This window comes from Hypanus sabinus, chromosome 2 (genome assembly GCF_030144855.1).
Source record: "Hypanus sabinus isolate sHypSab1 chromosome 2, sHypSab1.hap1, whole genome shotgun sequence".
Taxonomy (NCBI): Eukaryota; Metazoa; Chordata; class Chondrichthyes; order Myliobatiformes; family Dasyatidae; genus Hypanus; species Hypanus sabinus.
In genome coordinates, this window is record NC_082707.1 from 30,925,113 (window position 1) to 32,078,545 (window position 1,153,433).

General features: G+C 43.0%; 9 protein-coding genes across 26 annotated transcripts; 4 read left to right on the forward strand and 5 right to left on the reverse strand.

Annotated features, from left to right (window-relative positions):
* Positions 1–1,580: 1,580 nt before the first annotated feature.
* Positions 1,581–107,123, forward strand: LOC132407685 (thiamine transporter 2-like). Of its 5 annotated transcripts, none has more exons than XM_059994536.1 (6): positions 1,581–2,265; positions 4,790–5,630; positions 8,297–8,489; positions 10,902–11,040; positions 13,226–13,346; positions 31,315–37,024. In XM_059994536.1, exons 1-6 carry the CDS (start codon positions 2,095–2,097, stop codon positions 31,443–31,445), a joined length of 1,596 nt encoding a protein of 531 aa, XP_059850519.1. In that variant the 5' UTR covers positions 1,581–2,094; the 3' UTR covers positions 31,446–37,024. The 5 variants fall into 5 exon arrangements, with proteins under 5 accessions (XP_059850519.1, XP_059850534.1, XP_059850543.1 ...); XM_059994551.1 differs by lacking the exon at positions 31,315–37,024 and adding an exon at positions 106,438–107,123 and having other exon boundaries at positions 1,582–2,265; XM_059994560.1 differs by lacking the exon at positions 31,315–37,024 and adding an exon at positions 72,794–73,747 and having other exon boundaries at positions 1,582–2,265.
* On the reverse strand, positions 24,826–89,517 carry agfg1a (ArfGAP with FG repeats 1a). Of its 5 annotated transcripts, none has more exons than XM_059994478.1 (13): positions 89,291–89,517; positions 83,989–84,082; positions 77,909–78,024; positions 73,790–73,952; positions 70,693–70,843; positions 63,633–63,752; positions 52,960–53,154; positions 49,830–49,989; positions 44,363–44,439; positions 37,035–37,115; positions 26,391–26,546; positions 26,216–26,301; positions 24,826–24,964 (listed from the first exon to the last, which is right to left on the reverse strand). In XM_059994478.1, the coding sequence occupies exons 1-13, from the start codon at positions 89,449–89,451 to the stop codon at positions 24,905–24,907; spliced, it is 1,620 nt and encodes a 539-aa protein (XP_059850461.1). In that variant the 5' UTR covers positions 89,452–89,517; the 3' UTR covers positions 24,826–24,904. The 5 variants fall into 5 exon arrangements, with proteins under 5 accessions (XP_059850461.1, XP_059850452.1, XP_059850477.1 ...); XM_059994469.1 differs by having other exon boundaries at positions 37,035–37,118; positions 89,291–89,514; XM_059994494.1 differs by having other exon boundaries at positions 49,905–49,989; positions 89,291–89,511.
* Positions 107,124–116,366: 9,243 nt separating the features above from the next.
* mrpl44 (mitochondrial ribosomal protein L44) lies at positions 116,367–128,967 on the reverse strand. Its single transcript, XM_059994616.1, has 4 exons — positions 128,760–128,967; positions 126,204–126,672; positions 120,243–120,421; positions 116,367–116,643 (listed from the first exon to the last, which is right to left on the reverse strand). The coding sequence occupies exons 1-4, from the start codon at positions 128,930–128,932 to the stop codon at positions 116,475–116,477; spliced, it is 990 nt and encodes a 329-aa protein (XP_059850599.1). The 5' UTR covers positions 128,933–128,967; the 3' UTR covers positions 116,367–116,474.
* A 2,610-nt stretch (positions 128,968–131,577) lies between these two features.
* Positions 131,578–167,570, reverse strand: mffa (mitochondrial fission factor a). 5 transcript variants are annotated; one of them, XM_059994630.1, is made up of 8 exons: positions 167,303–167,570; positions 161,036–161,267; positions 155,725–155,888; positions 153,254–153,342; positions 147,552–147,722; positions 141,300–141,362; positions 134,209–134,293; positions 131,578–132,776 (listed from the first exon to the last, which is right to left on the reverse strand). In XM_059994630.1, the coding sequence occupies exons 2-8, from the start codon at positions 161,247–161,249 to the stop codon at positions 132,645–132,647; spliced, it is 918 nt and encodes a 305-aa protein (XP_059850613.1). In that variant the 5' UTR covers positions 161,250–161,267; positions 167,303–167,570; the 3' UTR covers positions 131,578–132,644. The 5 variants fall into 5 exon arrangements, with proteins under 5 accessions (XP_059850613.1, XP_059850619.1, XP_059850629.1 ...); XM_059994636.1 differs by having other exon boundaries at positions 161,036–161,217; positions 167,303–167,569; XM_059994646.1 differs by lacking the exon at positions 141,300–141,362.
* A 17,848-nt stretch (positions 167,571–185,418) lies between these two features.
* On the reverse strand, positions 185,419–398,349 carry LOC132377431 (collagen alpha-5(IV) chain-like). 3 transcript variants are annotated; one of them, XM_059943694.1, is made up of 52 exons: positions 398,223–398,349; positions 326,020–326,076; positions 324,355–324,444; positions 323,935–323,979; positions 322,205–322,249; positions 318,642–318,704; positions 318,387–318,440; positions 317,339–317,365; positions 315,092–315,169; positions 312,286–312,339; positions 310,883–310,918; positions 310,735–310,776; positions 309,990–310,061; positions 308,717–308,770; positions 305,909–305,968; positions 303,651–303,695; positions 303,343–303,396; positions 303,197–303,238; positions 301,874–301,952; positions 301,165–301,200; positions 297,787–297,942; positions 293,206–293,298; positions 292,197–292,280; positions 286,619–286,689; positions 283,707–283,895; positions 278,938–279,106; positions 278,445–278,537; positions 277,213–277,317; positions 269,726–269,823; positions 268,437–268,587; positions 267,763–267,876; positions 266,150–266,314; positions 262,015–262,104; positions 246,881–247,015; positions 235,311–235,409; positions 233,498–233,587; positions 230,639–230,775; positions 225,941–226,067; positions 225,270–225,350; positions 223,870–223,968; positions 221,356–221,406; positions 220,921–221,106; positions 219,311–219,444; positions 211,193–211,262; positions 209,170–209,241; positions 206,439–206,564; positions 202,990–203,088; positions 202,525–202,731; positions 200,414–200,591; positions 194,512–194,626; positions 193,487–193,659; positions 185,419–189,103 (listed from the first exon to the last, which is right to left on the reverse strand). In XM_059943694.1, the coding sequence occupies exons 1-52, from the start codon at positions 398,277–398,279 to the stop codon at positions 189,028–189,030; spliced, it is 4,923 nt and encodes a 1,640-aa protein (XP_059799677.1). In that variant the 5' UTR covers positions 398,280–398,349; the 3' UTR covers positions 185,419–189,027. The 3 variants fall into 3 exon arrangements, with proteins under 3 accessions (XP_059799677.1, XP_059799684.1, XP_059799688.1); XM_059943701.1 differs by lacking the exons at positions 315,092–315,169; positions 317,339–317,365; positions 318,387–318,440; ... (4 more) ...; positions 326,020–326,076; positions 398,223–398,349 and adding an exon at positions 313,086–313,171; XM_059943705.1 differs by lacking the exons at positions 315,092–315,169; positions 317,339–317,365; positions 318,387–318,440; ... (4 more) ...; positions 326,020–326,076; positions 398,223–398,349 and adding an exon at positions 312,630–312,770.
* A 208-nt stretch (positions 398,350–398,557) lies between these two features.
* Positions 398,558–750,619, forward strand: LOC132403298 (collagen alpha-5(IV) chain-like). The gene is made up of 40 exons (XM_059986755.1): positions 398,558–398,695; positions 399,937–400,014; positions 400,121–400,271; positions 400,388–400,430; positions 467,520–467,597; positions 626,739–626,873; positions 627,251–627,295; positions 630,516–630,632; positions 633,871–633,936; positions 644,248–644,283; positions 654,091–654,153; positions 655,689–655,724; positions 656,137–656,169; positions 657,620–657,691; positions 658,521–658,574; positions 659,411–659,473; positions 661,888–661,932; positions 664,012–664,065; positions 667,410–667,476; positions 682,787–682,885; positions 683,780–684,019; positions 684,903–684,995; positions 685,846–686,000; positions 686,944–687,016; positions 689,217–689,323; positions 703,083–703,284; positions 704,486–704,548; positions 705,630–705,737; positions 710,004–710,222; positions 711,116–711,274; positions 717,336–717,503; positions 719,216–719,359; positions 722,363–722,470; positions 723,384–723,565; positions 723,679–723,742; positions 728,642–728,716; positions 742,070–742,177; positions 746,838–746,945; positions 748,052–748,123; positions 750,474–750,619. Exons 3-40 carry the CDS (start codon positions 400,210–400,212, stop codon positions 750,617–750,619), a joined length of 3,762 nt encoding a protein of 1,253 aa, XP_059842738.1. The 5' UTR covers positions 398,558–398,695; positions 399,937–400,014; positions 400,121–400,209.
* A 2,272-nt stretch (positions 750,620–752,891) lies between these two features.
* On the forward strand, positions 752,892–800,392 carry LOC132403307 (collagen alpha-4(IV) chain-like). Its single transcript, XM_059986762.1, has 10 exons — positions 752,892–752,984; positions 759,545–759,652; positions 761,022–761,180; positions 766,321–766,428; positions 770,132–770,243; positions 771,378–771,512; positions 776,432–776,548; positions 788,587–788,775; positions 789,792–790,078; positions 796,351–800,392. Exons 1-10 carry the CDS (start codon positions 752,925–752,927, stop codon positions 796,609–796,611), a joined length of 1,536 nt encoding a protein of 511 aa, XP_059842745.1. The 5' UTR covers positions 752,892–752,924; the 3' UTR covers positions 796,612–800,392.
* A 28,797-nt stretch (positions 800,393–829,189) lies between these two features.
* rhbdd1 (rhomboid domain containing 1) lies at positions 829,190–919,456 on the reverse strand. 4 transcript variants are annotated; one of them, XM_059943734.1, is made up of 8 exons: positions 918,764–919,456; positions 908,162–908,352; positions 884,194–884,723; positions 881,851–881,983; positions 880,065–880,153; positions 878,414–878,467; positions 867,408–867,527; positions 829,190–835,492 (listed from the first exon to the last, which is right to left on the reverse strand). In XM_059943734.1, exons 3-8 carry the CDS (start codon positions 884,624–884,626, stop codon positions 835,392–835,394), a joined length of 930 nt encoding a protein of 309 aa, XP_059799717.1. In that variant the 5' UTR covers positions 884,627–884,723; positions 908,162–908,352; positions 918,764–919,456; the 3' UTR covers positions 829,190–835,391. The 4 variants fall into 4 exon arrangements, with proteins under 4 accessions (XP_059799717.1, XP_059799713.1, XP_059799704.1 ...); XM_059943730.1 differs by having other exon boundaries at positions 908,158–908,352; XM_059943721.1 differs by lacking the exon at positions 908,162–908,352.
* A 118,101-nt stretch (positions 919,457–1,037,557) lies between these two features.
* On the forward strand, positions 1,037,558–1,095,214 carry irs1 (insulin receptor substrate 1). Its single transcript, XM_059943745.1, has 2 exons — positions 1,037,558–1,041,258; positions 1,094,167–1,095,214. The coding sequence occupies exons 1-2, from the start codon at positions 1,038,003–1,038,005 to the stop codon at positions 1,094,169–1,094,171; spliced, it is 3,261 nt and encodes a 1,086-aa protein (XP_059799728.1). The 5' UTR covers positions 1,037,558–1,038,002; the 3' UTR covers positions 1,094,172–1,095,214.
* The last annotated feature ends 58,219 nt before the right edge of the window (positions 1,095,215–1,153,433 follow it).

Consider the following 1,153,433-nt stretch of genomic DNA (forward strand, 5'->3'; position numbering starts at 1 on the left):
CCATTTAAAGGGGAAAACACCCTGAGTGTCAGGTACCTGCTGCAGATTCCCCAGAGGCATAGCCTCTGATTTAGTAAAGTTGATTTTATAACCCGAAAATGCACTAAATGAATTGATGCATTGTATAAAGTGGTGCACTGACATAGCAGGGTTAGAACATCATGCACAAACATTGTAATTTTATGTGACTTTAGTCCTATGTCTGCAGCAAATATTTTGGGGTCTCACCGAATAGCCTCAGCCAATGGCTCGATCACTAGTGTGAAAAGTAGTGGTGATAAAGGGCAGCCCTGCCGACTACCCCTCAGAGCACTAAAATACTAAATACTAACCCTATGAACTCTTTATAGAATAGTGAATAGGTGTGACTTGGCGGGGAATCTGTACACCGTGGTTAATAGAATGTGCAGTGCAGGCAGGCAGTAACGTGCAAGGACATGATGAGGTAGGTTGTAAGGTCAATAGTTTCACAACAGTGTTATAGAGGCTGTCTTGGGCCTGGGTGTACCTCCATTCAAGCTTTTATATCTAACTTCAGTTCCAAAATGAACTGAAGAACATGGTACAAGCCCCTCCCTCACTGTCCCTCCAGCCCTCTTCTCCCTATCCCTCTGTTGACTCCAATTGGTTGCTTCTACACTTACCAGCTCTGGCCCTTTGTTCCTACCCCTTGATGCCTGGCCACATACACCAGGGATCGTTTTTGGACAGGTGTCCAGAATTTTTTATGTGTAGTCAGTCTTTGTCCTCTCGATGCCGAAGACAAGGTTCCTCCTGGCTGCTCTGACAGCTGTTGTCTCTTCAGACTTGAAGGGAGCGCGCACCTGTGTTCAGGCAGGCTGTGAGATGACTGCCTTTGAGGTAATTTACCACCAGGACCCCCGTTTTCAATAACAGCATGCACACCAGTTCCCACCTACTATCATTTCTGGGAGCCATGCTCCTACCCATCTGTACCTCCACCTCCCAAACCCCCCACTCTGAAACACTGCAACTACCCTTAGTTTCCTTACTCTTGCTCCAAATCTGACTGAATGAACACGAACACACACACACACACACACACACTTACTTGCATGGAGCTCCCACTGAAGGTGAACAAGAAAAGAAAGTTCTTGGGACCAGATCGGAATTTCACCCAGTCAGAAGCATATGGTCACCTGGTGGCAATATTTAAAAGCATAGACGTTTGTAGATGAGCAGCATTCAAATCTAATGGAATTATTCTACAATGAGATGGATATATATACACATACACACACACACACACACACCCCGGGGTGGTTGATAAATTCGTGGCCTAAGGTAGAAGGAATCAATTTTATAAAACCTAGCACATTTATTTTTCCTACATGTACACACTGAGTCCAGCGGTCGTAGAGCATACGAATCCCTTCTTTGTAGAAGTCAGCATCTTGGAGCTCCAGAAGTGGGTCACAGCGTGGTGTAATCATTAAGTTCGTGGCCTAAGGTAAAAGGAGATGAGTTATCAACATCAAACTTTCTGCATAATCACTCAAAGAGTTGAACTGCATGTGCACGTAACGAGAGCTGTATAACTCATCTCCTTCTACCTAGGCCACAAACTTATCAATCACCCCTGGTGTGGACCACTTCTACAAAGAAGGGATCCGTATGCTCCATGACCACTCGACTAAGTGTGTACATGTAGGAGGGGACTATGGTGAAAAATAAATGTGCTAGGTTTTCTAAAATTGACTCCTTTTACCTTAGGCCACAAACCTATCAATCACCCCTCGTAAAATGGGTCAAATAGCCTACAAATTTGTAAACAGCGTCAAATCACTTCAACATCTAGTGATTTGAAAGAACATTTTGCCATCAATTCTGCTCTGTTAAAGTATCTCCCAAGGAAAAGAATAGAAGTTTATACCAAGAGGTCAAAATGACCTTTCCTGTCCCTCTAGTTAAAGGTTCAGTAACTTATTTACCTCAAACTGCATACATCAAAATTTCATCCTAGTTAAGGCAAGTTGCTGATTATTCACATTTTTATAATCAAAGGTTTAGACTGTTGTAGCAAGAGGGTGAAAAACACTTTCTATCTTGTTTGAACTACACCTGTTTAGCACCATGTCGCCCTGTTTTCGCACTACGGGTGGCTGGGAGGGAGCAGATAGCAAAGAATGGCTGTATCCTACACTGATATTGTGTGTCTTTGGATTTTTCATCATGATGAGGCCAACAGATTCATTTGTAGTGGCTTGTCTGGTTGGACCTGATAAAAACATTCCTGCACAGCAGGTAAGTGTTGAATAGGGCTTCTAATCTACAAAGTTATATATTGTATTATATTACTACCTTAATATAAGCACTCGACAGGTAACTATGAAAATATAGACTGGAGCTAGTGGGATTGTAACGGTGGCCATTCAATTACTATCAATTACGTTTCAAGGTACATTTATTATCAGAGTATGTTTAAGTTATACAATCTTGAGATTTGTCTGCTTGCAGGCAGCCACTAATAAAAACCCCACATTAAAAAAAAAGCCCAACACCCGATGCGGAGAGAAAGAGGGAACAACACAAATCATGGAAACGGTAACAGTTAGCAACAGCATTCTGAACCATATGGAGTCCGTCGACCCGAATCCCGAAGCAGCCAGAGTAGGCCCATAGCATCGGTCTCAGTTCATCAGTTGGCGGGGGCAATTCGCCGCGAAGCTCGCAGTCACGAAGCCCCTCAGCCTCAGCGCCGAGGAGAGCAGAGGACAGCATCGCGGAGCAGAACCGGCTCGGCCCTCACCTCCGGACCCGACGCTCTCTCTGCCTTTCCAGTCTGTCTGGCTGGGCGTCCCCCGACCCCGCCATCGATACGCTCCGGACCGCCCGCACTCAACCATTCCAAATCGGCGCGGCAGTTAGATGGACCAAACCTCTCTCCCGGTTCAGGTGGACGGGCTCTGAAACAACTCCGCTCGCTCCCACTTCTGGAGCATCGCCTGACCTCGCCCCTCGGATCCGCCTCGCCTCTTACCACCATCATATCAAAGTGTTGTTAACAGAGGAGGAGAGTGAAGGACAGCAGGCGAGAAGGGTATCGGTGATTAGTCAAAACAAAGCTCAAAGTTAAATTCCACAACATCCTGCGTTTTGAACACGGAAAGAGATTCGGTAAATACTGGAAATCTAGAGAAACACACGCACAATGCTGGAGGAACTCAGCGGGTCAGGCGGCATCTATGGAGAGAAGTGAACAGTTAATATTTCGGGCCAAGACCCTTAGTCAGAACTGTTAATTCCTCTTCACAGACGCTGCCTGACCTACTAAGTTCCTCCAGTATTTTAAATGTGTTAGGAATCACTGTTTATTGAATCACAAAAATACTTCTCACTGTTGTATTTCACATATCCTTAGTACAGGTGATATTAATTCGTCGTGCCTTTTGGTGTGTTGATTACTTTTAAATGATGAGGCAATTGCTTCTGATGTACTGACCCTTCAGAATGTAAGAGGTATATCCCATATTCAATGACCACAAGGCCTTAGGAGATACCTTCTGATCGAAGTCTGCAGAGTGTGAAATATACCCCTTCCAATATTTATAATATTGAATAATCCTTTCCTGAGATCGGAGAACATACTTTTTAAGTGGATTTGCTTAAGCATTTACTCAGTACTGATCTTCACGGAAAGAATTGCTTTATGTCTTGCAGACATACATTTTGCTACATGTCACATATCTCACAGGGCAATAAGAAGGACGTGTCCCCATCCACTTAGTTTTATGCTTCAACCAATTAGAAACCCCAGCTGGATTAAGAACACAGCTCCACCTTTCCAATCTCCTCATGCTTTGAGTTGGTCTACCTTTTATGCCATGCACAGACTTGGATGAGTTGAACTGTGTTAGCTTACGGCCGACAGCACAAGATGTACATTGCTCCAACGAATTCCACATCTCACCTTTCATTTCCACACACTCACCATATTCAAATTAAAGTTTAATTATCATTCAAACACACATGAATACAGCTGAACATAACAGTGTTTTCAATCCTTCCAATCTTATCTCACGGCCAGATGAGCTTCAGAATCAACCTTCTACATCACAAATGATTGCTTATTATTTTCTCTTCATTAGCTCATTTTTTTAAATCAACTCTGTTACATTGCCTGGATATTTCTAATAAGCTTTGTGTCAGACAGTCTAATTTCAATTGAGTTCCTCCAATTTTTTGAGTGTTGCTCAGATTCCAACATCTGCAGCCTCCAATTTGCTAGTCCAATGTGAATTCTCTTCATGGAACGCCTCCCTTGATGAACCTCCCCTGAGTCCAGATGAAGGTTCTCGACCTGGCACACCAGTTGCCCATTTCCCCCCATAAATGCTGCCTGACCTGTTCAGTTCTTCCAGCTTTTTGCATACACACCTCACCCTATCAGATTCCTTCTTCTTCTTCCCTCTAGATTTTTCACCGATCACCTCCCAGTTTCCCACTTCATCCACACTCCCCCACATAACCTTCACCTATCACCCGCCAGCTTGTCCTCCTTCCCCTCCCCACACTTTCTTAATCTGGCTTCTTCCCCTTTCCTTTCCAGTCCCGATGAAAGATTTCAGCACAAAACATTGACTGTTTATTCCCCTCAATCGATGCTGCCTCACCTGTGGGTTTTTCTAGCATTATATAGAAAGGAACACTGGATTCATATGTTATTCAAAATAATAACTGTTCGTGCATACTTTGAGATTGTATTTAGTCTTATTTCTGGGACTGTTAGATTCATCTTTCATCCTATTCTTCTCCTATTTAATTTCAGGTTATGAATGAAATACTGCCTGTATGGACATACTCTTGCTTGGTAATGTTAATTCCCATCTTCCTGCTTACAGATTATTTAAAACATAAACCTGTTGTAGTTCTTCATGGTTTTTCATTCATTATTCAGGGCATAATATTGATTTTTGGCCAAGGGGTTTTAATGATGAAATTTATGTTCTTTGTCTATGGGATGGCAGCTGCCACCAAAGTTGCTTGTAACTCATATATCTACAGTGTTGTTAGTTCCGAACACTACCAGAAAGTAACTGGCTACAGTCAAAGTGCAAATTTGTTTGGACACGCTTTTGGTTCAACTCTGGGACAAGTTTTAATCTCTGTTGGGAATGCCTCGTACTTGTGCCTAAATGTGATTTCTCTGGCTTCAGTGTCAGTGGCCTTCCTTATCTCCATTCTGTTGCCAATGCCCAAGGGAAGCATGATTTTCCACAGGGAAGAGGTGACTGAGAACAGCCAAGTCCCATCAGAAACTGAAGATCATAGACCAAAGTGTGGAATGGTTAGCTCAGAAGACAATCCGGATACAACCACCACCCGGTCACCAGTAATGTTGGATGGAGAGGTGCCTAATCGGATAGGTGGCGGATTGGTGAAGATGACAGATCATAACAACACTTCATATGTATTCCGCCAGCTCTGGCTTGATTTCAAAGAATGCTACTCGTCTCCACGACTGCTCAGCTGGTGCACCTGCTGGGCGTTGTCCTCAGCTGGCTTTCAACAAGTTATGAGTTATGTGCAGGTACTCTGGGATCACATCGAGCCAACACGGAATGTTACAGTGTACAACGGAGGTGCTGAAACCGTCTCCAACCTCGTGGGTGAGTAAAGAAACTTTGTTCAGCAAAGGAGAAAACTGTCAAAGCACCATCTTCCCTGCTGAGGCAATCATAAATATGTGGGAGGGGTAAAGGGAGGTTTTAGGTGGAAGGAAACAGTTGAAGAGGGCAATGTGCTGTAAAAAGCATCAACAATGCGAATGGGAGGTCAGTTTTGGGATTTCTGTGGTAAAACTAAATTCTAAATTCACAAAGAGGCTGGTAGCCATTTATCAGCTTCCAACAAACCACAGGCAGGCTTGAGGACACTGTGATATGAGGTGAATTAAATGCTTATAACAAATGGGAAAAGAATAACAGGTAGACACTGGAAGATCAGAATCAGGATATCAAGTGCAGCAGATGGAAGTCTGTACAAGTTGCAATACATTAAGCAGAGTAATGATCAAAATAGTTCATTGGGCACAGGAGCTGGGATGTCATGTTACAGCTGTATGAGATTTTGATAAAGGCCACATTATTAATGGAGTTACTATTGGGTTATTAATGTCACTTGTACCAAGATATAGTGACAAAAATTATTACATACTGTTATGTTTTATAACTCCAGAACTAATCCAAAGAAATACACAGGGAGATCAGGATGAACAAGCACGCTTGTATTTACTTTAGCAAGATGCACACATATGATGTGATGGCATGACGACATATGCCATTCACTTACTTTTACATATAACCTGCAATGAATTAGATAAACAACTAGGAATGCTTAATCAAACAGCATATTTACAATATTACTGAAGCATTAAATACACAACGCATATTGTTCATGAAAATCAGATCATTGCTCAGTGCATTAAGATAGAATAAGGTAAAACAATATCAATATAGAATCACAGCAACAGCAAATGTGTAGCGCAGGTGAACAATAAGGTGCACGATTATAATGAGGTAGATTATGAGATCAAGGGTCCATTTTGTTGTGCAAGAGATCTGTCGAAGAGTCACAACATTTGGAGTGCTGTGTATATTTCTGGTCACCTTGCATTAAATCAGAGAGCGAGAAAACAGATTTATGAAGATGTTACCAGTGCTGATGAGTCAGCGGCAAAAGCTGGACAGCTGTGCCTTTCTCCTCCTGGAACGTAGGAGTCTGAAGTAAAGAGGTTTATAGAATCAAGAGGACATAGATAAGGTGAACAGCCAAAGTCCCTTCCCCAGGATTAGGGGAGATTAAACTAGAGGGCGTAGTTTTAAGGTGAAAGAAGAAAAATTTAGAAGGGACCTGAGGGGCAACTTATTCCACCCAGAAGTGGTGGGTGTATGGACTGAGCTAAAGATTAAAACTCTAAAGATTATCTTTATTTCTCACATGTACAGAGAAACATGGAGTGAAATGTGTTGTTTGTGTCAAATCAAACCAGCGAGGGTGCGCTGGGGGCTGCATGATTCCGCCGCCAACATAGCATGCCCACAACTCACTGACACTAATTGTACGTCTGGAATGTGGGAGGAAACCAGAGCACTTGGAGGAAAGTCATACAGCCATGGGAGAACGTACAAACTCCTTACAGCCAACAGTGGGAATTGAACCCTGATCTTACAGCTGATGGTGTATCGGAGCTACACTAACTCCTACCCATACCATGTTGCCAGGGGAAGTAGCTCAGTTAGACAACTTGACTAGCACAGGCAAGTGGGGCTGCAAGACTCGTTTCATGCTGTATTGCTCAACGACGTGGCTCCCGTTTTGTTATGGGGTGGTAGTGCTGCTGTTGCACAGTTACAGCAAACTACTTTGACCCTGACTCCGTGAGGAGTTTCCTTCTGGTGCTCTGGTTTCCTCCCAGCTCTCAAAGAAGTGCTGGTATAATTGATCACTGTAAATTTTGTCAGATGTTCTGAAACCCAGAAAACAATACACTCGGCTTCAAGTAAGTTATCACCTCTGACGAACTGTCCCTTCACTTCAGTCTGCTGTCACTTGCCAGACAATACGAGGTCAGTATGAACAGGTTTTCCTGGCAGGGTCAACAGTCAGGGTAGGTGAAGGGAGAATTAGGTGGGGGATGGTGGGGTGAGGGGTTGAGAAAATGATTTACAGAGAATTGACTGGGGGAACTGATGGGATTTCTCTGTACACCTGAACAGATTCAATGGGCCAACTGTTCTCCAACTAGTTTAAACATTAACACAGTCACTGAAAAACAAATCATAGGTTAATCGGCAAGAATGCAATGTCGCTGGTTTACTGAATGATACTCAATCTCCATTTAGAAAACTCGTGATCTTGGTTTGTAGATGCTTCTGACGTAGTGTAACTTAGTTTGGTAAGCCAGCAGTTTCAAATAAAGGTTTTATCTTTTTTATTTTATTGGAATTACAGTAAGTGCAGTTGCTAATGGCAGGTTGAAGTTCATTCTCCCACTCTCCACTCCACCACCGCCCCCCAACTCTCCCATTGCTTTCCTTGTCTGCCTCTTCCGCCATGTTTAATAGTTCACGCTGGCGTCATGTCTGCTGCTGAGGTGAAGTCTGACTTGCTTGAAGCAGAGAGCGTTGCTTTACAACTCCTAAGATTTCAGAACATCCGACTTGAACTGAAACCACGTTCATAGGAAATAAATTGCGGTTTGACAGGGCCGGATGGTCCTGTAAATTTCTCTTCCACTCTGGCTCATAATGACTCTCCTTGCTCTGTTTCTCAGGCGCCACTTGCTCTTTTGCCATCGGGCACATGAAGCTGGATTGGGAAGTCTGGGGTGAACTGGCGCTCGGCACCTTGTCGGTGGTGAACAGTGGAGTTTTATACGTCATGGCTTTAACAAACGGAATCTGGGTTTCTTACACTTGTTACACCATACTCAAGAGCTCGTACATGGTTCTGATCACCATAGCAATGCAAGTGGTTTTACCTGTGCTAAGCTGTTTATAATGGAAGGACAGAACTAAACAAAATGGTTAAAACGGTGACATGAAGGACAGCAGATGTTGGAATTTGAAGCAAAGCACAAAGTGCTGGTTGGGGAGCATCTACAGAGGGAAATGGACAGTCAGTGTTATGGGTTGAGACTCTTCTTCAGAGATGTATACGTCCAAGTGACCCGAAACATCAGTTATCGATTTCCCTCCATAGATGCCGCCTGATCTAAGATGCTTAAAATGGCTGTGGGAGAAGTCTCACTTAAAGACTTGAACTACTGAAATGTGAGCCTGCTCGCGAGCAAAATGAACATTAGATGTTGAGATGACGTAGCAAAGTGAATGGCTGGTTAATGACGAGTTTTGTGGAACAGAGGGGCTTGGGAATACAAGGACGCAATTTGCACAATTTGCGCAAGTGGACAGGGCAATGAAGAAGGCATTTAGCATGCTCGTCTTCATTGTATTGCGGTTACATTCTGTAAGTCATTGCAGAGATCACTCTGTGTGCAGTTCTGGTCTCCCTGTTACAGGGAAGACATTGCCAAGCTGGAGAGAGTGAAGAAGAGATTTTTGAAGATGGTGCCTGGACTGGAGGTCTGAGTTACAGGGGGAGTTTGGCTTGTTGGAGTTTTGTTCCCTGGAGAGTAAGAGAATGAGAGGGGACCTCAAAGAAGTTTATAAAATCACGAGGAGTATGGATGAGGTGGGTGGTCTCAGTCATTTCCTCTGGGTTGAGGAGTCCAAAAGGAGAGGGCACAGATACGAGATAGGAGGGGAAAGTTAATATCTTTACACAGAGGCTAGTGAGTACTGCCAGATGAAGTGGTCAAGGCAAGTACAATTGCAACATCAGTTTGGAGGCTTATGGGCCGAACAAAGACAACTGGGACTACCAGGGTGGATGTTGTGGTTGGCATGGACAAGTTGGGCTGAAGGGCCTGTTGATATGCTGTATTACTTGATGATTCAATGTTTTGATGCAGAAAAAAACACTGAAGTTTTAAATTTTTACCTTGTCAATTAGTTTATTTGAAATCCCTCTGTGTGAATCTCACTTAACAAATTGAATTCAATTCTGTTGAATTTATCCATTAGCTATCTATCAAATGTCAGATAATGACGTTTGAGATTTTTTTAAATCGTAAGATGTGGGTATCCCTGACAAAGCCACCATTTTTTTTCTGCCCAGCATTCAATGCTTTCTGTGGTGGGCAAGGTACTTCCGAATTGAACACTTCCTGTTGCTATCTCCTGAAAATTTGTAACCCTCCAACAAGAGGGGCACTTTGATTGATGCGAAGTTCGGGGAAAACAATCTATTTGCAGTTTTTAAAGCTGCTTTTAGGGATACACACATATGAAATCTCACTTGTAAATCTCTCGAAATAAGGTAGAATTAGATTTATGACAAACCTAGAAATGGATTACATAAGATGATAAGATACAAGAGCAGAATTAGGCCATTTGGCCTATCAAGTCTGCTGTGCAATTTCATCATGGCTGATCCATTTTCCATCTCAGTCCCAATATTCCTGCCTTCTCCCTGTAACACTTCATCCTGACTAATCAAGAAACTATCAAACTCTGCCTTAAGTATTACCAACATACACTCTTCACACCCATCTGTGGCAACAAGCACCACTGATTCACCGCTCTCTCTGCCTAAAGAATTCCTCCTCATCTGCATTCTAAAAAGATGCCCCTCTATTCTGAGGCTTTGTCCTCTTTGACTCCTCCCACCATAGGAAATATCCTCTCCATATTCACTCTATCGAGGCTTTTCAACATTTGATAGGTTTCAGTGAGGTCACTACACATTCTTCTGAGCTCCAGTGACTAGGTGAGAGTAAGCGTTTGGCACAGACTAGAAGAGATGGCCTGTTTCGTTGCTGTAATTGTTATATGTTATGGTTATATGAGTACAGGCCATCAAATGCTTCTTCATATGATAAGCCTTTCAATCCCAGAATCATTTTCATGAACCTCCTTTGAATCCTGTCCAACGTCAGCACACCCTTTCTAAGACAAGGGGCCCAAAACTGCTCACAATACTGCAAGTGAGGCCTCACCAGGGCTTTATAAAGTCTCAACATTATGTTCCTTTAATTGAAATGTTCATTTGGGCTTGCCCTCTCTGTGCAAACATGTGGATTGAGGGCTAGTGACCCCTCTGGGTTTAAAGTTCAAAGTTCAAAGCAAATTATCGCAGAACATAAATGTCACCATATACCACCCTGAGATGAATTTTTTTTTTAACAAGCAAGCAATCTCAGGCTCAGTGACTATAGTGTTAACTTTAGTGTTTGAATAATTATCATGGGATGGCTTTGTTAATATTCCTAAAAAGCATGAGAGTTTAAAGTACAATAAAATCATCTCTGAATCCAGGTTTCAGATTGCAGTTAACCTCAAGGGACACTATGCACTCGTATTTGGAATAAACACCATGGTGACCCTCACACTTCAAACCCTCCTGACTGTTATTGTTGTTGATTCAAGAGGCCTTGGTTTGGACATTATTACCCAGGTAAATTCAACATATAAGTAACATAGGTATATGTTCTACACGTTCACATACTTATTAAAAACTATTGTATTTAATAGCTATGTTAACTAATTTGGGTGGTGGGGTGGAGATACATCTCTACAAAAAGAGGTGTAAGGCGCTCCTTCCCTCTGGTGCCCTTGGGAAAAGCATAGCACCTGTTTAGTCCCCCGATCAGGGTCACGTGAAAGCAGGGAGGCAGATGGTGGATGGTCGTATGAGCAGCCGGTGCATATCACAAGTCCTGGTTATGCGACCACTGATGCCGGGCAGACAACGTGTTAACTAATAACACATAACTCCATTATTTCCCGATGGCCAGCCATTTTAATTCCTATTCCCATTCCCATTCCGACATGTTTGTCCATGGCCTCCTCTTGTGGCATGATGAGGCCACACTCAGGATGGAGGAGCAACACCTCACATTCCATCTGTGTAGCCTCGAACTTGATGACATGAATATCGATTCCTCAGGTAAAAAAAAGTTTCCTCTTCCTTCCCTCTTCTATTCCCCACTCTGGCCTCTTACCTCTTCTCACCTGCTTATCACCTTCCCCTAGTGCCCTTTTTAATCCTCTCTCCTATGGTCCTGTCTCCTCTCCTATTAAATTTCTTCCTCTCCAGTCCTTTACTTTTTCCACCAACCTGGCTTCACCTAGCATTTTCGAGCTATCCTCCTTTCCCTCCCTCCTTCTTTTTATTCCAGCATCTTCTCCCTTCCTTTCCTGTCCTGAAGAGGATCTCGGCTCAAAATCTCAGCTGTTTATTCATTTCCATAGATGCTGCCTGACTTGCTGAGTTCCAGCATTTTGTGTGCGTTGCTATTCTACTGTGCTGCGTCAAACACCAACTCTGATGGAACACAATCTTTGAGTTACTTGATCATGCATCAGTTGAAGTCCAACACCTTAACCATTTATCGACAGGAAATATAAGCAGCAGGGCAGAAAAGGGGTACCTATAGATGAGGTATATTTAGATGTCCAGGTTTTGTTTTATAAAGTCCAACATAAGAGGTTAGTGTGAAAAACTCAAGCACATGGGATTGAGAGTAATATACTGATGTGGATTGAGATATGGTGAGCAGACAGGGGACAAATGGTAGAGACCAGTGGAATGCCACAGGAATTAGTGCTTGGGTCCCAGAAACTCATTATAGGTCAATGATTTGGATGATGTAAGTAGGCAGAGACTCTAAGCCTTGGAGAAGAATGTACTTGATCACTAAGGCAGACACACAAGGAAGACTGCAGATGCTGGACATCTGGAGCAATGCAAATTGCTGGGAGAACTCAGCAGGACAGGCAGCATTAATAGTGGAAAATGGACAATCAATATTTCAGGTCAAGACTCTTCATCTGCACTCGCCTAGTTCTGAAGAATGGTTTCTACCCGAAACTTTGACTGCCCATTTCCCTCCATAGATGCTGCCTGACACCAGTATTTTGTGAGAAAAACAAGAAGGCTGCCCAAGAGGAAACTAGATTGAGTTTGTTCCATAATATGACACATTGACACCCTAACCTGCTTACACAAAACTGTATGCCATCTGCTTCCCGCTCAGTCTTAGTCTTCCCCATACAGGCAATGAGGTTTCTGAGAGAGGTGCAAATCAACTTTGCCGTACATAAGATGCTGCTTTAAAGTAATATTCTGCAAATGAACACATGTACAGCCTTCCCTTTCTGGAAATTGGACCTTGCAGCTATTCTGCGAGCCTCCAAAAAGACCTCAACCTTGTGGCTTGGAGGCTTGCGTGCCTCGGTCACCTGGAGAGCTATGTCGGTTGGAGTCAGGGCTTTATGTTTTGGCTCTTGGTAGGGTCACCCATGGCAAACAGGTCAAAGGGTAGAGGCCAGACTAAGACTCCGGGTTTGGAAGTTCAGCTCAGGGATAACAATCCTGACTGGTAAAATAAAACTGTTATGGAAACAGTAATGAAGAATATCTGAGTCTGTGAAGAGTTATAATTTCATGCTGTATACTGTATACAACCTCTGATATTAAGTGGAACCATTAAACCAAGGACAGATAGAGATGGTGGATCTTTATTGCTGCCCTAAATGCCAGCGGTGCAATGGTGCAATAAGTAAGTATCTGTCTTGTGTTGATGCCTGCGAGTATAATGTTCAGAATAATTTCTACAACTGCTTTTTAATTTTTGCAGGTTCTGATTTATGCAACGTACTTTGCAGCAGTAGCAGGACTTTTTCTCGTCAGAGGGGTCTACACTTTTGTACAAACTGGACGGAGAAGAAAGAGGCAAATGTGTTCAGGGATCATTGAAGGTACCTCACTGTCCACAAGTGATGTCACTATTTCAGCACAGCTCTGAAGAATATTTACACACAGTAGTCATTCACAGTATTTATTTTAGTTGACACCAATGTAAGATCTGCTGCTGTGGGCAAGAGACCATCGGATTGATTAGAGTGGAAGGAAGTAAACTTATTTTGGGAAATCAGTGTGAATCGAGCTCTTGGCAGTCATAGTATTTGTTATGGATGAAGAATGGTTATACTCCCATTTTGGGCAGTAAGCAGTGATCACATGCTACTGTTCGCCCCACATGCATCTTGCTGGATTGGCTATTGTCCTCATATTGCGTCAGCTGGATGAAAAGTCATGCATGAAGTATTAGGTGTTAGATGCCCTAATGCCCTTTTTTTGGCAGGTATGGACAGCTTTCTACCTGAAGTCCATCCTCTCCAGTTTTATAGAGTCTAAAAGCACGTAGCTGAGAAACAGGCCCTTGGGCCTCCCATGTACATGTACACAATCAAGAGCCTATCTACATTAATTCCACATTTCATCCCATCAAGGTTCAAAGTAAAGTTATTATCAAAGTACATAAATGCCACCATGTACAACCCTGAGATTGTCTTGCAGGCATACTCAATAAATCCATAGAATAATAACAATAACAACACCATTCTTTCCCCATCATCCACCTACGTTAGGGGCAATTTACATGCAAACAACACATCCTTGGCATGTGAGAGAATGGTCACAGGGAGGACGTGCAAACTCCTCACAGACAGCACTCAAGGGCAGCATCAGACCAGGGCTTTAGGAGCTGTACAGCACTAACAGCTGGGTCAGTGTGCCTTGGTGCCACACTTGACCTGCTATTGCCCTCGTTTCAAAGGCAGTCACAGTTACTTTACCTCGTTGCTGAACCCCACTGACAATCGGTTCAGGCCTTCGATGAGGTAAGTGCTGTTTAATAGAACCACTGACGACTCTGATTCCATTACTGTAATCGGGTGCAGCCTGGTACGCCCCTGGCTGGACAAACTATGTTTGAGAAGTAGTAAAATAACTTTTCATCAGTTTGTAAGTCAGTAAAGTCATAACAATTTAGATAGAATTAAGAAAGCAAAGCTTACAGCAAGATGATTTCTCCTGGTAATTTCTATCCCTCCCCCTTCTCTCTTTTTCCATTCCCATTCTTGCCCCCGTCCTATCCTTGCTCTTCTCCACACCTACCCATTACACCCACTCTCCTTCGCTATCTCCCATGTCCACTCTGCTCACCTATCAGTTTCTTCTTCTTCACCCCTTGACCTCTTCCATCTATCAATTCCCAACTCTCACTTATCTTCACCCTTCCCACCCACCAGCCTTTCCCCTCACCTGGTCCCCCTATCACCTGCTAGCATGTACTCCTCCCCTTTCTCCCACCTACTTATTCTAGCTTCTTCCTACATACTTTCCAGATCTGATGAAGGATCTCGACTTGAAACAGCAACTGTTCATTCCCCCGACCTGCTGAGTTCCTCCAGTACTTTGTGTGTGTGTCACAGGAAGATGTTACTGTATGGAGTGCAGATGAGATTTACAGGGATGCTGCCTGGTTTGGAGAGTGTACCTTACGAGAATAGTTTGAATGAACTTGGCCTTTTCTCCTTGGAGCAACAGAGGATGAGAGGTGACCTGATAGAGGTGTATAAGATGATGAGAGGCATTGATCGTGTGGATAGCCAGAGGCTTTTTCCCAGGGCTGAAAAGGTTAACTCAAGGGGGCATAGCTTTGTGCTTGGAAGTAGGTACATGGGGGATGTCAGAGTTAAGTTTTTTACATGGAAAATGGTTGGTGCGTGGAATGTACTGCCAGTGACAGTGGTAGAGGTGGTTACAATAGGGTCTTTTAAGAGTCTCTTAGATAGGTACATGGAGTTTAGAAAAATAGAGGGCTATGTGGTTGGGAAATTCTAGGCAGTCTTTCGAGTAGGTTACAGGGTCAGCACAATGTTGTGGGCTGAAGGGCCTGTCGTGTGTTGTAGATTTCTATGATCTCACACCAAAATGATGGGACATTGATGGGTTATAAGTCTGGTTGTCAATGAAAAGATAGGCAGGGGCAAGTCTATGGGGGGAGGGAGGAATGGAACAAGTTTATTTAGAAACAAGGATCAGGCTATCAGGACTTTAATATTCCAGGAGCCAGCATAGGCTGACAAGCATTGGGTGGTGCTGATGAAGCTGCAGGGTTTTGTAACGACCACTGGTCTACAGCAGAGGTTGTTCAGAGATTTTTCTACAGCTGCTCTTTGAAAGATTGAGTGGCCCGCTCCTTACCTTACAAAGCAGGGCCTAGGACATCATGACATGAAACTGACCGTGAAGCAGCTTTCAAATCCACTGATGGCAGCAGAACACTTCAGCCAATGAGATATTTTTGAAAAAGTATTTAAATGAATTTTCAAAGAATAGAAATAAGAAGCTTATAAAGACAAGGCAAAATTATAGAATCCCAGGAATGATGGTTTTCCTTTGCATTGTGTTACGAACCCCGTAACTGGGTTACTTACCAGCAAAGATAGAGACGTCCGTTGAAGTCTGGTGATACTATTTTTAACAGTATTTATTAGTAAAAATACACAAAAATAATATCAATGCAAATATACAGATAATATACATCGTCAATACTAAACCTAAAAGTGCACGTATAATAATAATAATCAATAAGAAATAAGTTCTATCATTGACTAGGGGATAATGAATTGTCCAATGGAAATATAAAGTTCGTTTCAGTTCACACAGGCTGCAGTGTTTGTTTGTCGCTGTGTTGCAATTGTTGGAGAGAGAGAGAAAGATAGAATAATGGGAACAGTTACCGCTATTGTTTTTGCCAATCTTCCTTTATTATTTCGATCCGTCGGTGTCTCTTTGTTGTGGCTGTTCAAGTATGACCTCTCCTTTAGCTAAACCATTCTTCCGTGATGAGCCCGCCACCCAGGCAAGGGAGGACACACACGAGCTCTCACTGGCTTTCGCTATAAAACGCTGTCACTGGATTTCTAGCGTTTCTCCTGGTGCGTCTAAAAGGGTTGTTCACTAGACCTGACTTTTATCCTCACTCACGGGGTCTCAGATGTCAATCAGGTTGGGATGATGCAATTCCCCAACCAGCCCACTCTGGCTGTCCCCTGAGGGTTTCAATGAATAGTACAGTACTCAATACACAATTCCTTCTCCAAGAGACAATAGCAGTAATCAGTGGTTCCGTTCCACTTTTGTTAGGAGACATTCCACTGTTGTGTATTCCTGCGTCTCTCTCTCATTTCCTGGGAATCAGACCCGAAATAATAGCGATCTTGCAATTCTCAAAAAGGAGGTGGCGAATTTGCACCCTTCGGCCCATCAGAGTTGCTCCACATTTGTAACACCCCCATCCTTCTAAGGATTTTTACCACAAGGAAAAATTAACTAATACAGAGTCTTACAGAATTTCAGAATCTAACACGATACAAGAGTTTTTTTTCACTACAGAGTAATATAGTTATACATTCAATTCAGCATCTAAACAGTTAGCAAGTACATTGTCACTTCCTTTAATATCTTAATATCTTGTACCTTAATAAATTCCTGTAGCATCAGACTCCAATTTAATAACCACTTACTTTTTTTATTCCTTTTCTTCAGCAAAACAAAACTAGAGAGTTGCGATCTTAGCTTACGTGTATGTTACAAAAGTTTATGCAATACTAATCTTTATTTTACTTTCAAACTTAACAGTCAATCTTCCATGGTGTTGTCTTTATTATTCACATGCTTTGTCGAAATCCCTTAAAACCAGATCCTGTTATTTAAAGTGGCATCCCATCAACCCTCGCCCCTTTTCCAGTTAACTCCCATGTGGTTAGCTTGCTTACCAGGGTGGAATAGGCTTTTGCATGCTCCTTTCATAGGAGTTATTTTATCAATAACGTTTTCCAAACTTAGCCCATTTTCTGAACTTCCACTCAAGTCTTTATTTTTAAGCAAGTCATTAATTTTATCTTAAGGACCCTTCATTCTATTGATTTTCAGTTTAATATCTGCAAGCGATCCCTCTTTGTCCAAACAACATTTCAAATTCTGCCTCTTCACAGCACACCCTTGAATAACATTAGCGAGTGGGGCACCTTTACATTCCAAATCAAACTGTAATTGATTCACAGGCACCTTGTTAAAAAGCCATTGTCCCTTCAGCCTGGTTACTGCTTCTGACACCAATCCAGACTTTAAATTTTCTTCATTCAACTTAGGAACTACACTTTTCCCTTCTCCTTCAATAATAATATCCACATCACCACCTTTTACCTCCTCACTAACTTTTAACACACCTTCGAACACTAGCAACTGGGAATTCTCACTTCCCACTATTGCCAAGGTTAACCCTTTCTTCACTGAACCAAGTCCATCTGACCCACAAGGACTGCATTCCTTTTTAACTGAATCAGATACCTCAGACTTTTTCTGAGTTTCATTCCTAGGTTCAGTACCATGTGCATCCACATCTTGAACACACCCAAACGGGACCTCTCCCTCTTCCAGGCTTTCAATACCCATCCCCTTTTCAAATTCTAAGTTCCCCTGATCCGCCCAGTTGCTCTCTGGGCAACTCCCTTCCAGAGTAAACTCAACCCTGCGGGCTGAAACAACCCCATCTGCCAACCTAGCCAACTCCTTCAAGGTAATGACATCCTTTTCATCTAGGACTGCCCTTATTATATTATCGGGAACACACTTAAAATTTTCAACTTCTTCAAACAGTTCTGTCAAGCCAGACAGATCATCCATGTCCAACCCTGGACCTTCTAACAGCCTTATCTGTTGCTCATTTTTACTCCGTGCCTCTATAAATTTCCTCCTGGATAAAGGTAGGTCTACCTCCTCTCCCTTACTCCCTTTCACCTCCCTATTCTCTGTTTTACCACCCTCGAACCCCTCTTGGTACAGGGTCGGTAAAAACATCTCAGCCAAATTGATACTGGCCTGATTTAAACTGGTCTCTTTCTCAGCTGCCTTTCTCGACATGCTGCAAGTGGTCACGCATGTGGGATAGATCTTGGAATCTAGGGGCGGGACCTCAACACTTACAGGCTTGCTCGTCAGCTTCAATGCTGACCAAACCTCACCACCTGCTAAATCATTACCCAGAAGGACGTCCACGTCAGCTCTCGGTAATTCTGATCGCACCCCTATTTCAACTGGTCCAGATACCAGCTCACAATTTATAATGATCCTATGCAAAGGCACAGCTTCTGTCCCTTTTCCTATGCCTCTCAAAGCTACCTCTCCAGTTTCAGGACCAAAATCTAGTACCTTACTGAGAATCAATGACTGCTCAGCTCCAGTATCTCTCCAGATCCGCACTGGAACTGGTGTTTCTCCCTCTTTCACAGACACGGTCCCTTCTGAAATAAATTTCTCACGCCCCTCTTGTATTCTGTCTACCTGGGGCTTTCTCGTCGATTTACTGATCAACACAATACACCCTGTAGGGACTGCTGCTTTCCCTTTTCCAGCCTCCTTCCTCAGAGCAAAGCACTTAGATGCAATATGACCCACCTTTCCACAATTAAAACAGGTCAAGCCAGGACCTCTCCTGCCATCTTGCCTTTCTTCCTCCTTATTGTTACCACTAGCTCCCGGCTGAATCTCTGCCTCAGCCGGCGGGCTTTCTCTACAGTTCCTACGGTCTTTCTGGTAACTCCTATTCGAGGAAACCTTTGTCTTGTGGGTTAAGGCATATTCATCTGTGAACCTGGCAAATTCGGATATGGACTTATTCAGCTTCTCGTTCAAATACATCTGGATATTATCCAAAACACAACCTTTAAATTCCTCAATCAGAATTAACTCCCTGAGACGCCGAAAACCTTCTTCCACCATTTCTGCCGCACACCAACGATCCAAGAGCACACCCTTCTCATAGGCAAACTCTGCATACGTCTGATTTCACACTTTCTTTAAATTTCTGAACTTTTGTCTATAGGCCTCAGGTACCAATTCGTAGGCCAGAAGAATGGCCTCTTTTACTTCCTCATAATTCTCAGTCTTCTCCACAGACAACGCCGCATATGCTCGTTGTGCCTTCCCTTTTAACACACTTTGTAACAGCGCCACCCACTGACCTCTGGGCCACTTCTGATTCACTGCCACCTTTTCAAAATGCAAGAAATAACTATCAACATCCGTCTCCTCGAAACTAGGTACTAAACTCCCTACTAACATTAAACCTCTCCTCTCGGTCTGGCCCTTGGACCCTTCTCTCTTGCTTTAACTTCTCCACTTCCAGCTCATGCTGCCTCTGTTTCTCCTTCTCCTCATACTCCCTCTGCTTTTCAGCTCTTTCCTTCTCCTTTTCAGCTGCTTCCAGCTGTTTTAACCTAATTTCATGCTCCCTCTTTGCCTCTAACTCCTTTAGCTGGAGCTCATACTCTCTTTTCCTCTGTTCCGCGTCCAGCCTCAATTTCTCCGACTCTAACTGAGCCGTCCCAATAGCTGGTATCTTTTCAGGGATATTTTCCAATACCTCAGCCGAAAACACATTCTTCTCAATATAATACTGAGTTATGGCCCTCCGCATCTCCCACTTTTTCATTGACAACCTCATCTCTGTGAGATTTAGTCCTTTCACAATATTTACCAAGTCCGACTTTGTGGCCCCCTCTAGCGTCTTCAAAGTTGGCTTTTGTGTAAATTCGTCTACGTCCATCTTTGCTGGTTTCCCGTCTGGCTACCTGCGCAACCAGATCCAAGTCTGGACTTAAAAGCCCGATTTACTGGCCCTCCAATTTGGTATCAAATCCCGAGACGAGGCCCCAAGTTGGTACGAACCCCGTAACTGGGTTACTTACCAGCAAAGATAGAGACGTCCGTTGGAGTCTGGTGATACTATTTTTAATAGTATTTATTAGTAAAAATACACAAAAATAATATCAATGCAAATATACAGATAATATATGTCGTCAATAATAAACCTAAAAGTGCACGTATAATAATAATCAATAAGAAATAAGCTCTAACGTTGTCTGGGGGATAATGAATTGTCCGATGGAAATATAAAGTTTGTTTCAGTTCACACAGGCTCCAGTGTTTGTTTGTCGCTGTGTTGCAATTGTTGGAGAGAGAGAGAGAGAGAGATAGAAGAATGGGAACAGTTACTGCTATTGTTTTTGCCAACCCTCCTTTATGATTTCGATCGGTCGGTGTCTCTTTGTTGTAGCTGTTCAAATATGACCTCTCCTTTAGCTAAACCGTTCTTCCGTGATGAGCCCACCACCCAGGCAAGGGAGGACACACACGAGCTCTCACCAGCTTTTGCTATATAACGCAGTCACTGGATTTCTAGCGTTTCTCCTGGTGCGTCTGAGGGGTGTTCCCCAGACCCGACTTTTATCCTCACTCATGGGGCCTCAGATGTCAATCAGGTTGGGATGATGCAATCCCTCAACCAGCCCACTCTGGTTGTCCCCTGAGGGGTTTCAATGAATAGTACAGTACTCAATACACAATTCCTTCTCCAAGAGACAATAGCAGTAATCAGTGGTTCAATTCCACTTTTGTTAGGAGACATTCCACTGTTTGTGTATTCCTGCATCTCTCTCTCATTTCCTGGGTATCAGACCTGAAAGAATAGCGATCTTGCAATTCTCAAAAAGGAGGGGGCTACTTTGCACTCTTCAGCCCATCAGAGTTGCTCCACATTCATAACAATTGCAAATCCCCTGATGTAATGAATAACAAAGGTAGTAGCCAAGCGATGAAAAGTACTTCATCAAGCTTTGGGTGATACTTTGCTGTAGGAAGGGATGATGGAAATTACAGAACAAAGAGACACACAGTGAAGGGAGGTCATATATTTGACACATGGCCAGTTCCAATTGAGAACAGATTTAAGACAACTTTACAGCCTGTGGACAAACTATTGTAAGCATCCCACTGCAAGCTCTGTAACAGACGGAACAAGCAAAAGGGGGTGCTTGGGATCTGACACACTGTGCAAAAAGGACTTTTGATTCTTTAATGAGACTCAAATGAGTGCTTTGGCAATTTAGCAACCAAATGTTTAAAATATTTGTAGGATGATGATGGCAGCATGACAATAATATTGAAATTGAGGCTGAATAGAGGTAACATATCAGAGGAGTGCGACAAGATGTCTAAAACGTTGACTCCAGATGACCAGCAGTGATCAAGCAGGGAAGAGACATGAGTCAGTGATGTGGAGAAAGCCCGCGAGAATCGAATCGCAGACAGGTTCATCGAGTCTGCTCCATCATTTCATCCTGGCTGATCTATTTATTCTCTCTGCCCCAGTCTCTTGCCTTCTCCCCATATCCCTCCATGCCCTGACTAATCAATAATCTATCAATCTCTGTCTTAAATATATTTAATGACTTGGCCTCCACAGCCACCTGAGGCAACAAATTCCACATATTCACCATTCTCTGGCTAAAGGAATTTCTTCTCATCTTTATTCTAAAAGGACACCCCTCTATTCTGAAGCTGTGTCATCTGGGAGTAGATTCTCCCACCACAGGAAACATCCTCTCCACATTCTCTTTATCGAGGCCTTTCAACATTTTATGGGTTTCAATGAGGTCACCCCTCATTCTTCTGGATTCCAGCGACTTGAGGCCCAGAGCCATTAAATGCTCCACATTTTTGTGAACCTCCTTTGAACCCTCTCCAATGTCAGCATATCCTCTCCTAAATAAGTTGCCCAAAACTGCACACAATATTCCAAGCGAGGCCTCACCAGTGATTTATAAAGCCTCAACGTTACATTCTTACATTCTAGTCCTGTCAAAATGAATGCTAACATCATATTTGCCTTCATCACCAGACTCAACTTGCAAACTAACTTTTAAGGAATCATGCACAAGGATACCCAAGTCCCTTTACATCTCAAATATTTGTATTTTCTCTCCATTTAGGAAACAGTCTACACTTTTATTTCTTCTACCAAAGTGCATGACCATACACTTCCAGACACTGTATTCCATCTGCCACTTTTATCATTCTCATCTCTGAGTCCTTCTGTGGCCCCTCCACTTATCTTTGTGTAATCTGTAAACTTGGATACTAAGCCATCAATTCCTCATAAAAATCATTGATCATTGACATATAACATTAAAAGAGTTGGTCCTGACACAGACCTCTGTGGAACACCACTTGTCACTGGCAGCCAACCAGAATAGGCTCCCTTTATTCTCACTCTTTGCCTCTTGCCAACCAGCCATTGCTTTATCTATGCTAGAATCTCTCCTGTAATACCATGGGCTTCTTGTGGCACCTTGTCAAAGACCTTACAAAAATCCAAGTGCACAACATCAACTGATTCTCCTTTGTTATCCTGCTCGTTATTTCTGCAAAGAAATCCAACAGATTTGTCAGGCAAAATATTTCCTTAAGGAAACTATGCTGATTATGATCTGTTTTATCATGTGCCTCCAAATACTCTGAAACCATATCCTTTATAATCAACTCCAACATCTTCCCAACCAGCGGTCATACTAATTAGCCTATCGTTTCCTTTCTTCTGCCTCTCTCCCTTCTTGAAGAATGGGGTGACATTTGTAATTTTCCATTCCTCTGGAACCATGCCAGAACCAATTGATTCTTGAAAGATCAGTATTAATGTTGCCACAATCTCTTCAGCCACCTTTTTCTAACACTGGGGTGTATACCATCTGGTCCAGATGACTCCAGACCTTTCAGCTTCCCCAGGAACCATCTCCCTAGTAATGACAACTTCACATACTTCTGCCCCCCTGCCACTCTTGAATGTCCAGCATACTGCTAGTGCCTTCCAAAGTGAAGACTGATGCAAAATACATATTCAGTTCATCCACCATTTCCTTGTCCCTCTGTATTACCTCTTCAGTATCATTTTCCAGTGGTCCAATATCTACTCTTGCCTCTCTTTTACACTTTATGCATCTGAAGAAACTTTTGGTATCCTCTTTAATATTATTGGGTAGCTTAATTTAATATTTCATCTTTTCCTTTATGACATTTCTAGTTGCCTTCTGTTGGTTTTTAAAAGCTTCCCTATCCCACTATTTTTTTTTGATTTATTGTATGCCCCCTCTTGGCTTTGAACTTCTTGTTAGCCACCTTTGTGTTTTCCTGCTTTTAGAATACATCTTCCTGTTTGGGATGTGCCTTCTGAATTGCTACCAGAAATTCCAACCACAGCTAGTGTTCCTTTCCAATTAATTTTGGCTAGGTCTCCTCATGCCTCGGTAATTCCCTTCACTCCACTGTAACACTGATAGATCTGACTTTAATGTCCCCTTCTCAGATTTTGAGGTGAATTTACCATATTATGATCACTGGCCCCTGAGTGTTCCTTTACCTTAAGCTCTCTAATCAATTCTGGTTCATTGCACAACACCCAATCCAGAACAGCTGATCCCCTAGAGGGCTCAAACACTAGCTGCTCCAAAAAAGCCACCTTCTAGGAATTCTAGAAATCCCTCCTCTTTGGATCCAGTACCAACCTGATTTTCCCAATCCACTTGCATATTGAAATCCTCCATGATGCTGTAACATTGCCCTTTTGCCATGCATTTATTATCTCTCGTTGTAATTTGTAGACCACATCTTTACTACTGTTTGAGGGTCTGTATACAACTCCCTTCAGGGTATTTTTACCCTTGCAACACCTCAGCTCTACCCACTATAATTCTACACCTTCTGATCCTATGTCACCTCTTTCAATTGATCTGATTTCATTTTTTTTTAAACTAACAGAGGCATGCCATTTGCTCTACCTTCCTGCCTGTCCTTTCGATACGATGTGTACCCTTGGATGTTAAGCTCCCAGCTGCAATCTTTTAGCCATGATTCAGTGATGCTCACATCTTACATGCCATCTGTAAATGTGCTACAAGCTCATCTACAATGTGTTTCCAATGGAGATTATCACAATAATCATGTTCAAAATAAGACTCCATAAACTTTCTTACTAATACAGTATTTATTTTGTCAATTGCAAACTGTAGCAAAACATGATCATCTTTATTAGGCAGAGGTGCAGTTCTCTACATACTCATTATAAATAAGAGAATTTTCCTCTCAGAAAGAAAATCCACTGTTGTCACCAAATTGATAAAACTTCTAGTTTAGTTCAAAAACTAGAACTTAAAAGGCAAACGTTTTTGCAGCGATTTCATCCTTGTAGATTCAGCAATCTTATGATGCTTGTTCAGTAACATTTCACATTACCATAAGTGTTAAATTACAAATACCAATGTGCACAAATAGCTAATTTTCTAAGAAAAATATGTACAGTACTGCACAGCAATGAAAGGTAGGATTTGCAATAACTTAACATAGCCCATTTTAATATACATGATATGGTTACATCTTGAACCTTCTTGCCAAGTAACAGTTAAATTAAGGACACGAGAGAAGCCCTCGCCTGCATATATTATCCATTTATACAAAATACAAGCTTCAGAGACTCTTGTGTTTAAAGCTAACATCAGTGAGCGACAAAACTGTGCAAGAGGTCTGGAGACATTACACACCAACATCACACTTCTGACATGAACCCAATGGGCTATAAGAATGGGTTGGTTGAGGAGCTCCCTGTTGGAAACTGGCCCATTGGAGCTCCAGCCTGTAAGGGAAATGGGGAAAGAAAGGGACAATGATTATAGGTTGTCTTTAAAAGCACAATACAGTATAAATAAAAATTAACTGCAGAATTCAGAGTAAACAAACTGAAGACCCTTTGAGGAGCTGCATCAAATTAATGGCTAAAATTGGTCTTGTCTCTTCTAAATATCATAAGACATAATAGTAGAATCAGGACATTCAGCCCATCAAATACCTTCTGCCCTTCCATCATGGCTGATTTATTATCCATCTCAACCCCAATCACCCACGTTCTCCCCATAATCTTCAACATCCTTATTAATCAAGAACCTTTCAACCTCCACTTTAAGTATACTCAATGACTTCTCCTTTACAGCTGCTGTGGCAGTGAAATCCACGGATTCACCACCCTCTGGCTAAACAAATTCCTTCTCATCTGTTTTAAAGGGATGTCCTTCTATTCTGAGGATGTGCTCCGGTCCTAGTTCCCCCCACTGTAAGAAACATCCTCTCCACTTCTATGTAGGCCTTTCAATATTCGATAGGTTTCAATGATATCACATCCCATTCTTCTAAACTCTAACAAGTACAGGCCCAAGACCATCAAACTCTCCTTTTACGTTAATCCCTTCATTCCCAGGAAGTTTCTCATGAACCTCCTCTGGAACCTCTCCAAAGCCAGCACATCCTTTCTTAGAAAAAGGACCCAAAATTGCTCACAATCCTCCAAGTGTGGTCTGACCAATGGCTTATAAAGCCTCAGCATTACATCCTTGCTTTTATACTCCAGCCTTCTTGAAATTAATGCTAAAACTGGATTTGCATGCATTAGCACTGACTGGACGTGCAAGCTAACCTTTGGAGAACTCTGCGCTTAGGACGGTCAATTCCCTTTGTACCTCAGATTTCTGAAAATACGGCTTGGTCTATTGGTCATTGCATCTTTACCACTTGTGCCTTAAAAGCAGCAACAGTCATCTTAAAGGCAGCTTTTTATACATCTCAGCCAACATTAAAACCATATTCACAATTTGATTTAAAATTATATTCAACAAAAGCTCAATCTTTTCACACATTTTCTCTACACTACCACACAAACTGCAGAACTCTTAGAACGGGATAATTTATTGACCCAAAATCTTTTAAGGACTTTGTAAGTCCTTAAAAATCACATTGAAAGTCACATATTCTGACCATAACATTTTTAGGAGCCAACATTTTAAATGGCATTTACTAAGATAGAAAACAAAATTGAAATATTTTGAAATATTACCAGAAATGGATTTGTAGACACTCCCATTTGTTGACTATATGGCATAACCATTGGCTTTTGTTGTCCAAATGAACTAAAACCTCCACCTAGAGGGGTAAAGGAAGGCAATAGACTTGGTGTGAATGGAGCTTGCAAGAGAAAAATTTAGAAGCTGTTGATTAATGAGAAGTCTTACCAGCAGATTGTGGTGGAAAGGCTGAATGCTGAGGAAAGGCCCCCGGTGCAGATAAAACAGGCTGTTGAAAGCCACCACTGAAACTGGTGGGAAGAGTATAACCGGCGGGGCTAGCAAACAGAGTAGGCATGCTCATCGATGCTGTTCCAAAGCTCACTATTACACAAAGAGAATACAAAGAAAATGAACTAAAAGTTTAAAACACTCTTTTAAAGCATTGTGGTCTTTTGCTGTACACAGGGATTGCAATCACACTGTAGTGAACAAGTCTGGATAATGATATAACCACTGCAACACAACTGGGTAGAAATTGTCCAGAAGCGCCAACAACAGAGCCGATTGGCAACATTTTCCCACACAAGTCCCACTAAGTTCGGCAGTCCCACATCTGTTAAGCATTCTGGAGCTTTCCCCATATCCATTAAGATGCTGGGATCCTCACAGGAAAACAAACTTGCTGAAATTCCCCAGCACTTTGCTGCAGAATTTGCCAGCTGAAGCTGTCAGACCAGATGTGCAGAAGCATGGAGCCTCTAAGTGAAAAGGGCAATAGTTTCGATAGTCCCCCCCCCCCCCCCACCACATATCTTCCCCATAGTCCATCCCATAGGGTCTGTCATATGTCACCATCTACAACCTTGAGATTCATTTACTTGCAGCTATACTTAATACATCCAATAATCATAACAGAATCCATAAAACAGTGTGCAAAAGACAAAAAACTGAAAATAAAATAATAATAATAAATAAGGGATAAAAATGGAGAGCATAAGATGAAGAGTCCTTGAAAGTGAGTCCATAGGTTGTCAGAATAATAACGGTTCCTGAATTTGGTGGCATGAGTCCTGAGGCTCCTGTACCTTTTTCCAGATGGCATTGATTGATTCTTAACATTTCTGTGAATGCTTCAGAGTATTCTGGACAAGTTTGTCAGTGAGAAAGATTAAGGGCATGGCTCAGATGGCTGTCAAAGTTCGCTCAGCTGTTTCACTGTAGTAGTACTTCTGGTTCCCCCCGCCTCCACCCCATGTGACTGCACTATACTGCACGTGGCTCTGACAGGTCTTTGACATTTAGGTTTGCTGTGGTTCCGTCAGCAACTGGCCACTGGCAGACCTGGAGAAATTAGGCTCATACTTACAGTTCCTCATGAGACAGACAGACAGTAATTCATTGCTGTCTGCAAACTATACATTAGTAAAAATATTTTAAATATTTACTACATAGAATTAAAAGCTGCAATTAGTAAGCTTAAATTAAGCAAGTCACCAGGATCAGATGGGTATACAGCAGAGTGGTACAAAGAATTTAAAAATGAGTTAATTCCTGTTTTACTCCCCACGCTGAAATGGGCTCTAAAAAAGCTACAAATGCCACCCAGCTGGAAGGAAGCGACAATCTCAGCTATACCAAAAGAAGGCAAGGATAAAATGGAATGTGAGTCATTTAGACCAATATCCGTTCTTAATGTAGATTATAGATTATTTACCTCCATCATGGCCAATTAGAACAGTTTCTATCTATACAGATACATAACGATCAAACAGGTTTTATACAACAAAGCCAAACACAAGACAATATACGAAGGACACTTCACATTATGAATCATATACAAAAAAATAAAACTGAAGCAATAGTGATAAGCATGGATGCTGAAAAGGCATTTGATTCGTTTAATTGGAATTTTCTTTACAGAGTTTTACATAGATTTGGTTTCCATGACACAATTATTAAAACTATACAGGCACTATATGACAACCCTACTGCTAGGATTAAAATCAATCGATATTTATCATTTGATAAATATATTTGATAAATTTGATAAATTAGATAATCGATATCATCTTACCCTAGAAAGGGGCACGAGACAGGGTTGTGCATGGTCACCGCTACTCTTCACATTATATCTGGAACCATTAGCTCAATACATCAGACAAAATGAAGATATCAGGGGAATTACTATTAAAGGGACAGAGCATAAATTGGCTTGTTACGCAGATGATATTTTGATCTATCTAGGGCAACCAACATACTTTTTACCTAAGTTGATGCAATCCTTTGAACAATATGGTCAATTATCAGGGTATAAGATCAACATAGATAAAACCCAATTACTTTCATATAACTATAGCCCACCAAGAGAAATTGAAAGTAGACATCCCCGGGCATGGGCAAACAAAGTCTTTCAAATATTTGGGCATCGTTATGCCAAAAGATATGGTAAAATTATCAGGATGGAATTATTAGCCTATATAACAAAATGGAACCCAATTCCTTTTTTTAGTTTCAGTTCAAGGTTTGAATCTATTAAAATGAATATACTGCCCAGACTATTACATCTCTTTCAAACCCTACCAATAGAGTTTAATCAAAATCCATTCAACGAATGGAACAAGATGTTACCAAGATATATTTGGCAGGGTAAAAGACCCAGAGTTCGTCTCAAAACTATGCAATTAGCCAAGGAAAAGCGGGGAGGGGGCCTACCTTCTCTTAGAGATTATTATTTTGCAGCACAGTTGAGAGCTGTGATATGTTGGTGCAACCCATCATATGACGCTCAATGGAAAAACATTGAGGAGTGGGTACTTCCCATCCCCATACAGGCAACTTCGGCTGAGAACAACCTACAAAGGTGCATAAATACTACTGATAATCCATGGGTGAAATGGACTCTTAAAATACTGAAAACTATTATAAAAGAATATAAAGTAGAGGGAGATATTGAAATTCTTAAATGGTGTGTCTATGACTTGGATTTTACGCCGAATAAACTGGATGCTAGATTTAAGGACTGGACAGCTAAAGGAATAACAGTTCTTTGCAACATAATGAAAGAAGGAACACTGTTCAGTTTTGAAATGCTTAAAGAGAAACACTTATAAGAAGAACAAGACTTTTATCAGTATTTACAGCTGCGACAGTATGTTAATAGGACGGTTAAAAATGTAACCGAGGCAAGTACATGTTTGATAGAGAAAGCATATAATTCAGGTAACGGTAGTAGAATCATTTCAAGCGTGTATAAGGGTTTGTCAAATATTAAAACACATTCGATTTCATACATTAAAACAAAATGCGAGAAGGAAAGAGGGATAATTATATCTGAGGAAGACTGGACAATAATATGGAGGTATCAATGGAAGTGTACCAATTCACAGAAATGGAGGGAGTTTGGATGGAAAAACTTGATATTTTGTTACACCCTCTCAGAAATCCCATTATGATAGTAGCCTCCCTGTTTGCTGGAGAAATTGTGGAAATCAAAATGCAAACCATTATCATATTTTCTGGGAATGCCCTGTTATCAAAGTCTATTGGAGTGGGATACACAATGCCCTACATCTTTAAATGTGAAATACCCTTAGAAAGTAAGACCATATATTTTGGGTATATACCTCAAGAATGGTTGAAAAGAGATAAATATTTAATGAATATACTGCTGGTGGCTGGTAAAAAGACTCTTACTAGGAAATAGTTACCACAGGAGAGCCTAACCTTAAATTCATGGATGGACATTACAATGGTCATTTATAAAATGGAGAAGATAACAGCCATCTGCTAATCATAAGTTAGAACAATTTGATTCATACTGGGAAAAATGGTTTAAATACATAATGCCTCATAGGCCTGATTTTATTCTCACAAATCAATGAATATGTTAAAAAAAAAAGATCACTCCCTACTTGTACATAGTTTTCTCCTTTCGCTTGTTCTCTCTTTCCTCTCTTTTCTATAAGTGTATACCTCAGATAAATATTATGTGGAAATTTGTGACATATCTGATTATATGATATATGTACAATGTCTGATATACATCTTATGGAAATGTTTGTTTAATGATGAACTCCAATAAAAAATAAATTACAAAAAATATTTACTACATAATAAAGCATGAACACAAATTATCAAATAAAGATTAAAATCTGTCAATGTTGTTTTTAGAGCAGTGCATTTCAAACTTTTTCAAAAAGATTTAAGTCATTTGTTTGTCCTGAAGTCTAATCTAATAGTGCAATGTAAGTGCCTCAGACTACTTATTTTAAGAATGGAAAATTCAAATCTCACCTTTCACTCAATGTGGAAATCATGTGAAAAAAAAATCATAGACTAAAATGGCTACATCAATTAACAAAAATCAAATAAAAGCTGAATTATATCATGTGTTACCTTTTTATTTATTTTAAGGGAATAAGCCTACTGCTCATACCTGGTCTGCTCTGTATGCATTTCAAGTCCCACATTTGGGCCAATTAAAAGTTCAAACTAAATTGTGTGCGTGTATGTATATATACATACACACACACACACACACACACACACATATATATATCATGAGTTGAGTGGTTGAAAGCAAGTCCTCAGATTGTGGGAACAGTTCAATGATGGGGCAAGTGAAGAAGTGAAGTTCTCCACACTGGTTCAAGAGCCTGCTGGTTAAGGCTGTTCATGAACCTGGTGGTGTGAGTCCTGAGGCTCCTGTATCTTCATCTTGATGGCAGCAGTGAGAAGAGATCATATCCAGGGTGGTGGTGGTGGTGGAGAGAAGGGGTCTTTGATGATGGATGCTATTTTCCTGCAACAACACTCTGTGTAGATGTGCCGAATGGTGAGGAGGGCTTTACCCAGGATGGACAGGGCTGTACCCACTACTTTTTTGACTGAATAAAATACAATGACTGAAACTGTGAGCACACACAAGGACTCAAATACTTGCACTAAGGGCACTTTGTGCATTACTGTGACATTCTGGTACTGCTGTAACTTATTTTATGCTACTTATCTATTTAGTACCGTTTTTCTATTACTGTCTTGTTTTTATCTACCACTTTGTTTGATTGCCTGAGAGGAAGCCAAACAGAGTTTCATTGTACCTATGTATAATGACAATAAAGATCATTCAATTCAATTCAATTTTTTGTAGGACATTCCTTTCAAAGACATTGGCGTTCCCATACCAGGCTGTGCTGCAACCAGTCAATATGCTCTCCACTACATATCTACAGAAGTTTGTCAAAGTTCCAGATGTCATGCCGAATCTTCACAAACTCCTAAGGAAGTAGAGGCACTGCTGTGCTTTCTTCATAATTACACTTATGTGCTGGAACCAGGACAGAACTGGTTTTGTGGGGCACACTCATCTACGACTGTTTTCCCTCTATATTGCATCTATATTCCCTCTATATTGCATAAATTACTTAAAGTCAAACGTAAAGACATATACATATTCTTCAGGTATCTAAAATTAGTTTAAAGTTAATTGGCATTAAACAACAATCACGGAGATTGCTTACTACCATTTTCAACATGCAGGACTGAGTAATCACTGCTTCCTGTGTCATCACTACTCAAACCAAGGACGAATACAACACGTCCTGATGAACAGTGTCAGCCCGAAACATCAACTATTTACTCTTTTCCTTAGATGCTACCTGGGCTGTTGAGTTCCTAAAGCATTTTGTGTTTTCCACGAAGTAACATCTACTTTGGTTGCTGACTAGTCATTAGATAATGTTATTGAGCCTTAGGATCATAGAAACAGGCCATACAGAAGCAAGTCCTTTGACCCAGTGTATGTGCTGACCACCAATCACCAAAGTCTCTAATCCTATATCAATCCCAATGTTTCTTCTCGCCATACTTTCATCAGCTCCAATCAGACTGCACTAATCACTGAAACACTAGAGGCAATTTACTGTGGAAATAAACCTACCAATGGGAGGACATGGCAAGAAAATGGAATAAAGATTAGCTTTATTTGTCACATGTACATCGAAACAGTGAAATGCATAATTTGAACGAGAACTATGTTGAGAGGCAAGCAGCAAGTGTTGTCATGCTTCCAGGCCAACATAGAATGCGTTCAACTAACTCTAAGCTGTAAGTCTTTGGAATGTGGGACAAACTGCAGCACCCAGAGGAAACATGATCACAGGGAGAACATACAGACTCCTTAGAGACAGCAGTGGGAGTTGAACCCAGACTGGTAATCACTGGCGCTGTAGAGATATTGTGCTAACCGCTACACTACTTCACTTTATTGTCACCAAACAACTGATACTAGAACGTACAATCATCACAGCGATATTTGATTCTGCGGTTCAAACTCGCTGAAGTACAAATCCAAGTAAATATAATAAAAAATTTAAATTATAAATCACAATTAGAAATAGAAAAGGGAAAGTAAGGTAGTGCTAGTTAGGTCCGGATATTTGAAAGGTACGGCCTGGATCCGGGTCAGGATCCATTCAGCATTCAGCTGTTCCCAAATCTGGCCATATGAATCGTCAAGCTCCTGAACCTTCTCCCAGAGGGAAGAGGGACAAAAAGAGTGTTGGCTGGGTGGGTCGTGTCCTTGATTATCCTGGCAGCACTGCTCTGACAGCGTGCGGTGTAAAGTGAGGCCAAGGATGGAAGATTGTGTGATGTGCTGGGCTACTGCACTATCCTGGCACCTGAAGGAAACCCAAAAGCTCACAGGCAGAGTGTGTGAACTCAGGCAGCTCTCAAGGCTATTTGTGCCACTGCGCCGTCTATGGGAAATGAGTAATAGTCAAATAAAAAACAAAATAGTCGTTCAAAACAAGATGAGCGAGTGGAAAATTGAAAGCTAGTAAGGAGTGAGTTTAACAACTGTCGTGCTTCAGGAACCCAGAGGGTTCACTCTTCCCAATCAAACACATATAACAGGTAGCACAGGTTTTTTATTTTATAACAAATAGTGATGATCAGTGATAACAATGGCAATGATATCTTAACTAAGTTTCTTATCTGTTGTCAGTGGCACTGGGGTATACCCAAATTTAAAGGGGAAGAAAGTTTATATAATTTTGTGATATCAGATATTCTTCATATACAAAAGATTTAAGAGAACTAAAGAGCACTGGTCAGGTGTAGCACCTTGGCTGCTTACATGGATAAGCTCCAGGAGGAAGATGGAGAGGGTGGATGGGAGGTAAAGATATGTCTAGTGATAGGATCCCTTTGGAGATGGCACAAGTTTCGGAGGATGATTAAAGATTGTGGCTTGGCTATTCATGATGTTGTGAAGGGATGCAGTATAATCGCAAGCAATAGTTTTATGGCAGTTCATGATAATTAAACATTTGACTGCCATGAGTCTATGAAAGTGACCTTAAACCAAATGTTACTAAAAACCTTTAACTACAATGCTCAGTAACAGGGAAAATGGCAATGTTAATGCATTCACTGTCTACAACAAAAATCTGAACTTTGTTGTGTGCTCCACAATGGCTGGCTGACCTGGTCTGGACTAAAGGAGACCAGGCAAAATTCACACTGGTCATCAACACCCAATGGCTGCACAAATCGTTGGATCAGGTTTCACTTCAACAGTCTAGTCAACGAGCAACCACGTTCAACATTTAATATGAAAGTCGCAGAGATATGATAAACTCTGGTTCAGTGTTTTCAGTATAGCAACAGAGGGACTTCTTTTACAGTCCATTGCTTCTAGTGCATCACTTGGCATCAATAAATTCTGTGCTAATAGTACTCACTCAACAATGATCCTAAATAAACGGAAACAAATGCAAAACTTGATATAGTCCTCCCCTCACTCATAACTTCCTAATGTAAAGCAGTTTCAGGCTTCACATATTTCATCCTTCCTTTAAAAACCCATATATGGAAAATCATTAAGGACCCCCATCACCCATGACATACCCTCTTCTCATTGTTATCATCAGGGATAACAATGCCATACTATTCTATATCATGTATTACATTGTTCTGCTGACACTAAATTAACAAATTTCATGACATATGCCAGTGATATTAAACCTGATTCTGAATCATCTGAAAATGCAAGTTTTAATTACCACTGAGCAAAGATCAAACTATGAACTCATGTGGATTGTTTTTAAATGCAAGATGACAACTCACCTGGGATCTATATTTATTTTTAAATGCAGGCCGATAACTGGTGTCTAACTTCACATCAAAAGGTTTAACCTTTCACGTACTTGATATGCTAAAGTCTCAGAGAACCCCAGGGCAGTGCAATGGTTGAAGTATAATGGGCAAAGATGAAATTTTGAGTAAAGAAGCTGATACAGAGACAAAGACACCAAAGGAAGTGAAGCAACTTTTCTTTTGGGAGGGTGGGGGGGGGGGAAGGGATATGGGTTTCAAAGTTAGTAAAAAAAAAGTTCAAGTAAAAAAAGCCAGAAAATTAATTTTCAAAATTCTTTTCACAACCAGAGCTCTTCTTGTTGGTCCAGTGGTTAATCTTCTGAAGTTGATGGACATGGCCCCAACTTTTATCCAATAGAAAAATTTTTAGAACACAGTAACAGTCAAACATGCAGTTCCACCCATGTGAAACAGTCCAAGTGGACAGTACTAAATACAACACAACAATCTTGTGTTCAGTATGGTTCAAGAACTTCTGAATTAGTAATTGATGGCCTCTTTGAAGATTGCACGCTTTTTCACCACTTTCTGTCACTATCCTGCATACTTTTATTCTTTAAAAGATCTGGACCTAATGACTTCAGCACCAGGACAATGAAATTCTGTATTAGAGAAAAATATTCCGCCCATTTGACCATCCCAGTAAGCTAATAACAGGTGTCCCACTCCAAGTGTCTGTCTAACTCTTAATTACCATATTGTTTGACATATTGCTGACATCCACACTGGATTTCTTGCAGCTTTTAACCTCTCTATCGTGTCAACATTGAGAAATTTACCACTCAATTTACATCCTCTTTCCAATTTTGCCACCACTTCATAAACTTAAGTCTTTGAGAAATGCAACCATGCTCACAACCTATGAGAAATGCAGACACTTGGAATTACAACCTCCCCATAGGTTCCTTGACAGGCACCATCACCACATATCATCTGATCCTGACTCAGAATTACATCACCATTCTTTCATTATGGCAGCACTGAACAGCTGCAGGATCATCTTTACCAGAACAATGAAACAACTCAATGTCAGGTAATAATAGTTGCACTGAGCTTTACACCATGCCAATATTTTAAAGAATGGAACTTGAAAACAAAAAATTCTAAAAACAAAGTTCACTCAATCCACTAGATATGTTTGAGGAAATCAGTTTTCACTTTTCAAATCAAATTCTTTCTCGCCCCCCCCTTTAAACTATCAGCCTTCATTCTCATTCTGGGTACTTCACCATACAATACTGATATTCAGAGCTTACAAGCCAATTTTAGCTGTTTCAGTTGAATGCACATTTCAACTTACAAAAATTAGGTCAAGGCCAGACCTGAAATAAAATACAGATTAATCTGCAGTATTTGGTTCCTCACAACTCTGCAGTGATCTGGTAACAGTACAGACTGATGGTTCACTGAAAGAAATACTGCTGCCTAGACAGAGTTTCAACCTAAGAGGTAGGTAGAATTATCACTATTGTTTATGTCAGATCCAAATCAAAGATCAAGGCCATTGTATCTACTTAACTGACAAAATAGTGGGATCTTTAGTTTACATAAATCAATTTGAATTCAGCAGCTAAACTTTATGAATAAGTAATGTGCTTCCACTGACAATCAGCATGAACGGTTAGTTTCTTCTCATTAAGAATTTCTGATTTACAATTTGAATTGTAAACTGGACTTCGGCACGTCTTCTAAGAACACAAGAACATAAGAAACAGGAACAGGAGTAGGCCACCCACCATTCAGTAAGATCATGGCTGATCTGACCATGGACTCAGCTCCACCTACCTACCTTTTCCCCATAACCCTCAATTCCCTTACTGTGCAAAAATCTATCCAACCTTGTCTTAAATATATTTACTGAGGTAGCCTCCACTGCTTCATTTGGCAGAGAATTGCACAGATTCACCACCCTCTGGGAAATGCAGTTCCTCATCTCCATCCTAAATCCACTCACCTGACTTTGACATACTTCTATAGATACACAGTAGAGAGTATAACAACTGGTTGTATCATGGTCTGGGATGGAAATACCAAGAATGGAAAAGCCTACAGAAAGTGATGGATACGGCCCAGTCTATCACAGGAAAAGGGCCCCCCCCCCCCCCCCACCACTGTCAACACCTACAAGGAGCACTGTCACATGAAAGCAGCACTCGCCATCAGCCCCTACCATCCAGGCTAAGCTCTCATCTTGCTGCTGTCATCAGGAAGGTGATACAGCAGCCTTAGGTCCCACACCATCAGGTTCAGGAACACTTACTACTCTTCAACCATCAGGCTCCTGAACGAGTTTGAAGAACCTCACCCACCTCTACACTGAACTGATTTGACATCCTATGGATTCACTTTCAAGCACTTTACAACTCATGTTTCAGTATTATTTACTGAGTTATTTAATATTACTATTGTATTTGCAATTTGTCTTTTCCACATAGGCTGCTTGTCAGTTTTTAAGTATAGCTTTTCATTAGTTCTATTGCATTTCTTTGATCTATTATAAATGCCTGCCAGAAAAATGAATCTCACTTTTGAACATAGTGACATATACGTACTTTGATAATAAATTTAGTTTGAATTGCCGACAACCAGCTTCCATTGACCTGTACCGAACCTGGATGAGCAGGGACTTCAGAGGTTACTGATACATTCACGTCACACCATGAACACTAATGGTTTCTGTCAGACCTCACCAAGGTTCATCGTCCATACCTGCAGTTCTGCCGTTAGCCTGGAACGGGTTTGTGGCAGCAGTCGGTGGCAGAACAGGAGCACTTACAAACGGATTGGTTGCTGCTGGAAAGGCAAAACAAGGAAAGACCCACTAGAGTTAATTATTTAAGATGACAGATCACAAAAAAAAGGACAACTGCTCATTTTGCTATTAAGCCAGTGACAAGCAAACTTGCATGTAATTGTGGTGCTGTATTATAACAGAGCTCTTCACACTTCAATCTTACCTTAAAAATCCTATCAATGGGGTGATAAAATTTAACTAGGTCAATTTTTTTTTGTAAGTGGGCAGAGTAAATTCCTGCTTACCCATGATTTGTAAACAACTCCACAATTTTTTCAAAAACAATAATGTAAAATAGGCAAACTTGCCAACAAGTTTTACCTATACCACTTCTATTTATGGTAAAATGCATATCAAGCATTTAAGGGCAGTGGACAGTTGACATTTTGGGCTGAGACCCCTTAACCGGAGCTGTTGACTGCCTACAGATACTGCCTGACCTGCTGAAATTGTCCTGTATCATTGCCCTGGAATCTGCAGTCTCTCATGTCTCCATTTAAGGGTCAGTGTAGAGGTCTGCAACATGAAGTGACTCCACTTTAATAGTTCTCCATCAATCAATACTTCAACATCAGCTTGTATTAAAAAAATGTACTCAAATGGTAAAATAGTACAGCCGTGGCTGACAAGGGAATTTAAAGCTACTGTAAAAGCAAAAGAAAAGGCATACAACAAAGCAAAAATTAGTGGGAAGACAAGTTTTTAAAAACCTACAGAGAGCAACTAAAAAAATAATTAGAAGGGAAAAGATGAAATATGAAAGCAAGCTAGCAAATAATATCAAAGTGGATAGTAAAAGTTTTTTTCAAGTATGTTAAAAATAAATGAGAGTGTATATAGGACCACTAGAAAATGAGGCAGGAGAAATAATAAAGATACAAGGAGATGGCTGATGAACTAAATGAGTATTTTGTGTCAGTCTTCACTGTGGAAGACACTGCCTAATGTTGTAGTGTGTGAAGGATCAGAAGTGGGCACAGTTACTGTTACAAGAGAGAGGTGCTCAAAAAGCTGAAATACCTAAAGGTACTTAAGGCACCTGGCCCAGATGAACTGCAGCCTAGGATTCTGAAAGAGGCAGCATTAGAAATGATCTTTCAAAAATCATCGGACTCTGGCATGGTGCCACAGGACTGAAAATTGCAAATGTCACTCCACTCTTTAAAAAAGGTGGAAGGCAGCACAAAGGAAATTATAGACCAGTTAGCCTGACTTCAGTGGTTGGGAAAATGTTGGAGTCAATTATCGGAAAAGGTTAGGAGCAAGTTCAAGTGTTTGTTTTTATTTAAGAGAATTCCCCAGATATAGGGGAGGTTCTATTAGATTGGAAAATATCTAATGGAACTCTTTTAGTTAAGAAGGATGAAAGACAAAGGAAACTACAGGGCAAGAGTAGGAAAACTGTTAAAAGCTATTACGACATTACTGCAAGACCTTTGAAAAATGTAATACAATAATACAAAGCCAATGTGGTTTAGTGAAAGAGAATTCACATTAGAATTTCTGGATTTACTGGAGTTCTTTAAGAACGCTGTGGATAAATGGGAACTGAGGATGAGCTAGAGTATTTGCAAAAAGCACTTGATGAGATACAATATTGAAGGCTATTGTAAAAAGAAACCACAAAAGCAATAGTGTAGGAGATAGTTTACTGGTAAAGACAGACGATTAGCTCACTAACAGTGAAAAACAACAGGCATTTGATTGAACAATGCCATTAAAATTTCACAAGGACACAAAGTTAGTGTGGAAAGCAAGTCACAAGGAAAAAGTCAGGAGGCTAAAGGCATCATGGAATGGTTAAGACCATAAAATATAAGAGCAAAATTTCTCATCTCCGTTCTGAAAGGATGTTTCCTATGGGGTGGGGGAAGAGAAGAGAAAGAGTCTAAGACCAGAGGACACAGCCTCAGAATAGAGGGGCATCCTTTTAGAAGGAAGACAAGGAGGAATATCTTTAGGCAGGAAGTGGTGAATCTGTGGAATTCTTTGCCACAGGCAGCTGCGGAGGCCAAACCTTTATGTATATTTAAGGAGAGGTTGATAGTTTCTTGATTGTTCAGGGCATGAAGGGATACAGGGAGAAATTAGAAGATTGGAGCAAAGAGGAAAATTAGATCAGCCATGATGAAATGGCAGAGTAGACTTGATGGGTCAAATGGCTAATTCTGCACCTATATGTTATGGATGCCCCTCTATTTTGAGGTCGAGTCAGACAAGGACTTGGCAAGTAAAATGTAACATGGGGAAAAATTTAACCATTTTGACAGATAAAAAATGTACTTAATTGATAAGCGATGTGAGAGCTTTGAGGTGTAAACTGTTTTGGGTGTCATGTTGCAAGTACAAATAGCTAAGAAAGCTAATAAGATGTTATAATTTCTGACAAGGACAATGGAATACTAAAATTCAGGGAGGCTGTAGTTCAGTTTATAGGATATGGGTGCAACTATAGTTAGAGTACTGGTACAACATTGGTCTCCTTATTTATGCAAAGATGTTGATAAATAGGAAGCAGTTCAGAGATTTATCTGATTTGACACTTTGGTATGAAAAAAAGGGTGGTCAAGCTAGTCTCAAATTAGCTGGAGTTTAGAAGGATGAGAGGCAACTCAAGTTTCTGAAGGGTCTTTAACAGGGTGGATGTGGACAGGATGTTCTCTCATGTGGATTCTGGAGCAGAAGGCCACAGTTTGAAAATAAGGGGGATCATCCAAGATGAACTTTATTTTCCTCTCACAGGATTGTGAATCTGTTGAAATTCATTTGGGGAGAGTTTGTAGGATAGCTCTGGGAGTTGGTAGGATGTTGTAGTTGATTACCATATCAGTTTAGCCATGATCTTAATGAATGGAGAAACAGGTTTAAGAGGTCAAGTGGTCTACTCCTGTCCTTAATTCACATGTTCGTATGATTGCAAATACTGATGAACTGAGAAATATATTACTACCACAATTCAATCGGCTGAGGTAGTTGCTGCAACACAAGATCCCGCATCTGGAGGAATAAACAAGCTGCTAGAGGAATTCAGAGGATCAAACAGCAGCTCTAGAGACAACAGAATTGTCAACATTTCAGGTCAAGACCCTGTATCAGCACTGGGAGTACAGGGAGAGAGAACCAGTATAAAGAGGTGAGAGAGAGGGGCGAGGACAGAGTTGCAGGTGATGGGTGGATTCAGGTGAGGAAGAGTTGATGGGCAGCTGCTGGAGGAAGAGAGGAATAGACATACCAACAGCAGCTGAAAGGTAATCCGTGGAGACAACAAAAGGCCGCAAGTTATGGAATTTGACACGAGTGGAATCAGATATGGGAAGAATGAAGGGCAGGTGGGAAGGATAGAGCACCGAGAGAGTTGAGCGTGTGGTGAAAGGTAGACGCAAAACAAGGATAGGGGAGGGGAAACAAACTGGGTAACAGGAGGCTGGGGAAGTTTTGAGAAGACTAGAGTGTGTGGGAGGATGTGGGTGAATCAAAAGGAAAGAACTGTGGGGGGAGGGAGGCAGGGAGAGAACAGGTTACCTGAAACTGACAGATCTTTGATTTCATTAGCTGCTGCTTAAGCTGGTTTTACAGAAAGTAACAGATATAAAAGTATAATAACTTTTGTCTTCCTGCAAGGATCTTATTTAATATATTTGGTACAATTATTTGATATGAAATCACTTGCTGATCAGTAAAGGTTGCGGTAAGAATATATCAAAACAATTGGGAGAATAAATGGTGAAAGGTTCGGTGCTTTTTATTTTCTCTCATTGAAAGTAGGCCAGCTAACAATACAGATGGCATTTTATCACATATAAGCAAATCTGAAATTTAGAATATTTGTTTAATTACAAAAAGACTTGCAATATTTCCATTTTTCCCCTCTTAAAAAAGTCATTCAGCCATCAAGTCTATGCCAACCCACATGGGCAGCATGATAGTGCAGTGGTTAGCACAACGCTTTACAGTACCAGTGACCTGGGTTCAATTCCCACCATTGCCTGCAAGGAGTTTGTACATTCTCCCCATGACCATGTGGGTTTCCTCTGGGTGTTCCAGTTTCCTCCCACAGTCCAAAAATGTACCAGTTGGTAGGAAAATTGGTCACTGTAAATTGTCCCGTGATTAGGCTAGGATTAAGTTGGGGGATTGCTGAGCAGAGCAGCTTGAAGGGCCAGAAGGGTCTGTCTCTAAATAAATACAAAAATAAAAACAATCCCATTCCTATTTTCCTTTGCACCATTTCCCCCCACAATCTTATCAACTTTACCACCCACATACACTAGGAGAAATTTAAAGTGACTAATTAGCAGACCAACCTCAAATCTTTGGGATGCCAGAAGAAACCAAAATACCTGGAGGAAACCCATGAGGCCACAGGAACCTCCCCCTCCCCCATTGCTCTTAGGGATTCTAAGTTTGTGCAGGGTATTAAAAGAGGGGATAAATTACATAAGGTTTTGTTATATGCGGATGATTTATTAGTTTTACATTTCAGACCCTAGGAAATCTGTTCCTTTTACGTTATCTATATTTATGGAATTTAGTATTTTCTCTGGATATAAACTTAACTTACATAAAAGAGAATTATTTCCTATTAATAACTATTTCACTTATCTTGGTATTAAAATTACTAAAAATTTTAAAGACCTATATAAGTATAATTTTTCCCCTCTAATAGAATATACTCAACAAGCACTTTCTAAATGGTTGCCTATGTTGATGTCATTGATTGGTCGAATAAATGCTATAAAAATGATTATTTTACTGAAAATTTTATATACATTTCAAGCAGTTCCTTCTTTTGTTCTGAAAATATTTTTTGATAAAATAGATTCTATGCTTTTGTCTTACATTTGGAATAATAAAAGCTCTAGAGTGAATAAACTTTTATTGCAAGAATCAAAAAAAGATGGAGGACTGGCTCTACCAAACTTTAGATTTTATTATTGGGCAATTAATATTCATTATATCACTTTCTAGATTCATGGTATAGATAACCAGAATTGCCCTTCATGGTTACATCTGGAGGAGAATTCAGTAAGGGGGCTTTCTTTAGCTTCTTTATTAGGAGCTCCCCTTCCTTTCTCCCTCTCCAGAATAGGTAGACAAGCTCTCAATCCTACTGTTAAACGTACTTTAAAAATCTGGTTTCAGTTTCGTAGATTTTTTTGAATTAAATAATTTTCTACTCTCTAGTAATATCCATTCTAATTTTTTCTTTAAACCATCAACTCTGAATAAGGCTTTTTTAACATGGAAAACTAAGGGAATAAAAACTTTTTTAGATTTGTTTTCAGAGGATTGTTTAATGTCTTTTTCTCAGTTAATGGATAAATATCAAAGCATTGAGTACAGAAGTTGGAATGTAATGTTAAAATTGTACAAGGCATTGGTAAGGCCAAATTTGGAATATTATGTACGGTTCTGGTCACCGAATTATAGGAAAGATATCAATAAATTAGAGAGAGTGCAGAGACGATTTACTAGGATGTTACCTGGGTTTCAGCACTTAAGTTACAGAGAAAGGATGAACAAGTTAGGTCTCTATTCATTGGAGCGTAGAAGGTTGAGGGGGGATTTGATCGAGGTATTTAAAATTTTGAGAGGGATAGATAGAGTTGACGTGAATAGGCTGTTTCCATTGAGAGTAGGGGAGATTCAAACGAGAGGACATGATTTGAGAGTTAGGGGGCAGAAGTTTAAGGGAAACACGAGGGGGTATTTCTTTACTCAGAGAATGATAGCTGTGTGGAATGAGCTTCCTGTAGAAGTAGTAGAGGCCAGTTCAGTTGTGTCATTTAAGGTAAAATTGGATAGGTATATGGACAGGAAAGGAGTGGAGGGTTATGGGCTGAGTGCGGGTAGGTGGGACTAGGTGAGATTAAGAGTTCAGCATGGACTAGGAGGGCCGAGATGGCCTGTTTCCGTGCTGTGATTGTTATATGGTTATAATACACTTTTTTTAAAAGATACTTACAAGTTAGGAATTTTTAACGTGATTTTTTACCGAATTATCCCTTGGCTTACCCATTAAATTTGGTTTATGCTATTTTTCAGCTTAATCCATTTCAAAAACAATTAATAGCTACTATTTATAAACAGTTGATGAATGCTCGCATGTCGCCTAATGATAAGGTTAAACGCACTTGGGAAATAGAACTTCAACATTCACTTTCAGATGATCAATGGAGTAAAATTTATTATCTAGTTAATAATTCATCTATCTGTGCATGTCATTCCTTAATTCAGTTTGAGATAGTACACAGGGCCCATATGTCAAAAGATAAATTAGCACATATTTTTTCTAATATAAATCCTATTTGTGACAGATGTAACTCAGAGGTCACAACTCTAACTCATATGCTTTGGTCCTGTGTAAACTTAAATAATTTTTGGAGGGATGTGTTTAGAATATTATCAAAAGTTATAGGTATGGATTCACAACCCAATTCACTCACGGCAATTTTTTGGGATTAGTCCTGAGGAAACAGGTAGAGTTTCTGCTTCCACTCAATATGTGACATCCTTTTTCAACTTTACTGGCTAGGAGAGCTTTCTTGTTATACTGGAAAGATTCTAATCCACCTACTGTTTTTAACTCGCTCTCCTCCATTATGTCCTGTTTAAGTTTAGAGAAAATTAGAAGCCAGACTTCTGACACATCTTTTAATTTTGAGCAAGTATGGCGACCCTTTATTCAATATTTTCATACGATTTAATTTTTTAATTTATTTTTTTTTAATAAGGAAAATTTTTTCCTTATCCACGAAGGTTCAGAGGTAACTGGAAGGATGTTTTCTTTCTTCATTTTTCTTCTAATTTTATCCCCAAATGGACTGCCCAATCTTTCTTTTTTTGTTTTAGGTTAGTTTAGCGGGGGTTTTTTTTCTTCTTATACAATAAGATTTCCAATCTTTTTTTATGATTTGTCAAGAGAAGTTGTGGTTTTGTGTTTATATTATATATACAACAGCGTAATACTATACTTTGACAATATATACTTTTTTTGCTGTTTATACATCTTTTGTATTATGTTTGTCAAAACTTCTCTGATTTGTAAATTTTTTTTTAACTGGAAAATCAATAAAAAAAAGATTGAAAATGAAAATGAGGAACCTCCCACTTCGATAGCACTGGAAATTAGGATTGATCACTTGTCTGTAAGATAACAGCTCTACTAGATGCAACACCAAGCTATCTATTATGTCAATGTTTAACAATGTTCTCATTTGTTAAAGAGAAAGAAATCATTTACCTCCAAATGTTGCCGGTGCAGTGCTGATTCCAGGGTGAGCTTGCGCAGTTGTAACACTCTGAACTGTCCCAAACACACTGCAGGAGAGAACGATCTTTACAACAGTCTCCAAATGTAATATAGAAGAGCAAGGCATTAGAATCAAAAGTTCACAAACTTCATCAAGACTGCCATTTTCCCATTCACCATTCTTCATTAATAAATGACAGCACTAACAACAGTTGGAGCAAGGATCGTTTGACTGGGCATCTGGGGAGGCCGGAAAACATAGAAACCATTTATAATGCAATGTCTTGACTGGACATTCAGAGCTGAGCATGTTCAGCACTTCATCACACAAGGCTGTAATCAACTTCCATTATGAAGGTGGTTTACTCACCTTTTGGTGCATTTACCCACCCACTTAAAGAAGCTTAGACTCCATATACCATGGGTGAAGTGAGATACGTAAACTGGGAAAAATCAGATCTACCTGTTTCTTTAAGAGGTTTCAGGTCAGGTCTGTGTGATCTTCACTTACTGTGTCTATAAAGATTGCCCCTTGCTGAGTCATCTCCAGTTCTTTTCAACCAGAGGCGGTATATTCAGGTTTATGAAGAGATGCGTAGATTCACTCTCTTTATGATCTTTAAGAAGGAGAGAAAAACCTTGCCTGTAACACTAGAATAGATAGAACTATTAAACATGTAATAATTTTAGGGTGTTTCACAGACAGTAAACGGAAATGGTTTCAATATTTGAAAATCTGAACATATCAGAGCATTAACAAGCTCCGCTGATTATGAATGGATCCTTGAAAACTAGTGATAGGTATTTAAAAAGATGTATTAGGTTTATAGGCCACCGAGAAAAATCCAAAGATTCATTCAAAGTAGAGGAAAAATTCTAATTTGAACTCATAATATTTAGGGGTAAGCAAGGTATTGTGTGTTATTCAGAAAGTACTGGTACATTCAAACAAGGACAGATGAGACAAGATGAGAGAAGGCTCATGGGAAGCAAAAATGCAGCGCAGACAGGTTTGGTCGAGTGGTCTCTTTTTGCCTCCCACTGTAGCATTTCACAAGAACAAGCTGCTTAAAACATGTTAAGTCCAGGTCCATTGGGCAGCAGCAGCATCGTAGCAGCTGAGAGAAGGCATATTGGAAAAAAAAACACGTAATAAATTGCAAAAAGCTCATATTTAGAAAACAGTGTTTCTTGGTGATGAAATAAAATGATTTTAATATATACTAAGTGGGGAATCCTCCAAGAGTACTACAAACTTGTCATGGTTTGGAGGCTTACGTGCTTCAATGACCAGGAAAACTATGCTGGCTGGAGTCAGGGCTTTATGCTTTGGCTCTTGGTCCCGTCACCAATACCAAACAGAGGCCAGACAAAGAATGGTCCACTGGTACTCCAGGTTGGGTGGGATGGCCAGCTCAAAGCCACCAACCTTGATGACTGGTGAAACAAAACTGTTATGGAAACAGCAATGAAGAATTCTTTTACATCTGTATTCCTGAGTCTCCATCTTGGACTTGCTCGAATAACAGTAGTGAAAACGGAGAGGAAGCTATGACACAATGAAGGAAGCTCTGAACACCACCAGATATGGAAGACCTTCATTACTGTCCTAAACACCAGTCGCATAATGGGCAATAGGTGGGAAATACCACACAAAAAATTATTAGTGTGTGAGGCTGCAGCCTCTTTTTGCATATTTGCGTGGGCTGCTTCTCGCCTTCTGGCTGCATTTTAGCCCCACCCTGTTTATATATGGTCATCCAATAAGGAAGGGGACATGGAGGGATGAGGATGTCCTAGTCAACTTGCTCCTGGGGCTGGCGAAATCCACCATCCGTGGGTCTTGGAAACGGGTGGCGGGAGGATCTCCCCGGGCAGACTGCCTGGCAATGTTTAGGGGGTATGTTCGTGCCCGGGTAACTATTGAAAAGGAACACGCGCAGTCCACAGCGGCCTTGGAGGAGTTTCGAGACCGTTGGGCTCCGCGGGGTGTAAATGCCATCGTGGATAGGGATGGCAACATTCTGGTGTAATGTCTATTGTCTATTTGTAGTGCAGTAATTGTGTTTGCCACTGTTTTGTATATATTGTATAGCACTGATATTTGTAATAAAGGATTTTGTAATAAAAAAAAATTAGGATTCTTGTCATTTTTGGTGATGCGAACAGTTTTTCTCATCTTCAATTCAATCTAAACAGATATTGAAAGACTGTAATTATGTCAATATCTAGACCAGGATATCATTAATATTTGGCAGAGCTATCAAAAGAAACTTTTGACGGATTTGTTAAATGCCCAAATTGGGGCAGAACTAAAGGACACAATGTCACAAGGTAGTTATTTTCTTGGTCACATTACATTTCATTTTTTCACCTTTACTGCAGCTCTTCAATTCAAGGGACTTTCATTCACATTTCTTTTTATTCAGCAGCACATTCTTTATTTAGGAAAGAGTTTACCTGCATGATTCAAGGTGTTTTACAGATTGCTGGTCAAAGTGAATTTTGATCAAACCACTGACTTGCCCCTGGAAACTGGATACAACACACACGTACAGGCCAGGACTGTGGTCTGTTCTAAGCACTTATACTTCAAGTTCAGTCCCAATGTGGCTGCAACTTCCAAGCACAGCATCAGATGCTGGCACTCTCCTGTCCAAGTTTAATCTTCAAAACATCATATTCAGCTTGAAGTAGTTTGGAATTATAATTAACAGAGCAGTAATTTTAATTAGTAGGTAGTTTCTTAAGGAGTGGGAACAAGTCTTCTTTAAAAAGACCAGTTACTGAAAACAAGTTGTTAGTTTTTAATTGGGGTTAAAAGGGCCTGGTATTTTCATTATGTTGTTATATTTAACATAATTTTATGTTAGTTCTTTAAAAGTTTGCAACTATGTTGCAATCAGAATCTGAACACATTGCAGGATATTTAAAGACACGCAAAATCTCGCTATCAAACTACCGAAAAGGCTTTTTTTTGCATCAAGCATAAATTGGACAATCTGTGTGTGCTGCTTATATCACTCACAAAGTAGACAACCTGTGATACAACTTGTAGTGAAAGAGAGAGACAATACAGCAAAGGGCAGAGAGGTTGGATAATTTACTGGATCAGTAAGTGAAGATCTTGTAGTTCTAGACCGAAATCTCTGGGAGTGACAGGCAAACATCTGATTTTACTATCAGCATTTCTCCCCTTGCCCAAATGATGTGTGGAGTCTTAACAAATGCAAACAAAACTAATTTTCATTTCATTTAAATCTATAATTGCATGCAGCACAACATTCTATGCAGTCTGTAGAAAAAGTTGTGTAGTTTTGTGCCGTGCAAGTATTAATCCAAATGAACTGAAATATCCCACACTTAGTCTCAGAGAACATTGAACAGAGTTCTGCTTCCAACCCTGAAAATTACTAACTATAAAACTGAATTTTCAATGACCCACTTTTTAAAAAGTTGTTACTATAATAGATTCCAAGTACACATAACTATGAATCACCACAATGGAAATGATTCACAGGAAGATTTTGATTATCATGAACAAAATGAAAATCTCCAAGTTTTAATGCCATTCCAAAGACAGATTCTCTCTGATCAGAGAGTGTTGAAGCCCAATTTTTTTTTGATTTATTATAGTGTTATATGGGAGGGTATCCACATGAACTTTATGTCATTTTTCATTTATTGAAATAAAAAAAGCTGATTACATCTCTGTACCTGACTGGAACCTCACAGGTAAATCATTGTATAAGGCAGTAAACAGGGACAAAGAACAGGTTGTGGGCAGAAATCCAACCTAAGAACACATTTTAGGAAGGTTGTGAAGCCCAAGGAAAACAGCATCAATATGGACTATGACTTGCAAAAATAACAGCTTACAGCTATCCCAATATGCTGCCCAATAGGTTTTTTTCCTCCAAGGAATTTATTGTAACTTGAGAGCAAAGCAAAAAAAAACCCACAAGGATGAATTAAGAGCAATTTGGTTTTTCCTCTATTGTTATTATGACCATAACATTGTTTCATCTCTATTCAAATAAGCTGTAAATGGGGATGAAACAAGAATAACCCAGCTACTAACTCCCTAATGTCCCATGGTCTTATTGAATATTTTATTTTGCATCATTTTCCCAGAATTAATGAATTATTTGAAAGATTTAAAAAAATCTTTTTGAAGCGTCATGATGTGAAGATCTTCCTTATTTTGTAAGCAATATTTTTCAACTTCAGTGAATACCCTGGACTACTAAAGTTGGCCTAACTCTGATCAACTCATTCTACGCCTGGTACTAAATTTAAAGGGTAACATGGATACTTCCCAGTTAATATCTATATTTGTGAAGATGTGCCAATATCCAGAACCATTACATTCTGCAGCTTCCAAATTGTTTTAAAAAACCCAATTCCATACAGCAGTATAGTCACAGCTTCTTAGTTATGTGCAGCCTCAAGTTTCCAGCCATACAAGATTTACAGTCCCAGCTGAGGATCAAGGAAAAGTAGAACTGGTAAAGATTCCTGTTAAGTGTTGTAAGAGGGTGGGGGGGGGGGGGGGGGGAGATGGAAAATCCCAGTGCTAAGCTGTTTTGAGTCTCCTTGTACAATGGAAAACCTCACCACTTAATATTTATTATTGTACAAGATCCTTCAACATCAAGAGCAATGCTGTCTTAAATGGCCAAAGAACCAAGGTCAAGCTTAAAATTAAACATCACATCACAGTAAGAGAAGGATCTCCCAATCAGCACAAATGCAGCGGGGACTGAGTCCTGTAAAGCGACAGAACATGGCCAATTTGACCTAATTCAGCTTGCTCTCATAATCAGATGGTAGTAACAGGCTATTTTTTTTATATATAAAAGAACAAATGAAAGAATAATGACTCCACTCTGTCTTTGTTTGCAAAACGCATTTGTAATACATTGTAAGGAAAGCTACAATTTAAATAGTAATTCCAATTAGAGTAATCCATATATTTATTAGTGATTTAGTATTGTTTCAAGCATTAAAATCAGGAGAGTAACAACTGAACTGTGATGAAACCAAGTCACATCTAAAATTTTTATAACAAATCTCCACCATGGATGGTCCCAATCTTGGATGTGAAAGGAGGGTGGTTGGGCATGGGTCTAGCAAACCCACCCCACAAAAATCCAGAGCTAGAGAAATGCTAATAAAGCCACCGAAGACCAGATCTCTAGGGGAAGGATATTCGAAGAAGGGTTACACCTGGGGACAAATGGCTCAAGACAGCAGCTTGCCAGAGTCCTCTATCAGTGGCCCATTCCCCACTAGAATCTTCGCTTAAAATCCTGATTCACTAGGTAAGATTTTCACAGTAAGGACTAACTGGCTTTTAGCCTTATTTCTCAAGACCATTACTTAGCTGCATGTAGGGTTTGTGATTTGAGTTTCGAAAGTCTACATTCTAAAGTGCCAGGGAGACAATGCACTTTACCTGCTTGTACTAAATACATTACTAGAGGGTGCCGGACGGCTAAACATATTATCTAATTCTGCTAGTGCTGCATACTTGTTTGCCGAGCTTGAATGATTGGCAGTTATCACAGAAGATCCAACAGACGTTGAGCCGAAATTAGTTAGTTGACTACTTGCCCCTATATGTAGGAGAGAAGAAGATGTATCAAAGTTATGATTATAGAGCCTAGAAAACTCCAAAAGCTTAAAATAACATCCAATATTATCTTTTGTTAAAATAAACAAATTAAATAACATCTCTTTTCTGAACCTGAAATGGTTTTACTTACTGAAATTGTGCTTGATCACATTGCCGCATACTGTGCTAAAATGTGCTAAAAACCCTACTAAATTTCCCACAATACAGTATAATTCATCTCATGGTAGGAAAGATCAATCAAACCTTTGTTTAATCATAGATGACTCATTAACTGCTAATTTCATAATCAACTTTCCGAGGCAAAATGATCTCAACAGCAGTAATTGCTGAATCTTATCAAATTTAAGGATTTCAAAATATCCCTCAACAAATGTTATGGTCTGATTAGTAGTGAATGGTTTTAACAAAAAAAACTCAGCAGGCATCGGGACAGGTGTTGCCAACAAAATCCAAGTAGCTTGCAGTTTATCTGTTCATTTTAGCTGAGCCGAATTACCGGAAAAGAAACACGTATTTATGTAGTTCCTTTCAAGATAGGGCTTGCCAAAGCACATTACATCCAATTAAGCACATTTGATATGTAGCCACTGCTCTGATGTGGGAAAAAAGCTGGCCAAATCAGCATAAATAGGCTAAAAAATGCTGATAGATGTATAAATATTACTCCAAAAATTTTGCTTTCAAAATAGCCACAGGTTCATTTAAACCCAACCATGAGAGTGAGAGGACTGTTTAGTCTCACACAAATCACTCCCGACACTCAGTGTTACACTGAAAAGTTAACCTGGATTCAGACCTCTGGAACTGAACATAAACATGACATTGAAAACATGACGGACATCAAGCCAGATAGGTATTTCCATTCCTATTTCGAGAATTTGGATGTCAGTGAAACATTATGATTCATAGAAACATAGAAAACCTACTGCACAATACAGGCTCTTCGGCCCACAAAGCTGTGCTGAACATGTTCTTAACTTAGAAATTACCTAGGGTTACCCATAGCCCTCCATTTTTCTAAGCTCCATGTACCTATCTAGAAGACTCTTAAAAGACCCTATTGTATCTGCCTCCACCGCTGTCGCTGGCAGCTCATTCCACGCTCTCACCACTCTCTGCATAAAAAACTTTTCCCTGACATCTCCTCTGTATCTACTTCCAAGCACTTTAAAACTGTGCCCTCTCGTGCTAGCCATTTCAGCCTTGGGAAAAAGCCTCTGACTATCCACACAATCAATGCCTCTCATCATCTTATACACCTCCATTAGGTCACCTCTCACCTTGCGCCACTCCAAGGAAAAAAAGGCCAAGTTCACGCAACCCCCAGTCTCGTAAGGCATGCTCCCCAATCCAGGCAACATCCTTGTAAATCTCCTCTACGCCCTTTCAATGGATTCATCGGAGACCAATCCTCTTCCTCAAAATTATAATTATTCCCCTGCATTGCATTCTTGTAAAATTGTGTATAATTCATGATTAATTGCTGCTTATATGATGCTACTTGCCTGTGATGGTGCTACAAGTTCTTCATTGTGTCTGTGACATACAATAATCTAGACTGTGACTAGGTATTGAAGGGCTGACACCATGCATCAGTCCTCACTGAAGGGGAAGCAGCTTTAAGTTCCTGGACCCAACCATATTGCTGCAATCACAAAGGTGGCATGCCAACAGCTATACCTGATTAGGAACTTGACGAGATTTGGCATGTCAACAAATACTCTTGGAAATTCCTATGGATGTATAGAGGACAGTATTCTAACTGGCTGCATTACTGTCTGGTATGGAGGCTCTAGTACACAGAACTGCTAGAGGCTACAGGACATTCAAGTTGCTTTTATTGTTATTTTGACCATAAACTGCTGGTACAGTAAAAACAAAACAACATTCCTCCAGGACCCTAGTGCTACATGAAACAACACAAAACTACACTAGACTATGTAAGACAGCACAAGGTTACACTAGACTATGTAAAAACATAAAAACTGCACTAGATTACAGACCTGCACAGGACTGCATAAAGTGCATAAAACAGTGCAGGACAGTATAATAATTAATAAACAAGACAAAAGGCACAGTAGAGGACAAATGTCAGTCTAGACTCTGAGTATTGAGTCTGATGACTTGGGGGAAGAAACTGTTGCAGAGTCTGGTTGTGAGAGCCCGAATGTTTTGGTACCTTTTGCCAAATGGCAGGAGGGAGAAGAGTTTGTGTGAAGGGTGCATGGGGTCCTTCACAAAGCTGTTAGCTTTGCGGGCGCAGCGTGTGGTGTCTGTAATAGCAGGAAGAGAGACCCCAATGATCTCAGCTGACCTCAACAATCGCTGCAGGGTCTTGCGATCCGAGATGGTCCATCACAATGACAACCCTCCCCATCATCAAGGACATCTTTAAGGGATGGTGCCCCAAGAAGGTAGCAACCATCACTAAGGACCCTCACTATCTGAGACATGGCCTCATTTTACTATCATCAGAGAGGAGGTACAGGTAACAGAGAGAGACACTCAATTCAACAATAGCTTCTTCCCCTCCACCATCAGATCTCTGAACAGTTCACAAACACTATCTTATTACACCATTTTTTTCACACTTTTTATTTTCAAGTTGATTGTCATTCAATAGTACGTAGGTATACAGCTAAACAAAACATCGTTCCTCTGGGGCCAAGGTGCAAAACACAGTACACATAATCACACAGAGCATATAGTTATGATCCAGCACATAGAGTCACAAATTAATACTAGCACAAGTCCCTGAGAGGCATGACCAAAGTCAACCTGTCAGTCATATGAATTTTGCAATTTATAGTAATTTTATGTCTCTGCACTGAACTGCTGCTGCAAAACAAATTTCAAGACAATGTCAATAAATCTGACTCTGACACTCATCTACTGACACTCCTGTTATTCAATGCCTTACTACAGTTGAGTAATATTTAAGAGATTTTACCTTGTGTTTGTGTATTGCTGCTGAAAGCATTATCGAGGTCGGCAAGGGCTGCATATTTATCTTCACTAACAGCTTGCGCTTTGATTACTGATGTGTCACTTCCAGAAGAACAGAAAGCTCCAAAGTCGGCACTAGAAGATTTTGGGAAGTTATCAAAATTTGCAAAATTAGCATTTGTTGATGTAGAGGCTCCACCTGATGAGAGAAGAACGAGAAGATTTGGAGAAAAGTCCGCAATCAGCTCTACAGGAACCTTAGCACCATTCACCTAGTTAGCTTGAACAAATTGATTATTATTAACAAGTTTAATTGCAAACCTAATCGCAACTTTAGCAAACTAGAGTCTTTTAAATTCATACCCATCTTACTCAAACTCCATATTTCAATCCTTTCCAACCACTTTCAACTCATGGCAGATAACTAAAAGTAAAAAGTCACAAATTAAGACCATAAGATACAAGAGCAGAAGTAGGCCATTCGGCCCATCTAGTCTGCGCCGCCATTCAATCATGGACTGATCCAATTCTACCAGTCATCCCCACTCCCCTACCTTCACCCAATACCCTTTGATGCCCTGGCTAATCAAGAACCTATCTATCGTTGACTTAATCACTTGGCCTCCTCAGCTGCTCGTGGCAACAAATTTCACAGGTTTACCACCCTCTGACTAAAGTAATTTTTCTGCACCTCTGTTCTAAATGGATGTCCTTCAATCCAGAAGTCATGCCCTCTTGTCCTGGACTCCCCTAACATGGGAAATAACTTAGCCATATCTAATCTGTTCAGGCCTTTTAACATTCAGAATGTTTCTATGAGATCCCCCCCCTCATTCTCCTGAACTCCAGAGAATGCAGCCTCTCATTCCTGGAATCATTTTCGTGAATCTTCTCTGAACCCTGTCCAATAGGAGCCCAAAATTGCACACAATACTCCAAATGTGTTCTCACAAGTGCCTTATAGCCTCAACATCACATCCCTGCTTTTATATTCTATACCTCTAGAAATGAATACCAACACTGCATTTGCCTTCTTCACCACCGACTCAACCTGGAGGGTAACTTTTCGGGTATCCTGCACAAGAACTCCCAAGCCCCTTTGTATCTCTGCATTTTGAATTCTCTCCCGAAATAAATAATAGCCACGTAGTGGTGTGCTACATGCAGCGCTAAAATTACGACACGGAGTCGGTAACTGCAGTCGAAGGAAAAAACTTTATTCGAAATCCTCAGCCTCACTTTTAAGCCTCCCTCAACCTGCCCCCCTCCCCCCCGTGGCGCAGAGGCTCCAAAGCTCTGTGCTCGCAAACCCCCATAGGCTATCTAATTGTGAGCCGGTTCGGATGTGCCAGGAAATGGGTCGCCCCAGTCAGTCTATTTCTTCCACCAAAGTGCATGACCATACACTTTACAATATTGTATTTCATTTGTCCATTCCCCTAAACTACCTAAGTCTCTCTGTAGGCTCTTTATTCAGTACTACCTGCTCCACCTACCTTTGTATCATTGGCAAATTTAGCCACAAATCCATTAATCTCATAGTCCAAATCATTGACATACATCGTAAAAAGAAGTGGTCCCAATACCGACCCCTGTGGAACTCCACTGGGAACCAGCAGCCAGCCAGAATAGGATCCCTTTATTCCCACTCTGTTTTCTGCTGATCAGCCAATTCTCCACCCATGCTAGTAACTTCCCTGTAATTCCATGGATCTCATCTTGCTGAGCAGCCTCATGTGCGGCACCTTGTCAAAGGACTTCTGAAAATCCAAGTATACACATCTACTGCATCTCCTTTGTCTACCCTGCTTGTAATTTTCTCATAAAAATTGCAGTAGTTAGGCAGGATTTTCCTTTCAGGAAACCATGCTGGCTTTGTCCTATCCTGCCATGTGCCTCCAGGTACTGTACTCTGTAACTTCATCACTAACAATCGATTCCAACAACTTCTCATCCACTGATGTCAGTCTAACAGGTCTATAGTTCCTTTCTGCTGCTTCCCACCCTTCTTAAATAGCAGAGTAACATTTGCAATTTTCTAGTCATCCAGTACAATGCCAGAATCTATCGATTCTTGAAAGATCATTGTTAGTGCCTCCGCAATCTCTCCAGCTACTTCCTACAGCACTCGAGGGTGCATTCCGTCAGGACCAAACTACATCCAAATGTAATTGTTATATTGGTAAACAATCCCTCCTCCTTTTCTCAACTTGCCAGCAGTCCTCAACTTTGATGATATCATCCAGCAGGCTTGGGTTGCACGCCTAGTTCCATTCTCAGCTACACAACTAACACCAGAACATCATTAGCAATGGCTCCCCCCCCCCCCCCCACAGTGTTACCTCTGGTGTTATTTATGTTCCTATCTTGCCTTCATCCTATTTCCCAATTGCATGCCAATCATCGCTGACATAATCAACATCAGGTTTCACATCTGTGTGATAACACAACACTCCCCTCTTATAACTGCACGTGAACCACACTGTTTGCATTCCTGTATTAGGCCGACTTGTTTAATGCAGAAACCTATACCCGTGCTGAAGCCTCTATAGTTGTCTATTCCAACAGGTTTCTAACTGGCCATCTATGTTTTTATCATTCTTAAACTTGCTGATCAGAAATTCTGCTGATCATGTTTAAATTCATGACATTACCCCCATACTTGCTCTTCTACACTGGGTCTGAGTTAAGCAATCCCTTGATATTAAAATAATGCTTTTGCATCCCCAGCTGGCTTTACTCTTGCTGTACATTATCCTTCACCCCAACAATCTCCAACTTGGTAGCATTCCTCTAGTTCCAGCCTTTTGATTATCACCATGGATTCTACCCAATCTTCTCAGGCTCGTTTTGTCCAGGTTTTTGCTCATTTGTTCTAATATCTGACTGATACAGCCTGGTTTATTTTACTATAGCATCATAAAGTAGTTAAAGGGCAAGTAGCCCTGTAATTGTTTATAATCTTTTAATTGATGTTGTGATTAGTTTTTATGACTAGATTGTGAAATTTGTGTCTTTATTGCTAATTTCATTGTCTTATTGGCCTAATGCTTGATGACTGGTGAGGAGAACTCAAATTTAATTCAAACACAACAATCTCGGCAAGTCTAGCATGCCAAACCAAGGAACATTTTACTCTTACATCCAATATATGTCATAAACTAAATAATTCACTATAATATGATATTTCATGAAATGATTAAGCATCATCTGCCTTCTTAACTCCTCAGTCTAAAACCACACGAACACAATGTTCACTAAAGAATGATTAGCCTCCATATGCTGGAATGTTATTACATTTTTAAATAATCCTACTCAAAGTCAAGCATTAATATCCAGACCAAATGCCCCTCTAATGCACACACTTGACCCTCATTTCACTTAGCATGATTGGGAAAGATCATCAGTGTGCCACGGGAATGACAAAACATGGGCCTGCACCGTCCTATCACCAGTGGAGAGATGCTGTTGTGCTAAACCCTACCCAAAGATTAAGCAGACTCACCAACAGGAACTGTAATCATCTGTCAAAAATGGTCAACTGTGGCCTAGAGCCATAATAAAGACTCATTAATCTAAACTAGGAAGCAAAATTATCACTCTTTTTTACTATTCTAAACATTTTGAAGAAAGTCAACATCTGGACAGTACACTTGGAATCAAGGCAGAAGCTTTGAAATATCAAAGGTGGTTTCAAAATAAATTATTTTATTTGTAAAAAAAAATAAGATGTTTAACTGCTCTCGGGGAATTAAAACATACAGAAGCTCAGTTTGTCACTGCCAGAAAAAGGAATAAGTAATTATTCCATAATACACCACGGATAAACAGTTATATTTCATTCAACAATGATTTCATGTTACAAACAATAGCACGTAATTGGTGAAGCTTATAACTAATCACTAATTCTGCTCTGATTACATCTCAGGAGATTGCAACCACAGGGAAGCAATGATAGCAACATACACACTTTAATCACATGCTCAGCAGAAGCTGCTGTCAGTTTAACAGTGCTATTACGCCAAGTGCTGACAATTCCTGTCCTCACTCCCACAAATCACAGACCATAAATTAATAAATCGTATAAATAACTTGACCAACAAAATCTATACAGTATGGTGCAAAAGTCTTAAGAACCCTAGCTATATATATGCATAATATCAGAAAGCAATTCAGAACTTGGATGAAAAATTAGCTCTACTCTACCAGCTATTTTGCCAAGAATGGGGATACAAGGCACAATGAATTAGTTTTCACATACCTTTGCTGAGGAACATCAATGGTGTATTCTTACCCTAGAAGAATTTGTATGATCCATCCCTCAGGATCAAACCAGCTTGCTAATTTCATAATCACAATTAAAATACACTTTACTATAACACTCTTTTTGCACTACTTAAAAATACTATAAATTATATTTACAGTATATAATTATGTATATTACACTGTAATGTCGCCACCAAACTTCAAAACATAAGCAAGTGACATTAAACTGAAGTCAAATTGTGCTGTACTAATGTCTAAAGGCCTCGTGTACAAGTAGCTAAATCTGCACATGCTGTGTGAGGGTACTGTAGACTTGCAGGATATAAGGTATCATTGCACATTTTACTATCATGAAATATGAGCATTCAATGACGACGCATCTTTGGACCACAGCACACACTGTTAAGAAGCTGCTCTAATGTTTACTGGCTATATGCGTTTAAGTAAGGAAATATTCCTTAGAACAGATAATATTGCTGTTCTACATTCCAAATATGTTAAATCTCATCTTACCTCCACATTAAAATTTATAAAAACATTTATAAAAAGTGGCAGAGATCCAAATCCTTGTCACACTAACATTATGCACATCCAAGTGGAAAACTCATAACCACTGATATGAAGAAATTGCACTCAAGCCACATATTTAAGTCTTGGTGAGTATTCATATAAACACAAGAAAATAGGTGCAAGAATATGTATACTCGGCCTGCTGTTAAATATGATCGCAGCTGTTAAGTCCCATGCCTTTTCAGTGCCAGTTACCCATAGTTCTCAATTGTATTGAAAACTAATTAAATAAATAAATAACTGTTGAGAAACCCACATTTGAATTCTGTGGCATGCATGCAGGTCAGATGGCTTTAAGTGACTAAATAAACATCATCGAGGAAAATGGGGTTACATAACTATTCATCATATGATTGTAAACATGGTCAAATGAATGACAAAAATGTTTGCCCTGGAAGTCCACTATGAGCTCAGGTGGTTTCAACAGGTGAATCTGCCACCCTACACAAAATTCTGCACAAATCAGAGAGAAAAAAAAGTGATATTGGCAAGGCAGAATGTTAAGGAGTATTAGGTTATTTGATCTGCTTAGCTGGAACATAAACATTTGATGATTTTGCAACCTCGCTTTATAATAAAAGGTTCCGAGGACCAGTTTCCAATTTGAGTTCTTAATTCCAGCTATCATTGTTTGCCTGTTAGGTCAGTTGAAAACCAATTCCACAATGCCTTTATTTCTCAAAAAATCCTTGGTTCAGTATCTTAAGTTTTCTCCAGAGTCCCTCAAGGATCAGGTTCCACATGTACACCAAACACTTCCCAGGTTTACATCAACTCTTCCTTACCTGTTTCCATCACCATTTCCTTTTTAGTCACACCATACCAGACATTTCGTACTGAAAGAACTGTTTCTATAAGAACACAACAGGAGTTCCCTGGGTAACGGATGAAATGACTTAAAGTGTATGTAGTCAATAGACAATAGGTGCAGAAGTAGACCATTCGGCCCCTTGAGTCTGCACCGCCATTCTGAGATCATGGCTGATCATTCACTATCAATACCCAGTCCCTGCCTTGTCCCCATATCCCTTGATTCCCCTATCCATCAGATATCTATCTAGCTCCTTCTTGAAAGCATCCAGAGAATTGGCCTCCACCATCTTCCGAGGCAGTGCATTCCACACCTCCACAACTCTCTGGGAGAAGAAGCTCTTCCTCAACTCTGTTTTAAATAACTGACCTCTTATTCTCAATCCATGCCCTCTGGTACTGGACTCTCCCAACATCTGGAACATATTTCCTGCCTCAATCCTATCAAATCCTTTAATTATCTTAAACGTTTCAATCAGATCCCCTCTCAATCTCCTCAATTCCAGCGTGTACAAGCCCAATCTCCAATCTCTCTGCGTAAGACAGCCCTGCCATCCCAGGAATCAACCTAGTGAATCTACGCTGCACTTCCTCAATTGCCAGAATGTCCTTCCTTAAACCTGGAGACCAAAACTGTACACAATATTCCAGGTGTGGTCTCACCAGGGCCCTGTACAAATGCAAAAGGACATCCTTGCTCTTGTACTCCATTCCCCTTGTAACAAAGGCCAACATTCCATTTGCCCTCTTCACTGCCTGTTGCACTTGCTCATTCACCTTCATTGACTGGTGAACTAGGACTCCTAGGTCTCTTTGCATTTCTCCCTTACCTAACTCTACACCGTTCAGACAATACTCTGCCCTCTTGTTCCTGCTTCCAAAGTGGATAACTTCACATTTATTCACATTGAATGACATCTGCCAAGTATCTGCCCACTCACCCAGCCTATCCAAGTCTCCCTGTATTCTCCTAAAGTCCTCTTCGCATGTCACACTGCCACCCAGTTTAGTATCGTCAGCAAACTTGCTGATATAGTTTTCAATGCCCTCATCTAAATCGTTGACATAAATCGTAAAGAGCTGTGGTCCCAATACAGAGCCCTGTGGTACCCCACTAGTCACCTCCAGCCAGTCCGAGAAACACCCATTCACTGCTACCCTTTGCTTTCTATCTGCCAACCAGTTTTCTATCCATGTTGAAACCCTGCCCCCAATGCCATGAGCTCTGATTTTACTCACCAATCTCCTATGTGGCACCTTTTCGAATGCCTTCTGAAAATCTAGGTACACAACATCCACTGGCTTACCATCCTTGTTACACCCTTAAAAAACTCCAACAGAGTAGTCAAGCATGATTTGCCCTTGGTAAATCCATGCTGGCTCGGCCTAATCCTATTTCTGCCACCAAGATGTGCCACTATTTCGTCCTTAATAATGGACTCAAGCATCTTCTCCATGACTGACGTTAGGCTAACAGTTCTCTGTTTTCTCCTTCCCTCCCTTCTTGAAAAGTGGGATAACATTAGCCACTCTCCAATCTTCAGGAACTGATCCTGAATCTAAGGAACATTGGAAAATGATTACCAATGCATCTGCAATTTCCTGAGCCACCTCTTTTAGAACCCTCGGATGCAGACCATCTGGACCCGGTGATTTATTAGCCTTCAGTCCTACCAGTCTACTCATCACAGTTTCTTTCCTAATGTCAATCTGTCTCAATTCCTCTGATATCTTATGCATGCAGTAATCTTATATACATAATCTTATTATGTATATCTTATGTATGTATGTATGTATGTAGATTCTCCTAAACATTTAAAAGTATTTTTCAAACTACTACTAATAATAGTGTTTAAAGATATTAATTACTGACTGAATAGATCCATTAGTTTAATTAAATGCAGTGCTGGGGTGACTATTTTCAATGAAAGAATGTATGTAGGATGATATGATATGGGTAGTGATAGTAAATAAATATATCTGACATACAGAGAAATCAACTTATGGACAACTCTCAGGAAAGGAACCCATATATAAATCAGGGACTGTCTGTACTGAGAAGATAAAAGCAGCTATAAAAGCCCCACTATATCCTTAAGTGACATCTTGTCAAATTTTGTTCTATTGTGCCGTGAAGTGATGGGATTTATTATCAAGTTAAATTTACTACATGTAGAATTTATTTTCTCTGCATTGCTCTCCTTAGCAAAATCTGAGGCTGAACAGGTCATTCAAAATCTTTGATATTGAACGACATCACCAAAACCACTTTTCATCTGTATTACCCTGATATCGGCCCTTTTCTTCAGTTTGCTAGAAATTATGCATTGCTCTCCATGTATGCTTCCTATCTTTCATACCAAATGCTTGAAAACTTTGCTCCTGATGTATCAAATTGCAAGTTTACCGATCAGTGTGCTGACTGATGGCAGCATTTAGAACCTGTACCGCATAGCTCCAGTGACCTGCGTTCAATTCTGACCTCAGATGTGGATTTGCATGCTCTCCAAGACCAACATCACCTTGCTTCTTCCCGCATACCAAGGTGCTGGTAACTGGTTATTGTAAACTACCCACAGTATATGTGGGTAGCAAAAGAATCAGGGGGAAGTTAATGGACAATACAGCGAATAGCTTACATAGAAATTAGTGGAGAAATGGGATTGTTGGCATTACCCTAAAAGCTGACAAAGACTTGAAGGTCTGAACAATGTTATAAGAAAATATGAATTTATTATGGCTTTTAGGCAGTAAAATCATAAAACCATAGGACAAAGGGCAGGAGTAGGCCATTTGGCCCAAAGTCTGTTCTGCCATTTTATCACAGATGGGCTATTATCTTTTTCTACCCCATTCTTCTGCCTTCTCCCTACAACCTTGATGCCCTTACTAATCAAGAACCTATGAATCTCCATTTTACATATACTGTACCTAATGACTTGGCCCCACAGCCGTCTGTGGCAATGAATTCCAGAGAGTCACCACCCTGTGGCTAAAGGAATTCCTCCTCATCTCTGTTCTAAAGGTTAAAGATAAAGTCTGTCTCGAGCCTTATCGGCTCATCAGGCCCATGCTTATGCCAGTTTCCGTGGCGTGAAGCAAATGAGAGTACGAGACTCCTGCCCCCTGGACAGGACACCAGTCTATCGCGAGGATAACACCCAGCATTTTTGCCGGTACCCATTTTCCAGCTGGGACTGCAGCAGTGTGTGGTTAAGCGCCTTGCTCAAGGACACAACATGCTGCCTCAGCTGGGGCTCAAACTCACGACCTTCAGATCACTAGTCCAACGCCTTAACTACTTGGCCACGCGCCACACTCTGTTCTAAAGGAGCATTCTTCTATTCTGAGGCAGTGCCCTTTGGTCCTAGACTCTCCCACTTTAGGAAACATCCTCTTCCCATCTAGTTAATCGAGAAGTTTCAATGAAATTCCCTCATTTTTCTAAACACCAGGTAGTACAGGCCCAGAGCCTTCCAACATTCTTCATATGTCAACCCTTTCATCCCGAAGATAATTCTTGTGAACCTCCTCTGGACACTCTCCAAGGCTAGCACATCTGTTCTTGCACAAGGAGCCAAAAACTGTTCCAAATGTTCAGGCCAAGGCCTTATAAAGCCTCAGCATTACATAAACACAAGGTTACCCTCTCCTATCAGATTCCTTCTTTTTCACCTCTCTCCTAGCTTCTTACTTCATCTCTCCTCCTCCACACACCTGGCTTCACTCATCACCTTCTAGCTTATACTCCTTTCCCTCACCGCACCTTCTACTCCCTTCCAGTCCTGATGAAGTGTTTCGCTAAAGCATCAATTCATTTCCATAAACCCTACCGACCCTGCTGAATTCCTCCAGCATTTTGAGTGTGTCGCTCAACACTACATAATTGCTTTTATATTCTAGTTCTCTCGAAATAACACTAACACTGGATTTGCTTTCCTTACCACTGGCTCAACCGGCAAATTAAACCTTAGCAAATCCTGCACAAGGACTCCAAAGTCCGTTTGCACCTCTGATTTCTGAATTTTCTTGGTTTAGAAAATAGTCTAAGCCTTTATTCTTTCTACCAAAGGGCATGACCATACACTTCCCTACACTATATTTCATCTGCTACTTCTGTAAACTGTCCAAGCCATCATGCAGACTTCCTGTTTCCTCGCTACCTGCCCCTCCACCTATCTCTGTATCGTCTGCAAACTGGGTCACAAAGCCATCGATTCCGTCATCCAATCATTGACATACAACTTAAAAAGCGGTCCCAACACTAATCCCAGCAAAACACCACTACCAAACCAGAAAAGATCCCTTTTATTCTCACTTTTTGACTCCTGCCAGTCAGCCAATCTTTTACCCAAGTTAGTATCTTTCCTATGATACCATAGGCTCAAATTTTGTTTAGAAGCCTTATGTGTGACACCTTGTCAAAGGCCTTCTGAAAATCCAAATAAACAACTGATTTTCCTTAGTTTATCCTGCCAGTTATTTCCTCAAAAAACCCTAACAGATTTGTCAGGCAAAATAACGAAATATGCTGACTTTAGTCTATTTTATCATGTGCCTCCAAGTATTCCAAAAACCTCATCCTTAATAATAGACCCCAACATCATGTTTTCAAAATCTTCAATCCTTTCATTGTCTTGACTTCAATTTTGTGACCTTTTTCAACTCTAAAATAATTTATGACCAGGTCTTCTCAATCTTCTTTGGCTATCTTTCTAGTCATCTGTCCACATATTACAATGTCTCTTGCTGTTACATTTTGCTTCTGAACGCTCCTATACTGAGAGATGTTTCCCTGTACTCAAAGCTGTGTATAAAATTCAAATTAAATCAATATTACTAAAGCTATTTTCTTTTACCTTTCTTTTTTATAACCATTAATTTTAAGTAGCCTTATTATATACATACTTTAAATGTGATAGAATGGGTGCAAAAAGAAAGTATTAGAAGAAATTTTGAAAACTGTGAAAAAACACACACACACACACACACACACACAGAGCAAAACTGGGCAGTTACAACTATCACTACCTGAACTGCTGGACTGGAAAGATGGTAGACTTGCTGAGGAGAAGCCTCCAAAATTATCAGAAGTGTTACAACTTCCAAATGCATCAAAGTTTGCAAAATCTGTATTCAGAGAACTTGGAGCTGGAAGAATGGCATGGAGGAAAAGAAATGGAAAAGGAAAACCAAATGTTAATGGATATGGAAAGCATGCATGACAAACAGAACAGTAGGAATGAATTAATGTCACAAAACCACACAAGTGCCTTACCAACATGTTCACTAAGTCATTCAAAAACTCTGAAGATGTGACAACTAAACAGAAATGTACATGGATAAGTGGGATAAACTATCCACCTATACCAGATGGCATTTTCTAGCAATATTAATAATACACTATTTATAACAGAAAATGTTAAATGTATCTATTCATACAGATTAGTACCCTTGAAAATAAAGAAAATATTTGGAAAAGCACGTTTCTATCAATTTCTAACTGAATAATAATTGATGAGATACACTTTACTCTCTGTACCAAATAGCAACACATTGAAAGGATGACCATTTTTACTGTCATTCAACATGAATGTGCTGCAAAGATTATAGGGAAAATAACATCAATTCATTTTAAATCAAGAAACAGATTATTTGGCATTGATCTAATTGCCTATATCTTGATCAGAGTGTTACTTCAGTTTGAGTACAGTAGTGAGATAGATCGGCTGGTTGAGTGATGTTGCAAAACCAAGGAATTTACTGTGAACTCCATGAAGGGGAAATCAGGAGAACAGACACCAGTCCTCATTGAGGAGCCAATGGTGGAAAGGGTGAGCAGCTTCAAGTTCCTTGGTATCAACAAATTAAGAGGATCTATCCTGGGCCCAACAGACTGATGCAATCATGAAGAAGCCACACCAGCGACTACGCTTCATTAGGAGTCTGAGTAGATTTTGTATGACACCAAAGCAAATTTCTACAAATGGACAGTGGAGAGCATTTTGTTTGGTACAGAGGCTTCAATGTGCAGGATACAAAGGCTCAGAGGGTTGCAGCCTTGGCCAGTTCCATCAAAAAGGCCACGTTCATCATTCAAACCCCTCACAATCCAGACATGCTCTCTTTTCATTACTACCACCAGGGAATAGCTACCAGAGCCTGAAGACCCACACTCAACATTTTCTTCTTCTCAACAGCTTCTTCTTCTCCACCATCAGATTTCTGCACGGTCAATGAATACTACATCACTATTCCTCGTTTTGCGCTATTTATATTTCATAACTTATAGTTACTTGTCTTGCACTGTACATACGTCAGTGATAATAAACCTGATTCTTATTTGATATCGACTACATTAATATTAAGGTGTAAGTGGTGTTAGAATCAAAGAATTTAGAGATTTGAGCTTCTGGGTCTGCGACAGTGGCTAATCTACACAAAATAACCGTCACAATGGGGAAGTGGTTCACACTTGACTGCAAAGTAAAACTGCTTACAGTTCAGAATTTTACTACCATTAGAAGACATTTAGTACAGCGGAACTTCAGTTTTGTGGAGATCAACTGCTATATTCAGCACTGTGATTTCACAACATCAATGTTATGTCAGGGCTATGAACCATACTGGGATCAGGAAGAACACATGTTGATACTCTACACAATGACTCCATTAAATATACAAAGTAGAGAGTGAAGCTGTCTTTTTCCTTTGTATCAATACAACTTCATTCACTCTCTTAACTCGTACTTTTAATACAAGTTAACAATTTACAAAATAGTTGAGTATTTTAAATCTGGAGTATATACATAGTTAGGAAGCTCTCTGGACTCTGGAAGACAGGATTAGCAGGTGTCATTTAAGTGTTATTCGTGGTCTTTTCCATATATTTTTCACCTAAAACTAATCTTTCATCCAATTGTTATCTTAGTCTTCAGCTGAACTGGTACATTTCACTTGTCATATGTTATATTTTACAGAGAAACATTCAGGCCATCAAAATAAAGCAAATGGTGGATTTTGCTTTGGGAGATGGAAATGAAAAGCAGGGCATTGTAGTGGTGTGCTACATGCAGCGCTAAAATTATGACACGGAGTCGGTAACTGCAGACGAAGGAAAAAACTTTATTCGAAATCCTCAGCCTCACTTTTAAGCCTCCCTCAACCTGCCCCCCGTGGCGCAGAGACTCCAAAGCTCTGTGCTCGCAAACCCCCGTAGGCTATCTCCCTTAGCCGGAAAGCTGGCTAATTGTGAGCCGGTTCGGATGTGCCAGGAAATGGGTCGCCACATAACCCCCCCCAGAACCGGCGATACACCCCACAATGTCCACAGTCTGGGCCGGAACCTGCTTGGGAGGTCGGCCTCTGCGCCGAGGTGCCGGAAACTCGACCGGTTGCGCCAGGTCCACATGGGCCAGTTTGAGGCGGTCCACCGTGAAAACCTCCTCTTTCCCCCCAACGTCCAGCACGAACGTGGACCCATTGTTCTGGAGCACCATAAACGGCCCCTCGTATGGCCGCTGCAGCGGTGGCCGATGCCCACCCCCTTCGTACAAACACAAACATACAGTTCTGCAGGTCTTTGGGTACGCAGGTCGGGTTCCGCCCGTGCTGTGAAGTGGGTACGGGGGCCAGGTTACCGAGCTTCTCGCGTAGTCTGCCCAGGACTGCTGCGGGATCTTCCTCTTGCCCCCGTGGGGCTGGTAGGAACTCCCCGGGGATGACCAGGGGCGCGCCTTATACCAACTCGGCCGACGAGGCGTGCAGGTCGTCCTTGGGCGCTGTGCGGATGCCGAGTAGGACCCAGGGAAGCTCGTCCGCCCAGTTGGCTCCTCGCAGGCGGGCCATGAGGGCCGACTTCAGGTGACGGTGGAAACGCTCCACTAGCCCGTTCGACTGTGGGTGGTAGGCAGTTGTGTGGTGCAGCTGAGTCCCCAAAAGGCTGGCCATAGCTGCCCACAGGCTGGAGGTGAACTGGGCGCCTCTGTCGGAGGTAATGTGGGCTGGTACACCAAAGCGAGATATCCAGGTGGCGATCAGGGCTCGGGCGCAAGATTCGGAGGTGGTGTCGGTGAGCGGGACCGCCTCTGGCCATCTTGTGAACCGGTCCACGATAGTCAGGAGGTGCCGTGCTCCGCGTGACACTGGCAGGGGGCCCACGATATCCACATGAATGTGGTCGAAACGCCGGTGGGTGGGATGGAACTGCTGCGGTGGGGCTTTGGTGTGCCGCTGCACCTTGGCCGTCTGGCAGTGCATGCACGTTTTGGCCCATTCACTGACCTGTTTGCGGAGTCCGTGCCAAACGAACCTGCTGGAAACCATCCAGACAGTCGTCCGGATGGAGGGATGCGCCAAGTTATGAATGGAGTCGAAAACATGGCGCCGCCAGGCTGTCGGGACGACGGGACGGGGCTGGCCGGTGGCGACGTCACAGAGTAGGAGTCCTCTCACCCGGGCCGACAGGGAGGTCCTGGAGCTGCAAACTGGAGACTGTGGTTCTGTAATTCGGAATCTCCTCATCTGCCTGCTGTGCCTCTGCTAGTGCCTCAAAGCCTACCCCTTGGGAAAGGGCATGAACGGTAGGGCGAGAGAGCGCATCCGCCACGACATTGTCCTTACCCGAGACGTGCCGGACATCCGTTGTGTATTCAGAGATGTAGGGGAGGTGGCGTTGCTGGCGGGACGACCAGGGGTCGGACGCTTTCGTAAACGCAAAGGTAAGCGGTTTGTGGTCCGTGCACGCGGTGAAGGGCCGACCTTCTAGGAAGTACCTGAAATGCTGGATTGCCAGGTAGAGCGCTAACAGTTCCCGGTCGAAAGCACTGTACTTGAGCTCGGGTGGCCGCAGGTGTTTGCTGAAAAACGCCAGGGGTTGCCAGCGACCTGCGATGAGTTGCTCCAGCACCCCACCGACTGCCGTGTTAGATGCGTCCACTGTGAGGGCGGTAGGGGCGTCCATTCTGGGACGTACTAGCATTGCGGCGTTCGCCAAAGCTTCTTTCGTTTTAACGAAAGCGGCGGCGGACTTCTCGTCCCAGGTAATGTCCTTGCTCGGACCCGACATCAGGGCGAACAGTGGGCGCATGATCCGGGCAGCTGAAGGGAGTAAGCGGTGGTAGAAAGTGACCATACCTACGAATTCCTGAAGGCCTTTGATTGTGTTGGGTCGGGGGAAGTGGCAGACCGCATCTACCTTAGCGGGCAGAGGGGTTGCCCCGTCTTTAGTAATCCTGTGGCCCAGGAAGTCAATGGTATCGAGTCCGAACTGGCATTTGGCAGGGTTGATTGTAAGACCGTACTCACTCAGTCGGGCGCAGAGTTGACGGAGGAGGGACAGATGCTCCTGACGACTGCTGCTGGCTATGAGGATGTCATCCAAATAGATGAACGCGAAGTCCAGGTCCCGTCCCACCGCGTCCATTAACCGCTGGAACGTCTGTGCGGCATTCTTCAGGCCGAACGGCATGCGGAGGAACTCAAAAAGGCCAAACGGGGTGATGAGAGCCGTTTTGGGGACGTCGTCAGGATGCATCGGGATTTGATGGTACCCTCAGACGAGGTCTACCTTGGAGAAGATCCGTGCGCCGTGCAGGTTTGCTGCAAAGTCCTGAATGTGCGGCACAGGGTAGCGGTCCGGTGTGGTAGCCTCGTTCAGCCTGCGGTAGTCGCCGCACAGTCTCCAGCCTCCCGTCGCTTTGGGCACCATGTGCAGGGGGGAGGCCCATGGGCTGTCGGACCGCTGGATGATCCCCAATTCCTCCATCCTCTGGAACTCCTCCTTCGCCAGTAGAAGCTTGTCCGGGGGAAGCCGCCGAGCACAGGCGTGGAGGGGTCGTCCCTGGGTCGGGATGTGGTGCTGTACACCGTGTCGGGGCATGGCCGCTGTGAACTGCGGTGCCAGAACCGATGGGAAATCCGCCAGGACCCTGGTGAAGTCGTTGTCGGACAGCGTGATGGAGCCGAGGTGAGGGGCTGGCAACTGGGCTGCACTCAGGGAGAATGTCTGAAAGGTCTCGGCGTGTACCAGTCTCTTTCTGGGCAGGTCGACCGCAAAAAATCCGCACCCAGAAGCGGTTGGGCTACGGCGGCCAGTGTAAAGTCCCACGTGAACTGGCTGGAGCCAGTTCGCTGGAGCCGAACTGTAGCTGCACCTGACGGGTGCCATAGGTCCTTACTGTGCTGCCGTTCACGGCCCTCAAGGGGGGGCCCCGGTGCCCTGCTGCGGGTGTCGTAACTCGTCGGAGGTAAAACGCTGATCTCGGCACCATTGTCGACCAAAAACCGGAATCCCGACCTTCTGTCCCACACATACAGGAGGCTATCCCGATGGCCAGCCGCCGTAGCCATCAGCGGCAGCTGGCCCTGGCATTTCCCGGGAACTTGCAGGGCGGGCGACAACGGCGGGCTTCTGCGCCCCACCGCTGGTGGTAGAAGCACCAGTGTTCATTGGGCCGGGGGTTGGCGGGCTCTGCGGCCGGGCCTGGACTGGTTTGCTGCTGGGAGCGTGGCTGGGAGATCTGTGCGATGGACGCCCCGCTCACCTTTTTGGCGTTCCACAGCAAGTCCGCCCGGGCTGCCACCTTCTGGGGGTCACTGAAATCCACGTTGGACAGCAGCAGGCATATGTCCTCGGGCAGCTGCTCCAGGAAAGCCTGCTGAAACATGAGGCAGGGTGTGTGTCCATCGGCCAGAGACAACATCTCATTCATTAAAGCCGAAGGAGGTCTGTCGCCCAAGCCATCCAGGTGCAGTAAACGGGCAGCCCGCTCGCACCGTGAGAGTCCGGAAGCCCTGAGGAGAAGGGCTTTGAATTCTGTGTACTTGCCGTCTACCGGGGGCGACTGTACGAACTCCGCGATCTGGGCCGCTGTGTCCTGGTCGAGGGAACTCACCACGTAGTAGTAGCGGGTGTCTTCTGAGGTGATCTGGTGAACGTGGAATTGGGCTTCGGCTTGCTGGAACCATAGGTTCGGTCGCTGTGTCCAGAAACCCGGCAGTTTCAACGAAACTGCATGAACAGAGGCGGCGTTGTCATTTCTGGTCCAAAAATCGTTTGGACCGTCGGGGCCACCAATTGTAGCGGTGTGCTACACGCAGCGCTAAAATTACGACACGGAGTCGGTAACTGCAGTCGAAAGAAAAAACTTTATTCGAAATCCTCAGCCTCACTTTTAAGCCTCCCTCAACCTGCCCCCCGTGGCGCAGAGGCTCCAAAGCTCTGTGCTCGCAAACCCCTGTAGGCTATCTCCCTTAACCGGAAAGCTGGCTAATTGTGAGCCGGTTCGGATGTGCCAGGAAATGGGTCGCCACAGCATCATATTAAACTTTAACTCAATCTGAAAAATGATGTTCCCCATATCGAACTAATTTCTACACTACTTTAAACAAAATGTAGGAATGGAGTGGGTACAGTGAAAGGCTAATGTTGAACAATACCAGAACAAAGAACATACAGCCACAAAGGATGGAATGAAGGGGCTGGGAAGGGATAAATGGGTAGATTTTGCGGAAGTACCCCCACTGTGAGACTAAGAAACAAATCCAATACAGGAATACAGAGTGTGTTTTTAAACCTAGAATGTAGAATTCACTTCTACAAAGGGAAGATGTGACAAATATCACATGCATTTTAAGGAAGAAATAGAATTAGACAGGGTTAGATGAAGAACACTGGGAAGAACTTTAGTGTAGATTAATTGGGAAGCATAGTTATCAGTAAATGTGATGCAGTTATTTTCATATATTCAATGGTAGATCACTTCAAAGAAACATTGCAAACAGAAAGACACCCAGGGTATCCTATGAATGTAATGTGCTGTATCCAAAAGATTCACCCAAAAAGACACAAATTGAACATTCCATTTCAAGTGTCATGCCAGCTCAAAGTACCTTTAGACATCTTTGCTAAATATTCTAACTTTTTGATCAATCTGCAATTAAATATTCTCAACAGTTGCAAATAAGCTTGCACTGTTTCAAGCTGCACAATTTAAATTTTTTTACACTTTCCTAAAATCAAAACTGTTAAAAACCTTCATTACTCACTGTGACATCAGCACAAAGAGACAACCAGTAAACATTATCTTACCTGTGTGACTGTTAAAATGTGCAAAGTCTGCAAAATATGGAGGCGCAGACTGGGGAGTAGCAAAAATGTCCCCTCCAAGGTCAGTGAGGAGGTCAAATGAAGCCACTTTCTTCTCCTGTTGAGATCCCTGGGAGCGACTGACTGCTGGAGACTTCAAGGAAATGTGATCACAATTTTAGATTTCCTCACTTGCAAATTGAATGGGAGCAAAGGCACAAAGGATGACAAATGGGAATCTACTGGAGAGGACAAGAGCTGACAGTGTGAAGGGAAGAGGATGGAGGTCACATAAAAGGTGAATTCAGTGAATAACGAGCTAAGAAGGGGTGGTTGCATAAGGTGAGGAATTGGGAAAGGATTTGGTGAAAGAAATCCCAAATCCCTGCCCCTTGTGGCTAAAGGGATCAGGGGATATGGAGAGAAAGCAGGTACAGGATTCTGAGTTGGATGATCAGCCATGATCATACTGAATGGTGGTGCAGGCTCGAAGGGTCAAATGGCCTACTCCTGCACCTATTTTCTACGTTTCTATATGGGGTTTTCAAAGCCAGGAATTTTTTTTTATATAGAAAATCAATCCATATTCTTACTCTGTTAGGACTAGGTGTCAATCATGCTAAATGATAACTCAGTGGCAGTCATCACCTCCAAAGCTGGGTTAATTATCACAGTTTTCCAGTTTTGCCAGAAATTAGGCATAATTTTGGGCAGCTTTTGCATAATTAAGAAATTATGAACCCTTTGTCATCCTTTCTGTGGTTTTAAACAGCAGTTCTAACATTCATAGTAACTAATAGTGGATGAAGTGAGCCAAGATGGCTTTACTCTCTGTTGACGCTGTTCTATTATCTGAATACATTTGCCTTTTCTGAGTAGTGCTCCTCAGCAGATTCAATACCATTTATTTTCCTGGGTAAATAGTAAAATTTTACAAATATTCAGCATTGTATTACCATGCTAGGAAAGAAGATGCTGAGTAATTGAATTACTGTACTATAACATGAGGCCGACTTTCAGCCCAATGAGTTCACATCAGCCCTTAAAATAGCAATCTGGTCAGTCTTTGTCTCTACAGCGTTACAATTTGCCCTTGACCTTCTAACAAGCTCTTTTTAAAAGACTAGGTTAATGGGCTGCAACACTTTTAGAGGCCTTGAATGCCAGATCATAACCACTATCTATATAAATACTGGTTAGCATCAACTAGTATCACTCCTTTGGATGCAAGAAATACAAATTAACTCCAGCTATATCCAACAAAATGATTGTGATGTGAAATTATTGTTAATTGGGAATTAATTTATTAGGAGACTGTCACTAGTGAAACACTTGGTGCAGTGAAATTACAAGATTATACTATTCCACTTCAATTGTTGGGCAATATGTAAAAAAATGATACTTATCACTTTCACGTCCCACAGGGAGCAATGTTACCTCAGCAACTGTCAATGAAACCTCTAGGCCTCAGAATTATTTGCAAGATTTTTGTTTTTTTTTAAAATGTGAGTGTAGTGTAGTCGCAGGCTGAAAAAAATTGTGTATTTATTGTGAAAAGATCAAAAGGTAGTTCTGTTGCAAACAATGAACACACAAATTATACTTCAACACAATTACCTTTCCAGTATTTGATACTTCAGTTTCTATGAAACTAAAACTTGCTATAATGCAAATGGCTTATTTTCCAATCTCTGAATCATTTGCCATTCGACATTTTCCTCATCATGTAGGGAAACCATTTTAGTATTGGCCAATGAACCAATATTGACACATAGTGAAAAAATCATTATGCTATTTTAATGCCATTGTAGAAAATGTTCCTTAATTACTTATTTAACAAGTTCATAAAATATAAAAGCAGAAAAAAGCTAGGATAACTAAGTATCATCTGCAAAAGAGGAAAATGTAACACTCTGGGTCAAAGACTTTGGAGCAAAATGGAAAATAATGTATTTTCAGCTCCACTCGAAGAGTTAACAGGGTAATCAGAAAGATTGAAAGTATTACCCCTGAGATTCTGAAGAAAGGTCAATGACCTGAAACATTGATCCTGTTTTATTGAACTTGTCTGAATTTCAGCACATTTCCTGCATTTTTGTTTCAGGTATCAAACATCTATCAAAATTGTGATTTCGTATCAAATAGGCTTCACAACAAAAGGACAGATGGAAACCATCTTCACACACCGCAGTCAAAAATACATGCAAGTAATTTCTCACAAAAGAACCATGTACACTCATAGCTTTAATATAAATTATTAAAGTAAAATCAGCAAGTGCATTTTAGAATATTCATGATTCAGGTCTGACACCTGTCTGTTAAGATGTCGTGCATCTCATGGAGCTGACTTTATAATCCCCACTAATTTCAGTCCAGCCCTGAGAGGTACCACATTGTGAAAGTACGATACCTTACATTATATTAAGTTGAGGTCTTGTTTACCTGTTAAGTGTTAAAAATCGAAGGTAGAATTTCCATTCATTTAATTTTACTTCAAATTCCAAGCCACAGAAAAATAAAAATCAAAGAATTTTATACGCTAGTTATGTGAAGCACAAGTGATTTCTGCTGGTTTAAAAAAAACGGTAAGCTAGACAATCACAAGGTCAGCCCAACTGCTTTATTAAATTGAATTAGTCTGGTACGATTCAATCGACTGTTGTCATTGTAAAGCTTCATGAAATCTTTTCAATTTATGCTTCTTTTTGGGGCAATTTACATGCAGAATTATATTCAAATGAATATTAACAGATTAATCAATTTACAAAAGTAATTAGTGATGTCTTAAAACAATTGTTAAAATGGACTAACCTATTTAATGCTGTCATCCCTGATACACAGGGGAAAAATATACATGAAAGATTTGGCATGCAGTTTTGCAAATTAGTTCAAGCAGAAACTTCAATCATAATTTGAGAAACTACATATTTTTGCAATCAAAGGGCAAAATTTCTTAGACATCTTGGTATATTCCTTCTGCAATCAAAGAATTAATTATTCATTTCCTGCTGATCTTTCTGCAACATCAACGGGTAATAATAGGGTCATTCAAATAAGACATTGAGCAACAAGTTTGATTCAAATGCAAGTCTTCACTTACTTGGGTTGGTGTTTCTTTATTCAAAGGAAGTGCTGGTGTGGTGTCGCAGATTTGTGACTTTACTGGTTTGACCTCTGGAGTGCTACTTGCGCTGCTAGCTGAGGAACCTGAAATTGATGCATGGGCTGCTGCCACTGCCCAGGCTCGATCTGCTGGCACAAACCTAGTAGAGACCGATGCACAGAATAAAACACAGAACGAAGTACTGGCCAGTGCAGTTCCTCGTTTAAAGTTAATCACTGTATCAAAGCAACATCAGTTCTGCCACGATAAATCAGGAGAGGTAGCCAGGCAATAATGAGACTGTGGGGCTGTTCCTTTCCTCTTTTACCAGTGAGACTACATAATGTCTACGTCTGGCCCAAATGTCACTCCAAACAACCAACAACCTGAAGGGTTTCAGCCCAAAACGTAAACTGTTTATTCCTCTCCATGGATGCTGCATGCCATGATTTGCTCCTCCAGCATTGTGTTTGTTGCTCTGGATTTCCAGCGTCCACAGAAACTCTGATGATCCAAACTACAAAGTGGCTGACATACAACCACCTCTCTGGCCATTACGGATGCAAAACAAATGCCAACATTTCCAACAATGAAGGATGAATAAAGCTGAATAACGTCCTTACTACAAATTTTATATAAACATGAAATTCTAAACTAGACTTGCATTTAAAAGGTATGTGAAGACATTTTAAAGTCCACACAAGACAAATAGTTATAAACTGTGTCTTGGAAACCAAACATTTTTCAGTGCCATCCCTAAGAGAGAAATAGAACTGAATAGTTAACACAAAAGGATGGGCATATACTTCAGAACACAGCACTTCAAAGGCATAGCTTTAACAGAGCCACAATTATTTTGATTGCATTAACAGAAATTGTTCTCCTTTAATTAATCATTCTACATTTAATAAAAAATATTCTTCAATTCTCGATAAACACTGGAAACTTTCTCCACTTTTAGTAAGCCACAGAAGCAATCCAAAGTTCTAGAATTATATTATCTTTTTCTTCAAATCTCAGTGACCACATTATGCCAAACAGGTGAACAAATTCTGGATCTGGAAAGTCAAAAGAGCCTAGTCAGTGGTACAACTCCAATCTATACACCTGCATGAAGTGAAAACACAAATAATTTCCATCTTGCTTAGCCAGACGTACATACATGACAAAATTGGAACATTTTAAGATTTTCCTGCCATGGATCACAAGGATACACACTAAATTAGTAATCAGAGATTTAAACTTTGAACCAAACTGACTAGCTCATTCCTTAGGGTGAGCAAACTTATATTTCTAGCAAACCTCTTGCTCACTGACAGGAAAGGTCACATGACTTACTGATTAAGATGTACAATGCCAATACCATTAAACTGATTCTGCAGATCAAAACTGAGTGGGTGGGGAGTTTGGTTAGAATATGAGAATAGGTAATTAAAAAAAAATGTTTTTCTGGTTCAGATTGAATACTAATGAAGGACCCTTCAGTAAATGTGGTCAGTGCACTCTCTACTCAGGGTCATAAACTCTCAAGAGTTATTACTACATGGAACAAGCTGTTACCTGGAGCTGTAATTGGATGAATGTCACCAGAAATATTCAATATTAACAAATATACATCAATTTAATCAGAAATCCAGAATTAGAACTTTTATAATACAAAATGTCAAAAGGCCTTGCATGCAAGATTCAATGGATCAAGTTTAGTCTTACCTTTTTTGCTTTTGATAATGTAGTTACTTATACTAATAGTGATATTTTAACAATGTGTTCACAATGCTTTCTCTATGGGAAACTGAGAGGAAATGCTATTTAAAAATCAGATGTGATCATTTCTCATCATGCAGAGGGACAGATCTTAATGTAGATTAAAACATATTCATTCACGATTTCCTGGAGTCAAGTACCCACCAACACTGCCCACACCAACTTTAAGCCAATGGAACTTACATAACAAGACTTATCCTGCATACTACATACTTGCATCCTCTTTTAATGGCTTTACTTATTCTTTCCTCAATATATAAACTGAAGTACTCATTCAAGAAAAAGAGCACGCTCTATTTATGATTCTCCATCTTGGAAGATAACTTTCCCACTAAGTAGTGTGTGCCCCAGCATTCCTCTGGAACTTTGCCCTAATCCAGAGAAGCCTGGATGTCTGAGTCTGATATTATTCAGAAATATCAAAGCAGCAAAATCAAAATTCTCTAGATAACTTTACTTTTATTAAGTGTCACAAATAACCATATACCTTGCCTATCTAGTGATAATCCTGACCAATCCAGTTGCAACAGATCACCTGGATATACATTTCACCTCTATTCCAAATTTCCAAAACATCAATTCCTCATCAAGTGCAGTTTTAAAGATATGTAATCAATTTTGAATCAGTTTTGAAAGTGTGCAAAGAATCAACAGGCAAAGGCTGTTTGTGATTGATAGTAAGTTATGTAAAAACATTAGTAACAATTGTGATCACTTTTAGTTATTCCAATTTAAGATCCTTAATAATATTTCGTCACACCTATTAGAGTATGAAAGTGGCATTATGACAAATGGTACCTGTGGAATTGTGCTGAAAGCCAAGGTACTTTTGGTCATCTGTTTTGGACTTGTCCTAAAGTTAAAGGATTCTGGGTTAGCATCTTTGACTTTTTTTTGAAGAATTTAATAAAATAATAATTATGATCCGGTTACAATAGTGGTGGGAACTCCAAATCAGATTACTTCCTATAAAGCTACTAAAATTGGAAGAATGATGTACTACAATGTATGCTTCCATTATCAGGAAAGACACCAATGTCTTTAAATGAAAAATCCTATAAAAGGTAGCAGATTCAGCCCAGTACATCATGGTAAAGCCCTCCCTACCAATGAGCATACTTGTATCAACCCAAACCTCTGTCACAGGAAAGTAGCATCCATCATCAGAGATCCCTACCACCCAGGTCACAGCAGCAGGAAGGAGAGAGCATGACCTCAATGGTAGGGATCTCTGACGATAGATGCTGCTTTCCTGTGACAGCGTTTCAGGTAGAAGGCATAAGAGCCTTAGGTCTCACACCACTAGCTTCAAGAACAGTACTACCCCAACGAGCTTCAGGCTCTTGAATAAAATAGGGATAACTACACTCATTTGTCCCTACAACTAATAACCTGACTGTAAGGACACTTTATCTCATTATCACACATTCACATTATTTATTGCCATTTATTTATATTTGCATCTGTACAGATTGTTGTCTACTGCACTCTGGTCGACCTTTCACTGATCCTGTTATAATTACTATTCTAGATTGCTGAGTCCTCCAAAAGGACCACAACCTTGTTGTGTTTGCTAGCCTGCATGCCTTAATGACCCAGAGAGCTAAACTATGTTGGCGGGAGTTAAGGTTTTATGTTTTAGCGCTCGGTAGGGTCACTCATGCCAAACAGGTCAAAGGGTAGAGGCCAGACTAAGACTGGTCCACTGACCCTCCAGGTTTGTGTATTCAGCTCAGGCCCAACAACTGACTGATAAAACTAAACTGTTATGGAAGTAGTAATGAAAAATCCTTCTACATCTAAATGGCCAAGGACAGACAGAGATGGATGACCTTCATTGCTGCCCAAAACAACAGCAGTGTATTGGGCATTACACAAGCTTTGCTGAGTACGCAGGATTGTATATGATGACATACATGTATACAGATAATAAATTTACTTTGAACTTCACTGAAAGGGTATTCACACCATTCGTACAATTCAGCCATTTTGTTCATATATCAACGTGACTTCAGTACCTCCAACTGCACATCACACATTCGGCCATTGCCTGTATACATTCTATTTTCCCCAATCACACTTGACAAACCCCAAAATACCTCATACATACTTCCTGTTTGCTCATATCACACCTTTTCCAACATAACAAAATCCAATGCACATTACCCCATCCAGGCCACCAATCTTCCCTGTTGAATTTCCTAATGTTATCAATATACATTAACTGCCTCGTGGCATTAACTAATACACTGAGACCTTTCATACATAATGAGCCAAGTCCAGACAGATGAATACTGAACCAGCCACAGATTGGCACATGTCACTTTCAACAGGCACAGATTTAACATTTACCATCTTTTCTTCTCATATTTTTCCTGCAGGAAATCTTTGACTTTCTGAGGATCTCTGAAATCAGGATAAACTGATGATCTTTCATCATACAATCCAAGCCAAATCTGTTTACACACCTAAATAAAAGGCAAAAATATCACATTGGTAAACATAGTAAGAGAATTTATAGAAGCAAATGAATTAGGATCTAAATATAGCTGCAATCAAACAGAAGATTCTGCATCAAAAAGTACATTTCATGGTGTTTCTTAAAGCTTCACTTTACTGGCTACACAAATAGCAACACGTGAATAATCATTAAAATGAAAACGCATAGTCATAAGTTGAATGGGAAAGAGCAAAGGATGTATTACATCTTGGCCAGATTCTCTGCAGATCCAATTGATTGCTATAGTTTGTGCATTTTATTTAGCTCTTGTGTAATGGGCAAAGTGAACAAGGAAGTCACTTGGATCAAATGGGTAAACAGGTTTTTTTAAAAACCATATATGCCTCTTTACTTATAATATCAGTCAGTTATTGGATTTCTAGATTAGCTGACACATCTAGATTAATCAGTGTATTATTAGTATTTTTTTCTAAAAATAGTCAGATTTTTGTATTCAGAAGAGGAATGTATTGGGATAGTTTGCATTTTTCAGGTTATACGCCCTGCAGCAAATAGACTCTGTGTACTACACAGACAACAAAGCTCAATATAATTTCTGCACTCTTTTTGGATTTCTGTTCAGAAACAAACCAGGATCAGAATGTGCGCAGAAAAATAATTCAATATTTATTCCACAGGAAGTGTAAAAATATATTCAGAGCATTATCTTGAACTGATCCTCCATATTGGCATTACTAGATACCCATTTTCACATTTCACTGAATTCTTCTTCAGCTCACGAGAGAGCAAGTTTTCACTTTGGGGCCAAGGCCTTTTACATCAATTAATTTGGAGGCACATATGTTTAAAGTGTGCGTGCAAGAAGCTACTGAAAAGGGAACGTACAATTCTAACAATAATTAGAGGGAGAGGAAGATTGCTGAGTATGTATTGAAGTGGAGGGTTTTCAAAGAAACCAACATCTCTTTCTAGTCTGGGACTCTGTTAGAGCAGCCAAAAGCCTGGAGTTTTGGTAATTTGCTATCACTTTAAATACTTCTTGCAACCCATTAATTAAATGCAATTTAGGACTTATTCAAAGTATTCAGTCAGTATAATTGATAAAATGTTGACAATTTTCATCTCTTTCACCATAATTATTATATGGACAGACACAGAATGCAAAACACAACAGTTCTTTAGATATTAAACAATCAGAACAAACCTCTTTGTATAGCATCTTTCATAATCATTTAGCCATCTAATTTTTGTACCATTAAATAAATGCTTCTGATGTGCAGCTTTGATAGATGTAGAAAAATGTAAGAGTGATTTTCTCTCTGCAATATCCCACACACGACTGACAAAAATGACTTAATTAATCTGGGATTTTTAGTGATACATTTTTGTGAACATATGGTAATCTGTGCAAATTAAACTACCAACTCTTCTTTGAATAATGTTGTGAAGCTTTAAACATTTCATACATAATACAGCACATGAGTGGAGATCTGAAGCATCAGCCTAGCCTAACTTAAATCACAGAGAGGCTTCAATCCGTAGCCATTTGATTCAGCAATAGTATGGAGCCAAGCCGAAATTTGGCATCTTTCCTCTTCGCAGATGCTTAGCTGCAGCATTATCTGCCTTTATCAATCACAGAGCATCCAAATATTTATCAAAACTAAAATGATGAAGATGCAACTGGAAGAACTTGAATTTTGCAGCCCCTTTCTAGGTTAAGTGCAAACCTTCCAGAATGCAAATCAGGCAAATCTGTCAACGTTATCTCGTCACCAGTAACATTTTTAATATCTCTGCTCCTCCTGAAACAACTGTTCAACTAATAATAAAGCAAGAGTATTTAAGACATGATACAATTCATCTGAAGTCTGTCATGCAACTAATTTGCAGTAAATTTGATTAATTAAAAGTATGACAGGTTTTTTTAAAAAAAGAGTATGACGTTATGCTGCATACTTATGCAGCAAGCTTTGCTTCCAAAAATTAATTTAATGATCAACCTTTACAATCTTTGTCACAGAATAGTCTGCATTCTGAAAACATCTGCAGAACTGAGAGGACTGGAAGGATGAAGGCTCAAAATCCAGTTGAAAACAAACGATCCTATGATAGCGAGCATATTTCGGCCATTGACGTACAAGAACAAGCTTAGTCTTATAAATTACTGTCTACGGTGAAAATCTATGTTGCAATTTGAAACAAAATTGTGGTAAATACAGAAGTGAGGTGTAAAGTAAAAACAGACTCCTAAACCAAGCCAATTGTTAAATTAAGACTTCAGGGATATCATTTCTTCTATTACAAATACGATAACAAATGTTAAGGAGAAAAGCCAATACAAGGAAAATTATATCCAATAAAAATTTCATTTAATATATAAATAATTAAAGTTTAAGAAATTAAAATTACATTTTGATCTATAACCTTTAATTATGGTCTCATTTGATCTGCAGAAACCATCTTACCATGTACTAATTTGCTCTGTAATTTCAAAAGCATTTATTCTGGAACAAACTTGTCAGTTTCCTATTTAATCACTACCTTGTTCTTCTCCACACTCTTTAATACTTTATCTGCTACCTAAACAAAAATAATTTCAAGCAGTTATCTAAACTTGTGAATGCATCATTAACATGATCATCAATAAAACTGATGAAACCAAGTATATAGTACATAGCAACACAAAGTAATTAGTACTAATACTTGAACTAATAATTTTTACATCATTAGCTTGTATTGAACAGATATAGATCTGCATATGTGCAAATTAAAACTAATAAGAATAACTGGATTCTGCTACCAGGAGATGGATACAGAAAACAAGGATACACATATGCATCAATGTGGATTGGTAAAATAGTGTCGAATATAGTATTTGTTAGTATATCGAGCATTGCGAGCAGTTTTGGGCCCCTTATCCAAGGCAAGATGTGCTGGCACTGGAGAGGATCCAGAGGAAGCTCACAAGATTCCAGGAATGAACATGTTAACATATGAGGAGCATTTGATGGCTCGCTGCAATTTAGAAGAGTGGGGAGGTGGAGTTGGATCTCGTAGAAATCTATCAAATATTGAAAGGCCTAGATAGAGTAGATATGGAGAGGAAGTTTCTTATAGTGAGGGATTCTAGGACTAGAGGGCATAGTCTCAGAATAGAGAGACGTCCATTTAGAAGTCCCCATTTGCAGATCAATGGAAATGATTAACAGTTTCATTTCCTCCACAGATCCTGCCAACACTACTGTTTCTTGTACTGTTGCATTTTTGCTAGATAAGTTCCAGATTGGAATGGTATTGGTGTTAGTTTATTGTTGTCACATTTACCAAGCACAGTGAAAAGTCAGTCTTACAGACTATTCATACAGATCAAATCATTACACAGGACATTAAGGCATTTATTCTGGAACAAACTTGTCAGTTTCCTATTAAATCACTACTTTACAAAACAATAATACACAATAAAGTGTAAAAGCTACTGAGGAGTTGCAGTGTAGATAAACAACAAAATGCAAGATCCTAATCAGGTATGTGGTGAGGTTAAGAGGACAACAGGTCTGTTCAAGAGTCTGAATGTGGGACAGAAGCTGCTTTGAGCTTGGTAGTAAGTGCTTTCAGGCTTTTCTACAGCCCAGTGGAAGGACAGGGAAAAGAGAATCTGCTAAGTGGGATAGAAGCTGCCTTGAGTTTGGTGGTACGTGCTTTTAGGCTTTTCTACAGGACGGGGGAAAGAGAACACCTGGGTTGTGTGGTTAAACCGGCTGCTTTACTGAGGCAGCAAAATATATAGACAGAGACCATAAGAGAGACTGGTTCTTGTGGTGAACTTAGCTGTGTCCACAACTCTGCAGTTTCTTGCGGCCATGTACAGAGCAGTTGCCATACCAGGTTGCTACACATCCAGACAGGTCCTCTTTCTACAGTGCAACGATAAAAATTGGTTAAGAGTTGATGGAGACATACCAAATTTCTTTAGCCTCCTGAGGAAGTAGAAGTGTTGGCGAGTTTTCTTGACAGTGACACCAACGTAGTTGGATGAGAACAGGGTACTGGTGATGTTCACACCTAGGAACTTGAAGATCTCAACCCCCCCCCCCCCCACCCCAAACTCAACATTGTTGACATAGACAGGAGCACGTGAATGACCAGCTCTTTTGTTTTCAGAATCGAGGCACGATCATTAAGAATGTCAGTTTTCAACAATAAGAGTTCAAGACTCAAAGGCACAGACCACATAGAAAACATCAGTTAATTGGGACAGCACGGCAGCATAGTGGTTAGCAATTCCAGCTGGTGCCTGTAACGAGTTTGTACGTTCTTCCTGTGAGTTCTTCCTGTGACTACCTGGGTTTCCTCCAGGTGCTCAGTTTCTTCCCACATTCCACAGATGTACCAGTTGGTAGGTTAATTACTCATTGCAAATTGTCCAGTGATTAGGCTAGCATTAAATCAGGGCCATTGGACCAGAAGGGCCTATTCTGCGCTGTATGTATTGCACATAAATAAATAAAATAAATCATGACACTGACAAAAGATGAAGATCAAATCATTGACAAGGAGCCAGGAGGGTGTGAGAGGCATTCACAGACAGGAAGCATTGCTGTATGTGAACATCTTCAAATCTGAAGTTTCATTCAACTTTGTACAGTTAACTAATATATCAGATCAACTTTTTACTTGGTAACAAGCCTTAGTATTTTGCATCTTAAATATACAACCACAGCCTGAATTACCACAAAAGATCAGCATGTGTGAATGACATCTTTCAAATCCAAAGTCTGAATGAAAAGTTAAGGGTTAAGTCAGACTTATAAAACCACACCAACAATAAGAACACAGACTCAGAACACAGCTGCAAAAGGTTTTGAAGTTCCATTCTTCTATTTGGCACAAGTTTGCATTTCCACTAGGTAGCAGCTGAAATTTTGGAATAATGGCTTAATTCAGCATGTCAGTTGTAAATGTGGAAAAATATTGGCACATCTGTTTTAGACACATTAGACATAGCAGAGAGCCTACCATCTCAACTAAGTACATGGCAATCACATATGGCAGAGAAGGGGAAAGATTAGCATGAACAACGTTATTCAGCGAAGATGAGAAGGAACAATATAAAATACATGTTTGGCTTTTCTTAAATTTAGGCAGCAGCTCTTTCATTCCGGCCCCAGCTTTCAGGAGCTTTTGACTAAGCCTAACCCTACCCTGAATAATTTATGCAGCAGCAGAAAGGCTCACTTTGATGCAACAATATAGCCGTTGCAAGCCCCAAGCAGAAGTGTGTAGACTTCAACTTGAAGTTGTAAATTACTATTGGGAACCTGCCTTCATTTAATCAGTGACAATTCCAATTCCAACATGGACTCCACATTCAATATGATTTGAGATGGCCCAGAAAGACAAGAATATTCTTCCTCAAAATAAGCTGGTTCAATGAGTTAGGTTAGCAGATAGGCATGTCACACTTTTAATAAGATTTCAGGGTTCTATTTCAGTCAGCATGGTAAGACATGTGGCCTTGTGGTTTATGAAGCAGAGGCATTTAATTGACAGAGTTCTTATTCATAATAATTTTACTTAAAATAACTAGACAAGGAAATGGATTCTTCATAATAGAAAAATGGTGCAAAATGTGAATTGCTTAAACATACTCAATCTAAAAAAAAAGATCCAATAAGATGTTCCAGCTAGAAGCCTCTTTAACATGATTAAATTTGGAAGAAAGGCTTGATCTTCCAGCATTCTCAAGGCTAGCACAACTGGACTGACCTCAAATATCATCCTTTACCAATAAAAGCAAAGGGCTCACAAATTACCAAAGGAAATTCTGCAGATTACAGAGGATGGATGTAGTGTCATGCAAGGGACTAAGTCTCAAAATGCAGGGCAAAAGACATGGAAATCAAGTCAAATCTTGGTCAACCCATTAAACAAAGTAAATAAATTCATGCAAATGCTTAATCACACTTACCTCATTACCATGTGTTCTCAAAAATTCAATTTCTTGCATCGTGAAGGTGGTCATGGAGATCGACTTGACTCTATGTGGAGGATTCAGCCCTCGTCTACAGATTTAAAGCAAAATTGATTTGCTGCCATTACAATTTGTGCAAAAATGCTTGATTTTTATGTATAAACTACAACTTTTGTATGTATCAGCCTTTGTTTTGTTAATTACAGTGCACAACGTATTAATCATTCTTATTCTCCCATCAAATTAGACTATTTAGAAAAGGATAAAAGAACTATGGTTCAGGGGATTCTTTTTGCTAACCATTTTAAATGTATCACACTATGAAGAGATAATCTCTCTTTACTTGCACGCATACTTTGACCATCAGAGTTTAATGCTACCATGTGGAATTGGTACACTCACTACATATTCTTTCATTTAACAAGTGGACGGCCATAGAAGTCCAATGAGCTCAAAATATCCATCAGGAATAAAGTTGTTAATATTTTACCATGAGTGGCTAATATATATTTCCAGTTCCTCTTACAATACCTATGAAAGGTAGTAAGTGATTCACTCAATTGTATTAACCCACTTCAAACATGGTTTAGAGTGGGACATAGCCCATCAGATCTTTCTCAGACCCACCTGGGTATGTCAACAAATGGTACCATTACCAAGAAGGCTAACATCAAAGACTGCCTGAAAATGACCATTAAAAATAAAGATTTAAAAATTAAATATTAGCTTTATTTATCACATGTACATCAAAACATGTGTTAGCACGTGGCCTAGTGGGCAAGGCATCAGACTAGTAACCTGAAGGTCACTGGTTTGAGCCTCAGCTGTGTTTGTGTCCTTGAGCAAGGCACTTAACAACACATTGCTCTGCGATGTCACTGGTGCCAAGCTGCATGGGTCTTAGTGCCCTTCCCTTGGACAACATCGGTGGTGTGGAGAGGGGAAGGCCTGCAGCTTGGGCAACTGCCGGTCTCCCATACAACCCTGCCCAGGCCTGCGCCCTGGAAACTCCAGGCGTAGATCCATGGTCTCTCGAGACCGACGGATGCCACCTAACCTAACATCAAAACATGTCGAAATGTGTCATCCCAAAATCAGTGAAGATTGTGATGAGCAGCCCTTAAGCGTAGCCATGCTTCTGATGCCAACCAGCATACACACGACTACGTATAACCCCGTGTATCTTTGGATTGGGGGAGCAGACCGGAGCACCGAGGGGAAACGGGGAGAATACACAAACTCCTTCCAGGCAGTAGCAAGAACTAAATCCCGATTGGTGATCACTGGGAATGTAGTTCTCTTAATCATGCTGCCCACTAATTCCTTCAGCAATTTTATCACTGTTTTGCCATACTCCACTGACAGATTGCAAGTTCCCATCATCCTCGGGCTCCACTAACGCCCGTGCAAAAAAATAGCCAACAGAATATCAGCCTTGGTGAGAGCATTAGAAAATAAACGGAAACTTTGCAGGAAACACCAATTAGATCATGGCAAAGTGCTATATTTAGTCCTGGGCACTGCGACCTAAAATAGTGATACTGGCGTTCGAAGCACTGGGATACAGACTCATAAGTTCAGGCCTCTTAATGGTGAGGTTATACAGAAACTATTTCCCTAGAATATCAAAATTTAAGTATTGACAATTACACATAATGTATTTTTCAGAGGAAATGAAAGAAAATTCTGATCAAGAAATCTGGGACAGAGAAACAATTTTAAAATCAGAGCCAAGCTATTCAGGAGGTAGATTAGATTTCTTCACACAACGTAATTCACGCAAAAATACACAAAACTCACCTAATGATTAACTTAAAATCAGAGAGAAGTAAATTTAGACCACCTAAGAATATACAGACAGGAAATACCCATAATCTCTTAGAAGCGTAAGGCCAATTTGCCCTCTTCCTCCACGGAGACATTGTGTACAGTATAGAAATAATCTGACTTTAGACTCAACCAGTTAGAAGCAGACTGTCCAGACCTTTCAGTCCCAACTGTGTCTCCACCATAAATGTTTTACTAAAGCTACAGGTTAACTGTATTTATTCAGGATTTACCACAGCAACGGCTGTACTGTGAGATTCTACGAAACCCATCAATACAGTGCCAATAACGAGTTTCTGCATATTTCACACAGGTGCAAACTGAGTTATACTTAATAGAACATGACCTCATCTGAATGATATATGCATTCACTTTGTAAGCCTTTGAGCAGGTTGCGCTAGTTTTTTTGAATTATTTTTACACCACATTTGACTTTCAATAGAAAGCATTTCTGAAAGGCTTATTTTGCTATTCCTAGGAATTCTGGCACACTCTGCTTTATTCAATTTTACACTGGATAATTCTCCAGAGACATACGTTTTTTTTCTTTAAGGAGCTGTTATGAAGAATAACGCAGACATAAACAGTGATCCTGTGTTCCTTCCCCAGAAATTATACTGTGCTAATTATACACCAGTGAAAACTCAGATTAAAGTGTTCCGAGGTTTTTAATTTTCTTGATCAAATTGGAAACTGGGGACAGAGCAACCAGGGAACAGTAAAGCCCCTAAAGTAGCCATATATAAAACTAAACAGTTGACATCTAATTCTGGCCATTGGCACACCACAAAGCTACTGTCTCCAAAATTAAACTGGCTGCTTCACAATCTATTCTTTCTTAATACTCAATGGCCCTCTCTCGCTTTCTTCACTGTCTTTGGCCTTTAGCTTCCGAACATTTCAACTAAATCAGTCAAATCAGTCCTCTGATTTATACTGAAGAACACTTTTAGCATCCTCTTTCAAATTCTGCTGCACTCTATTACCATCTGCATGTTGTTTTTTTCCCCCAAATGGATGGTATAACTTTGCACAATATTTAGTTACTTATTTGCTTCTTGTATTTCGGGACCACTTTACAGGGAAGCAGAGATAACAAGCCATTGCCATGAAGTTCCAGAATCCTTCGTTCATTCCTGACCTCTGCTGCTATCTGTTCAGGGTTTGTAGATCCGCCTGGGCTTTTGCTGGATATTCCAACACAAGGGCTTGTAATTTGATGGGTTAACCGGGTGCCGTAAATTGCCCCTGGTGTCCAGCTGAAAGTAGGAATCTGGGGGAGACGATAGAAATATGGAGAGAATATTGAAGTTGTACAAGACATTGGGGAGGCCTAACTTGGAGTATTGTGTGCAGTTTTGGTCACTTACCAAGAGGATAGAGTTCAAAGAGTACAGAGAAAACATACAAGGATGTTGCAGGCATGGAGGACTTGAGTTATACTAAGATTGACTAGGTTAGGACTTTATTCCTTGGAACTTAGAAGATTGAGAGATGATTTCATAGAGATACATGAAATTATGAGGGGTATAGATAAGAGTAACTGTAAGCAGCCTTTTAGCACTGAGGGGGGTTGGGTTTACAAACAGAGGTCATGGATTAAGGGTGAAAGGTGAAAAGTTTAAGGAGAACACGAGGAGAAACTTCCTCACTCAGAGTATCATGAGAGTGCGGAATGAGCTGCCAGCACAAGCGTGCATGTGAACTCGACTTCAATGTTTAAGAGAAGTTTTGATAGGTATATGGATAGTACGGATATGGTCAGCTTTGGTCCCAGTGCAGTTTGATGGAAGCAGGCAGTTTAAATGGTTTTGGCATGGACTAGATGGACTTGTTTCTGTAGTGTACTTTTCTATGACTCTATTAAAATGAACTTTGTGTAAGTGAGTGATTAAGGGTAACCTGTTAGGCCTGTTTCTATGCTTTATTACCATGACTATCAACAAATTAACAATCCTATAGCGTACATAATTGACTTGTAAATAACTGCAGTCCTAATGAAGGATCTTGGTCCGAAATGTCAACTTCATTTTCCTCCATAGATTCTGCCTGACCTGCAGAATCCCTCCAGCATTTTGTGTGGGAATTAAGATTTCCAGCATCTGCAGAATCTCTTGTGCCTCAGAGTTCATGCTGCTAAAGCTCTTACAGACACTTTTCTGGATTGGTTTCTGTCTCCCCCATCCCCCTCTTTCAGGCAGTGAATTTCAGACCCCCACCAAATATGCATGAAGAGTGCAAATTCTTTTTCCACAACTTACTGCTAAATCTGCTCGTTCTATCAACTTGGTGGAATGTGCCCCACCTGCAATATATTAGCTCCGTGGAGTGCACCCAGAAGATTCATGCAGCCCTTTAACGTGGCAAAACATTCAGATGCACTTCACAGGAGTTGCAGCAAATGAAACCTGGCTCCATTCCATGCAGGATGTTAGAGCAGAAGACCAAAAGATTTCTTGTAGATATACCTTAACGACTATTTTAAGAGGATGAAAAAATGTCAAAGAGGTTTAGTGAGGCAATTCCAGAGCTTGGAGCCAAGGCAACTAAAGGTACTGTCACTGTACTGTCAATAAATTTAGCAAAAATCAAGGTGCCATATGCTTTGCAAAATAAATAAGCTAAAGAAAGTTACCAAGATAGACAGGGGCACCGGCATCAAATAAATTATAAACAAGTCTAAGTATTTTAAAATAGAGGCATTGGCAAATCAGTACAAATTTGTGAGCACAAGTATTTTAAGTGAACAGGGCTTGGTCTGAATTATTACCAATTTCAGACAGAAGGAAACACAGATGGACTCGGAGGTTGGGGATTAGAGTTTTCAACAGAGCATGAAGATAATTGCTTGGGTCTACCCAAAATTTCTACACTACAAATAGTTGCTCCTGGAGCACTGCAAGTCAGCCTATTTAAGACACAATGGAGCAGTCAAGATGGCAGCTACTTTCGCCTACATGTTCTATTTCTTATAAATGAGAAAAGAAACAAGGTTAATCAAATTCGTGCAGTTAAGATTCTGTCAGTAGTCAAGCATCTCCTCTAGCAATGCAGAGTAGCCAGATTTCAAAGCTACCATTTTCTCCACAACTTCTTGACTCTATGATGTTAGCCCTTTCTTTTTTGCCAGCATACCTTCTTTCCATCCCTACTTTTTAGTCATGCGAAGAGATGGACCGAATTCGCAACCTCTCTGAAATTACTTCTACTCTTCTTGCTACGTTCTTCCTCAACATCCTAGAATCCATATTTCAATTCCCTTTTATTTCAACTGTTCCTCCCCATCTCCTGTTCCTAGACCGTGTCTTGTCCGTGGGACACTCCTTCCACCCGTCCTCTGGCGTGCGTCCCTCACCTATTCCCTCTGGAGCCGCGCCCTCTCGCCCTCCCTGCGATGGTGCAGCCTCCCTCTACATCCTGCCGCCGGCAGCGTGAGGAAAGAGGCCTGGTTGCCCCGGGCTCTCGTACTCACAAGATGCCGCTGCAAGATGTGCAGACGAAGGAGCCGATGGTCATGTTGGCGTAGGTCGGGCCTCTCTGGTCGCAATCGAAGCATTTCCTGTTGTGCAGCAGCGTTGTCATCTCCCGCAGCAGCTTCAGGTGCCTCTCCTCCTGCTTTCGCTTGGCTGCCATACGGACGGCACCGTGGAGACGGATGATCGAGCAGAAGAGCGGAGAGGACACGGCGCTGCAGCAGAGTCGGGGGAGGGACTAGAGGTGGGCACACTCCCAACCGGAAAGGCCCACTACTTCCGCTGGGGAGGGGACGGCAACCACAGACCGGAGGGAGAAGGGAAGGTGAAGACTGAAGAGGAGGAGTGGGAGGGGCGTGGGAGGAGGGAGAGGGGAGGGGTGGGGTATGGGGAGGAGATGAAGAGGTGGAGTGGGGTGCAAGGGGAGGGGTGGAGCGGGTGTGGGGAAGGGAGAGGGTCGGGGCGAGGGGATGGGAAGGGGTGGGGCAAGGTGTGGTAGGGGAGGAGGTGGGGTGAGGGGATCAGGGATGGGGAGGAGGGAGTGTGAGAGTGGGGAGAAGGGGAGAGGAGTCTGCAGGAGGGAGAGGGACAAAGGGAGGTGGGCAAGGGTAGGGTGAGGGGCAAAGGGAGGAAGGTAAGGGGAAGGAGAGAATGGGGAGAGGAAGAGGGGGAGTGCTGTTTAGCGGAGAGGAGAGAGTGGGGCGGCAGAGGGGGAAGGAGAGTGAGGAGGCGAGGGAGAATTAGGAATGGGGAGGGGAGAGGGAAGGTGAAGTGGTGGGGAGAGCAGAGGGGGAGGGAGAAGGAATGGGGGATTGTCAGTGGAAGGGGGAGGATGGCAAGGCTGTACAGTGGGAGGAAGGGGGGAATGGTTAGGAGAGGGGAAGGGAGTGGGCAATGAGGGGGTATGTGGGAAGGGGAGGAAGGAAGAATGGGGGTGGGATGATGGAACTTGACTTCCATGGGATGTCATGAGAAGTTTCACAATCTCTTGAAGAAGGCGTTGGAAAACATTTTCACTAATAATGAAGAAATCAGAACTTGAGTAGCTACTTGCCTAGCAACCTGCGTAACCTAACTCTACCTCAGCAAAGGACCACCATGGACACGTTGCTACTAATGTCTTGTTTTGCACAACACACAAAGTGCTGGAGAAACGCAGGTACAAGAAAGACAGCAGATAATGGAACCTAGATCAACACACACAAAAACCAGAAAGGTCAGGCAGCATCTATGAAGGAAAATGGACAGTGGACATTTTGGGACCAGTCCCTTCACCTGGCAAATGGTTTTGACCTGCACAGAGGCTACCGACCTATTGAGTTTCTTCAGCATTTTGTGTGTTGCTCTGGATTCGAGCAGCTGCAGGCTCTCACGTCTCCTTTGATTTACACAATTCCTTTTGTTTTCTCTTCATTGTCTTCTCTAACTTGTGTATAATTTATGTTCTGTGTGTTGTCTGTGCCTATCAGCCTATGATGCTGCTGCTATCAAGTTTTGCAGGGTACCTGCACCCCACTGTACTTGTGCACCTGACAATACATTTGACGTGATGTTGTAGTACAGGAGGTCAACCTCCAAAATAATAACAGGATGTTGAAAATGTTCAGCAAAGAAGGCAGCATCTGCAGAGAGAATCCAAATTCACGACCCTTATTGCTCAGTTACTTTTCTCTTCCTTATTAACGTTTTTAGTCCAGTTCTCTGACATCCCTAGATCTCATTTGAAATTTATTTCTATTACAAATATCCTCTTAACTCAAAAGCATTTATTTCCCTCTTGCCGTATGGACGGGTTGTCAAATTTGTCTGATCTCGCTGAAATGATTTTTATGTATCTCATGTAGGGTTCTTTTCCTGTCCCAGATGTTGCCTGACTTGCTGGATTTCTCCAGCAGATTGTTTGTTGCTCCAGATTCCAGCATCTGCAGCCTCTTTAGTCCCCTTTTTGAAAACCTGTCTGCTTACCCACCCACAGCTTCTCTCTTTCGAATCTTACACTTTCATGTTCTTCTGCAGAACCTTTCTTCTTCCGTCACCCACTTCCCTTATTTTCTTTTGAAGGGAAAACAGCTTCCATCCCAAAAATCTACCAACCTATATTGTGGGCAACAAAAATACACAATATAGTTGCATCTAACATGGGGCTAATTCCTGCCAAATCACATGTTATCTACAAATTTGCTTGAAATTTGGTAATTAACAATATTGCAATTGAGGACAAATTAAGAAGTTGCTGGCAAACATTCTGTGTTGATTCCTAGATTGAAACTACATAAGAGACACACACTTGGATAAAAGTAATATTAGTTTATACTCACTGGAATTCATCAAAATGAGAAAATCCAAAATAATGCTGCAGAGCCTAAGGGCAGTGGGGGAGGTCAGTCATTTACACATGCAAAATTTCCTTATGTAATCATTGTATGTCATTGCAACAGTTTACAAAAGGCTGAGGCAGTTCAGCCAGTGAGAATAAAACTGAAATGGATAGAATTTTTGCACATCAGGAGATCATGAAGATGTGTCTAGAAAATGTCATAGAGGCCAAACATTATATCAACTGTGGTTTTATTGGTTGGTAGAAAGTGGAAACTCCTGTTTCCACTTCTTGTGTTGCCTTTTGCATGGCAATGGGGCGTGTATAAATGGAACTCTCAGCGAATGACCAAAAAATAATTTTGCTGGACAGGCTATTAAATTTACTGTATTCAAAGGAGAAAGTGCTGGAGAAACACTCAACAGGGCAAGAAGCATCCATGGGGAGAGAAATGGAGTTAATCAGGTCTACAGTATGTCAGCAGAATTGGAATATTAAAAATCGAAAGGGTCACTAAGCTGCAGAGAGGGAGTGGATGGAAAAAAAGGAGGAAGAACATAGACAGTGCAGGCCATTTGGCCCACAATGTTGCACCAACCTTTTGAACTACTCCAAGATCAATCTAACCCTTCCACATAGCTCAACAATTTCTTTCATCCATGTGCCTATCCTTAAGAGTCTCTTAAATGTCCCTGATATTTCTGCCTCTACCACCACCCCGACAATGGATAAGAGAGGATAATTATCACAGAAATTGAAGAAATACAATCATTTATTTATTATTCTGCAATGATGTTAGAAGAATCCCAATTCTCATTCCAGGGCCAGAATTTGCTCAAAGGATTGAGATCATCACTGCCATGCATTAACTAATTAGATGGTCTGAGTTTAGTTTGTCTTTGGTGGTGATCAGCAAATCTTATGCTCTTTGAAAATTCAATCTCATGTAAGTCAGATATATTCCTCTCTCTAACTATTGTGTGCACCATGTACTACAAATGCTCTCTACATGTACACATATGTAAGAATATAAAAAATACTAGAATTCAGCCCTTCAAGTCTTCCCAACAATACACAAAATACTGGAGGAACTCATGAGGCCAGGCAGCATCTATGGAACAGAGTATACAGCCGATATTTTGGGCTATGACCCTTCATCAAGACTGGAAGAAATAGGTGAGAAGATAGGAGGTGGGAAGGGTGGTAGGTAGTAGGTGATAGGTGAAATTGGAAGTGGGTGAGGGCTGAAGTAAAGAGCTGGGAAGTTGATTGGTGAAAAAGATAAGTTGGAGAAGGGGGAATCTGATAAGAGAGGAAAGAAGACCATGGAAAAAAGGGAAGGGGGAGGAGCACCAGAGGGAGGTGATGGGCAAGTAAGGAGATGAGGTGAAAGAGGGAAATGGGGATGGTGAAGGGGGGGGGGGGTGCTGTGCAATTACCAGAAGTTTGAAAAGTCAAATATTCTCCATCATTTGATAAGGATATGGCTGACCATGGGCATCAATCACTCCTTACCTACTTTAATCCTTGTCTTGACTAATCAATACTGAGCATCTATTTCAAGAACTGTCATTCTTCTAGTTAAAAATGATTTTTCCTTCTGTTTCAAAAACGGCTGAACCTTCATTCTGAGTCTGTAATTGCAAGTTCAAGCCTTATCATTCGGTTAACTATGCCACCCCCCCCCCCCCCCACACCACCACCACCACACAATGAACAGTTTATTTTTCAAACAGATAACCTTTCTAAAATTTCAGTAATTCAGACCTAGTCTAACCAATTAGTGTGGAGTACCCCTGCGGCCATTCCCTTCAATGAGAATCCTGCTCTGGACTCTGTTGGTTGGAGGTCAACATACTGGGGAAAGCTGCAGTGACCAGGTCTCTGGTACTGAGTCTGCTCTATGGCTCAGAAGCAAAAGGGGAAGAAAAGGAGCACAGTAGTGATAGGGGATTCCATAATTAGAGGAGCAGATTGTGTCTGTGAAAGAGAAACTTGAATGGTATGTTGTCTCCCAGGTGCCAGAATAACATCAATGATCTTGAGCTGCATTTAGAGACTGGCAAGTATGACTTAGTCATCACTGCTTTGTGGCTGAAAGAAGACCATAGTAGGGAGTTTAACATCTAAGGGTACAAATTGCATCAGGAGAGGAGCAGGATATCTCTGTTGGTAAAAAAAATGAAATCTAATCCTTAGAAAGAGGCAACATTAGGAACAGAAGGTGGAGAATCCTTGTGGGTAGAGCTAAAAAAAACAAGGGTAAAAAGACCCTGATGTGAGTTGTATACAGGTCTCTGAATTGTAGCCAGGAGGTGAAGATAGAAAGGGCATGTAAAAAGGGGAATGTTATGATAGTCATGGGGAATTTACAATGCGGGTAGATCACAAAACGCTGGTTAGTGCTGGATCCCAAGAGGGGGAAGTTGTAGAGTGCCTAAGAGGTGGTATTTTTAGAGTAGCTTATGGTAGAACCCAACAAGGGATCGACTATTCTAGATTGCGTCTTGTGTAACAAACCAGATTTAATTAGGGAGTTTAAGGTACCAGAGCACTTAGTGATCATAATATGATATAATTCACTCTGCAGTTTGATGGGGAAAAGCTGAAGTCAGATATCTCAGTATTACAGTGAAGTAAAGGGAATTACAGAAGAATGAGAGAGGAGCTGGCCAAAGTAGATCTGGTTGAGGTGATGGCAGAACAGCAATGGCTAGAGGTTCTGGGAGCAATTCAGAAGGTGCAGGATAGAACTATTCTAAAGGGAGGATGAAGCAACCATGGCTGATAAGGAAATTAATTCAAAGACTCCATAAAAGCAAAAGAGAGGCCATATAATATAGCGAAGAATAGTGAGAATTTAGAGGATTAGGAAGCTTTTAAGAACTATCAAAAGGAAACTAAAAACCATAAGGAGAGAAAAGATGAAATATGAAGATAAGCTAGTAAATCAAATAAAAGAGGAACAGAAAGCCTTTATTTGGATATATAACGAGTAAAAGAGTAGTGAGAGTGGATATTGGACCACTAGAAAATGACACTGGAGGGGTAGTAATGGGCAAAGAAATGGCAGATGAACTTAAAAATTTGTTTGTAATATACATAAATGATCTGGATGATGGGGTGGTAAATTGGATTAGTAAGTATGCCGATGATACTAAGGTAGGAGGTGTTGTGGATAATGAGGTGGGTTTTTAAAGCTTGCAGGGAGATTTATGCCGGTTAGAAGAATGGGCTGAACGTTGGCAGATGGAGATTAATGCTGAGAAGTGTGAGGTTCTACATTTTGACAGGAATAATCCAAATAGAACATACAGGGTAAATGGAAGGGCATTGAGGAATGCAGAGGAACAGAGAGATCTAGGAATAACAGTGCATAGTTCCCTGAAGGTAGAGTCTCATGTAGATAGGGTGGTGAAGAAGGCTTTTGGAACGCTGGCCTTTATAAATCAAAGCATTGAGTACAGAAGTTGGAATGTAATGTTAAAATTGTACAAGGCATTGGTAAGGCCAAATTTAGAATATTGTGTGCAGTTCTGGTCACCGAATTATAGAAAAGCTATCAATAAATTAGAGAGAGTGCAGAGACGATTTACTAGGATGTTACCTGGGTTTCAGCACTTAAGTTACAGAGAAAGATTGAACAAGTTAGGTCTCTATTCATTGGAGCGTAGAAGGTTGAGGGGAGATTTGATCGAGGTATTTAAAATTTTGAGAGGGATAGATAGAGTTGACGTGAACAGGCTGTTTCCATTGAGAGTAGGGGAGAGTCAAACGAGAGGACATGATTTGAGAGTTAGGGGGCAGAAGTTTAAGGGAAACACGAGGGGGTATTTCTTTACTCAGAGAGTGATAGCTGTGTGGAATGAGCTTCCTGTAGAAGTAGTAGAGGCCAGTTCAGTTGTGTCATTTAAGGTAAAATTGGATAGGTATATGGACAGGAAAGGAGTGGAGGGTTAGGGGCTGAGTGCGGGTAGGTGGGACTAGGTGAGATTAAGAGTTCGGCACGGACTAGGAGGGCCGAGATGGCCTGTTTCCGTGCTGTGATTGTTATATGGTTATTATTATAAAAAGTATTTTGTGTTAAGTCACTAGCAGAATGCCAGAAACGCGATTGTGTCAGAGGGCAAAAATGAGTGTCGTTGTTTTACTAAGGAAAATGTGCTTGGGAACCTGAATGTTCTGAAGGTAGATAAGTCACCTAGATCAGATGGACTGCACCCCAGGGTTCTGAAAGAGGTAGCTGAAGAGATTGTAGAGGTATTAGGAATGATCTTTCAAGAATCACCAGATCCTGGAATGGTTCTGAAGGACTGAAAAATGGCAAATGATGTTTCGCTCCTTAAGAAGGAAGGGATGTTGCAGAAGAAGAAAGAAAAATGTAGCCAGTTAGCCTGACTTCAGTGGAAGATGTTAGAGTCCATTATTAAGTATGAGCTTTCAGTGTACTTGAAGGCATGTGATAAAATAGACCAAAATCAGCATGGATTCCTTAAGGGGAAATCTTGCCTGATAAATCTGTTGGAATTCTTTGAGTAAATAACATGTATTATAGACAAAGGAGAGTCAGTGGATGTTGTATACTTAGATTTTCAGAACGGCTTTTGACAAGATGTCACACATGAGGCAGCTTAACAAGATAAGAGCCCATGGTATTACAGGAAAGACACTAGCATGGATAAAGCAGTGGCTGATTGGCAGGGTGCAAAGAGCTGGAACATAGGGGACCTTTTCTGTTTAGTTTGGTGACCAGAAGTGTTCTGCAGGCATCAGTGTTAGGACCAATTCTTTTCAAGTTACCGATAAATGACAGAATTGATGGCTTTCTGGCCAAGTTTACGGACGATATGAAGGTAGATGGAGGGGCAGGTAGTGTTGAGGAAGCAGGAGTCTGCAGAAGCACCTAGACAGATTAGGAGAGTGGGTAAAAAGTGGCAGATGGAATGTAGTGGAGGGAAGTGCATGGTCATACACTTTGATCAAAGCAATAAAGTCGTAGACTATTTTCTAAGCAGGAGAAAGGTCCAAAATCAGAGATGCAAAAGGACTTGGAGTCCTCATGCAGGATTCCCCAAAGGTTAATTTACAGGTTGAGTCAGTGGTAAGGAAGGCAAATGCAATGTTAGCATTCATTTCAAGAGGACAAGAATATAAGAACAAGGATGTAGGTTATGGTTTCATAAAGCATTGGAGAAGGTTCAGAAGAATTATTCTGGGAATGAAAGGGTTAACATGAGGAGTGTTTGATTATTGTAAACCTGTACTCACTGAAGTTTATAAGAATGAGGTGTGATTTCACTATTAAGCACTGAAATGCCTAGATGGAATGGATATGGAGAGGATGTTTCCTACAGGACCAGAGGGCACAGCTTCAGAATAGAGAGATATCCATTTAGAACAGAAATGGGGAGGAATTTCTTTAGCCAGAGATTCATACGTCTGTGGAATTCATTGCCACAAACAGCATGGAGGCCGTGTCATTGGGTATATTTAAAGCAGAGTTTGATAGGTTCTTGATTAGTCAGGGTGTTAAAGGTTATGGGGAGAAGGCAGGAGAATGGTGCTGAAATCAGCCATAATGGAATGGTGGAGTAGGCTCTATTGGACAAATGGCCTAATTCTGCTCCTGTGTCTTATAGTCTTATACAGCAATCCCCTTATCTCCAAAATTAGGTTAGTGAAACTGCCTGGTTTATTCTATTTCAACATGACCATATATCAAAAGCATTTCTTTTTTGAAAGATCTTTGGCTTCTTTAAGGTAATGAAAGATATTAAATAATTTAAAGTTACTTATCCTTAATATGTTTTCACAAGTACCAAAAGGTTAGCAAATGAAAACCTCCCTGTACTCAGGTATGGAGTCTCTGAAGATGTTTGGAAAGAACGTTTTTTTTTCTTGCTCTTGTGGTCCATCTGTTTGTATCATAGATTAATTTCAGATTTCTAATTGCTTGCTGCACTTGCATGTTAACTTTCTGTGATTCATTTTCAAGAATTCCAATCTTTCTCAATCTCAAGAAAAAAGGATCGAGCTCTTCTACATTTCCTACGAAAGTGGATAACATAGTATTACACTCATAGAGCAAAACCACCTTCAGTTCAACTTATCCATTCTGATCAAACTGCCTAACTGAGCCAGTCTCACATTCCTACATTGGGCTCATCTGCCTCTAAACCTTTCCTATTCGTGTACCTTTCCCAATGCATTTTAGATGTCATAATTGTATCTACCTCTACCAATTCCTCTAACAGTTTGTTCCATATGTAGCCCCCCTCTGTGTGAAAAGGTTGCCCCTCTTTTAAATCTTTCCCCTCTTATCTTAACAGGCTTCCTATGGCAGGGCAACCAGAACTGTATGCAGTAGTCTAAATGTGGCCAGACCAATGTCTTATATAGTGTAACATGACATCCCCACTCTTGTATTCAATATCCTCAGTGATCAAGGCTTCTTCACCACACTGTCTACCAGTGTGGATAGTTTCAAGGAACATTGTACTTGAACCCCCAGGGCTCTCTATTCTACAACATTCACTAAGGCCTTGTGATTTGCTATGAAACACCTGCCCTGCTCTGTCTAGCGAAAAAGCAACAGCCTGCAATTATCTGAATTATACTCCAGTTGCCATTCCTCTGCCCATTGGCTTGTTCATTCAAGATCCCAGTGGAGCCTCAATTCATCTGCACATTCTTGCTCACTCAGCTTTGGTTCTTTGCAGCCTCTTTTGACTCCAAATGGATTACATTCACAGGTTCCTCTCTTATCTACCTCTCCACATGCAGATTCAAGAAACACCTGATAGATTTGTCAACCTGTACTTTCCTTGTATAGATCCATGATGACTCTGCCCAATGTCTTATTATCACATTCCTAGAGATTAGTTTTAGAGTTTTCCTTCACTACTGGTCTCAGGCTAAATAAGCAGTGGTTCTCCCTTTCCTTGATCTTCCCTACCTCAGGTGTTTGAAATTTTCACAGCTCACTTCTTCATCACAGTCCTAAATATCTTATATTTGCACCTTACATGGTGGATACAGCTCAGGCTATCTCCATCCTTAGGGTTCTCCCTTGAGTCAAAAATGGCGAGCAGTCTTAATTCCAAGATTTCTGTTTATTTTAGAGTACAAACAAACAAACACGTACTAAGCAAACTAAATAAAGAGCTGAGAAAAGATGCCAAGAGGGGTGCTAATGCCAAAGGGTGTAAGACAAAGGAATAAAAGATGATGCTTATGAGAAATCTATCACTTTTATAGATAAGATAAAGAAAATTCCTTAGATAATGATGAAGTAATAAGCTACATAATTAAAACAATTACATCATCCAAGTAATGTGCTAATACTTAACCAATGAAAAGTGAGAAAGGTGGTAAACTGTTAGTTTATTCTGCCAGTGAGTGTGAAAAATACATGAGTTTGTTAAAAAGTATAAATCTTATAAAAAGTATTATTAAAAAACAGAGGTTTCCAACACAGGCAAAGCCCTCCCCTCCACTGAGCGTAACTACCGGGAGCACTGCTACAAGAAAGCAGCATCCATCATCAAGGGCACCCACGATCTGGGCAATGCTCTCTTCTTGCTACTGCCATTGGGAAGGAGGTACAGAAATCTTAGGTCCCACATCACCAGGTTCAGGAACAGTTATTACGCTTCAACACCCAGGCTCCTGAACCAGCGTGGATAGCTTCATACAACTCAATATTGAACTGCTTCCACAACCTTTCAACTCACTTTCAAGGAGTTTACAACCCCTTCATGTTCTCAGTATTATTTATTTATTTGCACCGTTTGTCTTTTACACATTTGCTGTTTGCCAGTCTTTGTGTCCAGATTTTCATTGATTCTATTTTATTTCTCTGATCAACTGTGAATGCCTGCAAGAAAATAAATCTCAAGGTAGTATATAATGACATATACATACTTTGATAATAAATTTACTTTAAACTTTGAAATTTCTGTTCACGAGGAATGAACAAGCATCAAGGGAGTTCTGAACTTAACCGAGAGAACTGCTGATGTTGATGTTAATCATTTAGTGGAGTTAAAACCAAGAGTAGAGTTTATTGTAAACGTAACTGCTTCATCATGTTTCTTAAGAAAGTCCTGAGTCTAATTTTTAACTTAATACATAACTGCAATGTTTCAAGACTCATTCATCCTGAAATCCATTGGCCCCAGATTTCCTGTTGGTGATATTGCTGTTTGTCAGCAAACAGGAATGCTTGTTTAACAGCTGTAGCCTCCTGACTAATGATTCTAGCTACTATTCTGAACACAATGCCTCTGATCATGGCCTATGAAAATGGCAAGAGATTTCAGAAACCCATTGTCATGTCATGAATGGTTGCTGCTTGGCATTTTTGGAAAATGGATCTTGGTAAGATATTTCACAGCAGGGCAAGAAATGAAATATTCTCAACAGCTTTAGTAGAATTCTATCTCCTTCCATAAAGTAATTAAATTAGAAATATTGTAATTGCGGATGAGAACAGGCACAAGATCAATACAAACTTAACAAGTGCGAAAGCAGCTGAACTGCAACTGCATGTGAATGATATATCCTGGTAGGAGAGCAAATTGGGATACTTAATTAATTCCGGAATATGATGACGTCTTGTGAATATATCACATCAGATATTCCAGTATTTTATTTAGTTTCAAAATAGTTTAGCAAGTCAACTTATCATCATTGTTATGTGCTGTGTCGTATGACGTGGGTGGTCATGACCTTTGACACGACTGATCTTGGCAGATTTTTCTGCAGAAGTTCTTTACCATTGCCTTCTTCTGCACAGTGTCTTTACAGGGTGACCCCAGCCAGTATCAATACTCTTCAGAGATTGTCTATCTGATGTCAGTGGTCACATAACCAGGACATGTGATATGCACCAGCTGCCAATACAACCATCCACCACGTGTGCATGGCTTCATGTGACCCTGATCAGGGGGCTAAGCAGGTGCTACACCTTGCCCGAGGGTGACCTGCAGGCTAGCAGAGGGAAGGAGCACTTTACACCTCTTTTAGTAGAGACATACCTCTGCTCCAGCATCCCAGTAAGACAACTTCTGCCTGTAAATTTGGATGCATGTTGATGATTCAGGCATTGACTTTCATATTGTAGAAGTAAAATTGTTGAAGTCATGTGAAAATGTTCAGTAGAAACCTGATAGCAGGTTAGGTTTCTTGAAGTCTGATGCAACATCTAGTTCTAATTAATTTGATTTCGGTTAAGACTTTAACAGCAGGGCACACCTCTTGAGGGCAGTGTTCCTACAAGTTTAGAAATTTATGTTCTTTGATAGCATAAAATTTAGCTAGAAACTTTCATTTTGAATTTGTGCATAATTATATTTTTACACAAAAAGAGAAGGAGGGATAAACAAGAACAAAATTAGCTATCGTTATGTCTATCCAGATAATACTTTATTTCTGTGTCAGTCACAGGCAACTAGTTCTGTTCAATCAGTTATTTCAATATCAATTTCAAAGTAGTACTTTTTTATGGTGACATGTATGTGTACTTTGATAATAAATTTACTTTGACTGTGAATATTCTTGTTGTTTCCCAGTTAAGTTACGTGGCATTTTTGAATCTCATCCTTATTTAGAGTCGCTCTATGACGTAACTTTTCGGCAATCTCTTCTGGCTGCATCATTTTCAGAGATATCAGTGCCTATTTCGTCCTGGCCTCTGGAGCATCCCCAATTTTAATTGCACTCTTTATGAAGTCTGAAATTTCTTCCCACTAATCTTTCTGCGTCTCAGTACTTTAAACCTACCTCTTTCACATTCTGCAGTAATCTGATTAGACCATGGAAAAGTAGGAGCAGGAAGAGGCAATTTGGCCCTTCGATCTTGCTCTGTCCTCCTGTCACCTTGTCATGGTGGAGAAGCTTGTGTGGTCTTGAGATCCTGAGAGCAATGCCGTCTGCAGCTACGCTCTTGGTAGGGTCACGCATGGCGGTAAGGTCGAGGGTGAGGTCCCTGACAAAAAACAATCCAACCAAGACCTCAATGGTGGAACAGGTGGACAAAGCTACTGAAAATTCAACGGCTGTGTAGGCGGATGAAGGCTGCAACAAATCCATCAGCTCCAATCGTTATGGTTTCCATGCCATTGGAATCGGTTGATTTGTGAAGTATGGTGTGCTTCTTGGAATGCAACATCAAGTACACGTTAAACAAATACATGCAGAGGTGTCTTCGCTCTGTGGGCTGAACGGAACGAAGACCATCATCCTCGACCTCGAGGGATAGCTACGATGACTTGCTCTGTCATTCAGAATGATGCTGACTGATCCTCTGTCGAAGTACCATAATCCTCTCTCCCTATACCCGCTGATGCCCTTTATGTCTTTATTATGTGTAACCAGCAATTTGATCTCCCCAAATTGGTGTTAGAGATTGTCAGAGGCTTACTTCATCACCACGGTCCAAAATATCTTATCCCATATCCTGAGACTGTGATCCTGATTATAGACCACTTCTCACAGAGCTAGCCAGGGAAAATCTCTCCACATCTAGAGCAACACATACAAAATGCTAGGGGAGCTCAGTAGGTCATGCAGCATCTATAGAAATGAGTAGATAATCAATGCTTCAGGCTGAGACCCTTCTTCAGAGCTGGAAATGAAGGGGGGAAGATGCCAGAATAAAATGGTGGGGAAGGGGAAGGAGGTTAGCTCAAAGGCGAAGCAAAGGGGTGGGACATGTAAAGGGCTGAGAAGAAGGAATCTGATAAGAGAGGAGAGTGGACCATAGGAGAAAAGGAGGAAGGAAGGACACTAGGGGGAGGTGATAGGCAGGTGAAGAGAAGAGGAAAGAGACCAGGGTGGGGAACAGAATAAGAGGGAAGGGGGAGGGATTTTTATTTACCAGAAGGAAAAGTTGATATTCATTCAGGTTGGAGACTACCCAGATGGAATATGAAGTTTTGCTCCTCCATCCTGAGAGTGGTTTCATCATGGCAAAAAAAGGTCATAGACAACATGACTGAATGAGAATGGTGACAGGAATTCATATGGCTGGCTGCTGGGAAATTCACTGAGAAAATCTTCAATGGAATCCTCCCACAAAACCCATCTTTATCTCCCCCCTACTTTCTGCTTCCTGCAGGGATCACTCCCTCAGTGATCCCCTTGTCCATTTTTCCCTCCTCACTAATCTCCCTCCTGGCACATTCCCCATAAGAGACTGATGTGCTACACCTGCCTATTCACCTCCTCCATTCGGGGACCCAGACAGTCCTTCCAGGTAAGGCAACACTTCACCCGTAATCTGCTGGGGCTGTCTGTTGTGTCCATTGTTCCTGATGGGCCCTCCTTTACATTAGAGAGACCCGTTGTAAATTGGGTAACTGCTTTGTCTTGCACCTCTGCTCCATCTCCATCCAAAAGCATTTTAATTTCTATTACTGTTCCTGTTCCAACATGTCGGTCCATGGATTTCTCTTCTGCCACAATGAGGCCGCTCTGAGGGTGGAGGAGAAACCTTATGGCATGAACATTAATTTCTCCTTCTGGTAAATATTTCTTCTCACCCTTCTTCTATTCCTCACTCTGACCTCTTACACCTTCTCCTCACCTGCCTAACACCAACCCCCAGTACCCCTCCTTTTCCCTTTCTCCCATTGTCCTTTTTCCTCTCCTATCAAATTCCTTCTTCTCCAGCCTTTTCTTTTTCCCACCCACCTGGATTCACCTATCATCTTCTAGCAGGTACTACTTCCTCTGCCCCCCCCCCACCTTTTTTCCTGGCATCTCCGCCCTTCCTTTCCAGTCCTGATGAAGGGTCTCATCAACTTCAACTGTTTATTCATTTCTATCGATGCTGCCTGACCTGTTGAGTTCCTCCAGCATTTTGTGTTGCTTGGATTTCCAACATTGGCAGATTTTCCCATCTGATTCCTCTCACAGATTGATAACTTTAAAGTGGATGTTTCTGACTGCATATTTCAATTTAAAGCAGATTATTGCTGCTGTATTCGTGTCTTTAGCAGCTCGGAAGGCACAAAACTGTAATAGCAGAACTGGGGCACGTGCAAAAATCAATTGAATCTGAATCTGAATCTGAATCACTCTGTTATGCTTTATAACTTCAAAGCATTAAACTAATTCCAAGTATGACACGGGAATCCTGGAATGTGGGTCTAATTTAGTGTTTACGTGGTAAAGTAATGACGTATGCAATTCACGTATTTATACCTGTAATCCGTAAGGAGTAATTTAAACAAACAAGAATGCTTAATCAAACAATATATATGCTACTCAAACATTACTTAAATATTAAATACACAACATACTCAGTCTAAGTCAAAATAAGTTAATTGATTTTTTTTGTTGTGTTGTCGACGAACTTCATATATTAGTTCCATAAAAATTATTTTCCTGTTCGGACATCCAGCTCCTACTAATTGCACTTATCAGTGTTGTTGCACTCCTCTGCTGTGCTTGGTTTAACTTTCTCCCCTTGTGTACAGGCTGTTGGTCTGCAATGCAGCAAGTCACAGTGTCGGCATCTGTAGCTTTTCAACAGAAGGCAGAAGTCAAATATACTTTTACTGTGCTTTATAACTAAGGATCAACTAAAATTTTACAAGCATGTGTGGTACACTAAACCATATAAAAACACTTATGCAGGGTTAACAATTCTTTGTAGAGGTTAGTGTGATGCTATCACAGCTCCGGATGTCAGAGTGTGTTGTTCAATTCCAGAGTCCGCTGTAAGGAGTCTTAGTATGTCCTCCCTGTGGAATACATGGGTTTTCCCTGGGTGCTCGGGTTTCCTCCCACAGTCCAAAGATGTACCTGATAATAGGTCACTGTAAATGACTATGTACTATTGTTAACTGGGGGTTACAGGGTAGCATGGCTCAATGGGCCGAAGAGCCTCTTCTGTGCTGTATCTCAACTAAGTAAGTAAATAAATTTAACACCCAATATTGCAGAGCTCAGACTTACAGCTCACTGATTATTGTGGCTTATCATATTTCCATCACAGTTCGAAGCAGAGAAAATCTGTCTTTATACTTCAATAGAATTTAATACTTAATAATTAAATACTCAAAATAAGAAGAGGGTGTAACAAAGCTAAGAAAAAAACAAGATTTCAATGCATGGACGGAGGGTAAAGAACAACCACTTTTCTGGTCCAACCCCTCTCCCCACTGTGAGGCTTAAAATCAAAGGTGTGATAAGGGATGCCACCTTTTAGTAAATTCGCACAATGAAAAAAAGGGCTAGTTTGGTTTTGTCTGAGAGAGCAGGGTCAGCAGGGAAAAGTCCCTGCCCTTGAAAACATTTGACAGTTGTTATATCTGCTGTCCAGGCAGGATCATGGTGTAATTCATTTAGAAAACAAGCGAGTAACTGTGAAGGCTTCCATCTCTGCATTGTTGTAGCTTTACCTTATTCTACTGCAGTGCACTGTGTAATGATCTGATCTCTATGAGCAGTATGCAAGACAAGCTTTTCACTGCATCACAGTACTGTACATGTTACAACAATAACCCAATTTTATTTCCTATTGTATAATGATGAAAAAAGAGGCGACGAAGCTCATCAAACCTACATCAGCTTTCAAATGAAATAATGAGGTCAGAGAGTTTCCAGTAGAAGTGGTAGAGGCAGGTTCGGTATTGTCATTTAAAGTAAAATTGGATAGGTATATGGAGAGGAAAGGAATGGAGGGTTATGGGCTGAGTGCGGGCCAGTGGGACTAGGTGAGAGTAAGTGTTCGGCATGGACTAGAAGGCCTGTTTCCGTGCTGTAATTGTTATACGGTTATTGGTGAAAGGACCCCTGAAGATAAAGATTAACTTTGTTTGTCAAATGAACATCAAAGCATATCGTGCATTGCGTCAAATCAAATCATTGAGGATTGTGCTGGGCAGCCCGCAAGCGTCATCACGCTACTGACATCAACGTAGCATGCCCACAACTCACTAACCGTACGTCTTTGGAATATGGGAGGGAAGTTGGGAGCCTGGAGGAAATTCATGCAGTTGTGGGAACATAGAAATTTGGCAGAAATCGAACCCTGATCTTACAGCTGATGCAGTAAAGCGTTTCGCTAACCACGGTGTTATCAGTGGCCATTGCTATGATCGTTGTTGTTTGTGATATATAGTATATTAGTGACTTGGATGTGAAAGTAGGAGGCATGATTAGCAAGTTGGTGGATGACATGAAAGTTGTGGAAAGCAAACAGGTGGTGTTTAATCCTGACAGGATTGAGGGGATGGACTTTGGGAAGTCAGCTTTGCAGATCTGGTCACCACACTACTGCAGAGAGAGTGCATGGAAGTCTATCAGGATATTCTCTGGGTTAGAAATCTTTTAGTTACTCAGATGGATAGATAGGCTGAGTTTGTTTCTCCTGGAGCAAAGGAAGCTGAGGTGTGTCCTAATGGGCATATACAAAATTAGAAGCATAGTAAAGATAGGTAGTCACAACCTATAGAAGGGGTGACAAAAACAAGAGTTTTAAACTTCTTTGGAAGGAGTTAGAAACTTCTTCAAGACAGAATATAAAGTATTGTTCCTCCAACTTGAGAGTGACCTCATCATGGCAGTAAAGGAGCTTTAGAGATATTTGAGGAAAAAATGTTTTTTTTTTAAACTCAGAATAGTTGACATCTGGAATGTGCTGTCAGAAGAGGCACTGGAGTTTTATACAATCCTAGTTTAAGAGGCATTTAGACAGGCAAATAAATAGGTCAGATATGTAAGGTAAAGTTATGGATTCTAAAATGAGAAAATGGATGTGTGGATGGGAATGATAAATATCTGTACAATTATATTAATCTTTATTTTTTTTCTTTGTAGTTCTCTTTCAAACCTGGGATTTGATTTGAAGTGGTTTCTGGAAGATAAATGTGGAATAATTAAACTGACTCTCAAACTGAACCAACGCATCTATCAAGCACCAATTTTAGCAGAGACCCTATCAATGAATCGCTGGTTTCCGGTACTAAAGCTGAACCAATGTTCAAAACTCAGTGGTACATACAGGGCTGCAGAAGATAATTCACTGGATCCCTTCCATTCGGCTTCTTTTGGTTGGGATTTTGGAGGTGATTGTCAGTGTGATGTAAATAATCATTGGTGTGATGCAAATAATCGTTGGTGTTTGCAGCTGTTTCTGCAAAACATCAAGGAGAAATGACAGCAGATAAATCATTCCTGTCCACAAAAAAAATTAAGCTCTTGTACAGAAAAACACCAATTATATCATGATTTCTGAACATGCCAATGACAACTGAAAACTGAATTCTACAGTAACCCTTGATAATCTCATCTCCTCAGCCAAAAAATAACGGTTAACCTGATTTCATTTTTCTTTTATATTAAATAGATATCATTACATTGCACAAATAATCTATTTTTTTAATATGCAAACCAGCACAATTCTGATGGAACTAACATTGAATCCTGCATGATTGTTATTGTTACTTTGTATAAAAGCTGCAGAAAATCTAGCTGTTATTGTTGTAATCTAGTTCTCAAGTATGGTGGGATCTTTTTGACTTACTCTTACTGAAACAGAATAAAGTACTGCTTTTAACATTTGCATATAACTGAGTGCAGTTTTTTGAATCCTATTGTGTCTCTAAGATGGATTATTTTAACAGGCAAAATGACATTAGAATGATTCATGGATCTATGGAAAAGAGTGAACAGTTGATATTTCAGGCTGAGACCCTCCATCAGAACTTGCTCACCCTTTTCTAGATATGCTGCCTGATCTGCTGAGTTCCTCCAGCATTTTGTGTGTGTTGCTTAGATGGTTTGTGCCCAGAATCTGTGGATTTTCTTGTCTTAGAATGAATCATGTTGTGTTGCAACCTTACTCTTTCCATCAGGCTCTTTTGGGGTTGACTATTTTACAGAGACTTGAGTGAAAGAGATAATGAAGAATCTGGGCTTCCAGAGTACACATAAACAAAGAAAATTAGCTTTATTTGTCACATGTACATCAAAACATACAGTGAAATGCATTGTTAGTGATAAATCAAATCAGAGGGGATTGTGCTGTGTCTGGCACCAACATAATACACACACATCTCACTAATGGTAAATCTTTTGTTCTTTTCTTTCTAAATCTTTTTATTAATATTAGTAATATGGACAGAATACGAATGATATATTGATAAAGAAATTACCAACATACAAATTCCATTACATATGAAAAAAAACATAAATAATTACAACATAAATGAGTTTACCAAGACATAAGCCATAAAATATATGTATGAACATGGTAAGTCTAAATATTTCATAATATATGATATAAAGAAAACAGAAAAAATAAAAAAATAAAAAAAAATATATATAATACAAAACTAGCTAATCTAATCTAATAACTAATATAAAAGCAAAAAGAAGCAAAAAAAAGAGAGAAAGAAAAGGGGGCTGTTTATAATATCTCACAAAAATAAGTATTCATCAATGCCGTCACTTCCGGTCCTCTCAAAATACATAAGCTAAAAGCTGGGAAATCAAATGAACTTGGCATAGGGTCATATTACATCATATGAAAATGTTGAATAAATGGTCTCCATAACTTTTCAAATTTAACAGAAGTCTCAAAAGTACCACTTCTAATTTTTTCTAAATTTAAACATAACATAGTTTGAGAGAACCAATTAAATACAGTGGGAGGATTAATTTCTTTCCAATTCAACAATATAGATCTTCTAGCCATCAGAGTTAGAAATGCAATCATTCGACGGGCGGAAGAAGATAAATGCAGTGAGTCTAACATTGGTAAACCAAAAATTGTGGTAATAGGATGAGGTTGTAAATCGATATTCAAAACAGCAGAAATAATATCAAAAATATCTTTCCAATATTTCTCCAAAAATGAACAAGACCAAAACATATGAGTTAAAGATGCAATTTCAGAATGACATCTATCACAAATAGGACTAATATGAGAGTAAAAATGAGCTAATTTATCCTTGGACATATGGGCCCTATGTACGACCTTAAATTGTATTAATGAATGTTTGGCACATAACGATGATGTATTAACTAACTGAAGAATTCTATCCCAATTCTCACTAGAAATACTAAGACTAAGCTCTCTTTCCCAATCCTTTTTAGTCTTATAAAGAGGCTCTGAACGTATCTTCATAATTATATTATAAAGTTTTGAAATAAGCCCTTTTTGAAAAGGGTCTAATTCAAATAAACTCTCCAAAATATCTGAAGGCACAAAATTTGGAAATGTAGAGAGTACAGAACTTAAAAAATGTCTAATCTGTAAATATCTAAAAAAATGAAATCTAGGCAAGTTATATTTGTTGGATAATTGCTCAAAAGACATGAAACAATTGTCTAAAAATAAATCAGAAAATCTTAGTAATCCCTTAGTTTTCCAAGCCGAATAAGCTTGATCTATAATGGAATGGTGAAAAAAACAATTAGATACAATAGGACTATTTAAAACGAATTGAGTCAACCCAAAAAATCTCCGAAATTGAAACCATATACGCAAAGTATGTTTAACTATCGGGTTGGCAATTCGTTTCGGCAATTTAGAAAGAGCAAAAGGGAGAGAAGTCCCTAAAATAGAACCCAGAGCATAAGCTGATACCGATTTAGTTTCTAAACTCACCCAACAAGGGCCAAAAGATCCACCCCCATCTTTCAACCAACATAACAAATATCTAATATTAACTGCCCAATAGTAAAATCTGAAATTAGGTAATGCTAACCCACCTTCCTTTTTTGTCTTCTGTAAATATATTTTACCTAACCTGGGATTTTTATTCTGCCATATATATGAAGAAATTTTAGAGTCAGCATTAGTAAAAAAAATTTCGGGATAAAAATTGGTATCGCTTGAAAAACATATAAAAACTTAGGTAAAATAACCATCTTAATAGCATTAATCGTACCTATTAGGGATAAAGATAAAGGTGACCACTTAGTAAACAAACCTTTAATCTGATCAATTAAGGGTAAAAAATTAAATCTAAATAAATCTTTATGGTTTTTTGTGATTTTGATCCCTAAATAAGTAAAAGAGTCATTAACTAATTTAAAAGGTAAATTTCCATAAATTGGGACCCGTTTATTCAAAGGAAACAATTCACTTTTATTAAGATTTAACTTATACCCAGAAAACTCACTAAATTGAGCCAATAATGATAAAACTGCTGGAATGGATTTCTCCGGGTTAGAAATGAATAGTAATAAATCATCTGCATACAAAGATAACTTATGAATATCCGTCCCACGATTAATACCCAAAATATCCTGTGATTGTCTGATGGCAATTGCCAAAGGTTCTAAGGCAATATTAAATAGTAATGGACTAAGAGGACATCCTTGTCTAGTGCCCCGAAATAGGCGAAAAAAGGGAGATCTTTGATTATTGGTAAACACTGAGGCTACCGGAGAATGATAAATCAATTTAATCCATGATATAAATATCGGACTAAAATTAAATTTCTCCAACACATTAAATAAGTAAGGCCATTCAACTCTATCAAATGCTTTCTCCGCATCTAATGAAATCACGCATTCTGAAGTGTCATGTGAGGGAGTATAAACAATATTCAACAATCTCCTAATGTTAAAAAAAGAATAACGATTTTTAATAAAACTGGTTTGATCATCTGAAATAATTTTGGGTAATACCTTCTCCAATCTAGATGCCAGTAACTTGGAAAAAATCTTGGAATCTACATTCAATAAAGATATAGGTCTATAAGAAGCACAGTTAGTAGGGTCTTTATCTTTCTTCAATATTAGAGAAATGGAAGCTGTATAAAAAGATTGTGGCAAATTCCCCAATCTAATGGCTTCCTCAAAAACCTTACCTAACCAAGGGGAAAGAGTAGCGGAAAAATTTTTTAAAAATTCAACTGTAAACTAATGGTAAATCTAACCGTAGGTCTTTGGAATGCCCTCACTAGCCCCATCATTGAAATGTTCCCAGAACCAATGGATTCATTTTGAAGGACTCTTTATCTCATGGTCTTGATATTTATTGCTTCTTTATTATTATTTCTTCCTTTATGTATTTGTGCAGTTTGTCTTGTCTTCTGCACTCTGACTGAACGCCCAAGTTGGCGGTCATTCATTGATTCTGTTATGTTTATTGTTTTACAAATTTATCAAGTATGCCTGCAAGAAATGAATCTCAGTGTTGTATATGGTGATATATATGTACTGTGATAATAAATTTACTTTGAACTTTGAATGACAAACGATCACCAACAGTCAAAACTACATTGCATGATTGGAAAAATTGCAATAGGATATAGATCAGTTTCACCCCATGTCAATGCCCTCTGATACAAATAAATGCCAAACATAACCGGGGAGACAAAGCATCAACTGAAGGAACACAGCAGTTTGAGAAGTACTGGGATTGGTGGGGTTGGGAGGTAGATGGAGGAATTGCTGATGTTTCTGGTCAAAGCCCACATCAGCTTTAAGGGCAGAGAGGGAAGATAGAAAGATTAAAGAGGAGATGGGTAGTGGGAAGACAGGAGCTGTGATGATACCACGTGCAATGAAGTGCCAGTACATGATTGGACAGAGCACTGAGCATGCACAGGATTGCCAGAATGTTCCAGCACGTGGCTGAGTTAAGATGTGTTTGTTTATTACTGTAAATAAAAGTTCTCTGATTCTCCCAGAATATGATTCTTCATATATTTACGTTTCTTCATACAGTACGTTTAAACAGAAGTAACATAGCAGGGGCCACTGTGTGATTGATGAACTGAAGATTGATGAAGGCAGATCAAGCCAAGTAGGGGAGGGTAAGGTTTCAAATTGGGAGAAGGAGGCAAGTGGATAATTATTAAAGCATAACAAAAGTAAAGGGGAGGTGAAGCCTGAGGAGGCCATGGGACGGTGAAGATAAAGTCAGCTAGTTCAAGTTCAATTATCATTTAATCAATTGATAATTATCAATTATCATTATCATTTAATCATCCACAAATACCCATGAATAAAACCAAATGAAACAGCATTACTCCAGTACCAAGGGGTAAAACCCAGTACTAACAGACATACACAGAACAATGCATGTATAGCACATACAAGATGGCAGTAAAATAGAGTCACACAAAAAAGATATAGTTCAAGTCCCCAACTCCATGAATGTTGCAGCAGTCTGCAGTCAAACACAATACAGCTTGTCTTCTGCTGAATGACCATTGGGAGGGGCTTAAAGAATATCTTATTTGTCTTTGTGTTATTTATTTAGTTTTAATTTATAGTAGTAATTTTATGCCTTGCACTATTCTTCTAACACCAAACAACAAATCTCAGTGATAATAAATCTGATTCTGGTCTCTGGTCCTAAACTCCTCAACCTGTAGGAAGTTTCATTCCACCTAACCTGTGCTCCTCAAACACAACCAAGATCATGAAAAACTTGACGAAAGCACTTATCAACCTCTTAAGTTTCAGAAATACAATTCTAATTTGTATATTCTTGCTATTTAAATCCAGATTATTCTGGTAGATCAGTGTTTCTCTCACTCCAAGGCTATATTTCCTGAAGGATAAGAGTGATAACTATGTTTTAACAAGGAATTTGGTCTTACATTATCTAACTTCAGCCTGTTTATGCCTTAACTCTTTAGATGAAAAACTCAGCATATCGTCAGTCTTTGTTTCATCTTTCCCTTCCAACTTTTCTCTTTTTAGCACGTACTTTGGTTATCACTTTTAAGTGTAAGTGGATAACATTGCATTTTGTGTTTGCTGGCATTGAAATTAGCCTACTGTAGTTTCTTTTTTCAGTCTTTTAATATCCCTAATTTTATGTTTCCAGTTACATTATTTATAATATTGCTTTATCATGTTAATAGCAGATTTGAAGATATGGCTTTCAGTTAATGTCTTATGCTTAGAAAACACATTGACTGAAAATAATTTACAGATTAATTTACAAGTCAAGTCTGGTAAAGAAGGCAAATGCAATGATTGCATTTATTTCAAGGGGAATAGAATGTAAAAGCAAGGAGATAATGCTGAGCTTTTATAAGACACTAATCAGGCCACACTTGGGAGTATTGTCAACAGTTTTGGCCCCTATCTTTCAGAAAGGATGTGTTGTCATTGGAGAGAGTCCAGAGGAGGTTCATGAGGATGATTCCAGGAACAAAGGGGTTAACATACAAGAAGCATTTGTAGCTTTTGGCCTGTACTCACTGAAATTTAGAATAATGCCTGGGGATTTCATTGAAACCTATTGAATGTTGAAAGGACTAGATAAGCTGGATGTGGAGAGGAGTTTCTATAGTTAGGGTATTCAGAACTATAGGGCACAGTGTCAAAATTGACGGGCAACATTTTAGTACAGAGCTAACAAGCAGTTTTTTTAGCCAGAAAGTAGTGAATCTGTGGAATGCTCTGCCACAGACTGCGGTGGAGGCCAAGTCCATGGGTACATTTAAGGCGGAAGTTGATTGTTTCCTGATTGGTCAAGGCATCAAAGGATATGGCGAGAAGGCAGATATATGAGGTTGAGTGGGATCTGGGATCAGTCATGATGGAATGGCAGAGCAGACTCGATGGGCTGAATGGAACAAATGCTGCTTCTATGTCTTATGGTCTTATAGTAGCTGCTTAAAATGTGCATTAAAGTGTCCATTTCATGCTGTAGTATGCATTAAATGAATACCATATTACATGCTGTAGTGTGTATTAAATACTATATAATACTATATTGCAAGTGCAATTACAAAGAAAGTACTGCAGTGTCTCTACTTCCTCAGGAGTTTGCAGAGATTTGGTACAACATCTAAAACTTTGACAAACTTCAACAGAGGTGTGGTGGAGAGTATATTGACTGGCTGTATCACAGACTGATGTACAAATACCAATGTGCTTGAATGGAAAATCCTACAAAAAGCCCAGTTCATCACGAGTAAAACTCTCCCCACCATTAAACACATCTACACAGAGCATTGTCGCAGGAGACACATCCATTGCCAGGGACCCCCACCACCCAGGTCATGTTCTCTTCTTGTTGCTGCCATTATGAAGGTGGTACAGGAGCCTCAGGACTCACACCACCAGGTTCAGAAACACTTATTACCTCTTAACCAAAAGGGGATAACTTCACTTGTCCCATCACTAAACTGTTCCCATAATCTATGGATTCATTTTCAATGAATCTTCATCTCATGTTCTTCATAGTTATTATTTCTTCATTCTTTTCATATTTACACAATTTGTTGACTTTTGCACATTGGTTGAATGCCCAAGTTGGTGCAGTCTTTCATTGATTCTGTTATGGTTATTATTCTAAATGAATTGTAGGGTTGTATATGATGACATACATGTACTTCGAGAATAAATTTATTTTCAAACGTAAATTCACGGTTTCTGCAGCCACATTTCCAGTGAGAACAGATGTGTCAGAGCAACATTATTAATTTCTGATTCATCATTCAAGCTCCTTCATTTTTGCTCCTCTAACTTGATCAAGATAGTTTACTGCACTCTTTTCAATTATACATTTATCTAGAATTCATCTCTATTATTTCTCACAAGCTATCATGGGAGCAACAAATTCCATACTGTGTTTTCCTCAGTAAACAAGTTTCTTAATTACTCATTTCATTAGTGCCTTCCTTATACTGGCAGCCTCTGGTTTAGTTTTTCACACATGCAAATAGAATTTGCCCACACTAACCAAATCATAATGTTAAAGTACTTCATTGGGTCACCGTCAGTCTTTTCTTTCCAAGTACAATCCTTTGTACATCCTTTCCTGTTGGTCGCAAATTAACAGTGCTGGCAATGTCTTAGAAATAGTCAGCTAGTAGATTTGCATTGTCACAACAGTCAGTCTAGGTTCAGCCTGACTGTTAATGTAGTATGAAGTTTGCATATCCTCCCTACAACTGTGTAGGTGTCTTTCAACTGCTCTAACTTTTTCTCACAAAGGCGAGTTGGTCAGTAGATTAAACGAGCATCATAATTTGCCCCTGGAATGTGAATGGGTCGTAGGTTCTGGATTGAGTTGATGGGAATGTTGAGAAAACTGAGTCCAGGGAAAATTAATGGAGTGGGGTTACTCAAAATATCCCCACCTCCCACATAATTAAACATGGAATTATTATTCAACTGTCTCAATTGCTTTGACATCACTTGGCCACTACATACTGTCAGATCTAAACATCATTGCAATCTTTTTGTCATTCAGTTCCTTTCGCACCCATTAATTTTCCTAAGGCTATTCTCATTTCTTCATGCAATAATATTCAGACTTTGAAAGAGGAAGCTAATGAAGGGAGAATCTGAGAGGATTGTAGGGGGTATGTGTTGTGAGTTGGATGGAACACTGATAAGCATAGAATATGGTTTTGTACTCACATAGAAGTACGGCCAGAATGCATCTAGTCACATTTCTGAGTTTGTGTAGATGTCTCTTGTATGTTTGTATGAGAACTAAGAAACTAAAGTACGAGGTAACTAAGCAGATCTTCAAGCCATTTAACATTGTCATCACTCATTGGCCTCAATACCACTTTTTACTCCTTCCAAATCTCTTAACTTACTTTTCATTTAAATGTCTTCCAACATCCACCTTACCAGCCAGTTCTGTAGTGGCATCAGCACCAAACTTCGAGGTGAATGGACCCCGGTTCGAATCCGGCTGGCTCCTTGCACACTTTCCATCCGTGCTGGGTTGAACGTTGAGTTAGCAACTCAGCCTCATAAAAAAAAAAGTCAAATGCTACAGAAATAGTAGAATTGTTGCTGAATGCGCCGCAAGGCACAAAACATAGAAAACCTACAGCACAATACAGGCCCTTTGGCCCACAAAGGTATGTCGAATAGGTCCCTACCTGAAAAATTACTAGGTTTACCCATGGCCCTCTATTTTTCTAAGCTCCATGTACCCATCCAAAAATCTCTTAAAAGACCTTATCGTATCCGCCTCCACCACCGTTGCCGACAGCCCATTCCACACACTCCCCACTGTGTAAAAACTTACCCCTGACATCTCCTCTGTACCTACTCCCCAGCACCTTAAACCTGTGTCCTCTTGTGGCAACCATTTCAGGCGTGGGAAAAAGCCTCTGACTAACCACACGATCAATGCCTCTCATCATCTTATACACCTCTATCAGGTCACCTCTCATCCTCCATTGCTCCAAGGAGAAAGGCTGAGTTTACTCAACCTGTTTTCATAAGCCATGCTCCCCAATCCAGGCAACATCCTTGTAAATGTCCCCTGCACCCTTTCTATGGCTTCCACATCCTTCCTGTAATAAGGCGACCAGGACTGAATACAGTACTCCAAGCGGGGTCTGACCAGGGTCCTATATAGCTGCAACATTACCTCTTGGTTCCTAAATTCGATTCCACGATTGATGAAGGCCAATACACCGTATGCCTTCCTAACCACAGTCAACCTGCACAGCTGCTTTGAGCGTCCTGTGGACTCTGACCCCAAGATCCCTCTGATCCTCCACACTGCCAAGAATCTTACTATTAATACAAAAGGAACAACATCCACCTTAACTACATTCAGTAACATCATCTCCACAATTCTCTGGGTGAGAGGATTCTAAAGATTCACAACCCTACAGCAGAATCATCTCCAGTTATCCTGTACCTCCTTGCCCTTGAACCAAGGCTTTACTTTGCAAACTAATGTGGCAGTGTGTGTAACAACCACTCTATATAAACAGGGGTAAGTACTCGGTTCTCAGAACTGCACACAGTTTTAGACTTCTGACAAATACATTTTTAGTAAGTACTGACAATTGATTTAAAAATTCTTTTATTTTTACAAAATTCTGAAGTTTACACAATGGTTAAAGTCACAAAAGAGAAGTAATACTCAGATGTGAATCACACAGGCTGACGCTGCTTTAACTGCTCAAAGCCTTGACTGCTTGAGGTTCCTTTGAGGGAATCGAGTAATCCCAAGGTGGTCTGCTTTCTGTATAGCCATACAATTTACGCAGTGCCACTCGTGCTGACTCTTCTTCAGCTACCAATATCGTTTCACCAGGTCCTTCTGCAATTAGCTGCTTATCACTGCAACAAAATGTTAAACAGCTTTTAAAAATAACAATTCACCAGTGCACCAGCATATCAACATGTCCAATACTACATGCACAACAGATACTGCTATAATTTGATAAAATGGTATTTAAAACTGAGCGACACGGCTCGAGGTGCTCCAGAGATCAGAAGCTGATTGGCACCACCTTTACAGAGTTTGTACATTCTCCCGGTGAACTGTACAGGTTTCTTCTGGGTGCTCTGATTTCCTCCCCGCTGTTCAAAGATGCACTGGCTAGTAGGTTAAGTGGTCATAGTAAACTATCCTGTGATTAAGTGGGTTGCTGGGCAGTGTGGCTCGCTGGGCCAGAAGGTGCTGTATCTCAAAATATATAAATAAAATAAAAAGTAGCAGCTTCAAAAACCATTCCATTTATCTAACTTCCAATAATTTCCCCCCCCCTCCCAATTCTCTTTTTTTGCTATTCCCCATTCCGGTTTCCCTCTCAACCATTCTCTTTTCACCTGCTCATCACTTCTCTCCAGTGCTCCTGCTCCTTCCCGTTCTTCAGTGTTCCACTGTCTTCTCCTATCAGACTGCTTTTTCTCTTCCAACCCTCACCTCTCAGCATCTCCCCTCCTGCACCTATCCACCTTCCCCCTCACCTGGTCTCACACACCACCTGCACAATACACACAAAGTGCTGGAGACCTGCCAGCTTGTACTCCTTCCCCTCCCCTCCCCACCTTATTCTGGCTTCTGTCCCCATTTCCTTTCTAGTCCTGATGAAGGACTGCAGCTTGAAATTTTGACTGTTAATTCTCCTCCATACATGTTGCCTGACATGCCTCATTACTCCAGAATTTTGAGTGCTGCTCAAGATTTCCACCCTTCTGCAGAATCTCTTGTGTTTACAACTATTAGCTGGTCAACCGGAAACAAAGAGCTGGTTGTTCAGGCAATACACTAAACAGTAGAATTAAAATGCATCTGTGGAACATTCAAAGAGCATTTCAGTTTTGGAACACGCATTTTCTCCTAAGCATTGTGTCGCTTATTTAATTTTTTTGCTCTAAGTGTCGATCTGATTCCTCCAGCTATTCTAATTGAGCTTTGATAACAAGTTGTGTCCTGTCCATTTCGCACATCATCCCTCTTGATGAGTCAGCTCATTTTCTCTCCAGTTCAAAATTAATTGTCATAAAATGTGGTTGTCACTGTATAATTATCATTAAAAATTTAATTGCACTTCTGCCAGTTTGTGTTTCTCTCATTAAAAAGTTTTGGAATTAATTGTTGAATGCTCACTAATGATTTCAAGTGATCAACTCCTTTCAGAACCTCCCAGGATAAAAATACCATACTAACTGGGATGAGAAGTGCCAAGTACAACCAACTTGCTGGGTCTTCAAAGATACCAAACATGAACCGAATATCCATCGACAGTGCATTCATAACCATAATATTTACCATCTACAGGACTAATTTCAGGAAATCATTAAGCTTTTTTCAACTGAACTAATGTTAACTTGAATTAGCCAAATTCAGCCTGATTGTTCAATGCTATGGCCTTTCCCCTAATAGGCTCAAGCACAAGCTGCTCTTAAAAAGCCATCTCATAGGCATTCAGCAGATTCCCTCTCTTGCGATCCAATACCAACCTGATTTTCCCAATCTCCTTGCATATTGAAGCCCCCATTACAATTGTGTCATTACCCTTATTACATGCCCTTTCCAGCTCCCTTTGCAATCTCAACCCCACATCTTAGCTATGATTTGGAGGCCTATATATGACTCCCATAATGGTTTTCTAACTCCACCCATTTTGATATTCTCTAACCCTATGTCACCACTTTCTAAAGATGTCATTCCATCTCTTACCAACAGGCCACACCACCACCTATACCTTCTTGCCTGTCCTTTCAATACAAAGTATATCCTTTGACATTAAGCTCCCAACTATGGCCTTCTTTCAGCCACGACTCAGTGATGGCCACCATGTTATACCAACCAATCTCTAATTATACCATGAGTTCATCAACCTTATTCAGAATACTATGTGCATTTAAATACTGCACCTCCAGTCCTGCATTCTTCACCCTTTTGAATTTTGCCTCTGTGGTACAATTGAACTCTTTGTTCTGTCTGCATCTGTACCCAATCACTGGCTTGTCCTTCCTTACATTCATATTATACCCATCATCTACTTGTAAACCTGCTGGCTCATCCTCACCTTTATCATCCTGGTTCCTATCCCTCTGCTATATTAGTTTAAACCACTCCCAACAACCCACAACCTATGGACTCAGTTTCAAGGAATCTTCACCTCATGTTCTTGATATTTATTGGTTTTTTTATTATTATTTCTTTCTTTTTGTATTTGCACGTTGGTTGAATGCCCAAGTTGGTGCAACATCTCATTGATTATGTTATGGCTAATCTCCCTGCAACACTGTTGTAAGAAACACATCTACATGAAACACTGTCATAGAAAAGCAGCGTCCATCATCAGCACCCAGGCCGAGCTCTTTTCTTGCTGCTGCCATCAGGTAGAAGGTACAAGAGGCTCACGACTCGCACCACCAGGCTCTTGAACAAAAGAGGGTAACTGCACTCATCTATTGAGATGTTCCCACAACAAATGACCTCACTTTAAGAACTCTTTATCTTGTTATTTCATGCTCGTTATTTACTGTTTTTTTTAAACTTGCATTTGCAGTTTGTTGTCTTCTATGCTCTACTTGATCTTTCGTTGATCCTGTTTAGTTACTATTCTATGAATTTACTGAGTATGCCCGCAGGAAAGAGAATCTTGGTGTTTATGTGGTGACTCTAATAATAAAATTTACTTTGAATTTATTATTCCATTATAGGTTTATTGATTAAGTGCTCAAAAAATGAATCTCAGGGTTGTATACTGTGACATATATGTACTTCGATAATAAGTTTACTTTGAGTTGTGCAAAATAGTATATTCCATGTACTGGAGTCCAAAGTCTTAAAACCTATCACCAAGGAGGTGCACTCAGCAACACCTCATCTTACTCTGCCACCACTAAACCAGTACCTTCATAAAGCACCCACAAAATGCTGGGGGAACCCAGCAGGCCAGGCAACATCTCTATCATGCCTCTGTCGTTCCCTTATTCCACTGATACATCTGACTTGTTCTTCTCCCTCTCAAGTTGCCATACGAATTCGATTAGATGCTGGGTTTCTCCAGCATTTTGTGTGTCTTTCTTGGATTTCCAGCATCTGAAAATTTTCTCTTGCTTGTTACTTCATAAAGCAACTGGCTTTCTCTCTCAAATGATGTGGATTAGAATGTTAGTTAAAGTATATATCACCACCCAGTGATATAGTGACAAGTAAGTATTTCACTACATACTCCTCCCCTACCCTCAATGTTCTATTTAGTTAACAACAAGTCTCCTCAACTTTATTCTGGAGAAGTGCCCAACTTTTCAGTAATTCTTCAGTGAAGTATTATCAATGTTTTATATCCACACTATTGGCAGGAAAGAATATATGGACAAAAAAAAACGGAATAAAATAACACCACTGATTTACACAATTCTTAATGCAACAGTTTGCATGTTCTTATCTGTTTGGTAACAAGTTCTCTCCCTACCTGTACAGTCCAACAAAATACAACGGAAGCACAGTGCCGGACCCAGACTGCCTGGTCAACCTGGGCTCAGGGAGGGGCACTTTCCTCTTCTTCAGTTCTTCCACCAAAAGTCCCATGGGATTAACGACACTCCAAATCTCAAATAGATCTTTGCCGATAAGTTGAGTAATTAGGAAGTCCTAGAAGAGGACAATAAATTCCAAAGTCCATTTTCTTTAGAATCAAACAAACTATGCACAATTCTTAGCAGTGCAGTAAATGCTGCTGCAGCCTCCTAGCTCCCCAGACTCAGCTTTCATTGTGACCTTGAGCTGCCCCCATGTTGCTTTCAGTACAGAGGTTTCTGCCTGGTGCTCCAGTGCCCTCCCAGATTTCACAGATGCCCTGGGAAGTTACCGGCTCTCCAAAGTTACTCCTCAGTATGAATGAGGGGCAAAAGAATCATAGGCAAATTGAAGGGCAAGTGAGAAAGAACAATTTACAAAGGTACAGGGAAATGAGAGGAAATATGACCCATGGAATTGTCCTACAAAGGGCTAGCATGGATTTAACAAGTTAAATTATCTTTCATTTCATACTATAAGTGAATGAATTCTGGATGGTTCAAGCCATCCTTCACGTGACTGACAAAAACAGCAAGCATTTGTAGTGCCTGATGAAAGAAAACAACAGAGCACATAGAGTCAGATGGAAACTAGAAGTCCATAGCCCAGTCCTCATTGGAGGATCAGAGGTGTAGAGGACTAGTAACTTTAAACTCCTGGGTATTACTACTTGGAGGACTTGTTCTGGACCCAGTTCGCAAGTGCAATTGCAAAGAAAGCGCAGCAGCATCTCTACTTCCTCAGGAGTTTGACCCAAAACTTTGACAAACTTCTATAGGTGTGTGGGGGAGAGTATATTGTCTGGCTGCATCACAGCCTGGTATGAAAACACCAATGCTTTTGAAAGAAAACTCCTACAAAAAGCAGTGGATTTGGCCCGGTACATCATGGATAAAGCCCTCCCAACCAATTAGCCCATCTACACGAAATGCTGCTCCCACCCCAGACCATGCTCTTTTCTCGCTGCTGCCATCAGGTAGCAGGTACAAGGACCTCAGGACATGCACCACCAGGTTCAAGAACAGCTACTACCCCTCAACCATCAGGCTCTCGAACAAAAGGGGATAACTAAGCTCAACTTCACTTGCCCCATCTTCAAACTGTTCCCACAACCAATGATCTCACTTTCAAGGACTCTTTATCACACTGTTTCATGTTCTTGTTTTTTTTGCTATTTATTTTTATTTGCACAGTTTGTTGTCTTCTGCACTCAGGCTGATCTTCTATTGATCCTGTTATAGTTACTATTTTATAATTTGTTGTGTTGCCCACAAGTAGATGAATCGCAGGGTTGTATTTTCAAGTTGTCCAATTGTGTCTCAGATCGGAGTTCTGAGAGGCTGGACTGCGCAGGCGCGTGAGGAGGCCTGGGAAGGAGGGAAGATATAAAAAGAACGCAGCCTTAAGAAGCGGGCAGCGGAGTGTGCCGGGAGCAGAGTGTAGGGCTTGGGCTCAGGGGGCTTAGGCAGAAGAGGGCACAGTAGGCTTATCTTTTAGTTCTTGTTATTTTCAGTTATTCGGGAAGTATGAGTGTGAGGACAGCAATTTGTTGTTCTCGGTGTCGGATGTGGGAGGTCCTGGAGTCGCCGAGCCTCCCGGACGTCCACATCTGCGCCAGGTGCGCCGAACTGCAGCTCCTGAGGGACCGAGTTAGGGAACTGGAGCTGCAGCTCGATGACCTTCGCCTGGTCAGGGAGAGTGAGGAGGTGATAGAGAGGAGTTACAGGCAGGTGGTCACTCCGGGGCCACGGGAGGCAGATAGGTGGGTCACGGTCAGGAAGGGGAAGAGGCAGGTACTAGAGAGTACCCTGGTGGCTGTACCCCTTGACAATAAGTACTCATGTTTGAGTACTGTTGGGGGGGACAGCCTACCTGGTGGAAGTGACAGTGGCCGGGCTTCCGGCACAGAGGATGGCCCTGTAGCTCAGAAGGGTAGGGATAGAAGGAAGAGGACCATAGTAATAGGGGACTCGATAGTCAGGGGTTCAGACAGGCGGTTCTGTGGAGGTGATCGGGAGTCCTGGATGGTAATTTGCCTCCCTGGTGCCAGGGTTCGGGAAGTTTCTGATCGCGTCCAAGATTTCCTGAAGTGGGAGGGTGAGGAGCCAGAGGTCGTGGTACATATAGGTACCAATGACATAGGTAGGAAAGGGGAAGAGGTCCTGAAACGAGGGAGTTAGGAAGGCAGTTAAGAAGAAGGACTGCAAAGGTAGTAATCTCGGGATTACTGCCTGTGCCACGCAACAGTGACAGTAGGAATAGAATTAGGTGGAGGATGAATGCGTGGCTGTGGGATTGGAGCAGGGGGCAGGGATTCAAGTTTCTGGATCATTGGGACCTCTTCTGGGGCAGACGTGACCTGTTCAAGAAGGACGGGTTACACTTGAATCTTGGGGGGATCAATATCCTAGCGGGGAGGTTTGCTAGGGCTACAGGGCAGACTTTAAACTAGTAAGATGGGGGGGGGGGGGGGCGGGAATCAATTTGAGGAAATCATGGGAGAAGAGGTTAGTTCACCAGTAGAGCAAGTAAATAGACAATCTGTGAGGGAGGAAAGGCAGGTGATGGAGAAGGGATGCTCTCAGCCCGAAGATGTAGGGGAGAAGAAAGAAAAGGATAATAAATTTGAATGCATTGTTAGGGATGAAAAGAGAGGAGGGGGTGGAGAGTATCTTAAATGTATCTATTTTAATGCTAGGAGCATTGTAAGAAAGGTGGAAGAGCTTAAAGCGTGGATTGATAACTGGAATTATGATGTTTTAGCTATTAGTGAAACATGGTTGCAGGAAGGGTGTGATTGGCAACTAAATATTCCTGGATTTAGTTGCTTCAGGTGTGATAGAGTAGGAGGGGCCAGAGGAGGAGGTGTTGCATTGCTTGTCCGAGAAAATCTTAAGGCGGTGCTTTAGAAGGATAGATTAGAGAGCTCCTCGAGGGAGACTATTTGGGTGGAATTGAGGAATGGGAAGGGTGTAGTAACACTGATAGGAGTGTATTATAGGCCACCTAATGGGGAGCGTGAGTTGGAAGGGCAAATGTGTAAGGAGATAGCAGATATTTGTAGTAAACACAAGGTGGTGATTGTGGGAGATTTTAATTTTCCACACGTAGACTGGGAAGCTCATTCTGTGAAAGGGCTGGATGGTTTAGAGTTTGTGAAATGTGTGCAGGATAGTTTTTTGCAACAATACATAGAAGTACCGACTAGAGATGGGGCAGTGTTGGATCTCCTGTTAGGGAATGCGATAGGTCAGCTGACAGATGTATGTGTTGGGGAGCACTTCGGGTCCAGTGATCACAATAGCATTAGCTTCAATATAATTATGGAGAAGGACAGGACAGGACCTAGAGTTGAGATTTTTGATTGGAGAAAGGCTAACTTTGAGGAGGTGCGAAGGGATTTAGGGAGAGTGGATTGGGTCAAGTTGTTTTATGGGAAGGATGTAATAGAGAAATGGAGGTCATTTAAGGGTGAAATTATGAGGGTACAGAATCTTTATGTTCCTGTTAGGTTGAAAGGAAAGGTTAAAGGTTTGAAAGCACAATGGTTTTCAAGGGATATTAGAAATTTGGTTCGGAAAAAGAGGGATGTCTACAATAGATATAGGCAGCGTGGAGTAAAGGAATTGCTCGAGGAATATAAAGAATGTAAAAGGAATCTTAAGAAAGAGATTAGAAAAGCTAAAAGAAGATACGAGGTTGGTTTGGCAAATAAGGTGAAAGTAAATCCGAAAGGTTTCTACAGTTATATTAAAAGCAAGAGGATAGTGAGGGATAAAATTGGCCCCTTAGAGAATCAGAGTGGTCAGCTATGTGAGGAGCCGAGGGAGATGGGAGAAATTTTGAACAATTTCTTCTCTTCGGTATTCACTAAGGAGAAGGATATTGAATTGTGTAAGGTGTGGGAAACAAGTAAGGAAGTTATGGAACCTATGACAATTAAAGAGGTGGAAGTACTGGCGCTTTTAAGAAATTTAAAAGTGGATAAATCTCCGGGTCCTGACAGGATAGACAATAAACAATAGGTGCAGAAGTAGACCATTCAGCCCCTCGAGTCTGCACCGCCATTCTGAGATCATGGCTGATCATTCACTATCAATACCCAGTCCCTGCCTTGTCCCCATATCCCTTGATTCCCCTATCCATCAGACATGAGGGAAGTTAGTGTAGAAATAGCAGGAGCTCTGACGGAGATCTTTAAGATGTCATTAGAAACGGGGATTGTACCAGAGGATTGGCATATTGCTCATGTGGTTCCATTGTTTAAAAAGGGTTCTAGAAGTAAGCCTAGCAATTATAGACCTGTCAGTTTGACATCAGTGGTGGGTAAATTAATGGAAAGTATTCTTAGAGATAGTATTTATAATTATCTGGATAAACAGGATCTAATTAGGAGTAGCCAGCATGGATTTGTGCGTGGAAGGTCATGTTTGACAAACCTTATTGAATTTTTTGAAGAAGTTACGAGGAATGTTGACGAGGGTAAGGCAGTGGATGTAGTCTATATGGACTTCAGCAAAGCCTTTGACAAAGTTCCACATGGAAGGTTAGTTAAGAAGGTTCAGTCACAACCGATGGTATTAATGCTGGAGTAATAAAATGGATTCAACAGTGGCTAGATGGGAGATGCCAGAGAGTAGTGGTGGATAATCGTTTATCGGGATGGAGGCCGGTGACTAGCGGGGTGCCTCAGGGATCTGTTTTGGGCCCAATGTTGTTTGTAATATACATAAATGATCTGGGTGATGGGGTGGTAAATTGGATTAGTAAGTATGCCGATGATACTAAGGTAGGAGGTGTTGTGGATAATGAGGTGGGTTTTCAAAGCTTGCAGGGAGATTTATGCCGGTTAGAAGAATGGGCTGAACGTTGGCAGATGGAGTTTAATGCTGAGAAGTGTGAGGTTCTACATTTTGGCAGGAATAATCCAAATAGAACATACAGGGTAAATGGTAGGGCATTGAGGAATGCAGAGGAACAGAGAGATCTAGGAATAACAGTGCATAGTTCCCTGAAGGTGGAGTCTCATGTAGATAGGGTGGTGAAGAAGGCTTTTGGAACGCTGGCCTTTATAAATCAAAGCATTGAGTACAGAAGTTGGAATGTAATGTTAAAATTGTACAAGGCATTGGTAAGGCCAAATTTAGAATATTGTGTGCAGTTCTGGTCACCAAATTATAGGAAAGATATCAATAAATTAGAGAGAGTGCAGAGACGATTTACTAGGATGTTACCTGGGTTTCAGCACTTAAGTTACAGAGAAAGGTTGAACAAGTTAGGTCTCTATTCATTGGAGCGTAGGAGGTTGAGGGGGGGATTTGATCGAGGTATTTAAAATTTTGAGAGGGATAGATAGAGTTGACGTGAATAGGCTGTTTCCATTGAGAGTAGGGGAGATTCAAACGAGAGGACATGATTTGAGAGTTAGGGGGCAGAAGTTTAAGGGAAACACGAGGGGGTATTTCTTTACTCAGAGAGTGATAACTGTGTGAAATGAGCTTCCTGTAGAAGTAGTAGAGGCCAGTTCAGTTGTGTCATTTAAGGTAAAATTGGATAGGTATATGGATAGGAAAGGAGTGGAGGGTTATGGGCTGAGTGCGGGTAGGTAGGACTAGGTGAGATTAAGAGTTCGGCACGGACTAGGAGGGCCGAGATGGCCTGTTTCCGTGCTGTGATTGTTATATGGTTATATGGTGACATATATATACTTCAATAATAAAATTACTTTGAATAGAAACAACCAGTGTTATACATTTGCATGCTGACCAAATACAAGTTGTGACACAGTGCTTACTTTCCACTACAGTCTTTTTTTACATTCTACATGTACAATCCCCAAGCCTACCCAGTAACTTACCCGGATAAATAAGCTGGCTTTTTCAGTTCCACTACTCTCAATCAAAGCTCCAACAATAGCAAAGAATGTCTTCTGTAAAACCTCCAGTGGCACTGGGAACTCTGCACTTAGTACCAAGTCTTCCACGGCCAAGTTCTTGGCAACATGGCACACAACCTGTGACCCTGTGACATAACTAGTAAGTGCCTGAATACCGTCATCAGGCAAATTTGGATAGGCACGACTAAAAGAGTCTTGGAGATAAGCAGTGGCGAACACTGAGCCTCTCTCAGATAAATCCCGATTGTCTTTGAGATTTAATTTTATGTTCTCTTTGTCAAGTTTAAGATCTTGCTGCTGTGCTTCCTCGGGGGTAATGTAAAAGGGATTAATGAATGCTGTTTTGAGAAGATCCAATTTGAAGTTCTCATGAAGACGATAGCCAAAGGCCTCTACTTCAGCATGGTAGTCCCAGTTTGGCTGCTGCGATCTAATGATGCAACAAAATATTTAAAATTCAGTTCCATACAACATTCTTTCCTAATACAATTCAAACATATTATATAATAATTTTAATTAAAGCATATTTATGTTAAATAATGCATCCTGTCTTAAGATTTCTGACATATCACCATTGTTTTCAATTCAGACAAGATATCCCAGAGGTCTCTTACAGTAATTTTCTTGCCCTTGTCATATCTTTTGTCTGTACTTGAAGTTTACATTCCCTCAAGCAAATGAAAAATATGACATGAGAATCACACCTCACTACTTCAAGGTACAGTCTATCAGTTGGCTGCACTTGGGGGGGGGGGGGGGGAGGAGGGGGAATCCAAGCCTCTGATGTACATCTACTCAGTGGTCCCAGCAGCTTAATAGGATAATCACATATATAACAGAATAGATTTTCTTTTCCATTCTCACGGTGTTATATACATTTTGAGTGCAGAATGCATCATGAATCAAACTACTAACACATTAAATTGCGGTTTATTGCATTACATAGCCAAAGCTTTTCTAGAATGTGCGTGTTCTCTCTTGCTTCACACCACAATGTGAAGAAGTCAGGCATGAGCCTTTCATCTTCTTTCCATTAAATTTTGACATTATTCACAGACAAGAGCTCAGGCTCCACTGATAGCAAATAGCTCTACCACTGAACTTCACCTTTGGCATGCCTCATTACTTGTCCACTATTTCATTTTGGATGAGTCAGAATTTCAAAAACTTACATTCGTGAGGAGTCTTTAACATATAGAAACCAATTCAATCTTTGTGTGATTGGCAGGAGGCAAAGTGTGGGAATAAAGGAAGCCTTTTCTGGTTGACTGCTGGTGACTAGTGTGTTCCACAGGGTTAGGTGATGGGACCACTTCTTTTTACAGAAGCTAGAATTGATGGCTTTGTGGCCAAATTTGCAGATAATACAAAGATAGGTAGAAGGGCAGGTAGTCTGAATAAGGTCTGGGACAGATTAGGAGAATGAGCAATTAAGTGGCAAATCACAGAGTTGGGAAGTGTATGGTCATGCACTTTGACAGAAGGATAAAAAGTGTAGACTATTTTCTAAATGGGAAGAAAATTCAAAAATCTTGGCAAAGCTACTTGGGAGTCCTTGTGCAGGATTCCTTAAGGTTAATTTGCAGGTTGAGTCCATGGTGAGGAAGGCAAATGCAATGCTAACACTCATTTCGAGAGGGCTAGAATATAAAATCAAGGATATAATGCTGAGGTTTTCTAAGACAATGGTGAAACCTCACCTTGAGTATCGCAAGCAGATTTGGGCCCCTTATTTAATAAAGAATGTGCTGACATTTGAGAGGGTTCAGAAGAGGTTTAAGAGGATGATTCCAGGAATGAAAGGCTTATCATGAGCAGCAATTGATGGCTTTGGGACTTTACTGGCTGGAATTTAAAAGAATGAGAGGATCTCATTGAAACCCATCGAATGTTGAAAGGTCTTTAGATAGAGTGGATGCTGAGAAGGTTTCCTGTGGTGGGTGAGTCAAGGACTAGAGAGCACAGACTCAGAATAGAGGGACATCCATTTAGAACAGAAATGAGGAGGAATTTCTTTAGCCGGAGGGCAGTGAATCTGTGGAATTGGTTGCCACAGGCAGCTGTGAAGGCCAGGTCATTAGATATATTTAAGGCGGAGGTTGATTAGTCGGGCCATGTAAAGTTACTGGGAGAAGGCAGGAAAATGGATCAGCCATGATGAAATGGTGGAGAAGATGGGCCTTATGGTTTTATCCTTATGGTCTTATTCTAAAAAATCATGCTCTGTGTGGTACTGTTCTCGACTCTATACGTAGATTCATACATGCACTAAGGCACTCTATATGTAGATTAAGTCTGATACTGCATACACCTCCAATTCTATGATTTGCGCCATGTCCAATAAACTCTCAAGATTTCTGCACTTTGCTTCACTTAAACGGATTCCAATTCTACGTCATGATCTGCAAAGTACAATTATCTCTCAGAACATTTCACCCCGATTAAGGCGCTCGCCCACCCCAGGACCCAACCCGTTCACCTCGGTGACCGAGGGCTGGCACACTCACTCATACGCACCGGGGCTTGGGTGGTGGAGGACCCTCCAGTTTCCTTTTCCTTTCCTTCAGCAATACGTAGGACTTCATCCATCGTTTCTTCTCCCTAATCTGAGTGTATAGGATTGTCTGCCTCGCAGTAAACGCTGGCCGGAGGGCACCAAAGACATGACGGAAACCAAACGACGAAGCCATGACACATCCCGACCTCCCGAACTGCGTTTGCGCACCGAAAACCTAGCCGGCCTTCGAGACTGCGCCTGCGTTCCTACGATCCAATACATTGCGCTTGCGCACTTGACAATTGCCGGCGAAGCACTCGTGTAAATACTGCCCATGCGCCCCTGATTCCCTGCTTACTCTTCAAAGAGTGTTATATATTGATCAAATAACGATAAAAATACAAAATAATTCCCTACTATTTTCCTTTTCAGTACTGCTTATTTTATTACAAATAAAACAATAAAACTGGCAAGTGTCGTCTGAAAGCAAAAACATAGTAAAAGATGTTTTTGGTGCGGGAATGAGCTGGAGCCCGTCGCTCCCTTCGGGGTGCTGTCCTGCAGTGTTTGCTCGGTGAAAGACAAGTTGGATTCCTTACCGCGGCGCGCTTGCTTCAGGACAACATCCCTTGCACCATTAATCTACAATTCATGGCACTCAGGGATTTTGGCTAGTTTTTTGTGTGTCTGTATGCTTTACTGATATCGTAACTACACGTGCTGTGTGACCATTGGTACCGTGTTTTGCTCCTTGGCCCTGGAAGAATACTGGTTCATTTGGCTGCATCCATGTGTATTGTTGAATGGCAATTGAACTTGAGGTGAAGTAACTCATCAGAATTAAGAGTATATCCCTCAACTTGAAATCAACAGATTTTTACAACCGACAGGTGTTTTCCACCTACCAGTTCCTGCATAAATTACATTTTCGCACAAATTTTAGGATCTTTAACATAGTAACCTCAACTCCAGAATACAATAGCGCCCCTTCAGAACAGAAATGAGGAATTCCTTCAGCCAGAAGGTGGTGAATCTGTGAAACTAATTGCCCCAGACATCGTAGAGGCTGAGTCATTAGGCATATTTAAAGCAGAGGTTGATAAGTTCTTGACTAATAAGGGCATCAAAGGTTACGGTGAAAAGGCAGGAGAATGGGGTTGAGAGGAATAATAAATCAACCACAATGGAATGGTTTAATGCATGGGCTGAATAGCCTAATTCTGCTCCGAGGTATTTATGGTCAAGATGCATCACATAAAATTAAACAGCCAGAGAAGTATTATTAATAGACATAGCTGAAATGTTGGTTAGTGCATAGTGTTAAAATGGGTCTTAATGTGGATGGAATACGTGGATTAAGAATCTTATTTGTTGATGGAGGGGAAAAGTTGGAGCAGTATCTATTTTCAGAAAATGATGAAGATACCCAGCAGGTAAAACACTGTCTACGAAGAGTCAGATCAATGAACTTTCATCATTGGGGAAAAATGAGAAAACAAGATTGTTTACATAAAAGGGAAAAATAAGAACGATTGTCTGTGATTGGGTACATTTCAAGAACATCCAAATGACACAGATGCTGTTGGTGCTGTATATGAGAGGTAGATGAAGGTTTATTAAACATAGCCGATCTCACTGAAAAGTTTAAATGCAGACAAATGAATGAAGAAAGAGGAGAGAAAATGAAGCATTTTCTATCAATAGTGAAATGCAAAACACAGTAATTACATAAAATAGAATGCTGGATATAGTAGTTCAGAGTGTCTCAGTGAGGAGAGGATATCTTGATGATACAGATTGATGCAAATATGATGCCTTGGGAATGATTAATTTATAACAACAATTTTGTTTTGATGATTTTGCCACACTATTCAGCGTGATTGTGAGCAAATTTCTGTTCGAGTGGTATATTAGGGATAGGAGGTATGCACACAGGGCATAGCTTGGCCTGAAATTTTGACTGTTAGCTCTTTTCCATAAGTGCTGCCTGGCCTGCTGACTTCCTCCAGCATTTGGTCTGAGATGCATGGACTGTTATGGTCAGTCACTCACCACCACGTGACAAATTCACTAATAGAATTTTCTGGCATCAGATCAGTTATCAGGTAACACCTACCCACCAGTTAGGTGTTTGAGACCAATGCTATTTTCCAAGCATGTATTTGTCCTAGACTGTTGCACAACAATGTAAAATCTACTTCATATATCCAATCCAGCAAGCTCACTGTTACACAATTAACAGCTAATATTCATAAGCACACCTTATGCATTAGGAACTGTGATAACATTTAACAAACTGCAGTATGTGTGTGCAAAGTTGCAATACCTTTGAACAAGAGTTAAAATCTTTATTCCATAGTTTAATTATTTACAATCTTTAAAAAGTATTTTATTCTTTTATGATCTGGGCTTGATGTTAATTGATCAGCCTGACTGCACTGTCATCATCAGCTCAAACTACATCTTGCTGGCTGTGAGACAGAATTCAACACATTTATGTGGATCTGAACAGTCAAGATGTAGCATCACCATTTTATACTGCAACTTTAAGTAATTTTCAGGCATTGTACACGAGTTATTTAACAAATTTCAGCACTGTAGACAGGCTCTTTATTCCCTCTAAGTAATGCGACTAATGGTGTTTGGTTTTACTGTGTACAGTAGACTAGAAACTTACTTTAAATTATTGTATTGGCATGGAAGATATAAGCCTATACTTCCTGAAGCAGTTTCAGGCCTTGGATTTCTGGTGATATGACAATATCCTCTTCTCTTGGGTAACAAATATGATAGACTAACAAACATTAAAAATAAATTGCAATTGTCACACAGTCCAAGTGGAAGAAAAACAACACTCAATTTTAATTTTCTTTACAGCCATATCTAGTCAATAGTGTTGTACTTCCGATAATCCTCTGCAAGCCTGTTCACTTAAAAAGATAATCGAAAAAAAAAGTCTGCCACATAAAATATTTATATGACATATATTTATAAGTACACTTTCTTCAAAGTTACATTTGCATTCAATGCTCCTTCAATAAATGTCTTCAGTACAAGGTCAACATTGTAAAGTTGTACATCAGCAGGTCAAGATCAAAAAATACACTGTAAACATTTGTTTGATTCAAAAATTAATGGTCAAGGTTACACAATGACGACTCTTGTTCAGCATTCATAGAAAACATATTTCTCTTCCCATCCAAGTACATATATTTTCAGAACAATTTGTTTGGGAATTTTTCTGTTTAATTACCATTAACACTGAAAAAATTAGTCCTATCTTTTCAAATATAGCCACAGCACATGGTGATATTCAAAATAAAAATCAATGGAAGTGGAATATATTTTTGACACAGATCTGCGAATTTTATTGCCTTGGCCTATATTTATTTTCTCCAATGACTTTGAAAGGAATATGAAGGATCTATAGCCCAAAAGTCAACTTCATTACAAAATGAAGTAGAAGGAAATATGATTCTTGGTCATATATATGCAGCTCTTGCAAAATCTTCAAATTTAACCTTTCTCATCATAAAGTAAAAGTTAAAAAAATGCATTCTGAGCTTTATTCTCTGTTCTGTTTTATAATAATGCTCCCCTGGACCTACACATCAGGTTTAATTACATGTTTAAAAAAATACTGAAAACTACACATTCTCTAATTACAGACATGCAAAATGATTTTTAATAAAGTGAGCTAATAAATATTTAAAGTTGAGGCAACAATATATTCTCTTGTCCACATTATTCCTTTCCCCGTGTTACAAGGAGTGAGCAATCAGTGCAAGAACCTGGAGAAAAGTCTATATGGTACGGAAGAGGCAAAAACCTTTGACCACTTGTATCGCCAACTGTTTCTGAGAGAACCGGTATTCATTTAGCACAAGATCTGTTTGATACAGTGCTCAGCGCCGTAACCAGAGCCAGCTATTAATCAACCAGAACCCCACAGTGATTGAATACACAATGATTTCACGGCGAGTACGTTCACGGTTTTCTTCCTCTAGAAGCTGCAGCCGACGATTCAGTTTAATTATCTGACGGAAAGATAGTAAATAAATATAAGATAGAAAGAAATATGCCAAACATTTTTGTTCGAAGCAGGTTATAAAACAGTGAGTTTGCATTGTATTTTTAACTGTAGATTTTTTTAATAAGTTGGAAGGCAAGGGGAACAATAGCAAAAGCATTATTTTATTTTCCTTTCTTTATTACAAGGTGCTAAAGACATACAAACCATTGTATTTACAGTACTGTGTAAAAGTCTTAGCTGCATATATAATTTTATTTATTAGGTGTATATATTATTTTATTTATATGTAATTTTATTGCACAGTACTGCTGTGCAAAAAAAACACAAAATTATCATATGTGAGTGATGATAACCCTGATTCTAATATGGGTCTTTATTGTGTACTGACAGCGGGAAGGGGACAGGCGGGAGAATCATGGTTGAGAAAAGGGGTAGGGAACAGGAAGCACCATAGACACACTTTGTAATGTAAACCAATTGTTTAGAATCAAATGACCTTGCCTGGTTTCTCAGGGCTGGGTGTGTCTGCACCTATGCCACTCCTGCCCCTGGCATTCCTCTTCTACCACCTGTCCCACACCCCTCCCATGGTGCTCCCCCTCGTCATTCCCAATATCCTTTGGTCCCACCAGATTTACAAACCTACTCTCGCTCCATGTTGACAGATACAGTACTGTGCAAAAGTCTTAGACACCCTAGCTCTATATGTGTGCCCAAGACTTTTGCACAGTACTATATATAAACTCTTTAACTGCAAAACATCTCAAGAAATAGGCACATACTCAAATATAGTTTTATATTAAACCACACCATTAGATATTAAAACTGACCAAAATCTTAATCGAAAAAGTAGAGTGGAAAATTTGTTGAGGAAATTACAGAACTTACAGCATTTGTAGACAAATTTGTTCAAGCCATAAAAATTGGGAGATGCATTTATTATCAGTGATTCATTGCATGAGATGATTACAGAAATTAAGACAGATAAGGGCACGGAAGTAATTATAAACAAGGCTGAAAATCTTAAGATTAGGGGTTTGTTTAAAAAGAAAGCTAGTGTCAATCTTAGCAGTGAGTATGTGGTCACCCAAGCCTCTGCACAAGCCAGGATGTGTTGGAATATTCAGGTCTGCATGTAGCAAATGAGAAGATGAAACAGTCAGGGATATTTTGTTGGTGGAAATAATTTAAACAATGGGTTAGACAGCGAGGCAAAACTTGAAGACAAATATAATGCAAATTGTGAAAACTTTGTTTTATTTTCAGATAGCTGTCAATCTATGGGAAGGGAAGCTTCTGGGCCAAAAATGATTGCAACCCCTAAGCACCTATCAAAGATGTTCCTCAAATAACTTGCCAGAGTTTCACACAATCATGACTATTCATTTGCTGAATACTAGCTTGACAAGAGTTTATAAATTAATATAATTCAGTACCTGTCTTCGTAGGGAAACAGAATCCACAAGAGCCACATCATCTTGTGTTCCTTCCAATGCAGGGTCATAGTTGGAAAGGCTATACCTACAAACAAAATGAGATTATTTTAAGATCCAAATTAGCAATAGTTCTTTCTATTCAACTTTATCAAAAGATAAAAAAATCTGTGGGTGAAGTTGTTTTATATCAAAACAGTTTCAATAACTATTTATCATTTATTCTGGATTTACTAGAAGGAATAGTGCACTTGTTGCCATTAATGGAATAAAAGGTGGAGAAATTAGTTCTCTTTAGTAAGACCCTAAGACCGAAAGACATAGGTGTACAATTAGGCCATCTGGCCCATCGAGTCTGCTCCACCATTCCATCATGGCTGATTTATTATTCCTCAACTCCATTGTCCTGCCTTCTCCCTATAACCTTTGACACCCTTTCTAATTAAGAATCTATTAATCTCCACTTTAAATATACTTAATGATGTCCACAGATTCACCACTCTCAGGCTAAAAAAATTCCACCTCAACTCTGTTCTAAATGATGTCCCTCTATTCTGAAACTGTGCCCTCTGGTCCTTGACTCACCGACTACAGGAAACATCCTCTCTACATCCACTCCATCTATGTTTTTCAATATTCCAATAAATTTCAATAAGATCACACTTCATTCTTCTAAACTCCAGCTGGTATAGGCCCAGAGCCATCAAACGCTCCTCAGACATTAACACTTTCATCCCCAGAATCATTCTCATGAACCTTGTCTGAACCCTCTCCAATGCCAACACACCTTTTCTTAGATAAGCGGCCCAAAACTGCACACTATACTCCAAGTGCTGTCTGACCAATGCCTTATAAAGCCTCAGCATTATGTCCTTGCTTTTATATTCTAGCCCTCTGTAAATGAATGCTAACATTGCATTTGCCTTCCTTACCACTGACTCAACCAGCAAATTAACCTTTAGAGAATCCTGCACAAGAACACCCAAGTTCCTTTGCATGTCTGATATTTGAATTTTCTACACATTTAGAAAATAGTCTATGCCTGCATTCCTTCTACCAAAGTGCATGACCATACATTATATTCCCTATATTCTACACTATATTCCATCTATCGATTCTTTACCCATTCTCCCGATCTATCTTAAGTGTTCCTGCTTACTCCCTGGTTTCTCAATACTACCTGCTCCTCCACCTATCTTTGTATTGTCTGCAAACTTGGCCACAAACCCATCAATTCCATCATCCAAATCAATGACATATAACGTAAAAAGAAACACTCCCAAAGTTGATCATGTGGGACACTACTGGTCACTGGCAGCTAACCAAAAATAGCCACCTTTATTCCCAATTTGTCTCATACAGTCAGCCAATCTCCTATCCAAGCTAGAATCATTCCTGTAATACCATGGGCTCTCATCTTGTTAAGCCTGTCAAAGGCCTTCTGAAAATCCAAGCAAACAACATCCATTGACTCTCCTTTGTGTATTGTGCTTGTTATTTACTCAAATAATCCCAACAGATTTGTCAGGCAAGATTTCTCCTTAAGGAAACCATGCTGACTTTGGCATATTTTATCATGTGCCTCCAAGTACCCCAAAACCTTAGCCTTAATAATGGACTACAACATCTTCCCAACCTGTGCAATAAGACAGGCAAGATTAACGATCTTATAGTCAGGGATCCTCTTGGAAAGAGTGATCATAGTATGATTGAATTTCGCATTCAGATGGAGGATGAAATAGTTAGATCTAAAACTAGTGTATTATGCTTGAACAAGGGAGACTACAATGGGATGAGCGAGGAGTTGGCTAATGTGGATTGGGAGCACAGGCTATTTGCTAGGACAGTTCAGGAACAGTGGAATACTTTCAAAGAGATTTTTCACAGTGCTCAACAGAAGTATATTCCAGTCAAAAGTAAGGACAGTAAGTGTGGGGAGATCCAGCCTTTGATAACTAAGGAAGTGAAAGACAGTATCAAATTAAAAGATCATGTGTACAAAGACGCCAAGAATAGTGGGAGTCTGGAGGATTGGGGAAACTTTAAAAAGCAGCAGAGAACTACTAAGCAAGAAATAAAGGGAAGATAGAATATGAAAGTAATTTAGCACAAAATATAAAAACAGATAGCAAAAGTTTTTATAAATATGTAAAGCGGAAGAGGGTGGCTAAAGTCAATGTAGGTCCCTTGGAAGACGAGAAGGGGAAATTAATATTGGGTGATAAGGAAATGGGTGATGAGGCATTGAATTTTGTGTCTGTCTTCATGGTGGAGGACAAGTCTAATATGCCAAAGAAGGATGTTATGGATGAAATGGGATGTGAAGACCTCGATAAAATCATTGTCACTAAAGAGATAGTGATGAGCAAACTAGAAGGCCTGAAGGTAGATAAATCCCCTGGTCCTGAATGGATGCATCCCAAGGTGCTGAAGGAATTGGCGGAGGTTATAGTAGACTCGTTGGTGATCATTTATCAAAACTATCTAGACTCTGGGCAGGTCCTGGTGGATGGAAGACAGCAAATGTCATGCCACTTTTTAAAAAAGGATGTAGGCAAAAGAAAGGCAACTATAGGCCAGATAGCTTAACATCTATAGTCGGGATAATGCTTGAAGCTGTCATTAAGGAAGAAATAGTGAAACATTTAGAAAGAAATGGTTCCATTAGACAGACGCAGCACGGATTCAGAAAGGGCAGACCCTGTTTGACAAACTTACTGGAGTTCTTCAAGGACATAATGAGTGCAGTGGATAGAGGGGAACAGATAGATGTTAAATACTTGGATTCCCAGAAGGCATTCGACAAGGTGCCGCACAAAAGGCTTATAAATAAGATACGGATGCAGGGTGTTAGAGGAAGTGCATTGACATGGATAGTGGATTGATTAACCAATAGAAGGCAGACAGTTGGTGTAAAGGGATGTTTCTCTGGTTGGCAGTCGGTGGTGAGTGGGGTGTTGCAGGGGTTGGTGCTGGGCCCGCAGCTGTTTACCATTTACATTGATGATTTGGAAGAGGGGTCTGAGTGTAGTACAGCAAAATTTGCTGATGACACTAAACTGAGTTGAAAAACAAATTGTACAGAGGATGTGGAGAGTCTGCAGAGGGATATAGATAGGTTAAGTGAGTGGGCCAAGGTCTGGCAGATGGAATACAACGTTGGTAAATGTGAGATCATCCACTTTGGAAGGAATAATAGAAGAGCAGCTTATTACTTAAATGGTGAAAGATTGCAGCATGCTGTTGTGCAGAGGGACTTGAGAGTGCTTGTTCATGAATCACAAAAAGTTGGCTTGCAGGTACAACAGGTTATTAAGAAGGCAAATGGAATGTTGGCCTTCATTGCTAGAGGGATTAAATTCAAGAGCAGGGAGGTCATGCTGCAACTGTACAGGGTACTGATGAGGCCGCACCTGGAGTACTGTGTGCAGTTCTGGTCTGCATACTTGAGGAAGGATATACTGGCTTTGAAGTCAGTGCAGAGAAGGTTCACCAGGTCGATTCCAGGGATGAAGGGGTTAACCTATGAGGAGAGATTGAGTCGCCTGGGACTATTCTCTCTGGAATTCAGAAGAATGAGAGGGGATCTTATAGTAACATACAAAATTTTGAAAAGGATAAATAAGAGAGAAGTAGGAAAGTTGTTTCCATTGGTAGATGAGACTAGAACTAGGGGAGAAGATTTAGGACGGAGATGAGGAGAAACTGTTTTTCCCCCCAGACAGTGGTGAATCTGTGGAATTCTCTGCCCAGGGAAGCAGTTGAGGCTTCTTCACAAAATATATTTAAGATACAGTTAGATAAGTTTTTACATTGTAAGGGAATTAAGGGTTATGGGGAAAAGGCAGGTAGATGGAACAGAGTTTATGGACAGATCAACCATGATCTTATTGAATGGCGGGGCAGGCTCGATAGGCCGGATGGCCTACTCCTGCTCCTATTTCTTATGTTCTTATGCAAAGATCATTGCCAGAGACTCAGCAATCTTCTCTCTTGCCTCCCGCAGCAGCCTGTGGTACTTCTCGTCTGGTCCCGGTGACTTATCCAACTTGATGCTTTCCAAAAGCTCCAGCAATCCTCTTCCTTAATATCTGCATGCTCAAGCTTTTCAGTCCACTGTAAGTCATCCCTACAATCACCAAGGTCCTTTTCCATAGTGAATACTGAAGCATAGTATTCATTAAGTACCTCTGCTATCTCCTCCAGTTCCATACATGCTTTTCCACTGTTACACTCGATTGGTCCTATTCTCTCAAGTCTTATCCTCTTGCTCTTCACATACTTGTAGAATACCTTGGGGTTTTCTTTACTTCTGTTCTCCAAGGTCAAGTCATGGCCCCTTCTGGCTCTCCTAATTTTATTCTCAAGTTCCTTCCTGCTGGCCTTGTAATCTTCTAGATCTCTGTCATTTTGAACCCTTCACAAGCTCTTTTTTTGTTCCTGACTGGATTTTCAACAGCGTTTGTACACCATGGATCTTGTACACCACGGTACACCTACTCCTGCTCCTATTTGTTATGTAACCACTGAAGTCAGACAAACTGACCTATAATTTTCTTTCTTTCTGCCTCCCTCCTTTCTTAAAGAGTGGAGGCAATTTTCCAGTTCTTCAAAACTATTCCAGAACCTAGTCAGGTATTTAAATACTTATCACTTGGCTAATAGATAATCACACGCTAATGTTGAAATATTACTGAATTATTTATATTCTGAACCTCAAACTGGCATAGAGGAATTCCCTTCAGCAAAGTAAGGCCAGAAAATAATTGGATTTTATCCTCACTTAGCAACTGGACTCAAAATGTAACTTTGAATTTGAGCTCAACAAGTTATGCACACCCAATCAGTAAACCCACTTACACAGTAAATTTCTTGTAAAACCCATTTTGAAGTATATTACATAAACCGTGACTAACCCACAGTTGACTCTTTTCTTTCTACAGTTGATCCACAATGAAGATTAATGCTCAATTTTTGCTTGTTTCTGCAACACTACTAAAGATTTTACTAATGGCTTACAAAGATAGTTACGTTTGTAAGGTATTAGTAAAACCTTTATTGGTGTTGCAGAAACTGCAACATGACATTCAAAACACCCAACCAGCTAAATGAGAACACGGTAACATTTTATTTGCATTTTACTAAAAACAAAAGCAAACAGCTTTATACATCATGCTTGCATACAATGCAGCCAAACCAAATTTCACCAAATGAGACATGTTCCAGACTATTAATAAAGTTGCTTAGTTCAAATTCTTAATTTTCTGCTCCCTTTCCCACTTCCCTATTTATGTTACTTAATTTCAAGTTGCTGACCATTGTTTAAACATTAGCATCAAATGATCATTTGAGGGCCATTGTAACCACCAAGCAAAACAGAAGATGAAACAACTCAATATGGGTGTGGTGTACAAAAGCAAAAACTGCCAATTTTCACTGCTCTCTACTTCACAGCTGCATCCCTTACTCTTCTCTTTCCTTTCTAGGGTTCACAATCTTTATCTTAGGGTATAGGTTAGTGACCAATTTCCACTACATGCTCAGAGACACCACATTGATCCTGATTACACATTCTCCCACTCATTTTTCTTGTAAGGATCGTGTCCATTCACTTAAGCAACACAAAGAGCTGGTGAAGAGTCTTAGCTCCAAACATCAACTGTTTACTTTCCTCCACAGATGCTGCCTGACTTGTTGAGTTCCTCCAGCATTTTGTATGTATTGCTCAAGTTTTCATCGTCTGATAAATGTCTTGCATCATTGTCCTTTCACTTAGTTTCTCTGGCTCCTCTGTTTCTTTTAACCATGACCTCTCCTCCACCAATTGACAGGACTCTCAACTCTACGTAATTCATTTCTCACACATCTTCTGTCATTCCACCCAAAGATAGAATTCCCTTTTCACCTTCCAGCCAAAATTCCTCATTCAATGGATCAGACTCTACAACTTCCACTATGTTCCCGAGAGAACCTGTCTCCAGCCATATTTTCCCTTCCTCTTTGATTGGTTCCAAATCAACTGATTCTTTCCACACTTCCCTGGGCCACTCTTTAATTTCAATCTACACCCAGTTCTTCTCACGCAGCACCTGCCTACTCTTTTACTTCACATTCAGATTTATTACTACTGACGTATGTCATGGAATTTATTGTTTTGTTATGCAAGATACAAGGTAATTTATGAATCCCTCCCATCATTCAGGTCCCTAAACATTTAACATGAATCTGTGATTCACTTGTACTTCTTCCATTTTACTGCACTACATTCAATGGACATGTTGGGAGTTTCCTCTGCAACACAGAAGGTAAATTGCACAGTCCGCAAGGATGATCCTGAATTTATGCTGTCTGTTATCCTTCAACTTTCATATCTTAGGGTCAAAAAGGGTCAAATTTGACAAAAGGCCTCTTGTACTGTAACAACAAAGCCCAACTCAAGCTCTAGGAGCAATATCTCACCATCTGGATATTCATGTTAGAGCCAATGTGACTCAGCACTGATTTCAACCATTTTAGGATTACCAGCCCAACCAGTTGCCACGCAAGGTTATCAACTAGTACAGGTAATCTAACCCAGTTTTTCCCTTTACACAGTTGGTGTCTAACCAAAGTATTTATTAATATTCTGCTTTGTTTCAGATTTCTAGCATTTGTTATTTTTTGTATCTTAGTTCTAGTACTTATTTTCCTGCACTCTCTTTTTCTCATACATCTTGCTCTATGTGCACCTCCACTAGTCAGATTAGTTGCAATTAACACTCAGTATCTGTTCTCTGTTGACACCAAATGCATCTGAGCTGACACAATCACAGGCAGTCTTTTATTCCTTCATCCCTTCCCGGTCTTCTACAATTTAGGACAAGCTATTTTTAAAAATGTTTTTCTACTTTTGATGGAAGGCCATTGATGTGACATTATCTGCTAACATCACAGATGCTGCCTGACCTGCTGCCTCTTCTCATTGTGGAATTAGAATCACTTATACATTTATTGTAAGCTCTAACAAGTTTCTAATGAGAAGTAGATTCCAACATAAAAAGGATGTAGGGCTAATAGTGAAGCCTGCGATAAAGGTCACAAATGGCTATATTTACCTGGAACTGTCAGGCAGAGGGTTAGATGAAGTAGCACAAGTTGACCCTCCACGAAGTACTGTTCTAGTTTCCAGGAAAAAAAAAGACAACAGGACAGATGAGAGCATTCAGGACGTAGAATGATTAAAAGCCCAGGAAAATGTATTTATAAAAGAAAAAAAAGTACAGACTTATTAAAAGATAGTGATGCCTGCTTAACATAAATACAGTTTAATAGAGCATTTAATGTAGCAAGAACATGAAGGCACTTTATTTTAGGAAAACAAAATCTTTGCTGTGTGACAAAGCTTTTACTGTAGACAGCAATAGTCTTAACAACAGCTCCAGAAGCCATCCACAATGCAACAATCCAATTCCCTGTGCCCTAATATTGGAATAATAGAATGACATACACTCAGTGACCACTTTATTAAGTACACTTGTACTTGATTGATAATGCAAATATTGAATCAGCCAATCATATGGCAGCAATTCATAAAAGCATGCAGACATGATCAATTTTTGTCTAGACCAAACATCAGAATGGGAAAGAAATGTGATCTAAGTAGCTTTAACCATGGAATGGTTGTTGGTTTGCGTATCTCTGAAACTGATCTCCTGGGATTTTCACACATAACAGCCTGTACAGTTTACAGAGAATGGTGCAAAAACAATAAAACATACAGTGAATGGCAGTTCTGTGGGCAAAAATGCTTTGTTAATGAGAAAGATCAGAGGAGAATGGCCAGACTAGTTCAAGCTGACAGAAAGGTGACTGTAGTTCAAATAACCACTTGGTACAACAGAGGTGTGCAGAATAACATCACTGAATGCACAACATATCAAACTTTGAAGTATATGGGCCACAGCATCAGAAGACCACAAAAATTAACTCAGTGGCCACTCAGTACATCTGTTACATGTTGAAAGTGTTTGTCTAAAGATTCCGGGCAAATCAACAGTTTCAGTAACTACAGTGGTTATTCATCACATGACAATGACACACAGCTATACAAAACAAAGCTTGGTTGGAGTCTCTATAGTGTATAGCTGTGTTTTCATAAAATAGATTGCAGTCACATTAATGTAGTATCAAATGCTCTATAAATGCATAATGCACAAGGCTAATCTTCAAAGAACGCTCTAGGATTGGTGGAGAGGGATGTGTGAGAGACTGAATAGAGTACACATTTAATACACTACATGAAGAACGAAATGATTCATTTGAAACAAACTATTTAAATACACTGGAAACAACTTCACCTTCACCACACAGTATATTGACCACAATTGTATCCTTATCCTATTCTGAAGGCTTGTGCAACTTTGCTCTTACAGGTTAATCTATTTACAGTATCTTTTTGCTTTACAAAGTGGCACATCTCTCTAGCTCACATAAGATAAAGTGGAGGTTGAAAGAAACAGGTTGATGAAACACAGGGATCTGCTTGTTCCAATCAAGTTCTAAGTGTACTTCATCATTTGGTTCTAGCTGAGAAAAAAATGTAAACTAAGTTTCATTCCTGCATATTTGGAATGTTAAACTCAGTTCAAATGTGTCATAATGTTCATGATGAAAATCTGTTAACATGATTTTCACATGCAAGAATTCTGCTGTGGACTGCTCTATTTGAGCTGAGTGTTGGTCAATCCATCTGAGTGCAGATTACAACATAGCAGTAAAGTACAAATCATCTGAAATGCGTAATTAATTAGTAAAGCTAATGGGTTATAAGAGTTACAACTATGCCAATGAACACAAGATTAATACAGGCAAATAAAAGTAAATGGAAGGCATGACAGACAGGTCCAAAATTCACTTTCATGAATTTCTTCATATTAATATCTATAGAAATAATGAACCAAATATAAACTGCAGAGTTTTAAACACTTATTGAGAAAGTGGAACCACGCAGCTCTCCAACACATAAAATTACACCAAAGACAATGCTCGAAAAATAAATTCTACTCAAAAAATAAACCAGCATGGATTTTATATCAGAGTTGAATATTTGATAAATTGAAAAGCAGTGGCACTGACTACAATTCCATCATCACAGCTGAGCACCCTCTCACTACTTTGCTGGATGGTATGAACAGTACAGTACTGTACTACATTCATGACTGTATTTATAACAACTATAAAGTTCATACACTGTATAAAACAGCATTTCTTATGGATTAGCATAGATCTTTGGCAACTGATAGAAAAGAAGATGGGCCAAATGATCAATTATGATCTTACTGAATGCTGAAGGAAGGGGTTGCATAGCATTTTCCCTATGCATGTAGGAAGGAGTACCCAAATATGATTTATTACAAAACTGTTATTGATAAATAGAATTTAGTAACTTTATATAATCACAAATAAGCACAAGTAAGATAAACTTTCAATATATTAAAGTAACAAGCATACACCATTATGCCTAACAAAATGGAAACAACAGGTCAGGTCTGCCCTCTAATATGGATGATTCAGGAATATTCCTGCCAGTGAGTATAAGGGTGCATCGTTAAGGGTTTAGTTTCTGTATTTTAGATTTGTTCAATATTTTGAATAAATTTAATTGCTATAAGCAGCTACATGTGGGAATTCAGCTGAGTAAAGTCAATGAAACCCTATTACAGGTATCTAAAGAAATTGATGGCCTGTAGATCATGAGTCTATCATGATATCACAGCTTTCTATGGTACTGCTTAGTGCAATGGTTGAAGAGATTATCCTGGTATTTCTGCCTTTGTCATCCTTTCAGCCTCTGCTCTGCTAAGGAGAGCAAGTGTTTTTTTTTATATACAATTCATTTTTCTTCATCGGGGCATTCTGGCAAGAGTAGTAATTATTGGCCATCCCTAATTCACTCACAGAAGTGCTAGCTTCTTGAACTACTGCTGCACCTTTGGGGAAGTGTATCCAAAATGCTGCTTGGCACGGAGTTCCAGGATTTAGACACACCAATAAAAGAGCGACAATATTTCTTTTTAATTTCAGATTTCCACCACGTGCAAATGTTCAATTCCCATTTTCAGTTCACGTTACTTGCCACTTACCACCCCATGCCTAAATTTTGTCTTGGTCTCATTGCCACTAAGCTCCGTGGATGCGTGGCTGCACAGAGACTGAAACGCTTCTGCGCACATAGCCTTTGTTGCTGCACTGCTGGAATTTTGAAAATATAATATATAATTATATATATATAGTATATTATATATAATTTTTAAAATATCAGACTCCTCAATACCCGAAGCCTGGACTGACACCTTGCCCCATTGTCTTGTTTATTATTTGTTGTAATGCCTGCACTGTTTTTGTGCACTTTATGTAGTCCTGTGTAGGTCTGTAGTCTAGTGTAGCTTCCTGTGTTGTTGTTTTTTTTTACATAGTTCAGTCTAGTTTTTGTACTGTGTCATGTAACACCATGGTCCTGAAAAACGTTGCCTCATTTTTACTATGTACTGTACCAGCAGTTATGGTCGAAATGACAATAAAAGTGACTTGACTTGATAATGTGCTGCGCAATTTTAAGATCATGTGAAAATTTCCCGCTCAGAGCAATGGTTAGTCTACGCAACTGTAAAAAAAAAGATAGGAATGTTGCTCTTTGCAGAGGCATGGATCAGTTCACATCTGCTGAGGAGTTGCGGCTAGAACTGAATAATCATCAGTTAACATCCCCACTTCTGACCTTACGATGGAAGGAAAGTCATTGATGAAGTGCCTGAAGATATCTGAGCCTTAGGGAATTCTTGCAGAGATGTTTTGGGCTGAGATTACTGATATCGAACAACTACTGTATAGCTATCTGTTTTTGTGCAAGGTATGATTCCAACCATTGGAGTGATTTCATCTTGATTTCCAGTACTTATTTTATGGAACTCCTCGATGCCTCACTCAGTCAAATTTGCCTTGATGTCAAGCGCAATTACTCTGACCTCTGGAATTCAGCTTTTAGGTCCATCGTTTGGACCAAGATTATGATGACTTCTGAAGTCAAGTGGTCTGACAAAACTCAAACAGGATGACATTGAAGAGGGTTTGGGAAAATGTGCCTTTACAGTACTGTGACAACATTTTCCATATTTTGCTGATGATTGTGAGTAGACTGATATGCGAGTCATTGGTCAGATTGAATTTTTCTTGCCTTTTTTGCGAAAAGATCACATGGATTCTTACCTCTACCTGTTAGGTAGATGCCAATGTTGTAATTCTACTTGAACAGCCTGGTCAGCCAGAAACTAGCTTTGGTATTCAATACTAAAGTTACAACATTATCCATAGATTATGTTGTATCTTGCAGCCTTTTCTAAATCAGTGGCTGTTATTTTCTTATGACTTATAACTTTCTCACAATCAGCCACAGCTAATTTTGGTATTGTTACAATTTTTATCTTTAAAGCCGGTACAGCTGAATCACAGCTCCAGTGACTGAGTCTGACCCTGACCTTGGGTGTCACTTCTGTGGAGTTACAGATAACATTCGTACTTCTGACCTTAAGATGGCAGAAAAGACACTGGTGAAGCAACTTAAGATAGTTGGGCTGAGAATAGTACCCTTAAGAATTCCTGTGGCAATTTCTTAGGGTCAAGATGAGTGACCTTCAACTCTTGGAAATGTTTTTCTATTGATTGCCATTGATTTATTTTATTGGGAGAATCAGGGTGGAATTGATGGACACACAAGAGCCAGACAGCAAATATGATTGATGGGACTGCTCCCAGAACCAGCAAAGACTCATTAGATTTAAAAGCCTTATTCTATGTTATGAGAAAATTATAGCTCACCGATACATTTTACAGAAGCAAGAATTATTCTATTAATATATTTTGATTCAGCCAATATAAATAGACATTCCTGAGAACAACTAACATACTAGTGTTTGGATAGCCTTTTTTCACAAGTAGGTCAAGTACCATTATGGCAAGCTTTTGACTAGCAAAATAAGGAAACGGATGGCACGAAAATTGGAGGATAAAAAAAACCCACTTCCATACTAGTGATTTTCAGTGTTGTAAAGAAAACTTAGATTTCTAAGAATCACACTAGCCAGATTGAATTGCACTGAAGAAAAGCCCAGATACAGCTATGTTAGATTCACTAAGTCTACAGTTAATGATTAACTTACCAGAGGTGGTCCCTGGAGAGAGAAAAAAATATCAAACTACTAGTTAATTCCATCCTCCTCTGGAGCATTACTTTTATGATGCTATCTTAATCTAAATTAGTATAATTCATGTATGAGGCACAATTAGAAATTGTTAGTAAACAGGAGTTGAAGGGAGGAACAAGAACCTAAGTATAACTTTGCAATCATGTATGCTATATTGTGTACATTAGGACTGTGCAGAAGTCTTAGGCAGCCTAGATATTTTTATATGGTTTCAAATGGTATAGCCTCCAGAATGCCCTAATCTCAACATCATCGAGGTTGTGTGGAATTACCTGGAGGCAAGAAGCAGAGCGAGACAGACAAGCTCTGCAGAAGAAATGTACCTGGCTGCTTGGAACAACTGACCATCTGATTTTCTTATCAAAACAGTATGGCAGTATACCTAAGAAAATTGATGCAGTTTTAAAGGCGAAGGGTAGTCACACCAAATATTGATTTAGTTTTTACTGCTCTGTAATTTTTTTGATATTTAGAAACCTTTCATTTCATCATGTTTGAATGCATCGTCACTTTACAGAATTTTCTTTATGTGCCTAAGACTTTTGCATAGTTGTATAAATGTACATGTGTATATACATACACAAACACACATACACACACTAAAACTTTACTGAGCTTTACTATAGAGTGAAAAACACTGTAATCTTGACAGACTGACTTTAACTTAGCTCGGGGTGCCCAAGTGATTGGCAAATAATCAATCTTCGATAAGCTATGATTGAAAAACAATAGTTGTAACAATAGGACTGTAGGTTAAGTTGACAATATTGAGACTGAGACTGCGATAATCAATATCTGAATGGTTAATGAATGCAAAAGAAATTTCACATATTAAGATGGAATCCATTTTTTCCCCAGCTCCCATGTTCTAAGTCATTCTACCAACTGACAACAAGAGCCCGTAGTACAGGGAAAATGATGAAACAAATAGATACATTGCTATCAATTAATTAAAAGTGAATTTTGGACTCACTTTTTAAATATCAACATGGTTTCAGACATAAACAATTGTTTCTAAATGCATACATCATGGAAAGGAAAGCCTGTGGAAAGCAAATAGTAACCTCAACTGTATCACACCACAACACAAGTCCAACAGCCAATCACCTTCTGCGATTTTCATCTAGCATGTCCATGACTTGCTGGTAGGCCCTACGGGTGGTAGAGTGGATTACTGACAAAATGCCATGAGGAGAGTATGCGTTTGGTCCATCTTCAGAGGAGATGAGTGGAGGATAAAGACGAGGCTGAGGTTGAGGTTGGGGGGCTGGTGTCACACTGTTCACATGTACACAACAGAGCAAGAGAAAAACATGGAAATCAGATTTAGACAGAACTACAAATATCAGAAAAGCTTCACGAATGATACTGAAGTGTACTTGTAGCTTACTTCCAAACACTTAATACTGTTTACATTTAATGCAAGCTTAAACTTTAGATGGAATTTTATGATTTACTTTGACTGTTTTAAATAAATACTTTCAAAATATCAGCAAATTTTGGATCACTATTTTCTTCAGCAAACACTGAAATTGAAAGCAGGCAAAAATGGGCATTGCCAAGAGAATCCCCACAGAGCATATTTCATTCATAATGCTAATACTATATAAGAATTAACTCCCATTTTCCCCTCCCACAGGCTCCATCTACTACTTGCATTTTTAAGGAACTATTCAGAAATCAGAACTATAAACAGTCAATCAATAGACACATTTCAATCCACTCAATCAAATCAATATCTACTTTAATTTAGAAGCAGTATCAGAGATCCTCTTGCCTTGCACAACTGGCATTGCTTTATTTTAAATGAGAAATATTTAAAATAATTTAAATGAACATATATAATGCTAACCTGCCCATAAATAACAATAGTGTAACTTTAAAAATTAAATCTACACATGATATCAGTTAGTTAGCTCCCCTTGTTACGTTTGGAGTCAATGAATTAAAAAAAAATTATCCTCTGGATTTTAGATGCAGTACTGAATGTTAAATTATGATTTGACATTAGAAAAGTTTGATTTTACAAGATTACAACAGTTTAGGAGCAGTATGGTTAATCAGTACAAGTTACTATTACAGTAAGCTAGTTCTGAACTGTAATCAACTTATGTGCCTGCCAACTGACAATTTTTCACCTTTTAAGTGGAGAATTAAAAGCTAGTATGTACAGAAGCAGAAATATGTGGACAACAGATACCTGAATATAAAGCACAGCTGAAATTAAACAGAAGCATCACATTCTGGGCACTTAACCCTGGAGGCTTTTTGTTGTTAGGCAGAATAATGTAAATTGAAAACCAAATGGAAGAATACTAAGGTGGCAAAAACAAAGTTAGAAGAGGCAGTTAAGTATCTAATACTGCAGCTCATTCTGGTTCAATAGTAATCAAAGGAGAATCCCACTTTGCTAATCATTGAAACACACACAAAATGCTGGAGGAACTCAGCAGGCCAGGCAGCATCTATGGAAAAATGCACAGTCAACATTTTGGGATGAAATCCTTCAGTAGGACTGGAGAAAAAAAAGGGCTGAGTAGTAGATTTGAAAGATGGGAGGAGGGGAGAGAGAAATACGAGGCAATAAGTAAAACTTGCAGGGGGAGGGATGCAGCAAAGAGCTAGGAAATTGATTGGTGAAAGAGACAAAAGGCCATGGAAGAAAGGAAAAGGGGGTGGGGGAGAAGAACACCAGAGGGAAGTGATGGGTAGGCAAGCAGATAAGGTGAGGGAGGCAAAAGGGGATGGGAAGTGGTAAAAGGTGAGGCATGACTGGAAGTTTGAGAAATGGATGTTCATGCCATCAGGTTGGAGGCTACCCAAACGGAATACAAGGTGTTGTTCCTCCGACCTAAGTGTGGCCTTATCACAACAGTGTAGAAGGCCATGAATGGACATACAGGGAAGTGGAATTAAAATGGTGGCCACTGGGAGATCCCACTTGTTCTGGCAGATGGAGTGTAGATGCTGGCGAAGCGGTCTCCCAATCTGTGTCGGGTCTTACTGATACACAGAAGCATCGAATACTGTATATGACCCCAACAGTCTCACAGGTGAAGTATCACCTCATCTAGAAGGAATGTTTGGGGCCCTGAATGGTAGTGAGGAAGGAGGTGTAGGGGCAGATGTAGCACTTGTTCTGAATGCAAGGATAAGTGCCAGGAGGGAGATCAGTGGGGAAGGACAAATGGACAAGAAGGTCGCGTAGGGAGCGATCCCTGCGGAAAGCAGTAAGTGGTTGGGGGGGGGATAGGAAGGAAAGATACATTTCTTGGTGGGATCCAGTTGGAGGTGGCAGAAGTTTTGGAGAATTATGTGCTGGACACAGAGGCTGGTGGGGTGGTAGGTGAGAAAAAGAGAAACCCTATCCCCGGTTGGGTGGAGGGAGGATGGGATGTGAAATGGAAGAAATGCAGTTGAAAAAGTTGCCCAGGGTCTTTAAGAACCAAATTTTACTCTCAATTTTCTCTTTGGAATATCAAAGCTATGAAATTCTTTGTTCTATAAATAAACAATTTCTTACCCCCTCCCCCCCAAACATTTGGTCTTAGAATTTTGGAATGCTTTAGAAACCTAAATGATGCAGTATGTGGATGAAATTGAGATGAAAAAAAAACCTCAATAATTTTAAATTGTCAATGCATCTTGCCTATTTCTGGCCTTTCAGATTTAATAACAGTGGTATTTTTTGGGAATGAATTTAATTGTATGATGAATGATGAGGAAAGATCAGAGTTCAGAATGTCAAGCTGCCTATTTTCCAGGTGTGTTCTACAAATGGAAAGATAAGGCCGATATAAACTTATTTCAGAAACACTCAAAATAAATAGAGAATTGTTTCTCCCATTTATAAAATTCTTTGGCTTCAGTTTATTTATTAGTCTACAATCACTAATCAGTACAACTTTAAACATTAGTAAGTTGCCAATGTCGCCATATACAATTGGAGAGGACCATGAGCAAAATAAAAATTCCCCAATCCCCATCTGCAAATGTGATAAATTATACCAAAACCATTAAAAATAGCTGGTTTGAAATTTGTAGCAAAATCTTAAACGCAATTAAGATTTTACTACAAATAAGAAGAAACTTCTCACCATCCCACAAATATCTTTTGAGCAGGTGAAATAAACTCAGTAGTTATCCGGTTAATGAAATCATTGGACGTACGTCAATGCGACTATGCTTAGCATTGACATGATTTTATTTAGAGATACAGCATGGTAACTGGCCGCTCCAGCCCAATGACTCTGTGCCACCCAATTACACCTGTGTGACTAACTAACCTACTAACCCTTTGGAATTTGGGAGGGAACCAGAGCACCTGAAGGAACCCCACACAGTCGTGGTGAGAACGTAGAAATTCCTCACAGGGAGCAGCGGAATAGAACTCTGGTCACTGGTGTTATGCTAACAGCTATGCTACCGTGCCATCCAAGACATATGTTTGATACAAGCCAACATCTTCAAAGAATTTAACTACCTTACACCATTGATACACACATCCTCAAATTTCACAATTTCAGCTGATAAAATGTATTTTGTACTTTCAACCCAATCCAAAGGGCATGGACAACCTTTCCAGCTACAACCCACCAACTCTAATCCTTCCCTAATTTATCATCTTTAAACTTAATCCACATTAGAGTGATTTTAACTACAGATCAGATTTTCTCTCACTACTTGATTACTTGATTTTAAAAAAATCTCAATTGTTAAACTCAAATAGTGACTAATGACAATAAGTTGAAGGAAAAAAAACATTCAAGAATTGTAAAACTCACCTGGATTACCAGTACTTAATTATAGAAAGGATAGCATTAGGCAAACAGTACAATTAGCTATTATAAAATGTTTAGCCCTACTTCACCTTCTAGAAATGGAATAAGAGAAAAGAAATGCAGTTTCTTTGCAGGAAGATGAGGTACACATAATAGAACAATGAACTTTGTTCAGAGCTAAAGTACTTCAACAAGCAATTAAATGTAATTTAGAACAAATGTTAGGAAGTTTATGAACCCTGCAGCATTTTCTCTTTATGCATAAATATGACCTAGAATGTGATAAGGTCTTCATGCAAGTCCTAAAACTAAAGAGAATGAAATTAAATAAATAACACAGAAAAAATTCTACTTATTAATTTATTTATTGAGAAAAATGATACAATATTACATTTTTTTTTATTGGAAAAAGTATGTGAACCTCTGGGGTACAAAAGCTATTTGGAGTCAGGTGTTCCAATTAAGGAGATGAGATTGGATGTGTGGGTTGCAGAGGTACCCTGCCCTATAAAGACAGACAAAGTCAGGTTACTGACAGAGCCTGCTCTTCTCAGGAAAGATCTGTTTATGTGCACCATGCCTCAATTAAAACAACTTTCAGAGGACTTTAGAAGAATTGCAGAGATGCACAAAGCTGGAAAAGGCTACAAAAGCATTTCTAAAGACCTGAGTGTTCATCAGTCCAGTGTCTACAAATGGAGGATACTCAGTACTGTTGCTACTCTCCCTAGGAATGGGCGTCCTGCAAAGATCACATCAAGAGCACAACGAGCAATGCTGAAGGAGGTGAAAGAGAACCCAAGGATAACAGCAAAAGACCTGCAGAAATCTCTAGAACCTGCTAAACTCTTTGTTCATGTGTTCACTGGAAAATAACACTGAATAACACTGAACAAGAATAGTGTTCATTCTTGGAAAAAACACTGCTCTCCAGAAAAAAAAAAAATTGCTGTATGTCTCAAGTTTGCAAAGACAACCTGGATGTTCCACAACACCTCTGGGACAAGGTTCTATGAACAGATGAGACAGAAGTTAAACTTTCTGTCAGAAATACACACGCTATGTTTTGAGAAAAATGGGTACTATACACCAACACCAAAAATCTCATTCCGATTGTGAAACGTGGTGGAAGGAGAATCATAGTTTGGGGCTGCTTTGCTGCTTCAGGGCCTGGACAGCTTGCAATTGCTGTGGAAACAATGAATTCAAAATCGAATCAAGACATTTTAAAGAAGAATGTCAGGGAAGCAGTCTGATATCTGATGCTTAATAGAAGTTGGATAATGCAACAAGACAATGACCTGAAAGGCAAGAGTACACCAATAACAGAATGGTTTAAAAAGAAGAAAATTTGTGTTTTGGAATGGCCAGGGCGAAGTCCTGACCTTAATCCTACACAAATGTTGTTGAAGGACCTAAAGCAAGCAGTTCATGCAACTTAACAACATCCCAGAGTTGAAGCAGTTTTGTAAGGAGAAATGGAAAAATGGCTAAAATTCTTCCAAGCTGATGTGCAGAACTGATCAACAGTTACTAGAAACGTTTGATTGAAGTTATTGTTGTATTGGGGGGGGGGGGGGGAGAGGAAATCATACCAGTTATTGAAAGCAAAGATTCACATACTTTTTCCAACAAATACGTAATATTGGATATTTTTTCCCTCAATAAATAAATGAATTATAATGTTTTTAGTGTTATTTATTTAATTGGGTTCTCTTTATCTCGTTTCAGGACTTGCATGAAGATCTGATCACATTTTAGGTCATTATCAAGCAGAAATAGAGAAATTTCTACAAGGTTCACAAATTTTGTAGCACCACTATAGTGTCAAGCAGGTTGCTCTTTTTCTTTAAAAACATGTAAACTAAACATTCAAGTTATCGACTTTTACATACAAATTATCAACCATTCCATATGTCATCAAAAACACAAATGGTCACCTGGGGTGAGAACATACCAAAAAACAGCGGAACACGAAAAGGAAGTATGATGTAGATTGAATATAATTATCACCAGAGACCTACTCACATGGATTCTGTTCGGACAAGCTGCCCATTTGGTCGGGTGGCATTTTCACTCATTGAACGCTCCCTCCTTACACGAGCATGTGAGCGACCCTGAGGATGAAAAAAAAGATCAAGAATCTCTTTTTCTTTAAAGAAAAAATATTTGTCTAAGTGATCTCCAATCTTGGTCTTTCACAGGAAGATTTCAATACTCAAGTAATTTGCATACTAAAAGCTGAAAACTAAAGCAAGCATGATAATGAGCAAAATCAGTCATCCCTCCAGCTACAATCAGGTTTTCCTATTTTCAACTTCTCCAGAGAAATTTATTCTCCCTAAAATTCAATAAATTATTCTGTGAATTCAATAAAATATTGGGACGGATGGTGTGAAGCCCAAGGTCCTGAAGGAGTGTGCTGAGCAGCTGAACTCAAATCTGAGTCTCAGCCTGGAAAAGGTCCCAACTGAGTGGAAAACATCATGTGTGGTCCCAGTATCCAACTGAGAACCTTGAATGACTGCTGTCCAGTGGTCTTGTCCTTACTCATCATGAAGACCCACACCTTAGCGAGGCTAGTCCTGGCAAACCTAGATCAGCCCCAATCCCCTGCAGTTTGCCTACCAGGAGCACATTGGAGTCAATGATACTGTCATCTATTGCTGAACAGAGCCTACTCCCACTTGGATAAGCAGGGCAGCACCGTGAAGATCATGTTTTTTTGGTTTCTCAAATGCCTTTAATACCATACAACCCCCAATTCTGGGGGAAAAGCTCTGTTCAATGCAGGTTGGCACTTCCACTGTATCCTGAATAATGGACTACCTGACTGACAGATGACAGTTTGTGTGGCTTCAGAGCGGTGAATGTGTTAAACATGGCCTTAAGCAGCACTGGGACCCCACAAGGGACTTCCTTCCTGTTTACCCTGTATACCTTGGACTTTAGATACAACACTGAGTGATGTCATCTGCAGAAATTCTCTGATGACTTAGCAATAGTTGGGTGTATAAAGCGAGGACAGGAGGATGAATACAGGGCCCTGGTGGTGGATTTTGTCAAATGGTGCAAGCTGAATCATCTGCAGCTCTCGAGGAAGACTAAGCCTGCATTGCTCCCTGTTACTACTGATGGTGAGGACCTACAAGTACCTGGGGGTCGACCTGGATGACAGACTGGAATGGAGCACCAACACAGAGGCTGTGTACAAGAACAGCCAGAGTTGCCTCTACTTCCTGAGGAGACTGAGGTCCTTTGGAGTGTGCAGGCCTCTCCTTCACATGTTCTACCAGTCTGTTGTCACCAGTACAATCTTCTATGCGGTGGTGCTGGGGCAGTGGCATCAATAAGGGTGATGCCAACAGGTTCAATAAATTGATTAGAAAGGCAGGTTCTGTTATAGGAGTCAGACTGGACACACTGGAGGCTATGGCAGAACAAAGGACCCTATGGAAACTCCTGGCAATTTTAGACAATGTTTCTCACCCTCTGCATGTCACCCTTACTGAACAGAGGAGCACTTCAGCAATAGACTAAGACAACTATGGGGTTCCAAAGAGCACTATTTGAGGTTATTCTTGCCCTCGACCATTAGACTCTATAATGAGTCAACCTATAGCCGGGAAAGTGATGACCTCCCTCTTGTTAGACTGTTTGACATAACTTATTGTTTAGTCTTTCTTCACTTCTAAGATTTGTTTATCAGTGCACTTGTAACGCTACTGAGGCACAGTAATTTTCTTTGGGATCAATAAAGTATCTATCCGAATAAATGCAACAAAGACCAGCATTTACTTATTTCAGGCCAGTTGAGCCAATATTTCTATAGATAAATAGCATGTTTTAAGCAAATTGATTGTTAATAGAGGATTTGACCCATTATTATACTAATAATGAGAGGAAGCACAAAAAACAAAATTTAAAAAAGCAAAAGCCAGTAATATGGGTCACTAGATTAAGGGAAAATGTAGAGACTGAAATAATGGAGTACATCAAAGAACCTAACATCTTGCATACCACCTGTGGAGAGCACCAGGCGCAGAAAAGTATTTTCACGTTTCACGATCAACATGAGATACTTAAGTATTTAAAAATGTACATGTCCAGAGCAGATTCTACAATGACTTCATAGTTGGAGGGGTTCATCATTGAGAAGTTTAACTAAATCAAACAGATTTATCAGCACCAAATGATAGTTCACTAAAAATATTTAGACACCTGCTAAAACGTGCAAAAATTGTCGAATTGTAAATGCTAGTTCATTGTAGCAGATTTCCCATCTAATACAAAAACAATACAAAGCAAATAATCACTAATCCCACATGGATATTCCGGTAGTTTAGTTATCAGAAAGGAAATGAGCCCCAGTTGCTTCAGAAGAAGGTATATCCACACACAAAAACTGTTGTGAGAGCAAAATTACACAATTTGTTATTCAGATCAATTAATTTAGCAACAGTACAACAACTACAATGGGCAAGGGTTGTATCACTCACTTCCTCAGTCTGTGGAGTTGAGACAATAGACCGCTCTAGGTCCAAGAAGTCTAAAGGTTGCTCATTTAGGGTGAGCACTCGTGGAGGTGTTTTCAATGCTAAAGGCTCTGTAGGAGTTGATGTCATTAGATCCAGATCCCTTGGTCTGGAACTGTTATGGTCACCTAATAGAATAAATAAGTCTGTCACTCTTTGGAAGTGTAAAATTAGAGTGGAAAGAACAGATGCAAAAATATACAACAATCTTCAATCAAATTACAGAAAAAAACCTACAAACAAAAACTTATTAAGAATTATGCAAGTATCATCAAGATTAGGGAGGGAGAATAATAATGATGAAGAGTCATTTTGTCATATAGCAAGGTAAAGGTCCTTTGGCCTATCATTCCATTATTCCTTATTTAAATAGATAGTATTTTCTGATCATCCATGGTCAAACGAGGTGGAGAATGCCAAGGATAACTTAGTAATATTTTATCTGTGCTGAAGTGGCTCCGCAACAAACATTCTAATCCTCTCCATTCAAAAGGAAGTATTTAAATGAATAAATAACAAACTACCATTCACAATAAAAGATTTAACATGTATATAACTTTAGTTAAGCTGCACTTGCTATATTGTGTGCAGTTCTGTTCTCCCATTACAGGAAGCATTTAAAAAAATTGGATCGGTATATGGACAGGAAAGGAATGGAGGGTTATGGGCTGAGTGCAGGTTGGTGGGACTAGGTGAGAGTAAGCGTTCGACACGGACTAGAAGGGCCGAGATGGCCTGTTTCCGTGCTGTAATTGTTATATGGAAGCATGTGGAGGCTTTGCAGTGGGTGCAGAAGAGGTTTACTAGGATGCTGCCTGGATTAGAGGATATTAGCTGCAAGAAATGGTAAACCAAACTTGGATTATTTCCTCTGGAGCATCAGAAGCTGAGAGAGACCTGGAAGAAGTTTATAAAATTAAAAAATGAATAAATACGGTATATAGAGTTTTTGTTCCTCAAGGGGAGAAATGTCAAATACTAGAGGGTAGGGAAGAAAGTTTAAAGGCGGTGCAAGGGGCACGTATTTTTTTTGAAATGGAGTGGTAGGTACCTGGAATAGACTGTCGGGGTGGATGGTTGCAGAGAACATGGTAGAAGTGTTAATGAGCCACGCAGATAGGTACATGAACATGCAGGGAAAGGAAGAATAAAATTCACGTGCAGGCAGATGAAGTTAGTTTATTTAGGCATCATGATTGGCACAGATTGTCCCTGATCTGTACTGTTCTATTTGAAAATTAAGATGACCTACAAAGGATTTTAGTGATTGCAAATCACTTTTCAGAAAGAATGAACAGGTGATCTACTTTAATAGCAAATCCTTCCATATTACTGGAAATATAATGGTTTCATGCCAAGTCCTGGTCACAATTTACAACTACAGTGCAACATCAATTTAACCTGGATGATAGGGGGAGAGCTTTAATACTCATTAGCAGTGAATCTAGTATTTACCCAATTCCTTTCTCGGGGAACATGGTAATATTCCCATTATATTCTTACTATATGAGAAAATGGCAGCGCGTGCGGCCACTCCAAGAATGAATATCTGTTATCTGTAAACAGGGGCTGTGCACAATCCTGATTTGATGGGGATGGATGTGAGAAGCACAGAGGAACATCTGGTGAAACTTCTAACATGCCTGTTTCGCTGCTGCTGCTACAGTGCGATTGGAAAATCCTCGGAGAGGAAGGCCCCGAATCCTCGGCTTTGCCTGTTGCTTGGCAGCCGGGGCTGGGGCCGAGGTCAAAGCGCTCAGCAGAGATGGTGCTCGGTGTCGGAGGGCTGGTCAGAGGCTTGAAGTTTTACGGACGGACTCAGAGTTGGCTGTGATCGGATGCTTCCAGAGGCTGCATCGGGAAGCTTTGCGGCGCTGGAGTTTCATGGCAGGAAGAATTTTTATTCCTTCTACTATCTACGTGAGATGATGGGCTATCGAGGACTTTGAGACTTTCTTTTACCATGTTCATGGTCTGCCCTAATCAAATTACAGTGTTGCTTTGCACTGTTGTAACTATATGTTACAATTATGTGGTTTTTGTAAGTTAGTCTTGGTCTGTCTTGTGTTTTTGTGATATCATACTTGAGGAACATTGTATCATTTCTTAATGCATGAATTACTAAATGACAATAAACAAGGACTGAGTGTCTTCACAATCTAACCTAATACTCAAAAGCACAAAAATGGGTAGCACAAAAGAATTGATCTTGGAAATTAGCAGTTGCATAGCAGTTGTGTGGAACCCGGCATTTGTGCATAGAATTCAGGCGCCCAAAGAACTTGCAGTAGCAATGTCCAGCGGCTTCTAGCTACCACATCAACAATTAAATATTAAATGCAAGACTCTTCCTTTCTTTCCTTACTTAAAATTAACTACTTTGCTCCTATTCCGGACCACAGTTGTTTCTGACCAATGCTCACTGAAACAAAAATGTTTCCTGAGCACGTCAGTCTTGTTCTCTCAGGCCAGGAATCATCCCGGTTCCTCTAGTGTGGAGAAGTGTGAGATACTGATATGTCCAAAAAGGGACAGCAGTAAATATGTTTCGTCTGTGTTAAGACTGCCTGGAATGCAGTTTGGGAGTGGTTCCCAAGGATGTGCAAGCAGCATTATAATTAAAGGATTAATTTAAATTAAATGTCATGAGAAGTGAAATAGAAACACAGAAAACCTACAGCACAATACAGGACCTTTAGCCCACAAAGCTGTGCTGAACATGTACTTCCTTTAGAAATTACCTAGGGTAACACATAGCCCTCTATTTTTCTAAGCTCCATGTACATATCCAAGGGTATTTTAAAAGACCCTATTGTATCTGCCTCCACACTGTTGCCGGCAACCCATTCCATGCACACATCTTCTGTGTAAAAAATCTTATCCCTGCCATCTCCTCTGTACCTACTTCCAAGCACCTTAAAACTGTGCCCTCTCATGTTAGCCATTTCAGCCCTGGGAAAAAGCCTCTAACTATCCACACGATCAATGCCTCTCATTATCTTATACATCCCTATCAGGTCACCTCTCATCCTCCGTCATTCCAAGGAGAAAAGACCAATTTTGCCAAACCTATATTCATAAGGTATGCTTCCCAATCCAGGCAACATACTTGTAAATCTCCTCTACATCCTATAATTTCCACATCCTTCCTGTAGTGAGGTGATCAGAACTGAGCACAGTATTCCAAGTGGGGTCTGACCAGGGCCCTATTTAGCTGTAACATTACCTCTCAGCTCCTACACTCAATTCCACAATTGATGAAGGCCAATGCACCGTATGCCATCTTAACAAGAGTCAACCTGCGCAGAAGTTTTGAGTGTCCTATGGACTCGGACCCCAAGATCCCTCTGACCCTCCACACTGCCAAGAGTCTTACCAATTATACTATATTCTGCCATCATATTTGCCCTACCAAAATGAACCACCTCGCAGCTATCTGGGTTCAACTCCATCTGCCACTTCTCAGCCCAGTTTTGCATCATATTGATGTCCCGCTGCAACCTCTGACAGCCCTCTACACTATCCACAACACCCCCAACCTTTGTGTCATCAGTAAGTTTACTAACCCATCCCTCTACTTCCTCATCCAGGTCATTTATAAAAATCATGAAGAGTAGGGGTCCCAGAACAGACCCCTGAGGCACATCACTGGTCACCATCCTCCATGCAGAATATTACCCATCTACAACCACTCTTTGCTTTCTGTGCGCAAGCCAATTTTAGTTACACAAAGCAAGGTCCCCTTGGATCCCATGCCTCCTGACTTTCTCAATAAGCCTTACATGGGGTACCTTCTCAAATGCCTTGCTGAAATCCATATACACTTCATCTACTGCTCTTCCTTCATCAATATATTTAGTCACATCTTCAAAAAATTCAATCAACTCGTAAAGCATGACCTGCCTTTGATAAAGCCATGCTGACTATTCTTAATCATAAATCCTGCCTCTCAGGACCTACTCCATAAATTTACCAACCACTGAAGTAAGACTCACTGGTCTACAATTTCCTGGGCTATCTCTACTCCCTTTCTTGAATAAGAGAACAACATCCGAAACCCTCCAATCCTTCGGAACCTCTCCCATCCCCATTGATGATGCAAAGATCATTGCCAGAGGCTCAGCAATCTCCTCCCTCGCCTCCCACAGTAGCCTGGGGTATATTTCATCCAGTCCAGTGACTTACACAACTTGAAGCTCCAGCACATCCTGTTTCTTAATGTCTACATGCTCAAGCTTTTCAGTCCACTGTAACTCATCCCCACAATCACAAAGGTCCTTTTCCGAAGTGAATACTGAAGCAAAGTATTCATTAAGTACCTCTGTTACCTCCTTTGGTCCCATACACACTTTTGCACTGTCCTATTATCTCATGTCTTATCCTCTTGTTCTGCACATACTTGTAGAATGCCTTGGGGTTTTCCTTAATCCGGCTCGCCAAGGGCTTCTCATGGCCCCTTCTGGCTCTCCTAATTTCATTCTTAAGCTCCTTCCTGCTAGCCTTATAATTTTCTAGATCTCTATCATTAACTAGTTTTTTGAACCTTTCGTAAGCTTTTCTTTTCTCCTTGACTAGATTTTCAACAGCCTTTGTACACCATGGTTTCTGTACCCTACCATCCTTTCCACCTAATTGGAACGTACCTATGCAGAACACCATGCAAATATCCCCTAAACATTTGCCACATTTCTGCTGTACATTTCCTTGAGAACATCTGCTCCCATTTTATGCTTCCGAGTTCCTGCCTGATAGCTTCATATTACCCCTTACTCCAATTAAACGTTTTGCTGACTTATCTGCTCCTATCCCTCTCCAATGCTGTAGTAAACAAGATAGAATTGCGATCACTATTCTCCTATTGAGAGACCTGACACCTGACCAGGTTCATTTCCCAATACCAGATTAAGTACAGCTTCTCTTCTTGTAGCCTTATCTACATATTGTGTCAAGAAACCTTCCTGACACACCTAACAAACTCCACCCCATCTAAACCCCTTGCTTTAGGGAGATGCCAATCAATACAGGGGAAATTAAAATCTCCCATCATGACAACCCTGTCATTATTCCACTGCCCTTCTTCCGTCTCTTCAGTTCAGTTCCAACCCCCCCCCCCCCCCCCGCCCCAGCAATTCTAGTTTAAACTCTCCCCAATAGCCTTAGCAAACCTTCCTGCCAGGATATTGGTCACCCTTGGATTCAAGTGCAACCCATCCTACTGTACATCCTTATTAATATGACATTTAAAGACTTTTGTATTGAATCAGGAATACAATACCTGCTACAACAATCCTCTCTGGCACCTCCATGACAGTCGTGGTGCTCGGAAAGTCTCCTTTTGCCCACCTATCCTCGGCAGTTTCTGGTGCAACCTGAAGCCTCTCCGGCACTCTCATTCGCTGACTGATACCCTCCGTGTACTCCATCTCATACTGGATGCGGTTAATTTCAGCCATATCACTGGTGGGAGAAGGAAATGCTGCTACGTTCATGACACTGGAAAGTAATAACTGCCAGGAGAATAAAGCACATTGACCAAAAAAATTTTTAAAAATTAGTTACCTCACAAAATCTCCACTGGAAGTCAAACACAAACAATATGCATGAATATAATGAAACTTTAGAATCGTTTCAATCATAAACAACTACAGAAGCTCAGAAATGTTAACATCAACTGCTGGAATATTATTGGGAGTATTCTGTAGACACTTCCCCTACCCCAATGCAAGGTTCAGGAGTAGTGATTACCCCTCAACCATCAGGCTCTTGAACCAGCGGGGAAAACTTCAATCACCCCAACACTGAGCCGATTCCACAACCTATGGATTCACTTTTAAGGACTCTTCAACTCATGTTCTCGATAGTTATTACTTATTATTTTCTTTCTTTTCTTTTTGTATTTGCAGTTTATGTTCCACTAATTAGATACCTCCATTCTATGCTGTAAAATTCTATGATTCTCTCTCTCCCCTTTTAACCAGAACAAATCATGTTTATCTTTACCCAAATTAGATTTTGAAAACAAAGTTCATGCAAAATAGAAACCTAGAAAATAGGTGCAGGAGTAGGCCATTCTGCCTTCTGAGCCTGCACCGCCATTCAGTATGATCATGGCTGATCATCCAATTCAGAACCCTGTACCTGCTTTCTATCCATACCCCCTGAGCCCTTTAGCCACAAGGGCCATATCTAACTTCCTCTTAAATATAGCCAATGAACCGGCCTCAACTGTTTCCTGTGGCAGAGAATTCCACAGATTCACCACTCTGTGTGAAGAAGTTTTTCCTCATCTTGGTCCTAAAAGACTTCCCCTTTATCCTTAAACTGTGAACCCTCATTCTGGACTTCCCCAACATCAGAAACAATCTTCCTGCATCTAGCCTGTCCAATCCCTTTAGAATTTTATACGTTTCAATAAGATCCCCCCTCAATCTTCTAAATTCCAGTGAGTATAAGCCTAGTCGATCCAATCTTTCTTCATATGAAAGTCCTGCCATCCCAGGAATCAATCTGGTGAACCTTCTCTGTACTCCCTCTATGGCAAGAATGTCTTTCCTCAGATTAGGGGACCAAAACTGCACACAATATTCTGCCAACCAATTCTCTATCCATGTCAATACCATACCCCCAATACCGTGTGCTTTAAGTTTGCACACTAATCTCCTGTGTGCAAATCTAAATATACCACATCCACTGGCTCTCCCCTATCCACTCTACTAGTTACATCTTCAAAAAATTCTTTAAGATTCATCAGACATAATTTTCCTTTCACAAATCCATGCTGACTTTGTCCGAAGATCTCACCTCTTTCCAAATGTGCTATTATCACATCTTTGATAACTGACTCTAGCATTTTCCCCACCACCGATGTCAGATTAACCGGTCTATAGCTCCCCGGTTTCTCTCTCCCTCCTTTTTTAAAAAGTGGGGTTACATTAGCCACCCTCCAATCCTCAGGAACTAATCCAGAATCTAAGGAGTTTTGAAAAATTATCACTAATGCATCCACTATTTCTTGGGCTACTTCCTTAAGCACTCTGGGATGCAGACCATCTGGCCCTGGGGATTTATCTGCCTTTAATCCCTTCAATTTACCTAACACCACTTCTCTACTAACATGTATTTCCCTCAGTTCCTCCATCTCACTAGACCCTCGGTCCCTTACTTTTTCCGGAAGATTATTTATGTCCTCCTTAGTAAAGACAGAACCAAAGTAGTTATTCAATTGGTCTGCCATGTCTTTGTTCCCTATGATCAATTCACCTGTTTCTGACTGTAAAGGACCTACATTTGTCTTGACCACCTTTTTTCTTTTCACGTATCTATAAAAGCTTTTACAATAGTTTTTATGTTCCCTGCCAGCTTTCTCTCATAATCTTTTTTCCCTTTCCTAATTAAGCCCTTTGTCCTCCTCTACTGGTCTTTGAATTTCTCCCAGTCCTCAGGTGTGCTGCTTTTTTCTGCTAATTTATATGTTTCTTCGTTGGACTTGATACTATCCTTAACTTCCCTTGTCAGCCATGGGTGCACTACCTTCCCTGGTTTATTCTTTTGCCAAACTGAGATGAACAATTGTTGTAGTTCATCCATGTGATCTTTAAATGCTTGCCATTGCATATCCACCGTCAACCCTTTAAGTATCATTTGCCAGTCTATCTTAGCTAATTCACGTCTAATACCTTCAAAGTTACCCTTCTTTAAGTTCAGAACCTTTGTTTCTGAATTAACTATGTCACTCTCCATCTTAATGAAGAATTCCACCATACTATGGTCACTCTTATCCAAGGGGCCTCGCACGACAAGATTGCTAACCAACCCTTCCTCATTACTCAATACCCAATCTAGAATGGCCTGCTCTCTAGTTGGTTCCATAATAAATTGCATTTTGCTTCCCTCCTCACTATAGCCTCCAATAAGAAGTTGCATGGTCCTCTAAGCTGCATCTGAAAAATTCTAGCATTAAGCTGTAACTTATTTAACAAGACATCGACTGTTTACTCTTTTCCGTGGATGCTGCCTGACTCGCTGAGTTCCTCAGGCATTGTATGGATTTCCAGCATCTGCAAACTATTTCGTGTTTTTACTTGCATGTTGTAGGAAGGAACATGTCCCTTGCTCAATTTTTTCAATCCATCCAAGATAAAATAAAATAAAGTACACTACAAATAGTACTTATTTTGCAAATAAAAACAGAAAATACTGGAAATGCTTATATTAGGCTGCACTTATGGGACGAGAAGCAGAACAATTTGCAGAGCATTTCCAGTATTTTCTTTTAGTTTAGATTTCCAGCATCTGCAATTTTTTAATTACTTCTGCATGTGTGTTAATTAATCCTAACTTCAAAGCAAGATTGCTGCCTCAGAGAAAAAATGCTGAAGTTGATTCAGATTCGTCTGACAAAAAGTAATATACTTTCCTACAATAAACCCTATTTGCAGATTTTCATTCAATCACCTGTTAAAGAATCACCTTGTTCCTACCGTAACACGCCATTTTACACTTTGTTCCCTCCTCCAGGTCATTAATGTAAATAATGAGTAAACAATTGAGGGCCAAGAACTAAGCCTGGGGTACTACAGTCCTTACATCCCTCCAATCTGAAAATTACCTTTGTCATTGCATCAATAAAAAAACATTTACTGCATCAGCAAATGCCTTCTGGAAATCTTAGTGTTCACACCTACCAGGTCTCCTTGTTGCATCTTCAAAGAATTCAGTTAAATGTATCAAACGTTTAAGTTTCATAAAATCACATTGACCAGGTTTAATTATAATAGAGCTTCCTAAATGAGTATTACTTCCTCTTTGATTACTGATTCAAGCAACTTCCAATAAAAGATATTAAATTCGCTGCATAAACACAAGAAATTGTGCAGATGCTGTAAATCCAAAGTAACGCATATAAAATGCAGGAGGAACACAGCAGGTCAGGCAGTATCCATGGAAATTAGCTGGCAGGTAGTTCCCCACCTATGTCTTCATCCCTTGTCAAACAAGTCCTTCAGTGGCTGATTTTCAGTCTTCCATAACTTTCCAGAATTTAGCAAATTTTGGAAAAGATCATAAACGTGAAGAAAATGTTGCGCTAATCACTTAATATATTAAATTCTGGTTAACATAGTTAAGTAGGTAGCATCGCGGTTAGCGTTATGCTGTTATAGCTGGGGATGTTCTAGAGCTCAGAGTACAACTTTGGTGCCGTCTGTAAGGAGTTTATACTGCATGCTCTCTCTGTGACCGCATGGGTTTTCCCCAGGCACTCTGTTCTCCTCCTCAAAGACATACTGGGTAGTAAGTAAATTGTCCTGTGATTAGGCTAGGGTTAAATAGGTGGGTTGCTGGGCGGTGCAGCTTGTTGGGCCAACTGGAAGGGACGGTATCTCTAAATAAATAAAAAAATAAAATAAAAGGCAACTTCAAATCTTTAGTGCTAAAGATTTGACCAGGATGTAATTGAAAAGTTTTCTGGAAAACAAAGAAAGAATTGGCTGCCAGTTCTCAGTACATCATGAAAACTAGAACTGGCACAAGCGCCAGAGACAACTATGCTTACAGTTTTTGAAATCACCCTTGTTCCCATTACGTGCTTCCCCTCGCCAGCTGAGCACAAACAGTGGCTGGAACCACAACAAATTCCAGTTCCTTTTACTGGTGGTGACAGAACTTGACCTCAATACACCTGACTTTTCTATGATTAAACCTTTCAACTTCACAAGGATAAAGAAATTTGGCTTGATCTACTGACCCTCTCTCAATTTTATGGACCATAGAAAGCATCCTATCTGGATAAACCATGGCAACTGCTCTGCTTATGAATTCAAGAAGCAGCAAAGGATCTGGAGACAACTCAGTACACCAAAGAAGCTCCCCTCCAACGTACTTTGTCTACACTCCTTGCTACTTTTATAAGGAAACCTCAGTAGGTCCTCCATTGGTTGGGGTGAACCATCTGTCTATGTAATACACTAATCAGGGCAGCATGATATGGAGAGCAAGCTGTTGCCATATAGCAGGCTCCCCCACTCCAGGCAGCTGATGAATCGAAAGGAAGAGCAGAGACTGGCACCAATGGCATTGCAGCAGATTCCAGTCATCGTTGAACTCAACATAGGACTGCCTTAAGGTCTCCATTTCTGTTTTTTTCCCCCTAGGGTTTACTCCCAAAGCCTCCCCATGAGTGGGTATAGCCTCAAGGAAGCAGAGGTTTGAGATCAGAGTTTTCCTTCTCCGAGATGAGCTGCCAACCATAGGGTGCCTTTACACCTTCTCCTGTCAGGAGGAACGGTTCCACTGGGCTTAGTAACTAAGCAACACATGTCAGCCAAGAGCTGGACTTGATTGTCAGGGGCTATTTGAGACACACACCGTTTGAGGCATTTAATAGGTAGTGGGAGCCTGTCTCCACTGCCTGGCTGTAACAACCTTAAGGAACTGGTAAAGTAACCAATGTAATCTAAAACCCTCACTCACCCTAACATTCTCATCTCCCCCACCCCTTCCCAAGCTGGGCAGCCTGAAATGGTGTTATCAAAATACATATACAACCCTGAGATTCAGTTTCATACTCAACAAATCTATAGAATAGGAACTATAACAGGATCAATGAAAGAACACCTAAAGCACAGAAGACTTTAGCCTGTGATTAGGCTAGGGTTAAAGGGTGCAAATGCAAAATAAATAAACAGGCTTAAATAACGAGAATATGAGAAGAGGCCTTGAAAGTGAGTCCATTGGTTGTGGGAACATTTCAGCTATGGGGAGGTGAAGATTAGTGAAGTTATCCCCTTTTGTCCAAAGAGGTAGTGCAACCTGGGAACCCGGTGGTGCAAATCCTGAGGCTCTTGTACCTTCTACCTGAAGCCTGGAGCAAGAGAGCATGACTCGGGCGGTGGGGATCCCTGCTGAAGGATGCTGGCCTCCTAGGACAGGGCTTCATATAGGTATGTAGGTTGGGAGGGTTTTACCCGTAAGTACTAGGCCAGATCCATTACTTTTTGTAGGATTTATGGCTCAGAGACATCCCCTATCCCACTGTTAAAAGAAGATTAAACGGCTCCCTTGTGTGATAAGATAGACTCCTGACCTCACAATCTCCATCGTGGTGACCTGGCATCTGACTGTCCACCGGACTGCACTTCCTCTGCAATTATAACACTTTATTCGCATTCTGCTATTGTCAACGCCCAGCTGAAAGGAATTGATCTGTACGAGCGGTATTTACGCCTTTCACAGAAGCCCGACACATGTGACAATAATAAACAAATTTACCCTATCACTGCGTTCCTCCCCACCTTCGACATCAGAAGACCCCGATGTCCCTTTCACTTCTGCTAAAACAGCCACGACTGACTTGAACAAGAGCCGCTGGTGTCTGACGGCTGATCTTGTGGGTTGTGGGCCCTCCGATCTGTCCTGGCCGTGGGCTCTGACCTTGACCCTTGGAGCACCTCCACTCCTGCCACACGGAGGTCAAGTCAGAGAAGCCACTGACCCCTGGTTATTCTCATCGAGTTATTTATTTTTCCCGACTCTCTGTACTTACCTTTGCTGTCACTGGATGCGGCGGCTCGGTTCCCGGCAGCAGGCCACGGCTGCTTAACCGCCAGCAGGATGATTTTATCTTGATCTCGGGTCCGGTCACCTCTCCCTCCCCGAATCACTACGGCCTGCCGCAACTCTTCAGACGAGAGAGGCCATTTCGAGGTGGTTGACGCCGAACACCGGGAAATCGAAACAACTGACGGCGCTTGTTCGATCAGGTCCCCGTACCCGATCACTGCGCATGCTCAGTATTACTTTCCCGAGGACCTCCATAAAGCACGAGTGCGCACGCGTGAAAGAACCTGCGCCCTGTAGTAGCTCATACGCATGCGCTGTTTTCAGTTTTCACTTGGAGGGGTTTGATGGTGGTTGTTAACTTTGTGTTGGCTCTTTGATAGGGAAGTCTTCCAACTGTTCACACGATCAAGTTTAGATTAAATTGTATAATTTAGATGAAATAAACAGGTATATGAATGAGAGGGGTTTGGAGGGATATGGCCCAGGTGCAGGTCAGTGGGACTAGGCAGAAAAATGGTTCGGCACAGCCAAGAAGGGCCAAAAGGTCTGTGCTGTAATGTTCTATGGTACTATGGTATCTAATAGAGGTTAAAGTTTATTTTCATACTGTATTATTGTAGCGTGATTGGATGACATTATGAAGGAAGTGATATAAATACTATTTTCAGCTAAAACCTAAAACTTTAAAACTATTTTAGAATACTGCGCTGATCCAACCATTCTGCTTATAAAATCATAAACCTCCGAAATGTGAGGACTCATGCCATTCTGTGCAATGGTTAACATTTAGAGATGATCAGAAAACAATGGCGGAAAGAGGCATGTAATGGGAGGAAGTGGGAAGGGGACGTGGGGAGGATGAGATGTATAAAATGAGCAGTCATCTCATCTGCATACCTTAGTCCTGCTTTGTCGTCTATGTTTATCCCAGGCAGTAAATGACCTTTCTGCTTTTTCTATATAGAACGGAAGCCCGTGCTGAACAGCTCATTACACTTGGAACAAGTGTGGTGGCAGCTCTGAAGTAAAACTAGAAAATCGTGGAAATGCTCTCTTGGGCAGAATTGATGAAGAGAGTGTGTGAGAAAGAGAGTTTAACTTTCCCCAGCAAAGAAAAGCATGGACCCGATATGTTAACTCTCCACAATTCTGACACCTGAAACCATGCCTCCATGAGTCATGGAATCTGGAACAGTAGAGCTCCAAAGTTTATATTTCATCACATTGATGTTAATCATCTGCAGGAACTATTGAAGAAATCAAAGCCAGACACCCCAAAGATGGTAGCTTTTGAAACAGTCCATTCAATGTATGATACACAAGGCATTGAAATTTCAACAAGTAACTTTTTAGAATAAACATTGTTATTTATATCATATTTTTCACACTTCTTTCAGGACTGAAGCGATTTTGATTATCATGTCCAGGAGCAGCTCTTACGACACAAATATGGTCTGACGAGTAGTCCTGGTAATTGTTGTGTGTTTGTCTTGGACTGCAACATCTGGGCAACCAAAGTTCAATGTTCAAGGTAAATTTTATTATCAAAGTACATATATGTCACTATATACAGCTGTGAAATTCATTTTATTGTAGGCATACTCAATAAATCTATAGAATCGTAACTATAACAGAATCAATGAAAGTCTGCCGAACTAGAGCACTCAATCATAGTGCAGAAATTAGCAAACTGTGTAAATGCAAAAAGAAGAAGCAATAATATAAATAAATAAGCAATAAATATTGAGGACATGAAATGAGGAGTCCTTGAAAGTTGAGTCCATTGGTTGTGGGAACATTTCAGTGATAGGGCAAATGAAGCTGAGTGAAGTTATCCTCTCTGGTTCAAGAGCCTGATGGTTGAGGGGCAGTAACTGTTTGTGAACTAGGTAGTGCGAGTCCTGAAGCTCTTGTACCTTCTTCCTGATGGCAGCAGCGAGAAGAGAGCATGTCCTTGGTGGTGGGTGCCCTGGATGATGGATGCTGCTTTCCTGCAATATCATTTCGTTTATTGGGAGGGCTTTACCCATGATGGACTGGGTCATATCCAGTAAAGATTTTCCATTCAAGGGTATTTGTATTTCTATACCAGGCTGTGATGTAGCTAGTCAATATACACTCCACTACACATCTGCAGAAGTTTATCAAAGGTTTAGATGTCTTGCCAAAGCTCCGTTAACTCTTAAGGAAGTAGAGGTGCTGCTGTGCTTTCTTTGTGAGTGCACTTGTGTGCAGGGCCCAGGACAATTATAACACCAATTATAACACCAAGGAATTTAAAGTTGCTAACTTAACCCTCTCCACCTCTGATTCTCCAGTGAGGACTGGCTCATGGACCTCTGGTTTCCTTCTTCTGAAGTCAATAATGAGTTCCTTGGTCTTGCTGACATTGAGTGAGAGGTTGTTATGGCACCACTCAGCGAGGTTTTCAATCTTCCTCCTATATGCTGATTCATCGCCTCCTTTGATTCAGCCCATGACGGAGGTGTCATCAGCAAACTTGAGTACGATGTTGGAGCTGTGCTTAGACACACAGTCATAAGTGTAAAGCAAGTAGAGCAGTGGACTAAGCACACAGCCTTGTGGTGCACCTCCGCTGATGGAGATCATGGAGGAAGTGTTGACAATCTGAACTGACTGGGGTCTGCAAATGAGGAAATCGAGTATCCAAATGCACATGGAATTATTGAGGCCAAGGTCTTGGAGCTTATTGGTTAGTTTTGAGGGGACGATGGTATTGAATGTCAAGCTGTTGTTGATAAAGAGCATCCTGATTAATGCATCTTTGCTGTCCAGACACTGGACACTAGAATACTACAGCACAGTACAGGTCCTTCATCTCTTGATGTTGTGCTGACCCATATATTCCTTAAAAAATGTACTAAACCCACTCTACACTGTAACCCTCTATTTTTCTTTCATCCTTGTGCCTGTCCAAGAGGCTCTTAAATACCCCTACTGTTTTAGCCTGCACCACCATCCCTGAGCAAGTCACTCCAGGCACCCACAACCCTCTGCGTAAAAAACCTACCCCTTTTGTCTCCCCTAAACTTCCCTCCCTTAACTTTGTACCTATGCCCTCTGCCCTGGGAAACAGGTACTAGATATCCACCCTATCTATGCCTCTCATAATCTTGTAGACCTCTATCAAGTTCCCTCTCCTTCTACGCTACAAAGAGAAAAGGCCCAGCTCTGCTAACCTTGCCTCAGAAGAGTTGTTTTCCAAACCAGGCAACATCCTGGTAAATCTCCTCTGCACCCTCGCCGTAGCTTCCACATCCTTCCTGTAATGAGGTGACCAGAACTGAACACAATACTTTAAGTGTGGTCTTACCAGAGATTTGTAGAGTTGCAACATGACCTCTCTACTCTTGAACACAATCCCCCTATTAATGTAGCCTAGCATTCCATAGGCCTTCTTAACTATCCTATCAACCTGTGCAGCAACCTTGAGGGATGTATTGATTCGAATCCCAAGGTCCCTCTGTTCATCCACACTCTTAAGTAACTGACCATTAACCCTATACTCATCCTTCATGCATCACCTCACACTTATCCAGATTGAACTCCATCTACCACTTTTCTCCCCAACTTTGCATCCTGTCTATATCCTCTTGTAACCTTTGACAACCTACAGCTCCATCCACAACTCCTCCAATCTTCATGTCATCTGCAAACGTACTCACCCATCCTTCTGCCTCTTCATCCAGGTCATTTATAAAAATCACAAAGAGCAGGGGTCCCAGGACAGATTCTTGCAGCACTCTACTAGTCACTGACCTCCAGGCAGAATACTTTCCTTCCACTACTACCCTCTGCTTTCTTCCTGTAAGCCAATTTTTTATCCAAACAGCCAAGGTTCCACTGATCCCATGCCTCATGACTTTCTGGATGAGTCTCTCATGTCAAATGCCTTGCTAAAATCCATGTAGACCACATCTACCGCCCAACCCTCATCAATTTCTTTTGTTACCTCTTCAAAAATCTCAATTAGGCTCATGAGGCACAACCTTCCCTTCACAAAGCCTTGTTTACTATCCTTGAGTAGACTGTTCTTCTCCAAATGCTTGTAGATCCTATTCTTAAGAATCCTTTCCAGTAGTTTGCAGACCACCAATGTAAGACTCACTGGTCTATAGTTCCCAGGATTCTCCCTATTACCTTTTTTAAACAAGGGAACTGCATTTGCTATTTTCCAATTTTCTTGCACCTCCCCTGCAGCCAAAGAGGATTCAAAGATCATAGTTACTGCTCCAATGATCTCTTCTCTTATTTCCTACAGCAACCTGGGGTGTATCACATCCGGTCCTGGGGACTTATCAATCTTGATGTTTTTAAGTAGATCCAAAACTACTTCTTCCTTAATCTCCACATTGTCCAGCACACAAGCCTGTTCAATTTTGACCTCACCCTGATCAAGGTCCTTTTCACTTGTGAATACTGAAGCAAAGTATTCACTTAGGACCTCCCCAGCCTCCTCCGCGTCCAAGCACATGTTGCCTTCTTTATCCTTTAGCAGCCCCACCTTCATTCTTGACATCTTCTGTTCTTCATATACGCATAGAATGCCTTGGGGTTCTCCTTAATCCTACATGCCAAGGCCTTCTCATGCTCCCTTCGAGCTCTCCTAGGTCCTTTCTTTCGCTCCTTCCTGGCTACCCTATATTTCTCATGAGCTCCTCCTGCTTCCTGCTTCTTATATCTAACATATGCTTCCTTCTTCCTCTTGATGCATTGCTTCACGTGTTTCATCAGCCACAGTTCCCTTCTCCTACTGTTTTTTCCTTGTCTCAGTAGAACAAACCTATCCTGAACCCAGCACAAGTGGTCCCTAAACTTCCTCCACATTACTTGTGTGCTTTCACCCTTGAACATCTGTTTTCAATTTACTCTCGCTAGTTCCTGCCTCATCCCTTCATGGTTAGCCCTTCCCTAGTTAAGCACTTTACCATTTTGTCTGTTTTTATCCTTTTCCATAGCTATGCTGAAGCTAAGGGAGTTGTGGCCACTCTCACCAAAATGCTCCCCCACCAAGAGGTCTGTCACCTGACCAGGTTCATTACTCAGAACTAGATCCAGTATGGCCTCTCCTCTGATCGGCCGGTCCACATACTGTGTCAGGAATCCTTCTTGAACACACCTGACAAATTCAGCCCCATCTATCCCCCTTGTTCCAGGGTTGAGTGAAGAGCCAATGAGATGTCATCTGCTGTGGTCCTGTTGCTACAGTAGGCAAATTGGAGGGAATCTAAATCATTGCTCAAGCAGGAGTTGATACGTTTCAAAACCAACCTCTCAAAACACTTCATCACTGTGGGTGTAGGCGCTGCTGGGCAATAATCATTGAGCAGGTCACCATGATCTTCTTGGGCAACAGTTAATTGAAATCTGCTTGAAGCAGGTGGGTACCTTACATTCCCAAAGCAAGAGGTTAAAGATCTCAGTGAACAGAAGTAGAAATGAGCTAAATTTGTTGAGACTCTGTGAGCATAATTTTAGTGATTTGTATAACTGTATCCTTCATTCTCTTACTCCTCCATTCCATTCTGCCTCCTCATTCACACTACAAATCACCATTTCTCAATTGCTACTGAGGGTAATTTGTCAATTATAAACTGCAATATCGCTAAATTATCCTGCCATTTTCATTCTCTGCACCACACCATCAATGTGGTTTTGCCAGCTACTTTAGAAGCTGGACTCAGAAATCCAAATTATTAATTTACCTTGTTATTAACAGTGGTTTTAACAACGAACTTGGTCAAATTCCCTTTTCTATTTTTTTCTAACCTGAATATGTATGTTAATCTATGCTTTGACAAACTCCTATAGATGCATAGTGCAGAGTATCATGAAAGAGCAGTACCCATGAATAGAAAGCCAACAAAAAGTACTGTATACAGCCCAGTTCACCATAGGAAAAGCCCTCCTCACATGGAGCATATCAACAAGGAGCACTGCTACAAGAAAGCAGCATCTATCATCGAGGACCTCTATCATCGAGAACCCCCATCATCCAGGCCATGCTCTCTTCTCACTTTCACTGCTGCCATGGGGAAGGAGGTACAGGAGCCTTAGGTCCCACACCACCACAGGTTAAAAAGGACCAGCAGAAATGGACACACCTGGAGTCTGAGTCTTCCATTATAAACACTTTTATTAGTAACTACGTGATAAAGTAATATAAAACAAGATAAGGCAAACGGGTTAGCAGGGTATATGCAGCTCCCAGTTCAGGTGATAAATGATACAGTCTTACAATGGTATAGGTATGAAGTCAGTTCAGTTCTGGATATTAAATTGAGTTGAATTGAAGAGAGAGAGAGATATTTTGTCTTCCCAGTGCCGATGCCGTTGAATCTTCCATGTCGTCCTCCTGCTCCCGAAACTTATTAAAGTCACTGACTGTGACCACACAAAAGAGGATGCTGTTTTCATGTGGTACAGCTATCAATCCAGGCAAGGGTTAAACACACTGATAGCTTTCCACCGGTCACCCCTTTTCCACACTGTGAGCAAAAAACCCCACTCTTGTTGTGGGCACACAAAGCTCAACTAGTGTGAGTTTCGTCAGTGTCTTCCGTGTGTCTCTGTGTGTCTGGTTACAAAGCCAGTTGACCTTGTATATATTCCACAACTACTGAACACCAGCTGTCCATCATATAGCTCCACCTTGCTGTTTCCAAGGCAACTCACAGGCTTTCGTTGCTCTCTCTCTCTCTTTTTAAAGGACCAGTCCATACTTAATAATCCTTCAGATCTCATCACATTACCCTTCAACTATCAGGCTTCTGAAGGAGTGTGCAAAACTTCACTCTCCTCAGCATTGAACTGTTTCTACAACTTATGGACTCACTTTCAAGTACTCTATGCTCATGCTCTCAATTTTATTGTTATGATTATTTATTTTCTTTTGTATTTACACAGTTTGTCTTCTTTTGTACCTTGGTTTCAAAGTTTTCAAAGTTCAAAGTAAAATGGTGACATATGCATACTTTGATAATAAATTAACTTTGAACTTTGCTATTGAACAAGTGGAAATCATTCCTGTAGATGACTGCGGAGGCAGTCATTGACTATACTTTAAGCAGAGGTTTATAGGTTCTTGATTAGTAAGGGTGTCAAAGGTTATGAGAGAAGATAGGAGAATCAGTTTGAGAGAAAATAAATCAGCCATGATTGATTCCCGGAGCAAACTCGATGGCTTGAATGCCAGAATTCTGCTCCTATGTCTAATGGTGTATCTGTTCAAAAATCAGCTTGCTCTCCATGCTGCAGCTTGTCTCCTGACACTCGTACTTTACCTTTATTCAGTGTGCCTTATCAAAGGCCCTTTGAATATCTAAGGATATTACATCTACTGCACTGTCTACTTATTCAAAAATTGAAAGGATTCAATAACGTTGGTCAAGCATGACTCACTTTCCAAAATTTGTACAAGTTCTTCTTTATTATATGATGCATTTGCCTTATAGCTGTCTTCGCACATTGATGCAAGTCATGATGGAAATCTGAGTAAAATTTCCATCACCACCTTTACCACACAGGATTTGTTTTATATCCTTTTTATTTAAATGTAGGAAAATTGTCTACTGGTTCTGTTACACCTAATATAAATGAAATAAGGATATTTGCTCACAGTTCACACATAACTACACTCTGATAGACTGTTGAATTCAGTTCCAAATGAATATTTAATAATGCCCAAAGGAAACTGAACAAATCTCTAGAACCCCATGTCTCTCCTTTTTAATCCATACTTGCTCCCTTTCATTGACTTTTACAGACAACTTGAGGAGCATTGATGCTGCATTTCACAATTCCTTGACCTTGGGTGTTTTAAGTCCTATATATAACAATAGCACACTGCTATTAGATCTCTGAACTGACCCTCAAATCAACGATTACAAATTAACTATGGGCACAGTTTGTGCTTAGCAAGTAGCTGTTCAGTGACTACTGCCTACACTGGGATTGTTTCAATGACTCCCAAGGCCTGGTGCTGTAGAGAATGAACAATTTGTATAGTTATAAGACCTTGCACAACCTCAATATGCCACAAAATGATTCGCATTCAATTCAATAGTTTTGAAATATGTCATCATAATGAAGGAAATTAGGTAACTTGGACACAGTAAGGTGCAGAAAAATGTTGATAATGATCAAATAATCAATTAGTAAGATACTTTTTGAAGACAAAGATAGCCTGGACAATGAGGACAACTTCCCCCTCTTCTCTAAAGATGAGTCATGGGATCTTCATGTCTACCTTGGAGGGAGGAGTGAGACTTGCTCTAACTATTTAACACTGCACCCCTTAAATACCATGCAAGAATGACAGTCTAGGTTTTTGTGCTTGAGTCTCTGAGATGGTCTGTCTTAAAAGTCCACTGCTCCTTCATTCAAGTTTCTAAGATATTAAAATGAAAATTGAAAATATAATGTTCCAATTTCAAAATGTGTAACCTCTGTAATTTCACAATTCTGACATAGGTAGCTTCACCTATCCTGCACTGCCCTCACCATCTTAATTTGAAGTACTTTACTACTAATATGTATATTACCATAATAATATGTACCAACTATTCTCACCAAATACAGTACATATAAATATAATCATATATCATATAAAGCCAATCTTTCTAAAGCACTCTTTAAAACCTTTCTGGGTCATTTTCCTTATATCTTTATCCTGGTATAACTTTGCAGAATAGTTTCGGAAGCCTTTGGCTTCTAGGCAAGCAGCCTACTGAAATCCATTCTACTGTTACTCTATAGTGAATACCTTTTAACATTATGGGATAGTCTTCTGTTTCTCCTGGGATGCATTCCCAATATGCTTCCGCAATGGTGGCAGAGTCATCAGAGTCAGCCCACTGAGAAATCCATGACCATCTTTAGTGTTTGTATGTGTGTAATCCAACTCAGAGATTCAGCTGCTGTCCATGTTTTGCTCACTTTTGTTCCTAGGCCTCTGCACATCCAGAAGTTAGTAAGCTGATCATTTCAATTTTCTGCAAACTAGTCTAAATATAAGATACCCTGAAATTTTTGAATTTTGTTATAAAGTTCAAGTTTGTTTGTAATGTTACACTCAACAATTACTACTTTATTTCATTTTCTTTTTTCTTTTCAAATCTTTATATTATTATTTGAAAATTACGCAGGTACATCGAAGTAAGAACACTTACAATGCCTCAAAAAAAAAGAAATTATCTTAAAGATTGAAATCTTTTTTGAATTAAAAAAAAAACCCTACTAAGCAAGAAAAGTGAGAAAACAAAAGAAACCCATTGGAGGTACAACCCTGGAGCCATGCGTCATACAAAAAGCTTCTAAAATTAAACATCAAGCTGCCAACAAGAAAGAACGATATATCAAGATAAAAAAATTACACTTAGATCGTGGAGGAAATCTATCAGTTAACTGAAATGATAATAACAAGCAAATGAGCCCCATCTGTTCTCAGAATCAAATAAAGTTTCAAAGGTACGGCTTCTAATTTTCTCCAAGCTAAGACGCAGCATCACTTGAGAGAACCATTGTGTCAAAGTAGGAGCTGATATATCCTTCCATTTCAACAAGATGGCCCTCCTAGCTATCAATGTAACAAACGCAATAACATGTTGGTCAGACACAGAAATACCATGGATATTTTGAGGAATTATTCCAAAAAGCACAGTCAACTTATTAGATTGTAAGTTGATTCTGAGTGCTTTAGAAATTGTCGAAAAGACTGACTTCCAAAACTGTTTTAACATAGAACATGACCAGAACATATGTGTCAGTGTAGCTATCTCAGTTTTACATCTATCACAATACTTGTCAACATTGGGAAATATTTTAGAAAGTCTGTCCTTCATCAAATGGTAACGATGTACAATTTTAAATTGAATCAGTGAATGACTAGCGCAGATCGAAGAAGAATTAACCAGCTTCAGAATCCGTATCTAATCCTCCCATATAAAATTCAAATTGAGTTCCTTCTCCCAATCCTGTTTAATCTTAAGTAAAGGACACTTATCCCATTGTAATAATGAATTATAAATCCTTCCAATAGAACCTTTTATCAAAGGGTTCATATTCATAATAGTATCTAACAAGTCAGCCTCCAATACGTAAGGAAAATTACTTAAATATTTTTGTAAAAAATTTCTAACTTGAAGATATTGTAAAAAGTGTGAATATGAGAGAGAATATTTATCGACTAATTGTTCAAAAGACATCAATCTGCCTTCTTTAAATAAATCTAAAAAAGAATTTATACCTTTATTTTTCCAAAGTAAAAAAATCGGATCACTCCAGGAAGGTTTAAAAAAGTAATTACAATAAGTTATACTACAAAATTTAAATTTTTTGAGATTGAGAAAATTGCGGAACTGGAGCGAAATTTGTAAAGAGTGCTTAACCACAGGATATAGGTTTAAATTAGCAACTTTAGCTAATTGTATAGGTAGAGCAACTCCTAATAACAAAGTTAAATAAATCTGTTTCACAGTTCTCAGTTCCAGGTCTACCCAAATCGGCTGATCATTCCTACCACCCCAATATAACCAAAAGGACATATACCACAAATTAACAGCCCAGTAATACATTCATAGATTAGGCAAAGTGAGGACTGCATCCTTTTTCAACTTATGCAAATAACATTTACTAATTCTTGGTCTTTTATTATCCCAAATAGAAGATAGAATAATAGAATAAATCCGATCAAAAAACTTCTTGGTCAAAAAAACAAGAATATTCTGAAATAAGTATAAAAATTTTGGTAAAATCATAATTTTAACTACATGAATATGACCAACAAGTGAAAATGTAAGTGGGCTCCATCTACTAAAGGAATACTTCATAGAGTCCACTAAAGGAGGAAAATTGGCTTTATAAAGATCCTTATTTTTTTTGTAATTATGATACCTAAATATCTGAAAGAATCCTTAATTTTAAAGGGAATATTACCATATATAGAGATAGATTTATTTAAAGGGAGCAATTCACTTTTACTAAAAGTTATTTTATATCCTGAAAAATCTTCAAATTCATCAAATAATTTTAGCAAAGCAGGAATAGATTCTTCAGGCTTAGATATATATACCAATAAATCATCAGCATAAAGAGAGATCTTGTGCATGGTCTCATTCACAAAAACCCCATGAATATTTTTGGCTTCACGAAGAGCAATACTCAGGGGTTCTACTATTAAGTTATATAACAAAGGAGTTAATAGACAACCTTGTCTTGTTCCCCGTGATAGCTGAAAAAAAGGAGACCTACAATTATTAGTGACAACAGTAGCAATAGGAGCTTTATATATTATTTTAATCCAATTATTAAAATTAATACCAAAACAAAATTTTTCTAAAACATTAAATAAATAATTCCTTTTGACTCGATCAAATGCTTTTTCAGCATCCAAAGATACAACGCATTGTGGGGTTTTAGAAGAGGGCGAATATATAATGTTAAATAGTTTCTGAACATTTGAAAAAGAATAATGACCCTTTATAAAGCCTGTTTGACCTTTAAAAATGATTTCACCCAAAAAATCTCCAACTGATTGGCCATTATCTTTGAGAGAATCTTAACATCAACATTCAATAATGAAATATGTCTGTATGAGGCACAATAAGAAGGATCTTTATCCTTTTTGAGAATTAAAGAAATAGAAGCCTCGTAAAAAGTAGAAGGCAAATCACTTTTCACAAATGAATCTTTAAACATCTCCAACATAAATTGAGAAAGCAATTTTCCAAATGTTTTATAAAATTCTACAGGATGACCATCAATTCCCGGGGCCTTACCAGATTGCATTGAAAAAATAGCTTTATGAATTTCGGATTCAGTAATTTGGGCATCAAGAGTTTTTTGGTCCTCAGCAGAAATTTTAGGAAAATCAATCTTTCGTAAAAAAGCATTCATTTCAGAAGAATTTACTGGACATTGAGATTTATGAAGTTCAGTATAAAAATCTTGAAAAATCTTACTAATTTCTTCATATTCTTGAGCCAGGGTACCATCCTTTCTATGAATTTTCAAAATTTGCCTTTTAGCTCCAGCCGATTTTAATTGAGATGCAAGTAGTTTATTATTTTTATTTCCAAACATATAAAATTGGCTCTTTAACTTAAGTAGGTAAACTTCAATTGGATGAGTTAATGATAGGTGATTGAAGTTCCACCCTTTTTTTAAATAAGTCAATATTAGGTGAAGTCGCATAGATATTATCTAAATCTTTAATTTGTTCTGAAATCTTATCTAATTCTGCTTTAGTCTGTTTTTTAAGTTTAGCTGAATAAGAAATAATCTGACCACGTAAAAATGCTTTGAATGTATCCCATATAATTAACTTGGACATACCTCCTATATTATTAAAAAGAAAAAATTCTTTTATCTGGCTTTCAATAAAACTGATAAAATCAGAGTTTTGCAATAAAGTCTGAGACATGTGCCATGGTGGACGGGCAAAAATGACATAATCAAATTCAAAGGACAAACTCAAAGGCGCATGATCAGATATAGCAATAGTGTCATATTCACAGTTTTTAACATTAGGTAAAAGGCGGATGTCAATTATAATATCAAACCTTGAATATTTTTATAGATATGCGAAAAAAAGGAATATTCTATGTTATCAGGGTGCAAATGCCTCCATAATTTGATCAACCCAAAATCGGTCAAAAAGGAGTTAATAACTGACACAGAATGATTTGGAAATCACTGATTAGTTAAGCTCTTGTCAATCATAGGATTTAAACAACAGTTAAAATCCCCACCCATTATCAACATATGTTCATTTAAATCCGGCAATAAAGCAAATACTTTTTTTAAAAAAGAAGGATCATCTAAATTAGGTCCATACAAATTGACCAAAACAAATCACTCCTTCAACAATTAGAATCTGATTCAATATCCTCTTGAGTAAATATATTAGATTTAATAAAGATAGATACGCCTTTAGTTTTGCTCTGAGAAGTAGCATGGAGCTGTAATCCATTCCACCACCATCCAAAAAACCTGTTTTGATCTCCCGCACTGATATGTGTCTCCTGAGCAAAAATTATATCAGGTTGGAATTGATTAATAATTTTAAAAGTCTTTTTTTGTTTAATAGGATGATTCCAACCATGTACATTCCAATTTATTACATTAATCCATTTAACTACCATACTATAATTTTATTCTAATTTATTTTATACATGTGCAGAACACGTACCAATAAGGGATTATCAAAGATGGCGGTGATGAAGAATACAACCATATAGAAAACACGCATGGTCCAGAACCACCCAATGGGAGAAAGCTCCTAACTCTCAACCCACCCACCCTCCCAAAAGCCCGTAAAAAAACGCAAGTGAACTAAGATAGAATACAAAGTCATGGGCTGCTCTGTCGGTCTCCTCTCTCCCTGCCCCCCAGCCAGCACACAAAAAAAATAAAATGACCTTGCAAGAAAGACAGTAATGTTTCAACAAAGGAGAGTGTTTACATTCCATCATACATTAAACAAAAAAAGAACCAAAATAATATACAAACATAATAGAGAGAAAAACGAGCACCATCTTAAATTTAGTTTTAAATCTCTAAGAAAACTTTAAATTCGGTTATAGGACACTATAATAAAACAGATACAAAAGGTTAATAGTATACTTAACTGAACTAAATTTACAAAAATATTAATTAGTAATATCAAAAGTAACTATACCCTCCCAGATATATATAAAAAAGAAACCCTATTGGTACAAAAAAAACTACCAATTAGTAAATTAAGAAACAAAAAAAAACAAATAAAATATTAGATAAAAGGAACAAATCAGTCAAATATCAAACATTCAAACAATCAAACTTGAACCATAAATCTTCTTTCCAAAGAAAAATCCAATAGGATGCAATAATGAGCAGGTTTTCTTATCTTCTTTTATTAATCTCTCAATGAAATATCCAAATATCTTCATATATCTTTTCAAAATGTGAATAATATACAGATAATCAAACAGCTTTTCAGATAGTTCATTCGGTAGTAACATCAGTGACGGTGACAGGTATAGCCTGAACAAAATCCAGTGCAGCTTTTGGGTCGAAGAAAGTACATGGAGAAGAATTAGGAGGAAAAATTTTCATTCTTATCGGATAACTCAAAGAGGGAAATAGTTTCTTATCATATGCTGGTTTAATTGCCAAAGTAAATCTTGATCTTTGTTCCATTACTTCTTTCGGATAATCTTCTGTGGTAAACTACATATACCTGTCTGGACATACCCCCCCCCCCGCTGACTGCTCCTGTGGCTCCTCCCACGGACCCCAGTATAAAGGCGATTAGAGACACCGCCCCGGCCTCATGCTCCGGGATGCACTGTGGTGGTCAATTGCTGCTTGTTCTTTCTTCCAGCCAATAAAAGCCTATATCTCGCCTCACGTCTCAGAGAGTTATTGATGGTGCATCATCTTCATAAAAACAGAGCTCAGACTTGTTGAATTTGAAAACTCTCTGTTTTCTTGCCTGTTGCATTATTTGATCTTTAATTTTAAAGTGATGAAAACAAACCAAAATAAATCTTGGTCTAGTTGAGTCTTTAAATTTCGAAGTAGACAGCCTATATGCTCTTTCAGTAGCAGGCAGCTGTGATAAAATAGTCGGAAATAGAGTTTGAAAAAGCTTACCAAAGTAAACCGTTAAGTCTCCATTTTCAGTTCCTTCTTGCAATCCAATGATTCGTATATTGTTTCAGTGAGACCTAGTTTCCAGGTCCATAATCTTATTTTGATATTTTTCCAAACGGGTTGTAGTTTCAGACAATTAGTTAACTTCAATTCCTCTTCATGTTTAGTAACTTGAGTTTCCATATCTTTAAGTTTTCCCAGAAATAACTTCATTTCATTATTATTCTTTTCCAGTTGATCTTTAATTGCCCTGTTCTGATCTTGAATTGAATTCAGTGTCCGAACGATATCTTCAGCCCAGGCTGGCATTTCATCAGATCTTTCCTTCGGCATCTTCCCTTTTCCATTACCTTTGTCAGTAGGTTCATGCGGATTCTCGTAGACATGGCCATATTACTCCCCTTCAAGAATCAGCAATTAAAAATTTTAAATTCAAAATTTAAAATGGGGGGGAGAAAGAGAAAACTAAGAGCAGCACAAAATTACTGCTACTCCATCGACAGACAGAGGCGTTCTCCTACTTTATTTCATTTTAAAAGGTATTTTTATTAGCTTCTACATAATCATATGCATATATGCCAAATAATAGTTATTATTTCTTAACATATATAAAATATTGGTTAAATCATGATTGTTACTTTCTGGTGTGCTAACTGAAGGATTTCTTCAAAGTGCTCAGCCAGCTTGATGAGGTTGCTGTTCCAGATGCCAGGAATGCTCTTGATCTGATGTGTGGCAATAGTGACTGTCACAAGGGTGTGCTTACATTTTAGAACTCATTAAAATTGGGTGGACGGCTGTCTTTGCTACTGTTTGTAAATCCAGGTCATTAGGTTCTAACGTTTGCTCCCTGGTGCTTGTATTTCCACAGAGGTTCACATAGTAGTTCAGAGAATGTAACTTCACTTAAAAGCTCTCTAGATCTTGCCTGATCTTCCATCAAAGTTGTTGCTAACAATTGACAGAACCTTTGTGGGAATCAATGGTGCTGGTTTCATTTGCCTTGGACAGAACTAGAAAAGATATGGCTTTATTAACTCTATTTCGTGTTAACTCGATATTTTCTGGTATAATAAAAACTTTCTCCCAGAAACTTGAACTTTTAACAAGAATAGGAAAATTGCACCGGCACCTACATCAAGATAATACCTCAGCAAATTCAAGATTCTTGATCACTCAGTTCAATAATATTGTCATTGTTATGGTGTCAACTTCTGTCCATTTTACTTCAGTAATGTTGTAATTGTTTGTAGGGTTGTTCACCAAGCCTGAGGGTTAGGCCACAAACGTCTAGTCAACAGTGAAGATGACATCATCAGTGCACAACTGAGGGTCAGTTAACTCAGCTATGCACTGATGGATGTCACCTCGACTGGTGATGAAACATCCGCGATCTAACCTCCAGGCTCGGCGACCAACCCTACAAACAAGCAGCCAGCCTGAGCTACTAATCTTCTCTTTCATTTCAATGTTTTAGTTTTTTGGGGAAATATCTGATTAAGATCATAAAACTCCTTTCGGGCTGAAAGGTTTGCAGTATACTGTAGATTTATACTGTAGATTTGCAACAGCGTTACTACATCAATGTTACAGCAACAAGCATCAAACGTGTTTAAGAAAGATCATCATCAGATTTTTGAACTACTGCCACCACAGCAATTGATTATAGATGCTAACTGGCACATAGTTTTATGGTTTTTATTTAGCACATTCTGAAATATTCCATGTCTGGAGACAATTAAACCATGGGAGATCGGCAGCCAAATGCTGATAAATAGTAATGATTCTGATTCTGTATTCTTGGCTAAACAGTTACTACATTACTTGAGAAAAAACGATTAGCACTATTGGCTTTTAGTTGATGCCAAGTTAATACTTTTGTATTGGTTTACATTATACATTTTTTGATCACCAGTTCCATTCCTTGTGAAACCCCACTGGTTTCCTTGGCTGCATAGGTCTAGGGAAGATTCACTCTGGTCCCACCAAACCCGTGAGATTGAGATGGCTCTCCCACCCCAATCCCTGGTTTGTGTGGATGCTGTGTAATTTTCTACCCTGCTACAACTCAGTGTCAAGAAATAACAGACAGCGCACGGCATATGACTAAAGGAATTATATTTATAAATCTTACTTAACTAAAGGGTTAGTAAAGAAAGAAAAAAACAAGAAGAGCTCATTATAATTAAACAGTCAAATGTGCACAAATTGGAGCTCATCTTGAACTTTTCGGTCACTCACGCACTGGGCCTTCGGTCTGCATGAAAGCACATACCACCTTCCGAAGGTTGCTTGCAATCCATCCTGAACAAACGGGTCTCCCACCGGGTCTTATTCTATGACGGGTTCTCCCCAGCATCTTCTCTCTCCATCTCCCGCCGAACAAAAGACCCAAAACCAAACTTAGTGTCCCTCGGCAAAGAAAACCTTCCCCCCACCCCCGTTCTACCATCCTAATTGGATGGCACACATTCCTCATTATCCCTTATCTTCAACAACCCAAACAGGCTGGAAGCAGAACAGATTGCTCTTACAGAACTGCTGAATGAAATACATACAGCATAACAGTAAAGATGTGAACCAGGGCATTACACTTGCAACTTTTGATACTGAACTGAACTGAACTGCTCAAAACAGCATTGACTTTGACACCAAATAGAGCTCTGGACTTCATTTTCACTACTTACCAGTAACGTAGCCAACTGTGACCCTCCTTCACCTTGTCTCCTGATGGAAGCATCCTTTATACGTTTGTTACCACTACATATGACTATTTTCCATATTCCTTTGGCTATGCTCAGCCCTTTCATTCTGCATAAACCTATACTTACAGTATATAACTTTGCCGACTGTGTCTTAACTTGTTCCAAGTTTCATTTACCCAGACCCATGTCCCAGTGCTCCTAATCTGACAACATCTCAGAGTTATATTGGTGATATGCCTCTTGCATATCACCAGTTTGAATTACTTCATTTCTAAAAGGCTTATCTTCAAATGCCAAGATACTAAGCCCCATTGTTCCCTCCATATACATCTACACGTAACTATCTTCTTTTGAGATGCTTATTAAAACCTAAACTCTTTGAGCAAACTCCTATTGATTAATAAGAAATATAAATTTGTTTCTAATTCTCTTTTTGAGCATCTTGGGACATTTTACTCAATTAAGGGTGCTACAGTTATACATTTTTAATTCAACATTATTCCCTGTGCTGCTCATAAGACATCAGAATTTTGCACGGTGGTAAATATTCTGGAAAAATGTTGTACCATGAGGTATAAAATAATTAAAGATGAACTTGCTGAGCTCTTGCACTACTAATGTAACTTTAATTCAAAAGCATCAGAGCAATGGAATAAATAAATATTAAAGTCTTTCCTTGGGGTTTCCATTAATTTTCTGCAGAGGTTAAGGTGAGAGATAGAGAGAACTTCCACTTAAATTACTAGCAGTTACCAGATGAACGTTGGCTTTGTTTAATTATAATAAAGTTGCACTTACAGCACAAGGTTTTTGGACTAACATGAGCAAAATATCACAGTGTTGCTGCAATTAGCATAAACACACATATGCACACATTTATTGCACAAAAAGCAGACAAAAATCTAATATGGAGAATAATCATAAAATAATCAGCACTTTGAAACATTTAGATTAAAGCTCCCATATTTGGAGCAAGTATAGTCTATCTGCTATACAGTCAAATTCACCATGAAAACTGCTGTTTGTTGTATCATGCCACTGGTATACACTCAGTGGCCAATTTATTAGGTACACCTGTTCACCTGCTCGTTAATGCAAATATCTAATCTGTCAATCATGTGGTGCAACTCAATGCATAAAAACATACAGACACAGTCAAGAGCTTCAGTTGTCGCTCGGGCCAAACATAAGAATGGGGAAGAGATGTGATCTAAGTGACTTTGACCATGGAATGATTGTTGGTGCCAGACGGTGGTTTAAGTATATCAGAAATTGCTGATCAGCTGGGATTTTCACACACAACAGTTTCCAGAGTTTACAGAGGATAGTGTGAAAAAAAAACAAGTGACAGCTAGTGAGAGGCAGTTCTGTGGCAGAAACTGCTTGCTCATGAGAGAAGTCGGTAGAATGGCTGGTCTGGTTCAAATAACTATGTGTTACAACAGTGGTATGCAGAAGAGCATCACTGAATACACAGCACATTGAACCTTGAAGTGGATGGACTGCAGCAGCAGAAGATAGTGAACATACTGTCAGTGGCCACTTCATTTGGTATGGGAGGTAAAGTGGCCAAATAATGTACGTCTTTTTAATTGTTGACTGATAATTTTCTTACAATAGTGTTCTGTACAGTAGTGTTCTATGAGATTCTATGGGGTGGTAATGTGGATAAGTCCCCACTACCTATTAAATGCTCCCAGTGGCATGTGCCTCAAATATCCTCTGACAAACAAGTCCAGTTCCAGGCCTTCACGTGTGGCGTAGCTACTAAGCCTGGCGGAACCATTTCTACTGGCAGGAGAAAGGGCAAAGACAGGTTACTGGTGCCTTAAAACCACTCACTTCAGGCAGATGGGGCTTGTCGGCTGTGGTTGGCAGCTCATCTAGGAGAAGGAAAACGCTGATCTCAAACCTCTGCTGCCTTGCAGCTACACCTACTCATGGGGGAAGCCTCGGGAGTATTCTCTGAGGGAAAGATCCAGAGCTGGAGTCCCTAAGGCAGTCCTACGTTGAGTTCAATGTTGAATGGCAATTCCTGCGACGCTGCTGGTGTTAAACTGTATTGATTTCTGCCGTTCCTTTGAGTTCATCAGACTCACAGAGGGGGGTGCTTGCTCTCCATGTTGTACTGCTGTGGTTTGCATACCCTGATAGCTAGAATGCAATATTCATGGCCGATCCTGACCAACGGTGGCCTCAGAGGGCTCTATGACTAACTCAGTAGGCCAGGTAAAATCTGTGTTAACTTTTCAGGTAAAACATCCTTTGTCAGAATTGTGAAGGTGAGAAGTAATTTTAAGTTGCAGAGAGTGTGGGAGCAGCATGGATAGGATAAAGGGAATATTTCTGATAAAGTGAGGCCGGGGTTGCCTCACGTGCAAACTAGGTCACTTGGAGAATAGGTTCATGGGGTCATTTAGATAGAGAGAGAATATGACCAAGGGAACATTAAAGCTATGAAAAAATGGGGTCAGTCTAGGAGCAAGGACACCAACAAGGGAACACCACATTTGCAGAGTGAACAACTGAAAGGCATACCCAAAAGATATGCAGAAACAAAAAGCCATCTCTTCAGTCAAAAATGTATTCTAAATCCCTTTTCTCTTAGTGTTTTTTTTTTTGGCTATTATCCATGCTGAATCCAAAAATATAGAGTAAATTGTGCTGAATTAGACTGGAGAATATTAGGTAGCTTACTAGTGTACAATGTACGACTTCAAACTGGGGAGTGATCATGTTAAAGTTAGGAGAGGGTGAAATTATAAAAACAATAATTTTAATGTAGTGCTTATAAGTAAGGTGGAAAAGGAGGGTGAAGACAAATATCCATGTCTCTGAAGACAAATAGAGTAAAATGATTTTAGAACCACTTGCATTTAAAACAGATTCACCAGAATGTTACCAGATCGAAAACAAGGATAATCGCAAATTGTACTGCTAATAAGGTGCATTGGATCCCATGTCACTGCACTAATGCCATACTAATGTTATTAACATATTTTAAGCATAAAAGTTACTACAAAGCCAGATATATGCTCACATGTTTGTACACTTATAAATGTCCATGTGACATGAAAACCTATACATTTTACAATATAATAATTCAAGTTTTAAATACAGGCTGACAGTAGAAATCATTCACTACCATCCAGACCCAAGATGACATGTGCATTTTACCAGCTGGTGTGTTTTAAGTTCGCTCTTCAGAAGACTGAACTGTGAATGCAATATAGTGTACAAAAACTGCAGATTGGTTTTTATTATAATTATTTTCCATATGTGCTTTTGTATTTAATATCTTTTAAATATAAACTTTACAATTCAACAAAAAGTGCTTGGAAACCATGGTTTTCTGATCATAAAACTTATGGAAGCCCATCTGAAACTGATTAAGATGGGAAAATGTTAGTGCAAATATTTCTATATCATCCAATATTTCTCGCATTAGGGAAAACTTCTTCATCAAACTTGAAGTGCGTTAAGTTAGCAAGGACTGGATGGGTTGAATGACCTCTGTTTAGTGATTCTGTGTCCTTCAATCATCTAAAATTAGATGACTAGCAGTATGATGAAGAACAGCTTTACATTTTAAAATCAACTTGTTTCATCAATTATGACATAAGCATTACAGGCATGTCATCAATCATTCTTTTGCCATGTAAGAGCATGGTTGTAACCCATTCAATATAAGTCAATGGAAACATTTCAGCCAATTCACCACCTAAGGCTAAAACTACCCCTAAAATCATCAGTTTCTTAGGCAACATACCGTTTTTCTGCATGTATTGTCAATATGAAATCACCGTGCATAAAAGATCCTTGACGATGCTTTGGCAAAATGTCCATACAACAGTTACATCTCTTCCATAAATTCAACAGTCTTATTCGGTTCTGTAAAGTTTGAGTCTGATGTCTATGTTAGGTACACAGTTTGAAATATATGCTTACAAAATCAAAGGCTTGTTGTATTCACCATCTCACCAAAAAAGACTAGCACGTGAAACTCTTAACGTAAGTACTATACCAGAGTTTTCTTATGACATAGTGATCTATGGTGTCTGCATCAGCACCATGATAAGGCTAAAATATTTACTAATACAATATAAAATTGGCAGAAGTTTGGCAGAGTTTAGTAACAGCTTCATTAAGTTCAATGGTTACTAATTACTTTGCTGTTGTGAATGTTTTTGTAAATATTAGCAAAATTACCAATGTGGCAGGCTATTGGGTATATTTGTTATAGTTCAGTCAGCACCATGGAGTAATCTGTTTAAGTTATCTTCATTGTTGTTTTAACACAATTGAAAACTTATGAGGAAGAGCACCATTGTTCCTTTTGTGTCGACCTTTACTTTGTACAGACTTGACACCGACTTATTATTGATCGCAAATCTCCTGTTTTTAGTGTTTGCGGCGTTGGTTTCCTGCAACATGAACATGAAGAATGTTTCAGGATCACATAGTTGATACGATAACTGCTATTGAAGTCATAAAGAGATAAAGCATGGAAACACACACAAAATGCTGGAGGAACTCAGCAGGCCAGGCAGCATCTGTGGAAAAGAGCACAAGCAATGTTTCGGGCCGAAACCCAAAAAATGGAAAGCAGGACTGGAAAAATAAGGATGACGAGTAGATTTAAAAGGTGGGGGAAAGGGAGGGAGAAACAACAGGTGATCAGTGAAACTGGGAGGGGGAGGGATGGAGAGCTGGGAAGCTGATTGGTGAAAGAGATGTAGGGCTGGAGAAGGAGGAATCTAATAGGAGATGACAGAATGCCATGGAAGAAAGAAAAGGGGGAAGGAGCACCAGAGGGAGATGAGGAGATAAGGTGAGAGAGGGAAAAGGGGATGGGGAATAATGAAGGAATGGGGAGGAGGTAGGGGGGCCATTACTGGAAGTTCAAGAAATCGATGTTCATGCCATCAGATTAGAGGCTACCCAGATGGTTCATAAGGTGTTGTTCCTCTAACTTGAGTGTGGCCTTATCGTGACAGTGGAGGAGGCCATGGATTGACATATTGGAATGGGAATGGGAAGTTCTGGCAGACGGAGTGTGGGTGCTTGGCGAAGCGGACTCCCAATCGAAGTCAGGTCTCACCAATATACAGGAGGCTACACCAGGAGCACCGGACATGACCCCAACAGACTCACAGGTGAAGAGTCGCCTCAATTGGAAGGACTGTTTGGGGCCCTGAATGGTAGTGAGGGAGAAGGTGTAAGGGCAGGTGTAGCACTTGTTCTGCTTGCAAGGATAAGTGCCAGGAGGGAGATCAGTGGGGAGGAACGAATGGACGAGGGAGTTGCGTAGGGAGCAGAAAACAGAAAGTGTGGGGGGATTGGGAAAGATGTGCTTGGTGGTGGAATCCCATTGGAGATGGTCATTCCCATTCCAATATGTCAATCCATGGTCTCATCTACTACCTCGATGAGGCCACACTCAGGTTGGAGGAACAACACCTTACATTCCGGCTGGGTAGCCTCCAACCTGATGGCATGAACTGATTTCTTGAACTTCTGGTAATGCCCGTGCTGCATTCCCTCCCCTGTCTCCTACACTATTTCCCATCCTCTTTTCCCTCTCTCACCTTATCTGCCCAACACCTCCATCTGCTGCTCCTCCCCCTTTGCTTCCATGTCTATTAGATTACCCCTTCTCCAGCCCTGCATCTCTTTCACCAATTAACTTCCCAGCTCTTGACTTCACCCGTCTCCCCAGTATCACCTATTGTTTCTCCTTCCCCTCCCCCATCTTTTAACTCTACTCCTCAACTTTGTTTCTCCAGTCCTGCTGAAGGGTTTCGGTCTGAAACGTCCCCTGTACTCTTCTCCATAGATGCTGCCTGGCCTGCTGAGTTCCTCCAGCATTTTGTGTGTATTGCTTGAATTTCCAGCATCTGCAGATTTTCCCTTGTTTGTGAAAGCATGGAAAAAGGCCCTTTAGCACAGTGAGCTTGCAAGTGCCCATTTTTTATGCTAATTCAATCTTAACCCATTTCATTCATTTCACCCGTTACTATATAGATTATTATAACTTAAACATGAAATTACTGAGTGAATGCAGGCAACAAATTAACCTGGTAATCCAAGTTGTTGGTGTACTATGAATACATATAGAAGTTCAGAATGGTGTGTCTTTTAGGGACCATGGAATCACAGACTCTAATTCACCCTGGAAAAAGGCCCTTTGGCTTAACTCATCCATGCTTACTATGTTGCCCACCAAGACAGTCCAATTTACTTGCACTTAGCCCATGTGCCTCTAAATCTCTCCTATCCACATACTTATCTAAATGTACTTGGGCCAATTGAACTGGGTACTGCACCACAAACACAAGAAGATCTGCAGATGCTGGAAATCCAAGCACCACACACAAAATGCTGGAGGAACCCAGCAGGCCAGGCTATGGAAAAAGAGCAAACAGTCGACGTTTCGGGCTGAGACCCTTCATCAGAACCAGAAAAAAAGAAACCGTAAAAACTTCACTGCACTAGTGAAGCTGGTGCAACTACAGTGGAAGCCTGTCAGTAAAATACAGAACAGGCATCAGTCAACACTGACTGGACTTCAGAAATGAAGCAGTCTTTAACTGTGCACTACTGAGCACACAGTGGCGGGAAGGTTATTTAAAAAGCTATTATCTTCACCCACTTTTTGAAGTTAGGTTCCCAGTTCACCACTAATCAAAGTCAGATGGTCCTGACTTTGTTTCAGAGATTAATAACCTTGGAGTCCAGCATTCCTGAGAGAATGAGTGGACAGGAAAACAGAAAATGACCTCAGCAGGAGGCCATACCTGCCCAAGTTGCTTAGGGAGTTACGGCCCCTGTCCGATCATTAAGGAGCGCATTGCAACAATGCCTGAGTATTGATAGGGATCTCCCCACTGAAATCTTTCACTGTCTGCAACTTGACTAGTGTAAGGGGATGCTGTGAATGAGACTATGGCAGTGAACTTCTCTGTGTCTGTGTGTCTCTAGGTTGGAATTATAAGCAATATCTTGCCTTATGATTAACATTTGCCTTAATTACTATCATCTCACAGCTCTGATAAACACCATCAAGAGGCCAGTCATAGTACACATCAACCCCAGCATTTTAGGCAGCCTTGGACCCATTGTAATTCACCTATTATAGAAAACATAGGAAAATAGAAAACCTACAGCACAATACAGGCCCTTTGGCCCACAAAGTTGTGCCGAACAGGTCCCTACCTTAGAAATTACTAGGCTTACCCATAGCCCTCTATTTTACTAAGCTACATGTACCTATCCAAAAGTCTCTTAAAAGACCCTATCGTATCCGCCTCCACCACCATTGCTGGCAGCCCATTCCACACACTCACTATTCTCTGCATAAAAAACTTACCTCTGACATCTCCTCTGAACCTGCTCCCCAGCACCTTAAACCTGTGTCCTCTTGTGGCAACCATTTTAGCCCTGGAAAAAAGCCTTTGTGACTATCCACATGTTCAATACCTCTCATCATCTTATACACCTCTATCAGGTCACCTCACATCCTCTGTTGCTCCAAGGAGAAAAGGCCGGGTTCACTCAACCTGTTTTCATAAGGCATGCTCCCCAATCCAGGCAACATCCTCGTAAATCTCCTCTGTACCCTTTCTATGGCTTCTACATCCTTCCTGTAGTGAGGCGACCAGAAGTGGGGTCTGACCAGGGTCCTATATAGCTGCAACATTACCTCTCGGCTCCTAAATTCAATTCCACAATTAATGAAGGCCAATACACCGTATGCCTTCTTAACCACAGAGTCAACCTGCACAGCTGCTTTGAGCGTCCTATGGACTTGGACCCCAAGATCCCTCTGATGCTCTACATTGCCAAGAGTCTTACCATTAATACTATATTCTGCCATCATATTTGACCTAACAAAATGAACACGATCACTGAAACAGGTCCATAGTTGAAGCCATCTCCATGGCCCTGCATTCATCTCTACGTCAGACTATTTATTGACTACAATCAGTCTCAAGGACAGCTTCTACTCTGCTATTGCAAGACTATTGACCCTCGAACAATGAGATGGACTCATGACCTCACAATTTACCTCATCATGAACCTAACTGACTGTCGAAACTGCACTTTTCCCAAACAGTAATACTTAGTCTGTACTCTGTTATTGCTTTTCCTGAGTACTGCCACAATATGATGAAATAATCTCTCAGAATGACAAGCAAAACAAAGATTTTCATGGTACCTTGGTACATGATGATAATAAACCAATGTACCAGTTTTACCAGTTTATCCTGCAGCTTGCTGCCTACTGATATACAAGGTCTTTCATTGACATTCGTTATCTGAAGGAAGTTTGGAAAAATGGATCAGTGCTCTGCATGTGGTTTCCTGAGAGTTCGGCCAGAGGCTTGTCAGCACCCAGGGGACTATCCGAAAAGGCCATCTTCTTGAGGAAATATGCAATCCAACAAGCGAATTACTGGCTGAAATTTCTGTTGAATTTACTCCGCTGGGGAGGAGCATAGGGGCAGAGCGCAGAGGAATCGTTGACATTTTTGGGTCGAAACCTTGCATCAGCCCCTGAAGTGTCTAGAGTCTCCAAAATCTTAATCATATTGCATACACTTAAAAAAATAAGAAACTATCTATTCTTCATTATACAGTTTATTAATGGCTGCCAAATCAATCTCACACACAGACTGAAATTAATATCTTGTTTTCAAAGATTTTTGATTTTGAATTGAACTTTACAATTTCAGGAAGAACTAGAGAATAAATTCCAATCAAATCATGCAATCAGTCTGAATCTTTCTGAAATGTAGTGTTTATACCTGAACATCTGTGAGTGGTCCAGCGTTGCTAGCCAAAAGCTGTAGGCATTTACATAGTAGTTGCACGTCCCCCTCCCGTGGCATTCAATGAATGGCACAACGCGAAATTCTTCCAAACATGATCCCGGTGAAGCCAAAGCTTGACCTGATCCCTGGGCACCCGAGCCCCTGTGCTATAACAGGAGAGGAGAGAAACATGTTTCTGTGAATACGCACACAGTGTATGGATCAGAGAAATTATTTCGGAACAGAGTTGTAGCCAGTCAGTTAACTGGAACCCAGAAAAGGGAGACTTTGTTTATCTGATGCCTTACTTTTGTTATTGATCACTCACAGGAGGGACAGAAACTAATCTTCCACGTCATCCTGCAGTCTGTGAACTACAGAAAAGGCAGAGTCCAGTAAGACAACCAAGAAAGACTTGAAGCATTCCAGGCTTCCAGAGAAAAGAAATGACAGGGCAAAATTGTCAAGCCTAAATTGACAATTGTTGTGTAGGGGTTAGGGTAATAGTGCATGCCTGTTATGTTTTGAAACTTCAAAACATTAAACCAATTTGAAGGAAATCAAGAGAGCCAAGAGACACACGTTTCACATGGTAGTGCCATGACATATGCATTTCACATATTTTTACATACAAATTATATAAACAACAACAAATGCCTACTCAAACTGTATATTTACAATATTACTCAAATACTATTGAAATAGTAAATACACAACAGTGTCAAGTGCAGATTTATGAGGCAAAGTCCACTAGCAGGTGGGAAGATTTCCAACAAAAAGGAGCTGAGATTGCACAGGGAGAGAGAAGATGAGAAACTTGGGTGAGTAGGAGAATTATTGCAGAGTTTAAAACTAAAAACAGTTTTACTTCATTCCTCTACCACATATTGGGCTTACCAAAATACGAATTAATTAACATATATATCCATGTCCTGATTGTAAATTGCAAGCCAGAGTTTAAGACAACTTTCAGTTCAGTCTCTTGCCAAACTTGGATTGGCATTCCTTTATGTACATACCATTACAAACGAGTAGCCAATCCACAAGGATTTCCAGCCAGTTGGGCAGGGTGGGATCTCAATTGTTTGACTGTGCACAGCTATGACCATTGCCAGACTTTCACAAACAACACACCTGGGAATGAGATACATCACTGGTTAGCATGAGCTTCAAACATGGTCGACTTTCCTGAAAATGGAGTTACACAACTCATATTGTCAGATTCTTCACATCATGGACAATTCAATCTTGGTGTGTGAGAAATGGCTGATATCCATAAGACCATAAGATATAGGAGCAGAATTAGGCCATTTGGCCCAACAGATCTGCTCCGCAATTTCAACATGGCTGATCCAAGTTTCCTCTCAGCCCCATTCTCCTGCCTTCTCCTTGTAACCCTTCATGCCCTGACAAAGCAAGAATCTATCAACCTCTGTCTTTAATATATATGAAGACTTAGCCTCCACAGCTGCCTGTGGCAAAGAATTCAACAGATTCACCACTCTCTGGCTAAAGAAATTCCTCTTCATCTCCATTCTAAAAGGATGCCCCTCTATTCTGAGGCTGTGTCCTCTGGTCTTAGACTCCCCACCATTGGAAACAGATGAACTGACTTATAGTTTTCTTTCTTCTGCCTCTCTCTCCCTTCTTGAAGAATGAAACGACATTTGCAATTTTCCAGTCTTCTGGAACCATCTAGTGATTGTTGAAAGATCATTGCTAATGCCTCCACAGTCTCTTCAGCCACCTCTTTCAGAACTGTGAGGTGTACACCATCTGATCCAGGTGACTTATCTAACTTCAGACCTTTCAGTTTCCCAAGAAGTTTCTCTCTAGTTATGCTAACTTCACACACTTCATGACCCCTGACACCTGGGACTTCCAGCACACTGCAAGTGTCTTCCACAGTGAAGACTTGATTTCATATCAAACTATGTGAAAAAAAAAGAAAACTTCATTATGTTAAAACAGCCAGCAATTTATTTTTATTTTAAAGCATGACCTCCCATAGATTCTAACAGCATCCTTTGATCCACCATGTCCATTCTGGCACAGTTGCCCATCTATACACTACCCCATTTGTTCTCATTAGGCTGTATACTTTTCTGCCTTGCCTAATTAAGTGTCTGTCTAAACTCCTCTTAAATATGATAATAGTTTCTGATTCCATCCACTCTTATAGCAACACATTACAGATAGCTTTTTTTTTAAAGTAAAGGCCATTATGGAGGATAGTATATTTGTCTGAACCAATGTTGAGCAGCGCACAGGTAACTGGTTACCGTCTGGCAAGGGAAGGGGAAAGGGCAGGCAGAGCAGGATTCCCCTGTGGCCATTCCCCTCAACAAGTATACCGATCTGGATACTGTTGGGGGGGGGGGGGGGCTGACTTATTTGGGACAAGCTGTGGAAGCTGGATCTCTGGCACTGAGTCTGGTTCTGCAGTGCAGAAGGGAGGGGGGAAGAAGAGGAAAGTGGTAGTGATAGGGGACTCGATAGTTAGAGGTACAGACAGGAGGTTCTGTGGTCGCGACAGAGACTTCCAGGTGGTTTGTTGCCTCCCGGGTGTCAGGGTCAGGGGTGTCTCTGATCACATGCACAGCATTCTGAAATGGGAGGGTGAGCAGCCAGATGTCATGGTACATATCGGTACCAATGACGTAGGAAGAAAGAGTGAGGAGGTCCTGAAGAGTGAGTATAGAGAGCTTGGTAGGAAGTTAAAAAGCAGGACCTCGAGGGTGGTAATCTCAGGATTGCTACCTGTGCCACGTGCCAGTGAGGGTAAGAACAGGATGCTCTGGAGGATGAACACGTGGCTGAGGAACTGGTATAGGGAACAGGGTTTCAGATTTCAGGATCATTGGGACCTCTGGGGCAGGTGGAACCTGTACAAGAGAGACAGTTTACACCTGAACTACAGGGGGACAAATATCCTTGCAGGGAGGTTTGTTAGTGCTATTGGGGGGGGGGGGGGGCGGTTTAAACCAGATTTGCAGGGGGATGGGAACCGGAGTGCCAGAGTAGATAGTGGAGCGGGGCTGAAAATAAATGATGTTAAAGTTTCATACAACATCACAAATAGAAGGGTTGTGTGTGGTGGTAATAATCTTCTGAGGTGTGTCTATTTCAATGTGAGGAGTATTGTGGGGAAGGCTGATGAGCTGAGGGCGTGCATTGACATGTGGAATTATGACATTGTAGTCATTAGTGAAACTTGGCTACAGGAGGGGCAGGACTGGCAGCTTAATGTTCCAGGGTTGCGTTGTTTCAGACGTGATAGAGGCAGAGGGATGAAGGGTGGAGTGGTGGCATTGCTAGTCAGGGAAAATGTTACAGCAGTGCTCAGGCAGGACAGATTAGAGTCCTTGTCTACCAAGGCCATATGGGTGGAGCTGAGAAACAGGAAAGCTATGACCACATTAATAGGGTTGTATTATAGACCACCCAACAGTCAGCGAGAATTGGAGGAGCAAATCTGCAGAGAGATCGCAGACAACTGCAGGAAACATAAAGTTATGACAGTAGGGGATTGCAATTTTCCACATATTGATTGGGACTCCCAAACTGTTAAAGGTCTAGATGGGTTAGAGTTTGTAAAATGTGTTCAGGAAAGTTTTCTAGATCAATATATAGAGGTACCGACTAGAGAGCATGCAATATTAGATCTCCTATTAGGAAACAAGTTAGGACAGGTGATGTAAGTGTGTGTAAGGGAACACTTTGGTTCCAGTGATCATAATACCTTTGGTTTCAACTTGGTCAGGGATAAAGATAGATCTGGTCCTCGGGTTGAGGTTCTAAACTGGAAAAAGGCCAAATTTGAAGAAATGAGAAAGTGTGGATTGGGACAGATTGTTCTCTGGCAAGGATGTTGTTGGTAAGTGGGAGGCCTTCAAAGAAGAAATTTTGAGAATGCAGAGTTTGTATGATCCTGTCAGGATTAAAGGCAAAGCGAATAAGAATAAGGAACCTTGGTTCTCGAGGGATATTGGAACTCTGATAAAGAAGAAGAGAGAGATGTATGACATGTATAGGAAACAGGGAGCAAATAAAGTACTTGAAGAGTATAAACAGTGCAGAAAAATACAAGAAATAAATCAGGAGGGCTAAAAGAAGACATGAGATAGCTTTGACAGTCAAGGTGAAGGATAATCCAGGAAACTGGCAAAGAGTCAATAGAAATAAGGCAAACAAGTAGTGAGGTCATGGAACCTATACAGATTGAAGAGGAAGAGGTGCTTGCTATCTTGAGGCTAATCAGAGTAGATAAATCCCCAGGACCTGATAGGGTATTCCCTCAGACCTTGAAGGAGACTAGTGTTGAAATTGCAGGGGCCCTGGCAGATATATTTAAAATGTCGGTATCTATGTGTGAGGTGCTGAAGGATTGGAGGTTCCGTTGTTTAAAGAAGGCTCTAAAAGTAATCCAGGAAATTATAGGCTGTTAAGTTTGACGTCAATAGTAGGTAAATTATTGAAAGGAGTACTAAGAGATAGGATCTATGAGTATTTAGATAGACAGGGACTTATTAGGGAGAGTCAACACGGCTTTGTGCATGGTATGTCATGTTTAACTAATCTATTAGAGTTTTTCGAGGAGGTTACAAGGAAAGTGGATGAAGGGAAGGTGGTGGATGTTGTCTACATGGACTTCAGTAAGGTCCTGCATGGGAGGTTAGTTAGGAAGATTCAGTTGCTAGGTATACATGGTGAGGTAGTAAATTGGATCAGACATTAGTTCAATGGGAGAAGCCAGAGAGTGGTAGTGGAGGATTGCTTCTCTGAGTGGAGGCCTGTGACTAGTGGTGTGCCACAGGGATCAGTGCTGTGTCCGTTGTTATTTGTCATCTATATCAATGATCTGGATGATAATGTGGCAAATTGGATCAGCAAATTTGCTGCTGATACAAAGATTGGAGGTGTAGTGGACAGTGAGGAAGGTTTTCAAAGCTTGCAGAGGGATCTGGACTAGCTGGAAAAATGGGCTAAAAAATGGCAGATGGAGTTTAATACAGACAAGTGTGAGGTATTGCACTTCGGAAGGAAAAACCAAGGTAGAACATACAAGGTAAATGGTAGGACACTGAGGAGTGCAGTAGAACAGAGGGATCTGGGAATACAGATACAAAATTCCCAAAAAGTGGCATCACAGGTAGATAGGGTGGTAAAGAGAACTTTTGGTACATTGGCCTTTATAAATCAAAGTATTGAGTATAAGAGTTGTAATGTTATGGTGAGGTTGTATAAGGCACTGGTGAGGCCGAATTTGGAGTATTGTGTGCAGTTTTGGTCACTGAGTTACAGGAAGGATATTAATAAGGTTGAAATAGTGCAGAGAAGGTTTACAAGGACGTTGCCAGGACTTGAGAAACTGAGTTACAGAGAAAGGTTGAATAGGTTAGGACTTTATTCCCTGGAGTGTAGAAGAATGAGGGGAGACTTGATAGAGGTATATAAAATTATGATGAGTATAGATAGAGTGAATGCAAGCAGGCTTTTTCCACTGAGGCTAGGGGAGAAAAAAACAGAGGACATGGGTTAAGGGTGAAGGGGGAAAAGTTTAAAGGGAACATTAGGGGGGGCTTCTTCACACAGAGAGTGGTGGAAGTGTGGAATGAGCTGCCAGATGAAGTGGTAAATGTGGGCTCACTTTTAACATTTAAGAAAAACTTGGACAGGTACATGGATGAGAGGTGTATGGAGGGATATGGTCCCGCTGCAGGTCAGTGGGAATAGGCAGAAAAATGGTTCGGCACAGCCAAGAAGGGCCAAAAGGCCTGTTTCTGTGCTGTAATGTTCTATGGTTCTAATCCTTTCCTCATCCCACATTTTAGCACAGAAGTTCAAGTCAAGTCACTTTTATTGTCATTTCGACCATAACTGCTGATACAGTACACAGTAAAAATGAGGCAATGTTTTTCAGGACCATGGTGTTACATGACACAGTATAAAAAACTAGACTGAACTATGTAAAAAAAAACAACACAGAGAAAGCTACACTAGACTACAGACCTACACAGGACTGCATAAAGTGCAAAAAAACAGTGCAGGCATTACAATAAATAATAAACAGGACAATAGGGCAAGGCATCAGTCCAGGCTTCGGGTATTAAGGAGTCTGATAGCTTGGGGAAAGAAACTGTTACATAGTCTGGTCGTGATAGCCCGAATGCTTCGGAGCCTTTTCCCAGACAGCAGGAGGGAGAAGAGATTGTATGAGGGGTGCATGGGGTCCTTCATAATGCTGTTTCCTTTGTGGATGCAGCGTGTAGTGTAAATGTCCGAAATGGCGGCAAGAGAGACCCCCGATGATCTTCTCAGCTGACCTCACTATCTGCTGCAGGGTCTTGCGATCTGAGATGGTGCAATTTCCGAACCAGGCAGTGATGCAGCTGCTCAGGATGCTCTCAATACAACCCCTGTAGAATGTAATGAGGATGGGGGGTGGGAGATGGACTTTCCTCAGCCTTCGCAGAAAGTAGAGATGCTGCTGGGCTTTCTTTGCTATGGAGCTGGTGTTGAGGGACCAGGTGAGATTTTCAGTCAGGTGAACACCAAGAAATTTGGTGCTCTTTACGATCTCTACCGAGGAGCCGTCGATGTTAAGCGGGGAGTGGTCGCTCCATTTCTAATATTAGTAAGTTTCTAATATTGGCTATGGTTTTCAATCAGGAATGGGAGTATTGACTAATTTTCCCTCCCTCAGTCAGGTACACAAAGCCCATTTGTAGAACCAGCCCCACCACATTACCCTGATTGTCCTGGTCTCTGTATCTGCAGGGACTGAATTTGGAACTTCGCTGATCAAACAATTCACAGATTAACTTGCTAGCCCTGAGCTATGTTTCAATTGCTTTTTGATTCTAGGTGGTATCCATAAACTTCTTCAAAATACAGAGATTAGGTTTTGGAAGACAGTACCTGCTTATATACTGCTCTAGCTCTTGCCCTTTGATTGGAGCTTTATCCACATGCACTTGTGCTGAAGTTGACAGCCAATAGGAGTAGTCATTTCTTGATGCATAGTTACAGATGTCATTTATACTACAGAACAAAAATGGCATCACACTAAACTTTGGCAAGCAGCTACCAGCTGTTCCTGAAAGCCACAGATACAAAGAAGTATTAAAAAGGATTTGTACAATATGTGCACTGTAAACTATAATCTTTAAATATTCAGCTTAAATGTCAAGGAGAAATATCTTTTTTTTAAAGATTGAATAGGATCATGGAAATGAATGATATGTAAGAGCTGGGGTTAAAAGTCACATAGAATTCTAAAATCTTTGCTCTGTCTCAAAGCTTAGATTGCTGACTCTTCTGTTGCAGAATCATAAAACATGAGCATTATTCACACCAGCAAACATATCAGGAAGTTCACTGAAACACCAGTGTAGACGCTAAGGTACAGACTATAAAACATAGGAGCAGAATTAAGCCATTCGGCCCACTGAGTCTGCTCTTCACTTCCAAAAGGTTGTGGGTTTAAATTCAAACACAAGGACTACAGTGTTGTGTGAGATCAGGTTTGTGGGTCAGTGAGGGGGTATAGAAAACACTCCCTACTGGTCAGTAGATTAACTATTTACTTACAGGTCAAGACAGACACTAAACATTCAGTAAACCCTCCGAGAGTCACAGAGCCAAATTCAGTGCCAGAGACCCGACCACTGTGGCTTTCCTCTGCTAGGTCATCCCTCCCAACAATATCCAATGTGGTATACCTCTTATTCAGTCGAATGGTCACAGGGGTGCTTTGCACTGGCTGCCTATCCCCTTTCCCTCTCCTGACAGTCACCTACGTCCTGCACCTTGGGTGTAACTACCTCCCTGTATGTCCTATCAATCAACCCCTCAGCTTCCCAAATATTCTGGAGTTCATTCAATTTCAGCTCTGGCTCATTAACATGGTCTGGTAGAACCTGCAGCTGGATGCACGACTTGCACTGTAGCTGTCAGCGAAACCGGAAGTCTGCCCTCACTCCCACACTCCGAAAGAGGAGCATTCCACTATCCTGCCTGGCATCCCCACTTCACTGAGCGTGCAATAAAAAGAAAGAATAAATAACCAAAATAAATTTACCATCAGCCTACGTCTCTCCCCTCTGAGCCAAAGCCTCACTCTAACACCGGCTCACTCACACAATCTTACGCCACCCACTGCGCTCCACGATCTACCCCTGCTCTGGTGGCCCATGTGGGTGCGGCACCCAAACCTTCCCCGATTTCCCCTCGTGGGCGAGACTCCCAAATGCCGCACTGTTGTCGGTCCGCCCACCCCTGGACTTGGTGCTCCTCCCTTGGTTCTCGCTCTTATTTTTCCTTCTAAAGGTATTCATCTTCTGTTCAACCACTGATTCCTGCTTGCAACACCAACTGTGTGAAATCAGGTACACGGGTTTGGTGAGTGGGGGCAGAAGGCACTCACTACTGGTAAGTAAGTTAACAATTTAGTTACAGGACAAGATAGACACTAAACTTTCAGTAAACCCTTCAGGTTACATTCGGTTACAAATACTTACCTAAACTGAGCATCCAAAGTGGCAGGACAAAACAGACACCAACCACACACACAGTGGCAAGTACTTATCTAAAGTGTGCACCCAGACCCTCTTTACTGTAGCACACTCCACTGTTTACTGCAACCGTCAGCCCGTGGTGACCCAGAGAGCAAAAAGAGGCTGTGTGGTGAGCGTGTGCTAGATTTAAACTCTACCGGTGTCGTCAGATAAACGGCAGGTATGAGAGCGGCAGCATTGCTCCTTACTCGCGTTGTCCCCTGCTTCCCATGGGGAGGGGGTAACTTCCAATGAGCAGGGAAGTTTGACACCGACTGCAACACAGAGGTGCCAGGAATTGATAAATGGAGTCAGCACGGACTCAAATGGTTTTCCTCCATACTATCATAAATGTAAAACAAATGAATTTACTCCCATTGTCTTATACACGTTAATCTCAAATACTTTGAACAATACTGTCAAGAATCATGTTTCAATTAATTAAAAAATATTCAGAGGTGTTGTTTAGCATACCTAAATCTTGTCCGTATGCACGTCTATTGCCCTGTACAAAGAGGAGAGAGTAGCCAATACCTAGCTCATTTGTGCCATTTGGACACAGTGGTATCACTATGGATTGACTGTGTCTTGTAAAAATGAACCTGTGGATAACTGGTTTCCACTGGCCGGGTTGTCCCTTAGCTCCTTGCTTTCCTTTTGGACCTGGAAGCCCCTTCTGTCCTAATGTTAAACAAAAATATATTTGTTCCAATTAATGTTGACTTATTTGAAACAACATCAGAGTTTTGATTGAGACATATTGATCGGCTTATGCTTGTTACAAACATGTTATGGCATAAGCTTTAATGTCACATTAAATGCTTAAAAGATAATATAGGAAAAGATCTCACTGCAATCACTATCCCTTTCCATATTAATAGAAAGGATTTGTGCGAATTTATTAAGAAGTACAATATTTGAAACAGTTGCCTTGCTTACCTGGTTGTCCATCATAACCTGGGGAGCCTTTTGGTCCTGGAAGTCCTATATCTCCAGGAGGACCATTTGGACCACATGGACCAGGTGGACCCTCCTTTCCTATGTGTAAACCAAAACAAGACAAACTTGTTTATCCCATAATAAGACTCTGGCAATAGCAGTAAAATATCTTAGTGTCTCAGTTTCTTTAGATATGGTACTGGAAAATAGTTTGTGATTTTATTTAACAACAAGGATGCTTCAGTAAACAAGGGTGAAAGAAACTTTGAGGGACAGCGTCCTTATTGTGGATTACTTCCATACTGGGGGACTGGTTCCATACAGAATTGTTTAAAAGGACATCTGAACGGTGGTTCCTCTACATGAGAAAATCTGCAGATGCTGGAAATGCAAAGCAACACACACAAAGTGCTGGAGGAACTCAGCAGTGCAGGCAGCATCTACGGAAAAGAGTACGCAGTCAAAGTTTTGGGCCGAGGCCCTTCATCAGGGTAATGAAGGGATTCACCCTGAAACATCAACTGCTTACTCTTTTCCGTAGATGCTGCCTGCCCTGCTGAGTTCCTCCAGCATTTTGTGTGTGTTGCCCTGAGCGGTGGTTGGCCACATGCCATAATTCTTAAAACTGGCACCAATAGTATTGCTGGACCAGTAATTTAGAGTCTCGTTCAAAAGAGAGTTCAAATTCCCGATGGAGAAGCATTAATATTCAATTCAGTTAACCATGTAATCTAGAACTAAGTAAGCTGGTTTCAGTTTTGGAGACTATGAAACTTGTAATCAAATACAAATGTTCTTAAGGGAAAAAAATACACTATCCTTACCCGGGCTGGGTTATATATGACAGTGGATGCTCTATGACAAGTCAGAGGTTATTAGTTGTACTGGGGCAAAACTCATTTATATCAACTCTCTGTCCAACAGGACTTCGGTAGAAGGATGTCAGCAGTTCAAAATGGAAATTACTGCCACGCTCTCAGGGCACGTAAAGATGGGGACTAATTGCTCGCCATGCTAGAGAAGCCACCCATTCTGAGAAAACAGTATAAAAGCTTGCAGAAAAATGGTGTCTTTAGTAAACTTACTACAGCATAGAAGGCTAGTCAGCCATGATATCCTGCGTAAGATGGAGCCTATAAAACCATTTGGTGCTTTTTACCACCTGCTTACACCAAGGGGGATGATGTAGTAGTCAGTCCACCTACCATGAAATCTTGGACTAATCAGCATTGTCACAGTGAAAACATGGAAATGTCATAGTCAACACCTGGCAAAATCTCATTCAAATCCAGGTCCCACGTGCTGTGAGGCAGTGGCACTTATTGCAGTCTGACACGCAGCAGTGTTAGAGAGGGAAAAATCTCAATGTGCAGCACAAAATGATTAATTAGACAGAAAACTGGCAGACTTAAAGATGCAGATATTCAATCAGGTGGCAAAATTCTACAAAGGACATTTAAAGGAATGATTCGCAATGTTGGTGCAGAGAGAGTGAGATTGCCAATCCAAAATCACAGAAACACAGAAAACCTACAGCACAATACAGGCCCTTCAGCCCACAAAGCTGTGCCAAACATGTCCTTATCTGAGAAATTACCTAGGGTTACCAATAGCCCTCTAATTTTCTAAGCTTCATGTACCTATCCAGAAGTTTCTTAAAAGACCCTATAGTTTCCATCTCCACCAGCATCGTTGGCATCCTGTTCCATGCACTCACCATTCTCTGTGTAAAAAACCTACCCCTGACACCTCCTCTGTACCTGCTTCCAAGCACCTTAAAACCATGCCCTCTTGTGCTAGCCATTTCGGCCCTGGGAAAAAGACTCTGACTATCCAAACAATCAATGTCTCTCATTATCTGTATCAGTTCACCTGAAAAGGCCAAGTTCACTCAACCTGTTCTCAAAAGACATGCTCTCCAATCCAGGCAGCATCCTTGTAAATCTCCTCTGCATCTTTTCTATGGCTTCCACGTCCTTCCTATAGTGTGGCGACCACAATTGAGCACAGTACTCCAAGTGGGGTCTGACCAGGGTCCTGTATAGCTGCAACATTACCTCTCAGCTCTTAAACTCAATCCCATGATTGATGAAGGTCATTGCACCGTATGCCTTCTTAACCACAGAGTCAACCTGCGCAGCAGCTTTGAGTGTCCTATGGATGCAGACCCCAAGATCCCTCTGATCCTCCACACTGCCAAGAGTCTTACCATTAATACCATATTGTGCCATCATATTTGACCTACCAGAATGAACCACCTCACACTTACCTGGACAAAGCAATGTCCCCTGGATCCCATGCCTCCTTACTTTCTCAATAAGCCTTACATGGAGTACCTTATCAAATGCCTTGCTGAAATCCATATACCTTACATCTACTTCTCTACTTTCATCAATGTGTTTAGTCGCATCCTCAAAAAATTCAATTAGGCTTGTAAGGCACAACGTGCCTTTGACAAAGCCATGCTGACTATTCCTAATCATATTACGCCTCTCCAAATGTTCATAAATCCTGCCTCTCGGGATCTTCTCCATTGTTCCTATTGCAATCACTATCTCCAAAATGCTCTCCCACTGAGAGACCTGACACCTGACCAGGTTCGTTTCCCAATACCAGATCAAGTACAGCCTTTCCTCCTGTAGGCTTATCTACATATCGTGTCTTGAAACCTTCCTGAACATACCTAACAAACTCCACCCCATCTAAACCCCTTGCTTTAGGGACATGCCAATTGATATTTGGGAAATTAAAATCTTCCACCACAAAAACCTTAAGAGTCATTCAAGTAAAATAGGTCTTATTTCAATCATACCCATGCAGAATCTGATATTTTTAAAGAATTAAATTCTACAGTTTATTGACAGCCTAGTTTAGACTCAAGTGGCTATCTAACGAAAAATCAATTATGTTCAGCATCTTCGGTTTGTCTGTCACAAGAGACCGGATCTCAGCTGGAAAGCTGTGCACAGTTCTGGTTCCCATACTATACGATTAAAGGTGAAAGGTTACCTCCATTTGTCCCACGCACATTGAAAAATACAGTGAATTGTGTCATTTGTGTCAATGACTAACACAGTCCTAATACGTTCTGGGCAACCCAGAAGTATCGTCATGTTTTTGACAGTAGTTTAGCATGCCCACAACTTACTAACTTCATAACCCTAACCCGTACATCCTTGAACTGTGGGAGAAAACTGGAATATCTGGAGGAAGTGATTCTATTCCCAATCCAATTGATTGTAACAATAAATGTCTTGAATAGTAACAGGCCTTTGGACATCCTTCTAGTTCCCTTTGGAATACAGAATAGAAAATTAAAACTGAGTGCGTTCTTTCACATTTACAACTGCCAGCCATGCTAAATTGGCTCAATTTTCTCTATGATAAAAAGTACTTGTGAATGATACAGTAGTGCAATTCAATTACATCTTGTTGAGTTTTGAACATACCAATGTATCCAGGCAGACCAGGATCTCCAGGACTCCCACATTCCCCATTGGACCCTGGTTCACCTGGTGGTCCTGGGACACCCTTAACAACTGTTCTATCGGAGACGGTAGGAAATCCTTTCAGGCCTATGAGAAATATAACCATTTACAAAAGAAGTTGAAGCAATCCCAAAAAGACAAATCCATTTTTATTAATTTTAGTTTTGTTCAAAGATATGCCCATTATTCAACATAATTAATTAACAACCAATTGAAGAAATACACAGGCCATGGCCTCCTTGGATGACACAAATACATAGCGCCTTTTCTATTGCCAATGAACCAGAATGCAGGCCTGATTAATAGACACTGGGAAGATGTTGTTCACAGAAAAATGTAGCTCACTGAAACAATGTCTTCCAGAAGAAATGAATTTCAAAAATTGAAAGCTACTAAATGACCCCGGTAAAGTTAAAGTTAAGGTCTGTCCCGAGCCTTACAGGCTCATCAGGCTGGTGCTTATGCCAGTTTCTGTGGCATGAAGCGACTGAGAGTACGAGACTCCCCCCAGGATAGGAGGAGGAGTCTATCGCGAGGTTAACCCCCAGCATTTTGCCAGTACCCATTTTCAGCTGGGTGAACTGGAGTAGTGTGTGGTTAACTGCCTTAATCAAGGACACAACACGTTGCCTCAGCTGGGGCTCGAACTCACAACCTACAGATTGCTAGTCCAACACCTTAACCACTTGGCCACATGCCACACAAATGACCCGGGCCTCATCGGTATTCATTGGGAGAGGGCTCTGAATGTACATTATTTGGGCACTGTTCACACTGAATTGATTATAATAAGGGCCCACGTGGATGTTAGTCTCTCTGCCTAGAGAACAGTGGCTGGTAGCATGCTGCAAGGGCTGGAGCTGGGTCCATCCATTGTTCCTTATCATCTATCTTAATGATTTAGATGATAATGCAAAGTTGATCTGCAAACTTGTAGATGACACCAAGATTGGGAGTGTAGTGGACAGTGAGGAAGGCTATCAAAGCTTGCAAAGTGTTTTGCATCAGCGCCGAAAATGGACTGAAAAATGGCAGATGGAATTTGATGCAGACAGGTACAAGGTGTTGCACTTTGGGAGAAAAAGCCAGGGTAAGATTTACACATTGATTGGTAGGGCGCTGGCTGAGGTGTGTGGTAGAACAAAGCAACCTGGGCATGCAGATTCATAATACCTTTAAAGTGGCAATACAGGTAGATAGAGTCATAAAGAGAACTTCTGGCACATTGGCCTATGTTGATCAGCACAGTGAGTACAGGAGTTGGGATTTTATGTTGAAGGTGTTTAAGACATTTGTGAGGCCAAATTTGGAGCTTTGTGCTCTGTTCTGGTCATCGATTTACAGAAAAGATGTCAATAAAGTTGAAAGAGTTCAGACAAAGATGTTGAGGACCTGATTACAGGGAAAGGTTGGTGAGGTTAGAACTGGAGCGCAGGAGAATGGGGGCGGCAGAATTATGAAGGGTATAGATTGGATGACTAATTGCAGGCTTTTCCCCCTCAAAATAAGTGAGAGGTCATAGGTTTAAGTTGAAAGTTGAAATACTTAAAGGGAATCTGAGGGGGAATTTTTTCAGTTGAGAGGGTGGGCAAGTATGGAATGGCTGCCAGCGGAAGTAGCGGATGAGAGTTCACTTGTAACATTTAAAACAAAACTTCAAATAGTTATGAGGATGAGAAAGGTGTGGAGGGCTATGGTCGAGGTGCAGGCAGATGGTACTAGGCAGAAAACCAGGCTGCCACAGCCCAGATGGACCATATGTCCTGTTTCGGTGCTGTGGTGCTCTGTGGCCTTAGGGTGTATGCAGCTAATCAGGAATGGTGCAGGAAGGCCAACGCAAAGTGAGGATACCAACAGTCATGGTTATCAAGTTCTATGTGGCCAAGAACCTTCATGCACTGAGGTCTTCCCAAGCTGGAATTAACACACACTTTCCATTTGTTATGTAGAGGTCCCTGGTCCTCTCTATTCAAAGAAAACTGACTGCAGTTCATTCTCTACTGAGGCACCAATCAAAACCCCATTTTGGCTAGTATTGTATTGGAAACCAACTTATTGGCTGTTAGCTGGGAATGTCTGGAACCAAACAGAGTTATCCATGCTTCCACACCAGACAGCTTTCCACTTAATCTTATGCAGTGTATGTGCTTGGCCCTGTACATTGGCAGATAGCACTGTAAGGCACCCTATTTCTTTATGAGATAGAAAGATGGCATTTGGCCCATTCAGCTTTCCTGTACTCTACAATGGAACCACTACCTTCAGTCTTCTCACCCAGTCTTGACTGCAGGCCACTCATATCTGGAGATTTATTCAGGACTATCATGGTGACATTAAAACTGGTGGCCACGAGAGTTAAACGGAATGACGTTATGTCTTCACCGTCATGATTTTCTTCTTGTGCCTTTTCAGTCTCACAGTCAGAATCAGAACCAGAATCAAGAAACAGACACACACACTCTGGTGGATTCAAGAGACACAGGAGATGCTGAGACAACAATGAAAAGCATTCATGTGAATGAGCAGAGCTGGCCTAGTGTCTGTACTGAAGGAATACTACAGGTTAACCCTGCTCTGCAGTTCCCAAGCCTAATTCCAGCTCCATTTAACTCAGCTTCACAACCTCTTTCACTTCATGACCCAACGACTTTGATATTCTTCATTCTTCATGTTCATTGATCTGTAAGGTTACCTCGTTGTCCAACTTGTCCTGGTGGACCAGCATCTCCCACTGGTCCCCAAGTTCCTCTGCAACCTCGTAAACCTGCAGCAGAAATGTTATTAATATTAGGATTACACAGAGAATACAACACAGAAATGGGCTATTTCATTCACCCACTCTACTGGACAGGCATCCCATTGCCTGTCACTTTAATTCTTCATTCCATCCCCACTCTGACCTATTGGTCTTCAGCCTCCATACTGTTACAGTGAGGCCAAACCCGAGCTTGAGGGACAGTATCTCATCTTCTATTTGAACCCATTGCAGTTTTATGCATTTAATATTGAATTTTACAACTTCAGCTAACTTGATTTCTCTTTCTGTATGACTCACCTTGTCTATGATGTTGGCTCAGCTTGTTTGTGTCTCCACCCTATTTTGTTCCCTTCTGAGAGAGGTGGACAAGCCCGGGCAGGACTTACTACTCCGCATTTGGCAACTCCTTCCAAACTTTTGTCCATATTCTTCTGCCTACATTCTCACTATGGAACTTCTTACTGACCAGATCACCTTATCCCGACAGTTTACCTGATTTTACCCTATCACAGACTTCCCTGCAGTTTACAACTACTTGTGCCTCCTTCCCAGTTCTGCCGAAGGATCTCCAAGCTAGAATATTAATTTCTTCTTTTCCCACAGTTGTGGCTTGACCTGCTGAGTATTTCCAACAGTTTCTGCTTTTGGTTTAGATTTTCAGCATCTGCAGATTTTGTTGACTTTCAGAAGAATACTACTTACGAAACAACAAATTTATTGAAAATATATAAATTAACATTTCCTGACATGGCAAGCACATCTGTTAAGTTAAATATAAGTACAAGGAGATCATCAAAAGCAATCTCCACTCCATGTGATACAACGATGTGGATCTCATCCAGGAAAGTGAGCGATACCTAGCAACCCTGGCCGACTGGCTGAGCCCTGGCTGACCCCTTTCCCTTACTATGCAAGTTATTTGCTGAAAAGCAATTCACTGCTGTAAAACAACAGAGTACCCAGTTTAACACACCACACACACAACAGCTTTTGTTGCATTTATATTTGAAGGGAAATCCACTTTCTGGAAATTTACTGCACAGAAGGAATGACCATTGTGCTAGCGATAGCTTTCAGAGTATGCACTCTAGACAATCCCTGGTGCAGCATTTAAAACCATTATACATTATGGTTTTTATACTGCACTTCACTGTGGGCTCAGCAGGAAATTTTGACAGAAGGATTTATCCTGTGTCAACTTAAAATATAGTCACTCACTTATCTTTCTGTATAAATGCCATTATCTTTCCAGGCACTGTGATTCAGTTCACTGTGTAGCTGCTTTGGCCCCTGGCATGTGTCCATGCCTAAAATTAGCAGCTCATCCCCTTTCCCTCCCTACTGCTGCTCACTCCATGCAAAGGTTTCATCCTCAATTAGTAAATCAGAGGCTAAAACTGTGGATAAGGAGACATGACTTCAAATTCTATCATAAGAGTTGGGGGGGGGAATTAAAATAAATACATAAATCATCAATTACATAAAACACTGTCAATAGTAACAGATCAAAGCAAATTGACTCAGAAAAAGTCAGCTGGTTTACCAAAGTTGGAAGGGAAGCATATAGATCTTAGCTGCCAATATGACTGATGCTCATCTACCATCTAAGACGACCTAACAAACAAGCCACCCATTTCAAGTGGCAATGAGACATGGCTGGATAATAAGCGTCTGTCTTACAACTGATATATCATGAATTAATAAAAAAAAAATACCGCAAGTTAAAATTGATTGCTTCTAGGAGAGGCAAACATTTTGCTCTGCTCATCCTGAGATCTCTAAGTCAAAATAATCCAAAAAATTGGATTCATTTACACTCTTGCATCAAGAATATAGCAGACTCATGGAAGATGTTTTACAAAATTTTCAAGTTCTAACATCTTTGCAAATTTATGTGGAGTTTGCCACATTTGCTAAAATTGTTTATATCAGGAAAAAAAATATTCTTGAACAATACCTGGAGACCCTGAAGGACCAGTTAAACCCTGGTCGCCTTTTGGACCTGGGAATGAAGAACCAGGGATTCCCTGTAAAATTAACCAAGAGTGGATTCAAAATGGTTAATGTTGCTGCAGGCAGAGGTAGCTGGACAACTTGTTAATCACAATGTACATCAGGATACCAGTTGATCAAGTAGCATCAGGTGGGGGAGGGGTGTTTGGAGAGGATTTGGTGATATTTCAGGCCAATACTCTACAACAGGCTTGAGAGTACAGAGGGGAGGTAGAAAGCTTAAGGTCCAAGTCCAGAGTCTGGGGTAGAAACCCAGATGTTGAAGGCCAAAGCTGGTGAATCTGGGGGTAGGGGTCCGAATGTCAAAGCTACTGGGTCAGCTTGTCCAGAGTTGAGAGGCCTGGTACCTACAAGTCTGCAAGTTTGAGATCTGTGCATCTGAGAGTCTGGGGCTAAGGATTAGTGGCCCCGGGGTGGCCTGTCCGAGGGTGGGAGGCCTTTCGGAGTGGGTTTTGTTGTTTTTGTTATTGTTGTTGCTTCTGCTTGTGTTGTTGGGTTTTGCTGTTGTTATTCTTGTTGCTGGTTGTGTTGTTGGGGTTTGCTGTCGTTATTGTTGCTGGTTGTGTTGTCGGGGTTTGCTGTCGTTATTGTTGCTGGTTGCGTTGTCGGGGTTTGCTGTTGTTATTGTTGTTGCTGGTTGTGTTGTTGGGGTTTGCTGTCGTTATTGTTGCTGGTTGTGTTGTTGGGTTTTGCTGTTGTTATTGTTGCTGGTTGTGTTGTTGGGTTTTGCTGTTGTTATTGTTGCTGGTTGTGTTGTTGGGGTTTGCTGTCGTTATTGTTGCTGGTTGTGTTGTTGGGTTTTGCTGTTGTTATTGTTGCTGGTTGTGTTGTCGGGGTTTTGCTGTCGTTATTGTTGCTGGTTGTGTTGTCGGGGTTTGCTGTTGTTATTGTTGTTGCTGGTTGTGTTGTTGGAGTTTGCTGTCGTTATTGTTGCTGGTTGTGTTGTTGGGTTTTGCTGTCGTTATTGTTGCTGGTTGTGTTGTTGGGGTTTGCTGTCGTTATTGTTGCTGGTTGTGTTGTCGGGGTTTTGCTGTCGTTATTGTTGCTGGTTGTGTTGTCGGGGTTTGCTGTTGTTATTGTTGCTGGTTGTGTTGTAGGGTTTTGCTGTCGTTATTGTTGCTGGTTGTGTTGTTGGGTTTTGCTGTCGTTATTGTTGCTGGTTGTGTTGTTGGGTTTTGCTGTCGTTATTGTTGCTGGTTGTGTTGTTGGGTTTCGCTGTCGTTATTGTTGCTGGTTGTGTTGTTGGGTTTTGCTGTTGTTATTGTTGTTGCTGGTTGTGTTGTCGGGGTTTGCTGTCACTATTGTTGCTGGTTTTGTTGTTGGGGTTTGCTGTTGTTATTGTTGCTGGTTGTGTTGTCGGGGTTTGCTGTTGTTATTGTTGCTGGTTGTGTTGTTGGGGTTTGCTGTCGTTATTGTTGCTGGTTGTGTTGTTGGGGTTTGCTGTCGTTATTGTTGCTGGTTGTGTTGTTGGGGTTTGCTGTCGTTATTGTTGCTGGTTGTGTTGTTGGGGTTTGCTGTCGTTATTGTTGCTGGTTGTGTTGTTGGGGTTTGCTGTCGTTATTGTTGTTGCTGGTTGTGTTGTCGGGGTTTGCTGTTGTTATTGTTGTTGCTGGTTGTGTTGTTGGGGTTTGCTGTCACTATTGTTGCTGGTTGTGTTGTTGGGTTTTGCTGTTGTTATTGTTGCTGGTTGTGTTGTTGGGGTTTGCTGTCGTTATTGTTGCTGGTTGTGTTGTTGGGTTTTGCTGTTGTTATTGTTGCTGGTTGTGTTGTTGGGGTTTGCTGTCGTTATTGTTGCTGGTTGTGTTGTTGGGGTTTGCTGTCGTTATTGTTGCTGGTTGTTTTGTCGGGGTTTGCTGTCATTATTGTTGCTGGTTTTGTTGTTGGGGTTTGCTGTTGTTATTGTTGCTGGTTGTGTTGTCGGGGTTTGCTGTTGTTATTGTTGTTGCTGGTTGTGTTGTCGGGGTTTGCTGTCACTATTGTTGCTGGTTTTGTTGTTGGGGTTTGCTGTTGTTATTGTTGCTGGTTGTGTTGTCGGGGTTTGCTGTTGTTATTGTTGCTGGTTGTGTTGTTGGGGTTTGCTGTCGTTATTGTTGCTGGTTGTGTTGTTGGGGTTTGCTGTCGTTATTGTTGCTGGTTGTGTTGTTGGGGTTTGCTGTCGTTATTGTTGCTGGTTGTGTTGTTGGGGTTTGCTGTCGTTATTGTTGTTGCTGGTTGTGTTGTCGGGGTTTGCTGTTGTTATTGTTGTTGCTGGTTGTGTTGTTGGGGTTTGCTGTCACTATTGTTGCTGGTTGTGTTGTTGGGTTTTGCTGTTGTTATTGTTGCTGGTTGTGTTGTCGGGGTTTGCTGTTGTTATTGTTGCTGGTTGTGTTGTTGGGGTTTGCTGTCGTTATTGTTGCTGGTTGTGTTGTTGGGGTTTGCTGTCGTTATTGTTGCTGGTTGTGTTGTTGGGGTTTGCTGTCGTTATTGTTGCTGGTTGTGTTGTTGGGGTTTGCTGTCGTTATTGTTGCTGGTTGTGTTGTTGGGGTTTGCTGTCGTTATTGTTGTTGCTGGTTGTGTTGTCGGGGTTTGCTGTTGTTATTGTTGTTGCTGGTTGTGTTGTTGGGGTTTGCTGTCACTATTGTTGCTGGTTGTGTTGTTGGGTTTTGCTGTTGTTATTGTTGCTGGTTGTGTTGTTGGGGTTTGCTGTCGTTATTGTTGCTGGTTGTGTTGTTGGGTTTTGCTGTTGTTATTGTTGCTGGTTGTGTTGTTGGGGTTTGCTGTCGTTATTGTTGCTGGTTGTGTTGTTGGGGTTTGCTGTCGTTATTGTTGCTGGTTGTTTTGTCGGGGTTTGCTGTCATTATTGTTGCTGGTTTTGTTGTTGGGGTTTGCTGTCGTTATTGTTGCTGGTTGTGTTGTCGGGGTTTGCTGTTGTTATTGTTGTTGCTGGTTGTGTTGTCGGGGTTTGCTGTCACTATTGTTGCTGGTTTTGTTGTTGGGGTTTGCTGTTGTTATTGTTGCTGGTTGTGTTGTCGGGGTTTGCTGTTGTTATTGTTGCTGGTTGTGTTGTTGGGGTTTGCTGTCGTTATTGTTGCTGGTTGTGTTGTTGGGGTTTGATGTCGTTATTGTTGCTGGTTGTGTTGTTGGGTTTTGCTGTTGTTATTGTTGCTGGTTGTGTTGTCGGGGTTTGCTGTTGTTATTGTTGCTGGTTGTGTTGTTGGGGTTTGCTGTCGTTATTGTTGCTGGTTGTGTTGTTGGGGTTTGCTGTCGTTATTGTTGCTGGTTGTGTTGTTGGGGTTTGCTGTCGTTATTGTTGCTGGTTGTTTTGTCGGGGTTTGCTGTCATTATTGTTGCTGGTTTTGTTGTTGGGGTTTGCTGTTGTTATTGTTGCTGGTTGTGTTGTCGGGGTTTGCTGTTGTTATTGTTGTTGCTGGTTGTGTTGTCGGGGTTTGCTGTCACTATTGTTGCTGGTTTTGTTGTTGGGGTTTGCTGTTGTTATTGTTGCTGGTTGTGTTGTCGGGGTTTGCTGTTGTTATTGTTGCTGGTTGTGTTGTTGGGGTTTGCTGTCGTTATTGTTGCTGGTTGTGTTGTTGGGGTTTGCTGTCGTTATTGTTGCTGGTTGTGTTGTTGGGGTTTGCTGTCGTTATTGTTGTTGCTGGTTGTGTTGTCGGGGTTTGCTGTTGTTATTGTTGTTGCTGGTTGTGTTGTTGGGGTTTGCTGTCACTATTGTTGCTGGTTGTGTTGTTGGGTTTTGCTGTTGTTATTGTTGCTGGTTGTGTTGTCGGGGTTTGCTGTTGTTATTGTTGCTGGTTGTGTTGTTGGGGTTTGCTGTCGTTATTGTTGCTGGTTGTGTTGTTGGGGTTTGCTGTCGTTATTGTTGCTGGTTGTGTTGTTGGGGTTTGCTGTCGTTATTGTTGCTGGTTGTGTTGTTGGGGTTTGCTGTCGTTATTGTTGCTGGTTGTGTTGTTGGGGTTTGCTGTCGTTATTGTTGTTGCTGGTTGTGTTGTCGGGGTTTGCTGTTGTTATTGTTGTTGCTGGTTGTGTTGTTGGGGTTTGCTGTCACTATTGTTGCTGGTTGTGTTGTTGGGTTTTGCTGTTGTTATTGTTGCTGGTTGTGTTGTTGGGGTTTGCTGTCGTTATTGTTGCTGGTTGTGTTGTTGGGTTTTGCTGTTGTTATTGTTGCTGGTTGTGTTGTTGGGGTTTGCTGTCGTTATTGTTGCTGGTTGTGTTGTTGGGGTTTGCTGTCGTTATTGTTGCTGGTTGTGTTGTCGGGGTTTGCTGTTGTTATTGTTGTTGCTGGTTGTGTTGTCGGGGTTTGCTGTCACTATTGTTGCTGGTTTTGTTGTTGGGGTTTGCTGTTGTTATTGTTGCTGGTTGTGTTGTCGGGGTTTGCTGTTGTTATTGTTGCTGGTTGTGTTGTTGGGGTTTGCTGTCGTTATTGTTGCTGGTTGTGTTGTTGGGGTTTGCTGTCGTTATTGTTGCTGGTTGTGTTGTTGGGGTTTGCTGTCGTTATTGTTGCTGATTGTGTTGTTGGGGTTTGCTGTCGTTATTGTTGTTGCTGGTTGTGTTGTCGGGGTTTGCTGTTGTTATTGTTGTTGCTGGTTGTGTTGTTGGGTTTTGCTGTTGTTATTGTTGCTGGTTGTGTTGTTGGGGTTTGCTGTCGTTATTGTTGCTGGTTGTGTTGTTGGGTTTTGCTGTTGTTATTGTTGCTGGTTGTGTTGTTGGGGTTTGCTGTCGTTATTGTTGCTGGTTGTGTTGTCGGGGTTTGCTGTCATTATTGTTGCTGGTTTTGTTGTTGGGGTTTGCTGTTGTTATTGTTGCTGGTTGTGTTGTCGGGGTTTGCTGTTGTTATTGTTGTTGCTGGTTGTGTTGTCGGGGTTTGCTGTCACTATTGTTGCTGGTTGTGTTGTTGGGTTTTGCTGTTGTTATTGTTGTTGCTGGTTGTGTTGTTGGGTTTTGCTGTTGTTATTGTTGTTGCTGGTTGTGTTGTCGGGGTTTGCTGTCACTATTGTTGCTGGTTGTGTTGTTGGGTTTTGCTGTTGTTATTGTTGCTGGTTGTGTTGTTGGGTTTTGCTGTCGTTATTGTTGCTGGTTGTGTTGTTGGGTTTTGCTGTTGTTATTGTTGCTGGTTGTGTTGTTGGGTTTTGCTGTTGTTATTGTTGCTGGTTGTGTTGGGTTTTGCTGTTGTTATTGTTGCTGGTTGTGTTGTTGGGGTTTGCTGTCGTTATTGTTATTACTGCTGGTTGTGTTGTCGGGGTTTGCTGTCGTTATTGTTGCTGGTTGTGTTGTTGGGGTTTGCTGTCGTTATTGTTATTACTGCTGGTTGTGTTGTCGGGGTTTGCTGTCGTTATTGTTATTACTGCTGGTTGTGTTGTCGGGGTTTGCTGTCGTTATTGTTGCTGGTTGTGTTGTTGGGGTTTGCTGTCACTATTGTTGCTGGTTGTTTTGTCGGGGTTTGCTGTCGTTATTGTTGCTGGTTGTGTTGTTGGGGTTTGCTGTTGTTGCTGGTTGTGTTGGAGTTTGCTGTTGTTGCTGGTTGTGTTGTTGGGGTTTGCTGTCGTTATTGTTGCTGGTTGTGTTGTTGGGGTTTGCTGTTGTTATTGTTGCTGGTTGTGTTGTCGGGGTTTGCTGTTGTTATTGTTGTTGCTGGTTGTGTTGTTGGGGTTTGCTGTCGTTATTGTTGCTGGTTGTGTTGTTGGGTTTTGCTGTTGTTATTGTTGTTGCTGGTTGTGTTGTTGGGGTTTGCTGTTGTTGCTGGTTGTGTTGTTGGAGTTTGCTGTTGTTGCTGGTTGTGTTGTTGGGGTTTGCTGTCGTTATTGTTGCTGGTTGTGTTGTTGGGGTTTGCTGTCATCATTACTGCTGGTTGTGTTGTTGGGGTTTGCTGTCATCATTACTGCTGGTTGTGTTGTTGGGGTTTGCTGTCATCATTACTGCTGGTTGTGTTGTTGGGGTTTGCTGTCATCATTACTGCTGGTTGTGTTCTGCTGAACACCGTGGCCATGCTATGGTGGCATCAGGATGTAGGGCGACACTTGTAGCACATCCTTCGCTGTGTTGGTTGTTAACACAAGTGATGCATTTCACCATATCTTTCGATATACATGTAATAACTTAACTGAATCTACTATAAAGGGGAGAGGGAGAGTGAGAGAGTGGTGAGGCAGGGGCTAGATGTTGACTTTTTTTGCATCTGTCTTACTACTCCCCCCACCCTTTATACCACTTATCTTTCATACTCAGTCTTGATGCAGGATTTTGATCCAAAATGGCATAATTTTCTCTTCATCACAGCTGCTGTCTAATCTGCTGGGATACTCCAGTTGAGAATGTTTGTTGCTCCTGATTCCACTATCAGCAATAACTTCTGTCCATATCAAGAAATTATCAATCCACACACTACAGAGACTACACTTCATTAAGATTATTACATGTTCTTCCTGGTATACTGTCCTAGAATACCCTAGTTCAAAGAGAACTAAGAGTGTAAAGGGAGCCACACTATGATCCAGACATACAGTTGTTATTGATGACTACCTCCAGACATTTTCATGTGGTCAGGATAGGGATAAAATCCATTAACATTGGTTGAAGTGGGTCTAGCCAAACTTATAACAGTGGGATCTCAGAATAAAGTTTTCCCTCCCAGTTCTGTCTGATAGACCTCCACAGTGAAAGTTTGGGTAGCTTCTGAGCAGGAGGAGAACCCTGGGAACATTTCCTCTTAGTGCACAAGGCAATTTCTTTTCTTTTACACTGAGAGTGGTAGGCGCCTGGGAGGCTCATTCTAGAGACACAGGCTACATCCACACTAGACCAGATCATTTTGAAAATGTCGGTTTCATGTAAGAATGATAGGCATCCACACTATGCATTTAAAAAAATATCTCTGTCCACATTGAAATGGAGATTTCGGCGAATCTCCTTCTATTGCTCATGCGCAGGATACATCTACCGAAAACAAGCGACATGTTTAGTGTTGAATCCTGCAAGTTACAGACTAGAAAAAAATTAAATGATGGGCAGCTGTTGGCTCTGGCGCAGGAGGATTTAAAAGTAAAAAAAAAACAAATACTGGGAGCATATGGAGGCAACCGACAGGGAGTTCACGGACAGTATGACCCAGCTGATGACGAGCTTTGAAAAACTGACTAACTCTGTTGTGTTAATAAAACCCCTTGTTAAATGTGTTAAAACATGTCTGAATCAGTGTTATCTTGTATTTCCATACAATGTTACATTAGGCTGTTACACATCTATTGTCAGAGAAGTACTTGCATAAATAGGTAAACCACCTTCATTCAAGCAAGGACAGAAAACAGGGCAAAGTGAGTACAGTATACCTATTTATTCAATAAGTTATGGGTCAAAGTATTTGGTGAGTACATTTCTAACTCCTCTGGCTTCAGTCTCTTTGCCGTCTGTTCTGAAATTGTTAGCTTGCGTTCAGGAAAACAATGAAATAGCGCACTGCCATCTGACAGCATTTTCAGAAGTCTCTGGTTACCTCGTCCACACTGATCTGCCCAAGCGGCGTTTTCAAAAATACACACTTTGGAGAGCGTTTCTGAAAAGCTCTGGTTTCGGGGGACAAAAACGCCGTTTTAGTGTGGACGGAGGGTAAAAATGAAGAGAAAAAGCTTTGGTTACGTATTTATCCAGTGTAGTGTGGACGCAGTCTTAGACAGAAAATGGGAAAATATAGACCATGTGCAATTTAAATTGGCACTGACAAAATGGATTGGAGAGTCTGCTCTATGTCCTGTGAGTCTCGACCACCCTCAATCCATATCAAAAGTAGGCAAATCAAAAGTAGGCAAATCACACCAGTTTTTCTTTTTGGAGTTAGATACATATATTAAAATGTTCCGATCACTCTAAGTTTTAGTCTAAGAATGAAAGTATCTTGCTGCATTTTCAAGTGCCTCATAATGTCAATTTCTGTTATCACAGGTATTATACAAGTCAAAGTCACCCTCTCATCCCACCTTGCCTTGAGCAGGCTAATTAAATTCTGTCTTTCATTATGGCAGCACAGTGCACACCCACAGTAAAGAAGGAAGAACAGATCATAGTGCAAACCCCTTACCAGTCTTCCTTGTTCACCCTTATTGCCTCTGTCACCAGGATTGCCTGGGATTCCTGGTATACCTGGTGAGCCCTTGTCTCCTTTTATACCATCCCCTCCTATATCTCCAGGTGGACCTTTTGGCCCATGAATACCTAAAGATAGTGGGGGACAGGATCAGAATCAGAACTGGGTTTAATATCACTGGCATTTATCTTGAAATTTATTGTTTGCTGGCAGTACAGTACAATACAAATAATAACAAAAACTACAGATTGTAATAAGAAAACATGTATAACAAATTAAATAAGTAGTGCAAAAAGAGAACAAAAAAAGGTAAATTAAAGAGAGGTAGGCTCATGGGTTCACCAACCATCAGAAATCTGATGGCAGAGGGGATGATTCATCGTTTCTAAAGCTACGATTAACCAAATAGCAGCCGATGAACCTGCCATCAGAAATGTTCATAGCTTTTCACATCTTTGCAGGTGGAACTTGCAACGACTAGCACTACCTCCCTCACCTCACAAGCGTGAGGTTCTGCTGCCATGTGTTGCCTTGTCATGGAGAATTAGAATGGCTTGGGATCACAGGTTGACAAGGGGGGTCTGGCACAGTTCAAGTGCAGACTTTCTGATAAATCAAAGGGAACGTAGACTATTCATCACTAGTCAAAATATCAGACCATAAAAACATAAGGCATAGGAATAGAATGAGGCCAATCATCTCATTGACTGTGCTCTGCCATTCCGTGGCTATCTTCCTAACCCCATTCTCCTGCCTTCTCTCCATAACCCTTGACACCCTTACATCACTGAGGAGCCACCTGGTACGATCTTTGTAAAACATGATGCTTAGGCTACAATGGTTTACTCGCTCACGTTTTGTTCTCCAATTATTAGACATTCAACATCTTTTGGCCATTTGTCTTCTTCATTGCAGGAACAAATGAAAGAAACAAAATTATAAAATACTTATAACAGATGACTGAAATAATTATGAGTAGGAGTTTTGTTATTCACGGTGTACTTACATATAAAACTCTATTGGATATAAAGTATTCTTGGAATCAAGTACCTAAGGCAAAAGTAAATACTTCCTTGGTCCTGTTTTGGGAGGCCTCAACTACAGCTGGTTGGTGAAAATCTTCCCAGACGACTTGTGGGTAAGAACACAACAAGGAGGCGGATGGTACAGTGAGGGGAAAATTATGTGGGGTGTGTGAAATTGTTACCGCCCTATGCTTGTTGGTTCTGGGGACAAAGTTCTTGTTTCTCCTGGACTATTAGCTGAAACTCATATACTTGTCTCTGACTTTTTGATCTGCCACGTTTCTCAAAGACCCAGCAGATGTTTCCAATATAAGATAAAACCGTAAAGACTGTAAAATTGGAAACTTAGAATCCTCAATAACCAGTCACCTCCTCCAATCAGATAGGTTGCAACACATCTATCCACCTTCATTAAAATTGGAAGACAGGGAATGAAGGATTTGCGAAGGCCAACCTTGGATTTGGTTATACTTTTATGTTTCTAATCTCTTAACTAGCACAAATCCACTCATTCTTAAGGATCAATTTTCTTCATGCCTATTAAGCAGTTGTAATTTCGTTAAGTTAATTAAAATTTACCAGCTTTCCCAGTGGTGCCTTGAGGACCTCTGTTTCCTTTGGGACCTTGAATACACACTCCGGCAGGACCAGGTGACCCAGCTTCACCAGGCAGTCCAGGTGGTCCTGGAGGACCGGGGTCACCCCTTGGACCAGGAGGGCCCAGTTCATTATCATCACCAGGGGGACCCATATCTCCTTTGACACCTGTTTGAATTTAAGACCAATGTTAATCTCCAACATTTCATTATCTACCTGGAGGATAATCTTCTGAGCACATTATGTCAATGAGAATCTTTTCTGTCAGACTATATTAATAACCAAAAATAACAGCTTTGTAATTTTCTGACGTGCATTTACAATGGGGCAAGTCCCCAGCTGCCAACACGAACTCATTGTTGTACAACACATTGTACAACATTGTACAACACATTGTAATCATGCACTGTTACTGACCTTTTGGGCCTGGAGGACCATCTACACCTTTACATCCTCTCCCAGGAAGTCCTGCAAAAGAGAGTAAAATAAACTATAATTAGATTGAGAAGACACTAAAACATCAATGCTTGAAATACTCCACCCTTAAACTGAAACATTGAAATAGCGATTTAAATTTTCTCTGTGGTTGTTAATTTATTGCTGTCTTTTCTTGAATCACCTGCCTTCCCTGGCTTAAAATCTTCCAGATGCTTGGCTTCAACAGCTACTTCAAACATTCCAATTTGGATGATGAGAGGGAAAACTCACATACTGGAATGCCCTTGAGCTCTCGATTCTACAATAGCGTAGCAGTTGGCACAATTGCTTCACCATGCCGGCAATCACTGATCAGGCTTCCATTCCCACCACTATCAGTAAAGTGTTTATAAGTTCTCCCCTTGACTGTGCACTTCTCTCCAGGAGCTCTGGTCTCCTCCCACATTCCATGGTTAGTGTTAATGAGTGTGGGCACACTGTATTGGCGCTGGAAGTGTTACTACCTCAGCCCAATCTTCACTGATTTGATTTGATGAAAATGGCGCACTTCACTGTATGCCTCACAATGTTTCAATATACACGTGACAAATAAAGCTAATCCAAATCAAATCTTTTAGCTTTAAACCTGGGCATCGTGCCACTGACTCTTTAGGGTAGGTATGGCTTACTGGAGAAAAAAAGGCTAGACTGCCCACCATAAAAGTTACTAACTGAGAAGTAATAAGCTGCAAAGTTTGAGCATAGACCTTGCTGGATGAAAATTATTCTATGTTTACCTGCTGAAAGTTGGCTCTGGGATCCTGCAAAACCTCCCTGTGCAACTGGATCCTCAATTTCCTCACTTTCAGTCCCCAGTCAGTTTGGATTGTCAACATCTCCTTTGCAATCACCATCAGTACAGGCTGTGTCTTAGCCCCCTGCTCTACTTGCTTTATACTTATCACTGTGAGGCTAAGCAGAGCTCCAAATGCCTTATTTAAGTTTACAGATGACACCACTATCATTGGCTGAATCAGCATATAGGAGGGAGAAAGAAAATCTGGCTGAGTGGTGTCACAACAACCTCTCACTCAATGTCAGCAAGACTAAGGAGCTGATTATCGGCTACAAGAGAAGGAAACTGGAGGTCATTCCTTCAACAAACCAGATGTCATTTGGGGATCAGAGGTGGACAGGATCCTCAGTATTATCATTGCAGGTTTCTGCCCAGGTCCAGCACATAAATGGCATTAAAAAGAAAGCATGGCAGCACCTCTACTTTCTCAGAAGCTTCTGCAAATTAGACATGTCATCTAAAACTTCTACAGATGTGGATACTATAGAGAGGGTACAGGGGAGATTTACAAGGATGTTGCCTGGATTGGAGAGTGTGGCTTATGAGAATAGGTTGAGTGAACTTGGCCTTTTCTCCTTGGAGTGACAGAGGATGAGAGGTGACCTGATAGAGGTGTATAAGATGATGAGAGGCATTGATTGTGTGGGCAGTCAGAGGCTTTTTCCCAGGGTTGAAATGGCTAACACGAAGGGGCATAGGTTTTCAGGTGCTTGGAAGTTGGTATGGGGGGATGTCAGAAATAAGTTTTATACACAGAGAGTGGTGGGTGCATGGAATGCACTGCCAGTGACGGTGATAGAGGCCCTTGAATGGAAAAGCCTACAAAAAGTAGTGGATATGGCCCAGTCCATCACAGATGAAGGGCTCCCCACCACTGAGCACATCTACATGGAGGGCTTTCGCAGGAAGGCAGCATCCACCATCCAGGCTATGCTCTCTTCTCTCTCTCGCTGCTGTCATCAGGAAGGAGGTGCAGGGGCCTCAGGACTCACACGACCAGGTTCACAAACAGCTATCACCCCTCAACCATCATGCTCTTGAAGCAGAGCGGAGAACTTCACTCACCCCAACACTGAACTAAGCACAACTTATGGACTCAGTTTCAAGGACTCTTCATCTCATATTCTTGATATTTATTGCTTACACATTTATTATTTTTTTCTTTTTGTATTTGCACAGTTTATTGTCTTTTGCACATTGGTTGTTTGACCGTGTTGCTGTGTGCTGCCTTTCATTGATTCTACTGTTCCTTTGTACTTCCTGTGAACACCCACAAGAAAATGAATCTCAGGGTTGCATATGTGACATATTTGTACTTTGATAATAAATTTACTTTGAACTACTATAGTTCAATGGGTTTAGACACTGACAACTGAGGTGTAGACATCAGTAGCTAGATTTCCACTATTAAAAGGGATCTGGGGATTTCCCTCCTGTTAGCACCAACTTTGTGTGGATATTCAAGTTACCACCTATATTCTTAATTTTTTGTCTGAACTGGGCACAAGATTTTTTAAAAACTTATTTCACCAATGAAAGTTATTACCTATCCTGCTAAGACGGCAGAATTAAAGAATTAAGGAGAAATCTCCACAGCATTCAAATGGAAATATTTATTTTTGTAGGCGAACTCAAAGCAATTTGTTTACTGTGCTCACCCATATCTCCTTTAGGCCCATGAGGACCAGGAATACCATCAAAACCTTGGCTGCCTTTTTGGCCTGTTGCTCCTGGAGGTCCAGCGCTTTCTTGTGGCCCTAGTTTAAAAAAAAAGTAATTAGAAATATTCTACTTTGTCTCAAAATAAAATCTTTATTTAGAAATTAATATCTGTATTAAAATATCAAAAAGATGAATTCAACATGAAAGATTTTAATGTTGATCCCTCTATATATTTTTTATACATTTACTATGGTCATCAATTGTACAAAACCAAAGGGTTATATTGAAGAGTTTAACACAAGAAATGCTGGAGGTAATCAGCAAATCAAGCATCATCTATGGAGAGGAATAAACAGATGACATTTTTGGCCAAGACCCTTCATCAGGACTTTAATGTTATATTAAAGTATATTTTTACAACAAACCATTGTCTCGAGGTCCTGCGACCTTGACAATAAATAGGTTTACTTCTAGAAGCTTTATTGAAGCCTGCCGAACCTGTGGCTGTGTACCTAAGATTACAGACATTTTATAAACAAAAATATACTTCAATCGTTGTTAATGATTGTTGTATTTTAATAAGAGGATAAGGTAGTTGTAAATGCAAGTGTTGGACTTTTGTGCTGAAATTCTATTTCTAATCTACCAAAATTTACAGCATTGAGGGAGACCATACAGCCCATTGTACATGTATACTGGTCACAAGAGAACTACCTAGACCAATCCCATTCTCCTTTCCTCAGTGCTCAGCCTTGTAGCTTACAGCACTTCGTGTATTCCAAAACACGATGAAGCTTTCTGCCTTTTATTCGCCTTGTATCCGGAACATTCAATTACTGTATCTGATTTGCCCCAGAACTAAGTTCGGAGACAGCGCGACCAACCTGCCAACACACGGAATGTCTGCATGGATTCCAGATGTTGCATGTGGCATGGTAGTGTGGCATAGCTGTTACAGCTAAGGTGAGCAGGGTTTATTTCAGGGGTTTGTACATCCTCTTTGCGTCTATGCGAGTTTCCTTTGGGTGCTCCAGTTTCCTCCCACGTTGCAAAGATGTCTAGGTTAGGGTTAGTAAGTTGTGGGCATGCTATGTTGGTACCAGAAGCGTGGCAATATTTTCAGGCTGTCCCCTGAGCAATCCTTGGACTGAGTTGATCACTGACACTAACGATGTAATTCACTGCATGTGACAAATAAAACTAATCTTAAATCAAAGGGTTTGATTAGACTGAGGCCAGGAAATTCTCCAGGAGTCATCCCACTTCACCATTTTCTCACTCTCAGTACTGTAGAAATCTCAATGACAGAGGTTTCATGATGCCAGTGGAGTAAGAGGGCAGATCTTGGGAACTCCCAAGCTGAGTAGATATTAATTAATGGAGAGAGGTGTCTTACCTGAAGGACCTGGGGCACCTGGACCTCCTGGTAAACCAGGCCTCCCATCCAGTCCTTTACTGCCTTTACAACCCACAGGACCTACATGACGGTGGCAGAAAAAGAGAATCTGGCTTCAGTTACTACACACACAGGACATTTCCCCAGTCTTTTATTGGGTGCCTTTGGGCACATTAGCTTGTAGCACGTAATACCCGTGGCAGATTGGAGGGAAGAATAGGTTATCAGGTGTGGTGAACTATGTGCCTGTCGGGACACGCCCCCTGCTGACTGCTCCTGTGGCTCCTCCCACAGGCCCCTGTATAAAGGAGATCTGAGGCCTGACGCTCGGCCTCAGTCTCCAAGACATTGTATGTTAGACACTCACTCCTGGTTCCTTCTTCCAGTCAATAAAAGCCGATATCTCGCCTTACGTCTCAGTGTGAGTTATTGATGGTGCATCATCAGGCAAGGCAGTTAAAAGGGCACAAAATAGGCAAAGGTTTGAGAGGATGTTTGAAAGCAGGATTGAAAGCGATAAAGTAGTGGGGACAATGAGGGAAACAAATACTGTGGCAGTAGTGCAGGATCTCAGTCACGACTGATGTCATTACCCTGAGTAACTATAAGCCATGGACAGGTTCTAATGAAGGACTGAAGAAAACATAACAATCTGATTGAAAGCAAATTACCTGGAGTACCTACTTTGCCCGGGTCACCTTTCTCACCGGGAGGCCCACAAGACCCGTCAGAACCTGGGTTACCGGGAGGTCCGGGAGATCCTTTTACCCCTTTGCTGAATGAAGTGCCTTTATCACCCTAAGGTGCATGAGTGAAAAGGTTAATATTAGGGTAGCATCGACGAAACAATTTGTGAAAACTGATTATGGAAGAGCAATGTTTAAAGTGAAAATGTGCTAATGGGCTCAGAAGTAAAATATTTACCGCAGATACTAAACATCTGAAACAAAACAGATAAAATAGGAATCAGGCAGTTTCTGAGAAGAGAAACTCACTGTTAATGCTTCTGGCTGAGACTTCCCATCACTAACCTGAAACTAATTTAGTTTATTTCTCCACTCACGCTGCTTGAGTATTTCCAGGAGTTTCTAGTTTAAACATAGAAAACATAGAAAGGCTACAGCACAATACAGGCCTTTTGGCTCACAAAGCTGTGCTGAACATGTCCTTACCTTAGAAATTACCTAGGGTACCCATAGCCCTCCATTTCTCTAAGCTCCATGTGCCCATCCAGCAGTCTCTTAAAATACCCTATCGTATCCGCCTCCACCACTGTTGCTGGCAGCCCATTCCACGCAACCACCACTCTCTGTGTAAAAAACTTACCCCTGACATCTCCTCTGTACCTTCTTCCAAGCACCTTAAAACTGTGCCCTCTGGTGTTAGCCATTTCAGCACTGGGAAAAAGCCTCTGACTATCCACACGATAAATGCCTCTCATCATCTTATACACCTTGAATAGGTCACCTCTCATCCTCCATCGCTCCAAGGAAAAAAGGTCAAGTTCACTCAACCTATTCTCATAAGGCATGCTCGCCAATCCAGGCAACATCCTTGTAAATCTCCTCGGTACCCTTTCCATAGTTTCCACATCCTTCCTGTACTGAGATGACCAGAACTGAACACAATACTCCAAGTGGTGTCTGAACAGTGTCCTATATAGCTGTAACATTACCTCTAGGCTACTCAACTCAATCCCTTGGTTGATGATGGCCAATGAACCGTATGCCTTCATAACCAGAGTCAACTTGCGCAGCAGCTTTGAGTTTTTCCATGGACACGGACCCCAACATCCATCTGATCCTTCACACTGCTAAGAGTCTTATCATTAATACTATATTCTGCCATCCTATTTGACCTACCAAAATGAACCATCTCACACTTCTCTGGGTTGAACACAATCTGTCACTTCTCAGCCCAGTTTTGCATCCTATCAATGTCCTGCTGTAACCTCTGACAGCCCTTAACACTATCCACAACACCCCCAATCTTTGTGTCATCAGAAAATTAACCCACCCCTCCACGTCCTCATCCAGGTCATTTATAAAAATCATGTAGAGAAGGGGTCCCAGAGCAGATCCCTGAGGCACACCACTGGTCACTGACGTCCATGTAGAATATGACCCGTCTACAACCACTCTTTAGCTTTCTGTGGGCAAGTCAATTCTGGATCCCCAAAGCAAGGTCCCCTTGGATCCCATCCCTCCTTACTTTCTCAATAAGCCTTGCACGGGGTACCTTGTCAAATTCCTTTGCTGAAATCCACGTACACTACATCTACTGCTCTTCCTTCATCAATGTGTTTAGTCACATCCTCAAAAAATTCAATCAGGCTCATAAGGCACAACCTGCCTTTGACAAAGCAATTTTGACTATCCCTAATCATATTATGCCTCTCCAAATGTTCATAAATCCTGCCTCTCAGGATCTTCTCCATCAACTTAGCAACCACTGAGTTAAGACTCACTGGTTTATAATTTCCTGGGCTATCTCTACTCATTTTCTTGAGTGAGGGAACAACCTCTGCAACCCTCCAGTCCTCCAGAACCTCTCCCGTCCCCATTGATGATGCCGGAGGCTCAGCAATCTCCTCCCTCACCTCCCACAGTAGCCTGGGGTACACTTCATCTGGTCCCGGCGACTTATCCAACTTGATGCTTTCCAAAAGCTCCAGCACATCCTCTTTCTTAATGTCTATATGTTCAAGCTTTTCAGTCTGTTGTAAGTCAACCCTACAATTGCCAAGGTCCTTTTCCATAGTGAATATTGAAGCAAAATATTCACTAAGTACCTCTGCTATCTCCGCTGGTTCTATACACACTTTTCCACTGTCACACTTAGATTGGTCCTATTCTCTCATGTCTTATCCTCTTGCTCTTCACATACTTGTAGAATGCCTTGGGGTTTTCCTTAATCCTGCTTGCCAAGGCCTTCTCATGGCACCTTCTGGCTCTCCTAATTTCATTCTTAAACTCCTTCCTGCTAACCTTATAATCTCTATCATTGCCTAGGTTTTTGAAGCTTTCGTAAGCTTTTCTTTTCTCCTTGACTAGATTTGCAACAGCCTTTGTATGCCATGGTTCCTGTACCCTACCAAACTTTTCCTGTCTCATTAGAACGTATCTACACAGAAAGCCACGCAAATATTCTCTGAACATTTCTGTCACATTTCTGCCGTACACTTCCATGAGAACACCTGTTCCCAATTTATACTTCCAAGCCTGATAGCTTCATATTTCACCTCACTGCAATTAAACACTTTCCTAACTTGTCTGTTCCTATCCCCATCCAATGCTATGGTAAAGGAGACAGAATTGTAATCACTATCTCCAAAATGCTCTCCCACTGAGAGACCTGACACCTGACCAGGTTCATTTACCAATACCAGATCAAGTACAGCCTCTCCTCTTGTAGACTTGTCTACATATTGTGTCAAGAAACCTTTCTGAAAACACCTAACAAACTCCACCCCATCTAAACCCTTTGCTCTAGGGAGATGCCAATCAATATTGGGGAAATTATAATCTCCCACCATGACAACCCTGTTATTATTACACCTTTCCAGAATCTGTCTCCCTATCTACTCCTTGATATCCCTGTTATTATTGGGTGGTCTATAAAAAAAACCCAGTAGTTACTGACCCCTTCCTGTTCCTAACTTCCACCCACAGAGACTCAGTAGACAATCCCTCCTTTTCTGCAGTCGTGACACTATCTCTGATCAACAGTGCCACGTCACCATCTCTTTTGCCTCCCTCCCTGCCCTTTCTGAAACATCTAAAACCAGGCACTCTAAGTAGCCATTCTTGCCCCTGAGTCATCCAACTCTCTGTAATGGCCACAACATGATAGCTCCAAGCGCTGATCCACACTCTAAGCTCACCCGCTTTGTTCATAATACTCCTTGTATTAAAATAGATACATCTCAAACCATCAGTCTGAGTGTATCCTTTCTCTATCACCTGCCTATCCTCCCTGTCGCACTGTCTCCAAACTTCCTCTATTTGTGAGCCAACCGCCCCTTTCTCCGTCTTTTCAGTTCAGTTCCCACACCCCAGCAATTCTAGTTTGAACTCTCCCCAGCAGCCTTAGCAAACCTCCCTGCCAGGATATTGGTTTTCCTTGTATTCAAGAGCAACCCATCCTTTTTGTACAGGTCATGCTTGCCCCAAAAGAAGTTCGTTCCCCCCCCCCCCCGCAGCAGTACTCAAACAGGAGTACTTATTGTTAAGGGGGACAGCCAGAGGGGTACTCTGTAGTATCTGACTCATTCCCTTCCCTCTAATTTCATTTTCAAACATCTGCTATATTTTGCTTTTGAACAAATATAGGAAATTAAGGGATTGATGCTAATTAGCTTGATTCTCAGGATGTGCTTTCCTTGTGGTCTATGAGGTCCCATTCTTTCTACTCAACTGGCAGTATATTCCAAAGTTAATGACACTGATGAGCTCCTTAATTTCTCTTCTAGTTAATAAGAAATTGCCTAAACTCTGTCAAAAACACAAAAACCAATCTTATTGGGTCATCTCTTTACCTTTTCATTTCAAAAGAAGAGAAGTAAATCATTGTTATTTATCCTCCGAGTCCTTAGATAGTTTCCAGAATTTCAGATTCCCCCAGATCATTGAGTGATGGGGAGAGGATGGATGGAAGAAGCTGCAGGGATAACATTAGTGGAGGAATATGGTGGCAATTGAGAGAGTACAGAAGAGAATCACCAAGCTGATTCCTGGAATGGAGGACTGCAGCTGTAAGGAGAAATTGAATAGGCCAAGTTTATTGTCTCTGATGCACAGCAGGGCGAGGGGTGAACTTTTAGAAGTTTATAAAATTATGGGGAGCATTGATGGTCAAAGTCTTTTTCCAGGGCAGAAGAGTCTTAAGCAAGAGGTTACAGGTTTAAGATGTGAAGGGAAAAAGTTCAAGGAGAACAAAGGGTTAGCTTTTTCCACACAGAGGATTGTGGTTATCTGGAACGAGTTGCCAGAGGAAGAGGAAGTGGCAGATACAATTAAAATGCTTAAAAGCTATTTCGATATATATTTGGACAGGAAAGGAACAGAGAGATATCGGCCCATTGCAGACAAATACCAATAGTGTAGGTAGGCACCATGGTGGCATAGTTGAGATGGGCCAAGGTGACCTGCTTCTGTATTGTCCATTTATATGAATTAATATTTCTATAAGACATACATAGTCATTAAGTTGTTTATGTGACAACATTGTGGTGAGAAAACAGGAAATCCTTGTAAGAATATTAACGATGCTTTCATGGATAACAAGCTGGGTGGCTAGAGGTGTAACAGATGTTAAAGATACATTTAGATTTGCTGAGTTCTTTAAACCGAGGCGGAGGCTTCAACTACCTTTAGTCCGGGGCAGCCTGGAGGACCGTGGGTAAACGTTGGTTCCCCTTTCTCACCCTTCAGACCAGATGGGCCACCCGAGCCGGGAGCACCCACAGTGCCTGATTCGCCCAAAGATCCTTTCTGTCCTTCCGTGCCTGACAAAATCATCAGAAACAGAATCTCACATAGAATGGATGAAATAGGAGAAGGAGTAAGCTGTGTAACAGTTCGGGTCTGCTCTACCTTTCATTGATTGATCTCAGTGCCATTTGCTAGTAGTAGTCCCAAAACCCTTAATGTTACTTCCCTTAAGTGGAATCCAAGAGCCTGCTCAATACAGAGGGCATCTCAAAACCTTTAACATCGCTTCATCATGAAGTCTTTAAGAAATTCAAAAACTCCACCACATACTGTATCAACCTCAGTTTTAAGGTGAAATTTTTAATTCTTCTATTGCAACATTTGATGACTGTTTGCATCTAATTTTATCACAGATCATTCACTCACAAAACATCTCCCTTACAGTTCAACCAGACTTGATTCTAGTTCTGTAAATTATCAATTACTGTGAGAGAGAAGTTCACCATTTATCCCATAACAACTACATTCACAATTCCAGTCTGGCTCTTTCAAATTCCCCAATCAGTCACATGCTATGAAACTCCCAATTAATTCACTTGTATGCACAATTGAAGCTGTTACTTGTTCTGCAGAAACACACTTCAAGGAACTAGTTTGACTCAAATAAAACAGAAAACGTTGGGTATAGTAGATCAGGCACCATCTGTGGAGAAAGGAAAACCATTATCCTGAAACATGAATATCTGTTACCTTTTCCAAGAATGTTGTCTTACCCGATGAATGCCTTCAACACCTTCTGTTTTATTTTGGAATCTTCAGGAACTCAAATCAGCTTGACTTGTTACAGTTTGGCGGGGTTAAGTTGTCATAGCATGCATACACAGGATATAAATGCCAGGAAAATTAGCTTTTAGCTTCGTTAATTCAGCCAGCTTCCTCGTGGGTATTGTCCCCCCACCCCCAGCATCAGGGACATCTTCAAAAGGCAAAACCTTAAAAAGGTACCATCCATCACCATCCAGGACGTGCCCTTTTCTTATTATATATACTATATGTTTTTATATATATATATATATATATATATATATATATATATATATATATATAGTGGTGCTTTGAGGACCCTGTAGAATTTTCTCTATTTCTACATAAATATCATCTAAAATCGTCTTCACCTAAGATCTAAAACGAGATGGAGAACCCAATTAAAGAAATAACACAAAAGCATTATACGTGTTTATTCATTTATTGAGAAAAATTATCCAATATTACATGTATTTGTTGGAAAAAGTATGCGAACAGTTGCTTTCGGTAACTGGTGTGACCCCCTTGTACAGCAATAACTTCAATCAAACATTTCCAGTAACTTCCATCAGCTTGGCCATTCCTCCTTACAAAGCTGCTTCAACTCTGGGATGTTGGTGGTTTCCTTGCACGAACCACTTGCTTTAGGTCCTTCCACAACATTTCTACAGGATTAATGTCAGGACTTGGACTCGGCCATTCCAAAACATCAATTTTCTTCTTTTTAAACCATTCTGTTGTTCATTTACAACAATGATTTTTCAGATCATAGTCTTGTAGCATTATCCAATTTCTATTAAACTTCAGATGACGGACTGCTACCCTTACGTTTTCCTGTAAAATGTCTTGATATAATTTTGAATTTGTTGTTCCCTCAATGATTGCAAGCTGTCCAGGCCCTGAGGCAGCAAAGCAGCCCCAAACCATAATGCTCCTTCTACCATGCTTCACAGTTGGGATGAGGTTTTGGTGTTGGTGTGTAGTGCCCTTTTCCCTCCAAACATAACAATGTGCATTTCTGCCAAAAAGTTCAACTTTGGTCTCATCTGTCCACAGAACATTGTCCCAGAAGCATTGTAGAACACCCAGGTGGTATTTTGAGACGTGCAGCAATTTTCTTTTGGACAGAAGTGGTTTCCTCCGTGGGGTCCTTCCATGAAAACCATTCTTGTTCAGTGTTATTCTTCTAGTGGACACACGAACGGAGACTTTAGCAGGTTCTAGAGATTTCTGTAGGTCATTTGCTGTTATGCTTGGGTTCTTTTTCACCTCCTTCAGCATTGCTCGTTGTGCTCTTGATGTGATCTTTGCAGGACGCCCATTCCTAGGGAGAGTAGCAACAGTACTGAGTATCCTCCATTTGTAGACACTGTGGACTGATGTACCCTCAGGTCTTTAGAAATGCTTTTGTAGCCTTTTCCAGCTTCATGCATCTCTGCAATTCTTCTAAAGTCCTCTGAAAGTAGTTTTCATTGAGGCATGGTGCACGTAAACAGATCTTTCCTGAGAAGAGCAGGCTCTGTCAGTAACCTGACTTTGTCTGTCTTTATAGGGCAGGGTACCTCTGCAACCCACACATCCAATCTCATCTCCTTGATTGGAACACCTGACTCCAAAACTTATCTCTCTCTCTCTTTCCCTCTCCCTCTCTCTCTCTCCCTTTCCCTCCCTCTCTCTCCCTCCCTCTCTCTCTCTCCCTCCATCCCTCTCTCCCTCTCCCTCCATCCCTCTCTCTCTCCCTCCCTCCGCTCTCCCTCTCCCTCCCTCCCTCTCTCTCTCTCCTCCGTCCCTCTCCCTTTCCCCATCCCTCCCTCCCTCTCTCTCTGTAGATGAAAGTTGGGTGAGAGAAAATGAAATGAGGTTATGCTAGTGCTTTTCGGGTCGGTTCCAGAACCTGATGGGGTGGGAAGCTGATGGTTAATCCTGAGATGTGTGTCTTCAGGCTTAGTGTTACAAACTCATTTTACTCCAATATCATGTATGAATACATACCTGGGAGACCCATTGTGCCCAAAGCCCCACTGGGTCCCAGAGGTCCCGGACATCCCATATTTCCCATTGGACCTGGATCACCTGGTGGACCTGATTGGATGAAAGATAATACTATTATTATTTTACCCAAAGCCCCCACCCTCCCATGCACAGCCAGCAGCAAAAACCTCAATCCTTCCTCTCCCCCACTTTTTCAAGCTAAAGCATCAACCCCCCCAACACTGCACCATGCAAGCAATAGCAAAACCCCCAGAGATCACAATCTAGAATCCATCAAAAACTACTGTCCATCCCAACACTTTGACATCTCAGACAGACTCACTCTGTCTCTCATTATCAAAGGAGTGAGAGATACTGCTCCAGCAACAAACGGAAGTGGGAGACCAGTAGCTCATTGTTTCAACGTACAGTCTGCCACGTTGCTTGTCTGAGTCCCCTGACTAACAGGTTCTCACTCATGAGAGAGAGGGAGTGAGAGGGAGAACGAAAAAGAGAGAGGGAGATGGAGAGAGAGTGGGGGAGGGAGAGAGAGGGAAGGGGGAGGGGGAGAGAGAGAGAGAGAGAGTGACTGAGTCTGAGACTTCCAACAGTAGCGCACACAGCTTGTCTAATTCTGCATTTATCTGGTGTGACCTGGCGCACATATTCCCGCTGTGTGGTGGTGTGGATCATAGTAAAGAATGTGTACTTGTAATTTGCAATCAAATTGTTTCATTGATTCTTTAGGAGTGATAGTTATACAACCTCAAAACAGGTGCTTTGGCCCAACTCATTCATGCTGACCAAGATGTCTTTCGAGTTAGTCCCATTTGCCTGCATTTGGCCCATATCCCTGTTATTCTTTTCTATCTGTCTAAATACTTTTTAAATGTACACGTACCCGCCTCTTCCACTTCCTCTGGCAGTTTGTTTCACAAAGCCACCACTTTCTGTGTGAAAAACTTGCCCCTCAAAGCCCCTTTAAATCTTTCTGCCTCAACATAAACCTATGCCTTCTGTTTTCAAATCCCCTACCCTGGGAAAAAGATTGTGACCTTCCACCTTATCTATGCCCTTTGTGATTTTATATACTTTTATAATGTCACCCCTCAGCCTCCCACATGGTAGGGTACCCAATCTCAGCTAATCAAGTCCTCAAAGAACATGAAACACTACATCACAGTACAGACCCTTTGTCCCACAATGTTGTGCTAACCTTTTAACCTACTAAAATCAATCTAACCCTTCCTTCCTACACAGTCCCCCATTTCTTTATCATCCATGAGCATATCTAAGTTTATTAAATGCCATTAATGTATCTGCCTCCACCACCACCCCAGCATTCCATGCACTCATCACTCTTTCTGTAAAGAACTTACCTCTGACATCACCCCTATACATTCCTCCAATCACCTTAAAATTTTGCCTTCTGATATTAGTCATTTCACCCTGGGAAACAGTCTCTGGCTATCCACTTGATCTATGGCCTCTTAATATCTTGTACACCTCTATCAAATTACCTCTCATCCTCCTCCTCTCCAAAGAGAAAAGAAAAGCCTGAGCTCCCTCAATCTATCCTCATAAGACATGCCCTCTGGTCCAGACAGCACCCTGGTAAATTTCCTCTGAACCCTCTCTAAAGCTTCCACATCCTTACTCTCCTCATAACGCAGGCTTTCCTGTTTTGGTAACATCGTTAATCCTTTCCATGTCCTTTCCAGGTTAATGATATCTTCATCATAAGTTCGCATTTCCATTAGGTTAAAAGAAGCAAAATTTAGCACAACGATATTGCAATTTAGTGATGTGCTTAATTGTAATTGAATCTTGGTACCTTCAGGACCTGGAGGTCCGGGCATTCCCTCTTTACCTTCCAGGCCCGGATTGCCATTGCAACCTGTATCACCCTTTGCTCCCGGTCCTTGATCCAGTCCTGGGAAGGAGAAGTCATAACTGGTTATACTCCACCCTCATATTTCATCCTCCTTATCCTTTTGTAGACCTCCCTCCACTTTAAAATTAATTTGTTTTAAATCAACTTTCGTTAACTGGCAAGAGCAGTTGCAGTTGTACATCCTAAAGGCAGTCTACATCCAGGTCTTCTGCTTTGCTGTTTTTAAGCTGGCTACTGTGTGGTAAAACGTATTGGTACTGGGGGTAACACACCATTTATTTTTCTTTTGGAAAAGTGCAGTCTTTGTTCACTTGGAGTAATGGGAAATTTAACAGTATAAAAAGTGCAGTGGCCACTCACTTGTTCTGATTTGCCACTCCCAGTGGTTAATGGCATTGAGTATGATGGAGACAAAAGACTGAGAGAGATAGAAGATGTGTTGCTGACTTGTTATCACTCATTTTACACTGTCACACAAAGTCAAGCAAACCCCCAGTATCTCTTGATTTGAGTTAAATAGGAAGCTTGATTACAAAACTAACAACAGACTTGAGTTGTTCTGCAGATCTATCTTAAGTCAAATCACAAGACCATTTTTATTAGAAAGATGATTATTTTTAAACATAATAGTGAGATATGAAGAGAATAATGGGAAAACAAAAGGCCCCTTATTTTGGAGTTCTTCCAATGTGATAAAGTGTGAGAATGGCCCTTAAACTAAAAATTGCACTGAAGCGTTATAAACATGAATTTTTAATAGTTCTTGAGTAAAGTTCTGGTAATAAATGGTAGATTCTCAATGGACCATAAAGTGAACTTCAAATCATCCATCAAGTGCAAGAGTTTTTAAGTATAATTGCTACCACCAATGAAGCTCATTAAGATATTAAAGTTAAAAGTAAATTTATTATCAAAGTAAATATTTAACACCAAATACCACCCTGAGATTCATTTTCCTGTGGGCATAATCAATAAATGTACAGAATAATGACTATAATAGAGTCAATGAAAGACCACACCAATTTGGATGTTCAACCAATGTGCAAAAGACAACAAACTGTGCAAGTACAAAAAGGAAGAAATAATGATAATAATAATAAATATATAAGCAATAAATATCAAGAACAGGAGATGATGAGTCCTTGAAAGTGAATCCATTGGTTGTGGGACCATTTCATTGATGGGACCAGTGAAGTTGAGTGAAGTTATCCCCTTTGGTTCAGGAGCTTGATGTGAGTCCTAAGGCTCCTGTACCTTCTTCCTGATAGTAGCAGTGAGAAGACAGCATGATCTGGGTGGTGGGATTCTGATGACGGATGCTGCTTTCCTGTGACAACAGTACATGTAGATGTGCTCAATGGTGGGGAGGGCTTTACCCATGATGGACTGGGCCACATCCACTACTTGTAGGATTTTTCATTCAGGGCATTGGTGTTTCCATACAAGGCTGTGATACAGCCAGGAAATATACTCTCCATTGAACATCTATAGAAGTTTGTTCAGAGTCTTATATGTCATGTTGAATGTCTGCAAACTGCTAAGGAAGTAGAAGTGCTACCGTAGTTTTCTTCATAATCGCACTTATGTGCTGGGCCCAGGACCGGTCCTCTGAAATAACAACACTGAGGAATTTTAAGTTGCTGACCCTCTCCATCTCTGATCCTCTGATGAGACTCCGTACCTCTGGTTTCACTCTCCTGAAGTCAATAATCAGCTCCTTGGTCTTGCTGACATGGAGTGAGAGGTGATTGTTATGGCACCACTCAGCCAGATTTTCAATCTCCATCCAATATGTAGATTCAGCCTATGATGGTGGTGTCATTGCAAACCTGAATATGGTTCTGGAACTGTGTGTGGCCACACAGTCAGGGAGTGAAGCACATGGCCTTGCAATGCAACTGTGCTGATGAAAACCATGGAGGTTTTGTTATTGCCAAACATGAACTGACTGGGGAATGCAAGTGGGAGAAATCAAGGATCCAATTGCATTGAGGCCACTGTCAAGGAGCTTATTGATTAGTTTTGAGTTGTAGTCAATGAAGAGCATCCTGATGTAAGCATCTTTGCTGTCCAGATGTTCCAGGGTGGAGTGAAGAGCCAATGGGATGGCACCTGCTGTGGACCTGTTCTCCAGTAGGCAAAATGGAGCAGATCTAAGTCGCTCTCAAGCAGGAGTTGATATGTTTCATCACCATCCTCTCTAAACATTTCACTGTGGATGTAAGTGCTACTGGGTGATAGTCATTGAGGCAGGTCACCACGTTCTTCTTGGGCACCGGTATAATTGAAGACTGCTTGAAGCAGGTGGGTGCCTCAGACTGTTGAAATGAAACACTAAAGATCGCAGTGAACACTTCAGCCAGTAGATCAGCACAGGCCTTCAGTTTTTGGCCAGGTACCCTATCTGGGCCGTGTACTTTTCATGGGTTCGGTCTGCTGAAGGCTGCCCACATGTTGACCACAGAGACTGAAATCCTAGGATCATTGGATGCTGTGGGAGCTCATGATGGTTCTGCTGGCCAGAAAGAATGACAGCCTACAAATCAGTGAATTCGAATGAATCAAAGACAATGGAAGCAGACAGACTAATTGTCTTTGTGCTTGCTGCATGCTTGGGGATGGGGGCTGTCATTTTGTGAAGACACCATATTCTCCATTTTGTGAACTTGACATGCTGGGCTAGATCAATGTTTTAGAGAAGACACAATGATGCTTCAGGTAATCTGCCAGACTAGGGGTCATTTCCAAATAAGAAGTTATTTGTGAGATGTTTTTTGGTTGCATATAACATGTAGGTTTGTGAATGCTGGGGTTGGTGCCTGCCTGCAGTGTTCAAGCTCGTTGCTGATTGAGAAGAAAGAGCCATAGGTTACTTGATGGGAAGAGGGCAATAAATGGATACTGACTTGGAGCAGAGCCAATAACAAGGTGTAAAAGGTCAGACACATGACCTGTGGCCAATGACACTGGAATGCGATATTTGAATTGATAAGGAATGGATATAAAAGTGGATGGCTAGTGTGTGCTGTAGTGGTAACTACAGAATATCCATCGCAGATATGAGTGTGAGCAACCCTGCATGTAACACGTGGTGAGTGAATTGGGAACATGAGGAGTGCCTGGCCAGCATAGGTTCCTTTGCCCGGGTAATACCTTTGCTATTCTTTGACTCTTCAGGAAAATCAGGGATACTTAGCAGGTGTGCACACAAGGTATTTAGTGTACGAATTCACGTTTTGTTAGTTTAAGCAATAAAGGTACTTGTCAGTAAACACAGATCTCTCTGTGCCTCACTAATCATCGTTATAGTAAGTATTTTTTTTACAACAGAATTTGTATCCCTGTTGTGGCCTCGAGGTTATATCTTCTGTTGAGTGAGCAAGAGACTCAATCCGGACCATGTGGGTGAGAAACAGAGATCGGGGGGGGGGGGGGGGCTGGGTAGCTAGTTAGTACAGACCCAGGATGAAGAATTCAGGGACTTCTGCAAGACTGAAGGACTTGGATTGTTTTGATTGGAGGGGATGACTCCAGGAGTACGTATTGGGGAAATGGCCTCAATACGGGGAGTATGCTGGACACACCAGCAGTGAAGGCGGCGAAGCTTGTTTTAAAATTGCCAAAGGGAAATGGTCAGATAAGAAACTTAAGCCAGTAGCAGTTGCCTGCCTCATTAAGGAGGTGATAGGAAACCTGACGCCGAGCGAGGGAAGTTAGAAGATGAAAACAGAATGCACCGAAAGGAGTTAGAAACCCTCAAGGAAGATGTTAGATTTACAGGGACAAAGAAGTATGGAGTTGGTGCATATGAATCAATTTCAGTTGAACTGCGAGAAACTGGCTAAAGAACAAAGTAAACAGGAAGAAACTAGTTTAACCAAGAGCCAGGCAGAGGAAGGTCTCGGCCCGAAACATCGACAGTGCTTCTTCCTATAGATACTGCATGGCCTGCTGCGTTCCACCAGCAGTTTGTGTGTGTTGCTTAGAGCAATTAAAGAAATAGTGCAGTGATTTAATAGCAGCTGTAAATGTGACACAGAAATCAGTTTCTGAAAAGGGAAGTGATATTAGTGATCATAAGTGTTTAAAGCAGATACAAAAGCTGCAGGACCAACTTGCCCTACAGAGAGGAATAATATGTGCTTTTGGATCTGAACGAGCGGAGGAGAGTGAATATGCAGATTATAGACTGGAACGATTTAGCAGATGATAAGACTAGATATGGTTGTGATTATGACAAAGTGCTTTTTCCTGAGGATCCTCTGCCCGCATACAATGCTAAGGAATTGTCAGTGCCAACAGTGCCACTGGCCCTCCGAATTACTATTAGAGAGGGAGGAGTTGGGACAGGAAATCAAACCCAGAATATTATATATACTACTCCATTTGGAGTACAGCAGCAGTACAGAGATATTGCCAAAGATATCGGAATTTGTGGGTTTGGAGATGACCCTCGGGAACTGTTTAAAGCAACTAATCGTCAGAGAATAATACATGGCCTAGATGGCACCCAGGAAAGGAAACTGATTATAATGTGTTTACATCCAAATATACATTCAGTTTTGCCAGATACACAACAAGGTGGGGGAACAAATGAGGAATTAATGACAGAAATATTGTCTGTTATGGGTATTAACAGAGGGGACCCAGTACAGGTACAAGTGTTACCAGAGGAGAGGTGAACATCCCACTGTGTTTGTGTCCCATTTATGGACTGTGTTCCAACGGGTTTATGGAACAGCATTAGACGGAGACCATTTAGGACTGGAGGCCTTCAATAGATGGAGAAGGACATTAGTGTCTCACTCTACCGACGAATCTAAAAAGGTATTAGAAATGTTTGATCCCACTGAACCTACACATAATGAGGCATGGATACTGAGGAAGAGTGGAGCACAGGAATAGGAGACAAAGGCCAAATAAATGCGCTAACGGGAAAGAGCTGCCTGTTGGAGGTAAGGCAACTGCCTGGAGAAATGAGGGTAGTGGACCCACTCCAAATGTCACCCCACTACACTATCAAGTGACCAGAAAAACCAGAGGATATGAAACAGTGTCGAGAACAGGGAGACTTGGAGGTGGAGTATTTAAATGCTTTAACTGTGGTCAAGAGGGTCACATCAAGAGAGAATGTCCAAACCTGAGAAGTGGGAGAGTACAGCAAGGAGGTTTGACCTTGGAGGGGCCAGACAGAACAAGCCCACAAAACAATGTGGTGGACACATCACCATCTAAGGGATTGTACCTTGAGCTTCAATGATGGTGTCAGCCCTCACCAACATGTGTGTGTGACACAAGGTGGAACAAGACTGCAAGAACTCTAGTGAATGGTAGTGTTGGAGGCCGCCCTGTTACCTTTTTATGGGACGCTGGAGGATCCCGAACCACTGTCAATACCACTAATGTAACTAACGCAAACTGGGAAATACAAGGTAAAATTATCTTAAGTGGATTTACAGGACATTCACAGGTGGGACATGTCAGTGCACCCTTGGAAGTTAGAATTGGAGATTATAGAGCTAGTTGAATGACCCCGGGAGCAGGAACATATACTGGGGAGTGATCACATGGCCAAAGCGGGGCTTTGTTTTGACCCAGTTAACTGTATGATTTGGTGAATGCCAACTGGTATGAATGACATATGCCACAGACAGATTCTAGTCGGTGAATATCAGGATAGAATATGCACAATGGGCGAAATGTGGATAAAACCAGAGGAGATGAGCAACAATCGCATGGTGCAGCAAATCACTGCACAGGACTCAGGGGCATTTGCATGGTACAAGTGTGACTGCGGAAAGATGGCTGGCGGCGTGTGCATACAAGGTCCAGATCCCAGTTCAGGATGACTTGGATAGGCTGGGTGAGTGGGCAGATACTTGGCAGATGATGTTTAATGTGAATAAGTGTGAGGTTTTCCACTTTGGGAGTAAGAACAGGAAGGCAGATTATTATCTGAACAGTGTAGAGTTAGGTAAGGGAGAAATACAAAGAGATCTAGGAGTCCTTGTTCATCAGTCACTGAAGGTGAATGAGCAAGTGCAGCAGGCAGTGAAGAAGGCTAATGGAATGTTGGCCTTTATTACAAAGGGAATTGAGTACAAGAGCAAGGAAATCCTCTTGCATTTGTACAGAGCCCTGGTGAGACCACATCTGGAGTATTGTATACAGTTTTGGTCTCCAGGGTTAAGGAAGGACATCCTGGCTGTAGAGGAAGTGCAGCGTAGATTCATGAGGTTAATTCCTGGGATGTCTGGACTGTCTTACACAGAGAGGTTAGAGAGACTGGGCTTGTACATGCCGGAATTAAGGAGATTGAGAGGGGATCTGATTGAAACATATAAGACTATTAAGGGATTGGACAAGATAGAGGCAGGAAATATGTTCCAGATGCTGGGAGAGTCCAGCACTAGAGGGCATGGTTTGAGAATAAGGGGTAGGTCATTTAGGACAGAGTTAAGGAAAAACTTCTTCTCCCAGAGAGTTGTGGGGGTCTGGAATGCACTGCCTTGGAAGGTAGTGGATGCTTTCAAGAAGGAGCTAGATAGGTATCTTATGGATAGGGGAATCAAGGGATATGGGGACAAGTTAGGAACCGGGTATTGATAGTAGATGATCAGCCATGATCTCAAAATGGTGGTGCAGGCTCGAAGGGCCGAATGGTCTACTTCTGCACCTATTGTCTATTGCCTATTATCAAACCACAGAAGCAATATGGGTTTTCAAAAAAAGGCTGAGGAATATGTGGGTAAGGTAATACAGAGTTTGGTACAACAAAGAGTACTGAGGCCAGTAGCCTCCACTAACAACTCACCCATATGGCCAGTGAGGAAACCAGATGGTAGTTGGAGTTTGACAATAGACTATCAAGAACTGAATAAAGTAACTCCGTTAACAGCCCCAACTGTAGCAACTAACCCGGAGACAGTGGTCAAACAGAATGAAAGAGCACAATGGTTCACAGTTTTGGACATAAGTAATGGATTTTGGTTTATCCCACTAGAAAGAGAGTGCTAATGCAAGTTTGCATTTACCTTTCAGGGACAGCAGTATACACGGACTGCCCTACCACAGGGGTTCCATAATTCCCCATCTATATTTCACCAGCATTTAGGGTTAAAACAGTTCTCAAAGCCTGAATGGTTGGTCCAATATGTAGACGATCTCATCCTGCAGACCAAAACTAAGCAGGAACATTATCAGCTACTGACAGAACTGCCGCAATTATTACATGCATTGGGACTAAAGGTAAACCCTAAAAAAGTACAGGTGATGAAAAAAGAAGTTAGTTATTTGGGAATGACCTTGACACCAGGAAAAGAAGAAATTGATAAACGAAGAGTAAAATCGATTATGAAACTGCATATTTCCCAAAACCTGAAAGGGTTGTGGTCATTTCTGGGGCTCTTAGAATACTGTAGGGATCACACTGATGGATTTTCCACTAAGGCAGCTCCTTTAATGGAGTTACTGAAAAAGAATGTGGCATGGGGATCTCTCTGTGCCTCACTGATCATTGTTATAAGAGGTTTTTTTTTACAGCAGTTCCTCTATGTTTTGATGGTCAAAGCCAGCTTAGAAGGCACTGAGCTCATCTGAAAGTGAAGCCCTGCTGTTTTCTATGTCGTTTGATTTAACTTTATAAGAAGTGATAGTATTCGGGCCCTGCTACAACTATTGAACATCCTTTGTTGATTCAGGTTTAGTCCGGAATTGCCACTTCACCTGTGAGATGGCTTTCCAGAGATCATTCCTATAACTCTCTTGGACATCAGTCTTGAGTGTCTCTGATCTGGCTCTCCGTAAAACGGAGGATCTCATGGTTCATCCAGGGCTTCTGACTAGGGAAGACTCATTCAGAGAACTTAAATCGGCTCCATTGCAAATGTCAGAAATTACCATTTCTAACTCTAACAATCTCTAACAAAACACCTCACAGATTCTGTGTTTACAGAGAGGTAGAAGTAGGAGTAGTGTTTAATAATTATTTCAATCTGTCCTGAATTGAACCTTGACAACTTTCTATGTCAGCGAATTCCAATGACGCTGAAGAGATTTCTTTTCCTGTCAAGCATGAAAGGACAACCCCTTTTCTTGAGCCTCCTTGTTTTACCATGTCAGCTAGAGAAAATGGCAATCTCGCATCTCGCCTGTCAAGATTGGTAGGAATTTTGTAAGTTTCAATGAGATCACTTCTCATTCTTCTGAACTCTAGACGTTCCAGGCCCAATCCACTTAATCTCTCCTTGTACAACAAACCTACCATCATAGGAATCAGTCTGTAAATCTCTACCAAGTATATCATTGGTTATAGAGAGAAACCAGTACATAATATTCTAAATGCAGTTCCACCAGGGATCAATAAAATCACAGAATTAAATGCCTTTAATTCTTTTAATCAAATCCTCTTGGAATAAAGGCTAACATACCATTTGCCTTATTAATTGCTTGCTATCCCTGCAAATTCATTTTCAGTGATTCATAATAAGGATATCCAGGTTCCTATAAAATTTACAACCTTTCAAATTTCTCTGCTTTTCCATTTTTTTTCTGCCAAAGCCAATGATTCCACATTTGCCAATATTATATACTGTACAACATCCTTGCTTATTCATTTTTGTCTATAGTCTGTGAATCCTCTCTGCATTCTTCTCACCACTCACACTGCCATCTATCTTTGTTCCATTACCAAATATGGCAATACATTAGATTCCAGTTAATTAGGACATATTGGGACTAGAATATGTTGGCCCAATTAAGCGGCTACCCCAATTAGCTGAAGTTAAAAAGGTATTAAAAAAAAAGACAAACCACCATTTATGAGTTACAAATTGTATTTTAAATGAACTACAGTACATATTGGAAAACTACCAATAGTACTACAGTACTATAAAACTGAATTGGTTCCTAATAGTTATTGATGGAGGAATTTATCCTGTGTTCGCTGCTGTGTTCTTTTGATTGACTGTAAATGAACAAAATCAGTGCAGACACCTGACACAGATAATGGACTACCTTCATGCATCCTACATCTTGGCAATGGTCTCAATTTCTTTAAAGTCAAAATAAAAAACAAAATTGTTAAAAATCACTGCTTTTTTAATCAGCATCTGTTGGCTGCAATGGATACCACAACATGAGCACATATAACTACAAAGTTTGTGTTTAAAAACAATTCACTTTGAGCACAGTGTAGTGTCTAACAGCTACAAAAGTGCACATGACGGACTAGGTAGCAACTATTTGGAAAGTCTCCTGTCCCAATTAAACAGCATAGTGTCCCAAATAAATGCAGGGAATCCTGACAATTTTCTCAATTAGTTTTTGTTCTTTAAGAGATATCTGAAATAAGTGGCTCCCTGACTAACCGACAGACCGATTAACCAGAATCCACTGTGTAACATTTGGTCTTTTCATTTAAATCTACAATATGGATTGTGAAGAATTGGAGCATCTTCACCAACTCCTATGGCATCCCACAACTTAACTGTCCCCCAACAGGTGAATAACCAAGTTAATTCCTATTCTGTCCATTAACGTTAGAGCACATGAGTTTGCAGATTATATCCTCATTCCATGTCAAGATATAGCCAGCAAACTCATGAGTTTTAATTTTGTTTCATAATCATTTGTGTATTACCTCACTGAAGACCGGTGGTCTAAATAGGCCAATGTGTGTGATTTAAAACATAGAACATTACAGCATTGTATAGGGCCTACCACCGACAATGTTCAGCTGACTTTTTAACCTGCTCTATCTAACCTTTCCCTCCTTTTTAGTCCTCCACTTCCCTATCATCCATGTGCCTACCTAAGACTTTCTTAAATGCCCCTGGCAAAGAGTTCCATGCACCCACCGCTCTCTTTGTAAAGAACTTATCTCTGACATCCCCCTCCCCATAGTGTCCTCCAATCACCTTAAAGTTATGTTCCATTGTATTAGTCATTTCCGTCCTGGGAAAATTTGTTTTGGTCTCTCTGCTAATAACAACTTCAACAATTTTGATAGATTGCTTTTGGGACCTTGCTGTACAGAAATTATCATACATTTCAAAAGCACTTGACTGGGTCATCTTGAGATAATGGTAGGTGGTACATAATCATATTTTTAACACAGGGGAATGATTTCTAAAATTGAGTTTTAATACAAATTAAGACCATAAGATATAGGAGCAGAAGTAGGCCACTCAGCCCATTGAGTCTGCTCTGCCATTCAATCTTCCAGTCATCAATGTTTAAAACATATATGACGTAAGATAGAGAATTGCAACAATTTGTTAAGGCTGGTAAAAGCCTGATTTCTATTGGAAGCTAATTAAATTGTGCAGTGAAGAAGACTACTATCATTCATCCAGACTGCAGGTTCTCTCTGAAATGCAAATGCAGAAAGGTTGCACTGTCTAAAGATCTGAATCAACCAATTGATGTAGCTAACTTCACTAACTAATATGTTTTGGATTTTTTTTTGAAGCAAGGCTGTGTAATTAGCAGACAATGCAAAATGCCCAGTGGATGAGTGGTATTTGTAACTTCCACAATGGGCTTTGAAATCATTATGCATTCTGAAAACTATTGATACTGACCCGCTGATGAAATAACAAGATGTAGTAACTACCCTCCCCTTGTCTTTTCACAGGGGCTGTTGCAAACTTTTTGTCTGATTCTTTCGTTCTTATAGGTATGGTGAAATAACAGGGATTTGGAATAACATCAAAAAATTTGTCAAACTTCTATAGATGTATAGTGGAGAGTGTATTGATAGGCTGAATCATGGCAAGATATGGAAACACCAATGCCTTTGAGTGGAAAATGCTACAAAAGGTAGTGGATTTAGCCCAGTACATCATGGGTAAGACCCTCCCAACCATTGAGCACATCTAAAGGAAACGCTGCCATAGGAAAGCAGTATCCATCATCAGAGATCCTCACCACCCAGGACGTGGTCTTTTCTCATTGCTGCCATCAAATGGAAGGTACAAGAGCCTCAGGACTTGCACAACCAGATTCAAGACTGTTACTACCCCCTCAATCATCAGGCTCTTGAACAAAGGTGATAACTACACTTCACTTGCCCCATCACTGAAATGTTCTTACAACCGATAATCTCACTTTAGGACTCTTTAACTCGTGTTCTTGTTACTCATTACTATTTATTTATAGTTTCATTTGCACAATTTGTTGTCTTCCGCACACTGGTTTATCTTTCATTGATCCTTCTACAGTTACTATTCTATAGATTTGCTGAGTATGCCTGTAGAAAAATGTATCGCAGGGTCGTATGTGCTGGCATATATGTACTCTGACAATAGCAATTACTTTGACCTTTGAATCTTAAATTCTCTCCCAGATTTCCCTAAATTTTAAGAGAATTCCTTGCTTACCAGCTAATGACAGTAGATTACCACTACTAAAAATACAGATTGGTCAACATGACTAAAAACAGTCAACATACAATTCATATTTTTATTTACTGTAACATTTCATAAAGTTAAAAAAAAGCAGCAAGTTACCTGGAGGTCCAGGGTCCCCTTTTCCACCTTTTATTGTTATTTCATCTGAACAGCCTTTCATTCCCTTTTCACCTTTTTGACCACATATTCCAACCACACCTTTTTTACCCTTTGGTCCAGTCCGACCTTTGTTACCTGCATAGAAAGACCAATAAGCAAGTCAACAAGTGGATATCCTGGGGCAAGAACTCACCTCCCAACTCTCCAGAGGCTTTCCAGCTTTCCTTCAATGCACATCAGGACTCTTCACATGCTTGTGTGAATGTGGCCCCAAGTCCTCATTCAGGCAGGAGTTAATTGCAGCTGTGTTCTATAGGTGTATAGTGATAATTGCAGAAGTGTCCATCTCAGATACTTATCTCCCCTTTCTAGATCTCTCGGTCTCCATCTCTGGAGACAGACTATCCACTGACATCTTCTACAAACCCACTGACTCCCATAACTATCTTGACTATGCCTCTTCCCACCCTGCCCAATGCAAAAATGCCATTCCCTATTCCCAGCTCCGCCGGATAAGGATGAGGCTTTCCGTTCCAGGACTTCTCAAATGTTCTCTTTCTTTCAGGATCGTGGTTTCCCTTCTGGCGTCATCAAAGATGCCCTCACCCGCATCTCCTCCACTTCTCGCACCTCAGCCCTCAACCCATCCTCCCATCACCACAACAGGGACAGGGTTCCCCTTGTCCTCACCTACCACCCCACAACCCTCCGGATCCAACATATTATCCTCTGCAACTTCCGCCACCTTCAACAGGACCCCACCACCCAGCACATCTTTCCCTCCCTATCCCTCTCAGCTTTTTGCAGGGATCGATCCCCCTGCGACTATCTGGTCCACATGTCCCTCCCCACAGAACTCCCACCTGGCACTTATCCCTGCAAGCGCAAATGCTACTCCTGTCCCCACACCTCCCCCCTTACCACCATTCTGGGCCCCAGACTGTCCTTCCAGGTGAGGCAACACTTCACCTGCGAGTCTGCTGGAGTCGTCTATTGCATCCGGTGCTCCCGGTGCAGCCTCCTCTACATCGGCGAGACTCAACGCAGATTGGGGAACCGCTTTGTCGAGCACCTCCGCTCCGTCCGTCACAATAGACAGGACCTCCCAGTTGCCACCCACTTCAATTCTGACTCTCATTCCCATCTAGATATGTCCATACATGGCCTCCTCTACTGCCATGATGAGGCCAAACTCAGGTTGGAGGAGCAACACCTCATCTACCGTCTGGGTAGCCTCCAGCCTGGTGGTATGAACATTGAATTCTCCAATTTCTGGTAATTCCCTCCCCCTCCCCCTTCCCCTATCCCAGGTCCCTCTCTGCCTCTCTCCCCTTTCAACTTCCTCCTTCTTTATCTTTACAGTTCTTTCATGCTTATCCCCTCCCTCCTTTATCTTTCCTCTGATTGGTTTTCCACCTGGCACCTCTAGGCCCTACCCCCTCCCCTATCTCTATTACTGGGCTTCAGCACTCTCTTCCCCCCCATTCCTGATGAAGGGTCTCGGCCCAAAACGTTAGCTACTCTTTTCTCACGGATGCTGCCTGGCCTGCTGAGTTCTTCCAGCATTGTGTACGTAATTGCAGCTGTAACCAATCTCATGAAGTACTTCATCACTGTAGATTTGAGTGCTACTAGGTGCCAACCATTGAATCAGCTTACTCTACTCCTCTTGGGAACTGGTGTAACTGAAGGTGAGAACCTCAAACTGCAGCAGGCTGAAGATGTCTTTGAACACTAATACCATTGTGCGAGTGCTTTCATAATGTGGTCTAACATGATTTAAAAGGATTATTCAGGATGAAAAATAAAGGTTGGTCCTGCCAATGATCCCAAATCTATTGAAAGTTTAATATCGATAAACAGAGATACAGTATATGGGAACATGGAATTATTTTGAACAGCAGGTTTTTTCCTTGCAGTATTCTACTTTCGGGTACAAAGATTTCAGAACATTTAGAATTTGAAGTTACCTAGAACTAATGTATCACCCTGCTTCTAAGTGCTTGAGCAAAGCTGTTCAAAGAATGAACTGCAGCTTTGAGCATTTTGAACAAATGAAACTGATAGTTAAGTTTCTATACTTCAGAGACAAGATTACACTGTCAGCCTTTCAACAGAATACTGGTGGTAAGTTCCTAGCTGGAATTTGCATTCAGTGATTTAATATCTCAGCCATGCTACTGTGGTGATTAACTGGGAGCTGATTAGGTGCTTGTCTATACAATGTGAGGGAATTTCGGGGCAGCAATCTATTTGCTCTCACACACAACCTAGTGGATGGCATGAGAATAGGGCTGCTGCCTCCTTCTGTACCATATTATTACATAAGAGGGAGTGAAGATATTGTGTTTCCAGGCACATCTCTCAAAATCTTCAAGTAAGTGTAATGAGCTCTTTGGCCCTGTGCGGGGTATCAGAGAGCGTTGGGCTCCAAGCTTTTTAGAGCACCCAAATAGGTTAATCATTGTGTAATAAGAGTAATTAATGGTTTAGAGTTATTTGTGCTCTTCTCGATTGACTCAATCTTTGCAATGCAGTCTTCTGATGCTTGTTAAGTTTATTTTGATAGGCTTGGGGATTCCATGTTACTTGTATTAGTTAAGCAGTCACCTGATTAGTGCTAGTTGTGGGGTCCGAGTTTAGAGACCTTGTGGCATCACTCGACTCCAGCCACCAATATTCTTTTGGAATTACTATGAATAAAGTCTCGTTGCCATCTCTACATCGGAGTTTCTTTCCTCCACACTTGGGTTCCAATATTGCTAGTGCATATTGTGACATGCACGTGAATCCAATGTATTTCTGTTCATTATAACTGAATCTAACTGGCCAATATTTATCCCTCAATCAACACCATTAGAACAGTACCTAGTCATTAACATGGTGATGGTGGTGACAGCTTGCTGCGTGCGAATTGCCTGCAACATTTCCTACTTCGAAATACTGCAATTATGGTAAGGAGGCATCCCAAAGGGGGCATGAATGAAACTATTTAATGCAAGCCGCCTTTTTCTTGTTTGACAATGATCTTGCTGCTGAAAACCAACAAACATTATATCTATCAGCCTTGTGACCATTTCCCATGTGTAAATTGTGCATGAAACAATTCTGCCTGGAATAGATGACACTGTTGGTTAGTCCCAGGTGAAATTATATTGTTCAAAGTTCAAAGTATATTTATTATCAGTTATCAGTCCATACATAGTGCTAAGGGGAGTCATTGCTCTAAAGAAATGGATCTACACATAACACTTCCTCTCCCTTTAGATTAATGTAACATAAAACTGAATATGTACAAAGCATTCAATTTCCCTTTCCCAAACCATATTTAAATAAACATACTTTCACAATAATGGTCCATAACTAACCTAAATATACTAAATATCCAGCCTCTGTTTCTTCTAGGATAGCGCTTCAAGACCTGTGGAGTGGCATCAGGTATGACAGGTGTCTTGACAAAGACAACGTTCTTGGTTTCTGGTGTCATTTGCTGTCAGTGACATCACCATTGAGAGGTAAGTTCGGTGACTGTAATGTGTCCATCTTGCTGGATGCAATTGACTCGGGCATGTACTTTGGTTGAGCATCCTGTAACTGGTCCACATGACATCTCCATGCCTTGTAAAGCCTCAGCATCACATTTTTGCTCTTGTGTTATAGATTTCTTGAAATGAATGCTAACATGGCATTTGCTTTCCTCACCACCAACTCAACCTGCAGGTTAATCTTCAGGGTGTTCTGCACAAGGACTCCCAAATCCCTCTGCATCTCAGATTCCTGGATTTTCTCCCTGTTTAGAAAATAGTCCGCACATTTCTTTCTACTACCAAAGTGCATGACTATGCATTTTCCAACATTTTACTTAATTTGCCACTTTCTTGTCCATTCTCCTAATCCAAATCCTCTGCATACTACCTGTTTCCTCAACACTACTTGCCCCTCCACCAATCTTTGTATCATCTACAAACTTGTCAACAAAGCCATCTATTCCATCATCTAAATCATTTATATACAACATATAAAGAAGTGGTCCCAACACTGACTCCTGAGGAACACCAGTAGTCACTGGCAGCCAACCAACCAGAAGAGGATCCTTTTATTCCCACTCACTGCCTCCTACCAATCAGCCAATGCTCTAAACATGTTAGTAACTTTCCTGTAATACCATAGGCTCTTAATTTGGTAAGCAGCCTCATGTGTGGCATCTTGTCAAAGGCCACCTGAAAGTACAAATATACAAGATCCACTGCATCCCCTTTATCTATCCTACTTGTAAACTCCTCAAAGAATTCCAACAGATTCGACAGGCAGGATTGTCCCTGAAGGAAACCATGCTGACTTTGTACTAGCTTGTCTTGTGTCACAATCTTGTACTCATCACCTCATCCTTAACAATTAACTCTAACATCTTCCCAACCACTGTCAGGCTAACTGGTTTATAATTTCCTTTGTGCTGCCTTCCTCCCTTCTTAAAGAGTGGAGTAACATTTGCAATTTTCCAGTCCTCTCGCACCATGCCTGAGTCCAATCATTTTTGAAATATTTTTAGTGTCACTACAATCTCTAACGCTACCTTTTTCAGAACCCTAGAGTGTAGTTCCTCTGGTTCGGGTGACTTATGTACCTTTAGGTCTTTCAACTTTTTGAAGACATTCTCTCTTGTAACAGTAACTGCGCCCACTTCTCTTCCTTCACACACAACATCAGGCATACTGCTAGTGTCTTCCACAGTGAAGACTGATGCAAAATACTCATTTAGTTCACCAGCCAACTCCTTGTCCCCATCATTATTTCTACTACCTTATTTTCTAGTGGTCCTATATCCACTGTTATGTACCCGTGACACGTGACAGTGGTGTACATGTCACATGACTGGGGTTGAAGCTATACTGGACTTGAGGTAATGGTCTTGTGATGGTGGAGTGACATGATTTTCCCGCCAGTAGAGGTCATGTGACAGATTTTTTTTACAGGGTATAAAAGGAGGACCCCTCCCTGTGAGGAGGGGCAGTTCGTGGCTGGATTTGCCATGTTGACTTCATGCCACTGCGTGATTTAATGTTACGACGCAGTTTAGTTGGAAGATGAAGTTTTATTTAATGCCTAAAGTTTAATGGGTCATTGCCAGCAGTTTCTTTATAACACTGCTAGTTGAGAATCAGTGGAGAGTGAAGACTGGAGTTCGGGAGTTAAAAGATCGAGGAGAATTGATTTCGACGGTGCAACAGGTTCGACCTTGTTTGATCCTTATTCGGAAGGAATTCGTTGACTGTTCTTGTGTTAATCACTGTGAAATAACAGAAAGGATTGGGAACAGTTCTGTAAAGGAAAGGTCAGTGCCTTTAAGCCATTACATATCATCTTCGTAAAGTTCTTCGTGGGAAAAGTAGTTCGACTGGGAATTGAAACAAAACGACATGAAGGAGAACTTAAATCATCTTAAAAAGTCTCTCCTTAAATGGACTGCTATCATTTTGAACTTATGCAATACTACTTTGAAGAACTGTTTTTGCAACAACGCTTTAAGAACTGTTTAAGCTGCCGCACAGCAGCTGATTTCCGGTTACGTTAGTGATTTGTTTACTTTTGGGGGGGTTTGTTTTCAGTGTTTAATAAACATGTTATTTGTTATAAAAACCCCTGCCTAACTCATATATTTATTGTTGCTTGAATCCGTAACATAAATATGGGGGCTCGTCCGGGATTGGATCGTTTGAGTTTAAATGCTTGTTAAATTTTGAATCAGTGTTTTGGGGAAAGGGAATACTTGATTCTTTTGTTTGATTGGCTTTTGAGTGGTTTTCAGTTAGTGAAGGCGAAAAAAACTGAGGTGTCTGAGATAGCTAGTAGATTGCAACTTAAAGGTATTTTGAAGTCTACATCAAAGGCTGTAATACAGAGAAAAATCACGTCACACTATGTGGATTCGGGTGATTTTGATGAATCGATTTTAGAGTCATTTCCAATAAGTAATCTGGCGATGCAGTTGCAAATCGAACAAATGAAGTTAGAACAAAGTAAAGCAGAATTGGAGCGTTGTAGGTTAGAAGCTGATCAGAAAAAAAGGATTTTGAATATGCAGTGACGGAATTAAGGTCTGGGAATCAGCCTTCTGGTTCTAGAAAACCATTTGTTGCTAGTCAAGAAATTAAATTGGCCCCTCCATTTAGTGAAACAGAAGTGGAAAGATATTTCCAACATTTTGAAATGATTGCTCAGGCCGAAAGATAAATCGTCAGTGTTGTTACAGAGTGTAATTAAAGGCAAAGCACAACAAGTTTATACAGCTTTAACTGCTGCGCAAGCACTTGATTATGATATTGTAAAAATTCATATTTTAAAATCATATGAATTAGTCCCAGAAGCGTATAGAGAAAGATTCAGAAGTTTGAAGAAGTCTGTGGAAAAAACTTATGTGGAATTTGCCTATGATAAAGCTGTGTGTTTTGAGAGATGGGTTTCTTCTAAAAATGTAAATAAGGACTATGATACATTGAAAGAGCTGATTTTAATGGAGGAATTTAAAAGAAGCATCCCTGTTGAAGTAAGGACCTACTTAAATGAGAGGGATACTGATAAATGGCAGGACTGTGCTAGATTAGCTGATGAGTATGTTTTAATCCATAAGAATAAATTTCTTCAGGGCAGAATTTTTAAAAGGAAAAATAACACGGAGACTCAAGGTAAATCAGAAATTAAATCAGAAGTTAATGAGAAAGGTAAGGAGGAAGGAAAACCTGTGAAGGAAAGACAGTTTGGTCTTATTTGTAACTATTGTAAGAAGCCTGGCCATGTAATAGCTAACTGTTTCAGATTGAAAAAGAAAGAGAAGGAAGCAGTTCCAGATGTTTGTGTGCAACATACTGAAGCACCTGTAAAATTTCAGGGTTTGATAAACATAAATGAGGTTTTGTTAGAGTCTGACCAAGTTAGAAAGGGATATGATCATTTTATAACTGAAGGGTTTGTATCCTTGAAAGAAGGATCTACTCTGGTGCCAATAAAAATTCTTAGGGATACTGGAGCTTCTCAATCACTGATGTTAGACAGTGTATTGCAGTTTAATGAAGAGTCTGATACTGGTGAGGTAAATTATATAAGAGGTGTTGGGAGTGATTTTATGCCTGTACATTTGCATAAAGTAAATTTAAAATCAGGGTTAGTTACAGGATTTGTTAAAGTAGGATTACAGCATAGCTTACCTGTGAAGGGTATTTCTTTATTGTTAGGTAATGACTTGGCAGGTGGTCAAGTTTTTCCTGAAGTGCATTTGACAATGGAGTCAGAGGAACCAGAGATGAATTCTAACACAGATTCTTCCTGTGTTGTGACTAGAGCTATGGCTAAAAAGATTGATGCGCAGAATGAGGTTGTTACTCATGACTGTTCAACTCAGGATTCGAGTTTTGAGGATGTGTCAGAGACTTTCTTACCTTCGTAGTTTGAACAAGATTCTTGGAGTAAGTCTGACTATGAAGATTTATCTCAGTCTCGGAAGGAGATGACAGCAGAGCAGAATAGAGACCCTGAGATTATAAACTTAAGGGAACAAGCTCTACTAGATAGTGAAATTGAGAAGGTTGCCAGTAGGATATTACTTGGAAAAGGGAGTGTTGATGAGGAAGTGGAGATCACCTACAATTCCTGCAAGTGAGGAATGGAATATTGTTTACCAGGTAGTTGTCCCTAAAGTTTATCAAAATGAGATTTTGACTTTAGCTCATAGTGTGCCTTTAGGTGGACACCAAGGGGTAAGGAAAACTGTGGACAAAATTTTAAAACATTTTTACTGGCCTGGTCTAAGAAAAGATGTGGTGATGTTTTGTAAAACGTGCCATACTTGTCAAATTGTGGGTAAACCAAATCAAGTTACACCAGTGGCTCCATTACAACCTATTCTAGCATTTGGTGAACCATTTTCTGAAGTTATTATAGATTGTGTTGGTCCATTACCAAAGACAAAAACTGGTTACCAGTATTTGTTGACTATCATGTGTACTTCATCTAGGTTTCCAGAGGCAGTACCACTTAGGAATATAACAGCTAAAACTGTGACAAAGGCTCTTATAAGATTCTTTACTTATTTTGGATTACCTAGGGAAATACAAACTGATCAAGGCAGCAACTTTATGTCTGGATTGTTTCAACAGATAGTTTATAAATTGGGAGCTAAGCAAATCACTTCGTCTGCATACCATCCCGAGTCACAAGGTGCCTTGGAGAGGTTTCATTCTACCCTCAAGAATATGATTAGGACATATTGTGTGGAAAATGAAAGTGATTGGGACTTTCATTTTGTACGGACTATAGGAAGGTGAATGCTGTAATGAAAACAGATGCATATCCAATTCCTAGAGTAGATGATTGTGTAGATAAAGTTGGAAAAGCAAAGTTCCTTACAAAGATTGATTTATTGAAAGGGTATTGGTGTGTTCCATTAACGGACAGAGGTAAAGAGATTTCTGCATTTGTAACTCCATCTGGGTTATATGAATATAATGTTCTTCCATTTGGGATGAAGAATGCCCCAGGTACTTTCCAGAGGATGATTAACTTTGTGATTCAGGGATTGAAAGATACTGATGCTTATATTGATGATTTGGTGACAAGGAATGATATTTGGGAAGCACACATTATTGCAGTGGAGAAATTGTTTGAAAGGCTTTCAAAAGCTAACTTAACTATTAATTTAGCTAAGAGTGAATTTGGACATGCCACTGTGACTTACCTTGGTTATGTTGTGGGTCAAGGTAAGATAGATCCTGTTCAGGCAAAAGTTCAGGCAATTTTAGAGATTCCCACTCCAATGGGGAAAAAACTTTCAGAAGATTCTTGGGAATGGTAGGATATTATCAAAAATTTTGTAAGAATTTTGCTAATGTTGCCCTTCCATTAACTAACCTTTTGGAGAAGAATGTGAAGTTTGTGTGGACAGTGCCTTGTCAAGAAGCATTTGAAAAATTGAAAACAATGATATGTCAACAACCTGTGCTCAAGGCACCTGACTTTGTAAAACCTTTTTCATTAGCTGTAGATGCTAGTGATGAGGCTGCAGGAGCAGTGTTAATGCAAAGGAATGAGGGTGATGAGATTGATCATCCAGTAGCTTACTTTTCTAAGAAATTTAATAACCATCAAAGAAACTATTCAACAATAGAGAAGGAATTGTTATCTCTTGTTTTAGCTTTAGAATATTTTGAGGTATATGTTGGTATAACTCAAAAACTACTTATTGTTTACACTGATCATAATCCATTAGTTTTTCTGAGTAAGATGAAAAACAAAAAACAGAAGATTATTAAATTGGAGTTTGATGTTACAAGAGTACAAGATTGTGATAACTCGTATTAAAGGTAAAGATAATGTGGTTGCTGATTGTCTGTCTCAATGTTGAATGTATAATGTAAATTTTTTATGGTGTTTTTTTTACGATTGTAACACTCCTACTGTATTGTAAGATGTTATATGATGATACTGTATTGTATATTGTGTATGTTATAAAATTTATACATTTGTTTTGTAAATAATTGTTAAAATTTTTGTTCTTGACAGACAAAAAATTTTTTTTTGGAGGGAGGTGTTACGTACCCGTGACACGTGACAGTGGTGTACTTGTCATGTGACAGGGGTTGAAGCTATACTGGACTTGAGGTAATGGTCTTGTGATGGTGGAGTGACGTCATTTTCCCACCAGTAGAGGTCATGTGACAGGTTTTTTTTACAGGGTATAAAAGGAGGACCCCTCCCTGTGAGGAGGGGCAGCTTGTGGCTGGATTTGCCATGTTGACTTCATGCCATTGCGTGATTTAATGTTATGATGCAGTTTAGTTGGAAGATGAAGTTTTATCTAAGGCCTAAAGTTTAAAAGGTCATTGCCAGCAGTTTCTTTATAACACTGCTAGTTGAGAATCAGTGGAGAGTGAAGATTGGAGTTTGGGAGTTAAAAGATCGAGGAGAATCGATTCCGACGGTGCAACAGGTTCGACCTTGTTTGATCCTTATTTGGAAGGAATTTGTTGACTGTTCTTGTGTTAATCGCTGTGAAATAGCAGAAAGGATTGGGAACAGTTCTGTAAAGGAAAGGTAAGTGCCTTTAAGCCGTTACATATCATCTTCGTAAAGTTCTTCGTGGGAAAAGTAGTTCGACTGGGAATCAAAACAAAACGACATGAAGGAGAACTTAAATCATCTTAAAAAGTCTCTCCTTAAATGGACTGTAAGCATTTTGAACTTTTGCAATACTACTTTGAAGAACTGTTTTTGCAACATCTCTTTAAGAACTGTTTAAGCAGCCGCACAGCAGCTGATTTCTGGTTACGTTAGTGATTTGTTTACTTTTGGGGGGTTTGTTTTCAGTGTTTAATAAACATGTTATTTGTTATAAAAACCCCTGCCTAACTCATATATTTATTGTTGCTTGAATCCGTAACAGCACTCTCATTTCTTTTATTTTTAACATACTTGAAAAAACTTTTACTACCCACTTTGATATTCTTTGCTGGTTTGTTTTCATATTTCATCTTTTCCCTTCTAGTGATTTTTTTAGTTGCTCTCTGTAGGTTTTTAAAAACTTCCCAATCCTCTGCCTTCCCACAAACTTTTGCTTTGACATATGCCCTTTCTTTTGTTTTTACAATATCCTTGATTTCCCTTGTCAGCCACTGTTGTACTATTTTACCATTTAAGTATTTATTCATTTTTGGAATACATATGTCCTGCACCTTCCTCATTTTTCCCAGAAACACACACCATTGCTGCTCTGCTGACATCCCTGCCAGCAGCTCTTTCCAATTTACTTTGGCCAACTCCTCTCTCAGACCTCTGTAATTTCCCTCTCTCCACCGAAATACTGCTACATCAGACTTTACTTTCTCCCTATCAAATTTAAAGTTGAACTTAATGATATTGTGATCACTGGTTCCTAAGGGTTCTTTTACCTTAAGCTTTCTAATCACCTCCATTTCATTACTTAACACCCATTCCAGTATAGCTGATCCCCTAGTAGGCTCAATGACAAACTGCTCTAAAAAGCTATCTCTTAGGCATTCAACTAACTCACTCTCTTGAGATCCATTATCAGCCTGTTTTTCCCAATCAAGCTGCATGTTAAAATCACCCATGTCTACTATAACATTGCCCTTTCAACTCGCCTTTTCTATTTCTTGTTGTAACCTGTGGTCCACCTCCCAGCTACTATTGGGAGGCCTGTATATAACTGCTATCAACATCCTTTTACCTTTGCAGTTTCTTAACTCAACCCACAAGGATTCAACATCTTCCAATCCTATGTCACTTCTTTCTACTGATTTGATGCCATTCTTTACCAGTACAGCCACTCTAGGCCCTCTGCCTACCTTCCTATCCCTCCGATATAACACATAACCTTCGACATTCAGCTCCCAACTACAATCATCCTTCAGCCACAATATCATATCTGGCAATCTGTAATATTGCAACAAGATCATCCACCTTATTTTTTATACTACGCACATATAGATACAACACCTTGAGTACCGTATTTGCTATCCTTTCTGATTCTGCATCCCTAATGATTTGATACTCAGCTTGTTGACTGCAACTAAGTCCCATCACCTGCCTGCCCTTCCTGTCAATCTGACTGCACGCTATCTTTACTTTTTTACCATCTATCCTATCCTGAGTCCCTTCACTCTGGTTCCCACCCCCTGCCAAGTTAACTTAAACCCACCCCAGTAGCTGTAACAAACCTGCCCACAAGAATATTGGTCCCCCTCAGGTTCAGGTGAAACCCATCACTTTTGAATAGGTCATACCTCTCCCAGAAGAGATCCCAATTATCTAAGAACCTGAAGCCCTGCCCCCTGCTCCAGCTTCTCAGCCACGCATTTATCTGCCAAATCATCCAGTTTCTATCCTCACTGGTGGGTGGCATAGCCAGCAATCCAGAGATTACTACCCTGGAAGTCCTGCTTCTCAGCTTTCTACCTAGCTCTCTAAATTCTCTTTTCAGGATCTCATTGCTTTTCCTTCCTATGTCATTGGTATCAATATGTACCAAGACATCTGGCTGTCCCCCTCCCTCTCCAAAATGTAGTGAGCAAGATCTGAGACATTCCTGACCCTGGCAACTGGGAGGCAACATACCATCCGGGTGTCCCGTTCACATCCGCAGAATCTCCTGTCTGTTCTCCTCACTATCGAGTCCCCTATCACCACAGCTCCCTTCTTCTCTCTCTCTTTCCCTTTGGCACCACAGACCCATGCTCACTGCCTGTAACCTGGTTGCTTTGGCATTCTCCTGGGCAGTCATCCCCCACAAAAGCACCCAAAGCGGTATACTTCTTTCTTTCAGTTAGTTCTGACAAAGGGTCTCAGCCTGAAATGTTGACTGTCCTTCTTCCTATAGATACTGCCTGGCCTGCTGTGTTCCCCCAGCATTTTGTGTATGTTGATTGAATTTCCAGCATCTGCAGATTTCCTCGTGAAAGACGCATACTTGGTTTTTTTTTAGGGGAATGGGCACAGGGGTGCTCTGCTCTAACTCCCTATTTCCATTTCTCTTCACAGTCACCCAGCTATTCACCTCCTGTAACTTTATATCCTCGCTCTCCCGTACAAGCTGAAGGTCATCCAGTTTCTGCTCCGGATCCCTAACATGGTCTTCAAGGAGCTGCAGCCAATTGCACTTCATGCAGAATGTAGTTCCCTGGGAGACTCTGGATCTCCCAGTTCTCCAACATCCAGCACGAAGAGCACACCCCAGCTATTTAAATGGTACAGTAAGAGGGGCAAAAAACCCAAAAAGGAAACCTTAACAGACGCTTTACATGGAAAATATGCCTCTTTCGTGCCAAAGCCTTGGTCCATTGCTCCTTGTCAAGTTGCTGGAACTGATGTCATGTCAAAGACGAATCGATTATACTGTAACAGTCCCTTGTGAGTGTTGATTGTGAGGAACTTCCTGCTTTACCTCTTGATCTCCATTTGCAGATAGGCTTGTGACAAAGTTAATCTTTGAAAACCTCTCCCCGCCTGCCAAAGATGCAAAAATGTCTTCTATTCATGGCAGGGGATACTGCACTGTACACAGGTTGATGCTCACTTAAAAATCCTCACATATGTGAATGGCTCCAGCCTTCCCTTTCTGATCACTGAGACAATGGGCATTGTCTGCTCAACCTTGGAGAGAATTCCAGACACCCCCAAGCTCTGATGCTGAGCTTCCACTTCAGGATGTAGAGTGCTAGGCACAGAGCAAGCTTTATGGAATCTTGGTGTGGCTGCTTCATCCAGTTCAATTCTGGCCTTCATGCCTTTGAGTTTACCAATCCCTTTCTCAAACACCATCTCATTAGCATTAAGCAGCTGTGACAGTCTCTGGTTAGTGCTACTGTCTGGGCTGCTGTTGCCTGTTGATGACACATTGAGAGCTTTGATTGTGTGCAAGTCTAGTTGGATTTTTCTCAATTATTCATGTCCAAAAAGTGATGGCCCTCCACTTCTCAACACATAAAGCTTTCGCTGCTGTATTTGGCCTTCGTACATCACATTCACTTTCAGTTTACCTTTGGGAGGCACTTTTTTGCCTGGGTAGGTCTTTAGCATCACTGAGGTCCTCTCTGACGGTAGCTTAGAAAAGTCCGTTGTAGTCAGGCTCTGAAATTATAGTCAAAGCCGACAATGTATTGAGCTCCATTTTCAGTTTTACTCCAGACACATCTATTGTGATGCATATGATTTTATGATCTGATTCAGTAATAGTATGCAGTTCTAAGCATGACAGCTCGACTTTGTCAGACTCTTTGTTGTCTGATTCTGTTTCACATTCAGTCACTTAATGCATTTGCTTAGTTTTGTGTTTGAAACTTTTCACTCTGTGTGGCTTTTTCTCTTTGGTTGTGCTTTTTGTCTAATTTGCATCTTCTCTCTGTAACACTTTCTGCAAGCTTGTTCTTTGAACCAACAGTCATTTGCATCATGGGAGGATTTGCCATATCAATAACATCTTCGGGTTTTTGTGCCATTCAGGGACATTGTGTGCATTTCACCTCTTTCTGTGGTTGTGCTGCTTCCTTTGCTGCAGTCTCTAGCAATATTGCAATGGTGAATGCCCATTCTAGTGCTAGGTCTCTCTTTAACCCTCTTTTGGGTGCTTTGACTCTGCATGCCACATACATACCTGTCCCTTAATGCACCAGAAAGTCCATCTCTGAAGTCACAGTAATGGGAAAGTTTGTACAGTTCTGCAATGAGTTCTGCAGTGCTTTCATCGTTTGACCATTTTTTTTTGTAAAATCTATAAATTTCAGCTATTACCTGCGGCTTAGGTGCTCAAGCGTTTTTTTTTCCCTCTAACAATTTCATCTGATACCTTGCTTGCTGGCTTTTCAGGAATTATGAAGTTGCATAAAAGCCTGTATGTTTTAGCACCTATTAAGTGTGGATACTTTCTTTTCCTCATCCATGTCATTTGCCTTACAGTTCAATGCTCTTCATAAACGACTCCCAGCCTTCATTAGCACTATCAAATTCATCAAATTTCCCAACTAAAGCCATTGGCATGTTATTTTCATTTAAACTTTGCTGGTTGTACGTCTTTCACTGTGTACTTTGCAGTTACTGACGTGTCCCTCTGTTAGTGTCAGTGACAGCATACTCAGTACTGCTCAACTCTTTCCTCTCACTGTCTCATCCCATAATTATCCTGTAACTGTTGGTGCAGTTGCTGATGCTGACATTCAGATTCATACTTGTTGTACATGTCAGCTAAATAAATGTGCACACAGATGGGAGGTGGCTTTAACTGTTACATTCACACAGCAGTGAGAGAGAGACAACGTGTATGTGTAGACAACAGATCAATGCACATAGGTAAGTTATCAGTCCACACTTGGTGCTAAGAGGAGTCTTTGCTCTAAAGAAATAGATCTATACGTTACAGTATGGGTCTTAAATACCATCCTATTTATACTATGCATGACCACTTTACACTGAACCAGTGATTATGACCCTCAGATTCTAATAACAACTTACCACCAGTCACCACATTTATAAATCAACTCGTTGCATGAAAAGTTGTGAAACATTTTGAACAAAGCATTACATCGGTGCAATGTTCTCCCTGAAGCGCAATTATTCTCTCTTCTGCCATTTACCTTTGTCTCCACTTGGGCCCTGAGGTCCTCGAGGACCAGTTAACCCTGCGGTTCCCGGCTCTCCCATAATACCCGAATCACCCTTGGGTCCTGTTTGAAGATGAAAGCAATGTAAAATTATTAAAAAGCCTGAAAAGATATTTCTGGCAAAGAATAAATGAGAGTGTAAAAATAGTTAATACCTGGAAGGTCCTGAAAGCTTCAACTAAACTTCACTAATGGTTCAGTGATAAGAGATTCTTTTTTAGAGAACAAAAATTTGCCATGAGACAGAATAACAAATTTGATATTGGTGCAAATGCTGTGTACTTTTGATCATGACCTGGTCTGCTACTTATTCCATTCCATTCAAATCAGTACAGTAAGTGGGGCACCATGGGCAATGTTGTTTTTAACCTCTGTAGATACCAAGCCAAGGAGACCCAGGTATGCTTAGAATTTGGGTGGGAAGCCACAAAGGGATAGAATAATGGCTAAGCTTTACATGCCTGGACAAAGAAATGATTCAGCCAAGTCAAGTCAAGTCACTTTTATTGTCATTTCGACCACAACTGCTGGTACAGTACATAGTAAAAATGAGACAATATTTTTCAGGACCATGGTATTACATGACACAATACAAAAACTAGACTGAAATACGTAAAAGAAAACACAGAGAAAGCTACACTAGACTACAGACCTACACAGGACTGCATAAAGTGCACAAAAACAGTGCAGGCATTAAAAGAAATAATAAACAGGACAATAGGGCAAAGTATCAGTCCAGGCTCTGGGTATTGAGGAGTCTGATAGCTTGGGGGAAGAAACCGTTACATAGTCTGATCATGACAGCCCGAATGCTTCGGAGCCTTTTCCCAGACGGCAGAAGGGAGAAGAGATTGTATGAGGGCTGCATGGGGTCCTTCATAATGCTGTTTGCTTTGCAGATGTGGCGTGTAGTGTAAATGTCCGTGATGGCGGGAAGAGAGACCCCGATGATCTTCTCAGCTGACCTCACTATCCGCTGCAGGGTCTTGCAATCCGAGATGGTGGAATTTCTGAACCAGGCAGTGATGCAGCTGCTCAGGATGCTCTCAGTACAACCCCTGTAGAATGTGATGAGGATGGGGGGGGTGGGAGATGGACTTCCCTCAGCCTTTGCACAAAGTAGAGGTGCTGCTGGGCTTTCTTTGCTATGGAACTGGTGTTGAGGGACCAGGTGAGATCCTCCATCAGGTGAACATCAAGAAATTTGGTGCTCTTTATGTTCTCTACCGAGGAGCCATCGGTGTTCAGTGAGGGGTGGTTGCTCCGTGCCCTCCTGAAGTCAACAACCATCTCTTTTGTTTTGTTCACATTAAAAGACAGGTTGTTGGCTCTGCACCAGTCAGTTAGCCATTGCACCTCCTCTCTGTAAGCTGACTCGTCGTTCTTGCTGATGAGACCCACCACGGTCATGTCATCAGCGAACTTGATGATATCGTTCAAGCTGTGTGTTGCAGCACAGTCGTGGGTCAGCAGAGTGAGCAGCAGTGGACTGAGCACACAGCCCTGGGGAGCCCCCGTGCTCAGTGTGATGGTGTTGGAGACGCTGCTCCCGATCCGGGCTGACTGAGGTCTCCCAGTCAAGAAGTCTAGGATCCAGTTGCAGAGGGAGGTGTTCAGGCCTAGTAGGCTCAGCTTTCCAATCAGTTTTTGAGGGATGATTGTGTTGAATGCTGAACTGAAGTCTATGAACAGCATCCGAACGTATGTATCTTTTTGGTCCAGGTGGGTTAGGGCCAGGTGGAGGGAAGAACCAGCAGAGTGCAACAAGAGTCTCTGAATCACTGTCTGGTATGGGGGTGGGGGAAGCAACTGAACAGGATCGAAAGAAGCTACGGAAATTTACAAAATTAGTCAGCTTCATCATGGTTAGTAGCCTCCATTGTTTCCAAGACACCTTCAAGGAGCAGTACCTCAGGAAGACAGCATCCTTCACTAAGGATCCCCATCACCTGGGACATGCCCTGTTCTCATTGTTACCCTCAGGAAAGAGGTACAGAAGCCTGAAGACACACACTCAGTGGTTCAGAAACAGCGTCTCTGTTCCCATGAACACTACCTCACTTTTTTATTATTTCTGTTTTTGCACTATGTTTCATTTAACTTATATACTTACAGTAATTCATTTTTTCCCCTCTATTATCCAGTATTTCATTGTACTGCTACTGCTAAGTTAACAAATTTCACAACATATGTTGGTGATATTAAATATAATTCTGATTTTTGTTGCACATATTTGAAAATAATACAGTAAACACAGTAAATCTCTCTTTTGCACTTCAGTATCATCCAGTTCAACAAGCCTCTTGCAATGAGTTTGATCATCACAGTAATAAGACGTCTGTGGTTAGGGCTGAAGCAATAGTGTTTGCCGTTGAATTAAAGGCAGCTGCTCATGAAGATTTGCAGACTGAGTGGTGTGGATTCCATTTCAGGTCAGGTCAAGTCGAGTTTATGGTCATTTAACTTCATACATGTATACCGTCAAACGAAACATTTCTCTGGACAAGGGTGTGAAGCTCAGTATTACATCTAACACAGAATAACTCAGGAAAGAATTAAATCTGCAAATGAATTACACATAAATAAAGTGCATAAATTAACAATTATGGGGTACAGTACAAATTATCTAGTGATACTTCTAACGTGGTACGGCAGGGAGTTCAGGAACCTAATGGCCTGAGGGAGGAAGCTGTTTCCCATACTGTTTTTATGCGTCAAAGTCTCCTGCTTGATGGTAGAAAGGCAAAGAGGATGCTGGATGGATGGGTGGGATCTTTGTTAATACTAAGGGACCTGCATATGCAGCACTCCTGATAAATGTTCCCGATAGATGGACTCCTATGATCCTCTCAGCTGTTGTCACAGTTCTTGGTTGGTTGACGCCATGCCCCAGTTTTTGGTCGGGAAGGGGGTTGGGAGTAAGGTTTGGTGTTCAGCAGTTGTGTCATTAGGCAGGCTGCAATATATTGAAGAATCCTCGCAGACAGCAGACCAGGGCGTAAAAGAGGACCATTTTTGAACCGCTTTATAGAGTGTACAATACACACAGGATTACAAGCGAAATACATTTAAAGGTAATTTGATTGAGATACATATTTGCGGGAATGACAACCTACACTTAATAGATTTTTGTAGGGCAGAGAAGTAGCACTTGATGTTACCAGATGATGTGTCCTGGCATCTTGTGAAGCGAACTTCCAATACTTTCACAGGGAGTGAGGTTTGTATTCGTTCATTGGCCGCAGAAGCCTACAGGACTACAAGACTTATGTCACTGATGTAAGTTGTGAAATTTGTTGTTTTGTATCAGCCGTGTTGTGCAGGCAGAACAAATCACTCTGAGTTACAATAAAATAAATAAGCGAGTGCAAAGGATGATTAGCGGTCAGAAATCTGATGGCAAAGGGGCAGAAATGGTTTACGAGATGTTGAGTGTGCGTCTTTAGGCACCTGTACCTCCTCCCTGATTGACGGTAATGAGAAGAGGGCATGCCTTGGATGGTGCGCAGCCTTCACGATGGATGCTGCCTTTCGAAGATGTCCACGACGGTCAAGAGGATTGTGTCTGCAATGGAGACTGGCTGAGTCCACAACCCTCACATTCACCATCTATAAACCTCTTGCGTTCCTGCACCTATATATATTGTAGAGGGCTGCAATAAAAAGCACTGTGGGAGAAGGGAATCATGTCCAACAAGAGAATCAGATTCATTGACACCGAGATGAGTTGTGAAATATGTTGTCTTGTACAGAGTGGAAGGCAGTCAATCACATGATTGAGACCAGGCTGGCTCCATTCAAGAGTAACCCACTCAGCTCAGCCTCTCTGCTTCCCCCTCCCAGAGACATGCAGATATTTTTCCTTTCAAGTATTTATTTAGCTTTCTTTCTGAATGTTCTGATTGAGCCTTGTTGTAATCGAGCATCCTGTAGTGGTTTCTAGACCTCAGCTAAATAGTTTCTTTTGCCAATCACTCTCATTGTAAACTTCCAAGCCTCTGCACATTTGTATCGTCCTGAAGTTGCCGTCAGAATCTGTGATGAACGTTAAGAATCTTTATACAGTTCTGTGTCTTCTCTGTACCGCTCACAGGATAGGGTGATTTACCTGATATTCCTGGTGCTCCTGGCCTTCCTGGTCGTCCAGGTGGGCCTCTTGGTCCAGGGCAGCCCGCAGAGCCTTGAATTCCATTGGGCCCACAACTTCCAGGAGCTCCTGCAATGCCCTTTCCTGGTATACCTGGATCACCCATCGGTCCTCTGCTTGGCGATCCTGTAAAAGCAAATTTCCTACATTAACTCAAAGTAGGAACAGACAATTCAAACTGCCGTGTATTACACCTCTCAGGAGTAATTTAATCTGACTTCATTCTCCCGCTCGCTCTCCATACCTTTACATATCCTAGGTTTTACACAATTATCAAGTATTATTTATGTATTTATTTGGTTATTGACATACTACATGAAACAGGCCCTCTGGCACTTTGAGCTGTGCCGCCCAGCAATCCCCCGAATTAATGCTAGCCCAATCACGGGACAATTTACAACAACCAATTAACCTAGCAACTGGTACATCTTGGACTGCAGGAGAAAACCGGAGCACCCAGAGGAAACTTGGGTGGAAACGGGGAGAATGTACATACTTTACAGGCGGCGGCCAGAATTGAACCCTGGTCGCCTGTACTGCAAAGTGTTGTGCTAACCACTATGCTACCATGCTGGGTGCTATAAAACAAGCATGTTTTTAGTTGGACAAAAAACCTGGTAATATTTTAACTTGTATACCATGCTTGGTTTAAAAGAAAAAATAAATTAGAATAGAACAGAAAATGCTGGAAAAACCTGGCAGCGTGACAGCATTTGTGGAAAGACAAACAGGAGTCCTGCCAAAGGGTCTCAGCCCAAAACATCGATTACACTTTTTCCATAATGGCTCTTAATGTATAATCCATATGAAATATAATTAATAGTGAATTAACCTGTACATTTTTTTAAAAAGCAGGAAGTGGTATGATTTTTCAGCTAATGCAATCAATTGCCCACACTTTTGACTGTTGACCTCTGGGCCAGAGAAGTTGAATCAGAACATTACCCATAGGCCGAGCTATTGGAGGGTTTAGTAACAAATATAGGCTTGAACAGCTTTGTCTTACGTTAATTAACCTGATGAAAAAGTCATATAACTTATCGATGATATTCACAGCTATTGATCAGTGATGGTGCACGAGATTGAATAAATCTAATAGTATTTAAATAAACTGAGAGGGGTGATCCAAACATATTTAATGTGGATTATGTAAGGAGAAAAGGGCATCACCATGGCACAATAACATAGTCATTTTATGCAACAAAAACAAATCTGTATCTTCAGACAGTCTAAAAATATAGCATAGAGTTCATTGCATATAACTAAACAGATAATTGTGGACCGTTTAAGAAATCCAGCAGTATTTTGTGGGGATAGAAATAAAGTTTCTATCTCTGGTCAAGGTCTCTTCCACAGATCAGCTGCGTAGGAAGCGTTGACAACGTTTCTCTTCCCTCCGATGCTGCTCGACCTCCTGACAGTCCCAGCATTTCTGTCTGTTTCAGAATGACAACATCTGCAGTTTCTTTTTGCTCCATCGCTCAGTATTGATATTATTTTAATTTGTGCCGTACAAGCACCAGAGTTATTATTTTCTCTCTCAAAGAATGAATGGTGGTGAGTAAGGTTAATACCTGGAGAACCAGTTGGCCCAGGTGGGCCCTCAGCACCTGCAGGTCCAGGTATCCTTTGTCCTGGCGGTCCACTTGAACCTTTTGGCCCCTGGCATCCTGGGTTTCCTAGATCACCTGCAAAGAATTTTCTGTTCTTATTTGAGTTCCAGCATCTGCACATTCCATTTTTGCTTTGTAGCACTTTACCAAGCATAAAACCCTCATGTTTTAGAAGATTCACAATGAATAATGTTTAATCTTTGTGGAAATGCCCTTCTTTCCCAGCCTTTCCTTCTATCTGACTACAATATACTGTATTGTATTATCTGAAGAAGAATTAGAAATCTCCACACCCATCCCTTCTGCAATAATTGTGTCCATAAGAGATAGAGAATTATTTACCAGATATTTCCAGGGAACCATAAAATAATGATTAAGTCTTAATGCTCAATATAAATAATGCAAACATGAGGACAATTATTTCTTCCAATACAACGCAGAAGATATTATCTATGCTTTGTTTATATTAACTAACAGGGAGGAAATTTTACCATTCGTTTACATTTCAGCCACTCGTTATTTGCAAGTACGTTTCCCCCTTCCCAATCTGACCTTTAACCAAGGATGTTGTCTGGATCATTTAACTTTACAAATACCGTATTTTTGAATTGTGATTTCAAAGCAGAATTCAGTACCTTTAGGACCCTGACACCCTCTACGACCAGCATCCCCATTATCTCCAGGGGGTCCACAGGGACCAGAATCACCCTTCTCCCCTGGCAGTCCCGTGTTTCCTGGAGGACCTGGTGGGCCAGTGTTGCCTGGAGGCCCACAAGCATTGTCACCCTGAAAGTAAAACATTGGATTTGCTAATGTATTCAAATACATCATGTGAAAGAAGTGTTAAATAATGATGGAGTTTTCCTTTGATCTCTTCACATGATAAAATTCTGCCCATGCACTTCCAAATGACCTCCTTCAGAACATCTGACAAGCTCAGCTTCCAATCTTCATCTATAGCTGTGGGACCAACCTTCTCATTTCCCTCTCCCCTCATCCGAACTGTGATAACGCTTATTCATAAAAAATATTCTAAGCATTATAAGGCTGTAAATTTCCTCCTTTACGTGCCTTTCTCTTTCATTTATAATGCTGCAAGTTTTTGTAATTCCAAAACAGGAAACTAATTGAATAAAAAAACACGGAGCTGGGAGACGACTGTCTTGTTTTGTTTTACTTTCAGTGAGGTGCGCACGCATGACCTGGTGGGGTGATGACCTCTACCATTCATGTACTTTGTACATATAACCCATAATGAACTATGAAAGCAACAAAGAATGCTTAAGCAAACAACATATTTGCAATACTGCTTAAATATTACTGAAATATTAAATACACAAAAGGTTTCCTCAAGGTGTTCCAGTTTCCTCTCACATGCTGAAGCTGTACGGTTAGGGTTAGTGAGTTGTGGGCATACGATGTTGGCGCTGGAAGTGTGGCAACATTTGCAGGCTGCCTAGCATGATCTTCACTGATTCAGATTGATGCAAATGCCACACTTCACTGTATGTTTTGATGTGCATTTAACAAATAAGGCTAATCTTTTTATAATTTATCTTTTAGTTGGTGTAAACACCTCCAAATATCTATATAATTATAGTCTGTGCAAACATACAGAGATAACATAGCACTACAAATGAAATTTCTCCGTGGGTACTAAAGAATCCTATTCCAGTGTCACACTTGTTATCCTCCAGTTAACATAACTATGTCGGTTGCTTAACTCAGAAAACTTTACCATTACATTCTAACCATTACCAACTGTTTGACTTCCTACACATATGCATATGAAAGTCTTTACAAACACATTTTGTATGCCCTGTCTATTATAGACTTGCTCAAAGTTACCAAAGACTTATAGAAACAATGCCTGCGACCAATACGGCTGTGAGTGAGCATGAGAAATTCCTGCTGGTCCACCAACCTTAGGACCTGTTGCTCCTGATACCCCTGGCTTTCCAGGTGCTCCCGATTTTCCTGCAATTCCTGGAGGACCTACTGTTCCTGGAAGTCCTGGGTCACCTACAAAAGGGCGAGGATATCAGAAGTGATTTGAAAGCTGGTTTGCACAAGAGAAGTGAAACTGCTCATATTTGCTCAGACTGATGTAAACATTTGGTTAGGTGTTACATTCTGGCATATCAATCCACAATAAAGATTACTGTGTTTTACACTGTTTGTTAATTTATTGGTTTATCATGTACCAAGAGACAGTGAGAAGGCTTGTCTCGCATACTGTCCGGACAGATCAAATCATTACGCGGTGCCCTGTGGTAGAACAAGGTAAAGCAGTAACAATGCAGAATGAAATGTAAAAGCCACAAAGAGCATGCAGTGTAGGTGAATGATACAGTGCAAGTGAACTGTGCAGTCAAAAGCCCATCTTATTGTATAAGAGGTTACATTTAGGAGTCCAGCAACAGTGGGACTGATGCCATTTTTGGCCAATGGAGTACGTATGTGCTTTCTGGCTTTTATATCTTCTAATCAATGGAAGAAGGGAGTAGAGAGAATACCCAGGGTGGGCTGGGACTTTGATTATGCTGGCTGCTTTACTGGAGCGGTGAGAAGTGCAGTGAGAGTCTATAGAGGGGAGACTAGCTCCTGTGATGTGCCAAGCTCTGTCCACAACTCCGTCTATGGTCACATGTACAGCAGTTGCATGACAGAATGCATTGTTCCAGATAGAATGCATTGATAAGAATTGGTGAGAGTCAATGGGGACGTGCCAAATAAATCACACTACTTAACCGAACAGGACCGAAATACTTAAGTATTGATACGTGACAGCTATGCAAAGAGTGGGCTCTGCTTACTCACTTTGAATTTGCATGGAACAGGTTGGAAGATGAGTTCTACACCTCACTATAAACGGACTGCAGGAAGGTGGGGCAGTGGGCAAACCCCTGCTTGTAACAACATCGTTGCGGTTGAGAGTGTTGAGCGCTTCAAGTTCCAAGGAGTGAATATCATCAATTGCCTGTCCTGATCCAACTATGGAGATCCCATGGCCAAGAAAGCACAGCAGCAGCTCCATTTCCTCAAGCATGGCCCCTTTGACCCTCAACAAGTTTTATAGATGTACGACAGAATGCATCCTACCACTTGGTATGGCAACTGCTCTGCTCGTGACCACAAGAGACCACAGAGGGTTGTGCACACAGCTCAGCACATCATAGAAACCAATCTCCCCTCCGCTGGCTAAACCAGGCTCAGGGACTGCTTTTATCCCACGACTGATTGACCCCCAAGCACTTCTGACCTCACATTCCACCTTGTTATAGACTGGCACTATATGGTGTACCTACACTGCACTTTCTCTACAACCGTAACACTTTATTCTGTGCCATCTGTTTCCCTTGTACTACCTCAATGCACGATGTGCTACAAAGATCTGGATGGGTGGCTTGTAAAACAGGGTTTCTCACCGTATTTCAGTATGTGACAACAACAAAGTAATTTAACCAAATTCGTTTAGTTTTAACACCCACAACCACAGAGTTGCTCATGCAGATTACCACAGATCTTCAAAGCAGAGGGAAGTGCAAAGATATTTTTGTATTTTTCCATGTTGCATATTCAATAGCGCCAATGTGTGGAATTATGGTTGCAAACTTACAACTTGATAGCAGTGGGTGACTTCATACTTTTCATTGTCAATGCAGCTTCATACAAAGGCAGGATCTGAAATGTATTTTAATCACTAATGTCCCACACTTAATCCAGGGGAAGTTGTTAAGATTGTGCCAATAATTAACATATTAAATGCAACAATATGAACAGTGCTAGGGCAACACGTACAACACGCTGGAGGAATTCAGCAGGTCGGGCAGCATCCATGGAAACGAGCAATCAATGTTTTGTGCCGAGACTCTTCGTCAGGACTAAAGAGGGAGGGGGCAGGGGCCCTATAAAGAAGGTGGGAGGGAGGGTGGGAAGGAGAAGGCTGGTAGGTGCCAGGTGAAAAACCAGTAAGAGGAAAGATCAAGGGGTGGGGGAGGGGAAGCAGGGAGGGGATAGGCAGAAAAGGTGAAGAAGGAATGTAAGGGGAAAGCACTGTGTAGCAGAAGAAGGCAGAATCATAAGAGAGGTGATAGGCAGCTGGAAGAGGAGGCAGAGTGAAACTGGGAAGAGGGAAGGGAGAGGGAGGGAATTACCGGAAGCTGGAGAATTTGATGTTCATGCCAAGGGGCTAGAGACTACCCAGACAGTATATGAGGTGTTGCATGCCAAGGGGCTGGAGACTACCCAGACGGTATGTTAGGGAACGGAGTTAGAGAACTGGAGATGCAGCTCGATGACCTTTGTCTGGTCAGGGAAAGTGAGGAGGTGATAAATAGGAGCTATAGGCAGGTAGTCACACCGGGGCCTGGGGAGACAGATTAGTGGGTAACAGTCATGAGAGGGAAGGGCAGGAGTCAGAGGCTAGAGAGCATCTATGGGCTGTACCCCTTGACAATAAGTACTCCTGCTTGAGTACTGTTGGGGGGAACAGCCGACCTGGGGGAAGCAACAGTAGCCGCACCTCTGGCAGAGTCTGGCCCTGTGGCTCAGAAGGGTAGGAAAAGGAAGAGGATGGCAGCAGTGATAGGGGACTTTATAATTAGGGGGTCAGACAGGCGATTCTGTGGACGCAGGAAAGAAGCACTGACAGTAGTTTGCCTCCCAGGTGCCAGGGTCTGGGATGTTTCTGATCGCGTCCACGATATCCTGAAGTGGGAAGGAGAACAGCCAGAGGTCGTGGTACATATTGGTACCAATGACATAGGCAGGAAAAGGGAGGAGGTCCTGAAAACAGACTACAGGGAGATAGGAAGGAATTTGAGAAGCAGGACCTCAAAGGTAGTAACCTTGGGATTACTGCCTGTGCCATGTGACAGTGAGTATAGGAATAGAATGAGGTGGACGATAAATGTGTGGCTGAGGGATTGGGGCAGGGATTCAGATTTCTGGGTCACTGGGACCTCTTTTGGGGCAGGAGTGACCTGTACAAAAAGGACAGGTTGCACTTGAATCCCAGGGGGACCAATATCCTGGCAGGGAGGTTTGTTAAGGCTATTGGGGAGAGTTTAAACTAGGTTTGCTGGAGGTTGGGAACCAAACCGAAGAGATGGAGGAAGAGGCGGTTTGGTTCACAAACAGAGAAAATTTGAAGACAGTGCAAGAGGGAGAATAGGCAGGTGATAGTGAAGGGATGCGCTCAGACCGATGGTTTGAGCTGGGTCTATTTTAATGCAGGGAGTATTATGAACAAAGTGGATGAGCTTAGAGCATGGATCAGTACTTGGAGATATGATGTTGTGGCCATTACGGAGACTTGAATGGCTCAAGGGCAGGAATGGTTACTTGGAGTGCCAGGCTTTAGATGTTTCGGAAAGGACAGGGAGGGAGACAAAAGAGGTGGGAATGTGGCACTGTTGATCAGGGGTAGTGTCACGGCTGCAGAAAAGGAGGAAGACATGTAGGGATTGTCTATAGAGTCTCTGTGGTGGAAGAAGAACAGGAAGGGGTCAATAACTTTACTGTGTGTTTTCTATAGATCACCCAATAATAACAGGGACATTGACGGGGCAGATAAGGAGACAGATTCTGGAAAGCTGTAATAATAACAGGGTTGTCGTGGTGGGAGATTTTAATTTCCCAAATATCAATTGGCATGTCCCTAGAGCGAGGGATTTAAATGGGGTGGAGTTTGTTTGGTGTGTTCAAGGAGGGTTCTTGACACAATATGTAGATAAGCCTACAAGAGGAGAGGCCGTACTTGATCTGGTTTTGGGAAATAAAACTGGTCAGGTGTCAGATCTCTTAGTGGGAGAGCATTTTGGAGATGGTGATCTATCAGGAAGGAACTTAGAAGCATAAATTAGTTCGCAGGAAAATGTATAGCAGAAAATGTTCAGGGGATATTTGTGTGGAGTTCTGCATAGGTATATTTCAGTGAGACAAGGAAAGGAACTGTGATGTACAAAAGCTGTTGTAAATCTAGTCAAGAAGAAGAGCTTACGAAAGGTTCAAAAAACTAGGTAATGATAGAGATCTAGAAGATTATAAGGGTAGCAGGAAGGAGCTTAAGAAAGAAACTAGGAGAGCCTGAAGGGGCCATGAGAGGGCCTTGGTGGGCAGGATTAAGGAAAACCCCAAGAGCAAGAGGATAAGATGTGACAGAGTACGAGCAATCAAGTGTGACAGTGGATAGTGTGTATGGAACCGGAGGAGATAGCAGAGGTACTTAAAGAGTACTTTGCTTCAGTATTCACTACAGAAAAGGATCTTGGCAATTGTAGGGATGACTTACAGTGGATTGAAAAGCTTGAGCATGTAGATTTTAAGAAAGAGGATGTGCTGGAGCTTTTGGAAAGCACAAGTTGGATAAGTCACCGGGATCAGACAAGATGTACCCCAGGCTACTGTGGGAGGTGAGGAAGGAGATTTATGAACCTCTGGTGATGATCTTTACATCATCAATGGGGACGGGAAAGGTTCCGGAGGATTGGAGGGTTGCGGATATTGTTCCAGTATTCAAGAAAGGGAGTAGAGATAGCCCAGGAAATTATAGACCAGTGAGTATTACTTCAGTGGTTGGTAAGTTGATGGAGAAGATCCTGAGAGGCAGGATTTATGAACATTTGGAGAGACATAATATGATTAGGAATAGGCAGCATGGCTTTGTCAAGGGTAGGTTGTGCCTTACGAGCCTGTTTGAATTTTTTGAGGACGTGAATAAACACATTGATGAAGGTAGAGTAGTAGATGTAGTGTATATGGATTTCAGCAAGTCATTTGACAAGGTTCCCCATGTAAGCCTTATTGAGAAGGTAAGGAGGGATGGAATCCAAGGAGACATTGCTTTGTGGATCCAGAACTGGCTTGCCCACAGAAGGCAAAGAGTAAACACAAAGTACACTGCAGATGCTGTGGTCAAATCAGCACGTACAAACAAACTGGATGAACTCAGCAGGTCGGGCAGCATCCATTGAAACCAGCAGTCAACGTTTCGGGCCGAGACCCTTCGTCAGGACTGAAGAAGGAGGGGGCAGGGGCCCTATAAAGAAGGTGGGGGGAGGGGGGAAAGTGCAGGTGAAAAACCAATCAGAGGAAAGATCAAGGGGTGGGGGAGGGGAAGCAGGGAGGGGATAGGCAGGAGAGGTGAAGAAGGAATGTAAGGGGAAAGCACTATGGGTAGTAGAAGAAGGCAGAATCATGAGAGAGGTGATAGGCAGCTGGACGAGGAGGCAGAGTGAAAGTGTGATAGGGGAAGGGAGAGGGAGGGAATTACCGGAAGTTGGAGAATTCGATGTTCATACCAAGGGGCTGGAGACTACCCAGACGGTAAATGACGTGTTGCTCCTCATGATGAATTTGGCCTCATCATGGCAGTAGAGGAGGCCATGTATGGACATATCCGAATGGGAATGTGAAGGAGAGTTGAAGTGGGTGGCAACCGGGAGATCCTGACTGTTGTGACGAACAGTGTGGAGGTGCTCGACGAGGCAGTCCCCCAATCTGCATTGGGTCTCACTGATATAGAGGAGGCCGCACCAGGAGCACCGGATGCAATAGATTACCCCACCAGACTCACAAATGAAGTGCTGCCTCACCTTGAAGGACTGTTTGGGGCCCTGAATTGTGGTAAGAGATGAGGTGTAGGGACAGGTGTAGCACTTGATCTTTCCTCTGATTGGTTTTTCACCTGCACCTTTCCCCCCTCCCCCCACCTTCTTTATAGGGCCCCTGACCCCTCCTTCTTCAGTCCTGATGAAGGGTCTCAGCCCAAAACGTTGACTGCTCCTTTCAACGGATGCTGCCCAACTTGCTGAGCTCATCCAGTTTGTTTGTACGTGTTGAAGGCAAAGAGTGGTTGTTGATGGGTCATTTTCTGCATGGAGGTCGGTCACCAGTGGAGTGCCTCAGGGATCTGTTCTGGGACCCTTACTCCTCATGATTTTTATAAATGACCTGGATGAGGAAGTGGAGGGATGGGTTAGTAAATTTGCTGATGACACAAAGGTTGGAGGTGTTATGGATAGTGTGGAGGGCTGTCAGAGGTTACAGCGGGACATTGATAGATTGCGAAACTAGGCTGAGAAGTGGCAGATGGAGTTCAATGCAGCTAAGTGTGAGGTGGTTCATTTTGGCAGGTCAAATATGATGGTAGAATATAGTATTAATGGTAAGACTCTTGCAAGTGTGGAGGATCAGAGGGACGTTGGGGTCCGAGTCGATAGGGCACTCAAAGCTGCTACGCAGGTTGACTCTGTGGTTCAGAAAGCATACAGTGCACTGGCCTTCATCAACCGTAAGATTGAGTTTGGGAGCCGAGAGGTAATGTTGCAGCTATATAGGACTCTGGTCAGACCCCACTTGGAGTACTGTGCTCAGTTCTAGTTGCTTCACTATAGGAAGGATGTAGAAACCATAGAAAGGGCTCAGAGGAGGTTTACAAGGATGTTGCCTGGATTGGGGAGCATGTCTTATGAGAATAGGCTGAGTGAACTCAGCCTTTTTTTCTTGGAGCGACGGAGGATGAGGGGTGACCTGATAGACGTGTATCAGATGATGAGAGGCATTGATCGTGTGGATAGTCGGCAGCTTTTTCCCAGGGCTAGCATGAAGGCACAGTTTTAAGGTGCTTGGAAGTAGGTATGGAGGAGATATCAGGGGTAAATTTTTTTACGCAGAGAGTGATGACTGTGTGGAATGGGCTGCCAGTGACAGCGGTGGAGGCAGATACAATCGGGTCTTTTAAGAGACTCCTGGACAGGCATTTGGAACTCAGGAAAATAGAGGGCTATGGGTAACCCTAGTTAATTTCTGAGGTAAGGACATGTTTGGCACAGCTTTGTGGGCCAAAGGGCCTGTATTGTGCTGTAGGTTTTCTATGATTTGATGTTTCTAATATATTTAAGTAATGGAATTGTAATATTAAAAGGTAAGACAAAAGGGGAGACAATCTGAAACATGGCAGCTCATTTTGAAACAGACCAGAGACTAACGGTACAGATAACCAGTAACCTCCAGTAAGCAGTGATCCAGAACAAATGATAACTGCTATAAATGGACTAGATGCTGTTACAGAACAACCAGTGATATAATTAACAGTAATGCACAACCCACAGAAAGCAATGCGGCAGACTGCCACCATACAAATTGGATACAATCTCTACCTTTTCATGAGGTTTGCGACAGAAAAGATAAAAAAACAAACACAGAGTTAGTAAATTCTGATTTTCAGCACCGCAATTTCTCAAGCTGATGACAATAAGGGGAAGCAGAACAGCACAACTCAAATCCTAACAAACCATATAATGGATTTGTTTTCAACCTCTTGTAACCTGGCTCTGGGACATACAAAGGTGAGATGAAGAAAAGACAAGAAACTTTGTGAAGCAAGAAACAGTGTGAGTTGTGTACCTTTATAACCAGGAGGGCCCTGTGGGCCATTCTCTGAAGGACCTCTCGCTCCTTTGTCTCCCGGACAACCTGGTGGACCGGCTTGGCCTTGAAGTCCAGGATTACCTGCGAGCACCACATTGGACCTTTACAGTTAGGCACAAAATAAGCTCGTTGTTGCTAGATAATGAGCAACTGCAAAAGCCATTTCAGTTTAGACAGCATCAACGGGCAGTGAAAATACCGAAACATGGCATCAACGGGCAGTGAATACCACAGACCATATTATGACCAGGCAGAGAATTCCCCAAATTAGGTCTTCACTGGGCAATGAAAATCCCAAGACACAATTCCTGGACAGTGAAATCACAATACACATCATGGATAGGTACATGGAGCTTAGAAAAATAGAGGGCTATGGGTAACTCTAGATAATTTCTCAAGTAAGTACATGTTCAGCACAGCATTGTAGGTTGAAGAGCCTGCATTGAGCTGTAGGTTTTCTATGTTTCTATCACCACTGTGCAGTGAAAATCTCAAATCACGTCATCACTGGTCAGTGAACATCCCAAACCACATCATCACCAGGCAGTGAATAACCCGATACAGATCACGGCCGGGTAGTGAAAACACCACATCACAGCATCACCAGGCAGAGAGAACTTCAAAGCACATCATCAATGGACAGGGAAACCGCAAATCATATCATCACCAGACAGTGAAAACCCCAAATCACATCTTCATCAGGCAATGTGAGAACCCCAAACCACATCATCACAGGGGATTAAAATCCCAAATCACATCATCACTGCTCGAGAGGGGGTGTGACTGTGGGGGGAGGGGGAGTGGGGGAGAGGGCTGAGGGAGGTAGGAATGGGGAGAGGGAGAAGGGGTGAGGGGTTGAGGGGTGACAGGGAAGAGGGGTGGAGAGTGGGGGAGGGGAAAGAAGAGGGGAGGAGAGGAAAGTGGGTGATGAGAGTGGCAAGGGGGAGTGGGGGAGGGGAGGGGGAAGGGGATAAGGATGGGGGAGAAAGAGAGGGAGACAGAGGAGAGGAGGTGGAGGGGGAGAAAGGAAGTGGGAGAGGGATGAGGGGGAGAGTGAGGGAGGGGAGAGAGAACAACAGTTAGATTAACTTTTTAAATCTAAAAATGCTGAGAACATGATTACTTTTCGAACATTTAGCCTGAGTTCAACAATTGTATTGCTGCAACATTAGCTTATTCCAGATTTCATCCACCCTGACAGATCTTACCTGGAACACCTGGCTGCCCAACTCTTCCTCTTTCGCCTCTAGGCCCTGGGAGTCCTGGGACTACCATGCATTTCCCCTTCTCTCCTTTGTCCCCTGGGGGAAAAGATCGGTGGAAAATCATTGAAACAGTACCACGACTGGGATGGTGAAGTCCAATCCATCTCAATATCATTACAATGGGACTGCTTCGGGGAATAAAGGTGCCCATCGGTGATCTTGAGACCAGTGAGGTAAGGCATGGTTAAATAAATCCAAGGCCACATCTTCACTGACCTTAAGAGGCTCCCCAGTGCTGGGCATGGAATACAGTGCCAGACAGAGTCTGAGTAGCAACTCATCTCAACTTCTTGGGCACTCCACATTTTGGCTCAGCATAACTATCAGATCATTCAATGATAAACTGCAGGGAAGTACGTGGTTTAGGATTCAGTGGGAAAATTGTTACTTGATGCCAAAATTTAAAATTACGTTGACTTCAAACCATCATACAAACCTGGAGGTCCACAAGATCCCCGCATGCCAGGTTCTCCACGGTCTCCTTTGGGACCTTGATCCCCTTTAGGTCCAAACCCAGGGGGTCCTGAGAATCCCTTGGGTCCTGGGATACCTGGGCCACCAGGGACTCCAGGAGGACCTACATCACCTCGTGGAGGAAATTGCATCTACAAGTAAAAGATTTTTTAAAGAATTTACTATTCAATCTACCTCACAGTTAAGAAACACAAAGATAGAGAACCATCAGTGCTTTAGGATGCAGAATTAGATTGCTATGGTAGACAATGAACTCTTATTAAAATGTCAGATAGGGCACTTTGAACACTCCTTTTTGGTCAGTTTGTCCTTAATGCCCATCCCACACTGTTTCTGGGCTGCTGTGGTGCGGTACTCCCACAGATAAGACCTGGCCCAGTATTGACGAAGGAGCAGTGAAATGAAACCAGTGACGCACGTCTCAGTGGGGATGACCCTTTTCTGCATCCCCTGGATGAGAGCTGGGAGAAATCAGCAGGACGACCCCCCACATCCCTTCCCCCATTATGCTGAAGATTCCCAGGTTTCTGGCACCAATCTTGCTTACAACACCTGAACTCTTCGGTCAACCCTTTCGACTGTCCTCTTGCAAAGCATGCAGGGGAAGATTCAAAATCCAGGATTCTAATTTGTTTAATGTTATTTCCTGTTCACAAGTGGAAGGAGAATGAAATAATTGTTACTCTGGACCCAATGTAGCACAGCAATGTCCCGCTAAAGACTATGTAGACAATATCTACTGCCTTGCCTTCATCCATTTTCTTTGTAACTTCCTTGAAGAAGATTGGCGAGACATGACCTACCACACACAAAGCCATGCTATCCTTGATCAGTCCACATCTATCCGAATACTTACATATCTGGTCCCTCAGAATGCCTTCCAATGACTTTCCCACAACTGATGTCAGACTCACCACCCTATAAATTCCTGGTTTATGTTTACAACCTTTCTGCAGAACTACACTGGCTATCCTCCAATCCTCTCCTGCATAGGAGAAGGAAAACTCTGATCTCAAATCATTACTTTATGGCTATTCTCACTCATGGGGAAGGCTCCAGGAATAAACCCTGAGGAAAAGTCCAGAGCTGGAGTCCCTCAGGCAGTCCTACGTTGTGTTCAACGCTGACTGGCAATTCCCACAATGCCACTGGTGCCAAACTGCATCGGTCTCTGCCGTTCCTTTGGATTTATCAGCTGCAGGCAGAGGGGGAGCCTGCTACTAGGGCAACTGCTGGCACTCCATATTGTCCTGCCCTAGCTTGCATATCAGCTGGGACACAACATCTATGGTTGACCTAGATCAATGGAAGACCTTAAATATAAATACATAAGATAGCTGATATGCATAAATTGACTGTAAGTCCATAAAGTGAAGCTAGTCTGTACATAAGGTGACTGATGGGAAATGATAAAGTAGTGGTGGAGGTAGCAGGTGAAAGTGCTTGGGAAAGTAACTGTTTTTGAGTCTGGTGGTCCTGGTCCTGTGTGGATGCTACATAGCCTTCTCCCTGATGGGGGTGGCTGTGTGTGATCCCTCATGATGTTACTAGCCCTTTTCCAGTACCTTACTGTATATGCAGGATGTCCTTGAAGATGGGTAGGTTGGTGCCAGTGATGCATTGGGCTCTTTTAACTATCCATTGTGGAACCTTCCTGTCTGGTGCAGTGCAAATTCTGCACCAAGCAGTCATGCAGAATGGTGTGAGTATGGATGTACCAAGTCCAGCTCTCTTCAGCCTATTTGGAAAGTAGACGAGATTGGTAAGCCTTCTTGACTGTGTAGGATGTGTTCTGAGACCATGAGAGGTTGTGTGTGAGGTGCACTCCCAGGAGTTGGAAACTGCAGCTTCCACTGTTATAGCTGATATAAAGGGTGGTGAGAGTGATGTGAGTACACCTGAAGTCGAAACATCTCCTTTGTGTTGTTGACATTAAGGGAGAGGTTATTTGCTTGGCACCAGGCCTCGAGCTCCCTTGCCCTCCTCTCTGCAGGCTGTCTCATCATTGATGGTGATGGGCCCCACCACTGTCAAGTCATCAGCGAACCTGACAACATGATTATTTGGGTGTGTGCCCGTGCAGTCACGTGTGAGTAGAGTGTACAACAACGGGCTCAGCACATCCCCCGGGGAGCTCCCGTGTTGAGGATGATGGGGAGACAGGTGCAGTTGTGCATCCTGAGATCTGTTATATAGAAACACATTTAAAGAGAATGTGAATTTAAAGAGAATGCAAATGTGAAGTATGGAATATTGAAATCATATTTAGTTTTATTTCTGATTTTGATGTCTGAAACTTTGTGCCAGTTGCTTTGTGAATTCATCCTGTCTCCCTTAGGCAGAAACAATGAATCCTATCAGCTGGCCAGTCTTTGTTAGAGAAAACTTGACTGGCTACTGTGTTTGTGACAACACATTCCAAATCCCCTTGCCTCTGCACTGCAATGTAGAATAGGGAATCTACTTGAGTTTAGATCAAGATTTTTCAGTCCACCCCGGACTCAACCTTAACACTGGGGAATTTTAAAATTTGCCTTGCTGATACACTTTGTAGCTGGTTCCTCAGCATTCTTCACTTTATGTGTTTCCTTGGAGTTGATGTTTTCATTCCAGTTCTCTGGGTTCAGCGGTGACTACCGAGGCCAGTGTGGGATTGGGGTGGGAGATGCCAATCTAGTTCCTCCACCCACTGTCACAACCTGTGATCTGTCCACACCCACATGCAGCTGGGCCTAATACAGTCTTTTGCCTGCTGGATGGAAGTGCTAAAGAAGACACTTTATCTCGAGATAATGTTTCTTTATCTCAGTGTGCAAGTCTCCTGCCCTGTCAGAGGAAATTCAAAAGGAGCGTCTGACCAATGAGCAAATGGCCAAAGCACCTAATGGGCTGTAAGTATTTGTGCTATGATTTTAAATTATTAATAAGCTAAAATGAAATAAGCTAACAAAGAACATATAATGCAGGCATACTGTAAATACAAACATTAATTAATGACCAACAAAAAATGGACAATCATCTAAAATGTTGATTTACCTTCACAGTTACATCTTAAACAATCAATATATGTAATTTATTTACTTGTTTATTTATTATTATTTTTTATTTTATTTATTATTATTATTTGTTCTCTCCGCTAGATTATGTATTGCATTGAACTGCTGCTGCTAAGTTAACAAATTTCATATCACATTATCATGCTGATAATCAACCTGATTCTGAATCCTGTTCCGGCTCTCTACGCTTCAGCACAGATCCCTTGTGATTCTTCAGTGATGAGCTGAGGAACCCGAGGAAGAGTTGTCTCCCCCCCCCCAATGGGCTTGATGGCAAGCAAAGCTTTCCTAATCAGTCCATAATCTCTGCCCCTCAGCGTGCCATTGAATCCAGGCCTTGGGCTTCAAAGACCAATTGGTAGAAGCTGGAATTGCTGCTCTTTCAGGTCAGGCTATCAGAAGCAGTTTCAGATACAGTCTGCCCATGACAAAATGGAGAAGAGTAAAGTGCCCTATGCGGCATGATGGAAGCTCTAAGCTTAAAATAAGGTTGATTTTATTTGTCACACTTACATCAAAACTACAGTGAAATGCACCACTTTTGTCAATGACCAACACAGTCTGAGGATTGTGTCACCACGCTCTTGGCACCAACATTTCACGCCCACACAGATTGACCCTAACCTGTAGGTCTTTGGAATGTGGGAGGAAACTGTAGCACCCATGTGGTCATGGGGAGACCATGCAAACTCCTTACAGTGGCAGGAACCGAACCTGGATTAGTGATTGCTGGCTCTGTAAGGTGACTGTGGTTACAGTTATGCTACCATGCGACCTTAGGAGGAGGATGGTTGGGTCAGCCAAGACCAAGATTTTAGTCTGGTCTAGAAGAATGAGGAGGGATCGTCCATTAGTTTAATAATCACACAGGTCATCATGCCACATTTGATCAAAACTGCTTTGAACGTATGCAGGTGAGGAAATCAAAACCAGAACAATTCCGAGAAGCAGTTCCAGGAAGATTCTGAAGAGAAAGTGATGACGGCTGCCTTGGTGGAGAAGGCAGAGGGGGCCATTCACAGTAAAGCTGACACAGGAGAAGGGAATTAGATCAATCAGCGTGCGTTGTGGGCAGATTGACCTTGGAGAGTATAGGAAGGGAAATGGAGAGAGAAACTACAGTGGAGCGAGTTCCAAGCCTTGGGTGGAGATGAACTTTGAAGGAAGTTTGCCTCCTTGGATTCTGGGTAGATAGGGAATTACCAGGGAAAGACAGACAGAGATATATATATATATAGAAAGAGATATACAGTGTAAAAATAAGCCATTCAGCCCATTAACTCTAGACTGACTCTTCTACACTCATCCATTTTTATGCTCCCCACACCCTCTGCAGTTCTACCTAGATTCCACTACCCACCTACACAGCAAGGGCAATTTACAGTGACCAATTAACCTGCTGTCCTTCATTTTGGGGAGGGTGGGAGGAAACTGGAGAACATGGAGAAAACCAACACAGTCACGGAGAGAACATACAAATTCCATGTAGGCAGCAGCAATGAATGTGGGTCACTGGTGTTGTGAGACAGTGGCTCCACTCACTGGGCCACTGTGCTGCCATGGTTTCTTTATCTCATTCCACGAGCCATCTGCCCTTTGTCAGAAGGAATTCAGTGGGGAAAATATGACCAGAGAGCGAATGCAAATACAAGTAAAACAGGCTGAAAGTACTGACGGTGTCACCCTTAATTCCAATGGGCCCTTGACAACCTGCTTGACCAGGTGTTCCATCTACTCCAGGTTTTCCTGCAGTTCCAGGGAAGCCCAGATAACCTGGGTTTCCTTTTTCACCTTCTTCACCGATAGGCCCCGCATCACCCTTCGGACCCGATGTTCCTTCAAAACCAGGAAACCCTGGAGGACCCTAGAATATTTCCATTGGAACAAAATTAAATCAATTAATGATGAATGGAAAAAGACAGAAATTTTATTCAGAGAAAATAATGGCATTCTTTTTTGGGGAAACAAATTGCAAGCCTTGTCTTTGAGAGTGCTGCCAGAATACTGTTCTTAATTTTATGACAAGGCAGTGCACACCAGTGCTGGGTTACTGGGAAGAACCAACTTTTGTTACCAGCCAACTTCTGTGGGAAGGGGTAACATAAAATCGTTATAAAATATTTCATCTTTCAGTGCTGCAACCTCAGCACGAAGGAAATTGATGAGTCACAAGTTGACCATGTAACCATTCCAGCATGGAAACAGGCCATCTCGGTCCTTCTAGTCCGCGCCGAACGCTTACTCTCACCTAGTCCCACCAACCTGCACTCAGCCCATAACCCTCCATTCCTTTCCTGTCCATATACCTATCCAATTTTTTTTTAAATGACAATATCGAACCTGCCTCTATCACTCCTACTGGAAGCTCGTTCCACACAGCCACCACTCTCTAAGTAAAGAAGTTCCCCCTCGTGTTGCCCCTAAACTTTTGCCCCTTAACTGTCAACTCATGTCCTCTTGTTTGAATCTCCCCTACTCTCAGTGGAAAAAGCCTATCCACATCAACTCTATCTATCCCTCTCATAATTTTAAATATCTCTATCAAGTCCCCCCTCAACCTTCTATGCTCCAAAGAATAAAGACCTAACCTGTTCAACCTTTCTCTGTAACTTAGGTGCTGAAACCCAGGTAACATTCTAGTAAATCTCCTCTCTACTCTCTCTATTTTGTTGTCATCTTTCCTATAATTCGGTGACATTGGTTACTTCCTTTTGCCCCACCTTCTGCCATTGCTTTTCAACATAGCCCCAGTCAGGAACGTAGACCCTTCATTACCAGTGACTGAAGTGCAATCACAAACAAGGTAGAACTTGTGATGGTATTGGTTATTTAGCCTGTGTTTTACCACTTAGTGGATGGCTAAGCTTTCCATTTGGCACTACACATTCAACTTCAGTTTTGATTTGTACTTCTGTACCTGATAATGAAGGACCCCTGTACATGGCATGTTCTTGACTAAGATGACTTTGAAAGCAATGGGAGAAAGTGGAGCAAAAGAAAAGAGAATTATCACTCCTGCCTTCTGAAGTCATTTTAATCAGTTGACTCAGTCTTCAGCCTAACTTTACGGTAGTGGTCACCAACCTTTTTAAGCCCAAGATCCCCTACCTCAGCCTTAGTAAAAGGCAAGATGGACCCCATATCAATTAGTTACACGTATGCGCACCAGGGCAGAAAAGACCAGAAGTAAAACCCTGCAACCCGGAAGTAGAAATAATGTATAAACACTGGGGGTACCCACCCTTTTTTTGCACCGTGGACTGGTTTAATATTTACAGTATTCTTGCGGACCGGCCGATGGGGGCGGTGGGGTGTGTGTAGTTGTTAAACACAATGGGAATACAGCGACACTCAAAGCAGGTTCCTTATGCCCTGTCTATTCCGCAATTTAGTTTCTGCGACTCTCGGCACTTAGCTTCTCTCCCGTGCTGCTCATGTTTTTTCCGCTGAAAAAACTCAGCGGGTTTGTCTTTAAGTGCAGGGTGCTTGGCTTCAAGGTACCGAAGCAGTTTGAGGGCTTCATTGCCTCATTGGACAGTCTCCCAGCCCAAACTGCAGCCTCCTGCCTGCCCGCCGCCAGATGCCTTGGCCGGGTGCAGCTGGTTGTGGGTGGGGTGAGAGGACAAGGTCAGGGCTGGAAGTCCCCACACCAGGGCCGCGGCGGTCACAGTCTGGAGTGAGCGGCCAACCGAGCAGGGAGTGCGACAGAGCGCCCACCTGCTCCCCCCACCCCTGTAGGATCTATTGGCCGAGAAAAGTTTGTTTCAGTAAATCGCAGCGCGGTAGCTGCTCTGATACTTACGAAACGCTGAGCCCAAATTAGGTTTTCTGCGAATATTTTAGCAGCGGGTTCCCCATGAACATTCAGTATGGTAAATAGGTTCAGAGGCAGTGCTCCAGGCCGGTAGCGACGGCACTTCCTGCTGGCCGCCCGAGGCCAACCAGTGATCCCTGGTGCGAGGGTATCACTGCGTTTAGGCGACTGATGGCCTCGCGTGCGTTCAAGTTCAACAGTGGCGGTGACAGGAATGAGGAAAGGTGCCGCTGACTCATATCGTTTCCTCACGGCCCGGTGGTTGGGGACCACTGGGTAGTGCGGGGGAGCTACACGCATGCGCACTGGGCAGAAAGAACGGAACTAAAACCCCGCAACCCGGAAACAATCTCTCAACAGTATTTGTGTACTTAGTTTTCATTTTTTTCGGGATCTACTGGGGAAAGTCTCAAAGATCAACGAGACAATCGCGATCGACGGGTTGGCGACCACTACTTTACAGCAAATGGAACTCAATGGAAAGGGGAAGGGCAAATGAAGAGTCATTGAGTTATAGAACACTACAGCACAGAAGCAGGCCCCTTGACCCATCTAATCTATGCTGAACCATTTAATCTGTCTACTCCCATTGACCTGCACCTGGACCATAACCCTCCATACCCCTCCCATCCGTGTACCTATCTAAAATTCTCTTAAATGCTGAAATTGAAATTGTATCTACTATTTGTGCTGGCAGTTTATTCCACACTCTTACCTCCCTTCGAGTGAAGAGGTTTCCCCTCTTATTCCCCTTAAACGTAAGAGAGCCTTACCGGGAAACCAGTCCTTCCACTTACACCCGGAAAGCCAGGATTTCCCTTCGGGCCCGGAAAGGCGTTCTGACCTAAATTGGAAACAACGTCAGTGATGTTCAGCAAAGCCAATTCAACAACACAAGCTGTTCAGATCATCCAAGCCATTCTAACCTTAGAATTTAGAAAGATAGTAAACACAAATGACAGACAGACAGACATACTTTATTGATCCCGAGGGAAATTGGGTTTTGTTACAGTCGCACCAACCAAGAATAGTGTAGAGATATAGCAATATAAAACCATAAATAATTAAATAATAATAATAAGTAAATTACGACAAGTGGAAATAAGTCCAGGACCAGCCTATTGGCTCAGGGTGTCTGACACTCCGAGGGAGGAGTTGTAAAGTTTGATGGCCACAGGCAGGAATGACTTCCTATGACGCTCAGTGTTACATCTCGGTGGAATGAGTCTCTGGCTGAATGTACTCCTGTGCCTAACCAGTACATTATGGAGTGGATGGGAGACATTGTCCAAGATGGCATGCAACTTGGACAGCATCCTCTTTTCAGACACCACCGTCAGAGAGTCCAGTTCCACCCCCACAACATCACTGGCCTTATGAATGAGTTTGTTGATTCTGTTGGTGTCCGCTACCCTCAGCCTGCTGCCCCAGCACACAACAGCAAACCTGATAGCACTGGCCACCACAGACTCGTAGAACATCCTCAGCATCGTCCGGCAGATGTTAAAGGACCTCAGTCTCCTCAGGAAGTAGAGACGGCTCTGACCCTTCTTGTAGACAATCTCAGTGTTCTTTGACCAGTCCAGTTTATTGTCAATTCATATCCCCAGGTATTTGTAATCCTCCACCATGTCCACACTGACCCCTTGGATGGAAACAATGGTCACTGGTGCCTTAGCCCTCCTCAGGTCCACCATCAGCTCCTTAGTCTTTTTCACATTAAGCTGCAGATGATTCTGCTCGCACCATGTGACAAAGTTTCCCACCGTAGCCCTGTACTCAGCCTCATCTCCCTTGCTGATGCATCCAACTATGGCAGAGCCATCAGAAAACTTCTGAAGATGACAAGACTCTGTGCAGTAGTTGAAGTCCGAGGTGTAGATGGTGAAGAGAAAGGGAGACAGGACAGTCCCCTGTGGAGCCCCAGTGCTGCTGACCACTCTGTCTGACACACAGTGTTGCAAGCACACGACACCAGGGAAGCATCCACTTGCATCACTGTCAGCTTCTCACCCAGCTGAGCAGGGTGGATGCTGTTGAACGCACTGGAGAAGTCAAAAAACATGACCCTCACAGTGCTCGCCGGCTTGTCCAGGTGGGCGTAGACACGGTTCAGCAGGTAGACGATGGCATCTTCAACTCCTAGTCGGGGCTGGTAGGTGAACTGGAGGGGGTCTAACTGGAGGGGAACTGCTGTAGAACAAGTCTCTCCAGGGTCTTCATGATGTGGGAGGTCAATGCCACCGGCCTGTAGTCATTGGAGTCACTGGGGCGCGGTGTATGAAAAGACGTTCTGGGACTTACACCATACGACTTTTGGTTCAAGTACGTTTATTGTTATAGACATACATATACAGGGTATAAATACCAGAAAATTTAACTTTTGTAGCAGCAGACAGTATATAATAGGAGGAGTACTAACAAAAGTCAACATAAATTAACATAAGTTTTACATAACTTACATGTGTGCAAAGAAACAAAACAGCACGAGAGCAAGACTGAGACAGAGAACAAATATAGTAACAGGTTACATACAATTTGCACAGATTTTCTCTCAGCACGTTAGGTGTTTGATAGTCTTTTTGTTAAGTGGGTGCTTCTGGATTTCTTTGTTTTGTGGCTGCCTGCAAGGAGACGAATTTCAAGGTTGTGTAATATATAACTACTTTGATAATGAATGTACTTTGAAGGAACTGTTCCTGAAACACTCAGTGTGTTTCTTCAGGCTCCTGTACCTCCTCCTTGATGGTATCAATGGTACCTTGGGTGATGGGGTCCTTAATGATGGACGTAGGCTTTTTGAGGCATTGCCTTTTGAAGATGTCGATGCCAGGGAGTCTTGCTGGCTGAGTTTGCAGCTTTTTCCAGTTGTCCCTCCACACCAGATGGTGATGCAGCCAGATAGAATGTTGTCTATAATATGTCTGCAGATATTTGAGTCTGTGGTGGCATATCAAGTTTCCTCTAACTCCTAATGAAATAAAGCTGCTTTCGTGCTTTCATTGTAATTACATCAATATATTGGGTTCAGAATAGATCTTCAGAGATGTTGACACCCAGACACTTGAAACAACTCACCCTTTCCACTGCTGATCCCTCGATGAGGATTGGTGTGAGTTCCCCCAACTTCCCTTCCTGAAGTCCATAATGAAATTCTTGGTCTAGCTTACGTTGAGCGCAAGGTTGCAGTTGCAACACCACACAACCAGCTGATCTATCTCATTCCTGTACAACTCCTCAATGCCTTCTGAAATTCTGCCAATGGTTGTATCATTGGTAAATTTATAGATACCACATGAGGGGTGTCATGGGTGTGGAGAGAATAGAACAGTGGGCTAAGCATGTATCCTTAAGGTGAACCAGGGCTGATTGTCAGCAAGGAGGAGAAGTTAATTCCCATCCCCATCGAGTGTGATCTCCTGATGAGGAAGTCAAGGATCTATTTATAGAGGGAGGTACAGAGGCCCAGGGTTTAGAGTTTGTCGATTAGTATTGAGGATACTGAGCTGTAATTAGTGAACAGCAGTATGACGTACAGTAGATATTACTATTGTCCAGGTGATCCAAGGCTGAATAAAGGGCCAGTGAGATTGTATACCCTGTAGACCTATTGTGGCAAAGGGATAATTGCAGCAGGTCCAAGTCCTTGCTTAGGCGGGAGTTCATTCTGGTGACGATAAACCTCTCAAAGCACTTTATCATAGTAGATGTGAGTGCAACTGGGTGATAGTCATTGAGGCAGCTCACCCTGCTCTTCTTGGGCACTGGTAAAACTGTTGTCCATTTGAAGCAGTTGGGAAACTCTTGACTACAACAGTGAGAGATTGAAGATGTCCTCCAACACTCCTGCCAGTTGGTCGGCACAGAGTCCTACCAGGTACACCATCAGGACCCAATGCCTTGCAAGGGCTCACCTTCTTGAAAGGTGTTCTGACGTCAGCCTCTGAAACAGAGATCACAGGGCCAAGAGATCCTGCAGGGAAACGCACAGGTGTAGATCTATTCTCCCTTTAAAAGTATGCATAAAAGACGCTGAATAGCGTGAAACATCACAGCCGTTCATGATATTAAGTTTCACCTTGTTGGAAGTAATGGCCTGCAAACCCCGCCAGAGCTGATGTACCTCCGATTGCATTTCTAACTTCAATTGGAACTCTTCTTTTACTCTTAGTCTTCCGCAGCTCATACCTGGATCTCTTGTATAGTTCTGGATCACCAGTCTTGAATGCCACAGCTAAAGCCTTCAGCAGACCATGAATCTTCTGGTTCATCCACGGCTTTTGGTTTGGGTATGTCTGGTATGCTCTCAACGGCCCACACAGGTACTGATGAAGTCAGTGGCATCTGTGATATATTCATTCAGATTCGAAGATGAATGTCTGAATATCGTTCAGTCCACTGACTCAAAGCAGTCCTGTAAGCCCTACTCCACCTCCCTTGACCATACCTTCTTGGTCATCACCACTGGTGCTGCGATGACCTACTTTGTTTAAGTTTCAAAGTTCAAAGTAAATTTATTATCAAAGTACATACATGTTATCATATATAACATTGAAATTCATTTTTCTTGTGGGAAAACAGAGTAATTATATGGGACACAATCGATTGAAGACCACTCCCAGCAGGACAGACAAGAACCAAAGCACAAAAAAACAACAAGCTGTTCAAATAGAAAATCGAATGTGAGTGCATAGGTTGTTGGAACAGTTCAGTGCTGGGACGAGTAAAGTTATCCCCTTTGGTTCAAAAGCCTGATGGTTGAGGGGTAATAACTGTTCCTGTGCCTGGTGGTGCGGGTCCTGAAAATCCATGTACCTTCTTCTTGAAGGTAGCAGTGAGAAGAGAGCATGACCTGGATGATGGACACCGCTTTCCTAAGGCAGCACTCCATATAGATTTGCTCAATGGTGGGGAAGCTTTTTCCTGTGACGGACTGAGTCATATCCACTACTTTTTGTAGACTTTTCTGTTTAGAGTATCGCTGTTTCCATACCAGGCCATGATACATCCTGTCAATGCACATCACAGCTCTATAGAAGTTTGTCAAAGTTTTAGCTGACATTCCGGTTCCTTGCAAACTTCTAAGAAAGTAGAGGCACTGACACGCTTTCTTCGTAATGGCATTTACATACTGGACCCAGGATCTTAAATAATAACACTGAGGAATTTAAAGTTGCTGACTCTCTCCAGTTCCAATCCCCTGCCCCTGATAGGGACTGGCTCATGGTCCCCCGGTTTCCCCCTCGTGAATTCAGTAACAGTCTCGATGGTCTTGTTGATTTTGAGTGAGAGGTTGTTGCTGCAGCACCACTCAGCCAGCGTCACTGCTAACTGCACATCTTCTGTGTTCTACCCCTCCTCACATGGGCTTCCTTCTTCTTTGCTTGGTCTTCAGTCAGTGAACTCTCACTCCCCACCCCCCGGCTGGTAAGAAATACACTAAAACAATTATTTACCACAGACTTGTGCCTCACATCTATAACCCCAGCATTTAACCACTTTCAAAATTCAACCTTCCTCCTTCCTCAAAATTAGTTGAAATCAGAATGAAAAAAAAAATGGTATTCACCCTTCCTGCCTTTCATATTCTTGATTGTTTTTTATCATCTTTCTCCATAATTACAAGTTTCCTCAACTAAATTGTTCACATCTTCCAGGTGACAAAAAAGTAAAAGTGGCCACGGGCATCCAGTTTGCTTCAGACTTTAGTTCTGAAGCTGCAATTAAAAATGATTTATTTCATCTTTTTGAAATGAATAAAATGTATCATCTGTTCAATACAATCACGTCACGTGTAGCTCAAGTTCCCTATGCTAAGAAGTATTCTTGTATTCATTGTCAGATTGGGGATTGGTTGTTAAGGGGAGGATCGAAAGGAGGGGAATAGGATTTAGAAATGGATCACTTTAAGATGCATCTCTTATATTTTAATTTTGTGGGTTTATTGCCAAGGCTATCTTGAATTGAGAATATTATAGAAATTAGAATACTACAACACAGTACAGGCCCTTTGGCCCACAATGCTGTACTGATGTTATAACTCTAAGATCTGTCCAACCCTTCCTCCTACATGGCCGTCCATTTTTCTATCTTCCACGTGCCCAGTTAAGAGAGTCTTAAATGCCTCTAATGTATCTGCCTTTTCCACCACCCCTGGCAGTGTGTTCCGTGCACCCACAACTCTCTTAACTCTGATATCTCCCCCCCCCCACACACTTTTCTTTAATCACCTTAAAATTATACATTGCATTGGGTTAAATTTCCTTTGCAGATGAAGCACAATATATACACCAGCAAGTAATTACACAGGTAAAGGCATTTATACGTATCAAATAAAAATTAATATTTTACCAGGTTCTCCAGGAGGGCCAGGGGGCCCGGGAGGGCCAGGAATTGGAACATCATCGCATAGATCACAGGGTTCACCTTTATCACCTGTAATCATACAATCACTGAGCTAAATTTTCCTTCCAAAAGCATGGGTGAGCTGCAGTTATATTAAATTGCAAAGAACCAAACACAAACTAAATCCTCATATTTTTACAGCAAACAGGTTAGTTATTGAAATTCTAAAGTATGGTTACTGTATTAAAAGATCCAATGATACCTGTTTTAACAGTTATCTCGGTCCTAAACCCCAAGTGGTCATAATTTCCAGGCTTTGGGAAATAAGAACTAAAAGCAGCCACAAGGGTCTGAATCCATGATATAGTCTCTGTGTCTGCCACCCTCCTTTTGGGTCAGGATTATTAGGAGAACCTCTTGCATCCTCGATGAAATTATGTGACCCACCCCTACCACTTCCACTCTGAAGTGCTTCCAACTTCTTCAGCATTGAATGCTCGGCCACAATCTGCTCCTCCCACAACCCCCACCTCCCCACCTTCTCAAGCAGACTTAATACAATCAAGACAACCCTGGTCTCTACCAGGGCACCCAATACCAAATTGGGACCCCGGTCACAATCAACATATATCTCTGTCACCAGGTTTAATGACTCTATAAAACTCAACTACTTCCCCCTATTTCTTTACAAATTAATCAGAGGAAGTTTTTGCCTGTTGTTATGTAATCAACAGTGGGCAAACAGTGAGTTGAAGTCAGAGAGAGACAACAGCTTAGTAACAGGCTCTCTGACCCAGCAAACCCATGCTGACCATCAACCGATTTATACCAATTCCACATTCATTGTTTTTTTAAATTTCAATTTTGAACTTCTTAATTTAAAAAAATAGTGAGAAACAAAAATGTGACGGAGTTTCAAATAAGAGAAGATTGCATTGTGGCCTGTCTTTTGCCTTTTTTAACCTTCTATAAATAACAACAAGCTCGAATCAATGCACAAATACCATTGGATTACCTTTGTATCCTCTTGCACCCTGTAAACCATCAATGCCCTTTGCTCCAGGGGGACCTGGTCTTCCTGATTCCCCTTTTAAGGGGATAACTTCACCTGAAAAAGATTACTCAGAATGTTTCATGCCACCTTCAGAGGGAAGGAAATGTGCTCCCTACAATATGTTTCCCTCCCTCACCTTATCTCCTTACCTGCCCTTTGCTGCTCCTCCCCCATCCCTTTCTTCCATGGCCTTCTGTCCTCTCCTATCAGACTCACCTTTCTCCAGCCCTTTATTTCTTTCACCTATCAACTTCCCAGCTCTTTATCACCCCTCCTCCCCACCCCCACTGGTTTCACCTATCACCTTGTATTTCTTCCTCCCCTCCCCTCAACTTCTTACTTTGACTCCTCGTCTTTCTTTCCAGTCCCGATGAAGGCTCTCGGCTCAAAACGTCAAATGTTTACTCTTTTCCATAGATGCTGCCAGGCCTGCTGAGTTCCTCCAGCATTTTGTGCGTGTTGCTTTGATTTTCCAACATCTGCGGATTTTCTTGTGCTTGTGTCCTTACAAACCCATTTCTCCACCAATCCTCTCTCCTATACTCTGACTGATCTCACACTGATTTCTACAGCCTTAATGTGACAGACTGTGAATGGGTCAATCAAATGGGGTTGAGTGGGATTCGGGGTCAGCCATGATGGAATTGCAGAGCAGACTCAATGGGTTGAATGGCCTAATTCTGCTCCTATATCAGCAAGAGGCCTTGGTGATGGCCTCTCTGAGATCTGGAGAACTGAACGTAGAGGGTGAGTATCATACATGAATCACGTCAGGGATGGCTCAATGAGAAAATGGCAACAGAAGTTTATGAACTGTAGAATGTGACAGGGTGCAACTGTGAGAGAAATTTGTAAACCCACGAGAATTTATTGTGGCCTGGCATTGGTATAATATTGTCACAAGTTCAAAGGTAGAGTGACAAACTTAGCTTTACAAGCCATCCATGCAGATCATTTCAGAACATAAGCTGTTTAATGTAGTTCAAGAGGATAGCAATGAGACACTGCAGAATATAGTGTTATGGTTACATTTACAGAGGAAGCGCCATGGTTCAATTTAATGTCAGAGAATGTATACAGTATACAACCTGAAATCCTTACTCTTCACAGACATTCACAAAACAGAAAAGGAAAATACACAACGAATGAATGAGAAAAAAAAATGTTAGAACCACAAAATGTAGTGCAGTTAGACGATATTGTGCAAGGGTTATGATAAGGTAGACTGTGAGGATAACAGTTCAGCTTCAATGTATAAGAAGTCAATTCAAGAGTCTTGTAACAGTGGGATAGAGGTGTCCTTGAGTCTGGTGGAAGCTGTTGTATCTTTTGTCCAATGGAAGGAGGGAAAAGAGGGGTATCATGAGGGGTATCTGGTTATGCTGTTTGCTTTTCCAAGGCAGTGAGAAAAGTAGACAGGGGAGGGGAGGCTGGTTTTCATGATGGACTGATTTGTATGCATAACTCTCTGAAATCAGGACAGAGCAGTCACCATACCAAGTGCTAATGCATCCAGATAGGATGCTTTCGATGGTGCATCAATAAAAATTGGTGAGGGTTAACAGGAACATGGAAATTTCCTTGGAATTGGGAGAGTTGGAGTGAATGGGAGTGAACTCAGTGTTGGGTAGAGAACAATAAATGTGAAAACCATGACAGCTGGTAAACCCATGGGGGAGGTGGGTGGGTGGGAGGTAAGACCATAAGATATAGGAGCGGGATTAGGCCATTCAGCCCATTGAGTCTGCTCTGCAATTCCTTCATGGCTGATTCTAGATCCCACACAACCCCATACACCTACCTTCTCACCATATCCTTTGATGCCCTGACTGATCCGGGAAAAAAATCAACTTCCACCTAAAATACTATACCCATAGACTTTGCCTTCACCGCAGTCTGTGGCAGAGCATTCCACAGATTCACTACTCTCTGGCTAAAAAAAATCTCCTTACCTCTGTTCTAAAAGGTCTCCCCTCAGTTTTGAGGCTGTGACTTCTAGTTCTGGATGCCCCCACCATAGGAAACAACCTCTCCACATCCACCCTATCTCGTCCTTTCAACATTCAGTAGGTTTCAATGAGATTCCCCTGCATTCTTCTAAATTCCAGTGACTACAGGCCCAAAGCTGCCAAACACTCTTCATATGCTAAACTCTTCATTCCTGGAATCATCCTCATGAATCTCCTCTGGACTCTCTCCAATGTCAACTCATCCTTTCTGAGATATGGGGACCAAAATTGTTGATAAGATCCCAAATGCAGCCTGATTAGTGTCTTATAAAGCCTCAGCATTATCTCCTTGCTTTTATATACTATTCCCCTTGAAATAAATGCAAATATTGCATTTGCCTTCTTTACTACAGGCACAACCTGTAAATTAACCTTCTGGGGGCCTTGCATGAGGACTAAGACCCTCTGCATCTCTGATATTTGAACCTTCTCCCCAGTTAGATCATAGTCCGCATTATTGTTCCTTTCACCAAAATGCATTATCATACGTTTCCCAACAATGTATTCCATCTGCCACTTTTTGCCCATTCTTCCAGTTTGTCTAAGTCCTGCTACAATCGAATTGCTTCCTCAGCACTACCTACCCCTCCACATATCTTCATATAATCCACAAACTTAGCCACAAAACCATCTATCATTGACAAACAATGTGAAAAGTAGTGGTCCCAATACCAGCCCCTGAAGAACACCACTTGTCACTGGCAGCTAACCAGAAAAGGCCTCTTTTGTTCCCACCCATTGCGTCCTGTGTGTCAGCCATTCCTCTATTCATGCCAATATCTTTCCTATAATGCCATAGCAGTTTATCTTGTTAAGCAGCCTCATGTGTGGCACCTTATCAAACATCTTCTGAAAATCCAAGTAAATGACATCCACTGCCTCTCCTCTTCCACTCTGCTTGTCACTTCCTTGAAGAACTCTAACAGATTTGTCAGGCAAGATTTCCCTTTACAGAAACCATGCTGACTTTGACTTATTTTATCATTAGTCTCCAAGTACCCCGAAACCTCATCCCTATTAATAGACTCCAACACTTTCCCAACCACTGAGGTTAGACTAACTGGCCTCTAGTGTCCTTTCTTTTGCCTTCTTTCCCTTCTTAAATAGTGGACTGAAACTTGCAATCTTCCAGTCCTCTGGGACCATGCCAGGATCAAGTGATTCTTGAAAGATCATGACCAATGCATCCATTATCTTTACAGTAACCTCTCTCAGGACTCTGGGATGTAGTCCAGCTGGTCTAGAGATTTATCCGCCTTAAGACCTTTGAGTTTGCCTAGCACTTTTCCCTTTCTAATAGCAAAGGCACTCACTCTTGCTCCCTGACATTCATGGACCTCTGGCACACTGCTAGTGTCTTCTACAGTAAAGACTGAATTAAAGTACTTACTATGTTCATCTGCCATTCCTTTTTCCTCCATTACTACCCCACCAGCATCATTTTCCAGTGGTCCAATATCAACTTTCACCTCCCTTTTAATCTTTATATAACTGAAAAATCTTTTGGTAGTCTGCTTTATATTATTGCCCAGCTCGCCCTCATATTTCATCTTTCCCCTTCTTATAGCTTTTTTAGTTGCCTTTTGTTGGATTTAAAAAATGCCCGACTCACTTTTGCTACATTATATGCCCTTTCTGTGGCTTTATGAAGTCTCTAACTTCCTGTGTCAGCCATGGCTCCCTAGCCCTGCCATTTGAGAACAACTTCTGTGGGACAAATCAAATTACACCTCGTGAACCATCCCCAGAAACTTCAGCCGTCTCTGCTCTGCCATCATTCCCACCAGTATCCTCCTCCAAGCCACCTGGGCAAGCTCCTCTCTCTTGCCTCTGTAATTCCCTTTATTCCATTGCAATATTGATGCATGTGACTTGTGCTTCTCCCTCCCAAATTGCAGTATGAATACAATCATAATATGATCACTGCCTCCTAATCCTTTGATGCTAAGCTCCCAACTATGGCCTTCTTTCAGCCATGACTCAGTGATGCCCACAACGTCATACCAACCAATCTCTAATTGTGCCACGAGTCCATCCACCTTACTCCAAATGCTACATGCATTTAAATACAGTACCTTCAGTCCTGCATTCTTCACCCTGTTGAATTTTGCCTCTGTAGTACAATTAACTCTTTGCTCTGTCTGCATTCGTACCCAATCCTTGCCTTGTCAATACACAAATGTTTGGCAGCCTCCATCACAGGTCAGAACTGACAAATACCATCCACCATGTCAATTTTGTTACAGTGGCTTGTTGAAATGAAGGAGATGAAGGAGGATGCATTCAAGCTACCAGACCCTTTTGTAGGTTAACACAAGTTGTGGACATGTACATCCAGTGCCATCAAAGTAGAAAGCTTTGACCCTATTAGCAAAGCATATTGAAAGAAGTGTACATATGTGTTCAAAGTAAAAAAGACCACAAGACATTCACTCCATCATTCACCCCAGAATGAAGCCATTCACCACATCGAATCTGATTTTCCATTCTATCATGGCTGATTTATCATGAGATATCAATGGAAATATTATACCTGGTTGGCCCCGTGGACCAGGAGGACCTTCGGGTCCTGGAAAACCTGGAGGACCCTGAAAGCCAAATATAATCTCCCCAGGGCTTCCTTTGTCCCCTTTCTGACCCTTAGCTCCAGGATATCCAGTTTGACCTGGAGACCCATTTCTGGAAATTCCTGAAAGAACAAGGGAACAGATACTCTTGCATATTAATGTACTGTATATCACACTTAGCATCCTTTCCTTATAACATGACAGTGTGACTCTTGCCAAAACACAAGCAATGCAATTCTATAATAAAGCAGGGATTATTTAGCCTTGAACACTGAAATTTGAAATATCTAACCTCCAGAGAATGAAAACTTCACAGAAGCTGCCCTGTGAGTTAGAGGTGTTTTAATGAGAACATCTTTCATTTTTCTAAACAGAGAATCTTTCAGCCAGGATGAAATGTAAATATATTAGTGTTCTGGCTCTCAGGAGCCCTCCACTTGTATTTATTCATTTCATTAAAGCAGGTAGAATGGAATCTGGACTGATGAAAAGACTCTGACTCAAAATTTAACTTTCTATTTCAGATGCTGCCTGACCCACTGAGTTCCTTTAGCAGCTCTTATTTTTTTTTTTGCTAAGGATCATGAGCATGACCAGTGATATGTCAGCTGGTGAACAGATAATGAAGCAGGTTCAGTTTTCCAGCCTGCTTAAACACCGAGAAGCATGTGCTGTCTAATATCTTTCTAAGCGTACTTGATGTCCTTCCTATCTGAAGTTGCAAAAATTTGTCTTCTCATTGAACCAGTACCTTAGGAGTGATTTAAAATGAAGCTTGAATAATTTCACTGTAGCAAATGACATATAACATGATCAAAAATATAGAAAGAAGTTATGCATCCCAATAAAGGAAAGTAAAATGATTTGAGGAAACAAAACAGAATAAGACCGACTGTGAAAATGACATCACATTGGACTGCAGTTAAATACTTGAGAACAGTTTTCATCTTTCGTTTTGGAGTGGTGCCATGTTTATCAATCAACGGAACTTGAGTATCATGAATGATCAAGGATACCTTGTAGCATATTTAATATTTCAGTAGTATTTGAGTAATATTGTAAATATATTGTTTGATTATGCATTCTTTGTTGTTTATATAATTCATTACAGCTTAAGTGTAAAAGTATGCAAACAGCATATGTTATCATGAGTAGGAGCAGGAGTAGGCCATTCGGCCCTTCGAGCCTGCACCACCATTCAGTATGATCATGGCTGATCATCTGACTCAGAACCCTGTACCTGCCTTCTCTCCATACCCCCTGATCCCTTTAGCCACAAGGGCCATATCTAACTTCTTCTTAAATATAGCCAATGGACCGGCCTCAACTGTTTCCTGTGGCAGAGAATTCCACAGATCCACCACTCTCTGTGTGAAGAAGTTTTTCCTCATCTCGGTCCTAAAAGGCTTCCCCTTTATCCTTAAACTGTGACCCCTGTAGGGCCTGTACTGGGCTGTAATGTATTATGAGCTAATGCTTAACTCTTTCCAAGCAGAAGAATAACTTTAAAGTGGTGAGAAATTGAAAAGGGATGCTATTCAGAGAGACCTGGATTTTCTTGTACAAGGATCACTAAATATACCGATACAGCAAGCAATGAACAAGGCAAAAGATACTTTGCCCTTTATTGTACAAGAATTTGAATACAAGAGTAAAGATGAAAGATGTTTCATTGCAATTATATAGAGCCCGGTAAAACAGGAGGACTATTTGCTTGCCCTGTCTAAGGAAGGATATATTTGTAATAAATGGGAATGTAAATGAAATGCACTGTATTCATTGACTGATTGATTTAAAGATACAGCATGGTGTAGGCCCTTCTGGTCCCTTGAGCCACATCACACCAGTAACCCCCGACTAACCATAACTTAATCACAGTACAATTTACAATGAACAATTAACCTATCCGGTACGATTTTAGACTGTAGGAGGAAGCCAAAGGACCTGGAGAAGACTCACGCATTCCATGGGAACAACGTTCTTACAGAACGGTACCAGAACTCTGGAATGCACCGATCTGTCGTGCTAACTGCCACACTGGGGTGGCATGCTTAATGTATGATGAGATTAAGTGGAAAGGGTCCATGCTCTTTAGCTTTTAAAAGGAGAAGTGATTTCAGAAAATTTTGACCAAATGCTTTCAGCAGCTCAGAAGGCTTCTGTGGAATGAAAATTTGAGTTAACATTTCTAATTAAAACACTTCTATCTTAAGTGTTAACCAAGGTTCTTTCAAGATAAAACCAAAACTCCATTTCTCTTCCGACAGACAATGCCTGACCTGTTGAGTATTTCCAACATTAGTTCTAGCTTTCTTTCAGATTTCCAGCATCTGTAGTTCACTTATTTTGTGAAGTTCCCACAGGGCAACTGCCAATTATTTCCTCTAGCTTCGACATTCAAAATGAAGGTTCACTCTCGCGAATCGTGGCCGGCCATACATGACAAAAAGCATGAACCTAGAACTTTACTCTTTGGACTTTTCTACCCAAAAGGACAGTCATTGAATATATTTATGACAGAAATTGATTAATTTGTGGATATTTAGGGAATAAAGGAATATGGAGATAATGCAGTAAAGTGGCACTGAGGCAAATGATTAAGGAGAAAGAACAAACTTCATTCAGCATATGCATTTACAATATACAATAGGAATTTGTTGGTCAGGGTGCAACATGCAACAAAGCACAACATTCAAAAATTATAAAGATTAAAGAATTATATAAAATATGGAAACAGATATAAATAAAAAACATAATAAAATTAGAAGTTAAAGGACAGATATAGAATAAAATGTGCAAAAATAAATTAATACCAGCAGTATTTACAATGTAGATAGCATTATAGATGCAGGTGGTTTAAAGTGTCTGTGATGTGGTGCAGTGGTGGGGGTAATAGATCGAGGGACGTGGAGAGAGCTAACTAAATGCTTAACCCAATTAACTGCCTGAGGAGAGAAACATTTAGGATGGTGTAAAGGTTTTGGATTTTGTTTTAATAACCCTAGAGTACTTTCCAAAGGGGAGCTTTTGGAAAAGGCAGTTTTCAAGGAGGGTATGTCCACAAGGCAGTTTTCCTGTCCACTTCTTTATCCTGGATGTGATTGTGTGACACAGCAAATTTTGACCTCCTCCTCCTCTTCCTCCTATTTCTTACATTTCTTTGTTCTCATAAAATGCATTAATAACTTTATATTAGTGTTTCTTCTTTTCTTTTTCTTCAGCATGGGTTTTGCTCGTTGTTGTTTAAAGTAATTTGCCAACACGAACTGAAATTAAAGAGCTTCATCTGGTGTTGATAGGGTTCAATACCCAACTTCTCAGTGGAGCAAAATGTATTCTCTCACCTGGTTTGCCTGGAGGGCCTTGCCGACCTGCTTCACCTGTAGAGTCAGAAATAAATAAGTTTTTTCATGGTAATCAAAAATATTATGTTAATAAAATAAAAAAAAATCAAAAAAATATTAAGCCAAAATAAAGAATCTTGCCTGAATGGCTCAAAATGTCATCTTTTTATTAAATTTAATGGCAAAAAACACTTCAGAGCTTATAAGTATTAAACGACGTCTAAGTTCAAGGAGATGGAATTGTTTATGTACTATTCAGTGACTGAATATCACACTTGACTTGGCTCCAATTTAAGCCCAGCTCTGGGCACAATTAGTGCCTCACCCCTGACCTTATCCCCAATGTCACCCCGAGTTTCAGGTATAACTGAAGCTATGCCTTTCGTGTATCTCAATATCTGTGTTCGAAGAAACCTGGTTATGCTAATTATTTTTTACTTCTTTGTCACTAAGGTCTTCTGTCACCAAACCCATTATCAAGTCAAGTGAAGTCAACCTTTATTGTCATTTCGACCATAACTGCTGCTACAGTGCATAGTAAAAATGAAAAGTAGAATGAAAGGAGGGAAAATGCAAGCCGTATGATGATCTAATGGAAGAAATTTAAAACTGAATGTGACATCTCCCCTACGCATCCTCTGTAAACTAGCTCAATGAAAGCAGTTGAGGAATGGAGTCACTGATGTGGAAGGAATTTAGCAAACATCACCGGGCAATCCTGGCTGTCCTTTTCGTCCTGGTTTCCCTGGTTCACCGTTTACACAGGGCAGCTTTTCTGCTTCTTGATCCTGTCACGGACATAAAAGGCATGCAGTCACTACAAAATCATTCAGTGAGGTGGTGCTGGACATAGAGTCTTGGATTTCTGTCAGAGTTATACTGCTTCCTGGGATAACGCGGTAGATTGAATCAGGCTCATAATCATGAGACATCTTAGACTCTGAACTCCCCTATCTCACCCCCACATCCCAACACACACCACAGCGATCTACCTAATGCTTCTTAATTACAGGTAACGTGGATTCTGTCAGTTTAAATGCTGGTTGATGTGTACAAAGTGCATCTGAATAATGATCCATGGTTGCTGAAAAGTTTTCTGTGTTTTGTGCTGGGCCACCATGAGAGTCAGAGTCACCAAATATTTCTGAGCTGACTGGGGAAATCGGCTCTCGTCTGCAATCTGGGCCGGTGCTTAAGTTGTCTAAACAGTGTATAGTACTTTGCACTAGGATCCAGACACTGCTGCTCTGAAAGGCTTGAAGCCTACATCATGCTGCCCAGTGACTCATTCCGGGCCCATGTTCAATGCCCAGCGACACGCCTGGGGCCTGGACCATGCCACTAAACGACTCGCTCCGGGCCCAGATTTTTTCACCCAGCTTGAAGCCACTCTCGAGCTCTTCAGATCAGCTTGGCGCCCAGAGCAATCCAAACTCGCACCCAGACCAGTTGAACGAACATTGGAACTTCTCTGCCCGGGGCCCAGCTTCTCCTTTCACTGCCCAGAACAATTCATCCTTGATCCCAGGCCAGCTGTACGGGCATCAGAACTGCACTTGTAACGATTCTGCAACACACTATCTCGGCTCAATCCCTGATCTCGCCTCATCATCGCTCACCCCTTTACTGTTTGCGGGGGTAATCCTTATCGCCCTCGTGAATGTATCAATCTCCATCTTAAATACAGTGACTTGATCTCCACAATCCACCGCAGAAATGAATTCCAGCAGATTTATTACTCTCTGGCTGAAGAAATTCCTCGTTATCTCAGTTTTAAAGGGGTATCTCTTTATTTCGAGGCTGTGCCCTCCATCTTAAAATCGCCTACTAATGAAAGCATCCATCCACCACCCACTACTCGTTCTATTAAGGCCTTTCAGAATCCAGCAGGCTTCAATGTGATTCCCTCACATCATCCCACCCCATCCTTCTTAATCCTTCTGAGAGGCAATGATGCAAACTCCATTCTTGAAATTGAAGTTTAAAGAGTTATCATGCACTGAAATATTTTCATTTGAAGGCTGGTACTTACTGGACCAGGGGGCCCTGTGTGACCAATTTTTCCTTTCTGTCCCTAGAGGCAAAATATTAAGATATTTATGGTTATTAATATTTTATATATGATGATTAATATGAAAATTAATCAACTGTTAATTAGTTATAAAGTACAGAACTTACAGGCCTTCCAGGTCTCCCTGGAAACCCGCTGAAACCTGGCTCTCCTTTCATTCCCTGAGACACAGAAAATAGAATGTCAGAGTTCAAAAGTCGGTCATTTCTTTCTGAGTCAGGTAATGGTCAGTATCACCCTGTGACGGCCTTTATAAAAACCTCTGCGTCACAGTGGTTGAACTGAGTGGCAGTGAATTCAAAAACTACTGAGAAGTTACGGAACCTTAAAAGCCACCAAAGTTAAATCTATCTGCAAAAAAAAATTTTAAGTGATGTATGTTGTAATTTTATTATGAATCAAAAGACGGACCGACCTGCAAACCTGGCAGTCCAGTTGCTCCATTGTTACCTGGCCTTCCCTAAAAATAGTAAATAGAAAATGAATTGTGTCCATCTACAGTTTTATAAGTTACAAGACAAAATTATACGTAAAAAAGCACAAGCGTCTGTAGATTGCAAGTTAGAGTGACTGATTTCAGTGATAATGGACTAAAAAATAATTACTACAGTAAGCAATAAGGGGGAAGCTCTGGATCACAGAAATCAGAAGAAGCAAAATCATTCAGCTGGGCTGTGTTTTGAACTCAGCCCAAAATGGAAGTTGCTCCACTTGTAATTGAAACAACGTAGAACATTCAGATCAACTTTCAGAATAACAGGATGAGAGTGCAAATAGAATCACCACAACACATAGCTAACAGCGTATGTCAAACGAGGAATAAATCGTATTACTTAAGTTGAGAGCTAGTTGGTGGAGTCACTTCAAAACTTTTATCAATTGTTAGTCAGTTTTATATAACATAAAGGTCTGCCCTCAGCTTTGCCCTGTGTCAAACCAGCTGGTGTGTTTTGTGGTGGGTTTTCTGCACTACTCCCACCAGTCATCCCGAGGCAAGGGCTTGCGAGAAAGAGTCACTAACCGGAACCAGGCAGGACCGGGATGGGGATTGTGAGCAGTGACGTCAGGCATGCAGACAATCCGATTCTGCAAATCTCTGCAAGAGCCTGAGCATGATGTGTCATATGGGGATCGACACAGTGAACACCACCATTGGTGGAGTGCAGCCAGAAAATTATCTGCCGAGACTGGCCAGGGAACTCAGGACTGAGTGCTTACAAAGGGAGTCCAGAGGTGGATGCACGGTGCCTTGCCATGGTTCACCCGGAGCGGCTGTGGAACAGTAATCTCTTATCTGTGGTCTGATCTCAGGCACATTAAGTACTGCTGAATAACTGCTGAAAGATATTTTGAGATCTGCCCGGAACTGGTTGGTCTTCGGTGCAACAAGATCTCTATGAGGGAATGCTGCTGACTGCCGCGGTCCAGGCTATAGGATCATATGTGGAAGGACAGAGTGAAGCCAGTGCAAAGGTCTGTGGAGGTTGGGCAGTAGGCCAGGACCCTCTGGCCACTGGACATTGGGGGATAGTTACTGACAACTGTGTTTGTATCACATGAGTGGCAATGGTGCCATGTATAGGAATATGTTAATATTGCCAAAATGTAGAGCCAATGACACTATGAATGCATAGACTGAATGTAAGAGCTGTACTTTTCTTTGGTAGTTGTATATACTGTATCATTTATTATAAATAAAGTTTATATTTGAAATAAAAGTTTGGGACTTCAGTATATTCTGCTGGGAGCTCAGGACTTGGCAGCTCTGTAAATCGATATTCAATGGACAACGTTTCCCAGCAGGCAGTGCAGCTGCCACACGGTTCCAGCGAGATCCCTCTGACATTCAGCGATGTCTGTGTGGAATCTGAATGTTCTCCCTTTGCCTTCAGGTGCTCTGGTTTCTGCCCACATCTACGCCACAGTAGCATAGCGGTTAGTGCAATGCTCCTACAGCTTGGGGCGTTCCAGGGCTTGCAGTTCAATTCTGGCACTGTTCTGTAAGGTGTCTCTCCCCATGGAATGCGCGTACTTACCTCGGCTGCTCCTGTTTTCCTCCCAGTCCAAAGATTGTCCCTGACTGGTAAATCGTCCCGTGATTAGGTTAGGTTTAACCGGGTTTGTGGGGTTATTCGGGCAGCATGGCTCGAAGGATCGACTCTGCACTGTATCATTAAGCAAACAGGTTGGTAGATTTATTGTTTACTTTACATTACCCCCAGTGCGGCAGCTGGTGGGAGAATGGATGGGTGGGGGGGGGGGGGAATGCATGATTTATTGGCCATATGAGACAGAACAGGATACACTGACTTTATCAGGAAATTGGATTGTAAGACTTTTCTTAGAGTCACCTTAAAGTTGATGGGTCAACTTGCTTCCATCTATGCCTTGAGGAAATAAACAAATATGAATATCCATACAATGAGAAATTCTGAGTTCATCACCTTCACAAAAGAGTCAGATGGGTACTTGTGCAAGAATGGGGGAAGATTGACCATTAGTGACTATTGAAAAGTAAGAGAATTAAACTGGTTATTAAATATGCAGCAGCAGAAGGTGTTTGGCAATGGATACAGAAATCATTTCACTGGATGTTTCCATGTACATGTGATAAATAAATCTGAATCTGATCTTCTTCATGAAGATGAATTAGATTTGGAAATCATGTCTTACCAGAATTCCTGGGTCTCCTAGATCTCCTTTATCACCCTTCCATCCCGATACGATGGCACCCTACAACATATATAAGGAAAACTATTATTTGCCAGTCATAGAGAGTCAAAAAACCATTTAATGTTTTTTAACACCCACAATCAAACTGAGAAATAATTATATTTTTACTGTTTAGTCTTACAAGATTTAAGTTCAAGAAAATGTCAGATCAATTCTGAACTGAACTGGACATAAATAGTCATCACTAATGTATCCTTTATGAAACAAAATGGAATTAAGCAATAAGATATTAGGCTTATTACTGTTATAATTTAACTCTCACATCACAAAGGTTGGTTCCAAAATAGCTATATTTGAGGTTTTCTGTAGGTGGTCTCATCCTTTTATGCTGTTTGGGTAAAATCTCCGAGTCCCACACTTTTGAGCATCAGGATGCAAATAGTTAATCCAAAATGTAGTCTGCAGACCAAATAGTTAACAAGATGACAGATTTGGCAATACTACGCAAGAAGTGAAGTCACTTCTCTTTTAATGGATGATTTCCCATCATATTTTTTCGGATTCTTTAACAATCTCACTCTTTGGGAATACAGTTGTATTAATGTCACAGCATTTCAGTTGCTGGTTACTGACAAATGATCTTTCTGATCTCATCCAGCAACTTCTATGGCCCACTTTTCTTACAGAAAACCAGCTGATTCCTTCCATAGAAGACCATCACATTGGAGGTGCAAGAGACTGCCAATGTTAGGATTAAATGCTGGAGTGCGCAATTTCTGGATTCTTTGCTTCCTACTGGAGCGAGGCATCATAAGTAGATTTAATAATTTTAATTCTCACATTCTGAATATTATTTTGTCCTTTTTTTAGATTAATGGCTCTTTGTTCATGGAGCTTCTAGTTTCTGAATGTGATCTGCAGCATCAGTACCATGGAGTGCCATCCATCATTGAACAAAACCCCATAGCACCTCATGTGCCTTATGAAATTGAACTTGGAATTCCTCATGAGTCTACAATGGAACTATATGTATCTTCTAATAGCACATAGATGTGTACACTACACTGTCTTCTCACTTTTACAGTTTCTTGTAGGCCTTGCACATTACATCCTGAATTACGACATTTACTTTCCCTCAGGAGGAGTTGTCTGAGGATAGTGGTATGGGCATTAAAATGCCTGTATCCATACTGAAGTAAACAATCATCCAATGACCATGCATACTCCAGTGAAGTCACTCCTGAAGGTCATTAGACTGTTTTAGACTATTTTATTGTTTAGGCTCCAAGGAATGTGCAACATTCAGGATTGGAGCCCCAAACAGTTTGAATCCATTTTTTTGCATCATGTGCCCAGCGGGACAGTGCGCCTGTATTTGTTAACTGTAGTTTTACTTGGAGTCGTTAAGCCATTGTGCTTTCTGTATAAATCTTGTCAAGTTAATTTTCATTGGTATGGGATTTCTGCATATTGTGATTATTTAAAGAGGACTCTTGATTAGCACTGATTGCAGGGTGCTCGTGTTCTGAGAATAATTCATCTCATGATGTCACTTGGTCAAGCCACCAACGTTTTGTTGGAATTTCTACATGTAATATCTTGTTTCTATCTCTACACAGGAGTCTGTTGTTCCTCTGCACCTGGGTTCAGTTGCCTGTCAGTGCACACCATGACACTTTTGTTCTGCTGTAATTTCTTTACTACCTTGTGAGATCAGAAAGGACAGGAAACCTTTGTCAGTTGTGTCTAAGGTCAGACTAACATTTAGATGTGGCTTCAGTCCAAAACCATGGAGCTTCATATATCGCTCTCATATCTCTGAGGGTGCCGTTGGACTATCACCTCCACCGTACTGGATCAATTCTGAGAATGTGGCAAGTGGGCATGTGTGGTGAACTACATATACCGGTCTAGACACGCCCGCCCCCCCCCCCCCCCCCCCCCGCTGACTGCTTCTGTGGTTCCTCCCACAGACCCTTGTATAAAGGCGATTGGAGGCACTGCTCCTCCCTCAGTCTCCAGGATGTAGTGAGATGGTCTCTTGCTGCTGACAGTGCTTTTCTTCCAGCTAATAAAAGCCTATCTCGCCTCACGTCTTCGAGAGTTATTGATTGATGTGCAGAGATCCTATCTGTATCCTTCACGCACTCAGGCCCTCTTTGGTGAGTGAACTTTCGTGTGCATATCTAGGTCTTGGCAAACCTGCATTGTTGCTCCTGCACTGTAAATTGCACAGTGTGTACCATGGCTAACATGCTTCAGTAAAAACGTTTAATCTTACGACTCCATTGTCATTCTTGCTGCACACATATGCAACACAACCTAAGGCCATTTCTCTGATGCTCAGATTCTGAATCAGAAGGAAATCATTTTTTTAAAGCAGAGTAAAACTACAGACTAGGAGCAATGTAATTAGCATTCCTACCAATTACTTTGTCACACTCTTTAGATTTTAATGTTGTCACACAAGCATTGCTCAATGGACACAAGACTTCAAAAGTTACAGTAAAACTCTGACATTGTGCAGTAGATGGAATTGCTGTTTGTGGTTTCAATATTTCTGGAGGAAAAATGAACACTCCAACCTGTTAGTTCCCTAAAATACACTGGCTGGGAAAAAAACTCTAGCTAAATAAAATGCATCTTATCTGGTATAATGCTCCAACCTGATTGCTCTGTTTTCAATGTCGTGCAATGAGGGTGCTTGCTGGACTCAGCTAGTTTGGTGTTGAGTTGGCCAGTTGTGATGTGAGATCATGGAAAGTAAACCACCAATTGACACTTTAAATAATCATGGATTCTACTCACAGGTAAACCTGGGGGGCCAGGGAACCCCCTCTCTCCAGGGGGTCCTGGGCTGCCCTGTCGAAGAAAGAGAATTTGCAATAAATATGTTGATAGTAAGTTAATTCTGCACGCAAGGGCAGACTCATTCTCCTCATTAAAACAGTTTCAGGCACAGTTAAACTTGCTGCCAATGAACAAGGAGCTAAAATTAACAAACAACAAATTTGTAGCAGGCGTGTAAAATATATGTCAAATAGGGAAAAATGTAGAAGGAAAGCTAATGAATTGACTTAATACAGTTTTAGAAGATCTGTATCATTGTCTTCTGATACTGATATAAACCACAACAGGACTGTAAATTTAATAGCTTCATTTTATCCTCTCCAGCACGTCTATGAAACAGGAACAGGACTGGGGAATCGGGTCTCTCAAGCCAAGTTTGACACTCAGTAACATTATGGTTACTCTGACCTTGTCCTCAGCTTTACTTCATAGTGAGTAGAGCAGTATAACCCAGTACAGACCCTATGGCCCAAGGTGTTATGTTGACCTTTTAACCTATTTTAAAAACAACCTAAACCCCTTCAACATAACCCTCCATTTTTTTTTCACTCATGTGCCTATCTAAGAGTCACTTAAATGTCCCTGATGTATCTGCCCCTACCACCACCCCTGGCAATGGATTCCAAGCACCCACCATTCTCTGTAAAGATATACCTCTCCCTCCAATCACCTGAAAATTAGGCCTCTTGTATTAGCTATTTCTGTTCTGGGAAAACGATACTGGCTGTCCACTCTATCACTGCCTCTTATAATATAAACCAATCAAGTTACCTTGCATTGTTCTTCACTCTAACCTCATTTCCTATAATCCTTTCTCTTTATAGTCTGCTTATTTTAGCTTTAGGTATATGCAATGAGTCAGTCTCCAGTGTTGCTTCGGGTAGAGAATTCTCAATATCAGAGATGAAATTTCACTTCCAAATGAACAGGGTGATTCCTTACTATTAAAATTTGCCTCCAGGTCTTCATTCTTCTGTGAGGATAAATATCTTTCCTTATTCATCCTGTCACCCTCCCTTAGAATATCACAGTGAGATCATCAATATTTTTTCTAAACTCAATTGAATATAGGGCTGATTGAGCTGTCAGTCTAGAGCACATCCTCAAACTCTAGACCTACAGAGTGAATGTTCAGGGTAGAAGAAAGAACAAAGATTTTAGCAACTAGGAAAGAAGCTGAGTCATCCAGGTATGACAAGTTTTAATTAGTGTAATTATAAGTTTAGCCTACCTTCTGTCCTTCCTCAGTGATGTTTGGAGCAACTTCTTGCCAAATAATAGGACCAGGAAGACCTTTCACACCCTGTTTCCAATAGGGACATTGATTTATCAGGTATAGTCAAAAACTGAGGAATGCTTAACAGGACGAGTGTCCAATATTTAACAGTTAATGTAGGATCAGTCAAGCGTTGCCCAAAAACATACTACAAGTACAGTATCAATCAGTGCTGGAGTTCTCATTAAGTAGACAAGTAAACATCAGTTTCTCCAACTTCTGGTGAACATTGATTTCTCCAACTTATCTTCCCTTCGCCTGCCTATCACCCTGCCCCCTCCCTTAGTGCCCCTACTCCTTCCATTTCTCAATGGTCCACTTTCCTCTCCCATCAGATTCTTTCTTCTCCAGCCCTTTTCCGTTTCCATCTATCACATCCCAGCTTCTTACTTCATTCCCCCCACCCAACCACCTGGCTTCAGCTAACGCCTTGTTGCTTGTACACCTCACCCCCACCTTCTTGTTCTGGCTTCTTCCTCCTTATTTTCCAGTCCTGATGAAGGGTCGCAGCCTGAAATGTCAACTGTTTATTCACTTCCACAGATGATGCTACCTGCCCTCCTGAGTTCCTCCGGCACTTTGCATGTGTTGCTTTGAACTTCCAGCATCTGCAGGATCTCTTGTAATTCTCATAAGCAGCTCTATTTCTACTATTTGTACTTGATATCAGAGCAACTACCAATCACAGGTTGAGTATTACCTTCTCCCCTTTGGATCCCAAGAAGAACAATCCCATGTTGCCCTGCATAATAAAGAAGAGTTGAAGAAGATTTCTATTCAATCAGAGCTTTTCAGATAATCTTTATAATCAGCAGTGAAAGAAGCAGAACTAGTTCCAAAACTCTTACCTTTGGACCAGGCTGGCCTGGTGGTCCTGTCAGACCCTAAAGGAAAACAAGGTGGTCAACACAGAGTGTGAGGACAATAGGAAACAAAAAGGGTTTAAGCCACGTGGCCACTCAAGCTTTATCCATCAATAATACGAGAGCTGAAATTACATTACATGTATGACACATTTCAACATTTTTAGAATGGTTTGTTGAATGAATACTTCTGCAAATATAGCTTAACTTAGAAATCTTTCACAGGTGTCAGGAGTTTGGCTTTATTCAGTCTAGAAAAGGTCTGTGAATGGCCCAGTTCTGCTCCCATGTCTTATGGTCTTATTACCTTGAGGTTGGCTTCTCCCCAGAAAAGAATGTTGACATTTCCACTTATTTCTTACACTTTGCACGATACAGGCCTTTGAGTCCATTCTTAGCTTCATCCCTATCACTTCTGTTCCCCCAATTACTTCCCAGCTGCCCATCTACTGCTCCACCCACCCACCTCTCCAATTCTCTTGCCATCACTACTGGGGATGGAGCTTACAGTAGCCAATCTAACAGCACTTCTTTGAGATGGGGGAGGAAACCAGATCACATAGCAGAAATAAATGCAGTCACAGGGAGAATGTACAGACTTAGGAAAGAACCATGGTCGGAATCAAACCTGGAACTGTGAAAGAGTGGTATAGATTGTTACATCTCCACACTATTTTGCTGCACCATTGTGCTTGGTAATCCCATAAATGCAATCTAGCTTCCTTTATTTATATTAGAAAAATTAAAACTGTCATAGTTTTATAATTATTCCAACAATTCTTAATATTCAATATACATTTTTCCCTTCGAAGCTAGTCTTCGTGTGAACTTGCATGCTTTTTCGTTTGATCAACAGTTCAAATAGCTAGCCTTCAATTATGGTCTCAGGATGAAAATGGGATGGAAATAACTCGGAAGAAGTGCAGCTTGGGTGGTGATGCTTGGCTCGAGTTGTTCTTTGAGCGTTGGAGGACAGGCCACAAGTGAACAGAGCACTGGCGATGTCTTCTCGTATGGTGACGAAACGTTTGCAAATGGATTGCCAAGGTCGGAGAACAATTTGACGCAACCAAAAAAACCGAATAACAGGAGACTTTAATCTTTCACCAGCCAAGGTAGGTTTGATTAGATGAAAGATGGCAAATCCAAAATCTTGACTGTTTCTCTTTCCACAGATGCTGCCTGACCTGCAGAGTTCTTCCACCACTTCGTGCGTGTTGCTCAAGATTTCCAGCAACTGCAGCATCTCTTGTGTTTGTGACAGTGTTGTTCTGTGAGTAGGAATGTTTCTCTCTGGCACACTGCCATCAGCGTTTCCTACACCAGAGCAAGCAATCATCAGTTCGCGGGCTTAGTGGATTTTTAATGGAGAGAGGAGAGGTACTCACCCGGGGACCGGGAGGTCCAATCGGTCCTGGCCATCCGGGTCTTCCGGGATTACCCTGCAATTAAATAATTAACAGACTGGGTACATCGGTTTGCTAAATATATTTGGATTTTTGATTAGGTACACCCACTGCACAGTCTTCAATGAAACAAAGATTGTAAGTCTCGTCTTTTCCTATTGATATCACTCTGGTTACAAAATACAGTGACCTTGACTAGAAAATCATCTCTGTTTACAACTGGTTTTGACACACGAAAAGAAGAGTTTTGGAAACACATACACAAGGTGACTCCTGATGAAGGGGTTCAGCCAACTGTTTATTCCCCTCCATAGATACTGCCTGACCTGTTAAGTTCCACCAGCATTTTGTGTGTGTTACCCTGGATTTCCAGCATCTGCAGAATCTCTTATGCTTAGAGTTTTGGAAACCATAGGGCTAAAGTTTTTGAGACTGAATCACGTCACTAATTATCAGTATCCCAATAAAGGGTCTCAATCCAAAAGGTAAACTACCACTTCCTTTGTTAGATGCAGACTGACTTGCTGAGCTCCTCCAGCTCTAGTATCTCCAGTTTCTTGTGTCTCCACTGTACTACGTTATAAAATACTACTTCCAATCAAAATCAAATTTAATTTCCATTTTGAAGCTTTAAAGCTGTCGTCCATCCTGAAAATGGCAAAGCAATGGTCCTGCCAACTGCAAATGCCCCTTGCTTGTGTCATCAGCAACGCTCCCTCTAAGGTGTGCACACACACACATCTTTTGCTACTAAGTGCACAAAGGAATTTAAAGGTTGTCACCCTCTAACTCGTTGGCATGTTAAGCATATAACACGTTAACATTTCCTTTTCTGCTTTCTGATGCAGACGGTGTTGACAAGTTAGAGTTTGCAATGATTTGTCTGCAGATTTTAGAACTGGCTAATTTATACCACTTCTATTGAAGAAATTATTGATTCACTATGCCAAATTCCAAAGAAGCAAAGGGTGTGAAGTGCAAACGAACTGCTGGTTCATTTAAAGTGGAAGGGCTTAATAAAACAGTAGAAACTGCAACACCAAAAACTCATGAGGTCAGGAACGTGCAGCTATGAGAAATACTTATGTAGAGTACAGAAACTGGTGTTATCTTCATGTATTGTTGTGATGCAAAAATTGCTGGAGAATTTGCAAGTGGGAAGAGGTGGAGTGATATTTGAAAACTTGTCTTTTTAAAGTGTCATTTAGCAAGCAAATCACATATGGATGGTGCACAAAAGCTTTGGTGAGAAAATCCTTCATTACCCGCTACAGGTCTTCTACATGTTTTGTGAGAGTGCAGATGAACGAGAGCAAAAACGATCAAACCCAGAGCAGATCAAAGTTCTTATTGGCATTGTTTTACTAGCTGTTAAAATTAATATCTCTGTTTATAAAATTCAGTGTGCACAAGTTACTGTCATTGGGGAAAAAAAATTGCACAGCACAAGATTTTTGCACACACTGGCCATTTCAAATTAGAAGGTATGTTGGTCATAAGATAATTTGATCTTGTGCTCTGAAGGCAGCACAAGCCTACACTGGCACTGGGATGACCTTGGCTGACACAATGCTGTTACACAGGGCGATGGGGTTGGGGGGGGGGTGGGGCTTTTGAAGCAAAACCCCTGCAAGGTCTTGGTGGAGAAGGATCAGAGTTTGGGGTTCTTCCTCTACTGGACAGTGAGGGGCTGGGCTGGGTGAGGAAGGCCCTCAATGATTGTAGTAGTAGTGTACCACCCCAGGAGGCCTCATGAGTGACAACAGTCCCACTGGTTTTAAGAAATGTAACAGAACATTGACTATGAATGTAAGAATGAGAGGCATTGCGTGTTTATTCATGTAACTGTTTTAATTATGGATAAAGTTTGATACAAAAAAAATAAGATCCATCTGAATAACATATGAAACTGAATTTGAGGGCCCAGTGAGCCAAGTTACTTCACATTTAAAAAAAACCATCAATTAAAATTGAAAATAATAATATTAATAAAATAAATATTAAAATAAAACATAAATAAGACATACTAACATTCTTAAACAGTTAAAGTCACTTAACCCTACAGGGTAAAATAAAAACTATAATGTACATAATACTTGAATTCTAGGTTCCTTAAGGTTGTTATTGCCTGGGGGGGGGGGGCGGGTGGGGGTTGGTAATGGGGAAAAGTTCCCACTACCTATTAAATGCTTCCAATGGTGTTCATCTGAAATAGCCTCTGACAACCAGTAGTGTGGCTTAGCTACTAAGCTGGACGGAACCTTTTCTACTGACAGGTGAAGGTGCATAGGCAGGTTACTGGCGCCATCAAACCAGTCACTTTGTGCAGATGGGGATCATCAGCGGTGGCTGGTAGCTCATCTCGAAAGGGAAAACTCTGATCGCAAACCTCCGCTGCCTTGCGACTGTACCCACTCATGGGGATAGCTTTGGGAGTAAACCCCGAGGGAAAAGTCCGGTGTTGGAGTCCCTAAGGCAGTCCTACGTTGAGTTCAACACTGATTGGCAACACTTGCAGTGCAGCTGGTGCCAAACTATATTGGTCTCTGCCGTTCATTTGAAATTGCCCAGCAGTTTCAGGCCCAAAACTCAATGCAGGCAAGCTGCTAGGAAATCAGAGGTGTCACATCTGTTGTATTTTATGAACCGTGACTTGAATGCTACTGGCCCCAGTTTTAACCCATAATATAATGGAAACTTCTCTTTAAAAAATCTCCCATATGGTCAACCATATTTTAGTTATTAGACACACCAGTTGTTACTAAACAGCACTGGAAAATACTCTTACTGGGTTTCCTGGACGGCCCGGCAGTCCACGTTGCCCTTTCTCTCCTGGATGTGAGTCTGTCTTTCGGGCCGGTTCACCCTGAGTGAATCCAAAAGAAATTTTTAATCAAAGTACATACATGTCACCACGTACTACCCTGAGATTCATTTTCTTCTGGGCATTTACAAAGGAATACAATAGAATCACAAAGACTGACAAACAAGCAATGTGCAAAAGAAGACAACCTGTGCAAATATGGAAATAACAATAAATACATAAATAGAACAATAAATAAATAATGCAGAATAATACACACATTGTACACTTATAAGTATTAATGGCATTGAACTTCCCCTCTTTCGTACAGGTACTGAATGTTAAATAATCTATATGCAGATGAATAAATAGAATGCAGTTACATGCCAATAAGTACCAATAATGTACTATACATAGCCAGATAGAATAATTAAATGTATGATCCTATACATAGCCAGACTAAAGCTATGCAAAGCTACTTTGCCCTGATAAACTTCACAAAATATGAAACTCCAGTTGGTGATAAATATTTCCAAAAGCAAGAATTGCTAGTGAATACATCCACTCTTCCTTCATTTACCCCAACAACCAGTCTATACTGAAAATTGAATCACGATTATTTGTGTGTGAAAACATTCATTGGCCCAACAGCCACGGACTGCGTGAACATTAATCCTGACTTCTGACCAGCAGGAATATTTACTCTCGCTTGTGACGCATACAAACAAGCATTCACCTTCACTCCAATTTACTGACAACTTGATTCTCAGGTAAATTTGCTCAAAACCAATCTTAAGCACTACAGATTATTTTTATTCATAAGAACGAAATCTTCTCAGCTTGCTTATGAGATTTTTGTGAAATGTTTAGGCAACACAGCTCCCTCTGCAGATACATGATGGTACATCAAATTTGCCTCAGTCTTCTGCACTATTATGAAGTATGAGTAACAGAATCTCAGCTTCAGTCTGGACATATTGCAGATTATGGTCCCAATTATCAAATGCTACAATCAATGTAACTCTCTTTGTCTGCAACAGAATAAAATAATTCTGCTGTGAGACATCCATCTGAGACGTTGCCTAATTTTTCTTTCTCCACTAGTACAGCCCGACGTTAGCCATCACAACTTTTAAGTTCTTCTTCTGTCCATTCACACTCTCTAGTTTTGCTGATTAACCCATCAGCTGAACGATCAAATACTCCACCAGAACAACACTGCTCCCACCTCACAGAATTATTTCTTCTGCCCATCTATGCCTCCTTTCCACCTACCTTAAAAGTAAATTCTTTTCTCTTTCCAGTCCTGAGGAGGGTCTTTGATATGAAAATTAACTCTATTTCATCCTTCCCCTCTCCACTCCAAACCATCTACCTTCCCTCTTCACTCTAAACCATCTATCTTCCTTCTCCACTCCAAACCATCTACCTCCCCTCTTCACTCTAAACCATCTATCTTCCTTCTCCACTCCAAACCATTTACCTCCCATCTCTACTCCAAACCATCCACCCCCACCACTCCAAACCATCCACTTCTCTTCTCCACTCCAAACCATCTACCTCCCCTCTTCACTCTAAACCATCTACCTTCCCTCTTCACTCTAAACCATCTATCTTCCTTCTCCACTCCAAACCATCTACCTCCCATCTTCACTCTAAAACACCTACCTTCCTTCTCCACTCCAAACCATTTACCTCCCTTCTCTACTCCAAACCATCAAAGTTCCTTCTCCACTCCAAACCATCCACCTCCCTTCTCCACTCCAAACCATCTACCTCCCTTCTCCACTCCAAACCACCCACACCCCTCCACTCCAAACCATCCACCCCCTTCTCCACTCCAATCAACCTTCCTTCTCCACTCCAAACCACCCACGTCCCCTCTCCACTTCAAACCACCCACCTTCCCTCTCCACTCCAAACCATCCACCTCCTCTCTCCACTCCAAATCATCTATCCCTCCACTCCCAGTCCTGATGCAGGTACTCGATGTGAAATGTCCCTTTCTGTGCAAAGATGCTTCTTGAGTCGCTGAACTCTACCCAGATTTTTGTTGCTTTGGATTCCTACACCTGAAATCTCTTATCTTTCCATGAACTCTTTCTCTTTCCACAGATACCAACTGACCTGCTTGGCTTCCCCCACCCCACCCCTCCACCAGCAGTGTTTTCTGTTGGTGTTCTTGATTCCCAACATCCACAGTTTTTTTTTGTATATACATTTCTTGCATACCTTTGGTCCTGGAGCCCCTGGGAGTCCCTGTGAAAATATAATTAGAGAAAAATTAGATTTTTTTTTCAAATAGCTGCTTAGGAAGGGTTAGAATAGCTGATGAGGATTCAGGAAGTGACAGAACTCTTTAATTCCAGCTGGAAATATTGACAGAGTTCTTGGTTGGTTAGAAATACTTGTGGATGATTGTGCTTTATCCAATCAGAAAAAGAGCTTACAGCTGACCCGAGTTGTCAGGTAGAGTCTGTGAAGGGAAGTGGACAGTCAATGTCTCAAGTAAAGATACTCCATCTGGACTCAATTTCAGTGAAATTCAGCATAAATGCACTAAAATGTCACCTGTCTGTTTCCTCCATAGTTACAGCGTGGCCCTGTGAATTGTTCGAGTTGTTTGCTGCAGATTCCATCATGTGCAGTCCTTTGTCATATGAAGCTTCTTCGGTCAAAAGTGAATTATCTTATGGGACATGTTCAACAGTACGAAGACTGATGGCCTGTGGGGTCTGCAAGCTCCAGCCCTGATGGAGAGCCCTCCATCTACCCCTTCTATAACACACTGGTTAGTCCAGAACTGGAGGGAGCCTGGGCTGTTCTCTTTGGAGCTAAGAAGATTGAGGGAGGTGCTCAGGATCACGGTACTTGGGTGAGTTGGAGGGACTCTGTTTAGGGACCCCAGGGCAAATCCCAAACCACTAGTGGGGCAAGGACATTTTAAAGCAGAAAGAGCAGTTATAATGTCGTGCACTGCCCGTGGAGGCAGTGGGGAATGTATCAATCAGCACACTCTGAAGTGAATTGGGATAGAATTTGACAGAAAATGATTTGCAGGATAGTGGAGAAAGAACACAAGATTGGACTGACAAGCTTGAGATAGCAGCTAATCAGTGGGCTGAATGGTCTCCTCCCTAAGCTGTAAATGTATAATGTTGCAGGATCCTGTGTTGTCCGCAGGAAGGAGGCCTAGTGCACTTTAGAAAGTGAAAGCAGCCAGCATGGGTGCATGTAGAAATGGCCAGGTAAGTTTGCTTAGAAAGCATGAAATACGCACTGGAAGTCCACTTGGTCCACTTGGGCCATGAGTTCCTGGAAGACCAGGTTCACCCTGTAAAAGAAGAAACATGCATTGATGACATGTAGCAACTAAGGATGGAGTGGTTTAGAAGTGTACACATTCCTCCTGAACTCTCAAATCAACACTATATTTCAAAGAAGATTTAGCCCAGTTACCAATTAGCAATAAGTGTATGTCTACTGAAATATCTACCTTTATTTTCTCAAGTTGTTATTTTTATACTAGGCTTACCTTTGGGCCATCGCATCCTGGTATACCTTTAACACCCTTTGGACCATCCTTTCCATGAAAACCCTAGGGAGAGAAAAGTATGTTGGAATTCATCTTAGACATCACCTGCCTTCATTAATGAACTTATAATGACTTGAGCTGATCAGCGGGCTAGATTATGGTAATTAAGTGAGGAATGGACAATGCATAGTGTAAAAATGATTTTAAAAAATCTGTGCAAAATGCACAGTGGAGTAAGGATTGGTTGCCTGCTGCTCTTGTAGCTCTGTGTGATAAAATCCATTGCTGACTGATGGGAGGACAATCAGTGATGGAAACAATCAGTTCAGTCTGTCTGGATGCCAGTGGACAGCACAGGATACAAAAATATATATCAGTAAGCTCATTCTTGCACAGCTAAACGATTACCGCCCAGTGGCACTGATTTCAACATTCAGTGCTTTGAGTCGCTACCCCTTCCAGTTTGCCTGCTGCTCAGAATGGTGTACAGATGATGCCACTGCCTTGGTCCTCCGCTCCGTCCTGCCCCACCTAGAACACGTTGCCTCATACACCAGGATCCTCTTCATTGATTTCAGCTCAGGGATTAACACGATCATCCCTCAGAGGCTGATGGGTCAACTGTCCTCGTTGGGACTCAACACCCCTCTCTGTAACTCGATCTTAGACCTCTTAACGGTCAATCGGAGTCGGCAGCTGCGTCTCAAACTTTATCACGCTCAGCACTGGTGCCCCTACCCCCATCTTCCGGATGGCAGAAGCCGAGAAGAGAGCATGTCTTCGGTATTGGGGATCCCTGATGATGGATGCTGCTTTCCTGCGACAGCGTATAGCGTAGATGTGCCCAATGGTTGGGAGGGCTTTACCTGTGATCAACTGGGCAGTATCCACTACTTTTGTAGAATTTTCTGTTCAAGGGCATCGATGCTTCTATACCAGGCTGTGATGCAACCAGTCAATATACCCTTCACCGCACATCTATAGAGTGTGAAGAGCACGGAGCTCCTTGCTGTGCACATAACAGACAATCTAACCTACACCCCTACACTTCTTCACTAGTCAAGAAGGCACAGCAGCATCTACAATTTCTGAGGAGATTGAGACATGCTAGGCTCTCTATCCTCGTTCTAACAACTTTCTGCAGGAGCACCACTGAGAGTGTCCTGTCTGGCTGCATCATTGTATAGGACGGATCCGCAGGACCCCACAGACGATACTTCATACCACCGAGAGGATCGCCAGGGTCTCCCTCCCCCACTATTTGTGACATTTACCAGGAGTGTTGCAGACGAAGACCTCAAATCTTGAGGATCCCCACCACCCATCCCACAGTCTCCTTAACCTTCTACCATCAGGAAGGAGGTACAGGAGCATCATTAACTTATTGATGGTAATACTTTGGTTTATGTGCTGTGTGTGCACTGTGGTCCAGAGGAACATTGTTTTGTTTGGTCGTGCATATGTACAGTCAGATGACAATAAACTGAACTTGAAATTGAGATAAACAGTCGTCATGCATGGAGTGAGAGTCACAGAGTTCTATACTGCATCGAAAGAAGCCCTTCACTGGAAGCCACCAGGTACTTAGGTACACCAGTCGCAGCGGGCTTCAGCTTTTTGCAGTGTCTGGGTCTTCTGGAGTTGGAGCTACCAGATAGCTGCAGTACAAGATTATCAGAACATAACTTCATTCATTTTCTGGTGTCACTCTTGTTGAAGAAACTAACTTTTCTACAACTTTCAGCTCATAATCCAACTGTCGTGGGTGATGCGAGATCATTCCGACTGCAACACAAGTTTGTAATTCGCTAAAAGAAATCTGGAGCCCAATCCATGGGTGCATTAGCTGAAGTGGATAGACTTGACTATGGCAGCCATTTTTGTCTTTTAGTTAAATACAGCAAGGCATCACTAGAGCCACGCCTGGCAATGGCGAGACTCTGAGCAGTGAGGGAGATCAGCTGACAATGCACAGAGGTGCAGCCGGTCGAGCTGTTCTCTCACAGCCCCAGTGTCCAGGGCTCAGGCCTAAACCTCTGGGCCGGGCTGTGCAGGATACCTGGGCCCTTCCTGCGACTGCACTGGTACTTTCCGGGTGCTCCTCCTGCGCCCCAAAGACAAGTGGTTAGCCGGTCGCTGTAAATTGCCCTGGTGTGTCGGCAAGTTGTAGAATCTGCTGGAAGGCAATGAGAATGAAGGGGAAGTAAGACGTGGGATTATTGCTATTGGGTGCTTGGCTCGGAGGTAGGATGCAGAGGGTGGTGGTTGCAGTCTGTTTCTCACGATGGAGGCCAGTGTGCCACAGGGGTTGGGTAGGTGGAAAGGACTTGTTTTGATGTTGTTGTCTTGCTTTGTTTTACTGTTGTTGTTGCTGCTTGTGTCATTCTGTTGAATATTGTGGGGGGCTGCAATGGATGGCGACACTTGCTCGGGCTGCGTGAGTTGCTAATGCGAGTGAGGTATTTACCGTATGCTTCAATGTACACGTGATAACCAAATGAATCTGATCGGTGCAGACTCAGAGAACAAGAGGGCCTGTTTCTGTACTGTATGATTTATATGACGGCACTAGAACAGGGAGCTGCTAGAATCAACACCCCCCCACCCCCCTCACAGTCTCACACTGCCTCCTGGTGACACTAATCCTAATAAGGGAGAATTAGACACTTTTGTGTTCCACCCACAAAATGCTGGAGGAATTCACCTTTTGAGTTTGTTCTCCCTGAAGTTATGTGTCCTATCACTGACACAGAATACAACTTGTATCGCCGGTATAACTACAAAGATAATTACTTCTCATCCAATTGGAGCTTGATGCAACTGTTATCGATTATGAGATATTATTTATTAATTGAGATACGGTGCGGAATAGGCCCGTCGAGCCGTGCTGCCCAGCAATTCCCCGATTTAATCCTAGCCCAATCATGGGACAATTTACAATGACCAATTAACCTACCAACCGGTACGTCTTTGGACCATGGGAGGAAACTGGAGCACCCAGAGGAAACATACAAACTCCTCATAGACAGCAGTGGGAATTGAACCTGTGTCACTGGTACTGTAAAGTGTTGTGCTAACCACAGCACTACCGTGCTGCTGCTGTTATGCATGTGGCTTCCCTACTGGCAGGGTGGACTGGTGCTCAGTTAGCTACAGGTGTCCCCCCTGGGGGGGGGGGGCAAACCTTTGGCTTGTATCTACAATGACATTGGACTCTTCGCTTTAAAGAAATATTACTTGAAATTTAGCCTGTACTACATAAAAGGAAGAAATAAGCGTAAGCGTTTATACATTTCCTTTCAGAAGCTCAGGATATCCCAAAAACATTCAAAGCTAATCAAGCATATTTGAAAAATACAGAGACTCTTAAAAAGCAGGAATCAAATTTGTGCGTTGCGAGATCCAATGGCAGCAATGTAATTTTGAATCAGAGATATGGGGAGAATTGTGATCCCATTTCATGTGCTTCACATTTTCTCCAAGAGTTTTACATTGTGCCCATTCTACAGTAGGTGAACTGGCAATCTATGTAAAAAGAAATAAGCTACATCAATGTAACTTACTGGCAGGCCGGGAATTCCCTGGAAACCTGGTAAACCAGGAAGTCCCTGTGAAAATGAAAGGAAAGGGAATTAGTCAGGCAACTAGTGCATCACAGACTGAGCACCACCCTTGACGTACCATTGCTGCACACGCTCATGATCTGCTGTGAATATTTTATATAATGCCTAGTTCTATACCCATAAACATTTCAATACCTAGAATGTTAATTTGTTTCTCCAGAGTTCATAATTGTGTCATTGCACACTGGTATATTATCAATACCAACCAAGGCATCAAATTTAACATAGAATGGTCAATCAGAAGTCAACATCGAAGCCCGAAGGTCAATCGTAAGTACAGATCGAAGCCCGGAGCTTGATCAGAAATCCAGAAGTCTAGGTCTTAAGGCCAGAGCCCTGGGTCTGCAAATCTTAATAAGTCTGCCAGGAAGCCGAAGGCCAAATGTTTGTGAACCTACAAATCCGCTGGAGGTTGGAGGCCAAACGAGAATGTGTGTGGCTGGGTGGGAGGCAGGGAAAGGGCATTCTTTGCTGATTTTGCTTTGTTGCTTGGGATGGTCTATTCTGTGGCGTTTTGTGTTGTCCTGCCGATCTTGTTGGGTTTGCTATGTTGACAGCAGAGTGTGTGGCAACACTTGCGGGCTGACCACAGCACATCCTTAGGTGTGTTGGTTGTTGACACGTTTCACTCTACGTTTTGATGTACAGGGGATATAAAGATCTGAATCTGATTTACAGGTCAATCTGAACGCTCAGTGAGTCATGGATAGGGCTTCAGGTCATATTTGAGTCTGTTGCCCGTATGTAATCTCAAAAGATGAACAATATGTAATTCCAATCTTTGAACCACTAGTATTGGTGACTGAGAGGTTGCATTGAAATATACACAAATCAAATCATTACTCTCACTATGCTCAACCTTTTGATTCCTGACTTCGTATATAGGCTTAACAATACCTTTCCCCACAACCACTCCACCTTCTGCTCTGGCACTGTTTCCATCCCCATAAAATTATAGTTTAACCCCCTACCCCCCACCCAATTTTCTTGTAGGAAAACTTTCCTACAAGAATACTAATCTCCCTCCTGTTCAGGTGCAAACTATCATGTCCTCAAGTTTCACCTTCCCCGGAAGAGACCCCAGTGATCCAAAAATCTAAAGCCCATCATCCTGCACCATTTCCTTAGCCATGTATTAAATTGCATGATCTTCTTTTTATTGTTCTCATTAGCACATGGCACAGGTAGCAATCCTGAGATCATAATCCCAAGGGCCCTCTTCTTTAACTTAACACCCAACTCCCTGTCGCACTTTCTACCTATGTCATTGGTGTATTGTTGTGGATCATGACTTCTCACTGCTCACTCTCCCACTTAAGAATGCTATGGACTCGATCTGAGATGTCCCTGACCCTGGCACCTAGGAGGTAATATAATAAGACCATAAGATATAGGAGCAGAATTTGGCCATTTGGCCCATCGATTCTGCTCTGCCCTTTCATCATGGCTGATCCAAGTTCTCTCTCAGCCCCAGTTTCCTGTCTTCTCCATGCATTCCTTCATACCCTGACTAATCAAGATTATACCACTCACCCTACAAAATGCTTGTTTATAGAAATTGATTGAAAGAGAGTAAATGTTAAGGTGAAATGCTGCAGAATTACTCCAAGTGCTGTTTGGAAGCAGTGCTGAGTTTTGACATCTCACCTGCCAAGTATAGAATCACTTACCCTTGAACCTTTTATTCCTGGGAGTCCAGGAAATCCAAGGTCTCCCTGTTAACATGAACAATATTTAAAAAGATTAAAGTTATAATGCATTCAGTTTTCATAATGAGATGATTGACTATTAGAGTCTTGATTGAACTAGTCTCTTGACAATCATACCTGAACAGAGTTTTATAACTCCAAGTACCAAAGGAGGTTAGCAGGGGTTAGCACTTCAATTTTTCTTTAACAACATGGCTCTCAAGCCAAGTAATTTAATACATATCACCATCTATATAATTTATCTCAATAGCCTGAAGGCAATGTATGAAAGTGTGGCTTTCTCATTGGATGCTGTTCATTGATGCAGTTCTCAATGATAACTATTTTATCACTGTAACTCATTCCCGGCCCTCCATTGTTCTCTCATGCCAGATGTCCTACCTTGGAGCCTTTTGGGCCATGTGGACCCTCAGGACCAGGATACCCTGGAACTCCAGGTTGGCCCTGTATACCAGGTAAACCCCTTTCGCCCTAAAAGGAAATGGAAGACATTAGTGAGAATTGAGGAAGTATCGAAGTACCTGACATGTTAAGTAAAGAGTTATGAATCTAATAAAAACCCTTGCCTCATGACATAAAGCAACATGCCAATCCAGATATTTATAAAGGTAATACTGTACTGGATAGAAGTGACATTCAGCCGGCTTGAATTAAGTGAGTGTGCACACACACACACACACACACACACACACACACACACACACACACACACACACACACACACACACACACACACACACACACACACACACACACACACACACACACACACTGTTATGTTTTTCTATAAATCACCTGATTTATAGAAACGATCTTTCTGAGACAGGATACATGAATGACACAACCATTTTACCCAAAATGTTAATTCAGTGCAATGTCATTTTTATTTCAAGAATACCAAAAATATTTCTACGAGTAAACATAATTTTTAATCCAAGTGAAACGTCCAGCAGGTTGACTGCAGGAGTGCATGGTAGTGTAGTGGTCAGGACAACACTTTACAATTGGAAACAGATGTTCTCAGAGAAATGTACAGAAGAAATGTGGAAAATGTGCAGGGGATATTTCTGTGGGGCTCTGCATATATATGTTCTGATGAGACAGGGAAAGGATGGTAGGGTATAGGAAATGTGGTGTACAAAAGCTGTTGTAAATCTAGTCAAGAAGAAAAGAAGAGCTTACGAAAGGTTCAGAAAACTAGGTAATGATAGATATCTAGAAGATTATAAGGCTAGCAGGTAGGAGCTGAAGAATGAAATTGGGGGTTTGCTGGGTAGCGAACTGTATCTCAATAAAAATAAATAAATATTAATTTTTGTACAAGTTTCAGACAATAGGATTATTACCTTTAGACTGTATGCTCCTCTCCTAAACTAGAAATTTAAGACTAGCTGTGGCAATGAATATTTAATGTCCCCACAGCATCTTGGTGAATTAGATTATTCCCCAACAAATTGCCTTTTCATTCCAAATCAGGCCTGTTACCATGGGGCCTAACATGGGTCTAGAACCATGGAAGATCTGCAGAATAACTATTAACTAGTCACACAGCAGCTCGTGCTGATGTTTCACAGCTCCCATGATCCAAATTGCTGCTGTTGTCTGTGTGGAGTTTCTGTGTTCGCATTATGCCCACCTGGGTTTCAGAGTCAGAATCAGAATTTCCTCCAGATATATCCATTTCCTCACAGATCCGAAAGATGTGCTGATATGTAAACTGGCTAACGCAATGGATATGATATCTACTTGAACTTTTCTCTCTTCTAGTTGTACATTTCTATTTTATATTAGCTCCATTTGTTGCTAATGAAGAAGTTTTTTTTAAACTGATTTCATATAGATCGGATGATATTAGCGGACAAAATGATTTGGTAGCCAAATTAAGTAACCAGAATCTTTTTACCCAAAGTATGATCCATTTTTCAAAAAAAACAGTAATTTGGGATATCACCAAGTTTTAAAAAAACAGCTGCTGAACTTTGATAACAATTGGGATAAACTTCATAAACTACAGGCCATACTTTCAGCAATCACACACTGTCTTACCTTGGTGCCTTTCACTCCATCACAGGAACAACTTGATTTTCCTTTACACGTACAGGCCTAGAAAAAAAAACAAAATATTAAACAAAGAGATTAAAATTTTAAAGTGCTGCATCGCAGGGTTGTGTGGAATTAAGCACAAAGGTTCCAGTTCCAGTCATTTTTAACTCTTCTGACCTCTAGAGGCACCGTTTGTTTTGTACGAACATCATTTCTAAGCTGTTTTTTATATCATTTCCAGCACAGTTTAATTTGGAATTTGATTTGAAGCACATGGTGGAAAGACATCCACCTCTATCCTATCTTTATTTGCCCTTGAAAGAGCAAAATCTGTGAGACATAAAGTTTTGGTGATATTGGTAAACAGTAGATAGATTTTGAACGAAGTATATGCTTGTCGTTTATCATTGTTAAGCTATTTTTTGTGCCTGGAGTTTACTCTTGTTTACATGGCAGAGTTACGGAGTGTTATGTGTGCGCATTACCTTGGTTAAAACCAGATGTGAGAATAATCAACAGTATTAGCATATACTGGCGAACAGGGATTCTGTATTGAACTTTATACCTACTTTAATTAACTTTCTGCAGTTTCACAAATAAAATCTCATTAAAAACCCTGAAGAAAGCTTCCATTGGGTGATTTTTGAGAAGTGTTTAACTTGCTGCATAGTTTAATACACACGCACTGCGTGGGCAGCAGAGTGAAAAGATAACTTGTCTTCAAAGGCATCGCTCATGGACCGGAATCGTGTTTGAATGCCATTCATGACAGTGTCAGCTTCCGATCGGAGCAACGTCGATTGTTGAGATCTGGGAGTGAGGACATCAATCATGTCTTTGCGTTACTCAAACAAATCCAATATTAGCATAGCTGCAGCACGAGAACACGCTGGAGCTGGGGTGGCAAGAATGAGGGCGGGCTATGCTAAACATGAAGTTGAGATGCAAATAGAGAAGCTGACATAGACATGGAAAAAGCTCATTGTAGACATGGAGAGAGAACATACAGACATGGAGAGAGCACGTATAGACATGGAGAGAGCACGTACAGACATGGAGAGAGCCCATACAGACATGGAGAGAGCACATAGAGACATGTAGAGGGCACGTATAGACATGGAGAGAGCACGTATAGACATGGAGAGAGCACGTACGGACATGGAGAGAGCCCATACAGACATGGAGAGAGCACATAGAGACATGTAGAGGGCACGTATAGACATGGAGAGAGCACGTATAGACATGGAGAGAGCACATAGAGACATGGAGAGAGCATGTATAGACATGGAGAGAGCACATAGAGACATGGAGAGAGCACGTATAGACATGGAGAGAGCACATATAGACATGGAGAGAGCACATACAGACATGGAGAGTGCACATAAATGCATGGAGAGAGCACGTATAGACATGGAGAGAGCACGTATAGACATGGAGAGAGCACATAGAGACGTGGAGAGAGCACGTATAGACATGGAGAGAGCACATAGAGACATGGAGAGAGCATGTATAGACATGGAGAGAGCACGTATAGACATGGAGAGAGCATGTATAGACATGGAGAGAGCATGTATAGACATGGAGAGAGCACGTATAGACATGGAGAGAGCACATAGAAACATGGAGAGAGCACGTATAGAGATGGAGAGAGCATGTATAGACATGGAGAGAGCACGTATAGACATGGAGAGAGCACATAGAAACATGGAGAGAGCACGTATAGACATGGAGAGAGCACGTATAGACATGGAGAGAGCACGTATAGAGATGGAGAGAGCATGTATAGACATGGAGAGAGCACGTATAGACATGGAGAGAGCACATAGAAACATGGAGAGAGCATGTATAGACATGGAGAGAGCACGTATAGACATGGAGAGAGCACATAGAAACATGGAGAGAGCACGTATAGACATGGAGAGAGCATGTATAGACATGGAGAGAGCACGTATAGACATGGAGAGAGCACATAGAAACATGGAGAGAGCACGTATAGACATGGAGAGAGCACGTATAGACATGGAGAGAGCATGTATAGACATGGAGAGAGCATGTATAGACATGGAGAGAGCACGTATAGACATGGAGAGAGCACATAGAGTCATGGAGAGAGCATGTATAGACATGGAGAGAGCATGTATAGACATGGAGAGAGCACGTATAGACATGGAGAGAGCACATAGAAACATGGAGAGAGCACGTATAGAGATGGAGAGAGCACGTATAGACACAGAGAGAGCACTTCTAGACATGGAGCGAGCGCATGTAGAGACTACGTTAAGAGCACTCAAGGAAGAGTGTGAAGCTAAGGCTGACTTAGCACATGCAAAGGTGTATGAAATAGCAGCTGACTTAGACTGTGGTGTGTCTATAACCAGAATTAAACATGTTTTGACCTCATTACAGCCAATGCAGCTTCTAAAGAATATGTTCAAATGCATTTTTCCTATAAAACTGTCAGTGAACCAGCTCTACAAGGAGAGGCTGTCCTTACCACACAGCCAACGTGCCTTTCACATAGTCCAGGTATTGATATTCAAGGTCTACAGCAACAAAGACCCGCAGCACCCACTTCTGCAGTTTCAACACAACAAAAATCTTATTCAAGAATTGCTACTGATACCAGTCCCATCTGCACAGACCTGGGCAGACTGGGCATCCACCCACCCCGGGGCACACATTTGGCAATGTCCTCGTTCAGGAGCTGCTTGAGCATTAGATTTAGCTTGGTATCTAGCTCATTGAGATCTAGTCACAGTGGGATTAAAAGTGTTCAAAAACTAGTATATGCTCAACTTTGGTGTTTAGACCCCCTAGAAATCTGCGCAAATATGAATTGTCTTTGATTTGTGCGCAGGCATATCACTGAGTAATGTGCTTTTGCGGGGTCCATATCTCAACAACAGTCTGCTCGGGGTCCTCAGGCGCTTCGGAACTGAATCTGTCGCACTGACGGCAGGTATCAAGCAAATGTTCCACAGCTTCCTAATGAGAGAGGATCATTACCACCAACTGCACAATGAGATTCTGGATGAGAATTCATGTACCTGGCAACTGTCCCTTACTGACTGAGGCAAACCATGGCCTTATCGAAGGAGAGAAGGGACTCAGGACTGAAGTACACAGAAAGTACACAAAAATTTTCTTGTGCAGAAGAAGCAGTCAGCGTGCTAAAAGCAGGGCTAGACACGCTTGCACAGTCTAATAGACTGCATTAGATCACATCCAACTGGGCTGAGATCATGCAACGTTTCCCATTTGAAGATCTGGCCAGGGGCCCACAGAACCTTGATCTTGGACAGGAGCTCCCCCTATCCAGCACAGTCTGGGACTTGGATGGGACTTCATTGCTGACAACCTCTAAGATTGCTGATACCGAAAGACCCTTTACACGTTACGGTGCGCTGTCGACTATTTACAGTCTATTTGACTCTCTTGCATTTCCTGCTCCAGTCAGTATCTAGGGACACTTCATGCTTAAGAGAGTTGACCTCGGACACTTGCAGAAGGGATGTCCCACGCCCTAAAGAGAAATTTGAATAGTGGCAGCTGAGGTGTTCTTCCCTTCAGGATCTTAAAGGTTTGCAGATTTCAAGAACCTACACAACAACTTGGACACAGAGCTAGATGATATCAAGTTCCTTACTGACTGCAAAGTTGTGCTCAGTTATATAGAATTGAATTGAATTGACTTTATTTCTTACATCCTTCACATACATGAGGAGTAAAAATCTTCATGTTACGTCTCTGTCTGAATGTGCAATGTGCATATTATAGTAACTTGTAACAAATAGTCTGTACAGTAAGATCTACAATTGAACAGTCAATATACCTTAGAAATACAATTGGGTCAGTGTAAATTAATCATTCTGATGGCCTGGTGGAAGAAACTGTTTTGGAGCCTGTTGGTCCTGGATTTAAAGCTGTGATGCTGTTTCCCAGATGGTAGCAGCTGGAGCAATTTCTGGTTGGGGTGATTCAGGTCCCCAATGATCCTTCAGGCCCTTTTTACGCACCTGTCACTGTATTTGTCCTGAATAGTGGGAAGTTCACATCAACAGATGTGCTGGGCTGTCTTCATCACTCTCTGCAGAGTCCTGCAATTGAGGGAAGTACAGTTCCCATACCAGGCAGTGACACAGTCAGTCAGGATGCTCTCAGTTATGCTACTGTAGAAAGTCCTTAGGACATGGGGACTCATGCCAAATTTCTTCAACCGTCTGAGGCAAAAGGCACTGTTGTGCTTCTTTCACCACACAGCTGGTGTGTACAGACCAAGTAAGATCCTTAGTGACGTGTATACCAAGGAACTTGAAGCAGTTCATCCTCTTAACTCATGATCCATTGACGTCAATAGGGGTGAGCCAAAGACTTAATTAAACAGTTATTTGACTATAGTTTTAGCAGTTTTGAAATCCTATGGATACCAGGTGAGGAGTGTTCTGGCCCCTAGAGGCACAGAGGCACAGATTGCTTTTAGTGCAGTTTGTTTTGTATGAAACCACTTGCTGTACATATGTTGTTTTTTTTTAATATCATTTCGTGTGCGGGTTAATTAAAATTTTGATTTGAAGCACACGATGGAAAGACATCTGACTTCATCCTTTCTTTATTTGCCCTTGAAATGGCAGTATCTGTGAGTCTTAAGCTTTTACTAATATTGGTAAACATTCCATAGATACATCTCAAATGATGTATTATGTTTATCATTTATCATTACTTATTGTTGTTCCCCAAGTTTACTCATTTACACAGTATAGTTATGGAGTGTTGTGTGTGTGTGTTACCTTGGTTGACACCAACTGTGAGAATAATCGACAATATTAGCACACTCAGGCATGTGGCAATTCTGTATTGAACTGAACACGTATTTTATTAAACTTTCTAAAGTTTCACAAATAAGATCTCATTAAAAACCCCATTGCAGGTGATTTTTGAGAAGGTATTTAACTTGCTGCATAGCTTTGTACTGACACTGCGAGGGCAGTAGAGAAAACAAGTGGCAAAGTTTATTATAATTAAGATTTACCACAATAAAGTTGCACAGTTTTCTGGAATCTGATGTCTGTTTGAATGAATGTGTGGAAAGTATTGTAAATATCTGATGACGCAAGAGTTTTTCATGCACATGCTGTATGGACAGGGCTCATTGAATGAATCTATTTTCATTTTTATTTTGTAATTTACTTTTTATTGAAGTTCATCATCAAACAAATATTTCCATAAGATGTATTTCAGATATTGTACACATATCATATATTAATATTTGCCACAAATCTCCACATAATATTTATCTGAGGCTTTTGCTTCTATAATAATTTGGATAATGGCAAAATATGGCTTGGCCTGTTATAACAGAATATTCTACCTAAGCGTAGTGATTTATACTCAATTGTTGCTATATTGATCTGAGAGTAGATTAAAACTTTGGCACAATATTGTGGGGAAAGGGTCAGTACTGTGCTGTGTTGCTGTATGTTCTAAGCACCAAAGACACCATCCAAAGAGCCCTGAGTGATTAGAAGCAGGAAATGTAGTCTCACCTGCCTGTAAGCTCTGTTCAGAGAGTATGATTGCTTCGATCAGCTTTGCAGATGATGCTGAGAAGCCTGACAAAAGGGGTAGACCACGATCAAGTATTTCACAGCATTCATGGAGTTTTACACCGGACTACTGCCGCAAAACAACAGATTTCATGGTAGCGGGTGCGCTTTACTTTTGCCGGTGGGGGGAGTGGGAAATTGTTGATTGCTGCCACTTTGCGCAGGAGGGAGGGGAGCTGGGGGGTGGGGGGACTTCGGGGTTCTAACATTTAACTGTCGCTCATTCTTGGGACTCTCCTCTGTTTTCGTGGATGTTTGCAAAGAAAAAGCATTTCGGGATGTATATTGTATACATTTCTCTGACATTAAGTTGTACCTTTGAACCTTTGATATGTTAGTGATAATAAATCTGTTTGTTAAAAGGTTTGCACATCATTATATGACAACCACACCTGAGTTCCTGGTTTACCAGTGTCAGCAGGTTCATAAAAAGTTATCCATGTCATGAAACTGCTCATTCCCTCCTTGGGTTATTGTACAAATGTGTGTGGTATGGACAATGCAGATTAGCATCACTGGCTATGTTCTTATAGGAGATAGCATCGCCAGATATGATCTTCACTCTCTGGAATTTCTGTTAATGCTCGACTGTAAGTGCATCAAGGCAAAATCAGAAGAAAAGCCATAACTGGAATTTGCCAAAATGGTGATATGAGGACAAAATTCTTGAGTTAGTCAGCATGACATTTCAATCTGCTAGAACTCAAGTTTTGTCAATGTCTGAGTAAAGAATATGATGCGCTGGTTTCTTTGTTTAAACCAGGGGCTCCCAACCCTTTTTATGCTGTGGACCAATAGCATTAAGCAAGGGGTCTGTGGACCCCAGGTAAGAAACCCCTATGACATTAAACATACTGAGTTCACTCAAAGTTATTCTGCAATGGATCAGTGCACATTGTGTAGTCCAGGAACTACTAACTGCTGAAATCAACATATAGGTGTACAAAGCACTGGATGGGATCACCAATATCTGACTTCATTGCCCAGGCCATTATGCAAAGGCTAGAAAAGATAGCCCTTCCAGTCCTTAAACCCAAACACCGGGTATGATACGTAGATGATACCTTTGTCATATTCAAACAAAATGAAATTGAGGCTAACTTTATCCAAAGCAACAACATATTCAGCGACATCGTTTACAATGGCAAGAGAAAGTAACAACTGACTCGCATTCCTGGATGTACTTGTCATGAGAAAATGGCACATTAGAGACATCTGCCTACGGGAAGCGTACATGCACGGACCAAATATTGAACTATCATATCAACCACTCAGCCTACCACAAGAAAAGCTGCATTTGCACCTTGTTTAAGACAGCACAAACACACTGCAGCACCACTGGAACAATAGAACTCAACTAGTTGATCAGCACGTGCATGTAAGGAGAGCTGTATAACTCATCTCCTTCTACCGTAGGCCACGAACTTATCAATCACCCCTGCTGTGGACCACCTGGAGGTCCAAGACGCTCTCGTTACATGCACATGCAGCTCAACTCTTTGAGTGATAATGCAGAAAATTTGAAGTTAATAACTCATCTCCTTCTACCTTAGGCCACAAACTTATCAATCACCCCTTGTACTTTCACTCAGCAGGTAATGAATCTTTGGAATTCTCTACCCTGGAGGGACTGTGGAAGTTCAGTCTTCAAATTCTTTCAAAACACAGATTGAGGGATATTTGGTCATTAGAGGATATTGGGATACTGCTGGAAAATGGAAAAGAAAACACACACAAAATTCAGCAAGACTGCATAATGGTCTAGGCCCAAAATGTGGACTGTAGTCTTTTCCATTGATGCTGCCTGGCTTGCTGAGTTCCTCCAGCATTTAGTGCGTGTTGCTTGGATTTCCAGCATCTGCAGATTTTCTCTTGTTTGTAGAAGATCAGAATGGTGGCATAGGTTCAATGGGCCCAATAGAATGGTCTTCTCTTGCTCCTATTTTATATTAGAATAATACAGTAGACCCCAAGTCACCACAAATGGGCGCCAAAACAGAAGCCTGCTTGAAAAATGAAATGCTTTTCATTTTAATTGATGGTAAAACATCAACCATAATTTCACCTCATCTCTCTTCATACCACCAGGGGTTAAAATAACAAGAGTGACGTGTGGCAGCAAATACCCTTTTCCCATGACCATTGTGGCTTCTGGGTCTACTCCTCAAACTATTGATAAATAACACCAGGCTTTAGCTTTTCATGAAGCTATCCTTAGCAATGTTTATAGATAGGTTAAAATTGGTTATGTTGACTCAGCCATGCTCAGTTTTTAACGTAAGAATGTCTGAACCACACTACCCCCTCCCCACCAGTAATACCTACATAAGTGAAAATGACATAGTTATTATGTAACAGTACTTAAAACAAAGTAAAACTCCAGTGGTGGAGTATCCCTATTATTCAACCAGCAGATAAATAGTTCACCCCACTCATATCCTGGAAAGAGTGTCACAACAGATTAAGTGGTAACATAACCTACATAAGCCAGTGTTAGGGCATATTCTGGAGTTTGGGTATACAGGAAATATTAACTTCAACAATCAATCTTCAAGCCTGAATGCAGATTGTAGATTAAATTTAAAATGCAGCCCTGAACAATATTTTCCTGGAGTTGTGGACACCAGTCAATTGAAAACCCAGACAATGATGATTAACATTCATTTTGGGTGTTTGGAGTGTGGGAAGAAGGAGGTATGAAAGTTATGTGTGAGTCAAAGGAAGTGTTGTACATAACATTGTAACTACATAATTGTCCTGCTGTTACCTTTGATCTTTACCATATAAAATGTCGCGTAATATTAGGTCCAACAGACCTCTTCCTCCAAGAGTGTCTCATTTTGTTGAATGAGATACCCGTATCCACTACCTTCAGTGCCTCTCCGGTGACTTTGTACACATTACAACACCATGGCACACTCAGTGGTAACATAATCGGCCCAAACCAGTTCTCAATATGCAGCACTTTTAAACTGCCCATTTCTTATGTGCATTTATAACCATTCAGCTAAATTTCTTCTGTCCTGTGGGATGAGTTTTTAAAAGAAGGTTGTATTTGAAAAGTTCTTCAGACTGAGCTTCAATGACTGGTTTGCATGTGTAGAAAGAAGACACCACACCAATATCAGAATGCATATATGGATTCCACAGATGTGAGAAATCCAGAGCAATGCACACACAAAATGCTTGAGGACCACAAAAGGCAGGCAGCATCTATGGCATAAAGCTACTACAGTGCCAGTGACCCAGGTTCAGTTCTGCTGCTGTCTGCAAGGAGCTAGTACTATGACCATGTGGGTTTTCTCTGGAGCAAATGGGTTAGTAGTTTAGTTGTTCAAATGGGTGTAATTGGGCAGTGTAGGCTCACTGGGCTGAAGGACCTGTAACTGAGCTGAAATAAAAAAATAAAAATAAAAACGAACAGTTGACCTTTCGGGCTATTATCCTTCATCAGGACTGGACCTGATTCAGGTTCTTTGCCTGAAACATTGACTATTTATTCTCCTCCATAGATGGTGCTTGACTTGCTGAGTTTCTCCAGCATTGTATTGGGATGTCTATAACTCCACCAGAAGTGGGAGCCAGGCCGCCATTCTTCTTCTGAAATATATCAGGAAAAATTATTGCTTGACACCGCAATGTCCCATTGAATGTATCACAATCCCTTGCTCCAGTCCATGACAAGTGCAGCTTTGCCAAATGAAAGCTGAAGTCAAAGTTACCCAGGAAACTCATATTGAGTGATAGGCTACCATGTCACATTCCCACATTAACGGAAGAAGGAAATAATCCTCCAGTCTCAGGTATTCCAAAGCATTACACAGCCAGTGAATTAGTATCACAATAATATCACATCTCCATTAAACACATCTTCTAAATCAGAGGCAGGAAGACTCACAAAATGCTGAACTAATCTGGTAATACTGGTAGAGGGAAAAGCTTCTTGTTTCTTTTTCATCTCCCACCAGACCTGAGTTTAATATTTGAGTGCGCAGTGGTACCTTCTCCTTTGTTGTTGCAATGGCCACCCTTCATTCCATAGAGAGCACTGCAATAGGATTTGAATCCTTCAGTCCAGGAACTATGGACACTTCTGGGACATAAAGGTGGAATTGTGGCGACCCATTTCCTGGCACATCCGAACCGGCTCACAATTAGATAGCCTACGGGGGTTTGCGAGCACAGAGCTTTGGAGCCTCTGCGCCTCGGGGGGCAGGTTGAGGGAGGCTTAAAAGTGAGGCTGAGGATTTTGAATAAAGTTTTTTCCTTCGACTGCAGTTACCGACTCTGTGTCGTAACTTTAGTGCTGCATGTAGCACACCGCTATAGAATGCAATTAATTCAACCGTCTTTCAAAATGGTGCACTGCCTCAAATAGAATGTGGTATACGTTAAGGCACAAGAATCAGGACTTGTATAATGCATGTTTCGACTGTCTACTGTTTTCTAGTAGGTCAGAGGTGAAAGAAGGGTTGAAGATGACAAGTTTGAATTCAAGTTTATCGTCATGGGCATACATACCCAGGGTATAAGTGCCATGAAAATCAGCATCAACATGGTTCATTACAAACATGGCAGACATAAAATACATAAAAGTAAATTACATAAACATAGATTAATACAAACTATAAATCATGTGCACAACAAAATAATTAACAAATAAATGGCATCATTGCTGAGAAAAATGAAGTCCAAGATGTAATTAGGATTTTTCAGGTTGTTTTAAGAACTCGATGGCAGCGGGGATGAAGGTGATGTTGAACATTTAGGTACAGGCCTTCCGGCTCCTCTACCTCCTTCTTAACGGCAGCAGTGAGGAGAGGGCAAGGCCCAGTTGTTAGGGGTCCTTTGCAATTGATGTTGCCATTCTAAGAATTCACTGCTTGCAGATGTCCTGGGCTGGGGAAGCCTGCATGTGTTGTCACACTTCCAGCACCAACATAGCACACCCACAACGCTTTCATCCTAACTTCAACTATACATCCCTGGAACGTGGGAGAAACTGAAGCACTCGGATGTACACTCGGAGGAATGTACATTCTCCGTAAGAATGCACAAACTCCTTACAGAGAGCGGTGGTAACCAAACTCCCATCGGTGATTGCTGGAGCTGTAAAATGGTTGTGCTTCCCACTGCACCACTGTGCCAACCACTAAGGAAGTTAACTACCCAGCTGCCCTCCTGAAGACTCCGGTCATACTTAGTATATCAACCCCATCAATCCATGGAGAACATGAAATGCAACGTTGGACAAGGATCCTGTATTGGGGATGCAGAAGCAAAAAGATTTTGTGTTGTGTGGACTATCTTTGTCGCTGCTCCTCGTGTATCAGAAATGCTCTGCTCTATCCCTCATTCTGTTCTCATTGTGGAAGACTTTGGTGGTGAAGGCAATGCAGTGTTAGGGTGTCAGTACTGGGGAAGGTAGAGGGTGGCCTTGGGACAAAGGGGAACAACAATGAACATGTAGAAACTGATTTTCATCTTTAACACGACAGGAGACATTGTGGCTTCAGGACCTTAGACAATCTTGAGTGTTGGTGGATACTTCTGCAGAGGTTAACTCGAACTAGTTCATTGTCACAATGCCAGAAAGTGATTTTCATTTTGTGGTTCCCTTTCACAACATAATTCATGGTGTAATTTTCATGACGTTCAATCAATGGAACTGAAGAGATTTAGCAATATATTAGATATTTAGACCCATAAGACATAGGATCAGAATTAGGCCAATTTGCCCATTAGGTCCGCTCTGCTATTCAATCACAGCTGATTTATTATCACTCTCATCCTTGTGCTTTCTCGACATAACCTTTGTTGTGCCTGTTCAAGAAGAACCTGACAACCTCTGGTTTAAACATACCCAATGACTTGGCCTCCATAGCTGTCTGTGACAATGAATTCCACAGACTGACCACCCTCTGGTCATAGTCTCCCCCACTATTGAAAACATTTTTTCCACATCCACTCTATCTAAACCTTTCAATAATTGTGAGGTTTTAATGAGATCGCCCCTCATTCTTCTAAACTCCAGTGAGTCCAGGTCTAGAACCATCAAATGTTCCTCATACTTTAACCCTTTCATTCCAAGAATCATTCTCGTATATTATGCTAGATAAATATTTTATCACCTGATATGACATGCTCTTACTGTGAATTTTAGCCACTTATGATAATTCATGGATTAAACAAACAATTTTTGCTTCCTGATTTTTTTTTACTTATTTTTACTTTTTAATTAACAGATGGGTGCTGAATGAGCTTCCATCTGAGCTTCCCAGAATTTTCTATTTAATTCCATTCATGCCAAACTATTTAGTCTGTTACTCAGTAACAAAGAAACCCAATAAAGCTGGCTTAATCAAGTTTATTCTTTTGCTGAAGTGAGAAAACATGATTTAACAAAGATCTTATCATGTATTTTTCAGTATAAATGTATCAATTAGACCAAATAACAACACACAACCCTCAATCACAACTTTCTCACTAGATAAAGAGAACTGTTATCAGAAAAGTTTCACTATCATCTGTCCATCTATTTTTTGGAAACATCTAATTACATTAGGTCACATTTGACACTGATTAAATAGAGGAAATATCTTGTTTATGTAAAAGCAACATGCCCTAACTTCACACAGAAGAGATGTCCCATTTCAGATTACGCAAAGCAGTTGCAATGATGGATAAGTTTCAAAAGTATTACAAAGCAGTGAGTTTGCCAAGTCCACGCCTCCTGTGATACCGAGTACTACTGCCATTCATTGAACTGTGCCCATGAAATGCAGCTACAAGGGTTACAGGAAGGGGAAGTCCAGTCCCTATACGCCTCCATCCTCCATCAGGAAGACCTTAAAACTCTCTGCTCCTTTCTAGACAACAGACCCAACCTGTTCCCCTCCATCACCACTCTCCTCTGTCTGATGGTATTGGCCCTTATTCTCCTTCGGCTTCAGCACTTAAGTTACAGAGAAAGGTTGAACAAGTTAGGTCTCTATTCATTGGAGCGTAGAAGGTTGAGGGGGGATTTGATCGAGGTATTTAAAATTTTGAGAGGGATAGATAGAGTTGACGTGAATAGGCTGTTTCCATTGAGAGTAGGGGAGATTCAAACGAGAGGACATGATTTGAGAGTTAGGGGGCAGAAGTTTAAGGGAAACACGAGGGGGTATTTCTTTACTCAGAGGGTGATAGCTGTGTGGAATGAGCTTCCTGTAGAAGTAGTAGAGGCCAGTTCAGTTGTGTCATTTAAGGTAAAATTGGATAGGTATATGGACAGGAAAGGAGTGGAGGGTTATGGGCTGAGTGCAGGTAGGTGGGACTAGGTGAGATTAAGAGTTCGGCACAGACTAGGAGGGCCGAGATGGCCTGTTTCCGTGCTGTGATTGTTATCTGGTTATATGGCTACTCACATTTCCTTCAAACAAAAGGTGTAGCCATGGGCACTCGCATGGGTCCCAACTATGCCTGCCTTTTTTCAGCTGTGTGGAACAGTCTATGCTCCAAGCATACACCAGTACCACTCCTCAACTTTTCTTACACTACATTGATGACTGCATTGGCGCTGCTTCCTGCACGCATGCTGAGCTCGTCAACTTCATCAACTTTGCCTCCAAATTCCACCCTGCCCTCAAATTTACCTGTTCTATTTCTGACACATCCCTCCCCTTTCTGGATCTCTCCTCTCTATCTCAGGAGACAGTTTATCTACTGATATCTTTTTTAAACTCCCTGATTCCCACAGCTACCTGGACTGTACCTCTTCCTACCCTGTCACTTGCAAAAATGCCATCCCTTTCTCTCAGTTCCTCCGTCTCTGCCATATCTGCTCTCAGGATGAGACTTTTCATTCCAGATCTAATGAGATGTCCTTCAAAGAAAGAGGCTTTCCTTCCTCCACTATCAGCATTGCCTTCACACACATCTGCCCTCGCCTCACCCTCACACTACTCCACCAGGTTTAGAGCTCCTCTTGTTTTAACAACCCCACCAGCCTCCGCATCCAGCACATAATTCTCATCACCTCCACCATCTCCAATAGGATACCACTGATCCCACTACCAAGCATACCTTTCCTTCCCCCAAATTTCTACTTTCCGCAGGGATCGTTCCCTATCAGACTCCCTCGTCCATTCATCCCTCCCCACTGATCTCCCTCCTGGAACTGATCCTTGCAACTGGCCCCAAGGACCACACCTGCCCCTGCACCTCCTCCCTCACTATCGTTCAGGGCTCCAACTAGTCCTTCCAAGTGAAGCGACACTTCACCTGTGAGTCTGTTGGGGTCAGCTACTGCATCCAGTGCTCCCGGTGCTGTCTCCTGTATATCGATGAGACCTGACGTAGATTGGGAGACCACTTTGCTGAGCACTTATGCTAGGAAAAGCAGGATCGCCTGGTGACCACCCATTTCAATTCTACTTCCCATTCCCATTCCAACATGTCAGTCCATGGCCTCCTCTACTGTCACAATGAGGCCACACTCAGGCTGGAGCAACAACACCTTATATTCCGTCTGTGTAGCCTCCAACCTGATGGCATGAACATCAATTTCATGAACTCCCAGTAATTGCCCCCTCTCACCATTCCCCCATTCCTGTTTCTCCTTACCTACCCTTCTGGTGCTCCTCTCCTTCCCTTTCTTCCTTGGTCTTCTGTCCTCTCCTATCAGATTCCCCCTCATGCAGGCCTTTATCTCTTTCACCATTCATCTTCCCAGCTCGTCACTTCATCCCCGTCCCCCTCCCAGTTTCACCTATCACCTACCACCTTGTACTTCTTCCCCCCCCTCCTCCCCCCACCTTACTGCTCTGATTGCTCATCTTTTTTTCCAGTCCTGCTGGAACTTCTTGGCCTGAAATGTCAACTGTTTACTCTTTTCCACAGATGCTGCCTGGCCTGCTGAGTTCCTCCAGCATTCTGTGCATTTTGCTTGGATTTCCAGTGTCTGCAGATTTTCTTGTGATTCCACTTCTATTCTTGTCAGATTAGCATGATACTTGAGAATTTCTCTTCTCAGTCTTGCCAGTAGTGTGATGGCGATAAATTTTCACCTTTGGACATTGCAGGCATCTTTAAAGTGCCAGTTGGCATTCTGCCACCCTCCTGGGGATTGAGCATCTTTTCTGGAATGTTCTTGCACACAGTCAGTGTTTATAGAATCCTGATGCATCAGGCCTTTTTTCCACCACAGAAGATTATGAAGTAATTCAAACTTGTATCAATGTCTTCATGTTTCATGCTCCAGAGGCACAATGAGTGTATTGTTCCCCTGCCCCCCCCCCCCCCCACGTCTATCTTTCTGTAATGAATTTTTCTATCTGCTGGTTGGAGGCTGAATTATCTCTTGGTCATATAGAGCTCCAGGTGTTGGATCTGCTCTGTGGAATTATCAGATGTGCTTGAGCTTTGGCATCTCTTCTAGTCTGCAAATAACTGAAAATCTTCAAACTGTGTCAAACTCTTTGATCTGATTGTCATCCTGCAGATGCCATGATTAAAGAGATACTAATGCAGATCAGATAACTCCCCTGAACTTCTTCTATAGTTATTTCTTCTGTATGTTTAGCTGTCCTCCCCTCATCCTGCATGACCTGCCACTGCCAACCCACTGCATACTTTCTCGTTTCTAGCTGCTTGTCATTGGATTGTTATCCATGAGCTTGAACAACAGGTGAATGAGCTGCAGGTTCCCTCATCTCATTTTGTGCTGGTCTTTGAATCAGAGTAATGTCACCAGCATATGTCGTAAACCCCGCGGCAGCAGAACAATGCAGTACATGATAATAGAGAGGAAAAGAAAAGTGTAACTGTGTGTGCATATATAAAAAATAGTTAAATTAAATAAGTAGTCCAAAAAGCAGGAAATAAAGAAGTACTGACGTCATGGCCAAGGGTTCAATGCCCATTCAGAAATCAGATGGCAGAGGGGAAGAAGCTGTTTCTGAATCACTGAGTGTGTGCCTTCAGACTTCTGTACCTCCTTCCTGATGCAGCCAGTTAGGATGCTCTCCATGGAACACATGTAGAAATTTGTGAGTGCTTCCCCATGTTGTGTAAATGCTGTTCTACAGGGGACTCAGATAGGTGATGGACTACTAAGGTCTTGTCCGCTCAAGAGTGTTTCTACTCACGTTACTGTTGGAAATGATAAGATTCTGACATGGCGCCTAACTTTTGTGGTTTTGTTAACTAGCATTTCTTGGTTTCCGTAAGACCATAAAACACAGGAGCACACCCAGGCCATTCATCAGATCTACTCTGCCATTCCATCATGGCTGATGTATTATCTTTCTCAAGCCCATTTTCCTGCCTTCTCCTAGTAACCTTTAACACCCTTACAAGTCAAGAACCTATCAACCGCTGCTTTAAGTATCTCCAATTACTTGGCCTCCACAACCCTCTGTAGCAATGAACTTCACCGAATCACCACCCTCTAGCTAAAGACATTCCTCCTCGTCTCTGTTATAAAGGGATGTCCTTGTATTTTGAGGCTGTGGCCTCTGAACTTAAACTCTCCCACTATTGAAAACATCCTCTGCCAATCCACTCTATATAGGCCTTTCAATATTCAATAGATTTCAGTGAGGTCCCCCCTCATTCTTCTAGTGAGTACAGGCCTAAAGTCATCAAATGATTCTCATATGTTAACCCTTTCATTCCCGGGATCATCCTCATGAACCTCCTCTGAACCCTCTCCAATGCCAGCACATGCTTTTTTAGATAACAGGCCCAAATCTGTTCACAATAGTCCAAGTGGGGTCTGACCAGTGCCTTACAGTGCCTCAGTATTACTTCTTTGCTTTTATAACCCTGTACTCTCAGAATGAATGCTCACAGTGCATTTGCCTTCTTTTCCTCTGACTCAGCCTGCAAGTTAATCTTTAGGGAATCTTGCACGAGGACTCCCAAATGCCTTTGCATTTCCAATTTCTGAATTTTCTCCCTGTTTAGAAAACAGACTAAGTCTTTATTCCTTCTACCACAGTGCACGGCCATACACTTTCCTACAATTAGTAAGGCTAGTGGTAGGTTGGCACATAATGCAAGAGGATTTGGGTAGAATTGGGATGTCTTGCTCTTGTTATATTCAGTCCTGACGACACACAGCGTCTGGAGTATTGTCTGGTTTCCTGCCCATGGAAAGATTTCCTTGCAATAAAGGCAATAAACCCAAGATTTTGTCCTGGGATGAGAGGCATAAGGAGGGAAAGTGGGGATGTCACACAAGAAGGGATTAAGCAGACTTTGCCTATACTTGAGTTTAGAAAGAAGAGAGGAGATTTCATTGTAATAAACTCTTCTGGATGCAACAGAATGGATGCAGAATTGATGTTTTCTCCACGAGGGTATCCAAAACTAGAGGCCATAACAGGTGTCATCGGGAATGACATAAGGGATTTCTTCATCTAGAAGACAGTGAAGTTTTGGAATACTCAGTCCAAGAGGAATGTGGAGGTTCACTTGTTGAGGGATACAGAACAGGCACCAGCATGGATTAGCTGAACAATCCACCTCTGTGCTGCAAATATCATGCCAACAGATTTTTGTTTGATGTTAATACTGTGTATCTCTGTCTGGTCAATACGGATATATATATCTATCATTGAATGCAAATAAAGATATTTTCACAACAAACAGGTTAACAAATTGAAACACCCCACAAACAACAGAATTTAATTGGCAGTGAATGGAACTGGGACAAAGCTAAATTAAAAATGGTGTCACGCTGAGGTATGGCTGAAACATGGCCGCATATGGCCCCCGGGCCGCAGTTTGCCCATGCTTGCACTAACCCATCAGGTGACATCTGGAACATATCACCCGGTGGTCCGTTTATGAAAATATAAACTGCTATAGATTTTTAATAAGTATTTAGATGAGAGTCACGGCAAGGATCGGACCCAAGTGTGGAGGAAAGACAGACTCCCACATAGAGACGGCAAATAGTGATTATGTATAGGAATTCCAACAGTATATCAGTGGCTTGACTGAGCAACATCACGAGATGAAACTTCCTCAAAGCTAGGATCCCATGATATGCACTAATGGAATCCCAGAGCCTAAACTTAACAAGGTTAAACAATTAATGAAACTAGTAAAAGAAAATTGAGCAATTAAGGTGTTCCAGAAACCTCAGCGCCAAATGCTCTCCAGCTCCCCACACAGGTCTGGAGAGTCATTACAGGTGAGTTTGTGAACGCCATTACGTAGAAGTCTATGGAAGTGTTAGAAAATGTGAAGGGTGTAAATAGAATGTTGGCATGGACATGATGGGCTAAAGGGTCTGATTCTGTGCTGCATGACTCTATGACCATCAGCTACATGGTCAATGAGGGCAGCCTACTTTTTACAAACTGCAACACACACAAAATGCTGGTGGTACGCAGCAGGCCAGGCAGCATCTATAGGGAGAAGCGCTGTCGACGTTTCGGGTCCTGACGAAGGGTCTCGGCCCAAAACGTTGACAGCGCTTCTCCCTATAGATGCTGCCTGGCCTGCTGCGTACCACCAGCATTTTGTGTGTGTTGCTTGAATTTCCAGCATCTGCAGATTTCCTTGTGTTTGCCTTTTTGTTTTACAAGCTGCATATGTTTGCACTGTCTCAAAACATAAGATCAACTTCAAAAACTCTCTGCAAGAGGAAACGCAAAATCAAAATGTTCTAAATATGAAATTTATAATGACAGAATTTGTAGGTGTTCTTCGGTTTCTACACTGATCCACATATTTAAGGAGCCAACTGTCTAATGCAGTCAGAACCCTGCCCAGCTTTAACGCCACTTCAGAAATTAGTTACCTAACTCTGTCTTCTGTTCAAGTTCTCTGAAACATAATGTTTGCAGATATTTGAGTCCTGTCACATGAAGAGTTCAGATCATCCACAGACCATGCCCCAAGCTCCTGTGACCTCATCAATTACTGACTCTCAATTCCCAACACATCATTGTATCATTACCAATTGTTGCTTGGCCTTGTCTCATTCTGTTTAGCACCCATTCTTGCCATGTGTAACCCTCCCCCTCACCAATCTCTACATCCGCGTAGAAACATAGAAAATAGCAACAAGAACATACCATTCACCCCTTCAGGCCTGTTCTCCCATTTAACGTAATCATGTCTGATCATTAACTGCAATACCCTTTCCCCCAAATCTATTTAATGATCTAATTACAATTGCCTTCTATGGGAGAGTATTTCACATGCTCACTGGGCTCAGGTGAAGATATTTCTCTGAAACATATCATCCCTCAGTGATTGGGCTTGTGGCCCTGGTTTTTGGCTCCCCAGGAATTGGAAACATCCTCCTTGTCTGCCCTCATTAGAGTTTTATAGGCTTCTATGAGATTCCCTGTCATTCTTCTAAACTTGAGTGAATATGCCCAAATACCTACCCTGGGTGACAAACATGTAAGGATCACTGGAATTTGCCCAATTTTTCCTCATATATCGGTCCTGCTATACCAGCAACCAATGTACTGCATTCATAACAAGGGCGTGCTTCCTTAACAGGGAGATCACAAAACTCCAAACAGGGTCCCACCAATGCCCTGTAGAACTGTAGCAAAACTTATACTCAACAGGCTATGAACCCATTACCTTACTCTGCACAGCAGAATTTCTAGAAGATCTGCTTAGTTACATTTCTATTTTTCAAAGCATTCTCAAAACAGTTCTCCAGCTGTTTTCTTTTCAGTAGAGGTCTTCCTTCAATGGTTGTTCACTGTGGGACACCTTGGGACGTTTGTTTACAAATAAACACAATGAGTAAATTGTTGTTTTGTCGTTATCATTTCGTATTTCCATTCATCAAGCTGAGGAATATGAGTTCTTAATGGAATGTTGTCAATTTTACCAAATATCGATTTTACATTTTGCATAATGTAAGAAGGGATATAAACGTCAACTTGTGTTCCATGTTGTCATGAGAGACCTTTCTTAAGATTCAGTGAACTCTTACAGCTTGAAGAAAGAACTGAAAGACAAAATTGTGAATCTCTAGAGCTCTACTGAATTGATTCAAAATTATTACTTCTACTTTTAAATCCATCAACCCTTTTGCCCTTAACCACCAATTAGCTTCATCATAAGATCCATTTCACCTCATAATCCCCTCTGGCACTGCATTTCTCCTTCTTTCCATCTCTACTGCACTGTTAATCTTATTGCCACTTCAGTCAAATCAAATTTAACTATCTTAAAATCTTCAAAAAAAATCTTCGGTGGCTTGAGCTTAATGCACAGATATGGTTGCACAGCCTCTGGTTCCAAAATTTGTCTTTATTGAAGTTGAATTTCAGAAGAGGATTAAACCATAAGACCATAAAATAGTACACAGAAGTGGAATCAGGCCATTTGGCCCGTAGATTCTTGTCTATCATTCCACCTTGGCTGATTAATTATCCCTCTCAACTCCATTTTCCTGCCTTTCCCCTATAATCTTTAATTCCGTTACTAATCAAGAACCTATCAACCTGAGTTTTATAACTTCCCCCATCGCTCGCTGCTGCTGGAGGAAGGTGTCTGCACATGATAGTCTTTCTCCTCCTCTTGTCTGCTGTTCCTTGAGGAAGGTCCCTGTGTTCAAATGGTCTTTCTCTTTCCCTTTCACCTGATGCTGTCAGATAATGGTGCCGGAGTCCACCGTGGTCTTGGGCAAGGTTTAGTCAACACAGTTTGTGGAGTAGACACTGAGGTCCATATTATGATGCATTTCTGGTTTCTGGGTGCTCTTTCTTTGTTGCAATTTGCTGCGATTTTGGACTGGCTCTGTGGCCTGAAGTTGACAAACAACAAAGTACTATATTGAACTGAATTGAGCTGAACTGAATATGCTTGGACTGTTTGGACGATTTGTGGTTTATTGATTTCTATTCTGTCTTTTTTGCTTGTTTTCTTTGTTGTTTGCACAATTTGTTCTTTTTTTGTGCATTGAGGGTTTGACATTTTACTTTGAATCGGTCTCCTGGTTTCTTTTTTTTGTTTCATGGGAAGACGAACCTTAGGGTTATATACTGCATATATACTTCGATAAAAAATGTATTTTGAATCTTAAATATTTGAATTTCCACAGCAAATTACAAATTGTAACCTCTGCTTACCAAAACATCTTCTGTCATTTAGTATTCCCAGTGATGTAATGTATTGTGGCGATCATTCGGTCCATGATGATGGATGAGAAAAGCTTGTTTATCTCAACTGACGTCTTTACTGCGACAAGCACAAAACAGACCCAGGTACTGTGACCTGGGGAGAGAACCACCCAGTCACATACTGACGGGGGAGGTGATTATTACACACCCCAGTTACAGTCAGGGTGACCCACAAACTCACATGTGAATAACTGTATAACCCAAGCTAAAATGTAACAATAAATGCAATAAATGATCTTGAACATCCCAATATAATCCCATAAACGTAGTTTAATACAAGAACAATAAATATCGCAGGCTATTAGGAATGCTGGGGCGGGCTATCGACCATGCCCCCCCCCCATCCCTTCCGGAGCACTGCACTATTTTCCTAGTACTCCCTATGACAATTAAATTAATTTTCAGTGTTGTTCCAGTCAGTAATGCATACTCCCTAGAATAATTACGTAGTGCTTCATGCACAGCTCTGGTCAAAGGCTTCTCCATGCAGAATCTAGAAAATTTGTAACCAGAATTGTGATAAATACTGGAGTCAATAGACAATAGATGCAGGAATAGGCCATTCGGCCCTTCAAGACAGCATCGCCATTCAATGTGATCGTAGCTGATCATGCACAATCTCAAACTCAACTCTCGATTTGCAACAATATTCAAATTTAAGTTAATGACGTGTCTGTCGGAGTTCACCTCACTGTTTGTGGACTGACTGGAACATATAATCAGCTTGCAATGTACCTCTTCAGCAAGGAGTGTACCAAAAGAATATGGAAACTTGGTTCACCTGCCTGCACAGATTGAAATTATATGCTTAAACAAAAGGAGAGATTTTCCTTTGGTATCCCGACCAAAAATATACAAATGCACAAAAATATACAAAAAAGTAAGAAAAAATGCCCAACACATCACTTAACATACTTTGCAATTGGTAAAACTGGCTGCAATATATATATCTACCATACTTAATGGTGGAAAATTTATAGTTCTGAAGGGGACTGTTGCTTCTAAAAATTCTTCAAAAACATCTCATATATCAACACATATCCGTAACTTTGCTGCTTAAGGCTCTTCAGAGCAACTTGATAGCTACCATGCCGTGATGGGCACCAGCGACTGGAAAATCATGGTTCAGTCCCTGCTGCTGTCCGTAAGGAGTTTGTATGTTCTCCTCATGACCAATGGGTTTCCTCTGGGTGTTCCAGCTCCCTCCCACATTCCAAAGATGTACGGGTTAGGGGCATATTACAAACAAGAGAAAATCTGCAGATGCTGGAGGATCTCGGACCGAATTGTTGACTCTGCTCTATTCCACGGGTGCTGCCTGGCCTGCTGAGTTCCTCCAGCATACTGTGTGGCCGTATTATGTTGGTGCCAGAAGCTTGGTGACACCTGCAGGCTAGTCCCAGCACATCCCTTGACTGCGTTGGCCATGGACACAAATAGCGCATTTTATTGTATGCTTCAATGTACATATGACAAAAAGGCTAATCTTTAATCTTTATTTATCCTTAAAAATGTTGTGCAGAGTTTTGTCTATAACATCCTTTTATGCAGTAAGTTCAGACAGACTCTATTGTGAAAGTACTTTTCTTCACTGTCTAACCTTTAACTCCATGGTCCTAAATATTTACTTTTTGGCTAAGGAAACAGGCCCTCTTTAATGCCATACCTCAGATTCTCTTAATCTTATGCATTGCTTAAGAAAACATACCAGTTAAGCAATTAGCAATCTCCTATTAGGGAGTGAGAAAGGTCAGGTGACGGAAGTCTGTGTAGAGGAATACTTTGCATCTAGTGATCTAATAGTACTAGTTCAAAGTTAATAATGGAAAAGGATAGGTCTGGTCCTCGGGCTGAGATTCTAAATTGGAGAAAGGCCAATTTTGATGGTATCAGAAAGGATCTGGCAAATTAGGATTGGGACAGGTTGTTTTCCAGCACAGGTTTTCTTGGTAAATTGGAAGCCTTTGGAAGTGAAACTTTGAGAGAACAGAGCTTTTATATTCCTTTTAGAGTAGAAGGCAAGAATAACAGGTTTAGGGAGCTTTGGCTTTGAGAGACATTGAGGCCGTGGTTAAGAAAAAGAGGGAGGTGCATAGTAGGTATAAGCAGGTAGGCTGGTACTTGAGGAAATCAGGAGGGCTAAAAGAAGGCATGAGGTTGCTAGAGCAGGCAAAGTAAAGGCAAAACCTTAGGGCTTCTACAGACATGCTCAGAGCAAAAGGATAGCAAGGACAAAATTGGTCCTCTGGAAGGGGAACTGGAAGAGATAGGGGAGATCGTAAATGGATTTTTGCCACTGTATTTACACGTGAGATGGATACGGAGTCTATAGATGTGAGGCAAAGCAGCAGCGAGCTCATGGACCTTATACAGAGGAGGAGGTGTTTGCTGCCTTGAGGCAGGTTAGGGTTGATGAATCCCCAGGGACTAACAATGTGTTTCTTTGGCCCTGTGAGGAGGAAGTGCAGAAACTGCAGGGGTCTAGCAAAGATATTTAAAACATCCTTAGCCATGGGTGCAGTGTCGATGGATTGGAGGATCGCTGATGTTGTTCTGTTGTTTAAGAAAGGCTCTAACAAAATGATAGAAAATTAAAGGCTGGTAATCCTGACATCAGTAGTGGAAAAGTTATTGGAAAGTATTCTCAAGGACTGGATATATAAATATTTTGACAGACAGGGACTGATTAGGGATAGTCACTGTGGATTTGTGTGTTAAGTCGTGTCAAGCAATCTTATAGATTTTCTCAAGGAGGTTACCAGGAACGTTGATGAAGACAAGACAATGAACGTTGTCTACATGGACTTTAGTAAGGCCTTTGACAAGGTCCTGCATGGGAGTTTAGTCAGAAGGTACAGTTGCTTGACATTCAAGATGAGGTAGTAAATTGGATTAAACATTGGCTTTACAGAAGAAGTATGTGCAGTGAGAAGGTGCTCAGGAAGCTTAATGGTCTGAGGGTGGATAAATCTCCTGGACCTGATGGAATGCACCCTCGGGTTCTGAAGGAAATAGCTGGAGAGATTGCGGAGGCATTAACAATGATCTTTCAAGAATCGATAGGTTCTGGCATTGTACCGGATGACTGGAAAATGGCAAATATTACTCCACTATTTAAGAAGGGTGGGAGACAGCAGAAAGGAAACTATAGACCTGTTAGCCTGACATCAGTGGTTAGGAAGTTGTTGGAATTGATTGTTAAGAATGAGATTACAGAGTACCTGGAGGCACATGACAAGATTGGCCAAAGCCAGCATGGTTTCCTGAAAGACAAATCCTGCCTGACAAACCTACTGCAATTTTTTTGAGGAAATTACAAGCAGGGTAGACAAAGGAGATGTAGTAGATGTGGTGTACTTGGATTTTCAGACAAGGTGCCGCACAGGAGGCTGCTTAGCAAAATAAGAGCCCATGGAATTACAAGGGAGTTACTAGCATGGGTGGAGCATTGGCTGATCAGCAGAAAACAGAAAGTGGGGATAAAGGGATCTTATTCTGGCTGGCTGCTGGTTACCAGTGGAGTTCCACAGGGGTTGGTGTTGAGACTGCTGCTTTTTACGATGTATGTCAATGATTTGGACTATGGGATTAATGGATTTGTGACTAAATTTGTCAATGATACAAAGATAGGTGGAGGAGTTGGTAGTGTTGAGGAAACAGAGAGCCTGCAGAGAGACTTAGATAGTTTAGGGGAATGGGCAAAGAAGTGGCAAATGAAATAAAATGTTGGTAAGTGTATGGTCATGCAGTTTGGTGGAAGAAATAAGCAGGCAGACTATTATTTAGATGGGGAAAGAATTCAAAATACAGAGATGCAAAGGGACTTGGGAGTCCTTGTGCAGGATACCCTAAAGGTTAACCTCCAGGTTGAGTCAGTGGTGAAGAAGGCAAATGCAATGTTGGCATTCATTTCTAGAGGAATCGGATATAAGAGCAGGGATGTGATGTTGAGGCTCTATAAGACACTCATGAGACCACACTTGTGTGCAGTTTTGGGCTCCTTATTTTAGAAAGGATATACTGACAGTGGAGAGTGTTCAGAGAAGATTCACGAGAGTGATTCCAGGAATGAATAGGTTACCATATGAGGAACATCTGGCAGATCTTGGGCTCTATTCACCTGGAGTTCAGGAGAATGGGGGTGGGGGGGATCACACAGAAACATTCCACATGTTAAACGACCTGAACAGATTAGATATGGCAAAGTTACTTCTCATGGTAGGGGAGTCTAGGACAAGAGAGCATGATTCAAAGCCTAATTCAGAGTATTGTGTGCAGCGTTGGTCACCCAGCGGCAGTAAAGATTTAAATTAAGTTGACAAATGCAGAGTTTGCTAGGACTTGAGGACCTGAGTTATAGGGAAAGTTTGAATAGATTTGAACTTTATTGCCTAGAAAGTAGAAGATTGAAGGGCAATTTGATATAGATATGCAAAATTACGATGGGTATCACACAGAGGTTAGGTGAGACTACAATTAGAGGTCATGGCCTAAGGGTGAAAGGCAAAATGTTTAGGGGTAACATAAGGGGGAAACTTCACTTGGAGGATGGGAGAGTGTGGAACGAGCTGCAAGCAGAAGCAGTGGATGCAGGGATGATTTCAACATTCAGGAGATAATTGGATAGATACATGGATGGGAGGGGTATGGAAGGCTACGGTCCAAATTTCTTAGACTGCTGTATCAGTAATGTCCCAGTGCTGCAACAGTTCAAGATTCAAGATCCAAAGTTGTTCATGGTCAATCTTCAGTACAAGAGTGTAAAGGAGAAAAAAAAAGACAATAAGCCTGAAGAACACAATAAAAAACCCCAAATTACAATAAATATAAACATTAAAGCAACTGTTTGAGTGTGGCCATGTGCACATAAGATTAGTTTATATACATAGACTGATTGTATAGTAGAGTATATAAAGTGACCCTGTCAGGTGATGATAAAGTGACTCAAAATGACTCAAGGTTAAGCCCTCTGCCTCACTGTTCCAGCAATCTGGAGTCCATCCTGTCCTTGGACACAAACTATGTGGAGTTTCTATTTTCCACGTGAGTACATGGCCTTCCTTTGGGTGGTGGTCACTCTATTTTGTCTTGCACACTATGCTAGTAAATTAACTGATAATAATCCCCTAGTTTAAGTAAATGGCAAAATAATCTAAAAGGAATTAATGGACATGTGAAACAGAGCAAGTTGGAGGACTAAATGGAAATAAGAAAGAGGCAATTGGACTGATGGTTTTGCTCTGCAGAGGCTCTAACAGGCTGATTGGACACCATCGTGCCTAAATAATTCCATCATATATCCTCTGGAATCCCACAAGTTCTACCTTATTGTTCCTTTGTAAATGTTGACTCCATAACAAATGGAAAGCTGCTGGAGGACGTCGGTGGGTCAGTCAGTATTCTGATGCAGAATCTCAATCCAAAGCATCGGTAATCTCTTCACCTCTACAGATCCTGCCCACTCCCTGAGTTCCTCCATCACAATGTTCCCCTTTGCTCCAGGTTCCAGCATTTGCATCCTCTAACAGAACAGCAATAAAAATTTTGAAGTATTTATTTGGCTGTGCATTGCTTGAAGCCTCTTGAGCCCTTTTAAGATTTCCATGCAAATTGAACATTTTTCTAATGAATTTGTTACACAAAAAAAAGTAACATTGTTTGACAGAACCTTAGCAAAATGTGAAGATCTCTAATCAGGTTTTGACAGTGAGTGACAAAGGTTATCATCAATAGATAAAAGTATCTTTTTCATAAAACTATCTTGAATTTAACTGTTTGCACTTCTCTCTGTGCTCGCCACTGTCTTTTACAGTTTAAGATTGTCCAAATCTAAATTATCTTGATTTTACCCTAATATTAGTCCTCTTTGTGATAAATGCAAAAGTGGCGAGGCCTCTCTTATTCATATGTATTGGACCTGTCCGAGTTTAGAGAAATTTTGGAAAGATGTTTTTATAACCTTATCCTGTATTCTGAATCACCACTTAGAACCTAACCCTTTAATTGCTCTGTTTGGTTTCTTGTGTGAGACAGATATACGCTTGAGTTCGACTAAATGTCGAATATTATCTTTTGCTTCTCTCCTGGCTAGACGTCTAATCCTCCTTAGATGGAGAGATGTTGCCACACCCATGCATGCTCAATGGCTTAACGATATCATGTCTGTTTAGACCTTGAAAAAATTCATTATTCAATTCTTAATTTGGACATAAAGTTTCATAAGGTCTGGGGACCTTTTATTGAGTATTTTCATAACCTTCCTCTTAAGTTTTTTTTTCAATCCCTTGCTTTCAGCTCTTTTTTTGGTAGTAGGCATTATTATCTTCTGCTTACAATTTTATTTACAGTTTTGGGGGTTTGAATGTTCTGATTTATATTTTCTACATTTTGTTTTGGTTGGTCTGGAGATTTTTTTTGTGGGCTTTGGGATGGACACTAACTTTACATGACTTCAATTTGGGTGCTTTCTCAATTATCTTATTTTGTATTATATTACTAATGCATGTTTATCTTGCACTATACTAATTTCCTACTTTGTTTTTGTTTTTTTTTTGTTTGTAGTGTTGTAGAAAATGCATTAAAAATCAGTATTAAAAAAATACTTTAACTGTTTGCAAATTTGACTACAATACAGTAGGCAGAAAACTTTATTAAGATGGAGGAAGGAAAATGAGAGGGAGAATCACATTACTTTACCACGGCAGCATTTGTCTTTGATCTCAACAAATGGGGACTTGCTGCCTGCGCGCTTTTCCCAAGAAGAAAGCACTCTCAGAAGTACAGCTTGTGTGGAAATGATTGGAAGAGAAAATAGTTTTCTTTCAAAAAGTAATGTTTTATTGTGGGAGGGTGGTTAGGAGGATTGATAATGAGAACACTTGCAATTTTCCTTGGATACCAGACATTTTTCATCTGCTGATAAAATTATCAAAAATAACGTCATATTGAAATTATAGACATAACAACTGGGTAACTAAGATAGACATCGAAGCAGGGATATGTACAGATCACTATACAGATTAGTTTTGAACATAAGGATCAGGGAGATATCTGATGATTCTTCAGATCTCACTATGCAGGTATTCCCAGGTTAGAACGAGAATGCCAAGTGATGGGATTTGCTGGGATTTCAGTTTCTACTGCTAAAATCTCCCAAAAATTCTTTGATTTCAATGTGGTACTCATCATGTAGTTTGTAAATGATGCTCCTGCTAAGAAAGGTTTTGATTCTTTTACATAACATTTTGACCAAAGCTAAGTATTAAAATTAGTCTCTCTCAGAGTGCTATAGTTGTACACTAAAACCATTTTACCTTCCTCTCTGCTACAATTTTATAACAATTTTTACCGTTCCTTCATACTGACTCAATTGATAATGAATGAAGTATCTGAGAGCATCACTGGGGTATCTGGATTGGGAAAGGGAGAAAGAAATTATCAGTTCATTGGATGCTAATTCCTTCAGTGATCAAGAGAGGAGAATTAGGAACTGGGGAACAGTATAACACAGGAAAAGGACCTTTGGCCCATGATGTTTGTGCCAACCGTGATGCCAATCTTAAATAATCCTGTCTGCTTGGATGAGGTCCATATTGCTCCACGTGTTACCTGTTCAATTTTCTGTCTAAATGGTTCTTAAACATTGCTGTTTCTATAAATTACCCTGGCAGCGTGTTCCAAACATCCAACCTTGCACATATTCTTTACACTTTTCCCCTGTTACCTCAAACTCATACCTTCTAATATATGAATTTTGGGGAAAAATTCTTATTATCTATCCTATCTATGCCTCACATCATTCTAGATATCAGGTCACCTGTCAGCGGAAAAAAATCCAAGTCCGTCCAACTTCTGCTGATAGCTAATACTCTCCACTCCAGGCAACATCCCGAAGAACCTATTCTGCAATCTTTCCACAATTTCCACATCCTGTAATGGGACAATCAGAACTATACACAGTATTCCAAATGTAGCCTAATCAAAGTTTTATAGAAGTTGGCAAGTTTTGCTGAGGCTACATTTTTTTTTAAAGGGGTAGACCATTTAGAACAGAGTTGAGGAAAAACTTTTTCACCCAGAGAGTTGTGGATCTATAGAATGCTCTGCCTCAGAAGGCAGTGGAGGCCAATTCTCTGGATGCTTTCAAGGAAGAGTTAGATAGAGCTCTTAAAGATAGCGGAGTCAAGGGATATGGGAAGAAGGCAGGAACGGGGTACTGATTGTGGATGATCGGCCATGATCACATTGAATGGCGGTGCTGGCTCAAAGGGCCGAATGGCCTACCCCTGCACCTATTGTCTATTGTGAATGCTGCTTACATAATGTGCAGTATGTGCTGTGATGCTGCTACAAGCAATTTTCATGCATGTATTTTTAAAAAATCTGTTTTGTTGAGATACAGCGTGGAACCAGTCCTTCCGGCCCTTCGAGCCGTTCTGCCCAACAGCCCCCAGTTTAACCCCAGCCCAATCATGGGACAATTTTACAATGACCAATTAACCTACTAACAGGTACGTCTTTGGACTGTGGGAAGAAACTGGAGCACCCTGGGGAAACCCACATGGTCACAGGGAGAACGTTCAAACTTCTTACAGGCAGAGGCTGCATTGCTGGTACTGTAGAGCACATTGTTAACCTGTACGCTAAAATGAAAACAAACTCAACTTTGACTTTGAAGTTTCTAAATTAGGGGAAGGCTTTACTGGGCTTACTTAACAAAAGTGTAATGTAAGGTGACTCAAGGTAAATCCAAGTCCGAGCAATGGGAAGCATTAAAGGAGACCCAAAGGGTCCATAAGACATAGGGGTAGAATTAGGCCATTTGGCCCATCAAATCTGCTGCACCTTTTTTTACTATGGCTGATCCATTTTCCTCTCAGCCTCAATCTCCTGCCTTCTCCCTGTATCCCTTTATGCTCTTACCTATCAAGAATCTATCAGCCTCTGTCTTCAATAAACATAAAGTTTTGGCCTTCACAGCTACCTTTGCAAAGAATTCCACAGATTCCCCACTCTCTGGCTAAAACAATTCTTCTTCATCTCCATTCTAAGAGGATGCCCCTCTATTCTGAGGTTGTGTCCTTGAGTCTTAGACCTACCCACCATAGGAAACATCCTGTCCACATCACTCTTTCAAAGACTTTCACTCCTATTCTTCTGAATTCTTGTGAATATAGACCCAGAGGCATTAAACGCTCTACATATGACAAGCCATTCAATCCCGGAATCATTTTCATGAACATCACCAATCTTTGTATAGAACTTTCTAAAATTGTCATAATTATTTAAATATCATGATAAATAACTGTTAATTCCTAGCAATAAGTTCCTAGTTAGTAGTCTGATAGTATTGGAAATGCATGTTCCTACCTCTACTCCACTAACCCTATCTCATGCATTCAAGAAGCCTCATTATTGCCTAAAAATGATCTCACCATGTAACATCGAAGTATTGTTACTACAGAAAAGTATCCAGTGCATAGGAAGGCCTGATTTAAAGTATTTGTATCAGTGTCATTTTTCCCACCTACTTCTTACACCAACACACCATTTTTGAGGGAAATTACCAAATCTATCCTACAATTTGTGCAACTTGATGCCACCTTTCCTATGCTTTGAGAATTCCCAAATTTCCTAAACCCAGCAGAAAAAGGTTTTAGTCTGGGATACACTGCAAGCAAGACTCCATTGTAGAAAATCAGCTTTCAAACCCATGCACCTGCTCCCTCTGTATTGTAATCTGAAATAACCCAGCTGGATGTATTTTATCCTTAGAGCTATACTGCCTGTGTTTGTTAAAAATGCTTTATTTAAAAAAAAATTATGAGAAAATCATTCTTCTGAAGGACAATGCAGGATATTGATATGTGAAAATAAACTCCTTTTTGAGATAGCTAAAGAATTTAAGATTTATTACTTTGTAACAGTCCAGCCCACAGATGACACATACAAATGTTTTGCAAATGGTTACAACTCTGTGTGTTTTGGTTGCTGATGTAACTACCAGAGAACATAAGAAACAAAAGTTAACATAGTTGAACCCTCTCAACCATTCAATAAGTTTATGGCCGATCCAATCTTGTCTTCCACACTACTTTCCTTTCCTTTCCTCATACTCCTTAACCTCCAATTTAAATGTCTTCATTTTTTTGTGCCTGGAATGCATTTAACGACACCATTTCCTCAGCTCTTTTGAGCAGGGAATTCCAGAGATTCATGACTCTCTGAGAGAAGACGCTCCTCCACATTTCTAAATGGAAAGCACAGCCCCTTTTTCTTAAGCTACAGGCTTGAGTTCTCAGCAATTCCACTCGGGGAAACATGATCTTAACAACCATGCTGTCAATCTCTCTCATATTCTTATGTGATTCGATAAAGTCGCCTGTCCATAGTCCAATGTGAACAGGCCAAACCCTCTCAGCCTTTTGTTGTCTCGTAACTCCATTCTCGCAGGAATCAACCTGGCATCCAATCCTAACATCTGTTTCCTTAAACCTGGTGTCTAAAACTATATGCAGGACAGACAACCGTCATGTTGGGCAGGGGTTATTGAAGAAAAGCACGTTGAAAAAAGCTGTTGATTTATTGACTTTTTAAGTCCATGCAAATACCACAACAGTGAATTTTATTTGGTACATGAATATCTGGGTTGTCAGTTCTGTCAGGGAAAACTCCTGTTACTTGAATAGCTGAAACACGAAGTAGCCTGTACTCCAGTTGTGGCCTCACAAAAGCCCAGCAAAATCAAATCACAACTTTATATTCCATACCTCCTGCAATAAAGACCACATTCCATTAAACTTCCAAATTACATGTTGTAACTGTTTGCCCACCCTTTGTGTTTCGTATATGTTCTGTCAGCTCAGTCCATTTCAATACTTTGCATTTTCACATTCCTCTTGCCACAATGAATTACTTCTCATTAGCCCACATCATATGCCATTTGCAAACCTGTTGCCAATTCATTGAACCTACAGTATATATCCTTGAAAGTCTTTTAAATGTTCTTTACAATTTGCTGACTATCTATTTTTATACTGTATCTTTAGCAAATCTGGCTCCAATCCACTCAATGTCCTCAAGCTTCATCAGAATCAGGTTTAATATCACTGGCATATGTTGTAAAATTTGTTTAGCAGCGGCAGTACATTACAATGCATAATAATAACAAGTTGTAAATTGTAGTAAGTATATAAACTGTATCAATAAGTTAAATAAGTGGTGGAAAAAAGCAGGCCAGAGAGCATCAATGTAAATAAATCAACAGTCAACATTGCGGGCCAAGACCCTTGGAAAGGAAGAGGGGAAAAGCCAGGATGAGAAACTGGGTGGAGGGAAAGAAGTTCAAGCTAGAAGATGACAGGTGAAGCCAAGTGGGTGGGTGTGGGGGCATGAAATAGGAAGCTATGATGTGATAGGTGGAAAAGGTAAAGGGCCGGAGAAGGAGGAGTCTGATAGGAGAGAAGAGTGGACCAGGGGAGACAGAGAAGGAGGAGGTGATAGGTAGGTGAGGAGAATAGAAAAGGAGAGTCATAATTGAAGAAGTAGGAAGTGGGAGGTGAAAGAATTATCAGAAGTTGGAGAAATCTGATTCTGATCCTGTTTCTGATTCTGAGTTATGTTTAGAATGTTGAATAGGGGTAGTTGTGATATACAGTAGCTTTCCTATCTTGTTTATCAAGATATGTCTACAGTGGATGCAACGTCAATGTCTCTCCAGTCAGTCTTGGGCCATCTGGATAACAGGAATACCTATGCCAGGTTGCTGTTTATTGATTACAGCTCAATGTTCAATACCATCATTCCTTCAGTACAAATCAACAAGCTTCAAAACCTGGGCCTTTGTACGTCCCTCTGCAACACAATCCTTGACTTTCTCACCTGGAGACATTAGTCAGTATGGATTGGAAATAACATTTCCTCCACACTGGCAGTTAACACTGGTGCACAGCAAGGATGCATGCTTAGCCCACTGCTCTACTCTCTCTACAACTAGGATGAGTTGTAATGTAAAATACCGACAAAATAGAAAAGGGTGAATACAGGACTGAAAGTGTTACATTTGAATGCGTGCGGTATATGGAATAAGGTAGATGAGCTTGTAGCACAATTGCAGATTGGCAGGCATGATGTTGTGGACATCACTGAATTGTGACTCAAAGAAAATTATAGCTGGAAGCTTAATGTCCATATTGTATCAAAAGGACAGGCAGGCAGAGGAGTTGGCATGATACTGTTGGTAAAATGAAAGCAAATCATTAGAAAGGGTCTGAAGGTAATGAAGTGTAGGAGGAACTAAAGAACTACAAGGGTAAAAAAAGACCCTGATGGGAGTTATATATGGACCCCCAAATAGTAGTAAAGATGTGGTCTACAAATTACAATGGGAGATAGAAAATGCATGGCAAAAGGGCAATGTTACAATAGTCATTGGGGATTTCAATATGCAGGTAGATTAGGAAAATCAGGTTAGTGCTGGGTCCCAAGAGGAGGAATTTCTAGAATGCCTACAAGATGGCTTTTTAGAGCAGCTCACGGTTGAGCCCACTAGGGAGGGGATCAGCTATTCTGGGTTGGGTGTTGTGCAATGAATCAGAATTGATTTGAGAGCTTAAGGTAAAGGAAGCATTATGGGTAAGTGATCATAATATGATCAAATTCACGCTGAAAATTGAGAAGGAGAAACTAAAATCAGATGTATCAGTATTACAGTGGAATAAAGAAAATTATACAGGCATGAGAGAGGAGTCGGCCAGAATTGATTGGAAAAAGAACACTGGTAGGGATGACGGCAGAGCAGCAATGGCTGCAATTTCTGGAAGCAATTTGGAAGGCACAGGATATATACGTCCCAAAGAGGAAGAAGTATTCTAAAGGCAAGATGACACAACCAGGGCTAAGAAGAGCTAAGAACATAAAAGCCAAAGAGAGGGCATATAATAAAGCAAAAACTACTGGAAGTTAGAGGATTAGGAACTTTTTAAAAACCAGCACAAGGCAGCTAAAACATCCTTAAGAAGGAAAAGATGAAATATGAAAGCAAGCTAGCCAATAACATCAAAGGTATTTCTTCAGATACATAAGAAAGTGGAAAATGGACTGCTGGAAAATGATGCTGGAGAGGTAGTCTTGGGAGACAAGGAAATGGCAGATGAATTGAATAAGTATTTTGCATCAGTCTTCACTGCAGAAAACACTAGCAATATGGTGCAAGTTTGAGAGTGTCAGGGGATAAAAGCGTGTGAAAGGAGAAGCTAAAAGGCTTGATAAGTCACATGAGCCAGATGGTATACCCAGTAATGATCTTTCAAGAATCAATTGTGCCTGAGGAATGGAAAATTGCAAATGACATTCCACTCTTCAAAAAGGGAGAGAGGCAGAAGAAAGGAAATTATAGATGAACTTCAATGGTTAGGGAGATGTTGGAGTTGATTGTTAACAATGTGATTTTAGGGTAGTTGGAGACAAATGATAAAAGAGGCCCAAGTCTGCATGGTTTCCTTAAGGGAAAATCTCGCCTGACAAATCTGTTGGAATTCTTTGAGGAAATAAAATGCAGGATAGATAAAGAAGAATTGGTAGTTGTTGTCTACTTGGATTTTCAGAAGGCCTTTGAAAAGTTAAGAGCACATGGTATTACTGGAAAGATACTAGCATGGATCAAGCATTGGCTGATTGTGAGGAGGCAAAGAGTGGGAATGGAGGGAACCTCTTCTGGTTGGCTGTCAGTGACTAGTGATGCTCCACCAGAGTCGGTGTTGGGATTCTTCTTTTTATGTTATATGTCAATGACTTGGACGATGGAATTGATTGCTTTGTGGCAAAATTTGCAGACAATATAAAGATAAGTAGAGGGCAGGTAGTTTTGAGGAATTAGAGAGGCTACAGCAAGACACAGACAGATTAGCAGAATGGTCAAAGAAATGGTAGATGGAATAGTGTCAGAAAGTGCTCAGCCATGCACTTTTGTAGAAAAATAAAAGGGGAGACCATTTTCTAAATGGAGAGAAAATTCCAAATTCTACGGTGTAAATGGACTTGGGTCCTCATGCAAGTCAGTGGTGAGAAAGGCAAATGCAATATTAGCATTCATTTCTAGAGGACTACAATATAAAAGCAAGGATGTAATATTGAGGCTTTATAAAGAACTGAAGAAGCTTCTTGGAGTTTTGTGAGCAGTTTTTAGCCCCTTATCTCAGTAAGGATGTGCTGATATGGGAGAGGGTTCAAAGGAGGTTCACAAAATGATTCTGGAATTGAAAGGCTTGTCACATGAGGAGAGTTTGATGGCTCTGGACCTGTACTCACCGGAATTCATATGAATGGGGGGTGACCTTACTGAAACTTATTGAATGCTGAAAGGCCTCGAAAGAGTGGATGTGGAGAGGATGTATCATATATTGGGGAAGTCTAACACCAGAGGCCACAGCTTCAGAATAGAGGGGTGTCTTATTAGAATGGAGTTTGGGAGGAATTTAAGTCAAAGAACGATAAATCTGTGGAATTCATTGCCACAGGTGGCTGTAGAGGCCAAGCCATTGGGTACATTTAAGGCAGAAGTTGGTAGATTCTTAATTAGTCAGGGCACGAAGTGATACGGGGGGAGGAGGGAAGGCAGGAGACTGGGGCTGAGAAGGAAAATGGATCAACCATGATGAAATGGCAGAGCGGAGTCGATGTGCCAAATGGCCGAATTCTGCTCCTATGTCTTATGGACTGTGTATCTAGGCACAGCATAAATCCCATCTATCAATTTTCTGATAGTACAACTGTTGGCAGAATTTCAGATGGTAGCAAGGAGGAGTACAGGAGTGAGATAGATCAGCTGGTTGAGATGTGTCGCAACAGCAGACTTGCACTCAACATCAGTAGAACCAACAAATTGATTGTGAATTCAGGAAGGGGGAGTTGAAGGAACACACGCCAGTACTTACTGAGGGATCAGCAGTGGAAAGGGTGAGCAATTTCGAGTTCCTGGCCGTCAACATCTCTGAAGATCTAATCTGGCCCCAACATATTGATGAAGTTGTGAAGCCACCATGCCAGTGGCTATATTTCATTAGGAGTTTGAGGAGTTTTGGTTTGTTAACAAAGGCTCCAGCAAGTTTGTAGAGATGTACCATGGAGAGCATTCTAAATGATTCCATGTGCATCTGGTACGGAGGGGTTACTGCGCAGGATCAGAGAAAAGCTGCAGATGGTTGTAAATTTAACCAGCTCCATCATGGGTACTAGCCTCCCTATCATCAAGGACATCTTCAAAAGGTGATGCCTCAAAAAGGTGGCATACATCATTAAGGAAATTCTCCAGGACATGCCATCTTCTCATTAATAAGATAAAAGCTGATCTAGAGGAGCCTGAAGACGCACACTGAGCATTTTAAAAACATCCTCTTCCCCTCCCCCCATCAGATATCTCAGTGGCCAATGAACCTGTGGATACTACCTCCTAATTTTTTGCTCTCTTTTCTCTCCACTGTTTTAATTATATATAGATATACACATACATACACATACACAGCAAATTCCAGTTAGTAGGTACACTTTGGGACCAGTACATTTTTACTCAATTAAGTGGCTGCTCCAATTTGCTAAAGTTTCATGGAAATGGTTAAAAAGGTATAAAAAGGACAAACTACCATTGAATGGTATAACAAATTAAGTATTTAAATGAAATACAGAACAAATTGGAATAGTACCAAAACTACTTCAATACTATAAAACTGTGTGTTAGTTCCTAATAGTTATCTTTGGAGGAATTAATACAGTGTACGTTGCTGTGTTCTTTTGATTGACTACTAATGAACAAAATCACTATAGACACCAAGTGCAGACAATGGACTGCCTTTAGACAATGTTGACGATTGCATCCTAGAAATCTTAATTTCCATTGTAACATTCAAAATGATTGTCGATATCTTCAAATCCTTTCTGACTGGTTGAAGTGGTGAGATAATTCAATTTTCATTCCCAGCCATTCCAGGAATCCCCAAGCCGGAATGCTTGAAACCACAGTGGGCAAAGCTGGTCTGAACTTTCTTACAGCTTTTTGCTCATCTATTATCAGTGACAAAAATCACTGCTTTTTGAACACAATAACATGCAAGTGACGCTTTTTAAAAACTGTTCACTCTAAGCAAAGTGTCCAATGGCCACATGACATGCATTCGATTGATGCCAGTTAACAACTCATGCAAACTGCTGGAGGAACTCAGCAGGTCAGGAAGCATCCATGGAAAAGTGTAAGCAGTCGAGGTCTCGAGCAGAGACAATTCAGAGGGAAGGGTCTTGGCCTGAATAGTTAACGACTTTTTGGCACCAGCATCCTGTCCCAATTAAGTGGCAGAGTGTCCCAAGTATAAGAAGGGAATACTTGCTCAAATTATTTTTGTTATTTAAGAGTTGTCCCAAATACACGGCTAAACTAATCAACCAGTAACGAATCCACTGTACTGTATATATTTGTTATTTAATTTATAAGACCATAAACATAGGAGCAGAATTAGGCCATTTGGCCTATCGAGTCTGCTCTGCCATGCCCTCATGGCTGATTTAAGAACATAAGATAGAGGAGCACTTGACCCATGGAGTCTGCTCCACCACTCCACCATGGCTGATTTATTATCTCTCTCAACCTTATTCTCCTGCCTTCTCTCTGTAACAAGACCACAAGACATAGGAGCTAAATAAAGTCATTCAGCTCATCAAGTAAGCTTCACCATTTCATCATGACTGATCCAGGATCCCGTTCAACCTCATGTACCTGCCCTCTCACCATATCCCTTGACGCACCATCCAATCAGGAATCTATCAGCTTCCACTTTGAATATACCCACATACTTGGCCTCCACCGCAGTCTGTGGCTGAGAATTCCACAGATTCACCATTCCTTGGCCAAAAAAATTCCTCCTTACTTCTGTCCTAAAACATCACCCGTCAATTTTAAGGCTGTGCCCTCTAGTTCTGCATACCCCCAGCAGAGGAAACATCCTCTGCACACCCATCTTATCTGGTCCTTTCAACATTCGGTAGGTTTCAATGAGATTCCCCTGCATTCTTCTAAATTCCAGTGAGTTCAGGCCCAAAACTGCCAAATGCTCCTCATATGTTAACCCCTTAATTTCTTTAATCATCCTCGTGAATCTCCTCTGGACCCTCTCTAACGACAACACATCATTTCTGAGATAAGGGGCCCAAAATTGTTGACAATACTCCAAGTGCGGCCTGACTAGTGTCTTATAAAGCTTCAGTATTATCTCCTTGCTTTTATATTTTGATTCTTTCTATTCTATTCCCCTTTAAATAAATGACAATATTCCATTTGCCTTCTCTACCACATACTCAATCTGTAAATTAACCTCTTGCATGAGCATTAAGTCCCTCTGCACTTCTGATGTTTGAACCTTCTCCCCAGTTATATAATAGTCCGCACTATTGTTCCTTTTACCAAAATGTACTATCATACATTTCCCAGCACTGTATTCCACCTGCCACTTTTTGCCCATTTTTCCAATTTGTCTAAGTCCTGGCTGCAATCGCATTGCTTCCTCAGCACTATCTACTCCTCCACCTATCTTCATATCATCCACAAACTTTGCCACAAAGCCATCATCCCACTATTTAAATAATTGACCAACAATGTGAAAGGTAGTAGTCCCAATACCGACCCCTGAGGAACACCACTAGTCACTGGCAGCCAACCAGAAAGGCCTCCTTTATTCCCACTCGTTGCCTCCTGCCTGTCAGCCATTCTTCTCTTTTTTTGTCTACCTCCCTTCTTAAAGAGTGGAGTGACATTTGCAATTTTCCTATCCTCCGGCACCATACCAGAATCATGTGGTTCTTGAAAGATCATGACCAATGCATGCGTTATCTTTTCAGTAACCTCTCTCATGACTCTAGGATGTAGTCCAACTGGTTCAGGTGACTTATCCACCTGAAGACCTTTCAGTTTGCCTAACATTTTTTCCTTTGTAATAGCAATAGCACTCGTTCCTGCTCTCTGACACTCACGGATCTCTGGCATACAGCTAGTGTCTTCCACAGTAAAGACTAAAGCACTTACTCAGTTTATCTGTAATTTTTTGTCCCCCATTACTACCTCACCACCATCATTCTCCAGTGGTCCAATATTAACTTTCACCTCCGTTTTACTCTTTATATACCTGAAAAAACATTTAGTATGATGCTTTATATCATTGGCTAGATTGCCCTCAGATTTCATTTTTTCCCTTCTTATAGGTTTTTTAGTTGCTTTTTGTTAGATTTTAAAAGCTTCCCAAACATCTAACTTTCCACTCACTATTGCTACCTTATATGCCCTTTCCTTGACTTTTAGGCAGTCCTTAACTTCCCTATCAGCCACAGTTGCCTACCGCTGCCATATGAAAATATCTAATTTCTTTTTCAAAACATCAACTTTGGATAAGGCTTTTTTAACATGGAAAATTAAGGGAATAAAAACTTTTTAGATTTGTTTTTACAAGACTGTTTAATGTCTTTTTCACAGCTAGTGGATAAATATGATATTTCTAATACACATTTTTTCAGGTATTTACAGGTTAGGAATTTTTTACGTGGTTTTTTACCGAATTACCCCTTGGCCTGCTCTTTAAATTTGGCTTATGTTATTTTTCAGTTTAAACTATTTCAAAAATGATTAATAGCTGTCATTTATAAACAGTTAATGAATGCTCGCATGTCACCTAACGATAGGGTTCAATGCACCTGGGAAGTAGAACTTCAACATTCACTTTCAGATAATCAATGGAGTAAAATTTATTATTTAGTCAATAATTCATCTATTTGCGCATGCCATATCTTAATTCAGTTTAAGATAGTACACAGGGCCCATATGTCCAAAGGTAAATTAGCGCATATTTTTCCTAATATAATTTTCCTAATTTTTTCCTAATATAATATTTTTCCTAATATTTGTGACAGATGTAATGCAGAAGTGGCTACTTTAACTCATATGTTTTGGTCATGTGTAAGTTTAAATAATTTTTGGAGGGATATGTTTGGAATATTATCTAAGGTTCTAGATATGGATGTTCAACCTAATACACTTACAGCAATTTCTGGGATTATTCCAGAGGAAGCAAGCAAAGTGTCTTCATGTGATAGCTTTTTCAACTTTACTGGCTAGGAGAGCTATTTTGCTACACTGGAAAGAATTTAACCTGTCTACTGTTTTCTATTGGCTCTCCTCCATTATGTCATATCTAAGCTTGGAGAAAATTAGAAGCTGGAGCATTTGATACATCCTTTAATTTTCAACAAGTCTGGCGACCTTTTATTCAATATTGTCACATGATTTAATTTATTTTTATTTATTTATTTTTCTTTATTCTCTTTGGAGAAAATCCTTATCCATGAAGGTTGGGAGATGACTGGAAGGATGTGTATTTTTTTCTCTCTTTTTTTTCTAATTTTATCCTCAATTGGACTGCCCAATCTTTCTTTTTCTTTCCTTTTTTTTTGTTTCAGTTTGTTTAGTGGGTTTTTTTTTTCTTTATCAATAAAATTTCCAATCTTTTTTTAATGATTGCTATGAGGAATTGTAGCTTTTTTGACCATTGTATATATAACAGCATAATATTTTACCTATTTGATTTTGACATTATATACTTTCTGTTTTTATTATTGCTGTTTATATGTCTTTTATATTTCCTACTTGCTAAACTCCTCTCCTGATTTGTATATTCTTTATTTGAAAATCAATAAAAAAGATTGAAAAATGAAATGAAATGAGAACAACTTCTTCTGTGGGACATATCTATCCTGTGTCTTGTGAACTATTCCCAGAACCTTCAGCCATCTCTGCTCTGCCGTCATCCCCACCAATATTCTCCTCCAATCCACCTGGGCAAGGTCTTCTCTCATGCCTCTGTAATTCCCTTTATGATACTGATCCATGTGACTTGTGCTTCCCCCTCTTAAATTTTAGTATGAATTCAATCATATTATGATCAATGTGTCCTAAGGGTTCGTTTATGTTACGCTGACTAATATGATCTGGGTTATTACCCAACACCCAATCTAGGATAGCCTTTCCCCAAAGCAGGCTCAAGCCACCTCATAGCTGCTCTAAAAAGCCACCTCACAGGCATTCAACAAACTCCCCCTCTTGCAATCTGACACCAACCCGATTTTCCCCAAACTCCTTGCATATTGAAGCCCCCATTACAATTGTGTCATTACCCTCATCACATGCCCTTTCCAGCTCCCTTTGCAATCCCAACCCCAGATCTTGGCTACTATTTGGAGGCCTGTATATGATTCCCATCATGGTTTTTTTCACACTTGCAATTTCTTAACTCCACCCACAAAAATTCAACATTCTCTGACCCTATGTCACCTCTTTTTAAAGATGTAATTCCATCTTTTACCAACAGAGCCACATCACCACCTATGCCTTCCTGCCTGTCCTTTCAATACAAAGCATATCCTTTGATGTTAAACTCCCAACTATGACCTTCTTTCAGCCACGACTCAGTGATGTCCACAACGTCATAATGACCAATCTCTAATTGCGCCATGAGTTCATCCACCTTATACTGAATGCTCCACACATTTAAATAGAGCACCTTCAAGTCCTACACTCTTCGCCCTTTTGAATTTTGCCTCTGTGGTACAACTGAACTCTTTGTTCTGTCTGCGTTTGTACCCAATCATTGACACCTTGGCTAATAAAAAACCTATCATCCTCTGCTTTGAAAATACCCAATGATTTGGCCTCCACAGCCATCTGTGGCAACAAATTCCACAGATTCGCCACCCTCTGGCTGGAGAATTCTTTCTCATCTCTGTTCTAAATGGACGTTCCTCTATTCTGAGGCTGTGCCTTCTGCTCCTAGTCTCACTCACTATAGGTAACATTCTCTCTATATCCACTCTGTCTGAAACTTTCTGTCTGGGTCTTCAACATTCGTTAGGTTTCAATGTGATGCCCCCTCATTCTTCTAAGCTCCAGCAAGTGCAGGCTCAGAGCCACCAAATGTTCCTCATATGTTAACACTTCCATTCCCGTATTAATTCTTGTGATCCTCCTCTGGATCCTCTCCAATGCTAGCACATCCTGTCTTAGATAAGGAGATCAAAGTGTTCACAATACAAGTATGGTCTCACCAATGCCTTATAAAGCCTCAGCATCACATCCTTGCTTTTATCTTCTACTCCTCTTAAAATGAAATTAGCATTTTCCTTCCTTACCACTGCCTTAACTTACAAGTTAACCTTTAGGGGATCCTGCACCAGGATTCTCAAGTCACTTTACACCCCGATATTTGAATTTTCTCCCTATTTAGAAAATGGCCTATGCCTTTATTCCTACCACAGTGTATGAACATACATATCCCAGGATAAGTCGCCGGGACCGGACAAAATGTACCCCAGGCTATTGAGAGAGGCAATGGAGGAGATTGCGGAGCCTCTGGCGATGATCTTTGCATCATCAATGGGGATGGGAGAAGTTCTGGAGGATTGGAGGGTTGTGGATGTTGTTCCTTTAATCAAGAAAGGGATTAAAGATAGCCCAGGAAATTATAGACCAATGAGTCTTATCTCAGTCATTGGTAAGTTGATGGAGAAGATCCTGAGAGGCAGAATTTATGAACATTTGGAGAGGTATAACATGATTATGAGTAGTCAGCATGGCTGTGTCAAGGGCAGGTCATGCCTTATGAGCCTGATTGATTTTTTTGAGGATGTGACTAAACACATTGATGAAGGAAGAGCAGTAGATTTATTACTTATGGATTTCAGCAAGGAATTTGATAAGGTACCCCATGCAAGGCTTATTCAGAAAGTAAGGAGGCGTGGGATCCAAGGGGTCATTGATATGTTGATCCAGAACTGACTTGCCCACAGAAGGCAGAGAGTAGTTGTAGATGGGTCATATTCTGCATGGAGGTCAGTTACCAGTAGGGTACCTCAGGGATCTGTTCTGGGACCCTTGCTCTTCGTGATTTTTATAAATGACCTGGATGAAGAAGTGGCGGGATAGGTTGGTAAGTTTGCTGATGACACAAAGGTTGGAGGTGTTGTGGATAGTGTGGAGGGCTGTCAGAGGTTACAGCGGGACATTGATAGGATGCAAAACTGGATTGAGAAGTGGCAGATGGAGTTCAACCCAGATAAGTGTGAAGTGGTTCATTTTGGTAGGTCAAATATGATGGCAGAATATAGTATTAATGTTAAGACTCTTGGCAGTGTGGAGGATCAGAGGGATCTTGGGGTCCGAGTCCATAGGACACTCAAAGCAGCTGCGCAGGTTGACCCTATGGTTAAGAAGGCATATGGTGTATTGGCCTTCATCAATCATGGAATTGAATTTAGGAGCCGAGAGGTAATGTTGCAGCTATATAGGACCCTGGTCAGACCCCACTTGGAGTACTGTGCTCAGTTCTGGTCACCTCACTACAGGAAGGATGTGGAAGCCATAGAAAGGGTGCAGAGGAGATTTACAAGGATGTTGCCTGGATTGGGGAGCATGCCTTATGAGAAAAGGTTGAGTGAACTCAGCCTTTTCTCCTTGGAACGAAGGAGGATGAGATGTGACCTGATAGAGATGCACAAGATGATGAGAGGCATTAATCATGTGGATAGTCGGCAGCTTTTTCCCAGGGCTGAAATGGTTGCCACAAGAGGACACAGGTTTTAAGGTGCCGGGGAGTAGGTACAGAGGAGATGTCAGGGGTAAGTTTTTTTACTCAGAGTGGTGTGTGTGTGGAATGGGCTGCCAGCAACTGTGATGGAGGTGGATACAATAGGGTCTTTTAAGAGGCTTTTAGATAGGTACATGGAGCTCAGTAAAACAGAGGGCTATAGGTAAGCCTAGTAATTTCTAAGGTAGGGACATATTTGGCACAACGTTGTGGGCTGAAGGGCCTATATTGTGCTGTAGGTTTTCTATGTTTCTATTTCCCTACACAATATTCCATCTGCCATTTCATTGCTCATTCTCATAACCCAAGTCCTTCTGCCAACTATCTGCTTCCTCAACACTACCTGCCCCTCCAGCTTTCTTTGCATTTATTGTCTGCAACATTGACCACAAAGACATCAATTCCATCATCCAATTGTTGACGTATAAGAATGCGTGTCAATACTGACCCTGATGAACACCACTTGTCACCAGCAGCCAACCAGAACAGACCCCCTTTATTCCAACTTTTTGCCTCCTGCCAAACAGCCAATCTTCTATCTATGATAGTATCTTATTAAGCAGCCTCATGTCAAAGGCCCTCTGAAAATCCAAATTAACAAAATCTGCTGCTTTTCCTTTATCTATCCTGCATGTTATTTCCACAAAGAATTCCAACAGATTTGTCAGGCAACATTTTCCCTTAAGGAAACCATGCCAACTTTATCAATTGCCTACAAGTACCCCGAAACCTCATCCGTAATAATGAATTCAAATATCATCCCAGCCACTGAAGTCAGGCTAACTGGACGATAATTTCCTTTCTTCTGCCTCCTTCCCTTCTTTAAGGGTGGAATGACATTTGCAAATTTCCAGTCCTCCAGAACAATTCCAGAATCTTGTGTTCCTTGAAAGATCATTACTACTGCCTATTTAGCTACTTCTTTCAGAACCCTGGAGTGTAGTCCATCTGATCCAAGTGACTTATCTGCCTTCAAAGCTTTCAGCTTCCCAAGCACTTTCTCCTTAGTAACAGCAACTACACTCACTTCTGTGCCCTGACACTCTATAGTGTCAGAACTGCTATAGTGCCAGTGTCTTCCACAGTGAAGACTGATGTAAAATACTTATTAAGTTTGCCCACTGTTTCATTATCCCCCCATTGTGACCTTTCTAGCGTCATTTTCCAGCAGTCCAATATCCACCCTCGCCTCTCATTTACTCCTCATGTATCTGAAAAAATGTTTGGTACCTTCTTTAATATTTTTAGCTAGCTTACCTCCATATTTCATCTTTCTGCTTCTTCTGTGTTTTTTTTTAATTGGCTTCTGTTGGTTTTTAAAAGCATCCCACTAACTTTTGCTATATTATGCTGTCTTTGATCTACCTTGTCACACAGGATTGACAAATCTCACTTTAGAATATTTCTTCATCTTTGGGATACATCTAACCTGTGTCTTCTGAGATATCCCCAGAAACTCCAGCCTTCACTGTTCTGCCATCATCCCTGCTAGTGTCCCCTTCCAATCAACTTCAGCCAGCTCCTCGCTCGTGCCTCTGTAATTCCCTTTACTCCACTGTAATAGAGATACATCTGACCTTAAATTCTCCCACTGAAACTGCAGGGTAAATTTGATCATATTATGATCACAACCTCCTAAGGGTTCATTTAACTTAAGCTTCCTAATCAAATCTGGTTCATTACACAACATCAAATCCAGCATTACCATTTGACTAGTGGTCAAATCCATAAGCTGCTGTGAAAAACCATCTCGTAGGCATTCTACAAATTCCCTCTCTTGGGATTGAGCTCCAACCTGATTTTCCCAATCTATACCTTCACATTGAAATCCCCCACAATTATTGTAACATTGCCCTTATTTTCCTTAATACATTTATAGTCTTTTGTATTTTATAGTAATTTTTAGTTTGTTATAGTATTATTTATTGTATGACAGTAGTATTTTATTTAATTTACTATATATTTTATGTATTCTACTGTACTTCTGCCACAAAACAAAAATTACATGATATACTGTGTATCAGTGATAATAAATTCTGATTGTGCAGAGAGATTTATAACAAACATCTGAATCAATACAATTAATTGCATAAATAATATTTCCACTACTCTGTTTAACTAATAATTATGATGAATACATAATGGAACTTCTATTTATACAAGATGTTCAAAAACTATGGATAAGGACCAGCGTACCCCTATTTGGCCCTTGCGCTTCTTCATTACGTGTTATTTTTTTCTGTTTGAAGAACATTATCGCACTATACCTCTTCATCTATCACAAGGAAAGATTGTTCTTGTTTACTGAACCATTAGATAATAGAGGTACCTGGTACAAGCACATGTTTTCTGCTTTAAGTGCAGCATAAAATCCAAGATGAGAGAGGAAGAGAGAGATAGGGAGGGGCTAGGGAGAGGGATGGGGAGAGGAAGGGGGAGGGAGAGGGAGAGGGAGGGAATGGGAGGGACAGAGAGGGAGAAGGAGGGAGAGAGAGATGTTATGCCCATTTCTAAACAGTTACTTAATTTAATTTTCAGGTCGCTTCTGTTCTTTATTTACAATGATGGACTGATATGGAATGAGAAATCCCAATGCCTGCTCGTTCTGTTGAGGATTTGTGGCAATTTCTGATTTTGTTTTAGATTTCCAGCATCTGCATTATTTTCGAACAGATTTTCTTTTCCACTTATGCAGATAACAGTGGGTCCCATGACTAAAGTGTACTTCTGTGTTACCATTTCTCTTTCTCATCCAAAGGGTCTTGAACCAATGATAAACAATGAACTCTGGAAAAAGTGGAAACAGATAAATCATTCCAATGGCTCTTTTCTGACTCTCTATTAACCGGTTCCTTTTCTATAACATTTTCAGAGTGGCATTTGGGTTAAGAGGCAATGTATTGTGTTTATGTTCACTAATTGTCCAATCCCATTCCAGCCAGTGTCTTGTACACACTTCTAAACTAGGCCCTGAGGTCAGTATACAACCTGGTTCAGTCCCAGCTGTCTTTTGTTGACTATTCCAATCTTGAATTGAGAATGACATCTGTAAGTATCCTGATGCAGATTACTGAATCAAGTGCACATGAAACTCCATTAATCCGGCATCGGGTTGTTTAGTCATCCCAGTGGTTTGGCATCTGGATCAGTTAATAGAGCACTGGATTCTTGTTTTGTGGCTCCACATTCTCATACTATCATTAGTTAGAAACTTAATCACAAACAAAAGAAAATCTGCAGATACTGGAGATCCAAGCAACTCACACAAAACGCTGGAGGAGCTCAACAGGCCAGGCAACATCTACGGAGAAGAGTACAATCGACGTTTGAGGCCGAAACCCTTCGGCAGGAGAAAAAAAGTTGAGGAGTAGATTTAAAAGGGGGGGGGGGGAGAGAGAGGCATAAGGTGATGGGTGAAACTGGGAGGGAGGGGAGGGCTGAAGTAAAGAGCTGGAAAGTTGATTGGTGAAAGAGATACAGGGCTGGAGATGGAGGAATCTTATAGAAGAGGACAGAAGACTATGGAAAAAAGAAAAGGGAAGAGCAGCAGAGGGGGGCGATGGGCAGGCAAGGAGATATGGTGAGAGAGGGGAAAGGGGATGGGAAATGGTGAAGGACAGTGGGGTGGCATTACCGGATGTTCAAGAAATCACTGTTCATGCCTCCTGGTGTGGCCTCCTATATAGTGGTGAGCCCTGAAGTAGACTGGGAGACTGCTTCGCTGAACACTTATGCTCCTTCTGCCAGAAAAAGTGGGGTCTCCCAGTGACCACACATTTTAATTCCACCTCCCATTCCAGTTCCAATATGTCTATCCATGGCCTCCTCCACCGTCATTATGAGCCTCCACTCAGGCTGGAGGAGCAACACCCTATATTCCATTCGGGTAGCCTGCAACCTGATGGCATGAACATTGATTTAGTGTTAGCATGTTCTAACAGAAAGTTATGTCACCTCCCTATCCTTTATTTGTCTCATAGATATGGTACTGGGGCACAGCTGACTGTTTGAGGTATCATTTTCCAGATGCAGGATTAAATCAAAGCCTCTTCCAGGGTAAAAGATTCCATTTAAAGAAGAGTAAGATAGCGCTCCCTGTCATATTAGACAACATTCAGTCCTCAACCAGCATCATTGGATCATTCCTGCCTTTCTTTCCTTGAAGAACTGATGGCTATCCTCTGCGCCCTGTTCAACATCCTCAATTTATTTATTTACCCTTTGAAACAGGGAATTTGTGAACAACCCGTCCACCACAAGCAAAGCCCTCCCCACCACGGAGCATGCTTACTCGGAGCAGTACGACAAGAAACCAGCGTCCATCCTCAAAAACACCCATCGTCCAAGACACGCCTCTTCTTGCTACTACCATCACGCAGGAGGTACAGGAGCCTCAGGTCCCATATCACCAAATTCCCTACATCCATCAGGTTCCTGAACTGGCCACTCAACCCCCCCCCCCCACCCTTACGACCCTCCTCCATTGACATCTGTCCTACACCCCCCCTACAGCACTCCACCCTTGCCATTCCCAACATCCTTTGCTCAACCAGATTTACAAACTCACTCTCTGCTCCACGTTGACAAATTCAGTACTCCGCAAAAGTCTTATTCGCGCTAGCTATAAATATGTTCCTAATACTTTTGCACAGTACTGCATATAGTTCTCTTATATTCTATATATTATTTTGTTAACATACAGAAGGCTATTCACTCCACTGAGTCTGTACTAGCTCTCACAGTAATCTGATCAGTCTCCTCTCTCACACGGTCCTCAGCTGTCCCAATCCTCCTGCGACCTACCAATGCGAAGTCAAATTTACAAATGCCCCACTGGCACGCCTTTGGAATGCGGGAGATCCCGGTGGAAACACACTCAGTCACAGGGAAAACGTGCAAACGCCACACAGACAGAGCTCAAGGTTAGAATCCAGTCTGGATGCTGGAGCTGAGCAGCAGCAGTACTAAGCTAAAGATTTTTATAGACATTATCAATTTACTGTTGTATGCAATGAATTTATGGGTAGAGCCGCACTCTAAAGTTAATATATTTGTTTATTAGCGGCTGGCAGCTTCCCGCATGAGTGATGCCACCCTTGGGATTCCCTTTAAAGTGTTTATGAATATGGAAATTGGAAATCTGCTACTCACCCTGCAATGTTGGACAGTAAACAAAATCAAAAACAACTTTCCAGTAGTTACATGGGAATCTGCCCAGGAAGATCAGACCTGGCGATGAACAATATCTCCATTTTCATAGTGAGCAGTTGTTATTGGGACTAAGGTGAACATTTTTTCTTCAAATGAATTGCCATCTGAGAATGTAAAATATACAAGGATTTTTTTTTTGGTTGCAGTCTATCTCAGAAACTGTAATTTCCCCATAATTTATCCCTTCTCCAAAAGCTGAGCTTGGTGTCAGTTTAATCAATCTGTACCTTTGCTAGTGACTTATTCAAGAAGTCTATTTGTGATTATGTGAAAAAAAAATCCACCCGAATTCCTGCTGTGATGCTTACTTACAAGTTTTAACTTGTATCCCCTGCTTTTGTACCCTTGGTCACATGAGTGAATAAATGAATCGAGACATTGATCAAACAAATCAACTTGAAGATTTAAAACTGCTAAGTCAATGCACACAAATGCTCAGAAGTTAGAAAAGGGAAAATGTACAAGATTCGTAAATATAAATATTTTACATATTCAAATCAAATTCCCATGTCTGCTCTTTGTTTTCCAACAGTGATCAAAATGTGCTCATGCAAATGAATTCTGGTACATATTTCACTTTTATCTCCACATTCATATCAAAGAGATTCAACCAAAAGTTACAGTGTACAGAAAATCAAAGTGTATCAAAATTAGTCATGTATACAATGGTAACAAACAGCAATTTAGACATTGCCAAGCCAGAGATAGATTTGCATGGCTTGTAAGTAATTATTTATCCTGAATGAAAATATAGAGAGAAAGACATAATTGTCACAGTCAGAAAGAGTGAGAGAAAGCTTCTTCAGATTTCTGAAGTCCGCAATTTTAACAACTGATGAACATTGCAGAATGTGACAGATATGACTGAAAGAAGTTGTCATAACCATTCATGGTAGACATACAATAAAATGGCAGTGGAAGGGCCGAGATGGCCTGTTTCTGTTCTGTAATTGTTATATGGTTATAGCAGAGCTGACTGACCCTGTGTGAAAACATTATGAGTGCTGTCAACATCCAGGCCCGTTGTCTCACAAGAGCTGGCTGCAGAGGGACTGGAATCTCTTTACAATCTGGCACATGACGCACAATATCCATAGCGCAGTTCAACAGGTGGTGAAACGCACCCTTGAATTGGGGACTTGGGTTTCTTAAATGTTGTTCATGATTCAAGGTGCTTTAGACTGTTTCCACTCATTCTTTCTCTAGGAACAGTTGCTTTGTGTTTTGTGAAGTCATCTGCAGCACCAGGTTCATGATTTAGAGTCACAGAACCATAGAACACTACAACACAGAACTATTATTCTGTCTAGTCCCATCGACCTGTAACCTGGACCATAGCCCTCTGAACCCCTTCCATCCATGTACCTATCTAAATCTCTCTCAAGTGTTGAAATCAAACCCAAATCCATCCCTTGTGCTGGCAGCTCATTCCACACCCTCCGAGTGAAGAAGTTCCTCCCATCTTCCCTAAACATCGCACCTTTCACCCATACCCCATGACATCTAGTTGTTGTCTCACCCAACTTCAGTGGAAAAATGCCTCGCGTGCTTGCATTTACCCTATCTATTCCCCTCACAATGTTGGATGCTTCTTTCAAATCTCCCATTAATCTTCTACATTCCAAGGAATAAAGTCCTCTTTCCTTATAAATCAGGTCATCCAATTTCGACAATATCCTTGTAAATTTTATCCGCACTTGTTTCATGTTATTGATTTCTTGGAAACCTGAATATTTTTTTGCACTAATAATACGCAGAGCTAAAACAATAGCAGAAGAACTCAATAGACATGTAACGTGTCAGTAATTGATGATCCCTTCGGCAGCAGTGGTGAATGGTCCTTCATTCCTGCTAAATACATGTTCAGCAGCATCACAGAACACAGGACTACAAAATACTAGCACTGGTGTCAAATTGTGTTGACTGACATCATCCTTAGCCAGCCCCCCTTTCATCTAGCAGGCACTAACACCACATCTGTCTCAAGAAGGGGTGCAGTCTCATTTGAAACCCCTAACAAAGCCCTTTGCAGTTAACTGGTCAGTGTGAAGCTCATGTTCCTGCCTTTGAATATTTCTCACCAAATGGCAATGAGACCCGCTGTATAGCCAACCAATTTTTCTACTCAGAACCACATGGCACCAATGCCCCCATTATAGCATTCAATTTTCTGGTTTCTGTCAACTTTCCACAATGGTATTGGTAAGAGGCTTATCAAAATCTAATTACCATCCAGTAATATTCATCGAGAACACAAAAGAGAATAGGAATTCTTTGGAAACAAGGGGCCTTGAAGTCATATCCCTGTATCAAGTATTAGGATTACAGGAAAAACAAGAATGGTTTGAGCTATTGAACATTGTTAAATACAAAATTCAAAGTAAATTTATTATCAAAGTACATATATGTCACCACAGAGAGCCCTGAGATTCAATATATCTATAGAATAATAACCATAACAGAGTCAATGAAAGACCATCCAACTTGGGCATTCAACCAGAGTGTGGAAGACAACAAACTGTACAAATACAAAAGGAAAGAAATAATAATAACAAATAAAAAATAAGCAATAATATTGAGAATACAAGATGAAGAGTTCTTGAAAGTCAGTCCATTAGTTGTGGGAACATTTCAATGATGGGGCAAGAGCTTGATGTTTGAGGGGTGGGTAGTAACTGTTCCTGATCCTGGTGCTGTGAGTCCTAAGGCTCCTGTACTTTCTGCCTGATTGCAGAAGAAAGAACACGGTATGTCCTTGGTGGTGGGGATCCCTGATGACAGATGCTGCTTTCCTGCGACAGCATTTCATGTAGAAGTTCTTGGGACATCTAGTAACTTCTAAGCCCAGTAACATCTAAAGTAGGGACATGTTCGGCACAACTTGTGGGCCAAAGGGCCTGTATTGTGCTGTAGGTTTTCTATGTTTCTAATGGTGGGGAGGGCTTTACCAGTGATGGCCTGGATCACATCCACTACTGTTTGTAATATGTTCCATTCAAGGCCATTGGTGGTTCCATACCAGAGCATGAAACAAACAGTCAATATACTCTCCGTCACACATCTACAGAAGTTTGTGAAAGTTTTAGATGTTATGCCAAATTTCCACGAATTCATAAAGAAGTTGAGGTGCTGTGGTGCTTAGGAAGTAACATTAAGGTAAGTATGCAAAGTGTTAAGCAGATTAGCGAAAGCTAAATTAAATTGCTAAATGATAAAGATCTCTGTTAAGATGGAAGGACGTCTGAAAATTAGAACAAAGGTGAATGTATGATAGGTTAGGAGAAGCTATAACCCGATACATATTTAAAGGCTGAAAGGCCTCTTTCATGCTGTAATAATCTACTGATTATAATAGCAGAGAGGGAAGGAGGGATTCACACATGGAAACCTTTCCTTAGCCTCTCTCCTGTTACATTAATACTACCTGATAATCATCTTGCGTACACTCACTGAAGAGAACCTCTGTTATGATACAGATTTTTCAGTCATATTCACCATCAAAGAAACATCAAGCACTTTCTTCATGTCACAGCTCTCACCCTGATCTGCTCATTGCACTCCAAAGGCAGTGTTCCAGGAAAGGCCCACACATTCAAACACAGGAACAGGTATGAAAAGTGCATTCATTATGATAATTATATCTGACCTATCTTTTTGTTCCTTTTGGAGTCTACCCACATCAAACCTTCCGCAGCATTGTTTCTGAATCAGCTGTGCCATCCTGGACTCTAAAAGTTTCTACCTGTTAATACGGAGGTGGCCAGCTTTATTTCAACTGAAGGTTTACTTCTATCACAAACACAGCAAATATCTGGTCTTAACATCAGTAACGCTTCCCAGGGTTTGAGAGATGCCTCATTCACAACTGTAGTCTGTGGCCCAAGCTATGTGTTCTCGGATGTCACTATTTGTTCCAACTAACCCAATGAAAAATCTTCTAGTAAGTCCTCACCCACAAAGACAAGATTTTACACCACTAATTTGATTGAAATTCCATGGTCTAAGTGTGCCACAGCAAAATCAAGTTCCATAATAAACCATTGGCATTTATTTCTGCAACTCTCCGGAAGTTTGGACACACACACACACACACACACACACACACACACACACCCTCCCCCCTACACCTTCCTGTTATATCACTGTCACTATTAATTCTTCAGCTTCAATGCTGGATTGAGTCCCTGTAGGAAAAGTGATGATTTGAGTACATCTGTAGTTTCATTGTAAATTTGATGGGGTGACAGGTTTCCTACGCAGAAGTTTTGGCAAACAAATTTAACATTATTTGAATGTTAGAAGTGTCGGAAACTTTCAAAAACATTCACAGAAGGTTAAGTCAGAAGGTGGGGCTTAGCTGACTTTTAAAGTGTCCTTCATCTGTTTTGTGGTTTAAAAACCCACAATTACACAATATACCTATAAGGAAGGATTTATCCCATATACCACATGATTTTGATGACTTTATAAAGAAGGAAGTGTTTAATGTTGTATGACCACAAACTCTCAATCCCCATCTATTATTACCAAGAATAAAAGAAGCATTATCAAGAGAATGCCGACCTTTACCATTTATTTCTGAGCCATGCAGTGTCATGACCAGAGCACATTTTATAGTTTCTTTTAATGTTGAAGTTCAATAGCCTTTGAGAAAGACCAGCCCATAACGATCACCACTGCAAGAACTTCAACAGTACAATGTACAGACAAGAGGTTCTGCAGAGGAGGCGTGGTAGCCTAGCGGGGCAACACAGTAGCATAGTGGTTAGCACAATGCTTTACAGTGCTAGTGACCCGGGTTCAATTCCCACTGCTGCCTGTAAGGAGTTTGTACATTCTCCCCATGACTGTGTGGGTTTCCTCTGGGTGCTCTGCCCTGTACCTCAATAAATAAAATAATAAATAAATAGATGCTGGAAATCTTGAGCAACACACCAAATGCTGGAAACTCAGCAAACCAGGCAGCATCTATGAAGGGGAATAAACAGTTGATGTCAGGCTAAGACCCTTTATTAGGACTGGAAAGGAAAAGGGCAGAAGCCTGAATTAGATAGGAGGGGGTGATGGAGAGGAATAGGAATTTGGAAGGGTATTGGTGGAAGTGGTAAAGGGTTACAGAGGAGGGAATCTAGTAGGAGGGGATAATGGACCATGGAATAATGGAAGGGAAACCATAAGGAAATGAGGAGATGGTAACCCGAATGGAATGGAAAAAGAGAGAAAGAGGGAACAGGAGTAATGACTGGAAGTTCTATAAATCAGTGTTCATGCTATCAAGTTGGAAGCTACTCAGTATGGGCTGATGCCATTCCAAGCTGAGTTTAGCTTCATTATGCCAGTAAAGAAGACAATGAACAAGCAAGTCACAATTGGAGTGGGATTGGTATGGAACACTAAACTGCAATCAATTGCAAGCCTGATGTATAGCCTTTTAATGCTGAAGTTCAATATTCTTTGAGAAAGACCAGCCCTAGGTAGTCCAATGCTAACTCGAAGAGCCAGTGAGATTGTGTATGCTGTAGACCGGATGTGGCAGGAGGTGAATTGCAGTGGGGTGCAGGTCCTTGCACATGCAGGAGTTAACTGTAACCATAACTGGCATTTCAAAGTACTTCATTACAGTAGATGTGAGTGATACCTGTCGATAATTATTGAGCCAGCTCACTCTCTGCACTTCCTGGACAGTGGTACAATTGCTGCCTTTTCAGAGCAATGAGAGGATGAAGATGTCCCTCAACACTCGAGCCAGTTGGCTGGCTCGCATTTTCACTTTCCAGCCAGGAACACCTGACACCTTGCGAGGGTTCACCCTCGAAGGATATTCTGATGTGGACCTCGGCACCAGAGACTGCAGGTCACCACGTGCTGTGGGGGTTCACAGATCCACCAGCATACAAGTTGTTCTGTCCATAAGACAATTGGTGATATTTACAACAGAGTACAAACTCACAGTCAAATGTAAAGAAAAGGCACACAAAGTATATGGTCCCACCTATTCCTGCAATCTAACCCATAGCAGTGAAATGTCAGTGGCCCTTCCTGACATGTACCAGCAGAATTGAGTGAATATGTTCTCACTGTGATTGTGCTGATCTAAGGACCAAATCTGAAGATTAATTTTATGGTCATAAGGTTATCAGTTAAAGTTCAAAAATCAGTGTTCAATGTAAATTTATTACCAAAGTACATATATGTCATCATATACAACCCTGAGATTAATTTTCTTGCGAATATTCACAGCAAATACAAGAAGTTCAGTAGAATCAATGAAAGACCGCACGTAACAGGATGGTCGAACAATCAATGAGCACGGACAGCAAAACTGTGCAAATACAAAAATAAATAATAATGAATATACAGAAAATCACAAAGGATGTTGTAAGGGTATGAAAGGATGCAAAGAACAACTGATAATAGATTCTGCAATCCTAAAATCAATCTCGGAGGCAAAGCAGAACACTTTCACATTGTTATATTGGCTACCAAAAAGCATTTGAATCTGATGAAGCACTGGCAGACTATAATCACCCTGCTAACAACCAAGAAGGAACAACATCATTATCAAAATAAACTCAAGCATTTTTCAAGGCAATTCTCGAGGCCCATTATGTTTTTGTCTAGCTTTAAACCCACTCTCTATTTGACTGAATTGGATGAAAATTGGGTATCAAATCAGAAACAACCAAACAAATTATACCTCAACATACCTTCCATACATTGGTGATTTGAATTTGTACCCTCCTTCGTCAGTAAATCTAAAGCAGTCCATTCAAACAGTAGAACTATGTTCAGAAGGTGTAACCATGAACTTTGGTCTGGATAAGAGCAGAAAATTAAACGTACAGAAAGGTTCAATAGAGCTAGTAGAACATAAAACAAAGCAGCAGGACACAAAACAACTGATGGGTGAGTATGAAACTTCAGTATTTGGGATATCAGCAAGCAAGGAAAATAGATCATAGTGAGAAAAAGGGAAAACTTTTGACAGAACTTACTTCAAGGTTTAAGAAAATCTGCCAAACAGAGCTCAATAGCAAAAATATAACAAAAGGCAACAAATACTTTCGCTATACCCACAAAGGCATATATTTGTGGCATAATATTGTGGTCTGAAACTGATCAGAAAAATTTACAATAAAAAATAAACTGAAGTGGTAGATTTTAGAAAACACTATGTACACATCACTGCACTTAGGTTAACAGTGCCAAGGACAGGAGGAGGAAGAGAAATTACAGACATAAAATAATTACACAACAATCAGGTAAAACTTCTAAGGATATATTTTCATCAATGAAAACAGGATTCAGCGCTCCACATGAGCATATGCAATTCTGGTAAGTTCATACCACTACTATAACCAAACTTATCATAAATGAAAGCATAACCCAGGGAAATAAAATGATCACTATTGCAGAAAAAGTTAACCAATGAAATACCTGACATCATGATCTGAGTAAACTAGATGAAACGTCTGGCTCAGAGTTGGAGACCTCTTTCCAGACACAGAGGGATTCCTTATTATAATATAGACCCAGGTGGTGAACACAAAAAAAATCAAAAATACATAATAAAACACCAACAAATTCAAGATGATAAATACAGAAAGTGCCAAGGGAAACCACAAGCGATCCAACACATTACAGGATCCTGCAGCAGTTTAACTCAATCTGATTACTTACAATGGCACAATCAAGTGGCAAACTTCATTCACCAAATGCAAACACGAGGAAATCTGCAGATGCTGGAAATTCAAGCAACACACACACAAAATGCTGGTGGAATGCAGCAGGCCAGGCAGCATCTACAGGGAGAAGCACTGTTGACGTTTCGGGCCGGCATTCCACCAGCATTTTGTGATCATTCACCAAAACCTTGCTTTAAAATACAAACTTATTTAAGAAACCACACGTAACCATAAATAAAAGGCTGATCAGTTTTCAGAGTCTCACAAATTATTTTATGACCAATCCATTATTACAGATAGGACAATTCATATATAACTGTTCACATATAATGTTACAGGATAAATAAGCAAGAACAACTTACTTACTTACTTAATAGATACAGCCATTCCAAACCCACACAACATACAGAAATCAGTAGACGAAAAACACCAGAAATATGCTGCATTAAAAGAGGAAACTGAAAGATTCTGGAACATGAACAGGGTATACATTGTCCCAATTGTAATACCTACAACTGATATCATCCCAAATGCACTACACAATAGCACTAAACAACTAGGGCATTACTGCAATATTTATGTAAATCCCCAGAAAGCTACAATCATAAACACCACCAGAACAATCTGAAAGTTCTGAGCAATTGAGAAATGTGTGTTTGGTTATGCTCATACTTCAGGATTTACCAGCTTGAGATAAGAAATAATGAAAATAATAAATACATATTGAGAACACGGGATGAAGAATCCTTTTAAGTGAGCCCATAGGCTGTGGGAACAGTTCAGTGCTGGGGGGAGGGAGTGGAGTTGAGTGCAATGATTTTCAGATCTCACGTTCGATGGTTAAATGTGGAGCAGTTAAGTGCAGCCTCTAAGGGTCAACGCCATGGCCACGGCTGAAAACGCAACAGGAGAGGTGGAATTCAAACCAGGCTGAAGCACAGGGGTTTGAGGTCTCCTCTACCGAGCATCTTGTTGCTGAATGTACAGTCACTCGGAGGTAAGATTGACAATCTCAGGGCAAATCTCAATCGTTTGTTGCTTTGAGACTTGGCTAACAGTGAACACACCAGACACAGCGATTCTGACCAGAAGGTTTTATGATTTTCAGAATGGATCGAACCTCAAATTCTAGTTAGGAGAAAGGTGGCGGCGTGTGCTATTTAGTCAATTCTTGTTGGTGCATGGATGTTGGGATTAAGTCGCTCTCTGACTTAGAACATCTAACAAGTGAAGATGGACTTTTCTACTTGCTTCAGGAGTTCTGATCCATAATCCTGACTGCAGTTTACATACCACCAGCAGCCGATTATAAGCAAGTACTCACAAAACTGCACAATGCTGTCTGTAAAGAAATGGGCTATCCTGGCACATTTCAACTTATAGTTGGTGACTTTAACCAGGCCTGTTTGAAGAAAACCCTGCCCATATATCACCAGCACATAACCTGTTGTACCAGAGGTCCCAACACACTAGACTACTGCTACACTTTGATAAGGAATGCCTATCGTTCTTTCCTGAGACCGCACTGTGGCAAGTTGAATCGTTTGACTGTATTCCTACTACCTGCATACAGACAGAGCCTAAAGAGCAAGCTTCCATGGATCAAGACAACCAAGAGGTGGGCACAGGAGGCTGGGGAATGGTTACAAGATGGCCTTAAGTCAGTGGACTGGGCCTGTTCAAGAACTCATCTGAGGACCTGAATGACTACACCAGGGTCATTACAGACTTTATTAAAACAGTTGTGGATGTCTGTATCCACATGAAATTGTTCAGGGGTTTTCCCCAATCAGAAGCCCTGGATGAACAATGAAATCTGATGAGAGCCAGATCAGGGGCATTCAAGTCTGGAGGTCAGAAATGCTACAAGAGGTGCAGGTATGATCTCCAGAAAGCCATCTCACAGGCGAAGTGGACTGGGATCATCGAGGAATGCTCAACGTGTGTGGCAGGGTTTGAATGCCATAAACTCCTACAAAGCTAAATCTTGTAACAAAGAGGACAGCAGAGCTTTGCTTTCAGATGAGCTCAATGCCTTCTAGGCTCACCTTGATCACCAGAGCAGGGAGGAACCATCACGCACCTCCATGTCTCCCGATGATCATTTGGTCTCAGTATCTGAAGATGATGTGCGGGCTGCCTTCAAAAGAGTGAATCCAAGGAAAGCATCCCAACTGGACGGAGTACCTGGCCGAGTACTGAAGACTTGTGCTGACCAGCTGGCTGGTGTACTCATGGATATCTTCAGTCTCTCGCTCCGGCAATGTGAGGCACTCAGTTGCTTCACGTAGGCTTCAATTGTACCGGTGCCCAAGAAAAGCGTGGTTACCTGTCTAAGTGACTGTCGCCCAGCGGCAGTTAACTCCACAATGATGAAGTGCTTTGAGAAGCTGGTGTTGAAGCATATGAGCTCCTGTCCGGGTGGCAACTTGGATCCACTCCCATTCGCCTACAGAAGCAACAGGTCTACAGCAGATGCTATCTCCTTGGCTCTTTACACAACCCTAGAACAGCTGAACAGCAAAGATGCATACATCAGGATGCCCTCTATCAATGTTTAACTTGGCATTTAACAGCATCATCCTCTCAAAGCTAATCAGTAAACTCCAAGACCTGGGCCTCAATATGCCTTTGTGCAATTGGATCCTGGATTTCCTCACTTGAGAACCTCAATCCTCCACAATTTCCATCAGCACAGAAGCATCGCAGGGATGTGTGCTTAGACCCCCCTGCTCTACTCGCTTTACACCTATGACTGTGCGGTTAAGTACAGCTCCATCAACATATAAAAGTTTTGCCAATGACACCATGGTTGTGGGCTGTACCAAAGAGGGTGATGAATCAGCATACAGGAGGGCGATTGAAAACTTAGCTGAGTGGTGTAAAAATAACAGCCTCTCACTCAATGCCAATAAGACCAAGGAACTGATTGTAGACTTCGGGAGAGGGAAACCAAAGGTCCATGAGCCAGTAATCATTGGAGGATCAGAGGTGGAGAGGGTCAGTAACTTTAAAATCCTTGGTGTCACCATCTCAGAGGACTTGTCCTGGATCCATCAAATAAATGTAATTGCGAAGAAAATACAACAGCTCCTCTACTTCCTCAGGAGTCTCAGAACATTCGATATGTCATCAAAAACCTTGGCAATCTTCTATAGATGTGTGGTGGAAAGTGTGCTAACTGGCTTCATTATGGCTTGGTATGGGAACACCAATGCCTTTAAGTGGAAAATCCTACAAAAGGTAGTGGATTCAACCCTGTACCATTGAGCACATCTACATGAAACATTGCTGTAGAAAAGCAGCATCCATCATCAAAGATCCTCTCCACCCAGGCCATGCTCTTTTCTCACTGCTGCCATCAGGTAGAAAGTACATGTGCTTCAGGATTTGCAACACCAGGTTCAAGAACAATTGCTACCCCTCAACCATCAGGCTCTTGAACAAAAGGGGATAACTACACTCATTTACTGAGTGTGCATTTATATCTGCAATTGTACAGTTTGTTTATAGTTTACAATTTATATTCTATAGATTTGCTAAGTATGCCCACAGAGAAAGAATCTCAGGGTTGTATGTGGTGACATAAATGTAAAAAACATTTTACATGTTTTAAAAAACAAAGTAAAATACATTTTACTTTGAATTTTTGAACTCTGAATTATCCCCTGTGGTTCAGGAGCCAGATGGTTGAAGCTGTTCCTGAACCTGAAGGTGTGGGTCCTGAAGCTCCTGTACCTTCCTGATGACAGCAGCAAGAACAGAGCATGGCCTAGATAGAGGGGTCCTTGATGATGGATGCTGCTTTCCTGCAATGGCGCTCTGTGTAGATGCGCTCAATGGTGGGGAGGACTTTATCCATGAAGGACTGGGCTGCACTGAGTACTTTTCCATTCAATGGCACTGGTGTTTCCATACCATGCTGTGATGTAGCCAGTCAATATACTCTCCACCACACATCTATAGAAGTTGGTCAAAGTTTCAGATGATGTGTTGAATCTTTGCAAACGTCTAAGAAAGCACAGGTGCTGCTGTACGTTTTTGTAATGGCACTTACATGCTGGACATAGAACAGATCCTCTGAAATGATAACACTGAGGAATTTAAAGTTTCTGACCTCTCCACCTCTGATCCTCTGATGAGGACTGGCTCTTGGACCTCGACTTTCCTCCTCCTGAAGTCCGTAATCATCTCCCTGGTCTTGCTGACATTGAATAAGAGGTCCTGAAGATTGTGGAGGAGATGTTGTTGCCAATCTAAACTGACTGGGTTCGGCAAGTGAGGAAATTGAGAGTCCAGTTTAGTATTGAGGCCAAACTCTTGACGCTTAGATTAGTTTTGTGGTGACAACAGTGGCTAATGAAGAACATTCTGATATTTGTATCTTCACTGTTCAGATGTTCCCGGTTTGAGAGAAGAACAAAAGAAATGGCTGGGAGCCTGTTATGGCAGTAGGCAAACTGGAGTGGATCCAAGTTGTTTCTCAGGCAGGAGTTGACATGTTTCATCACACAACAAGCTGCATCACAGTGGAAGTAAGTGCGACTGGACAATAGTCATTGAGGCAGGTTACCACATTCTTCTTAGGCACTGGTGTAAGTGAAGCCTGTTTGAAGCAGCTGGGTACCTCAGACTGCTGAAGCGAGAGGTTAAAGGAATTGGTAAAGACTTAGCCTGTTGACCTTTAGTACTTGGCCAGGTACCCTGTCTGGGCCAGATGTTTTCCATGGGTTCAACCTCCTGAAGGACGCTCTCTCATTGGCCTTGGAGAATGAAATCATAGGTCTGTCTGGGGCTGTGTGAGTTCATGAAGGTTCCTCCATGTTTTGATGACCAAAGCGAGTATAAAACGCACTGAGCCTATCTAGGAATGAAGCCTTGTTGTCACCCATGTTGCTTTGTTTCACTTTGTAGGAGGTGATAGCATTCAAGGTCTGCCACAGTCGACGAGCATTCCTCACTTATTCTCATTTGGTCCGGAATTGCTGTTTTGCGTATGAGGTGACTTCCTGGAGACAAAGACTTTCCTGTTTTCTTATGTCCATGCTCAATACCACAAGGGTCTGCTTAATGTCAGCCTTTGGTGGTCAGTAAACTGTGGTCAGGATCATGGAGGAGAACTCACTAGTTAAGTAGAACATTTGGCACTTTATCATTAGATGTTTCAAGTCAGAGGAACAAGAGTATGACAAGGTATCTGAATCTGAGCCTCACCGAGATTTTATCATAAAACACAGACCCCCCCCCACCTTTTGCCGTCAAATCAGCAGTTTGATCCATCCTGTGTATTGAGAAGCCCTCGAGGTTTACCAACATGGCTGGCATGTCCAGAGAGAGCCAAGTCTCTGTAAAGCAGAGTGTACAGTAATTCCTCATTTCTCTCTGATACAGCAATCTTGCACTCAGGTTCTCAGTCTTATTCTTTAGTGGTTGTACATTTGCTAACAAGACACTGGGTAAAGGAAGGTTCATACTCGCTGCTTTAGCCTGGTTTGAAGTCCTCCCCTCTTCTCTGCCTTTTGGCCATGGCTAGGTACCTTCATCCACTTAAGGATGTATACCTGCAAGATTAAGAGCCAAGTTCAACGAGCCCTTCAGAAGACTGTCAAATTGCTGGATCATTAAGACAGTTCAAAAGTACAATACTTAAAGGGAAACTACAGGCTGCAGATTGCAGTGAGAGAAGTTCGGAAGAAGTATGTTAAAAAGTTTTATTAACTGCTTGCAACACTTCGCCAGCATTCACTTCCGCCACAAAGGTACGTAATTCGGCTAATTGGTTCACCTCTATCATTCAATTATGGCTGATTTATTTTCATTCCCATTCCTCTGCCTTCTCCCTGTGACTTTTAACTCCTTTGCCAATCAAGGACCTATAATTATTAAGTACACCCCATGACTTGGCATGCACAGTACTCTATTGGAATAGATTTCACAGATTCACCACATCTGGCCAAGGAAATCCCTCTTTATCTCTGTTTTCAAGGGATGTCCCTTAGTCTGAGGCATTGGCCTCTGATCTTAAACTCTGCTGTTCATAGAAACACCTTCTCCATGCCCAGTCTATCCAGTATCTTGTAAGGATACTTACTGTGAGCACGTGGGTTTCCCCCAGAGACTGGTTTCCTCCCATATTCCATGGACATACAGGTTGGTAGGTTAATTGGTCACGTGGGTGTAATTAGGCAGCACAGGCTCGCTGGGCCAGAAGCACCTGTCACGTGCTGTATCTCCAAATCTATATCTAAATCTAATTCCTTCCTTAGATTTGAGGCCTAAAATTGATCACAATATTATGCTCCAACTATTCAGAGTTGGAACTTCTCTGGAATGAACCTCCATATTTATAAACATTACATCCATGCATAATTATTCTCTGTGCTGTTATGAAAAATTGTTGGTTGTGATACAAGTTGCTTCCCGTGCTAATGCCACCAGTGATCTCCTTATGTTATTAAGAAATTACTAGCTTTCATTATAGCTGGTAAGATCTAATATGTTAATTTAGCACATTAGTAAACAGGAAATCTTTGTTTCTTGGTTTGTATCAGATGACCAAAATGAGAGCCAAATTTAAATTCATCAGATATGCATCAGAAAGAATGCTATTATATAAGATTGCTCCACACACAGATTGCTAGAGGAACTGAGCAGGCCAGGCAGCATCTCTGGAAAAGAGTAAGCAGTCGACGTTACAGACGGTGCTTCCATTGTACTCTTTTCCATAGGTGCTGCCTGGCTCAGTTCCTCCAGCATTTTGTGTGTGTTGCTTGGATTTCCAGCATTTGCAGACTTTCTCTTGTTTATGATTTTAAGATTGCTGAGAGGATTTCAAGCATTTTTCTGATGCTGTTTATTAATGTAGCTAAAAATATATAAATTAGAAAATGCAGGAAATCCGATTACTTTTAAGTAATGTCTTCACTGAAGAGTAAAGGAGAATTTGTGAATGGTGCATTGGAAATTACCCCAGCAGTTGGAAAAGTGAGCCTAATTTTCCATTGAATAAACCCCTCTAGTACAATCTTATTTAAGAATTCTTAGAAATTGAGCACTGATTACAAATCTCCAAACTTGGCAGGTTTAACAAATTCACCTTGGTATTAAATGAGAAAGTCATAGAAAAGTACATTGCAGAAAACAGGCCCATTGGCCCATCTAGTCTGTACCAAACCATTTAAACTGCCAGTCTATGAAATCAATGTTGCTTTGTCTCATTTCTATAGTTTCCGTGTCCATCTCCTGAGTAATACAGATGCATTTACTGTATTTACAGTGGGGGGGTAGAAGGGTGGGTTGGCAAGTTTTGCAGACGACACAAAGGTTGCTGGTGTTGTAGATGGTGTAGAGGATTGTCGAGGATTGCAGAGAGACATTGATAGGATGCAGAGGTGGGCTGAGAAGTGGCAGATGGAGTTCGACCCGGAGAAGTGTGAGGTGGTACACTTTGGAAGGATGAACTCCAAGGCAGAGTACAAGGTGAATGGCAGGATACTTGGTAGTGTGGAGGAGCAGAGGCATCTGGGGGAAGAGTTCACAGATCCCTGAAAGTTGCCTCACAGGTAGATAGGGTAGTTAAGAAAGCTTATGGGGTGTTAGCTTTCATAAGTCGAGCGATAGAGTTTATGAGTCACAGGGTAATGATGCAGCTCTATAAAACTCTGGTTAGGCCACACTTGGAGTACTGTGTCTAGTTCTGGTCACTTCACTATAGGAAGGATTGGAAAGGGTACAGAGGAGATTTACCAGGATGCTGCCTGGTTTAGAGAGTATGCATTACGATCAGCGATTAAAGGAGCTATGGCTTTACTCTTTGGAGAGAAGGAGGATGACTGGAGACATGATAGAGGTGTACAAGATATTAAGAGGAATAGACAGAGTGGACAGCCAGTGCCTCTTCCCCAGGGCACCACTGCTCAATACAAGAGGACATGGCTTTAAGGTAAGGGGTGGAAAGTTCAAGGGGGATATTAGAGGAAGGTTTTTTACTCAGAGTGTGGTTGGTGCGTGGCATGCACTGCCTGAGTCAGTGGTGGAGGCAGATACAGTAGTGAAATTTAAGAGACTACTAGAGAGGTATATGGAGGAATTTAAGGTAGGGGGTTATATGGGAGGCAGGGTTTAAGGGTCGGCACAACATTGCGGGCCGAAGGGCCTGTACTGTGCTGTATTATCCTATGTTCTATGTTCAAAAGAAAAATTAAGATCTTCCCCATCAGCTCCACTTATGGATTACCATTCTGATCTTCCAGAGGAGCAATTTTATCCCTTGCAATACTTTTGCTCTTAACATATCTATAGAATTCCTTAGGACTCTCCTTCACCTTGTCTGCACACACTAGATGTGCCAAAGGGCCTGTTCCTGTGCTGTATTCCTCTATGACTCTGTGACTACAAGCTTGCTCCTCTGACAAATCCCACTGACTATAGGGTGGTCGAGAAGATATTCTGCTCTCTTCTGCACTAGTTTTTTAAAATATTTCCTATTGTAACATAGTAATTTTTTATGTATTGCTGCTACAACTTTCATGACGTATGTCACTGATAATAAACCTGATTCTGAAATTTGAACAGGCTGGGTATGGATTCGTTGGGCCGAAGGGCCTTGATCCGTGCTGAATTGCTCTATGACTACAGCGTGCCATTTACCGGAACCATACAAGTTTCCTTACAGTCGGATAGCGGATTATTTGAGTTTACTTGTAACTCGGGAGGGTTGCAGGTTTTAGGGAAACAGAAGGGATTACATTTTGAGTTCTAAAACAATTTTAAAATCGTGGCGTTACCCTGCTGAGAGCCAATGACAGCTCTCTGCACATTCAAACCGAGTGGGGGTTTAGACAGGGAGCTTTGCTGGCTCAGACCCTGTCCCTCCCGCGGCCACTTGAGGATCAGATCATCCTAACAGAACAAGATTGAGAGAGGCAGCTGAACGGAAATGGCCCCTTAATTTAAACACTGTCAGGCCTGCTGCCAAAATATAGAGAGGGAAGGAGGGAGCCGGAGAGGGAAGAGCCCGAAGCCTCTCTGAGAGGCAGTGACGCTAATCCTGGAAGCAGGTGGAGGTGTCTCACCCTGCGACTGTGGTCTGTACAGAGTTAGCTTAGTGGCGGGTGTAAAACCCTTCGCGGCAGCGAGTACCCTGGACTGGCCGAAGCTAACTTCTCCGAGCTGCGGGAACCGTGTAAAAATAACCGGCCCTAAATAAGTCTCCCAAAATAAGAGAGCGTTGGAAGTGAGAAGCGGGAGAGAGGAGGGGCGTGGATTCTGATTTCAGGCTGACAATTTGGATGTGTTTTTTATTTTCAGTACATAATGCGATGATTTAGAGCCCATGGACCGGCACAACCGTTTAATTTCAATGTGGACATGTGGAAAGGAAAACAGTGTAGTCTATGACCCATGTGCAATCCCATACCACTCATTTTGTCCTATTTAAAAATCTCACAATTACCCACATAAATGCACCTGTCTTTAAGTGGGCATATGGATGAACCACAGGAACTTTAACACCTGTCCCTACATCTCCCTCACAACCACCCAGAGTCCGAAACAGGATTCAGCTTGGTCGCTGTACGAGTTCTGATTGAAAGGCAAAATATTTTAGTCCCTCCAGGTCGAGTCAGTGCAAATCTAATTGATTTATTCAAATCTACCAACCAAATCAAACATGCGGCCTGTCAGTCAACCCTCAGCCTCAGGATGCCCCTTACTAGATCCTTTCTCTGAACCTCGACCCGAACTTCTACAGCGTGGATAGTTCTAACCAAACCACAAGTAAGTACTGGTCCACCTCCGACCAATAAGAGCGATAGGCATATGCCATCTCCCCTCCAAGTCACATGCTATCATCAAAAGATCAAATATCCTGCAATTCCACCTTTGGGCATTGTAGAAGTGGATTCAACACCATCAGCATCTTCTGGAGGAGTGCAATAAAATGCTTTTTTTCCACAACTGTGCCAATAAACAATAAAATAAATTTATACACAGTATCTTCACGTATGTGATCACAATCATTTGTGTACTAGCCCATGCCCAGCTGGTTCAACATCAGGATCTGCATATTTCATGACTGTGTGACATCCTAAGATGCTTCAAAAGGGAATCATAAACACAAGAGATTTTGCAGATGCAACACACATAAAATGCTGGAGGGGCTCTGGTAGGCCAGGCAGCATCTACGGAGGTGAAAAAACAGTCGGCATTTCTGAAGAAGGGTCTTGGCCCGAAACGTTGTTTATTCCCCTCCACAGATGCTGCCTGAACTGCAGAGTTCCCAGCATTTTGCGTCTGTTGCTTTAGAAGGATCAGAATCATTCCCAGGTTTAATATTGCTGGCAAATGTCATGAAATTTGTTGTCTTGCAGCAGCATTTTTTCCAATACATCATAAAAAAACTATCAATTTAAATAAAGAGTTTAAATAAAAATAAATTAAATAAGTGCAAAAAGAAGAGAGAAAAAAGCAATGATTTTCAAGAGACTCTCTATGGATCCACTACTGATTGAGCTGGTAGTGAGGATCCTTCTTTGCCTCTATCTGCATAGCATCGCTAAAGGTAGTGCAGATGTCTCACAGCTCTGGCGATACAGGTCTGACTCGAATACGTGGTGCTGTCTTTGTGGAGTTCACACTATCTGCAGGACGCTCCTGATTCTCAGGTTGTTCAGTGGAAGGGACTACTCCTCGTGTAGGTAGCTGGTGGGAAAATCAAGGAATTGCACGAAGGAGTGAGGTTTGCTCTGAGACCTGCTACAGACCCGATGGGCTGAAAGGTCTCTTTCTCTGTTGTAAGAAGGCATGAATACACAGCAGTCTAAATATCTGAAATAAAAGCAGCAGAATTCCTGCTACTGCAAAGGCTGATTGTGACAATTCACACATTTGAAGATCTGTAATCCAGAACCGGCTAGGAATTGAAACCAAGTTGTTTCAGTAAACAAGAGCACTCCCATTCATCCAATGTCTTTGAATACTCGCCAGCTACTAACTAAATGTTCTATTCATAAAAAGGATAAACTGTCTTGTCTCTCCAAACATAAACATCAACAAAACAGTGGAAGATTTTGTTGACAGCGGCGTTCGATTAGTAGTGATACTCTCATCACAAACTTCACCAGAATTACTTGACTCAAGACATCATCTATGACTTAATCTATACATGGATAGAAGAGTTTGATTCAATGGGAGAGTGCCTGGCCTCGACACGATGGGCGTGCTCATGGTTATCAAATCTGGGTTCCATGGGAATTAGGGGAATTGTCTCCATTGGTTCACAGTAAGATGGATTTAGTTTCTCTCATCTCCCATCTCAGATACAGTCATCACTGAACTGCTTTACATAACGCCACCTAGTCCCAATAATTTTCAGTGGTTTGCAATCACTAACTCAGAATTGGCGACTTCCACTGCACACTACCAGTCAACATGTCTTCAGAAGATGAGCAGCACACACCCCATGAAGAATATTAATGCTTGGTCTGGTAAACAAGAAATAGCATTTATATCCGTGTCCAATAAAGCCTCCACCACCTATCTTTAGCTTCAGTGGCATTAACATTGTTGAATCCTTCATTATCAACATCCTGGAGCTGACTATTGGTGGGAACCTGAACCAGACCAACATACAATCTGGTTGGAGATGATACCCTACGTCAGCAATTTCTCAGAGCCTTTTCGTCTGCTACAAGGCAAAGTTTGGGAACGTGACTGGATGTTTACCATTTGGACTACTGCACCTCCAACACGCAAGATTCACCAAACTCAAGGCAGATCTGCCTACTTGATTGGCATCCCTCCCACAATATTAAACACTACCTGCAAAGCACTGAGAATATATCATGGCCCATCAGAATCTTACACAACAGTACCTCACCAAAGGTATCTCACCAATGCCTGTACCTGTAAACATTGTCACGAAGAGGGGCAGGGGCAGTAAGTGTATGACCATTAATCTAATTTTGTTCTAAGAGATGACTTGGGCATATTTTACTATGTGCTAACTGACAATGCGTTAAAATCTAGGAACTCACCGCTCAACAGCAGTGTGGGAATATCTTCACAGCATGAGCTGAAGTTCATGAGGATAGCTCAACACTACTGTAGGTCTTCACAAATAAAAATGGCACCAGGCATTTTATGTCTAAGGAAAACTGTAACAACTCAATTACTGGAATACAAACTCCAAACTCCAGGAAAAAACTTTATGTAGTTATGTCTTCACGTCAGATCAGCTTCTTAAAGTGAACCCCAACTCAATGTCAGTGGCTGCAAATAATGTACATTTCCACCCATTACATTACCCTGTAAGGCTGCTTGGATGAACTGCCCGGCTCGGGTCCCATGTCATGACGGCAGGGGTTTACTCCTTTTGTCTATTCCAAAATGCAGAATGGGCCTACGGGAACGTTGGTGTACATCATGGTGGACAAAAACAAATGAAGCAGAACAGGAACCCGAGTCAATATGCCATGATGGGAGGTAGGAATAGGTGCAAAGGAATTGAATTTACTGAGGAGGGTGGAACGCTGTTGGGAAGCTGACCAGGTGATCGTGGCATCAGGAATAAAATCACCTGGCACTCGTAACAGCTGCCCGTATACCAGTTCAGCCGCGGATGACTACAGGTCCTGCTTTGGAGCTGTTCTGCACCCCAGCAGAACCCGTGGGAGATGATCATGCCAACCCTCATCAGTCAGAGAAGCCTTCAGAGCAGCATGTAAGGAGCAGGGAAACCACTAGCACTGGCCATTGTTCTGTGGGTCATACGCTGTGTTATGATGTAGCCTACCACCGAGATTCTGGGCCATTGCAGCCGAGAGGTCTGATATGAACTGGGGACTGGAAATATCAGAAGGGGTGCCAAACCAAGCAACCTGGATTCAACTGAGTGCCCGAGCTACATCTGTGGCCATCGTTGATGCTAGAAGGATGACCTCTGGCCACTTGGTGGTACAGTCACCATGGTAGGGAGGTGCACGAAACCACAGGAGTGGGGAAGGGGACCAACAAGTCCACATTGACATGTTCAAACTATCACCTGAGGACCTCAAAAGGTGCCAATGGAGCCTGAACATGATGGTTAATTTTTGCCTACTGGCACCCCAAACAGGCTGCAGTCCATCAAGCATATCCTTTCTAAGGCTGAGCCACACAAACTTTAGTGCAACCAGATTCTGTGAGGCCTTCCGGCCTGGATGCAAGAGGCCATGTTTGGAGTCAAATACAGTTCACCTCCAGTTTGCAGGTACTATGAGGTGAGGGCAACTGGTTGAGGCATCGCACAGGAGAGAAACCTCAGCTTCCCCAAACTTAATGTCAGCCAACTGCAGGCCCATGACAGCTGTTGCATAAGCCCGAACCTCTGGGTCAGCAGCTTGGCTGGCTGCCGTAGTCAATCCCTATGTGTATGGCTTCAAAATTTGGCCATGGCATTATTTTTTCCCTCAGTATGTTGTATATCAGTTGTGAACTCCGATATGTAGGCTGGTTAGCGTTGCTAACGTGTAGACCAAGGTTCTGATAGTTTAGCCATCACATGCACAAGGGGTTTGTGGTCAACAAATGCAGTGAAATGGCAACCCTCTAGATGAAAACAAAGATAATGGACAGTCAGATAGAGACAGAGAAGCTCGCGGTCAAATGTGTGGTACTTCCTTTCAGGAGAATGGTGCTGCTGGCTGAAGATGAGTGGCTGCCTCATACCTTTGACGAACTGTTCAAGCATAGCATCTACAGCATAGGCTGATGTGTAATGGCTATGGGCGCATAGGGGAGCTGCTGTGCCAGTAGGGTTGCTTTAGAAAGAGCTTGTTTGGTGTCTTCAAATGATCAGATCATGTCCCCTAACCAGTCAAGCACGTGATTAGGGGTATTGCCTTTAAACACACCAAACAGGGGAAGCATAAGTTCAGCAGGAATGAAGTGGTGGTCTCATTAAGGCATTGGTAATTACATGGGCGGCACCCACCATTGGACTAGGGACCCTATGGAGGGGTGAAGCCCAGGGGCTATTTGACTGGTGTACAATGTCAAGTCTCTTCATGTTGTCAAACTCAGCCTTCATGGAACCAGCTTTTCTGGGTCCAGTCTACGTGCTCGGACTGGTGGGCCAAGTTGTGGGAATGTGGTGCTTGACCCCATGTTTTGTGACTGTAGTGGAGAATGTGGGCTTGGTGAGGTCTGAGAATTCGCCCAACGGTTGAGTAAACTTGATTCAAAGGTGCATGCGGTTGACAGAGGCATTGTGGGGCACTTAATGGGGGAGCAGTGTAACGACCCGAAGTCCTTGGCATCCGTAAGCCACGTTTTTGTGATTGGCTAATAGTCCTCGAGCACACAGGAAATCTGTACTGAGCAGAATTCTAGCCACTTTAGCCAGCTCGAAGTCCCATGTGTAACGTCGCCCACTGAAGCAGTGTGTCACCTGTTGTGTCCCATAAGTCCAGATCTTGCTGCCATTGGTGGCCTCTAACGGGGTTTCATCGCTCTTTGCCTTCTCATCAATAGTCGATGCTGGCAGCACACTCACTTGAGCACCCATCACCCTGAAACGGTGCCTGTAATGAACAGTAGAGGTCCCTGGCAGCTGGAACCCACAGTGTTCACAGACCTCCAATGTTGGGATGCACTGCCACTGTGGAAGCAAGGCAGTGTTCCTCCCAAAGTGAGTGTGGTGAAGTGTGGTGTCCTTATGCTGGGTGCCTTACTGAACCCGGCTTATTGAGGTAGAGAAAGGAGGAGGAATGATACACTGCTGCCTGGCTGAGTGTAGACGACCAGCCATTTTAGCAAGCTCCCTATTGGTGCAATAGCGAGGGATATGCAACCTGAATCAGGCATTTACTGCAAGAAGACTTCTTTAAACATAAAACAAGGATGGTGATTTCCCAGCTGAGGCAACATGTTGTCCACTAGTTTGGACAGTTTAGCATGGTAAAAGCCGGGCAAGACAGCAAGTTTGGCATGCTCAGTCTCCGATAGTCCAGAAGTCTGTAAAAGGTGAGTTTTCAGTGATGAGTATTTACTGTGTTCGGGCGGGTGTTCCAGTGGACTCCCCGCTCTCACAGCCGTGGAGCTGCTGAACAACGGTTGATGGCGGAGATTTCTCTCAGAGCGAACTGGGCCTCAGCTTGTACGAACCAAGCGAGGGCATTTCATTCCCCAAACTCCGGCAGCTTGAAAGCGACTGCAACGGCCGACCTGTTCAATAACTCTGGAATGGGTCATCCATGTTGGTTTTCGCAAATAAAAACGGCGCGAGGCGTTTCAGGTTTAAGAGAAACGGTAATAACTCATTTATTGTACTCCAAGCACTGAACCCAAAGCGCGGTAAGAACTGCACGTAAACACGCCATCACGTCAGACCAGCCTCTTAAAGTGAACCCCAACTCAGTGACGGTGGCTGTGATACATGTACGTTTAGTTACCCTACACTACCGTCTGAGGAGAATTTAGGGATCCTTCGTAAACACTAGCCTTGCATCAAAGTCTGCAACCTGGTACGAATACGTGATTGCAAAATCAAAAGCAGTGCAATACCCAGTGTTACAAATGCAGCATCCTCGCAGCGGACAGTAACTATGCAGGCTGCTTTCAGAGGCAATTATCCCCTGTTTATTATAATACTTTCTGTCTTGTATCTGACACTCACCAGCATACAATTCCCCCTGTATGTCGTTCGGGTCTCTAGGCCTGGGCACACTACCCCTCGTATCTGAGAAAGTTATCACAGCATTTCGAATTACTGCCGGCTTGGCGCGCGGTACTTGCTCGGCTCAAGACTGGGACGTTTCGATTTCCTGCCTTCATTAATTAGCCAATAGATATTTGCCCTTGTCGACATCCACCTGCAGAACATCCCCGAGAAACGGAGGAAAGGGCACTCACCGCCTGCGCCAGAGTCAGAATGGACAGTGTCAGAAGCGCACAACTGAGGGCAGACATTCTGGGGGTCAGCGTCGAGCCACTCGCATTATGATCCGCTCCCCAGAGTGCAGAGCTGTTACTGGAGAGACCTCCGACTGTCTGAATTGAATCGTGGAGCTACGGGACTGCACAATTTCTTCACTCAGATGTGACTGCCCCGCCTCCGTGAGCCGCTGGGACTCACTAAGACTAACAGAGTTCCTCCAGCATTTTGTGCTTGTTACCTGGTTTTCCCGGTGCGGAGCGACGGAGGAACATTTCCAGCGACAGGGAGGCGTAACGGCTTCAGAACTGAGGGGTTTGCTGGAAGACGCGGCGACCCTTGTCAAGCTGGACGCTGTTTCTTTTTCAAATTCTGCGCTGGAGGTTTGCGGGGAATGGCAGTGAACCGGGATCTCAGCTCCCAGATCGTCGAACGGACGCCGCTGCATCCTGTAAGTCATTGATCTGTACTATACGGGAAACAGGTCGTTCGGCCCATCTCCTCCATGCCGACCAAGTTCAATTTGCCTCGCGAGTATCTCCCTAAACATTTTCTACCCGTATACCTGTACGGATGTTTTTAAAATATTTTAGTATCAGGATCTTGGCGGATTTAAAGAGTCATAAGACCCATAAGATATAGGAGCAGAAATAGGCCATTTGGCCCATCAACAGCTCCGCCATTTCATTATGGCCGATACATTATTCCTCTCTACCCCAATCTCCTACTTTCTCCCCCATCCCTTCATGCCCTGACCAATCAAGAATCTATCAATCTCTGCCTTAAATATTCATAAGGATTTGGCCTCCGATGCTGAATGTGGCAAAGAATTCCACAGTTTCACCTCTCACTAGCTAAAGAAATTCTTCCTTATCCCCGTCAAAAGGACGCCCCTCTATTCTGAAGTTGTGTCCTCTTCCACCAGAGGAAACATCCTCACAGTATCCACTCTATCAAGGCCTTTCACCATTAGGTAATTTTCAATGAGGTCACCCCTCATTCTTCTGAATTCCAGTGAATACAGGCCCGGAGCTATCAAATGCTCTTCATATGACAAACCAACAATTCCTCGAATCATTTTCGTGAACCTCCTTTGAACCCTCTCCAGTTTCAGCACACCCTTTCTGGGATAAAGGGCCCAAACCTGCTCACAATACTGCTTTTATAAAGTCTCAACATTACATCCTTGCTTTTATATTCTACCCTTTTGAAATGAATGCTAACATCGTATTTGCAATCATCACCACAGACTCAACCTGTAAATTAACCTTTAGGGAATCCTACACAAGGACTCCCAAGTCCCTTTGCTCCTCAGATTTAAAAAAAAATCTCTCGATTTATTTCTTTTGCCAAAGTGCATGGCCATACACTTCCCGACACTGTATTCCATTCTCATAATCTAAGTACACTGTAGTCTCTCTACTTCCCCGAAACTACCTGCCCCTCCATCTACGTTCGTACATCCACAAACTTTGCAACAAAGCCACCTATAGCCCTGCTCTCTTGACCAACACACTTGTCATTAATCTCCCTGGAATCTTTTTTTACTGTTCTGAATCTTTTTCAGCCACGCTGCAAGATCTACATTCCGGAGCACAGCATCATACATTTTATGTCACGAATTTTAAAAATAATTACCGATCAATTAATTTTGTTTTTATTTTGTAATAATTTGCGTTTTTTTATTTGTAGATTTCTATATACTACGCGCATGAATGGCACTCATGAAGTAAGCGGGAGCACGCAGTTATTCGGGAAGTGGCGGCCGAGGTACAAAAAAAAGTGTTCTAGTTTACTTTGTCACAGGTTGTGTTATAATCAGGAAATGTTTCTTTATGAATGACAATTGCTATTTTCTTCTTGCTTCTTTTTAAAGGTTTTTTTTAAGAAACCAGAGGTGTAAAGATTGTGAGAGACTGCAAATTCCAGGAACCAAGAGAACCGAGGAACAGACGGCTGATTTGAATGGCGCTGACGAGAGCCATCCACACACCTTTTCTTCAGATTATCTCTGCCAGCACTCTTCGGTGAGGAGTTGGCTTATTTTTACATACATCTTATTTTGGATATATATTAGTTAATTATCGAACTTCCGATCAATAACTTTTAATAAGCACTATTTTATTTTTCCTTAACTGAACAGGTTACTTTTGGTAGAATTCGTGTTATTCTGGGGAGTTCACGGGGTAAGTGAACGGCAGAACAATCCAGTGGGAATAATGGACGATTAGATTGAGTTAAAACTAAATCACATCTCGTGCTCATAAAATATTCAACAAAGGTTTAATCTGCTTTGCAGTCATCACTGTAAAAAGGAACCTTTTGTTTGTTGGCTTTTATTTTTTTTAAAGGGTTCACATTGGATAGAAAGTAAAATAAACAATTTTGACATTGAACCTATTAGTAATGTAAAATTGTTCTCATCCAAAACTATCCTTAGCAGGTATCCTAATGGTCATGAAGCTTCGTTCACTCCTCTCCTCTGACCAATATTAGCTCTGTATCCAGGAATTCAATTTAAAATTCATCCATTACTTTTAAACTCCTGGTAACATCTCTTAGTTCCTTTCATTAAATCAGTCCTGTCCATTATACCTGAAATCCATGTAATTGGTGCCTCTTGACAATTCCAAGATTTGAGCTCGCGGCTTCTTCCCCAGTCTTCTCCTCTCTTCTCTCATCAGAGTTACTCCTTAAAATCTACCCCACTGACAGTGTTCTAACATTCATTTGGGTCTTGTGTCAAACCTCTCCCAATGATATTCAAGGTACTGTAAATTATTGTTGTTTGTTGTTTTAATCCTGAATGAGGAAAGGTGGTTGGAATTTATTGCTGAGACAATCGCAGATCTATTCATATGAAATTATGCACTGACATAACTATTGAACAACAACAATTGTCAATATTATTGCAAATATGATAGTAATTTGTTGGCTTAATGCTTATATTTGGAGTTAGCTGTAAAACGGTTTGACAAATGTGTTGAAATGTACCTGGAGATGGTGTAGAATATTGTACCTTGTTCTGGAGTTTAATTCTAGTGTAAGCATTATACTCTTCTGAATTCTTGTGGGGGTAGCACGCAACTGTGGCTCAGATCATTGAGAAAGCTCTTTAAAGTGTCATGAGCACGTAGAAAGGTTAATGCGTTTTGTATTTAAATATTGTACTCTTTGCGAGATACTTGTGGTTTTCTACATCTGTGGCTCTGCCAGGTGTTTTTGAGCCTGGTTGCACGCAATAATGTACCTGCTAATGTACCTGCTGTTCAGATTGTATTGAATTCGTTTTGACTTTATTATTTAGAACTTGACAGAATTTAATACTGGTTTCCATAAAATTAATTTTAGTCTTGTCTATGTTTCTTTTGGGGTTTATGCAGAATTCAAGATATCAACGTAAATTTTATTATGGAATCATAATCAGGTTTATTATCACCGGCATGTGATGTGAAATTTGTTAACCCAGTAGCAGCAGTAGTTCAATACAATACATAATATAGAAGTAAAACCAAACAAACAAAATAAAATAACAATAATAATAAGTAAATTGATTACAGTATACATATATTGAATAGATTTTAAAATTGTGCAAAAAACAGAAATACTGTATATTAAAAAGGTGAGGTAGTGTCCAAAGCTTCAATGTTCATTTAGGAACCGGATGACAGAGGGGAAGAAGCTGTTCCTGAATCATTGAGTGTGTGCCTTCAGGCTTCTGTACCTCCTACCTGATGGTAGCAGTGAGAAAAGGGCCTGCTCTGGGTGCTGGAGGTCCTTAATAATGGACGTTTCCTTTCTGGGACTCCACTCCCTGAAGATGCCCTGGGTACTTTGTAAGCTAGGATCCAAGATGGAGCTGACTAAATTTACGACTCTCTGCAACTTCTTACGGTCTTGTGCTGTAGCACCCCACCCCCCATACCAGACAGTGATGCAGCTTGTCAGAATGCTCTCCACGGTACATCTATAGAAGTTTTTGAGTGTATTTGTTGACATACCAAATCTCTTCAAACTCCTAATGAAGTATATTCACTGTCTTGCCTTCTTTATAACTACATTGATATGTTGGGACCAGGTTAGATCCTCAGAGATCTTGATACCCAGGAACTTGAAACTGCTCACTCTCTCCACTTCTGATCCATGAGGATTGGTATGTGTTCCTTCGTCTTACACTTCCGGAAATCCACAATCAGCTTTTTCGTCTTACTGACATTGAGTGCCAGGTTGTTGCTGTGGTACCATTCCGCTAGTTGGCATATCTCACTCCTGTACACCCTCTCATCACCACTTGAGATTCTACAAACAATGATTGTATCATCAGCAAATTTATAGGTGGTATTTGAGCTGTGCCTAGTCACACAGTCATGAATATATAGAGAGTAGAGCAGTGGGCTAAGTATACACTCTAAGGTGCACCAGTGTTGATCGTCAGCAAGGAGGAGATGTTATCACCATTCCTCACAGATTGTGGTCTTCTGGTTAGGAAGTCGAGGATCCAATTGCAGAGGGAGGTACAGAGGCCCAGGTTCTGCACCTTCTTAATCAGGATTGTGGGAATGATGGTCTTAAATGCTGTGCTATAGTCAATGAACAGCATCCTGACATAGGTGTTTGTGTTGTCCAGGTGGTCTAAAGCCGTGTGGAGAACCATTGAGATTGCATCTGCCATTGAACTATTTATGGCGATAGGCAAATTGCAGTGGGTCCAGGTCCTTGCTGAGGCAGGAGTTCATTCTAGTCATGACCAACCTCTCAAAGCATTTCATCACTGTAGATGTGAGAGCTTTCAGCCAATAGTCATTAAGGCAGCCCACATTATTCTTCTTAGGCACTGATATAATTGTTGCCCTTTTGAAGCAAGTGGGAACTTCTGCTCCTAGCAATGAGCAGTTGTATATGGTGACATATATGCATCCCTGAGATTAAGTTCCTGTGGAATACTCAGTTTATCTATATGATATTAATTATAACAGAATTCATGAAAGATCAACTGGAGTGCAGAAGACAACAGAGTGTGCAAATGCAAATATAAGTAAGTAGCAGTGAATAATAAGAACATGAAATAATTAAATAAAGAGTCCTTAAAATGAGATCATTGGTTGTGGGAACATCTCAATGGATGGACATGAGTGTAGTTATTCCTTTTGTTCAAGAGCCTGATGGTTGAGGGGTAGTAACTGTTCTTAAACCTGGTGGTGTGAGTCCTGAGGCTCTTGTATCTTCTATCTGGTGGCAGCTGTGAGAAAAGAGCATGACCTGGGTGGTGAGGATCTCTGCTGATGGTTGCTGCTTTTCTATGACAGAGTTTCATGTAGATATGCTCAGTGGTTGGAATGGCTCTATCCATGTTATACTGGGCCAAATCTACCACCTTTTTTCTTTCTTTAAGAGGTCTTGCATGCTGTTCCATTTTACTAGATTTTCCTAGATTTATGCCTTTTGTAAATCATATTCTATATTTTCATATAATGTAAAAAGAGACCATTTGGTCCATTATGTCCATGCTATCTTTTGGAATAATCCCATCAATCTTCTATCCTCCATTTACTTTCATTGAAGTCACAATAGTACAGCATTGAAATAGATGCTTTCATCTGTTGAGTCCTTGCTCACAATCGAGCCCCAATCCACACTCAACATTTCACCATGGTAGTGTAGCCATGGTAGTGTAGCCGACACTATTACAGCTCAGGACTTTCCAGACTTGATAGTTTATTTCTAATGCCATCTGCAAGGAGTATCTGTACACCCTCCCTGTGGAATGTGTGGGTTTCCCTGGGTGCTCTGGTGTCCTGAGATCATTTAGAGCTAATTGGTTTAGAACATAGAAATCTACAGCACATTACGGGTCCTTCGGCCCATAATGTTGTGCCAACCATGTATCCTGTTCTAGAAGCTGCCTAGAATTACCCTACCACATAGCCTGTGTCCAGCTTCACCACCATCATCGGCAGTGCATTCCATGCACCCACCACTCTCTGTGTGGAAAAACTTAACCCTGACATCCCCTCTGTATCTAATTCTAAGCACCTTAAAACAGTGCCCCCTCATGTTAGCCATTTCAGCCCTGGGAAAAAGCCTCTGACTATCCACATGATCAATGCTTCTCATCATCTTATACACCTCTATCTTATACATCTCATCCTCTGTCTCTGGGGTGGCAAAGTTCAAAGGGCCATAAGGGCCTACGTCACGCTGTATTGACAAATAAATAAATACAAAATTCCTTTTTTTCTTGATATTTCCATCAACTTCTAGATTCTACTACTCATCTACATGCACAATTTGCAATGGGTTGTGGGAGGAAACCCACGTGCCTTTGGGTTGTGGGAGGAAATCCACCCAGTCCCAGGTGAATGCAGACTTTGCACAGACTATGCATGAGGTCAGGCTCGAGTTCAGTGATAATAGCTCTACTTGAGCAGCTATAAAGCCCATAAAATGAGAGCAGGGTGCTGTTTTTCTTTCTGTGACTCTATGCTATTGCATTTAAACTTTGATCAGAATGAAAACAGCTGCTGTAGGCTTCAAAGGGTGTGTGAAGCTAGTTAAGGTTAATCTGATTGTCATATTTCTGTCCCTTATCCTGCTTCATATACAGATAATGGCAACATTTGCTGAGGACACATGGGGACTAATTTCTTCAGTTTGCTCTCTTTCTGCATAACTTCACCAATCCTACCAGGTCTTCAGTATTTAGGCTGGCTTGGGGTGTGAGCAAGATGTCATGGGCAAGAAAAGGCTTTTTGCTAGCACAGCATTTGATGTACAGGGGCTACTAAAATGCCCTGATGCACAAAAATGGATTAGGGGTCCTAATTGTCCCCAGGATATGAGCACAAATCAAGAAACACTTTGTCATTGTTTTGAATTGGGCCTATTTATTGAAACAGTAAGAATACAGAGATACTGAGATTTAAGTTTCTGTGATGTTACTCTATAAATTATGTATGAACTTTCCTATTGAGTGCAGCTGAGGCTTGCTTCCAAGACTGAGTGGAAGACATTGAGAATGAAGACATGGGAAAGGCAGAGAGAGGTGGAAAGGACAAAATAGGGTAGAAGTAGTGTGGAGAAATAATTAGTGAAATGTTCTGGTGATTGTGGTGCTTTCAAACCTGGTGGATAGGACATGGTTGCATGGATCTGGTATAATAAGTAAAAGGCATGAGGAGTGTGGGCTGGCGTATATAGCTGGAATCAATTTTCCCATTTTTGGGCAAGTGATTTGCAAGTCAGGACAAGGACGTTGAAGTGAATTTGCTGTATAGCAGAAGCCATTGGGGAAGATGTTAAAGTTAATGTGGTGTTGAGCTGCAGGCAGTTTGAAAGTGATAGTTAAAAGACTGTGCTGCAAATTAACAGTAGAACTAGGAAATGATGGAACTATCCCTGACCCTGTAAAGCTAAACCCTCATTGTGAACTACTTGCTGAGTACATTGGCTGATTTATACAAAGTAAGTCATCAGATGCAGAATTAGTTAAGGTCACAGCACAATACTTTATTGTATGAATATCTACTGCACCATAAGGTTACACTATAATCAGTAACATGGTTTGGAAATAAAGTAACCAGAATCTTAATATTTAGTTCTTTGTAATAGACATGTCTCATGAAAAGGACTGGCTTGTAAACTCCAAGATGTGTGTATATATATATCAGCAATTGTGATAAGTTTGTTTCATACCACTATAGTTCCTAGAAACAGACTTCAATTTATCTGTTACTGCTGAACTGAAAATTAGAATCACAGACTTGTTCCAGCAGGACATGTCATTCATCTCATTGATCTGTCCCAGAACTGGAAAAGGATTTGCCATTATTTAAGCTTTGGGGTATTTTTGTTCAGATTAATTTGAAGAATAGCTACAATCCATTAATTAGATTCCAATTAATTCTAATTCATTTGAATGGTATTTTCAACTATAATAATATTGCAATTCTTGCTAAACTTGTTAGCAAATATAATCTTAAGAATGCATGACATATCTTACTTTTAGAAAGGCTTGACATAGCATTTTGGACATTTAGTAAGGGATTGGGTCAGTCTGTCTGTCTTTGTTGCAACATTTTGATGATGGTCACAAATTGCACTAACAGTTGTCCATCCATGAGTGTGTCAGATTCATGTATTTTTCTTGAAATACAATTGTTTCCAGTGGAGATGATGCCCTTTCAGTGCTTATAAACATATTTTATTAAGTATTTTAGTTCAATCCAGAAATGCGTGATGTAATTTGTAAGTTAAAGTGTATTTAGATGACAATTGCTTTAAGAAATTGAGGTGTTCGATCTCATGGTGTTTAAAGTGACTAAGTGATTCGGATCAGATTAATCACGTTTGACACAGCATTAGGTGATAAGCTGTATCTTAGTTACAGAATGACAGAGGCACAACACGGAAACAAGCTCTTCAGCCCACTGAGTCTGTAGCGATTATCAAACAATCGTACACTGATCTCATGTTTTTCCCTCCATGTTCCCATTAACTTCTCTCAGGTTCAAGCACTCACCTTCACACTAGGGGCAATTGACAGTGGTCATTGACCTACCAATCCACATTTGAGTGGTAGGGGGAAGCAGGGGCACTCCAAGGAAATCCACACAGTCACAGAGAGGACATGCCAACTCCACATGGACAGTACTGGACTGAATTCGGTCGCTGTAGTAACAGTCCCACTAAATATGCCACTTGGCCTGCCAGATACTTGACGTAACTCATTAAGGACGGCTACTGTAACGAGCAACACAATAACGCTGGAGGAACTTTGCAGGTCAGAAAACACCTATAGAGAAGAACAAACAGTTAACATTTTGGGCTGAGAAAAGAAGGGGAAAGAAGCTAGAATAAGAAAGTGGGGGGAGGGGATGGAGTACAAGCAGGCAGGTGAGGGGTGAAGCCAGGTTAGGGAGAAGGTGGGTAGGTGGGGAGGAGAGATAAAGTGAGAAGCTGGGAGGGGACAGCCAGAAGAGGTAAAAGGCTACAGAGGATGGAATCTGATCGGAGAGGGCAGTGGGTTGTGGAAGAATGGGAAGGAAGAGGAACATCAGAGAGAGGCAATAGGCAGGTGAGGAGAAGAGAGGGGTAAAAACGGGGAATGAAAAATGAGAGAAGGGGAAAGGGGGAGATATTATCAGAAATTAGAGGAATTGATGGTCACGCCATCTGATTGGAGGCTACCCAGATGGAGGTGTTGTTCCTGAGAGTGGCCTCAACGTAGTAGTAGAGAAGTCCAGGAGCAACACTAGGAGATAGAATTCAAGTGAGTGCCCATTGAGAAAACATGACTTGTGGATGCCGTGGACAGAAGGAGGGTCTTCGACAAAGTGGTTCCCCAGTCTACAATGGATACACAGGAGGCTGCTGTACTGATATGCTTAATAACTTAATGAGCTCACCTTCTTTATCAATGGGTAATACAGTTTACCAAATCATGTGTAGCGTCTCAGTTATATTTAAGATCACTTATTAATTAATTAAACAGTCTCGATACGTACAGAAAGGATCATGATAAATATGCAACACATTGTCAATGATTTATATCGTGCCATGATACGAAGAGACTAGTAACTGTTCTTGTGGTCATGTATTCTTGAGATGAATGTTCATTTAATTGGCTTATAACAAAAAAATCAATTATTAAAAACAGTGAACTTAGTGAAGGATTGTGTTTTTTTCTCCCCATTATTGGTGTCATAAAGTCATAGAAACAAACCCTTCGGCCCATCTAGTCCAAGCCAGCCTGGTCTTCTGCCTAATCCCATACCTGAATCCAGATCATAGTTCGCAATACCTCACTCACCCAAGTACTTTTCCTAACTTCTCTTAAATGTTAAAATGAACTAGTTTTGCTGGCAGTTCATTCCACAATTGCACAGCCCTCTTACTGAAGAAGTTCCTCCTCAAAACCCCTTAAATATTACACCTTTCACCTTAGACCTAGTCTCACCCACCCTGAGGGGAAAAGTCTGTGAGTATTCACCTGATCTATACCCCTCACAATTTAGTCCTAGAAAAGGAGTTCAGTGATGTTCCAGCATTGGGAAATTTAAAACTGCCCTATATGATGATCAATGGTACATGTAAAAAGTGGCCCAGCCAAATGGTATTGTCAAAAGTCAAAAGCAGATGGTCAAATTCTGAAATAAAAATGAAACGTGGGAGCTTCTCTGCAAATTGGACAGAAAGATGGAGTTGATATTTCATGTTGAATACCTTTCATTAGTGCTAGTGATAAGAGCTTGTTTCTTTGTGACCCAGATGGGCAAATTTTCAGCGGAAGAAATTCAAAACTAGCATGTGGATTTTGGGAAATTTATCTGGTATGAACTGGATTTTCACGTCTCCATGTTGGTGCTGTACAAGTCTATGAGTCCGGGTGATATTTTTGCAATAGAGCTATTCCAAATAAAGTGGGCCTTATTGCAGTTTCCATACATGTTTGTGCCTGTATACCTGTCTCCTAAAAGTCTAGCATGGAATAAGTTATCGGACAAAGTAAATCAAACATATCTTTTTGGATGATAAAACCATATGACATAAGAGCAGAATTAGGCCATTTGGACCATCAAGTCTTTTCTGAAATTTGATCATGGCTGATTTATTTTCTCTCTCAACCCCTTTCTCCTGCACTCTCACCATAACCTTTGGCAACCTTACTAATCAGGAACCTATCAACCTCTGCTAAGTATACCCCCAATATCTTAGCCTTCATAACCATTTGTGGCAATTAATTCCACAGAATCAACACCCTCTGGCTAATGAAATTCCTCCTCATCTTTGTTCAAAAGGACACCCGTCCATTCTGAGTCTTTGCCCTCCGGTCCTAGGCGTGCGCGTTCTCTCTTACCCCCTCTCTTCCCCCCCTCTCCTCCCCCCCTCCTCCCCCTCCTCCCCCCTCTCTCCCCCCCTCTCTCCCCCCTCTCTCCCCCCTCTCTCCCCCCCTCTCTCCCTCCTCTCTCCCCCCTCTCTCCCCCCTCTCTCCCCCCTCCCCCTCTCTCCCCCCCTCTCTCTCTCTTTCAATATTCAATAGGCTTCAATGAGACTCCCCCCACCCCCCATTCTTCTAAACTCCAGCGCGTGCAGGCCCAGAGCCATCAAAAGTTCCTCACAAATTAACTTTCATGCCTGGGATCATTCTCATAAATGTCCTATGAATCTTCTCCAATGCCAGCACATCTTTTCTTAAATATGGTGTGCTGAACTGCTCACAGTGCTATAACTGTAGTCTGACCAATGCCTTATAAAGCCTCAGCATTGCATCCTTGTCCATTGGGAATGAAAGCTAACGTTACATTTCACAGTGATATAGCACATGCTGTTGTCAAATGCATAACTAGAAAAAAATGAATAAATGGAAGTGATTTCCATGGACCTTGTGTGGAATGTGCATTCATTTTGCAGTTGTCAGGCACGGGAAAGCCAGGGTCCATCTGCAACATTCTTAAAGCTTGGAACACGAGAGAGCCTGTAGATACTGGAAATCCTGAGCAACACATACAAAAAGCTCAAGAAACTCAGCAGGTTTGGGGGCAGCATAACACTCGTACAGCACCGGTGACCTGGGTTCAGTTCCTGCCACTGTCTGTAACAGAGTTTGTATGTTCTCCCCTTGGCTGCATGGGGTTCCTCCAGGTACCCCGATTTCCTCCCGTCTTCCAGATATGTACGGGTTAGAAGGTTAATTGTCCAACAGGGGTGGCTTAGGCTTGTTGGGTCAGAAGGGCCTGTTACAATGCTTAATCTCTAAATAAACTATTAAAAATACGTGAAACAACATCTATGGAGGGGAAATACGCAGCTGACATTTCAGCCTGAGTCCCTTCACCGGTTCTATCACATAGCTTCCTATTTCCAGAGTATTATTGGGCTTAGTATTAAACTCTAAGGACAGGATACCTAAAGGTGCATTTTGTTCCCTTGACAAAAAAATGATTAAGGGAGATATGTTTTAATATAAAAAAAGTTTGATTAAGAGATATTGGAGCAGACTTAAGTCCTTAGCACATGACTGAACATGTTTAATCATGTGCATACAGTATTTTTCAAAACTCCAAAGAGGCTTCCAGGGGATACAGGCAAGCAAAGTAGTTGAGCATGGCAGATGGAATACCGTGTAGAAAAATGCGAGCTCATCCACTTTTGTTCCCAAAGCAGAAAAGAAAAATATTTTCCAAAAGGTGATGAATGGGAAATGGTGATGTTCAAAGAGACCAAGATGTTCCTGGACAGATTGAAAACTAACATGTCTATGTAGCAAGCAATTTGGAAAGTATATCGAAAGCTGCCCTTGATTACAAGAGGGTCTTCCATGGAGGAGTAAATATGCCTTAGTGCAATTATGTAGAGGCTTAGGGATAACATGGATGGAGTATTGTGTAAAGATTTGGTCTCCTTGACTAATAGCACTCTTAAGTGTGTTCTAACCAGAGTTCTAGAGAACTGCAACATACCCTAATGGTTCTTGAGCTCAATCCTCAGTTTAATGAAGGCCAGCACATCATATATCTTCTTAACCAGCCAAACAATTTGTGTGGACACCTTGAGGGATCTATGGATGTGGACCCCAAGATCTCTCTGTTCTTCCACACTGCTAAGAATCCTGCCATTGATTCAAGCTTGATCTTCCAAAGTGGATCAAGATGAGGTAGTAAATTGCATTAGACACTGGCTTTATGGGAGAAGCTAGAGAGTGGTAGTAGAGGGTTGTCTCTCTGTCTGGAGGCCTGTGACCAGTGGCGTGCCACAGGGATCAGTGCTGGGTCTGTTGTTTGTCATCTATATCAATGATCTGCATGATAATATGGTTAACTGGATCAGCAGATTTGCAGATGATACCAAGACTGGGGGTGTAACGCACCACAAGGAATGCTATCATGGTTTACAGAGGGATCTGCATCTTCTGGAAAAATGGACTGAAAAATGGCAGATGGAAGTTAATGCAGCCAGAGTGATGTGTTGCACTGCGGAAGGACTAACCAGGGTAGGCCTTACATGGTGAACGCTAGAGCACTGTGGAGTGTGGTAGAATAAAGGGATCTGGGAATACAGGCCCATAATGTGCTGAAACTGGTGTCACAAGTCAATAGGGTTGTTTTTTAAAAAAAAAGGTTTTGGCACATTGGAATTCATAAATCATTGTATTGAGTACAGAAGATGAGATGTTATGTTGAAGTTATATAAGATGATGGTGGGGCCTAATTTGGAGTAATGCATGCCATTTTGGTCACCTTCCTACAGGAAGGATGTAAATAAGGTTGAAAGATCAGAGAAGATTTACAAGGATGTTGCTGGGTCCGGAGGACCTGAGTTATAAGGAAATTTTGATAAATTAGGACTGTATTCCTCGGAATGTAGAAGATTGAGAGGAGATTTGATAGAGGTATACAAGATTATGAGGGGTATAGATAGAGTAACTGAAAGGCTTTGTCTACTGAGGTTGTGTGAGACTACAGGTATTGGTCATGGGTTAAAGGTGAAAGGTGAAGAGTTTAAGGAGAACATGAGGGGGAACACCTTTGCTCAGAGGATTGGGAGAATGTGGAATGAGCACATGTCATCCATGTGAGTTTGCTTTCAACATTTAAGAGAAGTCTGAATAGGTATATGGATAGCAGGGGTATAGAGGGATATGGTCCTGATGCAGGTCAATAGGAGTAGGCAGTTTATATGGTTTCAACATGGAGTAGATGGGCAGAAGGGCCTGTTTCTTTGCTGTAGTTCTCTGACTATGACATCACACTTTTCCAGATTGATTTTCCACCCCACTGTTCATTCTGTCTATATCCTATTGTAATCTACAATAACCACCTACACTTTCCACAATACATCCAACCTTTGTGTCATCTACAAACTTACTGACACACCTCTCCACCCAAGTCATTTATATATAAAAAAAACAAAGAGCTGGGGTCTGGAACAAATCCCTGCAGAGCATCACCAGTCAGGTTGGTTGCTGGGTTGGTAAATTTGTTGTATTCTGATGGATAGAATATACAAGGGGTGATTGATAAGTTCATGGCCTAAGGTAGAAGGAGTCAATTTTAGAAAACCTAGCACATTTATTTTTCAACGTTGTTCCCTCCTACATTTACACACTTAGTCCAGAGGTCGTGGAGCATACGGATCTTGGACCTCCAGAAAGTGTCCACAGGTGGGTGATTGATAAGTTTGTGGCCCAAGCTGGAAGGAGATGAGTTATACAGCTCTCGTTACATGCACATGCAGTTCAACTCTTTGAGTGATTATGCAGAAAGTTTGAAGTTAATAACTCATCAGGGGTGATTGTTATGTTCGTTGCCTAAAGTAGAAGGAGATGAGTTACTAACTTCAAACTTTCTGCATAGCACTCAAAGAGTTGACCACATGCTCCACGAGTGCTGGACTGTGTGTGTAAATGTAGGAGGGGACTATGTTGAAAAATAAATGTGATAGGTTTTCTAAAATTGACTCCTTCTACCTTGGGCCATAAACTTATCAATCACCCCTCATATAAGCCCTGTGTCTTCTTGAGCTTATATAAATGAGAGGTGATCTCTGATTATGGACAAATGTGAAGTGATCCCATTGAAACTCATTGCAGGGTGGATACAGGAAGGACGTTTTCCCTGGCCCAGTCATCTTTTGCCAGGGATGACTTTCTTGGAATATAGATAGAACACTTAGTACTGATTGGATGTGCAGTTTCTTCACTTAAAGGAATCTTTGGAATTCTTTATGTTAGAGTGTTGTAGAGGCTCAGTCACTGAGTTTGAGGACAGTGGAATTTTTGATCTGAAGGAAATTGTGGGATATGGGAATGAACAGGAAAATAGAACTATAGACTGCCAGGATGGAGCAGGCTCAAAGGGCCAAATGACCAAATCTGTTCCTCATGCTCATGAGTGCACAATTCCTGAAATACCCCATTTCTGCTGTAGTGTTGGACTTTTTCAAATGGGACCCAGATAAACTTCAACCAGGTTCTGACTGAGTAATGAAGATATAGGGATGGAAAAGCCATGGCTTGCTCGACAACCATTACAAGTCATCACATTGTAAGGAGCTTTCACTTAAAGAAAAAAGTGAAGGGATGTGTTGAGGAAAGAACAATTTGCTCATAGTTCATGAAATGAATAGTCTTGGTGGATCAATTAGCTTATAGTTTTTCTCTGATTTCTCCCTCTTCATCTTTGATTACACATTGTTTCTGATACAGTTTTCTTTTACCTCAAAAATGAAACAATTAAATAGTAATTTTATTTAACTTCCCAAATGGTGGGGAAATTTTGCCACAATCGTTATGTTTTGTAACTTCAAAACATTAAACTAATCGGAAGTAAAACAAGGAGCCGAGATAAGCGAGTCTAACTTTGTCTTTTACTTTAAGGTATCAGTCGCGTATCATATGGTAGTATGATGCCGTAAGCTTTTCACGTAATTCTATATATAACCCTTAATGAATTGTTCAAATGAACAAGAATGTTTAATCAAAAAAAATTATACACAAGTTTACTCAAATATCACTGTAATATTAAATACACAACAATAGTGACCTTTTGGCAAATTGTTTTATATTATATCAAGTTGATCCTCCCACAGTGACTCACACCTTCATGGAACATTACAGATATGACCAGCATTTATTGAAAGTCCCTGCATTAATCATGTTCGTTGGTGTGGAAGAACATGTTGCAGATTTTCTCTCCCTGAAAAGCATGGTAACCCAGAAGCTTTATTGATACCCTCATCAGATAGATAGATATTTTATTGATCCCAAAATTACAGTGTCATATAACATTACAAGTGCACAGGTGTAAATATTAGGAGAGAAATAGAAAGAATAAAAATAAGTTACCACAAATAGTCTAACAGGAGGGGGTCATCACTTCCCTGGCTATAGGTTGACTCATAATAGAGCCTAATGGCTGAGGTTAAGAATGACCTCATATAGCACACTTTGTAGGAGTGCAGTTGTCTTAGTCTATTACTAAAAGTGCCCTTCTGTTCAACCAAGGTGGTATGAGAGGGTGAGAAACATTGTCCAGAATTGCCTGGATTTTCTGTAGGGTCCCTTGTTCTACCACAGCCTCCAGTGTGTCTAGTTCGACTTCTATAACAGAACTAGCCTTTCGAGTCAGTTTATTGAGTCTGTTGGCATCACCCATGTTGATGCCATTGCCCCAGCACACCACCGCATAGAAGATTGTACTGGCAACAACAGACTGGTAGAACATGTGAAGGAGAGGCCTGCATACTCCAAAGGACCTCAGTCTCCTCAGGAAGCGGAGGTGATTCTGGCCCTTCTTGTACACAGCTTCTGTGAAGGTGCTCCATTCAAGTCTGTCATCCAGGTGAGACCCCCAGGTACTTGTAGGTCTTCACCACATCCTCTCAATCGTTAATAACCAGGAGCAATGCAGGCTAACTTTATGCTAAAGTAAATGCTAACTTTAATTCTCGATTTACTTAACTACTCTTATTTAGATCCACAACTGCCAAGGTGGGATTCGAACTCTTGCTTCAACTTCAGTACAAGCTGCTGTATGACAGTCCAGCAACCTAGTTACTGTCCTACTGTGTATTTAACGTTGATAAGGTTTCCAATATACAGAAAGCAAGGTGGAAATAAGCTTACAGAACACAGTTGATAATGCACACTTTAAATAAAACTTCCATGACTACCTTTCTGAAAATTGCCAGTCATAACATTCTGAGATTCTCGACTTACAGGCATGTAACAATGGCCAAAACATCACGAGCAGCAGATAACAAATGCTGTAGACCTTGGCTATATTCCTAGGTCTTTGCCTGATTCAGGAAGTACATAACTGATGAAGTTTCCAAGATGTTTACTGGCACTGCTACCTTTTGAGCCTCTATATATTGTACACAGAGGTCACCCAGACATAAACAATGAAGAAATGCATGTTGTTTGTGCGTCATTAGGTATAGACCAAACTGATTTGTATCACAAGCCAATAAGATAGAGCAGCAAGTTATGGTTCTCAAGGCTTGCTGACATGCTGGGATTTGTAGCATCAATTGAAAAGCTTGTTGCCATTTGAAAATGTAATTATAACAAAATTACAAAATGTTTGATAACCCAGCCTGGTATGTACAGAGCATTCTTCCACTAAAAAGTCTGCCAAATATGTAATCAAAGCATAACAGAATCCAAATAATAGTTTTGGCACCTGATGTTGGATGCCGATTATTAATTTACTCAGATGATATTGATAAATGTAAATACTGATATACATCGGACCTATGTTCAGGACACACTGCTTGATAACTGGCTTCCTTTGATGTTTGTGTTTTATCTGCATTTGGAAGTAAATTTCAGAAAATTGATCTCTTCTATTCTGGCGACTGCTCTGATGCTAACCTTTACCCTCTATCACACCAACCGCACCCCCCACCCACACGTCTAACAACCCACATCCCTTGAAAGAGATTTTAACTCTGAGAGTAGATCTTTAAATACTAGAATGATTACTGTTTATAAAATTAGTAGCCACTTTATTAAGTACACCTTATACCTGCTTGTTAATGCAAATTTCTAATAAGCCAATTATGAAGCAGCACCTCAATGCGGACATGGTCAAGAGGTTCTGTTGTTTTTTAGAACACATCAGTATGGGGAAGAAATATGATCTAAATGACTTTCACAGCGGAATTATTGTTGGTGCCAAATGCTTTGGTTTGAGTACACGGAAAAATGTAAAAAAAACAAATAAAATTGAATGAGTGGAAGTTCTATGGGCAAAAATGGCTTGTTAATGAGAGAGATCAGAAGAAATGGCCAGACTGCTTCAAGCTGACTGTAACTCAAATAACCATGCTTTACAACAGATGATGTGTAGAAAAGGCACTCCTGTACCTAATAATATGGCCACTGAGTGTATCGCTTCCTATGAATTGCTTAACAGTATTTCAGATGACCTGAACACATACAACACACACAATACACTGACACAATCACACATAATACACCGACACAAACACACACAATACACTGACACAAACACACACAATACACTGACACAATCACACACAATACACTGACATAAACACACACAATACACTGACACAATCACACACAATGCACTGACACAAACACACAATACACTGACACAATCACACACAATACACTGACACAAACACACACAATACACTGACACAAACACACACAATACACTGACACAATCACACACAATACACTGACACAAACACACAATACACTGACACAATCACACACCACACACTGACACAATCACACACTACACACTGACACAATCACACACAATACACTGACACAAACACACACAATACACTGACACAATCACACACAATGCACTGACACAATCACACACCACACACACAGACAAGACACAGTCCATGGTCCAAACTTTCTACGGTACTGCTCTTCCTCTGCAACATTGATGACTGCATTGGTGCTGCTTCATGCACCCATGCTAAGCTCATCAATTCCATCAACCCTGCACCTTGCCCTTAAGTTCACTTGGTCTGTTTCTGACACCCCTCTCCTTTCTCGACCTCTATCTCCATCTCGGAAGAAAACTGTTGACTGATGTCTTTTATAAACCTACCAATTCCCATGGCGATCTTTAGTCTTCCCACCCTGTCTCCTGTAAAAATGCTATTCCCTTTTCTCAGTTCCTTCTTCTTTCCCACATCTGTTTCCAGGATGCCTACACCTGCCCATTTACCTCTTCCCTCACCCCAATTCAGGGCCCGAACAGTCCATCCAGGTGAGGCAATGCTTCACCTGCCGGTCTGCTGGGGCCCAGCAAGGGTGGGTCACTTCACTGGTAGCTAGTTGTGTTGATTGCAGTGATCCATGGTTCTAGATCGTCCCATTTCTGGATTATTCCACTGGCTCTGGATAGGCCCATCTCTGGAAGGGTCCATTGGTTCTCAATTAGTGCCGGTGTATAGGCCGGAGTCATCTATTTCGTCCAGTGCTCTTAATGCAGCCTTTTCTGCATTGGTGAGGCCTGTCATAAATTGTCGGACTGCTTTACCCAGCACCTTTGCTCCATTTGCCAGAAGTGGAACTTTTTAATTCCAATTCCCATTCCTGTTCTGACATGTTGGTCCATGGGCTCCTCTTATGCCACGATGAGGCCACCTTCAGAACAGAGGAACAACATTCCGTCTTGGTAGCATCCAACATATTGGCATAAATATCCATTTCTCTAAAAATAAATTCCCTCTCTTCTCCACTCTAGCCTCTTATCTCTTCTCACCTGCCTATCACCCCTGGTGTCCCCCTCCTTCTCTTTCTCCTGTGGCCGCCTCTCCTCTCAGATTCCTTCTTTTCCAGCCCATTACCTTTCCTACCCACCTGGCTCCATCTGTCATCTTGTAGCGTTTCTCCTTTCCCTCCCCCCACCTTTTTCTATTTTGGCATCTTCCCCCTTCCTTTCCAGTGCTGAAGAAGGTTCTCAGCCCAAAACGTCAACTCTGGTAATTTCCATAGATACTGCCCAACCTGCTGATTTCCTCTTGCATTTTGTGTGTGTTGCTTTGGATTTCCAGTATCTGCAGAATCTCTCGTGTTTATGATTTACATCAAGGGGTGAGCTGCCTGAGACCAGGCTGGCAGCAGTCTGATTCACAGTGTGTGACATTGCTCAACACAGTGGTGGATTCCCAACAGCGCAGTGATCTAGGTCCATAGAGTTACACAGCCCAGAAACAGGACCTTTGGACCAACTAATCCATGCTGACCAAAATTCCCATCTACTAATTTTGCCCACATTTGGCCCATATCCCTCTAAACCTTTCCTATCCTCCTTTGAACACAATGTGTTCATCAAACCGTATTGATCAAAATCTCGAAGATGTCACCAGGTGACCTAATCTGTAACAATCAATAGGCTGCATTGCACTTGATTTTGCCTCCATGACCCAACTAACCACCTGTGCACATACATGGTTCTGGGGCTATAATATATGATAATATGTGTGGAAATAGTAAGACCAAGCTTCTTCAAGCCTAGGGGGTAAATGGATGCAGTCTTACGATGATGAGTGAAGTTCAGTTCAATTAGTGGTATTGAGTCGAGTAATGATGGTGGGTGAGAGAGAGAGAGTTGTAACCCAAAGGCATATGTTGTGAGAAGGCAATTATGTTGATATTCCAAAATAACAATAACAGTAGGTTTTATCTCCGAAGTTGTTCCACTCCACACACCAAGTATCACCGACAGTGATCTTCAACGAATATCCTTTCAACACAAGTGGTACCACACCCAAATTCAGCTACGGGACATCTCAAAGTGGTGGCCACAGGATACTCAAACAGAATCCACGTATGGATTAACACCAGCAGTAGCTTATCACTGAGGTACCATCTTCAAGTGGTAAAATTACCAACCCAGACCAGGATTATCACACACAGGTAGATTACACGAGGTTACCTCAAACACACAACTATGATAGCCACTTATCCAGTTCCGCGACATTCGAAATAACTCCTACAGTGATTTGCCACAGGGGTGCCTTTCAGTGAACTACCATACCCAGGCAAGGGTAATACACCAGAGGTAATCACAAAGGTTTCCCCCTCACCAGAGAACCCATTCCTGTGGATTAACTACGTGACAGTCACACCTTCGTATTTGAATGAAACTGAAACTCACCCTTACGGGCTACAGTGGAGAGAGTCCAAACAGTGACCTCTTTGTCACTAGGTTTCTTCTGTTTTAAACCTTCCTCTCCCCTCTTCTCTTCCTTTAAAGTCACCGAATGTGACCACAAAAAGGAGACCAGCTTCTGTGGTGGAATTATTAACCCAGGCGAGGGTTGACGCATGAATAACTCCCCACCGGTCACACCCTTTTCACACTGCGAGAGCCACTGATCAATCTTCCTGATCGATCCTCCAAAAAACCCACCCTTCTGTGGGCACAACAAAGCTCATCAAGTGTCCAAAACCATGTGTCTGTAGAAACATAGAAAATAGGTGCAGGAGTAGGCCATTCGGTCCTGCGAGCCTGCACCGCCATTCGGTATGATCATGGCTGATCATCCAACTCAGAACACTGTACCTGCTTTCTCTCCATACCCCCTGATCCCTTTAGCTACAAGGGCCATATCTAACTTCCTCTTAAGTATAGCCAATGAACCGGCCTCAACTGTTTCCTGTGGCAGAGAATTCCACAGATTCACCACTCTCTGTGTGAAGAAGTTTTTCCTTATCTCGGTCCTAAAAGGCTTCCCCTTTATCTTTAAACTGTGACCCCTCGTTCTGGACTTCCCCAACATCAGAAACAATCTTCCTGCATCTAGCCTGTCCAAATCCCTTTAGAATTTTATACATTTCAATAAGATCCCCGCTCAATCTTCTAAATTCCAGTGAGTATAAGCCTAGTTGATCCAGTCTTTTTTCATATGAATGTCCTGCCATCCCAGGAATCAATCTGGTGAACCTTCTCTGTACTCCCTCTATGGCAATAATGTCTTTCATCAGATTAGGGGACCCCTGCACACAATATTCTAGGTGCGGTCTCACCAAGGCCTTGTACAACTGCAGTAGAACCTCCCTGCTCCTGTACTCAAATCCTTTTGCTATGAATGCCAACATACCATTTGCCTTTTTCACCGTCTGCTGTACCTGCATGCCCACCTTCAATGACTGGTGTCCAATGACACCCAGGTCTCGTTGCATCTCCCCTTTTCCTAATTGGCCACCGTTCAGATAATAATCTGTTTTCCCGTTCTTGCAACCAAAGTGGATAACCACTTATCACATTTATCCACATTAAATTGCTTCTGCCATGAATTTGCCCACTCTCCTAACCTATCCAAGTCACCCTGCATCCTCTTAGCATCCTCCTCACAGCTAACACCACCATCCAGCTTCGTGTCATCCGCAAACTTGGAGATGCTGTATTTAATTCCCTCGTCTAAATCATTAATATATATTGTAAACAACTGGGGTCCCAGCACTGAGCCTTGCGGTACCCCACTAGTCACTGCCTGCCATTCTGAAAAGGTCCCGTTTACTCCCACTCTTTGCTTCCTGTCTGCCAACCAATTCTCTATCCACATCAATACCATACCCCCAATACCGTGTGCTTTATGTTTGCACACTAATCTCCTGTGTGGGACCTTGTCAAAAGTCTTTTGGAAATCTAAATATACCACATCCACTGGCTCTCCCCTATCCACTCTACTAGTTACATCTTCAAAAAATTCTATAAGATTCGTCAGACATGATTTTCCTTTCACAAATCCATGCTGACTTTGTCCGATAATTTCACCTCTTTCCAAATGTGCTCCTATCACATCTTTCATAAACAACTCTAGCATTTTCCCCACCACTGATGTCAGACTAACCAGTCTATAATTCCCCAGTTTTTCTCTCCCTCCTTTTTTAAAAAGTAGGGTTAAATTAGCCACCCTCCAATCCTCAGGAACTAATCCAGAATCTAAGGAGTTTTGAAAAATTATCACTAATGCATCCACTATTTCTTGGGCTACTTCCTTAAGCACTCTGGGATGCAGACCATCTGGCCCTGAGGATTTATCTGCCTTTAATCCCTTCAATTTACCTAACACCACTTCCCTACTAACATGTATTTCCCTCAGTTCCTCCATCTCACTAGACCCTCGATCCCTTACTATTTCCGGAAGATTATTTATGTCCTCCTTAGTGAAGACAGAACCAAAGTAGTTATTCAATTGGTCTGCCATGTCTTTGTTCCCTTTGATCAATTCACCTGTTTCTGACTGTAAAGGACCTACATTTGTCTTGGCCAATCTTTTTCTTTTCACGTATCTATAAAAGCTTTTACAGTCAGTTTTTATGTTCCCTGCCAGTTTTCTCTCATAATCTTTTTTCCCTTTCCTAATTAAGCCCTTTGTCCTCCTCTGCTGGTCTTTGAATTTCTCCCAGTCCTCTGGTGTGCCACTTTTTTTTGCTAATTTATATGTTTCTTCTTTGGACTTGATACTATCCCTAATTTCCCTTGTCAGCCATGGGTGCACTACCTTCCCTGGTTTATTCTTTTGCCAAACTGAGATGAACAATTGTTGTAGTTCATCCATGTGATCTTTAAATGCTTGCCATTGCATATCCACCGTCAACCCTTCAAATATCATTTGTCAGTCTATCTTAGCTAATTCACGTCTCATACCTTCAAAGTTACCCTTCTTTAAGTTCAGAACCTTTGTTTCTGAATTAACTATGTCACTCTCCATCTTAATGAAGAATTCCACCATATTATGGTCACTCTTACCCAAGGGGCCTCGTACGACAAGATTGCTAACTAACCCTTCCTCATTGCTCAATACCCAATCTAGAATGGCCTGCTCTCTAGTTGGTTCCTCGACTTGTTGGTTCAGAAAACCATCCCGCATACATTCCAAGAAATCCTCTTCCTCAGCACCCTTACCAATTTAGTTCATCCAATCTATATGTAGATTGAAGTCACCCATTATAACTACTGTTCCTTTATTGCACGCATTTCTAATTTCCTGTTTAATGCCATCCCCAACCTCACTACTACTGTTAGGTGGCCTGTACACAACTCCCACCAGCGTTTTCTGCCCCTTAGTGTTATGCAGCTCTACCCATATCGATTCCAGGCTAATGTCCTTCCTTTCTATTGCGTTAATCTCCTCTCTAACCAGCAATGCTACCCCACCTCCTTCTCTTTCCTGTCTATCCCTCCTGAATATTGAATATCCCTGGATGTTGAGCTCCCATCCTTGGTCACCCTGGAGCCATGTCTCTGTGATCCCAACTATATCATATTCATTAATAACTATCTGCACATTCAATTCATCCACCTTGTTATGAATGCTCCTCACATTGACACACAAAGCCTTCAGGCTTGTTTTTACAACACTCTTAGCCCTTATACAATTTTGTTGAAAAGTGGCTCTTTTTGGTTTTTGCCCTGGATTTGCCTGCCTGCCACTTTTACTTTTCACCTTACTACGTTTTGCTTCTACCGTCATTTTACACCCCTCTGTCTCTCTGCACTTGTTCCCATCCTCCTGCCACATTAGTTTAAAGCCTCCTGAACTGCAGTAGCAAACGTACCCCCTAGGACATTGGTTCCAGTCCAGCCCAGGTGCAGACCGTCCTGTTTATACCGGTCCCACCTCCCCCAGAACTGGTTCCAATGCCCCAGAAATTTGAATCCCTCCCCCTTGCACCATTTTTCAAGCCACTTATTCATCTGAAATATCCTCCAATTTCTACTCTGACTAGCACGTGGCACTGGTAGTAATCCAGAGATTATTACCTTTGTGGTCCTACTTTTTAGTTTATCTCCTAACTCCCTAAATTCACCTTGTAGGACCTCATCCCATTTTTTACCTATATCATTGGTACCTATGTGCACCACGACCACTGGCTGTTCACCCTCCCATTCCAGAATGTCCTGCAGCCGCTCAGAGACATACTTGACCCTTGCACCAGGGAGGCAACATACCATCCTGGAGTCTCGTTTGCGGCTGCAGAAATGTCTATCTATTCCCCTTACAATTGAATCCCCTATCACTATAGCTCTCCCACTCCTTTTCCTTCCCTCCTGTGCCACAGAGCCACCCATGGTGCAATGAACTCGGCTGCTGCTGCCTTCCCCTGATGAGACATCTCCCCCAACAGTATCCAAAACAGTCTATCTGTTTAGGAGGGAGATGACCCCAGGAGACTCCTGCACTACCTGTCTACTGCTACGCTGTCTAGTGTCCACCCCTTCCCTTTCTGCCTGTGTAGCCTTTACCTGCAGTGTGGCCAACTCACTGATCGTGCTATTCACGACTTTCTCAGCATCGTGGATGCTCCAGTATGAATCCAATCGCAGCTCCAGACGCTCAATGCGGTCTGCCAGAAGCTGCAGTTGGACACACTTCCTGCACACATAGTTGTCAGGGACACTGGAGTTATCCCTGATTTCCCACATGCTACAGGATAAACAAACCACGGGGCTGATCTCAGCTGCCAAGACCTACCCAATACTTGCCTCAACTTTTGAAGCTTTCTCCTTTGAAAGGAACTTACCCGGCCTTACCTCATTTGGAGTGAAGCTCGTCCTCCACCTCTTCTCATTGAAGCCTCGAGTCAAAGCCTCAAATCTCCACTCCTTCACTGGCCACTCACTCACTGGCTGCTTTCCCGTAGGTCTATCAGCGGGCCTTCTATTTATTTCACCATGCTGAACACCAGCTGTCCATCACATAAATCTGCCCTCGGTCACCATGGCGACCCACGAGCTGCTCTTTCTCTCTCTCTTTCTCTGTAAGAACTCACAAGCAGGAAGTGTCCTTGTATATTCAAAATAAGCTTTAGAGTTCATTTAAACACCATCTCAAGGCAGGCTTCGCCCCCTCTCTCTCTCTCTGCAAGAACACAGAGGCTGACAGCATCCTTATAGAAGTGCAAACATACTTGCAGAGAAACCATATCTCTCTCTCTCTCTCTCTCTCTCTCTCTCTCTCTCCCCCTCCCTCCCTCCCTCCATCCCTCCCTCCCTCTCCCCTTCTCCCCCCCCCCAAAACAAAGTGTTCAAAAGCCAGTCTCGTTCTCCTGACATTTTAAAGTGACAGTGGACCGAAATTATGAACCCTAGGGGTACATAAGTATCTTTTAATAAATGGTAAGCTGCTCCGACAGTCGAGATTCTACCGATGCAGCAACACACACAAAACGCTGGAGAAACTAAGCCCATCAGGCAGCATTGATTGAGAGAAATAAACGGCTGGAACGTTTCAGCATGAAATCTTGCTTTGTCAGAGCTGCAAAGGAAGGGAGCAGAAGGCCGAATAAGAAAGTGGGGTAAGGGGAGGTGGTAGATAGGTGAGACCAGGTGAAGGTGTGAAGGTCAGTAGGTGGGTGGGGGAGGGGATGATGTGAGAGACTGGGTGTTGATAGGCGGAAGGGTTAAAAGTTTGAAGAAGGAGAGAATGGTGGAACAACTCTCCTTCCCCCCCCCCCCCCCCCCAACCTTCTAGTCTTGGATTCTGCCCCTTCCTTTCCCATCCTGATAAAGGCTCTTGGCCTGAAGCTTTGACTGTCTTCAGCTTCTAAATTCTCCCAGCATCATAGCTGCTGGTGGTTAATCAGATCCAAAATGTATAAAGAATAACACTTCAAAAGTTAAACAATCAATGCAAGTATGCTGTGGCTGGCAAGAAGAAACTAAAGTGTACCTCATTGTTTGGCAAAGTAACACAGGAAGATGCTTGCTGGACTGATGGCCAGCCAATAGATCCATTGAGAACCACTGTCTAGCAGCACTTCTTAAGAACCGAAGAAAGTAGGAGCAGTCAGTCCTTCAGGCCCACCCGACCCACCATCCATCATTCGTATTTGATCTGATCCAGGCCTTGTAACATCTGAACTCACTGGTAAGCTGGTGTAAGTGTGGGCCAGATGAGCCAACAAGGAAGCTTGGAATGTACATGAACTACTGCTTGAGCTAGTGGTTCTTACTGCACATGAAATATTAATTCTCAGTGTGTTGATAGTCATTCATGAGCACATTCCAGTATACACACAGCTTCTTTGGTGTCTTCTGAAATGTCATAACAAAGAGAAAATCACTTTGCCCTACAGAATGAGATTCAAATGAGAAGCAGCTGATCAGCGGCGTTCGGGGCCCGGGTCAGCGGCTTTCGGGGCCTGGGTCAGCGGCGTTCGGGGCTCGGGTCAGCGGTGTTCGGGGCCCGGGTCAGCGGCGTTTGGGGCCCGGGTCAGCGGTGTTCGGGGCCCGGGTCAGCGACGTTTGGGGCCCGGGTCAGCGGTGTTCAGGGCCCGGGTCAGCGGCGTTCAGGGCCCAGGTCAGCGGTGTTCAGGGCCCGGGTCAGTGATGTTCGGGGCCCGGGTCAGCGGCGTTCAGGGCCCGGGTCAGCGGCGTTCAGGGCCCAGGTCAGCGGTGTTCAGGGCCCGGGTCAGTGATGTTTGGGGCCTGGGTCAGCGGTGTTCGGGGCCCGGGTCAGCGGCGTTCGGGGCCCAGGTCAGCGGCGTTCGGGGCCCAGGTCAGCGGTGTTCGGGGCCCGGGTCAGCGGTGTTCAGGGCCTGGGCCAGCAGTGTTCGGGGCCCGGGTCAGCGGCGTTCGGGGCCCGGGTCAGCGGCGTTCGGGGCCCGGGTCAGCGGCATTCGGGGTCCAGGTCAGTGGCATTCAGGGCCCGGGTCAGCGGTGTTCGGGACCGAGTCAGCGGCGTTTGGGGCCCGGGTCAGCCGTGTTTGCGGTCTGGGTCGGCCGTGTTTGGGGCCCAGGTCAGCCGTGTTTGGGGTCTGTGTCGGCCGTGTTTGGGGCCCAGGTCAGCCGTGTTTGGGGTCTGTGTCGGCCGTGTTTGGGGTCTGTGTCGGCCGTGTTTGGGGCCCAGGTCAGTGGTGTTCAGGGCCCGGGTCAGCCGTGTTTGGGGTCTGGGTTGGCGGTCACTCTTTATGGAAGGACTGAGTTCATGCAGCTGCTCTTCTTGTATGCAGACGAAAAGATGTTTCCCATATTCTTGAGGTTTATGTGATAAGTGGACTGCACTTTATATATTGGTTTCCTTCAGCTTTTCGGTGTTTTATTTTCTTGTGGATGATTGGTGGGTGGGTGCTCTGTTCATTTTTTTGTGTCGGGTGGTTTGGGAATTTAGTGCTACTGTCGCTGTTTTTTCTGTGAGTGAGGGAGACAGGGATGTTATGTGTTGGGGGTTGAACATTATTATTGTAACTTTTTTTGCTGCAGTGGGGGTAGTTTTGGGGTCTGCAAGTTTTGTTTCTTTTCATTTTCATGCTGGGAGGGGGTAGTCAATGTCTTTTCTCCCCCATCAACTCCATGATCTTTCTGTATTTAATGGCTATCTGGAATAGACAAATACCAGAATTGTACACGCATACTTTGGCAATAAAATGAACCTTTGAACCTTTAAATGGACGCTTGGACAGTGAAGGGTTAATTACCTTAGTACTGAGCTAAGTCAGTTAGCAGCCATGATTAGATTCACTAAATACCACAAACCTCTGGGACTTGTTCAGACAGATGTTTGATCTGAACTGCTGAATAAAATTGATGTGTGATAGCACTGGTGCTGATGACATCTTCATTAGGGTTCTGTCTGGGTGGAAATGTAAAGAAGCATTTGGACAGTACAAACGTGAATGTTGCCATTGTGAACATGGGTGCATGGGTTGCCCACTGAACACTGCTGTGCGATCAGATTGTACTTTCAAGACATTGAGCTGTCTGGGTGCAGGGCTGACGTGGTATGATGTTCTGTATAATAATGCCAACTGATGCAGAACAACAACTTTCTTCTGTTTGTCTGCAAGTAGAATAACATCTGTTTTGAGGGTTTTCAATTTTGATGCCCTACATAAAACCTAGAAGGGAGCAGCTTGATTGCTAAAATCCATCACTGGAGTCATAGAACAGCATAGAAACAGGCTGTTCAGCCCATCTACTATTATTCTGCCTAGTCCCTTCATCCTGTGACCAGACCATAGCCCTCCATAACTCTTCCAACCACACACCTATCCAAACTCCTCTTAAATGCTGAAATTGAACCTGCATCCACCACTTCCACTGGCAGCTTATTCTGCACTCTCACCATTCTTTGAGTGAAGAAGTTTGCCCTCATGTTCCCCTTCAACATTCCATCTTTCACCCTTAACCCCTGTCCTCTAGCTGTAGGTCTGGTCTCACCCAACTCAGGACAAAAAGCCTGCTTGCATTTACCCTATCTATGCAAACGAGCAAAATTAGGTCATCCAGCCCATTGAGTCTGCCTCGCCACTTTGTCATGGCTGATTTATTATTCCTCTTGACATCCCTGTAAATTATAACACTTTACCTAATCAAGAACTTATCAATCTCCTCTTTAAATATACCCAGTGACTTGACCTCCACAGCTGTCTGTGGCATTCATTTTCACAGATTCACCACTCTCTGGCTAAAGAAACTTCCCCCCATCTCCATTCTAAATGGTTATCCCTCTGTTTTAAGGATGTGCCCTCTAGTCCTAGGCTCCCCCACTGTCAGAAGCATCTTCTCCACATCCACTTCATCTAGGCCTTTCAATATTCAATAGGTTTTCAATGAGATTCCCCCTCATTCTTCATAACTCCAGTGGGTACAGACCCAGAGCTATCAAACATTCCTCACATGTCAAGCATTTTCATTCTGGAATATAATTTTCGTGAAGCTCCTCTCATGCCTCTCCAATGCCAACACATCTTTTCGTAGATAAGGGACCCAAAACCACTCACAATATGCCAAGTGCAGCCTGACTAATATATTCTTGCTTGTCTATTCTAGTCCACTTGAAATGAATGCTAACATTGCATTTGCCTTCCTTACCACTGACTCAACCTGCAATTCAACCCTTAGGAAATACTGCATGATGTCTACCAAGTCATTTAGAAAATAGTCCTTTATTACCTCTACTAAAATGAATGACCATACACATCCCTACACTATATTCCATCTGCCACTTCTTCTCCCGTTCTCCAATCTAAGTATTTCTACTGACTCCCTGTTTCCTCAACACCACCGGTCATTCCATCTATCTTTGTATCACCTACAAACTTAGTCACAAAGCCATTAAAACCTGTCATCCAAATCATTGATACTGAACCTTGTGAAACACCGCTAGTCACCAGCAGCCAATGTGAAAAGGCCCCCTCTATTCCCACTCTTTGCCTCATGCTAGTCAGCCAAGCTTCTAGCCAAGGTAGTATCCTTACTGTAACACTATGTGCTCTTATCATGTTTAGCAGCCTCATGTGTGGCACCTTTTAACTGCCTTCTGAAAATCCAAGTAAGAACAACTACTGGCAATCCTTTGTTGGTCCTGTGTGTTATTTCTTCAAGGAATTCCAACATGTGTCAGGCAAGACTTCCCCTTAAGAAAACCATGCAGACTTTGGCCTACTTTATCATGTGCCTCCAAGTACCCTAAAACCTCATTCTTAAAAAGGGACTCTGCTGAAGTCAGGCTAACTGGCCTATAATTTCTTCTGCCTCCCTTCCTTCTGTAAGAGTGGAGTACCATTTGCAATTTTCTAGTTCTCTGGAACTATTCCAGAATCGAGTGATTCTTGAAAGATCATTACTAATGCCTCCACAATCTTTTCAGCTACCACATACAGAACCTATGTAGCCCATCTGGTCCTGGTGACTTATCTACCTTCAGACCATTCAGCTTCCCACACATTTTTGCCCTTTGACTCAAATTTCTGACTTACTGCTGGAGTCTTCCACAGTGAAGACTGACACAAAATACTTACTCAGTTTGTCTGCTACTTCTTTGTCCTCCATTACTTACCTCTCCAGCAACAGTTTCCAGTGGTCCAATATCTACCCTTTCTTCTTTATACTCTTTATATAACTAAAAAAATCTGTTGACATCTATTTTTATATTATTGGCTAGCTGACCTTCATATTTAATCTTTTCTTTCCTTGTGTTTTTTAAAAACTTCCCAATCCATTAACTTTGCAGTAATTTTTGTTTTACTGTATGCCCTCTCTTTTGCTTTTATGCTTTCATTGACTTCCTTTGTCAGTCACTGTTGCCTCATCCCCTCTTCAGAATACTACTTCATCTTTGGGATGTTTCTTTTCTATGCTTCCCGAATTGCTTCCATAGTCCTCTCTCTCATGACTCTGTAATTTCCTTTACTCCACAGTCATACTGATACGTCTAACTTTAACTTCTCCCTCTGAAACTGAAGGGTGAATTCTATCATACTATGATCACTGGCTCCTAAGTGTTCCTTTACCTTCAGCTCCCTGGTTATATCCGTTCATTACACGATACCCAATCCAGAATAGCTGATCCCCAAGAGGGCTCCATCAGAAGCTGCTTTAGAAAGCCACCTTCTAAGCATTCTACAAATTCCCTCTCTTGGGATCCAGCACCAACCTGATTTGCCAAAGCTACCTGTAAATTGAAATCCCCCCATGGCTATTGTAACATTGGCCTTTTTACATGCCTTTTCTATCTCCCATTGTAATTTGTATCCTCATCCTGGCTACTATTCATAGGTCTGTTATAACTTCCATTCTGGGTTTTTTTTAACCTTGCAGTTTCTTAACTCTACCCACGAGGACTCTACATCTTCTGACCTCAAGTCTCCTCTTTCTAAGGATTGGATTTCATTTTTACCAACAGAACCACCCCCACTCCCATTTCTTACTGCCTGTCCTTTTGATGCAAGGTGCACCCTTGGATACTGAGCACCCAACTATGATCTTTCAGCACACCGTGTCATACCTGCCAATCTCTAACTGTGTTACAAGATAATCTATTTTAATTCTGTATACTGTGCCGTGTACTACTCATAATTTTGTGTACCTCTCAATTTCATCCTCATTGTCCTATGCTCCAGGGAATAAAGTCCTAATTTATTCACCCTTTCCCTACAATTCAGGTGCACTGTTCCCAAAGGACCCCCAAAGTCTAAAAGGTGCTGTCTTTTCATTACTACCATCAGGGAGGAGGCACAGAAGCCTGTGGATGCACATTAAACAGTTTAAGGACAGTTTCTTCTCTGCTATCAGATCAGTGAATCGTTGTGAACCTATAAAGACTACCTCACTATTCAGCTCTCTGTTTTAGCAATATTTATTTATCTATTTATCTATTTATTTATTTATCTATTTATCTATTTATCTATCTATCTATCTATCTATCTATCTATCTATCTATCTATCTATCTATCTATCTATCTATCTATCTATCTATCTATCTATCTATCTATCTATTTATTTATTTAAATACATTCCTCATTGTTACCTTCAGTAATTTATGTTGTACACTGTACTACTGCTACAAAATAACAAATTTCATGACATATGTCCATGACAATAACCTAAATTGGATCTAAACTACTACTCACCTGGCTTCACCTTTCACCTTACAGGTATCCCCTTTCCCCTCGCCCCCCCCCCCCATCTTTTCATTCCCCACTTCCTTTCCAGTCCTGAAGAAAGGTCTCAGTCTGAAATGTTGACTGTTTATTCATTTCCATAGATGCTGCCTGACAATAGACAACAGACAATAGGTGCAGAAGTAGACCATTTGGCCCTTTGAGCCTGCACCGCCATTCTGAGATCATGGCTGATCATCTACTATCAATATCCGGTTCCTGCCTTGTCCCCATAACCCTTGATTCCCCTATCCATAAGATACCTATCTAGCTCCTTCTTGAAAGCATCCAGAGAATTGGCCTCCACTGCCTTCTGAGGCAGTGCATTCCACACTCCCACAACTCTCTGGGAGAAGAAGTTTTTCCTTAACTCTGTCCTAAATGACCTACCCCCTTATTCTTAAACCATACCCTCTGGTACTGGACTCTCACAGCATCTGGAACATATTTCCTGCCTCTATCTTGTCCAATCCTTTAATAATCGTATATGTTGCTATCAGATCCCCTATCAATCTCCTTAATTCCAGTGTGTACAAGCCCAGTCTCTCTAACCTCTCTGCGTAAGACAGTCCGGGCATCCCAGGAATTAACCTTGTGAATTTACGCTGCACTTCCTCTACAGCCAGGATGTCCTTCCTTAACCCTGGAGACCAAAACTGTACACAATACTCCAGGTGTGGTCCCACCAGGGCCCTGTACAAATTTCCTTGCTCTTGTACTCAATTCCCTTTGTAATAAAGGCCAACATTCCATTAGCCTTCTTCACTGCCTGCTGCACTTGCTCATTCACCTGACCTGCTGAGTTCCTCCAGCATTGTGTGTGTGTGTGTGTGTGTGTGTGTTGGTTTGGATTTCCAGAATCTACAGAATTTATTGTGCTCATAGTTTCAATGTCTCTAGTTTCGATGATGCCCTGTACAGGGAACTGAGCTTTTTACTCTCAAAAATGAAATGTTAAGGGAATATAATATGAGTGAAGTGTTTAAAAGTATTGATGTGATATTTGAACTAAAGGGAAAGAGGAAGACAAGTGTGGTATAACGTACAGAAGTTTAAACTTGGATCAGATGAATTATACTAATGTATACATGATCCTGTGCATGGTTGCATCTTAGGGGGAGAAAATGCTTTTTTTTCTTGAATTGCCTGAATACATTTTTCTTCTCATTTGATCCTCTCTTCTAACAAATTTGTAATCAAATCTGTATCTTAATCTTATACTTAAATTAAGAGATAGAATCAGATGCTGGAAATCCAAAGCAACACGTACAAAATGCTGGAGAAACTCAGCAGGCCAGGCAGCGTCTAAGGAAAAGAGTGAACAGGATTCTCGATGAAGAGTTTCAGCCCAAAACATCAACTGTTTACTCTTTTTCATTGCTGCTACCTGCCCTGCTGAATTCCTCCACTGTTTTGTGTGCATTGCATCAGGCATAGATATTCTCCCTGGATGGTAGACAGATTAATATGGATGGGTGCTCTCTGGTTGGCATTGACAAAGTGGGCCAAGTGGCCTGTGTCTTGTGACTATGTGACTGTGTCATAAGATTTTTCATAAGATCTTGGCTGCATTTCACTCAGTTCCATTTTCATGCACTAATCCCATATCCCTTGATTCCCTTAAAATCAATCTTGAAACTTGAATGTACTCAAATATGAGCTTCCACAGAACTCTTAAGCAGAGAATTCTGAAGATGCACTGCTCTCTGAGTGAAGAACTTTCTTTTCTCGTCCCTGTTCTGAATGGTTGACATTTGTTTTTGGACTGCCACACTTTGGTTGTTGATTCAGCAGTCTAGAGAAACATCAATTTTGTATCAACCCAGTTTAGCCACAAAGGAATTTTGTCTGCTTCGGCGGTATCACCTCTCATTCTTCTGCACTGAAGAGTAAAACCCAGAGTGTTTCATCACTCCCAGGGCAAATCAGCCATCGGAAGAATCTTCACTCCCTTTGGTAGGGAGGCGAGATTTGTCTGTAATATTCTACTGCATTCTCACCAGGCTGCATAAAAGGAGCAATTTGGCTCCAGCCTTCCACTTCTTCTTGCTCTAAAGGACAATTTTCAGCAAGTCTTGTGCAAGAATGCTCTGAACATCAAAAGCTTTCAATCCCACACCATTTTAAAAATACATGTTACCTTTCTATTTTGTATATCAAATTGATGCATAACTCTTTTCCAGATTAAATTACATCTGTCATTTACCTGGTCATTCACTTAAGCAATCTATATAACATGCTGTTCCCCTCCTATTCCACCTCATTGGCCACACAGGTATCTAGCTGTATATCATCAGCAAATATAAATTTGACACTGCTTAAAATAATAGAAAATTACAGCACAGAAACAGACCCTTCAGCCCATCTAGTGCGTTCCAAGCTATTTAATCTCCCATCGACCTCCACCCTCCATACCCCTACCATCCATGTACCTATCCAAATGCAGAAATTGAGCTTGCATCCACCATTTGTGCTGGCACCTCGTTCCATGCACTCACCACCCTCAGAGTGATGAAGTTTCCCTTCATGTTCTCCTTACACATTTCACCTTTTACCCTTAACCCATGACCTCTACCTACCTGTGGCCATCAAACTTTACAACTCCTCCCTCGGATTGTCAGACACCCTGAGCCAATAGGCTGGTCCTGGACTTATTTCCACTTGGCATGATTAACTTATTATTATTTAATTATTTATGGCTTTATATTGCTATATTTCTTCACTATTCTTGGTTGGTGCGGCTGCAACGAAAACCCATTTCCCTCAGGATCAATAAAGTATGTCTGTCTGTCTGTCTCTAGCTGTAGTCCCACCTGATTTTAGTCATTGATATATCTTGTGAACAAATGGCCCCACCATTGATCTTTGTTGAATCCCATTACCCCAGTCCAAATAAAAACATTTTCCCACTTTCTTTCCCTTCAATTAATCAATCCTCAATCCATTTAAGATTATTACCCAGATATCATATTGATTAGTTTCTCAGGTGGCATTTTTATGGAGGGTTGGCCCTTTTCTATTCTGTTAATGATAACCTCAAATAAAACTCCACTAGATTTGTCAATTGTGATAAATCTATTTTTATTTTGTTTTATTTTCTATGTGCCTGTTTTAACACCTTTGATAATATATTTTACTATGGCCTTACCTATCACCTTCCAGCTAGTCTCCTTCCCCTCCCCCTCCACCTGCTTTATTCTGGCATCTTCCTCTTTCTTTGTCAGTCGTGAAGAAGGATCTCAGCCCAAAGCGCCTTATAGCTTGTACTCCTTTACCTTCGCCACTCCCCCACCCCCATCTTCTTGTTCTGGCTTCATCCCCCTTCCTTTCCAGTCCCGATGGAGTGCCTCGGCCCGAAATGTTGACTGTTTATTAATTCCCTGATTCATGCTGCCTGACCTGAGTTCTTCCAGTATTTTGTGTGTATTGCTCTAGATTTCCAGCATCTGGAAACTTCCTCATGTTTATAAACTATAGTTGTGTTGGCGCGTGGCCTAGTGGGCAAGGCATCAGACTAGTAACCTGAAGGTCACTGGTTTGAGCCTCAGCTGTGTTTGTGTCCTTGAGCAAGGCACTTAACAACACATTGCTCTGCGACGTCACTGGTGCCAAGCTGCATGGGTCCTAGTGCCCTTCCCTTGGACAACATCGGTGGCATGGAGAGGGGAAGGCCTGCAGCTTGGGCAACTGCCGGTCTCCCATACAACCCTGCCCAGGCCTGCACCCTGGAAACTCCAGGCGTAGATCCATGGTGTCTCGAGATCAATGGATGCCACCACCAAACCATAGTTCCTAGTTTTCTCTCCCCTTCCCCTCTTAAATAATCTTTTCAAATAACGTTTTATATTTCTGGCCATGTCCACAGATTTGTCAAGCGCCAATTTTTGTTCTGTAATTTATGTGTAATTTATTACACCATGTAATGAACAAACCTCAGGGAAGGTATAAAACCTATATAGTTTAAAGTTAATGGACAACTTAAGAGAAAGAGGCAAATGTCAGAAGCAGAAGTATTTGAATGGGTTAAATGGAAAACCATCAGTCTTATTTTGTTAGATGGTATCATGCATGCTAAAAAGTAAGTAAATCCAGTAATGGTTTATAAAGATGGCCTTCTTAAAGCTTAATCAAATGTTCAATTGATCTATTGTTCAAATGAACAGAGTTTAAGGGTTTTTACCAGGGTGTTTATCAGCACGTTCTGGGCACTCTATTGAGGTTAACGGCACAAGGAACTCAGAGTTAAACTTAATTTGAAGCTACTCTCAGATATTTTGAGAAATTAATTGCGGCATGATTCTATTAGTAGCTTTCCTGTTTGGGAATAAGTGACAAGGGATGGGAGAAAGAGAAAAAGATGCATAGAGATGCTTTTTGAGAGATTCAAATGGGTAGCACTCATTGGGTGATTATTGTCATTATTTGTTTTATACCATCAAAACTAACAAAGTAAGCATCTATTCCATCTTCCTTCCTCCCTCCTGAACTGATTGACATTGTTTCCTAGGGAAGGGAACACTTAAAAGGTGCAGCCAATGAAATATATTATTTTAAGCAAAGCAAATTTTCAACTTGGAAGTGCCGCTTGGCTCACCACTACCAGTTTTTCAATTGTCATTAGGATTGGGAAATATCAGAGTCAGGTTTAATATCACTAGCATATATCATGAAATTTGTTAACTTACTTTATTGTCACCAAACAATTGATACAGGAGCGTATAACCATCACAGCAATATTTGATTCTGTGCTTTGTGCTCCCTGAAGTACAAATCAAATTAAATATAATAAAAATTTAAATTATATATCATAATTAGAAAATAGTAAAGGGAAAGTAAGGTAGTGCAAGTCAGGTCCGGGTATTTGGAAGGTATGGCCCAGACCCGGGTCAGGATCTGTTCAGCAGTCTTATCACAGTTGGCAAGCTGTTCCCAAATCTGGCCATGTGAGTCTTCAAGCTCCTGAACCTTCTCCCAGAGGGAAGAGGGACAAAAAGTGTGTTGGCTGGGTGGGTCGTGTCCTTGATTATTCTGGCAGCACTGCTCCAACAGCGTGTGGTGTAAAGTGAGTCCAAGGATGGAAGATTGGTTTGTGTGATGTGCTGGGCTATGTTCACGATCTTCCGCAGCTTCTTCTGGTCTTGGACAAGACAACTTCCATACCAGGTTGTGATGCACCCTAGAAGAATGCTTTCTACGGTGCACCTATAAAAATTAGGGAGGGTTTTAGGGGACAGGCCAAATTTCTTCAGCTTTCTCAGGAAGTAAAGACACTAGTGGGCCTTCTTAGCAGTGGACTCTGCTTGGTTAGACCGTCAGGTCATTTGTGATATTCACCCCGAGGAACTTAAAGCTTTTGACCTGTTCCACCTGCGCACCACCGATGTAGATGGGGTCGTGTGGTCTGCTACTCCTGAAGTCAACAACCAATTCCTTCGTCTTGCTGACACTGAGGGATAGATTATTGTCTTCGCACCATGCCACCGGATTCTTAATTTCCTCTCTGTACTCAGACTCATCATTACCCAAGATACGGCCTAAAATTGTGGTGTCATCAGCAAACTGATATATAGGGTTCGATGGAAACTTGGCTACTCAGTCATGGGTGTACAGTGAGATTACAAAAGATTAATTTATATAGTTTGTTTGTTATGTGCTGTGTTGTGTGATGTAGGCAATTGTGGTCTTTCAATGACCATGATTCTGCTTGCAAATTTTTCTGCAGTAGTAGTTTGCCATTGACGCCTTCTGGGCAGTGTCTTTACAAGATGGTGACCCCAGCCATTATCAATACTCTTCAGAGATTGCCTGCCTAGTGTCAGTGGGTGCATAACCAGGACTTGTGATACGCACCAGCTGCTTATATGACCATCTACTATCTGCTCCCATGGCTTCACGCAACCCTGATCAGGGGTCGGGGGGGGGGGGGGCTAAGCAGATGCTATACCTTGCCCAAAGGGAGACCTGCTGGCAGAGCGAAGGAATGGTGGAGATGTATCTCCACTCCGCCACCCATCATTTATTTCAGTATATGTCAAATAAAGAAATGTTAAGATATAATCAGATTTTTGATGAGTGAATGTTCAGAAGGTTATGTTTGCAGCAATTTACTTTTGTAGATAAACTATTATGTTTTAAAATATAGGAAGACAAGCAGCCAATTTGTGCAAAGAAAGATTTCCTGAACAGCTGCATGAATATAATAAAGTAATTTCGATTGATTAACATAGAACATAGCATAATACAGAGTCTTCAGCCCATGATGTTGTGCAGACCTTTTCAGCTACTCTAAGATCACTCTAAGCCTTCTCTCTCACAAAGCCCTCCATTTTCTATTGATAAATAGATAGAGTCAGGGAGTCTACACAACAGAAGCAGGTCCATGTTGTCCATGCAGATCAAGGTGCCTGTCCAAGTTAGTCCCATTTGTCTTCATTTGACTCTGATTCCTCTAAATCAGGAGTTCCCAACCTAGGGTCTATGGTAAGGCTTTATGCATAAAAATGATTGGAAACCCCTGTTTTAAACCTTTCCAAATGGGTAAGAACCCTTCCAATAAAGGCCACAAGATCTTGCAGTTCCATCTGAGAATGGAGACAGGACCTTTTGTTTCATGGTCTTTACTGAAAGACAAATGATTATAATTTCAGGTTATAAAAGGCAGAAAGCAAATTGCTTTCTCAGAATGACATTGTCAAGCAATAATAGAAACAGAATGCAAATTAAATGTAAATAGTTGATGAGAAATAACTCAGCAATTAATAAAGACATCATCAAATGTATGCAGTCTGACCACAACTGTAATTAAAAACTATTTTCACTTCTTGTCAAGCCTTCTTGATTCTGTATTTATCTGAATGAGCTGATGGTCAACCTATTTACATTAGAGGCATTGTGATTGAATTAAAGATGACCATGGAGAATATGGAACATGTATTGAGGGGGTAAGTAGTGAGGTTAAATGATCTAATGAAAGACAATCTAAAAGACCCAAGTTACTGAAGGCATTGGCGGAGTATGAGGTCACAACCTCAATTCTAAAATATGCTCTTCTGCTACTAGAGAGCTGTAGGTTCAAATTTAACATCACCAGCGTGTGTTGTGACATTTGTTAACTTTATGAAAGCAGTACACTGCAATACATGATAATATATAGGAAAAACTGTTAATTGTATATATGTATATGCATGAGTTGATTCTAGCCATGACCAGCCTCTTAAAACAATTCATCACTTTAGATGTGAGTGCTACTGGATGACACTCATTAAAGCAGCTCACACTACTGTTCTTGGGCACTAGTACAATTGTTGCCCTTTACGGTGGGAACTCCTGACCGTAGCAGTGAGAGATTGAAGATGTCTGAACATTCCTGCCAGCTTATTGGCACATTTCAGAGCCTTACCAGGTACTGCAAAACATTTTGCCAGCTGTGGATAAAAGTTCCTTAGGAAATAAAGTTCAGGATAATATTAGTAAGCATTTAGTTTTCCAGAAAAAAAAAACAAAGAAATGGCATCTATGGAAAGGGAAACCAATTAATGTGTTATATCAGAGAACCTTCCTGAGAAATGGGAGAAGAATGAGGGTATACATTTTTCAAAACAGAGATGGTGGTGGTGGTGGGGGTGGGGGGGGGGGAGGAAATCTATTGTAAGGCAGATACTGTCCAGACAGAAAATGCTGGAAATACTCAGAAACTCAGGCTACCTCAGTAGGAAGAGAAACAGAGCTAATATTTCAGGTCCAAAATCAGTAGTCAAAACTGTAGGAAGAATCTTTTCACATTTCAGTTCTGTCAAAGGGCTTTTGACCTGAAATGGCAATTCTGTTTGTGTTCCACTGGATGGAGCTGGACCTGCTGAGTACTTCCAGCAACTTCTGTTTTAATATGAGATTTCTAGCATCTGCAGGCTTTGCTTTGATTTTCAAAGGCAACATGGATATTGAGCAAAATCAGGTGAGTACTGATGGTTAGGAAGATATTATGAGTACTGATGGTTAGGAAGAGGATCTGTCCTGTGTCCAGCACATAATTGCCATTACAAAGGAGGCACAGAAACTTGGTTTGCGAAGAAACTTCTACAAAAAGTTGTGGATACAGCCCAGTCCATCACAGGTAAAACCCTCCCCATCACTGAGCACATTTACATGGAACGCTGTCACAGGAGAGCAGCATCCACCATCAGGGACCCCCACCATCCAGGCCAGGCTCTTTTCTCATTGCTGGCATCAGGAAGGTGGTACAGGAGCCTCAAGTCCCACACCACCAGGTTCAGGAACAGTTATTACCCTTCAGCATCGGGCTCTTGAACCAGAGAGGGTAACTTCACCCACCCCAACACTGAACTGGACTCTATAACTTGTGTTTCAATATTTATTGATCATTTATTTATTGTCATTTTTCTTTTCTTGTACTTGCACAGTTTTTTTGTCTATTGATTATTGGTTGGTTGCCCATCTTCGTGGTGTGCAGGTTTTCATTGATTACACTGTTTTTCTTTGTATTTATTGTGAATGCCCACAAGCAAATGAATCTTAGGGCAGTATATAGTGGCGTATACGTACTTTGATAAGAAATTTGCTTTGAATGAATTTTATTGAAACAAAGTGAGAAAGGGGCATGTGTATGAAAATAAGAAACAATGAGAGACAAGTTTACCTAAAATTAGAAAATTCTGCCTTCATAGTAAAACGTTGCCAAGTTCCCAATGCAGAATTCCACTGTCCACATCATCTAGTTTCATATCATTGGCAAACAATAAAGCTTGCATTTTGTTCCCTTCTCGAGATCATAAATGTAAATAATAAAGAACAGAAGGTCAAGAAATGGTTCTTGGCCTGCTCCATTCGTTCAGTCTGAAGACTCTTTTATTCCTTTTTGACAGCTAGTTTTCAACCCATGCTAACACACTTCCTCCAAGTGGGCTCTAAGTATGTATTTTCTCAAATGACTTTTGGAAATCTCAAGGTACTACAGCTATAATTTTTTTTTCCCCCTCGCACCAAATCTGTCACATTCTGGCCCATAATTCCCCACCTACTGTTTTCCTTTTTGTACAATCTTCAGATACCTTCACAGAACTCAGCTACCTTATAGAGAAAAAACTGAGGTGCAAAGGGACTCGTGACGGATAGACACGTACTTTATTGATCCCGAGGGAAACTGGGTTTTGTTACAGTCGCACCAAGAATAGTGTAGAAATATAGCAATATAAAACCATAAATAATTAAATAATAATAAGTAAATCATTCCAACTGTAAATAAATCCAAGACCAGCCTATTGGCTTAGGGTGTCTGACGCTCCGAGGGAGGAGTTGTAAAGTTTGATGGCCACAGGCAGGAATGACTTCCTATGACGCTCAGTGTTACATCTCGGTGGAATGAGTCTCTGGCTGAATGTGCCTAACCAGTACATTATGGAGTGGATGGGAGACATTGTCCAAGATGACATGCAACTTGGACAGCATCCTCTTTTCAGACACCACCGTCAGAGAGTCTAGTTCCACCCCCACAACATCACTGGCCTTCTGAATGGGTTTGTTGATTCTGTTGGTGTCTGCTACCCTCAGAATCAACAAACTCATTCGGAAGACCAGTGATGTTGTGGGGCGGGGAATTCCTTAAAAGTTACTTTGCAGATGGAGTGCGTGGTGATGAAGGCAAATATGATGTTAGCATTCATTTCCAGAGAACTAGAATATCAAAGCAAGGATGTAATGATGAGACTTTATAGAGCACTGGTGAGGCCTCACTTGGAGTATTGTGAGCAGTTTAGGGCCCCTTGTTGAACCCTATCGAATATGTGAAAGCCCTTGATAGAGTGGATGAGGAGGAGATGTTTTCTGTGTTGGGTGAGTCTAAAATGAGTGGACACAGCCTCACAATAGATAGGGTGTCCTTTTAGTTGAGGAGGAATTTCTTTAGCTGGAGAGTGGTGAATCTGAGTAATTCATTGCCACAGGCAGCTGTAGAGGCCAAGTCTTTATGTGTATTTAAGGCAGAGGTTGGTCAGGGCACCAAGGGATACAGGAAGAAAACAGGAGACTGGGGCTGAGAGGAAAATTGAATCAGCCATGATGAAATAGCAGAGCAGACTTGGTGGGCCAAATAGCCTGATTCTGTTCTGTCACTGATAAAATAGCCCTTGTGGTTTTCTGCTATTGAAGCAATTCAATTGTCTTCAAGTTTCGATGTGTTATACACTCAGGGTGCTGTTCTGCTCATCACTGTTATAATACAGTGATATTCGAGTTACTGTCGCTTTCCTGTCAGCTGGAACCAGTCTGGCCGTTCCCCTCTGATTTCGCTCATTAACAAGACATTTTTTAAGCCACAGAACTGCTTCTCACTGGACTTTTCTTTCATTTTTTACACCATTCTGTGTAAGCTCTAGAGATTGTTATGTGTGAAAATCCCAGGAGATCAGCAGTTTCCGAGATACTCAAACCACCCTGTCTGACACCATCAATCAGCCAAAAAGTCACTTAGATCACATTTTTTCCCTTTTCTGATGTTTTGTCTTAACAACAATTGAACCTCTTGACAGTGTCTGCATGCTTTATGCGTTAAGTTGCTGTCACATGATTGGCTGATTGGATATTTGCATTAACGAGCTGATGTAGGGTTGTACCATATAAAGTGGCAACTGAGTGTGTAATTTGTGGCGGCAGTATATCAAAATTACAGTAAGTTACAATAAATAAATAAAACAAAAGAGGAAGAGTGAGGTAATGTTCATTGTTTTATGAACAAATCTGAAATCTGATAGTGGGGTGGGGGGGGGGTTGAGTTTGAGCCTTCAGTCCCCTGTACCGCCTCCTCAATGGTAGTCATAAGAAGAAGCCATGTCTCTGATGGTGAGGATCCTTAATGAATCTTGAGGCACCACCTTTTGAAGGTGTCCTCAATTTTAGGGAGGCTTGTGCTGATAATGGAGCTGCCTGAGCCGACAGCCCTCTGCAGCCTCCTTCAACCTCGCGCATCGGAGCCTCCAAACCAGGCAGTGATGCAGCCAGGCGGAATACCCTCCACCGTACTATAGAAATTTGCAGGAGTTTTGGTGACATAACAAATCCGGTCAAACGGACCAGGAGAAGGAAAAGCTGGCGGACGGGCTGGGAGAAGGAGGGGCCGGAGAGGGCTCGGCAGAGCTGTCTGGGTGCAGACTGTGTTGCTGCCTGCTACTCAAAGGCATTGGGGTTGGTGCGTGAAAGCAACGTGCTGTGTAACCACAAGCGACTGTCTTGGACGTTTCTCTTGCAATCGCAAGACCCTGTTGGACATTGATAATGTGAGATGCTGCGGGCCTGTTTCCCTTGTTTGGTGGTGAGACGGGCGACGAGGCAGCTGCGCAGCCTCTGTTGTGGTGAGGACTAGGCCTGCTACTGCAGTCCAGGTGAGCTGTCGCCCTCCAGTGGTCGGCAGGCAGAACGACAGGCTGGATTGCCAGGTGCTGTACCATTAGATTTGCATGCCACTCGGAGACTCGGTTTATACTTGTGTTTTCTTGTGTGATGATGTGTGCGTTTTTTTTTACCTCTCTCTCTATTTTGAATGTATGCTATGCACCTGGGTCTCAGAGTGTCGCTGTCTCATTTGATTGCATCCACATATGGTCTAAATGGTAATTAAACTTGATTTAAGTGATTTGATTTTGATTGCATTAATGCATTGGACCCAAGATAGACCCTCCAAGATGAAGATGCCCAATAACTTTGAACTTGCTCACCATTTCCACTGCTGGCCCCTTAATGAGGACTGGAGTGTCTTCTCATAACTTTTTTATATAACCATATAACCAGTTACAGCATGGGAACAGGCCACCTCGGCCCTTCTAGTCCATGCCGATGCTTACTCTCACATAATCCCACTGACCCGCACTCAGCCCATAACCTTCCATTTCTTTCCTGTCCATATACCTATCCAATTTTGATTTAAATGACAATACCGAACCTGCCTCTACCACTTCTACTGGAAGCTCATTCCACACAGCTACCACTCTCTGATAAAGAAATTCCCCCTCATGTTACCCTTAAACTTTTGCCCCTGAAGTCTCAACTCATGTCCTGTTGTTTGAATCTCCCCTACTCTCAATGGAAAAAGCCTATCCATGTCAACTCTATCTATCCCCCTCATAATTTAAAATACTTCTATCAAGTCCCCCCTCAACCTTCTACGCTCCAAAGAATAAAGATCTAACTTGTTCAATCTTTCCCTGTAACTTAGGTGCTGAAACCCAGGTAACATTCTAGTAAATCTTCTGTGTACTCTCTCTATTTTGTTGACATCTTTCCTATGATTCGGTGACCAGAACTGTACACAATACTCCAAATTCAGCCTTACCAATGTCTTGTACAATTTTAACATTACATCCCAACTCCTATACTCAGTGCTCTGATTTATAAACGTCAACATGCCAAAAGCTTTCTTCACCACCCTATCCACATGAACTTCCACCTTCAGCAGGGAATTATGCACCATTATTCCTAGATCACTCTGTTCTACTGCATTCTTCAATGCCCTACCATTTACCATGTATGTCCTATTTGGATTATTCCTACCAAAATGTAGCACCTCACACTTATCAGCATTAAACTCCATCTGCCATTGTTCAGCCCACTCTTCAAACTGGCCTAAATCTCTCTGCAAACTTTGAAAACCTACTTCATTATCCACAATGCTACCTACCTTAGTATCATCTGCATACTTGCTAATCCAATTTACCACCCCATCATCCAGATCATTAATGTATATGACAAACAACATTGGACCCAGTACAGATCCCTGAGGCACACCACTAGTCACCGGCCTCCAACCTGACAAACAGTTATCCACCACTACTCTCTGCCATCTCCCATCCAGCCACTGCTGAATCCATTTTACTACTTCAATATTAATACCTAACGATTAAACCTTCCTAACTAACCTTCCATGCAGAACCTTGTCAAAGGCCTTACTGAAGTCCATATAGACAACATCCACTGCTTTACCCTTGTCAACTTTCCTCGTAACTTCTTCAAAAAATTCAATAAGATTTGTCAAACATGACCTTCCACGCACAAATCCATGTTGACTGTTCCTAGTCAGACCCTGTCTATCCAGATAATTATATATACCATCTCTAAGAATACTTTCCATTAATTTACCCACCATTGACATCAAACTGACAGGCCTATAATTGCTAGGTTTACTCTTAGAACCCTTCTTAAACAATGGAACCACACGAGCAATACGCCAATCCTCCGGCACCATCCCTGTTTCTAATGACATTTGAAATTTTTCTGTCAGAGCCCCTGCTATTTCTACACTAACCTCCCTCAAGGTCCTAGGGAATATTCTGTCAGGACCCGGAGATTTATCCACTTTTATATTCCTTAAAAGCGCCAGTACTTCCTCCATGTAATCATCATAGTTTCTATAACTTCCCTACTTGTTTCCCTTACCTTACACAATTCAATATCCTTCTCCTTAGTGAATACCGAAGAAAAGAAATTGTTCAAAATCTCCCCCATCTCTTTCGGTTCCACACATAGCTGTCCACTCTGATTCTCTAAGGGACCAATTTTATCCCTCACTATCCTTTTGCTATTAATATAACTGTAGAAACTCTTTGGATTTATTTTCACCTTATTTGCCAAACCAACCTCGTATCTTTTAGCTTTTCTAATTTCTTTCTTAAGATTCTTCTTACGTTCTTTATATTCCTCGAGCATCTCATTTACTCCATGCTGCCTATATTTATTGTAGATATCTCTCTTTTTCCTAACCAAGTTTCCAATATCCCTTGAAAACCATGGCTCTCTCAAACTTTTAACCTTTCCTTTCAACCTAACAGGAACATAAAGATTCTGTACCCTCAAAATTTCACCTTTAAATGATCACCATTTCTCTATTACATCCTTCCCATAAAACAAATTGTACCAATCCACTCCTTCCAAATCCTTTCACATTGCCTCAAAGTTAGCCTTTCTCCAATCAAAAATCTCAACCCTGGGTCCAGTCCTATCCTTCTCCATAATTATATTGAAACTAATGGCATTGTGATCACTGGACCCGAAGTGCTCCCCAACACATACCTCCGTCACCTGACCTATTCCATTCCCTGAAAGAAGATCCAACACTGCCCCTTCTCTAGTCGGTACCTCTATGTATTGCTGCAAAAAACTATCCTGCACACATTTTACAAACTCCAAACCATCCATCCCTTTTACAGTATGGGCTTCCCAGTCGATGCGTGGAAAATTAAATCTCCCACAATCACAACTCTGTGCAACCTTTTCTGAAGTCCACAATCAGTTCCTTGGTCTTGCTAATGTTGAATGCGAGGTTATTGTATCAACCAGCTGATCAATCTCTCTCCTATATGTCTCCTCATCGCCATCTGAGTTTCTACCAACAACTGTGTATCAATAGCAAATTTATAAATGCCGTTTGAGCTATGCCTATCCGCACGATCCTGGGTATGGAGAGAGCAGAACAGTGAGCTAAGCATGCGTCCTTGAGGATTGCCTGTGATGATTGTCAGTGAAGAGATGTTATCACAGGTTTTCCCCACTATCCGAAGGTAGAGCGTTCCTATGAAACCTTTTGTCAGCTGAAATGGCGTAAAGCAAAGAAGCAATTACCATTAATTTATATGGGAAAAAATTTTTGAGCATTCCCAGACCCAAAAAATAACCTACCAAATCATACCAAATAGCACATAAAACCTAAAATAACACTAACATATAGTAAAAGCAGGAATGATATGATAAGTACACAGCCTATATAAAGTAGAAATAATGTATGTGCAGTGCAGTTTCATTTACCAGAATCGGGAAGATTTAGCCAAAACTGATTTGTAGAAAAAAATCGGCATGTACACGCATGTATACACACCTGCCCATGCAAGGCTTCACAGTCATGATAGTCTTTCTTGGGGTAAACACAAGTTTAAAGCAGGCGCCTTTTTTCTGTAAAAGTGAAAATCCTCTTCGGATTTCTTTGGGTTAGGGAAAACAGGCACTAATGTAGGCCTTTCGTAAAGCGGGGGGGGGGGGGGGCACCTTTACCACTGATTGGGGGTCTCCTGAGGATCTGGTTACAGAGGAAGATACAGAGGCCCAGGATTTGAAGCTTGTTGATTAACACTGAGGAAATGATTTTTGAACACTGGGCTGTAATCGATAAACAGCACCCTGATGGTTGTCTAGGTGCTCCAAGCAGAGAAGAGAGCCAGTGAGATTGAATCCATGTTGACCTGTTGTGGTGGTAGGCAAATTGCCGCAGATCCAGGTCCTTGCTCAGGCAGTAGTTAACTCTGCCTATAATCAATCTCTTATAGCAGTAGATGTGGGTGCTACTGGGGAACAGTTCTTGAGGCAGCTCAGTCAACTGTTCTTGGGCACCAGAATAATTGCAGCTGAGAACCTCAGATGGCAGTGAGAGGTTGAAAGTATCTTTGAATACTCCAGCCAGTTGATCAGCAAAGATTTTCAGTACACAGCCAGGTATACTGGGGCCTGAACCTTGAGAGGGTTGTCACTCCTGAAGAATGTTCTGACATTGGCCTCCAAGACAGAGGTGACAGAATAACCAGATGTTGCAGGGATTCATTGACTTGTAGTGTCATTCAAAGCATCTATAAAAGTATCAAACTCATTAGGGAGTGAAGTATCATCACCATTTATGCTTTTAGATTTACCTTGCAGGAAGTGTTGGCGTACAAACCCAGCCACAGCTGTCAGACATCTGCCATACGTGTTGAACATCCAAATGAATTAATTCATTTATTGACATACGACGCGGAGTCAGCTCTTCTGGCCCTTTGAGCCGTGCTGCCCAGAACCGCGCCCCCGCCCCCCCATGTAATTCCAGCCCAATCACAGGACAGTTTACAATGACCAGTCAATCTACTTCTTTGGATTTGGGTGGAAGCCGGAGGAAGCCCACACAGTCACAGGGAGAACATACAAACTCTTTACAGAATGTGCTTTCAATTGTAGTCCAAAAGTACATTCAAGATAAGACCATTAAACTTTGAATTCTCAGTTTTTCTGGCTCAGGGTTTGCTCTGAGTTGTACACTTTTCACTTTCGGCCTCAGCCTGTCACACTTTGCTTGTTAGTTTTTGCTTGCTACCTCTATCAGCATTCTCTCCCGTCCTCTTGATTCATTAAGCATCCTGTTGTTAGGGCCTTCCCCGCCCTCCCCCCCATCCTGTTTATGCTATTCCACCAGGACACTGGTCCCAGCAGCATTCAGGGATGCCCATCCCTACACCACCGCTCGCCCAGTGCCCAATGAGTCAGAACCCAGTTCTACAGCACCACTACTCGAGCCGTGTATTTACCTTTGTAATCCTATTAACATTTTACCAATATGCATGTGGTTTGGGGGATAATCTGAACCTTATCAGCCTGTAGATCATCTGTCCTGTTTTGCTCTGAGCTCTTTATAGTTGGCAGGAGAACCTCTTTTCTAGTTCTATTTAGTTGGTATTACGTGGACTCAATTCTCTCCTGTCACATCACTATTCTCCAGCCCAGGTGAGATGAAATTCTTCTCTCACCACACATCCAGACCAGTGCATTTTCTCAATAGTTATTCATTAATTTCTGCTATTCTGCTACCTCTGAACTAACTGGTGTGCTTTGTCTTGAATATTGTGAAGGATACTACTCTTTGAAGTCCTGCTTCTTAATCTCTTGCCAATTCCTCAAAGTTTCCCTCTGTAACTTTGTCTCTATTTCTACATTTATGGCAGTATACGGCCATAAGATATAGGAACGGAATTGGGCAATTTAGCCTGAGTCTGCTCTGCCATTTCATCACAGCTGATCCAATTTTCTCCCCTGCCTCGATTTCATACCTTTTCCCCATATCCCTTCATGCCCTGACCAGTCAAGAGCCTATCAACCTCTGCCTTAAATATACATCAAGACTTGACCTCCACAACTGCCTATGGCAAAGAATTCCACAGATTCACCACCCTCTGGCTGAAAAAATTCTTCCTCATCTCTGTTCTAAAAGGATGCCTCTCTTTTTCTGATGCTGTGTCCTCTGGTCTTAGACTCTCCCAACGTAGGAAGTGTCCTCTCCACATCCACTCTATCAAGGCCTTTCACCATTCGATGGGTTTCAATGTGGTCACCCGTCATTCTCCTGAATCCCAGTGAATGCAGACCGAAAGCCATCAAACGTTCTTCATATGACAAGCCATTCAATCCTGGAATCGCTTTCATCAAACTCCTTTGAACCATCTCCAGTTTCAGTGGATCCTTTCTAAGACGATGGGCCCAAGCCTGCTCACAATACTCCAAGTGAGGTTTCACTGGTGCTTTACAAAATTTCAAATTGCATCTTTGCTCAGTCTTCTTGAAGTGAATACTAACATTGCACTTACAGACTCAACCTATAAATTAACCAATAGGGAATTATGCACAAGGACTCCCAAGTCCCTTTGCACCTTAGTTTTTTGTATTTTCTCTCCATTTAGAAAATTCTAAAATTCATTTCTTCTACGAGAGTGCATGACCATACACTTCTTGAAACTGTATTCCATCTGCCACTTCTTTGCCCATTCTCCTAAACTGTCTGTAAGTCTTCTGTAGCCCCTCTACTTCCTCAAAATATCTGCCCCTCCACCTATCTTCATATCGTCTGCAAACTTTGCAACAAAGTCATCCAAATCATTGACATATAACATAAAAAGAATTGGTCCCAACACAGACCCCTGTGGAACACCACTAGTCACCGGCAGCCAGTCAGAAAAAGGCTCCCTTTATTCCTACACTTTGGTTCCTGCCAGTCAGCCACTACTTTATCCATGCTAGAATCTTTCCTATAATTGCCATGGGCTTGTTAAGCAGCCTCATGTGTGACTCCTCATGTCTTGTCAAAGGCCTTCTGAAAATTCAAGTACACAACGTAAAGCGATTCTCCAGTGGAGAATCTGAGACGGAGCAATACCTTATCTCCCGCCTAGGTAGCCTCCTACCTGCCGGCATGAACATTCAACTCACAGACCTCCGTTGATACCCCTGCCCCCCCTTACCCCCATCCCCATCTATTATTTTAGTCTGGTTCTCTTTCTCTCTCTTTTTTCGCCCCTCACTATAATCTCCCCCCGGCCCTACCTTTCTTTCTCTTTTATTTCCCATAATTCTCCACCTTCCCCCTCACCATTTCCCTCCAGCCTATCACTTCCCAGCTCTCTACTTTATCCCTCCCCCCACTTCTTATCCCCCCCCTCGACCATCCCATGTTACTTAACTCCTGATGAAGGGTTTCGGCCCGAAACGTCGTCACTACCTCCTCCCATAGATGCTGTCTGGTCTGCTGAGTTCTGTCAGCTTTTTGTGTTTTTATCTTCTTTGTCTATCCTGCTATTTATTTCTTTAAGGAATTCCAACAGATTTGTCAGGCAAGATTTTACCTTGAGGAAAGCATGCTGACTATAAGAACATAAAGAATCGGTGGAGGAGTAGGCCATCTGGCCCATCGAGCCTGCTTCGCCATTCAATAAGACCATGACTGGGGCCTATTTTATCATGTGCTTCCAAGTAACCCAAGATCTCAATCTTAATAATCGACTCCAACATCTTCCCAACCACTGAGGTCAGACTAGCTGGCCTATAATTTCCTCGCTTCCACCTCTCTTCCTTCTTGAACAGTGGAGTGACATTTACAATTTTCCAGGGAACCATGCCAGAATCTAATGATTCTTGAAAGATCATTACTAATGACTCCATGATCTCTTCAGCCACCTCTTTCAGAACTCTGGGGTGTACACCATCTGGTCCAGGTGACTTATCTACCTTCAGACCTTTCAGTTTCCCATGAACCTTCTCTCTAGTTATGGTGTTACGAACCCCGTAACTGGGTCACTTACCAGCAAAGATAGAGAGGTCCGTTGAAGTCTGATGGTACCATTTTTAACAGTATTTATTGATAAAAATACACAAAATAATATCAATGCAACCACATAGATAATATACATCATCAATACTACATCTAAACGTGCGGGTATAATAATAATCAATAAGAAATAGCTCTATCGTTGTCTAGGAGATAATGTAAAAGTCATTGTTAGTTTGTTCAAGCTGCAGCGTTTGTGGTTTGAGAGAAAGACGGGTTTAAAACTTGCCCAGGACTTTTATGATGTCAATCCTTCGAGTTGTTGGGAGTTGGTTTCCCTGTTGTTAGCTAAAAGCCAGTCTCCCGTGGTAAAAGCCACCGGTTCCAGGGCAAATGGAACCAAACGCACGTGGCCTCCTCCCACTGGCTTCCGCTATTATGGGATCGCTATCGTTTCTTCTGGTGCATCTGAGGGGCTGTTCCCACAGACCCTCTTTTATCCTGACTCACAGGGTCGCAGATGTCAATCAGGTTGGGGTGAGGCAATACCTCCCTCAACCAGCCCACTTTGCCTGAGGGCTTCCACATAGCACAGTATTGCAATACACAAGTTCGTCTCCAAGAGACAATGGCCATTTCACGTAGCTTTATATCGCCGGGGGAACAAGACATTCTGCACGTCTCTCTCTCTCATTTCCTGGGTCTCCTGACCCAAATCAATAGTGATCTTGCGATTCGCACAAAGGAGGGGGCTACCCCGCACCCTTCGGCCCCTCAGAGCTGTGGTACATTCATAACAATGGTAACTTCACACACTTCATGACCCCTGACACCTGGAACTTCCACCATACTGCTAGTGTCTTCCGCAGTGAAGACTGCTGCAAAATACTTATTCAGTTCATCTGCCCTTTCATTGTCACCCATTACTACTACTCCAGCATCGTTTTCCAGTGGTCCAATATCCACTTTATGTATCTGAAGGAACTTTTGATGTCCTCTTTAATATTACTGGCTACTTACTTTCATATTCCATCTTTACCTTAATGACTTTTTAGTTCCCTTGGTTTTTAAAAGCTTCCCAATCCTCTAACTTCCCACTAATTTTTGCTCTTTGCCTTCTCTTTAGCTTTTATGTTATTTTGACTTCACTTGTTAGCCATGGTTATATCATTTTCCTTTTAGAATCTTCTACCTCTTTGGGATGTTTATATTCCGTGGCTTCCCCTAGTGGGCTCCACCACAAGCTGCTCTAAAAAATCAGCTCATAGGGACACTAGCAATTCCCCCTCCTGAAATCCAGCACCTACCTGCATATTGAAGTCCTCAATGACCATTGTAACATTGCCCTTTTGGCATGCTTTTCCTATCTCCCGTTGTAACCTGTAGACCACATCCTTACTACTCTTTGGGGGTCTGTATACAACTTCCATCAACGTCTTTTTACCCTTGCAGTTCCTTAGCTCTATCCACAGTGATTCAACACCTCCTGACCCTAGGCCACCCCTTTCTAATGATTTGATTTCATTTTTACCAACAGAGCAACGCTGCCCCCTCTGCTTTCCTGCCTGTCCTTTTGATACAATGTGTATCCTTGGTCATTAAGCTCCCACCCATAATCTTTCAGCCGTCATTCAGTGATGCCTACAATATCATACCTGCCGATCTGCAACTGTGCTGCTAGTTCATCTACTTTATTCCCTATAGTGTGCGCATTCAGATACAACACCTTCAGTCCTGTATTCACCCTTTTCGATTGTGTCTGCCTTTTATGTTGCAACTCATCCTGTTGACTGAAATTTTGCCCTATCAGTAGCCTCTCTTCACCAGCTACCTCATCTTCAGCACTATTATCGTCTTTCCTCCAATACTTCTTGCATTGAAATATATGCAGATCAGGACACTAGTTGCATCATGTTCAACCTTTTGATTCCGAACTTTGCCTGAAGTCTTATCAATATCTGCCTCTGCAACCTCTCCAATAACCGTTCTGGCACTCTGGGTCCTATCCCCTTGCAACTCTAGTATAAACCCCACCGTGCATCTTTAGCAAACCTTCCCATTTAAACCCCCTCCAGTTCAGGTGCAAATTGTCCCTTCTGTACAGGTCCCACCTTCACTTCCCCGGAAGAGAGCCCAATGATCCAAAAATCTTATGCCCATCTTCCTACATCAACTCCTTAGCCATGTATTAAACTGGATAATCTAACTTGTTCTGGCCTCACTAGCATGTAGCATGAATCCTGAAATCCCGAGATCACAACCCTGGACATCCTGCCCTTTAACTTAGCACCGAACTCCCCAAACTCCTTATGCCAAACTCCGTCACTCATCCTACCCATGTCATTGGTACCTACATGGACCATGACTTCTGGTGGTTCATCCTCCCACCTAAGAATGCTGAGGACTTGATCCAAGATATCCCGGACCCTGGCACCATACCAACTGGGAATTTCGATCTTGCCCACAGAACCACCTGTCTGTTCCCCTGCTAACGAGTCCACTATCACCACAACCTGCCTCTTCTCCCCACTTCCCTCCTGAGTCACAGAGGCAGATTCAGAGCCAGAGACCCGACCACTGTGACTTTCCCCCTTACAGTATCCAAAGTGATATACCCGTTGTTGAGGGGTATGACCACAGGGATACCCTACACTGACTCCTCAATCCCTTTCCCCTTCCTGACTGTCAGCCAGTTTCCTGTGTCCTGTACCTCGAGTGTAACTACCTCTCTGTATGTGCATCCCCCTGTCAGCCTCCCGAATGATCTGTAGTTAATCCAGTAACAGCTCCAGCTCCAGCTCCTTAATACAGCTTGTTAGAAGTTGCAGCTGGATGCACTTGTCACAGTTGTAGTGGTTGGGGACACCAGAGGTCTCCCTGCCTCCCCACCTCCCTCAAAAGGAGCATTTCACTATCCTGCCTGTCATCTCTATTGTCCTCGCTGAGAAGAGAAGGAAAAAACTTGAGCTTTTCTTTCCTTTGCTTTCTCTGAGTGAAGCTGTCTTCACTGAAGCCTCGAACAGATAATGCCTTGAGTTACCATTCTGACTATGTCCATTCAGACTATGTCTGCTGGGCTTGCCCTTCCTTCCTTTATTTTGCTCTTACTAATAAATTCCAAACACTGACTGGTCACTGGTCAAAGCTCTTTCTCTGCTTTGACCTGCTGCTGCCTTTTATCCTTGGGCAATGGATCGGATTGAAGTCCCCTCCTCTCCAGGCTTCCGATGACCGGATTGACTGCTGGTCAATGGTAATTATTTATATTTTCCTGCTGGCCTTCATCTAACTCCATCACTATAACACTATCTACTGATATCTACTATAAGCCTACAGACTCTCACGGTTACCTGGACTATTTCTCTTCCCACCCGGACTCTTGCAAAAATGCTATCCCCTTCTCACAATTCCTCCATCTCCACCGCATCTGCTCTTAGGATGAGGCTTTTCATTCCAGGACGAAGGGGATGTCTTCCTCTTTTAAACAAAGGGGCTTCGCTTCTTCCACCATCAACCCTGCTTTCAAACACATCTCTCCTATTTCCCGCACATCTGCCCTCACCCCATCCACCCGCCACCCCACTTGGGATAGGGTTCCCCTTGTCCTCACCTACCACCCCTCCAGCCTCCAGGTCCAACGTATAATTCTCCGTAACTTCCGCCACCTCCAACGGGATCCCACTACCAAGCACATCTTTCCCTCCCCCCCCTTTCTGCTTTACACAGAGATCGCTCCCTATGCGACTCCCTTGTCCACTCATCCCCCCCCCCCCCAATCCCTTCCCACCGATCTCCCTCCTGGCACTTATCCTTGCAAGTGGAACAAGTGCTACATTTGCCCTTACACTTCCTCCCTCACCACCATTCAGGGCCCCAGACAGTCCTTCCAGGTGAGGCGACACTTCACCTGTGAGTCGGCTGGTGTGGTATACTGCGTCTGGTGCTCCCGGTGTGGCCTTTTATATATTGGTGAGACCCGATGCAGACTGGGAGACCATTTCGCTGAACACCTATGCTCGGTCTGCCAGAAAAAGCAGGATCTCCCAGTGGCCACACATTTTACTTCCATGTCCCATTCCCATTCTGATATGTCTATCCACGGCCTCCTCTACTGTCAAAATGAATCCAAACTCAGGTTGGAGGAACAACACCTTATATACCGGCTGGGTAGCCTCCAACCTGATGGCATGAACATTGACTTCTCTAACTTCTGTTAATGCCCCTCCTCCTCTTCTTACCCCATCCCTGACATATGTAGTTGTTTGCCTGTTCTCCATCTCCCTCTGGTGCTTCCCCCCACCTTTCTTTCTCCCGAGGCCTCCCGTCCCATGATCCTTTCCCTTCTTCAGCTCTGTATCACTTTCGCCAATCATCTTCCCAGCTCTTAGCTTCATCCCACCCCCTCCGGTCTTCTCCTATCATTTCGCATTTCCCCCTCCCCCAACTACTTTCAAATCTCTTACTATCTCTCCTTTCGGTTAGTCCTGATGAAGTGTCTCGGCCTGAAACGTTGACAGTGCTTCTCCTTATAGATGCTGCCTGGCCTGCTGTGTTCCACCAGCATTTTGTGTGTGTGTATTGTTTGAATTTCCAGCATCTGCAGATTTCCTCGTGTTTGCACTATAACACTGTATTTCTTTTACCTTTGTGTCAGTCTAAGCTTCCTCTTAAATACAACAATATTACCTGATACCATACCATGTGCAGCTCCCAGTGTGGTATCATTCAGAGGCACAGTGCAGAACAGGCCCTTTGGGCCCACTGAGCCATACTATCTAGCCATCCACAAATTTTAAACTAGCCCAATCAAAAGACAGTTTACCAATTAACCTACTAACTGGTGTGTCTTTGGACTGTGAGAGGAAACCGGAGCACCTGGAGGGCCCATCCTCACATGGGAAGAACATGCAGAGGACGTCGGAATTGAACCCTGAACTCTGATGCCCCGAGCTGCAGTAGCATCACGCTAACCACTACAGTGGGACCTTACATTTATTATTATTGTATTATTATCACAACAGGCAGGATTTGCCAATGTCCAGCTATTTTAGTTCCAGTCCCTATTCGCATTCCAACATTTCGGTCCATGGGCTCCCCTACTGTCACGATGAGTCCACTCTCAGATTCTGTCTAGGTGGCCTTTAACCTAGCAGCATGAATTTTGATTTCTCTAACTTGTGGCAATTTCCCCTGTCCGTCTTTTCTCTTTTTCCATTCCCCATTTTTGACTCCCTTCTTACCCCTTCTGTTCCCACTGGCCTATCACCTCCCACTAGTGCTTCTCCTCCTTTTACTTTCTCCCATGGTCCATTCTCCTTTCTGATTAGACTCCTATGCTTCATCTATCCTCTTCCAATTTCTCACTTCACCCCCCCCCCCCCCACCTACTTTTCTCTTCACCTGGCTTCACCTATCACGCCAGTTTGTATTCCTTCCCCTCCCCCACCTTCTCTGACTTTTTTCCCCTTCCATTTCAGTCCAGATGAAGGGTCTCAGCCAGAAACCTCGATTCTTAATTCCTCTCTATCAATGCTGTATGCCCTGCTGAGTTGCTCCAGCACTTTTGCATGTTACTCAGAACATTGTCTACCATGACAGTAGACTGCGAAAGGACATCCTCCACGGAGAACTAGCAACAGGCAAGAGGAACGTTGGTAGAACCCAGCTTTGCTTCATGGACCTCTGTAAATATGACATGAAAGCCTTAAAAAGCAACGCAGAGTGCTGGGAGGATACAGCAGATGACGGCAACAAATGGCGAGGTACTCTTCAGCAACAGCTAGAGCAAGGCGAAAGAGTGATCGTGAGTCAGTTTGAGGACTGGAGAGCTAACTGGAGAGCACAGTGGACAGCGGACAACAATTCCACGATGCCCTACACATGCAGCAACTGTGGCAGAGCCTGCCGTTCCAGGATCGGCCCCAATAGCCACAGTCGACGCTACTCGACAAACCATTGACTACCAGAGGCGCAGTACCCATGGTCGACCACGACCAACAGAGGCCACACACACACAGAACATTGTTGTTGGTTGTTCCATGTTCTAAACATTTTCTTTGTTAATCTATATCTTCTAAATTCTCTGTTTATGTAGTTAGTGAACTGCACTTCAGAATGTTTTGGAATTGACTTGAAAATTTTTAAACAAACACCAACCATTGTAACTTTTAAACTATCAAATTTCTAAATATACTTCTGAACTACTCACACTGCAATCTGCAGCCTTAATTTCCTTTTAAGTCATGTACTTTTGAACCATCTTAAGGAGTTAGTGATTTCACTGTCTTCAGAAAGACTTGGTGGACTTAACTCTCAAGCATACAGTTATGGCACCCTTAAGTGGACAGAGGTACATTGCTATAGCGGAAATCAAGTATACAGTCACTGGAGAACAAAACTAAGGACCTAAGGCCAAAGTTAGTGTATCGAAGAGGAATGAGGAATTGCTGTATTCTGTGTTTCACAGAGACATGGCTCACTGTGGATGTGCCAGATACATTGGCAAGACCAGAGGGCTTCTCTATACACTGGATGGACTGGATTGTTGAATTGGAGAAGGCAAAAAGTGGGGGTCTGTTTTTCATGGTAAAATCTTTGTGGTGCTCAGATGCAGCAGTCTTGTTGCATTCCTGTTTCCCCAACCCGGTGATCTAATCATGTGCCGACTGTTTTACTTACCAAGAGAATTCTCCGTGATTCTGACCACAGTTTATATACCATGAAAGGCCGACATTAATCAGGCGCTTGTGATGTTGAGTGTTGCCATCAGCAAGCTGGGAACTTCAATCAGGATTGTTTGAAGAAATCACTGACCAATTATCATTAACATTTAACCTGCAGCTCCAGAAGTCCCAACACACTCGACCACTGCTATACTATGATTAGGAATGCCTACCGTTCCATACTTGGAACACATTTTGGGAAATCTGATCATTTGGCTGCCCTCCTCTGACCTGCATACTGCCTGGAGCTGAAGAGCAAAGCCCCAGAGATGAGGATAAGATGAGGTCATTGGTGGCAGAGGATTGTTTTGAGTGGTGAACTGGGCCGTGTTCAAGGTCTTAACAGAGGATCTGAATGAATACACCACAGTTGTCGTGGACATCATAAAATTAGTCATAGATGAGTGTGTCCCCACAAAGTCATTAGTCTTCCCCAACCAGAAACCCTGGATGAACTATGAGATCCACAATCTGCTGTGGGATAGATCAATGCCATTCGGGTCTGGCAACCAAGTAAAATGCAAGAGGCCCAGGTACTATCACCTGAAAGCCATTTCACGTGCAAAGTCAGAATTCTGCACCAAACTTAAATCGCTGAATGATGCTCGACAGCTGTTCAGGCCTTGAATGCTATCACAAATCAAGCAATGTACATTAGGTGGTAACAAGGCTTCACTCCCAGATGAGTTCAGTACCTTCTGTGCTTGCTTTGACCAGCAAAACATGGGGTACCTTCTTGAACTCCCACAGTCCCTGATGTTCTTGTGATTTCAGTCTCTGTGGCTGATATGAGAGCATCTTTCTGGAAGATGAACCCACGGGAAACATCAGGCCCAGATGGGGTTACCGTGTAATAAAGACCTGTGCTAATCATCTGGCTGGAGTGTTCCCTAATATTTTTAACCTCTCGTTTTGGCATTCTGATGAACCCAACTGCTTCAAGAAGGCTCTCTTTACAGTGCTGCCCTGGAAAAACATGGTAACTTGCCTCAATGACTATCAGTCAGTAGCACTTACATCCACTGTGATGAAGTGCTTTGAGAGGTTGGTGATGAAACTTATCATCTCCAGCCTGAGAAGCAACTTGGATCTGTTCTGTTTTGCCTGCCGTCACAAATCTGCAGCAGATATCATTTCATTGTCTCTTCACTCAACCCTGGAACATCTGGACAGTGAAGACGCACACGTCAGGATGAGTTTCATCAACTACAGCTTGGCATTCAATACTGTCATCCCATCAAAACTAATCAATAAGCTTCAAGACCTTGGCTTCAATACCTCCTTATGCAACTTGATCCTCGATTTTCTCATTTGCAAGCACCAGTCAGTTAGAATTAGCAACATTACCTCCTCCACAATCTCCATCAGCATAGGTGCACCACAAGGCTTTGCACTGAGCGCCCTGCTCTACTTACTTTATACTTTTAACTGTGAGGCTAAGCACTGCTCCAATGACATATTTAAGTTTGCTAAAGGTACCACTGTCATTGGCTGAATCAAAGGTGGTGAAAGATGGTGATGAATCAATATAGAGGAGGGAGATTGAAAATCTGGCTGAGTGGCGCCACAACAACAATCTCTTACTCAATGTCAGCAAGACCAAGGAGCTGACTATTGACTTCAGGAGGTGAAAACAAGACTTCCATGACCCAGTCCTCATCAGGGGATCGGAAGTGCAGAGGGTCAGCAACTTTAAATTCCTTGGTTTTATGATTTCAGAGGACCTGTCCCAGGTCCAATATATAAGTGCAATTATGAAGAAAGCACAGCAGTATCTTAACTTCCTTAGAAGTTTGCAACATTTAGAACTTTAACACACTTCTATAGATGTGTGGTGGGGAATATATTGACTGGTTGCATTTTGGCCTGGTACGGAAACACCAATGCCCTTGAATAGAAAATCCTACAAAAAAAGTAATGGACACAGCCCAATTCATCACGGGTAAAGTCCTCACCACCACTGAGCACATCTACATGGAGCGCCATCACAGGAAAGCAGCATCCATCATCAAGGACCCCCAGTCACTCAGATCATGCTCTCTTCTCACTGCTGTCATCAGGAAGAAGGTACGGGAGCCTCAGGGCTCACACCACCATGTTCAAGAACAGTTATTACCCCTCAGTCATCAGGCTGTTGAACCAGGGGGGGATAAATTAACTCAACTTCTATAGGAGCACAGTTGAGAGTATCCTAACTGGTTGTATCATGGGCTGGCTGGTTTGTAATACTAATGCCTGGGAATGGAAAATGCTACAACAGGTGGCTGATTCAGCCTAGTCCATCATAGGAGAAGTCCTCCCCATCATTGAATAAATTGACATGGAACTCTTCCACCAGAAAGCAGTAAACACCACCAGAAAACCCCCCATCATCCATGGCTTCCCCTCATCGGGCAGAAGTTACAGTAGTCTTAGATCTCTCACCACAATTGTTACCCGACAACCATCAACCATCAAGTTATGCATGAACTGGCATGCATAACTTCATTCACAAATACTCTGAACTGTTTCCATGACCTACAGATTCACTATGCAACCCATGTTCTCCGTATTACTGTTATTTGAACAGTGTGTCATCTTTTGCATTTTCGTCACTAGTCATTCTTACTCTAATTTTGAACAGTTCTTTTTGTAAAATTCTATTATATTTCTTTCTTCCTGCAAATGCCAGCAAGAAAATGAATCTCAGAGTAGTGTATGATAGCATACAGGTACTTTCATAATAAATTACATGAACTTACTTTGAAATTTGAACATTCAGCTACCTGGACCTTTGTATTCCGCTCACTAAACTTCCACACCTCAAGACCTCTTAACTCTTTAGGCCTACCCTTTTTACCAATCCTGTGGCCACCTATCTTAGAACCATATGTGGAATTTATTGCCACAGACAGCTGTGGTAGCCAAGTCTTTGTGTATATTTAAAGTGGAGGTTGAGAGGTTCTTGATGAGTAAGGGTGTCAAAGGTAACAGAGAGAATGCAGGAAAATGGAATTGCAATGGATAATAAATCAGCTATGATGAAATGGTGGAGCAGACTTGATGGGCCAAATGGCCAAATTCTGCTCCTATATCTTATGGTCTTGTATAGCTTGATGTGCATTATGATTTTATAGCATTGTTGGGAAACTCTTTGGGATGGCTTTTATTGTTTTAAAAGTGCTACATAAATAGAAATATTTAAAATTGCAAGATAGGGTTTCTTCTGTTGATTTCATTTGCTGTTGATATGCTGACAGGCCTTCTTGATCAAATGATATGTTTTTAGTTGTTACATGACAGGACCAATTAAACATAATTTTTAGAAATATTGTAAATCCAGAGAATATCATCAAATTCAGATTAGTTTATGTCATATACTCCAGGTGCAATGATATTCCTTGCCCCTATGAGGTTTACAGAGCAAACAACATATGCAGTAATAATAAATACAATGGTAAACACAATTGCAAGTGCAAAAGATGCAGAATGGTGCAAAGAGAATTGTGCAGCCTGAAGTAGTGCAAGAAGAAACGCTAAAGTGATAACAATGAAACCAAGAAAGGTAGGATTGGGGGGGGGGGGAGGTAATGTTGCAGCTCTGTAAAACACTAGTTACACTAGTGGTCACATTATAAGAAGGATATGGAAGCTTTAGAGAGGGTGCAGAGGAGATTTCCCAGGGCATAGATTGGAGGGTATGTCTTATGAGGATAGATTGAGCAAACTTGGGCATTACTCTATTACTCTTTGGAGCGAAAGAGGATGAGAGGTGACTTGATGGAGGTGTATAAGGTATGTGGCATAGATCAAATGGACAGGCAGAGATTTTTTTTCCCCAGGGCAGACTTTGCTAATATGAGAGGTCATAATTCTGATGCTGATTAAAAGAATGTATAGGGTTTTTTTTAACACAGAGGTTGGTGGGTGTGTGGGTTACACTGCTAGGGTGATGGTTGAAGCAGACACTTTAGGGACTTTGAGAGACTCTTAGATAGGCACATGGATGTTAGAAAAATGGAGGTTTTGTAGAAGGGTTAGATTGATCTTAGAGTAGGTTAAAAGATTGGCATGATATTGTAGGCTGAAGGGCCCGTACTGTATTAGTATGGGAATGAGAATATGGCAGCACCACTGGGATTAGCTCAGAAGGCTGATAGCAGTGGGGAGGAAGCTGTTCTTGAATCTGGACATCTAGGCTTTCAACCTCATGACTTTCTTCCAGAAGACAGAAGTGAGAAAAGGGAATGGCCAAGATGACAGGCATCCTTGACCCTTAGCTTTCCTGAAGCAGTACACCAAGGAGGTGAACTGGATGGAAGGAGGTGACGAGCTGAGATGTTCCCCAGGAAAGCTGATGCCATTCTACAAAATTCTCCAGTTGCTTTGTTATAAATGCACGAGCCAATCAGCTTCCTGTTTTATAAGATTCGGCACTTATGTGTCATTTAATATATGCAGCACTGGCAGTATGATTTATAGATTAAAAGTTCAAAGTAAATAGATTATAAAAGTATGTATATGTCACCATGTACAGTATAACCCTGAGATTCATTTTCTTGTGAGCATACTCAATAAATCTGTAGAATAATAACCATACCAGAATCGATTAAAAACCGCAGTGTGCAAGAGACAAACTGCAAATACCAAGAGAAAGAAATAATAATAATAATAATAAGTAAATAAGAAATAATTATTGAGAGCATGAGATAAAGAGTCCTTGAAAGCGATTCCCTTGGTTGTGGGAACTGATCAATGATGTGGCAATTGAAGCTGAGTGAAGGTATCCATTTTGGTTTAAGAGCCAGATGGTTGATGGATAATAATTGTTCCTGAACCTGGTGGTGTGAGTCCTGAAGCTTCTGTACTGTCTTCCTGATGGCAGCAGAGAGAAGAGAGCATATCCTGTGTGTCTTTCAGAAAGCCTTTGATAAAGTCCCACATAGGAGATTAGTGGGCAAAATTAGAGCACATGGTATTGGGGGCAGAGTACTGACATGGATTGAAAATTGGCTGGCTGACAGGAAACAAAGAGTAGTGATTAACGGGTCCCTTTCGGAATGGCAGGCTGTGACCAGTGGGGTACCGCAAGGTTCAGCGCTGGGACCGCAGTTGTTTACAATATACATTAATGATTTAGATGAAGGGATTAAAAGTAACATTAGCAAATTTGCCAATGACACAAAGCTGGTTGGCAGTGTGAAATGTCAGGAGGATGTTATGAGAATGCAGGGTGACTTGGACAGGTTGGGTGAGTGGGCAAATGTATGGCAGATGCAGTTTAATGTGGATAAGTATGAGGTTATCCACTTTGGTGGAAAGAACAGGAAGGCAGATTACTATTTAAATGGAGCCAAGTTCGGAAAAGGGGAAGTACAACGAGATCTAGATGTTCTTGTACATCAGTCAATGAAAGCAAACATGCAGGAACAGCAGGCAGTGAAGAAAGCTAATGGCATGCTGGCCTTTATAACAAGAGGGATTGAGTATAGGAGTAAAAAGGTCCTTCTGCAGCTGTACAGGGCCCTGGTGAGACCCCACCTGGAGTATTGTGTGCAGTTTTGGTCTCCAAATTTGAGTAAGGACATTCTTGCTATTGAGGGAGTGCAGCGTAGGTTCACAAGATTAATTCCTGGAATGGCGGGACTGTCATATGTTGAAAGATTGGAGTGACTGGGCTTGTATACACTGGAATTTAGAAGAATGAGAGGGGATCTGATTGAAACATATAAGATTATTAAGGGATTGGACACGCTGGAGGCAGGAAGCATGTTCCCACTGATGGATGAGTCCAGAACTAGAGGCCACAGTTTAAGAATAAAGGGTAGGCCATTTAGAATAGAGGTGCAGAAAAACTTTTTCACCCAGAGAGTGGTGGATATGTGGAATGCTCTGCCCCAGAAGGCAGTGGAGGCCAAGTCTCTGGATGCTTTCAAGAGTGAGTTAGATAGAGCTCTTATAGATAGCGGGGTCAAGGGATATGGGGAGAGGGCAGGAACGGGGTAGTGATTGTGTATGATCAGCCATGATCACAGTGAATGGTAGTGCTGGGTAGAAGGGCCGAATGGCCTACTCCTGCTCCTATTGTCTATTGTGTGGTTTGGCTTAAATCTATTCAATGTCTGGTCAGCAGATGCTCTGCTTGTACATGTTAGACACTAATCCGTGTCTTTGCGGTATTGCGCAGTCACAGAAGGGTTGTGCTGTGGAAGTCATTGGGCCTATTTAGTCTGTATTAGCTCCATGCAAAAGCAGTTCAGGCCGTCCCAGTCCCTAACTCTCTTCTGAAAGCCTTGCAAATTCTTTGCTCTCAGGCACCTACCCAGCTCTCGTTCAAATGGTACAATTGAATCAGCTTCCTAGCACTGCCTTCCAGACCTTGACTAGTTGCTATGTTTTAAAAAAAAATCTTCTTGATGTCACTTTGGTTCAATTGCCGGTCATGTTTATTTTCATGTTATATTGGACAGAGTGATAAAACTGTGGGAAACTGCTGGGATGCTTTGGTAGCTGTGGGTTATCTTTTTGAACGTAACTATTTATCTTGCATCCAAATATACTCAAGTGCCAAACAGTGGAGCCAGTGAGTGATCTATAGCGTACTATGCATCCTATTCTGCAGTTTGTTGCCACACCATGCGGCGGAGTTAAGCAGTAGACATGAGACTCAGAGTCTTTGATGACAACTTTTTGTAAAGCAGCTTTAGCACATATAGACAGAGCAATCAGCACATGACTGCAAAATCAGGTTTAAATCTGGATGGGCTCTGGGGCAATGTAAGTACAGTATAAAGGGAGACATCAGCATTGCTGTGCTAAGGCAATGTAAGCAACAGACAGCAAGTATTCAGTGATGATGCCCAGGAAGTACCGATGTGATGGGGCACGAGGCTCTGGAATTGGGGGCTGATGCTGTAACAGAAAAGGCCAGTCTGTGTATGGAGGCTACACTGGTACTTTTCCCCGCATGAACCATGAGTCTCCCATGTATCTCCTGCACTTTTGTATCATTTACTATTCCTCTTTGGTAAGCAACTAGTTACCTTTGAAAAAGATTTTATGACCTCTGCTTCAATTCACTGATAAATCGTGTCTGACTTTTGCATGTTTGTAGATGTTTTTCTCAAACATTTGATTTTTTTTTGCAATTATATATAATTCTAATGGTATTGTATACAATTATAAGCAGTGGTGAAATCTATTTTTTAGTTATCATGCAAGTTCACAGTAATTCAAATATGGCCTGTGAAGGTTCTATACATAATTAACATCCTTCTTTTAATCCTATTCTAATAGCAATGAATCCCAAAGTCTTCAATAAATACTTTTGTTAACTTGTGAATTTGTTTCCAAAGATTCTTGTTTATCCGCTAAGATATTTAAATTCCTAAGACTGTGGCTCCTTATTTTTCATACTAAAATGGAGTCAATTTGCTGATTAAGTTTATTAATATTTTCTATATTTTGTCTCAGTCTTCCTTTGTATAAACTACACTGCAAATGTGGAATGTATTTATTGTTGCTGGTGTCAGATATTTGTTTAGGCTATACCTTGTCCAAGGCATTCACGTTCCCCTTTTGCACCCTTTAGTTAGTTTAGAATTATTGATTGTTTCTTGTACTTTTATTGCCTCCAAAATAAAATGAGTTGTTTGCCTTTAGCATTGTCTTCAGAATTAAAATCAGGTTGATTATCACTGACATATGCCATGAAGAGGTGAATCTGTGGAACTCATTGATACAGGCCGCTGTGAAGGCCAAGACTTTATGTATATTTAAGGCAGAGGTTGGTAGATTCAGGACATGGAGGGATACGGAGGGAAGGCAGGAGATTGGGACTGAGAGGAAAATTGGATCAGCCATAATGAAATAGTGGATTAGAGTCGATGGGCCAAATGGCCTAATTCTGCTCCTATGTCTACGTAGCAACAGTATAGTGCAAGACATAAAAAAACTATAAGTTACAATAAAATTTGAAAATAATAAGTAACATATAAATAAGTAGAAGAAAAGAGGAATAACATGGACCATTCAGAAAGGCGAGGGAAAGAAACTGTTTGTAAAATGTTAAGCGTTGGGTCTTGAGGCTCCTGTACCTCCTCCCTGATATTGGTAATGAGAAGGGAGGATCGCCTTCTTTACCTACATGTCATGTTCATTAATCAGGAATCCTCAATCCATTTCAAAGAGCACATCCCGATCAGTCTAAGATTTAGCGACGATATGGGCATTGGGTGAGTTGTTTGTAGCTCTCTGGCTTCCGTCAGCACTGATGCATCCTTGTGAATGGCTGGTAGAAGCATTTCCTCGTCTTTGACATGGTCACAGCAATAACAAGCCACAAAGCCTGAATTTGCCTATCCAGAAACTTTCTACAAGGTTATAAATTATGTTTCACTACACTGAATAGGAAACCCTTTTTCTTCAACAAAAGCAGTCCGTTTCCACTCTGAACTGATTATTCTACACTTGTCTGCTCGGGAACAGACCACAGGCAGTTCACTTGCTTCGTGTGGAGTTCGCACTGGCCCGGTGCGATGTATGATATAAATTCATCACTCAGAGCCCTGGCCGAAACATGGTGAGAATAGAAGGAATGCATTCAGGTGCTGCTACTCAGTCTCCTGGGTGATTTAAGTGTATATTTATGTGAGCCCTCCCCAGGCTTGTTCAAATATCATTCAGTTCCAGGCACCAATGACTTTAAAGGATGAATGAACTCTTCTTGGGATCCCAGTTGGGTACAGGTATTGATTTTAACTGAAGTTTGATGACAAACTCTACCATCTTCATCAGGGATGATGCCTAGGCACGTCTAGTCTGATGATATTTACACCCCCCTTGTCTGTCCGTCCTGATTGGTTAGTCCTCATCCAATCAGGCTTCCGCTCTCATGCCTTGTAGGGATAGCAGATGTTTAGATTGTTCAACCAGACTGTTGCCATAGACATCAGGCCCAGCCATCTTCCTCCAACGAGATTCCACTGGCACTCACCAGTCCTACTTATTATCAGAGCATCACCTACAGTGACTTCTCTTCTTGCTTCTCAACTGTTACCTATGAAACTGTCCAAGGGTGCCCCCTATGTTGCCCCTCCTACTTCTTATTTACACAGGGGCATCTCAGAAACATCATCTGAATACACCACATGAAACAAGGGAAATAGAAACTGGGAGCCCTTGTTTCTGCTCTGGAATTTAACAAGAGCATTACTGAAAATTGACCTCAGCTTCCATTTGTACCCTGAGTACATGACGCCAAGTACACCTTTGGCTCTAAACAATATCTCCACAGGGTCAGATAGCTTGCTCATACTCTGACCTGGAATGAGATAGTAGCACCTTAAAACAAATCTTGGGAAGCCTGAAACATCATCAGCACACACTGCAAATTCGGTTCGCTAGACATTGACGACATCCCTCTCCCTGGCTGAAGCAATTATAATTTTACCATTTATAATTTTTGGTGCAGTGCATTGATTCTGCATTAAGTATCCAATGACAAGTCCATGACATTATCCAGAACACCCATTTCCATTTCTGAGGCCCTCAAGCCAGTCTTAGCTGATCTGCTACTTGACCATCCTCCCATGACTTTTGTCAGTCTAATACTGTTGTTGGCAACATCCCACTTTCCATGTAATCTTGTAATCATTGTAAAGTCATTTTAAAAGTTGCTACCTTAGATTCAGATTTATTTATCACATGTACATTGAAACACACAGTGAAATGTGCCATTTGTGGTAAAAACCAACATGGCTAAGGTTGTGCTGAACAACACACACAAAATGCAGGAGGCACTCAGCAGGCCTGGCAGCACCTATGAAAAAAATGTCCTACCGAAGGGTTTGGCTCGTAACATTGTACGAGAGAGAGAGGGGGGGGAGAGAGAGAGAGAGAGGGAGAGAGAGAGGGTGGGGGAGAGAGAGAGAGAGAGGGAGAGGGAGAGAGGGGAGGGAGGGAGAGGGGGAGAGAGGGAGAGAGAGGGAGAGAGGGAGAGAGAGAGGGGGAGGGGGAGAGAGGGGAGGGAGGGAGAGGGGGAGAGAGAGAGGGGAGAGAGGGAGAGGGGGGCAGAGGGAGAGGGGGAAGAGGGAGGGAGAGAGAGAGAGGGGGGAGAGAGAGAGAGAGAGGGAGAGAGAGGGGGAGAGAGGGGAGGGAGGGAGAGGGGGAGAGGGGAGAGGGGGAGAGGGGAGAGAGAGAGGGGGGAGAGAGGGGAGGGAGGGAGAGGGGGAGAAAGGGGAGGGAGGGAGAGGGGGCAGAGGGAGAGGGAGGCAGAGGGAGGGAGGGAGAGAGAGAGAGGGGGGAGGGAGAGACATGGGGAGGGAGAGAGAGAGAGGGGAGAGAGGGGGGAGAGGGAGAGGGGGAGAGAGAGGGGGGGGAGAGAGGGAGAGGGGGAGAGAGAGGGGGGAGGGAGGGAGAGAGAGAGAGGAGGGAGGGAGAGAGAATGGGGGAGGGAGAGAGAGGGTGGGAGGGAGGGAGAGAGAGAGAGGGGAGGGAGAGGGGGCAGAGAGGGAGAGGGGGAGAGAGAGGGGGGGGAGAGAGAGGGGGGGGAGAGAGGGAGAGGGGGAGAGAGATATCTGCAGATTTTCTCTGGTTAAGGAGACGGTGGGGGCAGCCCACAAGTTTTGCCACACACTGGGGTGGCACCGAGCTCTGCCGAACAACACAGCACAACAAGCAATGAAACAACGAGGGTGAATCAAGCCCTATTCCTCCCTCCCACTCTTGCCCATGTTTGCACCATGGCTGCGTTACATTGGCTCTGAACTGTGTTGTGCTTTGAATTTCAAAACCCTATCCTCTCGAGTTGCATAATGCCCTCAGCATTATCTCTGGCCTCTTGCACTAAAGGCCTCCAACCTCTGTGCTCTCTTGCACTAAAGGCCGCCTGGCCAGACCTGACTCTATTCATTGCAACAATAATTCTGCAATTCTCCCCAAAACCTCCTGCTGAATCTCTGCAGACTCCTAAGAAAACACGGCAGTGCCTTTACTTCCTTGGAGTCTTCAGAGAATCAGCAGCACCTCTACTTCATTAGAGCAGAGATTCAGCATGACATCAAAACCTTTGGCAAAGCTCTATAGATATGTAGTGGAGAGTGTACTGATTGCCTACGTCACGGCCTGCTATGGAAACACATCCTTGTGAATGAAAAATCCTACAAAAAGTAGAGGAAACAGCCTAGTCCATCACCTCTCCACCACTGAACGCATCAACATGAAACACTGTCATAGGAAAGCAGCATCTACCCTCCGAAGTCCTCACCAGCCAGGCCAGTCTCCTTTCTCGCTGCTGCCATCAGGTAGAAGGAACAAGAGCGGCGGGACTCACATCACTCGGTTCAAGAACTGTTACGACCCCTCGACCATCAGGCTCCTGAACAAAATGGGATAAATATACTCACTTGCCCATCGATTGAGATTTTCCCACAACCAATGATCTCACTTTCAGGACTCTAACTTGTTATTTCATGTTCTTATTATTTACTGTTATTTATCTATATTTGCTTTTGCACAGTTTAATGTTTTCTGCACTCTGGTTGATCTTTTATTGATCCTGTTATAGTTACTATTCTATAGATTTGCTGAGTACAGTACATCTGCAGGAAAATGAATCTTGGGGTTATAAGTGGTGACATAGATAATAAAATTTACTTTGAACTTCGAATTATATCCCTTTCACTGCTTAAGGTGGTTTTTAAAGCCTAGGTATTTGAATAAACTTCTGACCACTTCATCCATTATTATTCAGAGTCAACCTTGTGAAATGTGAGTGCAATCAATGTTAAGCTTATTTTTTTTGTCTGTTCCACCTTATCTGCTTCTCACCAACGATTTCCCGTTTCAGGGGTTAACTGGCTACACTGGTCCCTGTGATGGGAGAGATTGTTCAGTCTGCCAATGCTTCCCACCTAAAGGATCGCAGGTATGTGAAAAATTCTGCATGCTAAAATGCAAGTTTTTTTCTGCTACTTACTGTTGTGCGCATAACCAATAGAAACACTGCAATTATTCCCAAGATCTCACACCTATTATTATGTGCTTGCAACACTGGAGTACAGATCCAGGTAGTTCAGCTGTAGTGTGAGAGCTACGTTCCTAAGAAACTTAATGTTACAGAGGTTTCATTATAGGAGAACAGGCTGCAGCTGTCTCAGCACAGACTTAAATCAGAATCAGACTTTAATCGCCAAGTACCTGTGCACGTACAAGGAATTTACTTCCGGCAGATGTTGTCTCTCTGCTCATAACAATAATAATGATAAATATAAATGAAAATATAGATTATACATACAAGTAGTGCAATCCAAGTAATAGTTAGCCGACACAAGTAGTGCAATCCAAGAGTGTGATCTGAGCAATGTGGGTCATATAATGCAAACTGTGTTCCCGAATTATCAATCATGTTATTATAAACGTGTTATAGTAGAACAACTCATAAAGGGTTTGAGAACTTCAGCATTAAGTAACCCTTCTTTACTGATTTATCCATTCAACCTTGTTTTACTGAATTATGGCCATTTAATTGCACAAGACAAATACTGAATGTCCTTTTCCAGTATAAATAGAATGCCACCTACCTACGATAAATTGCACAGAATGGCACTTCCTCCAAGTCGCTGCTTGTTTACGGACAGTAAAAAAAGCAGAAGCAGTTTTCCACTGTTGAGACACAAGACACTGCAGTTGCTGGAATCTGGAGCAGCACACAAATTGCCTGAGGAGCTCAATGGGTCACGTAGCAACAATGGAAGGAAATGGAAAAGTTTCAGCCCAAAGGACCAGCTCTCCATTTTCCCCATAGTTGCTGCCTGAGCCACTGAGATCCTACAGTATTTTCCATTTTCCACTGTTTCTGCCTCAGACCTGGTTGTAAAATGACTTCATGTTTTCCTCACTTAAAATAACTTTCCCTTTCAAACCCACCAGTTGTGCTTGCTGCCCCAAGGGAACTAACTGAGTCTAAAGGAAGTGTTTTACCCTAACTTCTTCCATATATTAGAACAATGAAAATCTGAGGGGCGTTATTCTGGGAACATGGTCAGAGAGTTAAATTAATGTCGATGGAAGACCCAACGGAATAGAGCATAACTCTCCAACTGGGTTTTGAGTTGCAAAATAGTCCATTATAATCGTCTTTATATGAGGTGCTCATCCTCAGTTGACATTTACCTTGTCAGTGTGTAGCAAAGATCAATGAAGAGGGGCAGTCATTGTGATCTTATTTCTTAGGAGCAGTCTGCATTGACTTCCTGGAAATCCTCCCCTCTGTGTGAGAATGAAGTAAGATGATAGATACAGCTGGTGCTGGCACACCAGATGAGACCAATCACAAGGCATGGCTGACCTACCAACAAGACTAGATAACTGATATTGAAAGGGGGCTGTGGGTTTCAGGGATGGCAGGTACTGAAAATTTCTTTAAACTAGACAGCAATCTTGCCATGCATATGTGGTGAGACTGCAAAGTTCTTTAAAGTTCAAAGTACATTTATTATCCAAGTATATATACTGTATACAACTTTTAGATTACTGGCAGGCACAAAACAAAGAAACCCAGTAGAACCCATTGAAAAAGAAGACCATCAAACACCCAATGTGCAAAAAAAATAAGGGACAAATCAAGCAAGCAATAAAAAGCAAGGAAATAACATTCAGAACTAAAATTCACAAAAGTGAGTTTGCACTCACGAATCCAGACGCAGCCGATCCAGGAGCCTGTTAGTTGCAGGCCGCAGCCTCAGTTCGGCAAAGAGATGAGTGCAAGGGCACTCTCATCTCAATGTGTGGACAACTAAATCAAAAATAATCAGCATGACAGCCTAGTGCAAAAATTGCAGTGGCTAAGTCTTTAGCAACAGGTGAGGTGCCGGAAGATTGGAAGTCAGCTAATTTTGCTCCGTAGATTAAGAAAGGCTCGAAGAATAAGCTGGGAAATTATAGGCCGGTGAGCCTGACATCAGTGGTGAGTAAATTATTGGAAGATATTCCACCGGATCATGTATTTGGATAGACAGGGAGTGTTTAGGGATTGTCAACATGGCTTTGTGCGTGGTAGGTCATGTCTAAACAATATTTACAGAGTTTTTTTGGGGAAGTTTCCAGGAAAGTTGATGAAGGCAGGGCAGCGCATGTTTTCTTCATGGACCTTAGCAAGGCATTTGACAAGGTTGGCCAACAAGGTTCAGTCACTTGGCATTCAGGGATGAGGTAGTAAATTGGATTAGACATTGGCTTTGCAGGAGAATCCAGAGAGTGGTTGCCTTTCTGGCTGGAGGCCTGTGACTTGTGGTTTATTTAAACAAAAATAAAAAGCTAAGATAAAGAGGCATGAGTATTCCATGAGATCATAGCTGATCTCTTGCCTTAGCACGATTTAACCTTCTATCCCTCTGTTCCTTAACAATTAAATATACTCACCAATCGCACCTGCTCAAACCTCTTGTGCAGGAATTCTCTAATTCTCTTTAATTCAATATAGGACCGGTCTGTTTAAATTTCCCTCGTGTGACAAACCCACCATCCCATGAATTAGTCAAAGAAACCTTCATTGGCTGCAATGTCCACGAGGAGTTCTCAAAGAAAAAGTCTTTAATTTCGAAACCTAGTAAGGGGTCAGAGGTTTTGGACTGATTGGAGCACAAATATCTTCACACGGGATCTGTAACATCTTTTGAATTCTATTCCTTCCAGAAATGGTGCATACTTTATTGATCATTACTTAAGTCTACGTTCTATAGCTTTTTTATCACTTAGAGGATCTAAAGGTAAAGTGTATCAGTACACAGGATCCGACTGTATGGAACTAAAGGGAATAACTGGCCCTTTTCTATTTCTAGCATTTTATGTTAAAAGATATAATGTAAATGTAATGGTTTTGATTGCATGATCTACAAATTGTTTTATATACAACAATTTGCTGTGTTGTTTACAGATCAAAACAAATTAGCCATTAAAATTTATTTTAGAAAAAATTATAATTCAGCATGATTATTACTTAATGCATCTGCTAGATATTCTTTCTTGTTCTGAGATCAGTCACTATAGTAGACAGACAACATGTATTTAAGATGATAGAAAGCAATCAGTGTTTAACACCTAATTAGCAAAAGTATGATCGAGGTACAATAACATCCATTGTTATGTAAATTGAATTCACACCTACTACTGTGTGCACAACAATCCCTTGTAAATCAGTGTTTGTGAAACCTAGTCAAATAGAAATCATAAACTAGTTCAGTTTACATGTAATCTTTTAATGAGCACAGTGCAGTTTAAGAATAAGTACACTCGATGTACAGTACAGTATCATGTTCATGGTATAAGAGTTCTTTGTCAATCTAGTTGAAACTTACAAGTTGTCAGTTACTATCGTACTCTGATTTGGATCAAGCTGATCAGTCAGCCTTATAAAGAAACAGTGACACAGGTGGATTTTTATGCTTCTTAGCACTCTGCTGAACATCTGCCCAGCAACAAAACCGAGCAGACTGCAGCACTGACTGTATATAATTTAAAAAAAACTAACTTACTTACTTTATATTGGCAGAAAAGAAAATGGGATTTATTTTCTTGTTTTGATGATCACAATTGACTCTTGTGGAAGGTGACTAGGGACTGACAATTACAATGTTAATGTTGGTCCCTCTCTGAAAGACTTCTGGTCAAGGCAGCACCTGCATATAATGCTCCTTTGGTCGACATCTTCTGGATAGATCATGAAACCATATATTTCACCTCTATGTCTTTTAGATTTGTTTTTCGTACTGAATGTGGTTCTGGAACTGTTAGAGCCTGTGGTTTGCAGTTTGGAGATCACTTGGGCGTTCAGTGCTCTGCGGTCTCAGGGTGGATTTCAAGATGCAGAGACAGCATGTGTGAGCCTCTTGGTGAGAATGCTGCAGGACAGGTGTGAGCTGTTGTTCATCTTTGTTTCACCAATTCATGCTTCCATTAATTAAAGCAACGAGGGAAATTGAAACATCCGGGTGAATGTGGAAAGTGAGCTCTGGCTGCTTGCCTTTTGATCACTGGGGGATCGCTCTGCTACTGGAGAGGGGAGACTGCCTTTTGATCACTGGGGGATCGCTCTGCTACTGGAGAGGGGAGACTGTCTTTTGATCACTGGTGGGATCGCTCTGCTACTGGAGAGGGGAGACTGCCTTTTGATCACTGGTGGGATCACTCTGCTATTGGAGAGGGGAGACTGCCTTTTGATCACTGGGGGATCGCTCTGCTACTGGAGAGGGGAGACTGCCTTTTGATCACTGGGGGATCACTCTGCTACTGGAGAGGGGAGACTGCCTTTTGATCAGTGGGAGATCGCTCTGCTACTGGAGAGGGGAGACTGCCTTTTGATCACTGGGGGATCGCTCTGCTACTGGAGAGGGGAGACTGCCTTTTGATCACTGGTGGGATCGCTGTGCTACTGGAGAGGGGAGACTGCCTTTTGATCACTGGTGGGATCACTCTGCTACTGGAGAGGGGAGACTGCCTTTTGATCACTGGTGGGATCACTCTGCTACTGGAGAGGGGAGACTGTCTTTTGATCACTGGTGGGATCACTCTGCTACTGGAGAGGGGAGATTGTCTTTTGATCACTGGTGGGATCACTCTGCTACTGGAGAGGGGAGACTGCCTTTTGATCACTGGGGGATCACTCTGCTACTGGAGAGGGAAGACTGCCTTTTGATCACTGGGGGATCACTCTGCTACTGGAGAGGGGAGACTGCCTTTTGATCAGTGGGAGATCGCTCTGCTACTGGAGAGGGGAGACTGCCTTTTGATCACTGGGGGATCGCTCTGCTACTGGAGAGGGGAGACTGCCTTTTGATCACTGGTGGGATCGCTGTGCTACTGGAGAGGGGAGACTGCCTTTTGATCACTGGTGGGATCACTCTGCTACTGGAGAGGGGAGACTGCCATTTGATCACTGGTGGGATCACTCTGCTACTGGAGAGGGGAGACTGTCTTTTGATCACTGGTGGGATCTCTCTGCTACGGAGAGGGGAGACTGTCTTTTGATCACTGGTGGGATCGCTCTGCTACTGGAGAGGGGAGACTGTCTTTTGATCACTGGTGGGATCACTCTGCTACTGGAGAGGGGAGATTGTCTTTTGATCACTGGTGGGATCACTCTGCTACTGGAGAGGGGAGACTGCCTTTTGATCACTGGGGGATCACTCTGCTACTGGAGAGGGGAGACTGCCTTTTGATCACTGGTGGGATCGCTCTGCTACTGGAGAGGGGAGACTGCCTTTTGATCACTGGTGGGATCACTCTGCTACTGGAGAGGGGAGACTGTCTTTTGATCACTGGTGGGATCACTCTGCTACCGGAGAGGGGAGACTGTCTTTTGATCACTGGTGGGATCACTCTGCTGCTGGAGAGGGGAAACTGTCTATTGATCACTGGTGGGATCTCTCTGCTACGGAGAGGGGAGACTGTCTTTTGATCACAGGTGGGATCGCTCTGCTACTGGAGAGGGGAGACTGTCTTTTGATCACTGGTGGGATCACTCTGCTGCTGGAGAGGGGAGACTGTCTTTTGATCAGTGGGGGATCGCTCTGCTGTCGCAGAGGGGAGACTGCCTTTTGATCACTGGTGGGATCACTCTGCTGCTGGAGAGGGGAGACTGTCTTTTGATCAGTGGGGGATCGCTCTGCTATCGCAGAGGGGAGACTGCCTTTTGATCACTGGTGGGATCGTTCTGCTACTGGAGAGGGGAGACTGTCTTTTGATCACTGGTGGGATCACTCTGCTACTGGAGAGGGGAGACTACCTGTTGATCACTGGTGGGATCGCTCTGCTACTGGAGCGGGGAGACTGTCTTTTGATCACTGGTGGGATCGTTCTGCTACTGCAGAGGGGAGACTGCCTTTTGATCACTGGTGGGATCGCTCTGCTACTGGAGAGGGGAGAATGCCTTTTCATCACTGGTAGGATCGCTCTGCTACTGGAGAGGGGAGACTGTCTTTTGATCACTGGTGGGATCGTTCTGCTACTGGAGAGGGGAGACTGTCTTTTGATCACTGGTGGGATCGTTCTGCTACTGGAGAGGGGAGACTGCCTTTTGATCACTGGTGGGATCGCTCTGCTACTGGAGAGGGGAGACTGCCTTTTGATCACTGGTAGGATCGCTCCGCTACTGGAGAGGGGAGACTGTCTTTTGATCACTGGGGGATCGCTCTGTTACTGGAGAGGGGACACTGTCTTTTGATCACTGGGGGATCGCTCTGTTACTGGAGAGGGGAGACTGCCTTTTGATCACTGGTGGGTTCACTCTGCTACTGGAGAGGGGAGACTGTCTTTTGATCACTGCTGGGATCGCTCTGCTACTGGAGAGGGGAGACTGTGTTTTGATCACTGGTGGGATCGCTCTGCTACTGGAGAGGGGAGACTGCCTTTTCATCACTGGTGGGATCGCTCTGCTACTGGAGAGGGGAGACTGTCTTTTGATCACTGGTGGGATCACTCTGCTGTCGCAGAGGGGAGACTGTCTTTTGATCACTGGTGGGATCACTCTGTTAAGGAGAGGAGAGACTGCCTTTTGATCACTGGTGGGATCACTCTGCTACTGGAGAGGGGAGACTGCCTTTTGATCACTGGTGGGATCACTCTGCTACTGGAGAGGGGAGACTGTCTTTTGATCACTGCTGGGATCGCTCTGCTGTTGCAGAGGGGAGACTGCCTTTTGATCACCGGTGGGATCACTCTGCTACTGGACAGGGGAGACTGTCTTTTGATCAGTGGGGGATCGCTCTGCTGTTGCCAAGGGGAGACTGTCTTTTGATCACTGGTGGGATCGCTCTGCTACTGGAGAGGGGAGACTGTCTTTTGATCACTGGTGGGATCGCTCTGCTACTGGAGAGGGGAGACTGTCGTTTGATCACTGGTGGGATCGCTCTGCTACTGGAGAGGGGAGACTGTCTTTTGATCACTGGTGGGATCACTCTGCTGTCGCAGAGGGGAGAGTGTCTTTTGATCACTGGTGGGATCACTCTGTTAAGGAGAGGAGAGACTGCCTTTTGATCACTGGTGGGATCACTCTGTTACTGGAGACGGGAGACTGCCTTTTGATCACTGGTGGGATCACTCTGTTACTGGAGAGGGGAGACTGCCTTTTGATCACTGGGTGATCGCTCTGCTACTGGAGAGGGGAGACTGCCTTATGATCACTGAGGGATCGCTCTGCTACTGGAGAGGGGAGACTGTCTTTTGATCACTGGTAGGATCGCTCTGCTACTGGAGAGGGGAGACTGTCGTTTGATCACTGAGGGATCGATCTGCTGCTGGAGAGGGGAGACTGTCTTTTGATCACTGGGGGATCACTCTGCTACGGAGAGGGGAGACTGTCTATTGATCACTGAGGGATCGCTCTGCTACTGGAGAGGGGAGACTGTCTTTTGATCACTGGGGGATCACTCTGCTATGGAGAGGGGAGACTGTCTTTTGATCACTGGTGGGATCGCTCTGCTATCGGAGAGGGGAGACTGCCTTTTGTTCACTGGTGGGATCGCTCTGTTACTGGAGAGGGGAGACTGTCTTTTGATCACTGGTGGGATCGTTCTGCTACAGGAGAGGGGAGACTGCCTTTTGATCACTGGTGGGATCGCTCTGCTACTGGAGCGGGGAGACTGTCTTTTGATCACTGGTGGGATCGTTCTGCTACTGCAGAGGGGAGACTGCCTTTTGATCACTGGTGGGATCGCTCTGCTACTGGAGAGGGGAGAATGCCTTTTCATCACTGGTAGGATCGCTCTGCTACTGGAGAGGGGAGACTGTCTTTTGATCACTGGTGGGATCGTTCTGCTACTGGAGAGGGGAGACTGTCTTTTGATCACTGGTGGGATCGTTCTGCTACTGGAGAGGGGAGACTGCCTTTTGATCACTGGTGGGATCGCTCTGCTACTGGAGAGGGGAGACTGCCTTTTGATCACTGGTAGGATCGCTCCGCTACTGGAGAGGGGAGACTGTCTTTTGATCACTGGGGGATCGCTCTGTTACTGGAGAGGGGACACTGTCTTTTGATCACTGGGGGATCGCTCTGTTACTGGAGAGGGGAGACTGCCTTTTGATCACTGGTGGGTTCACTCTGCTACTGGAGAGGGGAGACTGTCTTTTGATCACTGCTGGGATCGCTCTGCTACTGGAGAGGGGAGACTGTGTTTTGATCACTGGTGGGATCGCTCTGCTACTGGAGAGGGGAGACTGCCTTTTGATCACTGGTGGGATCGCTCTGCTACTGGAGAGGGGAGACTGTCTTTTGATCACTGGTGGGATCACTCTGCTGTCGCAGAGGGGAGACTGTCTTTTGATCACTGGTGGGATCACTCTGTTAAGGAGAGGAGAGACTGCCTTTTGATCACTGGTGGGATCACTCTGCTACTGGAGAGGGGAGACTGCCTTTTGATCACTGGTGGGATCACTCTGCTACTGGAGAGGGGAGACTGTCTTTTGATCACTGGTGGGATCGCTCTGCTGTTGCAGAGGGGAGACTGCCTTTTGATCACCGGTGGGATCACTCTGCTACTGGACAGGGGAGACTGTCTTTTGATCAGTGGGGGATCGCTCTGCTGTTGCCAAGGGGAGACTGTCTTTTGATCACTGGTGGGATCGCTCTGCTACTGGAGAGGGGAGACTGTCTTTTGATCACTGGTGGGATCGCTCTGCTACTGGAGAGGGGAGACTTTCTTTTGATCACTGGTGGGATCGCTCTGCTACTGGAGAGGGGAGACTGTCTTTTGATCACTGGTGGGATCACTCTGCTGTCGCAGAGGGGAGAGTGTCTTTTGATCACTGGTGGGATCACTCTGTTAAGGAGAGGAGAGACTGCCTTTTGATCACTGGTGGGATCACTCTGTTACTGGAGACGGGAGACTGCCTTTTGATCACTGGTGGGATCACTCTGTTACTGGAGAGGGGAGACTGCCTTTTGATCACTGGTAGGATCGCTCTGCTACTGGAGAGGGGAGACTGCCTTATGATCACTGAGGGATCGCTCTGCTACTGGAGAGGGGAGACTGTCTTTTGATCACTGGTAGGATCGCTCTGCTACTGGAGAGGGGAGACTGTCGTTTGATCACTGAGGGATCGATCTGCTGCTGGAGAGGGGAGACTGTCTTTTGATCACTGGGGGATCACTCTGCTACGGAGAGGGGAGACTGTCTATTGATCACTGAGGGATCGCTCTGCTACTGGAGAGGGGAGACTGTCTTTTGATCACTGGGGGATCACTCTGCTATGGAGAGGGGAGACTGTCTTTTGATCACTGGTGGGATCGCTCTGCTATCGGAGAGGGGAGACTGCCTTTTGTTCACTGGTGGGATCGCTCTGTTACTGGAGAGGGGAGACTGTCTTTTGATCACTGGTGGGATCGTTCTGCTACAGGAGAGGGGAGACTGCCTTTTGATCACTGGTGGGATCGTTCTGCTACTGGAGAGGGGAGACTGTCTTTTGATCACTGGTGGGATCGCTCTGCTACTGGAGAGGGGAGACTGTCTTTTGATCACTGGTAGGATCGCTCTGCTACTGGAGAGGGGAGACTGCCTTTTGATCACTGGGGGATCGCTCTGCTACTGGAGAGGGGAGACTGCCTTTTGATCACTGGTAGGATCGCTCTGCTACTGGAGAGGGGAGACTGCCTTTTGATCACTGGGTGATCGTTCTGCTACTGGAGAGGGGAGACTGTCTTTTGATCACTGGGGGATCGCTCTGCTACTGGAGAGGGGAGACTGTCTTTTGATCACTGGGGGATCGCTCTGCTACTGGAGAGGGGAGACTGTCTTTTGATCACTGGTAGGATCGCTCTGCTATCGGCGAGGGGAGACTGCCTTTTGATCACTGGTGGGATCGCTCTGTTACTGGAGAGGGGAGACTGTCTTTTCATCACTGGTGGGATCGTTCTGCTACAGGAGAGGGGAGACTGCCTTTTGATCACTGGTGGGATCGTTCTGCTACTGGAGAGGGGAGACTGTCTTTTGATCACTGGTGGGATCGCTCTGCTACTGGAGAGCGGAGACTGTCTTTTGTTCACTGGTAGGATCGCTCTGCTACTGGAGAGGGGAGAGTGCCTTTTGATCACTGGGGGATCGCTCTGCTACTGGAGAGGGGAGACTGTCTTTTGATCACTGGGGGATCGCTCTGCTACTGGAGTGGGGAGACTGTCTTTTGATCACTGGGGGATCGCTCTGCTACTGGAGAGGGGAGACTGTCTTTTGATCACTGGTAGGGTCGCTCTGCTACTGGAGAGGGGAGACTGCCTTTTGATCACTGGGTGATCGTTCTGCTACTGGAGAGGGGAGACTGTCTTTTGATCACTGGTGGGATCGCTCTGCTACTGGAGAGGGGAGACTGTCTTTTGATCACTGGTGGGATCACTCTGCTATCGCAGAGGGGAGACTGCCTTTTGATCACTGGTGGGATCGCTCTGCTACTGGAGAGGGGAGACTCTCTTTTGATCACTGGTGGGATCGCTCTGCTACTGGAGAGGGGAGACTGTCTTTTGATCACTGGTGGGATCACTCTGCTGTCGCAGAGGGGAGACTGCCTTTTGATCACTGGTAGGATCACTCTGCTACCGGAGAGTGGAGACTGTCTTTTGATCACTGGTGGGATCACTCTGCTACTGGAGAGGGGAGACTGTCTTTTGATCACTGGTGGGATCACACTGCTGTCGCAGTGGGGAGACTCTCTTTTGATCACTGGTGGGATCGCTCTGCTACTGGAGAGGGGAGACTGTCTTTTGATCACTGGTGGGATCACTCTGCTGTCGCAGAGGGGAGACTGTCTTTTGATCACTGGTGGGATGACTCTGTTAAGGAGAGGAGAGACTGCCTTTTGATCACTGGTGGGATCACTCTGTTACTGGAGAGGGGAGACTGCCTTTTGATCACTGGTGGGATCACTCTGTTACTGGAGAGGGGAGACTGCCTTTTGATCACTGGTGGGATCACTCTGCTACTGGAGAGGGGAGACTGTCTTTTGATCAGTGGGGGATCGCTCTGCTACTGGAGAGCGGAGTCTGTCTTTTGTTCACTTGTAGGATCGCTCTGCTACTGGAGAGGGGAGACTGTCTTTTGATCACTGGTAGGATCGCTCTGCTACTGGAGAGGGAGACTGCCTTTTGATCACTGGGTGATCGTTCTGCTACTGGAGAGGGGAGACTGTCTTTTGATCACTGGTGGGATCGTTCTGCTACTGGAGAGGGGAGACTGTCTTTTGATCACTGTGGGATCGCTCTGCTACTGGAGAGCGGAGACTGTCTTTTGTTCACTGGTAGGATCGCTCTGCTACTGGAGAGGGGAGACTGCATTTTGATCACTGGGGGATCGCTCTGCTACTGGAGAGGGGAGACTGTCTTTTGATCACTGGTAGGATCGCTCTGCTACTGGAGAGGGGAGACTGCCTTTTGATCACTGGGTGATCGTTCTGCTACTGGAGAGGGGAGACTGTCTTTTGATCACTGGGGGATCGCTCTGCTACTGGAGAGGGAGACTGTCTTTGATCACTGGGGATCGCTCTGCTACTGGAGAGGGGAGACTGTCTTTTGATCACTGGTAGGGTCGCTCTGCTACTGGAGAGGGAGACTGCCTTTTGATCACTGGGTGATCGTTCTGCTACTGGAGAGGGGAGACTGTCTTTTGATCACTGGTGGATCGCTCTGCTACTGGAGAGGGGAGACTCTCTTTTGATCACTGGGGATCGCTCTGCTACTGGACAGGGGAGACTGTCTTTTGATCAGTGGGGATCGCTCTGCTGTTGCCAAGGGGACACTGCCTTTTGATCACTGGTGGGATCGCTCTGCTACTGGAGAGGGGAGACTGCCTTTTGATCACTGGTGGGATCGTTCTTCTACTGGAGAGGGGAGACTGCCTTTTGATCACTGGTGGGATCGCTCTGCTACTGAGAGGGGAGACTGCCTTTTGATCACTGGTGGGGTCGCTCTGCTACTGGAGAGGGGAGACTGTCTTTTGATCACTGGTGGGATCGCTCTGCTACTGGAGAGGGGAGACTGTCTTTTGATCACTGGTGGGATCACTCTGTTAAGGAGAGGAGAGACTGCCTTTTGATCACTGGTGGGATCACTCTGTTACTGGAGACGGAGACTGCCTTTTGATCACTGGTGGGATCACTCTGTTACTGGAGAGGGAGACTTCCTTTTGATCACTGGTAGGATCGCTCTGCTACTGGAGAGGGGAGACTGCCTTATGATCACTGAGGGATCGCTCTGTTACTGGAGAGGGGAGACTGTCTTTTGATCACTGGTAGGATCGCTCTGCTACTGGAGAGGGGAGACTGTCGTTTGATCACTGGTGGGATCACTCTGCTGCTAGAGAGGGGAGACTGTCTTTTGATCACTAGTGGGATCGCTTTGCTACTGGAGAGGGGAGACTGTCTTTTGATCACTGAGGGATCGCTCTGCTGCTGGAGAGGGGGAGACTGTCTATTGATCACTGAGGGATCGCTCTGCTACTGGAGAGGGAGACTGCCTTTTGATCACTGGTGGGATCGCTCTGTTACTGGAGAGGGGAGACTGTCTTTTGATCACTGGTGGGATCGTTCTGCTACAGGAGAGGGGAGACTGCCTTTTGATCACTGGTGGGATCGTTCTGCTACTGGAGAGGGGAGACTGCCTTTTGCTCACTGGGTGATCGTACTGCTACTGGAGAGGGGAGACTGTCTTTTGATCACTGGGGGATCGCTCTGCTACTGGAGAGGGGAGACTGCCTTTGATCACTGGTGGGATCACTCTGTTACTGGAGAGGGAGACTGCCTTTGATCACTGGTGGATCACTCTGCTACTGGAGAGGGGAGACTGTCTTTTGATCAGTGGGGATCGCTCTGCTACTGGAGAGCGGAGTCTGTCTTTTGTTCACTGGTAGGATCGCTCTGCTACTGGAGAGGGGAGACTGTCTTTTGATCACTGGTAGGATCGCTCTGCTACTGGAGAGGGGAGACTGCCTTTTGATCACTGGGTGATCGTTCTGCTACTGGAGAGGGGAGACTGTCTTTTGATCACTGGTGGGATCGTTCTGCTACTGGAGAGGGGAGACTGTCTTTTGATCACTGGTGGGATCGCTCTGCTACTGGAGAGCGGAGACTGTCTTTTGTTCACTGGTAGGATCGCTCTGCTACTGGAGAGGGGAGACTGCCTTTTGATCACTGGGGATCGCTCTGCTACTGGAGAGGGGAGACTGTCTTTTGATCACTGGTAGGATCGCTCTGCTACTGGAGAGGGGAGACTGCCGTTTGATCACTGGGTGATCGTTCTGCTACTGGAGAGGGGAGACTGTCTTTTGATCACTGGGGATCGCTCTGCTACTGGAGAGGGGAGACTGTCTTTTGATCACTGGGTGATCGCTCTGCTACTGGAGAGGGAGACTGTCTTTTGATCACTGGTAGGGTCGCTCTGCTACTGGAGAGGGGAGACTGCCTTTTGATCACTGGGTGATCGTTCTGCTACTGGAGAGGGGAGACTGTCTTTTGATCACTGGTGGGATCGCTCTGCTACTGGAGAGGGGAGACTCTCTTTTGATCACTGGTAGGATCGCTCTGCTACTGGAGAGGGGAGACTGCCTTTTGATCACTGGTGGGATCGCTCTGCTACTGGAGAGGGGAGACTGCCTTTTGATCACTGGGTGGGATCGTTCTCTACTGGAGAGGGGAGACTGCCTTTGATCACTGGTGGGATCGCTGTGCTACTGAGAGGGAGACTGCCTTTTGATCACTGGTGGGGTCGCTCTGCTACTGGAGAGGGGAGACTGTCTTTTGATCACTGGTGGGATCGCTCTGCTACTGGAGAGGGGAGACTGTCTTTTGATCACTGGTGGGATCACTCTGTTAAGGAGAGGAGAGACTGCCTTTTGATCACTGGTGGGATCACTCTGTTACTGGAGACGGGAGACTGCCTTTTGATCACTGGTGGGATCACTCTGTTACTGGAGAGGGGAGACTTCCTTTTGATCACTGGTAGGATCGCTCTGCTACTGGAGAGGGGAGACTGCCTTATGATCACTGAGGGATCGCTCTGTTACTGGAGAGGGGAGACTGTCTTTTGATCACTGGTAGGATCGCTCTGCTACTGGAGAGGGGAGACTGTCGTTTGATCACTGGTGGGATCACTCTGCTGCTAGAGAGGGGAGACTGTCTTTTGATCACTAGTGGGATCGCTTTGCTACTGGAGAGGGGAGACTGTCTTTTGATCACTGAGGGATCGCTCTGCTGCTGGAGAGGGGAGACTGTCTATTGATCACTGAGGGATCGCTCTGCTACTGGAGAGGGGAGACTGCCTTTTGATCACTGGTGGGATCGCTCTGTTACTGGAGAGGGGAGACTGTCTTTTGATCACTGGTGGGATCGTTCTGCTACAGGAGAGGGGAGACTGCCTTTTGATCACTGGTGGGATCGTTCTGCTACTGGAGAGGGGAGACTGCCTTTTGCTCACTGGGTGATCGTACTGCTACTGGAGAGGGGAGACTGTCTTTTGATCACTGGGGGATCGCTCTGCTACTGGAGAGGGGAGACTGTCTTTTGATCACTGGGGGATCGCTCTGCTACTGGAGAGGGGAGACTGTCTTTTGATCACTGGTAGGATCGCTCTGCTATCGGAGAGGGGAGACTGCCTTTTGATCACTGGTGGGATCGCTCTGTTACTGGAGAGGGGAGACTGTCTTTTTATCACTGGTGGGATCGTTCTGCTACAGGAGAGGGGAGACTGCCTTTTGATCACTGGTGGGATCGTTCTGCTACAGGAGAGGGGAGACTGCCTTTTGATCACTGGTGGGATCGTTCTGCTACTGGAGAGGGGAGACTGTCTTTTGATCACTGGTGGGATCGCTCTGCTACTGGAGAGCGGAGACTGTCTTTTGTTCACTGGTAGGATGGCTCTGCTACTGGAGAGGGGAGACTGCCTTTTGATCACTGGGGGATCGCTCTGCTACTGGAGAGGGGAGACTGTCTTTTGATCACTGGTAGGATCGCTCTGCTACTGGAGAGGGGAGACTGCCTTTTGATCACTGGGTGATCGTTCTGCTACTGGAGAGGGTAGACTGTCTTTTGATCACTGGGGGATCGCTCTGCTACTGGAGAGGGGAGACTGTCTTTTGATCACTGGGGGATCGCTCTGCTACTGGAGAGGGGAGACTGTCTTTTGATCACTGGGGATCACTCTGCTACTGGACAGGGGAGACTGTCTTTTGATCAGTGGGGGATCGCTCTGCTGTTGCCAAGGGGACACTGCCTTTTGATCACTGGTGGGATCGCTCTGCTACTTGAGAGGGGAGACTGCCTTTTGATCACTGGTGGGATCGTTCTGCTACTGGAGAGGGGAGACTGCCTTTTTATCACTGGTGGAATCACTCTGTTAAGGAGAGGAGAGACTGCCCTTTGATCACTGGTGGGATCACTCTGTTACTGGAGAGGGGAGACTGCCTTTTGATCACTGGTGGGATCGCTCTGCTACTGGAGAGGGGAGACTGCCTTTTGATCACTGGTGGGGTCGCTCTGCTACTGGAGAGGGGAGACTGTCTTTTGATCACTGGTGGGATCGCTCTGCTACTGGAGAGGGGAGACTGTCTTTTGATCACTGGTGGGATCACCCTGTTAAGGAGAGGAGAGACTGCCTTTTGATCACTGGTGGGATCACTCTGTTACTGGAGACGGGAGAATGCCTTTTGATCACTGGTGGGATCACTCTGTTACTGGAGAGGGGAGACTTCCTTTTGATCACTGGTAGGATCGCTCTGCTACTGGAGAGGGGAGACTGCCTTATGATCACTGAGGGATCGCTCTGTTACTGGAGAGGGGAGACTGTCTTTTGATCACTGGTAGGATCGCTCTGCTACTGGAGAGGGGAGACTGTCGTTTGATCACTGGTGGGATCACTCTGCTGCTAGAGAGGGGAGACTGTCTTTTGATCACTAGTGGGATCGCTTTGCTACTGGAGAGGGGAGACTGTCTTTTGATCACTGAGGGATCGCTCTGCTGCTGGAGAGGGGAGACTGTCTTTTGATCACTGGGGGATCACTCTGCTACGGAGAGGGGAGACTGTCTATTGATCACTGAGGGATCGCTCTGCTACTGGAGAGGGGAGACTGTCTTTTGATCACTGGGGGATCACTCTGCTATGGAGAGGGGAGACTGTCTTTTGATCACTGGTGGGATCGCTCTGCTATGGAGAGGGGAGACTGTCTTTTGATCACTGGTGGGATCGCTCTGCTATCGGAGAGGGGAGACTACCTTTTGATCACTGGGTGATCGTACTGCTACTGGAGAGGGGAGACTGTCTTTTGATCACTGGGGGATCGCTCTGCTACTGGAGAGGGGAGACTGTCTTTTGATCACTGGGGGATCGCTCTGCTACTGGAGAGTGCAGACTGTCTTTTGATCACTGGTAGGATTGCTCTGCTATCGGAGAGGGGAGACTGCCTTTTGATCACTGGTGGGATCGCTCTGTTACTGGAGAGGGGAGACTGTCTTTTTATCACTGGTGGGATCGTTCTGCTACAGGAGAGGGGAGACTGCCTTTTAATCACTGGTGGGATCGTTCTGCTACTGGAGAGGGGAGACTGTCTTTTGATCACTGGTGGGATCGCTCTGCTACTGGAGACGGGAGACTGTCTTTTGATCACTGGTGGGATCACTCTGCTACTGGAGAGGGGAGACTGCCTTTTGATCACTGGTGGGATCACTCTGCTACTGGAGAGGGGAGACTGTCTTTTGATCAGTGGGGGATCGCTCTGCTACTGGAGAGCGGAGTCTGTCTTTTGTTCACTGGTAGGATCGCTCTGCTACTGGAGAGGGGAGACTGTCTTTTGATCACTGGTAGGATCGCTCTGCTACTGGAGAGGGGAGACTGCCTTTTGATCACTGGGTGATCGTTCTGCTACTGGAGAGGGGAGACTGTCTTTTGATCACTGGTGGGATCGTTCTGCTACTGGAGAGGGGAGACTGTCTTTTGATCACTGGTGGGATCGCTCTGCTACTGGAGAGCGGAGACTGTCTTTTGTTCACTGGTAGGATCGCTCTGCTACTGGAGAGGGGAGACTGCATTTTGATCACTGGGGGATCGCTCTGCTACTGGAGAGGGGAGACTGTCTTTTGATCACTGGTAGGATCGCTCTGCTACTGGAGAGGGGAGACTGCCTTTTGATCACTGGGTGATCGTTCTGCTACTGGAGAGGGGAGACTGTCTTTTGATCACTGGGGGATCGCTCTGCTACTGGAGAGGGGAGACTGTCTTTTGATCACTGGGGGATCGCTCTGCTACTGGAGAGGGGAGACTGTCTTTTGATCACTGGTAGGGTCGCTCTGCTACTGGAGAGGGGAGACTGCCTTTTGATCACTGGGTGATCGTTCTGCTACTGGAGAGGGGAGACTGTCTTTTGATCACTGGTGGGATCACTCTGCTACTGGAGAGGGGAGACTCTCTTTTGATCACTGGTGGCATCGCTCTGCTACTGGACAGGGGAGACTGTCTTTTGATCAGTGGGGGATCGCTCTGCTGTTGCCAAGGGGACACTGCCTTTTGATCACTGGTGGGATCGCTCTGCTACTGGAGAGGGGAGACTGCCTTTTGATCACTGGTGGGATCGTTCTTCTACTGGAGAGGGGAGACTGCCTTTTGATCACTGGTGGGATCGCTCTGCTACTGGAGAGGGGAGACTGCCTTTTGATCACTGGTGGGGTCGCTCTGCTACTGGAGAGGGGAGACTGTCTTTTGATCACTGGTGGGATCGCTCTGCTACTGGAGAGGGGAGACTGTCTTTTGATCACTGGTGGGATCACTCTGTTAAGGAGAGGAGAGACTGCCTTTTGATCACTGGTGGGATCACTCTGTTACTGGAGACGGGAGACTGCCTTTTGATCACTGGTGGGATCACTCTGTTACTGGAGAGGGGAGACTTCCTTTTGATCACTGGTAGGATCGCTCTGCTACTGGAGAGGGGAGACTGCCTTATGATCACTGAGGGATCGCTCTGTTACTGGAGAGGGGAGACTGTCTTTTGATCACTGGTAGGATCGCTCTGCTACTGGAGAGGGGAGACTGTCGTTTGATCACTGGTGGGATCACTCTGCTGCTAGAGAGGGGAGACTGTCTTTTGATCACTAGTGGGATCGCTTTGCTACTGGAGAGGGGAGACTGTCTTTTGATCACTGAGGGATCGCTCTGCTGCTGGAGAGGGGAGACTGTCTATTGATCACTGAGGGATCGCTCTGCTACTGGAGAGGGGAGACTGCCTTTTGATCACTGGTGGGATCGCTCTGTTACTGGAGAGGGGAGACTGTCTTTTGATCACTGGTGGGATCGTTCTGCTACAGGAGAGGGGAGACTGCCTTTTGATCACTGGTGGGATCGTTCTGCTACTGGAGAGGGGAGACTGCCTTTTGCTCACTGGGTGATCGTACTGCTACTGGAGAGGGGAGACTGTCTTTTGATCACTGGGGGATCGCTCTGCTACTGGAGAGGGGAGACTGCCTTTTGATCACTGGTGGGATCACTCTGTTACTGGAGAGGGGAGACTGCCTTTTGATCACTGGTGGGATCACTCTGCTACTGGAGAGGGGAGACTGTCTTTTGATCAGTGGGGGATCGCTCTGCTACTGGAGAGCGGAGTCTGTCTTTTGTTCACTGGTAGGATCGCTCTGCTACTGGAGAGGGGAGACTGTCTTTTGATCACTGGTAGGATCGCTCTGCTACTGGAGAGGGGAGACTGCCTTTTGATCACTGGGTGATCGTTCTGCTACTGGAGAGGGGAGACTGTCTTTTGATCACTGGTGGGATCGTTCTGCTACTGGAGAGGGGAGACTGTCTTTTGATCACTGGTGGGATCGCTCTGCTACTGGAGAGCGGAGACTGTCTTTTGTTCACTGGTAGGATCGCTCTGCTACTGGAGAGGGGAGACTGCCTTTTGATCACTGGGGGATCGCTCTGCTACTGGAGAGGGGAGACTGTCTTTTGATCACTGGTAGGATCGCTCTGCTACTGGAGAGGGGAGACTGCCTTTTGATCACTGGGTGATCGTTCTGCTACTGGAGAGGGGAGACTGTCTTTTGATCACTGGGGGATCGCTCTGCTACTGGAGAGGGGAGACTGTCTTTTGATCACTGGGTGATCGCTCTGCTACTGGAGAGGGGAGACTGTCTTTTGATCACTGGTAGGGTCGCTCTGCTACTGGAGAGGGGAGACTGTCTTTTGATCACTGGTGGCATCGCTCTGCTACTGGAGAGGGGAGACTGCCTTTTGATCACTGGTGGGATCGTTCTTCTACTGGAGAGGGGAGACTGCCTTTTGATCACTGGTGGGATCGCTGTGCTACTGGAGAGGGGAGACTGCCTTTTGATCACTGGTGGGGTCGCTCTGCTACTGGAGAGGGGAGACTGTCTTTTGATCACTGGTGGGATCGCTCTGCTACTGGAGAGGGGAGACTGTCTTTTGATCACTGGTGGGATCACTCTGTTAAGGAGAGGAGAGACTGCCTTTTGATCACTGGTGGGATCACTCTGTTACTGGAGACGGGAGACTGCCTTTTGATCACTGGTGGGATCACTCTGTTACTGGAGAGGGGAGACTTCCTTTTGATCACTGGTAGGATCGCTCTGCTACTGGAGAGGGGAGACTGCCTTATGATCACTGAGGGATCGCTCTGTTACTGGAGAGGGGAGACTGTCTTTTGATCACTGGTAGGATCGCTCTGCTACTGGAGAGGGGAGACTGTCGTTTGATCACTGGTGGGATCACTCTGCTGCTAGAGAGGGGAGACTGTCTTTTGATCACTAGTGGGATCGCTTTGCTACTGGAGAGGGGAGACTGTCTTTTGATCACTGAGGGATCGCTCTGCTGCTGGAGAGGGGAGACTGTCTATTGATCACTGAGGGATCGCTCTGCTACTGGAGAGGGGAAACTGCCTTTTGATCACTGGTGGGATCGCTCTGTTACTGGAGAGGGGAGACTGTCTTTTGATCACTGGTGGGATCGTTCTGCTACAGGAGAGGGGAGACTGCCTTTTGATCACTGGTGGGATCGTTCTGCTACTGGAGACGGGAGACTGCCTTTTGCTCACTGGGTGATCGTACTGCTACTGGAGAGGGGAGACTGTCTTTTGATCACTGGGGGATCGCTCTGCTACTGGAGAGGGGAGACTGTCTTTTGATCACTGGGGGATCGCTCTGCTACTGGAGAGGGGAGACTGTCTTTTGATCACTGGTAGGATCGCTCTGCTATCGGAGAGGGGAGACTGCCTTTTGATCACTGGTGGGATCGCTCTGTTACTGGAGAGGGGAGACTGTCTTTTTATCACTGGTGGGATCGTTCTGCTACAGGAGAGGGGAGACTGCCTTTTGATCACTGGTGGGATCGTTCTGCTACAGGAGAGGGGAGACTGCCTTTTGATCACTGGTGGGATCGTTCTGCTACTGGAGAGGGGAGACTGTCTTTTGATCACTGGTGGGATCGCTCTGCTACTGGAGAGCGGAGACTGTCTTTTGTTCACTGGTAGGATGGCTCTGCTACTGGAGAGGGGAGACTGCCTTTTGATCACTGGGGGATCGCTCTGCTACTGGAGAGGGGAGACTGTCTTTTGATCACTGGTAGGATCGCTCTGCTACTGGAGAGGGGAGACTGCCTTTTGATCACTGGGTGATCGTTCTGCTACTGGAGAGGGTAGACTGTCTTTTGATCACTGGGGGATCGCTCTGCTACTGGAGAGGGGAGACTGTCTTTTGATCACTGGGGGATCGCTCTGCTACTGGAGAGGGGAGACTGTCTTTTGATCACTGGGGGATCACTCTGCTACTGGACAGGGGAGACTGTCTTTTGATCAGTGGGGGATCGCTCTGCTGTTGCCAAGGGGACACTGCCTTTTGATCACTGGTGGGATCGCTCTGCTACTTGAGAGGGGAGACTGCCTTTTGATCACTGGTGGGATCGTTCTGCTACTGGAGAGGGGAGACTGCCTTTTTATCACTGGTGGAATCACTCTGTTAAGGAGAGGAGAGACTGCCCTTTGATCACTGGTGGGATCACTCTGTTACTGGAGAGGGGAGACTGCCTTTTGATCACTGGTGGGAACGCTCTGCTACTGGAGAGGGGAGACTGCCTTTTGATCACTGGTGGGGTCGCTCTGCTACTGGAGAGGGGAGACTGTCTTTTGATCACTGGTGGGATCGCTCTGCTACTGGAGAGGGGAGACTGTCTTTTGATCACTGGTGGGATCACCCTGTTAAGGAGAGGAGAGACTGCCTTTTGATCACTGGTGGGATCACTCTGTTACTGGAGACGGGAGAATGCCTTTTGATCACTGGTGGGATCACTCTGTTACTGGAGAGGGGAGACTTCCTTTTGATCACTGGTAGGATCGCTCTGCTACTGGAGAGGGGAGACTGCCTTATGATCACTGAGGGATCGCTCTGTTACTGGAGAGGGGAGACTGTCTTTTGATCACTGGTAGGATCGCTCTGCTACTGGAGAGGGGAGACTGTCGTTTGATCACTGGTGGGATCACTCTGCTGCTAGAGAGGGGAGACTGTCTTTTGATCACTAGTGGGATCGCTTTGCTACTGGAGAGGGGAGACTGTCTTTTGATCACTGAGGGATCGCTCTGCTGCTGGAGAGGGGAGACTGTCTTTTGATCACTGGGGGATCACTCTGCTACGGAGAGGGGAGACTGTCTATTGATCACTGAGGGATCGCTCTGCTACTGGAGAGGGGAGACTGTCTTTTGATCACTGGGGGATCACTCTGCTATGGAGAGGGGAGACTGTCTTTTGATCACTGGTGGGATCGCTCTGCTATGGAGAGGGGAGACTGTCTTTTGATCACTGGTGGGATCGCTCTGCTATCGGAGAGGGGAGACTACCTTTTGATCACTGGGTGATCGTACTGCTACTGGAGAGGGGAGACTGTCTTTTGATCACTGGGGGATCGCTCTGCTACTGGAGAGGGGAGACTGTCTTTTGATCACTGGGGGATCGCTCTGCTACTGGAGAGTGGAGACTGTCTTTTGATCACTGGTAGGATTGCTCTGCTATCGGAGAGGGGAGACTGCCTTTTGATCACTGGTGGGATCGCTCTGTTACTGGAGAGGGGAGACTGTCTTTTTATCACTGGTGGGATCGTTCTGCTACAGGAGAGGGGAGACTGCCTTTTAATCACTGGTGGGATCGTTCTGCTACTGGAGAGGGGAGACTGTCTTTTGATCACTGGTGGGATCGCTCTGCTACTGGAGAGCGGAGACTGTCTTTTGTTCACTGGTAGGATCGCTCTGCTACTGGAGAGGGGAGACTGCCTTTTGATCACTGGGGGATCGCTCTGCTACTGGAGACGGGAGACTGTCTTTTGATCACTGGTAGGATCGCTCTGCTATTGGAGAGGGGAGACTGCCTTTTGATCACTGGGTGATCGTTCTGCTACTGGAGAGGGTAGACTGTCTTTTGATCACTGGGGGATCGCTCTGCTACTGGAGAGGGGAGACTGTCTTTTGATCACTGGGGGATCGCTCTGTTACTGGAGAGGGGAGACTGTCTTTTGATCACTGGTAGGATCGCTCTGCTACTGGAGAGGGGAGACTGTCGTTTGATCACTGGTGGGATCACTCTGCTGCTAGAGAGGGGAGACTGTCTTTTGATCACTAGTGGGATCGCTTTGCTACTGGAGAGGGGAGACTGTCTTTTGATCACTGAGGGATCGCTCTGCTGCTGGAGAGGGGAGACTGTCTATTGATCACTGAGGGATCGCTCTGCTACTGGAGAGGGGAGACTGCCTTTTGATCACTGGTGGGATCGCTCTGTTACTGGAGAGGGGAGACTGTCTTTTGATCACTGGTGGGATCGTTCTGCTACAGGAGAGGGGAGACTGCCTTTTGATCACTGGTGGGATCGTTCTGCTACTGGAGAGGGGAGACTGCCTTTTGCTCACTGGGTGATCGTACTGCTACTGGAGAGGGGAGACTGTCTTTTGATCACTGGGGGATCGCTCTGCTACTGGAGAGGGGAGACTGCCTTTTGATCACTGGTGGGATCACTCTGTTACTGGAGAGGGGAGACTGCCTTTTGATCACTGGTGGGATCACTCTGCTACTGGAGAGGGGAGACTGTCTTTTGATCAGTGGGGGATCGCTCTGCTACTGGAGAGCGGAGTCTGTCTTTTGTTCACTGGTAGGATCGCTCTGCTACTGGAGAGGGGAGACTGTCTTTTGATCACTGGTAGGATCGCTCTGCTACTGGAGAGGGGAGACTGCCTTTTGATCACTGGGTGATCGTTCTGCTACTGGAGAGGGGAGACTGTCTTTTGATCACTGGTGGGATCGTTCTGCTACTGGAGAGAGGAGACTGTCTTTTGATCACTGGTGGGATCGCTCTGCTACTGGAGAGCGGAGACTGTCTTTTGTTCACTGGTAGGATCGCTCTGCTACTGGAGAGGGGAGACTGCCTTTTGATCACTGGGGGATCGCTCTGCTACTGGAGAGGGGAGACTGTCTTTTGATCACTGGTAGGATCGCTCTGCTACTGGAGAGGGGAGACTGCCTTTTGATCACTGGGTGATCGTTCTGCTACTGGAGAGGGGAGACTGTCTTTTGATCACTGGGGGATCGCTCTGCTACTGGAGAGGGGAGACTGTCTTTTGATCACTGGGTGATCGCTCTGCTACTGGAGAGGGGAGACTGTCTTTTGATCACTGGTAGGGTCGCTCTGCTACTGGAGAGGGGAGACTGCCTTTTGATCACTGGGTGATCGTTCTGCTACTGGAGAGGGGAGACTGTCTTTTGATCACTGGTGGGATCGCTCTGCTACTGGAGAGGGGAGACTGTCTTTTGATCACTGGTGGCATCGCTCTGCTACTGGACAGGGGAGACTGTCTTTTGATCAGTGGGGGATCGCTCTGCTGTTGCCAAGGGGACACTGCCTTTTGATCACTGGTGGGATCGCTCTGCTACTGGAGAGGGGAGACTGCCTTTTGATCACTGGTGGGATCGTTCTTCTACTGGAGAGGGGAGACTGCCTTTTGATCACTGGTGGGATCGCTGTGCTACTGGAGAGGGGAGACTGCCTTTTGATCACTGGTGGGATCGCTCTGCTACTGGAGACGGGAGACTGTCTTTTGATCACTGGTGGGATCGCTCTGCTACTGGAGAGGGGAGACTGTCTTTTGATCACTGGTGGGATCACTCTGTTAAGGAGAGGAGAGACTGCCTTTTGATCACTGGTGGGATCACTCTGTTACAGGAGACGGGAGACTGCCTTTTGATCACTGGTGGGATCACTCTGTTACTGGAGAGGGGAGACTTCCTTTTGATCACTGGTAGGATCGCTCCGCTACTGGAGAGGGGAGACTGCCTTATGATCACTGAGGGATCGCTCTGTTACTGGAGAGGGGAGACTGTCTTTTGATCACTGGTAGGATCGCTCTGCTACTGGAGAGGGGAGACTGTCGTTTGATCACTGGTGGGATCACTCTGCTGCTAGAGAGGGGAGACTGTCTTTTGATCACTAGTGGGATCGCTTTGCTACTGGAGAGGGGAGACTGTCTTTTGATCACTGAGGGATCGCTCTGCTGCTGGAGAGGGGAGACTGTCTATTGATCACTGAGGGATCGCTCTGCTACTGGAGAGGGGAGACTGCCTTTTGATCACTGGTGGGATCGCTCTGTTACTGGAGAGGGGAGACTGTCTTTTGATCACTGGTGGGATCGTTCTGCTACAGGAGAGGGGAGACTGCCTTTTGATCACTGGTGGGATCGTTCTGCTACTGGAGAGGGGAGACTGCCTTTTGCTCACTGGGTGATCGTACTGCTACTGGAGAGGGGAGACTGTCTTTTGATCACTGGGGGATCGCTCTGCTACTGGAGAGGGGAGACTGTCTTTTGATCACTGGGGGATCGCTCTGCTACTGGAGAGGGGAGACTGTCTTTTGATCACTGGTAGGATCGCTCTGCTATCGGAGAGGGGAGACTGCCTTTTGATCACTGGTGGGATCGCTCTGTTACTGGAGAGGGGAGACTGTCTTTTTATCACTGGTGGGATCGTTCTGCTACAGGAGAGGGGAGACTGCCTTTTGATCACTGGTGGGATCGTTCTGCTACAGGAGAGGGGAGACTGCCTTTTGATCACTGGTGGGATCGTTCTGCTACTGGAGAGGGGAGACTGTCTTTTGATCACTGGTGGGATCGCTCTGCTACTGGAGAGCGGAGACTGTCTTTTGTTCACTGGTAGGATGGCTCTGCTACTGGAGAGGGGAGACTGCCTTTTGATCACTGGGGGATCGCTCTGCTACTGGAGAGGGGAGACTGTCTTTTGATCACTGGTAGGATCGCTCTGCTACTGGAGAGGGGAGACTGCCTTTTGATCACTGGGTGATCGTTCTGCTACTGGAGAGGGTAGACTGTCTTTTGATCACTGGGGGATCACTCTGCTACTGGAGAGGGGAGACTGTCTTTTGATCACTGGGGGATCGCTCTGCTACTGGAGAGGGGAGACTGTCTTTTGATCACTGGGGGATCACCCTGCTACGGATAGGGGAGACTCTCTATTGCTCACTGAGGGATCGCTCTGCTACTGGAGAGGGGAGACTGTCTTTTGATCACTGGGGGATCACTCTGCTACTGGACAGGGGAGACTGTCTTTTGATCAGTGGGGGATCGCTCTGCTGTTGCCAAGGGGACACTGCCTTTTGATCACTGGTGGGATCGCTCTGCTACTTGAGAGGGGAGACTGCCTTTTGATCACTGGTGGGATCGTTCTGCTACTGGAGAGGGGAGACTGCCTTTTTATCACTGGTGGGATCACTCTGTTAAGGAGAGGAGAGACTGCCCTTTGATCACTGGTGGGATCACTCTGTTACTGGAGAGGGGAGACTGCCTTTTGATCACTGGTGGGATCGCTCTGCTACTGGAGAGGGGAGACTGCCTTTTGATCACTGGTGGGGTCGCTCTGCTACTGGAGAGGGGAGACTGTCTTTTGATCACTGGTGGGATCGCTCTGCTACTGGAGAGGGGAGACTGTCTTTTGATCACTGGTGGGATCACTCTGTTAAGGAGAGGAGAGACTGCCTTTTGATCACTGGTGGGATCACTCTGTTACTGGAGACGGGAGAATGCCTTTTGATCACTGGTGGGATCACTCTGTTACTGGAGAGGGGAGACTTCCTTTTGATCACTGGTAGGATCGCTCTGCTACTGGAGAGGGGAGACTGCCTTATGATCACTGAGGGATCGCTCTGTTACTGGAGAGGGGAGACTGTCTTTTGATCACTGGTAGGATCGCTCTGCTACTGGAGAGGGGAGACTGTCGTTTGATCACTGGTGGGATCACTCTGCTGCTAGAGAGGGGAGACTGTCTTTTGATCACTAGTGGGATCGCTTTGCTACTGGAGAGGGGAGACTGTCTTTTGATCACTGAGGGATCGCTCTGCTGCTGGAGAGGGGAGACTGTCTTTTGATCACTGGGGGATCACTCTGCTACGGAGAGGGGAGACTGTCTATTGATCACTGAGGGATCGCTCTGCTACTGGAGAGGGGAGACTGTCTTTTGATCACTGGGGGATCACTCTGCTATGGAGAGGGGAGACTGTCTTTTGATCACTGGTGGGATCGCTCTGCTATGGAGAGGGGAGACTGTCTTTTGATCACTGGTGGGATCGCTCTGCTATCGGAGAGGGGAGACTACCTTTTGATCACTGGGTGATCGTACTGCTACTGGAGAGGGGAGACTGTCTTTTGATCACTGGGGGATCGCTCTGCTACTGGAGAGGGGAGACTGTCTTTTGATCACTGGGGGATCGCTCTGCTACTGGAGAGTGGAGACTGTCTTTTGATCACTGGTAGGATCGCTCTGCTATCGGAGAGGGGAGACTGCCTTTTGATCACTGGTGGGATCGCTCTGTTACTGGAGAGGGGAGACTGTCTTTTTATCACTGGTGGGATCGTTCTGCTACAGGAGAGGGGAGACTGCCTTTTAATCACTGGTGGGATCGTTCTGCTACTGGAGAGGGGAGACTGTCTTTTGATCACTGGTGGGATCGCTCTGCTACTGGAGAGCGGAGACTGTCTTTTGTTCACTGGTAGGATCGCTCTGCTACTGGAGAGGGGAGACTGCCTTTTGATCACTGGGGGATCGCTCTGCTACTGGAGACGGGAGACTGTCTTTTGATCACTGGTAGGATCGCTCTGCTACTGGAGAGGGGAGACTGCCTTTTGATCACTGGGGTGATCGTTCTGCTACTGGAGAGGGTAGACTGTCTTTTGATCACTGGGGATCGCTCTGCTACTGGAGAGGGGAGACTGTCTTTTGATCACTGGGGGATCGCTCTGCTACTGGAGAGGGGAGACTGTCTTTTGATCACTGGTAGGGTCGCTCTGCTACTGGAGAGGGGAGACTGCCTTTTGATCACTGGTGGGGTCGCTCTGCTACTGGAGAGGGGAGACTGTCTTTTGATCACTGGTGGGATCACTCTGTTAAGAAGAGGAGAGACTGCCTTTTGATCACTGGTGGGATCACTCTGTTACTGGAGAGGGGAGACTGCCTTTTGATCACTGGTGGGATCACTCTGTTACTGGAGACGGGAGACTGCCTTTTGATCACTGGTGGGATCACTCTGTTACTGGAGAGGGGAGACTTCCTTTTGATCACTGGTAGGATCGCTCTGCTACTGGAGAGGGGAGACTGCCTTTTGATCACTGGTGGGATCACTCTGCTACTGGAGAGGGGAGACTGTCTTTTGATCAGTGGGGGATCGCTCTGCTACTGGAGAGCGGAGTCTGTCTTTTGTTCACTGGTAGGATCGCTCTGCTACTGGAGAGGGGAGACTGTCTTTTTATCACTGGTGGGATCGTTCTGCTACAGGAGAGGGGAGACTGCCTTTTGATCAGTGGTGGGATCGTTCTGCTACAGGAGAGGGGAGACTGCCTTTTGATCACTGGTGGGATCACTCTGCTACAGGAGAGGGGAGACTGCCTTTTGATCAGTGGGGGATCGCTCTTCTACTGGAGAGGGGAGACTGTCTTTTGTTCACTGGTAGGATCGCTCTGCTACTGGAGAGGGGAGACTGCCTTTTGATCACTGGGGGATCGCTCTGCTACTGGAGAGGGGAGACTGTCTTTTGATCACTGGTAGGATCGCTCTGCTACTGGAGAGGGGAGACTGCCTTTTGATCACTGGGTGATCGTTCTGCTACTGGAGAGGGTAGACTGTCTTTTGATCACTGGGGGATCGCTCTGCTACTGGAGAGGGGAGACTGTCTTTTGATCACTGGTAGGATCACTCTGCTGCTAGAGAGGGGAGACTGTCTTTTGATCACTAGTGGGATCGCTTTGCTACTGGAGAGGGGAGACTGTCTTTTGATCACTGAGGGATCGCTCTGCTGCTGGAGAGGGGAGACTGTCTTTTGATCACTGGGGGATCACTCTGCTACGGAGAGGGGAGACTGTCTATTGATCACTGAGGGATCGCTCTGCTACTGGAGAGGGGAGACTGTCTTTTGATCACTGGGGGATCACTCTGCTATGGAGAGGGGAGACTGTCTTTTGATCACTGGTGGGATCGCTCTGCTATCGGAGAGGGGAGACTGCCTTTTGATCACTGGTGGGATCGCTCTGCTACTGGAGAGGGGAGACTGTCGTTTGATCACTGGTGGGATCACTCTGCTGCTAGAGAGGGGAGACTGCCTTTTGATCACTGGTGGGATCACTCTGCTACTGGAGAGGGGAGACTGTCTTTTGATCAGTGGGGGATCGCTCTGCTACTGGAGAGCGGAGTCTGTCTTTTGTTCACTGGTAGGATCGCTCTGCTACTGGAGAGGGGAGACTGTCTTTTGATCACTGGTAGGATCGCTCTGCTACTGGAGAGGGGAGACTGCCTTTTGATCACTGGGTGATCGTTCTGCTACTGGAGAGGGGAGACTGTCTTTTGATCACTGGTGGGATCGTTCTGCTACTGGAGAGGGGAGACTGTCTTTTGATCACTGGTGGGATCGCTCTGCTACTGGAGAGCGGAGACTGTCTTTTGTTCACTGGTAGGATGGCTCTGCTACTGGAGAGGGGAGACTGCCTTTTGATCACTGGGGGATCGCTCTGCTACTGGAGAGGGGAGACTGTCTTTTGATCACTGGTAGGATCGCTCTGCTACTGGAGAGGGGAGACTGCCTTTTGATCACTGGGTGATCGTTCTGCTACTGGAGAGGGGAGACTGTCTTTTGATCACTGGGGGATCGCTCTGCTACTGGAGAGGGGAGACTGTCTTTTGATCACTGGGGGATCGCTCTGCTACTGGAGAGGGGAGACTGTCTTTTGATCACTGGTAGGGTCGCTCTGCTACTGGAGAGGGGAGACTGCCTTTTGATCACTGGGTGATCGTTCTGCTACTGGAGAGGGGAGACTGTCTTTTGTTCACTGGTGGGATCGCTCTGCTACTGGAGAGGGGAGACTCTCTTTTGATCACTGGTGGGATCGCTCTGCTGCTGGACAGGGGAGACTGTCTTTTGATCAGTGGGGGATCGCTCTGCTGTTGCCAAGGGGACACTGCCTTTTGATCACTGGTGGGATCGCTCTGCTACTGGAGAGGGGAGACTGCCTTTTGATCACTGGTGGGATCGTTCTGCTACTGGAGAGGGGAGACTGCCTTTTGATCACTGGTGGGATCGCTCTGCTACTGGAGAGGGGAGACTGCCTTTTGATCACTGGTGGGGTCGCTCTGCTACTGGAGAGGGGAGACTGTCTTTTGATCACTGGTGGGATCGCTCTGCTACTGGAGAGGGGAGACTGTCTTTTGATCACTGGTGGGATCACTCTGTTAAGGAGAGGAGAGACTGCCTTTTGATCACTGGTGGGATCACTCTGTTACTGGAGACGGGAGACTGCCTTTTGATCACTGGTGGGATCACTCTGTTACTGGAGAGGGGAGACTTCCTTTTGATCACTGGTAGGATCGCTCTGCTACTGGAGAGGGGAGACTGCCTTATGATCACTGAGGGATCGCTCTGTTACTGGAGAGGGGAGACTGTCTTTTGATCACTGGTAGGATCGCTCTGCTACTGGAGAGGGGAGACTGTCGTTTGATCACTGGTGGGATCACTCTGCTGCTAGAGAGGGGAGACTGTCTTTTGATCACTAGTGGGATCGCTTTGCTACTGGAGAGGGGAGACTGCCTTTTGATCACTGGTGGGATCACTCTGTTACTGGAGAGGGGAGATTTCCTTTTGATCACTGGTAGGATCGCTCTGCTACTGGAGAGGGGAGACTGCCTTATGATCACTGAGGGATCGCTCTGTTACTGGAGAGGGGAGACTGTCTTTTGATCACTGGGGGATCGCTCTGCTACTGGAGAGGGGAGACTGCCTTTTGATCACTGGGGGATCGCTCTGCTACTGGAGAGGGGAGACTGTCTTTTGATCACTGGTAGGATCGCTCTGCTACTGGAGAGGGGAGACTGCCTTTTGATCACTGGGTGATCGTTCTGCTACTGGAGAGGGGAGACTGCCTTTTGATCACTGGTGGGGTCGCTCTGCTACTGGAGAGGGGAGACTGTCTTTTGATCACTGGTGGGATCACTCTGTTAAGAAGAGGAGAGACTGCCTTTTGATCACTGGTGGGATCACTCTGTTACTGGAGAGGGGAGACTGCCTTTTGATCACTGGTGGGATCACTCTGTTACTGGAGACGGGAGACTGCCTTTTGATCACTGGTGGGATCACTCTGTTAATGGAGAGGGGAGACTTCCTTTTGATCACTGGTAGGATCGCTCTGCTACTGGAGAGGGGAGACTGCCTTATGATCACTGAGGGATCGCTCTGTTACTGGAGAGGGGAGACTGTCTTTTGATCACTGGTAGGATCGCTCTGCTACTGGAGAGGGGAGACTGTCGTTTGATCACTGGTGGGATCGCTTTGCTACTGGAGAGGGGAGACTGTCTTTTGATCACTGAGGGATCGCTCTGCTGCTGGAGAGGGGAGACTGTCTTTTGATCACTGGGGGATCACTCTGCTATGGAGAGGGGAGACTGTCTATTGATCACTGAGGGATCGCTCTGCTACTGGAGAGGGGAGACTGTCTTTTGATCACTGGGGGATCACTCTGCTATGGAGAGGGGAGACTGTCTTTTGATCACTGGTGGGATCGCTCTGCTATCGGAGAGGGGAGACTGCCTTTTGATCACTGGTGGGATCGCTCTGCTACTGGAGAGGGGAGACTGTCGTTTGATCACTGGTGGGATCACTCTGCTGCTAGAGAGGGGAGACTGCCTTTTGATCACTGGTGGGATCACTCTGCTACTGGAGAGGGGAGACTGTCTTTTGATCAGTGGGGGATCGCTCTGCTACTGGAGAGCGGAGTCTGTCTTTTGTTCACTGGTAGGATCGCTCTGCTACTGGAGAGGGGAGACTGTCTTTTGATCACTGGTAGGATCGCTCTGCTACTGGAGAGGGGAGACTGCCTTTTGATCACTGGGTGATCGTTCTGCTACTGGAGAGGGGAGACTGTCTTTTGATCACTGGTGGGATCGTTCTGCTACTGGAGAGGGGAGACTGTCTTTTGATCACTGGTGGGATCGCTCTGCTACTGGAGAGCGGAGACTGTCTTTTGTTCACTGGTAGGATCGCTCTGCTACTGGAGAGGGGAGACTGCCTTTTGATCACTGGGGGATTGCTCTGCTACTGGAGAGGGGAGACTGTCTTTTGATCACTGGTAGGATCGCTCTGCTACTGGAGAGGGGAGACTGCCTTTTGATCACTGGGTGATCGTTCTGCTACTGGAGAGGGGAGACTGTCTTTTGATCACTGGGGGATCGCTCTGCTACTGGAGAGGGGAGACTGTCTTTTGATCACTGGGGGATCGCTCTGCTACTGGAGAGGGGAGACTGTCTTTTGATCACTGGTAGGGTCGCTCTGCTACTGGAGAGGGGAGACTGCCTTTTGATCACTGGGTGATCGTTCTGCTACTGGAGAGGGGAGACTGTCTTTTGATCACTGGTGGGATCGCTCTGCTACTGGAGAGGGGAGACTCTCTTTTGATCACTGGTGGGATCGCTCTGCTACTGGACAGTGGAGACTGTCTTTTGATCAGTGGGGGATCGCTCTGCTGTTGCCATGGGGACACTGCCTTTTGATCACTGGTGGGATCGCTCTGCTACTGGAGAGGGGAGACTGCCTTTTGATCACTGGTGGGATCGTTCTGCTACTGGAGAGGGGAGACTGCCTTTTGATCACTGGTGGGATCGCTCTGCTACTGGAGAGGGGAGACTGCCTTTTGATCACTGGTGGGGTCGCTCTGCTACTGGAGAGGGGAGACTGTCTTTTGATCACTGGTGGGATCGCTCTGCTACTGGAGAGGGGAGACTGTCTTTTGATCACTGGTGGGATCACTCTGTTAAGGAGAGGAGAGACTGCCTTTTGATCACTGGTGGGATCACTCTGTTACTGGAGACGGGAGACTGCCTTTTGATCACTGGTGGGATCACTCTGTTACTGGAGAGGGGAGACTTCCTTTTGATCACTGGTAGGATCGCTCTGCTACTGGAGAGGGGAGACTGCCTTATGATCACTGAGGGATCGCTCTGTTACTGGAGAGGGGAGACTGTCTTTTGATCACTGGTAGGATCGCTCTGCTACGGAGAGGGGAGACTGTCTATTGATCACTGAGGGATCGCTCTGCTACTGGAGAGGGGAGACTGTCTTTTGATCACTGGGGGATCACTCTGCTATGGAGAGGGGAGACTGTCTTTTGATCACTGGTGGGATCGCTCTGCTATCGGAGAGGGGAGACTGCCTTTTGATCACTGGTGGGATCGCTCTGCTACTGGAGAGGGGAGACTGTCGTTTGATCACTGGTGGGATCACTCTGCTGCTAGAGAGGGGAGACTGCCTTTTGATCACTGGTGGGATCACTCTGCTACTGGAGAGGGGAGACTGTCTTTTGATCAGTGGGGGATCGCTCTGCTACTGGAGAGCGGAGTCTGTCTTTTGTTCACTGGTAGGATCGCTCTGCTACTGGAGAGGGGAGACTGTCTTTTGATCACTGGTAGGATCGCTCTGCTACTGGAGAGGGGAGACTGCCTTTTGATCACTGGGTGATCGTTCTGCTACTGGAGAGGGGAGACTGTCTTTTGATCACTGGTGGGATCGTTCTGCTACTGGAGAGGGGAGACTGTCTTTTGATCACTGGTGGGATCGCTCTGCTACTGGAGAGCGGAGACTGTCTTTTGTTCACTGGTAGGATCGCTCTGCTACTGGAGAGGGGAGACTGCCTTTTGATCACTGGGGGATTGCTCTGCTACTGGAGAGGGGAGACTGTCTTTTGATCACTGGTAGGATCGCTCTGCTACTGGAGAGGGGAGACTGCCTTTTGATCACTGGGTGATCGTTCTGCTACTGGAGAGGGGAGACTGTCTTTTGATCACTGGGGGATCGCTCTGCTACTGGAGAGGGGAGACTGTCTTTTGATCACTGGGGGATCGCTCTGCTACTGGAGAGGGGAGACTGTCTTTTGATCACTGGTAGGGTCGCTCTGCTACTGGAGAGGGGAGACTGCCTTTTGATCACTGGGTGATCGTTCTGCTACTGGAGAGGGGAGACTGTCTTTTGATCACTGGTGGGATCGCTCTGCTACTGGAGAGGGGAGACTCTCTTTTGATCACTGGTGGGATCGCTCTGCTACTGGACAGTGGAGACTGTCTTTTGATCAGTGGGGGATCGCTCTGCTGTTGCCAAGGGGACACTGCCTTTTGATCACTGGTGGGATCGCTCTGCTACTGGAGAGGGGAGACTGCCTTTTGATCACTGGTGGGATCGTTCTGCTACTGGAGAGGGGAGACTGCCTTTTGATCACTGGTGGGATCGCTCTGCTACTGGAGAGGGGAGACTGCCTTTTGATCACTGGTGGGGTCGCTCTGCTACTGGAGAGGGGAGACTGTCTTTTGATCACTGGTGGGATCGCTCTGCTACTGGAGAGGGGAGACTGTCTTTTGATCACTGGTGGGATCACTCTGTTAAGGAGAGGAGAGACTGCCTTTTGATCACTGGTGGGATCACTCTGTTACTGGAGACGGGAGACTGCCTTTTGATCACTGGTGGGATCACTCTGTTACTGGAGAGGGGAGACTTCCTTTTGATCACTGGTAGGATCGCTCTGCTACTGGAGAGGGGAGACTGCCTTATGATCACTGAGGGATCGCTCTGTTACTGGAGAGGGGAGACTGTCTTTTGATCACTGGTAGGATCGCTCTGCTACTGGAGAGGGGAGACTGTCGTTTGATCACTGGTGGGATCACTCTGCTGCTAGAGAGGGGAGACTGTCTTTTGATCACTAGTGGGATCGCTTTGCTACTGGAGAGGGGAGACTGTCTTTTGATCACTGAGGGATCGCTCTGCTGCTGGAGAGGGGAGACTGTCTATTGATCACTGAGGGATCGCTCTGCTACTGGAGAGGGGAGACTGCCTTTTGATCACTGGTGGGATCGCTCTGTTACTGGAGAGGGGAGACTGTCTTTTGATCACTGGTGGGATCGTTCTGCTACAGGAGAGGGGAGACTGCCTTTTGATCACTGGTGGGATCGTTCTGCTACTGGAGAGGGGAGACTGCCTTTTGCTCACTGGGTGATCGTACTGCTACTGGAGAGGGGAGACTGTCTTTTGATCACTGGGGGATCGCTCTGCTACCGGAGAGTGGAGACTGTCTTTTGATCACTGGGGGATCGCTCTGCTACTGGAGAGGGGAGACTGTCTTTTGATCACTGGTAGGATCGCTCTGCTATCGGAGAGGGGAGACTGCCTTTTGATCACTGGTGGGATCGCTCTGTTACTGGAGAGGGGAGACTGTCTTTTTATCACTGGTGGGATCGTTCTGCTACAGGAGAGGGGAGACTGCCTTTTGATCACTGGTGGGATCGTTCTGCTACAGGAGAGGGGAGACTGCCTTTTGATCACTGGTGGGATCGTTCTGCTACTGGAGAGGGGAGACTGTCTTTTGATCACTGGTGGGATCGCTCTGCTACTGGAGAGCGGAGACTGTCTTTTGTTCACTGGTAGGATCGCTCTGCTACTGGAGAGGGGAGACTGCCTTTTGATCACTGGGGGATCGCTCTGCTACTGGAGAGGGGAGACTGTCTTTTGATCACTGGTAGGATCGCTCTGCTACTGGAGAGGGGAGACTGCCTTTTGATCACTGGGTGATCGTTCTGCTACTGGAGAGGGTAGACTGTCTTTTGATCACTGGGGGATCGCTCTGCTACTGGAGAGGGGAGACTGTCTTTTGATCACTGGTAGGATCACTCTGCTGCTAGAGAGGGGAGACTGTCTTTTGATCACTAGTGGGATCGCTTTGCTACTGGAGAGGGGAGACTGTCTTTTGATCACTGAGGGATCGCTCTGCTGCTGGAGAGGGGAGACTGTCTTTTGATCACTGGGGGATCACTCTGCTACGGAGAGGGGAGACTGTCTATTGATCACTGAGGGATCGCTCTGCTACTGGAGAGGGGAGACTGTCTTTTGATCACTGGGGGATCACTCTGCTATGGAGAGGGGAGACTGTCTTTTGATCACTGGTGGGATCGCTCTGCTATCGGAGAGGGGAGACTGCCTTTTGATCACTGGTGGGATCGCTCTACTACTGGAGAGGGGAGACTGTCGTTTGATCACTGGTGGGATCACTCTGCTGCTAGAGAGGGGAGACTGCCTTTTGATCACTGGTGGGATCACTCTGCTACTGGAGAGGGGAGACTGTCTTTTGATCAGTGGGGGATCGCTCTGCTACTGGAGAGCGGAGTCTGTCTTTTGTTCACTGGTAGGATCGCTCTGCTACTGGAGAGGGGAGACTGTCTTTTGATCACTGGTAGGATCGCTCTGCTACTGGAGAGGGGAGACTGCCTTTTGATCACTGGGTGATCGTTCTGCTACTGGAGAGGGGAGACTGTCTTTTGATCACTGGTGGGATCGTTCTGCTACTGGAGAGGGGAGACTGTCTTTTGATCACTGGTGGGATCGCTCTGCTACTGGAGAGCGGAGACTGTCTTTTGTTCACTGGTAGGATCGCTCTGCTACTGGAGAGGGGAGACTGCCTTTTGATCACTGGGGGATCGCTCTGCTACTGGAGAGGGGAGACTGTCTTTTGATCACTGGTAGGATCGCTCTGCTACTGGAGAGGGGAGACTGCCTTTTGATCACTGGGTGATCGTTCTGCTACTGGAGAGGGGAGACTGTCGTTTGATCACTGGGGGATCGCTCTGCTACTGGAGAGGGGAGACTGTCTTTTGATCACTGGGGGATCGCTCTGCTACTGGAGAGGGGAGACTGTCTTTTGATCACTGGTAGGGTCGCTCTGCTACTGGAGAGGGGAGACTGCCTTTTGATCACTGGGTGATCGTTCTGCTACTGGAGAGGGGAGACTGTCTTTTGATCAATGGTGGGATCGCTCTGCTACTGGAGAGGGGAGACTCTCTTTTGATCACTGGTGGGATCGCTCTGCTACTGGACAGGGGAGACTGTCTTTTGATCAGTGGGGGATCGCTCTGCTGTTGCCAAGGGGACACTGCCTTTTGATCACTGGTGGGATCGCTCTGCTACTGGAGAGGGGAGACTGCCTTTTGATCACTGGTGGGATCGTTCTGCTACTGGAGAGGGGAGACTGCCTTTTGATCACTGGTGGGATCGCTCTGCTACTGGAGAGGGGAGACTGCCTTTTGATCACTGGTGGGGTCGCTCTGCTACTGGAGAGGGGAGACTGTCTTTTGATCACTGGTGGGATCGCTCTGCTACTGGAGAGGGGAGACTGTCTTTTGATCACTGGTGGGATCACTCTGTTAAGGAGAGGAGAGACTGCCTTTTGATCACTGGTGGGATCACTCTGTTACTGGAGACGGGAGACTGCCTTTTGATCACTGGTGGGATCACTCTGTTACTGGAGAGGGGAGACTTCCTTTTGATCACTGGTAGGATCGCTCTGCTACTGGAGAGGGGAGACTGCCTTATGATCACTGAGGGATCGCTCTGTTACTGGAGAGGGGAGACTGTCTTTTGATCAATGGTAGGATCGCTCTGCTACTGGAGAGGGGAGACTGTCGTTTGATCACTGGTGGGATCACTCTGCTGCTAGAGAGGGGAGACTGTCTTTTGATCACTAGTGGGATTGCTTTGCTACTGGAGAGGGGAGACTGTCTTTTGATCACTGAGGGATCGCTCTGCTGCTGGAGAGGGGAGACTGTCTATTGATCACTGAGGGATCGCTCTGCTACTGGAGAGGGGAGACTGCCTTTTGATCACTGGTGGGATCGCACTGTTACTGGAGAGGGGAGACTGTCTTTTGATCACTGGTGGGATCGTTCTGCTACAGGAGAGGGGAGACTGCCTTTTGATCACTGGTGGGATCGTTCTGCTACTGGAGAGGGGAGACTGCCTTTTGCTCACTGGGTGATCGTACTGCTACTGGAGAGGGGAGACTGTCTTTTGATCACTGGGGGATCGCTCTGCTACTGCAGAGTGGAGACTGTCTTTTGATCACTGGGGGATCGCTCTGCTACTGGAGAGGGGAGACTGTCTTTTGATCACTGGTAGGATCGCTCTGCTATCGGAGAGGGGAGACTGCCTTTTGATCACTGGTGGGATCGCTCTGTTACTGGAGAGGGGAGACTGTCTTTTTATCACTGGTGGGATCGTTCTGCTACAGGAGAGGGGAGACTGCCTTTTGATCACTGGTGGGATCGTTCTGCTACAGGAGAGGGGAGACTGCCTTTTGATCACTGGTGGGATCGTTCTGCTACTGGAGAGGGGAGACTGTCTTTTGATCACTGGTGGGATCGCTCTGCTGCTGGAGAGCGGAGACTGTCTTCTGTTCACTGGTAGGATCGCTCTGCTACTGGAGAGGGGAGACTGCCTTTTGATCACTGGGGGATCGCTCTGCTACTGGAGAGGGGAGACTGTCTTTTGATCACTGGTAGGATCGCTCTGCTACTGGATAGGGGAGACTGCCTTTTGATCACTGGGTGATCGTTCTGCTACTGGAGAGGGTAGACTGTCTTTTGATCACTGGGGGATCGCTCTGCTACTGGAGAGGGGAGACTGTCTTTTGATCACTGGGGGATCGCTCTGCTACTGGAGAGGGGAGACTGTCTTTTGATCACTGGGGGATCACCCTGCTACGGATAGGGGAGACTGTCTATTGATCACTGAGGGATCGCTCTGCTACTGGAGAGGGGAGACTGTCTTTTGATCACTGGGGGATCACTCTGCTACTGGACAGGGGAGACTGTCTTTTGATCAGTGGGGGATCGCTCTGCTGTTGCCAAGGGGACACTGCCTTTTGATCACTGGTGGGATCGCTCTGCTACTTGAGAGGGGAGACTGCCTTTTGATCACTGGTGGGATCGTTCTGCTACTGGAGAGGGGAGACTGCCTTTTTATCACTGGTGGGGTCGCTCTGCTACTGGAGAGGGGAGACTGTCTTTTGATCACTGGTGGGATCGCTCTGCTACTGGAGAGGGGAGACTGTCTTTTGATCACTGGTGGGATCACTCTGTTAAGGAGAGGAGAGACTGCCTTTTGATCACTGGTGGGATCACTCTGTTACTGGAGACGGGAGACTGCCTTTTGATCACTGGTGGGATCACTCTGTTACTGGAGAGGGGAGACTTCCTTTTGATCACTGGTAGGATCGCTCTGCTACTGGAGAGGGGAGACTGCCTTATGATCACTGAGGGATCGCTCTGTTACTGGAGAGGGGAGACTGTCTTTTGATCAATGGTAGGATCGCTCTGCTACTGGAGAGGGGAGACTGTCGTTTGATCACTGGTGGGATCACTCTGCTGCTAGAGAGGGGAGACTGTCTTTTGATCACTAGTGGGATCGCTTTGCTACTGGAGAGGGGAGACTGTCTTTTGATCACTGAGGGATCGCTCTGCTGCTGGAGAGGGGAGACTGTCTATTGATCACTGAGGGATCGCTCTGCTACTGGAGAGGGGAGACTGCCTTTTGATCACTGGTGGGATCGCACTGTTACTGGAGAGGGGAGACTGTCTTTTGATCACTGGTGGGATCGTTCTGCTACAGGAGAGGGGAGACTGCCTTTTGATCACTGGTGGGATCGTTCTGCTACTGGAGAGGGGAGACTGCCTTTTGCTCACTGGGTGATCGTACTGCTACTGGAGAGGGGAGACTGTCTTTTGATCACTGGGGGATCGCTCTGCTACTGGAGAGTGGAGACTGTCTTTTGATCACTGGGGGATCGCTCTGCTACTGGAGAGGGGAGACTGTCTTTTGATCACTGGTAGGATCGCTCTGCTATCGGAGAGGGGAGACTGCCTTTTGATCACTGGTGGGATCGCTCTGTTACTGGAGAGGGGAGACTGTCTTTTTATCACTGGTGGGATCGTTCTGCTACAGGAGAGGGGAGACTGCCTTTTGATCACTGGTGGGATCGTTCTGCTACAGGAGAGGGGAGACTGCCTTTTGATCACTGGTGGGATCGTTCTGCTACTGGAGAGGGGAGACTGTCTTTTGATCACTGGTGGGATCGCTCTGCTGCTGGAGAGCGGAGACTGTCTTTTGTTCACTGGTAGGATCGCTCTGCTACTGGAGAGGGGAGACTGCCTTTTGATCACTGGGGGATCGCTCTGCTACTGGAGAGGGGAGACTGTCTTTTGATCACTGGTAGGATCGCTCTGCTACTGGAGAGGGGAGACTGCCTTTTGATCACTGGGTGATCGTTCTGCTACTGGAGAGGGTAGACTGTCTTTTGATCACTGGGGGATCGCTCTGCTACTGGAGAGGGGAGACTGTCTTTTGATCACTGGGGGATCGCTCTGCTACTGGAGAGGGGAGACTGTCTTTTGATCACTGGGGGATCACCCTGCTACGGATAGGGGAGACTGTCTATTGATCACTGAGGGATCGCTCTGCTACTGGAGAGGGGAGACTGTCTTTTGATCACTGGGGGATCACTCTGCTACTGGACAGGGGAGACTGTCTTTTGATCAGTGGGGGATCGCTCTGCTGTTGCCAAGGGGACACTGCCTTTTGATCACTGGTGGGATCGCTCTGCTACTTGAGAGGGGAGACTGCCTTTTGATCACTGGTGGGATCGTTCTGCTACTGGAGAGGGGAGACTGCCTTTTTATCACTGGTGGGATCACTCTGTTAAGGAGAGGAGAGACTGCCTTTTGATCACTGGTGGGATCACTCTGTTACTGGAGAGGGGAGACTGCCTTTTGATCACTGGTGGGATCGCTCTGCTACTGGAGAGGGGAGACTGCCTTTTGATCACTGGTGGGGTCGCTCTGCTACTGGAGAGGGGAGACTGTCTTTTGATCACTGGTGGGATCGCTCTGCTACTGGAGAGGGGAGACTGTCTTTTGATCACTGGTGGGATCACTCTGTTAAGGAGAGGAGAGACTGCCTTTTGATCACTGGTGGGATCACTCTGTTACTGGAGACGGGAGAATGCCTTTTGATCACTGGTGGGATCACTCTGTTACTGGAGAGGGGAGACTTCCTTTTGATCACTGGTAGGATCGCTCTGCTACTGGAGAGGGGAGACTGCCTTATGATCACTGAGCGATCGCTCTGTTACTGGAGAGGGGAGACTGTCTTTTGATCACTGGTAGGATCGCTCTGCTACTGGAGAGGGGAGACTGTCGTTTGATCACTGGTGGGATCACTCTGCTGCTAGAGAGGGGAGACTGTCTTTTGATCACTAGTGGGATCGCTTTGCTACTGGAGAGGGGAGACTGTCTTTTGATCACTGAGGGATCGCTCTGCTGCTGGAGAGGGGAGACTGTCTTTTGATCACTGGGGGATCACTCTGCTACGGAGAGGGGAGACTGTCTATTGATCACTGAGGGATCGCTCTGCTACTGGAGAGGGGAGACTGTCTTTTGATCACTGGGGGATCACTCTGCTATGGAGAGGGGAGACTGTCTTTTGATCACTGGTGGGATCGCTCTGTTACTGGAGAGGGGAGACTGTCTTTTTATCACTGGTGGGATCGTTCTGCTACAGGAGAGTGGAGACTGCCGTTTAATCACTGGTGGGATCGTTCTGCTACTGGAGAGGGGAGACTGTCTTTTGATCACTGGTGGGATCGCTCTGCTACTGGAGAGCGGAGACAGTCTTTTGTTCACTGGTAGGATCGCTCTGCTACTGGAGAGGGGAGACTGCCTTTTGATCACTGGGGGATCGCTCTGCTACTGGAGAGGGGAGACTGTCTTTTGATCACTGGTAGGATCGCTCTGCTACTGGAGAGGGGAGACTGACTTTTGATCACTGGGTGATCGTTCTGCTACTGGAGAGGGTAGACTGTCTTTTGATCACTGGGGGATCGCACTGCTACTGGAGAGGGGAGACTGTCTTTTGATCACTGGGGGATCGCTCTGCTACTGGAGAGGGGAGACTGTCTTTTGATCACTGGTAGGGTCGCTCTGCTACTGGAGAGGGGAGACTGCCTTTTGATCACTGGTGGGGTCGCTCTGCTACTGTAGAGGGGAGACTGTCTTTTGATCACTGGTGGGATCACTCTGTTAAGAAGAGGAGAGACTGCCTTTTGATCACTGGTGGGATCACTCTGTTACTGGAGAGGGGAGACTGCCTTTTGATCACTGGTGGGATCACTCTGTTACTGGAGACGGGAGACTGCCTTTTGATCACTGGTGGGATCACTCTGTTACTGGAGAGGGGAGACTTCCTTTTGATCACTGGTAGGATCGCTCTGCTACTGGAGAGGGGAGACTGCCTTATGATCACTGAGGGATCGCTCTGTTACTGGAGAGGGGAGACTGTCTTTTGATCACTGGTAGGATCGCTCTGCTACTGGAGAGGGGAGACTGTCGTTTGATCACTGGTGGGATCACTCTGCTGCTAGAGAGGGGAGACTGTCTTTTGATCACTAGTGGGATCGCTTTGCTACTGGAGAGGGGAGACTGTCTTTTGATCACTGAGGGATCGCTCTGCTGCTGGAGAGGGGAGACTGTCTTTTGATCACTGGGGGATCACTCTGCTACGGAGAGGGGAGACTGTCTATTGATCACTGAGGGATCGCTCTGCTACTGGAGAGGGGAGACTGTCTTTTGATCACTGGGGGATCACTCTGCTATGGAGAGGGGAGACTGTCTTTTGATCACTGGTGGGATCGCTCTGCTATCGGAGAGGGGAGACTGCCTTTTGATCACTGGTGGGATCGCTCTGTTACTGGAGAGGGGAGACTGTCTTTTGATCACTGGTGGGATCGTTCTGCTACAGGAGAGGGGAGACTGCCTTTTGATCACTGGTGGGATCGTTCTGCTACTGGAGAGGGGAGACTGCCTTTTGATCACTGGGTGATCGTACTGCTACTGGAGAGGGGAGACTGTCTTTTGATCACTGGGGGATCGCTCTGCTACTGGAGAGGGGAGATTGTCTTTTGATCACTGGGGGATCGCTCTGCTACTGGAGAGGGGAGACTGTCTTTTGATCACTGGTAGGATCGCTCTGCTATCGGAGAGGGGAGACTGCCTTTTGATCACTGGTGGGATCGCTCTGTTACTGGTGAGGGGAGACTGTCTTTTTATCACTGGTGGGATCGTTCTGCACCAGGAGAGGGGAGACTGCCTTTTGATCACTGGTGGGATCGTTCTGCTACTGGAGAGGGGAGACTGCCTTTTGATCACTGGGGGATCGCTCTGCTACTGGAGAGGGGAGACTGCCTTTTGATCACTGGGTGATCGTTCTGCTACTGGAGAGGGTAGACTGTCTTTTGATCACTGGGGGATCGCTCTGCTACTGGAGAGGGGAGACTGTCTTTTGATCACTGGGGGATCGCTCTGCTACTGGAGAGGGGAGACTGTCTTTTGATCACTGGTAGGGTCGCTCTGCTACTGGAGAGGGGAGACTGCCTTTTGATCACTGGGTGATCGTTCTGCTACTGGAGAGGGGAGAATGTCTTTTGATCAATGGTGGGATCGCTCTGCTACTGGAGAGGGGAGACTCTCTTTTGATCACTGGTGGGATCGCTCTGCTACTGGAGAGGGGAGACTGTCTTTTGATCACTGGTGGGATCACTCTGCTATCTCAGAGGGGAGACTGCCTTTTGATCACTGGTGGGATCGCTCTGCTACTGGAGAGGGGAGACTCTCTTTTGATCACTGGTGGGATCGCTCTGCTACTCGAGAGGGGAGACTGTCTTTTGATCACTGGTGGGATCACTCTGCTGTTGCAGAGGGGAGACTGCCTTTTGATCACTGGTAGGATCACTCTGCTACCGGAGAGTGGAGACTGTCTTTTGATCACTGGTGGGATCACTCTGCTACTGGAGAGGGGAGACTGTCTTTTGATCACTGGTGGGATCACTCTGCTGTCGCAGAGGGTAGACTGTCTTTTGATCACTGGTGGGATGACTCTGTTAAGGAGAGGAGAGACTGCCTTTTGATCACTGGTGGGATCACTCTGTTACTGGAGAGGGGAGACTGCCTTTTGATCACTGGTGGGATCACTCTGTTACTGGAGAGGGGAGACTGCCTTTTGATCACTGGTGGGATCGCTCTGCTACTGGAGAGGGGAGACTCTCTTTTGATCACTGGTGGGATCGCTCTGCTACTGGAGAGGGGAGACTGTCTTTTGATCACTGGTGAGATCACTCTGCTACTGGAGAGGGGAGACTGTCTTTTGATCACTGGTGGGATCACTCTGCTACTGGAGAGGGGAGACTGCCTTTTGATCACTGGTGGGATCACTCTGCTGTCGCAGAGGGGAGACTGCCTTTTGATCACTGATGGGATCGCTCTGCTACGGAGAGGGGAGACTGTCTTTTGATCAGTGGGGGATCGCTCTGCTGTCGCAGAGGGGAGACTGTCTTTTGATCACTGGTGGGATCGCTCTGCTACTGGAGAGGGGAGACTGCCTTTGCTAACAGGTGGGATCGCTCTGCTACGGAGAGGGGAGACTGCCTTTTGATCAGTGGGGGATCGCTCTGCTGTGCAAAGGGGAGACTGCCTTTTGATCACTGGTGGGATCGCTTTGCTACTGGAGAGGGGAGACTGTCTTTTGATTTCTGGGGGATTGCTCTGCTACTGAAGAGGGGAGACTGCCTTATGATCACTGAGGGATCGCTCTGCTACTGGAGAGGGAAGACTGTCTTTTGATCACTGGTAGGATCGCTCTGCTACTGGAGAGGGGAGACTGTTGTTTGATCACTGGTGGGATCACTCTGCTGCTAGAGAGGGGAGACTGTCTTTTGATCACTGGTGGGATCGCTTTGCTACTGGAGAGGGGAGACTGTCTTTTGATCACTGAGGGATCGCTCTGCTGCTGGAGAGGGGAGACTGTCTTTTGATCACTGGGGGATCACCCTGCTACGGATAGTGGAGACTGTCTATTGATCACTGAGGGATCGCTCTGCTGCTGGAGAGGGGAGACTGTCTTTTGATCACTGGGGGATCACTCTGCTATGGAGAGGGGAGACTGTCTTTTGATCACTGGTGGGATCGCTTTGCTACTGGAGAGGGGAGACTGTCTTTTGATCACTGAGGGATCGCTCTGCTGCTGGAGAGGGGAGACTGTCTATTGATCACTGAGGGATCGCTCTGCTACTGGAGAGGGGAGACTGCCTTTTGATCACTGGTGGGATCGCACTGTTACTGGAGAGGGGAGACTGTCTTTTGATCACTGGTGGGATCGTTCTGCTACAGGAGAGGGGAGACTGCCTTTTGATCACTGGTGGGATCGTTCTGCTACTGGAGAGGGGAGACTGCCTTTTGCTCACTGGGTGATAGTACTGCTACTGGAGAGGGGAGACTGTCTTTTGATCACTGGGGGATCGCTCTGCTACTGGAGAGTGGAGACTGTCTTTTGATCACTGGGGGATCGCTCTGCTACTGGAGAGGGGAGACTGTCTTTTGATCACTGGTAGGATCGCTCTGCTATCGGAGAGGGGAGACTGCCTTTTGATCACTGGTGGGATCGCTCTGTTACTGGAGAGGGGAGACTGTCTTTTTATCACTGGTGGGATCGTTCTGCTACAGGAGAGGGGAGACTGCCTTTTGATCACTGGTGGGATCGTTCTGCTACAGGAGAGGGGAGACTGCCTTTTGATCACTGGTGGGATCGTTCTGCTACTGGAGAGGGGAGACTGTCTTTTGATCACTGGTGGGATCGCTCTGCTGCTGGAGAGCGGAGACTGTCTTTTGTTCACTGGTAGGATCGCTCTGCTACTGGAGAGGGGAGACTGCCTTTTGATCACTGGGGGATCGCTCTGCTACTGGAGAGGGGAGACTGTCTTTTGATCACTGGTAGGATCGCTCTGCTACTGGAGAGGGGAGACTGCCTTTTGATCACTGGGTGATCGTTCTGCTACTGGAGAGGGTAGACTGTCTTTTGATCACTGGGGGATCGCTCTGCTACTGGAGAGGGGAGACTGTCTTTTGATCACTGGGGGATCGCTCTGCTACTGGAGAGGGGAGACTGTCTTTTGATCACTGGGGGATCACCCTGCTACGGATAGGGGAGACTGTCTATTGATCACTGAGGGATCGCTCTGCTACTGGAGAGGGGAGACTGTCTTTTGATCACTGGGGGATCACTCTGCTACTGGACAGGGGAGACTGTCTTTTGATCAGTGGGGGATCGCTCTGCTGTTGCCAAGGGGACACTGCCTTTTGATCACTGGTGGGATCGCTCTGCTACTTGAGAGGGGAGACTGCCTTTTGATCACTGGTGGGATCGTTCTGCTACTGGAGAGGGGAGACTGCCTTTTTATCACTGGTGGGATCACTCTGTTAAGGAGAGGAGAGACTGCCTTTTGATCACTGGTGGGATCACTCTGTTACTGGAGAGGGGAGACTGCCTTTTGATCACTGGTGGGATCGCTCTGCTACTGGAGAGGGGAGACTGCCTTTTGATCACTGGTGGGGTCGCTCTGCTACTGGAGAGGGGAGACTGTCTTTTGATCACTGGTGGGATCGCTCTGCTACTGGAGAGGGGAGACTGTCTTTTGATCACTGGTGGGATCACTCTGTTAAGGAGAGGAGAGACTGCCTTTTGATCACTGGTGGGATCACTCTGTTACTGGAGACGGGAGAATGCCTTTTGATCACTGGTGGGATCACTCTGTTACTGGAGAGGGGAGACTTCCTTTTGATCACTGGTAGGATCGCTCTGCTACTGGAGAGGGGAGACTGCCTTATGATCACTGAGCGATCGCTCTGTTACTGGAGAGGGGAGACTGTCTTTTGATCACTGGTAGGATCGCTCTGCTACTGGAGAGGGGAGACTGTCGTTTGATCACTGGTGGGATCACTCTGCTGCTAGAGAGGGGAGACTGTCTTTTGATCACTAGTGGGATCGCTTTGCTACTGGAGAGGGGAGACTGTCTTTTGATCACTGAGGGATCGCTCTGCTGCTGGAGAGGGGAGACTGTCTTTTGATCACTGGGGGATCACTCTGCTACGGAGAGGGGAGACTGTCTATTGATCACTGAGGGATCGCTCTGCTACTGGAGAGGGGAGACTGTCTTTTGATCACTGGGGGATCACTCTGCTATGGAGAGGGGAGACTGTCTTTTGATCACTGGTGGGATCGCTCTGTTACTGGAGAGGGGAGACTGTCTTTTTATCACTGGTGGGATCGTTCTGCTACAGGAGAGTGGAGACTGCCGTTTAATCACTGGTGGGATCGTTCTGCTACTGGAGAGGGGAGACTGTCTTTTGATCACTGGTGGGATCGCTCTGCTACTGGAGAGCGGAGACAGTCTTTTGTTCACTGGTAGGATCGCTCTGCTACTGGAGAGGGGAGACTGCCTTTTGATCACTGGGGGATCGCTCTGCTACTGGAGAGGGGAGACTGTCTTTTGATCACTGGTAGGATCGCTCTGCTACTGGAGAGGGGAGACTGACTTTTGATCACTGGGTGATCGTTCTGCTACTGGAGAGGGTAGACTGTCTTTTGATCACTGGGGGATCGCACTGCTACTGGAGAGGGGAGACTGTCTTTTGATCACTGGGGGATCGCTCTGCTACTGGAGAGGGGAGACTGTCTTTTGATCACTGGTAGGGTCGCTCTGCTACTGGAGAGGGGAGACTGCCTTTTGATCACTGGTGGGGTCGCTCTGCTACTGTAGAGGGGAGACTGTCTTTTGATCACTGGTGGGATCACTCTGTTAAGAAGAGGAGAGACTGCCTTTTGATCACTGGTGGGATCACTCTGTTACTGGAGAGGGGAGACTGCCTTTTGATCACTGGTGGGATCACTCTGTTACTGGAGACGGGAGACTGCCTTTTGATCACTGGTGGGATCACTCTGTTACTGGAGAGGGGAGACTTCCTTTTGATCACTGGTAGGATCGCTCTGCTACTGGAGAGGGGAGACTGCCTTATGATCACTGAGGGATCGCTCTGTTACTGGAGAGGGGAGACTGTCTTTTGATCACTGGTAGGATCGCTCTGCTACTGGAGAGGGGAGACTGTCGTTTGATCACTGGTGGGATCACTCTGCTGCTAGAGAGGGGAGACTGTCTTTTGATCACTAGTGGGATCGCTTTGCTACTGGAGAGGGGAGACTGTCTTTTGATCACTGAGGGATCGCTCTGCTGCTGGAGAGGGGAGACTGTCTTTTGATCACTGGGGGATCACTCTGCTACGGAGAGGGGAGACTGTCTATTGATCACTGAGGGATCGCTCTGCTACTGGAGAGGGGAGACTGTCTTTTGATCACTGGGGGATCACTCTGCTATGGAGAGGGGAGACTGTCTTTTGATCACTGGTGGGATCGCTCTGCTATCGGAGAGGGGAGACTGCCTTTTGATCACTGGTGGGATCGCTCTGTTACTGGAGAGGGGAGACTGTCTTTTGATCACTGGTGGGATCGTTCTGCTACAGGAGAGGGGAGACTGCCTTTTGATCACTGGTGGGATCGTTCTGCTACTGGAGAGGGGAGACTGCCTTTTGATCACTGGGTGATCGTACTGCTACTGGAGAGGGGAGACTGTCTTTTGATCACTGGGGGATCGCTCTGCTACTGGAGAGGGGAGATTGTCTTTTGATCACTGGGGGATCGCTCTGCTACTGGAGAGGGGAGACTGTCTTTTGATCACTGGTAGGATCGCTCTGCTATCGGAGAGGGGAGACTGCCTTTTGATCACTGGTGGGATCGCTCTGTTACTGGTGAGGGGAGACTGTCTTTTTATCACTGGTGGGATCGTTCTGCACCAGGAGAGGGGAGACTGCCTTTTGATCACTGGTGGGATCGTTCTGCTACTGGAGAGGGGAGACTGCCTTTTGATCACTGGGGGATCGCTCTGCTACTGGAGAGGGGAGACTGCCTTTTGATCACTGGGTGATCGTTCTGCTACTGGAGAGGGTAGACTGTCTTTTGATCACTGGGGGATCGCTCTGCTACTGGAGAGGGGAGACTGTCTTTTGATCACTGGGGGATCGCTCTGCTACTGGAGAGGGGAGACTGTCTTTTGATCACTGGTAGGGTCGCTCTGCTACTGGAGAGGGGAGACTGCCTTTTGATCACTGGGTGATCGTTCTGCTACTGGAGAGGGGAGAATGTCTTTTGATCACTGGTGGGATCGCTCTGCTACTGGAGAGGGGAGACTCTCTTTTGATCACTGGTGGGATCGCTCTGCTACTGGAGAGGGGAGACTGTCTTTTGATCACTGGTGGGATCACTCTGCTATCTCAGAGGGGAGACTGCCTTTTGATCACTGGTGGGATCGCTCTGCTACTGGAGAGGGGAGACTCTCTTTTGATCACTGGTGGGATCGCTCTGCTACTGGAGAGGGGAGACTGTCTTTTGATCACTGGTGGGATCACTCTGCTGTCGCAGAGGGGAGACTGCCTTTTGATCACTGGTAGGATCACTCTGCTACCGGAGAGTGGAGACTGTCTTTTGATCACTGGTGGGATCACTCTGCTACTGGAGAGGGGAGACTGTCTTTTGATCACTGGTGGGATCACTCTGCTGTCGCAGAGGGTAGACTGTCTTTTGATCACTGGTGGGATGACTCTGTTAAGGAGAGGAGAGACTGCCTTTTGATCACTGGTGGGATCACTCTGTTACTGGAGAGGGGAGACTGCCTTTTGATCACTGGTGGGATCACTCTGTTACTGGAGAGGGGAGACTGCCTTTTGATCACTGGTGGGATCGCTCTGCTACTGGAGAGGGGAGACTCTCTTTTGATCACTGGTGGGATCGCTCTGCTACTGGAGAGGGGAGACTGTCTTTTGATCACTGGTGAGATCACTCTGCTACTGGAGAGGGGAGACTGTCTTTTGATCACTGGTGGGATCACTCTGCTACTGGAGAGGGGAGACTGCCTTTTGATCACTGGTGGGATCACTCTGCTGTCGCAGAGGGGAGACTGCCTTTTGATCACTGATGGGATCGCTCTGCTACGGAGAGGGGAGACTGTCTTTTGATCAGTGGGGGATCGCTCTGCTGTCGCAGAGGGGAGACTGTCTTTTGATTACTGGTGGGATCGCTCTGCTACTGGAGAGGGGAGACTGCCTTTGCTAACAGGTGGGATCGCTCTGCTACGGAGAGGGGAGACTGCCTTTTGATCAGTGGGGGATCGCTCTGCTGTGCAAAGGGGAGACTGCCTTTTGATCACTGGTGGGATCGCTTTGCTACTGGAGAGGGGAGACTGTCTTTTGATTTCTGGGGGATTGCTCTGCTACTGAAGAGGGGAGACTGCCTTATGATCACTGAGGGATCGCTCTGCTACTGGAGAGGGAAGACTGTCTTTTGATCACTGGTATGATCGCTCTGCTACTGGAGAGGGGAGACTGTTGTTTGATCACTGGTGGGATCACTCTGCTGCTAGAGAGGGGAGACTGTCTTTTGATCACTGGTGGGATCGCTTTGCTACTGGAGAGGGGAGACTGTCTTTTGATCACTGAGGGATCGCTCTGCTGCTGGAGAGGGGAGACTGTCTTTTGATCACTGGGGGATCACCCTGCTACGGATAGTGGAGACTGTCTATTGATCACTGAGGGATCGCTCTGCTGCTGGAGAGGGGAGACTGTCTTTTGATCACTGGGGGATCACTCTGCTATGGAGAGGGGAGACTGTCTTTAGATCACTGGTGGGATCGCTCTGCTATCGGAGAGGGGAGACTGCCTTTTGATCACTGGTGGGATCGCTCTGTTACTGGAGAGGGGAGAATGTCTTTTGATCACTGGTGGGATCGTTCTGCTACAGGAGAGGGGAGACTGCCTTTTGATCACTGGTGGGTTCGTTCTGCTACTGGAGAGGGGATACTGTCTTTTGATCACTGGTTGGAACGCTCTGCTAGTGGAGAGGGGATACTGTCTTTTGATCACTGGTAGGATCGCTCTGCTACTGGAGAGGGGAGACTGCCTTTTGATCACTGGGGGATCGCTGTGCTACTGGAGAGAGGAGACTGTCTTTTGATCACTGGTAGGATCGCTCTGCTACTGGAGAGGGGAGACTGCCTTTTGATCACTGGGTGATCGTTCTGCTACTGGAGAGGGGAGACTGTCTTTAGATCACTGGGGGATGGCTCTGCTACTGGAGAGGGGAGACTGCCTTTTGATCACTGTTGGGATCGCTCTGCTACTGGAGAGGGGAGACTGTCTTTTGATCACTGGTGGGATCGCTCTGCTACTGGAGAGGGGAGACTGTCTTTTGATCACTGGTGGGATCACTCTGCTGTCGCAGAGGGGAGACTGCCTTTTGATCACTGGTAGGATCACTCTGCTACCGGAGAGTGGAGACTGTCTTTTGATCACTGGTGGGATCACTCTGCTACTGGAGAGGGGAGACTGTCTTTTGATCACTGCTGCGATCACTCTGCTGTCGCAGAGGGGAGACTCTCTTTTGATCACTGGTGGGATCGCTCTGCTGCTGGAGAGGGGAGACTGTCTTTTGATCACTGGGGGGATCGCTCTGCTGTCGCAGAGGGTAGACTGTCTTTTGATCACTGGTGGGATGACTCTGTTAAGGAGAGGAGAGACTGCCTTTTGATCACTGGTGGGATCACTCTGTTACTGGAGAGGGGAGACTGCCTTTTGATCACTGGTGGGATCACTCTGTTACTGGAGAGGGGAGACTGCCTTTTGATCACTGGGGGATCACTCTGCTGTCGCAGAGGGGAGACTGTCTTTTGATCACTGGTGGGATCGCTCTGCTACTGGAGAGGGGAGACTCTCTTTTGATCACTGGTGGGATCGCTCTGCTACTGGAGAGGGGAGACTGTCTTTTGATCACTGGTGAGATCACTCTGCTACTGGAGAGGGGAGACTGTCTTTTGATCACTGGTGGGATCACTCTGCTACTGGAGAGGGGAGACTGCCTTTTGATCACTGGTGGGATCACTCTGCTGTCGCAGAGGGGAGACTGCCTTTTGATCACTGATGGGATCGCTCTGCTACGGAGAGGGGAGACTGTCTTTTGATCAGTGGGGGATCGCTCTGCTGTCGCAGAGGGGAGACTGTCTTTTGATCACTGGTGGGATCGCTCTGCTACTGGAGAGGGGAGACTGCCTTTGATCACAGGTGGGATCGCTCTGCTACGGAGAGGGGAGACTGTCTTTTGATCAGTGGGGGATTGCTCTGCTGTGCAAAGGGGAGACTGCCTTTTGATCACTGGTGGGATCGCTTTGCTACTGGAGAGGGGAGACTGTCTTTTGATTTCTGGGGGATTGCTCTGCTACTGAAGAGGGGAGACTGCCTTATGATCACTGAGGGATCGCTCTGCTACTGGAGAGGGGAGACTGTCTTTTGATCACTGGTAGGATCGCTCTGCTACTGGAGAGGGGAGACTGTTGTTTGATCACTGGTGGGATCACTCTGCTGCTAGAGAGGGGAGACTGTCTTTTGATCACTGGTGGGATCGCTTTGCTACTGGAGAGGGGAGACTGTCTTTTGATCACTGAGGGATCGCTCTGCTGCTGGAGAGGGGAGACTGTCTTTTGATCACTGGGGGATCACCCTGCTACGGATAGTGGAGACTGTCTATTGATCACTGAGGGATCGCTCTGCTGCTGGAGAGGGGAGACTGTCTTTTGATCACTGGGGGATCACTCTGCTATGGAGAGGGGAGACTGTCTTTTGATCACTGGTGGGATCGCTCTGCTATCGGAGAGGGGAGACTGCCTTTTGATCACTGGTGGGATCGCTCTGTTACTGGAGAGGGGAGAATGTCTTTTGATCACTGGTGGGATCGTTCTGCTACAGGAGAGGGGAGACTGCCTTTTGATCACTGGTGGGATCGTTCTGCTACTGGAGAGGGGATACTGTCTTTTGATCACTGGTAGGATCGCTCTGCTACTAGAGAGGGGATACTGTCTTTTGATCACTGGTAGGATCGCTCTGCTACTGGAGAGGGGAGACTGCCTTTTGATCACTGGGGGATCGCTCTGCTACTGGAGAGAGGAGACTGTCTTTTGATCACTGGTAGGATCGCTCTGCTACTGGAGAGGGGAGACTGCCTTTTGATCACTGGGTGATCGTTCTGCTACTGGAGAGGGGAGACTGTCTTTTGATCACTGGGGGATCGCTCTGCTACTGGAGAGGGGAGACTGTCTTTTGATTTCTGGGGGATTGCTCTGCTACTGGAGAGGGGAGACTGCCTTATGATCACTGAGGGATCGCTCTGCTACTGGAGAGGGGAGACTGTCTTTTGATCACTGGGGGATCGCTCTGCTACTGGAGAGGGGAGACTGTCTTTTGATTTCTGGGGGATTGCTCTGCTACTGGAGAGGGGAGACTGCCTTATGATCACTGAGGGATCGCTCTGCTACTGGAGAGGGGAGACTGTCTTTTGATCACTGGTAGGATCGCTCTGCTACTGGAGAGGGGAGACTGTTGTTTGATCACTGGTGGGATCACTCTGCTGCTAGAGAGGGGAGACTGTCTTTTGATCACTGGTGGGATCGCTTTGCTACTGGAGAGGGGAGACTGTCTTTTGATCACTGAGGGATCGCTCTGCTGCTGGAGAGGGGAGACTGTCTTTTGATCACTGGGGGATCACCCTGCTACATATAGGGGAGACTGTCTATTGATCACTGAGGGATCGCTCTGCTACTGGAGAGGGGAGACTGTCTTTTGATGACTGGGGGATCACTCTGCTATGGAGAGGGGAGACTGTCTTTTGATCACTGGTGGGATCGCTCTGCTATCGGAGAGGGGAGACTGCCTTTTGATCACTGGTGGGATCGCTCTGTTACTGGAGAGGGGAGACTGTCTTTTGATCACTGGTGGGATCGTTCTGCTACAGGAGAGGGGAGACTGCCTTTTGATCACTGGTGGGATCGTTCTGCTACTGGAGAGGGGATACTGTCTTTTGATCACTGGTAGGATCGCTCTGCTACTGGAGAGGGGATACTGTCTTTTGATCACTGATAGGATCGCTCTGCTACTGGAGAGGGGAGACTGCCTTTTGATCACTGGGGGATCGCTCTGCTACTGGAGAGAGGAGACTGTCTTTTGATCACTGGTAGGATCGCTCTGCTACTGGAGAGGGGAGACTGCCTTTTGATCACTGGTAGGATCGCTCTGCTACTGGAGAGGGGAGACTGCCTTTTGATCACTGGGTGATCGTTCTGCTACTGGAGAGGGGAGACTGTCTTTTGATCACTGGGGGATCGCTCTGCTACTGGAGAGGGCAGACTGCCTTTTGATTACTGGGTGATCGTTCTGCTACTGGAGAGGGGAGACTGTCTTTTGATCACTGGTGGGATCGCTCTGCTACTGGAGAGGGGAGACTCTCTTTTGATCACTGGTGGGATCGCTCTGCTACCGGAGAGGGGAGACTGTCTTTTGATCACTGGTGGGATCACTCTGCTATCGCAGAGGGGAGACTGCCTTTTGATCACTGGTGGGATCGTTCTGCTACTGGAGAGGGGAGACTCTCTTTTGATCACTGGTGGGATCGCTCTGCTACTGGAGAGGGGAGACTGTCTTTTGATCACTGGTGGGATCACTCTGCTGTCGCAGAGGGGAGACTGCCTTTTGATCACTGGTAGGATCACTCTGCTACCGGAGAGTGGAGACTGTCTTTTGATCACTGGTGGGATCACTCTGCTACTGGAGAGGGGAGACTGTCTTTTGATCACAGGTAGGATCGCTCTGCTACTGGAGAGGGGAGACTGTTGTTTGATCACTGGTGGGATCACTCTGCTGCTAGAGAGGGGAGACTGTCTTTTGATCACTGGTGGGATCGCTTTGCTACTGGAGAGGGGAGACTGTCTTTTGATCACTGAGGGATCGCTCTGCTGCTGGAGAGGGGAGACTGTCTTTTGATCACTGGGGGATCACCCTGCTACGGATAGTGGAGACTGTCTATTGATCACTGAGGGATCGCTCTGCTGCTGGAGAGGGGAGACTGTCTTTTGATCACTGGGGGATCACTCTGCTATGGAGAGGGGAGACTGTCTTTTGATCACTAGTGGGATCGCTCTGCTATCGGAGAGGGGAGACTGCCTTTTGATCACTGGTGGGATCGCTCTGTTACTGGAGAGGGGAGAATGTCTTTTGATCACTGGTGGGATCGTTCTGCTACAGGAGAGGGGAGACTGCCTTTTGATCACTGGTGGGATCGTTCTGCTACTGGAGAGGGGATACTGTCTTTTGATCACTGGTAGGATCGCTCTGCTACTAGAGAGGGGATACTGTCTTTTGATCACTGGTAGGATCGCTCTGCTACTGGAGAGGGGAGACTGCCTTTTGATCACTGGGGGATCGCTCTGCTACTGGAGAGAGGAGACTGTCTTTTGATCACTGGTAGGATCGCTCTGCTACTGGAGAGGGGAGACTGCCTTTTGATCACTGGGTGATCGTTCTGCTACTGGAGAGGGGAGACTGTCTTTTGATCACTGGGGGATCGCTCTGCTACTGGAGAGGGGAGACTGTCTTTTGATTTCTGGGGGATTGCTCTGCTACTGGAGAGGGGAGACTGCCTTATGATCACTGACGGATCGCTCTGCTACTGGAGAGGGGAGACTGTCTTTTGATCACTGGGGGATCGCTCTGCTACTGGAGAGGGGAGACTGTCTTTTGATTTCTGGGGGATTGCTCTGCTACTGGAGAGGGGAGACTGCCTTATGATCACTGAGGGATCGCTCTGCTACTGGAGAGGGGAGACTGTCTTTTGATCACTGGTAGGATCGCTCTGCTACTGGAGAGGGGAGACTGTTGTTTGATCACTGGTGGGATCACTCTGCTGCTAGAGAGGGGAGACTGTCTTTTGATCACTGGTGGGATCGCTTTGCTACTGGAGAGGGGAGACTGTCTTTTGATCACTGAGGGATCGCTCTGCTGCTGGAGAGGGGAGACTGTCTTTTGATCACTGGGGGATCACCCTGCTACATATAGGGGAGACTGTCTATTGATCACTGAGGGATCGCTCTGCTACTGGAGAGGGGAGACTGTCTTTTGATGACTGGGGGATCACTCTGCTATGGAGAGGGGAGACTGTCTTTTGATCACTGGTGGGATCGCTCTGCTATCGGAGAGGGGAGACTGCCTTTTGATCACTGGTGGGATCGCTCTGTTACTGGAGAGGGGAGACTGTCTTTTGATCACTGGTGGGATCGTTCTGCTACAGGAGAGGGGAGACTGCCTTTTGATCACTGGTGGGATCGTTCTGCTACTGGAGAGGGGATACTGTCTTTTGATCACTGGTAGGATCGCTCTGCTACTGGAGAGGGGATACTGTCTTTTGATCACTGGTAGGATCGCTCTGCTACTGGAGAGGGGAGACTGCCTTTTGATCACTGGGGGATCGCTCTGCTACTGGAGAGAGGAGACTGTCTTTTGATCACTGGTAGGATCGCTCTGCTACTGGAGAGGGGAGACTGCCTTTTGATCACTGGTAGGATCGCTCTGCTACTGGAGAGGGGAGACTGCCTTTTGATCACTGGGTGATCGTTCTGCTACTGGAGAGGGGAGACTGTCTTTTGATCACTGGGGGATCGCTCTGCTACTGGAGAGGGCAGACTGCCTTTTGATTACTGGGTGATCGTTCTGCTACTGGAGAGGGGAGACTGTCTTTTGATCACTGGTGGGATCGCTCTGCTACTGGAGAGGGGAGACTCTCTTTTGATCACTGGTGGGATCGCTCTGCTACCGGAGAGGGGAGACTGTCTTTTGATCACTGGTGGGATCACTCTGCTATCGCAGAGGGGAGACTGCCTTTTGATCACTGGTGGGATCGCTCTGCTACTGGAGAGGGGAGACTCTCTTTTGATCACTGGTGGGATCGCTCTGCTACTGGAGAGGGGAGACTGTCTTTTGATCACTGGTGGGATCACTCTGCTGTCGCAGAGGGGAGACTGCCTTTTGATCACTGGTAGGATCACTCTGCTACCGGAGAGTGGAGACTGTCTTTTGATCACTGGTGGGATCACTCTGCTACTGGAGAGGGGAGACTGTCTTTTGATCACTGGTGGGATCACTCTGCTGTCGCAGAGGGGAGACTCTCTTTTGATCACTGGTGGGATCGCTCTGCTACTGGAGAGGGGAGACTGTCTTTTGATCACTGGTGGGATCACTCTGCTGTCGCAGAGGGGAGACTGTCTTTTGATCACTGGTGGGATGACTCTGTTAAGGAGAGGAGAGACTGCCTTTTGATCACTGGTGGGTCACTCTGTTACTGGAGAGGGGAGACTGCCTTTTGATCACTGGTGGGATCACTCTGTTACTGGAGAGGGGAGACTGCCTTTTGATCACTGGGGGATCACTCTGCTGTCGCAGAGGGGAGACTGTCATTTGATCACTGGTGGGATCGCTCTGCTACTGGAGAGGGGAGACTCTCTTTTGATCACTGGTGGGATCGCTCTGCTACTGGAAAGGGGAGACTGTCTTTTGATCACTGGTGGGATCACTCTGCTACGGAGAGGGGAGACTGTCTTTTGATTTCTGGGGGATTGCTCTGCTGCTGAAGAGGGGAGACTGCCTTATGATCACTGAGGGATCGCTCTGCTACTGGAGAGGGGAGACTGTCTTTTGATCACTGGGGGATCGCTCTGCTACTGGAGAGGGGAGACTGCCTTTTGATCACTGATGGGATCGCTCTGCTACGGAGAGGGGAGACTGTCTTTTGATCAGTGGGGGATCGCTCTGCTGTCGCAAAGGGGAGACTGCCTTTTGATCACTGGTGGGATCGCTCTGCTACTGGAGAGGGGAGACTGCCTTTTGATCACTGGTGGGATCGCTCTGCTACGGAGAGGGGAGACTGTCTTTTGATCAGTGGGGGATCGCTCTGCTGTTGCAAAGGGGAGACTGCCTTTTGATCACTGGTGGGATCGCTTTGCTACTGGAGAGGGGAGACTGTCTTTTGATTTCTGGGGGATTGCTCTGCTGCTGAAGAGGGGAGACTGCCTTATGATCACTGAGGGATCGCTCTGCTACTGGAGAGGGGAGACTGTCTTTTGATCACTGGTAGGATCGCTCTGCTACTGGAGAGGGGAGACTGTTGTTTGATCACTGGTGGGATCACTCTGCTGCTAGAGAGGGGAGACTGTCTTTTGATCACTGGTGGGATCGCTTTGCTGCTGGAGAGGGGAGACTGTCTTTTGATCACTGAGGGATCGCTCTGCTGCTGGAGAGGGGAGACTGTCTTTTGATCACTGGGGGATCACCCTGCTACGGATAGGGGAGACTGTCTATTGATCTCTGAAGGATCGCTCTGCTACTGGAGAGGGGAGACTGTCTTTTGATCACTGGGGGATCACTCTGCTATGGAGAGGGGAGACTGCCTTTTGATCACTGGTGGGATCGCTCTGTTACTGGAGAGGGGAGACTGTCTTTTGATCACTGGTGGGATCGTTCTGCTACAGGAGAGGGGAGACTGCCTTTTTGATCACTGGTGGGATCGTTCTGCTACTGGAGAGCGGATACTGTCTTTTGATCACTGGTAGGATCGCTCTGCTGTCGCAGAGGGGAGACTGCCTTTTGATCACTGATGGGATCGCTCTGCTACGGAGAGGGGAGACTGTCTTTTGATCAGTGGGGGATCGCTCTGCTGTCGCAGAGGGGAGACTGTCTTTTGATCACTGGTGGGATCGCTCTGCTACTGGAGAGGGGAGACTGCCTTTGATCACAGGTGGGATCGCTCTGCTACGGAGAGGGGAGACTGTCTTTTGATCACTGGGGGATCACTCTGCTATGGAGAGGGGAGACTGTCTTTTGATCACTGGTGGGATCGCTCTGCTATCGGAGAGGGGAGAATGTCTTTTGATCACTGGTGGGATCGTTCTGCTACAGGATAGGGGAGACTGCCTTTTGATCACTGGTGGGATCGTTCTGCTACTGGAGAGGGGATACTGTCTTTTGATCACTGGTAGGATCGCTCTGCTACTAGAGAGGGGATACTGTCTTTTGATCACTGGTAGGATCGCTCTGCTACTGGAGAGGGGAGACTGCCTTTTGATCACTGGGGGATCGCTCTGCTACTGGAGAGAGGAGACTGTCTTTTGATCACTGGTAGGATCGCTCTGCTACTGGAGAGGGGAGACTGCCTTTTGATCACTGGGTGATCGTTCTGCTACTGGAGAGGGGAGACTGTCTTTTGATCACTGGGGGATCGCTCTGCTACTGGAGAGGGGAGACTGTCTTTTGATTTCTGGGGGATTGCTCTGCTACTGGAGAGGGGAGACTGCCTTATGATCACTGAGGGATCGCTCTGCTACTGGAGAGGGGAGACTGTCTTTTGATCACTGGTAGGATCGCTCTGCTACTGGAGAGGGGAGACTGTTGTTTGATCACTGGTGGGATCACTCTGCTGCTAGAGAGGGGAGACTGTCTTTTGATCACTGGTGGGATCGCTTTGCTACTGGAGAGGGGAGACTGTCTTTTGATCACTGAGGGATCGCTCTGCTGCTGGAGAGGGGAGACTGTCTTTTGATCACTGGGGGATCACCCTGCTACGTATAGGGGAGACTGTCTATTGATCACTGAGGGATCGCTCTGCTACTGGAGAGGGGAGACTGTCTTTTGATGACTGGGGGATCACTCTGCTATGTAGAGGGGAGACTGTCTTTTGATCACTGGTGGGATCGCTCTGCTATCGGAGAGGGGAGACTGCCTTTTGATCACTGGTGGGATCGCTCTGCTACTGGAGAGGGGATACTGTCTTTTGATCACTGGTAGGATCGCTCTGCTACTGGAGAGGGGAGACTGCCTTTTGATCACTGGGGGATCGCTCTGCTACTGGAGAGAGGAGACTGTCTTTTGATCACTGGTAGGATCGCTCTGCTACTGGAGAGGGGAGACTGCCTTTTGATCACTGGTAGGATCGCTCTGCTACTGGAGAGGGGAGACTGCCTTTTGATCACTGGGTGATCGTTCTGCTACTGGAGAGGGGAGACTGTCTTTTGATCACTGGGGGATCGCTCTGCTACTGGAGAGGGCAGACTGCCTTTTGATTACTGGGTGATCGTTCTGCTACTGGAGAGGGGAGACTGTCTTTTGATCACTGGTGGGATCGCTCTGCTACTGGAGAGGGGAGACTCTCTTTTGATCACTGGTGGGATCGCTCTGCTACCGGAGAGGGGAGACTGTCTTTTGATCACTGGTGGGATCACTCTGCTATCGCAGAGGGGAGACTGCCTTTTGATCACTGGTGGGATCGCTCTGCTACTGGAGAGGGGAGACTGTCTTTTGATCACTGGTGGGATCACTCTGCTGTCGCAGAGGGGAGACTGCCTTTTGATCACTGGTAGGATCACTCTGCTACCGGAGAGTGGAGACTGTCGTTTGATCACTGGTGGGATCACTCTGCTACTGGAGAGGGGAGACTGTCTTTTGATCACTGGTGGGATCACTCTGCTGTCGCAGAGGGGAGACTCTCTTTTGATCAGTGGTGGGATCGCTCTGCTACTGGAGAGGGGAGACTGTCTTTTGATCGCTGGTGGGATCACTCTGCTGTCGCAGAGGGGAGACTGCCTTTTGATCACTGGTAGGATCACTCTGCTACCGGAGAGTGGAGACTGTCTTTTGATCACTGGTGGGATCACTCTGCTACTGGAGAGGGGAGACTGTCTTTTGATCACTGGTGGGATCACTGTGCTGTCGCAGAGGGGAGACTCTCTTTTGATCAGTGGTGGGATCGCTCTGCTACTGGAGAGGGGAGACTGTCTTTTGATCACTGGTGGGATGACTCTGTTAAGGAGAGGAGAGACTGCCTTTTGATCACTGGTGGGTCACTCTGTTACTGGAGAGGGGAGACTGCCTTTTGATCACTGGTGGGATCACTCTGTTACTGGAGAGGGGAGACTGCCTTTTGATCACTGGGGGATCACTCTGCTGTCGCAGAGGGGAGACTGTCATTTGATCACTGGTGGGATCGCTCTGCTACTGGAGAGGGGAGACTCTCTTTTGATCACTGGTGGGATCGCTCTGCTACTGGAAAGGGGAGACTGTCTTTTGATCACTGGTGGGATCACTCTGCTACGGAGAGGGGAGACTGTCTTTTGATTTCTGGGGGATTGCTCTGCTGCTGAAGAGGGGAGACTGCCTTATGATCACTGAGGGATCGCTCTGCTACTGGAGAGGGGAGACTGCCTTTTGATCACTGATGGGATCGCTCTGCTACGGAGAGGGGAGACTGTCTTTTGATCAGTGGGGGATCGCTCTGCTGTCGCAAAGGGGAGACTGCCTTTTGATCACTGGTGGGATCGCTCTGCTACTGGAGAGGGGAGACTGCCTTTTGATCACTGGTGGGATCGCTCTGCTACGGAGAGGGGAGACTGTCTTTTGATCAGTGGGGGATCGCTCTGCTGTTGCAAAGGGGAGACTGCCTTTTGATCACTGGTGGGATCGCTTTGCTACTGGAGAGGGGAGACTGTCTTTTGATTTCTGGGGGATTGCTCTGCTGCTGAAGAGGGGAGACTGTCTTTTGATCACTGGTAGGATCGCTCTGCTACTGGAGAGGGGAGACTGTTGTTTGATCACTGGTGGGATCACTCTGCTGCTAGAGAGGGGAGACTGTCTTTTGATCACTGGTGGGATCGCTTTGCTGCTGGAGAGGGGAGACTGTCTTTTGATCACTGAGGGATCGCTCTGCTGCTGGAGAGGGGAGACTGTCTTTTGATCACTGGGGGATCACCCTGCTACGGATAGGGGAGACTGTCTATTGATCACTGAAGGATCGCTCTGCTACTGGAGAGGGGAGACTGTCTTTTGATCACTGGGGGATCACTCTGCTATGGAGAGGGGAGACTGCCTTTTGATCACTGGTGGGATCGCTCTGTTACTGGAGAGCGGAGACTGTCTTTTGATCACTGGTGGGATCGTTCTGCTACAGGAGAGGGGAGACTGCCTTTTTGATCACTGGTGGGATCGTTCTGCTACTGGAGAGCGGATACTGTCTTTTGATCACTGGTAGGAACGCTCTGCTACTGGAGAGGGGCTACTGTCTTTTGATCACTGGTAGGATCGCTCTGCTACTGGAGAGGGGAGACTGCCTTTTGATCACTGGGGGATCGCTCTGCTACTGTAGAGAGGAGACTGTCTTTTGATCACTGGTAGGATCGCTCTGCTACTGGAGAGGGGAGACTGCCTTTTGATCACTGGGTGATCGTTCTGCTACTGGAGAGGGGAGACTGTCTTTTGATCACTGGGGGATCGCTCTGCTACTGGAGAGGGGAGACGGTCTTTTGATTTCTGGGTGATTGCTCTGCTACTGGAGAGGGGAGACTGCCTTATGATCACTGAGCGATCGCTCTGCTACTGGAGAGGGGAGACTGTCTTTTGATCACTGGTAGGATCGCTCTGCTACTGGAGAGGGGAGACTGTTGTTTGATCACTGGTGGGATCACTCTGCTGCTAGAGAGGGGAGACTGTCTTTTGATCACTGGTGGGATCGCTTTGCTACTGGAGAGGGGAGACTGTCTTTTGATCACTGAGGGATCGCTCTGCTGCTGGAGAGGGGAGACTGTCTTTTGATCACTGGGGGATCACCCTGCTACGGATAGGGGAGACTGTCTATTGATCACTGAGGGATCGCTCTGCTACTGGAGAGGGGAGACTGTCTTTTGATGACTGGGGGATCACTCTGCTATGGAGAGGGGAGACTGTCTTTTGATCACTGGTGGGATCGCTCTGCTATCGGAGAGGGGAGACTGCCTTTTGATCACTGGTTGGATCGCTCTGTTACTGGAGAGGGGAGACTGTCTTTTGATCACTGGTGGGATCGTTCTGCTACAGGAGAGGGGAGACTGCCTTTTGATTACTGGTGGGATCGTTCTGCTACTGGAGAGGGGATACTGTCTTTTGATCACTGGTAGGATCGCTCTGCTACTGGAGAGGGGAGACTGCCTTTTGATCACTGGGGGATCGCTCTGCTACTGGACAGAGGAGACTGTCTTTTGATCACTGGTAGGATCGCTCTGCTACTGGAGAGGGGAGACTGCCTTTTCATCACTGGGTGATCGTTCTGCTACTGGAGAGGGGAGACTGTCTTTTGATCACTGGGGGATCGCTCTGCTACTGGAGAGGGGAGACTGTCTTTTGATTTCTGGGGGATTGCTCTGCTACTGGAGAGGGGAGACTGCCTTATGATCACTGAGGGATCGCTTTGCTACTGGAGAGGGGAGACTGTCTTTAGATCACTGGTAGGATCGCTCTGCTACTGGAGAGGGGAGACTGTCGTTTGATCACTGGTGGGATCACTCTGCTGCTAGAGAGGGGAGACTGTCTTTTGATCACTGGTGGGATCGCTTTGCTACTGGAGAGGGGAGACTGTCTTTTGATCACTGAGGGATCGCTCTGCTGCTGGAGAGGGGAGACTGTCTTTTGATCACTGGGGGATCACCCTGCTACGGATAGGGGAGACTGTCTATTGATCACTGAGGGATCGCTCTGCTACTGGAGAGGGGAGACTGTCTTTTGATCACTGGGGGATCACTCTGCTATGGAGAGGGGAGACTGTCTTTTGATCACTGGTGGGATCGCTCTGCTATCGGAGAGGGGAGACTGCCTTTTGATCACTGGTGGGATCGCTCTGCTACTGGAGAGGGGAGACTGTCTTTTGATCACTGGTGGGATCGCTCTGCTACTGGAGAGCGGAGACTGTCTTTTGATCACTGGTAGGATCGCTCTGCTACTGGAGAGGGGAGACTGCCTTTTGATCACTGGGGGATCGCTCTGCTACTGGAGAGGGGAGACTGTCTTTTGATCACTGGTAGGATCGCTCTGCTACTGGAGAGGGGAGACTGCCTTTTGATCACTGGTGGGATCGTTCTGCTACTGGAGAGGGGAGACTGTCTTTTGATCACTGGTGGGATCGCTCTGCTACTGGAGAGCGTAGACTGTCTTTTGATCACTGGTAGGATCGCTCTGCTACTGGAGAGGGGAGACTGCCTTTTGATCACTGGGGGATCGCTCTGCTACTGGAGAGGGGAGACTGACTTTTGATCACTGGTAGGATCGCTCTGCTACTGGAGAGGGGAGACTGCCTTTTGATCACTGGTGGGATCGTTCTGCTACTGGAGAGGGGAGACTGTCTTTTGATCACTGGTGGGATCGCTCTGCTACTGGAGAGCGTAGACTGTCTTTTGATCACTGGTAGGATCGCTCTGCTACTGGAGAGGGGAGACTGCCTTTTGATCACTGGGGGATCGCTCTGCTACTGGAGAGGGGAGACTGCCTTTTGATCACTGGTGGGATCACTCTGCTGTCGCAGAGGGGAGACTGCCTTTTGATCACTGATGGGATCGCTCTGCTACGGAGAGGGGAGACTGTCTTTTGATCAGTGGGGGATCGCTCTGCTGTCGCAGAGGGGAGACTGTCTTTTGATCACTGGTGGGATCGCTCTGCTACTGGAGAGGGGAGACTGCCTTTGATCACAGGTGGGATCGCTCTGCTACGGAGAGGGGAGACTGTCTTTTGATCAGTGGGGAATCGCTCTGCTGTGCAAAGGGGAGACTGCCTTTTGATCACTGGTGGGATCGCTTTGCTACTGGAGAGGGGAGACTGTCTTTTGATTTCTGGGGGATTGCTCTGCTACTGAAGAGGGGAGACTGCCTTATGATCACTGAGGGATCGCTCTGCTACTGGAGAGGGGAGACTGTCTTTTGATCACTGGTAGGATCGCTCTGCTACTGGAGAGGGGAGACTGTTGTTTGATCACTGGTGGGATCACTCTGCTGCTAGAGAGGGGAGACTGTCTTTTGATCACTGGTGGGATCGCTTTGCTACTGGAGAGGGGAGACTGTCTTTTGATCACTGAGGGATCGCTCTGCTGCTGGAGAGGGGAGACTGTCTTTTGATCACTGGGGGATCACCCTGCTACGGATAGTGGAGACTGTCTATTGATCACTGAGGGATCGCTCTGCTGCTGAAGAGGGGAGACAGTCTTTTGATCACTGGGGGATCACTCTGCTATGGAGAGGGGAGACTGTCTTTTGATCACTGGTGGGATCGCTCTGCTATCGGAGAGGGGAGACTGCCTTTTGATCACTGGTGGGATCGCTCTGTTACTGGAGAGGGGAGAATGTCTTTTGATCACTGGTGGGATCGTTCTGCTACAGGAGAGGGGAGACTGCCTTTTGATCACTGGTGGGATCGTTCTGCTACTGGAGAGCGGATACTGTCTTTTGATCACTGGTAGGATCGCTCTGCTACTAGAGAGGGGATACTGTCTTTTGATCACTGGTAGGATCGCTCTGCTACTGGAGAGGGGAGACTGCCTTTTGATCACTGGGGGATCGCTCTGCTACTGGGGAGAGGAGACTGTCTTTTGATCACTGGTAGGATCGCTCTGCTACTGGAGAGGGGAGACTGCCTTTTGATCACTGGGTGATCGTTCTGCTACTGGAGAGGGGAGACTGTCTTTTGATCACTGGGGGATCGCTCTGCTACTGGAGAGGGGAGACTGTCTTTTGATTTCTGGGGGATTGCTCTGCTACTGGAGAGGGGAGACTGCCTTATGATCACTGAGGGATCGCTCTGCTACTGGAGAGGGGAGACTGTCTTTTGATCACTGGTAGGACCGCTCTGCTACTGGAGAGGGGAGACTGTTGTTTGATCACTGGTGGGATCACTCTGCTGCTAGAGAGGGGAGACTGTCTTTTGATCACTGGTGGGATCGCTTTGCTACTGGAGAGGGGAGACTGTCTTTTGATCACTGAGGGATCGCTCTGCTGCTGGAGAGGGGAGACTGTCTTTTGATCACTGGGGGATCACCCTGCTACGTATAGGGGAGACTGTCTATTGATCACTGAGGGATCGCTCTGCTACTGGAGAGGGGAGACTGTCTTTTGATGACTGGGGGATCACTCTGCTATGGAGAGGGGAGACTGTCTTTTGATCACTGGTGGGATCACTGTGCTGTCGCAGAGGGGAGACTCTCTTTTGATCAGTGGTGGGATCGCTCTGCTACTGGAGAGGGGAGACTGTCTTTTGATCACTGGTGGGATGACTCTGTTAAGGAGAGGAGAGACTGCCTTTTGATCACTGGTGGGTCACTCTGTTACTGGAGAGGGGAGACTGCCTTTTGATCACTGGTGGGATCACTCTGTTACTGGAGAGGGGAGACTGCCTTTTGATCACTGGGGGATCACTCTGCTGTCGCAGAGGGGAGACTGTCATTTGATCACTGGTGGGATCGCTCTGCTACTGGAGAGGGGAGACTCTCTTTTGATCACTGGTGGGATCGCTCTGCTACTGGAAAGGGGAGACTGTCTTTTGATCACTGGTGGGATCACTCTGCTACGGAGAGGGGAGACTGTCTTTTGATTTCTGGGGGATTGCTCTGCTGCTGAAGAGGGGAGACTGCCTTATGATCACTGAGGGATCGCTCTGCTACTGGAGAGGGGAGACTGCCTTTTGATCACTGATGGGATCGCTCTGCTACGGAGAGGGGAGACTGTCTTTTGATCAGTGGGGGATCGCTCTGCTGTCGCAAAGGGGAGACTGCCTTTTGATCACTGGTGGGATCGCTCTGCTACTGGAGAGGGGAGACTGCCTTTTGATCACTGGTGGGATCGCTCTGCTACGGAGAGGGGAGACTGTCTTTTGATCAGTGGGGGATCGCTCTGCTGTTGCAAAGGGGAGACTGCCTTTTGATCACTGGTGGGATCGCTTTGCTACTGGAGAGGGGAGACTGTTGTTTGATCACTGGTGGGATCACTCTGCTGCTAGAGAGGGGAGACTGTCTTTTGATTTCTGGGGGATTGCTCTGCTGCTGAAGAGGGGAGACTGTCTTTTGATCACTGGTAGGATCGCTCTGCTACTGGAGAGGGGAGACTGTTGTTTGATCACTGGTGGGATCACTCTGCTGCTAGAGAGGGGAGACTGTCTTTTGATCACTGGTGGGATCGCTTTGCTGCTGGAGAGGGGAGACTGTCTTTTGATCACTGAGGGATCGCTCTGCTGCTGGAGAGGGGAGACTGTCTTTTGATCACTGGGGGATCACCCTGCTACGGATAGGGGAGACTGTCTATTGATCACTGAAGGATCGCTCTGCTACTGGAGAGGGGAGACTGTCTTTTGATCACTGGGGGATCACTCTGCTATGGAGAGGGGAGACTGCCTTTTGATCACTGGTGGGATCGCTCTGTTACTGGAGAGCGGAGACTGTCTTTTGATCACTGGTGGGATCGTTCTGCTACAGGAGAGGGGAGACTGCCTTTTTGATCACTGGTGGGATCGTTCTGCTACTGGAGAGCGGATACTGTCTTTTGATCACTGGTAGGAACGCTCTGCTACTGGAGAGGGGCTACTGTCTTTTGATCACTGGTAGGATCGCTCTGCTACTGGAGAGGGGAGACTGCCTTTTGATCACTGGGGGATCGCTCTGCTACTGTAGAGAGGAGACTGTCTTTTGATCACTGGTAGGATCGCTCTGCTACTGGAGAGGGGAGACTGCCTTTTGATCACTGGGTGATCGTTCTGCTACTGGAGAGGGGAGACTGTCTTTTGATCACTGGGGGATCGCTCTGCTACTGGAGAGGGGAGACGGTCTTTTGATTTCTGGGTGATTGCTCTGCTACTGGAGAGGGGAGACTGCCTTATGATCACTGAGCGATCGCTCTGCTACTGGAGAGGGGAGACTGTCTTTTGATCACTGGTAGGATCGCTCTGCTACTGGAGAGGGGAGACTGTTGTTTGATCACTGGTGGGATCACTCTGCTGCTAGAGAGGGGAGACTGTCTTTTGATCACTGGTGGGATCGCTTTGCTACTGGAGAGGGGAGACTGTCTTTTGATCACTGAGGGATCGCTCTGCTGCTGGAGAGGGGAGACTGTCTTTTGATCACTGGGGGATCACCCTGCTACGGATAGGGGAGACTGTCTATTGATCACTGAGGGATCGCTCTGCTACTGGAGAGGGGAGACTGTCTTTTGATGACTGGGGGATCACTCTGCTATGGAGAGGGGAGACTGTCTTTTGATCACTGGTGGGATCGCTCTGCTATCGGAGAGGGGAGACTGCCTTTTGATCACTGGTTGGATCGCTCTGTTACTGGAGAGGGGAGACTGTCTTTTGATCACTGGTGGGATCGTTCTGCTACAGGAGAGGGGAGACTGCCTTTTGATTACTGGTGGGATCGTTCTGCTACTGGAGAGGGGATACTGTCTTTTGATCACTGGTAGGATCGCTCTGCTACTGGAGAGGGGAGACTGCCTTTTGATCACTGGGGGATCGCTCTGCTACTGGACAGAGGAGACTGTCTTTTGATCACTGGTAGGATCGCTCTGCTACTGGAGAGGGGAGACTGCCTTTTCATCACTGGGTGATCGTTCTGCTACTGGAGAGGGGAGACTGTCTTTTGATCACTGGGGGATCGCTCTGCTACTGGAGAGGGGAGACTGTCTTTTGATTTCTGGGGGATTGCTCTGCTACTGGAGAGGGGAGACTGCCTTATGATCACTGAGGGATCGCTTTGCTACTGGAGAGGGGAGACTGTCTTTAGATCACTGGTAGGATCGCTCTGCTACTGGAGAGGGGAGACTGTCGTTTGATCACTGGTGGGATCACTCTGCTGCTAGAGAGGGGAGACTGTCTTTTGATCACTGGTGGGATCGCTTTGCTACTGGAGAGGGGAGACTGTCTTTTGATCACTGAGGGATCGCTCTGCTGCTGGAGAGGGGAGACTGTCTTTTGATCACTGGGGGATCACCCTGCTACGGATAGGGGAGACTGTCTATTGATCACTGAGGGATCGCTCTGCTACTGGAGAGGGGAGACTGTCTTTTGATCACTGGGGGATCACTCTGCTATGGAGAGGGGAGACTGTCTTTTGATCACTGGTGGGATCGCTCTGCTATCGGAGAGGGGAGACTGCCTTTTGATCACTGGTGGGATCGCTCTGCTACTGGAGAGGGGAGACTGTCTTTTGATCACTGGTGGGATCGCTCTGCTACTGGAGAGCGGAGACTGTCTTTTGATCACTGGTAGGATCGCTCTGCTACTGGAGAGGGGAGACTGCCTTTTGATCACTGGGGGATCGCTCTGCTACTGGAGAGGGGAGACTGTCTTTTGATCACTGGTAGGATCGCTCTGCTACTGGAGAGGGGAGACTGCCTTTTGATCACTGGTGGGATCGTTCTGCTACTGGAGAGGGGAGACTGTCTTTTGATCACTGGTGGGATCGCTCTGCTACTGGAGAGCGTAGACTGTCTTTTGATCACTGGTAGGATCGCTCTGCTACTGGAGAGGGGAGACTGCCTTTTGATCACTGGGGGATCGCTCTGCTACTGGAGAGGGGAGACTGACTTTTGATCACTGGTAGGATCGCTCTGCTACTGGAGAGGGGAGACTGCCTTTTGATCACTGGTGGGATCGTTCTGCTACTGGAGAGGGGAGACTGTCTTTTGATCACTGGTGGGATCGCTCTGCTACTGGAGAGCGTAGACTGTCTTTTGATCACTGGTAGGATCGCTCTGCTACTGGAGAGGGGAGACTGCCTTTTGATCACTGGGGGATCGCTCTGCTACTGGAGAGGGGAGACTGCCTTTTGATCACTGGTGGGATCACTCTGCTGTCGCAGAGGGGAGACTGCCTTTTGATCACTGATGGGATCGCTCTGCTACGGAGAGGGGAGACTGTCTTTTGATCAGTGGGGGATCGCTCTGCTGTCGCAGAGGGGAGACTGTCTTTTGATCACTGGTGGGATCGCTCTGCTACTGGAGAGGGGAGACTGCCTTTGATCACAGGTGGGATCGCTCTGCTACGGAGAGGGGAGACTGTCTTTTGATCAGTGGGGAATCGCTCTGCTGTGCAAAGGGGAGACTGCCTTTTGATCACTGGTGGGATCGCTTTGCTACTGGAGAGGGGAGACTGTCTTTTGATTTCTGGGGGATTGCTCTGCTACTGAAGAGGGGAGACTGCCTTATGATCACTGAGGGATCGCTCTGCTACTGGAGAGGGGAGACTGTCTTTTGATCACTGGTAGGATCGCTCTGCTACTGGAGAGGGGAGACTGTTGTTTGATCACTGGTGGGATCACTCTGCTGCTAGAGAGGGGAGACTGTCTTTTGATCACTGGTGGGATCGCTTTGCTACTGGAGAGGGGAGACTGTCTTTTGATCACTGAGGGATCGCTCTGCTGCTGGAGAGGGGAGACTGTCTTTTGATCACTGGGGGATCACCCTGCTACGGATAGTGGAGACTGTCTATTGATCACTGAGGGATCGCTCTGCTGCTGAAGAGGGGAGACAGTCTTTTGATCACTGGGGGATCACTCTGCTATGGAGAGGGGAGACTGTCTTTTGATCACTGGTGGGATCGCTCTGCTATCGGAGAGGGGAGACTGCCTTTTGATCACTGGTGGGATCGCTCTGTTACTGGAGAGGGGAGAATGTCTTTTGATCACTGGTGGGATCGTTCTGCTACAGGAGAGGGGAGACTGCCTTTTGATCACTGGTGGGATCGTTCTGCTACTGGAGAGGGGATACTGTCTTTTGATCACTGGTAGGATCGCTCTGCTACTAGAGAGGGGATACTGTCTTTTGATCACTGGTAGGATCGCTCTGCTACTGGAGAGGGGAGACTGCCTTTTGATCACTGGGGGATCGCTCTGCTACTGGGGAGAGGAGACTGTCTTTTGATCACTGGTAGGATCGCTCTGCTACTGGAGAGGGGAGACTGCCTTTTGATCACTGGGTGATCGTTCTGCTACTGGAGAGGGGAGACTGTCTTTTGATCACTGGGGGATCGCTCTGCTACTGGAGAGGGGAGACTGTCTTTTGATTTCTGGGGGATTGCTCTGCTACTGGAGAGGGGAGACTGCCTTATGATCACTGAGGGATCGCTCTGCTACTGGAGAGGGGAGACTGTCTTTTGATCACTGGTAGGACCGCTCTGCTACTGGAGAGGGGAGACTGTTGTTTGATCACTGGTGGGATCACTCTGCTGCTAGAGAGGGGAGACTGTCTTTTGATCACTGGTGGGATCGCTTTGCTACTGGAGAGGGGAGACTGTCTTTTGATCACTGAGGGATCGCTCTGCTGCTGGAGAGGGGAGACTGTCTTTTGATCACTGGGGGATCACCCTGCTACGTATAGGGGAGACTGTCTATTGATCACTGAGGGATCGCTCTGCTACTGGAGAGGGGAGACTGTCTTTTGATGACTGGGGGATCACTCTGCTATGGAGAGGGGAGACTGTCTTTTGATCACTGGTGGGATCGCTCTGCTATCGGAGAGGGGAGACTGCCTTTTGATCACTGGTGGGATCGCTCTGTTACTGGAGAGGGGAGACTGTCTTTTGATCACTGGTGGGATCGTTCTGCTACAGGAGAGGGGAGACTGCCTTTTGATCACTGGTGGGATCGTTCTGCTACTGGAGAGGGGATACTGTCTTTTGATCTCTGGTAGGATCGCTCTGCTACTGGAGAGGGGATACTGTCTTTTGATCACTGGTAGGATCGCTCTGCTACTGGAGAGGGGAGACTGCCTTTTGATCACTGGGGGATCGCTCTGCTACTGGAGAGAGGAGACTGTCTTTTGATCACTGGTAGGATCGCTCTGCTACTGGAGAGGGGAGACTGCCTTTTGATCACTGGTAGGATCGCTCTGCTACTGGAGAGGGGAGACTGCCTTTTGATCACTGGGTGATCGTTCTGCTACTGGAGAGGGGAGACTGTCTTTTGATCACTGGGGGATCGCTCTGCTACTGGAGAGGGCAGACTGCCTTTTGATTACTGGGTGATCATTCTGCTACTGGAGAGGGGAGACTGTCTTTTGATCACTGGTGGGATCGCTCTGCTACTGGAGAGGGGAGACTCTCTTTTGATCACTGGTGGGATCGCTCTGCTACCGGAGAGGGGAGACTGTCTTTTGATCACTGGTGGGATCACTCTGCTATCGCAGAGGGGAGACTGCCTTTTGATCACTGGTGGGATCGCTCTGCTACTGGAGAGGGGAGACTCTCTTTTGATCACTGGTGGGATCGCTCTGCTACTGGAGAGGGGAGACTGTCTTTTGATCACTGGTGGGATCACTCTGCTGTCGCAGAGGGGAGACTGCCTTTTGATCACTGGTAGGATCACTCTGCTACCGGAGAGTGGAGACTGTCTTTTGATCACTGGTGGGATCACTCTGCTACTGGAGAGGGGAGACTGTCTTTTGATCACTGGTGGGATCACTCTGCTGTCGCAGAGGGGAGACTCTCTTTTGATCACTGGTGGGATCGCTCTGCTACTGGAGAGGGGAGACTGTCTTTTGATCACTGGTGGGATCACTCTGCTGTCGCAGAGGGGAGACTGTCTTTTGATCACTGGTGGGATGACTCTGTTAAGGAGAGGAGAGACTGCCTTTTGATCACTGGTGGGATCACTCTGTTACTGGAGAGGGGAGACTGCCTTTTGATCACTGGTGGGATCACTCTGTTACTGGAGAGGGGAGACTGCCTTTTGATCACTGGGGGATCACTCTGCTGTCGCAGAGGGGAGACTGTCATTTGATCACTGGTGGGATCGCTCTGCTACTGGAGAGGGGAGACTCTCTTTTGATCACTGGTGGGATCGCTCTGCTACTGGAGAGGGGAGACTGTCTTTTGATCACTGGTGGGATCGCTCTGCTACTGGAGAGGGGAGACTCTCTTTTGATCACTGGTGGGATCGCTCTGCTACCGGAGAGGGGAGACTGTCTTTTGATCACTGGTGGGATCACTCTGCTATCGCAGAGGGGAGACTGCCTTTTGATCACTGGTGGGATCGCTCTGCTACTGGAGAGGGGAGACTCTCTTTTGATCACTGGTGGGATCGCTCTGCTACTGGAGAGGGGAGACTGTCTTTTGATCACTGGTGGGATCACTCTGCTGTCGCAGAGGGGAGACTGCCTTTTGATCACTGGTAGGATCACTCTGCTACCGGAGAGTGGAGACTGTCTTTTGATCACTGGTGGGATCACTCTGCTACTGGAGAGGGGAGACTGTCTTTTGATCACTGGTGGGATCACTCTGCTGTCGCAGAGGGGAGACTCTCTTTTGATCACTGGTGGGATCGCTCTGCTACTGGAGAGGGGAGACTGTCTTTTGATCACTGGTGGGATCACTCTGCTGTCGCAGAGGGGAGACTGTCTTTTGATCACTGGTGGGATGACTCTGTTAAGGAGAGGAGAGACTGCCTTTTGATCACTGGTGGGATCACTCTGTTACTGGAGAGGGGAGACTGCCTTTTGATCACTGGTGGGATCACTCTGTTACTGGAGAGGGGAGACTGCCTTTTGATCACTGGGGGATCACTCTGCTGTCGCAGAGGGGAGACTGTCATTTGATCACTGGTGGGATCGCTCTGCTACTGGAGAGGGGAGACTCTCTTTTGATCACTGGTGGGATCGCTCTGCTACTGGAGAGGGGAGACTGTCTTTTGATCACTGGTGGGATCACTCTGCTACTGGAGAGGGGAGACTGTCTTTTGATCACTGGTGGGATCACTCTGCTACGGAGAGGGGAGACTGTCTTTTGATTTCTGGGGGATTGCTCTGCTGCTGAAGAGGGGAGACTGCCTTATGATCACTGAGGGATCGCTCTGCTACTGGAGAGGGGAGACTGCCTTTTGATCACTGATGGGATAGCTCTGCTACGGAGAGGGGAGACTGTCTTTTGATCCGTGGGTGATCGCTCTGCTGTTGCAAAGGGGAGACTGCCTTTTGATCACTGGTGGGATCGCTTTGCTACTGGAGAGGGGAGACTGTCTTTTGATTTCTGGGGGATTGCTCTGCTGCTGAAGAGGGGAGACTGCCTTATGATCACTGAGGGATCGCTCTGCTACTGGAGAGGGGAGACTGTTGTTTGATCACTGGTGGGATCACTCTGCTGCTAGAGAGGGGAGACTGTCTTTTGATCACTGGTGGGATCGCTTTGCTGCTGGAGAGGGGAGACTGTCTTTTGATCACTGAGGGATCGCTCTGCTGCTGGAGAGGGGAGACTGTCTTTTGATCACTGGGGGATCACCCTGCTACGGATAGGGGAGACTGTCTATTGATCACTGAAGGATCGCTCTGCTACTGGAGAGGGGAGACTGTCTTTTGATCACTGGGGGATCACTCTGCTATGGAGAGGGGAGACTGCCTTTTGATCACTGGTGGGATCGCTCTGTTACTGGAGAGGGGAGACTGTCTTTTGATCACTGGTGGGATCGTTCTGCTACAGGAGAGGGGAGACTGCCTTTTGATCACTGGTGGGATCGTTCTGCTACTGGAGAGCGGATACTGTCTTTTGATCACTGGTAGGATCGCTCTGCTACTGGAGAGGGGCTACTGTCTTTTGATCACTGGTAGGATCGCTCTGCTACTGGAGAGGGGAGACTGCCTTTTGATCACTGGGGGATCGCTCTGCTACTGTAGAGAGGAGACTGTCTTTTGATCACTGGTAGGATCGCTCTGCTACTGGAGAGGGGAGACTGCCTTTTGATCACTGGGTGATCGTTCTGCTACTGGAGAGGGGAGACTGTCTTTTGATCACTGGGGGATCGCTCTGCTACTGGAGAGGGGAGACTGTCTTTTGATTTCTGGGCGATTGCTCTGCTACTGGAGAGGGGAGACTGCCTTATGATCACTGAGCGATCGCTCTGCTACTGGAGAGGGGAGACTGTCTTTTGATCACTGGTAGGATCGCTCTGCTACTGGAGAGGGGAGACTGTTGTTTGATCACTGGTTGGATCACTCTGCTGCTAGAGAGGGGAGACTGTCTTTTGATCACTCGTGGGATCACTTTGCTACTGGAGAGGGGAGACTGTCTTTTGATCACTGAGGGATCGCTCTGCTGCTGGAGAGGGGAGACTGTCTTTTGATCACTGGGGGATCACCCTGCTACGGATAGGGGAGACTGTCTATTGATCACTGAGGGATTGCTCTGCTACTGGAGAGGGGAGACTGCCTTATGATCACTGAGGGATCGCTTTGCTACTGGAGAGGGGAGACTGTCTTTAGATCACTGGTAGGATCGCTCTGCTACTGGAGAGGGGAGACTGTCGTTTGATCACTGGTGGGATGACTCTGCTGCTAGAGAGGGGAGACTGTCTTTTGATCACTGGTGGGATCGCTTTGCTACTGGAGAGGGGAGACTGTCTTTTGATCACTGAGGGATCGCTCTGCTGCTGGAGAGGGGAGACTGTCTTTTGATCACTGGGGGATCACCCTGCTACGGATAGGGGAGACTGTCTATTGATCACTGAGGGATCGCTCTGCTACTGGAGAGGGGAGACTGTCTTTTGATCACTGGGGGATCACTCTGCTATGGAGAGGGGAGACTGTCTTTTGATCACTGGTGGGATCGCTCTGCTATCGGAGAGGGGAGACTGCCTTTTGATCACTGGTGGGATTGCTCTGCTACTGGAGAGGGGAGACTCTCTTTTGATCACTGGTGGGATCGCTCTGCTACTGGAGAGCGGAGACTGTCTTTTGATCACTGGTAGGATCGCTCTGCTACTGGAGAGGGGAGACTGCCTTTTGATCACTGGGGGATCGCTCTGCTACTGGAGAGGGGAGACTGTCTTTTGATCACTGGTAGGAGCGCTCTGCTACTGGAGAGGGGAGACTGCCTTTTGATCACTGGTGGGATCGTTCTGCTACTGGAGAGGGGAGACTGTCTTTTGATCACTGGTGGGATCGCTCTGCTACTGGAGAGCGTAGACTGTCTTTTGATCACTGGTAGGATCGCTCTGCTACTGGAGAGGGGAGACTGCCTTTTGATCACTGGGGGATCGCTCTGCTACTGGAGAGGGGAGACTGTCTTTTGATCACTGGTGGGATCGCTCTGCTACTGGAGATGGGAGACTGCCTTTTGATCACTGGGTGATCGTTCTGCTACTGGAGAGGGGAGACTGTCTTTTGATCACTGGTGGATCGCTCTGCTACTGGAGAGGGGAGACTGTCCTTTGATCACTGGGGGATCGCTCTGCTACTGGAGAGGGGAGACTGTTTTTTGATCACTGGTAGGATCGCACTGCTACTGGAGAGGGGAGACTCTCTTTTGATCACTGGGGGATCGCTCTGCTACTGGAGAGGGGAGACTCTCTTTTGATCACTGGTGGGATCGCTCTGCTACTGGAGAGGGGAGACTGTCTTTTGATCACTGGTGGGATCACTCTGCTGTCGCAGAGGGGTGACTGCCTTTTGATCACTGGTGGGATCGCTCTGCTACTGGAGAGGGGAGACTCTCTTTTGATCACTGGTGGGATCGCTCTGCTACTGGAGAGGGGAGACTGTCTTTTGATCACTGGTGGGATCACTCTGCTGTCGCAGAGGGGAGACTGCCTTTTGATCACTGGTAGGATCACTCTGCTACTGGAGAGGGGAGACTGTCTTTTGATCACTGGTGGGATCACTCTGCTACTGGAGAGGGGAGACTGTCTTTTGATCACTGGTGGGATCACTCTGCTGTCGCATAGGGGAGACTCTCTTTTGATCACTGGTGGGATCGTTCTGCTACTGGAGAGGGGAGACTGTCTTTTGATCACTGGTGGGATCACTCTGCTGTCGCAGATGGGAGACTGTCTTTTGATCACTGGTGGGATGACTCTGTTAAGGCGAGGAGAGACTGCCTTTTGATCACTGGTGGGATCACTGTTACTGGAGAGGGGAGACTGCCTTTTGATCACTGGTGGGATCACTCTGTTACTGGAGAGCGGAGACTGCCTTTTGATCACTGGGGGATCACGCTGCTGTCGCAGAGGGGAGACTGTCTTTTGATCACTGGTGGGATCGCTCTGCTACTGGAGAGGGGAGACTCTCTTTTGATCACTGGTGGGATGGCTCTGCTACTGGAGAGGGGAGACTGTCTTTTGATCACTGGTGGGATCTCTCTGCTACTAGAGAGGGGAGACTGTCTTTTGATCACTGGTGGGATCGCTCTGCTACTATAGAGGGGAGACTGCCTTTTGATCACTGGTGGGATCACTCTGCTACTGGAGAGGGGAGACTGTCTTTTGATCAGTGGGGGATCGCTCTGCTACTGGAGAGGGGAGACTGTCTTTTGATCACTGGTGGGATCACTCTGCTACTGGAGAGGGGAGACTGTCTTTTGATCACTGGTGGGATCGCTCTGCTACTGGAGAGGGGAGACTCTCTTTTGATCACTGGTGGGATCACTCTGCTGTCGCAGAGGGGAGACTCTCTTTTGATCACTGGTGGGATCGCTCTGCTACTGGAGAGGGGAGACTGTCTTTTGATCACTGGTGGGATCACTCTGCTGTCGCAGAGGGGAGACTGTCTTTTGATCACTGGTGGGATGACTCTGTTAAGGAGAGGAGAGACTGCCTTTTGATCACTGGTGGGATCACTCTGTTACTGGAGAGGGGAGACTGCCTTTTGATCACTGGTGGGATCACTCTGTTACTGGAGAGGGGAGACTGCCTTTTGATCACTGGGGGATCACTCTGCTGTCGCAGAGGGGGTCTGTCTTTTGATCACTGGTGGGATCGCTCTGCTACTGGAGAGTGGAGACTCTCTTTTGATCACTGGTGGGATCGCTCTGCTACTGGAAAGGGGAGACTGTCTTTTGATCACTGGTGGGATCACTCTGCTACTGGAGAGGGGAGACTGTCTTTTGATCACTGGTGGGATCACTCTGCTACTGGAGAGGGGAGACTGCCTTTTGATCACTGGTGGGATCACTCTGCTGTCGCAGAGGGGAGACTGCCTTTTGATCACTGGTGGGATCGCTCTGCTACGGAGAGGGGAGACTGTCTTTTGATCAGTGGGGGATCGCTCTGCTGTTGCAAAGGGGAGACTGCCTTTTGATCACTGGTGGGATCGCTTTGCTACTGGAGAGGGGAGACTGTCTTTTGATTTCTGGGGGATTGCTCTGCTACTGAAGAGGGGAGACTGCCTTATGATCACTGAGGGATCGCTCTGCTACTGGAGAGGGGAGACTGTCTTTTGATCACTGGTAGGATCGCTCTGCTACTGGAGAGGGGAGACTGTTGTTTGATCACTGGTGGGATCACTCTGCTGCTAGAGAGGGGAGACTGTCTTTTGATCACTGGTGGGATCGCTTTGCTACTGGAGAGGGGAGACTGTCTTTTGATCACTGGTGGGATCATTCTGCTACAGGAGAGGGGAGACTGCCTTTTGATCACTGGTGGGATCGTTCTGCTACTGGAGAGGGGATACTGTCTTTTGATCACTGTTAGGATCGCTCTGCTACTGGAGAGGGGCTACTGTCTTTTGATCACTGGTAGGATCGCTCTGCTACTGGAGAGGGGAGACTGCCTTTTCATCACTGGGGGATCGCTCTGCTACTGGAGAGAGGAGACTGTCTTTTGATCACTGGTAGGATCGCTCTGCTACTGGAGAGGGGAGACTGCCTTTTGATCACTGGGTGATCGTTCTGCTACTGGAGAGGGGAGACTGTCTTTTGATCACTGGGGGATCGCTCTGCTACTGGAGAGGGGAGACTGTCTTTTGATTTCTGGGGGATTGCTCTGCTACTGGAGAGGGGAGACTGCCTTATGATCACTGGTAGGATCGCTCTGCTACTGGAGAGGGGAGACTGTTGTTTGATCACTGGTGGGATCACTCTGCTGCTAGAGAGGGGAGACTGTCTTTTGATCACTGGTGGGATCGCTTTGCTACTGGAGAGGGGAGACTGTCTTTTGATCACTGAGGGATCGCTCTGCTGCTGGAGAGGGGAGACTGTCTTTTGATCACTGGGGGATCACCCTGCTACGGATAGGGGAGACTGTCTATTGATCACTGAGGGATCGCTCTGCGACTGGAGAGGGGAGACTGTCTTTTGATGACTGGGGGATCACTCTGCTATGGAGAGGGGAGACTGTCTTTTGATCACTGGTGGGATCGCTCTGCTATTGGAGAGGGGAGACTGCCTTTTGATCACTGGTGGGATCGCACTGTTACTGGAGAGGGGAGACTGTCTTTTGATCACTGGTGGGATCGTTCTGCTACAGGAGAGGGGAGACTGCCTTTTGATCACTGGTGGGATCGTTCTGCTACTGGAGAGGGGATACTGCCTTTTGATCACTGGTTGGATCGCTCTGCTACTGGAGAGGGGATACTGTCTTTTGATCACTGGTAGGATCGCTCTGCTACTGGAGAGGGGAGACTGCCTTTTGATCACTGGGGGATCGCTCTGCTACTGGAGAGAGGAGACTGTCTTTTCATCACTGGTAGGATCGCTCTGCTACTGGAGAGGGGAGACTTCCTTTTCATCACTGGGTGATCGTTCTGCTACTGGAGAGGGGAGACTGTCTTTTGATCACTGGGGGATCGCTCTGCTACTGGAGAGGGGAGACTGTCTTTTGATTTCTGGGGGATTGCTCTGCTACTGGAGAGGGGAGACTGCCTTATGATCACTGAGGGATCGCTCTGCTACTGGAGAGGGGAGACTGTCTTTAGATCACTGGTAGGATCGCTCTGCTACTGGAGAGGGGAGACTGTCGTTTGATCACTGGTGGGATCACTCTGCTGCTAGAGAGTGGAGACTGTCTTTTGATCAGTGGGGGATCGCTCTGCTGTCGCAAAGGGGAGACTGCCTTTTGATCACTGGTGGGATCGCTCTCCTACTGGAGAGGGGAGACTGCCTTTTGATCACTGGTGGGATCGCTCTGCTACTGGAGAGGGGAGACTGCCTTTTGATCACTGGTGGGATCACTCTGCTATCGCAGAGGGGAGACTCTCTTTTGATCACTGGTGGGATCACTCTGTTAAGGAGAGGGGAGACTGCCTTTTGATCACTGGTGGGATCGCTCTGCTACGGAGAGGGGAGACTGTCTTTTGATCAGTGGGGGATCGCTCTGCTGTTGCAAAGGGGAGACTGCCTTTTGATCACTGGTGGGATCACTCTGCTGCTAGAGAGGGGAGACTGTCTTTTGATCACTGGTGGGATCGCTTTGCTACTGGAGAGGGGAGACTGTCTTTTGATCACTGGTGGGATCATTCTGCTACAGGAGAGGGGAGACTGCCTTTTGATCACTGGTGGGATCGTTCTGCTACTGGAGAGGGGATACTGTCTTTTGATCACTGGTAGGATCGCTCTGCTACTGGAGAGGGGCTACTGTCTTTTGATCACTGGTAGGATCGCTCTGCTACTGGAGAGGGGAGACTGCCTTTTCATCACTGGGGGATCGCTCTGCTACTGGAGAGAGGAGACTGTCTTTTGATCACTGGTAGGATCGCTCTGCTACTGGAGAGGGGAGACTGCCTTTTGATCACTGGGTGATCGTTCTGCTACTGGAGAGGGGAGACTGTCTTTTGATCACTGGGGGATCGCTCTGCTACTGGAGAGGGGAGACTGTCTTTTGATTTCTGGGGGATTGCTCTGCTACTGGAGAGGGGAGACTGCCTTATGATCACTGAGGGATCGCTCTGCTACTGGAGAGGGGAGACTGTCTTTTAATCACTGGTAGGATCGCTCTGCTACTGGAGAGGGGAGACTGTTGTTTGATCACTGGTGGGATCACTCTGCTGCTAGAGAGGGGAGACTGTCTTTTGATCACTGGTGGGATCGCTTTGCTACTGGAGAGGGGAGACTGTCTTTTGATCACTGAGGGATCGCTCTGCTGCTGGAGAGGGGAGACTGTCTTTTGATAACTGGGGGATCACCCTGCTACGGATAGGGGAGACTGTCTATTGATCACTGAGGGATCGCTCTGCGACTGGAGAGGGGAGACTGTCTTTTGATGACTGGGGGATCACTCTGCTATGGAGAGGGGAGACTGTCTTTTGATCACTGGTGGGATCGCTCTGCTATTGGAGAGGGGAGACTGCCTTTTGATCACTGGTGGGATCGCTCTGTTACTGGAGAGGGGAGACTGTCTTTTGATCACTGGTGGGATCGTTCTGCTACAGGAGAGGGGAGACTGCCTTTTGATCACTGGTGGGATCGTTCTGCTACTGGAGAGGGGATACTGTCTTTTGATCACTGGTAGGATCGCTCTGCTACTGGAGAGGGGATACTGTCTTTTGATCACTGGTAGGATCGCTCTGCTACTGGAGAGGGGAGACTGCCTTTTGATCACTGGGGGATCGCTCTGCTACTGGAGAGAGGAGACTGTCTTTTCATCACTGGTAGGATCGCTCTGCTACTGGAGCGGGGAGACTGCCTTTTCATCACTGGGTGATCGTTCTGCTACTGGAGAGGGGAGACTGTCTTTTGATCACTGGGGGATCGCTCTGCTACTGGAGAGGGGAGACTGTCTTTTGATTTCTGGGGGATTGCTCTGCTACTGGAGAGGGGAGACTGCCTTATGATCACTGAGGGATCGCTCTGCTACTGGAGAGGGGAGACTGTCTTTAGATCACTGGTAGGATCGCTCTGCTACTGGAGAGGGGAGACTGTCGTTTGATCACTGGTGGGATCACTCTGCTGCTAGAGAGGGGAGACTGTCTTTTGATCACTGGTGGGATCGCTTTGCTACTGGAGAGGGGAGACTGTCTTTTGATCACTGAGGGATCGCTCTGCTGCTGGAGAGGGGAGACTGCCTTTTGATGACTGGTGGGATCGCTCTGTTACTGGAGAGGGAGACTGTCTTTTGATCACTGGTGGGATCGTTCTGCTACAGGAGAGGGGAGACTGCCTTTTGATCACTGGTGGGATCGTTCTGCTACTGGAGAGGGGAGACTGTCTTTTGATCACTGGTGGGATCGCTCTGCTACTGGAGAGCGGAGACTGTCTTTTGATCACTGGTAGGATCGCTCTGCTACTGGAGAGGGGAGACTGCCTTTTTGATCTCTGGGGGATCGCTCTGCTACTGGAGAGGGGAGACTGTCTTTTGATCACTGGTAGGATCACTCTGCTACTGGAGAGGGGAGACTGCCTTTTGATCACTGGTGGGATCGTTCTGCTACTGGAGAGGGGAGACTGTCTTTTGATCACTGGTGGGATCGCTCTGCTACTGGAGAGCGTAGGCTGTCTTTTGATCACTGGTAGGATCGCTCTGCTACTGGAGAGGGGAGACTGCCTTTTGATCACTGGGGGATCGCTCTGCTACTGGAGAGGGGAGACTGTCTTTTGATCACTGGTAGGAACGCTCTGCTACTGGAGAGGGGAGACTGCCTTTTGATCACTGGGTGATCGTTCTGCTACTGGAGAGGGGAGACTGTCTTTTGATCACTGGGGGATCGCTCTGCTACTGGAGAGGGGAGACTGTCCTTTGATCACTGGGGGATCGCTCTGCTACTGGAGAGGGGAGACTGTCTTTTGATCACTGGTAGGATCGCTCTGCTACTGGAGAGGGGAGACTCTCTTTTGATCACTGGGGGATCGCTCTGCTACTGGAGAGGGGAGACACTCTTTTGATCACTGGTGGGATCGCTCTGCTACTGGAGAGGGGAGACTGTCTTTTAATCACTGGTAGGATCGCTCTGCTACTGGAGAGGGGAGACTGTTGTTTGATCACTGGTGGGATCACTCTGCTGCTAGAGAGGGGAGACTGTCTTTTGATCACTGGTGGGATCGCTTTGCTACTGGAGAGGGGAGACTGTCTTTTGATCACTGAGGGATCGCTCTGCTGCTGGAGAGGGGAGACTGTCTTTTGATCACTGGGGGATCACCCTGCTACGGATAGGGGAGACTGTCTATTGATCACTGAGGGATCGCTCTGCGACTGGAGAGGGGAGACTGTCTTTTGATGACTGGGGGATCACTCTGCTATTGGAGAGGGGAGACTGCCTTTTGATCACTGGTAGGATCGCTCTGCTACTGGAGAGGGGATACTGTCTTTTGATCACTGGTAGGATCGCTCTGCTACTGGAGAGGGGAGACTGCCTTTTGATCACTGGGGAATCGCTCTGCTACTGGAGAGAGGAGACTGTCTTTTCATCACTGGTAGGATCGCTCTGCTATTGGAGAGGGGAGACTGCCTTTTGATCACTGGTAGGATCGCTCTGCTACAGGAGAGGGGAGACTGCCTTTTGATCACTGGTGGGATCGTTCTGCTACTGGAGAGGGGAGACTGTCTTTTGATCACTGGTGGGATCGCTCTGCTACTGGAGAGCGGAGACTGTCTTTTGATCACTGGTAGGATCGCTCTGCTACTGGAGAGGGGAGACTGCCTTTTGATCTCTGGGGGATCGCTCTGCTACTGGAGAGGGGAGACTGTCTTTTGATCACTGGTAGGATCACTCTGCTACTGGAGAGGGGAGACTGCCTTTTGATCACTGGTGGGATCGTTCTGCTACTGGAGAGGGGAGACTGCCTTTTGATCACTGGTAGGATCGCTCTGCTACTGGAGAGGGGATACTGTCTTTTGATCACTGGTAGGATCGCTCTGCTACTGGAGAGGGGAGACTGCCTTTTGATCACTGGGGGATCGCTCTGCTACTGGAGAGAGGAGACTGTCTTTTCATCACTGGTAGGATCGCTCTGCTACTGGAGAGGGGAGACTGCCTTTTCATCACTGGGTGATCGTTCTGCTACTGGAGAGGGGAGACTGTCTTTTGATCACTGGGGGATCGCTCTGCTACTGGAGAGGGGAGACTGTCTTTTGATTTCTGGGGGATTGCTCTGCTACTGGAGAGGGGAGACTGCCTTATGATCACTGAGGGATCGCTCTGCTACTGGAGAGGGGAGACTGTCTTTAGATCACTGGTAGGATCGCTCTGCTACTGGAGAGGGGAGACTGTCGTTTGATCACTAGTGGGATCACTCTGCTGCTAGAGAGGGGAGACTGTCTTTTGATCACTGGTGGGATCGCTTTGCTACTGGAGAGGGGAGACTGTCTTTTGATCACTGAGGGATCGCTCTGCTGCTGGAGAGGGGAGACTGCCTTTTGATCACTGGTGGGATCGCTCTGTTACTGGAGAGGGAGACTGTCTTTTGATCACTGGTGGGATCGTTCTGCTACAGGAGAGGGGAGACTGCCTTTTGATCACTGGTGGGATCGTTCTGCTACTGGAGAGGGGAGACTGTCTTTTGATCACTGTTGGGATCGCTCTGTTACTGGAGAGGGAGACTGTCTTTTGATCACTGGTGGGATCGTTCTGCTACAGGAGAGGGGAGACTGCCTTTTGATCACTGGTGGGATCGTTCTGCTACTGGAGAGGGGAGACTGTCTTTTGATCACTGGTGGGATCGCTCTGCTACTGGAGAGCGGAGACTGTCTTTTGATCACTGGTAGGATAGCTCTGCTACTGGAGAGGGGAGACTGCCTTTTTGATCTCTGGGGGATCGCTCTGCTACTGGAGAGGGGAGACTGTCTTTTGATCACTGGTAGGATCACTCTGCTACTGGAGAGGGGAGACTGCCTTTTGATCACTGGTGGGATCGTTCTGCTACTGGAGAGGGGAGACTGTCTTTTGATCACTGGTGGGATCGCTCTGCTACTGGAGAGCGTAGGCTGTCTTTTGATCACTGGTAGGATCGCTCTGCTACTGGAGAGGGGAGACTGCCTTTTGATCACTGGGGGATCGCTCTGCTACTGGAGAGGGGAGACTGTCTTTTGATCACTGGTAGGAACGCTCTGCTACTGGAGAGGGGAGACTGCCTTTTGATCACTGGGTGATCGTTCTGCTACTGGAGAGGGGAGACTGTCTTTTGATCACTGGGGGATCGCTCTGCTACTGGAGAGGGGAGACTGTCCTTTGATCACTGGGGGATCGCTCTGCTACTGGAGAGGGGAGACTGTCTTTTGATCACTGGTAGGATCGCTCTGCTACTGGAGAGGGGAGACTCTCTTTTGATCACTGGGGGATCGCTCTGCTACTGGAGAGGGGAGACACTCTTTTGATCACTGGTGGGATCGCTCTGCTACTGGAGAGGGGAGACTGTCTTTTAATCACTGGTAGGATCGCTCTGCTACTGGAGAGGGGAGACTGTTGTTTGATCACTGGTGGGATCACTCTGCTGCTAGAGAGGGGAGACTGTCTTTTGATCACTGGTGGGATCGCTTTGCTACTGGAGAGGGGAGACTGTCTTTTGATCACTGAGGGATCGCTCTGCTGCTGGAGAGGGGAGACTGTCTTTTGATCACTGGGGGATCACCCTGCTACGGATAGGGGAGACTGTCTATTGATCACTGAGGGATCGCTCTGCGACTGGAGAGGGGAGACTGTCTTTTGATGACTGGGGGATCACTCTGCTATTGGAGAGGGGAGACTGCCTTTTGATCACTGGTAGGATCGCTCTGCTACTGGAGAGGGGATACTGTCTTTTGATCACTGGTAGGATCGCTCTGCTACTGGAGAGGGGAGACTGCCTTTTGATCACTGGGGGATCGCTCTGCTACTGGAGAGAGGAGACTGTCTTTTCATCACTGGTAGGATCGCTCTGCTATTGGAGAGGGGAGACTGCCTTTTGATCACTGGTAGGATCGCTCTGCTACAGGAGAGGGGAGACTGCCTTTTGATCACTGGTGGGATCGTTCTGCTACTGGAGAGGGGAGACTGTCTTTTGATCACTGGTGGGATCGCTCTGCTACTGGAGAGCGGAGACTGTCTTTTGATCACTGGTAGGATCGCTCTGCTACTGGAGAGGGGAGACTGCCTTTTGATCTCTGGGGGATCGCTCTGCTACTGGAGAGGGGAGACTGTCTTTTGATCACTGGTAGGATCACTCTGCTACTGGAGAGGGGAGACTGCCTTTTGATCACTGGTGGGATCGTTCTGCTACTGGAGAGGGGAGACTGCCTTTTGATCACTGGTAGGATCGCTCTGCTACTGGAGAGGGGATACTGTCTTTTGATCACTGGTAGGATCGCTCTGCTACTGGAGAGGGGAGACTGCCTTTTGATCACTGGGGGATCGCTCTGCTACTGGAGAGAGGAGACTGTCTTTTCATCACTGGTAGGATCGCTCTGCTACTGGAGAGGGGAGACTGCCTTTTCATCACTGGGTGATCGTTCTGCTACTGGAGAGGGGAGACTGTCTTTTGATCACTGGGGTATCGCTCTGCTACTGGAGAGGGGAGACTGTCTTTTGATTTCTGGGGGATTGCTCTGCTACTGGAGAGGGGAGACTGCCTTATGATCACTGAGGGATCGCTCTGCTACTGGAGAGGGGAGACTGTCTTTTAATCACTGGTAGGATCGCTCTGCTACTGGAGAGGGGAGACTGTTGTTTGATCACTGGTGGGATCACTCTGCTGCTAGAGAGGGGAGACTGTCTTTTGATCACTGGTGGGATCGCTTTGCTACTGGAGAGGGGAGACTGTCTTTTGATCACTGAGGGATCGCTCTGCTGCTGGAGAGGGGAGACTGTCTTTTGATCACTGGGGGATCACCCTGCTACGGATAGGGGAGACTGTCTATTGATCACTGAGGGATCGCTCTGCGACTGGAGAGGGGAGACTGTCTTTTGATGACTGGGGGATCACTCTGCTATTGGAGAGGGGAGACTGCCTTTTGATCACTGGTAGGATCGCTCTGCTACTGGAGAGGGGATACTGTCTTTTGATCACTGGTAGGATCGCTCTGCTACTGGAGAGGGGAGACTGCCTTTTGATCACTGGGGAATCGCTCTGCTACTGGAGAGAGGAGACTGTCTTTTCATCACTGGTAGGATCGCTCTGCTATTGGAGAGGGGAGACTGCCTTTTGATCACTGGTAGGATCGCTCTGCTACAGGAGAGGGGAGACTGCCTTTTGATCACTGGTGGGATCGTTCTGCTACTGGAGAGGGGAGACTGTCTTTTGATCACTGGTGGGATCGCTCTGCTACTGGAGAGCGGAGACTGTCTTTTGATCACTGGTAGGATCGCTCTGCTACTGGAGAGGGGAGACTGCCTTTTGATCTCTGGGGGATCGCTCTGCTACTGGAGAGGGGAGACTGTCTTTTGATCACTGGTAGGATCACTCTGCTACTGGAGAGGGGAGACTGCCTTTTGATCACTGGTGGGATCGTTCTGCTACTGGAGAGGGGAGACTGCCTTTTGATCACTGGTAGGATCGCTCTGCTACTGGAGAGGGGATACTGTCTTTTGATCACTGGTAGGATCGCTCTGCTACTGGAGAGGGGAGACTGCCTTTTGATCACTGGGGGATCGCTCTGCTACTGGAGAGAGGAGACTGTCTTTTCATCACTGGTAGGATCGCTCTGCTACTGGAGAGGGGAGACTGCCTTTTCATCACTGGGTGATCGTTCTGCTACTGGAGAGGGGAGACTGTCTTTTGATCACTGGGGGATCGCTCTGCTACTGGAGAGGGGAGACTGTCTTTTGATTTCTGGGGGATTGCTCTGCTACTGGAGAGGGGAGACTGCCTTATGATCACTGAGGGATCGCTCTGCTACTGGAGAGGGGAGACTGTCTTTAGATCACTGGTAGGATCGCTCTGCTACTGGAGAGGGGAGACTGTCGTTTGATCACTAGTGGGATCACTCTGCTGCTAGAGAGGGGAGACTGTCTTTTGATCACTGGTGGGATCGCTTTGCTACTGGAGAGGGGAGACTGTCTTTTGATCACTGAGGGATCGCTCTGCTGCTGGAGAGGGGAGACTGCCTTTTGATCACTGGTGGGATCGCTCTGTTACTGGAGAGGGAGACTGTCTTTTGATCACTGGTGGGATCGTTCTGCTACAGGAGAGGGGAGACTGCCTTTTGATCACTGGTGGGATCGTTCTGCTACTGGAGAGGGGAGACTGTCTTTTGATCACTGTTGGGATCGCTCTGTTACTGGAGAGGGAGACTGTCTTTTGATCACTGGTGGGATCGTTCTGCTACAGGAGAGGGGAGACTGCCTTTTGATCACTGGTGGGATCGTTCTGCTACTGGAGAGGGGAGACTGTCTTTTGATCACTGGTGGGATCGCTCTGCTACTGGAGAGCGGAGACTGTCTTTTGATCACTGGTAGGATAGCTCTGCTACTGGAGAGGGGAGACTGCCTTTTTGATCTCTGGGGGATCGCTCTGCTACTGGAGAGGGGAGACTGTCTTTTGATCACTGGTAGGATCACTCTGCTACTGGAGAGGGGAGACTGCCTTTTGATCACTGGTGGGATCGTTCTGCTACTGGAGAGGGGAGACTGTCTTTTGATCACTGGTGGGATCGCTCTGCTACTGGAGAGCGTAGGCTGTCTTTTGATCACTGGTAGGATCGCTCTGCTACTGGAGAGGGGAGACTGCCTTTTGATCACTGGGGGATCGCTCTGCTACTGGAGAGGGGAGACTGTCTTTTGATCACTGGTAGGAACGCTCTGCTACTGGAGAGGGGAGACTGCCTTTTGATCACTGGGTGATCGTTCTGCTACTGGAGAGGGGAGACTGTCTTTTGATCACTGGGGGATCGCTCTGCTACTGGAGAGGGGAGACTGTCCTTTGATCACTGGGGGATCGCTCTGCTACTGGAGAGGGGAGACTGTCTTTTGATCACTGGTAGGATCGCTCTGCTACTGGAGAGGGGAGACTCTCTTTTGATCACTGGGGGATCGCTCTGCTACTGGAGAGGGGAGACACTCTTTTGATCACTGGTGGGATCGCTCTGCTACTGGAGAGGGGAGACTGTCTTTTAATCACTGGTAGGATCCCTCTGCTACTGGAGAGGGGAGACTGTTGTTTGATCACTGGTGGGATCACTCTGCTGCTAGAGAGGGGAGACTGTCTTTTGATCACTGGTGGGATCGCTTTGCTACTGGAGAGGGGAGACTGTCTTTTGATCACTGAGGGATCGCTCTGCTGCTGGAGAGGGGAGACTGTCTTTTGATCACTGGGGGATCACCCTGCTACGGATAGGGGAGACTGTCTATTGATCACTGAGGGATCGCTCTGCGACTGGAGAGGGGAGACTGTCTTTTGATGACTGGGGGATCTCTCTGCTATTGGAGAGGGGAGACTGCCTTTTGATCACTGGTAGGATCGCTCTGCTACTGGAGAGGGGATACTGTCTTTTGATCACTGGTAGGATCGCTCTGCTACTGGAGAGGGGAGACTGCCTTTTGATCACTGGGGGATCGCTCTGCTACTGGAGAGAGGAGACTGTCTTTTCATCACTGGTAGGATCGCTCTGCTATTGGAGAGGGGAGACTGCCTTTTGATCACTGGTAGGATCGCTCTGCTACAGGAGAGGGGAGACTGCCTTTTGATCACTGGTGGGATCGTTCTGCTACTGGAGAGGGGAGACTGTCTTTTGATCACTGGTGGGATCGCTCTGCTACTGGAGAGCGGAGACTGTCTTTTGATCACTGGTAGGATCGCTCTGCTACTGGAGAGGGGAGACTGCCTTTTGATCTCTGGGGGATCGCTCTGCTACTGGAGAGGGGAGACTGTCTTTTGATCACTGGTAGGATCACTCTGCTACTGGAGAGGGGAGACTGCCTTTTGATCACTGGTGGGATCGTTCTGCTACTGGAGAGGGGAGACTGCCTTTTGATCACTGGTAGGATCGCTCTGCTACTGGAGAGGGGATACTGTCTTTTGATCACTGGTAGGATCGCTCTGCTACTGGAGAGGGGAGACTGCCTTTTGATCACTGGGGGATCGCTCTGCTACTGGAGAGAGGAGACTGTCTTTTCATCACTGGTAGGATCGCTCTGCTACTGGAGAGGGGAGACTGCCTTTTCATCACTGGGTGATCGTTCTGCTACTGGAGAGGGGAGACTGTCTTTTGATCACTGGGGGATCGCTCTGCTACTGGAGAGGGGAGACTGTCTTTTGATTTCTGGGGGATTGCTCTGCTACTGGGGAGGGGAGACTGCCTTATGATCACTGAGGGATCGCTCTGCTACTGGAGAGGGGAGACTGTCTTTAGATCACTGGTAGGATCGCTCTGCTACTGGAGAGGGGAGACTGTCGTTTGATCACTGGTGGGATCACTCTGCTGCTAGAGAGGGGAGACTGTCTTTTGATCACTGGTGGGATCGCTTTGCTACTGGAGAGGGGAGACTGTCTTTTGATCACTGAGGGATCGCTCTGCTGCTGGAGAGGGGAGACTGCCTTTTGATCACTGGTGGGATCGCTCTGTTACTGGAGAGGGAGACGGTCTTTTGATCACTGGTGGGATCGTTCTGCTACAGGAGAGGGGAGACTGCCTTTTGATCACTGGTGGGATCGTTCTGCTACTGGAGAGGGGAGACTGTCTTTTGATCACTGTTGGGATCGCTCTGCTACTGGAGAGCGGAGACTGTCTTTTGATCACTGGTAGGATCGCTCTGCTACTGGAGAGGGGAGACTGCCTTTTGATCTCTGGGGGATCGCTCTGCTACTGGAGAGGGGAGACTGTCTTTTGATCACTGGTAGGATCACTCTGCTACTGGAGAGGGGAGACTGCCTTTTGATCACTGGTGGGATCGTTCTGCTACTGGAGAGGGGAGACTGTCTTTTGATCACTGGTGGGATCGCTCTGCTACTGGAGAGCGTAGACTGTCTTTTGATCACTGGTAGGATCGCTCTGCTACTGGAGAGGGGAGACTGCCTTTTGATCACTGGGGGATCGCTCTGCTACTGGAGAGGGGAGACTGTCTTTTGATCACTGGTAGGATCGCTCTGCTACTGGAGAGGGGAGACTGCCTTTTGATCACTGGGTGATCGTTCTGCTACTGGAGAGGGGAGACTGTCTTTTGATCACTGGGGGATCGCTCTGCTACTGGAGAGGGGAGACTGTCCTTTGATCACTGGGGGATCGCTCTGCTACTGGAGAGGGGAGACTGTCTTTTGATCACTGGTAGGATCGCTCTGCTACTGGAGAGGGGAGACTCTCTTTTGATCACTGGGGGATCGCTCTGCTACTGGAGAGGGGAGACACTCTTTTGATCACTGGTGGGATCGCTCTGCTACTGGAGAGGGGAGACTGTCTTTTGATCACTGGTGGGATCACTCTGCTGTCGCAGAGGGGTGACTGCCTTTTGATCACTGGTGGGATCGCTCTGCTACTGGAGAGGGGAGACTCTCTTTTGATCACTGGTGGGATCGCTCTGCTACTGGAGAGGGGAGACTGTCTTTTGATCACTGGTGGGATCACTCTGCTGTCGCAGAGGGGAGACTGCCTTTTGATCACTGGTAGGATCACTCTGCTACTGGAGAGGGGAGACTGTCTTTTGATCACTGGTGGGATCACTCTGCTGTCGCAGAGGGGAGACTGTCTTTTGATCACTGGTGGGATCACTCTGCTGTCGCAGAGGGGAGACTCTCTTTTGATCACTGGTGGGATCGCTCTGCTACTGGAGAGGGGAGACTGTCTTTTGATCACTGGTGGGATCACTCTGCTGTCGCAGAGGGGAGACTGTCTTTTGATCACTGGTGGGATGACTCTGTTAAGGCGAGGAGAGACTGCCTTTTGATCACTGGTGGGATCACTCTGTTACTGGAGAGGGGAGACTGCCTTTTGATCACTGGTGGGATCACTCTGTTACTGGAGAGGCGAGACTGCCTTTTGATCACTGGGGGATCACGCTGCTGTCGCAGAGGGGAGACTGTCTTTTGATCACTGGTGGGATCGCTCTGCTACTGGAGAGGGGAGACTCTCTTTTAATCACTGGTGGGATCGCTCTGCTACTGGAGAGGGGAGACTGTCTTTTGATCACTGGTGGGATCACTCTGCTACTAGAGAGGGGAGGCTGTCTTTTGATCACTGGTGGGATCTCTCTGCTACTGGAGAGGGGAGACTGTCTTTTGATCACTGGTGGGATCGCTCTGCTACTATAGAGGGGAGACTGCCTTTTGATCACTGGTGGGATCACTCTGCTACTGGAGAGGGGAGGCTGTCTTTTGATCAGTGGGGGATCGATCTGCTGTCGCAGAGGGGAGTCTGCCTTTTGATCACTGATGGGATCGCTCTGCTACTGGAGAGGGGAGACTGTGTTTTGATTTCTGGTGGATTGCTCTGCTACTGGAGAGGGGAAACTGCCTTATGATCACTGAGGGATCGCTCTGCTACTGGAGAGGGGAGACTATCTTTTTATCACTGGTAGGATCGCTCTGCTACTGGAGAGGGGAGACTGTCGTTTGATCACTGCTGGGATCACTCTGCTGCTAGAGAGGGGAGACTGTCTTTTGATCACTGGTGGGATCGCTTTGCTACTGGATAGGGGAGACTGTCTATTGATCACTGAGGGATCGCTCTGCTACTGGAGAGGGGAGACTGTCTTTTGATCACTGGGGGATAACTCTGCTATGGAGAGGGGAGACTGTCTTTTGATCACTGGTGGGATCGCTCTGCTATCGGAGAGGGGAGACTGCCTTTTGATCACTGGTGGGATCGTTCTGCTACAGGAGATGGGAGACTGCCTTTTGATCACTGGTAGGATCGTTCTGCTACTGGAGAGGGGAGACTGTCTTTTGATCACTGGTGGGATCGCTCTGCTACTGGAGAGCGGAGACTGTCTTTTGATCACTGGTAGGATCGCTCTGCTACTGGAGAGGGGAGACTGCCTTTTGATCACTGGGGGATCGCTCTGCTACTGGAGAGGGGAGACTGTCTTTTGATCACTGGTTGGATCGCTCTGCTACTGGATAGGGGAGACTGCCTTTTGATCACTGGTGGGATCGTTCTGCTACTGGAGAGGGGAGACTGTCTTTTGATCACTGGTGGGATCGCTCTGCTACTGGAGAGCGGAGACTGTGTTTTGATCACTGGTAGGATCGCTCTGCTACTGGAGAGGGGAGACTGCCTTTTGATCACTGGGGGATCGCTCTGCTACTGGAGAGGGGAGACTGTCTTTTGATCACTGGTAGGATCGCTCTGCTACTGGAGAGGGGAGACTGCCTTTTGATCACTGGGTGATCGTTCTGCTACTGGAGAGGGGAGACTGTCTTTTGATCACTGGGGGATCGCTCTGCTACTGGAGAGGGGAGACTGTCTTTTGATCACTGGGGGATCGCTCTGCTACTGGAGAGGGGAGACTGTCTTTTGATAACTGGTAGGATCGTTCTGCTACTGGAGAGGGGAGACTGCCTTTTGATCACTGGGTGATCGTTCTGCTACTGGAGAGGGGAGACTGTCTTTTGATCACTGGTGGGATCGCTCTGCTACTGGAGAGGGGAGACTCTCTTTTGATCACTGGTGGGATCGCTCTGCTACTAGAGAGGGGAGACTGTCTTTTGATCACTGGTGGGATCACTCTGCTGTCGCAGAGGGGAGACTGCCTTTTGATCACTGGTGGGATCGCTCTGCTACTGGAGAGGGGAGACTCTCTTTTGATCACTGGTGGGATCGCTCTGCTACTGGAGAGGGGAGACTGTCTTTTGATCACTGGTGGGATCACTCTGCTGTCGCAGAGGGGAGACTCTCTTTTGATCACTGGTGGTATCGCTCTGCTACTGGAGAGGGGAGACTGTCTTTTGATCACTGGTGGGATCACTCTGCTGTCGCAGAGGGGAGACTGTCTTTTGATCACTGGTGGGATGACTCTGTTAAGGCGAGGAGAGACTGCCTTTTGATCACTGGTGGGATCACTCTGTTACTGGAGAGGGGAGACTGCCTTTTGATCACTGGTGGGATCACTCTGTTACTGGAGAGGGGAGACTGCCTTTTGATCACTGGGGGATCACGCTGCTGTCGCAGAGGGGAGACTGTCTTTTGATCACTGGTGGGATCGCTCTGCTACTGGAGAGGGGAGACTCTCTTTTGATCACTGGTGGGATCGCTCTGCTACTGGAGAGGGGAGACTGTCTTTTGATCACTGGTGGGATCTCTCTGCTACTGGAGAGGGGAGACTGTCTTTTGATCACTGATGGGATCGCTCTGCTACTGGAGAGGGGAGACTGTGTTTTGATTTCTGGTGGATTGCTCTGCTACTGGAGAGGGGAGACTGCCTTATGATCACTGAGGGATCGCTCTGCTACTGGAGAGGGGAGACTGTCTTTTGATCACTGGTAGGATCGCTCTGCTACTGGAGAGGGGAGACTGTCGTTTGATCACTGCTGGGATCACTCTGCTGCTAGAGAGGGGAGACTGTCTTTTGATCACTGGTGGGATCGCTTTGCTACTGGATAGGGGAGACTGTCTATTGATCACTGAGGGATCGCTCTGCTACTGGAGAGGGGAGACTGTCTTTTGATCACTGGGGGATCACTCTGCTATGGAGAGGGGAGACTGTCTTTTGATCACTGGTGGGATCGCTCTGCTATCGGAGAGGGGAGACTGCCTTTTGATCACTGGTGGGATCGTTCTGCTACAGGAGATGGGAGACTGCCTTTTGATCACTGGTAGGATCGTTCTGCTACTGGAGAGGGGAGACTGTCTTTTGATCACTGGTGGGATCGCTCTGCTACTGGAGAGCGGAGACTGTCTTTTGATCACTGGTAGGATCGCTCTGCTACTGGAGAGGGGAGACTGCCTTTTGATCACTGGGGGATCGCTCTGCTACTGGAGAGGGGAGACTGTCTTTTGATCACTGGTTGGATCGCTCTGCTACTGGAGAGGGGAGACTGCCTTTTGATCACTGGTGGGATCGTTCTGCTACTGGAGAGGGGAGACTGTCTTTTGATCACTGCTGGGATCGCTCTGCTACTGGAGAGCGGAGACTGTCTTTTGATCACTGGTAGGATCGCTCTGCTACTGGAGAGGGGAGACTGCCTTTTGATCACTGGGGGATCGCTCTGCTACTGGAGAGGGGAGACTGTCTTTTGATCACTGGTAGGATCGCTCTGCTACTGGAGAGGGGAGACTGCCTTTTGATCACTGGGTGATCGTTCTGCTACTGGAGAGGGGAGACTGTCTTTTGATCACTGGGGGATCGCTCTGCTACTGGAGAGGGGAGACTGTCTTTTGATCACTGGGGGATCGCTCTGCTACTGGAGAGGGGAGACTGTCTTTTGATCACTGTTAGGATCGCTCTGCTACTGGAGAGGGGAGACTGCCTTTTGATCACTGGGTGATCGTTCTGCTACTGGAGAGGGGAGACTGTCTTTTGATCACAGGTGGGATCGCTCTGCTACTGGAGAGGGGAGACTCTCTTTTGATCACTGGTGGGATCGTTCTGCTACTGGAGAGGGGAGACTGTCTTTTGATCACTGGTGGGATCACTCTGCTGTCGCAGATGGGAGACTGCCTTTTGATCACTGGTGGGATCGCTCTGCTACTGGAGAGGGGAGACTCTCTTTTGATCACTGGTGGGATCGCTCTGCTACTGGAGAGGGGAGACTGTCTTTTGATCACTGGTGGGATCACCCTGCTGTCGCAGAGGGGAGACTCTCTTTTGATCACTGGTGGTATCGCTCTGCTACTGGAGAGGGGAGACTGTCTTTTGATCACTGGTGGGATCACTCTGCTGTCGCAGAGGGGAGACGGTCTTTTGATCACTGGTGGGATGACTCTGTTAAGGCGAGGAGAGACTGCCTTTTGATCACTGGTGGAATCACTCTGTTACTGGAGAGGGGAGACTGCCTTTTGATCACTGGTGGGATCACTCTGTTACTGGAGAGGGGAGACTGCCTTTTGATCACTGGGGGATCACGCTGCTGTCGCAGAGGGGAGACTGTCTTTTGATCTCTGGTGGGATCGCTCTGCTACTGGAGAGGGGAGACTCTCTTTTGATCACTGGTGGGATCGCTCTGCTGCTGGAGAGGGGAGACTGTATTTTGATCACTGGTGGGATCACTCTGCTACTGGAGAGGGGAGACTGTCTTTTGATCACTGGTGGGATCTCTCTGCTACTGGAGAGGGGAGACTGTCTTTTGATCACTGGTGGGATCGCTCTGCTACTATAGAGGGGAGACTGCCTTTTGATCATTGGTGGGATCACTCTGCTACTGGAGAGGGGAGACTGTCTTTTGATCAGTGGGGGATCGCTCTGCTGTCGCAGAGGGGAGTCTGCCTTTTGATCACTGATGGGATCGCTCTGCTACGGAGAGGGGAGACTGTCTTTTGATCAGTGGGGGATCGCTCTGCTGTCGCAAAGGGGAGACTGCCTTTTGATCACTGGTGGGATCGCTCTGCTACTGGAGAGGGGAGACTGCCTTTTGATCACTGGTGGGATCGCTCTGCTACGGAGAGGGGAGACTGTCTTTTGATCAGTGGGGGATCGCTCTGCTGTCGCAAAGGGGAGACTGCCTTTTGATCACTGGTGGGATCGCTTTGCTACTGGAGAGGGGAGACTGTCTTTTGATTTCTGGGGGATTGCTCTGCTACTGGAGAGGGGAGACTGCCTTTTGATCACTGGTAGGATCGCTCTGCTACTGGAGAGGGGAGACTGTCTTTTGATTACTGGTAGGATCGCTCTGCTACTGGAGAGGGGAGACTGCCTTTTGATCACTGGGTGATCGTTCTGCTACTGGAGAGGGGAGACTGTCTTTTGATCACTGGGGATCGCTCTGCTACTGGAGAGGGGAGACTGTCTTTTGATTTCTGGGGGATTGCTCTGCTACTGGAGAGGGGAGACTGCCTTATGATCACTGAGGGATCGCTCTGCTACTGGAGAGGGGAGACTGTCTTTTGATCACTGGTAGGATCGCTCTGCTACTGGAGAGGGGAGACTGTCGTTTGATCACTGGTGGGATCACTCTGCTGCTAGAGAGGGGAGACTGTCTTTTGATCACTGGTGGGATCGCTTTGCTACTGGAGAGGGGAGACTGTCTTTTGATCACTGAGGGATCGCTCTGCTGCTGGAGAGGGGAGACTGTCTTTTGATCACTGGGGGATCGCTCTGCTACTGGAGAGGGGAGACTGTCTTTTGATCACTGGGGGATCGCTCTGCTACTGGAGAGGGGAGACTGTCTTTTGATCACTGGTAGGATCGCTCTGCTATCGGAGAGGGGAGACTGCCTTTTGGTCACTGGTGGGATCGCTCTGTTACTGGAGAGGGGAGACTGTCTTTTGATCACTGGCGGGATCGTTCTGCTACAGGAGAGGGGAGACTGCCTTTTGATCACTGGTGGGATCGTTCTGCTACTGGAGAGGGGAGACTGTCTTTTGATCACTGGTGGGATCGCTCTGCTACTGGAGAGGGGAGACTGTCTTTTGATCACTGGGGGATCACTGCTACTGGAGAGGGGAGACTGCCTTTTGATCACTGGGGGATCACTCTGCCATGGAGAGGGGAGACTGCCTTTTGATCACTGTGGGATCACTCTGCTACTGGAGAGGGGAGACTGTCTTTTGATCAGTGGGGGATCGCTCTGCTGTTGCCAAGGGGAGACTGCCTTTTGATCACTGGTGGGATCGCTCTGCTACTGGAGAGGGGAGACTGTCTTTTGATCACTGGTGGGATCGCTCTGCTACTGGAGAGGGGAGACTGCCTTTTGATCACTGGTGGGATCGCTCTGCTACTGGAGAGGGGAGACTGTCTTTTGATCACTGGTGGGATCACTCTGTTAAGGAGATGAGAGACTGCCTTTTGATCACTGTGGGATCACTCTGCTACTGGAGAGGGGAGACTGTCTTTTGATCAGTGGGGGATCGCTCTGCTGTTGCCAAGGGGAGACTGCCTTTTGATTACAGGTGGGATCACTCTGCTGTCGCAGAGGGGAGACTGTCTTTTGATCACTGGTGGGATCACTCTGTTAAGGAGAGGAGAGACTGCCTTTTGATCACTGGTTGGATCACTTTGTTACTGGAGAGGGGAGACTGCCTTTTGATCACTGGTGGGATCACTCTGCTGTCGCAGAGGGGAGACTGTCTTTTGATCACTGGTGGGATGGCTCTGCTACTGGAGAGGGGAGACTCTCTTTTTATCACTGGTGGGATCGCTCTGCTACTGGAGAGGGGAGACTGTCTTTTGATCACTGGTGGGATCACTCTGCTACTGGAGAGGGGAGACTGTCTTTTGATCAGTGGGGGATCGCTCTGCTACTGGAGAGGGGAGACTGTCTTTTGATCACTGATGGGATCGCTCTGCTACTGGAGAGGGGAGACTGTCTTTTGATCACTGGTGGGATCGCTCTGCTACTGGAGAGGGGAGACTGTCTTTTGATCACTGGTGGGATCACTCTGCTACTGGAGAGGGGAGACTGTCTTTTGATCACTGGTGGGATCGCTCTGCTACTGGAGAGGGGAGACTGTCTTTTGATCACTGGTGGGATCGCTCTGCTACTGGAGAGGGGAGACTGTCTTTTGATCACTGGTGGGATCGCTCTGCTACTGGAGAGGGGAGACTGTCTTTTGATCACTGGTGGGATCGCTCTGCTACTGGAGAGGGGAGACTGTCTTTTGATCACTGGTGGGTTCGCTCTGCTACTGGAGAGGGGTGACTGTCTTTTGATCACTGGTGGGATCGCTCTGCTATTGGAGAGGGGAGACTGTCTTTTGATCACTGGTGGGATCTCTCTGCTACTGGAGAGGGGAGACTGCCTTTTGATCACTGGTGGGATCACTCTGCTGTCGCAGAGGGGAGACTGTCTTTTGATCACTGGTGGGATCGCTCTGCTACTGGAGAGGGGAGACTGCCTTTTGATCACTGGTGGGATCACTCTGCTGTCGCAGAGGGGAGACTGTCTTTTGATCACTGCTGGGATCGCTCTGCTACTGGAGAGGGGAGACTGTCTTTTGATCACTGGTGGGATCACTCTGCTACTGGAGAGGGGAGACTGTCTTTTGATCACTGGTGGGATCACTCTGCTACTGGAGAGGGGAGACTGTCTTTTGATCACTGGTGGGATCGCACTGCTACTAGAGAGGGGAGACTGCCTTTTGATCACTGGTGGGATCACTCTGCTATGGAGAAGGGAGACTGCCTTTTGATCACTGATGGGATCGCTCTGCTACGGAGAGGGGAGACTGTCTTTTGATCAGTGGGGGATCGCTCTGCTGTCGCAAAGGGGAGACTGCCTTTTGATCACTGGTGGGATCGCTCTCCTACTGGAGAGGGGAGACTGCCTTTTGATCACTGGGGGATCGCTCTGCTACTGGAGAGGGGAGACTGTCTTTTGATCACTGGTAGGATCGTTCTGCTGCTGGAGAGTGGAGACTGTCGTTTGATCACTGGTAGGATCGCTCTGCTACTGGAGAGGGGAGACTGTCTTTTGATCACTGGGGGATCACTCTGCTACGGAGAGGGGAGACTATCTATTGATCACTGAGGGATCGCTCTGCTACTGGAGAGGGGAGACTGTCTTTTGATCACTGGGGGATCACTCTGCTACGGCAGGGGAGACTGTCTTTTGATCACTGGGGTTCACTCCGCTACGGAGAGGGGAGACTGTCTTTTGATCACTGGTAGGATCGCTCTGCTATCGGAGAGGGGAGACTGCCTTTTGATCACTGGTGGGATCGCTCTGTTACTGGAGAGGGGAGACTGTCTTTTGATCACTGGTGGGATCGCTCTGCTACTGGAGAGGGGAGACTGTCTTTTGATCAGTGGGGGATCGCTCTGCTGTCGCAGAGGGGAGACTGCCTTTTGATCACTGGTGGGATCACTCTGCTACTGGAGAGGGGAGACTGCCTTTTGATCACTGGTGGGATCACTCTGATATCGCAGAGGGGAGACTCTCTTTTGATCACTGGTGGGATCACTCTGTTAAGGAGAGGAGAGACTGCCTTTTGATCACTGGTGGGATCACTTTTTTACTGGAGAGGGGAGACTGCCTTTTGATCACTGGTGGGATCACTCTGCTGTCGCAGAGGGGAGACTGTCTTTTGATCACTGGTGGGATCACTCTGCTACTGGAGAAGGGAGACTGTCTTTTGATCACTGGTGGGTTCGCTCTGCTACTGGAGAGTGGAGACTGCCTTTTGATCACTGGTGGGATCACTCTGCTGTTGCAGAGGGGAGACTGCCTTTTGATCACTGGTGGGATCGCTCTGCTACTGGAGAGGGGAGACTGTCTTTTGATCACTGGTGGGATCGCTCTGCTACTGGAGAGGGGAGACTGTCTTTTGATCACTGGTGGGTTCGCTCTGCTACTGGAGAGGGGTGACTGTCTTTTGATCACTGGTGGGATCGCTCTGCTATTGGAGAGGGGAGACTGTCTTTTGATCACTGGTGGGATCTCTCTGCTACTGGAGAGGGGAGACTGCCTTTTGATCACTGGTGGGATCACTCTGCTGTCGCAGAGGGGAGACTGTCTTTTGATCACTGGTGGGATGGCTCTGCTACTGGAGAGGGGAGACTCTCTTTTTATCACTGGTGGGATCGCTCTGCTACTGGAGAGGGGAGACTGTCTTTTGATCACTGGTGGGATCGCTCTGCTACTGGAGAGGGGAGACTGTCTTTTGATCACTGGTGGGATCGCTCTGCTACTGGAGAGGGGAGACTGTCTTTTGATCACTGGTGGGATCGCTCTGCTACTGGAGAGGGGAGACTGTCTTTTGATCACTGGTGGGATCGCTGTGCTACTGGAGAGGGGAGACTGTCTTTTGATCACTGGTGGGTTCGCTCTGCTACTGGAGAGGGGTGACTGTCTTTTGATCACTGGTGGGATCGCACTGCTACTGGAGAGGGGAGACTGCCTTTTGATCACTGGTGGGATCACTCTGCTATGGAGAAGGGAGACTGCCTTTTGATCACTGATGGGATCGCTCTGCTACGGAGAGGGGAGACTGTCTTTTGATCAGTGGGGGATCGCTCTGCTGTCGCAAAGGGGAGACTGCCTTTTGATCACTGGTGGGATCGCTCTCCTACTGGAGAGGGGAGACTGCCTTTTGATCACTGGGGGATCGCTCTGCTACTGGAGAGGGGAGACTGTCGTTTGATCACTGGTGGGATCACTCTGCTGCTGGAGAGGGGAGACGGTCTTTTGATCACTGGTGGGATCGCTCTGCTACTGGAGAGGGGAGACTGTCTTTTGATCACTCAGGGATCGCTCTGCTACTGGAGAGGGGAGACTGTCTTTTGATCACTGGGGGATCACTCTGCTACGGAGAGGGGAGACTATCTATTGATTACTGAGGGATCGCTCTGCTACTGGAGAGGGGAGTGCCTTTTGCTCACTGGGGGATCACTCTGTTAAGGAGAGGGGAGACTGCCTTTTGATCACTGGGGGATCACTGCTACTGGAGAGGGGAGACTGCCTTTTGATCACTGGGGGATCACTCTGCTATGGAGAGGGGAGACTGCCTTTTGATCACTGGGGGATCACTCTGCTACTGGAGAGGGGAGACTGCCTTTTGATCACTGATGGGATCGCTCTGCTACTGAGAGGGGAGACTGTCTTTTGATCACTGGGGAATCGGTCTGCTACTGGAGAGGGGAGACTGTCTTTTGATCACTGGGGGATCACTCTGCTACTGGAGAGGGGAGACTGTCTTTTGATCAGTGGGGGATCGCTCTGCTGTCGCAGAGGGGAGACTGCCTTTTGATCACTGGTGGGATCACTCTGCTACTGGAGAGGGGAGACTGTCTTTTGATCAGTGGGGGATCGCTCTGCTGTTGCCAAGGGGAGACTGCCTTTTGATCACTGGTGGGATCGCTCTCCAACTGGAGAGGGGAGACTGCCTTTTGATCACTGGTGGGATCGTTCTGCTACTGGAGAGGGGAGACTGTCTTTTGATCACTGGGGGATCGCTCTGCAACTGGAGAGGGGAGACTGTCTTTTGATCAGTGGGGGATCGCTCTGCTACTGGAGAGGGGAGACTGTCTTTTGATCACTGGTAGGATCGCTCTGCTGCTGGAGAGGGGAGACTGTCGTTTGATCACTGGTGGGATCACTCTGCTGCTGGAGAGGGGAGTCTGTCTTTTGATCACTGGTGGGATCGCTCTGCTACTGGAGAGGGGAGACTGTCTTTTGATCACTCAGGGATCGCTCTGCTACTGGAGAGGGGAGACTGTCTTTTGATCACTGGGGGATCACTCTGCTGCGGAGAGGGGAGACTGTCTATTGATCACTGAGGGATCGCTCTGCTACTGGAGAGGGGAGACTGTCTTTTGATCACTGGGGGATCACTCTGCTATGGAGAGGGGAGACTGTCTTTTGATCACTGTGGGTTCACTCTGCTACGGAGAGGGGAGACTGTCTTTTGATCACTGGGGGATCACTCTGCTACTGGAGAGGGGAGACTGCCTTTTGATCACTGATGGGATCGCTCTGCTACTGAGAGGGGAGACTGTCTTTTGATCACTGGGGAATCGGTCTGCTACTGGAGAGGGGAGACTGTCTTTTGATCACTGGGGGATCACTCTGCTACTGGAGAGGGGAGACTGTCTTTTGATCAGTGGGGGATCGCTCTGCTGTCGCAGAGGGGAGACTGCCTTTTGATCACTGGTGGGATCACTCTGCTACTGGAGAGGGGAGACTGTCTTTTGATCAGTGGGGGATCGCTCTGCTGTTGCCAAGGGGAGACTGCCTTTTGATCACTGGTGGGATCGCTCTCCAACTGGAGAGGGGAGACTGCCTTTTGATCACTGGTGGGATCGTTCTGCTACTGGAGAGGGGAGACTGTCTTTTGATCACTGGGGGATCGCTCTGCAACTGGAGAGGGGAGACTGTCTTTTGATCAGTGGGGGATCGCTCTGCTACTGGAGAGGGGAGACTGTCTTTTGATCACTGGTAGGATCGCTCTGCTGCTGGAGAGGGGAGACTGTCGTTTGATCACTGGTGGGATCACTCTGCTGCTGGAGAGGGGAGACTGTCTTTTGATCACTGGTGGGATCGCTCTGCTACTGGAGAGGGGAGACTGTCTTTTGATCACTCAGGGATCGCTCTGCTACTGGAGAGGGGAGACTGTCTTTTGATCACTGGGGGATCACTCTGCTACGGAGAGGGGAGACTGTCTATTGATCACTGAGGGATCGCTCTGCTACTGGAGAGGGGAGACTGTCTTTTGATCACTGGGGGATCACTCTGCTATGGAGAGGGGAGACTGTCTTTTGATCACTGTGGGTTCACTCTGCTACGGAGAGGGGAGACTGTCTTTTGATCACTGGTGGGATCGTTCTGCTACAGGAGATGGGAGACTGCCTTTTGATCACTGGTGGGATCGTTCTGCTACTGGAGAGGGGAGACTGTCTTTTGATAACTGGGGGATTGGTCTGCTACTGGAGAGGGGAGACTCCCTTTTGATCACTGGTAGGATCGCTCTGCTACTGGAGAGGGGAGACTGCCTTTTGCTCAGTGGGGGATCACTCTGCTACTGGAGAGGGGAGACTGCCTTTTGATCACTGGGGGATCACTCAGTTAAGGAGAGTGGAGACTGCCTTTTGATCACTGGTGGGATCACTCTGTTAAGGAGAGGGGAGACTGCCTTTTGATCACTGGTGGGATCACTCCGTTAAGGAGAGGGGAGACTGTCGTTTGATCACTGGTGGGATCGCTCTGCTACTGGAGAGGGGAGACTGTCTTTTGATCACAGGTGGGATCGCTCTGCTACTGGAGAGGGGAGACTCTCTTTTGATCACTGGTGGGATCGCTCTGCTACTGGAGAGGGGAGACTGTCTTTTGATCACTGGTGGGATCACTCTGCTGTCGCAGAGGGGAGACTGCCTTTTGATCACTGGTGGGATCGCTCTGCTACTGGAGAGGGGAGACTCTCTTTTGATCACTGGTGGGATCGCTCTGCTACTGGAGAGGGGAGACTGTCTTTTGATCACTGGTGGGATCACCCTGCTGTCGCAGAGGGGAGACTCTCTTTTGATCACTGGTGGTATCGCTCTGCTACTGGAGAGGGGAGACTGTCTTTTGATCACTGGTGGGATCACTCTGCTGTCGCAGAGGGGAGACGGTCATTTGATCACTGGTGGGATGACTCTGTTAAGGCGAGGAGAGACTGCCTTTTGATCACTGGTGGGATCACTCTGTTACTGGAGAGGGGAGACTGCCTTTTGATCACTGGTGGGATCACTCTGTTACTGGAGAGGGGAGACTGCCTTTTGATCACTGGGGGATCACGCTGCTGTCGCAGAGGGGAGACTGTCTTTTGATCACTGGTGGGATCGCTCTGCTACTGGAGAGGGGAGACTCTCTTTTGATCACTGGTGGGATCGCTCTGCTACTGGAGAGGGGAGACTGTATTTTGATCACTGGTGGGATCACTCTGCTACTGGAGAGGGGAGACTGTCTTTTGATCACTGGTGGGATCTCTCTGCTACTGGAGAGGGGAGACTGTCTTTTGATCACTGGTGTGATCGCTCTGCTACTATAGAGGGGAGACTGCCTTTTGATCATTGGTGGGATCACTCTGCTACTGGAGAGGGGAGACTGTCTTTTGATCAGTGGGGGATCGCTCTGCTGTCGCAGAGGGGAGTCTGCCTTTTGATCACTGATGGGATCGCTCTGCTACGGAGAGGGGAGACTGTCTTTTGATCAGTGGGGGATCGCTCTGCTGTCGCAAAGGGGAGACTGCCTTTTGATCACTGGTGGGATCGCTTTGCTACTGGAGAGGGGAGACTGTCTTTTGATTTCTGGGGGATTGCTCTGCTACTGGAGAGGGGAGACTGCCTTTTGATCACTGGTAGGATCGCTCTGCTACTGGAGAGGGGAGACTGTCTTTTGATTACTGGTAGGATCGCTCTGCTACTGGAGAGGGGAGACTGCCTTTTGATCACTGGGTGATCGTTCTGCTACTGGAGAGGGGAGACTGTCTTTTGATCACTGGGGGATCGCTCTGCTACTGGAGAGGGGAGACTGTCTTTTGATTTCTGGGGGATTGCTCTGCTACTGGAGAGGGGAGACTGTCTTTTGATTACTGGTAGGATCGCTCTGCTACTGGAGAGGGGAGACTGCCTTTTGATCACTGGGTGATCGTTCTGCTACTGGAGAGGGGAGACTGTCTTTTGATCACTGGGGGATCGCTCTGCTACTGGAGAGGGGAGACTGTCTTTTGATTTCTGGGGGATTGCTCTGCTACTGGAGAGGGGAGACTGCCTTATGATCACTGAGGGATCGCTCTGCTACTGGAGAGGGGAGACTGTCTTTTGATCACTGGTAGGATCGCTCTGCTACTGGAGAGGGGAGACTGTCGTTTGATCACTGGTGGGATCACTCCTCTGCTAGAGAGGGGAGTCTGTCTTTTGATCACTGGTGGGATCGCTTTGCTACTGGAGAGGGGAGACTGTCTTTTGATCACTGAGGGATCGCTCTGCTGCTGGAGAGGGGAGACTGTCTTTTGATCACTGGGGGATCGCTCTGCTACTGGAGAGGGGAGACTGTCTTTTGATCACTGGGGGATCGCTCTGCTACTGGAGAGGGGAGACTGTCTTTTGATCACTGGTAGGATCGCTCTGCTATCGGAGAGGGGAGACTGCCTTTTGGTCACTGGTGGGATCGCTCTGTTACTGGAGAGGGGAGACTGTCTTTTGATCACTGGCGGGATCGTTCTGCTACAGGAGAGGGGAGACTGCCTTTTGATCACTGGTGGGATCGCTCTGCTACTGGAGAGCGGAGACTGTCTTTTGATCACTGGTAGGATCGCTCTGCTACTGGAGAGGGGAGACTGCCTTTTGATCACTGGGGGATCGCTCTGCTACTGGAGAGGGGAGACTGTCTTTTGATCACTGGTAGGATCGCTCTGCTACTGGAGAGGGGAGACTGCCTTTTGATCACTGGGTGATCGTTCTGCTACTGGAGAGGGGAGACTGTCTTTTGATCACTGGGGGATCGCTCTGCTACTGGAGAGGGGAGACTGTCTTTTGATCACTGGGGGATCGCTCTGCTACTGGAGAGGGGAGACTGTCTTTTGATCACTGGTAGGATCGCTCTGCTACTGGAGAGGGGAGACTGCCTTTTGATCACTGGGTGATCGTTCTGCTACTGGAGAGGGGAGACTGTCTTTTGATCACTGGTGGGATCGCTCTGCTACTGGAGAGGGGAGAATCTCTTTTGATCACTGGTGGGATCGCTCTGCTACTGGAGAGGGGAGACTGTCTTTTGATCACTGGTGGGATCACTCTGCTGTCGCAGAGGGGAGACAGCCTTTTGATTACTGGTGGGATCGCTCTGCTACTGGAGAGGGGAGACTCTCTTTTGATCACTGGTGGGATCGCTCTGCCACTGGAGAGGGGAGACTGTCTTTTGATCACTGGTGGGATCACTCTGTTAAGGAGAGGACAGACTGCCTTTTGATCACTGGTGGGATCGCTCTGCTACTGGAGAGGGGAGACTGTCTTTTGATCACTGGGGGATCTCTCTGCTTCTGGAGAGGGGAGACTGTCTTTTGATCACTGGTGGGATCGCTCTGCTACTGTAGAGGGGAGACTGTCTTTTGATCACTGGTGGGATCGCTCTGCTACTGGAGAGGGGAGACTGTCTTTTGATCACTGGTGGGATCGCTCTGCTACTGGAGAGGGGAGACTGTCTTTTGATCACTGTTGGGATCGCTCTGCTACTGGAGAGGGGAGACTGTCTTTCGATCACTGGTGGGATCGCTCTGCTACTGGAGAGGGGAGACTGTCTTTTGATCACTGGGGGATCACTGCTACTGGAGAGGGGAGACTGCCTTTTGATCACTGGGGGATCACTCTGCCATGGAGAGGGGAGACTGCCTTTTGATCACTGTGGGATCACTCTGCTACTGGAGAGGGGAGACTGTCTTTTGATCAGTGGGGGATCGCTCTGCTGTTGCCAAGGGGAGACTGCCTTTTGATCACTGGTGGGATCGCTCTGCTACTGGAGAGGGGAGACTGTCTTTTGATCACTGGTGGGATCGCTCTGCTACTGGAGAGGGGAGACTGCCTTTTGATCACTGGTGGGATCGCTTTGCTACTGGAGAGGGGAGACTGTCTTTTGATCACTGGTGGGATCACTCTGCTAAGGAGATGAGAGACTGCCTTTTGATCACTGTGGGATCACTCTGCTACTGGAGAGGGGAGACTGTCTTTTGATCAGTGGGGGATCGCTCTGCTGTTGCCAAGGGGAGACTGTCTTTTGATTACAGGTGGGATCACTCTGCTGTCGCAGAGGGGAGACTGTCTTTTGATCACTGGTGGGATCACTCTGTTAAGGAGAGGAGAGACTGCCTTTTGATCACTGGTGGGATCACTTTGTTACTGGAGAGGGGAGACTGCCTTTTGATCACTGGTGGGATCACTCTGCTGTCGCAGAGGGGAGACTGTCTTTTGATCACTGGTGGGATGGCTCTGCTACTGGAGAGGGGAGACTCTCTTTTTATCACTGGTGGGATCGCTCTGCTACTGGAGAGGGGAGACTGTCTTTTGATCACTGGTGGGATCACTCTGCTACTGGAGAGGGGAGACTGTCTTTTGATCAGTGGGGGATCGCTCTGCTGTCGCAGAGGGGAGACTGCCTATTGATCACTGGTGGGATAGCTCTGCTACTGGAGAGGGGAGACTGTCTTTTGATCACTGGTGGGATCGCTCTGCTACTGGAGAGGGGAGACTGTCTTTTGATCACTGGTGGGATCACTCTGCTACTGGAGAGGGGAGACTGTCTTTTGATCACTGGTGGGATCGCTCTGCTACTGGAGAGGGGAGACTGTCTTTTGATCACTGGTGGGATCGCTCTGCTACTGGAGAGGGGAGACTGTCTTTTGATCACTGGTGGGATCGCTCTGCTACTGGAGAGGGGAGACTGTCTTTTGATCACTGGTGGGATCGCTCTGCTACTGGAGAGGGGAGACTGTCTTTTGATCACTGGTGGGTTCGCTCTGCTACTGGAGAGGGGTGACTGTCTTTTGATCACTGGTGGGATCGCTCTGCTATTGGAGAGGGGAGACTGTCTTTTGATCACTGGTGGGATCTCTCTGCTACTGGAGAGGGGAGACTGCCTTTTGATCACTGGTGGGATCACTCTGCTGTCGCAGAGGGGAGACTGTCTTTTGATCACTGGTGGGATCGCTCTGCTACTGGAGAGGGGAGACTGCCTTTTGATCACTGGTGGGATAACTCTGCTGTCGCAGAGGGGAGACTGTCTTTTGATCACTGCTGGGATCGCTCTGCTACTGGAGAGGGGAGACTGTCTTTTGATCACTGGTGGGATCACTCTGCTACTGGAGAGGGGAGACTGTCTTTTGATCACTGGTGGGATCACTCTGCTACTGGAGAGGGGAGACTGTCTTTTGATCACTGGTGGGATCGCACTGCTACTAGAGAGGGGAGACTGCCTTTTGATCACTGGTGGGATCACTCTGCTATGGAGAAGGGAGACTGCCTTTTGATCACTGATGGGATCGCTCTGCTACGGAGAGGGGAGACTGTCTTTTGATCAGTGGGGGATCGCTCTGCTGTCGCAAAGGGGAGACGGCCTTTTGATCACTGGTGGGATCGCTCTCCTACTGGAGAGGGGAGACTGACTTTTGATCACTGGGGGATCGCTCTGCTACTGGAGAGGGGAGACTGTCTTTTGATCACTGGTAGGATTGCTGTGCTGCTGGAGAGTGGAGACTGTCGTTTGATTACTGGTGGGATCACTCTGCTGCTGGAGAGGGGAGACTGTCTTTTGATCACTGGTGGGATTGCTCTGCTACTGGAGAGGGGAGACTGTCTTTTGATCACTCAGGGATCGCTCTGCTACTGGAGAGGGGAGACTGTCTTTTGATCACTGGGGGATCACTCTGCTACGGAGAGGGGAGACTATCTATTGATCACTGAGGGATCGCTCTGCTACTGGAGAGGGGAGACTGTCTTTTGATCACTGGGGGATCACTCTGCTACGGAGAGGGGAGACTGTCTTTTGATCACTGGGGTTCACTCCGCTACGGAGAGGGGAGACTGTCTTTTGATCACTGGTGGGATCGCTCTGCTATCGGAGAGGGGAGACTGCCTTTTGATCACTGGTGGGATCGCTCTGTTACTGGAGAGGGGAGACTGTCTTTTGATCACTGGTGGGATCGCTCTGCTACTGGAGAGGGGAGACTGTCTTTTGATCAGTGGGGGATAGCTCTGCTGTCGCAGAGGGGAGACTGCCTTTTGATCACTGGTGGGATCGCTCTGCTACTGGAGAGGGGAGACTGTCTTCTGATCACATGTGGGATCACTCTGCTACCAGAGAGGGGAGACTGTCTTTTGATCACTGGTGGGATCACCCTGCTACTGGAGTGGGAAGACTGTCTTTTGATCACTGGTGGGATTGCTCTGCTACTGGAGAGGGGAGACTGCCTTTTGATCACTGGTGGGATCACTCTGCTACCAGAGAGGGGAGACTGTCTTTTGATCACTGGTGGGATCACTCTGCTGTCGCAGAGGGGAGACTGTCTTTTGATCACTGGTGGGATCACTCTGTTAAGGAGAGGAGAGACTGCCTTTTGATCACTGGTGGGATCACTTTGTTACTGGAGAGGGGAGACTGCCTTTTGATCACTGGTGGGATCACTCTGCTGCTAGAGAGGGGAGACTGTCTTTTGATCACTGGTGGGATGGCTCTGCTACTGGAGAGGGGAGACTCTCTTTTTATCACTGGTGGGATCGCTCTGCTACTGGAGAGGGAAGACTGCCTTTTGATCACTGGTGGGATCACTCTGCTACTGGAGAAGGGAGACTGTCTTTTGATCACTGGTGGGTTCGCTCTGCTACTGGAGAGTGGAGACTGCCTTTTGATCACTGGTGGGATCACTCTGCTGTTGCAGAGGGGAGACTGCCTTTTGATCACTGGTGGGATCGCTCTGCTACTGGAGAGGGGAGACTGTCTTTTGATCACTGGTGGGATCACTCTGCTACTGGAGAGGGGAGACTGTCTTTTGATCACTGGTGGGATCGCTCTGCTACTGGAGAGGGGAGACTGCCTTTTGATCACTGGTGGGATCACTCTGCTACTGGAGAGGGGAGACTGTCTTTTGATCAGTGGTGTGATCGCTCTGCTACTGGAGAGGGGAGACTGTCTTTTGATCAGTGGGGGATCACTCTGCTGTCGCAGAGGGGAGACTGCCTTTTGATCACTGGTGGGATCGCTCTGCTACTGGAGAGGGGAGACTGTCTTCTGATCACTTGTGGGATCACTCTGCTACCAGAGAGGGGAGACTGTCTTTTGATCACTGGTGGGATCACTCTGCGACCAGAGAGGGGAGACTGTCTTTTGATCACTGGTGGGATCGCTCTGCTACTGGAGAGGGGAGACTGCCTTTTGATCACTGGGGGATCGCTCTGCAATTGGAGAGGGGAGACTGTCTTTTGATCAGTGAGGGATCGCTCTGCAACTGGAGAGGGGAGAGTGTCTTTTGATCAGTGGGGGATCGCTCTGCTACTGGAGAGGGGAGACTGTCTTTTGATCACTCAGGGATCGCTCTGCTACTGGAGAGGGGAGACTGTCTATTGATCACTGAGGGATCGCTCTGCTACTGGAGAGGGGAGACTGTCTTTTGATCAGTGGGGGATCGCTCTGCAACTGGAGAGGGGAGACTGTCTTTTGATCAGTGGGGGATCGCTCTGCTACTGGAGAGGCGAGACTGTCTTTTGATCACTCAGGGATCGCTCTGCTACTGGAGAAGGGAGACTGTCTATTGATCACTGAGGGATCGCTCTGCTACTGGAGAGGGGAGACTGTCTTTTGATCACTGGGGGATCACTCTGCTATGGAGAGGGGAGACTGTCTTTTGATCACTGGGGGTTCACTCTGCTACGGAGAGGGGAGACTGTCTTTTGATCACTGGTGGGATCGTTCTGCTACAGGAGATGGGAGACTGCCTTTTGATCACTGGTGGGATCGTTCTGCTACTGGAGAGGGGAGACTGTCTTTTAATAACTGGGGGATCGCTCTGCTACTGGAGAGGGGAGACTCCCTTTTGATCACTGGTAGGATCGCTCTGTTACTGGAGAGGGAAGACTGCCGTTTGATCACTGAGGTATCGCTCTGCTACTGGAGAGGGGAGACTGTCTTTTGATCACTGGTATGATCGCTCCGCTACTGGAGAGGGGAGACTGCCTTTTGATCACTGGTAGGATCGCTGTGCTTCTGGAGAGGGGAGACTGTCTTTTGATCACTGGGTGATCGTTCTGCTACTGGAGAGGGGAGACTGTCTTTTGATCACTGGGGGATCGCTCTGCTACTGGAGATGGGAGACTGTCTTTTGATCACTGGTGGGATCGCTCTGCTACTGGAGAGGGGAGACTGTCTTTTGATCACTGGTGGGATCGCTCTGCTACTGGAGAGGTGAGACTGCCTTTTGATCACTGGTGGGATCACTCTGTTAAGGAGAGGAGAGACTGCCTTTTGATCACTGGTGGGATCACTCTGTTACTGGAGAGGGGAGACTGCCTTTTGATCACTGGTGGGATCACTTTGTTACTGGAGAGGGGAGACTGTCTTTTGATCACTGGGGATCGCTCTGCTACTGGAGAGGGGAGACTGCCTTTTGATCACTGGTGGGATCACTCTGCTGTCGCAGAGGGGAGACTGTCTTTTGATCACTGGTGGGATCACTCTGTTAAGGAGAGGAGAGACTGCCTTTTGATCACTGGTGGGATCACTCTGTTACTGGAGAGGGGAGACTGTCTTTTGATCACTGGTGGGATCGCTCTGCTACTGGAGAGGGGAGACTGCCTTTTGATCACTGGTGGGATCACTCTGCTGTCGCAGAGGGGAGACTGTCTTTTGATCACTGGTGGGATGGCTCTGCTACTGGAGAGGGGAGACTGTCTTTTGATCACTGGTGGGATCGCTCTGCTACTGGAGAGGGGAGACTGCCTTTTGATCACTGGTGGGATCACTCTGCTGTCGCAGAGGGGAGACTGTCTTTTGATCACTGGTGGGATCGCTCTGCTACTGGAGAGGGGAGACTGTCTTTTGATCACTGGTGGGATCGCTCTGCTACTGGAGAGGGGAGACTGTCTTTTGATCACTGGTGGGATCGCTCTGCTACTGGAGAGGGGAGACTGTCTTTTGATCACTGGTGGGATCGCTCTGCTACTGGAGAGGGGAGACTGTCTTTTGATCACTGGTGGGATCGCTCTGCTACTGGAGAGGGGAGACTGTCTTTTGATCACTGGTGGGATCGCTCTGCTACTGGAGAGGGGAGACTGTCTTTTGATCACTGGTGGGATCGCTCTGCTACTGGAGAGGGGAGACTGTCTTTTGATCACTGGTGGGATCGCTCTGCTACTGGAGAGGGGAGACTGTCTTTTGATCACTGGTGGGTTCGCTCTGCTACTGGAGAGGGGTGACTGTCTTTTGATCACTGGTGGGATCGCTCTGCTATTGGAGAGGGGAGACTGTCTTTTGATCACTGGTGGGATCTCTCTGCTACTGGAGAGGGGAGACTGCCTTTTGATCACTGGTGGGATCACTCTGCTGTCGCAGAGGGGAGACTGTCTTTTGATCACTGGTGGGATGGCTCTGCTACTGGAGAGGGGAGACTCTCTTTTTATCACTGGTGGGATCGCTCTGCTACTGGAGAGGGGAGACTGTCTTTTGATCACTGGTGGGATCGTTCTGCTACTGGAGAGGGGAGACTGTCTTTTGATCACTGGTGGGATCGCTCTGCTACTGGAGAGGGGAGACTGTCTTTTGATCACTGGTGGGATCGCTCTGCTACTGGAGAGGGGAGACTGTCTTTTGATCACTGGTGGGATCGCTCTGCTACTGGAGAGGGGAGACTGTCTTTTGATCACTGGTGGGTTCGCTCTGCTACTGGAGAGGGGTGACTGTCTTTTGATCACTGGTGGGATCGCTCTGCTATTGGAGAGGGGAGACTGTCTTTTGATCACTGGTGGGATCTCTCTGCTACTGGAGAGGGGAGACTGCCTTTTGATCACTGGTGGGATCACTCTGCTGTCGCAGAGGGGAGACTGTCTTTTGATCACTGGTGGGATCGCTCTGCTACTGGAGAGGGGAGACTGCCTTTTGATCACTGGTGGGATCACTCTGCTGTCGCAGAGGGGAGACTGTCTTTTGATCACTGCTGGGATCGCTCTGCTACTGGAGAGGGGAGACTGTCTTTTGATCACTGGTGGGATCACTCTGCTACTGGAGAGGGGAGACTGTCTTTTGATCACTGGTGGGATCACTCTGCTACTGGAGAGGGGAGACTGTCTTTTGATCACTGGTGGGATCGCACTGCTACTGGAGAGGGGAGACTGCCTTTTGATCACTGGTGGGATCACTCTGCTATGGAGATGGGAGACTGCCTTTTGATCACTGATGGGATCGCTCTGCTACGGAGAGGGGAGACTGTCTTTTGATCAGTGGGGGATCGCTCTGCTGTCGCAAAGGGGAGACTGCCTTTTGATCACTGGTGGGATCGCTCTCCTACTGGAGAGGGGAGACTGCCTTTTGATCACTGGGGGATCGCTCTGCTACTGGAGAGGGGAGACTGTCTTTTGATCACTGGTAGGATCGCTCTGCTGCTGGAGAGTGGAGACTGTCGTTTGATCACTGGTAGGATCGCTCTGCTGCTGGAGAGTGGAGACTGTCGTTTGATCACTGGTGGGATCACTCTGCTACTGGAGAGGGGAGACTGTCTTTTGATCACTGGTGGGATCACTCTGCTACTGGAGAGGGGAGACTTGTCTTTTGATCACTGGTGGGATTGCACTGCTACTGGAGAGGGGAGACTGCCTTTTGATCACTGGTGGGATCACTCTGCTATGGAGAAGGGAGACTGCCTTTTGATCACTGATGGGATCGCTCTGCTACTGGAGAGGGGAGACTGTCTTTTGATCACTGGTGGGATCGCTCTGCTACTGGAGAGGGGAGACTGTCTTTTGATCACTGGTGGGATCGCTCTGCTACTGGAGAGGGGAGACTGTCTTTTGATCACTGGTGGGATCGCTCTGCTACTGGAGAGGGGAGACTGTCTTTTGATCACTGGTGGGATCGCTCTGCTACTGGAGAGGGGAGACTGTCTTTTGATCACTGGTGGGATCGCTCTGCTACTGGAGAGGGGAGACTGTCTTTTGATCACTGGTGGGATCGCTCTGCTACTGGAGAGGGGAGACTGTCTTTTGATCACTGGTGGGTTCGCTCTGCTACTGGAGAGGGGTGACTGTCTTTTGATCACTGGTGGGATCGCTCTGCTATTGGAGAGGGGAGACTGTCTTTTGATCACTGGTGGGATCTCTCTGCTACTGGAGAGGGGAGAGTGCCTTTTGATCACTGGTGGGATCACTCTGCTGTCGCAGAGGGGAGACTGTCTTTTGATCCCTGGTGGGATGGCTCTGCTACTGGAGAGGGGAGACTCTCTTTTTATCACTGGTGGGATCGCTCTGCTACTGGAGAGGGGAGACTGTCTTTTGATCACTGGTGGGATCGCTCTGCTACAGGAGAGGGGAGACTGTCTTTTGATCACTGGTGGGATCGCTCTGCTACTGGAGAGGGGAGACTGTCTTTTGATCACTGGTGGGATCGCTCTGCTACTGGAGAGGGGAGACTGTCTTTTGATCACTGGTGGGATCGCTCTGCTACTGGAGAGGGGAGACTGTCTTTTGATCACTGGTGGGTTCGCTCTGCTACTGGAGAGGGGTGACTGTCTTTTGATCACTGGTGGGATCGCTCTGCTATTGGAGAGGGGAGACTGTCTTTTGATCACTGGTGGGATCTCTCTGCTACTGGAGAGGGGAGACTGCCTTTTGATCACTGGTGGGATCACTCTGCTGTCGCAGAGGGGAGACTGTCTTTTGATCACTGGTGGGATCGCTCTGCTACTGGAGAGGGGAGACTGCCTTTTGATCACTGGTGGGATCACTCTGCTGTCGCAGAGGGGAGACTGTCTTTTGATCACTGCTGGGATCGCTCTGCTACTGGAGAGGGGAGTCTGTCTTTTGATCACTGGTGGGATCACTCTGCTACTGGAGAGGGGAGACTGTCTTTTGATCACTGGTGGGATCACTCTGCTACTGGAGAGGGGAGACTGTCTTTTGATCACTGGTGGGATCGCACTGCTACTGGAGAGGGGAGACTGCCTTTTGATCACTGGTGGGATCACTCTGCTATGGAGAAGGGAGACTGCCTTTTGATCACTGATGGGATCGCTCTGCTACGGAGAGGGGAGACTGTCTTTTGATCAGTGGGGGATCGCTCTGCTGTCGCAAAGGGGAGACTGCCTTTTGATCACTGGTGGGATCGCTCTCCTACTGGAGAGGGGAGACTGCCTTTTGATCACTGGGGGATCGCTCTGCTACTGGAGAGGGGAGACTGTCTTTTGATCACTGGTAGGATCGCTCTGCTGCTGGAGAGTGGAGACTGTCGTTTGATCACTGGTAGGATCGCTCTGCTGCTGGAGAGTGGAGACTGTCGTTTGATCACAGGTGGGATCACTCTGCTGCTGGAGAGGGGAGACGGTCTTTTGATCACTGGTGGGATCGCTCTGCTACTGGAGAGGGGAGACTGTCTTTTGATCACTCAGGGATCGCTCTGCTACTGGAGAGGGGAGACTGTCTTTTGATCACTGGGGGATCACTCTGCTACGGAGAGGGGAGACTATCTATTGATCACTGAGGGATCGCTCTGCTACTGGAGAGGGGAGTGCCTTTTGCTCACTGGGGGATCACTGCTACTGGAGAGGGGAGACTGCCTTTTGATCACTGGGGGATCACTCTGCTATGGAGAGGGGAGACTGCCTTTTGATCACTGGGGGATCACTCTGCTACTGGAGAGGGGAGACTGCCTTTTGATCACTGATGGGATCGCTCTGCTACTGAGAGGGGAGACTGTCTTTTGATCACTGGGGAATCGGTCTGCTACTGGAGAGGGGAGACTGTCTTTTGATCAGTGGGGGATCGCTCTGCTGTCGCAGAGGGGAGACTGTCTTTTGATCAGTGGGGGATCACTCTGCTACTGGAGAGGGGAGACTGTCTTTTGATCACTGGTAGGATCGCTCTGCTGCTGGAGAGGGGAGACTGTCGTTTGATCACTGGTGGGATCACTCTGCTGCTGGAGAGGGGAGACTGTCTTTTGATCACTGGTGGGATCGCTCTGCTACTGGAGAGGGGAGACTGTCTTTTGATCACTCAGGGATCGCTCTGCTACTGGAGAGGGGAGACTGTCTTTTGATCACTGGGGGATCACTCTGCTACGGAGAGGGGAGACTGTCTATTGATCACTGAGGGATCGCTCTGCTACTGGAGAGGGGAGACTGTCTTTTGATCACTGGGGGATCACTCTGCTATGGAGAGGGGAGACTGTCTTTTGATCACTGTGGGTTCACTCTGCTACGGAGAGGGGAGACTGTCTTTTGATCACTGGTGGGATCGTTCTTCTACAGGAGATGGGAGACTGCCTTTTGATCACTGGTGGGATCGTTCTGCTACTGGAGAGGGGAGACTGTCTTTTGATAACTGGGGGATCGCTCTGCTACTGGAGAGGGGAGACTCCCTTTTGATCACTGGTAGGATCGCTCTGCTACTGGAGAGGGGAGACTGCCTTTTGATCACTGAGGTATCGCTCTGCTACTGGAGAGGGGAGACTGTCTTTTGATCACTGGTATGATCGCTCCGCTACTGGAGAGGGGAGACTGCCTTTTGATCACTGGTAGGATCGCTGTGCTTCTGGAGAGGGGAGACTGTCTTTTGATCACTGGTAGGATCGCTCTGCTACTGGAGAGGAGAGACTGCCTTTTGATCACTGGGGGATCGCTCTGCTACTGGAGAGAGGAGACTGTCTTTTGATCACTGGTAGGATCGCTCTGCCACTGGAGAGGGGAGACTGACTTTTGATCACTGGGTGATCGTTCTGCTACTGGAGAGGGGAGACTGTCTTTTGATCACTGGGGGATCGCTCTGCTACTGGAGATGGGAGACTGTCTTTTGATTACTGGTGGGATCACTCTGTTACTGGAGAGGGGAGACTGTCTTTTGATCACTGGGGGATCGCTCTGCTATCGGAGAGGGGAGACTGTCTTTTGATCAGTGGGGGATCATTCTGCTACTGGAGAGGGGAGACTGTCTTTTGATCACTGGTATGATCGCTCCGCTACTGGAGAGGGGAGACTGCCTTTTGATCACTGGTAGGATCGCTGTGCTTCTGGAGAGGGGAGACTGTCTTTTGATCACTGGTAGGATCGCTCTGCTACTGGAGAGGAGAGACTGCCTTTTGATCACTGGGGGATCGCTCTGCTACTGGAGAGAGGAGACTGTCTTTTGATCACTGGTAGGATCGCTCTGCTACTGGAGAGGGGAGACTGACTTTTGATCACTGGGTGATCGTTCTGCTACTGGAGAGGGGAGACTGTCTTTTGATCACTGGGGGATCGCTCTGCTACTGGAGATGGGAGACTATCTTTTGATTACTGGTGGGATCACTCTGTTACTGGAGAGGGGAGACTGTCTTTTGATCACTGGGGGATCGCTCTGCTATCGGAGAGGGGAGACTGTCTTTTGATCAGTGGGGGATTATTCTGCTACTGGAGAGGGGAGACTGCCTTTTGCTTAGTGGGGGATCACTCTGCTACTGGAGAGGGGAGACTGCCTTTTGATCACTGGGGGATCACTCTGTTAAGGAGAGGGGAGACTGCCTTTTGATCACTGGTGGGATCACTCTGTTAAGGAGAGGGGAGACTGCCTTTTGATCACTGGTGGGATCGCTCTGCTACTGGAGAGGGGAGACTGTCGTTTGATCACTGGGGGATCGCTCTGCTATGGAGAGGGGAGACTGCCTTTTGATCACTGGGGGATCGCTCTGCTACGGAGAGGCAAGACTGTCTTTTGATCACTGGTGGGATCGCTCTGCTTCTGGAGAGGGGAGACTGCCTTTTGATCAGTGGGGGATCACTCTGCTACTGGAGAGGGGAGTGCCTTTTGCTCAGTGGGGGATCTCTCTGCTACTGGAGAGGGGAGACTGCCTTTTGATCACTGGGGGATCACTCTGTTAAGGAGAGGGGAGACTGCCTTTTAATCACTGGTGGGATCGCTCTGCTACTGGAGAGGGGAGACTGCCTTTTGCTCAGTGGGGGATCACTCTGCTACTGGAGAGGGGAGACTGCCTTTTGATCACTGGGGGATCACTCAGTTAAGGAGAGGGGAGACTGCCTTTTGATCACTGGTGGGATCACTCTGTTAAGGAGAGGGGAGACTGCCTTTTGATCACTGGTGGGATCACTCCGTTAAGGAGAGGGGAGACTGTCGTTTGATCACTGGTGGGATCGCTCTGCTACTGGAGAGGGGAGACTGTCTTTTGATCACTTGGGGATTGCTCTGCTACTGGAGAGCGGAGACTGCCTTTTGATCACTGGTGGGATCGCTCTGCTACTGGAGAGGGGAAACTGACTTTTGATCACTGGGTGATCGCTCTGCTACTGGAGAGGGGAGACTGTCTTTTGATCACTGGTGGGATCGCTCTGCTACTGGAGAGGGGAGACTGTCTTTTGATCACTGAGGGATTGCTCTGCTATCGGAGAGGGGAGACTGCCTTTTGATCACTGGGGGATCGCTCTGCTACGGAGAGGCAAGACTGTCTTTTGATCACTGGTGGGATCGCTCTGCTTCTGGAGAGGGGAGACTGCCTTTTGATCAGTGGGGGATCACTCTGCTACTGGAGAGGGGAGACTGCCTTTTGCTCAGTGGGGGATCACTCTGCTACTGGAGAGGGGAGACTGCCTTTTGATCACTGGGGGATCACTCTGTTAAGGAGAGGGGAGACTGCCTTTTGATCACTGGTGGGATCACTCTGTTAAGGAGAGGGGAGACTGTCTTTTGATCACTGGGGGATCGCTCTGCTACTGGAGATGGGAGACTGTCTTTTGATTACTGGTGGGATCACTCTGTTACTGGAGAGGGGAGACTGTCTTTTGATCACTGGGGGATCGCTCTGCTATCGGAGAGGGGAGACTGTCTTTTGATCAGTGGGGGATCATTCTGCTACTGGAGAGGGGAGACTGCCTTTTGCTTAGTGGGGGATCACTCTGCTACTGGAGAGGGGAGACTGCCTTTTGATCACTGGGGGATCACTCTGTTAAGGAGAGGGGAGACTGCCTTTTGATCACTGGTGGGATCACTCTGTTAAGGAGAGGGGAGACTGCCTTTTGATCACTGGTGGGATCGCTCTGCTACTGGAGAGGGGAGACTGTCGTTTGATCACTGGGGGATCGCTCTGCTATGGAGAGGGGAGACTGCCTTTTGATCACTGGGGGATCGCTCTGCTACGGAGAGGCAAGACTGTCTTTTGATCACTGGTGGGATCGCTCTGCTTCTGGAGAGGGGAGACTGCCTTTTGATCAGTGGGGGATCACTCTGCTACTGGAGAGGGGAGTGCCTTTTGCTCAGTGGGGGATCTCTCTGCTACTGGAGAGGGGAGACTGCCTTTTGATCACTGGGGGATCACTCTGTTAAGGAGAGGGGAGACTGCCTTTTAATCACTGGTGGGATCGCTCTGCTACTGGAGAGGGGAGACTGCCTTTTGCTCAGTGGGGGATCACTCTGCTACTGGAGAGGGGAGACTGCCTTTTGATCACTGGGGGATCACTCAGTTAAGGAGAGGGGAGACTGCCTTTTGATCACTGGTGGGATCACTCTGTTAAGGAGAGGGGAGACTGCCTTTTGATCACTGGTGGGATCACTCCGTTAAGGAGAGGGGAGACTGTCGTTTGATCACTGGTGGGATCGCTCTGCTACTGGAGAGGGGAGACTGTCTTTTGATCACTTGGGGATTGCTCTGCTACTGGAGAGCGGAGACTGCCTTTTGATCACTGGTGGGATCGCTCTGCTACTGGAGAGGGGAAACTGACATTTGATCACTGGGTGATCGCTCTGCTATCGGAGAGGGGAGACTGCCTTTTGATCACTGGTGGGATCGCTCTGCTACTGGAGAGGGGAGACTGTCTTTTGATCACTGGTGGGATCGCTCTGCTACTGGAGAGGGGAGACTGTCTTTTGATCACTGAGGGATTGCTCTGCTATCGGAGAGGGGAGACTGCCTTTTGATCACTGGGGGATCGCTCTGCTACGGAGAGGCAAGACTGTCTTTTGATCACTGGTGGGATCGCTCTGCTTCTGGAGAGGGGAGACTGCCTTTTGATCAGTGGGGGATCACTCTGCTACTGGAGAGGGGAGACTGCCTTTTGCTCAGTGGGGGATCACTCTGCTACTGGAGAGGGGAGACTGCCTTTTGATCACTGGGGGATCACTCTGTTAAGGAGAGGGGAGACTGCCTTTTGATCACTGGTGGGATCACTCTGTTAAGGAGAGGGGAGACTGCCTTTTGATCACTGGTGGGATCGCTCTGCTACTGGAGAGGGGAGACTGTCGTTTGATCACTGGGGGCTCGCTCTGCTACGGAGAGGCAAGACTGTCTTTTGATCACTGGTGGGATCGCTCTGCTTCTGGAGAGGGGAGACTGCCTTTTGATCAGTGGGGGATCACTCTGCTACTGGAGAGGAGAGACTGCCTTTTGCTCAGTGGGGGATCACTCTGCTACTGGAGAGGGGAGACTGCCTTTTGATCACTGGGGGATCACTCTGTTAAGGAGAGGGGAGACTGCCTTTTGATCACTGGTGGGATCACTCTGTTAAGGAGAGGGGAGACTGCCTTTTGATCACTGGTGGGATCGCTCTGCTACTGGAGAGGGGAGACTGTCGTTTGATCACTGGGGGATCGCTCTGCTATGGAGAGGGGAGACTGCCTTTTGATCACTGGGGGATCGCTCTGCTACGGAGAGGCAAGACTGTCTTTTGATCACTGGTGGGATCGCTCTGCTTCTGGAGAGGGGAGACTGCCTTTTGATCAGTGGGGGATCACTCTCCTACTGGAGAGGGGAGTGCCTTTTGCTCAGTGGGGGATCTCTCTGCTACTGGAGAGGGGAGACTGCCTTTTGATCACTGGGGGATCACTCTGTTAAGGAGAGGGGAGACTGCCTTTTGATCACTGGTGGGATCACTCTGTTAAGGAGAGGGGAGACTGCCTTTTTATCACTGGTGGGATCGCTCTGCTACTGGAGAGGGGAGACTGTCGTTTGATCACTGGGGGATCGCTCTGCTATGGAGAGGGGAGACTGCCTTTTGATCACTGGGGGATCGCTCTGCTACGGAGAGGCAAGACTGTCTTTTGATCACTGGTGGGATCACTCTGTTAAGGAGAGGGGAGACTGCCTTTTGATCACTGGTGGGATCACTCTGTTAAGGAGAGGGGAGACTGTCGTTTGATCACTGGTGGGATCGCTCTGCTACTGGAGAGGGGAGACTGTCTTTTGATCACTTGGGGATTGCTCTGCTACTGGAGAGGGGAGACTGCCTTTTGATCACTGGTGGGATCGCTCTGCTACTGGAGAGGGGAGACTGACTTTTGATCACTGGGTGATCGTTCTGCTACTGGAGAGGGGAGACTGTCTTTTGATCACTGGGGGATCGCTCTGCTACTGGAGAGGGGAGACTCTCTTTTGATTACTGGTGGGATCACTCTGTTACTGGAGAGGGATGACTGTCTTTTGATCACTGGGGGAACGCTCTGCTATCGGAGAGGGGAGACTGCCTTTTGATCACTGGTGGGATCGCTCTGCTACTGGAGAGGGGAGACTGTCTTTTGATCACTGGTGGGATCGCTCTGCTACTGGAGAGGGGAGACTGTCTTTTGATCACTGAGGGATCGCTCTGCTATCGGAGAGGGGAGACTGCCTTTTGATCACTGGGGGATCGCTCTGCTATGGAGAGGGGAGACTGCCTTTTGATCACTGGGGGATCGCTCTGCTACGGAGAGGCAAGACTGTCTTTTGATCACTGGTGGGATCGCTCTGCTTCTGGAGAGGGGAGACTGCCTTTTGATCAGTGGGGGATCACTCTCCTACTGGAGAGGGAAGTGCCTTTTGCTCAGTGGGGGATCTCTCTGCTACTGGAGAGGGGAGACTGCCTTTTGATCACTGGGGGATCACTCTGTTAAGGAGAGGGGAGACTGCCTTTTGATCACTGGTGGGATCACTCTGTTAAGGAGAGGGGAGACTGCCTTTTGATCACTGGTGGGATCGCTCTGCTACTGGAGAGGGGAGACTGTCGTTTGATCACTGGGGGATCGCTCTGCTATGGAGAGGGGAGACTGCCTTTTGATCACTGGGGGATCGCTCTGCTACGGAGAGGGAAGACTGTCTTTTGATCACTGGTGGGATCACTCTGTTAAGGAGAGGGGAGACTGCCTTTTGATCACTGGTGGGATCACTCTGTTAAGGAGAGGGGAGACTGTCGTTTGATCACTGGTGGGATCGCTCTGCTACTGGAGAGGGGAGACTGTCTTTTGATCACTTGGGGATTGCTCTGCTACTGGAGAGGGGAGACTGCCTTTTGATCACTGGTGGGATCGCTCTGCTACTGGAGAGGGGAGACTCTCTTTTGATTACTGGTGGGATCACTCTGTTACTGGAGAGGGATGACTGTCTTTTGATCACTGGGGGAACGCTCTGCTATCGGAGAGGGGAGACTGCCTTTTGATCACTGGTGGGATCGCTCTGCTACTGGAGAGGGGAGACTGTCTTTTGATCACTGGTGGGATCGCTCTGCTACTGGAGAGGGGAGACTGTCTTTTGATCACTGAGGGATCGCTCTGCTATCGGAGAGGGGAGACTGCCTTTTGATCACTGGGGGATCGCTCTGCTATGGAGAGGGGAGACTGCCTTTTGATCACTGGGGGATCGCTCTGCTACGGAGAGGCAAGACTGTCTTTTGATCACTGCTGGGATCGCTCTGCTTCTGGAGAGGGGAGACTGCCTTTTGATCAGTGGGGGATCACTCTGCTGCTGGAGAGGGGAGACTGCCTTTTGCTCAGTGGGGGATCACTCTGCTACTGGAGAGGGGAGACTGCCTTTTGATCACTGGGGGATCACTGTTAAGGAGAGGGGAGACTGCCTTTTGATAACTGGTGGGATCACTCTGTTAAGGAGAGGGGAGACTGCCTTTTGATCACTGGTGGGATCGCTCTGCTACTGGAGAGGGGAGACTGTCGTTTGATCACTGGGGGATCGCTCTGCTATGGAGAGGGGAGACTGCCTTTTGATCACTGGGGGATCGCTCTGCTACGGAGAGGCAAGACTGTCTTTTGATCACTGGTGGGATCGCTCTGCTTCTGGAGAGGGCAGACTGCCTTTTGATCACTGGTGGGATCGCTCTGCTACTGGAGAGGGGAGACTGTCTTTTGATCACTGGTGGGATCGCTCTGCTACTGGAGAGGGGAGACTGTCTTTTGATCACTGAGGGATCGCTCTGCTATCGGAGAGGGGAGACTGCCTTTTGATCACTGGGGGATCGCTCTGCTATGGAGAGGGGAGACTGCCTTTTGATCACTGGGGGATCGCTCTGCTACGGAGAGGCAAGACTGTCTTTTGATCACTGGTGGGATCGCTCTGCTTCTGGAGAGGGGAGACTGCCTTTTGATCAGTGGGGGATCACTCTCCTACTGGAGAGGGGAGTGCCTTTTGCTCAGTGGGGGATCTCTCTGCTACTGGAGAGGGGAGACTGCCTTTTGATCACTGGGGGATCACTCTGTTAAGGAGAGGGGAGACTGCCTTTTGATCACTGGTGGGATCACTCTGTTAAGGAGAGGGGAGACTGCCTTTTGATCACTGGTGGGATCGCTCTGCTACTGGAGAGGGGAGACTGTCGTTTGATCACTGGGGGATCGCTCTGCTATGGAGAGGGGAGACTGCCTTTTGATCACTGGGGGATCGCTCTGCTACGGAGAGGGAAGACTGTCTTTTGATCACTGGTGGGATCACTCTGTTAAGGAGAGGGGAGACTGCCTTTTGATCACTGGTGGGATCACTCTGTTAAGGAGAGGGGAGACTGTCGTTTGATCACTGGTGGGATCGCTCTGCTACTGGAGAGGGGAGACTGTCTTTTGATCACTTGGGGATTGCTCTGCTACTGGAGAGGGGAGACTGCCTTTTGATCACTGGTGGGATCGCTCTGCTACTGGAGAGGGGAGACTCTCTTTTGATTACTGGTGGGATCACTCTGTTACTGGAGAGGGATGACTGTCTTTTGATCACTGGGGGAACGCTCTGCTATCGGAGAGGGGAGACTGCCTTTTGATCACTGGTGGGATCGCTCTGCTACTGGAGAGGGGAGACTGTCTTTTGATCACTGGTGGGATCGCTCTGCTACTGGAGAGGGGAGACTGTCTTTTGATCACTGAGGGATCGCTCTGCTATCGGAGAGGGGAGACTGCCTTTTGATCACTGGGGGATCGCTCTGCTATGGAGAGGGGAGACTGCCTTTTGATCACTGGGGGATCGCTCTGCTACGGAGAGGCAAGACTGTCTTTTGATCACTGCTGGGATCGCTCTGCTTCTGGAGAGGGGAGACTGCCTTTTGATCAGTGGGGGATCACTCTGCTGCTGGAGAGGGGAGACTGCCTTTTGCTCAGTGGGGGATCACTCTGCTACTGGAGAGGGGAGACTGCCTTTTGATCACTGGGGGATCACTGTTAAGGAGAGGGGAGACTGCCTTTTGATAACTGGTGGGATCACTCTGTTAAGGAGAGGGGAGACTGCCTTTTGATCACTGGTGGGATCGCTCTGCTACTGGAGAGGGGAGACTGTCGTTTGATCACTGGGGGATCGCTCTGCTATGGAGAGGGGAGACTGCCTTTTGATCACTGGGGGATCGCTCTGCTACGGAGAGGCAAGACTGTCTTTTGATCACTGGTGGGATCGCTCTGCTTCTGGAGAGGGCAGACTGCCTTTTGATCAGTGGGGGATCACTCTGCTACTGGAGAGGGGAGACTGCCTTTTGATCATTGGGGGATCGCTCTGCTACTGGAGAGAGGAGACTGTCTTTTGATCACTGGTAGGATCACGCTGCTACTGGAGAGGGGAGACTGCCTTTTGATCACTGGTAGGATCGCTCTGCTACTGGAGAGGGGAGACTGCCTTTTGATCACTGGGTGATCGTTCTGCTACTGGAGAGGGGAGACTGTCTTTTGATCACTGGGGGATCGCTCTGCTACTGGAGAGGGGAGACTGCCTTTTGATTACTGGGTGATCGTTCTGCTACTGGAGAGGGGAGACTGTCTTTTGATCGCTGGTGGGATCGCTCTGCTACTGGAGAGGGGAGACTCTCTTTTGATCACTGGTGGGATCGCTCTGCTACTGGAGAGGGGAGACTGTCTTTTGATCACTGGTGGGATCACTCTGCTATCGCAGAGGGGAGACTGCCTTTTGATCACTGGTGGGATCGCTCTGCTACTGGAGAGGGGAGACTCTCTTTTGATCACTGGGGGATCGCTCTGCTACTGGAGGGGGAGACTGTCTTTTGATCAGTGGTGGGATCGCTCTGCTACTGGAGAGGGGAGACTGTCTTTTGATCACTGTTGGGATCGCTCTGCTACTGGAGAGGGGAGACTGCCTTTTGATCACTGGGGGGATCGCTCTGCTACTGGAGAGGGGAGACTGTCTTTTGATCAGTGGGGGATCGCTCTGCTATCGGAGAGGGGAGACTGCCTTTTGATCACTGGGGGATCGCTCTGCTACTGGAGAGGGGAGACTGTCTTTTGATCACTGAGGGATCGCTCTGCTATCGGAGAGGGGAGACTGCCTTTTGATCATTGGGGGATCGCTCTGCTATGGAGAGGGGAGACTGCCTTTTGATCACTGGGTGATCACTGCTACTGGAGAGGGGAGACTGCCTTTTGATCACTGGGGGATCACTCTGCTATGGAGAGGGGAGACTGCCTTTTGATCACTGGGGGATCACTCTGCTACTGGAGAGGGGAGACTGCCTTTTGATCACTGATGGGATCGCTCTGCTACTGAGAGGGGAGACTGTCTTTTGATCACTGGGGAATCGTTCTGCTACTGGAGAGGGGAGACTGTCTTTTGATCACTTGGGGATTGCTCTGCTACTGGAGAGGGGAGACTGCCTTTTGATCACTGGTGGGATCGCTCTGCTACTGGAGAGGGGAGACTGACTTTTGATCACTGGGTGATCGTTCTGCTACTGGAGAGGGGAGACTGTCTTTTGATCACTGTGGGATCGCTCTGCTACTGGAGAGGGGAGACTCTCTTTTGATTACTGGTGGGATCACTCTGTTACTGGAGAGGGATGACTGTCTTTTGATCACTGGGGGAACGCTCTGCTATCGGAGAGGGGAGACTGCCTTTTGATCACTGGTGGGATCGCTCTGCTACTGGAGAGGGGAGACTGTCTTTTGATCACTGGTGGGATCGCTCTGCTACTGGAGAGGGGAGACTGTCTTTTGATCACTGAGGGATCGCTCTGCTATCGGAGAGGGGAGACTGCCTTTTGATCACTGGGGGATCGCTCTGCTATGGAGAGTGGAGACTGCCTTTTGATCACTGGGGGATCGCTCTGCTACGGAGAGGCAAGACTGTCTTTTGATCACTGGTGGGATCGCTCTGCTTCTGGAGAGGGGAGACTGCCTTTTGATCAGTGGGGGATCACTCTCCTACTGGAGAGGGGAGTGCCTTTTGCTCAGTGGGGGATCTCTCTGCTACTGGAGAGGGGAGACTGCCTTTTGATCACTGGGGGATCACTCTGTTAAGGAGAGGGGAGACTGCCTTTTGATCACTGGTGGGATCACTCTGTTAAGGAGAGGGGAGACTGCCTTTTGATCACTGGTGGGATCGCTCTGCTACTGGAGAGGGGAGACTGTCGTTTGATCACTGGGGGATCGCTCTGCTATGGAGAGGGGAGACTGCCTTTTGATCACTGGGGGATCGCTCTGCTACGGAGAGGGAAGACTGTCTTTTGATCACTGGTGGGATCACTCTGTTAAGGAGAGGGGAGACTGCCTTTTGATCACTGGTGGGATCACTCTGTTAAGGAGAGGGGAGACTGTCGTTTGATCACTGGTGGGATCGCTCTGCTACTGGAGAGGGGAGACTGTCTTTTGATCACTTGGGGATTGCTCTGCTACTGGAGAGGGGAGACTGCCTTTTGATCACTGGTGGGGTCGCTCTGCTACTGGAGAGGGGAGACTCTCTTTTGATTACTGGTGGGATCACTCTGTTACTGGAGAGGGATGACTGTCTTTTGATCACTGGGGGAACGCTCTGCTATCGGAGAGGGGAGACTGCCTTTTGATCACTGGTGGGATCGCTCTGCTACTGGAGAGGGGAGACTGTCTTTTGATCACTGGTGGGATCGCTCTGCTACTGGAGAGTGGAGACTGTCTTTTGATCACTGAGGGATCGCTCTGCTATCGGAGAGGGGAGACTGCCTTTTGATCACTGGGGGATCGCTCTGCTATGGAGAGGGGAGACTGCCTTTTGATCACTGGGGGATCGCTCTGCTACGGAGAGGCAAGACTGTCTTTTGATCACTGCTGGGATCGCTCTGCTTCTGGAGAGGGGAGACTGCCTTTTGATCAGTGGGGGATCACTCTGCTGCTGGAGAGGGGAGACTGCCTTTTGCTCAGTGGGGGATCACTCTGCTACTGGAGAGGGGAGACTGCCTTTTGATCACTGGGGGATCACTCTGTTAAGGAGAGGGGAGACTGCCTTTTGATAACTGGTGGGATCACTCTGTTAAGGAGAGGGGAGACTGCCTTTTGATCACTGGTGGGATCGCTCTGCTACTGGAGAGGGGAGACTGTCGTTTGATCACTGGGGGATCGCTCTGCTATGGAGAGGGGAGACTGCCTTTTGATCACTGGGGGATCGCTCTGCTACGGAGAGGCAAGACTGTCTTTTGATCACTGGTGGGATCGCTCTGCTTCTGGAGAGGGGAGACTGCCTTTTGATCAGTGGGGGATCACTCTGCTACTGGAGAGGGGAGACTGCCTTTTGATCACTGGGGGATCGCTCTGCTACTGGAGAGAGGAGACTGTCTTTTGATCACTGGTAGGATCACTCTGCTACTGGAGAGGGGAGACTGCCTTTTGATCACTGGTAGGATCGCTCTGCTACTGGAGAGGGGAGACTGCCTTTTGATCACTGGGTGATCGTTCTGCTACTGGAGAGGGGAGACTGTCTTTTGATCACTGGGGGATCGCTCTGCTACTGGAGAGGGGAGACTGCCTTTTGATTACTGGGTGATCGTTCTGCTACTGGAGAGGGGAGACTGTCTTTTGATCGCTGGTGGGATCGCTCTGCTACTGGAGAGGGGAGACTCTCTTTTGATCACTGGTGGGATCGCTCTGCTACTGGAGAGGGGAGACTGTCTTTTGATCACAGGTGGGATCACTCTGCTATCGCAGAGGGGAGACTGCCTTTTGATCACTGGTGGGATCGCTCTGCTACTGGAGAGGGGAGACTCTCTTTTGATCACTGGGGGATCGCTCTGCTACTGGAGGGGGAGACTGTCTTTTGATCACTGGTGGGATCGCTCTGCTACTGGAGAGGGGAGACTGTCTTTTGATCACTGTTGGGATCGCTCTGCTACTGGAGAGGGGAGACTGCCTTTTGATCACTGGGGGGATCGCTCTGCTACTGGAGAGGGGAGACTGTCTTTTGATCAGTGGGGGATCGCTCTGCTATCGGAGAGGGGAGACTGCCTTTTGATCACTGGGGGATCGCTCTGCTACTGGAGAGGGGAGACTGTCTTTTGATCACTGAGGGATCGCTCTGCTATCGGAGAGGGGAGACTGCCTTTTGATCATTGGGGGATCGCTCTGCTATGGAGAGGGGAGACTGCCTTTTGATCACTGGGGGATCACTGCTACTGGAGAGGGGAGACTGCCTTTTGATCACTGGGGGATCACTCTGCTATGGAGAGGGGAGACTGCCTTTTGATCACTGGGGGATCACTCTGCTACTGGAGAGGGGAGACTGCCTTTTGATCACTGATGGGATCGCTCTGCTACTGAGAGGGGAGACTGTCTTTTGATCACTGGGGAATCGTTCTGCTACTGGAGAGGGGAGACTGTCTTTTGATCATTGGGGGATCACTCTGCTACTGTAGAGGGGAGACTGTCTTTTGATCAGTGGGGGATCGCTCTGCTGTCGCAGAGGGGAGACTGCCTTTTGATCACTGGTGGGATCACTCTGCTACTGGAGAGGGGAGACTGTCTTTTGATCAGTGGGGGATCGCTCTGCTGTTGCCAAGGGGAGACTGCCTTTTGATCACTGGTGGGATCGCTCTCCTACTGGAGAGGGGAGACTGCCTTTTGATCACTGGTGGGATCGTTCTGCTACTGGAGAGGGGAGACTGTCTTTTGATCACTGGGGGATCGCTCTGCAACTGGAGAGGGGAGACTGTCTTTTGATCAGTGGGGGAGCGCTCTGCTGCTGGAGAGGGGAGACTGTCTTTTGATCACTGGTGGGATCGCTCTGCTACTGGAGAGGGGAGACTGTCTTTTGATCACTCAGGGATCGCTCTGCTACTGGAGAGGGGAGACTGTCTATTGATCACTGAGGGATCGCTCTGCTACTGGAGAGGGGAGACTGTCTTTTGATCACTGGGGGATCACTCTGCTATGGAGAGGGGAGACTGTCTTTTGATCACTGGGGGTTCACTCTGCTACGGAGAGGGGAGACTGTCTTTTGATCACTGGTGGGATCGTTCTGCTACAGGAGATGGGAGACTGCCTTTTGATCACTGGTGGGATCGTTCTGATACTGGAGAGGGGAGACTGTCTTTTGATAACTGGGGGATCGCTCTGCTACTGGAGAGGGGAGACTCCCTTTTGATCACTGGTAGGATCGCTCTGCTACTGGAGAGGGGAGACTGCCTTTTGATCACTGAGGTTTCGCTCTGCTACTGGAGAGGGGAGACTGTCTTTTGATCACTGGTATGATCGCTCCGCTACTGGAGAGGGGAGACTGCCTTTTGATCACTGGTAGGATCGCTGTGCTTCTGGAGAGGGGAGACTGTCTTTTGATCACTGGTAGGATCGCTCTGCTACTGGAGAGGAGAGAATGCCTTTTGATCACTGGGGGATCGCTCTGCTACTGGAGAGAGGAGACTGTCTTTTGATCACTGGTAGGATCGCTCTGCTACTGGAGAGGGGAGACTGACTTTTGATCACTGGGTGATCGTTCTGCTACTGGAGAGTGGAGACTGTCTTTTGATCACTGGGGGATCGCTCTGCTACTGGAGATGGGAGACTGTCTTTTGATTACTGGTGGGATCACTCTGTTACTGGAGAGGGGAGACTTTCTTTTGATCACTAGGGGTTCGCTCTGCTATCGGAGAGGGGAGACTGCCTTTTGATCAGTGGGGGATCATTCTGCTACTGGAGAGGGGAGACTGCCTTTTGTTCAGTGGGGGATCACTCTGCTACTGGAGAGGGGAGACTGCCTTTTGATCACTGGGGGATCACTCTGTTAAGGAGAGGGGAGACTGCCTTTTGATCACTGGTGGGATCACTCTGTTAAGGAGAGGGGAGACTGCCTTTTGATCACTGGTGGGATCGCTCTGCTACTGCAGAGGGGAGACTGTCGTTTGATCACTGGGGGATCGCTCTGCTATGGAGAGGGGAGACTGCCTTTTGATCACTGGGGGATCGCTCTGCTACGGAGAGGCAAGACTGTCTTTTGATCACTGGTGGGATCGCTCTGCTTCTGGAGAGGGGAGACTGCCTTTTGATCAGTGGTGGATCACTCTGCTACTGGAGAGTGGAGACTGCCTTTTGCTCAGTGGGGGATCTCTCTGCTACTGGAGAGGGGAGACTGCCTTTTGATCACTGGGGGATCACTCTGTTAAGGAGAGGGGAGACTGCCTTTTGATCACTGGGGGATCACTGCTACTGGAGAGGGGAGACTGCCTTTTGATCACTGGGGGATCACTCTGCTATGGAGAGGGGAGACTGCCTTTTGATCACTGGGGGATCACTCTGCTACTGGAGAGGGGAGACTGCCTTTTGATCACTGATGGGATCGCTCGGCTACTGAGAGGGGAGACTGTCTTTTGATCACTGGGGAATCGGTCTGCTACTGGAGAGGGGAGACTGTCTTTAGATCACTGGGGGATAACTCTGCTACTGGAGAGGGGAGACTGTCTTTTGATCAGTGGGGGATCGCTCTGCTGTCGCAGAGGGGAGACTGCCTTTTGATCACTGGTGGGATCACTCTGCTGCTGGAGAGGGGAGACTGTCTTTTGATCAGTGGGGGATCGCTCTGCTGTTGCCAAGGGGAGACTGCCTTTTGATCACTGGTGGGATCGTTCTGCTACTGGAGAGGGGAGACTGTCTTTTGATCACTGGGGGATCGCTCTGCAACTGGAGAGGGGAGACTGTCTTTTGATCAGTGGGGGATCGCTCTGCTACTGGAGAGGGGAGACTGTCTTTTGATCACTGGTAGGATCGCTCTGCTGCTGGAGAGGGGAGACTGTCGTTTGATCACTGGTGGGATCACTCTGCTGCTGGAGAGGGGAGACTGTCTTTTGATCACTGGTGGGATCGCTCTGCTACTGGAGAGGGGAGACTGTCTTTTGATCACTCAGGGATCGCTCTGCTACTGGAGAGGGGAGACTGTCTTTTGATCACTGGGGTATCACTCTGCTACGGAGAGGGGAGACTGTCTATTGATCACTGAGGGATCGCTCTGCTACTGGAGAGGGGAGACTGTCTTTTGATCACTGGGGGATCACTCTGCTATGGAGAGGGGAGACTGTCTTTTGATCACTGGGGGTTCACTCTGCTACGGAGAGGGGAGACTGTCTTTTGATCACTGGTGGGATCGTTCTGCTACAGGAGATGGGAGACTGTCTTTTGATCACTCAGGGATCGCTCTGCTACTGGAGAGGGGAGACTGTCTATTGATCACTGAGGGATCGCTCTGCTACTGGAGAGGGGAGACTGTCTTTTGATCACTGGGGGATCACTCTGCTATGGAGAGGGGAGACTGTCTTTTGATCACTGGGGGTTCACTCTGCTACGGAGAGGGGAGACTGTCTTTTGATCACTGGTGGGATCGTTCTGCTACAGGAGATGGGAGACTGCCTTTTGATCACTGGTGGGATCGTTCTGCGACTGGAGAGGGGAGACTGTCTTTTGATAACTGGGGGATCGCTCTGCTACTGGAGAGGGGAGACTCCCTTTTGATCACTGGTAGGATCGCTCTGCTACTGGAGAGGGGAGACTGCCTTTTGATCACTGAGGTTTCGCTCTGCTACTGGAGAGGGGAGACTGTCTTTTGATCACTGGTATGATCGCTCCGCTACTGGAGAGGGGAGACTGCCTTTTGATCACTGGTAGGATCGCTCTGCTACTGGAGAGGAGAGACTGCCTTTTGATCACTGGGGGATCGCTCTGCTACTGGAGAGAGGAGACTGTCTTTTGATCACTGGTAGGATCGCTCTGCTACTGGAGAGGGGAGACTGACTTTTGATCACTGGGTGATCGTTCTGCTACTGGAGAGGGGAGACTGTCTTTTGATCACTGGGGGATCGCTCTGCTACTGGAGATGGGAGACTGTCTTTTGATTACTGGTGGGATCACTCTGTTACTGGAGAGGGGAGACTTTCTTTTGATCACTAGGGGTTCGCTCTGCTATCGGAGAGGGGAGACTGCCTTTTGATCAGTGGGGGATCATTCTGCTACTGGAGAGGGGAGACTGCCTTTTGCTCAGTGGGGGATCACTCTGCTACTGGAGAGGGGAGACTGCCTTTTGATCACTGGGGGATCACTCTGTTAAGGAGAGGGGAGACTGCCTTTTGATCACTGGTGGGATCACTCTGTTAAGGAGAGGGGAGACTGCCTTTTGATCACTGGTGGGATCGCTCTGCTACTGGAGAGGGGAGACTGTCGTTTGATCACTGGGGGATCGCTCTGCTATGGAGAGGGGAGACTGCCTTTTGATCACTGGGGGATCGCTCTGCTACGGAGAGGCAAGACTGTCTTTTGATCACTGGTGGGATCGCTCTGCTTCTGGAGAGGGGAGACTGCCTTTTGATCAGTGGGGGATCACTCTGCTACTGGAGAGGGGAGTGCCTTTTGCTCAGTGGGGGATCTCTCTGCTACTGGAGAGGGGAGACTGCCTTTTGATCACTGGGGGATCACTCTGTTAAGGAGAAGGGAGACTGCCTTTTGATCACTGATGGGATCGCTCGGCTACAGAGAGGGGAGACTGTCTTTTGATCACTGGGGAATCGGTCTGCTACTGGAGAGGGGAGACTGTCTTTAGATCACTGGGGGATCACTCTGCTACTGGAGAGGGGAGACTGTCTTTTGATCAGTGGGGGATCGCTCTGCTGTCGCAGAGGGGAGACTGCCTTTTGATCACTGGTGGGATCACTCTGCTGCTGGAGAGGGGAGACTGTCTTTTGATCAGTGGGGGATCGCTCTGCTGTTGCCAAGGGGAGACTGCCTTTTGATCACTGGTGGGATCGCTCTCCTACTGGAGAGGGGAGACTGCCTTTTGATCACTGGTGGGATCGTTCTGCTACTGGAGAGGGGAGACTGTCTTTTGATCACTGGGGGATCGCTCTGCAACTGGAGAGGGGAGACTGTCTTTTGATCAGTGGGGGATCGCTCTGCTACTGGAGAGGGGAGACTGTCTTTTGATCACTGGTAGGATCGCTCTGCTGCTGGAGAGGGGAGACTGTCGTTTGATCACTGGTGGGATAACTCTGCTGCTGGAGAGGGGAGACTGTCTTTTGATAACTGGGGGATCGCTCTGCTACTGGAGAGGGGAGACTCCCTTTTGATCACTGGTAGGATCGCTCTGCTACTGGAGAGGGGAGACTGCCTTTTGATCACTGAGGTTTCGCTCTGCTACTGGAGAGGGGAGACTGTCTTTTGATCACTGGTATGATCGCTCCGCTACTGGAGAGGGGAGACTGCCTTTTGATCACTGGTAGGATCGCTCTGCTACTGGAGAGGAGAGACTGCCTTTTGATCACTGGGGGATCGCTCTGCTACTGGAGAGAGGAGACTGTCTTTTGATCACTGGTAGGATCGCTCTGCTACTGGAGAGGGGAGACTGACTTTTGATCACTGGGTGATCGTTCTGCTACTGGAGAGGGGAGACTGTCTTTTGATCACTGGGGGATCGCTCTGCTACTGGAGATGGGAGACTGTCTTTTGATTACTGGTGGGATCACTCTGTTACTGGAGAGGGGAGACTTTCTTTTGATCACTAGGGGTTCGCTCTGCTATCGGAGAGGGGAGACTGCCTTTTGATCAGTGGGGGATCATTCTGCTACTGGAGAGGGGAGACTGCCTTTTGCTCAGTGGGGGATCACTCTGCTACTGGAGAGGGGAGACTGCCTTTTGATCACTGGGGGATCACTCTGTTAAGGAGAGGGGAGACTGCCTTTTGATCACTGGTGGGATCACTCTGTTAAGGAGAGGGGAGACTGCCTTTTGATCACTGGTGGGATCGCTCTGCTACTGGAGAGGGGAGACTGTCGTTTGATCACTGGGGGATCGCTCTGCTATGGAGAGGGGAGACTGCCTTTTGATCACTGGGGGATCGCTCTGCTACGGAGAGGCAAGACTGTCTTTTGATCACTGGTGGGATCGCTCTGCTTCTGGAGAGGGGAGACTGCCTTTTGATCAGTGGGGGATCACTCTGCTACTGGAGAGGGGAGTGCCTTTTGCTCAGTGGGGGATCTCTCTGCTACTGGAGAGGGGAGACTGCCTTTTGATCACTGGGGGATCACTCTGTTAAGGAGAAGGGAGACTGCCTTTTGATCACTGGGGGATCACTGCTACTGGAGAGGGGAGACTGCCTTTTGATCACTGGGGGATCACTCTGCTATGGAGAGGGGAGACTGCCTTTTGATCACTGGGGGATCACTCTGCTACTGGAGAGGGGAGACTGCCTTTTGATCACTGATGGGATCGCTCGGCTACAGAGAGGGGAGACTGTCTTTTGATCACTGGGGAATCGGTCTGCTACTGGAGAGGGGAGACTGTCTTTAGATCACTGGGGGATCACTCTGCTACTGGAGAGGGGAGACTGTCTTTTGATCAGTGGGGGATCGCTCTGCTGTCGCAGAGGGGAGACTGCCTTTTGATCACTGGTGGGATCACTCTGCTGCTGGAGAGGGGAGACTGTCTTTTGATCAGTGGGGGATCGCTCTGCTGTTGCCAAGGGGAGACTGCCTTTTGATCACTGGTGGGATCGCTCTCCTACTGGAGAGGGGAGACTGCCTTTTGATCACTGGTGGGATCGTTCTGCTACTGGAGAGGGGAGACTGTCTTTTGATCACTGGGGGATCGCTCTGCAACTGGAGAGGGGAGACTGTCTTTTGATCAGTGGGGGATCGCTCTGCTACTGGAGAGGGGAGACTGTCTTTTGATCACTGGTAGGATCGCTCTGCTGCTGGAGAGGGGAGACTGTCGTTTGATCACTGGTGGGATAACTCTGCTGCTGGAGAGGGGAGACTGTCTTTTGATCACTGGTGGGATCGCTCTGCTACTGGAGAGGGGAGACTGTCTTTTGATCACTCAGGGATCGCTCTGCTACTGGAGAGGGGAGACTGTCTTTTGATCACTGGGGGATCACTCTGCTACGGAGAGGGGAGACTGTCTATTGATCACTGAGGGATCGCTCTGCTACTGGAGAGGGGAGACTGTCTTTTGATCACTGGGGGATCACTCTGCTATGGAGAGGGGAGACTGTCTTTTGATCACTGGGGGTTCACTCTGCTACGGAGAGGGGAGACTGTCTTTTGATCACTGGTGGGATCGTTCTGCTACAGGAGATGGGAGACTGTCTTTTGATCACTCAGGGATCGCTCTGCTACTGGAGAGGGGAGACTGTCTATTGATCACTGAGGGATCGCTCTGCTACTGGAGAGGGGAGACTGTCTTTTGATCACTGGGGGATCACTCTGCTATGGAGAGGGGAGACTGTCTTTTGATCACTGGGGGTTCACTCTGCTACGGAGAGGGGAGACTGTCTTTTGATCACTGGTGGGATCGTTCTGCTACAGGAGATGGGAGACTGCCTTTTGATCACTGGTGGGATCGTTCTGCTACTGGAGAGGGGAGACTGTCTTTTGATAACTGGGGGATCGCTCTGCTACTGGAGAGGGGAGACTCCCTTTTGATCACTGGTAGGATCGCTCTGCTACTGGAGAGGGGAGACTGCCTTTTGATCACTGAGGTTTCGCTCTGCTACTGGAGAGGGGAGACTGTCTTTTGATCACTGGTATGATCGCTCCGCTACTGGAGAGGGGAGACTGCCTTTTGATCACTGGTAGGATCGCTCTGCTACTGGAGAGGAGAGACTGCCTTTTGATCACTGGGGGATCGCTCTGCTACTGGAGAGAGGAGACTGTCTTTTGATCACTGGTAGGATCGCTCTGCTACTGGAGAGGGGAGACTGACTTTTGATCACTGGGTGATCGTTCTGCTACTGGAGAGGGGAGACTGTCTTTTGATCACTGGGGGATCGCTCTGCTACTGGAGATGGGAGACTGTCTTTTGATTACTGGTGGGATCACTCTGTTACTGGAGAGGGGAGACTTTCTTTTGATCACTAGGGGTTCGCTCTGCTATCGGAGAGGGGAGACTGCCTTTTGATCAGTGGGGGATCATTCTGCTACTGGAGAGGGGAGACTGCCTTTTGCTCAGTGGGGGATCACTCTGCTACTGGAGAGGGGAGACTGCCTTTTGATCACTGGGGGATCACTCTGTTAAGGAGAGGGGAGACTGCCTTTTGATCACTGGTGGGATCACTCTGTTAAGGAGAGGGGAGACTGCCTTTTGATCACTGGTGGGATCGCTCTGCTACTGGAGAGGGGAGACTGTCGTTTGATCACTGGGGGATCGCTCTGCTATGGAGAGGGGAGACTGCCTTTTGATCACTGGGGGATCGCTCTGCTACGGAGAGGCAAGACTGTCTTTTGATCACTGGTGGGATCGCTCTGCTTCTGGAGAGGGGAGACTGCCTTTTGATCAGTGGGGGATCACTCTGCTACTGGAGAGGGGAGTGCCTTTTGCTCAGTGGGGGATCTCTCTGCTACTGGAGAGGGGAGACTGCCTTTTGATCACTGGGGGATCACTCTGTTAAGGAGAAGGGAGACTGCCTTTTGATCACTGGGGGATCACTGCTACTGGAGAGGGGAGACTGCCTTTTGATCACTGGGGGATCACTCTGCTATGGAGAGGGGAGACTGCCTTTTGATCACTGGGGGATCACTCTGCTACTGGAGAGGGGAGACTGCCTTTTGATCACTGATGGGATCGCTCGGCTACAGAGAGGGGAGACTGTCTTTTGATCACTGGGGAATCGGTCTGCTACTGGAGAGGGGAGACTGTCTTTAGATCACTGGGGGATCACTCTGCTACTGGAGAGGGGAGACTGTCTTTTGATCAGTGGGGGATCGCTCTGCTGTCGCAGAGGGGAGACTGCCTTTTGATCACTGGTGGGATCACTCTGCTGCTGGAGAGGGGAGACTGTCTTTTGATCAGTGGGGGATCGCTCTGCTGTTGCCAAGGGGAGACTGCCTTTTGATCACTGGTGGGATCGCTCTCCTACTGGAGAGGGGAGACTGCCTTTTGATCACTGGTGGGATCGTTCTGCTACTGGAGAGGGGAGACTGTCTTTTGATCACTGGGGGATCGCTCTGCAACTGGAGAGGGGAGACTGTCTTTTGATCAGTGGGGGATCGCTCTGCTACTGGAGAGGGGAGACTGTCTTTTGATCACTGGTAGGATCGCTCTGCTGCTGGAGAGGGGAGACTGTCGTTTGATCACTGGTGGGATAACTCTGCTGCTGGAGAGGGGAGACTGTCTTTTGATCACTGGTGGGATCGCTCTGCTACTGGAGAGGGGAGACTGTCTTTTGATCACTCAGGGATCGCTCTGCTACTGGAGAGGGGAGACTGTCTTTTGATCACTGGGGGATCACTCTGCTACGGAGAGGGGAGACTGTCTATTGATCACTGAGGGATCGCTCTGCTACTGGAGAGGGGAGACTGTCTTTTGATCACTGGGGGATCACTCTGCTATGGAGAGGGGAGACTGTCTTTTGATCACTGGTGGGATCGTTCTGCTACTGGAGAGGGGAGACTGTCTTTTGATAACTGGGGGATCGCTCTGCTACTGGAGAGGGGAGACTCCCTTTTGATCACTGGTAGGATCGCTCTGCTACTGGAGAGGGGAGACTGCGTTTTGATCACTGAGGTATCGCTCTGCTACTGGAGAGGGGAGACTGTCTTTTGATCACTGGTATGATCGCTCCGCTACTGGAGAGGGGAGACTGCCTTTTGATCACTGGTAGGATCGCTGTGCTTCTGGAGAGGGGAGACTGTCTTTTGATCACTGGTAGGATCGCTCTGCTACTGGAGAGGAGAGACTGCCTTTTGATCACTGGGGGATCGCCCTGCTACTGGAGAGAGGAGACTGTCTTTTGATCACTGGTAGGATCGCTCTGCTACTGGAGAGGGGAGACTGACTTTTGATCACTGGGTGATCGTTCTGCTACTGGAGAGGGGAGACTGTCTTTTGATCACTGGGGGATCGCTCTGCTATCGGAGAGGGGAGACTGTCTTTTGATCAGTGGGGGATCATTCTGCTACTGGAGAGGGGAGACTGCCTTTTGCTCATTGGGGGATCACTCTGCTACTGGGGAGGGGAGACTGCCTTTTGATCACTGGGGGATCACTCTGTTAAGGAGAGGGGAGACTGCCTTTTGATCACTGGTGGGATCGCTCTGCTACTGGAGAGGGGAGACTGTCGTTTGATCACTGGGGATCGCTCTGCTATGGAGAGGGGAGACTGCCTTTTGATCACTGGGGGATCGCTCTGCTACGGAGAGGCAAGACTGTCTTTTGATCACTGATGGGATCGCTCTGCTTCTGGAGAGGGGAGACTGCCTTTTGATCAGTGGGGGATCACTCTGCTACTGGAGAGGGGAGTGCCTTTTGCTCAGTGGGGGATCTCTCTGCTACTGGAGAGGGGAGACTGCCTTTTGATCACTGGGGGATCACTCTGTTAAGGAGAGGGGAGACTGCCTTTTGATCACTGGTGGGATCACTCTGTTAAGGAGAGGGGAGACTGCCTTTTGATCACTGGTGGGATCGCTCTGCTACTGGAGAGGGGAGACTGCCTTTTGCTCAGTGGGGGATCACTCTGCTACTGGAGAGGGGAGACTGCCTTTTGATCACTGGGGGATCACTCTGTTAAGGAGAGGGGAGACTGCCTTTTGATCACTGGTGGGATCACTCTGTTAAGGAGAGGGCAGACTGCCTTTTGATCACTGGTGGGATCACTCTGTTAAGGAGAGGGGAGACTGTCGTTTGATCACTGGTGGGATCGCTCTGCTACTGGAGAGGGGAGACTGTCTTTTGATCACTTGGGGATTGCTCTGCTACTGGAGAGGGGAGACTGCCTTTTGATCACTGGTGGGATCGCTCTGCTACTGGAGAGGGGAGACTGACTTTTGATCACTGGGTGATCGTTCTGCTACTGGAGAGGGGAGACTGTCTTTGATCACTGGGGGATCGCTCTGCTACTGGAGAGGGTAGACTCTCTTTTGATTACTGGTGGGATCACTCTGTTACTGGAGAGGGATGACTGTCTTTTGATCACTGGGGGATCGCTCTGCTATCGGAGAGGGGAGACTGCCTTTTGATCACTGGTGGGATCGCTCTGCTACTGGAGAGGGGAGACTGTCTTTTGATCACTGGTGGGATCGCTCTGCTACTGGAGAGGGGAGACTGCCTTTTGATCACTGAGGTATCGCTCTGCTACTGGAGAGGGGAGACTGTCTTTTGATCACTGGTATGATCGCTCCGCTACTGGAGAGGGGAGACTGCCTTTTGATCACTGGTAGGATCGCTGTGCTTCTGGAGAGGGGAGACTGTCTTTTGATCACTGGTAGGATCGCTCTGGTACTGGAGAGGGGAGACTGACTTTTGATCACTGGGTGATCGTTCTGCTACTGGAGAGGGGAGACTGTCTTTTGATCACTGGGTGATCGCTCTGCTACTGGAGATGGGAGACTGTCTTTTGATTACTGGTGGGATCACTCTGTTACTGGAGAGGGGAGACTGTCTTTTGATCAGTGGGGGATCATACTGCTACTGGAGAGGGGAGACTGCCTTTTGCTCAGTGGGGGATCACTCTGCTACTGGAGAGGGGAGACTGCCTTTTGATCACTGGGGGATCACTCTGTTAAGGAGAGGGGAGACTGCCTTTTGATCACTGGTGGGATCGCTCTGCTACTGGAGAGGGGAGACTGTCGTTTGATCACTGGGGGATCGCTCTGCTATGGAGAGGGGAGACTGCCTTTTGATCACTGGGGGATCGCTCTGCTACGGAGAGGCAAGACTGTCTTTTGATCACTGGTGGGATCGCTCTGCTTCTGGAGAGGGGAGACTGCCTTTTGATCAGTGGGGGATCACTCTGCTACTGGAGAGGGGAGTGCCTTTTGCTCAGTGGGGGATCTCTCTGCTACTGGAGAAGGGAGACTGCCTTTTGATCACTGGGGGATCACTCTGTTAAGGAGAGGGGAGACTGCCTTTTGATCACTGGTGGGATCACTCTGTTAAGGAGAGGGGAGACTGCCTTTTGATCACTGGTGGGATCGCTCTGCTACTGGAGAGGGGAGACTGCCTTTTGCTCAGTGGGGGATCACTCTGCTACTGGAGAGGGGAGACTGCCTTTTGATCACTGGGGGATCACTCTGTTAAGGAGAGGGGAGACTGCCTTTTGATCACTGGTGGGATCACTCTGTTAAGGAGAGGGGAGACTGCCTTTTGATCACTGGTGGGATCACTCTGTTAAGGAGAGGGGAGACTGTCGTTTGATCACTGGTGGGATCGCTCTGCTACTGGAGAGGGGAGACTGTCTTTTGATCACTTGGGGATTGCTCTGCTACTGGAGAGGGGAGACTGCCTTTTGATCACTGGTGGGATCGCTCTGCTACTGGAGAGGGGAGACTGACTTTTGATCACTGGGTGATCGTTCTGCTACTGGAGAGGGGAGACTGTCTTTTGATCACTGGGGGATCGCTCTGCTACTGGAGAGGGTAGACTCTCTTTTGATTACTGGTGGGATCACTCTGTTACTGGAGAGGGATGACTGTCTTTTGATCACTGGGGGATCGCTCTGCTATCGGAGAGGGGAGACTGCCTTTTGATCACTGGTGGGATCGCTCTGCTACTGGAGAGGGGAGACTGTCTTTTGATCACTGGTGGGATCGCTCTGCTACTGGAGAGGGGAGACTGCCTTTTGATCACTGAGGTATCGCTCTGCTACTGGAGAGGGGAGACTGTCTTTTGATCACTGGTATGATCGCTCCGCTACTGGAGAGGGGAGACTGCCTTTTGATCACTGGTAGGATCGCTGTGCTTCTGGAGAGGGGAGACTGTCTTTTGATCACTGGTAGGATCGCTCTGCTACTGGAGAGGGGAGACTGACTTTTGATCACTGGGTGATCGTTCTGCTACTGGAGAGGGGAGACTGTCTTTTGATCACTGGGGGATCGCTCTGCTACTGGAGATGGGAGACTGTCTTTTGATTACTGGTGGGATCACTCTGTTACTGGAGAGGGGAGACTGTCTTTTGATCACTGGGGGATCGCTCTGCTATCGGAGAGGGGAGACTGTCTTTTGATCAGTGGGGGATCATTCTGCTACTGGAGAGGGGAGACTGCCTTTTGCTCAGTGGGGGATCACTCTGCTACTGGAGAGGGGAGACTGCCTTTTGATCACTGGGGGATCACTCTGTTAAGGAGAGGGGAGACTGCCTTTTGATCACTGGTGGGATCGCTCTGCTACTGGAGAGGGGAGACTTTCGTTTGATCACTGGGGGATCGCTCTGCTATGGAGAGGGGAGACTGCCTTTTGATCACTGGGGGATCGCTCTGCTACGGAGAGGCAAGACTGTCTTTTGATCACTGGTGGGATCGCTCTGCTTCTGGAGAGGGGAGACTGCCTTTTGATCAGTGGGGGATCACTCTGCTACTGGAGAGGTGAGTGCCTTTTGCTCAGTGGGGGATCTCTCTGCTACTGGAGAAGGGAGACTGCCTTTTGATCACTGGGGGATCACTCTGTTAAGGAGAGGGGAGACTGCCTTTTGATCACTGGTGGGATCACTCTGTTAAGGAGAGGGGAGACTGCCTTTTGATCACTGGTGGGATCGCTCTGCTACTGGAGAGGGGAGACTGCCTTTTGCTCAGTGGGGGATCACTCTGCTACTGGAGAGGGGAGACTGCCTTTTGATCACTGGGGGATCACTCTGTTAAGGAGAGGGGAGACTGCCTTTTGATCACTGGTGGGATCACTCTGTTAAGGAGAGGGGAGACTGCCTTTTGATCACTGGTGGGATCACTCTGTTAAGGAGAGGGGAGACTGTCGTTTGATCACTGGTGGGATCGCTCTGCTACTGGAGAGGGGAGACTGTCTTTTGATCACTTGGGGATTGCTCTGCTACTGGAGAGGGGAGACTGCCTTTTGATCACTGGTGGGATCGCTCTGCTACTGGAGAGGGGAGACTGACTTTTGATCACTGGGTGATCGTTCTGCTACTGGAGAGGGGAGACTGTCTTTTGATCACTGGGGGATCGCTCTGCTACTGGAGAGGGGAGACTCTCTTTTGATTACTGGTGGGATCACTCTGTTACTGGAGAGGGATGACTGTCTTTTGATCACTGGGGGATCGCTCTGGTATCGGAGAGGGGAGACTGCCTTTTGATCACTGGTGGGATCGCTCTGCTACTGGAGAGGGGAGACTGTCTTTTGATCAGTGGGGGATCACTCTGCTACTGGAGAGGGGAGACTGCCTTTTGATCACTGGGGGATCACTCTGTTAAGGAGAGGGGAGACTGCCTTTTGATCACTGGTGGGATCACTCTGTTAAGGAGAGGGGAGACTGCCTTTTGATCACTGGTGGGATCGCTCTGCTACTGGAGAGGGGAGACTGTCGTTTGATCACTGGGGGATCGCTCTGCTATGGAGAGGGGAGACTGCCTTTTGATCACTGGGGGATCGCTCTGCTACGGAGAGGCAAGACTGTCTTTTGATCACTGGTGGGATCGCTCTGCTACTGGAGAGGGGAGACTGCCTTTTGCTCAGTGGGGGATCACTCTGCTACTGGAGAGGGGAGACTGCCTTTTGATCACTGGTGGGATCACTCTGTTAAGGAGAGGGGAGACTGCCTTTTGATCACTGGTGGGATCACTCTGTTAAGGAGAGGGGAGACTGTCGTTTGATCACTGGTGGGATCGCTCTGCTACTGGAGAGGGGAGACTGTCTTTTGATCACTTGGGGATTGCTCTGCTACTGGAGAGGGGAGACTGCCTTTTGATCACTGGTGGGATCGCTCTGCTACTGGAGAGGGGAGACTGACTTTTGATCACTGGGTGATCGTTCTGCTACTGGAGAGGGGAGACTGTCTTTTGATCACTGGTGGGATCGCTCTGCTACTGGAGAGGGGAGACTCTCTTTTGATTACTGGTGGGATCACTCTGTTACTGGAGAGTGATGACTGTCTTTTGATCACTGGGGGATCGCTCTGCTATCGGAGAGGGGAGACTGCCTTTTGATCACTGGTGGGATCGCTCTGCTACTGGAGAGGGGAGACTGTCTTTTGATCACTGGTGGGATCGCTCTGCTACTGGAGAGGGGAGACTGTCGTTTGATCACTGGGGGATCGCTCTGCTATGGAGAGGGGAGACTGCCTTTTGATCACTGGGGGATCGCTCTGCTACGGAGAGGCAAGACTGTCTTTTGATCACTGGTGGGATCGCTCTGCTTCTGGAGAGGGGAGACTGCCTTTTGATCAGTGGGGGATCACTCTGCTACTGGAGAGGGGAGTGCCTTTTGCTCAGTGGGGGATCTCTCTGCTACTGGAGAGGGGAGACTGCCTTTTGATCACTGGGGGATCACTCTGTTAAGGAGAGGGGAGACTGCCTTTTGATCACTGGTGGGATCACTCTGTTAAGGAGAGGGGAGACTGCCTTTTGATCACTGGTGGGATCGCTCTGCTACTGGAGAGGGGAGACTGCCTTTTGCTCAGTGGGGGATCACTCTGCTACTGGAGAGGGGAGACTGCCTTTTGATCACTGGTGGGATCACTCTGTTAAGGAGAGGGGAGACTGTCGTTTGATCACTGGTGGGATCGCTCTGCTACTGGAGAGGGGAGACTGTCTTTTGATCACTTGGGGATTGCTCTGCTACTGGAGAGGGGAGACTGCCTTTTGATCACTGGTGGGATCGCTCTGCTACTGGAGAGGGGAGACTGACTTTTGATCACTGGGTGATCGTTCTGCTACTGGAGAGCGGAGACTGTCTTTTGATCACTGGTGGGATCGCTCTGCTACTGGAGAGGGGAGACTCTCTTTTGATTACTGGTGGGATCACTCTGTTACTGGAGAGGGATGACTGTCTTTTGATCACTGGGGGATCGCTCTGCTATCGGAGAGGGGAGACTGCCTTTTGATCACTGGTGGGATCGCTCTGCTACTGGAGAGGGGAGACTGTCTTTTGATCACTGGTGGGATCGCTCTGCTACTGGAGAGGGGAGACTGTCTTTTGATCACTGAGGGATCGCTCTGCTATCGGAGAGGGGAGACTGCCTTTTGATCACTGGGGGATCGCTCTGCTATGGAGAGGGGAGACTGCCTTTTGATCACTGGGGGATCGCTCTGCTACGGAGAGGGGAGACTGTCTTTTGATCACTGGGGGTTCACTCTGCTACGGAGAGGGGAGACTGTCTTTTGATCACTGGTGGGATCGTTCTGCTACAGGAGATGGGAGACTGCCTTTTGATCACTGGTGGGATCGTTCTGCTACTGGAGAGGGGAGACTGTCTTTTGATAACTGGGGGATCGCTCTGCTACTGGAGAGGGGAGACTCCCTTTTGATCACTGGTAGGATCGCTCTGCTACTGGAGAGGGGAGACTGCGTTTTGATCACTGAGGTATCGCTCTGCTACTGGAGAGGGGAGACTGTCTTTTGATCACTGGTATGATCGCTCCGCTACTGGAGAGGGGAGACTGCCTTTTGATCACTGGTAGAATCGCTGTGCTTCTGGAGAGGGGAGACTGTCTTTTGATCACTGGTAGGATCGCTCTGCTACTGGAGAGGAGAGACTGCCTTTTGATCACTGGGGGATCGCTCTGCTACTGGAGAGAGGAGACTGTCTTTTGATCACTGGTAGGATCGCTCTGCTACTGGAGAGGGGAGACTGACTTTTGATCACTGGGGGATCGCTCTGCTATCGGAGAGGGGAGACTGTCTTTTGATCAGTGGGGGATCATTCTGCTACTGGAGAGGGGAGACTGCCTTTTGCTCATTGGGGGATCACTCTGCTACTGGAGAGGGGAGACTGCCTTTTGATCACTGGGGGATCACTCTGTTAAGGAGAGGGGAGACTGCCTTTTGATCACTGGTGGGATCGCTCTGCTACTGGAGAGGGGAGACTGTCGTTTGATCACTGGGGGATCGCTCTGCTATGGAGAGGGGAGACTGCCTTTTGATCACTGGGGGATCGCTCTGCTACGGAGAGGCAAGACTGTCTTTTGATCACTGATGGGATCGCTCTGCTTCTGGAGAGGGGAGACTGCCTTTTGATCAGTGGGGGATCACTCTGCTACTGGAGAGGGGAGTGCCTTTTGCTCAGTGGGGGATCTCTCTGCTACTGGAGAGGGGAGACTGCCTTTTGATCACTGTGGGATCACTCTGTTAAGGAGAGGGGAGACTGCCTTTTGATCACTGGTGGGATCACTCTGTTAAGGAGAGGGGAGACTGCCTTTTGATCACTGGTGGGATCGCTCTGCTACTGGAGAGGGGAGACTGCCTTTTGCTCAGTGGGGGATCACTCTGCTACTGGAGAGGGGAGACTGCCTTTTGATCACTGGGGGATCACTCTGTTAAGGAGAGGGGAGACTGCCTTTTGATCACTGGTGGGATCACTCTGTTAAGGAGAGGGGAGACTGCCTTTTGATCACTGGTGGGATCACTCTGTTAAGGAGAGGGGAGACTGTCGTTTGATCACTGGTGGGATCGCTCTGCTACTGGAGAGGGGAGACTGTCTTTTGATCACTTGGGGATTGCTCTGCTACTGGAGAGGGGAGACTGCCTTTTGATCACTGGTGGGATCGCTCTGCTACTGGAGAGGGGAGACTGACTTTTGATCACTGGGTGATCGTTCTGCTACTGGAGAGGGGAGACTGTCTTTTGATCACTGGGGGATCGCTCTGCTACTGGAGAGGGTAGACTCTCTTTTGATTACTGGTGGGATCACTCTGTTACTGGAGAGGGATGACTGTCTTTTGATCACTGGTGGGATCGCTCTGCTACTGGAGAGGGGAGACTGTCTTTTGATCACTGGTGGGATCGCTCTGCTACTGGAGAGGGGAGACTGCCTTTTGATCACTGAGGTATCGCTCTGCTACTGGAGAGGGGAGACTGTCTTTTGATCACTGGTATGATCGCTCCGCTACTGGAGAGGGGAGACTGCCTTTTGATCACTGGTAGGATCGCTGTGCTTCTGGAGAGGGGAGACTGTCTTTTGATCACTGGTAGGATCGCTCTGCTACTGGAGAGGGGAGACTGACTTTTGATCACTGGGTGATCGTTCTGCTACTGGAGAGGGGAGACTGTCTTTTGATCACTGGGGGATCGCTCTGCTACTGGAGATGGGAGACTGTCTTTTGATTACTGGTGGGATCACTCTGTTACTGGAGAGGGGAGACTGTCTTTTGATGACTGGGGGATCGCTCTGCAATCGGAGAGGGGAGACTGTCTTTTGATCAGTGGGGGATCATTCTGCTACTGGAGAGGGGAGACTGCCTTTTGCTCAGTGGGGGATCACTCTGCTACTGGAGAGGGGAGACTGCCTTTTGATCACTGGGGGATCACTCTGTTAAGGAGAGGGGAGACTGCCTTTTGATCACTGGTGGGATCGCTCTGCTACTGGAGAGGGGAGACTGTCGTTTGATCACTGGGGGATCGCTCTGCTATGGAGAGGGGAGACTGCCTTTTGATCACTGGGGGATCGCTCTGCTACGGAGAGGCAAGACTGTCTTTTGATCACTGGTGGGATCGCTCTGCTTCTGGAGAGTGGAGACTGCCTTTTGATCAGTGGGGGATCACTCTGCTACTGGAGAGGGGAGTGCCTTTTGCTCAGTGGGGGATCTCTCTGCTACTGGAGAAGGGAGACTGCCTTTTGATCACTGGGGGATCACTCTGTTAAGGAGAGGGGAGACTGCCTTTTGATCACTGGTGGGATCACTCTGTTAAGGAGAGGGGAGACTGCCTTTTGATCACTGGTGGGATCGCTCTGCTACTGGAGAGGGGAGACTGCCTTTTGCTCAGTGGGGGATCACTCTGCTACTGGAGAGGGGAGACTGCCTTTTGATCACTGGGGGATCACTCTGTTAAGGAGAGGGGAGACTGCCTTTTGATCACTGGTGGGATCACTCTGTTAAGGAGAGGGGAGACTGCCTTTTGATCACTGGTGGGATCACTCTGTTAAGGAGAGGGGAGACTGTCGTTTGATCACTGGTGGGATCGCTCTGCTACTGGAGAGGGGAGACTGTCTTTTGATCACTTGGGGATTGCTCTGCTACTGGAGAGGGGAGACTGCCTTTTGATCACTGGTGGGATCGCTCTGCTACTGGAGAGGGGAGACTGACTTTTGATCACTGGGTGATCGTTCTGCTACTGGAGATGGGAGACTGTCTTTTGATCACTGGGGGATCGCTCTGCTACTGGAGAGGGGAGACTCTCTTTTGATTACTGGTGGGATCACTCTGTTACTGGAGAGGGATGACTGTCTTTTGATCACTGGGGGATCGCTCTGCTATCGGAGAGGGGAGACTGCCTTTTGATCACTGGTGGGATGGCTCTGCTACTGGAGAGGGGAGACTGTCTTTTGATCAGTGGGGGATCACTCTGCTACTGGAGAGGGGAGACTGCCTTTTGATCACTGGGGGATCACTCTGTTAAGGAGAGGGGAGACTGCCTTTTGATCACTGGTGGGATCACTCTGTTAAGGAGAGGGGAGACTGCCTTTTGATCACTGGTGGGATCGCTCTGCTACTGGAGAGGGGAGACTGTCGTTTGATCACTGGGGGATCGCTCTGCTATGGAGAGGGGAGACTGCCTTTTGATCACTGGGGGATCGCTCTGCTACGGAGAGGCAAGACTGTCTTTTGATCACTGGTGGGATCGCTCTGCTTCTGGAGAGGGGAGACTGCCTTTTGATCAGTGGGGGATCACTCTGCTACTGGAGAGGGGAGACTGCCTTTTGCTCAGTGGGGGATCACTCTGCTACTGGAGAGGGGAGACTGCCTTTTGATCACTGGGGGATCACTCTGTTAAGGAGAGGGGAGACTGCCTTTTGATCACTGGTGGGATCACTCTGTTAAGGAGAGGGGAGACTGCCTTTTGATCACTGGTGGGATCGCTCTGCTACTGGAGAGGGGAGACTGTCGTTTGATCACTGGGGGATCGCTCTGCTATGGAGAGGGGAGACTGCCTTTTGATCACTGGGGGATCGCTCTGCTACGGAAAGGCAAGACTGTCTTTTGATCACTGGTGGGATCGCTCTGCTTCTGGAGAGGGGAGACTGCCTTTTGATCAGTGGGGGATCACTCTGCTACTGGAGAGGGGAGACTGCCTTTTGCTCAGTGGCGGATCACTCTGCTACTGGAGAGGGGAGACTGCCTTTTGATCACTGGGGGATCACTCTGTTAAGGAGAGGGGAGACTGCCTTTTGATCACTGGTGGGATCACTCTGTTAAGGAGAGGGGAGACTGCCTTTTGATCACTGGTGGGATCGCTCTGCTACTGGAGAGGGGAGACTGTCGTTTGATCACTGTGGGATCGCTCTGCTATGGAGAGGGGAGACTGCCTTTTGATCACTGGGGGATCGCTCTGCTACGGAGAGGCAAGACTGTCTTTTGATCACTGGTGGGATCGCTCTGCTTCTGGAGAGGGGAGACTGCCTTTTGATCAGTGGGGGATCACTCTGCTACTGGAGAGGGGAGTGCCTTTTGCTCAGTGGGGGATCTCTCTGCTACTGGAGAGGGGAGACTGCCTTTTGATCAATGGGGGATCACTCTGTTAAGGAGAGGGGAGACTGCCTTTTGATCACTGGTGGGATCACTCTGTTAAGGAGAGGTGAGACTGCCTTTTGATCACTGGTGGGATCGCTCTGCTACTGGAGAGGGGAGACTGCCTTTTGCTCAGTGGGGGATCACTCTGCTACTGGAGAGGGGAGACTGCCTTTTGATCACTGGGGGATCACTCTGTTAAGGAGAGGGGAGACTGCCTTTTGATCACTGGTGGGATCACTCTGTTAAGGAGAGGGGAGACTGCCTTTTGATCACTGGTGGGATCACTCTGTTAAGGAGAGGGGAGACTGTCGTTTGATCACTGGTGGGATCGCTCTGCTACTGGAGAGGGGAGACTGTCTTTTGATCACTTGGGGATTGCTCTGCTACTGGAGAGGGGAGACTGCCTTTTGATCACTGGGGGATCGCTCTGCTACTGGAGATGGGAGACTGTCTTTTGATTACTGGTGGGATCACTCTGTTACTGGAGAGGGGAGACTGTCTTTTGATCACTGGGGGATCGCTCTGCTATCGGAGAGGGGAGACTGTCTTTTGATCAGTGGGGGATCATTCTGCTACTGGAGAGGGGAGACTGCCTTTTGCTCAGTGGGGGATCACTCTGCTACTGGAGAGGGGAGACTGCCTTTTGATCACTGGGGGATCACTCTGTTAAGGAGAGGGGAGACTGCCTTTTGATCACTGGTGGGATCGCTCTGCTACTGGAGAGGGGAGACTGTCGTTTGATCACTGGGGGATCGCTCTGCTATGGAGAGGGGAGACTGCCTTTTGATCACTGGGGGATCGCTCTGCTACGGAGAGGCAAGACTGTCTTTTGATCACTGGTGGGATCGCTCTGCTTCTGGAGAGGGGAGACTGCCTTTTGATCAGTGGGGGATCACTCTGCTACTGGAGAGGCGAGTGCCTTTTGCTCAGTGGGGGATCTCTCTGCTACTGGAGAAGGGAGACTGCCTTTTGATCACTGGGGGATCACTCTGTTAAGGAGAGGGGAGACTGCCTTTTGATCACTGGTGGGATCACTCTGTTAAGGAGAGGGGAGACTGCCTTTTGATCACTGGTGGGATCGCTCTGCTACTGGAGAGGGGAGACTGCCTTTTGCTCAGTGGGGGATCACTCTGCTACTGGAGAGGGGAGACTGCCTTTTGATCACTGGTGGGATCACTCTGTTAAGGAGAGGGGAGACTGCCTTTTGATCACTGGTGGGATCACTCTGTTAAGGAGAGGGGAGACTGTCGTTTGATCACTGGTGGGATCGCTCTGCTACTGGAGAGGGGAGACTGTCTTTTGATCACTTGGGGATTGCTCTGCTACTGGAGAGGGGAGACTGCCTTTTGATCACTGGTGGGATCGCTCTGCTACTGGAGAGGGGAGACTGACTTTTGATCACTGGGTGATCGTTCTGCTACTGGAGAGGGGAGACTGTCTTTTGATCACTGGGGGATCGCTCTGCTACTGGAGAGGGGAGACTCTCTTTTGATTACTGGTGGGATCACTCTGTTACTGGAGAGGGATGACTGTCTTTTGATCACTGGGGGATCGCTCTGCTATCGGAGAGGGGAGACTGCCTTTTGATCACTGGTGGGATCGCTCTGCTACTGGAGAGGGGAGACTGTCTTTTGATCAGTGGGGGATCACTCTGCTACTGGAGAGGGGAGACTGCCTTTTGATCACTGGGGGATCACTCTGTTAAGGAGAGGGGAGACTGCCTTTTGATCACTGGTGGGATCACTCTGTTAAGGAGAGGGGAGACTGCCTTTTGATCACTGGTGGGATCGCTCTGCTACTGGAGAGGGGAGACTGTCGTTTGATCACTGGGGGATCGCTCTGCTATGGAGAGGGGAGACTGCCTTTTGATCACTGGGGGATCGCTCTGCTACGGAGAGGCAAGACTGTCTTTTGATCACTGGTGGGATCGCTCTGCTTCTGGAGAGGGGAGACTGCCTTTTGATCAGTGGGGGATCACTCTGCTACTGGAGAGGGGAGACTGCCTTTTGCTCAGTGGGGGATCACTCTGCTACTGGAGAGGGGAGACTGCCTTTTGATCACTGGGGGATCACTCTGTTAAGGAGAGGGGAGACTGCCTTTTGATCACTGGTGGGATCACTCTGTTAAGGAGAGGGGAGACTGCCTTTTGATCACTGGTGGGATCGCTCTGCTACTGGAGAGGGGAGACTGTCGTTTGATCACTGGGGGATCGCTCTGCTATGGAGAGGGGAGACTGCCTTTTGATCACTGGGGGATCGCTCTGCTACGGAGAGGCAAGACTGTCTTTTGATCACTGGTGGGATCGCTCTGCTTCTGGAGAGGGGAGACTGCCTTTTGATCAGTGGGGGATCACTCTGCTACTGGAGAGGGGAGACTGCCTTTTGCTCAGTGGCGGATCACTCTGCTACTGGAGAGGGGAGACTGCCTTTTGATCACTGGGGGATCACTCTGTTAAGGAGAGGGGAGACTGCCTTTTGATCACTGGTGGGATCACTCTGTTAAGGAGAGGGGAGACTGCCTTTTGATCACTGGTGGGATCGCTCTGCTACTGGAGAGGGGAGACTGTCGTTTGATCACTGGGGGATCGCTCTGCTATGGAGAGGGGAGACTGCCTTTTGATCACTGGGGGATCGCTCTGCTACGGAGAGGCAAGACTGTCTTTTGATCACTGGTGGGATCGCTCTGCTTCTGGAGAGGGGAGACTGCCTTTTGATCAGTGGGGGATCACTCTGCTACTGGAGAGGGGAGTGCCTTTTGCTCAGTGGGGGATCTCTCTGCTACTGGAGAGGGGAGACTGCCTTTTGATCACTGGGGGATCACTCTGTTAAGGAGAGGGGAGACTGCCTTTTGATCACTGGTGGGATCACTCTGTTAAGGAGAGGGGAGACTGCCTTTTGATCACTGGTGGGATCGCTCTGCTACTGGAGAGGGGAGACTGCCTTTTGCTCAGTGGGGGATCACTCTGCTACTGGAGAGGGGAGACTGCCTTTTGATCACTGGGGGATCACTCTGTTAAGGAGAGGGGAGACTGCCTTTTGATCACTGGTGGGATCACTCTGTTAAGGAGAGGGGAGACTGCCTTTTGATCACTGGTGGGATCACTCTGTTAAGGAGAGGGGAGACTGTCGTTTGATCACTGGTGGGATCGCTCTGCTACTGGAGAGGGGAGACTGTCTTTTGATCACTTGGGGATTGCTCTGCTACTGGAGAGGGGAGACTGCCTTTTGATCACTGGTGGGATCGCTCTGCTACTGGAGAGGGGAGACTGACTTTTGATCACTGGGTGATCGTTCTGCTACTGGAGAGGGGAGACTGTCTTTTGTTCACTGGTGGGATCGCTCTGCTACTGGAGAGGGGAGACTCTCTTTTGATTACTGGTGGGATCACTCTGTTACTGGAGAGGGATGACTGTCTTTTGATCACTGGGGGATCGCTCTGCTATCGGAGAGGGGAGACTGCCTTTTGATCACTGGTGGGATCGCTCTGCTACTGGAGAGGGGAGACTGTCTTTTGATCACTGGTGGGATCGCTCTGCTACTGGAGAGGGGAGACTGTCTTTTGATCACTGAGGGATCGCTCTGCTATCGGAGAGGGGAGACTGCCTTTTGATCACTGGGGGATCGCTCTGCTATGGAGAGGGGAGACTGCCTTTTGATCACTGGGGGATCGCTCTGCTACGGAGAGGCAAGACTGTCTTTTGATCACTGGTGGGATCGCTCTGCTTCTGGAGAGGGGAGACTGCCTTTTGATCAGTGGGGGATCACTCTGCTACTGGAGAGGGGAGACTGCCTTTTGCTCAGTGGGGGATCACTCTGCTACTGGAGAGGGGAGACTGCCTTTTGATCACTGGTGGGATCACTCTGTTAAGGAGAGGGGAGACTGCCTTTTGATCACTGGTGGGATCGCTCTGCTACTGGAGAGGGGAGACTGTCGTTTGATCACTGGGGGATCGCTCTGCTATGGAGAGGGGAGACTGCCTTTTGATCACTGGGGGATCGCTCTGCTACGGAGAGGCAAGACTGTCTTTTGATCACTGGTGGGATCGCTCTGCTTCTGGAGAGGGGAGACTGCCTTTTGATCAGTGGGGGATCACTCTGCTACTGGAGAGGGGAGACTGCCTTTTGCTCAGTGGGGGATCACTCTGCTACTGGAGAGGGGAGACTGCCTTTTGATCACTGGGGGATCACTCTGTTAAGGAGAGGGGAGACTGCCTTTTGATCACTGGTGGGATCACTCTGTTAAGGAGAGGGGAGACTGCCTTTTGATCACTGGTGGGATCGCTCTGCTTCTGGAGAGGGGAGACTGTCGTTTGATCACTGGTGGGATCGCTCTGCTACTGGAGAGGGGAGACTGTCTTTTGATCACTTGGGGATCGCTCTGCTACTGGAGAGGGGAGACTGCCTTTTGATCACTGGTGGGATCGCTCTGCTACTGGAGAGGGGAGACTGTCTTTTGATCACTGGTGGGATCGCTCTGTTACTGGAGAGGGGAGACTGTCTTTTGATCACTGGTGGGATCGCTCTGCTACTGGAGAGTGGAGACTGTCTTTTGATCACTGGTGGGATCGCTCTGTTTCTGGAGAGGGGAGACTGCCTTTTGATCACTGGTAGGATCGCTCTGCTTCTGGAGAGGGGAGACTGTCTTTTGATCATTGGGGGATCACTCTGCTTCTGGAGAGGGGAGACTGCCTTTTGATCACTGGTGGGATCTGTCTGCTTCTGGAGAGGGGAGACTGCCTTTTGATCACTGGGGGATCGCTCTGCTACTGGAGAGGGGAGGCTGTCTTTTGATCACTGGGGGATCACTCTGCTACTGGAGAGGGGAGACTGTCTTTTGATCACTGGTGGGATCGCTCTGCTACTGGAGAGGGGAGACTGCCTTTTGATCACTGGGGGATCACTCTGCTGTCGCAGAGGGGAAACTGCCTTTTGATCAGTGGTGGGATCACTCTGTTAAGGATAGGGGAGACTGCCTTTTGATTACTGGTGGGATCACTCTGTTACTGGAGAGGGGAGTCTGTCTTTTGATCACTGGTGGGATCACTGCTACTGGAGAGGGGAGACTGTCTTTTGATCACTGAGTGATCGCTCTGTTACTGGAGAGGGGAGACTGTATTTTGATCACTGAGGGATCGCTCTGCTGCGGAGAGGGGAGACTGTCTTTTGATCACTGAGCGATCGCTCTGTTACTGGAGAGGGGAGACTGTCTTTTGATCACTGGTGGGATCGTTCTGCTACTGGAGACGGGAGACTGCCTTTTGATCATTGGGGGATCGCTCTGCTACTGGAGAGGGGAGACTGTCTTTTGATCACTGGGGGATCGCTCTGCTACTGGAGAGGGGAGACTGTCTTTTGATCACTGGTGGGATCACTCTGCTACTGGAGAGGGGAGACTGCCTTTTGATCAGTGGGGGATTGCTCTGCTGCCGCAGAGGGAAAGGGCTGCCGCTGTGCCCGGAGAACGTTACCCAAGTTTTCGGCGTTTTGGATATGGTCTTGGACTATAGACTTTTATCAGTCGTAACAGTTCTTTTAATATTCTGTGTTCTTGCCTGATCTTTTTCATTTTTTGTGTGCGGGGGAGGGAGATTTGGGGTGTGATGTGCCTGTTCTGTGTTTGTTTGCTTTGTGGTGGGGAGGAGGGATTTGGGGGTTGAATATCGTGCTGCTGTTCTTTTCTTTCTTGGTTTTGTGGCTATCTGGAGAAGAAGAATTTCAGAGTTGTCTACTTGGATAATAAATGTACCTTTGAACCTTTGAAAGAGGCAAGTCAGTCACATCCCCACTAGCAAAGCAGTTCTACATTTGCTTTTGGTGATCCAAAACTGCTCACGGTGCTACAAACATGAGCAAATCTGCAGATGCTGGAAATCCAGAGCAACGCACACAAAACGCTGGAGGAGCTCAGCAGGTCAGGCACAATCTATGGAAAAGAGTAAACAGTCAACACTTTGAGCTGAGACCCTTCATCAGGACGGGAAAGAAAGATAAGTCAAAGAAGGTGGGGGGAAGTTCAAGGTGATAGTTGAAACCGAGGGTGGGGGAGGGTTGAAGGAAAGAGCTGGGAAGTTAATTGGTGATAGAGATAACCGACTGGGGGGAGGGGAAATCTGATAGGAGAGGACAGAAGTCCATGGAAGAAAGGGAAGGGAAAGGAGCACCAGATGGAGGTGATGGGCAGGTCAGGACACAGGTGAGAGAGGGAAACAGGAATGGTTGGCGGGGAGGCAATGACCAGAATTCTGAGAAATCAATGTTCATACAAACAGGCTATAGGCTACTGAGATGGAACATAAGGTGTTGCTCCTCCATGTTGGGTGTGGCCCCATCTTGGCAGAAGAAGGGCCATAGACTGACATGTTGGAATAGGAATGAGAAGTGGAATTGGAATAGGTGGCCTCCGGGAGACCCAATTTTTGTGACGGATGGAGTGAAGCTGCTCGATGAAGGGGTCTCCCAATCTATGTTGTGTAACAGATGTACGAGAGGCCACGCTGGCTGCACCAGATACAGTAGATGATAAACCGACTGATTCTCACAGCTATCTGCACTATATCTCTTCCTACACTGTCGCTTGTAAAAATGCCATCCCCTTCTCTCAGTTCCTCCATCTCCACCACATCTGCTGTCAGAATGAGGCTTTTCATTCCAGAACTATAGAGACGCCCTCCTGCAAAGAAAGGGGCTCCCCTTCCTGCACCGTCAACACTGCCCTCTCCCGCAGCTCTTCCACTTCATGTATGTCTGCCTTCACTCTGTCTGCCCACTGCCACACCAGAGATAAGGTTCCCTGTGTCCTCGCCTACCATCCCACAAGCCTCTGTATCCAGCACATAATTCTCTGTAACTTTCACCATCTCCAACGGGATCCCACCAGCAAGCACATCTTTCCCTCCCTCCCACCTTCTGCAGGGGCCGTCCCACGCCACATCCTTCTCTACACGTCCCTCTTCACTGATCTCCCTCCTGGTACGTATCCTTGCAGGTGGAACAGTGCCACCCCTGCCCATCCACCACCTCCCTCACCACCATTCAGGGCCCCAGACAGTCCTTCCAGGTGAGACGATACTTCACCTGCGAGTCTGTTCGGGTTAGCTACAGTATCTGGTACTCCCGGTGTGGTCTCCTGTTTATCGATGTGACATGCCGTAGATTGGGAGACCACTTCACTGAGCACATCTGCTCCATCCGCTACACAAAGCAGCATCTCCCAGTGGCCACCCGTTTGAATTCTGCTTCCCATTCCCATTCCGACATTCAGTGCAAGGCCTGCTCTGCTGCCATGATGAGGCCACACTCAGGTTGGAGGAGCAACACCTCATATTCCGTCTGGGTAGCCTCCAACCTGATGGCATGAACGTTGACTTCTCAAGCTCTCAAACTTTTGGTAATTGTAATTTCCCCCCCCCCCCCGCTTCACCACTCCCCATTCCTGTTTCTCTCTTTCACCTTATCTCCTTACCTGTCCATCACCTCCGTCTGGTGTTCCACCCCCTTCCCTGTCTTCCATGGTCTTCTGTGGAAAGGAATAAAGTGTTGACATTGCGTGCTGAGACACTTCATCAGGCCCCCAAAACATTTACTCTTTATTAATTTCCATGGGTGCTTCCGGACCTGAGTTCCTCCAGTATCTGTGTGGCTTTGCAGCATCTGAAAAATCTCTCGTGTCTATACTGAGTATTTCAAGCATTTTCAGTTCTCATTATATCACATGAACAATTATAGGCTTTTTCTCTCCAGTCCTGCTGAAGAGTCTCAGCCTGAAACGTTGACTGTACTTTTTTCCACAGATGCTGCCTGGCCTGCTGAGTTCCTCCAGCATTTTGTGTGTGTCGCTCGGATTTCCAGCATCTGCTGATTTTCTCTTGTTTGTGATTTATAGACTTAGCTTGTTCCCTTACTGCACTAACACTTGGCTTTGGACATTTATTACCCTCAAAGAGCTAAGTTTATGTTGTTTTGTACTAACAATTTGTGTTTTTACGAGATTGTTTTCTTCACTGATAAATCAAGTTATTAATTGAACAAATCCCGAAGCATTGCCTGAATAACAACCTTTGAAATTTACCCCAGTTCATAATTCAAGAATAGAAAGATCGCATCTCCAGCTAAATACTGCAAAGGCAGTGAGTGTGAGGAATGTGAAAATGTAAGGAACAAGATATTCATCCCTACTAAATAAAAAGATTCCATTGCAAATTTGGTTCTTTTAAGGGTATAGAGATGCATTTATCAAAATGGTCATCTTTTTGTTGTAACTTAAAATGCCGTCATTTAATGCAAGCTTGTGCAAATCTACCAGCTGGTTGTCAAGGTAAAATGGCAATGAGTATGCTGTATAACTATCTGACATTACAGTATGATTTTCAGTATCCCTCAGTTTTCTATCACACATAAATTCCAGTAAACAAATACAAACATGCTATCCTTGTCTTAACTTGGAGGGAAAAAAAGGGAAAAGCACAGACTATAAAAAAACATAAATATTGCCAGTTTTCAAAGGTTATTTGGATTTTGATGAAACAAAAAAATTGGAACAAAGAGAAAGCTAACAAGACTAAGCTTCAACGTCTGCGAAATCCTTTGGGGCAATATTCCCCTAAGATGTGCGCACACACACATCTTTTGCTGCTAGTGCATAAAGGCATTTAAACTGCACACAAAAGGTTGTCACCCTTTACCTTGTTGGCATGTTAAGTGTATCTCACGATCACACACAATCACATTTCCTTTTCTAGTTTCTGATGTGGACAGTGCTGACAATGTGGAGTTTTTGATGATTTGTTTGCAAATTTTAGAACCGGCTTATTTCTATTATTTTTATTGAAGAAGCTATACATTACACACATGTTGTTTTCACCGGGTCAAAAATTGCACAGCATAAGATTTTTGTGCACACTGGTCATTACAAGTTAGAGGGAACGTTGCTTTGGGGAATGCTTGAGAAATCTGATAAAGACAGACAGACATACTTTATTGATCCTGAGGGAAATGGGTTTTCGTTACAGCCGCACCAACCAAGAATAGTGAAGAAATATAGCAATATAAAACCATAAATAATTAAATAAAAATAAGTTAATCATGCCAAGCGGAAATAAATCCAGGACCAGCCTATTGGCTCAGGGTGTCTGACACTCCGAGGGAGGAGTTGTAAAGTTTGATGGCCACAGGTAGGAATGACTTCCTATGACGCTCAGTGTTACATCTTCCAAGATCCATGGAAGATGGAAGTTTCTTACTTATCTGCTAGGGCATTTTAAAAACATAAGTTAGATGAATATCTTGCTAGGAATGGCATTGAACGTTATGTCCGAATATCTAAAGTGAACTAACCTGTAGGATATGCTGTTTACCGCTTTGAAACGGACAAGTCATTTCCTTTTGCATCAATAAAGTATCTATCTAAATAAACATTGTGCTCAAGGAAATAACTAATCAAAGATGTACTATAATGCAGTTAGGCAAATTGCTAGTGGGAAACTAGTGAATTTTATACTTTCATCTCTGTGTTTTATAGCGATAGGGAAATAGAACTTGTAAATGGGTCCTTCAGCTACAGAGTATACACTGACCATCGATCGCTCATTTATGCGATCTTACATTAACGCCATTTATCAAATTCTCCCTGAATTCTCATTACTATAACCTTCTCCCCACCACCTTCCCCCCTCCCACCCCCACCCGTAGATTCTACCATTCATTCACATACCAGGGACAATTTTCACTGGCCAATCACCCTACCAAGCCACACACCTCTGGCATCTGAGAGGAAACCAGCGTACCTGACAGGAACCTATGTGATTACAGGGAGAACATGCAATCTCCACTGTTACGAACCCCGTAACTGGGTCACTTACCAGCAAAAGTAGAGAGGTCCGTTGAAGTCTGATGGTACTATTTTTTAACAGTGTTTATTGATAAAGGGGCACAAAAATAAGATCAATGCAAACATACAGATAATATACGTTGTCAATACTAAATCTAAAAGTGCGGGTATAATAATAATCAATAAGAAATAGCTCTATCGTTGTCTGGGGGATAATGTATTGTCCGATGGAAATATAAAAGTCACCGTTATTTCGTTCAAGCTGCAGCGTTTTGGGGTTGAGAGAGAGACGGGTTAAACTTGCCCAGGTCTTTTATGATGCCAATCCTTAGGGTCTTTTGGGAGTTGGTTTCCCCGTTGTTAGCTAAAAGCCGTTTTTCCGTGGTAAGGGCACCGGTTTCCGGGGCAAAATGGAACCGAACGCATGTGGCCTCCCACCGGCTTCCGCTATTACGGGATCGTTAGCGTTTCTTCTGGTGCGTCTGAGGGGCTGTTCCCACAGACCCTCTTTTATCCTGACTCGCAGATGTCAATCAGGTTGGGGTGATGCAATCCCTCCACCAACCAGCCCACTTTGCCTGAGGGCTTCCATGTAGCACAGTATTGCAATACACAAGTTTGTCTTCAAGAGACAATGGCCGTGTCCCGTAGCTTTATATCGCCGGGGGAGCGAGACATTCCGCACGTCTCTCTCTCATTCCCTGGGTCTCCTGACCCAAATCAATAGTGATCTTGCGATTCTCACAAAGGAGTGAGCTACAGGCGTAACACCACACAGACAGCAATGGTTATCAGTATTGAATATGGGTCATAGGCACTGTCAGGCTCCTTAGCAATTGAGACCAGGAAGAATCTTTGAAGTTTACTCCTCCAATAAAATAAATAAACAAACAAACAAATAAATAAAGGTTTGACTAACCCATAACAAAGTGAATTTTATGTTATATGAGAAGGAGTAATTTTGATAGCAGAATTTACATTATTAATATAGGATTGTCAAAAGCTGCATTTACTAGAAATACAACGAAACAGACTAGAAATACTGTACAAGTCAAGCAGCAACTGAAGGAGAGAAACAGTAGACATTTCAGGTTGAGCACCCATCCTCAAAACTGAGAAAAGTTTGAAACCAAACATGTTTGAACTTGTCTAGGAAAGGGGAGGGAACAAAGGGAATCTACGTGAGTAAGCCTGAAACCAAGACAGACTGAATAATACAAGTGATGGTGCTGACTGAATCAGGGCGGTGAAAGCTTGTTAATCACAGGTTGTTCATCAGGAGGTGTACAAAAGTTCCACAAAGTGAAAGAGAAAATGTTGTTGTAAGAAAACACTGGACAAACAGAATGTCTTTCTCACTTCTATCGACAAAATAGAACTGAATACTTCAACTTGTGTGAAAATTGTTTGGAGTGACTTCTTAACCTATGAGGAACCATCTTCCCTGCATCTCCTTGAGATAATACGGCAGAAATGGGGAATTAACTATACAAGAGTTCATTGGTTAGTTTCAATATGTTAGTCACATTGTGTTTTCCTATTTGCTCCAGGGGGAGACAGGCCCATTAGGAAACCGTGGTCCAAGAGGATTTCCTGGGCCTCGAGGGCCAAAAGGACAAGCAGGAGAACAAGGACAGAGAGGAGAACGTGGACTGTCTGGACCTCCTGGAAGTAAAGGGGATAGTGTAAGTTGAAAAGAAACACAATGAGAGTAACCTTCCCAGAGCCTGCAAGTATACTTGAGATAACAAGCGTCAGATTGAACTAACCGGTCTAGAAAACAGAAACATTGGATATTTTCAGAGAGAATAACTTTGGGAATGGTCACTTCCTGTGCCCCTGCATTCAACTTATCTCTGAAGTCCAGGGTGATAAAATTCAGACATTTCATAACCATAGATGGAATAGCTGGCTACCATTGACAATAAGCACAGATTTCAGAAAGAAAATCTAAATATCAAAGCTCAAACATTGGCTGACCGACTTCAGTGGAAAAATAAGAATAAATAACACGAAGAAATAAATAAAATAAAAATATAGTCTAATTGTTTTCATTTTCTAGGGCCCGATGGGTGTTCCTGGCTTTCCAGGATTGGATGGTATTCCGGTGAGTATTTATTTCTAAAATTTTAATTTATGGCCCACTGTTTCATACACCTGTAAATGATGAATAATTTGATTGGAACATATGGAAAAGTACAGCACTTCAGCCCGGGGTGTTGTGCCGTGTGCCGGTCTATATGAAGTTCCGTCACTGGTCCCCCCAGGGCTGTGTGCTCAACCCACTGCTGACTCATGACAGCACTCCCAGTTTCAGCTCAAACAGCAGCACCGAGTTCAGAATCAGATCGGGTTTATTATCACTGGCATGTGTCCTACAATTTGTTAACTCAGCAGCAGCAGCAGTTCAATGCATTTCCTGATAATACAGAGAGAAAAAGAAACAAACAAATAAGTACATCAATTACAGAATACGTATGTTGAACAGGTTAAAAATTGTGCAAAAACAGAAATAATACAAAAAATGAGGTAGTGTTCATGGGTTCAATGTCCCATTTAGGAATCGGATGGCAGAGGGCAAGAAGCTGTTCCTGAATTGCTGAGTGTGTCCCTTCAGGCTTCTGTGTCTCCTTCCTGATGGTAACAATGATAAGAGGGCATGTCCTGGGTGCTGGGGCTCTTCAATAATGGACGTGGCCTTTCTGAGACACTGATCCTTGAAGATGTCTTGGGTACTATGGAGACTAGTACCCAAGATAGAGCTGACTAATTTTACAACTTCCTTTAACATCTTTTGGTCCTGTGCAGTAGCCCCTCCATACCAGACAGTGATGCAGCCTGTCAGAATTCTCTCCACAGTACAACTATAGAAATTTTAGTGTGTTTTAGTTGACAAACCAAATTTCTTCAAATTCCTAATGAACTATAATCACTGTCTTGCCTTCTTTATAGCTGTATCAATATGTAGGGACCAGGTTAGATTCTCAGAGATGTTGACACCCAGGAACTTGAAATTGTCACTCTCTCCACTTCTGATCCCTCTATGAGTATTGGTTCGTGTTCCTTCATCTTGCTCTTCCTGAAGTCCACAATCAGTTCTTTTATGTTACTGACATTGAGTGCAAGGTCGTTGCTGCAACACCATTCAACTAGCTGGTATATCACACTCCTGTACATCCTCTCGTCTCCATCTGAGATTCTACCAACAACAGTTGTATTATCAGCAAATTTATAGATGGTATTTGAGCTACACCTAGCCACACAATCATGTGTATATAGAGAGTAGAGCAGTGGGCTAAGCACACACCCTGAGGTGCACCAATGCTGATTGTCAGCAAGGAGGAGATGTTATCACCAATCCACACTGGCTGTGGACTTCTAGTTAGGAAGTTGAGGGTCCAGTTGCAGAGGGAGGTACAGAGGTCCAGATTCTGTAGCTTATTGATCAGGACTGTAGGAACGATGATGTTGAACGCTGAGCTATAGTTGATGAACAGCATCCTGACATGGGTGTTTGCTGATGATACTTACAGCTGCTTCATCAGCAACCATGAGAGGAGAGAGGAGGTACAGGAGATGTCTGTCAAAAGGTGTGAGTCTCAAAGTGGACAAGACAGAAGAGAAAATTGTGGACTTTAGAAAGGTGTCAGTCGGCCACTGTCCATTGCGCGTCAATGGCTCTGCCTGGAAAGAGTGAAGAGCACAACTTCCTTGGTGTGCCCAGAACAGATAATGTAACCTGGACCCACAACAACTCCACATTAATCAGGAAGGCACAACAGTGTCTACACTTTCTGAGGAGACTGTGTGTACACAGCTCCCCACCCCTATTCTAGCAACTTTCTACAGCAGCACCATCATTGTGTGGCACGGAAGCTACAAGGGATCAGACCCTGCGGAGGATCACTGGGGTCTCCCTCCCACTACTCGGGACATTTACCGGGAGTGTTGTGGATGAGGGGCTGAAGCATGGTTGAGGATCCCTACCACCCATTCCACTATCTCTTTGGCCCACTTCCATCAGGGAGGAGGTAGAGGAGCATCAGGGCTTGGACTGCCAGACTGGGCAACAAATTCTTCCCTCAGGCTGTGAGACTAATGAATACCCTGATACCACTGAGGTCTCATCACTAGGAGAGCAGGCTGCTTACTGTTTGCCCATGCTATGCACTACATGCATTTTTCAATTATATTTTACAAACTTATTTATGGTAATATTTAGTTTTATGTGCTGTGTGTGGTATATGTATTGTGAGTACACCATAGTCCGGAGAAATGTTGTTTTGTTTGGTTGTATATATGTATAGTCAGATGCAGTAAATTTGAACTTGAAATGTACCCTGATCAATCTAACTGTACCCTTCTACAGAGCCCATAACTCCAATTCTCTAACTTCCTGTTTAGAGTCTCTTAAATGTCTGTGTTATATCAGCCTCTGGAACCACACCCAGCAGTGTGCTCTGGGCACCTGTCAGTTTCGGTGTGGAAGAACCTACCCCTCCTGTATACTTTCCTCCACTCAGCTGAAACTCATGTCCCCTCGTACTGGTTATTACCACTGCTGCCCTCTCAGTCTTACACATCTCCATCCAGTCTTCCCTCATCCTCCTTCCTTCCAAAGAGAAAAGCCCCGAGCTTGCTCAACTTTTCCCAATAAGACGTGCTCTCTCATCCCGGCCACCCTCTCTAAACTCTGCAGAGCTTCCACATCCTTTCTATCATGAGCCAAGCAAAACGGAACACAATACCCCAAGTGAGGTCTAACCAGAGCTCTTAACTAAATCCTCCAACTAATGAAGGCCCACGCACTATATGGCTTCTTAACCACCTTATCAATTTGAATGGCAACTTTGAGACATCCATGGACATAGACCCCAAGATCTTTCTGTTCCTCCACATTGCTAGGAACCCTGCTTTTAACCTTGTACAAGTTTGACTTTCCGGAGTGTATCACCTCGGACTTTTCTGGTTAGACCTCCATCTGCCACTTCTCCACCCAACTCTGCAGCCAATCTATACCCCATCGTAACCTACCCCAACCATCTATTCTATTCACACACCACCTTTCATGCAGTTTGCAAACTTAAAATAACCCACCCCTCCACTTCTTTCTCCAAGTGACTCATAAAGAGCCGGGATCCCAGAACAGATCCCTGTGGAACACTACTAGTCACCTCCAGGCAGAATATACTCCACCTACTATTAATTTGCCAATTTGCCTTCTCATGCACCGAACAGACTGCAACTTTCACCGACAGACCTTTAGAACAGTATGGATGCTACATTAAGATGGTTCTATCATAACAATGAAATATTGACTATTTTAGGGATTACCAGGATTCCAAGGCCCAAGAGGTCACCCTGGCTTAGATGGCTGCAATGGATCTAGAGGAGATCCTGGTTTTCCAGGAAATGCAGGATTCCCAGGAATAACTGGACTGCCGGTAGGAAAATCTTAAATGAAAACTATCATCTTTTTGTTTGAAATTCAGGGGAAGAAGACTGCTCTGTAATTAAGTAGTCAATAAAATATTTGAAGAGGGAATATGTTTTTTATTGAGAGGGAATGAAGATGAGCTTTATTTAAAAGAGAAACTGGGAAAATAAATTAGACAATTGAATGAACCAATTTATTGGCGCTTCACCCCTTTCCCACCAGAACTCCTTTAAGGGCACATCTATGTCTCACCTCAGAGAACAGCTTGGCACAGAACTTCTTTCCCACCCTCCATATCTCAGTTGTCCATAAGATGGTTTTCTGATACCATCACCTCATTATTACTATCACCCTTGCCTCGGTGGCATCACTACCTTGTATCAGTTGGATCTGGTGATATTCTTCCAGAGGTTCTTTCGAAGTCAAGGAGAGGTGCAAGTTTAGTAATTAAACCCATTTTATTAGGCTAACAATAAAAAATAATAGTAACCAACTCACTCTACTGTAAGGAAAAGGGAAAGTGAAGGAGAACAAAGACAATCTAATTATCTTGTACTAAATACTAGCTCACTAGGGAGATAAGGCACATTCAAGTTATAAGTGGGAGCCTTTGAAATAGTCAGGCTCAATGGAGTGCAACAGGTTGCGGAGAAACTTTGAGAAAAATACTGAATCAGCTATACTACAATCAGAATTAGGTTTATTATCACTGACATATGTCATGAAATTTGTTGTTTTGGGGCAACAGTACAGTGCAAATCATTTTAAAAAACCACACGTTACACTAAGAAATATCAAATTAAATAAGTCGTGTAAAAAGATAGCAGAAAATGAGACACAAGGGGAAATCTGCAGATGCTGGAAATCCAAGCAAATGAGATTGTTTTCATGAGTTCATAGTCTGATCAAACATCTGATAGCAGAAGGAAGGAAGCTGTCCTAAAATATTGAGTGCAATTCCTCCTCCCTGATGGTAGCAATGAAAAGATTGTACATCCTGGATGATGAAGGTCTTTAATGATGGATGCTGCCTTCTTGAGGTATCCACTATTGAAGATGCCCTTGATGGTGGGGAGGCTAGTGCCCGTGATGGAGCTGGCCAAGTTTATAACCCTCTGCAGCTTTTTCCAATCTGGTTCACTGGCACCTGCGTATTGGATGGCAATGCAACCAGTCAGAATGTTCTCCACAGTATATCTATAGAAATTTGCTCCAGATCTCTGGTAATTTATCAAATTTCCTCAGACTCCCAATGAGATATAGCTGCTATAATGCCTTCTTTTGTAATTGCATCAATATGTTGGACCCAGGACAGATCTTCAATGATGCTGACTCCAGCAACTAGAAACTGCTTATCCTTTCCATTACTGAGCCCTCAAGGAGGACTTGTGTCTGTTCTCCCAATTTCCCCTTCCTTCAGTCCTTAATCAGTTCCTTAGCTTTACTGACATTGAGTGCAAGGTTGTTGTTATGACACCACTCAACCAGCTGATCTGTCTCACTCCTGTCTGCCTTCTTTCCATCTGACGTTCTGCCAGCACCATTTGGATCATCGGCAAACTTATTGAAGGCATTTGCACTACACCTAGCAACACCATTGTGAGCATAGAGAGAGTAGAGCAGTGGGCTAAGCTTGCAATTTACTACTGAAAACCCACTAAATAATTGCACACATACTGTATAGGTGATTATGTAAAAATGATCAATGTTAAAATGCAGGAAAAATGACTTTACAATTCAGCACAGACTTACCTCAGCCCAACTATTACAAGAATTCTCATCCTTGCCTTTGTTATCTGTAAACCTAACCATTCCATACCTTCCTCTACCCATATTAAACTTTGGTCTACTCCATCGTTCCTGAAGCATCTTCAATTTCCCCTTTTTATTGGACTTCAGGTTAAGTTGTCCAACAGATAAATGTTCTTCATAATTTCACTAAAGATTCAACTCATTGAAGCCTGAAGCACCCATCCCAGACCAATCCTGAACTCTCTGAGATTCCTTTTGTTATGAGGAAGCAGGTTCACGGGTTTGGTGAGTGAGACAGAAGGCATTGGTCTGGGATGGGTGCTACAGACTGCAATGGGTTGAATTTTTAGTCAAATTATAAAGAAAAATTATCTGTTGGACAATTTAACTTAAAGACCAATAAAAAAAGGAAATTTGGAGATGTAATGAATAAGCACATTAATCATTTATTTACAAACAGTAAAAGATTCGATCAAACATTAAAGTCTCCCCAAGTTACATTGACTCCAAAACTAAATATTCAACCAACAGATACTTAGCTAAGGCTGGAGCATCCTTTCCCAATGGTTCTTCACTACTGTTTGTGACCTCAGTGTGAATCGGGCCCTGGGAATGAAAGAAAAGAGGCCAAACCTCCTATATGTAGTATTGTTATACCTCTGAAATGCCTGAAACTGGACACCAGTGACGTGGTACACAAGGCAACCAGTGGAACGGAGTTGCTACAGACTGCAAATGGTCCAATCAATGACTGGCATGGTAAAAGCAGCTTTCAATGAACAAGTAAACTACCCCCCACCCCCCCACAACGTATCACCCCTTTTCACTAACTTTTAGCTCCACACCAATTTCAGTGCATACTGAACAGTTCCTATCCCATATCTGCTTGTGTCTTTTCTCATTTCAGACCTGCTCTACAGCTGACAAAACCATTGACCACCTCCTCAAAGATCTTTACCTTGTCTTAGTGTAGATTTTTTTGCAATTAAGCTGTAAAGCAGCTTGATATGTGACAGTTTTGGAGCAGAGGGAGTGTTAGCATTGGGCTCTGTAAAAAGAAGAAATGCTGGTGAGAGGAGGATAGGTGAAAGATGGAAGTAGTGAATGATTTTAGAGGGGAGGCATTTATGGAATTCAACTGTTTGCAATAACAGGAAGATCTATGGCAATGAATGTCAGCTAGGTGGCGCTCTAGAGAGGGAATGGAAAGAGGAACTGAAGCAAGTTTAATAGATACATGCATCAAACAGATATAATGGAAATAACATAGCCTGGAAACATTACAGTGGTTGCATGCATGCTTTATAGAATAGTTTCAATACATAAAATAAATATTTAGTATTGGGCTGCAACTTAAGAATTAGTCGTCTGAATTTTTTTTTCAAGAGCAGAGTTATTCAAACATTTGAAAACATTGATAAAATGATAGAAATTTTACCTTGCAGTGGTTCTTTATGTAGTTTGATATACAATATACATTCCATTTGTTACAGGGATTTCCAGGTCCAAAAGGTCCAAAAGGCGATTCCATATTTGCCACATTCTGTATGGGCCCACCAGTGAGTATCAACTTTAAAGCACTGGTTCTGATTAACCTTTCATTTTCTTCTGCTGTACTTAAAGTAACTTAATAGGTGAGAATGATGGATAGGCCTGGTGACTGATGCTCTTTTCTATTAGAACATAGAATATACACTCAGTGGCCATTTTATTAGGTACTGCCTTTAGTTTATAGATTGGCACTGAGTGTACGTTTGTGGTGTTCTGCTGCTGTAGCCCATCATGTCTTATGCTCTTCTGCACATTACTGTAACATGTGGTTATTTGAGTTACTGTCATCTTCCTGGTAGCTTGAACCAGTCTGTCCTTTCTCCTCTGATGTCTCTCATTAATTTTATTGCTGACCTCTCATGGTTTTTTTTTGTTTTTTTGTACCATTCTCTGTAAATGTGAGAGATGGTTGTGTATGAAAATTCCTGGAGATCAGCAATTTCTGAGATATTCAAACCGCCCTATCTGGAGCTAGCAATTATCGCATGGTCAAAGTCACTTGTATCGTATCTGTTCCTTGTTCTAATGTTTGAGCTGAACAAAAAATGAACCTCTTGACCATGGCTCCATGCTTTTATGCGTTGAGTTGCTGCCTTGTGATTGGCTGATTAGGTATTTGCTTTAATGAGGAGACGTACTTAATAAAGGTGCAGAATACTACAGCCCAGTACAGCCCTTTAGCCCACAACGTTGTGCTGACATTTTAACCTACTCTAAGATCAATCTATCCTTGTTCTATTCTTGTTGCCCTTTGACACAACTAAGACTGAATTTTCTATAAACTTGATTTCAAGTTTTTTAAAATATTCTGAGCCTTCGTAAGTGAGAAGATTATTTTTCTAACAATGTTACAGCAACTAACAGATTGGTAAATTTATAGTAACTGATAATCTCTAGCTTTAAATGAAGGCTCGTATCGGAGAAAAAGCCGAAGAAGAGAATGTGTGAAAAGAATGTAGCAACACCTCCAGCAGTTCACAAAACAAGACTTTTTCCAAATAAACCCATTTTTAATAGTGAAGATGAACTTCAAATCACTGGTTATGATTATGCTTTCAGATTTTCCTGCTGTACTTAAAGTAACATACTAAAACTCATGTTCTATTTCCCTTTCCTTATCAGTCACTTTCTCTCACAGCCTGTTTGGGTTATGATTACTGATAATGAGAATTTTATTCATTTGTTAACCAATTGGGATAGATGTTATTCTTTCTTGTGGGTCTGTGAGCTGTGGTTTTGTGGGTTTTTGGGGAGTTGGGGAGGAGATCGCGAGGAAGGTGGAGGTGCTCTGGTTGATCACCGAGGGTGGTCCCAGGCTCGCGGGTCGTGGCCGTCGGAGCAGATCGAATAGTGAACCGAAGACTTCGATGGTTGAGCTAACGATGTGCATTAATTGATTGAAACCTGATAAGTTCTGGCGCCTTTTCTTTCCTTTCTTTTCTTTCATATATATTGTATCGCTATTAATCACTTAGTTTTAGTAAGATTTATAAATTGTATTCTGTAAACGTACCTGGTGTGCGGTTTGATTTTGTGTGTGCGAGTTTGCATTAGTGTGCATTTCACAGCATCCACATATACGGGAGGTGCGGTTTGGCGGGTGGACGAATTTTCCTCTAGACATACACCAGCTGACTGCGGGAGCATTACATGTAGAAAGATTCTTCATAACTGTGTCTGAAACAATTTTGTCTTACCAGTCAGGGTTGATAGCCCTGAGCTGAACTTCTGAAGCTAGAGGGCTGATGGACCTCCCTCAGTCTGTCCTTTACCCTGTGACATATTTGGCTTGGGTGACCATACCAAGAGCCAAAGCATAAAGACCTGACTGCTGCCAACAAAGCTCTCCAGGTCATTGAAGCACGCAAGCCTCCAAACCCTACAACATGGTTATAGTCCCCTTGGAGGACCCCGGTGTTAAAACTCTCAACTAGCGTAAACTTTCTCTGGAATTGCCTACTCCCATCGACCTGCACCGGGACCATAGCCTGTGTACCCCTACTATCCATGTACCTATCCAAACTTCTCGTAAAGGTTGAAATTGAGCTCACATGTACCACTTGTGCTGGCAGCTCATTCCACACTCTCACAACCCTCTGAGTGAAGAAGTTTCCCCTCATGTTCCCCTTAAACTTTTCATCTTTCACCCTTAACCCATGACCTCTTGGAGTCTCCCACAACCTCAGTGTAAAAACGTGCTTGCATTTACCCAATCTATACCCCTCATAGTTTTGTATACCATTATCAGGTCTCCTCTCAGTCTTCTACATGGTTACGAATATAGTCCTCACGTTTTCAATCTTCCCCTATATCTCAGGTCCTCCAGACCCAGCAACATCCTTATAAATTTTCTCTGTACTCTTTCAACCTGTTTACATCTTTCTTGTTGCTAGGTGACCAAAACTTGACACAATACCACAAATTAGACTTCACCAATGTCTTCTACAACTTCAATGTCCCATTTCCTGTACTCGGTACGTTGATTTATGAGGACTAATGTGCCAAAAGATTTCCTAACAACCCTATCTGTCTGTGATGCAGCTTTCAATGAATTATGTACCTGTATTCCCAGATCCCTTTGTTCTGCCACATTCCCCAGTACCACACCGTTCACTGTGTAAGACCTACCCTCATTGGTCCTACTGAAGTGCAAAACCTCACACTGTCATGGTCCAGTCCGTAAAGTCTGCATTCCGGTTCACGGTCCGGTCTGTGTGCTCCAGACTCCGGGTTTTCTGGCTGTCCTTTGTTTAAGTTGGGCTTAATCACAGGCACCTGATTCTCATATTGGGGCTGGAATATAGGTGGCCCTGGGTTCGAGTGTGTTTGCTGTGCAATCAGCAGAACATCCGATAAGTTAGTGGTGTATACAGTGGAGATGATGGCAGTGTTGGTTGCATTGCGTTGGGTGGAGAAAGCTAGACTAGTCAAAGTGTTGATGTGCTCAGATTCATCTTCAGTTCTTGCAAGTTTAAGGTCTTCTCACTCAAACAGCCAGCAAGATGTACTTAATGAAGTCCTTCAGTCAGTCACAAGAGTTGCAAATCAGGGAGGTCAGGTTAAATTTCTATGGGTTCCAGCTCATGTAGGGGTGAAGGGCAATGAAAGGGTGGATGAGTTGGCAGAGAGGGCATTAAAGAAAGAAAATATAGAAATGCACATTAGTATCAGTAAAGTTAAGTGTGTAATCTGGGAAAAAATCAACCAAATGTGGCAAGAAAGTAGGGACAGGGAGGGGAAGGGGAGGCATTTATATCAAATACAAAAAAGTGTTGCAGGTAGTAGGGTAGGTAGTAGATACAGAAGAGAGGAAATTGTGTGGACTAGGTTAAAGCTGGGGTACAGTGTACTAAACCAAACATTGAAATTGATAGGGAAACACCAGACAGGATTGTGTGAGGAATGTCAGGAAGAGGAGTCAGTAGAATATGTAGTTCTGAGTTGCAGGAAGGATGGGAGACAGAGAGAGATGAGAATTAATCTAAGGGAATTGAGGGTGCAGGAATTCACACGAAAAGGGTAGCTGGGCATGGGTGAGAGAACACAAGTTAGTGTATTTTTAGCTTTCTTGAGGGGTACAGGGGTTTTTTTTATAGGATATGATGGATAAATAGGAATAGGGTACTAGGATGGCCAAAGATGGGAGGATAAAGTGTAGGTTAGGGTAAGTGTGTGTGTGTGCGATTGGGTGAAGGGATTTAGAATGTGGGTCTATCACACTCCGGAGCAGAAGGTGGCGGTAATGCACCACTTAGCTGGGTGCCAACTGCCGTAAAACAAGACAGAGAGAGAGAGAGAGAGAGAGAGGTTGCTGGTTTGTCTCGTCAGTATTCTGTCCTTGCCTCTGTGGGGTAAGTCAGGCCGACTTTGCCGTTACCCTGAGGCTGGACTGTTCCCTTCCTTCCCTTTGAAGCCTGACCTGTAGCCCTGCCTGCAACCCATGCCTGAAGCCCTGCCGGCTACCTTCACCTGTATCGCCGTCAAGTTCAGCTGCCGGAGTGAGACTGGAGCCTTGCCATTGCCAACAGAAGGAACTATCTATCGCTGAGCTTGGAACTTGTGTTCCAAGTTTGTGGAACTTTGTGTCTGTGTATGAGTCCCAGCCCTACGTCCTGCTCCCAAGGAGGGGTCCTGGCTCTGTGTTCAGTGTCCCTGTGCTCCGTGTTCAAGGCTCTGTGGAGGTTCCAGTCCGTGTCCAAGTTGTAGCTTTGGCCCCGAGTCCTGGTCTCGTCCAGGGCCAGTGTCTGTGTTCCAGCTATGCCTCTCCCTGCTTCTGCTTTGCTCTCCCTCGACCCAGGCTCTGGGTTCCTGCTCTCCCTCGACCCAGGCTCTGGGTTCCTGCTCCCCCTCGACCCAGGCTCTGGGTTCCTGCTCCCCCCGGACCCAGGCTCTGGGTTCCTGCTCCCCCTCGACCCAGGCTCTGGGTTCCTGCTCCCCCTCGACCCAGGCTCTGGGTTCCTGCTCCCCCTCGACCCAGGCTCTGGGTTCCTGCTCCCCCTCGACCCAGGCTCTGGGTTCCTGCTCCCCCTCGACCCAGGCTCTGGGTTCCTGCTCCCCCTCGACCCAGGCTCTGGGTTCCTGCTCCCCCTCGACCCAGGCTCTGGGTTCCTGCTCCCCCTCGACCCAGGCTCTGGGTTCCTGCTCCCCCTCGACCCAGGCTCTGGGTTCCTGCTCCCCCTCGACCCAGGCTCTGGGTTCCTGCTCCCCCTCGACCCAGGCTCTGGGTTCCTGCTCCCCCTCGACCCAGGCTCTGGGTTCCTGCTCCCCCTCGACCCAGGCTCTGGGTTCCTGCACCCCCTCGACCCAGGCTCTGCGTTCCTGCTCTCCTTCGATCAAGAACATGTCCTCGTCCAGCCCTGGAGTCCCACATCCTGCCCTCATGTTCAGTCCTGGCCTGGATCTGGAGTCCGAGCCCGAGTCAAGACCCAGGTTCCCGGCCTCTGTCCAGTTTCTGGCTCGGAGTCCTTATCCAGTTCCTAGTTCCTTGTCCAGGCCCCACTTACCTACTCTAGTCCTAGCCCAAGCCCTGTCTCCTAGTTTTGTCCAGGGCCTGTGTCTTGTCCAGCGTCATTTCTTCCTCACTTCCCTTGCTTTCTTGATACACCTTGTCCTCTCCCTAGCACTTCAGTGTCTGTGTCTTGAATTTGGGTCTGTCCCCAACGCCCTCCGTATGACACACACTTGCCTGTATTAAATTACATCTCCCATTTTTCAGCCCATTTTTACAGCTGATGCAGATCTCTTGATCGCCTTCCTCACTGTCCACTACAACCCTAATCTTGGTGTCATCCACAACTTTGCTGATCCAGTTAACCACATTATCATCCAGACCAGTGATACAGATGACAGACAGCAGCACGGATCCTGTGTCAACACCACTAGTTACAGGCCTCCAGTCAGGCAATCTTCTACTACCACTCTCTGGCTTCTCCCACAAAGTCAATGTCTAACCCATTTTGTTTTTAAAATCCATGCACGCAGAATCATTACGAATATACTCGAGACACAAATCCCACCAGTGACCGTCTCTTGATCGCCCTGCCTTGCAACTACGCTGACCCGACCATTTCTCAGATGCACCGCAGCGGAACGGAGCTCCCTATCAGATGCGAGCGGTCCGCTGGGCATGGAATCATTGCTGAGATCGGCATTGCCAAATCATTGAGAAAGGCGCTTGGAGTGGAGCTGACGGAAAATGTCAGCAGCGGGGAGAGGCGGCGAGCAGCGAAATACTGCCACCCGCTGGCTCTCCGTTTCAATGCCACGGAAAATAGCTGGTCCCGCAGCGGAGAGGACAGGGGCTTTGTCAAATTCTCAGTTCAGCAGCCCTGTCAGTAATCATTGCTATGCTGATTGTACTATTCGTCTAATTTCTGGAAACTCATCCTGAGTGTCAAATGAGGTGTCAATGTCTCAATAATCAGAGTCTGCAAACAATCTCTTTTACTGCTGAACTTTAAGCAAGTATAGTCCACAATAATGTGCTTGCTTCCCTCGGAAATAGCCCAAATAATTCTTTTCCGAGGGCATGTGATAGGCATATGTAATACTAGGAATGATAAAATATTGTTAAAAATGGAGAAGTAGTAGTATTCAACTCTACACACAAAAAATGCTGGAGGAACTCAGCAGGCCAGGCAGCATCAATGGAAAAGAATAAATAGAAACAGAAAACCTACAGCACAATACAGGCCCTTCAGCTCATAAAGTTGTGCCAAACATGTCCCTACTTTGGAAATTACTAGACTTACCTATAGCCCTCTATTTTACTAAGCTCCATGTACCTATCCAAAAGACTCTTAAAAGACCCTATCGTATCTGTTGCCGGCAGCCCATTCCATGCACTCACCACTCTCTAGGTAAAAAACTTACCGCTGACATCTTCTCTGTACCTACTCCCCAGCACCTTAAACCTGTGTCTTCTTGTGGCAACCATTTCAGCCCTGGGAAAAAGTCTCTGACTAGCCACATGATCAATACCTCTCATCATCTTATACACCTCTATCAGGTCACCTCTCATCATCTGTTGCTCCAAGGAGAAAAGGCTGAGTTCACTCAACCTGTTCTCATAAGGTACGCTCCCCGATCTAGGCAACATCCTTGTAAATCTCCTCTGCACCCTTTCTATGGCTTCCACATCCTTCCTGTAGTGAGGTGACCAGAACTGAGCACAGTACTCCAAGTGGGGTCTGACCAGGGTCCTATATAGCTGTAATATTACCCTTTGGCTCCTAAATTCAATTCCAAAATTGATAAAGGTCAATATACCATACATCTTCTTAACCACAGAGTCAGCCTGCGCAGCAGCTTTGAGTGTCCTATGGACTCGTATCCTAAGATCCCTCTGATCCTCCATACTGCCAAGAGTCTTACAATTAATACTATATTCTGCCATCATATTTGACCTACCAAAATGAACCACTTCTCAGCCCAATTTTGCATCCTATCAGTGTCCCACTGTAACCTCTGACAGCCCTCCACACTATCCACAACACCTCCAACCTTTGTGTCATCAGCAAATTTAGACCATAAGACAAAGGAGCAGAAGTCGGATATTCGGCCCATCGAATCTGCTCCGCCATTTCATCATGAGCTGATCTTTAGTCCCATTTCCCCGACTTCTCACCATAACCTTTGATGCCCTGACTACTCAGGTACCTATCAATCTCTGCCTGAAATGCACCCAGGGACTTGGCCTCCACTGCCGCCCGTGCCAACGTGTTCCGTAGATTCACCACCCTCTGGCTAAATAAATTTTTTTGCATCTCTGTTCTGAATGGGTGCCCAACAATCCTCAAGTCATGTCCTCTCGTACTAGACTCCCCCACCATGGGAAACACCATTGCCACATCCACTCTGTCTATGCCTTTCAACATTCGAAATGTTTCTATGAGGTCCCCCCTCGTTCTTCTAAACTCCAAGGAGTACAGTCCAAGAGCGGTCAAACCTTCCTCATATGCTAACCCCCTCAATCCCAGAATCATTCTAGTGAATCTTCTCTGAACCCTCTCCAATGTCAGCACATCCTTTCTTAAATAAGGAGCCCAAAACGGCACACAGTATTCCAAGTGAGGTCTTACCAGTGCCTTATAGAGCCTCAACATCACATCTCTGCTCCTATACTCTATTCCTCTAGAAATGAATGCCAACATTGCATTCGCCTTCTTCACCACCGACTCAACCTGGAGGTTAACCTTAAGGGTATCCATCCCTCGACTTCTTCATCCAAGTCATTTATAAAAATCACAAAAGTAAGGGTCCCAGAACAGATCCCTGAGGCACTCCGCTGGTGACCGACCATGCAGAATATGTCCCGTCTGCAACCACTCTTTTCCTTCTGTGGGCAAGCCAGTTCTGGATCCACAAAGCAATGTCCCCTTGGATCCCATGCCTCCTTACTTTCTCAATAAGCCTTGCTGAAATCCATATACACTACATCTACTGCTCTACCTTCATCTATGTGTTTAGTCACGTCCTCAAAAAATTCAATAAGGCTCGTAAAGCAACACCTGCCTTTCACAAAGCCATGCTGACTACTCCTAATCATATTATACCTCTCCAAATGTTTATAAATCCTGCCTCTAGGATCTTTTCCATCAACTTACCAACCTCTGAGGTAAGACTCACTGGTCTATAATTTCCTGGACTATCAACATCTGCAACCCTCCAATCCTCCAGAACCTCTCCCATCCCCATTGATGATGCAAAGATCATTGCTAGAAGCTCAGCAATCTCCCCCCTCGCCTCCCACAGTAGCCTGGGGTACATCTTGTCCAGTCCCGGTGACTTATCCAACTTGTTGTTTTCCAAAAGCTCCAGCACATCCTCTTCCTTAATATCTACATGCTCAAGCTCTTCAGTCTGCTGCAAGTCATCACTACAATCACCAAGATCCTTTTGCATAGTGAATACTGAAGTAAAGTATTCATTAAGTACCTCTGCTATTTCCTCTGATTCCATACACACTTTCCCACTGTCACACTTGATCGGTCCTATTCTTTCACGTTTTATCCTCTTGCTGTTCACATACTTGTAGAATGCCTTAGGGTTTTCCTTAATTCTACCCATCAAGGCCTTCTCATGGTCCCTTCTGGCTCTCCTAATTTCCTTCTTAAACTCCTTCCTAGTAACCTTATAATCTTCTAGATCTTTAACATTACCTAGCTCTCTAAACCTTTTGTAAGTTTTTCTTCTTGGCTAGATTTATTACAGCCTTTGTACACCATTATTCCTGTACCCTACCATAACTTCCCTGTCTCATAACTACCTATACAGAACTCTACACAAATATCCCCTAAACATTTGCCACAGTTCTTCTCTACCTTTCCCTGAGAACATCTGTTTCCAACTTAAGCCTCCAATTTCCTGCCTGATAGCCTCATAATTCCCCTTACTCCAACTAAACACTTTTCTAACTTGTCTGTTCCTATCTCTCTCCAATACTATTGTAAAGAAGATAGAATTATGATCACTATCTCCAAATTGCTCTCCCATTGAGAGATCTGACACCTGACCAGGTTCATTTCCCGATACCAATTCAAGTACAGCCTCTCCTCTTGTAGGCTTATCTACAATACTGTGTCAAGAAACCTTCCTGAACACACCTAACAAACTCCACCCCATCTAAACCCTTTGCTCTAGGGAGATGCGAATCGATATTTGGGAAATTAAAATCTCCCATCATGACAACTCTGTTATTATTTCCAGGATCTGTTTCCCTATCTGCTCCTCGATGTCCCTGTTACTATTAGGCGTTCAATAGAAAACATCCAGTAAAGTTATTGACCCCTACTTGTTCCTAACCTGCACCCACAGAGACTCCGTAGACAATCCCTCCACGGTGTCCACCTTTCCTGCAGTCGCGACACTATCTCTGATCAACAGTGCCAAGCCCCCACCTCTTTTGCCCCCCTCCCTGCCTTTTCTGAAACATCTAAAACCCAGCACTTGAAGTACAGTTGGCGTTTCAGGCCGAGATCATTCATCAGGACTGTAAAGGAAGATGAGAAGTAAGAAGATGGGGGAGAGGAGAAAGAAATACAGGATAGTAGGTGATAGGAGGAACCGGGAGAGAAGGAGGGGGTGAAACAAAGAGCTGAGAACCCAATTTGTGAAAGACATAAAGGGCTGGAGAAAGGGGAATTTGTTAGGAGAGAACAGCAAGCCATGGAAGAAAGGAAAGGGCGAGGAGCTCCAGAGGGAGGTGATGGGCAGGTAAGGAGATAAGATGAGAGAGGGAAATGGGAATGGGGGAATGGTGAAGTGGGGGGTGGAATTACCAGAAGTTCAACAAATGATGCTCAGGTCAGAGGCTAACCAGATGGAATATAAGTTGTTGCTCTTCCATCCTGAGTGTCGTTTCATCGTGGAGCATGGAGTGACATATTGGAATAGTAATGGGAAGTTGAATTGAAATGGGTGGCTTCCGGGAGATCCTGTTTTTTGTGGTGGGCAGAGCAAAGGTGCTCGGCAAAGCGGTCTCCCAGTTTACGTCAGGTCTCACCGATATACAGGTGGCTGCACCCAGAACACACTAAGCAGTAGATGACCCCAACAGACTCGCAAGTGAAGTGTCACCTCACCTGGAAGGACTTTGGGGGCCCTGAAAAGTAGTGAGGGAGGAGGTGTAGCAAGGAAGAGTGCCAGGAGGGAGATCAGTGGGGAGGGGTGAATGGACAAGGTGTTCATTTTGCTGTGGTTTTGGTGGATAATCCTATTTTGGAGAATGGATTTATTTTGTTTGATTATATTATAAGATCTTTGAAATAATTAAAAATAACATGGAGGTCTAATACAGTAATTTGTTCTCTTGTCAATAGGGAGACCCAGGATTCCAAGGAGAAGGCGGCTTTCCTGTAAGTAACTAATCATCTAGTTGCTCTTAATTAAGGATTATCTTGGCTTTATCTGCTAAATGATGAATGATTGAAAGAGCAATCAGGTTGAGAGTGTGTATCTGATGAGCTGAATTACGACAGGAAGCATTTCAATAGAATCTACAGTTAATCACTGTACAACATTAATTTACTTTCATTAACATGTTAGTCATTCAAGTTATGTGAAAGGGGATAATGGGATAGGAGGAAAGAAAGTCTGAGGGAAAGGTGAAAAGGGCAAGGGGAAGCAGAAAGAGGTGAGGCCAGGAATAGGACAGCAAAATCTTGAGCAAAGTGGGAGGGAAAGCCTGAGACAAAAGGAAGGTTGATTATTGGAGAGAAGTCTCTGCCATTGGAAGCATTGTGCAGGCTGGAACAGACCACTACCTAACACGGTTCATCTCAGGAACTAAATGTGGGCATGACTTGAAAGCCAGTTTTCCATTTCCTTTCATTTAATATTCAGGTCAACGACTCAGATGGGGCGACGCAGTATTGTAGTGGTTAGCACAATGCTTTAAAGCACCAGTGACTCAGGTTCAATTCCTGCCACTGCCTGTAAGGAGTTGGTATGTTCTCCCAGTGACCGCTTTTCTCCAGGTTCGCCCACTATCCAAAGACAGTAGGTTGGTAGGCTAATGGGTCCTTGTTTATTATCTTATAATATCTTGTAATCTAGGATTACACTGGGCGATTGCTGGGCAGATTGGCTCGAAGGGCCGATTCCATCCAGTATCTCAATAAATACATTCTCAGCATTACTGTTAATCCTAAAACATAAAACCAGCAAATACTCATTCTCACCACCCTGAAAATATACTGAAAATATACAAATGGATGTCATTTACTTGGGTTTTCAGAAGGCATTTGATAAGGTGCCACATATGAGACTGCTTAACAAAATAAAATCCTATGGTGTTACAGGAAAGGTCCCAGCACAGATAGAGGAATGGCTGACAGGCAGGAGGCAGTGAGTGGAATAAAGAGGGCCTTTTCTGGTTGGCTGCCAGTGCCTAGTGGTGTTCCTCAAGGGTCAGTATTGGGACCACTACTTTGTCAATGATTTGGATAATGGAATCGATGCCTTTGTGGCCAAATATGTGGATGATATGAAGAGAGGTGGAGGGGTAGGTAGTGCTGAGAAAGCAATGTGATTGCAGCAGGACTTAGAAAAATTGGAAGAATGGGCATAAAAATGGCAGATGGAATGCTATACTGGGAAATGTATGCCAGTGCCTTTTGGTAAAAGGAACAATAATGCAAACTATTATCTAAATGGGGAGAAGGTTCAAACATCAGAGGTGCAGAGGGACTTAGGAGTCTGCATGTGAGACTCCCAGAAGGTTGATTATTGGAGAGAAGTCTCTGCCATTGGAAGCATTGTGCAGGCTGGAACAGACCACTACCTAACACGGTTCATCTCAGGAACTAAATGTGGGCATGACTTGAAAGCCAGTTTTCCATTTCCTTTCATTTAGTATTCAGGTCAACGACTCAGATGGGGCGACACAGTAGTGTAGTGGTTAGCACAATGCTTTATAGCACCAGTGACAGATTTACAGACTGAGTCTTTTGGTGAAGTATGCAAATGGAATATTGGCATTTATTTCAAGGGAAATAGAATATAAAAGCAAGGAGATAATGTTGAGGCTTTATGAGACACCAGTCAGGCCACACTTGGAGCATTGTCAACAGTTTTGGGCCCCATGTCTCAGAAAGGATGTGTTGTCATTAAGAGAGAGTCCAAAGGAGGTTCACAAGGGTGATTTTGGGAATGAAAGGGTTAACATATGAGGAGCGTTCGGCAGCCTTGGGCCCGTACTCACTGGAATTTAGGAGAATGCGAGGGGGATCTCATTGAAAGGACAAGATAAGGTGGATGTGGAAAGGATGTTTCATTTGGTGAGGTATTGAGAACTAGAAGGCACAGCCTGAAAATTGAGGAGCAACCTTTTAGAACAGAAGTAAGGAGGAATTTTTTTTTAGCCAGAGAGTAGTGAATCTGTGGAATGCTCTGACACAGACTGCAGTGGAGGCCAAGTCCATGGGTATATTTGAGGCGGAAGTTGATCATTTCCTGATCGGTCGGGGTATGAAAGGATAGGGTGAGAAGGCAGGTATATGGGGTTGAGTGAGATCCCCAATCAGCTATGATGGAATGGCGGAGCTTACTTGATGGGCTGAATGGCCTGGTTCTGCTCCTATGTCTTGTGGTCTAAATGAATAGCGTGGCTGCCTATAGACTCACTTTCAAGGACTCTTTACAACCCTTGATCTCAGTAGTTTTTTATTAGCAGTTTGTCTTCTTTTGCACTTTGCTTGTTTGTCAGTCTTTGCCTTATGTATAGTTTTCTCAGAAAATTCTATTTTACTTATTTTTTCCTGTAAATGGCTGTAAGAAAATAAGTCTCAAAGCAGCATAGAGTAACAAGTACCTACTTTGATAATAAATTTTACTTTGAGTCTGAATTTGATAATTGGTATATATAGTTTGTGAAATTTTATTGTATTTCTTTTCTTCTCCCTGTAAATGCCTGCCTGTACGGTTGTTTACTAAAGGCCTGTTTAAGATAGTTGGATGAGTCTGACCCCAGTAATGGGTATGTTATTGGGAGGCATTCTAAGGGACCACATATATAAGTATTTGGATAGACAGGCTGTTTTAGGATAGTCAGCATGGTTTTGTGCATATTAGGTTGTGTCTAACCAATCGTATCGAGTTTTTCAAGGTAGTTAACAGTGAAGTTAATGAAGGCAAGGCAGTGGATATTGTCTATGTGGATTTTAGCAAAACCTTTAGCAAGGTTCCATACGGAGTTAGTCAAGAAGGTTCAGTTGCTCGGTATTCAAGATGAGGTAACAAATTGGCTTTGCGGAAGAGGCCAGGGAGTGGTAATAGATGGTTGTCTCTCTGACTGGAGACCTGTGTCTAGTGGAGTGCCCCAGGGATCAGTGCTGGGTCCGTTGTAGTTTGTCATCTCTATCAACCGTATGACGATATGGTTGACTGGATCAGCAAATTTGCGGATGACGCCAAGATTGGGAGTATAGTGGACAGCAAGGAAAATTATCGTGGCTTGCACTGGGATCTGGACCAGCTGGAAAAGTGTCTGAACATTGACAGATGGAACTTACTGTGGACAAGTATGAGGCGTTGCATTTCGGAAGGACAAACCAAGGTAGGACTTAAACGGTGAGTGGTAGTGCACTGAGGAGGTCAGTAAAACAGTGATCTGGAAATACAGATCCATAACTTCTTGAAAGTGGTGTCACAGGTAGATAGTGACATAAAGAACACTTGTGGCAAATTGGCCTTCATAAAGTGTTGGGTACAGGAGTTGCGATGTTACATTGAAATTTTATAAGGCAATGGTGAGGCCTAATTTGGACTATCGTGCGCTCACTTACCTACAAGAAAGATGTATACAAGATTGAAAGAATGCAGAGAAAGTTTACAAGGATGTTGCAAGGACTTGAGGACCTGAGTTACAGGTTATGGTTGAATAGGTCAGGACTTTATTCCCCCGAATGTATAAAAATGAGAGGAGATTTGATAGAGGTATACAAAATAATGAGGGATATAAACAGGGTAAATGTAAACAGGCTTTTTCCTCTGAGGTTGGGTTGGACTAGTAACAGAGGTCATGGGTTAAGGGTGAAAGATGAAATGTTTAAGGGGAACATGAGGGGGAGTTTCTTCACTCAGAGGGTGGTAGGGTATGGAACGAGCTGCAATTGGAAGTGGCGTTGCAGATTTAAGAGAGCATTTAAGAGAAACTTGGATAGGTACATGGATGAGAGAGGTATAGAGGGCTATTGTCTGGGTGCAGGCCGATGGTTCTAGTCAGATTAGCTGTTTGGCATGGACTAGATGGGCAGAAGGACCTGTTTCTGTGCTGTGGTGCTCTATGACACCAAGATGAATCTCAAATTAGTATGTGCTAACATGTACCAACTTTGATAATAAATTTACTTTGAACTTTGATAGAGTAAGTATGTCAGAACACATCTTTGTGTTCATATTGGCAAGTCAATACATTCTCTTATAAAGCATCAGTGTTTTCTCCATAACAGCGCAGCCAGGAAGCATTTGACCAGGCCTCTGTGTCAAATGGTGGTAGAACCACAAGCCTGTAGCTCTTCCCCACTGTGGCTTCTCGGAGCTTCAGTGCACTCCTCAGAAGGCACTCCTGCACCATGGAATGTGCTGACTGGCAGCATTAACCTGCGGGCAGCATCAACATTGGAAGGCCAGTAAGCTTCAGGCAGAGCAACCTACTTCTTTCACCTTTCTGGCAGCAGTTGACGTCTGTCTGAAATGATCCTGGTACTAATTATCACCTATTCAGCCTGCACCCTGGCAGATTAATCATTACAGCTACCCATCCCTCTAAACAATCAAGGCAACCGGAGGCAAAGAGTGTGTAGGTGGTGGAGTCTAAAGCAACAGACAGTCTGATGGGCGAACCAACAAGCTGAGCAGAACCCGTGGAGGGAAAGGAACTTCAGGGTTTCAGCATAAACCATTGACAGTTCCTTACCCCTCAGAGCAGAGGGACCACATTAGACTAGGACTTTAAAGCAAGGATGTAACATTCAGACTGTACAAAGCTCTGGTGAGGCCTCACTTGGAGGACTGTGAGCAGTTTTGGGCCCCTTATCTTTGAAGCAATGTGCTGACATTCAAGAGGGTTCAAATGAAGTTAATGAAAATGATTCTGAGATTGAACAGCTTATCAGATGAGGAGTGTCTGGGCCCCTAATCACTGGAATTCTCAAGATTGGTGAGGGGGCGCGTGAACTTTCTGAAATCTATCAAATGTTGAAAGGCCTTGATAGAGTGGATGTGGAGAGGATGTTTGCTACAGTGGCTGAGTCTAAGAGCAGAGGACACAGCCTCAGAATAGAGGAATGTCCATTTAGAACAGAGATGAGGAGGAATTCCTTTAGCCAGATTTCTTTGGTGAGTCTGTGGAATATTTAAGGCAGAGGTAGACGGATTCCTGCTTAGCCAGGGTGTGAAGGGATATGGGGAGAAGTCAGGAGATGGAGGCTGAGAAGAAAATGGATCAGCCATGATAAATAGAGGAGCAGACTCGATGGACCATTTGGCTGCCTTCTGCTCCTGTATCTGATGGTCTTATGATCTTACTAGGGATTGAGGCAATGTAGCCAACTCAATTATCTAATGTGACAATCATAAATCCCTGTGACAATCACTTAACAAAACTTGTGATTCTAGTTGTGATTATTTGCGTATGTTATTTTATATGATTTTAGCAATTTATTACAGTCACTTGAAATTTAAGAAAATTATAGTTCTAAATTACTTCAGAAGACAGAATGTCTGTTTTATTAATCATATATATTATTAAATTTTTTTCCACCTTCAAGATCTTTGGTTAACAGACCTAGAAGAATCTTTTTACTGGAGCAAAGGAAAATTGAATGTGATAACTTATTGAATATGTACTGGAGAGGAGGAATATCAAATTAAATGCCAAGTAATGAATTAAACGTCAAAATCCTGGCGGGCAGGTTGACTAGCGTTGTTCAGGTGGATTTAATCTAATTTTACAGGGGGATGGGAACCAGAGTGATAGTGCTGAAGATGAGGTAGTTGGTTTACAAACAGAGGCAATGTGTAGTGAGACTCCTAGCACAGAGAGGCTGAAGACAGGGCAAAATTGCAGTCAACAGGATGAGTTGCAGAGAAAATTGCAAAGGATAAATATAGGAATATGCAGGTGCTATATTTGGATGCACACAGTATATGGAACAAGGTAGGTGAACTTGTAGCTCTGCTACAGATTGGCATATATGATGCTGTAGGCATCACTGAATCATGGCTGAAAGAAAATTGTAGCTGGGAACTTGATGTCTAAGGATACGCATTATATCGAAAGGACGGGGTGGCATTGCACTGTTGGTAAAATATGGAATCAAATCATTAGAAAGAGGTGACATAGGTCAGAAGGAGTTGCGTTATTGTGGATAGAGGAAAGAACTGCAAGGGTAAAAAGACCCTGATGGGAGTTGTCCACAGACCCCCAAACAATAGTAAGGATATGGCCTACAAATTACAATGGGAGATAGACAATGTATGCCTGAACAGCAATATTACAGCAGTCATGGGGGATTTCAATATGCAAGTAGATTGGGGGAAATCAGGTTGATGCTGGATTCCAAGGAGGGGGAATTTCTAGAATGCCCATGAGATGGCTTTTTAGAGCAGCTCATGGTTGAGCCCATGATGGGATAATTTTTCTGGATTGGGTGTTGTGCAGTGATCTGGAATTGATTAGAGATCTTAAGGTAAAAGAACTCTTAGGGGAAAGTGATCATAATATGGTTGAATTCACCCTGAAATTTGAGAAGGAGAAGCTAAAGTCAGATGTAACAGTATTACAGTGGAGTAAATGGAATTACAGAGGTTTGAGGGAGGAGTTGGCCAGAACTGATTGGAAAAGAATACCTGGCAGAGATGACAGCAGAGCACCAAAGGCTAGAATTTCTGAAAGCAATTCCAAAGGCACTGATTATATACATCCCAAAGAGGAAGAAAATTCCAAAGGAAAGATGACACAGCCATAGCTAGCAAGAGAAGTCAAAGCCAACATAAAAGCAAAAGAATGGGCATATAATAGAGCAAAAAATAGTGGGAAGTTAGAGGATTGGGAAACTTTTGAAAGCTAACAGGAGGCAACTTAAAAAGTCATTAAGAGGGTAGAGATGAAATACAGATGTAAGCTAGCCGGTAACATTAAGATGATACCAAAAGTTTCTTCAAATACATAAAGTGCAAAATAGAGGTGAGAATGGATATTGGACTACTGGACAATGATGCTAGAGGGGTAGTAATGAGTTACAAGGAGATGGCAGATAATCTGTCTTCACTGTCGAAGACTCTAGCAGTATGGTGGAAGTTCCAGGCATCAGAGGTCATGAAGTGTGTGAAGTTACCATTACTAGAGAGAAGGTTCATGGGAACACAAAGGTCTGAAAGTGGATAAGTCACCTGGACCAGATGGTGTTCACCCCAGATTTCTGAAAGAGGTGGCTGAAGAGATTATGAAGGCATTAGAAAAATTAGCCGTATTGCTATTTCTGAGATGAAGAAAGAGCAAATAAATTTTACCACAGCAAAACTAGAACATGCTGGACATAGCCAGCATATCAGGCCATATCTATAGGATGAGAAATAGAGTCAATATTTCAGGTGTGTGACCTTTTGTAGAATTATCTGTGATGTTAGCTTTGTTTTGTTTCAGATTACCAGCATCTGTGGCTTCATTTTTGACTTTCAGTAGAATTCATTGGTAGTGATTATATTGTTCAAGATTTTGAGAAAATGAACAGTTCTATGGCAGCTGAAAGCAGAATGTGGGTAATGGAGTATTTGCTCCATGAAGTTAACATGAAATAATTCAATATCACAGGGAATGCTTCAAAACTATTTTATCTTAAGTCAAAACCAGTTATCTTTGTCCAGGTCAGTAAAAGAAGTGCACCTATTAAACATTCTGTGCCTTTTTAGCAAATTTTGAAAATAAAACTACTCTTCAAATCCAAAATGAGGTGGTTGAATACTCCTTAAACCTGCATCTTGATCTTCTGTTTTATAGACATCTAAAAGATTAATGGGCAGGCAGCATAAGAGAACAACACACACAAGATGCTGGAAGAACTCAGCATGTCAGACAGCATCTGTGGCGAGGAATAAACAGTCAACATTTCAGCTGAGACCCTTCATCAGGACTGCAGGGGGGGGGGGGGTGGTGCCGAAGCCAGAATAAGAAGGTAGGGAGAGGGGATGGAGTACAAGCTAGAGGGTGATGGGTGAGACCAGATGAGGGGGAAGTTAAGTTTATGAGGGATGGGGCATGAAGTGAGAAACTGGGAGATGATAGGTTGAAGTGGCTGAAGAAAAAGGAATCTGATTGGAGAGAACAGAGGACCATGGGGGGAAAAAGGAAGGAGGAGTGGCACCAGAGGAGATGATGGGCAGGTGAGGAGAGGAGAGCCAGAATGGGGAATAAAAGACCAGAAAAGCAAGAGGGTGAAGAAATTACTAGAAGTTTGAGAAATTGATGTTCATGCCATCGGATTGGAGGCTACACCGATGGAATATAAGGTGTTGCTCCCCCATTAGGATGGCATCATTCTTATATGAAGGTATTGCTATAATTTTCCCTCTTAAGACAGCCTTCAGAGTATCCCATAAAATGGAAGGTGAAACCTCTCCATTATCAGTAAATTCTAAGTAGAAACCAATTTCTTCTTTAATTTGTTCCTTAAAATATGGATCATTGAGTAGACTTGAATTTAGTTTCTAAATAGTAGAGGTGTTGCTTCTCCAGTCTGAGAGTGGTCTCATCGTGGCAGTAGGAGATGCCATGGACTGACATGCCAGAATGGGAATAAGATATTCTTTATTCATTTTACCACTTATCTACAGTAATTTACAGTTGACTAACCAGCAATTCTTCAACAGGTTGAATGGCCTTCTTCAACATTCCTTTGACTCTATGATCCATAACTCAGATCAAACAGGCAATTAGGAGTCTGTCATCTCAAAGTAGCCAACATGTTTGTTTATGGATTTAACAATGCAGCAATGCTTGTGTGGTTCAGTAGTTCAGGGTTTGATTCAATTTCTCCATTCTGTGCTGAATTTATGTAATGCCACCCTTGGTTTTGTTTCTACGTTGTCAATGGAGAAGCCACTTGGAAAGCCTAGTTAGGTGAAATGCTGAAAGGCTTCTTCTGCTATTTAGAGGGGTCCAACTCATTTTCAAACAGACAAGTTTTGCAATGTTGTGATGTGGATCTTATCCTCCCTCACTCTTCTAGTTGACTTGGTAGAGGTGTACAAGATGGTAAGAGGTGTAGAGTGAGTGGATAGCCAGAGACCTTTTCCCTCAAGGCAGAAGCGGCCAGTACAAGGAGGTCATAATTATAAGGTGATTGGAGGAAAGTATAAGGGGGATGTCGGGTTTTATTACACTGAGAGTGGTGGGTGAGTGGAATGCCTTGGGAGAGGTGTTGATAGAGGCAGATACATTAGGGACATTTAAGAAACTCCTAGGTAGGCATTTGGAATGTAGAAAAAAGAGCTATGTGGGAGGGAAGGGCTAGATTGATCTTGGAGTAGATTAAAATGTTGGAACAACACCAAGGCTATCTGCTTCATAGTTCTGTGCTGTACTTACCCCAACATTGAAGTGATTCCACAACCTTTCCACAATTCACTTTCAAGGACTTTACAAGTCATGTTCTCAGTATTAAATATTTTGTTCATTTTTCTTTTTTATATTCCTACAAATTGTTTTCTTTTGCACATTGGTTGTTGTCTGTCTTTGTGTGCAGTTTTTCATTGACTCTATTGTGCTTCATTGTATTTACTATGAATGCCCACAAGAAAATGAATCTCAGGTTAGTATATAGTGACATATATGTAGTTCAATAATAAATTTACTTTGAACTTTGTTCTATGTTCCTGTGTTAGGGTGCTCTACAAAAGCAGGGTAATTCATTTGTATTAGGTTACATTTCGTAGGATACTATTGCAGATTCATGCATGTGAATAGAAGCTTAAGTAACAGTAGTGAAGAGCAGCATCTACACAGATTTCTGCACAGTATTCCAACATAAGTTACCATTGTGCTGAAGGAGACCATCGTGGCTAATCAGGTGTTTCAAGGAGCCATTTATTTTGACACATTTTGAATCAGTCACATACCAGCCAGTGCAGAAACAATGAATTCTTTCTTCTCTCTTCCCTAGGGTTACCAAGGGAACCCAGGTGATCCAGGCATTGCCGGACCGAGTGGACCACCAGGCCGACGTGTAAGTTGGGACACGTGAGACTGCAAGTGCTGTAAACTGAAGCAAGCAAACAAACTCCACAGTTTAACCAGCATCTGCGGAGGCAGAGGGATAGTCAACGGTTTGGGTCAGAACCTTGCTCCGATCCTTAGGTGGAGTCTTAACCTGAAACGCCACCTATCCCTCAGCCTCCAGCGATACTGCCCAACCCACTGAGATGCTTCAGCAGTTTGGGTGTTGCTTGTTACAATTAAGATGAACAACATTAAACTTTTTTTTAATGTATAACATGCAGGAACTCTGCCAAAGTCAGCATTTGCTACCTTTCCCTGATTTCCAATGAGAAGATGGTGGGTGACCAGTCCTCGTAGTTAGTCAAGGACTTTGACAACAGGCATTGATCATCTGACTCCTGACCAGCAGGCAGAAACCACGTCAGTATCATAGAAACAGAATGGTAGAATGCTTTGAGTAAGCTAGTCAGGTATCTCTGTGCATGGAGAATAGGGGATCAGGGATCAAAGATCAGCTTTATTTGCCACGTACACTTAGGTGGATTAAGAAATTGCTGTGCTGCGTTGGCAGGACATGCAACAAAAACAGACAATGTTCAACAATTCTACAGAATAAGTAATTATATAAAAATAAAGTTAGAAGTACAAATATGCAATGAAATGTGCATAAATACACAAATGCCAGCATGAGTTTACAATGTGAACTGCATTACAGAAGGTGGTTGAAAGTGTTTACAATGAGTGATGGCAGTAATAAACATGTTGCAAATTTATCAAAAAGTATTGTTAAAGATATCTGACATTGAAATGTAATGCAAAATAACCTTAAAGATAAAACTCATATGTAACATTTGCAAGTTGATATGGTGGTTAAGAAAGCATATAGTGTGTTGGCTTTCATTAGTAGAGACATTAAGTTCTAGAGCCATGAGGTAATGTTGCAGTTCTATAAAACCCTGGTTAGACCACACTTGGAATATTGTGTTCAGTTCTGGTAGTCTCATTATAGGAAAGATGTGGAAGCTTTAGGGATGGGGCAGAGGAGATTTATCAGGATGTTGCCTGGATTGGTGGGCATGTCTTGTGAGGATGGGCTGAATGAGCATGAGGTTTTCTCTTTGGAGCAAGGGAGTATAGAGGTATACAAGATGATAAGAGACATAGATTGCGTGGACAGCCACAGACTTTTTCCCAGGGTGGAAGTGGCTAATATGAGTGGGGTATAATTTAAAGGTGATTGGAGGAAAGTATGAGCAGGATGTCAGAGGTAAGTTGTTTTCCACAGAGTGGTGGGTGCGTGGGACACACTACCAGGGTGAAGATAGAGGCAGAATCATTAGGATCATTTGAGAGACATAGATAGGCACACTGATGCTATAAAATGGAGGCTGTCTGGGAGGGAAGGGTTGGATTGATAGAGTAGAGTTAAAGGTTGGCACAACATTGTGGGCCGATGGGTCTTTACTGTGCTATAATGTTTTATGTTCTATTTCTTCTGATGGAAGAAAACTTGATTATTTTACAAGTCTATTTTTTTTTCAGGGACTCCCAGGTATAAAAGGATCACGAGGTGAAAAGGTATGTTTTCAACAATTCTCGAAACTAAAGAATAGTTTAATTTTAAACGTTATTTTGTTAGCATTGATACTAAATTTTGAATAATGTGCATAAAGTATATAATCTGGATTGAAGAAGTATAACCCTGTGAATATTGCACAAAAGCTAAATGCTGTAATGAGTCTTTCCAGATGAATGGATCAGTCATGATGAAATGGTGGAGCAGACTTGTTGGGCCGAATGTCCTAATTCTGCTCCACTGTTTTATGGTCTTATTGAATGAACTCACCCACCCTGAATGTCTCAAAGTTTGAAATTTAGTTGGTGGATTTAAAATTTGGTCTTCTTTGGGCCTACAAACTTCTACTAACTCATGTACAGACACCAATGTGAAGTTTCTTTTGGAAGTTTATATTTACATTTTTATTGGCAGGGCATTATATTTCCAGGACAAAAAGGTGATAAGGTAAGTGTTTCATTCTGTAGTGACATTACTTTCACATTGGGAACATCATTGTATTTATTTCCATTTCAAACTTACTTCATGAGAAGTATAAAACTTATTATTTGAAGGAGCTTGGATATCAAAATACCTTATAGACTGTATTGTGCATATTTAAATAATTGGATTCTTCAAATCCTTCTTATATTGTCTTGATCTCATTGGTTACATGTTAATTTATGAATGTGATATTCAATTCCATTCTTAAGGAGATATTCCTCTGACTCACCATAAATGGACCTATCATTACAGCTGATACTATTCATTTTTATATCTTGGGAATGCTGAGGGTAACAAATATTCCCTTTATTATTTCCTATTGCCAGCATTACAGATAATGGTGAGCTTGCAGAGTCACTATTCATAACTGTGCTCCCCGTGTCATTGAGATGAAATAGTCCTGCTTAGGAATGAGCAATCAGGGCTTAAAATCTTCCAGTGTTGTTGTTTCAGTGATCCAAAATAACAAATATCATTTGATTATATAAGCTGCTAAGTAGTGAAGAAGGATTAGATAGGGTTGTACAAGACGATAAGGGGCACAGATGGAGTGGACAGCCAAAGACTTGCTCCCAGGCAGGAATAGCTAAAGTGAGGGGGCATAATTTCAAGGTGACTGCAGTAAGGTATAGGGGGGATTGTCAGAGAGAAGTTTGTTTTACACAGAGAGTGGTGGGTGCGTGGAACACCCTGGCAGGGGTGGAAGAAGAAGCAGACACATTAGAAGCATTTAAGAAACTCTCGGGCACCTGGATGACAGAAAATGGAGGACTATGTGGAAGGAAAGGGTTAGATAGAATAGGCTAAAAGATTGGCACAACACCGTGGGCTGAAGGGCCTGTATTGTGCTGCAGCGTTCTGTGTTCTGTTTAAAGACAATTGAAGCAAAAAGTTGTTTATTGAATTTGAAGATTTTGTGACAAAGTCTTTGATTTAATTAGTTTCAATGAGCTTTCAGGGTATACAAAATCATTGCATGAAAACGAGAAGTATATGTCAATGGATTTGCTTCTAGAGCAAATTCCTGATGGAGATCACAAATAAATTTAATCCCTATTACCTTCAGTGTATTGCCTTAAATTTTGAACAGTCATTGATTCTCCATTCCATTCCTGAAATGTAGACATTGACACTTACCACATCACATCCCAATGACCCTCCGACTGATTCGGATGCCGTGTTGAGAAAGACAGTATTGCTTCTCATCTCTGCCCATTTAGCTCATTGATATCTGAATACAATTAGTTTTTAGCATAATCAATACTCCTTTCCAAACGTAACATTTTTTCAGATAAATATAGAACACTTCAATGTGTTTGACTTTTTTATTGCCGTGGGATTCTGCTTGACCATATAGGACGTTGACCTGCATGTCCATTTTATTAAACCTTTCCTGTTGCCTCTTTTTCATCAGGGTGAACAAGGTGACCCTGGACATGTCGAACTAATCCAGCCTCCCGAGGAAATTTCCTTTAAAGGAGATCAGGTATAAGCAATGATGTGAACATACTAATACTATGATGGCCCACATGCAGCTCAAAGGCCTGACAACATATTTTCTTTTTGGCTCTTAGCTGTGAGGCTCATTCGTACAAGTATTAATAGTGTAAAATATTTTCCCTATTCCATCCAACAAAATCACAATTAGTTTGTCAAAATTCAGACAGGATTTTACTTAAGTGAAACCTACAATGGCTTATTCACCAAGTGATGGGAGAAGAGCTAGCTGGATTGCATGGCTGTGTTAGGTCTCTTTTAATGCAAATCAAAACTGTGGATGCTAGGAATCTAAAATAAAAACAGAAATGGCTAAATCAGTATTTTATACATTAAAAGAACTGATAAATTATGAATGAATTTTGCAAGGTAGAATTTATTTGCATTGTAGTGATTCTACAGGATTCATTGTATTGAATCCTTTACAGTTTGAGCGTAAACCCCATTTGATGCTTTAATATAACAGATTGTCACAGAATGAAGTTCCACCAATTTCACCAATTAACTCATTCTGGCCAACAAGAGTGAGCTACAGTGGACATGAAGACTACTCGATTGTTAAATATCTACATCCTTCTCTTCCTCTCTTGGGTAACTGCCTACCTTGTACACACTAAGAGGAACTAGAAACAAATATGATCAGTGTTTGGCAAGGAATGGAAGCATCATTCAATTCCAGCTCGAGTTAGCTTTCAGCAACCATCCCACCCCTTCCCTCTGCCACCTGACCATCCCTTAGACAGAAGAAACAAATATCAATAAAAATCATGAATGCTCCAAAGCCTCCTCAGCTGTAAACATGGACTTTTCTCTTTCAGGGTGAGAAAGGCTTCAGAGGGCTTCCTGGGCCTCCTGGATTTCCTGGTCCTTCAGTGAGTACAAAACTTTTCTTTTTTTTTGTACACATTAACTGTTACTGTGTCATGCTCACAGAATTCCCCATCCCCTATTACTGAGGGGAATGCTATCGTCCTAATGATAACAGCAGGTCAAAGGCAGGAGCTGTTACCATTTTCCCAATGTATATAGCTGCAGCCAATAATGCAGCATTGTCCACTTTTCTGGAATAAATACTGAGGAAAGTAAACTGATTCTGTGCTACAATCATTTTCCAAAGTTACAGAAACAAAATGAGGAATAATTAAAGATTATATTCTCAATTGTATTATCCAAACTTAATTTTATTATCAGTGTATATTTCAAAATACAGATACCTGGCTTCATTGTTGTTACCTCTGCTCTCAAGCTCTCTTCTTGCTTCTGCCATCAGAGAGGAAGTACAAGAGCCTTAGGTACCACACCACTGGGTTTAGGAACAGTTATTACCCTACAATCATCAGAGTAACCAGCATCAAAAACTTCACACTCCACAATTTTGAACTGATCCCACAACCAATGTACTCACTTTCAAGGATTCTACAACTGATGTTCTCAGTATTAGTTACTTATGTGTTTTTTTCTTGTATTTGCAGTTTTTTTCTTCGGCTCATCAGTTGTTTGTCATTTGTTCTTCATTGTATTTCTTTACTGTGAATGCCTGCACGAAAATGCACGTGGGTCTAGTATCTAGTGAGATTATGTATTTTGATAATAAATTTACTTTGAACTTTGATCTACTGAACTATTAATAAGCATATTTTAAAGTTTAATTAAATGGTCACTGAACAAGTAAAGTTTAACTTACTTTTGCTCTTTATTTTCTATCTAGTCTGTTCCTGAAGCAAAGGGTATGAAGGGTGACAAAGGCACCATTGGCTTACCAGGAGAATTGGTAAGAGACAGTACTTTAAAGAGATGTTTCCTTCAAGACTCTCACTGCTGAGCAAGTTTGTCTATATCTGCCCTCTGAAATATTTTACATTTTAATATTTGAGGCTAAACATGGCTCCAGTACCCTATTTAAATTTGCCAGTGGCACCACTGTCATAGGCTGAACCAACGGTGGTGACATTTCAGCATATAAGAGGGAGACTGAAAATCTGGCTGAGTGGTGGCACAACAACAACCTCTCACTCAATGTCAACAAGACCAAGGAGATGGCTATTAACCCCCGGAGGAGGGAACTGGAAGTCCAGGAGCCAGCTCTCACTGTGGTGGGGGGGGGGGATCAGAGGTGGAGAAGGTCAGGAACTTTAAATTCCTTGGTATTATAATTTCAGAGGATCTGTCCTGGGTCCAGCAATGCACGGCAATGCCTCTACTTTTTCCTCGGCGGGCAGAAATCAACACGAGATGATGTTTGTTGGTAATGCAGTGCGAGGTCGGAAAAGAGCGCGGGTGCTTTTTGCTTTCTTTCTCAGTGTGGTGCCAATAAAAAGAAGAAAGGTGTAAGCAGAGTGGTGTATTGTTAGTGTGGTCCAACTTGGCTCAACAGGCTTAGGTCAGAACAGACTTGAGCAAGCACAGGAGAAAGTTCTAAGTAAGTCAGTAAGATAGTTTCTAGTAAGTACTTATTTTTATGTTATAATGTAGCTAGTGCACTGATAATGGACCTGGAGGTAGTGGTATGCGTTGTTCAATGTAGGAAATTTGGGAGTCCAGTCTACCTGACAACCACATCTGCATGAAGTGTACCAAGCTGCAGCTCTGAAGAGACTGTATGAAGGGACTGGAGCTGCAGCCCAATGATCTTCAGTTCATACGGGAGAATGAGGAGGTAATTGATAGGAAGTAGTTACGCCTAAGTGGTGGGTGGAGTTTCTGGAGAGTTCTAGAATTCAAAGGCAAGGATATAATGCTGAGTCTTTATAAGATATTGGTCAGACTGCACTTGGAGTATTGTGAGCAGTTTGGGGGCCCCTTATCTAAGAAAGGATCGGCTGGCATTGGAAAGAGTTTAAAGGAGGTTCATGAGGTGATCCCAGGAATGAAAGGCTTAACATACAATATGAGCTGCAGTTGACGGCTCTGGGCCTATAATTGTTGGCATATAGAAGGAGGAGGAAAGATCTCATCAAAATATATTGAATATTGAAAAGTTGAGAATGGGGTTGAGAGGGATAATAAATTAGCCATAATAGAATGGCGGAGACTCATTTGGCCAAGTAGCCCAATTCTACTCCAATGTCCTATGGTCATATGGACTACTTTCTTAGAAGTTTGTGAAGATTGGGCATGTCATCTAAAACTTTGAGAAACTTCTATAAATGTGTAGAGGAGACTATATTGATTGGTTGCATCATGGCCTGGTATGGAACCACCAATGCCCTTTTATGGAAAAGCCTGCAAAAGATGGTGGATATAGCCCAGTTCATCACGGGTAAAGCCCTTCTCACTACTGAGCACATCTACATGAAATGCTGTCGCAAAAAAGCTGTATCTATCCTCAAGGACCCCCTCCACCCTGGCCACACTCTCTTTTCTCGCTGCTGCTATCAGGAAGAAGGTAGCCTCAGGACACACACCACCATGTTCAGGAACTATTATTAACCCTCAACTATCAGGCTCTTGAACCAGAGGGGATAACTTCACTCAGCTTCACCTGTCCACCATCAGTGAACTGTTCCCACAACCCATGGACTCACCTTCAAAGACTCTTTATCTCATGTTCTCAATATTTATTGTCTATTTGTTTATTAGTAGTATTACTATGTCTTTTTTTTCTTCTTTTTGTATTTGCACAGTTTTGATGTATTTTGCACATTGGTTGTTGTCCGTCCTGTTGGGTGCGGTCTTCCATTCCTTGATTCTATTGTGTTTCTTGTATTTACCCTGATTGCCACAAGAAAAAGAATGTTAGGGTTGTACATGGTGACAGATATGAACATTGATGATAAATTTTCTTTGATCTTTGAACATAAACACCTTAATCAGATTACAATCTTATAGAAGGGAATTTAATCCCATTGTATTCCTGATGAATTGGCTTGCACTCCCTCTCATGCTTCGCTCATGACTTATGAGGCTAATGACCTTGGTTAAATGGCAATGATTCATGATTTACTGTTGAATTGTCGATAACATGGTATTATTAGACTGGCAATCTGTAAATAAATTCTTTCGCCAGAGTAAAATACTTCACTTTGTAATGAAGGTTCTTACTTTCAGGTGTTGAGGTTAAGGCAATATTTTTAGAATTAAAACATTACATTCAGCTTGATAATTGTTCACAAATTTTAAAAAATAAAATATAATTTACCACTGGTAAATGCCCTCTATTCTAATAGTGATCTGTTTCTTCCTAAGGGTTATTCCGGGATGAATGGCTTTCAAGGTGCTCCAGGGAGAAAGGTTGAAAATAAATCTCTCTTGTATATCATTTATTATATGTTTGTGATAAAATTATAAAAGTGGTATTTTGAGGTGTAGATTCTGGTTTCTTTAAAATGTTTCAGAGGTGAATTTGGGGCAAACTTGCCATATGTAGACTGATACCTATTTCTGATGCAGAGATGGACAGAACCAGAAGAAGTGTCGCTTGAATTACATTGGTATTGATGAATGTAAATATCCCTTCTCTGTCTGTCCCCAATACTTTAACCCAGTTCTAAGATGGTGGATTGCAAGATAAATTACGATCATTGTGGTATTCACAGAATGTTCCAAAGTTGCTTTGACTGTCTTACAGAAAGTTGAACTCTTGGTTCGGACACCATCACATGTGCTATTTGTAATTGGGATCATTGCATTAATTCCAGGAGACAAAATGGACCACAAGGGAAGCATAAGCTTGCAACGTGGTGGGGAATAGCAAAAAGATGGCAACATCTTGAATAAGTTGGCATTTATAGAAGGAAGGTTAGGGAGGAGAATGGTGACTTATTGTGTGCAGCTCCCAAGGGAACTGCTCCCATGGAGCAACAAATTTCACAATGTGGGTTAGTGATAATAAAACTAATTCTGACTTTGAAGCCAACCTGAAGGAATAGTAGATAAAAGCTGGATGAACATGGTGGGACTGAGGCAATCTAAATGGGGAGTCATTTTACAATAGGCATTTTCACTAACCGAAGGAATAGAACATTGGAAATCTAACCTGGAGCCATATAAGGTGCCAGAAATACTGCCCAAAGAAAAGACAAGGTAGAAAGGTGCTTCCATTGTAAGTATCACTGCTTTGTAACTCGGTCAGCTCATTTGGATGTTCCTTCCAGAGACTGCTAATAAGTGTGATGTGTTACCTATGCCAATTTTATCATCTAGAACTCAACAAAATTTAAATAGCTCATGAGCACTAGTCAGCTGTATCTGTTTAAATGGCTTTGAAATATCCTCTTTAATCTCCATCTACAGTTCTGTACAAAAGTCTTAGGTGCATGTATATATAGCAAGGGTGCTTAAGACTTTTTGCACAGTACTGTAATAATTTTATACATTGCACTGTACTGCTGCAAAAAAAAATCATGGCCTATGTGAGCGATGATAAACCTGATTCTGATATGGGTCTCTGTTGTGGACTGTCAGTAGGAAAAGGGGGCAGGGAGAGGGGAATCATGGTTGGGAAAAGGGGATGGGAGAGATAAGGAGTCGGAGTAGAAAGACATTGTGTAATGATCAATAAACCAATTACTTGAAAGGAAATGACCTTGCCTGGTGTCTCCCACACCCCTCCCACGGCACCCCCCCCAACCATTCCCAGCATCCATTGCACCCGCCAGGTTTACAAACTTGATCTCAGCTGCACGTTGGCAAACGGAGTACTGTGGAAAAGGCTTAGGCACCTGAGCTATATACATGTGTGCCTAGGAGTTTTGCACAGTACTGAATATAGGGCAACATCTTATTGTCTTGTGGTAGAGAGTGATCCACTTATGCTGGGTAATTAGCTCCAACACCGTATTTCACCAGAAAACTAAGGTGACTGAGTAGGCTTTCATGGGCTTCAACATTCTTTGCTTCAGTAATAAGGAAATAGAAACATTGCTCTAAAATAAACCTACTTATATTTTAGAGTATAAACACAGCTTGCCTTCACAGTGTTTAGAGTTAGATGTCCATCAAAACGTGAAGTGAAATGTGACATTTGTGTTGACAATCAACACAATCTGAGGATGTACTGGGTCCACCTGCAAGTCTAGCCACACATTCTAGTGTCAACATATCACACCAAGAATGTTCATCAGAACAACATGCAGCCAAACATACAACAAACAGAATGGCAAAACAAATCCCTTCCCCCACCCCACCCATACCCAGACAGGCCTCCAATGCCAATACAGATCACTCTGGACCTTTGACCTCCAGAACATGGTTAGAGACCCAGAGGTGCCTCTAACCTCTGCATTTGCTGCTCCAAGGGCTTTGACCTCTGCACTCATTGATCATGGGCCTCCGACCTCAGGACCTAATCTTTCAATCTTTTTGTTACAGGGCGAGCGTGGACACAGTGGTAGACCTGGACCAGGTGGCAATCCAGGGATGCAGGTATCTTCCCTGAATTAAAATGAGCTTATCTGTATCAAAATAACTAATTAAACCAGATTTACTAAATAAATTTAAATCTATTCCCTGCATGAAACATTCCTGCTATTTTTTACGTAAAACATTGAATGGCATTCCAGTGGAAATGGAAAATAGATGCTGATGAGCTGAAGGATTACAGCAGAGAATATTCCAATTTCAGGGAACTAGCCAATGCTGGCAGTTAGTGCATTTCTTTTACATCTAGCATCTTGTCTGGTCGGGTGTTTTGTTTTAGTTGTGGGAAAATGGGCTTGGGCAGTTGTTAGTACAAAGCATATATAAGATTACTCAAATATTATTGAAATATTACATATGTAATAGACATGTAAGCAATTATTAAAAGAGCAATGCAGGATAGTTGAAAAGAATATTAATTGAATCAAAAAAAACCGCAGACACCAGAAATCTGAGGTAATATCCTGGAACTACTCAGAAACAAAAAAAAAATGCAGTAAAGGCTAATCAGATCTTGCAGCAACTATATGCAAAGAGGAAGAATCAAATTTGAACAAGGGTCACCTATCTGGAATGTTGAGTGTTTCTGTCTTCACAGATGCTGCCTGACCTGCTGAGTTTTAGTGGCATTCTCTGCTTTTATTTCAGACATTCAACATCTGCAGTTTTAGTTTTGATTTTCATTAACAGAAAAAAATACACTCAGTGGGTCAAGCGGCATTCTTTGGAGACGGTGTTTTTAGGCTAGTGTTTCTTCATGATGAGTAAAAAAAAAATCCTGTAATTTGTTATTTCCAGCATTCTTTTGTGTCTGAATTTGCTGTGTTCTGAATCTCAGTCCTGTTACATTCACAGCTTCACTCCCCTGATTCATCTGTTAATTAAATGCTCTAAAAGCTCTATGTCATCTCATGTCATCTCAACAACGATAGTCTCTATCCTAAAGCAGGCTTTCCCTTTATTCTTTCTATACGCCCCCCCCCTCCCGCTCACTGCAACTTACTTACACCTTTGCAGTGTTGCAAAGTCATTGACCTGAAACATTAACTGTCATTCCTCACTGCTATGCAACATTTCCCTAGTACTTTCTGCTTTTATTTCAGAGCGAAGCATTACCTCATGTTGACTTGTGGGCTGCATAATGCTGACAGTCGGTGCCCAGAAGTTGGTATAATTTCTATCTATAGGTATAGATATAAAGCCTGGATAATAATAAGTGGATTGGGTAAACAAGGGACTCTGGGTTAATCTTAGGAGTCTCTTGGGATGAAGTGATCATAATAACAGTAGAAAATAGAATTCACCCTGCAAAGGAATGGTGAGAGGGAGAAGCTAAAATTGAAAGATCTGTATTACAGTTGAGTAAAAGGCATGAGAAAGGAGCTGCCCAAAGTTGATTGGAAGGGTACACTAGCTGGGATAATAGTAGATCAATGATGACAGGACTCTCTACGAGCAATGTAGAAGACACAGTAAAGATACATCCCAAAGATGAAGCATGCTAAAAGGAGGAGGAGGAAATGGTGGCTGACAAGGGAGGTCAAAGGTAGTATAAAAGCATAAGAGAGGGCATAAAATATAACAAAAATTAGTGAGGAGCTAGAGGACTGGGGAGCTTTTAAAAACCAACAAAAGGGAACCAAATAAACAATAAGGGGAGAAAGGCTGAACTATGAAGGCAAGCCAGCAAATAATATAAAAGAAGATAGCAAAAGATTTTTTCAGTTATATGGATAATAAAAGAGAGGCAAGGGTGGGCACAGGACCACTAGAAAATGACACTGAAAGAGTACCAAAGGAGAACAAAGAGATAGTGTATCCGTCTTCAATGTGGAAAACACCATCAACGTGTCAGAAGAATGGGAAGAATTAGGGGGCGGAAGTGAGTGTAGCCATTTTTTTCTTAGGAGAAGGTGCCTAGGAAGTTGAAAGGTCTGAAAACAGATAAGTCATCTGGACTAGATTGTTGTGATCTTGCAAGAATCACTAGATGTGGGAATGGTTCTGGAGGACTGGATAATTACTTATGTCCCTTCACTCTTTAAGAAGGGAGGGAGGCAAAAGACGTGAAATTATATACCAGTTAATCTGACTTTGGTTGTTGGCAAGATGTTAGTGTTCATTATTAAGGATAAGATTTCAGGGTATCTGAAGGTACATAATAAAATAGGCAAAGTCAGCATAGTTTCCTTAAGGAAAACCATGCCTGACAAATCTGTTGGAATTCTTTGAGGAAATAACAAGTTGGATAGGCAAAGGAGGCTCAATAAATGTTGTTCACTTAGATCTTCAGAAGACCCATAGTATTACAGGATATTGGCAAGGACAGAAGATTTTCTGGCTAGCAGAATGCAAAGAGTGGGAGTAAAGGGTAGTTTTCCTGGTTGGCTGTCAGTGACAAGTGGTGTTCCGCAAGGGTCATTGTTGGGTTGACTACTTTTCATGTTATATATTAATGATTTGGAAGATGATACTGATGGCTTTGTATTCAAGTTTGTGGATGATAATGGAGGGTCAGGTAGGGTTGAGGAAGCAGTGAGTTAGTAGAAAGACTTGGTTAAGGGAATTGGAAAAGAAATGGCAGATGGAATATAGTATAGGGAAATGTATAGTCATGCACTTTGGTAGAAGGAATAAAGGCATAGACTATTTTCTAGATAGGGAGGTAATTCAGAAATTGGAAGTGTAGAGGGATTTGGGAGTCCAGCTACAGGGTACCCTAGAAGTTAACTTGCAGGTTGAGTTGGTAGTAAGGTAGGCAAATACATTGTTGGCATTCATTTTTCAGAAGACTAGAATACAAGTCTTCAGATGGTCTGATTTGGAGGGAGAGGAGCTTTGAGGATTTATGGAGCAGTCTTCCTCCTACCTTCTCCCAAAAACCATCCATAGTAATCAGGAGCCCTCAGCATTCCTAAGGCCTTAGGAACCCTCCTGCCACGGCTTAAATCTGTCAAGTTAGTCAAAGCAAAAGCTGACGGTTCCGTATTTAAGTTGCCAACCTAAATTCTGGAAGTCACCTTGCTGCTGAGAGCCCGGTCAAGTGCACATTAGTGGTGAGTTAGGATTGTGTGTCATTTTTAAACAATCTGAACATTTGAATTGACTCCAAACATAAAACCAAAACCTGAATACTTATGATTACAAGAGTTGTGATAGTCTTTTAACTATTTAAGTTTTATTTCAATAAATGTAATGAGATAAGATATTCCTTTAAAGTGATTGATGACATAATTTTGTAAAAAAATCAACTTTTTCTAATCCACCTAATGGCAGAATTGCAATTAATTAAAGAAATGGATGTACATGAATTGTCATGCCATATAAATCCATCTGTTTGGTTCTTCTAGGGTGACATGGGTGACCCAGGACTCCGCGGGCCACCAGCCTCCTTAACACCTTGTGAATGTCAGAAAGGTCTGATCCACAAATTAACAATTCCAACTATCTAAGTCAGATCTTTGTTAAGTATAGTTTTTCATTTAAAGTTGTACTATGACTATTCATCTCAGTCAAACCACTGACGGCTATGTCTGTTGACAAGATTCAAATTTATTTGTCATGTGTATATCGAAACACAGTGAAATCTGATGTGTGTGTTAACAGCCAACACACCTAAGGGTGTGCTGGGGACAGCCCACAAGATTCACCCATACCTTCTGGCGTCAACTGTTCACAATGTTCAGCAGAACAACACCGAACACAACGAGCAACAAACAAAACAAAGCCAATTCCTCCCTCCCACTCATGCACAGACACAGTCCCCTGACCCCAGGTCAAATGTAAACTCTATGTTTGACTGATCAGCTTTGGACTGCAATGATGAAAAGTAATTGGACTAGAAATGGCAATATATGGTGCAACATTTTGTGTTATGAAATTATGTAAAAGAAAAGATTTTAGCACTTGAAATATGGTTTCTTTTATATAATTTCATGAACACTTCCATGAATTAGTTTTAGATTCTTCATAAAAGCAATATGCTTATCAGGGTAAACTCTGGGCTGGCACTGTGCCACCAAGAGTTATGTTGTGTAACTTCAAAACATAAAACTAATTGAAAAAAAAACAAGGGAGTCCGAGAGCTGCATGTAAACTTGGTTTTTATATTAAGTGAGGCCCACACATGTGACACAGTGGTGTAATGACATATGCCATTCATGTACTTATATATATAACCCATAATGAATTATATAAACAACAAAGAATGCTGTTAACAACGTATTCACAATATTACTGAAATATTACATACACAACATTCCTCCCTGCTTAGCTATATACTTCAACTCAATATCTGATGAATTACTCTCTAATCATATATATATGTATATGTATACATACACACACAATACAACTACTGGATAGATATACACAGCATAGTAAATTTTAAATTGACCAATTCCATTTTAATTAATTTTCCATTAATTTCTGGTGTAAGCCAGTGTTTGTCTCTTGTTAGTTTTCACATTGTAAATCGCAAGGCTAGGAAGTCCTGTATCACTCTGCCATTGTCAGATTTTTCATCAACAGCATGCAGATTAGTGCTCTTTTTGAAATTGCAACTTGAATTTTTAATCTCTTTCCCTTCTCTGCGCAGTCTGTTTTTGTCTGTCCAACAGGCTCTTTGTAAGTGTCCTACTTTTTCGTATTTTCTGCAACTTTTGCCTTTAAGTCTGCTTTGGTTTGGTATAAGTAAGCCATTGCTACAATGGTAATGCTATTTATTCAGCCAGGCAAGTTTCTGTTTAGATGTTGCATTTTTGTTGACACTCACTTTCATTCCTGATTTCAACTCAATTGTATCTCTGACTGCAGTTCTCATTGACAGAGCAATTTTAATTGCTGTTTTAAATGGGAGCTGTGCTTCAGTTAGGACCCTTTTTAAGAAAAGACTCCTAACTTTCTTGTAAAGTTCCACAAAGTAAATGATCTCTCAAAGCATTATTGAACTGTACAGCATTCAGACAATCTCTTCAATTCAGTCACAGTAATTGTAATGGTCTCCCCTTCCTTTGATATCACTTATGAAACCTAAAGCATTCTGCAATCAACAATGGTTTTGGTTCTAAATACTCCTGCATGATTTTACAATATCAGCAATGCTTATTTCGACTGGTTTGGTTGGAGCAATCAACCTTCTAAGCATTATATACTCTTCTACCTAATGCACTCAGCTAAACTACCACTCAATTCTCATTGGCTGTTCCATTTGTTTTAAAATACTGCTTCATTTGCTCAGTGTATATCAGCCAGTTATCTTTTTGAGCAATTGAATGTGTCAATTTTTCCAATGTAGCCAGCCATTTCTGCTTTAATTGTTTATAATTATTATCACCCAGTACTCACTGTTTATGAACCTGTGAATTCCATCTCTTTTCTGCCTTTTTTTTTAACTTGACCATGTCTGTTCCTTCCCAAAGAGGCACATCTACGTATTTCTTTTACTCTAATATATCGCTGTGCTTCAGCAGGTCATTTCAGGTTTGGTTAAAACTTCCTCATTGCCACTGTTATATTTTATAACTCCAAAACATAAACTATTTGAAAGAAAAACAAGGGATCCCAAAAGATGGGTGTAGACTTTATTTTCACTTTAATTGATGTGCACCCATATGACACAATGGTGTAGTAATGTATACCATTCTGGTATTTTCTACATATAACCTGTAGTGAATTGTATAATTGAATTGGATTGAATTGAATTGACTTTATTACTTACACCTTACATATACACAAGGAGTATAAATCTTTATGTTACATCTGTCTAAATGTGCACTTATGATAATTTATAATAAATCATATGTACAGCAGGACAGTCACTATAACATAGAAATACAGTTCTGTCAGCATGAATTAATCAGTCTGATGGCCTGGTGGAAGAAGCTGTCCCAGAGCCTGTCAGTCCTGGCTTTTATGCCGCAGTCCGGTTTCCTGGATGGTAGCAACTGGAACAGTTTGTGGTTGGGGTGGCTCAGGTGCCCAATGATCCTTCGGACCCTTTTAACACACCTGCCTTTGTAAATGTCCTGAATAGTGGGAAGTTCACACCTACATAAGCGCTGGACTGTCTGCACCACTCTCCGCTGAGTCCTGCGATTGAAGGAAGTACAGTTCCCATACCAGACAGTGATGCAGCCAGTCAGGATGCTCTCAATTGTGCCCCTGTAGAAAATTCTTAGGATTTGGGGGTCCATGCCAAACTTCTTAAACCGTTTGAGGTGAAAGAGGTGCTGTTGTGCTTTTTTCATCACACAGCCGGAATGTACAGACCACGTGAGATCCTTGGTGATGCTTGTGCTGAGAAATTTAAAGCTGTTCCCTCTCTCAATCCCAGATCCATTGATGTCAATAGGGGTTAACTTGTCTCCATTCCTCTTGTAGTCCATTACCAGCTCCTTTGTTTTAGTGACGTTGAGGGAGAGGTTGTTTTCTTGACACCACTGTGTCAGGGTGATGTCTTCTCTGTAGACTGCCTCATTATTATTTGAGATTAGGCCAATCAGTGTAGCATTGTCAGCAATTTTAGTAGCAGATTGGAGCTGTGGGTGGCAACACACTCATGTGTATATGGAGAGTAAAGGATGGGGCTTAATACACAGCCCTGTAGTGACAATGAATGGTGCTCATTTCCTAGCGTATGCGAACCGACTCACAATTAGATAGCCTACGGGGGTTTGCGAGCACAGAGCTTTGGAGCCTCTTCGCCATGGGGGGCCGGTTGACAGAGGCTTAAAAGTGAGGCTGAAGTTTTCGAATAAAGTTTTTTTCCTTCGACTGCAGTTACCGACTCCGTGTCGTAATTTTAGCGCTGCGTGTAGCACACCGCTACAATTGGTGACCCCGACGGTCCAAACGATTTTTGGACCAGAAATGACCGACGCCGCCTCTGTTCATGCGGTTTCGTTGAAACTGCCGGGTTTCTGGACACAGCGCCCGGACCTATGGTTCCAGCAAGCCGAAGCCCAATTCCACGTTCGCCGGATCACCTCAGAAGACACCCGCTACTACTACGTGGTGGGCTCCCTCGACCAGGACACAGATGCCCAGGTCGCGGAGTTCGTACAGTCGCCCCCGGCAGACGGCAAGTACACGGAATTCAAAGCCCTGCTCCTCAAGACTTTCGGACTCTCACGGCGCGAGCGGGCTGCCCGTTTACTGCACCTGGATGGCTTGGGCGACAGACCTCCATCGGCTTTAATGAATGAGATGTTGTCTCTGGCCGAGGGACACACAGGCCTCATGTTTGAGCAGGCATTCCTGGAGCAGCTGCCCGAGGACATACGCCTGCTGCTGTCCGACGCGGATTTCAGTGACCCCCGGAAGGTGGCAGCCCGGGCGGACTTGCTGTGGAACGCCAAAAAGGTGAGCGGGGCGTCCATCGCACAGATCTCCCAGCCACGCTCCCGGCAGCAAACCAGTCCAGGCCCGGCCGCAGAGCCCACTAACCCCCGGCCCAATGAAGCCCGCCGTTGCCGCCCGCCCTGCAAGTTCCCGGGAAACGCCAGGGCCAGCCGCCGCTGATGGCTACGGCGGCTGGCCATCGGGATAGCCTCCTGTATGTGTGGGATAGAAGGTCGGGACGCCGGTTTTTGGTCGATACTGGGGCTGAGATCAGCGTTTTACCTCCGACGAGTTACGACACCCGCAGCAGGGCACCGGGTCCCCCCCTGAGGGCCGTGAATGGCAGCACTGTAAGGACCTATGGCACCCGTCAGGTGCAGCTACTGTTCGGCCCCAGCCAGTTCACGTGGGACTTCACACTGGCCGCCGTAGCCCAACCGCTTCTGGGTGTGGATTTTTTGCGAGCTCACAGCCTGCTGGTTGACCTGCCCAGGAAGAGACTGGTACACGCCGAGACCTTTCAGACGTTCTCCCTGGGCGCGGCCCAGTTGCCAGCCCCTCACCTCGGCTCCATCACACTGTCCGACAACGACTTCACCAGGGTCCTGGTGGAGTTCCCATCGGTTCTGGCACCGCAGTTCACAGCAGCCATGCCCAGGCACGGCGTACAGCACCACATCCCGACACAGGGACCACCCCTCCATGCCCGTGCTCGGCGGCTTCCCCCGGACAAGCTCCGACTGGCGAAGGAGGAGTTCCAGAGAATGGAGGAATTGGGGATCATCCGGCGGTCCAACAGCCCCTGGGCTTCCCCCCTGCACATGGTGCCCAAAGCGACGGGGGGCTGGAGACCGTGCGGCGACTACCGCAGGCTGAACGAGGCTACCACACCGGACCGCTACCCTGTGCCGCACATTCAGGACTTTGCGGCAAACCTGCACGGCGCCCGGATCTTCTCCAAGGTCGACCTTGTCCGAGGGTACCATCAAATCCCGATGCATCCTGACGACGTCCCCAAAACGGCTCTCATCACCCCGTTTGGCCTCTTCGAGTTCCTCCGCATGCCGTTCGGCCTGAAGAATGCCGCACAGACGTTCCAGCGGTTAATGGACGCGGTGGGACGGGACCTGGACTTCGCGTTCATCTATTTGGATGACATCCTCATAGCCAGCGGCAGTCGTCAGGAGCATCTGTCCCACCTCCGTCAACTCTGCGCCCGACTGAGTGAGTACGGTCTTACAATCAACCCTGCCAAATGCCAGTTCGGACTTGATACCATTGACTTCCTGGGCCACAGGATTACTAAAGACGGGGCAACCCCTCTGCCCGCTAAGGTAGATGCGGTCCGCCACTTCCCCCGACCCACCACGATCAAAGGCCTTCAGGAATTCGTAGGTATGGTCAATTTCTACCGCCGCTTCCTCCCTTCAGCTGCCCGGATCATGCGCCCCCTGTTCGCCCTGATGTCGGGTCCGAGCAAGGACGTTACCTGGGACGAGGAGTCCGCCGCCGCTTTCGTTCAAACGAAGGAAGCTTTGGCTGACGCCGCAATGCTAGTACATCCCAGAATGGACACCCCTACCGCCCTCACAGTGGACGCATCAAACACGGCAGTCGGTGGGGTGCTGGAGCAACTCATCGCAGGTCGCTGGCAACCCCTGGCGTTTTTCAGCAAACACCTGCGACCACCCGAGCTCAAGTACAGTGCTTTTGACCGGGAACTGTTGGCGCTCTACCTGGCAATCCGGCATTTCAGGTACTTCCTAGAAGGTCGGCCCTTCACCGCGTTCACGGACCACAAACCGCTTACCTTTGCGTTTACGAAAGCATCCGACCCCTGGTCATCCCGCCAGCAACGCCACCTGTCCTACATCTCTGAATACACAACGGATGTCCGGCACGTCTCGGGTAAGGACAATGTCGTGGCGGATGCGCTCTCTCGCCCTACCGTTCATGCCCTTTCCCAAGGGGTAGACTTTGAGGCACTGGCAGAGGCACAGCAGGTAGATGAGGAGATTCCGAGTTACAGGACTGCAGTCTCTGGTTTGCAGCTCCAGGACCTCCCCGTGGGCCCAGGTGAGAGGACCCTACTCTGTGACGTCGCCACCAGCCAGCCCCGTCCGGTCGTCCCCGCAGCCTGGCGGCGACGTGTTTTCGACTCCATTCATAACTTGGCGCATCCCTCCATCCGGACAACTGTCCGGATGGTTTCCAGCAGGTTCGTTTGGCACGGACTCCGCAAACAGGTCAGTGAATGGGCCAGGACGTGCATGCACTGCCAGACGGCCAAGGTTCAGCGGCACACCAAAGCCCCACCGCAGCAGTTCCATCCCGCCCACCGGCGTTTCGACCACATTCATGTGGATATCGTGGGCCCCCTGCCAGTGTCGCGCGGAGCGCGTTACCTCCTGACTATCGTGGACCGGTTCACAAGATGGCCAGAGGCGGTCCCGCTCACCGACACCACCTCCGAATCTTGCGCCCGAGCCCTGATCGCCACTTGGATATCCCGCTTTGGTGTACCAGCCCACATTACCTCCGACAGAGGCGCCCAGTTCACCTCCAGCCTGTGGTCAGCTATGGCCAGCCTTTTGGGGACTCAGCTGCACCACACCACTGCCTACCACCCACAGTCGAACGGGCTAGTGGAGCGTTTCCACCGTCACCTGAAGTCGGCCCTCATGGCCCGCCTGCGAGGAGCCAACTGGGCGGACGAGCTTCCCTGGGTCCTTCTCGGCATCCGCACAGCGCCCAAGGACGACCTGCACGCCTCGTCGGCCGAGTTGGTATACGGCGCGCCCCTGGCCGTCCCCGGGGAGTTCCTACCAGCCCCGAGGGGGCAAGAGGAAGAACCCGCTGCAGTCCTGGGCAGACTTCGCGAGAAGCTCGGTAACCTGGCCCCCATACCCACTTCACAGCACGGGCGGCACCCGACCTGCGTACCCAAAGACCTACGGAACTGTAAGTTTGTGTTTGTACGAAGGGGCGGGCATCGGCCACCGCTGCAGCGGCCATACGAGGGGCCGTTTACGGTGCTCCGGAACAACGGGTCCACGTTCGTGCTGGACGTTGGGGGGAAGGAGGAGGTTTTCACGGTGGACCGCCTCAAGCCGGCCCATGTGGACCTGGCGCAACCGGCCGAGTTTCCGGCGCCTCGGCGCAGAGGCCGACCTCCCAAGCAGGTTCTGGCCCAGGCTGTGGACATTGGGGGGTGTATCGCCGGTTCTGGGGGGGGGTTATGTGGCGGCTCATTTCCTAGCGTATGCGAACCGACTCACAATTAGATAGCCTACGGGGGTTTGCGAGCACAGAGCTTTGGAGCCTCTTCGCCATGGGGGGCCGGTTGACAGAGGCTTAAAAGTGAGGCTGAAGTTTTCGAATAAAGTTTTTTTCCTTCGACTGCAGTTACCGACTCCGTGTCGTAATTTTAGCGCTGCGTGTAGCACACCGCTACGGTTACATAATTTGAACAACATAACAACATAATTTGAACGTTGCCCAAATATTTTGAAATAATAAATATACAACACTAAGCAGCGAGCAGTTTTCATATAAGACAGACAAAATGTTGGAGGGACTCAGTCTGATTTGATGGAAATGAATGAGCAGCTGATGTTTTGGGCTAAAATCCTTCATCAGGACTGGATAGGAAGGAGAAAAATGCCAGAAGAAAGAGGTGGTGAGGGGTAGGAGGTGAAGGAGGACAAGCTAGAAGGTGATAGGTGAAGCCAAGTGGGTTGGAAAGGCAAAGAGTTGGAGAAGAAGGAATCTGATAGGAGAGAAAAGTACACCATGGGAGAAAGGGAAGAAGGAAGGACACCAGCAAAGGTGACAGGCATTGAGGAGGAGAGTGGGAAGTAGAAGGAGAGGGAAAAAATTCCTAAAGTAGAAATAGATGTTATTAAGGTTCAATACCATCAAGTTAGAGGCTACTTGGAATCAGTACTACAGTGGAGTAAAGGGAATTATAGAGGGATGAGAGAGAGTTGGCCAGAATTGATCAGAAAAGAACACTGGCAGGGATGACTTAGACAGATTAGGAGAAAGGAGAAAAGGAACGGCAAATGGAATACAGTGTCAAGGAGTGTATGGGAAGTGTACAAGAAATGAAAGGGTTGACTATTTTCTAAAAGAAGAGGAAATAGCAAAAAACTGAGTTGCAAAGGGACTTGGGAGTCCTTTTACAGGATTCCCTAAAGGTTAATTTGCAGTTTAAGTCTGTGGTGAGGAAGGCATATTCAATGTTAGCATTCATTTGAAGAGGCCTAGAGTATAAAAGCAAAGATGCAATGTTGAAATTTTATAAAGCACTGGTGAGGCCTCACTTTGAGTATTGTGAGCAGTTTTGTGCCCCTTATCTTCAAAAGGATGTGCTGAAACTGGAGAGGATTCAAAGGAGATTTTTTTCAAAATTGATTCTGGGATTGAATGGCTTGTCACATGAAGAGTGTTTGATGGCTCTGGGCCTGTATTCACTGGAATTCAGAAGAATAATGGGTGACCTCATTGAAAACTATCAAATGGTGAAAGGCTTTGATAGAGTGGAAGTGGAGAGGATGTCTCCTGTTGTGAGAGAGTCTAAGACCAGAAGATATAGCCTCATAATAGAGGGCTGTGCTTTTTGAACGGAAATGAGGAGGGATTTCATAGCCAGAGAGTGGTGAATCTGTGGAATTTGTTGCCGCAGGCGGCTGTGGAATCAATGTCCAAGCCTTCCCTAATAATCAACATGTACAAACAAGATGGAGGAACTCAGCAGGTCGGGCAGCATCCATTGAAATGAGTTCCTCCAGCTTGATTGTATGTGTTGATTTAACCATAGCATCTTTGTGTGTACTTCCCTGATAGTGCTCCCCAGCATTTTCTGTGATACTGTATATGTAGAAACATAGGAAACCTACAGCACAGTACAGGCCCTTCGGCTCACAAAGTTGTGCCGAACATGTCCCTACCTTAGAAATTACTAGGCTTACCTATAGCCCTCTATTTTACTAAGCTCCATGTACCTACCTAAAAGTCTCTTAAAAGAACCTATCATTTCCACCTCCAACAGCGTTGCCGGCTACCCATTCCATGACTCTCTGAGTCAAAAACTTACCCCTGACATCTCCTCTGTACCTACTCCCCAGCACTTTAAAACCTGTGTCCTCTTGTGGCAACCATTTCAGCCCTGGGGAAGAAGCATCTGACTATCCACATGATCAGTGCCTCTCATCATCTTATACACCTCTATCCGGTCGCCTCTCATCCTCCTTCGCTCCAACGAGAAAAAGCCAAATTCGCTTAACCTATTCTCTTTTCAAATCTTTTTATTATTATTATTATTATTATTATTATTATTATTATTATTATTATCCAAAATAACAAGAGTTATTCACTCAATTCACTCAACCTATTCTCATAAGGCATGCTCCCTAATTCAGGCACCATCCTTGTAAAACTCCTCTGCACCCTTTCTATGGCTTCCACATCCTTCCTATAGTGAGGTGACCGGAACTGAGCACAGTACTCCAAGTGGGGTCTTACTATATAGGGTCCTATATAGCTGCAATGTTACCTCTTAGCTCTTGAACTCAATCTCACGATTGATGATGGCCAATACACCGTACGCTTTCTTAACCACAGAGTCAACCTGCGCAGCTGCTTTGAGCGTCCTATGGACTCGGACCCCAAGATCCCGCTGATCCTCCACACTGCCAAGAGTCTTACCATTATTACTACATTCTGCCATCATATTTGACCTACCAAAATGAACCACTTCACAATTATCTGGGTTGAACTCCATCTGCCACTTCTCAGTGCAGTTTTGCATCCTATCAGTGTCCCGCTGTGACCTCTGACAGTCCTCCACACTATCCACAACACCTCCAACCTTTGTGTCATCAGCAACCTTACTAACCCATTCCTCCACTTCCTCATCCAGGTCATTTATAAAAATCACGAAGAGAAGGGTCCCAGAACAGATCCCTGAGGCACTCCACTGGTGACCGACCTCCATGCAGAAAATGACCCTTCTCCAACCACCCTTTGCCTTCTGTGGGCAAGCCAGTTCTGGCTGCACAAAGCAATGTCTCCTTGGATCCCATGCCTCCTTACTTTCTCAATAATCCTTGCATGGAGTACCTTACCAAATGCCTTGCTGAAATCCATATACAGTACATCTACTGTTCTTCCTTCATCAATGTGTTTAGTTATATCCTCAAAAAGTTCAAACAGGCTTGTAAGGCAGGACCTGCCCTTGACAAAGTCATGTTGACTACTCCTAATCATATTATATCTTTCCTAATGTTTATAAATCCTGGCTCTCAGGATCATTTCCATCAACTTACCAACCAATGAAGTAAGGACTCACGGGTCTGTAATTTCCTGGGCTATCTCTATACTCTTTTTCTTGAGTAAAGGAACAACATCCGCAACCCTCCAATCTTCCGGAACCTCTCCTATCCCCATTGATGATGCAATGATCATTGCCAGAGGCTCAGCAATCTCCTCCCTCACCTCCCACAGTAGCCTGGAGTACAGGTTAAGATGGAAGTGGATAGATTGTTGATTAGTCAGGGCATGAGGAATATGTGGAGAAGGCAGGAGATTGGAGCTGTATAGGAAGCTGCATTGGGAGCACCGGATACAATAGACAACTCCAATTGATTTGCAGGAGAAGTGTTGCCGAACCTGGATGGACTGTTTGGGGCCTCGAACTGAGATGAGGGAGGATGTGAATGGGCAGGCGTGGCATTTCTGTGACTTACAGGGATATGTGCCAGGAGGGAGATTAGTGAGGATGGACGAATGGACAAGGGAACCACAGAGGGAGCAATCCCTGTGGAAAGCAGAAAGGGAGGAGTGGTAAAACTGTGTTGGTAGTAAGATTCCATTGAAGATGGCAGAAGCCGTTGAGAATGATGTGTTGGATATGGTGGCTCATGGGGAGGCAGGTATGGATGTGAGGAACTCTATACCTATTAACATGGCGGGAAAATGGGGTGAGCATGGATGTCGGACAGATGGAGGAGATATGGGTGACGGCATCAAGGGAAATCCCATTCTTTGAAGAAAGAGGACATCTCTGATGTCCTGGATAGGCAAGCTTCATCCTGGGAACAGATGCGGCAGAGATGAAGCAACTGAGTAAAAGGAATGACATTTTTACATGAGATGATGGGAAGAGGTATAGCTGTGGGAATTGGTAGGTTTATAAAAATTGTTGGTAGACAGTTTGTGTCCAGAGATGGAGACAGTGAGATCAAAAAAGTGGGGGGAGATGTTAGAAATGTACCAAGTGAATTTAAGGGCAGTATGTAAGCTGGAGGCAAAGTTGATTAAATTGATGAGTTCTGCATAGGTGCATGAGGCAGCAACAATAGAATTGTCAATGCATTGCAGAAAGAGCTGGGGATCGTTATCAAGGAAGGTTTGGACATGGACTCTCCCACTTGCCCAACAAAAGGGTAGACATAGCCGGAGCCCATGCAGGTACCCATTGTTACCCCTTGAGTTTTGGGAAAGTGTGAAGGGCTGAAGGAGAAATTGTTGAGGGTGAGGACCAGTTTTTCTAGATAGCAGAGGGAAAATGGTTAGGTCTTTTATCAAGAAAAGAAGTGGAGAACTTTAAGGCCTTATTGACGGGGGATATAGGTGTACAAAAATGATATTCATATAATATCACTTACATGGAATTGTACTTGAAAGATGAGGATGTCATTTGTTGAACAGGGCTTCTTTATCTGAGAGTTAAGATCTGCTTTGCCATCATTGGGCATGAGGCATCTGGCCCATTGCTATGGCGATGGGTGCTTCTTACAGAGAGGATCTTGCTTCATTTGTCATTGATTGGGAATGTTCTCAAGAAGTTCTGACACCCCCAATCCTGCTGTTGTACTCCTTAGGTCAGGAGGATCATCTCTCCATCTGACATCACTTACTCTATCCGATCATCTCCCGCCACTTCTGGTTGAGCCTGGCACTGGAATAGCTAAAAACTAAAGGCCTTAATTGCATTGAGCTTTGCAGTGAACAACTTCTCAGTTTTTTGAAATAGAAAATATTGAAATATGTTGGAATTCCATGTCTATGTGTGATATTTCAAAGTCTAAGATCTGTAACTTGTTGATTAATATCTGAAATAAGGACTTGGATTTTTTTCATGCCCCTTTACAACAAAGAAGCACAGTTGTAATGTTGTCACAGTTGTGTTTTAGGAAGAATGCTAGCAGTCAGTGGCCAGCAGGCTGCACAGAACTGCAATGTGATAAATTGCTGCATTATCTGTGTGACAGAAATAATGTGATCAATTAATATTGACCAGGGCATTGGAACAACTCCATATTTTTCTTTGGAATAGTGCCCTGAAATCTTTTGCATTCACTAAGATATGTAAGTGTATGTCATCTCAGTTTAACATGCCATCTAAAAGACAGTATCACTGATACTATGGCAGTCTGTTAGTACTGTGCTTACACAAGAGATTCTGCAGATTTTGGCAATCTTGAGCAGTATGTACAAAATTATGGAGAAACTCATCAATTCCAGTAGCATCTATAGACGGGAATAAATAGTGTACAGTTCCGATGTAATGAAGGGTCTCAGCTTGAACTGTTGATCATTTATTCTCTTCCATAGATGCTGCCTGACTTAGTGACTTCCTCCAGCATTTTGTGTGTGTTCTTGAACTTAACTAAATCTGAAGTGTATCTACAGTGCCTTTAAAAATTATTCACTCCCCCCCCCCCTTGGAGGTTTTCATATTTTATTGTTTCACTGCATTGAATCACAATAGATTTACTTTGGCTTTTTTGACTCTGATCAACAGAAAAAGACACTTTCATGTCAAAGTGAAAACAGATCTCTGCAAAGTTATCTAAATTAATTTACAAATATAAAACACAAAATAATTGCTTGTGTAAGTATTCACTCTCTTCAAGTCAGTATTTAGTAGATGCACCTTTGGCAGCAATTACAGCCTTGATTCTGTGTGGGTAGGTCTCTAAGTTTTGCACATCTGGACACTGCAATTTTTCCACATTCTTCTTTACAAAACTACTCAACCTCTGTCAGATTGCATGGGGATTGTGAGTGGACAGCCCTTTTCAAGTTCAGTCACAAATTCTCAATTGGATTGAGGTCTGGACTCTGGCTTGGACACGCCAGGACATTAACTTTGTTGTTTTTAAGCCATTCCTGTGTAGCTTTGGCTTTATACTTGGGGTTATTGCCTTTCTGGAAAACAAATCTTCTCCCAAGTTGCATTTCTCTTGCAGACTGCATCAGGTTTTCCTCCAAAATTTCCCTGTATTTTGCAACATTCATTTTGCCCTCACCCTTCACAAGCCTTCCAGGGCCTGCTGCAGTGAAGCATCATCACTACATGATGCAGCCACCACCATGCTTCACGGTGGGGATGGTGTGTTTTTGATGATGTACAGAGTTTGGCTTGCGCCAAACATAGCATTTAGTCTGATAGCCAAAAAGCTCTACTTTGGTTTTGTCAGACCATAGAACCTTCTTGCAGCTGATTTTAGAGTCTCCCACATGCCTTTTGGCAACTCTAGCTGAGATTTCATGTGAGTTTTTTTCAACAGTGGTTTTCTCTTTGCCACTCTCCCATAAAGCTGTGACTGGTGAATCACCCGGGCAACAGTTGTACGCACAGTCTCTCCTATCTCCGTTACTGAAGCCTGTAACTTCTCGAGAGTTGCCATAGGTCTCTTGTTGGCCTTCCTCACTAGTTCCCTTCTTGCAGGATCACTTGGTTTTTGCTCTAGGGAGATTTATAGTTGTGTCATATTCTTTCCATTTCTTGATGATTGACTTAACTGTACTCCAAGGGATATTCAATGACTTCGAAGTTTTCTTGTATCCATCTCCTTACTTGTGCCTTTCAATAACCTTTTCACAGAGTTGCCTGGAGTGTTCTTTTGTCCTTATGGTGTAGTTTTTGCCAAGATACTGACTCATTAGCAGTTGTACCTTCCAGATACAGATGTATTGTTACTATAATCAATTGAAACATCTTGACTGCACAGTAATCTCCATTTCAGACAGACATGCTTTATTGATCCCGAGGGAAATTGGGTAACTAATTTAACTAATTGGGTAACTAATTTAACTAATGACTTCTAAAACTAATTGGCTGCACCAGTGATGATTTAGTGTGTCATATCTTGGAGGGTGAATACTTATGCAATCAATTATTTTGCGCTTTGTATTTGTAATTAATTTAAATCATTTTTTAGAGATCCATTTTTTATCTTGCGTGACGTAACCTGTAACTGGGTCACTTACCAGCAAAGATAGAGAGGTCAGTTGAAGTCTGATGGTACTATTTTTAACAGTATTTATTGATAAAAGTACACAAAAATAATATCAATGCAAACATACAGATAATATACGTCATCAATACTAAATCTAAAAGCGCGGATATGATAATAACCAATAAGGAATAGCTCTATCGTTGTCTAGGGGATAATGTATTGTCCGATGGAAATATAAAAGTCACTTTAGTTCATTCAAGCTGCAGCTTTTTGGTTGGAGAGAAAGACGGGTTAAAACTTTCCCATTCCTTTTATGATGTCAATCCTTCAAGAGTCGTTGGGATTTGATTTCCCCGTTGTTAGATAAAAACCGTTCTTCCATGGTAAAGGCCCACCGATTCCGGGGCAAGTGGAAACGGACGCACGTGGCCTTCCCACCGGCTTTCGCTATTACGGGATCACTAGTGTTTCTTCTGGTGCGTCTGAGGGGCTGTTCCCACAGACCCTCTTTTTATCCTGTCTCACAGGGTCTCAGATGTCAATCAGGTTGGGATGATGCAATCCCTCCACCAAACTCCCCCTCGGTTCATTGCCTGGGGCTTCGATGCATCATACAGGATTCAGTACACAATCCCGTCTCCAAGAGACAATAGCCGGTATCAATGGTTCCGCCTTTCGGAGGCCAGGACACATTCCGACTCTTTGTGGATTCTGCATGTCTTTCTCTCATTTCCTGGGTCTCCTGAACTGACTCAAGAGTGATCTTGCGATTCTCAAAAAGGAGGGGGCTACCCCGCACCCTTTGGCCCCTCAGAGCTGTGGCACATTCATAACACTTGACACAAAAGAGTCTTTTTCTGTTGATCAGTGTCAAAAAGCAAAATTGAAATCCACTGTGACTCAATGTTTTAAAACAATAAAACATGAAAACTTCCAAGGGAAGGGGTGAATACATTTTTATAGGCACTGTAGATATGTGTCTAAGTCTCTGGAATAGGACTTGGAACAACTTATCTGCTATTCAATGAACGATAATTAAATGTGTACTGTTTTATATAGATTCTGTTTTAAATGTTATGTATTAAAATGAGTTAGAAAAGTAGATCACTCTTAATCTCATTAGGTATGTGTTGCAGGGGAACCGGGCTTACCAGGTCTTCCAGGTATTAATGGAGAACCAGGGTTTGGGGGCCCTCCTGGTTTCCCAGGACTTCCAGGCATCTCATTTGGACCAGGTATTTATTCCTAGTTTTTAAACTGTATAAAGATCAAAATGTACAATACAACAAATAATTTAGAGTTATTAGCATGTTGTGGCACAGTGAATAATGGAGTCTCTCTGGTTCTGAGATCTGGCTTTGATCTGAATAGATGGGAGGAAAGATTCCTGTTTGCATTTCCTATAAGTAGGTACTATGAAATGATTCTAGGAAGCATTCAGGGCAACTTGGAGCAGGCAGGGATGCAGCACACAAGGCACAATGCAAAATCAGCTAGAGACGCCACAGAGTCATCTCAAATAACTTAAAGCTAGTGCATGACTCTCACTTGAGTAAGACCCAATGTTGCTAGTGTGGTAAAGTGGGAAAAATCGTCCCTTGTCCCTGTTTTGAAAATGGCCCAAAAGCATGCCAATTTCTCAGGAAAACACTCTGCTGCCTCAAAAGGTATCTGAAAGATCTCAGAACCATTTTTGAATCATAGAGTCATAGAAAAGTACAGCACAGAAACAGGCCATTCAGCCCATCTAGACTGTGCTGAACCATTTAAGCTGCCTGCTCCCATGGACCTGCACTGGGACCATAGCCATCCATACCCTTACCATCCTTGTACCTATCCAAACTTCTCTTAAATGTTAAATAGCCAGGTAAAATCATAGCATTCAACAGGAGATGGACAAACATCTGAAAGGAGAGTATGTGCAGGGCATGGAGAAAGAGCGAGGTGGTGGGACAAACTGGACTGCTCTTACATGGAGGCAGTTAGAAGTGAGATGAACTATTTCAAAGTTATAACCATTGTGTGACTCTGCTGGGGTGGTTTATGTTTGTAAAATGACACCATTGCTTGACTGAATTCTTAGCTAATATCTTTGTTCAGATTGTCACAGTGATGTCTTATTTGCACAGGTTTGCCAGGCCGAAGGGGGCCTCCGGGTTTTCTGGGTCCTAAAGGAATGCCAGGAGAGAAAGGAAGAGATGCACATCGATCTGGTTCAACCATGGATCCTCTCGTCGTCGAACCGCTGATAAGTTTTCTCGGCCGCCAAGGTCGAGAAACTGCTCTAGACTACCAATGGGCGGATGGTCTTCCAGGCCCCCCAGGGGTGGAGGGTCCCGCTGGTTTCCAAGGTCCAAAAGGCAGTACAGGTATATGAAATCATAAATATGTGGATGATTATTTGAAAAATAATGTACTTGGAGGAAAAAAAAGGGAAAGGTGTAAATAACCAAAAACAGAAAATCCTAGAATTATTCAGATCATTAAGCACCCCTACCTAAAATGTTTTCACTCTACAATCCTTGTTAGACCTGTTCAGTGCTTCTAGCAATTTTTTTTGTGCTGTTAGTGTTCATTCATTTCTCCCAGAGTACACTGTAGCTGGGCTAAAAGATATCTTAAAATCCTTTATTTCTCTGCAAAGATTAATGGTCTCTAAAAAGCTTGCGAATACAAAACAAGAAGAAAGTGTCTACCTTGAACCCAGCTTTGAATCCTGACTGCAGGAGACCAGGTCAAATATGATCAAGGATGAGTTTTAATGCTTGTCACAAACCACCACCATTAAGATTAAGATTAGCTTTGTCTGTCACGTGTACATCGAAACATACAGCATGTCATTTTTGCATCAGATCAGATCAGGGAGGATCCTGCTGTGTTGCCACACTTCCAGCACAAACATAGCACGCCCACGGCTCACTAACCCGAACCCGTACATATTTGAATAGTGGGAGGAAACCAGAGGGCTTGGAGGAATCTTGCATGGTTGCAAGGAGAATGTACACAGTCATTACAGACTGCAACAGGAATCAAACCCTGATCTTACAGCTGGCGCTGTAATACCCTCTATGCTACTGTGTACTTCTATGTACTTCTTCAAATGCTTTGCTTGAATCCTCAAAATGAAACTGAAGCCCAGAACTGATATGTTATTTAACGGATTGCTAGCTGAAGAAATGACTACAGTAATGTGGTAGAAGTCTAAATTTGCCCTTGTGCACACTGATTACTTTTGTCTGGATGAAAGTACAGGTTTTATTTGTCGCTCACTGGGAGCACGAGGCCCACCAGGTCCAGATGGCAGTGAAGGGATTCCAGGTCCAAGAGGAACAGTAGGTTTAAAGGGTAAGTCATAAAATCATAGTCATGTAACACTGCAGCATAGAAACAGACCTGTCGGCCTATCTAGTCTGTATCAAAGTATTATTTTGCCTAGTCCCATTGGCCTGCGCCAGGTCCATAGCCCTCCATACCCCTTCCATCCATGTACCTATCCAAATTTCTCTTAAATGTTGAAGTCAAACTCACATCGACCACTTCCATTGGCAGCTCGTTCCACCTTGTAAGTGAAGGATTTCCCCAGTCATGTTCCCCTTAAACATTTCACCTTTCAGCTTGATCCCAAGACCTCAAGTTCTAGTCTCACCCAACCTCAGTGGAAAAACCCTAATTGCATTTACCTTGTCTATGCCCCTCATAATTTTGTGTACCTTGTGTAAGATGTTAGATATACAGTTATATTTTGTTAAAGTGAAAGGAATGAAAACCTTGCATTTGAATTGGTTCAGCACAGATCCACTGTTGAATAAGGAGATATTAAACAGGATAGGCTTAAGCTCTCACAGGACAGACTAATACAAGGGCATCTCATTGAAACTTGGAAGACTTTGAGGGGATTTCACAAGGTGAGGTCAGGCAATTGCAAGTTTCAAGCATACTCTCAAAATATGGGGGTTAGCCACTCATGAATGAGATGAAGAGAAACCTCTCTTACTGGATTGTGAATCATTGGTATTCTCTACCTTCGAGAGCTGCAGAGAATCATTTGATATATCAAAGTTCAGATCAATACATCTTTAGTTACAGGGATGGGGCATCCAAATGTTAACAATAGCTTATTGAAAGATGGTTCAGGCACTAGGGCCAAAGGACTGTTGCTCTAACATTCTTCTGTTCTCATGGTTTGTTTTGGCAGGAGATCCAGGAAATTGTAGCTGCTGCCCTAATTTGATAGGACCTCCAGGAAACCCAGGTAAAGCAGGCATCCCAGGGAGTCCTGGAATTCCTGGAAGAAAGGGAGTACGTGGTATCTCTGGACAGCAAGGATTTATGGGATTGCCCGGACTTGCTGTGAGCACAATACATTGTTTGTAAATGGCCTAAGAACCTATAATTCATGAAACAAAACTACTTGAAATGCTGTCCATTTGGAATTTTTAAATTAACTAGCAGTAGTTTGTGGTGTGTGTTGATTCACATGAACATGGTAACTTGTACACCTGTTGATTGTAATTCTATATCAGCAGTGGTGTTGTAAGGAATTAGTTGACAACTGGGAAACTGGTTCAAATCTGGCTTAGAATGGAACTCTTTTTTAAATCGTTCTTCTAAATGGTGTGGAGCATGCTATCAAGACCAGTACTTAATGCTCATTTAGTAATTGCCCTCGAGAAGGTGATGGTGTGCTGTCATCATCCATTCTGATTTAAAGAAGATAAAGATTAGCTTTATTTGTAACATGGACACTGAAGCACTGAAACAAACAGTGGAATGTGTTGTTTGTGTCAATGACCAACATATCCAAGATGTGCTAGGGCAGCTCACCAGTACCCTTCCAGCACAAATGTAACATATCCACAATTTGCTAACTCTAACCTTACCTGCACGGTTTTGGAATGTGGGAGGAAACCAGAGGACCAACAGGAAAACCATGTGGTCAAGGGGAGAATGTACAAACTCCTTATAGACATGATGGGAATTGAGCCTCGATCTTACATCTGCGGCTATAATGCACATGCTAACCGCTGCACTACTGTGCCACCAAATTTACTACAAGTTGCAGATCAAGCATAACTGCTCTCCTGAAGTTCTTTCTTAATGTTGAAATGAATGCAGTATGGAATGTAGAACAGGCTTTGAGCTGTCACTGGTAAACATAATATTAAGGGGGTTGGTACGCACAACTAGTTCATTACCCAGCAGCAAAATGCCTGGGTTCCAGAATTAAGAAAAAGTGAATTACCTCAAAATGAAACCAGGTTATGCTACCCGAATACCATTATTTACTCCACAGGGAGCTCCAGGATTGCCGGGGCCTTCTGGTGCAAAGGGCCGGAAAGGAGAGTGCTCCAAAAATGGAAGGAAAGGTAAAGCCAGCCCTGAATACAGTTACTGAAACATGCTACATAATATTGCCATGATGTGTCCTCTTCTTTGTTGAATACTTCCATGGTGTTACCTCCTAACTTATAATATGTAAGGTACTGGAAGTTAATTAACTTGTATAATTTGAAATAATAGTTAAAGATTATAACCTATGATTAAGGACTGTTTATATTTCACTAACTTTTGGGCATATATAGAGAGAAGGGTCTAACATTTTGTTGTAATTTCATTCATTCAATTATCACATGTTCGTCGAATTTATCAAAATATAGGCTGAAAGTTGTAGTGTGCATTTTTAAGAAAGGGTTGAAGGCGTTAGGTAGTGGGTAGAGATGGAAGCCGTGCCAGTTTGGTGCAAGAACTTCCTCATCAGCACTGAATTCCATTGTGCTGGCGATCTGTGCTGAGGTCTGCTGATGAGAGTGAACACATGTTGGCTGACAGGTGGCGTAGGGCCGAGGGACTAGAGAAACAAAATTGGCTCAAGTGGACTCCTAGGGCAGTACAGCATGGCCCAATTAGCCCATATCATCTACAGCATCCTCCCTTCTAGTCCTAGTTGCTTGTGCTTGGCCCATAACTCTCCAAGCCTTTCTACGAATACCAATCCAAATGCTTTTGAATTTTGCCATTATATTTGCTGTTGCGGTGTCTTTTAAGTTTCTCTTAGTCTCCTTTAAATCTCTTCCCTAAAAGGTTGGCAGAACATCATGAACTGAAGGGCCTGTACTGTGTTGTAATGTTCTGTGTTCTTACCTTGTATTTCTTCCTTCTCATTTTGGACTCTCCAACCCTGGAGAAAACACTATGGCCATCCGCTTTGTCCATACCTCTCATCATGTTATCAACTTCTATGTCGTCACAGGCTAGCTTCTGATGGAGATCAGACCTGAAACATTACCGTTACTCATTCCACAGACGCTGCTTAGGTGTTTTCGTCATTTTTTTTTTGTTTTTTTGTTTTTATTACAGATTTTCAGCATCTGTATTTTTTTTCATTCTCAGGATATCAGATCACAATATTGGTAGGTGGGAGATGAATGGGCAGAGATTTGTGAAGTGTGTGGGCATACTTCATCCAGAGGGTGGTGAATCTGTGAAATTCATTGCCATAGATGGCTGTGGAGGCCAAGTCATTGGGTATATTTAAAGTAGAGGTTGATTGGTTCCTGATTAGTAAGGGTATCAAATGTTAGGGGAAAAAGCAGGAGAATGGAGTTGAGAGGGATAATAAATCAGGAATGGTGGAGCAAAATCGTTGGGTCAAATGGTCAAATTTTGCTCCTATGTCTTGTGGTCTTATACTCTGGGTGAGAGGACATAGTGCTGGCAGAAATATGAGTTGCCTGTGAATACCAGGAACATTATATGAAGAAGAAGCAACATAGAATTGAACAATGAATTGTTCATTGGGATTGTTCATTGTTCATTGGGGTTCACTTGGAATGAATTATTCATCTAAAATAAAGCCAAAGCCCTCTAATTAAAGCTTAAAGACAACTTGCATGCATGAAGCAACAATCATATTGTTGGTTAATTTTTGTCCCATGTTGCACAAATGCCCAATAGAATTTCTAGGTCATTAGCATAGAGATTGACTTTCTTCACACATACATATTGGTCTACAAGCATCCAATCTGCTGAGGAGGACCTACAGGTATTCACAATTGAAAGCTAGTGTTGTGATGCAAAGAGCTTTTGAATTAAACCTGGAAGGAGAATAAGTTAACAGGATGAGTATATGAATAGTATAACTGAAGGTTTAACTGCTGCCACTCAACAACAAATTTCACCACATAAGCCAGTGGTATTAAGTGTATTCTGAGAATACATGGTAGCAATGAAAAAAATAGTCAGCTGAGAACTGTATAAAGGAAATCACATTATTCTTTATTCTTTTAACTGATGGAGCAGTCATAACTATTGCTAAAATGCACATAATTCTGGTAAACTTACAAACACACATGTAATGAAAGAGGATGAGGGCCATTAACTGTACAATCTATTCTTATCATCAAGAACTTCTCACTGATGCACTCTTATCCATAGAAAGCACCTCCACATATGTTGGAAAAGAATCAAATAGCTTTGTGTTCAGTGGAAGACTCTTAAGATGCAGTTACTGTTTAGTATTGAGCAAGGCATTGGCAGTAAAATACTTGTGACTTTCTCCTTCAACAGGTGCGAAGGGAGCTCCTGGTGATCCTGGCCCCATAGGTTTGAGAGGGCTGCCAGGGCGGCCTGGTCAAGATGGTGATGCTGGAATGATGGGCAAGCCTGGACCTCCTGTACGTAATGATCTTGTAAATATGTTGAGCTTAGAGTGTTATAACGTCTCAGCCACACTATCATTTTAGCGAGTAAAATTGCTTTGTGAACTCATCAGTCTCTCAATAATAAGATGTCTTAGGAGGATCTGTCTGGGAGAGATCCCTGATACCTTTCTATTGCAATTTTGCAATTTTCCTTATGGAGACTATGAGAGTTCATGTTCTGCTCCCTGAGACGACATTATAGAAGTCTTGACCAACATAGTAGTGTGGGGAAGATCAGCAAAAAATCTAAGGTCCTGTTTGTTCCAGGTGGAAGAGACATATCAGTTGATAAGGAATGTAGGAGAGTTTACAACAATGACAAAACATCAAAATGCCATTTCATCTGTTGCCAATTTCTTTAAGAGATTTTAAGGCCTTGAAGGTTAAATTTGAAAAATCAAAAGTAACTTGTCATTTGCACATGTGGATGTATGCACAAGTACAGCAATAAAATTACTTGCAGCAGTGCTACATCATATAAAGAGCATTCACAAGAGAAAGATAAATTAAACATAAATAATGCACATATGGTTTTACAAGGAAGAACACAATTAGGAAAAAGTGGCCATTGTGTGGCTAAACTGTTGTGATTTGGGTTTTGCTGATTGGTTCTAGAACTGAATGGTTCAAATGAAGTTACGTCTCTTAAACCTGCTAGTGATGGACTTAGAGCTTCTGCACCTCCTGACTAGTTGTAGCTGTGAAAAGATCACATGATCCAGATGATCTAGTAACGTAGAATGTAATGTGAAATGACTCTGTCAGTGACTCTGCATTCCTGTGCATTCAAATTTATTTTATTTTTAATTTAGAGATATAATATGGTAGCAGGACCAGGCTATGATGCAACTAGTCATTTTTTAACACTACATATGTAGAAGTTTATTAGAGTGTCTGATAATAAGATTCTTCTTAACCTTCCAAGAAAATAAAAATCCTAATGCATTTAAAAAATATCATAAAATTTTTATTTCTTCTTTACTTATTTTAAGTGAACCAGCAGGTCTCAAATCAGTTTAGCTTTAATTGCCATTTTCCATTGGATCAGTTTCCATAGTACAAAAAATTGTAGTGGTGAAATTAGTCGTCTGGTTGTTCAGTTCTCTCTCTGCACTGAGAGTGTGGGATGCACTAACCTACCATGGAGGAGCCATGGATTTATTTTCTGTCTGTCTGTACTGTATTTTGCGTTGTGGGTTTATTGTGGGTAATCTGTCATGTGGCTTGGGGTATGGTAGAAGCAAATGAGTATAGTTACATATTTACGCTTTGTCTTAGTTTGTCAGTTTAGGCTAGTTGAGAGTTAGAGGCAACTGGGGAATGATTTTTTTTTTGTTGACCGCTAATTGGAAGACTTATTTTGTTATTTTATTTCTAATATCGCTATAAGATTATTCATCTTTGCTGATTTCGTAGTAAAGGATCGAATGCACTTTTTTGACTTGGAATTTAGTTATTTGGAAGTGTGCCATACCATGTCAGCTCACATACTCTGTCTCTCAGCGGCTTTCATTTGTTTTCAAGTAACCACTATATTTTGTCAACATAAAATTAGATATACCAAAAGAACATCTGTCTACTGCAAAGGATTGCCTTGGCCATGTTGGTGAACTTGAGCAGCTTGTGGAAGATTAACTGGCACCTTTTGTTGATTCATACTGTGTATTTTTGGTGTGAACGCAGCTTTGAATGGTCAGCACTGCCTTTCCATTGGGGACCAATGCTCAATTGTATCATGGTTGCCTGAAGGTTTGGTGCTTTGCTTTATTGAAGTGCTGAAATGTGCTGTCCTAGATGATGACATTTGAACTGAATGCTGTTTATTTGATCTGGTGCTATCGATGGGTGGGTAGTTTGATTATTGCCCGAGTTTATTGAAAGAAATATCGCCAGTGCGTTTTGTGAATGTGCTGCGGGTGAGCAAAGTGTTAATTGCCAGCGGCACAATGAGGAGAAAGTAACTTGAATGAATCAAAGCATGGAAATGTCATCAGTGACCCTGCAGTTGGGGCTGGCTAAAGAGAAAATAAACTTACTTTGTAAGCTTTAGCCGGTAGAATCCAAAATCTTCAAAAGAAGTATAAAACAAATGTGAACAAAATTAAGGGTTTAATATAATCAATTAAAGATCTTGTGGGAAATAAATAAAATGCCTTAACAGTGCAATCTTATCTTGAGGACTTGAATTAAGTCTGTGAAGCTATTGCTAAGCAACATCACTTGCTAATCTTATTACTGCCCAAGGACAAGCAGGAAAAACAGAATGGATGTTTTTCAAACATTGATGGCTTTTATAGTGCATTCATAGAAAATGTTAAACAATGGTTGACCTGAACATCTTATATTGAAGGTCATGTTGCTGAAACAAGTAAATATGGTTCTCCCCTTCCAACAGATGATGTTTCTCAAATTCCAATGCATGCTTTGACTATGCAGATAGCAGAGGACCCACAAGATGATACAAACCCAAGTGGCAATATATCAAATGTCAGTGCTTGAACTTTCAGGAAGAAAATCTGTATCTACTACCTCTTCTGTGTGCATTGAAACAGGCTGAATTAGCAGCATTAACAATTATTGAAGGACAAATGTGTGCTGAAGGAGCAAGAGAAACAGTTAATTGCTATGGAGCTAAGGAGATGAAAAGAACAGCTTAAGTTGGGGAAAGAATTTGCCATAGAGGTGGTCAAAGTTAATGTGCTAAGTGCTTCAAGTGTGGCAAGTGATAAAAGTGCTCCTGCAGGACAGTCCTGTGGTGTGAGGTCTTATTTTGAAAAACACAGAGAGAAGGAAACAGCCAATGTCAATGTTGATTCATTTGTTCCATGAGCTAGACTCTCAAGAGTTAGTTCAGGGTGTTTACTCTCAGCCTGCATGAATGAGGTATTCTGAATCTATGCCACATCCCACAGCTTGAAGGGTTCATGGGGACATTCCCATACTGCATGTAAACACTCATTTTGTATGATAGAGGTAAGAACTGTATTACTAATATTATAGAGTTATAGCACAGAAACAGGCCCTTTGGCCATCTAGTTTGTGTTGGACCATTCAAGCTGCCTACTTCCATCGACCTGCACCTGGGCCATAACCCTCCATATCCCTAACATCCATGTACCTACCCAAACTTCTCTTAAGTGTTGAAATCGCGCTCACGTGCACTACTTGTGGTGGCAGCTCATTCCACACTCTCACAACCCTGTGAGTGAAGGTGTTTCCCCTCATGTTCCCCTTAAACTTTTCACCTTTCACCCTTAACCCATGACCTCTAATGGTAGTCTCACTGGGGAAAAAAGGACAGGTGAAGTACTGGTGGATTGGATGATGCCTGTCTATCTCACTTATAATATTGTACACCACTATCTATATTCCAAAGAATACAGTGCTAAACTACTCAATCTTTCCTTGTAACTCAGGTCCTCCAGTCCTGGCAATATCCTTGTAAATTTTCTTTGTACTCTTTCAATCTTATTTATATCTTTCCTGTAGGCAGGTGACCAATACTGCACACAATACTCTAAATTAGGCCTCGCTATTGTCTTATATAAGTTCACCATAACATCCCATCTCCTGTACTCATTACTTTGATTTATGAAAGCCAACATGCCAAAAGCTTTCTTTATGATCCTGTCTATGTGTGACTCCACTTTCAATGCAATATGGACCTGTGTTCCCAGATTCCTCTGTTCTACCACACTCCTCAGTACCCTACCATCCACTGTGTAAGGCCTACCCTGGTTGATCCTACTGAAGAGCAACACTTCTCACTTGTCTGCATTTTTCAGCCCACTTTTCTAGTTCGTCCAGAACCCACTGCAAGCTTTGATAGTCATTCACTGTTCACTACACCCCCAATCTTAGTGTCATCTGCAGATTTGCTGATCTCGCTAATTACGTTACCGTCCAGATCATTAATATAGACGACAAACAACAACAGACCCAGCACTGATCACTATGACACTCCATTAGTCACAGGCCTTCAGTCAAAGAGACAATGATCTACTACCACTCTGGCTTCTTCCACAAAGCCAATATCTAATCCAATTTACTTTCTTGTTTTGAATGCTGAGCGACTGAACCTTCTTAACCAACCTCCCATGTAAGACCTTGTCAAATGCCTTGCTAAAGTCCATGTAGACCACTTCCACTGGCTTATCTAATCAGTCCAGGTCTATCCAAATACTTATATGTCCAGTCCCTTAGAATATATTCCACTAATGTTCTCATTGCTAGAGTCGTGTTCACTGGCCTATAATTTCCAGGTTTATTCTTAGAGCCTTTCTTATACAGCAGAAGAACATTAGCTATCATCCAATCTGCTGGTAATTCACCTGTCCCTAAGAATGATTTACATATCTCTACCAGAGTCCCTGCAGTTTCTGCACTTGCCTCCCACAGGGTCCGAGTGAACACCTGGGGGTTTATCCACCCTGATTTCCCTCAAGACAGCAACCATCTCCTCCTCTGTATCTGTATAGTGTGGTTAACCTTGCTGCTGCTTTGCCTCACGTCTATAGACTCTGTGTCCATCTCCTGAGTTAGTACAGATGCAAAAATGTCTATTTAAGATCTCCCCTATCTCTTTTGGATCCATGCATAGATTATAATTTTGATCTTCCAGAATTTTGTTCCTTGCAGTCTTTTGTTCTTAACTTATCTGTAGAATCCCTTACGATTCTCCTTCGTCTTGTCTGTTAAGGCAACCTCATGCCTCCTTTTAGCTCTCCTGATTTCTTTCTTAAGTGTTCTCTTGAGGAAGCAAAATGAAATAACAACTTTATTGGCACAACAACATGTATCATCCTTGCGTAAAAGAGAGATTAAAATCTCCATTGGCGATCCGTTGCAGTATCATGCGTTCATGAAGACTTTTAGAAACAGCACCGAAGGGCAAAAGTGACAGTGACTGCCTCTATTTCCTTGAGCAGTACATTAGAGAATTTGTCAGAAGTTGCCAGTGGGTTAACACTAAGAAACAATATGCAAAAGCTACGGCTTTATTACAGGCACATTTTGGTAATGAACAGAAAATTGCATGCGCCTGTGTGCAAAAGGCTCTTTTTTGGGTACCTATCAAATCTGATGAAGTGAAAGCTCTTCAGGACTGCATTTATTCTCTAAGAACCAGTTGCAATGTCAATTGTCATAAAGAAATTGCCCTATATCCTTAAGGATAAATGGAGAATGAAATGCAAGAAAGGCACAACTGTAAGATTACTTTTGCTGATATTGTTGATTTTATTGAAAGGGAAGTAAGTTTGCTACAGACCTGGTATTTGGGAATATACAGGAGGCTCCATCATCAGTAATAAGGAAAGGTGTGATAAAAACTAAGTCACAACTTTGTTCTTGAGCTAAAGGAAGCAGCTATGCTTCTACTGTGGCCACTGTGAGAAGTAAAGCTAAAGCTCAACCTGGAACTATTGGAAGGGAAATAATCTCATCAATCAAAAAGGTTTTTCTGCTCTGTGAGGGTGATCAGACATTGGATTCATGCCCTCAGCTGGAGAAATGGCTCATAGTGAGAAGATAATGTGTAAGAAGTAAGAAGATAGTGAGAAGATTATGGAGAAGGACAGGACTGGACCTAGAGTTGAGATTTTTGATTGGAGAAAGGCTAAATTTGAGGGGATGCGAAAGGATTTAGAGAGAGTGGATTGGGTCAAGTTGTTTTATGGGAAGGATGTAATAGAGAAATGGAGGTCATTTAAGGGTGAAATTATGAGGGTACAGAATCTTTATGTTCCTGTTACGGTGAAAGGAAAGGTTAAAGGTTTGAGAGCACCATGGTTTTCAAGGGATATTAGAAATTTGGTTCAGAAAAAGAGGGATGTCTACAATAGATATAGGCAGCATGGAGTAAAGGAATTGCTCGAGGAATATAAAGAATGTAAAAGGAATCTTAAGAAAGAGATTAGAAAAGCTAAAAGAAGATACGAGATTGGTTTGGCAAATAAGGTGAAAGTAAATCCAAAAGGTTTCTACAGTTATATTAAAAGCAAGAGGATAGTGAGGGATAAAATTGGCCCCTTAGAGAATCAGAGTGGTCAGCTATGTGTGGAACCGAAGGAGATGGGAGAGATTTTGAATGATTTCTTCTCTTCGGTATTCACTAAGGAGAAGGATATTGAACTGTCTAAGGTGTGGGAAACAAGTAAGGAGGTTATGGAACCTATGACAATTAAAGAGGTGGAGGTACTGGCGCTTTTAAGAAATTTAAAAGTGGATAAATCTCCGGGTCCTGACAGGATATTCCCCAGGACCTTGAGGGAAGTTTGTGTAGAAATAGCAGGAGCTCTGACGGAGATCTTTAATATGTCATTAGAAATGGGGATTGTGCCGGAGGATTGGCGTATTGCTTATGTGGTTCCATTGTTTAAAAAGGGTTCTAGAAGGAAGCCTAGCAATTATAGACCTGTCAGTTTGACATCAGTGGTGGGTAAATTAATGGAAAGTATTCTTAGAGATAGTATTTATAATTATCTGGATAGACGGGATCTGATTAGAAGTAGCCAGCATGGATTTGTGCGTGGAAGGTCATGTTTGACAAACATTGAATTTTTTGAAGAAGTTACGAGGACTGTTGACGAGGATAAGGCAGTGGATGTAGTCTATATGGACTTCAGCAAAGCCTTTGACAAAGTTCCACATGGAAGGTTAGTTAAGAAGGTTCAGTCATTAGGTATTAATGCTGGAGTAATAAAATGGATTCAACAGTGGCTAGATGGGAGATGCCAGAGAGTAGTGGTGGATAATTGTTTATCGGGATGGAGGCCGGTGACTAGCAGAGTGCCTCAGGGATCTGTTTTGGGCCCAATGTTGTTTGTAATATACATAAATGTTCTGGATGATGGGGTGGTAAATTGGATTAGTAAGTATGCCGATGATACTAAGGTAGGAGGTGTTGTGGATAATGAGGTGGATTTTCAAAGCTTGCAGGGAGATTTATGCCGGTTAGAAGAATGGGCTGAACGTTGGCAGATGGAGTTTAATGCTGAGAAGTGTGAGGTTCTACATTTTGGCAGGAATAATCCAAATAGAACATACAGAGTAAATGGTAGGGCATTGAGGAATGCAGAGGAACAGAGAGATCTAGGAATAACTGTGCATAGTTCCCTGAAAGTGGAGTCTCATGTAGATAGGGTGGTGAAGAGGGCTTTTGGAACGCTGGCCTTTATAAATCAAAGCATTGAGTACAGAAGTTGGGATGTAATGCTAAAGTTGTACAAGGCATTGGTAAGGCCAAATTTGGAATATTGTGTGCAGTTCTGGTCACCGAATTATAGGAAAGATATCAATAAATTAGAGAGAGTGCAGAGACGATTTACTAGGATGTTACCTGGGTTTCAGCAATTAAGTTACAGAGAAAGGTTGAACAAGTTAGGTCTCTATTCATTGGAGCGTAGAAGGTTGAGGGGGGATTTGATCGAGGTATTTAAAATTTTGAGAGGGATAGATAGAGTTGACGTGAACAGGCTGTTTCCATTGAGAGTAGGGGAGATTCAAACTAGAGGACATGATTTTGAGAGTTAGGGGGCAGAAGTTTAAGGGAAACACGAGGGGGTATTTCTTTACTCAAAGAGTGATAGCTGTGTGGAATGAGCTTCCTGTAGAAGTAGTAGAGGCCAGTTCAGTTGTGTCACTTAAGGTAAAATTGGATAGGTATATGGACAGGAAAGGAGTGGAGGGTTATGGGCTGAGTGCGGGTAGGTGGGACTAGGTGAGATTAAGGGTTCGGCACGGACTAGGAGGGCCAAGATGGCCTGTTTCCGTGCTGTGTTTGTTATATGGTTATATGGTTATAATCTTCCTAAAGGAAAATGACGTCTGATTTGGCTGTTTTGTGCACAGGGCACATCAGCAAGAATTACAGGCAAGCATCCCAGCATATTCCATATTCACTCTGAAAAAAAGGATGTGGAATCAGAACAAGCTGTGAAACGATCAGACACAGCAGTACATAGTGCCCTCATATGCAATGTCCTTACAGGGGCTGGAAATCGTGATTGTAAACTTCCTATAGTTCCAGTACAAGTGAAGTCTAAGGAGGGTGTCAAGGTGGTAATTATTAGATCAAGGGAGTACAGCAGTGTCCTGCACAGTGGGTCAAATGAACAAACTCAACACACGTTTTCTTATGCACTATGGGTCAAGAGAAGGTTGTGAGTAGCTAGGTTATTTCAGGATTGGAAGTGGTTGACTTAGGCGATGAAAATTATTATGATCTACTTAACGTCTATACTCAGGAAAGTATGCCTGCCAACAGGGGGAACATTCCACAACAGAGGGATTTCCAGGGATGGTCTCACCTGAAACGTCCATTTGCCAGAGACTGATTCCAAACTTGAGCTACTTACAGGGATGAATGTGCCTAAAGAAGTGGAGCCGTTGCAGGTGATTTGCAGTGTTAATAATGGTCCATATGCAATTAGGATAATGTTGGGTCGGACTGTAAAGAGACACTAAATGATGGGAAAGATTGTGCACAGCCTGAGCTGACAGTTAGCAGGATCTCAGTTTTGAACTTGGGTGAGCTTTGTCAGCGGAGTTCAAGGCAGACTTCTCTAAATGTAGTCAGGATGAACAACCTGGTTTGTCAAGAGAATACCACAAGTTCATGGAACTGGTTGCAGATTCTGTAAAACTGATGGATGGCCATGACCAGATTAGTTTACCTTTTGGAAAGAAGGAGATTGCAGGACCACATACTCCAAATTTAAGGAGAGGTTTAAAAGGGATTAATCATTTCACACTGACTACCCAGCTTTCAGGAAGAATGTCGTTTCCAAAGTTTATACCAAGAGAGTGCCAGCAGAGAATCTGAAAGACAATGATTGGAAAGTCTGGGTATATTCCATATATGGGAGAGATTGATCAAGTCTGTGTGAAAGGTCCTCAATTTCATATGAAGGTACTAGAAACTTGACAGAGTCCTTTGTGAAGTAAAGCTATTTCTCAATGATCATCCAATTACTAAGGCATCCTCCAATCCCAATGAGTTGGAAGCACTGACATCCAACCACATGTTGCTTCTGAAGACTTACCATCTTCATGCTCACTGTAGATGGATGTGGGCCCAATACATGTCAAGATTGTTTTGGAAACAATGAGTCAAGGAGTGCTTAGCACAGTTACAGGAACGTTGGAAATGGTCAGGTATAAAACGCAATTTCCTCACAGAAGACATTGCACTTATAGTTGATGACACAGCGGATCTAGGGAAGAGTCATTCAATTCTTTCCAGAGAGAAGAGGATTTGTGTGGCAGGTGTGTAGCAAGACCAATACCAGCTGTCCGGACTGGCCTATAACCAAGATCTGTCTTCTATGGGAGGCAGAGGTTGAGGAGCTACAGCTCTAGAAGCTTCATGACTTTGACTCTGCAGAGTGTGGCGGTAAAGATCTCTTGTAACTGGGCTAAGTGCTGGTAACGTCTGGCCTAGGTGACTTTTACATGACTTGATTCAAAGAAGAAAGAGAATATTTGCATAAATGTTAAGATGCTTATCCACAAAGATTCCATGCAATTTATATTTAGTAGTATGTAGTTGTAATTATAGTGTAATAATTAGCTGGGATTTTGGAGCCATATCTGTCTGTAGTGTATCATGTGTTGCACTTTTATTATGGGTTATTTGTCATGTGGGTTGGGACATGTTGGAAGCAAACGAGTGTAGTTACAGTATGCACCAATGTTGAATAATTGTTCAGGGGCAACACAGGGAGGGCTGTTGCTCCACAGCTCCAGAATTCCGTGTTCTTCTTGACCTCTAGTGCTGTCTATGTGGAGTTAGCATGTTCTCACTGTAACTGCATGGATTTCATCTGGGTGCTCCATTTCCTGCCACAGCCAATGATGTGCTGGTTGGTAAGGCATTTGGAGATTGTAAATTATTCCCAGTAGAGATGAGCAGTAAAAAAATCAGGATGGAGGTGAAGGGCATGTGAGAGAGTGAGTAGTAGGAAAATAAGGAGGGAATGGGATTGATTGGATTGTCCTCCAATCTGGCATTGATTCACGGACTGTATGGTTTCTTTCTGTATGTGAAATAATCCTGACGGTATCAATTGGTTTACTAAAGCTTCTTATTCAGCATTTTCTTTCAAACAATTGGCTGTAACTTTCATGTTAAATAAAGACTTCGCTATGATTATGTGACCAGATCAACAGATAGCTCTTTCGATAGGGTTTGGTGCCGAAGAATAACATTAGATTCTAATTTTATTTCCTGCTCTTTCACAATCTGAGTAGACATTGGTGGGGGCTTTGGATGGTTGGTACAGATCAGGGTCTGGTTACATCAAACACACACTCTTTGTCCCACCTTCCAAATTTCTGCCATGTTCAGCAACTATTCCTTAACCTGCCTGTGGCTGAGTATGTCATAATAATATACAGTAGCATGAATTTCTCTTTCATCTCTCATGTTGTGTGGTTTACTTGAAAACAAAGCAAAACTGCAGAGAGACGGAGTACAGGAGCTGACACTATGTGACACACTTCCAAATGACTAAGTTCCAAGCTTAAAAAAAAGTACGTTTGATCCTTTATTATGAAACCAGCAAAGATGAGTAATCTTATAGAGATGTTAGAAATAAAAGTAATAACAAAATAGAGTTCCAATTAGAGGTTAACAAAAAAAAAATCATTCCCCAGTTGCCTCCAACTCTCAACTAGACAAAACTGACTAAGACAAAGCATGAGTACACACAGCACTTACAAGAAAGATATCAATAAGGTTGAAAGAGTACAGAGAAAATTTATAATGATGTTGCTGAGACAAGAGAACAGAGTTATGGGGAAATGTTGAACAGGTTGGGTCTTTATTCCCTGGAGAGTAGAAGGATGAGAGGAGATTTGATAAGAGGTATAAAAATTATGAGGGATGCAGATAGGGTAAATGCACATATGCTTTTTCCACTGAGGTTGGAACTAGATGTCATAGGTTATGGGTGAAGCATGGAATATTTAAGGGGTAGCTGAGAACTAATTTCATACCCTTTCTGAATCCTTTTCTAGTGACTTTTTTGTTTGTATATAGAGGAGTTAACGACAAATTATAATTTTAACCGATGAAACATGGCAGCCCAGTATTTGTTTGTTTTTTTTTAGTTTAGTTTTTCTTAGTTTAGGGTTTTTTTTCTCTCTTTTTATAAAATATCTTTTTCATGGTTAGTTACTAAGAGATTGGGAGGCTAAATTCCATTTGTTACTTGAAATATGTGTTTTTGCATGTTAACCATTATTAATGTAATCCCGATTTCTATGTACCATTATCAATATTGCTCTGTTTATTAATTTGAAATGTAATAAAAAGATTGAAAAAGAAAAGAGAATTAACTTCTTTACTCAGATGGTGGTGTGAGAGTGGAACGAACTACCAGCAGAAGTGGTAGATGCAGGTTTGACTTCAACATCTGTGAGAAATTTGGACAAGCACATGGATGGGTTGGGTGCAGTATGGAGTTCCAATTAGCGGTCAACAAAAAAAAAAATCATTCCCCGATTGCCTTCAACTCTCAACTAGACAAAACTGACTAAGACAAAGCATGGGGTGGGGGGCAGTGTGGAGGTATGTCTCTACCAAAGGAGGTGTACGGCGCTCTTTCCCTCCACTGTCCTGCTGTTCACCCTTGAGCAAGGTGTAACACCCCGATGCTTATCCCACCCCGATCGGGGTCACATAAAGCCACAAGAGCAGGCTGTGGATGGTTGTATGAGCAGCTGGTACGTATCAGCAGTCCTGGTTATGTGACCACTGGCACCAGGCAGGCAATCCCTGAAGAGTATTGACAATGGCTGGGGTCATTCGCCTTATAAAGACACTGTGCAGAAGAAGGCAATGGCAAGCCACTTCTGTAGAAACAATTGCCAAGAACAATGATGGTCATGGAAAGACCATGATTGGCCACGTCATACAACATGGTACATAACAAGCACAAGCAAACATGGATGGGAGGGGAATGGAGGGCAATAGTCCAGGTACAAGTTGACGGGACTAGGCAGAATAACACAGACCAGATGGGGTGAAGTACTTGTCTCTGTGCTGTAGAGTTCTATGACTGTGAATGGAGTGAACGGGCGAGACTGAGCTGAGAAGTGAGTGAAGAGGCGGTCACTGTTTGTTTCCCCCGCAGCAGCCTGGAGAGTGCGACCAGGTTGAATGTAATGGTAGATCTCATTTAATTCCCAGTAGATAAGTGTTTCATCTGTTCAGGTCAGCAGGAAATTGTGAACGATCACATGGTTTGTAGCAGTACCAGCTTTCAGCTCTAGCTTCTTGCAACTGTGTGGCTGGAGGATGGTTGTGGGGGAGGAGAAACAAGACTGGCAGAGTAGGTTTAAATGTTTATTGACCACATAGCAATTACAGCACAGAAACAGGCCATCTTGGCCCTTCTAGTCCTTGCCAAATGCTTACTCTCACCTAGTCCCACTAACCTGCACTCAGCCCATAACCCTCCATTCCTTTCCTGTCTATTTACCTATCCAATTTTTTTTTAAATGACAACATCGAACTTTCCACTTCTACTGGAAGTTCGTTCCACACACCTACCACTCTCTGAGTAAAGAAGTTCCCCCTTGTGTTACCCCTAAACTTTTGCCCCTTAACTCTCAACTCATGTCCTCTTGTTTGAATCTCCCCTATTCTCAATGGAAAAAGCCAATCCACGTCAACTCTATCTATCCCCCTCATAATTTTAAATACCTCTATCAAGTCCCCCCCTCAACCTTCTAAGCTCCAAAGAATAAAGAACTAACTTGTTCCTTTCTCTGTAATATAGGTGCTGAAACCCAGGTAATATCCTAGTAAATCTTCTCTGTACTCTCTCTATTTTGTTGACATCTTTCCTATAATTTGGTGACCAGAACTGTACACAATATTCCAAATTTGGCCTCACCAATGCCTTGTACAATTTTAACATTACATCCCAAATCCTATACTCAATGCTCTAATTTATAAAGGCCAGCATACCAAAAGCTTTCTTCACCAGCCTATCCACATGAGATTCCATTTTTAAGTATTAAATATTCCATATTAAAGGGCTGTCGAAACATTTATCCCACTAGCCCTCAAGGAATGGTCCCATGTGGGTCAAGTCCTGCTCCAGTCCTCGTGGACTTGGCCTGCTGAGAAGCTCATTTGTCTTTCCTGATTAAATAGCCTATTAATAGTAGCCATCATCTCCCAATGATGGTGGTGGGATTAGACATGTGTCTCTGATTCAGTAGGTCCACAGTATGTCAATGCTGACCTTCAAACTCCCAATGTACTAATCCTACTTAACTTTGTCCATATTCCCTTCAACTTCCCCCAGGTTCAACCTCCCATCCCCACAGTAGGAGCAATATATTCATGGCCAATTACGTGACTAACATGGACATTTTTGGAATGTGGGGAGAGAATAGGAGCACTTGTGGGAAAAGCCATACGGTTACAGGGAGGAAATGCAAAATCTCTGCATGGAGGGTACCAAAAGTCAGCCTTGATCAGGGGTCACAGGAGCTGTGAGCCAGCAGCTCCACGAGCTGCCCCCATTCTGCTGCTCTCATAAGTGTGTTCTTACTGCCAAGGGAAGAAATGATTTTTCAATAGTTTGAGATGGATGAAATGCCACTGCATATTTAACTGCCATTCAGGTAGGGCTAAAATCAACAACTGCTGTATATTTGACTTGTTTTGAGGTAGTGTAGTATTCCATTCTTTGATGTATATTTAAATTTCCTGAAGGGTGACGATGTAAATGGAATTCCAGGACCCAAGGGGATATCTGGCTTTCCAGGAACTCCAGGTTTCCCAGGACCACCAGGATCTCCAGGTATGGGTATTTGTGGTTCAAAAGGTCAAGCTGGTCCTATAGGAGAGGAGGGTTTTCCGGGACCTCCAGGATCTACGGGACCTCCAGGACTTCCGGGATCTAAATGCCAAGCAGGTAAAGTATCTTGAATATTCTTAATTGCCAATTCAACATTTATGTACAATCCTCATTTTTGTTATCTGTCAGGGGTATCTCATGTCCTCATTTTGCTCTCCTAATTTCCTTCTTATATGTATTCCTACATACCTTCTATTCTTTAAGGGATTTGCTTGATCCCAGCTGCCTACACCTGATGTTCACCTCTTCCTTTTCCCTGACCAGGCCATCAATGTCCCTTGTCAACCAAAGTTCCCTTTTTGTGCCAGCATTGCCCTTCCCCCAAGTGGAAAATGCCAAGCTTGAACTCTTTTTATCTCACTGTAAAAGCCTCCATTTGCCAGCCATCCATTCACCTGCAAACAGCCTCTTCCCATGAAATTTTGAGAGTCCATATCTGATGCCATTGAACTTGGAAATCCCCCAGAATTGGAATGGGGTTCATTATCGCCATTGTTTTGTGGCAGTAGAGCAGTGCAAGGCATAAAAAAAGTTAAAACATTTTTAAAAAACTATAGATTAAGAAAGAAAGAAAGAAAGAAAAAAGAAAGGTAAAGAGGAAGCATTTTAGGATTTAAGCATCAGTCCTAGCATTTTCCATGACTATCTTAAAACTATAGATTAATAGTCACTGGTACTAAGACACACCCACATCAGCACATCAGCCACTTGCCCAGCTTCATTTCAGAGGAGAATGTGGAGCATGGCCTCTTTAGTATTGTGAGAGAAAAGGATCAGGGAATGATGTGGAGGTGCAGGTAGACCATGCATGATTGGACCGAGCCTTGGAGCAAGCTCCGGTAGCTTAACAGCCCTGACAAAGCTAACACTGTTCTGTGCTTTTTCTATCTGTAGTACTGAACACATGTAAAGATCAGCTTTATTTGACACATGCACATTGAAACATACATTAAAAGGGCGCCACAGTAGCGTAGTGGTTAGCACAATGCTTTACAGTTCTAGCGACCTGGGTTCAATTCCCATCCCTGTCTGTACGGAGTTTGTATGTTCTCCCTGTGACTGTATAGTTTCCTCCGGGCGCTCCAGTTTCCTCCCACAGTCCAAAGATTTACCAGTTGGTAGGTTAGTTGGTCATTGTAAATTGTCCTGTAATTATGCTAGGGTTAAATCGGGGTTGCTGGATGGGACTGGAAGGGCTGTATCTCAGTTTAAAAAAAAAATCAACTGCTTATTACCATTGATGTATTTTTCCTTGCAGGTACTTCTGAATGTCCTCACATTACAGGGCTGCAGGGTCCAAAAGGAATTCTGGGTCCTCAAGGTATTTAGCTTTAAATTGGACCAGCACCACCAATGTACATAGATCACTGGTATAGAATTCACAAACTGAGTATTGAGCTGTTGTTTGACTGATGGAGGGCCAGCTCCAGCACTGTGAATGCTACGTGACTGCAGTATTTTACGTCTAAGAAAATAAACTGGGTGTTGTGAAGTTCAGAGAGCCATCTGAAACTTCTCATTAAAGGCAACACACACAAACTGCTGGAGGGACTCAGCAGGCCGGGCAGCATCCATGGAAATGAACAGTTGACATTTCGGGCCGAGGCGCTTTTTCTGGGTTGGAAAGGAAGGGCGAAGAAAAGGGGGAGGGGAAGGAGGATAGCCAGAAGGTGGTAGGTGAAGCCAGGCAGATGGGAAAGGAACGGGCTGGAGAGGAAGAAATCTGATGGGAAAAGAGAGTGGACTATGTGAGAAATTGAAGGAGGATGAAACCAAGGGGGAGGCAATAGTCAGGTGAGAGGTAGGAGACCAGAGTGGGAGTAGAAGAAGAAGGGAGGAGGGGAGGGATTTTTTTTCCCTCACAATATTCATGCTATCAGGTTGGAGGCTGCTCAGATGGAATATAAGGTGTTGCTCGTCCACCTTGAGGGTAGCCTCATCAGGACGCCAAAGGAGGCTATGGACAGACATGTCGGAATGGAAATCAGATGTAAAATGTTTGGCCAATGGAAAGTTCTGCTTTTGGAGGATGGAGTGAAGGTGCTTGATGAAGCTGTCGCTCAATTTATAAAGGTACTCACCAATGTAGAGGAGGCTGCATTAGGAGCACCAGATACAATAGGCAATCTTAAAGGACTGTTCGTGTGTACTGTATAATACATAAAAGAAAAGAACCCAAGCGAAACACTCAAAATGCTGGAGAAACTCAGCAGACCAGGCAGCATCTAGGAGAAGAGTACAGTCAACATTCGGTCCAGCATCTGCAGATTTTCTCTTGTTTGAAGAAAGGAGCCCATGTCAATATTGCCGGTTGTTAGGTTCCCTGTTGGTAATTATTGCTGTAATGCAGGTTAAAGTTGAACTCGTGCCATAATTCGCCCATTTCTCTTTCCCTTCCTCAGGCCGAGAAGGTCATCCAGGACCACCTGGCAGCCAAGGACGAAATGGCTTTGATGGGGTCAAAGGTAACAAAGGGGAACCTGGCCTGATACCAACCACGACAATGCCAGGTGGGAACAGAGGAACTGTATCATTATTGTTCTCATTCTGTTAACATCCTGACTAGCTACCAATGATGACCCACAATGGCTCTTTGCAAATGACCAGTGCTTTTTCATTCAGTCAACAATATTTGTATTCAAGGACGAAATCCTGCCTGAAGGGTCTTAAATTGTACATACCTGGGTAACCACTGGTACACTGGCTACATCGCATATGAACCCCAAGATACACTGCAGCAAATCACCAAGCTTGCCTGAGTTTAGAATAACAAGGTGTGGAATCTCACTGAAACATATCAAATATTGAAAGGCCTTGGTAGATTGGATATGGAGAGGATGCTTCCTATAGTGGAGGAGCCTAGGACCAGAAGGCACAGACTCAGAATAGGACATCCCTTTAGAAAAGAGAAGAGGAGGAATTTCTTTAGCTTGAAGGTGATGAACTGTGGAATTCATTGCCACGTCCAACTGCAGAGGACAAAACATTGAGTATGTTTAAAACAGAGGTTCATTGGTTCTTAATTAGTAAGGGCATCAAAGATTATGGGGATAAAGCAGGAGAATGGTGTTGAGAGGGATAATAGATTAGTCATAATGGAATGGCAGAGCAGATTTAATAGGGTGGCATAATTCTGCTCCTATGTCTTATGGTCACAGCCCTACCATCTACAGTATATTGCCAAGGAAAGAAAGAGCTTCTCTGTTACAGATTTCCAGATTATTAGTTTAGCTCCTGAGCTATATTAGTACCTTTTAAAAACTATTGTGTGTGTTTTATCTTTCAGGCTGTTGACAGCGCTGAGCATGTCTAATACTACAGGCGTGGTAATAATGAGAGGAGCTATTTCTTCTACATTGTGCAGTAGTGAGTTAATTTAATTAGTGAAACACATTAAGGGTTTACTGGTCATTAGTTCCAGCTTTCATGTCTTGATTTTATCAACAATAATGAGCATTCCTGTCATAAGACCATAGACATAGGAGCAGAATTAGGCCATTCAGCCCATCCAGCTGCACCATTCCATCATGGTTGATCCTGGATCCCAATCAACCCGATACAACTGACTTCTTGCCATAACTTTTCATGCTCTGACTGGTCAGGAAGCGATTAACTTCGGGCTTAAGTATACCGACAGTCTTGGCCTCTACCACAGTTTATGGCAGAGCATTCCACAGATTTACAACTCTCTGTTTCCTCCTTACCACTGTTCTAAAAGGTCGCCTCTCAATTTTGAGTCTGTGCCCTCTCGTTTTGAATTCCCCCACCATAGGAAACATCCTCTTCACATCCACTCTAGTCCCTTTAACGTTCGGTAGGCTTAAATGAGATCCCCATGCATTCTTCTAAATTCCAGTGAGTACAGGCCCAAAGTTGCCAAATGCTCCTAATATGTTAACCCCTTCATTCCCGGAATCATCCTCTTGAACCTCCTCTGGACTCTCTCCAGTGACAACACATCCTTTCTGAGACATGGGGCCTAAAACTGTTGATACTCTAAGTGCAGTCTGACTAATGTCTTATAAAGGCTTAGCATTATCTCCTTGCTTTTATATTCTATTCCCCTTGTAATAAATGCCACACTTGCATTTGCCTTCTTTACCACACTCGACCTGTAAATTCTGGGAGTCTTGTACAAGGACTGCTAAGACCCTTTGCACCTCTGATGGTTGAACCTTCTTCCCATTTAGATGCAGTTTGAGAGGGAGAAGTGTAACTCACATGCATCAGTATTGCTTCTCCCTCCCAGACAGCAGTATGAATTCAATCATATTATGATCGCTGCCTCCTTGGGGTTCCTTTACGCTAAGCTCCGTGATAAGATCTGGGTTATTACACAATATCCAATCTAAGATAGGCTTTCCCTGAGTACACTCAAGCACAAGCTGCTTTAAAAAGCCGTCTCATAGGCATTCAACAATTCCCTCTGTTGCAATCCGACACCAACCTGATTTTCCCAATCCTTTTGCATATTGAAGTCCTCCATTACAATTGTGTCACTACCCTTCTTACATGCCCTTTCCAGCAACTTTTGCAATCTCAACTCCACATCTTAGCTACTATTCGTATTCCCATAATCGTTTTTTACCCATGCAATTTCTTATCTCCACCCACAAAGATTCACCCACCCTATGTCACCTCTTTTTAAAGATATAATTCCATGTCTTACCAACAGAGCCATGCCACCACCTATACCGTCCTGCCTGTCCTTTTGGTACAATGTATATTGTTTGATGTAAAGTTCTCAACTATGATGTTCTTTCAGCCACGATGCCCATGGTGTCATACCGACCAATCTCTAATTGCACCACAAGTTTGTCCACCTTATTCTGAATGTTATGTGCATTTAAAATCAGCACCTCCAGCCCTGCACTCTTTACTCTTTTGAACTCTGCCTCTGTTACAATTTAACTCTTTGCACTGTCTGCATTTGCACCCAATTGTTGGCTTGTCCTTCCTTACATTCAAATTACATCCATTGTCTACTTCTAAACCTGCTGGCTCATCCTCAGCTCTCTCATCCTGGTTACCATCGCCCTGCCGTATTAGTTTAAACCAATCCCAACAGTTCTGATAAATCTGTCCACAAGCATATTGGTCCCCCTTGGATTCAAGTGCAACCCGTCCCCTTTGTACAGGTCCCACCTGCCCCAGAAAAGGGCCCAATTATCCAAAAATCTCAATCCCTGCCCCCTGCTCTAATTCTTCAGCCACGCATTTATCTGCCTCCTCATTCTATTCCTAACCTCAAGGTCATGGGGCACAGGCAACAATCTCAAGATCACTGCCCTTGAGGTCCTGCTTCTCAGTTTCCTTCCTAACTCCCTGCGTTCTTTTTCCAGGACCTCCTCCCTTTTTCTACCTATGACGTTGGTACCAATATGTACCATGACTTCTGGCCGCTCACCTTCCCTTTTCAGGATATTGTGGACGCGTCCAGAAACATCTTGGACCCTGGCAATAGCAAAGCAAACTGCCATCTGTGTTTCCTTTTTGTGTCCACAGAATTACCTGTCTGTCCCCCAGACTATAGAGTCCTCAATTATTGCTGTCATCCTCGTCAGTCCCCTACCCACTAAGCCCCAGAGCCAGACTTAGTGCCAGAGGCACAGCTGTTGTTGCTTGTTGCTTCCCCCAGGTAGGATCGCCCCCCCCCCCCCCACCCAACAGTACTCAAAATGGAGTACTTTCGATGAGTGAGACAGCCACAGGGAGGCTCTCCACTATCTGGCATTCCCCTTCTCTCTCCTGAGAGTCACCCATTTATCTGTCTCCTGTAACCTTGGGGCAACTACCTCCCTATAGCTCCAGTCTGTCACCTCTTCATTTCCCTGACAAGCCAAAGGTCATCGAGCTGCAGCTCCATTTCACTAACACAGTCTCTAAGGAGCTGCATCTCGATGCGCTGGTGCAGATGTGGCCATTGGGGAGGCTGGAAATCTCCTGGTAGTCCCATGTCTGACACCCAGGACAGAACATCATGTCTTTAATGTACAATGTTGCTTCCATGGACCGTTACTGGTCAAAATTTCAATATTCTTAGTGATGTGTTCCTTAGCCATTCAGAGGAGTGCTGCAGTTTTGAATCTTTACTTGCTCTAAGTTAATTGATTTTGAATAGGGCAGGAATGCCAACTGCAGTTAGCTCTCTCAAGCTCGCTCTATTGTTCTCGTACACTTATTCACAGTCACTTTTTCTCCCCCTTGCCTCCCTGTATCAGTTTTACTGTGGTCATTATTGGCATGAATTGGATCTGGGCTTTGTATAGATTGTCACAGACTCCGTTTGCTTTTCCTGAATGCCCCCACTCTGTTCCGGGTGTGCTGTCCCATTCTGCTTCTCTATTTTGCATTCCTACTTTGTAAATCTGGGAATGATCCCGTTGTTTCTCTTCCCAAGGTGAAGAGGTATTGTTGAGCAGAATGTTAACAAGCTGTGGGGGGTGTTGACCCCTGAACAGAGGAATTCTTACATGCTTTCAGAGCACACTTAAGCATTGACCACATTGCTCCAATTTGTAGGCACATGTGATAAGGTTGACATGAAGGACATCTTGTACAAAATACTGCTGCAGTGGTGAATATGTCAGTATCTGTAGGGGGGGTAGTAGCAAGTCACGGAAGGCAGTGATGAGTGCACAGCTGAGTACAAAAGTGATTTGACAAGTGGTATTACATTAGTCCTGTGGCCATGTTTCCTCTTAGCTTCATTTCTTTGCCTGATCACTGTCAATCGCAACAAGCTAGATTACATGTATCTTCATGCTTACTCTCAGGCTGTCAAGGACCCCCTGGTAACCCAGGTCCTCCTGGACCCCCTGGACCCTCTTGCGATGGAGACCCAGGCTCTCCAGGAGTTCAAGGTGCTCCAGGAGAAGCAGGGCCGCCTGGTGATTCAAGTGAAGGTTCTTTAGGACCCCCTGGACAAGTTGGACGAGATGGCTTAATGGGTGCGAGAGGAAAGCCTGGAGATCCTGGATCCCCAGGAGGACGAGGTAACTTTTAACAGTTTGCAAGCTGCCCTGTGGCTGCAGAGTTATTGGTTAATATGCATATTTTTTGTTACTAATTCAAGTACTAAATTTGGTTCTGAGTCAAACTGGCTGTTTACAGAAAACTGTACTTCAGTTTTGTACATTTATTCATTCAACACAGCAATATAAAATCTAAAAGCATACTTTTCTCCTGCTGTTATTCTATATTCTGTAGCCCAGGCTACGGAGAGAAAGAGGAAAAATGGGACACAAGGAAACTTGACCAATCTTCTTGTTCATCTGTTTGATTTCAAAGCTGGAATCAAGGTCTAATTACACTTTCATTTGCTTGGGTTTTTACTTGGGTTGACTGTCTTACTATTTCCTTAGGAAAATGGGAACATTTGAAATGTGCTGGCCAGTTTCAAACCTTCTGACCCCTTTTATTGGTTATATTGGCTATCTGCAGTCTCTATTGTCCCTTTGCCTTTTCTATTCAGCCGGTGCAGTTAATTACATTCAGGATTGAGACTTCAGCTCCAGTTTTTTGCACAGAGCAAGAATGGATTGAACTTCCTTCGTACTGTCATTTTAGCACTTTGATATTGCAGTTACAATGAATTGATGTTGTGCTGTTCGTTTTGTTAAAATAGATATTCATGTTTCTTTCAATGCTTGGAGGAATTTGTTTATACATTACTTTATGAAAATATAATGATAAGTGTATGTAAGCCTGTGGTGACTTTATGAAATTCTCTGTGGGAGACATATGTTTTAAAACAATTTAAAACCGTAGCAAAATAACATCCTAATGAATGCACTAAATGTTTCCACTTTGTGGTTTCCACGTTGCAGTTCAGATTACATTGCATACCTAGTTTCTGTTCTAAGTCACTTGCTTCTGTTATTTTCAGGACAACATGGAGCCCCGGGATTCCCAGGACTCAAAGGAGTCAAAGGCAATATGGGCCCGAGTGGGTTGCCAGGGGATCCCGGCCCACCGGGTGACCCGATGAATGGAGAGCCAGGTCCAGTTGGGCCTCCAGGACAGCCCGGTGCCTGTGGCCCTCCAGGTGAAGGGTATTTTAAATTCTGAGGCCTAACTGCATGCACAGAAGCTGACTCAAATTAGGAGCTGCTTCCTTTGTTCATTCATGGCTTCACCTCCTTTCCTCTGCACCATCAGCTCCTTTGTCACTCAACTTCTCCTGGCTGCACCCTATAACAGACCTTTCCTCCTTGTTCCCTCTTCCCTCCCTCACTCTTTTTTGATTCTCAAAAAAACACTTGATCCCTAACTTTTCCTGGTTCTGGTGAAGGGTTATTAACGTGAGGCAGGAATGTTGTACCTCCCTCCACAGAATTTGCCTGGCCTGCTGAGAATTGCAGCATTTTTTTGTTTCAGATTACCTGCATCTGTGGTATTTTGCTTTCTCCTTAAGAGGGCAAGACATAGATTTCTAACCTCATCCTCAAAGCAACCCAAAGGTAGTCAAGGGGCTGGAAGTGAAAGATCCCACATTTGCCTAAACTCATTTTGATGATGGCTTCATTTCAAATCTTTGTCCCATGCCACCTTAGGGAATAACTTGTATGATATTTAAATCAAGCCCATAGCATGCAATAAAATTTAAGTATTGTAAGCCCAACATTAAAAAAGAGACAAAGTTATCGAGGTTAAAGAGGAGTGTGTCCTTATCTGAATTTCTGAATTGACTAACGCCAACCCCTCAAGCAAATTTTCTGTTGCTGTCAGCTTCTCTTCCACTCTGCCTTACCAGGCATTTAGCCTTCTGGGCCACTGCCACTCAGTTGCCGGCCTGATTCCCCCCAGCCCACTTTCTAATCCATAACCTTTCTAATCCATTCCCAACACCCTCTCACACATTTCATTCCTCAGTTGTGGTTAGGTTTAATGTACGAACCTGCCCCACCACTTGCTGAGATCATGGCAGATCTACCTCAGCACCTGCTCCACATTTGCATCCCTCGATTCCCATCACACCCTCAAACCCACCGCTCACCTGGAACATATTGACTGAATGTCCTCAGTCCCGCTTTCTCTGGAGATGAAACTTTCAATCTCTGCAGGCACAGGGATAGGAAAACCTTGGAGGCATGTGGGCCAATCATGGGCAAATGGGATCAGCACAGGAAAGAAACTTGATCAGTATGGGTGAGTTAGGCTGAATGGCCTGTTTCTATGCTGTGCGCTTCTATGACAGGAATGAAAAAGTGAAAGACAAAAGATCTCAGGAACCGCAGTGCTTTGTAAGAGATTAAAAAGCTGGGTATAGGGTGGGATTATGAAAATAAGAAAGACAAAACAGTTGATGCAGGTTTGATTTCAGCATTTAAAAGAAGTTTAGATAAATATGTGAATGGGAGGGGTATGTTCCAGGTAAGGGTCAATGGGATTATGCAGAACAACAGTTCAGCATGGACTAGATGGGCCAAAGGGACTTTTTCTGTGCTGCAGTTTTCCAAGACTCTATAAGCATGCTACCTAGCCATTAAAAATTCAGCAGGGCCCTTGTGAACCTGGGATTTTGTGACTCTCTTTAGCAGGCAACCCTTGTTCCCTGCTCCCTCTACAATTACCCTCAAATATCAGAGTGCATGTTTCTATTTTACTTTCTCCACTAATTTTTAAACTTTTTTCATAAATACTAGTTTCATTGATTCCTACATTCCAATTAAATAGTTTTGCTTACAAACTCTCACAGTAATTTTATCACACGTCAAGTAATTACTTGGTGAAGGCAGTAAGACTTCAACTAAACACCTATTGTTGGGTACAACAATGTCACAGAATCATACTGTATGGTACAGCCTGCTCTTAAATCCAAAGAACGGTCTTCAATCTGAAACATTAGCAGTTATTTCACTTCATACGCAAATGCTGCCTCATCTTTTGAGTATGTATTTCTTCCATTTTCTTTCTTTAATTTTTAAAGTTGCACCTGAACTTAGCAGTAAATCCTTAACTTTCACAGAGTTTACATTCCTGAAATGACTAGGCTTTTGAAAAATATAATAACATCTACTGTTGATGGCAGGTGACAGAAGTTTGTTTAGAGGAACATTTTTCATCTAGTAATCATTATGCCATTAGTTACAAGATAATTGTGGAGAAGAATAGGTTTGGTCCTTGGGTTGAGATTCTAAATTGATGAAAGTCCAATTTTGATGATATTAGAAAAGATCTGGCACGAGTGGTTTGGGCCAGTTTGTTTTCTGGGAAAGGTGTACTTGGTAAATGGGAGGCTTTCAAAAGTGAAATTTCGCAAGTAGAGGGTTTGTATGCTCCTGTCAGAATAAAAGGCAAGGTTAATAGGCTTAGGGACCCTTGGTTTTCAAGAGATATTGAGACCCTGGTTAAGAAGAAGGGGATGCATAGCAGAGAACATATAGGCAGGAGGGAACGAATGAGGTACTTGAGGAGAATAAGGAATACAAGAGAACACTTAAGAAGGGAATCAGGAGGGCTAAAAAAAACATGTGGTTGTTCTAGCAGACAAAGTGAAGGAGAATCCCAAGGACTTCTGCAGATATAGTAAGAGTAAAAGGATGGCAAAGGACAAAATTTGTGCTTTTGTGGATCAGTATGGAGCCAAAAGAGATGGGGTGGATCATAAATCTATATTTACTTGGGAGATGGACACATACCTGTACAGTTTATACAACTGAGGCAAATCAGCAGTGAGGTTGTAGACCATATACAGATTACAGAGGAGGAGGTGTTTGCTGTCTTGAGGCAAATTAGGGTGGATAAATCCCCAGGAACTGACAAGGTGTTCCCTCGGACCCTATGGGAGGCTAGTGCAGAAATTGCAGTGGCTTAGCAGGGATATTATAAAATAAAAATAGCAATGAGTGAGGTGCTGGAGGATTGAAGAATAGCTAATGTTGTTCTCTTGTTCAAGAAAGACTCTAAAAATAAACCAGGAAGTTATAGGCCAGTGAGCCTGACTATACAGGTGACTATACAAGTATTTGAATAGACAGTGACTGATTAGGGACAGTCAACATGGTTTTGTGCATGGTAAATCGTGTCTAAACAATATCATTGATTATTTGAGGAAGTTACCAGCAGAGTTGATGAAAGCAAGGCAGTGGATGTTGTCTACCCAGACTTTGGCCTTTGGCAAGGTGATGCACCATCAATAACTCACACTGAGACGTAAGGCGAGATATCGGCTTTTATTGACTGGAAGAAGGAACCAGGAGTGAGTGTCTATTATACAATGTCCTGGAGACTGAGGCCGAGCGTCAGGCCTCAGATCTCCTTTATACAGGGGCCTGTGGGAGGAGCCACAGGAGCAGTCAGCAGGGGGCATGTCCCGACAGGCACATAGTTCACCACACAAGGTGTCGCATGAAAGGGTGGCGAGGAAGGTTCAGTCAGCTGGCATTTAGGATGAGGTAGTATATTGGATTAGACATTAGCTTTGCGGGAGATGCCAGAGAGTGATTTCAGATGGTTGCCTCTCTGACCAGAGGTCTGTAACTGGTGTGCTGCAGGTATTGGTACTGTGTTGTTTGTCATCTAGATCAATGATCTGGATGATAATGTGCTAAACTGGATCAGAAAATTTGTGGGTGACACCAAGACTGGACAGCAAAGAAACCTAATAAAGCTTGCAGTGGAATGTGGACCAGCTGGGAAAATGGCAGATGGAACTTAATGCAGACAAATGTAAGTGTTGCGTTTTGGGACAAACAATCAGGGATGGACTTGCGCAATGAGCGGCAGGGCACTGAGGGCTGTGATATAACAAATGGATCAGGGAATACAGATTCATAATTCCTTGAAAGTGGGGTCACAGGTAGATTGGTTTGTAAAGAGAGCTTTTGGCACATGGCCTTTATTAATCAATGTATTGAGTATAGGAGATGGAATGTTATCTTGACTTTGTATAAGCTGTAGGTGAGGCCTAATTTGGAGTATTGTGTGCAGTTTTGGATCACCTACTTATAGAACAGATATCAATAAGGTTGAAAGAGTGTAGAGAAAATTTAAAAGGATTTTACAAGATTAGAGGATCTGAGTTATAGGGAAAGGTTACATAGGTTAGGAGTTTATTCCCTAGAATGTAGAAGATTGAAGAGAGATTTGATGGAGGTATATAAAATTTTGAGGGGTATAAGTAGGGTAAATGCAAGCAGCTTTTTCCATTGAGGTTGGCTGAGACTAGAACTAGAGGTCATGGATTGATGGTGAAAGGCAAAATATTTAAGGGGAACGTAAGGGGGAACCTCACTGTTTCCGTTCAGGGATGATTTCCAGGTTATTATGCTTTGTACATTATTAATGTAATGATTATAGCAATTCGAGGGCTTACAGGAAGGCAGAGACGTAAAATAATCTCTGCTGCCAGAAATAAGTCAGAGACAAATCCATAGGGTGAAAGGCTGACATGTCCCCTGGTTCTGTTGGCTTCTGATCTAGGTATTAGAGGAAGTGGTTGTAGAGTTAGCGAGTACACTTTCCGTGACCTGCCGAAATTCCTGTGATTTTGAAGAAGTCACAGAGGATTAGAACATTGCAGACTTTATTCATGAAAGAAGAAAAACAAAAGCAGCATAATATAGGCCAGGTAGCCAAACATCTGTTGTTGGGAAAATACACTCCAATCTTAAGGAGAAAATGGCAGGGCTTTTAGAAAATCATAGGACAATTAACCAAAGTGAAAGTGGTTTTCCAACTCTTTGGCAGAGTAAACAACAAGGGGAAATAGTAGATGTATTTGGATTAAGATGCCCAGGTATGTGATGTTGGGAATAATATATTGGCATGAATAAGGTGTTGCTAACTGGCAGGAAATAGCATCAGGAAAAAGGATCACCTTCGGATTGGCAATCAAGAACTGAACGGGTGCAATAGTATTCAGCTGGACCCTATAGTCCCTAACTTGCTATACAGTATTGAAAGCCTGGGGCCTGGGGATAGGGGGCAGACTGAGTGTAGTGTAGCCAACTTTACAGATGGTTAGTATTCCATAGAAAGGGATCACCTATGTTTCTCAGACTTTAATACAAACACTGAGTCATGTCATCTGCAGAAATTCTCTAATGACTCAGTAATAGTTTGGTATATAAAGGGAGGATGGAAAAATGAATACGGGGCCTTGGTGGAGGACTTTGTCAAATGGTGCAAGCTGAATCATCTGCACCTCAACATTAGTAAGACAAAAGAGATAGTGATGAATTTTAGGAAGACTAAACCTGTGTTGCTTCCAGTTATTATTGATGGTGAAGACCTACAAGTACCTGGGGGTGCACTTGGATGACAGACTTGAGTGGAGCACCAACACAGAGGCTGTGTACAAGAAGGGCCAGAGTCACCTCTACTTCCTGAGGAGACTGAGGTACTTAGGAGCGTGCAGGCCTCTCCTTCATGTGTTCTACCAGTCTGTTGTCGTCACTGCCATCTCCTATGTGGTGGTGTGCTGTGGCAATGGCATCAACATGGGTGATGCCAAAAGGCTCAATAAACTGATTAGAAAGGCTAGTTCTGTTATAGAAGTCAAACTGGACACACTGGAGGCTGTGGTAGAACAAAGGACTCCACAGAAAATCCTAGCAATTCTGGACAATGTTTTTCACCCTCTGCATGCCAACTTAGCTGAACAGAGGAGCACTTTTAGTAATGGATAAAGACAACTGCACTGCTCTAAAGAGTGCTATATGAAGTCATTCTTACCCTCAGCCATTAGGCTCTATACCCAGTCAACTTCTATCCAGGGAAGTGATGGCCCTCCTTCTGTTAGACTATGGTAATTAAATTTTTTTAAAAATTCTTTCTACTTCGCTTCTGATATTTATATCTGTGCACTTGTAATGCTACTGCGGCAATGTAATTTCCTTTGGGATCAATGAAGTATCTATCTAGTTGGAGATGATGAGGAGTATCTTCTCTTACAGGGCTGTGGAAGTGGTGTCATTGAATTTACTGTATTCTAGGTAAAGATTAACAGATACTGAAACTACATGTGAGCTGAGGAGCATGGGAGAAAGCAAGAGAGTGGCGTTAAGTCCAAGGCCGGCTCTGTCATGATCTTTATTCCAGTTTCTTATGTTCTTATGTATCTAGCAAAAACTACTGAATCATAAATGTCTTTCCTGTTTCAGGGCTCTCTATAAAAGGGTTTCGGGGAAATCCAGGTCTCTTGGGACCCACATACATGAAAGGTCCTCCAGGCACACCTGGCAGTCCAGGACCCCGAGGCCCAGTTGGTCGACAAGGTGACCCAGGTCCTACAGGTATCAGGGGAAGACCTGGAACTCTTGGTCCAGTAGGTAGGCTGTGACTGCTTCCCAATAGTGTGATATTATTTGTCTTCTTCTTCAAGGACTTGTGTCATTTCTCATCTTTCAGATCACTGAATTGATACTTCAGATGACCCAGCTCACTAGCAGTGGTAAATCCCATGTGTTCTCTTTCCTTTTCCTGTTACAGGGCCACATGCAAACTGTATCAGTCACCCCATTCTACAAAGAGCCTCATTTCATATTTTAATCATTTCCTACCATTCTCTTTTACCCAGAGTTGTATTTGACATAGTTTAAAGTATTCACTACAGTCCATCAGTAAACATTATTCACTAAAGTGAGCTTGATTGAACTTGCAAGTCATTAACTTTAATTATTTGCCAAATTAAAAATTAAATCATTCAAAAACTTGAATAGCATAACTTCCTGATATTAATGTTGCACCTTGAATCATAAATACTGGTTTTGAAATGAGTGCATCAAAATGCTTTTCCTTTCACTGTAATTATGTTCACTTCCCCCTTTCAATGGTGGATCGAAGGAAAATTACAGTTTTCCACGATTGTACCAACACCATATTTTCCAATTACACGTGGTTTCCCAATTGATCTCATGAATACAGACACACCAAGTTGCCCAATCTCTCTCGTTCTACCTTGGTGACACATCACACAGAGGCACACACATGCAGAAAGATATAGATGTCATCAATAAATAAAAAAATACATATACACACAGAAATATATCCAGAAATGCTCTAGAAAAAAAGCAAGCAATATCATGAAGGATCATTCTCATGGACTGTTGAAGAGGGTTCTCAGCATTCATGCCAGGACTACAGACACAAAAATAATTATGTCCTCCAGACCATCAAGCTGATCGACACCTCCACCATTACTCCACACCACCATCCCCACCACCACTTACATACACATAATCTAGTGTCACTTTATGCAGATACAATCAATCTATGTATCTAACAGCTGTACATTGTGTTCATCAGATTGCTTTTATATTTATTGTGTTTTCCTTTTGTTTTTATTTCATTGTGTTGTTTGTTTTTTTGTGTGTTTTTCATACTGCATCAGATCTGGAGTAACAGCCATCTTGTTCTCTTTTACATTCGTGTACTGAAGAACGGCAATAAACAGATTTGAATCTTGAATCTAGAATGTACCGTTTTTCTGAAATTCTCTCTCTTCTGCATGCTTGTACACAAGCCGATTTTCTAAACACACATGACCAATCTTTCTCTCCCTTGTACACACTATAATATTCACTAATCACACATACCAAATTGACCAATCTTTCTCTCTCTCTGAAATGTGTAAGAGTATTAGTATGTATGATTAGGAAATATCATTGAAATGTGTAAATGATATTCCTTAATCATACATACTAATTCCTCCCCCTACCCCACCCCTCCTCTCCCCCTTGCTTCCTCCCTCCTCCTCCTCCTCCTTCTCCCTCCTCCCTCCTCTCTCCTCCTCCTTTTCCTTCTCCCCTTCTCCCCTCCTCCCCCCTTCTCCCCCCTTCTTCCTCTCCTCCCCCCAGAAAGCCCTCTGCTTTGAGGATTATGTTGACACTTGGCTGGACATCAACACCAAAGCATCCACTAAAGGCATGTGGAGACATGTCTCATAAGTCTGTAGCAAGCTGACAAAATATTCTGAGTAACTTATTGCAACAGCACACCTGATTATAGATGGTTTGTTTATCTGAGTCTCTTTACATATTAGGCTGCAAAGGTGACCAAGGCATTACGGGATTTCCAGGAGTACCAGGTCCACGGGGACAACCAGGCCCTTGTGGACCACAAGGACCAAATGGGGATTGTGGAATGAATGGTCCAGATGGAAATAAAGGGGCTATTGGAATAAAAGGTACCAAACATTGGATTTTCAACTGACCTGCTGTTTCAGTCGTAAATCTGGTTTTAAAATGCAAATTATTAACGTGCTCTCTTTGTAAATTGGAATCAGTATTTCTACATTGAAAGCAAATTAGAAACTTTAGCCATGCTGAAAAGGTGTTTGAACAGGTACTTAGATAAAAGAATGGGGATGTAGGGCATGGTTTGGTGAAAGAGAATAAACATAGATAGGTTTCACAGTTGGCCTGGATGAGTTGGACCAAAAGGGGTTGTGTCTGTGTGCTGTATGATTCTATGATTCTATGTCCTATGTGGGGCTATACTTTTTTAGTCCTTTCCTTTTGTGAATTAGACAGAAAAGATAGCCTTTGGGATTTCAAGCATTGAGGTCTATAGTTTATAAATTCTGCTATTTCTCTTTCTATCTCCATTTGAAAAGAAATGTATTACTATTTCAGATCATTCTTCAAAGATGCTTCGGTTCTTGAGGGCATTCTTTGAATGAATACGAAGGTGGTGTGCTTCATTGTGTTGGTCCGGTTTATCTGCATCGATCAGTGCTTGGGCCATAGCTTTTGACAGCCCAGACTCTGAAATCCAAGGCACAATTTCTAGATTTGTGAGGGGTAGACAAGTGAAAAGGCAAATTCAAACATGATAGCACAGTGGTCAGCATAATCGCTTCACAGTGGCAGCTGTAGGATCAGGGTTCAATTCCCACTGCTGCCTGTAAGAAGTACGTGATAGCGTGAGCTTCCTTAGGTGCTCCAGTTTCCTCCCACATTCAGAAGATGTATGGTTAGGATTAGTAAGCTGTGGGCATGCTTGTTAGCATCAGAAGCAAGGGGACACTTGTGAACTGCTCAGCACAATCACTGATTTGATTTGGTATGACGCAAACAACACATTTTGTGGTATGTTGTGATACACAGCTACGGATAAAGCTAATCTTTTTTTAACCTACAGAATTAGCAAATATTTGTCATCAAGTTCAATGCCAACAAGCATGAGGCAGTTTACTTTGGCAGAAATAGAGAGGCCTGTTAATGTTTAGAAGCTGCAAATCTATGTGGGTACAAGATTAAAGTGATCTTAGAATCTAAAGTCCAAGTTATGTTTGCTGTCATGTGCAGCTATGCAGTGTAAAACTTACTCGCAGCAACATATTCAGGCATGGAATATCATATAAGTGTCATTCACAGGAAAACCAAATTAAACGTAGATTATATTCAATCTTGTACAAGACAGAACACAATTAGAACAATGTGATCAAAGTGGCCAGAGTGTTACTTGTTTGTTTGAAAAGTGAATGGCTGAAGGGAAGATGGATGCATCATTGATTAAAGGACTTGCTTCAGATTAGCAAGATCACAAAAAAATACAAAATTTACAAGCAATGTTTATTTCTTGAAGAACAGATTTGAAAAGTAAGGCAATTATACTGAATCCCATTCTGTGTTGTTAGACCATAGCCTCCTCTTCTGCCACGATGAGGCCACACTCAGGGTGGAGGAGCAAGACCTCATATTCTGTCGAGGTAGCCTCCAACCTGATGGCATGAACATCGATTTCTCCTTCTGGTAATTTTTTTTACCCTCTTCATCTATTTCCCACTCTGGCCTCTTACTTCTTCTACTCACCTGCCTTCTGCCTCCCCCTGGTGCCCCTCTTCCTTCCCTTTCTCCCAAGGTTCACTATCCTCTCCTATCAGATTCCTTCTTCTCTAGCCTTTTACCTTTTCCACCAATTACCTCCCAGCTTCTTACTTACCCCGCCCCCACTTCCCCATCCACCTGGCTTGACTTATCACTATATATCTTGTCCTCCTTCACCTTCTCCCCACCTTTTTATTCTGCCATCTTCCCCCTTGCTTTCCAGTCCTGATGGAAAGGTATTGGCATGAAATGTCAACTGTTTATTCATTTTTTTATGCTGCCTGGCCTGCTGAGTTCCTCCTGCATATAGTGTGTTGCTCAAACCTTGGTTAGGGCACACTGCCCCTGCTTTCTGTAAAGAAAATAAGTTTATGATAGAAAATATAATTTTCATATCTTCATAGTTCATTGAAATGAAAAACAGTGAGCAATTTGTTAGCTTATTATGGTAAATGAGAGACACCCACAGTTTTTCTCCTGGAAAACCCTAGTTAGGTATGCTTCACCAGTAACTTTGTTGTAGACTGGCATCACTTTCTATAAAGAGAGGATGATAAAATCTGATTTATCCATACACCTTGGCAGAAAGCTGCTGGAGCAGATTTTTACCAGACCCAGAAGGTTTGTGTGTATAGGAAAGGTTCAGAGGGATATGGGCCAATCTCGGGCAAATGGGACTGGTTCAAGCAGGCACAGTCTATTCCACCTATCACCTCCCAGCTTCTTACTTCATCCTCCCTTCCCCACCTAGCTTTACCTATCACCTTCCAGCTTGTCCTCCTTCCCCAACTCCTCTCCCAACTTTTTATTCTGGCATCTTTCCCCTACCTTTTTTATTCTAATGAAGGGTCTTGCCCCGAAACTCAAGTTGTCTGCATAGACAAGTTGGACTGAAGGGCTGGTTTCTGTACTGTATGGCTTGTTGTATTTCTAAATTGAAGCACAATGAGTGAGTAATTTGCTTATTACTGTGTGACATTACTTGTAGGCAAGTTGTGAGCTTTGAGTTAAATGAGTAAACCCTTGCTAAGTTTATTTACTCGCTGCCTGAGTTCAACAAATCTTATCACACTCCAACTTATTCAAACCACGTTTAAAAAGATAGATGAGTACCTAAAGACAGAATATCTATCTCAGATGACAGCGGAGTCCTTTACACTCATAAACAGTTAGATATTGAATCTGCTGTTCGGGATCAACACTAACCACAGCACCCCAAGAGAATATCTAGTGCAAGAATGGAAATTCATTCAGTGCTTTGTCCTGTACTGAGATTTTGAAAGATGTTATCTGAATACTAACATTACTGGAATATTTTAAATAATACTAATAGGAAAGAAACAATGGTTTTGTTTCAGGAGAAATTGGGGAGCCAGGAGATATGTCAACGCCAATTATCATTTACGTAAAAGGTGACTGTGGATTACCAGGCCTCTCCGGTGAACCGGGATTTACAGGGCCAAGAGGTGAGGAGAGACTGCAACTTTCTAACTTTTCTAGCCTGTGGTGAGAGGACTATTTAGGTAGTGATGCGGTAAATGGTGGAACTGATTCCTCCAACTCATGAACGACACGGAATTTGACAAAATCATATAGTCAAGCTCAGCCTTGGCTGTTTGGGTCTGGGTCTGATTCTGCACATACTCTGGACAATGGCAATGCTCCTAGCAAGTACAGACATCTGGCCTAGGATCTCGTAAGAAATACCACCATACCTTCAGGACCCTGTCAGAGATTTAACTCCACGGCCTGTGAGCAAACATGGTTATAAAATGAGGTACAATCATCCTTTCAGGAATTGTAGGAACGCCACTGTTTAATGATTCAAGGGACACAAAATCCTTCTCATGCCAATCACACTCTTACTTTTATCACTTTCAACATTAGTTTGAAAGTGGATTGTGGTACAAATTCATCCTTGACAACACATGAAGCACAGTAGAGTGGCATGTTCACATTGTTCTTTTTATTTTCTGAAATTCCATCTTGGAATTAAATCGTGAAAATGGAGTTCAACATGCATTTGCTTCTGCATTGGAACTTCAACCCAGCCTTGCACTGTACATTAACCTGCACTCAGTAGAGTAACCATTTATAAGGTGCTTAGCTCAGCTCAGTAAGATTTGCAGTAGGACCAAGTTCAGGGAAGTCAGATGTTAAGTAGCTCTAAACTGCAGTGGTCAGGTTGGCAAGTCAGCACTGAAGTGTGGACTATTGCTAGCCAGCTCTTCTGAACAGAACTGCTGCCATATTGTGAGATTGAATGTCTCCTCTGTTAAAACTTTGCTGCAGTACTGTGTAATAGTGTTCTGGATTCCTGAGCACAAGGTCAGTTTGTTTTATATATTCTTCACTAAAACATCATGATAACTTTTTCAGGAGATAAGGGATTTCCTGGAATTCCAGGAACCCCTGGAATCTGTGGCAGGCCTGGCTTACCAGGTCCCAAGAAAGGCTTGCCTGGAATTCCTGGACCAACGGGTCCAGCTGGACGCCAGGGCTTAATGGGAGAAAAAGGTGAAATTGGTATCATGGGATTTCCTGGAATGAAGGGTGAGAAAGTAAGTCTTTGATTCAATAGAACTGTTTCATCAGATATTTTTTGCTATAGCATCAAACCAATGCATTCTAATAGACTTGAGATGATCTCACACTGTGGTTTATTTGCATTTAGGGTGATAATGGAGGATGTGGAATACCTGGATTACCAGGAACTCCTGGTTGGAAAGGAGCAAAAGGTAAGTGTGCATCATTAGTTCCCCAAAATATTTCAGTGATTGTGTTGGTTCCTGTTAAGTCTATCAGAATCAGCTTTAATATCTCCGGCATGTATCATGAAATTTGTTAACATAGCCCCAGCAGTACAGTGAAATACATGATAAACAGATGGGATAAAAACTGAATTACATTAAGTATATATACTGTATGTATATTAAACATAATTAAGTTAAAATAAGTAATGCAAAATAACTAATAAAAAAGTAGTGAGCTAGTGTTCATGGGTTCAATATCCATTTAGAAATCCGATAAGAGAGAAGAAGGAGCTGTTCCTGAATCGCTGAGTGTGTGCCTTCAGGCTCCTGTACCTTCTTCCCGACTGTGACAGTGAGAAGAGGGCATGTGCTGGGTGGTGGGGATCCCTAATGATGGATGCCGCCTTCCTAAAGAACCGGTCCTCGAAGGTATTTTGGATGCTCTGGAAGCTAGTGTCCATGATGGAGCTGACTAATTTTACAAGTTTCTGTATCTTACTTCGATCCTCTACAGTAGTCCCTCCATACCAAATGGTGGAGCAGCCAGTCAGAGCGCTTTCTGCAGTACACTTGTAGAAGTTTTCGAGTGTTCCAGCTGACAAATGAAATCTCAAACTCCTGATGAAATATAGCTGCTGTCTTGCCTCTTTGTAGCTGATTTAATACATTGTGTCCAGGTTAGGCTCTCAGAGGTATTGACAGCCAGGAATTTGAAATTGATCGCGCTCTCCATTTCTGATCGCTTTATGTGGATTGGTTTACGTTTCCTCGTCTTACCCTTTCTGAAGTTCATAATCATCTCTTTGGTTTAACTGATGTTGAGCGCAAGATTGTTGCTGCAACACCACTCAACCAGCTGGTATCTCGCTCCTGTACACAATGAATTGTACTCTCAACCCATGTAGCTAACATTCACTGAATGGAAGCTGCAAGTTTGAGTTACTTGGCGTCTGTAGCTCCAAGTGAGCATGATCTGGGATCTTAAAGATTCAAGTCTCTGGAGAGTAGGCATTCATAAATTCACTTTATCTGGTGCTTAGAAGAATGATGGGTTACTTAATGAAACACCTAGGATCCCAAAGGGCATGATCCTAAGTTGAGATATTTTTACTAGTGGGAGGGTCTTGAACAAGGGGATGTAATTTCAAGATAAGGGACTAGTCATTTAAAAGAAAGTACATAGATATTTCTCCTCACAGAGGTAGTGAATGTCAGAAATTCAGCCTTGAAGGTTGTGGAGGCTCGATGATTAAATGTTTTAAATTGGAGGTAGATTAATTTCTGAAAGATAAAGATTAATTTCAGGAATTGGGTAATGAGAATCTGGCAGTGAAGGAATTGAGGCCTGGGTAGATCAGCCATGATCCTATTGAATGGAGAAGTGGGTCTAAGGGGCCTACACCTTCTCCTATTTTCTCATCTTCCTACACTTTTGGAGATGTGCCCCAAATGAGCTACGTGTAAAACTGCTGCTTGACCATGGTGGCCAATGAGATGCTATAACAGATAGGGGTATCGGAACTCATCTGCAAGGAGTCTCGGTACGTCTTTCCCGTACAATGCATGGGCTTTCTCTGGGTCCTCCACTTTCCTTCCACGGTCCAAAGATGTAGCAGGTCAGTTAATTGGTCATTGTAAGTTGTCCTGTGATTGGGTTACAGTTATCAGGGGGTTGCTGGGCGGAGTGGCTTGAAGAGCCAGGAGGGCCTCTTCCACACTGTATCTCTAAGTAAAATAAGATTAAATAAATATCACTAATCCACTAACTGAGGAGGCAACAAAACAAATCGATGAAGCTAGAGTGAGGGAAGTGATATATATTCACTTTAGTTAGCCATTTGATAAAGCTCCCTGTCGTAGGCTCATCCAGAAAATTGCAAGGCACGTGTGCTATGGAAACCCAGCTGTGTGGATCTGAAATTGACTTGCTCACAGAACGCAGAGGGTGGCAGTTGATGGAGCATATACAGGTCAAATCAAGACAAGTTTATTGTCATTTAACTATGTGTGTGTATACCATCAAACAAGACAATGGTTCTCTGAACCAGGTTGTAAAGCACTGTAGTACACATAACACACAATCAGTTATGAAAGTAAGGATGAAATCTTGAAATGGATTACACATATATAAATAAACTAAAGTGCATAAATTAAATATTGTAAGGTACAGATCAGATTAACCAGTGACAATCGGAATGCGATGTGGTAGGGAGTTCAGAAGCCTAATGGCCTGAGGGAAGAAACTGTTTCCCATCTTGACTGTTCTTGTTTTTATGCATCGGAGTCTCCTGCCTGTTGGTAGAAAGTCAGAGAGGATGCTGGATGGATCCTACCTGGAAGCTGGTGACAAATGGTGTTCAGAGTGGGACCCCTGTATATTTTGATTTTATAAATGATTTGGATGAGGAAGTAGCTGGGTGGATTATAAGTTTGCAGATGACACAAAGGTTGGTGATGTTCTGGATAGTGTAGAGGATTGTCAGTGGTTACAGTGGGATATAGACAGGATACAGAGCTGGGCTGAGAAGTGATAGACTTTGGAAGATTGAGTCTGAAGGCAGAAAACGAGGTTAATGACAGTTTTTTCAGCAGTGTGGAGGTACAAAGGAGCCATGTTTCCAGTTTACGATGGCATTGATGAAACACAGTGATGGCTTACAGGCAGCAAACAAATCTACTAACTACTTTATTAATCACGCTTTTTCTGGGCATTGATCACCACAATCAACAGCCTGTAACTTTCCTTTTGGAACTGAGCTTTGAACTGTCTGTACAACCTGGCATTATTGCGGTGTGAAAGTTTCAAAGGTGCAAGATGGTTGAGGCATGGCGTGTGTGGGTCAAATCAAGGCAGCGGTGCCCCGGGCCAGAGAGCGAGGAATGAGCTGATGTTTGACTGATCTGAGCTCCAGGCCGGATTGAAAAGGTTGGGTAAGGGCCGAATCGAGGTAGCGGGAGCTGGGCCCGAGAGCATAACAAAGCAGTCGGGCTCAGGTCCAAGAGCAGGGAATGACCCGTTGTTTGGCCGATTTAAGCTCTGGGCTGGACTGAAAAGGTCAGGATGTCAGAGCTGGAGGTGAGGGATGTGCCGGTGTTCAGCTCACTGCTCAGAGAGGTTTACTCGTTGCTGTGCTGAAGTGAGGCTGTGGCCTGCAACTAGCGGGTTCCTGGGTCAGCTGTGACTGGCTTCAAGGCTGTGAACACATTTTTTGTGAACTTCAGTTCTGATCTTTATTTGCTTACTTTTTATTAAATTGCTCATTTTTTTTGCACATTGGGCGTTTGAAAGTGTTCTTTTGTAATGGATTTATTGGGTTTCTTTTTTTTGTGTGGCTGCCTGTATAAATGTCAAGGCTGTTCTTACTGTATATTGTATACAAACTTGGATAATAAATGTACTTTGAGGTCTGTAGATCCCTCAAAGTTGCAGTGTAAATTGATAGGGTGGGTAATAAGGTGGATCTTATACTGGCTCTCATTAGTAGGAGGATTGACCCCGAGCTGTGATATAATGCTACCGCTCTATAAAACTCTGGTTAGACCACACTTCGTATTGTCTTCATTGCTGGTCATCACATTACAGAAAGGTTGTACAAGCTTTAGACAGGGTGCAGAGGAGATTTCTCTAGTTTCTCTGGATTAGAGAACATGTCTTGTGAAGACATGTTTTGAGTGAATTAGGCTTTTCTCATTCAAGTTTAAAGTAAATTTATTATCTAAGTACATATACTTCACCATATACTACACTGAGATTCAGTTTCTTGTGGGCATTCATAGTAGATGCAAAGAAGCACAATAGTGTTATGTCTTTTAACTTAAAAGCGTTGAACTAATTCAAAGGAATACATGGGAGTCCAAACTGTGAGTCTAACTTTGAATTTACTTTAAGCGAGGCGAGTACTTATCACGTGATAACATGATGACGTATGCAAATAGCGCATTTTTACATATAACCTGCAATGCATTATTTAAACAAACAAGCATGCTTAATCAAACAAGATAACTCAAGTATTATTAAAATATTATTGAAACAACAAATAGAATGAATGAAAAACCTTGGAGTGAAGATGGGTGAGAGATGACTTGATAGTGCTGTGTAAGATTGTAGGATACATAGATAGAGTGGACAGCCAACACCATTTTTCCCAATACCAGAGGACATCTGTTTAAGGTGAGAGGAGGAAAGTCTGAGGAGATATTAGAGATATTATTTTTTCACACAAAGAGTGTTAAGCATCCGGAGCACACTGCCATGGGTGCTGATAGAATCTGATACAATAGGAATATAAAAGACTCTGGGCATGTGGATGTAATAAAAATGGAGGGTTATGGGCTGTGTAATTGGAAGTGGTTAGGTTTATCACGGAAAAGGTTAAAAGGCTGGAAAAAACATCATGGGCCAAAGGACACATAATGTGCCATCCTGTTGTATGTTCTCTAAAGTGTTGCCATTATTACATCTACTGAGCTTAAAATTTTCACCTGAAGTAATAAGTAGCAGTAACAATAACGGGAAGGAAGATATAAAGCTTACACGAGAAAATCTGAAGATGCTGGAAATTCAAGCAACACACACAAAATGCTGGTGGAACACAGCAGGCCAGGCAGCATCTATAAGGAGAAGCACTGTCGACGTTTTGGGCCGAGACCCTTCATCCTGATAGACCCTTCATCTCCCTATAGATGCTGCCTGGCCTGCTATGTTCCACCAGCATTTTGTGTGTGTTGCTAGATATAAAGATTAACAAGTTTGAAAATCGGGACAGAAGAGCACTTTTCTTATGAAGAGTGATGAAAGAAGAATTATTTATCTCCTGTGTTATAATTGTCAGTTTTATAATAAACTTCCCCTAACAATAAACTGTCAAATGCATCTTTCAACAGGAGACACGGGTGAATCTATTCTTATGAAGTCATTTCCTGGTGCAAAGGGAAAACCTGGTGACCCTGGAGATTCAGGTAATGTTTACCTTTCGGAGAGTCGTCTTCCCCTGCTTTTGGACACTGCTCACTGACACCTCAGCTCAGTATTTAAGTCTGACATTAACTGAACTTAATGCTGATTCCATGTGTGAAGCACCATTATGGTTTCTCCTAATTATTCTACATGGATGAAAAACTTTGAATGAAAAATAAGAGAGGCCCCTGAGAAACACTTGAAACCTTTGGTGTTGTTTCATCTTCTGAAACTTTCTCTGCTTTTTCCATCAAAAATTCAGTGGACAGGTACAAAATCTCTTGTGGAAAGTCATGGAAAAGTTATTATTCTCTGTTCTTTTAAACTTTTTTTTTGGTCTATGTCTTTTAGTTTAATTTATTTCTTCCTCCTTGTTCGTCATTTCTGCAATAATTGTTACCTGTTTCTCGTAGCTCCACGTCCTTTTCTTTACTTTATTGTCACCAAACAATTGATACTAGAGCGTACAATCATCACAGTGATATTTGATTCTGCGCTTCGCATTCTCTGAAGTACAAATCGAAGTAAATATAATAAAAAAAATTTAAATTATAAATCTTAATTAGAAAATAGAAAAAGGACAGTAAGGTAGTGCAAGTCAGGTCTGGATATTTGGATGGTACAGCCCAAATCCAGGTCAGGATCCATTCAGCAGTCTATCACAGTTGGAAAGAAGCTGTTCCCAAATCTGGCCGTACAAGTCTTCAAGCTCCTGAACCTTCTCCCGGAGGGAAGAGGGACAAAAAGTGTGTTGGCTGGGTGAGTCGAGTCCTTGATTATCCTGGCAGCACTGCTCCAACAGCGTGTGGTGTAAAGTGAGTCCAAGCATGGAAGATTGGTTTGTGTGATGTGCTGGGCTATGTTCACGATCTTCTGCAGCTTCTTCTGGTCTTGGACAAGACAACTTCCATACCAGGTTGTGATGCACCCTAGAAGAATGCTTTCTACGGTGCACCTATAAAAATTAGGGAGGGTTTTAGGGGACAGGCCAAATTTCTTCAGCTCTCTCAGCAGGTAAAGGCACTGGTGGGCCTTCTTCCATAGGCAGAAAGCTCAGTAACATTCAGTAGCATTATTGAAATAGAGAGAGCTCAGGCACAGTGATAGGCCACAGAACGTAGTCAGAAGAATGTAGGAACTGTGAAATGCCATGTAGATCAGGCTGGGAGTGTCCTCCAGCCCACACCAGGCATGTCCCCTGCTCTGCACCTTGTAAATTCACTTTTATTATTTTGCCACTTTCACCGTCTTCTTTGTCATTTAGAAAGCTTCATCCTTGACTTTGATTCGTCTACCTCTACCTCCTGTGAGAGTTGATCTGGCCTAGGGCTTTTTTCTTTTGATTGCAGGAGGATGAAAGGTGACTCTTGAAGGTGTATGTGATTAAAAGAGGAATAGACCCAGTGGATAGCCAGCTCCTTTTTCCCAAAGCAGAATGGCTAATTCTAGAGTACTTCCTTTTAAGCTGACGGGGGATATCAGAGGTTTTTTTACACAGAGTGGTGAGCACTTGGAATGCACTGCTGGGGGTGGAGTTTGAGGCAGATACAGTTGGGATGTTTAAGAGCCTCTTAGCTATACACATGGATGAAAATAAATAGGAGTGTTTGAGGTTTATAGAAGGGAGGTGTCAAATTGATCGTGGAGTAGATTAAAAGGTCGGGACAACATTGTGAGCCAAAGGGCCTGTACTATGTAGCACTGTTTTATATTCTATATTCTGTCTAGCTGAAGTAACTCTGGTTTATAGATATTAAATGCATTGTTGTGTACAGTCGGCCTTCCTTATCCGCGGATTCCATATGCGCGGATTCAACCAACCGCAGATCTGGAAAACCTGGAAGTTCTCTCTCCGGCACTCGTTGCTTGAGCATGTACAGACTATTTTTTCTTGTCATTATTCCCTAAATAATACAGTATAACAACTATTTACATAGCATTTACATTGTATTAGGTATTATAAGTAATCTAGAAATGACTTAAAAGTACAGGCAGTCCCCAGGTTATGAATGTGTTCCATTCCTGATACCGTCTTTAAGTCGGAATTGAAGTCGGAACAGGTACATCTGGTATTATTTAGCGTCAGTTAGTCAAATGTTTTTCTTAGTATATAGTATGTATTTTACCTTTCTATGCATATAAAACGCTTAAGAAACATACGTATTTCAATAATTTAACTATTGCGTTGTTTAGTAATAATTGTAGCTTTCATCGGGGCAAGGCCTTTCACATGCTCCATTAAAATTGTTCCAATCGCTGACCGACTGTAGCCTAACGTTTATCCAATGACCGATGGCATTTCACCTCTTTCCGATTGCTTTATTATTTCCACCTTATTTTCAATCGCGATCGTAATTATTTTCATGAACAGAAACACTGTGGATTCAGAGCTGTGCCCCCAGGTCCTAATGTCTACTGCACAGAGACAGGTTAAATAATGGACTTGAACATCTGCAAATTTTGGTATCCACGGGGGGGTCCCAGAACCAATCCCCCGTGAATAAGGAGGGCCGACTGTATTTAAACACATTGAGTCCTGATGAAGAGTCTCAGCCTGAAACGTCGACTGTTTACTCTTTTCCATAGATACTCTCTGGTTTGCTGAGGTCCTCCAGTATCTTGTGTGTGTTGCCTTGAATTTCCAGCATCTGCAGATTTTCTCATAAGACCATAAGGCATAGGAGTAGAATTAGGCCATTCAGCCCATCGAGTCTGCTCCGTCATTTCATCATGGCTGATCCCGAATCCCACTCAACTCCAAACTCCTGCCTTCTCATCATATCCTTTGTTGCCCCGACCAAGCAGGAAATGATCAACTTCCATCTTAAGTATACACATGGACTTGACCTCCACCATAGTCTGTGACAGAGTATTCCACAGACTCACTATACTATGGCTAAAAAAATTCCTCCTTACCCAGGACCGGATTAAACTAGTGTGGGGCCTGTAGCATATGTTATAAAGGGGCCCTAAATTTTAAAAATGCACATGTATTAAAACATAAATTATTTACTTGCATAGTAAAGTAATTCAATTTTTTCATTTGGTATACAGCCAGATAACACGACAAATGTCTGACACTTCAGTAATAGTATTACTTACATGTAGGTATCAATTTCAAATGTCAAAAGTAACAAAACTACTATTTAAAAGTTACATTTTGTAGATTTAGCATGAGCAAATTTGTTGATGATGCTGGAAATGTCTATTTCATGCAGAAGTTCATGTTCAATGCTCATTACAGTGAGATTGTTCGATCTGTTTTGACCCTTGGTGCTCCTTAGTTCATTTTTAATCCTTTTCAGTTTTGAAAATGAGCGTCCTCCACTGCAGTTGGTAACCATGAGTGACAAATAGATGTGCAAGGCATTTTCTACATTTGGAAAACATGACTCCAAAGAATTGACAGTTATCAAACAGTACAACTGTAACTCTACAAGTCTTGTTTAGCGCCAATATGAGAAGCAAGATTAGTTTTCACCAATTCAGCAAACTGCACAAATTCTTCATCAAAGCTTTCTTCCAGATATTCCGGATATGATTTAATAAGATTTGATTACCTCTTTATGATCTTTTCAGGTGTAAACGACTGTAACTGATGAAAGAATCCAAAAACATCATTCGCCTTTAGATAAGCTTTCTGCCTTTTGGACAGGGCAGATAGCAATCTGTCAACAATGGCAAGAAATGGTCGGCTTTTAAACTTCTGAGAAGGCATTTGAGATTCAACAAGTGGATCAAGAGTGCTGGAACCACTGAAATCATCATATGCGCGATTTTGTTTGTGTTTCTTCGAGTTTGCTGTTGATAATCTTCACACTTAGTCAGGTCCTTGGCTTTTTGCTGAATGTCTGAAAAAGTAGACCGCATAGCTTGAATATATTCATGCAAGGATTCACAGAGTGCACAAGCTTGTTCAAGTCTTGGCCAGAAGATTGCAAAGAAGCACTGGTCATTTGAAAACCTGTAATACTTGACCCACAATATGATAATTATTCCTGTTTCCAACTTCATCATGGTTGAAAGTAGTCCACGAGCCTGTTGTCGACACTCTGCCTTCTGATCATTGTTATTTGTAATGTAATCCAAGACTTGTCTTATTGCAGAAAAGCTGTGTAAAAGTGCTTTTGTTGCATCTGCACGAGCAGACCTCCTGGTACGTGACGTTCTTTTCACAATGGGCAGATGAGCACCCCCATCAGATAATGCAGCAGAAAGGAGATCCCACCGATAAGTAAAAGCAGAAAAAAAAATGTGTACAGGCTTTCTACAAATTGAAAGAAAATTAATGCTTCTTGACAACATTCAGCAGCACATTTTCCAACCAAATTTAGTGAACGTGCAAAACATGGAATGTAATCTGCAAACTCATTCAGCTCTTTAAGTCGTGCTTGTAAGCCGCTATACTTGCCACTCATGTTGCTGGTATGTCATAATTTTGACCACGGCAGTCTTTTATATCAATGTCATTTTCCTTTAAACAGTCAAGTAAACTTTGAGCGACTGTTCAGCACTATGACCTTCCATATCCAAAAACTTAACAAATCTTTCAACTGTTCCAATGGCGAAACATAGCGCACACTCAAAGTCAGCTGGTCCACATTAGATACATCTGGAGTAGAATCCAATGAAATACATTTCTTCACTTCACCGATAATGTGATACAGTATGCTGGATCCAATCAGATTGATGAATTCCTCGCATGTTGTTTTAGATAGGTATGATTTATGTCCCCTTCCTTAGTCTGCATGAGCATTTATATGCTCTGCCAGAAAAGGGTCAAACCTGGCCAGTAATTCTAACAACCCCAAGTAATTTCCATTATGAGGAGAGCCAACGGTTTCATCACTACCATGGAATGAAAAGCCTCGTTCCGCTAAAAACTTTACAGCTTCAATTATTTGCTCTAGAAGCGTGCGCCAATACTTTTGTTCAGTCTCCATTTCTTTCACAAGGTGAGAACCGACACATTTAGTGACATGAAACTCACAGTCTAATCCGATCTTGTATGTTCCTGAGCTGGATCGGACTACCTAAAATCAGGAAAACAATGAGGAAATCTTGAACTGGGTCACAAAAAACTGTTGAGTTGCACATTGCCACAGGCTCACTGAGGCGGCGCATCCTCCAGCAGCGTAACAGTGCACACTGCAGTGGCTTGGGAGTGTGGGAGATAGCACAAAGGTCACCACGACACAGCAGGGAGCCAACACGTGCCTGCGCACACATACTATGCAGCGTGCAGCTCCCCTGACATGAAAACAACAGCGTTGCCAGATCGTTGTGAGAATACGGTGAGAGATGCCGATTTCACCAGACTGCAGCTTGCAAACATTTAGTGCTGGTCCTTGAAAATGCATGTGCTACCTTTGCTATTAGGTTAATCTGGCCCTGTCCTTACCTCTGTTTTAAAGAGTCTCCCCTCAATTTTGAGGCTGTGCCCTCTAGTTCTAGATGCCCCCACCATAGGAAACATCCTCTCTGCATCCACCCTATCTAGTCCTTTCAACCTTCGGTAAGTTTCAATGAGATTCCCCCATATTCTTCTAATATGCAATGAGTACAGACCCAAAGCTGTCAAATGCTCCTCATATATTAACCCCTTCACTCCTGGAATAGTTCTCGTGAACCTCCCCCGACTCTCCGATGACAACACATCCTTTCTGAGATATGGAGCCCAAAACTGTTGACAGTACTCCAAGTGCAGCCTGACTAGTGTCTTATAAAGGTTCAGCATTATCCCCAGCTTTTATGTTTTGTTCCCCTTGAAATAAATGCATGACCTTGGCATGACATGTTTGACATCGTTGTGCTGCTTTTTCACTTGGCACGTATCCAATGACAAATAAGACTTCACTTGTGTAGTTTCCCGTAAGGCAAATCACACAGCAGAGATCGGCCTTAGTTTGGAATTTGCAAACCAAACTGCAGATACTTGAAATCTGAGGAACAGAAATTGCTGGAAAAGCTCTCACTTTAGATTAAAAAATTGTTGTCAACATTCAGTAAAACTGAAAATTTGACATTGTTTCTCTTTCAACAGTTGCTGCTTCACCTGATGAATATTGTTAGACTGCTTTATTTAACAGATTCTGTATTTTAGAACTGTTTTCTTTAAATTTGTACAGTTACTAGTGTGCTTTAATTTATCAAATTGTCCGGGGTGCAAAATGGAATTACCACACTGATCAAGAAACGTTTCCTGTGGATGAGGGTGATGTATGGTTGAGTGAACTCGGTCTTTTCTCCTTGGAGTGGCGGAGGATGAGAGGTGACCTGATAGAGGTGTACAAGATAATGAGAGGCATTGATCACGTGGATAGTCAGAGGCTTTTTCCCAAGCTGAAACGGCTAACATAAGAAGGCACAGTTTTAAGATGCTTCGAAGTAGGTACAGATGAGATGTCAAGGGTAAGTTTTTTTTACGCAGAGAGTGATGAGTGTGTGGAATGGGCTGCCGGCAACGGTGGTGGAGGCGGATACGATAGGGTCTTTTAAGAGACTCCTGGATAGGTACATGAAGCTTAGAAAAATAGAGGGCTATAGGTAACCCGAGGTAATTTCTAAAGTAAGTACATGTTCAGTACAGCATTGTGGGCCAAAGTGCTTGTATTATGCTGTAGGCTTTCTATATTTCTATGTTTTATATTTATCGCAGAAAAACATACAGTCACCTAAATAAATAAATAGATAGATAGATAGATAGATAGATATCCCACTTCCTCGAGTGTCATGGCCTACAGATTGATGGTGCATGGGATGTTGTCCTGGAGCCATGTTTCTGTAAGAACAAGCACACAGCAGTTCCTCATGAAGTACTATTGTAGCTGCAGACAAACACAAATCCAGCTTCCCTTCTCCCAAGTAAACACTATAGAGCAGCACCAATGGAAGGGGAGACAGGCTGCCCCTAACCCAGTATGGACTCCAGCATGCCCACCACGCCTCTACTCTCTCCCACACCGCCTCTGGTGTCTCCTCATCTGGGCAGCTGCAGTGGGTGAGATTGCAGCGTGAGGGGCTGGCCCACACAATGACCAAGTCCATGCAGCTAACACACACAAAATTCTGGAGGAACTCAGCAGGCCAGGCAGCATCTATGGAAAGAAGCACATTCGACGCTTAGGGCCGAAACCCCTCGGCAGGCAATGCAGCTCCCCCGACTTTGGTCTCAACAATGAACCAATGAACCGAACTTGCAGTATACAACATTACCAATGTCCAACAGGGTCTTGTGATTACAAATAAAATGTTAAAGACAGTCTCTTGCACCTTCTGTTGGACTGAGTGCCAGCTCCATGCACTGCCTACAACGCCTTCTTCCCTGCGTGGCTGCAGCAGGAGACGACACAGTACACAACAAACCCATGCTGAGCTCCACCACTACCCAACAACTCACTAGTGGGGAAGACCTCCAGTATTTGGCATTCTTGATATCCAGCAGCGTCTTGCAATCGTAAGAAAGACGTAAAGGACAAACAATTACACCATTGGTTGGACCCGGAGAACGCCACCTTTCCAGAAGGTTCTTTTTATCAATTTTACTCTTAATCTCATCAACAATTCATGTGAGAACATGAAATACTGAAACAAGATGTGCAAAGAGAGGAAATAGTGCAATTCACACAGCTCAAATTATATTATTGAGATGAAATTAGTTGCCATTTGGAAACATATGAGCAGCCAGAGTTGCTAAGAAGACTGGAAGCAGATGTGATGAAGATTGATCAGAATGCAGTATGTCCCAGGATACAAGTCTAACCTATGAAAGACAAAGTGAGAGCATTGATAGAAGTGGGCTGATGAACAGACAAGAAACAATTATGTGTTGCATGGGTACGAGAATGAATGGAAGTCGCAACATGAAGATTCAGTGCTGTTTTCAGTATCCTTTTGTTCACAACATGGTTCAATAAATTGAGTATAAAGATGGCAGTCTCAAATTGTTAGTTACAACATAGAAGGAACCGATTTCAAAATATGAAAATAATTTGTATTCCAAGACATGTTACACTAGAAAGGGTATTTTCTTTTTCATCTTTACTTTCGCTCTGCTGTAATCAGACTTGATCTCAGTTGAGTTTCTCACTTGGCATATTTCATATCTCTGCTATTACTGTTTCATCGTATTCGCCCCAGGAAAGTTAACAGACTTTGGGGAGAGATGTAGTTTAGCAGAATTGGCCAACACTTTGTTGTAGCCATCCGTGAACTGTGGCCGAAGGATGGTTGTAGTTGGGAACTGAATGTTCAAGGTTACATGTTATATTGGAGGGATAGGAAGGTAGGCAGAAGGGGTGGTGTGGCTCTACTGGTAAAGAATGGCATCAAATCAGTAGAAAGATGTGACATAGGATCAGATGATATTGAATTCTTGTGGGTTGAGTTAAGAAACTGCAACGGTAAAAGGACGTTGATGGCAGTTATATACAGGACTCCCAACAATAGTTGGGAGGTGGACCACATATTACAATAGAAAGAGCGTGTTGAAAGGGCAACGTTATAGTAGTTATGGGAGATTTTAACATGCAGGTCGATTGGGAAAATCAGGTTGGTAATGGATCTCAAGAGAGTGAGTTAGTTGAATGTTTAACAGATGGCTTTTTAGAGCAGTTTGTTGTTGAGCCTACTAGAGGATCAGCTGTACTGGATTGGGTGTTATGTAATGAACCCTTAGGAACCAGTGATCACAATATGATTGAGTACAACTTGAAATCTGATAGGGAGAAAGTAAAGTCTGATATAGCAGTATTTCAGTGGAGTAAGGAAAATTACAGTGGTATGAGAGAGGAGTTGGCCAAAGTAAGTTGGAAGAAGCTGCTGGCAGGGATGTCAGCAGAGCAGCAATGGTGTGTGTTTCTGGGAAAAATGCGGAAGGTGCAGGACATATGTATTCCAAAAATGAGACAATACTCAAATGGTAAAATAGTACAACCATGGCTGACAAGGGATGTCAAAGCTATTGTAAAAGCAAAATAAAGGGCATACAGCAAAGCAAAAATTAGTGGGAATATAGAAGATTGGGAAGTTTTAAAAAACCTACAGACAGAAACTAAAAAATATCATTAGAGGGGAAAAGATTAAATATGAATGCAAGCTAGCAAATAATATCAAAGTGGATAGTAAAAGTTTTTTCAAGTATGTTAAAAATAAAGGAGAAATGAGAGTGGATGTAGGACCACTAGAAAATGAGGCAGGAGAAATAATAATGGGGACAAAGAATGACTGATGAACTAAATGAGTATTTTGCATCAGTCTTCACTGTGGAAGACACTAGCAGTATGCCTGATGTTGTAGTGTGTGAAGGAAGAGAAGTGGGTGCAGTTACTGTTGCAAGAGAAAAAAATCTGAGAGAGCAAAAGGTACATAAGTCACATAAGTACAGAACCCTAGGGTTCTGAAAGAGGTAGAGTTGGAGATTGTGGTGGTATTAGAAATGATCTTTCAAGAATCATTGGACTCTGGCATGGTGCCAGAGGACTGAAAAATTGCAAATATCACTCCACTCTTTAAGAGAAAATGAAGGCAGAAGAAAGGGAATTATAGACCAGTTAGCCTGACCTCAGTGGTTGGGAAGATGTTGGAGTAAATTGAGGTGATGGAGTACTTGGTGACACAGGACAAGACGGTACAAAGTCAGCATGGTTTCCTTCAGAAAAAATCCTGCCTGATGAACCTGTTGGAATTCTTTGAGGCGATTACACATAGGATTGATAAAGAGGATGCAAAGAATGTGGTATATTTGGACTTACAAAAAGCCTTTGACAAGGTGCCACACATGAGGCTGCTTATCAAGTTAGAGACCATGGTATTATAGGAAAGTTACTTACATGGTTTCAGCATTGGCTGATTGGTAGGGGGCAGCGAGTGGGAATAAAAGGATCCTTTCCTGGTTGGCTGCCAGTGACTAGTGGTGTTCTGAAGGAGTTGGTGTTGGGACCACTTCTTTTTATTCTGTATATAAATGATTTAGATGATGGAATAGATGGCTTTGTTGCCAAGTTTGCAGATGATACGAAGGTTGATGGATGGGCAGATAGTGTTGAGGAGACACGTAGGATGCACAAGGACTTAGATTAGGAGAATGGGCAAGAAAGTGGCAAATGAAATACAGTGTTGGAAAATGCATGGTTATGCACTTTGGTAGTAGAAATAAATGTGCAGACTATTTTCTAAACGAGGTGAGAATCCAAAAATCTGAGATGCAAAGGGACTTGGGAGTCTTTGTGCTGAACACCCTAAAGGTTAATTTGCAGGCTGAGTTGGTGATGAGGAAGGCAAATGCTATTTTAGCATTCATTTCAAGAGGTCTAGAATACAAGAGCAGGGATGGGATGCTGAGGCTTTATAAGGCACTGGTGAGACCTCACCTTGCGTATTGTGAACTGTTTTGGGATCCTCATCTTAGAAAAGATGTGCTGGCATTGGAGAGGGTCTAGAGGAGGTTCATAAGGAGAGTCTAGGACAAGAGGACACAGCCTCAGGATAGAGGGACATCCTTTCAAAACAGAGAGGCAGAGATATTTCTTTAGCCAAAGAGAAGTGAATTTGTGGAATTTGTTGCCACATGCAGCTGTGGAGGCCAGGTTGCTGAGTGTATTTAAGGCAGAGATTGATAGGTTTTTGATTGGACATGGCATTAAAGGTTATGGGAGAAGGCTGGGGAATGGGGTTGAGAAGGAGAAGAAAAAAGACTCAGCCATGATTGAATGGCGGAGCAGACTCGATGTGCCAGATGCCTGATTCTGCTCCTATGTCTTATCGCCTTATATTCAAGAGTTCTTTGTTCTGATCTCAGCTCTATCTGAGCATTAGTTCTACTGCCCATTGTAATCCTGAGGCCCTTGTGAAAGTAGTATACAGACATACTGAAACATGGCTAGATGCCTTATTGTCTTAGAACCTTCAGATAATTGTGTTATTCTTATCACGGAATGCAAGGTGTTCTCCACAAGACTAATGAGTTCAGAAAATACCTCACATTTTAAACTATATAAAAGGTAGGCAGTGAATCATAAACACCAGAGATTCTGCAGATGCTGGAAATCCAGAGTAAAACACAAAAAATGCTGGAGGAACCCAGCATGTCAGGCAGCATCTATGGGGAGGAACAGAGTGGACATTTTGGACCAACACCCTTCATCAGGGTAGAAGGGAGGCAGATTCATTTCACTAATGATTCACACAGGGTATTTAATTAATATAGGAGGCTTTGAGCTTAAAGACACACTCTATGTTTCAGGAACAGTTTCTGACTCTCCACCATCAAATTTCTGAATGGGCAATGAGTCCACCTACACTTCCTCACTTTTTTCCCTTTTTTGCACTACTTATTAAACTTGTGAAGTGTACTGCTGCTACAAAAGAAAAAAGTCATGACATATACCAGTGATATTAAACTTGATTCTGATTCTGATATCTACCTTTACAACATTTATTTCAGTGCAGAAGAAGCTATAATAGAAATCACAATTTTGTAATGTACAAAGCATTATTTTTATGTTGCATTTACCATATTTACAGAATTTATTAATTAAATGTTGGAAATGCTTTTGCCCGTCATTTGAATTACACTTTAGCAAGCCCCATGCATCTTGGAGTATAAGATCAGAAGAGATGGACACAGAAGAAGGCCATTTGGGCCCTTGGTCTGCTATTCAACCATGATTGATCTTGAATTCAGAGTCCCTTCAGAATCAGAATCAATTTTATTATTGCTTATATATGTCATGGAATTTGTTGTTTTGTGGCAGCAGTAGAGAGCAAAATTACTAAAAGTTTCAAAAGTAACTTATGCTCAAGACCAATAGTGTTCATGTGTTCAGAAACCTGATGGTAACTGGGGAAGAAGCTGTTCCTAAAAGGTTGAGTGTGGGTCTCCTCCTCGGTGGCAGTAAAGTGAAGATGGCATGTCCTGGATGGTGGGGGTGTTTAAAGAAGGATGCTAGCCTTAAGGAGAATTTGGGGAGGAATCCAACTGCCTGATTACTCTGCCCTATAAATTTCAAGGGGGAGGACAGGACTGGATCATTTTCTGCCCACCCAATATCAATGTACACACACATACAAAATGCTGGAGGAACTCAGCAGGCCAGGCAGCATCTATGGAAAAGAGTAAACAGCCAGTGTTTTGGGCCAAGACGCTATACCAGGAAATGTCTAGGTTCAGAATTGGATTTATTATTTGTGATACATGTTGTGGAACTGGATGTTCTGTGGCAGCAGTACAATGGAACACAAAAATTGCTATAAGTTACAAAATAATCAAACTAGTACAAAAATAAAGAATGATGTAGTGTTTATTGGTCGTTGAGATATCTGGTGGCAGAAGTGAAGAAGCTATTCATTGAATGTATGTCTTCAGGCTCTTGTACCTCCTCCCTGATGGTAGTAACGAGAGAAGGGCATGTCCCAGATAGTGAGGGTCCTTAATGAGGGATGCTGCCTTTTTGAGGCATCAGCTCTTGATGGTGAGGAGGGTTGTAACCATGATGGAGCTGGCTGAATCTGTACCTTCTGCAGCCTCTCTTGATTCTGTGCATTGGAGGCTTCATACCAGGCCGTGATGCAACCAGTCAGAATGCCCACCGCCATAGCAAAAATACCAACTCATGCCCATTTTGAATATACTCGGAGTAAGCTAAGAGTCATTATATTCTGGGGAAGAAATAGCCTTGCAACTCTGTCTTGAATATTGAGACAATGACTATGGTTATAAACACCCAGTCAGAGGAACATCAACTCTACATCTACACTATAAAGCCCCTAAAATGTTTGTTTCTGTGATATGCTCTTTAAAGTTTAATACAAAAGTACCTTAGTACTATTAGTATAATGCCAGGCTAATTTTTAATCCCGGCATTTGTTATATTTTATTTGTTTTTCATGTTTTATGCTCTTGATATATATACACCTTCTTCTACCATACGTCTATTTTGAACAGTAATGTAAACAAAAAATATCTACCTACGCAATTAAGTTTTAAGTTGGTATATATAAATGTTTTAAAAATGAAAAAAATAGCCTTATTTGTCACATTTACATCAAAATATACAGTGAAATACGTCATTTGCATCAATTCAGTGACAATTGTACAAACTCTCACCGTGCCTCTGGTGTGAACCCAGCATGCCCACAACCTACTAACACTAACCACATGACTTTGGAACGTGGGAGGAAACCAGAAAATCTGGAGGAAACCCCTGTGTTCATGGGGAGAACATAGAAACTCCTTACAGGCAGCAGTGGGAATTGAACCCTTGTCGGTCACTGACACTGTAGTCATATCACATTATCTGCCATGCTATCGTGCTGCAAGTGTACACCTTTGTAATGGTTTTATTTCTCTTTTGCAGGTCCTGACGGGGTCCCTGGGGATCCTGGCCCATGTGGTCCAATTGGAAGGCCAGGAACACCTGGTTCAAAAGGAGTACATGGAGCTACAGGGGTTCCTGGTTTCCCAGGTAGCTATTTGAAATAAACAACTGACCCACTAACAGTTTATCATCAGCATGTCAGGTGTATGGTAGGATCAAGTGTAGAAGTTGCAAGAAGAACTTGGGGGGAGAATCAAAGAAGTTTATGGCCTGGTGGCTTGTTATGTGGACTGTTGCAAGATCAAGATCTAATTCCACTCTGCTACTTTCTTCTTGTATTGTCTCACCCTGCCACCTCCCAGACTGCAAATAAGCTTCCCTTAAAACATGCTTTGAATTTTGCAGTGAGTCATAAAGTTAGATTGCTCCCTGTGTCCATGGAAGAACGCCATCCACAATCAGCAAGTGAGAGAGCTCTGTGCAATGGACTTTGACATTTCTTGCTTCAATTCAAGTGGGTCCCTGTTCTTGAGAAACATTGATGCCATCAAAATTGCTGAAAATCTTATTATATTGGAGAATTCTCAAAAGCAACAGGCCAGGAAGGAGGAAACATTATTTTTAGTTCGAAAAATTGGAAGGTAAAAGTGAGAACTGGAAATAAATGGAAAAATAACAAAATTGTTATTTCAAAATCCATTTAATTAGGCACCACAGTCGCATAGCACTGGCATAATGCTATTACAGTTCAAGCGTCAGAGTTCAGAGTTCAGTTCCTGTGTCATCTGTAAGGAGTCTGTCCTTCTTCCCCATGGAATGTGTGGGTTTCCCCCACATGCTCCAATTTCGAAGTCCGAAGCAGGTTAATTGGTCATTGTAAATTGTCCCGTAATTTGGTTAGATTTAAATCGGGGGTTGCTGGAGTGGTGTGTCACAAAGTGCCAAAAGGGCCTACTCTGGGATGTATTGCCAAGTTAATGAGAAATATGTCTCTGAAGAATTACAATTTGCATAGAAAAGATACAACAGTGTGAGGTAGAAAAAGAATGCATAAAGAAGATGAATGTACACTCTGGGTTGCATAACTTAGTATCAATGGATTGAGATAAATTATCACTGAGATGCATCATTGTGGTACTTTCAAAATGGAATCAGATTAATTTGCATTGCTTGGAATGAAATGCTTTCATCGGTTTCACACTGCATTTAATGAAAGTTAAGCAAAATAAATAAATCAGCCATGACTGATTGGCAGGACAGGTTTGATGGGCTGAATGGCCCAATTCTGCTCTTATATCCCATATGTTTATTAGTGGCAGAGTTTACTGAGCACTTCATTACAAACACAGCTCTTGCAACAAAATATCGCAGTCAAGGGTACTTTATACTAAGAATATTTGGCACATAACTGAATGTTTTTCACTGGTGTTTTCCTGATTATCTTGAAGATGACTGATAACTCCACACCCAGTGCATAATTGGAATTTGTGTGTTAAACTTCATGTGGAATCCTGATATTATTGTCACAATACAAAAAGAGCAAATGCAGATGATTTCACAATGATTGCAATAGCAAAAATCAGGACATCCCTAATCAGACTATCTATCCCTCCCTCCAAAACTATTTCTTATAACATCATTCACCTTTTCACTAAGCGGTTTTAATTGAACCACTGCCTATCCACCTGGTGGAACTAATCTTTCCCTGCATTGTCACTCAAAACCAATAGTTCTGCAGACTTTTATCAAATTGTATTTAACCATTCTCAGTGAAATTAATTCCATTAGCTCAATACCTTCTGTACAGTACTGTGCAGATGTCTTAAGCACATATACATACATATAGGGTGTCGAAGACTTTTGCACAGCACTATACTTGTCAATGTGGAGTGGAGAGCAAGTTTGTAAATCTGCAGAGAGCAAAGGATGTTGTGAATGGCGAGGGTGGAGTGCTGTGGGAAGGGTCTGGGACAGGTGGCAGAGATGGAGTGCTAGGGACAGGGGTGGTGGCACTCAGCTCTGAGACACCGGAGAAGGTCACTTGATTCCAAAGAATTGGTTTATTGATGATTACAGGAAGTCATTCTGATGCTTCTCTCTTTTCCCAACCATGATTCCCCTCTCCCTGCCCCCTTCCCAATCTCAATGCACAACAGAGACCCATATCAGAATCAGGCTTATTATCACTCATGTATGTCATGAATTTTTTTTTTGTGGAGACAGTACAGTACAATGCATAAAAATACATCACTACTGTGCAAAAGTCGAAGGCACCTTAGCTATACATATATGCCCAAGTCTTTCGCAAAATACTGTACCTTAGTAAGATTCTGAGAGAGACATTGCCTGCAGTAAAGTGAGAAGAGGCAACAATCTGTTCATGGTGGCTCGAAATGTCCAAAGAACTCTAACACCATGGGGAGCAAGAGAGTACCAGATTCAGTGGCTGGATCTTACAGAAGATCTTTCACCAGAAGAAGCATACGTTGATGCCCCGGCACTGAACATGTGAATGGCTCAACAGCATCAGCTCTCAGCATTAATATTTGTAACTCACTCACTCCATATCTGAAGACAAGAGAAGAGGGGAGAATTCCATGCTGATTTTCACAATGTTCTGTGAGGAGCTTTATTGGCCACATGTACATTGAAACATCAAAACATAGAATGAATATTTACGTACAAACAAGCTGGATGAACTCAGCAGGTCGGGCAGCATCTGTTGAAAGGAGCAGTCAACATTTCGGGTTGAGACCCTTCATCAGGACTAAGGAAGCGGGGTGCAGGGGCCCCATAAAGAAGGTGGGGGGAGGGTGGAAAACCAATCAGAGGAAAGATCAAGGGGTGGGGGAGGGGAAGCAGGGAGGGGATAGGCAGGAGAGGTGAAGAAGGAATCTAAGGGGAAAGCACTATGGGTAGTAGAAGAAGGCAAAGTCATCAGAGGTGATAGGCAGCTAGAAGAGGAGACAGAGTGAAAGTGGGATGGGGAAAGGGAGAGGGAGGGAATTACCGGAAGTTGGAGAATTCGATGTTCATACCAAGGGGCCGGAGACTATATGAGATGTTGTTCCTCCAACCGAAGTTTGGCCTCATCATGGCAGTAGAGGAGGCCATGTATGGACATATCCGAATGGGAATGTGAAGGAGAGTTGAAGTGGGTGGCAACTGGGAGATGCTGTCTGTTGTGACGGACGGAGCGGAGGTGCTCGACGAAGTGATCTCCCAATCTGCATCGGGTCTTGCTGATGTAGAGGAGGCTGCAACGGGAAAACCGGATGCAATAGATTACCCCCAACAGACTCACAAGTGAAGCGTTGCCTCACCTGGAAGGACTGTTTGGGGCCCTGAATGGTGGTAAGAGAGGAGGTGTAGGGACAGGTGTAGCACTTACGCTTGCAGGGATAAGTGCCAGGTGGGAGATCTGTGGGGAGGGACATGTGGACCAGGCAGTCGCGGAGGGAATGATCCCTGTGAATGTCAGAGAGGGGTGAAGAGGGAAAGATGTCCTTAATGGTGGGGTCCTGTTGAAGGTGGCGGAAGTTGCAAAGGATAATATGCTAGATCTGGAGGCTGGTGGGGTGATAGGTGAGGACAAGGAGAACATGGTCCCTGTTGTGGTGACGGGAGGATGGGGTGAGGGCTGAAGTGCGGGAAATGGAGGAGATGTGGGTGAGGGCATCATTGATGATGGCAGAAGGGAAACCACAACTCTTAAAGAAAGGGGACATTTGGGATGTCCTGGAATGGAAAGCTTCATCCTTGGAGCAAATGCGGCGGAGACGGAGGAACTGGGAATAGGTAATAGAACTTTTGCATTTGGCAGGGTGGGAAGAGAGATAATCAAGGTAGTTATGGGAGTCAGTGGGTTTATAGAAGATGTCAGTGGACAGTCTATCTCCAGAGATGGAGACAGAGTGATTGAGAAAGGGGAGAGAAGTGTCCGAGATGGACCAAGTGTATTTGAGGGCCGGGTGAAAGTTAGAGGCAAAGTCGATGAAATTGATGAGCTCAGCATGGGTGCAGGAATATAGTTTTGCATCAATGACCAATACAGGTGAGGATTTTGCTGGGACAGCCCACAAGTGTTACCACACTTCCAGTGCCCACATAGCATGCCTGCAACTCACTGGACATCTTTGGAATTTGGGAGGAAACCAGAGCACCCAGAGGAAACCTGCGTGGTCACAAGGAGAACGTGCAAACCCCTTACACACAATGGTGGAGAGTGAACCCCAATCAGTGATTGCTTGCGCTGTAAAGTGATTGCGCAGACTGCTAGGCTTCAGTAATCTTTTTGTTTATCCATTGTAATATTGGGTTACAATGCTTGAAGGGAATATGATGAATTAAAATAACCATTTTATGGGGAATCATAAACAGCATAGTAACATGTCCCTCTGGCAAATGAGTACCCAGCAACCATCTGTTCACAGTACGGCCAGTTTTTGTTCTCATCACATATTCCCATTAGCTGCAGCTTTTTCCCAAAGCCACTCAGCCAGTGGCCAATTAATCAAACAATCTACATTTCTTTGAGATATGGAAAGAAAGAAGCCAGACTCCTAGAGAAAGCCTACAGCATCATGGGGATCATCGAGAGAAGAATTTCTGCATTTGATAGAAATAATTAATTACCTTCAGGGGACTGGCAGCTCCTGCTAAATGTGGATTCCCTGATGTAGAGGGATGATTTGTAACTTTAGCTGTGTTTCTGAGGTGAAGGGTTATGTCATGGATGTTGCTCAAGTTAGAAACAAGATTCAAAATTTGTGTAATCAGTAATCATTTTGACAACTGTACTCTTAAGGTGATCAAGGACCTCCAGGAGATTCAGGAGCCCCAGGACCCCAAGGACCACCTGGAATCCCTGGACCACGAGGATCTCCGTGTGCTCCTGGTCCTCCAGGACCCAGAGGTAAGCTGAGGAGCATTCTCAAAATATGGCAGTATAATCAATGCATGCCATAACAACAGATGAGGCTCAGTAATTATTGTAGCCTTTTGTTATTCTTTAAGGCCAGAACCATGCAGAACATGCCATTCAATTTTACATGTGATTGGCAGCTTAGCTGGAACACCATTTATTTTTCCGTCAATGATGTAGAAATTGGATGGTGAGGTGGAGATACCTCTCTACCAAAGGAGATGTAAGGCACTCTTTCCCTCCGCTAGCCTGCAGGTCACCTTTGGGCAAGGTGTAGCACCTGCTTAGCCTTCCCCTTCTCCCCCACTCAGGGTGATATGAAGCCATGGGATCAGGTGGTGGATGGTTGTACAAGCAGCTGGTGCATATCACAAGTTCTGGTTATGCGACCACTGATGCCAGGCAGACAAACTCTGAAGAGTATTGATAATGGCTGGGGTCACCCATCTTGTTAAGACACTGCCCAGAAGAAGTCAATGGTGCACCTGCACCACTTCTGTAGAAAAGTTTGACAAGAACAATCATGGTCGTAAGACCATGATTGCTGACATCATATGATAAGGCACATAATGATGATGTGGAAGTACATTGAGTGGATGGTGGTACACACTATCAGCTCCTCCTTATTATGTATCAGCATGGTTTCTGTCATTGAGACAGAAAGCTGCTCATGCTAAAGTATTTGGGGAATACATTTTTGATTATAAGTCATATTAGAATCTCTTATGCTTCAAAAAGTACAATCTTGTAAATAAATGACAACCAATACTGAATGATTTAGTGGCTCCAAATATTGTTGGTGGTGAGATGAATGTCCATTTTCTGGTGATCTGGTTGGGGCAATCATGAATTGTGGAATGTGTATTCGTATCAGATCCAATATTACACAACTGCCAAGCTGAACTGAGCTTCACCGATTAAAATACCTAAACTATATTTCACCCCAAGCAGCAGAGACATCATTATTCTCAGCTGCAAGTCGAAACAGGTATTCCATCTATCTGTAAAGTATAATGTTCATTGCTTTAAAATTTTTAATATGTTGAGCATATAGAATTTTTATGTATGATTTACGGTGTCTGTTCTCTTGACTCTAGGTCAGCATGGATCACCAGGTTTAGACGGTTTAAATGGATTACGAGGACAAAAAGGAATACATGGTCCTCCTGGTAAGGATTACAGTATTTTCACATTGGTGCTAAATGTTGTATGAACAACTATTCCATCCAACTAGTTACATCTAATCATTGTGTCCTCAGGTCATTATACTGAGATATTTAATCTTGAACACAGATACAACCCAAATCTCTTTGGTATACCTTCAACCTCTGACTATCCCATTTTAATGTTATTGCCCAGAAATTCATTTACGAGGGGTGATTGATAAGTTTGTGGCCTAAGGTAGAAGGAGTCAATTTTAGAAAACCTAGTACATTTATTTTTCAACATAGTCCCCTCCTACATTTACACAGGGGTCATGGAGCATACGGATCTTGGACCTCCAGAAAGTGTCCAAGCAGGGGTGATTGATAAGTTCATGGCCTAAGGTAGAAGGAGATGAGTTATACAGCTCTCATTACACGCACATGCAGTGAAACTCTTTGAGTGATTTTGCAGAAAGTTTGAAGTTAATAACTCATCTCCTTCTACCTTAGGCCATGAACTTATCAATCAACCTGATGAGTTATTAACTTAAAACTTTACCAAAGAAACCAGAGAATCTGAAGGAACTGCATGTTGTCATAGAGAGAATGTGCCATCTCCACACAGACCTAAGTCAGCATGATTTCCTAAAGGGGATAAATCTATTGGAATTCTTTAAAGAAATAATCTGGATAGACAAAGGACAGTCAGTAGTTGTTTACCGGGATTTTTAGAAGGTTTTTGACAAGGCGCCATGCGTGAGATTGCTTAACAAAATAAATTACAGCATCAGGACACTGGAGCAGGGATCCAATCGCAGACCCAGTACTGTGCACACAGTGATATTAATTGAGTAACAAATCCCAAGGTGCAAACGAAGTCAGCGTCAAAGTTCAGGCAGAGATTAAAACATACAGAGATATCCAAAAACCAGAATCGGGGAACAGGCACAGTCGATATTCAGATGGACAGAGTACTGATACAAATGCTGGAAAGGCTCAGGAAAATTCACTAGTACAATCTGGCATCAAACAGGTGAAAACACAGGACTGAAATACACTGGGCAATAAACAGAGAGGCAGATGATAGGTGGAGCACAATGAGACACAGGTGGCAGCAATACTGGTAATAATGAGAGACGGAATACTCAGTGATACGGGGGCCAGAGTAGGGATAGGAGCACATGGCAACACAAAAACCACAGACTGACAGCTAGGGGGAAACATACAAAAAGACAGAGTTCAACTGGAGAGACTGACATACAGGAAAGATACTAGCATCGATAGAATATTGATTAACTGGCAGGAAATGAAAATAAAGAGGGTCTTTATTGGTTGGCTGCTGGTAACTAGTGGTGTCGTTTTTTCACGTTGTACGCCGGTGATTTGGATGATGGAGCATATGGCCTTGTGAGGTGTGGATGATGCAAAGGTAGGAGGAGAGGCAGGTAGTGTTGAGGAAACAGGGAATATATATAATGACAGTTTAGGAGAAAGGGCAAAGAAGTGGCAGATGGAATATAGTATAGGGCACTTAGGTAGGAGGAATAAAGGCATTTTGTAAATGGGGATAAAATTCAGAAATCTGAGATGTAAATGGGCTTGGGAGTCTGTGTGTAGGATTCCTTAAAGGTTAACTTACAGGTTGAGTTCGTAGTAAGGAAGGGAAAAGCAATGTTAGCATTTATTTTGAGAGGGATAGAATATAAAAACAAAGATGTAATGCAGAGGCTTTATAAGGTATTGATCAGACCATTCTAGAAGTATTGTGAGCAGTTTTAGGCTCTTTATCTAAGCAAGGATGGGCCTGCATTGGAGAGACCAGGGTTAGTTCATGAGAATGATCCTGGGAATGACAGGGTTAACGTATGAGGAGTGTTTGATGGCTCTGGGTCTGTATTCACTGGAGTTTACAAGAATGAGAGAAGATCTCATTGAAACCTATTGAATATTGGAAGGCCTAGATAGAGTAGACATGGAGAGGATGTTTCCCATAGTCGGAGAGTCTAAGGCACAGCCTCAGAATAGAAGGATGTCCCTTTAGAACAGAAATGAGGAGGAATTTCTTTATCCAGAGAGTGGTGAATCTGTAGAATTCATTGCCAAGCCATCAGGTGTACTTAAGTCGACGTTAATAGGTCCTTTATGATCAAAGGTTACGAGGAGAAGGCAAAAGCATGGGGTTGAGGGGGTAATAAATCAGCTATGGTGGAATTTTGGAGCAGACGCAATGGACCAATTGACCTAATCCTGCTCCAATGTCCGATGGTCTAAGATCCTTTACCTTATATACTCGACCTCAAATTGTCTCTGTTGTAAATTCATCATTATTCCATGAACTGCAGCTTGATCTACTAATGTTGCCGTCATTTTAAAGGACCCAGTGAACCAGGACCACCTGGGTTACGAGGACCAATTGGAAGTAAGGGTTCAAGGGGTGATCGTGGACCCCCTGGAGGACAGACTCCATGCCCAGGAGGCAGTCCAGGACCTCAGGGGCCTGCAGGTAGGAATGTACCTTAACGTAAGGAATCAATTTTCTTGATATGTTGCATTTTAAATTTAAGATATTAGTTCTCTATTACTTTACTGTATTGTCACCAAACAATTGATACTAAAGTGTACAATCATCACAGCAATACTTGATTCTGTGCTTTGTGCTCCCTGGACTACAAATCAAAGTAAATATAATAAAAATTTAAATTATAAATCATAATTACAAAATAGAAAAGGGACAGTAAGGTAGTGCAAGTCAGGTCCAGATATTTGGAAGGTACGGCCCAGATCCGGGTCAGGATCTGTTCAGCAGTCTTATCACAGTTGGAAAGAAGCTCTTCCTAAATCCGGCTGTACGAATCTTCAAGCTCTTGAACCTTCTCCCGGACGGAAGAGGGACAAAAAGTGTGTTGGCTGGGTGGGTCGTGTCCTTGAATAACTGGCAGCACTGCTCCGACAGCGTACGATGTTAAGTGAGTCCAAGGATGGAAGATTGGTTTGTGTGAGGTGCTGGGCTATGTTCATGATCTTCTGCAGCTTCTTCCGGTCTTGGACAGGACAACTTCCATACTAGGTTGTGATGTACCCTAGAAGAATGCTTTCTACGCACCTATAATGCACCTATAAAAATTAGTGAGGGTTTTAGGGGACAGGCCAAATTTCTTCAGCTTTCTCAGGAAGTAAAGGCGCTGGTGGGCCTTCTTGGCAGTGGATTCTGCTTGGTTAGACCAAATCAGGTCATTTGTGATATTCACCCTGAGGAACTTAAAGCTTTTGACCTGTTCCACCTGCACACCACCGATGTAGATGGGGTCATGCGGTCTGCTACTCCTTCTGAAGTCAACAACCAATTCCTTTGTCTTATTATACATGCTATTTACATGTTTGATTAACATTTATGCTTTGAACAACATCTCTAAGATACAGTTTCACCCAGGGAAGGATTATAAGAAGGAATTCTAGCTTTGACTTTTGGATTGATGTGCATCTGTCCTTAATACGTGTTCATATCCACGTTTTAATTATTCATAAATGATTATTGAGAGTCCTCTTATCTTGCTTGCTTCCCATGCACGTGATATGTTTCTACATCATTTAACTTGCACAACAGAGGATTGACTTTGACCACAATTTGTTTCTGATATTGAAATGAATCTCAAAAGCTTGAGTACACTTTGCCTTCAGTACATTAACAAAGCATTACATTAGTTTGGGATTTGTATTCCCGTACTTCCCGCGAGTATTCTGGTGTATTTTCATGAGTATTTTATCTGCCAGATGATATGAGCGTCAAAGAGTTACAGACCTGTACAGGATGGAATATCGACCCTTCCATTAAAATTTGCACAAGCTAAACAAATTGCCCAACAGAGCTTGTCTCATTTCTCTGCATTTGGCTAATATGGCTCTAAACCAGGGGTTCCCAACCTTTTTTATGCTACGGACCCCTACCATTAACTGAAGGGAACATGGATCCTAGGTTGGGACCCTCTGCTCTAAACCTTGCCTATCTATGCATCCGTCAGATGTCTTTTAACTTTCCTCTAACAGCTCATTCTGTGTATATCTGTGTGGAAAAAGCTACCTCTTGGACCCTTATTAAACCTGCGCCCTTTAGTGTTTGACTGCCCTACCCTAGACTGTGGCTATTCACCTTATCAATGCGTCTCATGATCTGTAACGTTGCCCAAGTTTCACTGTAATTCCCAGTAAAACGCAAATATTGCATTGAAACACAAGAATTCCACAGATGCTGGCAATCTTGGGCAACCCACGCAAAATGTTTGAGGAGCTCAGAAATTTAAGTGGTATCTAAAGGGAAAAAGATACAGTCAGCATTTTAAACTGAGACCAAGAGTTCCTCCAGGTTTTGTGTGTGCTAGTGCAATGAAATCCTGTTATGTAAGACAAACCTAAGCCCGCAGAGCTATAAAACGATCTTTTGGACTTCCTGAGAAACTGTCCCACTATCCCTGGGAACAGAGAAGATATTTTGGATTGATAGTTATATTGAACAAAATGCATGCGCACACATGAATCTGCTTTATGATTAACACTGTAATTGATGTCAGGTATTGATTGGAGGCTTAATTATGCGGGCGTTCAGAGCATTGTCCAATGATCCACATCAGCACAGCTCAATAGAAACATGAATGATCTTACAATGGCTTGGCAACGTGTAATACCACTTCATTGTTATCTCATTCATTTGGAATAATCTTGTGCCTAATCACTATTTCCTACATGTGTTAAAAGGAGAAATCTGCTGAGTATTTTAACATTTTTTTCTTTTGCATTTGTGCACTTGTCTTTCACCAATATCCTCACATGAATGGATACTACCTCCGACTGCTTGGTATTTGCCCTTATGAACTTACTCCAGGTCCTACAGGTGAGCACTCACACTGATTAATTAAATATATATTTTTTAAACTAACTTCATTTGTCCTATGTACATTGAAACGTACGGTGAAATGTGTCATTTGTGTCAATGAGCAACAAAGTTCATAAGACCGTAAGATACAGGAGCAGAATTAGGCCATTTGATCCATTGGGTCCACTATTTCAATGTGGATGATCCATTTTTCCTCTCAGCCCCAATCTTATACCTTGTCCTCCCCTAACCCCCACACACCACCATATCCCTCCATGCCTTGAACAATCTATCAACCTCTGCCTTAAATGTACATAAAGATTTGGCCTCCACAGTTGCCTGCGGCAAGGAGTTCTACAGATTTGCTACTCCCTGGCTAAAGAAGTTCCTCTTCATTTCCATTCTGAAAGGATGCATCTCTTTTCTGAGGCTGTATCCTCTCCTACCATAGGAAACATTGTCTCCACATCTACTCTATCAAGGCGATTCAACATTTGATAGGTTTCAATTAGGTCACCCTTCATTCTTCTAAATTCCAAGATCAAACACTCTTCATATGACAAGCCATTCAATCCTGGAGCCAATTTCGTGAGCTTCCCTTGAAACTTCTCCAGTGTCAGCATACCCTTTCTAAGGCAAAGGGCCTAAAAATGCTCACAATATTCTAAGCGAGGCCTCACCAGTGCTTTATAAAGCCTCAACATTGTGTGTTTGCTTTTATGTATATTCTGGTCCTCTTGAAATGAATGCCAACATCACATTTGCCCTCCTGACCACTGACTCAACCTGCAAAGTAACCTTTAGGGAATCCTGCACAATACCCCAAGTCCCATTGTGCCCGAGATTTTTGAGTTTACTCTCCACTTAGAAAATAGTGTACCCTTTTATTTCTTTTACCAAAGTGCATGGCCATATGCTTCCCAACACTGTATTCCATCTGCCACTTCTTTGTCCATTCTCCTAATCTATCTAAGTCCTTCTGCAGTCTCTCTATTTCCATAAAACTACCTTCCCCTCCACCTATCTTCATATCATTGGCAAACTTTGCAACAAGGCCAACAATTCCATCATACAAGTCATTGCATATAATGTGAAAAGAAGCAATCCCAAAGCAGATCCCTGTGGAAGACCACTAGTCACCGGCAACCAACCAGAAAAGGTTTCCTTCATTCCCACTCTTTGCCTCCTGCCAATCAGTCACTGCTTTATCCATGCTAGAATCTTCCCTATAACACCATGGGCTCGTAACTTGTTAAGCAGCCTCATGTGTGCACCTTGCATAGGCCCTCGGAAAATCCAAATACACAACATCAACTGTTGTCTATCCTGCTTGTCATTCTTTCAAAGAATTCCACGAGATTTGTCAGGCAGGGTTTTCCCTTAAGGTAACTATGCTGACTACGGTCTGTTTTATCATTGCTTCCAAGTACCCCAAAGCCACATCCTTAACAATCATTCCAACCACTGTCAGACTAACTGGCCTGTTGTTTCCTTTCTTCTGCCTCTCCCTCCCTTCTTGAAGAGTGGAGCAACAGTTGCAATTTTCCAGTCTTCTGGAACCATTCCAGAATTAGTGACTCCTGAACGATCATCTCTAGTGCCTCCACAATCTCTTCAGCCACCTCTTTCAGAACCCGGAGGTATAGTCCATCTGGTCCAATTAACTTATCTATCTTCAGACCTTTCAACTTCCCAAGCACCTTCTCCCTAGTAGTGGCAACTTCACACACTTTATCTCTAATGCCTGGAACTTCCACCATACTGTTAGTGGCTTCCAGTGAAGACTTGCAAAATACTTATGCAGTTTGTCTGCCATGTCCTTGTTTCCCATTACTATCACTCTGGCATCGTTTTCCAGAGGACTGATATCCACCTTTGCTTCTCTTTTATATCTTATCTACCTGAAGAAACTTTTGGTATCTCCTTTAATATTATTGGCTCACTTATTTTCATTTTCCATCTTTTTCTCCTTTCTGACCTTTTTAGTTCCCTTCTGTTGGTTTATAAAAGCTTCCAATCCTCCAACTTCCCGCTAATTATTCCTCTGTTATATGCCTTCTCTTTGGTTTTTATGTTGCCTGTGCCTTCTTTTATCAGCCACTGTTGTGTCATCTTACCTTTGGAATACTTCTTCCTCTTTGGGATGTATATATCCTGTGCCTTCCGAACTGCTTCCAGAACTTCCAGCCATTGATACTCTGCCATCATCCCAGCCAGTGTTCTTTTCCAATCAATTCCGGCCAACTCCTCTGTCATAATTCTGTATGTAATTTCCTTTACTCCACTGTAATACCGATACATCTGACATTAGCTTCTCCTTCTCAAATTTCAAAGTGAAGTTGATCATATCAAGATCACTAGCTGCTAAGGTTTCTTTTACCTTAAGCTCTCCAATCAATTCTGGTTCATTACCCAGCGCTCAATCCAGAATAGTCGAACCTCTTGTGGGCTCAACTGTAAGCTGTTCTCAAAAACCATCTCATAGGCATTCTAGAAATTCCCCTTCTTGGGATCCAGCACCAACCTGATTTTCCAAATCTAACTGCTTATTGAAAACCCCTGTGACAATTGTAACGTTACACTTTTGGCAAACATTTTCTTTCTCCCATTGTAACTTGTGGACTACATCCTTATTACTGATTGGGGGCCTGTATACAACTCCCATAAGGGTCTTTTTACCTTACAGTTTCTTAGCTCTACCACAATGATTCAACACCTATGTCATTTCTTTTTAATGATTTGATTTCATTTTTAATCAACAAATCTGAGCCACCTCCCTGCCTAACTGCCTCATCCTTTCGATACAATGTGTATCCTTGGACATTAAGCTTCCACCTACAATTTTTCGGCCATATTTTAGTGATGTCTACAACATCATACATGCCAATCTGTAGCCATGCTACAAGTTTATCTACCTTGTTCCATACACTGCACCCACTCAAGTATAACGCCTTCAGTCCTGTATTTGCCCTTTTTTGATTTTATCTGCCTTTTACATTGCAACTCATCCTGTTGACTGTAATTTTGCCTTATCATCAGCTTCTCCTTACTAGCACATTGGCTCTGTTTGTAAAACAGCTACCTCACCTTCAGCACTATCACTCCAGTTCCCATTCCCCTACCAAATTAGTTTAAATTCACCTGAACAACTCTAGCAAGCCTGTCCGCAAGGATATCGGACCTCCTTAGGTTAAGGTGTAACCTGTTCCATTTGTACAGGCTGTACCTTCCCCAGAAGAGATCCCAATGCTGCTTAAACCTAAATTCTTGCCCCCTGCACCAATTCCTCAGTCACTCATTCACCTGCTGAATTATCCTATTCTTATCTTCACTGGCATGTGGCACAAGCAGCAATCCAGATATTACTACTCTGGAGGTCCCTGATTTTCAGTTTTCTATATAGCTCCCTAAAATCTCTCTTCAGGACCTCCTCACCATGTCTAACTGTATTATTCGTGCCAATATGCACCAAAACTCTGGCTACTCACCGTTGCCTTTGAGAATGTCATGGATCCTGGCACCTGGGAGGCAACATACCATCTGGGTGTCTCTATCGTGCCCACAGAACCTGTCTCTGTTCCTCTGACTAAGGTATCTCCCATCAACACTGCAGTCCTCCTCAGCTCTCTGCTCTTCTGGCCAGACTCAGTGTCAGAGCCCCGGTCATTGTGGCTCACCCCCGGTAGGTCTCCCCCTCAGCAGTCTCTAAAGTTGTATGCTTATTATTGAGATTCCGGGGATGTGGTTGGGGCAGGCTGAAAGTGTTTCTCTTCATAACCCACTCTGGGCATGTGCAACTAAGTTCAACTTTGCTGCCAATCACATGTATACAGCTAAACAAAATAATGTTCCTCTGGGACCAAGGTGCAAAATACAGTACAACAATCACATACTGCACATCAAATAATATTAACAGAAACATTCTGTCGATGTACAAATTGACATAAAGTGCATAAACGACATAGAGTTAATTATATAACAAAATAATGCTACTGGTGCTGTCATAACTAATGTGTACTGGATGGTAGCAGGATGTTCAGAAGTTTCATAGACTTGGGAAGAAGCTGTTACCCAGCTTAACAGCCTTGTTTTTGTACTGTGGTACAATATGTGTGACTATTGGCTTACCCACATTACTCTTTTGTACTTGTAGTTGTTTTGTGAGAATGTGCAAAGAATAGCTCAGTGTAGCTTACCCACCCCTATCCCTGTCGCGCCCCTTCTGTTTGAGCGTAGGGCAAATGTCAGAGGTGGGTTTTTACTTAGAGAGAGAGGTGCCAAGAGTGCACTGCTGGGTGGGCACATGGATGTAAGAAAATGGAGGGTAATGGGAACGTTTAGATTGATCATGGAGCAGATTTATATCAGTCAGCACTGAAGGTCCCTATACTGTGCTGAACTGTTCTCTGTTCTCTGTGGGCGCATTGCAGGGACCCTTGTGAGCACGGGCTCGTTTTGCAGAATTCCTCCTCCAGTCATAGCAAACCACGGGATTTCTCCTTTAAATGGGATTTCTTCCATTGCATCTCCTTCCCCAACTTGTTCTAAAATCAACACTGCAGAATATTTGTAATGCTATTATGTCCACAAGACATTGGAGCCAAATTAGGCCATTGGGCCTGTGGAGTTCGCTCGATCATTCCATCAATACTGATTTCATTTTTTATGTCTGGAAGTGACAACGGACAGGTTAATTTGTTAACAAAATATGGGGTCACTGAAGGAAAGTGCATATATAAAAGGAATGGATCAAATTGTCAGGATCAAATCCTCCTGCCTCTAACAAGTGGCCCTCTTCCTCCCAGTTGTGACAGATGATGCTGAAGGACTGATGTGTTCTTCTTCTTTTCTGTGTTATTTTCCAAAATGTAAGTTATTTATACAATGTGCAGTTGTAGAATATAGATATGAATTTGCTGCCTAACAACATTTTTGTACTAATTATACAATATTTACACTATGGTCTCAGTGTTGCTTTCCTGACAAGCAAAACTGATGTTTCAGCAAAATGTGTGTGGATGCTGGATTATGCTAACGGTAGGAGCAGAGAATCTGTCTTGTCCCCAGTCACATGAAAGGAGAGACTAGGGATTGTTCAATTCAGTCAGATCATGCTTTTCTATTTGTCCTGCCTTAGGAAACTGTGTGTGTCGAACAGCTTTGACGAAAAACGTTAATCAGGCCGCAGTCCACTCAAAAAGTCCTCGGGGAAAATTGAGGAAAATTGCTGGTGGATCCCATTGCAGGGACCTCTAAATGGATTTTCAACTTGCCAGGATTGTTATACAAGCACCAAGACTTTCCTCTTCCCTTGTCTGTGAGATAAATATAACATTCAATGATAGACGTTATCCCAATTAGTTTCGGAGCTCTGTCTACCCTACCTACTCATCCTACTAAAGTTTGGACAGGAGTTTTAGCTTTCACCAGGTCAATAAAACAACAGCTGCTTTTATCGTCATCGCACCTTATCATTTAAAGGCCTTCTGCAGGAAGCACATTAACTATTTTTCAAGCACCTCCACTCCATTAATCAAAAGTGGGATTTCCTGGTGGCCAACCATTTTAATTCCTTTTCTCACTTCCATTCCAACATGTTGGTTCATGGCCTCCTCTTGTGCCGTGCTAAGGCCACCCTCTGGGCAGGGGAGCAACACCTCATGTTCCATCTAGATAACCTCCAACTTGATGGCATGGATATCAATTTCTCCTTCTGGTTAAAACAATCACTCTTTGTCTATTGCCCACTCTGGCCTCTTACTGAGTAGGACACACGTAGGCTTCTCTTTGTGTATAACCTGGACAATTTTACTGTACACACCTGGGCACCTCTGAGTGTACAACATGGACATTCCAGAACTAATTCTATACTACATACCTGGGCATCTCTGCATGCGCAACATTGATGCTCTAGAACCACTTCTACAGTATACACCTGGACATCTCTGTGTGCACAACATGGATGTTCTTGAACTAATTTTATACTACATGCTTGGGCATCTCTGTGTGCACAACATGGATGTTCCAGCACCATTTCTACAATACATGTGTGGCCGTCTCTGCATGCACAAGATGGATGTTCCAGAACTAATTCTATACTACATACCTGGGCATCTTTGTGTGCACAACATGGATGTTTCAGAACTAATTTTAGAACACAAGCACAAATGACACTGTTACATTTAACAATCAGTTTTAGATTAAAAAAAATATCTTGCACTACCAAAAAAATTGGCAAAACATCTGTATTTATCAATTAGGTTTATAGAGTTATAGAAAAGTAGCAGGCCTATGGCTCAACTTGTCCATGCCCAATCATTTAAACTGTCTACTTCCATGGACCTGCAGCAGGACCGTACCCCTAATTATCCCTACCATTTATGTACCTATCAAACCTTCTCTTAAACGTTGAAATCAAGCTCGCGTGCACTTGTGCTGGCAGCTCATTGCACACGCTCGTATTTTGAATTTGGTGTCCAAATACAAAATGTGTAACAACGACATGGCTGTTCTCTGAATACATTAGTTATTAGGAATATTATCTCAGTACCACCACTAAATTGGGATTATAATTACAGGCATATGTGGGCCACCTGGACCTCCAGGCCCAAGAGGACCGTCTTGCCATATTGTATCATATGGACCTCCTGGAGATGAAGGCCCACCAGGTCTTGAAGGTCCACCAGGTAGGACATCACTTGCCAAGCTATACATCTAAATAAAAGACTTTTCATTACTCTTGTCTCAAGACCTTATTATGGGAGTTGACTATTTAAATAGCCTCTAACACATTGGGGGCACTTTTAACCTTACACTACTGTTGCAAACACAATAGGAAAAGACCAGTGCTGATTACCGTAGCAGATGATTTTTGCCTTTGATTGAAATCAGTCAATTAATATTGTGTAAAAAGGCTGTTCTGTTTGATCCTGTGTGTGTCCTGCCTGGCAAGTGTGGCTGAAATCAGATTATGTCAATTGAACACACTGAAATTGGATCTTCTCCCTCTGCCCTCTGCTGGTGATATGCAAATATATGTTGAATTTTGACAGAGCTGGGAAATTGCTGGTTTAATACGTTTGTGGTGTAAAATGGATGTGTCTGCAAGAACAGTACATGATAACTTTGGGGATTATCATTGTATGGGTATTAAGGGATTCAAAAAAAGGTTTAAGTTTGTATTGAACAGTACACACACAATGCTGGAGGAAATGCTCGATTTCAACATTGAAGTGAAGTTTAGATAGGTATATGGGGGTAAGTGTATGGAGGGTTTTGGTCCTGGTGCAGGTCAATGGGAGTAAGCAGTTTAAATGGTTTTGGCATTGTCTAGATGGGCCAAAGGGCCTGTTTCTATGCTGTACTTTTCAATGACTATGACTATAACTCATCAAATCAGACATCTTCTAAGAAGGGGAATAAGCTAAGACCCTTCATTAGGACTGGAAAGGAAGGGGGTAGAATCCTGAATAAAAAGGCAGAGAGGGGTTGGAGTACAAGCTGGCTGGGTAGAGATGAAGGGATAATAAATCAGCCATAATGAAATGGCGGAGCAGACTCAACAGAGCCAAATGTCCTAATTCTGCTCCTTTGTCTTATAGTTCTATGAAACCAGAAGAGGGGGAAGGTGTGGATTAAGTGAGAAGCAGGGATGTGAAAGGTGAAAGAGGCAAAGGGTTAAAGAAAAAGGAATCTAATTGGAGAAGACCATGGGAAGGGGGTAGGGGAGGTAAATATCAGAAGTTAGAGAAATCAAAGTTCATGCCATCAGGTTGGATTATGAAGTGTTGCTCCTCCATCCTGAGTTTAGCCTCAATGTGGCTGTAGAGGAGTAAACCTCCTGTGGCTTTGTAGTGGTATTGGAATAGGCGCTAGAGGAGCCATGGTGTTAGGAATAGTACCCAATCGGCCTTAGTAATCAGGCATTGATGTAGCACCGTCCATGACCCATGTTATGGTACTAAGTGGGATCAGTAGAGTTTACATTATCTACATACTCAGATTATCTGCCTAATCTTTCACATTCAGTAATTTGTCCTTCTTTGCTGCTTACAGGTTCCCTTGGTTTGCCAGGTGATCCAGGCTCTCCCTGTATCCCACTCAGAGGCGATCCCGGAGACCCGGGTGCAACAGGAGAAAATGGTCCTCAAGGCCCACCTGGGGAGCAGGGTACATGTGGATATAATGGCCCTCCAGGGCCACCAGGTCCAAAAGGTATTTCAACTTTAATTCTAACATTTTGTTAATATGGGCTTGTGATATATGAATAACCAAATTTCATTGTTGACTCCAAAACACATTAACAAAGTTTTGTAAAAGCTGATAGATTGTAGAGAACAATTTGTTATCAATTGCAGCGGGACATTGATAGGATGCAAAACTGGGCTGAGAAGTGGCAGATGGAGTTCAACCCAGGTAAATGTGAGGTGGCTCATTTTGGTTGGTCAAATATGATGGCAGAATATAACACTGTAAGACTCTTGGCAGTGTGGAGGATCAGAGGGATCTTGGGGTCCAAGTCCATAGGACACTCAACGCTGCTACACAGGCTGACTCTGTGGTTAAGAAGGCTTACGGTGCATTGGTCTTCATCAACCATGGGATTGAGTTTAAGAGCCGAGAGGTAATGTTGCAGCTATATAAGACTCTGGTCAGACCCCACCTGGAGTACTGTGCTCAGTTCTGCTTGCTTCACTACAGAAAGGATATGGGAACCATAGAAAGGGTGCAGAGGAGATTTACAAGGGTGTTGCTTGAATTGGGGAGCATGCCTTATGAGAATAGGTTGAGTGAACTCGGCCTTTTCTCCTTGGAGTGACGGAGGATGAAAGGTGACCTGATAGAGCTATACAAGATAATGAGAGGCACTGATCATGTGGATAGTCAGAAGCTTTTCCCTAGGGCTGAAATGGCTAGCATGAGAGGGCATAGTTTTAAGATGCTTGGAAGTAGGTACAGAGGAGATGTCAAAGGTAATTTTTCTTACACAGAGAGTGGTGAATGCGTGGCATGGGCTGCCGATAGCAGGGGTGGAGGCAGAAACAATAGGGTATTTTAAGAGACTCTTGGATAGGTACATGGAGCTTAGAAAAGTAGAGGGCTATGGGTAACCCTTGATAGTTCTAAGGTAAGGACATATTTGGCATGGCTTTGTAGGCCAAAGGGCCTGTATTGTGCTTTAGGTTTTCTGTGTTTCTATAACATACGATCAGTGGCTGCTTTATTTGGTACACCTGTACACCAGCTTGTTAATGCAAGTATCTAATCAACCAATCATGTGGCAGCAACTCAATGTATAAGAGTTTGCAGACATGGTCAAGAGGTTCATTTGTTGTCCAGACCAAACATCGGAATGGGGAAGATATGTGATCTAAGTGATTTTGACTATGGAATGATTGTTGGTGCCAGATGGAAGAGTTTGAGTATCACTGGACAACAAACTTTTCAAAAGTGTTGTTCCTCAGAATTTTTCTTTGTTTATGATAGACTGCTTGAAGATAAATACAAATATAATTTCAGACTACTTGCATCATGTAGGAATTTGGAGAAACAACAAATTAACTTTTATTGAATATAATGTGTTTAATTGCATAATGTTGCTGATACTTTGCAATACTTCAACTAAGTTAAAAATATTTTGTTAACAATTTTCATTTGTACTCAGTGTCTGAGACTTTTCGCTTATGTGTCCAACAATAATTTGCCAGCATTGATGGATTCCAGCTGTCCTGGTATCTTTTCTCCATGACTGCAATGTCCCGGTGAAACCTTTCACCATGCTTGTCACTAACAGCACCAGGATTTGCAGGAAGTCTAAATGGGAATGCAGAAAATGAATCTTCAGTGACATGTTGCATTTCATGGTGTTATATGCTTGAAGCATGCTTTCAACCAGCTGCATGTAGTTTGGTGCTCTGTAGATGCTGAGAAAAATTTGAACAACTTCCTTGAATACCTTCCATGTGATTTTCTCCAATCCCACCAGAAATTCTTCACATTGCCTGTCTGATTTGTGGACCAACAAAATGCTTTCCTTAATCTTGGCATTAGTTATTCTGGGAAGCCTCTGTCTCAAATATCAAAATTTTTCATAGAAATTTTTGTGCCTGGTGATAGCAAATTCTATCCCTACAGTTCTGAACCTAATAATTATCACAAAAACTTGTCCTGCCATGCAGCAGCCATGCCGCCTAAGCACGCCCAAGCATGCCTGGATAAGATAGGAAACTTTCTAACTTACATTGTAGGCAACATTTTAATTGACCTGAATTATGAATTGAAATAATAAACATAAGTTTAATTTAAAATGGGAAATTTCACGGTGATTTTCATGATCAGTAGCCCAAAATTCATAAGATACACCTAAAGGTACTCAGGAAGCAAAATCTTTGTTATCTAGTGGTATATTAGAAACTGCTGATCTCATGGGATTTTCACGCACAACAGTCTCTACAGTTTGCAGAGAATAGTGTGGAAATCAAACAAAAAAAGGTGAGCAGCAGTTCAGTGGATGAAAATGCCTTGTTAATGAGAGAGTTCAGACAAGAATGGCTAGACTGGTTTAGCTGACAGGAAGGCAACAAGAACTCAAATAACCAGGCATCACAACAGTGGTGTGTAGAAGAGCATTGGCAAATACACAACTCATCAAACCTTGAAGTGGATGGGCTATAGCAGCAGAAAACCATGAAAATCTACTCAGAGGCCTCTGTATTAGGAACAAGAGCTACCTAATAAAGTGGCCACTTTGTGTATAAAATTGCTATGTTATGTTTATCGTTGCTTATCCCAACACAACTCTCGGTGTCACAAATCTTTCATTGCTTCAGATATTTCCCCCATTCTTTTTCTTTTCATTAAATGGTTTTTACCAAAGGCTCTCCCTGTTGTGCACAGATCATTCTCCTAGTGTCTGTCAGTTGAATTAATGCTTTTTTCTCTGTGGATTGTCCCATTCAAGGAAATATGTTTTCATGCTCCCAGAAGTAACGTTTAACTAAAAACTTCATAAAAGTTTCTCTTGGCCTTCAGTGTGGAAATGATTCAGCCACTTTAGTTTGTGTGTGCTCAAAACCGCTTTCCCATTTCATTATAATGTTCCTAATGAATATATCATAACTACTTCAGGTTTTTTTAAACTTTTAGTTTCTGTTCTTTTTATAGAAACTTTTCATATTGGGTTTTTAATTAGAAGTTCAGTCCATTTATTATTGAAGTATATTTACATTATACTACCTTGAGATTTGTCTCCTTACAGACAGCCACAAAACAAAGGAACTCAATAGAACCCATTTTAAAAAAGACTGATAAACACCCAATGTGCAGAGAGAGAGAGAGAGAGAGAGAGAGAGAGAGAGAGAAAGTATAGTGCAAAAATAAAAGTAAGCAAATAGCATACAGAATGAAAGTGAGTCCTCAGACATGAAGCCCGGTGTAGGCGCACCATCTCAGCCTCGGTTTAGCAGACAGCGGAGTAAATGTTATGAAGCAATTGGAGCAGACCCAAATTACTGTTTGAAGTTCTGATGTAAATATTGCAAAATGTTTGTGATCAATGAAAAATTACCATTGATGCAACACTTATTATCCTGACTATTCAAAATTGAGGCTGACCAATACTATGTAGATCTTTTGTCTTCTATTCCGAAACCCTAGTTTTAGCCATAATTAGCACTAGACTAGTCCACAGGAATGGGAATGGCTTTCATATAAGAGCTAATTAGAAAGTTGAAGCCAGAGTCTCTGCTATTTCATCTGTAAATCACTCAACAGACAATGGTGACCAGGACCAGGAGACAAGTGTCCTTGGATCTCAGCTGTTCTAGATAAAATCTGACTGCCAGCTCTGAGCATAACAGCACTGAATTACCTGTGTTAGGCCCTGAATGAACCGTACAAGTCATGTTCTCAGCATTATTTATTTTTGTATTTTTTAAGTTTATTTTCATGATTTGTTTTTGTTGCACATTGCCTATTTGTCTGTCTTTGTTTATGTATAGTCTTTTTCCATAAATTCAATTGTATTTCTTTATTTTCCTGTAAATGCCTTCTAGAAAATGAATCTCAAGATAGTGTATGGTGATGTATACGTTCTTTGATAATTTTACTTCGGACTTTGAATGTTGAATTTTGGATCCGGTGCACACAGGAGAGTAATAATCCAATCACAAGCAAGACAAAATCTGCAGATGCTGGAAATCCAAGTAACACACACAAAATGCTGGAAGAATTCTGCAAAGTCCCTTCCAGGGAAACCAACCCTGAAGAAGTTTGACAGGAAAGGAGTGGAGGGTTATGGGCTGAGTGCGGGTAGGTGAGACTAGGTGAGATTAAGGGTTCAGCACGGACTAGGAGGGCCAAGATGGCCTGTTTCCGTGCTGTGATTGTTATATGGTTATATGGTTGTTTAAATCTTCTCTCCGACGGGATTCCAGTGAAACCCTCTCTCACTGGTCCCCCTCTGTGATCCCCGCAACTCTCACCTATCACCTGGTGTTGCTCTCTACCCTCCCCTCACCTTTTAAATCTACTCCTCAGCTTTTTTTCTCCATCCTACCAAAGGGTTTAAGCACTGGCTGGTGGCGTAATGGCATCAGTGCTGGATTTCGTGGTGAGAGGTTCAGAGTTCGAATCTGGCCGGCTCCCTAGCAAGCTTTCCATCCGTGATTGGGTTGAGTGTCGAGCTAGCAACTCGACCTCAATAAAACATTTTTAAAAAACCTGCAGAGTGATGGGGTCCACCAAAACACACCGTACGATGAGCATACCAAAAGCTTGTCATGACGGTGCCCCAACACACAAGGGCTTACACGCACACTAAAATGTCGACTGTACTCTTTTCCTAGATGATGCCTGGCCAGCATTCTGTGTGTGTAGCTGTCTACTTTCAGACCTCTCTATAAAAGTTAAATGTCCTCTTGAGCCACTCATACATTCTTGCTTTCACCACCATGTATTTAAAATACTCTTAATGTCTGTACCATTATTTATTCAACACAATCATGCCCTTTCCTTTAAGTAATCTTCTCTTTTTACAGAGAGAACAAGAACTTATGACAATTGAGAGAGTTCACCAAACCACATTGCAGGGGTTCTCTGCATTTTCTTCTGCCAGTGTTCAAGCTGAGTTCTCACTAGCAGCTGGCTGTCACCAGAGCCAAACTCTTGCTACACACTTTGCCAAAAGCAATGCATCCAACTGCATCTGAAGACAGACTCAGTCCTAAATCTTAACTTGGGGTTGCTCCATTCATATTACTGCACCCCCTTAATTGGAGTTGTTTCAAAAAATCAGGGTGACTGCTCTTTATTCTGTATTTTGTGATTCAGATACCAGTCTTTGTTTATTGCTCAGGTGAAAAGGGAGAGCAGGGGTTTGCAGGCTACCATGGGCTCGATGGACCTCCAGGAATGCCGGGTGACCAAGGAGAACGAGGTGCACCAGGTCTCAAGGGGCTTCCAGGTAAGGAACTTTTCAATCACTTTCTGAACTTAGATTAATAGAGCACTACAGCACTGAAATAGGTCCTTTAGCCTATCTAATCCATGCTTGAGCTGTTATTCTGCTTAGTCCCATCAACCTGCACCTGGAACATAACCCTTCCATCCATGTACCTATTCAAACATCTCTTAAATGTCAAAATCAAACACATCAACTATTCTGCTGGCAGCTCATTCCACACTCCTAACACCCTCTGAGTCACCCTCATGCTTCCCCTTAAATATCACATCTTTCACCCTTAACCCATGACCCTTAGATCTACTCTCACCCAACCTCAGTGGAAAAAAAGCCCACTTGCATTAACCCTCATAATTTTGTATGCCTCCATCAAATTTCCCCTAATTTTCCTATACTCTAGCCAAGGTGTCAATTGAAGGAAATAATATATCAATAAAAACAACAGACACATCACAGAATACTGTGACAGTGGGAAAGTGTGTATGGGACTGGAGGAAATAGCAGAGGTACTTAATGAGTACTTTGCTTCATTATTCACTATGGAAAAATATCTTGGCAATTATAGAGATGACGTAGTCGAGTGAAAAGCTTGAGCATGTAGATATTAAGGAAGAGGGTGTGCTGGAGCTTTCGGAAAGCATCAAGTTGGATAAGTGGCCGGGACCGGACGGAATGTACCCCAGGCTACTGTGGAAAGCGAAGGAGGAGATTGCTGAGCCTCTGCAATGATCTTTACATCATCAATAAGGATGGAAGAGGTTCCAGAGGATTGGAGGGTTGCAGATGATGTTCCCTTATTCAAGAAAGGGAGATAGCCCAGGAAATTATAGGCCCATAAGTCTTACTTCAGTGGTTAGTAAGTTGATGGAGAAGATCCTGAGAGGCAGGATTTATGAACATTTGGAGAGGCATAATATGATTAGGAATAGTCAGCATGGGTTTGTCAAGGGCAGGTCGTGCCTTACGAGCCTGATTGAGTTTTTTGAGAGTATGACTAAACACATCAATGAGGGTACAGCCGTAGATGTAGTGTATATGGATTTCAGCAAGGCATTTGATAAGGTACCCCATGCAAGGCTTATTGCGAAAGGAAGGAGGCATGGGATCCAAGGGGACATTACTTTGTGGATCCAGAATTGGCTTGCCCACAGAAGGCAAATAGCGGTTGTAGATGGGTCATATTCTGCATGGAGGTTGGTCACCAGTGGAGTGCCTCTGAGATCTGTTCTGGAACCCCTTCTCTTTGTGATTTTTATAAATGACCTGGATGAAGAAGTGGAGGAATGGTTTAGTAAATTTGCTGATAATGCAAAGGTTGGGGGTGTTGTGGATAGTGTGGAGGGCTGACAGAGGTTACAACAGGACATTGATGGGATGCAAAACTGGGTTGAGAAGTGGCAGTTGGAGTTCAACCAGGATGAGTGTGAAGTGGTTCATTTTGGTAGGTCAAATATGATGGCAGCATATAGCATTAATAGTAAGACACTTGGCAGCGTGGAGGATCAGAGGGGTCCGAGTCCATAGGACACTCAAAGCTGCAATGCAAGTTGGCTCTGTGGTTGAGAAGGCGTACAGTGCATTGGCCTTCATCAATCATGGGATTGAGTTTAAGAGCTGAGAGGTAATGTTGCAACTATGTAGGACCCTGGTCAGATCCACTTGGAGTACTGGGCTCAGTTCTGGTCACCTCACTACAGGAAGGATGTGGAAACCATAGAAAGGGTGCAGTGGAGATTTGCAAGGATGTTGCCTGGATTGGGGAGCATGTCTTATGAGAATAGGTTGAGTGAACTCAGCCTTGGGGCAACAGAGGATGAGATGTGACCTGATGGAGGTGTACAAGATAATGAGAGGCATTGATCGTGTGGATAGTCAGACGTTTTTCCCCAGGGCTGAAATGGCTAGCATGAGAGGGCATAGTTTTAAGGTACTTGGAAGTAGGAACAGAGGAGATGTTAGGGGTAAGTTTTTTATGTAGAGAGTGTTGAGTGTATGGAATAGGCTACCAGTGGCTGTGGTGGAGGCAGATATAATAGGGTCTTTTAAGAAACTCCTGGACGGCTACATGAAGCTTAGAAAAATAGTGGGCTATGGGTAAAACCTAGGTAGTTCTAAGGTAAGGACATGTTTGGCACAGCTTTGTGGGCCAAAGGACCTGCATTGTGCTGTAGGCTTTCTATGTTTCTAATACATTCATTATTGAATCGAAAAAGTATGAAATATCACAGGGGTGTGTAAATATTCATGCTTCCCTGGACATGTGTGAATTCTCCCCCAAACTGCTCCAGTATCATTCTTGCTGAGACCCCTTTCCCGGTTCCCAGTGGCCTGGAAACTGTGGTGCATGCTGGGATAACATTGACATGGTGTGACGGTGAACAGAGTGGTTCCTCTTCCACTGCATCAAAATCCATTCTGCTGGTCGGAAAGGAAAACAGCCATGGGACATTACTTAATTTGCCAATGAGCCACTCAGTATGCTTCTCCTACAGACCTTCTTGGGAATTATCAGTCATTGAATGCTGATGGCGGAAGGTGGTGACTTCAGAAACCAGGTGGTAGGGTGAGGAAGAGAGAAGGCCAGAAATAATATCAAAAGGCTGTAGACTGGGAGCGATGGGATTGAAGGCCGCATCAGGAAAGGGTGGTGCGTGTTGGGATCAGGATGGGACAGGCAGCAGTACTGAGCAAAGAGGAACAAGCAGCTGTGTTGGAAATAGGATTGGCAAAACTAGTTTGACACTGGAAGGAGTGCAGTTTGAGAATATAGACCAGCATCGAGATGTGGGTATTTGGCAGTGGTGTTTGAAGGATAGACTGTGACCTTATTGCTCTTTAAGAGACCTAAAACAACCTCCTCCTTTATCTCAAAATGTCCTATCATATAAATACACCTTGCACTGATCTCCCTATCCTCCGTGTTACTCTCCTTGGTAAATACTGCTGTAAAGTACTCATTTAGGACCTCGCCCACATCCGCCAGATCCAAGCAAATATTCCCCTCTTTATCCTTGAGTGGTCTTTGCTTCTCTCTAGTTATTTTATTTAGAGATACAGTGTGGAAAGGCCCACCATACCGCACTGTCCTGCAAACCAGCGATTTAACCCTAGCCTAATCACAGGACAATTCACATTGACCAATTAACCTACTAACCGGTACGTCTTTGGACTGTGGGAGGAAATCAGGGCACCCAGAGGAAACCCATACGCCATGGGAAGAAAGCATAACCTTTCTTACAGAGGATATTGGAATTGAACAAACTCTGACAACCCAAGCTATAATATTGTTGTGCTAACTGCTACCATGGCGACCTCTTGCACTGGATGTTTGCAAAGAATTGACGTGTAGTAAACTGACTTCCAGCAGCATAGTGCTGAAGAAGATGAGCGGGTCCTCGGGTGCTGATCAGATCTTGGGGATTCAAATGCTTTGGCCCATGTGATTGGCCATCCATATCAGGATCTGGTGCTCATGAGATTGGAGGTAACAATTCTAGCTGGGCAGACTGTGTCTGGCCCACCTGAATAATGTACAAAGCAGGGATAGTTGGTCCAGTTTCTAAAGAGTATTTGCATTAATTTTATCTTTCTTTTGATTTTCATGCTGTGCTTCCTGTTGGTGCTGGATTTGGTGACCTCTGCAGGTGATCCAGGTGAGTTGCGATCAGCGATTGTATAACAACTTGTCGTTTTTCCATTCCTTTAGCACGGCAAGCTGTTGCACGGGAATGTAATCAAACAGAAGTTCTCATTGAATCACAGAGTGACTCGGGGTGTCTTGAGGAGGAGGAGAAGTTCAAAAAGGAATCCCAAAACTTGTAGACTGGACACAGCTAAGGACTTGGTGCAGCTATTAAAATGAGGGCACATAAAAGGGAAAAAATGGAGATATGAGGATTCTGAAGCTGGTGGAGGTTGTATGGTAGGAAGAAGTAAGACCACAGAAACGTTTGAAACTAAGGATGGGTGTTTTAAATTGAGTTATTATGACATAAAAGGCAGCAGAAGGTAAATGGTGAGCAGGACATTCAGATTCAGGTTCATTGTATGCGTTTCTCAGAAGAGCAATGGAATGCTTAACTCTTGAAAACTTAAAGGCCTCAGTGGTATATGAGCCAAGGCAAAGTTGCAGGTAGGTAGTATTAGGGGGAAGCAGGTGGTAGAGTGGATATGTAGTCTGAATGCCGATAGGATGGTTTGGCTCAACCTAAGATAGTTGCCAGAGGCAGGCAGCTGATTGATAGCCAGGAAGAAGGGTTTGTTGTAACAGATGAAGACAAGCAATGTGAATAGCGAAGAAGCAGTGTAACTGATGTTTACTGGAAGTGGCACCTTCTCCCTCTGTGCGGTTGATTCTGTGAGCTTTTACTCGTGCCTGGTCAGTGTTTGGAAAAGTTTTGAACCTGGTTCTCTTGAACAAACTGACTGGAAGTTAGAAATTGGAAATAAGGATCGCAAATGGTGGAACTACTTGGCGAAGTCAGGCAGTGAGGAGGGGGGAGCAGATCTGACACTTCAATATTTCAGTGTCTGTTCCTCCCATCATTGCTGCTGTTTGATTTGCTGAGTATTTCTAGCAGCATCTGTGCTTGTTTCATACATTGTGGTTTTTGGTGTGCAAGAGTTGGTCAGAGAATTTTAAGCTAATCTCCAGCGTTAAAATGGAATGTTATTTTTTACCGTTATTTCTCACCAGCAGAAAACAGAGTAGAGTGGAGAAATCCATCTGATCCTCTTCACTTCCTGGCAGGCAGCTTGTGTTAACATTACCACCTGTTCTATCATAGCTAGTTGCATGGAACTTTTAGCTGAATGGTTTCTTAAGTGATTCTAAGCTTCGCTGCTCTGACTTTTCAGAATTTTGATTCTTAAGTCTGTACAAAAGTTGCATTATTTTTGGGTGTCTTTGATGGCCTGGTCTGTAAGCACCATGTTTGTTGATTGAACTGCAGGCCCTCCTGGTTCCACAATTCTTAACGACACCGTGAACATAGCTGATTACATAGGAGATCCTGGTCCAATGGGGCCACCTGGCTTGCAAGGCAATTCGGGGTCAGACGGCCTGCCCGGCCCTCGTGGCCAGCCAGGTAGGTTCTGATTGGTGTGTACGTTCTATAATGATTGGATAACTCTTAATACGAATTAGGCCAGGGTTACACATAACCAATGGAGGAAGCAATGGAAGTTTCTCTCTCCCTCTGCCATGTGGTTGTCTGATGCAATTCAACAATTCAAGTTTATTCTTGAATGGTGAAACCAGATACCTGCTCCTGTGGTTTCCATCTGTATGGATTGTTCATGAGTTAGCTGTTCCATTGTCCGTTCCTGATGGCCACAGTCACATAATTAGAGAGGGCTTTAATTTCCATTTGTATTATCAGAGCTACCTGCATTTGTGTGGATGTGATTTAGAAATGACATTCATTAATCTGGTTAGGAGATTAAAGACAGAGATTTACTGCCCTGTATCTCTCCCATGGCATGACCTCTTCCTTTTGGCGTCACAAATGTCGCTGGGGTTAAAGCGCTCGAAATTAATGCCTGGTTGCAGAAGACCTTGGGTGACTTGGCATGCTGTTGTGGACGTTGGTGATGGGGGCCTGTTGAATTCCAAGAAGGATGGCAGGTGACTCTTAAAAAGAGTTGAGTAATTTCAAATGGAGTAGCTCAGAACAGGCAATCAAGCAGAGTTAATAGAACAATATATGGGCGACAATACATTATTACATGTCACTTCGCTTTGTTTTGACTTTCCATGTTTTACTCATTTATTGTACAGCCCCCTTTTTAAAAGAATGCTTCATAGAAAACACTTCCTGTATCAAATGGCTTCTTTCCTTGCTGTAACAATACTGCAATTTTATATATTCCACTGTATTAATCAATAACTTACTGGGACTTTAGGTTTAGAAGGTCCTTGTTTTCATCTTTGTTTTTGGGTGTGGGCACAAACTGCATAATCAGCATTTGGAAAACTGATTATGAGGGAAGATCTGTACTTGCAAGGCATTTTTCATTACTGTAAGATGTCATAAAGAATTAGCAAACCAATTTACTGTTTTAGAAGCATGGTCAACAATATGGGAGATGCCATGTTTGTGCAGCAAGGTTTCACAAAATAGCAATAAAATAATGAGCAAACAAACTGTTTCTCATGTTGGGATGGGGTGGGATTGGAAGAAGAAGATTAAATAATTGGCAAAAAAAACCCAGGGAACACTCCTGCTTGTTCAAAAAATCCCACAGAGTCTTCATAGGCTCATAAAGTCAGAAAAGTACAGCAGAGAAACAGGCCTATCTAGTCCGTGCTGAACCATTGAAACTACCTACTCCTACCAAACTGCACTGGGAGCATAACCCTCCATACCTTTCCCATCCAGGTACTGATCTAAACTTCTCTTAAACATTGAAATCAAGCTTGCATCCACCACTTGTGCTGGCAGCTTGTTCCATACTCTCACCACCCTCGGAGTGAAGAAGCTTCCCCTCATGTTCCTCTCAAATTTTTCACCTCTGGTTGTAGTCCCACCCAACCTCAGTGGAAAAAGACTGCTTGCATCTACCCTATCTATACCCCTCGTAATTGTGTATACCTCTAACAAATATCCTCTCAATCTTCTACATTCCAAAGAGTAAAATCCTAACCTATTCAGTCTTTCCTTATAACTCAGGTAGCATCCTTATAAATTTTCTCTGGACTCTTTCAACTTCATTTACATCTTCCCTGTAGGTAGATGACCAAAGCTGCACACAATTCACCACATTAGGCCTCGCCAACATCTTGTACAACTTCAACATATCATGTCCCCTGAGAGAACCTCTAGTTCAGGCAAAATACAGCAGCTGTGATGAGGTAGCGTTCCCTCAGAAAGTTTCTTCAGTGCATATGGGACTTCATGAAGAATACACTCGGGGCTACTTTTTTACGTACAATACTACATCTGCTCATTAGTGCAAATACTTAATCAGCCAATCATATGGCAGCAACTCAATGGATAAAGGCATGCAAACATGGTCAAGAGGTTCAATTGTTGTTCAGACCAAATATCGGAATGTGGAAGAAATGTGATCTAAGTGATTTGGACGATAGACTGTTTGCTTGACTGTGGAATGAGACAAAAACCACCCAGACAGGGTGGAAAAATAAAAAAAGCAAACTGTGAGAGGCAGTTCCATGGGCAAAAATGTCAGTGGAGAACTGCCTAATTGGTTTGAGTTGACAGGAAGGTGACACTATTCCAACTCTGGTGTGCAGAAGAGCATCTCTGAATGCACAATATGTCGAACCTTGATGTGGATGGGCTATAGCAGCAGGAGACCATGAGCATGCAGAAATACATGCAGTGGCCACTTTATTAGGTATGTCCTGTACATACTAAGATGGCTGCTGTGTGTGTGCTGGTGAGATGTACTGTTGTTTGAACCAACATCCAGAAAGTGTTCTTAAGCAGCTAGGCCAAGCTATCAGTGGCTGCAATCAGCATCCCAAGTGACTGAAGCTATAAATAAAAAGCATCCGCCGGCCACTCAGGCAGCTTTTTCTTGTGAGCTTTATCTGAAGGGGACATGTGGCACACATTCATGCACGTGTGAGTTACTGGAAGATGTAATCAGTCAGAATGTTACAGGAAATTGAAATAAAACTACTGCAGTTACTGGAAATCTAAAACAAGGCTATTGTTGGCCTTCTCGAAGTGGGAAGCCTGCCTGCTGGGCACTGGGTTAAAGTAGGTGCAAGCACAAATATCCCTGTCAAATGAATCGGAGACTTAGCTTCTGGAGAACAGTAAATATATAACTAACTATTAAATACTTTTAAACGCTTTTTAAGTTTTTTTAAAAATACATTCCAAATAGTATGTTTTTGTTTGTGCATGTCAGAACTATTCTAAAACAAAAAACTTCTCCAAATACATTGATGTTGTTGAGAGCTCTGAGCCCTGGGTATGGGTTTCATTGTCTATTCTGTGACCGTAGTAGGCTACCTATGCTGAGGTCGTCCTGGGCACCACTCTGCCAGAGGAGCCTGGCTCTGACTGAAACCTGAGTCTGGGGTCATGATAGAACAAATAGCATGGTGTAAGGGCAGATGGCCGGCGGCATTTGGGGCAATTATGCTCGGGGCGCAGGAATTCGAGTTCAATCCCTGTGTCCTCTTGGTACCCATGGAATATGTGGGTTTTTTGTGCCACAGTCCAAAGGCATGGAGAGTCGGTTAGTTGGCCATTGTAAATTGTCCCGTGATCAGATTAGGGTTAATTCGGGGTCGCTGGGCCGTGTGGCTTGAAGGGCGGTAAGGGCCTTATTGTGCTCTGTATTGCTAATTAAAAATAAATAAATAAAATGGAAAATCTTCTAGGATTCCCCATTGGCTCAAAGGAAAACGCTGTCCTGCGACTGACCTTGCAGTTTCTAATAAAGTCTAAACTGAATGGAACGCATTGAAGTACTATGGTAGCATCGTGGCTGTGCTACCAGACTAACAGCTGGAATTCTGGGCCATTTATGCAGAGATTGAGGCCCACCACAGCAGCTGGGGAGTTCAAGCACAAGTAATAGAATAAATCTGGAATTCAAACCAGTTGGTAATGGTAAATATGAAACAACCAGATTGTTGTAATACCTCATCAGGTTTACTGATAGTCATCAGGGGATGAAATCTGCTATTCTTCTCCAGTCCACTGATACGTGACTCAAAACAGAGCAATGGAATATGGAAAACAAATGTTGATTTTTCCAATGATCTCCTAAATGCATTAAAATATATCTACACTCAGTGGTCACATTATTAGCTACCTCCTGTACTTAACAAAGTGGTCGCTGAGTGCATGCTCATGGTCTTCTGCTGCTGTAACCCATCCAATACAAGGTTTGATAGGTCGTGTATTCAGAGATGCTCTTCTACGCACTGCCTTGGCAATGCATGGTTATTTGAGTTAGTGGCACGTTCCTGTCAGCTTGAATCAGTCTGGCCATTCTCCTCTGACATCTCTCATTAACAAGGCGCTTTTGCCCACAGAACTGCCACTCACTGGATTTTTTTTTTGTTTCTCACACTATTCAGTGTAAAATCTAGATTAGGGGTTCCCGACTCTCTTTATGCCATGTTCCAATACCATTGACCAAGGGGTCTGTGGACCTCATGTTGGGAACCCCTGTTTTATTGACTGTTGTGTGTGAAAATCCCAGGAGATCAGTAGTTTCTGAGATACTCAAACTGCCCTGTATGGCACCAACAATTATTCCACAATCAAAGTCATTTAAATCACATTACTTCCCCGTTCTAATGGTGGATCTGAACAACAACTGAACCTCTGGATCATGTCTGCGTGCTTTTATGCATTGAATTGCTGCTACACGATTGGCTGGTTGGATATTTGCATCAACAAGTAGGTGTATAGGTGTTTCTAATAAAGTGGCCACTGAAAGTACATACCAACTACTGGCGTTACACCTAACGGTTCTTAAGATATAATGGAACATTGCTCTCAGCCCATTTTCACTTTGCTCCTACTAAAAGTTTATTTTTGCCACGTATTTTATCTGCATTTGAACTAAATGAAGAGCTTCTAGCTTGTAAAAAAAACGTGCTCTTCTCTTTCTGATTTGTACTCTACCTTTAGAAGTCCCTTTCTAAGTCCTATTGCCTTTTCCACAAATGTTAATACACACACAAACACTTTCGGGCTATCACACTGATACATGTGCACACACTTGTACACTTGTATACATTAGTGCTTGCTCTTACTCTCATCTTCATGCACCCTTTTGCACTCAAATCAGAGCTTGCAGACTTGTTTCTTCTTTACACCCATGTGCAAGCATACATACTTGTGCAGATATTTTTAGTTTTTTTCCTTCTGATATTCAATGAAATCATTGTAATTAATTCCAAATTTATTGCTAAAATCTGAATGTTATTTTAGAGTTCAATGACCTACAAATTAATGATATTCCAACAAGCCTTGGATAAGTATGTATGTTTCTGTTCTCTGCCTGCCTACAGGGCCCAAGGGGCAAAGAGGCAGACCAGGTGGGCTGGGTCCTGAAGGCCCGGTTGGTCCTCCTGGGCCTCGTGGAGACCCTGGCAAATCTGGGCAACGAGGGATGACTGGAGACCCAGGTGAGGAAGAAAAAAATAACATCGGCTGAGTATTTTACCCAGTAAAAAATAGAGAACTGTTTCATAAAAGAAACTGTCCAAGATGTTTCTTTTTCTGTCATAAACATTCTTTCAAGCATTTTCTGTTGAAATCTTCTTGTATTTAAGGATTTGGTCCTAACCACAGGAAAACATAGTTTCCAATTGCTTGGGATGTGGGAAGGTTGATGAGTATGGGGTAAAATGTAAAACTTGGGAGTAAAGTGTAATTTAAGGAATTTGGGGAGGAATCTAGTTGCCCAATTACAATTTCAAGGGAAAAGGCAAGAGTGGATCATTTCCTGCCTACCCAATATCAGTGGGTGTATCCAGGTCCAGAATCAGAATCAGGTTTATTATCACAATGTATGCCATGAAATTTCTTATTTTATGGCAAGCAGTACAGTGCAAGCCATAAAAAGTTATAATGAATTACAAAATAAGTTGTGCAATAGAAGGAATAATGAGGTAGTCTTCATGGACCATTCAGAAATTTGATGGTGACCTTCAGGCTCCTGTAGCATCTCCCTGATGATAGTAATGGAAAAGTTCATGCCCCAGACAGCGGGGCTCTTTAGTGATGGATGTAGCTGCCTAGAGGCAACACCTGCTGAAGATGTCCTCGGTGGTGGGCAAGGTTTTGCCTGTGGTGGAACTGGCTGATCCTAGAACCCTCTGCAGTCTGTTTCAATCCTGAGCATGCAAGCCTTCATACCAGGCTGTGATGCAACCAGTCGGAATGATCTCCATCGTACATTTATTGAAGTTTACCAGAGTCTATGGTGATATATCAAATCTCCTCAAACTCTTTACGCAGGAACTTACTAACATGGGACTTCCAGTAACTAATCTGGCATGTGATTGTGTCAATATGTCAGGCCCAGGATAGATCATCAGAGATGTTGACATGCAGGAACTTGAAAGGCTCACCCTTTCCATTGCTGATCCCTCAGTGAGGACTGGTTTGTGCTCCCTCGACTTTCCCTTCCTGTTTGTTGGTTTTGCTGCTGTTGAGTGCAACCTGCTCAACCTGCTGATCTACCTCACTCCTAAAGGCCTCCTCATCACCATCTGAGATTCTACTAACACCAGATTGTTTTCTGTGAATTTACTGATGCCAGTTGAGCTGTGCCTGGCCACACAATCATGAGTCTGGAGAGAGTAGAGCTATGGGATAGGCACACGTTCTTGAGGTGAGCCTGTGTTCATTGTCAGCGAGAAGGAAATGTTATTACTGATCTACACTGACTATGGTCTTTCAATAAAGAATCTGAGGATTCAGCTGTAGAGGGAGGCCTAGGAGCCCAGATTTTGATGTTTGAGGATTAGTAGTGAGGTGATGGTGGTGTTGAATGCTGGTCTGTAATCGATGAACAGTAGCCTCATATCAGTTTTGCTGTTGCCCAGGTGCTCCAACGCAGAGTGGAGTGTCAGTGAGAGTGCATCTGCTTTAGACCTGTTGTGATGGTAGGCAAATTGCAGTGGGCCCATTATAGCTTGGGGGGGGGAAGTTAATTCTAGCCATGACTAACCTCTCAAAGCACTTCATCACAGCAGGTATGAGTACTGTTGGGTGATGGTCATTGAGGGTGCCCACCCTGCTCTTCATGAGCACTAGTATGACTTCTGTCCTTTACAAGCATGTGGGAACCTCAGACCACAGCAGCGAGAGCCTTACCATGTCTTTGAACAGTCCAATGAGTTGGTCAGCGCAAGGTTTCAGTCCCCTGCCAGTTACACTGTCAGGGTCTGACCCTTGCAAGGGTTCACCTTCTTGACGGATGTTCTAACATCAACTACCCAGACAGAGATCACAGGGATCCCAGATGCTGTGGAGATTTGCATAGGAGTAATATTATTCTCCCTTTCACAGAGTGTATAAAAGTTGTTGAGCTCACTAGGGAGTGAAGTAAAGCCATTAGATTTTGCCTTTATAGATAGTGATGTTATGCAAACCCTGGCACAGCTCTCATGCATCTGATTGCATCTCTAACTTCACACAGAATTGCCCTTTTCCTCTCACAATAGTCAACAGAATACACAAGACAGCAGGGGCTGGAATCTGGAAGCTGCTGGAGGAACTGTGCGTGTCGAGCAGCATTGTGGGAAGAAAGGAATTGTCATTGTTTCAGATTAAAAGCCTGCATCTGGAGACCATTTCCTGAAGTGTCAGCAATTCTTTTTCCCCTCACAGATGCTGCAGTACCTGCTGGGTTCCTCCTGCAGATTGTTCTTGGGTCTCGGTTCAGACTGAATGAACGTGTGTCTAAATCTTTCATTCCCCTAACTTTAAACACCCCATTCAGCTATCAGCCTTAATCAATGGCTTCAATAGATCTGGCACTAATAAATGAAACTATAGAAAGAAAATGATAAAATCCCATACTTAGGCCTTACCAGTGATTCTTCTAAACAGCTCTAAATGATTAAATTTAATTCTAGATGCTTTCCGGGGTATTGGTTGACCTAGGGATCTTGTGGGCTCTCAGAATCAGGTTTATTATCACTGACATATGTCGTGAAATTTGTTGTTTTATGATAGCAGTACAATGCAAGAAATAAAAAATACACTATAAGCTACAATAAAAAACGTAACTAAATAGTGCAAACAAGGAATAGCAAGGCAGTGTGCATGGACCATTCAGAAATCTGATGGCAGAGGGGAAAAAAACTGTTGCTAAAATGTTGAGTGTGGGTCTTCAGGCTCCTGTACCCCCTGCTTGTTGGTAGTAATGAGAAAAGGATATGCCAGTGGTGATGAGGGCCCTAAATGATTAGTGTTGCCTTCTTGAGGCATCTTTGATGGTGGAGAGGTTTGTCACGGGGGATTTCATGGTGGTAAGTTGGCAGCAGTGAACAACGTGACCAGCGGTGACATCCTTCAGATAGTTCACAAAACTACTTCTGTTACTTTTTCTTCTTTCAAGTGTGACTCTACTACTAAGCTGTGTGCGAGGGAAACACGTGACTTACATTTTGATGGTGTGTTTTTTGGGCCAATTGAGCAATTTGGTGCTTTGCTGTCTCTGAGGGAGTTTGGTGAGGTTTGGTGTGGAGTGTGTGGCCTGGAGGTCAAGATGCCTGGAGACAGAGCAGAGCCCATGATCAACTGTATTCCCCGCTGATTAAAGCATCGAGCAAGATTGAAATCAACAAGAACATGAGTGGAAGGTGAGCGAGCTTTCAGCACTGCCTGCCTGTGTTTGACCAGTCTCCCTCTCCCTTTCCCTCTTGCTCACTGCTGCCAGGAAAAGATGCAGGAGTCTTGGGTCTTGGGCAAGGCTTGATCGGCGTTGTTTGTGGATGGGACTTGTTTTTAGAGGACTCTGCACATCTTATATGTGTTTCTGGTTCCTCCTTTTTCCATTCCTGTTTTGTGCAATTTTGATCACTCTGTGGCCTGCAGTCAATGAACAACACAGCGCTAAATTGAACTGAGCTGATCTAAACTGAGCATTCATAGACTGTTTCAAGGTTTGATGTTTAATATTCTATGTGTTACTTGTTTATTTGCTATTTGTGTGATTCATTCTTTTTTTTCACATTTGGATGTTTGATGTTTTCTTTGGATGGGTTCCATGGTGTTTCTTTGTTTTGTGGCTGTCTGTGGGAAGACAAATCTCAGGGCTGTACATTGCGTAAGTACTTTGACAATAAATGAACTTTGAATCTTTGACCGTGATGAAGCTGGCTGAGTTTACATCTCTCCGTAGTCCCTTTCAATCCTAAACATTGGAGCATCTATACCAGCCAGTGATGCCATCAGTCAGAACACTCTCCGCAGAAATTTCCTACGGTCTTTGATATACCAAATCTCCTAGAGCTACTGGAACTGCTGGGAAGATCTTTCCTTAAAATCGCACAGCGACATTCTCAGACTGTTTGGCATGGGACACCTTGGCAGCTTTTGAGCTTTTGTATTTTTGTGTTTTTGATCCCGTTCTCTGAATGCAAATTGTTAAAAATCATTTTAAGGAGGTGAAAACAAAGCTGCTTATATTCCTAAAGTTTCTCGAGAGGCTATAGAAAATGAATTTACCAGCAGCTAGTCTCCGTTTAGAATGACTACAAGTAACCTAACACATCCAGAGTTACTGGAGCTGCTACCTGCTCTCTCTGCAAATCTGATAAGTTTCAGAAGTGTGGCTGCCAACTTTTGCCCTGTTCTCAACTTTACAGGATCTATTGCTGACTTCCCTTTTCTTCCTGGATCTGTGTGTCACCATACGTTAGGAGAAATGCATCACACACAGGTAACTCTGAGATGTCTTCCTCCTTTCCCAAGTCAAAGCAATCCTCTATTACAGTGTTTGGACCCCTGGACCATATCTCGTCTATTTCCTGCAATTCTGCTTTTGCCTTCCCTCCTTGATAGAGCAAGGTTAGAGACCACCACCCACCCTCAGATCCTCACCCACCAGTTTCTGTGTTCAGTTGATCAGCTCTGGCATATTCCGCCACCGTCAACATATCTCCCCTTCACCTTTCAGTATTTCGAAGGGACTGTTCATTCATGACTTCCTGGCCTTCTCTTCCATTTTCCATCGTCCAGGGACCCGTGCAGTCTGTCTGGGTGAAGTAGCTCCAGATATCAGGACTGTAGGCAGGTTGTTGGGGTTGCGAAATAGCTAATCTACTAACTGTACCACTCCATCAGAGTTATTCCCTTTGTCCTATTCATCCCTCTGCCATTCTATCTGCAAATTAAAACACTTCTTTCTCTTCAAGTTCTGATGAAGGCCCTCTGACCTGAAAAGTTAACTGTTTTCCTTTCTACAGGTGCATCCTGTTTTGATGGTATTTGCTGCATTTTGTAGTTTTTTCCATTTCACATTCTCAGTATCTACATTGATTTTTAAAGAAAGTAGAGAGCTGTGTTTGTCACATGTACATCAACGTGTACATTCCTTAAGGTTGCTATATTCAGGAGGTGGTAATGAGAACAAGCTCCCATTTCCTATTAAACGCTCCCAATGGTGTGTGCCTCAAATAGCCTCTGACAACAAAGTCCAGCTCCTGGCCTTCATGTGTGGCTTGGCTACTAAGCCTGGCAGAGTCATTTCTACTGATGGGAGAAGGGGCAAAGGCAGGTTACTGGCACCTTAAAACCAGTCGCTTTGGGCAGATGGGGCTTGTCAGCCTCTAGGAGAAGGAAAACACTGACCTCGAACCTCCACTACCTTCCCACTATACCCTCTCGTGGGGAAGGCTTTGAGAGTAAACCCTGAGGGAAAAATCCAGAGCTGGAGCCCATAAGTCAGTCCCACATCGAGCTCAATGCTGAGTGGCAGTTCCTGTGACGTTGCAGGTTCTAAACTGAATTGGTCGCTGCCATTCCTTTGGGTACATCAGAGGTGAGGCAAGGGGAAGATTGCTACATGGGCAACAGCTTGTTCTCTATAACGCGCAGGCTTGCATATTTCATGATATCGTCCAGGCTTGCATACCTAGATAGCTAGAACACACTATCCATGGTGAACTTTGACTGACAGAGACTTCAGACTCAGAAATCAACAAATACAGTGAAATGTGTTGTTTTTGTCAAATCAGCAAGGGTAATGCCAGGCAGCCTGTAAGAGTCTGTAGATTTTTACAAATAAATTGAAGTAAGGCATTATATGTTTAAAGAAAACCTTAACACATTTTATTGAACTCCAAAACCTGAACACCAAAGCACGCTCGAAGCCCCTTACGATATTACGTCATCACATCAGAGCTGCCTCTTGAAGTGAACCCCAGCTCAATGTTGGCGGTTGTGAATTGTCACCCATTACGTTACCTTACCAGCCTCCATGCTTCTGGTGCCAACATAGCATGCCCACTGTCATGTTTTGTAACTCCAAAACATTAAACTAATTGTAAGAGAACGACAGGAGCCCAAGAAAATAGGTCTTAGTTTGTTCTTTGCTTTAGCAAGACATGCACGTATCAAGTGGTAGCTTTATGACATATGCAATTCATGTATTTTTACATATAACCCAGAATGAATTATGTAAACAAATAACGGATATTTACTCAAACAATATATTTACAATATTACTCAATATTACTGAAATCTCAAATACACAACACTCCTCCCTGTTTAGCTATAAACTTTAACTCAATATAGAATGCATGTCAACTATATACAGAGTATACTATATAATACAACTACTATAAGAAAACCACAGCATAGTAAATTCTTAAAGTATTGCATTCAGGCTAAAAGATTTAATTGCTGTGGAGGCTTTCTTACCCTTATGGAATAATATCTTTCCTGACAAAAGGATTCACTCTGCTTGGGGCAGGTGAGATGTGGCTGTGAGACAATCTCAGGTTCTGGAGCCTCCTCCGTGGTAGGTGTCGGAATTGGAAGTGGTACTGACTGCTTTGGACACCTTTCTTGCCTGACTATTGACTCTGCTCTCCTCGTCTGTCATCTCAGAAGCAATGTCCACTGTGTAGCAGAGTGGTCAAGTTCTGTCCATAATCTTTCCGAGCACGCTCTGTAGTTCCTCACCAGGACTGCTTGGCCGCGAGTGAAACCTCAAACCTCCTTGTGAGAGGAGTGCCCAATTTGTCTCAGCTGTTTGTCCTGCATACTCCTTCTGAGAATGGGTTTGAGGAGATCCGAGCGTGAACGCAAGGAAGGACCCAGGAAAAGCATGAGTTGTTACTTGTGAAGTGTGCTTCATTGTGACGTACAAGGAGAAAGTTGGCAAGCTTCTGGTTCAGTGTTAGTGTAGTGTATTCTCCTGATATTGCTCACAGTGCTTTCTTTAGTCTTCGGATAAACCTTTCCGCCAAGCCATTTGTAGCTGGTGCTGTGTCTTATTACATTCATTTTCAGGAATGAGTGAAACTGCTCCCCCGCAAGCTGTGGTCCATTGTCACCGACAAAGTGTTCTGCAACACCATTCCTTGCAAAGAGGCTTATCAACACATCAGCAGTGTGCGAGGCTGGAGTGGAGGCTACCGGGAATACTTCTTGCCACTCTGTAGCTGCGTCCACTACTATCATGAAATTTGTGTCCGTGAATGATCTGGCAAAATCCATGTGAATCCTCTGCCAGGACAATGCAGGCCATTCCCAGGGATGGAGAGGCGCTGCTCTGAGCACACCAAACAGTGTTTGGCAAGCTGCTCAATCTGTTGATCTATCCCAGGCCACCAGAGAAAGCTTCGAGCCAGTGATGTCTTTTTAACCACACCAAGATGACCGACCTCCAACACTTTAGCTCTCAGCTTAGATGGTACAACATCTCTGAATCCCCAAGTAAGACAACATCTGTCAATGGGGAAACCGTTGTTTCTGCTGCACATTCCAGCCACTTTGGATGGCTGTGTAGACATAAGACATTGTGGGGTCTCTTCTGCTTTCCCTTTGGATCATATCTGCCATCATAGGGTAGCTTTCGATTTGTATTAGGGAGAATACATCAAGGAGTATCCTCTTTTGTAAATTTTCAGTTATTTCCTTTTCCAAGGGTAAGCAGGACAATCTGTCTGCATTTCCATGCTTAGTCAACCTCTCGAATTTGACCTTGTAATTGTGTCCTCCAAGAAACAGAGCCCCATCTCTGCATTTGTGTTGCTGCTGTTAGTGGAACACCCTTCTGTGGATTGAAAATGGACACCAGTGGTTGATGAGCAGTAGCGAGGGTAAACTCTCCCATACAAGTACTGTTAAAAACATTATACATGTCAAACCAGATGCAAGGTCTCTCTGCCAATCTGTGTGTAATTTGTCTCTGCGGTGGTAAGGGAACATGATGCAAAGGCAATGGGCTTTTGTGATATGACTGCACCCATACAATAAGTCAAGCTTCACTGGACGATGTGGATCATAATGTGTGAGTACAGTGTCTGATGTCACTATTTCCTTTTATCTTTTTGAAAGCCATCTCACACTGCTTTGTCCATTGCCATTTCTTCCCAATCTGTGGTAATGGGTTTAAGGGGTGAGCACAACAACCAGTTTTGGCAGAGAATTGTTATAGTAATTGACAAATTCTAAAAAGGACTACAACTGTGATATGTCCTTTGGTCTTGGGCATCCACTGCTGTCTGTATTTTCTCCACACACTTGTGTAAGCCTTGTACGTCCATGGTATGACCAGAATAAGTGATGTTTGGTTTAAAGAATTCACATTTATTGTGTTGCGCTCTGTACACATAATCTTCTAATTATTTTAACACTGTCTTGAGATTTTGGAGCTATTCCTTGTCATCCTTACTGATTACAAAGATGTCCAGCTACCTGGGCAGCCTTGCAGCACCTGGTCCCTAGCTTTCTCCCAGGGTGCAGGTGCAGATGCTAATCCAGACTTAAGCTTCATATAGAGCTAAAGCCCTTTGTGAGAGTTTATGGTGAGAATGACATTGAATTTTTCTCCCATCACCAGTTAGATAGGCCTCAGCTAGATTCACTTTGCTGAAGTGTTTTCCTTTAGAAAGGTTTGCAAAGATATCCTCTATCCTGGGCAGAGAGTATTGATCTATTGACCTTAAAATCACCACAGATCCTCACAGACCCATTTTTCTTGGCTACTAGGACCACAGGCATGTCCATGGGCTCCACTCAACTTTGGAAAAATTCATTCAGCCTCCATGTTAGCTAGCATACTGGCTACTTTATTATGGATGGTATAAGGGACCAGTTGGCTTTGTAAAACTTGGGTGTGCCCTCTTCACTGAACGTTATTCCACCCTGGATCTGTTTGAGTTTTCTGATGCCATCCTTGAGCACTGTTATATCTTTCTTGATTCATTTTCAGTTGGGTTTATTGTCAGGGATGTAGTATACAAATGGTGGATATATCTCCAAACAAATTGTGGTTAGCTCAGCCAGTCATGTCTCCACAAAGCTTGCCCTTCTGTCTTTATCACGTGAGCCCAATGTGGCTTGTTGGTTGCTAAATTTCACTGTAACTAAGGTCAATCACATAGGAGTTAGCTTTTCTCCAGTATAAGTTCTGAGTTGAATATCTGAAAACTTCAGCTTAGTAGTTTTGAAATGCCATCAAACTCATTTTGTGTAATGACTGAAACAGTTAAGCCTGTGTCCAATTCCATTTTAATTAATTTACTGGTCGCTTCTGATGAAAGCCACATTGTTTGTCCTTTGTTAGTTTTTGCATTGTAAATCTCAGTCCCGCTTCACTCTCATTGTTATCGTTCCACAGCATGCAGAATATTCTCGTTTTGAAACTGCAACTTGATTTTTTAAATCTTTATCCCTTCTCTGTGAAGTCCTTTTATCTTTGTCTGCACAAAATACTGTTTGTATGTGTCCTACTTACATTTTCTGTAAGTTTTGCCCTTAAATCTCCATTGCTCTGGTGTACGTGAGCTCCTGCCATAGCGATAACACAATTTTTTTTGGGCAGGCCAGTTTTTGTTTAGGCATTGCGATTTTGTTCGTGCTCCCTTTCATTCCTGACTGCAGCTCAATTGAGTTTCTGTCTGCAGTTCCCATTGGTACTATTTCAGCCGCTCTTTTAAATGTAAATTGTGCTTCAGTTAGGAGCCATTTTTGAGTGCTTTCTTGTAAGATTCCATACATCTTTGGAATGTGGGAGGAAAATGAAGCAGCTGGAGGAAATCCATACAGTCATGGGGAGAATGTATACATTTCTTACATACAGCGGTGGGAATTGAACCATACCTTAAAACGGGGGTGGTAAAGCTTTCCCCGGAGATAGCACTGATTTTAGATTACAATCCCTCTGTGCTGTGTAACTCGATTCTGAATGCTTTGCTGCCGTGTTCACTTCGGCTTGGAGTTCCACATAGTTTGGAGAATGATCCCACCACTCTACTGCATAGCTGGCTTCCTTAGGATGGAGAAGCAAAATCATTATTACATTGAAAAATATGAAAATATGCTAATGTGATGAACTGATAATGAGGCTTTGGGCTTGCTCTGGGGTTCACACCTGAGGACTCCGTTTTGGTTCAGAATGATGTTGTTTGCTTCAGTTGTTTGCATGATAAGTGGGTTTTTTTCTCACGTCGGGTGTTGGCCTTTTTAATTGGGTTCTTTCGGGTTTCTTGCTTTGTGGCTACCTACGAGTAAGCAAATCTCAAGGTTGTATAATTTATCACAATGCACACAAAGTGCTGGAGGAACTCAGCAGGCCAGGCAGCATCTGTGGAAAAGTGTACAGTGCTGAGACCCTTCATTAGGACTGAAGAAAAGAAGATGAAGAGTCAATTAGAAGGAAGGGAAGGGGAGGGAAAAAAAACAAGATGATAGTTGAGACCAGGAGGAGGAGGAGGGGATGAATTAAAGAGCTGGGAAGTTGATTGGTGAAAGAGATACAGGGCTGCAGAAGGAGGGATCTGATAGAAGAGGACAGAAGGCCATGGAAGAAGGAAAAGGGGGAGGAGCACCAGAGGGCCATGATGGGCAGTTAAGTTCAAGAAATTGATGTTCATGCCATGATGTTGGAGACTACCCAGACAGAACATAAAGTTTTGCCTGTCCAATCTGAATGTGCCTCATGGTAGCAGTAGAGGAGATCATGGACTGACATCTGTGGCTAAATTTGCTAATGATACAAAGATGGATGGAGGAGCAGGATGTGTTGAGGAATCAGAGAGCCTGCAGAGAGACTTAGATAGTTTAAGGGGAATGGACAAAGAAGTGGCAAATGAAATACAATATTGGAAAGTGTATGGTCATGCACTTTGGTGGAAGAAATAAACAGGCAGACTATTATTTAGATGGAGAGAGAATTCAAATGCAGAGATGCAAAGGGACTTGGGAGTCCTTGTGCATGATACACTGAAGGTTAACCTCCAGGTTGAGTCGGTGGTGAAGAAGGCAAATGCAATGTGGGCATTCATTTCTAGAGGTGTAGTATATAAGAGCAGGGATGTGATGTTGAGGCTCTATAAGGCACTTGTGAGACCAGACTTGGAGTATTGTGTGCAGTTTTGGGCTCCTTATTTTAGAAAGGATGTACTGACATTGGAGAGGATTCAGAGAAGATTCATGAGAATGATTCCAGGAATGAAAGGGTTACAGTATGAGGAACGTCTGGCAGCTCTTGGACTGTATTCCATGGAGTTCAGGAGAATGAGGGGGGATCTCATAGAAACATTCTGAATGTTAAAAGGCCTGAACAGATTAGATATGGCAAAGTTATTTTCATTGGTAGGGTAGTCCAGGACATGAGGGCACGACTTCAGGATTGAAAGACGTCCATTTAGAACAGAGATGCGGAGAAATTTCTTTAGTCAAAGGGTGGTAAATCTGTGGAATTTGTTGCCTTGAGCGGCTGGTGGAGGCCAAGTCATTGGGTGCATTTAAGGCAGAGATCAATAGGTTCTTAATTAGCCAGGGCATCAAAGGGTATAGGGAGAAGGCAGGGGAGTGGGGATGACTGGAGGAATTGGATCAGCCCATGATTGAATGGTGGAGCTGATTCGATAGGCCAAACAGCCTACTTCTGCTCCTATACCTTATGGTTTTATGGTCCCATGGACATGGTGGAATGGGAATGGGAAGTGGAATTAAAATGGGTAGCCACTGGGAGATCCCGCTTTTTCTGGTGAATGGAGTGTGGATGCTTGGTGAAGCGGTCTCCCAATCTGTGCCAAGATCATTGAAGTCCCTCATCACCTGGGACATGACCTCTTCTCATTACTATCAACCTGGAGGTTAGGTACAGGAGGTTGAAGAAGCTTCTTCCCCTCTGCCATCAGATTTCTGAATGAACATTGGGTCCATGAACATGACCAGACTGTTTCTCTTCATACTGTTTATTTATTTAATTAATGTTATTGGAAATTTGTTATGCCTGCATGGTGCTACTGACACAGAGCCACAAATTTTATGACATATATTAATGATAATAAACTTGATCCAATAGCACAAAAGAGACAACTTCTTGAGATTCAACTCCAATGCATCTTCAAAATCAGAACAAATATAATGGAGTCCAATAAAATTAAAACCAGTTGCTCATTTTTGAGTATTTTGAACATACAGTACAACTGCCATTGATGCATTCTACTTTTGTTCTTTCCTTTAGGCCCCCCTGGTGATCAAGGGCCACCAGGAGGTCAAGGTCACTGCCTTCCAGACTCTGGTGGGTTTCTGATTGTGGTGCACAGCCAGTCAACACAGATACCTTCTTGTCCTCAAAATAAGACAACCCTTTGGCGAGGGTACAGCTTGCTTTTTCTGGAGGGTCAAGAAAATTCTTACAGTCAAAATCTTGGTAGGTTTAAGCGTTTTTTCTTTGGTTCTGTCATCCTGTCATCTTTTCACTTTTATTCTTGGCACTCCTTAGACGTACACAAATCTCAGTACAGCTCTTAATGATAGCAGCAACAATGTTGTGGATGCACCATCCAATTTCATTTACACATGGCATTAAATGAGAATTTTTCCTGGGTGTGATTTTCTTGGAAACCGGTTGGACTGTGAATGTTCCATGTTAACACACAGCTCCCTCCCAGTGGTGCCAGAAAACTGCTTGGCATCCAGACTTCAAAAAACTGCATTTATTTTTCCTTTTAACCACTCTACAATTCTACAAAAGTGCTGGACTTCTAAATGCCCTCTGAAATGGCCCACTCACTTGAACAAAATGGAAGGAGGGTGATTGATGTCTGTCATGCTGGTGAATATGGAACCTGTGTATGAACTTGAACATATGGCTCTCCTTGCTGCCCTGGAATAGCTAACAAAAATGTGGAGCTTGTAGAGAAACCCAATTCTTCCTCATCTGCCCAGTTTGGGAACTGATTATCTTGCATTAATATTAAAGTGTGTGGTTTTGACACTCGGGGGAACAAGGTGTCATTTTGGACTTGACAAGAATTTGCTGTTGCAAGCCTAAAGCGGCTTTGCAAGAAAGCCTGATCATTGTCCATGACAGAAGTGAGAGTGTGTGCTCTGCATGGCAAGTGGTGTCTGTAAACTGGACTGTGCATCTCATGGCTGAGTATATCAGTAAGCTGATGTGAAGATGCGTGCATGGGTCTGATCATCTGGGTAGAATGGACTGCAGCAGGTGGATGTGCAATTGTTAACCAAATGTGTTTAATTCTATCTGCATGCTAGCGTCACTTGTACATGCCTATGTGTTTGATTATAAAAAGAAACTTCTTTGGTTTTGTGTCTGCACAGAAGCTCTTTCTAATGGCCTGTTTTCAGGATATTTAATATTACTTCCGATGCTTTTATCTGATAGTTTTGATAACTACTATTTCAATCTTACTATTCTCCCAGGTCTAGCTGGCTCTTGTCTTCCAATGTTTAGTACTCTGCCATTTGCACATTGCAGCTTTGATGAAGTTTGCCACTATGCTACTAGAAACGACAAATCCTATTGGCTATCGACCACCGCACCTATCCCCAAGAGTCCAATCACTGAACATGAGATACGTCCTCACATCAGCAGGTGCTCTGTCTGCGAGGTACCTTCTGTAGCTGTGGCCATACATAGCCAGGATCAGACCATTCCTCCTTGCCCTTCCGGATGGAGCAGCCTTTGGACTGGTTATTCATTCTTAATGGTAAGCTGTTTTTTAAAATAATTCATGCACTTTGTTACACTTATGCCCAAAGTCATAAAAATTAACCTATAGCTGTTTTTCCTCACTGGTGTGTAAACCAAGCTGCCTACACACAATCAGCTTGGTTTTTTGATACTGGAAAAATATCACCTTCACTTCTGTTGACCAATTTATCACTTGGTGCATTATTTCTGCAAATAAATGATTACATATTTACATTCTTCGATACTCTATGGCACTTTACGAGCATGAGATGCACTATTGTTATATATCTGAAGATGTAAAGTAATATAAAGTGTCAGTGTGTGCACATTTTAAAATTTCTAGGTTAAATTAGATTTAGCACAAGGATGTTCACTATAGTTTTTGTTTTACTAAAAAGGGGTCAAGGAGGCCTAATTTTAGTTTTCTCAATTGAAAATTGATGAGATATGAAATACTGAACATTTGAGGTGCTAGGTATTTGGGAAGGATCTGATCCAAGTATTTTTGGTCCATTTGAAACTGAAATTTAAAATTGAAATTGAAAATTACTTCACTGAGTTTCCATGGGAAACCAGCTGTGATTTCAATCAGTTAGATGAATATATTTGAGGAAAATAAAACAAAGTTAGTGAGATACATTTAACAAGAAATGACCAGGATACCATTAGAGAGGCTGTTTACAATTACAGAAGTATGGTTTCTTTATGATGCGTCTGGTGGAGTGGAAAAGATCTTTGCTTATTGATCTACTCTGGGCAAAGACAAAATAATTACTCTGTGCTGGTTGCATTATCAGGTACTTCAACATTTTCACTGAAGAGAAAACTATATATTTGGTTTTTTAATTTTTAAATTTAACAATGTATTGACTTTAACAAATAATATTGATCATGGAGTTGCAAAGAACAAAAATCCTGAAGACTGTAAACTTATTCTATGGGATAAATGCATAATGGCTCACAAAGAAGCTATTGAAGCATTGGATTCAATGTGGTAAGATCTTAGACACAATGGTAAATGGGAAGTGCCAGCTGGAGACTTTAGTCAAGTGTGAAATTGAAGACATACACTTCTTGGAACAACTTCTTCCTCTGCTATTCAGATTTCTGAACAAACCATGAGTGCCACCTCACGTTTTGCCTTACTTCGTATATCTTGTAACTTACAGGAGGTTTTCGTGTTTTGCACTGTTACTGCTGCCACAAGACAATAAATTTCACAACATATGTCAGTGAAAATAAACCTGATTCTTTTTGATTCTGCTTGACTGTCACTAGAGATTGTTGGTCTTTATCTCGAAACTTGGTGCTTCTCCTGTGGTCATTTATATATTGTGGCTCCACCGTATTGGAAATCAAAAATGATTTCATTTTACACCAGAGGGAGAAAATCTAGAATATTCTGAAGCACGTCAACATTGAAATCAAGCAAATTTGCTCACTGTGTAGCAATGAGCAAATAGTATATGTTCACCTATCGGGAAATATGTTAACTGAAATTTTTGAATATATATTTATTTTTGAAATGTGTCGTATTGATAATTTTCACTAAACTACATAATTGTAATCCCTGTTATATTATTCATGGAATAATTATTTATTTCCCTGTAAATTAAACACCATGACTGTAAACATAATAGCCTTGTGTAGCAGCTAATGTGTAAGTAAAAGAACAACATGTGCAAACTGAATTCAACAATAACTGGATAATCTGGTTATTTTTAGCACTTTGATGGGAATAGTATATCCAGCAGGACACTGGGCATAGATTATCAACATGAAAGATACAATTTCTAATAACTGAACCTCTCCTCAGTAACAACTTAGATTATTACACCCAAATAACAGGAGTGAGACTTGAACCTACAGACTCTGAATTCCAAAACTGGCAAGAAGTGGCATTTGGAAATAGGAACTTCCATCCAAGAAGTCAGATCTACCAAGTTATAAGAACATAGCAATATAAGAAATAGGATCAGGAGTCGGCCATCCGGCCCATAGAGCCTGCCCTGCCATTCAATAAGGTCATGGCTGATCTGTCCATAAACTCAGCTCCATCTACCTGCCTTTTCCCCATAACCCTTAATTCCCTTACTATGTTAAAACCTATCAAACTGTATCTTAAATATATTTAGTGAAGAAGCCTTAACTGCTTCCCTGGGCAGAGAATTCCACAGATTCAGCACTTCCTGGGAAAAACAATTTCTCCTCAAGTCCATCCTAAATCTTGTCGCCTGAATCTTGAGACACTGTCCCCTAGTTCTACATAGTCTCACCTACCAATGGAAATAACTTTCCTACTTCTATCTTATCTATCCTTTTCAAAATTTTGTATGTTTCTATAAGATCACCTCTCATTCTTCTGAATTCCAGTGAGTATAGTCCCAGGTGACTCGATCGCTCCTCATAGGTTAACCCTTTCACCTCTGGAATCAACCTGGTGAACCTCCTCTGCACTGCCTCCAAAGCCAGTATATCATTCCTCAAGTACGGTGACCAGAACTGCATGCAGTACTCCAGGTGCAGCCTCACCAGTACCCTGTATAGTTGCAGCATGACCTCCCTGCTCTTGAATTTAATCCCTCTAGCAATGAAGGCCAACATTCCATTTGCCTTCTTGATAGCCTGTTGTACCTGCAAGCCAACTTTTTGTGATTCATGAACAAGCGCTCCCAAGTCCCACTGCACAATAGTATGCTGCAATCTTTCACCATTTAAATAATAATCTGCTCTTCTATTATTCCTTTCAAAGTGGATGATCTCCCATTTACCAATGTTGTATTCCATCTGCCAGACCTTGGCCCACTCACTTAACCTATCAATATCCCTCTGCAGACTGTCCACATCCTCTGTACAATTTGCTTTTCAACTCAGTTTAGTGTCATCAGCAAATTTTGCTACACTACACTCAGTCCCATCTTCCAAATGATCAATATAAATGGTAAACAGCTGCGGGCCCAGCACCGACCCCTGCGGCACCCCACTCACCACAGACTGCCAACCGGAGAAACACCCATTTATACCAACTCTCTGCCTTCTATCAGTTACTATCACTATCCCAGCCAACACACTTCTTCTGACTCCGTGCATCCATATCTTATTTATGTCTCTTGTGCGGCACCTTATCGAACGCCTTCTGGAAATCCAAGTATACAACATCCACCTGTTCCCCTCTATCCACTGCACTCATTACATCCTCAAAGAACTCCAGTAAGTTTGTCAAACAGGACCTGCCCTTCCTGAATCTATGCTGCGTCTGTCTAATGGGACCATTCCTTTCTAAATGTTTCGCTATTTCTTCCTTAATGACAGCTTTAAGCATTTTCCTGACTACAGATGTTAAGCTAACTGGCCTATAGTTGCCTGTCTATTGCCTAAATTCTTTTTTAAAAAGTGGTGTGATATTTGCTGTCTTCCAGTCTGCCGGGACCTGCCCAGAGTCTAGATAGTTTTGATAAATGATTACCAAAGCATCTACTATAACCTCCGCCAATTCCTTCAGCACCCTGGGATACATCCCATCAGGACCTGGGACTTATCTAGCTTCAGGCCCTCTAGTTTCTCATCACTACCTCTTTAGTGATTTTATTGAGGTCCTCACCTCCCATTTCATCCTTAACATCCTTCTTTGGCATATTAGACGTGTCCTCCACCGTGAAGACCGACACAAAATAGTCGTTCAATGCCTCAGCCATTTCATTATCACCCATTATCAATTTCCCCTCCTCGCCTTCCAAGGGACCTACGTTGACTTTAGCCACCCTTTTCTGCCTTATATATTTATAAAACTTTTGCTATCTGTTTTTATATTTTGTGCTAATTTACTATCACACTCTATCTTCCCTTTCCTTATTTCTTGTTTAGTTGTTCTTTGTTGCTTTTTAAAGTTTTCCTAATCCTCCAGACTCCCACTATTCTTTGCGACTTTGTACACATGAGCTTTTAATTTGATACTGTCTTTTATTTCCTTAGTTATCCAAGGCTGACTCTCCCCACACTTACTTTTGACTGGAATATACTTCTGTTGAGCACTGTGAAAAATCTCTTTGGAAGTATTCCACTGTTCCTCAACTGTCCCACCAAATAGCCTGTGCTCCCAATCCACATTAGCCAGCTCCTCCCTCATCCTGTTGTAGTCTCCATTGTTCAAGCATAGTACACCAGTTTTAGATCTAACTATTTCTTCCTCCATCTGAATGCGAATTTCAGTCATACTATGATCACTCTTTCCAAGAGGATTCCTGACTACAAGATTGTTAATCTTACCTGTCTCATTGCACAGTACTAGATCTAAGATAGTATTTTCCCTTGTAGGTTCACTGACATGCTGCTCAGCAAAGCCATCTCAGATGCATTCTATGAAGTCCTCCTCAAGACTTCCTTGACCAACCTGATTCACCCAATCTGTGTGGAAGTTAAAATCCCCCATGACAACTGCTGTTCTTTTCTTACAAGCCTCAGTTATTTCTTGGTTAATCGCCTCTGCCACTGCAATATTTTTATTAGATGGCCTATAGACAACTCCCGCCAGTGACTTTTTTTCCTTTTGCTATTCTTAATCTCTACCCAGATGGACTCAACAGTCTGCTCTGTAGATCCTATATCGTCTCTCACAATCGCCCTGATCTCATCCCTAATCAAGAGCCCCACTCCACCTCCTTTGCCTTCCCGCCTATCTCTCCGTATTACCTGATACCCTTGGATATTTAATTCCCAGTCATCTCCATCTTGCAACCAGGTTTCTGTAATGGCCACTAAATCATACTCCTTTGTACTGATCTGTGCCACATGTTCACTAACCTCGTTTCTAATACTATGGGCATTTAGATAAAGTGGCCCTTATACTCATTGTCCTTTTAGAATCAAGTGACCTATGCGATTTTTGCCTTTTACTTTTATGCACTCTACTCTTACTTTATCCTTCACTAACTCTGGCTTTGGTCTCTGCATCACTTCCCTCTTCTTTTCTGTGTAGGTTCCCATCCCCCTGTCATATTAATTTAAAGCCCCCCCCCCACCCCACAACAGCACTAGCAAACAATCTCCCTAGGACATTGATCCCGGCTCTGTCCAGATGTAGACCGTCCAGATGGTACTGGTCCCACCTCACCCAGAAGCAGTTCCAATGCCCCAAGAATCTGAAACCCTCCCTCCTGCACCACCCCTCAACCCACATATCCATTCTAGCTATCCTGCTATTCCAACTCTGGCTATCATGTGGCACCAGTAATAATCCTGAGATTATTACCTTTGAGGTCCCACTCTTTAATTTATCTCCTAGCTCCCTAAATTCAGCTTGTAGGACCTCATCCCACTTTCTTCCTGAGGCAACACCCCATACAGGAGTCCTGCTTGCAGCCACAGAAGCTCCTCTCTATTCCCCGTACCATGGAATCCCCTACCACAACAGCTCTGCCACTCTTTTTCTTGCCCTCATGCGCAGCAGAGCCACCCACGGTGCCATGATCCTGGCTACTGTTGCCTTCACCTGATGAACCATCTCCCCCAACAGACTCCAGAGCGGTATATCTGTTTTGAAGGGAGATGACCGCAGGAGACTCCTGTACTACCTTCCTGCTACTACTCTTCCTGTTGGTCACTCATTCTCTATCTTTCCTTAGATCCTTAAACTGCAGTGTGACCAACTCACTAAATGTGCTATCCACAACATTCTCAGCATCTCGGAGGGGAATCTGTCTCATGTGAGGAGAATCTGTCTTCAACACCTTTCAAAGGCAACTGAGGGAAGATAACAGTCCGTGACTGTATTCTTTTGAACTATTTTCGGCAAGGATTTGACTATGTTTAAAAGAAATATCACATTGGCCTTGATCGGAAAAGATGAAGAAATAGTGTAGTTCCAGTGGATATGGCTGCATCCACATGCTTAATTTCCAGTCTGTGCGTGTTATCTTTGCTACATTTTGTGCATTAAAAGATTTCTGAAGAGGAGAAAGCAACAGAAAATGCTGGATTCATTCAGCAAGTACATGGAAAGCAAAACGGAACTAATGTTTCTGGCCCAAACACCCTCCCCCTCCCCACCATATGTCAAAAGATCCAGGTCCTGAAATGTTAACTGCCTCGTTTTTCCGAGATGCTGCCTTTCGTGCTGAGTGCTTCCAACATTTTCTGTTTTTATTTCAGATTTCCTGTATTAACAGTTTTTTTTTGATGAGAACTATAGACTGAATACATTGCTTACTGGTCTTTATGGTTCTTTATCCAGGGTGAGGCATGGTATAGAGGTTTAGCATTTTAAAATGCGTGTTATGTTTGTCCTTGCAGCACACTGGTGCGGGTGCAGGAGGAGATGGTCAGTCCCTAACATCACCTGGGAGTTGTCTGCAGGATTTCCGCCTGGTGCCTTTCATTGAATGCCAAGGAGCTCGTGGGACCTGCCATTACTTTACTGATAAATACAGCTTTTGGCTGACAACTGTGGACCCAAGCCAGCCGTTTGGCCTTGGTGCCCCTTCAGAAACGCTGACGGCAGGGCAATTCCAAAGGGGAAAAGTGAGCAGATGTCAAGTTTGTTTGAAAGAATAAGGAAATGGTAAAAATTTTTACCAAAAAGGAAGGCTGCAATTCAAGCCTAATCTTTAATGGTGCTTATTTAATTTCTTTCTAGTTCATCTACAATTAAAGCTAATTAGAAATGTATGTCAGGAGTATGCAAAATTGGTACTGGGAGTGGCATGCTTATGACAATCAATTCATTAAAAATGGAATATATGGAGATTAAATTTTATATGAAATGTACAGCTGCTTGTTGGCATCATCAGTGCAATGTAACTTGTATGTAAAATTAATTTTTTTAATGTTGAGTTATTTTTGCCATGTGATCTTAGCGGAAATTTATGAAACTAAGATAATGAGGAAAATCGACTGACGTTCACAATCTGAGCATTCAACGTAGTCTTGCAAAAATTATTATAATCATTTCACAGTTAAAATGAATAGTCCCCAGGAATCACACTCAGGCCTATTTGAGCAGGGAAAGGGTGTGATCCCATTCTGAAACCCAGAGCAAAGTGGGCTGTGCTGATCTCGGTGAGTCACCTCCTTATGACACGACCTCATTTCCAGGTAGGGTGTAAATACACTATTGGTTGGGAGCTACGTGCTACAATCAGAGTTGAAGCATTTTCAGGGATAGAAGCCGAAATAGCCAAAAGTTGTTGAAAACTGGGGAAGCGTTGTAATGGATTTAGGCAGTTATGGGCAACACCACAATTTGATGATGCATCATGCAGCTGTGATGCAGTTGTGGCTGGAAGTGGATAACAAATTAACAGCCACATTGTGTCACAATCTTATCTTCAATGCATTAAGTGCTTTAGCAACCAAATCAAGTCAGGAAAAACAGTGGGCGCAATATTATAGTGACACCTCAGCTGACTCCTAGTTCAACATACTCCTTCAAAAGACTTCTTAACTTCTAAGGGCACCTCCCATTATTTCTCTGTGTACTTTTTCACATGTCTGGTTTTCCAGCCATCTTGGTCACCTTCATCATGGTTAGCAGGGTGACACTGTAACATAGTGGTTAGCGCAATGCTCTACAGTTCCAGCAACCCAAGTTCAATTCCCACAGCTGCCTGGAAGGAGTTTGTACATTCTCCCCATGACTGCATGGGTTTCCTCCCACTGTCCAAAGACGTACCGGTTGGTAGGTTAATCAGTCATTGTGAATTGTCTCATGACTAGGCTAGGATTAAATTGGAGGTTACTGGGCGGTGTGGCTAGAAGGTACTATTCCATGCTGTATAAGTAAATTTTGGACAGCCATCATGACCAAATGCATCACACTTGTCAATCAAATTCAGGCCCTACTGTCATAGATCAACTCTTCACCTTGTTGCAGGAGAGTACAGGGTGCTAGGGAGAGGAAGGGGACCTGCACATTCCCTATTGACAACTACAGAACATGAAAAACACACACAAAATGTGGGAGTAACTCAGCATCTATGGAAATGAATAAACAGCTGATGTTTTGGGTCAAGAACCTTCATCGGGTCTGGAACGGAAGGGGGAAGATGCCAGAATTTAAAAATGTTGGGGGAAGGGGAGGAGGACAAATTAGAAGGTGCTAGATGGAGCCCAGTGGGTGGGAAAGGTGAAGGGCTGGAAAAGGAGGAATATGATAGGAGAGGATAGTGGACCATGGGAGAAAGGGAAGGAGGACAGGCACCAGGGAGGAGGAGGTAAGAGACTAGATTGGGGATTAGAAGAAGAGGGAAGGGGGAGAGAAAAAAAGAAAAAAAATTACTGGCAGGAGAAATTGATGTTCATGCCATTGGGTTGGAAGCTACCTCGACAGAATATATATTTCTCCTCCACCCTGAAAGTGGCCTCATCATGGTAGAAGAGGACATGTTGGAACAGGAATGGGGATAGGAATTTAAATGGTTGGCTACCAGGAAATTGGAGCTCAACAAAGTGGTCCCCACCAATGTAGGGGTGGTTGTATCGGGAGCACTAGATACAATAGGTGACCCAGCACATTTGCAGCTTTTGCCTCACCTGAAGGGACTGTTTGGGGTCTGAACAGAAGTAAGAGAGGAGGTGAATGGGCAAGTGTAGCACTTCTGTCATGTAAGACTCTCACAGATGGTAAATTCTCAGTGGGCCAGGTTCCTTCTGAAGGGGGCACTGGACTCTGCTTACAAGCAGATACTGGCAATAATTACAGCTGTGGGATGTCCATATTGGAGACACAGCCTCCTCCATATTTTGTAACACTGGTCCCAAATATCAAATTCTAGGGTCCTTTGATGAAAGGGTTATTATTGAAGGCAGCAGAAAATTGGTGAAGGTAGAGCTAGCAATCGATAAGACCATTAGACAAAGGAGCAGAATTGGGTCATTTGGCCTTTCAGGACTGCTTCACCCTTCAATCTTTGCTGATTTATTCTCGCTCTCAACCCCATTCTCCTGTCTTCTCCCCATAATTTTTGATGCCCTTAATAATCAAGAACATTTAAATACACCCAATGACTTGGCCTCCACAGCCATCTGTGGCAATGAATTTCAGATTCACCACCCTTGGGATAAAGAAATTCCTCCTCATCTCTTACGGTAAATCCTTCTACTCTGAGGCTGTTTCCTCTGTACCTAGACTCTTCCACTTTTGAAATCCAATGGTAAATGATTGCAGAAACGTTGCAAGAGTCCAAGGAGTACATGTGTAATGCATATCCATAGATAGACAAGAGAACGCCATGGGATTTTTATATCTTAATAACTGTACAAAAAAGGGATAGAAAATGTAGAAACCTTCAGAAAGTTAAGAAATTATTTGAAGTATCACGCACAACTTCTGTGGTTCCACTTCTCACATGTCAGCCTCTGAGTCATGTCTCCCTCACTTTTCTACACTGGCTATATTTCCTCTATACTCTCAGTCCTGATGCAAGGCCATGACCTGAAATGCTGACATTATTTTTGCTCCTATAGGTGCTCCCTGACCTGCTGAGTTTAGTTTATTTTCTCTGCTCCAGATTCCAGCATCAGAAGATGTGACGCCCTCAGTTTCACAAGCATTGCCACTTTTGAAAGCGGAACTTCTGCCTCTGTATCTGGTTATGTGGGTAGTGCCTCTAGCAGCCTCACTCTGTTCAGCTTTTCCCAGAACTGCTGCTGATGTTGACCCTACATGGTTCAATATCTGGTAGCCACTACTTTGCCAATCCTGAAATGTCTCATAGCTCTGAAGAGAACAAATCAAGCTGATTACACTCCTCAAACTCTTCCCCAGCAAAAGGGGAAGGAAGCAGCTGTGAGTTCTGTAATAGCAATACCCTGTTTGAAAGCCTAATTTTCATTGAGCCCATGAACTGTTCTTCAGCCCTGTGTCAAGTTTCAGGATATCTGGGAAATCCATGTGTGTCCTATTAAAATTAAATCCTGAAGAAAATGTTGCTGGAATTCTCTTATTTAAATATTCTACATAAATACTATTCTCTCTGAAGAGAGTGGAATGCACATATTGAAGAATATCTGAGTTAAACCAAAAGGTGGCATTTAATCATTTCACTGATTAACAAACATTACCATTAAAATCCCCCATCTAAGTGTGAAATGTTACTGCAACTACGCCATCATATGAATGCAATAGATTAATGATAAATTATTGTAATTGTATTATTATGGACATGGTAAACATTCCAAACACTAAAGAAGTATACTTTGACAATTTAAGGTTATCAACTAATAAGTTGGTCTTTTTCTTTACTTGGTTTCACTTAAGGTGCTTTGAGTGTTAATAAACTTGATTGACATTATTCTTGGTGCTAATAAAAAAGCCCGGAGAGGCTGTTGCCTGTTACCATGATATTTATTTAGGAGGAATAGATTTTATATAAGATTTAGTCCTTACACCAACTGGTGTGGTAAGACATGGTGATTCAAATATAAGCAAGGGCTGCGATATATTTTTTCTGTACTTGCTACTCATGATTTTCTGCCAATTAGAACAAGTGGATGGAAAATCATTCGCAGGGATGGAGAGTAGCCAGGGAATTATATGGTTTATTTAATTACTTCTACATTAGGTTATTTGGTGCAGGTTTAAAGTATTTCACAGAGCGGTATTCATCTTTCAAATGGGAAAGGAATTTTCAGCTCTCTTTATGTGAAGCTTGTGAAGAAAAGCAGGAGCACACTGACATGCAAAGCTTACTTCATCATTATGGTGCTGTGTTAATTCAGAACACACATTGCCCCGGCCAGACACAAAATGATGCATAGCCTGCTCAAAACTTGTATATCAAATTTAAAATTGACAATGTTTCCAGAACCAGGATATAATTATTGTTTGTCACCTGGTCCTTCTACAGCAGAGGTTCTCAACCTTTTTTTTATGCCATGGACCAATACCATTAAGCAAGGAGTCCATGGACCCCAGTTGGGAACCCCTCTCCACAAGGAAATTTTATGTTATAGAAACATAGAAAATAGGTGCAGTAGTAGGCCATTCGGCCTTTCGAGCTAGCACCACCATTTAGTATGATCACGGCTGATCATCCAACTCAGAACCCTGTACCTGCTTTCTCTCCATACCCCCGATCCCTTTAGCCACAAGGGTCATATCTAACTTCCTCTTAAATATAGCCAATGAACTGGCCTCAACTGTTTCCTGTGGCAGAGAATTCCACAGATTCACCACTCTCTGTGTGAAGAAGTTTTACCTCATCTCGGTCCTAAACCGCTTCCCCTTTATCCTTAATCTGTGACCCCCTCGTTCTGGACTTCCCTAACATCGGCAACAATCTTCCTGCATCTAGCCTGTCCAATCCCTTTAGAATTTTATACATTTCAATAAGATCCCCCCTCAATCTTCTAAATTCCAGTGAGTATAAGCCTAGTCGATCCAGTCTTTCTTCATATGAAAGTCCTGACACCCATGTCTCGTTGCACCTCCCCTTTTCCTAATCGGCCACCATTCAGATAATAATCTGTTTTCCTGTTCTTGCAACCAAAGTGGATAACCTCACATTTATCCACATTAAATTGCATCTGCCATGAATTTACCCACTCACCTAACCTATCCATGTCACCCTGCATCCTCTTAGCATCCTCCTCACAGCTAACACCACCACCCAGCTTCGTGTCATCCGCAAACTTGGAGATGCTGCATTTAATTCCCTCGTCTATATCATTAATATATATTGTAAACAACTGGGGTCCCAGCACTGAGCCTTGCAGTACCCCACTAGTCACTGCCTGCCATTCTGAAAAGGTCCTGTTTACTCCCACTCTTTGCTTCCTGTCTGCCAACCAATTCTCTATCCACATCAATACCATACCCCCAATACCGTGTGCTTTAAGTTTGCACACTAATCTCCTGTGTGGGACCTTGTCAAAAGCATTTTGAAAATCTAAATATACCACATCCACTGGCTCTCCCCTATCCACTCTACTAGTTACATCCTCAAAAAATTCTATAAGTTTCGTCAGACATGATTTTCCTTTCACAAATCCATGCTGACTTTGTCCGATGATTTCACCTCTTTCCAAATGTGCTGTTATCACATCTTTGATAACTGACTTTAGCATTTTCCCCACTAACGATGTCTGACTCACCAGTCTATATTTCCCCAGTTTTTCTCTCCCTCCTTTTTTAAAAAGTGGGGTCACATTAGCCACCCTCCAATCCTCAGGAACTAATCCAGAATCTAAGGAGTTCTGAAAAATTATCACTAATGCATCCACTATTTCTTGGGCTACTTCCTTAAGCACTCTGGGATGCAGACCATCTGGCCCTGGGGATTTATCTGCCTTTAATCCCTTCAATTTACCTAACACCACTTCCCTACTAACATGTATTTCCCTCAGTTCCTCCATCTCACTAGACCCTCGGTCCCTAACTATTTCTGGAAGATTATTTATGTCCTCCTTAGTGAAGACAGAACCAAAGTAGTTATTCAATTGGTCTGCCATGTCTTTGTTCCCTATGATCAATTCACCTGTTTCTGACTGTAAAGGACCTATATTTGTCTTGACCAATCTTTTTCTTTTCACATATCTATAAAAGCTTTTACAGTCAGTTTTTATGTTCCCTGCCAGCTTTCTCTCATAATCTTTTTTCCCTTTCTTAATTATGCCCTTTGTCCTCCTCTGCTGGTGTCTGAATTTCTCCCAGTCCTCAGGTGTGCCGCTTTTTTTTTTGCTTATTTATATGTTTCTTCTTTGGACTTGATACTATCCCTAATTTCCCTTGTCAGCTACGGGTGCACTACCTTCCCTGGTTTATTCTTTTGCCAAACTGGGATGAACAATTGTAGTTCATCCATGCAATCTTTAAATTCTTGCCATTGCATATCCACCGTCAACCCTTTAAGTATCATTTGCCAATCTATCTTAGCTAATTCACGTCTCATACCTTCAAAGTTACCCTTCTTTAAGTTCAGAACCTTTGTTCCTGAATTAACTATGCCACTCTCCATCTTAATGAAGAATTCCACCATACTATGGTCACTCTTACCCAAAGGGCCTCGCACGACAAGATTGCTAACCCTTCCTCATTGCTCAATACCCAATCTAGAATGGCCTGCTCTCTAGTTATGTTATCAACAGTTATCAATCTGTCTGTATTTAAAATGGATACCACCATCACATTAATTACACAGTATATACACTCCCATGGAATAGAAGAAACTAAAGTTTTAGGCAATTAATACAACACAGATAAAAATATGAACCTCCATCATCCTGGCTTGTTAATGTCAGATTAAAGTAACAGAGTACTATAGTGAAGAAGACTTGATTTGAATCCAATTCCAATGGAAGAGATGCAAATTTCCTTGCCCCTGCTATTGCAAGTTCTGAGTGAATGGACAGTGTAAAGAGATCTGTTGTGCAAAACATCCCCCTCCATGAGAGGGAAAATGTTAGACAGACGTATTTGATATTGGATGCTTAGCATCAGTTTAGGTCCTCTAGTTTTAAACTTACAATAACAAAATCAATGCACCTTACTCTTATTATCATAATTTGTCATTTTAACTTGCTATAAAGATAGCAGTTACATTGAATTGACATACAATGAAAAGACTGTAGGTTTACACAAATAAAACATTGGAAGCATTTAATATTTACAAAAACCGGAGCAACTCATTTATTGAACACCAAAAAACTGAACACAAAGCACAGTAAAGTATTTTATACATAACTAGCTCATCACGACAGACCAGCCTTTTAGAGTGACCCACAACCCAATGTTGAAGGTTGTGAATTCTATTCATTTCCACCAATTACATTACCCTACAAGACATACAATGAAGAACACTGGCTGTATATAAAATGCACATCTTTGCTAACCGTTTTAACATCTGTTTGCCAAAGGACCAACTATCCTTAGATTACATAATTGTTCATTATTGGTCATGACATTTCAACACATGAAAATCACGTGATACGATAGTTTAAAAGTATCTTGAAACATCTCAATTCCGAAGTGACAACTAGGAATTTAATCTTTACCCAATAGCTCAGTAGCAGATAATTATTATTTCTACAAACTTATCTGCTGTATCTAATGTACAAATTGGAAATCCCACAAAAATCTATTAAAATATTTTGTAAATTAAGTGACATTTTGGGGGTGGAACTTACTATTCCTAACTCGAAGAGGCAAATTGAAAAGAAAGCTTCCTTTAAAAGTTCTACAAATTCAACATACTGTAACATATAAAATCTATTTCTAGAAATAAATCCTGCTTTATAATGTGGGTTAAATCATGAAAACCAGATATGAATATTGTGCTTGGGAAGATAACTGCATTCAACAGTCCTTGTGCAATTAACAAATATCAGAATCGGAAACAGTTTTAGTATCACTGTCGTATGCTGTGAAATTTGCTGTTTGAGTGTGTCTTTAGGCTCTTGTACCACCTCCTTGGTGGTAGCAATGAGAAGAGGGCATGTCTTGGGTTCTGGAGGACCTTTTTGAGTTGTCACCTTTTGAAGGTGTCCCGGATGCTGGGGAGTTGGCAGAGTTTACAACTTTCTGCAGCTTTTTCCTGATTTTGTGCAGTGGCCCCTCTATACCAGACAGTGTTGCAACCAGTCAGAATGCTGTCCATGGTACATCTGTAGAAATTTGCAAGCGTCTTTGGAGATACTCCAATTCTCAAACTCCCAGTGAGATCTTGCTGCTGTTGTGCCTTATCTATAATTACACCGAGATGTTGATATCCAGGAACTTGAAACTGCTCTCCTCTCCACTTCTAATCCCTTGATGAGGACTGCTGTGTGTTCCCTTGACTTACCCTTCCTGAAGTCCACAGTCAATTCCTCGTTCTTACCGACACTGAGTACAAGGTTGTTTCTGCAATACAACTCAACCAGCTGATCTATCTCACTCCTGTACCTTTCTTGTCACCTCTGAAATTCTGTCAACAATAGATGTGTCATTGTCAAATTTATAGCTGCAGTTTGAGCTGTGCCTAGCCACACAAATGTGGGTGTAGAGAGATTAGAGCAGTTGTCTAAGTCTGCAACCTTGAGGTGCGCCAGTGTTGATTGACAGTGAGGAAGTGATGTTCTTTCTGATCTGCACAGACTCTGGTCAAAGATCCATTTGCAGAGGGAGGTACAAAGGGACAGGTTTTGGAGGTTGTTGATTAGAACTAAGGGTATGATTGTGCTGAATGCTGAGCTACAATCAATATACAGCAGCCCGATGTAAGTATTACTATTGTCCTGGTGATCCAAGGCCAAGTGGAGAGCCAGTGAGATGGCATCCACTGTGTTCTCCCTGTAGCAGGTCCACCCTCTCAACCTCGGAAGTCTGGATCCAGTGGTACAAGTAGTCGGAATAACTAGGGCATTCCTTGGTTACAGTGGATGACCATGACTTGTACAGTGCCTCGGCATGCCCTTCGTTCCCCAGTATCCTTTGCAGAAACACTTCCCTGGCCACTGGATCTCATTCGCCCAGTCTGCCAGAGCTGACTTCACATGCTAAGATAGGCGTGTCCCTATCTCACAAGGGTATGAGGTCCTCTTTTGGTTTAGCCCGCCTGTCAAGCTGTGGACCAGAGTGTGACTTCTGTCATGTGTAAACAGCTACTTGGAGCCTCGGATGAGAGCTGAGTGTCGGGTGAGGGCCCAAATGCGATTGGCTGCCCCAGAATGGACATGAAAAGCCCCTTCACCAGAAGTGCTACCCCTCCCTGGACATCCCATATACCCCAACTACACCAATCCTATATTCACATAATTTCATTCTATCTACATTCATCTTCAACCACAGATTATGCAACTCGCCTACACACTTGGGACAATTTAGAGTGGCCGGTTAACCTACCAGCTTGCACATGTTTGGAATGTGGAAGGAAGCCAATGTTGTCCAGGCAGAAACTGTGACCTCCACAGAGACAGCATTGAGGTACTTACAATTTTGAGATAATGAACAATGCCAGAAACATTGGTCAACCCATTCAATATACCATAAGCCACATAGGTCAGAGCACCCTTCAGGAGGGTGACCCGATGGAAAGCATCCATTCCAGGTGGGTACTTGGCCAAGCACTAAAGACCTGTGCTGATCAGCTGGCTGGAGTGTTCACCGATATCTTTAACCTCTCATTTCGACAATCGAGGTACCCACCTGCAAAGAGGATGCAATTTTTTTTCAGAAGTGTAGAGAGTAAAAGAGAGATGAGAGGAGATATCACACCACTGGAAAATAATGCTGGAGAGGTAGAAATGGGGGATAAAGTTAATAAGTATTTTGCATCAGTCTTCACTGTGGAGGAAATGAGCAGGAAGAGTGTCGGGGGTGGGGGCAGAAATGAATGCTGTTGCTATTACTATGGAGAAGGTGATGGTTAAGGTGATAAGTCACCTGAACAAGATATACTTCACCCAAGGTTCTGAAACAGGGTAGCTGATGAGATAGTGGAGGCAATAGTAGTGATCTTCAACAATCAATATATTCTGGAACGGTTCCAGAGGATTGGAAAATTGCAAATGTCACTCCACTCTTTAAGAAAAGAGGGACTCAGAAGAAAGGAAACTTTAGGCCAGTCAGCCTAACTTCAGTGGTTGGAAAGAGGAACTAATCTATTATTAAGGATGAAATTTTGAGGTACTTGGAGTCACATGATAAAACAGGCCAAAGTCAGCATGGTTTTCTAAAGGGAAAATCTTGCCCGACAAATCATTTGGAATTCTTTGAAGAAGTAACAGGAAGGAGAGACAAAGGAGAGTCAGTGGATGTTGCTTATTTGGATTTTAAGAAGGCCTTTGACAAAATGTCACATGTGAAGCTGCTTTACAAGAGCCCAAGGTATTACAGTAAAGGTACTAGCACGGATACTGATACAGGAAACAAAGAGAAGGAATGAGCAGGGTTTTTTTTGATTGTCTGGAGGGGACTATGGGTGTGCCACATGGATCAGTGTAGGGACCATTTCTCACATTAGTTATCTATTGTTTATTTATTGAGATACAGCGCGGAGTAGGTTCTTCCAGCCCTTTGAGCTATGCTGCCCAGCAAACCCCGATTTAACCCTAGCCTAAACACAGGACACTTTACAATGACCAATTAACCTACCAACCAGTACGCCTTTGGACTGTGGGAGGAAACTGGAGCACTCGGAGGAAACCCTTACTGGCAGCAGTGGGCATTGAACCCAGGTCGCCTGTAATGTAAAGTGTTGTGCTAACCATTACACGAGCGATGATTTGTACGATGGCTTTGTGGCCATGTTTGAGTATGATACGATGATAGGTGGAGGGGCAGGTAGTGTTGAGGAAGCAGAGTGTCTGCAGAAGGGCTTAGGCAGATTGGGAGAATCACCTTATGGTCATGCACCTTAGTAACAGGAACAAAGGTGTGGACTATTTTCTAAATAGAGAAAATTCAAAAGTCAGGAGTACAAAGGAGTCCTCGTGCAGGATTCCCTAAAGGTTAACTTGCAGGTTGAGTTGGTGATAAGGAAGGTAAAGGTAATGTTAGCATTTATTTCAAGTGGATTAGAATACAAAAGCAAGGATGTAGTGCTGAGGCTTTATAAGGTAATGGTCAGAACGCACTTTGAGCATTGTGAGCAGTTTTGGGCCTCTTATCAAAGAAAAGATGTACTGGCATTTGAAAAGATCCTGAAGAGGTTCACAAACATGATCCCAGGAATGATAGGGTTAGCATATGAAGAATGTTTCATGGCTCTGGGCCTGTACTCTCAAGAGTTTAGAGGATTGAGGGTGGGGGATTTCATTGACACCTATTGAGAATTGAAAGGACTAGATAGAGTGGATGTGCAGGGGATGATTCCTATAGTGGGAGAATCAAGGACCAGAGGGAACACCCATAGAATTGAGGGATATTGATTTAGAAAAGAGATGAAGAACAATTTCTCTAACCAAAGGGTGGTGAACCTATGGATTTCATTGCCTTGCCAGAGACGGCTGTGCAGGCGAGTTCAGTGGTCAAAGGTTATAGGGAGCAGACAGGAGAATGGGGTTGAGAGTAATAATAAATAAGCCATGATGGAATGGCAGTGCAGACACGATGGGCCAAATGGCCTAATTTTTCCCCTATGACTTATGGCCCTATGCTTCAAGCAGGTTTCAATTATACTGCTGCCTAAGAAAAATGAGGCAACCTGCCTCAATGACTATCAACCAATCACACTTACATCCACGCTGATAAAGTGCTTTGAGAGGTTAATGATGAAACATCAATTCTTGCCCGAGAGCCAACTTGGATCTGCTCCAATTTGCCGACTGGCACAGTGGATGCCATTTCATTGGCTCTTCACTCAAATCTAGAACATCTGGACAGCAAAGGTGTATACATATACATCAGTATACTGTTTATCAACTAAATCTAGGCATTCAATGGCATCATCCTCTCAAAACTAACCAATAAACTACAAGACCTTGGCCTCCATAACTCTTTGCGCAATTGGATCCTCAATTTCATCACTTGAAGACCCCAGTCTGTTTGGATTGGCAACAACATCTCCTCCACAATCTCCATCAGCACCAATGCACCTCATGGCTGTGTGCTTAGCTACCTGCTCTACCTGTTTACATTTAGTGAGGCTAAGCACAGCTCCAATTCCATATGTAAATTTGCTGATGAAACCACTGTCAATGGCCAAATCAAAGGTGGTGCCATATCAGCATAAAGGAGGGAGATTCAAAATCTGGCTGTGTGGTGCCACAACAACAGCCTCTCACTCAATGTCAGCAAGACCAAGGTGCTGATTATTGACTTAGAAACATAGACATAGAAAACCACAATACAGGACTTCGTCCCACAAAGCTGTGTTGAACATGTTCTTACCAAGTTGTCAAGTCAACTTTTACTGTCATTTCAACCATAACTGCTGGAAGAGTGCATAGTAAAAATGAGACAACGTTTTTCAGGACAGGGTGTTACATGACACAGTACAAAAAACTAGACCGAACTATGTATTTAAAAAAACTACCTTAGAACTACCAAGGGTTACCCATAGCCCTCTATTTTTCTGAGCTCCATGTACCTCTCCAGGAGTCTCTTAAAAGACCCTATCGTATCCGCCTCAACCACCATTGCCGGCAGCCCATTCCATGCACTCACCACTCTCTGAGTAAAAAAACTTACCCCTGACATCTCCTCTGTACCTACTTCCAAGCACCTTAAAACTGTGCTGTCTCATGCTAGCTATTTCAGCCCTGGGAAAAAGCCTCTGACTATCCACATGATCAATGCCTCTCAACATCTTGTACACCTCTATCATGTCACCTCTCATCCTCCTTCGCTCCAAGGAGAAAAGGCCGAGTTCACTCAAAATATTCGCATAAGGCATGCACCCCAATCCAGGCAACAACCTTGTAAATCTCCTCTGCACACTTTCTATGGTTTTCACATCCTCTCTGTAGTGAGGTGACCACAACTGTGTACAGTACTCCAAGTGGGGTCTGACCAGGGTCCTATACAGCTGCAACATTACCTCTCAGCTCCTAAATTCAATCCCACGGTGGATGAAGGCCAATTCACCATACGCTTTCTTAACCACAGAGTCAACCTGCACAGCTACTTTGAGTGTCCTATTGACTTGGACCCCAAGATCCCTCTGATCCTCCACACTGCCAAGAGTCTTACCACTAATACCATATTCTGCTATCATATTTGACCTACCAAAATGAACCATTTCACACTTATCTGGGTTGAACTTCATCTGCCACTTCTCAGCTCAGTTTTGCATCCTATCAATGTCCCGCTGTAACCTCTGATAGCCCTCCACACTATCCACAACACCCCCAACCTTTGTGCCATCAGCAAATTTACTAACCCACCCCTCCACATCCTCATCCAGGTCATTTATAAAAATCACGAAGAATAACGGTCCCAGAACAGATCCCCAAGGCACACCACTGGTCACTGACCTCCATGCAGAATATGACCCATCTACAAACACCCTTTGCCTTCTATGGGCAAGCCAGTTCTGGATCCACAAAGCAATGTGCCCTTGGATACCATGCCTCCTTACGTACTCAATAAGCCTTGCATGGGGTACCTTATCAAATTCCTTGCTGAAATCCATATACACTACATCTACTGCTCTACCTTCATCAATGTATTTAGTCACATCCTCAAAAAATTCAATCAGGCTCGTAAGGCACGACCTGCCCTTGACAAAGCCATGCTGACTATTCCTAATCAGATTATATCTCTCCAAATGCTCATAAATCCTGCCTCTCAGGATCTTCTCCATCAACTTACCAACCACTGAAGTAAAACTCACTGGTCTGTAATTTTGTGAGCTATCTCTACTCCCTTTCTTGAGTAAAGGAACAACATCTGCAACTTTCCAATCCTCCTGAACCTCTCCAATCCCATTTTTGATGCAAAGAGCATTGCCAGAGGCTGAGCAATCTCTTCCCTCATCTCTCAGAGTAGCCTGGGTACAACTCATCTGGTCCCTGAGACTTATTCAACTTGATACTTTCCAAAAGCCCCAACACATGCTCTTTCTTAATATCTACATGCTCAAGCTTTTTAGTCCACTGTAAGTCATTCCTACAATTTCCAAGATCCTTTTCTGTAGTGAATACTGAAACAAAGTACTCATTAAGTACCGCTGCTATCTCCTCCGGTTCCATACACACTTTTCCACTGTCACAGTTGATAGGTCCTATTCTCTCACGTCATCCTCTTGCTCTTCACATACTTCTAGAATCCCTTGGGGTTTTCCTTAATCCTGTCTGCCAAGGCCTTCTCATGGCCCCTCTGGCTCTCCTAATTTCATTCTTAAGCTCCTTCCTACTAGCCTTACAATCTTCTAGATCTCTATCATTACCTAGTTTTTTTGAATTTTTCATAAGCTCTTCTTTACTTCTTGAGGAGATTTACAACAGCCTTTGTGTACACGGTTCCTGTACCCTACGATCCTTTCCCTATCTCACTGGAACATACCTATGCAGAACTCCACGCAAATATCCCCTGAACATTTTCCACATTTCCTCTGTACATTTCCCTGAGAACGTCAGTTCCCAATTTATGCTTCCAAGTTCCTGCCTGATAGCTGCATGTTTCCCCTTACTCCAATTAAACGCTTTCCTAACTTGTCTGTTCTTATCCCTCTCCTATGCTATGGTAAAGGAGATAGAATTGTGATCACTGTCTTCAAAATGCTCTCCCACTGAGAGATCTGACACCTGATCAGGTTCATTTCCCAATACCAGATCAAGTACAGCCTCTCCTCTTCTACGCTTATCTCCATATTGTGTCAAGAAACCTTCCTGAACACACATAACAAACTCCAGCCCATCTAAACCCCTCGTTCTAGGGAGATGCCAATTGATATTTGGGAAATTAAAAGCTCTCACCTTAACAACCCTGTTATTATTACACCTTTCCAGAATCTGTCTCCCTATCTGCTACATGATGTCCCTGTTACTATAGGGTGGTCTGTAAAAAACACTCAGTAGAGTTAATGACCCCTTCCTGTTCCTCACCTCCACCCACAGAGTCTCCGTAGGCAAATAGAAACAGCTCAAACCATCACCTTAGCAAACCTCCCTGCCAGGATATTGGTTCCCCTGGAATTCAAGTGCAACCTGTTGTTTTTGTACAGGTCACTCCTGCCCTAAAAGAGGTCGCAGTGATCCAGAAATCTGAATCCCTGCCCCCTGCTCCAAACCCTCAGCCATGCATTTATCCTCCACCTCATTCTCTTCCTATTCTCACTGTCACGTGGCACAGGCAGTAATCCCGAGATTACTACCATTGTTGTCCTGCTTCTCAACTTTCTTCCTAACTCCCTGTAGTCTGCTTTCAGGACCTCCTCCCTTTTCCTGCATATGTTGTTGGTACCAATATGTACCATGACCTCTGGCTGTTCTTCCCACTTCAGGATATTGTGGCCACGATCAGAAACATCCTGAACCCTGGCACCTGGGAGGCAAACTAACATGGCAGTCCATGAGCCAGTCCTCACCGGAGGATCAGAGGTAGAGAGGGTCAGCAACTTTAAGTTTCTCGGTGTTGTCATTTCAGGGGATTTGTCCTGGGCTCAGTATAAGTGCAATTACAAAGACAGCATGGCGGTTTCTCTACTTCTTCAGAAGTTGTCGAAGATTCAGCATCCATCATTGAGGATTGAAACCACCCAGGCCATTCTCTCTTCTTGCTGCAGCCTTCAGGAAGAAGGTACCGGAGCCTCAGGACTCACACCACTCGGTTCAGAAACAGTTATTACCCCCTCAGCCATCAGGCTCGTGAACCAGTGGGGATAACTTCACTGGCCCCATCACTGAACTGTTCCAACAACCTATGGACTCACTTTCAAGGATTCTTCATCTCATGTTCTCGACATTTTTTGCTCATTTGTTTATTACTATTATTTTCCCTCTTTCGTACTTGCAGTTTGTTCTGGTTGCTTGTCCTGTTGGGTGCCTGCTTTCATTGATTCTGTTGTGGTTCTTGGATTTACTGTGTATGCACACAAGAAAGCAAATCTCAGGGTTGTGTACAGTATAGTGAAATAATTTACTTTGAACTAATGGAGAGAAATGTAGTCAACATGGCAGTTTGATAACCTATTCAAACTCAGTCAATGGAAATCGTTCCTACCATCATGAGTTGTACTCTGTTAAAGGGAATGATACCAAATAATCTGGTCAGAACAACCTTTACTCTGAATCCAAAGTGCCTGTTGAAACAGCTTTCAAACTGGAAGTAGTTAAAGCAATATGTTTCATAGATGGTGATGGATTCCCTCTGCACCATCCACATTACAGGCTTCATTCAGCTCACTAGAGTTAAAGTATAGTTGAGAGCATTTGGGCAGAAGTAATTTCAATAATAGCTCCTCTAATGATTTGACTTTACCAATTTTTAAATATAACCTAGCCTGGGGTGCACAATTCTCCTGAGGAATGGCCATAATTGTTGGTATGAGGACTGCTTAAAAAAAAACAAGTCAAAGGTCTGCCTGCCTCCCTGTTACAATTTTCAAGTGACAGAAAGAATAAAAGACCTGCGGGTATGTGCACACAGAAAGTAGCAGGATTAGTTGAGATGCATGTTGATAAAGCATGCTGAATTCTTGGCTTTATAACACAGGCCTCAGTACAAAGGCAACAATGTTATAGTAATCCTTTATAAATCACTTAGACCCCAGCTGGAACATGTTATCCAATTCCAGGCAGTACCACACTTTAGAGACGATGTCAAAGCGTTCAAGTGATTGTAGTGGAGATTTGCTGAAATGGTACCTGGGAGGCAAGACTTTGTGGGCTTGGAGAGACTAGAGAAGCTGTGGTTACCCTGCTAAGAGCAGAGAAGGATAAGGGGAGAAATAATTAGACACTCTCAGGATTGGGAAAGGCTTTGATAAAGTAAATACTGTAGATAAATTGTTTCCAGTGGTTTAAACCCTGGCAACCAGAGAAAGCAGATTGAGAAGAACTGGCAAAAGAGGCAGAGGCAAGATGAGGAGAATTTCTATTATACGGTAATTTTTGATCTGGGATTTCTTGCCTAAAAAGGCAAGGAAGATTATTCAGTAATAACATTTAGATGGGAGCTGAGGGAAAAAACAGTTGCATGGGATTACCCAGATAATTCTTTGAACTAATTTCATTCCACGGGCAGAGTATTGATAACTAGAAAGGACGGTCTGCCTTATGAGGAAAAATTCGGCAGGAGTTTACAAAAGTGAGAGACAACATGATATCCTATCAGGACTTGACAAAGTGGATTTGGAGAAGTTGCTTCCTCTTTCTGGATCTACAGATTACTGTTTAACCATAAATAGTCATCTATTTAAGACAAAAATGTGATGAAACCTCTCTCACAAGGTTCTGAGGCTTTTGAATTGTTTTCATTGAAGTATAGTGGAAGTAGAGAATGTGAATAGTTTTAATCCAGAGTCTGATAGGTTCTTGATAAGCAAGGGGGTTAAATGTAGAGTTGGGATTACAATCAGATCAGCCATGGTCTTACTAAAGGGCAGAGTAGGCTTAGGTGGACTACTTCTAATTCATACACAGAATCGACACTGTTATGTACAAATGCATGTTAATGCAAATACCTAATTAGTCAATCGTATGGCAGCAATTTAATGCATGAAAGCATGTAGACGTGGTCAAGAAGTTCAGCCGTTATTCAGACCAAACATCAGAATGGGGAAGAAATGTGATCGAAGTGACTTTGACCATGGAATGATTGTTGGTACCAGACCGGGTGGTTTGAATATCTCAGAAACTCCTGATCTCCTGGGACTGTCGTGGACAACAGTCTCTAGAGTTTACAGAGAATGCTGTAGAAAGCAAAAGAAAAATAAGCAAGTGGCAGTTCTGTGGGCAAAAGCACTGTGTCAATGAGAGAGGTCAGAGGAGAATGGCTGGTCTGATGCAAGCTGACAGGAAGGTGACAGTAACTCAGATAACCACACATCAAACTTTTTGTGTACGAGAATTGAGAATTGAGTTCTGAATTGAACTCTGAAGTGGATGGGCTACAGCAGCAGAAGACTGTGAACATACAGTCAGCGTCCACTTTATCAGGTACAGGACGTACCTGATAAAGTAGTCACTAAGTGTACATTCCTATAGAAGACTAGAAATAGACATTCATGTAGACCAAAGTTTAAAAACATTTAAGTTATCTTAATTAAGTAAAAAGCTTCACTTTCCTTTATCCCAGCAGCCAATTTCTTGCATTCTTTTGGATGGACCCAAGCTAATTGTTCCAGGTTAAACAGGCTTGGGTCCAATGGACACAATTTCCCAGCCCAAGTGCAGTACAGGTGTCCCCTAGCTGTGCTCTGCTGAGCAGAAGGCTGCATTGTAGCCTCATCTCAGGAATAACATGGTTACACATGTATCTGCCAGCAGATCAATGGGGAAGATCGGCCCAAGTCATTTCCTTCCTCCGAGGACTAGGGCAACTGTTCCTGGCAATACCTTTACAGGTCAAAACATTTCCAGCAGATGCCAAAACTCATAACTGAATGAGACATGATTTTTAGAGGCTCTGACGCCTCATTTACTAGAAGCAATTTACTGCACAAATGTGGCTATTGTAACAATTCAGATAAATGACAAATGGACAACAATTTGAAGGGTTTTCACTCAATAGCTTGCCAAACTGTGTAAAATGTCAGGAAAAAATCTAGTCAGATCAGTGGGAAAATAGCTGGGCACCAGTCAAAATGCTATTGAGGTGTAAAAGTATGTTTTACAGTTCAGCGGGAGAATAGTGGACTGGCTTGGCTGGGTAGGTGCTGGGAGAAAATCTCCCTTGATTGGGGAGTCAAGAACTAGAGATTATGGTCTGAAATGGACATCTGGGGAAAGATGAGGAAAATTGTCTTCAGTCAGAATGTTGCAAATCTTTCAATTTTCCCCTCCCTCAATATTGCAAATACTCAGCTGGACTCAATAGGTCTTCAATAGCTCAAAAATCAAGGATTATGGATTAGCATAGGAAGTTGGATTTCACATAGGAGATCTTATTGAATTGCAAAAGAGGCTCAATAGGCCAAATGGCTTCCTTAGCAAAATCCTGAATATGCATTATAACAGCATGCAGTTTTAATGACGATTTAAACTTTGCTACCTGTGAAATGCCAAAGAATATTAGTTACCTTTTCACATCAGATTAAATAGGAGATCATGCACCCATTGCCAAGATAATCCAGTGACCAAAGTTAGGTTTTGTAGTTGCAAGGTATGCTTTTGGACTGGCCTCTCTACTTCTGCATATATTCATTCCTTTGTCAATTGTTCTTCTGCGAGCAAGAACATGCTGAGCAGTGTTAAATATACATCCAGATTTGCTGATAGATTCTTGCTTCTAGTGACGCTTTTAATAACATTACGTTGGTATAGTTTTTGTTTGCTTTTTTTGACATCAGGGATGTACTATTATAAATGCTTGTCAGCTTAGACAACCAGTGAAGATGGGTTTTGCTATTGGCTTCGTATATGTTTTCTGAGTGGTGTTGCGTATAGGATGTGTTTTGGCAACACCAACATTACCTAGGTATGCTGAAAAAGGCTCAAGCAACAAGCGAGGGCCTTGCTAGTCAAATCCCCACTACTCTCAGCCTGGTAGTTCAGCCTTACAGATCCAGTACAGATATCCCTGAGGTAACACAGACGCTGGAAGTGAGCAGGGACATAAAACCCCAGCACAGATGCTCACTGTTTGAAGACTTGCCAGGTATGTAAGAAAAAGATGCAGGGTTTCGCTAGCAAACACGAGGAAATCTGCAGATGCTGGAAGTTCAAACAACACACATAAAATGCTGGTGGAAGACAGCAGGCCAGGCAGCATAAGGAGAAGCACTGTCGACGTTTCGAGCCGAGACTCTTCATCAGGACTAACTGAAAGGAGAGATACTAAGAGATTTGAAAGTAGTGGGGGGGGGGAATGAGAAATGAAAGGAGAAGACAGGAGGGGGTGGGATGAAGCTAAGAGCTGGAAAGGTGATTGGCAAAAGTGATACAGAGCTGGAAAAGGGAAAGGGTTTCGTTATTGGTTCCTCGTGCCTTTTCCTCCATTCAATAAGATCATTGATGATCTTTGATCTCAGCAATACTGTCCTGCATTGATGCCAAATCCTATAATTTGTTTAATATCTAAAAATATACCAGTCTCTGCGTGAAGGGAATCGCACTACATGGTTACTTCAAAAAAGAATCCATTAACTAAGCAACTGGTACAGCACAATGATTTAATTGTGAGACTGTTGTGACAGATTGTTATCCAACAGCACAATTTTCTTGGTACTGAGCCAATTGATAGAATTTGTGAGGACACACAAGAAACTGCAGATACTGGAATCTGGTGCAACAAGCAAGATGCTTTTGAAACTCAGCAGGTCAGGCACCTCCTGCAGAGAGAAATGGACAGTTGATATTTCGGGTCAAGAGCCTACATCTGGATTGAATTCACCTTGTCATAGAGAAGTACAGCACAGAAGCAGGCCCCTTCAGCCCATCTAGTCTGTGCTGAACCATTTAAACTGCTTACTCCCATTGACCTGCACCGGGACCAGAGCCCTCCGTACGTTTCCCATCCACTTACCTATCAAAACTTCACTTAAACGTTGAAATCGAGCTCTCCTGCACCACTTGCGCTGGCAGCTCATTCCACACTCTCACGACCTTCTGAGTGAAGGTTTCCCCCATGTTCCCCTTAAACATTTCACCTTTCACCCTTAACCCATGACCTCTAGTTGTAGTCCCATACAACCTCAGTGGAAAAAGCCTGCTTACGTATAAACTATCTAAACCCCTTGTGATTTTGTACACCTTTGTCAAATCTGCCCTCAATTCTCTATGTTCAAGCATTTGCAGAATCTCCTGTGTTTATCCTGTGATTTAGTAACACATGTACCTATCTAAGAGTCTCTTAATCACATCCTGTGATTCTGCAGATGCTGGAAAACGTTGAATATTTATTCCTCTCCATAGATGCTGCCTGACTTGCTGAGTTCTTCTAACATTTTGTGTGTGCCACTTTGTGAGGAGCCTGCTTCAAATCTGCTTCAATTAATGCAATAAGTTATATCCTGGATGGTAACATAATTTATTACATTAATTGAAACAAAATTGAATTTAGTCTAATTTTGGTTTGATTCTCAAATGTAAAGCTGCACAAGCTTAATGCCAAATTAAATGGATTTGATTAAAAAATATCATTTACAACTGCAACTGCTAAAAGTCGAGTCATTACCACTATATTAATGACATAAGAATTACTTTATACTGAATAATTAGACTGTAAGAAGGTGTATCATTATACTTTCTTTCAAGCCAACAGCTGGGAAAAAAGTAGACTTAAGCATGGGCCAAGTCATCCTAAGTTTAAGCTCCACACAGGTGCAATAGTTGAATTTGTATGCTCTGTTCCTATTGGTAAACCTAGTAGTTTAAAATTGTTTAATATTCTCTTCTTCAGACGGAATATCTACCACTGTCAATTCTCCAAACTCCTTGCCCACTCATATCCCTGAACACGTGTCTCAAAAATGTGTATTCCCTTTTTCCAGAACTCTGTTTTTGGATCCCTCCAGTCAACGTTTCCACCCCAATTTCAAATCTACCATGACCACTCTTATTCTCAAAGAGCCTTGCCTATTCTTCCAAATGGGCCATCACCTCATTTCCAGGTTCACTTTTCTTTCCTCTCCACCTTAATCTATCACCTCTGGAATCTTTGGCCATCTGTCTTGAATATTTTTTGTGGGGATACATTCTGTTCTGCTGTAATGGTGAAAACATTTTAATCAAGGTCACTGATGTTATGATACATGATTATGACAAAGGTAATCCTCTTTTCACTTATTCACAGTTGACAACAGCCAAGTCTGAGCTCGATCCAGTCTGTTCATAACTCTGTCAGCAAAAGAAACACTGTAAACATCAAACCCTTCCCCAAGAGCCATGTAGGCCCATCTACTAGCAATATCTGATTTTCATGAAATTACCTTGATACAGCAGTTTTCCATCTTTCATCTGACCTGTAGATTCTAACCATGCTGCAGCCATGGCCCTAATGTGCCAACTAGCTGGCTATTTCAATCTGCCAGATGAGAGGCTCTTTCTCAGAAGTGCCTTTTTTTTAGTATTTTGAGTATTCCCTTGCTATGGAAACGTTTTGACACTGTCAAGGTGGCACTCTGATCAGAGTCTGCTCGAATGGTCTGTTCTCCACTTTGGGACATCTCACTATCATCTTCTAGAACATGGGACATACAGCACATCACAGGCCCCTCAGCTCACCGTGTCGTGCCAACCATATAACCCATTCTAACACTGCCGAGAATTACCCTACCACATAGCCCTCTATTTTTCTGAGCTCCATATACCTATCTAAGAGTCTCTTAAAAGACCCTTTTGTATCCACCTGTTGCTAGCAGTGCATTCCATGCACCCACCAGTCTCTGTGTGAAAAACTTAGCCGTGACATCACCTCTGTACCTACTTCCAAGCACCTTAAAACTATGCCCCCTTGTGTTAGTCATTTCAGCCCTGTGTATTTTGTATATTCTTTACACTTAAGAGAATATAGGTGAAGACTACTTCATTTCTTTTCAAGCACCTTTGAGATGCAGGGGATTGTCCAGCCTGGTGAGTATTCCCTACTCACCTGCCACTGTTCTTAGATTGAACATCAGGCTGAAACACAAAGGAATGGCTCTGTCCAGCATCTTGCCAGCAAATGTGCAGTCGTTGGAGAGCAAAATTGGGGGCCTGAGGTCAAGATTACTGTATCAGAGGGAAATGAGAGATTGTCGTATTCTATGTCGTGTTCATGGCTTACTCCCAGCACACCAGATATGGCAATCAGACCCGAAGACTTCTTGATTCACAAGATGGAGCGAACTGCTGATTCCAAAAAGGCAAAAGGAGGATGTGTGCGTCTCATGAGAAACACTTGGTGATGCTCAGATGTTGGCGGTTTTGTCAAAATTGTGTGACCCTGACCTTGAACACCTAACAATTAAATGCCAACCATTCTATTTACCTAGGGTGTTCTCAGTCGTGTTCCTCACCAGCGTTTACATGCCACCAGTGACCAATTATAATCAAATGCTTGAGCATGATGCCATCTCCGAACAAGAAACAATCGATCCTAATGCCTTTCAGATCATAGTCGGGGACTTCAACCAGGCTTGTTTGAAGAAATTCCTGCCCAATTACCATCAGTATGTAACCTGTAGCGTCAGAGACTCCAACACACTAGACCACTATTATACTAATATAAGGAATGTCTACTGTCCCGTGCCCAGATTGTTTTTTTGGTAAATCAGATCACTTGGCTGTCCTTCTCCAACCTGCATAGAGGGAGAGGCTGAAGAACAAAGCCCCAGAGATTAGGGCAGCAAAGAGGTGGTTTTGGAGGCTAGGGAGCAGCTACGGGATTGCTTCGAGTCAGTGGACTGGGCCGTGTGCAAGGATTCACCTGTGGATCTGTGGATACCATGCTTGTCATGGACTTCATAAAAACAGTTGTAGATGAGTGTGTCCCAACAAAATCGTTCAGAGCCTTCCCCAGCCCAAAGCACTAGATGCACTATAAGGTGCACAAACTGCCAAGAGCCAGATCAGAAGCATTTAAGTCTCATGTTCAAGGAAGTTACAAGAGGTCCAGGTACGATCTCTAGGAAGCCATCTCATGGGTGAAGTGGCAATTCTGGAATAAACTTGAATCATTGAAGGATTCCTGATGGTTGTGGCAGAGCTTGAATGTTATCACCTCTTACAAAGTAAAATCAAGTGACATAGGTGACAGCAGGGCTTCGCTTCCAGATGAGCTCAATGCCTTCTATGCTCACTTTGACCATTAGAACATGGAGGAACCATCACAAACTCCCACAACCCCTTAGGATCCTATGACTTCAGTCTCTGAGGCTAATATGCAGCAGCCTTCAGGAAGGTGAACCCATGGACAGCATTCAGCCCAGATTGGGTACTTGGCCAAGTTCTAGTGACCTGTGCTGATCAATTGGCTGAAGTGTTCACTGAGATCTTTAAACTCTCAGTACCCACCTGTTTCAAGCAAGCTGCACTTATACCTAAGAACTTATGCCTAAGAACGTGGTAAACTGCCTCAACGACCATCATCCAGTAGCACTTACATCCACAGAGATTAAGTGTTTTGAGAGGTTCGTGATGCAACATATCAACTCCTGCCTGAGAAGCAACTTGGATCCATCTACTCCAATTTGCCTACCAGCGCAACAGGTCCACAGCAGATGCCATCTCATTAACTCTTCATTCAACTCTGGAACATCTGGTCAGCAAAGGATCATGCATCACGGTGCTTTTTATTAACTATAGCTAGTATTCTATACCATCCTCCCCTCAAAACCTCCCTGTGTTATTGTCAGTATGAATTGGCAACATCACCTCCACAATCTCCATCAGCACAGGTGCACCACAAGGCTGTGTGCTTAGCCCCATGCTCTACTCACTTAACACTTATGACTGTTAGAAAAAGCACAGCTCCAATGCCATATTCAAGTTTGCTGACAAAACCACTGTTGTAGCCCAAAGCAAAGGTGGTGACAGAGGGAGACTGAAAATCTGGCCGAGTGGTACCACAACAACAACCTCTTACACAATGTCAGCAAGACCAAGGAGCTGATTATTGACTTCAGGTGGGGGAAACCAGTGGTTCATAACCCAGTCCTTGTTGGCAGATCAGAGATCCAGAGGGTCAGCAACTTTAAATTCCTCGGTGTTATCATTTCAGAGGATCTGTCCTGGTCCCAGCACATCAGCACAGTTGCAAAGAAAGCACGGCAGTGCCTTTACTTCCTTTGGAGTTTGCAGAGGTTCAGCATGACATCAAAAACTTTGACAAACTCTCCATAAATGTGTGGTGGAGAGTTTATTGACTGGTTGCATCATGGTCTGGTACGAAAACACCAATGCTCTTGAACAGGAAATCCTACAAAATATTAGATATGGCCCAGTCCATCACAAATAAAGCCCTCCCACCACTGAGCACATCCACATGGAGCATCGTGGCTGGAAAGCAGCATCCATGATCAGGGATGTCCACCACCCAGACCATGATCACTTCTTGCCGCTGCCATCAGGAAGAAGGTACAGGAGCCTCAGGACTCACACCACCAGGTTTAGGAACAGTTATTACCCCTCAACCATCAGGCTCTTTAACCAAAGGAGATAACTTCACTCAATTTCACTTGCCCCATAACTGAACTGTTCCTACAGCCTATGGACTCACTTTCATCTCATATTCTTGATACTTATTGTTTATTTATTTATTACTTATTATTCTTTCTTTCTTTTTATATTTGCAATTTGTTGACTTTTGCACACTGGTTGAATGGCCAAGTTGATGTGGTCTTTCATTGAGTCTATTATGGTTATTATTCTATTATCTACTTACTGAATATGCCCACAAGAAAATTAATCTCAGGGTTGTATATACATATATATGTATATATGTGTATAGACCAGGCATGGGCAAACTACGGCCCGCGGGCCATATGCAGCCCGTTAAGCTTTTTAATCCGGCCCGCAGAACTTGATGAAATTATATTAATAAACCTTGTTGATTTTTTTTTCCCAGCAATTCTGGCATTTTAGATAGATGACGCACTCTATATACATTTGTGGCGACCCATTTCCTGGCACATCTGAACCGGCTCACAATTAGCCAGCGTTCCGGCTAAGGGAGATAGCCTGCGGGGATTTGCGAGCACAGAGCTTCGGAGCCTCTGCGCCATGGGGGTCAGGTTAAGGGAGGCTTAAAAGTGAGGCTGAGGATTTCGAATAAAGTTTTTTTCTTCGACTGCAGTTACCGACTCCGTGTCGTAATTTTAGCGCTGCATGTAGCACACCGCTACACATTGACCTTTGTTGAGGTGCAGCGTTTTACTCCACATTTGTGCTTTACTCTTTGTTCGGCTCGACCTATTTGTGTGAACAGGCGTTCAGAATCATGAACATTAACAAAGCCAGCCACAGATCCAAGTTAACTGACCAACACCTCAGATCCATCCTGAGAATCGCCACAACAAAACTAAATCCAGACTTTGATGTGCTGGCTAAAAAGGGAGACCAACAACACTGTTCCCACTGAAATTAAAAATAAGTTTCTTCGTTGTGTTATGTAAAAAATGCATTTGAAAATATTTTTTTCAATAAGCCTTACATGTTACATGTCATTTCTGTTAAGTGATGGACATGAGTAATGCGCAGGTGCACGTATGTTCTCAAAATAAAAAAAATGCGCTCAGATCATATAATGCGCTCCGCATACTGGCGCGCTGTCATTGTTCTGACTTTGTGCTGGTCGTTGTTGAGTTTTGGCACAGGGGACAATTGAATAAGAAGGAGCAGGACAAGTAGACCTGCATCTCCTACCGTTTTTGAAATAAAGACAGGCAGGAGGAGAGTGATGATGATAATATCTTGAAGGATAACAGAATTTTCAGTGCTTTAAGATAATAACTGTTACTATTAAAAAAGCTGTATTTTATTCATTTAATTTTCAGTGTTTTAAAAGTGATTTCAATAAATAGCTAAATACCATGGGACTTCAAAGACAGATATTTTGTTGTAATGCATTTGTTCATTTTCAATTGAAGTTAAAGCACATGTTTTCTACATATCCTATGATATTTTATTTTCTCTTATGAGGTGTATTACCAAAACACTCCGTCCATCTGCTCCTGGTCTGGCCCCCCTGTCAAATTTTAGAACCCCTTGTGGCCCACAAGTCAAAAAGTTTGCCCACCCCTGGTATAGACACACATATATTGGAAGTTTCCATATTTTATTGTTTTATAACATTGAATCACAGTTGTTTTAATTTAGCTTTTTTTTAACAACACAGATCAACAGATAACAAAGGCTCTTTTACGTCCAAGTGAAAACAGATCTCCACAAAGTGATCTAAATTAAATAAAAATATAAAACAAAATAATTGATCACATAATTAAGTCAGCATTTAGTAAATGAACTTTTGGCTACAATTACAGCCTTGAGTCTGTGTGGATAGATCTCTGTCAGCTTTGCACATCTGGAGATTGTATTTTTACCCTATTCTTCTTTGCAAAACTGCTCAATCTTTGTCAGAGTGCATGAGGGATCATGAGTGGACAGCCCTTTTCAAGTCTATCCATAAATTCTCAATTGGATTGAGGTCTGGACTCTGACTTGGCCACTCCAGGACATTAACTTTGTGGTTTTTTAAGCCATTCCTGTGTAGCTCTTGCTTAATCCTTGGGGTCATTGACTTTCTGGAAAACAAATCTTCTCCCAAGCCACAGTTCTCTTGCAGACTGCATCAGGTTTTCCTCCAGGATTTCTCTGTATTTATTTTACCCTCCACCTTCACAAGCCTTCCAGGGCCTGCTGCAGTGAGGCATCCCCACAGCAAGATGCAGCCACCACCGTGCTTCACGGTAGGGATAGTGAGATTTGATGATGTGCGGTGATTGGCTTATGCCAAACATGGCGTTGAGTCTGATGGCCAAAATGCTCAATTTTGGTTTCATCAGACCATAGAACCTTCTTCGGGCTGACTTCAGAATCTCCTGCATGAGTTTTGGCAAACTCTGATTGAGACTTCATGTGAGTTTTTTTTAACAGTGGCTTTCTCTTTCCCACTCTCCCATAAAGCTGCGACTGGTGAAGCACACAGGTAACAGTCGTTATATGTGCAGTCTCTCCCATTTCAACTGCTGAAGTTTGTAATTCCTCCAGCGTTGTCATAGGTCTCTTGGTGGCCTCCCTCACCTGCCACCCCTTCTTGCATGGTCATTTAGTTTTTTGAGGAAGGCCTACAGTTTTACAGATTTTCAGTTGTGCCATATTCTTTCCATTTCTTGATGATTGACTTAACTGTACTCCAAGGGATTTTCAGTGACTTGGAAATTTTCTTGTATCCATCTCCTGACTTGTGTTTTTCAATAATTTTTTCACAGAGTTGCCTGAAGTGTTCTTTTGTCTTCATGGTGTAGTTTTTGCCAGGATACTGACTTACCAGCAGTTATACCTCTCAGGTACAGGTGTATTTTTACGACAATCAATTGCAACCTCAATTGCACACAGGTCTCCAAAAACAGATCTCAATTTAATTAATTATTGACCTTGAAAACCAACTGGCTGCACACATCGGTGATGATTTGGTGTGTCATATTAAAGGGGGGTGAATACTTATGCAATCAATAATTGTGTTTTACATCTGTAATTAAATTAGACCACTTTGTAGAAATCTGCTTTCACTTTGATGCAAAAGATCAGTGTCAAAAAAGCCAAATTAAATCTGCTGTGATTCAATGTTGTAAAACAATCAAACATGAAAACTTCCAAGGGGGATGAGTACTTTTTACAGGCACTGTAGAATGCTGTAGAGGAAATAGTGATGGAAACAATTTTTGTCATAAGCTTTTGAAAAGGAGGTGAAAAAAATAAACAAAATCGGTGGCACCAGATCTTTAGACAGTGGATGACCTTAAAACTTTATAAGGCCATAAGGCATAGGAGCAGAATTAGGCTATTCTGCCTATCAAGTCTGCTCTGCCAGTCCATCAAGGCTGATCCTGGTTTCCACTCAACCCCAAACACCTGTCTTCTCGCCATATCCTTTGATGCCCCAACAGGGAGAGTCTGTGGCAGAGCATTCCACGCTACTCTCTCTAGCTGAAAGAAATCCTCCTTACCTCTGTTCTAAAAAGGTTGCCCTCAATTTTGAGGATGTGCCCTTTAGTTCTGGATACCCCCACCAGAGGGAACATCCTCTCCACATCCACCTTATCTAGTCCTTTCAACATTTGATAGGTTGCAATGAGAATCTCCCGCGTACTTCTAAATTCCAGTGAGTACAGGCCCAAAGCTGCCCAACACTCCTCATATGTTAACCCCCCTCATTCCTGGAATTGTCCTCATGAACATCCTCTGGACTCTCTCCAATGACAACAGATCCTTTCTGAGGTATAGGGCCCAAAACTGTTAACAATACTCTAAATATGGCCTGACTAGTGTCTTATAAATGCTCAGTATTATCTCCTCACTTTTATATTCTATTTCCCTTGAAATAAGTGCTAACATTGCATTTTCCTTCTTTACCACAGGCTTAAATTAACCTTCTGGGAGTCTTGCATGAAACCTCCTTAAGTTCCTCTGAACCTCTGATATTTGAATTGTCTTTCTGTTTAGATAATAATCTGCACTATTTTTCCTTTTAACAAAATGCATTATTAGACATTTCTCAACACTGTATTCCATCTGCCATTTTTTGCCTATTTTTCCAGTTGTAAGTCCTGTTGCAATTGCATTGCTTCCTCAGCACTACCTACTGCTCCACCTATCTTCGTAACATCTGCTATCTTTGCCAGAAAGGCTCCAATTCCACTATCTAAGTCATTGACAAACAATGTGAAAAGTGGCAGTCCCAATACTGACCCCTGAAGAGCACCACTAGTCACTGTCAGCCAACCAGAAAAGGCCCCTTTATTCACTGCTTCCTGCCCGTCAGCCATTCCTCTATCCATACCAGTATCTTTCCTGTAATGTATAGGATTTTATGTTGAACCCTTTGAGCAAAGCATATTTAAAAGAAATAGCTGGTCAATTTTCATGTCTAGTAATAAGACAGGTCATTTTTAAACTGGATCTTTTTGGCCAGCCTATAGCCAATCTTCCTCAAATCAGCAAACATACAAATTGGGAGCAGGATTGGGCTATTCAAGCATCACACCTGTTTTATCTTTCAATAGATCATTACCAATCCTCTCTTTGTTTTCGTCAACTCTGTACTCCCACACATCCTTTCAACTTCTTGCTTACCAAGTATCTATCTGCCTCTGGCTTAAAATATTCAAAGACTTTGATTCTATTATTCTCGAAGAAAGATGATCCAAAGGCTCACAATTGTCTGGAAAAAAATGAAGCTTTATCTGTTTCTTATGTAAGTCTTATATTTAAACTATGGCCCTAATATTCAGATTCTTCCATAGGAGTAAAATATCTTCTTCACAACAGGTCACATCCCACCTTTCTAAATCCAGTAGATACAAGTCTAGGGTGTTCAACCTCTTCACACAGAACAAACCAGATACACACCAGAGATTCTACATATGTCTGGCAAACTAGGGCAATACACACAAAATACAGGAGGAACTCAGCTGGTCAGGAAACATCTATGGAAAATGAATAAACAGTTCTGGGCCAAGACTCTTCATCAGGACTGGTAAAGAAGGGGGAAGATACCAGAATAGAAAGGTGTGGTGGGGGGAGAGGAAGCTAGAAGGTGATAGATGAAACCAGGTGGGTGAGAGGGGGGGGGGAGATAAAGTAGGAAGCTGGGAGGTGATAGGTGGAAAAGGTAGGCTGGAGAAGAAGGAATCTGATATGAGAGTGGACCATGGGAGTAAGGGAAGGAGGAGGGACACCAGGGAAAGGTGACAGGCAGGTGAGGAGAAGATGTAAGAAGCCAAAGTGGGAATTGAAGAAAGAAGGGAGAGGGGGAAAAGAATTACTGTAAGTTGGAGAAATCAATGTTCATGCCACCAGGTTGGTGGCTACCTGGAATCATTTCATACCCATTTCAGATATTAATCTAGTGAACCTTCTCGAATGTCCTCAATGCAGATATGCTGCTCCAATGGCTCCTTTGCAATGATGATGATGCCTTTTATTAATGCATGTGGATAAAGGTCTCTTTATGTACATTTTGGCATGCTGGAACTCAGGCGTTTAACAAAAAATATTTGCAAATTAGAAAGCTAAACATGGGAGATGTAAAGAAATAGTATTTGCCTTTGGACTAAGCAGCATCAGGTTGGGATACACTTGACATCGTAGACCTGGTTGCACCTTACATTAACTAAATACATGGCTGGCAACCACTAGCAAAGAAAGTTTTGTGAACACATCTTGTTCTGAGCAACACACACAAATGCTGGAGGAACTATGCAGGCCAGGAGCATCTATGGAAAAGAATAAACAGTCAATGTTTCAGGTCTCAGCTCCAAATACCTTATTCCTGGAGGAGGGAAGATCTTTGACAGGCTACACCTGTGGACAGCTTGGAAGACTGGCCCAGGATAGAGGACTCCAGCGACCTGCTTTTGGCAGCTTATGCCTCAATAGGTGTGATGGACTTAACTACGCAATTTCCTCAACCAATCCTCATAAAGCATGCTAATTCAGATTTAATCCTCTGCAACCTCTCTAAAGCTTCCACATCCTTCTTATAAATGAAACGACCAGAACGGAACAGAACCCCAAGCATAAGTTTTACAGAGCTGCAACATTAGCACAAACTGTAACCCTGTACTCAGTCCCATGAGTAATGAAGGCCAACACAACATATACCTTCTTAACTACCCTATCAACCTGAGCCGTATCTTTGAGGGATCTATGGACAAGAACCCCAAAATTCCTCTTCCTCCACACGGTAAAGAATCCTGCCTTCAACCCTGTATTCTGCCATCAAGTTTGACCTCCCAAAGTGAATCACTTCACACTTAACCAGATTGAAATCCATCTGCCACTTCTCAGCCCAGATCTGCATCCTATCAATGTTCCATTATAACAAGGATCACAGATTAGGATGCAAGGAGGAAGGTTAAATTATTTGGAGTACTGTGCTCAGTTCTGGTCACCTCACTACAGGAAGGATGTGGAAACTGTAGAAAGGGTGCAGAGGAGATTTACAAGGAAGTTGCCTGGATTGGGGAGCATGCCTTATGAAAACAGGTTGAGCGAACCTGGCCTTTTCTCCTTGGAGTGACAGACGATGAGAGGTGACCTGATAGAGGTGTATAAGATGATGAGAGGCATTGATCGTGTGGATAGTCAGAGGCTTTTTCCCAGGGCTGAAATAGCTAGCATAAGAGTGTACAGTTTTAAGGTGCTTGGAAGTAGGTACAGAGGAGATGTCAGGGTAAGTTTTTTTCAGGCAGAGAGTGGTAAGTGCGTGGAATACGCTGCCAGTGACAGTGGTGGAGGCGTATACGATAGGGTCTTTTAAGAGACTCCTGGATAGGTACACGGAGCTTAGAAAAATAGAGGGCTGTGTGTAACTCTAGGTAATTTTTAAAGAAAGTACATATTCAGCACAGCATTGTAGGCCGAAGGTCCTTTATTGTGCTGTAGGTTTTCTATGCTTCTATTTCTAAGTTATATCATCCATGAACCTGTTCAAATGTCTTTTAAATTTGTAATTGTACCATTTCTACCACTTTCGTTGTCAGTCTGTTCCATTGACCACTAACCTCTGTGTGAAAAGCTTACCCATCAAGCCCCATTTAAATCTTTAACTTTAAAACTAGGCCCTCAAGGTTTAGATTCGCCTACTCTGGCAAAAAGGATAGAGGATCCATTAATCCCTTTGACAGAGATAGATTTCCTACCCTAGAAGACATTACTGAACCAGACTGCTCTTCAAGATAATCTTGTATCTAGCATGGTTACTTTTATTGACAGTAACTTTTGTTTCAAAATATCAAGGCTTATATTGTTTGATTTTAAATTTCCTAATCACAATGATGGAATTCAAACTTGAGCTTCTGGATCGATGGTCCAGAAGAGCCTACTGGCCCTGTAACTTGATCACAAAACCACTCTTCACCAATTCCTGGATACATCAGGCCAGAGAGATTGGCTTCCATATGTAGAGCAAGTAAACACAGTTATGGGTGGGAGGGCAAAGTCTACAAAATTTGATTTATTGTGCTCAGCAACAGATCATCACGATGGATCAAGCAATTACAATTGCATTTGCTCATTGGTTTTGAAAGCTATGACTTCCAAGTCCTTGACACTTAACCTAATGTTGTGCAATGTCTATTACAGTAGAATACATTTAAAAGAATAACTTTTACTAAAGCAGTTTTATTTACAAGATTTTGCAGACAATGTAGCTCTAGGAAGAACAACATTATTTTCTCTCTCTTCCTTCCAATGCAAATAGCAGGAGTTTATAAAAAATACTGGTTGCATTATAAACTCACTTTAAAATCCTTGAACAGAAAGACATTCCCAAACCAGAAAACTTGGCAATGCCTCTGTAATTTTGCCGCTTAGATGTGGTTAGGGAAGGAAACCCTCTGAGTGTTGTGCTCCATTCAAGCTTGGATCAGATTCATTCGGAGCTGCTTTCCCCTGATCTGAATTGGCAAGTTATCTCATTGAGTACAGATCATGTTTATTGAATTCAAGTGTAACAATGAAAAAAAATAGTTCATTAGGCACACATCATTTAACATTAAAAAGATAATTTAAAATTTTTTGACTCATCTCAAAGGTTGCTTTGAAAAATAAAATCAATTGCTTTCTACCAACTTCAAACAGACCTTACAATTTATAATTTTTCACTAAAATTTGGAATCAAATGAGGACTAGCAATAAAAATGGCTATAAAAAGTGTTTTTGTTCCTTTGAATATTATAAAAAAGTGAACATTTAACTATCATACAAGAGATATTTGGCACTTGTGAAACATTTTTACTGTTATTTTCATACACAATATGGCAAATAAAACAGTACAAATCTGATATGAATTATCAAATCTGTTTGTGCTAACAAGTAATAGATCATGGTGATTCTATTTGTGCAAACAGCTTGGCTCGATTTTGCATTTCCAATTACGAACAAATTTAACTCGTGGACTAAATTGCTTGGATAGGTACATTACACCTATTAGTTTACCAGACTGCAGTGCAGTACTCCTCACACAACACCCATACATTGTGACCATGTTTGTGCACACTAATCTGTACATTCTTCCAGAGTATTTTCTTTTGTAAATCATATAATCAATGCAACAAAATGATTTAAATACCAAGGTTAATGTCCTGCATTAAACACTACAGCAGATGGCATTTTCACAATAAATTATAAATTATATTTCAATATTTAAGCATAATGCTTCTTCAGATTTGCCTTTTAGTAGTTGGTGTTGATCTATTTCCTGTGCCTTTTCATTTAGCCACTAAGATTTATATTAAAGGTTGCAAAGTTTTTACAAAGGCCTACATCAATCAGACTGTATGCAATGGGAAAACATCTAAATCAAAAAATAAAAATATTTAATCAAATAAATATAATTGTTTCTTTAATTAGATTTTTATTTAGTACATTCCTCTTTAATTGCATGCAAAAAGTAACCCAGGACTATAACAAGGTCCCCATGTGTGGAGTGTGCTCATGGCACTGGTCCCCAAGTAATCATTCAGAACTAGTGCACGTTTAATCAATCCCTCCACAATCAGGTTTATATTTTGGCACATATTAACAGGACATGAAGATCTTAAAGCTGAGTTAAATATGCTAACTATGCCAACTTGGGAGGTAATAACTGCAAATACCACAAAACCATGTTGGCAGTGTCTGAAAGTCAGTACCCTTTGAATCCCTTTGTTCCCTTTGAATGTGGATTATCTGTTCCCAGTGCTATTGGAACCCAAAACATCTTCAAGTATAATTAACATCAGTAATATCAGATTAATGGATAATGAAGACCATAGCAGTTGACCTCACCCAAACCACTCACCAGCCTTGAAACATCCTGCAATTCTTCCCTTCTATGCAGAATTTTATTTCGTTACAACATCTAGTTGTTGAAATATAACTCACCACCAAAGCTGAGCAAGGCCTCAGCCCCATACTGTACTCCCTATGCACTTAACACCTGTTTGGCGAAATTCTGGTCAAACTCCATTTACGAAGTTTGCAGATGATACCAACATAATGGCCTAGCTCTCAAACAATGACTTGATAGAGCACAGGATGGGGCTCGTGATGTCAGCAGAACAAAAGAACTGCTCATTGACTTATGGAAGCAGGGTGGAATACATGCCCATCTGTAACAATGATATTGAGATGAAGATCATCAAGAGCTTCAAATTCCCAGGTGTTAAATGTCACTAACAATTAGTTCTGATCCAGATTTGTGATGCTGCGGCCAAGAAAGGAATGCTTTTACTTCATCAGAAGGCTAAGGAAATTAGGCATGCCCTGGATGACCTCTACCAATTTCTACATGTGCCATAGAAAGCATTCTGTTTGGCTGTATTACAGCTTGCTATGCCAACTACTTTTCCCAAGACAGCAAAAAACTGCAGATAGTTCTGACTGCAGCCCAGTCGATCACACAAACCAGCTTCAGTTGACTCTAGCTACACTTACTGCTGCCTTGAGAAAGAAGCCAATGTAATCAAAGACTCCTCCCACTTCAGTCACCCTCCTTTCTCCCCTCTTCCATCAAGCAGACGATGCTAAAGGATGTACCAGCAGGTTCAAGGACAGCTTCACAAAACGGGCAGTCATTGGATCTATAAACGGATTTCTCTTATATTAATAGGTGAACATTTAGCCTCCCAATCAACTCATTGTGGTCCTTCCACTATGTTTGGCTTCCTGCCCCCCACCTTCTCTGTAATTTTAGCACATGTCCTTGGGAGAGACAGGAATCAATGCTTAACGTTCTTAAGTTTTCAGGGCTTTAAGAAAGACAGAGGAGGTGGTGGAGGGTGGGGCTGGAGTTGTACTATTAATTGGGGACAATATCATGGAGGGAATATAATTGAGAGCTCATTCACTGAGTCTATACAGATAGAATTAATAAATAAGAAAGGTGCAATCACTGTCCGGATTACACTGCAGATCACCCACATCCTCTGCAGCCACCAACTGATTGAGGAAGAGATATGCAGACTGATTAGGGAAAGGTGTGAAAACACCAGGATTTTTGTAGTGGGTGACTTCAACTTCCCTAATATAGACTGGGACCTCCTTAGTACAAGGAGTTTAATCTAGACAAAATGTATTAGGTGCACACAGGAAGTTTCTTAAATTGATATCTAGGCAATCTACAACAGAAGGGGCTCTACTGGACCTGGTGTTGGATAATGAGCTGGCCAGGTGACTGATCTTTCAGGGGGAGATCAGTTAGGAACAGTGATCACAACTCCTTATGTTTTAAGAATGCTACAGCACTGTGTAAAAGTCTTGGGCATATATATAGCTAGGGTGTCTCAGACTTTTGCACAGTAATTTTATGTATTGGACTGTACTGCTGCCATAAAAATAACAAATTTCATGACATATGCAAATGATGATAAACCTGATTCTGATATACTTCTCTACTGTGGACTGAGAGTGGAAAAGGAGCAGGGAGAGAGGAATTATGCTTGGGAAAATCGGAAGGGAGAGGGTGAGGGAATGGGAAGCACCTGGAAGACATTTGCCTTGCTGCCCTCATGCCAACCCCTGTCCTGGCAATCTTTCTCTGTCACCTGTCCCACATCTCTTCCGTGGCACTCCACCTTCGCCATTTCCAACATCCTTTAATCCCACCAGATTTACAAGCTCGCTCTTCACTTCACATTGATAAACACAGTATTGTTAAAAGTCTTAGGCACCCTAGTTATATTATATATATGCACCCAGGACTTTTGCACAGTACTGTATAGATAAGGGTAAGTAAGAATAGCATTAAAGCAGGGCATATTATGAGAATATTCAGAAGGAACTAAGAAGAGTTCATTGGGAACCACTGGTTTGGGGCAAGTTCATATCTGACATGTGGTGTGTGTTTAAAGAGCAACTGCACAGAGTTCAGGTCAGGTAGATTCCAGTAAGAGTTAATGTGGTTAGTACTCATTTGCTCAGGTATTTCAAGGTAAAAGAGGTAGTGTGGGGTTTCCCAACAAACAGGGTATGATAGAACATAACCCAGGTTATTGAAACAGGTAAGAGATGGGGCCTTGACCAATATTTTCATTCCTCTCAAGACACAGGCAAGGTTCCAGCAGCCTGGTGAGTAGCTAATGTTACTCCATTATTCAAGGAGGAAAATGGAGATAATCCTGGAAACTATAGCCTGGCCAGTCTCATGTCCGTGGTACGGAAGCTATGGAAAGGATTCTTAGGGGTGGGATTTATGAACGTTTGTAAAACAATGGCCTAATTGACAGCCATCAGGGCAATGCATGTTATTGAATTTTTTTAAAATAAAGTGGCAAGGGTGATCGATGAAGGTAAAGGTGTGGATGCTGTCTACATGGAGGTTAGTGGATCATTTGACAAGGTCCCTTATGTGAGGTCATCCAGAAGATTAAGATGCATGGTGAATGGGTCATTTGGATTCAGATTTGACCTGCCATAAAGGACAGAGGTTGCTGGGACTTGTCCTGGCTGGAGATCTGTGCCTAGTGGTGTTTCACAGGGATCCATTTTGGGGCCTCTGCTGTTTGTGATGTATGTATATGACCTAGATGAAAAAGTAAATGGGTGGATTAGTAAGTTTGCAGATGGTATGAAGATTGGTGGTTGAGAATAGTGTTGAAGATAAAGCAAGGTACAGATCAGTTGCAGATATGCATGGAGAAATGGCAGACAGAGTTTAACCCAAATGTGAAAAGTTGCACTTCGAGAGACCATGTAAAGGATCACTATACTGTTAATGGCAATATGCTTAATAGTGATGATGCTCAGAGGGTTCTTGGGAACCAAATCTCTGAAAGTGACTACACAGGTTGGCAGGGTGTTAAAGGAGGAATATGGCCTGTTTGCCTTTATTAGTGAAGGTATGGAGTTCAAAAGGCAGAAAGTTAATAAAGTTCAACCTGTTAGGTCACATCTGGAGTATTGTGTTCCGTTCTGGTTACCTCTTACAGGGTGAACATGGAAGCTTTGGAGAAGGTACAAAAGAGGTTTACCAAAATACTGCCGGAATTAGAAGGCATGTACTACAGAGAGAAGTTGGATAAACATGGCAGAGGTTGAGGGCAGATCTGATGGAGGTTTAAAGATTATGAATGGCATAGCGAGACAGGTATCTTTTTCCCCCGGGGTTGAAATGTCTAATACCAGAGGGAATGCACTTAAAGTGAGAAGGGGCAAGTTTGAAGAGTGAGTGGTCAAGTCTTTTTTTTAAAAAAAACAGTAAGTTATGGGTGCCTGGAAGGTGCTGCCTGGGGTGGAAGTGGGGGTAAACGTGATAAAGGCCCTTAAGAGGCTCTTAGATAGGTACATGTATGTGTAGGGAATGGAAGGATATGGACACTAATCACCAGTCAGCTTCCCAGCTCTTTACTTCACCCCTCCCACGTTTTCACCTCCTACCTTGTACTACTTCCTCCCCTCCTCCACCTTCTTACTCTGACTTCTCATCTTCCTTTCGAGTCCTGATGAAGGATCTCAGCCCAAAACGTCGACTATTTACTCTTCCCCAAAGATGCTGCATGGCCTGCTGAGTTCCTCCAGCATTTTGTGTGTGTTTCCCAGATTTACGGCACCTGCAGATTTCCTCATGTTTGGATATGGACACTACGTAGGCAGAAGGGATCAGTTTAGTTGGACATTTGGTTACTAATCAAATTATTTTGTTCCTGTGTTGTATGTTAAACTACATGCTGCAGTTTTTTCTTTTGTTCACTACTTCAATATACTTATCTGACTGGATGGAATGTAAACAAAAGCTTGTCACTCAGTACGTGTGACGACACAAATCAATTCCACATTGCAAGTGAGCCTAGCAATTAACTTTAAGTGTTAAATTTCTTTTATGGTACAAACTGTTCTTCACCACTCTCATGAGAAAACCTGCATGGCACAAGCTCTGCTTCATTAAGAGATAGGTTAGTTAGGGCACTGATATAAACTTGACTTGTCTGATTCACATTCAAAAGTCTTCATCATTGGGTAAAATTATGAAGTTGGATTATGTGCTGTAAAAAAACAAGATGTAATAAAATATACTTATATTCTTGATTGCAAAACAGACACTTTATATGAAAATTGCAAGAACAGTTTAGACAGTAACAATATGCATGTAGTAAAGGCATAATAGAAGATGACAGCATGGTATGTGCTGATAATCATCTGGCAAATCTGTTTATTCTTCGTTGCCTTATTTCCTCTTCATTCAGCTGTTCTGGATCCCTAAAGCCATATGGTCTTCTGCCATCACCATAGGCGCCTGAAAACACAAAAGATGAAAGTGACTTAGATTATAATTGACACTGACTTGAATCAAGGCATACTTGGCTTCCAGAGTCACTTGGGTTAATTACCACTTGTACCAGCTTCCATTACTAGTAACTGACTTAAGAGTAGCCAAAGTTATTATTCTACTTCCATAAAGAACTAAAGATATACTTTTAAAAGGAACACATATTAAGGGTACAAAATATGCATGATTCTTTGTGCGAATTGCACAGAGAACACAAGAACACTGGAATTCAGAAAGGAGGAAGTGGACTAGTAATTAAAGAAAAGCCTTTACATTTAGGATCCACTGCTCCTGCTGCTCAACTTTCCCCTATACAAGGATTTTCACCCCAAGCTGCAGCAGACAGTACTTCAACTTAGAGATAATTGGGGACGACACCCATCACAGCACCAAAGGGTTATGTTGCCAGATGAACACGTTCAGCTTCCTACTGGAAGGAGGAATATGAACTCTCTGCTCCAGCTGGTGGGGAGAGCACAGGGGAATGAGGAAGAGGCAAAGGAAATATAAACATGAAGATACTGGGCGAATTCGTTTGCTTAAAATCTGTTAGCTGGCATAAGAAAATAGAATTAAAGTAAATCTTGGTCTATCTAAGCAACATCTAGATTGCTTCCAAAAACAAAAAAATATTAAAGCACAGAAATCAGCCACGTAGCATTTGTCTCTGCTGACTCCTCCACCTATTTAACTACTTTTTATTTACTTAGAGATACAGCACAGGACAGGCCCTTCTGTTCAGAGTTGTGCCGCCCAAAAACTCACCTATTTAACACTAGCCTAAATCACAGGACAATTTACAATGATCAATTAAACTGCTAACCGGTACTGTGGGTGGAAACTGAAGTTCCCAAAGGAAACTCACGTGGTCACAGGGAGAACATACAAACTTCCTCCCGATGGTACTGGAATTGAACTCTGAACTCCGACATCCCGAACTCTAATAGGGTTGTGCTAACTGCTACACTGCTATGGCATACTACAAATGTTTGTAGATGGCTGAATAATCATAGGTGACAAATGCAAGAAGAGCAGCTAGAGGTGATACTTCCCTTAGAATGATTCCTGCTTCACCAGATGTGCAATGAAAATCTCTTTTGCATGTGCAAGTTCCTAGCCTATGTAATTCCTCCCAGATACTCAAATATCAAAGCTCAAAACCACAGGCTTTTCATGCAACAGCACTTAACACCAAGTCTCTGCAAACCACAGATAATTTTGCCATAACCTCGAAAAGATTGGAATCATATTCTTCCATATTATCTGGTTATGCTACCACTGTGGTTAAGTTATTGAATCAGCATGCAAATACATGAACTATTGAGTCAGACACACAAATCCAAATCTAACCAACACAGCTGAGGAATTCAAATGCAAGTAATTAAATACATGTAAATTAAACATATTAGTTTGTTCAGTAATGGAGACCATTACCTTAAATGTTTCTTTCATTCCCTAATATCCTTCAGGGAATATTTACCATCCTTACCTAGTGTGGTCTATGTATGAGTCCAACTTGAGCTTTCTCCAAATTTCTCTGTCTCTACTGCATCTGGTCTCAAGATGAGACATCTTTCAGGTGATCTGAAATGTCCTTTTACAGGAAGCGTGGCTTCCCATCCGCTGTGGTTGATGGAGCCAGTTCTTGCACCTCCTCTGCTTCTTGTACTTCTGTTTTCTGCTCTCACCCTGCCTCCCTCCAGACAGAACAGAGATAGAGTTCCCCTAGTTGTCACATTTCATCCTGTGAACCTCCACAGCATCATTCATCAATTGTACCAGCTATAACATGATCCCACTCCCAATCAGATCTTCTCCTCCCTACCCCTTCCCACCTTCTGTAGACACCACTCCTCTCAGTGACTCCCACTGCTCATCCCTCCCAATCCACCCCTCTCTGATCCCTGGACCTTTCAGGGGGGTGTCAATGCGAAGGATAGGTGTGTTGGACCCTATTTATTCATGTGGCCATTACTTGATGTTGTGGAGTGCAAATGCAATTTGCTAGGAGTTGGCCACTTGACCTTAGCAACACACTTCATGTGCTCTTATCATTAGGCAGAGATCAGCCTAGCACTTCTCTGAGGAACTCTGCCCTGAAGAACTTGTGGGGTCCAACAACCAAAGTCATCTTCCTTTCTGTTAGGTTCCTTCCATTGTGTCCTCTGATCTCATTTTTACTTGATGTGTAACATCATCACTCACCTCATACTTTTTATGAATTCTAGAGCTGAGCTGTCCTTTCAAAATCTAACCAAACTTTGACAAACAGGTTACTGATATGTTCTCAGTGATACCACTCTTGCATTCCACTGTTGATGATTGATAGAAGCGGATGAGTGATAACTGGATAACTGGTCCACTGTTCCTGTCCACAGGACCTCATTTTACATGATGACAAAGTTGCATGACCATCAACTTAGTCTGTAGTCTTTTCTGTTTTTGATCTTACCAAGTTCTTGATATCATCTAAGGGGAATTACTTTGCTACAAATTGGTTTCCATGATGATGCTAAGATGACAACTGAACATGCATTTTGCACTTACGACTGAAGATGTTTGCAAGTTTTCAACCTGGTCTCAGATAAATTTACTGCAACGTGAATTCTTTAAATTTGTATTTGATGTTTCAGAATCACATACACAAGTATTCCAGTGTTGCAAAGATAATTTTATTCTAGCACACCAAGATTCTATTATTTACAGTAAAATGATGCACATCAATCCCCTGCCACAGAAAAACCCCGAAACTCTCAAGTATTTAAGATGCTGGACAATATTTGCACCACTTACATTACTGAAAACACATTTCTTCCACTCTTAACCCACAAAGCCAATGAAAATAACTGAGAAAATTGATTCTTTGCTGCCCTGTAATTTTTAAATCGGACAAAAATGAAAGAGACATGCATCGGTAACACTTTCCCTAACCTCAGGAGGCCCAAAATAATTCATCATATTGTTTGGAAGCCTGCTGTGTATGAGCCAGATAAACCATTTCTCCTTCTTGAAAGAAGCAATGGCAATTAAACTCAATAGAAACCATTCTTCTTGTGTTAAAATTCTTCAAACATGACACAAAATCTTAAATTGTCCAAATTAAAAGATACCCATTAAATGTTGAGAGTAGTACAATATTGTGCCAAACTGTGTACAAGGTTTTCACTGATTGGTTTATCATATCACACCATCATATGATCCCAAACTCCATCAGAACAGACATTTATCTCAATGTTGTGGTCTAAAGTCAAAATCAGAGCAAATCCTCCACTCCTCTAAAAAAACACCTGAGAAATATAGGTACCCTATTGATATAATCATGATACATAATAATATGAATATACCGAATGTTTATTCATCAGCTAAAGTACCAGATGATTCACACAACTGCTCTACTAAAACATGCACAATCAGCAAGATTTAAGATCAGTGAGGGTGAAGCAGACTAAAACAAAATTGTAACTTCGATTTCACACCTATGTTACCACATTAGACAATTCATAAACTTGCAATGAAATTTAATATGCAATGTGACCTCTTCTTATTAGGGCCCTCAACACTGAACAAGAGAATTACAAGATATTTATGAATGGGGAAAGCTATTTAGCCTATTTTGACCCACATATGTTGAAGACTATATCATACCCTAATGAAACAGCTAAATTTTCCAAAATAATTCAAGAACTTCTAACTGTACATGATAAAGGTAGCAACAACATTCTCGGTACCTTCCGCCAAATCACTTGTATAAATTGTAAATAGCTGAGGTCCAGCAATGATCCTTCTGACACATCACTTGCAACATCTTGCTAACCAGAAAAACTTATTTATGTCTATTCTCTATTTCACAGGCCATGAAGCAACAAAGGAAACATAGCCCATCTGCATTTGATTAGGCCCATCATGAACTTTGACGAGTCTTCAAATCAAAACCGACTATCAAACTCCCAATACTGACCATCTTGCTGGCAAACTTGCAATCTCTAGTGAATAAAATCAATGATCCCAGAGGGACATTAGCACCACGTGTCCTTTGTTTCATGGAATCCTAGTTAACCCCTTCCGTACCGGTTTCAGATTGATGGGTTTACTATACACCATCAAGTTAAGTCTATAGAGTCTCTCAAAAGTAGAGGTGGAGAAGTATGCCTCATGATCAACTCCTCTTGGTACACAAATATATCAGTGCTGTCCCAATTCACCAGATCTGGAATATCTCCCAATTAAGTGCTGTCATTTTACCTACCAAGGGAGATTCTCAAGATCATTTTGGTTGTGGTAAACATTCCACCTCAGGCTAATGTCAATCAGGCTTTAGATGATCTGAGCAATAGGATCAACATGCACATAGCAGCGCACCCTAACAAGTTCACCATTGTTTTGGGAGATTTTAAGCATGCCAGTCTGAAAAAAATCACTAAGCAATTACCATCAACAGATCACTTGCAATACCAGAGGAAAAAAAACACACTGGAACATTTGTTACACCACCATCAAGAATGCCTACCATGTTATTCCATGCCCTCACTTCGGAAAGTCTGATCATCTGGCTGTACATCTACTCCCAGAGTATAGGCAGAGACGGAAGACTGCAGCACCAGCACCAGTACTGAGGACCAAGAAGGCATGGACAAGGGAAGCACAGGAGCACTTAAAGGACTGCTTTGAATTGGTGGTCTGGACCGTATTCAGGGATTCATCTTTGAAATTGGATGAGTATGCTGCAGTTGTTACCGACTTCATTAAAACCTGTGTGGATGAGTGTGTGCCCACAAAGACTTACTGTACATTCCCAAACCAAAAGCCATGGATGAACCAGGAGGTACGTCGTCTGCTGAAGGCTAGATCTGTGGCATTCAGTCTGGCGACCCAGGTCCATACCAGAAAACCAAGTATGATTTGCAGAGGGCTATTTCAAGGGCGAAGAGACAATTTTGAATGAGGTTAGAGGCGACATCGGATGCACGACAACTCTGGCAGGGTTTGCAGGACATTATTTCATACAAAGCAAAATCCAATAGCATGAATGGCAGCAGTGCTTCAATACCAGATAAACTCAACACCTTTTACACCCGCTTTGAAAGGGAGAATACACCTGCATTTGTGAAGATCCCTGCTGCACCCAGTGACCCTGCGATCTCTGTCTCAGAAGCTGATGTTATGCCATCTTTAAAGAGGCTGAACCCTTGCAAGACAGAGGTCCCTGGATTGAGTACCTGGTAAGGCTTTGAAAAATTGTGCCAACCAACTGGTGGGAGTATTCAAGGACATTTTCAAACCCTTACTGCGATGGGTGGAAGTTCTCACTTGCTTCAAAAAGGCAACAATTATACCAGTGCCTAAGAAGAATAACGTGAGCTGCCTTAATAACTTGCCCAGTAGCACTCATGTCGACAGTGATGAGATGCTTTCAGAGGTTGGTCATGACTAGACTGAACCCACGTAATTTGCCTATCGCCACAATAGGTCAACGTCAGACGCAATCTCAATAGCTCTTCACATTGTCTTAGACCACTTGGACAACGCAAGCACCTATGTCAGGATGCTGTTCATCAACTATGACTCAGCATTTAACACCATCATTCCCACAACCATGATTGATAAGTTACAGAACCTGGGCCTCTATACCTCCTTCTGCAACTGGATTCCTGACTTCCTAACCGGAAAAACAAAATCTGTGCAGATTGGTGATAATATCTCCTGTTCGCTGACCATCAACACTGGTGCACCTCAGGGTGCATGCTTAGCCCACTGTCCTACTCTCTCTATAACCATGACTGTGTGGCTAGACATAACTCAAACACCTTCTATAAATTTGCTGATGATACAACCATTGTTGGTAAAATCTCAGATGGGGGCGTACAGGAGCGAGATATACCAACTAGTGGAGTGGTGTTGCAGCAACAACTTTGCACTCAACCGTAAATTTAGTCATCTCCATCTTGGATGCTAGCCTACAAAATACCCAGGACATCTTCAAGGAATGGTGTCTCAGCGTCCATTATTAAGGACCTCCAGCACCCAGGACGTGGCTTTTTCTCACTGTTACCATCAGGTAGGAGGTACAAAAGCCTGAAGGCACACACTCAGCGATTCAGGAACAGCTTCTTCCCCTCTGCCATCCGATTCCTAAACGGACATTGAACCCATGAACACTACCTCACTTTTAAAAATATACATTATTTTTGTTTTTGCATGATTTTTTATCAGTTCAATATACATAAACTGCAATTTATTTATTTATTCTTTTATATTATGTATTGCATTGAACTGCTACTGCTAAGTTAACAAATTTCATGATACATGCCTGTTGATAAACTTGATTCTGATTCGATTTGACTACAGCTCCCATTGTACCTTATATTCTCATACAATAAAGCAGAAAACCAATGACTTTTCTCCTATCACAAACAGTAGACAATTCGCAGATGCTGGAAATCCAAACAACCCCTATAAAATGCTGGAGGAACTCAGTAGGCCAGGCAGCATCTATGGAAAAAAAATATAAAGTCGACATTTCGGGCCAAAACCTTCAGCAGGATGACTTTTCTCCTATTCTCACATGCGCATCAATATTTACAAAATGAGAAAGCATGCAATAAACAAATGACAAGTTATAAAGACTAAAGGTTGGAGGCTAAACCTCTATGTGATTCCATTTATGGGCAATTCTTATGAGTAGCATGGCAAATGAGATTTCCATACCAACATTAAGAAAATTCTCACTGTACCTGAGCTTGAATTCAAATTCTACCATAATGATCTGAAAAAAGCCCATTTAGGCTGGACATTCAATTTCATAAACCAGCTTCAGGTCTTTTCCTTCTCTTGAGAAATTAGGTCTCAAGTCCTAGATCACGTCAGAAAACAACAGGGTTGATATTTACCTATTATAGAGTTTGTTTTCCTTCTTCCAAGACTGATCAGCCATTTAAACTATAAATAATTTGGCCCAAACCAAATTGATGCACACTCTTGCCGAAAAGTTGGTTTTCCAACAATCTTTCACCATACTGTCAAAGAATCGAACTCGAATGAAGCTATCAACCTTTGGTGTTTCATCAATTATGTGAGTTATAGGAGAAGGCTGAATAGGTTAGGTCTTTATTCCCTGGAGCATAGGAGAATGAGGGGGATGTTTCATAGAGGTGTACAGGTACAAAATATTGAGCAGTATAGTTAAGGTAAATGCAAGAGGCTTTTTCCACTGAGGTTGGGTGAGACTAGAACTAGAGTTCATAGGTAAATGGTGAAAGGTGAAATATTTAAGGGGACCATGGGGACTAACGATGGTACAGGTGTGGAATGAGCTGCCACAGGAAGTGCTGGATGCAGGTTAAATTGCAACATTTAAGAGAAAATTAGGTAAGTACATGGATGGGGGGGGGGGGAAGGTTTGAGAAGGTATTGTTCAGGTCTGGCTCGATGGCAGAATAACAGTTTGACATAGACTAGATAGGCCAACTGGTCTGTTTCAGTGTTACAATGCCCCATGACTCTAACTAGATCTAGATGCAAATTAAATCCACTTTCTCCTAACATATAATTCAGTAATCTGCATTAAAATCTTGAGAGGATTTTTTTTGTAAACCAATATGAAAACCAAATAAAAATACATTAGTCATTGGAAGGATTTTATAAATATTTCCTTTCCCCCACTACCAGCTGAGGTTACAGTGTAAGCAGATGATTAGCTCTCTGTATTCCACCGTATCACACAACCAGTTACTAGAGGATCAGCGAAGGCAACCCCCTTGGATTTCTTTCAACCAAATGCAGAAAGCCCTTCATGCTCCCATAAACAGTATCGTTCAATTTGGGAGAACTTTAGGAAAAAAGAGCAGTACTGTAACTTAATGCTTTCAAGTCTTACTAATTAATTCTACTTATTTTTTCCAAATATGAGGTAGCATAAAAACAATATTAACATGTCTCTAGGTTAAGCAAAAACTATAGCAAAGCTAAACTGTGATGGAAGAGTTAACTTCTCTTTACTGCTACAAATTCTTAAATTAGAATAATCTGGATTTCATCTGAACGGATATGGAATTCCTGAGGCATTGCGAGTGACTTAAGAGTATGAATTGCAGGGACTCCAGTGGAGGCCCTGTGTTTTGTGTGTGCAGTGATTAGATCCAGATGTTTTCTAGCTTCTTAATTAACGGGAATATATCTCTTTCTGCCAAGACAAAAAGGTTACTGTTAGCCACATTAAAAATATTCCTTTCACAGCAATATAGGAAAACACATTTTTGATTTTTAATTACAAAAAATATAATGTGCTTCATGTCAAAGCATGTGTTGTATATATTATACCAGTTCCAAAAGAGACCCAAAACAGAGAACAAATAAAAAAATCAAACGTTACCATCCAAACCATGTGGAACATTAGAAATTAAAAATTACCACAGCACTTAATGAAACTGGTTCTTTTCAAGAGATAATATATCGTACTTCTTACCCTATATATCCTATTCTCTGTAATGCTTCTTGAATCAGAAATGTATCTGCCAACTGAACGCTACTGCTTGCAATACCAAGCAAAGGTGCTATGTACAATATTGTATTAACCATTGCAGCACATTTAAATAAATTACAATCTGACCCTGCCATATGCCTGCTTTCGAAAACAGGTCATTTAATGTAAACACAAGAGAATTCTGCTGATGCTGGCTATACAGAGTAACACACACAAAATGCTGGAGGAACTCAGCAGGTCAGGCAGCATCTATGGAAAGGAATACAGAGTTGATGTTTTGGGCTGAGAAGCTTCATCATTTGATGTAATACCACTAAAGATCACGAGGAGCAAGAGTAAAAATAGCTCCTTGAGTAGGCAATCAATATCATGGCTGATCCTCCACCTAAACTTCTCTTTGTCAATTTATGCTCATTTTCTAATTCTGCTTGAATCATAAACTCCTTGAAACTACGGCTTGAATATAATGAGAAAGGAGAATTTACAATGCTCAGTATTTTGTCTGTAAACATTTTATGTATTTCAATGAAATTCTCTCCCATTCTTTGAAATTTCAAAAAAAGAGATGCCCACTCTATTCAGTCTCTCTTCCAATGGCAGCTGTTTCGATGCTCAAACTACAAAGTAAATTTATTATCAAATTATGTACATGTCACCATATCCAAGATGCATTTTCTTATGGTCAACCACAGTAAATACAAGAAGCACAATATAATCAATGGAAGACCACACTCAGTTGGACAACAACCAATGTGCAAATACAAAAAGAGAAACATAAATAATAACAATGATAATAAATAAATATGCATTAAGTATTGAGAACATGAGATGAAGAGTTCTTGAAAGTGAGTCCATAGGTTGTGGGAACAGTTCAGTGATGGAGTGAGTGAAGTTGAGGGAAGTTATCCCCTCTGGTTATAGAGTTGATAGCTGAGGGGAAATAACTGTTCTGAATTTGGTGGCGAGTCCTGAGGCTCCTGATGGCAGTGAGCATGGCCTCAATGTTGGGGGTCCTGGATGATGAATGCTGCCTTCCTGTGAAAGTGCTCCATGCAGATGTGCTTAATGGTGGGAGGGCTTTAACTGTGATGGATTCAGTTGTACCTATTTCTTCTTGGAGGCTTTTCCATACAAGGGCATAGTTCCATACCAGATGTGAAGCAACCAATTAATATGCTCTCCACCACACATCTATAGAAGTTTATCAGTTTTAGATGATATGCTGAATCTTCACAAACTTATACGAAAATAGAGGTGCTGCTATGCTTTCTTCATAATGGCACTTACATCCTGGATCCAGAACAAACCCTTTAAAGTGATAATATTGAAAAATTTAAAGTTGCTGACCCTCTCCACCTTTGATCCACCTGATGAGGACTGATTCATTTTTCTCCCGGAATCAATAATCATCTCCTTCGTCTTGTTGACATTGAATGAGAAGTTGTCGTTGTGGCACCAGTTAGCCAGATTTTCATTCTCCTTCCTCTATGCTGATTCATCACCAACTTTGACACCACTGCTGTTGCCGTGGCGAGTGGAGCAGGGCGCTAATCACACAGCCTTGTGATGCACCTGTGCTGATGGAGATTATAGAGATGTTGTTGCCATTCTGAACTGACTGCGGTCTACAGTGAGGAAACAGAAGATCCAGTTGCACAATGATGTATTGAGGTATTGAGGCCAATGCCTTGAAGCTTATTAATTAGGTTTGAAGAGCACCCTGATGTATACATCTTCACTGTCCAGATACTCTAGGATTGAGTGAAGAGTGAATGAAGTGGCATCTGCTGTTGACTTGTCTGATGGTAGGCAAATTAGAGTGGATTGAAGTTTGATAAATATTGACAACACAAGATGGGTCCTTGAAAGTGAGTCTATAAGTTATGGAAACAGTTCAGTGATGGGGCAAGTGAAGTTATCCCCTCTGGTTCAATAGTTTGATGGTTGAAGACTATTGAAATCTGAATGAAGACTTTACAAGCCTGATTGAAATCCTTGACTATGATTCGAAAGGCGTTGGGGTAGGCTGTTTCTTGTTTGCTAATCAGAGAATTCAATATATTGCGTGCTTTTCTTAACATAACCTTTTGTGGTACGTACACTGCAGTTAGAATCATGAAGGAGGACTCTCTTGGCAAGTAGAATGGTTGAGACTTGATCATTGATGCTCAAGGCTGGGGGAATAGGAGTGTGACAAGACTGCTGTGTCTGAGCGCCAACGAGTTTATCTCCAAATCAGTAGTCCAGTCCATCCACTGCATCAAGCCCTTGGATCCTACCAATGTATCTGGTATATCCACAGTGAGTCATTTCTCTGTGAAACACAGAATACAGCAATTCCTCATTTCCCAATGATACAGTAATCTTGCCCTTAATTCCTTAACCTTATTCTCCAGTAACTGTACATTTGCTAACAACATGCTGGGTAGAGGGAGCTTCATTCCTTGGCATTTCAGTCTGACTTTGAGTCCTCTCCTCCTTTCTTTCTTTCAGCTGTGGCAATGTACCATTATCGGCTTAAAGGTGCCATAACTGCATGCTTAAGAGTTAAATCCATCAAGTCCATCAGATGATTGTTAAATAGCTTGTTCATTAAAATGGTTCATTGCTTAAAGGAAAATTACAGGCTGTAGATTGCAGTGAGAATAATTCAGAAGTATATTTGTAAGTTTTGTAAGCAGCTTGCAACTCGTTGCTGTAGTTCACTAGTGTCACCTTGAAGAGTCTCATTTCAGAAGATCCTCTTTTTCTTCTTCATGTGCCTTGCTCGTTACACGCTTGGGTGATCATTGTTTTCCATATCGAACGGTCCCATGCAGAGTTAATGATATCTCACACACTTAGATCTGTTAGTTCTTTCACAGTGTCCATATATTTTCTTCTTTGCCTTCCTCTTCTGCATTTCCCAGGCATACGGCCTTGTAATGTAAGGCATTCTATTTCTCCCTTTCTGATGACATGGCCCAGGAATTAAAGTTTCCTCTCATTTAATGTTCTCATTAAAGATCTTTTGTATGGGCACGTTGGCAGTACTGTCTCATTAGTTACCCTACTTCTATATGATATTTTCAGCATTCTTCTAAGAAACCACATTTCTGTTGCTTCTAAGTTTGTTTTGGAGTTCTGGTGTCATAGTCCATGTTTTGGAAGCATACAGCAAGATTGACCTGATGTAACATTTTAGTAGCCTAATCCTCGTTGTTATAGAAATGTGTCTGTTGGTAAAGATGGGTTTCATTTTTTTGGAAGTTGGTTTTGGCCATAGTAATTCTTATTATTATTTCTACTTTACTTCTAGCATCTTGTGATATAAAGCTACCAAGGTAAATAAAGCTGGTCTTTTGTTCAATCTCTTGGTTCCCAATGTGCAATTGGCAGTTGGGAGTATCCTGCTGTTTTGATATTACCATACATTTGGGTTTTTTTTTACAGTTGATGGTTAGACCAAAATCTGCACTAGTTTGTACCATTTTGTCTAGGAGGATTTGTAGTTCTTCTGCAGCACTTGCAATTAGGGTGGTATCGTCTGCATATATTGGATTTTTATCCCATCTAGGTCTTCTATTTCTCTGAGAATCATTTCACTATAAATATTAAATAATTCAGGTGAGGCAATGCATCCCTGTCTAACTCCTCTTTGAATTTTAGTCCAACTGCTTAGATTATCATCAATTTTTACCGCCGCTGTTTAAAATTTTGAAGCAGTTGTTGGTCCCTTCTTTCAATGTTTAGTTTAGCGAGAATTTGAAATAGTTTTTCTTGTTGTACTTTGTCGAATATTTTAGTGAAATCAATAAAACATAAAAAGACATCATTTTGACATTCAATTGCCCTTTTTGAAAGCACTTGTAGTATGAAAATTGTGTTCCTAGTTCCTCTATCCTCAATAAACCCATATTGCAGTTTAGGAGTTTCTCGCCTTGTTCATTCGACTCAGAACAATTCTCAACGAAATCTTTATTATGTGACTCATAAGACTGATTGTTCTATAATTTTTGCAGTCAATAGTTCTAGGAATTTTTGGTAGAGTTATAAATATTGATTTCAAGAGATCGTCAGGCAATACACCAGACTCATATATGCCATTAAACAGTTCAAAAATATCTATGCCCAGATCTTCTAGGGCTTGTGTCACTTCCACTGAAATTTCATCGTCTTGCGGCTTTACCACGTTTAATGCTTTTCATTGCTTTATTTATTTCTTCTTTGGTAATAGGTGGGCCAGAATTAGGGTGTTTAATATCTGAGGGTTCCCCCCTATTGTCTTCAAAAAGCTGCTCTAAATACTGAATCCACCTCTCACATACTTTATCTGGATCTGTTAGTATGGATCCATCTGCTGATCTTACGTATCCTGTAGTGGAGGTTTTCATAATTCTGGTAATTTCTTTAATTTTCTTGTGCATTTCTTTGCTGTTGTTAATATGGCCTTCTACTTCATTGCATTTTTGATTCAGCCATTCTTCCTTTGTAATATTGCACAAGTGTCTGGTCTGTCTGTCTAGCTCTCTGTATTGCATTTCATTATTCTTCACTAATCTTCTTTGTTCAATCAGTTCTAGAATTTCTTGGGTTATCCACCCCTTGTTGGTGTGTTGGATTTCTTGTACTGGGATTACCTCTGCTGCTGATTGCTGTATAGCATATTTAAATCTGTCCCAAATAGGTGTTGTTTTGTTTTCGTTGAGGTGTTCTTCTACACCAGTTTTAAATTGTTGCTTAAGTATGCTATCTTTTTTTAAGTTCTCCCAACATATATTTCTTTCTCTTTTTTCCACGTTTCAGTTTCTTTAATTTTGTTTTAATGGTAGCTATTACTAGATGCTGATCTGAACCACAGTCTGTTCCTGGGTAAGGTTTTGAATTTGTGATATTATTTCTAAAGAGTTCCTTGATGGTAATGAAATCTATTTGATTCCTTGTTCTATCTCTGGGACTAATCCAAGTACACAATCTACGTGGATGGTTTTTATACCAAGTATTGGTGTTCACTTGGTTTTTTTCTGATACACCAATCAGTAAATCTCTCTCCATTTCTATTTTTCTCCCCTAATCCAAAAGGTCCTACGATGTTATCAACCCTTTCCTGTCCAACTTTGGAGTTAAAATCTCCCATGACTAGTTTTATATTCTGAGATTTACATTGCTGATAAGCACTGTTGAGATCTTCGTAAAACTTGTTGATATCCTCTTCATCCACATCATTTGTTGGCGCATAGGCTTGAATTATGCTAATGTTAAAAGGGTTACCCCTTAATTTAGCTAAAAGAAGCTGGTTGGATATCACCAAATATCCCATAAGACATTTTGATACTTGTTTGCTTAAAATAGTTCCAACTCCACACAGATGCTGTTGACCTCCAGAATACATTATCAGAGAACTATTCTTAGTGAATTTGCCACTGTTGATCCATCTAATTTCTGACAGGCCTAAGATATCAACTTCCAACCATTTCATTTCATTTCATTTAATGTGTTGTCCAACTTTCCTCTCTGGTAAAGTGTACGGATGTTCCATGTTGCTACCCTTAGCCTTTCCCTATTGCTTACAGTCTCCGGATGATGGTCTGGTGTCACCTGAAGCCCATGACTACCCCTACCGAGCGAGGTGTTATCCTGGTGATTAGAATCAACCCCATTCACGCTGTTGTCTGGTTTCCTTCTTTTGTTTCTTTCCATGACTGACTAGGCAGAAATTACAACAGTGGTTTGCCATAGCATTCTGTTGCTGCAGTGCTCATCTAACTAGAGCATTTGACCTCTACTGGTGTTCCCAATTCGGAATCATACAGTAGACGTCGCCCAACCTTTGCTGTTGTTGTACAAAGACAATCTTCTACCAAAGCTTGGAATCCATCTCCCTGCTGCTGGAGACTTCAGTGATTTTAAGTGACACCACCACCATTGGTCTGGTTATTTTTCTGGTACCAAACACCCGCCATAAGACAGAGCTCCTTCAGCGAGACAGGGTGCACCCAGACCTAAATCCTGTGTGAAGGCAGAATTGTCCTAGGTGGTAGAAGCTGTATAATTGCTATTGGCATTTCCTGATATTTGGTCTGGACCCAACCACACCGTACACCCCTTCAAAAGATAATTTATTGAATTTTTGCTATATCCTTATTCAGTTAAACATGGTCCTTCTTAGGTAAAGATCCCAACCTTTCTGTTTTGCCAAAAACCCATAAAACTTCCACAGCTTAAAAACTCCCATTTCATTGTAATAATGGCCAACAGATGATTTGCCTCCCTAATTGCTTGCACATTGATGTTATTTCTGACTTATCTACAAGAATATTTAAACTCTCACTGCAACCAAATGTTTACTAGTCTTCCTTACTTTAAAAACATAATTGAGAAATTTGCAGGAATAAATGTTATTTTCCCCCCCATCATATTCTGCACAAGAAGAAGAACAAATATTCAGCTTAATCCAACTTCTCAACTCTTGAGCTACTATTCTATAGATTACAACATTCCAAACGCTTACTATGCAATAAGGCCCGTGTCTACTATTCTTTTAATTGAAATTACTTCATCTGCTATTTCTAAGGCCATTTAATTTACATTCCAGAATTTTAAGCTACACATGGAGTGGATTTATCACCTTATAAACCTCCTTAGTAAAGAAAACCTGATGAATGTAGAACAGACTCTTTGGTCCAGATTATACACTGACTTTTATGCTATCTAAATTAATCCCATCTGCTTGCACATGGTCTATATCCTTCCATTCTCCATCTTTTCACGCGCCTGTTGAAACATCCCTTAAACCTTGCTATTGCTTCTGTTTTCTACACTTCCGCTGGTAGTGTGTTCCTGACACCTACCGCCTTTATGTAAATTAATTACTTTCTTCACTTGTTTTAGATCATTGGCTCCAGGCAATATAACTTTAACATCTGTCATTTGTCCTCTCTTAGTATTTTTCTCTCATATGTTTCTCTTAGTATTTCTCTAATACAGCCTCATTTACTTTTGCTAATAGCTTCAGGCAATTTTTTAAAAATATTATGCTAATTTACTTTTTATTCTATTTCACCTTCTAAAAATTATTTGGCAATTTTATGCTTATTTCTAAATACTCAAAGCTCAAATTTACTGTTTTTCAACAACATTGTGTTGCCCTTAAGGCATTCATTTAGTTTATTATATTTTCGCTTTAGTAATTCATTTGCAATTGTTTTCTAGTTAAAATTTAGGTTGTTGAAAGTAAAGTCGTTGTCTGTGATATATCACGGCAAGCGATGACGTCACACCCGGTTTTGCTGCTTCCTGTGAGAAAATACCGGTTTGGAGAAATGGGAAGGAGGGGGCTTTTGTGTGCAGGATCGGCGCAAGAAAAGTTTTCTTTCTACGCACTAGAAACATCATTGAAGCAACGCCGTAAGTTCATAAGATAGTCGATATGTTGAAGTAAAAATGTTAACGCTGATTCTGTTAAAAGTAATGACGGTTGATAAAGTTTATGTTCTTTGTTATTTAAAGAGTTGCGGATAGTTTGTGTTGAAGTATATTTGAAGTAGTTGATGGTGTAGGTAGATTCTGACTGTATGTTGTACTTTAATGTAATATAGTTTGTTGTAGTTTTATTTTGCAAGTATTTATGATGTAAATGTGATGCCAAGAAGGAAACAAATACTGTATATATTTTGTATTGTTTTATCAACAGTTTTCACCATACGTTAATGTGGAAGAGTGAACAGTAAATGGTTAATCTTACTGGAATTGCACCTCATTGACTGGTTTGTACTTAGTGTTTAGTTCAGAGTTTTTACACCTGTACAAGAACACTGCAAACATTGTGAGCTTCATTTACACTAATCCTCAATTTTTCTAACTAGTTGTAATTATGACAACATTTTACTGTGGAGTTTTAATCTGAAAGAATGTATACAATAAAAATTCAAAATCTCTTTAAATGCTTAACATTGGCCAGCTACTAGTTTATTTTTAAAATAATTTCCAAATGTAACTTGGGTATAAGAAATGAGTGGGCTACACAACAAGGTGTTTAAATTCAAGACTCTCAAATGGAATATTTTATCCTATGATAAAATTTTACCCTCCTGAAAATCCTTTGCTACAAGATTAACCATGCCTTCCTGCAAAATATTAAATCTGAAATATTCTGGGTGTTGTAATACAGTGCAATTATTCCAATTTAATCCAGCCACGGGTAACATATTCTCACTTTGCACGCTAATGATTCAGGCAGCATACTTCATAGCAGCACAATCGTGTTTAAGACATGCATTCGAATAGTGGATCTGTAATTTCTAAACTAAGTTGTGATAGCAACAAACTGGTGGGCTGTAAGTAAGAAAAATTCACTTCCCAAAGAAAATTAATTTTTATATACTTATTTTCCAAATACCATTGATCATGATCCAATATAAGAATGTGCACAAAACCTTTGTAAATGTGCTTGAATTAATCAAAAGTCTGTGATATTAAAACCACAAAAATTACCTAGACTGCACTCTACTACAAGGGGGTGAAATGAGGACATTGGGATCTGGCACATGGACAAGTCTTCACTTTGCCAACAGGTGGCAGTGGTGATACAAATTTTAAAAATCTGGTTGGAATCTGAGACAATGGCAACATCAACAAAGCCTTCAGCACAATATGCAGATTATATTATTCTTCAAGAAATGTATTCAGAAAAGCATCAGAAAGAATCCAAGGCAATGAACACCAGCAATCACTGTATTGTTGAACAGGATGAGCAAATGAGGCCAGGATTAGCCGCCCAGTGCCAGCAGTTTCTTTGACCACTTGTTTATCACAGAATGTTCTGCAGAATGAATGACCAATGGGATCCCTAATAATCCTGAATGAATTGAGAACTCAAACTTGCTGAAGTGGACTAACTTGTAAAAATACAATAAAAAGAGCTACATAGACACATTCTAGGACAATGACTAACTAGTAACAAATTCTGCACATAAGCTCTCTTTAACTAGACGTACTTGACTGAAACACTTCAATATTATTTTATTTCAGACACTAACAATAATGTGTCTGCTCCGTTAACCTAAAAAAAACACTCCAGCACTTGGTTCTATGGAAGATCAATTTAGTGCAGGAGGTACAGAGACCTATGATTTTTTATAAAGGTTAGATTAGCTTTATTTGTTACATTTACATTGAAAAATGCAGTGAAATACGTCAGTTGCATCAAATCAAATCAGTGAGGACTGTGTTGAGCAGTCTGCAAGTGTCACCATACTTTTGGTGCTAACATAGCATGCCCACAGTTCATTAACCCTAACTGTAAATCTTTTGGACTGTGCGAGGAAACCGGAGCACCTAGAAGAAACCTATGCAATCATGGGGAGAATGTACAAGCTCCTTACAAGCAGCAGCAAGAATTGAACCCTGATCTTACTGTAAAGTGTAGTACCAACCACTATGCTGACACCCTTTTGTTGTACTTTGTAATACTCAGAAGTCACAATAGGACATTAAATTCACAGCAGTCCCTTCATTCTTTTTCCCTTCCATCTGCCTTTTACAAATAATAAGCAGGCAAAAGACAGTCAGCACCAATGAGTATGGTTTTAGGGTGTGCTATTGTTATCCCAATTCCAATCGTGCAATAAAATTACTCTACATTCACGACAGTGTGGCTAGCCACAGCTCAAGCATCATCTATAAATTTGCCAGTGATACCACGGCTTATGGTAGAATCACAAATGGCAAAGAGTGAGTTAGATAGGCTGGCTGAGTGGTGTCACAACAAAACCTCACACACATCAGCACGACCAAGGACTTGATTATGGGCTTAAGGAAAGGGGAAAAAGAAATCAGAGAACACCCACATTGAAGTCCTCATTGAAGGATCAACGATGGAAAAGGTGATTAGTTTCAAGTTCCTGGGTGTCAACATCTTAGGGGATCTTATCCTGGACCCAACAATGCAATCACAAAGAAGATTCGGCAGCAACTCTACTTCATTATGAATTTGAAGAAATTCAGCAGTAATTCACCACAGACGTACAAATTTCTAGAGATGTATGGTGGAGAACATTCTGACTGGTTGCATCACAGCCTGATATGAAGGCTGTAATGCACGGGATCGGAGGCTGCAGAGAGTTGCGGACTTAGCCAGCTCCATCACGGGCGCAAATCCAACTCACTGTAGCAAACATCTTCAGAGTCGGTGCCTCAAGGTGGTGACACGTCCTCTTCTCATGCTACTGAGGTACAAGAGCCTGAAGACCCACACTCAACTATTCAGATACAGTTTCTTCCCCTCCACCATCAGATTTCTGAGTGATTCATGAGTACTATTTGTTACTCCTTTTTTGTACGTTTTTATTTGGTAATATAACTATATAACAATTACAGCACGGAAACAGGCCATCTCGGCCCTTCTAGTCCGTGCCGAATGCTTACTCTCACCTAGTCCCACCAACCTGCACTCAGCCCATAACCCTCCATTCCTTTCCTGTCCATATACCTATCCAATTTTAAAAAATATGACAATATCAAACCTGCCTCTACCACTTCTACTGGAAGCTCATTCCACACAGCTACCACTCTCTGAATAAAGAAGTTCCCCCTCGTGTTACCCCTAAACTTCTGCCCCTTAACTCTCAATTCATGTCCTCTTGTTTGAATCTCCCCTACTCTCAATGGAAAAAGCCTATCCACGTCAACTCTATCTATCTCTCTCTCTCTCATAATTTAAAATACTTCTATCAAGTCCCCCCTCAACCTTCTACGTTCCAAAGAATAAAGACCTAACTTGTTCAACCTTTCTCTGTAACCTAGGTGCTGAAACTCAGGTAACATTCTAGTAAACTTCCTCTGTACTCTCTGTACTAATTCATAGTAATTTTATGTCTTTACAGTGTACTGCTAAGGCAAAACAACAAATTTATGTCAGTGGTAATAAATCTGACTCTTGATTCTGAGTAACAGCAACAGGTTTGAACACACGTTATGTGGAGCTTTCACAGTCAGCAGTAAAAACTGACGAAATTTTCTATTAAATAATTAAAGATATTTTCTTTTAAGGCTTTCTCTTGGGTGGAGAATGAACTACAGTCCTCCAGTTTTGCTAATTCTGAAGCAAGTAATGAAACCAATGTGGGATCTGTAGATTTGGCATTAAGTGCAAATGGAAGTGTAAGTGGAGGAGCAAGATGAAAAAGGCTGCATTCCCCATGCTGTTTCAACTGTTATTCCGTCTACTTCTGTTGAAGAGATTCAGAGCTCCCAATGATACTATAGATATCCTTTGAACTTTTGAATTGATCACCGATTTCTCAAGTCAGTAAGAAAGTTATTCTGAGAGGTTATGGCAACATCGTTGCTTTTCCATTTATCCATTGTTGATCTTGCAGTACGATGTTGGATCAGGAGTTGTGTTGTGTTATGCCTCTGGTTGACATGGTCTGCCCAAGTAATTGAGCCTTAATGCTGGGAGGTTCATCTTGGAGAAGAGTCTGAAATTAGTTCACGACCCTGCCATCTTTCTGAAGCTTATAGGAGGAAGAGGCTTACTCTTCAGGATAAATTGTAAGGTTTGAGGGGATCTTAGTCTCGACCTTTGAACAACTTCCCCACCCCCTCAGATATGAAAGGAGATAAATTTCATTGTTGATGTTTGCCTTCACTATTCCCAGAGATAATGAGTTATATTTGTCAGCATTCTGACATGGATCTTTGTGTCAGCATAAATGATTGTTCAGGCAGCAAGCTGCTTCCATACAGCATGAAAACCAGACAAAGGCAAATCGTAATCCTATCACCCATTAGCTTTCTTGAAGGTCATGATTACGGCATCTCTAAAATGATGGAATTTTTACTGGGCCTCAGTCTTCAGGTATCGGCGGAGCTGTTTATTTATCCTGGTGGAACTTCCAGTCCATGAATGACTGGTGTATGATTTTAATTAGCTCTTGGATTTCTTAGTCATTCTGGTTCTTCTTAGTGGGGAAGCCCGAGGTCTCTGCATAGGTGCTAATTATGTTGAGACTTCAAGTAGTCAATACACTAAATACTCTATAATTTCTGCTGGTTGCAAATCAACAGCTTTCCTGTAAGGTGCCATTTAAGAAAGGCCATGTTTCTGGATGTCAAAATTCTCAAGGACAAATAGACAAAGTGGAAATCTGTAGATGTTGGAAATCCAAGCAAGACACAAAATGCTGGAGGAACTCAGCAGGCCAGGCAGCATCTAAGGAATGAGTACAGTTGACCACAAGAGTACAAATATATGTAACCTCAGTCATGATATTATTAAGGACGTATTACTAACACAGCTGGGAAACAACACAAACTTTACAATGGTTAGAATGTGAAAGGTACCAGAGGAGCCAATGTAAACAACAGACACATTCAATAAGAGGGTGAGGGAGAAAAGAGGAATATGTTAATAGGGGTTGAAGGGGACGTGTGAAAGACTGCATTGAGTCTAAATATCTGAATCAACCAATTAGATTGACTGTTGGGTTTCCAAGCTGAAAATATTTTCCAACTATGTTTAGAGAAAAATACAGTACAAAAGTAGAGAGGGAATCAAAAGTAGAGAGAAATATATAGAAAAGCAGCAACATTAAGACAGCACAAAAAAGTAATCAGGTACGACATTTATCTGATTCACAGTACTTAGTTAAAGTATTGCACAGATGTAAAGTTTATTTTTGTGGCATGTTAAATCATAAAACAAAAGGCTGTTTTAGGGCTAAGTTTTACAAGATCTCACTCCTTTCGTCATGTCTAGATTTACTTAAGTATTTTGGAGAGTCAGACATGAAGAACCACTAACTAACTTACAGCACTTCTGTGAAAACTAAGATGCAAAATTGCTGTGAAGAATCTGAGTTTTAGTACACAATGAATTTGTTTTTGTGTATGCCATACTTATACAATCATTGACAAACGGTGGAAAGGCCACTTGCTTATGTAAGAAAGGAATTTATTGAAATGCCCCCAAAACTGTATTTTACTCCTTGTACTTGGGGCAGCACAGTAGTATAGTGGTTAGCACACTTTGCAGTGCCACATCTTACATCAATTCCCACTGCTACCTGTAAGGAATTTATATGTTCTCTCCATGACCATGCGGGTTTCCTCCCATATTTCAAAAATGTATGCTTAGGGTTGATGAGTTGTGGGTATGCTATGTTGGTGCTGGAAATGTGGTGACATTTGTGGGCATGCACAACACAATTCTCGCTGATTTGATTTGACGATAATGATACATTTCACTCTATGTCTCAATGTATATGTGACAAATGAAGTGAAATTTTAATGCCAGTGAGAACTCATAATAAGGCCAATCTTCTAGGATGAAAATTGCTACTTGATATCTGGACAATGTTGTCTATAGAAAGACACAGCTATATCTCCCACCCCTGTACTGCAGAAAACCATTAAGAATTGCAGTACAACAAAGCAATGAAGAAGCAGTGAAAAGGAAATCCATGAACACCTTTTGGACTATTTGATTACTTTCATAACTTATAAATGGAACAGAAAAACCAACAAAAGGTGGTGGAAAAAGTTCAATCCATTACAGGTAAAGCCATTCCACCAATGAGCATACCTACAAGGAACGTTGTCACAAGAAAGCAGCATCTAACATCAAGGAACCCCACCATCCAGGCCAGGCTCTCTTCTCACTGCTGCCACAAGGAAGGAGGTACAGGAACCACAAGTCCCACACTACCAGGTTCAAGAACAGTTGTTACCCTGTGACCATCAGGCTCCTGAACCAGTGTGAATAAACTTCACTCAACACTGAACTGATTCCACACCAACAGACTCACTTTCAAGGACTCTACAACTCATGTTCTTAATATTATTTATTATTAATATTCATCTATATGCACAGTTGTCTTCTTTTGCATTTTGGGTGAGTATCAGTTTTGTGTGTAGTTTTCCATTGAAACTATTGTATTTATTTGTTCTACTGTGAATGCCTACAAGAAAATGAATGGCAGGGTTGTATATGGTGACATATATGTACTTAGATAAATTTATTTTGAACTTTATAGTAATTCTCATGCTTTGCACTGTAATGCTGCGACAAAACAACAAATTTTACAACATATGTCAGTAATAATAAACTTGATTCTGCGTCTGCAAAGCCAGTTTCATACTCGGCACTTAGTTCATGGGAGAGTGCAGCTTTCCCCATATTTACACTCCCAAAAACTTGGCTCCTTTATTCCTGCTGGCAGGCTCTTAAACCAATTGAATCAAAACTTGCCCAGCAGTAACATCAACAGTTCATTTTAAATGATGAATGCATAATTAAATAACTGCAATGTTGTTAATGTTGATTAACAGCTACTTCAAAGAAAACTGGAACAAGCTGAGTTGCTGGTAGGTAGGAAGCCTTTCTATCTCGCCAGTATTTAAAGCTGTTTCTTTATGCAATTTGCACTGACAGTTCCTAATGTGCAATCTCCTGTAGTCACTACTACTATAGAAAGCAAAGCAACCAGAAGAAAGATTTGATTTAAGTAGGTCTTTCCTACTGCCATGACCCTTACTGCAGCCAGAAAATATCTGTGGCATCAGCAGCACTGCAATTTATCCACTTTTAAATTTCTTAAGCGCCAGTACTTCCACCTCTTTAATTGTCATAGGTTCCATAACTTCTTTACTTGTTTCCCACACCTTACACAATTTAATATCCTTCTTAGTGAATACCGACGAGAAGAAATTATTCAAAATCTCTCCCATCTCCCTCGGCTCCACACATAGCTGACCACCCTAATTCTCTAAGGGACCAATTCTATCCCTCACTATCCTCTTGCTTTTAATATAACTGTAGAAACCTTTCGGATTTACTTTCACCTTATTTGCCAAACCAACCACGTATCTTCTTTTAGCTTTTCTAATCTCTTTCTTAAGATTCCTTTTACATTCTTTATACTCCTCGAGCAATTCCTTTACTCCATGCTGCCTATATCTATTGTAGACATCCCTCTTTTTCTGAACCAAATTTCTAATATCCCTTGAAAACCATGGTGCTCTCAAACCTTTAACCTTTCCTTTCACCGTAACAGGAACATAAAGATTCTGTACCCTCATAATTTCACCCTTAAATGACCTCCATTTCTCTATTACATCCTTCCCATAAAACAACTTGACCCAATCCACTCTCTCTAAATCCCTTCGCATCTCCTCAAAGTTAGCCTTTCTCCAATCAAAAATCTCAACTCTAGGTCCAGTCCTGTCCTTCTCCATAATTATATTGAAGCTAATGCTATTGTGATCACTGGACCCAAAGTGCTCCCCAACACATACATCTGTCAGCTGACCTATCGCATTCCCTAACAGGAGATCCAACACTGTCCCATCTCTAGTCGGTACTTCTATGTATTGTTGCAAAAAACTATCCTGCACACATTTCACAAACTCTAAACCATCCAGCCCTTTTACAGAATGAGCTTCCCAATCTACGTGTGGAAAATTAAAATCTCCCACAATCATCACCTTGTGTTTACTACAAATATCTGCTATCTCCTTACACATTTGCTCTTCCAACTCACGCTCCCCATTAGGTGGCCTATAAAACACTCCTATCAGTGTTGCTACACCTTTCCCATTCCTCAATTCCACCCAAATAGCCTCCCTAGAGGAGCTCTCTAATCTATCCTTCCAAAGCACCGTCATAAGATTTTCTCAGACAAGCAATGCAACACCTCCTCCTCTGGCCCCTCCTACTCTATCACATCTGAAGCAACTAAATCCAGGAATATTTAATTGCCAATCACACCCTTCCTGCAACCATGTTTCACTAATAGCTACAATTCCAGGTAGCAATCCACGCTCTAAGCTCATCCACCTTTCTTACAATGCTCCTAGCATTAAAATAGATACATTTAAGATACTCTCCACCCCCTCCTCTCTTTTCATCCCTAACAATACATTCAAATTTATTATCCTTTTCTTTCTTCTCCCCTACATCTTTGGGCTGAGCGCATCCCTTCTCCATCACCTGCCTTTCCTCCCTCACACACTGTCTACTTACTTGCTCTACTGGTGAACTAACCTCCTCTCCCATAGTTTCCTCAAATTGATTCCCGCCCCCCCATCTTATTAGTTTAAAGTCTGCCCTGTAGCCCTAGCAAACCTCCCCGCTAGGATATTGGTCCCCCCAGGATTCAAGTGTAACCCGTCCTTCTTGAACAGGTCACGCCTGCCTCAGAAGAGGTCCCAATGATCCAGAAACTTGAACCCCTGCCTCCTGCTCCAATCCCTCAGCCACACATTCATCCTCCACCTAATTCCATTCCTACTCTCACTGTCACGTGGCACAGGCAGTAATCCCGAGATTACTACCTTTGCAGTCCTTCTTCTTAACTGCCTTCCTAACTCCCTATACTCTCGTTTCAGGACCTCTTCCCCTTTCCTACCTATGTCATTGGTACCTATATGTACCACGACATCTGGCTCCTCACCCTCCCACTTCAGGATATCTTGGACGCGATCAGAAACGTCCCGAACCCTGGCACCAGGGAGGCAAACTACCATCCGGGACTCCCGATCACCTCCACAGAACCACCTGTCTGAACCCCTGACTATCGAGTCCCCTATTACTATGGTCCTCTTTCTTCTATCCCTACCCTTCTGAGCTACAGGGCCGTCCTCTGTGCCGGAGGCCCGGCCACTATCACTTCCTCCAGGTAGGCTGTCCCCCCCAACAGTACTCAAACATGAGTACTTATTGTCAAGGGGTACAGCCACCGGGGTACTCTCTAGTACCTGCCTCTTCCCCTTCCTGACCGTGACCCACCTATCTGCCTCCCGTGGCCCCGGAGTGACCACCTACCTGTAACTCCTCTCTATCACCTCCTCACTCTCTCTGACCAGGCGAAGGTCATCGAGCTGCAGCTCCAGTTCCCTAACTCGGTCCCTCAGGAGCTGCAGTTCGGCGCACCTGGCGCAGATGTGGACATCTGGGAGGCTCGGAGACTCCAGGATCTCCCACATCCGACACTGAGAACAACAAGCTGCCCTCACACTCATACTTCCCGAATAACTGAAAATAACAAGGAGAACTAAAAGATAAGCCTACTGTGCCCTCTTCCGCCTAAAGCCCTCTGAGCCCAAGCCCTACACTCTGCTCCCGGCTCACTCCACTGCCCGCTTCTTAAGGCTGCTTTCTTTTTTATATCTTCCCTCCTTCCCAGGCCTCCCTCGCGCACCTGCGCAGTCCCGCCTCTCAGAACTCCAATCTGAGAAGCATTTTGAAAATGGCCGCCGCCGCACTTCTTGTCAAAGCCTCGTTGTCTTCTTCCAAAAGAGAACTACCTCACTCTTTCTCTCCTTTTTATATCTTCCCTCCTTCCCAGGCCTCCTTCGCGCGCCTACGCAGTCCCGCCTCTCAGAACTCTGATCTGAGAAGCAATTTGAAAATGGCCGCCGCCGCATTTCTCAAAGCCTCACTGTCTTCTTCCAACAACTTAACAGAAAATGAGCTGAGAAAGGCAAATTGTGTGCAGGAAAAGGAGGGGAAGGAAAACCAGATGAAGAGGATAAAGAGTAAAAAATATCTTACAATATTTTTTTAAGTAGGAATTAGATGGTGCACATTAACAGTTTCACCACTAGTCCACAGAGGAAGAGTAGAATGGTAGAAACAAAATCCTCATCATTAAGCAAACTCTGTGCACTATCAAACAGGAGGCTTAACAGAACTTAATTCAAATTTAGGAAAAACATGCAGCAATTTCCTGAAAACTTTTTGGATACAGAAATTTGCAAGATGCTGGATTTGTGGAGGAGAGTAATGCAAATAATGCAGAGATCTGCAGTGACTCACGATTCATGAGATTATTTCTTCCTCTCCCAAAATCCTAGACAATTTTGCACTCAAGTCACAGTGTAAGCATTTTAAACCTGCCATTATTTTTCCAAAAAAACCTGACTGACTGCTCAAACCATTTCCTAAATTAGCTTTCCTTTGATGCTATGACCCTAGCATTTGGTATCCTAGACAAATTGCCCTGACTAGCTTGTGAAGCAGTTATAGTTCGATGTAGTCAGATGGAAGAGCCACAAATAACACAAGATGGCAAAACACCAAAATCTGTTCAGTAATTTGCAAACTCAGCTAATCTAAAGCACAGAACGACCTCTCCTTGTAGAAAATAAAGATGCTGCTGTTGCTATAAGCCAAGATGCAGATGCAGAAACCTGAGCCAATGATCAACAATGTTCTGCACATTTAGACTTGGTGTTACTGTATTTGAATTAAAACTACTATGAAATAGGGATCTCACCAATTCCCACTTAATAGAATATCAAACATTTGTGTTCAATTCTATTATAAGCAGAAACAAGATCAAACTGATCAAAATAAGTTGCACAGAAGTACATTGCTAAAGTAGTAGGTATATCATAGAATAATAACTGATATTATGAAAATCATATATCAAGGCTGGGTTGAGGATTGATTCTTGTAGACTAGATATAGAAAAGTGTTCTGGAAAAAGAATATACATTGGGAATTCTTTTGTTGCTGGTGTTGGAGATTCTGCTGGAGCTATGAAATTAAGGATAGCGGGTATTAATTAAAATGAGAAAATCTGTTTATAATTTAACTTCAACTGCTATATTGAGGCTATGGGACACTGATTCTGTACCATTGAAACTATGAAGGAAAAGACAACAAATGGATGCTATTATTAATTGGAGGTCAATTAAAATTTCAGGAAATGATGAGAAAAGACATGAAGTGGTCACCTCCTGAATTAATGTATTGTTAAAGGCACATCCCTATCACTTAATGTACAGTTCAGTTCAGATCTGTCTGTCACTAAACATTCTGGCTAGTTGTATATTTAAGGAGCCATCCCTTACTGCAAAAAAGAGGTATATTTTGGTGTCTGGAGTTTCTGGTCAGGGGTTTTTGGACGAGCCACTAACATTTGAATAGTCAAAGTAGTTCTGCTGGTTGGGATTAGCTACCATTGTAAATACGCAACTCTTTTACAAAGTTACTTGTCTACATTTAACATGTAGAAGAAGATAATTATAGCCATTGGAACTGTAGTTAATCACTTACTGTTATCTACGTCCTTAAAAAAGCAAAATAATGTGTGGGGAAAGAACTAGACTCTCCCAAGATCTGTTGCACTGATCTAACTTTAGCATCTCTTTCGTGAGTTGGTTCACAGTTACAACAGCTGCCTAGGTAAGAACAATTCTATTTTGATGTTATAATGAGGACAAATAAAGAACACAGAATGTTCGTCAGAGTTGAGAAGAGATAACATATGACAAAGGAAACAGGAAAGCACATGCTGACATAGGAGCAGATGCAAGAAAGACTCTAGAATCAATGGAAAACACTAGCCCATACAGAGAAAGACTAAAGATCTAATGAACTATTATTATGATTGGAGTATGTGCTTTATATGGAGTAGCTGAAGACCGGGTGTCCTGTTTCAAGGAAACTTGAGCTGCAGGAAAATGGCTACAAAGTAATATTCCCACAGACACTCTTCCTGGAGACGTGATGGAAATCCCTTTAGAAATTAAATAGATTAGACATGCCAAACAACTATTAAAAATCATTTGGAACAGGGACTAAATCCCAACATCTGAAAATGAAAAATTTTAGTTCAATTTAAATTAGAAAGAGATTGGTCAGCAGATTAGCATAAATACCCTACAACTCTTAATGATTAGAGAAGATGGGCCTGGTCTGAACTATAAGCAAATGCTAGGCCCACACCAGTGGAGCTAATTTAACTACACTCTGAAATGCCTTTGGAATGTTGCGGTAGTAATGAAGGAAAGATGTAATTGTTTAAGAATCATAATCTTTATAATGCAGTAAACCTTGATCTGCATGGCCTAACAAGTTGCTCATACATGAATCAACAATAATCAGGTTAGTCTGGAACAGAGTTCTCAACAAGGACATAGATCACAAAGCTTTCAATTTGATTTTTTAAAAATATGTTTCTGGAAGTATGCTCAACAGAAAATCTTTAACACTTTTCTGCTGAATTATACTTACAGTCCAAATCCTGCAAATGAACTTGACCACTTAAGTTTCCATATCAGGAATAATGTTCAGTGTCAGCAACCTAAGGGTTTCTACGTGTATCTGCCTCTATCCCAAGACAGGCATTCCAAGCACCCACCAATCTTTTTGTAAAGAAACTTACCTCTGACATCCTCCTATACTTTTCTCCAATCACCTTAAAATTAAGCAGCAGCGGAATATTTAATACAATTCCTTTGCAAGGTTTTCTTCACTCAAGAGAGAAATAGGAATTCAGAGTCTGAGCTGCTAAACTGTTTCACGTCCAGTAAACTTGTCTACATTCACTCCTTCCTCAGATTTGCTTCTCACAATTGCCCATCCAACATATAGATTTATCCAAGCCTATCTTTTGAATTCCACTCCTACATTACAGTAGGTATTTCTTCAAATGCAAATTTTCCCCTCTCATTTTCCTGCCAGCCTTTCCCTCCAATCAGCATTTCACAAGGACTGTTTTTAGATTCTTAAAATAAAAAAAACACTAAGGAAGTCTAGAATTATTAAAATTGAAACATCCAAAGTTGCCCAGTACTTTGGGGTCTCTCTCCTGGAAACACTAATATACATGCATGTGGAAAGGAGCAATGATTTGGTGCTTCTTCTATTCCAGATACGTAGGAACACAAATATTTTGTTTTCCATGCTACAGCTCCTCAGCCTGAAAGATATCAGAAACAAATTCCCTAGAGGAAAAAATAAGCTGCACAGTCTTTAATAATTAAAAAACTGCAGTTATTCTACTCTGAAAATAGAGATAAAGATTTTCTTCCAGGTAAGTTGATAAATATATTCACAAATGGAAAACAAAGGGAAGGGCATTTGGAGGGATTTCACCAGTAAAATGAGCTAATGCACACATCCATCAACTGGCGTTCACTAATGCAGATGAGAATTTTTCAAAAACTCTTAGAGCCCCCAAATTTTATGGGGAAAAAATGCAAGTCACAGTACACTATTTGAATCCATAGCCATCTGTACGTCACATTTAAAAAATATTATTTCTCCAAATTATTTAGAATGATTAATTATCGAGTTGCAATATTCATTTGTTGCAAAATTAGCATTATAAATCAATTATAAGAATGCTAAACTATAAAGAATATACAAAGTGTAGTTAAAATCAAAATTAAGGTAATAAAGAAGAGACACAAGCGACTGCAGTTGCTAGAAACGAGCAATAAACAACGTGCTAGAGGAACTGAGCTGGTCTTGCAGAGGAAAGAAATTGTTGATGTTTTCGATCAAACACTAGCAGGACTGAGAAAGGAGAGGCACAGAGAGAAGAGGGGGAGAGGGGGTTAATAGATTATTGAGACTAATGAATACAATAAAACTCATCACTAGGATAGCAAGCTGCAGAAGGTTGTAAAAATAGTCAGCTCCATCTTGGGGATTAGCCTACAAAGTTCCCAGAACATCTTTAGGGAGTGGTGTTTCAGAAAGGCAGCGTCCATTATTAAGGACCTCTAGCATCCAGGGCATGCCCTTTTCTCACTGAATCTTTGGACGTTACCTCAGTTTTTTAAAAATATACAGTATTCTGTTTTTGCACACCTTTTAAAAATCTATTCAATGTACGGAATTGATTTACTTGTTTATTAATTATTATTTTTACTTTTTTTCCCCCTCTCTGCAGGCTTATGTATTGCATTGAACTACTGCTGCTAAATTAACAAATTTCACATCACATGCCGCTGATAATAAACCTGACTCTGTTTCTGATTCTGATTACTGTTTACCTGTGCTGTGCACTTCACATGCACTTTGAATTGTAACTTATTTGTGGGAATATTTTGTTTTTTGTGCTGTACGTGATGCAGGTGTTGTAGGTGCAATGTGGTTCGGAGGAATCTTGTTTTGTTTGGTTGTCCAGTCAGATGACAACACACTTGAACTTGAAAGGATCCTAAGGTGATTGGTGGACTTGAGGAGGACGACAGCCAGGTAGTGACAGGTTGCGGAGGTGATTGTGGATGGAGATGGAAGACTGTGGTAGGTGACAAAGATGAACATAATGGAATTTAAAGCATTAAAAAGATCCTATTCATATGCAACTTCAGAGACATAATTCTGAAATAACTGAATCTTCCTCAAAAAGGATAAGAGAGTGGTGGCAATAGAAAATACTGCAAATGCTATGGTAAGAGCAATTACAACAGAAAACCGAGCAAAGAAAATACGAGGTACTGTCCAGTGCTGTACGTTTAACATGTGATGATTAGGTTGGATTTGTTCAGTGATGACAGGCTTAAAAAGTGTGAAACACGTACTCCATTTACGGAACAAATATCCTGCATTTAAATAGTCAAGGCAATTCAATAAAATATATGAAAACCCGTAATTTTTCTGTGGTTTATAAAGAAACAACGTGATGTCATAAATATCTGTAGTCTGCAATGTTGATGTCTTACGCCATAATGGTCCTTTGGCAAGTACGATGTTGTGGGAATAACAGAGACATGGCTTCAAGCGGACAGGGCCTGGGAAATGAATATTCAAGGATATACATCTTATCGAAAGGACAGACTGACTGGCAGAGGGGGTGGGGTGGCTCTGTTGGTGACGAATGATATTCAGTCCCTTGCGAAGGGGGACATAGAATCAGGGGATGTAGAGTCAGTATGCATAGAACTGAGAAATTCTAAGGGTAGAAAGACCCTAATGGGAGTTATCTACAGCCCCCAAACAGCAGTCTGGATGTAGGGTGTAAGTTGAATGAAGAGTTAAAATTGGCATGTCACAAAGGTAATGATGATACAGTTGTCATGGAGGATTTCAACATGCAGGTAGACTGGGAGAATCAGAATGGTACTGGACCCCAAGAAAGGGAGTTTGTGGAGTGTCTCTGAGATGGATTCTTAGAACGGCTTGTACTGGAGCCTACCAGGAAGAAGGCAATTCTAGATTTAGTGCTGAGCAATGAACCAGATTTGATCAGGGACCTCGAGGTAAAGGAACCATTAGGAGATAGTGACCATAATATGATATGTTTTAACCTACAATTTGAGAAGGAGAAGGGAAAATCGAACAAACCCCAATGTGTTCACCAATTTACATGACTGGGGTTTGATCTCAATTTATGATATTTTCACACTGAATGCATATACTGTGATAAAATATGTATACCTGCCTGGACATGCCCCTCTGCTGACTGCTCCTGTGGCTCCTCCCACAGACCCTGGTATAAAGGCGATTGGAGGCACTGCTCCCCCCTCAGTCTCCGAGATGCTGTGCTCCGTTTTGCTGCTAATAAAAGCCTATCGTTCGCCTCCCATCTCCGAGAGTTATTGATGGTGCATCATATACATAAACAAATTACAGCACAAGAGTCTGCATGATATGAAAAGCTAAGTAAAACAACCAAAGCATACCATGGTTATTCAGACTTGCCCAAATCGCTGCGTCCAATTGTTCCGCTTCAGTCATTCCTCCTGTGAAGCCTGTCCTATCATATGAGGTATCGTAGCTGGAAGAACTATACCCAGAGTAACCTACAGTGTACAAAGACAACTTATAGTTAACCACACTGATACAGGGAAAATAAGTACAGTGAGTAAACTAAAAGATTCCATCTCCCACAATACAGCATTTATTTGTTTGTTTTCAAGGATGCAAAGGTAGTAACAAAAAGAGCATTCAGTATCCCTCCCTACTTGATTTTGAGGTGATGATAAGCCACCTCCTTGAACAACATTACTGGATAGGGAGTTCCAGGATCTACAATCTTTAATGATGGAAGACCATGTCCTCATGTCAAGATGGTACTGATGCTGTGAATCTAGATCACTATTCTAGATCAGTAGTAAAGTGATCAGGCAGAAGGTAATTGTTAAACCACACAAGTCTAATAGCAAAAACAGGTAGAAATGATGTTCTGAAGATTATTAACTTTAATGTGAGTGTAACAGTTGAGGCAGATAAGCTTAGAACCTGGTTAGTACATAGAACTACAATGTTATTGCTTTTATATAAATTTGTTTGAGAGAAGGGCAAAACTGGTAGCTCCAAGATATAGATGCTTCGGATGTGACAGAGATGGATGTAAAAGAGATGGGGGAGTTTCATTACCTATGAGAGAGAATATCATGGATGCACAAAGAAAAGAAGTCTTGGAGCCTCATTCAATGAGGCCATATGGGTAGAACTCAGAAGTAAGAAACATGAAATTGCAACGATGATACCAGTGAGAACTACAAACAGATACGGAAGCATGTATTAGAAAATGTGAAAACAACGTTATTTGTAGAGGGCAATTTGATTTCCCCAGTATTGTCTGGGACTCATTAAGTGCCAGGGGATTAGATACATCAGTGGGGAGGAGGGGGTTGTTTCTTGAAGCAACTTGTAGATAGTCCAAGTATAGATGAAACTGTACTCGATCTTACCATAAGACAAAGGACCAAAAGTCATCCATTCGGCTCATCGAGTCTGCTCCACCATTTCAACATGAGCTTATCCAATCTCCCCATTAGTCCCATTCCCCCGCCTTCTCACCATAACCTTTGATGCCCTGCCTACTCAGATACCTATCAATCTCTGCCTTAAATACACCCAATGACTCGGCCTCCACTGCCACCCATGGCAACAAATTCCAGAGATTCACCATTCTTTGGCTAAATTTTTTTTTTCGCATCTCTGTCTTGAATGGGCAATCCTCAAGTCATGTCCACTTGTACTAGACTCCCCCACCATGGGAAACAACTTTGTCACATCCACTCTGTCCATGCCTTTCAACATTTGAAACGTTTTTATAAGGTCCCTCCTCATTCTTCTAAACTCCAAGGATTACAGGCTGCAGAGTTGGGCAGAAAAATGGCAGATGGAGTTCAATCCAGACAAGTGTGAGGTGATGCATTTTGGAAGACTTGAGTACAGGATTAATGGTCAGTTACTTAAGATTGTGGATGAACAAAGGGACCTTGGGGTTCAAATCCATACATCCCTCAAGGTCACTGCACAGGTTGATAGGGTAGTTAAGAAGGCCTATGGGTTGCTAGGCTTCATTAACAGGGGGATTGAGTTCAAGAGTAGAGAGGTCATGCTGCAACTCTACAAATCTCTGGTGAGACCGCACTTAGAGTATTGTGTTCTGTTCTGGTCATCTCATTATAGGAAGGATGTGGAAGCTATGGAGAGGGTGCAGAGGAGATTTACCAGGATGTTGCCTGGATTGGAGAACAAGTCATACGAAGCAAGGTTAGCAGAGCTGGGACTTTTCTCTCTGGGAGTGTAGAAGAATGGGAGGGGACTTGATAGAGGTCTACAAGATTATGAGAGGCATAGATAGGGTGGATAGTCAGTATCTGTTTCCCAGGGCACCAACGGCCAACACCCGAGGGCATATGTACAAAATTAAGGGAGGGAAGTTTAGGGGAGACATCAGGGGTAAGTTAGTTATTTTTTTTTAAAATTACACAGAGGGTTGTGAGTGCCTGGAATGACTTGCCAGGCATGGTGGTGGAGGCTTAAACACTAGGGGTATTTAAGAGCCTCTTGGACAGCACATGGATGAAAGAAAAATGGAGAGTTATGGGGTAGTGTGGGTTTAGTACTTTTATAAAGGATTATATGGATCAGCACAACATGGAGGGCTGAAGGGCCTGTACTGTGCTGTAGTGTCCTATGTTTCTATGGTACAGTCCAAGAGCGGTCAAACATACCTCATATGTTAACCCTCTCATTCTCAGAATCTTTCTAGTGAATCTTCTCTGAACCCTCTCCATTGGGGGATAAGCCTAGCCAGGTGATAGAAGTTTTAGAAGGGGAGCACGTTGGTAATAGTGGCCATAATACCATATGCTTTACGATAGTTATGGATAAGACAAGACTGGTCCTCAGTTGAAAGTAATGGAGTAAGGAGTAAGAATGGATTAAGGCTAATTGTAAATATATGGTAGGCAGGAATTTGAGAAAGTAGATTGGAGGGTAACTCCACATCAGATATCTGAGTGTCTTTTAAAGGCCAGTTGATTAGAGTTCAGGAGCAGCATGTTGCTGCAAAGATGAAATACATGGAAACTTGCACAGCAAAATAGATTGATGGGTTAGCCAAAAAAGGGAAGAAGAAGAAAAACATGTGCAAGATTCTTGAAGTTGAAATCAGCAAGGTCCTCTTGAAGAATATAAGGAGAGCAGGAAAAAAATTTAAAGGAGAAATTAGGAGGGCTAAAAGGGACATAAAATGAAAATGGCAAGTAGGACTAAAGAGACAATTTATACATACATTAGGAACAAGATGGCAGCTGAAGAAAGGGTGTGCCCACTCAAGGACAAAGGAGGGGATAATCTCTGAAAATTCTCTCATGTGACATTGTAGCTTTGAGCAGAGATTATCAATGATTAATGAATCAGTAACAATCATGGACTTTTTTGAAAAAAAGTGATTCTTGTTGCTAGTTTGTGTATTCATTGTTTTACTGTTAAAAAAGTATAACATAGATTGAAATAAATGAAAACCTGTTCAAAAATTATTAATATTAATCTTTTAAAAGGACAATTGAAAAATAACATCATATCGAAACAATATTATTGTGACCATTACTATCCAAATACTGATGTGTACACCAGATCTGTGAGGATTTCAAAACATCATCCAACATCACGTTCTTGCAACGGTCCAGTTGGCACCACGCTGACGTGAGACATCGCCTGTGAAAACAACTCACTGCTCTCGAGTTGTAAAAAAAATCATTCACTGCCTCATTTGCCAGTAAAGATAATCATTAAGTATCTTTTGGGGCAGAAAATATATTCTGTGTGCCAACAAAATTTCTGCACATGCTATCATGGGCATGCATGCCATAGATTCACAACCCCCTGCTCTCCGACATGCTGACGTTAAGAAGGGGCTGCTGAGTGTTTTAAAAAACAGTAAGGTGGATAAGTCCCCAGATCTTTTAGGGATCTATCACAGAATATGGAGGGAAGCAAGGGAGGAAATGATGGGGCTAACTCAAAGACCTTTGTACCCTCCATGGGTAAGTGCCAGAAGACTGAAGAATATCTAGTGTCGTTCTTTTGTTTAAGAAGGACAACAGAGACAAACTAATACATTGTAAGCCAAGACTATTATATCAGTGATAGGGCAACTATTTGAGAAGACACTCAGGAACAGAATTTTGCTCGTGACTTGGGAAGTATTTTCTTATTAGGGAGAGACTATATGGCTGTCTGCAAGGAAGACAATGTCTTACAAATTTAATTGAGTTTTTTTTGAGGAAGCAATGGAGATGGTTGCTGAGGGTAGGGCAGTATCTACAAGGACTTCAGTAAAACATTCATGGCAGGATGGTCCAGAAGACTAAATCACATACTGAATTGGAAAACTGGTTCTTGAAATTGGTTTGAACAAAGTCAGAGGGTAGTGGTAGAGGGGTATTTTTCTGACCGGAGGTGCGTGACCTGTGCTGTTCCACAATTATCATTGCCCAGACTTCTGTTGTTTGTAATACATCAATAATTTGGATGAAAATGTATACAGAAAATACATGTATGCAGATAACATGAAAATTGGCAGAGTTTAGGATAGCCAGGAAAGTTGTTAAAAGATGATGCAGAATAGAACTGTTGGAACTTTGGACAAAGAATTAGAATGTTGGAACTTAATCCAGAAAAGTGTGAGATGATGCATTTTGGAAGGTCAAATGCAATACCAAAGTATGTAGTAAGTAGCAAGACCCTAAAAGTTCAAAGTTCTGAGTACATTTATTATCAGAATACAGCTATGTTACCATAAAATACCATGAAATTCATTTTCTTGTGGGCATATTTAATAAATCCATAATAGAATAATAATAAATCAGTGAAAGATCACACAACCTTGTGAGTTCAATCAATGTGGAAAGGGCAACAAACTGCAAATACAAAAAAAAAAGAGAAAGATATATAGATAGATAGATAAATAAATAAGCAAGCAAGCATTGAGAACATGAGATAAAGAGTCCTTGAAAGTTAGTCCATAGGTTGTGAGAATATTTCAATGATGGGGCAAGTGAATTTATCCCCTTTGGTTCAAGAGTCTGATGGTTGAGGAATAATAACTGTCTCTGAACCTGGTGGTATGAGTCTTCAAGCTTCTGTACCTTCTTCCATTAAATGCTCTTCATATGAAAATCTGTTCAATTTTGGAATCATTTTCATGAACTTCCTTTGAATCCTCTCCAGTTTCAGCACATCTTTTCTAAACTAAAGGGGTCAACATTGCTCACAATACTCCAAGTGAGGGCTCACCAGTGCTTTATAGTCTCAACAGAGAACATAACCTGGGTGGTAGGGGTTCTCAAAGATGGATGCTACTTTCCTACACTTCACAAACTCCAAAAGGAAGTAGAGGCACTGCTGTGGTTTTTTCATAATTGTATTTATGTGCTGAGCCCAGGACAAGCCCTCCAAGATGATAATTTAAAGTTGCTGACACTCTCCCCCTCTGATCCTCAGATGAGTACGGGCTTATGGAGCTCTGGTTTCCTCCTCTTGAAGTCAATAATCAGTTCCTTGGTCTTGCTGGCATTCAGTGAGAGGCTGTTGTTATAACACCATTCAACTAAATTTTCAGTCTTCCTCCTGTATGCCAATTCACCACCACCTTTGATATGGCCCACACAGATGTGTCATCAGCAAACTTAAATATGGTGTTGGAGTGGTACTTAGCTACACAGTCATAGATGTAAAGCAAGTAGAGCAGGGCATTAAGCACACAGTCCTGTGGTTCACCTGTGATTATGGAGGTTGTGGAGATGTTGTTGCCAATCCAAACTGACTAGGGTCTACAAATGAGGAAATCGAATATCCTGTTGCACAAGGAAGTACTGAGGCCAGGTCTTGAAGATTATTGATTAGTTTTGAGGGGATTACTGTATTGAATGCTGAGCTGTAGTCGATAAAGAATGTCCTGATGTATGCTCCTTTGCTTTCCAACTGTTCCAGGACTGAGTGAAGAGTCAATTATGTGGCATCTACTGTGAACCTGTTGCTCTGGTCAGCAAATTGGAGCAGATCCAAGTGGCTTTGCAGGCAGGTGTTTCATCACCAGTCACTCAAAACACCATCAATGTTGATCTAAGTTTTACTGGATGATTGATTGATACATTAATGAACAGAGGGAGCTGGGGATGTTAGTTCAAAGCTCCCTGAAAGTGACACGTGGACATGGTGGTAAATAAGGCTTATGGCATGCTTCACTTCATTGGTCATGGTATTGAATAGAAAAGTTTGGGAGTTGTGTTGCAACTGTACAAAATTTGAGTTAGTCCACATTTACTGTGTGTATTTTTGGTCTCCACAACACAGGAAGCATGTGGAGACACTGGAGGGAGTGCAGAAGAAGTTTACAAGGATGTTAAAACAAATTGCTGGAGAAACTCAGCATGTCAGGCAACATCTACAAGGGGATAGGAAACCCTGCATCCAGACTGAGAATGTAAAAGGAGACCACTAGTTTAAAAAGGTGGAGGGTTGGTAAGGGAGGTGCTTGTAGGCAAAAGGTTAAACTAGGTGAAGAGGGAGTGAATGCGCAGATGGAGCCAGATAGGGCCACGAGTGTTGGGAGGCAACAGCTGGTGTTTGACAGGAAGGAACAGGAAAGGGTTAAGTTAAGCTTTAGTTTAATTAAAGGACTGTAGTCATCTGTCTTGATACAAAATGCAAAATCCAATTTTTGGTTAGTAAGACTATCCCACCAAGGAATTAAAGAAGATGCTGAAGGTAATCTCTAGGTCAGAGACTGTAAGCAAACAGAAGGTAAAATTTAAATTCATAAAAATCTGATCATTATCTTGCAAATGACTAAAACAATATTTATAAACTGAATTTAATGACTCGTAAACCACGTCTGGCCTTTCAGAGAGCAGGTTTATCTGGGCAGGTTACCAATGTCCCATTCAGTGAGTTTAGAACTTCTTGTTTCCTTTCGGAGCATTGAGAGCTTCAGAAACCTTCCTTTCAGTATTTAAAGAGTTCCTGGTACAAGTTTTGAGTGATTTGTTGACTTTTGCAAGACAAGGATGGGAGGATCAGATAAGATTCCAAATAACACTGTAAATTTATGAGTGACCAGTTTACTGGGTATTCTGCAATAAGAAATTACATAGCAAAAATGAAGAAAAAGGTCAAGTGGTGAAGACAGGAAGACTTTTGAAATTGTCAAAAATTAGGCATTATTTAAAAAAGGTAAGCCATTAGCAAAAGGAAAATAAATACAATAGAATTGAAAAACTATATACAAATAAAGGTTGATAAAGTGTTGGTAGATGATACAGGTAATAGCATAGTAGCGTAACGCTCTTACAGCACCAGTGCCCCAAGTTCAATTCCAGTGCTGTCTGTCTACATTCTCCCCATGACCATGTGCTCCAGTGTCCTTCCACATTCCAAAGACTAATGGGTTGGAGTTAGTAAGTTGTGGGCATGCTAGCTATGTTAGTGCTGGAAGCATGGAGACACTTAATCCAGCACAGCCGTGGATTGTGCTGCTCACTGATGCAAGCAATGCACTTCAATGTATGTTTCCATATATTCATGTAACCTGTGCGAAGAAACAGTGGCCACACCTCTGGCACAGAGTCTGGCCCGGTACCTCAGAAGGGTAGGAAAAGGAAGAGGATGGCAGCAGCGATAGGGGACTCTATAGTTAGGGGATTTTGCAGATGCAGGAGAAAAAACACGAATGGTAGTTTGCCTCCCAGGTGCCAGGGTCTGGGATGTTTCTGGTTGCGTCAATGATATCCTCAAGTGGGAAGGAGAACAGCTAGAGGTTGTGGTACATATTGGTACCAACGACATAGGTAGGAAAAGGGAGGAGGTCCTGAGACTACAGGGAGTTAGGAAAGAAGTTGAGAACCAGGACCTCAAAGATAGTAATCTCGGGATTACTGCCTGCGCCACGTGATAGTGAGTACAGGAATAGAGTGAGGTGGAGGATAAATGTGTGGCTGAGGGAGTGAACCAGGGCCAAGGATTCATATTTCTGGATCATTGGGACATCTTTTGGGGCAGGAGTGACCTGTACAAAAAGGATGGGTTGCGCTTGAATCCCAGGCAGACCAATATTCTGGCGGGGAGGTTTGTTAAGGCTATTGGGGAGAGTTTAAACTACTGTTTGTAGGTTTGCTGGAGGTTGGGAACCAAACTGAACAGATGGAGGAAGAGGCGGTTGGCTCACAAATAGAGAAAGCTTGGAAACAATGCAAGAGGGAGGATAGGCAGGTGATAGAGAAGGGACATGCTCAGACTGATGGTTTGATATGTGTCTATTTTAATGCAAGGAGTATAATGAACAAAGCAGATGAACTTAGAGTGTGGAACAGCACTTGGAGCCTTGATGTTGTGGCCATTACAGAGACTTGGATGGCTCAGAGGCCGTTTCAGAAAGGATAGGGAGGGAGGCAAAAGAAGTGGGGGCATGGCACTGCTGATCAGATAGTGCCACGGCTGCAGAAAAGGAGGAAGTCATAGAAGGGTTGTCTATGGAGTCTCTGTGGGTGCAAGTTAGGAATAGGAAGGGGTCAATAACTCTGCTGGGTGTTTTTTATAGATCACCCAGTAGTAACAGGGATATCGAGGAGCAGACAGAGAGACAGATTCTGGAAAGGAGTAATAACAACAGGGCTGTTGTGGTGTGAGATATTAATTTCCCAAATATTGACTGGCATCGTCCTAGAGTGAGGGGTTTAGATGGGGTGGAGTTTGTTAGGTGTGTTCAGGAAGGTTTCTTGACACAATATGTAGATAAGCCTACAAGAGGAGAGGCTGTACTTGATCTGGTATTGGGAAACTAACCTGGTCAGCTGTCAGGTCTCTCAGTAGGAGAGCATTTTGGAGATAGTGATCACACTTCTATCTCGTTTACTATAGCATTGGAGAGGGATAGGAACAGACAAGTTAGGGAAACGTTTAATTGGAGTGGGAGGGGGTCTATGAGGCTATCAGGCAGGAGCTTAGAAGCGTCAATTGGGGACAGATGTTCTCAGGGAAATGTACTGAAGAAATGTGGCAAATGTTCAGGGAATATTTGCATGGGGTTCTGAGTAGGTACATTCCAATGAAACATGGAAAGGATGGTAGGGTACAAGATCCGTGGTGCACAAAGGCTGTTGTAAATCTAGTCAAGAAGAAAAGAAGAGCTTACGAAAGGTTCAGAAAACTAGGTAATAATATGAATCTAGAAGATTATAACACTAGCAGGGAGGAGCTTAAGAATGAAATTAGGAGAGCCAGAAGGGGCCATGAAAAGCCCTTGGCGGACAGAATTAAGGAAAACCCCAAGGCATTCTACAAGTATGTGAAGAGCAAGTGGATAAGACGTAAGACAATAGGACCATTCAAGTGTGACAGTGGAAAAGTGTGTACGGAACTGTAAGAAATAGCTGAGGTACTTAATGAATACTTTGCTTCAGTATTCACTATGGAAAAGGATGGTGGTGATTGTAGGGATAACTTGTAGTGGATTGAAAAGCTTGAGAATGTAGATATTAAGAAAGAAGATGTGCTGGAGCTTTTGGAAAGCATGAAGTTGGATAAGTCACCAGGACTGGATGGGATGTACCCAAGGCTACTGTGGGAAGTGAGGGAGGAGATTGCTGAGCCTCTGGCAATGATCTTTGCATCATCAATGAGGACAGGAGAGGTTCCAGGGGATTGGATGGTTGCGGATGTTGTTCCATTATTCAAGAAGGTGAGTAGGGATAACCCAGGAAATTATAGGCCAGTGAGTCATACTTCAGTGGTTGGTAAATTGATGGGGAAGATCCTAAGAGGCAGGATTTATGAATATTTGGAGAGGCATAATATGATTAGGAACAGTCAGCATGGTTTGTCAAAGGCAGGTCATGCCTTACGAGCCTGATTGAATTTTTTGAGGATGTGACAAAGCACATTGATGAAGGTAGAGCCGCAGATGTAGAGTATATGGATTTTAACAAGGCATATGATAAGGTACCCCATGCAAGGCTTATTGAGAAAGTAAGGAGGCACGGGACCCAAGGGGACATTGCTTTGTGGATCCAGAATTGGCTTGCCCACAGAAGACAAAGTGTGGTTATAGATGGGTCACACTCCGCATGGAGGACGGTGACCAGTGGCGTGCCTCAGGGATCTGTTCTGGGACCCCTGCTCTTTGTGATTTTTATAAATGACCTGGATGAGGAAGTGGAGGGATGGTTTAGTAAATTTGCTGATGACACAAAGGTTTGGTGTGTTGTGGATAATGTGGAGGGCTGTCAGAGGTTACAGCGGGGCATTGATAGGATGCAAAACTGGGCTGAGAAGTGACAGATGCAGTTCAACCCAGGTAAGTGTTGGTGGTTCGTTTTGGTAGGTCAAATACGATGGCAGAATGTAAGACTCTTGACAGTGTGGAGGATCAGAGGGATCTTGGGGTCCACAGGATACTCAAAGCTGCTAAGCAGGCTGACTCTGTGGTTAAGAAGGAATACGGTGCATTGGTCTTCATCGATCATGGGATTGAGTTTAAGAGCTGAGAGGTAATGTTGCAGCTATATAGGACCCTAGTCAGACCCCACTTGGAGAACAGTGCTCAATTCTGTCGCCTCACTACCGGAAGGACATGGAGACCATAGAAAGGGTGTAGAGGAGATTCACAAGGATGTTGCCTTGGTTGGGGAGCATGCCTTATGAGAATAGGTTGAGTGAACTCGGCCTTTTCTCCTTGGAGAGACGGAGGATGAGAGGTGACCTGATAGAGGTGTACAAGATAATGAGAGGCCTTGATCATGTGGATAGTCAGAGGCTTTTCCCCAGGGCTGAAATGGCTAGCACGAGAGGGCATAGTTTTAAGGTGCTTGGAAGTAGGTACAGAAGAGATGTTAGAGGTAAGTTTTTTTTTAAACGCAGAGAGTGGTGAGTGCGTGGAATGGCCTGCCAGCGGCAGTCGTGGAGGCGGAAACGAAAGGGTCTTTTAAGAGACTCCTGGATGGCTACATGGAGCTTGGAAAGATAGAGGTGCTAAGGGTAAAGCCTAGGTAGTTCTAAGGTAGGGACATGTTTAGCAGAGGTTCGTGGGCTGACAGGCCTGTATTGCATTGTAGGATTTCTATGTTTCTATGTAACAATTAAAGTTAATCGTATTTTGTAATATTTGGTGATATGTAGATAGACAGTAAGTTTTGAGGAAGACAGTTTGGAAAGAAAATACAATACCAGATCTAGAGGGGATAAGGGTCAATATAATTCAGGAACAGCTGAAGATATAATGGAAAAGTTGAGGCATTTTATAGTGATTTTAGCAAAGAAGTAGATGCTGGCCTCAAAAATCTGCTTTTAATCGATGACACAACAATTTCTAGGACTATTTCCAATGTTTCTCTAGCCCAGTTAAGGAACAGAATGTGAAATTAGCTTAAGAAAATAAATTCAAACTAACCTTGGTTAGTGAATCTGGTTTGTTGTCTTGGGTAGTTGCTTGACGAAACAATATCTGCCAAATAAGAATTGGAAAAATCTATCACAGAGGATTGAGGTTACCAAATATTTTTGCATACCCCAACTTAAGGTATTTATTCCTTCAGGGCAATGTGTTGTCACATGGCCACATTAATTATAAATGGTAATTAATTTTAGTTTCACCTTGCATCCCTTTTCAAACATTGTTGCACCACCCCACCACCACAAAAACCCTCTCCTGGATGATTTTTAAAATAATTGAAACAAGCCAGAAAAAGTCCTTTCAGTAACTTGAAGAAAAATCAGGCAGGTAATCTACCAGCGTTTTCTATTTCCTTTCTGACGTAAGAGGTCATTTGGTACATCGTCTGTACCAGCCCTCAGAACGTATTTCTCTGCAACATATTGTCTCTCATGTACTGTGAACATCATTCTGACTGGTTGCGTCACCATCTGGTACTGAGATGCCAATGCACAGGACTGGAAAAAGCTGCAGAGTTATAAACTTGACCAGCTTCATCACGGGCACTAGCCTTCCCACCACCTCAAAATGCAAAGCTTCAAGAAGGCAGCATCCATCCAGGGCATGTTGTCTTGTCCTTACTACTATCCAGGTGGCGGCATAGGAACTTTGAAGACATATAATCACCATTTTAAGAACAGCTTCTTCCCCTCCACTATCAGATTCTGAACAGTCCATGAACTTTACTTCATTGCTCTCTTTTCACACTATTTACTTTATATTTCTTATTGCAACTTATTTTCATGTATTGCATTGCAGTGCTGCCGCAAAACAACAAATTTGACAATATACGTCAGTGATAATAAAACCGACTCTGATTCTTGAGCCCAAGGTGGTACAAGGAAGAATCAACAAAATAGGAAGGACTTTATTTCCTGGAGCAAATATTAATGAGCATAAAATCTGAGAAATAATTCAGATCAAGCAAGCATGGTTTGGAGATGAGATTCTTGCTAATGTTTACAGTGAGAAGTTTAAGCGTTCTGCTCCTTTGTCCATTCTGTTATTGAACAGCAAAAACCACTAGAGACCAGAGACCTTGCATTTAGGTACAATGACTGAAAATAAATTTTTAGAAAACACCAATGGTTGGAATGGAAGCTCTCCACCTACGTCAGTGATCAATCAGCTAATGAGTATGTAGAGCTACCACTAACATTACCCCTTTAGTGCTTTGTCTGACCTCCTCAACACATGGGAAGTGGTAGGCAAAGAGAGATGGAACAGAAGAAAATAGCAATCAAATCTGGTTCTCCTAATGAATGTTAATGCATTCACATCCCAATCACAGGGTCTTATCTGGATCCAGATAATTAGGAGATTGTTTAGGTAGTTCAAAACAATTATAAGAGCACACACTCTGGTATTTCTCAAGTCCATTAGTCTGATCTTTTTAAACTAAAGTAAATAACGTTCCTTGTTTTCACATTGGTTTCTAGCGCAGTCTTTAATGATTTTGGTTTGCTGTAATATATACTTGAGCTAATTAGGTGAAGAGCCACATGGTAATTTGGAAAGTACAAAATGCATCTGGTGATTAAATAATAAAAAGTTATGGAACAGTTAGAGGATTGAACTTTGTAGCCAAGGAGAGAGGATCATTGCCTACCAGCACATGCTTGCATTATACTCTTCAAGGGTCCTTTGACGTACAGTAATCCAACAATAATACCAGAAAGATGGCCAACAAAAGATGACCTAAGGAAAAAAATAAAGTTTTAATCATAGGCCCTAGATTTTTACTAAAGGAACACTACCTGTAGAACTGTTACTCTAGCATTTCAATTCAGCTTCTTTGCTTTCTCATTAAAAGAAAAATGAGCCAGTTTTGAATCTTGGGAAGTCTATGGATCTATTCTAATCACTATTTAAAGGTGAATGCAAGTGCAGTCAGAAGACAACCCTTCTTTCCCACTAAATCTTTAAATGATTCGTTGCCACAGAGGCTTATTTGTAACATCTAAGCTATATTTTTGTATGTATTATTGTGCAACTAAAAGGAAAGCTTATTGAAATTTAGGTCTGCTTCATTATAATCGGTCACATTATTAACATCAAATAAAACTAAAAACACTGTCGTCATTCAATTACATACCTTTACTTATTTTACTTGCAGCCATATATCTGCAATCTTTTAAACCATACAATTTGATTCAGATGCAACCAGAAAAAAAACTGTAGAGAATACTTGAAATCTCCTACCAAGTTTGGAAAAATGATTTTGTTTTAAAGTTCAGAACACATTTAGTGTTATACAAACAGGATTTAAGCAAAGTACTAGAGACCAATAAGGCAGCATGGTAGCATAGCAGTAAACGTAATGCTTTACAGCACCAGCTGTATGGTTAGGCCAGAATTCCTGCCACTGTCCATAAGGAGTTTGCACATTTGCTATGTGACCATGTGGGTTTCCTCCAGGTGGCCTGATTTCCTTCCACATTCCAAAGACACATGGTTTGGGCTGGTGAGCTGTCGGCATGCTATGTTGGCTCCAGAAGAGTGGTAACACTTGCAGGCTCCCCAGCACAAAGCTCGCTGATTTGATGCAAACGACACATTTTACTGTACGTTTCGATGTACAGGTGCTGAATAAAGTTAATCTTTAAATCTTAGACTGTAACAAACTCAGCAAGAATGCAGAATTACACCCAGCCTTGTCAAAAAATAGGTGAAGAAATGACTCTGTATAAATCTCTTGTAGTATAGCCTTCCAGTGTGCTTTTTTGCTGCATTCCTTCTCAGCTACACGTTTATTCATTCACAGAATAAGGTCCCGATGTGCTCCCATAGCCTCCATAAATAATCATGCAAAGTTTCCTATCTTTTCCAATCCTAATGCACAAGATATATTGCTCTAGACCTCCCCAGAGGGCACATAGGGAAAATATATTCTCCATTTTGAATTGCAGAAATCCTAAAATGGAGAGAATCGTTGCTCTTTCACCTCATACAACAATGACATGGATGTCAAATTCAGTTATTCGACATGCTCACCTTCTCCTTGCAAGCTGAATTTTTTTTCACCTCCCATGGAAATAAGCACCTAATCACTCCACTAAACATTTTTTTCTGATATAGTGGCGAGATATATTGTGGATCACCCAATTTGGATCATTTTCTCATAAATCCAGAAAACTCAGTATCTTAGTTCAAGATTTTCTTCTGTTAATTTCTTCAATGTTCCACCTGCTTCTCAGACCAAGTTACAACCTATTGTCCCAAACCAGTATTGAATCCGAATACCATTTAGTATATATTTACAATAGATTCACAGACTGGAGCTACACTGATGGTGAAAATGTTTCCCAAGTTTGATAAATATCCAGTTTTCTGTACTCCTTTTTAGAATTGATGTTAATAAATATAATTCATTGTATGGTAAATTGTGCACTTACCCTGGGGCAAGTAGATGAATTGCAACCAACTCAACCCAACATGCATACTGCTGCCACACTGGGATGCCCATCATATAGGTCACTCCCCCTGGGTTGTAATAGCCATTTAAAACTTTCAGAGCAAATAAAACACCTGAAAATAAAAAAAAGACATTTAACTTTCCCTCTTGTTCAATATATAATTTGGCTTCTATAGATATCACAAGTACATGTGTCATTTAAAATAATTTATATCCCAAATCCTGCATCAGTCAACATCCAGAAGAGAGTTGTATGAAAATGGCTCAATTTTTGATTTCTTCTAGGTTAATAGCCTCTACAATATGCTTTGATAGACAATTGAATTGGAGACAGTGTTTCGTATTGAGTTAGGAGATTTATGCTCTCAAATCTGCTCTTATATATTAATTTAAGAGAAATAAAATATTAAACACAACTTTTTGTTGTAGGAACATTAATACAGCACACATTTCAAAGTCCTCATTAAAATAGGTTGGCAACTGAGGTATCAATTGCTTTTGCTGAGAAGGTGATGAACAGTCCCCCTCAGAGATTAACTTTGAAGTCCAATTTAAGGTAACATTAACTTCCCCAAAAGTGAATTCAGAGCAGAGGTTAGTAATTTCCTAACTTTCCAATCCAAACTTACTTAATAAATAAGATACTAGTAAATTTCCAACTCAGTGTCACATTCCCAAAATCAAGAGCTTTGGAAACTTACTAAAGAACATTTAGAATTTATTCAGTTCTTTAGACATCCTGGCATGGAAATCACCACATTCCAGCGATTAGCCGTTCTTCACTCTTGTTAGCTATTTAAGTCAAACCCACTACATTTCTCCATTTGATTTAGTTAACATGTATCCCTCTACTTTGAGATCTTGCAAGAAAGATACAAAATACTCAAATCTTACATTTTTATGAATAATAGTGCCCATCTTTTATGGGGTCACATTTTCATAGCTCTTTAATGTAGTTAGAAAAACAACTCTTAAAAATTATATCTGCTGCAAATTCTCTTTGTATTTGTGTGGCAGAGTGGCAGAGCTGTTAGTCCCACAGTGGCACAAACCCAAGTTCAATTCTGTCTGTGGGTGCTCGCTGAATAGTGTTTGTACATTTTCCCTATGACCATGTGGGCCTCCTCCAAGGTTCCAGTTCTCTCTAAGTGCACACTGGTAGGTTAATTGGCCTTAAGTAGTTCCTAGCTTGTAGGTGAGATGTTAGAATCTGTGGGGCAAGAGGTTTTAGAGTTGCTGAAGATGTTGAGAGACTAAAAGAATAGGTTTATGTAGAATTAGTGTAAATAGGGGAGCTGAAGGTCAGCATAGACTCAGTGGGTCAAAGGACCCATTTTCTATGCTGTATTCCCTTCTGCAGCTTTAAGAGAGCATCCTGCCTGGCACTAGCCTTCAAGGCCAGATTTGCCTTGGGCATTACCCTGGATGTCCTTGACTTTGTGTACTTAAAATGGTGGGAACATTGCTATCCTACAAATGTCTACTGCACTTGGCCTTGAGCTACATCAGAGGATTCTGTATGGGGCAGATTAACCCTGGCTCATTTGCAGCTGCTCCTAACAAAATGAATGCAAGACAACGGCTGCCAGGAAAAAGGTAAAGTGATTTTCAGTGTTTTAATGCATAAAGAATGAAAAATATATGTTTTCTAAACAGGTTCCACGTGCCACTGAATGCTTGTAATGTCAAACACATTGACAAACATCCCAAGACTCCCAAACAGCTGTTGCAACTGGGGGCAGGGCTCAGCAGGCTGTCAAAGCCATTCATGACTGCAGCAGCTGTCTGTACTGAGACGGTCTAACGCTACATTCCGCTACGCTGAGGGGCTGTGAGGTTAGCTTCCGGTGAAAAACTTGTGGCAGGGACATGCTGAGGAAATATATATAAATTAATTCTGGATTTATTTAAATGCTGTATATTAATTTAAATACGTAACTACTGCCTTAGGCCTCTGGATACTGATATAATAACCTAATATATTAGACAAGATGATTATTTACTCTTGTTGAATATGACCACCCAGCTACACTTCTGAAGCTTTTGGTTTTTCGTTGCATGGACGTTTGGATCTAGTACTTTTATTAGATACTGGTACTTATCTGTGGGTTTGGTATTAACAATGCTGCTGATGCCTTTTAAGTTTCATATCTTGGTTTGTAGTTGCCACTTCCTCTACCTCTACTTTATGGTGAAAAACGTTTAGGGTTGTTCACCAGTCAATATTAATTCATGTCTATAGATGCTGAAGTTGAATAATTATATAGTGTTTAAAAAAAGATGAAAAGACTGGGGTTAAAATTCAACCAGTGAAATTCCTTACCTGAGAAGCCAACTGCACACTGTATTCTATAGTTCGGCTCATCCATTAGTTCTGCTAGAGCCACTTCCAAAATCAAGTAGACAATTCCAATCATCACCGAGAACACTGACAATAAATAGGCAAACCAGATTCTGCCAAGCCTTTGTTCCAGTCGGATTCCTTTATATAGCATTGACACCATGTTGAAATATAGGTGCCAGTCGTCAGCATGGTGAAATGGTGAATAGATAAGACGTTTCCAATCTTGTCCATTCCATGTTTCACGTACACTGATGCAAACATCCAGTAATGGCTTCATTGGTGATAAGAACAGAAAGACATTCAGTGCTATTGTTATCAGTGTGACAGGTGGGATATTCTCAAATCCCACTTGGAATAGTTGGACTAGTAGCAGCAAGAGTCCCAGGTTATCTCTACGTCGTCTGAAATACATGATTCCCACCCCTCAGTTGGAAAACTGGTTAAGAGTTCTTCGGAATAGTTAAGCCTGTACTCAGCTATAATGCTCAATGCAGATCAGTCAAATTTACCTGAAATTACAATAGCATACATTTATGTTATACAAGCACACAATAGAAATATTGTTTGAAAAATATAAGAAGCTTCATTTTAGCAATGTAATGGCAAAGAACAATCTTTGCTCAACTCAATCCTGCAAATTGGTACTATCTCTACTTAGTTCAAACTTACTTTTTCTATGTTTGTCTAAATTGTTTACTAACCATCTATTTTTATTGTGCAACAAAGTCAAGTTGAATGAACATTTAAAAGAACTGCAGATACTGGAAACCTAAAATAAAAATGGAAAAAGCTAGCAACACTTAAGACTCTTGTAAGAAGAGCTGCAATAACAAGCCCAGAAAGTGTAAGCCAACATCAGTGGTGGGAAAGTTTAAGGAAGGGATGCATTCTGAGAGACAGCATCATCATGTATTTGGAAAGGCTAGTATTTGATTAGAAATACTCACTATGGGTCTGCGCATGGGAAATTGTGTTTCACAAATTTAAGTGAGTTTTTTCTGGAGAGGTGACCAAGAAGGTTGATGAGGAGCAGGACAACAAATTGTCTATGTGGATTTTAGCAAGGCCTTTGACAAGGTCCCACTTGGTAGTCTGGTCCAGAAGGTTAAATCACATGAGAGGGAGCTTGATAATAGTTACAAAATTGGCCTGGGGAAGGCAAGAGTCAGAGGGTAGTTGTAAAGGATTTTTTTCAGGTTGGAGGCTTGACACCAGTGGGTGTGCTATGGGAAACTACAGCTAGATCTCCTATTATCAATATTAATGATTTATTGTCTTGTGTGTGTGTGTGTGTGTGTGTGTGTTTTTCATATATATAAAAATTATTTATATATATTTATATATATACACACACACACACACACACACAGAGAAAAACTTTGCTTTGCATGCCACCCAAATTCAGGTAGTACAAGGGAAAAGAATAATGGAATGCAGAATAAAGTGCATAGTTACAGCAAAGGCACAGTGCACGAAGACAGCAAGTAAAGGCTACAATGGGGTAAATTGCGAGATCAAGAGTCTATCTTACTGTACTAGCGGACAATTCAATAGGCTGAAGAGAGTGGGATAGAAGCTTGAGGAAAGGTAGTATGTGCTTCCAGGTTTTTGTATCTTCTACCCAATAGGTAGGGGATGAAAGGAGAATGTCTGGTGTCTCATGTTGGCTGATTTACCAGGGTAGTGAGAAATGCATAAAGTCCCTGCAAGTGAAGCTGGTTTCCATGATGAGCTCTGATGTAGTCGTCCTTCTGTCCAAGTGCTCAAGGGATAAGTGTAGGTACAGAAGGATGAATGTAGTTGGCACGGTTAGTAAGTATGCAAAAATCAACAGGATGCTGGACAGTGAATAAAAATTCCACAGGATCTAGATTAAATGAGAAACCGGCCCAATAACAACTGTGAATAGAATTTAACTTGGACAAGTGTGAAGTGTTGAAGTGCTAACTGGAATGTTCTTCTGCATAAGACACTGATAAGATCCTACATGGAATTCAGCATGCTGCTGTGGTAGGCCAGTAACAAGAACAATGTCATTAAGATGGACGAAGTGCAGAAAAGAATGGTGTAAGTTCCAGGTATCAGGGGTCATGAAGTGTGTGACATTACCATTATCACGGAGCAGGTTCTTGGGAAACTGAAAGGTCTGAAGGTAGATAAGTCACTTGAACCAGATGGTGTACACACTAGGGTTCAGAAAGAGGTAGCTGAAGAGATTGTGGAGGCATTAGTAATGATCTTCCAAGAATCACTAGATCCAGGAATGGTTCCAGAAGACTAGAAAAATGCAAATGTCAATCCACTTTTCAAGCAGGGAGAGTGGCAGAAGAAAGGAAATTATAGGCTAGTTAACCTGACTTCAGTGGTTGAGAAGATGTTGGAGTCATTTGTTAAGGATGTGCTTTTGAGGTACTTGGAGGCAAATGATAAAATAGCCATAGTTAGCATGGTTTCCTCAAGGGAAAATCATGCCTGATAGATCTCTTGCAAATTTTTGAAGAAGTAACAAGCAGGATAGACAAAGGAGGATTGGTTGAAATTCTGTACTTGGATTTTCAGGAGGCCTTTGACAAGGTGCCACACGTGAAGCTGCTTAGCAAGCTGTGAGCCCTTGTTACTACAGGAAAGATTCTAGCATAGATAAAGCAGAGGCTGCTTGGCAGGAGACAAAGAGTAGGAAAAAAGGAAGCTTTTGCTTTTTCTGGTTGGCTGCCAGTGACTAGTGGAGTTCCACAGTGGTCTGTGTTGGCCTTAGAATAGAGGGATGTCCTTTTAGAATGGAAGTGAGGAGCAATTTCTTTAGCCAGAGAGTGGTGAAACTCATTGTAACAGGTAGCTGGCAATGATTCGGGTGGTAGAATTGATGGCTTTGTTGCAACAGACAGATATACTTTATTGATCCCAAGGGAAATTGGGTTTTGTTACAGTCGCACCAACCAAGAATAGTGTAGAAATATAGCAATATAAAACCATAAGTAATTAAATAATTAACATTTGCAAATGATACAAAATTAGGTGGAGGGGCAGGCAGTTTAGAGGAAGTAGAGGGGCTACAGAAGGACTTAGGCAGATTAGGAGAAGGGGCAAAAGAAGTGGCAGATGGAATACAGTGTCAGAAAGTGTATGGTCATGCATTTTGATAGAAGTAGTCAAAGAGTTGACCATTTTCTAAATGGAGAGAAAATACAACAATCTGAGGCACAAAGGGACTTGGGAACCCTTGTACAGGGTAGGATTCCTTGAAGGTTGAGTGTGGAAGACAAATGCAATGTTAGCATTCATTTCAAGAGAAATAGAATATAAAAGCAATGAGGTAATTTTGAGACTTTATAAAGCACTGGTAAGGCCTCACTTAGAGTAGTGTGAGCAGTTTTGGGCCCCGATCTTAGAAAGGATGTGCTGAAACTGGAGAAGGTTCAAAGGATGTCATTCACGAAAATGATTCCAGGATTGAACAGTTTGTCATATGAAGAGTGTTTGATGCCTCTGGCCTACATTCACTGGAATTCAGAGGAATGAGGGATTACCTAATTCAAATCAATCGAATGATGAAAGCCCTTCATAAAGTGGATGTGGAGAGGACGTTTCCTCTGATGGGAGTGTCTAAAACCCAAGAGCCAGCCTCAGAATAAAGGGATGACCTTTTAGAATAGAGATGAGGAGAAACCTCTTTAGCTAGAGAGTAGTAAATCTGTGGAATTCATTGTCACAGGCAGCTGTGGAGGCCAAGTCTTTACATATATTTAAGGTAGAGGTTAACAGATTCTTGATTGGTCAGGGCATGAAGTGATTCGGGGGGAGGGGGGGCGGGGAGGCAAGAGATTATAGCTGTGAGGAAAAATGGATCAGCCATGATGAAAAGGCAGAGCAGAGTCAATGGGCCAAATGGCCTAATTTTGCTCCTGTATCTTATGGTCTTAAATTGAGTTCAATCTAGATAAGGTACAACATTTTAAGGAAATGCACAGGAAGGAGGAAGGTTTTAACAGTGGTGAAAAAGCAGAAGAGCCTTGACATACATGCCTGCAGCTTAATGGTAGCAACGCAGATGAAGGAGCTAGTTAAAAAGACATGTGGGATGCCTTTTTCTCTGTTAGCACACAGAATTCAAGAGTAGAGAACTTATTCTAAAAATGAATGTTTGAACTGAATCTCAGGGTTGTATATGGTGACATATATGTACTTTGAAAATAAATTTACTTTGAACTTTGATCATCACATTGCAGAAAAGATACAAATCATTTCCTTTGCAATTTCAAGGACCTTGTCAAGCCGAAGAGAAAAGATTTGATAGTCTGGGATGTTTTCTTTGAAATAGAAGCTGAGTGGAGTCTTTAAAATTTAAAATTATGAGGGATGTACACAAAATAAATGAGAAGAAATCATTTCCCTAAAACCATCAGAACTGTTTTAAAGTAATGAGTAAGAAAAATAAAAAGAGAATGAGAAGTTAAAAAAAAGGAGTATTATGAGCCTGGGTTTCACTGTTTGAAAATGTGAAAGAGGCCAAAATCCTCATGACAGTTCATTTTCTAGGATTAGATAATGATAGTTTTTCAGATAATGTTTTAATATCCAGTATAAAGAAGCTGAACATTCAACTATCCAAACGAGAAACCAGAAATGTACTTCACTACAACTGAGCAAGATGGTGGAAGTCAAATCAATGAAGTACAATTGTTTGCCATCCAGCTATTACTGCATGGGTCACCTGATTAAGTCAGTCTGACAGATTAAAAACAGCAGTGGCATCAGTTCAAGACAGGGGGGAAACAAGAGGTGGAAACAGGAAGAAGCTGAAGCAAATATCCAAAATTAGAAGAAGATTAAGAACACAAATGTTCCACAGAATTAACTGTATATAAAAAACTATTTCACTACTAGTGTATTTACTCAGGATTCAACTGTAATCAATCAGCATTATCGGAACATCTGGACAGCAATGATGCAAACATCAGGACGCTCTTCATCGACTAGTTTGGTATTCAATCTGATCATCCTTTCAAAACTGATCAATAAGCTTCAATACCTCCTTGTTACAAATAGATCCTCAATTTCCTCTCTTGCAGACAAGGCTGTGTGCTTAGCATGCCATCACCTCTACTTTCTTAGAAGTTTCAGAAGATTCAGCATGGCATCTAAAACTCTGACAAACTTCTATACATGTGCAGTGGAGAGTATATTGACTAGCTGTATCACAGCCTGGCATGGAAACATCAATGCTTTTGAATGGAAAATCCTGCAAAAAAAAAGTGGATTCAGCCCAGTCCATCAAGGGTACAGTCTCCTCAGCACTAAGCACAGCTACATGGAGTGCTGTTGCAGGAAAGTAGCATCCATCATATAAGACCCCCACCAACCAGGCCACGCTCTCGTCTTGCTGCTGGCATCAGGAAGAGAGTACAAGAGTCTCAGGACCCATATCACCAGGTTCAGATACAGTTATTACTGCTCAACCATCAGGCTCTTGAACCAGAGGGGTTAACCACTCATCCCATCTCTGAACTATTCCCACAACTTATGGACTAACTTTCAAGGACTCTTCATCTCATAGCCTCAATTTGTATTGCCTATTTATTTATCATTTTTTTCTCTTTGTGTATTTGCAGTTTGTTGTCTTTTGCACATTGGTTGTCTGTCATTGGGTGTGGTCTTTCATTGATTCTATTGTGTTTATTGGATGTACTGTGTATGCCTACAAAAAAAACAAATCTGAGGGTTGGATAAGTACTTTGATAGCAAATTTACTTTGAAGTTAATAAGTCATATTACCTGTTCTTTTTTATTGATGTCAGTTTTACTTTTTGTTCTCAAAATAAATCCAAGGCACCTTTCACACTGCAATGATCTATATTGAACATCTATAAAGCGCGAAGTTTGGAAGATACGATAACAGAGAACAGGAAAGCTAACAGGCCCCAAAAGAAAACCGAGGAATAACATCTGCCTTTGATGCCATCAATTTGTTTTTAAAATCAGATTCAAGCACTTAATGGACATAGAAAATGCTTGAGGAAATGCTGAAACCGCAGCAGCTGTGGAGCACTCTGTACTCCTACCCACTCTATCATCATTACTCTTTGTATATAAGACAGAAGCACATTCTTCCCTTTTAAAACAACACAACTAAAGTCTGATGTAAAAGTTGAAAACAAACTTTGTTAAAATAATGTAGATGCCATGTATCATTTCACATTGCATGAGACAGTAATGGTATACCATTTCCTGTAACTATTGACATGAAGTCCTGAGCGCTATATTGCACAAGAAACTTCTCTTCCAAGAGTTTTGCAGCAGCTGTCAGTGTACATGTGGAGGACAACCGAGAAGCATTCTGCCACTCTGCTGCACAACAAATGTGCAATTTAAATATGATATGAATAAATGTAGACGCTGACATCTCCACCACAATTATCCCATGCTCAATCCTTCAGTAAGTGAGGATGTCAATAGCTGTGATGATGTGATGACAGGACAAGGAAGTTCAATGAAAACAACCAGAGTTAACAAAGCAACACACACAAAATGCTGGAGAAACTCAGCAAGTCAGGCAATATCTATAGAAATGAACAAACAGTTGATGTTTTGGGCCGAGACCCTTTTTCAGGACTGGTAAGAAAAAGTGAAGACACCAATTTAAAATGGTGGGGGATAGCTAGAAGGTGATAGGTAAAGCCAGGTGGGTAGGAAAAGTGAAGAGTTGGAGAGAAAGGGTTCAGATAGGAGGGAAGAGTGGGCCATAGAAGGAAGGGAAAGAAGAAGGGACCAAGGGGGAAGGTGATAGGCAGGTGAGAAGGGGTAAGAGGCCGGAGTCGGGAATAGAAGAAAGTGGGAGGAGGAAGGAATTTTTTTTTAAACAGAAGGGAGAAATCGATATTCATACCATCAGATTGGAGACTACCCATACAGAATACAAGGTGTTGCTTTTCCAGCCTGAGGGTGGCCTTATCGTGGCACAAGAGGAGGCCATGGACTGACATGTCAGAATGGGAATGAGAATTAGAATTAAAATGTTTGACCACCAGGAAATTCCGCTTTTGGTGGATGTAATGGAGGTACTTGATGAAGCGGTTCCCCAATTAGTCTTTGTTATTCATAGTTATTCATAAATTTTATTGTATTGTATTTCTTTTGGAAGGAAACAAATATCAAGGTAATATAATAAATTTACTTTGAGAGTCCACCATTGACTAATCCTCTGAAAGTGGAAAACTGAACAATTGTTTAGTCAAAGGACTTCTCTTCATGTTGTCTGTGCATCCATAAAGGAAAAGTAAACTGTGCACCTTGTAGGAAACAGAATTTCATGTCACTTTAAGAATGGTACACCATGAACTAAGATGCAACTCAGTACTCCAAAAACATCTTGTGAAACATCATATTAAAAAGAATGATTCCACCTCCCCCACTAATATTGGTAATTTAGAAAATCACACAAAATCTTTAATATTTTTCTTGCAGTCTCCTTTCTACTTCTGCTACAATTTAACTGTCCATGTCTTGTTAGTACATATTTTGTGCCTTAAAAATTGAAAAGCTGCATTCAAAGCAGCTTAGAGGAATGCAGACTCTGTAATAGCCTATTATATTCCAAACTGTTTTAAAAGTCTGAGATCCATAATGTGTTAAATTATGCAAAAATTTAATTCTGCTTCTGAAATCTTATACTCAGATACTCACAGATTAGGTGGATGGGAACTTTTGCTCCAATCAATTGAACACAGCTCTGGGATAAGGCAACAATAAACTTCTTCAGGATTTCATTCATAGACTATAGAAGGTTCTTTTGTTAACAAAAAACCATTAGAACTAGACCGGACTATGACAAGGATACATTTGGATACTGTTACACCAAAGGATAAACAGATGTTTTAAAATGAGGAATGTTAGATCATTATTTGAACAAAGCTCCTATTCTGGAAAGAGGATGACAGGCAACTTGCTTCTAGTGCACGGAATGCTGTTTTGCCTTAAAATGGATGTTTTAGGTCATTGTTTAAAGCTAGCACTGTTTTGGTCAGCGAGCCTAGATTAAGTAACAAATCAAAAACACTAGGCAAATTGTTCTTTTTCTGCAAGCGACTTCCTAAGTCATGCCACTGCCTCCAAATGTACAAATATTAAGAATACCCTTCAGGCAAGTTAAATGCCTCGACTGAGCCTGCCACGTGCTTGCATATTTGCTCATCAGCTCAAAAATAAATTAAACTTGGGGAAAAAAAGTTCCATGAATAATCAAGAGGCTTTTTCTTTCAGAGCATGAAGTGATTTGTGTCAAGCATTTAAACAATTTCAGAAATGTACCCACAATGTGCTTGCTTCAGCCTTGGTTGTCCAAAATGGCTGCATGGGTTGAAATAAATTATTGATGGGCTATGGCACCATGGTTTTAAACAAACTTGTCTCCAGATACAGATTCAGAAATTTTAAGGTTTATATGACTGTAGTTCCAATTCGGAGATCAATATCTGAGGCAGCATACGTCTGATCACAGAGTTATATACTAACAGAGCACCGAAACAGATATTTGGCCCATCAAGTCCATGCTTACCATAAAGTAGATTCCCATTTACCACTTGGTCTGTAACCTTCTGTGCACTGGCAATAGAATCACCGATCTTAGATGTGTCTAAAGATATTATCAAAGCTCCTATTTCCACACCAACTCAGACAGTCCATTCCAAATTCCAACCACCCTAAATTGCGGCAGAATTTATATTTTGAATGAGATGCCAGGGAAAAGAGTGCTGAAACAATGAAATACGGAGTGGCAAACATGATCCAGGGTTTAGCAAATGCAGCAGGAATGGGAGAAGATAACATTACAAAGATGAAACTAAACCTTCATAACAGAGAGGAGATTAGATTGTCAACCAAGACAGTTGACGGGATCTAAAAATAGAATATATTTTCAGCATCACCAATACTTAATTGGAGGAGCTGCTTCTCTACGCTGGAATGGATATCAATGGGTCTTATTCTGGCTGGAGGTCCGTGACTAGTAGCTTTCTGTAGGGATGTGTACTAGGACCTCAGTTATTTGCAATATACTTTCAATGGCCACTTTACTAAGTACAGGAGTGGATCATGGTATGATCTTCTGCTGCTGTAGTCCATCCACTTCAAAGTTCCATGTGTTTGTTTTGTGTCCAGAGATGCTCTTCCGCACACCACTGTTGTAACATACGGCAATTTGTGTAACTGTCGCCTTGAACCAGCCTGGCCCTTCTCCTCTGACCTCTCTCATTAACAGAGTGTTTTCACCTACAAAACTGCCGCTCACTAGATCGTTTTGTTTATTGCACCATTCTCTGTAAACTCCAGCAACCGTTGAGTGTGAAAATCCCAGGATATCAGCAGTTTCTGTGCTACTCAAACTACCCCATCTGTCGCCATAGTGTACGTCACTGAGATCACATTTCTTCCCCATTCTGAACAACAACTGAACCTCCTGACCATGTCTGCATGTTTTCGTGCATTGACTTCCTGCCACATGATTGGTTGACTATATATTTGCATTAACAAGCAAGTGTATCGAATAAAGTGACCAGTGGTTTTTAAGGTGTAGCATATCGATGACTTGGATGAAAATTCAGATAGGTGGGTTATACAATTTACAGATGTTGTGGATGGAAAATAGAATATATAACATAGAATACTACACAAGGAACAGGCCATTCAGCCCATGATGTTATGCTAACCTAGATGCCAATTTATACCTAATGTTCTCGTCCTGGGTATTACCCATATTCCTCCATTCCCCTCATATTCAACACACACAAAATCCTGGAGTAACTCAGCAAGCCAAGCACCCTTCTTATTCGTGCATTAATCTAAAAGCCTTTTAAATCCACAAAACTGCCCGCTTCAACTACTACCCCTGCTGACTTAGTCCAATACAACATTTTCTGCAGAAAAAAAATTGTCCCTCACATCACCTTTAAACTTCCCCCCAGAACTTTAAATGCATGTCCTCTGTTATTTGACATTTCTACTGAGGAAAGGGGTGGTATAGAAGACTGGAAAATGTAGGGACAGTGTAGAATATGGGCAAGAGATGGCAGATGGAGTTTAATCCAAGGGTGAGGTGCTCCATTTTAGGAGATCAAATATAAAAGGGAAAGTACCCAGTTTACGGTGGGATCCTTAACCGTACTGATGTACAGAGGGATCTTGAGATCTTGAGGTCCAAGTCTATTGCTCCTTGAAAGTGGCCAGGGTTGTGCCGTGTACGGCAGCCATATTGCGAGCTCCATATCAAGTCAAGTCAAGTTACTTTTTATTGTCATTTTGATCATAAATGCTGGTACAGTACACAGTAAGAACGAGACAACATTTTTCAGGACCATGGTGCTACATGAAACAATACAAAAACTACACTGAACTATGTGAAAACAACACAGAGAAAAACTACACTAGATTACAGTCCTACCCAGGACTGCATAGAGTGCACAGAACAGTGCAGGCATTACAATAAATAATAATTAAGACAACAGGCACAATAGAGGGCAGTAAGTTGGTGTCAGTCTAGTCTCTGGGTATTGATGAGTCTGATAGCTTGGGGGAAGAAATTGTTACATAGTCTGGTTGTGAGAGCCCGAATGCTGCGGTGCCTTTTCCCAGACGGCAGGAGGGAGAAGAGTTTGCATGAGGGGTGCGTGGGGTCCTTCATAATGCTGTTTACTTTGTGGATGCAGCGTGTAGTGTAAATGTCCATAATGGCGAGAAGAGAGACCCCAATGATCTTCTCAGCTGACCTCACTATCCACTGCAGGGTCTTGCAATCCGAGATGGTGCAATTTCCGAACCAGGCAGTGATGCAGCTGCTCAGGATGCTCTCAATACAACCCCTGTAGAATGTGATGAGGATGGGGGGGGGGGGGGTGGACTTTCCTCAGCCTTCGCAGAAAGTAGAGATGCTGCTGGGCTTTCTTTGCTATGGAGCTGGTGTTGAGGGACCAGGTGAGATTCTCCGCCAGGTGAACACCAAGAAATTTGTTGCTCTTAACGATCTCTACCGAGGAGCCGTTGATGTTCAGCGGAGAGTGGTCGCTCCGTGCCCTCCTGAAGTCAACAACCATCTCTTTTGTTTTGTTCACATTCAGAGACAGGTTGTTGGCTCTACACCAGTCTGTTAGCCGCTGCACCTCCTCTCTGTATGCTGACTCGTTGTTCTTGCTCATGAGTCCCACCATGGTTGTGTCATTGGCAAACTTGATGATGTGGTTTGAGCTGTGTGTTGCAGCACAGTCATGGGTCAGCAGAGTGAACAGCAGTGGACTGAGCACACAGCCCTGGGGGGCCCCCGTGCTCAGGGTGATGGTGCTGGAGATGCTGCCTCCTATCCGGACTGACTGAGGTCTCCCAGTCAGGAAGTCTAGTATCCAGTTGCAGAGGGAGATGCTGCCGAGCGCATCATTGGAGCCTCCCTGCCCTCGATTGTGGACCTGTACCCTTCCAGGTTGAAGAAGAGGGCGGGGAACATCATAAAGGACTCCTTCCATCCTGCTCACGGACTGTTTGAACTGCTTCCGTCTGGTAGGCACTTCAGACCCCTCCAGACTAAGACTAATAGGCACTGGAGAAGTTTTTTCCCTACTGCGGTCACTTTGCTGAACAGTTAACTGCCGGTTAATTGTCGGCTAACTATTATTTGGATTGCACTACTTGTATGTATAATCTATATTTTCATTTATATTTATCATTATTATTGTTATGAGCAGAGAGACAACATCTGCCGGAAGTAAATTCCTTGTATGTGCACAGGTACTTGACGATTAAAGTCTGATTCTGATTCTGATTCTGATTCAGGCCCAGTAGGCTCAGGTTTCCAATCAGTTTCTGAGGGATGATGGTGTTGAATGCTGAACTGAAGTCTATGAACAGCATTCGAACGTATGTGTCTTTTTTGTCCAGGTGGGTTAAGGCCAGGTGGAGGGTGATGGCAATGGCATCATCTGTTGAGTGGTTGGGACGGTACACAAACTGCAGTGGGTCCAGTGAGGGGGGCAGCAGGGTCTTGATGAGCCTCTTGAAACACTTCATGATGATGGATGTGAGTGCAACGGGATGGTAATCATTGAGGCAGGACACTGAACTTTATAGTGTACTGCTACTTAGAGAAAATTTAAGAATTCACAGGTCAATAGAGTGGTAAACAACGCTTTTATTAGTAGCAGCATTGAGTTCAACAGTCAGGAAGTTATGTTATAAAACACTGGTTAGACCACATCTGGAATATTGAGCTTGCTTTAGGTCATTCTATTATAAGAATGTAGAGGGTTTAGAGAATGCAGAGGAGGTTTACCAGGATACTAGCTGGGTTAAAGGACACCTGCTATAAGGACAGTTTGGACAAACTTGGGTTGTTACTCTGCAGCGGCAGATTTTGAGGGCAGAGCTTATATAAATGTATAAGATTATGAGGCATAGAGTAGACAGCTGTCATCTTTTGCCCCCAGTGTTGAAATATCTGAAACTAGAGGGCATGCACTTAAGGTGAGAGGAGGAATGGTCAAAAGATATGAGGCAAGTTTTGTTTTTACAGAGTTGTGGGTGCTTGTAATGTGTTGCCAGGCTGGTGGGGGAGGCAGATAAAATAGTGGCATTTATGAGGCTCTTGGATAGACATATGACTATGCAGAGAATAAAGGGATATGGATCATGTGCAGGCAGAGGGGATTAGTTTAATTAGTTTGATTAGCTTAATTAGTTTGGTACAATACTGGCTGACTAGCCTATTCCTGTTCCTGTGCTTTAATGTCTATGCTCGATATCAGGTAAGGTGATCAGATAATAATACCAAGGGTCAGATGAAAGAGCTAAAAATACATTCTTAGGAAACTCCAGAGGTAATATTTCCCCTGGTTTCCCAGGAGCTTTCTGCAGAGCCCCTATATTACATGGAGCTAAGAATAAACTACAATTGCAGCAGACATCAACATTCTAAGCTACTCTTCTCTGAGGTCAACCAGCAAGGTGGGGATGAATTGGAGTGGGTTTGTTACCAAATTTTTCAGATTAACAGTTTGCCTATCATTCCCCCCCCCCCCGCATGATAGCTACAAACTACTCAATGACAGTCACAGTCATAGAGTGATAACTTTGACATTGCTCAAGTTGTTTCAGCGCAGAGAAAGCGATGAGAGACTTCAGATTTGGATTGTTTTAAAACTTGGAATTAAGATTCACGGCAATTGAGTCTGGAGGCAACGATGACTATCAGGCACTGGAAAGGAAGATGATCACTACAAAGAATAATTTCTGAAGATGGGGCAGGTAGAAGAGAAAGAGAAAGACAGACCGAAATTGAGGACCGACAATGGGGAACTGATTGCAATACTGGTTTGCACTATCGGGACTGGGAAAAAAGTTTTGTCTACAAAGGCAAGTCAGAGAAGGCACTTCAAGCAACATCAGTGGATGAAAAAGGTGTAAGTTGATAATTTGGGTGAACACCTTGTATCAGGACTAAGACAAAAGAGGAAAGTTTACCAGCATATAACAGGACAAGGAGGGCTAGGCCAGGGACCAGCAACCAGATGATAAGATCTTGGGGCAGGTGAAACCAGGAAAGGAACCCTTTTCCCTGTACTGTAGTTTTTCCTTGTAAAACTTCATTATTTTAGTATATTATAAATATCCAGAAGGTAAAGAAACAATAAAGGCAGCTATACAGATGGTAGTCTTAGAGGTAAAGAAAACAATGAACACCAGAAACTGGCTAGTGTTGAGGGAGAGTGGTTTAAATAGAGTGAGCCAGAGAACAGAATCTGGCTATATCCGTTCAATTGAGGATTAATTTAAAATATCAGTGTTCGATAGAGGAAATGCTTGGTATAGCAGAGCCAGAGTTGGTGATGAATGGTCGCACTTCATTTCGATTAAAAAGCGTCAAGATTATTCAGAAGTCATCTGAAAAAGAGTGGGAGAGAATGGGATAATTTTACTGGGTCTAGGGTGTAAATGCCACACAGATAAAGGTGTGATCAGCAGATAGAAAGTGAAAAATGAACGTGCCAGAAGCTAGAAGTGTAAAATGCCATACAAGAGGCACAGTTGCTACAACATAAGGAGAAATTGGACAAACTTGGATTGTTTTTTCTGAAGTGTCCGGGACTAATGGTGTAGGATTTTATGGATATAACATATGAGAGTCATTTTATGCACTTAAAAGATATAGGCCTTTACTTCCATTACAATCAACCCAAAAGCAGTCTGCTGACATCATTACATCAGTCTCTTAAAGTGAACTCAACAACTCAATGGCAGTATTTGTGAATTATGTAGAACAGTTCCCATTATGAACAATGTGTATCATCTAGCACCCAAATAATTAGCCCACACAGGCACCTCTCCCCCCCCCCCCCCCCCCCACCACAGAATACACCAAAACCAGTATTGTCTGTCTGTCTGGAGCTCATATAAGCTGTCCAGCTCGGGTCCCATGTGCCTTGCTTGGAATAACAGAAGTACCTCTGGCTCATCCAGGGATGTGCTGACATGCACGTAGATAGTGCAGGTCTTGGTGGCCCGGTTAAGGTGACCTACAGAAATACATTCAGGTTTACCCTTTCCCATCTACAATAAAAGTCTTTTCACCCTGTTCCAAAATGCAGAACATGCCATCGTATGGGGGCTTAATGGAGCATTGATGTATATCATCGCCGACAAAAACAAACAAGGTAGAACGTAGGTTAACTGGAACCAAGAGTGCTGCACGTCATGATGGGAGGTAGGAATAGGTGTAAAAGAATTAAGTTTACTAAGGAGGGTGGAATGCTGCTGTGAAGTTGACCAGGCAGTTGTGGCTTCAGAAATAAAAAAATCACTCAGCACTCTTCAATGGCTCCCCATACACCAACTCAGCTGCGGAGGACTGAGCCCCATCAGGGAGGTGACTCTGCCAACACTTGTCTGTCAGGTAGGCCCTCAGAGCAACCTTTAAGGAATGGAGAGACTGCTCACACAGGCTATTGGATTGTGGGTGATATGCCATGGTGTGATGTAATTTAATGCCGAGGTTCCGGTCATTGCAGGCCAGAGTTCTGTCGTGAATTGGAGACTGCGGTCGTAAGAAATATCAGATGGGGTACCAAACCAAGCTACCCAGATGTTGATGAACACCAGAGCCATGCCCATAGCTGTCGTCGACACTAGAGGGCTGACTTCTGGCCGCTGGTGGTATGGTCCACTATGGTAAGGAGATGCATGAAACTGCAGGGGGTGGGAGGGAAGAGCTCAGAAGAGGACCAACCAGGTCCACATTGGCATAGTCAAACTATCGCTTAGGGACCTTGAAAGATGCCGATAGTGCTCAATTGTGCTAGTTAGTTTTTGCCCATGGACTCACAACACAAGCTGCACTCCATTTTCATACGTCCTTCCTAAGGTTGTGCCACACAAACTTCAAATCAACCAGTTTCTCTGAAGCCTTCCCACCCAGATGCGAGAAGCTGCAAATGGAGTTAAAACCAGTATGTCTCCAGTTTGCGTGCACTATGGGCCGAGGCCAACTGGTTGAGACAACACACGAGAGAAACTCCTGGGTCCCCTATCTTGACATCAGCCAATCACAGGCCTGTGACTGTCTTGTAAGCCTGGACCTCTGGGTCAGTAACTTGGTCAACCTCCATGCCAGCCCAGTTAACCCCAAAGTGCCGTGAGAGGCAAATAGCCACAGCATTATTTTTCCCTTCAATGTGGTGTTTGTCAGTCTTCAATTTTGACATCACGTGCACGAGGGGTTTGTGGTCAATGAACACAGTGAAATGCTGACCCTCCAGTAGAAAACAAAAACATTGGCCACATTCTTCCAACCAGCTGTTTGTGCACAGCACTCACAGTGTGTCTGAGGCACCAGTAGTGATGGCTATGGGTGCATTGATTGGGGAGCAGGTACATCAGTAGGGTCGTATTGGAAAGGGCTCACTTGGTATCAAAATACACCGGTCACGTCTGTTGACCACTCAAGCACGTAATTAGAGACACTGCCTTTAAGGGTACTATACAGGTGGAAGCATAAGTTTAGCAGTTCATGGAATGAAACAGTGAGAGAAATTCACCACACCCAAAGACTCCTGAAATGCTTTGGTAGCACAGGGAAGTGAAAAGACCTTAACACAAAGTACACTGCAGATGCTGTGGTCAAATCAAGATGTACAAAAAAGCTGGATGAACTCAGCAGGTCGGGCAGCATCCATTGAAAGAAGCAGTCAACGTTTCAGGTCGAGAGCTGACGAAGGGTCAGCCCGACCTGCTGAGTTCATCTAGCTTTTTTGTACTTCTTAAAAAGACCTTAATATTGGTGACTTTTGACTACAGTGGTGTTGCATCTTCTGTGGAGATGCAGTGGCCAAAAAAGTCAACATAACCAAACTGGCATTTAGTGGGGTTAATAATCAGCCAACGTTGGCTTAAGCTCTCCAAAAGTCTGCGGAGATGTGATAAATATTCAGTTCTGGGTGCGCTGTATGTCATCCAGGTAAACAAAAAGTAAAACTAAGTCTTTCAACGTAGAGCCCATCAGTCACTGGCGAGTCTGTGTGCTGCATTTTTTCAGTCCAAACAGCATGCACAGAAATGCAAATAGGCTAAACAGGGTTATAACAGCATTTTTGAGAATGTCCTCAGCATACACAGGTACCTGATTGTAGCCCCTAATGGTCCACTTTAGAAAAAAATTATATTTCCGGCTAAACTTGCTAAAAAGACTTGAATATATGTGGACTAGTTAACAAACAGAGGGGTATTGGCCTCTTGAAGCTGACTGTAATCACTGCATGGACGGCTTAGGGACCACTTGGAGGGGTGAACCCCAAATCAACCAGTGTACAAAGCCAAGCATTTCCACATTAGCAAACTCAGCCCTCACGTTGGCCAGCTTGGAGTCTAGTCTACATGCGCAGTTGTGGACTGGTGAACCAGATGTGGAAATGTGATACTCAACTCACATGTTTTGACTGTAGTGGAAAATGTGGCAGTGGTGAAGTCTGCCCAGCAGGCAAGTGAACTCACATATAATGGTGCATGCACCAGACTGAATCGCCATGAAGAACTGTGTGTCTAAAAGCTGGCAGTTCTTAAGATCTACTAAATGTCCTTTTGCATGTCTCACAACTCCAAATCCTGCTACCACTGGCAGCCTCCAGCTAGGGTCTTTCACTCTGAGCCTTATAATCAATGGGCAATGGGGGCAGCGCACTTGGGCACCCCTGTGATACAGGAAGCAGCACCCTGAAAAGTTGTCTGTAAAGTAAACAGACGACCCTGGCAACTGGAACCCACAGTGCTCACAGACCTCTGATGTCCCGATGTGCCAGCAGTTCTTAGTGTTCATGCCAAAGTGTGTGTGGTAAAAACACAGACCAGCATTCCAGCATTGTCTGATTCGGAGCCATGGGCATGAGCCTGCTGAAGGCTCTGTTGACAGGGCTTGTTGAAACAGGGAAAGGAGGAGGGATGAAGCATCTCTACCTGGCTGAGTGTAGACTATCGGCCATTATAGCAACTTCTTATTGTCCTTCACGGGTGTATTAGCAAGGGTTGTGTGAACTTGATCAGGCATTTGGTGCCTAAGGAGTTCTTTAAAAATAGAACAAGGATGGTGGTCGCCCAGGAGAGATAAGCATGTGATCCATTAGCTCTGAAGGCTTAGTGTCACCCAGCCCAGGCAAGGAGAGCAACTTTTGGGTGTGGTCAGACTCAGAAAGTCTGTAATAGTTGAGTTTTCAGAGTGCCATATTTATCACATATAGTCCGGTCATTTAGTAGACTCACCATTCTGACTGTAGTGGAACTACTTAGTGATGCTACAAAGTAAAATTTGGCACTGTCTGCAGTGATTTCTCGCATTGCAAACTGGGCTTCTACCTATGCAAACCTTGCAGTAGTGGCTGCTCCCAAAGCTCTGGCAGCTTCAAAGCAACTGCATTGGTCAACACATCTTTGAGTAACTCCGGAATCTTGCAAGTGTCAGGGTCACCAATATAGGATTTTGTGAATAAAACATGCGAGAGTTGTTTTATGTGCTTAACAAAAGGTGCAGTCCTTAACTTCTATTACGAACAAACCAAAAGCAGTCACCTTACGCCAACGTCATTATGTCAGACACTGCCTCTTAAAGTGAACACAACTCAATGACAGTGTTTGTGAAGTATGCAGAACAGTTTCTATTACAAACAATACATGTCCTCTGGCACCCATTATGTTATCCCACATTGGGCAGCTTATAAAAATATATAAGGAATAGATAGGATAGATTGTCAGTCTTTTTGCTATGGTGGAGATATCAAGTACTAGACGGCATCGCTTTAAGATGAAAGGGGAAAGTTTAAAGAGGATTTACAAGATAAAACTTTTTTTATATACGTACACAGACAGTGGAAGGAGCCTGGAACATCCTTCCAGGGGTGGTGGAAGAAAATACAACTGGAATGTTTAAGAGGGATGTAGAACAGTCAGAGAATAGAGGGAAACAGACTTTGTGAAGACAGATGGGATAGGTTAGATTGGTATAGGTGGCATTCCAGCTTGCTGCTGGTTTGTACTGTATTTCCTGTGTTCTAATAAGACATGCCTATATCAGGATATTAACTAAACAATCAATAATTGGAGAGGAACAGAAATCTGACTAATCTATTACATGCAACTGCAACATTAAACAGTTAGAAAGCTTAATTTTTCTTGAAGTTACTAATGATGTGCTTAGAAACAAAATATATTAAATATTTTGCAGTATCACCAATTATGTATAGTGTTGTGTGCCATTTTTGGTACTTAAAGAACCAATGCAAACTGAGCTTACAAATTTAACCACATCCACTTCAGAATAACAAGGATAGATCAAACATATTTTCTTCTAATAACATCCAAAACAGTTTGCCTCAAAAAAAATTCAGAATCTTCATCAGTCTTCTCAGCCAGAAAAAGAATGATGGTCAGAAGGTTAAAGTCTAAAGTACTAAAGCAGCAGATTGCCAGGAAGAGATATAATGCAAAACCAATGAAGGAGACAAGAGGCAGAACCTGTCACACAGTATAAAATATTGCTTTCAGATGTTGCATTGAGACACAAGATCAAATATCCCAAAAGAGCAACTGGTCATGGGAATTATTCTACACAAGTGGCAAATAAAAGTCTAGCCTCAACATTACTCAATCACTCTGAAGGATGAACAAACATAACCTCTCAGTATGAGGACCAAAATCTTTATTTATTTAAATATTACAGTAAAGATCGCTTCAATTGCATATGGGCAAGATGAATTCACTCAATGTTTAGATCACGTTTTTGAAATTCATACCAAATTAAAACAGTTTCAAAATCAAACTAAATGGGAAAAGTAAATCATACAAGTAACATGTTTGTTCACCATGATGTACTGTGTATGTTCTTCTCAAAGTAAAAGTCTCAGTGGTCCATCTTACCCACCCAACATCAATGACTTGTCATACACCTTAAGGATGAGTGCTTAGTTGCAGGTTGACAAATATTAAGGCAAGTTCCACCCACCACTAGAACATGGGCACACAGCTACAAAGGTAAATTATTCACATCTCATTGCAGACACCTCAAACTAAAAACTAGGTACTTGAAGAATATCTGCTTATTTGCAGACAGCCCAGCACATCCATAGATGTGAACTTCTCGGTATTCAGGACAATTACAGAGACAGGTGTGTATGTAAAAAGAGCCCAGAGGATCACTGGGGAACCGAGTCACCCCAACCACAAACTGTTTCAGCTGCTACCATCCGGGAAATGGTACTGCAGCATAAAAGCCAGGGCCAACAAAACAGCTTCTTCCAACAGGCTATCAGACTGATTAATTCACGCTGATACAATTGTATTTCTATGCTATATTAACAGCCCTGTTATACATACTATTTATTACAAATTACTATAAATTGCATGTTATACATTTATACAGAAACGTAACGAGAATATTTTTACTCCTCGTGTATGTGAAGGATGTAAAAAATAAAGTCAATTCAATAGGTTCCCTTCTTCACTGTCTCATTTGCAGTGATACATCCAGTCACAACCTTAGTGAATGACACAACACAGCAGAGGTTATGCAAACCACTGCTGAATGCATTTGTTTGCTTTCAAACTATGTTGGGTGGTGGGGGGGGGGGGGGGTGCAGTCCCAAGGTTTGCTTGAGTGAGTATGCGCTGCAAGGTGAATGAGCTAACTTATAGTTCAGAAAGCCATTCAACTGGGTGACTGTTTGTAAGGATCACAGTGCAGCAGAATTGAATCTGTTCTCTGCAAGATACAGCAAGAGCAACTTCACTCTGGCCAGGGCTGAAGGCACCTAAAAGTGGAAAGTGAGGGTCTTGCTGATCATGTCAATATTGGCAAGACAATAAAAAGTTTTGCATAGTTTGTTTGCAGAACCGGGTACTAAAGGTTATAAACTCTGGATTATAACCTGAAATATGTGCAAAGGGCAAATCAGCTTAGAGATGTGAATCTGTGCTCAAAGTCTGGTCTAGTAAAAGTGGAGCACTATGAAAGTGGGAACTGTACTATAGGGACATAGTCTAGCTTACATAGTAAGAAATATTAGAAAAGGAAGAAATAATGAGAGGTTGTCAGAAAGGTATGGAAAAAAAATCATGGGCCATTTTAGTTTACATACAAAAACACGGGTAAAGATAGCTTAGATAAAGAGTTCAGAGTGCTTCCAGGATGGTTCTTGGAGCCTTACATTCCAGAGGTGACCAAAGAGAGCATTCTATAAATGTAAATGAATGATTTACAAAAATATCTTCAGACAGTTGTCATTATAATATAATTCAACTATCATTTAGTTCTAAGATGAATTGGTCATTAAATTTGAACCATCAAGAAAGAAAAAATATCCAAGGTGACCATCCATAGTTAATTAAACACTATATCAAAATTAAAAAGAAAAGAAAGCACAACTGTTCAGGTCAGAAGATTGTGTAGAATATACAAAAAGGAAAGGGTCATTAAAGGGTTGACAAGGAAGGAAAATAATAAAGCACAGGACAAAGCTAGCTAGGAGAGTATAGATAATAAGAGCTTCCACAGATATTTAAAATAAAAAATAATGCTGTGGGAATTAGCATATGGGCATGTTTAGAAAACTGGCTGGCAAACAGGAATGAGAACGTAGATATAAATGTTTATTTTAATAGATAAACTTTTTAAAAAATTGAGCACCAGTCCATGGTAAAATGTAATGAATGGCATGCAATAGACTGCTGCACAACTTCTAAAAATTCATTTACCTAATAAATGAAAATACTTGCAGGTGGATGAACTCGTGGCACAATTAGAGATTGGTCAGTAATGACGTTGTGGACATTACTCAGTCATGGCTGAAAAAAGGCCATCGCTGGGTGCTCAACATCAAAGGATATGCTTTGTATTGAAAGGACAGGCAGGAAGGCATAGGTGGGGGTGTAGCTCCATTGGTAAGAGATGGAATCATATCTTTAGAAAGAGGTCACAAAGGGTCAGCGAATGTTGAATCTTTGTGGGTGGAGTTAAGAAATTGCAAGGGTAAAAAAACGATTATGGGAATCATATATAGGCCTCCAAATAGTAGCCAAAATGTGGGGTTGAGATTACAAAGGTTGTTGGAAAAAGCATGTAATAAGGGTATGGCACAATTGTAATGGAGGACTTCAATATACGAGGGGATTGGAAAAATCAGGTTGGTGTCTGATTGCAAGAGAGGGAGTTTGTTAAATGTCTATGAGGTGGCTTTTTAGAGCAGCTTGTGCTTGAGTCTACTCGGGGAAAGGCTATCTTACATTGGGTGTTGTATCATAAACCAGATCTTATTAAGGAGCTTAATGTAAAAGGTACCCTACAGAGGCAGCGATCATGATATGATTGAATTCATACTGCAATTGGAGAGGGAGAAGCACAAGTCACATGTATCAGTATCACAAAGGAATAAAGGGAATAACAGAGGAGCTTGCCCAGGTGGATACAGGGATGACGGCAAAGCAGAGGTGGCTGAAGTTTCTAGGAATAATTCACAAGGCGCAGGATAGTTATGTCCCACAGAGGAAGAAGTTATCAAATGGCAGGGGTAGGCAACTGTGGCTGACAAAGTAAGTTAAGGACTATATAAAAGCCAAAAAAAGAGGTTATAAGGTAGCTAAAGTGAGTGGGCAGTGAGATGATTGGGAAGCTTTAAAATCCAACAAATGGCAACTAAAAAAGCTAAAAGAAGGAAAAAGATGCAATCTAATGGCAAACTAGCCAATAATTTGAAGTAGGATATCAATTCTTTTCAGTTATATGAAGAGTAAAGGGAGGTGAGAGTTGATATTGGACCACTAGAAAATGATGCTGGTGAGGTAGTAATGGGAGGGGGACAAAGAAATGGCAGATGAACTTAATGGTTACTTTGCATCTGCCTTCATTGTGGAAGTGTGCCAGAGGTCCATGAGTGTCAGAGAGCAGGAGTGAATGTCATTGCCAGGCAAAGGAAAAAGTGCTTGTCAAACTCAAAGGTTTTAAGATGGCACAGCCTCAAAACTGAGCGGTGAATCTTTAGCGCAGAGATAATGAGGATTTTTTTTAGCCAGAAAGTACAGAATCTGTGGAATGCTCTGCCACAGACTACGATGAAGGCCACGTTCATGGGTATATTTAAGGTGCAAGTTGACTTTTCCTGATCAGTCAGGGCATCAAGGGCTATGGCAAAAAAGCAAGAATATAGAGTCAAGTGGGATCTGGGATCAGTTATGATGGAATGGCGGAGCAGACTCAATGGGTTGAATGGCCTAATTCTGCTCCTATGTCTTACGGTCTTATGATTTAATAACACACAGAAACAGGTAGAGAGTAAGTTAGGAAAAACAATTGAGCCTACAAAAGTATATAGACAGATTAGGTGGGTGGTCAAAGGTCTGGCAAAAAGAGTTCAATGAGGGAAGATGTGAAATTGTGAAAGTTAAAACAAATCCTTTTAAATGGTGACCAAATGTAGGGCTCCAAGATGGAAAAGATTCTGGTTCCCATAGTTCACAATAGGCTGCCATGGAGGTACATCAAAGAATTAGAAAAACTAACAGAATGGTACCATTTATTGCTAGATGGAAAAAAAATGCAAAAATAGGAAGGTTGGGTTGGGCCCTTTGTTGAGGTCACACCAGAGTTCTATGTGCAGTATTGGTGCTGTTAAATAAGTTAAAGCATTAGAAGCAGTTGAGAGGTTTACAAAACTAATACCAGTAACCAGTGGACTGACTAACAACATTGGACAAAATCCTCCTGAGTTTACAAGAGTGATGAGTGACTTGACTGAAACACATAAGATCCAACCAGTGGAAGTAGGACAAGATTTCTTCATGTGAAGTAGTCTGGAAATCTAGACCATGCTCTAAAGGTATGGTCAATCCACTTAAAACAGAGATAAAGAGAAACATCTTCTCAGATGTTTGAGACTTTGGAACTCTCTTCCTTGAAGCAAATTGGAAATGGTCTTTATTTTTAAGATTCAAAGTATGTATGCAGCATACAATCCTAAGATTCATCTTCCCTACTGACAGCCACAAAACAAAGAAAAACCATGGACCCATTCAAGGAAAAACATCAACAACCCCCCTCCCCGTGCAAAATAAACATATTGCGCAAATGGCAAAAAGCAAGTGAATAAACACAAAATTGAGAAAATTCCAGGCACATTTCAGTTCATCTCAGTGCATGCCACCCCATTTCAAAAATCATCCAAAATAGCAACAAAGAAAAGAGCGACTAGAAACTAAAAACACCATCATACTTTGAACCAGCATCCAATACACATACCACATCGATTAAACCTTGCTCCAGCACCAGAGCTCCAGCTCCAGAGAGGTAACCATTTGAACGCAAACAAAAGGGAGAGAGACCATCACGCGCAGCAGCGAGTGAGAGGTGACAGACGGCACTGAACATTTGCTCGCCTTCCATACCTGCCTTGATCATATTAATCTTCCTCGGCATTTTAATCGTCGAGAAATGGAATCCATCATTTGCTCGCAGCCCATCTCCAGGCTTCTTGACCTCCCTACTACATGGTTTGCTCCCAGCCTTCTGGGATCCTCTCAGAGACAGAAAAGGACCATCTGAAGGATGTCGCCCTTGGTAGCATTGTTCATTGGTGCTATCTTCTTCCGGATATCATGGCAAAGGCAAAGAGATTATGGATAAGCATGCTTTAAGAGCTCAGTGGTTAACAGGTAAAGTTACTGTCAGATCTGCCATGTCCTTATTATTATAATTTCAGAGCCAGTGTGATCTACTGCAGTCTTAATTCATAAATTGGTATATTCATATGCAACGCCAACATGGACACATTTTCAAATAAATTCCAGGATGTGCTAGAAATGCTGGTCTCAGGACTGACAACCACAAGCTGAAAATAGTACCTTTTTAAATTAATGTTTATTTTAAAAGCAGCACTCACTCCTGGCAACATTAGAAAACATTTTCATACCCAACCTCCTGTAACGAATGTGCCACAACTCTGAGGGGCCGAAGGGTACAAAGTAGCCCCCTCCTTTGTGAGAATCGCAAGATCGCTATTAATTCGGGTCTGGGACCCAGGAAATGAGAGAGACACGTCCAGAATACACAGGGTTTGGAATGTGTCCTGGCCTCAGCGAGACAAAGCCATGGATAACGGCCATTGTCTCTTGGAGACGGAATTGTGTATTGAGTACTGTACTATTCATTGAAGCCCTCAGGGAATGAACAGAGGGGGCTGGTTGAGGGATTGCATCATCCCAACCTGATTGACATCTGAGACCCCGTGAGTAAGGATAAAAGAGGGTCTGGGGAACAACCCCTTTAGACGCACCAGGAGAAACGCTAGAAATCCCGTGACAGCGTTTTATAGTGGCAGCCGGTGGGGGGCTCGCGTCCTTTCCCTCTGCCTGGGATTGGGGCCTTACCACGGAAGAACGGATTTAGCTCAAGGACCGGCTACACCAACGGAACTCTCGAAGGATTGAAATCATAAAAAGGAAAAGCTGCCAAGTCTCTAAAAATCTCTCTCTTGACTCCAACCAAAGGCTGCAGCCTGAATGAACTGAGTGACTTTTATATTTCCATCGGACAATACATTATCCCCTAGACAACGATAGAGCTTGTTTCTTATTGATTATTATTATATACCCGCACTTTTAGATTTAGTATTGACGACGTATATTATCTGTATGTTTGCATTGATATTATTTTTGTGTATTTTTATCAATAAATACTGTTAAAAATGGTACCATCAGACTTCAACGGACCTCTCTATCTTTGCTGGTAAGTGACCCAGTTACGGGGTTCGTAACACTCCAAACATAACATTTGATTAAATATCAAATGAAAAAATGTTAATTATTTTATTCTCCACAGATTCTGTCTAACCTGCACAGATGTTACCTGACTTGTTGAGTACTTCCAGCATCGTTGACTTTTATTTTAGCTTTTCAGCTCAACAAAGATGATTTACATTTGTACAGTGCCTTTGATACGACGTTGTGAGAGTCTTCACAATATTTCCGATTAAGTACTTCTTAAGTGTTGTCACTGTTGCAGTTTGTGCATTGCAGATTTGCATAGTCAGTAATATTGAATATATTAATAATATTTATTCAGGAATCAGTACTGTAAACGCTGCTAAAACCTTCTAGCAACCATTCCAAGTCTTACTCCACCTGGATAATAAAGAACCACAGAAACAAAAGCTGCTGCTGATGCACCAGTGCCAAGAACCTGTCTTATTTATTTATTTATCTAAATAGACAATATAGTTAAAATACAATTTCAACCCTGTTTGAGAAATAAACTTCGATCATGCAACATGGAGCAACTGAGTTTCAATTGAAACTGTCTAGTCAGAACTCATTTTTCTGGAAAACCCAGACATCAGAGGTATCAACATTGCTGCTTCAGTTGCAAGAAAAGAATAATATTATAATTTAGCCGAGTAAACTCTTCCTTAAAATTTTCAGTTTATTAATCTTCATTCCTGTTATAAATTCTTATCCCAAAATCTGTAATCTTCTCCAACGACACAGAATCTTTGAGCTCCTCCAGTCCTGGCCTCTTGCATAACTTTGATTGTATTTACTCTGGCTGCACCTTAAGATTAAAGCCTTGATCTCTGTACTCCCAACTATAAAACTTGCTGCTTCAATAGTAGAGGAAACACGTCAATGGAGGTAGGGGAAGTCCTTAAATGAATACTTTGCGTCAGTATGCAACATTGAGAGGAACCTTGGCGATTGTGAGGACAGTGTAAAACAGGCTGATATGCTTGAACATGCTGATATCAAGAGAGGATGAGCTGGAATGTTTGAAAAACATTAGGGTAGATAAGTCTCCAGGGCCAGACAATGATATACCTCATGTTACGACAGAAAGCAAGGGAAGAGATTACAATGCCCTTGACAATAATTTTTGTGTCCTCACTGGCCACAGCAGTAGTACCAGATGATTGGAGAGTGGAAATATTTTCCTTTCTTTAAGAAAGCGAAGAAGGAAATACAGACAAGCAAGTCTTACTACAGTTCTGGGCTGTTAAATGGCAGATGAAGTTCAATCCAGCAAAGTATAAAGTGATTCATTTTGGAGGGTCAAATTTGATGGCACAACACAGGGTTAATGGCAAAATTCTTAGCAGTATGGAGGAACAGAGGGATAGAAACATAGAAAACCTACACATAATGCTCTGCTGAACATGTACTTACTTTAGGAATTACCTAGGCTTACCCATATTTATTTCTTCAGCAGTTTGAACAGGGCACAACTGCGTGAGCGCGTGGATGTCAGACAGTGAGAAGAGTTTAAAAAGAAGACAGATTTATACAGTGGGCATCGGAGTAGAGGGAGTACAGAGTAGGAAGGCTTTGGCTCAACGGGGCTTCAGCAATAAAGGGTCAAGATTGCCTGTGTAGAATACAGACAGAAAGTATGTGTGAGAGGCCGGTTTTCTGTGCTCGGTATCAGATGTGGGAGGTCCTGGAGTCTCCCAACCTCCCAGTTGCGCCAGGTGCATCAGGCTTCAGCTCCTTAGGGACCACGTTAGGGAACTGGAGTTGCAGCTCGATGACCTTTCTCTGGTCGGGGAAAGTGAGGTGGTGATAAAGAGGATCTATAGGCAGGTAGTCACTCTGGGGCCTAGGGAGACAGATAAGTGGGTAACAGACAGGAGAGGGAAGGGCAAGAATCAGACGCTACAGAGTACCCCAGTGGCTGTCCCCCTTAACAATAAGTACTCCTGCTTAAGTACTGTTGGGGGGAACGGCCTACCTGGGGGAAAGAACAGTGACCGTGCCTCTGGCACAGAGTCTGGCCCTGTGGCTCAGAAGGGTAGGAAAAGGAAGAGGATGGCAGCAGTGATAGGGGACCCTATAGTAGGGGGTCAGACAGGCGGTTTTGTGGATGCAGGAAAGAAACGCGGATGGTAATTTGCCTCCCAGGTGCCAGGGTCCGGGATGATTCTGCTCACATCCATAATATCTTGAAGGGGGAAGAACAGCCAGAGGTCGTGGTACATATTGGTACCAACGACATAGGTAGGAAAAGGGAGGTCCTGAAAACAGACTACAGGGAGTTAGGAAGGTAGTTGAGCAGGACCTCAAAGGTAGTAATCTTGGGATCACTGCCTGTGTCACATGTCAGTGAGTATAGGAATAGAATGAGGTGGAGGATAAATGCGTGGCTGAAGAATTGGAGCAGCAGGCAAGGATTCAATTTTCTGGATTATCGGGACCTCTTTTGGGGCAGGTGTGACCTGTACAAAAAGGATAAGTTGCACTTGAAACCCAGGCAAACCAATATCCTGGCAGGGAGATTTGCTAAGGCTACTGGGGAGAGTTTAAACTAGAATTGCCCGGGGGGTGGGAACCGAAGTGAAGTGACGAAAGAAAGTTAGCTCACAAGTAGAGAAAGTTTGGAGACAGTGCGACAGGGAGGATAGGCAGGTGATAGAGAAGGGATGCGTTCAGACTGATGGTTTGAGATGTGTCTATTTTAATGCAAGGAGTATTGTGAATAAAGCAGAGGAAGCTTAGAGCATGGACCAGCGCTTGGACCAATGCTGTTGTGGCCATTACAGAGACTTGGATGGCTCAGGGGCAGGAATGCCTACTTCAAGTGCCAGGCTTTAGATGTTTCAGAAAAGACAGAGAGGGTGGCAAAAGAGGTGGGAATGTGGCACTGTTGATCAGAGATAGTGTCACGGCTGCAGAAAAGGAGGAAGACATGGAGGGGTTGTCCACGGAGTTTCTGCGGGTGAAAGTTAGGAATAGAAAGGGGTCAATAACTCTACTGGGTATTTTTTATAGACCACCCAATGGTAACAGGGACATCGTAGGGAGACAGATTCTGCAAAGGTGTAATAATAACAGGGTTGTCGTGATGGGGGTTTTAATTTCCCAAATATCGACTGGCATCTCCCTAGGGGTTTAGCTGGGGTGAAGTATGTTAGGTGTATTCAGGAAGGTTTCTTGACACAATATGTAGGTAAGCCTACAAGAGGAGAGGCTGTACTTGCTCTGGTATTAGGAAACAAACCTGGTCAGGTGTCAGGTCTCTCAGTGGGAGAGCATTTTGGAGATAGTGATCACAACTCTATCCCCTTTACCATAGCATTGGACAGGGATAGAAACAGACAAGTTAGGGAAAAGCTTAATTAGAGTAAGGGGAAACATGCAGCTATCAGGCAGGAACTTGGAAGCATAAATTGGAAACAGATGTTCTCAGGGAAATGTACCGAAGAAATGTGGCAAATGTTCGGGGGATACTGGCGTGGGTTCTGCGTAGGGACCTTCCAATGAGACAGGGGAAGGACCATAGGGTACAGGAACTGTGGTGTACAAAGGCTGTTGTAAATCTGGTCAAGAAGAAGAGCTTAAGAAACATTCAAAAAACTAGGTAATAATACAGATCTAGAAGATTACAAGGATGGCAGGAAAGGACTTAAGAAATTAGGAGAGCCAGAAGGGACCATGAGAAGGCCTTGGCAGACAGGATTAAGAAAAACCCCAAGGCATTCTACAAGTATGTGGAGAGCAAGAGGATAAGACATGAGAGAATAGGACCGATCAAGTGTGACAGTGGAAAAGTGTGTATGGAACCAGACGAGATAGCGGAGGAACTTAATGAATACTTTGCTTCAGTATTCATTATGGAAAAGGATCTTGATGACAGTAGAGTTGAATTACAGCAGACTGAAAAGCTTGAGCATGTAGATAGTAAGGAAGAGGATGTGCAGGAGCTTTTGGCAAGCATCAAGTTGGATAAGTCACCGGGACCAGGTGGGATGTACCCCATACAATTATGGGAAGTGAGGGAGGAGAATACTGAGCCTCTAGCGATAATCTTTGCATCATCAATGAGGGAGAGGTTCTAGAGGATTGGAAGGTTGTTGATGTTGTTCCCTTATTCAAGACAGGGAGTAGGGATAGCCCAGGAAATTACAGACCAGTGAGTCTTACTTCAGTGGTTGGTAAGTTGATAGAGAAGACCTGAGAGGCAGGATTTATGAACATTTGGAGAGGCATAATATAATTAGGAATAGTCAGCATGGCTTTTCAAAGGCAGGTCAGGCCTTAAAAACCTGATTGAATTTTTTGAGGATGTGACTGAACATATTGATGAAGGTAGAACCACAAATGTAGTGTACATGGATTTCAGCAAGGCATTTGATAAGGTACCCCATGCAAAGCTTATTGAGAAAGTAAGGATGAATGGGATCCAAGGGGACATTGCTTTGTAGATCCAAAATTGGCTTTCCCACAGAAGGCAATGAGGGGTTGTAGGTGGGTCATATTCTGCATGGAGGTCGGTGACCTGTGGTGTGCCTCAGGGATCTGTTCTGGGACCCCTACTCTTTGTGATTTTTATAGGTGACTTGGATGAGGAAATGGTGGAATGGGTTAGTAAGTTTGCTGATGACACAAAGGTTGGGAGTGTTGTTGATAGCATGTAGGGCTGTCAGAGGTCACAGCGGGACATTGATGGGATGCAAAACTGGGCTGAGAAATGGCAGATGGGGCTCAATCCAGATAAGTGAGAGGTGGTTCATTTTGGTAGGTCAAATATGATGGCAGAATGTAGTATTAATCGTAAGAATCTTGGCACTGTGTTGGATCAGAAAGATCTTGGAGTCTGAGTCCATAGGACACTCAAAGCTGCTGCGCAGGTTGACTGTGTGGTTAACAAGTCATATGGTGTATTGGCCTTCATCAATCATGGGATTGAATTCAAGAGTCGAGAGGTAATGTTACAGCTATATAGGAACCTGGTCAGACACCACTTAAAGTACTGTGCTCAGTTCTGGTTGCCTCACTACAGGAAGGTTGTGGAAACATATAAAGGGTGCAGAGGAGACTTACAAGGATATTGCCTGGATTGGGGAGCATGCCTTATGAGAATAAGTTGAGCAAACTTGGCCTTTTCTCCTCGGAGCAACAGAAGATGAGAGGTGACCTGATAGAGGTGTATAAGGTGATGAGAGGCATTGATCGTGTGGATATTCAGAGGCTTTTTCCCAGGGCTGAAATGGTTAACATGAGAGGGAACATTGTCAAAAAATTTTATCAGACTTGTGAGGCATGACGTGCCTTTAACAAAGCCATGCTGACTATTCCTAATCCTATTATGCCTCTCCAAATATTCATACATCCTGCCTCTCAGGATCTTTTCCATCAACTTACCAACCACTGAAGAAAGACTCACTGATCTATAATTTCCTGGGCTATCTCTAATACCTTTCTTGAATAAGGGAACAACATCTGCAACCCTCCAATCCTCCAGAACCTCTTCCATCCCCATTGATGATGCAAAGATCAATGCCAGAAGCTCTGCAATCTCCTCCCTCTCCTCTCACAGTCACTTGGGTAAATCTCATCCGGTTCTGGTGACTTATCCAACTTGATGCTTTCCAAAAGCTCCAGTACATCCTTGTTCTTAATATCTATATGTGCAAGCCTTTCAATCTGCTGTAAGTCATCCCTAAAATCGCCAAGGTCCTTTTCTGCAGTAAATACTGAAGCTGAATACTTAATATTCATTAAGTACCTCCGCTATCTCCTCTGGTTCCATACACACTTTTCCACTGTCACACTTGATTGGTCCTATTCTCTCACATCTCATCCCCTTGTTCTTCACATACTCGTAGAACGCCTTGGGGCTTTCCTTAATCCTGCAAAGTCTTTGCGTCCACATCACAGATCCCTCGAAGTTGCTGCGCAAGTTGATAGGGTTGCTAAGGAGGCGTATGGTGTGTTTTCTTTCATTACTCTGAGTCTGAGTTTAAGAGTTGCAAGGTTATGTTGTAGCTCTATAAAACCCTGCTTAGACCACACTTGGAATAGTGTTCAGTTCTGATCACCTCGTTATAGGAAGGATATGGAAGCTTTAGAGGGGGCACTGGAGATTTACCAGGATGCTGCCTAGACTTGAGGGCATGTCTTTTGAAGATAAAGTTCAAAGTAAATTTATTATCAATGTACATATATGTTGCTGTATACCACCCTGAGTTTCATGTTCTTGTGGGCATTCACAGTAAATACAAAGAAACATATTAGAATAAATGAAAAACCACGCACAACAAAGACAATCTGCAAAAGACATCAAACTGTGCAAATACAAAATTAGAAAACTAAAGAACAACAATAATATAAAATAATAATCAATAAATAAGCAATGAGTACTGAGAATATGAGTTGTAGAGTCCTTGATATTGAATCCATGGGTTGTGAAATCAGTTCAGTGTTGGGGTGGGTGAAGTTATCCCCTCTGGTTCTAGAGCCCGATGTTGAAGGGCAATAACTGTTCCTGAACCTGGTGGTGTGGGACTAGAGGGTCCTCTATCTCCTTCCTGATGGCAGCAGTGAGAGCATGACCTGGATGGTGGGGATCCTTGATGATGAATGTTGCTTTCTTGTGACAGTGCTCCTTGCAGATGTGCCAATGGTGGTGAATGAGCTTGGCTTCTCTCTTTGGAGCAAAGGAGGATCAGAGATGAATTGATAGGGACGTATAAGAGGCATAAACTGAGCGGATAGCTAGAGACTCTTTCCCATAGCAGGAATGGCTAATGCAAGGGGTAACTGGAGAAAAGCATGGGGGGGGGTGCTTGACAGAAGGAGGTTATTTACACAGGGAGTGGTGGCTTGGTGGCTACAAGGAATGCCCTGCCAGGGGTGGCGGTAGAGGCAGCTACATCAGGGACATTTAAGAAACTCTTACACAGGCATTTGATTGATAGAAAAATGGAGAGTTATATAGGAGGGAAGGATTAGATTGAAAGGTTGGCACAACATTGCGGGCCAAAGGACCTGAACATCAAACTACATGGCTCATTCACAATAGTATTGCCTGGTGGAAGCATTTCCATCATTGCTTATATTTTAGATCTCCACAATGCTAGAATTATTGTCATTCCATTCTCAGGTGTCTAAGCAAATTTTGTTTGATAACATTCATAGAAACACAGAAAACCTACAGCACAATAGCGGCCGCTCGGCCCACAAAGTTGTGCCAAGCGTGTCCCTACCTTAGAAATTACTAGGGTTACCCATAGCCCTCTATATTCCTGTGAAGTACTTGCAATGCTTGGCTACATGAAAACAAAAGGGCAAGCAGTTTGCTGCTTCTACAACACTCCTCCCTCCTGGATTAGTGGCCCTCTTCCAAAACTTCAACTCACAGCTTAGACCTAGGTACAGAGATGTCAGGAGGGTAAGGTTTTTTAACGCAGAGAGTGGTGAGTGCGTGGAATGGGCTGCTGGCGGCAGTGGTGGAGGTGGAAATGATAGTCTTTTGAGAGACTCCTGGATGGGTACATGGAGCTTAGAAAAATAGAGAGCTATGGGTAAAGCCTAAGTAGTTCTAAGGTAGGGACATGTTCGGCACAGCTTTGTGGGCCGAAGGGCCTGTATCGTGCTGTAGGTTTTTCTATGTTTCTAGAGCTTCTCTTCCTCAAATGCTGTTCTCCCATTTCACTATATACATTTTGTTCTGTCAGATTATAGGAAGGATGTAATTAAGCTGTAGAGGGTGCAAGAAGATTCACAATGGTGTCACTACAAGTGGCTTTAATTATGAAGAGACAGATTAGGCTGGGATTGTATTTCCCTGGATCAAAAGAGGCTGAAGGGTGACCTTATAAAGGGTTACAAAATCCTGAGGTGGGTGTTCACATTCTTTTTCCAGGGATAGGAGAATCTAACACGAGCAAATATAGGGAAAGGGGAATCCAGGGGGCTGGTTTATCAAACATTTTCTGACTTCTTTCTGACAACAGAATGTTGCTCTTACAGAGTGCCACTGCACATTTATTCTTCCACATCTCCAGTGTCCAGACTGCCAGAAGTCACAACGAGCACACAACTCAACCTTAGTAGTAACAGCAGATGACACCGACTGCACTAAACAACTTTGGTGCCTTCATACCAAAGCAAGATGGCTTCAACATCTTTAGTCACTATCAGACAGTCTAATATGTAAACCAAGTACAAATCTTCTAGTTTATCCAGTTTGTCTGGTTTAAGTTCTATCTGATGTACACACAAAATGGTGGAGAAACTCAGTGGGTTAGACCCCAAGACATAGGAGCTTAATTAGGCCATTTGGCAACAAGTCTGCTCCACCATTTCATCATGCCTTATTTATTGCCCCTCTCAACCCCATTCTCCTGCCTTCTCTCCATAACATTTGACACTCTTTCTAAGCAAGAACCTGTCAGGCTCCACTCTAAATATAAGCAGTAATTGCACACAATTCTGCCAGATACACAGTCCTCTGGATATAAAAAACTCATCTCTGTTCAAAAGGGAAATCCATCTATACGGAGGCTGTTGTCCTAGACTCCCCCACTGTATGAAACATCCTTTCCACATCCACTCTATCTAGGACTTTCAATATTCGATGGGATAAATATGAGCCAAAAAGGACCAGCTTAAAAGACAACTTGAAAAAGATGTCAGAAAAGCATATCTCCGTGCCTTTTACTCTTAATTTGGTATTCCCTTTGTTCCAGCTGTAACTTGTACTTCTTAAACTCACGTACGGCTTTAAGATTCAGAAAATCCCCCAACAACAACACAATTTACTTGTTACTTTAGCTGTGCCTATTCCAATTCCATTACGTATTTAGATCCATTGGGTTAGTTTTGCAGATAACTCGCTGCCAGTCCCCCATGACACCCGGATTAACGCATTAAACAGGACAGCGACAGCTTCCAGACGTTAAACATTATCGATTATGATGATACTGCAAATCGATCGGGTCGGCGGTGGGGGAGGGGGCCGGTGCTTCGTGCACTCTCAGCAAAAAGAGATGCCCAGGTTGAAATCGACAGGCAAGCTGCTCCAGCAAAACACAACAGCAGAGAGCTCACGGGAGAGAAGCTGCCTGCGGCCAGGAGGTGAAAATTAACCAAATGCCGAGCAGCGGCCTACTCAAGGCTTCCCAGGCCTCGGCCTGTCCTGAGCTGTGACGCCGGTTCCGAGTCACGCGAACCGCCACCGCGCAAGCACGGCCCCCCCCCCCCCGTCAAAACAACCCGTACTCACAGTGACGTCAGGCCGGTAGTCCAACCAGCAGCCCCCGTGCCGTCTGAGCCTCGCCCGCCGCCCGATGACGGCTGCGCTGTGCACAGGCTGACGGACAGCACCGGGCCTCCTCAGTTCTTCCCCTCTCCCTGGAGGGTAGGGCTACGTCAAACCAAAACTCGAGGGAATTACATCAGCTGAGGATGGGGCAATCGTCTGGAAGATGTGGTTGTTTCAATGACAGGCTGCAGGAAGAAACCCCCAAGAAGTGTGTCAGGCTGCAGCCTCTTTTTGCATATTTGCGTGGGCTGCTTCTCGCCTTCTGGCTGCATTTTAGTCCCACCCTGTTTATATATGGTCATCCAGTAAGGAAGGGGGCATGGAGGGATGAGGATGTCCCAGTCAACTTGCTCCTGGGGCTGGCGAAATCCACCATCCGTGGGTCTTGGAAACGGGTGGCGGGAGGATCTCCCCGGGCAGACTGCCTGGCAATGTTTAGGGGGTATGTTTGTGCCCGGGTAACTATTGAAAAGGAACACGCGCAGTCCACAGTGGCCTTGGAGGAGTTTCGAGACCGTTCGGCTCCGCGGGGTGTAAATGCCATCGTGGATAGGGATGGCAACATTCTGGTGTAATGTCTATTGTCTGTCTGTAGTGCAATAATTGTGTTTCCCACTGTTTTGTATATATTGTATAGCACTGATATTTGTAATAAAGGATTTTGTAATAAAAAAAAGATGCTGGTTCTTTATGGCAGAGGCAGACGTGGGGAGGATGGGGGCATCATAAAGGTGGCTGAAAAGATTAACTTCAAGAAAAAAAGTCTTTGGACGGGACCGATTTGTGATTTTGTGGAGCTAAACGTTATGGGATGTTTAGAATTTAGAGAGACCAGCAGTGTTAACGTTGGTATCAGTGAATTCAATTGAATTCGACCCCGGCTCTGTGGTTGCCCATTGTTCTCCAATCAATTTGATAGTACATTGCAATTATCTGAGATGTCCCATCTTCCAGAGCATAGATAATGACCTTCACCGTTTAGGTTCAGGTTTAATGCCAAAAACATAAGTACAGGAAAGCAACATCCTTCATTAAGCACCCCCAGCCATCCAGGCAATGCTCTCTTCTCGCTGCTGCCATCGGGAAGGAGGTTCAGGAGCCTTGGGTCCCATCCCACCAGGTTCAGGAACAGTTACTACCCTTCAATCATCAGGCTCTTCAACTCTGAACTGATTCCACATCCCATGGACTCGCTTTCAAAGACTGCAAGTTTGCCCTCGATTATTTATTTATTATAGTTGCATAGTTTGTCTTCTTTTGCACATTGTTTTTTGTCAGTCTTTGTGTAGTTTTTCATTAATTTTATTGTATTTTTTCTACTGTGAATGCCTGCAAAAATGAATCCTAAATTAGTATATGGCAACATATATGAACGTTGATAATAAATGTTTTCTGTACTTTATCAAGAATAAAGACAGCATTCTGCAGATGCTACTAATCTTGAGCAACACCGCAAAATGTTGGACGAACTCATCAAGTCAGACACTATCTATGGAGGGCAATAAACAGTTAATGTTTTGGGCTGGAAAGGAAGAGACAGAAGTCAGAATAAGAATTATACACTGAGTATAAGTTCCTCTAATACCTTTGCACCTTTATGCTTTTGATAATCAACCTAAATGGGTGGCATGCTAGTGTAGCAATTAGCGTGACACTATTACAGCTCGGTGTGTCGTCATTTGGGGGTTCAATTCTGATGCCATCTGTAGGAAGTTTTATGTCCTTCTCATGAGCACATGGGTTTCCTCCGGGTGCTCCAGTTTCTTCCCACAGTCCAAAGACATTCCAGTTAGTGTGCTAACTAATCATTGTAAATTGTCCTCTTTTTAGGCTATGCTCTAAATAGGTTGCTCAGAGGCACAGCCCGTTGGGCTGGTACGGCCTGTTCCGTGAGCTATCTCTAAATAAAATGGAATAATGTAAATTTTGATTAAAATAAAGAAAAACACTGCAGATCTGGTCATCTGGAATAAAAGCAGAAAATTATGGAAATATGCAACAAGAGAGGTACCATCTCTGGAACATACGAGTTCTCAGCCTGGGGTCCATGGACCCCTGGCTTAATAATATTGAACCATAGCATAAAAAAGGTAGGGAACCCCTGCCTGGAAGGTAAACAAGTAAGATCTTTCATCTTACTGGGAAAGGGAGGAGACAAGCTAGCTTTGAATTGCAGCAGAAGGGGATGGATACGACCTGAAGAGTGCCTGTTGAGGCTGGGCTTGCCATGGTGATAAATTGTAAGATCATTAACTCATCAATGGGTTAATGGAGGCGGTCGGAGAGAAATCATGAGACCTATTAAGTGTGAGTTGCGAAATGCAGCAGTGTAGGACGTGGTCAGCAGGTCAGACTGTGCTTAAAGATTAAAGAACTTTAAAGATAAAGATTATCTTTATTTATCACATGTTCATCGAAACATACAGTGAAATGCTTTGTTTGCATCAACTCATATCAGTGAGGATTGTGTTCGGCAGCCTGCAAGCGTCATGCTTCCTGTGCCAGTATAGCATGCCCACCACTCACTATTCTTTGGAAAGTGGAAGAAATTTGAAGCACCTGGAGGAAACCCATCAGGTCAATGGGGGAAAAAACGTACAAACTCCTTACAGGCAGTGGATGGAATTAAGTCCCGATCGATGATCACTGGCACTGAGGGCACTGAGTATTGCGTTAACTGCTAGAATACTGGGATGGAGAAAGGAAAAGTTGAACCCAATATCGCAGATTGATGACTCACAGCAGAACTGGCCAGTTCTGATTCAGATTAAGAAACTGCATTATCTGAGATTGTGGATCTTGATATTGAGTCTGGAAGGTGGTAGCATTCTGAGACAAATAAGGTGTTGTTCCTCAAACTTATATTGGGTCTCAATATATCAATGTAGATATCACAGACAGATAGGCCAGAGTGGGATTGGGACAGAGAATTGTTGTGACTTGTATTAGGGAGCTCTGGAGCTCTTCATTGTGCTCCTCTTAGAAATCATCTAATCTGTGTTTGGTTACTTGAAGGTGACAAAACCACATTTTGAACACTGAATGGAATACAATAGATTGGTAGAAAGGCAAATGAATTATTTCTTAGCTTAGAAAAGCTATTTGGACCCTAGATGGTGGAAAGGGATTGGCAAGTGGGAAGAGAAGAGCAGACCCCGGGAGTTGCAACAGGAACAGTCCCTTCAAAATGCTGGAGGGTAGTGGAAGCTGCATGAGGTAGCAGAATCTCAATGAAGATGGTGGAAATTATGAAGGATTACCCACTGAATGTAGGATCTGATGATGACCATGACAGCTGTAATCTTGCTCTCTTCAGAAAGGACGTGAGAACAGAGATGTGATCAATAGCTCTGTAAACTATGGTAGAGGGGAAGCCAGGATTCAGAAAGAATCTCAGATCTATTTGTGTGGAAAACTTCATCAGAGTAAGTACAGTGAAGACGAAGGGATTTGTAGAATGGAATGGAGTCATTACAGGAGGTCATGTGTGAGGAAGTAAAATCAAGATATCTGAAGGTTTATAGTGGATGTTTGTTTCTATCCTGTCCTCATAGCTGAAGGTGGAGAACTCCAGAAAGGAAAGAGTTAGAGCATAATGACGCTAACAGCATTATGGAAATTGGAGCAGAGGTAATGACATTTTCAAGTTCTGTATGAGTACAAGAAGCAGTACTTTGTAGTCACTGATGTAATGCAAAAAAGGTTAAAGGAAGGGGTAAAGAAGGAATGAAACAAAGACTGTCCCATTCATCACAAGGAAATTGGAGGGGCATATCTAGTGTTCGTAATTATCCCTTGATCCGGAGTAAGCTGAAGAAGTTTTCAATGTGAGGAAGAGCTCAGCCAGCTGAAAGAACATTTAGGTGCAGGGGAACTGGTTGGAATTCTGTTTGAGGAGGAATTGAAATTGGTTTATTATTGTAACATGTCAGTAAAAGCTTATCTTGCATATTCTTCAAACAGAACAATTCATTACACTGAGCATTGAGGTAGTGCATGGTAAACAATGCAAATTAGAGTGTAACAGTTATGAAGAACAATAAGGTGCAAGATCATAAAGAGGTAGATTGTGAGGTCCAGAAGCCATCTTGTCATATTAAACATACCATTCAATAGTCTTATAACAATGGGGTAGAACGAATCCTTGAGCCTGGTGGTATGTGATTTCAGCCATTTGTATCTTCTGCCCAATGGCAAAGAGGAGAGGAGAGAATTCTGGAGTGGGAAGGGTCTTTGATTATGCTGGTAGCCTTACCAAGGCAGTGAGAAGTGTAGGCAGAGGAGTGGCTGAGAAAAAGCTCAGGTAATCTAAAAGTAGGACAGAGGTTTGAAGGATTGCATGCACTTTGTGATGGTTGAACAGTTGTGAATAGGCCCTAGATTCTGCTGAAATTTGGAAATTTCAGAAACACCCAGGGAAAGAGTTTCTGTTTCAATTTTCCTTAAGAACCCAAAGACAATGATTCTTATGCCATGGTTTGATGTGTGCACAAACCACTGCAGGTGCGGATACTTGATATACAAATTATCCAGTGTGAGCAGACCTTAGATTAGGTATCAACTCAATGGCCAATTCATAAATACAAAGGACAAGTCACAATAATGCATTCCTCTACTACTACTACTGCAGTTATCTGGCCACAACAAGCTGAATGTAAAATTGCAGCTGTCACCTGACATCCACATGATTAATACAAAAGAATGAGTTATTCATGATCCATATGGAATAGAATATGAGCAACAGACTTTAAGATGAGCCAAAAGCATGTAAAATGACAAGGTGGATGATTCCAGATACAACTGCTTCCTCAATAATGCAAACCAAGTTTTTCGCTTCAAGGTTTATTATTCCCTTCTGAAAATGCCAACGAGACCTCATTTTAAATTAGTAGTCTGTGGAGTAAAGGTACTCCCATAGTGCTCTTAGGTCAAGAAATCACATAGTTAGTAATAGAAACATAGAAATGTAGAAAACATACAGCACAATACAGGCCCTTCGGTCCACAAAGCTGTGCTGAACATGTCCCTACCTTAGAACTACCTAAGCTTTACCCATAGCCCTCTATTTCTCTAAGCTCCATGTACCCATCCAAGAGTCTCTTAAAAGACCCTATCGTTTCTGACTCTTAGCCACTTTGCCTACACCATCTCCGTGTCATTCAATTCCTTAATATCCCGAAAGGGCTTACTCTTGAATGTAATCCACAACTGAACAAGGATCTATTGCTTTCTTGGCATGTATGTATGATACATAAACTCTTCTTGGGCTTCTAGCCAGGTACAGGTGTTGATCTTAACTGACATTTCAATGACCGACTCCACCATCTTTATCAGGGATGATACCTGGTCACTTCTAGTCCGGTGGTATATATATTCAACTCCCGTTGTCTGTCCCTCTTGATTCATTAGTCCTCAACCACCCAGGTTTCCTCTGTCCCGCCTTGTATAAAATCATATTCCAGCTCTTTCTTAGAGTGAGACCTTTGTTAGAATTCTTATTCTCTAGTCTTATTTCAATGGCTTCCTTCAGCAGGTGGTTCCAAAAGCTATTGGCATTGCACAATAGTTTTGTGCCATGGAAGTCAATCCTGTGGTCATTGCAAGTGGAATATTCTGCTACCACTGATTTCTCCAGGTAACTCAAACAGATGCACCTCCTGTGCTCCTTGGTGTGGGTTTCCATTGTGGTGGACTTTGGTGAGAGGGCGTTGAGCTCATCACCCTTATGCCCCAAATGCTTTCTCAGCTACGTCAATCACACTTTCGTAGTGTGGCCCCATGGACTCCAGGCACAACAATTCCATGACCATCTGAACAGCCTACATCCAAACATTCAATTTACGATGGAGATGGAGAAGAATGGTTGCCTCCCATTCCTTGACATTCTAATACAATGGAAACTGGGCGGTAGCCTCGGGCAGGCATGGTATCTATCGGAAGCCTACTCACACAGACTTGTACCTCAACAATAACAGTCACCATAATGCCTCCCAATGTACAGTGGCTTTTCTTACTTCAATTAACTGTGGGAAGACTATTTTGGACCCGGAGACTCTCCGCAAGAAAGTAAGATGATTATGCAGGACGTTCCTATAAATTGGCAACAAGGAAATCAATTGGGTCCTTAAAAGGGCTGATGGAAAACCAGGAAACCTAACAACAAGGAGGAACCTGTCACTTCCACCTGTCTTCCCTATATTTCCATGGTTTCTGGAAGGATCGCCAGGATCCTGAAGAAATACTGGATTAATGCCTTCCACAAACCCATAAGGAAGCTCAAATCCCAGTTTATGTTGGTCAAAGAGGACCTGGGACTCAGGATGTCTGGCGCTTACATGATTCCCTGTGAATGCGGAGCAGCACATATCAGCCACATGGCGCACACAATGGAAAGCTGCATCAAAGAGCATAGGAGGTGTGTCCATTTGAGTTATCCAGAGAATTCAGCAGTAGTAATACATTACATATGCAATAACCACAGGATTGACTTTGATGGCACAAAACTACTGTGCTGCACCAATGACTTTTGGAACCATCTGGTGAAGGAAACCATTGAAATAAGACTAGGTAATAAGAATTTTAACAAAGACAAAGGTCTCTAAGTAAGAACTGGAATTCGATTTTAAGCAAGGTAGGGCAGTGGAAATCTGATTGGTTGAGATCTAATCAATCAGAAGTGATGGACTGGACGTGCCTAGGCATCATCCCTGATGACGATGGCATGGTTTGTCATCAAAGCGTCAGTTAAGAACGACACCTGTACCTGGTTGGAAGCCCAAGAAGAGTTTATGTGCTGCAAAAGAACCTTAGTCCTGTTGGGTAGAGAATTCAAAGAATGCACAGCCTGCTAGTTGAAGAAGTGCCTTTTCATCTCAATCCTGACTGGTCAGGTCAGAGTTGATATTTTGAGACCTTAAATAGAACCAGAGGTCACAGACAAATTAGCCAGGAGAAACATCAATCCAGTCAAGCCCTTTAAGAATGTTAATTGTTTCAAGGGGATCAGCTTTCTGCTTTAAAGTGTAGAGGCAATAGATCCAATCTTTTTCCATCGGACAAACCTCTCCATACTGGAAATTAGTCTGTTGAATCATTGGAGCTCCCTCTATTCCAAGTATGTCCTTCCTTATGTTGGGAAAACAAATCTGTGTACAATGTTCCATAAGAAATGACTACACACCATAGGAGCAGAGTTAAACCATTTGGCCCATCGACTCTGCACTTCCATTCCATCATATCTGGAGTGTGAGTGTGAAGATCTAGGTGTTTGAATATTATATGTAATTCAAATGAAGCATTGTGTACACATTGTCACTACAGAATTTCCTGCCATTACCTTTGATCTTTAGCATATAAAATGTCATCCAACATTGGGTCAGGGAGGCCCAAGAGTCTCTCTAACGATGCCTGCTTGTTTTGCTGAAAAAAGACTTCTATATCAACCAGCTTCATCTCTCCAGTTACTTCATTCACTGCCACAGCAAGGCCAAGGTCTTGAAGGGGATTATAGTACTGAATGCTGAGCTGCACTTGATAAAGAGCAACCTGATACATGTATCTTTTTTATCACCAAACTCTCAAAACACTTCTCAAAACAATTTCAATAGTTGCAATAGCTTTGTTTACTTAAGTACTTTGTGTTGACATATGGTTCCTTAGAGATTCATAATGGAAGCACGTTGTAATTGATAGGACACCTCTGAGTGTCCAAACAGCTTTGGGAGAAACTAATTAACACAAATATTCTAAATACTTTTGATGATAGAGAGCCAGACACCCAAAATTAATGTTGTCAAGGCTGAACCTGAGTACACAAAAACTATTGCTTGCTTATACCCGTGACCGTGTTTGATATGCTAAGTGACAATATCCATATTGTCTGCCAGCTTGAACTCAAGTCACAATGGTGCAACTTAGTTGTGTTGCTTGATTTGATACAAGCCAATTAATGTAAGCCCATTAGAGTGTGTGGGTTATCCAGTGAGGGGTAGCATCTCCAAACATAGGCTTGTCGTGCTTCCCCCACGGGCAGATCGTCCACCTTTGGTCCCCACCTGCCATTCAGCTCTCACCTGTGGCTCCAAGTAACTGTTTGTGTGTGGCAGTGGCCACACCCTGGTAAACCTCTCCAACAGGCGGGCTAAACCAGGTGAAGGTAGCCGGGGACCTCCAACCCCGGTGCGATAGGGACATGCCTACCCCAGCATGCGAAGGCAGTTCAGGAAGGCTGTGCTGCAACACTTTGTGGAGAGCGAAGGGCACAACAAGGCTCAGAAGGTGTCATGCCTAACCACTGCAGCCAAGGAAGTCTCCAGTTCGACAATTTTTCGCACCATTGGACCAAGGTTTTTGAGGCTGGGAGAGTGGAACAGATTTTTTATGACAAAACTCCTTCAAAGGTTTCTCTCCGTGCAGATCTTTACATTATTGTCAGAAATGACAGGCAACCAATTGGCTGTTGCATAGGCAACCTCATTGTCTGAGGGCCAGTCTAATTTCAGTGTACAATAAGAACTGATGGCTAATTGCAAGCATTCTAAACTGAAGACTGGTTCTTGTTTCAATTAATATCTGCTATATCCACGTACCTCCAGATTGCGTCCACAATCTCTTTGCCCCCACTGTCCAAGCCCTGAAGTGTGGCCCATCTGGTCTAGTTGATTTATCTACCTGCAGTCCTTTAAGCTTCCCAAGCACCTCCTCTTTAGTAATAGCAGCAACATTCATTTCTGCTCCCTGACACTCTGAAATTTCTGGCACATTGCTGATGTCTTCCACAGTGAAGACCGACACAAAATACTGATTAAGTTCATCTGCCATTTCTGGGTGCTGACTTAATGGAGCTCTATATAATTGTAATGCAACATCATCAGTCTTATACTAAAATCTTCTTGCAGCAAGGTTGCTTATATTCTTAAGTGCTAACTGCACTAGTGTGATAAATTTCAGTGTATTGAAGGACACCAGGTCCCCATGAACACCAATATTTTTCATTACCTCACATAGAGGAAATACTCTGCTTTCTACTTGGTCTACTAGATAGAGATAGATAGATAGATACTTTATTCATCCCCAAGGGGAAATTCAACATTTTTCCAGTGGCCCATACACTTATTGTAGCAAAACTAATTACATACAGTATTTAACTCAGTATAAATATGATATGCATCTAAAATCACCCTCCCAAAAAGCATTAATAAATAGCTTTTAAAAAGTTCTTAATAGTTTACTAAAGTGCATTGAGTGGTAACTTAAGCTCAGTCCTAACCCCGGCACTTTAACATGTCTTGCCCCTGGTGGTTGAATTGTAGAGTTGAATGGAGTTGGGGAGTAATGATCTCTTCATCCTGTCTGAGGAGCATTGCATTGACAGCAACCTGCCGCTGAAGCTGCTTCTCCATCTCTGGATGGTGCTGTGCAGAGGATGTTCAGGGTTTTCCATGATTGACCGTAGCCTACTCAGCGCCCTCCGCTCTGCCTCCGATGTCATACTCTCCAGTTCTGTGCCCATGACAGAGCCCGCCTTCCTTACCAGCTTATTAAGACGTGAGGCGTCCCTCTTCTTAATGCTGCCTCCCCAGCACGCCACCACAAAGAAGAGGGCGCTCTCCACAACTGACCGCATTTTACTAAACACATTTTAACACTATATTCTATTTCTCTGAATACTCTTGAAATCTCTCTGCAACCTTTCCGTACAGATATGGGTTTGTTTCTTCATACATGGGGTATTGTGCTTATCTCTTCATCTAAATCATTGATGTGGGTTGTGAACAGCTGATCCCTGCAGCACTTCATGGTCACAATCTCCCTACCTGAAAATGACCCACTTATTCCCACTCTGTTTTCTAAGCTTTAACTGTCTTTGAATACTACCTCCAATAAATAGAATGTATTCTAATTTTGTTTAATGATCTTTTGCATAACCTTTTATCGAAAGCCTTTTGAAAATACAAATACACCATACCCAGCGATTCCCCCTTATCCTGTCTGTTATAACATCAAAAGACTTTGAGATTTATCAAACATGTTTTCTCTTTTATAGATCCATATCAACATTGTTTATCCTGTTATTATTTCTAAGTATCCTGTTACCACATCCTTAATGACAGGTTCTAGTACTTTCCCTACGAATGATGTTTTTTTTCCTCTCACTTCCTACTTAAAAAGTGGTGTTACATTTGCTTTCTTTCAATCTGTGGAAGCCATTCCTGAGTCTTGCGTGAAAGGTTTCACTCTAATCTTCTAACCAGGGAGTTGGAAAGCAGTTGAAAATTATTGAGCCTAAGACTCTGCCCCAATGAATTTCGACAGTAATATCCTGGGCCTGAAATGAATCTGTTATTAAGGAGGTGGTAACGAATGGTTCACCCTACTTTGTAACGAGATAAGACTCTGGCCAACAACTTCTCCTTCGTTTCCTCTTAATTCACATTCTGCCTGCACTTCAATTACATTGCTATATTGACGTTAAGTCTAGTCATTCTCATCTCACCTCATCTCTGGGATTCCATTCTTTTTTAAACCAAAATTTTTATGAAGTTTGTTGTTATGATCCAGAGATAAAAGAGTCCAGCTCCCAGAACCACAACTGTGGAATTTAAATTACCTTTAATTGAATAACTCTGGATTAAAAGGTTTATACTGGTTTTGTTAACCATGAAACCACTGAGTTGTCATAAAATCCCATCTGGTTCACAAATGTTCTTTCAGGAAGGAATTTTACCAGCCTTATCGAGTCTGGCCCACTTGCGATTTAAGATCCACAGCAATGACATTGACTCTGGGCTGTCCTCTGAAATGGCCTCGCAAGCCATTTGCTTTGAAGGCCATTTAGGATGGACTGTTCCCAAGCCTGCATGCTGACATTTTTGTAATACAAGCTGAGCTAGTGCTTAATTCTTCATCCTTAATTGCTCTCGAGAAAGTGTCAATGAGCTGCCGTTCAGAACCGATGTACTTCTTGAGATGGACATGAAAAGTCACCACTCTCCATTGCCATCTTGCCAGTGAAAGAGAAAAACTTCCCGTCCTCCAGCAGATTTCTGGATGGCCCATGAACCTATAAACACTACAGTAGGTTAAAAGGGTGGCATAAACTCATGGGCCGAAGGGCCTGTACTGTGCTGTAATGTTCTATGCTCACTGCCTCATATTTTGTCTTTTACAACGTTTACTTTATTTTCTAACATAGTAATTTTTATGTCTTGCTCTGTACTGCTGTTACAAAGCAACAAATTTCAAGATTTTTATCAGTGATAATAAACCTGATTCTGAACCTGATTCTTGAGATGTGGGTCTACCCACAATGACATTCGGGGAGGATCCAACAACAGCGAAGCCACGTACCATTCAAGACAGGAGGGTGTGTGGCGTGGAGGTTAAGGTGTTCTTTTTCTTTTTAGCTGGTGGAGATCATGGATTTGGAACATCATCAAGTCAGTGAAGGAGGCAATTAGGTCTGTTCAAAACTTGTTGGTTTTTCAAATAAGGATATACAGTACTTACAAATGAATGCATTTTGAGGTGCAGGATTGCATGGTGAGGGACACACTAAAACTCAGTGTAACCATCATAAAGTGCAATATTTTCGCACTTCTTATTTAATTTATATACACATACTTACTGTAACTCAGTTTTTTCCTATTATTATTTACTACATTGTGCTGCTGGCGCTAAGTCAACAAACTTCACAAAATATCCTGCTGATATAAAACCTGATTCTGATTCTGGACTTCAAGGGACCAGCATTTACTTTAGTTACTCTCTCCTTTTAAATGGAGTATATCTGTCTTGCAGATGAACCACCATCTCATTTGGGAAGAACCACAGCGTAAGGCCCTGCTACTGAGCAGCACCTCAGACACCTGACAAGTCCATTCTTCAATGAGTGGCGCTGATACATTGTAAAAGAATGTATTGAATTGAGGGCACAAAAAATATAAGGAACATACAGATTGTATTTATTATATATTATGAATAAAGCATATTTTTGAAGGAAGAGACGTAGTGACACATACAGTACATTGAGTGAGTATTTATTTAAGAAACGCCACAAATGGTAAACCCCAAACTGAGCATGAGTAAACTGCTTATCGATGAAAAAGTGCCTATTCAGGTGCCATCAGTGACACTGTCTATATGACGTTATTGATCACTGACAACAGAGGAATGGATCCATAATTATACAGACCTGATTTGGCTGACTGATTGTTACTTCAGACCTGATTCAGCTTAAAGAACACAACTAAAAGACCCAAAAAATATGTAAGATTGGCTTATATACAATACTGTGCAATAGTCTTAAGCAGATATGTAGGGTGCCTATGACTTTTGAGCAGCACTGTAGTAATTTTATGTATTGCTCCGTACTGCTGCCGCAAAAAAAAATTCATGACAATGCGTGTGATGATAAATGTGATTCTAATATGGGTCTTTTTGTAGGGAAGGGGCAGGGCGAGTGGAGGGAGCAGAAAGCACCAGAGAGACATTCTGTAATCAATGAAACAATTGTTTGGAATGAAATGACCTTGCCTAGTGTCTCAGGGCTTGATGTGTCAGCACCCACACCACCCCCTACTCCCGGCACTGCTTCTCTGCTACCTGTCCCATGGCCCTCTACCCTCACCATTCCCAACATCCTTTAAAATCTTGCGCTCCACTCCATGTTGACAAATACAGTACTATGCAAAAGTCTTAAATACCCTAGCTATATACACGTATGTGCCTAAGACTTTTGCACAGTACCGTACAAACACTGATTGAATGTACATAAAGTGACACTAGGTACATAATTGAACATTGATTTCTCTAACTTCCGTTAATTCCTTTCATCCCCTTCTTACCCCATCCCTTATTTATTATTTCCCCCTTTTTTCTCTCTCTGTTCCTCTTACAATCACTCCTTGCCTGTTCTCCATCTCCCTCTGGTGCTCCCCTCCCCCTTTCTTTCTCCCTAGGTCTTCTGTCCCATGATCCTTTCCCTTCTCCAGCTCTGTATTCCTTTTGCCAATCACCTTTCCAGCTCTTAGCTTCACCACCCACCCCCCGTTCTTCTCCTATCATTTCGGATCTCCCCCTCCCCCTCCTACTTTCAAATCTCTTACTATCTCTTCTTTCAGTTAGTCCTGACAAAGGGTCTCGGCCCGGAACACCGACTGTACTACTTCTTATAGATGCTGCCTGGCCTGCTGTGTTCCACCAGCATTTTGTGTGTGTTGCTTGAATTTTCAGCATCTGCAGATTTCCTTGTGTCTAGGTGCATAAGGTGACTCTGACAGGAAATGGTAGAGTAGTAGTGGTGGGGACTGTGTTGGGGTGGTTTAATGGGTGGAAGTGTTGATCAGCCTGATGGCTTAGGGGAAGAAACAGTTTTTAAGTCTGATGGTCTTGGTGTGGATGCTGCATAGCCTTTTCACTGATGGGAGTGGGGCAAGCAGTTCATGAGCAGGGTGGGTGGGATCCTTCATGATATTCTTGAACATTTTCTGGCACCTTTCTGTATATATGCCCTTCAGGGTGGGTAGACTGGTGCTGGTGATGCGTTGGTCAGACTTAACAACCCGTTGTAGAGCCCTCCCATTCGCTGCAGAGCAATTTCCATATCAGACAGTGATGCAGGATGTTATGATGCTCACAACTGTGCATCTGTAGAATGTCATGAATATTGATGTGCATAGTCCGGCTCTTTCCAGTCTCCTCGGAAAGTAGAGGCATTAGTGACCTTCCGTGACTGTAGGGCATATGTTCTGTAAACATGAGAGGTTGGCGAGATGTGTACTGCCAGGAGTAAGAAACTGCTTGCAGTTTCTCCGCTGTGTAAAGAGGAGTGTGATAAGTGTGAGTTCTCTTGAAGATGACAGCCATCTCCTTTGACTTGTTGACAGCGAGGAAGGGGTTATTTGCCTGGCAAGCCTCGAGCTCTATCACCTCTTCTCTGTAGACCGTCTCATCATTGTTGGCGATGAGCCCCGTTTGTCATTGGCAAACTTACCAATGTGATTGCTGGGTGTGTAGACGTGTGTGTGCCGAGTAGACAGTTGTAGTCTCAGCACACAGCCCTGGGGCACTCTTGTTAAGGATGATGGGGTGCGAGAAGCAATTGTGCATCCTGACTGTCTAAGGTCTGTTGCTTAGGAAATCCAACACCCAGTTGCACAGTGGTGTATGAGTTTGAGTTATGAGTATGAGTTTGCACACCAAGGTCTGTGGGGCGATAGTTCTTAATGCCAAACTGAAATCCAGAAATAGCATTCTCAAATAAATATCCTTGTTTTCTAGGTGTATCAAGGTATGACTGAAGCTATAGCATCTGTTGTAGAAGAGTTCTATTGTTAAGTATATTGGAGAGTGTCCAGTGTAGAAACACACCTTTGCATTACAACACTCTCCAAAATAATGCCATGTAGCCAATTTGACTGGAGCCAATTTGATCTAGAATTAAAAATACTGTATACTTTTTCCTGTAGGGTGGTATTCAGCACATAAATAGCAAGATTTTCAGGGCCTTTGCATGGCTGCACACAAAAAGTGCACATAATTTTGGAAGGTGCATGTAAATCTTTAAAGTGTGATCCAATTCTGTCAAGTACCATTTTGACTGTGCTGTAGTGTTCTATGACTATTTAGTACAAGGGCTGAAGTCTCATAGTGTTGCTAAGCTTTAGTAATAGGGTTTTTTGTGAGTTGGTTCAAGAACTAAATGGTTGAAGGGAAGTAGCTGTCGTTGAACTTGGTGGTGGTGGCCTTCAGACCACCTCCTGTGGATGGTAGCTGCAAGAAGATGGCATAGCCCTATTGTGGGGAACTTTGATAGATGTTGCCTTCATATCACTGTGCCACGAGACAGTGAGTATAGTAATAGAATGAGGTGGAGGATAAATGCATTACTCAACTTAGGATTGTTGTTGGATGTGGTGGAGAGGCTTAGGGTGAACTATGCTGAGAGGAGCTGGGGGTATGTGGGAACAGGCACTCGCTTCTCCTTCACTGGATTAGAGATCAAAATGAAAGAAGTGGGCAACAGGAAAAAACATAGCTACCCTTACGTCCTCCGCTACCACCTCCCACCCTAAAAGAAGCCTTTAACTGAGTATCGATCAGAGGTGTGGTCCATTATTGCACCTAAGTACGCTCCATCAATGTTTTCTGTGTAAGGGTCCTTAACAGCATTGGAGATAATTTCTGTCCTTTAAACTGTTACACATTTCCTACTTATCATTGTTAGATTTCTATTCATGGCCTCTGCAGTTTCTTAATTATATATCAATGGCCCAGTAACAACATGAAACATGTTGCATGACAATTGCTATCGCTTCTGCGTGCCCAACATTATACATGAGGTCTGTGTATACATAGAAACTCAGATTGTGCATTGCACATCATTAAGTCAATCTCATTTTAATTACATTTAAAATGTGACATCCACAATTATTTTTGAAGTATTTCATTTGAAGCTCTTCAGAGTAATTTTCTTAGATCTTGCATTAAATCCATGTACAAATATTTTCAAGGTACAGTGGATTCCAGTTAATTGGGCCATTGATTAATCAGGGCAGCCATTTACTTGGGCCAACTCTTGAAGAACAAAAACTAAATTGAGATAATAGCGGGGATTCTCTTTGTTTATTTGGGACACTATGCTGCTTAATTGGGACAAGAGACGGTTGCCGAACAGTTTCTAACAGCGTCACTTGCAAGCACTTGTGTGGCAGTTAGATATTACACCGTGCTTAGAACTATCAGTTTTTAAAAAGCATCAGTTACACGTGTTTGAATTCAACAAGCAGTGATTTTTGTTGCTAGTTGGTGAGAAATAAGCAGTAAGACAATTCAGAACTGTTCTGCTCACTACGGTTTCAAGCATTCAAGCTTGGAGATGCCAGAAATGGCCAGGAGAGAAAATGAAATGATGTTATTATTTCAACAAAATCAGAATTACAAAGAATTTAAAGGTATCTACAATTATTTTGAATGTTACAATGAAAATGAAGATTTGGAGGATGCAGTTGTCTAAAGCATTGTATGAGGGTGTTCCATTATCTGCATTAGGTGCCTGCACTGATTCTGCTCATTTACAGTCAATCAAAGGAACAGGGCAGATGAATTCCTCCATTGATAAGAATTAGGAGCTAATACACAATTTTATAGTACTATAGATACATTGATAGTGTTCTAATTTATAATGCATTTAATTTAAATACATAACTTGTTACTCAGTTAAATGGTAGTTAGTATTTTTTATACCTTTTAACTATTTCCATGAAACTAGCTAATTGGGGCAGCCACTTACACGGGCTGAAATGCACTGGGCCGGATGTGTTCCAATTAATCGGACTCTGCTGTATATTGAATATCTTATCACTTTCATTTGGCTCATGTGCAAAATTCATTAAACATGTGACATGATCATTCAGGATCACAAGGACTTTGGAATTCCATCTTTATTTTTCTCATGGCTTCCATACATAATATTTAGAAATGTGGATTTATTTCACAAACTGTTACAGTACATTGTGTTCCATGTCGAAGGGTCAAAAAACAAGTGTGTTGTCAGAATACTAATAAAGTATAATTTACATAAAGTCCCTTTTCCATTGTACTTTACATTTAGCAGTATTACTTTTTATTTGCAACTGTTTTGTGTCCCAGATACCAATAACATTTGGCCTACAAGTGTTGTCCTGATTGTTTGCCTTCAATGATCTTCCTCTTAATTTTGATTGTCAAACATTTTCCCTCATTCATTTTCCATGATTTCCTCTCACTTTTTAAATGGGAGTGTAATTTTCTTTTGCCCAGGACCACTCTCCTTTCCATAAATAATTATATCGTCTTGGTCCTGCCAACCCTTTCTAGAAATCAACCAGGTGGAAAGAAGAGCATTTGACATGGATATAACAGATAGGTTTTGGATCAAGTCTCCCCTTTCCAGATATAATATAATAACAAACATCATCATCAGCTCATTTACTTTACTGATCTAGTGAGAAGCAAGCAAACTAAAAATATTACCATATTTAGAAAACACCCATGGAATTTAATTTTTGATCCCTTAAGATAATTAGGCAAGTCCAAAGAGTCTTCAGTAATCTCTGGGTTTCCAATAATGTCAGACAGCATAGGCTGCAACTTTTAAACAACTGCAGAGAACTCAAAATGACTGTTTGCTTCAGTATCAATTCTAAAAAGAAATACTTTTACATGTAACAATAATAAAGCTTCATACTTTTTATTTTCACTTCCTGATTAGCCCATCACTTCTGGTTAGTGCAATTGCTTTTCAGCACCAGTGATCACTGATCAGGGTCTGATTTGAGCCGCTGTCTATAAGGAGTTTGTCCATTTTCCCCATGACCGAGTGGGTTTTTTCTGGATGTTGTGGTTTTAGATCACATTTGAAAGAATTACGGTTAGGGTCAGTGGGGTGTGGGCGTGGCACAGGGGCGTTGTAAGCGTGGTGGTCCTTGCTGTCTGTCCCTGGCGCAAGACCCTTCTCAGGCCAAGACCCTTCTTATAGCTAACGTCCGAAATGTCAACTGTTTACTGTTTTCTATAAATTCTGCCTGACCTGCTGAGTTCCTCCAGCATTTTGTGTGTGTTACTTTGGATTTCTAACATCTGCAGATTTTCTAGTGTTTTAGATACGTTAAATGTTTTTACTGTCTGTCTCATTGACTCTGTACACACAAAATGCTAATGATCTGGTGAGACAAACACTATGTTGAATTAATTTTCATTTCAGAATGCAAACATAAGGGAACTGTAAATGTTACATCTAAATAATGAGAGTGACACATTCTGTTTAACTGATTTGAGCTAAAAATAAAAATTAGCTTGACTTGTCACATGTACATCCAAACATACAGTGAAATGCTTTGTCTTGCGTCAAAGACCAGCACCTATTTTCCTGCATGAAATCTGTACAATGTTATTTGATGGAAGTTCAAATACATAAAATTATAATGCTTTGCTTTGTGTTGAGTATAAAATTTAGTCAGTCTCTGGTGACGTTGATTGCCACTGCCTAGAGGTAGCTTACAATTAAAACCAGTTAGTTATGAATTGTCAATGTCCATGTTCAAATAAAGAATATGTTTCACCCTTGGAGCTAATTTTCCATATCTTTGTGGTCTGTATATGCATTATCAGCATGCATTAGAAATGAGGAACATTGAGATATACTGTACTGTAAATCCTTGATGAGCAAGCTGTTGTAACAACTTTAATGTAATAGAGAATGACCCAGAAGATTAGTCAGATATGCACTTTCCCAGGTGATTCAACATTTGGGTATATTTGTTTGATTAAGCATTCTATGTTGTTTACGTAATTCATTATGGGTTATATGTAAGGAGTACGTGAATGCCATATGTCATTATGTAACCACATCACTTGTGGGAGCCTCACTAAAGAGAAACTAAGTATACATGAATCCAGGCTCCTGTGTTTTCCTTTTGATTATTTTCTGGAGTTACAAAACATGACAGTGGCGACGAGGTAATTTAAAAATGAATGCAAGGCAACTACCTACCTGCTGAAGTGCAGCTAGAAGTTTGAGTTCATATTTTTATTTGGGAGGAGGAGAGAGAAAGCAGAGAGAGATGGTGGAGTTAAAAAAGGCAGAAAACTGACAACATTTATGGGTTTATAAACAATGAATATTGGGTGATAGTAATAATAAAATTTTTAAAAAGCAGAAATCAGAAAGATAGACATGTTTGATTGTACAACAGATAACTGGCTAACCTATACTGAACAAATTGAGCAGTATTTTGAAGCAAATAAAGTAACCAATGAAAGGTGAGTGCCAGTGTTACTGAGTGCATTGGGGGAAAAGCATACAGTTTGCTTAGAAGTTTATCTGCTCCTACCAAAGCAACGAAAATGAGCTTTGCTGATACTGGGAACATAGTGCAGGAACATTTCGAACCAAAAATAGAATGATGTTGGTTTCATAAGTGGAATCAAAAGGAAGGGGTGTCCATTTCAGTTTACACAGCTGAACTGGAGAAATTGTCTGAGCACTTTCAGTTCAGTGGTGGGCTTAATAATGTACTGAGAGATCATTTAGATTGTGAAATCCTCCAAGAAAGCATTCAAAAAGCATTCTGAAACACAACTCACATTTAAAAGAGAAGTTAAGTTCACCTTATCAATGAAAACAGCAGCCAGAGATGCAATTAAGTTGCAGCCAGGAATAAAAGTGAGCATGAACAAAGAACTGCCTGCCTGAATAAATTGCGTTTCCATTGTGGCAGGGGCTTACAAACACCAGACCAATACAGAGTTAAAAGGGAAACTTACAGAAATTGCAACAATGTAGGACATATACAAAGAGCATGTCAGGCAAACAAAAATAAATGGACTGCACAGTAAAGAGAAAAAGATAAAAATTTCAGCTGCAGTTTCAAAAAGAGCATCTGGATGCTATTCACAAAAAATCCAATAATGAAGAGAGTGACACAGGATGGGCTTGAGATTTCCAACGTAAATGCTAACAAGCAATATGGCTTACACTGGAACAAAATGGCAAATTAATTAAAATGGAATTGGACACTGGCTTGGCAAAATATTGAATTGAAGCGTCAGATATCAAACTAAGAATTTATACTGGAGGAAAGAAAGCTCCTGTAGGAATGACATTTGTTACAGTAAAATACAACTAATAAGCTACATTGGGCTTGTATGTGGTAAAAATAGTACCAGCATTGTGCAGCTGAGATAACTACAATTTGATTGGAAGTCCATCTAACATTTGCATCTCATTTCCCCTGCAATAGAGTCAACCAAAAGTGAATTAAGAAAGGTATTGGATAATGCCACAGCAGTGTTCAAGGATGACATTGGAAAACTCAAACATATCAAGGGTAAATTAGTGTTAAATGAAAATGTCATGCTCAAGTTTTACAAAGCCCATCGGGTTCCTTATACAATCTGTAATAAAGAAGCCAGTCAGCTGGACTGCATGGAGGTTGAAAAAATTATTTCCAAGTTTGAGTGGAGCCCAGGGCAATACCAGTGGTTTCAGCAGCTAAAAAGAATGGGTCTGTCAGGATCTGTGGTGGTTTTAAGGTAACTATCAACCCAGCTCTGAAAGTAGATCAATATAGAACAGTACAGCACAAACAGACCCTTCTGCCCACAATGGTGTGCCGACCCTTAAACCCTGCCTCCCATATAACCCCCCACTTTAAATTCCTCCATTTCCTCTGCCTATGATAGAGGATATCTTTGATAACTTTTCTGAAGTAAAACACTTCAGCAAAGTGGACTTAGCTGAGGCCTAATTACAGATGGAGGTGGAAGAATAGACCAAAATATTTTTCACCATAAACACTCACTAAGGGCGTGATCACTATAATAGGCTTATTTTTGGAGTAGCATCTGTACCTGTACCTGTACTCTGGCAGAAAGCTATGTATGGATCAGGTGCTGCATGGCTGCGCAGTTTAGGATGACATCAGTGTTACTGGTAAGGGTGACAAGGAGGAACCCCAACTCTCAGGGCAATGTTAAAAAGATGAGAAGATTATGGGCTCAGAATACAACAAAACGTGGATTCTTTAAACCAAGCATCACCTACTGTGGCCACACCACTGATGCACAATGATTACACAAGTGTGCTGAGAAAATTCAGACAGTGGCAGTGCCCCAAGGCCAAAGTATCACAACTGCAGTCCTTTTCTGGGTTTGTCAATTACTGTACTATAACTACCTGCCAAACCTGGCTACTATGCTCAACTGCTTGAATTCATTACTACAGATCGGGAAGAAATGGCAATGGACAAAGCAGTGTGAGGTGGCTTCAAAAAAGATAAAGGAAATGGGACACCTTACTCACGCATTATAATTCACATTGTCCAATGAAGTTTGCCTGTGACACCTCAGCTTGTGGTATAGGTGCAGTCATGTCACGTGTTAAGAGACATGGAAGTGAACACCCCATAGCCTTTGCATCATGTTTCTGTAACGCTAGAGAAAAAACGTATGCACAGATTGACAGAAAGGCCTTGAGTTTGGTTTGGGGTGTAAAACTTTTCAACCAGTATTTCTTTAGAAGAGGGCTTACACTCATTACTAACTATCAACCACTACTGTCCATTTTCGGTCTGCAGAAGGGTATTTCACTAACACAACAGCGTGAATGGAGACATAGGCTCTGTTTCTTGGAGGACACAATTACAAGATTGAATTCTAGAGGACAACTAATCATAGAAATGCTGATGGATTGTCCCACTTACCCTTCGAAAAGGAAATATCTGAAAAAACAGGACACTCTTTACGTATTCTCCCTAATGCAAATTTAAACCCTCCCTATTACAGCAGAGATGATTTAAAGGGAAACCAGAGAAGACTCCATACTGCCTCAGGTCTATGGCCATCCAAAATGGATGGAATGTGCAGCAGAAATTCCAGTCCCCTTATTTTTACCAGTGCCAGGATAAACTTCCCCTTGATGGAGGTTGCCTTATGTAGGTATTGAGAGTTGTTGTACTATCCAAGCTGACAGCTGAAGTGTTGGAGGAGCTACATGCCGGTCATCTCGGCATGGTCAAAGCAAAAGTGTTGGTTCAAAACTTTGCCTGGTGATCTGGGATAGATCAGCAGATTGACCAGCTCACCATGCACATTTCAGGATGCCAACACCTCCATAAGATGCTAAGAGCAGCACCTCTCCATCCTGGGAATGGCTTGCATGGCTCCAGCAGATGACTTATGTGGATTTTGTCAGTCCATTCATGGACACAAATTTCTTGGTAGTAGTGGATGCAGCTACAAAGTGGGCCAGAAGGGTTCCACTCCACTCCACTCCAGCCTCGTGCAATGCTGATGTGTCGAGAAGCCTCTCCTCAAATACTGCTGTTCCAGAACACTTAGTCAGTGGCAATGGGCCATAGTTTCCTGCAAAACAGTTTCACACACCTGAAAATGAACAGAGTAAGTTACATTACATCTGCACTGCACCACCCAAATGGCTTGGCAGAAAGTTTTGCCCAGAGTCTAAAGAATGTACCGCAAGCAATGTCAGCAGAAGATGCTACACTAACACTGAACCAGAGTTCCCCATGTTCCTTCTTGAGTATCGTAATGCACCACAACCAACGACTCACCAGTTGTGCTATTCCTGGGTCGTCCCTTGCACTCAACGCTTGGATCTCCTTAACCCAATCTCAGAAGGAGTATGCAGGACAAACAGCTGAGGCAAATTGAGGGCTCCTCAAACAGGGAGGTTTGATGTTTCACTCCTGGGCAAGCAGTCTTGGTGAAGGGCGATGGATGTGATCAAAAGTGAATATTTAGAAAGATTAAGGACAGAACTGGTCTGCTCTCCTACACAGTGGAGCTAGCGTCTGATGCCAGCTGGAGATGACAGGTCGATCAGTCGAGGAGAACAGGGTCAATTGTTAGAGAAGAAAGATGTCTAGAGCTATCAGATCAATTCCCTGCGGTCCCAGAGTCAACTCCTACATCTACCACAGAGGAGGCCCCAGAACCTGAGATTGTTTCATAGCCACAAGCCTCAGCTGCGAAGTAGGGCGAAACACCCTCCCCCACTGTCAGGAAAACATTATCCCACAAGAGTAAGAAATCCTCAACAGCAATTAAATCTTTAGGCCTAAATGGGATAATTTAAAATTTACTATACTGTGTAGGTCTATATAAGTAGTTGTATCATATAGTATAGTGTATATAAGGTGACTAGAGAGTAATATGTTACGTATTTGAGTTAAGATGTATTCTATATTGAGTTTAAGTTTATATTGTTTGAGTACGCATTTTGTGTTGTTTACATTATGGGTTACATGTACTAAGTACGTGAATGGCATATGTCATTACATCATAACATCATATGTAAGCACCTCACAGAAGTTAAAACAAGGAGACCTGTTTTTCCGGCTATCGTGTTTTTCTTTCAACTAGATTTTGGAGTTAGAAAACTAACAATAATAATTAGTACTAGTCAAAATGGAAAAGTTACACTCATCCAATTTGAAATTAAGGAATAAGTAACCTTTTTAAGCCTGTAATGAAAGATAGGAAAATTAATATGATGAGTCATTTAAGATTGTTAGTTAACAATCAAAATGAAAAAAAAAACCTGAAAAGCCAAATATTCAAGAGCTTTTTAACAAATCTGTAGATGTCTGCACAGATTAGTAGCTCATGATATTAGCTCACTCTCTCTTTGCTATAATCAAGAAACACTGATCAATATAAACTTAAAGATGAAGTATTCCTGTGCAATACAGATGTGCTTTTGTTTCGAACCTATTGATGAGAGTGTGCCCCTGCTAGAACTCCAATCCCCCCATTTACCATTTACCTCCTACTGAACCCCATTTTTACTAATGCAAACACCCTTGAGCAGCAGCAGGGAGCAGGAGGAAAAGAACTGAAGGAGGATCACTCTTGGGTATTCCTTAGCTCACAAAAACATCTAAAAGGCACGTTTTTAAGAGGCAGCTTATTTTAATCCTGTGCAATGCCTCCTGCTCCATACCAGCCAGTTTGAATGCTTGGCATCGTACAGCTGTAGAAAAGTGTATGTGTCTTTGGTGACATACAAAATCTCTTCAAACTCCTAATAAAATATAGCCACTGTTGTGCCTTATTTGTAACTTAATCGATATGTTAGGCCCAGGATAGATCCTCAGAGATGTTGACACCCAGGAACTTGAAACTGTTCACCCTTTCCACTTATTTTTAATCAATTTTCCTTGAATTAATCACCCTTTAAATTTTTAAGAAATTCGATACATTTTGGATTTCAACGTATTTCATTTTTAATGAGTATAATGCAAAATTGAAACGATTAATTTCAACCCTTAGGAGTGTAATATTTAATTTTCACAACAAAAAAGAACATGATAAAACACAACAGGTCTAGTTGAATTGTGAATACTGTATTTCAATTTGTTCACAATTCCTGATATCTTGAATTAAGTCTATAGACAATGATTTGTCAGCAGCTGTATCCAGCTTGTGTGAAGAAAGTTCCGCAAAAGAATATCATTTGCTATTTTGATTTATAAATAGAAAATCAAATATCTAATTTATTTTTTTCTAACTTGAAATAATCTCATAAATATTTCTGACTTTTCATTATCTTAGGTTTCATATATTAAAATAATTTTTTCCAGCATGCTTTAATTTCTCAAATTAGATAAATCTTAATGCACAATAATGAGAATAGATTCTACTAATAATAACCCACTTATTTCATTATAAACTGGTGGGCTTGCAACCTTTTTGTTGTTAAAAGTACCCTCCATTATATCATAGTGATTTACTACTCTCCAATCAATTCAGACCCAGAGCTTGCACACGTCATGGAAAACTTGTGAAATTTCTGAAAAAATAATTTTGCTGTTTGGAGCATTTATTGTCTGATCCCAATTGCTCTTAATAAGGTTATTTAGTTTAACTGTTGCTATCCACAAATGGTAAGACATCTTGGAAAGAAATTCAGTGAGAATGAAGGAACAGAGATAAGGTACCAATTCATGGTGATGTTTGACTTGGAGGGAAACTTGCTGGTGATGGTATTTCCATGCACCCAATACCTTTGCCCTTCTAGATGAGAAGGTCATGGGTTTGGGAGGTACTTCTGAAGAAGTCGTGATAGGTTGTCCAATCTCACTTTGTATATTGTAAGTAATTAATCTTGAGATCCAAGTGATCAGGAGCAGAGAGAGACACAAGAGACTGCAGATGCAGGACTTCGGAGAGAAAACAAACTGCTGGAGAAATTCAGCAGGACAGGCACCATCTGTGGAAGCACTGAGATGCAGATTCTCAAACAGAAGTATCAACCACCTCTTTACTTGCACAGATGCCACCTGACCCACTGAGTTGCTCCAGCAGTTACAAACATGAGAAAATCTGCAAATGCTGAAAATCTGAGCAACACACACAAAGTCCTTGAGGAACTCGGCAGTCCAGGCAGCATCTAGGAAAAGAGTTCAGGCTGAAACACTTCGGCAGGACCTCCAGCAGTTTGCTTTTTCATTAGAAACCTAGTTTTACTGTGTATGGAGAATGAAGACCATAAGACATAGGAGCAGAATTGGGTTGTCTGGTCCATTGAGTCTGCCCTACCATTCCACCATGGCTGATTTATTATACCCTTTCAACTCCATTCTTCTGTCTTCTCCCATTGTCATTCAACCATTCAGGAATATGCATGAATGTGGCCAATCAAAACAGAGTTCCTCCGGGTCCAAGGTGCAAACCACAGTACCAACAGTCACACACTGCACAAGGCACAAATAGTACATTTAGGTACAATAGCAGTAGCCATGCAGTTGCACAAAATAATAATAATATAGCCCAGGACCCCGAGTGTGGTGTCCTGTGGTTTGTTGGTGTTATTGTCATGCTAGTACAGCTGCAGACAAATGCAATCCAGCTTGTCTTCCACAGAGCGAACACTGGAGAGCAGCACTGGCAGGAGAGGCCAGCCTCCAGCAGAGGATGGACGCCGCACAATACCACCTCCAGCGTCTCTTCCCTGGACGGCTGCAACACGAGCCCCTTGTGGCATTAGGGCCTGGTCTATGCTACAACCAAGACTATGCAGCTTACCTACCGCCAGTCTCACCGATGAACCAGTGAACTGGATTTGCAGTATGCTACATTACCAATATCCAACAGGGTCTTGGGATCACAAGAAAAACTTCCTAGACAATGATTTGCGCTGTTTGTTAGACCGCGCATCGCCTCTGTGCACCGACTCGCATTCCTTCCTGTAGCAGATGGTAATACAGTCCACAACAAGAACGGCTCCTCTGCTATCAGGCAACCTGCTGGTGGGGTAGACCAGCAGTACTTGATGTTCTTAATATCTAGCAGTGTCTTATGATTGTTTAAAAGACCTAAAGGATGAAAATAATACCTTAGGTTGGACCCGGAGAGGCTGCTGCATCCATGCTTGCCTCCATCTTAGCAAAAAAAATTACAGAAGTAACAATACTTGTGCTCTCTGGCCGTATTTTACAAAAACATTTGTTTTTCTGTGACATTTTTAATGTAATCAAATACTATGTGGAGTTTTATATAGGTAGTGTATATCAGAAAGTTAGAATGTATACGGATCTAGGTGTAAAAGTGTTAGAATATGGCAACAAAGCAGTTTAATGATTCACCTCCAGGAATGAGGCAGACGGTAAGTATAGTGCTCAGAAGGATTAAAATTTCTAAGAATGGATTGGGTCTGGTATGGGGACAGGTGGATATGATGGTCTCATATGTATTAGGTTTGTGGGATTCAGGTCAGATTAAGAGAGAGGCAGTAGAACTGTTTGCAGGATGGTTTGACTACATTGGAAATACATGTTACCAGCCATTAAAATAGCTTGCAAGTCCTGAGGTCATAAAAGATGCTTCATTAATATAGGAAATGTAACCAAAAGTGCAAGAAGTACTCATGACATTAAAGCATTATTTATGGAGAAAGGGAAATAATTGGTTGAGGAGCTTTCACGATGAAAATAATGATTTTATTGTTACTGACATTTGTGTTGAACTTTGTTTTGCAAGCGTAGTACAGTGCAGGGTATAAAATTACTATAAGTTACAATAATAAATAAATAATGAAAAAGAGCAATAACGAGATAGTGTTCATGGACTATTCAGAGATCTGATGGCAGAGGGAAAGAAGTTCCCGAAATGTTACACGTGAGTCTTCAGGCTCCTGTATCTCCTCCATTTTGTAGGAACAAGAAAGAGACATGTCCTGGATGGTGAGGAGTCCTTAGTGATGGATGCCACCTTCTTGAGGCACTTCCCCAATGATTATCAGGACATTGCCCTTCTGACACGCCTTTTCTACCTCCTGCTCTAACCCACATCCCAGCTGCTGTTTGGAGGCCTGTATACAACTGCCATTAGGTTCCTTTTACCCTTGCCCTTTCTTAACTCAACCCATAGAAACTGTACACCTTCCAGTCCTGCATCATCTGTTTTTAATGATTTAATATTATTTCTTATACACAGGGCCACACCACCCACTCTGCCTACTAACCTATCTTTCCAATACACCGTATATGCTCAGACATTCAGCTCCCAATGGCAGTCATCATCTAGCCAAGTTTCAGAGATGGCCACAGCGTCATATTTGCCAACCTGTAGCTGAATTTCAAGATCGTCCATTTTATTCCTTATGCTGCGTTGATTTATATACAACACTTTCAGTTTAACTTTTTGTTTAATTGCACCACGCCTCTGTTGCCTTGTAACACATGCCACTGGCTGTGATTAAGCCTCATCTCCTGCCTGTTCTTTCTATAATCTCGGTTGCATGCTATCTTTGGTTTATTTCTGTTTTCCCCTTCCTCAACCCTATTACTCCGGTTCCCATTCCCCTGCCAAATTATTTTAAACACTCCCTAACAACTCTATTAAATGTGCTCGCTAGGATATCGGACCCCTTTGGGTTCAGGTGTAACCCATCCTTTTTGTACAGTTCATACCACCCCCAGAAAAGGCCCCAGTGATCCAGGAATCTGAAGCCCTGCCCACTACACCAGTCTCTCAGCCGCACATTAATAAGCCTGATCATGCTATTCTTTCACTCGTTAGCATGTGGCACAGGCAGCAATCCTGAGATTACTACCCTAGAGGTCCTGCTTTTCAGCTTCCTGCCAAACTCCCTGAATTCTCTCTTCAGGACATTCTCCTTTTTTCTACCTCTGTCATTGGTACCAACGTGTACCAAATCTTCTGGCTGTTCACTCTCTCCCTTCAGAATACTCTCCACCCAATCCAAGACTTACCACACCCTGGCACCTGGGAGGCAACGCATCATGCGGGTATATCTATCAGGCTGACAGAACCTCCTGTCTGTTCCTCTCACTGTGGAATCCCCTATGACTACCGCATTCCTCATTCATCTTTCCCTCCTGCACCACGGAACCAGGCTCAGTGCCAGAGATCTGATTGCCATGGTCATCCTCTGTCAGGTCATCCCCCTCAACCGCATCCAAAACGAGAAAACAATTACTGAGGGGGGATGTCCACGGGGTGCTCTCTACTTACTGAGCGTTTCCCTGACCGTCATCCACTTGTCTAACTCCTGCAGCTTTGACTGACAGAACATGGTGACACCTTCAGAAACCCTCACAGCCAGATGACCCTATCTCAGTCTCAGAGGCTGATGTGAGAACATCCTTCAGGAGGGTAAATCCATGGAAAGCATTTGGCCTTGATGGTGTACCTTTCCAAGTTCTGAAGTCCTGTGCTAATCAAATCACAAACACAAGAACATCTGCAGATTCTGAAAATCCAAGCAACACACTCACATGCAGCAGGAACTCACCAGGCCAGGCAGCGTCTATGAAAGAGAGTGCAGACGACGATTCAGGTTGAGACCCTGCGTCAGGACTCAGCAGTCCTGCAGAAGTGCCTTGGCCCAAAATGTCAGCTGTTTACCCTTATCACCACCTTTGATTTTTCAACAACGGTGGTGTCATCAGCAAACTTATATCTGGATTTTGAGCTGTACTTATCCACACACGAAGTGAGTAGAATATCTGTGCGGGTGGTGAGTAAGGAGAAGATGTTGCCAATCTGTACTGACTGGGGTCTGTCAGTGAGGAAATCGAGGATCTAATTGCACAGGAAAGTAGTTGAGGCTCTGGTTTAGGAACTTAGTGACAAGTTTTGAGGGGATGAGTGTTGAATGATGAGCTGTAGGCAATGAAGACCATCCTGACATATATATCTTCATTGTCCAGGTGTTCCAGAACTGAATGAAGAGCCAGTGAAATGGATCTGCTGTTGATCTGTTGTGATGGTACACAAAATGAAGCAGATTCAGGTTACTCCGCAGGCATGAGCTCAGATAATAGAACAACTTCTTGATGCACTTAATCATAGTGGATGTAAGTGCTACTGGTCAGTCAACATTGAGGCAGGTCACTGCATCCTTCTTGGCTATGAGAGATGCCTGCTTGATGTAACTGGGTGCCTTAGACTCCTGAAGCGAGAAGTTGAAGATGTCCAGAAACACTTCAGCCAGTTGATAAGCACAGTGGAGAGTATCCTAACTGGCATTGAAACTCCAAAGCCTAGGAATGGAAAAGGCTATAGAAAGGGATGCATACAGCCCAGTGCATTACAGACAATGCCCAGTGAAGACTGATGTATGTTCCCCATCATCTCCTTCCTGAAATCCACAATTCATGCACACAAAATGCTGGAGGAACTCAACAGGCCAGGCAGCATCTATGGAAAAGAAAACAACACCATCATCAAAGATATTCACCATGCAGGCCATGCCCTCTTCTTGCTTCTACCATTGGGCAGGAGGTACAGAAGCCTTAGCTCTCATGTCACCAGGTTAAGGAGCAGTTATTAAGGAGCATCCATCAGGTTCTGAACATATGTGGACTCAGTGACACCCTGCACTGGTTCTATAACCTACAGAGCCACTTTCCAGTTCATGTTATGAGTATTATTTTTAGGTGCACATTTTTTCTTCCTTTGCACATTGTTCATTAGTCAGTCTTTGTCTATTAGTGTATAGTTTTTCTTAAAATTCTATTGTATTTTTTCCTGCAAGAGGAGATATCTCAAGGTAATATACTGTAGGGTAACCTACAGTATGTGTACATTGATAATAAATTTATTCTGAAATTTGAACTTTGATTCCCAGCGAGTTGAGGAGATTATTACTGATCCACACTGAAGAAGTGGAGGATCCAGATGTAGAGAGAGAGCAGATTATGAAGTTCTCGATTGGTACTTTGGGGACGATGGTGTTGAACTCTGAGCTGTATTCAATAAACGGCAGCCTAGCATTTGTTTTACTGTTGTCTGGGTGACCAAAGCATAGTGGAGAACCTCTCTTCCTGAACTTCTGCTTGTTTCTGTTTTGTTTCAGATACTTGCTTTTATGAATTGTCTCTCTCCTCTTCTCCATTGCCGAGTCTGCTTGTAATTTTTAAGTATCTGATATGAAAAAGGAACAGCAGGAAGATATTTTGCAATAAAGGGATGAAAGATTTGAGGTATTTCCTGACACCATCTATGGCTTGAATTGAGGGAAAGGTAGAAGGTTAGAAGGTTTAATTATAACAATACTATAATCTTCATAAGCTTCAGCTCCTCCATTGGTTATGCCTCCTCCAGTGGGAATCCTACTATCCCGACAATTTCTAATGGGTGCCAACAGGTCACATTTGACCAACTTTGATTAATTGTCATTGAGTCAGTTTGTAGGCCTTGTTGTTTTACAAGAGAAGGGGAAGTATAACATTACTATGAATGGGGTTGCCTGATGTACCTATCATTGTTTAATAGTTGGTCATATATGCACGTTTTTAGACCTGAGTGTTAAGTGATCTTGGTCATAATACCTGTATAAATCTCAGGAATGAGGACTGATTATTGAAAATTACAGAGTCACAAGTTATGATTAAATGCTTTGCATCTGAAGCCAGTGCTACAGACTTGTAGAGATACATTCACTGAACTTGACCACTTGAATAAGATCGTAGAATATCTTGTGATACTAAATTCTGTACTTGAATAATTACCTTGGTATTGGCTTCCAAATCTATCACTTTCCACTGCCTTCTTACCATGGGGCTGGTGGGCTCCCTGATCACTTGGATAGGCAAGCCTCTATTTTTACGATCCACCTATTGCATCTCAGATACAACATCTGAACATGCATTATTCCATGTTGCACCATTCTTCCAGATCAACTTCAGATTTAAACACTGCCGTTAGTTGTTTTACCTAAAATACTCCTCTTCTCTGAATAGTGATCATCAGCTTTAAGCCACTGGCCTTGTAATGTCTTCAAAGATGTAGTGCTTTCTTTGGAAAGCAGTAAAACAGGGTCTCTAAATTTTAAACCCCTGCTCCACAGACTGAATGAACTGTGCATCATTAACATTGTTGAGAAACAAACATGCCTCATGCCTTTTGTTGTCAGAAAGGATTAATCAAAAGATGAAAACAGACATAAGAGTATCATGGCTGAAAATTAATGGGTATTGGGGCACAAGGAAAGTTTGCTTTATTGATCAATTGATTGTGGCACATAATTGATAAATGGGAAAGTCTTGGATAAATACAAATGGAAAATGATACAAAATTATGGAAAATAGGAAAGAACAAAGTTAATTGAATAGTTCTGCAAAAGAGCCAGACAAAGTCTGATAGACCAAGTACAATATGATCATAAGATTGAATGGGTTAAGATACACAGTGAGCAAGAAAAAACTGTGATTCTGTTATTGATGAAATAGTTAAGCCAAGTTCTAAATTCCTCCTTGTCTTTTCCCTCCTCAATATACATAGTTCAAAGTAAGTTTATTATCAAAGTGTGTATATGTCGCCACATCTGGAGACTCATTTTCTTGCAGGCATTCACAGTAGAACAAAGAAATACAATAGAATCAATGAAAAAAGTACACACAAAGACTGACAAACAACCAATGTGCAGAAGAAGACAAACTGTGCAAGTGCACAAAAGAAACAAAATAATATTTATTATTATTTAATAATTATTTACATTGTTAATGTAAAAAAATAATTAAATTATAATTATTAATATCAAGCATTCCCTTGAAATTCTTATTCATTGCCTTTTGATTATTCATTTCTAGCACATCATGGGACGGATTCTATTTATAGGTGCATTATAAATGGGACTAGTTACTGTAAACTTTGGGAGGGGAGGGACTGGCAGGATGCTATTGGTGGGAGCATCAGATAGGATGCTTCAGTGACATTTAATGTTGTATTGTCAATTAAAGCACTGTTTCCCATTTTTCAGGTAGCAGCAGAAAAATTCAACATCGCTGACTAGTGATACAAGCAAAGTTTTTAACATAAGTTGCAGTGTAATTGATATCACAAAGCTGATAAACTCCATTATAAAAGCATTCTGATGGCTTTCAATTAACAGCAACAAAGTAGCCATTTAATTAATTTGCAAATAGTAGGGTGTTTCAAATGTATTTATTCATTTAGAAGACAGGCAGTAACAGGCCCTTCAGGCTCGATGAGCCTGTACCACCCGATTACAACCATATGACCAACTCCTAACCCATTTGTCTTAGAACTGTGGGAGGAAATGGGAACATTTGCAGTAAACCCAAGTGGTCACATGCAGAATGTACAAACTCCTTACAGATTGTGGTGCTGACAGTCAAATATACCAGATAATACTTTTCAATTTTCATCTAAAACCCTATTTTCACAGCAGACAGATGATCTGACACCAGTTGCCCATATTGTAGTTTGATTTTCAGTGTGAAACCACATGCATTACAGTGACAGACAACAGTGAATCTGCTAATTTCCTAACAGGAGGAACAAATGGGATATCAGCCCATTTTTTGCTCTATAACAATGAAGACACTTAACAAAGTATATATGTGGTAATCCTTTCAGTAGTGCTGAGTGAAAACTTAAAAAGTAGCATTGTGTACTAAGGAAAGCAGAATAAATGTAACAATCAAAATATTTAGATTGAATTATAGAGAGCTATTTTCTTTTCATTTGTTCTAGGAAGTAATGGAAACAGAATATTGTCAAATTATACCATCTGTCTTACTGTCTTGTATACTAATCGATTGGTGGCCAATGTTGTTGCAGGCCAGCAGGTGATAAAATTTCATTTTCTTGACATACCTTGGAGCTGAATTTACTCATAACCACACTGAATTTTTTTGTAAAATTGAATATATACTCTCTTCTGATGAAGTCCCTATATTGCAGTTCATAAAACATAAGTTTTGCGATTGTTCATTCATTGTCTGATATCTTTAAGGACAATTTGCTTTTTTCTGCTTTTGTTCTAACACAAGAGTATCTCCTCTGTGTTACCATAACCTTTCCAATTTGACCCAAGAATTAGAATTTGCCAATTGATACTCAGTGGCATTTATACTTAACATTTGGGCTACTGGATCACCAGGTACAATAAGATATTCTATCTATGGTGACAGGAACATCACTTGAGCCCTGAGGCTAATTACACCCTCTCCTCCCACTCTTCACACTAGTGGGTATTCCCTTTGTATGAGTACCAAGAACAAAATCCAGATGTTAACCCTGTATTTCATGTGACATGAAAAATGGATAATTTAGCCCATAATAACTTTTGTTAATATATGTTCCTGTGCTTGAATTGAACTGACTTTATTTCCTACTTACTTCACATACATGAGGAGTAAAATCTTTACATTACGTCTCTGTCTAAATGTGCAATGTGCAATTTATAGAAATTTGTAATAACAGGACAGTCAATATATCATAGAAATACAATTGTATCAGCGTGAATTAATCAGTCTGATAGCCTGGTGGAATAAACTCTCTAATTATTCTTAGTATTATACTTTAAAATTAATTTGTTATGGTATTTGTGTCTGGAAACTGAGTTGTTCACAGTTTGACTAGGTGCCTTCCAATTACTGCTAAAAGTTAGCTGGTCACAACATCAAGAGATTATTGATATCTATTTATGTTTCCTTTATTTGAAAGATTCGCAATTCAGTGCTGTTATCGGTGGCCATTTTCTGGAACTCTGGTTATATTAATATTCGGTGAGGCAGATTCGCTATTATTTCCATTTACCTGTGAGTCAGCAGTATCCTGAGAGATACTGACTAAGACAGTCCATCAGGAATGCGGTCAATGAAGGATCAATTACTGATGTCAAGTACAGAGCCCCGAAGCACTGCCCTCATCATTGCCGCAGTGGATTTTTGAAATGCTGCAACTCAGCAGAATATTATTGAATTCACCTTTCAAATTTAGGTCCTTTAATCTGACATAGGCAACCTTTCTTGAAAATCAATGAGTTCAACTCCTATTTAATCATGCAAACTTTGATCACAGAACCAAGGCACGATCTCCTGACTCTGGTAAAGCAGCTTTATATTTTTATCTAGTAATTTATTATTTAATAATCGGTTCAAATCCTCTTGACGGTGAGAGGCATAAAATGCATAAAAAGACAAAAAGTACTCTCTCATTATTTCTGTTTTTTCGGGACTTCATTGTCAGATTTTGTCAGATTGACACTCAGTGGCCGCTTTATTAGGTACACCTGTACATCTGCTCGTAAATGCAAACATCTAAACATCCAATCATTTGGCAGAAATTCAATCTAATAGAGCATGCAAACATGGTCAGGAGGTCCTGTTGTTCAGACCAAACATCAGAATGGGGAAGAAATGTGATCTAAGTGACTCTGACCGTGGAATGATTGTTGGTGCCAGACTGGTGATTCAAATATCTCAGAAACTGCTGACTTCCTGGGATTTTCACACGCATCAATCTCTAGAGTTGATAGAGAATGGTGCGACGAACAAGAAACATCCAGTGAACAGCAGTTTTACAGACGTAAGCACCTTGTTAATGAGAGAGATCAAAGGAGACTGGTTCAAGCTGACAGGTAGGTGACAGTAACTCAAATAACCACACATTACAATAGTGGTGTGCAGAAAAGTACACCACTGTTGTAACATAAATCTGGAAGTGGATGGGCTACAGCAGCAAGAAGAATACTTCCACTTCCTCTGCTGTACCTAATATAGTGGCCACAGAGTGTATTTCTCTCATATGCAGATTGTATCTAAAAAGTGCAACTGAGATGTTACTGCAGGAAAACTAAAATTCACCTTATGGGTAGATTGCAAATAACAGGAGGCATATTGTTTCTACATTTGTGGGGGCTGGGTTATTAAAGATATCTCTTTAAGCTACGAAAACACTTTTAATCCTAAACATTAAAATCATGTCCCTGTTAATTTTTACCCAAGGACATTATTTTCAAATGCACATCTCTTGGTGCACTGCATTTAATTTCTCCAAATTAGGAACATGATTTTTAAGTATAGTTTGAAGCATTTAAAGCTGGGGTGTGGAATAAGGTGGGGAGGGAACAAGGCTCCAGAAGTGATGGAGAGGGAGAGAGGCTGTTGACCCATTCCATAACAATAGTGGCCTAATATTACAGAACACGCAGTTTCACAATTTAAATTGGGCCTTTATTATATTAGAATTAACATTTTACTGGCAAGCGCTACAACTGATTTTGTGCAGTATTCAGATGTATGTCATCACTGCAGCCTAGAAATTCTATCACCTTTCATTTCGTAAGCATAAATGAACTCAATTATAGTCTAGCGGCATGTTAGCATGGTGGTTAGCGCAATGCTTTACAGTACCAGCAACCTGGGTTCAATGCCCATGGCTGTCTGTTTGTATATTCTCCCTGTAACCGCCTGGGCTTTCTCCAGGTGCTCAGGTTTCCAGCCACTTTCCAAAGACATACCAGTTGGTAAGTTAATGGGACATTGCAAATTGTCCTGTGATTTGGCTAGGATTACACCAGGGAATTGCTAGGCAGTGTGGCTTAAGAGGCCTATTCTGCACTGTATCTCAATAAATAAAATAAAAATCACTTGTATGCTATGATCTACAGGAAGTTGTGTTAAATCAGCTCTTCGAGGTGGCCACTGCAACTGCAGGTTGGTTGGAGACTCAAGAATGAGATGCTGGAATCGGGAGCAACACACAATCTGCTGGAAGAAATCAATGGGTTGAGTTACACCGACAGGAGAAAAGAAGCTGCTGATGTTTCGAGTCGAAACCTGAATCAGGCCTGAGAATTGAGAGGCGAGGTTGTTGTGATGATTAAAATTGAGCCACGTAGAAGCTGTAACTGAGAAATATAGAAGTACTTATTCACATAGAAACCAAGAAAAACTCAGTGACCTGAGATAATCTTAAACATCAAGAAAATAATAAACAATTAACGACAGCTTCAATTGCTATGATCACCTTAAAAATTTGGAATATAGTCAGTAAAGTTACAGAATTACATATTTACAATGGTAGCAGAACCCAAATAGCAGAATCTCTTTGAATATTCAATACTGGTGTCTATTTCAAACACCTTAGTACAAACTCTAGGCACCCAAAATATACTCCTTCTTTTACAGTGTTGAAGAATGGCTTCATGAAGGTTAACAAAACAGATCTGTCCTAAACTGTGCACCAAGTGGCTGGGATACCTTTGCTAATGTGCTATCAGCAAAACTTTCATCTATTGTCTTCCCCGGTGCCGTTTCAATGGGACAGAATCAGAAGCTCCCACACCCAATCACTAGCCACAAAGTTTCAATTGGAAGTTAAATTGTGTGCACGTTTTATTTCAGGAAGACTAGTTTTCATTGTAATTAATCCATAATTCTGCTATTTGTAATGTCATAACTCCAGAATGATCACTAAACCAGATGGCTAGAATGGAGATGGTGAGGGAAGTGGCAAGATATGACTAGAGGTGAGCTGGAAGCCACATGGAACAAGGTGGCAGCAAAGGTAGGTACTGAGAGAGGAAACATGCAGAAGCAGATCTTGGTGAGAACAGGGTTGAAGAGCCAGAAAACGTTTTGGTCCCTTTCCCCCTCCTGGTTCTATCCACTCATAGATGGTGGCAGACAGGGAAGAGGAAGACCAACAGGTGGAATTAGGTGGGGGAAGAGGAGTATGAAGATTGGAGACAGCTGCTGGAGGGAGATGAGCAGGTTCCCCACCCCTCTATGGCACCCCATCTGGTTCCAATAGATATTCACCTCTTCTTTCTTCCCTAATAGTTCCCATTTTCACCTCCTTTACTGATACAAATCCAGCACTGGCATATACTTTATTTTCCTGCTCATCTCCTCCAGCAGCAATCTCCAATCTTCACACTCCTCTTCCCCCACCTTATTCCACCTGTTGGTTTTCCTTTTCCCTCTCTATCTGCCACCATCTATCATTCACTTACTACTGGTCTTCCTGCTCCCCACCTGCATTCATCTCTTCTACCTGGCCCGTCATCTTACACCCCTCCTCAGTCCACCAATCACCTAGGAGCAAATTCTTGCTATAGCCCTTCACCACTCTATGCTGCATTCTTGCCTCTCCACTCTCAGTCCAGTGTCTCGACCCAAAAAGTGGACAGCTTCTTTACTGCCATGGATACTGTTTGACTTGTTGAGATCTTCAAGCAGATTATGCTCCAGGATGGTTGAGAATTCACTTATGGTCATAGAATAAATTAAAACAGAAAAAGTCCATTTATCCTACTAAGATCCATTGGCACTGATGCCAATCACCATGAAATACTTTGAACTGCTGATAATGGCACATATTAAAACCCCCATTCCTGCCATTTTGTTTTGTCTTGTCTTGTCCATAGTGCACCAACTGCCGCCACTGGACAATCAACGTGCAGGAGCAGTGTGTGGTTAAGTGCCTTGCTCAAGGACACACACGCTGCCTCGGCTGAGGCTCGAACTAATGACTGTCAGATCACCAGCCCAAAACCTTAACCTCTTGGTCATGGGACACTTAACAATATGCTACTGTTAAAACCGCTCTACATCTGCCATGCAACTGGCCCTAATGCACACAGAAAACAAGGACAGTTATATCAGAATGCTGTTCTGGATTTCAGTTCAGCATTCACACTATTATCCCACAGATCTTGGTGAACAAATTTCTACCCCTCAGTCTAAATGCATTGCTGCACAACTGGATGTTGGACTTCCTAGCCAACAGGCCTCAGATGCAAAGCGACTCCTCCCTCCCCATCGTCCTCAGCATGGGTGCCCCCTAGTGCTGTGTGCTGAGCCTGTTGTTGTGCACTCTGATGACACACGACTGCATGGCCAAATGCCAGAGTAATCACAGTATCAAGTTCACCAACGACACGACAATTGTGGGACTCATCACCAGCAACAAAACTAAGAGCAAATAACCTCTTCCTTAACGGCAACAAGACAAAAGTAGGAGAACTCACATGACCCACACTCCCTTTAAATCGGCCCCACGGCCGAGGAAACTGCTAACAGTTTCAGACTCCCACATCATACATAACCTCTCCATCCCAGAGCACATCTCACACAGTCCGGATAGCTCACCGATGCCTTTACTTTCTAAGGAGGCTGAAGGGAGTTGGACTCTGGACGTCCAGACTCACATCATTCTACAGATGCACGTCAGAGAGCATCCTGACAAGCTGCATCACTGCCTGGCATGGAAACTGCACTGCAACAGACAGGAAGGCTCCACAACGAGAAGTCAAGACCACCCAATGCATCGCCAGCATTGTTTTTCTCAATGATTAAGGTTCAAAGATTCAAAGGTTAATTTATTATCAAAGAAGGTATGCAGTATACAACTCTGAGATTCATCTTCTCCAGATGGCCACGAAACAAAGAAAACCATGGAGCCATTCAAAGAAAAACATCAACGTACCTCCCCGCACAAAAAACAAATCTCGCAAATGGCAACACAACCTTCAATAACCCCCACATGCAAAGAAAAAGAATCTCTTAAACTGCAATAAGAACATCAGACCCCACCAGGAAGAAAAACAAATCATGCAAATAGCAAGAACATCAAAACCCAAACCCCAATGCCTCCTCACAAAAAAAATCTAAAAAATAGCACCAAATGGCAACAATAATGAATTAATACAGAAAAATTGCAGGCAGCTTAAACAGATTAAGAAGAGCAGACATTATTTCTGTGATAAAGTGTCTCAGCCTCAAATGCTGACTGTTTATTCATTTTCGTAGATGCTACCTGCTCTGCTGAGTTCTTCCAGCATTTTGTTTGTGTCGCTCTGGATTTCCAGCAAATGCAGAATCTCGTGTTTATAATTATTTATGTGTTTGTTTATTGACTTGTCAAAAGGGCTATCTGTGAGTTTCAGTTCATTTTTGAAGTACAGATTTTATTTTGTGGAGAAGGAAATGGGTATTGGACTGGGTAGTGTTGGTGGTTAATATTTGTCATGTTGTGCTATTTGTATGCAACGTTAATGACTTCATAGGAAGTGACATCAGAGCTATGTGCTCCTGGATCAGTATCTGGACTTCCCAAAGTGTAAGGGGTGTGAAATTCTTCACATGTATAGCATCAGAAGGGCATGTATAGCATCGTGGGCCGAAGGGCCTGTATTGTGCTGAAGTGTTCTGCGTTCAAATGGAGTTTATTGTCACATGCACAAACACATATGTTCACAGATGCAATGAAAAAATTACTTGCAGCAGTGTCACAGACAGCATTCACAAGAAAAAAAACAAAATTTAAATACTATTTTTACAAGAAAGAGCACAATTAGAACAAAATGAAAGTTTATTTTAGTGTGAAGTGATCAAAGTGGTCATAGTTTTGCTGAACTGCGGTGATCAGGTTTGGTTCTTGTGCTGCTGCCTGCATCAGAGAGGTGTCAGAGTATGAAGGCGGTGTGCCGTCTAACAGCAAGTGATTGTCTTAGTCACTTTTCTTGTGATCAAGAGAGCCTGTTGGACGGTGCTAATGTGGAATGCTGCAGGTCTGATTCTCTGATTTATTGGCAAGCGGCAGGGGGTCTGAGTAGCCTCAGGTGTAGCTAGGACTAGGCTCAAGACGTGGGGTCCCCTGCTTACAGGACAGTTGGAGTATTGTGACCAGTTTTGGGCCTCTTATCTAATAATAGACGTTCTCAGTGGCATCAGAGTTGGCGCACTTGACCAGCGGCGATGTGGCACGCCATCCAAGCTGGGATCCGTGCTGCCCACTGTTCACCCAGCAAGCTACATAGTGTTTGAGTTTAGACTGCCACAACATTCACTGACTCAGAGACTTGGACTACGTGACTGTATTTTACTGATATCTTACATGTGCTTGCTCTCTTATACATGCTGTGTTGGTACAGTGTTTTGTACCTTGGCCCTGGAGTAATGCTGTTTCGTTTGGTTGTATTCATGGGTATTCATGTATGGTTGAATGAAAATTAAACTGGAATTTGAACTTGGTTGCAATAACTTTGTGAATTCAGAGGTAATCCAACCAAAGTAAATAATTTCTAAGAGTTAATCCTATGCATTTCCATAAGACATTAAAACATAAGAGCAGAGTTAGTGTTGCAAGGGAGTGACTGGGGACGAACCCAAGTGCAGGACACAGGCACGGAGACAGGGTTGAGAAGTGCTAGCACAGTCGCAAATGTGGAACAGATAACCTGGGGAGTCTTGACTCGAAGATGAGGTTTTCCCAGAATATCTAGAGAATGGAGCTTAGAACTAACAGTCCTAGGTGATTGGGAAATGAGGTTAACACATGGGAATCGACCAATGAACTGGTGACCCGTAGTTGTGACATCAGAGTTCTTATCCGATGTTCTCTGATGGGAACCAGGTGTGCTGTAATTAAGTGAACTAGCCGCAATGTGGAATCTAACGACTGGAATTAAGGCATTATCAAGGAGATGGGAGCGAGATGGGGGACAGCCAGACAGGACCATGACAGTTAGGCCATTTGGCTCATTGAGTCTGCTCTATCATTCCATAGTAGTAGATTTATTATCTTGATAAGCACCCTTGTGTGTGGCGCCTCTGAAAATCCAAGCTTAACATCTACTGACTCTCCTTTGTCTTTCCTGTTTTTTTATTTCCTTAAATAATCCCAACAGATTTGTTGGGCAAGATTTTCCCTTAAGGGAATTATGCTGGCTTTAGCATATTTTATCATGTGCCTCCAAGTACCTCAAAACCTCATCCTTAATAATGGACTCCAACATCTTCCCATCCACTGAAGTCTGATTAACTGGCTTATAATTTCCTTTCTTCAGCCTTCCTCTCTTGTTAAAGTGTAGGGCGACATTTGCAATTTTCTGGTCCTCAGGAACCATTCCAGAATCCAGTGATTCTTGATAGATCAGTACGAATGCCCTCACAGCCTCTCAGGCTACTTCTTTCAGATCCCTGGGGTGTAGTCCGTTTGGTCCAGGTGACTTATCTACCTTCAGACCTTCAGACCTTTCAGCTTCCCAACCACCTTCTCCTGAGTGATAGGCAGTACACTCTCTTCTGCCCCCTGACGTAGTTCTAGCATACTGATGATGTCCTCCACCAGGGAAACTGGTGCATAATATTTGTTAAGTTCATCCCCTATTACTAGCCCTCCAGCATAATTTTCCAGTGGTCCAGTATCTACTGTCACCTCTCTTTTACTCTTTTGGTATCCTCTTTTATGTTATTGGCCAGCTTCCTTTCATATTTCATGTTTTCTGTCCTTATGGCTTTTTTGCTACCTTCTGTTGTGCTTGAAAAACTTCCCAATCCTCTACCTTTCCACTAGTTTTTACTGTAGTATATGTCCTTTTTTTTTGTATTTATACTTTATTAGACTTCCCTAGTCAGCCATGGTTCCCTCATCTTCCCTCCAGGATAATTCTTAATTTTTGATATGTACCTTTCCTGCTCCTTCTGACCTGTGTGGTTGTTTCTACTCTCTCTATTATTTTTCAAGTAAATGGCTATTGGGAAACAAAAAGTAAAATTTAAATTCTCCAGACATTGGGATACTCATACCTTTGGAAATTGGTCTAGTAATGTAACCTTTATATTAATTACTATGAGTATAATTTGATGTTGGAAGCAGTGTATACTGCAGCAAAAAAATACAAACCCAATATATGAGATGAATTACCTTGAGTCCAAAGATGTTGGGGAAAAAACTTACAGGTCTCCATGCACACTGTGTTATTGGAGCAGGAGATGTTCGTGGTAGTGGTCTGGACATGACAACATATGGTGATTGTTCTGAAAATGACGTGCTCCTAGCATTTGATCAGGAGAAGGGCTCCACTGGAACTTGCATTGAAACTCCTTCCTTAACAAGCGGAGCTTCGTATCTTTTCCACCTTCAGCATTGAAGTAACCAGAGTGGATCAATTTAGAGCTCAAAGTGGGCTCCTCCCTTGCTCTCCTGATGGGAGTATGTGCACTAGTTCCACTTTGCAACGAATTACAGTTTGAGATTCTTTTTAAAAGTCACACTGACATGGCCACAGAAAATCCAGACCACAGATATCTGCTTCTAAGCAGGAGAAAAGTTTATTTTAAGTATAGCCACTCTCCGGGTCACACGAGGATTCCAAGAACCCGATGCTTCCCGAAATCAAACACCCTGCTGCCTAAGATCACTGTTAGCTGAGATTGCAAAAATTGCACTGGTAGGTTAATAAACCATAGATTTGTGCAGATCTTTCTGATCTCAGTGAGATCTTGGTATTCATTAATACATATAATTCTGTACTACAGATTCAAAGCATACAGAACCACAAGAGTTACAGGACCACAAATGCTAGACTAGAGAGTTTCAACTTGTACGGAGATCCTTTTCACCTGTAAAGCCTCTCGAAAGACCAAAGACTAGTTAAAACTTTGAATGTCTTTTTAAGACAATCCTTTATTTGCCCATCCCATAATTTTCGAACAGCATGCACCCAACACCCTACCACACCTCACTAATTCCACCGTTGACTGCACTCACTTTCCGTTAACTGATCACATGGTGTTTCATTTGGTACAATCCCTTCTGAGAGCCAGAGTGAGACTGTTTAAATAATCAGACCCTGCAGAGCTTTGTGGTACTGTAAGAGCAGACTTCTCCAGTCGTGCAGTCATGTGTGAGAGTACAATGGGTACAATTGGATTCATGCTTTGTTTATATTTCAATCAGTACTTAAGTATTTTGCTCTCTATCTGTCACACACATTTTGTGATAATCCCATGATTTAGAAATCTTCTGCATTTTATGTTTCTTTTGATGCCGGATTTTGTGTTTTACAATCAACATTTCAGTGATTTCAGCACCTTCCATCTGTTGATCCATTTCCCTATTTTCTCATAATCTGCTGTGGAAGCAGGGGAGCTATTGTTTCGTAAAGTATCACGATTAAAAATGATGCTTGTCAGCTTGACTATCTAATTCTATCACCACAGATTCTCACCTCATTTACAATATGAGGGCCCCACATTCAGTGTTAAGGAATGTGACAGTCCCAACATAAAATGTTCCTGACTTCCTAATGCGCACACATGTTAATCTGCTTCAAATCATATGCCCCAGTCTTCCTTGGACTTGATGACGTGCTTAGCATTTTGAATTCTCGGCCTATTGTCTATTTAAAACTTCTTACAGTGTTGTTGAAGATTTGAGGGTAGATGAACTGCTTATAAATTGTATCATTTTTCTTATTTTCAGTTTTATGTGGTTCCATTAACATGAAAGTAAATACTGGCTTTCCCCATAGTCTAATAAATAAGTGACATTTTTTGTCCTGATTGTGATATTGCATGGTAATGTAGTGGTTAGCACAATGCATTACAGCACCAATGATTAGCAATCAGGGTTCAATTCCCACTGCTGGCTCGAAGCAGTTTCTATGTTTTCCCTGTGACCGCATGGGTTTCCTCTGAGTGCTCTGGTTTCTTCCTGTATCTATTTCTCCCCTTAGCCTAATTATTGACTGAAAACTTACCCATGTTGCTCTCCCTGCAAAGTGAAAACACAAGTTAACTTTACCTCCTAGTGTGTTTCTTCATTTACTTGATATGTAGTTGTACAGACACAACACTTCCCACATTCCAAAGACATACAGGATTGGCTTAGTAAATTCTGGCATGTTAGGTAGCGGAACCACAGCAGCACTCGCAGGCTACCTCCTGCGCGTGTTTGGTCTGTGTAGTCATTGATACAAACAATGGATGACTATGGAGCTGCGTGCGCTGCTGAGGACCCATGACTTCACCTTCAGAGCAGGCGACAAGGCAGCCCCAACACCAGCGAGGGCCAAACTGTCCCGGGCCATCAGAGAGGCAAAGCGTGCACACGCCCAGCGAATCCACAGCCACTTCCAGGACAGCAGCGACACGAAGCGCATGTGGAACGGCATTCAGGACATCACCTGAATGTGCAGGGGATGCCTCCCTCCAAGATGCGCGGAATAACTTCTACGCTCGTTTTGAAGTGGAAAATGACATGGCAGCGAGGAAGTCCACCCCTCCTCCAAATGACCAGGTACTGTGTCTCACCATAGCCAATGTGAGAAGAACCCTGTGCAGGGTCAACCCACGGAAGGCTGCTGGACTAGACAACATTCCTGGTAGAGTGCTCAGAGGATGTGCAGACCAGCTGGCAGATGTTCTCACTGACATCTTCAACATCTCCCTGAGCAGCGCCACCGTTCCAACGTGCTTCAAGGCCACCACCATCGTCCCTGTGCCGAAGAAGTCTTCAGTGTCCTGCCTAAATGACTACCGTCCCGTTGCACTTACGTCCATCATCATGAAGTGTTTCGAGAGGCTCGTCATGAGGCATATCAAGACCCTGCTGCCCCCCTCACTGGACCCCCTGCAGTTTGCATACTGTCACAACCGCTCAACAGATGACGCCATTGCCACCACCCTCCACCTGGCCCTAACCCACCTGGACAAAAAAGACACATACGTTCAAATGCTGTTCATAGACTTCAGTTCAGCATTCGACACCATCATCCCTCAGAAACTGATTGGAAAGCTGAGCCTATTGGGCCTGAACACTTCCCTCTGCAACTGGATACTAGACTTCCTGACTGGGAGACCTCAGTCAGTCCGGATTGGGAGCAGCATCTCCAACACCATCACACTGAGCACGGGGGCTCCCCAGGGCTGTGTGCTCAGTCCACTGCTGTTCACTCTGCTGACCCACGACTGTCCTGCAACACACAGCTCGAACCACATCATCAAGTTCGCCGATGACACGACCGTGGTGGGTCTCATTAGCAAGAACAACGAGTCAGCTTACAGAGAGGAGGTGCAAACAACCTGTCTCTTAATGTGAACAAAACAAAAGTGATGGTTGCTGACTTCAGGAGGGCATGGAGCGACCACTCTTCACTGAACATCGACAGCTCCTTGGTAGAGATTGTTAAGAGCACCAAATTTCTTGGTGTTCACCTGGCGGAGAATCTCACCTGGTCCCTCAACACCAGCTCCATAGCAAAGAAAGCCCAGCAGCGTCTCTACTTTCTGCGAAGGCTGAGGAAAGTCCATCTCCCACCACCCATCCTCATCACATACTACAGGGGTTGTATTGAGAGCATCCTGAGCAGCTGCATCACTGCCTGGTTGGGAAATTGCACCATCTTGGTTCGCAAGACCCTGCAGCGGATAGTGAGGTCAGCTGAGAAGATCATTGGGGTCTCTCTTCCCGCCATTACGGACATTTACACCACACGCTGCATCTGCAAAGTAAACAACATTATGAAGGACCCCTTGCACCCCTCATACAATCTCTTCTCCCTTCTGCCGTCTGGGAAAAGGCACCAAAGCATTCAGCTCTCATGACCAGACTATGTAATAGTTTCTTCTCCCAAGCTGTCAGACTCCTTAATACCCAGAGCCTGGACTGACACCTTACTGCCCTATTGTCCTGTTTATTATTTATTGTAATGCCTGCACTGTTTTGTGCACTTAATGCAGTCCTGGGTAGGTCTGTAGTCTAGTGTAGTTTTTTCTGTGTTGTTTTCACGTAGTTCAGTGTAGTTTTTGTACTGTTTCATGTAGCACCATGGTCTTGAAAAACGTTGTCTCATTTTTACTGTGTGCTGTACCAGCAGTTACGGTCAAAATGACAATAAAATGTGACTGGACTTGACTTGTCTTTTACTATACAATATGTTTTGATGTTACGCTGCATGTGTGACAAATAAATATGCTGATTTTTCTCTTTTTCACACCCCTGTCAAGTGCAACGAGTTGCTAAAGTTCTGCAAAGCATTCACACACAGGCATCTTCTGTTTCTCCGGAGTGGAATGGAAGCAAGTCCCTCTGGATCCTGAGGGGCAGGAAGAGAAGGAGGAGCATATATCCTTGTCAATTGTGAGAACAGCATACAACATGGAACATGTTGGCCTTAAGAAGGAGGGTCCGCTGGGCTCTGAAATACTTTAAGGTAGATAGGTACTTGGGCCAGACTGGTATACCCCATGTTACTATGGGAGGAGATTGTTTGAGCAAGCTAACGCTGTTCTGTCTGAAGTGAAGGAGGATGAGCGATGACTGGATTGAGGTGTGTAGGATGATACAGTGGACAGCCAGCATGATTCTCCCAGGGTGGAAATGGCTAATACGAGAGGACATAATTTTAAAGTGATTGGAGGAATGCATGGAAGGGATTTCAGAGGTAGGTTTTTTGACATAGAGAGTGGTGGGTGCATGGAAAGTGCGGTAAGGGTCGGGTGATAGAGATAGTACATTAGGGATATTTCAGAGACTCTTAGATAAGCACATGCATGAAACAAAAATAGAGGGTATGCAGGAGAGAAGTGTTAGATTGATCTTGGAGTAGGCAAACATTTCAGCACAGCATTATGGGCCAAAGGGCCTGCACTGTGCTGTACTGTTCTACGTTCTATAGTCTAGGCACTATTATTGACTGTTTTCTCAAGGACACCCAACGTATCAGCTGCTCACACCCTCCCAACCTTGCTCACACTGCTTTCTGTGGCTCCACTCTCCCTTTCAGTCTTCTCCCCTTCTGTCTAACTACCTCTATTGCTTTTTCTCTTTCTTCCTCAGACTCCCTTGGATACCACTCCTATTAGCCCCACTTTACCTCTGGATCTCCTGGTAGATTAATCTAATTCCCAATACACCATTGCTCCAATTTCAATTTGCAGCTGGGTCTTTCCTCCTCCATCCAACAACACAAAGCTCTGGATTTCAGGTAACTGCTGAGATATTTCCTGCCATTAGATCTCTCACTCACTCTTTCTCTCTCTCCTCTCTCCCACTCTCTCTCTTTCCCCACGATTGACATCACTGAAGGAGTTGTCGACATGAATGAGATTTATGTGCATCCAAGACAAGCAGAATTAGGAGCAGCCTTTATTGCACCACATGGTAAACTGAGCTGAGGTGTTGAGACAGAGCAAGGTTTTCAAGTAAGCATTCACTACATCCTCAGCACATTGTAGTGCAAATATTTTGTTCTTTAGTTATTACACTTCTGTAATGTTAACTATTTTGATGAAGGTGATTATAATGATGAAGATGTTATAATGTTTAATATATTTGACTCAGGTCCACTGCCTGAATAGAAAAGGGAGCAGCAGGTCACTGCAGCACAATAGAGCTTTGACCAGCAACCAATCTGGACATTGGAAGTTTTGTCCAAGTCCAAGTCCAAGTCCAAGTTTTGTCCAAGTTTTTTCCACTGTCCAAGTAGAAAAGGGAACAGCGGGTCACTTCAGTGCAATAAGGCTTTGACCAGAGACTAATCCATGTTCGAGATTGATTAACAAGAGCAAATGAAAGGAAGGCAGGGATAAGTGCATTGGCCATCATCAGAGCGGCCATTGTTGGAATGGACAGAGCCAGAGTGGTTATCTAGAGACATTACCTCTACAAGGTTTCAGTGAAGAGAAGCTTCAATCAGAGAAAACCAAAAAAGAAAGGCTCAAGATTAAGATTTTTTCTCCTTCCCTTCTGCTCAGCTAGGACTGCAGAGATACCAGATGGGATAGTTGAATGCTCTTCTTGTCGGATGAGGGAAGGCAGGGAGACCTCCAGCGTCCCTCATGCCTACAACTGCAAGAAGTGCATCCAGCTGCAGCTTCTAACAAACTGTGTTAAGGAGGTGGAGCTGGAACTGAATGAACTCCGGATCATTCGGGAAGCAGAGGGGTGATAGATAGGACATATAGAGAGGTACTTATACCCAAGGTGCAGGACACAGGAAACTGGGTGACAGCTGGGAAGGGGAAAGGGATTGAGGAGCCAGTGCAGAGTACCCCTGTGGCCATCCCCCTCAACAACAGGTATATCACTTTGAATACTGTTGGTGGGGTTGACCCAACAGAGGAAAGTCACAGTGGTCAGGTCTCTGGCACGGAGTCAGACTCTGTGATTCAGATGAGAGGGGGAAGAAAAAGCACATTGTGATAATAGGCAATTTGTTAATTAGAGGAATGGACAGGGGGTTCTGTGGGTGAGAATGAGATTTCCAGATGGTATGTTGCCTCCTGGGTGCCAGGGTCTGGGACATCTAAAACTGAGTCCTCAGCATTCTTAAGTGGGAGGATGAACAGCCAAAGGTCATGGTCCATGTAGGTACCAATGACATGGGTTAGAATGAGTGATCGCATTCTGCATAGGGAGTTCAGGGAGTTAGGTGCTAAAAAAAAAGGGCAGGACCTTTAGGGTAGTGATCTCAGGGTTGCTACCCATGCCACATGCTAGTGAAGCCAGAAAAAGAGAGATTATACAGTTTTAATATGTGGAGTTGGTTTAGGAGGGAGGGCTTAAGATTTTTGGATCATTGGGCTCTCTTCCAGGTGAGGTTGGACCTGTACAGAAGCAATAATTTGCGCCTGAACTGGAGAGGGACTAATATCATAGCAAGAAGGTTTGTTTATGCTGCACAGTGGGGTTTAAACCAAAGATGCAGGGGGATGGGTACCAGATTGCTGGAACAGTTAGTGGAAAGGTTGCGGAGACAGATGTTGGTAAGACCTCAGACAAAATCAGGAATCAAAGGGTTGAGCATTGAGTAACGAGTGTCCTGAGCCTCCTATATTTCAATACAAGTATTGTAGGAAAGGTGGATAATAGTGCTGAAGATGGGGTACTAGATTACAAACAGAGGCAATGTGCAGGCTGTTGATAGAGCAGAATTGAAGTCAACAGGATAAGTTACATCATAAAAGGCCGGCAAAATAGCAAAGGGTGAGTACAGGACTGAAGGTGTTATATTTGAATGGATGCAGTATATGGAATAAGGTAGATGAACTTGCAGCATTGTTACAGATTGGCAGGTATGATGTTGTAGGCATCACTGAATCATGGCTGAGATAAGATTATAGCTGAGAGCTTAATGTCCAAGGATACACATTGTACTGAAAGGAAAGGCAGGAAGGCAAGTGGGTAGTGATGCTCTGATGGTAAAATATGAAATCAAATCATTAGACTGAGGTGACCTAGGGCTTTGGAGGTGCTGAATCATTGTGCATGGAGCTAAGGAATTGCAAGGGTAAAAAGCCGCTGTTAGGAGTTGTATACAGGCCCCGAACAGTAGTAAGGATGTGGTCTACAAATTACAATGGGAGATAGAAAAAGCACACCAAAAGGGCAATGTTACAATAGCCAGGGGGATTTCCATATGTAGGCAGATTGGGACACTTAAGTTGGTGCTGGATTCCAAGAGGGGGAATTTCTAGAATGCCTAAAAGATGACTTTTTAGAGCAGCTCACGGTTGAGCCCACTAGGGGATGAGCTATTCTGGGTTGGGTGTTGTGCAGTGAACCGGAATTGATTAGAAAGCTTCAGGTAAAAGAACCCTTAGGGGAAAGTGCTCATAATATACTCAGACCCCTGCAAAGTACTGATTTTGTTTCAAAGCTGTTATTCTTAATTGAAATATTTTAAAATGACAAAAATTCATTCTAAACACTTAAAACTTCTCAAGAGTAGCTGCTGTTACAGTAAACGTTCAACAGCCAATGAGAGTGCTTTACATATGCTCTGAGCCATTCAGAGCAAATCACATATTAGTTCACACTCTGCCTCTCCCGCATGTGTAAACGTTCTTGCTCCCTTACCAACTTATTCCATTTTGTTCACCCATAATATCTGGAAAATGGCTTGCAACTTCCAATGAGAGGAGTACATCTAAGATGCCTAGGAAAAGCATTAGCAGAAATAACTGTGCAGACTATTTTCCAAACGGGGAGAAAATATGAAAATCTTGAGGTGCAAAGAGACTTGGGAGTCCTTGTGCAGAACAGCTGAAATGTTAACTTGCAGATAGAGTCGGTGGTGAGGAAGGCAAATGAAATGTTAACATTCATTTTAAGAGGTCTAGAATACAAGAGCATCGATGGGATGCTGAGGCTTTATAAGGCACTGGTGAGGCCTCGCCTTGAGTATTGTGAACAATTTTCAGCTGCTCGTCTAAGAAAAGATGTGCTGCATTGGAGAGGGTTCAGAGGAGGTTCACAAGGATGATTCCTGGAATGAAAGGAATGTTTAATGGCTCTGGGTCTGTACTTGCTGGAATTTAGAAGGATGAGGGTGGATCTCATTGAAACCTTTTGAAATACCCGGATGAATGCCTGAGTACACTTTTTATGATACTGAATAAGATTCTATGGTCACCCAGTTACAGAAGTTTCTCCACATCTCTGTTTTAAATGGATGCTCCTCTATTTGAATGAAAGGCCTAGACAGAGTAGATGTGGAAAAGATGTTTCCCATGATGGGGGAGTCTAGGTCACAGAGGCACAGCCTCAGGATAGAGGAGCATCCATTTAAAACAGAGATGCAGAAAAACTTCTGTAACTGGGTGACCATAGAATCTTATTCAGTATCATAAAAAGTACTCAGGCATTCATCCGGGTAATGCTAGAATAGTTGTCTGCGCCTTTAAGTGGAAATGGTGACGTCATTACGCACGCGCAGGATAGCGAGGAGACCATTTTGGTTTCTGCTGCCAAAGCTGGTAGGGCATTGGAATCAAGTACCTCCCCCCCCCCCCACCCCCCAGAGGTACTGGGCTGGGTGAGGAAAGGTGAACATTAATTTACAATATCCATGTGAATTCATTTATGCTTGTTGGCGACTGGAGAATATCGGTAATTTGACACGGTTTACATATGGATGCTTCAGATTTTCACGAGTAAAGAACTCGACACTGGATAGCGTGGCTTGCAAAGTTCCTCACCGGCCAAGTAGGTCAGTCTTCCTGTAATTTAACTACCAGACAATATCTTGTAAAAGTTGTGCCGAAGTGTACCTTTTGTCTAACTTTATTGTATCATGACTGATTGTGCATGTAACCGCGTAACGTGAATGTTTAGTCTCCGTTCGGGGGGTCAGCACGTGTGTACTAAAGAGTAGTAGATATCTTAGATGAGGTGTACTCGCTTACATTTTTCACTGCGATGTGTAAGATACAGGGTTGGGGGATTCTAATGTTGTTTGTATTGTGTTCCTTCAGAATTGCCACTACCGTATTAGTACTGTATCAGTTTTGTGTGATTTTCTTTGTATTTTTATACTGCATATGCAATTGGTCGATACACTGTGTGTGGATTGAAGGTTAAACGGAGATTGTAACAGCAGGTCCTGATTGTAAAATCGTTTGTTTTGGTTTAAGACCCTGTTCTAGCACGTAAACATCTAAAACAGATAAAGGAATTAATACCCAAAAAAATAGTTGTTGTCCTGAGTGTGTACTTTTTCCCAGACCACTACGATTGGTACCAGGAGTGAGGTTAATTCCAAGCCAGTTTAACGGGTTTCTGATTGCTGTATGCAGTATAATCTACAATACCTAATATGGTAGTGGTGAAGACAGGACCGTGTTCCCGTCGGGCGGAAGAAGAGAGCACCTGTTGCCTCGTGAAGAGCACAGTGGAGCCTCGGGACTGGGCCAGGGCGTCAGCGACTGATGTTAGGATGCAGAACGGTGACGTGGATCCAGGGAACGGCTGGCCATGAAGCCATCGCATTTGCAGCAAAGGACGGCGGCAGCTCCTTCTGCAGGCTTGTGAAAACTTTAGAGACTTGAGCTTTTCCTATGTCCCGCTCAGAGGACACACCAGTTGAAGTTGATTTGAATGAGCGAATTAGGGAATTGTGTAGTAGATATGATGAAGCTATGGCAATCATAGATACATTAAGCAAAAGGTCCTATGTTTTTGTCCCAAGGGAAAGGCACATTGTTCCATTTACGGGGGATGTTGAGAAAGATGGGAGGTCTGTTGATGATTTAATTGAAGAAGTACAACATGCACTTCATAGTAGAAATCAGTATGACCAGGATCAGTATGACTTTGTCATGTCCCTGCTCAGGGGTGCAGGTTTAGAGGAAGCACGTATGCGCAGTGATGCTGGGTAGACTGGGCTGATGACTTGTTCACCTATCTCAGGGAAACGTTTAGAGACAAGCGTAGCATACCCCAGCTCTGGCATAGCTTCTACAGTCACAAACAGCTTGAGGGTGAAGATGCAAGAGAGTTTTCACATGCCCTAGCCCAAGCTCTTAACTTGATACTGAAGCACTCCCCTGATGCCATGACCAATAAGAGGGTGGTGCTAAGAGATCAATTTATAGAGGGGATTAGGGATCCTTCCCTCAGAAGGGAGCTCCACAGATTCGTGCGGAATCACCCTGAGTCCTCAATGATAGAAGTGAGAGAGGAGGCTCGCCTGTGGCTCGCAGAGGAGCCCATGGGAAACACTAAGTCTGGAAAGTCAAAGTGTAGCAGTAGCCAGGCATAGTGCTCGATCGTTAAAGCTCAGGAATCTGAGTCTGTCACACTAGATGACGTCCTTAAAGTAGTTGCAGAGCAGGGCAAAGCCCTTTGTGAATTGACTCGAGCAGTGAAAGATCTCACTGTACAGAAGGATTTTACATGCGCTACTAGCAGCAGACGTAATTTATAGCCTAGGTTCACAGAAGATGGGCAACCAATAGCCGGGTGTTGGGTGGGAGGGCATTTGGCCAAGAATTGCCCACAGAAACGGGGTGCAAGGAAAGTGGAGTCTGCATCCTCCTGCCCTCAGGAGGTGGGGAGTCAGGCAATTTGGGGGAACCTCATAGATACAGAGAACGTGCCGCTATCCCGAGACCAGTTGCTGCAACGTGCCATAGGAACATGTCCAGTTGTTGAGCCTGAAATATCAAGTGTCCCTGTCCGTTGTCTGTTGGACACAGGTAGTCAAGTAAGCATCCTGACCAAGCAGTTCTTTTGTGAACACTTGAATGGAGAGGACAAGGATATGGTGTCCACTGCTGGCTGGCCTAGGCTAACAGCTGCTAATGGTCTTGATATTCCTTACCTTGGGACTTACGACCCTCTTCTGGCACTTAAGCATCTAAAACAGATAAAGGAATTAAAACCCAAAAAAGTAGTTGTTGTTCTGAGTGTGTACTTTTCCCCGGGCCACAACACTTCTTTAACCAGAGGGTGGTGAATGTGGAATTTATTACCACAGGCAGCTGTGGAGGCCAGGTCATTGAGTGTATTTAAGGCAGAGCTTGATAAGTTCTTGATTAAACATGCATTCAAAGGTTATGGGGAGAAGGCAAGAGAATGGGGCTTAGGAGGGGGGCAAAAAGGATCAGACACGACTAAATGGCAGAGCAGACTTGATGGGCCAAATGGTCTAATTTTGCTCCTATGTCTTATGGTCTGATGGTTTATGGATGTGAAACTCCGAGGATTTCAGGCAGAACCAGTCATCCAAAATATTGCTGAAAAGGCCAATGAAGGGGGATTAGAAGGTGTTAAAGAAGGCGATGTTGAACATTTACAGGTGTACCCTGCTTTACACCACTTCCCTTTTACAAAAGACTTACATTAGTAACCTGTTTTTGCATTACAAAGAGGATTTTCACTTTTAAGAAAATTTTTCCCATATAAATTAATGGTTCTTCGCTTCACGCTGCTTTGGCTTAAGAAAGGTTTTGTAGGAACGCTGTACCTTTGTAAAGGGTGGGGGGGGGGGGAACACCTGTATTGCATTCTCAAGGTGAGAGCCTTAATAATGAAGAGCTTTGAGAACTGGCAGAGCAATGCATCCTGGGTGAATCTGAGGACATGGATGGAGAAGAGGAAACACCAGCAAGAAACCTCACCACAAAATTCCTCAGCACCAGCATCACCACAATCACATGGACCAGTTTATTGATAATGACCCCGACTGGGAGTGAAGCAATCAGGCAAAATACTGCTTCATGAGAGGAAACTTAAGAAAAAAGGCACTCAAATCTTAATGTCTAATTGAAGAAGAAGCCAAAGTTAGTGGAGGACCCATAGCCTGCTCCTTCCTCCAAGACGTAACCACCACTCGCCTCCCTCCCCTGCTGCTGCGGCGTGTTGCTGCTCCCCAGATGTGCAGGTTAGGCTGATTTGTGGGTTTGTTACTTCATGAAATTACTGTACATGAAATAATACATCATATATCTCAGGTTTGATTTTGCTTGTCAGGCACACATGTGCACTTACATGTTATAATGACCCAGCATAGCGCTGATTTACGCAATGTGCCACCTCTGAGGAAAGCATCCATAGCATAAAGCAGAGTCTGAGTGTATGATCGAATTCACCCTGAAGTTTGAGAAGAAGAAGCTAAAGTTAGTTTTAGTGGATAAAAGGGAATTACAAAGGTATGAGAGAGGAGTTGGCTGGAATTAATTGGAAAAGAACACTGGCAGGGATGAAGCAGAGCTGCAATGGCTGGAATTTCTGGAACTAATTTGAAAAGCACAGGATATATACAGGATATATATAAGAGGACGATGTATTCTAAAGGATAGGTGACATGACTGTGGCTAAAAGAGGTCAAAGCTAACATAAAAGCCAAAAAGAGAGCATACAATAGAGAACAAATTAGTGGGAAGTTAGAGGATTGGGAAGCTTTTAAAAACCAACAGAAGGGAACTAAAAAATGTCATTAAGAAGATAAATATGAAATACGAAGGTAAGCTAGCTAATAATATTCAAGAGGACACCAAAAGTTTCTTCAGGTACATAAAGTGTAAAAGAGAGGTGAGACTGGATATTGGACCACTGGAAAATGCTGCTGGAGAGGTAGTCATGCAGGACATGGAAATGGCAGATGAACTGAATAAGTATTTCGCATCAGTTTTCACTGTGGAAGACACTAGCAGTATAGTGCAAGTTCCAGGTGTCAGGGGTCATAAAGTGTGTGATGTTACCATTACTAGAGAGAAACTTCTTGGGAAACTGAAAGGTCTAAAGGTAGATAAGTCACCTGGATCAGATGGTTCCAAAAGTGGTGGCTGAAGAGATTGTGGAAGCATTAATATAGATTCTTCAAGAATCACTGGATTCTGGAATTGTTCTCGAAGATGGGAAAATTGCAAATGTCACTCAACTCTTCAAGAAGGGAGAGAAGTAGAATAAAGGACACTATAGGCCAGTTAGTCTGACCTCAGTGGTTGGGAAGATTTTGGAGTCGATTGTTAAGGATGAGTTCTCAGGGTACTTGGAGACACATGATAAAACAGGTTGGAGTCAGCATGGATTCCTCAAGGGAAAATCTTGTCTGACAAATCTGTTGGAATTCTTTGATGACAAAGGAGAATCAGCTGATGTTGTGTACCAGGATTTTCAGAAACCCTTTGACAAGTTGCCATACATGGGGCTGCTTAATACACTATGAGCTTGTATTACAGGAAAGATTCTAGTATGGATAAAGCAGTGGTTGATTGGCAGGAGGCAAAGACTGGGAATGAAGGGAGCCGTGTTTGGTTGGCTGCCAGTGATAAATGGCGTTTCACAAGGGTCTGTGTCAGGTCTGATACTTTTTACATTACATGTCAGTGATTTGGATGATGGAATTGATGGCTTTGTTGCAAAGTTTGCAGACAATATGAAGATACGTGAAGGGACAGGTAGTTTTGAGGAAATGCTACAGAAGGACTTAGACAGATTAGGAGAATGGGCAAAGAAGTGGCAGATGGAATACAGTGCCAGAAAGTGTATGGCCATGCACTTTGGTAGAAGAAATAAAAGGGTAGAGTATTTTCTAAATTGAGAGAAAATGCAAAGATCCGAGGTGCAAAGGAATTTGGGAGTCCTTGTGTAGGATTCCCTAAAGGGTAATTTGTAGGTTGAGTCTGTGGTGAGGAAGGCAAATGTGATGTTAGCATTCATTTCAAAAGGGCTATAATATAACAGCAAGGATATAATGTTGAGACTTTATAAAGCACTGGTGAGACCTCACTTAGAGTATTGTAAGGAGGTTTGGTCCCCTTATCAATAGACAATAGACAGTAGGTGCAGGAGTAGGCCATTCGGCCCTTCTAGCCAGCACCGCCATTCACTGTGATCATGGCTGATCATACACAATCAGTACCCTGTTCCTGCCCTCTCCCCATATCCCTTGACCCCGCTATCTATAAGAGCTCTATCTCACTCTCTCTTGAATGCATCCAGAGACTTGGCCTCCACTGCCTTCTGGGTCAGAGCATTCCACATATCCACCACTCTCTGGGTGAAAAAGTTTTTCCGCATCTCTGTTCTAAATGGCCAACCCCTTATTCTTAAACTGTGGCCTATAGTTCTGGACTCACCCATCAGCAGGAACATGCTTCCTGCCTCCAGCGTGTCCAATCCCTTAATAATCTTATACGTTTCAATCAGATCCCCTCTCATCCTTCTAAATTCCAGTGTATACAAGCCCAGTCGCTCCAATCTTTCAACATATGACAGTCCCGCCATTCCGGGAATTAACCTTGTGAACCTACGCTGCACTCCCTCAATAGCAAGAATGTCCCTCCTCAAATTTGGAGACCAAAACTGCACACAATACTCCAGGTGGGGTCTCACCAGGGCCCTGTACAGCTGCAGAAGGACCTCTTTACTCCTATACTTAATTCCTCTTGTTATAAAAGCCAGCATGCCATTAGCTTTCTTCATTGCCTGCTGTACCTGCATGCTTGCTTTCATTGACTGATGTACAAGAACACCTAGATCTCGTTGTATTTCCCCTTTTCCTAACTTGACTCCATTTAGATAGTAATCTGCCTTCCTGTTCTTGCCACCAAAGTGGATAACCTCACATTTATCCACATTAAACTGCATCTGCCATACATTTGCCCACTCACCCAACCTGTCCAAGTCACCCTGCATTCTCATAACATCCTCCTGACATTTCACACTACCACCCAGCTTTGTGTCATCAGCAAATTTGCTAATGTTACTTTTAATCCCTTCATCTGAATCATTAATGTGTATTGTAAACAGCTGCGGTCCCAGCCCCGAACCTTGCGGTACCCCACTGGTCACCGCCTGCCATTCCGAAAGGGACCCGTTAATCACTACTCTTTGTTTCCTGTCAGCCAGCCAATTTTCAATCCATGTCAGTGCTCTGCCCCCAATACCATGTGCCCTAATTTTGCCCACTAATCTCCTATGCGGGACTTTATCAAAGGCTTTCTGAAAGTCCAGGTACACTAAATCCACTGGCTCTCCCTTGTCCATTTTCATAGTTACATCCTCAAAAAACTCCAGAAGATTAGTCAAGCATGATTTTCCCTTCATAAATCCATGCTGACTCAGACTGATCCTTCTACTGCTATCCAAATGTGTCATAATTTCCTCTTTTATAATTGACTCCAGCATCTTTCCCACCACTGACATCAGGCTAACCGGTCTATAATTCCCTGTTTTCTCTCTCCCTCCTTTCTTGAAAAGTGGGACAACATTAGCCACCCTCCAATCAGCAGGAACTGTTCCTGAATCTATAGAACATTGGAAAATGATTACCAATGCGTCCACAATTTCTAGAGCCACCTCCTTAAGTACCCTGGGATGCAGACCATCAGGTTATCTTAGAAAGGATATGTTGAAACTGGAGATGGTTCAAAAGAGGTTTACAAAAATGATCCCAGGATTGGATGGCTTTCCATATGAAGAAGGAATGAAGGCTCTCGGTCTGTATTCACGAGAATTCAGAAGAATGAGAGGTGACCTCATTGAAAACTATCGAATGGCGAAAGGCCTTGATAGAGTGGATGTAGAGAGGATGCAGGAGAGTCTAAGACCAGAGGACACAACCTCAGAATAGAGGGGCGTCCTTTTAGAACGGAGATGAGGAGGAATTTCTTTAGCCAGAGAGTAGGATTCTGTGGAATTCATTGACATGGGCAGCTGTGGAGGCCAATTCTTTATGTATATTTAAGGCAGAGGTTGATAGATTCTTGATTGGTGAGGGCATGAAGGGATATGGGGTGAAGACATGAATTTGGGGCTGAGCGGAAAATTGGATCAGCCATGATGAAATGGCAGAGCAGGCTCAATTGGCCAAATGGCCCAATCCTGCTCTTATATTTTATGGTCATATTCATCAAAATAGTAATTTCTTCTAAAAATTTCAATAATCAAATTGGTTCAAATTCTGTGTTCTCTTACTTTTTATACCCTGAATTTAACTTTTTCTTTACACAGGAGATCCTTAACTTTTTTGAAGACAATAAATCCTTAAAATTTGGTTTCAGCTGAACCTGACAAATTGTATTACAGTACTAGGGCTGGGAAAAGGGCTTTAAACTCAATGGTGTGTATGGGGTGGTTAACAGTTTGGAAAAGTAAGGTAAAGGGGAAAGAGTACCCAGGAGAGGTTATGAAGTCTCCAGCATAAAGAAAAGGACAAAAAGTTTAGAAAAAGATACGATTTTAACTTCCGGTAACATGGGGGCAAAAATGAAATGGGTGTGAATACAGGATTGAAGGTGTTATATTTTAATGCAGACAGTAAATGGAATAAGGCAGATGGTCTTGTAGCACAGTTGGAAATTGGCAGGCATGACATTTTGTGCATCACTGAGTTGTAGCCAATAGTTGGGAGCTTAACTTACAAGGATACACATTGAAAGAACAGGTAGACAGGCAAAGGAGGTGGGGTGGCTCTGTTGGTTAAAAATTAAATCAAATCCTTAGGAAGAGGTGACATTGGATCGGAAGATATAGAATCCTTGTGGGGAGAGTTAACCTGCAAGGGAAAATAATCTCTGATGGGAGTTATATACAGCCTCAAATGTGGAGTACAAATTATAACAGGAGATTTAGAAAAGATACATATTGTATTTATTTTACATTGTATTGTGCAACATTATGATCGCTATGAGGGAGTTTTAAGTCTGGGTAGAAATTAACATGCAGTACCTCAAACACTCAGCTGCAACATGTTATGGACTTTTACAACCACGCTGCACACTCTTGAAGAGGAAATTTCATGAAGTTGGGCAAAGGTGGTGCTAGGAACAGAGGAAGCAAATGTAAGACAAATACTTGCTTTCAATTGACAGGATGTTATGATCGTCATGGAGGATTTCAGTCTGCAGGCAGATTGGAAAAATCCGGTTGGTGCTGGATCCCAAGGGAAAGAATTTGTAGAATACCTATGAGATGGATTTTCAGAGCAGCTTGAGGTCCAGCCCATTCGGGAAAAGGCAATTCTAGATTGTGTGTACTGTATTGACCCAGATTTGATTACGGAGCTTAAGGTAAATGAAACTGAACATAATATGATAGAATTCACCCTGCAGTTTGAGATGAAGAAGATATAAGCAGATGGATCAGTATTACAGTGGAGTAAAGGGAATCACAGAGGCATGAGAGAAGCTGGCCCAAGAAGACACTAGCAGAGATGGTGGCAGAGCAGCGATGGTTGATGTTTCCGTCGAGCAGTTCGGAAGATTCATCCCAAAGAGAGAAATATTCTTAAGGGAGGATGAGGCTGACAAGGGAAGTCAAAGATAGCCTAAAAGCTAATGAGAAAGCATATTATATTGAAAAACAAAATTAGAAGGAAGTTAGAGGATTGGGAAGCTTTTAAAAACCAACAGAAGGCAATTGAAAAAGCCATTAGGAGAGAAAAGCTAGCCAATTATATAAAAGAGGATACCAAGCGTTTTCCAACACATAAAGAGTAAAGGAGAGGCGAGAGCACATATTGGACCACTGGAGAGATAGTGATAGGGGACAAAGAAATATGGATGAAATCAATAAGTATTTTCTGTCAGTCTTCACTCTGGAAGACACCAGTAGTATGCCAGAAGTTTGAGAGTGTCAGGGGGCGGAACTGAGTGAAGTCACTATTAATAAGGAGAGAGTGCTTGGGAAGCTGAAAGGTCTGAAGGTTGATAAATCACCTGAACCAGATGTGAAAGAGGTAGCTAAAAAGATTGTGGAAGCATTAGTAGTCATCTTTCAAGAATCACTGAATTCTGGAATGGTTGGAGGACTGATGGGCTTCATTAGTAAGAGTGTCAACAGTTACCAAGAGAATGCAGGAGAATGGGGCTGAGGTGGAAAATAAAACTCAATACAAATGACAGGAATTTATAAACTAGCTAGTCTGACTTCAGTGTTGGGAAGATATTAGATTAATTTATTAAATAATAAGTTTTGGATAACTTGGAGGCACATGATTAAATATGACAAAGTCAGCATGATTTCCTCAAGCGAAAATCTTACCTGACAAATCCATAGGCTGCCTGTGACTAGTGCTGTTCCACAGGGGTCCCTAATGGGAACACTTCTTTTCACCAATATATGACAATGATTTGGATGATGGAATTGATGGCTTTGTGGTCAAGTATGAGGTTGGTACAAAGATAGGTGCAGGGACAGGTAGTGTTGAGGAAGCAGGGAATCTGCAGAAAGACAGATTAGGAAAATGGGCAAAAAAGTGACAGAAGGAATACTCAGTAGGGAAGTATATGGTCTTGCACTTTGGTAGAAGGAATAAAGGGGGATCAAATTTAGAAATCGGAGGTGCAAAGGGACTTGGGAGTCTTCATGCAGGATTCCTAAAAGGTTAACTTACAGGTTGAGAGTGATGGTAAGGAAAGCAAATACAATATTAGCATTCATTTCCAGAGGACTAGAACATAAGTCAAAGATGTAATGCTGAATCTTTATGAGGCACATGGAGAGGATACTTCATGTAGTGGGGATCTTGGACCAGAGGGCAGAGACTCAAAGTACAAGGATATCAGTTTAGAACAGAGGTGAGGAGGAATTTCTTTAGCCAGAGGGTGGTGAATTTGTGGAATTAATTGCCATGGATGGGTGTAGAGGCCAAGTCATTTGATATATTTAAAGGGAATGTTGATAGTTTCTTGATTAGTAAGGGTGTCAACAGTAACGGAGAGAAGGCAGGAGAATGGGGATAATAAATCTGAAATGATAGAATAGCAGGGCAGAATCAATGGGCCGAATGGCCTAATTCTTCTCTTATGTCTTATGGTCTTATAGCTTATTTAGGTTTTGCAGTTTGTTATTCCACTACTGCAACCTGACTTCAGTGGTTGGGAAGATATTGGAGTCCCTTACTAATTATGAATTTTTGGGTAACTTGGAAGCACATGATTAAATAGACCAAAGTCAGCACAGTTTCCTTAAGGAGAAATTGGTTTCCTTATGGAGAAATCTTACCTGACAACTCTAGACTGCTGCTGACAAGTGGTATTCTACAGGTACAGAGTTCTTCTCACCCACCCACATCCATGACCTTTTTAATCATCTTGTAGACTAATGGGGCTTTTAAGGTATTAATTCTTTCTTGAGGAGAAAATTATCCAACAGAACAAATTTGAGCCTTTAGGTAATCCCAAGGAGTTTCTGTGTTTATTATTAAAAATGTGAATATTTTGAGTGAGCTGACATTAAGCACAACCCCTCCCTACCCAGGTATTCTGCTACTAGTAAAGTATTAAATGTCTCACTATTAGCCCAAGATCAGTTCCTCTACCTGTGTCCACATTGAGAAGAATCAAGGAAAATCTCATCACAAAAGTATCTCATTCAACTTTGCAAACCCGCCCGACAAAATAATCTCTGGGAGGGAGCAGGCTATGAATGAAACATTTCTCTGTAAAACCTATGGGCTTATTTTATTTCAAAATTTTGTTTCTTGAGTCATAGCTAAATTTTTATAAGATGAAATCAATCACTGAGGATTTGAAACCTCTCATATAAAAAAAGCATTGATAATTTGAGGCAGAGACTATCCACTATTTCTCAAGCTCAAGAGCTTGTGCAACACTCGATAGCATCAAATGATCACTCATGTTAAGTTGGGAAATAAGTAAAAACAAGCTTGCAAGTATTTTAGACAAAGACATTTTGAAATTCTTTTTGGTGACATGTCTTTGTCTGAAAACCTATATCTGCAGCCAGTGAATCTAAGTGTCCCAGGTGACATTCAGAGAAGTGTATTTTAAGACTGTCCGTTGTTGCAGAACACTGAATAGGTGGTCCTTTTATGAAACTTGCCCCCATTGGACCAAGTGTACATTGGACTTCTCTGCATAGATTTTCAAGATAGCTTAGCCTTGGGGATTTCCAATGGGAAATAGGCTCCCTTTGATCAGCAATAAAGGGCATAATATTTATTACAAGCACGCGCGCTGCCTGCCAGTTTTTGTCCTTTATTAATGCAGTAAGAAACTTACTCTACCTTATAAGTCAGTTGCAGTTCTTGTGCTCCTTACTCAAGGGTGAGGAGGCCATGACATTGAAGAACAAAGTTGAATTTCCAGATCCTAATATGTCCATCGTACAGTAGTGCAGAATTGAATCAGGCCTTTTGGCTCTGCTGGTCCATGCCGCCCAGAATATCCCCCCACTAGTCTTAGTTGCCCACCTTCAATCCCCACGTTGGTGAGTCCCAAATTGGAGGTGTACAGGCAGGTGTAACAAGAGCTGGTGAGTGCTTCCCCTGCCATTCAATCATGGTTACCTTATTATCCTTCTCCATTCCATTCTCTTGCTTTCTCTCTGTTACTTTTCAATCCTTTACTAATCAAGAATCAATCAACCTCAGAATCAGAATCAAGTTTATTATCACCTGCATGTGACGTGAAATTTGTTAACTTCCACTTTAAGTATTGTTAACCTCCACTTTAAATATACTCAATGCCTTGGCCTATGCATCTCGCCCAAGACCTCATTATTCATTACCCTCATTACTTTCATATCCATCATATTCTCACTAGTAAATTCCAAGGAGAAATCGACCTTAAAAAATCTCAGCCATCTCCTGTGGCTCCACATAACTTATTTTACAGATATGGACAACATTTAAATGTGGGGCAGGGCTTATATGAGTAAAATTAGGATCACACAGAGAAAATCTGTCATGTCCTATGACTTCCAGAACAAAGTTCCTATGTATTGTATTAGAAAACCACTGTGGATTGTTATCTCCTTCAAGTGTTTTTTTTATAGTATTTGCATGTTCAAAGTTCAAAGTAAATTTATTATCTAAGTATATATATGTGTCATCGTACATTACCCTGAGATTCATTTTCTTTTGGATTTTTGCAATAAATACAAACAAATACAATTGAATCAATGAAAAACTACACATGACAAAGATGAATAAACAATCAATGTGCAAAAGGCATCAAGTTGTGCAAACATGAAAAAAGAAAAACAAAATAATAAAAAATAAATAAATATTATTGAGGACATGAGTTGTAGAGTCCTTGAAAATGTACATCTCACAAGTGATTAATATAGGATATTTATGGAACAATTTATTAAAACCAAATCTTAACAGAACAAACAAATAGAAAGAAAGCATTGTCTGTTCCAGCTAAACTGAATTAGAATCAGATTCAGGTTTAATATCACCAGCATAAGTTGTGAAATTTGCTAACTTTATGGCAGTAGAAGGACAAGACCTATACTTCTGTTTCATTGACTACACAAAAGCCTTTAACACAGTGAAACACCAAGTCATCATAAAAAAGCTTAAAGATATTAATATGGATGGAAAAGATCTAAGAATAATCAGGAATCTCTACTGGCAACAAAGTGCAGCCATACGGATAGACAACGAGATTGGTGAATATCAGCCAATAAGGCGAGAAGTCAGACAGGGTTGTGTTCTATCACCAGACCTGTTCTCCCTGTACAGTGAAAACATTATGAGAAGACCTACCTGGAATAAGTATAGAAGGATACAATATCAACAACCTCCACTATGTGGATGATACAGTACTGATAGCAAACAGTGAAGTAAATTTACAGAAACTATAATCTACCATCAACACGGAGAGTGAAAAACCTGGCCTAACCTTAAAAAGAAAAATGAAGTAATGGTAATATCAAAGAAACCTGATATCCCAAACTGTAGGATCGTATTGAGAAATGAAATCCTGAAAAAAGTTCACAACTTCAAGAATCTTGGATCATGGGTAACATCTGTTGGCAAATGAGAAACAGACATAAAAGCAAGAATAGCAATGGCAAGAACAGCATTTACAGAAATGAGAAGCATCCTAACAAACAAAAAAATAGCAATTGACATGTGCCTTAGATCTCTCATTCTTCTATATTGATGTATGTTCTGTATTCTTAGAACATACATTCTTCCTATATTGATCTATGGCTGTGAGTCATGGACTATCACAAATACAATGGAAAAAAGAATCAATGCAGCAGAGATGTGGTTCCTCAGAAGAATGCTATGCATACCGTATACGGACAGGATAACCAACGAAGAGGTTCTACAGAGAACGAAAACAAAACATACATTATTACATAAAAAACATCAGAAAACAACAATCAAAATTCTTTGGCCACATCATGCAGAGAGAGACATTAGAACATTTAGTTACAACTGGAAAGATGGAAGGAAGAAGAAGCAAAGGCAGACAGGGAATGAACATGAGAGATGGATTAACATCATGGTTAAAACAGGGAGGCAACAGCTACAATTCGGAGGGTCAGGGACCGTGATGGATGGAGAGACATGTCGCCGACCGGCAAGGCACCTGAACTGCACGGTAGCAGTACAATGAAATACATGATAAGTAAACATAGAGTTATATTAAGTATATATATATGTCTATTAAGTAGTTATTTTAAAATATGTTGTCCAAAATAACAGAAATTAAAAAAGTAGTGAAGCAGTGTTCATAGGTTTAATGTCCATTTAGGAATCAGATGGCAGAGATGGAAGAAGCTGTTCCTGAATCACTGAGTGTGTGCCTTCCTGATGGTAACAGTGTGAAGAGGGCACGTCCTGGCTGGTGGGGATCCTTAATGATGGATGTCGCCTTCTTACAGCATCGTTCCTTGAAGATATCTTCGATACTATGGAGGCTAGTATCCATGATGGAGCTGACTGATTTTACAACTTACTTCAATCTTGTGCAGTAGTCCCCTCCCCCCAGTTCCAGACAGAGGTGCAGCCAGTTAGAATGCACTTCATGGAGTGTCTGTAGATGTTTTCGAGTGTTCTAGTTGACAAACCAAATCTCCTCAAACTCCTTATGAAATATGGCCACTGTCTTGCCTTCTTTATAATTGCATCAATATATTGCGTCCAGGTTAGGTCCTCAGAGATATTGACACCAGGAGCTTGAAGTTGCTCACTCCCTCTATTTCTGATCTCACTATGAGGATCAGCTTGTGTTCCCTCTTCTGACCCTTCCTGAAGTCCACAAATCAGCTCTTTGGTCTTGCTGACGTTGAGTGCCAGGTTGTTGCTGCGCTCCTGTACGCCCTTTTGTCACAATCTGAAATTTTGCCAACAATGGCTGTATCACTGAAGTGAGCTCATGTATTTTCTGACCATTACTAAATATCCTGCTATGAATTAACACACGCAACATGCCGGGATGAAATTGGCGTGTTTCTCATGAAGTGCCCAGGAAAGCAGTTGGACCCTAAAATGTATTCCAGTCAGCTTCTGCTCCAATCTGTCTTCAAGCAATGATCATTGTTCATCTCTAACTACAGCTGCAGTTATGTGACCACTGCTTCATCTGACCAGCCTTCCTTTGATGATTTTATAGGGTGATTTTCTTCACAAATCCCATTGGTCTGGGGTCATAACGTTGAAACATTTGACACAAATGAACAAGAATAGCTGTGTCTGAGGGGAATGATTCAAACCAGAATTGCCTAAACATGATTGCACTAATTCTCTTATCTTTAAATGTATTTTTTACACATAACTTAACACATAACAGTCTGGATTCCTACTTATTTGGGTGTGATTTGAAAGTGATGTTGTCCCAGCATAAAGGATAGAAAAAAATGAAGTGGGAGGTGTGAATATAGCACTCCTCTTCATTTGATTCTTAAACTGAAAAGACTGTCTGTTCCAGGCAGGTTCTTCCTCTGCCCAGAGAAGTACCGTCTGTGCAGAATGGGCAGAAGTCCAGTACTTCATGCTCCAGCACTGATGGTTTAGTGCATCACAGAGAGTGTGTGCTGCCCAATTATACCCATTTGAGCAATTAACTGGCTGACCCTTTGGAACGTGGGAGGAAACCCAAACACCCAGAGGAAACCCACGTAATCATGGGAAGAACATCCAAGCAACTTACAGGTAGTGGGTGGGAATGAACTTGACCCGATAAAAGGTCCCGGCCCGAAATGTTGACTGTTTAGTCCGTCCGTAGATGCTGTCTCCAGCACATTGTGTGTATTGCTCTGGATTTCCAGTAGTACCTCTTGTGTCTGGAAACGAACCTGGCTGCGCTAGCTGCTACCTTACTGTGCTGCCCAAAAGAGATTGTGAAGGAACCATACCTGGTAACTGAGGGAGCAGATTATATTTCCACTGAGCCTGAAAACCTTAATTATGATTATGAAAACTTGACTAAATTACTAGCAAATCATTAAATCCACACACAGATTTTTCAGGAGAAAGACCCCTTCTATGATATTTTGATTATCCATCTGTTTCTCCATGGTCTTCAAGGACCACTTTGAACCCAAGACATTCTCTACAGGGTTCCTGCCTTTGTACTCATTCTGCCAGGCCCCGACGCGCACACAATTAGTATACCGAGGAATGTTCTTCGAAGTGGTAACTATGAACCACAAGGGAAGGGAACATCACCATGACAATCAGTTACCACGATGGCCATTTAACAACAAAGGACCACGCAAGTAATTGGGAGTTAAGTAATGGACCAGGAAAGTAATTCATTTTAAGATTAAGTACTGGACAAACCAACTGTAAGTGATCAGGGTCATCTAGCAGCAAACTGGGAAGTAGAATCTTCAAGAACAATGAGCAAGATACAGTATATACCATAGAGCAAAGTGACTTTCAGCATATAAGATCTGACCAGGTAATTACTGAACTGTTTTCTATTCTTAACACCATAATCTTCATTTGAATTGACCCTGCTGTCATGTAATTTTAACCACTGAATACATGTATATGGGAAATTTAGGTACATGCTCTCTTTAAAGTTGATGGATAGAAAATTTAGAGAACATTTCTCAGGACCTGTATTACCTGTCCCAATAAGCAAGGCTCCAATAAGAGGCAATTCGTGAAGTCACTACTGAAGCAGGAATCTAAAATCACCAAGGGAGGCAGGACCCAGGTTGACAGTCATGTGCCAGCATCCTATTTGAAATCGCCTTACTCTGAATAGAAGGAATAACACACTGTGGTAAACTTCATGCTAAGTAAAGAATGTGCACAGGTGTAGATGAATATATTGCTCAGAATATATTATGTCCTTCCCATTTCAGACCTCTTGTTCTTCTTTCTCTCCTCTCTTCTGAGAAGACGTCTAATTTTAATACTGCATGATGTTGATATGCTTCAGAGGTGTAAACTGAGCATTATAGAGTAAACGGAATTGTGCTGCAGAGGCAATTATCCACATCCAGGCAGCATGCACTTGAAGTAACATGAACAGACTAGAACCGCTGCCCACTGAGCTGGTGATAAATGGGATCGGATCGAGGCGTGTTTAATGTCCAAGTGCTGGCTGTCTCAGGTGTTGGATCTTACCACCATACATCATAATTCTAAAGGCACTAGAATATTAATCAACTATTAATGAAAAACTATAGCTAAACAGAAGGATTATCTAATAGATTATGGTTGTTTGGTGAACAGACTTCTCTTCATCTTCTGGATGTTCGACCTCACTCTCCAACACCTTCTCCTACTTCCTCCAAGAGCCTGATTCACCACTGAACACCAAACCATATTTTCTTCCAACATGCCATTGATATTTTGAAAATATTTCTCTTTTTGTTCATTGCTTTTCAGTCATGCAACCCACTATTTCCTTCTTTAAGATCTATTGTCTTTTCATAAAACAAGGGTCTTAGGTGACATACCATATCTCCTCAAATCCATCAACACTTTCTCTCCACCTTTCACCCTATCACAGACCTTCCCTCCTTTTTATTTTCTCCTCACTCATTCTGATTCTTGCTTGGATCTATTACATCTCTAACCTTTTTCCAGTTTTGCTAAAACTTTAACTGCTTCTCTCTCCGTAGCTCTTGTGTGACCTACCCAGTATAAACAGATTTTACGTCCTTATTCCATAATTCATATTTCACATACAATAAATTTAAGAACAAGCAGTAGATTCTATGATGTGGGCTTGAAAAAGGTCACTGTCACAATGGAGCTTCATGGTGTACAATCAATCTGAAAACATCTACACAGTAACCAGTCAATGAATAAATAATGTTGACCTGACTCGGGTAATGAGCATTTATCATTACAAGATGACCCTAGAGATGACAGCTGACTACTTGAAAAGCCTTACATGCATTTGGCAGGTTGTACTGTGCAGAGGCATTTGCAGCTTTCAGAAGTGATTGCCATTTCATTCAGAGGAACTATTTTGCGTTGTTATCGTTTGCATCAGTCTTTCCTGGTGCTTTGCAGTCTCCACAACTGATTTCATAATGTTCAGTCATGGTGTTGCAATCCAAGTCTTTTTGCTAGATGCAGAAGCCTCCAATTTAAGGATCATAGGATAGTTGGATCTACCTCACAACTCAATCGACGTAAGCTCAGGAGAGATAAATTTTCAGGGTGGGGATTGATGATGAGGGTCCACAAACATGAGAAAATCTGCAGATGCTGGAAATCCAAAGAAACACACAGAAAATGCTGGAGGAACTCAGCAGGCCAGGCAGCATCTGTGGAAAGGAGTCAACAGTCAATGTTTTGGGCCAAGACCCTTCATCAGGACTCTTCATGCAGATTTCCTCTTGTTTATGTTAGGATTTCAGCATGCCAGGCAGCATCTATGGATAAGAATAAACAGCTATGATGGATGTGGTCATTATGGGAGGGTGTGGTGACCCACTTTCTGCGCAGGCGAACCGGCTCACAAATAGCCAGCGCGCTGGGGGAGACTTTGGTAATGCACCTCTGATGTCATTTCCGCCCAGAGAGGGCGGTCGCTCGGGTTAAAATGCCAGCGCCGCGAAGTTTGAATAAACTAGTCTCAAAACGGCTTACCGACTGCGTGTCATTATTTTAGTGCTGTGTGTGTAACACATTGCTACATTGGTGACCCCGACTGTCCAAACGGGATTTGGACCAAAGATGACCGACTCTTCATCCGTTCATTCAGTTTCGCTAAAACTGCTGACTTTCTGGACGCTGCAACCACGCGTGTGGTTTAGCCAAGCAGAAGCCCAGTTCCAGATTTGGCAGATATCCTCTGATTCCACATGTTACTACCACGTGGTGAGCACCCTTGACCAGGAGACGGCCGCCCAGGCTGCAGATTTCATACAGTCGCCCCCAGAAGAAGGCAAATATGAAGCATTCAAGGCGCTGCTCATTGGGTCCTTTGGCCTCTCATGGCGTGAGCGAGGTGCCCGCCTGCTTCACCTGGATGGTTTGGGAGACAGGCTGCCGTCAGCATTGATGAACGAGATGCTGTCCCTGGCTGACGGACACAAGCCCTGCCTCATGTTCGAGCAAGCGTTCCTAGAGCAGCTGCCCGAGGACATACATCTGCTGCTGGCCGACGCAGATTTCAGCGACCCCCGGAAGGTGGTGGCTTGGGCAGACCTGCTGTGGAAAGCCAAGAGGGAGAGTGTGGCGTCCGTCAGTCAGATTACCAGGCCACGTGCTCAACAGCAGACCAGACCAGGCCTGGCAGTGGGGGTGCACACAGCACAGAGGCAGGAATGAGGAGGCCAGCAAACAGTGGTGTTTCTACCACCAGCAGTGGGGCACAAAAGCCCGCTGTTGTCGCCCACCCTGCAAGGGCCAGGGCCAGGGCCAGCTGCCGCTAATGACTATGGCAGCAGGCCACCAGGACAGCCTCTTGTATGTCTGGGACAAACAGTCAGGACGCCGCTTCTTGGTCAACACCGGAGCGGAGATCAGCGTCTTGCCCCCGACGGGGTATGACACCCACAACAGGAAGCCAGGACCCACCCTGAGGGCTGCAAACGGCAGCACAATATGGACCTACAGCATCCGCACAGTGCAGCTGCAGTTCGGCACCAGCCAGTTCACGTGGGACTTCACACTGGCCGCTGTGGCCCAACCACTCCTGGGGGCAGACTTCTTGTGAGCTCATAGCCTGCTGGTCGACGTGCAAGGGAAAAGACTGGTACATGCCGAGACTTTCCAGACATTCTTCCTGGGTGAAGCCAAGTTGCCAGCCCCACACCTGGACTCCATCACGCTGTCGGACAACGAATTCACCAGAATCCTGGTGGACTTTCCATCGATTCTGGCACCGCAGTTCACGGCAGCCATGCCCAGACACTGGGTACAGCACCACATCCCGACCCAGGGACCACCTCTCCACACCCGCGCACGAAGGCTCCCCCCGGAAAAGTTGCCTGGTGAAGTAGGAGTTCAAGAGGATGGAGGAATTGGGGATCGTATGGAGGTCCGTCAGCCCATGGGCCTTCCCCCTGCACATGGTGCCCAAAGCAGCCAGGGGTTGGAGACCATGCGGCCACAAGCGCAGACTGAACGAGGCTACCACTCCAGACCGCTACCCCATGCCGCACATACTGGACTTTGCAGCAAACCTGCACAGGGCAAGAATTTTTTCCAAAGTAGACCTTGTCTGGGGATACCATCAAATCCCGGTGCACCCTGAAGACATCCCCAAAACAGCACCCATCACCCCTTTTGGCCTGTTCCAGTTCCTCCGAATGCTGTTCGGCCTGAAGAATGCTGCATGGATGTTCCAGCGGCTAATGGACGCGGTGGGACTCGACCTGGACTTTGCGTTCATCTATTTGGATGACATCCTTACAACCAGCAGTAGTCGCCAGGAGCATCTGTCCCACCTCCGCCAGCTCTACTCCTGCCTGAGTGATTTCAGCCTCACGATCAACCCGGCCAAATGCCAGTTCGGTCTCAATACCATTGACTTCCTGGGCCACAGGATTACCAAAGACGGGGCAACACCTCTGTCCGCCAAGGTAGATGCGATCCCCCACTTTGCCTGGCCCAACACGGTCAAAGGCCTGCAGGAGTTCATTGGTATGGTGAACTTCTACCACCATTTCCTTCCCTCAGCAGCCCGTGTCATGTGCCCTTTCCTCACCCTGATGTCAGGTAAAGGCAAGGACATTACTTGGGATGAGGAGGCCGTGGCCGCTTTCGTTAAAGCCAAGGAAGCCTTGGCAGATGCCGCAATGCTGGTGCACCCCAGAACGGATGTTCCGACTGCCCGCACAGTGGATGCATCTGACACAGCAGTTGGTGGGGTGCTGGAGCAGTTCATTGAGGGGCGCTGGCAACTCCTGGCGTTCTTCAGCAAGCACCTACGACCACCCGAACTCAAGTACAGTGCCTTCGACCGGGAGCTGTTGGCACTGTATCTGGCAATCCGGCATTTCAGGTACTTCTTAGAAGGCAGGCCGCTTGCCGCGTTCACGGACCATAAACCATTGACCTTCACATTCACGAAGGTGTCTGATCCCTGGTCGGCTCGCCAGCAGTGACATCTGTCCTACATCTCCGAGTACACGACGGACATCCAGCATGTTTCAGGAAAGGACAACATCGTGATGGACACACTCTCCAGACCAGCTGTCCAGGCCCTATCCCTGGGGGTGGACTATGCAGCACTGGCGGAGGCACAGCAGGCAGATGACGAGATGCACAGCTACAGGACCGCAGTCTCGGGTTTGCAGCTGCAGGACTTTCTCGTAGGCCCAGGTGATAGGACCCTCCTGTGCGACGTGGCTACCGGCCAACCTCGCCCCATTGTCCCAGCAGCCTGGAGGCGGCAAGTTTTCGACTCCATACATGGTTTGACGCACCCATCTATCAGGACAACCATCCGGCTGGTCTCCAGCAAGTTCGTGTGGCACGGACCACAAGCAGGTCAGTGAATGGGCCAGAACGTGTGCGCAGTGCCAAACAGCCAAGGTGCAGCGGCACACTAAAGCCCCGCTGCAGCACTTCAAACCCACACACTGGAGGTTCGACCACATTCATGTGGATATCGTGGGCCCCCTTCCAGTGTCCCGAGGAGCGCAGAACCTCCTAACTACGGTAGACTGGTTCACGAGGTGGCCAGAGGCGGTCCCGCTCTCCGACACATCTGCTGATTCCTGTGCCCGAGCACTGATCGCAACCTGGGTAGCACGCTTCGGGGTACCGGCCCACATTACCTCCGACAGAGGCGCCCAGTTCACCTCCAGCCTGTGGTCGGCTGTGGCCAGCCTTTTGGGGACACAGCTACACCACACAACTGCCTACCACCCACAGTCGAATGGACTAGTGGAGCGTTTCCACCGTCACTTGAAGTCGGCTCTCATAAACATTAATTAGCACCCTTTATTGCAAGTTCTTAATATTGTTGAGTACAGAATTGTTCAGAGGATCTTAATTTAACACAGATACAAACAATGACATCATGGACTTTCAAAAACCATTAAAGTTTTGTAACATCTCTTTGTGCTGTTATTCTTGGCCAATGATAAATTCCATGAGGACATTGTCTTTTCTGGAAATACTTACTCATATGCTGTAAATATATTAAAGATATCAACAATGATAGTTTGGAAATGCCTGCCTCCTAATTGAGGAATAGAGTCATAGAAACGTACAGCACAAAAACAGGCCCTTTGGCCCATCTAGTCCATGCTGAACCATTTAAACTGCCTACTCCCATTGGTGTTATCACCCAATGGCGATACACATAACTCCATCACTACTGCGGAACTCAATACCTAAAACTATTAGGGATACAGACTCAGTTTACACTTCTAAATGCCAGCCCAAAATCTATTTATATAACCTTGATTTTAAGTAACATCTTTTAGTTTCATGTTTATTTTCATGTTATTTTCATGTTTGTACTTTTATCCCATTGTAAAGCACTTTGAACTACATCATGAAAAGTGCTCCTTAAATATAGTTACTATTACTACTTGTGCTGAGAGTTAGCTTCATTTGGCATAGCTTGTCTCTTATTCTTATTGGATTATCTCTGGCATGCTGTGCTTAGCAACACATCTGATTGCCACCTGAGATCTTGCTGGTCCCTTTATTAACAAATTTGTTAAGGGACACAAAATAGGTCACAATGTGTGCAAATAAGGGGTTTTTACTTATTCAAGGTTGGATGCATGGAAGTGAAGATCTTGGCAGCATCAGTTCTGCATGAACTGGCTTCATTCTGGGCCAGATTACATTGACAACTCATAGCTGGGTGTGTAGGAAACTTCTGGCTGGTTGACTTGCTGGCCTAAAATTGAAAAAGTAAGTTGAAATAAGTTTTGTGCATATTTGTCTTTATGTTATGTTTTTAATTGATAGCAGTCTCCTGTTCTTTAAATAAATGGCATACTTCAGCATCTTAATTTTTAAAAAATAAGTTTAGTTTTTAATTATAAACACAGGAGATTCTGCAGATCTGGAAATCTAGAGCAACACACAGAAAATGCTGGATAATCTCAGCAGGTCAGGCAGTGTTTAAGGAGAGAAATACACAGTCAGCCTTTCGGACCAAGACTCGTCACTGGGACATGAAAGGAAGAGGGTAGAAAACAGAATACGAATGTGGGGGGAGGGAAAGGTATGGGGGGAATTATGTTTTCTTTAAGTGTGATGCAACAAGATGGTGGGACTGTACACAGTGTTTGAATGTTGAACTGTCAGAAGGCTATAGAGCAGGTCTGATGAAGGGTCTTCAACCTAATACGTTAACTGTTTTTTTTCTCTCTCGGCAGATGCTCCCTGACCTGTTGTGTTTTTCCCTCATTTTCTGGTTTTAATTTCAGATTTCCAGTTGGTGCAGTTTTTATTGGGGGAGGAGGATGTTTCACCTATTTCCTGGTTTGATTTGGTGGAAGAGCTGCTGCAGTGACACTGGCAGAAGCACCACTACAGGCTTTGTACAAGCAGTGACAACAATTGCTGATCCACACAATCCAGATAATTAAATGCAAAATCCATTACATTTGGGATATACTGTACCTATCAATTCTCCTTGACAAAAGTAGCTGATACAGGAACCAGAACAAATATTAATGCGTAAAAGTTATGTAAATAGGTAAATGATTAATTGGAGGGAATAAGGTCTCATCCAGAACTGTAGGTTGCATGAAGAATGTAACAAAAGTGTAGCAGAGATTGAGAATGGAGGTTGGAGGTCATGGTGTGAGAGTCTGAGAGTCGGGTCAAGGACTTACCGGGCTGGAGGCCTACATGTGGGAATGGTTGGGAAGGTGTTAACTGGTTTTGTTTTGCTGTTGTTGTCTTGTTTTGTTCTGTTGTTGTTGCTAATTGGGTTGCTCTGTGTTGTAATGTTGCTATATTGAACATTGTGGGTGTGCTATATTAGTGCCGGAATGTGTGACTTCACTTGCGGGCAGCCCCCTGGATATCTTTGGGTGGGTTGGTTGTTAATGAACCTGAATCTGAAGAGTTACGTTAAGATTGAGCTGTGTGCTATCAGAAACTTTCCATGAAAACTTGTATGCTAAGGGGCGGTCTTCAAGATGGGAATCAGGAGGGAAACGAGACAAGATAGTCTAAGTACTCTGAATAAACGCAAGATATTTTATGCATATAAGAAAATATTTTCGCTATACCTACCATGCCATTGTACATACCTGACAGAGAAATCGCATAGAAATTCTGTAGATACTAGAAATCCAGAGTAATACACACAAAATTTTGGAGGAACTCAGCCAGTCAGGCAGCATCTATGGAGAGGAATAAAGAGTTGACATTTCAGGCCAAGACCCTTCATCAGGTCTTCATACAAGAGCAATGTAGCAGCAGGAAGAGGGACTCTTGGAAGATACTGTCTAGTTCTCCTCTTCTCATTCCTACTATTGAAGGAGGAGATAGAGGAGCCCAAAAACACACACACAAGTTTTCAGGAACAGCTTCCTCCCCACCGCCAATAGATTTCTAAATGGACAATGAACCCATGAACACTGCCTTAGTACTTTTTCCTCTCTTTCGATATTACCTATTTAATTTGAAATTTTTATACTGTATATACTACTTATTGTAATGTATAGTTTTAAAATTATGCATTGCACAGCACGGGGTGGCACAGTAGCATAGTGATTAGCAGGAAGCTTTACCATAGTAGATTCAATACCCGTCCCTGTCTGTAAGGAGTTTGTTCATTCTCCCTGTGACTGCATGGGTTTCCTCCGGACGATCTGGTCTCCTCCCATGGTCCCAAGTCGTACCAGTTGGTAGGTTAATTGATCATTGTAAATAGTGTCATGATTAAGGTTAATTGGGGATTGCTATGTTGCATGGCCTAAATGACTGGAAGCGCCTACCCTGCTCTGTATTGCAATAAATATATAAATTAATAAAATAAGTGTTCTGCCACACAAAACAATGAATTTCACAACATATATCAATGATATTAAACCCAATTTTGACTCTCATGCTGTTATCCCTGAACATGCAAGTGGGAAGTACATGATGTATAATTTATTGCTATCTGATTATTCATTGTATCATGATTGCAATGATCCCAGACTTTAATGGATGAAGTCAAATGCTTAGTGTCACTAAGGGATGTTCAGAATCTAGGTATACAATGAACAGCTGAAAAATATGGTGTGAAATGAGTTATTGATCACAACCTTGATGTAGTTAACAGTGAACCACCCACACTGGCTGTTGATTTACAACTTAAGTTTGAACTTATATTTAGTTCAGGAACTTACTAAATGAAGAGAGTCGGATCTTGTGAAGTAAAGGTTTCCTTGTGTAAGTCCCATCATGATGTGTGAGCTGGAACTGCTTAAAATAGCTAAAAACTTTGACAGGCAATGAAACTACTCTGCTTGCTTCAGTCAACAGACTGTGGCCAGTTGTCAGATTTTCAGAAGTATTCAAAAGCTTTCCAAACTATTAGTAATTACTCAATTAAACAATTGAAAAATAATTTAAAATAAAATAAAATAATTAAGTTCAAAATAAATCAAACACTTAAAACCTCAAACAGTTGAATGAAACCAGCAATATATAATTTATTCCCACATAGATAATCTTCACTGAAATCATTAGCGAAGGTACACCAAGATTCAGCCTGTGCAGGTCATTTGAGCAAGTTCACAACATGAAATGATGGAGAACTGCCACATGGTTCCACATCACGTGAAGTGTGGTCACTGATTTGCTGGTGAACAGCTGTCAACAAGTTCAAGGCTTTGATGCTCGTGCACAAATGCCTGGAAATCCTGGACTTACTGGCATTTATTCCGCAAAATACCAACAGCTCCACATGGAACTGTTGACACTTCCCTGCATAATCCATCCCTATTAGTATGAGGTATTTTGAAGAGTGCTATCTATTTTGATTTCACTCATCAGATCTTTAACTGTATTTCCCATATTAGGTTTTACATATTTTGTTTGATTCTTTCAAATATCTAATGGATGGTCCACTTAAGCTTCTGTTTAATAACTCAAATATTCATAAGGTTAACATTCTTGCATGTAGTTAATTGATGTGCCATATACTAACCATTATGGAGGACAATAAACAGCAACATACATATCTTATCCATATGTATTCTTCTGCATTAACTCATTCTTTTATAATGAGACTACACTTCCGATAGGACAGGTCCCTAATTAAATCTTGCTTTAATTTACAAGATTGCCAGAGTTATTTCTTATTTCCCAGCATTGACAGTGATGCACCATCAATAACTCTCGGAGATGGGAGGCGAACGATAGGCTTTTATAAGCTGCAAGAAACCACCACACAACATCCTGGAGAGTGAGGGAGGAGCAGTGCCTCCAACCACCTTTATACAGGGGTCTGTGGGAGGAGCCACAGGAGCAGTCAGCAGAGGGGCGTGTCCAGACAGGTATATGTAGTTCACCACAGACAGGAGATGGTTAAGATGGTTAAAGGATATGGTTAACCTTGCATTCTAACAAGTGCAAGGTTGCTAAGATGCTTCATAATCTCCAGAGGCACTCGGTTTCCCTACTCCTTTGCAAGATTTGGAGCAGATATTCTTTGCTGGCAGATTTGCTACAGAAAGCAGATTACTGTGGTTCTCAAATTTAGTGGACTTTTCCTTAGCAGACTTTCATTATGTACCCATTATTGTACCCTTTATTTACAGAACCTAATGAACACTACTGGCAGGGGAGGAGAGAACTCAAGTGTCATTGAAGCAATAGAAATGATCAATACAGCCATTTGTGTTTGTAACAATGTGGCTCAATGTCATTTCAAAATTTGTTGAACTTCACCATTTCAAAAATTGCTCAACATGTTCTACACACAACCTGTAGTGTTGCACAATTAGTACACGCGATCAAAAACAAATTTCTATTCCTTCACATGAAGGACCACTAAATGTTAACTCAGCTGAAGAAAACACAGCTTTCAGGAAGTGATGGAAATTGGTTCATCCTACTGGGAGAAGGGGACCTCATTAAAGCAGCCAGAAACACATGCCATTGGACATCCACCTCAGAGTTTTCTGGCTACAGATGAATCTGGCAGCTCAAAATTGATAGTAGGCATCAGAAGATTGCAAAGAAGAAGAATTGTTGAATCTGTTGTCAGGAAGATGTTATTGCCATTCATTGGATATGGATTAAATAATTGAGGCATTTTAGCCAAATCCTTAGACAAAGGAGTAACACAGGGGTTCCCAACCTGGGGTCCATGGACCCTTTGCTTAATGGTATTGCTCCATGATATAGAAAAGGTTGGGAACCCCTGGAGTAGTATAATGATCTCCAACTGGGAACCTTGGTAGATGTCCAACAGAGCTATATGTCCGCCAGTGCCTGAGTTGAGTACATTGCCAAAAAGGGATCGTGATGACAGAACTCATTTGGCATAAGCTGCAGATCTTGGTCAGCTAAAGGTCTTCCTTATGTGCTGTGCCCACAGCTGTTTGGCAGCTGGAAAAACTCAGTTATTACTTTATGAGGGAGGCCATATCTTCTGATGGTTCACTGGGGATTATGGTAAAGTAGCCCTCTTGTGTCTACTGACAGGGAGGTATGAGTACTAGCAAGGGGAGGACAATGTGTGTTTAACTTGGCATCCTTTGGTTGGTTCCCCAGTGTACACGCTTCCACCTCCTCTAAGCAATGGAATGGGACAGGACCAAAGGAGACCCTACTTGTTAATGGAGTCTAGTCCAAAGTCTTCTTCAGGGCAAACTAATTTAAAAATCTTTTCAGATGATTTAAAAAAATGTTTGGAATTTCCATGGCATATGATTAAGCAGATTAAGCAGTTGGCATTCTCCAGAAGTTGTATAAACAGGACTTCCAGTAATTTTTCATTTAAGATTTGGTAGGAGATTGAGAGAATACTCAGAGAAGAACAATTTTATGAAAACATATAGAAAATATTAAAATATTAGGTATAATAGAAATACTTCAACAATTATGTCTAAGCAACAAGTAAAAGTATGTTCGTATATCTCTGGGTTGATTAACCATTGGTGATGGACCTCTTCTAACCTGTTTCAAACTTGCCTCCCCACATTCTCCTTTGGCAGTTTTTACTACTGGTAGATGGAGAAGAGAAACACAGGAAATTATTGCTGTGGAGCAGACCTCAGCAAATTTCTTCCTTTTGAATGCAATAAGTTAAGAGTACCACACACAAAGGTACAAGGGTACATTCCACCCCCCCCCACACCCTCACAGTATGAATTGAGAAAAATATGCTGCCACGTTTCTTCTTGTGGAAGTTGCTCTAAAATTTCCAATTTTCTGAATTGGCCTACACGGAAATTGGTGAGCAATATCATAGACTCCTGCTTCAGTGTGACAAAGTTAATAAATTGCAAACTTTGCCAGCAAAGGTACTAACTTAATATTATGGGTCTGAACATTTATGTTCATGCACAGGAAATCCAGTTCCTTCCCTTCTTTCCTCATATCCAACGCAAGACACAAATTGTCTTGGGTACACTTTAATACTATGTGAGTCACCAGGCAATATAACCCCAATGAAACCCTTTCAGTGTAGTAGAAACAAATGAAGAAGTTCATGCATGTGTAGAGCAAGATCTCCACAATATTATCTGAAATTGGATTCAGTGAGCAAGATAGGTTCCAGTAACACATCTAACTTTGATATTCATGCCAACATAAAAGTCAGCCAGAAAGCACTGCATGTCTTCTCACATCACACCATAGAGGGAAAAGGTTCTAATGAGTGGCATGATCTATTGGAGCACAGAGTGATGCACCTGCAAGAGCTGTTAAAAATCCCTCCTGCTGTCTTGCTCCTAATTAACTGAAGTTCGCGTTCACATTTTGTCATCCAATGTTGCCATAGATACAGTCTGAGCAGTTGCATTTTGCAGATTATGGTTATGGTCTCACATACTAAGTTGTAGAACATGTATCACAGTATATAACAACTACTGTACTTTGCATCATTTTGCCCATGGCTTGAAGGCTACTCAAGGCATTCTGCATAGACTCCAGCAAGCTCCCAGTCCAAAGAGTAGGGAAGGTTAAAACTGATCTCAACATGATTGCGTGATAAAGGTTTTGAAAGCCAAATATAAAAGAAGCAATCCTTTTTAATGATTTTGAAGCAGGAAACATTCTTGAACTCTTTCAAAGTGCTCTTGCTGGGTATTTCAGGCCTTAATATTTTTCCCTGATTGGACCTATGGTAATTATAGGATCACCTTCTCTGTAGCGGACATATCAAGGGAAAACTTCAGCACAGCAGATCCTAAAGTTGTAAACATCGAAACATAGAAAACCTACCACACAATATAGGCCCTTCGGCTCACAAAGTAGTTCCAGTAACTCAAAATTTGGGAGGAAAATTGACTTTGGGTTCCCCTGAGATGTTCTCTAATGCTCCAGCATTTAAAACTAAAAAAGACTAAACACAAGTGAACACCCAAGTGGGAAATGTTTGCCATAGATATAGAGAACACTTAAAAACCTTAATTATTCAAATAGCTAAAAGATACCATTAGGCCAGAACTTTTGGAGAATTGAGGAACTGAATTATAAATGATGAATTCAAGATGCCAAGGTTGTGTTGTTTCTTTAGTTTTAAAAATGCCAACATGCGTAATCTTTTTATGCTACTTTTTGTGTTTTTAAAATGAATAGGAACTTGGATTAGCAAGTTAATTAATAATTCATGTAGGTGGTAATGTTACAAATTCAACTGCAGAACCGTTGACAAAGATTTATAAAAGATTTTTAATATTAATTGTGCTTTATATCAGTTAAGATAAACATTTCTTACATTACATATTTATGATTCCCAAAAGATATTAAAGTTCTTTCGTATAATTGAATGTTGAACATATCAAGGAAAGAGAACCGTGTTCAGCTGTTTTTTGAATAATACTATTCTGCTGGATTTTGATTAGCCTTGTATTAAATATTCTTCTGCAATGCTAGCCTTTCTCCTAATCTACCCTCTGACTATGAAGAACAAAATTCTGCCTTCTTTGAACTTAATGAGCAATGGTAAGGCATAGGCATCTCTCTCTCTCTCCACCTTACCCAAACAGCAGTCTGGATGTAGGGTGTAAGTTGAATGAAGAGTTAAAATTGGCATGCCGCAAAGGTAATGATACAGTTGTCATGGGGGATTTCAACATGCAGGTAGACTGGGAGAATCAGAATGGTACTGGACCCCAAGAAAGGGAGTTTGTGGAGTGCCTCCGAGATGGATTCTTAGAACAGCTGGTACTGGAGTCTACCAGGGAGAAGGCAATTCTAGATTTAGTGCTGAGCAATGAACCGGATTTGATCAGGGACCTCGAGGTAAAGGAACCATTAGGAGGTAGTGACCATAATATGATATGTTTTAACCGACAATGTGAGAAGGAGAAGGGAAAATCAGATGTGTCAGTATTACAGTTGAACAAAGGGATCTATGGAGCTATGAGGGAGTAGCTGGCCAAAGTTCAATGGAACAATACCCTAGCAGGGAAGACAGTGGAAAAAAAATGGCAGGTATTTCTGGGAATAATGCAGGAGGTGCAGGATCGGTTCATTCCAAAGAGGAAGAAAGATCCTAAGGGGAGTAAGGGGCAGCCGTGCTGACGAGGGAAGTAAAGGGCAGTATAAAAATAGAAGAGAAGAAGTATAACATAGCAAAGATGAGCGGAGGACTGAGAAGCTTTTAAAGAGCAACAGAAAATAACAAAAAAGGCAATACGCCAAGAAAAAATGAGGTACAAAGGTAAACTAGCCAAGAATATAAAGGAGGATAGTAAAAGTTTCTTTAGGTAAGTGAATAGCAAAAAAATAGATAAGACCAAAATTGGGCCATTGAAGACAGAAAAGGGTGAATTTATTATGGGGAAGAAGGAAATGGCAGATGAGTTGAACAGGTACTTTGGATCTGTCTTCACTAGGGAAGACACAAACAATCTCCCAGATGTAATAGTGGCCAAAGGAACTAGGGTAAAGGATGAACTGAAGGAAATTTATATTAGACAAGAAACGGTGTTGGATAGACTGTTGAGTCTGAAAGCTGATAAGTCCCTGGGACCTGATGGTCTGCATCCCAGGGTGCTTAAAGAGGTGGCTCGAGAAATCATGGATGTATTGGTAATCATTTTCCAATGTTCTATAGATTCAGGAACAGTTCCTGCTGATTGGAGGGTGGCTAATGTTGTCCCACTTTTCAAGAAAGGAGGGAGAGAGAAAACAGGGAATTATAGACCAGTTAGCCTGATGTCAGTGGTGGGAAAGATGCTGGAGTCAATTATAAAAGAGGAAATTATGACACATTTGGATAGCAGTAGAAGGATCAGTCTGAGTCAGCATGGATTTATGAAGGGAAAATCATGCTTGACTAATCTTCTGGAGTTTTTTGAGGATGTAACTATGAAAATGGACAAGGGAGAGCCAGTGGATTTAGTGTACCTGGACTTTCAGAAAGCCTTTGATAAAGTCCCGCATAGGAGATTAGTGGGCAAAATTAGGGCACATGGTATTGGGGGCAGAGCACTGACATGGATTGAAAATTGGCTGGCTGACAGGAAACAAAGAGTAGTGATTAACGGGTCCCTTTCGGAATGGCAGGCGGTGACCAGTGGGGTACCGCAAGGCTCAGCGCTGGGACGCAGCTGTTTACAATATACATTAATGATTTAGATGAAGGGATTAAAAGTAACATTAGCAAATTTGCTGATGACACAAAGCTGGGTGGCAGTGTGAAATGTCAGGAGGATGTAATGAGAATGCAGGGTGATTTGGACAGGTTGGGTGAGTGGGCAAATGTATGGCAGATGCAGTTTAATGTGGATAAATGTGAGGTTATCCACTTTGGTGGCAAGAACAGGAAGGCAGATTACTATCTAAATGGAGTCAAATTAGGAAAAGGGGAAGTATAATGAGATCTAGGTGTTCTTGTACATCAGTCAATGAAAGCAAGCATGCAGGTACAGCAGGCAATGAAGAAAGCTAATGGCATGCTGGCTTTTATAACAAGAGGAATTGAGTATAGGAGTAAAGATGACCTTCTGCAGCTGTACAGGGCCCTGGTGAGACCCCATCTGGAGTATTGTGTGCAGTTTTGGTCTCCAAATTTGAGGAAGGTCGTTCTTGCTATTGAGGGAGTGCAGCGTAGGTTCACAAGGTTAATTCCCGGAATGGCGGGACTGTCATATGTTGAAAGATTGGAGTGACTGTGCTTGTATACACTGGAATTTAGAAGGATGAGAGGGGATCTGATTGAAACATATAAGATTATTAAGGGATTGGACACACTGGAGGCAGGAAACATGTTCCCGCTGATGGGTGAGACCAGAACTAGAGGCCACAGTTTAAGAATAAGGGGTAGGCCATTTAGAACAGAGATGCGGAAAAACTTTTTCATCCAGAGAGTGGTGGATATGTGGAATGCTCTGCCCCAGAAGGCAGTGGAGGCCAAGTCTCTGGATGCATTCGAGAGAGTTAGATAGAGCTCATAGATAGCGGGGTCAAGGGATATGGAGAGAGGGCAGGAACGGGGTACTCATTGTGTATGATCAGCCTTGTCTATTGTTTATCAATATTCTGGCTTCCTCCTCCTTTTCCAGTCCTGATGAAGGGTCTCAGCTCAAAACATGACTGCTTATTTCCCTCCATAGATGCTGCCTAACTTGCAAAGTTCCTCCAGCATTTTGTATGTGGTGCTCGAGCATCTGTAGAATCTCTTGTGTTTAAGACATCAGGATTTTACCACTGTACTTGGTGTACTTCTCTAAAGAATGGGGTGCTGGAAGGGGTCAACCAGGTTCACTAATAAGACTTTTGCTTCTGTGTGAGAAAGCAGTGGGTACACGCCGAATTCCAGAAACTTACACAATCATGAGATGAATATTACTCTTTGCACGTGAAAGAAAACGAACAGGTTCTAGTCATTTTGAACGTCACTCGATTTTACTCTTCATTGAGTTTAATGGAATGTAAGATTGGCCAATGTCATTTTAAAGCTTCTCCATTGCTTGATAGCACTGCTTATCGAATTGCTGTATTCCTCAAAGTGATAACTTTTGAATAGGTTTTATGCTATGTCTAACCCTTCAGGGAAACTTGAAGTATATTGTGGCAATATTGAAAAATAACAGGGAGCTCTTCTGTGCCCTAGACAATATTTATCCATTAACAAATACTGACAACAGAGTAACTAGGTATTATCTTACTGCTTTATGTGCAACCTTGCTCTTTTAAAAATTTGTTCTCATGTTTGCTGAGCCAACATGTCATTGACTTCCTGCCAGTATTGTTATATTTTGCAATACCTTCTAAACTCTCACAACATTAATAGCTTTTGCTTTTAATTGTCTTCTCCTCTTTTGATTGGTGTCCAGTCCAACCATTTGTTCCCCAATTACAATTGTCCTTGAAATTTACAAACTACTAGACCTTCTTTATTATTAAAGTTATTAATGTTACACTTCTGTACCTGTTCTCAGTTCTGAAACTGTTCTCTTGTGTTTCAGATTCAGATTCATTTATTTATCACACATATACCGAAACAAATGCAGTGAAATGCAATGTTTACGTTAACAACCAACACAACCCAAGGATTTGCTGAGGGCAGTCCAAAAGTGCCGCCACACATTCTGACACCAACATCGCATGCCCCCATGTTCACAAAACAATACAAATAACAACAATGTCAGAACAATAGCAACAAAACAACTACAAAACAACCACTTTATCTTCTTCCCAACCACCTGTACATTTTGTCTTTCTCAAATGCTCTTACCCCAATTTTGTCAACGATAATCTTTTGCCTTTTAGTTCCAAACACAATGTGCTTCACCATTGCACTGTTAATGAGTTGAAATCAAGGTTTGTGCAGGCATACCTCACACAAAATCTCTGCTTCTGGGATCTGAAAAGTGTTCAGTTCTTCATTCTTCCTCTTCCAGTCAAAAGCTTTTAAAAACAGTTTGCTGGCACCTTACCTTCATGAAGGGTCTCTGAGCAACCAGTGATATCTCCTTCAATTCAAATAATGCTGCCCAGCGTAATAAAATGTTATTGGCATGAACCCTTAACCACGCTCTCTCTCAACAAATTCTCAAAATCTTTTGGGTATTTTCAACATTTTTATTTCACATTTACAGCATACTGTATGTTTTCTTTGCACATGATTCAATGATGAATTTGCCATTCAATTCTTAATACCTGGAAGCTAAAAATGCCTTTTTGTTATTCAATGCAAAGATAAAGGTTTGCTTTATTCATACACAGAATGTCAAAACATAGTGAAATACAACATTTACGTCAAATCAGATCAGCGAGGATTGTGCTGGAGCCATGCTTCCATTGCCAACATAGCATCCTCACACCATACTAAGCTGAATCCTAATCCTAACGGTACATCTTTGGATCGTGGGGGGAAATCAAACCCCACAAGGTCATGGGGAGAACGTACAAACTTTATAATCAAACCCTGATCAGTGATCACTGGCGTGTTAAAGCACTTGTATTAACTGTTTTACTACTGTGCCACCTATGTTAAAGGTTCAGACCTTTAACACACATCATCAAACACTGGATAAGCAGGCCATCTCCAAACATCTACAAGAATTTAAACCTTGATCAAATGTAATGATTTAGCCCTGTCTGTATTCGCAGTCCTCCAAGAGGCCCACAGCCCTGTCGTGTGGTTTCGAGGCTTTGTGTACCTCAATGACCTGGAAGGCTATGCAGGTTGGAGTCAGGGATTTCTGCTTTGACTCTTGGAAGGGTCACCTGTGCCAAACAGGTCAAAGGGCAGAGGACAGACTGAGAGTGCTCCACTGATCTTCCAGGGGTTCAGCTCAGGGCTAACAACCCTGACTGGTAAAGCAAATTTGTTTTGGAAACAGCAATGAAGAATCCTTCTAAATCTGAATGTGATGGTATTCCTGAGCCTCTACCCAGGACTTGCATGGCCGACAGTAGTGAAAACCGAGAGGAAGCTACTGACATGATGAAGGAAGCCCTGAACACCCAGAGATGGAGGGTCTTTATTGCTGCCCTTATTGCCAGTGGCGTAACAAGCAGTAAGTAAATATTCACAATATGTTGCCAAAATATAAACTACTCTTGCTCCTACTCAGCATCCATTAAAAGAAATCTGACGGAATAAAACCTTTACTGATTAAATTGCAGATAGTGTCAAATTTAATGGCACTGAAAACAGAAGCTGAAAGTTCGAACTGCTAAACCTCAGAAGATTATTGTTTAGGGATGGTGTAGGTGAGAAATAGAAGCGGCCAAGGGGAACAACAGCATCAGTACGCTCTTTTGGCAACATTGAATGTTTAAGAATGGAATCAACTAAGTGTGCTAATTGGCAGTAGATTGACAGTAAAAGAGGGTCCAATCAATTGAGTCAAAGTCAGGACAAATGACCTCTTTCTTTTTTATGCAGAAATATTTTGATGAAGAAATATTTTGATACAATGGTGATGAATGTAAGATTAAAAGGTTTTAACAGTGTTTGAACTTGAAAGGTTCAAATTTCACAGTAAATTTATATTAAAGTGTGTATATGTCACCATATACTACCTTGAGATTCATTTTCTTGTGGGAATTCACAGTAGAACAAAGAAACACAATAGAATCAATGAATAACTACACACAAACAAATACTGACAAGCAACCAATGTGCAAATAAAGTCAAACTGTCCAAATACAAAAACCAAATAAAATAATAAATAAGTAAACAGAATATAATAAATGTAATATATAAATGTATATATAATTATTTAGGAATAAATGCTTATCCATAGACTATATCCATATGGGAACTTGAGAGGTTAAAATATATTCATAGATAATAGAGAGGTAAAGGAGGTAATAGCTTGCAAGAACAGACCACCATTGCTGTTGTCGAGGCGGGTATGTACTTTCAGGGTGTTAAGAAAGATTTGAACGGAAGAGGACCTGGTTCATGATATTAAAAATATCAGTTAAAATGGGGGCCAGGAAAGAAATTATGGTGGGAATAGATTCAAGGAATAAATTGGTGAGTGCCAAGGTCAACATCAGCTGAGAGGGATTATGAGGGTGAAGGGGAAAGGGACCAGAGAAAGATGAAAGGCCAAGTATTGTCTAAATGGGAAGAATGGGGTAATGGGAAAGAGAAGATGAGGGGAGGAGGAGGGGCAGAATAAGATTTATTCATTTTAATCACAAGGAAATTGATATTACAAATTTGAGATGTGTCTTTGTAAAGGAGAAGCAGCCAAATATTTTGCAGTCTAAACCAAAGCTATAGCTATGATTTTGGAAGTATGTCAGTATGTAAATTGCATTATAACTTGAGCATTAGATCCTGATCTGATGCTTGAGTGCACAAAGCAAAATGCTGTGAAACCCTCACTTGCAACATCAGCCAGCATAGAGCCCATTTCAGAAATGTTTATGCGTAGACCATATGGGAACTACCGAAGCCAAAAGGAATTCAATAGAGAAGTAAGCAGTAAAATTTTACAGTACAGAAAGGGACTTGCAACAAGTTTGCTTCCAGTAAAGGGATCTCCAATCACTAAATGTACAAGTATTGGTGTTAGTCTTAGTTAATTATTATCACATGTACCACGATACAGTGTAAAGCTTGTCTTGCATGCAGCTCACACAGATCAAGTCATTACACAGTGCATTGAGCTAGAATAAGGTGTAAAAGATACTGATAAAGTATATACAGGTAAACAATAAAGTGCAAGATCATGATGAAGTAGTTTGTGAGGTCAAGAGTCCATCTTATCATACAAGAGATCCATTCAAGTGTCTGATAATAGTAGGACAGAAGCTGTGCTTGATCAGTATATCAGTACATACTTTCCGGTTTTTGCATCTTCTGCCCAATGGGAGAGAGGAGAAGAGAGAATGTCCAGGGTGGGTGGGGTCTTTGATTAAAATGGCTGCTTTACTGAGGCACTGAGAACTATAGACAGAGTCCATGACAAGAGGCTTCTTCCCACGATGTGCTGAGCTGGTCCACAACTCTGAAGCTTTGTGCAGTCACATGCTGAGCAGTTGTCATTCCAGGCCATTATCTGTCCAGACAGAATGCCTTCCATGGAGGATTAATTAAAATTGGTAATAATCGATGAGGGTGTGCCGAATTTCTTTCATAATTTATTTAAGGCTTCTGAGTGTGTGGAAGCATTGGTGAGCTTTGTTGGCCGTGACTATATTTAATGATTGGAAAGACCATTGGCTATGATCTCAATGATTGAAGTTGAAACTTTCTCCACTTAACTTTTCAACAGCTAAACAAGCTCTTTTGACCATTCTTTTTCTGAGCTGGTGGGTGTATTAACTGCCATAGTTGACAGGACTCTCAAATGTGTCTGTTGAACCTCCTTCCGTCCAGCCCAAGAATGGGGAAAATTGTCCTGATCTTTCCGTGCCCCTAGTTTCCACATTCAATGGATTTATCTTTTTGCATCTGCTGTTTTCAAAGTGATGCTACCACCAGACATATCTCTCCTCCCCCTTCGGCGTTCTAACATGACTGTTCCCCATGCAATGCTTTGGTCTGCTGATTGCCTCCAACAACACTCGTTCCCTTTCTCACTGCACTTTCCCATGCAACTGACTCAGACGCAGAGGCTGTTCTTTTACCTTTTCTTTTCCTAACACACATGGATCCAAGCATCTGAGTGAAGCAATGATCCTTGTGTATCGTTTCCCATAAAGGCATTTAGTGGTCATGACATAATCTTCTCTACATAAAGAATATCATGTGTGAGTGTTTCAAAATCCCATGTCATCCTGAGCTGCACTCTCAGAAGAAAGCAGCATTCTTCATCACAGACCTCCACCATCCAGGTGATGCCCTCTCCTTGCTACTGCTATCGGGCAGGAGGTAAGGTCCCTTACCACCAAGTTCAGAAGCAGCTATCCCACTACAAACATCAGGCTCCTGACCTGGCATGATTAACATCACTCACCTCAACTCTAATCCAACAACCTACAGACTCACTTTTAAGGACTTTTTACAACTCATTTTCTTAATACGTTCTTTTCCCACAATTTGTCTTCGTTTGCACTTTAATTGTCAGTGTTTGCATTCGTATAGTTTTATTCTTAAATTTTAAATTTCCTTTATTTTCCTGTAAAAGCCTGCAAAAATTAATCTCAAGGTGGTATACAGTAACACATACGTACTTTGATAATAATTTTGACTTTGAACTTGCCTCTTTAATTTGCCATCCCTCTCTGATCTTTCTGGCTTTGGCCTCCTTGTATTTTTGGTAAAAGCATTCTCTGACTGCAGAAGGGCAGATCACAGCCTTCAGAAAAATATGATAACTTTATTTTATTTATTTAGAGATACAGCATAGCAACAGGCCCCTCTGACCCAATGAGCCCGCGCCGCCCAATTACACCCATGTAACCAATTCATTTACTAACCTGTACATCCCTGGACTGTGGGAGGAAACTGAAACAGTCAGAGGGAACCCATGTGGTCACGGGGAAAACGTATAAGTTCCCTACAGACAGGTGGAACTGAACTGCTATGCTACCTTGAACTCCGATCAGTGATCGCTGGCGCTATAAAGCATTGTGTTAACTAATGTGCTACTGTGTTAAAAAATAAATATGTAAGTAATAAATCTCGAGAATGTGAGCCAAAGAGGTCTTGAAAGTATGGGAACAGTTCAGTGAGAGGGCAAGTGAAGTTGAGTAAAGTTATGCCCCTTGGTTCAAGAGTCTGATGGTTGAGGGGTAATAACTATTCCTGAACCTAGTGCTGTGAGTCCCAAGGCTCTTGCACCTTCTTTCTGATGGCAGCAGTGAAAGAGAGCATGACCTGGGTGGTTGGTGTCCCTGATAATGGATGCTGCTTTTCTGCAACAACACTTTGTGTAGATATGCTCATTGGTAGAGAGTACTCATGATGGGTGGGGCCATATCCACTACTTTTTGTAAGATTTTCTTTACAGGGGCATTGGGGGTTCTATACCATGCTGTGATGCAGCCCGTCAATATATTCTCTACCACACGTATGTAGAAGTCTGTCAAAGTTTTAGATGTCATGCAAAATCTTCACAGATTTCTCAGGACATAGAAACACTGCTGTATTTTCTGTGTAGTTGTGCTTATTACAGGACAGGTCATCTGAAATGTTAACACTAAGAATTATGTGGTTATTTGAGTTACTGTTGCCTTCCTGTCAGCTTGAACCAGTCTGGCCATTCTCCTCCAACCTTTCATTAACCCATAAAGCTGCCACTCACTGGATAGTTTTGTTTTTTTGCAGTTACTGAGATACTCAGACTACCCCTGTCTGGCACCAACAATCATTCCACAGTCAAAGTCACATAGATCATATTTCTTCCATATTCTGATCATTGGTTTGATCTGACCAACAACTGAACCTCTTGACCATGTCTTCTGCTTTTATGCATTGTGGTGGTGTCACGTGATTGGTTGAATAGATAGTTACATTAACGAGCAAGTGTACAGGTGTAACTGTTGAAGTGCCCACAGAGTGTGCAGTAGAATCCATGGAAAACTACACTCAAAGACTGACAAGCAATCAATGTGCAAAAGAAGATAAATTGTGTGCATACAAAGAACTACCCAAATAATAAATAAACAAACAGATAAATAAATACTGAAAACAAAGAGTGCTTGAAATTGAGTCCATAGGTTGTGACCAGTGATGAAGTGAGTGAAGTTCAGGGGCCTGATAATTGAAGAGTAATAATTTCCTGAACCTGGTGGTCTGGGACCTAAGACACCTGAACCTCCTGCCCATAGGCAACAGCATGGAGAGAATAGCCTGGATGGTGGGGGTCCTTGATGATAGGTTCTGCTTTCATGTGGCAGCACTCAATGATGACAAGGGCTTTTCTTGTGATGGACTGGGCTGCTCTCACCACTTCTTATTGTCCAGTCACAAGTGGTGAATATGATTGGTTTGATTCTATAGATAATACTAGAATGCATTTCATTTCACTGGGAATAGCTTATTTTATCCTGAATTATTCTGTTTGCAGTAATTAGAATGAAAGTAAATGAGATTGTTTGGCTTGTCTCTCATTAGTAAATCCTAAAGCCTGTCCCACTTCAACCTTCAACTTATTCTGTTCTGCATAGACATTCCTGTCCCTACCCAGAGCCAGTGGTCTCCTGAATGAGATGGGAAAACAGATCAGGCAAACTCAGAGAGAAAAGAAAGCTGAAACTTTCCTCTTAAGATGATCAACTCTACAGCAGGTGATCATTCATTCTGTGTGTGCGGCAAATCTCATCCTAGCCAGAAGCAGCTTCAGCTCTCGTTGAAAACATTCAGCAAGTCACCCTACGATACTCGAATAACAAGCGGGATGATTTTTCACTAGAGCTCTCTAACCTAATTCTCCCTGATAAAAGCTCACAAGACTAAGTATTGTTTGTTGCAAGCCTGGTTGCTTCACTCTTAGTTCATGGCCCAGCTGAAAAAGCTGAAGAAGGATTACTGTCATAAATTATTGTACTGTCGATAAAAAACGAGAGTCGGGTGCGACTGGTATTACATCTAAACACTTTTCATTCTTGATGCAGGGTCTCCGCCTGACATGTCAGCTCATTATTCCTCTCCATAGATGCTGCCTGGCCTGCTGACTTCCTCCAATGTTTTGTGTGTGTTACTCCATATTTCCAGCATCTACAGAATCGCTGTAATTTCTCTGACAGGTATGTACATTGGCATGGTAGTTATACCTAAAATATTTTCTCCTCTACTGTGATACCCCTTTAATCAAATAACTCCATTGCCAAGTTGCTGGGTTGCCTTATTTCAACCAATTGGAAATAATTGGTTTTTGGTACCAATTATTAAGGGTTTTGGTACCCTTGTTTCTTTTGCCATGCAAAGTATAAATCTTTCATTGGAATGGTACCAGAGTTTCAGACAACAATGCCTTCTTACAAAGCTCAGCCACCTAGGTAAACTAATCAACTTCATAGTGCTTACTTGACAACACGCTGGCCAATGTATCATTGAGATCTCTTTGCTGATTACAGCTGGATGCTGCATATATTACCACCAAATACTACCACCCCAACAGCATGATTTGATGGTATACTGCCAAATTTGGTTCAAAACCAAAGCAAGTCTCATCAAATCACAATGAAAAAAGAGTCACTGAGTGCCAGTGACTCAATGTCTGACACCAATTCTGAGAATGCTGTGAGCAATATACACTGAATGCCCATGCTTCCCCCTTCTTAACCTTTGCATTCTAAAGAAAACAAGAATCTTGTACAACCTCCTCCCGGCTGAAACACAATACTTCCATGACTACCAGAAATATGAGACTCCCTTGTTCTGACAAAGAGTCTCGGATCTGAAACATTAACTGTTTCTCTTTCACCATACATTGCTTGAACTGTTGAGCGTTCCCAGCATTTACTGGTTTTACCTCGGAGTTTCAGCATTTGCTGTTTACTTTCCTTTTCTCCACCAGAAATAAAATGGCAGTCAATTAAATAAAGTTTAATTCTTCTGTCACTATGACGGCATTGTAACTATCCATATCAGCGTTAGCAAAGAACTTTCAAGCGACCAGCAGGCTGACTCAGTTTTGGGTTACAGTCACAAGAAAAATGGTATAGAAACCCGCCCTTTGGCTCACTCATCTCTGCTGATTGAAGGTGTGGGGTAATGTAGTGGGTGGAAACATACACTGTGCATAATTCACAACCACTGACATTGAGCTGGGGTTCACTTTAAGATGTTGGTCTGATGTGATGATTTAATGACATGAAGATATTTTACCATGCTTTAGATTCTGTGTTTGGTGGAGAATAAAGGAGTTGTTACAGTTCCCCTTAAACGTAAAATGCCTCTGCCATTCTACTTAAAAAATTCTACAAAGGTACTACTCCCAATTTAGGCCTATTTGCCTGCGTTTGGCCCATATCTCTCCAAACCATCTTTTTAAATTATGTTATTACACCTGCCTCAACTACTGTATCTAACAGCTCATTCCAAATACACAGCACCCTCCGTGAGGGGAAATTGCTCCCCAGGCTGTTTTTAAATCTGTCACTTCTCACCCTAACCCTATGCCCTCTCATTTTAATTACCTTTCCCTGGGAAAAAAGACTAGATGTGTTTACCCTGTCTAGATTCCTTGTGATTTTGTATATAGAACATAGAAATATAGAAATCTACAGCATATTACAGGCCCTTCAGCTGACCATGTAACCTACTCCAGAAGCTGCCTAGAATTTCCCCACTGCATAGCCCTCTATTTTGCTAATCTCCATGTACCTATCTAAGAGTCTCTTAAAAGACCCTATTGCATCCACCTCCACCACCGTCGCCGGCAGCCCATTCCACGTACCCACCACTCTGTGTGAAAAACTTACTTTTGACATCCCCCTTGTACCTACTTCCAAGCACCTTAAAACTATGCCCCCTCGTGTTAGTCATTTCAGCCCTGGAAAAAAGCCTCTGGCTATCCACATGAGCAATGTCTCTCCTCATCTTATACACCTCTATCAGGTCACCTCTCATTCTCCATCGGTCCAAAGAGAAAAGGCCAAGTTCATACAACCTATTCTCATAAAGTACACTCTCCAATCCAGGCAACATCCTTGTAAATCTCCTCTGCACTCTCTCTATAGTATCCACATCCTTTAGGTAGTGATGTGACCAGAACTGAACACAGTACACCAAGTGGGGTCTAACTAAGGTCTTATATAATTGTAACATTACCTCACAGCTCTTGAATTCAATCTCACGGTTGATGAAGGCCAACACAGAATACACCTTCTAATCAACACTGTCAACCTGCACAGTAGCTTGAGTGTCCTATCGATACGGACCCCAAGATCTCTCAGGTCCTCCATACTGCCAAAAGTCTTACCATTAATGTTAAATTCTGTCTTCAAATTAGACCTTCTGAAATCAGCTATTTCTCACTTATCTGGGCTGAACTCAATTTCCCACTTCTCAGCCAAGTTCTGCATCCTGTCAATGTCCTGCTGTAACCTCTGACATCTTTCCAGAGTATCTACAACACCCTCAATCTTTGTGGCATTAGCAAACTTACTAACCCACCCTTCTCCTTCCTCATCCTGATCATTTATAAAAACCACAAAGAGGAGAGGTCCCAGAACAGATCCCTGAGGCACACCACTAGTCACCGACCTCCATGCAGAATACAAATCATCTACAGCCACCCTTTGCTTTCTGTGGGCAAGCCAGTTCTGGATCCCCAAAGCAAGGTCCCCTTGAATCGCATGCCTCCTTACATTTTGAATGAGCTTCGCATGGGGAACCTTATCGAATGCCTTACTGAAATCAATATACACTACATCCACTGCTCTATCTTCATCAGTGTGTTTTGTTACATCTCCATAAAGTCACCTATAACAAGGCTCTCCAGTCTTGTAAATTGTTGTAAATGTTCTCTGCACACTTTCCAGTTTAATGAAGCCTTTCCTGTAAAAGGATGACCAAAACTGTCCACAGTATTCCAGGTTGCCCACAGAAATGGTCTAGGGTGGCTTTAGGAGGGAGGGGGCATTAGTGACAAAGTGCAGGAGCAGATAATATACAAAATTACAACATTACACGGTCACTGGGTTCACTGGTTTTCTATCTTTTTTGTCAATTCCTCATTCAGTCTTCCTTGTTCATTTTTATACCCAAACTCTTCTCCCCCTACAACAACATCATTAGGGCAGCATAGTAGGAACTAACTACCTGATGGATCACCACCAATGACCAGTAGCCCAAGTTGAACTCGGGTTTATTGTCATGTATGTGCGGGTGCAGGGGAAGACTTACTTGCAGCTGGATCACAGGCTTGACAGCCTTGCCAAGCATGGAAACCATACTAAAATGAAGGTAACCAATCTGGGCTGGCCACAGCGCCATATGGATGATATGACAATTGGAAGGTTGATGGAGGAGGAGGCTATTTCACTCCATTAAACAGATAACAAAACAAACCTATTTCACCACCGATTTGCACTGTAACCTATCTTCTCCACACTTGCTTCAACTTCACCACCCCACTCCGCAAAGAGACGCACTATAAGACAATAAGACCATAAGACATAGAAGCAGAATTAGGCCATTTGGCCCATCGAATCTACTCCGCCATTTCATCACGGCCGATCCATTTTTCCTCTCAGCCCCAATCTCCTGTCTTTTCCCCGTTTCCCTTCATGCCCTGACCAATCAAGAATTTATAAACCTCTGCCTTAAATATACATACAGACTTGGCCTCCACAGCTGCCGGTGGCAACAAATTCCATAGACTCACCACTCTCTGGCTGAAGAAATTCCTTCTCATCTATGTTCTAAAAGGACACCCCTCTATTCTGAGGCTGTGTCCTCGGGTCTTAGATTCTCACACCATAGGAAACACTCTCTCCATATCCACTCTGCCAAGGCCTTTCACCCTTTGATAGGTTTCAATGAGGTCACCCCTCATTCTTCTGAATTCCAGTGGACACAGGCCCAGATCAAATGTTCTTCCTATGACAGGCTGTTCAAACCTGGAATCACTTTTTTAAACCTCCCTTGAACCCTCTCCAGTTACAGCATATCCTTTCATCCAATAAAGCATATCCTTTTATCCTATAAGGTAAGGGGAATAATCCAAACACAACACTTTAAGATATAGGAGGAAACCAGAGAAGCTGGAGGAAATGCCAATGCCACAGGAAGAAACTGCAAACTCCACATAAAGGGCAGCCAGCAGGCCAAGAGTTCTAGGTTGGAATTTGGGGTCCTGATATTAGCCGGACATTGCAGGGTCTATACCAAAGATTGGAACCCAAATCCCAGTGGCTGAAGTGTGGAGACTGGAGGTCTGTGAGTAGGAAAGAGGGTGGCAGGGAGGAAAGGGGCGTGTTTCACTGGTGTTGAAGAAATATTGCAGAATGTTCTCAAGTCTGATGAAGCATCAGGCACAATGTATAAAAGCGACAGAAAGAGCAAAGGAATATAACTTGCATCGCCTTGGCTGAACGTAAAGGGAGTGTAGGCATCATTTTACCCTGACAAGTTTCCCGAATCTGCGTGTGGAAACTCATTCCAGAAGTAGGCACAGTCTCTGGTGTTTACTTTTGCATAGTTCCAGAGTTAATTTAGCTTCTCAATCATTCGAGTAAGTACGCTTACTGGCCACACTGGAAGGTTTCACTGAAGGTACATAAGTCTCCTTGAGAAAGATCAGAACCATTTTCAGCAATACATTGCAAGAACACTGCCTGTGACTCTGCACTGGTCAGAACATTACAGGATCACTAATGCTGCCTGTTTCCAGGTCACGGTCCCACATCCTATAACCATCAGGTCCATAGGCGCTGGTAAACCTTTATCAGTGTGCTAATCTACTGCCTAACAGAATGGTACACTAGCTGCAACAAGATTGATCAAAAAGCACTCCAGTGAGTGACCAGGACAGCACAGAACATCAGTGGGACACAGCTACCAGATATGGAAAACATCTGCAATTCACACAGTCTACGGCGGGTTCGCAACATTGTGATAGACTCATCCCATCACTAGTTCACTAACCTACCATGCAGCTGGAGATACAGAAACATCTCTCAGGCATTATTTTACAGTTGGTCATTGTGCTTTTAGTAATTGATTTGCCTGTGTGCTGTTTTACACTGAATGGAGCAGCACTGCAATCTCATTGTCCTCAGTAATGACAATAAATTTCTAACTAACTAACTGTAATCCTAAAAGTCTTAGACACCTATATAGTAATAGAGAGCCTAAAACATTTGATCAGCACTGCAATAATTTTATGTTTTGCACTGTCCCGCTGCTGCTGCAAAAAAAACAAATTTCATGACCTATGTGAGTGATGATAAACCTGATTCTGATATGGGTCTCTATTGTGGACTGAGAGTGGGAAGGGGGCAGGGAGAGGGGAATCATGGTTGGGAAAGGAGAAAGGATGAGGGAGGGAGCAGGAAGCATCAGACCGATATTCTGTAATGATCAATAAACCGATAGTTTGGAATAAAATTACCTTGCCTGGTGTATCAGGGCTGAGTGTGACTGCACCCATGCCACACCAGTTCAGACCCCTGGCACTCCTTCTCTGCCACCTGACCCCCACCCCTCCCATGGCGCTTCACTCTTGCCATTCCCAGCATCTGTTATTTTTTCCAGATTTACAAACTTGTTCTCCACTCCATGTTGACAAATACATTACTGTGCAAAAGTCTTGGGCACCCGAGCTACATACGTATATGTGCCCAAGACTTTTGCACAGTATTGTATAATTGTCATTAAGCTGTTGTCTGAGGCAAAACTGGGACTCTACAAACTTTAAAATAGTATATCCCTTAGTTTTTGTTTTGAGTTATTTTCCAACCATTTTGCTTAAAATTATCTTCCCATCACAATCTTTTAACTTTCTCCTTACAGTAGAGAAGAATCGATGAAGATGTTTGATCTCCATGTTCTTGTCCTGCCAATACATGACCAATCGCACTTGGAGATTGACAGCTGAAGCCCAGTGTGGAGGTTCGTACTTTCATGTGTGAGCTTACAAGATGAAACAACATCCATAAAAGAAGTGACTGAGAGCATCTATTGGACAACAGGTGCTCGTTTCTTCATTCCTTAAAAGGCAAGGTTGGTTTGTCCTTCAGCTCTCTGTGAGAATGATGCCTCAGCTGTTCACTTCACTTTCCAAACATCGGGTCATCCTTTGGAATATCAGTTTGTATCAAATAATTGATTATCACAAATAATTGGGAAAAGACCGTAAGACATGGCAACAGAATTAGACCATTTGGCCTATCGAGTCTGTTCTGCCATTCAATCATGGCTGACCCTTTTTTCCCTCCTCAGCCCCACTCCCTGGCCTTCTCCCCATAACCTTTGATGCTGTGTTCAATCAAGAGCTTATCAAGCTCTGCCTAAAATACACCCAAAGACCTATTCTCCACAGCTGCCTGTGGTAACAAATTCCACAAATTTACTACCCTCTGGCTAAAGAAATTTCTCTGCATCTTTATCTTAAATGGAGGTTCCTCTATCCTGAGGCTGTGCTCTCTTGTCCTAGACTCCCCCACCATAGGAAGCATCCTTTCCACATCTACTTTGTCTAGGCCTTTCAACATTCGAGAGGTTTCAATGAGATCCCCCCTCCCATCCTTTTAAACTCCAGCGAGTACAGACCCAGAGCCATGTATGATAACCCTTTTGTTTCCGGAATAATTCTTGTGAACCTTCTCCAGTACCAACATATCTTTTCTTAGATGAGGAGCCCAAAACTGTTTCCAATACTCAAGGTGAGGCTTCACCAGTGCCTTAAGAAGCCTCGGCATCACATCCCTGCTCTTGTACTCTAGACCTCTTGAAAAGAATGTTAATCACCCTTCCTCACCATATCAAATTTGGTTATGATCCTCACAATCAAGAGAAAATCTGCAGATGCTGGAAATCTGAGCCACACACACAAAATACTGGGGGAACTCAGCAGGCCAGGCAGCATCTATGGAAAAAAACCCGCAGTCGACGTTCCGGCTGAAACCCTTTGGCAGGACTGGAGAAGAGAAGCTGAGGAGTAGGTTTAAAGTTCTGAGGAGTGTGGGAGGATTTACCGACCTTTCAAATCTACTCCTCAACTTTTTGTTCTCCAGTCCTGCTGAAGGGTTTTGACCCAAAACATCAACTGTACTTTTTTTTCCTGGCCTGCTGAGTTTCTCCAGCATTTTGTGTGTGTTGCTGGGTTATGATCCTGTCAACTGAAATATATGCTATCAAACACACATATTTAAATTCATTCTATAAAACCAAGAGGAGCAGAATTAAGCCATTCAGCCTGTCAAGTCTGCTCCACCATTTGATCATGGCTGATTTATTTTCCCTCTCAACACCTTTCTCCTGCATTCTCCCTCTAACCTTTGACACTCTTACTAATGAAGAACCTATCAACCTCCGCTTTAAGTATACCTGACGCCTTGGCCTTCACAGCTGTCTACGGAAATGAATTCCACAGATTCTCCACCCTCTGGCTAAAGAAATTCCTCCTTATTTTTGTTCTAATAGGACATCCTTCTAATCTGAGGCTCTTCCCTCTGGTCCTAGGTCCTCCCACTATCCTATCCATATCCACTCTACATAGGCCTTTCAATATTGGGTTTGCTTCAATAAGATCCTCTCCCGTTTTTCTGAACTTCAGTAAGTACAGGCCCAGAGCCATCAAACACTCCTTACACACTAACCCTTTCATTCCCAAGCTAATTCTCAATTACCTACTCTACACCTTTTCCAATGCCATCATATCCTTTTTCAGATATTGGGCCCAAAGCTACTCACAATACCCCAAATGTGGTCTGATCAATGTCTTATAAATTCTCAGCATTACATGCTTGCTTTTCTATTCTAGTCCTCTTAAAATGAATGCTAACATTGCACTTGCCTTCCTTCCAAACAACTCAACCCGTAAGTTAATCTTCAGAGAATCCTGCACTGTGACACACAAATCCCTTTCCATTTCCCATTTCTGAATTCACTCTGTATTTAGAAAACAGTCTATGCCTTTATCCTTTCTCCCAAAATGCATGACTATATAATTCCCGACACTGTATTTCATCTAACACTTCTTTGTCCATTCTCCTAATCCCTTGAATTTCATCTGTTGACTGCGTGCACCCTCAACATTTCCTGCCACACCGGCAATCTTAGAATCATCTTTAAATTTGGCCACAAAGCCAATAATTCTATCATCATTAGCATAAAATGTGAAAAATGGTGATCCCAACACCAGCAGCAGCAGACCACCACTGTTTATGAGCAACCAAACCAGAAAAGGCCCCCCATTATTCCCAATCTTTGCCTTCTGCCATTCAGCCCATCTTCTGTCTGCTTGTACCTTTGCAATCATTCCATGGACTCTTGTCCTGTTTAGTAACCTCTTGTGCAGCACTTTGTCATAGCACTTTTGAAAATCCAAGTAAAGAACTTTTTTTTAACTGACCCTCCTTTGTCTATCCTGCCTGTTACTTCCTCAAAGTGTTTCAACAGATTTGTCAGGCAAGATATCCAGTTAAAGAAGCCATGCTGACTTCGACCTACTTTATCATCTGCCTCCAACTATCCTAAAAGATCCCCCCTCCCCCATGACAGTTATAACATTCCTGTCAATGAAAATATGTATCAGAATCAGAATCAGGTTTATTATCACCAGCATGTGATTGTGGTGAACTACATATACCTGTCTGGACACCCCCCCCCCCCCCCGACTGCTCCTGTGGCTCCTCCCACAGACCTTGACTCCTCCCACAGACCCCGGTATAAAGGCGATTGGAGCCTGGGCCCTGCCCTCAGTCTCCAGGATGTAGTGTGGTGGTCAATTGCTGCTTGTTCTTTCTTCCAGCCAATAAAAGCCTATATCTCGCCTCATGTCTCGGAGAGTTATTGATGGTGCATCAGTAGTGTGAAATTTGTTAACTTAGCAGCAGCAGTTCAATGTAATACATAAACTAGCAGAGAAAGTAAAAAAATAAAATAATAATAATAATTAAACAAGTAAATCAATTACATTTATTGGATAGGTTAAAAAAACATGCAAAAAACAGAAATACTGTATATTAAAAAAAAGTGAGGTAGTGTTCATGGGTTCAATGTCCATTTAGGAATCGGATGGCAGAGGGGAAGAAGCTGTTCCTGAATCGCTGAGTGTGTGCCTTCAGGTTTCTGTACCTCCTATCTGATGGTAACAGTGAGAAAAGGGCACGTCCTGGGTGCTGGAGGTCCCTGAAGATGTCCTGGTACTTTGTGGGCTAGTGACCAAGATGGAGATGACTAGATTTACAACCTTCTGCAGCTTCTTTCGGTCCTGTGCAGTAGCCCCTCTATACCAGACAGTGATGCAGCCTGTCAGAATGACCTCCATGGAAAACTATGGAAGTTTTTGAGTGTATTTGTTGACATGCCAAATTGCTGCAAACTCCTAATAAAGTATAGCCCCTGTCTTGCCTTCTTTATGATTTCATCAATATGTTGGAGACAGGTTAGATCCTCAAAGACCTTGACACCCAGGAACTTGAAGCTGCTCACTCTCTCCACTTCTGATCCCTCTATGAGGATTGGTATGTGCTCCTTCATTTTACCCTTCCTGAAGTCCACAATCAGCTCTTCTGTCTTACTGACGTTGAGTGCCAGTTTGTTGCTGCTGCACTACTCCACCAGTTGGCATATCTCACTCCTGTACGCCCTCTCACAGTCTGTCTTACGACAATTACCTGTTTTGGTTTCTCTGCTCCCAGGATCTCCTGTGCACATCAGCATAAGTTTGCTTCCTTCGAGAGTGTACAGTGTGGTTATAGAAGTCTGTAACACTTAGCAGCTGAAAGCTTGCAGCTCTGCTCATTGGCTTCTATACACACTTGGCTTTCATCATGTTGTTGGAGCATTTTGTAAGGGTCTCTTGATCGCTGTTTGATTCTTTTCTGAAATACACACAGGTGAACTCCTTTCCCCTGACCATCAATGTTTGGTATGATTAATCTTAAACAATGGCTTCTCTTCGACTTTGTTGTGACAGGAAGTGTTTCCTGTGGGGAAGCTTGTTTAGAGGAGATGGACAGTTTTGGCTCCTGGACTTGGGTGCCATGGGACTCAAGATGTGTGTTGCAGGTAAAGTGCAATCAACATCTGGCAAGTGATCTTGCACAGCTGGGGAGTGACAGTAAAGCTGGAGGAGCGATTGATAAGTATAACTACTTTTTTTTGCATTAATATCTATAAGGCATTGTGAAAAGTGGTGTCATCCCTGTCTAGATACACTTACAGTTTTGATAGTGTCCTTGTTAGCTTTATAATTTAATATAGTTTGCTTTAAGGTAGTGTATATACAACAGGTTCATCTAATGAAGCCCCTATAGGCAGAGTAGAGTGTATTGGATTTTCATGGTGAAAGATCCTTAATTTTGGTACCTGTACAGGAATAGCCACTTGAGTTTTTTCAATTGAATCATGGGTAATTGGAACTCATTTCCTTTTACTTACTGTCGATCCTTTGATTCTTGTTCCAAAGAAAGTCTGATATTCAATACTATATTAAGGTCCTTATTGCAAAACTGGATTGAGGAAAACTCAAGAGAATGGCTTTTGCTAAGTAAGGGCAGTGTAGATAATTCTGCAGAGGACAAGGTAAGTAGTTGTGTAAATGGGTAGGATATGGAACTTCCAATTCTTCAGCAAAGTGATCAAGTTTCTATTGATTTCAATTCCCAAAAAAGAAAGATTGTGGATCTGAAGTTGTTGCCACCTTCCACTGGCTAAAACCGAGGAGGTTTCAACTGCTTGTCACTGTGAGGCTGAACCCAATCCACAAACATCAAGGAGCTGCAGAAAGTCGTGATCTAAATGGCCAATCTTTGTCTTGGAGAAACAAATATTGCCCAGCATTTTGGAACTTCCTTACACTTACTCAAAAAAAAATGTCATAACTCTTACATCAGCCCGAGAAAGTCTTAGTTTAACATGTATAAAAGGCATCTCTGAATATGTAACCATCTCTTAGCACTTGATGAGGTGTCTGCCTAGCTATCCCTCAACTGGAGAGTATATCTTTATATTCCATGGAACAGAAAATTATAAGCTGAATATTATTTTCCTTGATTTTACAATGACAGCATATGCCTGCTAAACGCCTATGTCCTGACACTGAAGAGAAAAATCTGGATTCTTATCATAACCTTTCTCTTATCTCGTGATCACGAAGTACACTGTGCTGTTGAAAACAATTGTGCAAAAATGGGTATCCCACATCTAGAACCAGCATGACAGTCCAATGTTTTGAAATTCCTATGAGCTCTGTCATGGTTTCCAGTAACCTGCATGCAGACTTTTTTTTATCCAGAATTGTTATTCAAAAGGAGGTGGAAGATGTAAGCTAGGCACTTTCCCACAGGTGGGACTGATATTTACATTACATTTTACCCTTACATAAGGCGGGTAGGTATATTGTGCAGCACCGACAAAAGCCTTGGGGTACAGGAAAAGCAGATAAAATGCCGAAATATCCGCCTGTTAAGATAATATACTATGAATTACTGGTGTTTAGGACAGTAATGAAAGTCCTCCACCTCTGGCTTCCTTCATTGTGTCAGCAGATTCCTCTCAGTTTCCCCTACAGTCAGTCATGCAACGTCTGGGTGGTTTCTCAGGAATACCATTGCATGCAGATATAGGATTCTTCATTGCTGTTTCCATAACAACTTCGTTTCACCAGTTAGCTCTGAGCTGAACCCCCAAACCTGGAGAACCGGAGGACCACTCTTAGTCTGGCCTCTACCCTTTGGCCTTTGACCTGTTTGGCATAGGTGACCCTTTCAAGAGGCAAAGCATTAAGCCCTGCCTCCAGCCAACAGAGCTCTCCCGATCATTGAGGCACACACAATCCTCCAAACCACAAACAAGATCCTTGGAGGATCCTATGAATTAAAAGCAGCAAAATACTTGACTGATTTCATGTTCAGAGAGCTATAGTGTGGGTTGATGTAGAGACAGAAAGGGGGAAATTTTACTAGTCTCCTATCTTGTGCTGTTTTGACGCCTCTGGTTGTTCTGTTAAATTCAGTTCAGCTAGTGAATCAAATTGCCCAAGTTAAAGCGATGGTACAGTGCAAGGTTTTATCCTAAGATATCTTGTGCAATTAATACAGGCACAATTTATGAAACAGCATGAAACTTACAACTAGAGGAAATAAAGAAATGAAAACAATGCACACAAAATGCTGGAGGAACTCGGCAGGGCAGGCAGCATCTATGGAAAGGAGTAAACAGTTGACATTTCACGCCAAGACCCTTCATCAAGGCCTGCGAGATTCCTGATGAAGGGCCCCAGCCTGAAACGGTGACCGTACTCTTTTCCATGGATGCTGCCTGGCCTGCTGAGTTCCTCCAGCGTTTTGTGCGTGTTGCTTCGGATTTCCAGCATCTGCAGATTTTCTCTTGTCCTGGCTTACATTTACTTCATACCTTTCACAGCACCATAATGCCTAAAAGCACTATACAGTTATAGAAATACAAAGCATAGACATTGTAGAAGCCAGAACACAAAGCACCAAGCTTGCACTCAGCAAAATCCCACAAACAGCAATGGGACCTGATAATCCATTATTAAGGCCATAAGACAAAGGGGTAGAATTAGGCCATTCAGTCCATTGAGTCTGCTTCACCATTCCATCATGGCTGATCTCAGATCCCACTAAACCCCATATACCTGTCTTCTCTCCATAACCTTTCATGCCCTGACCAATCAGGAAATGATTAACTTCCGCCTTAAATATACATGGACTTGGCCTCCATTGCAGTCTGTGGCAGAGCATTCCACAGATTTACTACTCTCTGGCTAAAAAAAATTCCTCCTTACCTCTGTTGTAAAGGCTCACCCTCAATTTTGAGGCTATGCCCTCTAGTTCTGGATACCCCCATAAGAGGAACCATTCTCTCCACATCCACCCTATCCAGTCCTTTCAACATTTGGTAGGTTTCAATGAGATCCCCACGCATTCTTTTAAATTCCATCCAGTGAGCACAGGCCCAGAGCTGCTAAGTGCTCCACATATGTTAACTCCTTCATTCCTGGAATCATCCTTGTGAACCTCCTCTGGACTTTCTCCAATGACAAAACATCCTTTCTGAGATATGAGGCCAAAAGCTGTTGACAATACTCCAAGTGTGGTCTGACTAGTGTCTTAGAAAGGCTCAGCATTATCTACTTGCTTATATATTCTATTTCACTTGAAATAAATGCCAGCATTGCATTCGTTATCCATAGCACAGTCTAAATCTGTAAATTCACATGAAGACTCCTAAGTCCTCAGCACCTCTGATCTTTGAACCTTCTCCCCATTTAGACAGTGGTCTGCACTATTGTTTCTTTTTCCAAAATAGATTATCCGACATTTCCCAACACTGCATTCCATCTGCCACGTTTTTGCTGATTCTTCCAATTTGTCTGTCCTGCTGTAATCACATTGCTTCCTCAGCACTACCTACCCCTTTACCAATACTCGTATTATCCACAAACATTGCCACAAAGTGATTCCATTATCTAAGTCATTTTCAAACAATGTGAAAAGCAGCAGTCCCAATACTGACCCCTGTGGAACACTACTAGTTAAAGGCCCCTTTTATTCCCACTCGCTGCCTCCTGCCTGTCAGCCATTCCTCTATCCATGCCAGTATCTTTCCTGTAACACCACAGGATTTTATCTTGTCAAGCAGCTTTAGGTGTGGCACTTTATCAAATGCCTTCTGAAAATCCAAGATAATTACTTCCACTGCCTCTCATTTGTTCACCCTGGTTGTTACTTCCTCGAAGAACTCTAACAGGTTTGTCAGGCAAGATTTCCCTTTATAGAAACCATGCTGACTTCGACTTATTTTATCATTAGTTTCCAAGTACCTCAAAACCTCATCCTTAATGATAGACTCCAACACTTTCCCAACCTTTGAGGTTACGCCAACTGGCCCATAATTTACTTCCTTTTGCCTTCCTCACTTCTTAAAGAGTGGAGTGATATTTGCAATCTTCCACTCCTCTGAGACCATGCAAAATCAAGTGATTTTTGAAAGGTCACGACCAATGTATCTGTTATCTCTTCAGCAACCTCTCTCAGCACTCTGGGATGTAGTCCATCTGGTCCAGGTGGCTTATCCACCTTAAGACCTTTGAGCTTGCCTTGTACATTTTCCTTTGTCATAGCAATGGCACTCAGTCCTGCTCCCTGACACTCACTGACCTCTGGCACACTGCTAATGTCGTCCACAGTGAAGGCAGATGCAAAGTACTCATTACGTTCATCTACCATTTCTTTGTCTCACATTACTACCTCACCAGCATCATTTTCCAGTGGTCCATTGTCAACTCTCAGCTCCCTTTTACTCTTTTTTATAACAGAAAAAAAGTTTGGTATCCTGCTTTATTATTATTGGCTAGTTTGCCTTCATATTTCATCTTTTCCCTTCTTATAGCTTTTTTAGTTGCCTTTTGTGGGATTGTTACAGCTTTCCAATCATCCAACTCTTTCTACCTTATAATACCCTTTCCTTGGCTTTCGTTAGTTACGGACAGATTCTGGTAAAGGTAATGGTGAGAACAGCCTTTCTTTTGTTCAGAGTTATGTCCCTGGACATTTTATACTTACCAAAATCAAGTCAGTGGTTTGAGATCATATTTGAAAGGAAGTTATGATAGGCATAATCTGCTTTTTTCCTCACTTTAATACCTTAAAGACTGTATGTGGTTGAGTTCTTTTTCCTTAAAAGGAATTACTTGTTAATAAACCCAGAAACAGTTTGTTGCTGAGACATGTTAATGTCCCACTTGAAAAGCAAATACTATCAAATCTCCCATCTATCAGCATGAATTTGATTATTCACACAACTGATTCATGTAGCTGTGATATTTGATATGTGAAGGGGAGGCGAGTGAGAATTTTAACCCTTGTAATCCCTGTAGAAACCTCTTGATAGGACTGTTAAAATACACTTCATTATTTAACTAGCTAATCCCTGCTGGTTTCCTGGGAGTTCCAATCTAAATCAAACTATGTTTTAGTCTAGATGGACTCTTCTTACACAGTAGAGTCACTCAAAAGTTGAATATGGAGATTTAAGAATGATTCTAAATAAGTAGGTAACTATAGCCATTGAAACTGAAACTGTAGTAATTGTTTAATTGTTGTTTTAGTGTTCAAAAAGAATAACACATTATGTTGAGAGAGAAGAACTAGATTCTCTCCAGAAGATCTGCTGTAAATCCGTCAAGACCTTTTGTATCTCCCAGATGTGGCTCAGCCTATCACAACAAATAGGTAAATTGAGAAACATCTTGTCACAGGCTTTCTTATTTCCTCTGTAGATCCGACATTTAACTTCCCCTCATCCTCAACTCCCATCCACTTAAAAGAAAAATCTCATCCATCTCCAGAACTCTCAAATTCAAAGATGTTTAAGAGGCTGTAGTTCAGAATGTGCCCGAAGGGACAACCTCTACAAAACAGCTCAGATCTGCTTTGAAAGTAAGCTTCTTGAGAAACTATGATGAAGACAGGTAACGTTGTAGCATTAAATACTTATAATGGGAGCACTTTCAGCTAACAGAACTGCTTTGAGTACTCAAATGCTGGCAGATGGTCCAAGAGCTTCTAAGCACAAGCTCCGGTCACCCAATATACACCCGTTTAGTCACAGTGCTGTGGCAAGGATATGCTTTAAACAATGCATTGGATGTCTTCCCTGATCTCACCCTAAAGTCTTTAATGACTAGCAACTAACACCAACTCCCATTTATTGTCCTCCTGTGTAGTTTAGTGTGACTGAGTCTGAATGTCCCATACCCTATGACCGGTTTCGACACCTTAAAGATCAGTGGAAGTTGAACTATTAACAAGTTTTAATCCATGAAGACCAGTTCTCATTTTAGTTAATATCCACTATCCATAATTTTATAAACCTGAATAATCCTTAACAATGATCAAATATGCACTGGGAATATGATGTGCAATCGAGTTGAAGCAGGTAAATCAGGAGATTAATAACTTAGCAATCAGATTATGATGATATTGCTTGAGGAATAAAAGCTATAGAATTCCTTTCACCTCCTTGAAATAATGCCATGAGAGCTTTTAAGTCCATTGAGAGGATAAAACAGTACTTGACCTGAAAGATGGCACCTGTCAATACAGTACAGGTCTGCCCCAGTTTACAAAGATTCAATTTATGCACAGTCCATGCAAGTGGAAAAGCATTTGTGAGATCAGTTTGTCAGCTGCTGTGGAGCTGCAATTATCTTCAACCATGTGGCAGCTCAGCTTGTGGCCACATTTCTGACTTACGAACTCTTCAGGTTATGAGCAGTTCACAGAAATTAAGGGTTTCCATAACCTGGGGACAACCAGTACCTGCTTTGTGACTGCAAAGCAAACGAGAATGGATGTTGAAGCTTAGTAGAAAAGGATCACGGATCAATTTTATTCAGCATATACAGTATTTCACATATTAGGAGTTTGTTTTGGTGTGTCAACGTGACATGCAACAAAAACAGCATTCAACAATTATAAGAATAAAGAATTATATAAAAATAAACAGAAAGTATGGATATGGAATAAAATGTGCATAAATACAGATATACCATCACATACTTACAATGAAAAGTTAGGAGAGACAACTAAAAACTCGACTCTAAGGACAGAAGGTGCAAGAGAGGATACAAGTGTGGTGGACATTACAGAAGAGGGGTAGAACAAGACCATGGAGAAATTTGGAGATGATTTCACATTCAACTCACTGGGGTATCTGGGAGTTAGTTTTTGTCAGTGGAAGTTTTATAATGAGCTAATGTACCTGATGAAGAATATACAGGACTGAGATTTAAATTACTTGGAGCTTCAAAAGGGTATCAATCAAACCATTGCCCAAGAAGAGCAGGTGAGCTGCTTCAGTAACTATTACCCAGTAGCACATAACAACAGTGATGAAGTGCTTTGAGAGGTTGGTCATCGCTAGAATCAGCTCCTGTCTCAGCAAGGACCTGGAGCCACTGCAATTTGCTGACTGTCACAACAGGTCTACAGCAGACACAAGCTCACTGACACTCTACTCGGCCTTGGACCACCTGGACAACAACGGCATTGATGAATACTTATTTTTGTGAGATATTATAAACAGCCCCCTTTTTTTCTCTCTTTTTTTTTGCTTCTTTTTTCTTCTATATTACTTATTAGTTATAGTTATTAGATTAGATTAGCTAGTTTTGCATTATATAAATTTTTTTTGTTTTTTTTCTTTCTTTTTTCTGTTTTCTTTATATCATACATTATGGAATATTTAGACTTACTATGTTCATACATATATTTTATGGCTTATGTCTTGGTAAACTCATTTATATTTTAACTATTATGTATGTTTTTTTTCATATGTAATGGAATTTGTATGTTGGTAATTTCTTTATCAATATATCATTTGTATTCTGTCCATATTACTAATATTAATAAAAAGATTTAGAAAGACAACAACGATACCTACCTCAGGCCACTGTTTATTGATTAGAACTCAGCATTCAACACCATCATCCAATCAATCGGCTTCAAAATCCAGCCCTTTGCAAATGGATCCTTAACTATCTCGTTGGGATTCTACAGTCAGTGCCGATTGGGAATAACATTTTTTCCTCATTGAGAATTAACACAGGCTTATCTCAAGGATGCATTCGAAACATCAAGCTCTGCTCAATGAACATTCTTGACTAGGCAGCTAAGCACAGCTCAAGCACCATCCATAAATTTGCTGATGACACAGCAGTGGTTGGTAAAATCACAGATGGTGACAAGGAAGCATAGAGGAGTGAGATAGATCAGCTGATTGAGTGGTGTCACAACAACAACCTTGTACTCATTGTCAGCAAGACCAAGGAATTGATTGTGGATTTCAGGAAGGAGAACACACAACAGTCCTCATTGAGGGGCCAGCAATGGAAAGGGTGAGCAGTCTTAGGTTCCCTAGAACAACATCTCAGAACATCTGTCCTGGGCCCAACACTTTGATGCAATCATGAAAAAGCATGCTAGAGGCTATATTTCATTAGGAGCTTTGGTATGTCACCAAAGCCTCTAAAAATTGCTACAGATGTTATGTGCAGAGTGGCCTGACTGGATGCATCACTCCTATTAAGAAGGCTTTAATGCACAGGATCGAAAAAAGCTTCAGAGGGTTGTAGACTTAGCCATCTTCATCATGGGCACTAGCCTCCCCATCACCGAGGATCTCAAGAAGGCGACATCCATCATTAAGGACCACCACCATCCAGGACATGCTCTTTTCTCATTACTACCATCAGGGAGAAAGTACAGGAGCTTGAGAACACACACTCAAACATTTTAGGAACAGCTTCTTACCCTCTGCCATTACATTTCTGAATGGTCCATGAACACTACCTTACTTTTTGCCCTCATTTGGACTATTTTTTGATTATTTTCTTGTGGGCTGCCCCAACACATCCTTAGATTGTACTGGTTGTTAACACAAACAATGCATTTTACTGTGTGTTTCGATGTACCTGATTGTAACCTACAGTAATTAAAAAAAATGTAAACACAAGGGATTCTGCAGATGCTGGAAATCCAGATTAACACACTCAGAATGCTGGAGGGTCTCGGCAGGTCAGGCATTATATCATTTGGCTTGCTGGAATATGATATTGTTTCATACAGAAGCTGGGAAAATCTGTTGGAAAATATTCTTAGAGATAGGATCTATGGGCATTTAGAGAATCATGGTCTGATCAGGGACAGTCAGCATGGCTTTGTGAGGGGCAGATTGTGCCTAACAAGCCTGATAGAGTTTTTTGAGGAGGTGACCAGGCATAAAGATGAGGATAGTGCAGTGGATGTGATCTACATGGATTTTAGTAAGGCATTTGACAAGATTCCACATGGTAGGCTTATTCAGAAAGTCAGAAGGCATGGGATCCAGGGAAGTTTGGCCAGGTGGATTCAGAATTGGCCTGCCTGCAGAAGGCAGAGGGTCGTGGTGGAGGGAGTACATTCAGATTGGAGGGTTGTGACTAGTGGTGTCCCACAAGGATCTGTTCTGGGACCTGTAATTTTTGTGATTTTTATTAACGACTTGGATGTGGGGGTAGAAGGGTGGGTTGGCAAGTTTGCAGATGACACAAAGGTTGGTGGTGTTGTAAATAGTGTAGAGGATTGTCAAAGATTGCAGAGAGACATTGATAGGATGCAGAAGTGGGCTGAGAAGTGGCAGATGGAGTTCAACCCAGAGAAGTGTGAGGTGGTACACTTTGGAAGGACAAACTCCAAGGCAGAGTACAAAGTAAATGGCAGGATACTTGGTAGTGTGGAGGAGCAGAGGGATCTGGGGGTACATGTCCACAGATCCCTGAAAGTTGCCTCATAGGTAAATAGGGTAGTTAAGAAAGCTTATGGGGTGTTAGCTTTCATAAGTCGAGGGATAGTTTAAGAGTCGCGATGTAATGACGCAGCTGTATAAAACTCTAGTTAGGCCACACTTGGAGTACTGTGTCCAGTTCTGGTCGCCTCAGTATAGGAAGGAAGTGGAAGCATTGGAAAGGGTACAGAGGAGATTTACCAGGATGCTGCCTGGTTTAGAGAGTATGGATTATGATCAGCGATTAAGGGAGCTAGGGCTTTACTCTTTGGAGAGAAGGAGGATGACTGGAGACATGATAGAGGTGTACAAGATGTTAAGAGGAATAGATAGAGTGGACAGCCAGTGCCTCTTCCCCAAGGCACCACTGCTCAATACAAGAGGACATGGCTTTAAGGTAAGGGGATGGAAAGTTCAAGGGGGATATTAGAGGAAGGTTTTTCACTCAGAGAGTGGTTGGTGCGTGGAATGCTCTGCCTGAGTCAGTGGTGGAGGCAGATACACTAGTGAAGTTTAAGAGACTACTAGACAGGTATATGGAGGAATTTAAGGTGGGGGGTTATATGGGAGGCAGGGTTTGAAGGTTGGGACAATGTTGTGGGCCGAAGGGCCTGTAATGTGCTGTACCATTCTATGTTCTATGTTCTATAATTTCTGAAACATATGGTGCATATTCAGATACAGATTTTATTTTACTTATCATCAATGCATTACAGTGGTGTCTGAAAAATTTCTGAACATCATTTTACAACTCCTACCCATATACTGAAAAACACTAAGATGGGGAAAACAAGAAGAAAGCAATAAAATTAGGAAACAAAGATAGAGAGAAACAGAGAAAAACTACTTGTATTTAGATAACATTTGCCTGCCCTTGAGATGTTTTAAAGTGTTTCATGGTTACTTGATTGCTTATTTGAGTGCATTTGTATGTAAGTCCGACATAAATAACCATGAGATACAAGCCTGGTTAACTTGCTTAGATGATAAAAGTGGAACGTAACATTGTAATATTTCTCTTACTTTTCTTCCAATAATCACTGTAGAAATTTTATGTCTGAATCAGAACCACTCTATTGCCAGTATGTGAAATGTACCAGAGCTGATGGTGGTTCAGTGCCAAGCATAAAACACAGGCCAGTACCATATCAAACCACACAACAGCAACCAACAATTTGCAAGACAGTAGTGCAAACAGCCATGATCAATCAACAATTAGCAGAACGGTCTCATCCACAAATGTCAATAATCAAACTTAAATAAATGGGAAAATATGAATAGATTTAAATAATTATCATCAGAACAAAGAGAGCAGGAAAGGCCACTTAACAGATGATGTTCAGGGACAGTTAGGGTATTACATCCGAGTGAGTTTTGTTGAGAACCTAGATAGATGCAGGAAAGAAGCTTCAGAGATGATGTGCAGTCAAGGTGGTGATGGAATTTAACAATTGGTGAATAGGTTGCCTCTAGGGAAGGTGGAGTCAGCAGGAACTTTGTCAGCTCTTTTCTTTGCTCTAGCGATGAACAGGTCTTCTAATGTCGGTTTAAAGAGCAAACGCAAGGAAATCTGCAGATGCTGGAAATTCAAACAACAACACACACAAAATGCTGGTGGAAAACAGCAGGCCAGGCAGCATCTATAGGGAGAAGCGATGTCGACGTTTCGGGCCGAGACCCTTCGTCAGGACTAACTGAAAGGAAAGATAGTAAGAGATTTGAAAGTAGTGGGGGGAGGGGGAAATGCAAAATGATAGGAGAAGTCCGGAGGGGGTGGGATGAAGCTAAGAGCTGGAAAGGTGATTGGCGAAAGTGATACAGAGCTGGAGAAGGGAAAGGATCATGGGACGGGAGGCCTCAGGAGAAAGAAAGTGGGGGGATGAAAGCACCAGAGGGAGATGGAGAACAGGCAAACAACTAAATATGTCAGGGATGGGGTAAAAAGGGGAGGAGGGGCATTAACAGAAGTTAGAGGAGTCAATGTTAATCCATGTCTATCCATGGCCTCCTCTATTGTCCAAATTAATCCAAACTCAGGTTGGAGGAACAACACCTTATATACTGGCTGGGTAGCCTCCAACTTGATGGCATGAACATTGACTTCAATAACTTCCGTTAATGCCCCTCCTCCCCTTCTTACCCCATCCCTGACATATTTAGTTGTTTGCCTGTTCTCCATCTCCCTCTGGTGCTCCCCCCCCACTTTCTTTCTCCCGAGGCCTCCCGTCCCATGATCCTTTCCCTTCTCCAGCTCTGTATCACTTTCGCCAATCACCTTTCCAGCTCTTAGCTTCATCCCACCCCCTCCAGTCTTCTCCTATCATTTTGCATTTCCCCCTCCCTGCACTACTCTCAAATCTCTTAATATCTTTCCTTTCGGTTAGTCCTGATGAAGGGTCTCGGCCCGAAATGTCGACAGCGCTTCTCTCTATAGATGCTGCCTGGCCTGCTGTGTTCCACCAGCATTTTGTGTGTGTTGTTGTTCTAATGTCGGTAGCTGACAGCCAATGATCTTCTCTGCTGAGTGGACCACTCTCTGCAACCTGGACTTGGAGGGGAAGAGGCGGTGGGAAACCAAATGGTGATAGTAGTGGTCACAACACTCTCAATGATGGCTGAGTAAAAATTCATCAGGATATGCCCTGAGATGTTAAGTTTCCATAACCAGATGCTCAGTTTAAATTGCATCTGCTAGAAAACATCTCTGAACTTGTAATACTCCTGTACTGCAAATCACTCTGCATTCCAAACAGATCTAGGAAAGAAAAGTAGCCATAGAACCTTCAGATTTAGAAGTGAGCGGCTGACAGTTAAGTCAATCTAAAGCTATATTGCATTCTGTTATCTACTAAATGCATAAAGGCCAGACTAATTTTGTCCTTTTCTTCTTTAACTAAATTGATTTAACTTGTAACATCTAATCCTGATATTGCAGAAACCATCTTACTAAATATGCAGGATAATTTCAATAGTAGCTGGATTGTTTGAACACATGCAATTGCTCTAAAGTCAAAATGTGCAATCATTTTTTTCAATATCATTACCTTACCTGAGGCCCAGCAATGTTAACAGAGAAACTATTTTGGCGGCAACTACTGCGTGTTGGCGCCAGAACATGTGGTGACACTTGTGGGCTGCAATTAGCACTCCCTAGGGTGTTGGTTGTTAATGCAAATGATGCATTTCACTATATGTTTTAAGATGTACGTGTGAGAAATACATTTGAATCTTAAACCCTGACAGAGATATACAAACCCCATTTCCAGAAATGTTGGGATATTTTCCAAAATGCAATAAAAACACAAATCTGTGCTATGTTAATTCACGTGAATCTTTGTTTAACTGACAAAAGTACAAAGAAAAGATTTTCAATAGTTTTACTTACTAACTTAATTGTATTTTGTAAATATACACAAATTTAGAATTTAATGGCTGCAACACACTCATCAAAAGTTGGGACAGAGTTAAAATAAGATTGAAAAGTACACAGAATATTCAAGTAACACCGGGTTGGAAGAATCCACATTAAGCAGGCTTGACAGGGTATAAAAGTAGCGTCCATCAAAGGCTCAGTCTTTGCAAGCAAGGATGGGTCAAGGCTCACCCCTTTGTGCCAAAATTCGTGAGAGAATTGTTAGTCAGCTCAAAAGGACTAAGTTCAATGCAAGATTGCAGAGAATTTAGGTCTTTCAACATCTACATAATATTGTGAAAAGATTCAGAGAATTCAGAGACATCTCAGTGCGTAAAGGGCAAGGTCAGAAACCACTGTTGAATGCGTGTGATCTTCGAGCCCTCAGGCGGCATTGCCTAAGAAACCGTCATGCTACTGTGACAATTATAGCCACCTGGGCTCGGGAGTACTTCGGAAAACCACTGTCACTTAACACAGTCTGTCGCTGCATCCAGAAATGCAACTTGAAACTGTATAACGCAAGGAGGAGGCCATACATCAACTCTATGCAGAAATGCCGGCGAGTTCTCTGGGCCCGAGCTCATCTCAGATGGACCAAAAGACTGTGGAACCATGTGCTATGGTCAGATGAGTCCACATTTCAGCTAGTTTTTGGAAAAAATGGGCGTCGAGTTCTCCGTGCCAAAGATGAAAACGACCATCCTGATTGTTATCAGTGAAAGGTGCAACAGCCAGCATCTGTGATGGTATGGGGCTGCATCAGTGCCCTCGGCATGGGTGAGTTGCATGTATGTGAAGGTACCATTGACTCTGAGGCGTATATTAGGATTTTAGAGAGACATATGTTGCCATCAAGGCGACGTCTCTTCCTGGGACGTCCATGCTTATTTCAGCAGGACAATGCCAGACCACATTCCGCACGGGCTACAACAGCGTGGCTTTGTAGACACAGAGTGCGTGTGCTTGACTGGCCTGCTGCCAATCCAGATCTATCTCCTTTTGAAAATGTATGGCGCATCATGAACAGGAGAATCAGACAACGGAAACCACAGACTGTTGAGTGGCTGAGGTCTTATATCAAGCAAGAATGGACAAAATTTCCAATTGCAAATCTACTACAATTAGTATCCTCAGTTCCAAAACAATTAAAAAGTGTTATTAAAAGGAAAGGTGATGTAACACAATGGTAAACATGCCTCTGTCCCAACTTTTGTTGAGTGTGTTGTAGCCATCAAATTCTAAATTTGTGTATATTTACAAAATACAGTTAAGTTGGTCAGTAAAACTATTGAAAATCTTTTCTTTGTACTTTTGTCAGTTAAATAAAGGTTCACGTGAATTAACATATCACAGATTTTTGTTTTTATTGCATTTTGGAAATGGGGTTTGTACATCGAGGGGCTTAATGTGAGGGGAAGATCTTAAAGGGGAGTTGAAGGTAGAATTCTGTCACTTCAAAGCACTAATTCTAATTTTCCTCTGTGAATTCACCCGACCAAATGTAGTTTCCATGTAATATCTAAATGAGCAGTCAGCTTCAGGAACTACTTCACACATGATTCCATATTTTTCCTCTCATATTTTCTTGTACCTTATTATATAGTCTTTCATTAGCCACATAGAAGGGTTACCACTGGTGGTGTATGAGTTTAAATATCTCTGTATTATTTCTCTCTTCCCCTTTCCATTGGGCAGAAGATATACGATCAGGTATAGGGTCAGCTTTTGTTCCACTGTTATAAAACTCTTAAATGGATCTCCTGTACGAGAAGGTTGAATGAACTCCAGATCCCTCAGACTAACTCACTGTGACCCTTGCACCTTATTTGTCTAGCTGCACTGCCCTCTCTCTGTAACTGTGGCACTTTATTCTGCATTTGCTTCACTTTTTGTATCACCTTGATGTACTTACGTTTGGCATTATCTATCTAGAGAACATGCCAAACAATTTTCTCCACTGAGTTCAGTTCAGAACTGACTGAGAAATATACTCACTGGTTCAGAATGAGAATCAGGCTTTTTTGTTGTCACATGTGTCGAGGTTCAGTGAAAAACTAAATACCAAAATAAATAACTAGTTGAAAAAAGAGGATTAATGATCTGTAGTGAAAAATGACAGCAGAGGAGAGAAGCTGTTCCTAAATGATTGAGTGTGGGTCTTCAGGCTCCTGTATCTTCTCCCTGATGGTAGTAATGAAAAGAGGGCATGTCCCGGATGGTAGGAGTCCTTTGTAATAAATGCTGCCTTCCTGAGCCAGCATCTCTTGAAGATGTCCTAGATGGTGGGGAGGATTGTTCCAATTTATTTTTTAATCAACAGACTTATCATAGAGAGATACTTCATGATAATAGGTCTTCAGCCTACTGACTCCATGTTGATCATTAACCACCCATTTACACTGGTCGTATTAGTCCCATTTTTATACAATGCCATTTATGATCTCTGTACACTTCCAACAAAAAATACTGTAAAATAATAAATGTCCATTATTAACATTAACATTACTTAAAGCAACAACTAGCTAAAGAGAAATTACTAAAATATTAAACAATATACTTATTCATCCCAACAAAACTATTTTCTCTATAAAATCCACTTATAGGTTTTAAACTACCATAGATAAACATCAAAGAAAATAAAACTTCCGCTCAATTCCCAGGAGCAATCAATATAATTTCAGAAGATTACTTGAAATTTTCAACTCTTTAAAAAAGAGGCCACACTCAGCCTGGAGGAACAACACCTCATATTTTGTCTGGGTAGCCGCCAACCTGATGGCATGAACATTGATTTCTCTAACTTCCTGTAATTTCGCCCTCCTCCCCCTTCTCTCCTTTTCCAATCTGGTTCGCCTGTCACTCCTTCCCCGCCCCCCCTCACCTGGTCTCACGTATTACCAGCTTTACCCCCCCCACTTTTTTATTCTGTCTTCTGCCCCCTTCCTTTTCAATCCTAATGAACGGTCTCGGCCCAAAACGTCAACTGTTTATCCTTCTCCATAGATGCTGCCTGACCTTCTGAGTTCCTCCGGCAGTTTGTTTGGATTGCCCTACACCGTCATTGGCTTTCATTCATGTTCACTGCAAAGCACATTTTGTTCCTTATTGTTCCAGTGTGCCTTATCAGCATTAATATCAAAGTTATCTCTGTACAGATATTTATTCAAAATTTATTTAAATGATTTAGTCAGCTGAGTATCGATTTTTGTTTAGCTGAATCTCTTTGTTTGTGGTTCTGCTGCTCTCTAACCTTGACCGTACTTAAAGAAACAGATTGTTCAGGAAACCAGATTTAAAATTCAATTCTATTATTAATTGACATTGAACTCACTGCTGTGCAATCTTTTTACTATCATATATAAAAATAATTATTTGCAACCTGTTTCAAAATGAATTTTGTCAAAGTCTTTATCTTTAAAATGATTTGTGTGCCATTAATTTGATTGTATATGTTTCACAATACTTGGACCTTTTTAGAAATATTTATATTTAATGATTTCCAATAATTCTCTGGATATTTGCATTCAGTTTTTGTGCCGAGAAGGCGTAGAAACCAAATCCAGTAAAACCATAGAGAAGAGTAAACTAGATGTGGACTGAAATTCAGATGTAAAGTTATTTTTGACTTGCTCTCATGATGCAGATTTTTCTGGCAAGAGTGGAATTTTTTAGAATAATTGCCCAGATATGAAGGTGATATGCACTTTCAACCACTGCTGCCCATGATCTCAAGAGAATTACAAAATGGTACTATGTTGGTAATGATATTAAAATAACTTAAAAACTATATTTTAATTTAAATTTTGAACTGATTTATATTAATTCTATGAACCCCCACATTCACACACACGATGAAATACTCAGCTTTACAAATAGTTAGAGCACATTTGACGGTATAGTGTGAACATTAATTTCAATAGACAAAACTTCAATGATTTTAGGAACACGAGAATGTAGAGCAATCGGATTTACATATCTGTATGACCTGGGATATAGAAATTACGATTTTTTTTGTATATTGGTACTTCACATTCCAGCGTCCAGCCCAGGTACAAGTAATTTCTATTGTTTCCTCGCAGGCTGACATTTCATGGCACTCAGTAGGTGGCAGTAGAGTGGTGCCAGCACAGTAGCATTGCACCTCGACAGCAACACAGTGGAAAGTACGGTTCTGCAACACTTGAAAAGCCGCAAAATGGAAACGGGTTGAAATTATATTCTCTCAGCAATGTTTTATTCCTCAGTCTGGATTCCGTCGCCAATAATATGGAGCACGAGAATTATAACGCGGTGGCATTTTTTTTCTTTCAAAGCGGCAATTTAAAATACACAATTTGCACCAATATTTCAGAAAGTTTTAAAATAATCATTGTGTTATAAACTCGCCGTAAACTAGCCATCAAACACAATAAACCAGGGATTCTTGCAAGTCAGCGCAGATGTTTACGATTCCTGGACCGACTAAGCATGTGCTCCCTATATCGTTGGGATATATGCGTTTCTCAATTATTAAACATTGTGGCTTAATTAATTTATATAACTGCATCTCTTTCCCCAATCAAATGAGAGCGCTGTAATTTAACGCATTCGCTTGTCTTTTTTTCATGTGGTTTCGTGATAGGCAGTTGTAATTACGGAACAGTTCAAACATTACGAGATAACGTGTTGTTTTCCGTTTGAAAGCGGCAAGAACATCGTGACAGCACCTGGGGTAATGTGCAATGCAGAGCAGAATGCGGAGGTTGGGATTTGAATCCTAACCCCGCAGTTCTGCATCACAAACTTGCAGCATTGTGATTCCTCCAGGGATTTAATATTACGTCTTATGATGTGAATTTAAGGACTTTTATCTAAATCGCATGAAGGTTCCGTTGACAACTGCGTGTGTATTAGTTTATTTCAGACGTATCTGAAATTTGCTTCCTATCAGTCTTACGAGGACAGGGGAGGGAAAATGCATCACGTACAACAAAAATACACTGTAATTTGAAATTGCAATGCTGGGACCTTCTTTTGGCCTTGGCTATACAGTATCAATGATAATGAATGGCGGGTGCACCTTACTATGATACGCATCCACCGAAGCAAAAGGCGGGGGCGTCTGCAGAATGAGCTTGTTGGGAGGGGAGGGTCGAAGGAGGCGGTGGCGAGCGAGCAGTCGGCTGGGGATGATTGGCAGCTCGTCCGCGTGAAGGAGGGCGGTGCTGAGAGTGTGAGGGGGGGGTTGGTGGGCGAACGCGACAACATTCCGAAATAGAACGTAAACAAGGGGGGGGGGGGGCAGCTGACCAATCAGGGGCAACGTCGCCAGGCATGGGAGGGGAAGGTGTGGAGAGGCGGCGGGGGGGGGGGGGGGGCACCCGGTTGGCTGGGCGGGAGAGCCCGTGAGCGCGCTCGCACGGGTGCCGCCCCCTCCCTCCCTCTCCTCAACAGCCGGCCGGCCGGGCGGGCGGGCGCGCCCGAAGTTGAGTTGTCAATCGCGAGGCGCGCGGCACAGCCGACAGCGCGGGAGCGAGGAGGGTTACTCACATCGGGCGGGCTGCGCGCTTGTTGTGGTTCCCTCTCGGAGGCGGAAAAATAATTCTACATTTAATTGAAGAGAGAGTAAGGGGTGGGGAGCTTTTTTTTTAAAAAAAGTGAAAAGTAATCCCGAGTGGTTGGAGGTGTTTTATTTTGCTGGGGGAAATCAGTCGGTGTAGTACTCGCCCTCACAACCCCCCCCCCCCCCTTCAAGCCTCCAGCTTGCTGTTTGTAATTGTTTTAATTTATTTACTGAGTCCTGATAGTGTGTCCAGCCGGGCCAGCTCGCCCGGACTCGGAGCAAATGGCGAGTCCGCCCGAGCCCAACTCGCCCGGCACTGACGGCTTCTCGGACGTGAGGAAAGTGGGCTACTTGAGGAAGCCCAAGAGCATGCACAAGAGATTCTTCGTGCTGCGGGCGCCCAGTCAACTGGGCCCGGCGAGGCTGGACTACTACGAGAACGAGAAGAAATGGAGGCACAAGGCGAGCGCGCCGAAGCGGTCCGTACACCTGGAGAGCTGCTTCAACATCAACAAGAGGGCCGACTCGAAGAACAAATACCTGGTGGCCCTCTACACCAAGGACGAGTACTTGGCCATGGCCGCCGACTGCGAGAGCGAGCAGGACAGCTGGTACCAGGCGCTGCTGGAGCTGCACAGCAAGGGCAAGCTGACCGGTGAGGAACGGGAGGCTGCGGCTGGCACGGCCGCCCACCCCGGCGGCTCGGCGGCGGTCGAGGACACCTACGGCGAGGTGAGCCCCGGGTCGGCTTTCAAAGAAGTGTGGCAGGTGGTGCTGAAGCCCAAGGGGCTGGGACACACCAAGAACCTGGTGGGGATTTACCGGCTGTGCCTGACCAGCAAGACCATCAGCCTGGTGAAGCTGAACTCGGAGGCGGCGGCTGTGGTCTTGCAGCTGATGAACATCCGCCGCTGCGGGCACTCGGAGAACTTCTTCTTCATCGAGGTGGGCAGGTCGGCGGTGACGGGGCCTGGCGAGTTCTGGATGCAAGTGGACGATTCGGTGGTGGCCCAGAACATGCACGAAACTATCCTGGAGGCGATGAAGGCCATGAGCGAGGAGTTCCGACCGCGTAGCAAGAGCCAGTCGTCGTCCAGCTCCAACCCCATCTCGGTGCCCCTCCGACGGCACCTCAACAACCCGCCTCCCAGCCAGGTGGGCTTGAGCCGCCGGTCGCGCACCGAGAGCATTACGGCCACCTCGCCCGCCACCGGCAAGCATCATTCGTTTCGGGTGCGAGCTTCCAGCGACGGCGAGGGCACCATGTCGAGACCGGCTTCGGTGGACGGCAGCCCCGTGAGTCCCAGTGCCGCCCGGACACATTCCCAGCGGCACCGAGGCGGCTGCAGGCTGCACCCCCCTCTCAATCACAGCAGGTCCATCCCCATGCCGTCGACCCATTACTCGCCTTCGGCCACCAGCCCGGTCAGTTTATCGTCAAGTAGCACAAGTGGTCATGGGTCCACTTCCGACAGCCTTTTCCCCAGGCGATCTAGCGCTTCCATCTCTGGATCACCGAGCGACGGTGGGTTTATTTCATCCGATGAATACGGATCCAGTCCGTGTGATTTCAGGAACTCCTACAGAAGCGTCACTCCCGATTCTTTGGGACACACTCCTCCTGCAAGGGAGGAACAGGAGTTAAATAACTACATCTATATGGGGAAGCATTCGAATCTGATTCCAAATTGCCACAACAGGGGTACTCAGAGGTGGGCTTCTACTAAATTAGAAGATGCAGATTCGGATAAAGGATTCAGGAAGCGGGCTCATTCGTCAGGCACATCGCCACCCACCGTAATGCACCAAAAGACCTCTTCTCAATCTTCCACCGCCTTGTTTGAGGAATACACAGAGATGACACCGTGTTATCCAGGGGGGCATTTATCCACCTGTAAAAACTCAGCTTTTGTACCTACTCATTCATACCCTGAGGAATGCTTGGACCTTCACTCAGCTGGTAGCCGTTTCAGCCAGATGGATGATGGATATATGCCAATGTCACCAGGAGTGGCTCCTGTGCCTAATAAAAGTGACTACATGCCAATGAGCCCCAAAAGTGTTTCTGCTCCACAGCAGATTATTAATCCACGCCAACATTCACGAAAAGATGGGTATATGATGATGTCACCCAGCGGTAGCTGCTCACCGGAAAACGTGAGTTATGGAAAGATTTGGACCAATGGAGGGAATTCTAAGCTGTCCGTTGAAAGTAATGAAGGGAAACTGTCAGTTAGTGACTATATAAATATGTCTCCTGCAGGTTGCTCAACCACAAGCACGCCACCAGACTCTTTCTTCAGTCCAGTTGAAGAGTCTCATAAACCAGTTTGTTCATATTTCTCGTTGCCTCGTTCCTTCAAACATGTGCATCGAAAAAGTGAGGAGTCCCCTTTAAGAATCGCTGTGAATTCAGGTCGTCTTTTATATGCTGAGGATTCTTCTTCATCTACGAGTAGTGATAGTTTAGGGGGGCAAGATGGTGGGCATCATGGAGTTAACATTGTTAAAAACGATTTGTATGTACCAATGAAAGGTAAACTTGTACGGCCCACGAGGCTATCGCTTGATAACACTAAAGCGAGTACTTTGCCCAGAGCACGAGAGCATCCACTTCCACCAGAGCCAAAGAGCCCAGGGGAGTATGTAAATATTGACTTCAGTGACAAAACCTATTCTTCTCGCTCATTGTCTCTTGTTGAACCCTCTTCAGGTGTAGGGAAACTTGTTCAGCAAAGGCCGTCTATGTCAGAATACATGAATATGGATTTAAGAACTGAGGCACACAAGTTTTCTGGCATATCAAAATCTACTGCGGGCATCAACAGGTCTGTAGCCAGCTGCACTTCCAGCACTTGCAGGAAGAATAGAGGGCAGGGAAATGGTGATTATGTTACCATGCAACTAGCTACCACCTGCTCAGACTTACTAGAACCGCCAGTAAGTAACTATTCAGAGATGACAGTTGGTGAAGGTGTAACGCCTTCTATTTCCGTTCTACCTCAGGCAGAAGTGAGCTCATTGAACACCGTTTCTGATGCAGTACGTGGTCCTCTGATGGACCAGATTTCAGGGAGGAGTGCCTTTACTGTGCTTAATCTTGCCCCTAATCGGAACCAAGGTGCCAAAGTCATCCGAGTTGACCCTCAAGGTAGAAGAAGACATAGTTCAGAGACTTTCACTTCCACAGCCAGTGTAGCTGGCATGACGCTGCCTTGCGTTGACCACATTAAACGACATAGTTCAGTGTCTTTTGAGAATGTGTGGCTTAACAAACCAGGAGATTCTCTGGCTTTAAGTTCCAAAGATCAGTCAAATGATGTCACAGTGCAGAATGATTGTAAAAATGGTATGAACTACATTGATTTAGATTTGGTAAATGATTTTAACAAAGAATGGCCCTCCTCTCAACGTGTAACCCCTTGTCAACTTCAAGGAAGTACCTCTGGTGGTGGTAAGAATGATGATGATCTGAATTCGTATGCAAGCATCACCTTCCAGAAGCCAGATGAAATAAGCAAGCCTGCAGAAAGGGAAGGTAAAAGCACTAAATGAATTCTTTGAGAATTGTTATGTTTCACCTAATTTAAAATGTGATTTTTTTTAGTTTCTTTGATCACTTTACTAATGACTATAAAACATGTTTTTCTTTAAATGATGGCTGTTTAGTTATTTGCTAGAGCTGCTTTTTGTTTTAAAGTTTTGTTTTTGAAAATACAAAAGCATTTACATTCGTGGTTGCCTAATATATGCTTCTAGTGTACAGATGATTGGAATCATTGGGAGAATAGAGTCAAATTTAAATAATTCACTGAATTACCAAGGTCGATCCTTGGGAATTAACCCCGTTTGGCCTGTATGAAAATTTCCACATCGGCTGCAGGGTTGGAAGTTAGTTGTGTATGTGGAAAAGCTCTCTCAGAAATTATTTACTTTATTATCTGTCAGTAAATGTTGATCTCCATTTAGTTGGACAAATCATAAAGCAGTTCTGTCAAAGTTAAATATGGCAGCGAGTTTTTTCTTTCACATTTTATGCTCTGTACTTGTTTGTGTTCAGACCTTCCGAGTTGAGCAGGGGCAAAGTGAACCTCAAGAAATAGTTGCCTTGGTTACACAAAATGTTTTGCAATTGAGAGGCACATGTATTTTCCCAATTAGGTCTGCTTGTGGAATTTTTAGTGCTCAGCAAAAGCTGGTTTTGAATCGGTCAATTCCAGTTAGAGTTGCTGTGATGGCATCCCTGGCCTGGTAGGGGAAGGGGGAGCAACCTATGAGAGACCAGAACACTTGTCAATTTAGATACACGGTCAGCACTACTGAGTTAACATGCGGAGGGAGCTTCAAGCGGTTTTGATCATTAGAAAGTGAGACCCAAGCGATCGAAGCGTCACTTCCTGTGACTTGGCAGGAGCACAGTAGAACCTTGTAGCTTTCTTTCTATCATGCTTATAAAAATAGTGAAATGGCTGCAACATTTATTGAATATTTTGGAGAAATCTGTGGAGCCACTAATCTGCCTTCATGGTTTGGCAGACTGTTACTTCACCACAAGAGCACGTCACTTAACCCTTTTGACAACTGAAGCAACAGTTCTCCAGCAAAATAAGGCTTCTGTTAGTTCAACAAATGTGAATTAAGAATAATTTCCTGAATCCATGAGTTTCTCTGATGCTGTGCGTGAAGGAGGAGGAGAGCCTTCAAGAATGTATCAATGAAAACAGGAATCAGGGTCAGAGTTTAAATTCTTGTAGAGTAAATCATATATCTTCTGGAAATTTTCCAAGATGTATTTCTGTGAAGTATAGGTATATTGCATTTTGAGACGTGTTGCTAATTGTGAAGAAGTCTAATATATTATACTGACATTTTAAGGTCTCTGTAGGATGCATTCTGGGCTGGGGGGGGGGGTGAATGAAGAGTTAGTAATCTTTGTGGTGCACGTGTTTACTAGGTACAGCAGAATAGCTTTGAGGTAGTTGCAAGTCTTCTAAGGAGTTAATGGGGGTTGGAATGTAAAGAATGGGAGAAAAGAAGAACCAAGTATTTCCTTCAAATAGCCATTTTCTTGATTATTTGTAATATAATTTTATTGTAAATACTTGTAGAAAGTAGTGAGCAGAGACTGTTATATGAATATAACTTTGCTCTGAGTTAATCTCAAAATGAAGGAGCAAATTGTATTGAGCTGCAAAATGTGGATAGTTAATGCCAAACAGTGATTTATTTCATCTTTTCAAGGGCATAAGGTATGGATTTTCTCTGGTTATGCTGCAGAGATAATGATGTATTCATAAACAGCAAGAGTTGATTTTTATCGCTCATAATTATTTTGCAGATTGTTATTTTAGCTTAAAACTTTTTCATATTGTTGGGGCATCTGTAACAGTGTGTGCATCCTCTTCGTGGAATGTGTGGGCTTCCTCCCACAGTTCAAAGATGTATCGTTTAGCAGATTGGTCATTGTTAATTATCCTGTAATTACACAGAATGTAGAATAGTACAGCACAGTACAGGCCCTTCAGCCCACAATGTTACGCTGGGATTAAATTTGGGGTTGCTGGGCAGTGTGGCTGGAAGGAACTGCTTTGCATTGTATCTCAAATAATGTGTGTAGCATGTGGCTTGTGTATTTAATGGTACTGACATTTGCTTTGCTTCTGTCTTGTGATTGGCAAGACCTCGAAGCATATGAAACAATATAATGAACCAAACTGTATGTTGAATTGTATCAGAGGAAGATTTTGGATGTCTTTTTCAGGCTTCAAATTTTCAAGGAAAGCTTTATCTGGAATTTTAAAGTACTAAAAGATACGATGTGAAAATGTGAAGAATATTTTAAATCTGTATGCGATTTAATGTACTGTTGGGTACATCACTGAGTAGAAATTATTTTGCAAGTGTAATCCATGTTGAATGGGCAATCGAAATTGTCCATGGCCTGGAGCTTGGTAACTGTAGTTGGATACCTCATTTTTTTTTGGATTTATTTCATGTGTTAGGTCCAGTTTTGTTTTCAGTTTATATTTTTAAAAATGCAATAACATGGTTGAGAGCTTTGTGCATTTGTGAATCTTTCTGGACTTGGCAGCAGCATTAGCAAATGTGATATTATAGTAGTAAAGCATGAGTTGTACCATTCCATGACTGTGTCACTTATTGATTGCTTGTTTTAACCACAGAGGCTGATTGGAATGCAAATCATTGCCAGAGAAGTTGAAAGAAAATGATCTGTTTACTTCATTCTGAAAATCATTTCTTGGGGAAAAAAGTCTTGCATGGTTTGCATTCCGTTCTGCCCGTGAAAATCAATGGAGTTTCTTTCCTCAATGTTCCTTGTGTACTGTCCATTACAATGCTGATTTGTGATACCTTTTCTCATACAGTTTTAGTTCAAGGTACTGTTTGAGGAAACTGCAGACTCTAATTGTCTGTTTGCACAGCAATTTTGATAGTATTTTCTAAGTATATAAATGAAAACGCAGCTTGTTCACAAAGGCATTCTGGCAGTCACTTCAGTTGCCTCTTCATGGGTGTACAGCTTTGTAAGCTAAACTCTTTAAGAAAACCTCTTTGAGCACTTTCCATTCAACCTTTTTTGTGTGTTTTACCTGGACTACTTGGGGCATGCCATTTGATAGTCAAGTATGCATTTCGGAAATTATCTAAATTCCTTTGAGGATGTGTCTTTAATTTGAAAGAGAGAATTTAAGTTCAAGGGGCATGCTTTTTGTGATTGTATGCATTGCAGAAGCCACTTATCTCTCTATTTTTATGCTCATTGTATACCTCACCTTTGCCCCACCCTTTGGTCTGTCATCCTGCACTTGCATTCTTTTAGTGAAAAGTAGTTTTTTTTAATTCAATGAGATCATGCTTTTGAGTACAATATTTAATTACCAATTTCTCAGTAAGTGCAAACCCTAGCTTTCCGAAGCTTTACTACTTTTGAAGATTAACCTGAGTGATCCATGATTTGGGCGCTAACATTTAATCAGTTGCTACTGCTTTTATGCTGTGCAAATTGTTCTTGCAGTCATGCTCTTGATATAGTCCTGTATTTGGATGTCTACCATTATACAAGGACTGTGCTTTTATCAATAAACTACATGTAGCACAAACTTAATTGTTTGAACTGAATGTCTGACTTGCCATTTTTAATTTTAATGCCAGCAAAAATTTAAGTAATGAAGTAAAAGTGAAAAAGAATTGTAAATAAATCTGACAACTCTCAACTCTGATAGGTGTGAGATTCAGCTGTTGGAAAAAAAAACTGAATTCTCCTTTCAAAACAATGAACCCTACATTTGACCATATTTTTTTCTGTAGGAAAATGTTTCCAGCTGTGTCATATCAGCCTGTTTTCCTTTGTTCCACAATAAGCGAAAATTGTGGGGGTCAGGGATCAATTAGACACTTTTGTAAGTGGATGGAGATGAATCTGGTTCCAGATGCTTTTCCATGAGATTCAATCATTTACTTATGTTTCTGATTTGGACCTTCAAGCAGTTTTTCAGTCTTTGTTTTGTATGAAATTAAAAACAAATCCTTTAAACAGCTGCTGAAGATCTCAAAATGAAATTGAGCTTCTAAATTAGTTAATCACAGATTTACAAAAAAGTGCAGTACAGAGTTTTGGGAAAAAAAAGTAGGTATGTTTTCTGAGGCTGAGATATTGTATGAACGCTGTTTTGGTGTGGAAGAAGTTATGGGGTAGTGGTTGTAATATTACTGGAAATTGGTATCCTCTGGGTGTGGCTTTTACCTGGTACATTGTCTGCTGCATTTCTAATTGTTAACACTTGCACAGCTCTTGGTTGGTAAATATTGATGGTCTATAAAGCGTGAGTAGAACTATACTTCGAAGAGACTTTGAAAAATTGTTTAAGAAAATTCAAGAGGTTTTGAGCATGAAACTTTTTCATGAGGTTCGGTTTCACTTCTGTTTCCGCCCCCCATTTTAACAATGAAGTGGAGTTACCTAGTTCTTGTAACAGAGTAAGTGGAATGTGACTGATCATTGTGGGAGGTCAGCCAGAACTGCTTTTACCTATTAGGAACCTGGAGTAGTTTGATGCCTTTGCATTAGCACTTCTTCCTTTGTGCTCTGAATGAAGTACCTGTGTGATACTCCCTTCAGCTTGCACTTCAGTGTCTTCTCTGTTGCTAACGTACGTTATTGTGAATTAGCGAACAAGAGAAAATCTGCAGATGCTGGGAATTTGAGCAACGCACAAAATGTTGGAGGAACTCTGGCAGTACAAGCAGCATCTATGGAAAAGAGTACAGTCAACATTTTAGGCCGGAACCCTTCAGCAGGACAATTGTGTAATAGTGTAGTATACCCCTGGACAAGTTGCACAAAAGGTTTATGCAAATATATCTAGTCTGGGCATGCACTACTGAAGGAGGATCTATTGTTAATGAGAGTAAAAGCAAATCGACAACTTTTTAAACTTGGATGCGCAAAGAAAGTTTTCTTTTCTCAAGCATCTCCAGTATGTCTAATGCTGACTTGTCATGCTACATCTGCTTTATATTTTGTGAATTCTTATCCTGTTCCTTATTATAACTGAGAACAGGTTTGCTGATTATGATGGGACTTGTTTTGCAGTTGGGTTTCAAACATTTGTGCAACATCAAAATCTTGACAGCAAGCAAGTCTCTGCAGGAAAGTCTTTTCAAAGCAGGTGCTTAGTTGGTGGAGGAACTGACTTGCAGAGCCTTTGAACTGGATAAGGAATGTCTCTGAGAAGAGACTGCTGCTACAAGCCCCAGGGCCTGAAACTGGTGGGGAGGAATGTCATTCTGTCTTTCAAAGCAGACTTCTCTCATCTTTTTGAAGCAGGGTGCCTGTGGAGTATCCATCATTACTGAGCCTAACAGACCTGATCTGATTTAGAAAGATCAGATCTTCTGATGAAGGGTTTTGGCCTGAAACGTCATCACTGCCTCCTCCCATAGATTCTGTCTGGCCTGCTGAGTTCTGCCAGCATTTTGTGTTTATTTGTTTCTGATTTAGAAAGTAATTGTTTGGCTAGTTTTGAGATGAGGGGCCACTGGAAGGTTCCATTTTCTACCATCAAGTTGAGTTCACAACTTGAACTCATTGTTTTGAGATGCGTTTTTTACCATAGAAGCTTTACTAAAAGTTTGTGTGTTCTCTGCTGGTATTTGGGCCACGCATTGTGACACAAGCTCTACTGAAAGTTAGCTGGCATTTACCTTATTAAATGATTTAACGATTATTTAAATACCTAACTTTTTTTTACATAATGGCAAATCTTTGAAAGTGGGATCAAGATATCAGTCAAACTGATCATAATATTATAAGCTTAAGTCCTTCTCCAGAGACTTGAGGACAGATATCTAGGCTGGTGCTCCAGCTAAGAGTTCCCCAGTACTTTACAGGATGGCTGGTCCTAACTTCTCTGCTGCTGTTTTGGAGATGCATAAGACCTTGCACCTGTTTTCTGCATTGCCTGCCTCCTGAGTCATTGGTAGCTCCCACTGACACTAAAGGCTGATTTATACTTGTGAGCCACATCGATGCAGAAGGTAACGCGTATCCTGTGCTGTGGGGTGACGTGCACCTCTCCAGAAAAGTTACTCACGGGTTGCGGCGACACGGACCGCAACAACTGTCAGCTTAGTAGCATCGCATTTCCGGTTGCTGCTTCTCCGCCACATCTGTAGGCTCTGCGTACACCAATGTGAAATAGATGAACCAAATCATCAAATCTACCTGCCGACATGTGAAAATGTTTGAAATGCATTTCTTCGTCCGTGTCTCTCACGAAGAAACTCAGCGCAGTAGCAAACCCCACTGCCAACTAACATTTTGGCGCAAACCAGCCATGCTTAATCATGCTTGCTATGGCGTAGAGCGACGCAGAAGTGAAAATCAGGGCTGCGGCGTAGCCCGTACGCACAAGTATAAATCAGCCTTGAGTGAGATCTCTGAGAGCTGGAATTGGTCTGGATGTACATATAGGATGCATTGGGAGTTGAATCAAATGTCCAGGTGAAGCACCTTAAGAAACCTGGGCTGGAATTGGGCACTGGGGATTAGAGTGACTGTGTGCACATAGGTAAGCAGAGTGAAAAGTGAAAGTGCTGAAGGGCATGCAGTGTTGGCACCGGAATGTGTAGTGACACCTGTGGGCTGCTCCCAGCACATTTTGGATTATGATAGTTTGTTAACGTAAGCAGTATATTTCACTGTTTTGATGGATAAGTAAATGAATCTTGAGTCTGAGGTAGGTTGAGTTCCAGGGTACGGTATTGGAAGAGTGTTGAAATTGAAAGGGGGGGGGGGGGAAACAAGTTGTATGTGCATCAGTGATTTAAGTGATGATTACTTTCACTCACTTTGTTTTTACTGGTTGGTATACATAATATCTTTGTTAGATAGTGTTCTGCCCAGCATGCTTCAATCTTTAATATTAAAATAAATTACCTGGCGATTATCAATGTGCAGCTGCAGTGCTGTGTCGGCAGGATAGGGGAATCAAGGGATATGGGGACAAGGCAGGGACTGGGTATTGATAGTGAATGATCAGCCATGATCTCAGAATGGCGGTGCAGACTCGAGGGGCCGAATGGTCTACTTCTGCACCTATTGTCTATTGTATTTGCATTTATGATGCTCCAGTTTTACTTGAGGGTTACTTTATGGCTGTTTAAGGAGACGCAGGACATCCAGAATCAGTAAAACATCACTGAAAATGTATGAATCATTTTAATTTACCTAGATCATAGCATTACCAATGATCAAATTAACATTGAAGAGACTGCATCTGCTGTATTCTGGGACTTATTAAGCTTAAGTGTTTGTGGTTCACTCAGTCACCTTGTGTATTGAAATTGTGGCAGGACCATCAGGATTCATGAAGGTATTTAAAGCTGTAGCTTGCCTACCATTGTGTATCAAGTTCAAGGTGAAGACAGATCTCTGAGTAGTTGAATTTGAGAGAGTGGGCTTTTGAGGCCTTGTCAGTGCTGAAGAAATTGTACATAACACTCAAGATACTAGTTGCTACATAGATCTATACCTGTAATTCATTTACTCCCCAGTGCTGTGACAAACGACCCCTAGCTCATAATCACATTCTCAAGGGCAGTCAGTACAAAAGAGAATGGTAATGACACAGATAAACTAAAAGTGAGTGTAGAAGGAATGTATGAGAGGAGCTGTAAATGTTATTAAACCTAATCAAAGGATTGCAACATAATTAGCAAAGTTGAAGGTTTCTTTTTGAATAAAATATATCCTACTCAAACTTCAAGTCTTTCTGTCTGAGAGCAGATGTGGCTTTGGTTTAATGATTTGCCTGAAGGATGGCTCTAAAGAAGGTGTAGTACATTTGTATTCCTACAGTGGACTTGGCTGGATCTCCGTGCTCTTGTGACAGGAATGGTACTTGAACCCACAGTGACAGAGCCCCAGCTGCCATCCTTGGTGTTTGTATTCATCATGAAGTTTTGATGAAGGATATTTACTTTTAAACTGCAATGACTGAATAAATGCAAGCCATTGAGAGGCTTCTAGGAGGTTTCATGCATAAAAGCTTATCATAAATCAGTGCAGCTGTTTTCTAGAAAAGCAACTTTCACTGGTGTATATCATTTGGCTCAATTGCATATGTGACCCGTACATTAAAAGTGATTGTAGAGCTCAGTACTTAAGTGACAAGATATTCAGAGACCTTGATACATTTCTCAGTATTTCAAATTAACTTAGTACAAGTGCATAATTACGATGAGTAAGCCATCAAGAGTTTTGAGGTGGCTCATCATTTTTGCTATGAGGCAACGACCTCCTCTCAGTATTCCTGCATAAATCCCTTCATTTTCTTAATATTCAGAAATCAGTTGATTTTTTTTTATTTGAAGGAATTTAGTTTTGAGCCTTCAGCCCTTTAGGGTAGGGGTTTACAAGGATCACCATTACCTGAGTGAAGAAATTCTTCCTCATTTAGGACTAAAATGGCTTATCCTTTTCCCTTTTATTCTTGACTTCTGGTCCCTCACTCCTCAGCCAGGGAAAGCACTTACTCCACTGAACTTTGAAAGAGTGTTAACCCAAATTCTTTCAAACTTTAGGGTGCTGTTTCAGACTCGTACAGGGGTTCCTGATGGGTGCTGCATTACTGTGACTACGCTCTGTGTGGATGTGATGAGTGGCGATGAGGGCGTTACCCACGATATACTGAGGTGTATCCACAACTTCCTGTAGGATTTTCCATTCAAGGGCATTAGTGTTTCCATACCAGGCCGTGATGCAGCCAGTCAATATACTCTCCACCACACACATTTAGAAGTTTGTCCAAGTTTAGATGACATGTTGAATTTTCTAAGGAAGTAGAGGTGTTGCTGTGCTTTATTCATAATTGCACTTGCATGCTGGGCCCAGGACAGATCCTCTGAAATGATAACATTGAGGAATTTAAAGTTTCTGACCCCCTCCACTTCTGATGCTCTGACTTGTGGACCTCTTGTTTTTTTTCCTTTTGAAGTTAATAGTCAGCTGCTTGGTTCTTGCTGACATTGAGTGAGAGGCTGCTGTTGTGGCACCACACAGCTAGATTTTCAGTCTCCTTTCTATATGCTGATACGTCACCACTTTTGGTTTGGCCTACGACAGTGGTGTCATTATCAACCTTGAATATGGCATTGAAGTTGTGCTTAGTCACACAGTCATAAGTGTAAAGCGAGTAGAGCAGGGGGCTATGCATGCAGCCTTGTGCATCTGTACTGATGGAGATTGTGGAGGAGATGTTACCAATCTGAACTAACTGGGAGTGAGAAAATCGAGGATCCATTTGCATTAGGAGGTATTGAGACCAACATCTTGAAGCTTATTGATTAATTTTGAGACTATGGTAGCATTGAATGCTGAACTGTAGTTGATAAAGAACATCTGGTGTATTCATCTTTGCTATTCAGTTGTGGCACTAGTTGGCAATTTGGAATGGATCCAAGTTGTTTTTTGGGCAAGAGTTGATATGTTTCATGAACATCCTCTCAAAACATTCTCAGCACAGATCTTTAGTACTTGGCCAGGTACTCCATCTGAACCAGAGCTTTTTGTAGGTTCACCCACCTGAAGGATGCTCACATGTTGACTTTGGAGACTGAAATCACAGGATCATTGGGCACTGTGGGAGTTCGTGATGGTTCTTCCATGATTTGGCAGTCAGGTCAAGCATTGAGCTCATATAGAAGAGAAGCCCTGCCACAACTTTTAAGCATCCTTCGTTGATTCAAGTTAAGTCCAGAATTGCTCTTTCACCCATGAGGTGGCTTTCTGGAGGTAGATCCTGTAACTTTCTTGGTTTCTAGACTTGAATGCTTCTGATCTGACCCTCAGCATTTTACAGATCTCATGGTTCATCCAGGGCTTCTGGGTGGGAAGACTCTGAATAAATTTGTGGGGTCACACTCATCTAAAAATGTTTTTATAAAGTCACCAACAGCTATGGTGTGCATTCAGATCCACGGATATTTCCTTGAACACAGCCCAGTGAACAGACTTGAAGCAATCCCGTAGTCACTCCTCTGCATCTGCAACCATCTCTTTGTTGTCCTAATGCCTGGAGCCTTGCTCTTTATTCTTTGGCTGTATTCAGGTAGGAGAAGGATAGCCAAGTGATCAGATTTCCCAAATGCGGTCAGGGCATGGAATGGTAAGCATTCTTGTGTTAGTATAACTGTGTTGGGACCTCTAGTGCTACAGGTTATACCCTGATGGTAACTGAGCAGGGTTTTCTTCAAACAAGCCTGGTTGAAGACCCCAAACATGATTTGAAATGTGTCAGGATGAACTGCTTGTTTGGTGATGACATCATGTATCTCAAGCACTTGATTATAGTTAGCAGTTGTTAGGATGTAAACTCTGGTGAGCATCATTAATGAGAACTCCCTAGGTAAATAAAACTGATACTTGATCACAAGGTGTTCAAGGTCGGGGGGAAACACATTCAACAAAATTACCACATTAGAGCACCACCAAGAGTTTTTCTTGAAACACACATCTTCACCTTTTGCCTTTTCTGAATCAGCAGTTGGTCCATCCTGTGAATCGAGAAACCTGTGGTTTGATTGCTGGGAGTAAGCCATGTCTTGGTTAAACAAACAACACAACAATCTCTTGTTTCCCTTTGATACATCAACCTTTCCCTTGGGTCCTCAGTTTTGTTCTTCAGAGACTGCACATTCACTAAAAAGATGTTGGGTAGAAGGGGTCTTATTCCTTGGGTGTTTCAACCTGACTTGGGGTCTCCTCCTCCCCCATGTTTCGCTTCTGGCCATAGCAGTGAACCTTCATGCCTGCTTGCTTGTGTCCTTCAGAAGTTCTTTCACTTGATGTTAAATTATTTCCCTTAATACTACATGTAGCCTGCAGAAGGTTGCTGTGGTTCACCAGCACTATCCCGAGAATGCCTGCCCTCCTGTGTGCTTCTGAAACATTGACCATCAATGATGTCTCTCTGAAATCTACCAAATTACCTGAAGGTTAAATGCACCTGTATCTACCGTGAGACCAACATGCTCAGCATTGGCACACTAGTTACACTCAGTTTTATTGGGCAGGCCACATTAATTTGCTTCAATACTAGATGTCCTTGGCAAACAGTCTAATCTGAGCTGTGTCGTGGGAAGTGTTAGCAGGATGGAAAAAGGTTCAAATGTGTGCTCAAAGTCCCCTTGAGGACATACAAAAGCCTCCACTCACCTCAGGCAGTCTTTGGCCTAGTGTGGCAAAGGAGCATGATTGCCACAGTATTGCGATCCTTGTCTACGTATCAGGAGCACTACCTCACAAACTAGTAGAAGTATTTTATCAGGCAGACATCAGAATCACTTGGATGACAGCTTGATAAAATGATCAGACTTGTCTTTATATCAAATGTAATTGTGTTGCTAGCTTAACTATATAAAATGGAAATTGAGTAATTCTGATACCTAGACCATAAGACATAGGAGCAGCAGTAGGCCATTTGGCCCATTGAGTCTGCTGTTTAATTCTATACTTGCCGCTGTATTATTTTCTTTGACAGCTGATAAGGTAATTTCTATACTTTTACACAGATATTCATGACTTCCAATTAGGATTGTGAAGTGGTAACAATGTTGGGGAGATGAAAATAGAAGGGAAATTATAAATATTTCAATTCCTATTGGCAGCTTGATGTATTGGCCTTTTATTAGCAAAAGATCTATTTCATTGTATATGAATTTATCTGCATTTTCTAACAGCCTACATATTTTCAGTCTTTGTGATCTGGCTGTTTCTTAGTTGGATTGTATTGGAATGAAAGTTCTGATGCCTTTGATGTGGTAGCAATGAGTATGAGACGAAACAAAAGTAAAGGGTGATATTTGAGAGGCTGCCAGCTAGCTTGTCTACCTCTATTTGACTGTATTGCTTAGCTACAATGATAGTTCACCATCATATTGGCTTGGTATTCTACTTCTGTGAAGCCGCTTGCCATTATTCACAATATGGGGTTGATTGCAATGCTAACTACTGAATAGAAGGAAACCAGTTGATAAACAGAGGCATTATCTGCTCAGAACCAGGCCATTTCTGAAATGAAGCTGCACGTCTAAAGTAGACAGTCTCAATTTATAGAAATGCTCTGTTACGCCAATAACTTTCCAAATTTCTAAATTAGTTTTAAACAAACCTGAGTAATAAAGTGACCATGACCAAGGAAAGTAGTTACCAGGGTTTTCACACAATAAATTTCTGTGGCTGTTGTGAAGGCAGGAGACCCTCCTGGTAAGTCTGGAGGGCAATAGAATTCCTTGGGATCTAGAAGGAAAAATTGCTTTACCCTCTCGAGGATCACCCCCAAAACTATTTCAAACTTGCTACTTTCCAATTCACTTGGAGGCCAGCAGGTGGTTGATAATTGCTTATGCTGTCTCTGTGTATTGTGGAAAAATGGACCAGGATTTAAAAACTCTGGCCTCCTTTGAGCAGAATTCAACCTGCTGGTGTGATTTTTTTGTGTGTGTGTCAGAAGCCTGCTGTGCACTATGTCATTGCTTGCCTCCTTTTGCTTTTTTCCACCAAAACAGAATTCAAATCGGGTCTGAGTATTGGATGTAGAATTTCACGAATTGTACATGTGGAAGTTTCTGGAGATGGATGCCTTGTGCAGAAACATATTGCGTCTCATTAATTCAAACCACATTTTCAAGATATTTTGTTTTCTGCACCAGCTATTGGTTTGAAATCCTAACACAGGATCTGCTGATTTCACAGAGCTTTTGGAGTCAGTTGCTGCTGTCCTTGTTTCAACTTGATTCCCAGCCTTCCTTGGCTCAGAGTTGAGTGTTGGTTGCAGGCCAGTACAAACACACAGGGGACTTGGGGGCGGGCTGGTGTGTGAAGCACGAAAAGTTAGTAATGTAGTGCTGTAATGCACTCTGCCTCAAAATACAATCTTCTCAAAAAGGTAAGAATTAAATGGTTGGAACAAAATTGAAACCATAGTGATCAGGCATTTAGAATAGTTATAGAAAAGAAGGCTTCAGTGATGAGGTTTATTACTGGGGAATGTGACTCATTAAATTTGCATCTTAGGGCTGAGCTTTCTGTTTTTATATGGTGAAGACTTTATTTAGCTGCTAGTGTTTTCTACCCTGGAAAACCTGTCATCTTGGCTGTCCAGGACTTTTTTTAATAGGGGAAAAATACATCTTTTCTAGCATATTGGCTAGAAACCTATGCAAAGTTTGCAAAATGCTCCAGAGAAATATGTGGCCATTTATGCAGCTATGTTGTCCTCCTTCTGTCAAAATAGAAACAGACTTTCAACAGAGAGTGGTGTTACAGCTCAGCCCATTGCATGTAAAGCCCACCCCACCATTGTGCACACACCCCACCATTGTGCATATTTATAAGGAATGCTGCCACAAGAGGATAACATCCTTCATTAAGGAGTCCACCATCAATACTCTCTTCTCACTTCTACCATCGGGCAGGATGTACAGAAGCTTTAATTCCCACACCACCAGTCTCAACACCAGTTATTACTCTACAACCATCAGTTTCCTGAACCAGTGTGGATAACTTCACTTATCTCAACTTTGAACTGATGCCAAAACCAAGAGAGACACTTCAAGGACTCTTATAATTCACATTCTCAGTACTACTTTTTATATTGGCACAATTTGTCGTCTTCTGCACATTGGTTGATTGTCAGACTTCATGTGTTTTGTTTTACAGAGTTTTATACTTTCCTATAATGAACCTCAAGGTGGTACATGGGTAACATGTGGTATCCAAGTATATACATTTATTTTGACAGATGTGGCATACATTGTGGAATGAAAGGTTTTTTATTGGAGTAGCCTACAGATTTCATTTATGGCTGTTGGATTGAGCAGGTAAAGCATCAATCCTTGTACATTTTATATTTTCTGACAAGATAGCAGATCATTTGGCCTGTTAAATCTGTTGGCTCTAGAGCAATTCTGTCATTAACAATCCTGTCAATTATTTCTCTGGCACATATTTTACACATACTCTTTAACACTCCGATTCTACTGCCCACAGTTTATAGCAGTGAGTTAATCAAGCGTCTTGATCACCTTGGTGATGTGAGAGGAAACAAGAGCACCTGGGAGAAACCTGTGTATGTGGGTACAAAGGGAGTGAGATCTCCAAGCACGTAGTGCCAGAGGTCAGAATGGAACCCAGATCAGTGGAGCTATATTACCTGCAACCCCAATTGACTCATTAACAAAAGAATTGATTCTAATTGTAATAAAAGAATGAAATTTCAGTAGCAGGTTTTTGTTCTTCTAGTTGGTTAGTATCACAAGATGGATATATTGTTAAATTTAATTTTTTTCCTCAATTGGTGAAATTCTGAGGACTAACATTTGTAGAGTTGATACACAACTCTTTACTAATGCTATATTATCAGTAAAGTTAAGTTTTAATCTAAATTAACTTATTCGTTTAAAAACTTGCCCTAGTCAACTGTAAACATGAGGAAATCTGCAGATGCTGGAAATTCAGACAATGCACACAAAATGCTGGTAGAACACAGCAGGCTAGGCAGCATCAGATGCTGCCTAGCCTGCTGTGTTCTACCTAGTCAATTGTAATGATTTTTAACAGCTAAACCTTTTACAAAATACTACATGGTTCCATTTATAGACTGTCTATTTTAGAATACCACTACATTTCTAATGGTGTTAAAATATCAATTTATTCAGCAGCTGAAGAATAGATTTCTGTCAAACATGTTTGTATTGGAGAACTATAACATCAAGCAAATGCACTGCTTGTGAGGGCAGACTATCTGGCTTTTTAATAAAGGTAGATTCCAAGATTTTGCATTAGTTCCCATGGATAGCCCTTTTTATTCAACTTTGTGTACAGGAATAGAGCACCTGTTTAATTGTTGTCTGTGCTATTAAACATGTAAATATTTCCTAAATAATATATTGTGAGTTTGGTAGCAATGTAATACAAAGCAGCTGCAGAAACCCGCAGTATCCCCAGCAATTCTTGGCTTGGCAAAGATTCTGTTTTTCCAGATTGAACAAACCTTTCTGTATTAAGTTCATATCAATAGAACCTGCTATGTGTGTCAGTTTCTGTTAAGACTTTTTTTCACATAGTTCTTTGTAAAACTGACAATGCAATTGTGAGTTTTCCTTTTCTGGGAGCTTATATATAATCTTATGTGAACCTTTTTTGTCTTTTTCAATAGACCTGAAAAATCACTGTACAGATTTAATAAGATGCCATATAAGGCTCTAACCTCTGTCTAAAATAGAAGATGCTTTGTCATTTCTACTTTAACATCTTCCATAACTGTGATTCCAAGATGTCTGTCTTCCAATTAATCTGCTTGCTTTGCCCTGGCAGAAATGTATTTTATATAAACCAGCTACTACAATGTCAATGTGAGGCATTTATCTCTGTAGGTTTCCTGCCTTTATTTGTAATACAGATTCTACAATATTAATTTTCAAAAGTCTGAGGAAACTTTTTAAAACAAAGATTCAATTTCTCAAAGCTTTCTTTGTCTGCTGTTCCACTTCATTCTTCACCGCAGTCAGTAGTTGTATAAACTGACGTATTTTTCCTTTCAAGTGACAAGGAGCCCAACCCTGGATCCTCTTCCTTACTTTCCCTTTCCCTATGGATTGTTTTCACTGTCCCTCTTGTATTTCTATTTCCTAATTCTGAATAAAATCGCCTTAGCAGTGACCTGACTGCCTCTCTTCACATCAATGGATTCAGAGCTTGATGTGTGAGCTTCTACCGTCATCTTTGTGCACGTCTTTAACTCCGGTTCTGTTGACGACATCTCTTCTCCTATCCAAAAAATTCCTATATCTCTTGTTCTGTAATTTCACTGCAGTTTTTAATTCACTTTAACCTATTCCCCTGTGAATATCATTGTCCCTAAACATGTAGATATTCTTAAATTCAAGTTTGGTTATTTTCATAGGCATGCAAGCACAGGGTTTAGATGCCATGAACATTAGAATTTTATGCATTAGCATAGTACATTACAAACCAGCATATATAGTCGGCCCTCCTTATCCGCGAATTCAGCCAACCTTGAATTGCGAAAACCCAGAAGTGCTCTTCCAGCACTTGTTGTTCGAGCATGTACAGACTTTTTTCCTTGTCATTATTCTCTAAACAATGCAGTATAACAACTATTTTACATAGCATTTACATTGTATTAGCTGTTATAAGTAATCTAGAGATGATTTAAAGAATACAGGAGGATGTGCGTGGGTCATCGTGGATCGGGATCGAAAAAAATCAGAAGTTCTCTTACTAAGTAAGTCGGAACAGGTACATAAGGTATTATTTAGCGTCAGTCAAATGTTTGTCTTGGTATATAGTATATACTTTCTATGCATATAACACTTAAGAAAGTATGTTTCAGCGCTGGGCTCGGGAACGGAAGTTCTCAGGACTCGAGACAGATCGCTTCCGAGTGCGCTCTCCACCGTGCCGGGTTAATGTGGAGGATCAAAAACCCAAAAGCCAATTATTAAACCACTGCAACATAAATGAATCTGCAAATGCTGGAAATAAATAAAAAACACAAAATGCTGGCAGAACTCAGCAGGCCAGACAGCATCTATGGGAGGAGGTAGTGACGACGTTTCGGCCCGAAACCCAAGGGTTTCAGCCCAAAACATCATCACTACCTCCTCCCATAGATGCTGTTTGGCCTGCTGAGTTCTGCCAGCATTTTGTGTTTTTATTAAACCACTGCATTGCTTAGTAATAATTGTAGCTTTCATTGGGGAAGAGCCTTTCTCACTTTATCCTTTAAAATTGTTCAGATCATTGACCGATGTAGCCTAATGGTTTCACTTCTTTCTGATCGCTTTATTATTTCCACTTTATTTTCAATCATGATCGTGTTATTTTCGTGAACAGACACTGTGCATTCGGAGCTCTGGCACCAGGTACTAATGTCCACCGCACTGAGAAAGGTAAAATAAGGTCTGGGGTTCTGCTGGGTCCTAAGGTCCACTGCATTGAGACAGGTTGAATAAGGGACTTTGAGCATCTGTGAATTTTGGTATCCGCGAGGGGTCCTGGAACCAATCCCCCGTGGATTGCGGGGGGGGGGGGGGGGGGCGACTGTACCATCTTCTGGTCCCTAGCTCTCCACTTAAACCAATACCCTCTAGTTTTAGCCTTTTCCCCAAAGAAGAAAACTATGTGCATTTAGCCTTCCTGAGCTTCTTGTGATGGTATGTGCCTCTGATGTCATCAATCTTCAATATTTCAAGAAGTAGTTATAGCTTGCCCAACCTCTCCCTATAACTCAGGTCTTGGGTCTTGGCAGCATACTTGTAAGCCTTCTCTGTACTTTTTTCAGTCTTTTCTTGTCTTGTGTCTTTTCTAAAACTGTACACAGTATTCCAGACCCAGACACAGATACTGGTCTCACTGACGTCTTGTACAACTGCAACATTAAGTCCCAACTCCTACACTCAATGTCTTGACTGAAGACTGGCATGTCAAATGCTTTCTTCGTTACCTTGTCTTCCTGCTCTCCTCTTTGTGTTCCTGCTTTCAGTGAGCTGTGTATTTGTACTCATAGGACCCCTCGCTGACTGTTCACTGTACAAGTACGACTTTAATTTGACACAAATATTTATCACTTATCTGAACTTAAAGCCTTGGACAACTTAATATCTGATAACCGTTTGTACTGTCCACATTACCACCCATTTCAGTTTTATTCTCAAATTTCATAACCAGACCTATTTCATGCATATCTAAATAATTTCTGTAAATAACACTATACTGAATCTCCTTACAGTTTGAAAGTAGGGACACTGTCATACTGTCTTCATGGTGGTTTGTGTATATACTTGTCCAAAATAAGTTCTCTGAGATCTTGATACCAAAGAACTCTAAGCTTTTCACCCCATAGTTTATTTTTGTAGTAGGAAGGCAGGAATCTTCACAAATAGATAATGTTTTGCCTTCATTCCAAGCTGAAATTAAAATGAATAATGGATTTGTTTGCATGTTCCAAAGTATGGGTGCACAATGATGGATGATGATTGTGGAGTAATACTTGATCTAGTATTTGTAGTGAAAATAAACGTGAACCACAAATGGGGTTTTTTGGGACAAAATCAGTTGATAATTAGAACAGAAAGTACAAAGTAATCAACTTGTTAGATAGCGCCTAAGGAAAGAGAAATTCATTGTTCTCAAGACTGAAAGGCTACGTCCACACTACACTGGATAAATCTGTAACTGAAGCTTTTTCTCTTCGTTTTTACCCTCCGTCCACACAAAAACAGCGTTTTTCAGAAATGCTGTCCAGGGTGTGTAATTTTGAAAACGCCGCTTGGGCAGATCAGTGTGGATGAGGTAACCAGAGAAATCTGAAAATGCTGTTGTGACTTGCCGGAACAGATGGTGACGGTAGCGCGCCATTTCATTGTTTTCTTGAATGCAGCCTAACAATTTCAGAACAAATCTCAACGAGACTGAAGCCAGAAGAGTTAGAAATGTACTCACCAAAAACTTTGACCCATAACTTACTGAAAAAATAAGTATACTGTACTCTGCCCTGTTTTCTGTCCTTGCTCGTATGATAGTGGTTTACCGATTTATGCAAGTACTTCTCTAATAATAGATGTATAACAGCCTAATGTAACATTGTATGGAAATACAAGATAACACTGATGCAGACATGTTTTATACATTTAACAAGGTGCTTTATTAATGCAACAGTCCAGTCAGTATTTCAATGCTTGTCGTCAGCTGTGTCATACTGTCCGTGAACTCTGTCAGTTGCCTCCATACGCTCCAGTATTTATCTTTTTTACTTTTAAGTTCTCCTGAGCGAGAGCCAACAGCTGTCCGTCGTTTTAAGTTTTTCTAGTATGTAACTACACAAACAATGAGATTCGACACCAACCGTCGCTTGTTTTTGGTAGATGTGTCCTGTGTATGCGCAGTAGGAGGAGATTCGCCGAAATCTCCATTTCAGTGTGGACAGAGATATTTTTTTAAACGTATAGTGTGGATGCCTGTCGTTTTTACGCGAAACCGGTATTTTCAAAATTATCCGGTCAGTGTGGACGTAGCCTAAGAGTCACTTTGCAGCTGAGCCAGGGATATTATTGGCTGCAACCATAACTGGCCACTTGAGCACTATTTCACGCATGGTTTAAAGCAGGTGGCAAAATGATTATAGCTGAATAAAGGGTATCAATACTTCAGGGTAGTAAGATTACAGTTGGAGGTGCAGACTGCACAGAGAGGGAGTTGTGAGGGAGCAGGGAGATAGTTCTTTTTTCGCTACGTCATCTTGTGTAGTCTTTCTACTTGGCTGCTCGTTTCCAATATTTTATTCTAGAGGAGACTAACAACAGTAATTTTTCAGAGGATTGCATGGTTTGTTTTCACAAAAAACATAATTGCATAAATGGCTTCTTTATATATCAATGGAAGAGTAAAAAGTACTGTAATATTGTAAAGCAAAGTGAGGGGGTGCAGAATTTTCAATGTCTTTCTTCTATTTGGCTTTAAGTTCCAATCCCTTCAGTTAGTTAATGCCACTTCCTTTTGTATTTCCGCCATAATTTCTTTTCTGCATGGTGAGTTCTTTGTGGATAACCGTTTTCACTTTGTGAATGTGAGGTTAGAGAGTCTACTGGATAAAGAACAGAAATTAAACCTGCAGGCAATTTAGTGGCAAAACAAAAGAATGGTGTCAGATCTTTTTGACAGACAGGCAATAGTGGAACATCATATGTTCAAGTTGTCAAGAGCCAGGACACTTGCAGGACATCTCCCCAAATATTAGTAATTAAGATCTTGCTGTCATTTTTGGGTGTTAAATACCAGAATTTTATTTGTGATTTACAATTGGAATTCCTCAAAGTATTGCTTGTGTCTCCAAGAGCAAAATGTTTCCATGGCAAATGACTCTTGGCTGCGACAAACCAGTGGATGAAGTGATCTCAACATAATTTGCAAGAGAACAAAAAGCTATTAATCCCCTGCAGTGCTGACCACATACAAAGTTAGTGAACACCAGTGAAGAGTTTTGTTTTTTTAAATTTAGATCAAGTGCTGGGCAAATGACCCAACAACTTGGATTTAAAATTCAAGAGATGTCTTCTGTAACATTACATCAATGGAGTAAATTGGTTTCAGGAAATAAAAAGGTTCCTTTCACCCAAGGGGTAATTCTGTGATATAAGTTAAAGGGTAAACATGAGGAAATCTGCAGATGCTGGAAATTCAGACAACAACACACACAAAATGCTGGTGGAACACAGCAGGCCAGGCAGCATCTATAAGGAGAAGCACTGTTGACGTTTCGGGCTGAGACCCTTCGTCAGGGCTAACTGAAAGGAAAGATGGTAAGAGATTTGAAAGTAGTGGGGGGGAGGGGGAAATGCAAAATAATAGAAGACTGGAGGGGGTGGGATGAAGCTAAGAGCTGGAAAGGTGATTGGTGAAAGTGATACCGAGCTGGAGAAGGGAAAGGATCATGGGACGGGAGGCCTCGGGAGAAATAAAGGGGGGGGGGGGGAAGCACCAGAGGGGGTATTGATTTGAAATTGCCTCAAACAGAATTTTAGTTTGATTTCAAATCCCTTCAAGTAATCTGCTTTGTAATATATATTGTTATTAAATGAAACTACATATGCATGTTTGAGTGTATTGCTTTTTCTGGCTTAAATATTTAAGGTTAGTTCTCCTTATTTGAAGGTGCGATTACGTGAATAAATATTTACTTTGGATCTGAAGAGCAACTCAGTAGTACTTTGAAATATCAAGCTGCTCTGAATGTTTATTTTTCCATATTTTGCATTTCCTTCGTTTTGTAAATTTTATAATAAGAATATATCTATAAGATTTCAATAGCTAAGATAGCTAAATTAGTACAATATAAATAGCAATATGGTCTGCTTTTTCCTATTATGATCTCCATGGTACAAGGGAGATTTTTGTTTTCTAGTGGAGAAGTGGCTGTATGAAACATGATTTGTGTTAAAGACCAATTTTAAGTCCATAGAATATGATCTTTCAGATACATTTTGTTCTGTCTGTGGATTGGTTACTGACAGCAGCAGCCTGTGTTCCCACTGAACCGTGAGTGTGTCATGTGTGCAATGATTTCCGAAGGTATTTTTTTGGTGCATTCTTTTCCTGAGATCCCATGGATGCCAGTAATACTTGCTCGGTCAAAAATGAAATGAAATTCCAGTTAAGTGTTCAATGCCATTCTGCTGCCTTAGTGAAGCCCACAGCATAGTTTGGGCATTTGTACATACTGGTCACATTTACTCTTTATGTTAAATCAAACTGTTCCAGAAAGAACAAGAAAAAACTGTCAATGTACAAAATATATTTGAAACACTTTTTATTCAAAGGATGTGGCTGTTGCTGCTGATGCCAGTAATGATTAACCATTCCATGGTTAATAATTAGCTTGAAGAAGTTGTGATCTCTAGTTTTGAGATTGCTGCAATTCTTTTGATAAAGATATAAGGCACTGTTAGTTGGAAGTTTCAGGATCTTAACCAACTGGCAGGAAAGAATTGGTGTTACTTTCATAAAGGTAGTTATTGAGGAAATCTTGTAATTAGCTGAAAGGCAGCTGACACCTTGTAACATCACTGGTGAGAGACTGAAGCAGTTGGAGTGCTGTTAAAGTGGTCATCTTTGTTTTGAATAGTGTTGAGCTTTTATTTGAATTGTAATCACCAAGGCAACTGGAGAATATGCAATCGCACCATTTGCTAATACATGTAGTCCCTAGGTTGCATAAAAGATCCATTGCTGACTTCACTGTCGGAAATGTCACCCCTACTGTATCACTCTACATGTACTTGCTATTTAATTATTTACTTAACACTAATGGAAGGTTTACTGTAATTGGTCATTAGATTGCCATAGAGCATTTTATAATTATCATGAAAAACACTTTGGAAAACACACAGAATTTGAGTAAGATTAAATTTCTGTAAGTCGGGTCATTCTTAACCAGACACCATCTGTACCTTCTAGATGGTTAGGTGCATAAGTCACCCTGACCAGAGGAACTTTACCCTAGGGTTCTGAAAGAGGTAGCTTTGGAGATTGTGGTGGCATTAGAAATGATTGTTCAAAAGTCATTGGTCTCTGGCGTTGTGCTGGAGGACTAGAAAATTGCAAATGTTACTCTTTAAGAAAGGAGGAAGGCTGCAGAAAGGAAATTATAGACTAGAATTATTAGAAGTTACAGGATAGATAAAGGGGATGCAGTGGATGTTGTATCTTGGGACTTTCAGAAGGCCTTTGTCAAGGTGCCACGCATGAGGCTGCTTACCAAGTTAAGAGCCCGTGGTATTACAGGAAAGTTACTAACATAGTTAGAGCATTGATTGGTAAGAGGCATTGAGTAGGAAGAAAAGGATCCTTTTCTGCTTGGTTGGCTGCCAGTGACTGGTGGTTTTCCTCAGGGGTCAGTGTTGCGACCACTTTTTATGCTGTATATAAATGATTAGATGGCTTTTTTGCCAAGTTTGCAGATGATATGAAGATTGTTGGAGGGGCTGGTAGTGTTGTGGAAACAGGTAAGGTGCAGAAGGTCTTGGACAGATTAGGATAATGTATTTCATTTTCCACTTGTTTAATGTTAGAAGATGCATGGTCATGCACTTTGGTAGTAGAAATAAATGTGCGGACTATTTTCTAAATGCAAAGAAAATCCAGGAATCTGAGAAGCAGAGGGACTTGGGAGTCCTTGTGCAGAACACACTGAAGGTTAACTTGCAGGCTGAGTTGGTGGTGAGGAAGGCAAATGCCATGTTAGCATTCATTACAGGAGGTTTAGAATACAAAAGCAAGGAGGTGATGCTGAGGTTTTATAAGGCACAAGTGAGGCCTTACCTTGAATATTGTGAACAGTTTTGGGCCTCATCTTAGAAAAGATGTGCTGACATTGGAGAGGGTTCATAAGGATGATTCTGGGAATGAAAGGGTTATCATACAAGGAATGTTTGATGGCTCTGGGTCTGTACTCACTGGAATTCAGAAGAATGAGGGGATATCTCATTGAAACCTTTCAAATGTTGAAAGGCCTACACAAGTAGATGTGGAAAGGATGTTTCCCATGTTGGGAGAGTTTAGGACAAGAGGGCAGAGTCTCAGGATAGAGGGGCGCCTTTTCAAACAGAGATACAGAAACATTTCTTTAGCCAAAGGGTGATGAATATGTGGAATGTTTTGCTACATGTAGCTGTGGAGGCCAGGTCGTTGGGTGTATTTAAGGCAGAGATTGATAGGTTCTTCATTGGATATGGCATCAAAGGTTATGGGGAGAAGGCAGGGAACTAGGGTTGAGGAAGAGATTTTAAAAAAAGGATCAGCCATGATTGAATGGCGGAGCAGACTCGTTGGGCTAGATGGCCTAATTTTGCTCCTAGGTCTTGTGGTCTTACTGTTAGAGACTTCCATGTGGAGTTATTCTTTGAAGTATATAAGATTTTGACCATCTTTGCAGCCACAGTATATGTGACTGGTCCGTTTTAAATTTCTGTTTTTTTTAATGCTTTCCAACGTATTACTGGTATTGACAATTGCAATGATTACATCAAATCTCAAAGGGAGATTGCTAAACTTTTTCTTATTGGAGGTGGTTATTACTTGGCAATTGTATGTGAGTGTTACTTGCTAGCAGTTTAAGTATGTATGTTATTTAGGTCTTCATGTATATGGACACCAGTTGCTTCATTATCTGAGGAGTTGCGAATACAACTTGGTGCTATCGAATTTTGTATGAACTTCCCCACTTCTGCCTTGTGTTAGATGATGGGTTATTGAGTAATTTGTTTTGCATATTAGTATGTGAAAGTTTGTCAGGACCCAGGTCTTTTTCTTTATTCAGTTATTTCTTGCTTACACATGGATAAGGACTGCACATATGATAAAGAAGATCTGAGTGGATCTTAGGTTTTGAAGATCACTTTTTGTTGTGAATGCTTTAACTTTTTATTTAACCTTTATTCTGGTCTCTAGAACAGAGGTTCCAAATCTGGGGTCCACAGGGACCTTGCTTACTGAGATTGGTCCATGGGATTAAAGAAAGGTTGGGAACTCCTGCTCTAGAGTCAAGTAAGTTTATGGAACGGATCCTCATGTTAACTACCCAGTTGTTCCTCATTAATTAGAGATAGAATTGATGTGGATAGGTTTTTTTTCATTGAGGGTAGGGGAGATTCAAACAAGAGGACATGAGTTGAGCGTTAAGGGGCAAAAGTTTAGAGGTAACACGAGGGGGAACTTCTTTACTCAGAGAGTGGTAGCTGCGTGGAACGAGCTTCCAGTAGAAGTGGTAGAGGCAGGTTCGATTTTGTGATTTAAAAAAAAAATAATTGGATAGGTATATGGACAGGAAAGGAATGGAGGGTTATGGGCTGAGTGCAGGTTGGTGGGACTAGGTGAGAGTAAGCGTTCAGCACGAACTAGACGGGCCGAGATGGCCTGTTTCCGTGCTATAATTGTTATATGGTTGTATATTATTTGTGTAAACCTGGAAAAGATTTGATTTATTGGGGGTTGATACTTCTGCAACCCTCTTTAAGAAAATGTCTCAATCTCTCCCCTCAGTTTTCTCTAGCATGAGAGATAGAAACAGGAGTAAACTATTAAGCCAATAAGGTCTGCTGTGCCATTTACTCAGATCATAGTGTGACCTTTCTTGTACTGTGTGCCCTTAGCTCGTTAAGATCCCTAATAAATAAAAATCTATCAATCCCTGTCTTGAATATTTCGTGATTAACATGGTCACTTTGGGTAGAGGATTCTAAAGATTCATTGCTTCTGACACGAGGAATTTCTTTCTCCTGGATGCCAATCAGTGTGACCCCTGGTTTACAACATTTCAGCTGGTGAGGTGGGGGCGGGGGGGAGATCATTAACCCTGTGAATCTCATTATGAATTTTGTACTGCTTTATCTATTTAATATGTATTTCATTTTGTCCATAAACGTGTATTATCAACTACTTTAATCATTGTATTTAAATTAGCATCTCATCTTTGGGTACATCTAGTGCTGTTTCTGACACACCCGTTTACCTAAGTGTCCTTTGAAACTTGTCAAGTTTCTACTGTCAATAACTAATGAACTAATTCATTATGTATCAACAATGCCTCATATCTCAATTTATATTTTTATGCCTGAAAGTTTATTGCTATATCTGTTAGCTTTCTATTGCCTAAGCCTATCATTATGATCTTTATATAATCTGGAATATTTCTATTTAGTACCACTAGACTTTGGCAACAAACCGACCGTTGGCATTTCTGTCCTACCAATTTAAACTTCCTTGTTTCGCTAATTTTTCAGTGGAAATGACCTTGAGGAGCTTGTGTAACATGGGGACAACATTCCTATCGTATACTGTAGTAGCTATTTGCCATATCTGATCTTTTTAATTTGGTGTATTGCGTAGAGTTTGACCTCCCGGTACTACTATTCAGTGAACCTTCTGTGCTTGTAGTTACACACTGTTCCCAAGTTTGCAGCTGTGAGCAAAATATAGTGCAGTCAGTCAGAGTGCTGTTCGGAACATTCAGTGAAAGAGAAATTCAAATCATTTTTATGATTCTAACATTTCAGTGATTTGCTCCCTATGCATATGACTTTCCTTATTTGAATGTCAGCTTCCAGTTTATTTTTGATTTCCGATGTTGTAACAAGGTAACTGAGGTTCAAACCATCTCAACTTGCTGCTTTTAAAAACTTCAGTTTGTTCTTTATGGAGTTTGCCATTATAGGGTTGCTCAGATTGTGATTGAGTACAAGTGTGGCCTGCTTTAGAATACACATGTCAAATTAAATCTAATAAATCAATGGATTAAACAGTGTTGCTTTTTCATTTTGAAACGTAATGACCTGGTAGTCAAAGGTAGCATAACCACCAGGGTCATTGAATACATTTCATTGTCTTTTTTTTAAGTTAGCAAATTCAAATTGTGACTTGTGTGACTTATAGATAAATTGATCCGGAATTGGTTAAATGTATTTTCCAAACTGGCAAATGATGTAAAGCAGAAAGTGCAAGGCAAGATTGTGTAGTTTGAGAAGACACCCTGAAAGAGAGATCCACTTAGAATAAGACTTAAGTGCAAAATTAGGCTATTTAGCCCATTAACTCTGCTCTGCCATTCCTTCATGGCTGATTTATTATCACTCCCAACCCAGTTCTCCTGCCTTCTCCCCGTAACTTTTGACGCTCTGACTAATCAAGAACCTATTAACCACACTAAGTATTCTCATCTACTTGGCTTCCACAGGCATCCATGGCAACGAATTGCACAGATTCACCACTGTCTGGCTGAAGAAATTTCTGTTCATCTCTGTTCTAAATGGATGACTCTTGGGTTATGCTCGCTGGTCCCAGAATCACCCAACAGGAACCATCTTCTCCACATCCACTCAATACAAGTTTTTCAATATTTAATAGATTTAAATGTGATTTCTTCCCCACCCCATTCTTCTAAACTCCAGCTAATACAGTCCCAGAGCCATTAAATGTTAATCATACATTAACCCTTTCATTCCCAGAATCATTCTCATGAAATTCCTCTGGACCATCCAATCCCAGCACATCAATTCTTTGGTAAAGGAGCTCAAAACTCCTCACAATACTGCAAGTGTAGTCTGATCAGTGCCTTTTAAAGCCTCAGCATTACATCTTCGCTCTATTCTAGTCCTCTGGAAATAAATGCTAATATTGCATTTGCCTTCCTTACCAATGACTCAACCAGCAAGTTAAGCTTTAGGGAATCTTACATGAGGACTCCCAAGTCCCTTTACACCTGATTTTTTTTTTTGAATTTTCTCCCAGTACCTAGCTCAATGTACCTATCTAAGAGTCTTTTGAAAAACCCCATTGTATCCATCTCCATCACCATCACTGACAACCACCAAACTCTTTGGGTGGAGGGGTGTGGAGCTTGCTCCTGACAACCCCTCTGTACCTACTTTCAAGCACTTTAAAACTATGTCCCCTCGTGTTAATCATTTCCACCCTGGGAAAAAGCCTCTGGCTATCCACATGTTCAGTGCCTCTCATCATCTTGGTCACCTCTCATCCTTTGTCACTCCCAGGAGAAAAGGCAAGGTCATTCAACCTATTCTCATAAGGCACACTCTCCAATCCAGGCAACATCTTTGTAAATCTCCTCTGCACTCTTTCTGTAGTATTCTGTAGTGAGGTGACCAGAACTGAACGCAAGTGGGGTCTGACCAACATCCTATAAAGCTGTAATATTACCTCTCGGCTCTTAACTCAATCCCATAGTTAATGAAGGCCAATGCACTGTATGCCTTCTTAACCAGAGTCAACCTGCACAGCAGCTTTGCGTGTCCTATGGACCCCAAGATCCCTCTGATTCTCCACACTGTCAAGTCTTACTGTTAATACTATGTTCTGCCATCATATTTAACCTACAAAAATGAACCAACTCACACTTAAGGTTGAACTCCACCTGCCACGTCTCAGCCCAGTTGTGCATCCTATCGATTTCCTGCTGCAACCTCTGACATCTCCAGACTTTCCACAACACCCCCAACCTTTGTGTCATCTGCAAACTTACTACCCCACACTTCTACTACTTCATCCAGGTCACTTATAAAAAGTCAGCAAGAGGAGGGGTCCCAGAACAGATCCCAGAACTGATTTCTGACGTCCATGCAGAATACGACCAATCTATAATCACCCTTTGCTTTCTGTGGGCAAGCTAAAACCAAAGGTCTCCTTGGATACCATGCCTCATTACTTTCTGAATGAATCTCACATGGGGAATCTTATCAGATTATTAAATCAATATACATTGCATTCACTGTTCTACCTTCATCAATGTGTTTTGTTACATCTTCAAAGAATTCAGTCAGGCTCATACAGCATGACCTGCCCTTTTATCATCATGGCTTTGTCTATCCCTAATCAGAATACGTCTCTCCAAATGCTCATGAAGATCCTGACAAGCAGGATTTAACAACTTGGCCAGTACTGAAGTAAGACTCACTGGTCTATAATTTCCTGGGTTATCTTTACCCCCTTTCTTGAACAAAGGAACAATGTTTGCAATCCTCCAGAACTTCTCCAGTCCCTATTGATGATGTAAAACTCATCGGCAGAGGCTCAGCAATCTCCTCCCTCACTTCCCACAGTAGCTTGGGGTATATCTTGTGCCATCCCAATGATTTATCTAACTTAATGTTTTTCGAAAGCACCAGCACATCCTCTTTCTTAATGTCTATATGCTCAAGCGTTTCAGTCCACTGTAAGTCACCTGCACAATTGCCATAGTTTTTCCCTGGTGAATACTAAAGCAAAGTATTCATTAAGTACTTCCGCTACCACCTTTGACTTCATGCAGGCTATCCACCATCGCTCCTGATTGGTCCTGTTCTCGTATGGCTCATCCTCTTGTTCTTCACATACCTGTAGAATGCATTGGGATTTTCCTTAATCCTGCTCGCTTCTAACTGTCATGGTCCCTTCTAACTCTCCTAATTTCATTCTTAAGCTCCTTCCTGGCAACCTTGTAATTTTCTAGAACTCTATCAGTACCTTGTTTCTTGAACCTTTTGTAAGCTTTTCTTTTTCTTAACAAGATTTTCTACATCTTTTGTACACCATGGTTCTTTTACCCTACCATCCTTTCCCTGCCTCAAAGGAGCATACTTATGAAGAACACCATACAAATGTTTGCTGAACATCTGCCATATTTCTGTTGTGCATTTCCCTGAGAACATCTGCTCCCAATTTGCGCTTCCAGGTTCCTGCCTAATATCATCATATTTCTCCCTACCCAAATAAATGTTTCCCGAATTGTTTGCCCCTATCCCTTTGCAGCGGTATGGTAAAGAAGATGGAGGTGTAATCACTACCTTCAAAATGCTCTCCCACTGACAGATCTGACACATGACCAGGTATATTTCCCAATGCCAGATCAAGTACAGCCTCTCCTTTAGTTGGCTTATTCACATATTGGGTCAGGAAACCTTTCTTAAGACTCCTAACAAACTCCACTCGATCTAAAACCCTTGCTCTAAGGAGATGCCAGTCAATATTAAGAAAGTATAAAATCTTCCATCACAACAACCCTATTATTGTTGCACTGTTCCAGAATCTGCCTCCCTATCTGCTCCTCGATGCCTCTGTTACTACTGTGGTATTATTAATTTTGCTGTATCATCTGCCTGTCCTTCCTCACAGTCTTATTACACAATGCATGAACTTGTATGTTCACAGCTCCATCCTTGGTCATATCACTCCAGTTCCCATAACCCTGCCAAATTAGTTGAAACCCTCTTCACCAGCCCTGACAAATTTGCCCTCAGGGGTATTGCCCTCTGGTGTGTAACTTTTCCTTTTTGTACTGGCCACATCTTTCCCTAAAGAGATCCCAGTGATCCAGAAATCTGAAACTGAATCTGGCCCCTTTGCCTTACTTCCTCAGCTGCTCATTAATCTGTACCATCATCCAAAGATGGCATGCAGTCAGACACAGGTGGGACAGCCAGCAGGGGGAGTACCAGTGCAGAATCAAAAAGGACAGCAAATATAGCACTGTGTTGTATCTCAGTGCACAGAATGCAAGAAATAAAGTGGATGATCATATTGCACTTTGTGGCCATCACTGAATTGTGGGTGAGGGTGGTTGTAGTTGTGAGCTGAATGTCCAGGGTTACACATTGTATCAGAGGGATTAGAAGGTAGGCAGAGGAGGTGGCATGGCTCTGCTAGTAAAGAATGACATCAGATCGGTACAAAGATGTGACATAGGATCGGATCCTCATGGGATGAGTTAAGAAACTACAAGGCGGTTAAATACAGATCTCAAATAGTAGCAGGGATGTGGACTACAGATTACAACAAGAATTAGAAAAGGAGTGTCAAAGGGCAACGTCATGGCAGTCATGGGAGACTTTAACATGCAGGTAGATTGGGAAATAATGAATTTGGTAATAGGTCTCTAGAGGGTGAACTTGTTGAATGGCAATGAAATGGCTTTTTAAAACAGTTTGTCATTGAGTCTACTAGGGTATCAGCTATACTGGATTGGGTGTTATGTAGTGAACCAGAGGCGATTAGGGAGCTTAAGGTAAAGAAACCCTTAGGAGATCATAATATGATTGATTTCAACTTGAAATTTGATAGGGGGAAAGTAGTCTGACGTATCAGTATTTCAGGGGAGTAAAGGAAATTACATTGGCCAACTCCTCTCCAATACCAATGTAAATTAGGAGATGCTGATAGGGGTGACAGCAGAGTAGCAAATGAAATGCAATGTTGGAAAATGCATGGTCATGCACTTTGGTAGTTAAAATAAATGTGCAGACTATTTTCTAAACAGAGAAAACCCAAAAATCTGAGATGCAAAGGGACTTGGGAGTCCTTGTGTAGAACACCCTAAAGGTTACCTGGTAGAGTGGGTGGTGAGTAAGGCAAATGCAATATTTGCAATCCTTTCAAGTGATCTAGAATACAAGAGCAGGAATATGATGCTAAGGCTTTATAAAGCACAGGTGAGGCTTCTCAAATATTTTGAACATTTTTGGGCTCTTATCTATATATTTAAAAAAAAATGTTAGCCTTGGAGAGGGTTCAAAGATGGTTCTTAACCTTTTCATTCCCAGAATAATCCTTATCATAGGAATGTTTGAGGGCTCTGGGCCTGTACGCAGTGGAATGTACGCAGGGGGGCAATCTAATTGAAATCCTTCGAATGTTGAAAGGCCTAAAAGGATGTTTCCCATGGTGGGGAGTCTAGGACAAGAGGGCACAGCCTTGGGATAGAGTGGCATCTATTTAAAACAGATGCTGAGTAATTTCTTTAGCCAGAGGGTGGTGATTTTGAGAAATTTATTACCATAGGCAGGTGTTGAGGCCAAGTATTTGGGTGTATTTAAGGCAGAAATTGATATGTTCTTGATTGGCTTCCCTCTCTCCTCCCCCCCACCCCCCCCCAACCCCTCAGCCCCATTCCCCTGTAACCTTTGATACCATAGCCAATCAAGAACAGCTAAGGTTCCACTGATCCAATGCCTCATGACTTTCTGGAGGAGTCGCTCATGAGGGACCTTATCAAATGCCTTGCTAAAATCCATGTAGACTACATCTACTGGTCTACCCTCATCAATTTCTTTTGTTACCTCTTCAAAAAACTCAATTAGGCTCATGAGGCATGACCTTCCCTTCACAAAGCCATGTTGACTATCCTTGAGTAGACTGTACTTCTCCTGTAGATCCTTTCCAATAGTTCCAAGAATCCTTTCCAATAGTTTGCAGACCACCGACGTAAGACTCATTGGTCTGTTGTTCCCAGGATTCTCCCTATTAGCTTTTTTAAACAAGGAAACTACATTTGCCATTCTCCAATCTTCCTGCACCTCCCCTGCAGCCAAAGAGAATTCAAAGATCATAACTACTGCTCCAGCGATCTCTTCTCTCACTTCCCACAGTAACCTGGGGTATATCATGTCTGGCCCTGGGGACTTATCAATCTTTAATCTTTAATTTTTAATTTCTAATCTTTAATGTTTAACCATTGACAGAATCTACTGGAGGTGTTGCCCTGAAGTAGCATCAGTCATCATGTATCCCACTCGCAATGTCTTTTTGCTGCTACCTTCAGACAGAAGATACAGAAGACTGAAGTCCCTCATTACCTATTGGAACAGCTCCTTTTCTGTGGCTACAGCTTTTTAATAAACCAGCACAACCCCAACTTTAACTCATAACTGAACACTCTGAATCACGTATTGCAGTAAAGTGGACTTGTCTCTGATTGTGTCTTTGTTTATTTGTTGTAAAGTTTTGTCTCTGACTCTGCACTGTCTTGTCTAATTTATATTCTGTGTTGTCTGTGCCCGTGATGCTGCAGCAAGCAAGTTTATCATTGTACCTTGCCGTACTTGTGCACTTGATTATAAACTTTACTGTGAAACATCAGAATCGTAGTTTAAAGCAAGAAAAGCTGTGGAAGAATGATATATTGTTTGTATTTTGATAAATAGATGCCATTTCATTTTTAGTGGAGCTTTTGTTGAACAGTGAAGTCAATCAAATGTTGCCTTGATAACAACACTACTTCTGAGGAGGCGGCTTGGGTAGGCTGTGATATGTTCCTGTTTCAGGCACATCTTGAACTAGCTGCTTTTTAATGTTTCTTTTTACTAGATAGTATAAACTATGATAGGCTCAAGGCTTTTGCGGTTGTGATGGAGTAGGATGCAGTTCCTATTTTTATATTGTTATAGGAAATTGGTTTTATTCAATCTTAAGGAAAGCAAACTACAACAGTTGGCTTTGGTAGCTTAGGGAAACTGCATTAAAAGATGAGGCAGTAAACTGGCAAAGGCTTATTTTAAAGAATTAAAGTGTTATTTATCCCCTTATGGCAACAAAAACTATTAGGGAAAGTGATCAGGATATAACTAATGGGTGAAGTTAAGTTAATGTTAGAATATTGGAAAACACTTGCAGTGCTGCCAAGAAGAGCAAGTAAACCCAAAGACTGGGGAACATTTCAGAGGACCAATTTTTTTTTACTTTTGCATTCTGCTTGTTTTTTTAATCTCAAGGAACACGAAAACAAACTGAAAGCTTCTGTGGATATAAATGGAAAATGATTAGTGAAGGTTTTTGCAGTTCAGACTTGTATAGGTGAAAATTTATATAGGGAAATAAGGAAAAATGATCTGGGATGGGGGAATAAAAATAAAGAAGTTGTAGATATCAGACTTGTGATGTGTCAGACTTCAGGGAAAACAGGAAATCTCCCAGAAACAAACACGAGGAAATCTGCAGATACTGGAAATTCAAGCACCACACACACAATGCTGGTGGAACCCTTGGTCTTGGCCAAAACATTGATAGTGCTTTTTCCTATAAATGCTGCCTGGTCTCTGCGTTCCACCAGCATTTTGTGTGTGTTGCTTGAACCTCCCAGAAATGTTGGAACACAGGAGGCATAGAGTGAATGAACAGCTGAATGAAATCAGTAATAGTGAATAAAGTATTGGAGAAATTGATTCAAAATTCATATATTATCAAACAATGTATAAATTATACAACCTTGATTTGCTTGCTCGCATGTAGCCACAAAGCAAGAAACCAGAAAGAACCCAATTAAAGAAGAAAAGAAAGAAGTGAAAGACCAACACTGAGGGGAAAAAAATCATAATTCAGAATCGGGTTTATTCTTACAGCATGTGACGTGAAATTTGTTAACTTAGCAGCAGCAGTTCAATGCAATACATAATATAGAAAAGGAAAAACAAAAAATAAGTAAATCAATTACAGTATATGTAAATTGAATAGATTAAAATTGTTCAAAACAGAAATAACATATATTAAAAAAGTAAGGTAGAGTCCAAGGGTTCAATGTCCATTTAGGAATCGGATGGCAGAGGGGAAGAAGCTGTTCCTGAATCGCTGAGTGTGTTCCTTCAGGCCTCTGTACCTCCTACCTGATGGTAACAGTGAGAAAATGGGATGCCTTGGGTGCTGGAGGTCCCTAATAATGAACACTGCCTTTCTGATTCACTGCTCCTTGAAGATGTCCTGGGTATTTCGTAGGCTAGTACCCAAGATGGAGCTGACTAAATTAAAGCGAGCAGCAGCAGCAGCATTCCAAACCAAAAATGAAACTGTTGATAAATCCCAACAATGCAATTCATTGCACCATAACATTTTGAAAGATGTGGCTGTGATGATAATATTGGTTGTCATCTTTTGAAGCTCAATTGATATTTGTTCTAACAGACAGGTAGCTAATGTAATTCTATAATTTAAAGTTAGAATGCAGCCATTTATCCTGACATCACAGCTAGGGCAAGTGTTAGAATCTATTATTAAGGAAGTGGCATGAAGCACTTAAATATAAATAGGATTGAACAGAGTCAACATGGAATTATGGAAAGTAAATTATATTTGACCTCTTGGTTAGTTTTCTTTTTGAAGTTGTAACCAACAGAATAGATAATAGGGCTCCAGTGGATTTGATGTACTTGGACCTTCTGAAGGTCTTCTATAAATTTTCACATAAGAGTTGTTAAAAATTAACAAAATTGACATAATGTACTGGGTGAATTGAGACTAACACACAGGAAGCAATTTGGGGATAAATAAATTAGTGAATACCTACAATATTCCTTGTTTTCATTTTTTAAATAGAACATGATTTTATTTCTTTGGTTGTCCATCGGAGTCTGATGACGACGCCCACTCCTTTAACGGTGAGATTTTTGATCAGTACTATCCTGGACCCACAAGTCCTATTGCATGTGGGACATGTATATGTGGTGGTGGTGATCTCAACCATGGCTGCATTTCTCCTGGCTCTCTTCTGCTGTATTCTGGTTGTTCTTTCCATCTCCAGAGTATGAACCCCATCCCTACACAGCTGTCGCCAAGTGTTATGGTCAGCAGCAGCATCCTCCAGGTCCTCGGGTCTGATCTTGCACTTCATTAAAGCATTCTTCATCTGATCCTTATAGAGCTTCTTCAGCCCTCCAGCTGAGCGTCGGCCATGATGTAGCTGGTCGTATAACACTCTGCGGGGTAGCTGACATGGGGGCATCCTTATCACTTGTCCCAGCCACTGCAACTGACGCTGGGTGATCATGGCCTCAATACTTGTGCAGTTGGTCTTTACTAGTATTTCAGTGTGAGGCACCCGCTCATGCTAAGTAATTCCCAGGATGCACTGAAGGCAGCTTATGTGGAAGCGCTCCAAGGACTTGATGTGATGGCTGTAGGTTACCCAAGCTTCACAGCCATACAGGAGAGTGATGACGCTTGGTATACGGCGACCTTTGTGGATGGGCGAAGGCTCCTGTTCTGAAAGACTCCATACAGAAGTCTCCCAAAGGCAGCTGATTCCTGCTTAATGCAGATCTGGATGTTGTTGTCAATGCCACTGTCCTCAGAGAGAATGCTCCCCATATATTTGGAAGATGGCACCTTTGACAGCTTTTCAATACCAACAGTGAAGGTAGGTAGGGTGGGTGCGACACTAGTACTTCATTGGCAAACCACTTCTGTCTTGGTAGTATTGACAGTCAGCCCCATCCTGCTGTACGCTCTCACTGCCACAACAAGGACAGTCTGAAGATCCTTCGGAGTATGGGCCACAGGAGCACAGTCATCTGCATACTGCAGTTCCAAGACCCGTTCTCTGTGGAGTTTGGTTGCGTGGAGCCTCCTGATGTTAAAGAGGTTGCCATCTAATCTGATGTCCACTGCCACACCGCTGCTATCCTCAATCTCGTGGAGAAGCTTGGTAACAAACAAGAGGAAGATGTTAAAGAGCACTGGCGCTAGCACACACCCCTGCCTCACTTCTGTGCATACAAGGAAGGGCTGGGACTCTTGCCCTCCTATGGTCACTCGAGCAGTCATCCCATCATGGGACTGGCGGAGGATGTTAACAGATTTATTGGGACAGCCAAACCTGAGGTGGACATCCCATAAGAGCTCTCTTTGCACAGTGTTGAATGCTTTTGAGAGGCCGATAAAGGCCATAAACAGATCTTGATGTTTCTCCCGGCACTTTCCCTGATGCTGCCAGGCTGTGACGATCATGTCGAACATGCTCCTGTTCTTCCTAAATAAAATTCTATAAATTTTATTTATAGAACTTCTGAAGCAGAAAATAAAACTGCAAATGTTGGAAATTAAAAATTAACTAGATGAATCATTTGATTTGAAAGTTGTTGATCATTATAACATTGATTTTACTGCTCCTTCTCCAGATGCTGCTTGCTGTATTTCCAGCATTCTCTTTTCATTCAGAATGCTACCAATCTGACCTTGTGCAATATTTCTCAGTGAAATAATGTTTTTCAGATTCATTTTGTTTTTCTCATTGTTATCCTGTCTAAAATTCCCAGATATAGTAATGGGAACCAGTTACGCAAAGTTTAGCTTAAGTATTTTCTATTAACCAAGTGACGCAATCTTGACTGTGCAAGAGTTGTGACTGTGACATAATTGTAAAGGTGCTTTAGTATCAATCACAGTGACATAAAGAGGAGTATCCCTACAAAATCACTCTAGCTTTATGGGAAATGCTTCTTTCTTTCTATCCTTTCTACACCCTGTTACTTTGTCTTCCTGAATCAAGTCCTACTTGAACTTTATTATAAAATGTGGCCTGATATTCATCCAAGTCTTAATAGTAGACAAACACAATCTGTCTGAGCTAATAACGCAAACAATTATACTGCTTCTTGTCAATACTGTGTGCCCCATTTAAACAATTGCAGTCCAGGTTCAAAGAAGTATGTGAGCCTCTGGTGTAATGTCTTCTGCAAAAGCTATTTGGAGTCGGGTGTTCCAATCAACGAGATGAAATTGGAGGTGTAGGTTGTTGAAAAAGTGTGTGTGTATGTATGTGTGTGTATATATATATAATATGTGTGTATGTACAGTGTTATGCCAAAGTTTGGGCACCCCCCGGTCAAAATTTCTGTTACTGTGAATAGTTAAGTGAGTAGAAGATGAACTGATCTCCAAGAGTTATAAAGTTAAAGATGAAACATTATTTTCAACATTTTAAGCAAGATCAGTATATTATTTTTGTTCTGTACAATTTTAGAGTGGGGGATAAAAAGGAAAGGAGAACCATGCAAAAGTTTGGGCACCCCAAGAGACTTGAGCTCTCAGATAACTTTTACCAAAGTCTCAGACCTTAATTAGCTTGTTAGGACTTTGGTTTGTTCACAGTCATCGTCAGGACAGGCCGGGTGATGCAAATTTCAAAGCTTTATAAATACCCTGACTCCTCAAACCTTGTCCCAACAATAAGCACCCATGGGTTCCTCTAAGTAGCTGTTTAGCACTCTGAAAATTAAAATAAATGATGTCCACAAAGCAGGAGAAGGCTATAAGAAGATAGCAAAGTGTTTTCAGGTAGCCATTTCCTCAGTTTGTAATGTAGTTAAGAAATGGCAACTAACAGGAACGGTGGAGATCAATTTGAGGTCTGGAAGACCAGAAAAGTTTCCGAGAGAACTGCTCGTAGGATTGCTAGAGAAGCAAATCAAAACCCCTGTTTGACTGCAAAAGACCTTCAGGGAGATTTAGCAGACTCTGGAGTGGTGGTGCACTATTCTACAGTGCCGCCACACCTGCACAAATATGACCTTCATGGAAGAGTCATCAGAAGAAAACCTTTCCTGCGTCTTCACCACAAAATTCAGTGACAGAAGTTTGCAAAGGAACATCTGAACAAGCCTGATGCATTTTGGAAACAAATCCTGTGGACTGATGAAGTTAAAATAGAACTTTTTTGGGCGCAATGAGCAAAGGTATGTTTGGAGAAAAAAGGGTGCAGAATTTCATGAAAAGAATACCTTTCCAACTGTTAAGCACGGAGGTGGATCGATCATGCTTTGGACTTGTGTTGCAGCCAGTGGCATGGGGAACATTTCACTGGTAGAGGGAAGAATGAATTCAATTAAATAGCAGCAGATTCTGGAAGCAAACATTGCAACAGGATAATGATCCTAAACACACCTAAAAATCCAGAATGGACTACTTCAAGAGGCGCAAGCTGAAGGTTTTGCCATGGCCCTCACAGTCCCCTCTCCTAAACATCATCGAAAATCTGTAGAAAGACCTCAAAAGAGCAGTGCATGCAAGACGGCCCAAGAATCTCACAGAACTAAAGCCTTTTGCAAGGAAGAATGGGCACAAATACCCCAAACGAGAATTGAAAGACTCTTAGCTGGCTACAGAGAGCGCTTACAAGCTGTGATACTTGCCAAAGAGGGCATTACTAAGTACTGACCATGCAGGGTGCCCAAACTTTTTCGTGTGTGTGTGTATAATACACAGACACACACACGTATATAGACACACAGGTTACTGACAGCCTGCTCTTCTCAAGAATCTGTAGATAGGAACTTCCCATTATTTGGCACATACACAAAGACAGGTGTATAAGGGCCCGAAGGATCATTGGGGACCCGAGTCACCCCAACCACAAACTGTTCCAGCTGTTACCATCCGGGAAACAGTATCGCAGCATAAAAGCCAGGACCGACAGGCTCTGGGACAGCTGCTTCCACCAGGCCATCAGACTGATTAACTCATGCTGGCACAATTGTATTTCTATACTATATTGACTGCCCTGTGGTACATACTATTTATTATAAATTGCACATTGTGCATTTTGACAGAGATATAAAGATTTTTACTCTTCTGTATGTGAAGGATGTAAGGAATGAAGCCAATTCAATTCAATTCATGCAAAAATCCCAGAAATATTGAGAATCTGAAAACGTTTGTATGGAGGAATGGTCTTAAAATTCCTCCTTGCCATTGTGTAAGTCTGATCAGCTGCTAAAGGAAGCATTTGGTGGAAGTTATTGCTGCTAAATGAGGTTCTGCTAGTTATTAAATACAAGGGTTCACATACTTTTTCCGGTCTGGATTATGAATGATTAAACAACATGTTCAATAAAGACAGCAAAAGTAGTGTTTTAGTTTAGGCAGACTGCTTGTCTATTAGTGTGATTTAGATGACGATTAGACCACATTTTGAGTAATTAATGCAGAAAATCTGGTAATTGCAAGAGATTCACCCGAACTTTTTCTTGCAACTGTGTGTTGGTTCAGCTTGTATGGATTGCACTGTCAATTTTAAAATGATGCCTGAAAACATGACATTCACTTCAGTATAATTGCTAAGTGAATACCATGATATGGTCAAGTTTCCTCACATATTGTGATGGTCAGATGGTTAATTGGCTGGAGTGAATTGCCCCAGTGAGTGGCAAAACCTGGAGGGAATTCATGGGAATGTGGGGAGAATAAAATGGGATAAGCATAAATGGGCAGTTGATAGCACAGACTTGGTGGGCCTTTTTCTGTGCTGTGTATCTCTGACACTGACTATGGTAAGTTGTACAGTGTTCGAGTCAGTGATGCAGCTGATGGAATATACCATAGGAAGATGCGTTCATTGACCTTTTATTAGTCATGTGAGGCAAGTGAGACCATTGCATGCATTGCTGCACTTCAAGCTTTTTAGGCGTGACTCCTGGCTTTGATCATGGTAAGCTGGAGCTAAAAATTATGTGGAGAGCCTGTTTCTTCTTCTCATTCGTCTTCTCTTTGGTACATGCACACGCACACCTCAAATCTGCAGTGTTATATCAGAGAATCTCTCTCGTGTTTTGTCATTTTCCAAGCATCCTTGGTCAGAAAATTGCAATGAGCAAGTTCTGTAGCCACAATTCACCATCCCTTAGAGAATCAGCCGAACCTTAAATGTTGCTTGCACAAGATGCTGGCTCCTGCTAAGGTATTTAGCTACTCAGCAACATAGATATTGCTGGCTGGATACTGCAATTTGTTTAACAATTCACAGGCTGCACAAGCTTGGTGAGCTGTTTATTTTGGAGGCAGTGGGAGTAGGTTAGCCTTGCATCATAATTTGGCCTTTTCCACCTCCCCTGCTTTCTCTGTCACCTGTTTTAAAAGACTGTCCAATTTAGATCCTTGCTCTTAATTTATGATTGACCAACTATTGGAACCCAGATTATTTATGCTATGTTGTGATGCAGTTAGTATTTGCTGGAGAAAAGATTTGTTTCCCTTGGGTTTCTGGCAAAAGTTAAGCTGACCAAAATGTGTACTGTGATTTGAGTGGAGAACAGAGCTATTTGATACTGTTAATGTGGTTTTAATAAGATTTAATAATTATCTCTAGGGAAGACTTTGCCTGCAGGAAGGGTGTGAGTGATGTTTGTTTGAATAGCAGGAAAATGTATTAATCATATTTATGCAGGTGTACAAACTATACACCGTACTTCAGTAGCGCTGTACAAATTGTTCAGCAAAATCAGTTATTTCAAAAGATCACGGAGGGCTAAACTAATGTATTCGAGTAGGGTGTATTACATGTAAATTCAGTGGATTCTAGTTAATTGGGACACAGTGACAAGTACATTTTGCCCAATTAAACAGCTGCCCCAGTTAATTGAAGTTTCATGGAAATAGTTGAAGGTATTAAAGAAAGAACAAACTACAGTTTAACTGGGTAACAAATTATGAATTTAAAATACAGAACAAATTCAAACACCACCAATGCTATGTCAGTACTATAAAAATATTAGTTCCTAACAGTTATCAACATAATTCATCCAATTCATCTAAAGTACGCTGTTGTGTATCGGTGTCCAGGAAATGTGTCCATTCTGGTGTATCTCACTCACCTTTGGTCCTCACTAGATACTCAGCTCCCACCAGTGACTCCAAGTAGCTGTTTGCGTGTTACAGCACTGACACCACCCAGTACACCGCTTCAACAGGTGGGCTATATCAGGTGAGGGTAGCCTCATACCTTGGTGAAATTGGGACATGCCTGCCCGAGCATGTGAAGTCAGCTCTGGCGGACTGGGCGGATGAGACTAATAGTGGGATCCAATAGCCAAGAAGGTGGAGACTGAAGGTCATGACGAAGCACAGAAGTAGTCATGATCATCCACTGCAACTAAGGAAGACCCCATTTTGTGATGACTACTCATACCACTGGACCCTGAGTTCCAAGATCGAGAGAGTAGAACTGTCCCATTGCACCGGCTTTTCCACTTTTTAAAATCTCTCCTGTGCAGGTTTCACTCTCATCATTGTTTATAACTGGCGTGTTCTTTTGACTGTAAATGAACAAAATTACGCCAGGCACCTTGTACAGATAATGGACTGTCTTCATATAATGCCTTTGACAAATGCATCTTCCCAGTCTTCTTTTTCATTGTAACATTCAAGATTACTGATAACCCAAATTCTTCGTAGTTCCTAATTTGTTGAATTAGTGAAATCATCTCATTTGTATTCCTGGCTGTTACTGGCATTTCCAAGCCTGAATGTTTGAAACTGCATGAGAAAAGCAATTCTAAACTGTGTTGCTGAATATTTCTTTCCATCTGTGACAAAAATCACTGCTTTTTGAATACAAACATGCAACTGATGCTATTTAAAAATTGTTTGCACTAAACACAGTATAGTGCTGGATGGCCACCCAAATTTGTGTGACTGGCCAACAGTCTCCTGTCCCAGTTAGAGTCCCAAATAATCAAAGGGAATCCCTCCTATTTTTTCGATTAGTTGATGTTCTTTAAGAGTTCTCCCAGATAAGCTGCTGCTCTGATTAACTGGTGGCCCAATTAACTGGAATCCCCTGTATATATTTTATTCATACCTAGAGAGAAGGCATTATAGCATGTTTTGAGTATAGCTACTTGGTCACTGCAAAGCAGTGTAATAAAGATCATGGTCCAGAATTTTTTAACTGCAGACTAAGAAGCAAATTAATAACTTGTGTAATTTAATGTGACCAATAGGGGCACTAATTAACCAAGTCCAAATGTCCAAGATGTGGGAATGTGCAGCTAAAAGTCTAATGTTACAGGATTGAATTTAGTGGGTACAGATGGAAGACAGATTAGTCTTTCTGTTCACTTGAGGCAGTTGTTTATCTCAAATTTTTTAGAGATGGAATAGATTAGTTTGCTGTTTTGTCCAAGGTAATGACTACCTGTGTTAGCTAGTCAATTAAAGTATATTTTTCTATTTCTTCTCTTACTGCATGTTTCTGCTGTAAAGCTATTCTCATACGCTTAGATCCCTATAGATACCTTGTCCAAATAGTTTTTGCATCATGGAAGGGTTTGATGTAATCTTCAGTTTCCCAGGATGTACATTTACAGCAGAAATGCATCTTTTGGCTAATCTTCAACCTAATCTGTTTTGAGTCCTAATTCAGCCTTTGTCCCTACAGAATTTTCTCCCTCAGCTGAAGTTGAAACTAACTCAATGATTGTGGCTGGACATACTTACATAGGAGTCACTATGTTGGTACATCCTTTAGTTTGAATGTTATTACAATCATGATCTGTTTGTTCTTCCTTCTTCTACTGTCGCCAACTTGCTGCTCAGATTTACCGTCATTCATATTTGTGCCGTGTTTATTTGCATTTGGAGTAAGTGCTATGTTTTGTAACTCCAATTTCATTTTTACTTTAAATGAGGCACACTTATCGCGTGGTGTGATGACAAATGCCATTCACGTAGGTTTACATATAAACCATAATGAATTATTTAAACAAACAAGAATGCTTAGTCAAACAATATATTTACAATATTACTCAAATATTGCTTAAAAATTAAATACACACCACTCCTTCCTGCTTGGCTATAAACTCCCAATTCTCATGTGTTGTGTCGTGCTCTGAGCCCATGATCGCCTAATCTTTGTAATGTGTCTTGAGGTTTGGAAATATTCCTCATCATCCAAATTGGTGGTAATGATGTCATCCAGGTAAGTGTGCTGGACAGCCTTGCAGCATCTGGTCCATCACTTTCTGTCAGAGTTCAGGTGTAGATGCTACTCCAAAAATAAGCTGATAATAGAGATAAAGTCCTTTGTGAATGTTTATGGTGGGATGTACTTTTCACTTCCATCAAGTCTGCTTGCTGAAGGGTTTTCTTCCAGAATGGTTTGCAAAAATAACCTATGTTCTAGGCAGAGGGTATTTATTAACTTTGAGTACTGGCTAGATTATCTTAAAATCACTGCAGATGCTAACAGACCCATTCTTCTTGGCTACTTGGGACCACTGGCATTGCCCATGAGCTCCACTCAAACTTGGAAAGAATTCCTTCAGCCTCTATCTGACCTAGTGCCTGACCACTTTATCACAGGTGGTATAAGGAACTGGACTGGCTTTATAAAACTTGTGTGTGGCATTTTCATTTAACACTATTTTAGCCTTGGGAAACTCAACCATAACATTGCCATCCTTGAATACTGAGGCATCATCTACTACCTTTCTTAATTTGCTTTCAGTTGGCTTTATTGACAGGTATGTGGCATACAAATGGTGAATGGATCTCCTATCAAGTTGTAGTTTCAACCAGTCATGCCCCCACAATGCTGGCCCTCCTGATTTTACCACATAGAAGCCTAATGTGGCTTGTTGGTTGTTGTATTTCACTGTAACGAATGTCATTCCCATAGGAATTTTTGGTTAGTGTAGCCTTCACTTCAGTATCTCTGAAATGCCATTCAAACTCATTTTGTGGAATGACTAGAACAGCTGAACCAGTGCCCAGTTCCATTGTAATTTGCCATTGATTTCTGGTATAAATCATATTACTCATCTCGTTATTTCTCACATTGTAAATCTCAAGGCTACCCAGTACTGTGTCACTCTTATTTGTCATCAACAGTGTGCAGATTAGGTAGATACCTTATTGATCCCAAAGGAAATTAATGTCACAGTAGCATTTCAAGTGTACAGGTCTAAATATTAGAGAAATAGAAACAGTAAAACAAATAAGTTACACAAACAGTCTAACAGTCTATTAAGTGCTCCTCTGTTCAGTCACAGTGGCATGCAGAGGGTGAGAAACATTGTCCAGAATTGCCAGGATTTTCCTTAGGGTCCTTGTGTCCAGTTTGACTCCTATAACAGAGCCAGCCTTTCTAATCAGTTTACTGAGTCTGTTGGCATCACCCCTGTTGATCCTATTACTCCAGCACAACACCCCATAAAAGATTGTACTGGCAACAGCAGACTGGTAGAACATGTGAAGGAGAGGCTTGCATACTCCAAAGGACCTCAGTCTCCTCAGGAAGTAGAAAATTAGTGCTCTCTTTGAAACAGCAACTTGACATTTTAGCTTTATCTCTTCACCGTGCAGTCCATTTATTTGTGTCTGCCCAAGATTCTCTTTGTGTGTGCCCTAATTTTTTTGCATTTTCTGCAAGTTTTGCCTTTAATTCTGCATTTTTCTGGTTTACAGGAGCTCCTGCCACAATAGTAACTCAATTTCTTTGGCCAGGAAGGTTTCACAAACTAAATGATTCACATCATTAAGCCCATTATTGAATTAGCAATGCTCAGACAATCTCTTCAATTCAGCCACACGCTGAAATAGATTCCTTTTCATTTTGAATCTGTTTATGAAACGTACTTTGGTCCTGCAATCAACAATTGTTTCAGTTTTAAGTATTCTTGCATTGCTTTCATTATTATAGCCAAGCTTGTTTCGGTTGGTTTGTGTAGAGCAGTAAAACTTCTAAGCAAACTGTGAATCTAAACCCAATGCACGCAGCAAAACTAGCACTCGCTTCTCATTGCCTACTTCAATTACAGCTCAATTTGCTTCGTGTACATTTTCCATTACCTTTGTGCAGTCGGACATCTTAACAATATAACCAGCCATTTCTGCTTTTTAAAAAAATTATTATTATCACAATTTGAACCGGTGAATTTGTCTACCTTTTTTTAAAACTCGACAGCCTCTTTTTCCGAAGATGCACATGTTGTGCTGTTTTTTTTTTCATTCAACCGTTTCTCGTTACGCTTTTTTTTTGTTTACTTGAACAGCTCATTGCACTTCAGGTAGGTAATCATCTCGGGTTCCTTGCTACTGTTATGTTTTGTAACTCCAAAACATGAAAACCTAGTTGAAGGAAAACGAGAGCTGTGTATGCTAGTCTGCCTTTGTTTTTACATTAAGTGAGGAACAAGTATGACGTAGCGTGCTGACATAAGCCATTCATGCATGTTTACCTATAACAAGTAATTGTTTAAACAGACAAAATCTAATGAAAAATATCTTTACTCTATTGCTCAAATATTACTAAACTATTAAATATCCAAAAGAAATCATCAAAGTATCTACATTGTCAACTTGAGAAAGTGGTATTAAATCCACATTTGCTTCTGCATGTTCTTAAAATGATATGACTAACAGGGCCATTTGAAAGTGTGGTAATCTGAAGGAATATAATTGGGTATAATTTTACTGTCATAGATTAAGAAGAAAAATGTTTTTCTTCATACCTCCAGTCATCTATTCAATTTAGTGTCTTTTTATTAAATGAAGTCCTTCAGGAGAGCTATTGGTGTTTATGGCCTAGATATCCTATTGGAAAAAAGAAAGGACCACATTTTTCACAGGAGTCATTACAGATTAATCCACTAACCTCATTGTACCTTTGGGAAATAAACCACTCACTGTTGCAAATCTGGTGTGCCAGACAGTAATAAAAAGACCTACTGCACAGACTGTTTATCTGATCAATAGAATGTGATAGCTGATATTAAATGAAGTGCACCTGCATGTTTTTTTTTCTTGGCTACATAATTTTTGGATGAGAAATGAAGCTGCATTACACAACCATTTAAAATTGAGCTGTTCTTTTATTGAGTTACAGATGGCGGTTTCTCAGTTTGAAAAAAAATTAACAAACCACCTATGAAGGTGAATGCATTTTTGAAATATTTGCCATGAAAAATCTTGTCTCTGGTTGTAAATACAGTGCAAAGTTGCAAAAATCCTAGATGTATTTGATCTTATTAGCAAATTCTAGAATTGTAGAATGTTTTCAGGAAACTTGGCCAAGTATTTTTTTGTAGCCTTGGCTTTTGACTTTTTACAAGTGATATATTTTGCATAGTGATAATTTAGTAGGTTTGAAATAGAGGGAGAGATGCAACTAAATATAACCTTTAAAAACCAAAGATCATGCTATAGCAAACCTCTCTATAATGAATTCCCTAGACTAAGGATCCTTGACCTTTCTGCAAAGCTCCCTATGGTGTGATGACTTTGATCTACTGATTACTACTAACTGGAACTGCATTCTTTTAAACTATCAGAATTTCACGAGAATAATTACAATGATTTGTGTTATCAAGCTTAGTGACTTTTGTAAAGTATTAAAAATGAAATTTATAAGAAAAACAAAATTCACAACGTGAGTTAATCTGACTACTGTGATCTTTATGGTATATGTGCTGGTACTTTGGCATAATTATACTTTTGTTTATGATGGCCATAAACACTGCTGTTCCACAACATGGCAAACTTGTGTGAAGTGGTACCTAAATTTGTATCATTCGTCCCTTCTGAATAGGGGTGATCTGTTTATATGAATGGAAAATAATGACTATGTTGCCTTTATTGGCCATCATAAACTGTTTTGATCCATTTTTGTTCCACCAATCAAATTGTAGGTTTCCAACAGCACAAGTCAGCTTGAACTCTTATGGTAACTTGGTATGAAAATTTTCAGTTTCATAATCTGACAGCATTATGAGTTCCACCATGGTTCCTCACATAATTTGGAGGAATGCTTTTCTAAATTACATATAACCTTTGCCCTGCTGTTTTGAGAGGTCTAAAGGTTATTCAGCTTTAATTTAGAGGTTATTCTATATTTTATCTTCTGTTGTGCACCCCCTTTACTGGAAAATTAGTTGAGAATGCCCTCTGGTAGTTTGCAAGAAAGCAGTTCACATTGCTTGATTTGGTAATAGATCAGTTGAGCAGTTTCATTGCTTATCTTGCAGGCAGTTGCAAGCTATGCATCAACATTTCTAAGGTATCCAAGTCGCTGTGTTTCAGTACATGTGTGCAGCTTCACACATGTAGGTCACTGGTAAAGCAGATCTCAACAAGTTGCATTTGTTTAAGTGAACGGGTTTTTATTTTGTGGGAATTAGAAAGTAAATTTAAAAACAAATTAAAAATACAATTTATATTTTCATCATAATCTAATGTTTTTTTCCATCTATTGTATTTTGGTCTTGTATAATTTTATATGTTCAATTTGAATAGTGCAGATAATTTGAATATAATTTTTGCATTTAGTAAAAAAATTATTTATTTATACATTGTGTCACACTTGCTTTAATGCTTTTAAAATTAATTCATTCATAGCTTGTCACACCAGACTGCCAACCACTCTAGTGTTGTTTGGTTGATGTTGAGCAGGTCAGTGTCAGCTAAATCAGGTGAGAGAGGGCAGTTGTGCAGAACATGTTCAACATTCTGCACCCTTGCACCACACTCACAGGATTCGCTGGTCTTTAAATCCCACTTCACCCAAACTCCCTACAAACTCCTGCTCTTGCTCTTTTGAGAGTGCACCACTTCCATCTGTCAAGCAGTGCCCTGTCTGGCAACGTTTCTGTGGGGTCTTGCACTGTCTTGGTGGGGTTCTGGCTTCTGTTTGTTGCCAGAGGTCAATCCTGTTTGTTTGGGGGAGATGTTCCATGCGGTAGTTCCTCCACTGTGGCAATGCTTTTCCTTGACTTTAGATGGTTGGAAACTGGCACGTGATGATGTAGTCACATGATGATGTAGTGGGTGTCGTGGATCCGAGTTCTGTTTACCTTTTTTAATTTTTGTTGTAGTGTCTCTTTGGATCTCTGGGGGAGCAATGGCTGTAAGTCTGTAAATGATGTTAGTGGGTGTAGGGCACAGTGTGCCCGTGATTATTCAACAGGCTTCGTTAAGCAACGGGTCTATTTTCTTCCCATGGGCTGATCTGCCCCACACAGGTGCACAGTATTCTGCAGGTACATAGCAGAGTACTAGGGCAGTTGATCTAAGTGTGTGAGTATTCGCTCCCCATTTCGTGCCTGCTAATTTTTTCAAGAGAGGATTGCGAGAGCCAACCTTCCCTCAGAGTTTTTGGATGTTGGTTGTAAATGAGAGCGTCCTATCCAGTATCATGGAGTTGGATGGTGTTCGAACTCCTTCCCACGCCAGAAGATCTTAAGTTTCCGAGCTGCTGCTTGATTCCTCAAGTGGAATACACATTTGAGTATTTGATGGATTTGGGTTCAGAGACTATTTTTCATAATACTGCTTCATTGCTTCGAGGACTGCTGTAAGTCATACTTCAACTTCTTGGAAGGAGTTAGCTTGTGTTACTATGCATAGGTAGTCTGCATAGATAAACCTGCATCTATTAGGAAAGGTTGGTTGGTTGTTTGTGTAAACATTAAATAGTAGAGGTGCCAGGACTGATCCCTATGGTAGTCCGTTCTTTTGTGGATGCCACCTATTCTTAATTCCATTCATTTCTACATAAACTCTGCGATTTTCTAGGAGGCTTCTTATTGCTTTGATTGTGGTTTCGTTCTTTAACATTTTAGATAATTTCAGTAGAAGGACTCTGCGACTCAGTGTCGTATGCAGCTATTAAGTCAAGATATACTGCCCCTGTAATTTGTCACATTTCAAAGCCATCCTCAATATACTGGGTTAGGTTCAGGACTTGACCGCAGCAAGAGCGGCTTGGCTTGAACCCAGCTTGGTCTGGCGTTAGAAGATCTTTGACTAAGGGGGATATTCTTTTCAGTGTGAGTCTCTCTTAGAGTTTATAGAGGGTGCAGAGCAAGGAAATCAGTCTGTAATTTTTTTCCACTTTTTAGGTATTTTTAATGATCTTAGGCAACAGTTAAAAAGGGACAGAAGCCAGTGGAGTGCTTTAGGTCCAAGATGTTTAAGGAATTCATTAAGAATCCCATCGGGACCTTCCCTAAATTACTTTTCCAATTTATAAAGTTTAACAGTGCACAGACTTCTAGGTATATTTCTATCTTCTCTTCTTAAGCAAATATTTTTTTTCTAATTATCCATTATCATCCATCAGCTTTTTTCTTTGGTAGTTGGTATATAAAGAATTTCTTTTATGATGTATGACCTATCTTTAACTTTTTGATTAGAGTGGTATACCTTTATGTGATATGCTATAACATTTTGATCAATTTTATTACAATATATGAATGTACACAAGTTATGTTGAGATGTATCTCCTTGTTTTCTCTTCTGAATAAAAATATTGTAAAAAGAAAAGAATTCCATCTATGCCAGCAGCTTTGTTGGATTTTAGCTGTGATCCTTTAACTCTCCTAGGGTGAGAGGTGGGAAGTTGTTATTCCTGTTTGAGAGAGCTGACTCTATTTCCTGATGTTGCTTTTTCTTTTGCCTCCATTCCTTGTTATATGGTCGACCATTTAGTATTAGTTGGTGGGCAACCTGATTGGCTGTTACGGCAGCAATTCTCTGTGGTGGTCCATTGTCTGAGTTGAGTTTCCGAACAGTTGCCCATGCCTTCTTACTGTTCTTGGTCATGGATTGGTTTGATCAAAGCAGTAGCCTATCGGAACAATTTTTAGGGACTTTAGATTAAAACTAAAAAATACTTTAAAGAGGGCATAGTTGAAGCATCCAGAGTAATAAAAGAATATTATCAATTGAGTTTGATTTGTCATAAAAAGATGGTGTTACTCAGGAAAGAAAAGGAGGCTGAGAATTGAACGAGACCTATGAAGATGGTTTTAATGTATTTTACAAGCCTCTGTTCTTGAGGAATGTTATTTCCTAACTGTTCCATTCTTTAATTAGAAGAGAGTGATCCTACGTCCTTGACCTAGACTAAACAGAATCTTACAAAATTAAAGCTCACTCCTCCTTTATACAGTGACAGCTCATCTTAAAGAGAGGCTTATCGGCAATCGCTGCCATTTTAGCTTTTCCGCATATTGAAATATCTCCAAGTTGCTTTAACCAACCCTTGGGTATCTGTGTATTTGCTATGTAAGACGTACTATAACTTGGGTTATATTGCAACCTGCTGCAATGCAATTAAAAAACATTGGATTAGTTTTAAGCCATTATTGCTTGGAATGTTTGCCCATGAGGGTAAACCTGAAACTTTGTAGTTTTGTTGAAGAGGCATGATATTATCTAATCCATTGTTAATAGTGAGACAAAACAAATTCTCCTTATGGTATATAGAATTTTAAGATATTGTTACATTCCACTTGCGCTGTGAAAATGGCAAAACAAAATTAGCCAACCATTAGTAAAAGAAATATTGGCATTAACTATTGAATTACTTTTCAAGTGTAATGTTGTAAAAGAGAAGGGGAGAACCTTTTCTTCTTTTGTGAACCATGAGTAATAATTCAAATATTATTTTCATTCAAGTAACTGATAGTGTTTTATATTGTGAGGATGGCCAAGTTCTCACTTTTGCTACACATTATAAGTTATGATGTTGTAGTATTTGTTATACATAACTTCAAAATTTGGTCAATCTAGCATTTAGAGTTGGATCTAATCTTTTTAGTAAAGTATATGTTTTCTAGATGTATCATTAAATCTGTAGTACGTTACAAAAATTAATCTTTCTATAAGAATTTAGAAAGAACAATAAGAAAATGTGTTTTAAATTCTTCTGTCAAAGGAATAGATTTTATTCTTCAGACTGATTGCTGATCAAGGATGTAGGTACGTTTCAGAATAGGAGATTGCTGAAGACATGGAAGTCTTGTTTCTCAGCAGATTTATGTGTTTGCATGTATTTGCAAACTCGCTTTTTTTATTTTTGTGGCCAAACATTAATTGAAATTTGGTTTTGCAATGAAAGCATTGTTTTCTCTTGGTCAGCTGACTTGTGTCTTTTAAAAATAAAATGAGAGTTCCTGTGGGTGTAACTATTTCTAAAGCATTTCCCAGGGAGGGTTGAAAACCAGATCAGATGATGATAAACTAACTAGACTACAGTCATAATTAGATAAATGATTTAAGATAATAAAGGACATGGGAAATTCATAAAGAAATTGGATTAGAACAGATGTTCTGATACGGGATGTTATCATCTGCACAAGCTCTCCCCCAATAGCTTCCTGTGCTGACAATAATTGGATGGCCCTGTGGGTTAGCAAGATTACTTAGTTTTACAAAAATGTTGCATTTTGGAATACAGCTATCAGATATGAATGTGACATATAAAAGAAATTTATGTTCTTTAATATATAAATTATGTTGCTGCTAGAATGAGGTCATTAATTGATTAGATTGGTCATTGTCCTGACACTACAATCCATTGACCTTGCTTGTGAATCAATACCAGCAGCTACAAGCATTTCAATTGAATTTCCGTGCTTGTGCAAAATGTGGATGTTACAAGTGGATGATTACTGGGTCACAAAATAGAATAATGTGCACAGCATCTTTCTGGAACATTTTTAACGTTACTCTGATCAGAGGAAATGGTGGTGTAAGTGACATGAGAAATTGATACAGATATATTGAAATATTTGATATATCCACCTTTCAAGTTAACACAGAGCTAACAATAATAATTGAAGGCACTGAACATACACTCAACTTTTAAAGTTTTTATCTTCAGATTTTTGAAATTAATATCTCCAAAAAGTCCTAGTTGTTGGGAAATTTAGTAGGTATTTACTTCCAAATTGAAGCAAAGTACTTACTGTAAAATGTTGACAAGAGGATTAAAGATTGAGCATATGTGGCTAGAGGAGATGATTTGAGGTATAAGGAAGAGACCATGAAAAGATTTGATGATAAAGACAAAAAGATTTTATACTCAAAATACTTGGGCATGAAAAGTCAATTAATATTATTAAGTACCGATGCTATGGGAAAATGGGACCAGTCTAATTAAACTGTGTAGAGTCTAGTAAGGGGAGTGTTTTGGAAAGAGAGAACCATATGAATTGACTGGAAGATCACTTAAATCACAAGGTTTGAAATTAGAGAAACACTATTTTAGTGCTTCCACAAATTTAGTGCAGCCCTTTGACCATCTCTTTGCTGTTTAAAACTGTTAAGAAATTTTAGTGGTGGGACAAAGAGCATTCATTCAACATCATCAGAGTTTAACATGTTTATGATTTGGCCTAATGGAGATGTCCTCTTGCATTTTTCTTCCCAGCTTTCAATTGCATTTGACAGTTTGTACATTGAAAAAATAGTTGCTACAGAGGAGCATAATGGTTATCAGGTGCCCATGGAAATGCAAACTAGTACATACACTGCCTTAGCTTATCCAGAGAAATTGCATTTGACTGCCGTTTAATTTAATTTCCTTCCTGAGTACTATAATTATATGTAATTAGGTTATTGAAATGACACAACCTGATTTGGCTGCTAAAAGACTTTTGACCCTGGTTAAACTCTTTCATTCCAGTGTTATCTTTGAAAGTTTCTTTGCACTCTTAAATTTCATCACTTGTTAATCAAACTAATGTAAAAGCAAAATAGAAAAGCAGAGCAAGATACAGGCTGCCTTTAGCCACAGTACTTTCTCATTGGCTTGAGTGAGGCAGGGTTTAGAATAATTGCTCATCTGAACCGAAGAAAGCAGGCTAAAATACTCAAAAATATCCACATGTGCAATGGTTGTAACAGTTTTGGCCACTTCAGTTGAATATACAAGCAGGTAACACTTTTTATTGTTGTAGTGTACATTACTGAATGTATAAAAATGATCAAACTTTATTTATTTGAAATGCCAGTTGAGAATGAATTGGGTTGAAGTATAGAGAGCTGATTTCTATATTGATTTGCCTCCATTGCTGTTAACACCATTATTAGGGTCTTAACCACATTCCGCCGTGTCTGATGATGACAAACTTGTGTGGGAGAGTTCTTAAAGTGGAAAAGCCACTTAAAATATTCACATGTTAATGACAGTTGCTTGTAGAAAATGAACATGTTAGTTGTATTCAACTAACACAATGAAGTGTTAGTTGTATTCAGAAATGGGACTGAAACAAGTAATTTTCCTTTTGGATTCCTTTTGCTCGGTTTCTATCACAATTGGGGTGGCCATATTTTGCTAAGGATGCAAGTCAGAAGTTGCTATGACTTTACTGAAGATGAGTCAATCCACTGTACCTGCAAGATAAGGCAATACCATCTCTATTTTTATATGTAGACTGGGATACTGCTGCTTCCTTCAAAATGTGGGCTTTCAGCTGCCCTCTTCCATTCTCTATAAGTATGCATGCATATATGTTTGGTTGTGTTAAGAAGTAGTACTTGTACAGTATATTGTAATAGATACCTTTATAAAGAAACATGTTCATTTTCTGATGATATAAGAATCCAAAAGATTAATGAAAAGATTCCTCTTTTATAAATATAAGTATATATTTATACTGCTGTTTTGCTTTGTATATAGGTGCGTATATGAATAGTTTGTTTTGCTTTTGCTCAATGGGAACAAATCCTAATTTACTTCATGCTTCTCTTTTCCAGAATGACATCTCCCTATCTTTCAGCAAGCCTTACATGGAATTAATGACCCAGGCTTCAAATAATTTGTACAGTACTACTAGGACCTCACTTTCACATAAATTATGGTACAACGCGTCAAAATCACTCCAGTTTGCTGCAAGAAACCTCAGGACATAATTTTTTGACTGGATTGCATGTTCGTCATTGTGTGTGTCCTTGTGCATACGTGCATCTGTGATGCACAGTCAGCGTTATGACACAAGCACTATAGCGAATCTGCCTCAGTTTCCTCAGCAGGACATTCTACTTCAATAATCTCAGTAAACAGAAACAGAAAACGATCAGCAATGCAACTTAGATGCCTAACCTGGACTGTAACATAATGCATTAACCTTGACTTTCACATGCTGCTGAAAAACTTTAAGGTTTTCACTGTAAATTATTAAGTATAAAGAAGTATTGATTTTTAAGAAGTTGCTAATGTTTGAAAAATACAGAATAATATTTAACAGTTTTTGCTTCCTTTATATTGATACTTTTTTGAACTGAACGTGCAACTTTTTTTTCCTGATGCACATCCATTATTGATGTGTCTGGAATTAAATTACAGTTCTAAATATAAACAATTTTGTTTAAAATTTGTGAATATGTAGTGCGAATGGGTTATGTTTCTATTCTTGGATAAAGGCTGTTTATACATAGCATAATCCTGAAGTACAGGCTTTCGTGTACAGTCCCTTTACACTGATATGGTTAAAGTACCTGTAATGCAATCCACCTGCATAGAAAATTTCACGATTTTATACTCAGCCTTCCTACGTGAGATATGTTGCAGATGGGATGTTAACATCACTATACATGGTACTGAATTTCAGTGGAAATCAAAACTGTACACAAAAACAATCACATTTAGTCTTCCTTTTATTTATGTATATATTCTGTACCTGGGCAATGTATACATACATGAGCTGCCATGGGATGGGCAGTGTTGTGTTTGTAATTTCTGGAGACCTACCCCCACCCACCTTTCCCCAGCTCCCTGTAAGTAATAAATTAGAAAATGAGTTCACTCTTTTGTCCTGCTGGTGAATTGATTAAATAATATGTGTTTTTACTGGTCACAAGATGATTCACAGGGTGCTTTATGTAGAAATTTATAAAACGTTGCAAATAATTGCTACCTCTTAATGCTGAAATGTTGGTAGTTTTTACTAGTGAATCGATCCTAAAACAAAATAAAGGTCTTATAGGATTGACATGCAAAAGAGTTTGGAACGAGATGCAAAAGTAAGTTTGGATGGGTATGACGCATTTTGGGTAATGCAGGGAAATGTTATGGAAATAAAGCTCTTATTTAAAAATGATTTATAATTTGTGCTGTAGGTTATTTGTTAAATTGTAAAAGTGCTGTTTTATTATCAGTTCTGATTACCTGTCTCAAAGGACTAGTCCCAATGGTTGCTAGAGCCATTGATCTTGGGCATGTTTTGAGTGCTAGCTGCACACTTGAGTGCTCGGTGGAGGGCGCTGATGTTTTTTTGCCGTTGCTGGTTGGGGGGGGGGGGGAGGTCGTTGCCTTGCTGCTGCTTGTGTGTGGGAGGGGGGAGTGGGGGGGGCTTTGGGTTTCTAACATTTAACTGTCATTCATCCTTTGGGGCACTCCTCTGTTTTCGTGGATGTTTGCAAAGAAAAATAATTTCAGGATGTATAATTGTATACATTTCTCTGACATTAAATGTACCTGTTGAAACCTATTTTAAAATATCCTTCCCTCTACTGTATAAGGGATTGATACTTGATACTATTTTGATAATGCACAAATTAGTATTTCACGCGTGGTCTCTTCTTGCACAATTATTTAGCTGCGTTTTAAGAGTTAATTTCATATTCATACTCTTTTATGACTTAAGATTTTACTGGAAAAAATGCTGAAAGCAATGCATCAACTTGTGTGAGCACTTTGACAGTGGCTCATCATTCAGAAATTTTCTTATGTAATATAACATCTAATCACAGCTGAGCACTATTTTCATTTTTTTATTAAAAGGTGACCTGGACTGGTTATTAAAATAAGAGGAGTTGGGAGACACGAATGATTGAAGCTTCCCCAGAATTGGAATCAGAATCAAATATATTATCACTCCATACATGATGTGAAATTTGTTGTTTTATTGCAGCAGTACAATGCAAAGATATAAGAAATTGCTATAAATTACAAAAAGGTGCAAAAACAAAAGCAACAGCAAAAAATGCATTCTTGATCTTAAACTGTTTAGATAACCTGCTACAGGAAGTATTTGAGAAGTGGCATTAAACCAAAAAACAGTGTTTAAGAACTAAATAATGCCTTGCTCCAGATTGGCAACAAGGAATGCTTACTGGATTTCAGCTTTAAAAAAAATATATTAAATCCACCTTTTTATTTGCCTTCTCCCAGTGAACCTACATCTTCATAGAAGTGGTAATTGGATTTAAAATGGGCTCAATTAGGAAAAGCAAAAGTTGACAATGGTCCTTAGTGACTGGAGGTCTTCATAATTGGTTCTGTTAACTTAGGTTCTGACTTTTGTGCTGACATGCAAAAATAATTGACATTTGAAAATAAAGGCTGTGATTAAGAAGTCTGTGGAAGATGCCAAAACAGGGTAATAAAGACATGAATCACTGGACTGCAGGAAGATATCAATGAATTGGTTTGGTGGACAAAAAAGAAATGACAAATAGAAGTGGGCTGGCATCTTGCAAGTCCTGTGACCCAGGTTCATTTGCGACCTTGGATGCTGATGGTCTGGAACTTGCCACTTTTCTCTGAACATGTGTGATTTCCCCTGGGTGCTCTAGATTCTTGTCAAATAACAAAGGCATGCAGGTTGGTAGGCTGTTTGTTAACTAACTAGAATGTAGGTGACTGGTAGAACTTGGGAGGAATTGTTGAGAATATGGACCACATTACACTAATCCCATTTGATTAGGTTGGAATGAACTTGAGTCAAAGGATCTGTTTGCATGTTGTATGCTTTTGAAGTAAAACAAAGGCATGGAACTACAAGATAAATTGTACATGCATTCTGTTCCTCCGTGTTTGCTTGTATGTCCATAAACCTCTAAACACAGCAGAGCAAATTGATAGTGATTCGGAATGCATACCACAGTACGATAGGAAGATCATAAAGGAACTGTATCTAACTAGTTAGAATATAGCCATTGAAAGTCTTTAACACATTACAGGAAGCATTGATGAGATTTTTTTTGAGGTTTCCAGGGCTGGCGAATTATGAAGGGAGTCTAGGTTGTGCTTGCTTCTCTGAGGGGAGATCCAATCATTTAAAATTGCAAGGCAAGCAGTGAATAGGGCAGAATGGGGCATAGTTATTTTAAAACAGGGAAGGGTGTTACAGACAAATTGTTTTACATATTGAATAGTGGAGGTGTGGGACTCACTGAAAAAGTTGGTGGAGGCAGAAACCTCACAGGAGATAATAAAAATATGACATTTCTAGTGGGTGCCGCTTGTTGATTTACAGTATTTGAAATGTACTTTGATATGCTTGTGAAGATTCTCAACCACCAAGCCACTATCAGAAAAGCAGGAAACTAGAATTAATTTAAAGCCTATTTTTTTTCTAGGATGAGCCCAAGGGTTTGCCATGACCTTATGAGAGGTTGGCTTTAAGAATACCTACTTAGTGCTTTTTTTTAACTGGTTCCTGTGCTTTGAGGAAGAGTTCTTGGAAGTACTTGAAATACCCCTAATTTTAAGGCATACTAGCTGTCTACTGGAGTTGTTTCTGTCTGGTAAATATTAATCTTTAGTTTTGAGAGATATTCCAGTCAAGATGACACCAAGTTGCAATATCTGTCCAGGTCGTGACTCAGACCTAGTTGTTTTTTTTTAGGTCCATGTGGTTGGTTTTGGAGACAGTGTGGGGAGTTAGTGGCTAAGTTAGCATTTAGGAACAGGTATAAGGGGTAGTTAAGAGGTCAGGGGCAGTAAATGATGAATCAAGGGCAGGAGCCGGTGCTTGGAATCCAGGATGGAGCATTTCACAGTCGAAGACGTGATCCCTGTGGATGGACACTGGATTGGCAGGTGCTGAGGATGAAGATCAGTGATTTCTCCGTGGTCAATGACAGGTTGCTGGGCCTAATGGATGAGGGCTGGTGACCCCTAGGTCTGAGTTCCTCCACATCAGCAAGTCCTGTTGTTGGAAGTCCATGTGGGCCGGAACCACGAGAGCAGGTGAGTCCGTACCCAAACAGGTTGGCAAGTCCAAGGGTCAGTACCCAAGGTTTGACAAAGTCCAGGAATCAGTGTGTCCAGAGGTTGAAGACTTGACATCCCAGTGCATATTAAAACCGCATCTGTTTTATTTAATACAGCCTTCATCTCTGCTCCCTTGGTCAAGTAATGTAGATATGAACATTTATGGCAGATAAATGTATCCAGAGAGGAAATTTTGAGAACAAAGAACACAACGTCGAACAGCCTAGCACAGGAACAGGTCCTTCAGCCCACAATGTTGTGCCAAATCAAATAAATTAGTAATCGAATGGCCAACAAAATTAATCCCATATATGTGTGCCATGTCCCTCCATTTTCCTCATATTCAGGTACCTATCTAAACAATCATAAAACACCCCTTTGTATCTGACTCTATTACCACCCCAGGCACCCCAACACTGTTAAAAAAAAAAAAAAAATTAAAACTTGCCTTCACATCTCTAAAATTACCCCCTTTAACCTTCAATGCACCTCCTCTGATATTAAACATTTCAACCCTGGGAAAAAGATACTGTCTGTCTACTCTATCTATGCCTCTCATAATCTTATAAACCTCCACCAGATCACCCCTCTCTCTGCTGTTCCAGAAAAAAACAACCCAAATTGTACACCCTCTTGTTACAGTACATTTCCTCTAATCCAGGCAGCATCTTAGTAAATCACAGCTTTTCCAGAGACTCAATATCCTTCCTATAATGGGACAATGAGAACTGTATGCAATACTTGAGATGCTAACTAGAGAATGCACTTCAATTTAGGATAGTGTTTTTTTCCCGTTTAATATGAAATTGCATTTAAATTTCAGAATAGGACTTCATGTTGCTTCATCTATATGAGACTATCTCAGCAGGGAACCCCACCACCCAGGAAACACTCTCTTTTCACTATTGCCATCGGGAAGAAGGTACGGGAGAAGGACTTACACCACCATGTTCAGAAACAGTTATTACCACTCAACCATCAGGCTCTTGAACCAGTGGGAATAAGTTCACACAACTTCACTTGCTCCATTACTGAACTATTCTCACAACCTATGGACTCACTTTTAGGGACTCTTCATTGCATATTCCTGATATTTATTGCTTATTTATCTTTCCTCAAAGTCCCTCTGTAAGGTGTTGCACTTTTGGAGAACAAACCCGAGTAGGGCATACACAGTGAACAGTAGGGCATTAGAACTAAGGGATTTGGAAATATAGATCCACAATTCATTAAAAAGAGGTATTAAACGTAGATGCTACCATAAAGAGAGATTTTGGCGCATTTGGCTTTCATAAATCAGAGTACTGAGTACAGGAGTTGGGATGTTCTCTTGAAGTTACTGTATATGAAAAGTTGTGGAAAAGTGTGTATGGAACCAGAGGAGATAGCAGAGGTGCTTAATGAATACTTTGCTTCAGTATTCACTACAGAAAAGGATCTTGGTGATTGTAGGGATGACTTACAGCTGATTGAAAAGCTTGAGCATATAGACACTAAGGAAAAGGATGTGCTGGAGCTTTTGGAAAGCATCAAGTTGGATAAGTCTCTGAGACAGGACAAGGTGTGCTCCAGGCTACTGTGGGAGGTGAGGGTAGGAGATTGCTGAGCCTCTGGCAATGATCTTTGCATTATCAATAGGGACAAGAGAGGTTCTGGAGAATTGGAGGGTTGCTGATGTTATTCCTTTATTCACCAAAGGGAGTAGAGATAGCCCAGGAAATTATAGACCAATGGGTCTTACTTCAGTGATTGGTCAGTTGATGGAAAAGATTCTGAGAGGCAGGATTTATGAACACTTGGAGAGGCATAAAATGATTAGGAATAGTCAGCATAGTTTTGTCAAAGGCAGGTTGTGCCTTACGAGCCTGATTGAATTTTTTGAAGATGTGATTAAGCACATTGATGAGGGTAGAACAGTAGATGTAGTGTATATGGATTTCAACAAGGCATTTGATAAGATACCCCATGCCAAGCTTATTGAGAAAGTAAGGAGGCATGGGATCCAAGGGGACATTGCTCTGTGGATACAGATTTGGCTTGCCTACAGAAGGCAAAGAGTAGTTGCAGACAGGTCATATTCTGCATGGAGGTTGGTGACCAGTTGTGTGCCTCAGGGATCTAGTCTAGGATCCCTTCTCTTTGTGATTTTTATAAATGACCTGGATGAGGAAGTGGAGGGATGGGTTAGTAAATTTGCTGTTGACACAAGGGTTGTGGGTGTTTTGGACAGTGTGGAGGGCTGTCAGAGATTACAGCGGGACATCGATAGGATGCAAAACTGGGCTGAGAAGTGGCAGATGGAGTTTAACCCAGATAAGTGTGAGATGGTTCATTTTGGTAGATCAAATATGATGGCAGAACATAGTATTAATGGTAAGACTCTTGGCAGTGTGGAGGATCAGAGGGATCTTGGGGTCCAAGTCCATAGGACACACAAAGCTGCTGCGCAGGCTGACTCTGTGGTTAAGAAGGCATACGGTGTATTGGCTTTCATCAATCATGGGATTGAGTTCAAGGCCTGAGAGGTAATGTCAGATCCCATCTGGAGTACTGTGCTCGGTTCTGGTCGCCTCACTATTGGAAGTGTGTGGAAACCATATAAAGGGTGCAGAGGAGGTTTACAAGGATGTTGCCTGGATTGGGGAGCATGCCTTATGAGGATAGGTTGAGTAAACTTGATCTTTTCTCCTTGGAGCGACAGAGGATGAGAGGTGACCTGATAGAGGTGTATAAGATGATGAGAGGCATTGATCATGTGGATATACGGAGGCTTTTTCCTAGGGCTGAAAAGGCTAACATGAGAGGGCACAATTTTAAGGTGCTTAGAAGTAGGTACAGAGGAAATGTCAGAGGTAAATTTTTTTACGCAGAGAGTGGTGAGTGCGTGGAATGGGCTGCCAGCGATGGTGGTGGAGGCGGATACAATATGGTCTTTTAAGAGACTCCTGGATAGGTACATGGAGCTTAGAAAATTAGAAGGCTATGGGAAACCCTAGGTAATTTCTAAAGTAAGTACATGTTTGGCACTGCATTATGGGCCGAAGGGCTTGTATTGTGCTACAGATTTTCTATTTTTCTATTGGTGAAGTCTAATTTGGAGTATTGTGTCCAATATCTACAGGAAACATCAATAAGATTAAAAGAGTACAAAGAAAATTTACAAGGATGTTGCTTGAACTTGACTTGAGGTATAAGGAAGAGGTTGAATAAGTTAGGATTTTATTCCCTGGAACATAGGAGAATGAGAGGCAAGTTAATAGAGGTACACAAAATTATGAGGGGTATAGATAGGGTAAATGCAAGTTGGATTTCTCTTCTGAAGTTGGTTGAGGCTGGAACTGGAAATCAAAGGTTAAGAAGGATGAACGGTGAAATATTTAAGGGGAGCTTGAGGGGGAACTTTATTCAGAGGGTAGAATGAATGTGGAAAGAGCTGCAGTGCAAGTGGTGGATATGGGTTTAATTGCAACATGTGAGAGATGTTTTGGATAGGTACATCGATGAGAGATGTATGGGGGCTATGGTCTACGTGCAGGTTGATGGGCCTAAGCAGAATAACAGTTTGATACGGACTAGATGGGCTGAAGGTCCTGTTTCTGTACAGCAGTGTTCTATGACTCTAACCTTCCATATATCTACATAGGTCTGCAACCTTCCAAGATGACTAACCTTTCCAGTACTGCATTCTTGATTCTATCTGTTGCTCCACTAACATCACCTGTGCTTCAGCTGCTGATGAAATTTCTTCTCTAAGAAAATCTTCTGTTTTCTTTCATTAAGAAGCAGAGGTGAAGGAGTATGTCTCATGATCAACTCTTCTTGGTGCACAAATATATCAGTGCTGACCCAATTCTGCTCACCAGACCTGGAATATCTAGCAGTAAAGTGCCGTCCTTTTTACCTACCCCGGGAGTTCTCTGGGGTCATTCTGGTAGCAGTTTACACTCCACCTCAGGCCAATGTCAAGCAGGCTTTACATAATCTGAGCAATGGGATCAACATGCACAAAACAGAACACCCTAATGCCTTCACCATCATTTTGGGGGATTTTAACAAGGCCAGTCTGAAAAAATCACTAAGTAACTACCATCTACAGATCACTTGCAATACCAGAGGAAACAACACACTGGACCATTGCTACACCATCATCAAGAATGCCTGCCGTGCTATTCCACACCCTCACTTCGGGAAGTCTGATCACCTGGCTGTACTTCTACTCCCTGAGTAGCGGCAGAGACTGAAGACTACAGCACCAGCAGTGAGGACCAAGAAGGTCTGGACAAGGGAAGCACAGGAGCACCTACAGGACTGCTTTGAATTGGTGGACTGCACTGTATTTGGGGATTCTTCTTTAAATCTGGATGAGTATGCTGCAGTTGTTACCGACTTCATTAAATCCTGTTTGGATGAGTGTGTGCCTACAAAGACTTACTGTACATTCCCAAACCAAAAGCTGTTGATGAACCAGGAGAAAGGTCGTCTGCTGAAGGCTGGATCTGTGGCATTCAAGTCTGGCAACGCAGGCCTGTACCAGAAAACCAGGTATGATTTGCGACGGGTTACTTCAAAGGCAAAGAGACAATTTCAAATGAGGTTAGAAGTAATATCAGATGCACGACAACTCTGGCAGGGTCTGCAAGACGTTACTTCCTACAAAGCGAAACTCAATAGAATGAATGGCGGCAATGCTTCACTACCAGATGAACTCAATGCCTTCTATGCCCACTTAGAAAGGAAGAACACAACTACAGCTGTGAAGATCCCTGCTGTATCTGATGACCTTGTGATCTTCATCTCAGAGGCCGTTGGTAGACTACCTTTAAAGAGAGTGAATCCTCGCAAGGCGGAAAGTCGCAATGGAGTACCTGGTAAAGTTCTGAAAACCTGTGCCAATCAACTAGCAGGAGCATTCAAGCACATTTTCAACCTCTCACTGCAATGGGCAGAAGTTCCCACTTGCTTCAAAAAGGCAACAATTATACCAGTGCCAAAGAAGGGCTGCCTTAATGACTATTGCCTGGTTGCACTCACATCAACAGTGATGAAATGCTTTGAGAGGTCGGTCTGGACTGACTGAACACCTGCCTCAGCAAGGACCTGGACCCATTGCAATTTGCTTATCGCCACAATAGATCAATGACAGACGCAATCTCAATGGCTCTCCATACGGCATTAGACCACCTAGACAACACAAACACCTACCTTAGGATGCTGTTCATCAAATATAGCTCAGTATTTAATACAGTAATTCCATCAAACCTCATTGAGATGTTGCAGAACTTGAGCCTCTGTACGTCCCTCTGCAACTGGATCCTCAACTTCCTATCTGGAAGGCCACAGTCTTGTGCAGATTTGTGATAACATATACTCAACAACAATCCCTGGGGATACTAATGGACAATAAACTGGACTGGGCAAAGAACACTGAGGTTGTCTACAAGAAGGATCAGAGCCATCTCTACTTCCTGAGGAGACTGAGGTCCTTTAACATCTGCCGGACGATGCTGAGGATGTTTTACGAGGCTCTGGTGGCCAGTGCTATCATGTTTGCTGTTGTGTGCTGGGGCAGCAGGCTGAGGGTAGCAGACACCAACAGAATCAACAAACTTATTCATAAGGCTAGTGATGTTGTGGGGTGGAACTGGACTCTCTGACGCTGGTGTCTGAAAAGAGGATGCTGTCCAAGTTGCATGCCATCTTGGACAATGACTCCCATCCACTCCATAATGTACTGGTTAGGCACAGGAGTACATTCAGCCAGAGACTCATTCCACCCGGATATAACACTGAGCGACATAGGAAGTCATTCCTGCCTGTGGCCATCAAACTTTACAACTCCTCCCTCGGAGTGTCAGACACCCTGAGCCAATAGGCTGGTCCTGGACTTATTTCCACTGGGCATGATTAACTTATTATTATTTAATTATTTATGGTTTTATATTGGCATATTTCTTCACTATTCTTGGTTGGTGCAGCTGTAACGAAACCCAATTTCCATCGGGATCAATAAAGTATGTCTGTCTGTCCTCCCTGATAATCAACACTGGTGCACCTCAGGGGTGTGTGCTTAGCCCACTGCTCTAGTCTCTAAATACACATGACTGTGTGGATAGGCATAGTTCAAATACCATCCATAAATTTGCTGACAGTACAACCACTGTTGGTAGAATCTCCGATGGCAACAATAGGGCATACAGGAGTGAGATATGCCAACTAGTGGAGTGGTGTCGCAGCAACAACCTGGCACTCAACATCAGTAAGACAAAAGAGCTGATTGTGGACTTCAGGAAGGGGAAGACGAAGGAACAAATGTGAATCCTCATAGAGAGATCAGAAGTGGAGAGAGTGAGCAGCTTCAAGTTCCTAGGTGTCAAGATCTCTGAGAATTTAACCTGGTCCCTATATATTGATGTAGTTTTAAAGAAGACAAGACAGTGGCTATTAGGAGTTTGAAGAGATTTGGCATGTCAAAAAATACACTCAAAAACTTCTATAGTTGTATAGTGGAGAACATTCTGACAGGCTGCATCACTGTCTGGTATGAAGGGGCTACTGCACAGGGCCGAAAGAAGCTGCAGAAGGTTGTAAATCTAGTCAGCTCCATCTTGGGCACTAGCCTACAAAGTACCCATGACCTCTTCAGGGAGCGGTGTCTCAGAAAGGCAACGTCCATTATTAAGGACCTCCAGCACCCAGGACGTGCCCTTTTCTCACTGTTACCATCAGGTAGGAGGTACAGAAGCCTGAAGGCACACACGCAGCGATTCAGGAACAGCTTCTTCCCTTCTGCCATCCGATTCCTAAATGGACATTGAATCTTTGGACACTACCTCATTTTTTATAATATACAGTACTTTAGTTTTTTGCACGTTTTAAAAAGTCTATTTAATATACATAAATGATTTAGTTGTTTATTATTATTTTTATTTTTTCCCCTGCTAGATTATGAATTGCATTGACCTGCTGCTGCTAAGTTAACAAATTTCACGTCACATGCAGGTGATAATAAACCTGACTCTGATTCTGAAGTGCACATTAAAATCTATAATTTTGATCGTCTGAGCATTATATCCTAATGTGATTTTGATTTTTCTTTAGCAAAAACTGCTATAAAGTGAATAGGAGACCCTGCAGTGTTAAGGAGAATATGTAAATTCTCATTGTTTAACTTGTAAAATTTAATGCATCTGGGCTAAGCTTAAGCAATATAAATAATGAATGCATCAATTAATTTTTCTCATATATACTTTGTATTAAGGTTTTTATTCAATGAAGAAGCTTTATCTGGATTAACTGAGCACAAGCTATTGGATGTTGTTAGAGTTACCCTTTTCAGTGAAATCAAGGTTATCAGCTCACTATTTCAAGGGCAAAGAGACAATTTTGAACGAGCTTGGAGGCGACATCAGATGCCTGGCAACTCTGGCAGGATCTGCAAGACATTACTTCCTACGAAGCAAAACCCCATAGCATGAATGGCAGTGATGCTTCACTACCAGAACTCACCATCTTCTATGCCCACTTTGAAAGGAAGAACGCAACTACAGCTGTGAAGATCCCTGCTGCACCTGATGACCCTGTGATCTCTGTCTCAGTGACTGATGTTAGGTTGTTTTTAAAGAGAGTGAACCCTCGCAAAGTGGAAGGTACTCATGGAGTACCTGGTAAGGCTCTGAAAACCTGTGCCAACCAACTAGCGGGAATATTCAATGACATTTTCAACCTCTCACTGCAATGGGCGGAATTTTGCACTTGCTTCAAAAAGGCAACAGTTATACCAGTGACCTATCGCCTGGTAGCACTCACATAGACAGTGATGAAATGCTTTGAGAGGTTGGTTATGACTAAACTGAACTCCTGCCTTAGCAAGGACCTGGACCCATTGCAATTTGCCTATTGCCACAATAGATCAATGGCAGACGCAATCTCAATGGCTCTCCACATGGAGAGCCTAGACAAAACAAACACCAATGTCAGGATGCTGTTCATCGACTATAGATCAGCATTTAAATGCAATCATTCCCAAAATCTTAATTGAGATGTTGCAGAACCTAGGCCTCTGTACCTCAGTCCACAATTGGATCCTCAACTTCCTAACCAGAAGACCACAATCTGTGCAGATTGGTGATAACGTATCCTCCTCACTGATGATCAACGCTGGTGCACCTCAGGGATGTGTGCTTAGCCCACTGCTCTACTCTCTATATACACGTGACTGTGTGGCTAGGCACAGCTCAAATACCATCTATAAATTTGCTGACAATACAACCATTGTTGGTAGAATCTCAGATGGTAACAATAGGGCATACAGGAGTGGAGTGGTGCCGCAGCAACAACTTGGCACTAAATGTCAGAAAGATGAAAGAGTTGATTGTGGACTTCATGAAGGGTAACATGAAGGAACACATACCAATCCTCATAGGGGGATCAGAAGTGGAGAGAGTGAGCAGCTTCAAGTTCTTGGGTGTCAAGATCTCTGAAGATCTAACCTGGTCCCTATATTTAGATGTAGTTATAAAGAAGGCAAGATAGTGGCTATACTTTATTAGGAGTTTGAAGAGATTTGACATGTCAACAAATACACTCAAAAACTTCTATAGTTGTACTGTGGGAACATTCTGACAGGCTGCATCACTGTCTGGTATGGAGGGGCTACTGCATAGGACTGAAAGAAGCTGCAGAAGGTTGTAAATCTAGTTAGCTCCATCTTGGGTACCAGCCTACATAGTACCCAGGACATCTTTAGGGAGCAGTGTCTCCGAAAGGCAGCGTCCATTATTAAGGACCTCCAGCACCCAGGGCATGCCCTTTTCTCTCTGTTACCATCAGGTAGGAGATACAGAAACCTGAAAGCACACATTCAGTGATTCAGGAACAGCTTTTTCCCCTCGCCATCTGATTCCTAAATGGACATTGAATCTTTGGACACTACTTCACTTTTTTTTAGTACGCAGTATTTCTGTTCTTGCATTTTTTTTTATCAATTCAACATACATCATTGATTTACTTGTTTATTTATTATTATTTTTTTCTCAGTGCTGGATTATGTTTTGCATTGAACTGCTGATACTACATTTAAAAATTTCACGACGCATGTCGGTGATAATAATCCTGATTCTGATTCTGACTGGAATTGAAAAAGTGTGATCATATTCCATTAGAGTGACCTCATGAAGTCATTTGCAGTAATTTGGAGGCATTTTCAGAATCTATTTACAAAATATACCAATTGAAATATTGAAGAAGAACATCTTTATGCTCTATATTGCCTCCTCGGTTTCACTCCAGTTCAGCATAATCTTTTTCTCTGGAAGCAATATAAACGTGATATTTGATATTTTTGCTCCAGGTGCTTCAAGGATGTTATCCATAGTGTAGAATTAGGACAATTATTTTCAGGAATAGGGTCTAGAATTCGGAGGTTGTTGAGGTAAAAATGTTGAAACTATGCTGCTGATTTTCTGCATTCAAGGTTCAAGATTGTTTATCATCATCCTTCAGTAGATCAGTGTAAAAAATGAAATGATTGTGGTGCCTTTGGAAGACAGCTTTCACCATTAAGGATTGACATGCCCTTGTTCTCATTGTTACCATTGGGAAAGAGGTACAGAAACCTAAAGACACATACCTTGCGATTCAGAAGCAACTTCTTCCCCTCTAAGTCCAAGTCCTAAATGGACACTGAACCCATGAACACTACCTCACTACTTTAAAAATTTATTTCTGCGCTATTTATTTTAAATTAACAGTTTAAAAGACATATATATGTATTTACTGTAATTCCTTTTTGTCTTTCTATATTTATTTATCATGTATTTCCTTGTACTGTTGCTGTAAAGTTAACAAATTTTACGACATATGCCAGTGATATTATATCTGATTCTGAATATGAAATGATTGTTATTCCAGATCTGATGTAGCATATTTGGTCATGCTTAACCCTAACAATAGCAGCTTTCTCATTTCACTCTTCATTTAAATCACAATGATTCTGAGCAGCAGGAATATTGAAAAGCATATAAATCTGAATGGTTATATGAAAACTAAGTTTGTGTGAAGTTCTAAGCAGCAGATTCCACGTGTATTAGGAAGGCGCTGATAAATTATAGGAGGCAATGAGGTGTCACATTGGGGGTTTTTTAGAATAATATTGATACAGTGTGCTGAAGCTATGACTAGAATGTCAATGGATCAAATCACTTTCTCTATATAATGTTTTGATGACAATGGCCAGAAACTCTGTCAATGTTGCACACTATGTTAGTAATTATTTTAGTTAGTAACTATTTAGTTAGTAACTATTTTATAATTTGTAGCAAGGCCATTTGATCCAAACATTTTTGTAATATACAGAGTTAAAGCCTGATAAACAGCTTCAGTAAGGACTGATGTACAGAGTATGGATATTTTGTTTAATCATTCTGCACATACATTGCAGCCAAAATATTAACTGAAATTTACACACGTTCTGAAGAAAATTTCTGGGAAACAAAATGATGGAAATTACGATGTTTATGAAATAAATTTTCTAATTCAAAAACAATTTATCAATTAAACAAAATGAGCAGAGAGTACATTGTTTTCAGTAGGCCATTATTGGATGAAGTCTGTTCGGTTTTGTAAAGACCAATGTTCTCTACAGAACAAACCCATAGACTGAACGGGCATTGAAGGATTAGGAGAAAGGTAAAAATATTAGTTCAGGTTTTAAAAAACTGGTTGAGTAGTATCAAAGTAATATAATTGCAGAAGTGTGTATTATTTTAACAGCGCTCAGCTCCTCTTATACAACGGAAATAATAGTAATACCACATGGGAGAATATCCAGAAGTTTGGAACTTCATCAGGCTTAATATCACTGACAAATCTGTGTTTGTCATAGAGCTTTAAAACACAGAAACATGCCCTTTCTCTAACTTCAACACTCTGACCAATTTGCCTAACTGAGCTGATCCTGTTTGCTTGCCATTGACCTATACCCCTCTAAATTCCCTCTATCCATGAATCTGTCCAAATGTCTTTCCCTTGCCTCTATCATTTCCTCTGGCAGCTTGTTCCACATATCATCAACTTCAGTGTGGAAAAACTTGCCCCGCATCTTAAAACTGTGCCCTGTAGTTTTAGATTCTCCTTCCTTGGGAAGGACTTACCTATGTCCTCATGATTTGATAAATCTCTGTAAGCTCAATCCTCAGGCTCTTTTGCTCCAGGGAAAATGGTCTTCACCTATCCAGTCTCTCCTTATATCTTCAGCCCTTCAAGTCATGAATGTCTTCTGTACAGTTTTTAGCTTATTCATATATATATGGTGACCAGAAATGCACAAATATTCCAGGAGTGATCTCACATTAGTTGCTGTGCTATTATGCATCATTTGATCCTATTAGATTAACTGTTAACCACTCTGTTTGGTTGTGCATTAAATTGGGAAATAAAATGATCGTTACATATTTTGTTTTCATCTGGAACACAGAACTGATAAAAGCAATTTATATGTTGTGCACCTTACAGGGCAGTATCACTCACAGGACCAAGAGAGATGGTGTAAGTGTTTTTTTAAGGAGGTAAGACGAGTAATGAGCTTTAGGGAGAGCATTCCAGTTCTTAGGGTCTCCAGAGCAGGAGCAGGGAAGTGGGCGACACACAGGGTAAGCAAGAGAGCTGGGGCTGCAAACAGTGCTGGGCTTCAGTATGTTATGCAGATGGGAGGGTACATGCCCATTGAAAGGACCAGCAGCAGAATGGCAACCTTCAAACTGGGCATTTTGTTTCCATTGTTGTTAAAAGCAAGGTCTTTTAGATAGGGGGCTGATGGTATGAATTAAGGCAGAGAAGGTTTGGGGATTGCAGACACTATATTTGGCATTTGGAATCTGCCAGTGTTGCAATAGTGTGGGTGTAAGAAAAAAGTTCTGTAATACTGTATATGACTTTTGTTACAGCAAGTAATGATTTTACAAAGGATGAACTAGGAAAGCCAGCATTTTTTTTTCATTTCTTAACTATCTTTGGAATGAAGTAGTTTGTCAAGCCATTTCGCAGGGAAATTAAGAGTAACTGTCTGGGTAACAATGTCAGGTTTTCTTCCCGAAGGACATTAATGTACCTTATAGTTTTCAGACAGAGTGCTGATGGTAATGATGGAAAGGGCTGTTTTTATTTATTACTACTGGTCTTCATTCACAGGAAGAAGATATCACTGACAATGCTGATATTTATTGTTCATGGAATGTGCAACTAGTTGAGAGTTAAATTAGTGTATCTGGCGTCACATATAGACTAAGTAAGGTAAGGATGGGAGATTGAAGCTCAACAGAAGTACTCAGCAGTTCACTCAGTATCCATGGAGTGTGAAACAAATCCAGTTCTGATGAAAGTCATTGACAGGAAAGATTAACCATGCTTCTCCCTTTACAGATGCTGACTGACCAGCTGAGTTCTTCCAGCATTGTCTGTTTCTATTTCAGATAGAATCAGATCATCAGAATCAGGTTTAATATCACCAGCATATGTCATGAAGTTTGTTGTCTTTGTGGCAGCGGTACAATGCAATGTAAATAATAGATGGGAAAAACTGAATTCCGGTATTAAATAGTTAAATGAAATAAGTAGTCCAAAAACAGAAATAAAAAAGTAGTGAGGTAGTTTTTATGGCTGCAATGTCCATTCAGAAATCAGCTGGCAGAGGGGAAGAAGCTGTTCCCAAATCATTTTGTATGTGCATTGAAGCTTCTGCACTTCTTTCCTTATGATACAATGAGAACAAGGCATGACCTGGGTGATGGGAGTACTTAATGATGCATGCTGCCGTTTTTGAGGCATCGCTCCTTGAAGATGTCCTGGGTACTGTGGAGGCTAGAGTGCATGATTGATTTCACAACTCTCCGCAATGATATTCCGCAATTGCTGTGTTTTAGTTACAAAAAAATTGCTAGACTTCCTGCCCAAAGGGCCATTGATGATGTAGGTGAAGTTTTGTTACAGTGCAATGCTTTCATGGTTACCTTTACCGAGACCAATTGTTACTTAAATTCCACAATAAATTTAATTAAGTAATGAATGAAAGGGAGGAACATAGTTCATATCAGGAAACAACAGTAAACTCATGGTGTACACAGCTGGCTGAAGCCTATGTAAGTGTCTGGAAACAGGGTGGAACTGTTCCTGATTGGACAAAATTGCCACTCATTCATAGCTAATTAATAGTTAGACAAATGGAGTATCTTCAGATTTCATTTGAAATCTGATGTTGTTTCTTCAGGGTGATGCAATAGGAAAGAGGGAGGAGGGCAAGCCTTTGCAAAGATATATAGGTTGTAGTTAGCTAAGGTGGGGCCTAGTGAGAAATTTACATTAAGCATAAAAAATTATCATATTTGACCTTGCTAATTATTGATGATTTTAACTTTCCTATCAAAGAGTGGTGCAATATAAATATGAAATACATCTGTTGCATGTGACCATCAGACTTTGCCATCCGTTCCAGAGAAAAAGAGAGTCCTGCACCGGGTTCTGACAGTACAAATGTGTTTCTTTTTCACTTTGAAGGCAATACCGTAAATTAAGTTATGACCTCCTAAAGATAATGTAAAAAAAAACCAACCAAAAAAGAAAAACAATAGTGTAAAAGGTCATTCATATCAAGTTGGGTTCACATCTTGTAGTCTAGCCACATTTTCTCCAGTTGTGTGTCCTTCGAGACAAGTGCAGTGGCAGATGTTAGAAGCAGAACTAAAGTATAGAAGGAATGATACTGCTATTATACTTCAGGACAAGTGGACTGAACTGGTGTGGACAACTTCATTCATCACGATTTCCAAACTGATTCTGTAAACTACAGGCTCACTTTCAAGGACTCTTTATAACTCATGTTCTCAGTTTTATTTTTAATTGCTCAGTTTATCTTTTGCACACTGGTTGCTTGTCAATCTCTGTTTAATTTTGTTGTAAAATTCTATAGTATATTTTTCTGTGAATGCTTGCAAGAAACTGAATCTCAGGGTAGTGTATGGTAACATAATGTGTATGTACTTTGATAATAAATTTTACTTTGACTTTCAAGTCTTTCACTCTATTGAAAAGATATAGAGCTGAATCTTCCAGTTTCTTATCTTCATCATAATATGTGCTGATAAACATTTATGGACTCAATGCAACTAACGCTGAATTTAGTACAAAGATGGGAAAATCTGCAGATGCTGGAAATCCAAGCAACGCACACAAAATGCTGGTCAAGTCTAAGATTAAGTTTGAGTTCCAATTCCATTCCAATGTTGACTATCAGAAGCCACTCCCTTTCCACTTATGGAGCTGATATCAACTATTAATGCCTTCCACACGGAATTTTTGTGCAGCAATGGTAAAGCAGTTTGGTGTAAAATATTAATCACTGAAGACTGATCATTCCACTTACAGTTAATGAACTGCAGTTAACAGAAAGTGCAGAATATTTAAAAGGTTGTATGAGAACAGGCAGTTCTGTCCACAATGTTGTATTGAATCAGAATCAGGTTTATTATCACTGGCATGTGATGTGAAATTTGCTAACTTAGCAGCAGCAGTTCAATGCAATATATATTAATGTAAAAAGAAAAATCAATCAATCAATCAATTATAGTAAGTATATACATGTATATTGAATAGATTAAAAGTAGTGCAAAAACAGAAATAGATATGAAAAATGTGAGGTAGTGTTCATGAGATAATTAAACTAATAGTTCAATAGTTCCGTCTAATGTCAGAGAAATGTAAACGATAAACATCCTGAAATTCTTGTTCTTTGCAGATATCCACAGAAACAGAAATGTGCCCCAAAGAGTGAGTGACAGTTAAAATGTTAGAACCCCTACTCCCCCTCCCACGCACAAACAGCAGCAAAGCAATGAACCTCCCCCACCCACCTCCGCAAAATAGAATCTGCACCCTCCACCCACCGAGCAAGCAACAGCAAAGCCTTCAATAAAGACTGTGACATGCAGTATAACAAAAACTACTCGTTCACCCGACAGTTCACCATACCACAGTCTCTCTCTCGCCCTGGTAAAGGAAAAGAGAGGAGTCCCCTTTCACAGCGAGGGGGGAGGCACAACAAAACAACTCACTGGTTTACAGGGTTCAAAGCCTGTTGCGCCGCATTTTGTCCTGAGTTCTCCACCCAGAGAATTGGCAACAATCTCTGTCCCATGCAAGAGGGAGAGGGAGAGGGAGAGAGAGGAAGAATGATTTGCTGAGTATAGAGCCTCCAACAGCTGATCCGCTATTCCTGACGTTCTGTTTTCTCCCACGACGCTTCAGTCGATGGCACTGGCTTAGAATCAGCCTGCCCACAGGGCGGCAAAACCTCGGAACCCCGAAGGTGCGCTCGTCTTCTAGGCTGCGTCCTTGGGATTTTTAGAAATGGCCAGTCGTGAGCCTCCTGGAGTGGGTTCTACCACTGCAAAGAACAGAAGTCTGAGTGTAACTCCAGGTCAGGGTCAACAGAATCCGATCCACCCTGAAAGGGAAAAGGACATCAAAGCTAAGTTAAACTGTTTCCATGGATGAACACGAAGGACTCGCATTGAACACTGTCGTAACTCTGCCATCGCAAATGCCTGACTAAACAAGTTGCTTCGGTCTACATAATATCAATATTTCTCAATTCTCTGCACATTCATGAGCCACTTCAATGTGTCTATCGCATTTGACTCTGCCACCATCCCTAGCAGTACACCCCAGGCACCCACACATCTTGGCAGTAACTGGGATTAATTTTAAACAATGTTCTGTCCTTCAAACTTCTGCCTGGAAACAGAAAACTGCTCAAAACTAGAAATAGCCACTTTATTAGGCATACCTGTACACCTGCTCGTTAATGCAAATGTCGGATCAGCCGATCATGTGGCAGTAACTCAATGCATTAAAGCATGAAGACATAGTCAAGAGATTCATTTGTTGTTGAGACCAGACATCAGAATTGGGGAAGACATGTTGATCTAAGTGACTTACACCGTGGGATGATTGTTGGTGCCAGACGGGTTGTTTGAGTATCTCAAGAACGGCTGACCTCCTCAATTTTTCACGCACAACAGTCTCTACAGTTTACAGAAAATGGTGCAAAAAAACAAAGAAAAAACATCCAGTAAGTGACAGTTATGTGGGCAATAATGCCTTGTTAATGAGTTTGGTTAGAAGAGACTGGCCAGACTGGTTCAAGCTGACAGGAACTCAAATAACCACACGTTACAACAGCGGTGTGCAGAAGTGCATCTCTGAACGCACAAACGTCAAACCCCGAAGTGGATGGGCTACAGCAGCAGAAGACTGCATACATACACACAGCCGCTGAACTTGAAATCCAATCGTGTCTGCAATAATTAGGTTTTCATGCAATATTTGGAACTTTTAAAATGGCAAACTTTCCGATTGAGCAAAATGGTGGCCTTGAAGACTATGTACTTACTTGTCCATATCTGATAGGCCACAAATTTGAACTGAAGTAAAACATGCTGAAAGCTGGAAATGTTGCACTTTCCTCCCAGATAGTTTTAGACACCCAAGGGGCCTTTATGTTTGCTCATTTCTCAGACTCTATTTAATATTTAGAATTAAATAGTTACAGTGTGTCCTCTCATACAGATGTTACATGATGAGAAACAGATTTACATGAAGTTTTTACCACAGTCTTAGTTAAAGCAAAGGCATATCAAACTAACTGCCACCCTTAATCATGAGAATAGTGATTAAAAAAAATTCCCAGAAGTATTTTCCATTTGTCTTACAACAACTTGTTCTCTCAGTTATTATGCAAATAGTCTGGGGTTTGATGAGTGGTTTTGTGAATTTGACTCGTAATATGAAAATGCTGTTAAAGAGAGGCAGAGCCCTAAATTGGTCATTTCTGTAATGGGACAGATTAAAATGCTAAAAAGTGATAAATCTGGAAAAAAAAAGCTTGCTGGAACAGAGAACATAAAGAGATAACACAAGCCGGAAATGAATAATTGTGTGTGTGTGCGCGCGCGCTCTACTAATTCCTGACTAACTGTGCTTGAGTTATGGGTTCACTGCCAGAGTTGCTTTGCTTTGATGAATCTCTTCTGCAGCTGCTCGTTCCCTGCTACAACTATTTGGCAGACACTGGTCATTTGAAGGTCAGCGTGTGCCTTAAGGTGATTTTACATTTTGCTTGAAAATAGAAGCAACCTTAAGCCAGTCTCTGTTTACTGCCACCCTATGCTAATAACAATCTGTGCCTATTATAGATCTGGAAAATAGAGAACTGTTCACAGAATGTGCTGAAAATCAGGCCCTGTGTTCTTCAGCTTTTCTCACTAGAACTGGACGGAGTGGTTAATACTGAAACCTTTCTTAATAAGAAAAGGAAAATGGGCACTAAAAATGCTGAGCTATTCCAAAGCAGAATCTACTGAAAGAAACAAAAATGAACTAATGTTTAAGCGTGAAAACAGTAATAATCCAAGAAAAATTTGAAACGTAGAAAAACCTGATATAATTCCTGGGCAGAATAGCTGAGAATGTAAAATAACTGTATAGGTTGAACCCAGCACCCTTCAGATGATGAGCACTGAACATTCAGGTGTACAACATTCACATGGGGAATTGATAGGACCAGTAAAAAATAAGCAGTGCTGATATTGCCTAGAGAGCATGAGTTAGGCATTTAATAATGTATTAACATTTGACACAAAGAATATACTCTTAAATATATGAAAAGTATACTAAAAATATCACCAGTGTATAAAACTAATAACCTTTTTGTTCTTTTTGATTTCTAGACAGATTAAAATTAGTTCTAAAAAATAAAATTTGCTTCATACAGTATAAGTGAAGCCCAAAACCTTATTTAAAACCTGAGGTATACATTTTCAATTCATATAAAATATAAATTACTTAATTTGGGTTGGGTATTTGCTCCCCAAAATAAACGTCGAGATAATACTTTACCCTACTGAGTGCTAAATCAGAAGTATTTCTATTTAAGCGTGGGCGACTTCTTTAGTAACTACTTTAAATGGTAATTTTCTTCAGTGAAGTATTCACAGAGTACGAAGTAACCTTGAGCTCAAATCCTGGTTTAAACTGGTAACCTTTGATTCAGAGGTAAAAGTGCAATGACTCTTGACTATAAGAGTTAAATTGGAAAATTGTTTTGTTCTATTTTGTTTGCATATGTGCCAAGGTACAGTGAAAAGCCTTATTTAGTATGCCATCTGTACAGATCAGTGAGGAGCCTTTTAGAGAATGAGGGGTGGATTGATAGAGGTGTATCAAGTTTTGAGAGGTATAGATAGGGTAAATGCAAGCAGGCTTTTTCTTTTGAGGTTGGATGAGACTAGAACTAGAGGTTTTGGGTTAAGGGTGAAAGATGAAATGTTAAAGGGGGACATGGGGGGGGAATGTCCTCAGTCAGAAGGTGGTGAGAGTGTGGGACGAGCTGCCAGCATAAGTGTTGAATGCAGGTTTAATTTCAACGTTTAAGAGAAGATTGGATAAGTACATGGATGACCACAAGACCGTAAGACATTCAGCCCATCGAGTTTACTCTGCCATTCCATCATAGCTGATCCCAGCTCCCATTCTACTCCATACTCCTGCCCTCTCACAATATCTTTTGATGCCCCGACAAATCAGGAATCTAACAACTTCTGCTTTAGGTACACCCATGGTCTTGGCCTCCATCGCAGTCTGTAGCAGAGCCTTCCACAGATTCACCACTCTTTGGCTAAAGATAAAATTTCTCCTTACTTCTGTTTTAAAAGGTTGGCCTTCAATTACCCTCTAGTTCTGCACACCCCTACCAGAGGAAACATCCTCTCCACATCTACCTTATCTAGTCTTTTCAACATTCAGAACGTTTCAATGAGACCCCCCCACATTCTTCTACGGAGTAAATTCCAGTGAGTATAGGCCCAAAGCTGCGAGACTCTCCTCAGAATCATCCTCGTGAACCTCCTCTGGACTCTCTCCAACGCAACACATCCTTTCTGAGATAAGGGGCCCCAAGCTGTTGACAATACTCCAAGTATTTAACTAGTGTTTCATAAAACTAACTAGTGTTTCATAAAACTTCAGTGTTATCTTCTTGTTTTTTTATTGTATTCCCCTTGAAATAAATGAAAACATTGCATTTGCCTTTTTTACCAGAGACTCAACCTGTGAATTAACCTTCTGGGAGTCTTGCACAAGGACTCCTAAGTCACTCTGCACCTCTGATGTTTGAATTTTCTCCCCATTTAGATAATAATTTGCACTATTGTTCCTTTTACCAAAATACATTATCATACATTTCCCAACACTGTATTCCATCTGCCACTTTTTCACCCATTCTTCCAGTTTGTCTAAGTCCTGTTGCAATTGCAATGCTTCCTCAGCACTACCTACCCCTCCACATATCCTTGTATCATCCTCAAACTTTGCCACAAAGCCATCAATTCCACTATTTAAAGCATGACAAACAATATGAAAAGTAGCGGTCCCAATACTGACCTGTGAGGAACACCACTAGACACTGGCAGCCAACCAGAAAATGGCTTCCTTTATTCCAACTCACTGCCTTCTGCCTGTCAGCCATTCCACTATCTATGCTGGTATAGTTCCTGCAACATCATTTTGTTAAGCAGCCTCATGTGAGGCACCTTATCAAATGCTTTCTGAAAATCCAAGTAATTTATATCCACAGCCTCTCCTTTGTCTACTTTGCTAATTACTTCCTTGAAAAGGTTCTATCAGATTTGTCAGGCAAGACTTCCCTTTACAGAAACCATGCTGACTTTAATTTATTTCATCATTGGTCTCCAAGTACCCCAAAACTTCATTTGTAATAATAGACACCAACATTTTCCCAACCATTAAGGTTAGGCTAACTGGCCTGTAGTTTCCTTCCTTTTGCCTTCCTCCCTCCTTAAAGAGTGGAGTGACATTTGCAGTCTGGGACTCTGGGATGTTGTCCATCTGGTCCAGATGACTTATCCACCTTAAGACCTTTGCGATTGCATCAGACTTTTTCCTTTGTAAAAGCAATGGCACTCACTTCTGCTCCCTGACACCCACGGATGTCTGGCATACAGCTTGTGTCTTTCATGATAAAGAATTAAGCAGTGCTTATTAAGTTCATCTGCCATTTCTTTGTCCCCCATTACTACCTCACCAGCATCATTCTCCAGTGGTCCAATATTAACTCTCATCTTTTTATTCTTTTTATAACTGAAAGAACTTCTGGTATCCTGTTTTAAATTATTGGCTAGTTTGCGCTCATATTTCATCTTTTCCCTTCTCATAGCTTTTTCTCAGTGGCCTTTTGTTGCATTTTAAAAGCTTTCCAAACATTCAACTTCCCACTCACTTCTACTACCTTATATGTCATTTCCTAGGCTTTGATGCAATCCTCAACTTCCCTTGCCAGCCACGGTTGCTTAGCCCTGCCATTTGAGAACTTCTTCCTCTGTGGGACAAATCTATCCTCTGCCTTGTGAACCATTCCCAGAAACTCCAGCCATCTCTGTTCTGCTATCATCCCCGCAAGTATCTCCCTCCAATCCACCAGGGTAAGCTCCTCTCTCATGTTTCTGTAATTCCCTTTATTCCGTTATGATACTGATACATGTGATTTATGCTTCTCCCTCTCAAATTGCAGTATGAATTCAATCATATTATGATCACTGTGTCCTAAGGGTTCCTTTATGTTAAGCTGACTAATAAAATCTGTGTTATTACACAGCACCCAACCTAAGATACCCTTTCCCTGAACACAAGCTGCTCTAAAAACTCATTTTGTAGGCATTCAACAAATTCCCTCTCTTGCAATCTGACACTGGTCTGATTTTCCCAATCCCCTTGCATACAGAAGTCCCTCATTACAATTGTGTCATTGCCTTTATTACATGCCTTTTCCAGCTCCCTCTGCAATCTCAACCCCACAGCTCATCTACTACTTGGAGGCCTATATATAATTTCCTTAATGTTTTCCTCACCCTCGCAGTTTCTTAACTCCACCCACGAAGATTCAACATTCTCTGACCCTAAGTCACCTCTTTCTAAAGATGTAATTCCATCTCTTACCAAGACAGCCACACCACCGCCTATGCCTTCCTGCCTGTCCTTTCTATACAAAATACATCCTTTGATGTTAAACTTCCAACTATGGCCTTCTTTCAGCCACGACACAGTGATGCCCACAGCGTCATAACTCTGTGCTATAGCTTAGCTCTTTGCTCTGACTGCAGTAGTACCCAATCATTGGCTTGCCCTTCCTTACATTCATGTTACATATTACAGCATCTACTTGTAAACCTGTTGGCTCATCCTCAGCTCTATCATACTGGTTCCCATCCCCCCTCCCTGCCATATTAGCGTAAACCATGGGGAGGGGTGTGAAGGGCTGTGGTCTAGGTGCAGGTCAACGGGACTAGTAAAGTAATAGTTTGACACGGACTTGATGGGCTGAAGGTTCTGTGCTGTGGTGCTTTATAACTCAACAACTCTACTTCATCACATCAATATATTGAGGTAGTACAAAGTAGAATGCAGAAAATGTATCCCAGTCACAGAGGTAGTGCAGTCAGTAAAATGTGAGTCCATTACAAAGTAGATTGTAAGGTCAAGAGTCCATCTTAGCATTCCATTCTATAGTCTTATGACAGTGGAATAGAAATTGTCCTTGAGACTGCTGGTATGTACTTTCAGGCTTTTGTGTCTTCTGACAAATCTTTTGCATCTTAGACAAAACTTTTTTTGAATTTTTTAAAAAGGTTCTTGGAGGTTTTAAAAGTAACAGAAAGGTGGACATGTTTGAAGAAATACGAAGAAGTTTATATTTACAAGAGTCTTGTACGCTGGTTATTCCACATGATTCAGTAAGGCCCTGAAAAGATCTGTAAATTAGGGTAACATTTTTAAATTTGGTGCCTTAGGAGTGGTGGTGACCAGTGGTAGAGGCTTGACTGTGGAAGGAGATGATGCAGCCATCAGAGTTTATAATGTTGGTCTTTCTGTGGGTGATATTTGAGAAGCTGGTAGTTAATGCCCTGGGAGAGTATAGTAGAATGACAGGATTACCATGAGAGGGAAAGAGCTGAGGGAAATACTCCTCTCACCATCATCATCCAGAACCCTAGGACAGCTGACCACAGAGTTTACACAGGCTTTTGAGCATAAGCTCATTCTCGTCAGGTATCAGATCCAGTTTGGCATTCTTTGCAGGAGATTCAGCATGAGGAAACAGTGAGTCTTTTCACCAGCTCAGTCACGGGAACTTCCTGACACAAGAGCCAAAATCGGAAAATAAAAATTAATTTAAAATCATCTTTACTCAGTTGAGTTAAAAAAAAACACAGTGAGAAAGAACAGAATCAAGTTTAATATCACTGGCCTGAGCTGTGAAATTTGTTGTTTTGTGGCAGCAGTATATTGCAATACATAATAATAACTATAAATCACAATAAGAAGTGTATATATATCATTACATAAATATAAATAAATAAATAAGCAGAGCAAAAAGAGAGAAAAAGTCATGAGGCAGTTCTCATCAGTCCATTATCCAGTTAGAACTCTGATGGCGGAGGGGAAGAAGCTGTCCCTGAAATGTTGAGTATGTGTCTTTAAGCTCCTTTAACTTCTCCTTAATGGTAGCAATGCGAAGAGGGCTTGTCCTGGATGATGGGGTCCTTAATGATGGATGTGGCCTGTTTGAGTTATCGCCTTTTGAAGATGTCCTCGATGATGGGGAGGCTAGTGCCCATGATACAGCAGGCTGAGCTTACAACTTTCCACAGCTTTTTCCGATTCAGTGCAGTGACCCCTCCATACTGGGTGCTGATGCAACCAGTCGGAACGTTGCCCCACATCACATCTGTAGAAACCCGTGAGAGCCTTTGATGACTTATCAAGTCTCCTCAAACAACTGATACAATTTAGCTGCTCTCGTGCCTTCTTTGTAATGACATCAATATGTTGGAACCTGGATAAATCCTCAGAGATGTTTGCTCCCAGGAACTTGGAATTGTTCATCCTTTCTGCTACTGACCCCCTGATGAGGAGTGATGTGTGCTCTCTCGACTTCTTCTTCCTGAAGTCCACAATCAATTATTAAAAGAGAGCGACAGAGGCAAAATATAAAGGAAAAGTAAAAATCTATATTTAATTGAAATCTCCAACTAATTAAACTCAGTAAGAGTGTTATTCCATCCATGACTGTTTGAGACTAATTATTTATTATTTTGCTAAGCATCTGCTTCATTAATTAATCAGCCTCAATATTTTCTATATTTAGTGAGTAACTGGACGATGAGATCAGCAGCTTAAGCATTATGTTTAAAGGATTGTATCTATCAGCAACATGGTGCGTAGAGGACAAGGACATCACTGAGGCATCTCCCTGATTTCCACACTTAAATGAGCTGCTGTGGTCACTAGATGTGTCTGTCCCAGTTACTGCATAATAATAACTGTTAGCCTTGCCATTATTCTCATTTGAAACCTAGGCCAATGAAACACTTATTTCAATTTTCTAAAGTAGGTACACACCTTTCTTAGCATTGCTAAACTTTTTCCAGTAAGATGTCTACTAACGTGTTATTATTCTTTTCCATTGTATTTTTGCTTCAGTTTTCAGCAAGTGAACATGTTTTCACTGAAGAGAATCCCTTGTTATTTTACTGCCAGTTGTATGTTACACCACTCTGCTCTATCGGGCATATGTAACGCATGCTGTATGGAGCACATTTGCAGTACTGGGTGCTCTGTTGATCAGGAGCCCTTAGCTGCATTTGCAAAGACAGTCAATGCTTGGAAGTTGCATAAAAAGTATAATGCAATGGCATTTTTCATTTGATAAAATTACTCTTCGACATAGGTGTAAATGGATTTACCTATCTGCTCAGTTCACCAAAATGTCCTGTGTGCTCACTCAAGAGTAGATACCCTTTTGGGATCTCATACATTGAGAATGGATTTATCTCTGCCATCCTTCCCCAAGCTTTTCATCCTGGAGTTGTGATTAGCTCAGTGGAAGAACGCAAGCTTTGCATGGATGAATTTCCCAGGTTCAATCCCCGGCACCTCCACACGGTGCTCTTAAATTCTTATGGCTGGAAATTATTGGAGGAAAACCTCTGGAAAGAATTCTGATCTGACCTTAGCATGGACTTTGACTGTAAAATGCGAGCCTGATGTTTTGGAGCGGCGTGGTAGTGTAGGGGTTAGCGCGACACTTTACAGTGCCTGCGACCCGGGTTCAATTCCAGTGTTGCTTTCTTCTCCCGGTCACCGTGTGGGTTTCCTCTGGGTGTTCCGGTTCCCCCCGACATTCCAACAACACAGGTTAAGATTACTGAGTTGCAGGCAAGCTAGGTTGGTGCCAGAAGCGAGGCAACAATCTTGGGCTGCCCATAGCACATCTTTGGGCTGTGTCAGTCAGTAATATAAAGACGCATTTCACTGTATGCTTCAGTATATCCTCGGGGAAGATGAAATGGTCAAATGGCCTCATTTTGCTCTTATGCTTTATGGTCTTTATCTTTTTTTTCCTCTCATGGAGAACTGCTTGTTGAAAAAATGGCAGAGGGACCTCTTCCTTCAGTAACTTCTACAGTTCGAGATCTGTTGAAGTACACACAATTCATAACTTCTCTTTTCTGCTGGTTGGTGAATATCTCCAGTATTTTCTATTTTATGTTCTGAGGTCATGAAACTATTTATGCAGCTTCCTGAGGTTGGAATTTTTCTATATAGAGTAACATGTGTTTATAGAACTTCACAATGCCCATAAGTTAAGAAGACTAATACCCTGTAATCTGACAACAAATACTCCAAATTTATAGCTGTTGTATAAACATCAGGGGACTCTGGCATGTAAACTGTAGACTTCCTCCACAGCCAATATCTATAGCAGGGCCTTATGATGAGAGTGAAAGTAGTCACTGTAGGAAAGTCCATACCGCGGACTGGTCTCCTCAAACTATTCATTTGTTTGTTCTTTGTATCTGCCGTTTTCATTGCATTGGGTGTCTTCAGTAATTCTTGGGTTTGGCAGACACTGAAACCAGGAGCGGGTTTTCCCCCTCAAATTCTATCACACCTCCACCCCGGCGAAGATACGTCTGGCATCCAACTTGCCTATCAGTATGTTCATGATATGTCTCCGTTTGTTGCAATGATAATCTCACAACATGACAAAACAGAGAAGTGTGTCTCACTTGCAAGAACGACAATACTGTGCAGAAGCCTTAGGCACACACACACATATATATATAGGCTTTTGCACCGTACTGTAGTAATTTTATGTACTGCACTGTACTGCTGCTGCAGAAAAAATGCATGACATATGTGAGTGATGATAAACCTGATTCTGATATGAGTCTCTATTGGGTATGAGTCTCTACATGAGTGGGAAGCGGACAGAGAGGGGGAATTGTGTTTGGGAAAAGAGGAGGGAGCAGGAAGCACCAGAGAGACACTCTGTGATGATCAATAAGCCAATTGTTTGGAAGCAAGTGACCTTGTCTGGTGCCTAAAGGCTGGGTGCGTCTGCACACCCACCTCTGACATTCTTCTCACCCCCCCCTGTCCCACGTGGCTTCTGCGGGACTCCACCCTCACCATTCCCAACATCCTTTGCTCCCGCTAGGTTTACAGACTCACCCTCCGCTCCACAATGACAAATACAGTACTGTGCAAAAGTCTTAGGCGCTGTGGTTTTATATATATATATGTACCTAAGACTTTTGTATATTTATAACCCCTGAATCCTTGGATTTCCTTTCAGCAAAAAGTACATTTTTGATCCATTGCAAACTCTTCCACTCCCCGCGCCCCCCCCCCCCAACAATTCAAGATTGTTAAGCTTTGGTTTCCTTATGTTTTCATTTAATTAAACTAACATTTTCATATGAAGTTGGAGAACGTGGGGGGGAAAATTAAACCTACCATTAAGTGTTTTTAACGCTAAAAGGTTTCAAGGAGGTGACATTGTATTGGTTTATTACCGTCACATATAACCAGATACAATGAAACGCTTGCTTTGCATACTGTTTACACAGATCAAATCATTACACAGTGCATCAAGCTAGATAAAACATTAACAATGCAGAATAAACTGCAAAAGCTACCAAAATGGTGCACTGCAGGTAAACAATAAAGTGCAAGATGATATTCCTCTTATTGCTGTTCAGGGCTTTGTATACTGGCCCTTCAACTCTGGGATCAGTATTTAAATGCAACACAGACTAATAGGAAGAGGGATTTCCTTTTTCCTTTGCTTGTTGACATTCTGCATGAAGTAAGCGCAGGCAGTTTAAGTCCAGCTTCTTGGTCACGGGTCATCTTCTGACAATCAGAGAGCAACTGTTTCCAGAGGCAGAAGAGTCATATTAAAGGCATTGCCAAAATAACCAGAGATCGCATGTTTGGAATTTTGATCTGGGAAGTTTTAATTGAGCTCGTGTTGAAGGGAGCACGCTTCAGTGACTTCGGCTGTTAATGCCTATTGATAGTAACTGAACTCTGAAGGAATGAGAGACAACACTTTTAAAAGTTATTTTCTATGTCAAAGGGATTATTTAATTGAAATTTATGCCAGTGAAATCAAGCTAATGAACATCAAAAGATAGTTAAAAATCAACTGCACTGCACTCAGTCTTTTGCCAAATTCCAAAATGGGTAAGAAGGGAAGAATCTCAAAGACATTGAAATAAATAGATTTTCATAACAGTAACATGTTTTTGTGATCACTAAAAGTGAAAATTTCTTCTAGCTTTCTTTAATTACCACATTCAAATACATAATCTATATTCTAACTGCAATATATATTGCATTAACTTTACTATTTCAGTGAAGATCTACTAAGATAGTGCAGCTGCCAGAAGTTCAGAGCATTTCTAATGGCAACTTTCTGAATTCCACATTTACAAAGGGTCTTGGCCTGGAATGTCGACACTGCTTCTCCTTATAGATGCCACCTGGCCTGCTGTGTTCCACCAGCATTTTGTGTGTGTTGTTTTTACTAAGCAATGCTCAGTTTGGGTTTTATCAAGTTCACACATCTCCAGACCTTGTCACAATCTTCTGAGCATTGTCCAGTGCCAAATACTAAGTTAAGGTGTGAGTGTTGACCCTTAACCTCAAGACAGTGAATGGTATCAAGACACCTAGTTGAAAGCGAGCTTCAAAGGGAAACCACTCTCATACAGGGAAGGGGTTGTGGTTGCCAGAAGTCAGCCATCCCACCTCCAGGACATCGTTGCAGGAGTTCCTCTGGCTAACGTCCTGGGCCCAGCCGTTGTCAGCTGCTTCATCAATAACCTTCTTTCCATCAGCAAAGTCTGAAATGGGAAGATTTGTTGTTAATTTCAAGTGCAGCAAGATGTAAATAGCATTCAGGCACGATTTGATAAGCAGAAAATTAACAATTCTGCCATAAATGTGTCAAGCGGTGAGTATTAATTATACATGATATTCAATGATATTACCATCACCAAGGCTATCTCTATCAATAATTAACAATGGTAGGAAATTCACCTGGGCTAATCACATAAATAACCATAATCACAAGGTCAGGGCAGAGATCAGGTATCATGTGCTGGGTGATTCATTTTCCCAAACTCCAAAGTCTTCTCACTAACTTAAAGTCAGAAGTCTGATGGAAAATTCTCCACTTGCCTGAATGGCTACAGCACCATTGACTTTCAGAACTTAAACAACTTGGGTGACATAGGAGTGCAATATGTAGATCTGGTGCTTTTCAGTTCCAGCTACCCAGGATCAATCCTGATTTCCAGGCTTCCTGAGGAAGATTTGCTTTACTTTGTACTGCCTCAGTGCACTGTTGTAATGAATTGACCTGTATGGACAATATGCAAGGTAGGTTTTACACCATAACTCACTAATGTGACAATAATAAACCCATTTACCACTTTTTCCTGGATGAGTTTTCCCCGGGTGCTGCAGTTGATCTATCTCACTTTTATACGCCTTCTCATCACCATCTGAAATTCTGCCAACAATAGTTGTGTCGTTGGCAAATTTACAGTTGACATTTGAGCTGAGTCTACCAATGCAGTAACGGGTGTAGAGAGATTAGAGCAGTGGGCTAAGCACACATCCTTGAGGTGCACCGATGTTGATTGTCAGCAAGCAGGAGATGTTAATTCCGACCCACACTGACTGTGGTCTTCCGAGGAGAAAGTCAAAGATCCAGTTGCAGAGGCCCAGGTTTTGGAACTTGTTGATTAGGACTGACGGTATGATAGTATTAAACTTTGAGCTGTAATCAATAAACAGCAACCTGACGTAGGTATTACTATTGTCCAGGTGATCCAAGGATGAGTGGAGAGCAAGTGAGATTGCATCTAATATAGACCTCTTTTGGCGATAGGCAAATTGAAGAGGGTACAAGTCCTTGCTGAGGCAGGAGTTTATTCTAGCCATGACCAACCCCTCAGAGCCCTTCATCACAGTAGATGTGAATGCCACTGGGCAATAGTTGTTGAGGCAGTCACCCTGCTTTGTGCAGTGGTATGACTGTCCCACTTTTGGAGCAGGTGGATACCTCTGACTGCAGCAGTGAGAGATTGGAGATGTCCTTGAACACACCAACCAGTTGTTTGGCACAAGTTTTCAGAGCCGCACCAGGTACACCATCAAGGTTTGATGTCTTGTGAGGGGTCACCCTGTTGAAAGACATGTTGGCATTGGACTCTGAGACAGAGGTCACGAGGTCACCAGATGCAGCAGGGATTTGCATACCCAGATGTAGTTTTATTCTCCCTTTCAAAGTGAGCATAAAAGGTGCTGATCTCATCAGGGAGTGAAACATCACTCTCATTCATGATGTTAAGTTTCACCTTGCACAAGTCATGGACTGCAAATACTTCTAAAGTTGATGTGCATCTGATTTCACCTCTAACCTCAACTAGAATTGTTTTTTTTTCACTCTTAACATATCCTTCCATAGGTCGTACCTGGACTTCTTGTGTATTTCTGGATCAACAGTCTTGAATTCCATACATCTAGCCCTCAGCAGACTATGAATCTCCTAGTTCATCCATGGCATTTGATTTCAGTATGTCCGGTTTGTTCTTAAAAGCATTAACTCATCCACACAGGTTTTGATGAAGTTGGTGATAACTATGGCGTAATCATTCAGAATCAAAGATGAAACCCTGAATATTGTCCAGACCACTCACTCAAAGTAGTCCAGTAAGCATTTGTCTGCCTCCCTTGATGCTCCTTTCATGCTCCTCTCCACTGCTGCTGCACTGCGGTCTTTAGTCTCTACTCATATGCTGGGAGCAGAAATACAGCCAGATGATAGGATTTTCCAAAATGTAGGTGTGGGAAGGCAGGGTAAGCATTCTTGTTGGTGGTATAACAGTGGTCAAGTGTGTTGGCTCCTCTGCTTCCACAGGTGATATGTTGGTGGTAATTGTTCAGGGACTTCTTCAGGCTGGCCTGGTTGAAACCCCCCCACGATGATAGTGAAGACACCAAGTGTGTGTCTGCTGTTTGTGGAGCTTAGCTCCTCCAGAGCCTGTCTGTCTGCCTGAGATGGAATGAACACTGCTGCTAGCATGGTGAGGGAAAACTCCCCGGCAGATAAAAGGGACAATGTTTGACCTCTAGATGATCCAGGTCGGACGAGCAGAAATAAGACAGAACCTGCATGTTTGTGCAACACGATGAGTTAATCATGAAGCATACTCTTCAACCCCACCTTTAAAAGACTGAGTTGTTCTTTCTTCACGGTGATTGGGGAAGCAATCTAGCTGTAGCGCTGCATGTGAAATGGTGGGAAATAACATGTTTCCATGAAGCAAAGTACACAGCAGCCCCTGATGTCCCTCCACTACTGCAATCTTGTTCTGAGGTCTACAATTTTATTATTTGGAGACTATACATTTCCCTGCAAGATAGACAGGAGTGGGAGTCTAATGGCTATATGTTTCAATCTTACTTACAGCCCAGCACCCTTTCATAAGAGCATTAAATATAGGAGCAGAATTAGGCCACTTGGCCAATTGAGTCCTCCATTTCATAATTGCTGATCCAATTTTCCTCTGAGCCCCAATCTCCTGCCTTCTTCCTGTATCTCTTCACTGATCAATCAAGAACCTATCAACCTCTGCCTTAAATATACATAAAGACTTGGCCTCCACAGCTGCCTGTGCCACAAAATTTCACAGATTCATCACTCTCCGGCTAAAGAAATTCCTACCCATCTCCATTCTAAAAGGAGGTCCCTCTATCCTGAGGTTGTGTCCTCTGGTCTTAGACTCTCCCACCACAGAAAACATCCTCTCCACATCCACTCTATCAAGGCCTTTCACCATTTGATAGGTTTCAATGAGGCCACCCCTCATTCCAGTGAATTCAAGTGAATACAGGCCCAGTGTCACCAAGCGCTCTTCACATGACAAGACGTTAAATCCTGGAATCATTTTGGTGGACCTCTTTGAACCCTCTCCAGTTTCAGCACATTCTTTCTAAGGGGGCCAAAACTACTCACAATACTTCAAGTGAGGCCTCAGCAGTACTTTATAAAGTTTCAACATTACATTGTTGTTTTTTTTTATTCTAGTGCTCTTGAAATGAATGCTAACATTGCATTTGTTTTCCTCACCACAGACTCAAACTGCAATTGAACCTTTAGGGAATTCTGCATGGGGACTCCCAAAGTCCCTTTGTACCTCAGTTTTTTGATTTTTCTCTCCATTTAGAAAATAGTCAACCCTTTCATTTCTTCTACCAGAGTGCATGACCATATACTTCCCGACACTGTTCCATCTGCCACTCCTTTGCCCATTCTCCTAATCTGTCTAAGTCCTTCTGTAGCCCCTCTACTTCCTCAAAACTAACTGCCCCTCCACCTATCTTCATATCGTCTGCAAACTTTGCAAATAAGTCATCAATTCCATCTAAATCATTGAAATATAACACAAAAAAGAATCAGTCCCAATACCTTAATGTGCCCCTGTGTAACACCACTAATCACAAGCAGCCAACCAGGAAAGGCACCCTTTATTCCCACACTTCGCCTCCTGCCAATCAGCCACTGCTTTGCCCTGCTAGAATCTTTCTTGTAATACCATGGGCTCGTAGTTTGTTAAGCAGCCTCATGTGTGGCACCTTGTCAGGGCCTTCTGAAAATCCAAGTACATAACATCACCCAATTTTCCTTTGTCTATCCTGCTTGTTATTTCTTCAAAGAATTCCAACAGATTTGTCAGACACGATTTTCTCTTGAGGAATCCATGCTGCCTATGGCCTATTTTTTTATGTGCCTCCACGAACCCTGAGACCTCATCCTGAGAAATCCACTTCATACTCTTCATAACAGGCAGGGTGAAGTTAAGATGGCGTTATAATGTGACTCCTTTGCTTGCATCTCTGGAAACAGCTTTAGTTCTGTCTTTGATATATTTTTTTTCCCTTTTCAGGGTGTGGGGCATTTTCTTGAAGACCCTGACCTGGAGTTACACTCTGTCTTCAGTTCTTTGCAGGAATGGGACCCACTCCCAGGGCTTCATGAATGGCTGCTTTTTGATATCCCAAGGACGCGTTCTGGAAGACGAGCGCACCCTCAGGCTTCCAGGCTTTTGTGGCTCCGGAGATGTGCTGATTCTAGGCCGGTGCCCCTGACTGAAGCATCATGGGAGAACATGGAACATCAAGAGCAGCGGGTTAGCTTCCAAGGGTCGCGTGCCCGGAGAGCTGCATCATCTTAGTGGCGACTCTCCAGGCGTAGAGCTGGAAGAAGTGATGCAACAAAGGTTTAATATCGTAAATCAGTGAGTTGTTTGTTATGGCTCCCCTCTCACTATGAAATGGGGACAATTATTTTTCCCTTATTAGCCAGAGAGAGTCTGTGGTATGTTGAATTATTGGGTGAATGATTAGTTTTTGGGGTACCGCAGGTGCTTGGTGGAGAGTGCTGATGCTTTTTTGCTGGTGGGTGTGGGGGGATCATTAATTTGCTGCTGCTTGTGCATAGAAGGGGAAGTTGGGGGTTAGCTTTGGGGTTCTAATATTTTAATTGTTATTCATTCTTTGGGGCATTCCTCTGTTTTCATGGATGTCTGCGAAGAAAAAGAATTTCAGGATGTATATTGTATACATTTCTCTGACATTAAATGCACCTGCTGAAATCTATTGAAACCCCTTATACCTGGAACTTCCATCATAATGTTACCATCTTCCACAGTGAAGACTGATGCAAAATACTTATTTAGTTCATCTGCCATTTCGCTGTCACCCATTGATCCAGCAGTTTCATATCCACTGTAACCTCTCTTTACACTTTATGTATCTGAAGAAACTTTTGGTATCCTCTTTAATATTATTGGCTAGCTTCCTTTCGTATTCTATCTTTACCTTCTTCCTGACTTTTTTAGTTGCTCTCCATTGGTTGTTAAAAGCCTCCCAATCCTCTAACTTCCTTCTTATTTTGCTTTATTTGGCTCTATATTTCCTCTCTTTGGCTTTTATGTTGGGTTTGACTTCTCTTGTCATTCACATTTCATTTTTCTTAAAGGGAAACTGCAATTGTGACTTGCATCTGCAGTCTAGGATTTGTCAATATTGAGTACTGATAGATTCTTAAAATGATAGGTCTTAACATGATGTTGCTTACTCAAGCACTCATGGCTGTGACTGTGAATTTCAGCTGTGGTAGTCTTGAACGGGAATAATTGATAATTCCCATTGGAGTTGCATGCAACGAGTCGCCTCTTGTCGGCGGCATCTTTTGCCTTCCTTGGATATGTGACATTTGACATTTGACACTGGAAATCCAGAGCAACACACACAAGATGCTTGATGAACTCAACAGGTCAGGCAGCATCTATAGAGGGGAATAAAGAGTTAACGTTTTGGGCCGAGACACTTCATCAGGACATTAAATAGGATTAACCTAGGACAGGTATAAATGGGTGCATGATATTTGGCATGGACCAATCGGCTGAAGGACCTGTTTGCATGCTGTATGACTTTATGATCATACGAGACTTAGTTAGTAGCCCATTATTATTCATTCCATCTGTCACCACATGCAATGGGTACAAATACACTGTGGTTCCTCACCAAATTACTTGCACCTCCTAAAGCCACAATGGCTCCCACCACGAACAGCCAGAGCAGCTGGTGAACTGCAAGATCAATATCTATAGGTTGTCCACCATGTCAACATACAAATCCAACTTGGATGTAAGTAACCAGCTCTTCATCATCATTGGGTGTAAACACCGCTACTCCCTTCTCCACTGCACTGTGGGAGTACCTGCTCAAGAAGACTAAGGCAGTTTGCCATTTACCATTAACTTCTCAAAGGCAATTAGAGAAATGCATTAAATTCTGTCCTCACTAATGATGTTCCTAATAATCTTTTGCTTTAAAAACAGTGAATTCTTGAAGGTCCACTATAATATGGTTTAGTACCGCTGACACAGAAATTTGTTTTGTGGCCGTGGTACATAAAAATTACTATAAATTATGATAAGAATATATATGCATTGGATTCTGGTTAACTGGACCATTGGTTAGTTGGGGCAGCCTCTTATTTGGGACAAATGTGTCAGTTTTCTCCCACAGTCCAAAGATGTACCAATTCCTAAGTGAATTAGTCATTGTAAATTGTGCTGTGATTAGGCTAGGGTTGTGCAAGGGCTGGAAGGGCCTATTCCATGTTATATCACTAAATATAATATAAAATAAATAAGTTTTGATGACCAAAATCTAATTGAAAAAGTAGCCAGAATTCCCTTGGTTTATTTTGAACACTTTGATGCTTAGTTGGGGCAGAAGACTGTGGACAAATAGTTTCTAATTAGGGTCAGTCACGTGAATTTGCGTGACCATCAGACACTACACATGCTTAGAGCAATCTTTTTAAATAGCAACAGTTGCATTGTTTGTTTTCAAAAAGTAGTGATTTTTGTCACTGATAGTTGGCAAGAAATAAGCAAGAAATAGGGCAATTCAGAACTGTTTTGCTTACTGCAGTTTAATGCATTCAGGACTGGAGATGCCAGAAACGGCCAAGAATGAAAATGAAACAGTTTTATTGCTTCATCAGATTAGGAACTATGAGTAATTTGAAGGTGTCGAAAATCATCTTGAATGTTTCAATGAAAATGAAGATTTGGATGATGCAATTGTAGAAAGCATTGTATGCTTTGCAGAAAGTGTCTGCGCTGATTTTGCTCATTTACAGTCAATCAAAAGAACACAACACCATACTGTCATGAGCCCGGTGGGCCTCTGTGGCTTGCCATAGAACATTGATCTCCTGGGTTTCTTGAGCGCCTGTCTTTGCTAATTGTATCTTAACTAGAGCCCTTGTGCTTTCAGTTTAATTGTGTCAAGTTAATTGCGACTGGCACGAGTTTCCTGCATTCGTGCCTCCGTGGCTCTGTTGGTATTCCTATGTCTAAGCTCTTGTTACCATCTCTTCATGGGGAATCTGCTACCCTTCACCCCTGGGGTCGAGTCGATGTCAGTGCTTTCTGTGACTGAGGCTGCCTTCCGCTGCACCTGGGTTGAGTTGGTGCCAGCAACCACTGTGACAGAGAGAATCTGCCGTTCCTCTGCACTTGAGTCTCATTCTGTGAACGCACACCATAACACATACATTGGATTGATTCCTCTGTCGATAAATATCAGGAACTAATACACAGATTTGAAGTATAGTGGTAATATTAACAGTGTTCCAATTTGTTCTGTATTTCATTTAAATAGATCATTTGTTATTCAGTTAAACTTTATACCTTTTTTATATTTTTTAAATTATTTCCATGAAACCTAGGCCAATTGGGGCAACCGCTTAAATGGTCCATAATGTACTGGTCCCAATGTGTCCCTGTTACCAGGAATTCACATTTAAAAAAAAATGCGAAAAGAGAGTAAAATAGTGAGGTAGTGTTCATGAGTTAATGAAATATTTAGAAATCTGATGGTGCCCATGATGGAGTTTACAAACCTCTGCAACTTTTGCCTCTCCTGTGAATTGAGCCCCACTGTACTAGACAGTGATGCAACCGGTCAGAACGGTCTCCATGGTATATCTGTAGAAATTTGTTAGAGTCTTTGGTGACATACTAAATCACCTGAAATCCTAATATAGCTAGTGGTATGCCTTCTTTGTAACTGTATTGGGACTGGAATAAATATTGGCAACGAGGAACCTGAAGCTTCTCACCCTTTCCACTGAAGACCCGCTAATTCTATCAGAAGCCTGTAATTCAGAGTGCCACTGAAGTTTCCTGATGGGGAGAATCATTCTACAGGAGTTAAGGTACCTTTTTCAGAAATTGCAGCTGCATCTCAATTTTACCGCAAGGTTGAAGTTTCTTAATGCGAAACTTATGTCTCGCAGAGTTCAACATTAACAGCGAGGGCTTAATACTCAAAACGAAAACAAGTATGTTTAAAGTATTTGTACTACATTAGCAGCATTAGTGGAGATTTATATGTATATTAGCACCTTTCGTAATCACAGGACTACGCAAAGTACTTACAGCCAGTGAAATTCTTTGGCGTATTATAGAAAATGCTTAACTGAGGCTCATTTGTGTAATGCACTATAATTATAAGAGGGATATTAGAAAATGCAATATTAAATATCTAGATAATTTTCTCCTGACTGTTATTAAATCAGTCTGAAAGGATAAAGTATTTGAAATATTTGTTGTTAGTTTGGGCTGATTGAGTATTATTTTTGGCTAGACTGGTCGTTGGATTTTTTCCAAAATGAAAAGAAAATATAATGAGGTAAACCAGAAATTCAAAAAAAAAACAATCTTTTCCCGTAAACAGAAGATATCTCTGAGTTTTAACCACGTCTACCATTTCAGTCCTGCTGAAAGAGCATTGCACCGTCTTTCAAATATTTCTTTCCAAAACATCCTTCAGCATGCAAGAAACATATATGCACTGCAGGCATCTTCTGCTTTTGGGTGTGAAATTGGGCATCGGTCATTTAGGGCTGGGCACGGCTTCCACACAAATTAACAAGAAAGGAAAAGTATTGTGTTTAAAAGAAGGAACTTCTTTTATGAATTCTCCCTGTCAATATATCACACAGAATCTGAATTAGTCTTACAGTCACTGACATATGTCAAGAAATTTGTTGCTTTGCAGCAGCAGTACAATGTAATACGTAAAGTATATTGTAAATTCTAATAAGAAGTGTACTTTTAAATGTTCCAAAGAACTTCAGGACAGAGCAAGCATTTCTGTCTGCATGGAAAGTCTGACCAAAATTAAATTTATCCATATGTAATCCCATCTCCATCAACCCTTTTAATTATCACCATGTAAGCACTTTAAAGACATTCATTTTGTTGGACCCAGAAACTACTTTTTTCCGGATAAACTGATTTAACTAACAGACCACAGAGAAGAATTTATTCCTTAGCAGAGAGGCTGCAGCTTTCTCGCTCAGCTTTTGAACTGCAGTGGGTTTTTGGTAATTCACAGCAAAAGGCTTCACTTTGCGATTGAGTTCCATGATGATTCTGTTGGTAGACAATAGACAATAGACAGTAGGTGCAGGAGTAGGCCATTCGGCCCTTCTAGCCAGCACCGCCATTCACTGTGATCATGGCTGATCATACATAATCAGTACCCTGTTCCTGCCCTCTCCCCATATCCCTTGACCCCACTATCTATAAGAGCTCTATCTAACTCTCTCTTGAATGCATCCAGAGACTTGGCCTCCACTGCCTTCTGGGGCAGAGCATTCCACATATCCACCACTCTCTGGGTGGAAAAGGTTTTTCCGCATCTCTGTTCTAAATGGCCTACCCCTTATTCTTAAACTGTGGCGTCTAGTTCTGGACTCACCCATCAGCGGGAACATGCTTCCTGCCTCCAGCATGTCCAATCCCTTAATAATCTTATATGTTTCAATTAGATCCCCTCTCATCTTTCTAAATTCCAGTGTATACAAGCCCAGTCGCTCCAATCTTTCAACATATGACAGTCCCGCCATTCCGGGAATTAACCTTGTGAACCTACGCTGCACTCCCTCAATAGCAAGAATGCCCTTCCTCAAATTTGGAGACCAAAACTGCACACAATACTCCAGGTGGGGTCTCACCAGGGCCCTGTACAGCTGCAGAAGGACCTCTTTATTCCTATACTTAATTCCTCTTGTTATAAAAACCAGCATGCCATTAGCTTTCTTAACTGCCTGCTGTACCTGCATGCTTGCTTTCATTGATTGATGTACAAGAACACCTAGATCTCGTTGTATTTCCCCTTTTCCTAACTTGACTCCATTTAGATAGTAATCTGCCTTCCTGTTCTTGCCACCAAAGTGGATAACCTCACATTTATCCACATTAAACTGCATCTGCCATACATTTGCCCACTCACCCAACCTGTCCAAGTCACCCTGCATTCTCATAACATCCTCCTGACATTTCACACTGCCACCCAGCTTTGTGTCATCAGCAAATTTGCTAATGTTACTTCTAATCCCTTCATCTAAATCAATAATGTATATTGTAAACAGCTGCGGTCCCAGCACCGAACCTTGCGGTACCCCACTGGTCACAGCCTGCCATTCCGAAAGGGACCCGTTAATCACTACTCTTTGTTTCCTGTCAGCCAGCCAATTTTCAATCCATGTCAGTACTCCGCCCCCAATACCATGTGCCCTAATTTTGCCCACTAATCTCCTATGTGGGACTTTATCAAAAGCTTTCTGGAAGTCCAGGTACACTACATCCACTGGCTCTCCCTTGTCCATTTTCATAGTTACATCCTCAAAAAACTCCAGAAGATTAGTCAAGCATGATTTTCCCTTCATAAATCCATGCTGACTCAGACTGATCCTTCTACTGCTATCCAAATGTGTCATAATTTCCTCTTTTATAATTGACTCCAGCATCTTTCCCACCACTGACGTCAGGCTAACGGGTCTATAATTCCCTGTTTTCTCTCTCCCTCCTTTCTTGAAAAGTGGGACAACATTAGCCAATCAGCAGGAACTGTTCATGAATCTATAGAACATTGGAAAATGATTACCAATGCATCCACGATTTCTAGGGCCACCTCTTTAAGTACCTTGGGATGCAGACCATCAGGTCCCAGGGACTTATCAGCCTTCAGACTCAACATTCTATCCAACACCGTTTCTTGCCTAATATAAATTTCCTTCAGTTCATCCTTTGCCCTAGTTCCTTTGGCTACTATTACATCTGGGAGATTGTTTGTGTCTTCCCTAGTGAAGACAGATCCAAAGTACCTGTTCAACTCATCTGCCATTTCCTTGTTCCCCATAATAAATTCACCCGTTTCTGTCTTCAATGGCCCAATTTTGGTCTCAACTATTTTTTGCTATTCACATACCTAAAGAAGCTTTTACTATCCTCCTTTATATTTTTGGCTAGTTTACCTTCGTACCTCATTTTTTCTTGGCATATTGCCTTTTTTGTTATCTTCTGTTGCTCTTTAAAAGCTTCCCAGTCCTCCGGTTTCCCGTTCATCTTTGCTATGTTATACTTCTTCTCTTTTATTTTTTTACTGCCCTTTACTTCCTTCATCAGCACGGCCGCCCCTTACTCCCCTTTGGATCTTTCTTCCTCTTTGGAATGAACCAAAGAGGTTCAGGTTGGTTATCTCTGGTTTGCTTCCAGTTCCTCGTGCTGGAGAGGGCAGGAACAGGGAGATAATGGATCTGAATGTGTGGCTGAGGAACTGGTGCAGGAAGCAGGGATTTACATTCTTGGACCACTGGGATCTGTTTTGGGCTAGGGATGAATTGTACAGAAGGGACGGGTTGCACCTTAACAGGCGGGGGACCAGCATTCTGGCAGACAGGTTTGCCACTGCAACACGGATGTGTTTAAACTAAGTAGTGGGGGGGAAGGGATGAACTGGAAATATAAGGATGCAGTTAAAGAGAAAATGAAAATAAGAAAAGTTAAAAAGGACAACAGAATCAATGGAGTAGAAAGCTCAAGAAGAGATCATACAGTATGACCAAGTGAAATAGGAATTGATATGAAAGGAGAGGGGAGTACCGAATTAAAAGTATTATATATGAATGCACGAAGTATAAGGAATAAAGTAGAAGAGCTTGAGGCTCAGTTGGAAATTGGCAAGTACGATGTTGTGGGAATAACTGAGACATGGCTTCAAGCGGACAGGACCTGGGAAATGAATGTTCAAGGATATACATCTTATCGAAAAGACAGACTGACTGGCAGAGGGGGTGGGGAGGCTCTGTTGGTGAGGAATGATATTCAGTCCCTTGCGAGGGGGGACATAGAATCAGGGGATGTAGAGTCAGTATGGATAGAACTGAGAAATTCTAAGGGTAGAAAGACCCTAATGGGAGTTATCTACAGGCCCCCAAACAGCAGTCTGGATGTAAGGTGTAAGTTGAATGAAGAGTTAAAATTGGCATGTCGCAAAGGTAATGATACAGTTGTCATGGGGGATTTCAACATGTAGGTAGACTGGGAGAATCAGAATGGTACTGGACCCCAAGAAAGGGAGTTTGTGGAGTGCCTCCGAGATGGATTCTTAGAACAGCTTGTAATGGAGCCTACCAGGGAGAAGGCAATTCTAGATTTAGAGTTGTGCAAAGAACTGGATTTGATCAGGCACCTCGAGGTAAAGGAACCATTAGGAGGTAGTGACCATAATATGATATGTTTTAACCTACAATTTGAGAAGGAGAAGGGAAAATCGGATGTGTCAGTATTACAGTTGAACAAAGGGAACTATGGAGCTATGAGGGAGGAGCTGGCCAAAGTTCAATGGAACAATACCCTAGCAGGGAAGATGGTGGAACAAAAATGGCAGGTATTTCTGGGAATAATGCAGAAGGTAGTAGAGATACTGGACTGGTAAAAGCAGCTAAGTTTAGTCGGTGCTCTATGTTACATTTGGCCATTGATAATTTTGTCACCATAACAAGTCATCACAGACAGCGAGTCACATCTGCTAATGAATGGTGAGACTCGCTTTAAAGATAAAATAAACAGCCTTATTTGTCACAAGTACATCAAAATATACAGTGAAATGTGCTGTTTTGTGTCAACAGCCAACTCAGTTTGAGGACTGTGTTGGGGCAGCCCTCAAGTAACGCTTCGCTTCTGGTGCCAGCATAGCAAGCCCACCAATTAGTAACCCTCACTGTAAGTCTTTGGAATGAGGGAGGAAACTGCAGCCGCCGGAGGAAATGTACAACTCCTTACGGACAGCGGCATTGGAAATCGCTGGTGCTCTAAAGCAATTGTGCTAACAGCTACGCTACCGTGCTACCACTTTTTGCAAGGCACAGTCAAATCTGCAAATCCTGGAAGTTTATCCTTGGCGGATTGACAGAGGCTGCGTGATTATGGCAACAACTCTGAAAGAGGGAGGTAATTTTGGTGAAAGGATTAAAACCATGCTAATATGACAAGTTTGTCAGGATCACCAAGTCTAGTGCACTGTTTTGGCCTTTGTTGCTGATTACCATAATTCAAAATTGCTTGGGGCTTGGGGCTTAACTAACCCCCATAGATTTAGCATGTGCTCTGACTCGTGCATACGTACATCAGAAGGATGTTATCTGAAAATCATTTTCCTCGCTATTAACAGACCAATCATTTTCAAGGGTACTTTTCAATCCAGGGTCAGCTTCAGCTATTTCTTTGTATCCTTCAATTCCCACACGTCATCTCTGCAGAAATGGAATCTGTTTTCTTGTGGCTTCCTTTCATTTGTATGTTGTCTGTGGACAGAAGATATTAACGGTATTTTGTTCAGACTGGCTTAGGGGCTAAGGAAGATGGCATATTGTCAAGGTCTTGTCAGTGAAGCGAGGTCTTCCAGCCCATGATAGGAAAGAGTCTATGCATCTTTCTTCAGCAGCTGGACATGCTATGCCTGGCTTCATGTCTTCCTCCTAATCCTCTTTGATACCAAAAGGGCCAGTGACCAACTCTTCCTTTTTTTGCTGTTGAATCCCCTAATGTTGAATGCTACAGCACTCTAATTTCAGGTGGAGTTCCCAGAAATAAATGTTTCCCAAATATTATATCCAATAAACCCTCCAAATGTGCTTCAAAAGCTTTCTTGACGTCTACAGATGCAAGTAAACATTAAAAGATAATATTCCTTTAAATGCTGCTCAGAATCTCAGCAATGATTTCCTTACACCCAACCACCTGGCTTCAATCAAAGAGTCACAGATAGAGCAATTTCCACTAAGGTACTGGGCACTCTCCTTAAAGAGCATTAATAGGCAAGTTAGCTGTCAATCAATCCCCTTCATATCCCTTCCTCCTCATGTCTATTCCTACCAATTTAGTTACAAAGAAGTCTTACTGTGAAAATGCAAGTTTAACCAGTGTTACCAGTGTCTAAGAAGAACATGGTAACCTGTCTCAATGACCATCATCCAGTAGAACTTACATCCACTGCGATGAAGTGTTTTGAGAGATGGTGATGAACTCCATCAGCTCCTGCCTGGGGAGCGATTTGTATTTACTGCAATTTACCTACCGGCACAACAGGTCCATGACAGATTTCATTTCACAGACTCTTCACTTAACCCTGGGACATCTAGATAGCAAATATACATACATCAGGATGTTCTTTAACGATGACAGCTCACCATTCAAACTTAACATCCCCTCAAAGCTAATCAATAAGCTTCAAGGCTATCACCTCAATTCTTCCTTGTGCAATTGGATCCTCGATTTGCAGACCCCGGTCGATTTGGATTGGCAACAACATCTCCTCCACAATCTCCATCAGCACCACCATGTTGTGTGTGTAGTCTCCTGCCCTACCCGTTGTATGTCTAAACTCAACGCCATATTTACATTTGCTGACAACATCACTGTCATTGGCCAAATCAAAAGTGGTGATGAATCAGCCTATAGGAGGGAGACTGAAAATCTGGTTGAGTAGAGACACAACCATAACCTCTTACTGAATATCAGCAAGACCAAGGAGCTGAATGTTGAATTCAGGAGTGGGAAACCAGTGGTCCATGAGCCAGTCTTCATCAGAGGTGCAGGGCTTCGATTTCCTTAGAGGTCCAGTCCTGTGCCTGGCGTGTAAGTTACAATTACAAAGAAAGCATGGTAGCACTTCTGCTTCCTTAGAAGTTTGTGATGATTCGGCATATCCTCTAATACTTTGATGAACTTCTATAGATGTGTGGTGGACAGTATATTGATCAGCTGCATCACGCCCTCGTAAGGAAACACTAATGCACTTGAACAAAAAATCCTACAACATTAGTGGATACAGCACAGTCCATCCTCCTCTCCATTGAGCACATCTCCGTGAAGCACTGTCACAGCAAAGCAGCATCCATCATCAGGGACCCCCACCATCTATGACGTGCTCTCTTCTCACTGCTGCCATCAGGAAGAAGGCAAAGGAGCCTTAGGACTCACACCACCAGGTTCCGGAACAGTTATGTCTCCTTAGCTCCTGAACCAGTTGGGATAAATTTACTTAACTCACACCATCACTGAACTGTTCCCACAACCTATGGACTCACCAACTACAAGACAACATCACCTGACTGTGCAGGTGATGCCTCCCTCCCAAATGCACTGAATAACTTCTATGCCCAGTTTGAGGTGGAAAATGAAGTGGCGGTGAGGAAGTCCACCCCTCCTACAAATGACCAAGTGCTGTGTCTCACTGTGGCCGACGTGAGAAGAACCCTGTGCAGGGTCAACCCACGGAAGGCTGCTGGACCAGACAACATTCCTGGTAGAGTGCTCAGAGGATGTGCAGACCAGCTAGCAGATGTTCTCACTGACATCTTCAACATCTCCCTGAGCAGCGCCACCGTTCCAACTTGCTTCAAGGCCGCCACCATCGTCCCCGTGCCGAAGAAGTCTTCAGTGTCCTGCCTAAATGACTACCATCCGGTTGCATTTACATCCATCATCATGAAGTGTTTCGAGAGGCTCGTCATGAGGCATATCAAGACCCTGCTGCCCCCCTCACTGGACCCCCTGCAGTTTGCGTACTGTGCCAACCGCTCAACGGATGACGCCATTGCCACCACCCTCCACCTGGCCCTAACCCACCTGGACAAAAAGACACATACATTCAGATGCTGTTCATAGACTTCAGTTCAGCATTCAACACAATCATCCCTCAGAAACTGATTGGAAAGCTGAACCTACTGGGCCTGAACACTTCCCTCTGCAACTGGATCCTAGACTTCTTGACTGGGAGACCTCAGTCAGTCCGGATCGGAAGCAGCATCTCCAACACCATCACACTGAGCACGGGGGCCCCCCAGGGCTGTGTGCTCAGTCCACTGCTGTTCACTCTGCTGACCCACGACTGTGCTGCAACACACAGCTCGAACCATATCATCAAGTTCGCAGATGACCGTGGTGGGTCTCATCAGCAAGAATGATGAGTCAGTTTACAGAGAGGAGGTGCAGAGCCAACAACCTGTCTCTTAATGTGAACAAAACAAAAGAGATGGTTGTTGACTTCAGGAGGGCACGGAGTGACCATTCCCCGCTGAACATAGACGGCTCCTCGGTAGAAATCGTAAAGAGCACCAAATTTCTTTGTGTTCACCTGGCAGAGAATCTCACCTGGTCCCTCAACACCAGCTCCATAGCAAAGAAAGCCCAGCAGCGTCTCTACTTTTTGCGAAGGCTGAGGGAAGTCCATCTCCCACCCCCCATCCTCATCACACTCTACAGGGGTTGTATCGAGAGCATCCTGAGTAGCTGCATCACTACCTGATTCGGAAATTGCACCATCTAGGATTGCAAGACCCTGCAGCAGATAGTGCGGTCAGCTGAGAAGATCATCGGGGTCTCTCTTCCTGCCATCATGGACATTTACACTACATGCTGCATCTGCAAAGGAAATAGCATTATGAAGGACCCATGCAACCCTCATACAATCTCTTCTCCCTCCTGCTCCCTCCGAAGCATTCGGGCTCTCACGACCAGACTATGTAACAGTTTCTTCCCCCAAGCTATCAGACTCCTCAATACCCGAAGCCTGGACTGACACCTTGCCCTACTGTCCTGTTTATTATTTATTGTAATACCTGCACTGTTTTTGTGCACTTTATGCAGTCCAGTGTAGGTCTGTAGTCTAGTGTAGCTTTCTCTGTGTTGTGTTTTTTTATTACATAGTTCGTTCTAGTTTTTTTGTATTGTGTCATGTAACACCATGGTCCTGAAAAACATTGTCTCATTTTTACTATGCACTGTACCAGCAGTTATGGTCGAAATGACAATAAAAGTTGACTTGACTTGACTCACTTTCAAGGACTCTTCATCTCATATTCTCAATATTTATAAGACCATAAGACATAGGAGCAGAATTAGCCCATCTGGCCCATCAAGTCTGCTCCACCATTCATCATAGCTGATCCTTTTTTCCCCTCCTCAGCCCCACTCCCCAGCCTTCTCTCTGTAACCATGTCCAATCAAGAACCTATCAATCTCTGCCTTAAATACACCCAATGACCTGGCCTCCACAGCTGCCTGTGGTAATAAATTCCACAAATTCACCTCTGTCCAGCTAAAGAAATTTCTCCACATCTCTGTTTTAAATGGATACCCTTCTATCCTGAGGCTGTGCCCATTTGACCTAGACTCCCCCACCATGGGAAATATCCTTTCCACGTCTACTCTGCCTAGGTCTTTCAACATTCAAAAGATTTAAATGAGATCTGCCCTTATCCTTCTGAATTCCATTGAGTTCAGACCTAGAGATTTAAAACATGACTCATATGATAACCCTTTCATTTCTGAAATCATCCTTGTGAACCTCTTCTGGACCATCTCCAATGCCAGCACATCTTTTCTTAGATGAGGAGCCTAAAACTGTTCACAATACTCAAGGTGAGGCCTCACCAGTGCCTTATAAAGCCTCAGAATCGCATCCCTGCTCTTGTATTCCAGACCTTTTGAAATGAATGGTTTTGTCCTGAAATGTTGACCGTACTCTTTTCCTAGATGCTGCTTGGCGTGCTGAGTTCCTCCAGCATGTTGTGTGTGTTGCTCGAGAATATTGGTTCCTCTTGGGTTTAGGTGCTTTTAAGCAGGTCATACCTCTCCCAAAAGAGATCCCAATGATCCAGGAACCTGTAGCCTTGCCCCCTGCGCCAACTTCTCAGCCATGCGTTAATTTGCCAGATATTCCTGTTTCTACCCTCACTGGCGCATGGCACAGGCAGCAATCCAGAAATCCTTCTCCCTCTTTCCCTTCTGCACCACTGATCCATGCTCAGGTCCTGCCTCTCAGCTTTCTACCTAGCTCTCTAATTTCTCTTTTCAGGACCTCTTTGCTTTTCCTTCCTGTGTCATTGGTACCAATATGTCCCGAGATATCTGGCTGCTCTCATTCCCTCTCTAAAATATTGTGGACGCGATCTGAGATGTCCCTGACCCTGTCACCTGGGAGGCAACATACCAGTCATGTGTCCCATTCATGTCCACAGAATCTCCTATCTGTTCCCCTGACTGTTGAGTCTCCTATCACTGCTACTGTCCTCTTCTCCCTCTTTCCCTTCTGCACCACGGACTCATGCTCAGTGCCAGTATCCTGGTCTCCATGGCATTCCCTTGGAGGTCATCCCCCACAATGGTATCCAAAACGGTATACCTATTATTGAGGGGAATGGCCACAGGGGTGCTCTGCACTAACTGCCTATTCACTTTTCCATTTCTCCTGACAGTCACCCAGCTACTCGCCTCCTGCAACTTCAGGGTGACTACTTCCCTGTAACTCTGGTCGATTATCTCCTCACTCTCCTGGTACAAGCCAAAGGTCATCTAGCTGCTTCTCCAGATCCCTAACATGGTCTTCAAGGAAGCTGTAGCTGGATACACTTCAGACAGATGTATTTCCCTGGGAGATTCCGTGTCTCCCAGGACTCCAACATCCGGCACGAAGAACACAGAACAGCCATTTACTACACTAGGTACAGTAAGAGAGAAAGCTATTTAGTATTATTTTGCAAGAGCAAAAAGATTAGTTTTTGGGTAGTCCTGACGAAGGGTCTTGGCCTGAAACGTCGACAGCGCTTCTCCCTATAGATGCTGCCTAGCCTGCTGTGTTCCACCAGCATTTTGTGTGTGTTGTTGTTAGTATTATTTTTTCTCTTTTATATTTGCACAGTTTGTGGTCCTTTGCACATTGGTTATTTGTCTGCCCTGCTGGGATGATGTTTCATTGATTATTATGATTCTTCAATTTACAGAGTATGCCTGCAAGAAAATGATGCTCAGGGTTGTACATGGTGACATGTGTACTTTGATTATAAATTTACTTTGAATTTTGTGGATGCGATCCAAGACGTCCCTGACCCTAACACCTGGGAGGCAACTTCCTGAACTTTTCTGTCCATCTCAGAGACTCTTTCAACCCGTTAAAAATTCTTCCCTGATTGTTTTATTGGCCCCAAAACCATGAGGGGTGGAGGTGAGATGGTTGAGAGGATCAGTGCTTGCCGAGTTACTATGGTCAATGGAATACCCAAGGCCAGGCAGCAAATATTTTCAAATTTCTGTTTAAAGTAAACAGGGCAAAATATTGTACAGAGAGACTGCGATCAAAACAGGGCTAATCTTGTCAGTGAAAAAAGGCCACAAGCGATTCCAGGGATGAAGGGGAGCTGAGATGCGGATCACTATTTGTAAGGAGTTTGTATGTTCTCCCTATGACTGTGTGGGCTTCCTCCGGGAGATCTGGTTTCCAAAGATAGATTAATTGATTATTGTGATTAGGCTAGGTTTAAATCGAGGGTTGCTAGCCAGTACAGCTTGAAGGTCTGGAAGGGCCTACCAGGCACTGCACTTTAATAAATCAATAAAAAAAGAAATTTTTAAAAAATTACCAAGAATGGGGATTTGCTAAAGAAACGATGGATGTGGGATATTCAAGTTCAGGGAGAATAGAGAGAGTAAAAACCAAGAAAGGCCAAACAAGGCAGGAAAATAGGAGCTGAGGTTCCTAGTGACCAAAGCCAACAAGGTTTTACTAAGGCAAATGGTAAAAAGAATAAAAAGAAAATAATAAAATTGCAGTAATATGTCACCCAATATGACTCCAGCATGTCCTGACTGGCCTTTGTAGTTTATTCATTGTCATAATGTGGGAAATGTTAGAAAGTGAGCTAAAGGTACGATCCTCTGTTGTGCCCAATAGTTGTGCTAACACATGCACGTTCATTGAAGTCACCTCAACTAAGTAATGGGGAGAGCCTCAACACATTCACATTACTATATTATGGATGCAACAGGAGATGAATTTCGCTCCCATGATATGATCATCTGCGAGTGAAATGTCAAAGCCATGATGACAATACAATTTGAGTCTGTTGCCATACAGCGAAAAGGTGGAGGTGATAAGAGGCCTCGGCAACAGACGCCTTGTGACAGGCCCTAAAGAACTGAGGAAAACAGCTCACTAAACCCAGGAATAAGTGAAATCTTAAATAAAGTCAGTTCACTGCAAGAGCTCTTCCTCTTTAACGTTCTAAATACACTCCAGCCCCAGGCTTCTGGACAATGGCCAAGCGATAATATTTCCTTTGCTGCTCAGTTATAACGGCATTCAGGAAAACAATTGGCTTTAATAACTGCCTTCCTGTTCCTACACAAGTGTGAACCACCCAGTGACCACTTCAATCAGTTATGTGAGTATCCTTTCAATGGTAAATGTGACCTCTCCGTGGCTGCCCCAGTTGTTCACACACACAAAAACTACAACCAACCAGACTCTGTCGTCTGCTCTATCTAATCATTTTTCGAGACTCATTTTCTATTGATTGAGCTCTAATGCCTGATCACCGGGCTGATTATGTTATTTTGGCCACCAACATTTTTGAGAAAAATCTCAGAAAGCCCCAAAGATTAACAGCCTGTGCATTCCCCTGTAATATCAAACTGATTTCATGCAATTAATTATATCTTTTATCAGATATAAGGTACGGTGCAGTACAAACAATCAACTCAGAGTATGATGTTTCCATGATGAACTCGTACTTTTAGACTTAAACACAAAAGTTTCTGCAGATGCTGGAAATCCATAGTAACACACACAAATTGCTGGAGGAACTCAGCAGGTCAGGCAGCATCTATGGAGAGGAATAAACAGTTGAAGTTTGTTTCTTCTCCTACCTTCTTATTCTGGCTTCTCCACCCTTCCCTTCCAGTACTGATAAAGGGTCTCAGCCTGAATCGTTGACTGTTCATTCCTGTCCATAGATGCTGCCTGATCTGCTGAGTTAGTCAAGCATGATGCGCATGCTAGTTTTAGGTTAAGGAGGAACATAGCAGAAATTAAGCTCCTTAGTATTATTGATGCCCCGGTCAGTAAAGTGCCTTCATTGTCGATCAGTTGCAATAGGCACCAGCTTGTGCAATGCACTTGCATGCTGTATGTACATCAGCCACTGAGTAGGCCCTTGGGTACCAATGACCTTCCTCCAGTCCTATCAAGCTGATCTGTGCTACTCAATCTAACAGAGCTGTCCTTGCGTGACTGAAGTCACTGGAGAAAAGTACCAGTAGCTATGAAGTAGCCCCTTTATTTGACAAACAAGATACAGCAGGCATCATATAGAGATGGTTTAGGTGGAAAGGTCTGCCTATGTCCAGCACTACACATGCTTTATGTGCTAAAGATCAAAGAAAATTCAGGACAGTTCAAGCAAACCCACATTTCACAACCTTCCCACTATCATACCCAAAATATTAATTGCTGTTGCATCCACGGAACGGAATGTTGATAGGATTCATACATGCCTGTTTCCTGATCTGCATGGTCTGTGAACCTATTGTTCAGAGCTACAACAAAATCAAATCCACAATCTGTATTCAGATGTGAATACAGATTGAATACAGATGTGAATTCAGCTACCAGTAGCTGAAGTTATCTGCTGAGTGTGCTAAACCCAAAAATCGCTTTAACAGAGCGTGTTAAGACGGTGCACGAAAGCTGGTGCTCACCCCTCTCCTCCACCCAATTACTTGAAAGTTGTTGGTGGGAGCTCCGCTGGCCGCACAGTTTTAAGCATGGCTATGCACAGAAGCAAATATCTCCCAATATGTCAGGCAGCATTTGAGCAAGATAGGTCGACCCCTTGACCTGGAGTTGATCATAGCAGAAAGAATGAGTAAAGTGCCTGCCTCAAGCAAGTGGGAAGATGAGCAGGAGTTCGCACATATCTACCTCAGCCAAACACATGCCTCAGGGTATCGAAGTTAAGCAAAATCAGCTCTGTGATCAGGCAGCAGATCTCAATCAACAGAAAATAAGATTAGGTGTCGTCAGCTGAGCCCACGGCCGTCTGTTTGGTTGTGATTTCTCTGTGCAGCTGCCTTGCAGAAGTCACATTTACAACTCACAGATTATGCACGTGACTGATTGAAGTTGTCACTCAGTGTTTCACATGTGTAGGAACAGGAAAGACTGAGCAAAGGAAATACTGTAGAAAAGGGAAATGGTTGTAGGAGTTACATTCTGTGGAATGACTTCCAATGCCATTTATGGCCTCAGGCATCATCCTCTTAACAGGTTTGGATTCTATTGCTGTTAATTGTCTCTTGTGGCCGAGTGGCTGATGAAGCTTGCAAAACTCATGCTAAGGTCAGCCAAAGTGAGATCAGTTCCAGCCGATCTCCACATCACAATAACGAATTCGGAGTTTAATTTTCCCGTGTGATCTCCACCAACTCAAGGGGACACAGGTACTTTCACATTATGAGCCTTAGTGCAATTGACTGGAAGAGAAGCGAAGCTATTTGTGGTTGTGTTCAGAAGAACTGAGGCTGTAAACTGAAAGGCCGGTGTTGTCAGGTAATTTTCCATTTATCCATGGATTAATAACAACTAATACCTCAATCCTTGCCCAGCTGTCACCTAACCCTACCAGCCTGCCTTCATACATTCATGCTCTATTGACAGTGCTTCAGATCTTCACCTGAATGGGGACCTCCATGCTTAAACTTAGGAACCGAGGATGTTCATACTCAGCACTCTCATGGGAATTACGTCAGGAATACAAGGCCATTATTTCCATTGGAATCCTATGGAAAGCATTTTATTTGGACATTGCTAGTCCAGTAAGATAACTAGTAACACAGAACACTGAGTTTCTCCAGCACTGTGTGTGATTTTGCTCTGGATTTCCAGCACTCGAATATAACTAGTACCCATCCTAAGGTTTGCTTCTTTACTTTTCTTTAATTTTTGTGTGTCCCTAGCAGCAGCTGCTGAAGCCTTCAGCCCTGCCTTTGTTAACTCTGGTTTAGACTATCCTGACGTCAACCTGGCCATCTCCCTGACTTGCATCTCCAAGGATGGCATGGCAGTGTAGTGGCTAGCGTAACGCTATTACAGCTCCAGCAATCTGGGTTCAATTCTGCTGCTGTCTGCAAACATTTTGTACATTCTCCCCGTGAATGTACGGGTTTCCTCCGGGTGCTCCGGTTTCCTCCCTCAGTCCAAACATGTACAGCTTGGTGGGTTAATTGATTACATGGATGTAACGGCTCATTGAGTCAGCAGGGCCTGTCACCATGCTGTGTTTGTAAATAAATAAATAACCCATGGTTATCCAAGACCATGTATTTAACTTGCAGCACTCTCTCTCCTTGATGAATCACACTCATTCTCAGTCCAGCAGCAACAAGCTGTAACATTTTGTTTGCTAATATCTCTTTGAAGCATCTACAAAGCAGAAATGTTTCATTGCATTGCAGGCACTATACAAATGCATAACATAGTTTTTGAAAATGGACCTTTCATAGAACTACATTACCTACCAAGTAATCTAAAACAAATTACTAATTTGGGATCAGCATCAAAATTTAGTTTATTGTCATGTATACAAGTACACGTACATACAGATGCAATAATAAAAAAAAACTGCTGCAGCAGCATTATAAACACGAGAGATTCTGCAGATGCTGGAAATTGAGAGCAATGCACACAAAATTCAGGAGGAACTCAGCAGGTCAGGCAGCATCTTTGGAAAGTCAGCATTGCATGCAGCAGCATCACAGACACAATATGCACAAAAAACATAAATTAAATATTAGTTATACAAGAACAAACCAATAAATCAAGGGTATCAAATGATGTTTAACTTATTGAGGTTTGATACACCTGAAGTAACTCAATTGTTCCCAAACTTTTTGACTGAAAGTTCAACTTGTTCATTTGGTAAATAAATGCCTGACGATGTACTACACCATCTTTTTTTTAAACAATGTTGTAGTTATCCTGGGAATTCCAGGGAGTACTTGTAACCCTATGATCCCAAATATATTTTCAGTTATTTTTAATTTCTGTGAACTTTCTAAGTTTTTGAATACTATTGAAGAATTTTAGACATCTTGTATCATTTGCCCCTACCTCCTCTCTCCCACATCAAAGGGTTTCCCACCCCAGGCTGGGAATCAACAAGGTGGATGAACAATTGTTGTCTAAATGCTCAATTCTCATAGATGCTGCTTGTTCTGCTGAGCATTTCCTGCTTTTGTTGTTTCTCTGTGCTAAGATCAAATATTGGCATCGGCAGTGGGGTTCGAAGCTGCTCTTAATTTCCTCCCCTGAACTTGAGAATAGGAGGGAGGGGAAGTCACAAGAAAGAATGTGGTGTGAATGGTTTAGGCAGAGGAGAGGGTATGTGAAAGGGAATGGAGGTAATGAGAGACAGATTTTTGATACTCTTGGACAAGCTGTAGATGTGCTAATATAGGGTTACATGTAAATTATGTCGATCTTGATAGGGTCATAAAGAGACCTTTTGGACATTGGCCTTCATAAATCAAAGTATTGAGTGCAGGAGTTGGGATGTTATGTTGAAGTTGTATAATATGTTGGTGAGGCCTACTGTGTGCAGTTCTGGTCAGGAAAAATATCAATAAGTTTGAAAGAGTACAAAGAAAATTTACCAGGGTATGGCCAGGTCTTGAAGACCTGAGTTATAGGGAATGGTTGAATAGGTTAGGATTATAGGTGAGGGTATAGATAGAGTAAATGCAAGCAGGCTTTTTGCACTGAGATTGGGTGAGACTGCAATTAGAGATTATGGGTTAATGGTGAAAGGTTTAAGGAGACCATGAGGGGACATTTCTTCACTCAGAGGGTGGCTGGAGTGTGGAATGACTGAAGTAGTGACTGCAATTTCGATTTCAACATTGAAGAAATGTTTGGTTGAGTACATGGATGGGACGGGTATGGAGGTCTATGGTCCAGATGTGGGTCAATGGGACTAGGCAGAATAAAAGTTTGGCATGGACTGAATGGGCCAAAGGGGCTGTTTCTGTGCTGTGATGCTCTTTGACTCTATAAGAATAAGAATACAAAACAAACAGAGCAGGTGTAGGTTACTTTACCCCTCAAGCTTACCCTCAATATGACCACGTCTGATCTACCCCAGGCTTCAAACTTGTCAGTGCCGTTTCCCCATCACTCTCAATTTTCTGATCTGTCAAAAATGATTGAGGTGCTCTTTAAACACCACCCCAAAGATTTACCCTCTACTGCCCTCCTGGATAGAGAATTCCATAGGTTCACTATCCTCAGTGTGAAGAGGTTCCTAAGCACCTCAGGTGTAAATTACCGCCATTACGTCCCATCCTTCGAGATTCTCCCACTAGTGGAAACATTTTGTCATCTATCCTGTCATGACCCTCATGTTTCAATCATCTTTCATTCATCTAAACTCTAGAGAATATGGACCTAATTTCTTTGGTTGTTTGGGATAGGACAAGCTCTCATCTAGGAATGAGCCAGGATTCTCTCTGGATCACTTCCAATGCCAGTAGATATTTTTTCTTAAACAAGGGGAACAAATCTGTTCATGGTACTTCAGGCATGGTCACACCCGTAACCTGTATAGTTGTACCAATTCTCCAATATTTCCTTGTTTCTAAACTCCAACTACTTTACGGTAAAGGCCATCATGCTGTTTTCCTTCCTAATCACCCCCCCCCCCCACCCCCTGCTGCACTTGCTTATTAACCTTTTGCATGTTGGGCCCAGGAACACACTTGATTCTTCACTAATTTCCAATCTTTTAACGTTTAGACTATAATTCACTTTAGATCCACCTTACTAAAGTACATGACTTAGCTGCCTTAAACTCCATTTTGTTCCCTCACTCAACCTATCCATTGTGGAGTCCTCATGTCCTCGTTGCAAATGACCTCCAACTTGTTGTTGTGTTCTCAGTAAACTTGGAAACGTAGCACCCTGCCCCTCCTCCAGGTCGTTGATATAACCTGTAAGTAACTGAAGGCCAAGAAATAATGCTTGGGGCACTCCACTATTTAGTGTACTTAACAAGAATAATATGTATGAAGAATAAAAAAGTAGATGCTGAAAATCTGAAACCACAAGAAAAGATGCCTGCAGCATCCGTAGCAAAAAAAAACAGAGGCAACGTATCAGGCTGATGACCTTTTATTAGAACAAGTAAAAGATCATCTCCGCACCATCCAGGATTCCAGTGGCCAAACAGTTTCATTCCGATTCCCATTCCCCTTCTGATGTGTCGGTTCTGATGAGGCCACTCTCAGGCTGGGAAGGCAACACCTTATATTCCATCTTGGTCCCCTCCAACCTGATGGCATGAAAACTGGTTCCTCCTTCTGAAGAATAAAATTTATCCCCTTCCTCTGTTTCCCACTCTGACTTTTTAACTTCTCCTCACCTGCCTATTTCTTCCACTGGATCCTTCCCTTTCTCCTATTGACTTCTCTCCTCTCCTATCAGATTCCTTCTTCTCCAGCCTTTGACCTTTCCCACCCACCTATCACCTTCCAGCTCGCCCCTTTACCCTCCCTCAAACTTTTAATTTAGGGGTCTCTCCCCTTCCCTCTCAGTCCTAAAGAGGGGTCTTGGCCCAAAATGCCTACTGTTTACTCTCTTCCATAGATGCTGCCCGACCTGCTGAGTTCCTCCAGCATTTTGTGTGTGTGTTGCAAAAGATCACTGACCTGAAATGTTATCTGCTGAGTACCTCAGGGATCACTCACTTTAAGGAAATGTTTCCAAGCTCTTATTAGGCTGCTTAGCCACTTAACCAAAATATTAAAGTGAGCTCCACATTTCAAGTCTAGGTCTGAGGTGTAGTTATGATTTTCAAGAATGGCACAAATAAAAAGCTCCTGGCTGAATGAATAGAGCAGGGTTCCCTTCTGTTATGGCAGGGGTTGTGCTAAATTGTGACTCTTCATGTGGTCGAATTGCTCGGCCCTGCAATCAGTCTTGGGCAGATAAAATTTCTTGTGACCACCAACCTAGAACGAGCTATTACAAGAAGGACTGCAGCTTGGAAAACTGCAAAATGAAATGATGTCTCTAAATAATGAGGTTCCCCCCATGTACAAACTAAATTAGAGGCACTGATTGAAACTTCTAATGTTACCAAGATACAGCAAATAAATTAGGAGCCAAATAGCCAAATAATAATTGGGTAGGTGTAGCAAATAGGAGCATATATTAAGAGAAAAATTACATAAACTTACTTCATTTGTGAATGGAGTCCAATTTAGACACCTGATGTAACAATTTTTTTCTAGTTATTTCTGTAACACTGCAACTCCATTTTGGGATGTCCAATCGGTTCCAAACACGAACCATATAGCCCTGTGGCATGTGAAAGCCGGCACTAACTCGGAGTGTGACATTTACAACCTCCAGAGGTTCCGTTCGTAAGCTCTCAGTCTCTGGAGGATTGAATGTTCCTTTAATGACATCATTGGAATTCTGCTTTGCTGCAATCAGATCCAGGCTTGTGGGATCTAGGTCAATGGTTCATCTTAAGCAGTCAGCACAGTTTGATTAGAGAGGTAGAGGGGCCTCTGTCTCAATGTGAGTGCTGCATAATAAACATTAAATATAGTGGAGGTTAAATAATACTTGGATTAAAGATCCCGATTTTCATACACAACTTGGCAAGTAATAGATAGAGCAGGGGATTTTCTGCAGAGATCCTCCCATTTGTCTGCTGTGAACTTGATAGAAAAAAAACAATTTCTGGAAACAATGGTGAAAGTAATCATTA

Excerpts from the sequence above, each read along its gene's own strand:
- LOC132377431 (XM_059943694.1), bottom strand. The coding sequence starts at position 398,279 with ATGTCTGCCCTCAGTTGTGCGCTTCTGACACTGTCCATTCTGACTCTG. Across the intron at positions 318,441-318,641 it reads CAGGATGCGATGGCCCAAAG|GGTGAACCTGGTCTTCCAGG; the intron begins GTAAGCCTAGTA and ends CTTCTTTTACAG. Across the intron at positions 305,969-308,716 it reads CTGGCCCCCCAGGTTTACCT|GGTGCCATCGTATCGGGATG; the intron begins GTGAGTAGAATC and ends TATATGTTGTAG.
- LOC132403298 (XM_059986755.1), top strand. The coding sequence starts at position 400,210 with ATGGCGCTGACGAGAGCCATCCACACACCTTTTCTTCAGATTATCTCT. Across the intron at positions 627,296-630,515 it reads CAGGATTGGATGGTATTCCG|GGATTACCAGGATTCCAAGG; the intron begins GTGAGTATTTAT and ends TGACTATTTTAG. Across the intron at positions 723,743-728,641 it reads TGGTTGGAAAGGAGCAAAAG|GAGACACGGGTGAATCTATT; the intron begins GTAAGTGTGCAT and ends ATCTTTCAACAG.
- irs1 (XM_059943745.1), top strand. The coding sequence starts at position 1,038,003 with ATGGCGAGTCCGCCCGAGCCCAACTCGCCCGGCACTGACGGCTTCTCG.
- LOC132403307 (XM_059986762.1), top strand. The coding sequence starts at position 752,925 with ATGGATACTACCTCCGACTGCTTGGTATTTGCCCTTATGAACTTACTC. Across the intron at positions 752,985-759,544 it reads ACTTACTCCAGGTCCTACAG|GCATATGTGGGCCACCTGGA; the intron begins GTGAGCACTCAC and ends TTATAATTACAG. Across the intron at positions 766,429-770,131 it reads AGGTCTCAAGGGGCTTCCAG|CACGGCAAGCTGTTGCACGG; the intron begins GTAAGGAACTTT and ends CCATTCCTTTAG.
- mrpl44 (XM_059994616.1), bottom strand. The coding sequence starts at position 128,932 with ATGGCTTCGTCGTTTGGTTTCCGTCATGTCTTTGGTGCCCTCCGGCCA. Across the intron at positions 126,673-128,759 it reads CCTCCACCACCCAAGCCCCG|ATCGCAGCAGCCAAACTGGG; the intron begins GTGCGTATGAGT and ends TTGCATCATTAG. Across the intron at positions 116,644-120,242 it reads TATTTTGTTGGACTGTACAG|TGATAAGCAGCTAATTGCAG; the intron begins GTAGGGAGAGAA and ends ATTTTGTTGCAG.
- mffa (XM_059994630.1), bottom strand. The coding sequence starts at position 161,249 with ATGAACGTAGCAGCATTTCCTTCTCCCACCAGTGATATGGCTGAAATT. Across the intron at positions 147,723-153,253 it reads CTTGTCCGAACAGAATCCAT|TGTGACACCAGCCCCCCAAC; the intron begins GTGAGTAGGTCT and ends ACATGTGAACAG. Across the intron at positions 132,777-134,208 it reads CTGTTTCCCTACGAAGACAG|ATAATTAAACTGAATCGTCG; the intron begins GTACTGAATTAT and ends TCTTTCCGTCAG.
- LOC132407685 (XM_059994536.1), top strand. The coding sequence starts at position 2,095 with ATGTCGCCCTGTTTTCGCACTACGGGTGGCTGGGAGGGAGCAGATAGC. Across the intron at positions 11,041-13,225 it reads GTTTGGACATTATTACCCAG|GTTCTGATTTATGCAACGTA; the intron begins GTAAATTCAACA and ends TAATTTTTGCAG. Across the intron at positions 13,347-31,314 it reads GTGTTCAGGGATCATTGAAG|GACATTCCTTTCAAAGACAT; the intron begins GTACCTCACTGT and ends AATTTTTTGTAG.
- agfg1a (XM_059994469.1), bottom strand. The coding sequence starts at position 89,451 with ATGGCAGCCAAGCGAAAGCAGGAGGAGAGGCACCTGAAGCTGCTGCGG. Across the intron at positions 78,025-83,988 it reads TGAGAACACATGGTAATGAG|GTGTGTAAACAGATTTGGCT; the intron begins GTAAGTGTGATT and ends CCTTTTATTTAG. Across the intron at positions 53,155-63,632 it reads TTTCCAGTCCAGCAGTTCAG|GTGGAGCCTCTACATCAACA; the intron begins GTAGTGATAGTT and ends TTCTCTCATCAG.
- rhbdd1 (XM_059943721.1), bottom strand. The coding sequence starts at position 884,626 with ATGTATTTCAGACGACGTAGAGATAACCTGGGACTCTTGCTGCTACTA. Across the intron at positions 878,468-880,064 it reads TATAATGCAAGCATGTGCTG|ATATTGTTTCGTCAAGCAAC; the intron begins GTAGGCAATGAT and ends CTTATTTGGCAG. Across the intron at positions 835,493-867,407 it reads GGCAAGTCTGAATAACCATG|GCGCCTATGGTGATGGCAGA; the intron begins GTATGCTTTGGT and ends TTGTGTTTTCAG.